The 1,153,433-nt window shown below is 40.1% G+C and overlaps 17 protein-coding genes and 5 long non-coding RNA genes across 69 annotated transcripts; 8 read left to right on the forward strand and 14 right to left on the reverse strand.

The window, feature by feature from the left end:
* Positions 1–102,666: 102,666 nt before the first annotated feature.
* Positions 102,667–210,683, forward strand: SLC39A10 (solute carrier family 39 member 10). Of its 7 annotated transcripts, XM_062619659.1 has the most exons (11): positions 173,317–173,725; positions 191,043–192,092; positions 193,157–193,358; positions 198,687–198,856; positions 199,878–200,096; positions 201,499–201,619; positions 203,392–203,760; positions 205,287–205,367; positions 206,138–206,328; positions 207,417–207,585; positions 208,507–210,683. In XM_062619659.1, the coding sequence occupies exons 1-10, from the start codon at positions 173,717–173,719 to the stop codon at positions 207,573–207,575; spliced, it is 2,571 nt and encodes an 856-aa protein (XP_062475643.1). In that variant the 5' UTR covers positions 173,317–173,716; the 3' UTR covers positions 207,576–207,585; positions 208,507–210,683. The 7 variants fall into 7 exon arrangements, with proteins under 7 accessions (XP_062475646.1, XP_062475647.1, XP_062475645.1 ...); XM_062619662.1 differs by lacking the exon at positions 173,317–173,725 and adding an exon at positions 102,667–102,718 and having other exon boundaries at positions 207,417–210,683; XM_062619663.1 differs by lacking the exon at positions 173,317–173,725 and adding an exon at positions 122,420–122,607 and having other exon boundaries at positions 207,417–210,683.
* On the reverse strand, positions 207,061–322,688 carry DNAH7 (dynein axonemal heavy chain 7). Of its 3 annotated transcripts, XM_062619643.1 has the most exons (65): positions 322,582–322,688; positions 319,197–319,265; positions 318,637–318,745; positions 318,372–318,522; positions 317,959–318,052; positions 316,608–316,788; positions 315,845–315,914; positions 313,773–313,898; positions 312,473–312,592; positions 310,528–310,711; positions 308,882–309,061; positions 307,313–307,588; positions 305,674–305,801; positions 305,416–305,494; positions 300,520–300,744; positions 299,542–299,688; positions 298,262–298,947; positions 296,178–296,364; positions 291,511–291,704; positions 288,824–289,022; positions 279,623–279,763; positions 276,542–276,754; positions 275,523–275,632; positions 274,888–275,056; positions 273,565–273,667; positions 273,343–273,470; positions 272,344–272,556; positions 271,051–271,149; positions 267,889–268,137; positions 267,567–267,716; positions 266,379–266,561; positions 263,772–263,948; positions 263,337–263,468; positions 262,456–262,677; positions 260,778–260,975; positions 257,890–258,045; positions 257,181–257,349; positions 254,612–254,738; positions 253,539–253,758; positions 251,446–252,318; positions 250,385–250,614; positions 248,964–249,294; positions 246,225–246,571; positions 244,011–244,191; positions 242,595–242,780; positions 241,367–241,530; positions 235,248–235,402; positions 234,137–234,327; positions 231,098–231,231; positions 230,058–230,393; positions 228,477–228,603; positions 227,671–227,865; positions 225,013–225,105; positions 220,844–221,020; positions 220,409–220,570; positions 219,464–219,664; positions 218,473–218,634; positions 217,203–217,388; positions 216,657–216,794; positions 215,721–215,951; positions 214,716–214,868; positions 212,928–213,105; positions 211,478–211,581; positions 210,864–211,090; positions 207,061–207,189 (listed from the first exon to the last, which is right to left on the reverse strand). In XM_062619643.1, exons 1-64 carry the CDS (start codon positions 322,594–322,596, stop codon positions 210,884–210,886), a joined length of 12,021 nt encoding a protein of 4,006 aa, XP_062475627.1. In that variant the 5' UTR covers positions 322,597–322,688; the 3' UTR covers positions 207,061–207,189; positions 210,864–210,883. The 3 variants fall into 3 exon arrangements, with proteins under 3 accessions (XP_062475627.1, XP_062475626.1, XP_062475628.1); XM_062619642.1 differs by lacking the exon at positions 207,061–207,189 and having other exon boundaries at positions 210,693–211,090; XM_062619644.1 differs by lacking the exons at positions 207,061–207,189; positions 305,674–305,801; positions 308,882–309,061; ... (8 more) ...; positions 319,197–319,265; positions 322,582–322,688 and having other exon boundaries at positions 210,693–211,090; positions 307,313–307,330.
* Positions 221,847–229,484, forward strand: LOC134164179 (baculoviral IAP repeat-containing protein 5.1-B-like). 2 transcript variants are annotated; one of them, XM_062619666.1, is made up of 4 exons: positions 221,847–222,006; positions 223,032–223,141; positions 223,448–223,562; positions 229,191–229,484. In XM_062619666.1, the coding sequence occupies exons 1-4, from the start codon at positions 221,869–221,871 to the stop codon at positions 229,245–229,247; spliced, it is 420 nt and encodes a 139-aa protein (XP_062475650.1). In that variant the 5' UTR covers positions 221,847–221,868; the 3' UTR covers positions 229,248–229,484. The 2 variants fall into 2 exon arrangements, with proteins under 2 accessions (XP_062475650.1, XP_062475649.1); XM_062619665.1 differs by lacking the exon at positions 229,191–229,484 and adding an exon at positions 224,008–224,498.
* A 5,659-nt stretch (positions 322,689–328,347) lies between the features above and the next one.
* STK17B (serine/threonine kinase 17b) lies at positions 328,348–344,535 on the reverse strand. The gene is made up of 8 exons (XM_062619641.1): positions 344,499–344,535; positions 341,971–342,126; positions 337,768–337,980; positions 334,481–334,625; positions 334,127–334,253; positions 332,967–333,015; positions 331,456–331,635; positions 328,348–329,469 (listed from the first exon to the last, which is right to left on the reverse strand). Exons 2-8 carry the CDS (start codon positions 342,090–342,092, stop codon positions 329,187–329,189), a joined length of 1,119 nt encoding a protein of 372 aa, XP_062475625.1. The 5' UTR covers positions 342,093–342,126; positions 344,499–344,535; the 3' UTR covers positions 328,348–329,186.
* A 347-nt stretch (positions 344,536–344,882) lies between these two features.
* On the forward strand, positions 344,883–346,572 carry LOC134164242 (uncharacterized). Its single transcript, XR_009965071.1, has 2 exons — positions 344,883–345,106; positions 346,215–346,572. It is a non-coding gene; the product is annotated as an uncharacterized LOC134164242 (long non-coding RNA).
* Positions 346,573–350,936: 4,364 nt separating this feature from the next.
* LOC134164182 (uncharacterized) lies at positions 350,937–354,730 on the reverse strand. Its single transcript, XR_009965037.1, has 2 exons — positions 354,513–354,730; positions 350,937–351,749 (listed from the first exon to the last, which is right to left on the reverse strand). It is a non-coding gene; the product is annotated as an uncharacterized LOC134164182 (long non-coding RNA).
* Positions 354,731–355,212: 482 nt separating this feature from the next.
* HECW2 (HECT, C2 and WW domain containing E3 ubiquitin protein ligase 2) lies at positions 355,213–531,915 on the reverse strand. Of its 3 annotated transcripts, none has more exons than XM_062619646.1 (29): positions 531,700–531,915; positions 458,466–458,806; positions 428,143–428,250; positions 416,282–416,376; positions 412,378–412,453; positions 410,372–410,541; positions 407,775–407,917; positions 404,309–404,409; positions 401,440–402,780; positions 400,170–400,265; positions 398,399–398,549; positions 397,928–398,031; positions 397,188–397,312; positions 395,527–395,712; positions 389,863–389,997; positions 387,041–387,143; positions 385,955–386,051; positions 384,203–384,286; positions 381,086–381,195; positions 377,162–377,282; positions 374,942–375,055; positions 371,170–371,322; positions 369,115–369,213; positions 367,161–367,290; positions 366,413–366,559; positions 365,644–365,758; positions 364,792–364,877; positions 363,287–363,399; positions 355,213–357,879 (listed from the first exon to the last, which is right to left on the reverse strand). In XM_062619646.1, the coding sequence occupies exons 2-29, from the start codon at positions 458,755–458,757 to the stop codon at positions 357,768–357,770; spliced, it is 4,707 nt and encodes a 1,568-aa protein (XP_062475630.1). In that variant the 5' UTR covers positions 458,758–458,806; positions 531,700–531,915; the 3' UTR covers positions 355,213–357,767. The 3 variants fall into 3 exon arrangements, with proteins under 3 accessions (XP_062475630.1, XP_062475629.1, XP_062475631.1); XM_062619645.1 differs by lacking the exon at positions 531,700–531,915 and adding an exon at positions 511,664–511,811; XM_062619647.1 differs by lacking the exons at positions 458,466–458,806; positions 531,700–531,915 and adding an exon at positions 433,666–434,065.
* Positions 457,646–618,484, reverse strand: PGAP1 (post-GPI attachment to proteins inositol deacylase 1). Of its 6 annotated transcripts, XR_009965034.1 has the most exons (28): positions 618,205–618,484; positions 614,774–614,927; positions 611,181–611,356; positions 610,388–610,559; positions 609,156–609,316; positions 607,535–607,587; positions 607,294–607,360; positions 605,509–605,614; positions 603,713–603,768; positions 603,536–603,619; positions 602,283–602,332; positions 600,793–600,844; positions 600,508–600,585; positions 598,986–599,061; positions 598,625–598,698; positions 598,482–598,533; positions 597,133–597,199; positions 596,151–596,259; positions 595,731–595,769; positions 594,510–594,603; positions 593,772–593,862; positions 593,360–593,557; positions 591,130–591,262; positions 589,919–589,969; positions 588,453–588,673; positions 587,991–588,095; positions 585,358–587,147; positions 457,646–457,656 (listed from the first exon to the last, which is right to left on the reverse strand). XR_009965034.1 is itself a non-coding variant. In XM_062619649.1 (27 exons), the coding sequence occupies exons 1-27, from the start codon at positions 618,355–618,357 to the stop codon at positions 587,009–587,011; spliced, it is 2,811 nt and encodes a 936-aa protein (XP_062475633.1). In that variant the 5' UTR covers positions 618,358–618,484; the 3' UTR covers positions 583,582–587,008. The 6 variants fall into 6 exon arrangements, 5 of the variants coding, with proteins under 5 accessions (XP_062475633.1, XP_062475637.1, XP_062475635.1 ...); XM_062619649.1 differs by lacking the exon at positions 457,646–457,656 and having other exon boundaries at positions 583,582–587,147; XM_062619653.1 differs by lacking the exons at positions 457,646–457,656; positions 618,205–618,484 and adding an exon at positions 612,100–612,252 and having other exon boundaries at positions 583,582–587,147; positions 611,181–611,283; positions 614,774–614,913.
* Positions 515,535–551,527, forward strand: CCDC150 (coiled-coil domain containing 150). Its single transcript, XM_062619795.1, is given in 23 exon segments — positions 515,535–515,785; positions 532,766–533,095; positions 533,478–533,695; positions 533,803–533,981; positions 534,556–534,624; positions 534,855–534,971; positions 536,306–536,435; positions 537,145–537,188; positions 540,178–540,270; positions 541,067–541,174; positions 541,700–541,821; positions 542,009–542,186; positions 542,497–542,565; positions 543,021–543,113; positions 544,265–544,348; positions 544,764–544,933; positions 545,314–545,407; positions 546,058–546,227; positions 546,910–547,036; positions 547,645–547,818; positions 548,430–548,516; positions 550,407–550,472; positions 550,474–551,527. Coding segments are annotated over 23 exon segments (3,090 nt in total). The 3' UTR covers positions 550,591–551,527.
* GTF3C3 (general transcription factor IIIC subunit 3) lies at positions 553,965–574,033 on the reverse strand. Of its 3 annotated transcripts, none has more exons than XM_062619655.1 (19): positions 573,898–574,033; positions 572,478–572,580; positions 569,353–569,546; positions 568,846–568,969; positions 568,109–568,300; positions 567,665–567,830; positions 566,498–566,645; positions 564,680–564,752; positions 563,615–563,701; positions 562,454–562,557; positions 561,716–561,887; positions 561,065–561,267; positions 560,360–560,461; positions 559,207–559,342; positions 558,329–558,566; positions 557,791–557,981; positions 557,013–557,137; positions 555,675–555,827; positions 553,965–554,740 (listed from the first exon to the last, which is right to left on the reverse strand). In XM_062619655.1, exons 1-19 carry the CDS (start codon positions 573,994–573,996, stop codon positions 554,618–554,620), a joined length of 2,733 nt encoding a protein of 910 aa, XP_062475639.1. In that variant the 5' UTR covers positions 573,997–574,033; the 3' UTR covers positions 553,965–554,617. The 3 variants fall into 3 exon arrangements, with proteins under 3 accessions (XP_062475639.1, XP_062475638.1, XP_062475640.1); XM_062619654.1 differs by having other exon boundaries at positions 563,615–563,704; XM_062619656.1 differs by lacking the exon at positions 572,478–572,580 and having other exon boundaries at positions 563,615–563,704; positions 573,898–574,014.
* LOC134164181 (uncharacterized) lies at positions 573,846–580,291 on the forward strand. The gene is made up of 2 exons (XR_009965036.1): positions 573,846–573,963; positions 579,995–580,291. It is a non-coding gene; the product is annotated as an uncharacterized LOC134164181 (long non-coding RNA).
* On the reverse strand, positions 574,529–577,918 carry CUNH2orf66 (chromosome unknown C2orf66 homolog). Its single transcript, XM_062619667.1, has 4 exons — positions 577,780–577,918; positions 577,032–577,176; positions 575,705–575,892; positions 574,529–574,843 (listed from the first exon to the last, which is right to left on the reverse strand). The coding sequence occupies exons 2-3, from the start codon at positions 577,152–577,154 to the stop codon at positions 575,710–575,712; spliced, it is 306 nt and encodes a 101-aa protein (XP_062475651.1). The 5' UTR covers positions 577,155–577,176; positions 577,780–577,918; the 3' UTR covers positions 574,529–574,843; positions 575,705–575,709.
* A 3,684-nt stretch (positions 618,485–622,168) lies between the features above and the next one.
* On the reverse strand, positions 622,169–762,079 carry ANKRD44 (ankyrin repeat domain 44). Of its 14 annotated transcripts, XM_062619683.1 has the most exons (30): positions 760,369–760,672; positions 698,376–698,459; positions 689,930–690,008; positions 683,940–684,010; positions 679,901–680,101; positions 678,295–678,382; positions 675,852–675,994; positions 674,283–674,495; positions 672,791–672,869; positions 664,950–665,064; positions 661,200–661,282; positions 659,794–659,911; positions 657,315–657,383; positions 656,433–656,573; positions 653,695–653,778; positions 652,609–652,720; positions 646,434–646,460; positions 640,960–641,028; positions 639,055–639,256; positions 635,453–635,531; positions 634,315–634,432; positions 633,130–633,346; positions 632,289–632,376; positions 630,999–631,082; positions 629,600–629,745; positions 628,648–628,730; positions 627,462–627,544; positions 626,258–626,349; positions 625,857–625,928; positions 623,932–624,066 (listed from the first exon to the last, which is right to left on the reverse strand). In XM_062619683.1, exons 1-29 carry the CDS (start codon positions 760,417–760,419, stop codon positions 625,891–625,893), a joined length of 3,057 nt encoding a protein of 1,018 aa, XP_062475667.1. In that variant the 5' UTR covers positions 760,420–760,672; the 3' UTR covers positions 623,932–624,066; positions 625,857–625,890. The 14 variants fall into 14 exon arrangements, with proteins under 14 accessions (XP_062475660.1, XP_062475657.1, XP_062475666.1 ...); XM_062619676.1 differs by lacking the exons at positions 625,857–625,928; positions 760,369–760,672 and adding an exon at positions 762,050–762,079 and having other exon boundaries at positions 622,169–624,066; XM_062619673.1 differs by lacking the exon at positions 625,857–625,928 and having other exon boundaries at positions 622,169–624,066; positions 653,695–653,775.
* A 19,267-nt stretch (positions 762,080–781,346) lies between these two features.
* On the reverse strand, positions 781,347–804,897 carry SF3B1 (splicing factor 3b subunit 1). Of its 4 annotated transcripts, XM_062619668.1 has the most exons (25): positions 804,762–804,897; positions 798,651–798,817; positions 797,262–797,363; positions 796,498–796,612; positions 794,583–794,662; positions 793,247–793,414; positions 792,867–793,101; positions 791,897–792,109; positions 791,391–791,512; positions 790,568–790,765; positions 790,376–790,477; positions 788,809–788,988; positions 788,289–788,375; positions 787,890–788,160; positions 787,489–787,634; positions 787,254–787,400; positions 786,993–787,118; positions 786,374–786,595; positions 785,941–786,123; positions 785,731–785,842; positions 785,495–785,615; positions 784,937–785,068; positions 783,903–784,175; positions 783,236–783,452; positions 781,347–781,985 (listed from the first exon to the last, which is right to left on the reverse strand). In XM_062619668.1, exons 1-25 carry the CDS (start codon positions 804,787–804,789, stop codon positions 781,827–781,829), a joined length of 3,906 nt encoding a protein of 1,301 aa, XP_062475652.1. In that variant the 5' UTR covers positions 804,790–804,897; the 3' UTR covers positions 781,347–781,826. The 4 variants fall into 4 exon arrangements, with proteins under 4 accessions (XP_062475652.1, XP_062475653.1, XP_062475655.1 ...); XM_062619669.1 differs by lacking the exons at positions 796,498–796,612; positions 797,262–797,363; positions 798,651–798,817; positions 804,762–804,897 and adding an exon at positions 794,980–796,475; XM_062619671.1 differs by lacking the exons at positions 781,347–781,985; positions 783,236–783,452; positions 783,903–784,175; ... (15 more) ...; positions 792,867–793,101; positions 793,247–793,414 and adding an exon at positions 794,980–795,035 and having other exon boundaries at positions 794,597–794,662.
* A 1,066-nt stretch (positions 804,898–805,963) lies between these two features.
* Positions 805,964–810,705, reverse strand: LOC134164187 (uncharacterized). Its single transcript, XR_009965041.1, has 2 exons — positions 810,448–810,705; positions 805,964–806,312 (listed from the first exon to the last, which is right to left on the reverse strand). It is a non-coding gene; the product is annotated as an uncharacterized LOC134164187 (long non-coding RNA).
* On the forward strand, positions 809,917–824,648 carry COQ10B (coenzyme Q10B). Its single transcript, XM_062619686.1, has 5 exons — positions 809,917–810,098; positions 816,119–816,259; positions 817,724–817,916; positions 820,345–820,446; positions 823,357–824,648. The coding sequence occupies exons 1-5, from the start codon at positions 810,010–810,012 to the stop codon at positions 823,522–823,524; spliced, it is 693 nt and encodes a 230-aa protein (XP_062475670.1). The 5' UTR covers positions 809,917–810,009; the 3' UTR covers positions 823,525–824,648.
* A 734-nt stretch (positions 824,649–825,382) lies between these two features.
* Positions 825,383–835,531, reverse strand: HSPD1 (heat shock protein family D (Hsp60) member 1). Its single transcript, XM_062619688.1, has 12 exons — positions 835,375–835,531; positions 834,574–834,749; positions 831,518–831,770; positions 830,877–830,959; positions 830,114–830,209; positions 829,603–829,696; positions 829,051–829,219; positions 828,601–828,700; positions 827,467–827,712; positions 826,979–827,153; positions 826,298–826,476; positions 825,383–826,207 (listed from the first exon to the last, which is right to left on the reverse strand). Exons 2-12 carry the CDS (start codon positions 834,745–834,747, stop codon positions 826,055–826,057), a joined length of 1,722 nt encoding a protein of 573 aa, XP_062475672.1. The 5' UTR covers positions 834,748–834,749; positions 835,375–835,531; the 3' UTR covers positions 825,383–826,054.
* Positions 835,532–835,647: 116 nt separating this feature from the next.
* On the forward strand, positions 835,648–853,923 carry LOC134164189 (MOB-like protein phocein). 5 transcript variants are annotated; one of them, XM_062619693.1, is made up of 9 exons: positions 835,648–835,728; positions 837,712–837,876; positions 847,369–847,431; positions 847,940–848,040; positions 849,656–849,698; positions 849,956–850,042; positions 851,614–851,693; positions 852,492–852,603; positions 853,524–853,923. In XM_062619693.1, the coding sequence occupies exons 1-9, from the start codon at positions 835,663–835,665 to the stop codon at positions 853,653–853,655; spliced, it is 849 nt and encodes a 282-aa protein (XP_062475677.1). In that variant the 5' UTR covers positions 835,648–835,662; the 3' UTR covers positions 853,656–853,923. The 5 variants fall into 5 exon arrangements, with proteins under 5 accessions (XP_062475677.1, XP_062475674.1, XP_062475676.1 ...); XM_062619689.1 differs by lacking the exons at positions 835,648–835,728; positions 837,712–837,876 and adding an exon at positions 845,184–845,353; XM_062619690.1 differs by lacking the exons at positions 847,369–847,431; positions 847,940–848,040; positions 849,656–849,698; ... (2 more) ...; positions 852,492–852,603; positions 853,524–853,923 and adding exons at positions 839,154–839,243; positions 839,813–840,169.
* A 5,822-nt stretch (positions 853,924–859,745) lies between these two features.
* Positions 859,746–889,425, reverse strand: RFTN2 (raftlin family member 2). 3 transcript variants are annotated; one of them, XM_062619695.1, is made up of 10 exons: positions 889,011–889,425; positions 888,425–888,571; positions 883,371–883,554; positions 881,297–881,408; positions 879,498–879,807; positions 876,473–876,673; positions 871,805–871,926; positions 870,532–870,635; positions 864,418–864,496; positions 859,746–860,630 (listed from the first exon to the last, which is right to left on the reverse strand). In XM_062619695.1, exons 2-10 carry the CDS (start codon positions 888,561–888,563, stop codon positions 860,361–860,363), a joined length of 1,521 nt encoding a protein of 506 aa, XP_062475679.1. In that variant the 5' UTR covers positions 888,564–888,571; positions 889,011–889,425; the 3' UTR covers positions 859,746–860,360. The 3 variants fall into 3 exon arrangements, with proteins under 3 accessions (XP_062475679.1, XP_062475678.1, XP_062475680.1); XM_062619694.1 differs by having other exon boundaries at positions 888,425–888,630; positions 889,011–889,424; XM_062619696.1 differs by lacking the exon at positions 889,011–889,425 and having other exon boundaries at positions 859,746–860,627; positions 888,425–888,923.
* Positions 889,426–891,847: 2,422 nt separating this feature from the next.
* BOLL (boule homolog, RNA binding protein) lies at positions 891,848–918,799 on the reverse strand. 5 transcript variants are annotated; one of them, XM_062619699.1, is made up of 13 exons: positions 918,654–918,799; positions 916,259–916,402; positions 912,310–912,401; positions 910,341–910,395; positions 909,554–909,629; positions 908,377–908,504; positions 907,072–907,143; positions 906,062–906,109; positions 904,935–905,060; positions 902,520–902,594; positions 901,542–901,572; positions 897,524–897,661; positions 891,848–896,108 (listed from the first exon to the last, which is right to left on the reverse strand). In XM_062619699.1, exons 1-11 carry the CDS (start codon positions 918,669–918,671, stop codon positions 901,543–901,545), a joined length of 864 nt encoding a protein of 287 aa, XP_062475683.1. In that variant the 5' UTR covers positions 918,672–918,799; the 3' UTR covers positions 891,848–896,108; positions 897,524–897,661; position 901,542. The 5 variants fall into 5 exon arrangements, with proteins under 5 accessions (XP_062475683.1, XP_062475682.1, XP_062475685.1 ...); XM_062619698.1 differs by having other exon boundaries at positions 901,530–901,572; XM_062619701.1 differs by lacking the exon at positions 918,654–918,799 and adding an exon at positions 918,404–918,436 and having other exon boundaries at positions 901,530–901,572.
* Positions 918,800–924,287: 5,488 nt separating this feature from the next.
* Positions 924,288–929,322, reverse strand: LOC134164193 (uncharacterized). The gene is made up of 3 exons (XR_009965042.1): positions 928,312–929,322; positions 926,013–926,169; positions 924,288–925,034 (listed from the first exon to the last, which is right to left on the reverse strand). It is a non-coding gene; the product is annotated as an uncharacterized LOC134164193 (long non-coding RNA).
* A 3,735-nt stretch (positions 929,323–933,057) lies between these two features.
* On the forward strand, positions 933,058–1,143,177 carry PLCL1 (phospholipase C like 1 (inactive)). Of its 4 annotated transcripts, none has more exons than XM_062619703.1 (6): positions 933,058–933,506; positions 1,101,010–1,103,481; positions 1,105,632–1,105,835; positions 1,115,788–1,115,863; positions 1,119,610–1,119,719; positions 1,141,446–1,143,177. In XM_062619703.1, exons 1-6 carry the CDS (start codon positions 933,234–933,236, stop codon positions 1,141,626–1,141,628), a joined length of 3,318 nt encoding a protein of 1,105 aa, XP_062475687.1. In that variant the 5' UTR covers positions 933,058–933,233; the 3' UTR covers positions 1,141,629–1,143,177. The 4 variants fall into 4 exon arrangements, with proteins under 4 accessions (XP_062475687.1, XP_062475689.1, XP_062475691.1 ...); XM_062619707.1 differs by lacking the exon at positions 933,058–933,506 and adding an exon at positions 1,013,237–1,013,312; XM_062619704.1 differs by lacking the exon at positions 933,058–933,506 and adding an exon at positions 1,071,232–1,071,336.
* Positions 1,143,178–1,153,433: the final 10,256 nt, after the last annotated feature.

Raw genomic sequence — 1,153,433 nt, forward strand, 5'->3', positions numbered from 1 at the left:
GAGATTAACTGTGTCCAAAATGTATGAAATCATTTGAGTACACAAAAAAGTTTTCAAACTTGGAATAATTGAACACACTTTATTAGAATGTCACCTTAAAGGGACATAGCCAAGTGAATTGGCACATTCTTAGCTTTGTAAAGTGAAATAATTCCTTGAACCACTGGAAAGAATTGATTTTTGTGTCTTTTATTGTAGCAGAGTAGTGAAAGTTAAAAGATGAAAAAGGCCCATTATTTCATCCGATGTATAGAAGCATATTCACAACGGCTTTGTCCAAGAAAATTTTAATCGGCTCATGGAATAGCATTTCAGCTGTCTCTCTGATCTACTATTTTGCAGTCAGTTAGATTTTAGCAAAAGGAATTTTTCCCAAATTTATCCTCTGCATTATCCAATAATTCTGCAATCTTTTTAAGGTGAAATCTTTGTATATTCAGGTTAATGAGAGTTTCATTACTGACTTCAAAGTATTTGTGATTTTCCCCTTAAGGTTTTTGGTGGGTTTTTTGTTTTTTGTTTTGTTTTGTTTTGTTTTTTTTTTGGCTTTGGTTTTGGTTTTGTCTGTATTTTGTTGTTGTTGTTGTTGTTGTTGTTTGTTCCTTTTAATGTATAACTATTGTGCAACCCCATTAAAAAGCATTATAAACCTTCCAGGTTTGGTACCCTTTATCCAACAAAATAACTATCATTGTCAATAGTTTCTTCCCACTCCATTGTCTGCAGGGCCATGCAGTCAGAATGTGCATATTCCTTTCCATTTTCAGCCCATTCTCCCCATCAATTACTGAAATCTGGGTCTCTCACTAACATTAGGATTTGTCCCTTCCTTGTGTTTATAAATCCCATGACATTTTTCTGACACACAGAATCACACAAAGGGAACTGGGAAGGTAAAGCAACATCCTCTACCACTGATAATTCAACATGAAGTAAAAGCAAGGTTTTCTGTACCGCAAAGTATAGGTTCCTTCCACTTGAGAAGGAAAGCAAGTCCATTTACTGGTACCAGACACACGCCCTCTAATGGTCCACATACCTATCTATGTCTATGCTCATGATTGAACTATCACGAGCATAACAAAGCCTGCTGGGGGAGCAAAGTGTCTGACAAATACTCCTGTTATCTTTTCACCATAATGAAGATAGGCACTTGTAGCAAAGGACAGGATATGTAAAATAGATATCTTGATAGCAATTTTGAATGGTGCTTTGAGGTCCTTGGCTGAAAAGTTTGACAGAAGTATGAAGTACCATTACAGTATCTATTATTTTTATATGAACACAATTCAGAGCAACAGTACAAGAACAGGCATAACAAATATCTAAAGAGAAGGCAGAGGAACATAAGCGCTTATTCTTAAAACTCTGCTATGATTTCTTGCTCACAATGCACATGCAATCAGTTCCCTCTGAACAAACACTATCCAATCTGTTGTCCCATTCCTTTATCATCAGCTTGATAAAAGAGTGAAATGTTGAATATATTTTAATGGGGTCTTTAAACCTCTGATCCACGGACAGATGTAGAATATCCTTTTTCTGATGAATTCCGTGATCATCTGCATTTCTCATCTTTCTGGCATCTTTACTCACTGCTAGCTTCCATTCTTGTACATCACTGAGGAAGCAGTTTAAAAGAAATAAACTGGGAAAGCAGAAGCAATCAATCCAAGCTGTTTGGGGCTTTATCATAGAATCATAGAATAGTTAGGGTTGGAAAGGACCTTAATATCATCTAGTTCCAGCCCCCCTGCCATGGGCAGGGACACTACAACGTAGGACCTTCCACAACGTAAAAACAAATTTTGTTTGATTTCAACTTATCATAGCAGAAAACTGAAGTATGTTTATCTAGATTCTTCCTCTGTGATGCCTTGCTGGAACGTTGCTGTAACATATTCATTATCAGGGCTGGATGATCATTTTCATTATTCACTTCAAATGTGAACTGATGAGTCATTAATTAATATTAATCACAAAATTGCTGTGTAAGTGCAAAGACTATGGGGGCCCATGTGTGCCTCATTAAGCTAATATAGCTTAAGAAATTGACTGGACTTTCAAAAGTGTTTATCTATTGAACCTGTTAAGTACTAATTAAAACTCAGGTAACTTAGTGCCAAGCATACTGTACAGATGGAGCACAATGAATTTTGCAAACTTTTACACGTTCCTAACAAAAATATGATTACTGCTATTGTTCTTACTGTCACTAGACAGTTCATGATCTTGATTCCAAGGGCACCCATGATGTGCCAGGCACTACAGAAATTAAACACGAGAAGCAGCCATTGCCACAATGGCAGACAAAGAGGACAGCACAATAGAAAGCACTGCTCATTGCTCAAGCAAATACCTTCTGCCATAAAAAAGAGAGCTAATCAAAAGATATACATCTGTCTGTGAATGCAATATCATTCTAAATGTCCTATATGTTTCCTAAATACTTGCCTAAGGAGGTATGGAACAGAAAATTAAATAGCAATAAGGAGCATAATGCAATAAAAGAGGCATTGTTCCAACACAATAAATAACAATAACAGTAAGACATTGCCAGTTATAATGTATCAGTTACTGCTGAATCTTCCTGCAATTGTTTACATTTCTAATTAAAATAGCATATATAGAGAGGGACCACAGCGATTCCTCCCAGGAATCCTCCTCAAAGGCTGCTGCAGCTCTACTGCAGAAGCACAGAAATTATATCCTAAAGTGCATAGCATTGGTATCTTTCATTTAATTGCAAGATGGTTTGGTGATATTTCTGAACAGGTTTCAAAGCTTCTGTTGGCCATTGCATGTGAGACAGAAGATTTCTGGTTCCATGAAAGCCTAGGATTAGCCTGGATTTCTGTTGCTAGAGTAGATAGTTAAATGTGAGCAGGAACATATGGCTTGCATAGGCATGGACATCTGCATATTTAAGCTTGCAAAGGAGAACAGCATGCAGTCAAAAAATTAGATTTCATATTTGATTTCCTGTATCATTTTTTGCTTGAAAATTCCATTTTTTCAAGGACCTCAGTATATAGAGATGGCAATACAGGATTCAGTTCTGGAAGGGGCCCCAAAAAATATCAAGACAATCTCAGCTATTGTAATTAACCATGATCATAAACCGATCAAGCTTAATACCTTAGGCTTATTACAGAGCTTTATTAGAAAGCTGTTTACTCATCTGATCCCTCTGAAGATTAGAAACCTTCTTTTAACGTATTTCTAAATGTATTCATGGCCATTCACTCCTGCATAGAGATGGTTGTTGGCTAAGGCAACAGTTCTGTTTCCCTGGTGCTTATAAACTGATGCAGTCAGAAACAATTCTCCACTCAGTTTTCATTTGACTATACTTTAAAATGTATTTATTTTAGTTCTCTCTACCCTGATCATATGGAAGTACAAATGAAAGAGAATAGATGGAATAAAGGAGAACTTTTAAGGTTTTGATTTTTCTTTTAATTGAAACATCTCAGATATAATCTAGTGTTAAACCTCCTATTTTGTTCAGACCAGATCACTCATTCCTGGACAACACGTTTCCCATTGCATTAAGCTTTTCAGACTAGAGGACTGCCTGAAGAGCTGATTTATGGTCTTTGAGTGTGAAGGTGAAGAGAGGGCAAAACAAAGATGGAAGAAGGAGCTGGTCATACTGATGAAGAAGTCACACTGGTGTCCTAACTGCATGTCCTATGAATCTGTGAATTTTATAACTTGAACTAGCATCTTAAATTATCACCACAGCCAACTACTTTACATAACTACACTGCTTTTTCCTTCTAACTAGCAGCACTAAAATTATAGCGTGGTGGCACTTCTGAGGGGAGTGAACGGACTAAAAAAAGGCTCCTGACAAGTGTGCTACTAATGGTCTCAGAAGAACCATAGACCAAGTGATACTATGACAGCATAATTTTTCCAAACATTGACAAGATTTGCTGGCTGGGAAAAGCAAATGATGGTCCACAATGGCAGATGGAAAGGAAATTACTCTTGCATGGGCTTGAGAAACTTTCTTTAGCCTGCTCTATCTTTTGCCAATGTCTAGCAGGTTGTAGGCTGACTGCCCAGGTCCTCTTTAGCAAGGCAACAAAGGTCTTTTTCATGATTTAATCAGCACTGAAATCTCTGTTAGTGACAACTGAGTGTCAGAATGCAGAATATTCAAAAGAACACGGTCCTGCAGCGTTAGTCAGGGACTCTCATTGCAGAATTAATATGCGTTTTCTCTGTAAATACTTTCTCCCAGTGATTTTGGATTTTCCAGGATAAATGATTTAGTAAACTGCAACAGAAGTGCTGGAGATACCTGTAAGATCATCTATGCAAGAACTATGTTATAACAAAGAAGCAATAAGCAGTCTCTACAGCCAGCCTCTCAGAGGCATGCAGCAGCACAGGTACTTTAAGAAGGAATATCAAAAGTCAGTCAGCTGAGCTGATAATGAGCTACAAGCTGATGCTGACTTCAGTATTATGGAAGCACAGTTAGCTACAGAATGATGTTTTAAAACACAGAATTATAAATACCATTGAAAGCTATGAAGTGTTCTGGTTCCTTCTGTAAGTTGAGAGGCTGATCAAATGATGGTACCTAACAAAATATCTGGAACATAAAAATCTTCTGACCTAAATAATTTGATCTCTTCAGATGTGCTGAGTTAGGGATGCACTTGGGAAACAAAGGAGTAGCCAGAATCAACAGGTATGACCTAAAAAAAACCCAACAAAACAAACCATTTTTAAAGTCACGTTGTTTCCTTTTTTTTTATTTATTTTATTCATATTTCTAGGAATGAAAACAGTTATAATCAGGACTCTTCTGGCAGATACTAACTCTCTTCATACATTCCAGGAATGGTGAACAAAGAGGGCAGTAAGTGGCATTTTAGTTTTGCTAACTTTAGCAGCTTTAACTTACAGATTTTAATTCAGATCTAATGACGTTTTGGAAGATAAGGGTTAACACTTATGGGACTTCTACCATTCTAGAGAAAACTGCTTGGTGTATGCATTAATCTACTCAAAAGGAATCTCATGGAGCTTAAATGCCAAGTGAACATGTGAAATACCAGGTTTTAAAGTGGACTTTGCACAGCTGCCACATTGGTTTAGGAGGGGGCAACTGCAGCCACAGCTCTGAATAATAGGAAAACAGAACATGGAATGGAAATTGCCTTTCTGCTTTTTGGCAAAATCCAACAGTGATGCACTTTGCCTTAGTTTTGGCTTTCCCTCCTGTTCATTCTTCTTTCTATTTCCTTTTTTGCCCTAGTCCCTCATTCTTCTTATGCACTGTATATTATCTCTAATCACACTAATTGTTTAAGTTACTTGGTAACTTTTTTTTGCAAATATTAAAGTAAGATTTAATATCCGAGTCCGTTACAACAATTAGGATTTCAACTCCAACATCAATCTGAGCTATTTATCATGTAATTCGATTTGTGATGTAGGAAGAACTGTGAAACATCTCCACCAAAATCAGGGTTTGTTTGTTTTGCTGTCACTCTTGTCTGTAGATCCAGATCAAGTAATTAAATGTTTGGAACAAATACAAAATACTGTAGATTATAGATATTAACAGCATCCAAACTATTTCCTGCTATCTTAAAAGTGAGAGTATACCTGTTGTTGGTGTCTTAAATATTGGGACTCTGAACATCATAGTTCCATTTTGTACCTTAAATAAAACAATACATTTTGTAGGTTTTATTTTCCTTCGGATGCCACTGCCTTCAGTGTTAGCATTGCTTTTGAGTAAAAATACATTTAAAAAGCTAAATGAGTCCTGCTACCATGATTAGATTCTGAGATATTTCGGTATGAGCTTCTGTATGAAAGAGAGATTTAAGGTATGGGACACCACAGAAGTGGCCATACACAAGACTTTCCCCAATAATCTATTGCACAGACATAATGGTGCCTCAGGGTAAATTTAGATGTCTCAGGTTGGGCACAAATCTTGTTACTTTCCTGGCCTGGCTAATCTATCTTACTTTGGTGAGACTCTGTGATGCTCAGAAGCTCTGAATATTAAGCCAAATAAGTGTTGTCTTCTGCTTAATGGACAGACAAAATAAATGGAAAGAAGACTTTACCCAAGATTCTCAATTACATAAACAAAATCTGCAATGCAAAACCCAAAAATATGTGAGAAGAACACAACATAAATCCATAAGCAGATGGAAATTGTGTGAAAGGCTTTTTTTACTGGTGACAAGAAAAGAAACAACACACTGGACTTGGAGGTAAGCAACAGTTTCTGTAGGGAGTCTGGTACTCACATAAGGTTTTACATACCAGGTTGATTTATTTCAATCCTACTGACTCATCAGAGACTAAATCCCTAATACTTTAGTTTGAATTCACGAATTTGTCTCATATTTACTCATTCAAAAGAGCTGATTCTAAAACAAAACCCTGGAATTATATTTCTAAGAGAAAAATAAAAACATTAGGATTTCAGAAACATTTTCATGTGTTTAGGATTTCCTTAAAGGATTATTGTCTGCTTTTTTCCTCCCCATGCCTGTTTATTTGGCAACCACAAGTAAATACATGCAGTGTGTAGTCAATGCTGCTTCTTGTACATATGCGTGTGGACACGTTCTGATAAACTGGACTGGTTGCTTTTGCAGCAAAATAAGCTATGTAAAATGGTTTCTATTTTTTTACTTCAGAGACCTAATATGTAGATAGGGTGTGAAACAAAAACTCTTTTGGATTATAAGAAATATAGTGAGTTTTGGCTTTCTTGCATATCCTTAACTGAAATGAAGCTAAGATGATCAAAGTAAGAAATTTCAGCTTCAGCAGAAAACACTGATGAGATCAGGTTTTTTAGTATCCTTGAAATGTAACTATTTAGACTAGTATAAGTGTAATCAACATCTGAATTCATTTCTTGTCATTCCTGGTGGTATCTGAATTTTTGTTTCACGTCATTGTCATCACAATTTACAGAAATGTTGAGTTTTAAGCACACAGATAATCTCATTAACTTCAAGATGGCTATTCATGTGATTGACTTATCCCACACTGAGTCCATAGGTGGAAAACAAGAAGACAACATCTTCAGGAAAGGTTAGAAAAAAAAAATCTCTCAAATCCTCAAATTAAAAAAAATAAAAGGTTCTCCCCAAGAAATAAAACTGAAAATCTACATCACTTCACTGTGTCTTGGTATAGACACTTAATCCAAAAAATTACTGATGTGATTTGGAAATATTTTCATTTACTTCAATATGATTTTGTATCAGGCCATATTGCTGAACTATGTAAACATTTTCTCCAACTAAAAACTGCTTCACCACTTAATGACACTACGTTAACTCATTTGATTTATATAATTTCTCCCACTCTACCTTCTGTAAAAGACAGACTGGTTTTGATCTCTTCCAGTGAAACTACAATTAGCACTCTTAGGTCACCTTTTCCTGCCATCATCTGTTATAGTACTGTCCTGGGTTCAGCAGTAGCAGTCATGTTTTTTCCTTTGTGGTAGCTGGTGCAGTGCTGTGTTTTGACTTCCAGCCTGAGAACAGTGCTGGTGAAGCCGATGTTTTCAGTTGTTGCTAAGTGATGTTTACCCTGACCAAGGACTCTGTGAGGCTCATGCTCTGCCAGGGAGGAGGGGAAGCTGTGAGGAAGCAGAGACGGGGTGCCTGACCCAGGCTAGCCAGGGAGGTATTCCATACCACAGCACATCATGCCCGGGGTGAGGGGTAACTGGGAGTTACCCGGAAGGACACGGGTTTCCGGGTGGAACTCGTTTTTCTTGGCCGGTGGTATTGTATTCTCTTCCCTTGTTATTTTCTCTTATCATTGTTGTCGTTGGTGGTAGCGGTGGTGATTTGCGTTGTACATTGGTTGCTGGACTGTTCTTGTCTCAACCCGTAGGAGTTGCACTCTTTCGATCCTCCTCCCCGTTCCTCTTTAGTTAATTGGGATTCAAGTTTATGCAAAATATTTTCATAGAATTTTGTTTGTGATGAAAGAAAACACCAGCACTTTTTTTCTGCCTGAAAAGATGCAGGCTGGAGCACACTAATGAGCCCCAAAAAAAGAACATTTGTACAGCAGGAGACAGAATGTTATCAAGCTGCTTGTTTTTGATTGACACTATACCAGTCATGGTAGTGGAAGGTGATCAATAAAATTCCCTTTGTGACAATATGAATTGTATCATCCAAGAGTGATTTTTGAACATAAACACTCAGAAGTTCTGCTCAATTTGGGTAAGCATCCAAGGTTTCATATCTTTCTTCTAACTGCTTAACCCATTAAGGTCTTCAAATTTCATTCAAACACAGGTTGATCAGTGGCTTTCTTAAAGTATTCAGGATTACTTTGGTACTTGGTATCAGCCCAAGGCAGGAAGAATAATGAACAAGAACAGTTTTTGAAATCAACAGCTCCTAATCTTTTAAAAGATAGATTAACTTTGGAAAAGGAGTTTAACTCCTGCTATTTACTTTAAGCTAGATCATTCTTCTCGATCAGCTTCAATTTGTTGTGTATTTAACACACAGAGCAGCTAGCGTTGTTATTCATGTTGATATGCAGCCACGTACACAACAGAAATTATTAAACCATTTTACAAGACACATCAACATGATCTTAATCCAACTCCAATGGAGACAGACTTCACTGGAAATATGTAAAATAGAGCCCCATGTGAACACAGAGGGCAATGGGTTGTGACTACAACCAAAACTGTCTCCAGTCAACACAGGCGTACACATGGAGTGAGAAGTTTCAAAAAGAAAAGAAATACAAAATATGAGCACATATGAGGCAACCTGAAGAGGCAACAGGAGCACTTCAGATGGAAACACGGAAGCATTTAACATGCAGGAGATGAGTAAGATTACAGGTATGCAGGTATGAAGGCTATAGGTAGAGACTATGAACAACTGTAAGCAAAGACTATGGAGGGCTTTAAGCAATGTTTTTGTGTATTTTTGTAAAGTAGTAGTGCTGTGCCCAGAGCTAAAGCAATAAGGCTCAATATCTTGGAGAAGTGGGGTTTTTTTTTATGTTTTATTGTGCTTTTGGAGTATTTAATGCCTCACTAGATCTAAAAAACCCTAGGGTCCCATGCTCATTTCAATTCAATTAAGATATACAGGCTGTGCAAAATATACATCAATAGGGAGCCACATTTTCAGAAATAACTGCTTATCTGTGCACTTTTTAGCTCATTATAACAGACTCATGGAATCCAACTTTAAATAAAGGCTGTTGCTGGACTAAATTACAACACAGTACCAAGAGACTTCATGAACTAGAAATATTCTATTCTATTAAGTTTTCATTATATATATAGTATGAGTCAGCAAGCATTCAGTCTCTGCTAACCAGAGTCCTGTTACTTACTCTAAATCTTAAAGGCAAATATTTTTCACCAAGGGCACAATGTAAATGAACAGTAGGTTTTGGCCCTTTCCCTGTTAAAACAGATTTGACAGAGTGTCCATCTCACAGATATTCTGGGCCTCCTTCCAAAAAGCCTACTAACTGATCGAGGAGACAGCACAATCCTCTCTTCCCTGCCCTATGGCAGCATCCCTGCATGACAGCATATTTCCATGCAAACACACCAACTCACTAAGACTTTATTCTCAAAATGATAAAGATTATTTGTTTTTTAATTCTTAATAAGTAAGTTATTTCTCATGTAAAATTGCTTACTCCAGTTTGATGCAAAGACAAGGGCTCTGTCCCTAAATCCTCCCTCAATGATGGTGCTGACACTGAATATGGACTCACTGTCCAAGGGGTTATCGCACAACATGCAATGGCTGGTTCAGGTTATAAACATATTGGTATAGGCCAAAACATAAAGAAGTGCTCCAATTTCAATGGTGCTTGCAGGAACTCAGTACTTTTTAGGTTTCTGCCTCTGTCAGATGCCTAAAATCAACCAAGATTTGCAAGGTGCAGGGAGGCCTGTCAGGGGATGACAGCATGTTTTCTTAGGCAAGCAAAAGTGGTTTCTAATGTGGTTTCTAGTCCCCTTTTCTCCAGGAATGAGAAGGTCTTAACATCTATCAACACCACAAGTAACACTCATGATGTGCAGGTCAGGGAGCCCTGTTGCCACGCTGCCAAAATGGACTTCTAATCTGCAGAAAGACTGCCAGCGCCCACACTGTAACAGGCTAGATGAAAGAATTGCAGCCTGGGGAAACGTCTTTGATCATTGCATTAATTTCCTCCTCCTGAGCCCTCATCATTTAGGTAAGGAAAGTGCCTGTTGGTGCACCTGGGATAGCAGTCCCTGAGGCTGCAAGGAGGCGGATGCTCCCTGCACTGCTGATGTCACTGAAGGGGAGAAAGTGCTAGAAGGAGGCAGAAGGAGCTGGATTGCTATTTCGGGAGGTGTCGCAGAGGCTGTTCTGCTGGAGTTTGGGACCTATAAAGATGCTCTAGGGATACTCAATTGAAGGTAAAGCAGGAGAAGTCAGGCTGGTACTAAAGATGCCTTGGTACTGCAGTGTCTGTAGAAATGCGCGGTTTGGATTTACACTGCCTCTGTATGGCAGTGTTACTGGTTCTGTTCTGTGCTCAGATTAAGCACAGTTTTAGGGGTGTAAAGCCTTTCTGCTTCACGGCAGTGGAGCAGTCAGGTCCTGCCATGGGGTGTTAGGTCTGCTTGGGGCTGGTCCATGTGCTCGGCTGTCAGCCTGACCTGGGAACGGCGGTAAAGCACCAGTGAGCAGGTGGGTGGGTAATTTCCTTGTGTGATCTAGGGGGGTCCCCAGCAGCAGCAAGGAGAAGCAGAAATCCCCCATATGCTGTGGCCAGCATAGCAGGAGCGGGGGACCGTGGCAGGGCTGGTGGGGAAAGGGGGGATGAGATTTAAAAGACCACGAAGTCTCCTTGAAGGAAAGGTGTGGAAAAGGCAGCAAGGGCGGACTGACGGGAAACTACTGTTCCAGTGTCCTCTTCACAGTTCATTTCAGTAGCTATATGTCAAATTACAGGAGCCCGGTGGCAGAGTGGCCTGGGGAGTGCCGTGCCCCTATGCTTGTTTGTCTTTCCTTGGGTATCGGATACCAAAGTGAACGCGGTATAAATGTCTCTTGAAAGCACAATAAGGTTCTTCAGACACTTGGCTTGCTTGTTGCAAATGCACCCAACATGATGATAATCACATGTAATTCCTTATAGATGGGGTAGGCAGTGTTGGTGCAGTTCTTAAAGGGCCTGAACAAGGGAATACCTTATACTTTAACTCCTTATTTTTAAAACTTTCTGTTGTAAAAATAACAATGACAGCAGAGATTTGTACTTGACTTAGGTTTATTTAACTGTAATAACTGTAAAATGTGGGTAGCTTGCTTTGTTTTCTTCTGATACTTCTGTTATAGTAACAACCTCTGTGTTTGTACGCATTACTGTTCTTGCAATGGACTTTGAGAACATCCCCATTATAAATAATGACAGGACTTGATTCATCTTTGAAGTACATAAGAAAACTGCAGTCAAATTTTTGTGGTATTTGATTATATTATAAAGTATATGTAAAACCATTTTTAAAATGGTACTTCTCTGAAAGCTGTAGTGAAAGGTAGCATGCAATCAGTCTCTTTAACTACAGGGTAGTAGAATGAAGACCCTTACCCTGTTTTTTTTGTTTTTGCTTTCTGGAGTGTTTCACACCAGTCTTGAAGCACAAGTTGGTATTAACATGTAGGCAGTTAACTCCAGCACTGAGATGGCATGTGCCAACATGTGAAAAATAGCACTAGGAGAATCGGTGGTGTAGTATGTAAAACAGGTGTAATGTGTAAAACAGGAACAAACATACATGTAATGCTAACATATCAGTCTTAATATTCAGTATATGCAAAGTACAAAGTTCTTTACTGTGGGGGTTGGAATGTATCGAAACTGTCAGAAATGATGGGAAGGAGGAACTACAGCAGGCAATTAAGAGTGACCTGTCCCTGACTGGTACTTGGAAGATGTTAGAACTGGCAAGGACCAAGGACATCAGAGCTGGAAAGAGGATGTCGATAAGAAAATCAGATAGACCTTTCACCTGATGTAACTGCACGCAAACACAGATGTGCTTGGCTAATTGCTTGGAAGCATATAAATATCATTTAATCTTCGCAATAAACGATCCAGCTTGCACTCTACCTCTGGGTTTGTGTGTCCATCCTCACACTAACCACAAAAGCTTTTGGTAGAGTGGGGTCAGAGGCAAAGTCCTGTGATCATTTTCTTCACCACTAAGGGACTAGAGAAAGAATTAAGTACCAATAGCTTATAAAGAAGAAAAAAATACATGTAGAATAGACCCTGTTCTTCTAAATTTGCTTGCCTGGTATTTTACAGGGTTATTCAGAAGTTGCTTGATGTCACAGTTCACATTCTTCTCAAGCAAATAATCAGTATCAGCTCTTTCTTGCATAATATATATATAAAAATCAATTGAATATATAAAGCAGTAATAGGTATTGTGTGGATTAGCTTATTAGTGGTTCTGAAGAGTTAAATATAATACCTGGCACAAAAGTCAAGCTGAATGTTGTGTAGATGTCTTCTGATCAAGACACCGGGTGCTGAAGAATCTAATATTTTAGCCTGTCTGTTTACAACCTTTTTTGCATGTTTCTTTCATTGAAAAATCCCAGTGTTTCCTGGTAACTGTGTAGTCAAATAGGGATGTGGTAGAATGTGGCATGTGAAGAAGCTAAGGGTCCCTTCTGTTTTGCCAAGAACCTGGGAGAGGTCATAGTACTCCATCCTCCACTGAATAATGCAGTTTTGAATTTAGGGGCCTGTCTGTGCCAGGTTTGAAGACCATGGTGCCAGTGAGTGGTAAGCCCCTCTGGACATGCAGAATGCTGTCTCCAGTGCCTTTGAGATGGTCTCTGTTCCCTCCTTTATGGGAAAGCTGTGAACAACAGTCTATGTTGGCATCTCAGCCCACTGCAGTTCAGGACCTTTATTCTCCTGTATCTAATAGGTATCAGTTCATGTGAATACAGCAAGCTCTTAATTTCAGTGACTGAGTGTCTGGCATGTGCATGATTCTGCTCTTGGACAGCGGAGTGCAATAATCTCATGTTATCCCTGTTTGAGGTGTCCATAGTCTCATCCAGAGATAGACTGAGTGAAAAAATGTAGGGGATCTTTTTCTTGGTGGTGATTGGCTGTTGTCTTAGGTCACCTTTAAAGAGCAGGTAGGGAAAAACCCCTAAATCTGTGTTTGTGTCTCTCACTTGTATCATGTTTCCCAAACTGTCCTCAGAAATTTGAGTTATTTGCTGAAGCTTGCATGCCATTTGAATGCAATTAATGTTGATGTTGAAAATTGGTTTTGAAAAACAAAGGATATTACATGGAAACATTAGGGAAGGTGAGGCTAGTGATGAACAAATTTAACAGCAGAACAAAATATCCAAATCAAAATATTTTAGGCTTTTTTTTTTTTTTCTTTGTTTCTTAATTTGTAATGAAAGGGAACAAGCCCATTCCTTTCTTTTGAAGGTTACCTTCGGAGGCTATCTGTGGTACTACAGTAATTTCTGAGGAGTTAGGGGACAAAGAAAGAGCCACTGAGACTATCAAGACCATTAAAAGTTACGATTGTGGCACCAAGTTAGAGACAAGTACCTTCTATCTCAGGCAGTCTAGGGGGAAAAGAAAGGAGTGTTGTTTATCTGAAATAGTAAAGTGTCCTAAAGAATGGTAGTAGATGGTTTATAACTTTTTCATTATCCTGTCACACTCTGAGATTCTGCTTTGCAGCACCTCAAAGTTAAGAGCAAAACAAATTTATTTTAGTGTATCTGTCTTTTCAGGTGTTTGGGTTTTTTTTTGCCACTTTTTCCATCTAGGTTTGAGGCTTGATATTAATCATCCCTCGTATCATTCTTGAGATGAGAGGAAATACCAAGGGACTGCAATGCTAAATTCAGATCAAAGGAAGCCACTGCTTTCCTCTTTTTTTTTTTTTCTTGTAAATCTAAAATGATGAGATCAAAAAAACTATTTATTCTATGGTAATTTCAGTGTCACTTTTGAGTAGAGGATATTCTCTACTCGTAAAAAAAAAAACTTGTCTGTGCATTAAATAGATTCTGTGGCATTTAAAATATGGTGAAAATCCCTCTAACTTTTGATGCTTTACTGAAAGTGGAAAAAAAACAGATGCAGTTTAGGCCAGGAAGACATTATTTCTCCTTATGTGGACACGCATATTTGTGTATGGTGTTTTAATCAGCTGCAAAAACTTCCTGACTTCTTTACATAGCCAAATCTTTGTGGTTGTGTGAAATCGGTTCGTTCTGTGTGTATAAGCCCATGCTCCATTAATTGGTTACAATGTATAAGATTATGCATGCAGAGAAAAGAAAAAATCTAACAAACTGGCAACATGGAAGGTATTATTTCTGTAGGGATTTTCTAAGTTTGAGGGGTTTTCAGTAAAACAGAAAGGGTTTTATTTATCTTTCCTGCATACCCTCATTTTTTAAAAGCTAAGATTTAAAAAGGTATCTGAATCAGATCTTCCTGCAGATTCTGCCCTGGTTTTGTAGCTGTCCACAATGGAGAATCAGGGAATCTGTCAGTGTGTACAGTGGCATGTCACACCACTCCTAAGACCATACCTTAGACCTCCAGGCAGACTTGGCTATATAGTTTATGCTTAAATACAGTCTGCAGTGTGATAAAATACTGGAACAGGTTGCCCAGACGGATGGTGGATTTGCTGTCCCTGGAGACTTTCAAGGCCAGGCTGGATGTGTTTCTGGACAATCTGGTCTAGTTAAAGATGTCCTTGCTCATTGCAGGGGGTTGGACTAGACGACCTTTGAAGATCCGTTCCAACCCAGCTATTCTATGATTCTATGTATAGTACCTCTCCAGTAACTGACATTTTTAATACATGTATTCATATGGGGTTTCTTCACGGTCTAAAGCCTAGTGTTTTTCAGTTTGTAGTGCTTTTCTGATTGTTCATAAGGTCTAAAGGAGTATAAGTAGTAGCAAAAATAAAGGCTTATGACACTTAGTATTCAGATAAAACAGACTCCTAATTTCCAAGGGAAGCTAATACCTGTCTGAGCAATAGAGTCATAAGATTTTTTGCTTAATTTATAGTTGCATTAATCAGGAAGCTACTTCTCAAGTCAAAGTTTCTGGAGTCTGAACAGTATTGAGGTTTAACTTTGTTTGCATATCAGAAGACAACTTCTTGCTGTATGACAGGAAGAGGTTAGATTTGAACATATCTGACAGAGACCAGAAATCCTGTCTATTTGTCATTGTTCTAAATCTCCTGTTGTAGGCCCACTTACTTGAATGGGGATGATTTATTGAATTACCCATTTTGCATGAGAAGCAGGATTCTGTTATTCAGGTGATCATAGCTAAAAGAATACAGCAGAGGATGAGCACTTTGAAGGTAGAATGTTTTTGTTCCTAACTAGTGGATAACTCTTTCAAACAGGGTCAGAGCTAACACAAAAGGGTTTATGTAGCTGTGTTGAGGAATACACTGTCTTCCACAACCCAGTCCTTTTAACTGTCTTTATCTATGATCAAAATAGAGACTCATTAGGGATTTGAAAGTGCATGAGTAGAAGTAGATTAGAAAATGCAAAAATACTTCTGCATTTCAGAAACATCTGATGTTGTGAATGGAAAGCTGTGTGCACAAGCTGTGACTATCAGTGCTAGTACAAACACTTTCTTCCCTTTCCACTTTTCCTCTGATAACTTACCCAGCAATTACTTGGAAACAAGACTTTTCATAGCCAGAATATCTCCTGTGAGGGTAGTTACTACCCTAATGACAAAGCTGAAACCCTGAACCCCATACCAAAGCTATAGTTTCTTTTATGGCCTTGTTGTTTGGTTTTGTGTTATCTCAATAGCTTCAGTTTACACCAGAGGCTGGAGCAGATGGGTAGTTAATAGTTTCACAACATCATGAGCTGAGGCTGTTGCCTGATAAGGGCTCATGAACCTGGTAAGTAAACTGCCTGCCACTGTGCAGCAAGCTGGGCTGTCTCACTGCTCGCCATCCTTGCAAGATTCCAGTGTGTCATGGGCACATGCAGTTGTGACCCTGCATTTTGCAGCTTAGTTTATGTTCCCACACACAAAAGATTGTGGTTATCTTTTACATGCTAACCATATCTTTTACATTTCTCAACCATAGGAAGCACTGCATACATGACTTGCTTTACAGTGTCTGTTTGGCTACTGTTAAGCAGCCAATTATGTTCACTGCTTATCTGTTTGTTTTTTCCTGATTGCACCATTTCATTAGTCACATCACTATCATTGTGACAGTCTGGTCTATTCCTTATGTGTAAATTACCGTGACTGAACGACAGGTGCTTAGCTTTGATATTTTCTCTTGTTCCAGATGAGACAGCATATATAGGCCACCTTCCACTCTATAGTCTTTAACATTACAAGACACATGCAGTCTGAAACATTAAGTAGGTAATCCACATGCTTAAGTGGTAACATCTCTTCAGTAAGAGTAGTGCCTTCTGATTTCCAGGTAAAGGGAATTCTAACAGGTGGGCAATAACAGGCAAGGTAAGTGAGGGAGGGAAGAAAATAAATAATTTAATATCACATAGTGGTTATGATGAGCCAAGGCAGAGAAGCAACTACTTCCAACAGATGCAAGATATTTGAGTTAGAATACCACGCTCTGGGGTTATTTTGTGCAGCCTAGTATTTCTTGAAAGATTATTATACTTTCTAACATGATTACCCTTTCTGTTTAAGGTTTTCCTGCCTGCAAAATGTTTGTTTCCTTAGGAAAAGGTAGGTATAACCTTCCCATAAAGAAGCAGCAAAAAGAGGCATTTCTGAGTTACTGGGGATAGAGCAGGTGAGCCATGATTATTTACAAAATATACTTGCCAAGACCTTGTAAGCCATGCTTCAACCCACGGCGGACTTGAAGAGTATTACAGAATAAACATCTAAAAATGGGTTTATAATGGAAACCTTGACAGACCTAACAGCAAAGCAGTAAGCAGGTGCCACTATAATTAAGAGCAGTGACCCTTCAAAGGAAAGGGTTGCTAGCAGGTAAACAAACTGCTGTTGTGCAGCTCACCTCATTAAACAAGAAAGTTTGGAAAATGATTGGAGAAACAGCATCAATCAGTGTTACCTTAGACATCAGTTATAAGAGACAGCTGCCTGCTGTGGGACTAATGTAGTATATTTACTATTAAAAACAAGGCCTTTGTTCTGAGAGTTGTGCTACAGGTAATCTGCACCCTTGAATTTATATCCTGTTCACAGTTGTCAGGTTCCTTAATATAACTTTTAATCTTGTCCTCTGTCCCCCCCTCAAATCTGACATACGCAATATGCTAGGTCAGGTGGATGGGAATATTCAGATGAGTTGAACTTCAGACAGTCTCTTGTGTAGTGGATGTGCCAGCATAATTCTGCATGCATGCTCTCCCCCCCTTTTTTCCTATAACTTTTACATTTCGATATGTCAGTGTAATAGTGTCTGATCTTGACATGTTTCAAGTACGTGGGTTACTGCAGCCAGTTAAAGCTGGCTTTTTGGTATGGTTTTCCAAATGTTGGGGCTTTTTGTTGCAGCATGAGTGTTGTTTCAGGCAGTTTCACAGAAGCATGGTAAAATTGCTGAATTAACATGGTGTCCTGGGTTCAGCAGTAGCAGTCATGTTTCTCCTTCGTGGTAGCTGGTGCAGTGCTGTGTTTTGACTTCCAGCCTGGGAACAGTGCTGGTGATACCGATGTTCTTGGCTGTTGCAAAGTGATGTTTACCCTGACCAAGGACTTTGTGAGGCTCATGCTCTGCCAGGGAGGAGGGGAAGCCGGGAGGAACAGAGACGGGGCGCCTGACCCGGTCTAGCCAGGGAGGTATTCCATACCACAGCACGTCATGCCCGGGGTGGGGGTAACTGGGAGTTACCTGGAAGGACACGGGCTTCTGGGTGGGACTCGTTTCTTGGCCGGTGGTATTGTATTCTCTTCCCTCGTTATTTTCCCTTATCATTGTTGTCGTTGGTGGTAGCGGTGGTGATTTGTGTTGTACATTGGTTGCTGGACTGTTCTTGTCTCAACCCATAGGAGTTGCACTCTTTCGATCCTCCTCCCCGTTCCTCTGGGAGCGGGGAAAGGGAGAGCCCCGGGGGGGGGGGGGCCTTGATTGCTCTCAGCCCGGCACCACTCACTGGGAGTGAGTGAACAAGATGTCTGGCTAGGGTTTAAACCACAACACATGGCTGCTTTGATTGGCAGAGGACACCATCACAGCTGAAGCCTTGCATCATCAGTATTGCTTGAGTAGTGAAAGAAAACCCACTATGGTGTTTGGAACAGTTTTGTTCATTATCAAGCATATATCATCCTAGATATTTACTCTGCATATTTTGCCCTGCCTATGAGCTCTTCTGTGGGGCAGTAGCATTTTGGATTTTGTTGTATGGAAGATAGCCAGGCTGTCTTAGGCTTTACCTCATGTTACCAGAGTTATGGGGGGCTTTGTGGTGGGGTTTGCTACCCCCACACATGCCCCAAACAGTCTGTGGTACCTATGTCTTGAAGTGAAGTATGCTACTTTTTTTTTAAAAAGATAATGATTTGGACTTGCCAGACAGTGGGTTTAAGGCTGATTTAAAATTGAAATAAGCTTACAAAGCACTTGCATTAAACTGGTGCAAAATCCCGCGTAATTGCTTTCAGTTAGTTTCTAACCCATCTTGTTCTGTCTTAACTTCAGATTCTAAGCCTTAACTATTTCTCTGCTGGAAAATAGAGAAGCTGAATTGTACATTTAAACTATAACATCTAGGAAAAATTATTTTTCCTCACCGATTGGATACTACTTGATTCTCTCTATCTGTTCATCTTGAACTATTATCAGAGAAATGATAATAGTTTGAACTCTGAACTAAAGACTGCAGCTTTGAAGCAGCAGGATTCTCTTTTTCTTTCCTCTGGCAGTCCTTACTCCTAGGTGTGGCAGACTGATACCGTTACTAGGCTGGTGCAGGATTTCTTTAGTGAAAACATATAGGTGCAGTCTTAATGAAAATTAATCTATGAATTGAGCTGTACTGTGTGAACTGACAGGTTAATACCTGTCGTGTGTGTTTGTAGTGATTTGAAAGGAGCTTGAAGCTATAAAGCTTACAGCAGCTGTAATTCTGACCACTGAAGAAGCAAAGCATTGCTTCTGAAGATTTCAGTTGCTTAATCTTTTTTTTTAACTCCTCACAGATTGCTTGTTTATCAAACTGGCTGCTTTGATAAAGCTGCTTATCTCGGATCAAGAGTACAGTATCTATCAACTTCAATTTAGACTCTCATTCCAGGAATTTAATATCTGTTTCATTATCTGGATCATCACAATACTTTAATTTTGGAATACTAAGTTGCATTTAGCAGCTACTTTCTTTTTAAACATCCTGGGAGCATTGGTTGACACATGGTTGAACACGAGCCAGCCTGTGCCCAGGCAGCCAAGGCCAGCAGCATCCTGGGTTGTGTCAGAAATAGTGTGGCCAGCAGAATTAGGGAAGTCCCTCTGTATTCAGAACTGGTGAGGCTGCACCTTGAATACTGTTAGAGCCTAGAATAGGCTTTTGACTGGAGATTGAGGCCTTACAGGGGGTGAGGGTGTTGGTCTATTGGTCTGCTCTGAAAACGCCTTTCCTGCAGCATCCCAGGAAAATGCTGTCCTTCAAAATAAAGGAGAAGCAGAAAGGTCCTACTAGCTCAGATTCAGACTCAATGTTGCAAGAACTCATTTAATGCAAAGAATGGATTATCTTCCAGTTTTAAAATTACAGTAGTGTGTAGCTGTTAAAGAGTAGAGGAAAAATTGGGGTATTTTTAGCTTCTGATTAGAAACCTATTGTAGACGTTAGCTGGAATAATGACAGCTTCTTAATTCATGCATGCAGGCTGCATATTATGATAGCACCATAGAAGAAACTTGCACTTACTTTGTTTTCCTGCCTTGAAAGATATATGAACCTTTAATGCTTTAACTGAAAATTTTAAGCTTCTGGAGCCATCTGGTTTAACTAGTTCTAATAAAATAAAATAAGTTTGTTAGGCTACTGGAATGAATGTATCAGCCTTTCTTCCTTTCATAAGCTTTTTCTTTTGGTAATTTAGCTTGTCTTTTTCATATGTGTCCTGGGTTCAGCAGTAGCAGTTATTTTTCTCCTTCTTAGTAGCTGGTGCAGTGCTGTGGTTTTGACTTTTGGCCTGGGAGCAGTGCTGATAACACCGATGGTTTTAGTTGTTGCTGATATTTAGTCTGACCAAGGACTTTGAGTCTCATGCTCTGCCATGGAGGAGGGGAAGCCGGGAGGAAGCAGAGACAGGACACCTGACCCAAACTAGCCAAAGAGGTATTCCATACCACAGCACGTCATGCCCAGGATGTAGAACTGAGGGCAGTTACCCAGAAGGGCTGGATCTCTGCTCGGGTCAGGCTGGGTATCGGTCGGCAGGTGGTGAGCAGTTGTATTCTCTTCCCTTGTTATTCCCCTTATCATTATTATTGGTGGTAGCAGCAGTGATTTACGTTATACCTTAGTTACTGGACTGTTCTTATCTCGACCTGTGGGAGTTACATTCTTTTCATTCTCCTTCCCACCCCTCCAGGAGCCAGGGTGGGGGGAGGAAGGGGGGGAGTGAGAGAGTGGCTGTGTGGTTCTAAGTTACTGACTGGACTTAAACCATGACAATATGAAATATTCTTAAAATAAATGATCTTAGACTAGTTATTAATCTATATTTTGGAAGTTATCCTGACCTTGCATTTATACATCGGGGTGGGCAAGGGATGAGTGTGATCATCCATTCTCATACAACATTGGACAAAATGTTAAGAGTAAAATACAGTGCTTGCAAAGAGGGTAACCCAGTGATTCATGGCATTATGTTCCAGTGCTGCTTTGCAAGCAGCAGTACACCATCAAGCAGCACACCATGAAAAGAAATGCAGATGTAAACTTTTACCTTTTCTTGACATTGAGGAGCACATTCCCCACTGAAATTCTACAGTTGTTTATTCAAACTTCGGAGCTCACTCTTTGCCTGAAGCCTGTCTGGGTATCTGTTTGTCTCCTACAAGACCTGCTCACAGGCAGGGGAATCCATAAATGTGCTCTCTTGCCTGCAGCTTGGCCTCTGAAGTATTATTCAAGGGACTTAAAATGTAGCTATTTTTGAGTCCATTGTTAATGCTTGAAATTGAACATTTTTACCCAAGTAAGCAAATAAGCTACTGGAGAAAAACACACAAGAAGGTATGCCCTCCTAGATAAGAGCAATGGTCCTTCAATCTTCAACCCTGGCAGTAGGAGATTTTAATTAGGAAGAGCACAGAAGTATCTGTTGACCATTCCCCTCACACTTGCCCAACATCCTGAATGGCTTTACTGGGGATTTGCCTGTTATACTTAGTTCTGTCTGTAGGCATGTTTTAGACATTCAAAACTAACAGTATTAATATGAATGGTGGGGGAAAAAGGTTATGTCTGTTCAGGTTTCAACATGCAACTTCTGAAGTGCTCCTAATGCCACAATGTTCCCTCTTTCTGAATCAAGTCACTAAGCATCAGTTTGTAGTTTTGGGTTTTTTCCCCTCTTAAAAATACTTTAACTCTTTAATTCAAGCAAATAACACTTGAATTATGTCCTAAAGGGTTAATCCAGTCTCCACAGTGAAGTGCAGGAATAGGTACTCTGTTCCTCTGCCATGCATACAAAATACTGTTTATGCTCCAGGCCTATTGCTTCAGGAGATTGGTGATAGGAACAGCTGCTCCTTCACAAGAGGAGTAGAAAAGTCCTTCCTCTCTGACCAGGGACACTTTTCAGCCACTTTATCACCGTGACACAGAAGCATGAAAGATTTGATTTCAGACTTTAAATAGTAGTAATAAATGCATAGGAAAGGAACTGTAAAACTTCAGTTGGGAACTTTGTGAAGTTCTGAGCCATCTCCCTGTGCTCAAAAAAGTTTGTTCAAAACAAAATGAAACTGCCAAGCCTTGTACAGCCCACTGTTATCCACTGCTGCTGTTTCACATGGGCATCAGTGATATAGCCAGGAGCAGTTGAGGAGTATTAAGGATTACAGAGCCCAGGGAGAGGCAATAAGGGACTCTGGATTGGAAGCAGTTTTCCCATCAATCCTTCTGGTCAAAGGGAAGGGGTTGGGGAGGGCCAGTCAAACCTGGCAACTTGACACATGGTTACAGGACTGGTGCCACAACTGGTGATGTGGCTATGGTAGACCATGGGTCTTGCTTTGAGAAACCTGCTCAACTGGGGGATGGTGAGGTCCATCTCTCAAAGAAGGGGAAGAGCATCTTTGTTCATATTTAGAGATGTGGACACCTGCAGGGTTATGATATTGGCATCACAGATGTGGTGGGACGGCCTCTATGACTGGAGAAGTGGAATGAAAGGACAGGTAGGGGCTATGAGGACGGACTGTTGCCATCTCTGTCAGCGACCAGCTGGAGCATGCAGACCTCTGCCTGGGGATGGATGAGGAGCTGACTGAGAGCTTACGGGACAGCAGGGACAGGTGACATTACAGGGGAGTCTGCTACAGGCCACCCAACCAGGAAGATGGAGCAGATGAGGCCATGAAGATGGTCTGAGGGCTGGAGCACCTCTTGTAGGAGGACAGGCTGAGAGAGCTGGGCTTGTTCAGCCTGGAGGAGAGAAGGCTCGAGGGAGATCCTGGAGTAGCCTTCCAGTAGTGGAAGGGGGCCTACAAGAAAGCTAGAGAGGGACTTTTTACAAGAGTGTGTATGGACAGGATAAGGGGGAATGGCTTTAAACTGACAGAGGGCAACTTTAGGTTGGGTATTAGGAAAAAGCTCTTCACTGTGAGGGTACTGAGGCACTGGCATAGGGTGCCCAGAGAAGCTGTGGCTGCCCCATCCCTGGCAGCGTTCAAGGCCAGGTTGGACAGGACTTGGAGCAACCTGCTCTAGTGGAAGGTGTCCCTGCCTGTGGCAGGAGGTTGCAGCTAGATTTTAAGGTTCCTTCCAACCCAAACCATTCTATGAAATTCAGAACATAAGTACAATCAGTAACCAACTTCAAATGCACCTCGTTGCTACTGAGTTGAACACTGTAATTACAATAACTCTTCAGTACTTTATGCATAAATTATTTAAATTAAACCACATAGATTATTCAAATTTTATCTCCAAGAAACACTTCTAAAAGCCTGCTAACACTCACATTACAACTCATTGCTGACATGCAAAGCTATTAAAGCCATTTTTTAATCTTTTTGGAACTAGACTTTGCAACGACTTGACTTATTTCAGGTTGAATGACTGTTGGGTTAAATGTATTTGGTGCTGCTGTTGTAACTTAAGATCTGCCTTCAAACACAGTTGATCAAAAGACTAAGCTGGTGCTATCTAGTCTTTCCTCTCCTGGTAAGAAAGTAGCATTCTCTGACTCTTTTTTTATGCAAAGCAAAAGCATATCCAGTATAAATAAAGAATTTGTACTTTTTGCCTTTTAAGAGCAGCCCTGGCTAGCATAGTGATTTGACATAATATCGATAATTATTCACTTGAGACAATCCTAACAAAAGATTAATGTTTGCAGGAGAAAAGAGCTTGAGACAAGGTTTAACCAGAGTGAACCTGACTTGTGGAGAACTTCCTTTTGGTTGATATTCATTTCTTTCTTGTCAGTGCTGGCAAATGAAGCAGGTTAGACCAGCCTGTGATAGGTACTCCAGCCTACTGGAGAATATCCATCACCAGGGAAGAGTAATGCATTACACCTTTGCAGCTCCTCATTAGCCTGAACTCTGAGACCTATTGAAAAATGATTTAGAGTTTCCAAGTACAATATATTTTTGTCATATTTGGGTTTTTGTTACTTTTAAGTCAGAAATTTCTTCAAAAGTTGCACTACTTACTATAAGCCACGAAGCAAATAAAAATACCTTTTGTTATTAAAATACATTGTATATATAAATGAATCACTCTTCTGCACTAGACTCGTATCTTTTTTTCTTCAGGGAAAATGAGTGGAAATAAGAGAAGTACAATTGTACTGATAATATTATTCCTTTTCCTTTATGAATTGAAACAATACAATGAAAGAGTTAATTACTGCTATGTTACAGCTAAAGTGCAAGAGAATGCTCAGCCAGATCTAGAGAGTATCTTGATATCGGATGCTTGAATTCTGATGGTTGGCTAAGTTTCTTGAGCTGTTCGAACCATCATCAGCCCAGTTTATATTCCTGCTGTGGGTGCTTATTAGCAAAGAAACTCTAAAACCCAAAATGAGGGTGCTTGTGAACTCTGTACTGGATGTCAGTACACCTTGCACTCTGGGCTGTGTTGTGTTCCAGCATGCATGTCCCTTCTGAGAGGAGGTTTCTTGTGGCCTTGCCAGGTGCTGGACAGTGGCAGTATTGCATTTAGGCACCACAGATTGAGACTTTCCTCATACTGCAATAGAAGGTAAAGCACTGGTAGGGCATGGAATTAAACACACTGAAGATGTTTCTGAAGGTCCTGGGACAGCATCCTGAGTGTTTTACAGTCATAGAACAAGTACCTGCCTCTTCCAGAAGTTTAAAAACAAAAATCACATAGGAGATAAGATGTATTCAAACTAGACAAGGGACTTGAAGAGAAGGATAAGTTATAACAGCCAGCATGTTACCTAGCTTCTTCAGAGTTGTCAAGTGTAAGTTTGCATTTGTTGGCACTAGATACAGAAGTCATGCCAGAAAGTGACAGGACTTCAGGGTTGAGTTGGTTGGTTGTTTTTTCTGTAGAGATGGGGAAGGGAGGAGAAAAAGCAAAAATGGTGTATTTTTGATGTGAGTGGTTTCAGCATATTAGAGTCCCAGACCAAAAAGGAAAATGGTGTAGAATTTCTGCTGATAGAAAGTATGATTATTTTCCCCCTCATGGTGTTTCTAAGACATATATATGCTGAATCCAGGACACTTAGACATACACTGCCTGTATCTAAATTAATGTTTCGCTAGCGAGATCAACTTCAGCCACTTGGTAACCTTTGCCACAGAAACCAGTTCTCAGTATTTTTGTGTTAGAAGTTGAGTCACAGCACCTTTCAGGACAGTCTTACTACCTCCTGAAGACAAAGAAGAGTAAATCTCACCCTTGTAATTCATCTTCATTGTATCGCTGCCTGTTACAGCATAAAAAGGTAATCAGCATCCCTTAAAATGAGAATTGAATGCTCATATTTTTTTATGCAGTTGTAAACTGTCAGGGTAGGCCAGTTGCACAGAGAGCAGTCAAATGCTTAGCAACCCAAATTCATCTGGATGGCCTGCCTTTAATACAGCCAAATAAAGGTCTTATATCTCAGTATGAAATATTTAGGTCATTGTTAGTGACAAGAGACTGTTTCAGAGTTGTAGTGACTCTGGCAAGGATCTGGAAAGCAAAGTAGGCAACCAATTGAGGGACAGTTCTTTTGGTAGGCCATGGACTGTGCGTCCTGGGTTGTGTGAGAGTAAAGAAGAGATTGATGTCTTTTAGAGTTATTTAACTCGCAGAAGTGATGACTTTCCTACAGGAATGCTGAGTGAGTTTAGTGTTTGTGCTATGCAGCAGATGGAGAATTGCACTGGCAACTTTTCCCCTTAAAACTTGAGTATTAAAAATTAAAAGCTGTAGAGTCTTGAGAACATTAACCTCAGAGCCTACTAGTATTTGAATTGGTAAATGTATCCTACTTTAAGATTGGATGCTGTATTTGACATTAGATGTTGTAGCTGTTATGTATATATTAATGTGTGTAGCAATATGTGCACTCTAGAATAAATACTGTTAAACATTACTGTAATATATGACCTGAGTTTAATTACTGAGGCAAATTGCTAGTTTAAAATTCTGGCATCGCTGCAGGAATAACTTCTGTGCAAAATACTGGTTTTTACTGAACCAGCTGTGATATAGATAGGATTAGAGCAGTGCAATCTTTATCAGTGCAGACCTTTAACTACTGTACGGGGCGGGGGGGGTATTACTCTCTGTGGCAGTCACTCTTAAATCTTTGTTTCAGGACCCCACTGGGTGTGTGTTGTGTGTTTGGGAGGGGACACTGTTATTTACCTGCCCACTTTTTGTTGTGGGGAGGCATAGGTGCATATCAAAGTGATTGAGGTATGCAAAGGGAGGTGTCCTGCATGACTGGCAGTGGAAAGGCACATGCCATGGCTTGTCAATGTGAGCTTTGAGTGATAACATATGATGGTAGTATCAGCAACCGCATGTTTGGCACCAAATGTATAATAACAAATAGGCTAGAATACCTGCAGCAAACCATAATATGGTTTTTTTCTCAGCAGAACTAAGATGAAACAATAATTTGGTTCTGGAGGCAAGTTCAGTAGAGGTTTTAGCTGTTATGCCAGCACTTTAGTTGAGTAAAATCACCTAAAAGATATTTGATATTATTAATGTTCTTAGATCTATTACTGACCATGGACTGTATTAAAATGCCTCACTGAACTGTTGTGTGCAAGAGCCTGGTTTGCGGTTTACGGAAGACTGTTTTAATCCTCTTATTCTTAGACATCTTCATTCTGAATTCCTCAATGTAATTTAAGCTTTTTACATAGTATAGATCTTGAAAAATCATTGGGAAGTGACATTAAGCCAACACAATAGGTCTGAAAAATCTCATGCCTAAAGTCTTTTTTTCATATTAGAGTAGAAAATGTAACGAAGGGTGTGCTTTTTAAAGTGTAATTATTTATGAAAAAATAACCATTTTGCAGACATGGTTATTTGGAGGAGAGATTAATATTGCTGTGATACTTAGATACCTGATGAGAAATAAAAATAGACCTGTTCAAGTTGCTGATACTGTGGAAGAAAGCAACTGGAGATCTAAAATTCCTCTTGGGCTTTGTATCTCTTAAATTATAAGTGAAAGGAAAAACTTTCAAATTTGTGTCCCTCCATCACGGAGTATTAAGTTAAATATGCATATATAGTAACTCACTAACAATGACGCATAGCTTGAGGGACTCTGTAGAGTTAAAAAGCTGCATAAGAACCATTTCTGCTTCCTTGTGTAGGCTGCTTTCATCTTTGCATGATCAAGGTAAGCAGTGCTGTATAGGGTGACTTCCCTCAAAGCAAATGGGCATGGAGTTAACAGTATCATGATACACAGCTGCTGCAGACCAACAGCAAGACCCTTTCTTCCTGCAGTGATGCAAATCATGATTCTTCTATATGTTGTTACTTGATGGTAAGGTTGTAATACCTCTTCTAGGTATAGCATTTGTAGTATCCTGTGATTCAGATCTTGACTTGCAATTTCATCTCTTCAGTTCTGTAAAGAACCACAATAGTTGCTTGGGGATTTTTGTTTAAGTTTAGAGGGTTTCAGCACCCCGCCCCAATCTGGGTGTGTTTGACACTCCTAGGACAGTTCTAACTTCAGTACGCATTTTAGATGTGTTTTGGGTGAGTCAAAAGGAGAAACAATCTGGAGTTCACTCTGAGTTTCTGAAATGCATAAGATGGCTTGTATATCAAGTCAGACCAATTCAGTGGATAAACAGGAATGTTCAGTTGTTCCTAAGTAGAAGTTCAAAGAAGAAAATAAACGTTTTATTCCTCCCTCACATTTTCTTAAATGTATGTTTAAATTTGCCTATTTCCCACTTTGACATGTTGCTTTAGAGTTTAAAATACTTCAACAAATCAGAAGTAAACTTTAATGTTGCATGCAAATTCAAAACTCATCAGCTTTGTGCTTGGACATGATTTTATTATGCAGCTAGTGTGACTTGCTAAAGCTGGTGTTACTCAAACCCCTGTGGTTTATAGCCTAGAATTCCATGATAATTTATTCAAAACTCCCTTTAAGATTCCCCATGTTATCACTGACAATATTTCCTTGTCTTTATTTACTGAGAGAACTGTGGTAGACTGTAAGTTGAATGTGTTATTAAACAAGCTACAATTAAATATATGTTTCAAAGGCACAGTTCTGTACTCTTTACACAGAATTCAAGACAAGTATTCTGTGAATTAATCCTGTTTAGTAGTGTAGCTCTCATGGTTCTACTACAGCAGGACATCAGTGTTCTGTTGTGCAGTTAAGAACAATTACTAGGCTTGGATATAAAGCTTCATTTATTTTCCTTTGCACGGTAGTACAGAGTGTTTGTATCTGATATTGTGTGTGTGTAGCTTTTAATCTTGTGGTGGCACTTGTACTTAAATAGAATCTTCTCATAGCAGGGGATGCCCACTGTCCTGTCATACAGGCAAATCTTCATGCATAACAAAAATGGGAATCACTTAATAAGAAAAGCTAGTGCTGTTTCCAAGCAATCTAAAGTTGATCAAAAGCAGATTAAATCTTCTTGATCACTCTTTCCAATAAATCTATGTTTGTCTCATTTGTAAACATGAATTGTTCATAAATACAAATGTTTATGAGCATTTTCTTGGAGAAGAGAAACCATTTACCTGAACACCAGCTTCTGTTCACCTTTATTCTTGAATACTGTTACCTGCATAATGAAGTCCCACACATACATCATGAAAGGCTTTTTGAAAGCTTTTCTATTGGCTTCTGTGCTTCTTTGCTATCTAAAAGTCAGTCAGTCAACATGTGAAATGCAAACAAGGGCTTACGTATATCCTAACAGCCTTTTCTGCACTGATAGTCATCCCAAAAGATGCTTTCCAAGGAACTTGAAACTCCTTTGTCTGAGCAAGCTGTTTTCTCTATTATGTCTTCTATTTTGCAGAAACAGACGTGCTTTTTACCATTCATTTTGAATGTGCTTTTTCACTAAAAGCATTTCCCATCTGCTGGCCTTTTACTACACGTGTACTACTTTCATAATTTAATATGATGATCTGTAATGATAATGTTGAAGGATGGAACTACTTCCTAAACCAACATTCTCCGGAAGGATTTTAGGTTTTTATATTGATAAACTAAATGCTTAAAATATGGAAAACAAAATTTTTGGGGAAAAATTATATGTACCAGTGTTCTATTATAGGAGAACAGGGAAATTAGGGGCCAACTATTATAAAGGATTTCAAAAGCTCTGTGCGAAGTAGGGTGACGCCTCCCTCCAAAGAATTGGTTGGGGTTTTGGTCAGGCCATTCTACTATATTACAGAAGATGAGAATGTAAAGATTGGAACAAGCATAGGAATTAACCAATGGCTTAAAAATTCAAACAAGTGTGTTCTGTTTATACTCATTAACTTGTCATTACAAACAAAATGATATTTCGTATAACTTTTTTGTTTGTTATGACTCATTCTGTTTATACTCTCACATCCCAGCTGGAGTATTGTGTTCAGCTCTGGGGACCCCAGGACAAAAAAGGACGTGAAGCTGTTGGAACAAGTTCAGAGAAAGGCTACAAAGATGATCATAGCCTGGAGCACCTCCCCTATGAAAACAGGCTGATAGAGTTGGGCTTCTTCAGCCTGGAGAAGACTGCCAGGAGACCTTAGAGCAGCTGGAGAGGGACTTTTCAGGGCATGTAGTGACAGGACAAGGGGGAATGGCTTTAAAATGGAAGAGGGTAGGTTTAAGTTAGATATTAGGAAAAAATTCTTTACTGTGAGGGTGGTGAGGCAATGGCACAGGGTGCCCAGAGAAGTTGTAGCTGCTCTGCTCCTGGCAGTGTTCAAGGCCAGGCTGGATGGGATTTGGAGCAACCTGGTCTAGTGGAAGACATCCCTGCCCATGGCAGGGGTTGGAACTAAATGAGCTTTGAGGTTCCTTCTAACTCAAACCATTTTGTGATTTGCTTGTGATGTATAACTAACCCAGCCTGTTCTGTGGTTATGATTAACTTAATGGTGAAAAACAGACATTTGAAACTTAGGACTCAATACTTCGAATTTTCCCACCATGCAAATTGAGCTTGGCTTAGAAACTAATGAATTGGATTAACTGTGACTGATTAAGGACATAAATATCATTTGATACTTAATTCAGAGGCTGTCATCACCTGTCACAGCTTCAGTGTTCATTAGATGGTCTCTAAAGGCTCAGTAAGTTTATCTTGTATGTAACGTACATCCTTTCAGAAATTTTCCATCTGATTTAATATTCAAATAGCACTTATTCTTCTAGTTCAGAACTGGCTGTTAAGTGTGGACAGTCACATGTTCCCATACAAAGTGTATTCAACACATTCTAATTTGTTTCTCACATTGTTTTAATTCCCTGACTGCTGTCTTCCCACTGCCCTCTCTGCAAACAAAAGGACACCAGCAACCCTCCCCACCTGCACAGGGTTCTGTTAACTGTGAACAGACTGCAGGTTAGAAGAGTTTGCCAGATCATTCCAGTCACTAAATAAACAAAAAAGCTATAGCAGTGAAAATGTGTGGAAAAGCAGGTGTGGGGTTTTTTATAATCATCCTTAACATCTTTTTTTTTTTTTATTACTACAAAATCTGAGATTTAGGGTCTGTTAATCAAGACATGTGAAGGGGGAAATGGGATGCCTTGCCCAAAGTGTTTATAACCTAAATTGTTAAAGCAGAAAGAGATGAAAGAAGGAATAGAGCACAGACAGCTGAGGTGACTTTTGCAAGATCTTGTGGCAAGGCAAGAACTTAAGTCCAGCATCCTGACTTGCAGTTCAAGAACGTGTTCTATTAGGATTAACAGACTATACAAGTGTTTGGTTTTTCTATGCAGAATTAGATTAGAAATTAGTGCCTTGGGCACAAACTAGTGAAGAATTTCATTAAAACCTTTGGTAGTCCTGTTTTTAGGTCCAGGATAGGCTGTTACATGGAAGGGTGGCAGAAGTATGGCTGCAATGCACCTGGGATTTCACTGACAAAACATCTGTTCCAAGTCTTATTGAAGTATTCAATCTGGACTTCAGAGGACTCTTTCTTATTGTATTTGCACTTCTATGAGCATCTCTGAAGTTTCCTCTTATGTTTAGTGTGCTGGAGAATACATGGTGTGTCATTTCTGTCTCCCAACATCCATTCACTTAGTTCAAGCATCATTTCTTCTTTAGGGTTCTAATATTCTGGCTAATCTACAATATTCTAGTATTTGTGGCTACATCACATGTATTACTTTTTTAATTAAAAATAATGCACTTGTTAAAGTATTAACTTTCTTATCCTCGGTGAAACATGGTAACAGTATTATGTTCAGGCAAAGTAGTGAAATTTGGAAAAAAAACCTCACTCATAAGCATTTTTCAAATTATTACAGGTAAATAATAAGCAACTTTTCCCTACTGCTGTTATATGATGATAGCTCTCTTGTCTCAATTTCCATTTTCCAGTGCTAAATTAATTCAACAGATACTTCAGACCTCAGTAATTTACTTGTGTTAAATGCACAGCTAGGATTGTTTTGGGGATCTGCAAAGAAGTTGAAAATGCTGTGTGCACTGTTAATAAGAAATTGTTTTCCTCAGCTTTTGTGTGATTATGGCTGCAAACAGATGGAAATACATAGAAGCATGGGAAAAATATAATAAATATAAAAAGAGAAGACACTTTGTTTGGGATTTTCAAAGACCTCTGGGATATAAATGCCTAATTCCTTTTTCTTTTCCATTAAGTTAGTCAGAATCCATCTCTTTTATGTAGTTTTGAAAAACAGTCCTTTTGTTAATACTCACCATGAAGTTACATAGATTTTTAGGTTTTCAGTTTGTTGGTATTTTTTCTTTGGAAAACATGCGATGCAAGGTTTACATTTTGTCGTGGTTTAAACCCTAGCCAGACATCTTGTTCACTCACTCCCAGTGAGTGGTGCCGGGCTGAGAGCAATCGAGGGCCCCCCCCCCGGGGCTCTCCCCTTCCTCGCTCCCGGAGGAACAGGGAGGAGGATCGAAAGAGTGCAACTCCTATGGGTTGAGACAAGAACAGTCCAGCAACCAATTTACAACACAAATCACCACCGCTACCACCAATGACAACAACAATAAGAGAAAATAACAAGGGAAGAGAATACAATACCACCAGCCAAGAAACGAGTCCCACCCAGAAGCCTGTGTCCTTCCGGGTAACTCCCAGTTACCACCCCCCCGGGCATGATGTGCTGTAGTATGGAATACCTCCTTGGCTAGCCTGGGTCAGGCGCCCCGTCTCTGCTTCCTCACGGCTTCCCCTCCTCCCTGGCAGAGCATGAGCCTCACAAAGTCCTTGGTCAGGGCAAACATCACTTAGCAACAACCGAAAACATCGGTATCACCAGCACTGTTCCCAAGCTGGAAGTCAAAACACAGCACTGCACCAGCTACCATGAAGGAGAAACATGACTGCTACTGCTGAACCCAGGACACATTTGTACCATAAACAGATGAAATCAGTGATTCTCCACTGGCTTTACAGGGCCTTGGAACAGACTTTTCAAAGAAGATTAGGGAGCTTTGCATGGAGGTAGAGTAGGATGCACTAGAGGAATATCAACAACATGCTGCTGATTTTTTTCTCTTGCTAAAATACAGTAACTTAAAAGACAAGGGCTGTGGCCTTCCTCACATCCAAAGCATTTGCTGCAGGTGCCTTTCCTCTTTTTTTGAGTAACAGGATTTGTAGCTCAGGTGTTTGAAGTAAATGCCTGAATTGTAATGAACCCATCCCTGAGCATGATGGTAATATGATTGAGAAGTAAATGTACCAGCGCAGCTTAAATGTTATAACCTCTCACTTTGCTTCTGGGAAAGCAAACAAGGTGTATTTCCTGGAGTGATTTCTTGTTTGCTCTTATGGCATACTTTGTTGTAGTTTTCTATGCTTCAAGAAAAAAATGTAGTTTCTAGCAGAATTCCGTTTCATATTAAGAAAGAACAACAAAGAATACCTGAAAATTCTGTTGAAGAGAGCATATTCCATTCTAAGATGCTTCTGGAAAACCTGATAGCATGTGTTTCCTCGAAGGTGAAAATGCAAATACGGCTATACACATGTTACTCTTGCTTTCTGTGTCTTCCACAACTGGTCTTCCTAGAGTCAGCACTTATTCCAGCTCCCTGTCAGTCCCGCAAGCCAGAAATAAGATCTCTGCCTTTTAGCACAGTGTTTTATTTTTCTGTTTGGTTTTTCCCAGGTTTCTGTTCTCTGACATGTCTAGTAACTAGATCAGCATGCTGAAGCTTGTCACTGTACTGAATTCATTGGAAAAACTGGAGATACCATCCTGAATTTCAGCATTTTATTTCCTAGTGACACCTCAATGGTACAATGGCTTTATGCCATCCTCACATCTTCTGTGTTTCAGGATGAAGTGCTAAAATGCCTTTGTCCATATAATTTGAGGCAGCCTTGGGCAGACTGTGCCCTACTCGGAACTCCTTGCAGAATGCAGTGTGCTTGTACTCTTAAGCCTGTGTCAGTGAAAATGAGGTGGGCTATCTAAATTATCCTTAATTTATAAGCACAAAGGACATTTCTTTGGGTTTCTACTATGTAGGTATGATTTCGGTTGCATGTAGGGTCTGGAAGGAGACAGCAGCTGAACACCTTATATGTAAAATAATAAAGTAATTGTATTGCATCCTATATAGCAAGGTGACTGTCACATGTTATCATGCTGTTTCAGTGTAGATAGACTTCTTTGTACCAGCTCTTCTCAATGTTCTTATTTTTCCAGGAAGACTTGCTTTGTCCATGTGTTTTTGCAAACTTGAGCAGGTGGAGGGATATTTAGGGAAGGGAATTTTCCAGACTATGATAGGACTGGCAGAATGATAAGCAAGTCATAACAGCTCAACAGAAACTGCTGAGCAGAAGATGGACCCGACAGGATGGCTTCGGGGTGAGGAATGAAGATGCTTGGAGACAGAGTGTTGCCGCAAGGCAGAAAGCAACTGATTGACTGAAACCAAGACTTGAAAGTAAAGGTGTACTTGAGAGAATACACTAGACAGGGAGGGCTGCTCCTCTCTTAATTTGGTTTTACCTTGTATCTAAAATTGGTTCTGTTGCTGGATTTTGTCCTGTTGGTGTTTATCATGTCTTGTTTCTCACTTTGTTGTGTTACTCCATCATGCTTTCCCACTGATCACGTGCCAGTTTGCATCTTGCCTGTATCTAACATCAGTTCCTCAAATGATAAGGAAAATAAGCCTTTTGGAAATCTCCCCCTGCAAGACAGTTAGGAATAGTTTTCCAACAGGAGAGAACTACTTCAGATGCAGCTGGTGGAGGTCAGGCTTTTAAATCTGAAAACATGGATGAAATATAAAGGGACAGTCAAATAATTCTTCTAGAGAAGGAGATTATTTCCTGTTCCCTCCAGTGGCAGACATCTTTGAAGATTCTCATGTGAACTCATAGAAGCAGCTTCTTGTTTAATTTTTTATTAATCATAATTTTACATGAATCACATGTGATTCCAGGGACTGGTTGTAAGGTGGTTACCCTTAGCAACCTGTTATTTTCCTTGGATCACCAAATAATGACCCCAGTGTTATGTAGCAGGTGTTCTCCATAATAACTGCAGGGAAGCTAAGAGAATACTGCAGTAATATTATGCATTTATCTAAATAGCAAACAGCTCTTTTTAACAAGACTACTTTTTGGCTTACAACCTTCTGTTCCTATACCCTGCAGTTCAGAAATTGTATTTCAAAGCACTGGTTATGTGAGAAAAGGTTTGTGATTCAGACAAACCTAAAAAATTAGTATTTTTTTTTTTTTCCATGAGAAACTTGCTTTGTATCAGATTGCCTAGTCAAACAAAGGAGGTGAAAGCAAACACGTTTGGATTCTGAGTATGGGATTTTGAAGTCTCTTGATTCTTGACCTCCTTCAGTGGCAGTCATACAGAGCCCTGCAAAAGAACTGTGGTAGTGGAGAGCCTTGCCTCTATCGTATTTCCTGGAAGCCTTCACAAGGCTGAAGATAATAATGGGGGAAAAGCTGGAGGACACAAATGAACTGGTTCATAGATATTCCAAGTGTGACTACTGATTCATTCCTTTCTATCTCTGACTCTTTCCTGCTTTAAAGTAAATATCTGAAAGATCCTATGAGGAACTCCTTTCAGGCATGCATGCTAGCAGGAGAGTTGTTCTTAGTATGGAGATACTCTTGTACGGAGGAAGCCTGAATGCAGGCAGACTTCTTCCTTCCTGCTTTTCCCCAGCCAAATGGCCTCTGGGACAATTCAGATGGGTTTTGGGTGTCGTGTTTCCCTTCAGTTGGAACAAGTCCTTTGCCATTGAGACAAACAGCAGGAAAACAGAGCATGGGCCCAGAGCTTTGAAGGTCTCAGATCTGTTATCTCCTAGATTTATAGCCAGGGTATTTAACTTGCCATTTCTGGTTTCAAAGCCTCTTTACATGAAAATGCTTCTGCACCAGGAATATGTTACTAGTCATAAAAGCCTAATATGGAAACAGTTTGTCCTTTAATCTAGATAAAGACAGTCATTTGGAGACAATGGTGGCCTTGAGACCCTCCCCCTTTGTTCATACATATGTCTGCCCTTCAGATTTGTCAGATTTGAGAAATGTCACTCCATAGGACAAGATGAACATCTAAATAAGACCATGGAGGAGGAGAGGAGCATAGGTCTTTTCAGCCCAACTACTGGCTAAGTTTTCTCTGAATTCAAGTATTTAATCAAGTACAGAATTAACTTTTAAGTCCAGCACTGTTAAACTTATCTTTCTGTACTTCAAGCCCACTCTTTTGTGGGCTCAAAGTCAGAATGCTTGCACTTTGCAGTGTCAACCCTTTGAAAAACATCTGCTTTGCAGTTCTCAGTAGGTACCTGCCTTTACTCAGGGAAAAAAATTTACTTCTGTGAGAACTGAGTATTTGGCATCTCTATGGAGAAGACCTGTAATCTACTTTTAGCAAATTAAAATCTAATACAGTTTGTCTATATTTCATTTATGCCTCAGGACAAATTAATGTTAAAAAAAAAATCCCTTTGAAATGAAAATGGTGAGCCCACAGATTAACCTACTTGTAGTGGTTTTATTTCAGGTTTCATTTGGGAATTGAATGCAGCTGTTAAGTTACTGGTAGGTAAAACATCAATGGCAATTTGCTTGCATTTTTCTGCCAATAGATTTTCACTCATTATAATAAGTATGTATGCTTATATAAGTATAACTGTAGCTGGTCTTAAACTTTTGGTTTTGTAGTCCAAAACTTCAAGTTCTCTTAAAGCAATTACGATCCTAGAAACTCATATTAAGAATAGTCAGTAATTACTATATTTAAAGCAGTGTAGACTGGGGACAGGTCATGTTAAGTTTCCTGTGCAGAGTTTGCCGTTCAAATATGTCAGTCTTTGCTGTGCTTGTAAGATGTCTAGAACTTAAAATGAAATTCATTTTCACTTATGAAGTGTAAGAAGCAAGGCCCAGCAGGAAGAAGGAAAGCAAGTATGTTTGTAGATTGACCAGTATCTCAGTGTGAGGAGATCCTCCCATGCACTTCTCAAAGGTTTAGTCAACCTAGAGGAATCTTAATGGAGGGCAAAAAGTTCAGCAGATTGAATGGGAGATAATTCACTTATTTCTGCAGAGCACCCTCTCGTAATAAAGTTCTGCCTCCTTCAGCATCATTACTAGACAGGCTGCTTATGACACCATAGCCCACCAGGACTGTTTCCAGTTTCTGCCTCAACCATTAGGACACTGATTTTTCAGAAACTGAGGGGAGGAAGGGGCTGCACTTCAGCATATGTGACCACATGTGTATTTCTCCCAGCAAGAAGTAGCTAGCACTAGAAAACCCTTGTTTTCCTCCTAGATTCATCATCAGATTTTCAGGGCTTAAAATGAAATGTTACTTTACATAGTAGCAAGAATTTATTCATTGGGTTAGTGTGTGTTGTGAAATAAGAGTAATTGAGGGGTGTCCCAGCTGTATTTCATTATTTTTGACCTGAGTTAATGTGTGTCTGATTCCTGTAGGCTGAGGAAGCCTTTCCTGTATGTGATGTCTGACAATAGAACTGCTGAAAGTACATGGTCTGGTGGTGTTTAATTACCTTATAATCAACTTGTGAAGTGGGTGAGCAAAACAGAATTCTAACAAGGAAAAAAAGTACTGAAAAATACTTCCTATTCTTTAGTATGTTAATAGTTTGCAGAGTTGAAAAGTGCCTTTGTCATACCCCATCCTCACCTAAAAAATAAAATATATGTGTACATTGTAGTTTATTTAAAATACACATATTATTCTGCTCTCCACACAAAGCATCCCTGCAGCTCTTGGCAGGAAGGCTAGCTTCTCCTTTTCTACCCTGACTCTTCTACAGCTTCTGAGCTCACTGTCATTTCTTTTCTCCAATTAAAACTGGCTGCTTCAGTGTGGAAGGAACAAATATGAAAAGCTGCTGACAGCCACAGTAGTGATTTCATTCATGGCACATAAACCCAGAGGGCGAGTGTCAAGAAACCAGCAATCTGTTAAATCCTTAATCCCTCTTGTGCAGAAAAATACTTCTTATTAGTTTGGGGGGGGGGGGGGGGGGTCATGTTTTGGTTTGAAAGATCCTATTTTGTGAAGCCTAATTTGACTTGCTACATAGAAATGTATTAGTTGAATAGATGCAGTCTTCTATGTTGTCTTAGATAGTTACAAGGGTTGTTAGTCCATTCACTTCTGGGCAGATGCAGATCACCTCAGAGACTGGAAAGCAATTGCCTTCCATGCTGAAGCAATACTCAATGTAATAGTTGGTGTAATAAAAGGGATTAATTTTTCAGTACTTTATATTGTGGGTAGGCATGGGGTTTCTTTTCCTTTGGCATTCTCTCTTTACTGAGTATGAGAAAGCAGTGACTTAGACATAATGACTTTCTTACAAAGCCTTAAATACTAGCCACCACAAAAATTAAGGTACCAGAACAAATGGACTGTTAATCATATTCCTGCTTCCACGACCATAGCTGCAATTAAAAAATCCTATTTTCCATGCAGCATTGCATATTACACGCTTAAACTTGATCAAGTGTTGCAAGATGCTGTCATCAGGTATCACACTGGTATAAGTAACTTTGGTAGAAGTTACTGAAAATACAAGTGTATTTTGATAAGGACTCAGGAAGCAGCCTTGCAAAATGGGAGTGTCTGTTCATATATGCTGAATGGATCACCATTTCCACCAGTGGAAAATGGGTATGAAGTACTGTAAAGTCTCCCTAAACATAAAAGGCCTCAGTCCTTTATCTGTAGCAGTGAGTGAGAAGATCATTTGTACAGAGCCAACAAAGTGTGTTTACTATTTTGTCTCTTAGCATATTACAGTTCCACTTTTTTATGATTGTATCCTTGGCAGTTTTTCATATAGACGATATTTTGCAGTTTTGTCGTATCAAACACTTTTTCTGTAATGCTTATATAAAGATTTGACTGTTTATATGTAGTATCCATTAAAGAAAGATGTACTCTAAGTTTTATACTTGTGTCTGACTCCGAGACCTTTTACTAGTTTGGTCGTGTTCAGTCCATTTCTAATACAGAGAAAGGATTTGAATTGTGAACATTGTTATCTACTTAAAGAGTTATAAAGTAATTTGATCTGATGTATTACTGGTTCATGTTACATATGCAGGGAGTGCATTCTTGTTTCACAGCTTTACCGTTAGGGGGGACATGGGGATGTTTTTTCTCTTTGTGGTAGTTAACACAGAATATTTGGATGGTTACAAAAAAGCTTTTAGAATTTCTGGATGTTATAAGTAATGATCACCTACTGGCACTTGTGAAGGCAACTCGTAAGGCAGCATGTCAAGCTCAACATGTTGTAATCACAGCCTCTGCCACATAGTCTTGCCCTGCTTCTGTTCCCATAGCTTGGAAGGTTCCTTGCATACAACCTAATCCACCCTGCCTGTAGATATAAGTTGCTGTTTAGATCTCATTAATTAGCTTGCAAGCAGAAAGTGACCTCTCTGTGTCCTAATTCTCCAGCTTCAGTTCAGCAAGAGCTGGTGAAGTGCCATGTGCCATGCAATTAATAAGAGTGCAGAAAGAAGTAAAGGTCACATTTTATGGTCGGAGAGATTAATTTCACAAAGAGGGACTCAGTGTAATTTTAGAAGCAGTTAATATGTATTCTGTAGCACAGGTACTTAATAGAGCCATTCTGTATGTTCTACCAGTACATGAAGAATATGTTTAATAACGTTTTCTTTTGCATTATGTTTCTGTGTGTTTAGTCATCAAATCTGAAATGACATCTAGGCTTAACTGGACTTTCAAAGCTTCTCAAGGCAGTCATACTTTGAATTGTCCATGTTTGGGTTTTTCTCTTGTTTAAGAATGGATGAAATTTCTTATTGGTGGTTTGGAAGTAAGGCAAGTCCAAAGGGGAAAACAGCAATAGTGTCCTTATATTTGCTACCTAACAGCATGTACAGCTGCTCTTGGTCTATAATATACAGCTATTTAATACTTTCTTGTTGTATATTATACACCTTAATGAGATTGTCTTTATTTTAGGATTATGCCTTCGTGTTAACAATCTCTGTGTTCCCATTTACAAGGAAGGGCAGTGAAAAGGACGATTAGTACTGAGTTTACAGATATACACCATTTAGCTCTGCCTCCTTTTATGAACAAGATTATGTCAAAAGAGCTAAACTTCCACACATGTTGACAGGGTTGGACCATGCAGCATCAGTCCCAAGAGGAGTGTATGTTTAATTTTATCTTCTTATTTTAATAGAATTTTAGGCAGTGGCCATGCAGGAGGAAGCCCTGAAGCCTTGGCTGCTGTCATTAATAGTTGGAGATAAAAAAGGAAGAAGTAGGAACAGCAGAGTTGCACCTGTCAGCAATGAGAGCTATTTTTTGAGATGCCCCCCTTTTACTCCAACCAGCATAACTGAAGAGCAACTCTTGTATCAGAACGTGTAGCTATTAGTGTGGGCACTTTCAATTCTAGCTATTCTGTGGTCCAGCAGGAGTAGTTGCTATGAATATGATGCATATGATTCTAAACTTCTGCCAGCAAAATTTCATTGCTCCAAATGTTCACAGAAGTAAATTCAAAAGAGGTGAAAGCGTGGTTGGAGTAAAATCACCAAAAAAGTTCAAATGCGTTTATTTGAAGCATATGTATTGGATGACTTATCTGTCTTTACTGGAAGTATCTCAGGCCCATTATATTTATGGGGACCTACAATATAACAATTCCCCCCAACACTTCCAGTTTTATACGTACTTCTGTAGTTATAAAATCTTTTCTAGCCAAGCAGAGCACATTTGTAAATGTAGTCAGCCCTAACCCAGAAAGATCTGTACGTGTGGGTCTTGCTGAACATTATATATTGTTCTAGTGCTCAACAGCCACCAGCTACAAAGATTTGAGCCTCACATCATGCAGCTTTGTAGGCCTATAAAACATGTCCAGAAACACCCTTTCACTTCAATAACCTAGTAAGTACTTTTAAGGCAGTCTTTATGTCTAGAGCTATGAATAAGATGTAATAGGAAAAAGAAAATAATACACTTCACCTTGTCTCTGCAAAATTTCAGCCAGTTCTGGTTTTGGGGTTTTTGTTTGTTCATTTATTTTTATTTTTTTTTTTTTGGGGGGGGGATTGTGTTTTGGGTTGTGTGCAGGTTTTTTGGTATTTTGGTTTTGGGTTAGTTTTTTTTTTTTTGTTTAGGTTTTTTTTTAGTTAGCTAAACTCTTCATAAACTTTGTGCTTGGTCCAGAGTTTCCCTGGAATAACTTTCAGATATAGGTTGGTCAAAGGAGGGATAAACTGGAATTAGAGATCAGCAAAATTTGTGACTGGCTTACATCAAAGAAGGGAGGGGAATGGGTGTATCTTTGTGTCTATATAGTGTGTATATATATATATATATATATATTTGCACACACTTTTGGCAAGATTTGGTCAGACTTTAATCAAGTGTGTTACTTCACTGAAACAATTTATGGGTATCTGAACACTGGCAGTTTTGGAGATCAGCTGCAGCTGTAACCAAAATGTTGGATGGCATTTGCAATTCATCCTTACTCAATACCTCATGGTATTTCTCTAAATGTGAGGCACCTGATAGGTATTCACATGCTGGGGTTATGTCATGTTGGCAGATATGGAGAAGAGAGTAAGTCTTTCTCTGAAACAGCTGAGGGAGGCATTGCGCTTTGGAAATGCTTGTTTGACAAGTTGTTATTCCCCTTCTGCTGCAGGAGCTGAAGATGTTAGGAGGGCAGTTGATGCTTCCTTTCTTTCTTTGTAGTGCATGATAGTCTTGTAGTATTTGCTTTGTGTCAAAACTTTTAGCACTACCGACTGATGGGAAGCAGCTAGTGATTTATACTGTAAGAGGTGGAGCACTTCTGAACTTTTTTTGATTCATTTACTGGTTGAAATCTGTTCTCTGAATCTGTTTAAAGTTACAGCTTCAATCAGAGGAGTAAGATGAAAAAAACTAAGAATAGTATTTTATTCCATGCTTTCCAGTTTATATACATTTCAGCAATTATCTGTCATCATTTTAAACACGCTTTCTGTGTAACCAGGCACTTTATGTCATTATGGCTTCAGTTTCAATTCTTTTCTACCTACACAGATCTACATACCTAGAACAATCAGCTGGCTGGGTAAACCTGTGACAAAATCCCTAGTATATTTTTTTCGATCCATGTACTTTGTTTTCCTTTTGCTCCCAACCATTCCATTGTTTGACTTATGTAGTCACAAATGTGATACTTTCCTATACTCATACTCATCTCATTGCACTGCAGTGCGAAAGGACAGGCTGTTATTAGCAGCTGTAATACAGCAGATGAAGTATGTAAAAGTGTTTTGAAAAAGAAAACATTTAAAATGATTTCAAAAGGCCTATGACACTGTCATCTGCGTTCATCTTTTGTAAAAAGCAATTCGGGAGTCCCCCCAAAATCATCTAAACTTGATTCATTCTGTTTTAGCAGCCATGTTACTTCTGCTAGTAATTGGAAACTTATCTGTCTGAAAAGCAAGTGTCGAGGCTTTTATTTTGAGTTGTAATATGCCATAATATTTTGAAAAATGAACAAGACATGCGTCATTGGTTAGAAAGTGTGCATTTATGTAAAAATGTTCAGCAGGCTGTGTATATTATGTGGGAAATGCCAGCATTCTAAACTTTGATGTAAAGCTAATGCCATGAGGCGTTTTAATATAGCAATGTATCATGGAATAATGTTTCATTAAAAGAGACATTTGGAAATATTAGACAAAGTACAGTTATTCAAAATGAAATATTTTACAATGTAGCTTCAACTCAAATATTAATCTCTCAGTACTTTATGGCAAAATGGTAATCACAGGTGAAGACAAAGCTGCCTGCACCACAATTCATAGCTTGTTCCTCTCATGTTTGTATATTGCACATTATAGAAAAAAAACAATGGAGAGGGATTCTTGAATGCAGTGCTGTTTAATGTGCCCCATTTTGAAGTATTTACTTGAATTCCATGAAGAGGTATGGTACTCAATTACTGAAAGACAGAGTCTTTTCTCTTTATGCTATTGAAGAATTCTTTCTTCTTTTATGTTTTCTGTGCTCTGGAAGAAAATATTGCTGTCACTTTCAGTGGCGTTTGCCTTTTGTCTCACTGCTTTTCAGTGGCTTTCAAGTCTCTAAATGGTATCCAATTTATTTCTATTCTAATGCCACTTCTGTGAAGCATACCTTTCTGCCAGCTAAGTGCAAGCTCTGGGTGTTCTGTATTTGGAAGCTGTGGTATAAGCAAATTGACAATATCAAGTGCAGCCTGTCCTCTCGCAGGTAATATCCACCTGTTTGCTGTAGACCATTATTCCTCCATTTCATTTAGCAGAGCCATTTACTTTCAAGTGAGAGTGGAGTTTACTCTCAGTCCCCAGAGCTTGACTTTAAAATCCTTTGAATTTGTGTGAAGGCCATATGCTAAACATGAAAGCAAGTCTCTTTATTCCAAAGATACACGAGACAGTTATTCCCTTCACCATGTTTCTTCATCTGTTTTCGTCCACTATTAAAGGTTTCTTCAGTGTTTAAAGTGGTGGTTCTGCTGTATCTTGCTGCTGACCTTGTATTTGCTGTACTAGGGTCTAAATTTGCCTTCAAGTGAGCTCTTAAGGATGCTACATTTGTACTAGCATGTAAGAGAAGAATTTATTTTCATTCTTTTCCTTTTTCTACTTACCTCAGCCTTCTACTGCCTTTATAATTTACTGTTTAATGAAATAACAGCAATCAGAAGTAGTCTGTCATTTTTAGCACCTTCACCATTTTTTGTAGGTGTCAACAGCATTTTATGGGCATGTTCTGGTATGTATATTACAAACAGCAATGCAGATGTTTGCAGAATCAAAATATTTGCATACATTCATCAAAAAGCTTAATTAGGGTCTTTTAAACACAGATATGGGTATAGTTTAGAGAAAACGTACGAATGACAATCAAAGATAAGGCAGATGGAAGAAGCTCATGGTCTTTTATCTTGTTTTCCTGCGAGAGGGTTTCTAATACTTGAAGCTTTAATGGCAGCCTTAATAGAGTACAAGACAACAGCCTTCCAGTATCTGAAGGGAGCCTACAAGGATGCTGTGGAGGAACTCTTCATTAGGGACTGTAGTGATAGGACAAGGGGTAATGGGTTCAAACTTAAACAGGGGAAGTTTAGATTGGATATAAGGAGGAAGTTCTTTACTGTAAGGGTGGTGAGGCACTGGAATGTGTTGCCCAGGGAGGTTGTGAATGCTCCATCCCTGGCGGTGTTCAAGGCCAGGTTGGATGCAGCCTTGGATGACATGTTTTAGTGTGAGGTGTCCCTGCCCATGGCAGTGGGGGTTGGAACTAGGTGATCCTAAGGTCCATTCCAACCTTAACTATTCTATGTTTCTATGATTTTATGAAAGCTTTATATATTTAAACATACTACTATTAAAGTTGTTATTTAAATTATTTAGATTTGCAGACATTGAAGACCTTCATGCGGTGTAAAGAAGCTTTGCCCAATATCACTTCCGAATCACAATAAAATTTTGAAGGGTTATTCTTGTTTATGTATCAATTATAATTGCCACATTTCCTTTTAAAATATCTTTTTTTTTTTACAGAAGGTGCTAGTATTAGGTATCTTCTGAAAAATAAACCAAACACATATGTTTTCTTCTCTGAAGATGTGCTTTTACTTAACTGCTTAAGCAAAGCCATTCAGGGAACCTTAGAGAAAACTGGTGAATTTTTAGTCTGGAAAACCGTAACTGAGACTTGAAGTATATAAGGGGCAGGGGAACCAACAGATAAATTCATGCAGTTGCCAGCATATCCAACATAGTCTGCCTAACTCAATAAGGGAAAAAGAAAAAAAATATATGCCAGAACACTGCAGCGTTCAGTGGTGCTGTATTTATCCTGGGAAGGTTCACCAAGACACCTGCAACTCCCCACATCTCAACCAGCTTGTACATCACTTACCCGTATGCAGTTCTGCATTCTCCAAAATACTCCAAGCCTGGGTATGTCTTACAGCATAAAGAAAAACCTATTTTTCAGAAAAACAATGTGTGCAAGTGACTGCTCTTGGGAGATAGTGCCATGTTTTGACTGGTATATCTTGGTGCCAAGTGTCTGTAGAGCTTGGGGATTGCCCAGACTTTGTTCATCACTTAGTCTTCCCCAAAACTACTGAAGGAGAGGAAGCATAATGAAATGGATCCCAGCGCTGCAGTGCAATCTCAGTCATGCCTGGAAAGCCTGAAGTTAGGAAGGCAGGCAATAGACAAAGAGTTGGCAAAGTTTACAGTGTTCTCTAAGGCATGCTGAAATAGGCTGAAGTCTTTTGGTAGACACTGAGGATCTTTGTTTTGGTACAAGTAAAAGTAAACAGAGATTCTGACTGACAGGAAGGAAAGAAGAGGGAGTGGAATAAAAAGCACCAAGGGAATAAGAATTTTACCAGTAACTTATAGGGAGCCAAACCAAGCAACATCATTTTCATTCATAATCATAAAAGACATTCCCAGGGTATTTTCCTCCCTCAGCTTTCCTGACAATACCAAGCTTCCAGTTTCCCTTGTCATCTTTTATAGATTTACATGCTGGTTTACTCAGAATGAACAATGAGCTATTTGTCAACTGGGAAAGAAAAGTTTTATGTGAAGACGGCCTCTGAGTTTTTATTAAGGTATGTGGCAAATCAGTCACTTGCATACGTGTAAAGTGAAGGGCAGACAAAGGAAGAAGCAAAGGTCAGAAAACCTGGGAAGTTTGAAGAAGTTACAAACTTGACTCACTTTGGGGAGTTGTAAATTATTGGTAAGGGATGAGATGATAGTACAACTTTGGCTTACACTACTTATGTTCATGTGAGTACAAGAATAGAAAATGCTTCTATTAAAAGTGATCAGGAATCAATTCCTATGTCAAGCTGGCATGTGGGGAAAAGCCAGCATTCCAGTCCATAGCACTGGTCTTTACATTTCTGAAAGAATAGAGCTCAAGGCTTACTGCATAGTTTTCGGTGAGCTAGAGGACTTCAGGCATGTTAAGGTGCATTTAGGGTTTGATAGCAACTTAAGATGTCTGTATAGACCCAACCACAGCAATTTAAAAATGAAGACATTCAGTAATGACAGCAGTAATCAATTCCATGAAAAAATCAGATGGCTCCTGAATTTCTCAGAAAGCTTTTGTAGAAAATGGAGTATATGTTCCAGTGCAGTTCAAAGAACCTGAAAGTCTTAATATTTCTTGATTCAGGTGCTAGATGAAATTAATGAGAAAGTTGTGGAAGATATATTAACTGAGGGGAATTTTAAAGTGAAGGGCAGGATATCTTTTAAGTGACTGAAAGAATAGGTAGGCTGATATTAATGTGCCTGGGCATTTTCATCAGCTTCATTTTAGTCCACTGCAGATGGAGTTAGAGTAGACTCAAATTCCCATGGTATTATCTATGCTTCTGTACAGCTGTACATCCTATTCCCACACTCTAGAGAGGCTTAGCTCTCCCTGAGGTGCTCTATGTATTGCGTATTAAGGATCAGAAATATATAAAATGCAGAAATTCATTCCACCTGAGTGTTGTTAGACAGTTACCCTACATGAGAAGTAGGTCCAGTATGGCCACAGATTTAATTTTGGTGGGCATCCAGACCTTGCAGGATCATGTCCGATAGTTGTACTGCTGTCAATGGCTTGGGCAAGAACTCTAGAACTCTTAAATCCAGCCATACTCTGTAGATAAGCGTCAGTCTTCCAGGATTAAAACTGTCATCTCTGGATGGGCTGCGTTTTTTTTCTTTACTCATTGCATAAATCTTACATGTTTTCAAATAAGAATTAATACATGAACAAGCAAGACCCAACTCTGCATCATTTGGCACATACTAAAATCAATAAGAAGTAGTTATTTTTTCCATGAAAGGAGATTCATTTGATGCCTTTTTGTGCATTTTTACTGTTTGCATATTATGACCAAATACTGAAGTACTTTGCCTGCTTTTTTATCCTTTTTCCTCAGCAGAGCTCTTGCTGATTTCAACAATAGTTTCTCAAAACTTGGCCTGAAGTCTAGACATATACCTATTATTAGAACAGATTGCCTATAGTCTGTCTGGCTCTGAATGTACTCCTCTCTGTCTTAGCCTCATCACAACTAAGGTCTTGTTTTATTTTGCATCCAGATCTGAACACAGTGTGTAATGGCTCTAAGCCCTCAACCTTTAGGAAAATTTTAATTGGGAGATTTTTCTTCTTACCTCTAATTTACACCCTAGAGTCCTATTAGGATGGCTTTGTTGATACTGCTGGTAAACAACATTCTTGTATCACAGCTGAACTGAGTCAGTCACATTTAACCTTCAACCCTGTAAAAGTAGCACTGGATTGCTGTTGCCATAAAGAAGGCTGCCACTGAAAAAAATGTGGGTTTGGTTGAACTTAAAAGATCATCTTGCCACATTTAATGCAAAAGCTTTTTCATTTATAAATGGGTATAATGGGAAAATATATCTTATGCCAGTCTCAAGGCTCTTACTATTTTTTCTCATAGACACATTTAGGAGCACCAGTCATTGGTGCAATCATACCATTGCAAGAAGCATCTCGCCTATTAATGGTTCATTTTTCAGATGTGAAACCAGGTTCTAAACAAAGTTTTAAACCATCAGGGCAATGCTGTCTTCTGCATTGTCCAGCATCCAGACCTTGAATCTGAAGAAGGGATTTGAAGCTAGGATAGATGACAGTCTCCACCCCACTTATCTTCTGCAAATAAGAACCCTTGAAGGGTTCCCAGTAACTTCTTTGTTCCTTTGACAGGAAGCATTTGTATTTAAATGGGAAAAAAAAAAAGGCTAGATTTGTTTTCCATTAGTGTGATGTCTGTGAAGAGATGTCCATGCTAGGCCCTATGCTGGCATGTGTAGAGGCATCCCGCAGAGCACAGAAGTGTGGGCTTTTTCTTGTGTGTCTGACTAGTTGCATTGGCTTGATGTTATTATTTCCCAACCGAGCATAATGATGGGATATCGTTATGGGACGATATCCGATAAAACCATCCCATAACATCACTGGTTTTATGGGATGTAACCTTAGGGAACTGAGCTCAGTTCTGTCCAGACAGATTAAGTTGTTCATACAGGTATCATCATGTTTGCTCTGTGCTAGTTTTTAGATCTGTCTAAAGTGAGTGGAAAGCTATGCTGTTGTACAGATGCATCATTAGGATGAGTGAACCAAAGCAGCAAGTCAGCTATTCTACTCTTGACATCACTGAACTGAGTGAAAACAAGGGTTTAGTCTTTTCTTAACCTAGTAATATTCTCCTCTATTAAAATACAACACAAGAGGGGCACATTCAGCTAAGGAGTCTGTCAGAAACAAGATGCTCTGTCCTCCATTGGGCAAGCTGCATTGACCTGTGTGTCTGCAGTCAGTGCCTGAAATAAAATTCAGATAGCATGCTGATAGCTTTGCAAAGGCTAAGTAAAAGAGCTTTGTTTTCCTTATTCATTCTTCTGAAGTTCTGTTATAGGACCCAACAACGAATGCAATAATTTGCATTGCATTTCTTGAAGAAGCCTCAGTTCTGCTGGGCAGAAGTGAGCCTGCATAAAGCATGTATGCATAAAACATGTGGCCCTTGGTATGCAGAGCATGCTGTTTTGTTGGTGTCTTATAGCATCACAGTTGCTTAAAAATGTGTGATGCTGAATAGAATTTATATGTCACTGATATTCAGCAAAAGATTTTTCCCTTGCCTTGATGACTACTTAAATAAAAACACCTACTGGGAAGGTATAACCTGTTGTAACATGTAAAGAATTCAAACTAACGACCTCACAATTAAATGCTGTCTATATCTGAGGAGATGTTGATGGGTGTACACTGTTGGCAAACCTCTGCCCCAAAGACAATGTTTGCTTGTGTTCTCTCTAATGTTGGGGTATAATACAGCCAGATTCTGCATGGACTTGCAAGCTGCCACTGATTTGCTAAAATTCATATACCACCCGAGTACCTCAGTACTGAGGCGGTATATATCTGCCTACTTTGGCAGATAAAGCATAGATAACAGAGAAAGTGCAGAGATAAAGAAGTAGCTGGAATGTGAATATTGTAGAATCTTATTTTCAAATAAGAATGTGAGTTGGTGCTGTAATACTTTTTTTCTATTACAGCTTCTTCTAAGATTTTTCAGTGAATTTTACAAATACTATTTAAGGAAGAAAGAGATCACGATCCTTTGAGAGACCATGTTAATTTTGTTACAACTTTGATTATGAGCAGAGAAATGGTCTCTTTGGTCCCTGGGGATGACCAGCAGATGCTCAGCCTCTCCTAGGATATGACGTAGTAACATTACTTTCAGTAATATTGATCATATCTCTTTCTCATCTGAACTTCTGTCAGTAGTTAACAGACTACTACTTCACGCTTTAAGACACGTCTCATTCATAAAATCATAGATCCTTATTTTTTGCCATCCCAAGCCCATCTCCATGTGCCCCCCAGTATTATATGCTATAAGCCTGCAAGAAAAAAAGATTTCTGGGAAGGGAGTCAGTAAAGCCTCTGAAAGTTTGAAATATATGATTCTCAAGCTTATGCAGAGTCTCTCATGCAGGGTTGCTTCTGGCCTCTTACAGGTTTTATGATACTGAGCTGATTTGCAGGTGGGAGTCTCTGAGTAGTGGTTATAGAAGGCGAACACTTATCCAGCTATCTAAAAGGAAGAATATTTTAGAAGCTGTGAAAAGTTGCAGTACTTTGCTAAGCAGAGGTGACATATAAAGCACCGTGCCCATACACTTAGTTGTAACAGTTCAGTAAAACTCTGATCCTGCAAATATGTCAGCTGAGAAATAAGAAAAACATAAAAGTAGCTGTATGATTTCTACCTAAAGTGATTGGTTTCATCTTTTAGTGCTAGAAGCTTTTTTTTGTAGTTCTGTATTCTTATATACACACTTACATTTTAAGCTTTCATCTCCATCTGACTTTGTACTCCTGCTGGCAATTGTTCAGTTACTTTACCAGGGCTGTACATGAAGAATAATGATAAATTCAGTAAGTATTATAGGAAAAGAAAAGCTTAATGATTTTGCATAGCCCAGAAACCTTTTTATTTAGAGTGACTTTTTCTTAATAATAATTTGGAAATAAAAGATCTTCACAAGACTGTGAAAGCATTAAGCATAAGTTAATTTCAGTAGATACATGCAATGAATGTATGTATCTTTTTTAAGATACATACATTTTTAAAAACTGGAAATCACTAGTCCTATTCAGGCCACAGATCTTGCACCAATACTAAATTAATGTAAAAAAGGGCAAATCTTTAAGAAAAGCCTTAATATTTTTCATGTGGTTAATAGGTGTTTAAGGACTTCCCATCACTGTAATGATGTTGCCCTGTACCTGTTTCCTTCATAGTGGTAAATACTAGTCCTAATAAATAAGTATGAAAAACAAGAGATGGCAGGAGTGTGAACAGCCAAAAAACCCAAGAAAAACAAATCCCATTCACAACTGGTTCAGACTTTCATTTTGAAACACTTGTGCAGTTACAGATGGCTGTTCGTATATTTCTTCTGTGCTGCAAACACTCATAGCTGCTTTGCTATCAAAAAAAATCAAATAGGACATGCATATAACAATAGAACACATGTATCATTTTGTATGGATCATAGCTGATTCTAGCTTGGTGAGAAAGGAGAAAGCAAGAAATAAACATTTGCCTCAAGAATCCAGTAGGAATTGCACTGGTTAAACTGGAGTAAGTATTGCCTACTGCATGGTGGGAATGTCGGTTCAATTCAAAATAAACAATGTACAAGTTTTGCCAGTCACCTAATCTTTCCTTTTCACCTCTGCAGCCTGGGAGCTGTTTTAGGGGAGTGTTGCCATTTCATATCCTCAGTGGGGTCCTGTTGTTTTCAATCTCAACCATTAAATGCAGTTTTTTCATTTATAGACCATGGGTGAACAAACAGCTGCTATTCAATTTGACAGCTACTAGTAACTATGCACTGATTTCCTATTTAACATCTTGGTTTATCAATTACAGAAGTGGTGGGTGGGTGATAACATGATGAAGGGATGTATCTTCTTTGTTCTAGCACTGTGGAGAGTACATTTATTTCATAGTATTTGTATTGCCTTGAATTTCTACACATCTTTAATTTAGAAGAAATCTTTTCTCTTAACTCTTTTGAGACAGAAATTTCCTTTTGCCACACTAATGAACTGATATGCCTATCAAAGTAAACAAGCCATTGAAATACTGTAAGTCACCTGCCTCTCCTCTTTTCACTAGCAGTATTCTTTTTCTAGTGTTATCATTCATTATGGTTTTGTTTTTATGTTGTATCACTGCGCTATTTCCTGCCAGTCATTTTAATCCTATAAGGAAGAATAAGTTTCTGAAGTAAACTCATGACTCCTCACACCTTCTAAAAGCAAATCTCAGAGAAGGAGAAAAAGCATGTTTGGTTTTTCAACATAAGCAGCTATTACATTTTTGACATTCAGAATTCTCTGTAATCAGGGTAGTCCTAAAAATAAAGTTCTAGCCAACCAAGAGTTTGATCTCAGGTTTCCTAAAAGTGATTGTTGCTCCGTGTGTTGCCTAACTATTCTCAAGTACTTGAATATGACAGACTTCTTTTCACATAGAGGCTTGATTCAGATCTTAGGCTTCTTGTTCTGCTAATAAATTTTACAATTGTTTCTCTCAGACTAATTCATTTTATAAGGAAAGAAGACCTGTTTATCATCTGTTCTGTTTCTGTATATTACAAATAGAACTCTAATAACTGAATTCTCTTAGTAATTACATCATGTGTTTGGAAGAAAACCTCGCATTTTTCTCTTCAGACTTCCAGTGGCAGAGATACATCACCATCTAGGGCAATTCTCCATTCTTCAAAGAGAATATTCTATCCAGTCTTATTACTTCAGAGCTGTCCTTTGCCAACCAATTTTAAATTATTTGTGGTTTGGACATTTTTTCCTTCAAATTAGAGGTTAATCTGCTGCAAAAATGACAAATTTTAGAACAATTTTAAAACATGCTCTATCACATTTACTGAATGGAAGATATTTAATTTTTTGTCCACAGATATGTAAATATCTTCATTTTTATTTCTATTATTTACTTTTAATTGTAGGTCAGTTATTGCTAGAATTGTTTTGTTCCTGATATTTGTAAAAACCATGTCTCTTATATTCACAGATTCTCCTAGCTGTAGACTTCTTTCCATGTCTTTTTGCTTTCTTTGCTGCTTTTCTAAAATTTCTAGCTGATTTATAGTGATTACCATCAGCTCTCATTCATATGTGATTTGATTCCAGTAGGAAAGCACTGATTGAAAGTAGTTTTACTCTTTTCCTTTTAAATTCTATTTTCATGTGCTTAAAGGTCAATCAATTCCCTATGTTTTTGACTACTACACTTTACTGCTTGTGTATACACTATCTTAATACTCTCATTACTTCAAGTATGTTTTTAACAGTGGATATCAACACCTGCTAGACCCCAGAGAGAATATTTATAATATTCACAATTTAACAGGCCCATTTTCTCTACAGGCTGGAGACAGCTTCTTACTGATGAACCTTTGTTATATATAGTATCTGGTATAGTGCTGGAATGAAGAATTACAATCCAGTCTATGTGATTTCTTTATTGCTGTTTTTCTGAGCTGCTGCTTCATTATAAGGAGGATGGTTACATCATTCAGAAGTTAGGGTGAACACATAATATTTAATTTTCTATTCATGTGATTTCCTAGTAATGAGAAATTATTATTCCTGAAGGAGCATATGTAGGCATCTGGATCCTGGATATTGTGATTGTTGACATCTTTCCTTCTAATGAATAGGTTGTTTACAATGTCTTACATCTACTCAAAAAGTAGATGCAATTTCTTCATCTTTTAAGTTGGATTGGTCTTTCTATTTGCTTTTTAATGTAATTCTTAAAGTAACTTATATAATAGTCCATTTTTTTCCTCTGTTCCAGAGCTGACTTTGATATTTAATTCTACAGGTCAGCAAAGCCCTTTCTGCTCATTTTATGTGATCTCTGTAGATTTTTGGATAAGTTTTTTCTGAGACAAAACTATGAAGAATCTTATTCCATATAATTTTTATAAACTGTAATAAAGACAGTGCTTTCTTAATTACAATGAGTAATGTAAAGTATATTAAGACAAGGGATTCTCTAACATTAAAACTAAAAAAATAATACTCCTGGAAATACCCTAATTAGCTTTTCCATAGTTTGAGGCAGGGCAGAGTAGAGTGGGAGGATCACCTTTGTCAATCTGCTGGCCGCACTGTTCCTCATGCAGTCCAAGATACCATTGGCCAGAAGAGCACATTGCTGGATCATGGAAAACTTCCTGTCCATCAGAACCCCAGGGTCCTTCTCTGTGCAGCTGCTTCTCAGCAGGTCAATGCCTAACCTAACTGGTGCATGGGGTTATTCTTCCCCAAGTGCAGGATGCTGTACTTGCATTTGCTGAGCTACATGGGGTTCCTCTCTGCCCCACCCTCTAGCCTGTCCAGGTTGCACTGAATGGTAGCAAAGCCTTCTGGTGTATCAGCCACTCCTTCTGGTTTTGTATCATCAGCAAACCTGGTGAGGGTACACTCTGGCCCTTCATCCAGCTCACTGATGAGGAAGTTGAACAAATCTGGACCCAGCACTGACCCCTAGGGAACACCACTATCTACAGGTCTCCAGCCAGGCTCTGCCCCACTGATCACAACACACTGAGCCCTGCCTGTCTTTTGAGGTTATTTGGAGGGTTATCATGCCTTTGATTTCAGCTGTCATAGATATATAGTTTTGTGTACCCTCTGAAATGTATCGTCTTCTGAGGATTGTTGGTACCTTTGTCTTCAAACTGGGACATCAGCAGTTGCAAGTTTTTATGGATCCTGAAGTAAAATGGAATACAGTTTCTTCAGGGACAGTGTTTAGACACAAAAGGTAATAATATGGCCCTGTGGTTCAGAACTGTGAGAACAATGTGAAGAAATTATAAAATAAGAAGCTTTAATTGAGATTTCTGTAAAGACAAAGGATTAGACTTCCCATATTTGAAACTAAAATTATATTCTGTTGTTAAATACAGGACAGAGTTAAAGTAAGAGCACACACAATAACTGTCCTAAAATATTTCTTCAGGAGTACTTTGAAATACAGTGATAATTCAGATGGTTAGCAACCCAGCTATTGTACATTTTTGCAATATCTAGGCAAGATGAATGTCCACCCGGGATTGAACATGAAGAGTTGAAACAGCCTATAGGCAAGTGTACAGTCAGTTCCCAGAAACTATAATTTATCTATATACATATACGTGTATCTATTATAAATAGTCACAGCCTGCATGAAGAATTAAAACCACATTATTGGCATGTTATTCCATTACAATAAAAACCTAGCCCTGTAAACCTTTTCTCCTAAGGAATAGTTCTTAACACAAGCACTGCCTTTTTAATTAGTAAGACCTTAAGGGTTTAATACTGGGCTCAAGTTTATTTCTCAGTTGTATTTCAGGAAGTTACAGTGCTTGTAATCACAAGACATAGATTATTTGGACAACTCAGTAAAGCACCAGGCATGCAGTAATATATGGATGGCTTTATAGTAATAATAACAGTACTGTTTCACCCCTGGACAATGAACTGCAGGATCTGTGTACTGATTAGTGATGATGCTGCCTTTTCAGAAAGGGGGAAAATTAAGTGTAGATAGGGACAGTAACTTTTCCGAGATCCAACAGCAGGCAAGTGGCAGGGATGGTAGTAAAACACCTTCAGGCATAAGCAGTGGTGCATAGCTTTCAAAAGCTAACATGCCTGCCCAATCCAGGTGACTGTCTGGAATAAAACCTTGCTGTTTTTAAGGCTCTGAGATCAGGCAGCAAATATGCAGCACAATAATGTCATTACAAATACAGCTTTTCTGTTAGCGGGTGGAAATGTAGAATCAACTTTGATTCTGTTCCTAAAGATCTTGCTTTCGCAGGCCGGTACCTACAGGATTATAACTCTTACCAACTTTAATGTTATTGTACCCTAGTAAAATGGAGTTATAGCAGCAACAATCAAAAGTGGAACTTGCAGGCTGGCACAGAGTGCAAGGCTGGCTTTGTTTGTTACATAGCTGTTCTAATAGTTTGTCATTTTATAGAGTCAAGTGAAGTAAGACATGATTAAATTTAACTTCATTGCCCTTTCAGATTAGAAAGACATATGTGCATAAAATAAAGCTATCCATTATGAGAGGTATTGTTGTAAATGACTTTAGAAAATAAAATACAATTTTAATTCTTTTTTTTTTTTTTTTGGAAACCACAGCATCTTTGGAAAGAATCTATGGACTGAATGAGCATCTAGAAGAGCATGCCTTTTCATTTCAAACAACTTACTGCTCCAGGTAGACTGGAGGCACGTTAATGATGTGATAGTTTTAGTATTTTCAATTACAGAGCAGTCTGAAAAGCAGAGGAAGTGGACCTTAAGCCTCTCTTTATCCATTTCTTCTTTTTATGCAAGTACATGACACAGAGACATCAGTGCATGTGACAAGTAGCACTGTACTCACAATGTCGAATGAATTCAGCATATTCAATAAGGGAATTGCTGTAGCTTCTTTTGTTTAGTTATACTCAATTGGACAGCCATTTGACCTCTGATCCCTGATCTGTGGTTTCTATCAGGTTCCTGATGTTTGTAGATTAGGAGAAAAATAACATTCTTTGAAATGTGTGCGTCTGATTTTAATGCTGTACTGATGAAGCAAAGGAGGAGCACTCTATATGTCTGTTGAGCATATTTAATATTCTAAGTTTTAAGTACGTTAGTGCAGAGTTGTTCGTTGTGTACCTTATGTAGCATAGCATTAATGCTAGAGTCAGCTTTTTTTTTTCCGATGGTTCATCCATGGTCCATTAAAACTGTTCTCAAAGGTAAAAATGACATCTGCTAAAAGTAACTGCACATTGCACAGCCTTGATATCAAACATGCAAGATAGAACCTGAGTCTCAAGGGGGAAAGGAATATTTGCCTGTTTTCACGGGCATATGCTTGAGTCAGCAGCTAATGAATCAAAAGATTCCCTAATGTCTAACCCAAAATGTTGCTGTTACTGATTAGGTCAGAATTTTGACCTAGTGACAAGGAAGCAAGTTTTCAATTCTCAAAAAAACTGACATTTACACTTGGGAAGGAGGAAAAATGACCCATGAAGTTTCCATCTGCTGATGGAAACATCTGTAGTACTCATGACTGGCATGAGTTCAGTAGCAGTGGAGCTTGCAGTGAGTGATCTCTGGCCTCTTAAGTTACTATCACCATTGAATAGTAATGGCTTCAAATGGAAATTACCTCAGAGACCCAAAGACTGGGTTCTGTCTGTTAGAGATATCATACATGCAGAAGACTCCAAACATGCACAAAGTTTGAAGACTTACATGAAGGATGAACATGAAAAATGAATTAGTCACAGAAATAGACACTGAATACCCACAGGTAACCAAACTATGAGGGCTTTTTCGCAGATAAATATGTTCAGTGGCTCTGTGTTTATGTGCCTCTTACTATAAATCACAGATTTCGTATGCATTCATGCTTGTGAATATATTTTTTTATATCTATTATAACAATTCTTTTCATATATTAAACAACTGTAAAAATAAGCTTCCATCTAATATCTTAGCTCTTCAATGTCTAAGGATAAGTTTTGTTATACTGTAAATAATACTCACATTGATTCACTGTCCTGAAACCAGAGATTTTTCCAGGACAGCTTGGAAGATAAACCATTTAACACTCCAAAGGAGGAGGTGCAAATTCAAACAGGAGCAAAGCTCTTGCGATTTAAAAGGAAAGCAATTTTGGTTAATAAGTTGTCTACCTCAGAAACTGCTGCAGTGTTTTGTTTTAGCAAGACTACTCTTTTGTCTTAATAAAAGAAACTACTGACCCAATTCTTGAGCCAAAGTATTTTTCCTACCTACCCACTGATACTACGTCTAGAAAAACAAAACAGGAGACTTGGACTCAACAGTGACAGTAACATTATAAAAATGTGGAATCATTTAAAAGCAAACTATTAAACTCTTTTCTGGTCTAAATGCCAAAAAGCAAAAAAGACAATGACAGATTTGGACAGCTTCAGACTATTATGTTCATTCTTTAATTTCCTCTGTCACTGCTGTATGTACAGCTTGCTGTGCTAACTGCAACATACACTTCTAGAAGTACAACCTGCTAGGAGTACCAATAAGGCAGTGTTTAAATAAATCTAGTATTCTGATTTATAAAATACTTAAATGCATAAAATAATAATTGGCATGGTGCTAGTTGTTAGTCCTAAAAATTGCAATGCTTTTATAATTATTGTAAATGGAAAAGACTGAGGTTATCATAGAATCATATGGTGGTTTGTGGTGGACGGGACCTTAAGGATATCTAGTTCTTGTCACAGGCAAGGACACCTTCCAATAGACCAGGTTGCTCAAAGCCCCCTCCAACCTGGCCTTGAACATTTCCAGGAATGGGGCAGCCACACCTCTTCTGGGCAACCTGTGCCAGTGCCTCGCCACCCTCATAGTGAAGAACTTCTTTCTCATATCTAACCTAAATCTGCCCTCTTTCAGTTTAAAACTGTTACCTGTTGTCCTGTCACTACGCTCCTTGACAAAGTCTCTCAATCTTTCCTGTAGGTCCTCTTTAGGCACTGGAAGGCTGCTCTAAGGTCACCTGGGAGCCTTCTCTTCTCCAAGCTGACTAACCCCAGCTCTCTTAGCATGTCTTAATAGGAGAGGTGCTTCAGCCCTCTGATCATATCTGTGGCCCTTCTGTGGACTCTTTGTCCCTTGCTGTGTTGGGGGCCTCAGAGCTGCAGGCAGTACTGGAGGTGGGGGTCTCATGAGAGCAGAGTGGAGGGGGAGAATCTTCTCCCTCAACCTGCTGATCATAATCCTATTTCAATATTGTTTTTCCTTCCTGCTTCAACCTTTTTAAATGAATGTTCCTGATTTCACATGTGTCGTGGTTTAAACCCAGTCAGGTAACTCGTTCACTCGCTCCCCCCCTTCTTGCCCTCCCCCTACTCCCGGAGGGACGGAGAGGAGAATTGAAAAGAATGCGACTCCCACGGGTTGAGATAAGAACACTTTAGTAACTAAGGTATAACACAAATCACTACTGCTACCACCAATGATAATAATGACAAAGGAAATAACAAGGGAAGAGAATACATCATCTCACCACCAGCCAACCGATAACTCGCCCCCCCAGCCCGACCAAGCTCTGACCGATACCTCCTCCAACCCTGCCGTCCCCCAGCCCTTCCGGCTAACTCCCAGTTACATCCTGGGCATGACGTGCTGTGGTATGGAATACCTCTTTGCCTAGCTTGGGTCAGGTGTCCTGTCTCTGCTTCCTCCCGGCTTCCCCTCCCCCCTGGCAGAGCATGAGGCTCACAAAGTCCTTGGCCAAACCAAAACATCCTTGTTATCAGCTCTGTTCCCGAGCTGAAAGTCAAAACACAGCACTGCACCAGCTACCAAGAAGGGGAAAAATGACTGCTACTGCTGAACCCACGACAACATGTTAATCTGTTTAGAATTTATTTGTTGTTATTGTAACAACTGGATTATAAACCTAGAAGTTCACAGTCCAAAGACTAATAGCTTAAAGATGTAATATCTGTGAAAAAGTTTTGTCTAGAATTCTTATATATTCATTTGGAAGTAGGTCTTGATTTTCCCCTGGTGATATCAAATTTGGAAGACTCAATTCTAGAAGACTAATAAATTAATTGTGAAATTATTTTATCGGAAAGCTGACATCTTACCAATATCTGAAATGATTCTAAAGCTTTTTTCTAGCACTTACAAGGTTGCTAAGCTCCAATTTCTAAACCCAATTTATGTCCATAAATTGCTCTTGCAATCAGTGAAGGTGCAAACCAGTTCATACCCCATCAGGATTTCATAATACATCATGACCAGTAGACACAGCAGTTTCCTATACTTTTCATGGTAGTGTAAGAAATCTATATAATGAATAATTAACTTGTACTTGAGAACCTGCAGAGTTTTATCTGTATGTTCTTTTTATGATGATACTTGATAGGCCTATAGAGATTCAATATTCGTCTTGGTCTATGTAAATTGTCTAATAGCTCATTTGGGAAACAGAGAAGACAGGCTTCCACATAGCTAATGTTTTGCCATGGGAGGCAAATGGTTGCTATTTTCCTGGTAGCAATTTTTTTGTCATCATTGCACCATACTAGAACCCAAGGGAAAAAACCTATACTCATCATCTTCCATAGAAAGCTCATTTACATAATCAACTTGATGATTTAAACAAGTCGAATGCACATTTGAATCAATTAGATAGACAGTCCCAGCTGTTTCCAGTCAAACTGTTCTACACCATTGTAAATAGAAATGGTAACATGGATTCCCTTCCATGCATCCGTCTCCTGCATTTTATTTTGCAGGCTTTATATCCCATAGTGAATACTATATGAATAGTTTGATATGTTTACCTAGTAAATGCATAGCCATTCTATATAATATTACGTATGCTGATACAAAGCCTTTGTGATAAAGCACCCTCTGTCAAAGCTTGTTAAAATTTTCGTTAAACTGAACTTTTGATTATACCTTTAGTAGTAGAACATACCATTGTTCAGGTAGCAGAATGGTTTTGATTAGTTAACTACAGAGTCCAGGCTACAAAGCACTCTTTCCATCAGTCTACAGCTATTTCTTTGTATCTTTACTGGGTAAATTGTAACATCATTATGTACAGGTGTTTCTTGTTATTGCTGTTTTGCTATTTGAGTACCAGGGATTTTGTTCCACCAAAGTAATAAAATAAGCCTTATTAATGGTAATGCCACAATTTTCAGCAAGTAGATTTTTCACAATAGCTAAAATTGATTTGATCTGCTTTTGTAAAGAAAATTGGGATTAATTTGGGGTTATTCTGCTTTTTCTTTGCGGGCAAAGGATTGTTTGAAGCTCATTTAATTTGGTACAGTTGGTTTTGGCTTTTTAAACTAGAGGAAAAGGTCTCTTCATCCATTTTAGAGTTAGAGCATTCAAATTATTAAAAAAAAAAAAAAAAAAATACATTAACCAGACCTTATTTTAGAAAAGTTCCGAGGTGTGTATGTTTTGGCAGAGAAATAACTTGGCAACTAAAAGTTGAAAAGGAAGAACATAAGGAAAGAAGCCTTTGCTATGGCTTCCATGCTTTATGAAGTGCAATGAATTGAACAAACAATAAAGTTGTGCCCATAGAATTTGCATGAAGATTGGGCTGGGGTGCACATAAGGAAGACTGACTAGGTTCAGCATTGCTTCTGTTTAGAACACAGGCAAGACACAAATGTATGTTTAGCTAGAAAGCATGATATTTGCACAAGATGTAACTTTACAGTGCACGTTGAATGTCGGTTATGATGTTGCTTCAGTTCTTCACAAGCAGATGCCAGGACTGCACTCTTGACTTGGATAGTTGTGGATAAATAATTTACAGCAAAGTATTTCCTGCAGTCCTGTGCATGGTTATCAAGTTAATAGCCAGTACATTTTAAGGCCAACCCTCCCTCAGGGAATGCTGGAACATCAGTCCATGGTTTACTTATTCCAACTTTATGAAAACAGCTCTTTGCATCCCCTGCTTTGTTCTGTGACCCAGTGGAGGCAGTGGTCATTTGGTCATTCAGTGCAGGGTTAAGGGGGATAACTAAATATTAAATTGCTTATAACTGTCACTCTCCAGTGGGCTCTGAAATACATGTATTTGGTGAAGTATGAAATACATGTTTTCCTGCAAAGTTATGGGATGATTAAATTCTACTAGTTCTGAGTTAAAACTTTGTAAAATGTGTATGTTTATTCTGTACTTAAAATATAGCACATTGTTAGACTGTAGTAACTGTTAAACCCAAGAAATTAGAAGCTGGAGGAAAGAGGAATGTAACTTTCTCATGTGGATTGTGCTTCCTTTTAAAATTGAGTTGATCCTTTTTTTTTTTCCCTTAAGAAGCCATTCCTTCTGTAAAATCTTAAATTTTGTACCATCCTTCTTACCATCTGTGTCTTGGCTCATTGAGGTATTAAACTGATAGATTAATGCATGTGACCACCTAAATATTAAGGGATTTGCCTCCTTAGCAAAAAAGAGCCAACAAAGGAAGGTTTTTCAATCTTCAACTGACTTATTAAAAGTCTTTATTACTAGAATTTGTGCAAGAAGCACTTGCTTTCGACACTTCAGGATAGATTTCCCATGCCAGTTTTTTATTTCTAAAAAGTCAATATGCTATGAATATTACTTAGAAACAAAATATGAATGGAACTCTTTAATAAGAGCACTTTAGAGAGCAAAATTTCACTTTAATTTCAGATGGTGGATTGTGTAAAGGAACCAACAGAAAAATAATTTTAACTGAGTTCTAAAGTCATTGTTCAGCTTGTAGAAAGTTGGGTGTTGCTTATACCAAAGCAAGTATACATATGATGTAATGTGCATATGTATTATAACTTTTAGTTGACTTCTAACACATCATATTTTCAGGTGTGTTTAAACATCTATATTTAGGAATTACTGAAAATATTTTTGATGCCCTAATCCCCAACCACATTAATTTCCACTTTGACTCATTTCTTTGCTGGCAGCAAAATACTGGGGTCAAAGACATAGGCCAGTTTGAGTGACACTACTAATGAGAATGAAAGTGCAGCCTACCACTGTAGAGTCACCCCCAGCTCAGGGCAGGGAAAATAGCAGAAACTATCCCTGCAGTAACCACAGTTAGTGTAGCTTTCATCCAAAGATAATATGCCGTGTCACAAGGTAGTGCAGTTGGAAGACACCTCAACAAATGATACTTCAATCCCAGCTCTTGCCTCCAAACAGAAAAGAGCTATCCTAAAAGACTATAAGCCACAGTCTCATGATGCATCTCTGGAGGACCTGCAGAGGACCCTTCTTGCTGTTAGTTATGCAGGAAACTATGGAAGTGAAAACACACTGCAGTTGCACATTTTCCTAATTCAGTACTATTCCCTGGTGTCCTGGGTTTAAACCATGACACTTGGCAAGTGTGATGTCCTCCAGCCAAGGCCCACTTTAGTAACAGTAAATACCATAGCCAATAGGGTGGTAAGTTAACGGTCAGAATTCTCTCCATGTCTTGACGGAGATGCATTCATTACTTTAACAGTACATTATGCCAGCCATATAATTGTTTATTTTGCAGAGTGAAATGGTTTAATAATTGAGATATTATTTTAGATTCTTCTTTGTGTGTACTATTAATGAAGATGAATCACCCCTGATTTAGTTTAATTTGTCACAGATCCGGGCACCTGTTTTTCTGTCTGAGTTCCTCCATATCTCAGCTGTGGATATTTTGAAGTACTTTGGCAACCAACCTACCTCTTCACTAGTTGAACAGCATACTTCAGCTGCAAAGTTATTTACAAACTTAACTGATCAAGCTGCAGATTCTTGGGCTGAATTCACTACAGACAGCACTTTGCAGATGGATTTGAATTCTTTACTAATCATGGGAGATGAATTAATTTATTTGATTACCAGTAATTTGCATTATTTGCTGATAATGTTCTTCAGTTCCCACCCGAAAAAGATATTTTGTGTTGCTAGTGCTGGTTATTCACTTACCGCGCTCTTACTTTAGAGAGGAAGGCATTCTGGTTGTAGATGAAGAGATCCTTCTGTCTGCAAATACTTCCTAAAAATCTCTCCTTCCATGATACATAGGGAAAGTACATGTGAAAGCACATTTTCCTATAGGCAGTCTTTTTTAAGTTCCTTGTGCTATCATTTGCTTTATTTTCTCACTATTTATCACGGTTATGCAGGTACTATTACTATGGCCATTACTATGGCAATGCCATTGTTTTTATAACTATGCCAAAAAAGGGTTTTATGGATGTGTGGGCACACCCACTGAGGTTAGGTTCTCAACTGGACAGGGTTGCAGTGTAAACTCATACCTAGCTGCAGTCAGATGCACATGGCAGAGACATGGGAAAGTGTGGTGGGTGGGAAATTAAGTGTAGACTGGTGGTCTATTCACCAGTGGTGAGTTAGGAGGGTACCTCAGTGTATTCTGTGCAGCTCACTGGACCAAGCTGCCTTGTTTAGCTGTCTTTGGTGTGTACGAAAGGATGTCACGGTGTAATTCCATCGTAAATAAGCAGAATTTAAGCAGGATACAGTGTACAAGGCTGTCTTCATTCTGTTCTCTGCTGCCAGTCTCTCTGCTACATAGTTTTTTACAACTGTTATTTACAGAACATTTTTAAAATGCCTGATGGTCTCTGTTTCGGGCAATTAAGTCTTCCTCTCACCTTACCCAAAGAAAGTGTTCTTTACTTATCTATATAGTGCTTAGAGTAAGAATTTTTTCTGTGTATTGAATGTTCTCACCAATTTAAGTGGTTCCCATCCATCATTCAGAGAACTTAAAACTTACCAGGAAAGTTTCCACGCAGTCCCTAGCTGACAGGGCTGATGTAAAGGCATGCTTACCATCTAGAGCTGTACCTTTTTATTTCATTACCAAAGGAAAAATTAGCTCACTGGTAAATAATCTGAAGAGTTAAATCAGTCCTGGCCCCTAAATTGCATCCAGATAGGGAAATTAATTTTGCATGTTTGGCTTGTTCAGATTACAGTATAAAGACTGAGATTAAAGACTGAAAATGAGGAAAATGGGCCTTTTACTTAATAAAGGAAATAAAACACAAGTGGATTCTGAATCACAAGGGATACAACTAAGGCAAATGCATGAAGACTCAGTGATTAATTTTTTCAGTTGACTAAAATTTATTGGAAAATTAATAAGGATAGAAATGGAAATACCCTCACTTTTCACATTTCCACCGGGGACAGCTTATCTCTCTAACTTTAGAAGTCTGAAAAGTTCACCAGAAACACAATGAAAAATGCAATGCAAATTCAAAGTCCTAACTGTATGTCTAAAGCTAGAATTGTTTCCACATGTCTATCACTTTAGATTTTTGTGCATGAAATTTTGTGTGCCCTTTTATATAGTTTTATCCTTTGGTGTCATGAGATCTTTCTGAACTTCCTTGTAGTTGACTTACCTAGCCTGTAGTTTTCCAACTCCCCTAAGAACTGTCTTGAAATCTTGGTATCACATTAGCCACCTCTTTCTGTCACCAAGGTAGTTATAAGCAAAAGGTTACATATTACGATGTTACAGTAATTTCATACCTGACTGCCTTTAAAACATCTTACTGAATATCACTTGGTCTTGGGGATTTGTTACTTATTCATTTTACCAACTTGTTTCTAATTCTATTCTACTGGCATTTAGATTTGAGATGGTCTGTCTGACATATCCATCATAAAGGAAATTTGTTGTATAACTTAGCTAAATTCATTTGCAATGAGTAGTAGAAGGAATTCATTCTATTGACTTATTTGAGGACTTCTTTCTTACTGTAAATGTGTATTGGCCATAGAGAATCTCAGGCTGCATCTCTGCTTCTGGCATATTTGAAAGAAGCTAGTTTTAGGTTTTATGCTTTTAGCAAGTTCATCAGTATTTTTAGCTGCCTTGTTGTCGGAGAGAGCGACCGGAATCAAGAGAACGACTCAATATGAGTTATGCTTCTTGTTCATTTCATACAAATCCTTAACCCCTTATATACTATTTCTTACATGCACTTACAGTGATTTGGCATATTATGATTGGATACATGTCCTGAAGACCCTTGGTGACTAACATATAATTGGTTAAACACAGGTGTGAGAACTCGACCTTGAGAGCTTGCCAACAGTCCACAGTTCTCATTAACTCAGTGAATTCCAGCCTCTTGTTTTGCTTGCTTAAGCTTCTTTGGGCCTCTCATGGCCTTGCTGTATCTTTCAGGATTATTCAGAGTTTATGTACCAGTTATGCATTCTCCCGTGAGAACACTGTCTCCACACCTTGTTATTTTCACATTTTGCCTATATTCATGTAAAAAAGGGGGGAGGGGGGAGAGAGATTTTCTTTATGGCATTCCTCCTCCGTTTGTATTTTCTTCAGTTTGTATCCTTTCGATCTGTCCTTGATTTTGTAGCTACAAGAGGCATCTAAGGCTGTCTTTGGCTTTCTTATCTTCCATACCCCTTGGCTTCCCTTCACTGTTTCTAGTTTCTGAATGACTTGCCAATACAGGTTTTACTTTCAAAAGTAGAACATGTGGATCCCAAGACACAGAAATATGGGAACAGGCTTTTTGAGTGATTTTTTTACATAAAGCTCCTGTTTTTCAGGCAGTGGGTCTCATCTCTTTAGCTCCAGTAGGGTTTGTGTAGTATTTTGGACCTTTAATATTAATTCAATTAAATTACAGTAACTAATCCTGTTATTCCCTCATTCTTGATGTTATTTTGTTAGAGAATTTTTAGTGCCTTTGAAATCTACCAAAATAGTAAACTTTAAAAGGGGAAAAATGTATCTCCTATAAAAAGATGGTATTTTCTGTGTATGGTGTCGAAACAGTGAATTCTACTTAGAAGGTGCCTCTGCAGTTTTGCATGTTAAGTAAAGCTGTTATAGATGGTTACTTAATTCTGGTAACATAATTGGTCTGCTGGCATTACACCCACATTACTTCAAGGGATGAAAATAAAATTATGAAGTGCTGCATAAAGCCTGAAATGGCTACCTTTAAGTTTAATCTTCCCTTTAATGCTGTAGAGTCTATAAAATATGCATTAATTCAAGTTTTTAATAGCTTTTATTAATCCATCTTTCCTGTGTAAAGGAGACAATATCTAATATGTATGGTCCTTCTCTTTATGCTTTCAACCTCATGATAAATCTTATAATCTTTCCTTGTTTTAAAGTTACTTAACCCAGATTGGTTGTCTGGAGCATGCAGAGCAATAACAGCTCCTGCTCTACTGGTATCTTCAGAATAAGGCAGTTACACACAAGGTATATAGCGCAGGTGTACCCTGGTTCAACTGATTGAATATTAATGCCTTTCCACATAAGCAAATGGAAAATGGTTCATAAAACTTTAACATATTGGTAAAAGAATCGTTGTGTGATGTACACCAGTTAATATGTTTCTGTTGACTATGTACTTTTCCTTTGAATTCATACTTTCAGTAACATCCCTCAGCTTGCTGCTTTTTTAATGAACCTTCTATATTATATGGGAAAACAATTTAATAATGAAATTACATGAGTAGAACAAAACTATCAGTGATTTCAAGTATTCTCTCACAAAATAATACTAAAAAAGTAATAATGGGATGTTGCTTGAACACTTAAAAGTGTCATAATTGTGGTCATGCTTCATAATTGACCTAAAATACATAAAAAACAGGGTATGAATGGCACCAGAGAGAGGAAGTATAAGTTTCTCCTCTTTGAACTACATGGATCTTTGTAGAGATAATAGCTAATATCTACCATCTTCCTGAAGGGAAAAAAAAGAAGCAGGGAAGGTTCATATTAGTTTCTGTGGGTCTCATGGATTTTTATCTGGAGCGACACAGTTTCAGTCATTCCCTCTGTCCTGGGCTTTCATGACAACATCTAGACAGAAGAGTTGCAAGATTTTGCTTTCCCTAACATCTCTGAATTTGTATTAAATACTTTCATTCTTGCTATAGTTTCATCATTAAAAATTATTTTAAAATATCTGTGTCTTGAGAATAACTGGTTAATATTTTTAACTGAACACATAATGTCATAACGAAGCTTACTGCCACCTGCCAGATACTTGTTTAGTATCTGGCATAAAAAGCAGACTATTTAGGCTTTTTTAAAATAACCAAGGTTATATGAATGAGTAAGTATCCAAAAATACTATAAAAGAAAATCTTCCTGCTTCAAGATTTAAGCCATTACTATTAAAGGCTTAGTTCTTTTGCAGTACTAAAAACTGGATGCATGTTTCTCTTCCCTCTCCACCCTCCCTTTGAAATCTTTGAAAATCCCCTTGAAAGCTTAAGGTTACTTCTGTAGGTGAGATAACAAAACAGGTAGCACTTATTCTGCATCTTGTTAGATTGACTTAGATCATCATCTTTCACTTCATACTGAAGAAATGTACTGTGAGTAGAGCAGCTGAAAAGCTTCAGCTTAGAAGATGGTGAGAAGCAGCAATGGATCCCAGTATGCTAGCCAGTATGCATGTTAGAGCTCCCCTTGATGGTTGTAATATATCATACGTGGGTTTTGATGGGATCTTGTATCTTTTAATCTTGATGCACTAAAATCCTAACATTGATTAACACTAAAACCAACGTTTACCAAAGTGACAGAAAACTGGGAATGAGTGGTTACAGGCATATGTAGATGAAAGCAGGCTCTGTGGCAATGATCAAGAGATTAAAAACTGAAGAGATCTAGATAAAGGAAATGGAGAAGAACAGAACAGATATCCCATTTGTCCACTTCTATGCATGTGGCCAACTATTCCCACAACCTGGATGCCAGCGAAAACTGCCCACTGCTGGCTGTTGACAGTGTATTGGATGAAAGGCAGTCCCTGGATAGCCATCTGGAGCTAGACTGGGATGAACCAGCATTGATATTTATTTCCCAGTACCTGTGCTTCATTAGCTGAGTTATTTTTGCAGTGAGGGCTAAGTAACAGGAAGCACTGCAGGGTTTTCTGAGGGAAGACAGCCTTAAGAATTCAAGTCCTAAACTGGAAGACTCTTCAGCTGTGTTGAGCTGATGATGGGCTGAAAGCCTTCACAATGGGAAGACCAAGATCTGGATAGTAATATTTATCAGTCTCAGCTGATGGGTTTTAGGCTGTATCACAAGACTTGGGAATAAAAGGGAATTGGCTTGATGCATCAATATGATGACTGACATGTTAATGAGCTGAAAAGACTACTGTTTTGTGTTAGGCTGTTCATGTGTTAGCAAGTTTGGTTAGGTGATGTCCTTGCTGTGAAACACCATTTCTGATCTGTTGTGGTTTAAACCCAGTCAGGCAACTCGTTCACTCACTCCCCCCCTTCTTTCCCTCCCCCTACTCCCAGAGGGACGGAGAGGAGAATCGAAAAGAATGCGACTCCCACGGGTTGAGATAAGAACAGTTTAGTAACTGAGGTATAACACAGACCACTGCTGCTAACACCAGTAACAATGATAAAGGAAATAACAAGGGAAGAGAATACATCACCTCACCACCAGCCAACCGATAACTCACCCCCCCCAGCCCGACCAAGCACCGACCCGTACCTCCTCCAACCCCGCAGTCTCCCAGCCCTTCCGGCTAACTCCCAGTTACATCCTGGGCATGACGTGCTGTGGTATGGAATACCTCTTTGGTCAGTTTGGGTCAGGTGTCCTGTCTCTGCTTCCTCCCGGCTTCCCCTCCTCCCTGGCAGAGCATGAGGCTCACAAAGTCCTTGGCCAAACCAAAACATCATTGTTATCAGCTCTGTTCCCGAGCTGAAAGTCAAAACACAGCACTGCACCAGCTACCAAGAAGGAGAAAAATGACTGCTACTGCTGAACCAAGGACATGATAATATAACTTCTCTGGTAGATCCCCGAGTCACTTGTCCATAACTGCTCAGCACAGCTATGGATAATGGTGCTATTGTCAGAGCCCTTCCCTTTTTTCAAGGGTGCTCTGCGTTATGGAGCTAATGTCATGCTGCAGACCAACTTTCTGTACATTGCAGTTGTCGTGGTTTAAACCCAGTCAGGTAATTCGTTCGCTCACTTCCCCCCCTTTTCTTGCCCTCCCCCTGCTCTCGGAGGGATGGAGAGGGGAATCGAAAAGAATACAACTCCCACGGGTTGAGATAAGAACAGTTTAGTAACTAAGGTATAACACAAATCACTACTGCTACCACCAATGATAATAATGATAAAGGAAATAACAAGGGAAGAGAATACATCATCTCACCACCAGCCGACCGATAACTCGCCCCCCCAGCCCAACCAAGCTCTGACCGATACCTCCTCCAACCCTGCAGTCTCCCAGCCCTTCCGGCTAACTCCCAGTTACATCCTGGGCATGACGTGCTGTGGTATGGAATACCTCTTTGGTCAGTTTGGGTCAGGTGTCCTGTCTCTGCTTCCTCCCGGCTTCCCTTCCTCCCTGGCAGAGCATGAGGCTCACAAAGTCCTTGGCCAAACCAAAACATCGCTTGTTATCAGCTCTGTTCCCGAGCTGAAAGTCACAACACTGCACTGCACCAGCTACCAAGAAGGGGAAAAATGACTGCTACTGCTGAACCCAGGACATTATCCACCCCTTATTCCATACCATTCACGTCTTGCTCAGATCCCACATTTTCAATATACCATCACTCTTATCTTAGTGCATGGACCAGTCCCTATGAAGCTGCTGAGTCCATCTGGTCCATGATGTCAGGCTCCATCTCTTGTAACAGTCTTCCAGAGCAGGAGAGACTGTGTGCAGTGTTCACACTTGTGAATAACCTGGGCAATACTGTCCATTGCTAAGTCCACCCCTCGATCATGAGTCCATCTCTGTGTTGCATCTCTGCTCTGATGGCCTGAAGTGCCATGGGCCCACCAGGCTTAAAATAATTCACTGTCCCCTTAAGCAGTTTCTGCAGCTTGTTGCTGGGAACTCCATACAGCTGCCTTCCATCTCCGATGCTTCCAAAGCACTGGAGGGGCCCAGTGGACTAGATACTTGCCCATGCTGTCCCACACACCCTGCCACTCATGACTGTCCAGCTTTGGGGAAAATCTCTTGGTCCCCCCATATCGTCGTCTAACCCCAGACAAGACCCAGACCTGACTCTGCTTAACTTTTGAGATCAGACAAAATGGTTGTGGGTAGCACACAGTCTGTGTGTGTGCCAACATGCTGATCCCCATCACAATCAGCAGGCAGGTCCCAAGGATACCCAAAGGCCATTCAAAACCTTCAGAACTCTCACACGATGCTGCTGTACTTGTCACTGGGGCTGGTGCAGCTGCTGTGCTTGCCGGCTCTCCCACCGTCAGCTTCTCTTTTCCTGAGTCCAGCTCTTCCTCCTCTGCCTTGCTGGGAAATGCTGCGTGGTCTCCTGCATCCTCCTGGGGCTCGGCGGGCGGCTTCCGGGAAACGCTCTCGGCCGTCGCGGGGCTGGGCTCCTCCGCGGGGCTCGGCTCCTCCGCCGCCTTCTCCCGCTGCTCGGCAGCCGCCTCCTTCCGCTCCTCGACCGCCCCGACCTCCTCCACCGGCAGCCGTCCCCTCGCGGCCTCCGGCCCCGCTCTCGCCGCCGCTTTGTCCCCGGGGCCGCTCTCCCGGGCCGGTTCGGCTGCCGCCGGCTCCCGGGGCCGCTCCCCCTCGGCTCCCCGCAGCCTCACGAAGATGGAGAGTAGGGTGAGGGCCAGGACGGTGAAGAGCAGCCGGACGGCCAGGTACAAGTCCACGGCCACGTCCGTCCCGCCCTGCTGCTGGAGCCCGCCCGTATTACAAGCCATTGCCATAAAGCACAGTGAGACAAGAACCTTAGCCCAGGCCCCACACTTGATAAACACTAACACAGCAAATACCGGCTCTACGTAAGTTACAACATTCTGAAGCTGTGAGATCAAGAGAAACAACTCTGAGAGCCAATAAATCGTCATTGCAATGAGTGACTATTAATCCGGTCAGATCTGTCGTTATCTCAACCCTTCGTGCCCCACGTTGGGCGCCAAAAGGAACTGTCGTGGTTTAAACCCAGTCAGGTAATTCGTTCGCTCACTTCCCCCCCTTTTCTTGCCCTCCCCCTGCTCTCGGAGGGATGGAGAGGAGAATCGAAAAGAATACAACTCCCACGGGTTGAGATAAGAACAGTTTAGTAACTAAGGTATAACACAGATCACTACTGCTACCACCAATGATAATAATGATAAAGGAAATAACAAGGGAAGAGAATACATCATCTCACCACCAGCCGACCGATAACTCGCCCCCCCAGCCCAACCAAGCTCTGACCGATACCTCCTCCAACCCTGCCGTCTCCCAGCCCTTCCGGCTAACTCCCAGTTACATCCTGGGCATGACGTGCTGTGGTATGGAATACCTCTTTGGTCAGTTTGGGTCAGGTGTCCTGTCTCTGCTTCCTCCCGGCTTCCCTTCCTCCCTGGCAGAGCATGAGGCTCACAAAGTCCTTGGCCAAACCAAAACATCATTGTTATCAGCTCTGTTCCCGAGCTGAAAGTCACAACACTGCACTGCACCAGCTACCAAGAAGGGGAAAAATGACTGCTACTGCTGAACCCAGGACAGCAGTACAACCAGATGCAAAGTGTGAACATGGAACTCAGTACCATTTCCGTCTTAAGCTTAGTACAGTCTAGCAACTGTATGCTTTGCAGATGCCAGGGAGCTGTTCATCTGAACAGCTTAGCTGGAAGAACTAAGGAGTTGACTTGATAGGAGCGTATTTTTTAGTGAGGGAGTGCAAAACTAGTGTAGTGGAAATAAATTTCACAAAACAGAATGAGAAAACAAAAGCAATGCTAAACCCTGGTCACTGCAGCTTTCATCCTTGCTGGCTCCAGAAATGAGAGTTGTTGACTGCAGCTCTCAACTGGATCTATTCCAGATTAAAAGTCAGTATCAGAACTGAACCTGAAACATGAAAATCGATACAGGAGTCTAAGTTATCCAGTCAACAGAGCATGGTTATGGTAGTGTGGCTTGTCATTCAGTAGGCTTCAATTAATTTCTTTGCTAACACACAGAATTCTTGTATAACATTAAGCAAATCAATCTATTTTGTCTGCAAATCCCCCTTTGCTAAAAAAGAATGAAACTTTAAGCTCACAGGAGAAAATCTGAAGACAAAGCAGGTTAACTTGGGCATTATTGAGAAAGACTGACAGCAAAAGAGGAGAGTTTGCAAACTATTGCAGAGAACTGAGAGTAGAGATACTATTGAGGGAGAAGGTTTCTGCTGGAGCAGGGGGTGGCCAGTTCTTTGCTGCTCTGCGTCACCTTCAGTGAGTTACTAGTAATGCTATTCTGACTCACTGGGATCATATTTTCCTTTCTGATCTTAGGGAAAATTACTACGTATAGTGCCCAGGATCACACTGTGGAAGAAAGATGGAATTGAGCACTAAAAAAAGCTGGTGGGATGGGGAAAAAGGAGAGAGGTTAGATGCTTTTTTCCTAATACCTTTTGCAGTAGAAGATGCAGAATGAGTAGAAAGACCATCAATTTAAAAAAAAAAAGGGGGGGGGGGAGGGAGAAACCCTGCGGATTGAGAGAGATGATGAGATTAAAAGGAAGGATTCAAGTAAAGTAAGGTCCAGATTCAACCCTGCTGCCTTTCAGACAGCAAAACCTCTCTTCTGGTCATGGAATTTTTCTGTGCCATGAAGTTACAAAAACATTAATATCCTCTCCAGAGACTAATACGAGGAATTGTGGATTGATACTTTTTGAAAACAGGGTTGTATTAGTAAGCTTCTGATGAAAAACAGACAGAAGTGTTCTGCAGTTCCTGCAGGTCTCTGGGGTTTCTTCTTCATCCACCTTGGGATATTCTGATATGCTTTTCAAATATCCAACAACAGGAGCAATGCCAGTAAACAGGAAGCCAGCAGAGGACACCTGTAGTGCTTTTTCATTACATTCTTTTTTGTTTTCTTGTTAGCACTCACATAGTGGAAGTTTCGGAGCATGTTGTTTCTGAAATTCTCATTAATAAACTACACTATAAATATGAGTGTGCTGTTTTATAAATCCTGCTTTTCTAAATTCTCTGTGGGCAATAAATATGAAAGTTAATTTCCTGGAAACTAGCAGAATTAAGAAGCTGTAATGTAATAACACTGTCTGTCTCCTTAGCTACCTTTTTTCAAGCAGTTTGTGATTAGGTCAGTGTTGCTTCTTCCTTGCCACCCATTATTCTCTCTTCATCCCATTGGCAAAGCCAACAGAAGGGTGCATTATCAGTTATATTTCTGCTGAGAAATAGTTACCTTGCTCCCAGTAACATTTCCAGTGATACTAGTAAAAGCCAAATGATATTGCTAACGTAAAGCTACAGGGAAAGCATTCATGGTGGGAATCATTGATCTCTCTTCTGCATTACAAGCTCAGGAGCATTGCATCCCAACTAGAAGGAAGTGCAGCAGGAGGGCCAGGAGACCTCCTTGGATGGATACAGAACTGCTGAGGAAAATTCAAAGGAAAAAAGAGGCTTATAAAAAGTGGAAGCAAGGACAGGCGGCCTGGGAAGAATACAGAGATGTTGTCTGGGAAGCTAGGGACCAGGTTAGGAAAGCCAAGGCCCAGTTGGAATTAAACTTGGCTAGGGATATTAAAGATAACAGGAAGGGATTCTACAAGTACATAGCAAATAAAAGACAGACTAGGGAGAATGTAGGCCCCCTCTGGAAGCTATCAGGAGAACTGGCTACACAGGATTTGGAGAAGGCTGAAGCTCTTAATGACTTCTTTCCTCAGTCTTCACTGGCAAAGGCTCTGACCGCACCACCCAAGTCTTGGAAGGCAGATGCAGGGATTGTGAGAATGAAGACCTTGCGCCCACTGTAGGAGAGGAACTGGCTCGAGACCATCTTAAAAATCTGAATGTGCACAAGTCCATGGGTCCTGATGAGATCCATCCGTGGGTCCTGAAGGAGCTGGCAAATGAAGTTGCTAAGCCGCTGGCCATCATATTTGAGAAATCATGGCAGTCAGGTGAAGTTCCCAACGACTGGAAAAAGGGAAATATAACCCCCATTTTCAAGAAGGGGAAAATGGATGACCTGGGGAATTACCCTGGGGAATTACAGACCAGTCAGTCTCACCTCTGTGCCTGGCAAAATCTTGGAGCAGATTCTCCTGGAAGGCATGCTAAGGCACATGAAAATCAACAAGGTGCTTGGTGACAGCCAGCATGGCTTCACTAAGGGGAAATCCTGCCTGCCCAATTTGGCCTTCTATATTGGGGCTACGAAACTGATGGACAGGGGTAGAGCAGTTGATGTCATCTACCTGGACTTGTGTAAAGCGTTCAACACTGTCCCACATGACATCCTTGTCTCTAAATTGGAGAGACATCAATTTGATGGATGGACCACTCGGTGGATAAAGAACTGGCTGGATGGCCGCACACAAAGAGTTGTAGTCAATGACTCAATGTCCAGCTGGAGACCAGTAACGAGTGGTGTCCCTCAGGGGTTGGTATTGGGACCGGTCTTCTTCAACATCTTTGTCAGTGACATGGGCAGTGAGATTGAGTGTGCCCTCAGCAAGTTTGCTAATGACACCAAGCTGTGTGGTTCGGTTGATACGCTGGAGGGAAGCAATGCCATCCAGAGGGACCTTGACATGCTAGTGAGGTGGGCTGATGCCAACCTCATGAAGTTTAACCATGACAAGAGCAAGGTCCTACACCTGTGTCAGTGCAATCTCAGGCACAGCTACAGGTTGGGCAAAGAGATTCAGAGCAGCCCTGTTCAGCCTGGAGAAGAGAAGGCTGCATGGAGACCTCATAGCAGCCTTCCAGTATCTGAAGGGGGACTATAGGGATGCTGGGGAGGGACTCTTCATTAGGGACTGTAGTGACAGGACAAGGGGTAACGGGTTAAAACTTAAACAGGGAGGTTTAGATTGAATATAAGAAAGTAGTTTTTTACTGTGAGGGTGGTGAGGTACTGGAATGGGTTGCCCAGGGAAGTTGTGAATGCTCCATCCCTGGGGGTTTAGTGTGAGGTGTCCCTGCGCATGGCAGAGTGTTTGGAACTAGATGATCTTAAGGTCCTTTCCAACCCTAACTATTCTATGATTCTATGATTGTAAATAATAACCCATGCAAAGGCTTTACAAAATGACTGGGGCAGCTGTGATTGTTTTGCCTGATGCATGTTGGCATGGATGAGAGTGCTGTTTGCACTTGTCAGCATTAGGATGATTTATCCAGTTTATTTTAGCTATGTGGCCCACAAGAATGTAAAAGTCAACTGCCAGTTTAGCTTTTAAGTCTACTGTTTTGAAAACTTTTCAATTGTTAGTTTGCAGATTGCTCATGTAAGTCCAGTCCTGCAACTAAGGCACAGTTATTCACTAACCAGAGAGACTAAGTCAATTTCTATTGAAAATAATACACAAAGATAGCTACTATAGGGTTCTTCTATTTGCAATATGTGTTAAGGACAAGGGTGGAGATGGTAACAGATCAAACAGTCGGGTTTAATATATCAAGTTTTGCAGATGAAAGGGAGTATTAATGGTCATTGTCTATCTCAGAGGAAGCAAGTCCTGGCAGAACGTGTCTCCACCATGCAACCTCTAGAGAATAGTTAGGTCAGCCTGGTGGAATATCTGAACCTCTGAATTTTGTTTCTAAAATACAGCTCGTGAAATCCTCCCCGGTCTGTCAGTTTTCTTTTTCTTACAGCTACGATTCCTGCTGACATATAAAGCTCTGAGCTGACTCAAGCGCGAGTTAAGAGTGACACCAAGTGGTGAAGCAGTTTATTCCGATGTTACTTTTTTCGGAATCTTTTTTCCTGCTTTATATTGGATTTTGAAACATCTCTCCCGTGGTTTTCCCTTTGAAACAGTTCTGATTATGTCACTGAATATGTTGCCATTTAAATACACGCACACAAGCTCTCACTTGTAAACATCACTCAGATTTATGTTTTGATTCTTTCTGTCCGCATAATATTTGCGTAAAATCTCTCTTCTCCAGAATAAGGCAATTTCCGTGTTTTAATGAGGTATGTGTTGAGAAAGATGTGGCACTGTTCTCAAAGAGGAATAAGAAAGCAGCAGCTGCACTGCAGTTTTTGTAGAACAGTGAAAAGAATCAGCTGCAAAATGTGCTTTTGGGTAAGGAATCTTCAGGGCAGAGAAAGTGTAGTTATATGAACCCTTCTTTCTCCCTCACTTCTTTTTCAGTGGTAGATCTCTAGTGGGAAGCTGTTCCCCTGTGTTCTTCATCTGAGCTCTGTGCAGAACAGGTATAAAGTAGCTCACTTATAGCCCTGCTGGACAAAAAAACAACCCAAAATTGATAGAACTCTTGAATTAGAGCCTACTGCCAGAAAGCTCTTTGAATGGTGGTTTCATTCATATAATCAGGAAAATAAAAGCTCTAATTATCATTGTTGTTCGCTCCTTTATCAATCAGTAAATGATTCTTGGTAGCTTTATAAACAGCCAGTTTTCTCAGATTAGGTAACCTTTGTTCTTCCAGAAAGAAAAGACCTATTGGCCTGAGGTGTTGCTTTCTGTGGGAAATAGCAGGACTGAGTCAAAGCAGACTTTCTTACCAAGCATCCTGATAATCCTAGCAAAAACATATAGTTTATAGAAGTCCAGTACTTTCATTTTTTGGGGTCAAAAACACAAAGGAAAGGGAATCAGTGTTGAAGGACATTCAGATGAATGACAGAAAAAACATGTGCCTATCTAGAAGACAAGCCTAACAAAGGGAGTACTGGAGAGAATAACAGTAGGGATTGCAGAATGAGCATTAGTTTGAATAGGAGTTATTGGAAAGTCTCTGAGTTAATGGCCAGTCCTGCTACCCCCAGGGAAAATAGTAATTGTGTAATTGCTTGCATTAAAAATGATGCCAATGACAAATGAGTTAAAGAACTGCAAATAATGAAATAATTACTTAGGTCAATCTGTCATGCTTTCTAAAAATATCATACTTAAATAACTAGTATTTGCAAAAAATGGCAACTATTTTAACTGCCCACATGAAATTGTTTCCATAAGCAAAATTTGTCATAGATAGTAAGCTCTCTGCTGTTCATGTAGGACAAGTGTATTTGTGCACTGAATTGGAAGGTGACAATGTTTTTAAATGGTGCCCTTGTGATCTCAGTAATTATCACTTCCCCTGACAGTAAAAAACTATTAGAGCAAAATACACTTTGCAGGTATAGTTGTGAGAATTCAAGTAACTTTACTGCTACTGCAGAAGCAACTGATGTGTCAGGATGGAGTGAGAAAAAACTGCAAAGGATCACACTGTGTTTTGTGGGGAAAGTAAGAGCAGGATCTTCATAAAGGGATTATAGCCATTTTATATGGATGTCTCCAGTTGATGCTGTAGTTGATTTCAAAATCTTAACATGCAGACTTTTTTTTGAGTTTCAGTAAATACTGTGTTTGGGCATTGCTGTTACACTTTTGTTTCTTGCAAATCAGAAGCTGCTAATGATTTCTTCAGTTTTGCAGATAAAACATTAGTATGTCCTCAGTCCATGTATGTGTTTTATACATGAAGTGTGAAGCTCTTCATTAATGTTCCTTGCATGCCTATTAACTGGTGTTGCTTTGACAACCTCTTCTTCATGCATTCCATTTATCTGCCGAATGGCTCAGCAACCATTGTCTTTGTTTAATATTGGTATCAGTCCAGTTTTGTAAGACACAAAATCAGATTTGTTGGTAAGTAATTTTCATGATCCTTTTTCCCTTTTTTTAGTTATAAATAGAATTGAGATTTTTTTAAAATGTGTGTTTTCCATGCACTTTTTGGTTTCAGATGAAAAGTAAAATTCTGGTCATAAGGCATTGGTTGCCATCTCAACTACCACCCCACCTGCAATAGATCACTGCATAAATCAGCTGTGGCTTTGCATAGTTTACCATAGTGTAACCTTACATTTTGGAGCATTGGATGACTGTTTTAAGTATCAAGTGCTGGTAATGGCAAATACACAGCCCTTTCTGGCCATGCTTCTCAGTGCTCACCTTATAGAGAAACAGAGGCTGTTTTAGTGCCAGAGTTGCCTGATTTCCATAGAGATTTGATGTTCTCTCATTGTGAATATTGAAAATTACTTAATAAGAAATCTTCAAAGAAAAACTGCAAAAAGAGCTGCTTATGCTATAAAAGGAATTCCATATGGCTTCACATTTCCTACATTAAAAATAATTTTGCTATTCCTCATTCATGCTTTAGCAAGTTGAGAGCTATGTTACCATCTTCCTTTGCAAAAGGCCATCATAGATAGCACAGAATATAAGCTACTGCCAGAAAAAAAATAAGATTGTTGCCAATCACTGGCAAACTAGAACTGTCCCAAACCTTTAATTTGAAATCTGTATCTCATAGACCTGAGGCCATGGGAGATTGTATCAGGAATTGTTTAGAGATGATGCTGTTTATCTCCATTTGCAATAGGAAGTAGATTTTTATGTATTTGATTATTCCCAAGCCAAGTTCTTCAGTGGTTCATACCTGCAAATACCAAGACAGTTCCAAGACCCCAAGCATTAGCCACTGAAAGATCATAGAATCATAGAATAGTTAGGGTTGGAAAGGAACTTAAGATCATCTAGTTCCAACCACCCTGCCATGGGAAGGGACACCTCACACTAAACCATGTCACCCAAGGCTCTCTCCAGCCTGGCCTTGAACACTGCCAGGGGTGGAGCATTCACAACTTCCCTGGGCAACCCATTCCAGTGCCTCACCACCCTCACAGTAAAGAACTTTTTCCTTATATCTAATCGAAACTTAAGTACTACATTTATTTCATGGTGTTGTAGGCAGAGAACAAAGTAAAAATAGTTGGGTATTCTCCAAGATGGAAATCCAGGAAAGAGAGCATGCTTCTGTTTGGTTTGTTGGAATGTACATTAAAAGTCCTACAGAGGAAAAAAATCACCTTCACTTTCAAGATCCAGGCAGGTTTTGTGACATATGAGGAACCATATGGGATGTTGCTGAATCGTGGGACTTAATTTAGCTCTCGCTAAAGCTGTTTTATCTAAGAGATATTTTGATTTGTTTTCATACACTTTGAAGAAGTTAATAAAATATCATATGAAACAGTCTCAGAATCCATCGCAAGCATTTTGAATCTCTCCTCTACTGACAGAAAAAAGCCTTGAGAGCTATTTAATATTGACTGGCCTCCCTTGAGGTGCCAGTCAAATCAGCTGTAACAAAGTGACCATGAAATTTCACAGTATTATCAAGAACACTTCCAAACTCACTTTTTGTAATGTTTTATGTGTCAAAACAAAAAAGACCAGTCAAATGTGTATTTTCTGGTAAGCTTTCTATTGACCTCAGCAAATGGATATGATGCATGACAATTCTAGTAATCTTTGTGCCTCATAGAGAGTAGTGGAGCACCAGACTTTCAAGGAAATCTCATATTTTATGCCGTTTGTGCTTTCAAAAGACATGGGCAGGACCAATTTTTCCAGTAAGAATTAGAAGTCAATGTGATCAATATTAGCTGAAGGTACTTATGTGAATTCTTGGCTCTTATATTTTCAATGAGTCTCTGTAGATCCAACTTGCATAGTATTGGTACAGCTGGGGTTTGAGATTTGAGTGTGTCCTTTGGTATGCTCTTACTAAACTAAGAAAAAAGTCATCATTAAACCCTAATGTAGGCAAGTGACAACAAGAAGTGGTTTCTCATTCTGTAACTAAGAGTTATAAGCTGGTCTTTGGGTTAAGTAGCTGGATCAAGCTAAGTTACCATTTGTTGGTTTAGATTTTGCAAAATAGTTGTCCTCATTTTGCTTAGTGAAGACAATCTCATATTTTCTGTACCTGCATACTCTGTCTTCAGGCAGACATCATCAGAGATGAAAGGAAAAAGGCAAAACAGGAAGCCCCCATTTTGCCTTTTTTCTTATTATTCTTTATTTTAAACTACTTCTTGAGGTTTTCAACAGTTTTAATAGACTTACCTGTTAAAGACTAATTTACGTAAACTTAACAGAGAATGATACTATGCAAATTAAAACCAGCGTACCCTTTCTGTACCAATAAAATGCTATCACCTCTCTCCCAGGATAAGTAAACTTTTATAGGTTTCCACAGAAATTCTGTATCCACCAATTTAGAAGACCTTTAAGGGAAATGTCTTAAAGAACCTAAAGCAGCCGAGCAGATAGAAGTCCTCTGGCAACTGTGTATCGTAAATAAATAAAACTGAATTTTGTATCTCTTAATGTTATTCAGTTGATATATGACACGAGAGTAAATTCACAATTAGGCATCCTAATCTAGTTAATGTGCAACAGCCAAAGTGCCTTGTCTAAGTATGCCATTTGTAGTCTAGCTGTTTTTAATAACTCTCACCAAGTTGCATTCACCACCTCAGGTGTGGTGTAAGGGTTAAACCAGTATCAGCCCTTATTATTGCACATTACTAATTGACAAGACATAAATGACTATTCATTATTTTTCAATGAGGTGATTATGCATGAGGTCTTAGCAAATCATTTAATGAAATCATCATGCTGCACATGTTAATATTAGAGCAGTACCCTGCTCACAAGGGGAAGAAAGGAAAAGAAAATCATTAATGAAGGACTGAAAACTAAAAATATTACATTATTTTTCTAACGGAATTATACTACCTTGTATAAGAACACAGGAGAATCTAAGCTTTTTTTTTCTAGGTTTTCTACTTCTTCACCATGCTAAAGAGTACAAAAATCAACGGTCTTGCCACCTATACAGGTGGAAGCTGCATGTGTTCTCATGCTTCTTAGATTCTTACACATTTCAAGGCTTGAAATTCAGTGGTATCTCTGTGTATGGGCCATTTTTATTTGATTTTCTTAGGGAAAAAGATAATTTGTTTCTGCAGATTGTAACTTCTAAAGAGAAGGAGTTTACCAAATTTTATTTCACCTTTTTTCACATATGCCAAGTAAACTATTTTACCGCTGTTTACTTCTGCTTTTATTTACCAGGACACCAAACAAAAGTGTCCTTTGCAATTTTCATAAAGAGAGACCAGTTTGATGACTAGCATTGAAAGAACAGGCATTTGAATAAATTCCTGCATGACAGAATAGAAGAACCAGTCTTAATGTGCTTTCAACAACCTGAACATTTTTCATGGTTATGCTACATCAAGGGAAATCATTGTTCAGTGTACTCAGAGCTCTTCTGTTTAATGGAAATGGGAGTGGAAATACTTGAAAACTCTTGAACTAGTAAGTAGTATTTTCCTTAGTTTTGAAACAGTCCTATTCTTAAAAGAATTAAATGTAATTATATAGAAATTGTTCAAATGTGGGTCATCATTCTCTCTCTTTGATTTTTCTGTATTTTAGAAAATAAGTTTCTTACACTTCTTTTAAATGCTGTAGATTGGACCAAAATACCATTTGAAGGTTTATCACTTTATATTAAATTACCTATTACTATCTCCACTGAAAATTGTCAGTGAAATTCACAGTAGCAGAGTTGGTTTTGTGGCTGAAAAGTATTCTGCATTCTGAGATGTTTTAATGAATACTTCAAAAACCTCAGAGATTAATTTAGATTTTCTGTGACATTCTGTAAGTGCTTCATTAAGGTTATGTTTCCTTTTCAGTATTGGCAGTCATTCTTAAAACTGACTGAATGCATAAACATTGCAACACTGTCATCTAAAATTGCTTGCATCCTGTCCCCTAAATATCCTACATGTTCAGTTAAAGACCAGAAGACCTGGCCAATTTAGGAAAGCTGCTTTGGAGGGAGATGAAGGGCAAACAGTGCTGGTTTCAGATACCAAAATTAAGAAAAAAAGCATTAATTAGTCTCATTTCCCGTAACTGAGAAATACTTGTTTGCCTGTGTAGCCCAGGAGGTTCTTCCATCCTGCATCGTTTACGGTCATCAGGCATATGAAGAACTGTTCACAGGGCTCAGTCACTCAGCCATGATGGCCACAGGGCAAATTAAATAGCTGCATGATATGCCACAACAGCCTGTTCAGAACTCTGGAACAGAAGTCTAATCTCAAAGATCTTTGAGAGTTTAAGAACAAGGACGAAGAGGAAAAAATGTTTTCACAGCATAATATTGATTATGGTTGTATTATTTTTTTCTCAGTAACTCAGAATCTTTAGTCACCACCAACTAAGCAGTAGAAATATTTCCATGTATGGAAAGCATGAATGTCCACTGTAGGACAACAAAAAGGTCTGCAGGACTCTCTTAGCAAATAGGAGTGACAAAAGTGCACCAAACTTTGGGACTTTTAAGGCATGCTATACAAGACAATTTCAACCCTTCTTTTCTTTTTGTACATGGCCTAAATTATTAGACTAAAGCAGTGGTGAGATCTGAACAATCAAATTACTATTGCCTGCAGACTCACTGCTACAGCCTCCCTTTGGAATAACAGGCACAGACCATGTCCCAAGGCAGCTGTAACTTAAAAGTTTCCTCAGCAGCTGCAGGGATCGCTAGATCTGCTAACATCGTGACTTTGCAAGGACTTATAAAGGGGGTGCATGTGTGCACAGATGTATTGGAAGATCACAGACTTTCAGGCACTGAAGACTGGATAGAGTCAGACAGTAAGCCACTCCAGCAGTAGGAAACCAAATCAAAGACATGATGCAATAAGAAAAATACTAATATGAATTGCAGATAAATAATTTCTGGAGGCATGAACAGAAACAGAGTGAAGAAGAGGGATGGCTTCTAAGCAACATACTTGAAGTCTTTAAAAAGAGCTGTGCTTTTCTTCTTCAAAATACTAGTGTTTCCATCTCTGGTTTTTGCAACCTCTTCTGTTTTGCTGGGTTTATAAAAAACAAACCTTAAAAATTCAGAGATGGCTTTGTTTGTTGAGAGTGTATGTATTATTGCAGTCACACTTAAGTAAATAATACTTCTATTTCTTTATTTCTATTTACACAGTAGTTTTATTAAGTGATGTAAAGCATTTTCAGGATCTTCACAGTAATGCCTTGGATTTAATTGTAGGAAGTTAGTTTAATGGCATAAAGGCTTTCAGGATTAAGATAGTAGCCTTGCACTTCTGTTTTCCCCAATTTCACTTTAGGTTATTAAATGTTTCTTGAGATCTATACCAAATAACATGTTGGTTTATTAAATTCTTCTTGAGGTCTGCACACTTTTGTGTTTTGTTGCAACTTCTCATGCAAGAGAAGCATGAAGTCTGTATAGTGAACATTCTCTAGGCATTGTCCTACCTAGTTACTAGCACAGCCTCACTAAGTCAGGACATAGGGTCTTGGTACAAAGGCTGAACTGCTTTTTCTCAGTTTCCAATGGTGGTAGATGACCCCCTGTCATCTTGTAACTCAAGTTGATAGGAAGAGCTCAGGCATAAGACTGTTGAGTTAGAATTTTTATAGACCGTCATTAATTTGTGTAGAAACAGCTTTTAAATTTATGGTGGAATTGCTATTTCAAATTATTTTGTTTTGCTGATTCTTACAGTAGATTAATAGCGCTTTTCAATCCAGTTCAGAGTCTCAGAGTTCAGAATAACACATTTTAAACTCTAGAATAAGAGTTAACAAGGGTTATCTCCTCCAAACTTAGCTCCTCAGATTTCTTGCCTGATTAGCTCTCCAGTGCCAGTGTACAACTACAATTTTTCAGTTTCAAATTGCTTCCAATCAAACCAAAACTAAACCCAACATTGTCATTGCAGGTAGCATGCCAACATTTATTGACATTTTTTCCCATACAGGTTTTATGTTTAAAATAAACCTTTTCCCTTTCTAAAATCTTGGGCCCAAATGACTAATCATGGATTTGTTTGGGTTTTTTACCTCATTCATTATTTTCTGTGATGGCTGCTGTATTACAATCATTCCTTCCAAAGAAAACCCATTTCTATATACTGAAGCTGTTTTCAGCAACTCATTTGTTGCTTTTCTGATTGATGTTAGCACTGTCTCGGAGTGGTTTGACACCTAGGAAGCAGCAAACTGATCCCTTAAAGCCTCTACCCTAAGCAGCGGGGCTATGTATGACTGCTGTAGTGTGACCAGGAGCCTCCTAGTAAAGGAAACATTCCTCTGAAGGGACCCAATTCCTCTGCCAACTACTGCAGCATCCTAGCTCAAAACATATTTAAACATATTTAAAACCATAAGGGTTTACTAGTTTAAAAAATCTTTATTTGGAAATTGAAGAATACTTGTCATGGAAGGTGTTCTGAACAAGATTGTATTTAAACATCTTTGAATTTTGGGACTGTCCACATTAGATTTTGCATTTTGACATACAAGTGGCTGTTGTGTCAGGACTGAGGCACACTGGATGTGAGAGCACTGGCAGGGTATGAGTTCTGTGGCCTAGGTGAAAAGCGTTGATGGAGAAAATTATTTATGGTTGCAATATAGATATATAGTATTTCAGGATCTTTTGGGAGAATGCAATACATGATATTGCAGACCAGTGACGTTTTGGATGGAGCTCTGAACATGCCAATCCAGTTGATGTCCCAGGTCATTGCAGGTGTTTGGACCAGATGACTTTTAAAGGTCCCTTCCAACTCAAACTATTCTGTGATTTTATAGCTGAAAACTTTTGTTCTAAATCTTTTGAACTTTTTTAAAAAGTCTACTTTAAAACGGAAAGTGCTGTTTTGAACAAAGCTATATTCAAATTTGAAACATTTCTTGTAAAACCCTCTACTTTTTTTGACTGAAATTATTTGCCAAATTTGCAAATACTTATAGCTTCCTAAAATGATAATGAGTGACAAATTTCCTGCTCAGCAAATACAAAATTTTGCCTATCTCTTTGCCAAATACCTTGAAACTCAGCAGAAAAGACAGATAATTACGCTTCCTGGAAGCTCATCTTTGCAATTAATTAGGTAGTAAAGATGGGCATGACTCCAGGGCCTGAATTAAGGCAGCCTGGGGTTTTTAGCAAATTTTAGTAACATGACAGAGATGCCTTCTGGCTTTCCGGCTTTTGTTCTCTTTTTTAAATTAAAGGCTAGAAATACTGTCTTGTTTTCCTGTTTCCAAACCTGAGATTCTCATGTAATCATGTTACTAGCTGTAGGTACTCATTTGAAGGCTTCAGTATGTTCTGCTTATCTGGTTCTAACAGTAGCCAAGATAAGTTATCCAGTTGAATATTTTGTGCAACTGTCTGGTAAGGTTACTTCTATTCTACAAATGAGCAGGCACATGGAATTTACGTTCCACCGGATCAGCTCCTCCCCGCTGACCAACCTGACAACATACAGAAGCAGGGGGGTTGGAACTTCATGATCTTAAGGTCCTTTCCAACCCTAACTATTCTGTGATTCTAACTGGTGGTTTGGAGCTATGTAGCAAAGCTGATATTCATATCTGAATACATTAATGCAGAGAGACTGGGAGTGGAAATCAAGCTGAAAGGATGGGCCCTGACAGGAGGAAGGTTTGCAAAAGTACAGCTCAGAACTGATAGTTTTGTACTCTCTTGGCTTGGCAGGTGACAGAAGGAGAGCATAGGGAATTATTCCTCTCCCTGGGCTTTACCGCTTAGTTAACCGCCTGCAACAGCACTGTTGTGTTTTCCATAACAAAGGGAAACCGCGTATTTTTGATCTGGCTTTTATTAACACTGTGAAAGAAACAGGAGTTGAGGTTCCCATGAGGAAGCGTTGCATGCGCAAATGCTGTGAACCGCAGTCAGTACAAAACTGTTCTCAGTGGAAGAACAGCTGCTCATAGAAACTTCAGATTCAAGTTCATGGAATAGAAAGAAATCCCAGTTCATATTTACTGAATGCCACAGTAGCTGTATTTAAACAAAAGCTTGTTCAACCCATATATCCCATAAGCTTCTATGTTCAATAAGGGGGGAAGGACTGACATATGATAAGGAAGACATTCCTTTATTAGAGGAACACTTAAAAATGTGAACTAATTACTACTAGGCTGAAACTTCCGAAGGCACGGGCTGAAAACACATGGGCATATAATATGTACTGTAACTGGATACACCCATCCAGCCATGTTGCTGTGCACATCAGTCTTTCTTCTTCATTTGCCTGCATGTATGGGAGAGACCAACTCCAGCCTGTGTTTCGGTAGCAGTTCTCCAGGTGAGGGGGAAATGCTGTGGGAAGTGCTCTGAGTTTGTGGATAATACTCCTGTAAGGTGGCAAATTGTGGTTTCCAAAATCAAAGAATAGTTTTGAAAGTTTGGTGCTACAAACTTTAATGAGGTCCTGACTGAAGCCAGAACCACCGGCACTTTTGGATGCACTCATTCTTTGGGCTGAGCATACATGCTGTCACACTGGAAATCTCCGCCTTCCCTTCTCTGTGTGCTCTTGGGGTGAAGGGAGAGTGGGGGCCCAAAGTCACATATTGCTGCCTTCCAAAAATAACAGAGTGACCTGTTTAGAAAAATGTCATCACAGGGGGTCAGTGGGGGACGACTGTTTTTAGTTTAAAAATGAGGTGTTGGTCAAATCTCAAATTCTAAAGCACAGTCCTGAGCCACTGTGCTAAATGGGAGATAAATGGGAAAATGGGATAAGTATATGCTCTGTAAAAGACTGCCATTTTGATGATGCAACTAATTGCTTTTAACCCTCTGGCAAACTGAAGAAAATAGCTGCCTCCAAAATTTATGACATTTCTTCCTTTTCCATGAAGGTATCCAACAGAATTGTAACCTGCAGGCAGTGTTAACATGCAAGCTGTGCTATCTGCACAGCAGGATGCAGTGTTGCTGATAAAGTGAAACTTTCCTAACACTAATCTGATTTGTAAAGAGATAAAAAAGGGGGTCAAGACATGAGCAAATACTTGGGTGTATCAGAGGTGGAGTAATGGAAAAGGGAGTTTGGATTGAGTGTTCTCGCTGTACAAACAGCATTTCTTTTTCTTGTTTATGAAGGAAAAGTATAGAAATGAGTAATAACACTAATGTGCTTGGTATTGTTCGTAAAAGGTCCCACAAAATTAAACATCTCTGAAGAGTTAAGCATTCTTCCATTAAACAAATTTAACAGCAGAGTAGTGGAAGCCTCCATGTATTAAAACACATCTGTGTGAAAGGCCATGCCTGCTTTAAGCATTTCAGGTGTGTTTTAGTAATGGACTTGCTTTTCCACAAACCATTTCAGGACTTAAGTCCCTTTTCCTCAGGAAAATATATTACTGTTTATAAAATCTGCAGAAATTCTGCTGTCACTACAAAAACCATGTGGTCTGTACAAGCTTGGATACATGTAATGTGAGGCTCCACAAAGCCTCTCCTGTCTTTGCACAGTTAATCACCAGGCAGAGTTTGTTAGAAAGCCCTTGGGCTTCTCTGGATGCTGTCTTTAATACCCAACTAAAAGGGATCAGAACAGTATCAAAAAAAAAAGACCAAATAAAATCCAAATCATTACCAGTATATTTAGCTGTGTTACATGCATACTTGCTCCATGAATACACTGTTACCTGACATCACCAGTGTTATTTTATCCCCAGAGCTGTGCTGTTTTGAGATGGCTACTCTGAAATGCTACTTGGAATATATCAGATTTATTGGTGTCTGGCTGATGCTTTCCCATGCAAAGAAATGCACCTTGAATGAGATTTGGTCTGCTCTAGTGTTAAGAAAAGCAGACAGCTTACGTGATTCACGATGCATTCTCTTTCTGCATTTGACTGTACTAGTAAACCAGCCTGTCAATAAGGAACAAAACAACTATCCCAAATTTCAGGGCTGAGTTTGATATATTAGATACAAGTTCGCAATTGGAGGATTTACAAAAAGTCAGTGAGAAATGAAGGTAACTATTTCACTGAGAAAGGTTACAAGATGGACAGAAACCACAGGGAAACTTTGGTTCAGCAATTTGTCTCAGGTGAGAGGCAACAGGTAACTAATGATTTTGTGGAGTGCTCACAGCCAAAGTACTAACTGAGGGGAACCTTCCTTTATTTCTGAATTTACCCTCCCACAAGAGGCTGGGTATTTAAAGAAAGACACATTTACCAGTTGTCTCTATATGAAAAACATAACAGTGCAAAAAAGAGTGGAATACTAAAAGCCAGACAAAACCTGCAATGATTTTATAGCAAAGGATTCCAGTGTAGCCTCCAAAATGTCAAAGTTGCAAAAGAATCATAAAAAGAAATTTAGGAGCTGTTCAGTGTAAATGCTTCTGATAGCATTCTTACTCACACAGCTGCACTATTTAAAAACAATTCTGTGAGAAACTAGGGTGTTTTTCACACGATTGGAATATTCATAAATCAGTGACTAGTACAACTAAATCTCTTCTAAATGAGATCCTTATAGATTTACAATGGGTGTCTCTCTGAATGGAAGTTGCCATAGTTACAGCACAATTCTGCATGGAGCACACTTTTATCACAAATTGTTACACATTTATATACAAATAGTTGGAACACATTTTTCCAGCTTACTTTGAAGTGAGAGCTACAGTGATAGTCATCAGGGAAAGTTCCATGTTTGAGCATGGGCACAGTGACAGTCCGAATGTGCTCAGAGTCATTGGACAGCTCAAGTTGGGGTGGAACCCAGGAGGTTTCTATTGGACCTCCTCCTCAGTGGCTATCACAGGTTACTTTGGGCTTTACCCAATTGGATTTTTAAAGCTTTCAAGGTTGGAGACAGCACAACTTCCCTGAGCAACAGCCTTGTGTGCTGCTTTGAGAACATACTCTTTCCTTCCTGTGGGTAGGGTAAAAAGCACTTTTGTACAATCTGTCTTAGAAGAAAGATATTACTGACTTACAGTCAGTCAGCTTTGCTCTCCAAGCCTGCAGTAAGACTCTCCCTTCCCAATTTCTGCTGTCTTGCTCGCAGTATGGAGTACAAACAGCAGAACCCTTGCTCCTGTCTCCTTTCCTGTAGTTGTGCTCAAAGGTAATTTCAGAAGCCTCCTTGTGTGAAGAAAAACGTTCTCTGGGCAACCAGTTGTCCTGCTGAGGAGGTGTTATTAAAACTTTTTTTTTATTTATTATTCTGCTGCATTTTATTGCTCTGGCTGCATCAGAGCGTGCCGCGCTTACTGAACAGAATAGTAACTGCTGTATAATCTTGACACAAAATGCCCAGCATTCTTCATCCACCCTTTCATGATATCCTTAACTCCTGTAAGGGATTTCTCCATTTGCATAGGCTCAGACATAGTTGTTTAGAATGTCATGTTTGACACAGCTCTGAAAATGAGGGAGGACTCTTTCTTTTCACCACTTTGAAAAACTGAGAAATAAACCAGCCTTTTGAATGACTTTGCCAGCAATTCTCATGTAACTAATTTGACTCAAGGCTTCTTGGCATGGTTTAGGAAGTAGGGTACAATCTTTTTTCTTCTTTCCTCTCCCTTACGAGTCCCTGATAAGTAGCATAAATTAGAAAAACCTGCAGGAGGCCTAAACTCTTCTTTGAATCTGAAATAATTTTTTGAATATATGATTCTTAGTGTTTTAACACAAATACAGATTCAGAGGCAAGAAGGAAAACTAAGTTTCTAAACATACTGACTTGTAATGGAAATGAGGCCCCAAGTGCTGTCTGTGCCTATTCTTCCTGTTGAAATCTTTGTCTATTTACAAATATGTCTATATACTTGGATATTTAATGCAAGGTTATCTCACAGTAGTGCTGTGAGGAACCCTGATCATAGTAATATGCTTGGAACCTGATATATCTCTGTTGAAAACTTAAGTTTGCCTTTTGTTCCTCTTTGGGGCTTGGGAGTTTGAAACAATTCTACAAGCAAAAGCTGCTTATCACTTACTGTGTCTGGCAAAAGCCATAGCTGTAAAACATGTTTTATATGTGTGTGTCTACACAGCACACACAGATCTTTTCTCATATTCATCAACAAAGAAACATTGCCTTTGTTGTTTGATATGCAGGGTTTTCAAAATACTCTCTGGTCAGTAAATGACCATTTCAAAATAAATCTCTAAGCTTATTTAATGATCTGACTGTTGAATCTCTCATTCGTTGGCACCGTTTCTGCCAATAGTCTTTCAGAATCTTCCAGTAGGGAAGAGAGGATTTTAATAGGGTTATTTTCTTTATCTTTCAGCAATTCAAAATTCTAATCAGTACTAAAAATCTTCTGGGCTTTTATTAAGTTAGCTCTGATTTATGTAATTTGCCATAAAGTTCATTAAAGACTTCATTAATTTTTCACCAATCTGTAAGAGTTTTATCACTGCTGTTTTTATTAGCTCAGATATAATTAACTAGGTTTGACTTTTTAAATTTGGGGGCAAGTCATTTACCTGCCCTATCACTACTTTTATAATAATTACATTTTGCTTTGTCAGATGTGAAATGGCTCTCTTCTTATCCATCAGTTCCAATGATTAGGACACCCTATTTCAGACTAAGTGCTTGCACTGACATTTTGATCTCAGCAGTTTATGATCTCATTAGCTGACTGAATCTTTGGTCTTTCCCTTTCCGGAAGAACCATGGAGTTTGATACTTCCAACACTAAAAAAGACAAAGAAAATTCCCATTGACCTGTACCTCAGCCATGAACCCTGAATGGGTTGATGTCAACCTGGAATTTACCTGGTGTTTTTCCACTGCCTTCCCCAGCGCTTAGTGGTCCTTCCTTGGAGCAAAGAAATATAATAACTCTGCAGAGGTATGCTGTATGCCAGACCTCAAGTCAGGGCACAGATTGGAAGTGTCTTGTAGAATATTATTCTTTAACAATTTTCTGTCCTCTGGTAAGACTTTCACACTCCCTAATGCACCATCATCTGTACTATACCATCACCTATTTGTCTTTTAATCTCTACCAGTGATTTCCTAAGAGACTGTCATTGCAGTAGTGTTGGGTGTACATACCCACTCATGCACTGGCAGATCAGCTGGACCATTCTGTTATGGACAAATATCTACCAACTCTAGTAGGCCATGTCTCAATGTGTGATAAACCATATACTCTTTTATAAATTTGTAGGAGGTAAATAATAAGGATGAGTAAATATTAAAGGTAGTGTTGAGAGGTGAAGCAGGAGTGAAAAGGCAACAGTTCTGTGGTTTACTTCAAAGGTTATTGACTTTTTTCATCCAATAATATAAAACCAGCTACAAGAAAAGAATAGTAAGTATATTATCAAAGGAAAATTGAAACCAGTACCCATCCTCTTTTTCTTTCAGAACTGGCACTTCATAGTAATTTCCTCTAATACTGATTAGTAGTCATTAGAGAAGAAACATGATCTTACAAGAAAAATTCTGTTTTATTGAGAATTATTGTTATAGTTTCAGATTTTCTTCCTTTGCCCAGTTCCATTTGTATTCATCCTTGATAAAGTAAAATAACTGTGTAAAAGGTATCAGTGTGATTTGTATGATAACTCTGAGCCTTCTGCCACTGCAGTATTAGGAGCCTTTTGTAACAAAGGAATGTTTCAATACAGAAAGCAGAGCAGTGCACTTGGTAAGCACAGAGGTTGTTTGACACATTGAAGGGAACTCCATTACAGACACAGCGACCTGACAAATACGTATATTGTCTCCAGTAGCTTAAATTCAGTGGGTTTAATCCCTACCTTTGAAAGGATTTTGACAAGCCATTCATCTGAAGGACTTCTGGGATGCACAGGTGATGCTAGTTCACATAATGATATTAAAGCTATGTTGCTTGTGTTTACTTTTTAATACAAAAGAGAATGCATACAGAGAGGCTAAGAAGGACCCTTTGCACACATTTGATACTCTACTTTTAAGCAGGAGTATGTTCTGATATTTCACTGAGAGTTTATTCAGAGATATGTCCTTTAAAGGTAAACGTCATTTAGTAGCAAAAGAGCGAAAGCATCTCAGTTAACCATGCTCCTGACTTCTCCTTCTTGACAGATGGGAAAATATTAATATAGCTTATTTCCAATTCTCATGATTGTTAAAACTAGTGCTTTCCTCCCATGCATTTTTCATCTGAAGAGCTAGAACAACCTGTGTCAGCATGGGAAACAGAATCACCATCCTGCCTTTAGATCTACTGATCAGAGCCTCTGGAGATTATGTGATCTAAAAGGCAAAAGCTTGAGTAGCTATTTATAATTTCCAGCACATGAAAATGAAATTAGACTTGATTGAACGTCTAAATTAAAATACCTTGTTCTCTTTATGGTTCTTGATTAATCTTTTTAAAACTATTGTACCGGTCTTAAGGTTTTCTCTAACTTAGCAGTATTTCCTCTTTAAATTGCTTCTAAGAGGCAAGTCCTCTATCTGCACCAAGCAATATCAGCTCCAGTGGGACCAGGAGCTTGCTCACACAGAATTCACAGCTTTGATGACAAAGATTTAACCTTCTGATAGTGTACATGTCAGATAAATTAACTTGCCTGCAAGGAAACTGCAGCACTAGGATTTCTTATGGTATACTTGAAACTTGAAATTCACAAAGATGAAAAGACAATAAACAGAAAGCAAAGCTAAACAAAGGACTTCCAAGAAACACAGAAGAGGAGAGAAGGAAGTGGGTATTTTGTCTGTTATTTCATGACTTTTTTTTCTAATTTGAAGGTAAAACAATAACATTGTTATAAATTCTTAATAAAAAAAAGAAAATCTGTCAGTTTGCGATGAGAAAGAAGCAATCTCAGACTTGAAGTTGAAAGATAATGGAGTTCTTTTTACATAAATACAATTTTAGGGAGATTTATTTGCAGTTCCCTTTGAGACTGATTGGAGTTTCAAGGGCTGAGCACCTCTGAAATCAGAATTTAAAAGCTTTTTAATAGCCAGCTTCTTTCAGGATCGGGAATGCTGAGAGCCTGAAAAGCTGGAGAGAGCTGCCTGTGCTGTGTGTCAGTTTTTGCAAAGACATTCTCCAAAGCTCAGAACAGACATGGAAGCCACGGGGGAGGAAACATCCCTACTAATTCAGCAGCACTGTTCTTTGTTCTCTTTCTGATTTATCTGCGCAGCTCTGCATTGTTCTAGCCACTGAGCAGCTGTGGTTTATCTTTTTTGATGGCCGTAACAGAGCTTATCTTTGTAGCAACCGACCAGAGGTGGATGAAGTTCTTTAACAGCAGCTAGTCCTTTCTGATGCACTTGGCTGTGTGCCTGGGACTCCTGATGCTTCTTTTTAACAAATACTTCTCAAGCTCCAACGCAGTTGCTGCCCACTGTTCTCCTCCCAGCTGCTGCTGTCCCTGGGCTTACCCTGCCTCATGCTACCCACAACTACCCCAACACTGCTATCTTAACCTGCTTCTTCCATCTGCTACTTCTGCACTTCAAATGCCCGCTTCCCACTCTACACCTTCAGAAACATTAATCCTTACTGCCACTGTTGTTGAAAATAGAGGCATGCACACAACAAATCTGCACTCGTCAGCAAACAGTAGCTTGGTTGTTATTCTTTTTATTTTCCTTTTCCTTAGTGGGTATTGTGCAGGTGGAGATTTGAGAGTGACCTGAGCAAGTTTGCGTTGGAGACTTTTTGCATGTCCTGCATTAATCTGTTATTGCAGCCTCACACTTGTTTTTCACACGGACAGGCCACCAAACTGCTTGCTGATTTCACTCAGGCACACCCACATACAGGCAAAATCCTTTAGGGAATATAAACAACTTACATTCTTTTGAAACAAGATATATAAAGTGTGGTCTTTAATGGGAGCAGCTGTGATGTTACTCGCTCTAGCTGTTGACTTAAGAGTAACAGGCTCTTTCTCCAATGAACACTTCTCTTCATCCTCATGAAATTTTTGCTTAGCCTTCTTTGATAGCCTTATGAATATTTTAAACTGTCTTCTACCAGCAGTACTCCTCTTATATATTATTTCCCCTAAGATCAGTTCTCAATTTATGTGCTACTCATTCGGCAAATGCTTGCTTGGAACAGCCATGCGCTCTATAATTCAAATAAGAGGTGTAAGTTTTGAATATGTGAACAAGTATCTCGTGAATCAAGATGTAGTAAAGTAAGTGACCAAAGTCTGTCCTGTGCACATGTGTAGGTTTTTTCTCAGTATCTTCTGTATCACCTGTGTTTTAAATGTGTTTTGTGTTGGGACTTCAGAGCAGAATAGCATGGGGCAAACTGCAGGGTGAATTTGTAACAGTTAGCTACTCCCTGATAAATATCAAAGCATGATCAATGCACAGTGTATTATAATTTAGACATTTATCATGTGCCACTGCCTATACATATATTCCATTGTAGCAGAGAGGTATGCTATTTTTTCTCTTCTAATAGAATTCTGTCTCACTCAGCTTTACTGTCAATTCTCATTGTCTAAACAGTAGCAGTCTGTAATACGGCTTATTAGACCATCTTTCATTGGAGGACCTTAGAAGTTAGTTATGCTATATAGCACCCAAGAGAGTCAGTTAAGAAATCTGTTCTCACAGGAATCTCTTCAACCACCACAGAACTGCATCTTCTCAAAGAGAGAGTTGCAAAATATACAAAACAAGTCACAGCAGTATGCATAAAGGTTTCCAACAATATCAAAAGGAAAAATTGCATGGAATTGAAGCTGGCACTATCAATCTCTTTTTTTGTTTTCCAAATGACTCCCTGAGAATTTTTATGCCTTCCTTCAAAAGCAATAAATCACCTCATGTTGTCTTCAGAAATTTCCTTGGAAATTAAAAGCAATGAAAAAATGGTGAAGCCACCACACAGTGCATTATACATTTGTTGACTGACCTACAAAAGCAGTAGGTTTATTACTGTTAGTCTCATAAGCACTTCTGTTATTGTGTGCACTTTTTGTATATTTAAATCTGTTGTTAGATGTGAAAGCATTCATTTCACTTAATTTATAGGGAGAAAAGAAACTTACATGTTTTTGACAGATCTACCTACCAATGTATTTTTTAAATAGGGTGGAAGATAGAGGGGGCCTTTGGACCAATAGTAAAGGCATTTTTGAATTCAGTGTAATTTAATGAAAATGCATGTCTTAACTTGTCACTAATTCTGGACTTGTCATTAATTCTCTAGGGGTTTTGATTAATCTGCTCCCTATTGGTTTGCATAATGCATATTCATTGCTTAGAATTCAGAAATAACTACTTAGCTCACAATTTTCCATTATTAAAATTAACATTTTGCTAATGTTTTCCCATTCCTTTCTCAGTCCATAATACAGAGCTATAGTTAAAGCATTAGAACTAGCTTTTTGAAACAGCTGTATGTTGTGAATTTTTTTTTTCAAGGTGACTTTTAATCTTTATGTAAGGTGTTAAGTCTAAGAGACAGGCAGAAGAAGGCTTTGTTGCTCTGGTTCAGTGTCTAGAGAAACACTACCAGCTCAATGCATTTCTTTCCACTGTGAGTGGCAGAGAGACATAATGCTTCAATTTATGTGCTGTGTTTAGACAGCAGTCAGATGAGTCTGATATAGAGAGTATATTCTCCAACACTTGATCAGTCAGTAAAACCCTCAGGCTTTGGTGATTTCAAGTTACTAATTTATGACAGAGACACTGAGGGAAAGCAGCTTGGTGAGATTAAAAGAAGAAAAGACATCCCTGCCATGTTTTGGAGGACAAAAAGGATATGGAGCCCTGATCTTAGTAAATTGTTTGGAAGGAACAAGAAACTTATTTATATAGACATAATAGCAGATGAGTCGCCAACTGGCCTTATGGAATTCTGATGAAAAGCTGGCAAAGCGCTTGGACTACAAGTGGGAAGTAAGTGACAGTACAGCATAAATGAGAACAAGTCTTTTTGTCTGTACATTCTATCATCATTCAGGATCTGGATTGTGTTTCTTCTCCCGTCCTTATGCTGTCTTCTGCGTATCAGGTTGAAAGGATTACATGGATTTCCTGTAAGAATTCCAGATTCAATCTTCCTTCTGCAGAGTGCTTTCCACAGGGCATTTTTTACATTAGAGATAATGAACTGAGTCTGGGGCTTTGTCTTTTTTAATTCTAATTGAGGAGAAAGAGAATATCAATATTTTTTAGATTATAACATCTGCAAAATGCTGAGGTGGCTTTTTTCAAGTACTGTATATTTTAGCAAGACTATCTTTCATTTCAATTCAGGGTAAAAATAAGATACAGTCATTTAAATGCATGGTGTGACAGACATTTTAACATCTAGTGCTTTATTTTTTGAAAAGCATGTAAAAAAGTAACTGAGTTTTCTGGAGGTATTAAGGAAGTAAAAAATATTAAGAACATATATAAAAAAAAAGCTATGTTTTCTCCTTCTGATTCATTAATATTTTGATATTTGGCACTGTGCTCCCAGTTAAGTGGATCCTTAACTTCTGAGTAAAGCAGTGATGAAATTCTGTGGATGGAACTCAGGATTACAAGATTCTTTTTAAGCTAATGAACTGATGCAACTTCCAAATATTTTGGGGAGTATTTTGCATGTTGCATATAGACATGCGTCTGAGTTTATTCAGGTCCTGTAGTCCTGAAATATTCATGTCATGCAGAAACTTGTCTGAATATAAATGACATCAAAATCTGGTGCATTCAAATCACAGCTTCTCAACTGACTGTTATTTCTGTAAAGAATATAAAAACTCAGATCTAAACATATTTAATCTTAGTTTAGATCCAGACCTAAATTTCACAGTGGAACCTGATTTGTCCTATTCTTAGTGTATCCTGCCCTTATAGTGGATCAGTCCCAAATCTGAAAGAAAAAGGATTAATTTTAAGTAATCACATCTGTAACAGTTCCCAGTGCTGCTGATTTTGAGAGCTTTTCTTTAAATTTCAATTCCAAAAATCCAATTTTAAAATTTTGTGTTGTGATTAAATTGCTTCTCTGACTGAGCTGTGTTTGAATAATCAATCTGTTGTATTCAGTTCGCGGAGTTATAATTCATAGCTTTCAAAAGTAATTTTTCCTCAAAAAACTATGTAAATCCCAGTGCAGGCATGACGTAAATCCAAATCAACTGGGATCCTGTCAGATTTATTTTTTAAATGTCTTCTGTTTGTTCTTCATAGCTGAAATGAGAAATATTTCTCTTTTCTGGTGTGTCAGAATAAGCTGGCTTTTGAGTCCTCTAAGAGGGAACCTACTTCCAACACGTGAACCTCGCTGTGATCTTTTAAACAGGAAGAGGTGCAATGCTCAGTTCAAGTTACCAAAAGGTGAATGAAAAGACAATTTTAGAATTGTTTTTACTGTAACATATAGTCATTATAGCAGCTACATGCACACATATGTGTGATAATAGCCAGTAAAACAGAGGAGAGATGTTGGTGCATTTGCATGTAGCAGATCTTTATTGTTCTCTCCCCACAGCTAGATTTCTTTGGGCTCTAATCTAGTCTCTTAAGCCCCTAAGCAATCTCAAGCAGCCAACAATTAAAGCTTTGTAAAAACATTTCCATTTCCTGTAAGTATGGAATTTCCCCTGATCTTGCATATGTTAGCATAGCGGGTGGCTTTCTCTTGGTGTGTCTTTAGAGCTAACACCTCAAAAGAATGGTGATCAGTTTGTAAGTAATGAAGCAACTTTGGAAAAAAGTGGCAGCAGAAATCTTCTGTTTCCCCATAACTGAAATCTAGAGCCCAGTTTCAGTTCAAGCCAATGGGAACTGAAATGTTGTAGCTGTAACTGCATCTGCTCCATCCCCATTTCAAGCCTGCCTTCCCTGCCAGTCTGGCTTCCCTTCTCCATTCCTGGTCCTTGTTCAAGTCGTGTTTAATGCTTCACCCAAGTTCTTCATGAGCTCCCATGTGCTCCCGCAGGACCTTGAGATCTGATTGCTTCTGCTCCCCTCCAAATATTTCTCTGTTCCTTGTCTCTTGCCTTCTCATATGCCTGGACATTGCACATTAACACCAAAGTAACTAACTTAGAGAATACATGGCAGTGCACCTTACTGCTCATCAGCACCAGGGCACCCATACTGTGGGACTCAATCACAGAAGATAGAGGTAAGTTGCCAGCTTTTCTTTGATAAAGGTTAAATGAGCAGCTATCCTCGATAAATATTGGTCCATTTCTGAATTTCAGCATGACACAAAAGACTTGGCCATATAGGAAATGCAGCTCAAGGTAGGAAATACAGCTTCTGTTGATTTAATGAACTGCAGAATTCTGGCAGAAAGCTATGAAAAGGAATAGGAGGTTTCTCTTATAAAGCAGGCTATGAAAAGAAGATACAGATTATTCCAGCTATACAGCAGATCCTGGATTTGAATTAAGCAGTGACAAAGGTCATATATTTCTTAAACTCATGACAGTTATTTAACAATATTTGCACTCTGGTTGGATAAATCATGGAAAGCAATGCTCTGTCACAAAGGTAGTCCATGATTTACATTGAATAACTGCTTTACAAAGCACCTCTTGCTACTCCTAAAATAACAGAAGTAGCTGCTTACTCTCCATTATACAATTACCAGGTTCTAATCCCTTTATAGACCATAATCTAGGTTTAGGCCTTTTCCCATCCATAGCTATGCCTCTAATTGAGTTTACTTAGGAAGTGAATATGCAGTTGTCAGTAACATAACTGGCAGACTCATTTTTCTATTTTTCAAACAGCTAGCCTTGCAAACAGCCATAGTATCTGGCAAAGCCTTGCTCTTTGTGAGCTAAATATTTCTTCCTCATTGTCTGTCTAAAATACCTTCTATCTCAAAAATGATTTGCATGTTTCTATGGCTTCCTGAAAGGTAGGAGAGTCTGTAAAGATGCTGTCATTGTGGTGTTCAACAACACAAACTGATCTAGTTAAGATATTATTTTGTGGGGGTTTCTTAAAGGAAACTTATTTACCTAAAGCAGTCTACCCAGAATCTAACAGGACTTGGAGCTGTTATTCTGTCTCAGTTGAATTCAGAGAAATGGTGTAAGCAAATCAGAGGAAGACTACTCCTGCCTCTGAAGCCAATGTTGAACCTGGAAATGGAGATAGAAAACACAATTTTTTCATTGATTCAAGTTGAAGTATTGCAGATCAAAAAGGCAGCTCCTGGTCTCAAGAAGCTTTCAAATGAAATAGCAAGAGGGAGTAGTTACATACAATGGCAAGATTATATCTTAGAGGAACAATATAGAGAGAACTAGCATGGTTTAGACATGGCTCTGAATCAGAAGTGCTTGGTTAATTATGCGATTGATACAAAGGATGTTCACAGCACTGCTAATGGGTACACAGTCTTGCCATGCCCTCTTCTTACTTTGCAAAGAGGAGAATTGAGGTAATTCAGCCGACAGTTCAACAGAGGCTAGCAGCGATTGCCATCTTTAGTTTGCCTCTGGATGGACAGGGAGTTGCAGCCCGCTGGGAGGGTGCCCAAAAAGTGGTCATCAAAAGAAATCAGGGTGGGATATTAAAATATAAAAGGTGAAAGTCAGACATGATACATGTCATCTTTCCTACCCACGTATCCCAATGCATCATCAATGGCACAGCCCAGAAGTGATGAAGATCCCACAGTGAAGAAAAGTAATGATTCAGAAGCTCACAGACTCAGAGTGAGGCATGATGTGATACACAGAAAGAAAAGAAGAGATAATCCTTTTGATTTCTCTGAACAAGGCTGCACTCCTACAGATGTATTGAACTGCTACTTTGAAAGGCATTGTTCTTCTTTCAGGGTGGAAAGATCTTTTAATTTACCAGTATTATCATTTCAGATTGGTACTGCCAGGATTAAATTCATTATGTGCCTCAGATGGAAGTTTACAAATAAAGTCCAATGGATGTAGGCATACATTTCCTAGAAAATACAGGTGTAATAAAAAACAAGCCTCTCTCTGGTGTTTTCAATCCCAAGTGCTTGCTGTTGATGCCTCATACTCCAGTAAAGCTGAGGGAGGATGAGAAGAGCTGTAAGTGGCTGTATATCACAGAATCATAGAAACACAGAATAGTTAGGGTTGGAAAGGACCTTAAGATCATCTAGTTCCAAGTGATAACATCGTATCTGAATGGGGGAGCAGCTCAGATATTAGTACCAGCACATTTGATACACAACATTTTGTCCATTGAGATTAAACAAAGTGTTTGACACTCACGAAAAAAAGGAAGTCTTCCTCTGGGTGAAAGCTTGTTTATTGCAGTATGGGCCCAAGTTCTTCTCTGTTCAGCAAAAATCATGTTTCAGACTGCATTAACTTCCAGCAAGTGTTATTTTTGCGTGTATTGCAAAAGTGTAAAAACAATTTGAATTTTGATACTTACTTCATTGCTTTCCTGAATGGTGCTACAATGCCATTAAATAAAGCTGTTTTCACTGGGGTTTTAGCTTCTCTGAGATTAGTTTCACTGTATTTCATAACTGAGTTAAGAAACATTTCCACAGAGTTATGATATAACACAAAATCTCCTGTTCATCTAATCTAATAATTTCAAGTACGAGTGGCACTCCTAACACTTGCCAGAATAATAATAACCTTTGTTTCCTGGGACACTGTTAGTGTCTAAAATGAGAAATCTCAGCTCCTGAAGAGTTTTCAAAACCTTTTTTTTACTTACAAACTTTGAGAAACAACACAGCAAAAAAGGGCTATACTATACTGTGTGTGTCTTTCTGAGTGGCAGTTTGTCTGACTAGCCATGAATGGTAATTAAGCACACTAATATTTTCCTCGTGATATCACCTCTATTCCATTTTTAATTTCAAGTGGCTTTCCTGTGCAAGATAAATTTGCAAATACAAAAATCCCAGAAATTTCAAAGCATAATTGCTACAGACACTGAACTTTTCCACATCTGTTTATTCTTATTACTGTAATCAACAATAATAGCAATAGATATGGTGTCCTTGTCATTGAAGTGCATAATTTCTTAAATAAAGCTCAGTGTATGTAAAATATCCCTTCATAGTCAGTACACGAAAGTATTCCTAATGAGTCGGAGAATAACCATTGCAGTTCATTTTACTTAATGATGCCTCCACTCAGAATTAGCATACATTTATTTTAGACAGCTAAATGAGATTACCTCAATATAACTAAAATCAGAATTTAGTCTCACCCAAAACATGCAAAAGTAAAAGTCTTTTACCTAGGGTACTACTTGTGTTTAGTACACGCCATTGAACTATTGCAGGCATCCAGGAGCACCCACTGAGCGCGTAAGTACTTCTGAATATCGGTGGCTTGGGAGTATCATAGAAATAGGACCTTCAGAGATATGGAAAATTTACAGAAACCAATACTTTGTACAAGATTTTTTTATGTTACAGAACCCCAGCAAACTGCAAATCTAGATACGAGTTTTATGTGATGATCAACATTAAAAATTCCATTATTGGAGCTAATAGTTAGTGGTGGATAAGGCATGATGAGAATATGCTGTCTTTATTGTCTGCATTAATGTCATCATTCCATTTTCTGATCATACTAAAACCTCTTTTTATTAGGAGATTAGGCAGAAGTGACTTGGAAGATATTACATACATTCTGATACATATGACATTGTTGAAGGTGCTTTTTCCTCCTTAAGTTTAAAATGTGGTTTTCCCCAGTAAATTCCCTATGGTATATGTATTTTTGTTTGAAACATGTAGCTCCTTTTCTCCTCTGAGGCAATATTGCTAGGATTTTTATTTTAATTTCCTTTTGGATAAAACTTCAGTCTACATCTGCTGGAGGCACAAGAAGCTCTAAAGTGGGATTGCCGGAGAAAAATTCTTTTGGAATGATTTTGTTCCAGAATAAAGTTAAAGTTTGGGGATCTTATGTAAGAGAAGAGGCACCCTACTACAGCAGATCTTCTTCCTGTTGCTTTATATAATCATATCAAAGTATGTTTTTTGTGTATATAAATGTTTGAGACACACCAAAAGTCAATATAATTTTTAACTCAGTTTTCCAGGGATAACAAGGACTGCATTATTCTTATTTTGATGAGTCTAGGATCTAATGCTGTTCGCCTGATGAACCTCAAGCTTTGTCAGAGAAAAATACAGACTACAGATAGCTCAAATCTTTCATCTTTGAGCAGAATCTAGGAAAGCCAGCTGTTCCTCTCAGCCCTTCACAAAAGAAGCCCAGAGAGGTTCAGTTCTTTCTCTAATTCACCTGTATGAAGCTATTGCTGGAAATGACTCTCTGTAAAGAGCAGTAATGCAGGGACACAAGGAAAGAGAATCACTTTAAAATACCAATGGCAAACTGAAATTTATTAGAATCCCATTGAAGAATGTGACTGAATTTGAACAGAAAAAGAGAGCTGGTGGTAGAAAATTAACATAAGCACAGCTAAGTCACTATACCAGAGGTATGCTTCCTCTGTTCACATAAGAAATGTTCTGCATGAGATCTTTTCTGCTGCATCTGAACATACACAGTAGTGGCTCCTAAAATGTCACCTTCTCTCTACAGAGCAGCAGAAGATTGCCCTTTCTTATCAGATCCTAATTTGGCAACAATGCACACACATAACTTCTAGGCCTGATTACTGCATTATAGCTAGGAATGAAGTCATTTGCCTTGAGACAGCTCCAGTTATATCAACCCACTCCTTCAGCAGCCAGAGCTGCCAGCTCCCTTCCACTCTATTCTCTGTCCCAGCTCCCTGTAGAACACACAATCCAATTCCAGGGTCTGATCTTTCCTGGTGGGTGTGGGATAGCTAATCAGAAACCATCACTGAAGCTGGCACTGACTGGTGCCTTTGTTGGCACCAGCTGCTGAGCACTGGACACACCTGGAAATAGAGCTGACCTCTCCCTTACAGATGGGTTCTCTCCACCTATTTTCTAAGCCAGCTCCTGCGTTCTTTGCCTACTCAAACCACCCACTGAAATAAGGATGTTTTGCATGCACTCAAAGTGAGCAGGATCCCAATCTCTTTCTTCTTCTGAAGAATATTTAGTTAATTAAGGTGCTGAAATAGAACTGAGGCATTTACAGTTATTATCTAAATTATTGTTATATATCTGAAAATAGTATGTTATGTTATTTGAGTTCATAAAAGACTGTGCAAGTGCTGCTTGCCACTGTTATTATACAAATACAGATTCTGTAATCAGAGACTGAGCTCTCACAGGATGGACCAAAAGTCTCTGACAACAGTTAGTGGGAGGTAGTTAGTGGGAGATGTCTAAACAAAGAGCACTGAAACTGGGTAAGCACATGGGGACAATTCCCTTGACATTCCCTTCCAATTTCTTACAGTCTTTCTTTCGGAAATTCCTGAAGGGATTGTCTATGTTTTTTGTGTTTAATGTATTTTTTGCATGTTACATATAAATTATATATATTATGTAGAAAATGGTTACGAGCTAATAGTCATTTTCCTTGTCAAAGACGTGACAAGAGTAGACATAAGCATGAGACTAAATTAGTATTGTAAAAACAAATCTTAAAGGGTCATCTGGTCCACAGCAAGCCAAACAGAGATCAAAACTTCAATTTGTTTTCTTCATTCTGCAGTCTATATATGTAAGCTATCTTAAGGAATGGAAGCTCTCTGACAATGTCCAAATTCTCTCCTAGGAAGGAACAGCAGCAAGTATATTGATCCTGGTTAGACACGCAGTTCAATCATGCTGAAGCCGAAGCGAGACCAAGGTAACCATTGCTTATAGATACAGCAAACCCAATTGTGTTAGTAATTAGAATTTCAGTCATAGTTCTGTCACTGTTCTTTATGTGCCCCACATACAAATATCCTGTCTCTACATATTGATGAAAAGAGGAATGTAGCATGGCTGTACTAGGTCACACCAAAGGTGATTTCGCTTCTGTCTGTGATGCCAAGGGGAGAATGCAGGAATAAGTAGAGTGTATGCATATATACAACTGGTATTTCCAGTCATTTGCAGTCCTGGGACGTTTTGAGGTTATCATAGTTCTGTCGTTTTCCACTTCTAGAGTTCTCTTGTTTGGATATGAAGGCACTAGACGAGTGCCTTCATTCAGTTTGCCTTTCTGACTGCCACTGAGCACTGTTGTCTTTTTCACGCAGCTGTCATTAACACCAAGATTTCTGAGTCAATGTTCAGCTGGGAGCTCATCGTTTCATGCATGATTATTGTGCATCATTTATTTATATTCAATTTCACCTGCCATTTTATTTGTCTACTCAATCTTGCAAGGATCTTTTGCAATTCTGGCTGTGTTTTTGCCAACTGTGAATCTCAGAACAGATAGGAAGTATTGTATGGACACTGAAAATGGCAAAAAAAAAAGCCACAGTAGAAATGTCCTGCAATAAAAAAAAAAAAAAAGGTGTCTTTGCATTTTGGGAAATAAATGGAGATCATTAAACAGCACAAAAAAAAAATCAATAGATTTTGCCTGATTAAATCAGAGATCATAGAATCATAGAATAGTTATGGTTGGAAAGGACCTTAAGATCATCGAGTTGCAACCCCCCTGCCATGGGCAGAGACACCTCACACTAAACCATGCCACCCAAGGCCATGTCCAACCTGGTCTTGAACACCGCCAGGGATGGAGCATTCACAACCTCCCTGGGCAACCCCTTCCAGTGCCTCACCACCCTAACAGGAAAGAACTTCCTCCTTACATCCAATCTAAACTTCCCCTGTTTAAGTTTGAATCCATTACCCCTTGTCCTGTCACTACAGTCCCTAATGAAGTGTCCCTCCAAAGCATCCTTATAGGCCCCCTTCAGATACTGGAAGGCTGCTATGAGGTCTCCATGTAGCCTTCTCTTCTCCAGGCTGAACAGCATCAACTTTCTCAGCCTATCTTCATACGGGAGGTGCTCCAGTCCCCTGATCATACTCGTGGCCTCCTCTGGACTTGTTCCAACAGTTCCATGTCCTCCTTATGTTGAGGACACCAGAACTGCACAAAATACTCCAGGTGAGGTCTCACGAGAGCAAAGTAGAGGGGCAAGATCACCTCCTTTGACCCGCTGGTCACGCTGCTTTTGATGCAGCCCGGGATACGGTTGGCTTTCTGGGCTGCGAGCGCACACTGAAGCTGGCTCATGTTCATTTTCTCATCTACCAGCACCCCAAAGTCCTTCTCTGCAGGACTGCTCTGAATCTCTTCTCCGCCCAACCTATAGCTGTGCCTGGGATTGCTCCGACTCAGGTGTAGGACCTTGCACTTGGCATGGTTAAACTTCATATGGTTAGCAAGATGGTTTACTCTGCAGCATTGCAGGAAGAGTAAACGTGATCCATTGTGTTTGGATCAACTTTTTGAAGGGTAGTATAAGCAGTTAAGTAATAATCTGGTAAGTCTGTATTCTTATCACATTATAGGAAGGACTGGAAATCTGATGAATGACCTGTCCCATTTTACCCACTCCATGGCCATTTAGCTTTAGATAGTTTACCTCCAAACCATTGGAGATTCTTCTGTTACTCATTTTCATACTAGTTATAGAAGAAATAAGCTTTCATATTTTAAACCCAACCCTTTAATATCCTAAAGGACAAAGGATTTTTTTTAAAGCAGTTAGTACCCTGTAAATAACTCCTTGGAAATGTGGCCATTGAAGGCCACTCCCTGTCACAAAGCTTGGACAAAACACAGTTCTAGGAATATTGCTTGTTTTTTCACTGCATAATTGGCATTTCTCAGAGCAAGGATTTTGAATTAGTGACTAAGTGGCACCAACCTCCTCAGGTACCTAAATATAACCACAGATGCTCAAGTGAGTTATATTTCTCCTTTGATTGCCCAGGTGTTATAGCAAACAAGCACGTTAAAGGTCTCTTCTGCTGTTTGGCCCAATTTCAGCAATTGCTGAGCCTTCTCTAGTGCAGCCTCCTGGCAAAATCCTGTGCATCTTTCTCCCAGAGTTCTGCACTGAGGCTATAATAACCAAAAGCTAGGCTAGGCTTGAGCTCAAATGATAAGACTGCAGCTATGGAAAAGCAGCTGTTTCATCATTACCTTCCTCAGTGGCTGACATGGAAAGGAAAAGAGTGCGAGATGTTGACTGCAGTAACAATGGTCACTTTAAAGGAAAGCTGAAAAATATGAAGTGTGACTGTAAAGTAGCTAGAGATAATCAAAGTGCATTTTGAAATGTTAAATCATAGAATCATAGAATAGTTATGGTTGGAAAGGACCTTAAGATCATCGAGTTCCAACCCCCCTGCCATGGGCAGGGACACCTCACACTAAACCATGCCACTCAAGGCTCTGTCCAACCTGGCCTTGAACACCGCCAGGGATTTTACAGCTTCCCTGGGCAACCCATTTCAGTGCCTCACCACCCTAACAGTAAAGAACTTCTTCCTTATAGCCAATCATGCGTACTTGCATATTGAGCTGGATTTCCTGCTGAATGCTTTGTAGAGATACTGGACCACAAGATTTCTTGGTTCATCATAATTTCTGGTGTAATTTATTAGGTTCCCATGTGTGTTGCTAGTGCTAGAGGCAGGATTGAATCTGGAAGCAATTTTCCTTTAAATCCCTATTAGAAACCAATATCCAGAAGACTTTTCAAGACTAGAATATGATGTGATTGTAAAGCAAACAAAGGAGCAACATTATGAATGACAGCTTTACTAAAACATTAGGCTTCACCTAAGGCCAAAATCATGCATAAGTGGAATAAAATTGCCACTAACGATCCTAGTCATTAATGTTTAATAATGCATCTCATTATGTAAAGTTCTTATTGTAAAGGAGTTCATTGTAACAATTAGAGTGCTTCTCTTCTAATTTATGGGCACCTTTTCTTTATTACCATGGTATTGAAATCAATACTGAAAAATGCTTAGGTACTTAGCATGCTACATAATGTGCTGTATACAACTAGGATCACACCACCTTCACTGAGCTCTGCTGTCACTGAATATACCTTCTGCTGTTCAACACCATACAGTTATTAGCTGCAGATCAAGTTGACATCTACTAAAATATATTCTTCTGTTCTAAACTGAGGTCAAATCGTTCTCCCTGTAAATCTAAGTTTCATAGTGAAGGCAGAAGTTATCTGAATGAGTATGGAATAGATCTTTGTAAGCCATTTTAAAATGATATTTTCTGGTTTCTATATTTTTAATTTCTCCATTCCAAAGTCTCTGTCACTGTTATATACCACTGCTATATATAGTATACATAACATAACTGTTAAGTCAACTTTCATGGCATTCATTACCATAAGATGTCCTGACAGAAATAGTTGCTAGGGATAGTAACTGTGTAGCCTCAGACATTTCATGTGAGATGACAGACTAAAAGCCCATTATCAATTCACAGCTCACACATGCCAGTTTGACTCTAAAAATAATCTTATTCTTTGTACTTTTTCATACATAGCCATATAATTTGTATAGAAAGTCCAGTTTATGTAATATTTAACTTCAAATGAGCCATGGTGTTTTCTTGTGTAATTACTGAAATTTTTTTCTTGATATGTATCTGTGATTATGTTTAACAAGCAACCCTTCAACAAGTATTCAATGCTTAAAATAGTAACCCTTTTAACTTCAGCAAAGCATCAGTGAGGTTAGAGAGCTGTGCCCTACAATTGCTCAGACCCAGCAACAAACACAGGAGTAGAATGAGAACCCTCCCAGGTTCTCTTAATCTTCTAGCACCTTGGTTTTAAAACCATCCAGCCCACTGAGATTTCAAACATGTTGCTACTTACAGCTATTAAATCTAAGAAATGGTTTGCGGTAAATTGAACTTCAAGCGTACTGGGCACCTGTAGGAAGCCAGGCGTGGCTTTCTAGATTCTATCTGATTCCTCAGCTGTCAGGCAGATACTAGGCATGCCTCAGGCATTATGTGGCTTAAGGTGTCCTTCCAGGCACTAAGCCTGTTCTGGTTTAGTCTTAGAAGTACATGAGTCAGACCAGACACACTGCCTTTCTCTCTTTCTAGGCCATCCTCCCATTTATTCAACCTACAGCTGCATTAGAGCAATGGCTCTATGCAATAAATGGACTTTAAACCACTTAAATCTCTGATCTGACCCTTGTGGTCACTCATGTTCTAAGCAAAAGGATTTAACATATGCTGTCTCACACCCATCCCAGAATTCACAGTATTCTCTTCCTGTGTAAAAGCAAAACCAAGAAAAGTGGGGAAATATCATAGCACCAGTATGGTAACAGGAAATATTGGCAACAGTCCATGCAGACTTTTTAGCACAATAAAGAAAACTGGTCCGCGATACATGAATACACAGAAATAGCAGAATCATCCTACTTGTCATGGGAACCCAAATGAAAGTTCATTCCCAGTTATGACTTAAAGGTATGATATGCCCATAAACTATAGCATCTTTTTTACATGAGAATGGATTTCTTAGACACTTTGTTATGCAAATTAATGTTTTTCAGTGCATCCTGTACTAGATGTACTAAATATTTGCTGGTATCTCAAAACAATGCCACAAATATTGCCCCTGAGATTCAGAAGGTGAAAGAGGGTGAAACTGTCATCATAAAATGAGTCTAACAGGAGGAACCTTTAGAGAAAATCTGACTGATGTCGCAAATACATTAAAAGCATAAGAACAAAGAAATACTCTGCACTGTGGAGAAGTTAGAATTTGGATTTGAGCATTTCAGACTCAAGAAAACACTAACAACAGCTAGGACTTGCTTCTAGTGCAAATTAAAGGCTATTCTTTAGGGTTTTTTTTCTGAATATGATTTACAGCTGCTACATCTGCAAGCCATATCTTAATTACATTGCTCTGATGGTCTGGCTTTAATGTAGTTTTTTAAACATGAAGTTTGACAACCCAATAGCATTCATTGAAAATGTTTATTTAAATTATTATTTTGCATCCATTTATTTATTTATTTAACTTAAAATAGCCATTCAAATGAACAGTCCTGAAAGATTGCTTTGTTCAGAAGGATAATACCAACAGTGCAGAAATGTCTGCAAAATTACATTGTCAATCTATTTTAAATTATGCAGATAATTACAGTTTATCTTCACAGAAAAATACTCTGGACTAAAATAATTGTCAGATGTAATCACAGAATCTCCTTAATTCACTTGCTCAAATGTGGCAAATGTTTTAGGTCTTGGTTTAGGCTAGGGAAGAGAAGCGAGTAACGTCTTTGCTTTGGGCAAGCATTGCTGCTTTATTCTCTAGTTCAGTAGAGACTGGTTGTTTCTATTTCTGTGCCTTTCCTGTGTAAAGTGCTAGTTATATCGACCTGTGTAGCAATTTTGTGACATGCACAAATTATGTATCAGTCTCTCTTTGTACAGAATCCCAGCTTTGTGATGCAGTACAAGGCTTTTGTCTGGTTTGGTATCAATCACTGAGATTCTGCTGCTGTAAAGCAACTGGAATTGTTCATCAATCTTCCAGTCCAATAGCTTTGAGGTAAAATTGATTTCTTATGTAAGCTTGTGAAGAACTGGAATGTGCACCTCTCTTATTCATAGCTCAGGATCGGCAGTAACGGAGAAGGTATGAAAGCAGCAGCTTTTAGGACATCAGAAATGGGAGTTTTAATTGCAAATGTCTGACATTTACTCATGGGTGGACTGCATACTGCACAGTAACTAGATAGCACTTTGAAAATAGAATATTTAGATTCTGAGAGATGAGATCCTTGAGGAGCATTAGCTGTTTTGCAGGTTTGGTGTGTTTATTCTGTGCTGGAGAGCTTCACGACAGTTTATATACTTCAGTTCCAAGAGGGATAAATTTATTCCACTCTGTTTGAATCAGCTACAAAAATTAGAAGAAGCTTTGAGTTGAACTACTGATTAATTTACAGCATCTTTTCCAAGGACCACAAAGGACTCCAAAACCAAAACTCCAAAACTCTTGACTCTCGTCTTTGAGAGAAGACTTCTTTATCTGAAGTTCTGTGACAGTCTCCTACCTAGCAACTAACATTTGAGGAGCTGTATTGTTTCCCATTTCTTTTCAATTTAGTCTGGGGGTGGTTGTACAATCCTTGCATAGCCACCAACACAAATTCTTGAATCAAAGCCTGAAAATGAGGTTTTGTATTACTGTGAATTTAGTCTACACTGAGTCCACCATCCTCACTTACTTTGCTATAAAAATGAAGAGAAGAGAAACAGGGATAAATCAGCCAACTATATCACAATTATTCCCCTGTCTGCAAAATAATTACCTTGATAGCCATTTTTCTTACTGTTTGCTCTGACTTTCAGAACTCTTTGCATTAATAATGAGGCTATGCATCTAGATACTAACTATAGTAGGGCATAAGCTCTGCTAAAAGTCACTGCTTGTGCAAAGATCATCTTATCTATGGGTGCTACCCACATCGTTAGTTAGAAGTGCAGAAATGAGCATACTTGCATCTGTATTGCATCAATAAACAGGGCAGGGAATTTGTACCACTAATGACAAAATATCACACCCACAAAAGGGGAAAATGTAACACAGACCTTTGATGGTTCTAGTTTCTACTCCTTACTCATGTTATTTACTTTATCCCATATAAATACTTATGATTATGAAAGATAAACATTTTACAGAGGTGTTACCCACCAGATGGTGGTGTCACTGTTTATGATTGTTTCCAGCAGCTGGAATCAATATCTGAAATGTAAGTCAGACACCGGAAAACTTTGAAAGTGTTTTTTACTGCGACTTGGAATTGCAACACTGGGATCTCTGACCCTTGGACGCTTGCAATTTAGGCTCTCCCAATGTCTTGGTGCTTCTGTAATTTCATATAGCATCAGCAGAACTTAGCTCAGCATGCAAGGAAAGAGCTTGAAATAAATAGCCTTCATGTTCAACACAGGCAGAGTATCAAGGTCACCTTAGGAAAATCAATACATGCCGAGAACAAAGGGCCAACACAAAATAGAACATACTGTTATTGCAATGCACAGTGCTGTACACCGCTTACTGTCAACAAATGCTCAGAAATAACAAGAGACAGAGTGAAACCCCTCTTATCATAGTTGTTCGGAAAGCAAAGCAACTGGAAACGAACCCATTCCACAGGCATGAGTCTTGATCTCCTCCTATGAAATGGCTGGCAACTGAGTTGTCTTAGACCAGGGCACAGGAGGGGAACCATAGACAAGGTCTGCTGGTTTTTACATTGCATAGTTATTTCTTTGAAATAAATGTTTTGCATTAGCTCTCTCAAGCTTCTTATTACCATGGGATCTAATACATGCATATGGTTTATGTTATAAGCTAGTGGTGTGCTAGATGTAGTTTGAAGGATCTGTTAAAATGCCACTACGTGTAGAAGACCCAAACTAGAGGAGGTTATATATATATATATATATATATATATATATATATATAGTGTGTATATATATATATATATATATATATACATATAGTGTATTTTTCTAAATCACCTTCATTTCCCACATTCTTAACTGACTTTCAGATTGTGGTAGAACTGATTGCAGGCTAAGGTCCCTGCAGGGCAGGTAGGGTAAACAGTTCATTCAACTCTGAGATATTGAAAGGATTAAGCAACTGTGCCATTCAGAAGGCATTACCCAAATTCCTCTCTGAGGAGAACTGCATGGCTAACGAACTACACAAAATCTGCACAAGATTTCAGAGGGCTAACTTGCTTAAATTCAAAAAATCATGTTTTGGCCATCACTTCTGCAGGGATTAGTGAGAATGGGTGCTTTTGGAAGTACTTTTGAACAAAAGAACAGATCAGTTGAGAAAATATAACTTTGGTACTTCCCATTTGCTTTGTTATCTTAATGGAATCGAGCTAGAATGAGGTACTAAGTATCATTACTTTGAGGCTGAAGTGGAAGGCCTTTATTCTACAAATGCCTGCATTATAAGTGAAGGGAAATCCAACTAGCAGTGTGAGGTAAATTCATGCATAAGAAAATCAATGAGCTATGGCAGTTGTCTGAAAACCTTATTAGTTCAATGAATCACATTTATATAGGCACTAATAATTAGAATATAAATAAGGCAGTCAGAATAATGTAAAATAGCCCATCATATAATACTCTATATGTCAATGTTATTACCGTAGTGTTACAATTACTGAAGTTTAATAGAGAAATGTAAGACACACACAGAAAGTAATTGAGATAAAAGAGCACAGTAAATTGGTGGAGTACTGAGAGAGTGATGAGCCACAGTTATTAATTTCAACAATTACAGACTTACAGAGCAAGTTCTGCTTCTCTTATCCCAATGAATGATTGTATTAAAGCATAGTCCACACTCCTAATATAATTCCCCTACCTCATAAATCTGTAAGGTTTGTTAAACATCCCACCTGGATTTTCTGCAGTGCTGTACTGCTTGCTCTGTAGAATGTCCCTGCTCTTTGAGGTACCTTTTCTGAATGTAGCAGGCATGCCATCAGCCTGCCTCAAAGCCAAGGACATTCATGGATCTCAAATGAAATAAACTAATTCTTTCTTGTGTCTCCCCCTATGCTACAAAAGGAGAAAATAATCCAGGAAGATACAGTAGTGGTTGTTTCTACATTTCAGTGAGAAAAGCAAGATAGATGTTTTGCTTAGCCAAAGTAATTGCCATTTTAAGAAAAAAAAAGTCAAATCCAGAGAAATACTAAAAGTTTAGGAAGCAAGTCAACCTGGCAGTGCCTTGGCATGATTTACATCAGACATTTCCTGGAGAAGAATTTCCATTGGAGAGGAGCAGGGAGAGGCTCTGCTTGTGGTTTAAGGAGTAAAGGATACTGTCTGACTCAGCTGGCTTTGGAAATCATCTGTATGAGATTTCATGATCAATCAGAATACGCACATAGTGAAGTGCTTATAGGGTAGGATATCCAGCAAAAACCTTGCTGAGCTTCTCCTAGTTGAGCTCACACATCCCGTGAGCAGTCTGGTCTTAAAATAGCCTGAAAAATTAGGGTGACCTAATTTTCCACACACCCACAACATCCAACAATTAATTCTTTCATCCCCAAAACAGTCTTCTCTCCTCCTAGTTGCACATGTGTTCCTTCTGCAGCTTCTTCCTCATGCCACCTTCTAATCCCAGAGGGCTGCAGAGAATCCTCACCTTGATTGCCTTGCAGATTAGGAAAAAGAAGAGAACATAAGATTTACTGTGTCAGTGGCGGGGAGGGAATGCAAGTATCCTGAGACACTTCAATGCTTTTAATGAGTGAAATTGCACTGTGAATAAAATGCTTTCAAAGAGAGAAGGAAACCATTTTCTGAATGTTTGCAAGTTCAATTTAGTAATTAATGTTTTGCATATCTGTTAATAGGGGAACAACTAAGGCTGGATGAGACTGAAAATACCTGTTCTAAATTTGAATTTTTTGCAGGCAATCAGAAGGACAATTAAAAAGGATAATGTGCAAATAAGAAGGGAAGATAACAGCTTGAAAATTCATTAAAGGAGAGGTTCAAGATTTTTTGATTTGCAGAACCCATTCAGTGTAAATTCTGCATCTTTCCAAGGATTTATACTTGGAAATATCTAGACTCCGGGAAAGATCAGAGGTTTGTGCCTGTTTAACAGTATCACCTATGAGTCTGAATCGAAGGGAAAAACATGTAAAGCTGTGAATGGGAATTACTGCTGGGACACAGGTGTTTTCATGCCACCGTAGGAACACAGAGATTATAAATCTGGGTCACTTTGTCTCTGGAAGAAACTCAAGAATTCATCCATAGACCTAGTTTTTTCCAGCTGCTTTTCTCCAAAGGTATCTAAGTGAGCTCTGTCAGCATAAATCCTTCCATGAAAGAGCAGCTTCTACATCCTTCCCCACACTATGCACACCCTTTTCAGTCTGCTTCATGGGAAGTGTCATGTCTGATGAGGGGAAGGAGCAGTGTCAATTTTAGGGCTCCTGTGCATATTTCACAAACACCAAAATAACTCCTTCCTGTTGCGTAGATGTCTGTTTCTCTGAGTCAGCTTAACTACAATATGACAGCACTAGTTGCTATTCATATGAAAAACTATTAAGGGCTATTCCAAGTGTATACTTCCATCTCTTTTGATACAGACCAGTTAATAGGATTTAGTAGAGTAAAATGAAAAGTTTAAATATACTTTCTATTAAAACAGACTCAAAGTCAAGAAAAAGCATTACAGTTTCTCAAATGAGCTATTTCAAGTTTGAGGGCATTTTCAGAATTGCATTTCATACACAGAATGTCCAAATCTTAACTTTTTACACTGGTTTATATTCAAAGGGATGTAGAAACTTTGAAATGTTTCCTATGATGGAAATCCTTTTCCTCCACTAGTTATACTTTAATCTGTTACTTCTTCTTCTGCTGCCCTCCCCCATTTCCCTCCCCCTAAAAAGAGGAATTAATAATGTTGTTCTTTGAGGTACTTGTATAAAAATTAAAGGAACCTCAAGCTTTTATAATATAATGTGTATGTGTTCACTTTAAAGTCTGACCAAGTATCCATTGACATCAATGACTAGACCTCTTTTGGATAAGACTAGTCACTGATGAGATTGGATTATATTAGTCACTGAAATGAAGATGCTGTGTTGCCAAACTCTCTGCCCATATTATGAATCTTAGGTAAAGACCCCATTATTAGTTTGTGCTTGTACCAAGCTTTACAAATCACCACAGTATTATTCATTTTCAGTGGTATATTTTGCCTTTAATGTTCAGATCTCTTCACATTTCTCTCTTTTGTTATTAAGAGCTATGTGTAAAAATACTGTTAGTTCATAATCAGGCTGAAAAATTTATATATAGAAAAAATGAGTTGAAAAAAACAACCAAAATCTGTTTACCCATAAAATTAACACATGAAACTTTATGATTCAAAAGAAAATGTCGTAAATATAGAAACTTAATTTGCATAACTCAGACAAGAAATTTCTGTAACCTACTGCTTTTATTAGTATTATCAGTATTATGTTAAATGATCTTTTCCTACGTTTGCTTCAATGAGCCCTGATAACATTTGTCTGTCTTTCTGAATTGAAATCATGTTAGCATGACAAACACTAGAAGAGGAATCTGCTGGGAATGATTTCTAAGGAGCTTGGTAGAGCAGCTTATAACGATACCTAATCCTAGAACTTTAGCTATGGCCTTTATTAACCAGAGAAATATTTCCAGTTATTAAAAAGATGAACTTCAAGCACCAAATTTTACTTAAAAGCACTAAAAATAAAACCAAAGCCAAAGAAAAGCAGGTTTGGGAAAAGGAAACAGGAAATCTGCTTATGGGGGAGAAAAAAGAAGCAAGTTTCCAAACCAGAGCTGAGTAATTATCTAAGGCCAAACTCTGGATGCCAAAACCAAGACAAAAACTCCCAATGTGACATGACAGGCTGTTCCCCAGAGGTCACATCACCAACAGTGCCACTGTGCCTTGTCAGTCATATAGCCTTCCTCACGGAGCACTGAAGTCAGGAGACATTAAGTGGATCAGAAACATTCTGTCCTGCATTCGCTGGCTGAGACAAATTTGTACACTATCATATATTTGCTGTGTTTGGTTGTTTGCCTTCTATCAAAAGAAAGATGTTCCAAAACTCTTTAGGGTACAGTACAAATGAATCCATACCCCATATGTTGCTATTTATATACACTTAGGGCACCCAGTGGACCTGGTTATGGAGCAGGTCCTTGTGTTCAGTTACTATTCTGCTCATAAACATTTAAGTGGAAACAACTAGATATTGCCATGTCTGCACTTAAATTGCTCGTTGTAATTTCACATCAGCTTCTATTCCAGTTCAGTTTTCTGTGCAAAATATCAGTATCTGCTCATGTATTTTGTGCAGACTGTGTAGCAAGAAGTTTAATGTAAAACATCTGCAGCAAGACAAGATGATCTCATAAACATTATTTCTTGCAGAGGTTCTGACTATAAACTACACTGAAGTATGTTTCCACTGCATCAGCACAATCCTACCTTTGCATTTACCTTTTATCATCCAAACGGAGAACAGAGGAAAATAATACACACAGGGAAAAGTCAAATTTCCAGGCACATAATCAGTGTGCTCAGACAGAACCTGACAAAGCTCTGAAAATTATGTCCCTAATCTGTAAACCTATTCAGTAAACTGCATTAAATATCACTGCTGAGTATCTGTTTATGTGCCTAAATTCCCAGTAAGCCATATTGAAAATTGCTTTCTAATGTGGAATCACTAGAGCTTTTTGATAGTGAAAACTCTACACACATGCTAAACTGTTCCAGAGTAATTCATGTAGTCAGCGATTTGCAATTTTCAGAGCCTAATGGATACAGTAGACAGTTAATGGATGTCTCCACTTCAGCAGCAGCATTGTGCTCCATCACATTACCCTGCAATAAAAGCAACAGGACACAACATGGTCTCTTAAAAAACAGTATAAATTACCCTTGGAGTTGAGATTTAACCTTGAAGGTTGGTATCCATACCCAAGTAATTTCTCTTCAATCATGCCTGCTAGGCATTTTCCAACGGATAGGGAAGTTGCTCAGTATCAGACATGTTTCAGCTCCAAAGGTACTTGCATACAGTCTCATCTGTGTATAAAATATAATAATGATGCAGCTTGCCATCAACACACAAATAGCTTTTGTCAGCAAACATGCTAATTACAAAAATTCGTGTTCCAAGACTTTCCGTGTTAGTTCTTTAATGGACTGAGCACATTAGCTGTATTCTCATTACCTCATTTTGGATATGAGGATGAATGCAAGTCCCAGCACAGATTTCAGGCACTAAAGAGTGCAGATTATAAAGATTCACCTAATAGATGATAAATTTCACAAACAAAAGAGCCATTTTTATACAGGAAAATGCTCTGAATGGAGTATCTATTAAACACTTAATACATGCCATTTGGAATTCAGTGGAGCACGTGGATCCCCTCTTACCTTGTGAGATTTTATTAATAAAATCTGGGCAGTTTGCATGATTTGTACCCTCCTATTTGATCTTTCTAGTTCAGAATGTTCAGCATCCTCAGTGGAATATAAGCAGGTGAGTTATATATTTGTTCTTCTTAGATGCCTATAAGAATTTTTCCCTTTTATTATGATCAACTAAACTGGAGTAGGATTCAATTGATAAAACATACTCTTAACTCCAACTAACCTGTAATATGACAAATCAGAATACCAGAGCCACTGCTGTATATGCAAACATGACAAAACCTGAATGTCTAGTGACATTGTTCATTGGCTTGTGTGACTTTAACCAAAGTAAATTAATTTTGGGGGGACAATTTAATAAGATTTTCCAAGCAAACTATAAGAAAAAAGCTACCCTGGCGTCTGCTGCTGAAGTAGCAAAAGGAATAAAAGCACTGTTTACCAAACAGGAAGTAAAATCGTGGGAAGAAGGCTCATTTTCAAACCTCGAAACTTGGCTTTATGTACATAAGTAAATTGAGGAACGCAGTACTGTTAGGTGCTGGTGAGTTCTCTTCTTTGGACTTTAGTAAATCCAGGGATTAAATAACAATAAAAGTCCATGGATGGTGGGACAGCCTCTGTTTCAGATGGTTATGCAGGAGAAGAAACACAGCCCTGTGGTACTGAGTTCAATCCCAACTCACACTGTAATCAACACTCCTGTACTTAGTGCCCAGGCAGAGCCTCACTTGACAAGGAGAGGTTCCTACATGCACAGGCATGGACACGTCAGTAGATCACAGGTATAATCACTGTCTTCAGTGGGGGGAGGAAAGAACTGTGAGAAAAAAAACTTGAGTCCAAAAACTGCCTAGAGCCTAAACACTGGCAATGACTTCTCTATTTAGGACTGAAAGGAAGGTAGGAAGTCCTATTATGTGCAGGGAAGGAAAAAGATGTTGAGGATCACTGGTAAAGTGTACGAATTGAAAAGTACTAATTTAACGCATGAGTAGTAAATGGAATGATGGCATCTCTTCAAATGAATTCATAAATTAAGAGGTATTTCACATTAAGGGAATGTTTTTGTTGGTCATAAAGAAATTAAGAAAACTGAAAACCTCTGAGCAATACATTGTAATTGGATCCACGGGTTATTGCTGAACACTTGTGTTAAATGAGGAAAATAACATCTACAAAGGTTTTGAGCTTAAAATGAAAACTGTAGCAAGTCATTCTCAAAGACAGTTTAGTTCTTGGCAGCTCTTCTAAGAACACATTGACTAATCTCTGCCCACATAAAAAAGGAGCCTATACTTAGTGCATTCAATAAATTGAAGGTTTGGATATTCTGAAAGGGTGCAGAGAACATGGGGAAAACGTAGACTTTCAAAATAGATTTTTAAAAGATCACAGGTATTTCCTTCTGTGCAGTTACTGTGCTCAATACAGTGAAACCTGGTTGAAATGCACTGCATATGGAAGTCAGATTAGGTGAGTCCTTCTGACCTCAAAATGGAGACGTAACAGAATTTTACGGGACTCAGTAACATAGGCATCTGGCCAAAACAAGTTTTGTGAGAGTATTCCTTTGCATTATAGTTGTGTATTTAATGAGACTTCATACTTTTACTGTAAATTAGTATCTGAATCAAATGGCTTTATTTACCTGGCTGTTTCCCCATCTGCTTCTTGCTCTTTTTTTGCTTCACATTTCTCTTCCTTCATATCCTTTTTGCCAATTGTTTGTCCTTTTCCACTTTACTGTCCCCTACTACATACTTTTTTGAGTTTTTACTTGCATATCACAATTCCTGCTACTTTCTCTTCCTGCTTCTTTCCGTCATCATCATCATCATCAAAAAATAGATAATGTGGCACTTTGCTGCTTTGACTGCACCACTAAACACATTTTACAGCTGGAAGATTGACACAGGTAGTAAATAATTTACTAGTTTACTGCCTTTAAATTATGTGTTAGTGCCAAAAAGAGAACAGAGATTTTCTGCATTACTAGACAAAGCCCTAACTTAACATTTTTATTCTCTTATACAAAACTGAAAGCACCTTAATTACAATTATAAATACAGCATCCTCTTTCAGAGATATACATACCATTTCATCTGTGAGAAATCTGATAGAACAGTTTTCAAAGGGCCGTTCTCTCATTCCCCATCTCTCTAAAATATTTATAACACCATGATTAACTAGTTAAGCAAACAATAATTAATTTGCTTCTTTTGTAACATTTATTGCTAAGAATTAAAATTGCATGGATATTAAGCAGGGTCTTGGTTTATGGCAGTCACAGATTTTATAGTGCAGGAGAAACTGCCTTGTCTTTAATTTAAACTTTCATGGCATCCAACTTTTCACTTCAGCCTGCACAGGATCAGCATTTCCTTTTTTTGTATGCCTCTATGATTACAAAAAGAAAGCCGTTTTATCTCATAAATGAGCATTAATTCATCTGAAAGCAATGGTTGAGGGTACACCTTGCTCACTAGCACAATTACTGACCTAGCCAGAATTAAATGAACTCTGCATTTAAACTAATATGATCTCAACAGCAATGAATAAGAGTACCTAAACAGCAATTTAAATGCATCCATTTCAGTGGAATGAATACTATAAAAAAGCGACTTAGTTGGTATTAGAAATAATTTCCTGCCCAACTCAGCATCTTTATATTATCTCCTGTGCTTATTTACTTTTCATATCATTACCACTTTTGCTTTGCCAGATATGTTTTTTTAATTATAACATCAGTTTCTCTCAACCAAGAATTTTATTTTCCATATTTGCTTCTCATCTTAGAACTTTCAGAAATTAATGGGAATTTGGCATCAGTTGTTGAGGTGATGCTGAGGACTTTCTAGACATTCAGAACTAAAAACACACTTCCAGAAGAGGTAGTGGGAAGTAGTCCCACTGCCAAATATAGGTTCCTAATTCAGCTGGTGACACTGACCTACACTAAGCCAGTAAGTCCATTCAAGGCACCTCTGAATTCAGTGGGCTTAGAAAGGTTTGGTTCACTATTGTCCTCTGTGCGTAATTTAGGCATTCTTTTTCTCTGGTGAAACACTTGTGTGCTGCTCATTAGGATTCTCTCTCTTTGATTTCAATGTGCATATAATGACTCCTAAAAAAATTAGGTATCTTGTAAAACCTAAACGACAGTATCGTTAGAATTACATAATGCAGAGCGTAAATAAGTATTTCCCAGAATGGCATTCATAACACTTCTGCACTAAGAACTGACTTTTCAGAGAAGAGATCAGTTTAAGGCCAGATGAGGTAAGAAACATTTTACTCTTTTATAACCATTGTAGTCAATTCTGCCTTTTTTATACTCTGAGCAGTCAGAATTCGGTGATAAATGCAATCACTTTTTTTAGATGTTTAGCTTAACCTGTCATTTACTTTGTGTAAGATAGATTTCTTCATAGTTAGGATGGTACAGATGAGAACTGCCACAAGAGTAATTGCAGATTCAGAAAGCTGATGATGAAAAGACATTGTAGATGTGGTAAGTAATCCTACCATCTTCTCGGACCTGTGGAAGCCTCAGAGTAGCCCTGAAGGTGGACTGGAACACTATATTCATTGTACCTATTTAGCCATCTCCTCTCCTGACCCTCCCCAGATCTCTTCCACCTATAAATATCCATAAAGACTGTAGTAGGTATTTGTGCTGCTTTTGGCTGGGATAGAGTTAACTTTCTTCACAGTAACTAGTATGGGGCTGTGGTTTGGATTTGTATTGAAAACAGAGTTGATAACACAGGGATATTTTCATTACCGCTAAGCAATGATTACACAGAGTCAAGACCTTTTCTGCTCCTCACTCTACCCCACCAGCAAGCAAGCTGTTAGGAGAGGATACAGCCGGGACAGCTGACCCCCACTGACCAAAGGGATATCTCATACTGTATGGTGTCATGCTCAGCACATAGAGCTGGGGAAGAACAAGGAATGGGGGGATGTTCGGAGTGATGGCGTTTGCCTTCCCAAGTAACTATTAACATGTGCTGGAGCCCTGCTTGCCTGGAGATGGCTGAACACCTGCCTGCTGATGGGAAGTGGTGAATGAATTCACCTATTAATCTGTCTTTATCTCAACCCACGAGTTTTATCCTTCTGATTCTCTTCTTCATCCCACGGGGTGGGGGGGGGGGGAAGTGAGCAAATGTCTCTGTGGTACTCAGCTGCCCCCCGGAGTTAAGCTACGATGGTATCTTATCTGTTCTCCTCTGAATGAGGTGCCAATGGGCAAGTTGAAGCAGTGCCTTGAACCCAGTTCTGTACGCGGTTATACCTGTATAAAGCCAGAAAAATTCTGCTTACAAGAATCTGACAGAATGCAGAACTTGATTAATTATTTTTCAATTCAAGTTAGGAGGATGTGGCACAAATGTGACTTTCTAGGTTTCTGGAATAAAAGATGGTGAAGAAAGTTCAGCAACTATTTAGAAGCCCTCAGAAACAACAAATACTGAAGGAAAATATTACTATAATAGTGAAATGTATGGGGGACAAACTGGTCATCCTCAGACCTATTGCAGTACAGTTTGATGAGTATGCTGCTTATCATACAGTGCATATGTTCTCTCTTACAACATCCACTGGCCAGTGTCAGGATGAGAAAATACCCCTTCCTGGAGAAGAACTTGGCATCATGTGCTACAGGGCAGATGAGAGTTTTGTGCAGCTTCAGTTCAGGCTGCTGCTAGAGCAATGTGGAAATGAGGTCCTGAAAAATGCTGCTGTACATCCAGTATCAATGATATGCAAACTCGTGTTTGGTTTCTGTCATCAATCAGAGTGTAGCCTAAGCAGTTTTGAGAATAGCCAAATATGCGTGGGACTACTGAGACATTAAAATCACCCTTCTTAAAATAATTTTTATTAAAGAAATTAATTTTTTAATATAAATTAATGAAAATTAATTTAGATTAGCATAAGATCAATCAGATCAAAGTCTAACCCAGAGATTCTCTCTGGAAAGGCTTCCCCTGTGATTTCACTTCATGTTTAGGTCTGTTGAGCTATGCTAGAGAAATTGCATAACTGTATTTTGGACTTTACCAAGTGAACCACATTTCCTCTGTGGATGTGGATTTTATAAAGTTATTCACATACTTTAGACATCTTGATGAGAAGCCCAGATGCAGGGGCTAGTGTTCTTAGGCTATCTATAAATGTTGGCAGAGGGTGAGGGCTATTACAGGACGTGTTTCAGAATAACACCTAAATTAGCATTCATATTCCCTCTTCCTTTGTGCCTAACAAATTGCAATTTAGATGTCACAGTCCAATACTTAGGGAGAACAAAGTCAGCCTAATATTAACTTTCAGGGATGATCTAGGGACTAAAATCACAGAATCATAGAATAGTTGGTTTGGAAGGGGTCTTCAAAGGTCATCTAGTCCAACACCCCTGCATTGAGCAGGGACATCTCTAACTAGACCAGGTTGCTCAGAATCACATCCAACCTGGCCTCGAATGTTTCCGGGGATGATGCATCCACCACTTCTCTGGTCAACCTGTGCCAGTATTTTACCACTCTGATCCTCACATCCAGCCTGAATTTCCCCTCTTTTAGCTTATAACCAGTATACCTTGTCCCATCACAACAGGCCCTGCTAAAAAGTCTCTCCATTTTTCTTACAGGCACCTTTTAAGAACTGAAAGGCTGCAATAAGATCTCCCCAGAGACTTCTCCAGGATGAACAACCCCAACTCTCTCAGCCTTTCTTCGTAGGAGAGGTGCTCCAGCCCTCAGAGTGTGTTAATGGCAATACTTGTGTAAGCCTGTCTCATTTTATCCAGTATTGGGAAAGAGCCTACTATATTTCCTGGCACTGTGTGGTTTAATTGTATGTGTCTTTTTTTCCTCTGATGCTTTCAAAATGAAGAATGTTATTTCCATACATCCTTACAGGCTGTATGCCATTAATGAGTATCTAGGCTGTATATTTATTTCTGTGCATGATTTCACACTGGTTCTCTGAAGTCTTTACTTTTCAAGTCATTCCGTCTTCTCTTGCAAATGTGAATAAGAGCTTATTTGTTCCCAAAGATAAACAAACTCTGCAAGAAGTGCCTGTGCTAGTTTTTATACACTACTCTTGCTCTTCTAAGCACAGAAGTACTTCTTAAATAGAAGCGTTAAAGCAAGTCAAAGTCAGGAAGGTGAATCAACTAGACAGATTTAGGATGAGATAAGTCAATGCTATTTCATGATCTTTTGCTTGCAAAGGGGAACAGCAGTTGTGCTTAAACACTGCTTTATCTGTGCTTTTGTAAGCATCACACGGCGCAGATGCCGGTGCGATATGGCTAGGTTTAGAATGCTTGTGCTTAAAAGACTTGTATCTTTAAGGCCAGTTCCTTATGTGGATTCTCTCCTAATTAAGAGCACCTGCAGAGGCCTGACCAGAACCTGTGGTTCAGCAGCAAACTGCCGAAGGGCTCCAAAAAAGGCAGAAACTTTGTGTTGTCTTTTAGGCCTAAATTATAGCAGGGTTCAAGCCTGTGCCAAGCAGAGTAAAGCTGTATAATTTATGAGCTATGAGGGCAGCTCCGGGGCCCTCTGAGGTGATTTTTATCAGTGTAGTTGCATAAACAGTTCTACTTGACTTGAACGTTGCGAACGGGGAGCACTGGAAGGCCTGCTGTATAAAGGGGATCCAGCCTGTGCAAGTATCTGTGTAGCCCACGGATATTCAGGTAAGTGTGTTTGAATTCCTGTTCTTTGGTGAGCAATGGCTGAGGAAAACGTTAAGCTGAGCTCTCCTGCAGTGTGCTGGAGACGAAGCAAGGGCTGTATGTTGTACGTAAGGTGCAGTTTGAGGACAACAGTTTGGTTTTTGCTTTTAAAGTTTTAAGCCTGTTAGAGAGGATCTCTTCTACTTTGTTTGATTCATTGTCTGCCTTTTCTTTTGGAAGGTCAGTTGTGCCAAACCTCACTACTGGTGTAATGGGACTCCCCACAGTCATTCAAACTGTGCTCGACTGTAATGATGGGTTTGGGCCCTTGCTCTGTCTTGTGTTTTAAAGTAGTCTTATTCCTATGCACAAACAGGTGTAATTTAATTTAAGGACTGGTCCTTGAGTTCAGTGGATAACTATTAGCTGTAGGCAGAACTTGTAAAGAATTACTTTATTTGCTTGCTATATATTACAATGTAATTAGAGATAAAGCATGAAAGATGGTTTGTAATAAACTGAGAATGATTGTATAGGACAGAACTCAACCTCTTACATTTTTTCTGTCAGGGTTTGAGGGGCTTTGGGAGACTTAAATAATAAGCTGTTACTGCAGCTGCATGTTCTTCTCAGCAAACACTAGGCAGGAGGTGAGGATACCCTAAAAATATTAGCTAACTAGAAACAGAACTAATGCAACGTCCAGTTGACCCACCTCCAGAAACAACAGATAGGCTCCAGAAGCATCTGGCTTCTGTTTGTGTCTCAGAAGATTGTGTTTTTGTGGTGCAGAGGTTTTAAACCCCTCCTTGGGTTTAAACTGTTGGGTTTAAACTGTTATTTTGGGAAGGGTTTAAACTGTTATTTTGACTCTAATCATTACAGGAAAAGGGATGCCTTGAAAATCTGAGTGCTATGCTTCCCTATTGCATATCTCCAGCAAAAAAATGAAATGTAAAATGACCTTAAAAGCCTTTGTTGGGATTGGCTCCTGATGGTTACTCTTAAAATGGCTGCAACAGTTGATGTCTTAATTTAAATATATATGTGTATAAAAAAAAGGAAAGACAGAAACCACTTTGAAGTTGCTCTATTTTTTATTTTCCTTGTAATTTTATGTGCTGACTGCTGCAGAGGGAGGGGTGGGGAGATAAAATTTCAGGCTCAGCTCACAGCAGAGGGGGACGTTATTTAAAAGCTTTTCCTTGATGAAAAGCTACAGCCCTGCCCTCATTAAGCACCCTCAGCTAACATGACTCTCTTGTGCTGCCCAGTTGTGCCCCGTAAGTCTGGGATAAGAAACACTTTTTGCTAAATGATTAAGAGGGAGACTTTCAGAACTGTTTTACAACATTATGTAAGAACTGAGTCAAGCTGTAGGTTGTCCTTGGACTTGAAACAACCAGGGCCACGGTTCCAGCCCAAACATGAGCTTGGTGCTCTCATCTTGGAGTTCTTCAAAATTTTAAGCCATTAGGGTCTATGACTAAGCCTGCCGCTTAGATTGGCATAGTCTCAAAGGGAAGGTATTTCCCTGTATCTGAAAAAAAAAGTGGATGCAGTCAATGGTCTTTTAGAGCAGACTGCAAGAGAACTATACAACAGCTAGAGGCGTCATGTGTAGTTCCTTTAATTTCTTCAGCATCATTATCCTTTTAATAGGTGTGTGTGTGCAAGTACCATAATTCTCCTTTCAGAAATCCAGTACAAGACTAAATGCTTGACTAGTTCAGGTCAATGCCTGTTATGGGATCTGCACTGTTCTTTTTGTATATTTAATGCAATGGGTTTGTTCTGTAATCAATATCAAAGTCATCTCTTGTAGAATCTGAGCATCAAGAAAAGTTAAAGTATCATTTGATTAAAAACTTTTAATATGTGAAGGATCCTATCTAATGTTGATATGGTTGTTCTTAGTGATTAAATAACAGCACAACTTCATACGAACAACACCCTCAAAATATACATTACAAGTGTATAAAACACGCATGGGTTTAGTTTCACTGGGTGATTATGCAGGTTGTAACATCCACTGTAGCTCATACTTCATTTTTGTACCTTTCTGCTCATTGTGAGTCTGTTTAGCTTTGGAAAAAATATTATCAAAGTCATTTTGAAAGCTTCCCTTTCTCCTGGTCCCCGAGACTAAATCTGAGATTGATATTCTCCTTTGGTTGAAAGGAGAAACAGAAAGCTGTGCTTTTGAGCAATTTAATGCTCTATCAAACATGATTTGTCCCTAAAATAAGGTGTGCAAGTTATAATAGTTGAGGTGGTCACCCTGATTCTCACTGTGAACAATTACAGGATACTGGTCAGATGAACCAGGCAGCATTCTCCTTAGATATTTGAAGGTATGTTGCTACCTGTAGTGGATTTTTTTTTTGTAATACCTCATGGGATGTCTCCCAGAAATAAAAGAATGTGCAATCTGATTCTTCTAATCTTTTTTTCCTACGTTGTCCATGTTTAGCAATCTGACAGGTAACGACAGATTGTGTATAGGCTTTGTTGCTCTGTGTAGGTCTTCATGAACTATTTGTTCTTAATCAGATTACTGAGTGAAATGGTTCTTGTCATCGGTCTGAACAGTGGAAGTCTGCCAAAATCCCTCACTTCCTTCAAAAGCTTTTGTTGGAGATCCTTTGTTTTGTCTTAATGCTGGGGGCACTGTGTGCATCTTGTTGGTCCTTGTATTGCTCTGAATCCTCCAGATCAGACAGAAGAAATAGCTCACCAAACTGAATAAACAAGCTCAGAAACACTAAGCAGATCTCACACTGGGATATGTACTATAGAGAATATGCATTCTGCAATGTGAATGATGGATAGCACTTACATGAGAAGGTAATACCCAAGTGCAGTGTGTTGGTGAATAGAGAGGTACGCCCACCCTGGAACAAAGCAGTGCATGGTGGGGCAGCTGCTGAAAGAATGCTGATGGCAGACATCAGGAATGTATCTTCACACCAACAAAATCCCTGCAAGTGAAAGTAATACCGTGACCTAAGAGGCCAAGAAGTCATGCTGAAAAGATATAAATCTGGAAATCAACCTAAATCAGCCTGCACTTTGAGTGAGGAAGGGCAGCAGGCTTGGGAAGTGTGAGCATAGTGCACTTTGTGCTCCTTGTGCTGTAAGGCCTTCAGGGAAGGGAATCACTTTTAGTGATGGTGGAAGATTACTCAATAATAATCATGTGAAGCTTTAGCAGTCAGTGTGCAACACCTTGCAAATTGTCCAGCTGTGCTCCAGTCAGTGCTAATGCCATCACAGATGGGAACAGCACGCAGGGAGTGCCTGCTGCTGACTGGGCAGCTGCCTCTGCAAGCAAAAGGGAAATCTTAATCGGTGGATGAATGGGATTATACATGTTCCCATCATCAAAACCTGGCCAAAAAAAAAGGGGCAGGAAGTATCTGAGGATATGGAGGGAGGCAAATTTTTCCAACCCAAACCATTCTATGATGTTGCACTGAAACAGCATGTTTAAAGAGCAAGGGTAAAATGGGTGTTGTCAGGCAGGGACATACCTGCGTAAGGTATGGACTGTGCAGCGTGAGGAGGCACAGTTTCATACAGCACTGTGTAGTTTGGGGGTTTCTTCAAAAGAAAACATTAGACAGCTCCCTCCTGGGTAACTTGAGTTAAAGAGGAAAATGGTGCCACCAGGACTAAAATGAAACAAATCCAAAGTGTGGGTTCTGGCTGTGCACACTGAACTCCCAGTAAGCCAGAAAGAAAATATGGTTCAGGTTGGCAAAATATTTTAGAGGACAGGGATTACTGTGCTGTTATAATTGACTTCAAATGGAGTTTGGTTGATTGTAATGAAAAAACTAGGAAAACTGTGAAAAACTAACTATATCCTCTGTAAGACTTCTGTCATACTCAAGACAAATATTTCAATTTTGATTAAAATCTATAGATTCCTTCCCTCCTTTACTTAGGCACCTATTTTATAAAGCTGCTACAACCCTTTTTCTTAATCTGTGTAGAAGTCTAACCCTGCAAACTTGCTAGAGAATTGCTTTACCCGCTTTCCCTTTCAGCTAAATCCTAGAATTACATGTGCATGAAGCAGCTTGTGTGTTTTACAGCAGAGCCATACCATGCTGAACTTTAATCTCACAGACTCTTTGGTACTGCCAGTCTTGTCTTCCTTGGATGTTTCCATTGACGAGCATTGCTTATTCACAGTAAGATTCAGCACAGTTCAGCCAGAGCTGCTCTAGTTTTGATCCATTATGCAACAAGAAATGTCAGTGCACTTCCCTAAATGTTAGCTTTGATTTATGATTTCTTTTAATATGTGCTAATTTTGGGGCTACTTGGCAGTAATGCATGGCTTGAAAAAGAGCATTAGTGACTCAAATGTTGTTGCCAGGTTTCTGTGGCTTACATTCGCCCATACCCGGCATTAAGCAATTAATCTCAAGGTCTTAAGCACGGCAAAACAAGGCAAGCTCTCAGATGTGGCTTACTGTCAGTTTCAGAACGCTTTCATTGGCAAGGAGGAATCTGAAAGAAAGAAAAACAATATTTATAAACAATAACTCTATGACAAAATGCTTCTGTAAGCAGAAACTAAACTTAGCAAGAGTTTTACCTGTTTGCTGGGTATTTTGAAGCACAGGTAAACTGTTTGGCAGATCAAACGATAGATGTTGTATAAGTTGTCTACAGTGCTATACATACATTTTTATAACATCCTCCTGAAAACTATGTTTATTTTTTTCTTTTAAATCTTTTTCTTCATTTGAGGTTGTTAGACACAGCTCAGGTGAAAAGTTGTCTTTGAAATGGGTGACAGGTGTTGTACAGATGAATTAAATTGCTTGGACCAAATGTTGAGTCAACAGCGGCTATACAGCTTATGGCTATCCACACTTAAAGTCGATTCTCCTTTAGTGGGTACAGATAGCCACACACCACCTCCAACACTGGGAACATCTAATGAGCCGTATCATGCTGCATAGCTAAAGCACTTTATTGACTAGGGTTTTTCATGCTACAAAATGGGACAAATTCACTGGAAAACAATAAAGACCACAGGATTTTATTTCTTTCTTTCCCTTGCTCTTCACCATCTTAATATGTTGCACGTTTTCTAGTTATGTTAAGCCAGAATAAACCAACTACAGACCCATGTTCAAAGTGCTGGGTGACACAGGACAGTAACTACTTGCATATCTGGGGCAGGCATGAGCTTTCCACCACTGCTGCATGACTTGCCTAGCTTGTTTAAAGCCAGGCTAAACTGTGGGTCTCCGTAGTTCCTGGGTCCATTGACTAACTGTGCACTGTGCTGAGCTCTGGCACTGAGGACACAAGTGTGTGCGCATGCTGAGGAATGAGTGAAGAGCTGCTTAATCCTGACAAGCCTTTGAACTGCTTATTGCTGGTTGGAGTTGGCCTGGAGCCTGATTTCACATGGGTGACTGGCACTTGGGACACAGCACCTCTCACCTGGGACACATAAACCACATAAAGGGTTAAGGATGGCTCATGTAGTCAGGTTCCAGCCCCAGCTACAAATCACTGCCCTTTGGCTGCAGTGTGTGCCAGCTGTCTGTGCTCTGGCCTCAAATCAGTCAAACAGCTCAGCTGTGACCATGGGTGGACTGGGTTGGAGCACACCAGGCTGCCTCCATGAGGAGCAGCGGATGCTGCAGCCTCTGCCTTTTAGCTGAAAGTTGCACTTCTTCAGCAATGGTTAAAGGCAATGGCAGCCACTCAGGAAACAACCTCATCTCTTCCGTGTTTGCTGCTGAAATAAGTCTTTTCAGCCTTCATTTTGAGTGCTTTTAGGCTTCCTCCCCTTCTTTAGTGAAATCCCAGAATTCTTCCTCAGGCCATGATAGGCATGAAGTGTGAATGCTGCAAATCTTCATGAGCCAAACTGCATCAATGTCAAGTGAGTTCTTCTAATGGGTCAAGATGATAAAGAGCATGTAGAAGCTTACAGATAGACAGGTCAATAACCAGCGCAAAATTGCAAGGCTGGGTAGCCAGACAACTGCTCTGGAAAAGCAACTCTCTCTGCTTGATGTCATATCCTGAGACCCAGGATAAACTGTGTTTGGGTTGATGACAACATATAAAACAGAGGGTATTTAAACCACCAAATTACTTGAACAAAGATTTTGATGATGCTGGTTGCTTTAAAAGTATAGCTGTATCTTCAGCGTAAGTATAAACCAGCTCTAATATTTCTTGTTCCCATCTGCCTAGGTACATATTCTGACTTCATGGGGGATCCGGAGGGTTTTTCTTCTGGGACATGGGTGGGAGTTAAGGAAAAATGTTTGAACTATATACTGTTGTTACTGAAAGTGTCTTAATAATGATAGTTCAGAGAAAGCTTAGCAGAGCGTTAGCAAAAGCATAAAACAGGTAAAAATGGCTTTTGCAGAGAATGTGGGTTTCTTGTCATGAGGTCTTGCATGGGGAAATCAAGCAGACTGAGAGGAAACAAACATTTGCCAAATACTTTTAGTATTTCTGACAAGTGTGCAGGAGGAACATAATCTCTACTACAGCTTTTGAAAGCTTTATCAGAATACAAAGCTAAGGACCTAAAATAAGCAAGCTTTCTAGGGTTGTTGTCTCATTTTCCCCTGACAGCTTTGGACATGTCTGCTTTCAGCCAAATTTGACAGGCAGGTTTTTAAGGATAGTGAAGTTCACCAAAGCTTCATGACAGCTGTTATATGAGCAGCGAAGAGAGTTCCTATAGCAAGTGCTAGAGGAGTTGCCCATGCTGGTCCTGCTAAGATTGGAGACTTGCAGCAGCATCCTTCCCCAATAACGATGCTGTGGCTCAAGAAGCATGGGGAAGTAGAATAGGACAAGTAAGAGTGTGGGTCTGAGGGTAAGAGTATGGCTTCTGTTTCTCCAACAGAATTGTTCTGTGCTGCTAATGAAGTAATTTTATACCAGCTTTTCATAACAGCTCACTAATGTACCCTGTAAATGCCCCAATTAACATGTTGGAAGCTGTGAGGATCTGGGGCTGTTACTAAGGGGAATTCCTAGCTGGAGGCAAGTCTTCTCTCCAAAAAGCAAGCAATATACTTGTTCTGCTGGGAAAAGAGCTGTTCTCCTAACTCAGCTGCTACTATTTACAAAGCAGAAACACCGCTTTACTCCTCCTGTATGAAGCAGTGAACCCTGCTTTCTTACACGCTGCCTGCAGCACCACCTTCCTACTTACTAGATGTAACCCAAACAAAGGTCAGCTATGTTGTTCCCCAGAAGCCCTTCACTTATCTTCATGTTACCTATTGTCATCATCCCATTCATTTTAAACAGTTGCTCTCTGTAGTTAGCTATTTTTATCCCCTTTAGGGATTCTATCTGTCCTACACTTGTAGGGCCATTTCCTATTCTCATGAGCCCTGGGAGTCCTTTATTGCTTTCCATGTAACTGTTTACAAGCTACTTTTGAGGGTCCAGCTAAAAGGGCTCAAGGCCGAATTCAAAATTAACTAAATATATCTGTTCCACAGGGAAGCATATTTACTGATAAGGCCATCAAATTACAGGAAAAAATAAAGATGTAGAACATGAGTCCTGTACAGCCAAGAGCAATTAATAATATTCAAGCAATGGCTAAACCAGATGGGTAACAAAACAAGGTTGAATATAGCCAGGAAAAAAAAAACAACAATACAGCAAACTACTTTATGTAGTGCTGTTCAGGCAGCCTTGTCATGCCTCTTACATAGGGAACTGAAATGTAGCCTGTGTTTTTGCCTGCTGCCCAAAAGGCATTATTATTGTGGGGGGTCCTTCAAGGCAGAAAGCCAGCACTGTTGATGATGTTCTAGCAAACCTACAGTGATGGTGGGTACCTTCTACAGTCAAGGAAGGACAGGATAGCTGGTTCAGGAGTCCTTAAAACCTCCCCAAGCATGGAGATCCTGCAGTCCCTTTGGATAACTTGTTCTAGTTCTGTACAGCTACTCTCCTTGTGAAGCTTTTGTTAATAGCTTGCAGGGTCTTGCAGACCTTTCCTTGGCTGTTTCATCTGATCCCTCTTCAAAATACTTTCTGGCCTCCTACCTTAAAACTGAAAGTCTTTTTCCTCCTCTTCCTGAATGTCCATAGAAAGACAATCTTTTGAAAGTTTAGGAAAAACTGAGAGGTTGCTCCTGCTTTCAGTGGCTGCCCTGGTCCAATGTTAGCATCACTAGGAAAGTCTAGCTTTGCCTCTTGAATTAGGGATACACTTTCTAGGCTGAAGAAGTATGTGCTAGGATTTACAAGGAACCTGGACATAATCATCAAGTGTAAACCTACACCACTCTCAGACACTAAAATGCTGGAGAGGGGTCTCCGTGTGGCACTTGTATATAAATCGAAAGCTTATAATTTGGCTGAACTCTGAGGGATTTCATCCCCACTGTCCTTGGAACAACACAGGATCCCTCCCTGACATGTGTTCCTCTCATTCTGTTTTCATAGTCTGCTGCTTGAGGCATAGGAAAAAATGTTACCATGATTCTTGCTGAATTGATAGAGCTTTCCACACACATACGTTTTAAAAAAGGGGTGCAAAAAAGAAACCCCACCAAACTCATCCATGCACTGGGCATGAAATATTTAAGCCCAAATGATATGTAATTGGTATATCTTACATGAAAGAAGTGATGAGCAAGTATATTAATATGTATTAATGTTACAAGCTTGGCCATTAACCCATTCAGGTTATACTTTATCTGTTATGTTCTCTTACCTGTTATGAGACTGGTTAAGTTAGAAAGACAAATGAGATTTGATTCTTCGAGGGTTTAAATCTTAACATCTGAGCTGCAGGATGCTTTTAGTACATGTTGGAAAATATTATAAACCACTATCTGCTTCTCTGTAATTTCACGTCACATGTGATTAATCTCATAAAATAGTAATAATAAGATTTTCTTTTAAGTGTTAAGCTTGAACTCAGTCTCAATGTTGGAAGCCAAGATATTTCTCCATTCTGGTTCATTGTCAATAATAAAATGTATGTAGGCCAAACTGTATTTTCATTGACAACTGCATAATCTTATGGAGTTGCTGCTGGCTGAAAATAAGTAATTATCCCCCCAGCCTTCATTTTTCTTTTGGTGTTTGTTTTTGTTTGTTTGTTCTAATGAACAACAAGGAAAAAGCAACTCTTCAGCATATACTTGGCTGGACCTGAAAAACTAACAATAAAACCAGCAAAACTCCTGTGTTAGTAAAGGAAACTATTTATCTACCAGGATATAGAATTCATCAAACACATGAGCTGAAGATAACAGTGGAAGAAAGTAAGATGGAATACCAGACACTCTGAAATGTGATATTGCTATTGATTGGTGTTGTTGGAAATGCCTACACCAAATGGTGTAAAGGTAGTGGAGATGGTCAGCAACTAGGCATTAGTAAGGTCTAATCTCTTCATGTTTCAGAACTGATAGCATAAAGGCCAGGAACTCCACTGGAAGTAATGTACTAGCTATATTTTAATTTGTAGGTAAATCAATAAACAACTGGATTTTTCCTAATAAACTCTCCAAAGGTAATCCTACTGGTCTGCGTACTTACACTGTGCACAGTAACAGCAAGACTCAAGAAGGTCAATGTGCCTCGTGTAGATTTCAAACCAGTTATGATTTGTGTTGCTCAAAGAACACAACTTCTTATACAGCCTGTCAAATCAAGAGATTACAAAATCTCTAACCATCGTTTAGGAGGTAAACTTTCATCTGTAGGAATGAAAACAGGACATAAACTAGCACACATTCTGCAGCACAAAATGTGCTTACAGTAAAGACCCCTGTGGAAAAGTACACAGCTTTGGGCTAGAGGAAGTTTGATAGATGGAGCAATTAGTTTCCCTTTCTCTTGCCAGTTTCTCTGTAGGGGGGCAAAGCTTTGAGTGGTTATATCAGAGGTATGCACTGGGGAGGAGAGGAGATGTGACAGAGACGTTTATTGTAAGAACTGAGTGTAGTTATGTTTGTTAATCTCTAGCAGTACACTATCTCTATGTGCTGTATTCAAATATTTATTAATATTTTACAACTGATCCACAGATGTTTGGTTTAAAATTGGCTTAAGGAAATTAGGGGCTGGAGTCAAAAAGCTTCCAATTCACAAGTTTTAAGAAAATAATGGATATTGGAGAATGAAGACAAAATTAGGCCAGTACAATAGGGAGTACAGAAATCTCAGCACACAAACAACACTCTAGGAATTTCATGCAGAGCATGAAATTACCTTAAGCTGTTAGGGCTCTCTGCTGGAGTGAAGTAATGGAAATGGACGTGAGAGATGTAGTTGACCTCCTTGACCTGCAGGTGGTTTAGCCTTGCTACTACTTCAGCTAGTTGTGATCTGGTGACATGAAACTTGCAGGAGATGTAGTAATATAATTGTGGTTCAGAAAGAAAACAGGCTTCTGTGACAGAAATATAATTAAGTTCTTAAGGGGTGGCAGCTGATGGTCAAGTAAAGGACAGGCAGCAAAAAACAAGACAGGTTAAGAAGACAGCATACTTATAAAGCATCCTGATGAAGGGAAAGGCAGTGCTCTAAATTGTCATTAAAGAATCTAAATAAGTAAATACACCAGTGAAAGAAATCTTATCAGTGCCCCAATGAAGAAGCAAAAGCTTTAATCAGAGGCTGAAAAAACTTCAAGAAATGAAGCAGTCAGAAGGGAAAGGTTGAAATATTGAAATATTTAATTGTTCCTTCATTTTCTACCCTCTCAGTCAGATTGTTTTTCTTCTGGTTTTGCTTACCCTCTCTCCCTTTCCCAGTGAAATTCCAGTGTGGGCACAAATGGTTAGTCAGGTTTCCTTAGTATCAGTTCTCTCATCATCCGATCTTCTTTTAATCTCGTTACTGAGAAATATTAACACAATAGGTTCTCAAACATGTTTAAAAATAAAACAAAACCCACCAACAATGTACCCGCAGGCTATCCTATCTCACATTAGTTCGGCTTGGTCCAAACCAAAACATTCATCACTATATAGCAGTGTGATCTAAACACTGTTGTATTCAATTTGCTTTTGATTGTCTCACTGTACTGACAGTAGAACCAGCTCTTCTCTGTTGATGCATTTTTTTGTATCATTAGTATCTAGACAAACTAGCTGAGATCAGAACCCTGTTTTTCTAAACACTCTGCCCTACACAAAGCAAGGCTGTAAAACCTTTGTAATACTAAGGTTAATCAATCCTTAAATAACAGTCTGCTGGGGAGGAGGCTGCTAGTTCAGAATGTGAAATAAGTGAAAGCAAGTCTTTGTTCACAGACTGAACTGTGGTTTCAGCACACAGTAAAATTACAGTATTTTACAAATAGCTGCGTGCCAAATGAATCACAGTAACAGTCTACGTGGACACCCTTTATCTGGCCCCTTTGTGAGGTAATGCAGCTTAGACAGAGTTTGCATGGAAAAAAAATATGCTGTGTCTTTGGAAGCAATCAGTACAAACACTGACAGTATCAAGGAACCTGAACAGACAACAAGTTATGTTATTGCCTCTTCAATATAAAACTCAAAATAGAGCAGAGAGTCTTAGTGCATCAGAGAAATAAATTCTGGTGGTCTTTGGACTAAAACATAAGATAAATATTGTGGCAGCCACCCCCAAGAGTGAGTTCTGAAGCTTCCAGAGATACGGTATGAATTTTAGGATCAGAAGATGTGTACAATGAAAACTGAAAGTCATCTTTTAAGCTGAAAATTCCAAACTAAGTGAAGTTAATTTCTCTACTTCTCTCCCTAGTGAACAAAAATACATACTATTTGACATTTTGTGTGATGAATTTGGGGTCTTCAAAGGACTGAAGTGTGCAGGGGACTGAGTAGTGAAAACCTTGCTTGAGGAACAGATGGGTAAAAACTTGGGTCTATAACCTTTCAAGACTTCCATATATTCTTATCTTATGCAGATAAATCATCTTTTTTTTTATTTTACTTTACATACCACATATGCAAAGCTAAGTAAGCCTGTGTGTGCAAGTAAAATGCCTTCTGATGATCCTGCAAGGACAGACTGACTGTGGTAGTGCAGAACTTCTTGTAAGCATGTATTACTGTGTTTAATGCTGTGTGTGCATGTGCACAGTTATGTGACAGTGTTGCATCCCTGTAAGCATTCCAAAGCATTAATCCATTTCTGAGGACACTTTATTACTGACTTAATGGCAAGCATGCAGAAATGTGAAGAAACGAAATGTGGAGAAACGGGCTGCTGATTTGCGGGTTAAAAGATTCATTAAACAGGAATTTTCACAGTCAAGCTGCAATACATATTGTGGGACTTTAGTAACAGCAGATTCATCTTATGCTGGTGTGAAGCCCAACCATGGAGTATTTTATCAGTATCATGAGCTATTATCAGCAACCATTTTTGTTAGAGTTGCACTGAAAAAGGTGAATAAACTTCAGTAATTGGGCTTTTACTTGAAACATAAACTACGATTTAACAGATTGCTGGAACAGATTATATGTTAAAATGAAACTGAATTGGGTTACTTCTTTAGAATATTAGCTGAGGTTAACAAATGGTGTATAAGAAAAAGAAATTTCCCAGAATTCCACTGTCAGCAGTTTAAAATGCATTCAGCACTAATCATATGTGGCAAGAACAGAAACAAGTAACCCCACTTGGAAAACATCTAGAAGATGAGTTCTTGATTCTGTTGGCATTGTAATTGTTTTAAACTGAATTCTGAGCCCATCTCTCTGGTGTTGCCATGCTATTATAAAAGTAAGGGCAATTATATCAAACTCCTAGAGCATTTGTGGATGCCCCATCCCTGAAAGTGTTCAAGGCCAGGCTGAAAAGGACTTTGGGCAACCTGCTCTAGTGGAAGGTGCCCCTGCCCCTGGCAGGGGTTGGAACTGGATGATCTTCAAGGTCCCTTCCACCCCAAACCATTCTATGATTTGTCATTCCCAAAACATTAAAGAATTTTAGCAAGTGATGTGACTTATAGCTTATGAGTTCAGGATGAACAAGGTATGAACTTGGGAAGAAATAAATTTAGAAGTACCTTCTAGCCCTTTGATGCCAAAGGATTTTAAGCAACGCCAGCAGCAGATGTAACAACCTATTTTGTTTAGTGCCAATAGCCATTACCATTCCTTCAGCTTTTCTGTCCGTGTTCCCAGCTGTGCTAATCATTAAGTAACCCAAAGATGACGGCAGTATTTAGAATCTCTGTGGTTCAGCCCTTAATACAGATGCTTAATCATAAGTTTGTTCTGCACACTGGTTTGTCTGCTGGAAGCAGCATTGATAACCAGATCTTGCTTTTCAGTTTTGCCCTTTTGTCTTTCTTTATTTTATATATATATAAGTAGTTTTGGTTTTCTTTTTGAGTAGTGATACTTTACGGGTATGGGTTTTAAAGTAGAAGAAATTTTAAATGTGAGGCAGAAACATTTAATTCAAGTAACCAAATTTGCAAACTTAAATAGTGGTAGAGGTTTTGTTTATGCTTGATGTGGTTTCTTATTGTTGTTGTAAGTATTAAAATGCTCAGTAATGTTCAGTTTGTTTTTCTATTTCACAGGTAATATTTTACCAAGAAAACTTTTATAGAAATCCAGTAGCTTACAAAACTATAATGCCCAACTGCATTTAGAATTGCTTGTATCTGTACAACAAAGTGGGAAACTCAGAGGGGCTACGTTTTAAATTAACTACCTGAGCCATGTGATCTAGCAAAGCTTCTGAAGAATGAAAAGCATGTTTAATCTGGTAATGACTCATTTGAGTTCTTCCTAACAAAGCAATGTAACCGGTGTTGATTTCTCAAGAGTTTCTCTCTCAAATCTACTTAACTTTATTCTTAATAACTTGGAAATAATCTCCCTTACACAAAATTACAAAAATTTAAGGCTGAGATTTTCAGGAGTCCAGTGAAGTCCAGGGGTGCAATGCCTATTGAACTTTAGTGGAAACAAAACAGACTTTCACAAGTGGCTCAGCCCATCATGTTGCTTTGCAGTGGTTTCATTTGAAAACACATTTGACTTTACTGTGGCTGTAACTGCCATGACAGAAAGCTTTGACGATCTCAACAATCTTAGTTATTCTTAATGTTGCATCTTTCTGCCTCCTTGATGCTCCTCTTCTTCCCCACACCCTCATCTGCTGCAGCATCTGGAAGAAGAGCCGGGAGGATATATGCAATGGACTGGCACCTCCAGCCTATGCCCCATCTCCCTGCAAGCGAGCATAATTCAGCTCTTCTCAAGCTGTAGGGAGCTTTGCAGGGAGCAATCTTACAGCCACACACTTCTTCTCATGCTGTACCATATTTCTATCTGAGGTTTGAGGCTTTTTTGGTTTGCAGTGGGTTTTTTTTTACTATATAACAAACTTGCAGCCAGTTCTCAGATTGGCAGTCAGAGTGAGTTATCATTGGTAGTGCAGCGTGTCCTGCAGAGAATGGATAACCATGGTTAATCAGTGTTTGAACACACCACTCATGTCAGTAATTCACTGAAGAAGTGGAGAAGGAGAGGTAGTTTTCTTTGTAACCCTTATACAGCCTCGGTTTTGGAAGTTACTGTGTATTGTAACTGCTAGTGGTTGTGGTGTCGATGCCTTCTGCATCATAACTTGTTCTGCCAGTGAAGGGATCTCATTTTTAGTTATTCTGTGGTGGGTGCTGCTGGCTTGCTTTGTGTTATTTGTGGCCTGTAATTCACTCTATATTTTCAGTAGCTTTATATGGACCTAGCCTGGGCTCTTTTAGCACCATAATTCAAAGTGTTCCATCCTTTGCTCTCCTACTAGTTTCTCCAAAATGAGTTTTTATATATATATATAGACGTTATTTGATAATTATATATAATATATATTCTGTAAAGCCTACCATATAGCCACTCACTCTTCTAGATTCTTCATTGAAAATATATCTATTCTTTGTAGTTTAGGGGTTGTGGTTTGGAGGTTTTGGATTGTTTTGGGTTTTCTTTCCCTCCCCCCCCTTATGATCAAAAGAATGTAAAAACTTCTAAACTCTCTCCTGCTATTGGTCCTGCTCAGGTTTGAAATATGATATGCTGCCATCATCATAGTAGGGGGCTTTTTTATGTAAGGAAATGAAAGGGTGGTATTCCACACCCACTTCAACACTCCCACACACGCACTTTCAGTTGCCATTTCATATGCCAGTAAAGGCCAACATGAATCACAAACATGATTTGTTGTCAAATACTGGTAAAAAAGCCTCAGAGATCCTATTCTTTCCAATCTACACTACATACAGCCTCATTTTAGTTCCCTCTACACCATCCTTACATGGAGCTGTTAAAACATTTGCCACGAGGATTTTGCTGTCTTCTGTTCTGGAGAAATCAGCTCAGATAGCCTTTTTGTCAATTCTCCAGGATACAGGGGAGGACCTAAAAAAAGCTAGGAGGATTAACCAAGTTAATAAATGGTTAAAAGGGTGGTGTCATAGTCAGGGGTTTGGGCGTCTTGAACACAGGACCCAGGTTTGTAGGCCAGGTCTAGTGGGGGCTGGTGGAGCTGGTCTGATGATAAAGAAGGGAAAGAGCAGTTTTGGTAGGAGGTTTGCCAGACTTGTCAAGGAGGCTTTAAAGTAGATGTGTTGGGGGAGGGGAGCATCATTCCATCCCAACACACCCAGTCAGTTGCCAAAACCTATAATAAATGCTTGGAGCAATGTAGAGATATCCCAGCTGCTCCAGCCAATGAGCCGGCTTCAGCTGGAGCTCGGCTCAGATGCCTCTATACAAATGCCCGTAGCATGGGGAACAAACAAGAGGAATTAGAGATGTGTGCATGTCTACGGGGGTATGATATAATAGGCATAGCAGAAACATGGTGGGATGGCTCCTATGACTGGAGTGTTGGAATGGAAGGTTACAGGCTCTTTAGAAAAGACAGGCCCGGCTGGCAGGGAGGGGGAGTTGCTATTTATGTTATTAGGGATAGGCTGGAGAGTATGGAACTCTGGGGACAGGTGAGCAGTCCAATGAGAGTTTGTGGGTCAGGGTTAAAGGGAATATAGCTATGGGAGACATTAATGTGGGGATCTGTTACAGACCGCCTGATCAAGGAGAACCTGCGAATGAAGCACTCCATAGACAGATAGGAAAAGCCTCATGCTCACAGGCCCTTGTTCTCATGGGTGACTTCAACCACCCTGACATCTGTTGGAAGGACGGTACGGCCCGGCACAAGCAATCCAGGAGGTTCCTCGATTGTGTAGGACAACTTCCTTCTGCAAGTAATAGAGGAGCCGACAGGGAGAGGTGCCGTGCTTGACCTCGTGCTCACCAACAGGGAAGGGCTTGTTGGAAATGTGACTCTCCAGGGCAGCCTTGGATGCAGCGATCACGAGATGCTCGAATTTGAGATCCTCAGGACAGTGAGAAGAGTGTGCAGCAAGCTCACTGCCCTGGACTTCAAAAGAGCAGACTTTGGCCTCTTCAGGAACCTGCTTAGTAAGGTTCCATGGGATAGAGCCCCAGAGGGCGGGGTGGGGGGCGAATACTGTTGGTTGATATTCAAGGATCACCTGCTGCAAGCTCAGGAGTGTTGCATCCCAACCAGAAGGAAGTGCAGCAGGAGGGCCAGGAGACCTCCTTGGATGGATAAGGAGCTCCTGAGGAAAATTCAAATGAAAAAAGAGGCTTATAATAAGTGGAAGCAAGGACAGGTGGCCTGGGAAGAGTACAGGGATGTTGTCCGGGAAGCTAGGGACCAGGTTAGGAAAGCAAAGGCCCAGTTAAAATTAAACTTAGCTAGAGGTATTAAAGATAACAGGAAGGGATTCTACAGGTATGTATCAAATAAAAGACAGGCTAGGGACAACGTAGGCCCCCTCCAGAAGCTCTCAGGAGAACTGGCTACACAGGATTTGGAGAAGGCTGAGGTTCTGAATGACTTTTTTGCCTCGGTCTTCACTGGCAAAGGCTCTGACTGCACCACCCAAGTCTTGGAAGGCAGATGCAGGGACTGTGAGAATGAAGACCTTAGGCCCTCTGTAGGAGAGGATCTGGTTCGAGACCCTCTTAAGAACCTGAACGTACACAAGTCCATGGGAGCTGATGAAACCCATCCGCAGGTCCTGAAGGAGCTGGCAAATGAAGCTGCTAAGACACTGGCCATCATATTTGAAAAATCATGGCAGTCAGGTGAAGTTCCCGATGACTGGAAAAAGGGAAATATAACCCCCATTTTCAAGAAGGGGAAAATGGATGACCCGGGAATTACAGACCAGTCAGTCTCACCTCTGTGCCTGGCAAAATCTTGGAGCAGATTCTCCTGGAAGGCATGCTAAGGCACATGAAAATCAACAAGGTGCTTGGTGACAGCCAGCATGGCTTCACTAAGGGGAAATCCTGCCTGACCAATTTGGTGGCCTTCTATGTTGGGGCTACAGAACTGATGGACAGGGGTAGAGCAGTTGATGTCATCTACCGGGACTTGTGTAAAGCATTCGATACTGTCCCACATGGCATCCTTCACAGAATCACAGAATCACAGAGTCCTAAAAGTTGGAAGGGACCTCAAAAGATCATCTAGTCCAACCCTCCTGCAAGAGCAGGGTAACCTACAGTACATCACACAGGAACTTATCCAGGCAGGCCTTGAATATCTCCAACATAGGAGACTCCACAACCCCCCTGGGCAAGCTGTTGCAGTGCTCAGTCACTCTCACAGTAAAGAAATTTTTCCTGATGTTCACATGGAACCTCCTATGCTCCAGTTTACACCCATTGCCCCTTGTCCTGTCACTGGACATCACTGAAAAAACCTAGCTGCATCATCCTGACACTCACCCTTTACATATTTGTAAACATTGATGAGGTCACCCCTCAGTGTCCTCCAAGCTAAAGAGTCCCAGCTCCCTCAGCCTCTCCTCATACGGGAGATGTTCCACTCCCTTAATCATCTTTGTGGCTCTGTGCTGGACTCTTTCAAGCAATTCCCTGTCCTTCTTGAACTGAGGGGCCCAGAACTGGACACAATATTCCAGATGCGGCCTCACCAAAGCAGAGTAGAGGGGGAGGAGAACCTCTCTTGACCTACTAACCACACCCTTTCTAATGCACCCTAGGATGCCATTGGCCTTCTTGGCCACAAGGGCACAGTGTTGGCTCATGGTCATCCTTCTATCCACCAGGACCCCCAGGTCCCTTTCCCCTTCACTACTGTCCAGCAGGTCAGCCCCCAACCTGTACTGGTACATGGGGTTGTTCTTCCCCAGATACAGGACTCTACACTTGCCCTTGTTGAATTCCATCAAGTTCCTCTCTGCCCAACTCTCCAGCCTGTCCAGGTCTCGCTGAATGGCAACACAGCCCTCTGGTGTGTCAGCCACTCCTCCCAGCTTAGTGTCATCAGCAAACTTGCTGAGGGTACATTCAGTTCCCTCATCCAGGTCGTTGATGAAAATATTAAACAGCACTGGTCCCAGCACCGACCCCTGAGGGACATCCTTGTCTCTAAATTGGAGAGACATCAATTTGATGGATGGACCACTCGGTGGATAAAGAACTGGCTGGATGGCCGCACACAAAGAGTTGTGGTCAATGGCTCAATGTCCAGCTGGAGACCAGTAACGAGTGGTGTCCCTCAGGGATTGGTGTTGGGACTGGTCTTTGTTTAACATCTTCATTGCTGACATGGACAGTGGGATTGAGTGTGCCCTCAGCAAGTTTGCCCATGACACCAAGCTTTGTGGTTCGGTTGATACACTGGAGGGAAGGAATGCCATCCACAGGGACCTCAACACGCTTGTGAGGTGGGCTGATGCCAACCTCATGAAGTTTAACCATGTCAAATGCAAGGTCCTACATCTGGGTCGGAGCAATCCCAGGCACAGCTACAGGTTGGGCAAAGAAGAGATTCAGAGCAGTCCTGAGGAGAAGGACTTCGGGGTGTTGGTAGATGAGAAAATGAACATGAGCCAGCTTCAGTGTGCACTCACAGCCCAGCAAGCAAACCGTATCCTGGGCTGCACCAAAAGGAGCGTGACCAGCAGGTTGAAGGAGGTGATCCTGCCCCTCTACTCTGCTCTCCTGAGACCTCACTTGGAGTATTGTGTGCAGTTCTGGTGTCCTCAGCATATATAGCACATGGAACTGTTGGAACAAGTCCACAGAAGGGCCATGAGGATGATCAGGGGACTGGAGCACCTCCCATATGAAGATAGGCTGAGAAAGTTGGGGCTGTTCAGCCTGGAGAAGAGAAGGCTGCGTGGAGACCTCATAGCAGCCTTCCAGTATTTGAAGGGGGCCTATAGGGATGCTGGGGAGGGACTCTTCATTAGGGACTGTAGTGACAGGACAAGGGGTAATGGGTTAAAACTTAAACAGGGGAAGTTTAGATTGGATATAAGGAGGAAATTCTTTCCTGTTCGGGTGGTGAGGCACTGGAATGGATTGCCTGGGGAGGTTGTGAATGCTCCATCCCTGGCAGTGTTCAAGACCAGGTTGGACATGGCCTTGGGTGAGATGGTTTAGTGTGAGGTGTCCCTGCCCATGGCAGGGGGGTTGGAACTAGATGATCTTAAGGTCCTTTACAACCCTAACCATTCTATGTTTCTATGATTCTATGAACTGCTTGAACTCCAGCTCTCTGCAGAAATACTGGTAATGCCACGGGTTCTTCTTCATAAAATTAATACAGCAAGAGGTCCCTCAGAATAGGACATTCCTGGATAAAATAAGGTGATAGAGCAATCTTTTTTTCCTTTATTCCCCCCCCCCATAGCTCTCTGAGAATAGTAATAACAACTACAGCTAGGCAGCAGCAACCAACATTAGGATGTAGCTCAAGGCAGAGTTGGCTTCTCTTCTACAGTAGATGAAAAAATGTTGCAGAGTGATGGGAGTAATCATTTTCCTACCTTTTGACTGCATGAGATAAACCTGCATTTCACTCATTTCTTGCACACGGTGGCCTCATCTGCAAAATGAGGAAAAGGGAGAGAAAGAGATTTGTGTTCATTATCCACGTCCTTTATCAGCAGTCCTTACTATACTGTAACCTCTGTACTCCCTTGCATCTGTTCTCAATTGATAGGTTCATTAGCATTGTAATAAAGTTCAGTAGTCATTGATGTAAACAATTAACATAATGACTCTGATATTTTCAAATATGTAGCTTGATCCACATCACGGGTGACCTCCCACATAAGTAATATGGTAAATGGTGCCCAGCTCTGTGTAGAGCACTTGTCTTCAACCCACGTTTGGGGCAATTGCCCTCTTTCAGTAGAGGAAGCTTTACCATTCAAATCAAGTGAATGTGTGTGCTTGTTTGCTGTCTTGGCAACACATGCCTATGCTACATTACATCTTTTTTTTCCTGTTTGTTTAAACATAGTACATGAATTTCGTAGTTGACAATGGTCATGAGCTGCAGAGCTCCGATCCATAGCGAAGATTAACACACCCTGTAGCTGAAGCGTTGCTTAGATTTTGTTTGGGCCCATCTCAAGTCCAAACTAATAGCAATTTTCTATTTTTTTCTGCTGCCACTCCCCCAAATCATTTACAATACTTGCTTACCTTGGGGCTTGGGAGGGAAGCAGTCTTTCCAGCCAAACTTGCTATGTTGGCTTTTAATCAGCTGGCAGGAGGAGCCAAAGTTAAAACTTTTTTTTCCTAGATTGATGACTTCCTGGCTTTCCTTCATTCTTTGGTTCTTGCTTATAATCCCAAACCAGCACTTTTAGATCCACTAAGCACAGTTGGGCTTTGGAGGCTCATGCAGCAAAGACTTGGTTCATCTTAGGAGGTAGAGCAAACAGCAAAGGCTAATCAGGAGCCCTGCTGTGGGACTAGACTGCTTTCAGCAAAATGTTTCTAGTCTAATTGTAGTGGAGAAAGTCTAAAACGTATAAATCAATCAACAGATTTAACAGCTTGATGGACTCTCTTTCTTTTAAACTTAAGAAGGAAAACAAGGTAACTTTGAAAGTGGCAGACATGCTCCCTTCAGGCTTGCTAGAGTTCCATGAAGTCTGCAGCAGAGCTAGGACTTGTGTTGTTTCTAACTTCTATTTTGGACATGCTAGGAAGGAGAGTGAGAGCGTAAAGAAGTGGCATCTCAGTAGAACTATCAGCAAAAATTCCTGTCCTCTGATAGGGCTCTTTCACTACCTCTGAAACTGCCTCCCCGTGAGCATGACTCTTTTAGCTCCAGCTTTCTCTTAGTAGCATGATAGGTGTGACCTTCCTATTGACAGGCTTAACACAAGAAATTATACATTCCATAAAACAAAGGTGATAGTTATAAACTTGTGGAAGCATCTCGGGGAAGGGGAGCATTCTAAATTTTCAATTTTCAAATTTTCAAGGTCATTTTCAGTTTTGCCAGGAACCACCTCTCTCTTCTTAATCATTAACCAGAGTATCTACAACTAAAATCCATTCCCTGCACCATCCTCTCTATGTCAGACATCCAGTCACAACTAAAAGCAACTACTAATTCCAGTCCTGTTGAGCCATGCTTCCCAGCTATACTGTTTTCAGTTCTGGTACTGGCCTCAGGATCTTTGCACTGTTACAGTATGTGATGGCAGTATGATAATAACATCATCATACTGCCTCATCTTAAACAGGAGGATTTTCCTGTTTCAGGACCTTTGACTTCTTTGTCCTGAATCTCTCATTCATAGACTGTTCCCTTGTTTCCTAACTCAGAAGTTGGAAATGTTGCAAGTATATTACTGCAGAGAAGGACAGAGTAAGGTAACATATAATGCCAGTAAATCTAGTAACCTCTGTGAACTTCTTATATGCAGTTTGCAGTGACTGCTTTTCAATTCAGCTGATTAAAGAGTATGCAAACGTGTAACACTTTATATGTATATGTATATATATATATATATATATATACACACACATACACATGGGTGTCAATTTTAAGGATGGAAAAGAGCCTAGAAAATTCTTAAACTATACAAGGTTTTACTAGGCTTCACAAAACTACTTTCCCTTTGGCCTTGGGCCCAGCATATCCATATTATAATCTCTTGGCATGAAGCTGTGACTTTGATGGTTTAATTCTTCTGAGAATAACTAATACTTCACCAGAAACTTTATTTAGGCACAGAAGAATGGGTGACCTTCAAACAAATCCTTTTTCTCTTACCCGAGAACCTGGCTGGAAACTGGCTGGGAAGCATGTGAAGCTGGGCACTGTACCACAAGCACTGCTGCTTCCTTTTACCTTGCACTTCACATCCCTAGGCCTTCTTTGATTGGTGTCACTGCAGTGAAGTATCTCTGGCTTATTCTTTGTGAGAACAAAGGGCTTCACAAGCTGGTTGCAAACCAGCTTACTTCTTGCAGAAGTGGTTCCCCAGATGGTAGTTTTCTTGCCAAAAGGGAGGCTGAGCGCAGCTCTTGGGTTCCTGTTGACTTCCATTCTCACCACAAACTGGGTGATGCTGGACGCCTTCCGAGTTCTGAGTAAAGCAGGAAGATGCAACCTTGGTTGCCAAACAGTTATTACCTACCATTACCCTTTAGTTGCTCATTGGTATAATAGGTAAATGGCTGTAATACGGGGAATGCTGACCAGGAAGACAAACATTTCCATGTTCACGTGAGCTGTTTCCTTGCTCACAAAAGCCTAATTCCAAGTGATATGCTGCTTACTGCATAGAAGTGACCTAGGTTTTGCATTACTGTGGGAAAATCCGTCTGGTTTGGAAAGGGAGGCAAAAGAGATCAGCAGTAACACCTACACAGTTCAGAAACCCCATTTCCTCCAAACCATCAATAACCTTGCATGCTTGCAGTTTGTCAACAATATGAACTTTCACAGGGACAGCTACTGCCTGTCAGTCAGCTTAAACCAGAGAGCTGCTGGGTGAGAGGGAGTGGATATGGCATCCTGCTCTCCTAAAGATTACTTTGTCCCCAGAAAACAGTCCAGATTTCAGTCACACTGTGTAGGTGAGATGAGGCCATGGTGTCCTAGTGCAAGTGATTATTATGGGACACTGCAGTCACCTTGGTGGGAGATGGTTCTCAGATCCCAGCCTAAGCTTGGAATCTTACTGAACCTCAGTACTTCTGCTGCTGGGTGGTGCCATGAAAAAACAGGGAACACTTACAATTTTGGGATCCTTCAACACTGGGCTTCCTGGGTTGTGAATGCAGATGTATTGCAAAAGGCACTTTTGATAATAAGTATATTAACTACCAAATGCGTACCCTGTAGCATGATATTCTCTCCAAGAAAACAGGCAGTAATGAAACCAGATTGTGCTGGATAAGGAGTGCTCAACAGCCCAAACTGGATTTTGGCAGGAAGAGCATCACAAACAGTAAGACTCCCCAGCTTTAAAAAAAAAAAATAAATAAAAAAATTAAAAGGTCAGAAAAATACATAAAATTGTTAATAACCAAATATAATCAGCACCTTGATCTTGATTCCAAGGAAAGGCACCTCAAGCCATTAGCTAGTACCTCAAAAGCAGGCACAGGCATTGGTTTAAAAATGGTACAGACTAAACTTAATGATGCTGTCTGCTGCTGCTTCTCCCATTTGGTTTAGCCTATGCTGACCTACTTAAGATACAAAATCTAAGAGGCTGTTTGGTTTTTGTTGATAACCAGAGGCCCTTATGGTTTTTAAATGAATTATACAAAACAGATTATAACCCTCTGTTCTTCAAGAAAGGATGTTCCATGGTAGTAGTAAGAGGCAGTATGGTTAAATCAAGAGTGAATACTTGTTCTCAGCCCAATTTGATCTTGTCTATATTAAATAATGCCTGTCAAATTTGAGACACATAATTCCTATTGTGAGTATAAAATCCAGACGTGATAAACAGGAGGCCATTGTTTCTAGTGAGTATTTAGCTTCTATAAATAAACTGAGACCATATGTAAGAAGCTGCAGAATACGAAACCAAAGAAATCTAAACACTTACTGGTATATACATAAAACTAATATTTCACTGAGGAGAACAATCCTGGTGAAGAACACAGAATGGCAGAGCAGTGGGATGGAGGGAAGGGGCAAAGAGGTGTGCGGCCTTCTGAGCAACAGAGATCATGACGTAGAAGGGACCATGGGCAGACAACCCCTCCCATATGAGCTACAAACACTACAAGACCTGATGGGTTGGTTTTGCGTGTGTGTATAGCATTTGTAATACTCCAGTCCTTTTAACTGTACTACCTTTGAGCAGTGACCTATTGGATGCTCAGCAGTGTAGACCACTGGATCACCACATATCCAGAGGATGACAAGCTTGGTACTATAGTAACTTTATACTGACCAGCATAGTAAGACAGATCAAATGTACAGCAATGTGTTATTAGTGATGTGTAGTAAATCCAGTACATGGTCTAACAGATTTCCAGCAGGCTGATGACTTGCATTCACACAGAACACCCATCAGGTTTCCTGCAACCTGTACCTGAGCCTCTCGGTTATGGAGGAGGCGCACTTCAGCCAGACTGAATTGAGTACGCAACCTAAATCAAGCACTCTAGCCAGAATTGTTGGTGAGGGCTGAAAAGGGAATGAATGTAAAGTGGCACAGACTTCTTTCCAAAGAAAGCTCAGAAAGAAAGAGGGAAGAGAAGTGGAAGTAGAAGGAACACTTTGGTCTTATGAATAGCTGTCACCAGCTAAGCCATCCCTGGAGCAGCACACAGCTCATGGGAATGTGTGGGGGAAAAAAAGGCAGGTATTACCATATGCAAAAATCATGATCCTATTCAAGTTAATGAAAGCTGAATGGCTCATACTGCATCTGAAGAGTGAAAGCTTAAATGCCATCATAGCTATGTGTAAGATCTTGTCCCAGATCATCTAATCACATGATTAACCAATTGCTTCTGGCAATCCAAGACAGTAACTTGTATAGGAAAGCCATTTAACATTTTTATTCCATGCACACCAAACATATTCCATTTCCTACAGTCAAATATGCTGTATTTAGGGCTTGGGGTGGGTGTTTTTCTATGTGTATTTTGGTGTTTATTTCCTAATAAAATGATCAAGCTCTAGGCACTACAATCTCCTGTAGTTTTCACCACTCTAAAACTAAGGCAAATTGCTAGTGCTTTTATGAGTTAATTTTCTTCATTCTTTGTTTTGATCACAGGACCTGTCCTACTGATTTTTACAGGACACATGCTGTCTTCCTGCTGATTCATTCCCTCTGGGGAAAAAATGTAGCGCTGTCCTCCTGCATCTTACCTATGGGAGGTATCTTTCAGGCATGACTCCCCATGCTTCCTAAATATGATTATGTTAAAATCTGCTTTCAAATGAAGAAGTTAATGGTTAGCTCAGTTTTGGGGTGTGAGGGTTTTATTCTTTTGGTGACTTGTAACATGTCAAATTCTGAATGTTCTAAGTCTGACCTTCATGAAAACAAATTCTCTGGTATTTCATAGCGGGGGAGAGGTGTGGTGGGTGTGAAACTGGAGATTCTCTAACCATCCTTCAGACAGCTAAACAATAGTTCCCAGGGCTGTGCTTTTAGGGTTTGTGGCTTTTTTGTTAAACAGCTTCTCCAGAACTCCTGTCAGCTGGCAAATGCAAGGTGAATTATCAGAGTGACTAAATGACAAGGAAGGGAAAGATTCAACAGAAACAAACTGAGGCATTGAAATGAATGGGATTGCAGCAAAAGTTAAGTACTATGTGTCTTCAGAATTCAAGCCCTAAGTAACAGTTTTGGTTTTACTGTGAGGAATTTCTTGTACAGCTACTGTTTTTCTTCCAAAGCATTTTGAAATATATTTACATCTAAGGGCTGGTTTGTGTTGTATTTCAGACAAAGGGTTGTATTCAAGGGAGATCCAAGAGAGTATAAAATCAGACCAATGCTGCTCATTATTTAAGAGGCAACTTGTGCTTTTCTTTGCTATAATCCAACCTCATTACATACATTACATAGTGATGTTCTCCCTAATCACTTTGGCCATTTTAGGTGTTTTGTGAACAGAAGATGTGTCTCTCTTTATCTCCCCTGAATTCACATCTATTTGTTTCTTTCTTATCAGCAAATACCTATTCATTGGTCCTACCTTTTTTTGCATTTATCTGCATTAAAATGTGTGTCACTCATTACCTCAGGGTTTGTACATAAAGTCTCCTGCATCTAGCAGTCCTATTCTTCCTAGCTATTGCATCACCTAGAAACAAAACTACTTTTTATAGCAGAGAGTTGCATTTCTCTGCCTTATCTGTTTCTTAGTTCAGTCAGTCAATTTTTGCAATTAGACTGTGCTGAAGTCCCGTGAGTTTGACAGAATTGTAATCATCCTTAGAAAAACAAGTATTTTTTTGTGCAAGAAAGAAAAAGTTTCTGACCCTTTTCAGAAAAGAGCTTTGAGAGTTATTTAGACAGAAAATTTACAGGTCTGCAAGCTTCAGCTATATTAGCTTTACCCTGAAATAAAATTCCAGCACCTAGGAGGCAGTTCATATTTAAATGTAGATTTCTAGTGAGCTACTTATTATTTTCTGTCTTACGAGAGTACTTAGGAGGACTACTCAAAGATTTTTCTCTCAACTGCTCTGTAGTCATAATGATATTTTTTACTCCTCAGAGTACTAAACTGTAGGTACATATGTAGATATGTTCACACTGATTTTTCACATAATTTAAAAAATCCTATCCTATAGATAATATAATTTCTTGTAATGATGTTAAAATGTTCATGGCAAAATGTTAAAATATACAGAGAATGCAGCAGAGCAATAATGAAAGGTAAATTTGATTATCTAAATGAGGTCTTGGTAATTAATGCTGATTTGTAATCTTTGCCTTGTAGATATGTAATAAGCCTTTCCAAAACAGTTGCATCAGATTTCTAGTATTTTATCCAGCTAGGGGAACCAAACGTTACTATTATTTAACTCTATAATTATATGATAGGACAAGCGGTGATGGGTTCAAACTTAAACAGGGGAAGTTCAGGTTAGGTATAAGGAAGAAGTTCTTTACTGTGAGGGTGGCGAGACACTGGAACAAGCTGCCCAAGGAAGTTGTGAATGCTCCATCCCTGGCAGTGCCCAAGGCCAGGCTGGACAGAGCCTTGGGTGACATGGTTTAGTGTGAGGTGTTCCATGGCAGGGGTGTTGGAACTTAATGATCTTAAGGTCCCTTCCAACCCTAACTATTCTACAATCATAAAACTCTAAAGCACTAGAAGGGCTTGGATAGGCAAGGCTCTCACATGTAGTACTGAGACCCTCCTGGGTGGAGGACAATTCTTTCCTAACTGCCTCTCTTCTGACTAGCAGAACATGATCCCTTTTGCCAACTGCAGCTACTGTTCCTCCAAGCTGATCTTCTGCTCAGTGGCAACACTGCTTTCCACTGGATGCAGGTAACCTGGCAGGTATAGAGGCCAAGGGGGTTTATTGCTGGTGTGAAGAAAGTGCTGCTTCATGCTTGGCTGGTAACAGCTTCTGGGGATAATGCAAATGTAATGGTGAAAATTTAAAACTAGATTAGGAACATCTGAAAACAGACACATGGCACAGAATAGACTGGCTTTAGTTTCCAACCATGTCACTTTTCAACTGTGTAACTCTATCCCAGTTGAATGATCACATAGTATTCAAGTAAGGCTTTGTAATGAGGAGAGTTTAATTTGTTACCTGTACAAATAATTCTAATCTACAGATCAGTTGCCCTCATTTGAATGCTGCTGTGTTAAACTGCAAACACACGTGTCTAAACTTCACTTGCAATGTTGAAACAACTTATTAAGAAAAATATTTGACAAGTTTGGTCTCTCAGATATGTACAGCTGATAACTAAAGTTTATCATAATAATTCCATTTAGTTAAATGTGCAGTTTTTCCAGCAGAAACACAGGTAATATTAGTATCATGTCCAAACAAACTACCTGTAATTGCTTCCTGTCAGAACTGATGTTAAAAGCCCTGGGAAACAAGTCAACTCTTGATTATTTGATACTGGATGTTCTATTGTCTGATGCAAGAAAAAAAAAGGGGGGGAAGCCATTTATTACTATTATAATCTTATTTCTGTAGCGCAGAAGTTACTTCACAATTACACAACCCATAACCATGTCCTTTGCAGCTTTGGTGTCTTTTGTTTGTTAAGTATTCCAAGGAAATCCACAAAGCTGCTACCAACAGTCAGAGAGGCAGGAATTTTACGCAGTTTTTCGGGACAAGCTTTTTCCCAAATACGGCATGTTTCATGGCCAGTTCCTGGTAGCAATCTCATTTAATAAGCATTCTCCATGTGGTTTGGACCTCCTTGTCCTTTAGATGCTACCCCAGTAGTCTTCAGTGGCAGTGCTGTGGATATGAGGCTTAGGGTATCCTTTGCATATAATTAGAGTAAAATCTCTAGTCCCTTTTCTCCCCCTGTGAAGACAGAGTCCAGCCATCTCCGGGACAGCCAGTAAGTATAACAGGATGTTTCATTTATTTCTGTTTATCCTAGCCAAGCAGACAGAATGCTATCAGACAACGACACGGTGAAACAGAACAGACTTCTACAGAACTCTTAGGAAAATTGCAGATGCAGAGCAAGAATCTGAGTCTGTTCCAAACTCCCTAACTTTAAGCCTGTAGGTGTAAACCTGAGAGCAGAATTTGGTTACTATGTTGAAACAGGAGTTACAGGAAGTCAGCCTTTCCTATCCCACAGACTGTTTATGAAGCATGAGGGGGAGCAAAGAGAAGTATTCCTACAGCTTGTGAGCAGAGGCGATAAACCTGGAAATTTAGCTTTGTATTTTCAGATTAAAATGTGGGCATAAAATATTCTCGCAGGAAGTTGGTTGGTTCATAAGTGGGAACCATGATACCAGTTGTAATAAACACGTTGGACCATTGCCTGTATTAAATCAGAAGTGTTGCAAGTTTTGCAACTTTTTCATACAGGAGGGTTGGGTGTTAGCTCTAAACGTAGTGGAGGTGGTATGAAAGCCTGTTGCACACTGAATGCACTCAGCAGCATGTATTGTCTACTTTGTAAAATACACAGTTTGGTAAGTAAAGACCTGCTGGATGATCAGGAAAAAGAGAAGACACATACAAAATAAGTGAAGAATATACCTGAATCAGGTGTGTTAATCAGTAACAAATGAGAAACTTGCTGTTAGTGTGTTCATCACCAGCCTTTAATGATACATCCTAACTATTTTCCCACTATTCATGTACAGAGTATTAATGGCATAGGCTCAGAAGCTCAAACAATTGCATTACATCATTTCCTCTAGAATTGTTCTTGTTTTAGATGTTAAACAAACAGATAGTGATGTGAATGTAGTAGAGCAGAAGATAACTTAGCTTGGATGGATTCACCAAACACCTGCATCTAAAAAGGGTTATGGTAAATTCGTTGCACTCTTATCAAGCAATAAATGTTACATAGTGTGCTTAAAAGTGTGTGTCTGTGTTTAAGAAATGTGTTAGACAATTGAAAATTAAATTTGCCAGTGATGGATCATCAATAGCTAAAGCCATGCAAGGTTGAGTGGTACCACCTCTAAGTTAGATATCAAATCTAGGGGTTGCAAGATCATACTGTCCCCATAAAACAATTTCTGGAGGGAAAGGGTTCGGGGGCAGAAGGGGTAGTCTTCCCAAACCCACTTTGACAAAATACTGCAGTGTCTGATTTCAGATAAGGTCTTGGATAAACTGCAAGTAAACTGGATTATGCAATTACATCAAATCAGACTGGCAGGTTGCATATGCACATAAAATATCAGGTTGTATGTTAAGCTCTGTGGAAAAGAAACATCAGCCTGGGTCTTGAATTGCTTGAAAAGAAAGGGTGTTTTACATTACACCACGTTAAAACTCTTCTGGAGTATCATTAGCATAACCTGTTTACTGTCTAGGCAGGTGATGATTGCTCCTAGATAGGCCTAAAGGAAATGAACACTTTGAAAGCATAAAGGGGTGCTCAGTGACAAAGAGGGAGGAATTCTGAAATTACCTGGGACTGAATGAATACTAAAAAATCCTTCTCATCAGGGTGGAGTGAGGAAGAAGCCTTGATTCTTAACTCCCCAAGCAGTGTGTTGGTAGTACAAAAAAGGGATTCACAATACTAGGCTCCTTGACTCCCTCAGGACAGAAGTTATGCAAATGGATCAGACCTCTGCATATCTGTGTTAAGAATCTAACAGAACATTGGCTGTTAGTTAATTGCAGCTGGATAGAAGGGAAGCAGAAGGAACTTCTGGTCTTGCAATAAGATTTTGTACGGTCCCTCTTATTTCTATCCTCTGTCTGTAAGTGCTTTGTGTGTAATTCAGTTATCTATTTTGGATTTTGTATGAACAACCTTGCTACTTGTTCTTAACCTGACTTTAATAACCTCGATTTTAATGACTTGAAGATACCTAACTAGTATCAAGGTATTCACCCCCTACAGGCATGGTAAACTTTAAACTGGGATGCTGGACTATTTTCATAATGTGCCCTCCCAGTATCACTCTCGGGTGTCCAAAGGATAGCCAAGTGTACCACTGCACTCAAGTGGACTACTGTAGAGATGACAATTCAGAGATGTGGGTCAAAGATATATCTCTGGATTGGCAGTATTAGCCAAGAAGCATCTTCATATACATTAAGATACTGGGGCCTGTGCATCTAATAATGTTTCCTGTCACTGAATTTTGGCAGCTTCTTGTTCAATATGTCAGCTGCTATGCATGGTATTCCAGAAGATATAAGAACATGGATTCTATTTCAAGGAGATAATCCATTGACTTAAGTTACTGAAGCATTCACCATGTGTACTTTGAGAGCCTAGTGCTGGGCAATACAGAAGCTTTCAGAAGTGTCATTACCTTGCTTAGACTGGGCCTGCATGAATGTTTTTTACACATTTACTTCTAACTGATGGAACACAAAGGCTCCTAACCAAAACTGATAACTAATACTGTAAAAATTCTACAATACCAAAGGTATTGGTACCAAAGGTACCAATTATCAGCAATACATTTTAGGGGATTCAGGATTAAAGTCGTAATTACACAAGAGTTCAGAGTTTATTTTTCCTGAGCTGCAACAGTACAAAATGAAATCCTCATCAAAATTGATCTTGATAAATTTAAAGGAGTGTCTTCCCTGTTAAAATATCTCCTAAGGTTTCAAGTACTACTTAGTTTTTCACTCTGTCAAACTTGTTCTTTTAAGGTCACTGCATTTGTTCAGTCAACAAAACTTCCCCATGACTTTTTCACTAACCACTTTTGCCTTGTCCTTTTCAGTTCTCTTTTTCTTTTTACCTCATATTTGCATTTTAAAAATCTATTTTTCATCCAATTTACTCCCTCATCTGTATTCCAGAATATCCATTGCTTTTATGATTTCTTACTTGGCCCAATAGACAACTCTGTCCCCTCCATCTGATTATCATCCCCTTCTTTCCCCATCATTTGGTCTATTCTCATTATTATTCTCCTTAACTCATATTAAGCTCCCATTTAAACACTCATATCATTCCAGGCGCGGCTACATTAAAGTAGTACTGGCCATTAAATTATTTTAAATTAATAGGCATGAGTTGTACTCCTTTTCTACTAAAGAAAATTAGGCTTTATTGGCAAGGAGACAGCATGAAACTGACTGTCAGAAATTTATATTGCTTTTCCAGTTGCTCATCTGACCTGGTATGTAACTTACTGGGATTTTCTTGTGCTTCTAATTTCAACCTCTAAGCCTAGGTATTACAATGCTCATCTTAATACTTGCTAGCATACTTTAATTATTTGCATTCTTCTACAAGTCTTGTTCCCTCAGACCAGTTGAAACTATAATGCTAATTCAGTATGTCTAACTTTGAAGCACACAGTGCACATTTTGGTCCAGGAAAACTACTAAAAATCAAGAGCAGTAAATCTTTTTATAATAGCAGATATATTAAATGGCTTCTAGGTTTTGTCTCTCCTTCCTCATCAGTACTTTTAAGTCACTTTTGCTGCCTTTTCATAGAGCTGCAGTAGTGTCAGAAATGATGATGTGCTAGTTGTTTTTTTCATGCCATCATTTATCATGGAGTTAATATTAAATTGAAATGTCAAGTTAATGTTCACTGTCCAGAACAAGGTCATCTAGATACCACTGGAAGGGATCTCAAGAAAATATTTTTCCTTTATGCTCCTGTTAGTTACGACTTATTTTTCCATTCCAATTAAGCTGAAAAGACATAATCGCTAAGGTTTTATGTAGGATGAAGGGCCTGTGTGTCCAAAGCTGACTCTAAGAGGAAGACTTGGAATCACTTCCTCTTGTCTTGGGAGAAGTGGCCTATATGGAAACTCTGTCATAGTTCAGGGTTACTGTCTGCCAACATAGGATGTCTGTAAGGACAGTATTGCAAGGGCACCCTTTGCTATGTCACACAATAAATGTGATGTGTAAGGAACATCAGACTTCATATTGTATCACAGAATGGTTTGGGTTGGAAAGGACTTTTAAAGATCATGCAGTTCCAACACCCCTGCCATAGATAGGAACACCTTCCACTAGACCAGGTTGCTTAAAGCCCCATCCTACCTGGCCTCGAACACTGTCAGGGATGGGGAAGCCACAGCTTCTCTAGGAAACCTGTGCCAGAGTCTCAGCACCCTCACAGTAAATAATTTCTTAATATCTAATCTAAATCTGCCCTCTTTGGGTTTAAAGCCATTCCCCCCCTTCCTATCACTACATGTCCTTGTAAAAAGTTCCTCTCCAGATTTCTTGTATGTCCCCTTCAAGTATTAGAAGACTGTTATAAAGTCTCCACAGAGCCTTCTTATCTCCAGGCTGAACATGCCCAACTCTCTCAGCCTGTCTTCATAGCAGGGGTGCTCCAGCCCTTGGACCATCTTTGTGGCCCTCCTGTGCACTTGCTTCAACAGGTCCATGTCCTCCTTATGTTGGGAGGCCCTGCACTTAAACTGTAATAAGGATGCCTGCCCAGTGAATGCCACATATTTCCAGGTAAAATCCAATCATGGTTTAAATAGGATCATGCACTTGCATCTATCCGCAGTAATTGCACATGAGAAGAGCTCTGAAGTCTTTCACTGAGAATGGGACCCATATACCAAAGCTGTTTGTTAACTCAAACAAGATTCTATCTAGGAGCTGAAAACTGGAAAGCATAGAAGTATCACTGGGCTGATCACCTTGCACCAGTAGATTTTCCAGGGGATTTCCATATATGTAATGCTTGAATATTAGGAGTGTTCAAGAGTAAGGTAATTCTCTATTGCTATAGCCATTTCTCTTTTTCCCAGGCATACAACAGCGAAGGAAATCTAGGAGCAGGACTATTAATCTAGTCAGAGTCTGAATACTGGGAAGAGGGATGTATGAATGACAAATAGCTAGAGCTTTTTTCCAAGACTTTTCAGGGACATTAATGTACAGTATGAAAATTGCCACAGCTGAAGATAAAAAGAATCTCTTATAACCTATCTCACTATGAAAATTGGTTAAATGTGTCAAATGAGCTACTTTAATGTTCTCAGACACTTCCTTTCAGGCATTCTCCTAGCTCATAATACCTTCTGAATTTTCCCTAAAACACTGCTTCAACATATCTGCCATCCACTTTTTCAAAAGAGGAGGTAGGAGCAGAAAGATTTTGACACTGCCAATTCCTTCAGGCACCTGACTCAGGTGACACTTGTCTGTTCCAGATGAGTTTCCATTTTGCTTCTCTTAGGGTCAAACCCTTTATTTTCTTCTATTAAAGCAGTGAACATATAATCATGTACATTTTCCACCTCTTTAATTTTGTCTGAAAATGATTCTGATCCTTTGGTCTTAATTACCCTGAAAAAATCTTGAACTACATTTTAAACCACTCTGTGATGCAAGCCCATGCTCTACATCTTAATTGTATTTTTCAAATTGAGGATTCCTGCCATCCTGTCTTCAGATATATTTGAACTGCACCCTGAAATAGAAGTTTGTAGCTAAAACTCTTTCTGTAGAGCAGTATCTCCAGTTAATAAGAGCCCAGTTCCAGTCCAGATGTACCTAGCAGACTGTTAACCCTTCAACTGTCTCAAGAAAGAAGTGAGGGCAAGACACTGCAAAGTTGAAAACATCAGTTGTTCACTTTGTGCCTTTCTTCTATTATGATTTTCAAATATATACACATCAGTATAACGAAATTGGGCTCACAAGAGCAATTAGATTAGCAGAATTTCAAAAGTTGTGGCTTTTTATGACTGTATCTGTCTTGTCCAAGAAGAATCATTATTACAATTCCATCTGGATAAAGGATGCTCACCACCTCAAGAATTGATTCACTGTTGTCTCTATTGGTATGCACTCTAGTACCCTTCTCCAATGTCTTGTTACTTGTTGCTAGCTCTGGAGGAAAACAGCAAGAGACAGGATTAATTAAAGAGTTAAATTAGCCCACTTCCACATACCACCTTCAGTAAATCTCCACCTGAATAAAGGGCTTCAGTAGCCAGAAGAAAGAATAGAAGGTAAAAACTGTAGCACAAGAGAAGCAAATCTGTGACTGACTGCTCAGAGCATCACTGCAGGGAATACCTGCAATGTCCTTCAGGTCCATTTCTTCTCTTACTGTAGCACTGTCAGACCTAATGCTACTTGATCCATACCTTGTTGGCTTAACTTTAGACCATCCTCTCTCATATGGAGAAGAAAGCACTTTGGGTTTGCATAGATAGGGTATCTATCCTCTACAGTGTGCTTGTGTGTTTCTTAAAGTAATTCTAAATACTTAAAGGGTATTTTGGAGGAAGTTTAACACTGCAATTTGAAATTTGCAGTCTCTTTGGTGTGTAGTTTAGACTTGAATGTACAAATCAATGTTCTAAGTAAGGAACTAGAAGAAAATACCATTACTTAATGTGCGACCATTGAGAGGAATCCTAAAACAAAGCAGTCCCACAACAGATATCCCATTCTGGAAAGAGCATGGTAATTTATGCTTGACAATACAAACTGAAATGCCTGTATTTTTCAGATTTATACCAGGTAAACTGGGAGGTTATAATTTATTTTCAGGTTATTGATCATTAATCTATCTGGTAAAACCCCTAACATTGTGATAAAACAACTTGATCATATGAAGAGTGTCAATCAATAGAGACAGAGTCTATTAACAAACTGAATGCTGTGTACCCAATAGGCTTGTCTGAGCTAACTGCTCCATGAACATGTCTTCCTATGCTTCAACTAGAAGACCATCCTCAGGGCACAGCTTGTTTTCTATTCCTGTTCTGCAGCCTTAATCTAGTAAACTTCCACCTCTGAACTCATTAGAAGATTTTATTTCCTTAATTAAAAGACGCTTGCTCCTTTCTTCTGCAAGACGATCTATCCTGATTCCATCTCTGCCTGAAATGTTTTTAGACATATCTAAATGTTTTGGCATACCTAAGCATTAGAGAAACAGGATGTGAATCCATTTTGACTGCGGTTGGAGAGATCTGATCCCTGGAAAAGGAGCTGTACTAGTCTGAGTAAAGGTAGTAAGACTTGCTGTAAGTCTTAAGACATTGCTGGAGTAGTGATGACTTAGATATGGAAAACGTATTGGACCAGATTAATAGTTTTTCCTGAAAGGATTACTGTCAACTGTCTTGAAGACATCAAGCACTGAATCACAACAGTGAGACCCAGTTGTTTTTTTATCCAAAATCAAAGCAGCATCAGGTTTTGGGTTTAGCTAACACTGTAGCTACAGAGAGCGGCACTGGGCTTTGGTGTCAGCATTCTTTAGGTATCATAATCTTGGTGGTTTTGTGTTCTGTAAATGGTTATGACTTAGCTTTCTGTGCTGCATAACTGGATTTAAAATACATTTTAAAGATTCACAGAAAAACTGGCAAAGGTCAGCCTATACTGGCAGAGTCAGTCAAATGTGAGGTAGCTTCAAATATTCTGCAGTCCACCTTTAAGACTACTGTCATGGCTCAAGAACCATGGTCATGTTTTTGTATGAAACCAGTGTCAATGGTTTGTGTTTAGTGTGCTGCACTACTAGTTCAAGCAAGAAAACCTAGTAGCTGAAAACTAAACAGTTATCTAATACTTTTAATATTAAAAATTAGGAGGGGAAAATGACGAGAAGAACTGGCTAAACAATGTTGTATTTAGTCTTGCAAAGATCAATTAAGAGAGTGCTGCTACTCCTTTTGGCACATTGTCATGAGATCTCAGATTTGACTCATTGCTGGATCAGGCTTCCTGTGTCTTGGGGAAACCAAAGAAGGAAAAGAAAGTTGAGTTTTTAAGTAGTGTTTTGTTTGTAAAACAAAGTGCCTTTTCTGGTAATAGGCATTAGTCCAATTCCAGGACTACAACACTGGAGCTGAAATGACGTGGGTTACAAATACAGCTTGTCATAAACTTATAGTGCTAGTCAGCAGCTTTAAATGTAGGCTTGCTTCCTATAAATCTAGAATGAAGATATTTTGGTGGATTTGAAATTTAGACTATTGTTAACAGTAACACAGAGTAACTGTAAGAAAATTATCTAAACTTCTGCAAAAATACAAGCACCCATGCTTTTGAACATCTTATGGACATCACAGTCTCCCTCTGTATTTAGTTTGCATTATTTATTCTCTTTTATGTATCCTTATAATTAATTTATTTGTAGAGACTAGTATGTGTGGCTCAGTGTGTTCAGAGGCTCAACCCCTGCTGTCTTGACAAATACATGTGGTAGAAGCTTCATTCACATGCTACCCTTGCTGATTCCAGTTAGACTTTTCCTACAGCTGATCTACAGGAGTGGGCCTCAAAGCAGCAAAGGAAATATTTCTGTGAAGTGGCAAAACAAGAATAACTTACTCCTCAATTTAATATTTTAATAGATTCCCTCAGCACAGACAGAGAAAGGTTGTTCTTAATGCAGAACTGTCATTATGAGTAAACTGGACTTAGTAATTATAGGCTAATAATATGAACATGAGCAAATGAAGGCAAGTGGAGATGCAGATTATTAAGGCAGACAGTACATAGTTTCTGGAATATGGTTACTGTTGTATTCTCTTCTGCATCTACTTCTGGCAGTTGAAAGCAGTAAAACACTTTGCTGTTTACAATGAAATATACTCATTTTTCACAATGGCTCAAAGAAACTAAAAGCTAAAACAATTTTCTTGAAGGGGTGAGAGGGAAGGTGCCTTTCTTCATATATAAAGATCTCTATGGGAAGGAAAACAAGCCGTGTCATTTAATGATAGCTGTGCATTGCTACTTAATTGTAGATGTGGTTTTATCCTTTATATTTTTCTCTTCCACTGTCATTACAGAAATCTCTATTGAAATTAAAACTTCAGAAACAAAACTGACTTTGAAGTTTAATCCACAGCTTACTGAAATGAGCGTATTAATTTTAGTAGATTTTGCATCAACCATTTGGTACACTGCATTTCTCAGAGCCACGCATACTAGAGGCCTAAATATTACTATCAAATGGGGAAAGACATTATGTTATCTTGGTTCATACTGAATTCAGTATGTACGAAGCATTCCATTAAAAAGCAGATTTGTTATGCTGCTGTGGTGGTGATGTGGTTATGCCATCATGTACCTGCAGAAATCAAGATTTTGTGTGTATGCAAGCAGTGCACCTGAAGAAATAACACTGCTTTCAAAATAAATGGCTTCTAGCATCTAGGACTCCTCAAGAAATGGCAGAATCTGGAAGAGGTCTAAATGGTTGGCAGTCCTTCCCCACCCTGCCATTCACATGCACAGCAGCTTCATGGACTGCCATACTCTACCTTCCATAACAAATGCTCTTGTCCTAACTTGGTGTATGGTCACAACCACATTTTTCAGTAATGATTGTGACATGCAAAGGACATGACTCAGCAGGACCCTAAAGCATGCACCTCACTCGGAGCACATTTACATTCCCGTTGATATGAAAGGAGCTATTAAGCAACGGAGTCCAGGTGTCAAGGAATACTTGCCTGTGTGAAGTCAACAATATGTTTTAAACTCCTGAATTTGAACCTCATGAAGGGTAAGTACCATGTTCCTTTATTAACTTGTTTTATCATCATTTTCAGGGAAAAAATTAAAGCAAGCAGACTTCCTTTAAGCTCACTAGGTGGCTACTGGAAATGCTTGCTTCAGGGCCATAGAAACCAAATAATCTTTTTTCCACATTCTCTTGGAACTCCACCAGCAACAAGCACAATGGGAGGTGGAGGGAGGAAAGTCTTACGTCCCATTGTCTCCACAGGACTCGGTGTTCCCTACTGAACATCAGTGTCAATTTTTCCAGCAGCTCACAGATTTGTCACAGGGAAAGCATCTTTCTGCCAAAGATAATGTCTGTGTTTTAAAAGGACTGGTAAAGAAGACAATTGTGTCATCACTTACATATGGCTTGCTTGTTTAAGCACTTCAGTAATCATTCCTGCCTTGTAGTTTGCGGGTGCTTTGCAGTACTTAAAACTAAATTGTATTAAATCCTAGCTTCAAACATCTCACCAAATTTCTATTGTTATAGGAATCCCCAAATTATTATTACACTTTTTATACTTATATTTTTAAAGATTAGTGTTGAAATAAGTTCTCTAAAACAGCTCTAGTGGCCAGCTGTTGTTTTTTTTTTTTGGGGGGGGGAAGGTTTCTGCTGTTCAATTCTGTTCCTCCTGGAACGTGACAAAATGAAACTAAAGGAAAACACCTTTTGACTCCTCTCTGAACTTAACAACGTGCTTTTTTTCCGAAAACAAGAGAGTTCAAGACCATACAAATATTATTGCTAAATTTTCAATCCCGAGGATAAAGTCAGGGTAAAGCAAACAAAGTCCATTGAAGAGAAGCTGTTTTTATTAGGGCATTAACTTCAGCAATGCTGTGAAAGGCCATTCCAGTGTATGTTCACTATGCAAGTGTCAAATACGAAAGCATTCTCAAGCTGCCTCTTCCTGAATGATATTGAAGGAAAACTGGTTTAAAACTTAATCCTGGGAAGACTATTCCTCATCAGTATCTCGGGAACAGAGTACCTATATATTCCATGTCCTCTACATCACCAGGGCATGGCTGTGTGACAGGGATGATATATAATTAACAGTCAGCGATTAGAGACTTCAAAGGTCTGCAGTGAGGAGAACGACTGGGTGGTGAAGAGATGGCTTATGTTTTACGTAAGCCCATATCAGCAGCAGATTTGTTTTTCTTATTGATTCCTCTGTACTTGTCACTATTCTGTTACCATTCCAATGTGGCAAGTGCTGCCACTAAGGAACCACCAGCACTAGTTTAAGTATTATGTTTCCTGACCTTCAAATTAATACTTCACATGCCAATTTGGTAGTGTCCTAATACAGACACGACTTTTCTAGAGCCGCATTGGTAATAGCAGTAGGAGGAACTTGAGGAGAGAACAAAGTCAGGCGGAAGACCGCTTCAGAGGAGGAAATCTATTTTAGAGCACATCCTAGTTTGAGTATCTTTGGATTTGTAGCATTTCAAGGCAGTGGCCTGTTGTGAACATGACCGCCCCTACAGCTGGAAATTCATCAGATGAGGCTGTTTAAGTATATGCTGAGAAAAAGACATGGCAGTGCTCTCCCCAGAAGAAACAGAATTGCTGGTCCAGTTTCCTACAACTGGAAACCACAATATCTGTCTCTCCAGGGCTTTTATATAGATGAGACCGTAAATTTATGTCATGTTGGGAAAAAGAAGGTGGGCTTCTTTTGCTGAGATTCTTGAAAAGACAAACTACTGCTTTATGAAGACTGAATCATCTCTGAAAAGGTTTCTATGGCCAAGATATTTTCTCTGTATCAGTCAGAGTTTACGAAAGCCAATTTTATGAGGACAAGAGAGCAGAGCTGAGTGTTGTCTTTATTTAGATAGCATTATATAAGCTAAAATTGACGGGAGACCTCACTGGTGTCTCCAGCCAAAGGGCTGAACATGAGCCATAGCAAGACAGAAAGCTGTGGAATACGTGTAGAAGACAGAACTGGGTGCAATGCACAGACAGGTGTTTCGGGGCAATTCTATCTGCCTCTGCCAGGTTCTTGAAGTCTAGTTATTTCCTTTTCACTCAGCTTTCTGAACACCTGCTGATCAGGTCATATTAGCATTAAGACTGCTGTCTCTTGCTCTCAGGAGATCATTAACTTCTGAAATGAACGCTGTTTCTGTGATGGTTTGCCCTGCAATACAAGTTGGAGTAATTTTGATCCACCCTGCCCTCTCCTTCAAAAATCACTGTTCTAACTGTAACCCAAAACCTAATGATCAGCAATAACCTCTGAAAAATAGCCTACTGCTGCTTTGCTGCTCAGAGTAACTGGGGCTTTGTGCTCTGCACACATCTCAGCGCTCAACAGTTAGAAGTTTTGTGCAGCAATTTGAAGTGTCCTGTGAAAACAGCAGCTCTGGTTTTAGAACTAGAGCACTACCATAATATTGTTCTTACTAGCTCAAGGTTTGGTTTCAATATAACAATAAATAAAAGCCCCCTGTTCAAATAGTTCCTTAAAAATACAGTAGTTTAAAAAGGAAACTGCAAAGATAGCAACTATTGCAGTTGAGGGAAACAACTATAGGTCATGCAGGGTTTCCCTCCTGTAAATGAGGAAGAGGAGAATTACAAGAATCAAACACTGCTGTCGTGAATGATGAAGGTGGCACTTAACATCATGTAAGTGGACTGATCTGTTCTGTAATGTGTGCGTGCTGCTCTCAGGAAGGGGGTACATGAAGTAGTTTCTGGTGCATCATGGCTGGTAGTTAATTTTCTGACTCACTGCTGCTTAGAAGCTGTGTAACCAAGTCTATTGTTGTCTGATTAGTCATAGTTTTCATATTGTTAATATCTTCTGAGATAGGGCCAAAATTTGTATACTTCTCTTGGGGTAAGAAGTGTAGATGAAGTGAAAACTGAAGCCCCCTTGGGAAAAACAGCAATGAATGCATGTCATTCTTATGCTATGAATTTGAAACACCTTGAAACATAAATAGTGTTATCACAGGATCACACTGTCCAAATGAAGTACTTTTCAGTTATTTTAGATAAACTTAAATAAAACCCCATGAGCTGTTTTGGGGATGAGAATTTCCCAGAATCTCTGCTTCCCTCTGCTTCACATGGGAATTTGGCAATGAGTCAGCTCAGCCCAGCTCCAGGTACCTGTGAGCCGGAGAGCCACAAGCAGTCTCTTTTCATATAACTGGCTTGCCTAAAGTATTCTTATTCCAAACATCCTTGCAAATTATTAATAAGTATTGACTTTAGCTTTAGCTTCTGTTTAGGTTTAAGAAACAGTGCCTTGAAGCTCCTGTGTACAGTTTCCTTCTTTTCATTATGTATATTGATTTGCCAAAGGATATTATGTTGTGCTTCAGAAACTTATTCTCAGAATTTTAGTGAGCTAAAAATGGGATAGATTACAGCTTTCAAACTTCAGATTTGCAATTAATCCTGTGGATTTGTCTTATTTTAACTTCTAATTAATGGAAAAGTAATTCTGAAAATGTGAATGAAATTAGTGTTTACCCAGCTACAAAGACTTAAACTACCTGCAAAAAAATACAGAGAGATATGATTATCTTAAGTAATTACTTTTCAAAGGCTATGATTCAAACTACTGTGTTAAGGTACTAGGTTTAGTAACTACATAAGTGGTCTGATAACCAAAAGCTACTGTGAGACTGCTTTTGGTGAGAAACACCAGCCACCCACTTTAATATATGCACAGGGTGAAGCACCATGATTTCTTCTAAGAAACAGCTAAGAAACCTAAGCAGTAATTTATACTGAAAACCTGTTCAGTAGCTATACAGATACTCTTCATATGTTTAAAGAAAGTCACCTATAGGAAGCAGTTCCACAAGCAGACAGATTTATTGAGAGATGGCACCAAGATGAAGTGAAAAACTAATGGTTCACCTTAAAGAGCTCAAATTCTGCCCCTACCTGTCCAGAAGGCAGTAATATTTGTTTGCTTTTTAGATTAATTTTCAGCTTTGAATTACATCACTGTGAACTTGTGGAGCATTTTGGTATACATTCACTAATGTAAACATGTTATAAAGAACAGCTTTCGCTGTTCAGTCTTTCTCAGAATGTTTTGATTTATCAATTAAAGGTGCGAACCCAAATTTGTATGTTTTTGTTGGAGAAGACTATACAGTAACTTCATTACAGCTACCGTTAGAGGTTCATCTGAGTTTGCCCTTTGTGTATATAGGACTGCATTAAGTTTGTCTCAAGACTGGTTTGCTTCCCCATTAGTTCTCTAGTCCATTAGTTATCTCAGCAATGTTAGTCATCCAACACAACCATTGCAGAAATGGCTTTATCTTTTTTTCTCTGCTTGTTTCTCTCTCAGAGGTCTCTCAATGCTCTAATACATGCCAAATACATAGTCAGAAAAACACATGACAGCATCCGTTCTTTCACAAGCATTGCTCCTAGTCCCATGCTTGCTTGAGGAAATGCTTCAAAAATTCTTTCCCTTTTCTTCCTTTCCTTTGATAATGGGCTTTATTCATCACTGTATTACTCCATTCTGCTGCTCAGTGGAATTACTACTGGTTTACAGCAACAGGCATCAAGCGAGTTTGCCAAATCATGCAGCTGAAAAACCAATGAAATGGGCCTCCCCAACGCTCTTTCCAGTTTCTAGCCCTGCAACATTCCCGTGGCCTGTCTCTCCATGTAATTTCATGGGTGTTCATCTCTGATTTTTCACATTTCTTGTCAGTTAGACCATATTCTGTGTCCTTTCCTCATGCTTCATCTCTTTGTGTATCTGCTAAAGTTAACTCTCTCCTTTGTAGCTGTTTATGCTTAAGTTCACACTCCTACTTGTATCATTAAAACTGTAATTAACATCCAACTGTGCAAAGCATTCTGGGGCAGCAACACAGAAAATAAAGCTGTAGCACCCAGCAGTACTGCCAAATGAAATCACAGCGTTTCCTAATGTCATTTATACACTTTCTGGTGCCCCCTTATTTGTTTTCTGTAGAAATGGGGGATTTTACCATGCTTTTACATCATGGAATACAGGCGGAACAAATACAAAAATATAAATTATGGGGGGGGAAACCAACTACTTCAGTGCATGCCAGCATTTCAAAGCCACGGTCATGCATTTCAGTACTGATGTCACCCTAAAGGCCAGCATTCTACTGCTCCCTCCAATTCCCATTTACGTCATTATCAGGCATGGAAGTAAGTTTTATCCAACTATTTCCCTACACTGTGGACCAGTCATCAATAACTCGATGAGCCTCTCTGTTGATTTTAGATTTTGCTACTGGTATACAGATTTAAAAGCAAACAAAACACCCATTTCATAATTTGCTTTATTTCTGGAGCAGCATCTTTGTTTGTTTTCCCTGCCATTGCATGCTCTTGTCTCCTGTCATCTCTGTAGGTGTCCATTTGAGGCTTTGGATCTTTGGTAAAGAAGGGATGAGGCTGTGTGACACCCCTGCCCATTCATTCAAGCTTAGATTACTGAAGCATATCCACAGTAGCTCATATTGGTTCCTCTTTCCACTGTTGAAATTCCAGAAACAATTAATTCCTTCTGAGATATTCAAAACAGGTAGCCAGTAACTTAAGGATGTCCCAGCTTCCTGGTTCTGACTTCTGATAGTGGAGGAATTGCAGCCCAGCTTTAGAAGAGATATACTTGTATTACTCAGTTAAGTCTAGGTCACACACAAAGACTCCCCTTCACCAACCTAGTAGTTAAAAATTGGCAGGTACTGACATAAAAGCTACTGACTTTCATTTTCTTCTTTTAATCTGCTCACTGATTCTTTCCAATGTTAGGGACAGTATCATTAAATTTTTACACTCTGTTTGAGAAAAGGGCGTAAAACAAATTCCTCAGCATGTAACGAAAGTACATTAAAGTCAATATTTTCCTCTTTGATCAGGTGGGCCAGTTTTGGAATTGATCCAGCTTGATTTCCTAAGTGTAAGCCTTCAGAGGAATTTTCAGTTTACTCCACCCAGCCAGCAAGAACAGCTTTGTTTAATGTTTTGAACCCTGCCTAGCTCCAGCAGAGAATATCCCGTATTTATTGATACAGAGCTCTCTTATGGATATGATCGTAAGTTCTCTGTGCTCAGAACTCTCCACCCTGCTCATGTGCTAAAGGAAGCAGCTGACTGGCCATTCCCTCCCTTCATATCCTTTGGCATGAAGATGGTATCTTTCTGCAACCAGTGTGTACAGAAAAGATGCCACAAGCAAGCAGGTGTTCTCAACAGACAGGAAGGAAAGGAGAAAAATAAATAAACCCAAGTCTGCAAATAAACTCAAGTCTGCAAGAGAGCAACAAAGCTGTGACACACTGTCCTCACTTTCTAGTATCTTACATTTTGAATCTTATCCTGACCCTGCTACCAGTAAAATATGTGTCTTGAATACCATTAAGGGGTTTTGGGATGCTTTAAAGAGTAGGGCTGGCAAGTTATGTTCCAAACAAATAATAAAACAAAGGGAGAGTCATTTAATAAAGTAAAGTTTGCCCAGCAGGAGTTTTCCTGTGGATAAGCTACACTGGTGTTTGCCAGCTTTGCAAACTTAACCAATGGTCTGCGTGTCATACTGGCTTTTTTCCATATTGCAGAAAAAAGGCTTTGTGCGGAACAAACACTTGGGTTGTTGCTGCAGCATCACAACCTTTGACATATATCCTTTGATGTTTATGTAGCCTTAAATAATAATATTTTTCATTGGTTCTAAACTTATTTTTCACCAAAAATGTGAGATTATGTTTAAAAACAAAAAACCAGAAAGCCTAGCCCTTTCCCGGTGGCTGCATGGTACTCAGTTGCCAGCTGCGGTTAAACTGCAACACCCACAAAGAGACAAACTAAAATACTTCTAAAAGAGAGGTCTATAAAATATGGATCTTGATTTAACATGTTAAAAGAATAAAAAACATGCGCTTCTGTTTAAACGAATTTCCTGCCAGTATTTACAATAGTACCATATTTAAAATTGCACAGACTCTGTCATTGACATTAATATATTTGCTTAAAAACCTACATATAAGCCCATACATGTTTATATATGGTCTGAATAGGAGAGTATGTACATGTTGTTGTAGGACAATGCTGTTGTAAGAGAAGGGTAAGAATTTAAAAAAAAAAAAAAAAAAAAAAGAGATGGATTTCCCTTTCTGTCCCCTCTCAGGAGTAAAGAAACTTTCAAATTATACTTTCCAGATACTGCAGTGCTAGCCAGATCTACTTTGAATTATCATTGGAATTTATAGAGTTGAAACCAATTAAAACTAACTAAACAAATCTGCCAAGCAAATGCTTAAACAAGATCACCCAGTTTAGCAGGAATGTGGAAAAAAGCATATACAGCCTCTACAAAAAGTATCATTTTTATATACAGCCTTGGAGTTAAACAAACTTGGGCTTTAAATTCATTGCAATTAAACCAAGTAGTCCTGAGGCAGTGAAATCCCCCAGGGGACATCACTGCCTACTTCTGAGCATGACTTTAATCACCAAATCACTACTTGCTTGTAGGGATACTTAAGCTCACCCTGATGCTTAAATGTCTTCACTTATGTCCTTGCCATAAGCAAAGTTTTTGCTGCTTCAGTACCCAATCTCAGCACCCTCTCATACAGCCTGGGAATAAATACATATCAAACTACTGATTCGTTAAAGTACATGTAAGTCTGCACAATATGACTGACCACATACAGTAAGTACATCAGTAAATTCAAAGCAGAATAGATGACTGTCAACAAGTCATATTTTCAGATCCAGCTTAGCAAATTCTGTAATTGAGGAAAGAAAATGTCTTCTGTGTGATGCCCTGATATTTCACTTCAGCAGATCTTATCAGTGCACTTCTGAGCAAAGCCTCCTGTAGTAAAGCTCTTTCACTTCTAAGGAATTTGGTAAAATCTCTTTGGTAGGCAAGTCAGCATTGACAATAGCTCTGCCCTGTGAACCGTTCTCTAACTCCTCATGGTTAACTCTCTGCTGCTAGCTAACTCTGAATCTCTTCAGCAAGCTCAATAATACTTGTTGGCCATTGTCAAATAAGAAATGGCACTTGTGACTTTAACTCAGGCTCTCAGAATGAATGAAGGGCAAGGACAGAAGCTAGAAAAGAACAGGAAAAAACCCACACATGTAATACATACCACAAACCCAGCTGTGTTGGCATTCAAACTGCCCTAAATTCTGATTAAATCTTTGAATGATTCCAAATAAAGGAGGAAATTGACATTTCAGGCTGTTATCTTGGCTTTTTCTTGAGACATCAATATTTCAAAAGTAAGAAAATTAAGTTGGGTTCTTCAGCCAAAGAAGTTAAACTTGCCAGAGGGGTACAAAATTTCATCTTGGCAAGAAATAGTAACATTTTTTTCCCCACTTAACTAGCAGAAGAAACGTACACCTTCAACTACTAGTTTTCTAAATTAATTTCTCCCAGTCAAAATCTTTTTCAACATATTGTTTCCAGTCTCCAAAGAAAGTTCACAAGACTCTTTCTTCTGCTTACAGTCAGATGCAGTATGAGGATTTAAGAATTAAACCTGCGCGCAGATTTACTAACTGGTGTCATGAAGCTCTCCTGTATGGCAGCAGGCTGCAAAGTGGTGATCTCCCCTTGTGCAGGGTGCCTCTCAAGGTTACTCCCTCAGGCTGAAAGTCCCTTTTCCTGCCATCATATGGTACTGAATATCCTTTTAGGTGGTTTGGGTCAGGTGTACTGTCTCTGCTCCCTCCCAGCTGGGCTCTTCCATGCTGGCAGAGGATGAGAGACTGAAAAGTCCTTGATCAGGGTAAGTGCTACTGAGCAACAACTAAAACATCCATGTGTTATCAGCACTGTTATCAGACGGAAGCCAAAACACAGCACTGCACCAGCTACTAGGAAGAAAATTAACTCTATTCCAGCCAAAACCTGGACACTGGGTATAAGAATACAAGTGGAAGCAAAATCTAAATTATTTCTATTACTATTTATTAGTACTGAGAAAAAAAAGTTGCTTCTAAACTAGCTACTACTTCCATGTATACGTGTATATATGTCAGCATTTTATCCCTCACATGCAAAACTGGGCTGTTACAAGGAAGAGAAATCAGCATATGAGATCTGTCAGACTGTCTAATTTCACAGATCTTCTGTTTAGGCCTGCATCTCACAACTGAAGCATGACACTATGTCCTGTCACTTCCTTTACAATCTTCTATGGCAACACAACTGGCTGACCCAAAACTGGGGTCTGCTGACCAGATGCATCAGGTCCACAACGTACTGGAAAGGTCATAGCACTCTACTGAAGCTGGAGATGTGTCTCTAGAGAGGACCCCATCTTGAGGCGAGCCCAGCTAGAAGCCACAATCTGCTTTCACAGCATTATACACCAAGCCCTTCTATATTACTTGACAGGATACATTACTTTCCTGCAGACCAATGTACGAGCATGTACCGTGCAGTGTTACTCAGCAAGTACACACCCTGTGAGAGGATGAAAAAATAAAAGACAGTTCTGTTCTAAAAGTATAGTAAGGTATTGTTCTGTTTGAAGCTTAAAAAGTCAATCTGGATTTGTTGCATGGATTTGTGTTACCTTGAGCTACCAGCGATGCTGGCTACCCTGCTCTGTTGTACCAGCTCCTTGCAGCATAGAATGTTGTTCCACATGCTGTACAGGGAAGCATATTCTCTGCTTTTCATAGTAATGCCTGATTTAATAGCTTTTGTTCTGCGTTTCTGAAGCTGAGGTACAGAAACTCATACTTGATTTTACTCAGGTGTAGGCAGTTCTTGTATTACAATGTACAGTTAAAACTAGGGAGAAATAACCCAGTTGCAAGATACAATGTACAACTATAGGGAAAATATTCTAAATACAAACAAGCTTTTCAATGTATCAGATGAAAGCCCAGAGCAGACTAACCAGGATGATTACAGCCTAAGTCAAAATACAAATGAGACTCACATTTCTTAACAGGAAACGATATTCTCATCTCATAGTGCTGGCAGGCCTACTAATGGTCCCTTCTGGCTTTAAAATACACAGCTGCATGTCGGAACGTGTAACAGCTGGAGAGGAGGAAGGCTTCTGAAGAGACAAACCACTAACATAAATTTTTTTATTGGTATACCCTGTTTGGGTGAATCTCTGGGAAGTAACTACATAGCAACAGTATCTCCACAATAAGGTAAAGCTGCCTTCAGAAAAGCTTCTTTACCCCCCTATATATGTAACTTTTCTAAATACAGTAAAACTAGTGAAAATCAACCAAGCCTGAAATTTTGAAGGACATTTCTGTAGTAAACACCTTAATTTCAATTGATTCTATGATTGTAGTGTTCTTCCTGGAGTTCTGGATTTTGGGGTTTTATGGTATTATTTGCATTTTATTTGGAAAAGCTAATAAACCCCGTATGCTCTCTTTTATTACTGTGTACAGTTCACTCAGTTTGAACTCTGAAGGAAGAAGATGGAAAACTTTACATTTTTTTATATTCTTTGCACTCAGTGTATTTTTACTCTAGACCAAAGAGCAAGCAGAATTCAGTCACACCTAGTGATCAGCAGTGGGTATTGTGGTAGGTGTCTAATGACCAGTGTCAGAAGCAGCTCTGTATTTTATTTGCTGTGTGAAAATTCTGAGAGATAAAAGACCTGCTCTGAAATCAGGAACCATTCAAATCCACGTGCAAATGATCTGATGTAACAGTTTGGTTTAGAACCTCATAATCGGTTTCACATTCCCTGAAACGTGACCTGGGCATAGGTTGTCAAATGCTTGACTAGGATGGTTTGTATTCTTGTGATTGATTCCATAAGGCATTGGGGAAGAAAGGAGGGAGGGAATGCAGGTGTTATTTTTTTCCCCTCCAAATAAATACTAAAGAGAGGAAAAGGTGCTGGAGGAGATCTGAATTTAGAAAGTCTATCCCTTGGATATGAAATTTATGGAGAGAAAAAACCAACAAAGGAGTAATTGGAGAAGTTCAGTAAAGATTCAGGATCACATGATTGAAAGATTGGTGTAGCATTAACATAGAACTGATGTGGTCTTAGGTCCTGTTTGATAGGTTACATGTCTTTCAGTCAGTTTATTACATTATCTGCGTTTTAATGATTATTCAATTTATTAAGGAAGGTTTACTCTGGGTTTCCTTTGCACTGTGACTTCAGTGTTATGTGGGTTTTTTTGAGTCTTACAGGTATCAAACTTTGGTTTCTAAGCAAGTACTATCAATCCTTTACATTTTTGGTATTCTGTACTTGTTTTGTATTCTAGGGACGTATCACCAAGCAAAACTTCACATAATGACTTTGGAAGGATATTAGGGTGGCTGAGATTGGCTATCTCAAGCCAAGGCTTGGATTGAGACAGGACTATGGAAAGGACAGGATTCTGGATCTGAAAGGCCAGATTTAGGCTGTGCTGGTGTGAATCATCCGGTTTAACAAAGGGTTAAGTTTAGAAAGGTGAATTAGTTCAATCTGGTAACATTAAGAGTCAAAAAGAGAAATACACGTGTCCTTAACAAAGGGAGAGGTGGTGGTGGTTTGCTTGCAGATTTAAGCCTGCTATGGAAACATCAAGTTATTTTTGAAGTAAACTATGCTGAAAATTGTGTGCAAACTACTCAAAAAAAAAAAAAATGGAACGGTCTAAAACTTATCTGAGGTGTCCCTACAACTGCACTTCAGCCTCTGAACATACTTTCTATAAATAACCATTACAGAGTAAGCTGGTCTATTTCGAAACAGTATTTGATGTGAAGGACTCCTATATTCTGTAGATGTTCTGTTGTAAACCAAGACGTTTTCGGTGTTGTTCTGGAAAGGGTTTTAATTTACATACGGTATTACTTTTAGTTCTGTAGCTGTTGCCTAGGAATCTAATGCATCGTGATGAGGGGCTCCTCCTCCAACAGGGGGAATGTTTATCATCTAAACAGCGGTTTCCAGAGTTAAATAAATGGCGGGTAATACGTATCCCGTTCTCGGAGAGGTATCTCTAAAAGAACGTCAAGCTCCAGCCATGAAATACCCCTTCGTCCCTGAAAGACCCCTTCCTCCCCTGCCACCGAAAGCACAGACAGCTCCGCGGCTGCAGACGAAGGCCCTACCCCGACCCCAGCGGCAGGCCCGGCTCTCTCCAAGCTGCCGGCTCTTCGCCGCCGGGGTAGCGGCCAACGGCGCCTCATAGTACGGCCGGCGGCTCCGCTCCCCGCTCCGCCACCCGCCAGGAGCGGGCCGCAAGGCTCTGGGCCGGAGGCTCTCCCGGGCCCCGCGGCCGTTGTGCGGCCAGACGAGGTGGAGCAGGCGGCGCAGCTACGGCCGGCGGTACCCGGGGTTCGCGGCCTTCTGCCCCGGGGCTGCGTCCCGCCCCGGCCGCCTCCCCGCTCGGATCGCTTGAGTGATGAGCGCAAGCCGCCGCAAGGCAGGGGGGGAGCGCACAGACCGCGCTACGCCATTTTCGTAGTCGGCAGCGGAGCAGAGGAGGGGGGAGCGGAATGAAGCTGCGGGGGGGAGGGGAGGAAATGGCTCCGTATTGGGTGAAGCGGGCTGCGGGCACGCGTGTGTAGAACGGGCCGCATGGTGCGTAGTGGCGAGTGTGGGGCCTGGCGTAGCCGCGGTTAGTGAATAGCGTGGCCGCAGCAAGAGCTGCAGGAGGAGGAGGAGGAGGCGCCGCGGCGGTTTGGTACCGAGCGGAGAGGGAGATGCACACGGCACTCGAGTGAGGTAGCTATAAAACCCCATTTGTTTACATTCCCTCCCCCACAACCGGCCGGCGCTGCGGTGAGGGTGGCGGCTGCCCCCGCGCTGGCGGCGGGGTGGGGGGCTGAGGGGCGCGCAGGGCTTGCGGACGAGGAGAAGGAGCTGGTGACGGTCGGCGGTAACGGACACCAGCTTCCCCGGGATGTGGAGCGGGGGACACGGCGGCGCGGCCGCCTCATCACGTGTCGGCGGCGAGACCCGCCGGGGAGCTGCGCGGGTGGGCGAGGGAGGCCGGCGAGGAGCCGGGGGGCGGTGGTTGGAATGGGTAGGGGGAGCCGTGCCCGGTCTCCCCCGTGAGGCGGCGGAACACGAGTCGCCGCCGTAGTCCTGGCGCATCTCCCCCCACCCCTTTCTTCCCCCGGCTCTCGAGTCGACCATGCGGCAGGTAAATCCCCCCCGCCCCCCCTTTGCCTCATGAGGGGACTGGGACGTGGCGGCGGCTACGGGGCTGTAACTGCCCTCGCCGTTTTGGGCGGAGAGAGAAAAGGGGTGGGGTGCGGCAGGATGCGGCGGTTGGTTGGGGGCGGGCGGCGGCGCGGGCTCCCGGTGAATCCCGCCGCAGGCTGAGCCGTGTCCCGGGCCGGCGGGTGTCGCCGGGCGGCGCGTAGAGCTCTTTTCGCCTTGGCTCTTGTTATTTCCTTATTCTCCCGTGCCCGTCCCGAGTGCGATTTGTGGAGTGGCCGACCCTGCGGGGCCACGTGGAGTTCCCGGGTGCAGACACACGGTGCTGGTGCTGTCTTTTACGGTTCCGCACAGGGTGCTGCTGCAAGGAGAGGGTCGCTGTCAGCGGGTGTGCGGGAGGGGGGGTCTCGGTGCTGTGTGTGTGGCTCTCTCGTATGTTGGCGTATCTGTTGAGGGACAACATAGTGATGATGGATGATGAGGGAGCCACAAGATTGAATTCTGCTTGGCCTGACGTTTCTAGTTAGCGTTAAAACTGCAGAAATAACGCTTGGGCTGTAACCTGCATGTAACCTTAAAGTTACGAGCGGGTCTAGAGGTTTTGTCGCTGGGTGTAGTATGCCGTACACAGAAATGTGTGAAAGGGATTGATTGCTGATCTCAACTGTTTCTACTGCTTATGCTGAATCCATTGGAAACATACGTAACGTCGAAACTTTGGAATAAAATCACTCTTCAAAACGTTTAGTTATCTTTGTCTTTTGTGGGGGCTTCTGTAGAAGTGTTGGTACCTGCTAGCTGTTCAGCTCTTGCCTCTGAGCAAGACCTGCCTGACTTTAGAAACAATTCTGGTTTCTAGTACTCTAAAAACGGTATCATCAGGCAGCAATCATCATTTGTTTTTCTAAGTGAAGATGTCATACCATGCCTCAGTATGATAGTACTGAGGGAAACTGATACGTGGAGCCTGATGCACTGTTGAGAAATGTACACTGGAAGGCCCGGTTAAATTTTCAGAAACATGGAAGCAATTGCCATCTAGTTACAAGATGTTCCTGGAGAGTTCCAGCTGGTATCTTCTAGTGTCACAATGTAGTAACTGATATGGTGACAATGAAAGAGTACTTCTGTGCAAAACAGGTATCCTATTACGTTTTAAAAAATATTTTAACAGAACAAACTCAAGAGTTTCTGTCACTGATGAATGTGTTTTCCATTAGATGCATAGGGGAATGGGCGTTCTGTGTGGACTGGTGGAGCGTATGACTCAACTTCAAAGCAAGAGTCAGACTTATTAATAGTAACTTCTTAGGCTAATGCTCAGTATAATATAAGAAAATAATGTGGAAAAAATTCTGTGGTTCCCAAGAACTCTTGAGACTGACTATAGACTTTACATTTTTGCTGTAAACTTGGAACTGTGGGCACTGTCCTGCAGTGCTTCTTTCTGAACTGCTTTCAACACTTACGTACTTGTGACGAAGAAAGTACATGGCAGTGCCATCCACTTATAAAAGAGAATGTGGCCTTATATAGTCTCTGAATTAATTGTGTATGCTTTATGAGATTACTGTGGCAGTTCCGTATGGGTATGTGTCCTAGTGTCCACAGGCAGATGTGGAAGGATCGTATGCAGTTGCATATCTGGAATAGGCAACATGAAAAGTGATTCTGCCTAGGTAAAAACTCCAAAACAATAAGGTTTATTTTAATTAAGGTTCTTTGCTTTCATGTAGGTCTTCGTGCCTTTTCCAGGTTGGCTAGTTTGGAGTGTGTATCCAGTCAGTCATAAAATGTGCAATTACAGAAAAGTCATTTACAGTGACACAAATGTGTTCATAGGCTTGGTTGCCTTAACATTAGTTTCTCCCATTACAAAAAAAAATCAAGTGAAATTGGATCATCAGGTAATTCAAGTATATTGCAGAAAGTTCATGTGAAAAAGCGCAGATCCTGGTGCTGACCTCTGTCTACTGCGGTGCCTGGAAATACTCCTTTTTTAATTAGTGATCTCAGGCTAAGATCTATGTGGCATTGTAACAGTATCCATCTTCCAGAGTTAGATGTGAAAAGTCAGGAGGAGAGTATTGAGTGCATTTGGTACTTAGGCCTCACATGTTAATAAGCCATTCATTTTGAGTGTTCAGTAGGAAGCCTTCGTAAGATACGTACTTTTTGTGTAGTTTGACTTGCAAAAATAAGGTATATAGAAAACTTACTGTATCCAACTGGCATAAATTTCCTTGGTGCTCTTCACTAAGTCAAGCAACTGTAATTTAGATACTTATATCCATAAAACTTTTTCAGCAAAACAGTGGTTGATTTAGCTAGGAAGAAGCTTTTAGGTAGTGCCCAGATCACATGGACATCAGACTTGGGTCTGTATAGTCCCAAAGGAAGTATATTTAGACTTGTTTGCTTTGCCTGTTTTTCATGTTGTTTGATCATGATTGTACCTATTGTAATGACTGTTATTCCTGTCTCTTGTCACAGTTTTTACAGAAGTGGAAGTTTATTTTGAGTTTACAATGGGCACTTGGTAAATCAGTCTGGATTTGAAACAACTAAGTGTTTCCAGCAGATGGAATTACTGAATTAAAGTTGCAGAAGCTATTTAAAAGCTGAGCTCCATGAAAGTTTTCCTCCAAGTCAAGATTTGTTCCTAAACTCTGATGGAAAGATCGTGGCACCTTTACAAATCGGGGATGGACAGGCATATAACTGTGTGTGTCAATGAAAATTATATCAGAACAAGAAAACCTCATTCCATTTTCTTAACAGTTTGGCTGTCAACTGTCAGAGCATTTGCTATTTTATCGCGTGTTGTAACATGTTTTCAGAATTGTCAAATGAGTGTATCCTGGCTCTTCTCAACACAATGGAAAATACTAGTAGACGTTTCAAAGAAGGAAAGCCTAATCGGAATTCCTCTGTTCCTGGTGTAGGTATACTTTTCACAGAATTAGCTTTAGGTGCTGGGAGAGTTCTCTGAATACTAAGAATTGCCTTTAGGGAAGCAATTTCTGTCCTAATATGAAGAAAATCAGCATCACTTCCTGTTTTCCTGTGGGAGTCCAACTTAGCAGTTATCTAAAACAATTTTATCATATGACAAGATCTCATCTTTGGGGATGGGCCGCTGAAGTTACCTTAAATGAGAACTAGTAATTTTAGTTTGATAAAGGCCTGAAGTAATGCTTGATGCAGAAAGAATTTAGATTGGTTTTAGGTCATTCTTAAATTACAACTGGGATATTACTTGAAATGCACCCAATAAAGTCTGAAAAGGAAATGTGTACCCATTAGGCAAAGCTATATCAAAACTTTTTTTTTAAGCTTCAGAAACTGATTAAAATGCTGGAAACTGTGTCTTGCCTACATTGTAATCTAAAGGCAAGGTATGCACTGTATCAGTCCACCTATTCATAATACTTCATGTGCTATTGCATCAGTGCCATTACTCGTTTTCTTTCTCCCTTTTTTATGTAATAGAAATCTGACGGGTAAAGAAGTTAAAAAATAGTTGTTTGAAGTCACTTGTGTTTTGTTACCTGTTGTGATAATCAAAATCCTGTACAGGTTTTAATGCCCAAAAAGCTGGAAGCCAGCATGAAAGACAGGGAAGATAAGATGATGGTTTCCTGGTGTTCAACTCAAAAGCTTATGAGAAGAAGGGATGCTGAAATTATATGTCGGGTGTTGTACTCATGCTGAGGGACACAGTTCATTGTACTGGAAACATCCTCATCTTCTGGGTATCACATTGTGCTGCCTCATCTTCTTTCAGTTTTCTGACTTTGTTGCTGCAGAGGAGGAATGACTCAGCTGTTGTCTGTTCTTTCTCAGCTTTTGACAACCTATGAGCTTCATTCTCATCTGGCTATCACCTTTTCTATAGCTTGATGCTTTCCAAAGCAGAAGCACCAGTGAAGAAAACCTTGCTGGTTGTTCTACTGCAAAATTAGATTGCTACTAAAAATGTATGGACCTGTTACAAAAGTTAATACTGCACTGTTTGTTGGAGAGTCTGAAGTTGGGTGTATTTGTCTGTTACTATGGCTCTGTGAACAACATGAACAGAATAGGAAATATTCTTAAATGGATCTTGAACATGAGCAAAATTAACCTAGATCAGTTAGGTTGTGTTTATTAGAGATTTTGGGCAGTGCAAATTAATAAAACTGGTCTCCAGGTTTGTTTTTTCTTGGGGGGGGTATTTTGTTTTGATTAAGGTTTTTTCTGAAGAGCAGTTCTAAAATCTCACTTTCACTTACGAGGAACATATCTGTCTGTAGCTAAACCAATCTAGAACTGAGATAAAGTCTGCATAGTGCTGAAAATCAGTGAATAACTATGATCACATCTGAAACTTACTAATCAAATCAAGTCCTGTAAAAATATTCCTGTGGTTAGTCTTTTTGTAAATGCATACATGAGATGAAAAACTCTTCAGATTAAGAATGTATGAAGGATGTTTTATGCAAGACTGCAGGATTTCCATAGAATCATGATCAGCAGAGACTTTGTGCAGTATTTCTGCATGTAGGTCATAAACACTTTCAAAATAGTTTCCAGTCACGGCTTGTAGTGATGAAAAGTGAATTCCAGATAGGTGCTGTCATAAACTTTCTATATAAAGATAGATGTCTCAAGATCACCTGATTTGTAACACATTAATAAACTGATCTTCGTATGTTTTTATTGCAGCAGCATTTTTATCACTGCAGTGTGATGATTATTAATGGATAAAAATAATATCTTGAATTCTGAAAGATAACTAAATTGTAATAGATTTACAGCTGGTGATTGGCACCTATAAATAGTTCCTCTTTTAATCAAGCTTATTGCTGATGATAGCTTGCAGCCATACTTAGGTTTGAGTATCAAAGCCAAGCAAAGAAAAACATACAGCAAATACCCAAGGTACTCTCCTCAAATAGGTGTTTTGAGTATTTTATTAATATTCAGAGCCTCGGGCGACATCGTCTAGTTGAGGCGTCCCTGCCGATGGCCCAGGGTCCTTTCCAACCCTAACCATTCCATGAGCCTATGACTTGCTTTGCAATGTTTTGCCAATATTGATTTGCATTTTAAGTAGGACTGAGTAGCACTGTATACCTGGATGACTGGTTCTGAAATTGTTCATGATAGTAACCATATGTCATTTCTACAGCTGTAAGTTGAGTTTAACTCACCTTTCACCATTACTAATAATACTACAACTGAGTGTTTCCTGCAAGGGCAGTAGTGTGCAGGTACTCATCTGGGTTGAAGTCTTATTTTGCCACTTATTTTGCAGTAGGCATTACTACGTATCATATACAGAGCAGTACTGAAGAGCTTCTTTACTGTCAAGTGGAATATTGTAGTCTATGTTATAACTGATTACATTACTTCTCAAGGCTCTATGCAATTTCTGTGGTCCATTCCTGTAAAGAAAGAACTCTTAAATCAGGGCTCTGCTACCTTGGTAAGTATTCTCACTCCATGAAATGCAAACCATCTGATTTAGGCTATATTTATCTGCTAGTTCTGTTTGCAGAGCAAAGAAGCATTTTATTTTGCTGACCTGAATATATCTGTCTATAAAAGACAGTATCTCAGCTGAAAAGTACAATTCTAACTTGTGCTAGCTTACATTAAAACTTTAGAGATACGCTACTTGACTGCAGTCTAAATAATGTGGTAGCCTTGCATTGCTCCATATTTGGTGTTTGTGGGGTTTTTGTTTGTTTGGGTTTTTTTAAATAAAAATAAAATATTCTTGTTTATTTGGTGTCTGATATAATACATAAACAGGGTAGACTTGCAATCATTCCCATTCTGAACTGCATATCGAGGGAAGTGTCTAGAAGAGGCATTGTATTAGGTGATGGTGCTTGAATTGTCCAGCTGCTCTCAAGACTTGCACCATACATTCAGTTGACTATACAGTAGTTGCAGCAGGATGTATAACAAAATTTAGCTTTTTATTATAATATGCCCATAGATAATTTCTTGATGTTTGTAATATATTCTAGACTTTTATTTGCTTGTTCTCAAGCAGCCAAAATTTCCTTCCATGCAAAACTTACTTTTTGACACAGTTACTGTTTTTATACTACAGGGAAGTGATTGAGTTGTGTAAGGTGCGTAGTCCAAATTTATGCATCTTCATCTTGCAGGGTAAGGTACAGAGAATCCCAGAATTTCAGTTTTAGTGGCTCTGGGCAAAAATTCCCATGGTGGCTTTTACTGACTGTGTATATTTAATAGTAGGGAGAGGAATACAAGGGGCTTATGCTGACTCCTGAAAGAATGGATTGAGATGGTTTAATGATGCTGCAACTGTAACAAATTATTATGACTCACTTCTGTTTCTTTGTATCAAACTTTGTGGCTCAAATTAATTGCAGTAAGCAGTCATGCTAGGCAATCTAAAAAACACTTTCACTGCCTTTGAAGACCTACCTGGTCTTGTATTCCCCACAGAAACTGGTGTTTCGTCAGTGCTAAGTGGCTGCATTTGTTTAATGAAAGAGTGCATTATTTTTTGTGCTTTTCAGCCTTTAATGCATAGGAACACCTCTCATAGTTTAATTGTGGTGTAGTTTAAGCCAAAACCCCTTAAAATGTATGGTTTTAATATTTTAATGGGTTTTTATTGATTGGACTGTGGACAAATCAAAATAGTGTTTTAGAATAAGACAACATAATTCTTGTTGAGTTCTTAGTAAAAAAAAAAATAAGAAAAAGGCAAATTTTCACTTCAGGGAAAATTCCAAGTGCTTCTACAAATAAATTAATGTACTGGAATTTTCTGTCTTACCACAGCTTAATTGTTAACAAAAAATTCAGAATGTGGACATGAAAAGCAAAGGATTAATTACATTTTCATAAACAAAATATTCTCAAAGCAAAACATTGAGAGAAGTGCATTCTTCTTCAAATAAAAAGAATGTGGTTTAACTATGAAAAAAATATATTTTTCCTGACTTTTTGCCCTTATCTTATCAAAAACATAGCACAGCAGTTCCAGGAAGTGTTTGAATAATAATCCGAAGTAATGTGTGCTCTGCTGTTTTCTGTTCTGTACATGCAGTTATGGTTTGCTTTGGTTTTGCTTGACAACAAACAAAGGAAGATCCTTAACTTTACCTTATAGCCCTCTTATCAGTAATAGACTTATTAACCATTACATTTACATTAAAGTTAAAGCTAAAAACTTGAAAGTAGATGTAGTTTAATCAGAAATGTGTAAACAGTGAGCTTAGCTTACCCGACAAGAAAATACTTTTTAGTATTTCTGTTTATTTGTTGTGCTTTGCTTTGAGGATACAATTATGCTGGCCAAAGATAAGATCCATTGTTAGCTTTGCTATATTTCTAAAATGGTATTTCAACAATTATTATTCAGGCATCAGGTTATAAGATTTCCCCCTATGTTGAAACCTTCTCTGCTCAGGGACTGTGGTAGAGTACTAGCTAGATATGGATGCCAAACATGCGTTTGGGTGCCAAATACTGAACCTATTTATTGAAGTATTTAGACTTCTTAACCTGGCCCTGAGGTGGCCTGCTATGTTGCGCTAGTGACGAGATATCATAAGAACTTAAATGACTGCGAAGAGCATCAGAGGATTCACAAGCAACTGTTGTGCATCTAGGAAAAAGTAAAACTTCAGACTCTTCTAACAGCACCCGAGGGCTTAGGTGTCTTCAGGTGTTGATGGCTGGAATGAAAAGCTTCTTCTCAGGATTAAATTCTCATGCTGTTTATGTTTAATGATATTTTAAACTGAGCTATTTTAGGTATTAAAATAAGTTTAGAAGTGTGGATGGACTGTAACTGTCTTGATTCGTAACTGGTTCTTCCAGTAGATTTTAATTTTGCTGATGCCTATCAGTTTGATAGATTTCTGTCAGTTTAGCCTGGTGGTTTAAGCTGCTTTCTACCACAAGTGTGTTTTGTAGTCTCTTAATTAGTGTAATGTAATTTGAAATAGCATAGTTCTAATTGGCTAGATTTTGTAGAAAAGATGGGGAGCCCTGATCACATAATGCATTTACTTTCAATAGCTTTAATATGATCACAGTCAGGTGTTTTGTAATACAGCCTTGATGCACTCAGCAGACTTGGGAAGGGGGTGATGTACTGGCAATTACAATAGCAAAAGGAGAGGGAGGGAGGATCATTTAACAGAAAATGCTATCCATGTGGAATAATAAAGCATTTGTTACAGAAACTCATGTTTACATTCTATGAATCTCTAAATATTTTTGACGTTGAACCTGTGAAGTAACGGTATTGACCCTTTGATTGTGGAGCTAGAGTCCAGTTTTCATATGGATTCAGCTATTAGTGCCAAAGAGCATAAACATCTTTCTCTAAGACATTCAGTAACCCATAATTTCAGTGGTAGGCTTTCAAGCCATTTCTGTTTGTCAGAAGAGAAAAACTGCAAGTATTTTACATCACCCTTTGTGGAATGTGCCTCTTGATTAGTCAGGATTTGTTTTGAGATACACTTGCTGATCACATGTGTTAAAGGTAGAGACAGCAAGTAGCTTTTCAAGTAACTTTTAACTGGTTTTTGTACCACAGTTTGACAGTAGAAAGTTTTAATGATAGAAAAAATAATAGTAAGTTTTTTCACTTGCTTATTAACTGAAATTGCCAGATTTTGTGTAATTAGAGGGATGTATCAAAGTAGTAAGTTCCTGATGAAAAGTGTTCTTTTTTTACTGAAATGTGTTACAGAAATTACACAGAGGCTTAAGAAGTAATTAGAATCATGTACAATGAAGACAGCCCAATAGCAAGGGAAAACAGTAATAAAGATGGAAGGTATCAGTGATCCAGGAGTGGCATAGAAAACAATGTCCTAGTAATCCCACTGGGGAAGATGGTGACTTGCAATAGTTATTGAACCAAATCAGCAGTTAGTTCAAAAAATCCTTAAAGTAATAGTAAAAAGAAGACATGATGACACTCAAGGAAAACAACAGGGGAACATCTGCGTTTCAGAACAGGTATAGAAGAAGAATGTACCAAATTGTAGTTACCTTAAAAGCCAGGAACTGATACTAGATCAAATTACAGCATAGCCTAGGTTAGATATATCTAATTGTAATATAGTTTTAGAAAAACTGGTAATGCAGTCTCACTTTCCTGTCCTTGCTTGTCTGTGTTGCTACTAGAACGTACCTGTACTTGCATGGTGATTGGCACAGAGAAGTACATATACATAATGTTATTTTTAAGGTTTAGCCCATCAGTGTTTTTAGTTGGATTAGTTTAGAAGATATCTCTGTTTGCATTTTAGATTAAGGTTCTTAAGGGCTATGCTTCCTTTCCCTTTTTCTGCCTCTAATCCTGCAGTAAGAGTAATGCTGCAAGTACATTTTCAGTCATTTGCCTCAAAGTTGTGTCCCTTCAAAGTTGCTTTAATACCTTGTTAAGAAAGGCTAGCAGTTCAAAGTAGGTGATTTTTGAAGCCAGTCAGTATTAGAGTCATTTTGAATGGTTGCCTCGATCATCATGCCAGCCCTGTAACTGGTAGCCATGTAGATCTTTAACAATAAGCTTGGCTAAAATAAATGAGAGCTGGGCAGTGAATTCTGTTGATGTCTTACTTGCAATGTGATGGAAATTACACATTTTTGTTCAGCATTTTCTTGGTGGATCTACCAGTTGACATGCATATGGATATTTTAGGTCACATGTCAGACTGGTCAGTGTTACTTCTCAGTCAGCCAAGATGTCCTTACAAACACGTTTGTCTCCCACATTTATTGAACAAAGACATCTTTGGAAGCCCTCTAACTCAAGGTATGAGGGGTTCCAGCAGCTGCCTGTGTCTCCCAGATTGCCTGTACATCCATATGAAAAGAAGGCTCTGTCTTTCTTAAGAAGAGTAGTATTTCTCTTGATTTGTACTCTTGACAGAACGAATTTGCTAAGAAGAATTTGAATGGCACATTGACAGAGGGCCTTATAAAAGTCTGTGACAGTGCTTTGTTAATCTATTAAAAAAAAAGACATCTTTCAGTCAGTGGGATATGTTGTCAAGTAAAAAAATTTGTAACCCCTGAATTCTAGACATAGACTTTAATAATTATAATCCTCCAGGCATTAATTTGGCATAGCACTTGTAACAGAAACATGCCTTAGTCCTGGTTTTTAATGGACTTTTGTACTTGATAGCTTTAATAAAGTCATCAGCTTTGTAGCAGACATGCATCATCCCTTTTGGACTGTAGCTGTGATAGGAGGTTTTTTAATTTGTAATAGTAGGAATTAAACCCATACCAAAGCCATGCCTTTAATGCCTTTAAACATAATTCAAGTATTTTAATATAGCACAAGGATGAAATAGGTATAGTGAAATTGTGGTTTAACTTACTGGAAGAAGAAAAATACTGCAACTGGTTTTAACACTTTCTTGCAAACATTATTCTGTATTGAAGAGAAAATTGGATAAATTATTCTCAAGTAGCTTTCAATAGGAAATTTGTCTGCTGCTGTTTTTTCAGTGTTATTTAAATACATTTTGAGGTGGCCAGTTGTTTCATTTGTGCTAAGGCCAAAATACTGTAAGGCTGCAGATCAACCAAATCTGTAAGCTGGTGCTGCCACCAAAAGCAAGACTAATCTTTTTTTTTTGTGTGGACTGTGGTGTTTGTGCAGCTGCACAGTGAACCAGATAGGAAAAATAATCTGTCTTGAAAATAATCTTTTTATTATTATTCTAGGCTTTTTTCAGCAGAATCTACTTGTACAGCTGCACAGTGAACAGATCAGCAAACAAATGTGATGCTATACAAAAATGTTTGTGGGAATGAGTGAATGAAGCAGTGGAGGAGGGCAGGACTGCTGCTTTAAGTACACCACCATCTTAAAATGTTTGTTGAACTTCAGCCTTAGTTCTAACAAAAAACATTTGCTTACTCTCCATAGAAAAATAAGATATTAAAATACAGGTGTAACTGGTTCATCTTTTTAAGTTTTTAATTCTTCCCAGCACTGGTATCTTGAAAGAACCTCATTAAGCAGTAGAATGCTGGCACAAAATCAAACCAGCTCAGTTATAAATTTTGTGCATTAATAGATGTTTTACGGACTATGTACGGTTTATATATGAAAGACTGAAAGCTAATTCTTGGTAAGCAAAACTAATACTTACACAATTTCCAGCTGTTTTGATGGGTTTATTTTCTTTTGAGCTTTGAGAAGGATCCCGTACTCAGCAATTTATTACAGATAACTGGCTTTTTGAAGAAGGCTGTCCGTTTTTCTTCTGTTCAAAATAAATGCCTCTTTCTGGATAACTGAGCTAGTAGATTGCTACTGTATTAGTTTAGGATCATTTTCTAGCAAGCTTAGGATTTAGCATTTCAAATACTTAACATTTCACATTTTTAAAGGTTTCCTGGGGTGTTCAGTTATGCATAAATGCTGTCTGTGCTACTTAAGTCTTATCTGGTATTAAGCAAATATGGCTTGGATCAATTAGTTAAAGGTCTCTTCTTACAAAGTGCCCCTCCTACCACACTGTAGATTTTCAAATGAATGACTTCTACTTAAATCCACAAACCTGTTTCACTGAAATGAAGAGGAAAGAAAATACAGGAGATGGGTGAGAAATAAAGTTAGAAGTGGTTAATTGTAGCTTTTTAGCTCTGTAGCATATTTTCCTATTTGCATATCAAGAAACTAACATCAGCTTAAAACTGATAAAACAAAAAGTGATTATTATTTAAATGCTTTTATGGCTTTCTTAAGGTATCATTCAGTAACGGCAATATATTAAATTCACGTTAATATTTTAAAACATTATTTACCTTTAAAATGTGTGCTGGATTAATAGGATTTTATATTCCTGCATTTGTTAAAAACTAGGAATTTGGAAAATAAACTGTGGGTTCATTGGATTTTCAGATTCCAGTCTTTTTCTGAACTGAGTATTAGTACAAAATACTCCACAGTTGCTGGAGTGGAAGTGGCTGGGGGCTGCAGGCATCTCTCCTGTGTGTACATTGGTGTAAATACCTGCGGTATAGGAAATAATCTAAATTTTCTGGAATTGTAAGAAAAGCGGTCATCATGTGGTTGCTGGCTTTATTGCAAGACTTATTTCTCTTTAAGAAGAAAAGAAAGCCATTTCTCACAGAGCTGTTGTTCTGAGCAGTTCTTAATAGAAATTCATGACATAAACACTTTGCAGTCCTGAACAAGGGAAGTAGTTTGGTAAGGATTTTGCTTTGTCTTTATTTTTAACACCTTTTGTGTTTCTCAGTTCTCTGAAACTTCTGGTTGCCTGTGAGGTGTTACTAAGGCACTTTACTCATTGTGGTGTTCAAGCTGAGTAACTACTTAGAGGAGTCAGAGATACTATTCAAAGATCTCTTTGCCATATAGGAAAAAAAAAGAGGGCAAAACATTCTTCAGGAAAAAAAAAAAAAAAGAGTTAAAAAGGGAGAGAAATTAAAACAGCCTGGAATGGCACATGGGAAAGGGAGAACCCATTTATGTTACAAATATTTCAGGTTATTAAAATTGTTGAGAGCAAACGGCAAGAGGGGGAGAAAATTGGGCACTTCAGAATATTCTGGTTGGTGTTGTACGCTAACAAAAAACAATAGATGTGACTTTCAGTTGAGTGTGAATTTTGTTTGACTACATTACTTGTAAAGCCTAACTATCAAACTAGTTTGTGATAAACAAAATATCTCCCAAAATCATTTTTATATTCCAGGCTTTAAAGAAGTCTTCTGAAAAATAAAGTGCTATAAAAGAAGAACAGTTGAAATAGAAGGCATTGTGGAGAAGTTTTAGGTATCAAGGGAAACTGAATGAAAAAGGCTGTAAAAAAGAGTACCAACTTTCATTAGAGGTGATTCCGTTTAATAGATGAAACACCAAAGGCAGACAGTGGTTTAGCACAGAAATACTGTGAGTTTTTACAGAAAAGAGAAGAACTCTGCTGATGTGTTGCTCAGGGACTTTGACCTCAAACCTTTTGATTTAAAACCTTGTATATGTATATGCAGTCAGTACTGCATTTAGTATGAATGATTTGCTTGCATTGATGAATGAGGATGTGAGGGGGTGCATTTGGCAGCACTGTATGTGGTTTGTGCTGTGTCAGCTGGTGTGGCCGAACTAGTTATCTACTGTAAATTTACACATCTGTTCTAACTTTGGAGCTTGACTTAGGGTGGAGGTGTCCCACTGCCTGTGTGAATCCTGCAATACCTGTTCTTGTTTGCAGTTCAGCAGATCGGAGTAGGTGCTGCTGTTTCCAGCTCTGGCCTACGGGTGCTGTAGTTTCTTACCTGACAGCTAGCTAGGAGAGGTTTCCCCCATGTCTCCCAGGTTGGGTGCCTAACCATTACTGAGCTGGGGAGGCAGAAGGGAGTCAAATGAGTGAATAAAATAAGGCAAAGGCTGACAGCAATAGGCAGATTTTTCAACTTTGTGGTACCCTTGGCCTCAGGCTGCCCTTCCATATTCTTTTGGAGGGAATTCAAGAATCTTAATGTTCCTATATTGAGATCAGCTATGTACAGTTTTGTGCCACCGAAATGTATAGGATTTAAACTTCAGGTTTCTGGTATTCTACACATATGAATACTGCCTGACAGGTTGAAGATGACAGCTATTTATAATTGCCTAGAGAATAGTGGAGCTTGTTTAAAAAGAAATAAATAATCAACTCTTAATAGTTCTTCTGTTTGAGATTTTTTTATGATGGGTATGTTTGTTTTGTAAGCATCTCTGTTCTGTAACAAGAATGACAATAGAAGATACAGAAGATTGTATAATAGAAGATTAAAAATATTGTGCTAGGGTTATTACTATTTAAACTGAAAATAGTGAGACATCTAATTGATCTTGAAATTGGTCTGATAATGCTCAGCTCTTGTATTCCAGCAGTGAATTGTGGTCATCGGTTGCAAATGATTTTAACCAATAGGGCATGGAGAAAAGGTAACATTCAAAGCTAAACACTAGAATTAGGGATGCATGACTAAATTTTCAAAGTAATGTATTCCTAGTATTGTATGGGACAGTCACATGAAAAAGATCATGAGGTTGTGAAAAGGATTATGATCATGCCTAAGTCATGAATTTCCTGGTAGAGATATTTTCGTCTGAATCCATGCTTGTTTAAATAAGAATAATTTGACTTGTTCTGGTTATATTACCATTGTGTGGCAGAGTGAGAAAAGGTGTTTTACCTACAGAAGTAGTATCCTTTGAGTAACTGAAATTCACTTAAACTTGAGAAGCTGTTTTCACTAGTGAGAAAGTGAAGTTAAAAAGGTACTGAACGATTTGCTAGAGCGTTACAGTACATTCCGTGTACTTACCTGCTGCTGCTGTCTTCTGTGCAAGCATATTTAAGTTCACATTTCTCCCTGGGCTTTCATTTGTCTTGCGTGTATCTTAACTGCTTACTCCAGATCCTGAACCTGTTCTTCGCATTCAGTAACATTCAAGATTGTAAATCCCATTGATGGAAGTTGCACAGAAATATGGAGCTGTGTTGGATCTGTCACCAGCCATACTCCTGACCCAGTACCTTTACTTACTGCCAGAATGTTTCTGCTTCCTGGGATGATGTAAGTCACAGAGCCCAGGTTCTCAGCCCATGTGAGAAAGAGCATATGTTCTTTATTTAAAGGTTATGGAGTGAGTTTCCAGGCAGTCGTACAATCTGAGAGTTGACTTAGTCCAGTGACTTCTGGATGAAGATTTGCAACCAGTTTCATTGTACTCCACCAGTAACAACTCTGTACTTACCTGTTTCCTCAAAGGAGAATTCAGAGAGCTTCTGGAAGGTGCTTCGAGATGCTTTCGGTGTTTCTATTTGAATGCCAGTGATGTATTTATACAAACATTAAGGCTGCCTTACATGGAATCCATGCGTGAAAATGACTATATGAAAATAATATCTCAGTAAATTTGGGGGATGAACTAATTTACTTGAAAAGATGGTCACAGCCATTAAAATAATAACTGCAATGTAGGTGATTGGAAACAAACTGGGGTCATTCCAGACTGATGGTTGAGCTGGTGTTCATAAAAATAAAACAGTAGTATACAGTGATTACCCATTAAGCTCTCTGATGTCCCTAGAATCAGTTTTGTTGCAGGTGCCTCCGTTTGACAGTTACTCTTCTGATCTTACAACTGCAGAGGGTCAGTATTGCAAAAGAGGGTTCTGTTGTGGTAATCTTGCAAGCAGTTAAAGCTTCAGTGAAAACTCAGTTTTCATCTTCTGTGAAGGTTAACAGGAAAATTTTTTTCTTCATTCTTCTTTGTTAACACATTTATTTTCTATATAAAATCATTAAAAGGTATCCCTTCTTTACCTTTGATTCCTTTCCTCTGTCAACCTGTTGCACGTATAGGAGCTTCCAGGAGAATTTATTTGTGGGATTTTTTTGTGCATTAGTTTTGGAAGTTCTTAAGCACAAAACCCACACTGATACTTTAGGAAATTCAAATGGATCTTAAATGTTTGTGGTTTGCTGCAAAGCATTTTCATGACCAATTTCACGAAGCATGTTTTAGTTCACAGCTAGGGTGGGCTTGAGACAGGCAACTAAATTTATCATTTCTTGTCTGAAAGACAGTATCAAGTTAGGATGCATGGAGGGGTCATTTGCATCTTTGTGAATGTAGGATCAGTCACAGCTCTACTCAAGGTGCACATGAGGAACTAGAACTGCTTTCAGTGTAAAAAGAGTTATAAACTTCACCTGTTCTCCTGTTATTTTACATCCTTTCATTTGCTGTAATGTTGTGGTAGCATTCAGATATGCAGAAACCAGGGTGAATGGAACTTCTGTCCTTACCCTTTCTCTCAGCTCTCATTTGTCAGTCATGTTTTAAATCTAACTAGTTACATGTAGAAAGCCCTACTGTACTTGTTTTGTCTGTTTTAGTTAACCTTGTTAAACTGTTCAAACTAGACATTCAACTGTTCAGATTGATTGGGAAGCTCCATGCTGCTTTTTGTTGTTTGCTCCTTTGCTGATAGGAGGGCTTGACTATCTACTATGTGTATGTAGCAGAACTGTTGCAAATGTTCCACATTTATTTGGCTTGGTAACCAGCAGAACAAATTAAGTCTTGCTAGAAAACCCTGGCAGTCTTCACATGATTTATTTTTTCTTTAAAAACTCCATGTATTTTAGTGGTTGTTCTCTTCCCAAAATTAAGTCTCTAGAAAATAGAATTCATAAAATACAGTTCTTGGCTTATCTTTACCTTTCTAATTCATTGACATTTTTACATAAGCTTGGATTATTTTTTTCTTTAAAGTTTTTCTTGGAATAATTATTCTGGCTTTACATGTATTTTACTAGCAGATGTAGACAAAAGAACGCTGTCATACTTTGTAACATAGTGAATTGTTTCCAGCTCTGAACACGAGATCGACTTCTGCAGTGCCCTCTTGTTATCTGATGTTGAATAGTAAGTTTCTTGCATTTAATACTAAGTTGAAAACCACATGTGTCGATGATAGAATCTCTACAAACTAGTACTACTTATTTGAGCTTGATTGTATCAGCATTAACAGCACTTTGAGTAGCATAAACATGTTTTCCATATAACCTGATTTTTAAATGAACATCCACTTAGATCTTTGAAATCAGTAAACTCATGTAAGTAAAAAGTACTAAAAATACAAACATTTCAGCAATATATTGAAGTTCATTAATGACAATTTATTTTTAAATCACTAATTACCAATCGAAATCGACCTTAACTATTCTGTGATTCTGTGAAATAGGGAATTGTGCAGTGTGTGTCTTTAGTGGGGGTACTTTAGCAGTACATAAGAGAACAAGTGATCTGTGGGTTTTCAACTGTATTGTCTGCCTGTCATCCTCATAAATAAGAAAATACTGTATGGTTGGTTTAAAATAACGTTTATTCTTTTGTACTTTAACAAGATTTTCATTATTATACGGTATTGTAAGCACAGGTGCCTCTGAAAATATACATAAAAATGTTCTGATATGACTGACTGTCAATGCTGATCTTTTTATTGTAACTGCCTCCTGTTAGTATGGTATGTAAGACTGCATCTGTAAAATACACAGAGCCTATCTTACTGTTGGATAAGTATATTAATACAATTTCTGCAGTAAAAATACTGTGGCTGTTATTCTGTGAATGGTGGTATCTAAAAGGATTTGTGAGTCATTCAGTTGGTACAAAGAAGCACCAAACTGATAACCATGTAGTACAAACATTGAGATTGCTCTTAACACCTAAGTGCTTCCCCTTGTGTTTCTTGTAGGAAACAGAGATGAAGGTACACATGCACACAAAATTTTGCATCATTTGTTTGCTGACATTTACCTTTCATCAGTGCAATCATTGCCATAAAGATGGACATCACCGTGGTCCCAAAGGGAAATGTGGACACTACCATAATGACTGTCAGATCTCAAATGATTCCTACTTCCAGAATGGAGGAACAGAATCTATGCCGAGTAAATTTTCAACGTTGGAAGCTGAAAATGAACAAAAATACTACATTGAAAAGATTTTTGATCGTTACGGTGAAAATGGAAGATTATCCTTTTTTGGCCTGGAAAAGCTGTTAATAAGCCTTGGTTTAGGAGAGGTAAAAGTAGTGATGATAAATCATGATGATATTGGCCATGATCATGTTTCTCACTTATATGCTTTAGAAGTCCAGGAAGGAAAGCATTCTCATTCTCATAACCATCCTCATGGCCACTCAGATTCAGAAAACCAAACCATGGCTGTAAAGAGAAATCATAAATGTGACCCTGAGAGAGAGACAGTAGCACTATCAGTAAAAGATGATGGCAAACACAGTCATGACCAGAGTCGTCATCATCGTCATCACCACCCTCGTGTACATCATCATGACCATAATGGTACACATCATTCTCGTAATGATTCAGTTAGTCATAGTGAACATGGAGAACAGAACCATGAACCTTCAACAGAGACAAACACAACTCAAGATCAGCCAGAAAGAAAACAGCGCAAACAGAAGAAGAAGCAAAAGAAGATCAGTGAGACTTCAGGAGATTATGCCCCAGATCATGATTCGGGTGATCAGCATGAGCACAATCGTGTTCATAAACTTGATCATGCACATGATGCATCTCACTTGCATGTACGCCGTCATGACCACAGTAGCGATCGTTCTACTAGTCGTGGGCATCAAGATTCCAGTTTAGGTAATGAGGATGGGCACCACCATACCAGCAAACGAGAGGCACCTCGTAAACAGAGTAGTGTAAGAAAACGTGCTCTTTTTCCATCACATAGTCATAAGGATCATAATGAAGATGAACGTGGTCGTGAAGAGGTGAGTATTAAATGAAGAACCGGTAAGTTGACTTTCACTGTTATTACATAACAATTGAAGGTGCATACATACCCACAAATCAGTGCAGAAGCACTGAGACCGTTGCATAACACAGGTTGCAGAGTCAAAAGGTGAGAGGTTACTGCTACAGTTTTGAGTTTACTGTCGGGGTGTTCATTTCTGTCTGCCTGTCTTTTCCTCAGAGATCTATCTTCATGCGTATTTACCTGTATAAAAGAGCTCATTAAAGCTTTCTGAGGTATCCTGCTTACAGGTGGGGTTGTTTCTCTTCCCAATATTCATTAATACTTCGCTCACAACCCTCTCCCCTTTGTTTTGCACTTCTTTCTGAATCTAACATGATTAACATATTTGGAAACTGCATGGAGACTCTTTCGAAAAGAAACTACTGCATCTTTTTGTTTTTTTCAACATGCTTCTAATCTCTTTGTGCTAAGAGATTGCAAAACAATGTAAACGAAGCTTCAGTAGCACTGTGGTCAGTGTAAGCTCTTTCATTTCTCCCTTCAGCATCCATTATTTCTGCCTGCACCGTAAATATACTTTCGCTTCCCCCTTGCAGCTAACTGCTGAAGCAGGACATTTTGCTGTCATGGTTTTAAGCAAGAAGTCAGGATAGGAAAGGGTGGAGTGAGTGCTCAGGCCGAAGTTTTAATCTGAACTAAAAAGTGAAACTCCTAACAGAGAAGGTCCATAAAGAGAAGTGTTAGAAAATGTGGTTTGGATTTATGTTCTTGCAGTCCGTTCCTGTTGCTCTTTCTTCATTGCTTATACTTTGTAATGGTAAGACTATGGAAACTCATTTCCACTGACATCTATCAAAAATTTTATTGGTGTCTGAAGTTACAGTGCAGATATTTTTACTGTTTCTTCATAAACCACTTAGATCAGCTAAGACATGTTTTAGCACTGGTGAAATGTTGTGGGCCGGAGTTTCCACTTTCTGTTTGTGTTCTCAAGTTATATGCGAAATATTCCATAACTGTAGTTTTTAATTAAATAGTCGCTTTCATACTTACTTTGTTTGTACAATTTGCTTGCAGTGCTTAAATGTTACCCAGCTGCTACGGTACTATGGTCTGGAAACCAGCTCTCCGATATCTCCTGAATTGTTTGTATACATGTGTCCTGCTTTGCTATACCAGATTGAGAGGAGGCTTTGTATTGTACATTATGATGAGCTTGAAGATGTTATGAAAAGTAAAAACGCATCAATTGAGAATAAAGATAAAACAGGTGCATCAGGTAGGTATTTAACATCTAAAGTCTTCAAAATCATTTTGCATTGTAAATATTAACTTGAAAGCTTAAAACGTCATACAACTTAGTATTGACTGTAAAGGAATTGTTACAGTTTAACATACTTGAAGAAATTTGTGACAGCATGCTGCTTTGAGTCAGGAAACAGCATCCTGTTTGGCAGTATAATGGCTTCTAAATGACAGTGGCTCAGGGAGGCATACCTTTCTTTCTTATAACTTTTTATCCTTTTTCATTATTTTCACTTCTTATGTTTGCTTATTTTTACTTCCTTTTATTGGTCTTCTGTCATTGAGGGCTAATATCCTAACTTTGGGCCTGTGGCCCAGGAATTTTGGCCCGGATTTGTCCCACGTATCTTTGGACGTTGAACTTTTATAGGAGCATAGGCAAGGTACAGAATCTTTGGGAATGAAATGACCCATAAATGTGACCAAATCTACCCACAGTTTCGATTATTTTCTTAAACTCTGTTACATACTTTGTCTCTTAATATGATTGAGGTGGTCTGTGTCACTATCTCCAAGTCGGAAAGTTGCAGCATTAGTTTGGCGTAAATTTTCTTAATGGATTTGATCTGGATCTATGAATTCAGGAATAGAGAACAGCACTTCCATCACAGCTCATTCACTGCAAAATATAGTTTAGTTGTTGCTGGTTTTATGTTCTAGCAGTAATGCAAATTTGTAGAATTGCCATCCAGAGTTTTTTGTGAACTGAAGAAATACAAAGACTTAGGCAAGACACAAGAACATTCAAATTGCCATTTCTGACAAGACTTCCCTTTTCTGACTTCCAGTATCAATTCTTCTATACTGCTGCTCTCTTAAGCATATGAGAAGTATTCAATCAAAATCCTCTGTTGACAGTTTTAAGGCAGTTTGCCTTGAGTTAAAATCAGGCTTTTGTTTCTTCTTACCATAGTTTTAAGCTAAAAATATTTTTTACTCCTGTTAAAGCAGTTAATGTAAGGGTGGCATCCATTGTGATTTCATCAACTGAGTGTGCTTTTACAATACATGCTTTCTCCTGCTGTCTTTCTGAAGTTATAATGGAACTGTTGACATGTTTAGCTGTGGTATAGTATTAAAAATTTAAAAAGTCTTGGGCACAATGTCCATGTTTTGAGAATAACGATACTGGTAATTATGAGTATTTATTAAGACATAGGTGCTTATTAGTACCATTCAAAATAAAGCATGAAGTACACTCTCATAGATGATAACTGTTGGAAAGAATGCATTGCTGCTAATTTTTCTTAACATTGCTGCTTAACATTAAAATGATTGACTTTCTACACATAAATCTCCTACAGTGACACAGCTACTATCTTGTTAACTGTTCAAAGGTGGTAAGCCAAATACAGCGTGTGTTTTGTATGGCAGCAGATTGTTTTGTGGGGTAGTTTCACTGTAGTAAGGGTTGACCCCTGCCTTATTACCAAGAGGATTTCTAGAGTAGCTCTAAGCATTTTCTGCCAATTAAAAGGTGGAAACCATGTACAAAACCGCCATGTTGCAGATGCTTTGAGCCAGTTTAATTAGGAAGTTTCTACAGATGAGTGCTTCTATTTAAAAGAATGCATTTTCTCTCTCTGTAATGAGGAAGGCAGTGGATGAATAAATTGGCTTGATGACCTTCAACATTTTAAGGTACTTAATTTGCAAAATCAGTGAAGCTGACTGTGAACATTTAACATGCTTTCTGACAACTGGGATCTTAAGTGTAAATAGCAATAGCAATAATAGTTTGCCAGTTAATTGAAAAAAATTGGGGTTTAAGTTATGGGTTGTGAAAACACGATAACCTCTAAACCAGGTCAGCTTGGCTAGATAATGATAAATCATTCTTCATAACAATTTTCTGTATACCCTTGTGCTAACTACAGTGAGATTTCAGTTTTTGTAATAATCATCTTCCTTTCTTAAGGAAGTGAATCACAAAATAACAAATCTAAACTGCTATATGGGGATTGTAGGAGGTGTAGGACGAATGTCAGTCATAGAGTAACTTAACCTGCAGGTTGTAGGGTGCTACGAAAATTAAAATGTGTGCTTACCTGAGCTAAGGTAAACCTTTTTAGATAGGAGTATTTGCCAAAGTTATGAGGATGCAGACATTTTTAAACACTCATTTTCTCTGATTTTCTTTACTTCTAATTAAAGCTTTCAAAAAACCTAGAGCAGTGCTGCTCCTATTCATTGGTACTATCCTGTAAGATTTCCATTAGTTCTGATAGTGCATTTTCTAAAGCAAGCTAATTTAGTTAACTGATGACCAAAAACTGAGGAAGCCATGCTGGGTTTTCTTCCTGTAATTTACAGACAGTTCAGCAATTAGTTCTACTAATAGAGGATTTTAAAGGGCCTAAAGCTGAGCTTTCACAGTGTACCTTGCTGGGAGAGGAGGCTTTGAAATCATCAAGGGCATCTAAATAATTTGACTTAAAAGGAAAAGTACACCCTACTATGAATCAAGCTAATAGAAGTGATACAAGTAAACAGTAACAGGTTTTTTTACGGTGGAGATCATTTAGAGCTATCGATTAAAAGTGTTTCCGATAACTTGTACGTCTGCCTGTGCAGATACCAGTGTTCCTGAACCCAGGAAGGCTGGAGTTTCAGTGGAGCCTTTCTGTTACCTGCAAGCTTTAACAAGAAAGCAAGCTACCTAACCATTGTTGGCCTTCCAAGGAGTCTGCCTTACTATGGAATTAGTCTAATTTACAGGTAGCTGTCCAAATCCAGTTTGAGAAGCCGTCTGTTGTTTGTTACCCACTGTTGGAACAGAGGGCCATTGCTGAAGAAATTGTTCAGTCACAAACCTCTTCTTTTTTTCCACAGGGGTATTTTACAAGCACCTGCACAATAACTTCACCTACATTGCCAAAGCTTTATATAGTATTCCTAGGAGTGTTATAAATCAAGCTTTTGTAACTTAGGTGCTCTTGCAGGGTTCATAATATCGCACATTAGTTCCATTTCTATAATATTTAGTGTTTTGAACACTACAGATCAATGAAATCTTTCCATAAATTTCTTTTATTGGAATTTTGTTACAAGTCTTCCTTAGTAGTCCTTTTTATATGAGGAGTGTTGGTACATAGATGTAACTGTGGGGCCATGTACAGCTTCTGTATATAATATATTTTTTTAATCATTGATTTGAGAGCAACCTTTCAACCTTTTGCTGATCATTTTGGCTTAAACAGAGACAGAAGCTGATGACCAACATCTGAGAGATGCACAGATGCCATATTCTAATTCTCATGTGCCTTATCTTAATCATGGTGCCATGTTTAGATACTGTATAATTCATCAGAGTATGTAAGACTTTCCAAGATGCATTTGCCAGATCTGTGCTATGATACATGAAACTGAAGACATAATCTCTTCCCGTTTTTCTCCATGTAAGGCTCTTGGTCATCTAACCTGGCACTTGATGTCATTAATGTCTGTGTCCATTTTGGCAATCCAAAGTCCTGCCAAATGACTGTGTAATATTTATTTGGGCTACTTGTGTATGGTTGCATAATTCAGCATTGAATTACACGACCATATATGCTGTTTGTTTCAGCAGAGCCTTTTAATCCAGACTACATAACTGAAGTGCTCTGGGGATGAATCAAGGCTTGTGTAGTGGCAGCATTTTGGTTAGCAGGGACCTGCTTCTACTCTAGACATACTTTTGTATTCTCGTTTTCCAGCCTTGGTTTCTTAGTTCCTCATCTGCTGGCAGTCTTTGCCTTTTCATCAGCTCTCATGTTTTCCACTTGGTATCAGTATGCATTTCAATGTACACTGTATACAGATTTTCCCAATCAGTTTCTCCTGGTGAATGTGCTCTTGTACCCTTTTCTTTGAATTGGATTGTTTCCTTTTCTGCACTGTTGTGGAATGACAGCTACAGATTTCATAAGAACTGATATCCCAAAATAAGATGGAAACCAGCAGATGTTGTAAGTCTTGCTGTTGAACAGACCAGGCCTGCAGCAGCCACAGTTTGAGTGGCAAAGTCTTGTCAGATCTGATCTGTAGCATTTTTGGTACAGACAGAACTCTTGGAACATTTGGCTGCTAAATCACAGAATTCACTGAGCAGCTACAACATGTTCATTCCTCTTTTCTTCTCCTCTTCCCTCCATCCCCCCCATTTCCAAGGGTGTTTTTATCCCACTTGATCAAAAATGAGTGGACCTGTAAGGAAAATTCATGCACCAAAGTATGGAAATGCTGATAATTTCAAATGAGTTGTTAACTTCCATGGAAGTTGGCAAACTATGTCAACATTATTGATTAAGAACGAAGCTAGCAAAAAACTTGGAAAAAGCCGAAGCATTTAGGCTAAATAAAAGAATAGTTCAGATTGAGGAAGTCATGTTCATGAAAAATCTCAGCCCAAACAGTTAATGTTTGTAAAATAGGAGCACCAACTGTTGCTGTCTTTGGGTCTGTGAACCTTTTGAATTGTATTGTTATAATTGAACAGTTTTTACTTACTGTTCTTTGAAGTTTCTGTGATGGAAAGAAATGAGAGATGATAGGCAAAGAGAGAAGAGGAAAAACCTATCCGTTCTAATTCGTAGCCTTAGTGACGGCTTGAAGGTAGAAGAGAAAATATTTTATTAGGGTGAGATGCTGGCTGCAAGAGCCATATTTCTTTGCTGATAGGATTACGTTGGGTGACCATATTCCTATTATCACATAATGCCTTATGTTGGTAGTGAGTTAATTTCAGCTCTTCAAGCTCCTTAGCATTTTATTTTAAAGTTCCTCTGTCAAAGGTTGAGTCTTCTCCCAAATAAAAACTTGTGTTTCAAAGCACCAGGTGAAATGAATGGTGCCTAACTGAACATGCACCTCATAACAAAAGAGAAGAAATACTGATTACAGTTAAGTTTGGCAGCGGAATCATTTTAAAAACAAGTGTTAAATATGAGTTAGTCCTCGTAGATACCTGTTAAGTTAAGTAGCAGAGACTGATTTGTTCGAACACAAAATCTTTTGCTTTTTGTGTTTCATGAAGGGCTACAGAGGGAAGCCTGGTACAGCCAGGAAGAATTGCTCGGCTCCTTTTAGGGGATTGTCCTCTGGTGTCTTTCCCTGTATTGCACTGTACTGCAAATAAGCCTGTGTGTGTTTTGCTGTGGACTTCAGTATTGCCTTCATATTTTTCAGCATTTTATGAATGAACAGTCACAATTAGGTTAAAGGAAGGTGACATTCTTAGGAGAGAGTTGAAATTCATTAACCAGCCTTAAAAGTCTTACAAGTATTGTTCTGATAATCTTTCTGTATTCATTTCTTCCCACAGCCTGGTTTTGTGGTATCATCTCTATCACCGTCATTAGCCTGCTTTCCTTACTAGGTGTGATCTTGGTTCCCATCATTAACCAATGGTGCTTCAAATTTCTTCTAACTTTCTTGGTAGCTCTGGCTGTTGGAACAATGAGTGGAGATGCACTACTCCATCTCTTGCCACACGTAAGTATGGTTTCCTTACCTTCTTTTCCCCCCTCCTTGCTCTTAATTGTAACTAGATAATAGCATTTTCAAAGAATTGTTTGACAAGTATCAACACATAAATGTTCACTGTTGCAGATGCAGATTGACTTAACTGTGAGGGACAGGCTGATAATGTGTGAGACTTTCTGTTAACAAAAAGAAAATGTGGATTAAAGTAGTTGCGTATTCATAGTTTTAACTTCTGTCACACTACTTTAAAACATCCAATGAGACCAACAATAGTATTTAAAGTTTTACTATCTCTTGTCTACTGAAATTGGTGTATCAGTAGCAATTAAAAGTATTTAGGGGGGTTAAACTTCCTCATTAATTACTAGTCTTTGGGGAGAAAGTAACTTCTAACTTACTGAACCAAGAATTTGTCCCAGTTCCTGGGAAGATAAACAGGTTTTAGTTTGTGGTGGGGTATTGTAAATGTTGTTATCTTAATTCTTTCAGCATAAAGTCTAATGTTTGAATGTTTCCTTTGTGTAAATTTTAATACAAATTTCTGGGCATTTCAGACATTTTCCAAGTTTGGATTTCATATCAGAAGTAAGGCTGTAACTGGCTGTAACTGTTAAATCATCTTTGGTTGCTAATGGGAGTGTGGGAATGGTAGTTCCTTGTGACAGTATGAGTGTTAGTCTCGTTAGCTGTAGCATTGTGACAACCTCATTATGTTCAGCATTGTGACAGGAAAAAAGCTGAAACTAAATTATCTCCCGTTCACCGCTAAAAAATTTCCCGGAGGAATATTCTTTTATTCATTAGGGTAATGAATGGTGTAGTGAGAAGTTTCCATAGTAAAATGCATTTGTGTTTTAAAAACAAACGAAACCCAGCAAACAACCAAAACCACACAAACACACAGCCCAACTCGTAAAGTCTTTTTCTGCTACTTTTCTGGCAATGTTACATGTTTTGTCATCTGAGCGTGGATCCATTTCAGTCTCCTGATTGCACCAGGTCATGCTGTTTCATTGTTTTCTCTCCTAAGTCACATGGAGGCCACAACCACAGTCACCACCATGGCCAAGGTCATGTACATGAACACAAGCGTTCTCATCGACATGCCCACGGACATGGAGTGCAGACAGAAGGCTTTCTGGAAGAAAATGATCCAGTGCTGAAAGGTCTTGTGGCACTTGGAGGCATTTATGTTTTGTTCATTATTGAACATTGTTTAAGAATGTACAAGCATTACAATAAACAGAAGGTATGCGCTAAAATTGCATGCTGTGATAAAATATATTACCTGAAGTTCTCTTCTGCCTTTTGAGGAATTGCCTTTGTGATGATTCATTATATTGTGAAGATGAACGAGTGCTGCTTATCTGCATTCTGTTTGATTTTATGGGAGGAAACCCTTTTGTAAAAGAGGTAATTTGGGAAGGTGGAGTAGAAATCTGATGGGGGAGATTGCAGCTTTTTGGCCAGATATATTTGGAGGTAGGCGTGAGTAAAAGAGATGACAGCTCTTTCTCCGAAGCACCATGACTTTTGTTTTGCAAAATAGGAAAGGCAGTGTGTAGGAAAGAACTGGGAATAGAGAAGGACAGTTGTCAGACAATTTAACTGTATGTTGCTAGTTAATGAGGCCAGCGTAAAGAGCTGTTCAGTTTTTCTACATGAGAAAATGCTAAAATTTGCAGACCTCCTGCTTCCTATAAATTGCCAGTCAAATTTTAACTTGATTCCCTGAAAATGATTGGATTTTTAGGGCTGGGAGCATGAGGTCTAAAAGGAGAGGAAGAACCTCAGGGTACTTGAATGACAGGAGGCTGAGATTCAAGCAACCAAAGAGCCATAGTCTTCCAACAGTCAGTAGAGGATCATAGAATGGTTTGGCTTGGAAAGGACCTTAAGATCATCTAGTTCCAACACCCTGCCATAAATACGCTTTCATCTTTTGCCTCCATCATTCAGCTTTGAGGAATAAATTATTTTGGTGAAGCTGTAACTGCTTCACCCAAATGAGCATGGAAACTTTTGAAGTTCTCTGTTTTCACGTCAGACCTGCTGCCTCAGCTGGACAGGCAGCAAGAGGAGGTATTTCCTAGATCTTCTGATAAAGAGATAAAAGCTGTCACATTGGGCATATCTTCTTTGAGGCTAATTAAGTAATTTAATCCCCGCGCTGCTTTGCCGAAACTGTGATCTCTGTTTTATGGGCCTCAGGTAGGAAAGTAGCAAGCTTTTCTCTAAAGGGGAATACAAGGAAGTTATGGGAGTATAAAAAAACCAGAAGTTGAACAAAACGGAGGAGCTGTTCTTGCTGTATGTTTGCTTTGTTGAGCAAAACAAGCAAATACAATAACTGCCTCCGTGTGTTTCTGGGCTGTTAGTGCAATCCTTGCCATTATGTACTCTGTTATTGAAATGAAGTACAGTCTGTGTGTGAGTGAGATTCTGTGGTGCAGCTAAGAATTTTCACTGGTATAGATATTGTTGCTGAGCCTTAAAAAGATTAATACTCTGGAAGTCCCATACTTCTGTTGGATGTATCAAGAGAGAGTAACTTAAGTCTGTTTTGAAGAGATTTTTGGACAACCTTTCAGTTTCTTTTATTTCCACTGATGTGCTTTTACAAAGCAGATGTTATTTGTTTCCTGTTGCAGAGTAAGCAGAAATGGTGCAAAAAACCCCAGACTGAAGAATCACCAATTGGAAGGAAACTTTCTGATCACAAGTTAAATAATAGACCAGATGCTGACTGGCTTCAGCTCAAACCCCTTGCAGGTAGGCATTCATTTTCAGCATTTTCTCTGACTGTGAGATTCAAAGTAATGGCATGTAACCTATGGCATGTAGCATGTAACCTCTTGTACAGTTTTGCTGCTGTTATGCAAATCATCGTTAATAAGACTTAATAGGCTTTCCCTATTAAATCTTTCTTTATTTTGTTTCCCTTAGATCTGAGAGCACTCTGAATGCTTCCTAATATACTATACAAATGGTTCTCAGACTTCTGAAGCAGCGAGATTTTGGGTGGCTGTGGTTTTTTGGAGGGGGGGATTCTTTGTTTGGCTTGGGGGTGTTTTCTGGTAAAGCTGTTCCTGACTAGCTCAGCCCTGGCAAAAATGAGATCAAAACCAAACACACAATCTGAAAGGGGTTGCCTGTTTCACTTTGAAGGTTCCAGCCTCTGACCAATTATAGTTTGGCTAAGAGAGCTAAACAAAATTAATGTATTTTCATAAATACAACTGAGTACTCTGGATATTACTCAAACATCTGAAACAACTTTCAGATGCTGTTCCTTCATGGGAGTTTGGATGCTCATGTGGTGTGTACCCAGAAGGAATGGCCCTTCTAAAAAGGATGACAGAAGGGCTTTGCTTTATAACCTTCCCTTCCTGTTGCCTGTGTGGCTGTTGAATGAATTTGTGATGAAGAATCCATAGGCTATATTTATACCAATGCAATTTTGTTAATTTGAATGATCTGTGAAAGGGGGAGCTAGGACTGTAGTCTTCTCAAACAACTTAAAATGAGATTTGGGACATTGACGTAGAACATAGGCTTTCAGCTTTCAGATGGTGGTATGTGTCTTCATGTCTTCATTTCTTTCAATGTCTTCATTTTCTTTCAATGGGCAATCAGCAGAATTTTGCTTATAATAACATGGAGGACGTACTGGTTTCATTACACTGCCTCTAAAACCCTGCACTCTTCTGCGGACGAGTAAATCATTCATGCTGCCAGCACTGTAAGCCCATGCTGAATTTGAATGTTTAATTGCAGTGCCACTACCAGTGACCTGAATGGCCATGCCATTTCTTTTCAGACAGGTTCCAAATGATGGTTAAAAACCTGTTTATCTGGAGCTCCTTGAACTCCTTGCTGCTTAGGCACTCTGTGCTTATTTTTGACTCTGAATATTTCTGTTGAATTATTGTGAGCTACTAACTTCATTGTCCAGAACTGCCTTTTTTTCCCCACAACCGGTTTTGTTTCCCTCAGCACAGATTGCCAGTTTCATTTATTTATTAATACCTTAGAAATATTAGTAGACTTAATGCACATTTGCCTTGTGCATAGTTTTCACTTTGCATTTCTTTGTAAAAGGAGCTTTGATTGCTAGCAGGGGTAATAAGCAACATTGAAGGAGCTCACCATATGACACAAGTGTCTGACACAAAGATGCATGCAGTACAGAAACTATTTGAAGACCTATTTTATCAGTGGCAGATGCTGGAATGCATCAGTGAAGGCTAAGTTGTGACCCATATGGGTGGGCCAGTTAAGGTTTCCTGAGCCATTCAGGTTCCATCTACAATGTATAAGACATTATCATTTTGTCAGCTGTCCTTTTCTAATGTTGAACCATAACCTTGTCACTAGCAAAACTGTAGGCTAAACTGAATGTTGACAGCAGAGTTGCTGGATTGGGATGTGTTCAAACACTTCTTTTGCTTTCGCAAAGCAGTTAAATTCTTAACTCAGTGATACTCAGTAGTTATTTTAAATAAGAATTAATGCCATGTCTCTCCCAACTGGCTTCAATGTAGGAGCAGATGACTCAGTTTTGTCTGAAGATCGACTCAATGAAACTGAACTAACTGATTTAGATGGCCAGCTGGAATCCCCTCCCAAAAACTTCTTGTCTGTGGAAGAGGACAACAATATGCACCATTCTCACAATGATATCTCGCACGCTGCTCAAGAGCATGATCTTCATGATTCAGAGTATGACAGCCATGGCGAAGATAAAATGATAGCTAGAAAGCACAGTCACCACTGGCATCACAAACATTCCCATCATTCCCATGGCCACTGTCATTCTGGAAAAGACCTGAAAGATACTGGGATAGCTAATATTGCATGGATGGTAATTATGGGAGATGGCATTCACAACTTTAGTGATGGCTTAGCAATCGGTAAGCAAAAAGCACCAAGTATTTCTCAAGTTTCTTATCTTTAGTAACTTTGGTAATATTTTAATTATCAGTGATCACAGGTAAGGTTTCCACTTAGCTCCTGTGATTGCTGGCATTGTTTAATCTCCTTCAGAGCAGAAATTAAAAGGCCATCAATTGCAGTAGTCTTCCCTTTGTTAATATTCTGTGACCAGCTTCTATCATGGCAGTAGTCTTGATGTAGTGACAGTTGCAATCTCTGCCAAATAAAGATAGATGCAGACAAACGTCCTTATGAATTATGGAGCACATGTAATGCACATTTGGTTTTTGGGTCTTAATATGTCCTTTTGAATAATAAAACGGGCCTTTCAGTCTTATTTATAATGATACTTGTTAGTAATATTAATACTATTTCTATTATTATTAATACATAGAATTATACAGTAATAAGAAATGTACTATGGTTAGGTGGCTGAAATAGTTCTTTTTAAAGTACTACTTAGGCTAATTTAGTTTTTGTTTGAGCGAAGTATTTTGTTGGCATATGGTCAGTTTAGATTTATTTCTTAACTAAACACAGAAGAGATTGAAGTACCAAGCAGATCTTACTAGATTTTTTTAAATCAGCTTTGATTCACATAGACTTCTAAATGTGATTTGAACTGTAAAATACACATTAATTTGAATATATGTTTGTCATACAAACCAAAATGATGGTGAGAGTACTGAACTGCATATTTTTTACTAAGGTAGCAACTAAGAGCGCACAGGGTTCCAAACTACTAGCAGAAGGAACTTACTCACCTTGAAGGATGGGGGATAAGCTGTGTATGAGGGTCCTCAGTTAACAATGGAATCTACTACAATTTCTCCACTTTCTCCAGGCAATTTCTAAAGAAACTAAACTCTGTAAAAATAAACTTTTTTCTTCATTGTCACATTAAATAGGCTAAGACATTTAGGCAGTGGCTTCTAAGGCCAAAAAGGGTTTGTACACTAAAATTGAATGAATTAAATTAGCTTACACAAAAGTTACTGAAAGAGTTTTATGCCAGTGTTTTTTGTCTTTTTATTTTCCACATCTGCCTTATTAATATTGCTGATACGTGCTCTACAAATACGCATAAAGGATATAGGGAGGTTGTGGGTTAAATATTGGTTTGGATTTCCAACCTGGAAAGGAGAGAGCCAGGCTGTTGCTCATGTTGACTGTCCTAATGTACTTGAGAGTTCCTAAAACGGTAAAAGTGGTGCTGTTTATTAGCTTGTTGCATTTATGTCTCCGTTTTGCTCAGTGTGTTCTCTCAGGATTTGCCTTTCAGATAAAGTGATTAATAAAGCCTGCAGTGGCAATGCACATAATTCAGTTTATATACAGACAGGGCACAGACATAATGATAAACCACGTGTTCATGAGAGCATGCACTCTTAAGAGGAGAGCATCACTTCTGGAAAGGCTGTTGATTAAATTTTCTGACTTGAAAATAGTAAAATATAATTTGAATCTTTCCTTTTTTCATCTTTTTTTCCTTCTCCTCCCCCAGGAGCAGCTTTTAGCGCTGGACTTACAGGAGGAATTAGTACCTCTATAGCAGTGTTCTGTCACGAGCTTCCCCATGAATTAGGTAACTAATTTAATATACTCAATGTGTTCATGCTTTTCATCTCTACAAAACAGTTACCTAAAAGCTGTTGTGATACTCATCCTAATAAGCGTAATGCAATACAGATGCTGCAGGGGTGACCAGAACTTCAAAGAGTAGTGGAGCCATATTACTTCAAATTAAGTACATAATGAGAATGTTAAGCAGGCTTACACTGCAGGTTAGCTAGCTACAGCAGTTCTGTGAGGCTTTTTGAACACGTTTCTGAAATGTTCTTAGGAGCAAACAGCTTAGTTTTGGTGTTACACCTCTGCATTTTATAGAGAGTATTTTACACTACTCTGTGGCATTGTCTTACAAAGTTAAGTAAAATCACATGAGTAAACACAAGTTTACAAAAGTAGAATTCTGCGTAGAAGTCTTCAGAAGATGCTTTGTTACCAGTTGTTGCTGAGTCCAGTAGGTGTGGGTGACTCTTTCGGGTGAAACCTGTAGATATAGTTGCCAGTGCCATGGATGCACTGGTTCTTCCCCTGTAATTGAAGCATTTCTTCTTGGGGTTAGCTAACCAAGATGAAAGCTGTTGCTTTACTGTGCATGCTTTTACATTGCATGCACCCTCAGACTTAAGAGCCACTAGAGAGAGGAGTCATCATTATTGCCAGCAGCATGAAACTTGTACTAGATTAAACTGTGTGCAATTTATGTACTCAAATACAGACTAATTTATCTACTACCTACTCTCCTGAGAAGTGCTGAAACTAAACCCCTGTGTTCTGTCTCCATTTTAGGTGACTTTGCTGTGCTTCTTAAAGCAGGTATGACAGTAAAGCAGGCTATTGTGTACAACCTCCTGTCTGCCATGATGGCTTACATAGGGATGCTGATAGGCACAGCGGTGGGACAGTATGCTAATAACATCACCTTGTGGATCTTTGCAATCACTGCAGGCATGTTCCTCTACGTGGCATTGGTTGACATGGTAAGATTGTTGTTTTATGTCATTTTTGCATGCTGTGCATAAAACCTAGGATGTGAAGTGGCACCTGCAACAGAACTTTTTTTGTTACAAGAAAATCTGTTTGTTACAGCAAAATCTGTCAGCTTTATGTATCGTTTTGAAATACAGTAATACAAGAATAGATGGGTATTATACATTTGATTGTCTGATAATTTGTCATTGTTGCACAGTATTCAGGTACTCAGAATAACAAACTATTGTAGCCTATCCAGCGAAGAACAATACATAGACTTCTGCTGTGTACTACCTGAAGTTTCCATTTTCGACTGTATTACATTTTTCTGAACTCAGTGTTTCTTGAAGGAATTCCTTCATTTACCTCATGCTTTCTTGAGTTAACTTCTTTGTAAAACTCTGTATGTCTCTTCTCTATGGGTTGTTTTGTAAGACATTTCATCAGATTTATTTTTACATATTCCAACTCCACTATTATTTATGTGTTGTCTTTGTCAGTACCGTTGGACTTTTTTTCATAGGTGAGGAATATAAGGAATATCCAGAGTTGTCAGAATTTTTTATAGTGTCACATAGAATTTCTCTTGAATTACTTGTAGCTATTATTCGTGTATTTAAAAGAGACATGTATGTGAACACGTGTAAGCATGTAACATGACAAATGAATGGTTAAGTTAATCAGCAAAGACATTATAAAGGGTATATTTATAGCAGCGTAATTACTGTAGAAATAGTCAAAGCTTTTTATTATGCTTATTTGAACATGACAACTTTAAATAAGTAAAAAGTCGGAAGAGCAGAGCTGGAAGAATGCTGGGCTTGTCCTTGTCTTGAGGAACTTTGAGTAGATGTTTGATCCAGTAGAAGCTAAAGAAGAAAAAGTGGAAAGGCATTTTTAGTTTGTTTTTAAATATATGATGTGATCATGTTTTTATCAGATGTGGTGGTTAGGTAGAGTTTAATCTGTGTCTTAGTGTATTGTTTTTGTAATGGAATCCTGGTGTATTTATTCTCTACAGTATCATCTTGTAAACTTGTCTGTGTATACATGGAATAGAGGGTGAAATAACTTCCTAAATTGCTGTTTGTTTTAGCTTCCAGAAATGCTTCATGGAGATGGAGATAATGAAGAGCATGGTTATTGTCCTGTGGGGCAGTTCATTCTTCAGAATCTAGGCCTGCTGCTTGGATTTGCTATCATGCTGGTGATTGCCCTCTATGAAGATAAAATTGTACTTGACATCCAGTTTTGACCTAATTCTGGTAATCACTGTGGTTACAATAATGTTACTGTATGGCTTTGAGTCTGCACTGTTTCACTGTATGCACATTGCTCAGAGGAAAAGCAGTGGCTTGCACTACTTACACAAGTACAGTATATTCATTTCTGTGTAGATTAACTTCTGCTTTTTTTCTGATTGAAATCAGACAAGATTACCCAATGTAAACTCAAGTGAGTGACAATTAGGAAATACTAAATGTGAGAAATAAATGCCAAGTTCATGTACTAGATAGGAAGCACTGATTGTTTAAGAAAGAAAAAGTGCAGTGAATGATCTACACGTGTGGGAAAATGCCATTTCATTAGTACATTTGAACAGAACCCAGAAAATGTTATAGCTGAAGTTCATACCTCTGCAAGGAACCCGAGTAAGCTTTTAGTGCCACGTAAGTCTTAAGTAGCTCATATATATATATATATATATATCTGTATGTATATATAGATATATATAGAGATGGATATATAGATATATACAGATGTGCATGCCATGTAAATGTGCGTGCGTGTGTGTGTATATATTCATTCTGTGCTGATTCTTCTGCATAGTGGTGACTTGAAGTATTAAATCTCACAACAGCACATGACTGGAAACCACTGTGCTGGTTTAAATTCTAAAAAAGAAACCAAAACCCTCTAAACACTGTTTAAATTCTTAGAATATGTGTTAAGCTGCACTCCATCATTATAAACTTCATGTGTAAGAAGGCAGGCTGTTGCAATATATTCTGCAAAGTGCTATGTTCTGTCGAGGATCAGTTTGACGATGTTTTTCCTGACTAAGATTTATTTGATGTTTGTTCCTTGATATTAGTAGGAAAATGCAAAATGCAGTAGAATTAGTGTTAGCTTGGGGAAATCCCTGATGTTGGAGTTATTGAGCTATTTCTGGTTCTTTTTTACAGATGCTAAACATGTATTGTGTGCCACTTGCAGCATAAACTACTGAAGATTTGTGGCTGTGAATTTGTGCAAACTCTTTTTAACAGAGAATCCATATGGGAATTTTCTCCATTTTTAGTTAACAGTTGTTTTGGTCTGTTTTCTCCTCCTCATGTTAAAACAATCCAAAGTGTAAGAAAGATACTAGGTTACTGAACCTGGACACAAAGGATAAATTATGGTCTGTGTATGTAGTACTGGTAGGTTATTTACAATACTGTAATATCAGATCAAAATCTGTTTCTACAATGCCTTTGATATCAGACACTGTAGCACCAGCCATTTCTGGCAGTAGGGAGTATGTAAGAGGATTTCTACTTCCAGCATAAACGAGTTAGTTAATTTCTAAGATATTTCTTACACTTTTGGTATTAATTAGATCATGAAAAAGCAGATATGATAGACCAGTGGTATGTGTAATTTGGAAAGACAGACTGAAAATTTGGGCCTTAACTTCTCAGATCAGCTATCCTAGATTGGATTGTGCTGATATTCTTACATTGCCAGACATGAGTTGAGTTTGTTCTTGTACCCATCTCCTTAAAAACATTATGAGTTTGTGAGGAGTGCAAGTTGATTCTGTAGTACCAGTCCTTCTAAGCATGGTAGTAGCCTTTTTTAAAACATACAGTTCATCTTCTTTTATGCGTATGCCAGGTAAAAGCTGTATTTTGACTATGTGCCGTAAGTTTTGTTTAGGTCTGCTTGGTGCCAGTGTAACTGCTAAGAACACTGATTCTAATGCCTTTAATGAGAGCCAGTTGGTATCTTCATTCCATTTCAAGTTAATGTGTTTCCTGTGGCCCTTTACTTTTTCAAGCTTCATTGGTCAATTTAATTTTTACTGAGAGCAGCTCACGTATGTTAAAGATAGCAGTTGGTTCTTGCCAGTATTTCTTCTAATGCAGTATCAAGAAACAGTATTAAGGGTCCATTTCAAAGGCGGGCATGGTTTCTTCAGTGAAGAAGCCAAAAGCCCAGAGTTCAGGCATGCAGCCGTTTGATGGTCTGAATTCAAGTTTCTTTTTTTCTTCTTTAAACACGTTTACTGTTGGACCCTAATTAGCAAACACACTGTTGTTAGCTTCAGATGACTGAATTTCTGCAGTGTAAAGATCCTGGGTGACATTTTTCATAGTGCCCATGTCAGGTCACTGAGTACCATTTTCAGAGAGACTTAACTCACTGCATACCTTCTGAGGATCTAATTTTAAACAGCCTGTTTCTTAGGTATTAAACTGACCCTTTTCTGTTAATTCTGTTGAGTATAAGGGGGTTATTATGTGGTTGAACTGATATTTTGTCAAATAATTTTTCAAAGGTTATTCCTTTTAAATCTGTTCAAATGAAGATTTCTGTATTTCAGGTAGTATATTTACTTGTGTATTAGTTGGAGTATGGTTATAGCTTAATACACTGCCTCTATAGAAAAAATAATTAACTTCCTTCCAAGACCATCTTCAGACAAGAGAAAAACATGGTCCTTGAAGGTAGGTACTGTATTTTTCATGAAATATGGGTTATTTCCTTTTATTTTCCAGTATTTATTGCAAGTTATGAAGAGCAGTGTAACTAACAGCTGTGACTTCTGTATGTTTCCACCAGTATTGAGTTCCAGGTGATTCCAGTGTATGCTTTTGAGTCATGTTACAGACAATCTGAATTCCACTACATTTCTACTTGGCTTCAACATTCCATTCTGCTTGAATCCAGAGTCTCATTTAACTTGTATTTGTTGGAGGGCATAAATGTTACTTGTATATTACAATGCTGTCACTGTGTGACATCCCATATGAATTTTGATGTAGATCACATTGCACTCAATCCGCTGTGATTATGCTTCGAAAATACTGTAGTTCCTAGATGCAGTGTGATTTCTTTTAATTTTTTTTAACTCTTGTTTTTCTTTCCCTTCCCCATTAACAATTAAGTCTATGGTTTAAAATGTGATTCTGGTCCTATAAGATATAACTTGCTGAGCTGTCAGTCTTTTTGTTAAAACTAAATAGGTTTTTTAAATTTTATAAAGCTGGAAATGATCAAATGCTGTTTTGTTCATTGTCAACAGTGTTGTGCTCATTTTATGTATGTTCCTTATAAATAAGGAGCTTCCAGAAAATAAAATTATTCAAGGAGCAGAGATTTTCCGTTGGCTTTTATACAGTTTTATTGTGCATCTTTGTATTTTAGTATCTGTATTTCAGATCTCATGAAAGGCACGAATGCAACATTGTAAACAAATTCATTGTGATTTCTCTTTTAACGTGGCCTTTCAGGAGCAACATGCATCCTTCATAAGTGATCTGGAAAAGGCACCTACCTCCCAAAATGGGGACAGGTTTATGAGTTAAGCTGACATAGTAACGCCACACCCCTTCTGATCCAGTGCTCTTCGGGTTTGTCTGAAGCGAGAGTCACTGCGATGACGAAGTTGGTGGAATGGCCTGTTGTTGACAGAGTCCCTCTTCTCTCGCTGGTCTTGTACAATGGGGCCAGGTAACTCGGTCGCTTTGGAACCTCTGACCTCTTACACGGCTTTAGCCATATCTGCAGTGAAGAATAAAGTAATCTTCCTCATCTCAGTTAAAAAAAAAAGAATCAGGGAACAGTCTCAGCTTTGCCAAAGTACTGGGACATTGTTTGTTAGGTTTTTGGTTTGTTTGCTTTATAAAAGATAGCGCTGACGCCCTGTTTCTTGTTACGAGATTGCTTCCTCTCCCAAAATACGCAACACGAAACTTCCTGTTGCTGTCATTAATAGCAGATAATCTTAGCTCCTCTCATACAATTTATTTCTATTTCAACACAAAACATCAGTTGTTTTATAAGAATCACCCTGTTGATTCCTTGAAGACTAGAAATTCAAGAGTACTAATTCTACACCATCTGTTAGTATATAATACTATAAAATGTCACCGAACAAGAAATACTGACCACAGGCACTATATCATAGAGGACTTTTGGATGAGATTCTCCAAGCATCTTAGTTTGCCTGTTCCAGCGTGCTCCATCCAAGAACAACCCCCGAACGTAGACACCTGAATCAGTTGGAAAGGAGAGCACGTTACCCAAAACCTGCAAATGTCTGCTAGCTGAGAGCAGCAGCTAGTGCAGTGCACTTTGCTAACTGTCAGTTAACTGTGTGGGACTTCTGTGTGTTCTAAGTGATGATCAAATAACTTTGAGCGTAACAAACACAATCGTATACTTTATAGCTACAACTCTGTAAGGTTTTATAAATTTACAATGTTTAGGGATATCGCAGTGTATCCAGCCTCTTCTGAATGGTCGGTGACAGCTGAAGAATGATTCTGCAGTACAGGACACTCTTTTTAAACTTGTCATTATTATAAAGTTTTCTGTACATACTACATATTGTCCGCCTTACTGTTTCCAAACTTGGAGATTTTATCATATAAACAGTCTTTCACTATTTAGTCTTCACATTGTTTCATTGCTTATGCTTAAAGTTGCTATTTGCTTATACCTTTCTAAGGCTGTTCATTAAAGAAGTAAATGTTTAAAAAACATAAATATCTTTATTTGACATGTCACAATGACATGATATGATATTCCCTCAGAATTCCAGAAGAAAAAAGGATAACAGCATCTGGTTTTCATCAGGTTTGCACCCTCTTGCTCTGTAGACTGAAAACTGTGACTTCCAAAACACAAAATAAACGTGCCCCAATAGAAAATGACTTGAACTGTCTGGATGTGGCTCTCCCAGGCAACATGCTAAGCCCTTCTCTTTTATACAACTTCGAGTCAAACTGATCCTCATAAAGGTATTAAAAAGAGTACTAAGAACAGTTCTGTTTAATCTGTCCTTTTTTCTGAGGAAGGGTAAGCTAACAAACATACCTGCAACCGAAACCTAAGGTAAGTAGTATATAATAAAGCAGTGTCATAAAAATAGAGCTTTTTCCTTCTTACAGTGGTCCCCTATTGCCCATTGTGATCATGTCTGTAAGATATTTGTCATGGGATAGTTAAGGTAGCATACGTAACTTCTCTACTGAATGCTTGGTTTTCCTTGGCTTAGAAAAATAAGCATTTTCAGAGATATATACTAGTAGAGTGAAAAAAAAAAAAGGTGGGGATAAAAAAAAGTTTGATATTTTGTGGGAAGTTTGGGTCAAGGAGTGTCCTCTGTTGGTGTTATTTTGTATCTACATGCTAATCCAGGATGTGAATTAATCTCAGCTGTTCCTAGGGATTTAAAATTGCCTCTTTGCTTCTTGTGCATCTCATGGGGAGCAGTGCAGATGTGCATGTTTGCCTGCTGAATTCATTAACTTAATTGCATAACTGAGCCTGCACATTAACGTTACCTTCTAAACACATCAGCAAAGGCAGATAATTCTCTAATGCATTTGCTTACCATCTTCAGGAGCAGTGTTGTATTCCTTATCTTCCAGCACTTCATAATCGAATTCTAGTTGGTCTATTGGAATGGTGTATTTTCTGGCATAGTTCTGCTGGGCACCTGTTAAGAATGCTTGAGTGAAGAAGAATCCTGAAATCCAGAAGACTGGTGGAGCTCCATTTTCATACCACAACTGCAGCAGCAAAAGAGAGAGGAGGGAAAATAACCAAACAAATCTGCCTTTGATTTTATTAGTACTTAGGAAAGCACATATCTTCTAGAATAACAGCAGAAGTAATTTCTTGCTTTGTGAATCCAGGGCTGTCCTTGGGGCTTTTGGTTCTTGTCTGAAAGCAGTGGAACTTTGGATGGCTGAGCACAACCAAACAAAAAAATCACATAAGATTAGTTTCAATAAGTCTATTAAACATGCATCATCCCTCTAAGTTCATCAAATCCTCCTCCTCTCCCTTCTTACGTATCTTTGTTTCTCTGTGCAAATGACAGATCTCTTTTACAGGCTGCTTTCTCTTTGAAAGGATCATTATTTCCCTTCCAGGGTCAAAGTCACGTGTTTAAGTGTGTACGCCAAGCTGAAGATGAGGAGAGACAGTATGTTTTATAATTAAAGTAATCTGGTCGTAGCGGGATGTGTTTGTGGCTTTGTGCTTGGTTAATATCTTACTCTGTTTTTAATAACTTACACTGTGGAGACATCTATAGAAAAATGATTTTTAAAAAATGACAACATTTGTTGGATTGGGTTATAATACTTGTGAGGTCTGTTGCAATGGTGAATAATTACTGGGTGCAAGAAGACCTTTTTCTGATTGCTGCAAACACCAGTTTTGAATAACGTCTGAAAAAATTTCCTACATTGCAGAGAATTACAATGCAGAAACTACACCTTTTGTCTCTGCTAGTAAGTTTTCTTCCCAAGAAATAAAAAATCATCATTGTAGCTACTGTCAGGCTTCCTACAGATAAAAGTGGGAGTTACCGAGGCATGGGGACTGCGTGACGTGTCCCCAACACATAAAATGGAGGTTCTCTGGAAATGCAGAATTTGTGAATATCCTGCTAGACCCAAAACTGGGTGCTGCTTTTGCTATTATATTTTAATTTCATTTTAATTTACTTTTGATTTTAGTTCTATCTTGGGACCTGTTTTTACAACAGGTATGGAGTAGGGTGACCTGCTTTAAGTTTGGTTTTCTTAAGTTGATAGTGATTACTAAGCCATAGAATGGTGCTGAAACTCTAGCTGTTACTCATTTAAAGTCAAGTTTTGGGAATGCACTCTTATAGGTGAAAGAGCCCCACTGATTGATTAACTCATCCAGCTTGCTTTCAGCATTTTACTGAAAGCTTGGTATTTGACTTTGAACATAAAGATTTTGTGTTCAGATGTTTGTAAGGTCGCACACTGGAAAAGAAACTCAGCAGTATTTTACTAAGTTCTCTTTGAATTAAATTCATTACCATCACCAGATCTGTATGAAGAGGCCCTTAGTAAATTTACATCAGGCGGCCAGTTCTGTTGTACAGTATTACTGACACACAGGAGCTCGCTGTTTGTGAGGTGGAGGGTATGTGGCAAAATGTAGTGCTTCATTAGATGCTGTGATGGGTAGAGGGCTGTACAAAATGGATGTGCGGATGAACTGACCCTGTCAGTTATTCCCAGTCAGTGGAAGTAAATGGCATGTATATGTTCACTGGTGGAGATGTCACCTGCCATCAACAGGCAAAAATAATAAACAGCATTGAACAAATGTGTGTAAATACACGGAGTGTGCTCACCTGCAAAAACTTCAGTCTTTGAAGGAAGTCAGTCACATAGCTGCCCAAAGGCTTGAGGCTTGGGTAAGACTTACTCATCCATAGTTCTGGAATTTTGCCTTTCAGAATGCTATCCACCACTTTTTCCAGTTCAGCAGACATCACTACTAGCCCCTAAAGTAAATTTTGGAAAGGAAGATATCAAAATACGTTGCCTAGGCAGATTGTTTTAATGCTAATCACCGTAGTGCTCTGTCCAACAGATGTATGAACCGAACCACATAACAGTGTGGTTGGGAAACTTGCTGAGGGTGCACTCAATCCCACTGGTCTTCTCTGGGTTTACTAACTGTAAATGCTCTTATTTATCATTATTTAAAGTTTCCTGAAAACTCTGTGACATTGCTGCAAGTGCCTTATTCGGAAGCGGCAGACTTCTTAGCTTGTAGTTTGGGTTTAATGGGGAGAGGAGTAGTGGTTTTGTGGATGTGTAAAAATTCCTTGAACTTTTTTTTCCCTGTGTTTTTTCTGTGGAGTTTTGGGGTTTTTTTTTATCCCCTTATATTTTGCACAGCTGTAGCTTCTTATTCCTTTTGATCCTGAGAACAAACACTGACTTTAGACTGTGATATTTTAACTGGAATCCTCACTGGCAGTAAGTTGCTATTTGAGGTGTTGAGAACATCTGCTTTCATCTGTAAGAAATTGTGTGAGGTGCTTCAAGTCTTTCATACCAGCGAGGCAGAAAAACAGATTTGCACTTAAGTACTGCTTGTCTTGCTGGAAAAGCTGTAGTTGAAAACCTCCTGATTTGGTTTCTGTAAGTAGGCACTGTAGTCCTGTTACAGTCCATTGTACTCCTACCAGATTTTAAGATACAGATCAATAAATGTTTCAAATTTGGATTCTTTAAAGTATTTGACTGACCGGAATCCAACTTCTGGGTCAGTTTTGCTGGGCACTTGCATTGACAGAGATCAAGTCTAGGTTCAAGGTAAATGCCTTTAAAGGTTGTGTTCAGCTCACCTTTATCGCTTTCTGGATGTTAATACAGGAGTCTCTTATCGTCTGCAGTAACTTGTTAAAGCGTCCCATCTCTTGTACAAGCACAGTATTCATGCTTTGGGTATAAATAGTTGGATATCGTCTCATTGCTGCTTCAGTGTCAAAATTTGGAGGAAGTTTGCTCAGGATGTCATTTGTGACTTCATGGACAACTTCGTCGGTGGATTTTGCACCACCAGCAGATGCCTGGGACTATCAGAGAGCCAAAAATTCACATTTATTTTGAGAAAGAGGACTTAGGAGAGTAATTAAAATGCAGGAAAATTTAGGTCTTACAAAGGCATTGTTTAAAAGACCATTACAGTTCCAACCCTCTTTCCCTGTGATGGATTGAAATTAATTTGTTTTCAGAATTGCCTATATTATTGCAATAAGTAATTAGTTAGAGCTAACAAAATTTGGTTTCCTACATCTTTGTACCCTCCTCATTTTTTTGTGGAAATCCTGCTTCCATTGTAAACCAATCTTTCTACCCCCATCTCCAGTGTACCCATCATCACAGTGGCTGGCCAGGTACTGTGAAATGGCACAGAACAAGTTCTGTCTCGCTGTCCCCCTTGTTCTCCATAGTCTCTGTTCTTCATTTTCCTCATGAAGCTTACAGGAATTATAATATTCCTTGATTGTACCTGGCTTTCAAACTGAACTGAAAATGGCCAAGAAATTGTAAATTATTAAAAGCTGGGAAGTGTAGAAGGTACATTTCCTTGGGAAGACAGGAAAAAAATACACAGCCAAAAAAGCCTTAAGAGATTCTTAAGTAGAACAGTAATTTCACCATAATTAAGACACAACACAATAACATACAGTAAAAACTGGAGAAAAGTGTACATACTAATGTAGAGATAGAGTAGAATATTACGGCAAGATGGTTTGTGATTTCTACACTTTACATACCAGTGTAAGAAGAATGCTGTCAAATAACAATTGTGTTTCTGACTGATCCTTGGCAATATCTGCATTTGCATTCATTCCAAATATCTCTGGGGAAGGATTCAGTGGAAGTGTCTTTGTATAGTCAATATAGCTTTGGTACTGAAAAATGGAAAAAAAACCACAAACCCTATAGACCCACACTCTCCTGTGCAATACATTAAGCTGATTACTATGTCTTTTTTAGCTACAGCAGGTATGATAAACTAATTCTCTTATGCCTATTCTGTAGTGCTTTTAACTTCAGCAGGCTCTTTCTCTTACCATCCCCTAAGGATGCTGGCTCACACACAACAAAGGCAATGTAGTGGGTAGTAGTTGGGGTGGGTTTTTGACATCATTTCCATTTCTTAGAAGTCAATGAAACAAATTCTAATAAAACATGAGATTAAGCCACAAAAGCAGGCAGTGACAGCAGTAAGCTCTGAGGCTCATAGCAACGTCACTAAAGAGAGATCTATTTTTGCAAAAGATAAGCAGTTGATAATCCTGTTGTTCTGGGATACTTACATCTCCTTCAGGAGGAGCAAAATAAAGGCCACTTGAATCAAATTTATAATCTACATTTGTAACGATTTCTGAGGAAAAGAATATTTTTAGAACACTACGGAGCGTACGCCGATCCCAATCATCGGTGACTCTGCCACCATAATTACATTCTCCAGTCATATAGCGAAGAGCATCATATGGCACCTCCTGAAAAAAAAGCAAGACAATGATCTGAACTGCAGTCTATAGCACTTCTCTGGGCAGCCTTACTGGTGTGACTGTAGTTTGAAAGTCATCCAGAATTCTCACTGGGAAGTTTAAAAAGTGTTAGTTACTTTTGCTAGTTCATGCTTGTAGCATTGATCTGATCTTCAACTACTTTAATAATCATCCATTAAGTCACCCAGCATTGCATCTTTTGAAGAACAGTAGCCTCAAAAGTTTCTGTAGTAGTCCAGCTACAACTTCATGAGCACATGTTTTTGGAAAACTTTACCAAAATCTCTTGTTTCTCTATACATACTTCTCTCTCCATCACCAACACCTCCCCATAACTCTTCTGCAGGGAAAGAAACACTTTCTTGAAGTTACTTTCTCATGCTGAACCACAATCTACCTATTAACCACACTGATAACCAAAACCACTCCAGCCTGACACTGGTGTAAAACTAATGCCCCTTTCCTGCCCTCAGCCACAACTTTTAACAGACTCTGGCTATAGTGGGTTGCCTAGAAATCTGGAACATAAGGAAGTGTCATGTATTGCTAGCAAATTCCACAGCAGCTTTGAAACACTGGCTAGCTCTGCAAACAGGGAAGGAAATGTCACCTGCCAAGTTTACACAAATAGATTATGGTTATTAATCTACAACAGGCCAGGGTCTAATATTATCCCTATCATTGAGTAAATCATAGTCAGCAGTAAGTATTTTAGTACACTATTTTAGTTTGCAGTAACATCACCATCAGCTGAATCCACAGCTCCTGTCTAAAGACAGGATAAGATTCCAACGAATAAGGCAACTGTATGGAACAAACAAATGCTGCTCTATTTTGCATGGCAGAACTTCTAAATTGTAATTTGAAAGTAAGTTTCCCACATTAGTTATATACTGATCATGGTGCACTAACCACTTACAATGCTTGTGGTTAGTACCTTGCAAGTAGACCTTGCTTTCTAATTCAGTGCTCCCTGTTTGCTATGGCAGCATCCAGCCTGCCTTGGTACGTGCACTAACAGCCCAAGAAAGTGCAGGCAAGGACTGGTGACCACAGTGAGAGGTTGCTGTACCTCGTACTGGTTGAGGAAGGTGTGAAGCTGCTGCACGCTGATGCGCAAGTCAGTCTCATTGAAACTGTATGGAATATTCCAACCCAATGGTCCAAAATTCCGCCTTTCTTGCACGAGAGCATGGAAGAAGCAAAGGCCGTACAGCAATGTCTTGAACTCAGCCTTAAAGCCAAATGCAACAACATTAATTAATCATGGCTAGTCTAAACCATTTAATTTTTAATCACATCCTGTATAAGGGTGCTTTGAGTCACACAAATGCCAGCCTCTCCTGCTCTGCTAACATACTGTTTGTAAGTCAGAGGTAGCTCATTCTTGACATACAAAGGCATAAACAACAGTTTTCATAAACATCAGTTCCAGATACTCACTTAAAACTCTGGGAACCCTCAAAGCAATTTCATTTTAAAGGTATATATGCACGTATACCTAATATACATGTCACATACAACTATGTGTATGAGACCACAGATCTCTGAAGTTTTTTTCACACCACCGTATTATAAAACACTGTTCATTCATATAATATCTCTGTTGAGATTTTGGGGTTGGTTTTCTCTTTATCAAGAAGGAGGTCTGTAAAGAAAAACTTCACTAAGAACTTTTGTTTTTCAATTGAGACTATTCAGCAAAGCGAATTACCTCATTTAGAACTATATTAATTATAGAAAAATAATGTAAAATAATATGCTTCCAAACAGACATCTAATTATGAAAAGACTTTTTTTCACCAGTCTTACTGTGTTGGGGACTTTTTTAACTCAAGAGCTGTTGAGTTAAACAAAATTTCACTTGAAGAAGTAGGAGAAAAGCAATAAAATTAAAAAAAAAAACCAAACAAATAACTTCACTATTGCCAGTAACCAAAAGTGTTTCATTGCAGTGAAGACAACTATTTAATCTGGGAGGTTCTTTTCCCCCAGAGCACACATACAGAGTCATCAGGGTCTGCTTTAACTGACTTGCAAAGTTACAGGATGACATTACTAACTGGTTTGCTGCAGCTGTTGAAAAATTCAGGATCAGATACTGGATCCATCATGTACGAGCTAATTATATTGGCCCGTAAACCTCTGGGTGCTTCATTAGTCATCTTCACTCCATTCTGAAGTACAGACACCGGGAACGTGGCAGATGGGTAACTGGTGAGCCAAAGTCGGAAATCTGGATGTGTTGTATCAGGGTTTAGCTCCTATAATACACACATATAAATATGGGCAATTGGAAGACACACTAAATTAATACACACCACAAGTTTTATTATTAAAGCCATTTATACTTTTAATTTCTTAGATACTTATATGAGATTATAGTGAAAGTCATGGTTATAAATGACAACTTCCCTTCCAAAGCTGGTGTATTTTTATTGAAGCCTTTCGGTATTCTGAACTAAAATTTGTCCTCTCTGTGCATGTTTGTGGAATATGTGACCAAAATGCACTTAATGTCATACAGGTGTTCTGGGAAGGGCTATAGTAATAGTATCACATCAGAAATGTGTTAAGTTTATTAAGGGGGAAAGACAAGAAAGAAATATACACTAGTACTTCTTTGGAAACCTATAGCTGTTCAAGAGTAAAATTCCTTAGCATACTGCATTTCTACAGTGATAGACATTTGACATATGTCTATTGCTATATATGATATGTCATATCTATATATGACATATGATGCCCTGAAGAGACTGTTGTAGCAGCTGGGATTTACCATCCAGGGAATGGGCCAGACCCATCATGCTTGTGAGCGCTTTCTATTCCAGCAGGCAGAAGGAAAAAGTCAGAATCAGTCTGTGACGATTACCTTTACATGATAGAAATTATCACTAAATATTGCTAAGATGGAAATCATGATGAAATATTGCTAAGCTGGCTTTTCAATCACCTGAATGGATCAGACATGCCTTCAAAAGTACTTATAAGGAAATACTTATTTTTACCTCACAGACTTTTTCCAGTGTTGGCATCCATGAACTTGCGAGATGGCAGTTTTGCAGAACTACCCATGTTCCTTCCTTTACTGCATTCTGTATCATTTTCATGGCTACTGGGCCTTGGCCTTGACCAAGTGACAGAGAACTAAGCTTTGCATCACCATATCTCTGCATATAGAAAGCATGTTATAAGAAAGAATACTACTGCATAAATAAAATAAACCTTCTGGTGTGAGAGTTCACATCTGTATGTATTCCTTAAATGTTTAATGTACAGCATATATTAAAATACAGTTTAAATCTTATTTTTCATGTCATTCCAGTTGACTAAAAACCTCTAATCTATCTAAAGTTCCTTGCTTCATGCAAACATACACAGACACACACACACACACACACACATATCAACTACATTAAAAAAGCCTGGAGATATTAAAATACCTGATCATCAGCAAACCTGACAAGGGCTGCCATGGGGTCTGCACCAGGGGAAAGTACAAAGATCAGCGGTGCACAAGCATGACTGTCAGAAAATGCTTTTGACAAATCAAATGGAGGTGGCTCAATAAATGGACGGCCCAGGTTGTGAGTGATAAATTCTTGCACCATTGGTATTATCTAAAAGAAAAGGAAAAATAGAATTAAATGTCCCATTTTTGTGTAAGCATTAGCACACATTAAATATTTTCATATAAATTTCAAGGACAGCTCTTAGATGCTCTAAGACAGTTGAAATTGGAAGTCCTATGCAAATAATCTTTAATCTCATTTCTGTCACCACATCAGAACAGACTAATGGGCTGGTACAGGAAAAAAGATCTTTTTCCTGCACTTACTTGATCTGTATTATGGAGAGGATTTCAATTTTCAAATCTCATAATGCAACACCTTTCAAAGGTGTTAAAATCTTGGCTTAGAAAACTGCTGTGTACAGCCCTGTTGTACACACTAGTGTTTAAACTTCCTACTGAAGTCAGCTGGGCTCTGTGCCAAAATGAGAGAGAATTGATAAAATGTCAGCTTAATGCTTTCATCCTGTAAACTCTTATATATAGTTCTTCTAACTATCACCATTCATTCTACCTGTGGACACACTCTGGAGCGCTGTACCATAACCACCTCCCCTTTAAAGGAATGCAATAGTGTTCACAAATGTGATACTGAGTTTTAATATCTGAACACTAAATTCAAGAAATGATAAAGGTTTCAAACAGCAATGTTAATTCAACAACTTCGGTAATTTTCATACTACATTAGCATAGGTGTTTTTGGTTAATAAATATATGACAGAATGTGACATAAGGGAAAAAGCTCCAATAGCATTATTTCTCAACAGTCCTGCTCACAAACTCACCTGTGTTTTTATTTACTTTAAAACTTACCCTGCTTTACAGGTGCATTGTGTCACCAATTAGTATAATGCCTTAAATTTGGGAGCAGGAGGGAGGCTGTAGGCTACACTAAAGATGGAGATGCTCTTGAAAGAATGTGGTTCGGCTTCCAAGCTTTTGACTGATTTTAAGGATATGTATGAATATGAGAACCGTTTAAAAACCTTCACAAACTGGCCTTTTAGGGAGAATTGCAAGTGCACTCCGGAGAATGTAAGTCTGAAATTGGTTATTTTGGCTATGCCTTATTTTTTGTATACTGTGCATGAATGTGAAGCTTTGTTAAGTATATTCATATTCAAGAAGAGTTGTGAGCTTCCGCTAAGCCTGTTCCCTGCTCAGAAGTACTGTAGTAATATGACTTGCTTCTGCATATCTAGCTACAGAACTGAATATAGTTACTTCTCTTGTTTTTACTCATTTTATGTTCTTGTTGCTTAAAAGCTAATTCTTATATTATGTAGTCTTTCTGATTGCAAGTTTTCATTCACAAAAAAGAACCCTACATTAGAAGAAACAAACAGACATCCAGCAGTAAGGATGAAGTAGCAGAATGATCACTACTTCAAATTCAGAAATTGAAATTACTTAAATTGTAGAGAACTTGATGTTTATGTCCCTGCAGCCTTTGGCTTGAGCATTAAAAATAAATAAATAAATGGAAATCCAGTTGACTTGTACTTTGGCTCATACATAAAACTTCCAGGCTGGATCTCAGATGAGTCGCACTGCAAGAGTCCTCTGAGTATATGTGAAGTTTGATAACTGAAACAAATGTACTTTTAGTTTTCTGACCAGCTGTGCTCCCTCTGTGGCCAGTTAAAGATGTAGCATTCTACTTGCATAACTTATTGATTCTGTATGTCCATGGTCTTGTGCTAATTTTTCTCTAAAAATATTCTCTATAGTCCTGGCTATGGCAGATCCCATGCACTGCTACTGAAATGCATGTGTAGCATGACAACATCTACTAGATGTTTTCTGGTAGAGCAAAACTACTCTGGCAGCCCACACATGCCACAATTGTGCAGAAATCTGTTTGCTACTTGCAGCCTGTTCATTTACTAGTTGCTTATCTGCCTGCTTGCAGCCCTTGCACTTAAAATGTACTTTTCACTCTGATCTGTGCTGATAGACATTGTGGGGAGAGGCATTATTTGTGAGCTTTCAGAGTTTACTGATGTGAACGTGAGCCGTGTGTTGGATGAGGCTCTAAACTTCCAAATTGTCACCTACAGATGGCAAAGGCGGGCTTTATCCACTGTCCAGATGAAAAAGAACCAGATGTAGTAAAATGTTTCTTTTGCTTGATAGAACTGGAAGGCTGGGAACCAGATGATGATCCATGGTAAGCACAGATGTGACAATGTTCTTGAAGAATTCCTCCAAACTTCTTTGACAACATCCCCTTACTCATTATAAAGTTACCAGTTTCCTCTGTAGCAGTTCATGGAACTGAAGCCTATTGAAAGGTTATCTTATCCAGTAACTGAAATAGTTTGGCTTTATCTGAGATAAAGTAAGATCTACTTCTGTATGTTTTCTATATGGTAGATGGCAGAAGTACTGAAGAGAATTGTCCAGGTATCTTTATTGCTTGAAATGGAACTTGCATGGGTTTAATATCTGTTCTTATTCTCTGTTTTCATTGCAGGAATGAACACATGAAACATTACAACTGTGGCTTTTTATCCCTCACTAAGCCCTTTGATGACCTGACCATGGAGGAGTACTACATGCTGGAGATGACACGGCTGAGAACCTTCCTTGTAAGTGTTAACCAAATAATTTTAATATAAACTAGAATGAAAAGAACTTTAATCTCTAGTATTTCCAACCGTTAGCAAGGAGTGATTGTGTAAGGCTAGAACACAACTTACTCTGAAGTAAAGATTTAGGTGCATTATTGGCTAAAATCTGCACCTGAACACTTCTAGTATACTTTAAAAATATAGTGGACATACCCAAAAGTGATCACTGAACCCTACTGGCAAGAGGAGTTGAGAAGTTTCTGAATCAAATGGGACTATGCATATGAAATAGCTGGCAAACTGCATCATTCAGGTAGCAGTATTAACCATAGGCTAAAAGTAGACTTCTGAGCTAGAATTAGTGGGAGATTAGTAGGTTTCTGAGGATCTAATTTTTTAAGGTAGTTGAACTACACAGTTAAATTGCTCAACTGAAAGTCCCAATCTTTTGCTTTGTTTTAAGTGCAAAACTGGCAAAAGCATAATAAATGCTTTTGAAGAAGAAGTCACTGCAACTAGGCAGCGTCTTCTGGATAACTTTGTCTCCAAGCATCAGTATACACCACTTCCACCAGTGTCTCTCCATGCTGAGCCATCTGCCTGACATTCTAAAAGCTCATACCGCCAGTCAAAAAAAACCAACAGTGAAGTGTGAAGTCTGAAGGTTTCTCTTCTTCATATGGTACAAACATTTATATTTTTATCTGAATACTACTGTAAAGCTAAACAGTTGTGTGAGGAAGTATAGTGAATTCCTTTCACAGGCTTTCTGGAATAAAAGCCCTAATTGTTTATGTTACCTCTTACCTTTCACAGTATGCTTTGTCATTATGGCTAGGTGTAGACTAATAATAGTACCTTCAACCTGTGTATATATGTCAAGTGTCCAAGCAAATATTTGTATTCCAGCTTTTAGGGGGTTGACTTTTTCGGAATAAAGATTTGTAACTCTGAGCACCTTTTGTGACCTGTGCCATGTTCAAGCCTTACAGCTAGACAGACTAAATCAGACCAGTTCTGCTTCAAAACACCTTCCAATAGAACAAAATTGATCACTGTGTCTGCAGTAATTGCCACCTTTAAAGCACCTATGTTATCTTCTTAGATCAGGCAAAATTCACCATAATGACATCCATCAAAACAGATGTGTAAGCAAATACAGTAAATGTACTGAGAAAGGAAAGTCACAAGGTTTGTAAGACAGCCTAAAGGAAGAAGAACTCTGGGGATTTTGGTTATTCACATGAAGCTTAACAAAACCTAAAGGCCTACCTTCTGTTTTAAGTATCTTTTTTAATTACAATTTTAAACTTGCCGATTTTTATTTTTTAAATCTCATTAATTCCTGTTTTCCTTTATGACAGACTTTTGTAGAATGGTTGTAGACAACACAATTACAATGCATGGTTATAAATACATTTAGCTTCCAAGATGGACAGACCTTTTTGAATGAAAGTTTCATACATACTTTATCAGGCCTCAGGCAGCGAATGACAAGCATCCTTTGGAACTCCCCCAATTTATCTTGCCACTGTGCAGGAAAATCTTCATTCTGAGGATTCTAAAAACACGCATTTCAACATTATTTAAAACATTTGTGAATTACCTGTAGTGAGAGCAAATTATCTTTTAATATGCCACATTAATACATGGTGTATTTCTTAATCTACAGAAACGAATGGGGTTGACATGCTTTAAAACAAAACTACAAAAAAAAAAAACAAAACCAAAAAGCAAAAGACACAAACAACCTTTAAATATATGTGTATAGCTAAGAAGCATCTCTTATAGCAGGCAAGTTACAGTAATCTCTAAGTGTTTAGAAGATAATAAACCAATTTTTTTTCTCTAGGAAGCAGAGAAGGAATGAGGTGGAAGAAACCTGAAAATGCACTTTACCTCCCTCTTTCTGTTAGAACTGAATTATGGTGTCAGTCTTCAGTATTACAATGATAGCCATATAATCAATGACAATCATTACAGCATTATATGACAACTGTGAGTTAGGTTACATCTGAATCCAGAAAATGAGTGCAGGAAAACAAGAATTGGGAACTTAAGTCAAACAGTGCACCAGGGAACTTAGTTTGTAAATGGCCTATGAATAATCCAACTGTTGTTACTGCGGTTATCAGATTGGGAACAGCAGTCATTGTGTGCCATGTTAACTTCTTATTAGAAAGAAGGACATTATGCCTTTCTGGAAACATTTTCTGTGCTCATGACCTTCTTGCACTTGCAAGAACCTGAGTGAATTGAGAAACACTGAGGACTCCACTGAGTATTGCCACTGTGCTGAAAACTCTTAATTTCCCCATGAGAAGGGACGCATCAGTAGCTTTGAGATCAAGTCAGCCAGCTAGCAGAGAAGTGAGTTTCAGTCCCTGCTCCAAGATGATACAGAATATAACTTTAGATAAAATACATGGAATCCTTGAACTGGGGAGCTGAAGTCAGGAATTCCCTACTTTTGGAAGCGAGCTGATCTATAATAGTAGGAGAAAAGTGCATGTCAAACTCCTTTGAAAAAGTCCTATTCTGCATATGGTTGCTGATGACAAAGTGGCTGAAGCCACACTGATTTGTGTGTTCTCTCTCTAAAGCAAATGGATACATGCATGAAACTGCCATTTTAAAAAGATTTGTGTATCACTAACAATACAGGAAAGAGTGGGTTGCACATTACTGGGGATACTGGCAATTAAAAGGAAATAAATGCAGCTATCAAAAAGGAATTTTCCCCAAGACCATTAACTGGCATTTTTTAAAATTATAGTGCATTCACATGGAAGCAGTAGTATTAAAGCTAGATAGGTAAGGAAAATGTTTTTACATAACAGGTAAAAGGCATAGTGACTCTGCTATATTAGAACAGTGATAGGTAATACCTTTCCTAGCACTGGAGGTTCAATAACTGAATGTTCTTTACTTCAGTATTACTATTTATCAGATTGTTTATCAGTTAACTAACTGATGACCTGATTCCATAGGTCTCATTTTATTCAACACCACTTAAATGAAGAAACTTCTATTTATTTCCGTTTGGCTATGTGAATGCCCACATAGCCATTACACACTTCTAAATTTTTACTTCTGAAAGTCAGCACCTTTCATTTATATTGGGCATTGCTTTAAAAAGCTAGAATTCCAAAGGGGACATAGTCTTCCTCTCCCTCAGTCTCTTTTACAAATGCCATAATTTTTTTTTTTTTCATTTTCCAAGCAACTATTTCCCAAAGAACAGAAGTCCTCAAGTTACTGTATCTTTAAGCCCACATTTAAATAGGCAGGATTTCAAAATCCTTGACATTTACAATGAATAAAACACATGGTGTGTTAAATGGGTGTAGGAAGTCCTGGGACATTTGACTGAATATTGCTGATAAATTTTCATCGTTTAAGTTAACAGTAAGAAAAGTGGTTCAATGGACTAGCAGAAATGGACAGCATTATCTGAAAATGGAAGTGATTATGGTCAGATATAGTGCAAGTAGGAAAGAAGGATAACTTTTAGTCATTTGTCCAGGAAGTATGTGTACAATGAGCACTTTGTCTTTGACTTCACCACTGATTCCTTAGAATCTAAATATGGGCACTTTAATCTTAGTATTAAGTCTTTTTTTAAATTTTATTATATTCCTCCCATCTGCTTCTTGATAGGCAAAGTCATTAATGCATACATCAGGTCACTGTGAGAATAAGGAATCATGGGTCTCCTAAACTCCATTCTAGTTTCTCTACATGATGGTAATTGGTTTCTTTACACTCATTCAGGAAAGCAGCATACTATGTAAAAGCAGGAAAAGGCATCTTCAAAGCTTGGTAAACAAATGTATAAACTGACAAGGGAAAACGGTTGCCTTAATTTTGCAAATTTAAGTTTCACCTTCCCACTCCACACTCCAGGTTTTGTTGCCTTTTTTCCATCCAAGTTCAAATCTGACTTGCTATTCAGAAGCCACCTGACAAATTGGCAATGATCTACTACACACTATTTGCTTAAATATTTGCATTAATATATGTAAGAACATACCGTGTAAAATGACAGCACTTTCTTTTCCCTGTATAAATATTTTCAGTATGTTAATTGGCTTATGAATGCAAGCAATCAGGAATGTTAACATACCAAACTGTCGTATACTGATTTCCATCCATCCTTCAGTTGTGCAAAATCCTTACTAATATTTGTGAAGCATGGCAAATTTTCAAGTCGACAAATTTCATCCCATGATTTTTGAGGAAGCCAGGAACATGGATTAGAAAAGGGATTCTCCAAACCTATGCCTCCAGTCAACAGGAAGTGCCATTCATTCTCATTAATCTGCAATGAAAAACATTATTCTCAGGACTAAATAAATAAAATCTAATGGTTTTAGTATATTATGTAAGAAATAAATACATTTATCTGAATTACTGCATTAGTTGAAAAAGCTTCTATTCAACCACGAAAAGCTTATATATGGTTAAAATTCATGTGCTTCATTATGAATTTTAAAGTCCAGGTAAGAAACATTTTGTAAATAATTCCTAGAAATTAATAGAATTTAGTTGACAGAATGCGTGATTTTGAGAAATTCTACACAAAAAATAAACACATTTAGCACCTTAAGTGAGAAAAAGTAGTTTCTCAAATCAATGGTTACAGTTCATTTTGATATTCCCTTAGAACTCAGAATTACATTACAGTAAAATTTCATAAAACATTCTCTGTAAGAACAACACGGGCTAGGCTTTGGTTTAAATAATGGTTAGAAAAAGCTTTTATCATCTAGCTCAGTTTTGCCATACCTTTTTGCTATGTATTTATTTTAGAGAATATTTTTCAGTGCTCCTAAATTGCTTATTGAAATGAAAATTTCACACAAAATCGAGGCTTAAGTGATCTAGTTATTTCTAAACTTTTCTATTCTTTTACTACAAATTATTAATTACCAATTTTTCATATTTCATGAGATTCACAGTTAGACAAAAAGAGAAGAGCAGCTTGTCCTTTTCAAAGATGGAACGACAGATATTGACATAGAGTGAGTAAGTAAAATGATCCTTGAGAGTCTTCAACCTGTAGGTGTCAGAAAAAGAACCTTCCATTAATACCACTCTAAATACTGTGCAGCTCTGGAAACCTATTACAAATCATTGCATCTTCTTTGTTCTAATATACTCTCTGGTCAGTTACCCCCAAGCAATCACTAAATGCATGTACTATTTTGTGAGTAAATAACATAAAAAAAATGAAGTGCAATTATATCTTAGTAACACGTGATTTTCAGAGGAAGTGAGAGGTCCCTTTTGGGACAGGCAGAAAAGAGCAGCAATTTAAAAACTCATTATGAATATGAATACCAAGGGCAAAACCAAAACAGTCCATCTTTAAAGGTTATCTGAAATAGGTACTATATTACAAATATATTTACACTTCTGTGATTTATTATAAATATTTTTCTTTAAATACAAAACAAGGAGGCCATCTATTGTTTTATAAAGGTTTAAGTTTGAATTCCTAGTCATAAAAGGGAAAGCCCATTTAGTTGGTTAGAAATGCAATATCTGAATTTTCACAAGGATTTCAAATGCTTCTCTCAAGGTTGTAACAAAGATGTGAAACTTGGCTTTTTGTGTACTATGGCTTTTTTTTCAACTACATAGGTCACAAATCCCTTGATAGGGAGGAACCAAGGGGGTATTCCTGCAGTTCAAAGATAGCGATCATTCAGAAACCTAAGTGTGAACAATCATAATTGAAAAGAGGAAAACTTTTGATAGAAGATCAAGACTGATGAAGAGGCAAATAGCTAAGTAACACAAGCAATGCTCTGTGATTTGAAGATCAAATAAAGCCACTAGTTTAGTAACTGATGTGACAGAACACTGAAAAACTTTCTTTAAACAATCTCTGTGTAGACAATTCACTTCAAGGATATATTTTGAACATTCCTAATGTAATTATAATAGCAAGGTTCACCACATGTAAAATAAATTCAGATCATTAAAAAGTGCAATTTCTCCTGTTCTCATACACAATCTGGAAGACTAGAGGGATACCTTCTTATAAAAAGAAAATAAATAATGAAACTGAACTAAATAAAAATGGTTGTGTTGATAATTAGTGCCTTGCACACTCTACAGCCAAAACCCAAACCACAAGACTTCATTCTCTCTCACCAGTGGTGTGAAAAAGTTTCTTATCTGTTTCTTGAAGACGTACAAAGTCACTAGATGAAATATAAAATCAAAGCAAGTGGGCCATTTTAATCTGATACTTTGTAATTTCACACACGACTTGAGGTAGCAATTACTAAATAGAAGTAGTGGAATACATTACACTTGTAATATATTTTACCATTTTGTTCCTATGAATAAATCATTTTCCCTGAAAATATCTGACATAGGAATGTACAAAATATATTTCAAAATGCAGTGCTTGAGACAATACACTTTGGAGAAATGACAGTAACATTTCTGGAGTAACTAGAGATACATCACTAACTACAAATGGTGAATTATCACTCTTACCTTGTTGGTAAATCTTCTGATTGCTCTGAATTATCTATAGACATGACAAAAAGATTAATAAACCACACGAGTGAATACTGATACACTGGCTCAATGTTGGCTAGATCAGCAATAGAAAAAAACAAGACTGTCGAATGGACAGCAATAGGAAAATAGCCCATACGGGCAGCATCAATCTTCTTTTCTGTCTCTTCAGCTACAGCTTGCTTTTCAGAAATCTCATTAGCCAGAACTTTCGAAGAAGATAATATCTGGATAGCAGTTTCATCCTCCAAAATATTTCCTTCTGAGGCTGAAAGAACTTCTAAAATCTTGTCTTCTATTTCTTTCAGCTGCCTAAAATAATATACGATTTTTTTTACATACCAAACTTACAGCTCTTTTCTGTTAGTTTTTATAAAATAAAACAATGTGTACATTCTATTCTTGGTATGCAACTTACATTAGAAACATTTTTTTCTTATTAAACATTCCCTTAAATATGTTAAAAATATATCCACTTAGGCTAAAAACGTATGGCGAAGGGAGAAAATGACAAACCACTTTGAATACTGCACATTTCATGCTTTGACCTATGGGGAAAGATGCCCTTTGCCATGTAAAATCAGTGCAAATCTAGCACACAGTGAAAACATTTTTAAAAGGCAACCTTTAATGAAAATTTGTGAGGACAGCAAATCATGTGCCAACATCATTGAAGGGATGCATAAAACCAGAGGACAGGATCAAGAGTTACATTTTTCAATGACACAACCTGCAATTAAGTTCTTTAATGTTTTTCAATAATCCCACAAATAGGAAACCGTATCAGAAGAAAGAAGGCACAGCCCGTAAGAAGATAAATAAGAGTATGCATCCAAATACACCTAAAAAACCCAAACAGAAGCCTAACTTTCGGCTCTCAAAAACAGCAGTCTTGAATTTCCTGTTAAATCAAACAGTAACAAGAAACAAAGGGTCTCTCAAATACATTTCCCATGACTGTAGTTCCTTAAACAGAAATCTGCTTCTGTCTCTAACAAGGGAAGTTATCTTGATACCTTTTATTCTCAGCCCCTTGAACAATGAGGGCTTGTTTTTCTTCTTCAAGGTCTGGCCTTTCTTTTGCAACTACAATTCCAAGAAGCTGATCTTGCATCCCTTCTGAAGTTATCATGAAGTTCAATAATGTTACCTGTTAGAAGAAATATTTTTGAGAGATAGAACAGTTAGGGCCAGATGCAATTTAGAATGCTTGTTTACAAGATGAGTTTTATATAATGTCATGTATTATGCTCAAACAAACTTTGAGAGTAAATGAATTGCAGCTGAGGGCTTCGATTATGTGTTAGAAAGCTAACTTCAGGACTAACCCAGAAAGTTAACTACAAAAGCGATGTGACAAGAATTTACAGAATTTCATTCTGTTCCTCAAAATTACACTGAATATTTGAATATCAGTTCAAGAAGGATCTGCCCATTTCATGCCTGTCTATATCAAACAACCTTCACAGGGAAAGAAGCAAAACATTTCTATGAATGGAAGATTCAATTTAATGTACAGATTTTGTAAGTAAATGTGATCATCATTTGTTTTCCAAAATTGTTCCATCTGAACATCCCAGTGCAAATGGGATGCTGGCACAGTATATTGCAAAAATATAAAGACCAGATAGATCACATTTTCTGGTGTTTAGAAACGTTTCCCCCATGAAATTTTTGCTGTTTTCATAAAGTAAGTGGTAACATACATGCTGGGGTTGTACTTCAAACTATTACTGTCTCTGCCACATGTTTTCTCTCTATTGGCCTTGTTCACATACAATTTGTGGTGGTGTTATTACAGGGATATTTGTACCCTAGAATTAGGATAGCAACATGTTTTCTTTTTTTCATGAGAAAATAAGTGACTGGGAAAAATAGTTATTGTTAAAAGAATTCCCATGCTATGACATATTTATAATGGATCCAGAAAAACCCACATAATCTTGCTGAAGAAGTGGCAAAAACAGACAGCATTTTACATGAGAAAGGGATGGAATACATTGCCAGCAGAAGGGTAGAAAACAGTTTGATGCATGTAGTCCAAAACCAAGAAAATCATCAAGATTGATGACAGTATTGGTTTTAATTCATTGACTAGGCAATAGTAACTACAGATTCTCTAGGCTTTTTTTGGGGGGTACAGATACCACTGACTTATATTTACAAAAAACATTCATCTTCAACATTATGATCAGTTACAATATGGGATACCTGTGAAGTTAACTTGTCTTGATCTGCTTCTGCCACTAATACCTGAAAGTTGTCCAAATATTGAGTCTTGTTTCATGAGTTTTGTTTGTAAAGTTAGGAAGGTACTATTTCTTAAATGTGATGTATTTCTTAAAATACATCACTAATAGTTTTTTGTTACAGCCTCAACTGAAAAAAAAAACAATTTAGGAGCACATCACACTGTTCTTACACAGGAATTTTGCGAGGAGGTTCAGGTCTATATGACATTAAGAATCAGTAAGATCTTCACAAACAGCATGGCCTATTTCTTCCACACCTAATTTAACAATTTTAGTAATGGGAAGTACAAGAGGGACCTGTTTCAAAACTTCCAAGAGTCTTCTGTAAGCTCAATTTCTCTTTTTCAAATTAAAAGGCTAGCTACAATGTTATGAGCTATCTTTTAATCAGAGCTGCCACGCTCTAAAAGGTTGGCTGGCTCAGCCATCAGAACCTCTGAGGTCTAAGCACAAACTGCTGTATACATTCCACGTTTCTCCTTGGTCCCTGAGGGACAGGCTGCTATTTCATATGGGTGTGAATAAGTCACCTTTCCCTCAGCAGTCCTGAATATTATCTGACTTTTTTTAGTGGTTTTTACTGCATTTAATTAATAGTTCTAGAAGCAGGAAAAAGCTACTCCAAATGGCTAATAACTACAAATACATATATGTGCAGGTACTTGTAAATCCATGAGCTATGTCTCTTTGCAGGCTTCACTATGTAAGTCACATTAGAATTCAGTAGTCTTTTTCTGTGAGATATGAAAGCCGTATCAATAACCTTTTCCATGGACTCATTTCATTAGCTAGCTCCTGAATAAACCTCATGGCAAATTCACCAGTGGATGCTGAAATTGGTTTCAGACCAAGATATTGAGATACTACTTTTCTGCCTTCTGATCCCTGTATGTCAGCCACCTTAAGTCAGATAGCTCAGCAGTGTGTGGTGTAGCTGAGAGTGTACTGAACCATGGCATGAAGGAACTGCTCCTTATTAGAGCAATTAACAGCTGATGTCTGACTGCATGCTGCATGGAACTCAACTAGAGAAGATTCATATAGCTTTAAAACACATATGTACATTTTTTTTCTGCATCAGTACTTCTTCATTGTCAAAACAGCTTACTGAATGTCATAATAGTTTAAAAAGTTTGATTTCAAGGATTTGGGTTTCAGTATAGTCTATGTTTAACCAAACTGTAAATTTGCAATACTTTTCTATAAACAGTTCTTCAAAAATAATAATAAAGGGGGAATACATCTCCCAAGCAACTTCAAAAAGACTAAAACACCAATTTTTCAAAGCAGGAAACCACCTTTTTTTTGTCCTAAGATAGAAAAATAAGAGTACCTGGAGTTATATAAATCTGTAAATACATTTTCTATCTGATAAAAGCAAGGCACAATGCCAGGAATTCCTCAGATTCCTGTCCCTAACCATACTACAGATAAAAACCACAAATATGCAGGCCTAATGCTGAGTTTGAATGCAAGCCGACTATTCTATTAAACCCTTGAAAATATATTTATAATAAAGGATGACTAAATAGCATCAGGAGATACAGACTGGGAACAGTGATAAAATTACTCAATTAAAGAACTGACAGTATGAAAGAATGACAGCATTGCAAGGTGAAGTATTAGATATGAGAAATGTCAACACTTCTAAGGTGACACTAGTCTTCAAGCAGTGTAAAAAAAAAAAGGCAACGTTGGCAGGGAAGAGGGGAAAAAAAATTGCCAAAAAGCCTTCCCTGGCTTTAGCCAAGGAATCATTTTAAAATTAAAACAGAGTAGCACATTCATTTACAAAATTCTCACCTTAACAGATGTTTCAGGAAGATAATGTGGATTTCTCAGCTTAGTTGTAATATAAAAGCGGAATTCAGGAGCATACTCGATAATGGCATCTCCAAGGCACATGCATATACTCCCAGACTGCTTAAATGTCTGTTTGAGCAAAAGCGGCTCTAGGATAGGATCAAGTTCTTCCCCAACATTCTCCAGTAGCACTTCAGAATAACACAAGAATTAGTAGAACATTCTTGGCATTTATATTATCAATTGACTGTTCTTTACAATACGAATGTATAATGTGTATTTATAGTGTGCAAACAATAAAAATATCAATCGATATCTAGAGATAAGGTTAAGTTTCTTGCAATATTCAGGTGACTGAAAAATGAATTACAGAAATGTAATTTAATTTCTTTTTCTAATATCAACTTGCAAAAAAAAAAAAAAAAGGAACTAAAATGCTATCACTATTACTGCTGCCAATGGCTTAGAACAGCATTTTAGGTCTGTCGTTCTTAAAAAAGGAAATAACAACAGACTAAATGCCACATGCCACAGAAATATTTTGGGGTTACTACTTATGCTTCGATTTTCACTGTAAAAATATGAGGCTGTCAAAATCAAGAAAGAAGGAATAGAGAATAAACAATTTCTTCACTTGTATTCTAGTCAGCCACTGAAAAATTGCTGGAGTTGTAACTATGTGTTTCTTTCATTAATTTATTTCTATTTGAGGGTAATAAGACAAATTGCAACAAAGGTACTACAGAGAATACAAGAATCATTAATGATCACAGCTTAGCAATCCAGTATTTATAGTCTTGAAGAGCCAAATAAAATTAATGTTACTCTTTAGAAATAAAATTACTGTAACATGAAAACAAAGAAATTACAAATCTCATAAGGCAATTAAAAGATACAAATTAAACTGAGTATTATATTGTGCTAAGAAGTATCTTATAACCTGAGGTGAGGACTGCAATTACTTTAGTACTAATTTGACTCAAAATGAGAAAAAAAATATTCTCCTTTCCTTAATTATGAGAATATTCGATACTCATTGGAGTTTCATTTCTTAGCTAATTGTGCCCCCTCCAGGTTCTTCTGGAATTTACACTTCCATTAATCAACTTACCAGGACTGCCAAACTGAATGCAGTTTTCCAGGGTTGTAACAAATTCAGAGTCGCTGAGTTTGATTATATGCAAATTATTGGTTTTTTCCATGTTCTTTATCCATTTATTTGCTTGACCCTGAGGATCTATCATCAGAGGCCATCTTCTTGCATTACTGAAGGGAAAAATAAAAACGTTCAAAATTGAAATATAAGTTTTTCAGTACCTTAAAGTACTTCATAAGGTATTTATTCCTTTTTGTCATTAAAACAAAAGTATGTCACTATGAAATCATAGTAGGCACATACCCAGTTATAATCCTTAAGAAATTTAAGGGGAGACAGATTAAAGTTCTTTGTTCAAAAAAACCCACAATTTTACTCTTTCAAAAAAAGTACTTAGAATAAGACTTCTTGCTTCCTAGAAAGTTTAATCACATTTAAATTTATAACATTTTCAAAATAAAAATAGCACACTTAGTTTTGAAATTCTGAACAGTTTTAATACAGTCATATACATAAGTGAGCATTTTTCCAGTGAAAATGAATGGAAATTTCCACTAAAGAACCATTTTAGAGGTAGTGTAAAGGAAAATGTGTAAGCAGATTCAAAGACCTTTTAATCCCTAATTTTTAAACAGATATGGACACAAAGGACTTCTATGTTTTGTTCTTGTCAGACTTTTAGTAACTACTTCACAGATATTTTTATGGCTCTCTACCACATGTAGTTACATTACCAAGATATCTAAAACTAGTGAAACATTTTAATGGCCAATTACAACAATAACCACCTAAATTAGAAACCATCTAAGCAGGCAGAATACAATATAGTATACTACTGGAAGGTAAAAAATGGTAATAGCTTTTTTTTCCAAATTTAGCTTAAAAAGAAATCTTTCAGACTTCTACAGCTTCTACCATTATTACAAGTTACCTTACACAAAGTGAAAATGGCAAATTATTTAATATATTTTTAAAAAATTAACTTCTCTCTCTTGAAAAATTTTGATTCACAAATAAAACTTGTCATGTAAACATGTCTGCTCCATATTCTTAGTTTCCTTAAAAATTCTAAGATGAAATGTATGCAGTTAAGTAAAACACAATCTCGGGTTTTGTCTGATCTTTATTTATACCTTTTTCTTCGAAAGAGTGATGTTTCATGGAAGGTTTCCATAAATTGTCAAAAGAAAGTGATAAGTCTTGAATTAGAAAAAGGTACAGAGGAAGTAGTTGTAGATACAGTGAAACTTCTAAAAGACAATGCTCAGACAAGTTTAGTTCAATGCAATCTAAGTTCTTGCAGGCTTATTGTAAGTTTCAAAGTTGCTGGCAGGCAAAACTGTGTAACACATTATACACCTTGATCCTTTTTAAGAGAGCAATTTTAAAAAAGGTAAAGCACAGTTTAAGAAAAATCCTTGATGTTCTCTATTACAATCTCTATTTCATAAACTTATTAAGGACCAAGCATAGTTGTAAGGCCTATTTATACATGTGTAAATACTACAGTACACAATAACATGCATGTAACCCTTTTTCTGAGGGTTCAGCTGTAACTCAGGCACAGTTCTGTGGGGCACAGCTGTGTTGACTAGATTATCATTACTGAATTTTTCATTTTAAGCTGTGAGAGACCAGATAAACAAAACTATGCAAGATAGAAAAGGTGAAAACAAAGCTGAAAGGGAAGTTGGTTGCTTAGCAACTCACAAGAAGGTTTGGAACTTTGCAAAGAAGAAGAAAGCAGAAACTGGTTTTTATTTTTTTGGCAACTGATGTCAGATTTGGCAGCTCAGCAAGACCAACAACCAATCCTTTGCCAAGAGCAACAGAGGCAAACATTTCCTCACCTTGATATCAACCTTCTGGCTAACATAGAAAGTGTTCTTGATGTAGTTGTGAGCAAATGGATGTTTAGCTTAGTTGTGTTAGTCCTAATTATCATGCATGCGTATTAGTGAAAAAGTACTACTCAGAAATTGTGACTGATGCTGCTTGCAGAATCCCTGCACAGTAAAATGTGCACAAATGAATGTGACTGTGCATATGTATGTGTATATATACATATATGGAGCTAGAGAGCAGAAGCAGCTTGAGGTTCTTTGGATTGAAAATGGACATTGTGGAAGCAAGATAGGTTAGCAGAAGTTTAGGAGCAAAAGTTTTGGCAGAGAAATCTACCATGTGTGGCACTAGCCCGAGATTATACATGGTATGCTATACAGAGGTTCCTTCTGTGATATGGATCACAAACTGGACTTGGCAGTGACCCTTCACCAGCTGAAGGGGGATGGCTTTCTTCCCCCTTACAGAATGATTTAGCAAAATGGGTCATCTAAAAGGAACCATGCCCAGCCTACCTATAAGGGAAGAAGTTTTCACAAGTAAAACGCATTGAGAGATTCAGGAAATGCATTAGTAATCCACCAGGACAGCGTGGTATCTAAGCAGACATTAAGAAAGTTAAAATGTGGGCTTTGTAAAGTTACAAGTATTTTGAATAATTTGGTAAACACAGATAAGGGAAAATTTGGTACCACAGTAGGTCTAGAGAAGTAAACAGAGAATTTGAAATCTGAACATCTGTCAGATGAGGAAGTAGCATCAGCAGTATTAGAAGACAAACTCACAGCAGGTAAGTGTTCACCAATGGATCCCAAGTGTATTGCTGAGCTCCCAAACTGCTAGGTAGTTCAGTTGCTTATGAAAACCTGAAGGGAGACCCAAGGGATATATGGCCAGGTGATTTTAAGAATAAGATGATACAAGGTGATATAGCAATTGCAAACTGTAAACTGAACATAGTGAACTTACATGTTAGGCATATTCTAAACCAGGCACAATTTATGTCATTTGCTTGTAATGATTTTGCTTGCTTTTATTTTAAATTTGAGAAAACCTCAGCCAAAACCTACAGAATGTGCCTCTTTCCCTAACTACTTCACATATTGTTTTCAGCATATCCCAGTTCAGACTTATTGTGTAATAGACATAAAATACTTAAGACTGAATAACTAAAGAGTAATTCTCTAATAACAGCCGAACACATAATGATAAAATTAATGATAAAATCCTCTTCATTGATGGGAATGCATAAGAAGTCACTCTGTGTGTTTGTAAATTATCCCTGAATAGCTCTCCCATTCTGTCTTTTGACAAATCTGTTATAAAAAGCTTCACTTGCATTTTATATGGTTCCTGGGGTCTTTATATAAAATTAATCTAGCCATAAACTCATAACTACAGGCATAATGTGTATCATCAATTTGAAGTAGAATCTATCTCAGATTTCAAAATTAAAGGCTATCATTATTTATTTTTAAAATGCTAACCATCTCTCCATTAGTTTGAAGAGAATTTTGATCAAAGCTTTATAAAAAGTGAAGTGTTAGGATGTACTGTAGAAGTGTTGAATCCATTAACATTTGTCAACTGTTTAGCCTGAGTGATCGCATTATTAAAAGAGTAATTGCCTAAAAAAGTAACATATACAGTCATAATCCCAGTGTATATCCTCTAACTTCAATGAGTAGTTTTGCTTCCAGAAGTACAATCAATGCCAATTTTGAAGTCAAATGAAAATACATTGATTCTTTAGATAGTGCATTATTTTGTCCTGTTTCATTTTGCCCTTTGCCACATATCCCGTTGCCAAAGCGGAAATATTATCCATGCATCTATGCTTCCACAGGTTAACTCTATAATATTCAATTTCAGTTATGTGTGAAAACCTAATATTCACTCTACAGTAAAAGAAATATTCATTCACCAGTACTGTACATTAGACTCCTCAATCTGTAGAGCTTTCAGTCTAAGAATTTTCATATAAACCATAGTAAAAATAAAAGATATTAGTTAGTTTCTGCAGTAGCACACTGTATAAAAGATGCATAAATATTAGCTACCTGTTACCATAGGCGTGACAACAATTAACCTGGCTATGGAAAAGAATTGTAAGAATTACTTATTCATCATCCAAAAAAGAGAACCAACAGACATGACATAAATGGGTAGCAATCATAAACAGAAAAGCAGTTAAAACAGTGTTGTTTCACAGTCAGTTCAGCTTCAGCTGTACTAAGAACAAAACCTGAAAACTCAAAGTCAGTACCAAGGCCTTAGCAAGCAGACCGGGCAGGACTGAGAGGTTTTTTTGTTTCACAAACACAAAGTCCAAATGAAAATCATAACTGCTTATGCAAGGTCACAAAGCTTAGTCTATTGCAAGCACCTGCTCTGTATTTAACAAAAGTGTCAGTGCCATATATACTTCAGTTATCAGTAGACTCATTAATCTAAAGCTAATCACTAGTGAGCTATACATTTTCAAAGAAATCACTGATGTTTGCACTGATTGTGATGTTGATATATACCAGATGAACTCTGCCCAGACAAACATATTTCTAGTGACTAACGTGAGACAGATGTGCATGTATTGGAACACCAAGTAAGAATGTAGAATCATCTTAAAAGTGAAAGGCAATAATATTAAGATTTAGAGTTCTTGGGATCTGTATTTTCTTTCCATCAGTATTATTGCAATTTCAGAATTTGTTCCACCTTACAAAGAAGAATGAGAATATCTTTAAAGATGCAGAATTTTAAAAATGCTTTAGATCAAACAGTGTATTGTTACATAAATTTGAAGGATTTTATTTGGATGCAGCTGAAGATAAATTCAAAAGGGAAAATTCAGAAACAAATAGGGGATTTCAAAATGAAAAATAAATCCTTGTTTCCTTATCAGAACTTTCTTCAACTTTTGATAAGCCTATTGTAATTCTAACTACATTACAATAGGAAGCTGCAATTGCAACTGCCATGCAGTTGCAACCATAAATAGTATTTAGCAAATTGCAGTGCTCCAAAGATGTAATCAAGTTTCTGAGTTTACTTATTTTTTAAAGTTCTTTGAGGACTGGAATGGGTGCAAAGAAGACTTTGTGGTGCCCCATTCATAATTCCTGCTAAAGAGGTCCCTACACTAACCCAAAACCCAAAGCTCTCTTAGCTGTTGTCTAGGAATATGCTGTGTTGTTCTGCTCCAGAAGGGATCCTAGGAATTACTAGTCTGTATGAAGTACTGGTAGGGAAATGAGGCCCTAAAGAAAACAGATGCCAAATTCTCAGTGCAGATACATCTCTTCACCTTTTGTCAAATATCTAAAACTATGACATGGATGAGGAAGAACAGTATCTAACCCTCAGCTTCCCAACAGGATGTGAAAGCCCACATTTGTGAAATCAGAAGTTACTGCAGGAAAGATCAATCTCACACCTTTTCTTTCTGAGGCAGCTTAGGAGTACACAGAATAAAAGGCAAGAGACAGAGGAAGAAACTGGCCAGACCACATGGTTAGGATTATCATCTGTAAGAAAGACTAGAAAGTCTCTCCATTCTAGCTTTCTGCACCTCCTTTACTGCCTTCAGTAAAAGATACACATGGGCCTTTTTTCACTGTTTTGTTACTGTGCCCTAGCAAAATAAAGTTCCCAGTGTACAAACCAACACTTCCAAAATGTCAGGGCTTTATGTACTAAATATGTGACAAGCCTGGATGTTAATCTCCTACCAGTTGGCAACATAAACTGGAAAACTGTTCATACAGAGTTAATCAAGACATTGTCTATACTTCCAGTGCCATCTTAGGGGAAAAGTGTGTGACTCTTATAGAAAGATGAGCAGAATAATCTTCAGTACCTCTGCAGAGACGCCTCTTGGCAGCAACTGGTGGTAGCACATTTCTTTAAAAATAAAGTGCTTTTTTAAGGAGAATTACTTCTGTATCTACTGATTACACTACAAGAATAGTAGTCAAAATTTTCCTCCTGGAGCACTTTAGGATGTCTTAAACTGAATCCAATGTGCAGCATGTTTGTAATAAAAAGGGGGGGGGGGTATCATTATATCAATCCATAGGGGTTAAAAAGGAGGGGAGTGAATTCAGATTTAAAAAAAATACCTTATAATGTTAAAAAGTATTATTAGTATTTTTTATAAATTTGAGCATTACAGTAGTTTTATAACTCTGTTAAACTGGATATACAGTAGAAAACTGTCTATAAAAGCAGAAAAGCATGTTGCGAGACGGTACTTAATGAATATTTTTCCTTTTTTTAATGTGTTTACTTACGAGATAATGATGCCATTATCAATAGAAAACGTGTCATAAGGTAGTCCAGCAATATTCCAAGCTCTGATCTTTACTGGTTCTCCCAGGGTATTTGTTAGGGAAAAATCATCAGAACAAGGAATGTTTCTTGTTTTACATAGCAATACCCACTCTTTAGTTTGCATCTAGATAAAAACAAAACAAATAATAACTGAAGTTCTGCCTATTTCCAGATTTTTCAAACCATTAGAAAAATGTAGTTTTCAACCCTTTTCCCATAACATATGCTACATGCAAGATCATTACATCTTCAGATGGAAAGAAACTCATCTTTTTGCATAAAATGTCTAAAAATGTCTTTTAAAAATGCCTTTGTATGTGACTTTTATGTATGAAATACAAGTTTATTTGATCAAAGCCTTGGTATGATTTCACTTACCATTTCAGTATAAGTAATAATATACTTTATTCATATTTGTTTGAAAGAACAGTACAAAATTTTCTAAGAAAAAATGAACGAAGGAAATACATTGAAGGAAAATTTCAAATAAGGATTACATCCAAATTCTATGTTAAAATGAGGCACATTGATTTCTTTTCTCTCTTCATTTTTAGCAATTTTTTATATCCTGGACTATCCTGATTTTCAAAAGAAATGGAGATTAATTTATATGGCTGAATTCAGTGGCAGGTTTTGGTGTTCAGGTTTGGAGTTCAAAAACTTTCAAAGTCAGGGTAATCTCGACATCCAACATTTGTTACAGCTAAAATCAGCTTCCATGTCAAAATTTTGTATTCAGAATTCACTAAGAGTTACAGGCACAAGTCTGCTACATTACTGAGCTATTTTATCTTTTGTCTGGTTTTGCACAGAATTAGACCACTTTCAGAACTTGCTTAATTTTGATGCTGTTGAAATAGAACCTAATTCTGTTTTCTTTCAAGTTGAAGAGAATTTAGCCATTGAATGAGAGTAACCAGAGCTATCATCGGGTATAAAGTTACCAGCAATTGCTTCAGAGAAGAAAAAGCAACCAAAGAACTCCATGCCTCACACCGGAATAAGGAGAACAAAGGAAGAATTTCCCCTGAGAATCTTAAAAACAAAGCTCAAAATCCTACAATAATTTTGGTTCCACTTATGAATTCTATTAAAACATAAATAAAAAATATAAACTTTGTAATAGAAGAAAAATTAATTAAATTTAATTATTACAAAACACAGGGACAAAATCCCTGTACGTATTACTTTTCTGTAGCTGGATGTAAAGGCTCCTAGGTAAGCTACAATTCCTGATGAAATAAGTATATCTCCAGTCAAATTGGTGTACTTCTGTCCCAGGTCCAAAGCAGTGTCATGCCAACGAACGGTCTCGCCCCCAAGGCCACTAATCAATTGTTCTGCTCGCTGTAGTTTTTTGCTGCATAAGTCAACCTCAGAATGAAAAAAATGGCTGATTACATGATGACTTTAAAGACATTTTACAAATATTAGAAGCATTCAAGGATTATTTTCCTGTACAATGTTTTCTTAAGTAATTTCATCAAATAGAAAGCACTTTCGTATTATAATAAAAATTTTAAAGAACAAAAACAATCTCAGTACCAGTACAATAAAATCTATTCAGTTACATTTTCATCCAAATAAAGGAGGAAGACCAGTATAAATCATACAATTCAAAATAGCTCTGTATGCAATATGGAAGATATTCATAGTCAAGGAAATTATCTGTACGTATGTCATAAAAGAAACAAAAACACCTCCAAAGACATCACTGTCTCATGAAAGTAGGTATGTTTCTGCAAAAGAACCAACCAATCAAAAACCCCTAAACATACCCCATCCTTATGAATATATATTCTGCATTTCTGTTGTTGGTTTTTAATTAAGCCATCTTTCCAGGCATGTTTATAACCTAACAGGAATTTAATTCAGCTGTGTTAGAATTCTTTATGATTAAGTAAAGACACATTTCAGCCACAGGATAGGAGGAAAATTGTCAACTCTCCCTGCTGTTACAATCCTGTCTTTCTTTTGGTAACCATAGCAGGCAATTTACACCACAGTAACAAAATGCTTGTGTAGTTTATCCCTCCCTTCTACTTCCAAACCATATCAGCATGCAGGAGAAACACAAAAAGAACTGACTTTAACTACAGACAAGAATTAAGATTCCACTTCAAATTCCAAAACTATTTTTGTAAAATAGCTCAAGATGATGCACAGCAATCTTTAAAATCTCTTCTAAATATTGCCTATTTCTGCACATGTGACAGCTCTTACCAGTCAGGAGCAGAGTTTACCAAAAACATTCTCAAAATTGCATTAGTAGAAAAGGCATTAATAAACTTTCAAAACTTTAAATGTACTCACTTGCAAGTTAATAGATGAATCAAATTCTTAGTGCAATCATCAAAAAATTATCAAAAGCAGATATAAGTGAGAGTGTAGGAGAGGGGTATCAGTTGGTAAATTCATAGCATCTATATTTCCTATTACTTTAAAGCATTTATTCCCAATGCTTTGCCCATTTATAAGTTCAGGACCATTACACCAAAATAAAAAGATAGTTATCTGAAATTATGACATATTGGCAGTTGAAAGGAAGAATCATTTGACAAAGAAGCAAATTTTAAAGAATTTTACTGTATATCCATCATATACCTGATTTTCCAAGTCCGCCTTCTCCTGTTTCTTGGATTCCAACGTATCCTGGAGTACAGCCAATTTATCTTGAACCTCCTTCAGGTCTGCTTGTTTCTGCCTTAGACTATCCATAGCAATCTTCAGTTCTCCTTCAGCTTGATTCAACTTCAGCTTTTTGGGTGCAACATTTTTTGCCACTCTAAAAAAGTCAAAGAATAAATTAAACAACCAAAAGCTACACTCTCACTCCAGGGTTGCTATTTTAAAATTAACATAGTGCAAGGTCCTGCACCTGGGTTGGAGCAATCCCAGGCACAGCTACAGGTTGGACAGAGAAGAGATTCAGAGCAGCCCTGCAGAGAAGGACTTGGGGGTGTTGACTGATGAGCAAATGAACATGAGCCAGCTTCAGTGTGCACTTGAGCCCAGAAATCCAACCGTGCCCTGGGCTGCACCAAAAGGAACGTGACCAGCCGGTCAAAGGAGGTGATCCTGCCCCTCTACTCTGCTCGTGTGAGACCTCACCTGGAGTATTGTGTGCAGTTCTGGTGTCCTCAACATAAAAAGGACATGGAACTGTTGGAACAAGTCCAGAGGAGGGCCATGAGGATGATCAGGGGACTGGAGCACCTCCCATATGAAGACAGGCTGAGAAAGTTGGAGCTGTTCAGCCTGGAGAAGAGAAGGCTGCGTGGAGACCTCATAGCAGCCTTCCAGTATCTGAAGGGGGCCTATAGGGATGCTGGGGAGGGACTCTTCATTAGGGACTGTAGTGATAGGACAAGGGTAATGGGTTAAAATTTAAACAGGGGAAGTTTAGATTGGATATAAGGAAGAAATTCTTTGCTGTGAGGGTGGTGAGGCACTGGAATGGGTTGTCCAAGGAAGCTGTGAAGGCTCCTTCCCTGGCAGTGTTCAAGGCCAGGTTGGACAGAATCTTGGGTGACATGGTTTAGCAGGAGGTGCCCCTGCCCATGGCAGGGCGGTTGGAACTCGATGATCTTAAGGTCCTTTCCAACCCAAACCATTCTATGATTCTGAAAAATGATGTAAAACTTTTGCAACACAGTAGCTCATGCAGTATTCCATTTCATATCAATCTGATGATATCTAAAGATAATCGGGTTTTGCTTAATCTTAGAATCATAGAATACTTAGGGTTGGAAAGGACATTAAGATCATCTAGTTCAAAATCCCTGCCATGGCTAGGGACACCTCACACTAGACTATGTCACCCAAAACTCCATCCAACCTGGCCTTGAACTCCTCCAGGGATGGGGCATTCACCACTTAAGCAGTTTCTGCAATTTTTTCTTTAATAACAGGTAACAGTTAAAAGCAAAAAGGATTATGCTTCCAAACTGTCATATTTGAACACAATTTAGAATCCATTATTTGTGCCATTAGAAATACATAATCATATATATTAATATTCACAAACACTGTACACACATATACGGCCAACTCTGTGCAAAAATAAAATAAAATAGAAAACACAGGAAAAAAGCCAGCTTTTCACTTCCAAGAATCTATTTTCCATTTTTCAGGATTTCAGTCTTTTACACAGATACTTTTGTGAGGAGAGTATTGGAAGTAACATATTATTTATCTATCCAAAACCAACAAGTAACAAAATGTGTTAGAATGTCCCTATGCTCAACTGAAATAGCATTTCACAAGTATTAACCTCATAATTAATTAATCCACTCTCATACTCAAGTTGTAGATCTGCTTTAAAGTCAACCTTTTTAGTCAATTTTCTCTCTGTCGGTACTTGTACTGTTAACAGTTGCTCTCAATTTGAGAAGTCTCTCAAGCATGCATTTACTAATATTTTGGTAAAGTAACACAATATCCTCTCAAATGAAGGCATGCATTACCTACCATCACTTAACATTCAAACTACAGGTTGACTTTAGTCACCCAGTGCTGATTTACTGTTAAATGTGAGTTACAGATGTTTCAAATTAGGAAGCATCACAAAAAATAAGCACACTTTTTCAGTGCATTGAAAGTGTAACAAAAAATATCCTTTTGTCTTGATATGATTACCAGAAACTTCCAAAGGCATTTCAATAATTCCTTTAACTATTTCCTGAGCACATTGTTGCTCCCATGTCTTAGAAAAATTCAGAACTGAAAATCAGGCTCTATACCTTAACATCAAAATAACCTGATCTCTTTAATCAAATTTATTTTAACCTTTCAAAAATTATCTTTATACATACTTACGTATCATATAACTCCATGGCTATGACCCATTTGCACAGACCCTCTGCTGCTGTGGAAGCATTTCGAACCTTCTCTGGTACAAATTCAGGATTTGTAAGATACTGTTTTCTTATGATAGCCATGTAAGCTGCAGGAATGTTATCCTTGTCATATTCATGGAGAGACTGTAGAAATCTTATGTCACCCAGAAGTCTCTTAGCAGGACCCCAGAAATCCTCAATTTTTTTCCCAGAACCTGATGGATCTGGAATCCTATCTGCTTTGACACCTTTAAGGATGCATATAGCTTCCATTACAAGCTTGACACCAGAAGGAGGACTCTTCATGGACTTAACCACTGTAATATCCTTAAAATTATAGTAAAAAAACACCTTTAGAGCTCTGAACACAGGTGTATTGATTCTTCTATTACAACAGAAATAATAATAACCTTTTTTTATGTCAAGATAATATTTTTCCATAAACATTTGCTGTTCTCATACTTGATAATTTTAAACACCATCTATAATATCAACCTCATAGCACAAGCCTGCATTGTCCATGCATATTTATCATTTTTGTTTGCTTGGGGGGGATGTCCAAACTTTTTATTTCATTTTTTTTTCCATTCTTTCTGGTCTTTTCTCTAAGGTACTATGCAAGTTAAACTAACACTGACTTATAGACAAAAATCTCTGAAATCTAATCAACAATCAGTTCAGACAAAGCAACAAACTCTTATGTGTAATTCATTTTTAGTTGCACTTTGTTCTGCTTCTAATTCAGTACTGGGCATGGCAGCTCAGTTATAGAGTACAGATGTTCCAGTGTTATGCTCTACCCTTCACTTCAGGCTGTAACACAATACTTCCAAGCTTACCGGATCACAGCATCAGCGGATTAGTAGATTTAAGATAACAAGGTAAAAGCTGCCTTCAACCAAGAACTAATGATCTATGCTCTTCAAGTGCAGCAAATAAATCAATTAGTATTCTGGTCAGTTACTGAACTCCCAGAGTGAGCCGAAGGAGAAAAGAGATAGCTAAAAGGAAGACAATTACTGGGTAAAAAGTACTGACATTACAAAAAATAGCAGGAAATTAATAAGCAAAGTTTTAACTGCAAATATAGAATAATAAAAGAATGAAATACTACTACACGTATGTGTACAATTAATTAAGCAAGGGGTTTTTAATCTAAGGATTTATGGAAAATAATCTCTTTTATTCTTCCCAAAGAATAACTCTGCATGGAAATACAAATATTCTTTCTAAGAGCTTTTCTCAGAGAACACATACTTCAGCGAATTAAAGGATTTTTAGATTCTCATGTTTATTTTGCCAACTAGTTTTAGACTTTGAGACCTTGCATATATATGCATATAGGATTCATATAGGATTGCATATATATGCAGTTCGGATAGAAAAAGCACCTGGAGCGAGTATGGAAAAGTCCAGAAAAAATAACCAGGAAAGCAAATTTGATTTATGAGAAAAGACTAAAAGCATAGTGATTACTTAGTTTATAGAAAAGAAAACTGGATGTGCTGAGATAAATGAGTACAGTCTTTAACTGCATAAAAGATAAAGAACCATGTTCACAGGGGGCAGGACAGAAACAAGGTTAAGTTGTAATGAGTAAAATTAAAAGTAAACACCAGGAAAATCTTCTTAATGATAAATGTGTAAAGTGAAACAGATTACCAAGATTACAGTCTGAAGAAGACAACTTCCAAAGGTCCCTTCCTAGTTCTAAATTTGTGTCTTTGTATATGCATTGCTAGAAACTTAGATGGTCAACAATAAATAACATTTAAGACTGTTATACTTTCTCTAATCTTTGCTGAACAAAGAACCATATGAGGTACACAGATCCTTTTGACTTCAGATACTCATGTCAGCAGTACTGAATTACATGTGAAGGGTGAAATCAAAAATGAGAGTCCTGTACAGATACTCAAAGCTCTCCCTGCACACAGAGCTTTTGGAGTTCATCATGCTATTTAAACAGATTTTGAGGAAAAAACTGGGTTTGTTTTCCCTTGAAAGTTCCTACTACCTTTTTTTTTTTCCTCTTGTATTACAATACTCCCTTCTTGGAGACACTGAGCACTGACAGCAGCTGAAGTTATTACTTCATTAGCCTTCAAAGCCTCGTTCTTACCTTGTTATGCCAAGTATAATGCAATTGCCTTGAAGGGACTAAGTAGCTATTTTAGCAAAGGAATTCAATGATTTGACAATGCCAGAATCTAAAACTTTTGATACCAAGCAATAGTTGTAAGTAATAAAAAAATCAATTTTTCTGTTTCCTTGAAAGTTTTCAAAATCTTGTTTTCAGCAACTATAGCTGGAGTATATAGTCCATCCGTTATCCAGGCAAAGGAAACCTGAATATCCACAAAACCAGAAGCGGCTGACTCCACTGTCATACGCTTACAGGGAAGCACAGAATTTCAACATCAGTTTCTAGACTCTGAAGAACTGGATATGAAAATATTAGTCGAAAAGCTGGCAGGTTCTGAGTAAGGAAGTTAAAAGCGTACATTTTCTAACTTCTCCATTGTTGAGTCAAAATATTTTTGTAACTATGAATTTTGAAGTGTCCAGAATATTTGGTCTTGTAATCCATAAAAATTTTGTTACAGCTTTTACACTAGAAAACAGACACAGTAACATGTAAAATCTGAAAAGGCAGATATTCCATACTTTTGAAATCTGCATACCTCTCCAGTGTGTAAATACGTATTGTTAGCCATACCTGTGAAGTGAGAGTGTCCAGGGCAGCCAGAGCATTTTCTAAAAAAGGCATGGCTTGTGCTAAGTCAGCATCACATTCATCTTTGATGGCTTTTGCAGCCATAGCCTGCTCATTTGCCACTTCTTCATCAGCTTTCACGACTTTTTCAGTTTTGGCTACTTCCAAAGATTCTTTTTCAATAACAGCCATCATCTCATCAACCTGCTTGCTAGCTACCTGTAGCTGAGGTTGCAGAGCCTCCAGCTCAGACTGCATGGAGGCTACTTGAGACACAGCAGAGTTCAGTTTCTCCAAGCCAACTTCATATCTTCTTTTCAATTTCATCACCCTACTGAAAACAAATAGTACTTTATTATAAAGGTATTTTATCAGTATTTGACCACTTAATTCATTGGGAGCCATTCCCCAAATTTTGTGCTACTCTGAATAATCAAATGCTCTGTCAATCTTGTTTGATTTGCTCAACAAGCAGTAAACATAGCAGGGATTACTTGAGCCAGTCTTGAACTATTCTATCATGTATACTCAAAGATTGGGATATAGACAAATAAGTGATCACTTATAGGTGAATAAATGATTGTTAAGCTTCTGCCCCTTTGTTGGCAGGAGCTACAAAGTCAAGATGGCATGGTAGTAACAGACCAGAAAAGAAGAGGGAAGAGATGGGGATATGCCTGTTATATTAGTTACCTGTTGGATTATTAGTTGAGGTGAGGTTGAAACAGAATTACTATCACTTGGAAAATCATTTTAGCATAAGTGAATGGCTCTGGGGACAACCAGTAGTGTCAGAATCAAGAAATTCCAAAGGCACTGGATCACTACATTCAAAACAGTGCTCCTTTTTTCCTGGAATTTCTTGCTATATGCAGTGTTTCATACAGTGTGTTGATCAGATTAAGCACTTGTCTTAATTGTTATGGTAGTGTCTTACCAATGAGTAGGAAAAGAAATAAAAAGGAACTTTCCCTCACCAGCCATGAGAATAGAACAGATGTGCACATGCATACACAGGTCCTTTCTACACAGGCACAGCACAGCTGAACCCTGCTAGCAAGCCACTGACACCTATCAAATTGAAAGTCATTTTCCCACATAATATCTTCCCCACATCCCCCAGAGAAGCATGGAGTAAGCAGACTGCATTAATTACTCTGGTAGCATAATATACATAATCAACATATAGCAATGTCACTGGGGATGTCAGAAGTGGTCTAATGCAGGTATGTTTCGAGAGCATCAAGTCAAGACCTTTCATCCAGTGAGAAAGCATGCGTCCTATGAGTCCATTTTATGCCATTCTGTCAATTTAAATTAACTGAAAACAATTCACTTGTTTTGTTCCAATTAGCTATAAGAGATAGAAAATATTTTTAGTGAACTTGAGCTCCTTTAAAAAAGGTCACATTATAAATCCTTACGTGCGTTTCTTTTCAAGTAGACTTTTAAAAGTGTAGATTAATTCCAAGTATGAAGTAGGTGTAACATAGTTGTGTCTTTGAAGCTCTGCACAGTATAAGTCCGATAAATCAATGGTAGATGTATGAAAGCTTTTACACATATCAATACATCCACTTCGAGTTCCTTCTGACATTTCAACATCTTCCAAGAAGCGAGAGGCAACAGCTTCTAATGCATCTTCAGGCCATGACTACAACAAATTAATAAATGCCTTTCTCTTATTCAATATTTCACACTCATAAATCTTAACACATTTTTTAAAAAAAGCATTTTTACCTCATTTCATAGGTAAAGTTACCAAGGCACAGAGAAATGACTTCCTAATGAAAAGATCAGCAAATAGGACAATAAAAGAACTGGAAAGAACCAAACTACTTAGGGATTCCGTTCAAGCCCACTTTTCATTTCATCCAGTAGAAACACTGTTACTAAAAGGAATATTTTGCATTTTCATTCCGTCCATATGTGTGTGTGACTGTCTCCACTCTTCCTCTTCCAAATAACCTTTAAAGATACAGCACTACATTTTAAGACTTGATGAAACTTAAGTTCCTCAGATTCTCTATATGATTAAATTCTACATCTTATATATTCTAAGTTCTTTTGCACAGTCAGAATATAGTTTTATGACAAAGTAGTGGGGAAAAAACCTGTATCAAAAGTTCTGTCTTTGACAGGCATATCAGTTTCAAACATTTTTGGCACCCTAGATTCTGCCAGTCATAGTAATATAAGAAAACACTACATATCTAAGTCTGTAATGTCTACAGTTCTATGTTCATTCAGGTATATGGTCTTATACCACAGGTATTTCCTTGATGATTTTGCATTCAGCCTATACTGGCCTTTATTACAGTCAGAATGGTTCTAATGGTGTAAATAATTTAAAACATGACACTAAGAATATTCAAGATATTTTCCACCGCTAACTTGACCAAAGAGAATTACTCGTTATAAAAAGGCTTGAAATCAAGTTTCTATGGCATTTCCAGTGGAATACCAACAAAAGCTTTGTATTTACCTGAAACCAGTCCAGTGTGCAGCAGTTAACAAGGGCCGGAAATTTACGAAGGCGATTACGAAAAGCATCTCCAATGGGACTCATTGCCAGTACTATATGTAGCTGATCTCGACAGCGAGCAACAAACATGTTAAAAAGAGCTATAGGACTGCCATCTGTCTGTTTTGACCTGTCCTGCTGACGATCTATTTGACGCATTTGATCACAAATTTCTTGTTTCTCATCTACTGCAAAGAGGTTTGGCACTTCACCTGCATTTAGTAAATTATTAATGTCTTCTAAGAATGATTCCTTTTTAATCTGTGTATCTGTGAACAAGAAAACTCCCTGTGTTTCTCCTTCAGCAGATTTTCTTAATATGACTTTTAAGTCTTTATGCCACTCGTTGTTACCATAACTTTTAGTTATTTCAACTTGAAAAAGGTTGTATTCAGCCATATGGGCTGCTAATCGAGTAAGAGACTGCCGGCCACTACCTCCAACACCAACAAGGAGGGCATGGCTGCGAGGCTGTTTCAAAATGCGGGAAATTCTACAAATATGTTCGATAGCAAATCGGAACAGGACAAGCTGCATTGGCTTTTTGCTCATGTTATTAAACTCTTCAAGGTGACTCTCTACAACTAATCTCAATTGATCCACATTATTAATCTCTCTGTATGTAGTGTCCTCTCTCTTAGGGTCATGAAAATCACAAAACATTAGGCTACGCAAGTCATCTTCTTCAACTCGGCCATCACTGTTGAAGTCCAGATTTTGGAAAAGTTCATTAAAGTCTTCATTTAAGTCATTTTTCACTACTTCTTGGATAAATCCAACAAACCAAGCCCGGTCAGGATTATCCACCAAGCGATCATAATATACTCTAAGAACCTGTATAATAAAGAAATAACTCTTTGAACAGCTGCTTCTGCTCTTGTACCTGTACTTCTTTTAAACAAGTTAAAACAAATACAATTCTGCAAAAGACTTCAAAATATAAACTTAAACTTCGCTATGTAGAAAACACTACACAGATATTTAGAATTCATTTGAACAGTTAAGCCCAGTAATAATGCTTCTGAAATGGAAATCCAGATGGAAAATACATACACACACACATATACATATATTTATAAATGTTATTACATAAATGCATAAAAGGCTGCTGCAAAGAGGGTGGGAACATGTTGATCTTTCCACTACAGAAGGATAGGACAAGTTATAGTGTTGTATTTCAAGAAAGAAGACTGCAACTGGATATTAGAGTAAAAGATAGTGAAGAACTTGAACAGATTGCCTGGAAGTCTGAACATCTTTCATCTTTACTTAGAGAACTGTAAGAAATTTTTAGGAGGGAAAAAAAAGTAATCCAAAAGTTACTGCTGTTCCTCTCTTTAGGTGATCCTGCTTTGGGGAAGGATGATGGATCATCACTTCCATAGTTCATCACTTTCATGCATTCTAATGATCACTTACATAGTCACTTTATGCTGATTCGATTCTATGAACTATAGCTAAATACTTAAAGGCAACATTTTTCAATAACTTTGCTTTCTTTTAACCTAGAAAAAGAAAAACCACACAACAAAAAAAAAAAACACAGAAACCCCAGAGCAGATATCGCTTACATGAGGCCTTTCCCTTCTGTTTTTAAAGATCACTTCAGATCTTTCAGTGTGTCTATCCTATTATGACTGAAAGACAAGAAGCATTTGCTGAAGACAGTAAGCTCAAGAATTTCTTCCAAAGGCAGCCCAGAATTAAGAAAAAGAAAAATAATAAAACAAAAAAAAAATTAATAATCTCACTGTTGATTTGGCCTTTTTTGGAGGAAAGAGAGAAGAAAGAGAAAACACTGTGCAGGTATTAAAAGCAGCAAACAGAGTCTACATAATCACATGAAAGTGAAGGTTTAACAATCAACTTTACTACTGAGATACGATTCATATTTCTTAAAATGTCTGATTTCCTCTGCTTATAAATAAATCCCTTCTCATGAGTGTGATATCAATTCACAGCTATTAGCCAACAGGAGATGGAATTATAAAATACACAAATTCACATTTTTCTTACTTGAAACAAACGTAATTCCTTATTATTGAGTGATTTACCTCATGAACCCAGAGACGTTTTATCATGCTGTCAGATTCTGTTGTTTCAGGCCTTGACAGGCAAACACCTTGAATAACACGTGAAAAGTCACGGAGATTGAACAAATAATGAGATTTGGCTGGAGTAGGCAGTAGAGTCTTCATAGCTTCCTTATGTATATTCATGGTTCCATTAATAATTTGTGGAGTCAGTTCTACGTATTCTGATGGAAAGCTATAACTAACAAGTTATAAAAGGTGGTAAGCATCGAATGATTTTCACAATCACATCATATTTAATAAATAAAATTTTACATGTACACAGATTTACTTATAAGTTCATGCCAATTTTTAATTTCTATGATTATACTTCCTCACATATAGCTTTAAAAAAAATCTTAGCTCTGTCACTAGATAAACAGATTAACTCTGCAAATCCAACCTATTAACTATGGAACACGCTGACAAACTTTGCTGTGTTATATAGCTAATTATACCCTTCTCATTTTTATGACTAACAATGGAGAAGTCAGGTCAAATAGCTCTTGCTGTCTCCTGGGACTTCTTTCCCTCAAAGGATCAGAAACTGTCACAAACTTAGTCTAGAAACAGGACATGATCACCTTTTGAGGCTTAGCTGTCAGAATGGACAGATAATGAAAGCCGAAGTCCATTCCTAATAATGCAATTAAAAATTACGTAGTGGTGAAAGGCCAAAGAAAGAGTAAGACTTTTTGAAACACAGGAAATTTAAGAGCAGCTTCCAGTTCTGTTCTTTGAACAATGACTAACCAAATTCTATTCTTAGTTACTATACATGAAAGAATTCTGTATTACAGAAATACATCAACTAACTGAATTAGCCCTAGCTAATATAAACCTCTGTTAGAGACATCAGAACAAGAACTTTACTATTTGAGTATTTTAAGATGAGCCCTGTTTCTGTGGAGTAATGAATAACTCAAAAGACACAGGATATAAAAGATCAGAATTTCTTTTTACGAGCAGTGTCCCACAGACATATCTTGGAGACTTCCTAGTACAATAATTTAAACACTGAGTTTGATTTTTCCCAGTACATAGAGATTACTTACCATATTGTTAAGTGCCAGTCTAAGATTCTAGAAAAAATTGTGTACATGGATTCATCATCAAAGTCATTAATAGTAACTGTATTAAAGTGTCGCAAGAATCGTGGGGTTACTGGGTTTCGACCTCCACCTAAATATTAGAAAGCATTAATGGTATAACTAACAGAAAAAAAGACTAAAATAAAGCAGTAAAAGCTTAACATTTTTTGCCTGATCTTTGATTCAGCTAGCAGGCCCACATTAAAAAGCACCATACTCTGTCATAAGTCTAATAAAAACAACATGTGACAATCAGTTCTGCCATAACCAATAGTCTGCAAAATACAGATTGGAATCTCAAGTTATAGATAGATAGATTTGACACGATTTTAACTATGCTTCTGTTATATAAGAAAACTTTTATGATAAAACTCCAAAACTATGTGCTTGATTTTCAAAGCATCCTAATGAAAGACAACTCTGCAAGTAATGTTGCATACTTTATTCATTTAAAATTTTATCCCAGTTCTAGAGTTAGGATTTTTTATGACTAAATTGTGATTTGAACAATGAAGCTATTTATGGAAATAAGGGGGTATAAACCAGAAAGGTATTGGAAACTTGCCCCTTTTGTTTAGAATTCAGGGTTAAGTTGCTGCACAGTGTGTTCAACCTTCTTACAGCAGCCAATCAGAAAAAAACCTAGCTGAAAAGTGGGCAATCTGCTGTCTCTAACACTGGGAGCATAGATAAGGGCAACCAAATTAGCATGGTAAGTTCTTTTAAAACAGAGGTTGGAACTAGATGATCTTAAGGTCCTTTCCAACCCTAACGATTCTATGATTCTATGATTCTATGTGACTTTGGACCTAAGGCATGACCCTGCGCTAATAAAACTAGTACAACTGGCCTGGAACTGTCTCCCATTCGGCCACCTGAGTCTGCAAGCAGAATTAGTGATTGTCTATATTTAACTGTGCATGCGTTACTAGTATCTGCTGAGGATTCCCATTTTATGCGAAATAGGCCAGTTATTTATCCTGCTTCCTTCCACCCTAACTAAAGTCATCTCTCAGCCACAGCAGATTACAATACTTCTCAAAGTTTACATGTGCACTGATGGCAAAATTACGCAAGCTGTTTAGATATAAATAAGACTTTCACATAAAAGATAATCCTTTCCCAATATAAATTTTAAATCTATTTAACCAAGTAGCTTTAAATGTTCTTTAAATAGCTTTGTATTTGTTTCAATAGCAATACATGCACAGATTTCCAATTTTCAGTTCCTAGTAGAAGAAAAAAAAACAACACAGGTTAGAAAGAAGAATATAACTTTGCAAGTTCTGGAAGTAGCTCCCTGTACAAAGCTACTGAAATAAAATATTCAGCCTTGAAGTCAGCTGATTTGTAATATTTGACACAAATAGTTAAGACCGTAACTTGTACATTTGTTCAGTCCATTTTTTTCACCATTTGACTGGAAGAGTACTGGAACAAAATTAGCTACAAGCTTTCCTGGGAAAGGAAAATTAGAGCCAATTTCAGAGCAGTTGAAAATCACACCACCATGCTGGAACAGGAACATAATATGAAAGGATAACTTACAGAAAAAGCTTTACAAAAAATTAACATGTAAAATTTCAAAATTCTTTCACAGTTTCCTTCTGCTCAGTTATTCCACACATTGATAGTTTCAACTGTGTGGATGACACTGCCTCTAATTTAAAATGATTGTAAGAGCAGTTTTGCTTCTTTAGGAAACCAGACAGGTGAAACAGCAGTGGACCCCTATTACATTGGGCATGCATCACCAAACACAAAAGCAGTCTCAGCAAAGAACTGGCATGTTCTTTTGTGTGCTTGTGTGTGTAAATAACTCTATAAAATGAAGGAGGAAGGTCTAAGGAGGCTGAAGCAGACAACAGAAGGAAAGCACCAATCATAGCCTGACTTAATACTGTAAATGTGCTCAGCTATGGTCTGTTAGAGGCACGGCTGTGAACTATTCTGTAAAAAAGAAATTGTTATACGATTCCTGCAGTAGTGAAGGAAATAGATTGTATAGTTTCTATAAAACCGAACACAACAGAATCAAGTAGACATTAATTCCTCATTTTAACTGACAAAATATGCCAGATTTTTTAATTTTAACTAAATAGGTCATATAGTAAATGTGCATGCAGGCTATCAGAAAAGTAATGACCTCTTTACATCATATGCTTTATTTCTTTTTGGACAAATAAAGTAAGGTTCATGTGCTTAAGGATATCACATAGTCCTATTTAGACAAGTTTTGAATAAAAATTACTGAAGGTCAATGGAGGGTCCCATTAGACTACAGGGATTTCATAAATACTTTGTAGATACATTCTTGTTTTCCTGAGAAGAAATATTTCTTTCTCTCAAGAGACCAATACGAGTCTCTGCTGCTCCTCAACCACTCTACTATGACTTCTGCTCACGCTTCCTGCAAGGGAAGGGTTCCTTGAGTCCTATCATAAAGACCCAAGTTGTAAAACTATTCATCAATAAGCATTCAGTCTTCGGAAACCAAAGAATCATGAAAAAGCATATAGGACACATCTCTTACCTGGTGGTCCCATTGCACACACAATTTGAAGATCTGTAAGTTTAATCTTTGAGCAGTCTTTAAGGTCATACCAATTCCAGTGATCTAACCACTGCCGCAGTAATTCAACAGGTGGCTGAGCACCATAGACCTCTCGTGCTGGCATATTAACATCATCTACAAATACAACCTGAAAAGAAAAGCAGAAAGGATTTTGCATTTATTCATTTTACTGAATATATGCCACTATTCTGCTTGATTCTGGAAACACTGCACATCAATTCACTCTCATTAAAATTAATGGTAATAATAAATATAAATACATGGTTTTGAAAAGTGGCCCTAAGCTCATATTGGAGTTTCTGCTGAGATAAATAAAAATCAAACTTAAGAAGTAACTATGCCATTCTAAAGCCATTACAAAACATACCTACCAAGGAGAGAAAAACTGTGCTTCTGAGTGTATTTAATGAAAGATAGTAAACTAATACGTGCTATTTAAACCTTACTCTGCTACATACATGGCTTTTCTTGGGAAAAAAGATGGAGTGAAGACAACCCAACAAAAATCTCAAAAGGTTGTGATAGATGTGTATGATTAAATACTGGTACTTTCAGGATGCCTGTAGACTACTTGTATATGCAGCTCTGTTTTTTATTTCTTTTCAGTATTTCCTAGCAATTTTGTTTGTATTTAAAGATTATTTACATACAAAAATGTATCAGTTACCAATTTTTTCCCAAAAGGTGGTCCAAAAATTCCTTTTCTCCTCTTGTCCAGCTTGGACATTATAATATCCTGAGTCTGAGCTGCTGTAGTTTGTGCTGAAAAGTTAACGAGCAGTGGTGTGTAGACATCTTTATTCAAATTATTTAAAAGAAAATTCTGGAAGGATTGTGAAAAGCAGAAAGTTAAATATCTATATCCACACATCAGCAAATCTTATAGCACTTTAGCAAATAGTAATCAGACATTTTTGTACCATTTTTATATCATTTAATATTATTCATTAATTTATTTATCTCTAAGAGAACTCTAATAAGTATTTCATCAGATAAACCGATATTCTTGAATAATTGAAAACATAATAAACTGAATTTGTCAGGGAAAAATTTCTACTTCCAATATAGACATTTTCACATTTTCTCAAGAAAAAATAAATATATATACCTAGTGTATTATATAAATCCAGTATGTTAATATTTTGCACTTCATACTACCACATAGTACAATTAAAATTGATAAATATTGCCTGTACTAATCCACACCCAAATCTGCAGAAGTATCCACAGGTCCTAATATTCATGCCTAGTTTTGAAGATTTTCCAGGAGTATTTAATTTGAAGGGCATAGCAAAAATATCTAATCATAAGCTTTAAAATACTACTGTCAAGACTGGCAGCATTTTATAATGCTAACTGCCTTCCGAAGACCCTTACATTGGCTGCAATTAACCTCTGTGAGAAACCTGGATCAAAGTCAGCATTTCGTGTAAGACTGAATGGGACTAATTTCTTACCCACATGTGAGTAAAAAATACAGGGGGAAGAAATCCTCCCATCTCTCCCAGCAGTTGTCAAACAGCATTATTGCAGATAAAGTAATGTCTCTAATGACTAGTCTAATCTCTGTCAACAGCTGTTGAGACCTTCCAGAGTATATAGGGATTTTTTTCAGCAGAAAAAAATGTTTAATCTCTATCCTTGAAAGAAAAAATCTGAGCTACTCCACAAGAATATAATAATGCCAAGGAAACCATAGAGCGATGGAACTTAATGACCATATTTACTTTATTTCTTTGATCAGTTCTGAACTCCCAAGAAATATCACATTCTTAACAACCCTCCCAGGAATTAACTGGGCAGTAGAAACTAGTTAAGTTCTTCATTAAACAAAATGTTTTATTTTTATTATATTTCTGACATCAATATTCTAGCAACAGTCCTTTATGAACAGATCTCCTCCTAGTCTTAATATTTATTTTGTTCAAAATTATTTCATAAAATTAACTTAAAACCAAAAATAAGTTAAAATAATTCTTAGTAACTTCACAGTTAATTTTTATCACAGAAAAGGAATGAAAGATACTAGGTTCAAGACCATGAAGCCAAATGTATTTTATCTGTTTACATAAATCTTAAGTTTTGTTCCCTCTGAAAAACAACTGGGTGTACACAGGCTTCATGCTGATTGCATTGGAGCAGTCAACGGTAGCAAAATCCTCTACATAGGGACATACTCTTACATTAAGTACAAATAATATAAAATTTGTGCCACTCGGCTTCTACCTCCTCTCTTAAGATTTTCTTGGAGAACAGCAGTAGCTAAAAATGTAATAATGGCTTTGCCTTATCTCCACTTACATATACCCTTTTTGCTTCAAAAGTGTACTTTCCCATGGATATAGATGGAACCCTGTGAAAAATGCTGAATTTGGAAATTTTCTGTAAGTGAACCTCAACACCATGAACATTCTACTGGCACAGTTCCATTGCCTGTCAGGCTTTAATAGTCTCCCAGAAAGAGATGCCATCAGAATTTAAGCCATGGCATCTGGCAGATCTGCCTGAAGAATTAAAACTCACATTTTTAATCTCGACTACTAAAATGATTTTCTATATTACTCGTATTGTTATTTTAGTAGCCACATGACAAAATTAAAGTTAACAAAGCATCACTTGGTGACTTAAGGTGAAAAAAAAAAAAAAAGGAAACACGATCCCAAAATAACTATGACTCAATTATGTCAAAAAGATAATAAAATCTGCTTTCAATCATACAGTCTGACTTACTCCTCTAGACAGAAAAAGTGTATTTGTAGACATGGGAAAAGAACCCAAAACCTTTATCTTGAATTCTTATTCTAATACCTGAAGTTAAAAGACTTTTTACAAGACTGTAATTCCCTTTGACTAGAATTTCACAAGCTCTGAGAAATATGTTGCATTTGGCTGTATTAAGTCATTACTTACATTAAATGCTTTCATTACTCACTGTCATGTGTTTTGATTATCATTAGGCCCAATCAGAACTAGGTATATCTTGACACTTTCAATATAAAACTTAAAAACCAGCTGTCAATAATTTTTCTCTTCAGCGCTCATCTTATTTATTAAACAGAATTCAAATCATATTCAAAGACAAAACTATTAAGCTTCTCTATGGTATGGATCAGTACAAAGATATGGGAAGGTAATGGGTAAAATATTATCCAGCTAGATATAACTTAGATAACAACCACTTGATTTTTTAAGAACAGCACTTCTGCAAATCAGAATACATGGATTCAAATCAGCCCTCCAGAAAATGAGGAACATAGTGTGAAAATGGGTCTGGTCTGTGAAATTTTCACTTAGGTGATTTGTCTACTGTTACACAATCCTATGGGGGATGAGGGCATGGAAGTGTGTCACCATGCAATTCAAGAGTTTATCATAATGAATGTACAAGGAATGTCAAATTATTGTATAATATTATATAATATCTTTTGACTTACACATATTTCATTTCACAATATACCAAAATTAATTTCTCATTTTCCTGTTTTTCTAAAAAAAGTCGTATTCTCATCTTACCCCTTTCATAGCTATTTCTAGCATCAGAATTGAAGTACTTACAGTAATATAGGTACTCTTCCCAGTTCCTGTGGGCCCCACAAATATAGAAGGTTTTTGATGTAATGTCAGCAATTCCATCAATGCCATGTATCGAATAGTATCCAGAGTTGGTACAATTATTTCATTAAACATCATACCATTACGTATAGGAGGAGCTGATTTGAGTGCTTCCACCCAGGGTTCCCAAATTCCTGGTCCCTATTTTAATTTATTTAAAAGTCATATATTAATAATAAACAGGAAAAAAGAGCATAGAACCAATAGAAATAGAAAAATCTAAGTTCTATGACTTAACAGATGAGGTTATGAACCAATTTTTAAAAGGATTAAAAAATAATTTCATAGGTTGCTCCGTTTGTTTCAAAATTCAGTGTTTTCAATACAAGAGTACTCAAAAAAACATAACACCTCTGCCTAAAGCATACAAGTACTGAAAAACAAAGAATGTACCTTACTTTTTACATCTGTACACATATTTTTTATATATATACACAAAATGAGATAATACATACACTTATTTACGCATTATATACAGTACACATATAAATACATTATATACCTATATAGATATATACATTATATACATATACATATATAAATATATTAAATACAGTACATATATAAACATGTACCAAATTAGGAAATTACTGTATAAAAATTTAACCACTAAAACTAAAAGAGCATAGTCAGCCTTTTCACAGACTCCAGTACCTTCAAACTATCTGCCAATTTGAGGGAAGATAAATTTTAACACTGAATCTCCATAGCACAGATTTCTCTTTTAGATCAGGCTAGTAGAGGAGTCAATAAAAGATGTCAAAACTCTCCAGCAGTAAATGAACATAAGGAGATCTTTAAAAATTGTAAATAGCTCTGAAACAACTGCATATTCTATCATATTCCCCAAAAAAATTCTATCTTGAGGTAAAATATGAAACTCTACAGATCATTCTCTCTTTCTGTCTTTCTTAGAGGGGCCATATTCTCACCTCTGTACACAAAAATCCCTTTACTGTAAGTACATGCTTTTATGGATTATGATCAGAAGAAATAAAGCCTTTACTGATGATTGAAACCTCAGCCACTTGGCAAGATGCAAGAATCATCCATGAGCTGAAATCTAGACAAAAGTAATTCTTATACTTCTACAGGACTTCACAGGGATCACAAACTCAAAAAAAAAAAAAAAAAAGGTACATTGATTTTATCTTGGAGTCTCTGGAGTATACTAGATGCAGAGTGAATTTTGCCTCTCTACTGGGAGAGTGGAGGATCAAGGATTCACATCTTAATCTCAGGAAAAAAAAGGCAGAGAAGAGGCAGAGAAGAAGCCTACCACAGCAATGAAACCTAAGAAAAAGGCTGAATTCCAAAATAAAATTATTTTGCAAGAAATCAAGAATGAAAAAATGACAGAAACAAAGTAACTAGTCAAGTTTTGCTGCAAACTTGTTCTGCCACAACAGACAAACATTCTGGTAGCCAAGAAGACAGACTGTGGTGCTACATATCCCAACCAGAACATTAGACCATCACTAGCTTGCAAGGATGGATATCTGTCCTATTCAGTGATAAAAGAAGTAAGTAGCAGAAACAAATCTGCAGTAGTAACACACACCTTGTAGGATTCATTGACTACTACAAACTGGAAGCCCACATTATATTTTGCAATCCTCACCTCTTTGACAAACCGATAATCATAAATTGTTGCCCCTTTTGGAAATGGAACTGTGAAAGCTTTTGAAGACTGTTCAAACTTGGTCAACAATTTGTATTGTTTGTTTGTTTCCTCACTAAGTGATCCGTTAAGCATTTCTCGCAGGATTATGTCAAATTTCAGTCGACCATCGTCCCTACAGCTGGCTCCTACAGACCATATCAGTGAAAACAGAAAAATACCCTGGAGATGGAAAAAAACAAAATGTAACTGCAATACCTGCATATTACAAAGTTATTATTCATTGACGTCAAAGAAACCTTTGACACAAATCACAGCAAAATTACACTAGACCAACCTGATTTTATGTATATAGTATGGAACCATACTGCTAGTAAAATAGAACACCATTACATTAACTATCAGTATCTGATCACTTCTGTTGTACAGCAAAATGCTTGACGTGCTCAGCGCAGAGCTGTTATTTTGAGAAAGTTCAAGAATAAGCTGCTTTTTATTCCAGACCAATTTAGATTATCTTTCTGTTATTCAAAGGCCAATCTCATACAGTGATAGCTATGTCTTTTTCACAGGGCTTTCCTTGAACTGCAATCCTTACATAGCATTGTTCTAACTAGCAATAAACTGAGATACCATAAACTGGAGAATCATTTACAATTTTGGCTGGTTTGTACAAAATGCATTAAATTTTTATCAAGATATCAAAGACATCAGACTCAACTATGTACCAATTATGAAAAAAATACAATAATATTCTCCTCAAGGGACAGTACAAAATATGTAACTCTAATTACAAAATACAGGTTTTATTGCTTGCGAATTCCATTTCACTAAAGCCTGGTTTAAAATTACCTATTCTTTATGTTTAACAAACTGACTACCTCAAGCCAAGAGAAAATGTCTTGGTCATTCATTTCTTTAACTTTGTCTTCATCAGCAAATTCATCCATCATGCAGTCCATCAGATTCATTAGTGATTGAATTAAGTTTGTATCTGAAGTAGGAGACAGTTCCTGAAAAGAAAGAAGTCACCTCAGTTACATGTGTGTTTTACTCACTGGAAAGAGACTGCTAAATAGTAGGGATTTTTTTCCTCACTCTGAAGATAAAAAACTCAGTAGCATAAATATGTCTAAAATACATTCAGAATTAAGTTAAACAAGACACAGAAACCTTGCTCAGAGCCTTCATCTTAACAGCTGTTCTTAAAAATCAATAAATTAATAGGGTCCAAATAAAACAATTTATTCCTTTGGCACTTGGAAGTGAAAACAATTCATACAGTCTTAATTTGTCACAGAAGTTCTTCATCCTACCTTTGTATACTTCCTAATAAACTCAAGGCAGAGTGGAGCCATTCTGTCAAAAAGGCTTCTTATAAATTCTTTATGCACAGAGCTGATTCCTGAATGCAATGTATTTAGCCAAGACATCATTAATGGTCTCCATCCTAACAACTGGGGTTCCATATAGATCATACCACACCTTGAAACCTAAAAACAAAAGAACAAACAGGTGCATAATGGGGCTACAGAATGGATGGATGGGGCAAAGCAGTTGACATCATCCACCTGGACTTGTGCAAAGCGTTCTACACTGTCCCACACAATATCCTTGTCTCTAAATTGGAGAGACATCAATTTGATAGGTGGACCACTCGGTGAATAAAGAACTAGCTGGATGGCCGCACACAAAGAGTTGTGGTCAACAACTCAATGTCCCGTTGGAGACAAGTGTCCCTCAGGGATCGGTGTTGGGACCGGTCTTGTTAAACATCTTTGTGACATGGACAGTAGGATTGAGTGCACCCTCAGCAAGTCTGCTCATGACACCAAGCTGTGTGGTTCGGTTGATACACTGCAGGGAAGGGATACCATCCAGAGGGACCTTGACTCACTTGAGAGGTGGCGAATGCCAACCTCATGACGTTCAACCAAGCCAAGTACCTACACCCGGGTCGGGGCAATTCCAGGCACAGCTACAGGCTGGACAGGGAAGAGATTCAGAGCAGCCCTGTGGAGAAGGACCTGGGGGTGTTGGTTGATGAGAAAATGAACGTGAGACAGCAGTGTGCGCTTGCAGCCCAGAAATCCAACTGTGCCCTGGGCTGCATCAAAAGCAGCGTGACCAGCAGGTCGAAGGAGGTGACCCTGCCCCTCTACTCTGCTCTTATGAGACCTCACTTGTACTCACTGTGTACAGTTCTGGTGTCCTCAACATAAGAAGGACATGGAACTGTTGGAACAAGTCCAGAGGAGGGCTACAAGGATGATCAGGGGACTGGAGCACCTCACTTACGAAGACAGGCTGAGAAAGTTGGGGTTGTTCATCCTGGAGAAGAGAAGGCTGCGTGGAGACCTCATAGCAGCCTTCCAGTACCTGAAGGGCTCCAAGGATGCTGGAGAGGGACTCTCCATATGGGGTTGTAGTGATAGGACAAAGGGAATGGATTTAAATTTCAACGGGTGAAGTTCAGGTTAGACACAAGGAAGAAGTTCTTTACTGTGAGGGTGATGAGGCACCGGAATAGGTTGCCCAAAGAAGTGGTAAATGCTCTATCCCTGGCATTGTTCAATGCCAGATAAAGCAAAGCCTTGGGTGACATGGTTTAGAGTGAGGTGTCCCTGCCCATGGCAGGAGGGTTGTAACCGGATGATGTTAAGTTTCTTTCCAACTCCAACTATTCTATGATTCTACAATTCTGTGTCATTTTAAGCTATTTTCAAATGTTTTTTTTCTATCTACAAGAACATAACATAACATTCAGTGTAACAACACAGCTTCTGGGAGTATTAGAGGCTGGTATAAAGTGTACAGTGGGACTCTGTGAACTCTGAGACAGACAAGGTTCAAACATTATTATTTCAGCCATCAGAAGACCTAATGTCAAAGACAGATTTTCCTCTTAAATAGAATTAGTCTCCAACATTAAAATCACAAAAGATAATAAGCTAACTACGAGTGTGCCTAAAAATTGGTTTTTAATTGTTTTGATGCAACTATGAAGTAAAAAGTGCTTCCCAGGATGACTATGCAGTGTCCTGGGTTCAGCAGTAGCAGCATTTTTCTCCTTCTTAGTAGCTGGTGCAGTGCTACATTTTTGACTTCCAGACTGGGAACAACGCTGATAACACTGACAGTTTTAGTTGTTGCTCAGTAATGTTTACTCTGACCAAGGACTTTCTGAGCCTCATGCTCTGCCAGGAAGGAGGGGAAGCCAGAAGGAAGCAGAAACAGGACACCCGACCCAAACTAGCCGAAGAGGTATTGCTTACCACAGCACGTCATGCCCAGTATATAAACCAGGGGCAGTTACCCGGAAGGGTGAGATCACTGTTCAGGTCAGGCTGGGTATCGGTGGGCAGGTGGTGAGCCATTGTATTCTCTTCCCTTGTTATTTCCCTTATCATTATTATTATTGGTGGTAGCAGCAGTGGTTTGTGTTATACCTTAGTTACTGGACTGTTCTTATCTTTACCTGTGGGAGTTACATTCTTTCAGTTCTCCTCCCCATCCGTCTGGGAATGGAGGGAGGAAGAAGGCGGAGGATGTGAGTGAGCAAGCAGCTGTGTGGTTCTGAGCTGCCGGCTGGGCTTAAACCACAACATGCAGATATTTGTTCTGTTTATATTATTATGAACCTTTTTTCATATTCAAGGTGTTTGTTGTTTTTTTTTTATTTTTTGCAGCAATTGTTGGTTTTACCAGAATTTTTCTGGGATGTAAATGATTTTATTTTTCTCGTCAGGCACTTGCCAGACTGAACAGTTACAGGGTCTTCTGTATATGTAATTTACATTACACATGTAAATATGTAATTTGTCACATTGTATTGTAAGATTATTAAAAACTTAAAAAAGTAAATCATGTTACAATGGGCAAGAATGCCTCACACTAGACCATTATCAAAGACAAATACTTACGGTAGCAGGAGAAGCAACTTCTAAATCCATTGGTTCAAAAATAAGACTCATCTGATCTGACATTTTGATGATCTCTCCACTCATAAGGCACAACTTTTTGTTATCATCAAGCACGGTATTCATATTCTCAATCCATACTGCATCCACTGGCCCATCAAAAATCAGCCATTTTCTATCTGGAGTCTGGTTAGCAGAAAATAGTTTGAATCAAATACCTGCAATTTATTTGATTGAGCTTACTTTAAAATAAATAGATCTAAAGTTATCTTCTACCAAAAATAATTCAAAATTTCAGTTTCTGAAATCACAATCTATATTCACAATTTAGTTCTATAATGTTAAAGCATATACTGTATTTAACCATAGAAAGTTAATATCTTTGGTTTCTTCCCGTTATACTTGCAATACAGTACATTGCTTCTGTCAAAGTGCAACACAAATACTTTGACTTACAACACAGTGAGAATGTTAATACAAGTTACTACTACTTAGTAGTAATACCTATTACACACTTACCATAGAAGTCAATAGGACTAATTCAAGGAATATGGCAATATCTAAACGTAATATATAGGATTTGTTTCAAAATAAGCAAATAGTCATAGGTGTTTATTATACTTCTTACAGAAAAATACAAGGAAATTACGCAGTTCTGCAAATGTTATTAGAGATGGCAAACTCCGCACGGATCAACTTCAATATACTATTTAGATTTATAGTCAAAGAGTTTGATAATACAATCACCAACAAAGAGCAAAGTATCAGTCAGAAAGATATGTCTTGTATTATACTCCCTAAAAATATTTCAATGGACTTTAATGGAAGGTCAGCCAAAGGCACACACAGACAGCAGTTTCTTCCAAAATAAACATCAAAATGCCAATATACATTAATAGCACAAATCTGAGCCAAATCAGAAAAAATATGGGATGAAAATTTAAATATTTATTTATAACATGCAAAAAAACAACCCCTGACCCTTTATCTTCAAATAAGGATTTCTGAAACACAAATCTTAATTCACCAGCACTCAGAAACCACTTTGCATGGCAGTTGCTGCAATTCAGTCAAGCCAAACTGCAGTCTCTGCATTCAAATGATTATGCATATGAAACCTACGATTAAAATCTAAAAAGTATAAATCGAAAAGTAATTTCCCAAAATGCTCTAAGCCCGATAAGCTCTTACTTGAGAAGCAGCAAATGCTCTGAAGTTCACTGCTAGGACACCATCTGACCATTCATGTGACACTGGATCAAATTGTCCATACAGCTGACCCATAGTTATGGATTTGGGATTTAAAACAGCAATTTGAACTTTGTTTTCTTCCATCAGCCCCTGCAGACACAAAAGAAATAAAATCTTTTAACCCCAAACATGTGATTTATTATGCCATTTGTTTTGGGTTTATTTTTACAGTTATATATTATTAAATATTCATAAAAATAAAAATAAAATTTGTTTGAAAATAGTTTTCACCAAAAAAATATTTATAAAAATGTTTAGGTACCTTCTTACATAAGTCTCCCAATGCTCCTGCCAGAACTTTATATGCACATGTTTTTCCTCCAAAAGGCTCGCCAACTATCATAAAGCCATGACGCACAATCATCATCTCATATATCTGCAGGATCTTCATAGCAAATACATCAGTCATTTGCAAATTCATAGCTTCACAGTTTGTTTTGATGGCTTCCAACAGGTGATTGTAGTCTGGTTTTGGTAGCTTCACACCAGGAAACAAATCAGAAGTAATACCCTATCCAAACAATTAATTAAAAATATACTTAATTTCACAGTAATTTGGTTTGAAACTCATGCAATCAAACCTTTGTTGACACTAAGCAAACTAATGCCTATTTTGATTAAAATTAAATAGTTATTAATTTCATGTCACCCTTGCATCAGCCAAAATTCTGACTTTTTAATTTATTATTGATATTTATTTCATGCATCTTTTTCATGTTTACCTGGGCACATAGAGAAGCAATTAACTGCCTAAGCATATTCTTTCCTGATAAACATTAGCTTTTATTAAAATAGTTTATAAAACTTGCAGTTAGAAATTGGAGAAAATGTTACCTTTTTTCCCTCAATAACTGAATGCGTTAAAAATCTAGAATAATAAAAAAAAACAACAAACTGGACAGATCATAAATAATTTAAAACAAAGTGAAGGAGAGTTTTGAGCAAAACAAGGCTTGGAAAGTATGTTATCATTTGCATGCTCCTACATAAACACAGAAGAGTTATATGTATCTCAAGCCAGATTCACCTGACTACACTGGACACCTGAACAACAAAGCCAAAACCAGTGTCCTGGGTTCAGCAGCAGCAGGCATTTTTCTCCTTCTTAGTAGCTAGTGCAGTGCTACGTTTTTGACTTCCAGACTGGGAACAACGCTGATAACACCAATGGTTTCAGTTGTTGCTCAGTAATGTTTACTCTGACCAAGGACTTTGTGAGTCTCATGCTCTGCCAGGGAGGAAGCAGAGACAAGACACCTGACCCAAACTAGCCGAAGAGGTATTGCTTACCACACCACGTCATGCTCAGTATATAAACCAGGGGCAGTTACCTGGAAGGGTGAGATTGCTGCTCAGTCAGGCTGGGTATCAGTCAGCGGGTGGTGAGCGGTTGTATTCTCTCCCCTTGTTATTTCCCTTATCATTATTATTATTGGTAGCAGCAGTAGTGGTTTCTGTTATACCTTAGTTACTGGACTGTTCTTATCTCAACCCGTGGGAGTTGCATTCTTTCAATTCTCCTCCCCATCCCTCCGGGAGTGGGGGCGGGGGGAAGAAGGGGGGAAGGAGTGAGCAAGCAGCTGTGTGGTTCTGGGTCGCTGGCTGGGCTTAAACCATGACAACCAGCAAAATTAAAATGAATTACAGAGGATATGGGGATTTCCCATTTCTTTCAAGCAAGATATATAAATTGAGGGAAGAAATAATTATTTTTTTATATTAAAAATATAAATAATTCTTAAAACTGAATTCACTATTTTAAATTTTATTACTATTGCTGAACTCTTTTTATAATTCTTTCTGTATCTGATAAGAATTCCAAACAGAGCTACTGCATTCTAGAACTAACAGAATTAAGTTATTACAATAGCCATATAGTGTAGGCCTAATTTACTGTTGACTCTTAAATCTGTCCCCAACTGGATAACTAATTACAGTGTGTCATGCTCATTCATCGGTGTTTTTCCTTGTAACATGCATCTGTTCTGTACTGCCACAATCATCTACTTTAATTCTATTAGCTTCACATTCCTTAGCCTTCTTTTGCTGTTCACAAGTCAATAATGCGACACTTCCTAGTTTCAACTTAGAAAATTTTGCCTATTTTTGGGGTATGCCAACAAGTAAAATATTAGTATGTGCAAGGCTGTTTTATCTCTAAACCATTTCTTAATCTATGACAGTGGAAAACATACATCTGAAATATTACTTCTTAAATATACTTAATTTCAGTACACTAAATTGTTAACATTGCTATTCTTATTTTTAAAGACTAAAATTTAGAGAAACAATTAGTGAAGATGCTTCAGCTTTCCCAGACCTCTCCTAAGTTTATCTCCACTGTTTCCAAACTTACAAAAATATGAATTCTCCCTTCATCTCATACCTTGTTTTCAGGAACAAGTGTCTAATTTAGGCAAACTCTTCTTTAGATTAGAGTAACAATGTCCAGAGACATACGTTCAGTTTCTAATTCTTAACATTTTCATATAACTTTGGACAAGGCTATTATCTTTTACAGATTTCTAAGATTTTCCTCAGATTTCTAAGACTTTTCCTTAAAATTCCTAAAGGAAAAAGCTTCCACACTACTTTTATGCACCCATGTATTTTTTCTTATGGAAATTGCCTCATTTTATTCCATAATAAAATTACACAAAAAAAAGTATTACACACTGTACCCACAAAGGATAAGGCTTTCACACTTTCCAAACATTTATATATACCAACATAGAACCTTTCTTCTTTTTCTAACAGAGCACAGAAATCTCACAGCTACTGAGGAAGATTTCAGACTTTTCCTAATGAAGTTCACAACCCACATCTGTGTTGGGAATGTCTGGATAGATCAGAGGTATATTAAACATGCCTATCCTGTGGTAACAGATTAGAAATCCAATCTAAATAGAACATATTAGGACACAGGCTGTTAGTGCATTCTGTAAATCAGGTGAGTGAATTACAGATCATCTTCTTTAGCTCAGTTCTACATTGAGATCAACTCATGACAAGAATGAATGTAGGCCACTTATTCTATTTATTATTTGAATTATTTGAGTCTATTTACTATTTAGATTTTTCTCTTATAAAGAGAAATTATAAAGAGAAAATAGGAGACTATTAGTACCCACCTATTTCATAAGAACACTTATAAGGCATTCTGAAATCTTGACTATATGACATATAAAAATAGTAAGTTAGCATTTCAAGTGGTAGGCATAGCAGAAACTTTCAATGGTCTAACCCCTCAAAATCCAAATGCTTGCTATATTTGCTAGAAAGGAACAGTTAAGGCTAAGTTTTAAACTAATTACAAGCTACATTAAAAACGTCTTTGGACCATCTCTCTAACAAACCTTGTACTTTTATCAACTAGTATTTTTAGCAAGGACTTTGCATTATTGAAAATCTGTATGTTTTCTACCTCAAAAAGTGGTATATCATGAGACAAGAATTTTGGCAGGTTGACATCTGTAATGGATCTAAGGAGCAAAATTTCTTCATCTTCCAATGGATATTTCAGCTAAAAGATGCAAAATATAGTGTTAGTTGATTTTTATATTTTCAAAACCCAGATGTTACACTTATTTGTTTTAAAGAACACTTCCTGATTTGCAATTATTTTGGCAGATTCAGGTCTACTTGACAACCTCTTTTGCCCTTGTAGACAGAATCATAGAATCATAGAATAGTTAGGTTGGAAAGGACCTTAAGATCATTGAGTTCCAACCCCCCTGCCATGGGCAGGGACACCTCACACTAAACCATGTCACCCAAGGCCTTGTCCAACCTGGACTTGAACACTGCCAGGGATGGAGCATTCACAACCTCCCTGGGCAACCCATTCCAGTGCCTCACCACCCTAACAGGAAAGAATTTCTTCCTTATATCCAATCTAAACTTCCCCTGTTTAAATTTTAATCCATTACCCCTTGTCCTATCACTACAGTCCCTAATTAAGAGTCCCTTCCCAGCATCCCTATAGGCCCCCTTCAGACACTGGAAGGCTGCTATGAGGTCTCCACACAGCCTTCTCTTCTCCAGGCTGAACAGCCCCAACTTTCTCAGCCTCTCTTCATACGGGAGGTGCTCCAGTCCCCTGATCATACTCGTGGCCCTTCTCTAATTCTGAATTCTGTAGAGGGGTTTGTAATATTAGGATTGTAGGTTGCAAAAAAATTAGAAGAGAATTATAAATTATACCTGTCTGTCTAAATAAAAGGTACTGAATTAATAAAACAACAGCTTAGGTTTTTGTAAAATGTATGCATTCATCTACAATGTAAGCCAAACCAAAACACTACATCCTACACCATAGGAGTGTTGAAAGTCACATAGCAGATACTAGCCAGCGTGTTACTGCAAAGTGTTCACATACTATGGCAAAGGAACCTGGTAAGAAAGGCAGCACAAAGCAATAGCCAACATGCCAAACAACTCAGTATATCTGCGTTTAACACAAATTCTTGAAAGATAATCAGCACACTTAATAGGCACATCATTCAGTTACAAGTGGTGTGGTGAATGACCACAGAGGTGTGGTAAATGGCCCAGTAGCTTTACCTCTTCTTGACTTGCTACAGCTTATACCCTAAGACATACCCTTTTCATTTCCATAGGTACCACAGGATGAAATTTTAAACAAGTACTTGCCATTATGTAGACTGTAACCATATATTCTGTTACAAAAGAGACAGGTTACTAAAAAACCATTTACCTTCAGGTTGCCAGCAGCAGTAAGTACTGATTTCACAGCTCTCATTCCATAATCATAATGGTGCTGAGAAGACAGCTGCTCTGAACACAGACGATACGTAGCTACAATTTTTACAGATAAAGGTCGAGCAGTAACAAACCCACAAGAATAAAGAACAATCTCTGCAATCATGGCGTAATCAGGAACCATCATAGCTACCGTTCTAAAGAGAGCCTATTGAACATACGTACAAAAAAATCACATCAGAAAAAAACCACATACCACATTATTATGTATGACCTTTTTATACAGCTAAAACTTTTCCTATTTTTCATATTCAAACAGAAAGTTTTTTGAATTATCCTCTTTCACCTAAGCACTATTTCTGAATCTTCTCTTCATACTGCGTTAGTGAGCAAACGTCCCATACAGTTCTGAGAAATATTTATAAAGACTGCATTTTTCTATGGTTTTATTGATTTATCAAGGTATTTGCTCAGGTTTCCTTTTCTTTCCATGGAGACAGAACAGATTTATTTAAAAGGGTAAGAAGGATGTAGCACTCTCACTTAAACAGAATAGAAATCTCTGACATTTAAAAAAACATAAGTCCCATCAGATCAAACCAAAATATCAGAAAAACCAGAAACTAATACCCCCCTTCCCCCATTTTTATTCAATATTAAGATATTATTCACTGCTTGCACACTACAAAACACTGGTGCTTAGCTAAGAAACACATTCGAGTAGGGTTTTTTTTAACTTACTTAATTTTGTCCTGACAGTCAGACCTTGAATCAAGCAACCTGACATTCTAAAATTCACTTTATTCCTATTTTCAGGCTAGCTATTCTTTTAAATTTATTTTTCTTCTAAGTTTTTTTTTGCTAGTATAATCAAAAAATGAAGGTAACTAATGTTAAACACTCTTAATAATTTCTATATGAGACAAAAGTTTATTTCTTGTTTTAATTTCTGCATTAGCTATTAAAAGAAATAAAATTACAAGTGTTATAATACCTTAAGATTATCAGGAAGCTCTGAACGCCCAGCATAACCAGGATTCATCGTAATGAAGACTGCACATGTAGGGTTCAGCTTCAGTTTAGTTCCTTCAAATACTATTATCTCAGCTCCTGAATTAATGCCTATGGAGAAATAAAAACTATTGTCATTGCTGGGCAGGTTTGTTGCATCTTTATTCTTTGTCATATATAAGTGAAAATTAAAATAACAGGTTACCTCTTTGGATAGTAAAAATCTGCTGAGCAACCACAGAGAGTACTTCCAAATCAATCCTGTTGAATTCATCAAAGCAAGCCCATGCCCCACAAGTCAATAAACCCTAGAAAAAACAGACGTATGACTAATTAATAGGTAACTACTTATTTTGGACATACTGATCAAAACAATTCTGCAACAAGAAAAAGCTTTAACGTGAAAAGAAAGGACTTATATCCATGATCCAGAGCACTAACTTCTAAGCAAAATCACCCCAGAATGTTTCAAGAAGAATTACAAAAATTTAGAAACAAAGTTTGCTTGTAAAAAAGCCCAAAATAATTAAGACAAAAAACCTGTACAAATTAATATAAAATCCTTATTCTTCTATCATATGCAAAGTGCCTATCAAACACATGCATTTTGTGTGTTTTACCTTTACAGTTAGTATTATGCAACACTAAACAAGCCTCCAAACAACCCTCTCTTATTTTGTCAATGTAAGGACTTCTGCAGAGCTCAAATTCACTGTTTGGTTATAGAATCTCGTGGCATATCATGTTATCTAAAGTGCAATTAAAGAATAATTCTCTTTTCCTACAGTTCTGGTTAATTTATAGGGTTTTTTTTTCTCAGATACACTCCCCAAATACTACTGTACTGTCTCAGCAGCACTGGTAGGTAGCCCTTAATAGTATCGCATGCTTTGCTACAAGTAATTCTAAAATTCCCATTTAGGATACAGAATTTTGCTTTCATAATTCTAAACAAAAACTCTTCATTTAGCTTATTTTGGTGAACTTAAATCATGCTGAATTTTTAAATCACAGCATACCAATGCTACCTCTGACTCAGAAGGTAAGAATAATGCCAGGGAGGAAAGCATGCTTGCTCTATTTTTGTAACATTCTGTTCCAAAGCGGGACACTGTGCTATAAGACACACATCTCCATTCAGGATAGTCTTTCATAATACAGAGGTATTTACTAAGGCTAATATTGAAATGAATATATGCTTGATTTGTATAATATAATGACTCTTTAAAGTCCCCTAAAATTTGCAATCAGGTATGAAAAATGCACCTATTGAAATAGCATCTATGTTGCCTATTTAAAGAAAATAAAATCTCTATGGTATATTTCACTTTCAAAGCACATAAAAACATTCTGGTGTCTCGGTTGGATTCTTACTTCCAATAAGATCGATATGCACAATACTAGCACTATATAGTAGCCTGGAAATGACTAAAGATACATTTAAAATACCTTAAGACAACTACAAATGCTAGAATAATAAAATGGCTTCTATATAATTGAGAATACAACCATCACGATTTATCCAAACCTTAAAAAATTTTCCTAGCTCAAGGTAATCCAATCCATCAGAACAATTGAAAACCACACACTGTTTAGCTACAGCCTTTGCTAAATCTTTTGTAGTTTCTGTTTTCCCAGTTCCAGCAGGACCTTCAGGGGCACCTCCAAGATGCAGGTGTAGTGCACCAAACAGGGTTCTGAAAACAAAACAATACAACAATAGGGAGGGTGAGGGGAGAGAAGTATAAATTTTTATGCCATTTTTCCAGCTGCTCTAACTTTTATAGAAACTTTACAAACTTTGTTTCATGTCTGCATTTTTCTGTGATGGTACAGGTTACTTGCTTCTGGCCAGCTACAGTTTACAAATGTGTAGCAAAGTACGAAGTTCACAACAGAGAACAGCTTTCCACTATCTATATTGTCTTGTAATTTATCACTAATTATAGTTTCACAAAAGATTTAATTTTATCACAAATTTAAATTAAAATGTTCATACAGGACCAAATTTATTCCATCAGAAGAAATGCAGCCTAATCTAACTATGCCTATTAGAACATAAAAAAAAATACAATCCTGCAGTCATCTGTTCTCTGAACTAAGTAAAATACCTCAATTAAATAAATTCTTGCATTCAGTACATTCACTAATTTGCAGGTTTACCTGTAGCATCTGTCTGTAAGTGGAGTAATAACCAGCCTAGGGGTATTGCCAAGATATTCATATCCATACCTCAGTCCAGCATTAATCATCTTTGTTTCTAGATGCCCTTCCTAAGAAACAAGGCATTCATTTTATAGAATAAAAGAATTAAAAACCCACACACATAAAACAACAAAACAAAATAAGAAGCCCCCACATACCCACAATTCAATAGGATTTCTCAAGTTCCTTATCAGGCCTGATGCTCTTGAAACATCTGATTGCTCTAGGACAGTAGTTTCAGTGTGACTTTTATAATAAACCCCCCACAACAATTAATAGATACTAAAGTATCAAAACATAAGACCATTTTTTACATTAACCATTATCCATGAGAAAGTCCTACTAACCATATAGCAGAGTAGAACTGTCTTATTAGCTACTTAAAAGGTTAACGACTTTCTAAACAGGTAAACAGAAATAATCATCACCAGCAGCTATAGTTATGGTCAATCTGATGACTGATACGGCAACATACAATCTCTACATACAAATTTTTTAATGTCACATGCAATTTCCTCTGTAGCATGGGAAATCTTATCCTGATGCTTGTAAAAATACCATATTCTACCACTATCCAGTATAAATATTTTTTTCAATAAATGTAATGCTCAAAATAATATTGACAATGTCAGATGAAAAACTCCAAATGAAAATTGTCATCTCTATAGCATTCTCTATCCTGCAGAATCAGACAACCAAAATAGTCTTTGACTGAACAAATTCTGCCTGTAACCCCCCTGCAAATTCAGCAAGTGTACTAAGACTCAGCAGTGATGAAAAAAGTAATTTTAATTAAAAACTGTGTCTGGCTACTGGCCATTCTACTTAGCAATCCATAATATGATTGGTTACAGGCATTATCTTATCAGCAGAAATTCCAGCAGTAGGTTAACCACTCTCAGTGTAAGCAAGCAAGCAGAAATTGAAAAGCTGTGAATAGAAATTACCTTCTAATAGGATTGAGAGTTATCACTTACCTCCCAGTAGTACCTAAGCTGGCTTAACCATTCAAAGTCATCCTCATCTTTGACTTTCTTGCTTACTAGAGATGCAATAATATCCCTAGCATGAATATCAAGCACAACAAGTGCTCCTAAAGTCACTCGATTCTGCTGAGACAGCTCTCCTCGCACCAAGGTGACAATGTCCTCAATTTGTTTATTACTCTGTTTCAGATAACCCTCTAGTGCCTGCAAAAATGTTTACAAGTTACAAAGTTGCATGGCTAGTCATAAGGCATGACTATTTTTTCTTAGCATTACTTCTATCTCTCTGTATTAAAAAGTTCTTTCTCACTATAGTTCAAAAACCTTTATTCACTGGCAGTTCAATAGGGTTTTGGATTTGGGTTTTGGGGGGGGTTATTTCCTACTTTTAAAGAGCCATATGTAAAGCATCAATGATATGTACCTGGAAACAAAACAGCATACACTGTTTTCTTCCCAGAACACAGGAAATAGTCCTTAACATTTTATACATTTCACATTAACATAAACAAAATGCCATGTATGTTTTAAATATCTATATATACAATATACTTCCTATGATTAAGGGACACTGTCACCTCAGAAACACCTTTATGTCCCACAACAGTCAGAAAGAAACCCCAGTTCTAGAATTCAAAGAAGTTAACAAGAAAATGCATTTTCTTGTTAGTTTTTTAGTTTATTTTCTTCTGGTTATAGTCTGGGTTCCGTTAGTTTAATCATTTCTTTTACACGGTAATTGATAGTTTCTTTCATGCTAATAAGTTTCTGGTAAAAGAAAGGGCTTGTATTGTGACAGTACTTAGATGTGATTTAAGTGCTTTACTGAACTGAGATTAAAAAGTGAGAATAACCTTAGCAATACATTCACACCAAAGCATGTTTCTATAGAGGCACAGCTTCTATTTGTCTGGAGAAAAACTCACCTAGGCCTGTTTTAGATTTTTCTCCCTATTAGCCTGCTGTTCCTCTCCAAACACTGACACTGGTAGCCCCCAACAGACTATGAGGTTTTGAGATCTCTCAGCTAGTTTTTTTTCAAAAAATTAAGTATCAGAAATCCTTTGCTTAATATGACTTCTTTCTATACATGAGAATGAAGAGCACAGAGCTCAAAGGGAGATCAATTTCTAGGGTTGCATTACAAGTCCTGACCAGCACAAAATCTGAACTCTCTCTCTCAAGTCAGGGATAATAACCCACCTGCTTACCACCAAGCTTTCCCCAGCAAACATGAGATATTACTTGGAGCACAGATTATGTCCTCAGCTCCCGTATCAGTAACATTCCTCAGGGCTATCCTTCTGACCATAAGATTGTGTATCACTGAGAATGCACATGGCTAGCAAGACAATAATTTCAAAATTTATGAAACCCCTCTGGTTTTATACAGCATCTTAGTTCATTATTTGGTGTTAATGAGAAATTTGCACCTTTGATTTATGTACAAAAGTTACTTGTTGGAAACAACTCAAAACCAATCAAAAGCAAGCATGTGTGTTTGCATGTGCATGTATGCATGAACACACAGAATCATAGAATGGTTTGGGTGGGAAGGGACCTAAAATTAATCAAACAGCTAGAGATTGGGTGGAAAAGTGATCCAGAGCAGTCATGCAGAGAAGGACTTGGGGGTGTTGATCAATAAGAAACTTAACATGAGCTGGCTTCAGTGTGCGCTCATAGCCCAGAAACCAACCATGTGTTGGGCTACGTCAAAAGGAGCATGACCAGCAGGTCGAAGGAGGTGATCCTGCCCCTCTACTCTGCTCGTGTGAGACCTCACCTGGAGTATTGTGTGCAGTTCTGGTGTCCTCAACATAAAAAGGACATGGAACTGTTGGAACAAGTCCAGAGGAGGGCCACGAGGACAATAAGGGGGCTAGAGCATGATTGCATATGAAGCCTGGCTGAGAAAGCTGGGGCTGTTCAGCCTGGAGAAGACTGCATGAGGACCTCATAGCAGCCTTCCAGTGTCTGAAGAGGGCCTTCAAGGATGCCGGAGAGGGACTCTTCATAAGGGATTGTAGTGATAGGACAAGGGGTAATGGATTTAAAGGGTGAAGTTCAGGTCAGATACAAGGAAGAAGTTCTTTACAGTGAGGGTGGTGAGGCCCTGGAACAGGCTGCCCAAAGAAGTGGTAAATGCTCCATCCCTGACAGATTTGGAACAGATTGTCAGGAGATGCAAATGGCTCTCCACCACTTCACTAACTACAAGTCCCTTTTCACAGCAGAACAAAGATTCTTGGCTGAAGCCAGACAAGCAGAATTCCCACTACAACAGAAATTGATTGAAAGCTACAGGAAGGACAGGTTTCCTTACTGCCCATGTACAGAGAAGATCTGATACAGACCAGCACAAGAACTTTTGTCTAGGCTAAGAATTCTGTAACAAACATTCCCAAAATCAAATTAATTAATTTAACCTTTGCTTAACTTCCTCTAAAAATCTCTAAGATTAGCTGCCTCATCTGATGGTGGCAATTCTGGAACACTTCCAAATACAACACAGGAGAAGATTAAGCCTTAGTGATAAACAGTAGAAAGGTTCCACAAAACACATATCCTGAATCTTAATTCAGTGCCTTAAGTACCTTTATTCTCAGTAGCATTACTAATAGATTATAAATTTTGTACCATTCAGACTTATATATTCATTATTTGACAAGGGTGAGGATGGTATATATCTTCTAATGCTAGTCCTAGTCCATCTTCATAAAAAGCTCTTAATATTAATGAAGGTAAGTTAGACTTCTGAACCAGAGATGAATAGACAAGCTATGCTAGTCCATACCACCTGAATACCCCACTGGGCTGCTTTCACAGGAACACATCATCTACATGTTGTCAGAATACACTCTGACATAGTGTAGAAGCATCAGTGCCTATATCCAAAAGCAAACACTAACATGAAAATCTTCAAGGATCACATGTCAGGCAGATCTTTAAAGAAATTACTCAAAAGATTAACCATTACATTGTACAACTATTCATCCAAAAAGGTTATTACCAAAGGTCTGATTTACTACTCCATTATACCAATTTGACATTAATTTTAATGATTCTTACCCCTTGGCCATTTCTAATAGACATCTGTACTTCCAATGTCCAGAAAGTCTGGGATACACAAAGAACTGTTTGTCCAGGCCATTCTCTTACCCAATTAATACGTGCAGTTTTTGGATAAGCTTCAAGTGCCTCCCCAATGACCTAGACAGCAAAAAAGCACACTATAACTACATGTGAAAGCAGGTAATATTCAGATTTAGAATTTAGGTTAGATTGTGTTGAATAATCTGGATTCAGCCTCAAAAATTCAACTCCATAATAGTGATAATTTTGCAAGCAAATCTGTCAATAAAGCTCAAAAGCCCAAAATGTCATAATACGAACAAGTGATCACACAAAATTTCTGAGAATTTCTCTACATACTCTAAAATGATTCTTGCCTTCAGATACATAAATTTTATACATCCAACCACAATGAAACTAGAAAGCAAGCACAAACACAATTTAGTTAGAAGTAGCATCCCACACGGAAAGTATTCTCATCTATTAATACTAATAAAACCCCAGAGCTTTTAATTTTGCAGATGATATTATTTAAACTTGCATCTAACTTCAAGTGTGTTTTCTAATAACAGAATGATTAACCTGGTTCTAGTGCCGCTCAAAGATAATCACAATGAAATCAAAACTTGCACTGGAAAAAAACTTCCAGTCTATACTACCAGATCATTTTCCTCTCATTAACAAAACCCAAGAAAGAACAGTCTTATTATCAACAAACCCCTCAACAAATTTAGATGGCTCCTCAAACAGTGAAAACAACCTGAGTGACTATCTACCACTTGTTTTGCAGCTCCAAGCCTTTTTGCTTTTAGCAATCGCTATACACAATAACTTAAAACTAAAAAATATATATCTATGAGGGAAAAATGTGTCTGTATTGACATTAAAACTATGTAAATGTTATCCATTGTAGATCATTATGAAAGTTCTGCAGTCAAGGGTAACTGCATGCAGATGGTGCTTAAACATTTCTTAGTCATGCACCTCAGTTTGCCCATGTATGCATCAGATAGATCAGGTTATTCACTTTATTCTGTACTGCTATGCCACTACAAAAATTAAACTCTTGTAAGAAAGCGTGTGCACATTCAATTACATCCCTTGACATTGAAAAGGACCACAAAAAAGACGACAATAGAGATGGTTAAACATACAATGCAGCAATGAGACACTGTAAACACTAGCACAATAAAATCTGAAGAGTTAATGGTCTTGATTAGCCATAATTAAGAGAAACAGTAAAACAATGCCCTGGGTTTAACAGTAGCAGTCATTTTTTCTCCTTAGTAGCTGGTGACGCGCTGTGTTTTTGACTTTCGGCCTGGGAACAGCTCTGATAACACTGATGTTTAGACTGGCCATAGGACTTTGTGAGTCTCATGCTCTGCCAGGGAGGAGGGGAAGCCAGGAGGAAGCAGAGACAGGACACCTGACCCAGGCTAGCCAAAGAGGTATTCCATACCACAGCATGTCATGCCCGGGGAGGTTACTGGGAGTTACCCGGAAGGGACTGACTGCTCAGTCGGGCTTGTTCAGAGGGTGGTATCGTATTCTCTTCCCTTGTTATTTCCCTTATCATTATCATTGGTGGTAGCAGTAGTGGTTTGGGTTATACCTTAGTTACTGGACTGTTCTTATCTCAACCCATAGGAGTTACATTCTTTCGATTCTCCTCCCCATCCCTCTGGGAGCCGGAGGGGGTGGGTGGGAAAGGGAAGAAAGGGGGGGAGTAGACTGCGTGGCTGACTTGCCGGCAGGGTTTAAACCACGACAGTTCTTTTTGGCACCCAATGTGGGGCAATACAGCAGGAGAAGTCTTTGAGAAAGGGAGGAAAATAATCCAAATCCTGCTGAAAGCCAGTTTTGCCATAAAACGGAGTAAGGTCAAGGGACCTGCACAGGAGATTCGATTTTGGGGAATAAAATGGCAAGATGGACATAGACAGATCCCCACAGATGTGATCAACAAGACAACAGCAATGTCTCCACCAACTAATAAGAAAGAAACGCAAGCTTTCTTGGGGGCAGTGGGGTTCTGGAGAATGCACATCCCAAATTACAGCTTGATTGTAAGCCCTCCCTATCATGTGACCCGGAAGAATGATTTTAAATGGGGCCCTGAGCAACAAGAAGCCTTTGAGCAAATTAAACGCGAGATAGTTCACGCAGTAGCCCTTGGACCAGTCCGGACCAGGCCAGATGTAAAAAATGTACTGCACACTGCAGCTGGGGAGAACAGTCCTACCTGGAGCCTCTGGCAGAAAGCTCCAGGGGAGACTCGAGGTCGACCCCTTGGCTTTTGGAGTCGGGGATACAAAGGATCTGAGGCCAGCTATACCCCAACTGAGGAAGAGATACTGGCAGCCTATGAAGGGGTTCGAGCTGCTTTGGAAGTGATTGGCACTGAAGCACAGCTCCTCCTGGCACCCCGGTTGCCTGTGCTGGGCTGGATGTTCAAAGGCAGGGTCTCCTCTACACATCATGCAACTGATGCTACATGGAGTAAATGGGCTGCACTAATTACACAGCAAACTCAAATAGGAAATCTCAGTCATCCAGGCATTCTAGAAGTCATCATGGACTGGCCAGAGGGCAAAGATTTCGGAATGTCACCAGAGGAGGAGGTGGTGCGTGCTGAAGAGGCCCCACCATATAATAAACTGTCAGAAAGTGAAAAGCAGTACGCCTTGTTTACTGATGGGTCTTGCCGTATTGTGGGAAAGCATCGGAGATGTTTTGGAGTCCTAGACGACAAGCTGCAGAAACTGCTGAAGGAGAGGGTAAATCGAGTCAGTTTACTGAGGTGAAAGCCATCCAGCTGGCCCTGGACATTGCTGAACGAGAAAAGTGGCCAGTACTTTACCTCTATACTGACTCATGGATGGTGGCAAATGCCCTGTGGCGGTGGTTGCAGCAATGGAAGCAGAGCAACTGGCAATGCAGAAGCAAACCCATCTGGGCTGCTGCACTGTGGAAAGATATTGCTGCCAGGGTGCAGAACCTGGTGGTGAAGGTACGTCATGTAGATGCCCATGTACCCAAGAGTCGGGCCACTGAGGAACACCAGAACAACCAGCAAGTGGATAAAACGGCTAAGATTGAAGTGGCTCAGATGGACTTAGATTGGCAACAAAAAGGTGAATTATTTTTGGCCCGATGGGCCCATGACACTTCAGGCCATCAGGGCAGAGATGCAACATATAGATGGGCCCGTGATCGAGGGGTGGACTTAACAATGGACACTATTGCCCAGGTTATTCATGAGGGTGAAACATGTGCTGCAATTAAACAAGCCAAGCGGTTAAAGCCTCTTTGGTATGGAGGACGATGGTTGAAGTATAAATATGGGGAGGCCTGGCAGATTGACTATATCACACTGCCGACAACCCGCCAAGGCAAGCGCCATGTGCTTACCATGGTGGAAGCAACCACTGGATGGCTGGAAACATACGCTGTGCCCCATGCCACTGCCTGGAACACTATCCTGGGCCTTGAGAAACAGATTTTGTGGCCACACGGCACCCCAGAGAGAACTGAGTCAGACAATGGGACTCATTTCCGGAATAAGCTTATAGACACTTGGGCCAAAGAGCACGGCATTGAGTGGGTATATCACATCCCCTACCACGCATCAGCCTCTGGGAAAATCAAACGGTACAATGGGCTGTTAAAAACTACACTGAGAGCAATGGGTGGGGGAACTTTCAAGCATTGGGATACACACTTACCAAAGGCCACCTGGTTGGTCAACACCAGAGGATCTGCCAACAGGGCTGGCCCAGCCCAGTCAGAACTTTTACATATTGTAGAGGGGGACAAAGTTCCCGTGGTGCATATGAAGAATTTGCTGGGGAAGACAGTCTGGGTTACTCCTGCTTCAGGTAAAGGCAAACCCACTCGTGGGATTGCTTTTCCTCAGGGACCTGGATATACATGGCGGGTAATGCGGGAAGATGGGGAAGTCCAGTGTATACCTCAAGGGGATTTGATTTTAGGGGAAAACAGCCAATGAACTTGATTGTATGCTCTTGCCTGCTATGTAATACTTTTATAGCCCATCAACTAGATGTCTTCAGGTGACCAGTGACTGGCTCTGACTTCCCTCAGACCATCATCCCAACAGAGAATGAACTTTGATAGAACCAGATGAGTTCTGCGGTAAAGGAATGATCAGAATCAGCAGGCAACAATCCAACACTGCACACAGCCTCTTCTGCCCCGAAAGACTGTTACAAGAGATGGAACCTGACATCATGGACCGAATGGACTCGGCAGCATTATAGGGATTGGTCCATGCACTAAGAAATGATCTCTTTCTCTCTGTCTGTGGATGTGGATGTATATATGCAAGAGCAATGGTATATTGAAAATGTGGGATCTGAGCATGACATGAATGGTATGGAATAAGAGGCTGATACTGTCCTGGGTTTAGCAGTAGCAGTCAGTTTTTCTCCTTCTTAGTAGCTGGTGCAGTACTGTGTTTTTGACTTTTGGCCTGGGAACAGCTCTGATAACACTGATGTTTAGACTGGCCATAGGACTTTGTGAGTTTCATGCTCTGCCAGGGAGGAGGGGAAGCCAGGAGGAAGCAGAGACAGGATATGTGGAGACAGTGTTCTCACGGGAGAATGCATAATTGGTACATAAACTCTGAATAATCCTGAAAGATACAGCAAGGCCATGAGAAGCCCAAAGAAGCTTAAGCAAGCAAGATAAGAAGAAGCTGGAATTCACTGAGTTAATGAGAACTGTGGACTGTTGGCAAGCCTTCAAGGTCAAGTTCTCACACCTGTGCTTAACCAAGTCACTTAACCAAGACCCATGTTAGTCACTAAGGGTCTTCAGGACATGTATCCAATCATAATATGCCAAATCACTGTAAGTGCATGTAAGAAATAGCATATAAGGAGTTAAGGCTTTGTCATAAATTTGGCAATCGCTTGATCACATTGATCGTCTCTGCGTTGTCCATGACTCCCATGTCAACAAGTGGCGCCCGAACAGGAACCCTCCGATCGGTAACTCGACGAACACGAGTTTGAAGGTCTGACAAAAAGGAGGGGGCGGAGAGCCAGCCGAAAGTCAGAGCTGCCCCGGCGCTGAGAAGTCAGACGTCTGCAAAGCTTCGGGAATCTCGCCCTGATCAGGTGAGCGGCCAGGGAGGAGATGGGGCACTTGCTATCCAAAGAGGAACAGGCGGTGGTGAAGCTCCTCCAGCACATTCTCTCTAAGTGAGGACTGCAATACGATAGTGCCGCCTTACAGAGGCTGTTAAAGTGGTCCCGTGATCGCGAGGTTAGTAAAGGGACCAAAGATGCACAGAAACACTCTACACTTTGGAGACTGGTGTTTGAGACTTTGAAAGAGATGAAATTGGAAAGGGCGGCGGTAGCTTCTGTATTTGCCGCCACAGCTCCAGAAGGGGCTGTCTCCCCTCACCCCCATCACAGTGCTGCAGCTCTGACTTTTGCTCTTCCTGCGGTACCTGGAACGGCGCCGAAAAAATCAACGCCCCGAGCCGATGAAAGCAAGAGCCAGGTCTGCAGAGGGCCACATACCGAACGAGAGACACCTGACAAGAAAGGCATAGCTGTGAAAGACGGAGACCCTGAGTTCAACCCAGGATCAGACTCCGAGTCCCCTGAATCCCAGCCAGATTTATATCCTCTGCTTCCAGACTCTGCCTCTTCGTCTCCCGGGTCAGTCTGCTCAGCTCATCAGCAACTACTCACTGGCCTTGGAGACGCTCAGCTGCAACAATTGATGAAAAAGCTTGAAGCCCTCGAGACTCAGATTGAGACATCTCCATCGGCGCCTCCACCTTATCCTCCGCAAAACCCCTTCCTTAAAGAAGGCAAACAGGGGGTTTGCAAAACCCCTTCCTTAAAGAAGGCAAACAGGTGGGAGAGGTATCGGGGGGCACAAATCCTGCGCACCGTTGCCACGGGTTAATCAAAGATGCAATTATTACAGGTGAATTTTCTGCAGTGGGCCTCTCTGCATATCCTGTGTTTACTACACAGCAGGGGGTTAAAGAGTGGGAAGCTTTTGATCTCAAAATAGTTAAGGAGGCTTGACAAGCAGTGACCACATATGGGTTAAAATCCTCTTATACTCAAGCTGTATATGTTATGATTTTTTCTGCGATTGACAGGAGACTTTAATGACTCCCCTGCTATAATACATGGTCAGGCATCAGGTTCAGGTTATATGACTAAAACTCCGGGTATTCTGGTCCAGTGCAAGGATTTGGAAAGGTCCTGTGGAAGTAAAACTAACAGGTTGAGGTTATATGTGTGTAAATGACAAATTCCGGTTTGCGGTGGGTGCCAGCTCGATGGGTGAAACCCTGGAAAGAGTCAGCACCGCTCCAGGACACCCCCCTTGTCAGTGATTGAATGAATTGAAATTTGAGCTCAGGACATCCGTTTTATGGATGTTTTCAGTCCTTCTTAAAGTGAAGGGAGCAACCTTTTTTTATGTTAAAGTAAACAAACAAACAAAACAAAACAAAACAAAAACAAAAAAAAACAAAACAAAACCCCACCCACCACCCCCAAAACCCCCCCCGAACCTCCAGAGAAGCGAGACCAGCGTGGGATACAGACGTATTGTGTGATTTTCTGGTGGTGGGAAGGTCTCTTTTATGCTCTTATCAAGGGTATTGGGCATATCGGACCGTGGACTTGGGAGCCCATATACAACTCATTTAAGACAGTTTCTCTGTGATACTCATGTACTAGAAGTTGGTAAATATAAGTACGTCCAGGTTTCTATAGATCTTTGGAGACCTTTATAGATATTGCTGGCCACTTCTTCCAACATAGGCTGGCCACCTGTGTCGGAATGAGTGTGCATTTTGGTCAGTATAAAAGCCCAAGCCTCATGCGATGTGGGGGAGGCAGAGCCTCTGCGGGAGCACCCACTAAGGATGAGCCTGCCACCTCGCACTGCAATGATGCTTCTCGGAGCTGGTTTCCTGTTAGTCTCTACAGGGTCCTTGTGCCACGTTCTGTACGTGGGACTGTAGTGGGAGTAATGATTGTTTGGATTTTGTGCTTCAAATACTGTAGTTGTGTGGAGGGTGCTTGTGGGATCCCATAAGTGTGTGTGTGTGTGTGTGTGTGTGTGTGTGTGCTGGGGGCAGATGGTGTTCTGTGTATTTTTTGTTGTTGGGTTCATGTAAAAGTTTTTAACCGGTAGCAGTTTAACATTTTGGGCAAGAAAGGGTTAATGCAAAAGTGCAGTTGCCGGCAGGTATTTATGGTTGCTGCTGAAGCAGGCAGGCAGCTGTAGCTGCTGCTGAGCAGGCGGGCATTTGTAGCTGTGCAAAGCAGGGTGAGCGACTTTTTGACAAAAAGCAAACAAACAAACAACAAAAAAAAACCACAAAAAAAACCTGACCTCCGATTCAGCTCCCAGGGCTCCACCAGCGGAACGGCCAGGATGGACACCAGAGCCGAGGAGTGAAGAAAAAAAACAAAAACCAAACCCCCAAAAACCCAACAAAACAAACAAACCAACAAAAACCAAAACAAAACAAAACCCAACCTCTCAATCTATTGAGGTATTGAGGCAGTTTGTAGAGACACCACAGACAAAGCCTAAAGAGCACCTGCAACACAGTGGGTGCGTGGTAGGAGCCTTGCTTATTATGCTTAAAGTAACCTGGGGGTGAATCCAAGACTTGGAGGAATAGATAGATCAGTTGAAATAAGAACCGCTAACTGAAAAAGCGAGAGGGGTAGTGCAACCACACAAGCTTTATGGGCCGTCACCTAAGCAGCATCAGGGTGGCAGAAAAAAAAAAAAAAAAGAGAAAGAGGCAATGATGCAGGAAACTCCGTGACTGTTAACAACGTGCAGTTTAACCTCTCTGCTGCTCAGGAACTGATAACCTGCAACACAGGGCTATATTTGTGTCCTCCTGCCTACAGGTCCATGGCGAGCCTGCAAAGTTTGTCAAGCCTTGCCATGAGCTATGGAGGAACCTGATGCCTCAAGGTAAGCAGAATGAGATAGAGGAAGAGAAAAGCTAATAATTGCAGAACATCACTTGGGGGCAACTGAAAAGTAACATCCTGAATATGTGTGCTTGTATTATTAGAGGCTGTGATTTTGTGTATAAAACCACCTGTATTTACTAGCCAGTTCCTAATGAGGAACTACACCTTGTATTGTATAGATTTGTCACTTGTAAAAGAGAGAAATTTGCAGCAGCTGCTAGAAAATGCCAACGCAAAAGCTGGAAAGATTCTAATACAATCGTAGTGTTATAAAGCAGGTGATGGAACAAATTAAGAGGGTGGGAGAATTCCCCTGGTAAGAAATTTCTTTGGCTAGTCCCTCGCTGCCATCAGCATCTTCAACATGCTGCTGCACCCTGTAATAGTTACTCTGCTAATGTAAATTTGTGTGTGCTTTGCTGTAGTAGCAACTTGTTACTGGATGAAGCAGGTGAAACTCTGCATTGACAACAATTCTGCATTGACAAACTCAACATTGACAAAAATCTGCATTGACTCCCATGTCAACAAGGACACCTGACCCAAGCTAGCCAAAGAGGTATTCCATACCACAGCATGTCATGCCCAGGATGTAACTGGGAGTTACCCGGAAGGGACTCACTGCTCAGTTGGGCTTGTTCAGAGGGTGGTATCGTATTCTCTTCCCTTGTTATTTCCCTTATCATTATCATTGGTGGTACCAGTAGTGGTTTGTGTTATACCTTAATTACTGGACTGTTCTTATCTCAACCCATAGGAGTTACATTCTTTTGATTCTCCTCCCCATCCCTCTGGGTGGGTGGGGAGTAGACTGCATGGCTGACTTGCCAACAGGGTTTAAATCACGACAAACGAGAAAAAAACCCAAACCTGGGCAAACTTTCAGTTTAATCTTGCCCCTTCATGCAACACCAAGTGGCATCAACCATCTCTGGCTAAGTGACATCAACTGACATCAGCAATCTCTGGCAAAAAGATCCTCAGCGCAAGTATTTTGTACTATTTAAAGAATTTTAGGTAAGTTTATGACCAGTAATTGACACCAGAACTAAAAAACTATGTAACCTTTAAAGACTGAATTCATTGGTTTAATTTTGAGGCTAGGTGCAAAGAATAAAAAGTGATTCCAGTATATGTTAATGTTAACTGAAGAAATCATTAGCCTAGAAAAGAAGAGGTTGGGACTTGTTACCTTGTGGACAGACTTCAGCATAGCTTTCTCCAGTTCAACCAGCCATCTTTCAACCTGACCTTTAGCTGCTGATGTCGAGATTGTCTCTATGAGTTCCACAGTCTCTCCTTCATGACTTTTAATGTGTGTAATATCTAATGCATCAGTAAATTGCACTTTTGCAATTCCTTCATAACACTTTTTCAAATGAGGTTGTACTCTAGAAAACAAAAACAGTATTAAACAGCTACTGACAATTTTTTTCTTGCCAATACTACCAAAGAAGAGCTAACTAAACAACCAAAAAAATCCTGAACCATTTTCTTAAATGATTATTCCAACTTTGTTAAAAAGTTTATTCTCACCAATAATTCTTGTGTACAACCCCTGCAAGATGCTTACCACAATTTTGGAAGATGATTTTAAATATGTAAAATATTACTTTTAATCCCTGTAACATATAAACTGGTAAAGATAAACAAATATCCTTTAACTGCTAACCCACGTAGAGTACACAAAATGCCATTATTTACACCTTCCCAGCAAACTAGAGTAATTATCAAGGAATGCAAGTAAAGCGACAGGTATGACCTTAACACAATACCTTTTCCCCACAAGATCTCTTGCCCTGTTCATTGCACTGTATGAGTATTTCTCTGTGAATGAGTCGGCATTTTGTTTTCATTTTCCTCCTTATTTTTGCATAACCTTGCACCAAAATCACTAAACACTATCAATTCTCTGTTTCCTTGTGCTCTTTATTTTTTTTTTTTTTTTTACAGACCAGTCAGTCTCACCTCTGTGCCTGGCAAAATCTTGGAGCAGATTCTCCTGGAAGGCATGCTAAGGCACATGAAAATCAACAAGGTGCTTGGTGACAGCCAGCATGGCTTCACTAAGGGGAAATCCTGCCTGACCAATTTGGTGGCCTTCTATGATGCGGCTACGAAACTGATGGACGGGGTAGAGCAGTTGATGTCATCTACTTGGACTTGTGCAAAGCGTTCAACACTGTCCCACATGACATCCTTGTGTCTAAATTGGAGAGACATCAATTTGATGGATGGAGCACTCCGTGGATAAAGAACTGGCTGGATGGCTGCACACAAAGAGTTGTGGTCAATGGCTCAATGTCCAGCTGAAGACAAGTAACGAGAGGTGTCCCTCAGGGATCGGTGTCGGGAACAGTCTTGTTCAACATCTTTGTTGCTGACATGGACAGTGGGATTGAGTGTGCCCTCAGCAAGCCTGCAGATGACACCAAGCTGTGTGGTTCGGTTGATACACTGGAGGGAAGGAATGCCATCCAGAGGGACCTTGACACATTTGTGAGGTGGGCTGATGCCAACCTTCTGAAGTTTAACCATGCCAAGTGCAAGGTCCTACACCTGGGTTGGAGCAATCCCAGACACAGCTACAGGTTGGGCAGAGAAGAGATTCAGAGCAGCCCTCCAGGAAGGACTTGGGGGTGCTGGTTGATGAGAAAATAAACACAAGCAGGCAGCTCAGAAAGCCAACCGTATCCTGGGCTGCATCAAAAGAAGCATGACCAGCAGGTCGAAGGAGGTGATCCTGCCCCTCTACTCTGCTCGTGTGAGACCTCACCTGGAGTATTGTGTGCAGTTCTGGTGTCCTCAACATAAAAAGGACATGGAACTGTTGGAAAAAGTCCAGAGAAGGGCCACGAGGATGATCAGCGGACTGGAGCACCTCCTGTATGAAGACATGCTGAGAAAGTTGGAGCTGTTCAGCCTGGAGAAGAGAAGGCTGCGTGGAGACCTCATAGCAGCCTTCCTGTATCTGTATTCCCTATAGGGGGCCTATAGGGATGCTGGGAAGGGACTCTTCATTAGGGACTGTAGTGATAGGACAAGGGGTAAGGGGTTAAATCTTAGGGGAAGTTTAGATTGGATATAAGGAAGAAATTCTTTCCTGTTAGGGTGGTGAGGCACTGAAATAGGTTGCCCAAGGAAGTTGTGAATGCTCCATCCCTGGCAGTGTTCAAGACCAGGCTGGATGAGGCCTTGGGTGACATGGTTTAGTGTGAGGTGTCCCTGCCCACGGCAGGGTGGTTGGAACTTGATGATCTTAAGGTCCTTTCCAACCCTAACTCTTCTATGATTCTATGATTCTAAGTCTGCATACTGGGAATCAAACCCGAGTTTCTCCACATACAGCAAAGCCTCTAAGTGTAAGATCACTTCTGCAGGAATCATCACAGAGTTAATTCAGTAAAAGAAAGGCTTACACTGAGTTACGCTTTTTTTTTAATACACTCATTCAGTATAATCCTGACTGTGGCTGGGGAGTAGAAATCTCAGCAAGAGTTAAAACTTGGCAAAAAACTTCTGAAATACTTTAATTAGGACTCCTCCTAAAAAGATAAAGCTCAGGTCAGCAGTTCCATGTGATATTCAGTTTTCTAGTGGGAAAAATCAGGCATGTTCATTTTACCATGAATTATTATATAGATTTCTGATTCTGAAAACCAGTGTATGGAAGGGTTACTAGTTTAGAAAACAGAACTGAATTTAATTACCCATATTAAAAATTACTCTGCGTTCACCTATCATAAAATCTAACAAGCAGATACTTAATGCCACAACCCTCAGTGAGAAAAAAGTCAGTTCTGGGCTCAGAAAAACAATATGACAAGACTACCTGCATGCACCATGAGTCGCAAATATAACTATTAAAAATTACTATACCGAGTAGGGTCTTTGGTCTCTGAAAGGATCTCAAGGAGTTCATCATTAGATAAGAAAAAGAATCTTGGGAAAAACAGACGCTTCTTCTCCAGGTATTCATTAAGTCCTCTGAGAATTAGCTCCATAAATTCATTGCACTTTCTCAGTTTTTCCAACATACTGTCTATTTCTGCTACTGCCAGAACGTGCTTGTCCTGGAAAAGAAATTATTCCAGATAAAAATGTTAATGCCTTCTTAAGTAAGTCAAAAAGCACTGCAGCAATTCTTAAGCAAAAAGAACCTTTATTTCAAATTCTGTTTTACTCAAACCACTGCCAGGTTTACAATTTACTAGCCACCTTCATTGCAAGGTTCACTGGAAAACTAGTTTGGCAGTTGGTATTACAATAATTTTTTGTAAAATGTAAACTGTTATTGTTGAAAATGATTTTCAAAACAGAATCAATTCAAACAACAGATTTCCCATCATTCTGTTGGAGCAACATCAATTTACACTGATTGGATTACAACTGGATTATGTAACTAAGTAGCATGAACAATTAAAAGATTTTGAAAGATGTTTCAAAGTCTACTTTCATGAGAACAATGCAGCCCCATCTTTCAAGTGGTAATCATCTCTCAGAGTTCAATGCAAAAAAAAAAGAAAAAAGAGCTTTCCTTCCATATAAAGTATATAAATATATATTTGAAATTATAAGTATTGAAATGACAAAGTTGTACACAGGCAACACTGACACTTTAGTACTAACAACTAGCAATCCAGTCTGCAAAAAGCTATTTTCTGATCGTAATTAATTTACTTGCTTGCATACGTTTTCACTAGCAAAATGAGGAAAGATATACTTGCTTTAAGAACATCAATTATATTTTTATTTCTTTTTACAGTAATTTAAAAAAAAATTACAGTATTTCTTTTTTACACCTGGCAATATACACTATTGGATAAGCACTGGGTTTCTTTTCTTTATACACTGTGCCGACAAAATGTATATTGACATATTGTGCATTCCAAATGCTTTCTACTGCTTTCCATATTAGCCTCTCAAATTAAACGAAAGCTACTGCATAAGATGAAAGTTTTCTGTTAATACAAATAAAAAAATGATTTTGCAAAAGACCTAAAGGTTTCCAAGCTAAGAGGCTTTAAAGCAATACAGCTGTCTGAACACCAGGTACTAGCATTTAATAGACCTTATGACCAATTTATAGCATAATCATCATTGCATTTTTTAATCTTGCTCACCAAGTATGGGGTTTGGGAAGCAAAACGCTACACACACTGAAAAGGAGGAAATTATACAGATTTATGATGGTGGAAGCCAAACCAAGCAAATGCTTCTACTCAGTTCCAGTAGGCTTGGATTCACCTGTGACTGAATTTATTCAGTTCTGGTTTAGTTCTGGTTCAGGCCTGTGCCAACACATTAACTGACTTGTTAACTGTGAACTGATTCAAACCCATTCATGTTGCAGTATGTAATGTTTTATAATAGTTCTGGCAAAAAAAGAGGGAGTGATTAACCCCAATCCCCTGTTCAACTTCTGAAATTCTGGGAGTACACCTTCTGCCATATCAGCACCTAAATCACACTGCATTTCCCCATATGGGGCCGGAATGACCATAGGTGAGATGGAAACATAGCTAACTAGAACTCCTAGATCCTCTCTGTTTTGCCCAGTGAGTCTGCACCTGTAAGTACACACCATAGAAGATGGTATCCAGGATTAAAAAAGACACAGGTATATTCAATAGGAAACACCAAAGAGATTGGTAGGGAGAATTGCAGACTAGTCAGTCTACTGAAGGCTTGTAAGAACTGCTGACAAAGACTACTCCAAACAATGGACTGCAGAAATCAAAGATGTATCCAGACTATTTCCATTTTGAACAGTTTTGTCAGAGACCATTACAAATATAGAATGCCCCACTCAGAAAAGTCTCTGATGGGGTTTGCAGAACAAGAGTCTCACAGAACAGAAGTATGGGTGACTCAGGCTGCAAAGGATGAGAGGTGAGAGACAGGCTAGACAGTTGTGCAAAGCCCAGAAGGAGCAAAAGGTATCTATCCGTAAGAAATAAACTCTTCAGAGGGTGACAATGCAGATCTGACCCAAGAACCTGACTACTGTTCAGCTTCAGTTTGGAGAATTTAATAATAAATTCCAAGTTCAGCTTCAGTTCAAAAACTCACAAGATTTTGAATTATTCACAATGTGCTTTCAGCATTGGTTCAATTCTCTGCTCATGTTACACATATACTTCTAACCTACTGAATTGTATGTTTATCTAACTGATCATCATGAGGGTGCACCACCCTAATACAATAATCGCAGTGTTCCTTTGTACTACATTACCTTCTGTCACTTGCCTCTTGCATCACACCAAACCCAAACTCAATAACTACATATGCTTTTCATCTATACATAGACAATTAAGCTGTCAGTATACAAATATAGTTCATAATTGGTTTTCTAAAACAGTTTTTTATGCACAAGCAACTGTGTAACTACATGTTGTCAGCAGAAAGAGGTTTTGTTCCCTTTCTTAGTGTTATTTATCATCAACAAATAGAATTAAGTGCAACTGGCAAAGCACATCAAAGCTGTGTTGCCAGTTTTATAAATGGGAGCCTTCCTGCTTGTTTTCTCTTTCATATGAGAAAAAGTCAGGCAAAAAAATACTTTATGTCTCAACACAGATTTCCTATTACAGTTCTGCTAAGGCATGAAGAAAAAAAAAGGTAATGCCATCATTCTCAGTCTTATGAAATATCAGTGTTACTTACTTCATCTGTGATACTGTGAGTGACAATTAAGGAAAAAACTATCAGGAAAACAGTATAAATCAAATGTATAAAATAATTTGAGTACCCTCTTAAGAGACCATCACAAACTCTAGTTTCCAAATGTGATTTTTAACATATCATAGGCTCATATGCAGGCTCTATTTTTTTCTTTCTTTCTTCCCAACAAAGACAGTAAAGCTTCAGTATCCTAGATTTTTTTAAATATATGCAAATCACTAAGTAACTTAACCCTCATTAATATGCATTGCTTAAACTAGGTATTTAAAATTAAGGAATAACGTGTGATTGTTCAAATTTGTGATGAAAAGCTAAGCAAATAGAGGATTTTTATAATACACAGCAATTTTATAGTACAATGCAAAAAAGCACAGACAGACTCAAGTTAGCTGTATGATGTAAGAAAGGCCATTCATATAGATTGGGGAAGAGCATTCTTTTAAGCCATGAAATTAAGCACTATATTTGTGGAAACAGACTGCCATCTTCTGGAAAACAATGCCTGCTTGTTTAGCCAAAATCAGCTTGAGATTGTTAAGCTTCTAGTCTGGCATTTACATTCTCCTGTACAAAAAAGAGATTCATCTTTTTTTCTGCAGTGATAACACATATCACATTTAAAAAATACTTTGTATTCAATTAGCACTGAATATTTGAAGATTTTCTCAAAAGAGATCATTCAGCACACAGTATCCAGAAATATAAATCTAACTACTGAAACAAAAATACATTCTTACGAATTGATTCTAATAACTATGCTAACTTCTGGAAAGCGTCAAAGCAGACTGACAAGACAGTAACATTTGAACTGCCAAGCATGTGCAGTAATAGCATCTGAAAATTGCCTTATGCATGGATTTACAGTAGATGAGAATAGTACTTTTGAAGCAAGTTAAATATCTAAACAGTTTAAAGTTACAGAGGCATCTCTACCATTCAATATGCAAACAGCATTTTTCAAATGGAACAATCAGTACTGGACACAGTGCTCTAGACGTGGCCTCACCAGGGCAGGGTAGAGGGAGGACCACCTCTCTCAACCTGCTGGCAATGCTCTTCCTAATGCAGCCCAGGATATCACTGGCCTTAGCCACAAGGGCAGACAGCTGCCTCATGGACAACTTGTGGTCCACCAACACCCTCTCCACAGAGCTACTTCCCAGAAGGTCAGCCCTTATCTGTACTGATGTATGGGGTTATGCCTTCCCAGGTACAGGGCCATGCACCCTATGAGAAGACATTGGGAGAGCTGGATTTGTTCAACTTGGTGAACAGGTTGCCCACAGAAGTGGTAAAAACTCCATCCCTGGCAGCATTCAAGACCAGGCTGGACAGACCCTTGCGCAACATCATCTAGGGGGAGGTGTCCCAGCCCATGACAGAGCGGTTGGAACTAGATATCTTAAGGTCCTTTCCAACCCAAACTGTTCTATGATTCCAAGTGGAAAGTGAAGAGCCAACTTCTCAGCAGTGCAACAAGGGGCAATAGATAGAAATCTTTGCCTGGGAGGTCCAGCGTGGACATTAGGAAAAAAAGTATTCACTAGGAAGGCACTGCAGCACTGAATTCTCTGGAGGTAATTCCAAGAAATGTCTGTCCTTGGAGATTTTTGAAATTTGGCTACACAATGCTGTGGCTGACCTCATGTAGTGCTGGCAAAAGTTCTGCTTTCAGAAACAAGTCAGGCTAACAGTGGTGGCCCCTCCCAATCAGTATTTCTATGGTCCTATGTGAAACAGTTCTGCAAAATTATTTTTTAAAGAACCTAAGAAAGGAGGCTAAGATGAAATAGAAAGCAGATTACTCTGTTATCAGAACACACTACAAATTCACTCTATATTCTTAGGACAGCAGTACTTACCTCTAAAACTGATTTCATTACTTCTTTCCATGTCCTAACCACAGTAGTGAATCGTCTACTTTCTTCAGGCATCTGAGCCATGATGTCGGGAGAACTGAAAATTGGCTCCAAATAAAGCCAAGTAGCCTGTACCTTCAGCCATTCATCCAGGATATCCTGTACCAACAACAGCTTTCCTTCCCATTCCCTATAAAACAGTATTAGTTTAAATGCATGAATTGATACTTCCTGTAAAACATTTTCAGTTGTCCTGGTTTCATCCAGGACAGTTAATTTTCTTTCTAGTAGCTGATGCAGTGCTATGCTTTTGTCTTCACTCTGAGAACAATGCTGATAACACCCCAATGTTTTACTTGTTGCTCAGTAGCACTTACCTGATCAAGGTCTTTTCAGTCTCATGCTCTGCCAGTGAGGAGGGGCACTGGAAGCGGGAGGAAGCAGAGACAGAACACCTGATCCGAACTAGCCAAAGGGGGATTCTGTACCAGAGCATGCCCAGTATATGAACTGGGGGGAGTTACCAGGAAACCCGAATTGCTGCTCAGGGTGGGCTGGGTATCCGTCAGCACCTGGTGAGCAACTGTATTATGCATCAGAGTTGTTTGTTGTTGTTTGGGTTTTGGTTTATTTTATCTCTCTTTTTGTTATTTCCCTTTTCATTATTATTATTGGTGGTAGCAGTATATTATACCTTATTTTAATTATTAAACTGCTCTTATCTCAACTCATGGGTTTTATCTTTTTTCTGATTCTCCTCCCCGTTCCATTGAGGAGCAGGGGGAAGTGAGCAAGCGGTTGCATGGTAATTGTCAGCTAGTATTAAGCCACACCAGCAGACTGCTATAGTCTTTTTGGAAATTTGCATATTCAGCAAGTGCAACAGGTATGTTTTAAGATACCAACAGAAATTATATTCACCTAGCCTGATTTCCTGCACAAGAAGTCTACAGTAATCACCTCTGTTGATTTTGCTTTTACCAAGAGCTAGAGAAAAATGCAGCTTTCCAAGAGGTAAGTTAGGCAGCTCAGTTAATTTGCTTCCACCAAAAATACACCATAATGAAGATGAGGAATTTGGAATAATCTCTGGCAGCAATCCAGAATTCTACCTGCTTTGTTGGGTTATTGAGAAAAGCAACCATTCTGTTACTGCCTAGATCTCAAAGTCCGAATTAACAGTAATAGCTTACATTATTAAAAATGCTGTCACCAAACAACTCTTGATGATATTACCGAGGTGTGCTTCCTCTTTTTCATAGGGAAAACCTACCATTTAACAATAATAAGGAAGGAAGTCTTACACTATAGTAGAGTAGTAATTAGAGAATTAATGCTTTGCATTCACTTAATAATGCTATTGGAAAGTACATGTCTGCATATGTACATATATATTCATATTTATTAACACGTGCTAAAATCTGAAATAGCATTTCTGCAGGTTAATAGGAGTTTGGAGGTACCTATATAACTAAATAACTATAGCCCAACTTCAGGTGAAAGAGATAAAACCAGATTAAAATCTATCCTCAAAGATGGAAGTATGGAAATTTTAACATGCAGTGCTAAGTTTTAGAATTTAATTTTCTGCATTAAAAAAATTAAAATATAACCTTTCATCACTCTGACGATATTTGTCTTCATTTTCTTTATCTCCTTACATAAGACCTAATATTTTTAATGAAGAGCTAAAAGATTCAGCAGTTTTATAATTTAGGTAGGAAGCTTAGACTATATTCTCTTAGTCTAGAACCTTTCCCTTTACACCTCAGTTATCTTTCACCTGGCAAAACAAATATAATGGTATGATGCATGTAGTACCTCAAGTACCAGAGCATGTTAAAAATGTTTAGTAACCTCTCCAATGCATTAGCACTTCCCATATTAATTAAAAGACTTTTTTTCCAAAATCATCTCTATGGGATTAAACAGCATGTAGCTGACTAAAGCTTTACCCTTTCAAAACGAGATTAATTCACTGCTTGAGGGGATAAATAAAAGCAACTGAAGCCCCTCCAGATGAAGCAGAAAGGATTTCTTATTTGGTAACACTACTTGGTGACTATTAGAAAAACAAAAAGAAATACCTTATTCTCGTTTCATAAGGCTTAACAAATGGAGAGCCTCTCATAGTCTGAGTTTTGACAATGTGATCATCCAGTAACAGCTGAATATCATCCACAGATGACAAAATATAGCTTCCCGTGTCTCGATAGATATGGAGACTGAACTCCATTTCACCCCATTCAGAAATCATTTTCACTAAAGCCATCTCAAGTGAATGCTCTTTGCTGGCTGTTTCACTGATGGTCTCAAACTTTTCCAGGTATGGTTCAAGATTCATGTTAATATATGACAAGAGATTTGAGTCTTCAGAAGGAGACAGTGGTAAACCAACAATTTTTGACATCTCTTTCCAGTGCCTTTCTTGCAAACCAGGATTACAAATCACCTGGATTAGAGGAATATTGTGTTTGAATTCCTCTACTTTTGATCTAACCTGTCTTGTTATTGCTAATGCATTTGGAGAATTTTGGAAGGATTTTTCTAGTTTATACAGTCCCTGCCAGTAGCTTCCTACATCTGCTTCTACTTTGTCTGCATCCACTTCTGCAAATGATCCCTCTGTCCAGCCTTCATGTTTTCTGTTGAATTCAACAGCCATATCATAGAGACAAAGATATGGAGCAAGAGTATTCCGGATGCTTCTATGCTGAGGGAACTGAGATACTGGCCATCCAAAGGACTCTTCTTCTGAATTAAACTGATCCATCTGTTGAAATATAAATGAGGGGTGAAATACAAAGCTGTCTGTGATACCAGGTTGTTACAACAGGGATTAGGGAGGTTTTCTGGTGTCTTCAACAAGCTTCAAATTAAGTTTTGAGTTACTAAACCAGCAACTATAATTGCTGCCACTGACTGCAGTCAAAGCAAACTAACAGTAACAGCTCAGCATTCATGCTAGTCAATAGAGGAATATGCTTACAGATTAAAAATGGTACCTGGCTATTCCACTAGAATTTGCATTACCATGAAGGCTTTAACAGATGGGAGGTAATACTGAGCATCAGGAATTGCACTTCCAAGTACATAAAATTATAATTTCTACGCAAACCCATGTAAACTTAATTCACTCTTTCATTATGCAAAGTGCTGCCATATTAACGCAAGACCACATAGTAACAAATCACTGTGCTCAGTAAATTTGCAGTTTAAATCATAAAGCATGTATTTTATAACTGAATTAAGAATTATTTTGCCACATCTCAGTAACAGCAGTAATAAGCAAACTGATGATTCTGATAACACAAATATTAAAATTTATAATTTAGACTATTGGACTATATTCAACTATAACATGTACCTTTTCACCAGCAACATCCAATTTTGCATTTAATGCTTGAGCTTTCTTCAAATACTTGTCGAGTTCCTGAACATCTCCAAATGTGCTAAATTCTTCAACCTGCTTAGCGTAGCTTTCTAGTTCCTCAGCAAACTGCTGACAGTGCATCTAATTAAACATCAAGCAAACACAGACCCATTTTAAAAAAATCACAATAAATTCTGTAAAAAAAGGAATAACTATTCTGATTTGCTACAGTAGGACACTTTATACTTAAAGAATATCCAAGATATCCAACATATTTGCATGAGTATCTATTCCACTCAAATAACAGAATTTGCCCCGTCTCCTGCCGTTACCTATAGTTATTTATTGGGCTGACAGAGGGTTCTGTGTCATAGGATATAGTCGGCCATAAAAATTTCTACTTTCTGGGATCAGAAATGCAGGTAAAGTGTAACAGTTTAAAAAATAAAAACACATAAACCAGATCCAGATCAAGATGCACTTACGTTACAAAACTACCTTATTTGACATTATCCTAACAGCAAAATCACACTTACAAATAAATGCAAGATTTGTTCGGCAGTTTTCTGAGCTATCACAAAAATTTCATATCCTGCCACTGACTTTAAAGGGACTGCTTATACATGGCTTGATTTAAGCCATATGCCTTTAAAGGATGTATCTGAATTTTACTATGTCATATACAGACAACTTTCATCAACATTGCTGGGAGTTCTGTCACCAAATAGCTTCCAGAGTACAAAATGTAAGAAGATGTGGCTTCTCTTGCAGTACTCATGGATATGTGAAAAAGAAACGAGTGGCAAGCTGGAAAAATTAGTTAGTACCAAGAATAATACAAAACTATCTACTTCAAACTTCTTTTAAAAATATACGGGAAAACAAAAGTGGTTATTCAATCCATTACGCCATGTCCTATACACCATCCAAAATTAGGAGCTCAAGGACTTTTAAAATATTGTCATCACAAACCTTAAGCTCTCCTTGAAACTGCACAGTTTTTTCTTCAACTATCTTCCTGTGGTCTTCAAAGATAGCTGGCATTCGATCATGCCACTGAAAAACACTACTGTTCAGTCGAATGTCTGCTGGTGAAAAGCTGATGCAATCTACCAGGAAAACAATGTATTTTACAGCATCCGCTAATTTCTGCTCCAATTCAATTAAGTCACACGTTTGTATGTTCTTTACAGCGTCCTGGGGAATATAAATTAAAAATCAAGACTTTTTTATATCATTTAATGCCAAAATAATGCATGAAATAGTTAATAACTAAACTTTAAAAGCCAATTTTTTACAAGGAAAATTAAATAAATTTGAAAACACATGACCTGAAAAGGTGTTTATTCAGAACAGCATGGTATTAGCCATTTTAAAAGCATACAGATTTTTAATACAACTGCCCTACTAGCTATTTTATTGAATAAAACTCCAAAGAATGGGTGAAGCTGCATGCACAAAGGTTTGGAGTAATGGAAGCCAATCCAGACAGCCTGTTGTAAGTGCTGCAGGTTTGGGAAAGAAAACATTTTGCTACTGGCAAAAAATCAGTATAATAACCACAAGAGAAAAGAACGACACACTTCAGAAAGGGAAGTACCGCATGGCCCAATGTAAAATTAGGTCTTCCCTACCAGTAAGAATGTAAGGAATATAAGCATCCACTGTACTGCTCAGTATAATTAAAATAAAAATTACACTGTTCTTTCAGATCTCAAGAGATGGTAGTAAACGGCACTGACACACATAGTGTTCTGTATGGCACTCTTAGAACGACAACACAGACCAGTTTAAACTATAATCCTTTATGAAGCATCCTGAAACATTCTTAACAAGAGCTGTATTAGTAAAAATGTTGGCCAATTGGACAGATCAATAGTATACCAGTATATGTAAATATTACTTGATATTCATCAATTGAACATATAGAAAATTTTTAAATGATGACGACGTGACATCACTGGAAAGACTTTTTAGGTAGGGATAAATTGTCCAGCAAATCTACACTTTCGCTCTTGTAACAGCAGTTTCCATGCTTCAGAATATACTCATTGCTATAGATCAAGAGAATATTTGGCTAGTAAAAGAATCCCCAAAGACTATTAAAACTTTTCAGCAATCAGACGGAAAAACTATTAGAAGGGGTTTCACGCTGGTACAATTATTATATACTACCCATGATTACATGCAATTTGTTTATTCTCCAACACAAAATTATAGCATAGTGCCATACTCTCAGCACACAGTTCAACATCTAAAGATTTTACTTTTTACTTGAAAAAGTTACTTCAGTATATTCCATGATAAACTTTAAGCAAAAGTTCAAATCACTCGGACACAAATTTATCCAACCACTCAGAAACTCGATTTATTTTCAGCACATTTCTACATTCCACACATTTAATAGTGGGCACATACATCAGAACATTGCTGAACAGCAAGAGACTAAGTCACACTACCTTTCAAGTGCAAATATAAGTGCTTTGCTGATCTGAAGTTAGAATACATCAAAGAAACAGCAGGGTTTTGATTACAAAAGTAGTATTTGTAAGTGCGATGGGATTTTACAGTTATCAAACTGCAAACCCTACACCTGCTAAATTTTAAATCATCATTTAACAAAGGATGTAAAGGTAAAATTACTTAGTACAACTTGCCAATGAGTGTTTTTTAAAGTTTTCTCATGAAGAAATTAATTATTAAATACATACTAAAGTTCCATGCACCTCAGGTTTCAACTCTTTAATTAGTTTAGAATATTAGGAATGAATATTCGGAGTGTTCCACATGTAATTTAATTACTTGAATTTAATTTAGGAGAACTAAGGGGTATTCGCTGTTTGACTACGCTATCTGTTCAGAAGCCTGAAAAACACACAGTCTTAATTTAATTCTATTGGCATGTTGCCCGCACTACAGAAATAACTTGCTAGCCGGTTGCAATAGGCAGATGGGGATAGAAATACAACCATGCACTTATTTCGAGCTACCATTTACAAACACATTGCTTCCTGAAAATGAGTGAAAAAACTTCTAGGTAATATCTATATTACTAACTAAATATGTATATTGCTAACAGGCTCAATCACTGTTCCAGCCAGCCACACTGCTTGCTAGCATGCTCCCCCACAGGAATGGTCTCCAGTGCTCTTGATCACACATTCTTGCCAGCAAGGACTCTTTCAGCATGGACCCCCAACATATCTGTATTTATTTACAGGTATACACTCACACACTATAGTGAAAAGCTCACTTGTTCTACCAAGAAAGCAATGCATATATCATATATGATACATATATATATATATTATAAACACGTTTTAGCAAACATCACTTGAGAAACACCACTGAAAAACTGTAGTGGTTTCTCTTCATGAGCCAGATGCTTAGTTTTTACTGTACTAACATATTGTGTACACAAAAAAGCCTGCACAATAGAAATTAAATAAGGATTACATGAAGATTAAAGGAATACATTGAATATTAATTTTACAGAAATCTTTCTGCTTTCACTATTATTAATAATATATCTAATGAAAGCAATATGATCAAATGTGCTTTATCTAATACTTTGAGATTCAGAGATTCAAAGGTCTTGTTCTAAGTTCAGTTTATTTCAATATGTTTTAGTGGCTGTCATAATAAAAAAAAAAAACAAAAAAAAAACAAAAAAACCCTCAAAGATACACAGATCCAAATGGAAGAATTGCGTCATTGGCTGTGCTTAATAAATTGTGATCCCATCCACCAATTATGCAAACGCTTAATCTAGCAAATTTCTATCTTCCCTGCCGCCACTCAGTTGTTCTTGCAAACTAACTGGGAAGTGTTGCATTTTTAACAAATGCACTCAAACCCCACTAAAACAGCTCAGAAAATTGTGTTACCAAGCTTTTAAAGTGTACAGATATGGGGGGTGGAGGAGCGGCACAGTTTTCAGCAACAAAATCACATAACAATGGAAGCATTTTCAAACATCTATTTTCAAAATTCTCTCTCCAAAGCAGGATTTTCTTTTGAAAAGCAGTTCATTTCTCACTCATTCTGAAAGATGTCACCTGCACCCCGAATGACAGATTGTCATTATTTTACCAAAATATCTGCAAGGTAACATGTTACTGACAGCCACTTGCCAGTAGGTCAGCAAAATCAGGAACACTTGTATTCCGTTAAAGAAAAATACATAACTCATCTTTAAGTGGCTCAGAAAAAGGTAGTTCTTCATGTATGTCATTACTGAAACAGAATCTAGCAAATACCATAAACTGACACATAATAAACCCCTGTACTTTCACCCAGCTGTACAGCAGATCTCCACACTGCATAACTTGTTCAAATACTTGTTTCTACAAATCTTCATCAATGTTTTCTATGTGCCTTCCAACAGAAATGCACTTGAGTTTGTCACCATACTGTTTTTCATGTATTATTTCAGCTATTCAGATAGCAAGAAGAACAAATGCTTCCCCAGTGGTATGTACTTTTTTCTCTCACCATAGAGTAAAAAGAGGCTTCTGAGTCTTCTAGCACGGATGGTTACATTTTCTAGAGTACTGAATTAAGTATAGCACGACTTGAAACATCACTGAAAAACTGTAGAGGTTTCTTTTCATGAGCCAGATGCTTAGTTTTTACATGTTTTGCTAAGTGTGATGATTTCATGCTATCATTAACCAATATCTCAAGGCACAAGAGACATTTTAGGCAAAGTTCATCATTAACAATAGTAAATGTGAACTCATACTTCAAATACTCTTGCTGATAATTCCAATTTGGTTTGGGGTTTTTTTTTGCCAACCAGTCAAATCTGATTAGAACCATCATTTTTACTTTGTAATGTGGACAATGCAGGGCTCGTATTAGGGATAGAAGCATCAGCTCTGACACTTTCTCGATCACTTGTGCTCACATTATCAGTATTATCTTCAACCTACAGTTTCTTTGAGGGCATTTTACTGTGAGGGTGATGAGGCACAGGAACAGGTTGCCTGGAGAAGCTGTGGCTGCCCCATCCCTAGAAGTTCAAGGCCAGGCTGGATGGGGCTTTGAACAACCTGATCTAGCAGGAGGCGTCCCTGCCCTTGGCAGGAGGGTTGGAACTAGATGACCTCTGAGGTCCCTTCCAACCCAAACCATTCTATGATTCTATAATGATCTTTTTAAGCCAGTTGCCCATTTTGTGAGAGTTAGGTTAATTAAAACTAGGTAACATAACCCACAAATCTATTTAACTGGGCAGGCAAACTGCAATATATGGTAATACATTGACAGCAAGTGAAGAACTGAGGGTGCCACTGTGAATCCCCTTTCGCTGTGGAACACCCACTCTTTCTTCAGGAAATCTCACATATGTACGTGACACAGGACCCCCTGACACATAGATGAGATCAAATATTGGTAAAGCTCAATTTCTTTCTCACTTTTTTTTTAGATAAGAAGTAAATACTATTAGGTCATATACTTCAATGGATCACCTTGTGCACCCTCTGGGCTGCACACCCCCTACTTTGAAGACAGCCACCCTACAGGGCTTTGGTCCATGCTAAATGGCACTCTTGCCAATAATGCAAGAGTGACAGCACAGACAGTGAACTACTCCAAATTGGCAGTCTGATCACAGCCATGGTGTTTTGGTGGGGAAAAACTAGTTTAACTGTTATGTATAAGGGCCAGGATATGACATTCAGCCTCATGGCCAAAGACCTGTCCTTTTTTATTTTGCAATAAAACACACAGTGACACCAATGACTTTAACAAGGCCAGAATCATACCTGTAAAGGGGGTAACCTGCGTATCTTAACTGCTTAAGGCCAGAGCAAAAGTATTAGTAGCTACTTGTACCTTGGACTCATGAAAAAAGAAGAGTACCTTAAGCTCCATTAGTTCCTGCGTGTTAGCCGGAAGAGAAAGGGCTTTTTCTGATATTCTCTCATACTCATCACACAGTCTGAAAAATACATCAAAAAACAGTTTGGCACTTGTGTTTTGTTTTAATCATCCTTGGACCAATCACATACATTTATAACAGCAGAAACAAGATCAACACATCCTTTGAAAATTAAAAAGATTCAACAGTGTAAACAAAATTAAATGCATTTCAATAGACATTTTCCGTTTGGGAGTTACCTCATATTTATGTCTTGAAGATCATCAAGCATTTTGGAAATCACTTTTTCACGAATATTTTCTGCTCGCCTTCCCAAAGTATTTATTAAATCATCACAATGCAATTCAAACAATCCTAGACGGAGGCGCTGCAATACAAATACAACAGGTGTCAGAACACTGAAGAGCTTTTACCTATTTTCTCTCACTGTCATAAGCAGAATGCCAGGGATCTCATCTAGTAATTTAGTTAAACCATAAAATACTTTTCAAACTTTCAAGTGAAGAAGGGAAAGAAAAAGCCACAGTTGCAAGTAACTGTTCTGTATTTGTACATCAAACTTCACCTAAATCTTACCTCTATTGCTTTTGACATTAACAAGAAAAATCTAATTCCTCAAAAATGAAGGGCATCTACATAAATGAAGGGCAGGGAATGTTGTCTGGTGAAATTACAGTTTGAGATACATCTAAAATATGGTAATCTTGTGTTACTGTTAGAGGCACATGACATTCCTTAGGATTAAAAAGGGACTCTACCTCCCAGTGGGTCCCTGCATCCAATGGTTTCTTTGACTAGTGGGCAAGTAACCTTTACTTCAACACACAGACGCCCTCATGACAGGCCTGTAAGTACTAGTTTCTCCAGAAGTGAGGTTTGCACTTGTCCTGGGTTCAGCAGTAGCAGGCATTTTTCTCCTTCTTAGTAGCTGGTGCAGCACTGTGTTTTTGACTTTGGGCCTGGGAACAACACTGATAACACCGATGTTTTTAGTTGTCGCTCAGTGATGTTTACTCTGACCAAGGACTTTGTGAGTCTCATGCTCTGCCAGGGAGGAGGGGAAGCTGGGAGGAAGCAGACAGGTCACCTGACCCAAACTAGCCAAATGGGTATTCCATACCACAGCACATCATGCCCAGGATGTAAACTGGGCGTCACCTGGAAGGGCTAGTTCACTGCCGGGTTGGGCTAATTATCGGTCAGCAGGTGGTGAGCAGTGGTATTCTCTTCCCTTGTTATTTCCTTTATCATTATTATTATTGGTGGTAGCAGTAGTGATTTATGTTATACCTTAGTTACTAAACTGTTCTTATCTCAACCCATGGGAGTTACATTCTTTCGATTCTCCTCCCTATCCCTCCAGGAGCTGGGCGGGGAGGAAGGGGGGAGAGTGAGCGAGCGAAACTGCACGGCTGACTGAGTTTAAACCACGACAGCACTGAGTGTTACAAGAGAAACAATGTAAGGAAAACGACTTTAGCCTTTCGAGTTCTTTTTCAGAATGGATGCACAAAGAATTCTTACCACAGAATATCCTTACAGGGACAAAAAAAAATGTGTGGTTCATCTTAAAGATCCTCTCTCTGCCTTAGACGCTTGGAAGGAATTTGTAGGTGGCTGGACCCACACTTTATCTTACTCCTTAGCATCTAAGAGGAACATACTCTGAATGCCTTCAGAAGCCCCAAAACAATTTCTAGCAAAAATAACTCTTGTTTAATATGACAAATACGCCCCAGAAATGCTAAAAAAAAAATATTCTATTTCACTTTAATTATCTCACAGACAATTATCAGCACCTTTGATGACATTCATAAGCACAAAATCAACATTCAAATTATATGCATTTTTCTCTTTTTGAACATTTTTATCATTTACCTTCCCAGAAGTACATTTTATTTCCTCTGCAAGTTTCTGGTACTTTATAATTTCCGTTTTCATTTCTTCAAAGGTATATTCCCCCGACAGGAATTGATCAATATCTCGTTCAGCTTGTTTGTTTATTAGGAAGCTGTACTTATCATATAGCTTGAGATGTTCCACAGGTGCAGCACTCTCTTTGATAATTTCTTCTCTGATCCTTTTCTTATACTCATCCAAGATCTCATCCAGGATAATGGGCTTCAAGACAGTTGATGAAAACTCACCTTTTGGCTTTGAAAAAAAAAACACAAAAGCATTTTCAAATTACAGTTATGTCTGTAGCTCACTTATGTCATGGAAGTTAAACATAGACAGAAAAAAATCAACTGTTACTTAAAATCTTTCTAATTAGAGTCCAACTATAAGCCTAATTTTGTAGATACAGCTATTTACAGTCTACTGCCATACTTTTTCTTTAAGTCTTAACTTACAGATGTTTGCCTCCAAAAAATAAGAAATCAAAGCTGCTACTTGCAGAAATTCATTCTTATTTATTTACCCAAAATAATTCCATCGACAATTTTAAATTTAATCTACATGGACTTTATTCTTCCTGAATCACAAGCACAGCTTCAATTTCGCTATCAACTGATAAATCTACAACATTACTAATTCTGAAAACACTTTCCTGCAGACCTCCAGAAGATCTAGAGCCTTGCTCTCGTACATTTAGACATGCTTGGGATGTTCCATTTGTCTTTTCACAGGTTACTGGTTAGTGCTTTTATAAAGCATAGGATACTACTCAGGTTTTTGCCTGGTCATGTGTTCAAGCATATTAACAAAAATGGTGAGAGTTAGTTATTTAAAAATCAAGTTGGTGCTAAACAGAAAGGACAACAGAATGTCCAAATTATGTTCCTTCAGGAAAAAGAAACATTCACCTCCCACAGCTCTCTGGGAAATGATTAAGATCCAGCATAGGGCATTACTTTCACTCTCCACCACGAAAACTAAGACTGCTATACTGAAAATAACACACAATCCTAAAAGAAGTAGATACATTATCATCACTATTATTTCACAATATGTTTTTACTTAACTTGGATTGTTTCCTGTTTGAATTATCATTTTAACCTGGCTGAATGCATAAACCAACTAAAATATCAACAGCTTAAAAATTATAGTTTATTATCTGTAAGGATAATCTGCTCAAAAGTTCCCATATTTAAAAGACATCATCCTTTCCAGTACCAAAATAGAAGGCATTTTCGAGAATACTGCAGAAATATGTTTAAAATTTAAATACATCCATTTTGTTTGTAGTACGTTTGTAGCAGCTGCTGCAGACAATAGCTCATAGGGGAAAATAGCATTCATGGCTTTTTATTTGTTAGAGAACACTTATTAGGCTTTTTATTAATAAAATTAAGATTATTTCAGATTGTTCCAAATATCCTGAAAGAGTATTGTAATATCACTATGCAAGTTCTGACAGTAGGGCTATTCAATAAAATACCTAGGAACTAAATGCACCAACAATATAATGATAAAACAAAACTCATGAGTATTGTAACTTCTTACCCACTTAGAAAATAACTTGGTCTCAATTCTTGGTATATCACTGACAGCTTGAATCATAATAGTGTAAATATTAAGTAATGTATCCTCATAGTCACAAAAGTCAGGTTCAAATTTTATATTGTCATTCTGAAGGACTGGCTTCAGGATTAAACCTGGCTGTTTGTAGGCTTGGAATGATTTCTAAAACACACACACACACACGCACACACACACACACACACACAAAACAACAAGAAAGAAAGAAAATTATTAGTTAACCTAACTCATGCAGGAAAACTCAAAGGATCATTAAGAATTACTCCAGCATATGCATTTCAAATTGCCAGGCTTTTAACTGCAAATGACATTCTGTAATTGTAAGAAAAATACCCATGCAAGTAAGAAATATGTCTCTGATGCAATTCACATAATCTTATGTTCACATTATTTTTAGTAGGCACTAGAGGCATCCCCTATATGCTAGCCAACAACTGTTATAAACTGGTTTGCGTAGACTGAGACACAGTAGCTTGACAGCAGTAGCCCTCACAAAGGTAGCAATATATAAAATTATTACATGTACAGCAGTACATGTATTCATCATTTGGTGCAGTCACTATGAAACTACTAATAAGAACGTGTTATATCCAATCATACTTGTTTATCAAGAATCTGATCCACAAAACTGAGTATTATGAGGTTTATATTTGTAGTATGGATTCCCATGTATTCCAGTATGAAAATTTGCATAGGCTTTTGTCCTTGGTGGTATGTTTTGATTTTCTATCGTATCTTTAATCTGATTCAGGCATCTCTTAACTTTCCTGTACCTGCTAATATATTCTAACTACATAAAAAATTAGCAAACATGAGGAAACATTTTATCACTACTAGGTAGCATAGGATCATCATTGGGAAGGATAACAAAATATGTACTGAGAAATAATAATAGCAGAAAATAGTACTGTATACAGCAAAGTTCACTTATCTCAGAAGTATTAAAAACAACTACAAGGGAGTAGGAATAAAAAAGTAAATACCCTGCCTCCACAATGTGAGTCCTTACTTATATTCTCTGCATATTGTTTCATCAGTATTATTTGGAGCCAGAGTTCTGTGGATATTTGATGGCAAGTCTGTATTAACAAAAAGCTGAACAAAGACCCAGTTGCACTCCGAGACATCAAATATCAACAAAAAATATTTACCCCTACAACAGAAGTTACGTGACTGCAAAAGAGAAACTTCTTTTGCTTGCCTTTCCCCAAGAACTAGATTGCCAATGCACGCAGCAGACACCTACTAGTAGAAGAGAGGATAAGACTTCTCTGCAGATGGGTTATTACAGAGAGACCACTTACACAAGATGCAAACAGCCTTCATATTAATGGATTTCTACTGTATGTCTGACTGCAATATATTCTTGAGGATATCAGATTTAAAATATGCTGATATTTCCCTTCTTATATGAGGAAAAAAAAAGTTATTTTAACTCTACTTACTAAAAATGCATTCCTAAAATATTACTTTTTTTCCAGAAAGCACATGCCACTAAAGTTTATACTTACTTTTCTATTGTTTTTCCAAGAGAAGCAAAATAAAGAGGAAACAAACTGTATGTATATGGATAAACAATGCTGCTAGTATTCATACGAAAGACTACTTACTGCAGGTTGAGCAATTAAATCTGTAAAGTCTTGAATTGAATGTAAAAGTAAATGTTGTAGTTGACGAGTCATTAATGTGGCAGCAGAACCGAAGAAAGACTCTAATTTCCTGGTGCTGGCATCGCTGGGTACTTGTTTGCGTTTATTTCCCTGGTAAAAGATTTTCTGCACTTCTGGAAGCCAACTTAAAAAAATACAATATCTTTAAGTTTTTCAAGTGATGAGCATTAATTAATCTTTTAAGTTAATTGCTTATATTACATGCAGTCAAAAGGGAAAACTTATATGGGAAACCATATAACGCAAGTATGTCATATGGTAGTATCTTTGAAATCTACAGAATCATGTGTCTGAAAATGTTATCTATTATTATGGAACCATATTTAAAATAAAAGGTAGTATGATAGTCAAGTTTGCTATCTTGCTTTGGTCTCTTATTTATCAGGCAAGAAAGGCTTTGCAGGCAGCACGCTTAAGTGCCAGGGTTACACAGTTCATTACGCAGCCTTGCAACCTCAGTAGCTGTTAAGATACGAACGCAATCCAAAGGGAATTCTGCCCACTTGCCCTTAACAAAAATGAAATTGGCTCTGGTATTGCTGGGAAATAGGAAGAAAGCACAGAAGTGCACAGCTTTCAGTTATTAGCAGAAAGCTAATCTTTAGAGCCAGGAAGAAATACACCTGAAAACAGTAAAAGCAATACGTAACAAAATCATGGGCAAGCATGGAAATAAAAACCTTCAAGGCTAATAGCATGAAAAACAGCTTATTTGAGACTATAGTGGTCTCAACTTTTATTTAATTAAAACCTGAGTAAAAATGCAATAACATATAACTGCAGGAATCAAGCATTATTGATTAAAGATCAGAGGCATACAAGCAATGCCTGGTCTGGTAGAGGGTGTCCCCACCTGTGGCAGGGGGGAGTTGGGGCTAGATAAGCTTTAAGGTCCCTTCCAACCCAAACCACTCATTGATTCTAAGAAAAGGGTATGAAATTCCAGCAGTCTGTGCTTGCAGAGCCTGGGGTGAGCTCAGCACTGCTGGATGTGTGGCTGGGAGCCCAAGGCAATTGCCTGACTTCAGCATCTGGGAAGGTTTTAAGAAGTGACCATGGAACTTGGTAAACGTGCTGTGGGTTTCTGGGGTTCCTCCCAGCCCATCATTACTTGAAACATAAAATTTGTACTCTGGTTGGACCTGATGATCTTAAAGGTCTTTGCCAACCTAGTTGATCTGTATTTCTGTGAATGCAGTCTGGCCACAAACATCAAAAAAAGACCTAGCAATTTTGATACTTTATTTGAAAACTTAACTGCAGCATACTGAGCGCACTACCAAGAAAACTGCCTTTTGTCTTTTAAAACATCTTGGACTGAACAAACAAAAGTTATGGGTGAGGCACTAGAATGGGGTGCCCAGGGAAGTTGTGAATGTTCATTCCCTGGCAGAGTCCAAGGCCAGGTTGGGTAGAATCCTGGGTGGCATGGTTTAGTGTGAGGTGTCCCTGCCAATGGCAGGGGGTTTGGAACTAGATGATCTTACGGTCCTTTCCAACCCTAACTATTCTGTGAAATCATTAGTAGTAGCAACATTTTATTTTCTCACTTATCGAGCACAAATCGGTCCAAAAAACAAAAGCTTTTGTCATAACAGGCTGAAATACGTTGTGTCGCTGATCTCTAAGAAGTGAGCAAAATACATGCCACCAAAAGTTAGAATAAGGAAAGTGCACAAATTGTGATACCATGTTCAACATTCACACAACAGCTTTTGTTCGAAGGCCTCAAAGAATTTCACAACACTACAACTCATTTTTCAATATGTATGACTAAAATGGGACATTTCTTCTCCCTCCAGAAAATTCAGAGTTTCAGAAACAGCTGAAGGAAAAGGTAAATCTTTAATTCTAACTTAAAAAATACGGATACACCGGATCATACTTCTTAGACAGAATCGCTCTGGCTTTTCCAATTTCCTTCACGATTTTATTCTGGAATCCTGAGAGGTCCTCAGCTTCTGGTTGATTGTGAAATATTTGTGTATCAAGAAGGCGGAAATTTCTGAAACAATGTAACGTGAATACTTCAGGAGCATATTCACTCTAACTTGGTTTTTAATCTTTTCTTTTCTTCCATAAAACCCTCTTCATATTTCACAAAGCTTAAAGGATTTTTAAACATAAACACTTAAAAATAATGTTCACTTCGGAAATTAGCATTTATTGCTTCAGACCAACCACACAAAAGCACTGCAGTACTGCCTGTATGTATGGTCTTAAATTGAAGTCGTAATTATTACATTTGAGCATATTAATAACTATTTTCAGAGTCAGAATTTGCGTATATATTATATAGCATTCCTTTCTGGGACTGGATGGCTTCTTACAAATACTGCAAAACAACACAAATAAATGACCACCTAAACCTAGCTTAAAAATCATTTTCAGGTTTTAGATTTTTTTAAAGACATTGGCTAAATTTTGTCTCCTACTCAGCAGATACAACAAAAATAGAACAAAACCCCCAAGACAAACAAAGAAAAAAAAACCAAACCAACCAACAAACCCAACCCAACCCAACCCAAAACCCCTCTCCCTGCAACCTGTTCTGGCTCCTGGCCTGGACAGGTCAGTTCATTCTCTTTTGTTTCATCAGTCAAGAAAGAAGCAAGCAGTTTGGTCTACTCTGGAAGCAGAAAACAATAGCCCATCTAATGCCTTTTGCCCTTGCTAACCAGATAAGAGAGGGGAAAAAAAAAACAAACAACAAATGTATGTGCCCCCCTAGGCAAGATAGCAACCCTTCTCTTGCGAGAGAGACTGTTTTGAATGTTCCTGACCTGAGAAAGACCAAGTTCTAAAGAAAATTAAATATGAAATGGCTAAACTATTCAACTTTCACGTGTAGCTTCTTGCTTAAAACTGCCTAGATACCAAAGGAAATGAAGATAATAAAGCCTTCCATGTGGTTTCTGGGGAAGTACAGATAGGAAACTTGATCACTACTGAGGAACAGTTCACAGAAATTATTCACAGAATAAAGTTAGAGAGACCACAGAACACATTTGGGATAATGGCTTTTGAACAAAGCCATCAGAACTATGATCAGATGCATATATTGTAGCAGTGCAAAATTCAATAGGGCAAACTGGAAATCTTAAGATACCACCATCCTTTATTTCCCTGTACAGATTCTGAAATCACTGAGCAGCTGAAACCTAAGAGATGTAGTTAACACTTACTTAAATGACGTCTCCCATAAGTTCAGAACAGCAAGCATTGTAGGATTTATTGCATGCAAATTTGCCTTCATGTAACTGCATGCTGACAAGAAAGACTTGTTCCAAGGCTTTGGCACTACTGCTATTCTAAAAAAAAGAAATAGAAAATCAACCACAAAGTCATCAAGATACAGTAAGATGAATGTAGATGTGCAAAGAACCAAAATATATATACATTTGTTTTAAGATAATTGTTCTGCATCCCAGAAAGAACAAAATTCAGGAAATAAATCTAGCTTTCTCCTCATTATCCAGACACCAAAAAAAAGTCTTCAAAAATTGACCAGTGTATGATAAAGAATAATATGAGAGAAATATTGGCCAGATCCTAACAAATCTGCAGCCTATTCATGGTGCCTTATATTTAGGATGTAAGAAAATCGTTATACATACATAATGTGTATAGTCAATAAATTTTTCTACAATAAGTTGTATCTGCTTATGCTTATCACATCAAATCTACAAAAGCTCATAAACTCAGTCTGCTCTCAAATTTTTTAAAACATCAAGCTATTTGGTGGAGGTCTTTTATATACTCATAGCCTTTATTTGCTTTAAAAACAAGCGTCAACTTCTACAGGCAGTCTGATTTTACTACTAAAATACTAAGGATTCCAACTTAAGTAGTATACATTGCAATCTTTAGGTTGCAAGGGAAAAGCAAAAACACTCCCGACAACTTCGTCATATATTTATAACACTGTTGTTCTCATTTCCTTAATGAACTCCTATTAAAGAAAATGGTAATTCCAATATCAAACTTTCATCCATTTCTCAGTGAATCTGCATTGTATAATAAACAGAATTAGCAGTCACAGGAAGTTAAAAAGTTTTTCCACATGTATCCTATGTATTTCTTTAGAAGAAAATTTCATATTTCAAATACAGTTAATGGAATTAAACTGTTACCAATTATTATCCTACTAGAGGAATTTTGTAGGTTTGGATTTGCATCTAAACGCAAGACATAAGCCCATATACCAACTATTGTGATGTCCTACACAGTTCCTAGAGGATACAGAAGATCTACAAAGAATCCGATGTTCAAGGTGTATCTTTTACTCAGGGGATACAATAACAAAAATAAGTTCCTACTTTTCTCTTTAAGATGTAAATTGCTTAAGTAACAACTGTCACAGCCATCCCTTTTACTGTAATCTAACCTAATTTACCATTTGATATCTAAAAGCATCTACCTCAAACCACAGGGCAGAAATTGTTTACAATAAAACTACTCAATACAAAGCCTGATTAATATTGGTGGAAATGTTTTGTTTCTGCATGATTTGTAAGATTTGATTCCTCTACAACGCAAACATATTGCACCATTTTTGGCTACACTTATGAATGAGGTACCTCTTCACCTTCACATCTCAGGAAGAATTAAAGTATGCTCTAGGAAAGTTAATTCTTGGTAGGCTGATTCACACTGGACAGATGTATGATCCTGGGAGTAGCACTACACTTGCTTTCAGTAGACTGCTGACTTTTTAAGACAAGCATAAATGGGACTGAAATACTCCACTACTCCAAACTGGAAGTTGCTACACACTGGAAAACCCAACGTCTATCACTGTTTACACTTCATATTGCTGAATTGTTCTGAGGAACAAGTCAGTCTATATTTATTACATTCTTAAATCTCTGTATATACTGAGCCAAGCCATCACAATCTGTAAACAAGATAGAGCTTCAGTGAAATCTGTGTAAACATGACATTCTTCCATAGATTACAACAGCTGAGACATAAGCATTTGGCCACGTAGACCAATGCTGCGGAGTTAATTGTTAGACTTTTTACCAGTTAAGTACTGCTAAACAAAACTAACTCCAAAGACCTTTCAAGATAAACACGTATTTTACAGGGATTTTCCAAAGACGCTGTATAATGATATTATCTGAATTTACACAATGAATAACTAAGCCTTATTTACAGCTGACACTGACTACTGAGTATGAAGACTGTTCATTATACATGCTATTCTACCCCACTCTTCTGCAGTTAGTGTTTTCCAATAAATGTATTTTCTTACTGTGCACAATGAGGGAGATCATCTTTCTTGTCTTCATCTTTTTCCCTGGTGTCTCTTAAAACAAAATCAACTGAAAAAAAGTATTAAAAAAAAAGGGGGGTGAGGGTGGAGGAGGAAAAAAAAGAAAAGTCAAAATAAGCTCAGCAAATAGAATCATAGAATCATTTAGGCTGGAAAAGACCCTTAAGATCATAGGGTCCAACCATTAACCTAGCACTGCCAAGTCCTTTTTGGTGAAGAGAATGATAGCAACCTCGCTACAGCCTCCTTTCAGGTAGTTGCAGAGAGCAGTAAGGATTCCCCTGAGCCTCCTTTTCTCCAGGCTAAACAACCCCAACCCGAGTTCCCTCAGCTGCTCCTCACAGGACTTGTTCTCTAGACCCTTCACCAGCTTGATTGTTCCTCTTTGGACATGCTCCAGCACCTTAATGTCCCAACCAAAGCACTCAAACACATAACTCATTGAAATGAATGGTTTTACCTAAATATACATGAAAAGGGATTTAGGAGAAAGCATTATTAATAACATAATGCTTTTAAAAACTATTGACAGATCAATAATAACGAATATTATTATCTTTTGTTATAACAAACATAAGAAAACATGAGTATTCTTTTTATTAAAATGTGCCTCTAACATCCAGGAGAACACTTAGATGTAACAATTCCACAATGGCAGCTCTCAGCAGCAAACACCACTCTATGAACACACTTTAATACTAGCAACTTAGGAGAAAATGCAAGTAAACTTCTGGAAATCTACCTATAGCCTTTTTTACACTCAGAAGATAATCTTCTTTTATTTCATCAGTCAGTGAACATATACTTTCACTGTGTACTTTCAGGTGTTGCGGAATTAAAGCTAAGATATGGTCTATCCATGACTGATCTACTGGGGACACATTTGCTGTATCAATTCCATGGCGAATGTAGTAGTAGTATTTCTGCAGGATAGAAGAGTAAGATGTATCAGTTAAGTCAAGTATTAGACAGTCATTGCTACTACGGGCTTAACTAGAGATACGGGCTTATTTAGTAAAAAAAAAAAAAAAAAAAGTAATTATGTTTAAAATTACATCATTAAATCTGATCTCAATACCTTCATCAGCCTGTCAAACACTAGTGGGTAGAATAATGATAAAAAGCCCCAAGATAGAAAAACAGGGTATAGTGGCATAAGCCCCATTTCATTTCTCTGATAAGAGCAAAATAACAAAAATTTTATTGAAGAATGGACATAACTCATAGAAATCTGGCTTCTGTTTGGGTTTTCCTTTTACAATTCTATAACTCTGATGAGATGCCTCTCCTTTGCACTGCCCGAGTACCAACCTTTTCTTTAAATAGATTTCCAATATGTATTCATCTACCTCATAATTCCAGTGCTGCCATTATTATTCATTAGCTCTGGGGCTGGTCCATATATTCAAAATGCAAGCCATACATTCTGGTGAGTTTTGTTTGGATATGCAACATACAGCTCAGAATATGAATGTATAATACAAATAAGTACATTTGCTTGTATGCCAGCATTTAAAGGCATGCGAAATGTGATGAACAAAAAACCTCAGAGCACTAAAGGAAACCCAGATGAAAAAATGAAGAATGGACTACCAACTGGAAGCTTACCAACATTAATCTATTTCAATCCATTTATCCCAAAACGGACTTGGTCTATCTTAAAGATACATAAACTACAAAATTGTGTATACAATCATGTCACAGAAGGTATTTTAAACCAGAATGAGAATGAAGAACATCCCAGCCTTTAGATAAGGGTAACCCAAAGAGAATTGCTCAATTGCTCAAAGCAGTGCACCCTCCCTTGCAAGTTATTCTCGCCTTCAGCAAGGGTAGAAAAGATTCATTTAATACTTCCTGACATCAGTTATCCTCCAGTTGTTATTCCATTCTGAAATTCTTTGATTCATCCATACATTCCTAATGCTCCATTCTCAGCAATAACACTATAAATGGTACATGGTGTGAAACTAATAGTACAAGAATATATCACTGTCAGTCATCTCTCATTGTATCAACCATCTTGTCAAAATTTACAATAAGTGACTGGCACTGCATTTCATTTAATACTCTAGAAAAATGTCTTTAGCTACCAAAATGTCCTTCTCTATTGGTGTAGAAGAATCTGCTTCTGAAGGCTGGGTTCCATCAGGGGACAGAAGCTGTTCTTCAGGAAGGTCTTGGTGCCTGAGACAAAAAAAAAACCCAAACAATAAAATAAAGAATATGCATCACATTCTTCAGACATGTTTTACTGATGTAAGTAACATATAGTCATTCTACATGTCAGTTGTGAACAAACTGAACAAAAAAGGGAACTGGCAAAACTTGACAATGAGCATATGACATTCTGATTCAAAAAGAACACTGATGCATGTGACCAAGTTTGTATTTTCCCTGCTAAGGTAGCTTTTAAAATTGGTGATATAGTTCATGCTCATATACATACTTCTTGGTTCATCTATCAAAAGGGAAAAACACATTATTCAAAGATAAGGGAACTCACAATATAAAGTCAACAAGTGCACTTCTGAATCGTTCTTGTTGTTTTTTCAGACGGCTGGTGCTCTGCAGTGTAGAAGCTGATGTTCCAGCACCTCCTTTATTACCTGTAGAATCCTGTATCTTCTGTCTCTTGGGTCTCACACCCAAATATTCTTGCAGAAAACAAGTTTTGAAATTAAATTTTAAAAAAAAGGTTCAAATGCACCACACGTATGTTTATGTTTCCAAGAGGTTTTGTTTATTAGTACTAAAAATATTAAGCTTACCAGATGAACACTGATTTTTTACAGTAAACTCATCTGACTCATCATCTTTCTGCTCTCTGCTCAGACAGAATGAAGGACAAGTCTGCTGCCACAGTGTTTTACACCTTATCTGGAATGAGTATTTTATATTTTAGTTTTTTGTAAGTGCTACTTATATACACTTCAAGACTTCTTCAATACAGCAAATCAATGATACTGTAGCCTAATACATAGCAGGAATAAGCCAGCATAAAAACTGTCCAATAAACTAATAATAAGTTGCTCTCCAATTCAAAATATTCAGACTATGGATAAAAGCATATTAAACTTATATATGATATTTGTAAACCTTCTAGTTATATGCCTTAAGTATTTTCAAACTGGGTCAAATACTGCACTTTCAGTGTTTTCCAAGTACTGAAATACCAACAATGATCCATATACAGATATAACAAAAATACATAGTGCAGAGCCAGAATATACACCTCAGCATATATCTGAATGACAACTATGGTCTTCATAAAATCATGCTGTGAAGTATACTTGACATGAAAGCTTACAAAAAAAGCCAACAAAACTACCTGAGGCAACTGTGGTAGTACTAAGTTCTCTGTTTTCTTTGTCGACTTCTTTCTGACACTTGGACCAGGCTTGGAAGGGAAAACAAAAGAAGGAAAATCACAACTAGAAATTTAAAATTACCACTAATATCACCTTTGTGACCAGTCAAAATTATAAACTAGCTCTAATTCAATTTTTATCTCTTCAACAGTAACTTTTACACCTACAGTTTTATATCATTTCCCCAATTCTTGCTAGAATGTTTCCACACAGAATACAACCTTCTCAAATGACTTTGAAAAATCAGAGCTCTGACAAATTAATTTTAGGCTGGGAAGCATGTATGTTACCTTTCTGCCAAGCTATACACTTAAACATTACAAGATACTATTAAATAATACAAATAAACAATTTTCTTATTCCCATTCTTCAGTCACCATTTTAAAAATATAAAATGGTCTTCTTCTAATCCATAAACTTTCATTCAAAAGGGTCCAGTATTTTCTGCTTTTTGACACATCTGATCCTTCAGCATCAGACATCAAAGCTGGCTATCCAAAAGCACTCCCTGACCATGCCCAGGACTCTGGCTAGCACAAAGTACAGCACCTCCTTATAAACAAATGAGACAATCTAGTTGTAAAAACATTTGAAGTTGGCTCTAATACAACTGCCTTTGGCTATTCTATTTCTCCTCTGTTTTACACTAACACACCCATCCCCACCACTTTCCATGCAGCTGCATTTGCAGTAATATTGCATGTCTATGCTACAGTCATTCTCTTTCTGCTTTGTGTCCTATGTAAAGGCTGTAATGGAGGAAAGTCACAAAGCGCAGAAAGTTTGTCCTGGGTTCAGCAGCAGCAGTCATGTTTCTCCTTCTTGGTAGCTGGTGCAGTGCAGTGTTTTGACTTTCGGCCTGGGAACAGAGCTGATAGCGATGTTTTGGTTTGGCCAAGGACTTTGTGAGCCTCATGCTCTGCCAGGGAGGAGGGGAAGCCAGGAGGAAGCAGAGACAGGACACCTGACCCAAACTGACCAAAGAGGTATTCCATACCACAGCACGTCATGCCCAGGATGTAACTGAGAGTTCGTGGGAAGGGCTGGGGGACTGCAGGGTTGGAGGAGGTATGGGTCGATGCTTGGTCAGGCCTGGGGGGCAAGTTATCAGTCAGCTGGTCCTGAGGTGTTGTATTCTCTTCCCTTGTTATTTCCTTTATCATTATTATCATTGGTGGTAGCAGTAGTGATTTGTGTTATACCTTAGTTACTAAAGTGTTCTTATCTCAGCCTGTGGGAGTTGCATTCTTTTTGACTCTCCGTCCCTCTGGGAGCAGGGGGAGGGCAAGAACAGGGGGTCCTCGATTGTTGTCAGCCCGGCACCACTCACTGGGAGTGAGTGAACAAGCTGCCTGACTGGGTTTAAACCACGACAGTTCTTTTGGCACCCAACGTGGGGCACAAGGGGTTGAGATAACAACAGATCTGACAGGATTAATAGTCACTCGTCACAATGCTGATTTATTGGCTCTCACAGTTGTTCCTCTTGATCTCACAGTTTCAGAATGTAGTACATTACTTAGCACCGGTATTTGCTGTGTTAGTGTTTATCAAGTGTGGGGCTTGGGCTAAGGTTCTTGTCTCACTGTGCTTTATGGCAATGACTTGTAACACGGGCGGGCTCCAGCAGCAGGGCGGGACGGACGTGGCCGTGGACTTGTACCTGGCCGTCCGGCTGCTCTTCACCGTCCTGGCCCTCGCCCTCTCTCCATCTTCGTGAGGCTGCGGGGAGCCGAGGGGGAGCGGCCCCGGGGGCCGGCGGCTGCTGAAGCGGCCCGGGAGAGCGGCCCCGGGGACCAAGCGGCGGCGGGAGCGGGGCCGGAGGCCGCGAGGGGACGGCTGCCGGTGGAGGAGGTCGGGGCGGCCGAGGAGCGGAAGGAAGCGGCTGCAGGGCGGCGGAGGAGCCGAGCCCAGCCCCGCGACGGCCGAGAGCGTTTCCCGGAAGCCGCCCGCCGAGCCCCAGGAGGATGCAGGAGACCACGCAGCATTTTCCGGCAAGGCAGAGGAGGAAGAGCTGGACTCAGGAAAAGAGAAGCTGGCGGTGGGGAGAGCAGCAGCTGCAAGCACAGCACAGCGGCTACACCAGCCCCAGTGACAAGTACAGCAGCATCGTTTGAGAGTTCTGGAGGTTTTGAATGGCCTTTGGGTATCCTTGGGACCTGCCTGCTGATTGTGATGGGGATCAGCATGTTGGCACACAGAGTGTGTTTTACCCACAAGCATTTTGTCTGATCTCAAAAGTTAAGCAGAGTCAGGTTTGGGTCTTGTCTGGGGTTAGACGACAATATAGGGGGACCAAGAGATTTTCTCCAAGGCTGGAGAGTCATGAGTGGCAGGGTGTGTGGGACAGTATGGGCAAGTATCTAGTCCACTGGGCCCCTCCAGTGCTTTGGAAGCATCGGAGATGGAAGGCAGCTGTATGGAGTCCCCAGCAACAAGCTGCAGAAACTGCTGAAGGGGACAGTGAATTATTTTGAGCCTGGTGGGCCCATGGCACTTCAGGCCATCAGAGCAGAGATGCAACATAGGGATGGACTCATGATCGAGGGGTGGACTTAGCAATGGATACTATTGCCCAGGTTATTCACAAGTGTGAACACAGTCTCTCCTGCTCTGAAAGACTGTTACAAGAGATGGAGCCTGGCATCATGGACCAGATGGACGCAGCAGCTTTTTTTAATTACATTAACCAAATACAACCCAAGCTGGCCACCAGAATAATAATACAAATTAGTGTCTGTTAATGCCCAGAGATCTAAAACAACATTCATGGCTAAAAAGCTTCTACTGGCTTTTGGCTTCAGCATTCAAGCTTCCTGCAATTCTGGAAACAAACTGAATTAAAATCTCATCACGGTTCACGTTTAAAAACATCCCCCCTACCCTCCATTTAACGGGAATCTGGGCAGCTGCAAGAAGGACCATGTTGTTTCCAGAGACCTCCTTTAAGGAGCTCATAGCACGGACACCACAGCCGAGTTTTTCTGGAAAGTACCAGGCACAACCAGCCTACAACTCATGGAGGAGCCTACAAGTAAAGCTCGGCTGCCCTCCGGGAGGTCTCAATTTACACAGGGCAAGCATTCAGTTAAACGCCAGGGATTAAACCCGTGATTTCAGAAGCTTAATTCACGCGAGTTATTTAAGGTTTAAAGGCAACCCCCCACTTTTCAGATGAGAACCAGCCCTGCCGGTACCAAGTGCACCCGAACGTTCTGCCCTGTGTCCCGCAGACAGCGAGCGTGCCCAGGCCCTTTACCTCAGCCAGCCCGGCCCCGCAGGCCCCCCAGCCCTCTCCCGCCGCTGCCTGCGGGCTAGGTTGCCCCCTGTTCCCTCACGCCGTACCTGCTCGGTGCCCATGTCTGCGCGGCCGAGGCAGCGCTGCCCGGACGCCGTCACCTAGCAGCGCTGGGGCCTCCGCTGGCCAACGGCCCGGGGCGAGGAGAGGAGAGGAGAGGAGAGGCACTGCGCGGGCGTCAACCGTCGCTCCGGGCAACCCGCAGCGGGACACAGCGCGGAAGTTGGCGGCTGCTTCGCGGTGCCCGCGGCCCGCACGGCGTTACCGCACAGCGGAAAACGCGCGGAGCTGTGGCAGGGAAGAACGTCCCGCGCCTAAAGCCAAGGTACGGCTTGTTCCCTGCCGCCACGTGTGCGCGCCCAGCCCCGGCTGCGTGTGGTGGAGTAGCCCGAGGCTGCCGGCTCAGGTGGGGCTGATGGAGACTGGTTTGCTGCGTACAAGCTCGTAAGCAATAGAGAATAACGGGTTGCACTTGGGATGTTTGTTTTTAAGCTATGACAGTGTATTTAACAGTTATGTCAAGCTGAATTTCAGCTTTGCTGCACTTTCATCTGAGAGCATCTTCCAGTAGAAAATGCTTATAGAATCACAGAATCATAGAGTCAGCTAGGTTGGAAAAGACCTTTAAGATCATCAAGTTCAAGCATTGCCCCAGGACTGCCAAGACCACCACTAAAGCACATAACTGAGGGCCTCATGTACGTGGTTTGTGAACACTACCAGAGACAGTGATTCCACCACTTCCCTGGGCAGCCTGTTCCAATGCCTCATCATCCTTTCCATGAAGAAATATCTCCTAATATCCAATCTACACCTCACCTTGACGCAGCTTGAGGCTGTTGTTGTTGTACCACGTTACTTGGGAGACCAGCCACCTCCTCTCTTCCTCCTCATTTCAAGTAGTTGCAAAGAGCAGTAAGGTCTCCCCTGAGCCTTCTCTTCTCCATGCTAAACAGCAGCAGTTCCCTCAGCCATTCCTCATCACGCTTGTTCTCCAGACCCTTCACTAGCTTCAGTGCCCTTCTCTGGACCAGCTCCACCACCTCAGTGTCCCTCTTGTAATAAAGGCTCTTCTAAGGCCTGCCAAGTTCAGGAAAATAAAGATAGTTAAAGTTGGATAGAGTAGGAGGTGCCATGCACTGCTCTTCAGGCAGGTGTTCCTTCTTACCTTTTAAATTTAGAGATGTGTATCAGTAAGTGAACACAGGTGCTTGTTTTTAGGCAAGACACTGAGACGTGCTCCAACTGAACATGGAAAAGAACTCAGCTGTGCTTGCAAACTCTTCATCAGCTCTAATGGCTGGACTGGGGTGTCAAAACCACAACAGTAAACAAATACTTCTTCAAGTGTTGCACCATGGATCAGGCCATCATGTGCAAAATCAATTTAGGATTTAAAGAGCCTGTTCCCCTCCTCCCCATCCCCCAATCAGTAAATTAAAGAGTACAAGAAAATAAACTCTTCTTCAGTTTCCTTGGTAGTTAATGGGTGTTCCTCACATTATGAACTTGATGGTTTGACCTATCTAAATAAATTGGTATGGTCTGTATGACTTCTGACACTTCACTGTGCCCAGGTCTGGATTTCAATAGGATCTGAAAGAGCTGTTGCTATGTTATGTACCTTGTGTATTTCAAATGAGAGGTTTTGTTACATTTTTCACAGCAATACAAAAAAGGTAGCATTACAGTTTACAGTGGAGTTAGCTTACTGGAAAATCCCTATAAATTATTGAGGCCTGTAACCAACCTCGTGAACTGTACATAGAGGTTTATAAGAGTCCATGTATCAAGTTTTAATCATAAAAGTCCCTTTGTTAAAATACCACAGGCAAAGAACAGTAGGGTATTTCTGCTGTGTCCAGCTGTAGAAAATCCAACATCACTTGGAATTCCCAGTCATTCTCTAAAACAGTACCAAAGCCTGGTTTCGATTTTGAAATGAGAAATGTCCTCATATTCAACATATCTTAGGGAGATTCAAACAAGCTGTATACTGTACTGGCTATAATACGTAACAGTCTAGCTGGAAAACATGCAAAGGCAAATCTTTGTTATTTTTATTTAATACTGAATCATTCAACTACTGTCTACTGTATCTACAGAAGGCAGTAGCATGTTTAGAGCACATCACCACACACTGCTGGATGTTGTGACTCCTTTTCCTAGAAAGTGACATTTTGGTTTTTTATCATTTGATTAGGAAACTGGAAATAGCTCACATGCTTATACACTTTAGAAGAAGAAAGGTACAGTTAGGTTGCTAACAGTAGGAATGTTACAGAGAAAATCATATTTGTATATACAGTGTTTTTCATTATCAGAACAATGTTCTTACAGAGACCTAAAAACATCTGTGTTGCTGTTCATTCTTCCCCCTCCCCCCATTTCATTCTTTTCCTGCAGTGACCAGTTAAACCCATTTGACTAACACAAATGCAATACCAGCTGATTTTAATCAGCATTTCCAAGGCCACAGGAGGACACAGCAGAAAATGGTTTAAAGCTAATTTTTTTGACTTCCTGTGGTTAACGTGACTTTCATCTGAACTCCCAGTCATACCTAACAAAACAATCTAAATCTAACTTCAGCAATAAAAATATGAGCACAAGAATAAAATGGTGAAAGGATGAAGAATAAAAGGATCAGTAACAGTAAAATTAACCCCAGGAAGGAGAAGAAGCCATAGGTGATATTTTTATCGCTAAGTTTTCATTTTCTGAAACATTCAGTGATGTCGGGTTTTTATTCCACCTTGATGCCTCAGTTAAATTCTGGTGTACTCAAGAATACATTTCTTTTTCTCTTCAAGCAAAGGCAAAAGTATTCAAAAAAGTATTTAAAACATAAGCCAAAATACTACATACAGTGAAGTGTTTTCCTGACCAGATGTTTTCTTTTTAAAGTGAAAAAAGTGATCGTTTAATTTTGAACCAAAGTACTGGCATGCTTTGTATGTTATGATTGGAGCAAATAAATAATGTCTGAAAGTACAACAAATGTAATAACTCCTGTGTGCACAAAAATTAAAGTTCTCAGATTTGGGTATTTCCTTAAAAATAGTTTCAGGAAGGGCTTTTTTCTTCCCCAGAGGTTTCACATGGCAGACTGCAAAACATTAACTAGCATGAAAATGGAACAAGATGTTTGAATGCAATGGAATCTCATTTCTGAGATGCCTTCAACTTGTGTCTCAAAGTTGTATTCCTCAGTCACTACATGGGCTAACCACATAGGAATTATGTGCCTGCTTTTAGTTAAGAAATTTCCTTATACTCTCACACAGTACTAGGTGACTCAGCAGTTCAGCTTTATGATGCTACCATTCATTTAGCAGACTTCCTACACACTGACTCATTCTGTATCTCACTTCTCCAGTGCTCAGTGGTCCAAACAGTATTTTCAAGTCTGTCAGCTGCCAGGTTCTTAAGGCACAGGATAATTGCTTTCTGAAACAAATATGTAATTGCACACTTCTGCTTTGCACCAATTTTACAATATTTTTTCCAGCAATAATTTACCTTACTTGGCAAGAGTACAAGCACAACTGTGCTGGTAAGACGGTCAGCTATTACCTAGATGATGCATTTTTTTCTAACATGTCTCCTTCCTTCAAAGATTTGAGATTCTGAGAAGGCAGAAATATCAAGCTGTCTCAAATCACTACTAAACAGAGAAGTTTCATAGATGCCTTAGAACAAAAGAGAAAAAGCAGGTGGTATGCTGGTAAGAACCTGCAATACAGGGAATATAAATATTCAGACAACTTTTGAACTTAATGCAGCAAACCAAGCAACCTCAAACCAAGCACATGAATACACTATTGCTTTTATTAAAAATAAAGCCCATTTCTGCATTTCTAACCATGAGAAAGCTTTCATTTCAATGAAACATGCCTTTGTAGGAAACACATTATCCAGGCCACAAAAGGTTACCACCTCTTTTGAGTGTAATTCCTTTTCTGAGTCTGTGAAGAAACGAAAACACAGAAGTTTTGAAAAACAAAGTTTATTTTTTTTATTATATAAAAAGGTCATGAACTGCACAGAGATGACTTCAGTCATCTTAAAAATATTATTCATCACTCATTTACGCTTGGTAACTCCCAGTAATAGGGAAGGAAGCAAGATGGGGTAACAATTGTCTACAATGTATGTATTTACATGCAATTGAAGTTTGCATGAACCATAATACTTTTAAATAAATGCACTGATCCAAAGAAAATCTGATTCAAGGTATATTTTAAGTACAAATAAAGTCTTCAAAACTTCAGTTCCTTGGATAAGACAAATTTTCATTTATTTTAATTTACAGATAAGTTAGCTCCAAAAGTCGTAAGAAATGTAAACATCAGATACCATGATAAAAATCTTAAGAACAACAACTTTGTCATAAAGTGCTGGCATGTATTTTCAGCTTTATTTTCCAGATGTTAAAAACAGAATGTATGAAGACTTTCACAAGCTTCCCAGTTGCAATTCCAGATCAGTAATGTCTTTTAAAATGTAACAATTTTATAAACACTTTTCTACCTTTACCTGCCACAGCTTTTGATATTTTCTTCCTTAAATGAAATTTAACTTCTCGGTATGTATAAAAGTTTGTATTTTTAATTTGCCCAGTTCAAACTGGACTCCATGCTGGTGGAAAAAACAAAAGGTTAGACTCCACTAGGAAAAGCCAAGGCCTTCGAAAAGTAAGGGTATAAGGTACCTGAATGCAATTCAGCAACTGCCTCCGGCAAAGTCACTTTATATGTATTATCAGTATTACTGATAAAAAGTTACATGAAAAGTAATACAGAGGAGACTCAGTGTGGTTCATTTATACCTAGGCACCTGAGCTTCGTATGTGCTGAATATATTCTTTACTTCCTTTCACATGAGATTAAGTCTTGGAAAACTTTTACTTCTTCTGACAAAGTAAGCTGAAATAGTCTTACATGCCTTACACCTCAGTGAACTTTTCATTTGTCAACATGAGTGTCACCCAAAATAAAGACAACAGTCCTGAATTCGCCCATGCTTTATGGTGATACTTTACATTGAAATCTCTTTGTAAAAAAAACCCTGTTCCTTCCTTGTGTGAAGAAAGGTAAAATACAACCTTTTACCATTCGTTATGTTCACCTCACTCCTATGTTGTTCCAGAACCTCAACCTGCCTATTGACAAGCCCACAGGCACACTTCAGATTGTGATACTTTATTATTCAAAACAACTCAAATCCAAATCAAAGACAATTAAGTCTAAGCTCTGAGGAGTGGAAAATCCCGTAAGTATTTTAAAGTGCTGCTTACTTTTAAACTATTTACAAGAGTTTTAATACATTCCCTACACAAAAAGACTTCCAGCCTCAGTGTTACGATTAAGATTTTATCTTGTCAGTATTAGTTTCAGGCTGTTAAGGCATGATTGGTATTTGCTTAAAATTGACATAGCCATTATTTCCTCAGAGCCTAGAAACAGGAAGTGAAAAGGATACAATTAAAAACAAAAAAAAAAACCTCACAAAACACAATAAAACCAATAAACAAACCAAATTTAAAGGCTTAAAACAATTATTAAGTAGTTTGTCTTTAAACACTAACACACTGCAGTCCATTTCTTAGAGCAGGCATGAAGCTAAATTATTATGGATAACAATATGTGACTGAAAGATGCACTGCACTTCTACATTACAGGGGCATAATGAAAAGCTTTTAATTGCAGCTTCACTGGCAAAACCAGTTATTTTCAGTTTATTCAGTTGATACTTTTAAGTCTTCATGGCATGTTTGGTTGTGGGTTTTGTTTGTTTGTTTTTTTTTCCAGTTTGTTTGTTTGCTTGGCTGGGGGTTTTGCTTAAGATTAGGTAGGAATAGGTCAGTATAGGTAGATGATGCTATTTCAGAGGTTTTATGAAAGCACACTAGTTTATCAAATATTCAGATCAGCATGGGACCCTCATCCTCTCCAAATATAATTTACTGATAAGCAATGGACCACTAGCTCAAGGACTGACAATCTACCCATTTTCTGTTCATCACTGCAGAAATACAACTCATTTTCCTGTTGGGAAACACACAGAGTATGCATTATAATTCCTAAGTGGACCAGATCAGTAAGGCAGAAACATTTCCTTAACTACTAATGATCCTAGAGAGAAAGTGGTTTTGCAAATGGCCCCAACAGATGTACCGTATTCCTAAAACATGCCTACTTCAGCTCCCATTTAAAGTGACGAGAATGGTCACAAGTAAGCCCAGTAGGACAGCTAGATTCAATTCCCCAGCTTACACCAATTTCTTAAGGCTAGTCATGAAAGCATGTATGTATTCAACCACTGTTTGGCAAAGCTCAAGCTGAAACAAACTCATCTTCAGGTTTCAGTTTGTTCACTTTGGCATGATTTTTGGACTAAAACTTGAAAAGTGCAAAAATATTTAATTAAATCTTCTTAAAAAAAAAATTCATTTTACTGGCGCAACCAACCCCAGTTTTTCAGGGGTTAAATCCATTGCCAGCAACGGACAGAAAAGGAAGCACCAGCATAAAAGAATCAAAGTGCATTTCTAGTATGCCAATGCTGCACAAATTGGCAAGCTATAATCTTATATTCACCACTGGAACAGATTATGCTAAATCCATTTTATAAAAGTCTGTATTACACATTAACATATGAAGTCTGTCATGAAGTCTTGGGGATACTGCAATGAATCATCAAAACGGAAACGTTTGGAGACCATACTGCTGTCCTCTGGAATGTTCTCTTTGTCTTCCTTGTTGCTGCAGGTACCATTACTACTAGATTTTACATTCCGCTCTTCTGACCATTTTGTGGTGTGTCCTGGCATTAGAGAAGAGCAGCAAGTTTCTTCAGGGCTACACAAGAGTATGAACTCCCCTTGCTGCAACCACAGATGAGAAAGACAGGCCTCTGCTGTGGGTCTTTGCCTTTGAAAGAGAAAAGGGTGAAGTTCCTTAAGTTCATTTCAGAAATACTGAAAACATATTTAAATAGCCCTGTCATGTTAAGAAATCTTATGCAGAATTGGCAGTAAGGAGTTAATACACCTGGTTTTCCACCAGTACCACAGCTACTGCAAAACACATTAGACCCCACCATAGTTAAGTCTTGGCAACATGCATCTAAATTTTAGTTGACAGCCTTCCCTACTGCTGAATGTCAGAACTGGTAACTTTTCATCAGAACAAGGAACAGGTGTTTCTCAGCTGGTATTCATAGTCCCTTGGAATGTTTTCAACACTGTCTATATAAATGTGCCTGAGCTTATGCTTTTGAAGTCCTATGTTTTATACAGACCATTGTAAATAGGTTAATGAATATTCAGTCATTAAGTCTTCAAGGAGGGCCAAATAACATGGTGTCATCAACACTATCCAACTTCAGCAGTGTTTTACTCTTGCTGTTTATGGGGCGTAAGCCCTTCCACAGTGTAGTGACTACCAAACAAAACACAAACTTTTTCCTTTTGATGACCTAGTATAGCGCTACTACAGTTTTCATTGTGTTCTGCACTGTTAAATTCCACAGAACCTGCTAGAAATGCAGCAGAGTCCGCTACTTGTCCTTAACTTTACCAGAACATGTGAATATTTTTTTGTCAGAGACCTGTAACTTTACAGAGCTGACTATCTCAGGACACATTTTTCCTCTTAAGATTCAAGAGGGTATAGTCATCAAGAATCAGAAAGGGGAGGAAGGTTATTGAGGATATAATGAAGACATCAAGATGCCCAGAAGCAAGAAAGCAAGTAGAGTAGTGACTGTGACAATGTCAAACATCCTGCAGGTCCACATTAACATTTATCAAATCAAGTTCTTCATAATTGCTTCCCCCATGATACTATGGTTCTCAAGAATTATTCTAGATGTTGACAAACCCTCTATATGAGATGCCCAAACAGAAAGGACTCTTCAGATAATGAGTTTATATAGTCTTTATTTCATCAAAGTAGGCACTTCATAGATAATACTGTCCCCTCCCACCAAAGAACCTCTTTCTCAACTAAATAACAGGAACACTCCTGCTTGCCCCAGGCTCTCTGAAGCAGAGGGACTACTGTCTCACCACAAGTGACAATAATTAGCACTATAATTGGTAGTGCCTGACCATGCCTAGTAAAACATGACTAACTGACTCCACTAAATACTATTCCCCCATATACATCTTTTAGGGTGGTGGTTTTTGGTGGTTTGATTTTGGGGGTTCAGGCTGGGTTTTTTTTTGGCATGTGGCAGTGGGTTTTTTTTGGTTGGCTGCTTTTTACTATATTTGCTGCTGCAACAGCTAAAAAAAAATCCAAATTTAACACAATGCAGCAAGTGCAGACATGGTTAATGTCTATAAAGTTACATAAGCATGCCTTACAAACAGAACCTTTGTACTTTTTATCAAGAACATTTTTTAAGAGACTGAACATGGCAGAACTATGTATTCTTGAAGACTGTTTGCTCAGTCAGAAGACTGCCAAGTTTGTTTTTTTTTTTATATAAAATGTATTAAAATAGAAAGATGCATTAAAGATAAGTCAGGAAACAAGAAAGCACAGCATCAAAGGGATTGCATTTTGTATCTCCAAATTGCACAATAAAAGGTTAAATTATAGCCAAGAATGTGACCTTTCTAGAATATATTTCAGATTTGTTAGTAAGCTGTCCTTTGAATGAAAATATAAAGAAACTCAAATTATGAAGCTCAAAGCACAAGCCTGACTATAAGAAAAGCCAGACAGTGAACCAGAGATCATTTCCATACATTATGGAAAGGCATAAGCCTACAGATAATCACCAGTGCATTGTGAAATGCTTGCCTGATCCCATCAGTGGTATTAAGCTCCCAAATTAACATTCATTTTTTCTAGGTGCTCCACGAACATAAAAGGTAAGATTCTTGCCCAGGGGGGTTTGTTACTTACTCTGGATTTTTTATGAGGAGTTTTTGAATGAAGTCTTTGGCAGGCTGTGAAACTGATGAAAATGTTTCTTCTGAATAATCCACATTAACTTGAGATATATTAAGGTAAGTTTCTTGATTATCAGCTCCAACAAATGGAGATTCTTGTGTCAGCAGCATGTATGAAATTACACCTATGTTCCTGAGACAAAGAAAAACCACATGAATAATCCTACTAGGATACCTAAACAATATACCCTATATATTTATTGTCCTGCAGATCTGACTTCCTGATGTATGCCACACTCAGGGAATTAGAAACATCATGCGACACCTCGGTTTTCTGTGTTTGAAGGACACACACACACAAGGAAAGCTATGTATCTCAGTAAAAGGATTTCTGAAAATTGCTTGCTTTCAATACAACTTTTTCCTCCCACTGAGATTGCTAGGAAAAGGAAATATACTGCTTTTACACAGCCCACTCTTATGGGCAATTCTGGATGTTAGAATTGCAACAAGATAGATTTTCTAATTCACATGTAAATAAAACCTATCTTGCACTACAATTCTGGATGAAGTAACAATGACTGAGACTTAGTCAATCTTTCTGTATAAGTGACATCCCAGTTGTGTAACAATATCCTCGGGCTGAAATCTTTTTCCCCAAGAACATGAGCATGAGTACAACATCATCAAGTGATTTATTATAAATCTTAGTTTCTTGATGAGTAATAAAAATGGGTTTGTGATCTGACAGATCAAACCTTAGCCCTCATTAGTGGGGAAACATGCATCCTGAGTTTGTCATTCTGAGTACAGCACCAATAGCTTGGTTGTGCATTTTTCCAAAAAGCAAGCAAATAAATAAAAAAAAACATTCACAAACAGATACAATTGCTGTTACGAACCGTGAACTTCAAGGAGTTGATTTTAGATCACAGCAACTTTTAAAACTTCATTATTTAGATGCTCAAAAATGTTTTAAGGAAAGATCTCAAAGGTAGCTTTACACTAACATAGCTCACAAAATTAATAGGCTACAAAAGTATACTTAATAAAGTTGTGGATTTGTCTCATTTTTTTATGACACATTCTGCAGATACTGCTCTAAAGGTAAGAGGTAGAAAGTTAAAACAGTTATCATTTGTGTAGTAAAATTATTTAATGATACAAAAATGGGGAGGGAGGAGTGTCCAAGAGCAGTTGCTACCTGAAACAAGTCATCCAAGAGTAGCTAATGCCCAAAGTATACTATCCAATCAGTTATTTTTCCCTTGGAACAAATACCTAGACTCTGCATGCTTAGACACCACCTATATTCCCTACTAGGTGTGCAACAGACCCATATACAGTAATTCCTGTAAACCCGAAGTTACATCCTGAGGGCTCCTTCCCCTCCCAACTCGACCTCTTCTGGTCAACCCAACAGAAGCAACCCAGATAGAACTGCAGAGTTTGGATCTGGCTCCAGTCTGGATTGTTAAATGGTCACGACTACCTCAATAAAATGAATTATCATATACAACCTACCACATATCTGTAGCTGTGGTAATGGGATCGTAGTTTAAGATTTCTGGAGCTAGATAAAGAGATGGAGAGAATAAAAACACTTTAATGAATTTATTCAAGTGGCCTTGAATATTCAGACACTACATTTCTGGCAGGTATTCTGCCAACCATTATGAATCTAACCATGCAGTTTCCATAATCAAGTTTACTATTTTCAAGCCACAAGATGGAAAAATGTTATTTCCATTTGATTAGAAACACTGATGCTTAATTGGTTCACACTAATAGGCACACTATTCTGTACATATTCCAAATCCCAAGATATTTTGTAATCAGATGCATGCACATAATATAGTCTTCTAACTGGTTTTCAAGTGTATAGCTTTTCAAGGGGAATGCATAGACTTCAGCATGCTAACGCTGCAAAGCCAGATGACTAGGCCAATTTTAGGCTCAGTGGCTGTTAGCATATAGAATCATAGAATAGTTAGGGTTGGAAAGGACCTTAAAATAATCTAGTTCCAACCCCTTGCCACGGGCAGGGACACCTCACACTAAACCATGTCACCCAAGGCTCTGTCCAACCTGGCCTTGAACACCATCAGGGTTGGAGTATTCACAACTTCCCTGGGCAACCCATTCCAGTGCCTCACCACCCTTACAGTAAAGAACTTCTTCTTTATATGCTAGGTAACAACTTACTGACTACAGATTTAAGTGGTCTTGAAATTGAGCATAGGCAAATCATTAAGAAAATTGCGCCTTGGAGAGGGCCAAGTGCTACTGGCAATCTGTCCCTTTCCAAGGATTATTTTTATCTCATTAAATCATCATACTGAACAGCATTCCTCATTCAAAGAACATTTCTTTGTGCATGCTAATGTTAAATTCTTTTGATTAATGTTGAAATACAACAGCCAAAATTTCCTGTTGATTTAAGAGTCTGCATCACAGCAGCAGTAAATACTTTAGCATGAAATTAGAGGTGCACTTGTTGATATAATTTGGTGGTTTTTCAAGTGGAAATATTTGTAGACTACTCTAAGAACAGCTCAGAACATGTTGCCTTGTCCTGTTGTTCTTTCTCCAGTAATGACTGATAAGTAGATAAGCACATTATACGAAGTATTTCTGCTTTCTCAAAACCACACATCAGAGATTGTGAAGCAACTCTTCCATACCTAGATACTCTGTTGTTCCCATGATCTGCCGCAGTTCACCAGAATTCTCAAGCTTCCGAGACATACCAAAATCTACTATTTTGACATCACCAAGAGGATTGACACTGCTCAGCAAAATATTTTGAGGCTAGAACAGGAAAGATTTGATTCTCAATTAATTAAAACACAAGCTGCAAAAGTCACCAATGTACTAAATGACTTATCAATTTCTATTATGCAATACTTATTACTAAGTTTTAAAGAATTAATCACTAGTATATTTTTTCTCATCATTTTCTGTTACGTATTTAACAAGTTATCACAATACTAAATCAAATATAAAGTACTAAAATAAAACCTCTGCTGCAGCCTCACCTTTAAATCCAGATGAACAATGTTGTTTTCATGCAAGCAGCGAAGTCCTTCAAGTATCTGTCTTATAAGTCTTACAATATCCCTTTCCCCAATTCTGTCATCCAGATCTGGGACACACAAGTCAAATATTTCTCCTCCAGCAGCACTGAAACACATTCAAGAACAGTTACATATTAAGTCTGAATTTTCAAACTTAAGTGAGGAAAAATTTTATGCATAGTACAAATGTATATAATATATATTCATTTTCTCAGAAAGGCTAAATACACACTTATGCCAAGACACACAATATAAGCACTTAGGAGGAAAAAAAAATATCAAAAATTTTTTCCATTTGATCAGTTCCGTTAATAATTCAAAGCAAGAAAGCCCAGCAGTAGTCTGAATTTGCAAGTAAAAACCATTATTTTTCATTATGTGGCTGTGGTGTAAATGCATGAACTACAATACAGTGAACAGTCAGAGTTGTTGAAGGTTATTTCTGGAGTAGAAGGGAACTGTATCCTTGCCACCCTAGGTCCTGCCATTCTGATGGAAGACTAAAAATCAGAGAGGTACCAGGAAGCACATCTAGCATGCTGCTGATGATTAAATGTGCAGTTGCCTAGTCAGTTAGCTCTTCCAGAACTCTGGCAGATACAGAATATTCAGAAATACAAGGACTCATCTCCATCACATTGAAATCTACCATTGCCACACTAACAACAAAGATGAGATTGACAAGCTCCATGTTTTTACACAGGATCTCAAGTATGTCTTCCTCAGAAAAAGGCTGTTGTTTGCTTATAAAACCCCCTACTATTACAGCATAAAGGAAGCGTGGAAATAACCATGTTGCATGTGGTTAGTTAGTTCTATACTCTGCCACAGAGTCAGCTGTTTCCTTTCGTGCTTGGTTTGACATAATTACTCAGCCTGCTCTAACTACCTGGAGATACTCTCTTTCAAAGATAAAGAGCCGCCTCAAAACTACCAACCAGTAAGCCTCAATTTTATTGTTCACAAAATGGTAAGTGTATAAAAAAGTTAGATAATGGACAACATGGATAAACACAGTCACTAATCTGCTGGAGCTATGCAAGGTATCAGTAATGCCTCTCCTTTTGCCTTTATGACAAAACATAGATGAGCAGTGGACGTCATTTACTTCAACTTTAGCACTGTTTTCAACACTGTTTCCCACAGTATTCTTGTATCCAAGTTACTATGTTACAGACTGGATGGGTGGACATACAGATGACTAAAGAGCAAGAACAGCTCGGCTGCATAGGATTTGGGAGTCCTTACAGCCAGAAAGCTGAATGCAGCAAGGGTCAGCAGCACCTTGGGCTGTAGTAACTGCAGCAGAGCCGGCAGGCTGAGGCAAGTGACTCTCACTAGACCACAGCTAGAATGCAATACCCTGGTTTTGGCTCCCCAGTTCAGGGAAGATCTTAACAAGCAAATTCAGCATCAACTGAGAAAGCGAATAGAAAGATCACCAGATGACTTGTAGCACACATAATTACATAGCTTCAGAAAAATAACCTAATAGAATCCTACACAATGCAAAACTTTGAACCTGCAGGTACAGCTCAGGAACAACCCAACACCACCAGGGACCATATGTAAGAGGAGAAACAGAGCTAGAAGGGATATACTTATTAACTATTTTATGAGCAAGAGACTCATTTCTTGCAATTCTTTTAAAGGACTGATTCAGAGTTCTGATAATGAGAAAACAAACAAACAAAAATATGTACTCTGCTACAGATGACAATCTAAAAGCATAATCAACCCTTTGCTTATTCCAATAGAACTAGGAACACTTACTGCAAGACCGAACGCTACTATAAGACAGACTATTAACATCACCGCAGCATAAGGAAGTTGCTTTACTACAGACCTTTAACAAGCAAGACAGCTGAGCTGAAACAGAAGCACGAAAACATTGTGGCTTCTATGTGAATTTGTAGTTGTTCTCAGTAAGAAGTTCAAAACTTGTCAGCTGGATTTTACATCTACATTATTTTACCCTTCTTGGAACAATAAACAGTATGTTAGGGATCACCTAGTTCCAGCAAAAAAGCAAGCTAGATTCTGTGGCAGATTTGAAGGAATTTATTATGGTGCATGCAGACCACCATTAACAGTTCTTCAAATACTTTGTATGAGAAACTTAAATCCTAGAGAGAGACTTCCTAAATAGTTTCACAAACTGCATTTTTCTTCCTTACATTACACACAAAGATTTACACATACAGGAAATATGATAGATAACTCTAATTCAAATTCAATCCCCCAATTAAACCTGTTTTCAGAGCTAATGACAAGTGACAGGGACATCTAAACAGATACAGAATTTTGGAAGAAACAGCTCCAAAAGCCAAACACTTCTAAAACAACAAAACCACTACATTTAGAAGGTCAGAACCCACAAAAGAATTGTAATTTTTCAGACACCAGACAACCTCAAGTGGTGACTTGAGGTAAATTTCACAGAACATGGACATGCTCAGCTCTTAGCTTCTCTGAAATCTGTGTATTTAGTATCAATGGCTGCTTTTGAGGGGGGGGGGAGAGTGGGGCGATATGATTTAAGATCAAAGCATCTGTGCACTTCCTAAATTCAAGAACACCCTCTCTGGCCAGCTTGCATAAAAATCTTTAGGACTAAAAACACGATTCCACCCTAGAGTTTGTATTCAGGTTTTCTATCAGGTCAGCCTGACCTGAATATTTATCACAGCTTTTTACAAAAATTCAGCTAACAGAAGAAAAAGTCTGCTCAAATTAAACAGGCAAGTTTTAATTAAAATTACCCACCTGAAGTATTTAAAGGCACAAAAACTATTCCAATTTGAAACAGAATGGAATAGTCTATGAAGGCTGTGCAGGAGGAAAATTACTCTTTTCATTTTTAAAAAGCTTTTTGTAAAAAAGCCTGAAAATCTTTCAGTCCATTTTTTAAATGTTTTGAGTGCAGAACTACTAGACGTTTTGGTCTATTTTTTTTTTAATGCCTTATTCCATATTGTTTGACATAACTCATTAGCTGTGGATGTAACAAAACACATATACACAACCAGATTCCAATTAACGCCAACTGATTCAACTCTTGCATTTACATGAAAATAAGTTATACCAAAAAAGTCCCTAAGAGTTTATAAAGCATAACATAATGAAATATTAACACAATACTGTGCTGTTGTAATTCTCTAGGTGTTCAGGCAACTCATGCAAAAACTAAAGAGTATATTGCCAGATTTGTAACTACAAATATGCAACATGGATGAAGGCATACTTACTATTCCAACACTAAGATGATTTCATTTGCTGTTTCATAGACTTCATGGAGATTAACTATGCGAGGATTAGATTTCATTAATTCAAGCACAGCAATTTCATGAAGAATCTCTGCTTTGCAATCTTGACCTCTTCTTCTTTTCTTTAAAAACTTAGCTGCATACTCTTGGCCTGTGGATTTAGCGATACATTTTCTAACCACAGCACATCTTCCTCTACAAAATAAAAGGGAAAACGTTAAGAGATATAAAAAGTATGTAAATTGCCATCAGGAACAAAAAGCATGACAAATAACTGGAAACCAAGAAAAAATTTAACAGGGGAATGCCATGATTGGCCTGTTCTTACACGATTCCCTGAACATTCACATTCAGCCACTGTAGGAAAAAGCATACTAAGCTAGATGAAGCTTTAACAAGACCCAGTACAATTCCCTTTATATAGACTAGCTAAGATTAAATCAGAGTATGAGGTTACATGGTTATTCTCAATGTAGGATCACCGAATCCTAGAACAACCCAGGTTAGAAGGGACTTTTTGAGATCTCTAGCAAAATCTCCTGCTTAAAGCATGGCTATATACGAGATTCTGCCAGGCTGCTCAGGACTTGCTTCAGACTGGAAATACTATGTAAAAAACCATCTTCATCCACATTATCATACCTACAGGATACAGTAACAAACTAAGCAACACCTTGTGAAATATAGAGGATGAACACAGAAAATAAAGCGTATTTGTATGCTGCGGACAGGGGGAAGGTCTTTAGTGCAAGAACTTTTAAAGAAAGTGGATCATGCAATACTACTAAAAAAAACCCTAGGCATCTACAAAATGCTCAGAAACATCTTAACAGAAAGACACCAGTACTTGGCATTCTCTTCCTCAATTACAGTTAGTCTAAGTGCGCTGCTTTCTTTCCTAGCCAACTGTTTCGGTATGGAAACAAAAATGTATTTTGGCAAGGAAGGGTTTATAAGAGAAAACCACACTCTGTAGTTAAAACACCAAGCTGACCTTTAAAGAAAAAAAATAGGGGAAAAAATGCAGTTTTTTAAGCCAAGTTATAAATTGAAAAAACAATGTTTTATAATCACAAGTTTTGCATTCCCAGAAATGTCTAGTTGCATACTTGCAAAGTGCTTTCAAATGATAAAACATGATTAAAAAAAAAAAACAACCCAAAACAAACAGAGCTTGAAGAGCTAAAATAAATTGCATAAAGTTCTAAAAACAGTTCTAAAACTGTGTACAAAGAACAAGATCTACACTTCTGGACTGTTTTTTTTAAAGGCTTTTCCATGCATATTTTTTGTTACCACAGCATAAAAACAAACTTTATGAAGAAGCTCAGTATGAGCTATCTGAGCTGAGCTAATTTCAACTAAATTAGCTCCTTTAGTAGAAAGGACTATGTTGCCCTGCAGGGCTTTGCCCTTCTGGTGCAAAAACGCCCCAAACCCTAAAAGGAACATACTACAGAATCATGGAATGGTTGGGGTTGGAAAGAACCTTAAGATCATCCAGTTCAAACCCCCTGCCATAGGCAGAGATGCCTCACTCTAGACCATGTCACCCAAGGCTCTGTCAAACTCAGCCTTGAACACTGCCAGGGATGGCACATTCACAACTTCCTTGGGCAACCCATTCCAGTGCCTTACCACCCTCATAGTAAAGAACTTCTTTGCATGTAACCTAAATTTCCCCTGTTTTAGCTTAAACCCATTGCCCCTTGTCCTACTGCTATAGTCTCTGATGAAAAAAAAAAAAGTCATGTCTGGCTTTTTTAGAGAAAAATCTGTAGACTTCAGTATTTAATGAAAAAAGGTAGGAGCATTTAATGAAAAAAGAGATTTCCATTTGCAAAAAAACATGTTAAATACCGTTTGTGCAAACTGACACAATCTAGAAATATATTCAACGAAACAACTTCTTGCTATCATTTATTTCAGTCTCAGTTATAGGATTTGTCCTTTTTTAAAGCACTGAATTTATAAAGTTAACTTCTGAAGTCAGAAGCAAAATTAATTTAAGAGGTGAAAGCTATTTACAGCTTGGTACATTCACATTCTTGATTTTAGCAACTATCTGTAAGGCTGGAAAGGCCAAGTTATTTCTCAAGTGTGAAAAATTGTTAAACCAGCTTATTATTGCAGACCATTTTAAGTTATTGAGCCGAATTTCGCAATATAGCCAAGTATAGGATACTCCCCCACAGCTTACATTCTTGTTTTAACATCACCCTATCAACCACAAAAGTGCCTCTAAAATTATAAAAGTTCATGAGAACAGTGAGATAAGTTTCTGCATATCTTCCTTCTAGCTGCTCTGAGTGTAACAGCTTTAAAGGGTCAGCAGTATCTTCAGATCAATCATGTAAGAATTTCCACTTCTTTGTACTGCATTTGTAGTGTGCCAATTACCAAGATAAAATTATTAGACAAAAAATATTGCTTTAGAGTAGTGGAATTTCCCCAGAAATGCAAAATGTCGTATCTGAGGTGCTGCACTGAAGCATGCAAAGAAGGCCTCACTCCTCCTTGCCTGCAAAGTAACTCCTTAACCATCACACACTTTATAGCCCAATTTTATGAGATAAAAAACAATTTCAAGTTGTTTTGATATCCCAAGTTAGAAACCACAGAAATTCAACTACTTCAAAAGAAGCCAAGCCATCCACATACTGGGGATAAAAAATACTTAACCCACTAAACAGAACCTGCCTGCTTTATGAGTCAGTCTTAAATACCAAAGGACCTAAAAGATAAGGGTGTGGGAGGAAGAAATGGGACTTGGGAGGCTTAAGTAGAGAAGAACAAAAGAATCATTTACTAAGTAATACGAAGAGGAAAAAGAAAATTGCAAGTGAAAAGAAAAAGCATGTTAAATCTTTTGGGGAAGCTACAAAGGTGGATTTTACATCACTTAAACAGTTGTAAATACTTGCAAAATTAAAAAAAAAACCACAAAAAACCACAGACATTGTTAGGCCAGGAAAAGTCAAACGTATGCTTGGAAAACATACTGCTCTGCTTGTGTTTCTTTAGATTTCAGCACTTATTTTCTTATGCCTGATTTTGCATGTAAAGAAACTTTTAAAGACTCCATTTTGGAATCCACACAAAATCAATACTTTTATTTGCTTTAGACATCATCTCACAGGTTGCATAATCTGAAAATCCAGCTGCTTGAGAATACTGGAGCACAGAGGATGGTGCATATAAACTGCTTCTGCAGAGCCCACAACTTAAAACTAGAGCTGACAGAGGGGTAAGAAAATAGAAAAGTTAAGGGCTGCAAGGTGCATTTTTATAGAAGTGCATCAGATAAAGCACATGCTACGAGAAGACAAACAAGCAAAACCCCAAGAGAGCAATGAAGGCTGAAGATCTTAAAAATCACATGCAGAGGAGCATCTCTACTGACAAAATGAGTTGCAGGTACCAAAGACTGCTATGTAGCACAGCGAGGCACAAGAACTGTGAGACTGAGCCATGCCACTTCTGTTCAAGGAGCTTGAAAACACAACCATGGTATTACGTTTGCATGGCTTTGCACCCAATTCAGTGAGTATTTTCAAGGTATGAATTATCCCAGTGACCTCAAAAACACATTGACTCAGATGTCTGAAACTGTACCATAAATACCAACAGGTCTTTTTTTTTCCTTTGGCTTTATTTCCTGTTTTGCTATTGCAAACATGAGGAAGGGAAATAGGCTGCAAAACCACTCTGAAGCAGCAGGTTGTTAGAAACTTAGACTAACTGCTGGAGGGTGAAAGGGGGAGAGAAGAGGTCTTTGCTGGACTTCAAAAAAAAATAAAAATAAAAAAATCAACCTACAACCAACTCAAAATCCCCATTCTTTTCTTACAGTATTACCCTATGTTATCTCTTCTTTAGTTTATGTACCTGGAATACAGTTTGTGACTAGACAGGGAAGCAAAGGAACATAATCCCAGATCTGCATTCCTATGAGAACAGGCTAAATCTAACATGGAAAAGGCTGGCAATTTACATCTCAGAGTATCTTTTCCTGGTCCCCAGAGAACCTGTTGAATATTGCAAAGAAGGGAATGAGGAAGAAGAGAGACATACTTCATTCCCCATCTACTACCATAAAAGCTTGGCAGAAAAGGTCTCTCATTGGACAAATAATTCTCTTGCAACAGAAACTCCTCTTACTAAAATAAACAGAATTAACCTCACCTTCCCAGCTCTTTTGATTCAAGCATATAAAAATTGTGGAAATTGTCTGTCTTGATCTGTGTGTTCAGAGACGTGGCTAACAAGCCAGGAAGGCTTTTATTCTCCAACTTCCTCCTTGACATGGTCAGGAACAGGTCTCCCGCTTCAACCAGTCACCTGTTAAAGCAAAACAATTCAGTTTGGGGTGTTCCATAATTTCAGCACAGGAAAGTATGCAGATATTAGAGTTTAGGTCTGTCAGACTAGAAAAGCTTTGTTTAGTAGTGACCTGAAAACACCATATTTAACCTCTGTAAAAATAAAATCTGAAAGGAACAGTAATCAAGACATGCTAAGAAAATGAACTGATTTGTATTTAATTATTTTAACTTTTCAGATGAGTCAGTTTCCCCCCCTCCCTGGACCATATCCGTAATATATTAGGCACAAGCTTCAGTTCTAGTGAAAATGCTAATAACTATTTAGCTGTTAATGATATGCACTTTTTTTTAAGCTTCCTGAAAATAAGTTTTAGATCTCCCTTGGATTCTTGGTAACTTCCAGCAATTCCTTTAAGTTCACACTTTTCACTGGTATTGCTAGGGGACTTAACCAAAACTCCTTCCCTTTTGTTCTTTGTAACACAGCAGGAACAGCTAACCAAAGAGGGGAAAAAAAGGAGGGTTGTTTTTTTTTTTTCCGTTGAGAAGACTCACATTCTTATTAAACTCACTCAGAGCTCATCTAAACTTCAGTTTAACGCTAGATTATTTGCCAGAAAGCAGCATGAATGGACAACATCCTCTTTGCAAATTCAGATCATTTAGAACCAAATGATGTAGTAATCTTGATTAAATTACCTTAATAAACCAGTAGAACAGCACATTATGGAGATATACCCACCCACACTATTTCTACTACTGTTAAAAAAAGTAAGAATACTGGGTTTTGGCATTCACATTCATAGGCCTAAAGCACTGCTTCAGGCAAAATGCAAAAGCAAGACAAAGAAGGGTTACTGAAGGATAACCAAAGTCTTAATTAATGGCTTATTTTAAGTTACTATGTAAGTTTACCTTTATTAGTGATGGAAAAGAAATCACACGCAAGTTACAGTTCAGATACAGTTAACAAGCTTACAGAAATACACTTTCAGTCTTCACATGACAGAAGTGCAGCATCAGAAACTTCTGGGGGAGCACTCAAACTAGTTATGATTCAAATATAATCCAGCATCCATCAAGCACTGTTCAAATTACCACTTCTTGGAACATGGACATTCATATTCAAACTATTTGGGATTTAAATCATGATTCATGCGTTAGCAGGAGACCAAAGAGAAGCCAACACACAAAACCCCCACGGAGTTCAAGAATATCTTCAAAGTAGCACATGAGATGCATGAAACAGTTTCTTATAAACAAATATGCATTCCATTTTCCCCAGTTATATGGCAGCTTATCATGTAAGAGACCGATTCAGGTGCCTGAAATTTTACATGACTCTCCTCAGAGCTGTACTCACTAAGCAGTTTATCAGTTAAAGTTATCTTGTTACTGCAGTACTTTAGCATAAAGTGATTTATATATATTAGACATTGACCTAATCGATTAAGAGCTTGCTATTATCAAATGTACTATGTAAGATAACACTTTCAACCATTCTCCTTGAAGAGTGACTATTAAGGAGAGCTACTGTCTTATGTTGAATTGAGTTTGTTTCTCTGGTAAGGCACGCTATCTCCTCTTTATAGCTTGGTATCATTAATAATAGAGGAAAAACATATAGCAGGCAGAAAACCACAGTCAGACACATAATCTATTCAAGAGAACTAGATCCAACTTCAAATCCGGTTAGCTATGAAAAATGGCACAAGCTCTAATACATAGACCATTTCCGAAATTGAAAGGGACACCTGCGCTGTTGCACACTGCACCATGTACTTCAGTAACAAACATCAGAAACACGGATCTCACCGAAACTTGCAAGCTTCCCATTGAAGAGGAAACCTCCCCCTGAGCTACCTTTAACTGGGCAGAAAGTCACTTCATTTAACTATTTCAGAGGTCAAGCCCTTGCTCCGGACTAGGAACACGTTCAGCAAAGAAGGACGTCGGAAGGAGCAGCACCAGGGCACGACGCGCCGCTGCAGGGCCCGCACCTCCCCGGGTGTAACGGGTGGCAGGCACCCAGCACCAGGCAACCCGCCGGGGCCGCTGAGCCCTGTGGCAACCTGCGCGGCCGCCCACCGGAGCGGGTCTGAAGGATACGCAGCGCTCCCTCGCCTCCGCCTTGCCCTACTCTGCCACCGCACAGAGAGCCCTGCGCGGACTGGCCGCGGCCGAGTGCGGGACATCAGGCGGGACGCGGCCTGGGGTACCCCAACCCTACCCACAGGCACCCCCGCTACCGCTGTCCGGGGAGAGAGCGAGCGGCCGGGAGAGGCAGCACGAAGCTCCCACTGCCCACTGAAGGCACCACCGGACCCGCCCGCCCTCCCCCGCGGCAGCCGAGGCCGGGAACCGCAGCGCCGTCTCGGGCACACTCACCTCCCGCCACAGGGCTCACAGAAGCCCCTCACGGAGCGGGAACTGCAGCCGCCGCCAGGGCCCCCGCCGCGCCGCAGCCCAGCCCGGCCCGGCCCGGCCCCCTCCCTACCAACCGCCGCACCCGCACAGCCGGCGTTTGAAAAGCGCAGCCCGGGAGATGTGGCTGCCCCGGCAGCGCCCGCCCACTCAGCCGTAGAGAGCCAATCCGCGCCCACCGGGGCCAGCCTTCTGCACGGCGATTGGTGGATCCACCCCCCCCCGCCCGGCTGCCCTCGCCCCTCGAAGGCAGCCGGGGCGGGGCGGGGCGGGCGCGGACAAGGGGTGAGGGAGGTGCAGGTGTGCCCGCTGCCTCCCCCGAGTGCCTTCGTGCGAGCTGAGGGGGCAGCGCCGGCGCGGTTCCTCCGCCACCTCCCGCGGTGCTGGGAGCCGCGGCCTTGCGTGACCCCGCTGGGGCAGGCCGGCTCCCTCCCGCCTCGCTCCCCAGGGTGCAGGGCCCCGCCGGCCGGTTGCCTGGTGGGGACCGTGGGCTGACGGCGCCTCCGGGGCAGCTGTGGCAGAGCCATTTTGTTTCGCCACCTCAGAGAGCGCGGGGTGCAGAGAGCCGCCGGGTTGGGCGAGGTGCAGCGATAGTATCTGCTAGTCCCAGCACCGCAGCGAGGGCTACCGGCGTGCGCTGCACAGGAGGAAGCGCAAGGTGCGCGGGGTGCGCTGGTGCTGAGGGCAGCTGCACCGCGCCAGCCCCGCGAAGTCTGCAGCGCTTCCTTTCGCTTCTGGTCTGGCGCAGCTGAGGATGTGACAAAGAGCCCACAACCGCAATGACAAACCGTGTGTGCGCTTACCAGCACTGACTGATGCGGATGGGCTTTCTATGTAATGTTCATGGCGCAGCCTGCAAGGTCCCGAACGACCGTATTGCTGACTGGGACCAGTGAACACAGATATACCAGCACGCACATCTGCACATGCATGTTCAAACGGGAACAAACCTACTTTTTGGTGCTTTTATTACAAGTACAGAGCCTGGTTTTGACAATTTTCCATGCACGTAAGTGGCAAGTGGGTGTTCAGAGCCTCTAGCTTTAGGGAGCTGAAGGAAAAATAAGAAAGTTAAAAGACTTTAACTTGTGGTTGCAAAGACCCTTTTTGAGGATATAAAATAGCCTCAAGCATGATTTAGAAATAAGAAAATTAGAAAGAGTTCTAAAATAGCTGCAATTTGTTTGTCAAATTGCTTTCCTTCATGAAGCAATCCAACCAGCTGCCCTAGAAATTTGCAAACATCCGTTTTATTTGCCATAAAGGCAGTAATAGTCATGTAGAGTAAGAGTTCAAGAGCAACAGATTTAATTTCAGCAGCGCATCATTAGAGTTACTGGGTTAGTTTTGTTTATGCCCCGGCACTGCCAGTGAAATGGGTAATTGCAGTGTGCATGGCAAGTATGGTACCCAAGTCGTGCTGTCACAGCAATGCTTACATTCAGATTAGTTAAAGTAGTATAAATGAAGGTGAGACAGCTTGAGAAAACTGCAAGAAGTCTTTGGAAGACTTTGGAATGGTTACACCATGCTCCTGGCACAATAAGATTCCCTGCTAATAACCAGAGGTGATTTTCAAGTGTAACTCCTGCTGGCTTTCCCTTACACCTAGGGTTTTAGCATTCTGAGCTGTGGATATTTTTGACAAAACATGCCCAAAATCTCTACTCTCTCCCACAGAGTTCCACCATCTCTGCAGAGTTCCAGCCTGTGCCCTTCTTCATTATAACAGGATTTCAAACACAAATACGTATAGAAAAGACTGGTTTTGTTTTAAGGTGTTCTTTGAGCAGTATGAAAAGCAAGCAGCATTCCAAACATACCGAATGATCCTCAGGAGTGAAATTAAACGATGACTACAATTAAGATGTTCTAGGTTATTATAACACATGGTGCCAAGAAGTAAATGACAGTGCTTATGTTTGCCTCCTTAGCTGCTTGTGTGTCTTCACCAATCCTTTTCAAGGCCAGGATTTGCTCTACTTTCCCTTTAAGTTCTGAAAGCCAAATAAATAGCAAAACTGCTCCGTGACATGGATGTCATTGTAGTCATGGTTATCTGTTTATGTAATGCCATAGAAACATGTATGGCACCTACAGAAGGGTATAATTGACAGGACTCCACCCGGAGGACTTTGGAATTTTACTTAGATACACCACCACAGAGAATGACAAACAAAGGGTGGAGAAGGGGGAATGGTAGGCTGAAGGTCACCACAGTAAAGGATCATGACCTACACTTATTACTAATGCGTACATCTGGTGATTAATTGCTATGTTTTTAATTATCTCACAGGTGTTAGCATCATAATTCCCATTATTAGTAACTTCTTCTCTTGCTTTCCTCAATTACAAAGTTGTTTTTTAACAGTCTTTAGAGCTTTTCATGAACAGAACTATTTCTTCTCGATCATTATCCATTTGCAAGGCAGGCTCTGCTGTAGAGCTTACGTTGATTAGAGCCATAGGTGTTCTAGGAAGCTAACATTCAAGAAGCTCAGTTCCCTCCAGACGTGCTGATTTCACTCCAACCTGTCACAGGGCTGATGAAGTGTGGACTGAATAGACAGCAACCTACCCTTCTAAGCAGGTAACTATGGCACTCGAGTGGGGGACAAGTGCGTGACATTAAGAGCCTTATAGATGGAAGCTGAGAATGTTTGAACTGCCCACTCCAACTCACTTGTGTTAACTTCTTTGGCAAGACATTGGCTAGCCAAGACCCTGATACATAGGACAAAAAAAAAGCCTCAAAAAACACAAGGCAAAAGAGTAACTCTACCAGTATTTTAAGCCTCTTTGTGACATAGCCATTCCCCAGGGCTGTACATGCTTAAGTAATGCAACAACACATTCAAAACAAGGCCTTACCTGAGCATTTTCAGAGTCCTGCAGTTCAAAAGCCATGGGCAAAGATCCATGTCTTCTAAATGTTGCCTCTGCTACTGCAGCCTTCAGGGAGCAAGAGCAAATCTGCCTGCAAAGTGGATGACCGTTGTTGTGCAAAGTACCCACAGCTATTTGCTTGGTGGAAGAGCATGGGGTTGGCACGCCAGAACACCACACAGAGTAGTAGGCTGGCTGAAAAATGTGCTGATTTAGTGCATCTCAGATCATAGCATAAAGCTGTCTATCTTAGGGGGGATACTCCAGTACTCCCTGAGTGTTGTTTCTCTCACTCTGTGGGAATAAAATAAGCAACACCCCTGCCCCCCCCCCCCCCCCCAATCTCTACCCTATAGAGATTGCCCATACCCCAGACATCTATAAAAGCACTGTTAGCTGAAGCAACCTCCCTGATACCACATGCCACCCTAAACCATGACATATTCAAAGCACACAATGACATTTTGCCACAAACCCCTCAAAATCAGCATACTGCCTCTTGCCATATCTGCAGTAATCCATTCTGGCCATGACCAAGTCATTGAATACAGATAACCCCCTCATCCAAAAAGAATTATCACGTTTTATTTAATACAAGTTGCTTAAAAAAAGAAATCTTTGTGCCAGAATCTCTGCAGAAATCCCACCACCTTTGTACAGGGAAATAAGAGCAAAAAGCAATCATCAATTCAATGGGCAAAGTCTCTGTATTTCACCCAGTCACTGCTTACCGCAACTGCCTCAGTGTCACCCAGCACGAGATGGATACAGACTCGGAAGAACTGAGTAATTGCTCAATACATGGCATCAGTTATCAGTGATCTGGATAAACTCTTAGGAGTCTAACATCAAGAATGATGGCAGAGAGCAGAATCTGAAAGGGCTCAAGTCTCAAAGCCTCTTCCCACAGCATTTCCCCTTCAATGATTTTGATGAGCTGGCATCACTTTGCTAGCAGCAAGGTAACACAAAATTACTTTAAAACTTTTTGTAGAAAGCAATAGATACACCACTTCAATATTAGATTTCACAAAGAGTTCATATAACACATAGGAGAAGTGACAATTTGCCATTTAACCATTCTAGAGCAAGGGTCTCTTTGGACTGTGTCTCGGTGGGGAGAACCCGTGCCTAAGTGCTGAATGAAGACCAGTATCTCTTCATGGAACTAGCAATCTGTTACAAAAGATGAAGGAAATCTTTGGTGTGGGCCACTGACTTGTATTAAAGACGGAAAAATGTATTCTTCCCTGAAGATGTTTCTTTGCAGAAATACAGTGCTTCTCTGTGTTACTTGCCAAAGTATGTCCTTGCCAGTTCTGATGCTTCATTCAAAAGCCAGACTCCCATGTGAAGCCTGGGCCTCTACAACATGGTGACTGCCATATCTGCTGCTTTAATTCATTTAGTTTTACATAGTTTTTGTTCATATGCAGTTTTCATTCAAATTATGTTGTACATAGCCACAGAATCCTTACTTTCTCTGCTTCCAAAATTAGGGTTTGTAACATATGGAGCCAGACTCCATAGGCCACCAGAAGTCACTTAGAAAAGATGATGTAAGCAAAGAGTACCTTGTTGTTTCTCTAAAGGCTTTAAAATACTGCAAAGGACATAGAATGATCTAGAGGTACGAGCTACTCATTTAAAGAACAATGTTACGATATATTCAGAGGCTTAATAAAAGAGTTGATTTCCAAAGTGGATTTTGTAAGAAGATTTATTTTAATTAAGTGATTTCAAGATGAAACATGGTCTTAAACAAAATAGAGGTCAGTATGAAAATAAAATTATACACAGAAAAATCTTTTCCCCAAATTTTCTGAGTAACAGGAAATACAACACAACAGCCCTGTATTCAACTGAGGAGATAATTATGTAAATCTGTGAGCAGTCCAACGTTACAGTACATTCCTTGAAGCCAGGCACAACGAAACACATTGTGTGCCCCTGAAACACACTCACCACATTTTGTATCTGCTCTCTCTGCCTCAAAGGAAAAAAGAAGTGAAATGTAATGCAGTGTAAATGGAGAAAAGGACATACACCACCTTAATGCTTGAAGCACGTATTCCCCATTTAGTGTTCTGTGAAAGACATATATATATATACCAAATTCAGATGAAACTTAAACTGGCTTGTAGAAAGATAAAAAACTTGGTATTGTATTTGATATACAGTCTTGTGAACACTTAACTGAAACATATGGAAAAGATTAAAAAATACACCACGTGTCCTACTTAAAGCTTAGAAATAAATACGTACTCTGTATCCTCAGTGCTTGAAATTCTTTAAAAACAAAGAACTTGTTACAAAATCATATCAAGTAATTGTCAAAAATGAGGGAGATGCACTTACATACTTGTTAGATTCTGGATGCCTGCATCCCCACTACAAAAACTTGTAAAACTTTATGAGCTTTCAAACATGCTGAATAACCCAAACTATATCCTAGCAAGGGCAAGAATATCGACTGACGTGGGGGCAACAGTGTTCCACACCACATCCCTCTTTAAAGTTTTCTCTTTCTGTACTGTATCAGCCCTTACACGCATTCAGTCACTTAGACAAAAAGCAGCCTTGCTGATCAGGATTCATAGATGCCTCCAAGGCTATGTCATTCCAAGGAAAAACAGTACAAAGAATAAGCATCCTCCTAAGATGATTTATGTACTTGTTATTATCTAATTCTTCTTCCTCCCTGCAATGCTGATAAGTAACAGCAGTCTCCTGAGTGTTGCAGACTCATTGCAGAAAAATGTCCTGCTGTATGAATCTATTGAACCATTATGGTCCAACGTACCAGTTGTCTTCTCCTTCAGGACAAAGTTTATCTAAAGCTCTTAACTGCCTAGTTACCATGTTGAGGAAGAATACTTGCAAGGAATTCTTTAGGCTTTTATACTGACTTATCCAGTAGTCTTGACTTTCAGGTAAAGAACCAGGTCAGCTTTTAGGAAAAGAAACGTATTTTGGAATCTTCCAACCCTCTTACATAGTATTTATTCTGGTAATCCTATCAGAGTGTGGAGTCAAAACATCAGTTTGGCCAAAGCCGACTAGCTCATCAAGAATACTTAAATTACCTTAAATAAGCTTTAGAAATGTCATTTCAATCCCTCTCTTGGTGGAAATTCATGGTTCTTCCACAACCATAATGCAGACCTCAACCAGAAAAATCCCAAACAAAAACACCCCCTACTCCTCCCTCCCCTTACATTTTTACATATCTAAATGTTAGGAACTTGGCCCATCACATTTAAAATGCAAGTTACCCTTGGTAGCGATGATTTAACTTCTTATCATATGCTATATCTCTTGCCAAATGCAGCTAGTAATAAACACAATTATTTGTACAAACAGTAAGAGTAAAGAGGACTTCCAGACACCACCCTTATTTTATTTATAAGCCTTCATTTCCTAACAGTTGTCAAAATAAAATAAATAAAAAACTGAACAAATGAACAAAAACCCCCCACAAACACACCCAAACCCAACAGAACAAGAAAAAACAACAAGTTTTCTGATTGTGTACTTTGGATTGTCAAAACCTAATAATTAGGGAAAATGTCTTGCAGTTGCAGTAACACTAATGTATTTCAGGATGCATAGTCATTTTTCCTGGGTACATTATCATAGCCCAGTTTTCAAGCAGAAAGTATTGCCTTCTGTATACGCAGTGGTCAGCACAGCTCACTGTCCTGCTCCCTGTTTGCAAAGTGCAGTCCTTTTTCTGTCCCTACTTTTAGCCTTGTCTTCACTCCAGCACTATTCCATGGTTGCATTTTGAATGCTTTTATCTGCTGTGTGGAACTGTCGTATCTTATCATTACGGCACCTACAATTACATTCCTTCCTTAGCATAATTTACGAGGCTTTAGAGAGTTATTTGCATACAGTAATCTATTATAAAATTACTCAGGTGCAATGTCCGACTAAAGTCAACATGGCAATCAAATACGATGTCTCAGCAGAATCTTCTTCTATTGACCCAATTTATACTTACAGATGAGTATTTCTAAGTGTAAAAATTGTAATTCTCATTTTAAACGAGAGATGCCAAATAGCCAATGGAGTATGTCATGACATGCTTGTGTTGCAATTAGCAGGCAATGCAGATATGAATGAGCTTTTGGAAGTAACCAGCGCAGGGTCTGTATTGACAAAGCCTCCATCTGTGGCAGGCACAGTCCTCTCTAAGGTAATAAATCATGTGTTGACATGATTTCTGGATCAGCACTCACCTGCTTCACTGCAAGAGCTTCTCACCCTCTCAGCCAACAGCCTGAAGTAGCCGATGGGGGCTCACAAATTCTGGTACAGAAATCACTGCAAGAAAAATCCCCTGCCTCACTGTGAATTGTGCAAAACCAAACTCAAAGGACATTTTACCCTTGGATACCTGATCAACTGGTTTCCAAAAACTTGTGACTATTTTTCTTAAACTACTCACAATCTAAATGTAACAGTGATCCTACAGACTTTCTGGACAGAAGGGAGTTGCTTTTGTTGCAAAGGAGATCAGTTTAATTCTTGATGAAAAAAATAAGCAAACCCACAAGCTTACTCGGCTACTACAGCTGCAATCAGGACAGGTGGTCAGCAATTGTCTCTGGGTGATTTTAGGATTATGTGCAGTTAAACAGGAGAGGACAGGCAGCCTTTGAAAGGTAGCCCACAATAAGGGAGACCAGAGTCTTGTGGAGTTCTGTAGGTCTGTGCACTGAAAAGCTGAATACATTGATGTCAGCACAAAACTATGTTAAATTAGTGGAACAATGTACCTCCTGAGTGCTCAGCAAAAGCCCTCTAAGTAGACAAGGCTTTTTCTAGTAAAGGCCTGACTGAAAAGTCTCCAAAAGCTCTGAAAAAGAAACAACTGAAAACCAAAATACAAGTTTCATTAATCAGAAGTTTAAGGTAGGGAGGATTGAAAGAAGCATCGCTCGGCTCCCTTTCAGAGTCACCATAACTAAGAGACCTGTCAGAATACATCTGTAGTTAAATTTTTCTTATTACCATTCTGGCATGTAATCTGACTGCACTTGGGACATAAAAAAAAACAAAGTCAAAATTCCAGTTATTAAAGATTTTGAAGGGGGTAAATCAATTATTAGCAATTATTTCACATAGTCCGCAGGAGGTATTTTAGCTGCAGTCTGAATACATACAGACACTACAATGGATTGTAACCATTCCAGAGAAGTCCTTGTCTGTCATCCTTTTACCTACAGTCAGGAGAAGCCTTTCTAAGCAGTTTACAGGTGGTCATTATAATGTTGCTGATATTCAGTGGAACAAATTAATCACGAGTTTACCTTAAAACAGCTACGGCATAACACGACTGAGTAAAGCCTATGCTGCAGAGCCCTAAATGAAGTTTCAACCTGAAAAATACCTTTCTTAACAGTAAATTATTTTAGAAAATACTAGAAATATTTGAATAAAAACCTCTTAGCAATAAGAGTCTGAAACTGAACAGAACTCTGAAGCTTGTGGTCTGTTTTAAAGAGATGCAAGACATAACCCAATACACACTGTGAAAACTGTGATCTTATGGTCAGCTTTGTAGTTTTGCATACTGCTAAAAATGCATTGTAAAAAGGCTTTTAGCCTCACTGGCTTTACAATAAAGTTCTTTTCCCTTACTACTTACCCAATGTATGATTATTTTTCCAGCAAACAAGCAATTTCAAACTCAACTTCCTAAACTCTTTTTTTATTGTAAAATACTTAGGCCAAAGGTCAGCCTAGTCCAACAGCAGCCATTGTGGTTGTGCTAATAAAACAATACAGGATTTTTTTTACTTGCAATTGGTAAGCCAGTCAACCCAGGTCATTTCTGCTGTTCTGTTTCGGATGGCACAACTGAGCTGAAACGCAAACTATTTAAGAAGCCAGGTTTGAGTGATTATGGAGAAATTTTATTGGGAGTTCAATTTGTTTGCCCAGGGAGGAAAGAATGAGAAGGGGAAACAGCCGTGCTGCTTTAGTATTAATACTGTAAGGTTATCATTAAAGCTAACTCTGTAATCTTATGACTGGAGACCAAACTACTCAATTCCCATTAATGCTAACAGGAATAAAGTACCCTTCCACATAAAAACAATGGCAAGAAAAACACAACTACTAGTATAATTTAAATCAGTTTCATTCTCTGAAAAAGAATTAACTTGCTTTATGCTATGGGAAATGAATTTATGCTGGCTGCCACAGATTACTCTTTTGAGAATAGAATTCCCTCAGTCCAGAGACTGTGTGCTTACAAGTATCTCCATAAACCTCTGCAGCTACCACTGCAGAAACTCAGCAAACATCTGCAATGAATACTGCTGAGATTACATTTAGCAATCAGATGATACCATATGAACGCTTCAGAGGGAAGCTTTTTTTTCCTCTAACTACTTTTAAAGGGATTAAAAATACATCAGAAACCACAAAACTCTTTTCTTTCCTATAATTTTAAACTGAGCGAACTACCAGTCCAGTGCTCTGCCAGTTTACCTCATGCCAGAAACTTTGTCTGATGTCCGGCCAACACACTGCTGCCTAGATTTTCAGTTTCCCTGAAGATTACATATATTCACCATACCCTGCATGACCTGAGGTTAACTGCTTCGATGTGGAGTTTATGTGGTGCCCAGCAGGCCTGTGTACACAGACAGCTTTCACCCAAGATGCTCTCTAAGCCATAGCAACACCTTTTTATGGTAGGTTCACTACAAGGGTAATGAAAACTGTGTTTAAAAGCAAAAAAGACAACTGCTTGATGAATACTAAGGAAGAAAGCAGGCGGGGGCGGGGGGAAGTTTTGCTTTGCTTCTGGTGAGCAGGATTGTATGTTACATGGGAGTTTAGTTTGAATCAAAAGAAGCCTTTCCTGCGTTACCCTGCAAGGTGCTGCTCATGTAGTGACAGGAAGCAGGTGGCCATCTCTTGCCTGCTGTGGGCAAAAGCACTGGTACCCTAACTGCTGCTGGCTTGCAGATTCGGAATGGATAACTGCCAGCTACAGTGAGCCCCGCACTGCATAATTTCATTGATGACAAGCTTTTCCAGTGTATTTAGGAGTTAAATTGACTGCTAGCATACCTTTGCTTGGCTGGGATGCTGGAACCTGGGAAAGGTGGGCCTGGCCCTGAAGTGTCAGGGACAGAGGCCCCTTGAAGTTGCCATAGGCTGCAGGGACCTGCCAGCTGCTTTTTGGCTAGCAGTGCATGGCTCCACTCCCCAGCAGAGCAGGAAAAATGGGTACCACATGGGGATACCCCCGGCCAGACTCTCTCTGATGGAGATGCTGCAGGTTAAGTTGGGACACATTTAATGGGAATGGCTTCCCACACTGAAAGAATATTCTAAGCAGTAGCCAGGAGACATGGGTGTTTGAGTAGGATCAGGCTTCCTTTCCTATACTCCCTTTCTGCTAATCTCTTCAGAGCAGCAGCATGGCTTGTATCATCACAAAGAGCTAACCAAGTGCTTGAGGCACCCCAGGCAGCCATATCTGGGCAGCTAACTCAACACTTCCGAATTGCCTTTTGCTGGAGTCCCCCAGGTGATGTTGGCAGCAAAGGAGGAAGCAGCAGTTTCTACCCAGTCTCTCTTGGTCTTAATGCTACAAGGGCTCTGGATCTTATTTCTCTTTATAGATATATATATTTTTTTTCTTTTTTAACTGACACCTGCCCCACTGGTGACCCTGTCACATTTTTACAGAAATCCAAATCATCATGGGTGATTTCCATTATTGTTACATGCATAAATACAGAAACAAATGTGTGCAGTAGATATATTTAAATAAAAATTGTCAAGATGCATTTATTGTTTTAGTTTTGTACAAAAGCATAACTTAAAAGGCAGACTAGTATAAACTTACTTTGTGCCAAATATTTAAACTTTTCATTCCAAAGAGTTTCTGATTCAAAACTTGTAGATACAGTTTCCACCTGGGAAATCTCCTTTTTAGACCACAGATAACACAGTATTGTAAAATCAGAATTCTGCAGTCTTTCAACCAATCCAAAGCTGCATTCTGCTTCGAGTGCCCGAGTTTTAGTTACTCAGTGAATGGATCATATGAAACATGAGCCATGCTGGAGTGACCTGATGAAAAGTCAGTTTGCCTACTGCTCATTGGTGTTCTGAAAAAAGATGTGCATTAGGATCTATGACATGCAATCTTAGCAAAGACTGATAAATACATGTGTAAAAATAAGGTGACATGTCTGGATTTTGCTTTGACACTTCAATACAAGCCGAAAGTAGCATAAGAAAACCTGTTACTGAAGCGAGTTCCAGATGTCATGCAGAAGCTCAGTTATTCCCAAAGAAAAGAGAATGCTTCCACTCTGATTTTGCAAATGGGTTTTCCTTCTCACAGGTAACATCTTCACAGTAAGCCTGAAGGGTTTTCTCAGTCACCACCACAGCTGCACTTGCCTTCTGACTTGGAGCATGCAGCGGCAGTCTTTGCTGACGACATCTCCATAGACACTCGCCTCCACTGGAAAACAACTCCCGCAAGAACAAGCAGGATACCTCCCTGAGATGCCCTTTCAAGAGTCTCCAAAGTGAGAACATTACTTCAAACGCTACTTTCCCCACAGAACAAGGCTTGCTGTGCTTCAGTGCTATCAAAAGAGGGCTAGCGCAAAGCTAGATGCATGTTCTTGTCGTCCAGTATCCAAGTGGAGCTTCCTGGGATTTTAAATGGTGGTGGATGCACTGCATGACAGCAGCTGTACAAGAAACAGCGTGCAGCTGCACAAGTGTTCCACAAGACCATCTGGAGGAAAGTACCAAAAACAGATGCAAGCAAGCTCATGTATTTCAGCAAAATTAAGAATAAAGAAACTGGTGTCCATGCAGTGTTTGATATGCCATAAAAACTCTTTCAAATAACGTCTGATAAGAAAACTATTTACCAGTGAAAATGCAAGCTTAGACACTATGAACAGTTTACATCTTGTAGGTGTTCACTAATATGGGACAGTGGCATTATGACCAGCGGCTCACCTTAAAGTAGGTTACTCATGGGTTTCCAAATGAGCTCGTGTTTTATGGTGCTGTACAAATAAAAAGTGGGGAGCATATGAAAGATCTGTATTAAACTCCACTGCATTAAGTTATCCAATGCATGAAAAATGACCCAGATGCATTTAAAATAAATGCATATTACAATATCAATATAGTATTATAAAATTATTACTTATGTGCACAGTCCTGATATCTATAGACATGGCACCGTGAAGAAAGCCTGGTTCCTAAGTGGTTTTACAGATACTTGGTAGTGATGCAGTTTGCTATCAGTCAGATCATAATGTCCCTTCGACTTTGGTTCATTCAGTGCAAAATATTTTTGGGAGTTTTTTAAGTCTTATAAAAATAAAAGGCATTTTTTCCCCTTGAGAGTGCTTAAAGAATAAACACTAGCGGAATGCCTGTTCAAGCATGGAAAGTGACCAAAACAGAAACTGTGTTTTAGTTTGCTTGTTTCCTGTTTACACTCTAAGAAACATAATATAAGGAACCTATAAAAATAAACAGAAGTCACTGTGTTAGGATTTTGTTTTCCTGATATGCTGTGATAAATTGCTAGTTTCTTCTTAAAATAGTTTCCATGCAGTATAAAGCATAAAATCAGTCTTATGGTTATTAAGTTCATTGTAACAGCTCAGCTTTTGTCATAGACACCACTGGCAAACGCATTTCCACAAACCTCCTTAATGCAAGCCATTATTGTTACATCCTTTGTTGCTGACTTTCCTTCCAATTCACTTCTGCCCCAAGTAGGTGAGCTCTATGGTGCACACCGTGCAGACACTCATAGTCTTCGGTAAAACAAGAACTGGATATGCTACTATAACATATGGCATAAAGTAATGTACCTTCAGGGATTAAAAAGGAAGAAAATAAAAAGGATTTTTTTGATAATTTACTGTGTAGGTAAGGGGCTGAATGATTTCACATTTTGACTTGAATTTTATATTCAACAACTTTGATGAAATCCAGTTTTTGGGTACATGTCAGTTTTGCAGTAGCCAGGTTGATCGCAACATGGGATTATGTTTCTCGTTTGCTCAGAACATAAACTTAAGAAGCTTGGCTATCCTGAAAAACCATGGATTGCAAGACTTGGTCTTCCCTGCACATCAGTCACACTTTAATTTCACTGTAGAGAATTCTGCCACTACCACAATGCTTTTTAATTGCTCTTTCATGGAACCTCATTATTTGAATTGCACTGTGAAACAATTTTCTTCTAGGAAATCCAAGACAAACGTTCATTCATTCATTGAGAAGACAGATCCACAAAAGTCCAATGAGCTGGGCACTGTGGTTTGTGTGTCACTCAAGTCCGAAAGTACTTGTCTCTTCAACTGCTGTCAACAGTTTTTCATATAACATAGAGAATGATGGATAAGGGGGAAGGTCCAGACGATTAAAACAAGTGTGAGCCCTGAGGGGAGGAAAAAAAGAGAAGGTGAAGAAGTACATTATTAAGAAGTTCAAAAGAGAACACACAGACTGGTATGTGCTTGCATAGAGATGGGTAGATAGTAGTCTTTCAGAATACTTTGTTCTGTCAAATGATGTTTTCCAATTGAGCACATAGCAAGGTTTAATCTACTTGCTTCTAATTAAAATAAACCAGTAAGAAGGATTTATGAAGGTCTTTAGAAGCACACTGACAGCCCAAAAGGCATGGGATAAATTTTATCCATTAAATGTGCATGAGGAAAGAATGACAGAGCATGGTACAATTCAAATTGTCTGTTCTGAAATCTTGGCTTTAAATGTATCTTCTGAGAAGAAGGTGTTTTTTTTTGGTACTGATGATACCTGAAGACTGTATTTGTAACCATAAGCAAGATATTCCAGTACACTGAATATGCATAAGATACTAGATTTGGTGAAAATCCTCCAGATACACAGGAAACAATCTCACAGCAGTAAGGGACAGACAAATGAGATGCTCCTCCTTCTACGTTTCCTTGGCGTAGAAATCCTGTTCTGCTTGTGCTGATTTACACAATGTACATACATGGCCCTGCAAGCCAATGACCTTTAGAATAATACTTTTTGTAATTACATGAAACTATGCATGTACCTCTAGCATACCACCCTGCTTTCTCAAGAGGACAACCACATGGTTTCAATCTGTTTCCAAAGTCCATGTACCTCAGTTTTTTGACACACTTTGAACTGACTCTCAAAACCTCTTCCAGGGAATGAAAAGGGAGATAATAAAGGTTTCTCTTTATAGCAGAATAATGGATATCACTGCCTCAGGGCAGGCTAAGGATAATACTTTCTAAAACACTATAGTGGAGGATTATTCTCTAGTGGAATAGATAACTATTAATGTGATGGGCTCTTGAGAAAGAAATGATGCAAAGAGAAGCTGAACAAAAGCCCCACTTTAGACTGATTTTAGAGGATGAAAACCTTTCTTTGTATTTTGGCAGGTCTCGGTTTATTCTTCTGCAATGTAACACATCACAGAGTTATTTGAATACAATTCAGGTGAAAAATTTTCCCTGCAGTGCCCTGCCCTTCATCAGTATGAGCCATCTTAAATGTAAATGTGTAACATAATGTCAATGGAAGGATGAACAAGCTCTCTCCTTGCAGCAAATTAACTCCTCATTTAATCTAACCACTCCCAGAAATCTGAGTGTCTACAACAGACCTGTCCTGAGCTTTCTCTGAGTCAGAAAGTGCTGTTTTCCATAGGAATACATTCACTAATTGCTGTTTTAGTGGTTTTCAACTCCCAACTACACGGATGGAACATGAATTGGGTTAATCTCATTTGTTACAAACCTAAGAGTCTATTACAAACCCTCATCGAAGCTGAAACACTCACTTAGTCACAGCCTTAGTGTCAGGCTGAGAAAATGCATGCACAGTAGAGAAGGCCACACTATTACTATAAACATAGTTCAAACATCGCTTAAATCACTTAAACATCACTCCAATCACTTAAAAAAGGCACTGAATTTCACACCCTCCCCATAAGTCTTAGAAGTATACTGCTAGTACATGCTGTATAGCAGAGGGGACATTTCCCCACCCTGTATTCCAGATGCCATCCCTTGAAGGCTCCTGGAAGAAAGCTTCCTTCATACTCCTGGTTTGCCTTTCCAAAAACCTTATAAAGTAGTATCTGTGAATTTTTGAAGTAAAAGACTGATTTAGACCCAGCAGCAAATGGAACTCAGTGATCCCTTGAGCTCAGTGGAGAATGTGGGAGAGTCTTAGGCAATTAACAGTCTAACCACATGCTTCTGCTGCATGGAGCTGACAGCCATTCATTAGAACTATGGATCATGCTGTGTGGGCTGCAAAACCACAAATTAGAAAAGACATAGTATATAATTAGCAAGGGATTAATTAGAAACTGGTTTAATATTAAGCTGGCAAGTTGTTTACATTTATGAAGAGAACTTTTATCTTAATTCTGAGGGCAAGTTTGAAAATGTAATCACCTCTTCCGGAAAACCAAGTCATTAAAAAAGACAAAAACTTAAGATCTTTGTCTTCTGAGGCAATGCATGCTTTCCTCACCCTAGCAAGCAACTTCATACGTCTTTGAACCAAAAGTTTTTTGGCTTTGGACTGTATTTTCCCTTTCCAACATTTCAATCCATATGGGCACTAATTGTTCATCCTCCTGGACTCACATTGTATGATAACAGGAAAAACCATCTTGGTTCCTGAAGTCTAGATTCCCAGTTAATCTCCCCTTCATTCTGATTTGAGTAGTAAATTGAGTGACTTAGGGTTAAAATTCAGCAGACAGAAATACTACTTGAATGTGAATCATCACATGCATGTATATGTAATGTACAGCTATGAGCCTGGAACCAAATTTCTCAGCATGTAAGTGAATTGAATTGAAAGAGTAACAGTCCCCGTGCTGATTTAGTGTAATCTACAACACAGCATGAGATAAGGAAGGAGAACTGGCATCAGGGATAGCAATAGTTAAGCTAAACCTGTAATCATCAATCTTTTCAGGGCCCTTTACATGACTTATTAGTGTAGAAGGCAATGATACTAGCCAGGCAACCTGACATGAGCCTCACAGAAATGTCACTATTTTGATTCAGCAGAACTGATTACAAAGCAGTCAGAACAGTGGGAACTAGGTAAACATCTAGTGAATACTTCTGTGTTTCTATTCACAGCTGCTTAGACCATAAGCACATACCTAAGTAACTATATTAGTTGCCTTTTATGTCTAAGTATCAGCACGAAGAGATGGGGATGGGTATTTATACATGTTTTCAGCAGTGCAGTAGTTCTTTTAGAAACGGAGGAAGAAACAAAGGCCACTGCCTTGTCCTAACTTGAGTTCTAACTTTGGCCACCCTCACACTAAGCAATATCAAATTTCACAAGCACTCCCACTTAAAGGGCAATTTGCAAAGTAAAGCACGGCTGTGAGCAAGTGACAGTGCCTTAACACAAATACTTTGGTTATCTGACAATCAGTAAGAGTCACAGAGTCCTAGGGCAGCATTCTCAGCACATCCAGCAATGTGTTTACACACGCAGGGCTTGTGCAGAAACCTCTTCAAAGTTTGCTACTGGGGGTCGTTGTTAACGATGTCTTCTTACCTTCAAGCCAGCACTACTCATTGTTTGCACAGTAAGTCTTTGAAGCTGGTGAGAAGCAGGCTGAAGCTACACTGCAAAATGCAAATGCTACTTTCTGCTGAGGGCTTAGCCCATTTAAGCATGAACACGGAAGATCATTTATGTTTTATGAGATCAAAGTTCCCCCATGTATGAATGCCAGGAATTCTCAGTTCATGACGACTGTAGATGTTTGTTATAGAGTTGTTGGTTTGTTTGGTTTCTTTAAACAAAACAATTGTGTTGTTGGTTTAATTCTCACATTTTTATGTTAAAAACTATCCACAGAAACAAAAATCAAATATTTCCTAACCAAGGGAATCATAAATGAAACTTCAAGGGCACGATACATTCTCCTGTATTTGAAGAGTTGGCTTTTCCTCTCTATTTGCTGAACACCTTATGGTAGCAGAGTTTCTCTGTTTCTCACAACAGGAAGCAGTTTTACTCTGCAGTTTGTTACAGCCAGGGCTCTGCTAGCTCTTTCAGGGGAAATTCTGAACATCCTATTCTGGCATGTCCTGACCTTTTCCATGCTACAACCTGTGCTTGTTAGCACCAGGAATTCCAATGTTAGAGACTATATAGAAAACACTCCCACAATCTTTTTTCTTATTTAAACTCACAAGAAAATCTTGTATTTAGAAGTTAGAAATAATAATTTTAAAAAGTCAAAACTTTTTCTTTTTAAACAAAATCAAAGCTATTTCATAGCTAAATGATAAAGTAGACTTACCAGGCTACAACGGATTACTAGGCCCCCAAAATATATTGAGCATTTTATTTGAAACAGCAATTTCCAGAATTTGCTTATCTTTAATCCTCAGTTGCCTGGCTCTCACTTGTACTGTAAACTGGGAAGACGGCTTTGTTTAAAGGTCACCTGCTGTGCCTGTGGATATCACAGTGCCACTTCTGAGTCTTTGACTTTCTCAGTGTGGTTCAAATGGCAGTCTGCAGGCAGGAGCCTACCCCAGTCACGCCTCTGCCTCTGACTTTACGCTGGAGGAACAAGCTAAGTGATGCTGGTCAGAGAAGCTCAGTGTGTCTGACAGATGCTTTGTGTCTAAAAAGAGACGCTGAATGCAAGTTATTCCTGAGGAATCTTGCTTACTAGGAATGGGCTAGGATTAGGGTTGAGTTTCCTTCATGGATCAGCCCAGCAGAAAGCTACCATCGCAAGCTATAGAAGCAGCATTCTAAAGCTGAATCTGATTATGCAGAGTTAGTTTACCCACACACTCTTTATACTAATCTGTGTCTAATCACCATTAAAACACATTCTAAAGGCTACAGATTTACGGAACTGGATTAAAGGAAATCTTCCAGAAACACACTAGTCTAATCACAATATAGAAAAGACTAGAACATGTCATTTTTTGTTAATGAAGCGCCCATGCTAGAAGATGTTTCTTGCATCACTTACATGTTAATCTAGTCCTGGTATTGCTACCATGGACCTCTGAAAACAACTCTTTTTCCTGGTCTTTATAAAATGATACCTGCCATTACCCAGTTTAAATGCTGCCTCCTGTCTGTAAGGGCTCTTACACCTCAATTCCTGCTTTCATATATTGGACTCTCACATTATACCTTCTTCACGTACTTTAATTGACCTTACTTATTCTCACTGAAATCTTCACCTTCTCTTGTCCCTGTGCTGCCTCTTAAGCCAAATGACTCCCCTCCTCAAAATACAACCCTTCTTCAGTTCATAACTTGCCTCTTCCGTATTTGTTAACATCAGACAGAGCAAAAAACTCACATCACTGAACTATACTGTAGAGACTGTGTCTAATGCAAGAAGTCTGATACTAGCTTTTGCTATTTAACTTTATTAAATATTTTATTTAATTTTAATTCATATGAATGTTTGCTCCTAAGGGATGATCTGCATGTTCAATAAGTAAATACTTGTAATCAATATAGCAAAATCCAATTCAAAAGTAGTTAACATTCTAATACAATTTTCCATGACAAAAGCATTACAGTATGGATATCAGCCACAGCTGCACTGCCTTGTCCATCCTATGGCAACAGAATGAAGTTCCAAGAAAAATGGATGCATCAAGACACTGGAACAATGGGGAAGGAAACTGGCATGTAAGGCATAGTATATTTGCATATTCAGTTAAAACTTGTTTATGTTTCTCAAACATCTGTTATCCTGGTAACTGATACTCTGAAGTATCTCTAGCATTAAATACACACAACAGTTGTACCTTGGAAGAGCAGTGATCTTCCCCCACTTCTCTACACAGAACCTTCTTGGACCATTGCTCCCCCGCAGAGAGGCAAATCCTTCATAAGGTATGCTGGACGTGCCTGTAACAAACTGCCAGCACAAACAAAACATCATGGATATTGAGTACACAGATGGTGTGCATTAGAAATGTATTTATATCAACAAACCCACTAAAGTCCAAATGCTTATGTAAAAGCATCTGTAAAATAAGCAAGTTTGTAAGGCACAAGTAATGAATGCCACTTTAAATAGAGGGTAAGGGAAAACAGACCATTTCATGACAGGACTCTAGAAGCGACAATTTACCAGATTAATTTCCTTCAAAGGTTTCTCTTTGAAAGAGAATATGTAAATAATGTAGAGTAAAATACTATTAATATCAAGTTACCTAAACTTAGGCCTAAGTGAGTTTTTCCCTACTGTCTTTATTCTGTATTAAGAGGAACTACAAAAAAAAAGTAAGAATGGCTTTGTGTTGTGCCTTTTTGGCTATGTGGATTTTAATGCCTTTGTAAACCATTATTAAATGCTAAAGAAAAGGACTAAATTTGGAAGGTTAGGTAGAATGTCTAGTGACATTTGCTGTTTGTTGAGCAAATTTAGTTATAGCCTGTCATGAACTGATCAAATGTAGGTTTTGACAGATCAGAGGCTACCTAATTTTTATAGCTCTAGATTTTTACTAACTGATGTTACAGGAACATATAAACGACATTTCTGGCTCTCTATCAAATGAGATGTCCCACACTGCTTTTTACAAACCTTTTTTATGTACTTAAACAGGGTAAAAAAAAAAAATCCTTCATCATACTCATATAGGTACCTCAGCAATCAGATGCACATTCTGGACTGTTAAAACCAGTGGATTTCACAATAGATGAAGAACATGGTATGGTTTGGGGCGTGGGTTTGTCTGTTTCTTTACAGATATGATGGATGTAACCCAAATTGCAAAAATTTAACTTAGCAGTAAATCCACATACATAAATACTTGTTGAGAGGTTTTTGTACTGCATCAAAAGGATGTCTGGATTCTGCAGGCTGTCTTAGTGAAAACGGAATTGGACTGATTTTCAGGCTTTCACCATTCTTTTCTACTTTGAGGCACTGAAACTTCCATCTAAGCTTTCTCCTTCCTAAGCTGTACAAATATTATTCAGATTTCTACCTAATGATATAACAAATTAACAGTTTTCCTTTTCAGTCTTTACTAGTCTTAATGTACTTATAATCAAAAAAAAGCAAGAGATTATTGACATTGGATACTTTATCTTAAATGCATTTTTAAACTTAGAAGTCTATGAAAACATCTATGAGCTTCAGTTGCTTAAAATTATTACAGTAAGACTTTGAGGACTGTCAGGTTCTTTCCACTGGCCAGCATCACCATCAATTTTGGATGTCATATACCTGAATGGGACTAGTTTAGAACCTAATTTTAATGATGTGCACTACTTTTACACAGATCAGCTGATTTCTCACCTGTAGAAGTCTTAATCGTTGTTCATTGTTGAACCTCTCCACAGCAGCCCAGAACCACCGAATTACAATGTGATTGTCATGATAACCTGTTAAAACAAGAAGAGCCTTGATACCTCTAGGTGCTACAGAAGTGGTTGAAAGTATATTTAATAAGCTTCTCCTAGTTTGGCCCTAGTCACAATAATGCCGTATTTCTTATCTGACAGCAGGAAAAGACAGGAGGTGAGAGAATAGTCTTTAAATGTTTAAAAATCTTAAAGGCAGAGAATTAATTTACTATGACAAAAAGGAGTGAAATCTCTTTGGGAAGCATTTCTTCCATTAATTAATCACAAACAGGAATGCCAAATCTTGAAATATCACAATGCTGTGCTTTTTATATATCTAAATCTACAAATGATTCTACAACCATCTCTGTCAAAGTAGTTCCCAAATCTTCTACTGTTCTCACATTATCTCAACTGCCAGCCTGCAGTCACAGGGATTAATTCTAACTTCCTGTCTTCTTTGAGAGTGGAAAAGAGGTAATTCCTACTAATAATGGTTACCATTCCATTTGTCTCCAGTGTAGGGGTGGTAATCTACTAGTGTGCAGGTGAGCACAGTGATTTCTGTGGAGAAGACTGCTCTGTTATGCTGTCCAGACGAGAACAGTAAGGGAAGAGCAGCATGGGGAAGCAATGAAGCAAACTACAATGGACAAATGACCTTCTGATCCTCAACATAAGCTTAACCACAGAAGTTCAGAAGATATTACAGGTGTATTTCATAGCATGGTCCTTTAATGTCTTAGAAATTGGGAAATTCCAGGCCCCCCAACGCTGTCAGTAATCAACTCAAAATTAAGGCTACCTCCTCTGTACTCTGTATTATTTCTCCAATCACTCAAGTCAATTTCTGCTGTTCCAGCTATAACCAGTTCCAGTTCTCTTGCATCAAATACAGACACGAGCCTTGCATCAACCACCTGTGAAAGGAAATAAAATGTATAGCACATTTCTTCATTTACCAATTTTTGCTTCCCCATCAAAGGCTTGTCTGCTACTAAAACATTTGTCAGGTCACATTACTCTCACAAATGGAAAGAATACCAGTTTTCTTTCTTTTTAAAGGCAAATAAATTGACGCCTTTTTCTTACATTGCAGTTCCACTTAGTTTCATTAGAGGATCACGGTAAGTGGGAGAGAATTTTATTGGCGAGTAATACAGAATTCTTTCAGGGCAAATTAAGTTCAATACATTCAATTTAATTGTCTATGTTAAAACAGGAGAGAGAAAAATACCTTGAAATACACTCGGTCTACTGTGTTACATGGTACAGCATGTACACAAAACGCTCAAAGGCCCAGTGAGGAAACAGATGGGTCACTTTAGCAAGTATTCACTGTTAATCATACAGGTAGTGATCAATGGTACTTTCCAGTTTAAAGTAGGTTCAAGTCAATGACTAACTTTTCTTTCTTTATTCCCCCAACCCACCTCCCATGATAGCTGTGAGGAGACTTCTGATTACAGATGTATCTGGTTTTTGGAACTCTCTATTTGGGAAATGTATATGAGGAGAAAAATATTTTTGGGGGGTAAAGGAAGAAAACAGATTTAATTTTGGAGTTTTTTTACCTCATAGAAACCACGAACCAGACTTTCTGTTTGTTGTACAACACCTCTCTCAATTCTCCATTTCACCATTCTTTCTATATATTCTTTCTTGTTCTTTTCAGTGACTGGGATGTTGGCACCTCCTGGCTTTAGTTCCCGTTCTGTGATCTTAGGGGAAAAAATGACCAAGTGACAACACAGTATTATACAGACAAAAGAAAGAATTATAATAATGTATATTTTTAAGCTTAAGTAATTCCTCAAGAGCATTAGCCGGGAATGACTTTAGTAAACTGGAATATGTGACATAAGGGAACATCGACCAAATCTTTTTTTTTTGGATAAAATAATATTTGAAACCCCATTTAGACTAAGAATCTTCGTATTTAGTGTAAAGAACAAACTGAGAACAAGAAACAATCTTTATATCAACTAAACTACTGAAGTCTTCTAAATAATATTGTAACAAAGGTGTTGTAATACCTCTGAATGGTAACTCTGCCGCAGTCAAATTCAGGTAAACTACCTCCAGCAGAGCAATCCAAGACTCTGGTATTTCAGATACACTCCAGAAAATCTCCTTCCCCAGAAAGACATGGTTGACTGGTTACAAATACTAATTTGTCCTTACATTGTAACACTGTTTTCATCAAACAGAATTTTATAAAAACAAGTTTAAATCTGCATGGATGCATCATTCTTGTGTCCAAATAAATGTTTCCCTAGCAATAGAATACGCAAAGGAAATTGAATTGAGAATCTTGCACACCTGCCCAAAAACTTCTTCATTTACAGTAAATGTGAGATCTAGGATATCATGTATATCATTGTCTTTCATCCACTGCAAACTCTGGTGAAACTCCTCATCGAGATATTCCAGGTCACTCAGGTCACAGAGTCTAACATAAAGAAGAAGAAAACACACAAATACAGATGACAGCAGCAGTGTGTGATCAGTAACTAAACTCAGGACAGTCCTGAAAATTAGACTGAGAATGGGAGCCAAGAGAAAAATCAAAAGAATAAAGAAGACTCTACTTCAAAACTCTGTTTATTTGCCAAGTGATAGCAGTTACTGTATAACAAAATTATTCTGTTAATGTACACAATTCCAGAGTTTGTTAATTTGAAGACACACTGATTTTAAGCTTATGCTGAATCTGTCCCATGTGTCCTGTGAAGAATATTTTGGAATTTTGAAAATGCACAAAGTGTATTTTCACTTTGTACAGAGAGACAAAAAATGCAAATCACAAACAAAATGGAAAGTTTTGTAACAAGCAATTATTATCTTTTTCCCTTATGTGACTACGCTGCCACCTCTCTCATTAGCGCATTGTATGGAGAAGTCTGTTCAGAGACCCTGCCTATGCAGAAATATCTTTTTACCTTTTGCCATATTTCCCCTTACTTTTACAAATCCAGCCTCTAAAGCCAACTGTCCCTTGCCGTCGTTAACAGTTACTACTCCATGCTTTGAACGTGCCATCTGTTAATAATATTTAATAACGGGGCAATATCTGCCATTTCTAACGCCTTAAATCCTGTTCTGTCAAATAGGACACTGGGGCTATTTGTTAAGTAAAGGGCTTTTTAGCTGCAGGGTTCCTTGCCTGCTTATATTCTTGGGTCCATAATAAGTCAGAAGAAAGCCCTGTACTTTTAGTTGGATGCTCAAAAGAGTAGCTTAAGTGACATCCTGCAGTAACAGCCCCTACATAAAAGCTGATGGACTGGGCACAAAGTCCCATCTGCAGAGGTAGTCTGGATGGCTCATCAGTTCCGAGGAAAGTGAAGGTCCAGGAAAAGTTGGAACTTAGATGGGAAAGTTGCATGAATTAAGCTGTGTACAAAGCTGACCACCCTTCATTTTTAATTTTACTGTTTAGAGAACCACCGATTTAAATTATTAATTTAATTTGGCAGTCATAAGATATTAGTATTAAAGCCCATCCGGGCCAAGTCCTCATTCTTATTAAAATGATGCTGTTAGCATTTAGGTGTTTTTAAAATATACATACAATAGGCATGGATGCATTACTCCACACTACCAGAATGTATGATGCTTTATACAAAAAATATCCTTCCAGACTTCTCAAAACAGCTTTCAAATGGAAGACAAAAAGTGAAGCACCTTAAGTTCATTAGGTCTTAAATTCCAGCCATGCTGAACAAGTGCAGCTCTGATTGTTTGCAGTCTCCATTTTATGGAGCTTTATTCTGATATACTTTAGACTTTGCTTTCAGAACTACTACTCCTGCTCTGTCTGAAACAATCTACCTCTGAAAATGGGTCTTGCAGTGTAAGTTATGAAGTGATTCATATCCTATCCTGTGAGTCACTACAAGACAAATGAATAAGAATTCTATTCATATCGGGAATAAACCCACAGCATTTCATCGTAAAACTTCAAATGTAAATTTTGTGGAAGTTAGTAACATGGTGAAAACAAAATAAGAGGTTTTCATATTGATCAGAAAGAACATTCTGGATAACCATCATCGAACACTGAAAGAACACTGGGTAACCATCAGCTAATAATTGTAAGTAGAAACAAGTAAACTTTTCTATTTTAAAGAAGTCCTGGATTGAAATGAAATGATTACATTATAAATAAAGGCCTGTCTTGTTCGATGATAAATCATAATTTATCCATACATAAAACAGCATCGTCCATGGGGAAGGAACCAAAAAGAAAAGGAAACAGAACAATTCTACTCACATTCGGAGGAGGGCTTTATAAAAGGGTCGTGTAAAAAAGGCATCTAGCAAATACTGATGTATCAGAGCAAGACCAAGAATTCGACCACTAAACCTGAACCTGGAAGAAAAAGAGTTACAATCATCATACTGAAGCTTTGTGGTTTGTAGACTGCTCTGTCATCAAAACTTACATATCTTTCCAAACAGCATTTTTTTAAATCAGAAAGCTGTGTATAAATGGTGGTAATTTCTTTGTGTTTGGTTTTTATTTTCTTGCATTTCTTTTACATGCTCAGTAAGGCACAGAAAAAAAAAAAAACCACAAGTCTGCAGGGTGTAGAGAATCCCTCAGATACCTAAAGTTGCAACGTCTCCATAAAGTCAAATCTGTATTAACCCAATCAACCCTAGCCTCTTCATAGAAGTATATCTACCACACATCCCATATAGGATTAAATTGTTTTCATGTTACTGGGAGGCCCAAGGTTTTTCATCTGACTGATGATTAGGGAGTTCTATATACATTTTCATGAAAGATGGCTGGAAGCTTTTTGGTGTATCACAGTGCCCTCCAGCCCTATGTCAACATGATCTAAACAATCTTCTCCTCTCCCCTCTCTTCCCCAGTTATCTTCATTTTGTTGGGTATATAAGGAGTGTTGGGTGGGAGGGAGTTGAAGAGATTGCAGATCAGATGGCAGCTAACTTTGAAATAGTAGGGTCTTCATAAATATTCCCAAGAGAATAAAGATCCATTGTGAAAAATCCCCCACATCTTTGGAATTAGATTTAAGTGTAGTGTTATTTTTCAAAGTAATGTTTCTTACACTGATTATGCATCCTCAGCAACAGTTCTCTTGGAATGATTAGGGCTTTACTGCAGCTGCCTGTACACAGGGTTTGCACCAAGGTAAGGATGTGACATGCAGAGCCTTCCCCCTTCCATGTACAACAGCTTGTCACAGCTGCATTTCCTGAATTCCCCAAGGCTGTACAAGACCAGTGGTGTCACTGGCACCAGCCTCCCAGAAAGAGAGGGGTCATCCCTCCCGTACCCCCTAAGGTCTCTGGTCCAGCACTACAGAAACCAGAGATTAATACAAAATGTTGGTGGAAGTTGTGTAGCATGTAGGGATTTTTCTCCCCTTTTTGCCAGACTTCTGCTTTTCCAATATAGCATAGATCATTTATTGTTGCAATACTGGAGTTCAACAGGTAGGTTAGTTCAACTTGATGCAGCCAACCATGGTTGGTAATGGTTGGTAATGAGATTCCTTTCTGATATTCATTCTTCATAAGTGGCTTCCAATAAGTAAAGGTTTAGTACATAACCTGTTGTATACAGATGATCAGCCATTCTACTGTTACCATATTCTAACTACCCACACAGCAGAATTGTCTCTTAAAATTCACAGTACAGCTTTACAGACTTATGGTGATGCCAGGGCTTATATCAACTGAGGGTGATTCAAACTGGTTTATAGTAGTGAAAATGAAATTATGTAAAAATCCTTGATAACTATTTTAGAAGTATGTGTGTATGTTCAGACTTTGCTTAAGAGCTATGTAAGCAGCAGTCCTTCCCCTCCCCCCTTTGTTAAGATACCTTCATAGATTTCCATCCAACAGGTAAGTTGGGTTTTTTACACTGAGGAGACCTCTGTACTCTTCAGGAAGACTCAAACAAACAACATACAGTAACACCTGTTTGAAATCTCCCTTAGTCTCCTCAGCTGACAAAAAGCCAATGTTTCTTTCATTATTTTTTAATGCACAAGAGACTAATACTGCTTTCATGAAATGACTGCTGATGAACAAGGAACGCAGAGAGTTGTGTTGTGAGAAAATCACATGGTACACGTTTTAAATCATAAGTTTTGCTGACCTTGTGAGAAATAAGAGAATTTAAACCACAAGAGAAAACAGAATTAGGGAAGTCAGAAGAAATGCAGTTATTTTGTTGCTGGTTAAAAAGATGGGATTCTGGTTTCTATGTTTGAGCAGATATGAGCAGATGACTACAAGTGGGAACAACAGAAAACATAGCTGAAAAACAAAGAAAAATCATTCTTACCACTCATGATGATTGTCTACAAAAGCAGACATGGGACTTATTTGTACTGTATAGGTATCATTGGCTGAGTATTCAAATAAACCATAATATGGATTGAAGAGCTCTCTAGACACCAGGAAAAAAAACTCTCTCGAAGGTCCACTGTAGTCCAACCTTTAAAGAGAAACTTGACATTACTATAAAGTGTTCATGTGTGCAAAGAAATGCTTTATGAATCTACATTCTTTATGCTCTATTTTAATTAAAATTTCATAAGATTTTAACCAGAACCCTTATCCTGCAGATTGCTTAATGCCAAGGTATGTGAAGTCCTCATGGGGCTATTCTGAAATGGAATAGCTTGGAGGGCTGGAATGAAATGCTCTATGCGGGCTGCTCTCATAAAAAAAAAAATTGGCTCTAACTGTAGTGGCCTCTTTGCCACAGGAATACAACCAAATAATTGAGGGTAAGGGGGAGGAGGAGACATAAAAAGAGCCAACATGAGACCTATCTGCATCTGACAAATTAAGGAAGAAAATGAACACTGCTCATATTTTGTCTTTGCAGACCTGCAACAATAGGACAATTTGAAAGATAATATTTCAGTTTTCCTGAGCAATATAATCTGAGATTACTTCAGTGATTTATCTTTCTTTGTCTTAAGTTTTCTTGTCCCTCTTCCAAACATGAGTGCACTTAAATGTCTTCTGGAGAGTGCATTTCCTTTGGAGGTGGTTGGGTTTTTTTTTTGTTATTTCAAAATTCCAATACTAATGGAATCTAAATAACCCCTTCTTCCTGAAACATAAACAAACTCATTGCTGAGAAAGTACTGAAACTGAATTTTGACACTGTGCTTCAGGTCATCACTGAAATGAGTTAAGTATGAAGTTAGTGCTCTGGTAGAGCTGGAAAACAGAAAATTAGGGATTTTCCTGTGGGGAACAGAGATGATTATAATCCTGACAAACAGATATAAAGATATATCTTCTGGAGGCTGAGACTTTTAAGAAGGTCTTGGTTTAGCTAGAAAAATACTCAGACGTATCACAGAGAAGGTCAGCTTTCACATAGGACTTTTGTCACTCATGTTTTGGCTCATGAACTTTTACAGAAGGGAAACATGGATGAGAGTTGTTTTCAAGGATGAAGTTTTCAGGAAAGTAAAAGCTAGGTACCATTATCAAGGTGAGGACAACACCTCTTTCCTCTATTGAATGAAAAACATTTTTCGTTCAGTCATTTGGAAGCACTCCGCTTCTGTTAAGCTTCAGACGTGAAGTACTGAAACAGATTCTTACCCTGGCAAAAAGGGCAGATTCCACATTCAAATTGCATAAAAAAAAACAAAAACAAACCCAACCAAAACCTCAGAATGGTTTGATATTATGGACAACTGTTGGATCTTAATCTTGGCACAAACACCAAGATGAAGTAAAAGCTCATCTGGAAGGCTCCTGCAAACTTTTGGGATAATCAGACTCACTATGAAATCTTAAAATAGGTTAGAATCTGTGCGCTTCACTACCCACCATTTCATACAGCTCCTTTTGTTCGCAGAGTTATTATGAGTCACGTTAAATAAATCAATCATGAGAGTCCTGCACTGCCAGTCAGATTTATCCCACAATTAAAGGCTTGGCACAAGGGTGAGAAAACTTCATACAAAAGGCATGCAACCACACAACAGCTGCAACTGTGGGGCATTTGGGTATTCAGGAACAGAGTAATATGTTGTTGGCAACATGACTCATGTCTCCTAGGAAGCACCATTAGTACTTCAGATACACCACTCTCCAATGCAAAGCTGCTTTTGCTAATAGTTAATAAAACTTAGGGAAAATAACTTTGAGAAACCATACTCTTAGTATCAAAATTTTCTTCATGTATCATGTAATGAATGTAAAAACATTAGCATCACAATTGCATGACTGTAGAAATCGAAGGTTCAAGGAAGATACCAAACGTTATGAGACTTAAGATACAAATCATAGGAACAGCAATAACTATATCTGAGTTGCCCCACTTACTAATGTATAAACTAATACATCAGTAGTTACTAAAATGCTTTAATTTTTGAGGATTTCATTACCCATTGCTAGGTAATGGGTAATGCATTTCTTTTACCATGAGGAAAAGAAATGCTAGAGCAAACTCCCACTTAAAAAACTTAAAAAAGGAGGAGCAAATAGGAAACAACTTTCAGTATTCCTCCTCCTCTCCTCCACCCTGACCTGTCTTTCTACACCTAGCCAAATGAAGTTTGATACATATCCTTGCACCATCTGTGATGAAACAATAGTTTGCACACATCCTTTCCTCATTCAAAACACATTTCTACATACAGACTTGACGTCATTTTACTTTGCTCCTAATTAATTCACTCTTTTCCATTACAAAGAGAGTCTTGTGTAAAGTTGGCTAGAACAAGAAGAGGATGTGTCACCTCCATTTCCAGGTCACTCATCTTGCTGTACCAAGTGATGAAATGCAAAAGCCTGACATCTGATGAAGGAAGACAGTCCATCTGGATCAATGTCTATCTCACATATGATTTTAAAGTTTTTTCTTTTATTTTTAAACCTGAGTTGAGGTTGTAGCTGTGAAAGTAAAGGTTGGTAGGGCCGTATAAAACAGGCCTCATACCTGTATCCCCACCCTGCTCTGTCAATACAGTGTAATGCCATCCTGCACCAGCCTTGTCATTCCAGTTCTGAGTTTTTCCTCAGACAGCACGATGATATTATTTATATGAACAAGTCCACACTTGGCTTTCAGTTGTCAACATCATTCTAAGACTTCTGTGAGTCCTTATTAACACTGAGTACTTCATGGTGAACTTTACACAAACAACAGGATTTAGGGGTTTTCAAAGACAGATTAATTTTATCTAATCTTGTATGAGCTGTTTCTATTACAACTTAGCTACTTCCAAGACTCACACACTGCATGGCAATAATGCACATATAGCATCCCAAGAGCTGTGTGCTGCAGTTTCCTAAATATAGAGGAATAAAATGTACAAATACATTCATTAAACATATCAATATCAAGGCTTTAAGATCTGACAACAGGGTCACAAATCAAGAAATGAAAGAGGCAAACAGCACATTGTTCCAGTTTCGCTTGCAAGGAAAACCTAACCACATCTTGCTTTGCAACGCACATCTCACAACCTGTAACATGTTAGACAGTCACCAGACACAGACTGAGCATGCTCTTAAGGGACTTTGAAACACCAGGAATATTTGTATTTATTTGACAAGTAGCAACAGCCTAGCTGCTTTTATTGGTGACTCAGGCCCTGCCCTGGAGAGACAGTGAGCACCTCCTGTACACTGCAGGCCTTCAGCTCCCTTTACCTCAGACAGGAGCTGAATTAAGGATTGAGCCTCCAGCCTACTCCTGAAGCACTCTCACTCCAACAAATGGCAGCTGTCTTTTAACAAGCACTGGAAATATAATGTCAGCACTGACAGAAAGGAAATATTAATAACATGAGAAAGTTGTTTATTTTTAATTTGCTTTCCCAGCAACATTCTAAAACACACACCAACTATTGTGAAAATTCACATAAACACTTGCATTACTTCTGCAAAGGCAGGATACATTACATTTCACAATGCCTAAAAAGTCATCTTGAACAGCTGTATGTTCTAGGCTTATGTATGTGGCATTTCCTGAATGTAATCCTTCCTCTTTTCTCTTTAGACCACAAGATGTTTGGTGAAACAGCAGCTGCAAGACACACAGAGTTTTCAGATCACATTTACTTCCCTGTTCTACTCACCCTTCTTCCCCAACAAACGTGACATAGAGTTTATTTCTCTGCAGGTCTTTTCTTGAGTAGCCCATGATCTGGTTAAAGGCATCTTCTAGCAAGTGATCTCTCCTAATGATTAATCTGAGGAGCAAAATAATTTCGAAATAGCAATTCATGAAAATGAACCACAGTTGGAAACATCTATTTACACTGCAAGGTAACAGGGTGACTTCAGAGAGATACAAGTTTCTGCTGGATAGTTCAATACCAATCAGGCAGCTTCTGACTGTTAGTCTATGTCCTTCAAGGATCTACTTCAGATTTCAGTAAAATGTCTCTCCTACAAAGAAGTGTTGTTCTATTTTTTTATACCCTGGTTCTGCCTTAAATCAAAGGTTTCAGTGGGAAAGGTCCTGAAGTGGGCATTTTCATCAAGTTAAAATCCTTTCTGTAAGGCTGGGTCTCTAAATCAGTCTTTCTGTAAGCAAGAATCTAACCTTTTATGTAAAAAGCAATCTTTTAACAAGGAAAAAGATAGAACTGTGGGAAAGTCACTGAATGATAACTCCAGAATCACACATCCCTACATTATCCCCAGTGTGTGATGGGACAAAAAGTCTAGGAGGAATGGCAACTGTTTGTCCAAAACCAGACTGAAGGTTCACATGTGAAAACATAATGTACCTTTTGAAAGAAAAATTGTGAAAGTGAGGGAGTGTCATCAAGATCTAAAATAAGAGGTGAAAGAAACCTCCTTACTTAAACATTTTATCTTCTGCCAAAAAAACTGTTTAATTAGTTTTGTGAAGTGCAGCTTGCTTTACATTCAAATACTGCCATACGTGTGCACTTTATCAGTCAGTCAGACTGAAGCTGGGAGCTGCTGCTGCCTGCAGAGAGACAGCTTACCTCTCCGCACAGCCTCTTGCAAAGCCCTTGTAGGCCTTACTGCTTGTGCAGAGATCAGTCAGTGACTGCACTGTGCTACCCTGCACAGGACATGGATTTGGAGAGGCCAAGCACTGGCAAGGTACGTGGGCAACACGTAGGACCCAGGCACTGTCTAAGTTGTGCTGGGGTCCTGGTTTGAAAAAAAGGAGCAGATCAGTGTATGCCTGGGAAAGGAACAGAGAACACTTCTGTTCAAAAATCAAGCTGTTCTTCTTAAAAATCCACAGTGTGATGGCAAATAGGTTAGGACAAAAAGGTGCAAGAAATGTAATGGATCTTAAAGCTAGCAAATGCCATCTTCTTCTACCAGCTAACTGCCCAAGTATTCGTGGCAAAACTTCATAGATTAACCTCTAAGTGTCTGTGATTTCATTACATTACAGGCAGAAGATGTTCAAGCCCTGCCTCTTAAGTCTGTCTAAACATACCATTTTAAACCCACTTCCGTTGTGGAAGACTTTTAACAAGCCCACAGAAATGAAGTCTGAGCTCTGCACCAATTCTTGCAAAAAGTGACTGGCTGGGTGAAATAAAACAAAACCAAACCAAATCCAACCACCCAAAATACCTACCCCCTATTCTAACAGAAGAAAGGGTTAAAAAAGTTCTAATGCTTCACGGCTACTGTGAGAGCATCAAACTATGAGAGTTTGAGAGCTGGCACAAGACTTGGTAATTTACACAACTATGAAAGTATCTTTTGCTGATGATCCTTAACATGTATGAAATCACTCGATTACCAAATAAATGAAGGAGGGAAGACCTTGCTCCAAGCATTCTAGCATTCAGAGTGCTGAAATAAAAATACTAGCAGTTTTTTAAGGTAAACCTTAGAATTTAATAACATTTGATTTTATGAGTCCTCTTTACTAAAGAGGACTGTGATATCAAGACAGGCAATTATGTACAAAAGATAAGCCTATCTAGTTTTATCACTGGAAAAAGACATGAGAAAATACAACTGTTTGTATCATAGCACATGCTGTAATGGAAGAATTCAGGTGCCTCTTGTTCTGCATGCCTCTTCCCAAAGTGCTTTTTGGCACTGTACCGGTAAGGTTGTTTGTATGAAAATATAGTTAGAGGAAAGATAGAAGAAGTGCTCAGAACTTGCTGTATCCTCTGCTATGAATCACATGCTGGCACTAAGTCTTTTATGACAGGCTTTGTATTTCCAGAAGTGCAAGGGTAACCACAACATCTGCATTCCTTCTACTGGGAAGAAGCTTGTAGATGGGCAAGGCAAGGCAAGCTGCCTGAGAAACAAATCCAGTTTCATGAGATTCTTCAACATACTTCAATTTTCCTGGGCCTTGTCCATATCCTTTAGTCTCCAACTTCCTGTAAAAGTTCCTCAGCTTGGCTTCAAAATCTCTTTTGTAAGGAGCTGGAGCTCGGGCATTGGCACGCTGAGTACCTGCAGGAAACAATAAGCAAAGAATGAGCTGTAGTGACATGAACTGATTGATGTCCCATCCTCTTCTAAAAAGACTCAACAGCAAAGGGCAGGGCATGTGTTTGGTTTGGTCACCTTTATAAAGAGTAAAAGGCCGTGTATCTTCAAATCTGCTTTGCATCCAAGACTTTTTAGTTGCTCACTTTCAACAGTATCACCTTTCTAAAGTAAGTATCAAAAGAACAAATCCAAGTCAATGCAAAAGATGGTTTAAAAACCCAGCATGATTGGAAAGATTTAACTTTTGTTTGTCAAATACACTTTATTTCTAACCTTTAAAACAGCTCATGAAATAAATGTTCTGCTCTGTTCTGGTTTTAATATTATCAGGAAAAACAGGAACTCAGAAGTGAAGCATAAACAGACTGCACTCTGCTGTGCTCTGTTGAATACATCAAGCTGAAGAAGGAAGACTATTGGAAATTCCCTAGTAGAAGTTTTTCCCTGGGGAATTAAAGTGAAAAAAATATTGGAAGAATGGGAAGATTGCCATTTAAGTTTGTGGAACTTTTCACATGTGCCTCCAGGCACATACATGATGTTCATCGATAAGTGAATTTGTTTTAAAAAGAACTGGTTTTTAAGAGTTAATGTCTTAAAAGCAGGGAGACATGAGATCTGTATGCCAAAGAACTGGCATACCCCCACATGTGCATGTACAAGTCTAGTATATACAAATAAGGTGTTTAGTCAGATTTGTTCGAAATATTACAACCATTAGAACTTCCACTGCCTCCCTGGATAAATTACATCAATTGACATGACTGCAAGACTATGTGCCAAAGAGGCAGCTAATCCTAGTTCTTTTACATTCATCTTCTCACCCCAAGTTCTTATAACATTAAATTCTTCCCCTGCAAGGCTGTGTAGACACAAAAAAAAAATCAGAGGTTGTTTAAAATTTCTCATGCCCTACACTATACATAGGTTGCCAACGACTTATGTGCAACTGGTGGTCATCTAACAGGCCCATAATGCACTGGAAATACAAATGAGCAGTTTAGAAACACTTATATGTAGACTTCTGTCTTTCCTTATGTGAGCTTTCTTTTGGCTCCCTGTATGAAGCTAAGCCAACAGAGAAGCATTTATTGCTATATGGGTGAAGGCACGAGAACGTAACGTTTCAGATCATGAAAGAGAGAGAATATGTATTTGTTCAGCCTGCGGGCAGAGAGGAGGGGAAAAGAGAGGAGCTTGCTTAGCCACAAAGCATATGGGGCTGACGGAAAAGGCAATGAGCACATCCTGCGGAAGTGGCTGCTTAGTTGATCTCTCTGCAGAGATCAGTAAGAGAACAAGTGAGATCAGTATTAACAGTGAATGCCATTTACCGGTCTGTAAAAGACCTGTCTGACCAGAAAGACACTTGCCACTTCTTCTAGGCTTAGCATGACATGAAGGAATAGAAAATGTCAGGGAATTCTTACAGCTCCAATGGGAACATGCAGGAACCCTTCAGAAAATAAATCACGATCATTAATCTATACTGGTTATCCTCTTTTACTGAGAGCACCAAGGGCTTCTAACATTCAGCTGAATTCTCTAGAAAACCCACAGAAACTTGAAACTGTAAACAGCCTTTCAATTACTGGCCTTTTCCCACTACTTTGTTTATTTTGCTTTGGGTCAAAGTAGGTACAAAAATGCAGTCATCAAATAAATGCAAAAAAAAAAAAGCATACTTTAATCTTAACCCCTGAAGGAAGTTTTTGCTGAGAGAGAATCTGGTAACACATTACTTCACGGTTCAGAAATCAGCAGTATATTATCCTATCAGCACATGACAAGTCCTCATTGCAAATCAGAGGCATATGCCAAGAAATTCCTGGGCAATTATAATGATTATTTCCGCCTTGGGAACAAAAGATGTTAATGGAAGAGCTAAAAAACACCAGTGATGTGATCATATTTGATTGTCAAGAAGGTTATATACTAAAGCAGATATAAAGAGCAGCTTCACGACTATTTATCTTTCCCAAAAGAGAAAGTACAACCGACTGTGACTGATGTGAACAATGGATCCTTAACAAGCAACCTCGCGCAGTGCAGCACGGCCAGTTTAGCTGACAAAAGGGACACAGAGCCCTCACAGAAACGATGGGGTATTTACAGCTTCTCATCAAAAAAGTCGTTTGTACACCAACGCAAACATGCATGCTTGCAGAATGACAGGGAGATTCAACGGTCTCTATATTTTTCTATGAAATAAAGATTACAATTTTTAGGAGAAAGGGACTAAACCAATCACTGCTTATCATTTACTGTGTGCTGTGGATGTACTAGTAAAGAAGAAATTTTAACTCTGAAAGCCAAATCTATCAGGTTTGCAGTTGCAAATAAGATGCACATATGCAGATTTCATTCTTCTTTTCAACAAAAGAAAACAGTTTTATCTAAACCATGTATGTATCAAAAATATCAATACATGTGAATATTATATTTTGTGGCTTTGCAGAATGTCATAAGATCATTAAGGTCTTTGCACAGTTTCTCTGAATAGGTTCTACACAGGTCCTACGTCCAGCAGCAGGAAAAGCTGCCACTCAGGATATGTTTATGAATGATTTTGGTCAGGTTTCTTGCAAAGGTTTTTATGATTGTGGACTGGGAAATGCCCACAAAAATCACAGTACTTTTTCTGGTAAAATTTTCTTACTGTCTGGAACTACCTCGAGTTGCTCACATCCCAAATGTTCTCTATTTATCTATACTTTTGTTCTCAAATTTGTAGAAATCCCCTTAAGCCACTTCTGATTTACTGCAATGATTTTTACTTATGTATTATCTTCTTGATAAAACTGAGAGTAAGGCATCCATAAACTTCTAATTGCTCTTCAGAGGTCAAATGGAAGTTATTAGTTACTATTAGTTCAACTATTAGTTCAACTACTATTTCACATATTAGTTAATATGTGAAATATCAATTTAATTCCATTATGACACGTGTATTTCCAGAGAGCTGCAATTTGCTATCTGTTGAACTCATGTTAAGGGATAGCAATCTGGTGTTACATAAAATTGTTACTGTCCCAAAGCTCCATTAACACTTTCATTTTAATGTACAGTTATTAGATCCATACGTCTAAGTCTCTAGGCATCAGGATCCTGGCACAAGCAGTCACTTAAGTTGTTTCACATCATTGAAAAGCAAGTTTGCAAGTTTTACAAGTCAGAACAAAATCACAGTCTCTGAAGTTGTAATACACCAAATCTTTTCTATTAGCAAAACATCTTCTGAGCCCAAGGCAAAGATTCAACTTTGACAGTCAAATGCAATCACACTTGTTCACTTTGCTCAAACATAGGACTAAATAAATGTTTGTTTTTGCTGGAACAACAGAACTTAGATCTTAAGAAATTTGGAAAGTCATTACATGCAGCATAATATAAACTGCATTATAGATGCATTATCTCTACTGCACTATCTTACAGATACCATCGTAATGAAAGTACTGCCATGACAAGCTCACTGATCACACAGAAGGTACTTTAGCTTATGTAACTTTACTCATCTAAAAGTCAGGAACCACAAAGGGGAATAGGTTATAGCTTCCCAAGAGCAGGTTCTTGGCTTTAAACTGCCGTGAATTTCAATTTGGAAAGCAAACAAAATATTATAGTTAAACAATTACTCCATTGGCTTCTGTTCTCTGACTTCTGGGAAGGCAGCTGGAGTGTGCTCCTGACTTTACTGACTTGGAACAGATCCTTAGCAAGTACAAGAAATGGTTTTGCACAGAAACAGTGCTTGAACAACTCACCTGGAGAGTTCTGAGGCGAAGACACCGGCGAGCCTCTTGGAGACTGGCAATAACTAGGATGAAGTAAGGCATGTGGCGGCACATATGACATTATCTCCTCCTCAAACAAGCTGGTAAAAAGGAGCAAAAGAGAAATAAAGAGTTTACTTCTTGAATAGCATTTTGCACTTTCTAGGAATAAATCTCTACTTACTAACTTGCTTTCTTTGGTGGTCACTTGACTATTTCCACTATATAAACTTACAGTGCTACAAAATATTCCCATTCCATCAATCAGATCTCGAAAGTACTGGAAAACAGTGATTACTACTTTTGGGATACACTGCTAAACATAATTTGGTATTTGTTTTCAAGGTTAAAATATAGTTAATCAGCCTGTAAAATTTGTGTTTTGTCCCCCCCCCTTTTTTTTTAACTTGTGTTCTCATTACAAAGGAGTCAATAGCCCTAAGTCACACTTTCATAGAAAACAGATCTGCAGTACTGCACAAAGACCAAGACAGAGATAAAGATTCTAAACCTCAGGGATTAAGAATCACATCTGAACATGTTAAGCATATTGAACAGTAGGCTTGTCGGCATAAGTTATTTCATTTTACTTTTAATGCTAATATTGTTGCAGAAACAGGTATAACATCTAGCATGTTCAGGTTGAGTTATTTCGTGCTTCATGTATTACTGACACACGGCTTTTAAGAGAAGAACAATAACCTTTTGCAGTGCAATCACTGCATCTTTGTACAGAGTTTGCACATACATTAAAATTTCAATCTTTTTTCCAAAATTGACACAAGAAAATCCAAAAAGAGAGTATCTAATATCAGAATGAACCTGATATCAAAGCCTACGTTATATGTTAAACACAATACAGATAAGAACAAACTGTTAAGATACATAAAAATTATTTTCAAACGTTGAGCTGCAGAAAGTATCACAAGCCAATCTATTGCTAGAGAGCTAAACCAATGAAATCAATGTTCAAATAAAGGCTGTTTCTTACTAAGTTTGTTCAGTGAAAAAATGCCTCAAAAAATTTTTGCATTAGATTTTTTTGTTTTAAATTGATATTTTTCTGGCAGTCCTTTTTATATTCATGACCATGCAGGCTTTCCTCCAAGTTACACTTTGATGCTGAAAATGTGATAAAATATAAACCGCTATTTCAATCTGGGATGAAATTAAGAGGTAAAATGATGATTTGTGTTGTATGCCAAATAACATGTTTAGAAGAAACTCAAAATAAAACATATGAACATTAACATTTGAAATAAAATATAATGCCATTCTTAGAGCATTTTTAAAAATGCGATGCTTGTACCTTCTTCAATCCCTAAACAAAAAGGGGTTTGTTTGGTTTTAGTTAGCTAAAATTTAATAACATGCAAAAATATATATGGCTTTCCCAAGCAATAAAAATATCAGAATTATTGATTCTACCCAGTTATTTACTACATCTCAGAGTGCTTTACAGGACATTTATATCATTCCCCCTCCACCAACTGAGGAAACAGAGGCACGGAAACAGGTCTTTCCTAAGGCCATCCAACCAGCCAAGCCAGACACAGAAGCCAGGGGTCCTGAGCCCCAGGAAGATCAAGTCATCATAATTTGAATGCAGGAGCTTATAGGGTTTCATAGAGAAGGGTCATGATGACACCTACTAGAAGATACCACTAAAAGTAAAAAGCTACCAAGACTAAATAATGGTAAGAGAAGAAATTCCATCATCTCAGTACACCACGTAGGCCCACCTTTGATTTTAAACTGGTATCTACTCACAATAAGCTCACAATAACTCAGTCCAGTTTTGAGGTTTAACATTCAACATTTTAAGAAACTAATGGAGACATAGATAACATTTTCTCAACAGTACATCATTGGAGCAACGATACTGTTAGGTTATTAATAAAATGGGAAGGAAATCCTCACGCAACTCTTTTCAGTTATGTTTTTTTGGGGAGAAAAAAAGTAGATGAAGAGAAAAAAATCTGAAGAATATGATACAGTTATTCTAGGGACACTCTGGCTAATACTTTAATCTTAAAAATTACTTACACTGATTACTGCTTTTCTACAAAAGAAAGATTGCAATAAAAATTTTGAATTTGCTTTATTTCCACTATAAAAATGATCTTCAGTGTTTGCTGTTAACAGAACACTAGAGGGAACAAAACCCAGTCAAAGAGCAGTGAGAAAATCATTCATGCAATCTTTATTCAAAAACAAAGAGCCAAAGCCAGATTTTAATGTGTAAAACCTGTGTTATCTCCAAATATCAAAACAAAACTCTTACTAAGGTTTTTAAGACACAATATTTGCATTTTAAAATAAGTTTCAGCATGGCTTTAGAATGAGATTTATTTTTTCTGAAAGCTGTAATTAACTCAGAGATTTAGGGACCAGAAAGGATTATGATTATGCAACCTGACCTCAAAATACTACTCTTAATGCCAATCCTATTTCACTAGATTCAATTTCACGAATTTCTCGATGCACTTTATGCAAGGGCTTAATTCTAGCAAAAAATCTGCCTGATTTTTTGAGTTAATTGTTAAAAAAAAATATTAGAGAAGCAATTCTGCACTTCTTGAAAGCTGTAACAGTATTTCCTTTATTAAAGAGAAAAACGCTTGACAACACAGTGAAGTGGCAGCAAAACACGAAGTAGCAAAAATACACCTCAAGTATAAACATTCACAGACTTCCCAAACCATGGAACTAAACAGACACATTCTTAAAGCAACAGAAGACACATTCTTCCGAAGAGGTCTAAACTGTACCACCTAAACATCAGAGCTGAGTGCAACAGGACAATAAAAGGTGATCAGGGCAAACCCACATAAATCACAAGCACAACACTCTTGCACTCGCCTTTCCTCAGACAGAATGCCACGCTCCATCACCCCTATGAAAAATCATGACCTCCAGTTCCCATCTAGAAACTGAACGTGATGAAAATAAGACATCTGACCCTTGAGTTCTAGCTCTCCCAGCTGCAAGTCCAAGTACTGAAGGGGAAATCATTGGATCACAAAATCAGCCACACTACTCACTGAAAGGCTCCTCAGCAGCTGCCACAGCATATTCCATATGTGCATCGAAAGAAGCAGTGCCTACCTGAGTAACATGACAAGGTCTGCATCACTGGATAAACGCACCAACCCAGGTGTACCCTCTGTCCGGATGAACTGGATCTTCTCCCTGTGTAAGCCAAAAAAGATTTCCAAAATATCTTTTGCAAATAAGGCACCAGTGTACACCACAGCAACGAGAAAAAGTACCGGGTATATCATAAGAAGCTCAGAGTTATGATTCTGTTTTTCAGAAACCATTTTTCACCCATGCCACACCATGTCCATATGTGTAGCAAAACATTACAACTAAAAAGCTGATTTGTTGCCCTCATCTCCTCATTGCCCAGGCTGTTTCAGGTAGTACAGACAGCTGACCAGTAAAAAAAACCCCAAGATTCAAAATCAATCCTTCCAGGTTCACACTTGCTGTGTCCCTGAATTCAAAGGAGGCTGAGCTCTGCAGGAGGACATTACTATTCTGAAAGTGAACTGATTAAAAAGGGACTGTCTGTTTTGAACCTTTGTACAAATGCAACCCATACATTACAGTGCATTTTTGCGATTTTAAAAGCCAAGGGTTTATACCACACTGCATTTAAGATCTCTTCCAGGAAAACCCTTGTAGTATTTCTCCCACTCTGTCTCACCCAAGCACACACCCTTCCTATGCCTGATCTGACAGGCTGAGAACTCTAGAACTTTATTTTCCTCCTTTTCTCTGTATTTTGCAGTGAGCATGCATTCTGCTAATATGTAATTTCAGGTCTGTCAGCCAGGATTTACTTAGAGGCTTTAAAAACAAATCTTTAACATAGAAGCCTCAACATAAAACTTGTTAGAATGGGAAACTGAAAAACAGGGCAACTTGTTGAATTTTGTGAACTTTAGCAGGATGGCAAGAAAAGGAATCAATAAGTAACACTATGAGAATGGAAAAAAATGAAAAGCAATGCCGACTGCTATGCCAGCCAGTGTGGACAGGCCTCTGGAACACAGAATGCTGTGCTGGCAGCTCTCTGCACATGACAGACCACAACCATCAACCCAGTATTTTTCACATTTAGTGTCCAAGGAAGAGCAGATATGGTTATTTGAGTCATAGTCACTAATATCCAAGTTGTTATTTTACACCTAAATATACAAACCACAGTGGTTTGGGGGGGATACATTTTGAGAGAGTTCTTGCCGCTTTCGGAATTTCACTTTTTGTCATTCCTAGTCTCAGCATACAAGGGAGTTTTAACAACCTCATCACCTCAGTTTTAACAACATCAAAGATCATCCTTCATCAAATCTCACTGGACTAATCAAAACCCTGCAGATACCATTTTGAAGAAACACTCAAAATTCTTATTGCTGCAGTACTACCTCCAAGGTCATTAGGTCAGGACAGCCTTTCTGTAAATGTGCATTGAGAAGACAAGGACAAAACTAAATGCCATTCTGCCTCCTGCTCCCAGCTGCTCACATAATTAAATGACTGGGCACATTTGCCATGCCATCCAGCTGTCTTGGCACATTTTGAAGACATGAGCAAACCTCTTATGCCAGTTGTTCCAAATGTTTTCTTGTAGGTACCTTTATTTGGTAATATAATGGCACATTACCTCTGTTCCCCTCAACCTTATTTTAGGGAGTTACAGCGAAATACAATAAAGAACTACTTTCACAGCTTTATGAATAGGCCAGACATCTACAACCAGTCATGTTCCACTGCCGATTTTGAAGGAAGAAACTAATTCTAATTAACATTTAGTCCTGGAGTGGGAATAGCAAGCTTTAGTAACTTCATTACCTGAGTGAATGATTCCTGGTAAGATCTGGTTGACGCTCTTGCAGAATTTCAAAAATATTGGGCTGACGCAAAAATGCAACAATCTTGTCATTGTAAGCTGAAAACACCAACAAAAACACCATGCTGAAACAAGGAGGTACCAACAGACAGGACCACAATCCTTCTGAGATCAGTAATGACAGCAGACTTCATCTTTCCAGTTCTAAGTTTAGCAGCATTGTGCTAATATCTTTTCATGTAAGGCTATCAGTTGTACTATCATTTAGGGAACATGCCTCCCGACTATGAACCAAATCTCATTGTGACACACCTTGACACTGTAACAGGTCTAATTCTGCTAGCAATTTCTGTAATATTTTATCAGTCATGCTCTAAACTAAACTAGAATATTCATTGTTAGAATAAAATTTCAGGGACCTTGGTTTTCACTGCACTGAAATCCATTCTCAAACATTAAAGAGTCATCGGAAAAACCCGGATCAAATCCTCATACTTATTGCTGAGCCTGCAGTGCATGTATACTATGTTCATGGCAAGGGGAAGGATTTAAATTAGCATGCCACAGTACAAAGAGCCAGTTATAGTCAATCAGATTAATTTATCTTGGTTTAGCACAATGTAACAGCTGTTTGATTCAATAAGCTAAATTCTGTTCTTGGTGGCACAGAAGTCAGTAACTTTGTGTGTATGTAACTGAGAACAGAAGTTAAGCTAATGACTAATTCCAAGCTGATTAACGCTTTCTGGAATCCTGCCAAAACAGATGCTTAGAAGTTGTAAAAAATCACTGGGAATACATGGAATCCAATTAGGACACAACCTGGCTCACTGTCTTCAACTGTCACCGCATTAAGAAAGTGAACTATGAAGGTGGAAGTTTTACATCGGTTATTTGGTTCTGCACACTTTCAGTGTTATTCCTGCAGGCTGCAACTGAACAATTGGGAAATGCTGAGGGACAGAAGTAATCATAACAAATAACAACTTCCACCCACCCCAACCAATTGCAAAACCCAGCAGTGCATGCTGACATGACACACTCAGTCATGGAGAACTTCTCTGAAAAGAGGTCGGATGCTGACATACCCACTGGAACCATGTCCTGGTACTGAGCTCTGCTGACTGTATTAAATGTGCTAGAAGGTCTTGGCAAAACTGGTGGTCCTGAATGACGGGAGTCCTCTCCGACCTGAAAATGCACAAGTAACCACAATGACTGTCTCTATGCCAGTGTACATACTCAGATACATAAAAGTGAGAAATCACATGGCTTAAAACTAAGCATGTATGTAAATGTTTTGCTGGATCACTATTCTCAGTAACCACTGTGGCAGTAATCAGCTAGGTTGTATGATACTCATTAGTAAAACATTATTTAGTATATCGTGCCTATTAATATCAAGAATCAAAACTAATTGAAAGTTTATTGCTATTTTTAAATAATAGTCCCATTCTGAAAAGCAACTAAAAAATTCAATCTAGGATTCCTTCAGAGGGACTTCTGTACTTCAAAGACATCTTTATCAAAGGTTCTGAAAATCAAATTCTGCCCCTTCATTATCACTTCTATTACCTCTGTGCATTAATTGAGTTTCCCTAAATCTGAACTGGAAACAAGCTTGTGGCTGAAGCAGGAAGATAAGCAAGTGAGTTCACATTCAGGCAAGGCAAACAGGTCCAAAACTGGTAAAAATATGTTTCCTACAATCATTTTGTAAAACTGTTCTGAGTTTTTTGTGTTCACCTTCTGGGATTACAAATGTTGTACATGAACATTTTTTACAGTAAAACCACAATGTAAAATTGTTCCTGGTTGCATTCGTGATGTCTGGGCCACTTCTGCATTCTTCTGGTTTTTGAAGCTTCAGTCACTTCTACAGTGTCAGTATTTTATGTTTAGGTTATATAAAACATTTTGTTCAACCTCTTTTTCATCCTGCTGGACCTTTGTTTATTTCTCAGTTCCTTGGCCTACGTGTAATGGTTAGTATTTGAACTACACTTCCAAGTTTCAGAGATCTCTAAAACATCTAACTGCAAGATATCCAATAATTATAAATGTTGTTTTTAAATCTAGTCTCTGAAATCATGAAGAAGCAAAAGTCCTGAGATATCGCCCAAGGCTTTTGTGCTCTCTGATAATGCCCTCTCAGAAAAATGAAGAATTATTTCCTGTAGGCATTGTGCTTGAAAAGGAATGCCATTATTATTAGCTCCAGCTTCATGCTGCAGTTCAGCTTTAGCTAAAAAGACATTCCTTACACTGGTTAACATTTGCTTTAGAGCATCTCCCTGTAAAAAAATGTGTCAGTAGCTTCAAAACATCAAATTTTGTGGCAAGGCCAATCCAAATAAAGTATTTTGAGAGTGTTATTTTTTCCATTAAGTATTCATCTTCTGCAATAACATATAGTTTCCTGTAGCAATGGTTTAAAAATAGGAAGAGCAGCTGCAACTATGTAATACTTAAGTCATAAGCACATAAGAAAAAGTGGTGTTCAGATTCATACATATGCATATAAATAAACATTACATCATTAATCCTAGAATGGGAAAACTTTATTGAATTGTTATGTTTGAGATTCCTACCTGGAATTATATTTCCATTTAATTCAAGTTACAATTACATATGATGATATAGGATATGGTATATGATATAGGATAATTACACTTTTTTTGCAGCATTGACACTTCAGCAGACCTAAATCTCCCTATTTTAAGTGCAGGACTTCTGAACACTGCTTAAAGAAATGTAATTTCAGTGTGCATTTACTAAAGTTAAGAAAACAAATATTAACATATATAAATCAGTCACAACCAAAATACTTGCTTTACCTTACTGAAGGTCTATTCAGCTATATGAAGACACTTCTAGCTTCTTTGCCTGCTGCAAGACATCACTGACTACATCACATTGCCAAATTGATGGAAAAGGCTATCAAAACCATTTGTAAAATACACCATACACTGGCGTGTGTCTGAAGTATTGTGGGTGACTAAACCATGTTCACACAGGATGTAACAAGATAAGCAGCCAGTGGTATAGCACTTGCTGCAGCTCAGCAGAAGCCCTGTTAGAAAAGTTGCAGAGAAGATTCATGCCTGCTCTGAAACAGTCCTCTGGCAGAACTTCACCTGCCACAATGAGCTATAAGTAGCATAAAACAGAGCATTTCTCTCACCACTCTAAATTGCATTATCTTTAATTCCTGGCATGCAATATCCCTCCCCTGAAAAGATAACTTACAGCCAACTGTACAGGAGTTAAATAAAGTACAACTAAAGTCTAAGTCATTGTACATAAACTTGCTCAGAAGTAAAAAGAAGTTACGACAACATACAGAAACTGCCAGTGGAAGTGGTTCACTGTGAAAAATCAACAAAACCATTTTTTCCAGGTATTTCTATTTCCAAAGCAGAGATTAAATACATATGCAAAATGCATTTAATAGTCGGATAAGTCTATATGTGTTAAGATATATTTATACTTATTTGGAAAGCTGCATATAGAGTTACGTCTGTAAATACACACATGCCCTTTTTATGCCCCCCCTTATTTGCAAAGTTATATCAACATAGTTAGCAGACATCATGCTAGACAACAATACATATTTTGACAGTGAAAGACAGCATCTGGTAATCTGCAACCAGATGCTCTCCTGTGGTTAAATGGGGTTACTGCAAATTAAAAGTAAGAGAAACGCTCATGTCTGATTTTTTTCCTCTGAAATCATACCTTTCAAAGCAACAACAGCTAGCAAATAAAATAATAAATCTTTGCAGATGAGTACCATATGCTTACAGAAGAATCATGTTCCTCAAACACAGACTTGTGAGGAGAATGATATGAAAGAGGATGATCCTAAGAACCCAGTGGTTCCCGAAGAGAAGGGGCAGATCCAACTTACCTCACCAGCACTGTGGCTGCGTTGCCTCGTTAAGTGCTGCCGATGGACTAATGCACTAGTGGGCCTGCTGCTCTGTAAGGGAAGCCGGGGGTCGATGAACGTGGTAGTACGGGAATTGTGGTCAACAAAGAAAGCCTAGAGAAGAAGAAAGAAGAGAGAATTTATAGCAAATTATAGCAAATACTTTGGGTTTTTTTAGGATGTCCAAGATTAATGTCTCTTCAGGATCAAGGTTTCATTTGCTGACGTGAGGCTTTGGAAGAATCTTCCTCACATTACTTAAGCTTGCATTTCCTTTCAGAAGAAGAGGGATAACAGTTTTCCATCTCACTGAAGGGATGAATTCTTTAATGTCTTACTTAATTCATGCCTCTAAAGCCCTTTGAAATTCTCATCTGACAAGCATCAGAAGTAGGAAACTATTATGATTGTCAAGAAAAGACAACTTAAATGTTTCATAAAAGTAATCCCAGTGTATTCTCCCTTTCATTTCCTTATAAGCATCTAAAAAGATGTCATTAAGTGGCAAAACTATTCCCTTTTGTGAACTATTTACCATATAATTATGAACACAATTGGGTGTATACATGTCAACTGTATGATTGCATCCTGTGGTGAACTATGATTAAAGGCCAAGAGGCATTCCTGCCATGCTCCTGATACAACTATTATAGCTTCAATAACCTTTAAAAGAAAAAGAAGGAAACAAAAAAGGTCAGCCTGGGACACAAAGATGATGGCAACAAAGCCATTTAAATCAGGCAACCAGTGAGAACTACCACTTACTGGCTGGTCAGACATTTGCTGAAAGCAAGCTTACAAGGAGCATGTATCCTGGAAAATGAACATAATTCTATCCAATCTGAACCAAAAATGCTTCTAAGCCCTGAAATTTAAGCTTTTTCCAAGCCCTGAAATTTAACTTTTCCCCAGTGTAAGTGCTGCAGCTGGAAAGCAGCACTGTTCTATTTCAACACACTTCGCTTTTGTCAGCCACAATGCTGGAAATGTGTGGAAGTAGCTAAAAAAAGACCCTAGACGTGAGCAGCAGAGTTACAGGAAAGTGACATCTGGTTTGAAGAATCAAAGAATCTCAACCAGCAGAGAGGTGCTCGGGGACTGCAGAGGCCACTTCTGTGCTTTGTTACCGGTAAGGTACTTTGACCACAGGTTCATAAGCAATTCAGTCCTGTGGTGTCAGCACGTGAAACATTCTCATCTTCCCCCAACCCAACCACTTGTTTCATCCCTAGCATGCCCTTCCTGCCTTGTGCGGGCACAAGTGTTTGTGTAGCCACATACTGAACCCAGCTGGTGAGCTGGCCCTGGCTAAAATTACTCTCTTCTTGTCCCTCTCTCTGACGGTTTCTCTAACCTCAGAGAGCCCTCCAGGGATGAGAGGAAAGCAGAACTGGTTCTTTTGGCAGCGACATCAGGTTATAGTATTCATGCAATCACTGTTTCAGACTGCTTGGTACAGGCAGACCAGAGAAAATGCAACTCTTCTGACTGCCATGAAGGTAGGTAGACAAACCAGTGTGCTACGCTATTCAGCAACTAAATGCCATTGTGGATTGTGGTGGGAGAAAATGTTTGTACTTCCATTCCCCAAGGAAGGAGAAGCATATGGAGAGACACCAAAGTTGCAAAACTTTAGAAATGCTCCTAAAGAGGGCAGCAAGCCTCCTACAGCCCTAAACAGTGACTGCCTGTACCTGTAACCTGAGCCTATAAGCAAGGAACCACATTACCTGAACAGTAAGGAAGAACTTGGTTTGGCTCACCTGACATAGTTATGAACACGCAAGTGAAACTGACTGTTCCACAGTTCAAAAACTATAAACTGTATTCAATAAATGCAGTTTTAATTGCAATGTTTGAGCCTGATCCAGGACTTGTTGACCTTGACAAATAAGGATGTTGCCCGCAGTGCAAATACACAGATTAGAGGGCATGAAAAACCAGTGGGAAAGTAGAATGAAAACCATTCTGAAATTCAGTTTGGGACCTGGAAAATGACTGTAAGAGGCTGCTGGAACATACCTAGGCTTTCTGAAGATTTTGCTCCTGATGGATAGGTTTCTTTCACTTACTAGCAAGTGGTTGGTATAGTCTTTTTTTTTTCCATGTCCCTGTACCTAGCATTCTAACAGTCTGGTCTATGTGTATTTATAAGACATGAAGCACTTTTATGAAAACAAAGGTTTATTTCATTAAGTCAACATTATACTGTAAAATCACTTAGAAAAAAAAAAAAAGGATTCTAATTTAATATAGGAGAAAGTAGTACCTACAGTTGTGCTACACAGTTCTTTGAGTTAATGCAGCAATTTTGAGTTAATGCACGCAGTGTTCTTTAGCATTACATTTAAGTAAACAGCTTGGCTTAAACACAAAGTTAAAGACAATCATGTCTTACTAAATACGAATGCTTACAGGCCAGCTAATAATAACTACTTTAAAATAGAGCATAAGTTACTACTCTGAAGCTTCAGTGAAGATAATCATCGGACCTTCAAGGCTTTAGGCTGGACATTGGCACACAGCTCAAAACACAGTGTGGCTCACAGACTCCTTTCAAAAAAATTCCTCTCATAACTGCTGTCTAGCTATAATCCATAAATCTATGATGCTTGAAGAGACTGACATAAGATGGGTAGTGCCAAAACTACAGTAGTCCATTAAACATGGATTGTTGCCCAAGTTATCTTTCCAATTCAAGTCTATGAAGCTTGCTAAAGTACTTTTTCTTCCTATTGAAAATATTTGTAATCAATTACAATGGATTCTTTCATTGTAGAAAGAAAAAACAAAAAAATCCTACAATAACTTACTATGAATTTGCACATCCTGCAGAGATCTAATTAAAAAGTATGTATGTTTGTATCTGGCTTTAAAATATGAATGTGTTTACACATATTACACAAATGCACTAGGATGCACAACTGTATAATACATGTGTGTATGCATATGTATGCAGCAGTGCAGAATTTCAAATTTATGGGACTGAGTTCAGCTCAGGAACCTATCCAGCCTATGTGATGCTTCCTGATACCACTTTTTCCAGTTGTCTTCTGCCTTCCTGTGGCCAGTGACTGATGATGGTTCAGCCATAATGCCAACCTGAAGTTACATCCTAGTTACACCAGACCTTTAAGGGAGAACTGCATGCCAAATGGGTTTTATCGTCTGTAGTGGATGCATGGAGGAGTCAAAGATGACTGGGCAACTGGGTTTTGCTGTGCAGCTTTGCAGGGAGTTAAGAGGTAGGCAGTCCCTAACTGACCTTGGCAGACAGCCTGCAAAGAGGACAAGCAAACATGACCCTATTGACACTGGGAAGTAAAAACTCTACTACTCAGCACTGAATAAGGGTCAGAAAGATCAATGTGCCTTATGGGCAAGAGCACCAAGCCTCTTACTATGATATACTTGAAAAATAAAGGAAAACCTCATCTCAGCAGGAAGAGCAGCCAGGGAAAGAAAATACAATTATATATTGTGGCATGGCTAATTTCTATGTTTTTCCCTTTAGCTTTATGCTTTAATAAAGGCAGGTCCAGTTTCAGTTTGGTCTCATTAAGCACTGGTCTGACCATGTACTGGCCATCATCTCTCTCAAGTGCTGAATAGGCTTTTCTACATGCCGCAAGTGCTAGTTGTAACAAAGGCAAGTCAACATAATGAAAATCAACAATACTGGGCCTAAATCAAAGTGAAGAAATCCCAGTGGAGATTTAGTCAGTGCTTCCTCTTGTTGATTAATGTTGTGGTAGCATCACTGTTACCAAATACCACACCAAAATCCAGAGGTCTGATTGTCTCTGTGGAGTGCCTATTAAAGTCAATTGAAAATTGCTGTATTCTTCAGGAGAAAACTGGCCCCTGAAGAGTGGAATAGGAAAAAGAATGACTTAAAACAGAAAAGAGGAAGGGAGACAAGGAACAGCATAACTGTGCATTCCTAATTATGTTTCTAATGAAAAAACACCGTCCTTTCCAGAGTTTTTAATCCTAAGAAGAAAACAACTCTCAAACACTTTTTCTACCCTTCAGTTTAGAATCTGCCTGCAGTCTTTGCAGGCATCAAGATCATTATTTATATGGACACTCACAGCTAACAATACCAAGACTGATAAATGTGAGAACTGAGAAGCTTGATATGCTTATAGTGATAGTAAGGACTACTCATATGAACTAATAGCCTTATCACTTCCTCACATGCTAATCACAGTCTATTTTTAACCCTATCTTCCACAAAGAAAATCAAATTTTAGATAGTGAGGATACACTAGTTTAAAGATCCATTACTACTATAAAAATGTCTGTTCTTTGCTTCTAAAGTTGCGACTATTCAAGGTCCCTGTTGATGAAACTTACTATATACAATTTCTTTCCTGTTAACCAATAAATAACCAATAGAAAGATCATGCCCACAGCTATCCCAGTCTTAAGTGCAGCCATTTTATCTCAGAAACTGATGAACGCTGGACTAACTTAGAATTTGGGTAGAGGGCTGTCCTAGGTTCAGCAGTAGCAGTCATTTTTTCCCCTTAGTAGCTGGTGCAGTACTGTGGTTTTGACTTTCAGCCTGGGAACAACGCTGATAACACCAATGCTTTCAGTTGTTGCTCAGTGATGTTTATGCTGACCAAGGACTTTCCGAGTCTCATGCTCTGCCAGGGAGGAGGGGAAGCCGGGAGGAAGCAGAGACAGGACACCTGACCCAAGCTAGCCAAAGAGGTATTCCATACCACAGCATGTCATGCCCAGTATATAAACTGGGGGCAGTTACACAGAAGGGTGAGATCACTGCTCGGGGCGGGCTGGGTATCGGTCAGCGGGTGGTGAGTGGCTGTATTCTCTCCCCTTATCATTATTATTATTGGTGGCAGCAGCAGTGGTTTGTGTTATACCTTAGTTACCGGACTGTTCTTACCTGAACCCGTGGGAGTTACGTGCTTTTGATTCTCCTCCCCATCACTCCGGGGGTGGAGGGGAGGAAGAGGGGGGGAGTGAGCAAGTGGTTACGTGGTTCTGAGTTACTGGCTGGGCTTAAACCACAACAAAGACTCATCTAGGAAAAAGGTTAACTTTTAAAGAAGAAAAGTGCAAATAATGCACGCTAATGAATCCCACTCAAGACTTTGAGGTTGAAGAAAAAAAAAAAGTCCTAAGGAAAAGCTTGACAGTTAAACAAGAAAAAACATACTAAAAATGGTTCAACAATAGCTAAATAAAATTTAGTAGATAATAATAAAGTAACTTTACATCTAAGCTATCTATTTTATGAGTACACAAGGAAAACTCTAAAGAACTTTACTGAACCACCTGCACTTACAGAGTAGATAATTCTTTTCAAAAGAAGCTTTAAACATCCAAGGGAATCTAAGAAACTTACTTAATTGTAAAAAGGCTACAGATTTTCTAGCAATTTTCCTTATAATGATTAATACCCACTTCTCAGTCTCCCTCTCTTTTCATATAATGCTTTGTCAACACAGACAAGAAATTCCAATCTTCTTTTGGCAAAAGCAGGAGTAAAGGATGCACACCTTTTACATCTGGAAAACTACGTGCACTTATGCTCGTCTCGAGCACCCGAGTCTTGAGATCACAACATCTAAGATAAAGCACTCAGAGCTGCACAAACACTACAGTTACCTTGCCCTGATGGTCATGTTTCATTTCCCAACCTCTCGGCAGCTCCAGCTGTTTGTTGGCAAACATGTTGAGGAAGCCCACCAAGTCACGGTTATGCTGGTAGCGCTCAAAGTGGTGGGTGTCCCGCCGGACTTTGGTGATCATGTGCTTCAAACACGTGTTATTTGTAAACATGCGGTAGGCACTCTGAAATGTAAGTAACAAAAGGAAATGCTTTTAAAAGATACAATTTCTTCTTACTACAAAATACATAAATAAATCATCCATTAAACCTTAAAAATTATCTCCAACTAAGCCACAAGGGTATGAAAAAAATGGTCCTTTTTCTGAGGTTTTGGGATAAGTGTTTGATGTTTCTTATTTTGCTTGAGATATACAAGTTTCATACTTGACTCACTTCAACAAAGTGTAAAACATTACAGATTCCATTCACTACACTTGTCCGTGGCACTGTGAAAAATTCTATAACATTAAAATGGCTTTAAAAGTAGAGATTTCATAGGTCTATTCTAATGTCTGGAATAATGAGTGAAATGCAGCCACAGACTACAGCAATAAAGCTGGTAAGATTTTGTGCAGGACAGAGATACAGAAGCCTGAGGAACTTACCACACATCTAAGGTCCTTTCCAAACCTAACTATTCTATGATTCTATGATTCTACATAAGTATTGTTTCCACATTTTGACTTTTCAAAAATAACTTATCATTGCATATCCATGTACAGTTCCTCAGAGCACTGAGGAATAGGGAAAAGTTGAAATAAAAGGGGTAAAATAAACAGTTAACAAACTTCCCTCAAAAAATAAACCCCAGCCAACCAGAAACCAGGTCTTTCTCCAGGATTAGCAATAGATAGAAGCCAAAACATAGGCCCTCCTACCGCACTGTGCTACTATCTAAATAACTCTGTACCTCTACACCCCTACTCCCTGGCCAGAGGTCTTATCTACCCATGTCCTGTTTCAAAGACAGAGGTAGATAATCCTAATTCAAGAAAAAGCTATGTAAACTAAGCAGAATTATTCAGATACAGAGAAGCATACACATATATCAAAACCAGACTAACACGGATCACTAATTTAAAAAACAGTCAATTGTTAACAAGTGCAGGCAATAAATTTTTCATTCCATTACTTCTCTTCACACTACACATCCTGTTACACAAAGGAAAAGACACATTGGAAGCAAAACCCCAAATACAGCTATGTAAAAAGAAGCACTGAAGAACAGACAAAAGATGAAGGAAAATGCATAGTAAGATGCATTTTTTTTTCAGTGTGACCTCTAATATATTTTTGTATAAACCAGGCAATCATTCCATAAACACCACTGTGATCTTAAAAAATAAGCAGCATTTTCATTCTCAGAATTGTCTCTCACCCTCTGCTAAGCACAGTAAGAAAGCTGCTGCTTTGATAAACAAATGAGTTTTGTATCATAATAAAGATGAAGAACTATGGGAAAAATAAAAATTGTAAAAGCTATATGTCAACTAGTATGACTCTTACAGCCCACCAGTTGTAAGGAGTGATGATGAGTGTTTGCGTTTATCCAGCCTTCTTATTTACTACCATTATCTTGGCATCAAACACAAGACAGACAACTATATTTATCAGCACACATTTATGCAAGTATTTCAGCTGTAGATGCTGTACTCACAGGGTTAGAATGCAGCACTGTAAAGAATTCTGGGCTGATAAGGAATTTCACAGGGGGAGATTGGAGCAATAAAGTAAGTCTGGATCTGGAGGTAGAGTGAGGCAGCACATTCTCTCTTCGAAAATCTAACAGCAAAGGGAATGACAAAGACTTCCAATAACAATCATTACCAAAGCATCACTGCAAACAGCTTTATCAATCTGAATCACAAAGGAAAAAATTTAAGAAAATGTTGTAAGAGAAACAACATGAGTAGACTGTCTAAAGAAGTTACAGAATGTCCATCAACTGAAGAACATGTTATAAGAATATATGAGATGGCATTTGCCAAGAATGGTTTAAATATAGCTCATCCTATGTATCTTCAGTATGCGGATGAAGCCAATGACTGCCCAAAGTCTCTTCTAGTCTGTATTTTACCATTTCAAAATACAGTTGCAGATTCAAAATTATTTGTAACCTAGACCACACAATTTTTGATTTTTTCACTTCAAATGTCCTGCCTATATTTTACCTAGTCAGGTACCAACAGAAAAATGTTGTGAATATCACATTCTTTTTCAACAGGATGAGCCACAATCTTCAAAAACTAAACAGCAACGAAAACAAATGGTTTCCTTTTCACCCAGACCCAGGGGAAGAAGTCAGGTTTTGCCCTATGCCACTCTCATTAAATCATCTATGAGATAAGTGCTCCCTTTAGGGGGAGAAAGAGGGGAGAAATCTGTTTTTTTTTTAACCTGCATTAGAATGGTGAAAGTCAGTTTCCTCTCCAGCTCCATCCACGGCATTTGTATGCTCTTCAGGCCTCTCATTAGTCATTGTTCGTCTGATGCTCTGGTACCTAGGGTTAGAAAGCTGGACTTTATATATAGTACATGGTACCTATGATCCAATTCTGCTTCCAAGGGAGGTTGCCCATCTTTTCTGCCATGTCGATTAACATACAGTGAGCTCTAATTTGTGCATTAACAGCCTTTTGAACTTCTGACACCATTACCAGACTTTTTTTTAGCCACAAAGCTTATGAACTCAGGTGGAACAGAAAAGCCCTAGAAGCCCACACTCAAATTAAAAGGGACAGCAACTTAAGAATAAACATCTATAGGCAGCTATGGTAGTGACTGTGACCCTGCCCTCACACTCAGCGTTACAGTGGTGAGTGCAGTTTTGCAAGCAAAAAGTTCACAAACAACAAGGGTAGTTCTTACCGGCGATTCAGCTGTTCCATTTGCTGTATGGAATTTGACCTCTGGAGAATCTGTGGGGCTGGGGGGGCTGTAGGTCGCTGCCATGTTGTTGTCCTGTTCACATGGTCCACATAAAATATCCGTCCATGGCTGTCAATTCGAGCCTCCCAGTCTAAGTAGCAATAAAATACTGTGAACTATGGAGGGCTTGGGGTTTATTTATTTATTTTTAGCTCTGTCACTTCTGTAACTGAATCTATTGTTTCAATTTTCTATTTCTCTTTTACATGATGACTCTAGGACAGAACTTTCTTGCTAAGAGGTTAAGAGATGTGCCTTTTCCCTATTATTAAAACTGAACCTAGGCAACAGTTAGAATTTAATATTTTATTCACATTAGCAAATGAATGATCTACATGAAGATTGCATTGGGCTTTGATTGTAACAGGGTGATGTGTATGTGCATGCCCATGCATGACTGTAAAATCCCAGTAAATGTCAGAAATGTTAGAATACCACACAGCCAAACCTTTTCCATTAAGACTGCAATAGTTTTTCCTAGTTATTGTATAGTTTGCTTCTGAAACACAAAGAAACCCACATGCATAAGCCATAGTACTATAAAAGCGATCTCTACATATTTCTCATTTATTACACTATCTCTGAGTACTCCCTGTAATATTCTCTTTTTCTGTATGAAAAGAGATAAAAATGCAACTGAAATACAGGTCTCTCAGGCACAATTTTGTAAAAAAATAATCTGGGTTTTATTGAGGTGGCAGTTAATTGACTTTAGGATCCGCATGGGGGACTCATTTGTCATAGGCACAGATTGTAACAGAAGCAGCAGCATGCAAAATCTTCTCATCATCCTGGCTTTCCAATACACAGTTATATCTGGGTTGTGCAATCAGGCTCTTTCCAGTAATCTAACACTCTCCAATTACAGAGCAAACAGTTCCATTCCATGCTGTGACATAAGGATCTATTCATTTTACACTAAATAGATGAATTCCTGACTCCTTTAAAGTAATAGAGCTTTGCCACAGATTTAAGTGGGTCTGAATATAACTTTTTCTTTTGTTTTGTTTTGAAGTAATGCTTGCTTATTAGCTGTTTAGCTTTTTTTTGTTGTTGTTGTTTTGGTCCTTTCTTCTTTCTTTAAATATGTAATACTGAATAGATTTTCACTGCCCCAAGTTTAAGAAAATACATCAGTCCAGCAACTGGCAGCAATGCATTTTTCATATGCATTAGAGAAATTACAATTTATCTGCCAATTTAGACTCAACTAGCTGTTGCTTAATAGCCAGATTTATTTTAATTCAAGAAGTCTTTACATTGCCTCAAAAAAATGAACAGAAACCACAGGCACCTTTCACATAATCTGCAGTGATTGAAGACGTTATATATTTCTCTGTAAATCATCATCATACAAAAAGTATTCAGAGATCTCAGAGTGCTTGACATCTTTCAAGTGTCTCACATAGCATATCACCTCACTTCCCTACCTATGTATACTGCATACTGAAAAGGCAGCACCATGCCTTACTTCTTCTCCACAAATGTCACTTAGCAAGTCTGTGTACACCAGATATAATTATGAAAACACATCCTGATAGTTTGCAGACTAAGCACAATGCCTTTTACAGTAACAACACCAGACTTAATCATCACCTAGGACTTCTCAGTTGATCATTCTCAGTTCTCACATTTAAAAAAGAAAGGTAATTAGACCTCAGTATTGAGATTCAGGCAGCTTATCCCCCAATTAAACTATGAAGAACCTCACTTGGTGGTAGAGCCTCATCCACTCTCTGGTACCGGCTAACATCCTGACGTACTGAAGGCAGCGACCTCAAGGGCTGATGGCCATTGGCTTGAGCACCTGGAATCAAAATGCCCCCAGTTATTTCCCCAGTCAATGTAGGGAAGCCCTACAGTTGCCTCTAAGGTGAACAAGGCAAGCTAAAGCTTTTTCAGGACTATTGTATTTAGGATATATCTAACATATAATATATGTTATATATATATAATCATATATTTTGGGAGGCAAGTAAGTTATGTCTATAGTTCTAGGAAGTGATTTCTCTCGGATGTAGTGCAGTCTTCACCTCTTGTGATGTGCCACGTCCACCCGTGACCAGCAGAAGCCAGGGCACTGAAGCAACAGTGTGTTCCCTAGCCATATTCCAGCAGTATACAAGGACAAAGCCTGACCTGGCCCTTGCTGTAACAGTGGCAGGTGAAATTGTCCATTGACCTTCCCTGCTGCAGCCACACTGATCTGCAAAAACATGGTGCAGCCTGACCCCTAATTGAGTCCCAAATGTCTAGAAAATGCTGTAAAAAAAAGAAGAATTTTTGACAGTATTTGAAATAAATACCAAAAATATTCTTTCCAAATCAAAGAGCTGCTTATGAAGAGAACAAATTAATAGAGCCCCAAGCTTTTGAAATATTATGGAAAAGATGCATTCAGAAACACAATTGATTTGACCCATTATAACCCCTGAAGAAATTTAACAGATAACCCATTGTGAAAGATGCTTGAAAGAAATCTGTTAGGGTCATATACCCACTTTCAATGATTTTCAGTGAGACATAAACCCCTCTAGCTTTCTTTTGATTACCCTTATATTTTAACACTAATATATAAACATGTGAAAGAAAAGGCCTGGTTTGCATAGTTTCTGGGATTTTGTCCCCTCTCATTACCATTTTGATTTGCAATCAGGGTAATACTGTGGAGTTCTTTCCTCCTCTTCATCCTCCTTCTCACTACTTTCTCAGGAATTACAATATATCCAATTTCAAAATAAACATTCCTTGGATATTTCAGGTTTGATTTTTTGTTAAAGCAAAACCTCCAAGAGTCTCTTGAAGAGAAGAATGAATCTCAAAGGAAAATACAAAAACCAAACGAAATCAAACCAAAAAAAAACCAAAGCTTGAAAGATAATTAGAGAAATAAAGATGTTTATTTTTCAGATGTTAATTTTTTAATCATATTTACTGGCTGCAGAAAGACCACTTCAGAAAGTGCCTCCTGCAGTAGTTACCTCCAGTAGCTCCTTCAACCTGTGCTGTGGCACCCTCACAAGCTGCTTGTGCTCCTTCAACTTCTTCATCCTGAGACTGGCTGTTGGCAGGTGCTGCCTGCAGGCTTCTTCTTCTTTGCCAGATTTCTTCTGCTTCCTCTTGGTCTTGTAATTCACCTGCCTCAGCTGCCTGTCCTTCTTCCTGAGGTAACTCTACTACAGTCAGAGAACCAGAAGTACTTGCAGAGTCCTGTGTTTCAGCACCTGGCTCAGTTCTAGCTGCATCGGTGGCACAAGCTCCCTCTTCCTCTTCCTGAGAAGAAAAGGCTGGAGTCTCAGGAAACCTGGCATTTTCAAATGAAGAACACCGCATTTCCACTGAAGAACGTCGCACAGTCGCGCTTTCGTTGCAAGAGCTGTCTGCCCCTTCCAAGTCACTCTCCCCTTCTGGCCGGGTGCTGGCCTCACTGACACTTTCCGTGCGAGCAGGGTCACTCTGCTCAGTTTCTGATGATATCTGGGAAGGTTCAGACCCTTGATCAGTGGATTCTGTTTCACTAATGCCCCTTCTGCTCCCAGCAGTGGCATCAGCAGCTCCTGCGTCTACACTGCTAGGAGGCTGCTCTGCCTCCTGAGTGGTACACGACTCGCTGCCAGCCTGGTCTGCTGGTGCTTCACTTTGAGAACCTTGCAGGCTTTCACCTCCTGCTAACTCTGACAGTGGAAGCTCTGGGAGAGCCTCACATTGGTCATCAGTTGATGGCAAAGGAGCTTCAGAGGTTGAAACGTTTTCATTCTCTGCAGACCCTTGCATTACCTGATCTGATGAGTAACTTAAACCATTTCTTTCAACATTTCTTGTAGCACCATTAAGCATTACTAAACCACCATCATCTTCCAAGGAAGATGGGAAACCCAGGTCTTGATGTAACTCATGCTCCTCTTCATCTGAGTCAATGTGAAGCATAGCATTAAGTCTTGTGTCAGTAGGGAAGCTACTCCTCAGTTTTGGGGATGCTCCACGTGGACGCTCGCCACAGGCGGATGTCCCAGGTCTGGGATGATTATTGTGTTCTATTGCATCCAGATAATCATTTAGTGAGTCCTGGCGACCTCTGGTAGGTGACGATCTTGAAGCACTGGAGGTCAACTCATCTTGGTCTGTTTCCAAAGTTCTACTAGTCCTTAAAGGGTGTCTCAGGATTGCTTCTCCAGAAGAATCCTCAAGGACTGGACCATTGGAACACACTGTAGATGTATCATGATGTCCTGGTGGCATGTCCTCATCGTCAGAGGGGCTCCCCAAGTCTCCATTTAGAGAGTTCACTCCCAGCAAAGTGCCAACTGTTTCTGGTGAAGCATCTGCAGAGACACAAAGGCCAAATGTGAAGCACAATCCAGCAACAGACAGCTCATTCTACTTTGTCTGTATCACAGAAGTGATATAAAGATACACATCTTTCCAGATGCTTGCTTATTTCAATCAGAAAACTAAGGGAAGAAAATACAATTAAAACAACAGAAGCATCTACAGCATTATAACAGCAGGTACAGAATTTTGACTGTGTAAGTCTTTATTATTTTGTAGAACATGGAAAATTTAAGGGATATGAAACATGAATTTAAATTGCTCCCATTTTGCTTTCAAAAGACAGAGCACTACCAAACATCTTGCCAAAGTATCAGTAAAACCAGCCTCACCACCAAGGAACCAGTTTTCTACAGCATACCTCTCATATCCAAAAGCAGGATTTACACTAAGCCAGTCACTAACATCAGCTGTCATTACACCCTTAGCAGCATGCAAAACAGCATCTGAGATCACATGAGGAATCACAAATTGTATTCAAGTACCAGATTCTTAACACAACATTTATTTTGAGTTAATCTATATGAACAGCAAAGAATGGGAATCTACTTAAGTAAAGTTCATGAGATATTAGCTATGCTATGGGAATATATATAAAAGAGAAACAAAAATAAGCCATCTCATTTGAGACAAGACGGTATCTCCCAGCATGGAAATTAAACAGGCACAGAGTTGAAAAATGAAACTGTAAATGTCTGAACACACCTGCAAGAAACCTAACATGAAGCTGGTGAACTGGAGTGCCTGGCAACAAACAGGACTGAAGACAGAAGCATTTTTTTAATGGTGACAAAGCAAAAAACATTCATGAGATACAAGACTACATGGCTACAAAAAAGACAAGGTTCTATCAAGTTAAAAGAGCAGCATCTTGCTACCAAAGAGATTATACCAAGCCTAATGAAGGAGAATCTAAGAACACAAACATGTAAATAGACACATACGATGTTATAAACATGTAACTGTACCAGTCGTGTTCTGATAGTTGCTTTCAGAACAGGAAAAAAGGGAAATAAAAGAACTGCCTAACTGAAGCATGTATTTTTAGAACTGTAACAGATATTCTTGGTTCTAAGCAGGACAGAGTCCTGTAAAAGTGGGACAGGACATGCTGATCTGCATGTAGAGTAGCAGAGGAGGAGAGCTCAGGTGGAATCTTACTTGCAACTGCTTATCTCATCCAAAGGTGTTACAGAACAAGGATGTTGCAGAGTGAAGAGAAGCAATGAACTAGATTACCCAATCTGTCCAAATGAATGAGAATCATAAGCAGATTCATTTAAAATCTATCTAACAAAATAGGAAAACAGTATGATACGTGTACTTTTGGAACTACCATCTCCAAAACAGAAGATGTGATTTCCACATCTTAGTGATATCTAAACTTTGAATCCCAATAGAAAAATCTATAATAGAGAACTATACACAAATGAGAAAGTATATTATCATGGAAAATCCTATAAGCAGAAACACACAGAAATTGTCCCCATCTGGAGATCCAGATCACTGACAAATTCTCACCTTCATGAACAGAAGATGTGATTTCCACCTTGAATTGGAGATACCCACTTACATGATCAGCTGGGAGCCTTCTGCCAAGGTTATAGCTGACAACTTGGTCTCTGCAAAAATCAAGATATTGGGTTGTTGGATTTTTTTTAAACTAGTTGTCTTTTTCCAGTATTTTGTGTCACAGGCTTTTATCAGCTAAGGGTGGGCATGATAGCAGGTAATTTCTATTACAGTGTTAAAATCAGCCATACACTTTTGCTTGTATACAAGAACTTGTATAGAGAAGAAAATATCTTCCTAAAGCCCTAAAGAAATCAAAGTGCAAAGGATCCCTTTCCCCTAACCTCTTCTTTCCCCCAACCCAAAATGTTCTATAACTAACTTTACTTATTAAAACCTCCTGCCCCCTTGTGGTATTTTACTGTATACAAAATTCCCAGACAGTTTTTTCACATTTTAATTTTCATTCAATAAAGCACTTCTGCATTCCTATTTAGAAACGCTTTTACTGCTTGAATTTAACTTCAAATAGGTTCTTAAGAGTTACTCAATTCTGTGGGATTCAGACTTCACTAAGCACTTGTATCAGCTTGAGACTTAGGATTAGATCCTAGGCTACACATTCCTATTAGGCATAGCCAGAATTCACAGCCCCAGTCCCCCTCAGCACAGCTGGGACAGCTGAAGGGAGAGGAGGAAGTTCCTGAAGACCCCCATAGGAAATTACTGTTTATTATCCAGATAAATCTATACTGGTATAAGCACCTCTCCTTCACTGGGAGCACACTTACTGCAGTATGAGTGACAGACTCAAACAAATGCAAAGTCATTACTGAAATGAGCTGCAGCAGTTTGCATTAGCTTTAGCAAAAAGAGTCCTGAGTGGACAACGTATGGCAAAGTAGCCTCCCCACGTTGCTCTAAAGGCTGAAGTACGTGAAATGACTGTAGTAGTGTCTCCAGGATCTGTCACAGCTTCATTGCTGTTTAGTCCAAGTACAGTTCTTCAGCTAGACTCAAAGGTATCCTCAGATTACCATTTGAGGTTTCTAAGTTTTACATAAGGTTTATATTACTCTAAGCCATTCAAGATTAGAGAAAGCCACAACATGAATGTCTGCTCTGTATTCAGTTGAATCAGTACTAGATGATTCTCATGCTCATTTCTTGTATTTTCTATGAAATTTAAAGCCACTTGCCATTTCATTACATAAACTTGTGAGCTATGACAACAGCTGAAAATGGGGCAGAATTTTAGTTCAGTCTGTCTAAAAGTGGCAGGTTCTGGACTTCCCCATTTCATTCATTAATACTGATCACTAACAGAGAGAGAGACAAGTTACATATACAGAGTATATGACTTTGCTCATGCAGTATTTCAAGTTCACATGTTAACCAGTTGAGGATTTCATTTGTCCCTGACATCACCAAAATGAAGAAGAAACTGAAGATTACTCGCTTGACCAAAACCAGACTACGAGACAATTAGCAGCTGATTGTACACTTGGTATACATTTTTACTTCACATCTATATAAAGCACTCCTTTACTTTTCAAAACTTCTGGTGGAATGTTGTCTGTCTACAATGCCTAAAAAAAGGAGCCCTGAGAAATGACTGGCATGCAAGAACTGAAAATGGACAAATAAATTACAAATGAACAGGCAAAACTGATTTAATAGCAGTTTTAAGAGCAGAATGGCAAACCCAAACTGAACACTTACTTATATTCTCGCTACATAATTGTTACATAGCCCTTCCTTTCCTAATAATATTTGACATATCAAATATACAGAACTGAAGTATGGAGAAGAAAATAGGGAATGTCTTACAGAGTACTGGTTTGAAAAAAATATAGATAAGAACTGATGAATACAGCAAATGGGCAATTTCCAGACCTCACAGCACTGGGAATCCCAGAAGAGAAAAAGCATTTTGGGGTTTAGCACAGAAACCCTGAACTAGGTTTGAAACCAGTCTGTATCATGGTGCATGTATTTGAGTGTATAGCAGTGTGCAAATTTAATAGAAAAAAGCTGCTTGCTCAGCTCATCACAATTTGTTGAAACTCAAAGATGAAGCATTTCTTAGAAAGGCTGGAATGTACATACACCTGAACTCCTCTTGGATACCACTACAAATCAAATGGGTAGGCTATTTTTTTGTTTAATAATTTCTGTATCAGGAGACATCATCAAACTTTTAAGCTACTCATAATTTTGTTCTTACTTTACTTACCAGTGTAACCACCACTTTGGAAACTTAAAGCTGAAAAATGTTTTCAAATTGAATTTGATTTTCTCCATTTACACAACTTGTTACTTTGATGGGAATATCTGTGAAAAAGGAGGCCAGTCATTTATATCCTGCGTTTTGTCCAAAAACTTGATGATACTGCGATGCCCTTAAACTTTCAGGGAAGAATATACGCATTTTATTTCAATATCATTCCTCATGGGCCTCATCCAGTGGCCTTTTTAAAGTTAATGGAGACGTTAACTTTAGCACTCTTTGAGTTAGATCCTATACAAAACACACTCGAATAATTCAATTCCCCCCATTGACTTTCAAGGAATAATTTTTTTTCCTAATTTATCAAATAAGGCATATAAACATAAAAAGATGACAGCAAAATAATATACTCTACAATTACTGCTCTGTCTTAAATGTAAAATTACATTTCTGCACACACCACTGTGTCACTTGCAGACCTTCAGCCATTTGCTTCACACCTGCAACGTATCACAGTGCCAAGTCTTAGGCTCCTCTGAGTACATATGGTTGCATGAAAGCTTTGCTGGATCATCCACTTGACTACACTATGTCCCCTCCAGTAACTATCATAAAGTATAAAACATCTTAGAAGTTTCTGAGCTGCATCTTTATACCAGAACAGTCAGCTATCAAATAATGAATGGATTTTCCTTTAATAGCTCAACAGGTGAATTTTGAGTCCCATCAGTGCATTATTCATAGCAAAAGGCAATTTTAATCACGTAGTTCGACCACATTATGAAAAATAAGGGGTCAGAGCCTTACAGTTCTAGCCAATTAGCTGAACAGACATTAAATCTCTGATTATGAAACTGACAATTAAAAATACCTGAACTGTAGAAGAAGTGAGACAAGGAAATCCGCTTCTTCTAAAAAATTTGCACACTATCATGTAGTATTGTGATAATGCCTTGCTTCTTGGCTAGCTAGCCAGAAGGTAATATTTTTTGTGAGGTTAACATTTTTTGTGCAAAGAAATTAAGCTGAAATTATAGACACGCATATACACAAACATGGGTACATACATTCAGAACACGGTGACAAACACCTACATTCTCCAGTCAGACAATGAGGCTATTAAAATTCCTACTAAATTTCATATGACAGACATGGTAGAAATTTGCTGGTCTGTGCCAGTAAGCCAAAAGGGATTATGAGTCTCCCTTACCAATGGCAGATAGCATTAAGAATGTATTCATTTACCCAATTGCATGCCTCTCCAATAGTCTCTGAACTGGTATGGTTAATTTCCCAAGAAAGCGCTTGATGATTGGACGACTCTTGGCAAATTTGTCTTTAACCTCAATTTCCAGGACATCTGTTAGAAGTGCAACAAAAGAATATTTCTGGAAGGAAAGAACATATTTGACACCATATCAATACACCTCTATTCATAAAGTATGTACATCATTAGTACTAGCGTGCAGTGAATTCCAAAAGCAATGACTGATGACAGCAGTTTCCATAGTCCAAAAAAATGTCAGCATCATTTACTAAGCACTGGATTTTTTTTGCATATGCAACCAGCCACCCATGAAACCCAGATCCTTTCACCATTCCTTGAAAATAATCGCTCAGTAAGAAACTGCACTGGACAAAGTGCTTTCCTGGTCTACAAAAGAAAGGAGAAAGCAATGCATCCTAGTGCTTCAGATGGAATCCTTTCTGTACTCTCTCAGGTGTAGGAGAGTAGCCAGGTCAAAGCTGGAGGAAAGTATCTCAGTCTAGGCTGTGCTTAGTGAACTTCCCATCCAGCAGCACACTCTACATTAAGTACATTAAGTTTTTTGTATGCATGATAGGAAGTCAAACGGAAAATGTGTATACATTATTTTCAGGAGCACTGTAATTAAAGGAGGATAATTTTCTATAGACTTTTGCCTCAAAGTTCACACATCATCTCAGTAAACTCCAACAGAAACTTTTTCTGCACTTGTGGCCTTTAAACAACATGATGCTGATTGAGAAAAGATTTCCTGGTATCTGGTTAAGATAACTCTTCTACTTTTCCCTACAAAGGAACACTATCACTTTTCAGCCTAGATCAATTTTCAGGGCAGTTAATGAATACTTCACCTTTGAGATCTCTGCTGCTCTGTCAAGGCTGCCTGAAGACAGCCAAAAAATTCAAAAGTGGTACAGGGCAAATATCTGAGCAGGCAGACACACACAAATACACACAATGTGCCAACAAATTCCCTTAAGAAAGCAAGCTTAGAAACAAAAGATCTTTATTTTTCCTCTAGACTTTAAGATATAATATAACATAACCTACTTAGAAAAGGCAAGGTCATCTGGTTATCCTTTTACTATCTGCCACCTATAAGACTTCTGAGCAAATGCCAACCTGAGTACAATGCCTAATAAACAGATGGCTAGATAGCAGAAGATGGATTGAACAGGGAACAAAAGGAGGATTAACTCTTCAGATCAGCTGTTGCCACCAGCTAAATATATTCAAACCAGCAATTAAATTGGGTCAGGAATAAAAACACTTCCTCATGCTGGGCTACTGTTGGAACTGGGTTTCTGTGATAGACAGAACTCAAAAACTTGTCACTCTCAGTTTGCTATAAAACTGGAAATTATTTTGCAGAAAGGAACAGATGTAAAAGATCAATTCTGCACCACTAGGGCAGCGTATGTAATGGGATCATAAGCTGCTGTTGACAGAGCATTGCTACAGGGAAGACACAGCAGCTAAGGCAAACTGATACAATGCGTGCACCAGTGAGCATTATCACTTTTCTTACAAGCTCCGAAACCAAGGAGAACTGGAGGAGAAAAATGGGGAAGAACAAGAGTAGGTTTTCTTCCCATCTACTGGATAGATGGATGGACAGAGAGAAAGATGAAGAATCAATTTAGAGATGAGAACTCTGCTTTTCCAAAGATTTTAAGAATTCTCTACATGTACAGTCTTTTGCACAACCCAACACCTTGGAGCAGTGCTAATGACAGCCCACTCAGTTTTCCAGTCTTTCTAAACAACACATTAACATTCATCAAACATGGTTACAGGCATCTGCTCATTGGAAAACAGACTCAGATCAAGAACGCTGCTCGGCTGTTCTGAAAGGGTTAGGGACTTGTGTAAGTTCTTGCACCTTGTTCGCCACGTAAACATTTATCTCCAAAGGCACAGCCTGGTTCTTCTGTGCTCAAAGACAGTTGTGGGACTGAATTCCTTCTCTGAGACCTGCAAATCGTACCCATCTGGAAAAACGGCTTCTGCTAACCTGCCCTCCTTTTTCTCCCTTGAGCGGTGCTGTAACGCCTCCTTGGGCTTTCCTTCCTACAGCATTGGAAATAGAGACTACAACAAAGAGCATCCCCTCTGCCTGGCGAAACTGAAAGCTTGCCACCTGCTACGCACAATGAGAATATCATTTCCAAATGAATAATTGGTTGCAATCACTGGGCATAAATGCTCACTTATTGTGCCTTTTCTGAAATAGTCTTCTAGCAACATATAATCCATTTTAATTAATTTATTTTTGCAATTGCAAGAAATGTACTGGGCTGTTGAGTGAGTTCAACTCGTGTTAGCAGAGAAGGGAATGAAAACCTCACAGCAGTACAGCTTCAATACACAGCTTAAATATGCAGATGATAGCTGTTTCTATCCAACAACGGGGTTCCTAAAATGACTACAATTTCTGTGTCATTTTAAATAACTAGCTTCAAAATAAGCTCACAGCCTTCAGAGAGTAACCACTAATGCATAGAGGAAAATACAAGCCATACAAGCCTGGTACATTGCATCAGCAGGCAGACAGCTCTCAAATGGGATATATTACCTCTCTGTGCCAAATAGGATTAGTTGTGTTACTGATGATAGTCGACCTTCGCTCCTGGCCATGATGAGCAAATGTAGGAAATGTACTTTTCTTGCCTGGCTGAATGGACATCTTAAGATAGGGATCAGGGTTGAAGAACATGCCTTTTTTAAGTCCAGCTGCTCTAATATCTGTAAAGCAAAACAAGAAGGAAGGAAAAAGGAACTGAGCAAATTAAAGCTAGTTCACAAAGTAGTGCTGTCCTAAAAATATTACCCAGGAAATCAACTCATCATAAACTACTAGAAAGACGTAAAACTCTACTCCATATGTTAATTGGATCCACTGTACAGAAGGCAATTAAAGCAGGAAGTCACATGTTTTCCCAAGAGAGTATAGGGAAGAAAGGTATCAACATCCTCATTTATATTTTAGCCTCCAGTTAGTAATTTGTAAAACAAAAAGCATGAACTTGTAGCTCACCTACAAATGTTTTTCTTAGCATTTAAAGTATTTCCACTCTTCAAACCCAAACAACACAAAAACCCATCACACAGTACTTGCTCTCTTTCTGGCTAAGGGTAAGGGGCTAAGAAAAAAACTGTATGGAAATAATGTAGTGAAGTCATACCTTCCCAAAATCAAAACTTCAATAAATAGAACTTCAAATACTTATTATGAAGGTTGCTTTGGTTCTTTAGAAGAAGATAATTTATATCACATAAAAGGAGGCAAAGTTTCCGAAAATGCTTCTTTCTTCCTAGGGAAACCTTAGTACTGGAGCCCTTAAAACTTACAACAATAAATAAGAACTTCCTCAGGTGCATATTCTCATGACTATGGACTTTAATGATAGTGCAAGTTTCAACAAAAACAAAGCGGTATTTTTATTTAATGTTAGACTTTAAACTCAAGTGTAAAATATTTCTCTGTTTAGGTGTGTTGAAGTACAAGGGGTTTGTGTCTTTTTCCATTAGGTACTCCAATATGTTGCATGCAGTCTTCATGACTTTAACGCAACTGGAACATACATATTTAGATGAGCAGTTTCTACATGCAGGCAAAATTCACTGCTCTAAAATGAAATGCCACACCTGTGGCTTCAGTAAGTAAAACAAAATCCCCAAATCCTACCATATGTTCAAGACAATAAAAGGACAATTGCCTTTAAAGGCAACAATTTTGCACGTGCAAATGAGAAACCAAAAAATGTCCTGAGAAATAAGTTCCAGACCTACCACTCAATACACCTTTCAAACTTAGGGGACTCCTGGGGGTGAGTCAAACCTTTCTGTCAAACATAACTGGTGTTTCAGAATGCACAAACTCATTATTTTTATGGTACTCTATATGAGTCTATACAACCTATCAGCTTTATCCTAGTTTATTGCTGGAAGACCATTTCAAGAAGCAGGATTTTGTTCTGCTCTACCCCTACAATCTCTAAACGTTTTCACTGTCAGCTTTTCAAGATTCACAAGCAATTTCTTTTAGTGACTATGCTCAAGCTGAATCTGCCTTAGTCTCACACAAGACTTCCCGTGGAATAAAGTGCTAATTGAAACAAGTGAAGCTGGTAGACTGTACCCATACAGCTACTTTGCCGTAGTGACAGTTTAGCTGTTACAAGCAAAGATCTTTTTCTTTTCCAAACCACCATTTGCAGCCATTGCTTTTTTTACTCCTTCAACAGGATGGAACCAGCTTGCACTTTATTTGGAAGCTACGTTTTCCCTTCTTCAATCTGAGAGAACTGTCCCTTGTGCAAATGGGAAATTTCTCCCAATTTTTTATGCTGGGATCCATCGAATCCATTTCTTTCACTCTTGAAGATACACGATTCTGGCTTGTTTCCAACAAACATAAGTTCTAAGGAAATGACACATTTTAAGCCACTAGAGTGTGCTCCTACAGAGGCTAATGAAGGAAAGGGTTCCACCTTTGATGTTTTTTAAAACAGCAATAGTTTTATTATTTATTTTTTTCTAACAATAATTTGTAAACCACAGAGTAGCGTTGGCTTTTACCTGATAGGGTAAAGCTGACTAACTTCCTAGAGTGCTGGGCTCCAGAAGCACCTTCATCCGTGCCTTCTACTCCCATCTAAAGAGGGGAAAAAAGAATTAAATGTACCACAGAAGTTTTCATCCACTTGTATTTGCTTGAGGATGATAATGCAATGGTAAAGCAGAATGCAGGGGAAGAATCTGACCACCTATTGCCTATTACCACAGACAGGAAGAGCTAAAGCATTTGTTTCTAGGAAAATACCTACTATTTAATGCCACACATTGCTAAAACACCACTACTTGTAGTATTCCAAACTGAGCATGTATAGGCTAGTATATGTGCATGTTTCTCTATTAATCAGAGAAAAGAAGACTGTATTTTCTCATGGGTTTCCCTTTCATAAAGTAAGATCAACGCTGTGGATGGGTAAGATGTACCAAAGCACTGAGCTGGCTAGTGACAACATGTGTTAACCTTTGTCACTTTCCACAAATAGATAATTTACTGGGCAACAAAAAAACCAAAGAGATCAAAAAGAGACTAACAAAACCCAGAAATGTGCATCGGATATCTGAATGTGAATGTGGTCTAAAAGACAATGCTTCATGGATTTTTAGGTTTTGTTTCTGCCGAAATCTCTTGTTAGGTAAAGCACTACTTCAAAATGAAAAGTTTCTCATGTGCTAATGTCTTAGGAATGTCTATCTCTTTCAACTAGCAGAAGAATTTATCTTTCAAGACGGAGATGTCCTCATGATATATTATTCAGCTGGATGCACATCGATGGAGCTGCCCTGAAAGTCAAACTGTTCTCCAGGTAGGCACTGCACATCCAGGCAGAAGAGCTGATACAGCCTGATGAAAAAGCTCCCTTCAAACACAGGACTGGGCATTAATGTTAGTGATAAAACAGGAAGTTGTCTGATCCATTGATCCATAAACAAAAATGAATAAAACTCATACACCTATGTGTAGGTGAAGTATGTAAAGCAGTGTTGAGCTGCTGAAGAGATGTTTGAACTTACCAGATTGACAAATGATTCTGGAGCTGTGGTAGCCGTGAGGAACCCACTTTGCATTAACCAAAAATGTACCCATTCCTATTTATATTGCTTTAAGCTATTAAATATTACTAGCTTTCAAATACTGCCCACGATGATCACAAGCTCATTGGAATTTCATCAGAATTAGCAAACACATGGAAATTCTCCCATTGCAAAGCTCAAACAATTCATATGTTAACAGTCAAACAAAACAATGAAGAACCAGCAACGGCATTAATGTCTGATGTCCCCATGGGCCTCAACAGACTTGTGAGGGAACATATCATGCCAGCAAGCACCACTGCTCTTCAACCAGCCCATTTAATTCCCTCACTGCTGGCTTCATGACGCATTCCTGTTCTCAGGGCAGGACATTTATCACCAGAGTGCTGAAAACTATCCCTTTCCCATCCAGCATGATACCATTACATTATGACTTTATATGAATGCATAAGCAGCGACAGCTGGTAGTAAAATCATGAGGGCATCAAAAGCAACAGGTTCATTCCAGCTGGATCAGTGTGCCCTCATCTACAGACAGATTCCCTGGAAGCAGCAAGGAGCACATCACCCTGGATGGTGACACTGCCTAGGCAAGGGCAGAGGAACACTCTGTATCCCAGTTTACTCTGTTGGGTTCATTTTAACATGCATTGTTTTCTTCTTAAAAACATTTTTCATCAACAAAAAGGACTTCCTCATTCTATACCTATTTTTCTGCTACACCAGTGACTCTGAACAATATTGTTTATGTTGCTAATCATTACTTCAATTTTACAAAAAATAGGATTTGCCCACAATTCAGCTATAACAAAATGAACTGTAACATTATTCCCTGGCATATCCCTGTTTCGCTTCATAACCTTTTCCTGTTCCATTACGGTCTGAATAGCAATTTCAGCTTTTCTGTGCCAAGCACAAAATGCCACCCCAGCATTCCTGCTCCTATTTTTGCACTACAAAAGCTATCTCATCTGGTGTAACACAGAGCTTCTGAATGCTACATCAGGCCTTGTATTTTCACTGGTTCAAATGAGCACAACAGCACACTAGTTAGCTGCTTATTCCAAAATAAGATGGACTGAAATGCCTGGTGCAATATTCCATCAGTATGAGGAAAACCCAAAACATGTCTCCCAGCAAACCATGTAAAGTGAAAATGTAGAGTGATCCAGGGAAGCAGGTAATTTACTGCAGCTTAAAGAAAAGGGAGTGGGCATGCCATGACTCTCTTACCACTTTCACAAACAGCATTCCCATAACAACACACACAACGTGTGCCAAGAGAACAAAGTATTCGCTACTGCACACTGCTCAAGCTCACCATCAAAACCATGAAAATGGTGTGAGGTATTAACATTTAAGTTATGTATAACTAACCCATCATGATATTTTGAGGAAGTCTCATCTAAGCTGTTTTATGACAATCTAACCAGGAAAACTAACACTATTACTGGAAGCCTACACTGCTAGTGCAAATAAAACATTTATATCAAATTGCACCTTCTAGCAGGTGTATAAATTCTGTACAATACCCAGGATCCTCTGTTACCTTTCAAAGGAAAGAAATCTAAATACCTGCCAAGATTGGCCAATGACTCTGAAAGACAGGTCTTCAGGTAGCTACCACGTAAATAAATGGCTATTTAAAGACAGTTCAGATGTCCTTTTGTGCAATGAATCTCACAAACATGGGTGGCTAGTATGACAAGGTCAAGAAAACACTCAAGTTCAAATGTTCTCTCCATCCAGTATCACCATTCTGCTTCCCAGTAATAATATAGTGCAGCATGTAGCCCATTTTAAGAGTTATTTTGAGATGGGTTTTTTTCCCCCTCTTTTCAAAATCAGGCTACCATTTTGTCTTTATAAATTGATGTTAAAGACAGTGGCTGTCAAGCTCATTAACTGCTACATATTTTCTTCTGTAAAATATCAAAAGTTCATGCTGCTGCAAAATGCTACTATTGATAGTTACAGGTGTTAATTAAATGACTCTATCACTAGGTCTCTCGTTCTAAGATAAAAAAAAAAAAAATTTGGTATAATGAGATATAAAACCTAGTATAGCACATATAGTATCATAGAGCTACAGGATACACTTGTATATAATACACAATGCTGAAAAAGCGCAGGACCAGAATAAAAGCTCTATAGTCTTCATAACTTGCGCTATACAGTATCTTCAGTCATCAGGACAGCATCCTGACAGATGTGATTTAAGATTTGGCAGCTATATCACTGAATCGAATGCACAGTGAAACTTCACGTCAACTGAAGAGCTAGCCTGTTAGACAGATTACTGCCATCAAAAGCACCTGGACAGGAGTCTGGAAGGGTCTTCTTTCACTATTTATTTAAAGGCCTAAAGAAAAAAACCTCCTCTAAAACTTCTGGTGTTTCAAAAGAACAAGTCTTACAATAAAACCATAGTAAGACAACTATTCTCAAAGTCAGAGAATTGTTACACCTCAATGGTATATGAACACTGAAATAAATTAATAATTTTTGCAAGAGCAGAGTTTTGTCTAGTCTCATTTTTATACTAACAATTGCTATCTCAGCAACTCAGTTTGTGAAAAACATCTCTATTACAGTGTTGAATTCTAGCAAACTAAAAAAACTGAAACCAAGCAAAATCAAGCTCTTAGCATAAAACACATCAGTTAAGCTCAGTGACTTTTTACTATTATTTTATCACAAACAACATAAAACCATGAAAACAATTTCCCAAATTTGGTGATTTTTATCCAGCAATATAATTTTTTGCAAAAACTTGCAGCCACTGGTAGAACTACAAGACTTACATTGATTGGTTTGTCTGACAGTTAGTATTATCATTTTATACAAATACAGTGAACTAATAGGCTAACCTTACCATCACAGCAGGGTTTTTCACAGTGATACATGGAGTAGTAGCTCGGAGGGCTCCACTAACACCATGGTAGTATTTAAAGCAGATCTTTATTTCAGCTGAAAACAAACAAAAAAAAATCACATTAAAACCTTCATGACTGATCCCAGGCAAAAGAGAGACAATGAAAGGAATATGGGCACACAGGGAGTCACAATTCACTTCTGTTCACACAGTCTGAGTTTGGGAAGTTGATTTGATAGGGCTTCACTTTAAAAGCATATAGTAACTGTAACTGAAATTGATTTTCTCTCGACCTGTAGAAAATTGGAAACCTGTCTCAAAGGGAACCTTAAACAGGTTTTCAGCTACAGAGCTGGTAAATCCTGCTTTTAATTCTTAACTTTACCTAGATTTCTACTCAGTAAGTAAAAAACACCACCAGCTCATTTTTTCCCAGTTCTTGCAGTGAGATGTCCATGGTCACTATTGCGTAAGAAAGGTATTCACAAGCCGCTGCTGACACAAAGCCACTTTTGTATGTTTTATATGGATCCAGAGAGAAGGAAATGAGAACAGTATTAATCACTGAAGACAAGTCCATTTCAATGCAATAGAGTAAATGTGATTAATAAAAGAAGAAAATAATTACACATATGTTTTATTCTTAAATTAATTAATCAAATGAAAATGGAAGCCTTATACACAGAAGTGGATTTCAAAACACTGGTGAAAATTTTTAAAAGTTCTGCAGGTTGTATTAAGTCCTGCAGATCCTAACCGTTACTATTCCCCTTTTTGTGGGACCTTACAAGCCTTTATATTTTCAGTATGCCAAACCAAAAATAGCCTGATCCTGGTAAAATAAGAGAATAAACATACACAATTTGAGGATGAGATAAAGTACTATAAAACTCAAACTCTTTGAAGTGTGGACATGCAGGTATGGTTGACTGTGGTGGAAAGCTATTAATATGCTGATTGATGTACTCCTGAAAGCTCATTCTATGCAACCAGAATCCATCATTTGGTGCTCCATCTTCAGAAATACTTCAAGAGGAAATTAAGATTAGAGCAGCTACTTATGTCCTCTTTGTGTTGGGTCCTTCTGTTATTTAACAGACCAAAAAGTAACTACCTAATTCTGCAGCTTGTATTTCTGCTACTATTTCAATATAACCAGCTAATGAAAAGGCTTAACAAGACATTTTTATACTAGGATGATTCTTGTCAGACTTTGGAAGAAGTTGCATAACATATATCTGAAGGAAGCTTGAAGCACTTTATATTGGAACACAGGAAAGGCAAACACACAATGTTTCTCGTCCCACTGAATAAAGTTTTGCTTGCTAAACTGCATTTAACCGAAGCCTGACCTCGACTGTTGTTCCTCTGCATTCTTCCAACCAGCAGAACAGCTATAATTATGGCTGCCCTCAATCCTGTGGGATTTTCCCCTATCTGGAACAATGTCTCTGTTTTCCTTCTCCATTGGGATAACTCTTCCGTGTAAGTTTGATGAGGGTTTACCTCTGGGTACAGATATGGCCACAGGCAGACAAAAATGGCCAGAGGGGGGAAGAAATTGCAGCAGCCAGTTCCGAGAGACCACAGGATGTGCATGGAAGTCTTGGCAGCTCAATTCCTCTTAGTTTAACAATATGTTGGTAGTCCTGAAGTATGAAAGTGCAATGTTTTGTATATGGTTTTGAAACACATAGCATGGCTCCTTGAGGGTTGAGGTATTTCATCACCGCAAGATAAAATACCTACTTATTCCTACTCAGAAGGATCAGAAAACCATCCTGCAAGCCTGCTCAGCCAAAAAGAATTACTTACTTATTTTTTTTTAATTTTTCTGAAGTTATAGAACAACATTTACTTACTATCTTCCTCCCAGAACAAAGAAGAGGCACCTCAGAACTACTCTTCAAAGGAAAGTGTCTGGCTGACAGTGCCTCCAGGGATTTATGAGGTGGAGGAGCTGCTGATCCCACTTCCTCCTCCTCACATCTGAGTTTACACACAGAGCCAAAATATGCTTCATTTACCACAAGCTTTAGAGCAAAATTCAAAATCCAGACAGGTTTTCTAATCACCTACAAAGGTTTACCAGACCTAAAAATTACGTGTCAGGACCAGCAGTTTCTTCCTAAACCAAGCAATTTCTTCTGACCTACCAACAATGCTTATATCCAAACGAACACAAAACCAATTTCAAGCTCAGGTAAAATTGGAGTTTCAGCACTTGTGGAAGCTGGCAAGACTTATACCAAGTCGTGGATTATCCACATTGCAAAATGCACATATTAAGTAAGCAGGACTCAAGTCTTGAACACCTCTTAATCACACTGGGAACATACTGTGACTACATGAGACCATGGGAAGTCAATGAACTACTCCACCAAGACTACTACTTTCCACCTACACTGTTCAGCTTTATTGTGACCTAAATTTTATTTTCCAGAGAGTTTCTGGAGCTCTTACTTATTCAGTCTGTTGTCATTGACTGCCTTCTCTCAGTTCGTCCATTCTGAAAGGAATTCAGCAACGGAAAGGTTATCAGCTGCTTCTATGCACAGACAGTCCATAACATGATGGTGGACAGAAGTTCGGTATATATTCTCACTGCACTGACATATACATTCCCCTAATAGCTGAAATTCAATGCTATGAGCTTTGCATCCTCAGATTTCTTTCTCTCAATGACTTCCAAGAGCATACAGTATTTTTCAATACCTGTATGTGGCTGGCAATAGAAAAAAAAACAATGTTTGATTCAAGAAATAGATCTGATGATCCCTTTCTTATAAACTAAACAAACCACATAATTTAAAAAAGAGCCTTCAGGACTAATTGCTAGAAATAATTAGAAAAAGCAGAGCACTTATAAATTGGAGACTTTTTCTCCCCTTCCCAAAAGAAGCATCACTGATTGAGTTTGGGCTTTATACAGCACTACACAAAGGAATGGCAGAACTGCAGTTACCATATTTTTCCCTTAGAAAAATCTTGCACTTCTCTTTTTTCTTTCCTACTTTTCCCCTCAAGTTAATTAGATTTGTATGTGATCTGTGATGAAAAAGTTAATAGCAGTAAAACCACCAAGCGAAAGACATCTATACCTGACCACAAGACTATCTCCTGTCTTATTCAAATACGACATTTCAGAACAAAAAGTATTTTCATTCATGGGGCAAAAAGAATGACTGCACCTAGCTCTGTGTTCCTGATAACCCACATGTCCCATTGTCATTGACGTTCTGCCAGACATCATACAGACCACAGGAAACTCCTTCTTCATTTAAAAATAAGACAAAAATTAGACTGGAGTATCCATGATTTTTTATCACACAGCGCTACAAAAAGTAATATATATGTTAATTCATCTGAACACTCTGTAAAACCATAATACCCTTCTTTAAAAGCCTATAGCTGTTATCATTTTATAACCATAGTTTTATAGCTCATGTCCATTACATAAAAATGCTGGAATTAACAAAGGTTTCTGGGACTCAAACACTGACATTTGAATTTCAAAAGAACTCCTGCATGAAATTATAGCATTGTACTTCCCTCTGTGGACCATACGCTCTTGCCTCTTCCATAATAAAGAGATCAGCTTACACCAAATAATAGCTTCCTTTTAAAACATCACAAATTCCCTGAACTCTCCTGCTTTAACTACCTTTTTACTATCTTTAATACTTTAGCTTTACCCACAAAAAAAACGCTTTAGGATAAAAAGATACTCAGAATACATAAACTTGGAACACAGAAACACATGAACATAATTCTATCATCAGATTGTGTTGTCTCCAGGAGACTGATAATTCAGGAAAACAAACTGTTTGCTGTAAGAACAATTGCTTCACATATATCCCAGCCTCTATTAGAGGTGGAACCACCCCACACTCCATTGAGAAGGGATGGGCAGACACCTCCAAAACACAAGTCATATCCCAGCTGGGTTATGACAGTCTGTGGAGATAACCAGCACACCCAGGTAACTGCATGGAAACCTCACAGCAGCTAACACTTCCTGGACAGTGCAGCTAGACACCAGAAGTTACTCAGGCTGAATCCATGGCACCCTGCAGACATAACCATATGCCCTCCAACATTCAATGAGGAAAATCCTGACATCACAAACTCATCTGAAAAAGTTCGAGAGCTTGTTCTGTAAACGTATTTAAGAAAACTCTGTCTCTAGAACAAACTAATTTACTCACATTCAGGCTTTACAAAGCTACAAAAGGAGATGCAATCCAGAGAAAAGGCAGTGGGCTAAACCCTAATTTTGCCCAGCTCAACCCGAACACCTCATAAACAACTTCAGGAATTTAGAACTGCTCTGCATGTCCTGCCAGCTGAATTTCTTCCCCTTAGCATGGCAGTTTGATGAACCCTTTTTGTTCAGGCATTTAGCATTCTCTTCTCTGCATCACTTTAACCACGTACCTTTCTGATTACTTCCTACTGGGAAGTAGCAATCACAGCAGCAGAACACAAGTGCAAAAGCTGGCTGCCTCCAGGTACTTGCCATCTCTCACAGCAGGTATATCATAGAGTTTATTTTACAGAAGTAATGATAAAAAATTCCAACCAACAAGCACTTACAAAGGGACTTAAGCAGACTTACAGAAAGCTTTTTAGGTAAACCAGAATCAGTAAGAGAAAATGTTTATGTCCCAGGGGTCTCTTTTCATCTAACCTGCTTCAAAGGAAACTACTAGGACAAATGGTTGTTCAGATAACGAAGCCTACCTATCCATGCCAGCCTCACTCACTTTGCTGTCGCTCTGAGACATTCCTACTTACAATCACGAGCATTGCCTACTATATTCCAGTTTGGCAAAGTGCTTAATTATAATCTAACCTTTAAAACAAAACACCAGGAGTATTATATGGTTAAGGAAGTCAACGAGGCTTGTCACAAATGTAAAAAATACAAACCTGGTCCTGTTTCAGTTATCTGTGATACTCAAAACCAGCTGTTATGAGACAACAGATATAAATAGCAGAAGAATAATAAGAAATATTTCTAACTCAGTGAATGTGTTTATAAATAGGGTAGAAACAATAACCATGGGTCCCCAGACAGACCACTGAAAAGGCACTGGTTGCAGGGTACTACACAGGCAAGTGTTCCAGGCTCAGAACAATCTCATACAAGAAAACCATGACCTTTATAAAGTTTAATTTAAGTGGTCAAAATATATAAAGACTGAATACAAGTAATGAATTATGTTGACAGAACATCCATTAACATTGTCCATTTTGGTAAAAACCACTAAAAATACCAAACTGTGCTCATATCTCTAGTAACAAAACCTCCGTGCTAGGGCCACCCTTAAAAGCTAAAGGCACCATTAATTTCAATCATTAAACTCGTAACTTTTTTCTTCAATATCTATTACCTTCTTTAACAAAAAAGGGAGCTGAAAGTGCACTGTGCTAGCTACAAAGTCTTTTTCAGTCTCAATACACTATTTTTGCAAAGTTATGATTTCCTGGAAATAGAGACTGAATATGGAGAACTCCACACAAAACCTCGCTTGTCACATAATTCCAGTGTAATCAACTTTGTATCTTACCACATTTTCTGAATACCCCTCATAGTCTACTTATGCTACTAGCCCAAGAGTTTAAGTACAAAACTGACAGCATCTACACAGTCACTGCACCCAAGCATCACGGTGTGGCACCAGAGGTAATTTAGCCACAGTGATTGATGCGACAAGACTGGCAGTCTCTGGATGAATCCCAACAGCTGCCACTATGGATTACTGCTCAAGACATAAAACCATGGCACTGGTAAAGAAAATACATGCAAATCAATATATTTTTCTTCTACTCACAATAATGACTATTATATCAACTATCATAAATAACAACAAAGACATTGCACTATATGTAGAGTAGATTAAGGTGTTTCTTGCTGATAGGATAATTAATACTCACGGGACCAAGGCTATAACTTACAAATACAAGTCCCATACATTCAGGAGGATCTTGGCCTGTGCCTGTACCAATAAACCAGGCAGGACCATGGTAGGAACTCAAGAGCACACGACCATCCAACATGCTGAACACTGACCATGTATTCCTGATAGAGGGGAAGGGTCCTGATACAGGGGAAGGGTTGGCTGCACAGGTGCAAGCCACACTCTGTAACTTGCTCCCAGCAGCAGAAAACAGCCCCTGGCCCATTTTAACTACTGGAACACATACAGCTTTTACCTTCTGGGGACTCTGCATATGAAGTGCATAAGCACCAATTACCTGTTGTGTGACAATGACTATACTGTACTGAATCTCCCTCCCAGTACACCCCCAACATGATCTGTCCTTCCCCATATTGCAGAAAACTGACTTGGAAGCTGCGGTTTATAAACGAGCAGCAGCTTTTATCAGCTAGTCTTCATAAAATTCAAGTTTCCTTTCACATGCTTTTTCTATCACCAGCCTTTCCATGGATTATTTCAATCTATCTTTCTGCTAGCTCTGTTTTCCATAAGGAGTACCACCATCTCTGTTCCACCACGATGCCCCAAAGGGAAACCCTGCCGTATCAAGCTCAGACTGCTACAGCCAGAGAAACACTCTGCTATCTAAAAATCACTCCTGAGTCAGTTGCAGCCTCTGCTGCATCAGAGACTAAAGGCCCTGGTGTACTTAAGGACCTGAACAGTCTTATGCCATGGTATATACCAGATGACCATACAAAATGCGAAAGCATGAAGCAGTGTTGCAACTTCACATTGCTGCAGCCTGTTCAGAATAATACCCCCTGAACAACCTGTTCTTTCCTTTTACCAAAGCAGGATGAAAACTGTACTGCTACGGCCACATTTAGCAATCCTTCTGCAGTTTACACAGCAAACAACTTGAGGGAGCCGTCTAATGAGTCATTGTTTTCCTTCCTCCACGTTTTATCAAGCCTCAGAACAGGATGTTTTAAAGCCACCTCTACTATGTGAGTAAGGAAACAACATCTTGGGCATAGTGATGCTCAAATTCACCTTCTTGAATCTCTACAATGACTGTGTTCTCTTTCATGCTTACATGGCACTTTTGCTCCTTCTGTAGGGAAACATACATTCTGTAGGTATGCCTCCATACTGGTTGGCTCTGCATTTCAGAGCCACTCACTTTGTCTTGAGGTGACAGCTTAAGGACAGCAGCCATTCCTGATGGTGAGCTGGACTTTGTATTTTGGAAGCATTTTCCTTCTCCTTTGCATATGCTTCGCCCCCCCTTCCCTTTCCTCAGTCACTCAGATCCTTCTTGTACTTCTGGAATACATTAAATTCATTTTGATTCCTTTGATTCTCCTTTCCCAGGGCAGAGTTCATAGATCTGGTGTTGATTTTTGGCTAAAGCAAGTAAGAGTTTTCTTTGATCATCCTTGTTTTGCTAATTTTGGGTGCTTTGTGGGGAATTACTGTCTGGTTTTAGTAGGAAGGTGATGAGACTCTCCCTGCCCTTTTTTCTGCAGGTTGCTTGATCTGAATAGAACAGATGGCAAACTGTGCCTTTACATGTTAGTTGGGAAATAGGAGATGCTGAATCCATAGGGAGGGATTTTAAGAATAAATGGAATGATGGGAAAATTGAGTTTCAAAACTAAGGATATACAGTAATGTAAAAATCAGAAAAACATTAATCCAAGGCCTGCCTTAAAACATAAGCATAAATTCCACAATCCTCAGTGAAGCTCAGTAAGTTTACAATTATGCTCATGGAAATACACTTCCCCAAATTAAGGCATAAGATGCTTTTCTTAAAAAATACAAATCTGAGGATTGCAGAAGGAATCTGAGGCCAAATCCAGCTGACTCCCACTGATTAACATTAATGCAATTAAATTGGAAATACTCCTTCTGCATGAGATTCACTTGCGTATGGCTTGGTAGCGAGCTTATGAGCCTCTGCACTTCGCCCTACGGAGATGTTACATTACTGGCAAAAAGACATGTAACGTCCCTAAGCTTTGAGACTGCTAGAGAAAAACCACAACCATAGTCTTTGGGGTAGTATGCACGCTGCCTGATCTCATCATTCAACATTAGTAACGTCTGTTCCTTTCCTTGCCAAAAAAGTAGGCAACTTCAGGCCAGTTCTGACTATAAAAAGGACTAAAGGATTAATGTAGTTACACCGTAAGTGTTAAGAAGCATCTTCAGTTCTCATTGTCAGAGCTGGTTCAAGGCTTCCCAGGTTTGCAGCAAACATCCCCCTCCTCTCCTTGTGTATAGGTAGAGCAGGGAGCCTACCAGTCATGTAGGTATAGCAGTATAGAGGCAGTGGCAACTAAGCACTGTCTGCGCTCCAACCATGAAACAACTCCAAGCCTGAAAATCCTGCAGTGACATAAGCCCAGCTCTAACTCAGTTATATACCTAGCTTACCATTACCTGCTGGAGCTTCTCTACACATCACAGCACAAGCGACAGAAGACTGGGTCAAAAGTAATGTCATCAAGTTCAAGTAGAAGACTTGCAAGTCTCTGCACCAGGGGTGGAAGGACCCCGTGCATCACTATGGCCTCTGGACAGGCTGCAAGATGAAAAGGAAATGGCCTCAGGATGGACACCAAGCTGAATGCGTGTTCTCATCGCTAATACAACAAACCACCTCACAGGCTACATTACAAGAAGTGTGACCAGCAGAGAGATGGAAGTTACTGTCCCCCTCTACTTGGTACTGGTGAGGAATACTGTGCCTAGTTTTGGGTCCCTAGCTTCAAGAGCATGGAGAGAATGAAGAGGTGACAGCAGAGGGCTAGAAAGATGGAATGGAGAAAATGTGACCTATGAGAAGAGGCTGAAGGAGCTGGTCTTGCTTAGTCTGCTGAAGAAGAGGTTAAGGCAAGACAAATATTAGAAACTCAGTTCTTTCCAGTTCTATCAGAAGATTTTAAAAGGGGCAATGGCAATGGCTCCAGATTTAATCATTGCCATTCAGACGGTGTGCCAGAAAAGCCTTTTCAGCTGGAACAATACTGCAGCACTGGAAAAGGTTACCTACAGCATCTGTGAAATCTCTGTCCTTGAAGGTTTTCAATACTGTGCTTTACAAACCACAGCTGACCAGGTCAAGTGCCAGATAGAGCAGGAGGCTGGATGCAACCAGCATTCCTACGCTGTGCTTAGTCTCCAAATGAATTTAGATTGATCCATTTTGTACACACAAGTCCCCCAGACATTGTTCTCTCTTACTGGAGATGCTACTTCAAAAATTCAGGGACATTGCTGCTGAATCTGGGATTGCTCTCCACTGTCTTCTTTCATTCACAGAGGAGCATAGTCACATTGCTACTGGTCTGCTGCATGTCATTACTGAGGAGTGAATATGACAAACCTCTATGACCTGCATCTGATAAATTCTGCCTCTTATCAAAGGTATTTCTAAGCACAAGAAATCTACAACTGTAGAGTTCTTTCCAAAGTTGGAAAATAATGGCAGATTAAAGCATAAGAGATATCTTAAGTTCAACAATCAGGTATATATGTGCTCCAACCCTGGCAGTGTTCAAGGCCAGGTTGGATGAAGCCTTCAGTATCCTGGTCTTGTGGGAGGTGCCCCAGTCCATAGCAGGGAGGCAGAGGCAGTAACACTGTGGTTGCACCTGAACTGCACAGCCACCTGCTGCCTGTGCCTGGGCTGTGATTTAGTGATCTGAGGGATAAAAAAGAAAGAAAAAGAGCAGCTGCCTCTATCAGAGGCACTTCAACACCTATAAGCTACAAGAAAAAACATTGCTGAGCAAACAAGGTCGTGTTATCTGTAGAGCTTCTAGTTTAAAAAGTGGAACCAGAAATTCAGTCAAGTATTTCAGTGTAATTTTTGATGTCTCACTAGAAATACAGGTGTCACTGGTGACATATTTATCTGCCATACTATGTGCTATAGCAACAGATGCTCATAAACATTCCTTTTTACAGTTCTCAGCTGCTGCTAATTGCTTGTCTCTAGTTCATTGTATGGCAGCAGAGCTGTTCATCAGTAAAGCTAACCACAACCAAAGAACATATTTCCTGCATTCTATCAGCTGGCTGCAAAATCCAAAGTCAGTTGCAACCGATTTTAAGTCAAAACTACAGGTTCTTAAAGCATTAGCCTAGGCTACCACATGAACTCAAGAGCTTCATCTCCATACATCATGGCATCATGGAGCAACACGTAACTGGCTAAAAGACCTAAACATCCTTGAAGTCAAACTGCTCATATTGGTAACAATACTAACAGAGTATATGTAGAAGAAAGACGAGGCAATGAACTCTCCTAACATTATTTTAATCTGCTTTAATATACAACTGTCTTTGGCTCCAGGAAAGTTAATTATCTTGATGTTTATTATTCTTCTTGATCTTTATCGTCAGTTCAATCATTTTTCCTATAATGAACTCCTGAAATTGGATTTAATTTTATCCTATTAAAAACTTGGCAGGATTCAATGATGAGTTCTAGAAATAAGAAGTTTTCATAAGTATTTATAGTACAGGGTACACAACACCTCTTGAAATACATGTACTGCTGTCATTTAATTAGAATAAAAATTCCTGCCAAGACCTACAGTTAGCAGCCCTGCAGTGTACAGTGAAGTAACAGAGTGGGAGTATTTCTACTTATTTATTTGTGAGGGAGGATTCACTGCTGTGAGGCTAAACAGGTGGTAGAGCAGCTCACAGCTCTTTTGGGACTGATTGCCACTTTGATGCTTGGTATATCAGAGTTTCCAGCAAGCTCAGACATAACATCTTGGGATTAAAAAAGTCAATTTCTTTAGGGAGTCATACACTTTAGATGGTAAGATAGCTCCTTTTCATCAAAGAGCAAAAAACCAAACCAAACCAAGCAAACAAAAGGCACACAGCAGAGTGGCTTAGCTTCCTATAAATCCTGGTAACTAAGGAAGTGGCGGAGCACCTGGTTTAAAGCTTGGCTACCAATACTCCTTATGGAGTTCAGCTGAAGCCTTTTTCTTCCAGTCACATAAAGGTCTGGTATTTCCAAACTGCCTAGTGGATTTCCCAGCACAACAAAACTTTAGCTGAGAAATCCTGGTGCAACTGGACAAGAGACTGGCATTTCCTAGAGACAAATCTAACCTTCATACTAACAAGCAAGCACTACTATCTTATTACAATTTCCTTCAAGTGCATTTACTATCAATGTTTGTCCAGCTGAAATGTTAACCTTCTTGGGAAGGGACTTCATCTTTCAATGTGTATATACTGTATGGCATTGAAAAAGGCAATTTCTTCCTCCCTTAAACTGAAGAACACTAAGAATATCCCTATGTTCTAGTTTCACCTGGTATACAGTTAATACTATAGCACATCATGCTCAGTATATAAACTGCGAGGAGTGGGTTGGGAACCACCAGTTGCTTCTTGGCTCAGGCTCGGTATGGGTCAGTGGGTGGTGAGCAATTATATTGTACATCACTTGTCTTTCTGGGGCTTCTCTCTCCCTGTTATCTCTCTTTTCATTACTACTGTTGTTTTTATTATATTTTACTCTATTTCAGTTATTAAACTGTTCTCATCTCAACCCACAGGTTTTACCTTTTTCTAATTCTCCTGCCTATCCTATCAGGAGGGCAGAGAAGAAGTGAGCAAGCAGTTATGTGGTACTTAGTTAAAAGCTGGGGTTAAACCATGACACCCTAGAATACAAATGTACATCTAAGCTCAACTCCATTTTTGTAACAACCAGCAAATGCACTGGAAAATGCTGCCCTTAGAGCAATATGACCAAACCCTTTTGTTTATCAGAGGGATTGAAGAAATGGGTATCAAATGCCATCCTGTTGACTTGGCTTGACACAAAAGCATGCTTGCCTTTTGATATGCATTGGAAAAATAGGTACTCACATTCCATAAAATAGGGGCCAGGTTCAATTCGCCATACAATTTGTCCTTTTTGTGTGCCGGTCACTCCCCGATTCTTGGAATCCCAGAAATTGGCTGGAGAGTTCTCATCTGAAAGAGGAAATGGAAGTATCTGTAGTATCAATAGTATTTATGAGAGCAGTTTTCTCAGTTTTCTGTTGCAAGAGACTCAGATACAAAAAATTACTTGCATTAAAAAGAAATTAAATTTAAAAAGAATCAGAGTAACTGGCAAAAGATAAATGGACTTTCTTTCATGGTTTTTAGTTGGATCAATTTATGCAGAGTGAGCAGGCATACATACAGCCAAAGTAAACATATGGTTTCCTGTAAGAGATGACCTGCCAAGGTAAGGTATTAAATTCCAAAACTTCCCTTACTCAACAGAGAGGCTGTTGGGAGCAGAGAGCTCACTGAAACTTCATCACAGAGTTTACCTACTGTTTTCTACAGTGGTGCTGCTCTGCAATGTGAAAATCTAACATTCATTCCCTAGCTAGGAGTACAGAATTGCAACTAGAGGTATCAAGACTTGCTTCAGTTTTTAATATCCTATGCTTCAGAAACTAGTAAGAATATTCTTATACATACACCAAAATACCTGACATTTTCAGGCTTCTGACAGGTACAGTATTATTCCTTATCAGTGAAGTTGAGTTACAGGATCAAAGTGCAGACCAGTCACTTACTAAGCAGGCATACAAAAGAGATTCACCAGAATACATTCAAAAGAGACTGGAGAAACAAACAGTAAGTATCTGCAGATCAGCTTCGCAGTATCAGTATTTTCCTCTCTTGAACTAAACTTTTGGTCCTAACGGTAACAAACACAGGTCTCGGGTTTATTTTTCATTCACCAGCTTGTATTCAGGCACCCAGAACACTGTAGGAATGACAGAAAATCAGAGTGAACAGCTGTCTGAAAGGGCACAAAGGCTAGTTACGATCTCACAGAGGAAGCCAACATAAATCCAACTTAACTCGTTTACACAGAGAAGTCCTTTATGCTAAATCAAGCCTAAATGTTTTACAAGTGCATTTAGGCAGCTGTTTCTTAACTAGACAATTATACCTGCGGCCTCAAATACAGCATTCAAATTCTTTCCAGTGGTACCTGATATCCCTTAAAGTTAAAAGTACCCCAACTCTATGTGGTTTACAATGGCGCTCTAACCGAAACAATACACTGCTGACTTATTTATTTACTTCTTTATTCTCCTAACCCAAAGCCCCACTATTGTCTTCCATAGACAGAACTCTGGGAAGCCATGAGATATAGCTTAACTTGCAGCAAATCTACATTAGTGCCTATTTTGGTCCACCATAAAAATGTGGTTATCCAAACCCCAAAGCACTGCTACCGAAAGCAAGCAGATTTAAGAGTTCCACAGTTACCTGAAACAGATAGTTTTAAATTATTCAGTGTTCTCATTACATCTAGGTAAATAAAGGTGTACTGTATGACAAAAAAGCCCCACCTCCCCTAACATGTTATTCCCAATTTCTGAATTTCTGTATTTAATCAATTGGAGAAGAGTCTGTTCATAATTCTAAGCAGGACAGATACTTGGTGTGTTGTAACTATAAACATTACCTTTTTTATTCTTAGCTTATTAAACAAATGAAGGAATCTGAAGCAATGAAATATGCCTTTAACAGTGAGATGTCCAACATTAAAGCACAATAAATTGTTCTTTGTGTTTTTAAAAGCCAGGAACTACATAAAGTCAATGGCAGTTTTCACAGGGCTATCAGAAAAAGTCCTACATGAACAGAGTCTTGAATTCTGAGCTGACAATTACAAGAAAGGAGAACATTTTCTTACACCTTATCTAATAAAATCCAACACTTAAGGAAGTGCCTTGATTTTAAGCCCTTTCATGAAGGAACAGTCTCCTTTGCAGCAATGAAGCCTAAATCATTGATACTCTGTCCACAGGCACGCTGCCATTGCAACAGAAGGTGGGGCAGACAGAGGCATGAGAAATGCTGACAGACCACTGCCTGTCAGCAATGGACTCAAATTACAGAATTTATTCTGGATGGCTTTGGTTTTCTTCTGAAACAGATTTGGTTATCCATTCACAGAGGGGGGGAAAATAACATTACTAATGCATATGGAAAAATAACTTTGAACCACAGTACATGGACTTTAAAAAGAGAAACTGAACAGAAAAGAAACCAAAAAACCATGAAAACATTGAAGTACACCATGTTGCTGGAATTTACTTATCAACACAGCAATAAAAAGTTAACAGTGATAGTCTCAGTAAGGCTAAGCTGTGCAAAATCAAAACCAAAAACCAAATCAAAACAAAAATGTGTTTGATAGCACAAAAAGCAGTGTCACCACAACCTCATCCCTCCTCTCCCCCAAAACATATACATGTATGCACATGTGTATATACACACACATGCTATACATATATATATATATATATTCCATAGGGAACTTCAATTCTGAGAAGTTCAGCTCCCCTTTTAGCACATAATTGTTACTGTTTGTGAAACTGGCAGCTATTCCAGAATCTGGGCCAAAGAGTAGATATAAATATCTCTTCCCAGAACATAAAATATGCAACAAAATACTGTCTTACTGCATTGGTATCTTGTCCACTGAGTCTACACTTCTGAAATAAAACCATGCAAGTTGCACAGTATCTTTCTGTCCTCAATAATTCTTAGGCACAAAATAATACATACATTTCTCAGAGCTGCAACCCTGCACAAATGAATGTATGTGAGACACGTTCTACAATGAAAAGTGGCTAGTAATAAAAATATCACTGCATGGAACTTCACACTGACCAGTTTTGAAATCGCTGTGAAGCAAATGCTTTCTGAGTAATGATGTTTTCTTTATTAAACTGCTGTGCAATCAGTTAAACCTGAAGTCAGGAACCGAACTAATTTTTCTCCACTTTCAGACTTCACCATCATTACCAATGGCATCTGTAATACCAACAGCCTGTGCCCTCCATGTCAGCACTGTAGTTCCCCCCCCCCCCCCCCCCCCCCGTTCACAGCTCTACCTTGACATGAGAGCAAATGGGCTGCAGTTTCCTCTGGCATATGTCAATTCAGTATGGCTATCTTACATGAAAAGCAATAAAGAAGTACTGGATAAAGGGATGAATAGTGCCATGAAAGAAGGTATCATTCTTACATAACAGGTTTTCACAATAAAATTATGCCCATGAAAGAGTAAGAGCCATAAGAAGCTCCAGTACGCCCATGCTTTTTCTGTACTGGAGGCCCAGAGCTGGATGCAGCACTCAAATGTTTCACCAGTACTGAACAGAGAGAAACAACCACCTCCCTTAACCCGCTGGCTAAGGCTCTTCCTGAGAGTGACCTGGGCACACTGTTTGCTCTTGTTCAACTACTTGGCCCCCAGGACTTCCAAGTCTTTTGCTGCAAAGCTGATTTCCAAAGCTCCTTATTTCTCCAGCCTGTCTGAATGGCAGCAGAATCATCTGGTTTATAAACTGCTACTCCCAATTTTGCATGAGGATATTACAGGAGTTTGAAAGCCCTGCTAAATCAGTGTCTGACATCAGGGGTCAGGAGGCTTCTGTGGAGTTCACATTTTGTTCTTCGTGTCTGACTGCCTTCTGTATTTCTGTGTTAGGAAAAAAGATGAACTACTGAAATCCACCACCTTAGGAGTCATCTTGCATAGCTGAAATCAACAAGTAAATAAACAAGTCAGATAGACACAGTCTTTTATAAGACACTTAAAAAAGCTAGAACTGGTAACAATTAATATCTGAAGCAAGCCTTGTAGTCCCAGAGCAAAGACTAATCATATGCAAACCAATGCTTATCTTCTCGTCCCCATTTCTGAGGTCAGTAGTGTTAAGTTACGCGAAAAAAGGCTTGTCTCCATGAATACAAAGGACTTTTACTCTTCAAACACCAAAAAATTACAGAAGTCACAAACTTCTAGCGTGGAAACATCACGGCTTGCTTAGTGCATAGGGAAAAATTTAACAGTTCCCTACAGCAATCCAAGACCTTCAAACTTTTACATGCTGAACTCTTTTCTGTAACACATTTATAAAGATGCTTGTATACAGAGCTCAGGGAGAAGGAGAAGGTGATGCTTAACAGATTCTGAATGTCACTGAACAGTTTTAATCATACACAGTTTTAGTATTTTCATCTTTCACTACCATATATGGCCATTCTAATTCACAGCTCTTGAAAAATCCTTGCAGTTTGGCTCAGAAGAGATCAATCATATTTGTAACACCACATCACTGCATAATTCTGGGATTTACATCCCAATCTCAGGGGTTTTTTTATCCCTTTCTGGAAGATGTTTTATTCAAGATCTTTTGAAGTGCTTTTATTGTTTATTCTTAATTTGAAAATACAGACCTCCTTAACATTTTAGGTTAATTTTAATGAATTCTTGGGCACTGAAGAAGATGCATGTGATGCATGCAATTATCAAGAGGGGTGTTTGTACTCAGCCTGGGGAAGCTTATAAAGCATCAGTCTAAATGTCAGGTGTTCTCTTACAGTATGTATTTGAGGAGCTGGAAGGCTGGTAGATAGCAAGGCTCTGAATAGCTTTGTCTCAAGCTGAGATTCATGGATCTGCCTCCAGTTTCTCTCGTAAGCATACTACTGAGAATAGTCATCTTTTGCCTATTTTACTCTGTCACTTCACTCAGCCTTTAAAAGTAACAGGTTTGTAGTTAATCGGCATCAGAGGATATTTTGTAACTGAATTTTGAGCCAACCATCATGAGATCTCTAGGATGCAAAACAGAAATCTGATGAATCTGATGCACATACATTTTACTGCATGACTTCCAAAACTTCAGTCCTGGTGCCAGTAAGTGCACTCTGCTTTTTGGTGTGAGCACAGATATTCAAGCAGTAAAACAGACTTCCACCAAGATGTGACTAATAAAGAGTACTTACTGTGGATTCTGAGCCACTGACTGGTGAAGTTTGTAACACTAACTTTTGTGCAGTATTTTCACTTTGGTAACCTCTAAAAGTTTTAATTCTATAAATACTAAAAGAATCCAAACCCAACCATGGGTAATCATTAAAACAGCAGAACAAAGTTTGCTGAACTAATGAACTAGATCAATTTCACTCAAATACACTTAGAAGCAATTGAAAACTGCATCAGGACACGTTTAAATGAGAAGATAAATTTTGTCACCTGAGGCCTCACTCTTTTTGTGGAAAGCCAGTAAGTAAATTAACAATTTCAAGGCAGAGCTTCCATTGCAAAGAATTATTATAATAAATCACATTATGTGAACCTATATAAAATACAAGATATTTCAGTGACTACTGTACAAACAAATATTTACCCACCACTACATACAACTGAGGTTCCGTGAACTCCCCATCTCTGCCTGTGAACAGTTCACAGGCTTTCTGGTGGAACCAAAATATATCTCAGGGAAGACAGCACTAGTGTATGCAGTACATTGCTTAAGTTAAAGATCAACACTTAGTTGCACCTTCTAGCCTTACCTGTCCATTCCAAAGGATGCCTGTGGATCCTAAACTGCATTCCTCCATCTGAGACAGATTAACAAACTGAAGAATAAAATAAAATTAATGTTTTATAGGCTGGATCCTGGAAACAGCATCCCTGTTCCAAATCACAAGCAGTATTTTCCACAAAAGTTGCCTTCTGGACCCTGCATCTCAAGTTTGGAGCTCTGCATTAGCACTGTTGTATAATCTCCATTCCACAAGGCGCGTCTGTCCTCTCGCTTCCTCTTGTCATTTGAAGGAAGGGGTTTTAGAAGGATGTTCTCAAACTCCCTGGCAGTTTCTAACAGTAACACACAAAGGTCTGCCTCCTCTCCTTTAAGGAAGGGTTTATCTAGGTTCAAGCAGCCAGTGTTAAAACACATGAAGTATTACGTCCTTCAAGCCCAGCTATTTGCAGCCACTCCCCTCTGAAGGGTACAGGATGCTGAAGCCCCATCCTCCCTCCACTTCCTTCCTCGCCTTTTCCATGGGAGAATTCCTAAGCACAGCCACGGCCCTCAGCATGGGGCGGGCTGATGTAAACAGGAGGATGGTTAAATCCTAGAAATGATGGCAAGGCAGCTACACCAGCGAGCACAGCGGGAGCTCACTGGGAGTGCTGGCTTTTGTTTACTCAGTGTTTCGCTCTCCCACATGACTTCCCCACAAACGCAGTTATTTCAGAGAAGACCAGACTGCTCTGTGACAGCTGGAAGGGATGAAGCTGCCTTTAAACCAAGATAACTCTGCACTGGGTACTCCTGGGTGGGGGCATAAGCAGGTGGCAGAGAGCTGCTTTTGGTGCCTCTACCTCTTTCAGGTTGGTGAATACCACCTTAGTGCAGGAGCTGTGCCAAGGCTCCCGATGCCAGATCCTCTGACTGCTCACAAGCCTCCTGATGGATGCTGACCACTGACTTACAACTCCCTCAACTTACAGCAAGGACCCAAACCATGCCAAAGCTGCCCCAGTACTGCAAGAACAAAAAGGGTACTAAAAAGGGTGCTTAAAAGGTATCTCTGCAAATTGATCCATGGGCTGCAGATTGAGTCCTTCACAGCACACACTTCATGAAACTGCACACTTGTGGAGCACTAGGTGCAAGCTCTCAAGGCAAATCCTGGTTTCTCTAATAATAATCAGATAACAAAAGAGGGGGGATGACACCTCCACCACTTTGAGTATGAATGTTTATTCATATTCATGTGTTGTATGCTTATTCATACTCAGCTTAAAGACTCAAACAAATGCTCCCAGTTGAAACCAAGACAGACTCTTTGCTAACAAAGAGCTTAAAGATACAGTATTACTTTATGTTTGCATGAGCACCTCTAGGAACTGTATTTACAAGGGACAGGAGGGGAAAGAACACCAGAACTGGACTACTTTAAGAGAAATTTAAACATCATTGTGTGCTAAATGTTTGGAAATATTCTCACTTGCATGGCAACAAAGCAAAAAGTTGAAAACATCAAAATTCTTGGATAGTTTCAAAAGCTGCCTAAGCAGCTGCTAGATCCTACTACATGATATCATAGATCTCTTTGCTCTTCATAACACTTTGGAAAACTTGGATGGTAATGAAAATATAAGACACAAACCGCCAGCTGAGAAAAGCAAGGGCAGAAAAGAAAAGAGGTTGTGGAACGTACAACAGATGCTCCTCCAGCCTCACATAGGAGAGTATTGGTTGTTGGGGCTGTAGAAGGTGATGGTGCACTGGTAGAGGCTCCTGGGAGTTCAGGGTGACACCCTGAACTCCAACCTGGACAGAAGTATCTGCATTCAGATGACACATTCCTGCTACATTAGCAGTGAAGGATCATCATCATCTAAAATCAAATATCTAACATCACAACCCAGGGTCAAAAGAGCAGGGAGGTGTTTGTTCCTCAGTGCACAGGAGCAGTTTGTTCCCTTGCTCAACCAAAATTAAGGTTCACATGCCTCCAACTTGCTGCATCTGCGTTGTGGGCAAAAGGAGGAAAAGACTCCAATTACACTCCCTCAGATGCCCTCTGTGACACCTACATACCACATATATTATGTTGCTGATGTTTATTGCGTTCTGTTACTTTATACGGCAAGAGCAGTTATTCATTTTTACACCTGTGACTGAGAGGATGGTCAGGAATAAGCTGTATTTCTCTAACACTTCACTCCTACTTCAGCCACAGAAGCAAAGGCAGAAGCCAAACCATACACCCCATCCAAACACTAAATAATGAAACCTTTTTGCGACTGAAGCTTAAATTAACAGAGTGCAAGATCCTTGCTCTCATTTTCATACACAGCCTTTATCCTGACACTGCCCATTAGATGGACTACTTCCTCCTTTTTCAAGAATTATGTCACTGCATTTTGTTTCCTTCTGTATGTAGCAATTCAGCGTGGGGATCAGAGCATCTCCATGTGCCCTCACATAATGAGATACTTCAAGGCACAGCAGCAGCTCAAAGGATTAGTTAACTAGAATGCAGGACAAAGATATTGCAAAAAAAAAGAAATACCATTTTTGTCAGACATATGTCACAGTACAATGGCAGGAATAAAGCGGAATTCCACTTCTCTATATTCAAAGAAAAGACATCATTGAAATTCAAAGCATTCAAAGACAAAAATAAATCCTTTCACCCATCTCACTGGCAAAAATTCAAAAGTGTAACAATAGGAAGGAAATGACCTCAAGCTTAACCTCTTTCCTGAAAATCTTACTAATCCTCCTCCATAAAATTATGTACGTTTCATTTCCATCTACACTTCAGGTTTCACAGATGTGCCAGCCTCATGGCACAAGTGCTTTGTGCAGCATGGATCACCGGCCAGATGATAAAGCTCAAGTGGAAGGCAGATGCTACCCAACAAGCATACACAGCTTGGGTGTTTCTGCAGCACACCACAGAAGACTGGATACTAGGAGAAACAGATAATGTTAGACAAAAAATTAAGCTAGAGAGCAACACTGAATAAACTCTGACAGATGGTGCAGAACGCCCTAAGACATAAAGACCATTAGATAACTGATTGTATTGCAGAAAAGTCCTTACATCTTTGCAAAATGTTATTAAATCACCTACCATTTAGTTCACTGAGGTCCAGCTGGCTGTTTGTGGGGGTAAATACAGCATGGGGGATGCTGTATTTACCCCCACATACATGTACATGACAAACCCCCTCCTGAAGGAAGGAGCTGAGGCAAGAGCTGCACCACCTCTCATGTCAACTCACAACTGTCTCAGCTGATGATGATTTGGGGAAAGTGACATCTGCAGAAGATAGAGACAGCCTGTTCCTCAGGGGGAAAGCAAAAAGCAGTGGCCACCACCCAGGGAACAGTTTGCAAATCCAGATTTAGGCCACCAATGGCTACTGAAGTTGGTCTGCACTTAAAATCAAACAGACTAGACCAACTCAGCGGGCCACTGTACTATAAAGATTAGAGAATGAGAGGATAGGAAAGATGAAAGCGATATACTGAGGAAAACAAGAGCCTGTCTCTCTCCTGCAGCATTATCCTTGACACTTGCACAAATCTTTTGGTTTTCCTTTTTTCAGCACTTCCTTGTGACTCACACCTTGATAAAAACATGACACAAACCCACCTTCACAACCATAATTCCTTTCAATACATTCTCTCTGACATATCCACTTCTTCACCATATTCCCAAACACATCCCAACACTCCCACAACCTTGTAGCCTAGAGGCGATCATCTCCTGCTTTTAATGGTATCAAACCCAAGGAAACCAAAAAACCCCTCTGTGTGTACAACTATCCTAAAGGCCAGTTATTCTGGAGGAGGACAAATGTAGAAACATAAGCCATTTTTCCTAATAAACTGTAAAAGGTCATTTTACAGTGTAAATACTGTCAGAGCTAAAATTACAAAAAAAGGCTTTTCTGTGCCATATTTAATGTGCCAGTCTAAGTTTATTGTGGAAAGTTTTCATCATTTTCCTTCTCAACCACAATTTTATATGGTGTCAGATAAGCACTTGTTTGCTGGCGGCGCATGAGCTGCTGAGCTTGCTTGACCCTCACACAAAAGAAGACTGCAGCTTCCCAAGAATCAAGGGCATGCCCTTTTACCTGGGACTACATTCCCATTGCAAGTCTTTGACACAAATACCAGCAAATATAACAAAGTATTCCTGCTGTGGAAGACATGATATCAGCAAAGCTGTGATTTTGTCAACACAGCCTATCCTGCCCCCGGATAGATTCTGTTGGTAAATAAACATTACCAACAAAAGCACAATTTTGCTAGTGCAGCTGCACTTACAGAGAAGGCTTTCTCTGGTGTGACTGTCTTGGTACAGATCATATGTAATCTCATAGCCAGGGGAAAAAGCGAAGGATCATTTATTTCATGGCCTTTCGTCTGGTTTTAACAGACTAGCAGTACCTGGTCATGCATGCAGATACCCAGTGCAGAAAGGTACCAGAGAAACTGGGGGGCTTGTTTCATGTTTATTGTTTGGGGTTTTTTCTGGTCAAACATTTATGATGTGGAAACAGTAGAAATCACTTCAGGAAGAGCCAGATGGTTATAGCAGCCCTGCCAAGTCTACCACTGGGGTGGTAAACCCCCTCTTCCCTCCTTCATAGCCTCAAAAAGTACGTAGAACAATTCCTCCTCTGCAATAGCATCACTATTATACTTCAGCCTGCTGCTACTGTATGACAACAGTATGTAGGTTAACTTTCTAAGAATAGGAATATTCAGGCTAGTTGAAAGTTTAGACACCAGTGAGTGGCCTGTAATATGCACGAAATCAGATGTAATGATCTCTTCTGGGCTTAATTTTGGTAAAATTTAGGCTCATTTGAGAACCATTACTAGCTCATAAACTAACCTCAGGTACACTTTATTCCACATGTAACTGACTCTCCAAAAAGAGGTTTTTCTTGTGGAACAGTCAGTGAACATAACTGCCATAACTAAGAGACCTTAAAATAGAGTCAAAAAGACTGTGTGCTATTTTTAGTGCTTTCTTGGTTTGCAAATCTAAAAATAAAACACCATTTTGAATCACTCTGAAATGTACATCTGCCCTTTAAACATCTTACGCATCACCGAAATGCACATGTATAAAAAGCACACCAGGCTAGAAGAGATTTTTGAAACATACACGTTATTTTAAGTCTGTATTTTGAACCTGTTGCAAGAGTGTTTTGTTCTATTGATATTTATGAAATTTTAAAATCATCTACTAAACAAGTACTTGGCAACTGCCCACCAAAACTTACTGAAACATTAGGCTCGAGTACACACCTTTTTCTCCAGATTACATTTTGCAATATACCTCATGTTGGCTCCCCATGAAGCAGAGTAAGATTTATTGCCAGCACGTTTGCTATTACTGATCTGCAGGTTTGCAAAGAACATTTTCTAGTTTCCCTCTTTCCCTTTTGTCCACCCTTCTGCTCCCTTTTTATTTTTCCTTCTGCCACACACACAGTAGAAGAAACTATCTCAATTTACACAGGATTTATAGTAGTTCTGGTATATTATTATCAGAAACCCTACCAGTGGTGAGATGGGTACCCTAAGAAGCACCTAAGGCAAGTATCAAGCCTGTTACTACCTGTATAATAAGCTATAAAACTTCCTGTCCTAATTATCAGGAGCCATCCCATCCCTAATTATCAGCAGCCACCCTATTTCCTATGCCCTACAAATTAACGATATGAGAGTACTATAAAAAGACACATAAACTTTGCAAATGCTTTTTTACAAGTATTGTCCTTATTTCCTTTTTCATCCCCTGGTTCTGAAACTAAAATGATGATATAGTGTAAGAAACTATAATTTCTTAACAAAGCTTTCACGTTAATAAATTTATCAGGTCAAAAGTATTTATCAAGACAGATGATCCTTAAAACTGCTGGAAAGCCAGCACTAGTTATTGATCACAGTAACCAGCAATCATATTAAAAGATCTATTCTAACTTATTCAAGTGACACAAATTCCTCAATTACTGCAATTATCTTCTACAAAAGCCGACCTGAATTCACTGTTGCATTACCCACTTGATGTGCCTTTTTCCCACTCATATTCTAACAGACATATTACTGCAGAAATATTTACATTTTAGCAAGTGCTAGAAAACATCACACAACACAAAGGATGAGCTCAGTCACTTCAAATCAGTCACCTACTGGATGTGCAACGTCTTGACAGACAAGACTTCCCATGCACTGCGGAGAAACAGACAAAAGACCAACCAACCACAAGCAGCTACACCTGAAAAGTAACTTCACAGTCTTCACTCACCAAAATAAAGAAACCCATCAGGACACAGCGGTGTCATTCAGCAAGAGCTTTCACTTCTAATCCTCTCACCTTTCAATGAAAGAGCCACAGGCCCAAACAGGTTCATTACATACGTGTAATAACTCTGTATAAGTTCTGCAAAAGTCTTTAACTGAATATTTACAAATTGCAAGTAAACAAAAAGGCAAAGTCCACTAAATGTACTTCCTTTCTAGAACTGAACAAATAATACGCAATTCAGAAGAAAGCACAAGACATAAGAGATATGTATTTCTTCTTAAATCCCGGTAAGGGCATAAAGCATCTTAATGAGCTGAAATCTCATTTGTGGGGAACTCTCAGGCATATAATAGGAAGGAGGTGCTCCCTTGCCAGATGTCATGTTCTGCTTATGGCCATGGAGAAGAATGAGTGCAACCATGAAAACGATTTCAGTGTTTTAACTGCCCAGGGCTTGCATACCCTCCTCCAGTTATGACAATTAATCATTATGATGATTAACTCATCATTAGCAAGGGTGTAAAACTCAGCATGAAACATTCTGAGGCACAAGAGCCAGCATGGTCCAAAGAGCTGACCCAGCCTATACACGCGATGATTCATCAGCTGATTTTACGGCCAACTAGTTGGGTAGTTTTAGTTGGCTTTTGATAGTAGTCCCACCTTTGGTTTTCCCAAAGCAATATTACGTTTCCTAGATGAACCAGCAACGAGCAAAGTCAGTGCCAGGTGCACTCCCCAGTGGTCCTATGGAATTTCATTTAATCACTCAATCACTCTTGCATTTTCAGCCCTTGTTTTACTTGGTGTTTATTTAGCTTTTGTTTGGTTGGGTTTTTTGGTGTCTGAAAGTGTTACTTATCACTACGGACAAAGGGCTAAACCAAAAAGCTCTAGATGCAGTATACCCACAGAACAGATAAAATACCCAGAAAAAGGAGTTTTCCTGTATAGAGCAGCAGGAGGTTGGCTTGGGGTTTGCTTTCTCAAATGGTTAATGGTTTGAACCCTGGAACTATTACAATGGCACAAACATCTCTGAATTTCCAGCATTGTGGCATCCCTCAGCATTGGTTGGAGACAACTGATTCATCACTGAAAGGAGAGGAAAGACTGCCTCTGGATTCTTCAGCTTCAGTTTTGACTGCAGTTGATTATCGCTTGCAGCTTGTGACATTGTCGATCAATATTCTTCTAAATCTATTCCAGCCTTTTGACAGTCACACTATCAGCTAGCATCTCATTCTCAGTGCTTAAAGTCCATTCCCATGTCTAATTCAGACACGTTTCTAAAAATGGTATTCTTATTTGCCAGTTCCAAGTGACTGCTCACTGCCTTTCAGAAATCCTGCTACTTTCTAGAGGTTGTCAGTAAAACATGTTTCTGCAGCACACATCTCTTAAGGATCTTGTGGGATTTAATATTCCCATAGCAGCTGTTGTTTTTTAAGTTTATCTCCAATATTATGAGCTGCTTAAGCAGGAATGCAAACTAGGCTATTGTTGTCATCTGACAGTAATAGGTTTCTTAGGGAATTTATTAGAAAGTCAGAGAGCTTGCTGGTTTGGAATATAGAAAAATATTTCTATTTAAACAACACACAATTCTCATACTTCAACTTTTCAGTAATCTACACCGAATGTAAAACCCACTAACAAAAAGAAGATACAGCCCAAAAATACAGGTTCTAACCCAAGGTAGAAACAGGCATCAATGCTTTCCTCTTGTGCCTTCTGTTAAAGAGTGAACCCATTAACTATGACATTGTGGGTACCCTCTGCATAAGTAATTTTTCCTTTCTACAAACCACATAACCTCTAGCTTAAGCAAACAGTAACATCCTAATTTATTTATATACGTATATTTGTTAAGGCATTCAAACAGCTGATAAGTAATGTTGTGGAAAACCTACAGATAGAGGGGAATAATAGGGTATAAAGAGAGTACATCCATGGCAAGCAGTGTGCTAAAGAAGGCTTTTTAAAGGAATATGCTGAATCACTATCCTACACTACCTTTGTTACCATTACTACTTATTTCCCTGGCTAGCTATGCTAACGGCATATTTCTCATCTTGTAGATTTTCCATTCCTGAAAAGCTCTTCCAGGCTCTTTACAGTCTCTTCATTTGAAATGAGTCTATTCCAAAAACTTTGTCCTGAACAGGCAGAAAAGTAGGCCTAAACATTATAGTATTTTAAAATATATTAATGAATCCATTGCTACTATTTGACTTCAAATGTGATGAAATGCTTTAGACTTGTGAGAAATATTTCATACTCCTAGATTCTTCCTCTTACTTACCTCCTGCTTTTGATGTAAGGATTCAGGATTCATTCTAGATTTAATATGGATATTAATAATTAACAGAATGAACACATTATATAGGATAATCTGAGTTCATTATGAAGCCCAGCGAAGCTACATGAAGTAAAACATCATCTGTGAGCCCTTACTACTAATGTTGCAACTGAAATTAAATATTTTAAATGTTCCCAAAGACGTGTTTTATTCCCTTACTGGTAGATTACAGTAGCCAGCACTACTCAATATGGTGGGGCATATCCAAGAAGTATTTTGTAGATAACCAATATAAAAAAAAAAACAACAAAAAAGAAACCTGTGGCTTTGAAAGTATATAAAAATGTTTTTTTTAAGCAACAAAAAATCCTGTTCAGATTGGTTATATTACACCTAACTGCACAATTTCATACAGCGAGCTCTGATCCCAAAAGCTTTGTTAGTACAATTTGTGAACTGAGTCCCTGGGGCATAACTGTCAGTCAAGATGTGGTTTCTGCATTTTTCTGTAAGTGTATATTGTGTGTCATTGCAAACACAGACTATCCCATTTTGGGATCTGGCACTAGCACACTGACATAGCAGAATTTAACAGCACAATTAAGGAAACACTGTAGAACTAGGAGAAGTGCTTTTTGGGTAAGCCTGTGACTGAAGTCTGACCCAGTTCACTTTTCAGAAACACATAACATTTTTTCAGTCCTTTCCACCAAACAATATAGTGTGGTTATACATTGTAATAATATTCAAGCAGACACAGGATAACCCAGGAATAATTCAGGAGCACGGCACATTCTAAATTTGCACATGCACTTTCAAAGATGCTATTTATGCTAGGTATACAGCCACAGGAAATCTGATTTGTTCACTTCTGTCTCAGTGCCTGCATTCTTGTACTGTCCCTGACCTGGTTCAGGCTCCCTCAGACTGCAGCCTGGGGCTTGTTTACTTGACAGAAATTCCCAAGTTTCTGTCAATTCTTTGATGATGACAGTGTGTCCTCTATTTTCTAATTTTTCCTACCATGCTCCGGATACCATCACCCTATGCCTTATCCTGGAGCTGCAAGCAGGTATGTATGCTGACCTGCCAGTCCATCTTGTGTCAAGCACTAGTTTTCTTTCCCACATTCCTGCCAAATTATGTAAATCAACAATTTCTTCAGATTCTTCAACAAGGATAACTTGCAGCTGCAATTCTTAATATATACGGCTCCTTCACTCCTACCGGTCATATTAAAAAGCTTGTAAGTCAAAGCATCAAACTACTGTGGCTCCATAAGAGAAATGTAGCAAGTTCATGACTGCAAGTCACAGACAAACACTGACAACAACTACAAAACCAAAGGCAGAGAGCTGGACCATCTTCCAACTCCCTTCCTTTGCAGTGTGGTGAAACATTTAGATGGAGCATCACAGTTCAGTTTTTATTTCATACCTGCATCTAGCCAACTCTCATTGTTTTGAGACACTTCACATGCCAACAAGATCAACTCTGTGCTTTCTTCTCTATTTTGATATCCATGTATTTTTCTGGAGTGCCTAAAAAGCTGTCAGCGTATGTCATCTGTTTGGAGATGCAGTATTTGTGTCTTGCATCAGGGACGCCTGTGTAATACACTTAACACAGGGCAAGCTGGCTAATACTGCTGCATCCAAGTTCAAAGTTCAGATCCAGATGTTGAACCTGTTAAAAATTCAGGACCATCTGGTTTTACTTTTAGTTTGGCTTATCAGAGAGAAAATCCAAAATCATGATTTTTGATGCTGGCTTCCTCATCTCTGTCCTGAGTTGCTACGTAATTCATGGGAAGCAAAGAAACTCCCGAAACCTTGCCTACCTACTGTATAATATATGTATGTTACTAAAATGGTGTCTTCTTACTTATTTTTAGACTAACTATGTGGGATTCCAGCCAGTTGCCAGTGCAGTGACTCAGCAAAGCCCCATGCAGAGAAACCCTGTGTTGGGACTCTTGTGGCACCAAAAGGAGGGAAGTTAGGTCACGGGCCCTTCTTCACCTATATGCACCTGCTTTAGGTTGACAGCAGGACACCATCAGAAAGGGCTCCTGAAATCAGAATGCTGATTGTTTGTGAGTGATGAAATAAGGAGTGAAGCACATTGCCTGTGCAGCCTTTGCATGCACAATGCTATTTTAAGAAAGCTTGGTAGTCCTCTACTCAGTGTCTTTACTCCTTCTAATTTACACTCAAGTCCAGGGACATCCTTCATTTTGCATTAGAGATTCTGCCTGTCACCTCCCAATCCACATGTGTCTCGTATTCATACCTGGAAGTCTGAAAACATGCCCTACATTTCTAACAGCAAAGCTCAAGTGCTTTTTTTATATACATATGTGTGTGTGTATATATATATATATATATATATATATATATATGTATGTATTTTTGTCCCAAATCCTGTTAGAGCATGGAGTATATGTAATAGATTTTCAGGGGGTATCTGTAAATTACTATCTACAGAACTATCAAGGGTGTCTGTGATTTCAAACACAGTATCCTCTATTCAGTAAGCAATTTATTTCAGGAGGTTGACTCATTTCCTTAAAGCTTTTTCAGCTATCTGTTGTGACTGAAAAAAAATCCAGAAAATTTAGAAGTACTCAAGGAAATGAGCCAACACATCCTGGAAGAAATTCATCCAATGCATACACAATAAGAGAAGTCAGTCTTGAATTTCTAAAGAAATGAGCAGGAGGAAGTTCTAAAAGAACCTGAAATATTTTCTGTGAAACACAATGTTTGTTTCCCATCATCGTGACTCTCTTTACGCCCACTTTAAAAGCAACATATTATGGCTAATCAGGAAAGTAAAGTGTTTTTTGTTGTTTTTTTTTTCTCCCTGTAAAGATGAAAAAGCTCTTCCTGAAATAGTTTAGTGAATCTCCCCAGTTTTAAAATTAAAAATATTGCTGCCGTTATGCCTCAACAGAACTTTATTTCAGATCCCTGGTGCTTACCCCCCAGGGACATACGGTCTATGGTCAAACTATGAAGCTTTTTCAGTGAGATGCACAATGCACAATAGAACCACCTCATCACAGGCCTCTGGGGATGCTGGCAACCTGGAGGTTATCACCCAGGGACAAGGAGACAAGAAGTCCCTACCTTCAAGGCTAATGTAATCAAGTGCACAGTCTTGGAAAAGCTCAACTCTTTGAAAACAAAAGCAAAGAGCAAGAAACATTTTTACAGCCTTTCCAAGAACCACTCGTTCCCAGGGTTAGTATCCGAACTCATGACAGGAACAAATGAAAAATCCATCAAACAACACAGGTTTCATTAAATAGTAGTTACTACAAATTCCTTTTGCCCTTCTCTGGATGCTCACATTCTAATGAAGCACGAGTGTGACTCAACTAGTTAGAATGTTCTCAGTCATTTAGTAAAAAAAACAATTTTTCATTAAAACTTTTCCATGCCATTGTCTATTCGACATGAATTTAGCAGCATGGCGATGCTGAACAGATTCCTTTGGCTGGAAGATACATTACCATGTGCTGGGCTGGCACACGTGTTAAGCCTATTCTTTCACTTGGGAGGTTCACGCCACATGCACATACAGCTTTTGGAAACGTACTATCATCCAGACATGATACTGAATCTCCCAGAACGTGTTAGCATCACCAGCCAGTACTGAGAGGCAACCTCATCAATGCCACCCCACTCTCAGAGAAATGATCAACTGGGGCACTCACAGTGGAAGGAAACTGCTCTCTGATTTTGCAGCACAAAGTCATTCTTCAGACAGATTCAATCAAGATGATAAAAGGTGCCTCCTTCTTATTTTAACCATACTCTTGACAGTCTTTACAGTTTGGATTGGTGTCTGTTCAGTCTTTCCAGCTGATTGCCTTGGACACTATTTTTCTATTTGATGACTTCTCTGTTAGAAATATCCCTTGATTCCTGTACATCATTTTTCATCTTTGCTTGGTCTGCAAAGAAATGGGATTCTAAACCTTAGCATGCCCCGTTGCAATCTACTAGCTCCATCATACACAAGTTTTTAACATGCAAATTCCAACATCCAATAATATTTCATACTGTAGAGCTTTTATCTCATATAGGAAAGCCAGCATCCAACCGCTCTTTTATTGACGCAGTTTCACATCGCCGCTAACAGAACCACAGGATTAGCAGGCAGCCCATGAAGGAGCAGCCTCGCATAGCCTCCTGCCATGCTCCACTACACAAAGCAGTTGGTTAACTGCATAGTAAATCAAATCAGCAAGTATCCAGGGGAAAACTATAACCAAATTAGATCACACTCAATGCAAGCCAATGTATCAGGTTAAAAAAAACAAAAACAAAAACAAACACTCCTTTTTTCAGGTTACATAGCTTATTTCCAGAAAGCTAATTTTCAGATGGAAATTGATAAGCCCTTGTCTGAGCAAAAAGAGAACTGGAGTAATGCTAAGTGGTAATTCAGATTCTTGAATAGCAAGCAAATGGGATCTCTAAAAGAACAAGTTCATCCTACTCCAGAACTTTGAAATGAAATGCTTTTAACAGGCTCTTCTCATCTGTAAAGAATCACAACACTCTAGTTTTAGACAAATACATTTTTAAGATGAACATACTTCATACCCAACAACCCACACATAGCTTCAATTTGTTCACAATAACTAGAGTTTCTGGTGTGTAGATATCTACAATATCACCAAGACGTCAATAAATATTTTTGAGTACCAAATAACCTATCTCAAAGTAAATGGTAGTTCATGCCCTAGTGAAACAGAAGACTGTTTTCCACTGGCAATTAAAATGGTATTCTATTTCAAAGACTTGATTAACTACATGTAACTGCACAGCAGTCCTAAGTGAAAAGGCATTATCCAAGCAATAGCATCTTATTAACCTATTCTTCATTACCTCTCATGCAGTAGATGCAGAAGAGTGAAAAAGGAGGTTGGAAGATTGCCCAGGATCTACTTCAGCAGAAGAGAATTTAGAATTTCCAGGATCAGTTTACTCCAAATTAACGCACTGACAATACAAACAGACTTTTCCTGTAATAACCAAAGAACTGCTAACTTGTCTTCAGCACCACTGTATCATATTCAGAGTAACTGGAATGACCTCCCCCCCCCCCCCCCCCCCCCCCCATTGCCTAGATCTTTTTTCTCACACACACACTTTATTAGTTTTGTAATGAGATGGATTATCTCTTCAGGGTTAAGATTCACCTCTTAAACAAAAAGGATACTGACGTATTTGCTTCTAGTGTACTACATGGCTCTGCAGATTAAACTAGACGTGACCAAAGCTAAAAGAAACACAAAGGGCAGGTTCAGTTCTTTAGAGGCAGAATCGTTTTACCAGTGCCAAAAATCCAAGCCAATTATATTAAAATCATCACTAGAAGTCAAAAAAAGGAGATAAACATCTTGCTTATTTACATTTTCAGCACGAAATTTCAGAAGTAAAAAGCTTTCTCTCTTGAAGTGTTAACATGCAACACCAAAAAAGGATCACAAAGCTGTACAGACTAATGAAGGCAAAGAAGCTTTATTAATTTGTGTAAATATCTTGAAAGCACCTACAGATAACATTTCCATAGGGTTTTTTTTTTATTCCTAGCAGAATATTTATTAAGAGCAGTAATTCCCTGGGACTCTGCAGGCAAAAAACAAACCTAGAATTGAATGCAACTAGGGACAAAGGCTTGCCAACTCAGCTACTCCCAGCAACACAAGTAAACCCAGAGCATAAATAAGTAATTACAAAAAGCACAATCAGACCTGCACTCCTGTTACAGCAGCCTACAAATCACATCCCATCACACCTTGTCTGCTGGGGTCACTGCTGCATATTGCAGCTGAGCAGGTCGAGTGGCAAATTACTGCTGAAGAGACAGTTCCTCTTGTTCCTGGTTACACACTCCGCAGGTTCCCAGCAGCCACCCCTGCTGCTCTCTTGCATCGCATTCGAGATACTAAATGGGCAATAGAGCTTTCTGTAGTCTTGGAAGAACAAATGCTCTGCCAGTTTAGGGCTGCTCACCCAATGGGCAGCACACAGTAGCACCCAAGATAGTAATGTACACTAATTTGAAACGTGGTGATTTTTATTCAATTGTTTGCGCAGGAGAGGAGTGTACTCAATTAAATGTGCTGTAGTTAGGACTGCTCTTCAAAAATCAAAATCTTATGTGCTAATGACTAACAGCATCTAGCTGAATGGACAATGAAAGTCATAAAGCTGTTTGCATCATTTGGTGAAATGCCACTCAAGTCAGGTGGGTTGTCTTTGATTTTACCTGCCAAAAACATATCACAGGTGTGGGGTTTTTCAAAGGAAACTGGTGTCGTGGTTTAAACCCAGTCAGGCAACTCGTTCACTCACTCCCCCCCTTTCTTGCCCTCCCCCTGCTCCCGGAGGGATGGAGAGGAGAATCGAAAAGAATGCAACTCCCACGGGTTGAGATAAGAACAGTTTAGTAACTAAGGTATAACACAGATCACTACTGCTACCACCAATGATAATAATGATAAAGGAAATAACAAGGGAAGAGAATACATCATCTCACCACCAGCCAACCGATAACTCGCCCCCCCCCAGCCCGACCAAGCTCCGACCGATACCTCCTCCAACCCCGCAGTCTCCCAGCCCTTCCGGCTAACTCCAGTTACATCCTGGGCATGACGTGCTGTGGTATGGAATACCTCTTTGGTCAGTTTGGGTCAGGTGTCCTGTCTCTGCTTCCTCCTGGCTCCCCTCCTCCCTGGCAGAGCATGAGGCTCACAAAGTCCTTGGCCAAACCAAAACATCATTGTTATCAGCTCCGTTCCCGAGCTGAAAGTCAAAACATTGCACTGCACCAGCTACCAAGAAGGGGAAAAATGACTGCTACTGCTGAACCCAGGACAACTGGACATTGCACTTTTCACCTTATAGCTCAAATAATTTACAGGAGTACACCAAAGAAAGTGTTGTTGTCCGTACACTGAGTACTACCCCATCAATAACTCCTAAAAATCTTACCCATAGTTGACTTTCATATATGAAAGTCAACAATGGTTGTCACTTCCTTATTCAGCATCTTGAAAGCAACTGCCTGTCTGTATATCTACTAAAAATTCAGAGATGCATCTATGTTGAAAACTTGAACTGAATTTTCTTGAACTGAATTTTCCCTCTCTCTGCAGGCTACCATCTGTTGAATCATGCCATGCATGAAACTCTATACACAGATTAAGCCAGAGTGAATACAGAAAGATGTTTTTTTCTGTTTTGTAAGGTCATTAGTAGATATTCATCTCAGTGACAACAGTATGTGCCTGATACTGCACTATAAATATTTTTTCTATGCATATTTCAGTTTATAAAGCCAAACCCATTTAGGCTTAACTGGCTTCATATGCAAGAAATCACATTTGCTGGCAAAGATAAAACACTGATTAAGGTCCTGATCTTGCAAAGCACCAAAAGCCTTCAATTCTTAGTCCTTTTCACAGATGACAAGGTCCAAGCTTTCAGGTTTAATCTGTCAAAAACTATCCTCAAGTGCAACTCCACTCATGTGAATCACATTTATGACCATCAGACAAAGCTTAAATTCTCAAGGAAGGAATTATATAATGGAGCATGAGAGTTCATACTAAATCTGACAATGAAAACCTCTAATGGCAACTGAACAGCAGCAATCAGAGAATTATTATCAGGGAAAGCCAGAAACTACATCTTTAATCACACTTTCTGTAAGAAAACTAGAAACCAGTCACCTCCATCCATAAAACCTTCTTCTATGTACAGTTAAAAGAGTGCCTGAAGTTAACAGCGACATGCAACAAAAGATCAAGCTGAAACTGGATTCTTAAATATGCCCTTTAAGAATAAATAGGCTTTGTCCACTTCCCTTAACATCAGATTATATATATTATATACAGATTATATGTAAGTTAGTTTTAATATAGTCTATATATTTTCAAAATAAGCTCCTTTACATTTACTTAACACTTTACAGTACTCACCTTGCTTCTTCCAGGCAAAGTATAAATCCTTACCTTTTTCTCTTCTCCTTACTACAGCACATGGGAAATGAGTGGTTTTTAACTGAAACTGTAGGTTCATTTTTTGCATTACCACACATTGGGATATACAGGATTAATTTATTCCCAAAGTCAGGGCAGGAATAACAAGGGCAACGAATCAACTAATTTTTATAACCTTTCAAGGACTACTGACACATTAGTGATGGAGTAAGTGATGAGTGACTTGAAATACAACTGAAGACTAAACAGTTTGACATTAACTCTGAATGACTGCTAGACAAAGGTGGCAGATCTCTCAAAGAGAGTTTGACCAGACCTTGAAACAAAGCTCTGAAGCATGGGATTTGCTTGCCTGGAAATTGGATACCTACCAGAGGGAGAGCAATGGAGTCCTGGATGCTGCTGGGCAGAGAGACAGGAAACACTGCCAATGCAGGCATTTGTAAAAGCTTTGTTCTTCCCAAGGGGTAACCGCCAGCTAAGCATAGTCAGTTTAACTGCTCTCCTGTAGCATCTTCACCCCACAGCAGTACCTCTCTTACACTAAAGTGGCAAAATATGCAAGAAGTGGGTAACACTCAGGCCTAGCTGAAAATTCTTCTGTACAAAAGGAGCTCCAAGATGGTCAGATCTGGCCATTCTCTGGAACTGTTTGTCCCTCAAACAGCGTAAGATGCAACATACATCTTGATGAGCTTTCCTAGGAAAGAAGGCCTACCAGGATCAATTGGCACTTTCAGTAACCCCCTCCAGTTATAATTTATGAACCTGTGTATCCAATATCAGCATATATTAAAAGGTTATATTAAACATATCCACCAATAAAGTGTAGTTTCAGAGTCCTAGTATGTGTGTTTCTCGTGTTTTTAAGTGGCACTGGTTTTATCTACACCAGTCACATCCTTAACATACGGTATTTAAAACTAAGCTTATAACACTCCTCCATTAATTCAGATTCCTATAGTCACTGATAAATGACATAGCTGAAGGAGCCAAGAACTTTATAAAAAATTTACAGAAGGAATTCTAACACTGTGCTTAATGCAAAACTAATTCATAATCTATTACTTACATGAAATAAATCAATAGATGAATTAATGCGAGTACTTTTCAATCCAGTTGTCAGGAATCTGGAGTAACTGGTTTTTCCCAAATTATTTTGAAAATAACTACAAGGCACATTGGTTTGACCATAGAAACCAGCTAAGCAAATGTCTTCAATAAAGAAAGTCAAAATGAAAGCCAACCTCCTTCAAACAAATGTAAAACCAAGCTAACACAAGGCAATTTTATGGCAAATTGAAATATTACAAACTCAGAAGTGTACATTGTCTTCCATTATCCAGTGTTTGTATTTGTTATCTTCCCATCTGCTGGAACAGCCACTTGCATCAATAAGGCAGGATAGCGAAAACACTGCTTTCTATCCTAAGGATTATAAATGTTCTCTTGCCAAAACCACTTGCAGTGGAAAACTACTGACACCACAGATGAAGGTGTCCTCCCTGCAGCTATGTTTGTCTCATTTTCAGGCCAGGCAGGGGGATCTCAAAAACTTAACAACACACAATTAACTGAAAAGTTTGGCTGTTCTGGCAACACTTTGTCACAGCTTGAACTTCTTTCAGACACAAATGTCATGCTACAAGATTCTAGGTTTTGGTTTATTTTTTTAGCAGGGAAGTAATTCTTCTTAAAACAAATACCACCAGTGTATTTTCATGTAGTGAGTGTATCTTTTAAGGTACCTGTTGCATTCAATGAAAATGCATAGAGAAAGCACCTTCTAGTCATGCCTTCTAACTTTTGCAGTAAAGAGAAGGTATTGTATTGTCCACACACTGATTTTTAAGCAAAATTTACTAGTTCACAACTGAGGAAGGGAAAGTACCAAATCCTGTGTTGGGGAAAAAGTATCTTTGCATGTGGGTCTGGATCCAGAAAGAAAAGAAAGATTAAGACTGAAATGAAGTACCTGGAAGGAAAGCTTCTGAAGCCCCTTGCTTTGTTATAATTATGTTTTAAATGACTGTAAGCCTCACCCCATATTTTAAGATACAATTCCTGCATTAGACTGCCTTCACTTTTCATTATCCCACTCAAGAGATGACTTTTCCCTAAATATAAAGCAAATGAAATATTTCAGGGCAGCTTTTTCCCCACGTTTTTGCTTACCGCAACTACCAACATCAGACATTCACAAACTAGTGCCAATCCCAGATGCAGGCCAAGAGGAATTCAAGTTCTCTTCTATAATCCTACTTATTGTTGACCATGAATTTTGCTTTGTTATACATATTATTTAAGCCTATATCTCCAATTGGAATTTCACTGACATTTCAACATGTACAGGTATGGCTCTTCCAGAGCTTCATAGCCATAGCTGGCCCTTTTGTTTATTTCTGAAGAGAACAGAAATCACCACACCACTAAGATATTTAGGTGATATCATAAAAATCACCAAAATCCCCACTGGTTGATGACAAATAGCACAATGCCAGCCTCCTGGAAGCCTAAGCCAAAGAGCCTAAGCCATGGAGCCAGCTGGGTAAAGACCAACTCTTCTACACAAAAAGTCAAGCCTACAGTTTCCAGACAAAATAAGAAGTAACCACAACTTAGACTGTAATGCCTAGTAACTAGTCAGTAGATGTGAACAGCACTGTTCATATATGAAAGTATAGAGAGGAACTTACATTGCTGGAACAGGAAGGGGAAAAAAACGGTGAGTGATTAATCAGGCTTTTCTGGAATATAATGAAGTTATTACTTTGCATGTGTTCTATAACGGAAACCAGAGAAATCTTCTCAGAATAAAGTATCTTAACATTTTATAATCTCTCTATCTAATGTTAGTCACTATTTTGAGTGTATTTAAAGCAGCTTCTGTGAAACCTTTTTTTCTTTGTAATCTTGTCTGACCTGAAATGGAGAGCCTCTGAACTCCGTTACCCTAGAAACCTTAGCATAAACCTAGATCCTATCTAAATTGCCCTATATAACTTTGCATCAGGGGCTTTTGCTTTGTTTTTGTAATGCTGTTGTGGATGCATGCTGTAGGTCTAACAAAAAGCCAAGCAGCCTGTGAAAAGCAGCCAACAGAAATAAATACAGTGACCTTTGATAGCCAGCATTTTAAATATGCTAAGTACCTCTAGAATAAGGTCATTCATCTCATAACTAGGACTCTGTAAATTAGAACAAAACTAGGCCAACATGGGGAATTCAGCCAGGGGAGTTAATCTTTTTGAACCAAAAGTAGGGTTTTCTTCTTTCTCCTGACTTTTTATTCTTTATTTTGTGCTTTCTGAGTTCTTTAAATATGAGACTTTATGGCAACCCATAAAACTCATCAAGATTCAACTTCCCTCACCATCCCACAAGCAGTGGAGAGTCAACCTGCTCATCTTCCTGAACAGTTCTCACTTCCCAAGGAGGTCGTGGTACCCTGTTGCTATGCAGAAAGAAAACTGGTGTGTCTCACAGTCCCTTCAGACTGGGTCCAATACTTTGCTCAGCCTTACCACAGGACTCCAGAGCCTGACCATTCTTCCCATAGCAAGATGCTGATTCCTCTTAATTAGAGGATAAAATGTCTGAAAAACTCCAATAACATCAATATTACTTGGAACGACCATTTTTAAAACACTCATGTACAGAGCAAAAGCTGGGTCAGTATTGAACAAGATAACTTCATGGGTCTAACAGGATGCTACAAGTGTTTGTTAAATTCTACAGTCTTCTATCACTTCAAAAGAAGAAGAAGGTTTTTAATCTAAATCCCAGTGAAGGTTTGGGTTGTTGTGTTGTTTTTTTTTTTTTTGTTTGGAGTAGGATTTTTTCATTGTTTTGTTTTGGTTTTTAAGTTAAAAAGAATAATGGAGAGAATGGACCTCTTCCTTCCTTCTCACTGGGACAAAAAGCTTAAAACTCTACGTGTACGCCTCAGGGTAAGCACAGGTATGGCACCTCTACTAGAAAGCCCCCTCTCCAAATTTCATCATGCCTTGCCACTTTCAAGTGACAAGAATTGGTCCTAAAAGAGGAAATGAGAAGCCCATTCTAGGCAGATTTAAGCTGAAATCAAAATAAACCTGTATTTCAGACTTGACAATTTCACATTTCATGCAACACTGCCTGATGAGCAGAGCAAAAACTCAGAAATAACATTTCTCCCTTCCATGCAGTCTCAGTGGCACATCTTTCTGTGTTTTTATAGATGTGTTATCTGCATTCTCCACACATTTTGCTCTGGAGCTAAAAAGATGCTTCAACAAAACTTGATGGACAACACTGTTCAACAAGTGGTACCAACACTAGAAAATTCAGACAGTACAAAACCAGAAATAGTTAGGAAAAAGCATGTTTGCTTTCACATAGTATGCTGTGTCTCTCACATACATTTTCCTTCTCATAATCCTTAGGAATACACTGGAAAAGAATACATCCCTCTGTACAAAGCAGTCTCTCAACAAGAAAATAGATCACATTTTAGCTCCACAAAGCAATGAACAGAGGAAGACATGAGTATGGTACTAAAATTATCAAACCTACACATATAACTAAAACATTCTTTAAAATACAAAATCTGTGAAAAACTGAGGATGAATTTAGCTATGTAGAGCATTTTTCACAGTTAGGTTTCACTTCTTGCATTTAAAAATGAAAAACCAAAAGTTACTGCAGATGATTATCCTGATGACATTATAGTGAGTTAATGTCTAATAAAATATGCAGTCTTTTCTACAAAGTATTTGTTCATTTATCACTTCCCTCCCTTTTTAAATAATAAAAAACACAATTCTGGGGGAAAAAAGAAATCACATGCACTTGAAATACAACCAAAAAAAAAAAATAAAATAAAATCAGTTCTTCTGAATAAGATGATTCTGTCTTTCTCCCCTATGGCTTTCCACTTTTGAAAATGTAACAACTATTTTCATAACCATTTAGTAGGCCAACCTCTCCACTGAAGTTGAAGTGCACTAGAAGAAGCTCCATCTACTACTCCCTAGCGTAAGCCAATCATCTGCTAACCACGCAGCAATAAAGGCAGTGACTCTGATTACTGTCAGTCTTGTGACCAACTGCACTACCCCATGTCTGGGTGAATGTGTACAGTGGTGTGTCAGGCTTTTAACAAGAACAGGATCTAGTAAGTTTGGTGGGATTCCTGGGGAACCACTGCAGATCTAGCCATGCAGGAAAACCACACTCAAAAGCACAGAACTGCTTTCTAACAATACAAGCTAATAAGAGCACATTAATTAAACAAATTAATGAATGGAGAAGCAAAACAGCTTCCAGTGTGTCATCTTCAATTCCTTTTATATTGGATTTATTCTACAAAATTAATTTGAAGTGAAAATGCACCTGGATCACTTCTGTCTTTTGCCAGATCTCTCTGTACTAATACCTGAGCTCAGAATGATGCTCATTTCTAGAATTTCACCTTCTCTCCATTTACAAAATTAACCACCATTTTTCTCCCCCTCAAAACACTGATCCAATTGGTGACAGTTAATTGTACACCCAACATTAACAAAAAAAGCCACATTACTGTATTTTTAGTTATGCTATGGGGTTTTATTAAATAAGTGCAAAATATTTGCCTTTTTCTGTTCCTAGCTCCTTGAAAACTGATGCTTTACTAGAAGACATGGAGGGACGCTGAAGGTCCAGCAGTAGGCTGGCACAGCCCTAGTGCTGTCTTACATTATTGAGTACAATTGACGCTGCCTTCAGGAGGCAGTGCCAAAGCAAATTTGTAAGTGAAATGATTTCCATTCTAAAAGCTGAACAGAAAGGATAACCTCAAGCAACTACGTTGAATATTAATAATGTGTTTGAGAATGGTGCTTTTGTTTTTAAATATATTCACCCACAAACATCCCTCTCCTGAGAAAACAAGAAGTGAGTGTCCTCAGCTTCCAAAGGAGTAAGTGGAAACTGGGCATACTTCATGGCAATTATTACAAAGAACTTAAAATCCTGCAATCCTGTAAGGTTTAACTTAACTATGTCTATAAAATTTAGGAAAATTAGAAGTTTTCAGGTTGTACTCATATGACTTTTTTAAATTTTTTTTTTTATTTTTAAAAGATGCTGAGTACTAGAAAGAGTTTCTCAATAAACCTAAATCAAAGATAGACAAGCAGGCCTACCAGGCTGAGTATATCCTTACCTCTCCGCTGTATAAAATCATGCAACTCCATCATTCAGAATGATGAAAACACAAATCTGTAGGGAAAGACTCTGCTCAAATCTGTTTTAAATCAGTAACAAAATTCTCACCAGTACTCATGGATTTCAAGTGGCAGTGGAGACAAAAGCTAACGTGGATGAGCTCCTTCCATCATTTAACACGAAAATAGGAAACTCAACACACTCAAACACTCTGGTATTACACAGTAGCATGATGGGGGCTTTAAGCCCCAAAAGGCATAAATTTGGCTGTTTCTTATTTGGCCAATTCTTATCCTGTGGTAACTTAACATTATTTTGTACTTCAGTGGCTCAACACACTGAAAGTAGGAATATTATTAATCATGAAAGTAGGATAAAAATCACTTATAGCCTACAATAAGAATCAATGAGAATTTTACAGAGAGATGCTGTATTTGAGCATCTTGAATACCAAGCATGAAGTGCTGTGAACCACGAAAAAAAGAAACAATGGGAAGGGGTGTCAAAACTTTATTCAGATGAAGCTCTCAGTGTATTTAAAATGAGTGTTTAAGCTCAATTTAGCAGTCTGTGTATTTTACAGCACAGATCACACTTCAGTTGCTAATGCTGTTGGGAGGATTAATTTCTGTTTATTATGGAGACACTCCATTTAGGCAGCTTAAATGTTAGCACATACCCACAGTTCACTCCAGGAGAGACTGCCGCTCATGCAGCAGCTCTAATATATATAACCATGTAAGCACTGGAACAGCACAAGACAACACTGTCCAGTTTGTGGAGCTACAGGAACACTGGAAAAAAATATCAGACAAAAAAAGAATGAGAATTGGAAACTGCATCTACACAGCATGTAACATTAAGTGATGCAGAGATGGAACATCTTGGAAAAAGCTGGCACAGCAAATATCTCTCCAAAATTCTACTGAGACCAGATTTCATTGCACCAAGTTTAGACCCAGCAGGGACAAAATTCCAGCAGTCAGACCTGTCTCCACCAGTTTCTGCTATACCTGCTTTTGACAGGTTGAGTTGACAGTTCCTTTCTTCATGAGTAATTAGGTTCAGAGAAGCAGTGCAATTTTGAAACAAATAAACCTATCAGTCCCACTTAGTGAGCACCAGTTAAATTCAGAGAGTAATTTAGTGCACATGAACTGGATTCCTTGAGAAGGCAACTAACCCCCATGTATCACTAAAGCTACCCTCTAGCTGCACTTCAGTTCCTAGTGTGGACACATAAAGACTGTCCTTTGGACAGCTCCAAACAACACACACAGTAGGAACATTTGGATCTAAGGACGTGATTAAATATAACAGAATGGAAAATCCCAACTCAAAGATGCTGCTGATGGTCCAGCCATTTTGTCCTACTGATCCACTTCTGAGCCACATTATTTGCTAATGCACACACTGCCCACAGGCCCTTCCACACCAGGCTAAAAGCTCTTTCCAGCTCTGTCCTATGAAATATCCCAGACAGCACAAAAAAGCACACAAAAGAGTCTCTTCAGAGGATTTCCTTCTACAAGAATTCTTCATAAACAGAAACTCTCACTTATTCAGAATTTATACCATTTTAGTTCTACAAAATCAAAGACACATAAAACTTTTCACAACTGTTAAGAAACTACTTGTCAGAAAACCTGCACGAACATTGGACAATAAGCATGTCAGGTCATATGAAGCACACAGTATTGCAAACTTTCCAGTATGTGAGCCAGCCACCAGCAGAGGCACACTCTGTATGCACACATATTCCAGCAGGTCACTGTAGAAACGGATCTACATTGATTAGAATCATGTTTTTACATAGTTCACTGCACTAAGAAAAACAAAGAGAAATTTCAAATAATTCTCAGTGGTCTTACCTCAACTTTGTCTTCAGACTAATCATGCAGTGTGCCAGAACATGAATCAGAAAAGGAAATACGAAGTGGCAAAACATCAAGAAACACAGAGAAATGTTACAATATTACAACTACAGAAATATTTCTGACTTACCTATGTGATAAAGTCCTATCCAGTCAGTCGGGTCTACTTCTTCCTTAATATCCCAGAAAATGATGAGGTTCTGAGATTGCCCCAAGGTGTATTCGTACATACTGGCTGTCAAACTAGACCTGCTATCTGAGGTCACTAAGTCTGTGTCACTGTTGGCACGCTGCAAGTTCATGTTTTCAGCCATGGGGCCCTGAGATGCCAAACTCTGCAGGTTCTCTGGGCTCAGAGTATACCGTAGCTGCGGGTTGCGGCGGCGCACAAAAAGCAGATGTTCTCGGGCTGAACTGGCCATCTCTTCTCTACTTCTGTCAGTTTACGTGAAAAAGTTGTTGTTCAGAGATCTATAGTGAAGAAGAAAAATAAGGAAGTATTAAAGTCAGACAAGTTACTCAGTCAAATATTAAACGGAGATGTGCTAGTGCAAAAATGTTCCTAAATGTTCCTAAAATGGACTGAGTATAATCTTTTAATTCATTACTGTATCACTTCAGTTAACTACACACCATGAAATAACATTTATAAGCCAAAAAGCAACAGAAAGGAAAACATCCAAGACCATCTATCAAGCAAGAAGAGCCACAGTAATAACACTAATTTAAGTCTCATAGTAGCTTGAGGACTGAAGAGATAATGAATTCAGCATCCACCAAAGATATCACAGCAGTATATAATGTAATTTCACCTAGATATGTTAGTTTCCAACAAAATGCTCTATGCACTGTATGTTTAGAATCAGTGTTGATACTAACAAGGCTGGACATATATCAGTAGAAATATGGTATCACTGCTATAAAATCACCTTGTAAGGATTTTATTTTTTAAGATACAAAACATAGCTTCTGAAATCCTCTATACCATACAAAACCACATGAGACCACTGACTGGGGTACTTTAGACTATGGATATATATCAGCTTCTCTATGCCATCAGATGTTGTTCTTTTCCATAAATCATAAAACAAAGGCCTCATAAATTCAACAGCTTTTCTCTAGCCCTGCAGACTAGTAGGTGGTCTTCACCAAACGGCCATGATAATAACATCACACCATACCTTCAGAAGCAGAACTCGCATCTCTTTATCCATAGCTAAAAGTATTGCCATTTGAAAATAAGCCCTCACATTACAACTTGAGATAAACCATCAGAAATGAAATACAAAAACAGTGAAACATTAAAAGAGGAACAGCTCCTAGGAGCACAGAATGGTGAGAGGGAACCTCTTGCAACAAAAGGAGCATAAAAATTTCCTTCTCTAAACTACGTGACCTTGACCAAAACAGTTTGCCTTTTTCAAAAGCTACAGTTTATATTAACTGTTTCTTTATTTTACAGAAGAAATAAAATGGTCCTCATCAAGCAAAACCATTTGTCTTCAGGAGAAAATGAATCTTCTGGTAATGTGTTTTTCAGTCAAAACTGTGAAAATGAGATTCTGTACTTTATTTCCCTGGAATAGGAATCATGTATTTCCTCCAAATCCAAATCAAACCAAAGCAGTCCTCCTGTCCAGAAACAACTTCAGAGTTCACCATGAAGAAATTGTGTCCTGAGCTCTTTACACTCCTCACACAATTTGAAAGTAGTACTTCAATGTTTCTGCCTAGATCCCAACTTAAGCAGCAACAACATTATTCCATTATCGTATCTTCTCTGAAGTATATATACTACAGGAAAGATTTCCTTATTTTTATACATACTAATAACCACATATAAGAAAAATGTGTGTACTAAAAAAAGCAAAGAGATACCTGTGTATTATTCTTGAGCTTTCTCCTTGGTCTCATAGCCTTCAGCTATCATATGCAAATCTATCTGTCCTCTTAAAATAACCTCAGCACTGTCAGACAGTGCTGAGTGCCACCTGCTATTATGTTCCTTGTTTCAAGCAAGGAAGCCTATAATGCAGAATTAGGTAGAGCCTGTGAGAAGAGAATGGATTGGTTGGCCACTTCCATAGTATTATAATTGTAATTAGATCTACAGAACACTACCACCATCAATCAAATGACAACTGGTTTATTAAACAGAAACCTCTGCCTCTAGAGGTCAAAAACCATTTAATTATTGAGAATAAAAAACAAGTAGAGCACTTGGAGATCCCAACGACTGTGGATCAGAAGTCATGGGATTTTAACAAGAAAAAGAAAAGGGGGGTGTGAAATTCTCCTATTTTGAGGGCTTTTTTTTCCTATTCATTCCTCTTTCCCCACATCATGAACCTTCAAAACCTGCCTCTTTCCTTGACTTCTATTTCCTATTACTCATCTTTCTTTAGTTTTTAATAACAGTATATGTATTCTCCCAGTGCATCACAAATTCTTCTGCCATTTTTCAGCTTTTAAAATAGGATGTGTTTTGAGGTATTAAAAACTAACACAGGGGAAAAATACAAGTTCAACTCATCCAGTTGTATGCAACCCCTCACACACTGTACATGGCTCAGAATCAAATATTGCCGAAAAAGAAAGAAAAATTCAGTTCAGTAATTCTACATATGCAGAAGTGACACGGAGATTACCATATTTACCTCACAAAGTACATGACACAGTCTTTCCTGACATGAGCAATGTTTTGGCTGCATACACAAAACATGTTATTTTTGGTGCTGGACGTCAGCGGGGTTCACTATCTCCTTTCTCTGTCATGTTCCCGTGCACTCTGCCTCTGACACCAGTGCCAGTAACTAAAACAAAACTTTGGTATAACGGGCCTTAAATGAGAGTCAGAGAATTTAGTACCTTGTTTCTCTATGCAGTGTATTATTTACTAGATCTGAAAATCCTGGATGACTTTGAGAACAGAAGTCTCAAAGGGCAATGGACTGGGTACCACTGCCCTCTGCACAAGGAGATCTGGTGAGATTAATCCACAGACTGACATCTTGCCATTAAGTTGATTTTCTTCTATCCCACAACTAGAGGTCTATGTCATTTGGAACTACTATATCCAGTGGTTTTATGGCAGTAAAATCACTGCAAAATAAGTATCATGCAGCAGGGTTACTAGTTAAAGACAAAGTTTTAATAGGTGGGATAAAAAGCTTCCTTCAGCTGCAGAGCAGTACACTGTACCCAGGGCAGCACTGACATTTGTTGGAACATACTGAAAGTATATATGTGGCAAATGGACAAACTTATCCATGTTTAAGGACACATGAGAACTAACTTGTACTAGCTCAGACCACCTGACAGTTTGGGAGATGAGAACAGACTGAGAAAAAAGTTACAAATCACAAATCCAAGTGTTTTAAAGTCATTACTTAAACAATGATCCCAATAAATCACATAACTTAAAGCAATTGAAACTATTTGCAATGAACAAGCCAAACTAGCATGTAAATGAGCTCCTATCATAGAAAAAATGCCTCCAAAAATCCAGGACTTGTAAGCTTTTAGAATGTTTTCTAAATTCAGTGTAAAAGGTTATAAAGGGGCCCTAGTGTCAGACAGTACTCTGCTACATAGCATCCCACAGTAAGCTGGGAGTTTAATTAAGAAGATTTGTAAAGAGAGAAATATGAGATTCAAATTGTAGAAAGGGAAAACACGATTACCATAAACCCCAAACCATAAGGAGTGATGGAAGGGAAAAAAGAGCCTCTGCCTTCATTATAGGCAAGGGATGAAAACTTTGCACAGTGCCTTCTTGCCTACAAAAGGAACTGTTTTATCTGACATTTGGTTAACAATTCCTCATGTCCAGCATTAATCACATAACTAACAATACACTAATGCATACATCCTACCAGACCTGAAAATCAGAATTATCCTCCCACCTTCAATTCCTGCTAAGCACCACTGAGGCAGCATTTGGATCCAGACTATACTGTAAAGACAATACCCACGATTAGCTGTGTGCACCTGCCCTGCCATGAAGGCTTGGCTAATCAGGCTGAATGTGATGAGAGCTGCGACTTCACTGTGTATCAGACCAAGCTGGCAAGGCGTCTTATTTTGTGAAGGCAAGCTGAAACATGGAAACTGAATCAATAGCATAGGGAAAATACAGGCATTTGAGAAACCAGCAGATACTAATTTTAGCAAAGTATTTAGTTGAAAAGTGAAACCTGTACAAAAGCTGCTTATCTGTATCACAGGGTTTCCTTCAATACCTGACAAGAAGCTTAGAGAGAAATAGGACTGATTTCCTCTTAATCCCTAAATGGCTCAGGTTCAGGATTATTTCTGTCTAACTATACTCCTCAACAACTAATCATAGAGTGACCACAGCTCAGAAGAAGTTCCATTTAATATACAAAACACAGATAAGAAAAGTCTCCTTGCCCAGTCTTCTTCACTGAATGAGACTGAAAAGGAACATTAAACCATTTCTGATGTGCAGTCAAACATGCAGTAGTTTAAGAAAAGAATACATGAATGAATGTCCAGGAGTTTCAGCACAGGAATAACCAAAAAAAATCCCACCCTACCATGGCAAAACAAACCAGAGTTCACACACTGCCATGTTTATCTTGCTCATAACAGTGATTCATTTCTTGTTTATGTTAGTGATCTTTTATGTGGCTTACAGGTCTTGCTGACAACCTCTTCCCACAGGACTTACTTTAAACCAACAGTACAGGTCTGGCCCCGAGAGCATGAGTAGTCACCTACTGGACCAGACCTGCACCCTGAGAGGTGCAGGGAAGCAACAATTAACACGTATCACTGGGTGGCTGGATTCATGACACTGCAGTGCAACATCAAGTCACCACAAGAGGAGCAAGGTGAGGTGGGCAGTGCAGCACCCGCCAGCCATGGCTGGGCAGGGAGAGCGCTCTGCACCTCAGCATCTCTGTCACTGTACATCAGATGGGCAGATGGTCCAGACCAGCTGGTCCCCATGTTTTCTCTGCACTCGCAGAACCATTTAAGTTGGAAAAGACCTTTAAGATCCAGTCCAACCATAAACCTAAGACTGCCCAGTCTACCACTAAACCATGTCTCTAAGCACATGCCTTTTAAATACCTCCAGGAGTGGTGAGTCCACCACTTCCCTGGTCAGCCTGTTGATGTGCCTGACAACCCTTCTACTGAAGAAATTTTTCCTATTAGGCAAACTGAACCTGGTCCCCTGGGGTAACTTGAGGCCATTTTCTCTTGTTCCATTGCTTCTTGTTTGGGAGAATAGAACATCACCCACCTCGACCCATCCTCCTTTCAGGTAGTTGCAGGGAGCAATAAGGTCTCCCCTGAGCCTCCTTTTCTTCAAGCTAAGCAGCCCCAGTTCCCTCAGCCACTCCTCATAGGATCTGTTCTCCAGACTGTTCACAACCTTTGCTGCTCTCCTTTAGACACATTCAGATGATGCTTGGTATCTCCCTCAAATGCTATTCCTATGCAGATATAAGCAATCCATATAATTATACAGGCAGAATTAAGAATAAGAAGAACAGAAAACATTCTGGTTTCCCAACTATACAAATTGCTTTGTTCAGTACAAAGATCTATAAATGCTACAATAAAGGGCTCAAACTGATCAGCTCTGAGCTGTACATGGCTGAGAAAACAAAATGCTTCTTTAATAAATTTGGAATATGAGCATTTTTCTCCCTGAAGAACCGAAACCTAGCCTATTTTCTAGGATAAGGTATGACTACAATCCATTTGCAGCTATCTATTTGCTGTCTTCAAACCTGTAAGAAACTCTGACAAAAGCAGATCAATCAGAACTCACTGTCAGCTGCCAGACCTGGCTAAGAAGCTGGGTGATGGTTAACCATATGGTGAACTCATAAGCTTAACCAGCCTGTATTTATCCTCCTTTCAGCACTAAAGGGCTGCCAAGCTCCTTTTAGAGCTGCTGTGTATTTACCTCTCCCAGCAGGACAGAGGGGCACCTCAACTGCTACTTACTCAGCAAGTTCATCAGTAACTGATTTTGCCCGAGACAAAGAGATGAGCTCCACAGCTCTTTAAAGTTCCTTCCAGGCCTATATTCTAGTAATTCTATGACTATTTGGAGACACAGATTTGGTCTGTTTAAAAGCAAAACAAATAAAGCTGACATGAAGCATCCTTTTCTACACAGACAGAAATAAGAGAAAAGCTTCTCCTTTCTGCCCAGATGCCCTTTTCTTGTTATTCCTCCTGGGAAATTTCCAAGAATTTCTACTCATCAGGTTTTCTGTGACACACAATATGGAATTTCTCTCAAAAAGTACTTTAATGTATGATTATTAAGATTCTTCTCTGTTAACTAACATTTTATCAGATTCCAGTTAAGCTAGAATGTTTGGAGGCTTCCTATTCAGCCATTCAGGTAAAAACGAATGTAAAAGCTGTCACAGTATTCAAGAGCCAAGAAAAATCACCTATTTGGGTTCTCTATTTTTCTCCACTGTTTACCAAGTGGAGGGTGATAAGGCCTCTCTACTTACATGACCACGGCTGTATCGTACATCTTTAGGATGATTCAGTATCACCTTGTATCATGTAGTGGAAATTAAGTATTTTTCCACTAGACCATAAAGTTCAGTACTTCAAAATTATAACCACCATTATACTACTTAGCTGCACAGTTCAGAGCATCAACATCAGGCAAGAACTGATGAGATCCTTCATCCAAAATATAGCCATAACTGTTCAATATTGCTACATAAACTGCCTGAGTGCTCACAAGGTCTGCATGTTTTAAGTAACAGATTCTGCAAGTATATCACACAAACAAGCCCAGTGATGGATATGCTGGAGGAAAAAAGTGATCATTCTAAACCTAGAGAATTTGCGATTGAATTAAAAGCACAAGAGAGAAATTTCATAAAATTGAAAAATTACATCATTACACCTCTGACACCATTTTCTTTTTAATTACAAGGATACTAAAGATAGAGAGATTAAAAGGGAAACATGTCTCTGTTTTATGCCCAGTTCCTCCAATCTGCACATTTGACAGTAAATTTGTATTCACTGCTTTTCCTTGAATAACCAGGTTTGGGTATTTCTTTCACTTGGGGTGCTCTTGAAAAGATACTAAAAATGATAGGAAACTACCATCATAACTGACACAGGACTTAGATACAGTTTAAGTACTTAAATGTTCTTTAATTTATTTTTTCCAAAATGAAGTAAAATTCATCTTTACTTTAATTCAGCTTTAAGCTAATTGGATGTAACTGTCTTGAAATATAAGTTTTTCTATCCAGAAGTGCAAAGAGACAAGTTAAATTCAGGAACACTTTCATTTTTCTGCTGATTTTCTTACTTTCTCCTCAAAGCCCCCTAGACTTTCATTATAGGACAATTTCTGGACACTCTTAGAAGCAGCTTAGCCCAAAGCAATGATGATGAAAGAATTTAATAAACTTGCTAGTTTTCAAAAAGTAATCTATATGTGCAGGATAGTTTAATCAGGTTTCCTTTATAATCAAGGAAATTGCCACAGAAGTCGATGAAAGCATCTTGAAAAATGCAGCATTTTGTAAATCTTCTAAGAGAAGTGTTTTGACTTCTCCATTCAACCCATCTCCATGTGAATGCCAGATTACATTACATGCCCTACGCCAGGCAGGCACTGTGCTAGGCAGTTGGCCTCCCCAGGGAAGAGTCAGAGGCTCCTCCAGAAAGCAATTCAGAGAACCAAAATCACTCCCTCTCTTGACCTGTGGAGGAAGATGAAGCAACCTGAGACTAAGCAAAAGAGGTCAGAATTTTGTCTAGATGCCCTTTTCCTTTCCTGTCCTTCTGAGTCATACCTAAACCACTGGCAAAACAACAAAAAAGTAAGCTGTGCTGAGAATACCCTGCCTTTGATCTGCTAACTCATCCTCTGAACTCACTGCCAGGAAAACACAACTAGCACCAGAATTTACTTCTGGAAACTGTATTCAGATGGTTTAAGGTGAAGCTAAAAATCACTGTGGTGGAATTTCACAGAGATGCTGCCATGGGGGGGGAAGGAATGAGAGAGAACGTGCACACGCATATTCTAGTCTCCTTTGGATTCAAATATGGTGACACAGCTCAGATGTTAAACATCAGCTCAGATTACAAAACCACCATATACCAGCTGAAAATCTTCCCTAAGGGAGAAAACGTATCATTCAGCATAAATATGTATTTTTAAAAATCAGTCTATGCAACACATTATTTGGTCAGAGAATAGCTCAGTTAATTCAGAATGTGAATATTTTAGACCCTTTCAATGCAGTTTTGTGCAGTTCCATTGTAAAGCCAGCCCTGCACACTTTTGTAGCTGAAACACTCATTACCTTAGCTGCTTGTGCAAGGCCTACATCCTTCCATCAGGCAAAAGTTACTGCTCAAGCCTGTTATGAAGACCAACAGTCTGAAGGGGTCTTGGATAACCTGTCTGAATGTGCACTGAAGAGATTATGGAGGATTCACACAATCCTTTCTGCCGCAGCTGCCAGGCTATGGGATCCAGCTGCCCTGCAGATGTACCTTAGTATTGCCCTGCAGATATGCAAGCTGTCAATGGCTTAAAACTCATCCCTGTCTTTCACCAGAAGCAGCAATGTAAGATCTGCACAGAAATTTACAAGTTAAACATACCAGATAGCTCCTATCCCTAGACTGCTCACATGAAGAAACAAGCTTGACTGGAAATTCTAGTGCAATTTCATAGCCAAGAGGCTATTATATGCTCCATATGTGTTACACGGCCATGGCCTGTGTATGTATTATATGGCCCCTTAACCTCTTCCTGGAGTGGCTTTAACCAAGATTTCAGTAACCTTACCTGTAGCACCACTCTCAAAGAATTGAGTTCACAAATGAGGCACAGACTGAAGGTACAGACATGTAGCCATTAAACCCAGCATATCATGAAACTATGGCCTTGAATAATTCATGATACCATATTATTATTTATAAACTCTAACATGAGAATCCCCACTGCCAGAGGACTGGTTTTCAGTGTTCATGACACTGATGTAGCTGCTGCTAGTTGTTGTCAACTGGTTGATCTGAAGAATTTCCCTCAAAATACTTATGCAGTTGGTCTCAGTTTAGCCTTTTGCTATCAGGTCACATCTGATAGCCTTTTGCTATCAGGTCATCATCTAAGATATAGCCCCCTTCAAATGGCTATACCAGAAAAACAGAATGTAATCTCTGTGAGAAACGATTTTGTTACAGGATGGAAAAATGTGTATTTAATTATTGTGTGAATAAGCTGCAATATATGCGTATGTGAAAGCCTGCAAGAACATACTAACGACAAGAATGGGTACTCCATCTAACTCTCCTTAAAGTCCCTCCTGTCTTTAGGACTTCCAGAGTTCCCCCATTAAATGTCTTCTCCAAAGACTGTTTCACAACAGGGGGCAATAAAGATCAAAATATAGAACTTCTGCATAAAAGAACAATTTAGCACTTGTCTGTCCAGGAAAGTAAATAAACACATAACCAGAAGAAAGAGTTCAATGCCAAAAAGCCTGCCAAACAGAAAAGAAAATATGCATTTCTTTCAAAACAAAAAATTGCCAGGCCAAAGAAGCCGTAATTCAAAAAGCCATTTATAAAATGATACACTTGACAGAAAAAGTAATACAATTATTTACTGCTTACTATCACTTTAGTTCTGCAGTTTCATTCCAAGTCTCTGCAATCCATACCAATGCAGATAGTATTCAATGAGTGTCACATCCAGAAATGACAGCTGTACTTCAGCTATACTCAACAGAGCTGGATTTAAGTATTTATTTGGCAGTTATTAAAAGCTACTATATATACCACACAATAAGCAACTATATAAATCTATTTTTATTCAGTTTTAAACTGGAAATCCATTCTGTACTGATGGAAATCCCTGGAATATACCATGAATATGAATGAACCCTCATTGTTCTACTCATCCAAGTCCAAATCCAATACAATCATTCCCATTATCAAGCTCTGTTTTCTACGATGTAAATTTGATTTCACTCACTGAAATGGTATCAAACTACCACAGAACAGATACATCTCTCACACTGAGAGATTCCTGTGTTACCAGGAAACACAGGAGTGCTCTGCTCCTCTCAAAGCAGCACAGCTTTCAATTCACCATGATATTTATTCATTTGTTACAAAAGGGATATTATCAACTTGAAAAGTGGCATTTCTTTGTGTAAAACATACATTCATTGAATTCAAATTCAAGAATTCCATAGCCGAAATACATAAGCAGACTAAAAGTAGATTCCCCATTTTTACAAGTTCTAGCCTGGCTAAACTGACCGAGAACTGGGGGAGGAAGATGCCTAAAAAAGGCTCAGTTGGTCTCCTCAAAGAACAAAGTAAAATCAAAACCAACTCAAAATCTTGTGCACCTAAGTCTTATAAATAAACTATAGATACAATCAGTAGCTCAGGAAAACAGGAAACAATTGTTTTTAAAAACAATTTTGCTGGAGTGAACTTAACTGTCTGTCAGTACACACTCAAATTTCCATCCTCCTGCCCATTTTACCCTTCTGGTATTTCAATTAGGAACATTTTACCAGTTATAATGTCCCCAAAGAAAGTGCATTTCCATAAAGTTTTGAGAAGACTCTCTGGCTGAAGTGAAAAATCAGAACATTTTGGCTTGCCTACAGTTTAATAGAGCTGTTTTGCCTGAGAATATACTAAGCAATCCATTATAAAAGACATCCCTGAAAGAAGCAGAAGCAGTAGGAGACTTGTTAGTTGGGCCAGCTCAAAGGTAATGCTATTTGCTTGCTGACTGTGCAAGGTATGTCCTTAAGGAAGAGGTACCATTAGCAAAAATATTTCAATGCTATTATATTCTGCATAACAATATTCCTAGATTCTATAGGAATTATTCAGCTTTTCTTCAATTCCCTGTCTTCATAACACTTCAAACCACACAAGAACTCGGACCTAAATGGTAAAAATTAAGCCCCATACCTATACACACTTTTTTGGGCAAAACTTACAGCATTGCTCTACTACCACACTGTTAAAATGCAGCGCTGATTATGTCCACTATAGGAATTTACAAAAATTGCAGATAACCAAATAGCTATTAATGTAATCTTTACAGAAGTTACAGAGATAGAAAGCCCTGAAGACTTCTTTCTATACTAAACTTACTCTTTTAAGCTGCTTTCTTATAACTTGCACAAAAGAGCCCAGAATAAGGAAAAAAAAGAGCAGCTATTTGTCTGAATTCTGTTTGCACTGTTTGTCAGTATTATACATAGATGCTGATCTTCACCTTCAATAAATCTGCGCAGAATGTATATCAAGGTGTTGATGATACTGCCCTTCACACTTACAGTATGTATCACTTGTCATACTCAACACATTCTGGCTCTAAAACAAACCAGCTCTGTTGGTTGTCTTGCACAAATCAGAAAATAACAACAAGCAGTCATTTCCCAATTTAGCTAGTTGCTTTAAAGAAATGCAAACTCCAATTTTATATTCCACTTCAGATTGTCCCCAGAAATGTATTTTAGCTCAGAATTTCATGCTTGAACATTACAACAGAATTCCTACGTGACAACTGCTTTACTAGTTTTTTCAAAACATTTTAGCCTGATAACTCAATAAACAGAGTACTTCTTCATAAGAAATCAGATTAGTATCTAGTTACTCTCTTCTGGACAAATGCTCTTCCACAGCTGAGTGAATCAGATGAATTCATTTATATCAAAAGGTTATTAACAGATGATGCCTGCATTTACTATGATGTTGCAAAAACACTGGCAGGGCACAGACATACTCTATGCCATACAAAGTCCCTGTCTGCTTAATGTTAAACAGCTGCAGAGCAATTGTTGAAGCTGTCAGAGGTGAGAAGAACAACTCTAGGATGACAGTCTACTGCAGGGAGCAGCCTCAAAGCACTGAGACACACACTAAATTTCAAAGAGAAAACTAGAAGGGAAAAGGGAAACGTAGTAAAAGGTTTCTCTATTTAACAGTTCTCTGATTTACAGTTTACGATCTGTAATCACACTCAAGTGAACAGAAAAATAGTTAAGAGCCCTAAGGAACTCCACTATGACAGAAATGATATTCCCATGGTCACCCACATCACCTGCAAGCATATCCCAATACACGTTTGTCTGTGTCTGGTCCAAATTCTCTGTATGAGAAACTTGTCTGAGCTAGAACACAGACCACTCGGGAGCAAGAGGTACAAAAGCTATCACCACTCATGCTTCCTTGCCTTGTGAGTACACATTACAATTAATTATTTAGTTCAGTGATCACATGCTGCTTTTTTTTTTACTTGTGAGATTGTTACTGCAATTGCTGATTTCCTTGGCTTCTGCAGTAAATGAAGCAGAAATCCTTCAGCAGCTAAATGAACAATTAATGAAAAGACCACAATACTAACTAGGCTATATAAAGATGAGACCCATTGCGAATTAATTCTTTTACTATTAAATATACATGAGTCTTTAATAAGTAGAGCCAAAAATAGAGATGTATTACTGGATTTCTCCAGGCTGTACAATTTTCATTCATCTTCATCCTGCAGAGAAATGGGCCATTGCTAAATGGACTCTCACTGTGCATTTTCACATTGTCGTCATTGCCCCTAATTAATCATTGCACCCACAAAATAAAAGCCTCTGGGATTCAAGCATAAAGGATTCTGAAGGCCTCCACCCTCTGCCATAAGGTTTGAAGGAACCTGCAGCAGACTGTGTGGGTTTTCATAATCCTCTCACCCATCTACCAACACGCACTTGTCCTCAGCAGCGCAGTCCCCATCCCCAGTTTGCATGTTGAGAAAAAAGCCATCTGAAGTAAGACTCCTGCATCAGATAAAAACAGCAGCAGATGCAATCACTAGACTTAAATAAACTTGAAGTAACTATTTAAATCTTTACTTTCTGAGTATTTCATTTTTAAGAATACACATATTCTCCTCATTCCTTCCTCACACTACTCAGGAAAGAAGTCTAACATTAAGCCAAATGCAACAAATTCATATTTTCTCTTTCAACATTGATTTCCAACATCAAGTCACGTTATAGACTTAAATGAACAAAAGGTTTTAATAAAGACTGGGCTAATTCTGGCTGAGGGTGAGCACATTCAGGAGCGTCGCACGATTCTATATAAATCCATCCCAGGGCGTAGGTGCTGCAGCACCAGGAAACGGAAGAAGATTGAAATCAGTGTTTATAAATACAGCCAAGAAATCCTAGCACACATACCACCAAATATATAAACAGAAGCTAAGACAATCTCATCTGGAGGCCTAAAATTTCCTACACTTATTTACGTAAGGGAATTCTTTTCTTAAGACATTTTGTGTACCCATGTTTTTTAATACGACCTTGGTGCACTGAAATCCAAGCACATGTATTGAGGAAGGACTTGCTAATGCCATGTGACAAAAAGAAACAAGAACAAAGACATCATAGCATACTGCATCCTAGTATCACCTTGAATTGCTCCGAAATCTGACATTACTTTGGTTTGATTTGGAATTTTCTCTATTTCTCAATGCATAACAACAAAAAGTAATTTAATCCACACCAGAGATATTCCTTATTAAAAGCAATGACAAAATCAAAACACCTTAGAGCAGAGGTAACTTCCAACTTTTTATGGCTAAATATGCAGTTTTAAATCACAGTTATCAAAACAAAAATATAGATACAGTACAGTAAAAAAAAGGTGCAATAACATGACAGTGATTTTCATCGGAATGTTTTTGGCTTACTCTTTGGAAAATAATTTGGAATTTCAGCTTTTCATAGACATACGGCTACCTACAACTACTAATCCGGATTAAAATTCAGATTGGAATTTTACTTACTGGAAGTTTAGAATATTATGGACAAAGAAGCTCAGAGCATTATGGACAAAGCACACTTTCCCTCTTCCCCACTGCCCCCCAGATTCATCCTAGTAAACACTCAAGATTCATCTTTGGTTTTCCTATGACATTATAGGGATGGTGAGAGAGGCAGATTTTTTCTGATGTTTCAGAAACAATCAATCTTTTCCCACAGCTGCAGAAATATACAGAATCACTTAAAGAAAACACAAAAAACTTTGACATCTATGGTTATTTCGGTGCCCTCACTATTCACAGGTGCATTTTGGGCTTCAAACAAATATCCCTGCCTGACCATCCACGATCCAGGACTGGGGGAAAGGGGATTTATGGGACTTTTGTTGCGGTTTGGCTCAGGGTTTTGAGGAGTGTTCACTGTTCCTTGTTTTAACTGTGAGGCTTAGGGGTTTTAATCTAGCATACCATTAGGCCCATCTGTTGGTCCTTTTTTTCTGTCATTATCCAGAATGTTGTCTCTCAGTATCTGCTTTCCCTACAACGGCAGAACTACGTTCTTCTGTAACATTCCCACCACCTCCCTAAGCCCTTCCAAATGCCTCAAAGGGAGCTTATTGCAGCGTGATCCCCACCACCAGTTCAGACTTAAAAATCCAGCTTTTCCCAGAGCAGCCATCTGCCTGTCTCTGCACACTCCAAATACCAAGTTTTAATAATTAATGTTGCACCAAGCACAAGAATTCCTCCTGTTTCTACCCTCTAGAAACGGGCTTGCAGGGATGGCCACAATAGTAGGAAAGGTAATCAGCCACACATTCAAGGCAAACTTCATAGTCTGGCATCTATTTCCAAAAGGTGAAAGATATCAGAAACTACCTAGACATACTTCATAAGACAGAAGCATTCTCTACTTTGTAATTTATGGGCAAAGTCCTCTTAATGCTCAATCTGGCATTCCTCTCCCAATTTCCCTGTCACCCACCAATAACTGAGAAAAGCATAACAAAATAATAGTTGCATTGCTCTACTTCTATGAAGAGTATTCCAGTATTTCATAGCTTCTCACATCACAAAAATGAAGGGGAAAAGATAAAGCTAGACATACTTGTGAAAATCAGGGACTTTAACAAGGGCATCAATTTTGACGTTAGGTGGTACCTTGGGTAGCGATGATAACAGTTACAGCACGGTGACAACTGAGGAAGAGGGAACTTCCTTGCTGAGTACCGTGTTGCAGATCTCAGGCAGAACCTGGCCACAGAGAACAGCAAAGTCAGATTCATCCAAGAAAAACCTGACTGAAAACAGCAATACACAACTTGATCAAAACCCAATGGCGTGTAAGAAAAAAAGGAAGTAGAGAAGAAAAAAACATTTTAAACCCCTATACTGACTGTTTGGGTTTTTTTCCTGTTAATGGAAATTACCCTGCATTGTCCTGTATTTGGAACTTAACTTCACAGGGTGACCTTCCTAAAAAGTAAGATGCAATGCAGCTTTCTGGTTAGATAATGCCACTGCCTCTGTGTCAGGCCTCTACTCGTGCCAAATTATCCCAGCAAATCTCTGCTGTAGGTTATTACTAAGCAGAATTAGAGAGAAATCACTAGAAACAAAACCCTGCTTACTGACTGGACTTCATAGTCTGCCCAAACTACAATGTCATTGTTTTAAAACATATGAATGAAGTCTGTGAACACTGCCAGTTAGCTGGCACTTTTCTATGCTTTGATTTTTATTTTTCGTTATTTGTTTAATAAATTGTATGACCATATCGTTAGACATATTACTCATTATTACCACTAAATTGTTTTCTCCCTATGGCGGAATTACAGTAGCTCAATAATAAGAAATGGCAGGTTTAGGCAACCACCCTTCCATCAGGTTCTAGGGGAGCATATTTCATCTGTGTTTCCTAAACAGCAGCAGCAGCCCAGTCAAAGGGAGGATGTTGACCTCCTTTGCTAACAATCCCACCCCATGCTGTAATGTATACACAGACCTCAGAATAAAGTACAAACAAATCTTACAGCTGCCAACATCAGAAGCTTGGGCAGGATGCTGGAACTGCAGAAGAATACCAGTTACTGGACAAAGCAGTGGTACAATAGCAAAATGCTTTAAAATAATGCTGCTAGAACCCAGAAACTGAACACTGGAAAATCAGAAACACCAGAAGCAGCAATTAGCTACTCCTGCCATCACAACCGTGCCCAGTGACAGCACAGGTCTGCTGCTGCAGTGCCACAGCTTTATAGACACTGAGGAATCAGATCACTCATTCATTCAAAAAGCTCCACTGGAAGCCTTTTGTAACACCCTGCAAGAGTCCAACATGCATCAGCGATGCCAACTGCAGTTGGGAAAGCAGACACTGCTGAGCTTGGCTCAGCAAGCCTCCAGTACTAACTCAACATAGACTGTATTAGTTACCTTCAAAAAATATTCCTCCTGGACACAGCAGAAGTTTTGAATCCAAGTGTTGTAACACTCAGTCACTGGTTTGTGATCAGAAGAAAATCACTGAAAATTCAAAGGTTGCCACTAGTTGCTCTAGGAAAGGTTGCTCTAGGAAAGCAGACTACTTTTAAAGTCACCAACACAAATATGATTACTTTAAATCCGTTTCTCCTTGGCCACAGAGGAACATCCCACTGATGCTATATCTTGTTTAAAACAAAAACCAGAGCTTCAATTATTAAAAAAAAAAAAAAAATCTTGCTCTCAGACTTCTTTTCTAATATTTCTTGTCAGTAAAGAAAAAATTGCTTTATACTTGCATCCAACCTAACAGAAAAGTTAAAGTAGTTCCCGCTGCAGCTGGCCAGAAGTCAGGATCAACTCTGAACAGATACACACCACAGACACTCCGCTTTCCATGAAAATAACTTTCTGAAACCTATTACTTTGCTTCCTGGCATTTTCTAGAAAATTTAGCACCAAAAGTGCTGCATTAGCAAAACCAATCTGTACTGCGGTGGATCAGCAGAGTAAATTTGGACCATCACTGTAACTGTGCACCTTCCTTAATACCTTACCTAAAGAGCTCCAGGTCCTGAAGCAAACAGTAAAAAAAGTAATAAAAAAGACCTAGCAGAGGTACACTCAGAGTGCCAGAGAACACTTGTGGCATGTAAGTGTTATGCAAACCTATCCTTCTGATGCAAGGGAAAACCCTCGGATAATATGTCAACCTGACAAATATGCAAGTATGAATAATATGCAAACTGACAAATACTTATTTTATAATAAATAAAGACAAAGGTTTGGCACAAGTAACAATGTGCAGTTCCAAAACTCAAGTACTGCAGGACTGCAAAAGATTAAATGTTAAAATCTGCTTCCTTCACTATGAATATCAGTGATACAGCTAACATCTCAGGTCCTAAACTAGATACAGCAGCAGGCAGAGGCTGCCTCTCTGTATGTCAAGATGGGATGTACTCAGTGTGGAACTGTCCTCAACACTCACAGGGCGCTGGACCAACGCAAGGTGAAGCTGCTGCTGACCTGCTGGAGTTCAGCTCCAACCAGCAGATGTACACAGAGCATAGGTTAAACAAAAGCAAATCAACAGGCTGTTAAAAAGTGTTAACAGCACACTTAGTGGTTGGACAGACCACTTTGCAGAGAGAGAGGTATGATAATTAAAAGATCAGAAAATACTGCCACAGATCCATAAGGGAACTTTCCAGTGGATAAAAAAATTTAATTGTTCCCATTATAGTCATGCTGCTGGCCTTTCAGAGGTAACCAGAATCTGTAATTCTCTCACTCTCCAAATAGTCTCACTTCTCTCTTGCGTGCACAGAGAATGCAGGGGGTCTCCTGGCTGCAGCACCTGGGTTTTATGCTCTAACAACACGCTCAGAAAAGCTTACTAACACTCACAAAACATGCTATGTGCACCACAGATTAATCAGTACTCAGCTATGAACACACTATTAAGCATACAGTGGGGTTTTTGTTGGTTGGTGGTTTTCTTTGTCTGTTTGTTGGGGGGGGGGGGGGTGATGTTAAATCAGGCAGGACCAGTGGAAATTCTTTTAAGCCACCAGGACAGTATCTTCTGCTACCTACACGCTACTGGCATGATTCAATTGAGAAGGCATGATAAAACACACACTGCCACAGAGGGTGTCAAAAGGTGTTATAAGGCCAAGCAACAGCACAAGTGATGTAAACATATGACACCAGAAAAACAATTCCTGAAAACTACATGACTCCTTAATGCTAAAAGGTACAATGTTGGCTACTGTTTCCATTTAATGAGCAATAATCAAAGAGATCCAAATATAACTTGGGCTTTTACAACTGTCCTACAGCCTACAGACTGAGGAACCTTTTCTGTGTTAAGGCACACAGTTGTAATTGGTGGGGCACACAGTAAAATGCCATTTAACGTTATCCAACAGCAATGTGGCCAGTGAAACATCAACACTGCAGTTCCAGCTGTGGCCAGAGGATATTTAGTGGATGAATTCAAGCATGCATGCAGATATATGCTGACCAGGTAAAGGCTAGCTCAATTCCTGCTGAAATTAATGGGAGCCTCTCTGACATGTCAGGATCAGAACCAGATTGAAAGGCTGATTGAGCGCTAGGTTAAAGCTTAAAATGCAATGTGCCTTAGGTCTTTCAAATAAAATAACATTCTCATGACAAGAAGCTCCAACAAAATTGAGATCTCATTTTTCTTAATTACAGAACAAAAACAAGCTCAGATACACATTTAATATAGCAAGTATTAGTTTACTCACTTCAAATTTCCAATCTGAAAATATCATTTCCTATTAAGCACCACTAAGCCTAACCTAACAGGCATAAAAGCCACAGCTAAGGTGGCCATTTCTCCTTACCTAGAACTCATGATGTTCCCATTATTAATCCACAGCGATGGTTCAGATATGACTAAATTCTTCTATTATTAATAGATCAACAGTGGAATATTCAGCTTCCCACAGTCAGCTATCTCATGGGCATTAAACACTTGCTCTGTGGGGGGGTTTTGTGGTTTGCTTTTTGGTTTTGATTGTTCGGGGTTTTTAAAGCCAAATTCGTCAACACAATGGTGTAGAGCCCCTGCATTTTGCAACATGCCATTACTTTTGCTAAAGATAAAAACAGAAGTAGGGAGATACTGGAAATACAAAATCCATTCTACATCTAACATCAACTCTACGTAAGAACAGACATATTTTCCTAAGGGAATTTAAATTCTTACAAGGCAGGTTTTAAGATCTATACCAGGGAGCAGGAAGGGGAGCAAAGCAACCTGAACAAGCATAATTAAATTTCTTAAGTAATGAGAGTCCCAGGAGTATATTTCTGGACTTAATGTTAGTCTTTTAAATACATATGAAACCCACAGAAACTACCTACTTATAAAGCAGATTTTTTCATTTCTTTCTGGATTTGAGTTTCTTCTTCCTCCATTTGCTTCAACACTCCTTATCAGAATGTGTAAAGATCATCTTAACCGTCCCTGAAACACCTTTCAAAGTATGATATGCTAAGAAAAGGAATTAAACCGTTCCAACATGTTCAACTGAGAATTGCTATATAAAGCTCTCCTCATTTCTTCCTCACAGCATCCCTGACAGCTTTTCTAGTTGGTACCTGGTAGATGTTAGTACTGTATTGCCATTAACTATGTGAATATTTAAAATCACTTGCAAAATGTTGATGAAAAAAGACTCAATATTGTCAGAGTTCATACTATTGATGCTGTTACCAATTACTTATTTTTAATACACACCACTAGGATCTAAGGTTTGAAAACTGAATGATAAAACACTATGCAGAAGCCACTTTGCCAGGAACAGTTATTCAGAGCCATGTTTTATTTAAGTGATAAACTGTCACCCTCCAATAAACAGTGGATTTCATTAGCAAGCTGACTGTTAATCCATACTATTTGTATGTAGTCAATGAATTGAACTGCTATAACTATCCTGAAATGCATGATCACTTAGAGAAGAGTACCCCAATGATTTACTAAATACAGTACATTTACAAAAGTAGATTTGAAATTAAAAATTAATAAGGTATTAATAGGATGAGACAGCTTGTGACTCACTCTCTAACAAAGGAAACTTGTCAGGGAACAAAGAAAAAACTCAGTAGACTCCAAGATGACATTTTAAAGCTATATGCACAAGCTATTTATTTTAGTTATTAAACACAACATGGTGATGTGTTTTCCAAGGGGACAAAATCAACGAAGAGAAGTGAATATGCCAACCAGGAAAATATGGCCAACATTCACTAAAATGAAACCAAAGCAGAAGATAAGTCATGCCCTAAAAAAAGAAAGGGAAGAGGGAGAAACTTCCTTGCACATCACAGAGATCTCTTTGTTAAAACTTTTTCATTAAGCTCTTTGCTACCACATTTTGTGTTTTCCCAGCATTTTTTATCCTCAGAAATCTTTGTGGGTTTCAGCCGATCCAGCCCCACACCTGCAAACCAGAAACTGTAACAGAAGAAAAAGTGCATACTTCGATTGTCAAGAGGTACTTAGAAAAAAAAACACAAATCTTGCTGTCTGCCCTTACTTTTACTATGCCACTCTGCCTCATGGAAAACTTTATTCTGTGCTTTGCAGGATGTAGAAGCACAGTAGTTTGAAACAAAGCATTTGAATAAAGAGACTGGAAATTATTTCAGCAATGAACCTCTAAGATTAACACAATGCCAAATTCTCTTTAAATTAAATACTGAAACTGCACTGCTCTCAAGTATTGTGGCACTTTTGATGAATTGCAATTTATTTACTGGGAGAAACCCACTCTTTTTAGAACACTTTCTTACCAACCAGTAACTTCTCCAACCCTTCTTGTGAGAAAAGCCTAAACTAAAGTACGTGCTGATGTTCCAGCCTCCACTGGACAAGGACGTGATTCTAGCCTGACTGCATCAGTATTTGCCCAAACTCCTATTCTCACACTGGATTTTGGAGTTTAGATTATATAACTATAGTCACTACACACATAAATTGATATTCTATTGGCATTCCCTTTTGTTATCTTTGGGAAAAGAATGGCATGTCTCAACTCTTTTTATACACTTTTTAGGAGCAGTATTTTTCCATGACTCTAATTACCAAAAGTCATTGCAGTGATCAAGTGCATACTCCTGATGTTCCTGAAGTCCTTTGATGCCCTTTAAACAGGTAAGTTTGAGGCTAATCACAAAACCCTTCCAGCACTCAAAGGCATCATATCTCACTGTAGTGAAGAAAAAGGAAGCTCTATCATAGATCAGTCTTCTCCCATACAAACTGTATCATCTTATTTCTCCCAAAGAATTCACTTTGACAAAATTACTTGTGATGCTTCTGATAGACCAGGTCAGTGCCAGCAAAGCTGGCCAAAAATAATGGAAAACTAATCCAAATTGCCTCATTTGGAAGGACTGCAAAACTCTGCACAGTAAGTGGCTGACAATCTCTACTTTCACAACAAAATATTTATTGGGTTTTCCCCAATGATAACTACACTGATTTGTATAAAGCTGTAGTGAACATTTATAAAGCACTGTATTGATCCATATGCAATGCATCTTTCATTCTGTAAGACCCTTATTTTTCAAAGAACAGAAATGAGAAAGGTCAGTAAAGCAGATGTAAAAAAACAGCCTATGTGGAGTATTGGCACTCTCTGCCTTTCACTCAGACTGTCTCTGATTTCTTCCTTCTGCTCCACCTTATGGCATATTGTTTTCTCTCAACATGGACATCAGATGGAGAACCCTTCTCAGCACTGCTTTCTTGGGGTAGCGGCACCAGCTTTCAGCCAGCTCCCCAGAGGAGCACTAGAGCATCCTGCTGTTGTTCTGATCCCTCCATCAAACCCAACCAGATGCACTGCCACTTGTCTGCCACCTTTCTAATAAAGGGACCCAAAGTCCCACAAGAGACGTCAGTTCTGTTGCCTTACAACTGATCACTGCTTTCAGAGAACTCTTCCGTTCCACACCTAAACTATAACAGAGGCTTAGAGTCAAACCAGCGGGCTGCAACTAGACGTGCCAAATGGCACATTAAAGTAACATTTTGTTGGCAAGGAGAAAGTTTTAAACAGCAGAGCTGTTCTTAATGGAGCTTCAATATCCCTATGCTGTATTTTTTTATCTTTCTAACTCTTCTTATTACAGCCTGTCCCTGCCACCTTTGCCTACTCCTGTCACTCTGAGTTACTTAAGCATATTTCTGTAGTTCTCCCATGCAGGAAAGCAAAACTGGCACCTCTAAATGCAATTGTTAAAAAACCCTGTCCACTACAAGCCAAGGCTTAATATAAATACAATACCTTGAAGTATTACTACAGCATAGAGCTCTGAATTCCTGAGATTTTATAATAAATCTTTACAAAGCCAATTTATATTCTTTCAACATAGTTTTGGAGTAAGATAAATAAACAGAATCTACTGTATGAATTTTAACTATACATAATACGCCTTTTACCACATCTCATCATCATCACTAGGAAAATAAAAGCTTTGCTGCTTTCTTACATGCTGACTCTGCAACTGCAAAGATAGATTGTGGTTAAATGTATACAGTCAGCATCACTGACTTTTACTGCTGTTTTTTATTAGAGGAAAAACAGTTTCCCAGCAATCTTCTTCCCTTCAGAATTAAAACCACAACACTTAGATGTGAGGTTTTTCTCTTCCCAGTGATAAACCCTCAGTGATAATTCATATTTAATGTTCTCCCAGTGACACGCAAAAATGGTAAGAGAAGCATCCACAGAGAGAGCAAGAGCTTCCAGTCTAAAAGAACATAAGTATATTTTCTCATTTTAAAAGCATTTCTCAAACTAGCATTTCTAAGGCTGCAATCCTGAGTGAAGCTGAATGTGGCAGGTGGATTGGAACTAGATGATCTTCAAGGTCTCTTCCAACTCAAACCATTCTAGTTTTCCACAATATATCACTTTTTTTTCATCTGAAAGACTGTGACACCAGTTCCTTCCACTTATCTCTTTTCTCACTTGAGAATAACTATTCTGGTCTGGCTTTCTGAGAATAAGGAAAACAAACTTTCACACAGATTCCAAGCCATAGGTACCAAACCTATGGAAAAAAAATCTTAGGAAATCTGCTTTCCAATTAATACCAGAAAAAAAGCTTGGACTGTAATGTTGGTCTCCAAGTTTCTCAGAAGGACTTGTGTAAGGCCATTACATCAGGCTACCTGCTCCAGGGAGAAGGACAACGTGAAGTTGCCCTCACAAAGACTGCCTTACTCCAGCTCTGTTAGAAGCTCTTCTGCTATCCAGGACCCAATCCTTCTACAGCACAGAGCTAGGAGTCTGCAATTAGATTTAATTTACAAGACTTCTGAGCCTAACTCTACCACTAACTCATCACCAAGGGAAAGAACCCTTGCATTGTTTCTCTCAGCAGAAACACAAACCACTGCAAGCAGAAGCTGCAGAATGAACTCCATCTTCTGACCCACTATTTGCAAACTGAGCTCACTTTTGAATTTGGTAGTAGTAAATAGAAGGAAAGAAATGGGAAAAAATAGGATTAGTCAGGAATTTAAAAGAAAGTAGAACTAAGAGAAGTCCACTTGGGGGCTGGGGCAGCTTTTTCACCTTTTTTTAAGCCAAAAGATTTCAGAACACAGGAGAGTTACCTTTAAGTATTCTTTAGAGGAAATTATGTTTTGGAATCTTTACTTTGGCATCTTACTAAAAGTTAGCCACATACCACCCTGTAATTTAATTGAAATTGACCAAGTAAAGCACAGAACTGACAGGTAGTACAACAGACCGAAGTACCACTTCTATTTGTTAGCAGAAGCCTACAGAATATAGTCTCATGCCTGATAAAAATACTGCTTTAAACCAAAGGAAAATAAAACAGAGAAAAAAAAACCAAACCACCAAACACCCACACAAACCTTTACTACTTTTACTACACAACTCACTGTACATTTTTGATTACCCTTCAGAAACACTCTTAAATAATTTTTAGTAGTGAAATTACTGTAACACTTTTTTTCTGCCCTTTTTAAAAACTTGAAAATCTTAGAATCACAGACTGGTCTGGGTTGGAAGGATCTTGAAGATCATTTAGTTACAACTCCCCTGCCATAACCAGGGACACTTTCCACTAGAGCAGGTTGCTCCACGCCCCATCCAACCTGGCCTTGAACACTGACAGGGATGGGGCACCCGCAGCTTCTCTGAGTAACCTATTCCAGTGTCTTACCTTACGAGTAAATGATGCAGACACAGAATTTTCAAGGAGCAAATGAACTGGTTTTATTTCAGATAAAATACTGCTCAGAAAGAAGTAATTTTTCATAACCTCAAAATATCTCCTGTGAATTCCAGCAGATGTTTCCAATGTTGTAAGAAACCTGCCATAGTATAGTTGGGATTTAAGAGGACACCCTTCTACTTTTAGTAAACACATAATCTAATTAATTCGACCTCTCTAATCTAAGAGAAGAACTGAACCTAATCAGGAAGAAGAAATTAACCATAATTTAATCTTGCATCAAGTCATCAATGGGCGGTAGGAGAAAGAAGCATTAGCATAGCAGTCATTTGCCTCTTATCTCAAGTGTCTTTTTATGTCTTAGTCCTTTCTCAGTAATGAATCTGACTTTATAGAAACATCAGTTTCCTAAAGATATTTAAGGAGGGCAGGAGAAAGAGGAAGGCATTAAAACACTTATCAACTCATTAATTCATCACTGATTGGAACTGGAAATCAGGAGTTCCATCAAGTGTATCAACAGGGTTGATTTTTTCCTTCAGGTCACTTACAGCATCATCCATTACTGGGTTAGAAAGTACATCTACTGGTTTCAAACAGAACACAAACATAGGTATATCACGTAAATGGTAATAAGATTACATAAATGCTAGAATGAAAGCAGTTTTGCTACTGCCTATGCTGTCCCTCTGGACATTCAAGCACAGTGTGTATCATATGCTTTCCAAAAATCAAATACAATCAGAGCACTTGTTCATAAAGATGTTTACTCTGAAGGGACTATGAGCCACCGGTGGAATGTAAAAAAAAACACATGGGAGTTTCTGGCAGCTACAGATACTTTACAGAGCTTCCTGACAGCAGCAAAACTCACCAGAATGCTGGTGCTACTGGAGGAAAATACCAGGAGATTAAGACCTTAGACCACAAAAATGGTATCAAAAAGCATTATCAAAACCCTCCTACTCTTCAGCAGCACTGAAAACTGCAAGTTAGTGATACCTGGGCATCGAGCATGGGGTACAGATCATAAGACCACATCAATGTTGTCTTATGATCTATGTGGTCACAGATCACATTGTAATACAAGTGATGGAGACCACAAGCTAGGCTTTTCACAGGACATTGGTTAGAATCCCATCAGGCATCTCTTTTCCAGCACTTGTGCTAACAACTCTTAGTCGCTTTATTTAGGGAAACTATTGTGATACTAGAGTGACACTGAGGACTTACACAAGAAATAAAAAGCTTCAGGTTTCCACTGCTGTTCCAAGATACCTCCAACACTGGGAAGTGGTGGACTCTGCAATGTCGGACACTCCAAAGATCTGACTGCACAGGATGCTGGACATCTAAATCTAGGTCATGCTTTGCCTAGAAAGGTTGGACCAGGTGAACCTTGAGGCCCCTTTTAACCTGGTAGTCTATGATTCTATGATACTGCAGTAATGAACCTCTGTTTCTCCATTTCATATTGGGGCTAACTAGTAAGCCTAAGTAATGGTAACACCTTCATTACTTATTTTCTGATAAGCATTTTAGAATGAGGATTACAGTACCTTATTTACTGCATACCATACTGTTTGCATCTATATGTGCTACCAGAAAGGCAAGTTGCCCAAAAAACTACCTTCAAATAGCTACTCATACTATCTTTCTTTACATCATTGTACAGTTAAGACCAAAATGTTGAATAGGCTAAGATACTAAAAGACTAAAATAAGAGACTGAAATATTATTTCTACAGTTCAATAAATGGTGTTTATGCTCACACAAGCCAGATAAATCTTGCTAGATTGTGAAGAATAGATGCTCTCTGTAATCAGAAGGAATTTCACACAGGAATGTATCTCAGGTCATACACTAAGATACCAAGATAGCAACAAGTTTATGTTGAAATTTGTTTTCACAACATGTTAGTAGAATAAATGATGAACTACTGTTACACAATGCATTTTTGAAAAAGTAGTACAACCTTCCAGCACAAGGCTATCATTAAGTCACAAATACAGTAGCAAACCAACCAAACAATGAAAGATTGAAGCTGCTTTCACAATGCTGCAGATTTCAGGACATTCCAGATAGGATGTGGCATCAGTAGCAAAACTCAATAAAAATGACATATTCCAATTTCCTTCCAGGAAGATGTTTTGCTAATTCACTTTAGGGCCCACTACTTCACTGTACTAGCCCTCCTCTCTCACCCTTCTCTCTCCTGCAGTACTCTGTGCCTTGGGGCTACCAGAGGCCTTCCCTTCCCCTAACCTTGGCTGCTGAACTACGCAGCATCAGGCGCATTCAGGAGGGAATGCTTGACCCCCGCATCCTTTACTCCCTCGTTTTTGTATTCACACTTCTAAAAGGTATTTCCTGAGCACAGAAAAAGAATCAGCATGACCTTAAAGTTGTTTTATGCATCAGTATCTACTGCAATGAGCAGGAAGCCATCCTTACTTAACACTGGTTTTAAATTATGCAGCTTTTGCTGCTGCAGATAGTAAATCATTCATCAGCTTAGCATTATGGAATTAGAAATGAATTATTAGCTACAGTGTGCTCTAATGCACCGTAGCAATGTGTGAGCAAAACTGTTAGGAAAATATTCTCACTTTTTTTTTATTTAAGTACTGTACACTGAGTGAATAGTTCAGAATAGACTTAGCCCCCCTGTAACTAAGGCAACAGGAGCTGCCATGCAATTCTACTATATCTCAGCTCTGGATTATCAGGTTTTCTATTGTAAAATGGAAAGGATGCTTATGTTGTGTAGATACACACACACACACACATATATACACCATTAGAAGAAATGTGTGTGTATACACATACATATATTTATACACACACATCTAACCATATGAATAAAAAAAACAGGGTTGAAGCTATATTTTTTTTAAAATCTCAAACTCAAAAACTTTACTAAATAAAAAATTAGGATGTTTTCTATTTGCAAGTAGAGCCCTTGCTCCAGTAAAGCTCATCTACCAAAAGGACATGGATCATGTTTACTAATGTATTTATGATGTTAAATTATACAATCTTTATGCAGCACTTAGACAAAATTCATGCCAAGTGTTCAAATTCAATGGGACACGGATACAGACTCCTAGATATTTTATACAGATAAAACTCACTAATGCATGCATGAAGGATCAAGCTCATAACAACAGCATTTGTTAGACTTGAGCCTCCAAAAATATTTAATGGCATTTAGGTGAATCTTTCCTATAACTTTATGTCATCTCTCCCACACAAAGATTATTTTTTAGGTTCATAAATACATTTGTGAAGAACAAAGTGTTTGCTCTTTTTGAAGACGGATATGCCTTCACCCTGAATTATCCATACATTTATCAGTTTGATATACCAGATCTAATTTTTTCCAGAATTAAATGGAAAACCATTTTCAGTGAGTCACTAACACAGAAATACTTTTGATAGCTGCTTCTAATGTTATTTTTTAGGAAGTTTAAGTGGCATAGTGAAAATTACATTAAAACACTCCTTATCATTCTCCATTTCTGCATTTACCACATATGAATAACTATCTTGCAGAAGACCTCCACAAGGAGATGTTACAACATCTATCTGATCTATTTATTTATGAAGCCTGCAATACCATAATATTCCAGAGACACTTCTAGATTAGACACTTATCACCAGTGAGTCATCGCAGTATCTACATTCATTGGTATTTATAACAAACAATGGCAATGCACAAAAACCCCTTACGAAAATGGACAGGTATCATGGGTTGATCAACATTATGCAAGAAAAAGATGATCCTCAAAATTACAGACATCCCTTGAACATGTAGTCCTGGAGCAAAATACAATAAAATACAAAACTAATCTGTTTCTATGGAAGTCATAAAACTATGCTGGAATGAGAGATGTCTGAATAAAAAGAATTTCTTTCAAAATGTTCAAAATCAAAAGGTGAAACTGAGGAACTCTGCTGACAAGCAAGAGAATCTGCTAAGAATAGTTATAGGGTGATACCACTGCAAAATAGTAACAGTCCTTTACCTTGCATAGTATTATTTTATTTAATGTATTATATTCCATAGTATCTCCCCATTCATTTCCTGTAGGTTTTTCTTCTTGTTCTTCTTTTGTTGGTACTTTTCTAAGTCCTCTAACAACATGAAACACTCCAGAATTATGAAATATTCCTATTATTCTATGATTGGCAGGTTTTTGTTTGCCTTTATATATTAAAAATCCAAATCTATAAAGACAAAATATTACACTCACAATGCTGTGTATATCAACCCAATTTAGAATTTAGAATTAGATTTATAATATTTTAAAGTGTGGATTTAGAGGAGTCCTCTATATCCTGAATCATGGCATACAACAGCATCATACCCCGAAAGCAAATTAAAAGGTGCTACTCGAGTGACATTCTCAATTACTTATAAACTTTCAAAGGAGAAAACTAGAATCTTTAAGGACTGATCTAAGTAGATTAAGTGCATAATATACAGTAACTTCCCCACTCACCTTGAAAATCACTTTTATATGTAATGTCTAAGAACACTTCTTAGCCATAACCTAAGAATACATAGGCTGGCATAAAGCAAGGCTAGCTTAACTTATTTTCCAAGGAGCCCTGCCAGTTTATACATGATAACAACCTGGTACTTCATCTTTTACCTCCATGAGAATGATCTGTTTTCTAGTGCTTGCATATAGAATAGTTTACTGCAGGTCAGAATACATAACTAGAGCTGCTCAGCCTGAAGTCCACAGAATGGGAGTCACAAAGAAGCTGTCAGGTTTTGTTTGAGAAAATGACTCCTGCTGTCCACTGATGTTCTTTCCACAGTGTACCTGCATTCTCAAACCACTGACGTGGAAACCTCACTTGTGAAAGCCTAACTTCTTTAGACTTAAAAAAAAAAAATAGCAAATATACTACATAAGTGGATTAAACTTCTTCAGCACTGGTTAAATTCATCAATCTTTCAGAAGTGCATTTTTTATAACATAATATTTTCATTTTTCCATGTTTGAAAAGATAAACTTACCTGTTCATGCAGAACTGTCATGACAGACTTTGCTCTTTGTGTGTCTCAAGCTTCATTTGCTGTCACCATGGTAAAAAAATGTAGGAAAGAATCCAACCCTCAAGTTTTCATTTCTATCCCAAAATTTGCTAATGCACAGACATTCTGAAATCACAGCACTGTGGGATTGTAACACAACTCTTCACTTAATCTGGAGCCAGAAAAAGCAGGAAAAACATCCCATATGGTGACAGAAGCATGATGGCAGCAGTCTGGGCAGCAAGAGCAAACTTTAAAACAAACAAACATATAAACCCATTCGTATTCTCTAACAGGTAGAAGTCAAAACCTGGATGCCTAGGATGCTTTGGACGTTTGGGAAGAGAGTCTGCGCTACAAAAAAATTCTCTATCCAACAAAATCGTTATTGACTAAAAATATCCACAATTATCAGCTTTGAGAAGCTTCCTATTTGGATTTCCTCGTGCAAGGCTACACTCAATTTAGATTGGTCTATCTAATGGGCTTCGAAGCAAAACATAAATCATTCTGACGTTTCAGGAATAAAGACTGAAGCTCCAGGTACCCTTCATGCCACTGCAGAGGGTGTATTCATGTGTTAAGATACTGAGCAAGGTCCCCAAGTACAGATCAAGCAAGGAGCTCTGCTGCCTAGACAGAGTAAGAAACAATTCCTGTCCTGATGAATGTAAATGAAAGAGAATTAAAGAGAGAAAATAAGTATCAAAATGAGAAGCAGCTGCCAGGTCAACAGACCTCAAAACAACGTCGTTCCTCAAGCCTGACTGGGGTCTCAAGAAGTCAGTGGGAACTTACATACATTGATCCAAGGTAGGACTTGATATCTTTCCTCTATAGGTCTGCCAGACTAGAGCACTATGTATGCCTGAAGAATGGTTCTAACTATTCTGCTCTCAGCTGACAGTGTTCAGTTAAATCTGCAGATGAAAGGCCAACCTTGCCAGTATCACTGTGGAAACTTTACCACCGTATGAGCACTTTTTTTGTCCTGAATTGCCCATTAGCTCCCTAGTGTTCAGTAAACTTACAAAAGGCCAACAGTATCTTAGAATCTGAGAAAATATGTTTATTTTTCTAAAAACCTTAAAAGTTACAACTTGTAGAATACACTCATACACTCTTAGAATCACAGAATCAACTAGGTTCAAAAAGGCCTTTAAGATCATGAAGTTCAACCATTACCCCAGGACTGCCAAGACCACCACTAAACCGCAGCACTGAGGGCCTCATCTACAGTTTGTGAACACTTCCTCCCCTTGCCTTCTACCCTTCCATTTCTCTAGATTGAGGCCCTGTCCCCTTATTTTCTTGTATCTTCGTTCTACAATGAAAACTATTACACATGATATCCTGAAGTACTCTCTCCTTATTTAATTCATCAGCCATGCAATACTGAATGCCAGTTGTGCAGCCTGTTTACATGAAAGAGGATGTGTGAAGATTCACAAATAAGGCCACCCTGGAGACAGAAGTGCTAGGCTAATCATACATATTGCATAAACCACTCTCTGTTGCCTTTTCTGAATTTATTTGTGGAAGGCTTATTTTTCTGCATCCTTAATAGAATCACAGCACAATCGAGGTTGGGAGGGACTTGAGGCAGCAATTCCTGCATAGTTAGGGAGGATGAAACTTGCTCCCATGAAGGAGAAAGGCATGTATTTTCAAAAACATTAATCCTGTAGCTTCCTCTTTGATTGAGAATTACTAATAACTCTTAAAATCTTAGCCAGTATTGCAGAGGAGTACACTTCTTCATCAAGAAGCACCCATGCTACTATAACCATTATACAACCAGTGCTACACAAAAGAAATACCTCCTATCCTAGCAAACAATGAAACTGGGATTATTAGGCTGATGGCAAGAAATGTCTCAAAAATTGCAGTGGTGTAAGATCTGTGATGAACAGTGAAGGGTTTATGGCAGCAGTGAGAGAACGCACAGACTTCCAGACAGAATGTTTGGACTTAGAATTTCACTGCTTTGAACAGGAAACAAAACTTTGATGAGAAACGATCCAGGAAGCTCCATGTAGGGAAAGAAAAAGAGGTTGGTCAGTGAGGAGCAGGCACCCGAATTAGGATGCATATTGTTAAAGCTGAAATTTGGATTGGCAGAAAAGGAGAAAATGGTAGACAACAGCCCCAGCAAATGTAGATTCAGAATACAGTATTCTCAGCTCTGCAAACCAGCATTTAAGTCCTCTCCTTGGGATGAAGGGTACTATGCTAGGTCAACCTCTACTTCACTATATACTGTATAGACCCTGAAGCTGTACTTGCAAGGATACCGTTATCCATTAGCCTCGACAAATGCTGAAGTAGAAAGCTGAGAAATCAAAGCAATGCCACAGAACTGCAAACATCCACAAAAAAAAAAAAAAAAAAAAAAAACAACACCGAACAGAAATTAACACCAAACAGAAATTAACAGAATATACAGCAAGGGTTAATATAGATTCTGTTCAGTGAAAGGAAGCAGATAAAAAGAAAGATCTTGACAGAAACAATTATCTGATATCTCAGTGAGGAAAAAAGCAGAACCCATCTTTTCTGAAGGATTAGAAGCCACAATGCTGGCAGCAGCACAAGCCAAACCCAACACAAGAATGTCTTTGATTGATTCACTGTCTGGTCTTGTTATGCTGAAACTCTCATGGATTTACTATGGACTACAATTAGGAGCATATAGTTAAATGTGACTATCACCTAGACAAATAGACCAAAAAAACCCCACACCACCAAAACCCCATACGACCAAAACCACAAAAGTCTCTTCTGCAGTTTTCAGGCGTAGTTGTAAATTTCTCCACACAAGAAAGTAAACGTGACAAACCAGAGGAGTGATGCCAGAAGAAAGGAAACTGTTACATTGATTGTATAGCTCATCAGTCTGAAGAGGTGCCCTTTTCACTTTGCTTTTAAAAATCACTGAATTTTTAAGCCTAGTTAAATGTTTCTAAAGCTTAACCATGACTTACATCTCACATTCATCTGAATTTCACTGTAATACTTACACACAGTTTCATCCAAAATTCCTCCTAGACAAAAGCTCTAAATTTATGTAAGAATGCACATTCATCTGTCACTGCCTATGGGGCGGGGGGGGGATTAGACAATCTGTGAAGGTCTCTTCCAATCCAAACCATTCTGTGATTCTGTGATACTATGTATTACATATAGCCTGTTTGCAATATACCCATGTTATTATCTTCAACCTGAAAGCCAATTTCAGTTTCACTGAAAACAAAGCAGTAAGGGAAAATGCTAACTTTCTATGCACTGCATTAACTGGTGCAGTACTCTGAAGGACATCCATGTTCCCTATTGATGTGCAGTTAGTAAAAAATAGGAAAATTCACAGGACTTAAACACTGAGGACTCCTCCAATTCAACAAAAAACAACTGATCTCATCCAACAGAGCTTCCTTGAGCTACATGTGCTTCAAGCTCCCCGATACCTTTGAGGTTTCCTAAAAACATGGAGTTTCCTATTTTGCACAGTATACACAAATACAATACCAGTATAAAATGCAAAGTTAATAGTATTAACAGTGTTTCCTTCTAGAGCTCCATTACCATCTCTGAGGCAAATATATCAAACAGACAGCCTGCCTTCAACCTGTGATGCAGCATGGAACTGTTGGAACAAGTCCAGAGAAGGGCCACGAGGATGATCAGGGGACTGGAGCACCTCCTGTATGAAGATACGCTGAGAAAGTTGGGGCTGTTCAGCCTGGAGAAGAGAAGGCTGTGTGGAGACCTCATAGCAGCCTTCCAGTATCTGAAGGGGGCCTATAGGGATGCTGGGGAGGGACTCTTCATTAGGGACTGTAGTGATAGGACAAGGGGTAACGGGTTAAAACTTAAACAGGGGAAGTTTAGATTGGATATAAGAAGGAAATTCTTTCCTGTTAGGGTGGTGAGGCACTGGAATAGGTTGCCCAGGGAGGTTGTGAATGCTCCATCCCTGGCAGTGCTCAAGACCAGGTTGGACAAGGCCTTGGGTGATATGGTTTAGTCTGAGGTGTCCCTGCCCATGGCAGGGGAGTTGGAACTAGATGATCTTAAGGTCCTTTCCAACCCTAACTATTCTATGATTCTATGTGTCTTGGAGCAAGGGAGAAGCTTGACAGTTTCATGGCCTCGATTCCCAATACTCTCACAATTTGCTCATTAACCAGCTCTACACCAAACATATGCATACTTGTTGAACTAAAATGAGATTAGGGTATATTTAACTAATCAGCCAAGAACTCTTAATTTCAGCAGCGCTGCATTATTTGCTGTATTATTTGCACAACAAAACCACTTCTGTTCAGTGTTGTGTAATTTGTGTTTGCTTAGGGTAATGCAGCATGAACACAAGTCGCCTAACACGAGTTAAAACAGTACGCAGCACTGGTGAGGCTGCACCCCAAATTCTGTGTTCAGTTTTGGGCCCCTCACTACAAGGAAGACATTAAGTTACTGGAATGGGTCCAGAGAAGGGACTTGAAGCTGGTGAAGGGTCTGGAGCACTGGTCTTATGAGGAACAGCTGAGGGAACTGGGGCTGTTTAGTCTGGAAAAAAGGAGGCTCAGGGGAGACCTTATCGCTCTCTTCAACTACCTGAAAGGAGGCTGTAGTGAGGTGGGGGTCAGCGGCTTTTCCCAGATAACAAGTGATAGGACAAGAAGAAATGGCCTCAAGTTGCCCCAGGGGAGGTTTAGATTGGATATTAGGAAAAATTTCTTCACCAAAAGGTTGTCAGGCATTGGAACAGGCTGCCAGTGCTGACTCACCATCCCTAGAGGTATCTTAAATTAAGACGTGTAGATGGTGATGTTTAGGGACACGGTTTAGTGGTGGACTTGGCAGCGCTGGGTTAACAGACTTGAGGATCTTAAAGGTCTTCTCCAACCTAAATGACTCTATGATTCTACAGGGTAACAGCGTCAGGTACCTGTGAGGTTTGTCAACATCATCACCAATATGACCTTACAGTCAAAATCCAGCTTCCATTCAAAGAAAAAAAAAGAAACATTCAAACTGATCAGATCCAAGTCAAACAGTTTCATCTAAAATGCGGAAATTTTGGCAGACTTTGTTTCCACTCATTCTTTAGCTGTTACTGGCTTGCTTCCAGTATCAGCAGCTGAGTTACTTTTCTTTCAACTGAAACAAAAGTTACACCAATGGGATCAAACCTAATGAAAACTGGCTAAAACAACAGAACACAAAAGGAAAGCCAGTAGAAGAAATTAAAAGGAAAATGGAGGAACACAGTAAATAAATCTTAAAAAATGGGGAAAAAAAAATGATCCCAGAAGATGTAGCAACTGCCACAGAATTAGCTTCTGAGGACAGAAGTCAGTCAAACTAACCTGCCTCCCTGCATGGCACAGGCTGGAGATTTCCCCCATCAAATCCTGCATCTCACCTCCCCAGAAGCTGCATATTAACTCATCTAACAAGACTAGAAACAGTTTTGATCTGTACTGAGCAGGAGAATACTTCCTGACCAGGCAAGACACCTGAGATTCTTCCAGTGTCTATGAAGACCAAATCCTGCATCTCTTCTCTGTCCCTTGAACTTGTATGCGAGCTTGAAAGTCTATACACACACATTACTAGGTTACATGCCCTTCTCCAGCACTTCTGAAAACGGTATTTTGCCAGAGAGTATGTGCACATGCACACCTCCGATTCGTTCTGAAGCTAAGCCAAGAAACAGGGAACAGGCCTCAACTGTACAGATCCTTCATGCAGTGTATCTTCTGGCACAGCTGCAGAGCGCACAGTGGGCTGCACGATGGATGAGTGGGCCCGGTTATAGTAACCTTCCACCATCATTTTCCCAGAACTATTCTTAGCTCTTCTTCTGTTACCTTACAAGTCTTTAAATTTAGAGGATTACATTACAGCTCTTTTTGCACAAGCAGACTCAGCACTAATTAATGTAATGTAAACTTGCACAAAAGGAAGAGGTCCTAAAATCAGAGCTTAAATAAACACTGGCTACAGATGGAAATGAGAAGTCAATAATGCTGGAGGCTGAAAAGTGCTTAAACAGTTTTATACACTGGATAAGATATTTCTTCTGCTTTTCTTAATGAAATATGTGGATTAGTATCCTAAATACTAATTCCAAGACGCATCATTCCCAGTGTCTCACCCCAAGCTGTAAACTTGTGTTAACACCTTCCTGTTTTATGGTAAGTGGCATAAAGGCAGTCACTGAAAACTGCAATGCAGTGCTTGGCCAAGATCCACGCTGGAACCACCAGCCATGCCAGGCACTGTTTCACGTATTGTGAAGGGCCTCAAGGATCTGCAAAAGGACTTAAAGGCCTACTCAGATTTTCTCAGACAACTCTTATGGCTCTGAAATGGGAGATGTTTCAGAAATATCATCTTACTTGCTTTACCTCCTACACTGTTGTCATCATTTGCCATTTATATATTCCTTTGCCATCTACTTTTTCGACTTTTGAAGTCTTCAGGAGCCCTGCCTATGTCAGCTAAATGAAGAGAAGACTGAGAGGTCATTTCATTACCAGACATAAGCACTTACTCACTGAGAAGGCGATCTGGTAGCAAAACCTTGCAACGTTGCTGATAATAATGTAATAGGATCTAGCAGCTAACAACTAAAGCTAGATCAATTCAACCTTGAAAGAGTCTGCATTTCCTAGCAGTGACTGCAACTGAACCTTGGAACAGTTTACTGGAAAAGATGAAGGGCAAAAACACATCCCTTGCCATCAGGCAGAATCTTTGTCACATGGTATGTTTGTAAAGCAAAGGCTTTAATTTATCTCTGAAAGAATGTATATAAAGGTTGTAGAAATGAACAGCATTTCTTGCTGGGGTTTGCATCTCTTCATCTACAAATATTTTTCTTCACTCATTCTTTGTGAGCCATAGGGAGGAGAAGGTAACACCCAAACCATGCTCCTTAGACAAATACTCCCAGATACAAAACATAAACAAGGATCACTTGACTGAAATAAAGCAGATTGCCAGATCTGGTTTAGGAACAGATTATTTGATCCAGTTAAGACTTACATCTTTGGTTTGTGTTTTCGTGTGTGTTTTGTCTAGGGAGCATGGAATCGAGTAACAGATTATTTTGCTTGTCTCTGTTACACGGATAGTCTGAGGATATCACACTTTAACAGGCCCCAAGCATTACTGACCACCCCATTTCTTCTGGTTTCTAACCACACAACCATTAAGTTTAATGCCGCTATGGTCAGTATAGCACCTCCCTGAACACAAACTGACACTGATTTAGTGATTTGCAGGAGATCAGGGTAAAGCCCCTGTAATTCCACTACACCCTGAATACTACAAAATCATCAAAAACAACATTCACCTGCATTTCACTTATCTTCAGAGAGTTACACATAAAACATGAGTCAATCCAAAACTGCACATTAATATGAATAAAACTTAACCTAGGCAAAATATTAGCATTTAATACTCAGTAACATACAGCAAACAACAAGAAAATAACGTGTAAAAGAATATTCTGCATAATAACACACTCAACTTATCTGTGTTTGTCTTCAAAAGCAATTTCAAAGATGGGAAGCTCTAATATTCATCTCATCCATAAACTTGAATTTCTCTATTCCAACAGGAAATTATCCATGGTTTGGGTTTTTTTGCTCTAAAACTTTTTCTCTAGGGGATAAAAAAGAAAAGAACCTGCTTCTAAAAGATAATCTGAGGATTCTGTTTCATAAAAATAGAGCTGATTTTCAAAAGAGAAAGGAGTCTGACTTAAAGTTCTCCACATCTGCAACCACAGCTCTCCCTCAGGCATCTGATTAAGCATCTATGGAAATTAAGTAGGCACTTCAGCATTCTGCCAAACTGTATGAAAAACATGCTTCAATACTTGGGATGATTCAAGATTTCATCTGCAAAACAGTCCAGGACTTAAATACACTCCACTATAAAATACAGATTTTTTTTGCTTAGTGTTCAAATTTGACCCACAGTTCTTCAGCAACTTTTTGCAGGGCAAGGACAATTATCTTCTTTCCTTCTAGTCAGTTTGCCGTAATGCCACCAATCCTCAGTCCCACATTTCTACCACAGAAGTAACTACCTTTTGAAGGCTGACAAAGTACATGATATGTTTTGGGTTTTTTTAAATGTACTATGCAGAACGCCAGTCCTGCACTAAGCCTCGGCTGCAAGGTGCATAAGAAAATGAGGGGAAAAAGTCAAGAGACAGGGTTCACAATTAAGAGTGCAATACCCTGTCAGTGTCTAAATACCTTTCTATCAGAATCATGCATGAAATTTAACTTTTGCTTTACAGTTCCTCTCTTGTGCCTGAAGATCAGTTATATCAGAAATGTATTTAAATGCTGTTTAAGACTGCTTTCATTTGATGAAACAAAGTTCAATTACATAGCCCTACAAATCTGGTTGCTAGAATTAAAACCAATTTTTTCCTGAAAAAAGCCAGAGTCTGAATGGCCATGCTGTTTATGGAACCGTTTTCTGTCTATTTTCTAAAAGAAACATTATTTTATATAAATACCCCCTTACAATTTCTTGTTCTGAAAACTATTATTAACATAAATGCCTTATAAAGACATTAAATACAAACATGCCTCTGATAGTGAACTACCTACAGACTTAATTTCACATCCACATTTTCCTGAATAGCTATGCACATGTGAAAATTTAACAAGTTGAGTACAGCCACCATGTCACCACAAGTTCTTATCGTTACAATGTGTTCCTACATACTTAATGTGTTCCCTGAAAGAAAAAGAAGGCCACAGTCATGTCTTTGAGCCAGCAACGTTATGTCAGCTTAGGCTCTGGTGCAGATGATATAAGAAGTTAAAACAAGGCATTAACTTCTCAAATATGATCATGGTTTATACTGTGCACATTATGCAAGCAAAACCAAACCATGCCTGTTGCAGTCACATTCTAGATGAACTCCAGCATCTATTTTCCATACCTCTATTAAGACTAAATGCCTTGGAGGCCAACAAAGTATTTAAGGCCCAAATTTGCCTCTCGATCATAGCCAGTGATGTGAACCTTGCTACATACTGAATATTTATAGATTATACAGTCAAGGGAGGGTGACCATGTACTTACAGAACCAGAAAGAAACAAAAATACAGTAGACCTTTTTCTCAAGGGACCCACCAAAGCTGGAAAATATGGTTTTAAATATTGTGTACTGGACTCAACGTAGAGAAAAGCTAAGTGTATATATCAGGTTATTTAAAACAGTTAAACAGTTTTAAATACATTATTCTCCAGTAAATACTGAAGAATATTGTCAGGGTAACAGAAATGGAACTCAATCGCAGAAAGGCGTAAGAAATCAAGCGGCACACAATGTCTTTGACAGAACTGATTCTTGACAATACTATATTCTCCAACAGTGACAGGCTGAGAAATACAGTATGGAAAAATCAGTCTCTTCTACTCAGTCTGCTTTTACATTAACATTCAAACACGCTACCTTGTACCACCAATATGTTGCGTCTACTTAATGGGACCCGTTTTCTTTGGTTTTGAAAGAGAAAACACTTACGCAGTGCTGCGCCTCCTAAAAGTCATGAGTTGAAATGAAGAAATATAGGAACTAGAACAAAGAAGAGTAATAATTGCCTTGTTTAATTATTTCAGCCTGTTAAATAAAGGTAACATGCCAGTAACAGATGACAAACATGGGAACCCTTCATCAAACTAAATGGTGATTGACATGGCTATTAAATTTGAATTTAATTTAAAAAAGCCATTTAACTCAATGTCTCTTTCCCACTTCCTCACAATCTCAGCCGTCAAGACCCGCTTTCCCACTGTTCCTGCACTTGTAAGGGTGCTGGTCCATACTGACTTACCTGTATATATCACATCTCCACAACTGTATATGGGTTAAGCTTCAAGGTGTGCACTACTAGTATATGCACAGACATAAAAATCCATTTATCCCTTCAAATCACTAGAAACATCCCATGACTGCTTTGTTTGCCAGTAAGAAAAAACAGAGCAAGATTTTTGTTGTGATGACAATTTGCAATATCACAAAAACTCTCACCCACTTCAACAGCAAATTTTTGCATACACCATAAACATATTGTAAGTGAACAGTCTTCCTGAATTCAAGTGCAAAACTGCTACATTATTCCAACTTACTTTTCTTTCCAAACATAGTAGCTACTTATTTTTTGTTCTCAGCCAGTTAACCCCACACAGGTTTTCTCACACCTATTTTCCTTACCCCGAAACACCTCATAAAACAATCCTAGTAAGTTATATAAAGCATTTTATGAGACTTCTCTTAAAGAATCCAGAGCACTTTAACAAGTTTGGAACTTCTATCAGAACAGAACATTTACTGAATCACAACTGAGTGTATTTAACTGTCTAGAAAACATTGTGGATAAACCCCAAATGTATCCTTGGTTCAAGTAAAGCTCAGCAGAGTGTGGGTTACCCATGTCTTAACCCTGCTGCAGGTCGCGATGAGTCACTTTTCTGGAAGAGCAGCAGAGCACCACCTGCAACTTGTCAAGTGGGCTGAAACGTGATGATGTTATATCCCAAATTTTTCTCTAGCAGCAAAGTCTGCCTTTACACAGAATTACTGCATGAATGCATTGAAATAAAACAGTATTTCCAAAGCAAGTCTCATTTAGCCTCCACACTGAAAGGAAAGCATAAAATGGATAAAAGGTTCTCACTGCAACAGCAGTCAATTTGTTTACCTGTTTTTAAGGGTACCTTTGCGAAACCAATAGTTACACTGATTTCCAGCCAAATTCTGCCTCTTCCTTTCCCCCAGTCCTTTCCCTCACTTTTCCCAACTGTCCTTGAGCACAGCCATACGTCCCCAAAGCCATAATTACATGGGACACTGCATGCTATCTCATGGCAGAAACCATGGGTTTCAAGTATGTGTGAAGTACTACTCATCTTCCTTGATATTTTTCAAAACATCAGGCTATTGAACCATCTGCTTTGCAATTGCACAGAGGACCACACAGTAAGAATCATGCTACTGGAGATACAATCATTATAAAATATTACATATATTTCCTGTACCCTTTAATGCTTTCACATTGACAATAGAACTGTACAGCTACCCATATATTCTATAATCAGCAAAAAACAAGAGTTGTCTGTCCTGTTATCTGCCCTGTGAAGAACCAACAGCTAAAAGAAACCCCGCGTGCTAAATTATCTAACATCAGTCTTATGAAATATTAACAAGCACAAAGCAACCAGCAAAAGAAAAGCAGGGAACTAAAATATGCTACCAGCAGGATTATGTAAATCCTTCTCCCTTTAACAACAAATAAAGCGGTAAGCTCAGCCTGCAAGCAAGGGAAGGAAACTGCAGGCATCTTCCAGATCTTATTGTCTCTCTCATGTACCCAATCAACTCACTAGTAATAAGAAGTTTGTCTTACTAGCTAAACTCAGCTTTTATTTTCAATGTGCATTTAGTTTCAAGGATTGGTGCTGCTATCTGAAGACCGAAAAAGGACTTGTGTGTTCAAAAGCCTGTTTATTTCCACACACACACATGCCCACTCTTACCAGTTCACTCAGTATTAGCTGTACCTTTCACCTGCGACTCCCCCCAAATCTTGCCCCATTTGTGCACTACCCTCAGCCATTTCCAAATACTACAGTCATGGAATGTATCTGGGTTTGGCTCCCATGATATTTTATGACAAGCACGACTTAGTTATGCTTTCTTAGAACTTGTTCCGTAACGGTTTTGCTAGACACCTCTCTCATTCTACGTTATCTGAAACAATGAGGGGGGTGGGAGAGAATCATCTATTCAGTTTCTCTGTATTTTCGATGATTTTTTATGTATTTGTCATCTTCTCACTGACCTTTTCTAACAAGATAAAAAAAGATCTACTCAGCTTAGTTTCATTAAAGCTATTCCATACTTTTTAACATCTTCTGTCTAGGTCTACTTTAGTCATTCTGAAATAGCTACAGATTTAGACAGTACATTTAAAAATACTTTTGTGATTTTAACCTTCCATATAAAGTATAAAATCTCCTGGATCCTGTACTAAAAGAAAAAGCTCCTTGAGTCTCTATTTTTCTGATGCTGATATTCTTCAGCTGCTAAAGAATAAAACTTGCTACCCCTCCTGTTTAATGAATATAGGAAGAACTGAGTAAGACACTGTAACTAGGGGGCTGGTACTGTTAAGAGTTTCAAGACAATGGTATCTCAGAGGCCCTTTCTGAACCACAAACCTGACAACTTTCCATTCACTTGTCAGAATGATGGCAGCTTCCACTTCCTAAACAATAAAACATACAGTATTTGTTTCTCTAACACTAGCTTGCACTCCAGGATTTTCATGAAAACAAAACAAAACATACAGATTTGTTAAGGCTTGCAACAAACTCCATTTGCTTAAATTGCTACCCTTTCAATAAGCCTGATGCTCTTATGTGCTATTCTTTAATCTTCATGATACAATCCATTTTGTTGAACTATGTTTTCAAAATTATCTTCCTCCCATTCATTTTATTTATTTTTATATTTCCCAGATCCCAAATATATTGAGAAACACTCCCCACCCATCAGCCAGCTCTTTCACCATCAGCAAAAGAAGCAAATTGGAGTTACACAGCAGGTTCCCTATACTCCACAAGTTTCATGTCAAGGCCCTGGTCCTGTTCCTCATGACCCCTAATGTGCTAGGAGAAAGCTACTTTAGAGATCTAAAGCACAAATAAATCACATTTACTTATAACTCATACACCTGGCTTCTCATTAAATCACCAATAATCCTAATAAAGCATCATGTATCACTTCTAGACTGATGCTTGTAGATGTTACAAATCTGTTCTCAGCTCAGAAATGGCTCTAACAATTTCATGACTTGGCTAAAAAAACCTTAACCTAAAATTAGTGCTCTGTGTGTGGGCATGCCAATGTATTTTTAACTTTTTTAAGAGACTAAAAAAATTCTGTGTACTAACCTTAATCATTTATGGCTAAGTTCTATAAAAAACACAATAAAACTCACTCTAACTGATAAAAACCCATACGCATGCCTGCAGCAAATGAGTTTGCAGACTGATCACGATCGCTCTTTGCTCCATTTGCCTCATTGCACCTTTTGGATGATAGCATCCTCCTCTTCCATGAAGGAAAGCTAGTATGTGCCACCCTTTCTTTGCACACGGGACAAAATTTGACATCAAGGACTTTCAGTCTCTGAGGTGCAGTTATCTTTCAGAAAAATTAGAGCAGTGGCACAGTTCAGCAACTGATAAAAAATGTGACCCAAGGCACCTGCAGCAGCCCAGGCAGAGGGGAGAGGGAGCTAAATCTAATCACATCCCCTGTTCTCTGGGCACAACCCTCTTTCAATTTCCATTTTGCCAGTCCCATGGTTAGCCAGTATGGCTATCTCCAGAGCCATCCCCAACACCTAAAATATGCCCTTTTAAAAAACCTTTTTTTCCTGTTACCCTACACAAGGGTAATCAAACTTCAGGCTCCCATCCTTACTAAACCAGAGAGGACAAGAAAGAAAAAGATGACCAAGAGACCATAAGAATGAATGCATATGCAGAAAACTACAGAGATCCAAAACTATCAGCTGTCTGGGGAGCTATGAGAATGACACGAGAACTGCAGAGGTGCCTGAAGACAGAACTAAGAGAGAGAGAGACTGAAATTAGTGACGGAAGGAAATCAGAAGAGAAATTGCTTTGGGACACAGAGGATGATAAGATAGGAAAACTTCTAAGAAAGGAATCAAAAGAATAATTTAAAGATAATGGATATGAGACATTTCAGAATATATATTCCTAAAACTCAAATTGCTTCTGTTCTATGGTTAAACTGATTAAAGTTCTGTGGTTTTATATTAAAAAGCCACATTAAATACACACTAATGATAACAGTGGGGAAAGAATCTTATCATCTGATATAACATAGAATCACTTGGACTTTTACATTATGCAAGTTGAATTTAAAATAATCAATTCCATAATGGTTGAACTATCACTCAAGAACTGGAGGGTAAGTCAGGCATAACTCTTTATCGAACATTATTTCTATGAAGGTATGATGCTTATGAAGCTTGACAGTGGTTTGGGGATGCATTACTTTTCTGTCCTAAGTTTCAAATGCAAACAGGAGGATGTATTCTCTATTCTTGGGTTTTATACCACCACCAAGACCAGTATTACAGTGTCTGTAAATCAGAAGCAATAGAGAAGTCCTTAACAGATTGAATGGATTTAATCTTTAACAGACTTGTCACATTTAAGACACAAAAGCACTGCTTAGGGTAGCATTTATTATTAAATGCTTTTTGAAAACAAGGTAAGGGTGGAAAGAGGAAACTTTTCACATTGGAGTATCACTTGTCATGAAAGGGCTCTCTCAAAACCAGAAGTCTGGAAGCACTTGCAGGAGTTCAGATTTCACTGATCTGGGAGATTGTTCCATAGCTTAATCCTTACAACCAGAAGCATTTTATCCCCAATTATTTCAGCATTACTCCTGGGTTTTGCTAACTGCATTGTGCCAGAACAGCACACCTATGGAACAATTTGCATTCCAACTCATTATTCAAATGCCTATAGAATTTTTTTTTCCTGCATGGTCTGACTGAAGCAGTGCTACAAATACTCGTAACTTAATTCCTTGGGTCCTTTCAATGTATAGATAATGGCTAAATACTTAAATATACTCTGTATTTCTTTACAAAAAAAAAAAAAAAGAGCAGACAGTTTGCACTCTTACACATTCAGTTCCTGTTAACTGTAAAATAGGTGATACTCTGTTCACCTTGGTAAGATTTCTAACCACGCTATTTAATCCAAACTACAGATAAGTAAAATATTACCTGCAGATGAAAATGTGACTATAGCACCTAACTACAGCTTCAAACATTCATGCGCTGGAGATCACATATGGAATATTTTTAATTTAACTTTCAATTTAACAACAAGAAGAACTGAACTTTCAAGTGAAGAGCTACAAAAACGCAAAGTATGATGACATTTATATTTTAATGAGATAAAGGATATTGAATGAAGTTTACTTACACTATCTACCTAAGGTTTTATAAAGATGAGAGAGTATGTGCAGTAACAGTGAGTATATGGAAAGTAGAATATTCATACAAGAAAACTTTTTCCCCACATATGGGAAATGTGACTGTATCGTGAGGTACTATGCTATTTTCCTGTAGTAAACTACATTTCACTGGATTTTTAAACTAGTTTCTTAGCACATGGCACAGATTGAAGGAAAAACTGAGCAGATACACCAATCAAAGCAGATAACACTCTGTTAATCCACTTAAAAATTTAAGCTGTACTTGGCCTGCTAGAAGAAGTGTAAATCACAGTAGCCAATTAAGTGTTATGCCCATTTTATCTCCTGGAATCAGGCCTGCAAGTGTCTCCTTTTTCAGTAAATCTCAGTAAGTTTGAAAACATTCAAAAGATAACAGTAGTGTTACACATAAGACCAGCTTTCCATATGCAAATCATTAAGTATAGAACTCAGTTGAGAATACCCAATTGTTCTCCATAGGATGCAAAACTGCCCTTAACTTTTCAATCCTTGGATAAGACAATTTCTAGGCTTCAACAATCTGCACTGGACTTAGGTTGTCAATCTGAAAGTAAAAGATTTAATTACCCATTTCCCAAGAGGTAAAGAAAGAGATTTAAATTTTAAATGTATTTTGTATAGAAGAAGAACAGGATAAGCCACACAATGAGAATCTGCCATGATACTGTATGGATCCTAATCATCCTGCCCCTGCTGCTGTCACGACTGCAGGTGCAGGGACTTCACAACTGTTTCTGTACTAACAAGGGCCATCCCTGGCAGTGTTCAAGACCAGGCTGGATGAGGCCTTGGGTGATATGATTTAGCATGAGGTGTCCCTGCCCACGGCAGGGGGGTTGGAACTAGATGATCTTAAGGTCCTTTCCAACCCTAACTATTCTATGATTGTATGATTATATGATATTGATTTTTCATGGGGGTACTTACAGGAGTAAATATTATTCAACCTATGTCAGAGCTGCAAACTAAGATCAAAATACTGATTTGACAAATAAAGCCTGCTTGCAGCTGACTTGCAGCCTACCCCACAAGTCATGAAGCATACTCACGAGAAAGCTAAACCCTTTACTCTTTCAATCCTGCTTTTTGTTTTCCAAATGATACATAATCAGCTAAAACACTACGTCAATATGCTTTTCCTTTGGAAATGAAGTTTGGATAGATGACTTGTTCCAGGTTTCTCTTAATCCTAAAGCATTTGAAACTCCTCATCATCTATAATTTATAAAGAATGTTTCTGTTCTGTTTAAAAATGTTTCACATGTGGTTAACCAATGCATATTTTAGTTGAAGTCTTTGTTTAATATACAGATAGCCCACACTGTCTTATGCCTTAATAAAGTGATGTCACTGATTTAAAAATCGCATTAAGCTGCCAGAAAACCTTCCATGTATTAGAACCTCACCAAAGAAAAGAAAAGAAGAAATTACATAGAAGAAATATTTGAGGAAAAGTATTTCTGTTTTTCCTGACTGAGTACTTGAGAGTTTATCAATGCTTGTGTTTTGTTCCCCCACGGCAGTCTCCCCTTTGTTTGGATGGATTTTTATCAAAGCATTGGAAAGAAAATCATTCACATGGTGACAACACCACCACAAACCTTGAAAAGGAGACACAGGAACATGCACAAGACCCGAGATTTACATTTTCTTCTATGAACAGATTCAAAATAGACCGTGTCACTTGAAAAATCAGCAGCGTAAATTTACATTTTAAAACAAAAAAAAAAAGCCATAAGATTAAAACAAAGGGGTTTTTTTTTGTGCCAACACATGGTAGTTCTCCCATTAAAATAAAAAGACAAATTAAATACATGCACTAGTCCTCCTTATATTGACTTTATTTACCCCACCCACTTACAATCAAGAAATGTAATGGAAATAAATTTATCTACAGAAGAAAGAACCAAAATTTGGTAGCTGTTTTTTAACTCTTAATAAAGGGCTGTCTCCACACAGCTGACAATTGATGAAGCTTATGCCAAGAGGTGTTGAACATGCTACTCGCATCTGTAATACCTCAGACTCCTTACAAACTGAGATAAGCATAAGCAAGCTTTAGAAGAGGCTTGCATAAGCAAAAAAGAGGCTTGCATAAGCAAACTTTAAAACCCTCCTGACTTCATGTCCTTAGAGCCTGGGCAGTTAATTGTTTTAGTTAGTGATTTATCTTCTCATAATGAGAAAATGTGAGTCAAAACCAGACTTCTCTGTAGTATATCTAAGCCAAGGCCTTTTACCTATTAACTTACTTCAGCTAGAAACTCAGTACTTAAGTCTATGCCTTTGCACACAGTCATTATCAGTATTGAGGAAATTGAACAACATAAAAGCAAAGATTTCTTCCAAAACAGTGAGTCAGTTTTAAAAACCCAGGATCTCACTGGAAATTAGTATTTTTAAGACTACAAGGCAAAACTAACACACACCCACAGTAAACAAACAAGAACTACCTACCAAATGCAATTAAAGAAAATAAGGGTAAAAATCAGCGATCAGTCCACCTCTTAGAACATCAGGTCTGAGAACTTGGCTTTATTTACCTATTTATTAGAAAGTATGCATAAAGCAACTCAAACTGTTCAGTGTAACTAAACGTGTGACACTGAACTAAGGCAGGAAGTGGTAACTGTCAGATCTCTGTGGAACATTAAGGAGGAGAACAACTTACAACTGTTGAGCAGCAGCACCACATTGTTTACAGTGGCTCTCTACATTAACCAATAGCTTCATTATGAAAATTACCAACCTGTCACACTTAACAGTCCAATGTAACACATACTTATCCAAGTTCGGAACAACTTCATAGCACACGCTTAACAGAATATAATATAAACACTGAGGTAAGCCTAAATTGTATTCTGCTGGAAGTTATTTTATTCTAAGTCAGAACACTTTTTAGGAAATGAAACAGAGAAGCGGTGTCATATCTACACACTGGGAAATTATCAGGTGAACATTTGAGACAAAAACACCGTGTAAGACAACCAAGAACTCTGACACTTATTCTAGCTCTGATACTTTGCTACACATGCTTACAAGACCCTAACAGCATTTGGGGAAGATATCGACATCACCCAACATGGCATTATTCAAAGAATAAGAAGCTAGCTGGAGATGAAATAACGTGTGTTATGTGTATGTATTTTTTTAATGCAGACACACAAATATGAAACAACAACATAAAATAAGCTTTCTTAAGTGTTCTTTTCTCATAAATGATTGGCTTCTTGTTTTTCTCTAGGAAAACTGCACGCAACTGGAGCTTTTTCTTATCTAAAAACATGCAGCAGCAGCATCTTAAAGACTACATCTGCACTCATATGCAGAACAGGCCAGGAAACAGATGCTGAAGCATACAGTGCAACACACTTGCTAAATGCTCTTCTCTCACAAAATGGAGCTGTCTTTTCCAGTCCATTTTGGGATAGTCTCTGGTCCATCGCTTTCCCTGAGCTGTGCCTCATTTGGACACTGCTGACGCTGGCCAAAAGCATGCCAAGGAGCCCACCAACAATTCCTCAGTGCCACAAACCTGGGACAGCACTCAAGTTCAGGCTCTAAGCCGGCTCACACAGTGGGCACAGCCACAGCCTTACTTACCTCAATGAAGGTTTTGCAAGTCTCAGAGAGCCCACCACATTTGTAATTTTCCCGTTTTCCCATGCCATGCAAGTATTTGGGAAATTATTTCCTTGACAACAATATTTATGTTCATGAAGACAATGTAGACATTTTTATTAGAGCAATGACTCAAGAAGCATAAATTATACTTTTTATGTAGCTATGGCTACGTTTTGAAGAGATGATAAGTTTACAGTCTTTACTTTTTGTTATTTCTAGTGGGAGAAATAATTCTTTCATCAAAGTACCAGCTCAAAACAAACTCAAATTAGTAACGTACCAGAAGAATAACAAGATCAATCAAGCAGATGAGCTGTTTTTAAAGTGCTCCTTAAATAAAGAAACACACAGTTTAAAAAGCACACCCTTTGAAGCTGAAACATTGTAACCTAGCACAATGAAGTTCACATGCTCTTGAAAGAGCAAAGTGAAGGAATCACAAAGTGAAGGAATCATACCTGCCCATGCCATGGGGAATGGAACTAGATGATCTTAATGTTCTTTACAACCCTAACTATCCTATGATTCTATATGCCTTTTTGTGACAATCAGGATCCAAATGAAGTTGCTGGTTTTGTAAAGTTTTATTGCTATTTTGCCACTACTCAGCATGTGTAGTATCCAATACAGTGAAGCTCTTGATGCGGGGCACCAAACAGATGACCACTTTTGAGTGTTCCTTCAGCAGGATCCTCGCAGACCTCACTGCTTCCCACCAGAATGCAGCTGACCCACACCACTCACCATAAGGTGCTGTGGCTTGAGCCGTCACAGTCATTCCTGGCAAACTCTTCCTTCTTGCTGTGGTTACTCTATCCAACAAGAAACAGTCAATGTTTTCTCTTTTAAAAGACGCTGCTGGTCATTCCTGGAAGAAAATTAATTTTGCTACTGCATGCTTTGGGCTCATCTAATTACAGTCCCAGCCTTTAGGGAATTTTTAAGCTAATGACATTGTATTTGTCAAGCACAGAAACTTTTAATCTGACTTTCCAAGTGGATCCTAGCCAATGGATCCTGGCCACCATAGCACTTAACAAAACACATCTGACTGTCCTCCATGCAATATTTAGGTGGGCTTATTATTGAAATGTAAATTTTTGTTACCTAATATCTTTCCCTGGTGGTCAATAAGAGGGATATTGACAGTGATTTACAGTTTTTATGACTAAAAGCCCACAAGTCTAATTATACGTGTGTATATACAGCTTCTCAAATGAGTAGAGGCATTCTGAAATAAGAAATCTGAACCAGAACACTATCTGAACAACCCCCCTGTCCTCTCATCTCATGGCTTGCTGTATGCCAGCATCAAGGAACACAAGCTTGACAGTTCAAGTTTTTTTTTGTTTTAGGGTTTTTTTAAGATCACGTTATTTATTTCCAATATTTTTTTCATTTCCAGTGCTAATACAAAGAACAAACCCCCAAGCTATGAATTATGTCACAATGACTCCCTAATCCCAAAAAAAAACAAACAGCTCAGATGAGCTCAACCATCCACTTTCGGATACTTCCTTAATTCTACAGGACAAACAGGGTACTATTTCAACCATTAAGTTTGGTTTAACTGTACTAATTGGGTTTTTTGGACAAATAATGCTGGGTTCACATTTCTATTTCAAATTCATTTAATGACACACACAAGCTGCAATTGTGTCATGTACAAAGGTTGATGACTACACTTCAAAGAAGAGATCCTCTTTCAAAATTTTCATCTTTCAAAGCTGTATTTCAAATGTAGTTATTATCATTACTTTTTTTTTTTCAAAACTGCATTCTTCAGGGCAAATTTACAACGCAAATTACAAAATACAAGTATTATTGTCCATTAAGCAACTGGTATCAGCAGATCAGTTGTCCTCAATCATAAAAAAAAAACATGGTTGTGACACAAAACTGTGTAAATGTAACACAAAATACTGGCACAATCAATATAGGAGTCGTAAGTGTGTGCATTCAAACTAGATTTAGCCTCAGACACTTCCAGTTTTCTCCCCAGTACTAGAGGGAATCATGAGGAGGAACAACTCTCCACAAATAAGACAAAGTTATGAAGGCACTGACTAGCTATTTGCCTGGAAATCTAAATTCATATACATCCTGTCAGCAGAACTTGGAAACCTAATGCCAACATTATCAAAGCAAGTAATGGAATTGTTCAGTGTTGGAAGACTGGAACATGCACAGTTGTAATGTGACTGACCAGACCTCGAACTAACAGTCCAGGGCTTGCACAATTCACAATCTGCCTGTAGTCTCTTACAAAACTGTTCCGAAGTTTTATCAAGATGCTCATAAGACAGCATGCAACTCCTGTCCTACTTTCACCCAGTATATAATCAGTTTTAAGAAAAGATAAAGGTTTGAAGCACTGATGTTCACATTTCTGTAATCAAAAAAAAAGTAAAATAAAATTAGAAAGTGTTACTTGAACTCTTCTAAAAGTACTACAATATTCTAGGATCACATCCTCCATCTCATCCCATGAAGAGGTAACCTTGCAACACAGATCCATGCTGCATAAAACTTTATCACCCCTGCCAATGTTACTGCCAGAGAAACGGGCATTTTCAACCTTCAGTATCACTGACATTCCAGGCTGTGCAGAGGAACACCACAGAGGCCCTGCACCACTATCTGTAGAAACTGTGCACAGTTTACTTCCATTTCAAATGGAAATTACATGGAACTTTTCTTAGATACTAAACTCATATCAAAATAATTTGTAACAATAATAGTCAATCCCACTCTCACCTTGCAAAAGGCCCAGGTACAATTAGATAAACACCTCATATACTGCCATTAGCTTCAAAGTGCCAAAACACAGGCTCACAAGTGTAAGAGTGCATGTCCTTTCCTTTTAGGTTGGAGGGCTTCTATATGAAACATTCAATTTGGTTCCACCTGTTGGGCAATTAGATTAATATTCTTCTTACTGGTGAGCGAGCAACTTCACTCAGCCTCTGCCTCATTGTAATAGAACCAAAATATCAGCAAGGGAAAATGTGAAGACAAAGGCTATGACTGTGCCATGCATGATGAGAGCAGGATCAATCAAAATTAGACTCAACTACTCAGAGCATCCCATACTATGAAAGGCAGCGTTGTTGAATACAGTCTCAAACAAGGGGTTTTGGACACGCTATTTAATTTCAAGCACATATTTACATCTCATTTTCAATGATTAAGTAACATGACCCCAAATAGGTGTTTTGTCACCATTTCTCTTGTATCAGTATATGTCAGCCGATGAAGTAAATGCAATTCCCTGAGCACCCTGTCTAAGGAGTGTTTTTTAAAAAACAAAATGCCAAGCTGGATTAAAAGAAAAAAATGGAAGAGGAGTTAGACTTAATCAGCAGATTGCATTCTGGAATAATTAAGTCCCATATGCAGAAAGCCCCCTTATTTTGCAACATACCGGTGCTTTAGCTGCAGTTTAAAGCATACTGGCAAATTGGAGGGGTGGGGGGAGGGAGAGAAAGGAGTTAAATTTTTACATTACTAGTTAATCTTATACAGACGGCAACACAAAATTCATTCAATTTCTTCTCGGGAGATCTGACAAAACAGCATGGTATTTCTAGCCGCCAGCCACTGTACTATCATAGGACTTCTTAAAGGTGTAACACTGTAAATTCTACCAGGTTTGAAAAAGTGCTGAAAGTGTAACACAAATAAAAGGCCCATTAGCTAAACTGACTTTAAAAATAAGTAGCAAGAGAGTAAACAGGTCGTTAAAGAAGGCAGGAGGTCCTCAAGGAGACTGGCAAATGCTCCAAACCAGACCAATTCCATAGTGCCAACAAGACTGAAAGACATACTGTGAGCTTGCAGTGGCATCACCAGAAGGCTGTTTATGAAGACAGATGAACGGAAGGAAGGCTTTGCAACTAGTTCTGTGAAGTAAAACTGCTACCAAGCATAACTTTAAAAATGGTCTCCAGTCAACCATATGAGTTCTTTGTAATCTCAGAGCCCTTTTTAAGGCGGTATGTTTAAATTCCAGCATAAGATCCAAATAAGAATAGGAAGATAGGTACACATGGACTAGTGTCTAACATCCGCTCTCCTACCTCCAGCTGACATGGAAGCATCCACATTTTGGGAAATGTAGAGCCTGAACAGCAGGTCATTGAAAGGCAGCATTAGGTTTGTTCCTTTCATATGCTAATAATGACATCATGCCTTATGGCCTAAAGCTGCAACCAACGATCATCTCGGACAGAAAATTCTTACAAAGGAGTCTAAGAACTGGGCAAACTGCTCACCTGCATTCATGATATAGATTTCTTTCCATTCCTCAGTACTGGGAGTAATCACTACTGAAATATTTGTACTGAAATAATTGTTGCAGGAAGAAGAAAATAAATGTACACAAGAAGTTTTTGAGAGTACAAGAAGCAGCAGTGGACATTCATGGTGTAAAGCAAGGTAAGGCCCCTGCTGGGATTTTGGATACAGGAGGGATTCAGGGCTGAATTCCTGACAAACATTCCAGTGCAATGTAGTGTAGTGCGAAGTCTCCCTCACACAGCATCCCAGAAAGGAAAAAAAGAAGATGTTATTAATACTCTCCCCATGCTCTTGACATATATCCAGCAACAAAATAAGAGATAATAAATTATGTAACTATTACCATCCACATACACCACGCTCCCTTTATTTTGACATCACACAGCCCCAGAAAAAGAATGATGTGTTTGAATACCCTTATGGTTTGTAGTGACAGAAAAGATTAAGAGAAAAATAAAACAAGTATACTAAGGAAAAGAAAATATCTCCGCATCAACAAACAATGCAGAGAATGGTTAGAATATGAACCTATGCCGACTTTTCCCCCCGCTGTCATCGTGCTGTATTTCGTGCACACAAGAACAGAAACACACATTAAACCCCACTGTTTTGAAAACAACACGCTTGAAATCTGCAGCGATCTTTCCTGCCCACCACGGACACTGCTATATGAAATCTGGAGAACAGCCCTATGTATAAATAAATAAATACACTAAATGGCGAGAGAACAGAGCGGAGGAAAGAAACGCGGCGCACCAAGTGCCGAACGCATTCCCCGGGCAGGAAACGAGTTATAATTAAATCGCCCAAAAGCGATTAAAATAAAGCCAAGTGGCGTCCTGTGGGCTCCGCGTCAGCCCGCTGCCCGAAGTCGCCCGAGCCTCCCGCACTGACGGGGCAGGCGACGCGGGCGCCGGAACGGGGGCAGCGGGGGCCCGGCCCGCACAGCGCGGAGCCCGATCCGAGCTCCGGGGATACCGCGGGCGGGGGCCGGGGGAACCGCACCTGCCACGGCACCGCCGCCGCACGCAGGAAGCCCCGTGCTGGCCCCGCCGCGGCCCGGTGCCTCCCGTGTACTGCCGCCTGCCCCCGACCGCCCCTCCAGCTCGACCACGTCCCTCGCCCCCGCGGGCGGTCCCCCCGGCACGGGCGCCCACTCACCTCGCAGAGGCGCGCACTGCGGCTCCGCGCCCCACGGCGGGGCTCCGGAGAGGGCGGCTCCGCCCGCTGTGCCGTGCCGTGCCGTGCCGCTGCGGAGCCGGGCGGCGGCCGGAGTCACCCCGTCCTTGCGGCAGGCGGCTCCCGCCGGTGGCGGCGGCAGCCCCTCCGCGCCCACGGCGGGGAGAGCGCCTCTCCGCGCAAGGGCGCCCGCACCGCCCCCCGCCCTCGCGCCGCCTCAGCGCCGGGGCTGGGCCCGCAACCCCTGCGCCAGCCTCCGCCTCGCCGCCGGCATCTTCCCCTCAGTCACCGGCAGAGCGGCGGGACACAGGCAGCTGGGGGAGCCGGGGCCGAGGCCGCAGCCCCGCGGGCCTGGGCGGCGCCGGGGGCGGGCAGCTCCCCCCGGGCAGCCGGTAACAAAGCCGCTCCCCCACGCACACCCGCGGGGGACGCGGCCGACCCGCTGACAGGGGGAGGGGGCTGCGGGATGTCGCCCGCCCCGCGACAGGCCGCTGCTCGGGCCCCGCCTCCAGAGCGGGCTGCGGGGGACCAAGGACCTGCCCGGCGAGCCCCGGCCCGAGCACCCGAAGTGGGTAAATCCGGTCAGGCTGGTGAAAAGCCTTCGCTGTGCGGATCGGGGGGCAGACGGTCCTGCAGCCGCTGCACGTTAATCGCTGTCGATGAGAAAGCACCGCTGAAATGTGCTTTGAAATGCCAGTTTCTTTGTTTAATTCACATGCAGTTATTCGCTCTGACAGTTATCAGTGTCATCAACGTGAATATGAGCCAGCCTCTATCATTGTCTGTGTCAGTTACCGTGTCCGTTAGAAAACAGTTAGGTGAAATCGGCTCCACGTTTGCTACTTTTCCTGCAATTTTACTTGCGCTTTGTCTATCATAATGGACGCAGGAATGTTTTCGTAGGAAAACGTGGTTGCAAAAAAAAAAAAATTAAATTAATTGAAAATTTAAAATACACGCAGTAATTATCAGAGGACCAGTGATGCAAAACACTGCAGAATCCCAGACCAACAAACAAAAACACAGTAATGCCAATGGCCTTAAAAATGTGCACATTGTACTTACTCTTATATAATCCAGGTCCTGGTTATTACTATGAGGCAATACCTCATGCTTTGTTTTCTTTTCTGAGTCACATGAAGGCAAAATCTTCCCACAAGCAAGGAGCACATCCATCCTAACTATTTGGTATCCTACGTCTGGTTTCTAAATTATATGTAGCTACCAATATATGGGCAACAAAATAGGTTTCTGTAGACACCATTTCTACTGAACAAACAGTTGACAACTATATTAAATTAATGTGTATCAAAATACAAAGTAAATTTTGTATAGCTTACAGCATATGCTCAAAGCCCCGGGATTGAAATCCTTTCTGTATTGAAGCCTACAGCACTTTTGTCCAGCTTCAGCAGGAGGGAATTTGCCATTCAGCCCTACTGTATGATACCAGACAAACTGCTCCAGATACAAGTGTATGTGGCTGTATTCCAAAGTAGGGCAAGCTATGAAATCAACGCTTTCATCTATCCGAAGCTTTAAACCCTTTTTTCAGTTCTTTTCTGTGACTTGCACAGGTTGGCACACACAATATAGTTTAAACACACCTAGTGTGTAACTGATCAGTCATCTATGTATTTTCCCTGACTCTTTACACCTAGAAGAGTGCTACTCTGACACAGGACTGCAATAAATCTGTTTGGACTTCATTAAAGGCTCAGATTTGGATGATCATATAGAGGTTAGTGGTGACTTGGGCATTGTTAGATACATACATCTCTCTCTTCAGCACTACCTTGCTTTGGCATTGACAATATAATGCCTCTTTTACTTTCTGAAACAAGATGAAAAGAGAAAGAAGGATGTGTAATGCCAAGACTTTCATAACATTTATAATTATTTGTGCTTTGGTTTTGGTTATCCTGACATTTTTATGATGAGAAGATGAGAAACTGAGAAGATGAAAACCACTAGCTAATGAATTATTCTCAGTGGATCTGGAAGCTGCAAAAGCCCTTTGGCGGTGTGACACAAGTGCAGACTAAATTAAGATTTCTCATCTGTCAATTTAAAAAACTATGTAAATGATACACTGGATTTTCATGTTTCCCTCAAAATGTGTTTTGAGAATGTTCTTGCACCCATGCTAGAAGAATCCTATTTCCACTGAGCAAAAATGTTACTTCATATGAAGCTTTAAATCCTCTCAACTTTCTCCAAGACATAAGTGGAAGCGATCACAACAACAGTATAATCGGAAGTATTTGTAGGAAATCAGCACTACTGCTTTAGAGTAATTACAAAACTGTTCATTTCTGTGCTTTTATTTCTGATATATTCACATCACATGTGAGGTTACATCCACAGTTCCTTATTAACAGCTGCGCTGTCTTTGGTATGATTTAGGATTCTGTTCTATGTTCCCCAGACGTGGCTGTGGCTGTAACTGCATAGAGTTGTGTACACACTCGAAAACAAAGACATTTCACAGAGGAATTGCTATGTCTGTTTTCATGGGTGCTTCCACACCTACAGACACTAAGCTAATAAGGAACAGGCTAACTTTTCAGAGCCATGTCCTGAGGCAATGTGTATTTAACCTTCAACAGACTCCAAAATAGAGAAAACCAGACTGTTTTCCTGAAGCAAACAACTGTCTTTTCTCCTCTTTCCAATTCTGTTACTTACACACACACACCTGGTCCACCTCATCTCTCCTTTGACAAAAAGTTAATACAAGAGAAACCAGAATAACAGAGACTCATACAAAGTCAGCTTTCCCAAGTGAGTATTCCTGCTGCCTTCAGGTTCTGTAAGAGAGGTGCAGTGCACAACACACCATAGCACCTTTCCAGACTGAGAAATATTTTAAATTTAAAATAAATTTAAAATGTATCTGGGGCAAAGGTATTATTGGGTAAAAATTGGAAAACTTATACAAATCTCACGTGGAGATTAGGACCTAAAAATAGCTGGAGTAGTACTAGAATACTGAAACTTCCAAAGAATGTGTTATGTTCTTGGAAAAGGTTTCACTGGAGGAAAATCAATTTTCAGTCATCCTCATCAATTATTTAGTAAAAATCCCTGCAGAATACTACAAACTAAAAATCTTTACCATAAAAATAAATTGGACATCCAAAATTTCTGATTAATGCCCTTAAAATTCTGTATATGATGAGAACCTGTAACACACTGACACACAGATGCACCCTCTTTAAAAAGGGATTTTCAGCTGCTTTAACTTTGGACATTGGAAACTTAACAGAAGATGTATCTGAAGGGGGGTATAGGGATGCTGGGGATGGACTATTCATTAGGGACTGTAGTGATAGGACAAGGGGTAAAGGGTTAAAACTTAAACAGGGGAAGTTTAGATTGGATATAAGGAAGAAATTCTTTACTGTTAGGGTGGTGAGGCACTGGAATGGGTTGCCCAGGGAAGCTGCAAATGCTCCATCCCTGGTGGGGGTTTCAAGGCCAGGTTGGACAGAGCCTTGGTGGCATGGTTTTGTGGGAGGTGTCCCTGCCCATGGCAGGGAGGTTGGAACTAGATGATCTTAAGGTCCTTTCCAACCCTAACTATTCTATGATTCTATGCATAATTTTAATACAAGTCATTAGACATGAGTATGAAAAAGCAATATATATTTTGCCTGGAAGCATTACTTAATTCCCACACAGTGTGGAAGAGTGGGCTAACAAGAATGTTATGAAGCTTAGCAAGGACAAGTGTAAGGTCTTGCACTGGGGTAAACACAATCCAGGAGTGCAGCACAGGCTGGGATCTGCAGGGCTGGAGAGCAGCTCTGTGGAAAAGGGCCTGGGGGTCCTGGTGGACAGCAAGCTCAGTATGAGTGAGCAGTGTGCTGCTGTGGCAAAGAAAGCCATCAAGAAGCCGGGTTACAACAACAAGGGTATCAGCAGCAGAGATAACAAAGTCATTATCCCACTCTACATGGTTTTTGTCAGGCCACACCTGGAATGTTCAGTTTTGGTTCTCACTATACAGAAAAGATGTGGAGAGTTTGGAGACGGTCCAGAGAAGGGTCACAAAGATGATCCAAAGACCAGCAAGCTATATGAGGAACAGCTGAGAGAATTGTGTTTGTTCAGCCTAAAGAGAAGGCTCAGGGGAGACCTTATAATCATGCTCCAGTATTTAAACAGTGGCTAAAAAAGGTGGAGACTCCCTTTTTACAAGGAGTCACATGGAAAAGATGAAGGGTAACAGGCATAAGTTACTCCTGGGGGGATTCCAAGTGGACACGAGAAAATTTTTCACAATGAGAAGAATGAGCCATTGGAATCTCCCCAGGGAAGTGGTGGACTCCCCAACATTGGACACTTTTAAGATTCAGCTGGACAGGGTGCTGGGACATCTAGTCTAGGTCATGATTTGCCTAGAAAGGTTGGACTAGATGATCTTTGAGGTCCCTTCCAACCTGGTAGTCTATGAGTCTATGAAATACTTAAGAGACAAGTACAGAAAAAGGAAAATATTACTTTTCAGTAAATAGTAACTAAAGAAAATAAAGCAATATTCCAGAACTTCCCATCTCCTTTCTCTTCCTTTTGGTTATCATTTACAGCAAACGAGAACCTGATGAATAATTACTGAAGGTCTAACATTGTGTGATCAACAGTAGAGTGTGTGAAGAAAAATGCCCTTTGAGAAGGAAACTTTGCTATGTAACAGCTAGAAGCGTTAAAAGGCAAGAAATGCTGTCCTATATTGTATGAAGATTTTGTATTTTCCCAGCAAATCAATTCTCTGTAAGACAGTGGGCCAAGCTGAATACCCGAAATAAGAGTTTCTTTGCCATGACCATTAAAAAGCCCAGCATAAAAAGGATCAACTGGAAGAGCATTCACATGGGATGGAACTGTAATGTTTCACAAGACTTCTGAAGAGTTTACTGTGCAGCAGGTGAAAGTATTAACTGAAAGAATCAACCTAGGTGCCAAAATCAGCAGGACATTCTCTGGCCTGTCTTGGTGCTTTTGTGCTGCACAAAAGACTTAATGAGAGTGAAAACCATCTGCAGTTCCCCAGCCGGGGATTTTTGTGATATAAAAGAGTCTGTGAGTGTCTGTGGAGTTGCCCACCCCATGGGAGGCCACATACCCCTGCAATCTGAGCAGAGAGAGGGGAGGGCACAGGGAGGGAGGGAAAGCATGCCTGGAGTTTGCTGCTCCAGCCTCCTGCAGATGGTCCATAGGCCCTCAGGAGCTGTAACCATCTGGTACTACCTGGTGCCAGGGCAGGCATTTATCCAGTTGGAGAGGCCACGGGCTTCACAGCAGCTCTCCACTCTTCTGGTGTACAGAGAAGAGACCCCTAATCTGGCAAAATCCTATGGATATCTCCAGGCGCTTACCTGAATTGGCCTTCTGGTCTTGGACCTAGAGGAACATTCATACATAAAGCAAATAAACACATGACCAAGTTTTGATTTAGAAAATATTAAACCATTAATAAGAAGTATATTCATTACAAATATTAAAGCCATCTCCTACCAATACCATTGTATGAAATTATGGAAATAGTTCTTGCCTACAGAAATGAAATCTGCTGCAGTTCCTAATGCTTCCAAATAGTTACCGAAATGTATATGAAGATTACTGAACTGGGGTTAAAGTCATGGTGATAAAAGCAGTTGTCAGTTTCTGTTGGTACTTGAAAAGATTTAATTTTAGAACTGTATCCTTAGGCAAGTAATATAGGGTTAGATCCATACACATTGCATCCGAAGTCATACTGAAATGTCACTTGTAAAACACACTTTCACAATCTTGTTATTTGACTTGTAAACATGTCAGTCAAATCTGCAAAGAAAGCCTGCAGTATATGTAGGAATGTGTACTGAGGTAGTATGTTACAGTACTAATGGATCATACTTTTGTAAAATCAGGAAGCTTCCATAATTGAGGAAAATATACACATTGATCTTTTGGAATACTCTTGCTGAAGCAAGTAAAAGGAGTCTGTGAGGAAACAGTCCGATACCATGCTGAGAAGACAACTGATACAAAGATTATGAAGGTATCAAGACATTAATGAGGCTGAAAAGAGGATGACGAACCTGTATCAGAATTTGAAGATCTGTACTGACAGTAGGGGAACAATTCCTGTTTTTTCCCAGTGAAGAGAGAGCAGAAAAGGCTCAAGCAGGTGGCACAGAACTGCCACACCACTAATATCACTACGATTCGAATCCCAGAGTATTTATCTGGTGCCCCACTTCATGTTAGTTTACACCTTTCTAGGCAACAACAATGGTCATTTGAATTACACATTTGTCAATAATTTGACTAAAATCCTCAAATGAGCTCTTTAGGAGCCTTACCACTTCCCACCACAGCAACAATTACCACATAGATGCATTTAGTAAACAAAATATACAGAAGATATTAAGTGAGTGAGCTGTACTACCAATGAATTTCCTTTAAGAAATTTGAAGAAAGCAGTAATTTCTTTGGCAACCAGGCAGCAGGTTACCCTAGTGACATTAATTCCTTCTGCATCCTACATGGGACTGAATCTGGAATTAGCAGAGGTGGAAAATGCCCCTTGCAGCTCAGGCAGAAATAATATACTTCTCACTGCAAGTGGAAGGTTCTCTTCAGGAGACGTTTGTGCTTCACTGCTCTTCATCAAACAGGGTAACATGAATATACATTTCACTAACAGGCATGAGCAGCAATGGAAACTTAACTGATCATGAACTGAGAGAGAGCTGTCAAACACCTGAGCCGCATTTATCCTGCACAGAATGAATAAACATTAATGCCAGAAAATAAAACCACCCTGAAAGCCTGAAGAATGAACAAAGAGGCTTTTTGCCTGTGCCTAATCCAGCTAAACCTTCTTAAAATCCCAGTTGAAATAAATACTTGACATGATTTTCATCCACAATAGCTTTCTTGCCCACTATATCCTCCTCCATTTATGAAAGGACTGTAAGTTTATATGTAAGAATCCACAGAGCCTAAAGTACATATACTGAGACTGTTATTTTGGCAAAAAATCAATTCAGAATGGTGGAATTACTAGGGCTTTACCTTCCCAAGCTCTTTTGCCAAATTTATATAGAGAAGACATTCTTTCAGTGACAGCATAATATCCATCAATGGTAACCTTAAAGCCAGTGTTCAGTTAGTTTTCTGCGTACAAGTGTCACCATAACCACATGCATCACCATTACAAAGACAACCACAAAATCCTAACAGCCATCAATATAAACTCATATAATGTTAATCTCATATAATGTTAATTTTCATCTGGCATTTTTTCCTTGTCATCACATGGAAAGACAGCAGTTGCAAACCATTAGTTCATATCAATGACAACATACATTCCACAAAAATATAAATCTAACTTACTCTAATTTTTTAATGTAGTGTAAGCTATGTGGCCACCTTGAAATGTTGCAGTCTGCCTGCTCCTAATGTATATTTATTTAACAGTAGTTCACTGGGCAGCTCTGCTGTGTGAGCCAATACTTTTGTTCATAAAACAGACATTCAAAGAACAACCACAGGAGTAGAAGGAGACCTGTAGGTGCATTTTTCTCTTAAAAATAATGTTCCTCTGCCTTATAATAGAAAAGTCTTACAAAATTCAAAATTCTTGCTCAGATTTCCAACAACTGCTGTATGTATTACAAAAAAGTTAAACAAAAAACTAGAATTGTGAGTCTTACAGATTCTGCCTGTAACACCCAGAATACCCAGACCTGGTGGTGTGGTGGTGTAGCAACCAGTAGGACTGAGAATGGGGACCTCAGCTGAACAACATATAAAAATAAGGGCTCCAAACTAAAGACACAATGAGGTGTATTAACATGCCTCAAAGTGCTTGTGCACTCAGCATGCACTTAAATTCAAACACAAACTTAACTGGTTAACTGAAGAGGGACAAATTTAAACATGCACTACAAGTTAAACCAAACATCAGAAGGCAAAACCATCACATGTATCTGTGAAAAACAATCACATTCCAAATTTAGAAATGGCTCAGGAGATGAGTGTGATGACACATACAGAAGAAATGATAGTAACAAAGAACATCAGAAGACGCAACAATATTAAAAATCTTCACCCTGGCAAAGAACAACAAACAAATATTTGGGTTTACAGAGTAACAAAAATACAGTGCAGAGTGTATGAAATAAGGCACAGTAAGAACTCCAGAGTGATCAAGAGTACAGCTAACTGCTGTTACCTTGTAACTGTTTGCCTGTTACCTGTAGAGGAGTGGTGGTGTATACTGCTGAATCTGAAGTAATTCTTGTTTATGTAATCTGTGTACCAGAGACTAAACCTGAATCCCTGCAGGTGGTCTGAAAGCCCAGAGCCAAGAAAAACAGGAGTTCCTGAGATAAGCATTCAAAACTTGAGGATAATGGCTAGAATAAGAGCAGTCCTGAGTACAGCTGCACAAACTCCCTAAAAAACTGAAGCACAGAGAAATCTCTGCAACTATTTATGGTTTTAAATATTCTGATACGCAGATGACACACTGCAAGGCCACCTGCAGTGCAGTTTGAATAGATTAAACTCTTATCCTGGCATATTTGGATCAGGAATATCTGTCAGGTTTCAGCTAAGCTCACATCACTGTATTAGGCAATCATTTAATTCCTGTGCAAGACTGGGCTGGTGTGTAATTTCAGAGCAGAAATCCAAACTACTACATGGCAATTATTCCAGGAGTACCAAAACCACATACAAGTGTCTCTCTCACTGACAAATGTGGGTTTGTTTTTATAGCAGCATTACTAAGTTGAGATAAGCAGCACACTGTTCTACATCTATGGCCTTGCCTACTTTGATTTATACAACACCTAAAATGTCATCTCTCTTTATTCTACAGTAGAATTCACAGGTTATATCATTCTCGACACATCAACAGCCCTCTGTTGCTTTTGGTTGATAGGTGCAAGCCTTTGTTTTGTGTTTTACAAGGTAATTTTATACTTCACTTACAGTCCATTTGTCCAAACTTTGGTACTTTGCTTCAGGGATTAGAAAGTGGGTCTTTATTACAAACAAACTGTGTATTATGAAACTTGGATTTACACATCAACATGCTGCACATGAAAAAGTTTATCTCACCCTAAGGACTCTTGTTGAGGGGACAAAGATGCCAGATATATACTTGATAAAAGACACTGGAGACTTTTGATCATGTCAGTTAGGCTATGTAAGTGATCTGGTGAGTATTTGACCACATTACTGCAAGGTGAGTATTCTGCAAGGTGAATATTTGTACGTGGATTTTACCAGTGAATAGAAAAAGGACTCCAAGTTCTTATAAGTCTGTTCTAATCAGATTTGAATAGCCCATTTAATTCAAAGCTAATGCATCTTATTAAGCATGAGTGGAATTTATTTCCGAGAGAAAACCTGAATGCAGCAGGAAAAATCGAGAATAAATGTTACTTAGTTTGTCCCTGATGGCTAATTCATGGTACTTTAGTATACTATAATCAAAGGTGTCTGAATAACTTCAGTAAAATGCTATAATACATTACTGCAGAAAACATCATCTCCACATAATATTCCTTTTAATAATGAATGCTATTTACGCATGAAGATACCACTTTTACATGAAGTTATAACATTAGTTCTACAAGGCCAGCTATGACATTCAGAGAAAACAAATATTCCAGATAATGTAACTATTTAAAAATCATCATTACAACTTGTTATATTTTGGAAAATATTATTAATGTATTATTTATGAAACCTCTTAATTTGCCTCAAATTACACATCATTTGGAGCAGCTTTCTGAAACTTGTATTTATTGAAGGTATAAGGTCTATTTTTTGTCTGAGAAGCACTAGATTGACACATGAACAGAAAGTGGCAGGGAAAGAAACATGGGTTCTCCCACAGCAAGCACACTAATGCAGGGCTTAAAAATGAAGAAGCAGCAGCACATTTTTGCTTAGACCTTTGAACTGTACCATATGGTTGATGGTCAATTAGGCAAAGATTTATCAGTCCCTGACTGGAATGTGTCCAGGACTTGCTATTTCCTCAGATCTTTGAACCAAAGGATTAGAACTGAACATTTTCTAACCCATTTTTCTAACCCCCATTCACTAACCCACTAAAAGCATGGGATTTATTGCTGAGTTAGCAAATTGAATGGGTTCACCATGCAATCCAAGTGGCACAAAATCTGGTATGAGAGGCAGGTGATCCCGTGACTGGGAAGAGACAGCACGGAAGAAAGGAAGGAGACAACTTCTGTTTAGAAGCACAACACTGTTGTTTCTAATCTAAACATCAACTATTTTCTACTCCCTGGACACCTTGCTTCTGCTTTTAGCTGTATGCTTTGTAAATTCATTTATATCACACTGAAGTGCAACATTAAGTTCACGAACAAGTCCATGACTTTAAGTCTGAAAGTGCTAAGAATGGAATAAAAAATAAGAACTTCAGAATAAATCCAGTAGGAATTTCATCCAAGAGAGTACTGGAGAGGATATCAAGATCTGTAACATAAAATGTTGCAACTGCATGGGAAAAGATGTAACTTTTTCATTCGAGATTGCATATTTCATTTACTTGATAATGGACCAAGCCACAGATACAATATTAGATTGAAGTAGGACATGATTTTTTTCCCCATCAAATTATTTAAGGCAATAGAAATTTAACAAAAAAGTTGTTTATAGTGAAAATCCTAAACCAAAATTTGGCAATAATGAAGTGAGTCAAACATAAAGTTTTTATGTTACATTGTAAAAGCTTAACTTCAAATTCCATGGAAGACTATGGTTATAGACAGATGGCAGGGGGTTTCTTTGCTTGTTTATTAGAAGCATACTTGAGTGCATCTATTCAGTTCGCTGAAAAAAAATGAAAACATAATTTGCAGTATTGTAATCCACGAGGCTTAATTCCTTTGCAGTCACCATTGCAATGTAGCAACAGATTCCACTATAACTATTGCTACAAAGAGATTAAACTTCCCCTGATGATTTCATATACTGAGGGGAAGAAATGTAATTGAAGGGTTAAATTGGTTTCATTTGAAGATTTTTGTTTATTTGTTTTTCCTTTTCATAAGTGTCACCTCATCATTGCAATTCATATTTTCATAAATGTTGAAATATTCTTCTACTATAATAAAACTATAAAACTTTTATATAGTCCCATTTTTCCATGTCACGCATTTGTTGAAACCCCATGGAACAGTAGATAACTTCTAACATAGCAAGTGTAATGTGGGAATAAGAATGCTACTTAAAACCAACTTCAACTGTAAATTTACTACCAGCACTATATAAAAAAGTATATTTACAGCATTTAGGGTTTTACATAGTCTACTGAATAATACTGGTGCACTGCAAATCATGGCTATTCTATTTCTATGACATTTCCAAATGTGCTCCATTAAACCCTGATGAGGGAAAATGCTCTTTCTTGATTTGACAGATTAATGCAAACTTTATTACCCTAACAGACTTGTTGGCTTGGCAAAAACTTGACTGCTGCTCTGGCATTAAGTGGTTTTATCATTACTATTTTACACATATAGTTCAATAAAGAAGCTTCAGTCACTTTGGCAAAACATAGTCTTTCTACACTGATAAGACACTGCAGGAGTTGGCTAGGATTCTTAGCTAGGTGTATAGCAAAGGACAAATGAAAATATTAAATGGTTTAGCTGGAGTCATTCACAAAACAGCACCTAAGCTGGATCCCAAAAATTCTGGTATCAGATTCTCAACTAGCAAACATTGGTATAAAATATCTGGTATTATATAAGCACCTGACCACCAAGATCTGGTTTTCTGTTCTACAGCACAAAGGTACATCCTTTCTACAGTCTGTTTGCACTGTGTATGTTCAGAGCTTTCCTATTTTTTTTCCCCGATATATTGGAAAGGATGGGAAGGAATAGAGAGAGGTCATTTAGTACACTGCTTCCAAACCTTTTTTAAAATCCAAGGACCAGATAGTACTTGGGGAAAAAAAGTCTATGGAAAATGTTGCATTCTTTTATTTGGTGGAAAGGCATGTGATAAATATTTAGCATTTAGGCAAAAGAAGTTGTACTAAATTAAAATGTTACCATATGTATCATTTTCATCTAAAATATTAATTAGAAAAATTATAATAATATGGCCTAATTCCTGCCTTTACCTGTCGAAAGTCAACGACACATAGCTGCTAACACACAAAAATGTATTTGTATGAAGCTGTAGTTTACTTTTTGTAAATGCAATTCTTTACACAAGAAGGCCATCATCTCTTGTTTAGGATACAGCCAGGGTCTGTTGACCATGGCTTTACTTATATAGGTGTAGTCCATCCTTCTGCCCTAAGGAAAAATTAATTATGACTGAACCATTTCTGAGATACTTTTTGCAGGACACCTGAGCAAATGATCAGAACACTGTCTTCGACCACAAATTCTATAAAGAATAGTGATTACCTTGAAAATGCACAGTGAGATTATGACTTATTTTACCCTTCATGTACATAGTAATGGATTCTGGTTACAAAATATAATGGACAAAAACTCTGTCTTTGTAAATTCAGCTATTAAGTGCTACAGACTTCAGTAAAAGCCACCATTTCAGCCCTATTTTGCACAATTCAGTAAATTTGAGCATACAGGTAAGAAACTGTGCTCATTGCATTCTGCAGCCTATCAGTTACTGAAAAATATTCCTACTCTGTAATATTTTTCAAATTGTCTGACTCTGCTCTGTTGGATACAATTGTGCATTCTTTCCACAATCACATGAACCTCTGTAAGTGGCAGAAAAGTCACTTACAAAGTCTCCTAAGTACTCTAGAGCTAGAGTACTTGTCTGTGGCTTTTAAAAAATTCAGGAGCAAAACATCAAACCCTGTGGTGTGAGCAGCTGCCAAAGGTCAGTGTTAGCAGAAGAATTTTATTCATTCATCAGTATTCTTGTGGAACAGTATGACATCTGCAGTTTGACGTAGAGAGTTAAGAACATAAAATCCGCCAGCACTTAAGGAAACAAGGTCTAAAGGGAGAAATAGTATTTTATAAAGCAGTATCTAGGGCAATTGCATTTTAACATAATTAAATACTGCATTTTTGGAAGTACAGAATACCCTGCATTGTTTGTAAATGCAGTTAAGCCTTTTAATCAGACTATTACCTTTTCATAAGTACATCAACAAAAATGACAGCCAGTAGAGAAAAATAAAACAATTAAGTACTGCTTAGATAAACTTCAGGATGTTCAAAATAGTAAGCAGGGTGATACATTTTGCTGAATGTATTAAAGTCTGGAATATAAATTAAACTCTGCTACTCAAGATAACTAAACATGTTGGCTGTGTTAATATCTGCTAATGATGCAAGTTGCTTTAAGAGATAAGAGACCCCAGATTCTCTGGTGTGGAACTGGTACTGTGCACTGCACTCCAGTATACCCTATTAGACCCTCAAGGATCCCAGCATAAAATGGATGCTAATGGTGTGGGTTATGCTCCTCTCCTTTTTCCCTGCTGCTGGCATAAATCCAGGCTCAAATCCCTCATTCGTGTATTACAGTCCCCAAAGGACCATATAAATGATATTTTCACCCCAGCTGATGAATGAATTCTGTACAAAGTGGACACAAGAATTTGAAGGGAAAAAAGGCCATATTTCTCCTTTTGTGCATGCATTTGGTTTACAGCATTTGTAAGTCTGCAACTCCCAGGATTTGGGCCACGCTCACCAAAGCTATGCAGCAGTCTCTGGTTATTCACATAAAAATAGCACAGCACTTCAAAGAATGTACAGTGTAGGTTTAGTAAATAATAAGTCAAAATCCCTCCCAAAAATATATGCTGTCTTTTGATTGTATTGAAAAGAAAATTTTCCTCTTAGGGACTTCATAAACAACTCCTGAATCCAAATATAAAATTTAAATTAAAAATTAACGTATCCTGTGTGAAGCCTTTGTTTTCTGTGCATCTCTGGTTTAAATCTGAGGCTACTTAATATCTGATGGGGTTCCCCTGCTTTCTTGTTTACTTGTTCTGAAGAAGTCATTTTTCCAGTAATAAATTGAAAAGACAACAGTCATTTACCTCTTCTATCTATCACGTCACTGTCTTAACCCTTAGAGACTCTTGCACTTCAAAAATAGGCCAGCAGAAACATTAAGCTTATGTGTCACAGGAATTAAGGCAAGACCTTAATTCCCTTACTTGGAATTTATCTCTATTTTACAAAAAGCACTTAAGAGGCAAATCCTTACTTGGAATTTAATTCTATTTTACAAAAAGCACTTAAATAGGATTTGCAGCTTTCAGGTTTTGAATTTAAAAATAGGAAAAAAATATTACTAAGAGCATTCGTATTGATTTAACAACTGAAACGTGTGATATTGCTTACAGCGACTGGAGGTTTTAAGCCAGGTAGCCAGGACATATAGAAAGTCATAATATGGGAAACAATAAAAGCTATTATAAATCTTTTTGCATTTTTACAATGTTTTTCTTGGATTAGAAATCAACATTTCCATTGCCAGATCCTAAAGGATGAGACAGAACTTGACAAAGAACAGAATTTTTCTTTCATTTTTACAAAATTGATGCAATTGTTTCACACTTTGTTGAATTACACAGTTGCAAGTAAGGAATGGTACTGTTCGTAGGAGTACTACTGACAATCTGTTCAAAATGGATTCAAACACCTAACAGAATTCACTGTACTCTGCTTACATGAAATACTGCTTCTCAGCAGGAGTGAAGGTCACTGTTCTATAATCTAAATGTACTAAATGTTCTGGTAAGATTTCATTTGATTTCAGGGAAAGAGGTGCTAGGAATGACAGCTGAAATAATTACAAACATTTCTGTCTTTGCAGGATTATCATCTTTGCCTGTTTTAGATGTCATTTAGACTTGTCATAGAACTTAAAATCTGTGGAAATCTATGCATTAACTTGTCATGTACAATGACACTTTGATTACACTTTAATTCTGTATTCTTTTAGTTCAGTGCCTGAAAACAGGGTATTTGTCTCTGAAAGGTAAAAGAGAAAGAATGTCGAGTGCCACATTAAGTTTTTAATGCTAAATCCCTGGAGATGTGGAGCTGGTCTGTTTAAGCTGATAGGAACTAATTAAGACAGAACCTGATTCTACTGCCTGTCTCAGAACAAAACAGGAATGATATCAAAGTGTTACTATTTCTTCTAATTTCTTAGTGCTGTACACAGAAGTTGAAAATGATAAGTCATGCCACTTAGGCTTATAACCACTTGCTGAAGTAAACCTGGGTGCCTGAGTGCTATTCTTTATTTGCAGCAATAGGACTTTTATATACTCCTAAAGGAGTAGATAGATGCCTTCTCATATTTCACAGACTTCCCAGAGAGGAGCTGGACAGCAAACTGGCACATTTTCCAGATATTGATTGTCCCTTGGTCTAGTGCTCTATAGCCTGTTTCCTGATTTCCCAAAGTGAGAGTTTTGTATCCTCTCTGTTTTAGAGAATATGAACCTTCACAACCAGAACATTGAACATGATGTATACAGCATGCTCATTTTTTAATTACTGAAATTGTAGTACATTGAAAGGAAAATCAAAGTAGGAGAAACATCAGTCTTATTTTATTTTAGCATCATTTTAACTAGACATTTCTTAGTTGTCTACAAAGTAAACACAATACAGCTGCAGAACTTGTATTTATATTTCAAATGTTTGACAGTGTTCTGAACTGCAGATACTAGGGTCTACTGTAAAGATCAACTACATGTGAGAATCAATCAGATCTGCATTTATACACATATAAAGTTTGAGACTTTAACGCTTGCAGTCTGGGCTCAACAGCATACAAAAAAAACCCCCAGTATTCTAGGAGAAAGCAATAGGATGGAAAAGTACCTAGTAACTCAGTGTGTCCTATCAAAATGTAGGAAGGCTTAGTTAGTTAAATCATAGAATCATAGAATGGTTTGGGTTGGAAAGGACCTTAAGATCATCTAGTTCTAACGCCCCTGCTATGGGCAGGGGCACCTTCCACTAGACCATGTTGCCCACAGCCCTGTCCAACCTGAACGCTGCCAGAGATGGAACATTTACCACTTCTTTGGGCAACCTGTTCCAGTGCCTCACCGCCCTCACAGCAACTTAGATACAAATTTATTACTATATTTTCTGCATGCATGTACATACACACACATATACAGACAGAATCTTCTCCTTGCATGTTTCTTATTAAAGATAGGTCTTCATACAAGATCTGATGGGTTTAGTTTATTGCTCCTAGTGTCTATGTCCTTGAACTCATAATTCTCAGTGTGACATCATCATCAGTCATTCTAAAGATGCTAATGGTATTACAGATTACCTCAGACAGGAAAACAAACAGAAAAAGTAATCATACCAATCTGAATTATGCTTTCATAAAACTCAATAACAAGAAAATGCTTGAAGGAAGATGAATGAAACACTGGTAATCATCTATCATGTTTATTTTCCTTGTGATACATGCAAAGTATTACTTGGACAGCCCAAATAGTATTTGGCTGTGTACAGAGAGGTGTCTACTGCCATTTTAGACAAATGGTATTTGGTTGCTTACAGAGAGGTGTCTAGTGCCATTTTAGACAACCTCAAGAATTCCAGCTGGCTTCCCTTTGCTTGGAACCCCCTTACATTTTGTGTATCATCTGCTAGCCCTGTGAGAGTATCTTCAGTGGCCTGCAATACCTAAACCAGCACTAGACTTCTACGTTTAGGCACCTAAAAGCCTAATCCATACTCCCTTTTTTTCTCTGATCTACACTGTGTGAAATGGATCAGAGTATTAGCATGGTATATTAAGTTTACACCGACAAGATAAGTAGAAAACTGAAAAACAAAAGTGGTCTTCTGATGATTATCATTTTAATACAACAGCATCTTCAGTGAAACATTAACTTCACGTTCACTGGTTTGCACAAATATTCTTATGCCATTCTTTTAAAAAAAAAAAAAGATTAATTCTGTCAGCAGTGCTGATTTAACACTCAAGTTGGGTATCTCAGGATCCTGCTGTTGTCTGCTGTTGACTATTATCCCTTCTTGTCTGAGACAAAGCTGTCAAACTGAATTAATATTGTATTAGCTCACCATAAAAAAGGGGAGGAGGGGAAAAGACGGCAGATCAGAGGCAGGTAAACATAGAGAGATAAAAACCAGAACGTTGTTCTTTATCTGGTATGCAAAATTAGGATTATCAATAGTGGCAGCATAAGGAGGAAAAAAATACATTACATAGAATACTTATGCTGCATTATTATGCAATATATCTAATAATGTATTTACTGTAAGACTCTATAGCAGCTAATAACACTAAGCCAGGGATGATCTTTTCATGACACTCTACACAAAAGCTGGTCTCCAGCCTTCTTAAAAATCTCACAGGTTTCTACAAAGAACAGATGGATGCAAACAGACTGGGCAGCACAAAGTACAGAATTATTGCCAGTAAACCACCACAGTGGCAGAAATACACTGATAACCTGAATTCTCACAAAGTTTTGCAGACATAACAGTGTAGGAGTTTTAAGGATGGATCAAAGAACAGTGCTTTCAGCATATTTATATTAATATCCTTCAAAGTGTGCAAGTGATGAGAATTAAAAAAAAAACACGTATCTACTTGTATATGAATTAAATTAAAACACATTGGAGCTCAGCAGAATGGGCCAAGTGAACTCAGGAGGTAGTATCTCATTGATGATAAAACATATCAGCCAGGGTGAAGAAAAGTCATGCAGGGTTCTGAAGTGGAAACTTTCAGCTAACAATTTCTACAGCTTGTATTTGATGCAATAAAAAAGGGCAATTTAGAAGGGGAGAAACTAATTGAAGCAACACTCGAGCAAAGCAGATTTACAGCAGTGATAGAACAGAATGGAGGCTCTTACTCCTACAAAGGACACTCCTTTGCAGAATGCTAACCTGGATTTAGCAAATTTGATTTATCCTACCTCTCAATTCAAACTTAAAGTTCTACCTACTGTTACAGCTTTCTCTCATACCATCCAAGGAATCAAAAATAGAGATCTTTGCATTAGTGTTTGCTCTCTGATTTACCTTCATACCAAAGCGTTCTGCATAAGCAAGCAATTGAGCGAGATGAAAAGAATTCCAAAGATAGTGCTGGCAGCTCAGGCTCCACCTTGAACAAAGACTTCAGTTCTATTCTACTACACTAGAAGGAATTCAAGAAAGATCAACGAAACTATTAAAAAGGAAAGTATTTTACATGTGCTGGAATAAAACTCTGTTAACTAATGACACATTAGTTATAGCACATAATTATCTACATATAGCACATCATTATCTACAAATACATGGTAAATCTAAGTAGAAATTGAAGGAAGATATCAGCATAGTAAAAAGGGTATAACTAAAAAACTGTCATTATGAGAAAGGAAAATGTAATGTCACCTTTAAGAAGTGACTCTACTGGAATATGGAATAACTTCCCAGAGAAAGCTCCATTTCCCCAAAAAATTGCAATCAGCAATAATAAAAACATGATGTGAATTATCCTATTTTTTTAATATATCTAATTTACATCAAAGTTTTACTAAGATATGTGAGCTGCTGTACACATCACAGAAGGCATAGGTGTTTTAATAGTACACGTATACTCTTAACCACAAACCAAAACATTCTTCTATTCCATTTTAGCTTGGAACTTCATGCAGCAATGATGATTCCACCAGGCATATATGTAGGAAAACACCAGGCCACAGTCTGCCACCAGGCAAACTAGAGGAAATTATTCTGATATGAAGAAAACAGTAGGTGGCCCATCATCATAATGCACTTGCCTGCCCCATCTTCTACTGCCATATAAACGACATCAAAAATAAAAGAAAATGCCAGTTTTAGGTTATTTTGAAGACTCCAGTGAAACTGTGGACAGAATAGCTAGAGCAGAAAAGGACATCAAATTGTTTCACTTCAGCTTTCAACACTCCATTCTTTGATCACAGTCATCTTAAAAGTTTCTTGTGGAAAAGATGCTACAGTTTGATGTGTACGTTCTACATTTTTATACGAAGTTAGTCTTACTGAACTACACACCAATGTCTAAAAGTAAAGAACATGACTAAAAAGCTCAGACCAATCATGTCTTATTAAGCATAGAGCTTGATCTGTTTGTTTCAAAATTTATACAACACCTTCAGAATTAACTATCTTTCTGTCAAACTTTGTTACCTTACCTTAGTTCATGAAAGGATCTCTGAAATAGTTTCCATTTGACCTACATACCAGTTTTTCTTTTCTCACTTCCAACACATATTATTCTACTGTATAAACTAGGCATCCCTACATTGCTATTGTATCAATAGCCTTTGATTAAAGAACAGCTGAAGTACAACACCAGTAGTTATTGAGAAACCATACAATAAAAAAAAGTTACTTTTAATATTCAGTGATATTTATGCAACTCTTCCTTAGGTGAGAAGCTTAAGAGTTACTTAATTTATCATTTTTAATCTCTTTTTTCTTTATATTCCCTCACATCCCACGTTTCTTCACAAGCCTCCTGGCAACATCCCCCAGGCAAAGGCTTCCTGGAGCAAATTCTCAAGTGGAGCAATGACATCTGTGCATCAGCTGAGGATCATTTTATTACACATACATTACTGATCAAATGCAGCATTGGCCTGTCTGCAGAGTCACTCTTTTTGCTCAGAAAAGCTGCAACCTTTCCTCCAAACTAAAGCAGTCATGCCAGAAGATCCTCAAATCAAAACAATTATATTCATCAACAGAATGCAAAATTTGCAGCATTAATGAATAGGCACCAGCTGCAGTTGCACAGATTATAAAACGCGGAGTCACCGTGTTTAGATACTCCAATAAAAATAGTTCCTCTCTGCTGCCATCTACAGATAGATTTGAAATTGTTGTAAAATCTACTTTTCACTTCCAGATACGTCTTTAAGAATAGGATCTTGACACGCCCTACAAACCAGTTCACCTCAAATATCTCAACAGTGTTACCGCAACATATTAGAAGTGTCAGGCGAAGCTGAGCCCAAGCGACAGGTCGTCGAAAGGTCTTTAGGTATTGCCACGGTGATTTAGGTGTTGCCAAGTGATGCTTTACCCTGTGCAAAATCCTCATCTGGGAATTAGGTGCTCATGTTCTCTGTCTAATGCATGGGAAGAGTTAAGTCTCACACAGATGCCCCTCAGAAGCCAGATGAGCTGCCAAAAGTGAAAGGGAGATTCTCAGGTATAAATATAAAAATCTCAGGTATATATTTAATGCTTTTGCTTGAGTCCTCAGAATATCTAAGGCTTACTGGTTGTGGCATTGCTATTAGATGCCTGCTTCAGACACCATACTGCCAGTTTCACAGCTGTACGTTCTAACCAAGAGGTTGCAAAGTCAGTTTCCCTCTCTGCATGAAAATGAACCTCAGTAGGCAGAAGTGGTACGTTTGTAAAAGACTGACACCTCCAATACACAGTGGAGACAGTGTAACTCAGGCTGCTCATCTGTATTAAATGACTGTATGCCTGTTAAGTATAAAATACTATTCTTGCTTAGGGCCCAAACTGAGCGTTAGTTGATATGAAGTAAATCGATCATGCACGGAACAACTATTATTATGTTCCTGCAGGGCATCTTCCCTCAGAGGTCTGACCCTACACACCCTGCAAGCTGACTTTAAACCTCTTCAAACGCTACCATAATTCAGCGGTTTGTTGTAAAACATGCTTCTAAGAGCTACCTAAGCATGAGGAGACAAAACGCGCAATCCACGGAGCGCTCCTGAAGACCTCCACGGGCTCTCGCAACAGTCGCCGCACATCTCAGCCCCCGCCTGTGCGCGATAGGGCCGGGCCCGGCTGCGCGCTGCCGCCTGAGACCGGGCCCAGGGGGACTCCGCGCTCCGCCCCGACCTTACCCCCCAGGGCCCGGCCAGGGGGACCGGGAAGCCGGGTGTGAAGGACGCGCGGCGCGGCGCGGCGGGACAGATGAGAGCCGAAGCAGAACGTCCTGTGAGCACCTCAGGACCCCGCTCGCCAGCAGCACCTCAGGCGCACCCTGACTGCGGAGGAACCCCCGCCGGCGGCTCAAACCACCCTCCGCCCTGACGGGGGACTATCGCTGCCCGGCGCGCTGCTGCGCATGCGCCGCCGGGGGCCTTGTCCCAGGTTCTGGACGCAGGGATCGGCCGCGGTGGGGGTGCCGTGCGGGCGGTACCGCAGCCGTGGCTGGGGCGGGTCCCCGCAGGGCGGCGATGGCCAGGCCAACCATCGTGCCCATGAGAGTCAGGGTGACCGTCCCAGAGGCCTTCATGGTGCTCCACCTGAGGATGAAGATGGTGGAGGAGCAAACCAGTGCCCTGGTGCGAGACCTGGAGGAGCTTGGCATCAATGGGCAGAGGTAAGGAGAAAGCAGGGTAAGTTTTTCCCCTTCAGCAGCCTGGTCTAGTGGAAGGTGTCGCTGCCCATTGCCGGGGACTTGGAACTAGTTGAGCTTTAAGGTCCCTTCCAACCCAAACCAGTCTGTGAGTTGCAGTTTCGGATATTACTTCATTTTCCTCTTCTCAATCCTCTTTTCACCCCTTTGCCGTGCTTTGCTCTTCTTTCCATGAAGGAGCTGGTGCTGGCAGCATCAGCAAGAACAGGCTACAGCAACCTGGGGTCACTGGAAACCTTCCAGCTCTGTGAAACGTGGTTTCTAATCTAATCACACCTGTAACGCATACATGCAATGTCAGGTGGGTTTACATACACAGAGTAGGTCAGTCTTTTCTCCTTTTCAGCCGTGAGCATTTCCACTCAGAGACCTCAGAAACACCCGCTCGTCCCCCAGCCATTAGCCCTGTGCAGGCCAGGGTAGCATTTGTGGGAGAAAATACACTGTGGAAGAACTGTGAGATGCTGGTGAATCGAATGTGTCAGTTAGAGAGTGTTGTACAGACACTGAAATCAAACATCTTCCGGCTGCAGGCAGAAAAGAAGCTGAACTCCAAGCACACAGGTAGTAAAAAAAAAGGGGGGGGGGGGAAGGGTGTTACTACTTCATTCTTTATTATCCCTACTAATGCTTTTTCTGTCAGTGAAAGCTTTTTGCCTTTTCCTGTGCAGCCCAATTGGAGCAATGCTTGAGTACACTCCATGAGGCTCATTTGCGAGAAATGGAGACAGTACAGCAAGAAGCAATGAAGTTGCATCAGCAACTGAGTGATGTGAAAGAGGCTGAAGAAAAGGCAAAAGAAGAAGTTCAGAGACTGAGTACTGCTCTGGAGATTACAACTTCATCCAAGGTACAAGATTATGATCTTCCAGTAGTTTCAAGTATGAACAGACTTGTTTTTAAGTACAGTCATCTCTGATATAGTTAAACAGAATGTATATTCAGCTGGAAAAGGGAGTTTATGATATATTGTTGGCAGTAAGAGCAAAACCATTTGATAATGAGATTCTGTGCTTCCAAAAAAAATCACATAGGAAATAAAGAATAAAAATATTTGGGATATGTAATTCTGTCATCTTTGTGATTTCAGTTCATCCCAGCTTTTCTCAATAGCTTTTCTGTTTTTCCAGGAATTTCTCTGGTGTTTCAGTCTTACACTTCTGTTACTATCTCCCCTGAAGAGAACTTCAATGGAGTATGTCACTCAATCACATTAACTGTACTAAAGAATGTGTTGCTTCTTAGCGCTTGCACTCTTATATTCAGTGCTTCAGAACAGAGAACATGAGGCTGGAGATAGAAATGAAGTTCTAAGTGTTAGTACAGCAGTTGTATTCTATAATAAATAGGTAATAAATAAATTGCTTTTGCAATAGTTATGAACACGACAGGATAAAAATATCTGTTCCTTTCATCTTCTTTAGATGGATGTAGTAACTGCAGCTGAGGAACTGCGGAACACAAACCAGAAGATTAACTGTAGACTTCAGGAAGTAAGTACAGGAGCAAAGAGCTCAGTAGGAGGATAAATTTGCCTAGTGTTTAAAGATTTGAAGATTCTTAAATAATATTCTGGGTGCAATTTGGGAATATGCAGAACCCAAAGGAACTTGCCAGCCATGCTCATAACTAAATACAGACAGAACATCTTTCATATATACTCTTGAAGTATTTGTTCAATCTGTCTAATTAGATCTGGGTCAGAAAGTGTTTATTTTTCTAGCTCACAGAACAGCTCTCCCAGGAGATCAGCCTGCGGCAATCTCTGGAGGAATCCCATGCAACTGTGTTGTGTTATGTACAGGACATGGAAGCAATAGTAGAAGTGGAACAAAAGCAGGTTTGAGAAACTTTCAGTCTTCTTTTGTGTCTGTTTTCGTTTTCTCATCTGGGAGGAAGAGCAAGAACTTGGATGTCGTTCCTAGAAACCAGTTAAAACACTTTACAACATTTTGTACAAGTGTTGATCAGAAGACATCATGTAGTCAAATTTCCTGCTCAAAGTCGGAGTATCACAAACACTGGACTGGAGCAGTAGTGGATTTGTTCAGCAGCACTGTTCGAAGACACTAATTCCATGGCAGCTGTAGGCATTTTTGATAGTACTACCATAATGTTCCAGTTAAGATTTTTTTCTACCATCCAATCTGAATGTTCCAAGCTTAAATCTGGGACCACTGCCCCTTCCTTTAATCATTCAGTGCAACTGAAAAGAATTTGACTTTATAATCTTTGTAACTGCCACTTACATTTGTGGGACACAGATGGATCCTGCCTTAACCTGTCTTCCCCAGGCTGTACAAACGTCTTTATAATTGGGGTACCAATAAACAGAAAAATATTTTGTTGAGATCATAAACTTTCTGGGAGTAAGAATGCTTTCTCCATTAACTGCCATAATGACAAAGCAAGATCTTTGTTCGCAGCTGTATTTGTATTATCTAGCTATTTTGGAGTGTGGGGAGAGGCCATAGTTCATAGTAGAAATGAACTGGTTTACGCATAATTCACTTAACAACTCTGCATGTATACGCACATGCCAGCCTAACACTTCTGAATTCATAGCAACAGTTTAGTAAGGATGAAAGAAAGCAAATAGCAAAGTATCAAAACTTGAATAACTGAGGTTTGTTTGTTTTTTTATTTTTTGCTCATGATCAAGATCTGTGTCCCTGAAACATACAAAGTTCTGTTAGAAATTACCGGTTGGTTTTGTTTTTTTTTCCCCCCTACATGCCTTTTATCATTGTGTTCTTCTACAGCAGAAGTGGAAAAATGATGGAGACCTTATTGAACTGTATGAATTACATACATCATGTGAGAAACAAAGGCTTAGTTTCATTAATCTGTCAGTTGTTGATGGGTATAGTTGACCATGTTGCATTCATCTTCATCTTCTATAGCTTGATCTTTTCTGTAATCTTAATTGTACAAACGGTTAGATTCTGCCTGTCATGTAAAGATGATTATAAGCACACATACACTGTGTTACATATAGAAATATATAGAATTGCTTGCCATAAAAGTCTTCTGCATAAAGCTGGGATGAGCAGAGAGGAGAAGCTGACCAGGCTTTATCTTTTCCACTTAGATTAACTTTTTAGGCTCTGAAATCTGGTAGGTTTGCCTGACTGAATTCTGCATCTTAAAGAATAACATGTAATATCATTGCAGGTACAGATACTACACCAGGACTGCCAAGACTTGTGTAAAAATTTCCAGCTAGCCCGAGTGAGGCTGCAAGAGGAAGAGGAAAGAACTGCACAGCTGGAGCAACAGTGCACAAAACTGAAAGCTGAGCTGGGTATGACAGTGGATTCTTGTCACATCCTTTTAGCCCTTCTCTGTCTTCTGCTTCCACAGTGAGAGGAAACAAGCACCAGACCTGTTAATTGAAGGAACTTCTGAGTGAGTCTTTGATGATACCTTGGATGTCACAACATTTTGGCTAGATTTCCCTCCCTACCCTACTCATGCTGAATTGTCTTTTGTTGTCTTTGTATTTTCCCAGTATGTTATAAAGCACAGAATATTATAGGCAGGTTGATTCAAATTCCAACAAAAATGCTTCTGTTTTTAGATCTGTGTGGTTTTAGCAGGGATCTGATCTAACTACTGTTTTCTTTATCAGTGCACAAAAATTTTGTATATGGGCTGCAGGTTACAGTCGGCACAAGTCAGTTGCTTACACACCTGGCAACTGAATAAGAGTCATAGTGTTACTTGATTTGCTGAAGCAATCACAGAAGTGGTACATGTAGGAGACGGGCATGATGGCATGCTTCATTTAAAAATTAAATACATTACAATTACTCTATGGAATCAATTTTTCAAAGTAATTTTGCTGAAATACTGAAGTTATCATGGAAATTATTAATGAACAGCATATTTGTAGCAGTCTTACTGCTTTGTGGCATATTCAGTAACTCAGATAAACTTTAAATCAAAATGTCACCTTTTAAAGTTACCAAACAGATAATAAAGTCTGTCCTGACATTCTTTCCTATTTTTAGACTCCAGGAACTGTATCATTTCCCAGCTTGGTGAAGAAACAAAAGTAAGTTGTAAACAAGTATTGGTGAGGAAAACAGCTAAATAAAGATCAGAACAGCCTATGTGAGACCTTTCAAATGTACAACATTCAGAGGCAGATTTTTTATGTAGACAAATGCCAAGTGCAACCAAGGCTACTAACCACTGAATGTCTTATTTTATCATTTTACCAGTTTGGGGTTGACCTACTTATTTTTGAAAGATTTAACTTTCGTATTCTACTGAAATATCAAAACACTGATATGAATGCCTGCCTTGGAAAGCTAGAACTGGCCACAAAACACTGTTGTGGTAGCACAAGTATTGCATATAAAGGAGACAAATGGGTTGGTGATTAATACTACAGAAAAAAATCAGAAGCTTGGTTAACTGGGTACTGAATTTTCAAGCAATTGCTAGGGGAAATCCCATGGGCAGGGCTGTTTGAAGGTAAAGGGGCCCAAGATAGTTGGTTGGCATTCAAGGATTGCTTTTTCCGAGCTCAAGATCGGAGCATCCCGACACGTAGGAAGCCAAGGAAGAGGGCCAGGAGACCTGCGTGGCTAAATAGGGAATTGCTGGGCATGCTCAAGTAAGTGGAAGAGGAGAGTTTACAGGTCATGGAAGGAGGGGCTGGCCACTTGGGAGGAATATAAGGCTGCTGCTAGAGGATGTAGGAAGACAGCTAGGATGACTAAGGCATCCTTAGAATTAAACCTGGCAAGAAGGGTCAAGGACAGCAAAAAGAGCTTTTTCAAATACATGGCAGACAAAACTAACACCAGAGGCAATGTAGGCCCACTGATGAACGGGATGGGTGCCCTGGTGACAGAAGATACAGAGATGGCAGAGTTACTGAATGCCTTCTTTGTCTCTGTCTACTCTGCTGCAGGCAGTCCTGAAGAGCTCTGTACCCCTGAGACCTTAGATGAAGTCAGGTCGACGGAGTGGTTTGCCTTAGTCGATGAGGAATGGGTTAGAGATCAGTTGAGCAATCTGGACATCCATAAATCCATTGGTCCAGATGGGATGCACCCAAGGGTGCTGAGGGAACTGGCGGAAGTCATTGCTAGACCGCTTTCCATCATCTTTACCAAGTCATGGGAAACGGGAGAGGTGCCTGAGGACTGGAGGAAGGCGAATGTCACTCCAGTCTTCAAAAAGGGCAAGAAGGAGGACCCGGGTAACTATAGACCGGTCAGCCTCACCTCCATCCCTGGGAAAGTGATGGAACACCTTGTCCTTGGTGCCATCTTAAGGCATATCAAGGATAAGAGGGTTATGAGGGGCAGTCAACATGGCTTCACCAGGGGGAAATCATGTTTGACCAATCTCTTAGCCTTTTATGAGGAAATAACACGGTGGATGGATGATGGCAGAGCGGTGGATGTGGTCTACCTTGACTTCAGCAAAGCATTTGACACAGTCTCCCACAGCATCCTCACAGCTAAATTGAGGAAGTGTGGACTGGATGATCAGGTAGTGAGGTGGACTGCGAACTGGCTGAAGGAGAGAAGCCAGAGAGTTGTAGTCTATGGGGCTGAGTCTAGTTGGAGGCCTGTAACTAGTGGAGTGCCTCAGGGGTCAGTACTGGGACCAGTATTATTTAATATATTCATCAATGATTTAGATGAGGGAATTGAGTGTACTATCAGCAAGTTTGCTGATGACACTAAGCTGGGAGGAGTGGCTGACACGCCAGAAGGCTGTGCTGCCATCCAGCGAGACCTGGACAGGCTGGAGAGTTGGGCAGGGAGTAACTTGATGAAATATAACAAGGGAAAGTGTAGAGTCCTGCATGTGGGCAGGAACAACCCCAGGTTCCAGTATAGGTTGGGAAATGACCTGTTAGAGAGCAGTGTAGGGGAGAGGGACCTGGGGGTCCTAGTGGACGACAGGATGACCATGAGCCAACACTGTGCCCTTGTGGCTAAGAAGGCCAATGGCATCCTGGGGTGTATTAGAAGGGGGGTGGTTAGTAGGTCGAGAGAGGTCCTCCTTCCCCTCTACTCTGCCCTGGTGAGACCCCATCTGGAATATTGTGTCCAGTTCTTGGCCCCTCAGTTCAAGAAGGACAGGGAGCTGCTGGAGAGAGTCCAGCGAAGGGCAACAAAGATGATTAGGGGAGTGGAGCATCTCCCTTATGAGGAAAGACTGAGGGAGCTGGGTCTCTATAGTTTGGAGAAGAGGAGACTGAGGGGTGACCTTATAAGTGTCTATAAATATATAAAGGGGGAGTGTCACGAGGATGGAGCCAGGCTCTACTCAGTGGCAAACAATGATAGGACAAGGGGTAATGGGTACAAACTGGAACACAAGAGGTTCCACTTAAACTTGAGAAGAAACTTCTTCTCAGTGAGGGTGACGGAACACTGGAACAGGCTGCCCAGGGAGGTTGTGGAGTCTCCTTCCCTGGAGACATTCAAAACCCGCCTGGACACATTCCTGTGTAACATTATCTAGGTGTTCCTGCTCCGGCAGGGGGATTGGACTAGATGATCTTTCGAGGTCCCTTCCAATCTCTAGCATACTGTGATACTGTGATACTGTGAATGGGCAAGGAGGTATGTTTACTGCCTATTTAGGGAGTGTGGCTGCTGTCTGAAGTCTCTGAAAGTTTCAGTAAGATGAGGTAAAAATTCAGCTGAGCCATGGAGTATCACAATGCGGGCAAAGGATTCCTTAATTCATTAATTGTACCACTTCTGTCCTTTAAGCTCAGAAGCGTTGAGACTAATTATACTGGAAACTAATAAGTTTGAGCTCAGAAGGATATAAAGGCACCCTCAACTTTCAAAGCTAAGTTAGAGCATGTAGCACTTTGGTTGTTGTTTCATATTTTGGAAAGAGGCTTGTCTTAGATGAGCCATGTGCGGTGCTTGCAAGAACATAGCGATGTGACAATAGCTTAAGGAAACAGGCAAGTACAAAACAAAGATTTCATATTTGTGAAGTGTCTGGCTAAATGACATCTAATTTTTTTTTTCTTAGTGTTTTGTTTTATTGCCCCTTAGAATGCACAGCTGTCTTTAAGCAAAGAACACAAGGAGAACCTGCAACTTCAGTCTAAAATGACCACCTTACGAGAGACAGTAGAGAAAGTACAGGTAATGAGAATAGCTACTCTTGTTTTTAAGATGGAAATAAAGTAGAACAAGCGATTATAGTGAGAAATGATTATATATTAATGGGAAGCCTCAAATGCAGGTGAGGAGACAAAATTTAATGCCCTCAGGTAATGCGGGCTAATTCAATCACTACAGTAGGTAACTGTTCCAGATTTCCTATCCTTAAGGCAGGAAAGTTTTCTTCACAATACTTATTTTGAATCAGGGTTTTTGAACATGTCTGCTTCAGGGGCCAGGACATGTAGGACTACCGCTGCTGCCTCTTCTATCTACCCTCAAAGTAGTACATTTATATTCCTTTGCACCTTTATATTCTTAAGGAGTATGTTTCTATTAATGAATCAAATATGCAGTACCTGTTTGACTAAACTTTCCTCTGCCTGTTGGGCCAAAAGGTTCCATTTTATCTGTACCTGTAGAAAACCAACTGTGAAACTAGTAGGGGTCTGTTTTCAATTTTTGTCTTTTTTGCCTTAGAAACATTACTTTTTGTCTGGACTTCAAAACTCAGAAGTGATTATGCTTGATAGGTAGTTTAAACTATGTTCTCTTTCTTCCATATTACTCTAAAGTTTTGACACCTTGGAATAAATAAGTCTCCCATAAATAGGGACCACCTGAACAAATTTTTTGGAGACTTTCTACCTAAAATAGCTTTTTCCACATCTGCAAGAGATTTTTTAAAAGTTTCTGACAGGCTACTATGCAGAAAAAAAAGACCTAATCCCCTGAAAACATGTCTCTCATCCTCCTCCTCCTCCTTCTATCTAACCAGATCCTTAATGACCACTTAAGCCAGCAACGCTCAGAGCTCAGCACCACACTCCAAAGTGTTGCCATGGAGAATGCTAAACTCATTTCAGACCATCAGACTGTGCTTAAGGTACAAGCCTACTATTAAAGTCCAAGAAAGTTTGTAGCTCAGACGTTAGACAACAGACTAATTCCTAATACTGATAATCTGTGGGAATAGAGTAAAATATTTCACATACAGTAATGGAGGTTCTGTAAAGTGTTAGTATCCTTCTTTGCAAAGATTTACTTTCAGTACAGAAAAAAGAGGACATATGTTTTGGGGAGAGAAAGTAAATGTGGTAATCCTAAATACAGAATTATCCTGTAACAACCACTAAGAAAGAGGAACATACAAATTAATGGGTATTTTAAGTACTGTAAAAGCAGAAGATAAGTGGAAGTAATATGGATCTGAGATTAAATATATATAGATAAAAGCTAGGTAAGGTGAACTCAGATTTGACACCGTATTCAAGAGACAGCACACCACAATATGCAGAACTACAGGGACATTGCAAGAGCTCAATGACAAAGGAACAGCTTTGTAAATTAGTTACTCGTCCTTCATCATTCTGATGTTAGTGTTATTGCCTGGGTCATTTTTCCCCTTTAGGCAGAACAAGACAAGACCCATAAGCTGCAAGAGCAAGACTCACTTCTGAATGCTGCCCATGCCAACGTTCTTGGAGAGCTGCAGAGTGTGCAGCATGAGAGGTCTCAGCTTCAAAGAGAGCTGTGAGTTTTCTTGTCTGCAGCCTCTTTCCCCCCTTCCTCCATTGTATTCTCATCACCTTGATTTCTGCTTCTCTAGCACTCATTACTTAGTAACACAGAAAGGCCAGTTTGGTATTTAATATGGAGGCCATCCTCTGTCCTTCTGTTGTGCTAGAACTCCAGCTTGGCTTTTTTTTTCTTTCTTCAGGGAGGCCTTGCGTACAGAACATGGCAAACACAGGCTGAAGGCAAGCCTTGCTGAGAAGGCAGCAGCCACACAGAGACAGCTTCTGGAACGTACTGTTGCTAGACTGCAAGATGAACTTGAGTCAGCTTTGCAAGAGAAAAGATCTCTGCTGGCAGAAAAGGCAGATCTTCAACAGGAGGTACAGAAAACTTACTGTTTTAAAACCGTATTGTTGAAGGCTGCTTTCAGACCCACACCATTAGGGTTCTTACTGATGCACCAGTTTTGCTTTCAAGATTACTATTTTTGGCTGTTGCAGTTACAAATGTGACACACTCTCCCCTTTCCAGCTGTGCTTATATTTTGACTTGTAATGTCTCCTCTCAGAAGCATGCAAAGGGAGAGAAGATACGGCAGCTCAGAACTTCAGATCAACTGTTCTGAATGTGTAATACTTCTATGAATCTGGATGTTTTCAGGTGACAATAATGTCACATTCTTTTTAACAGATAAGGACAAGAGCAAATGAAACACTACAGGAAAGGAATAAATTAGAAGTACTAAAAACAGAGAATGAGGTATCTTGCAATATAGATGGCTGGTCTTTAAATTTAGTGTTTTCTCTTAAGTTTTGCTTTCATTTTGCCTACTCTCTCAACTCAATTATTTCTAAATACTGTGATATTTACCATAGCCATATTGTTCATTTTTCTGTTTGATATTTTGCTTGCCTATGTGGTTGTGTCCTTTGGAGCAGCAACCCTACTGCTACCTGCATAAGGCCCTATTTGTAGTAGTAAGCTTGTTATGCTATATACGCATAGCCTGGAAAAGGAAAGGCAGAGTTTGTGGTATGAATGAGATATTCCTTAGTGCTGTGACTGAAGTTAGTATGATTCTTTCACTGTTGTAGAATTGCTTTCTAAAATGGGAGAGACTATATCTAATCCATGTGTAGTGCTAAGGTTTTGTGATATTGTGACTGTGGAAATCTTGAACAGGTACGATTAGTGGTGGGTTTTCTTGTTTGTAGCTGGAAATTATTTCAATGAAATTCACTTCGCAAACACTACAGCAAGAGAACAAGAGGCTATTGAACCGCTTGGATGCGCTGGTACGTGAGCAGGTAAGCCACTAATGAAGTGCGTAACTGATGACCTGACTGAGAAGTAACTGTAGAAGGAATCAAGGTGCTCTTTGAAGTATCTGTATTTTTTGGAGAGTGGCTGATGAAATTAAGGAATCAAAAAGGGGAAAAAGTGAAAAGGATATCTCAAATATTACTCCATCTTTGTAGATGTCTGTGTGGGATGAGCTCAGAGGACTCTATAGTGTTTCTGGTGTTGGTATGTCATTAAAATTCTATGTCTCCATTCCATTTTCTAGTACAGGCATATAACTTGTGTATCTGTACATATATATTCAACTTACATTGGGAAGTTATTAACAAAAATTTTATGCCCTTTATGGACAAATTTGCACTTCGAATATCATTCCTGGTTTTAACTTGTTCCCATTCCATTATTTCTAACTAATCTCAGTCACCAAGATCAGGATACTTTACTGGTTCCAGAAAGGTTGAGTAAAAGCTTAGTGATACTGTGCTACCAGTGCTTTTACAGTGTTAGATGTAATGAGCAGATTGTGTTTGTTGGAGAGCCTAAGAAACACTTAGCTACTGATAAGGTCCTTACATCACAATGCTAAAGAAAAAATAACTCAGACAGCTTTCGAATGTTATTTGATAAAGTCACATTTCTGCAGTAGTTAGTGGATAACATATGTATATCTTCTGTTTAACACAGAATTCCTTTGGCAGTCAGCAGTTACAGAATATGAATCAATAGAGCATTCAGAACCTTTAAAAGTAGCCTGATTATTATTTTATTCTTTACTAAGTTATTTTAATTCTGTTCATGCCTACTCATTCTTCTAGTTATTATTGCTTTTCTGTTTCCTATTGTCAAAGGCTTCTTTCATCTCTTAATTTTTTTCTCCTCTGTCCCAGGACAGTGGCCTTCTTGGGGCCATCTGAAAGGTTGTATCAGTTTGAGCAGCTCTTCCTAAAGATTAAGCTGTCTTGCAGGAATTTGTGCCATTTGTATTTCTTATTTTTTTAATATCTGTTTTAGTGTTTCACCTAATGGAATATTTATACCTGAAGCAATAGAGGAAAGTTAAAATACTTAGAGAGAAACAAGATACTGAGTACATTTTTTGTTGCTTTTTGTCTTGTTTTTTGTATGGAATGGTGATGTCTGCTTGTTTTTTCCTCAGTGTGCCCAGCAGCAGGTGCAACAAGTGCTGGCAGAGCTGACTGACAGCAAGAATAAACTGACCTGCGACAAAGGAAAACTTCAGGTACCTCTCAGCATCGTATTTGTCAGTTCAAAAGGGAAACAACCTAAGGTTGTTTAATCTTCTCTCTTTGGTACTTAATTTGCAGGGAAGTGCTTATTGATCTTCTCTACTTAATTTGTGTACTGTCAAGCACATATTGAGAGTTCTGTATCAAAGTCATCTTCGATCCTGCTCACATTGCCTTATAGGGTGACAAAATGCTGTTAATGTAGCATCTCTAGGATTTGTGATTATTAACTTGCTTAATGTGTGAAAAAAGTAGAAGGACTAAGAATTGTTTCTTATTTCCATGTTCAGAAGCATTCCATACTCTTGGCACTGCTGCAAGCATGCAGGTTACTCAGAATACTGTCACAAAACTCTAATAGACGACTGATTTTCCTGCTCCTTTTCCTAATGATTTATTGTACTGCAGGTGGCAAGCCTGCAGCACCAGCTGGACGCAGCAAAGGATGATAGTAATAAGGCAACAGCCATGCTGGAGCGTGTGTTAGCATCTCGTAACAAGATGAAAGCAACACTGGATGTGATACAAACTGAGCTGGTGCATAAGGACACTGAAATCAGCCACCTCAGAAGAGACAAGTAAGTGAAACTGATACTGTTTCTGTGGTCTATCAGCAGTGTGGAGAAGACTTAAGAGTTGAAGTGTGGCATCTTCCCCATGGCTCTGGCTAATAAGCTATACAGCAAATTCGCTTGAGAAGTTTCCTACATGCTTTCCTGCAACACTGAAACATACTTGGTACCAGTGAACCAAGTACACCAAGTGCTTGTAGCCAACTTCACAAGCTTGGCAGGCCTTGTGCATCATGTGTAAAGTAAGTAAAAACCTATGTAACTTCAGTGACAGGCAGAACTTAATATGGTTAAGGTAGAGAACCAAACTGTGAGATGGTCACTTCTTCAGAGATGTGCAAAAATTGACTTAATGCATGATTTTACAATCCAATTTCCATTTTCAGGAGCCAGACTCAACCAAAAATACAGATGTTGGAAAGAGAACTGAAACACTGCCAAGCCAAACTGGTTGCCATGGGAAAGCAGCACCGTAGCCAGGTAGAGACCACATCTTTCCGTAGTAACAGCCACTGCTGCATTTTTCATGTTGAGCCAAGTACCTTTTTCTGAATACAGTGTGGTGTAACACAATCATGTGAACCAAGGTTAAAATACTGTGTCCACCTTGGGCTGTTGAAGAGGCAAATCATTATCTCAGTGTTGAAGGAGGCAAGCATCTCCTTTAAAGAGATTCCTTGGCACAGGTGTAGGTTTTACAGTCTACAGGTGGATACATAATATGAACAGATATTTTGGAAGTTTATATAGCACTTATTTTATATTCTTTTTCTTATTAGAATGGAGGGGGAAAGAGTCCAAGGAATTGCTTTCATCTTTCCTCATAATACTTGGTGTCACAAAGATTACCTCTCAACCCAAACACAGTCAGTATTGGCAAAGAACACTTTTTTCCAAGAAAGTCACGCCTATATGACAAGTTGTTCTGATCCTTCTGACTAAGTCAGTCAGTGGATTGGCATTGTAAGGATTCCCATGTAGATGCCTGTCCTTAGGATGTGTGTAATCAGACAGTTGGTGAATATGCTGTTACTTCCTCTAAGTTGATACTGACTGGGAAAGGGAAAAAATAGTCCTTCCTAAGCTTTTCATTTGGGTAGGTATAAATCTGATTTGTTGTTACTGCACAGGTGGAACCACTCTGTAAGGCACTAGAAAAAGCTAGAACAGACAAGAAGAAACTTGTTCTTTGTTTGGAAGAATTTTTGCAGGTCAGTAACACCCTGCAGAGCAAGCTGATCCAAACTCAATGTGAACTGAAAAGTAAAGAAACTGAGAATCAGCAGCTGATGCTCTACAGGTAAGAGCAAATCCATAATAAACACTTGAGGAGAAACAATACACTAACATCAGATCTTTACGGCTTTACTCATCCATCAATATCAGCACTGACTGTATGCTGAGCCAGCAAGATGATAAAGATAGGTTCATGCAGAACTAAAGAAATGGGCTCTTTCATTCATTCCCATAATGACTCTTTGACCTACTCTGCTATACTGAGGAACTGCTTACCAGGGTCATTATGGCACTTTTACACACAGCTTTTCCCTGAGGATAGCAGATACCACTTCCACTTTTGAAGTGGCCTGCAGTAGCTTTAGCAAAGACAGCAGAGAATAGCTGTTTAAATTCCCCACCCAAAATTGAATGTCTGTAAGTAAAACCTCAAACCTAAGTGTAGGTGCAGTCAGAGTTTCCTCATTATCCTTTGTCTAAACAGGCTTAGCAATCTTCTGAAGGAAAGTAAGTTGTCCTAAAGTGTTTCTTTCCAAAAAGTCTGTTTACCTTGCATAGGTATTATGAACTTCCTTTTAAATAAATGGAATGTGAAAGACTAGAAAACACATTCCAATGTTTAAAAGAGCAGTAATGCAGAGAGTATATCCAAAAGTATTTACAAACTAATTGTCTTCCTATTCTTGTATTTAAAAACTAAAACAAATACAAATGTGATTAACTGAATTTGTTTCTGCTCTTTAAAGGGAACAGTTAATGGAAAAAGACAAGACTGAGGGAAAGATGTGTGCTGCACACTTAGAGTTTTTGAAGAAGCAGTTTCAAATTGAACAAGAAGCTTCCAGGAGAGCCACATGTCACGAATCTGCTGAGGTGAGAAGGCATAGAGATTAAAAGATTTCACTGACAATTTTACAGCAGAACAAGAGGAGCTCATTACAAGTATCTGTCTCCTTTTCCATCCATCATGAAGTTGTCCATCACTTTTATACAAAACCCAGGATTTTATCATGTGGTAGACAGGCATTTCGGCAGCCATCCATAGTGTTATCTGTGCTTTCTTCACTGTCTGAAGTACCACCCTATGTCCCCCAGAACTATGTACTTCACTGTACATAAGATCTAAACACTGGTTTTCAGTCATGCCAGTAACTTCAGGAGGATAATCTGGGGTTGTATAGCAATCTCCAGGGATAAAATACTGGTTTGGAAGTCTGCTTTGTTTCTTGGGGGGCTGGATCACAAGCATAACCTTCACCTGTGCCAAGGCGGGATCAAAGCTCAGCATAACCTTAATATTACTCAAATCCCAGCGTACACTTTTCCCTTTGTTAGAAGGGTATTAAAGAAAAGTCAAAACACCAGGTGCTGTAACATGCTTCAGATAGAGCAAATCAATTGGGTGTGCTGCTTATTAATTGTTATACAGAACAAACTAATTCTTCTGTTAATGTGAACTCACTTTTTCCTCTTTCCCCTAGATAAAGAAATCCCATGAAGAAGAATGCTCCAAAGTTTCCTGTGCCAACAGAGAGCTACAGCTAAAGGTAATAGAGCTGGAAAAGTCTTTTTCCAGTTATAGGAAAAAGCTAAGAAGTCAAAGAGCTCAAGTCAGACAATGCCTGGCCTGTAAAGCTAATGCAGAAAGGATAAAGGTATGCACACATTTTTCAATAAAGGCAGATGTCCTAGTTGAGAACTTGTTTCTCTTACTGAGTAGGACTGCTGCTAATCCTTTGCAGTGGAGCTAGACTTGAAAATAAAACTAACTTTGGACTCAAATTCTGAACAGAAGATGATAGATCAATAGCACAGTAATTGTGTGGCTTCTCCTGTCATCCCTCCAGACCTGTATCAAATATGATTTCATAGAGTCCCATCTCCCACTAGATTTTTATAGTAGCGTTTGTCCTCTTTATTATATTGTCAGGTAACGTGATAACGGCATGAAAAAGTGGTGAGACACCCATGGAAGCATTTTTGTGCAAAATCCATAGGCTTGTAAAAAAGGTGGTAGAAAGAGTTTATGAACTCGGTTAAAAAATATTCTTACAAGTCTTACTGCGCCTGCTCCAGAAAGCCCAAATTACAATTTAACATACATTCACTGTATATCTGACTTAAGAGGGAGACAGTTTTAGGGTTTTTTTATATGATAGAACTCCAAGATATTTACACTGGGACAGTCCTTCCCTTACATTGCCATTTTTTATTTGTGCCATGAAAAAACTGCATATAAATTAATGTTACTTCTTTTTCTACTCAGGAACTGGAAAAAACAGTCAAACATCTGAAGGAACATAAAGAGGAGGCAGAAAAGAAACTGAAGGAAGCTAGCATAGACTCAGAACAGGTGAGAGTAGTTAGCATTAGAATAATAATTCATAGAATCATAGAATAGTTAGGGTTGGAAAGGACCTTAAGATCATCTAGTTCCAATCCCCCTGCCATGAGCAGGGACACCTCACACTAAACCATGTCACCCAAGGCCTCATCCAACCTGGTCTTGAACACTGCCAGGGATGGAGCATTCACAACCTCCCTGGGCAACCCATTCCAGTGCCTCACCACCCTAACAGGAAAGAATTTCTTCCTTATATCCAATCTAAACTTCCCCTAAGTTTTAACCCATTACCCCTTGTCCTATCACTACAGTCCCTAATGAAGAGTCCCTCCCCAGCATCCCTATAGGCCCCCTTCAGATACTGGAAGGCTGCTATGAGGTCTCCACGCAGCCTTCTCTTCTCCAGGCTGAACAGCCCCAACTTTCTCAGCCTATCTTCATACGGGAGGTGCTCCAGTCCCCTGATCATCCTCATGGCCCTTCTCTGGACTTGTTCCAACAGTTCCATGTCCTTTTTATATTGAGAACACCAGAACTGCACACAATACTCCAGGTGAGCTCTCACACGAGCAGAGTAGAGGGGCAGGATCACCTCCTTCGACCTGCTGGTCACGCTTCTTTTGATGCAGCCCAGGATACGGTTGCCTTTCTGGGCTGCAAGCGCACACTGCTGGCCCATGTTCATTTTCTCATCAACCAACACCCCCAAGTCCTTCTCTGCAGGGCTGCTCTGAATCTCTTCTCTGCCCAACCTGTAGCTGTGCCTGGGATTGCTCCGACCCAGGTGTAGGACCTTGCACTTGGCATGGTTAAACTTCATGAGGTTGGCATCAGCCCACCTCACAAGCATGTCAAGGTCCCTCTGGATGGCATTCCTTCCCTCCAGGGTATCAACCGAACCACACACCTTGGTGTCGTCAGCAAACTTGCTGAGGGCGCGCTCAATCCCACTTTAACAAGATGTTACTTCAGCATATGCACCAAGTGACCCTTTCGATCTCAGATACAGGTCTCTGGTGAAGTGCATCCTTGGCCTTTCCAAGTCACATTTATCATACTTTTAAAAAATCAACTAACTAAAAAAAAACCCCAAACTAACCAAAAAAAAACCTTTAGTATTGTTTTGATCTTTTCTGTGCATCACTTTGATTTCACGGGGCTTACAAGAAGAGCTTTTATCCCATGCAGACTATTGTTTTTATCAAGCTTAGGAAATCTGTATTAACCAACCAAACAGAAGTGTTTGGGCCATGTAAATTGCCCCACTCAGCTGCCCTTGTGTCACTCTACATGTGACATCATGCAAAACCACATTTCACACACCCACCCACCCCAAGAAGTCATTTGTCCTTGCATCACCTTATCCCTGCACTACTGTACATAATATCCAAATTATTATAATTTGCATAGGTTACTATAGTAGCCTGGGGTGAAAATCTAGTGGGTTAGATATTTTACAGGGTATTAACCAGCATAAAGTAAAATAAAAGGAATAAGGGTGATGTCTTACATGCTGTTTATCAACACAAGTACTATTCTGTGATAGAAAGAGACCTTAATAGCAAGAGAATATTTCTACACCACTCTTCAGGCAAAATCAGTCTTCCCTTGCCTTTCTCAGGAGTTTGTGGTACTTAATACCCATTTTTCCCCCCATTCTTCCAAAAGCCTTTCTGGTTTATACTATTTTGGAGACCACAGTTGACATCATTGCCCCCCCCCCAACGAAGAGGGTATCATGGAGCGCTCCTATCCCTATGAACAGGAGAAAGAATGGATAAGAAAAATTGTGAAAGAAGGTGTATGCTGATCTGCGTGTTCTTGCACAGAGCTCAAGAAGTGGAGCACAGCATGCACTGACTGTTCTCTCTGCAGTTCTAATTACACTGTCTTGCCTAGATCGCAATGAGGCTAAAAGCAGCTCACCGTTGGTTCAAATCCCACTACCAGCAGCTAGAAGCTGTGAAAAAAACACCAGCCAAAGACCTGTGAAGACAGCAGCCCCAGAAAAGAGGTAAAGGAAGCAAGCACATTTGGTTCAAAGGGGGAAGCAAAGAAAATAGGCAGCGGAAATATTTGGTAGCTCCTTATCAGTCAGTAATATTTTCCTAAATTTCCTTTTGTAGTTCCCTACACAGGGGTAGAAAACAGACCCCTCTTCTAGTTTAGTTTGCTTCCTCCTCTTTTCCCAAATGACATACTGAAGCAGCAAAGAATATTACAGGAAAAAGATTGCTTCAAGGGACTGTTTCTGTACTTAGAAAAGGTTGTATTGCACATTTTGTTGGTGCACATTAACCAAATACTTGTCTGAAAGCTAACAGCTAGTAGATTTCTTTCTCTACATTCACCTGTTTCAGTGGTTCTCCTTCCCCAGATCCATGCCTTTTACAGATACCTTTTCAAAAGCTACGCTTACCTTGTTTGTGTAGATTCCTCAGCCTTCTCCATAATTGATAGTTCTTATAGAGGCATGTAATTAGCCTTTTAGAGATGTATGTATGAAACTGCTGAAACTTTAGCCTCTTCTTCAGTAAGGACAGAGATTCCCTGAACAGTCACCAGCTTCATAAAACACAGCATCTTTTTCCAGGAGAAAAAGCAAGAAGAATATCCCACTTACACCTCCCTGGACACAGCAAGACCCAGCACTTCCAGCTCACCACCAGGAAGGCCACGTGAGTTGGGCAGGAAATGAGCAAACTTGTCTGGATGATTCCCAGTCCAGGGAGAGCATCACCTGCCAGGAGGAGACTCCCAGCTAGCATGCAGGTGCTGGAGAAATTGGGGACTTCAGCTGATCTCACATAATTAGATAGGTCTGTAGCACTGAGAAGGTATTGCAGATAGAAGGTGCACACAGCACACCACATATAGGGGACTTAGGGTTGCTTGTTTAAGTCATAAACTGATTTGAAGTAAGTCATACCTCTCACCTGGTCTTTCTGACTCAGATTCTTTGCGATGTGAGACTGATATAACTACCATTTGTAGCAAAACAATTACTCTTTGAATGTTGATATGCTGCATCTTTCTTTTCATCGCTTTTCTTTTACCAGCTGTAGACTGGCAGGTGCTATCAAAACAAATCTCTGACTGGTTTGCAGAGGGTTCACATGAATGCCCAAAGGCTGAGTCGTGTGTGTGGCTGGATGCTGACGTGACTGGAACAGGGTGGAACTGGCAGGACTGGCTGCTTCTAATGGCAGATGATATCTGGGTCATGAGAGAACACAAGCCTTGGGCTTTAGGGAACGCATTAGGTGTGTGATGTTACACCACACATCACCTTACCTTCATAAGAATTAGTGGAATTTGTTCAACCTATCCTACTGTGGAACAACACACTGGGGAAGGAGTAGTTGAAGCAGCTGACTAACATCATAATATGTTGAAGATGATTATAACATAGACAGCTTTCATATTTGTTCAACGAAGGATCAGCTCACCTTCCTCAGAGCTTACTCTTCCACATGGTTCAGTACAACCCAGCTTCAGTGCAAGTGTTCTTGTATGCTGATTTGCTTCAACAGAGCTGCTCACAGGCTCCTCTGTGATCAGTGGTACTATGTATTTCTGTGAAGTCTATACACGTTATTTGCAATACTTTAGTGGGGTGGGAAGTCTTGCATACCTGTGGAGCCTGGGGGACACACTCATTCTACTCCTCCAGAAATTTGGTCCTAAACTGTAACATATGTGATAGGACTCTAATTCACCATGATGTGAAGCTCTTCCTGAAGCAAATGGCTGTTCTAAGGAACGAGGGGCGGCTGAGCACACTATTGAAGCTAATGCACACCTGAGCTTCATTAAATTGTGGTGCTTACAAACAGGCCTGTGCATGTTTACACACAGGCCTATTCATGTTTACACACAGGCCTATTCATGTTTACACTGAATGATTAAGTAGGTTGCCTAACAAGGGACAAATGAGTGTGCCCTTAGCCTTCCAGAAAGGACAAAGCACATGGCAGCTGTGTTTGTATGAACTGTATGCTGGCAGGGCAACAGCACCAACCACCTCTGTTTTCCTTCTGTGGGAGTTTTTACCAATATAAGGAGTAGCTAAAGGGATGTTTTTTCACCCCTTCCTTGTTCCAGAATCCTCTGCTCTCTCTAGGGCCATGAATTTGTAGTTACTTTGATTACTGACGGGCTATGGCCATTAAACTTGGGACTTACATTTGCATAGTGACAGTCTATTCCAGGTTCAACACCTCCTGTTGCTTCTTTTAGGCCTGTTTGGGATTTAGGGTGGAAAGCAGTAAGATAGGGTGTAGTTGTGAAGGATTACTGTATCCCAGTACCTTTAAATTTTAGCATGACCTTAAGTTTTGACTATGTCTGCTTTAGCAAGCAATGCTGTTCTGTGGATCACATGCAGAATGAAAGAGCTGGTCCAGATGTCCAGGATGTGTCCTGGACTAGGTTTTTCTTTGGATTTGCTCTGGTGTAATCCTGCTGACTGAATGGTCACTAGCAACTGGAGCACTTCTGGAAGCCATCCTCTAAATTGCTTTCACTTGAAAGAAATCTAGTTTGCTCAGAGCCTGCTCTGTACTGTGAAGCATACCATGATGAGTGGCAGCTCACCCGCTGGAAACATCAGAAGTACACAATTGACAAGAACTTGTTATTTTCTTTAAACACAGTAATTTCAACAAAGCTGTAGTATAATCTAACACTTCTGCCACCTGCAGGATAAATAACTGAGTTCTACATTGCTAGCCTTTCCCCAGGCTTGGTAGCTGCTCAGCCTCTCTTAGGTACAGCAATATTTGTGCTTTCTAAGGAGCAAGAAGGTCGCTTGTTCTTTATCTTCCTGTCAGGCTGTGGCCTTCAGCAAATGTGGATGGCAAACAGCTTTCTACACTTGGCAGTGCTGGTATCAGCAGTGAAATCTAAGTCAAAGATTGTTCATCTCACAGCCATAAATGCAAGTTGGATATAAAATCTAAGTTCTATCTTCATATATAGATGTGGGGGTTTTTTTTGCACAAGCATTTGAGGAAGATTTAGATAACTGGCACTGAGACAAGTAGTATCTCTCTTCCTTCTGCATGCTCAAAATTGTTTAGCACATCCTTTCAGAACACTGTTTGCTTGCAATATGAATTTTCCAGTCCGTATTGACTGGGTTTCATTAAAAGTTGGCTGACAGCAACCAGCAGTTAGCTGTGCTCCCATAAGTAACCAGCTACTTGTTGCCTTGGGAGGCAACATCACAGCTTGTTTTCTGTTCAGCAAACTACTCAGCCATATTTTGCTGTAGCACATAACATATAGCCATACATATAACTATATATGTAACTACGTACTCTTTATTTATGGTAAAGCATAATTTGCTGTATTGGAAGCAGTATGCTTCCACCATCATATTTTCTTGAACTGTCAGAACTAATTAAAACCCCAGACCATTTGCAGTGTATGTGAAGTAAGAAGCTGTATGATATTATTAATTTTTGCTCTATTCAGTAGGATCTGTCTTTGCTGAGAATGAGTAAACATTATCATTATCCTCAGAATTTTTATTAACAAGTTCAGAACAACAACACAAGTCACACTGATTTTAGTAAATAGAAATCAAACTCCTTCAAATAGGAGAGCTGCTGGGAATACGAACTCCTAGAATACTTGAAATAGCGAGCTCTCCAACCTCTGGGGATTATTATGAGCCCACTGCTTCTGTATTACAGTACTTTTAATACTGCACATTAAAAAAGCAAACCTAACCACCAGCAAACAGGACTTCTTGAACCACCTCACTGGTAAGTAGTTGTAATATTGCACATCATAAATCTTCCCTTAAAAAAAAAACAAAACAACAAGCTGCCCTGGACTTCAGTTTGATTCTGTATACAAGACTGGGATTACAAAGCAGTGCATCAAAGGAGAACAGCTAATAACAGCCAGACCTGAGCATGTCAGTTTCCACCCATTTGTGATACAGTTCAAATATTGGAAGTAGAAGTAGTCCATTAAGCCATGTACAGCACAAGCCCTGTCTGACCACCTACAGAAAAAGCTGTACACAAATCCATTTCCCCAGCACTGCATAATGCAAAAGTTGATACAGAGGGTATCAATTCCACCTGCCACAAACCTCATCATACAACTGCGTAGGTATACATCAGCTTCCGAGCCATTCTGATGTTTCCACTGCTCTGATAAATAAGTGACAAGTTAAAGGCAGCATCTCTTCTCAAGTCTGTCTGGTCAGTCTCTATTCCCTGTAAAAATAACGATGGAAAAAAGTTACTATATGCAAAAATAGTATAAAATTTGAAACATGAGTAGCAATGACAGTGGAATCAAATCACGTATTCATGGTTTATATAGGCTTTCAGCTGCACAGAAACTAAAGTAGTAGTATTACTTGTGCCCTCCCTCTTTAGGGAGTTGCCACATGTTGCTAATCACAGAGTTACACAATTACATACTCAGATCAACTGTAAATTAGAAAGCCAGCTCACAAACCAGGAAAGTACTGTCTTAATTTGTCTTAGCATGCAAAGTAGTTGTTTCTTCAATCAGAATGTGAATACTGCCTGTATCTTTCACACCGTCACAGGATGCTGCTTTGAACTCAATCACTAACACCCACATTCCTCACTTTACCAACCCTTCCTGTCTTCTAAAGACACTTGCAATTTTACTACCTTCCCAAGCCAAAGCAAAACTTCCTCTCAGACCAGACTTGTAAACGTGCGACACATCAATTAGGGTGTTGTAATACAAATCAGAGTAAAACCATGGCTCACAGGCATTCAGGCAATCTTAATAATGGGTCATACTGCTCCAGCATGCTCTTTTATAGCATGAGTGACTAGATACAACTTCCAGATATAATTCATTACATGTAATATATATATATATAAAGTTTAGCTACTTATTCAGGTGAAGTTGTGTAGTGACCCTTTCTGCTGCTACTTCACTCAGCCTATGAGTAAATCCTTCAAAATTCATAAACCTGTGAAATTAACACATGCTTAAATATACTACCAGGTGACAATAAGGTTTGGGCTTCCAATGACAAGGAATAACACCACAAATTAAAGGAAACTCAATGACATTGATCTTATGTACCTATTTTAACTATGGCTGATATATTACTAACATTGACCTGACTTTATTTTCTGTACCTAACTCGCAAAGAAACGGTACCTCTAAGGTGAGCGGAGGAAGTTCAAGTACTTTCTGGTAATAGTGGATTGCCAGGTGCAGCAATCCCAGCTGGTGAAGGCCACGGCCAAGGTTGTAGAATGACTCTTGACATGGTCCACGCAGGTCCAAGTACCGGTGAAGGAAGGAAAATCCCTGTACACGTATTATGCACATTAGAGAATGTTCCCTTTAACAAGATGGCAGCAAGGTGGGGAAGAGGAGTTTAAGTGTATCGACTTAAACTATGCTCCCCCACAAAACCACAGGCAAGTTAATGGTAATAAGTAAATCGCATTGAATTGTTGAGACTATAAACCCTGTGCTCTGTCAGTCTCACTGCCTTTGGCAACAATGGGGAGATCTCTTTAAGAAACTGAGCACACAGTTAACGAGTAAAGTGACTTATGGCACTAGTTCACTAAATGTAAGTGCATATGTACGTGTTTATGCAGTGTACACGCTGGTAAGATTGGTTCATGTTCAGAGAAGCCAACCACCTTGAAAACATAATGGGTTTTGGTTTAGAGGAGCTGAGGACCTGCAGCTTTTGTCAAAATCAGTGTAAGCTACAGTTTTTCAGCAGTTTCAGAAGTAATGAGAGCTCAGAATCCTCACTCTATTCAGCTGACTCCCAGCTCAGTGGCCACAGGAATTAAAAAGCATTTCAAGTTAATGAAAATACTTGGTGGAGAGTAGAGGGAATTACTTTTAAAGTCTGGGAATAATCAGCCAGTGATTTGTAACTGGATCTGCCAGATTAAAGGAAAACGTGAAGAAGGGAGCTGAAAAACTGGAGGGCAGCCTAAACTGGAGTTCACAGCATCTTTACAAAGAGAGCCGTGAGAGGCACCTAAAAAGGGGAAGAGAAAAGAAAGATGGGGGGGGGGGGGGCCCACTTTATAAGTCTCTAAAGTATTCTCCAACAATGCAGTTTATGAGACATGTCTATGAAGGGCACATGGCATGGGTTCTCTTCTACAGCACTTCTTCAGAGCAAGGCAGGGGAAGAATAATTTGGAAGAAAATCCAGACTACATCCATCAATGCTGAAATCAGTAATATTTTCACAAACAGCTGGCAGCTGCTAACATCTATGTGGGTAATCACTGTATATGCACAGCACAAGCAGCTACATTTGGCTAAAAGGAGAGGAGACTCAGATGGGTATAATTACAGTTCAAAAGCATGTTCATATCTGTGTTCATGTTTTGCCACTTCCCTCTTTTGATGACATTTTAATTAGGAAAAGTTATTTAAACAGAGCATGTTGTAGCCATAACTGCCTGCAAGATACAAGGACAGGAAACACTGTAGGTAAAAACCATCACAGTAACTCACCTGTACCAGAAGAGCATGCCTTTTCAACACATACTTCTGAGAAGCCATGTGGATGAAAGTCAACCCAATACAAAGACTGTACAGAGGTTCATCTGGGTTTGTACGAAAGGCTTGCACATACTGTCCTAAAAGCACAGAACTGAATCAAGATGTTTGTTGTGAAAATTATTCCTGAGGAATTTAAAAGCAGGAAAGAAAATCTTCACATGAGAAGTGTGAACTAAGAGGAGAGATAGTTTAATATACCTACAGCAAAGTACACAGGAAAAAACATGAAAGAAAATTCTGTATTTTCAGTACTCCTTCAATTCTGAAGGAAGAATGCTGACTGTGATGTAAAAGTAAGCACAAGACAGGCAAACACAGAAAGCAAACATAGTCCTTGCTAGGATTTATATCCTGGAGGCCACACATCTTAAGTGTGTGAAGGGCTTGATTGCAAGCAGTAGGTTTAGTTCAAAGACCTGCTTAAATGTCTAACCAACTTTATTTGCTCTTTAAATTGGTCTGTTTCTGCCCTTCATCATTATCATTAGACTTCAGTTATCTTTGCAAGTTAGTTACATTCACAATGTGTGCTGAAACTGAAACATGCCATTTTTATTATCAAAACTCTTAGTGATGCTTTATGTACAACATATTAAAGCACCAGACTAACACTGTGAAGACACCTGTAATTTTCTGGCATATGAAAAAAAAGGGCTTTAATAAATCTTTCTCAGAAAAAAAGCACATTTACTTGCTATATTTGTTAATATTAGAACACAAATGCTATTACCAAGAGCATGCTTGAAACTGCCAGACACAAACGCATTATGCCCATTCAGGACACACAATGCATGGTTATCAGGGTTTTTCAGCATCAGGCGGAGACAAAAGCGATGGTGCCGGACATCCTGAGACTGCATAGTAACCTGATTGAAGATGTTCCACAGCTGAGGTTTATTGACATTTTCCATCACCATGATTCTAGAGAATGAAAAGTATACAATAAATTTGTAGATGCTACATAGTAAATGCTGTATCTGCAATAAAAACTTCAACAATTCAGGGAAGATAACAGAGACACTCAAAGAGCAAGTCACTGAGTGAGGCAAAGTTGACAGAGACAGAAGCAATGGTTCTGTCTAAATCAACCGCCCTGCTGCACGATGCATGTTTTGGAATCAGAAGTTATCAGAAAGCTCCTTTAGTTTCAATAACCTTATCTGTTTTAGCACAAGCTGAAAAGCATCAGCCAGCTTCCTTTAGCAGTATGACTACAGCCTCAGTGGAAGCAATTCCAGAAGAGTTTGATCTACCTTCTCAGTACCCACCTGATATAGTTGTATGCTTTTCTGAAATTCTTGTCCAGTATTGCAGCAGAGAGCCCAAAGTATTCCAGCTCCTTGCGCTTTTGTCTATCATCATAAAATGAATAATATTCCAGGGAGGAATCCACTAGAAGCTCTGCCTCCTTGTACCGGGAGAGGTCACACAAGGCATATATAGCCTTCAGGAGGAGGTTCCACCAGTCATCTTTTGTCAGAACACTCGTGAGAACAGCTAAGATTGCTAAAAATATCAAAGTCAGGAACTTAGGAAAATTAAACCAGGAGTGCTAAACTCTTAAAAAAAGGAAAGGTGAATGTGTCAAACTGATCTTTTCAAAACCATTTCAGCATTAACAGGTAAAATAAAGATAAAATATTTACTTTCCTCAGTTTAAATGCAGTCTGTAAAGTGCCAGCAAAAAAGCACTCAAAACTTGGGAACAAATAACAAGAAGCACACAGTTCAAGCTGCAAACATACTACATGACTGCATTGGAGTTACTCTTCTAATCTACCAAACAGTGCTTAAGAATATGTAGTCTGGCTCAACTGAGCCTGGGACAGCTAAAAACCCCACACCACACTGAAAACCTGTACTTCTGTTGTGTTCTAGATTTGTGTGTGTGCTTGCACTGAGGAAAATACTGGACCATAAAACCTCTAGAGGTCCTTCTCAAACTGAGTCTGAAATCTCACTATTCTTCTCTGAATAGAGACTGTTCCCTTAAATTGTATTATCTTCATTTTTGATACCCTCTTTGCCCTAGAAATAAAGCAACATTAACATGAACTGTGTGGATTTAGCACCCAAAACAGCAATGTCTGTTTCAGTTTTCAGGACTAAAGGGTTCACCTTTTTGTTTTTAATAAACATTTATTACCTTTTGCATCGCAATTTGCTGTCTCTTGGTCATCATTGTCAGAAATTTTATCTCTTGGCACCTTAATAAGATAGAGGTGTCTCTCTCCAGACTTGGAACTAGATATCAAACACACCTGAGCTCTGCTCATTGCTACCTAGAAACAAATTTAAGGGCAGCATTTCAGATTACAGTAATACATGCTATGACAAAGGCAGCTTTATGGCCAATCTATCCTGCTCATGTTGCAGGCCAAAACAGCCTGCAACTTAGAAATCCCACAACAGAGCAATATCATGAGAGAGAACATTCCCAAGAGGAGTATTCTCTCTGCATTGTCTCATGCTCCAGTGCAAACTGGGCTACGCAAAAGAAAGACACTAACTCTTTAAATGACTTAAAAGACTTCTCCTGGGACTGGAACATCCCTGTATAGATTCAAATCAAACTATCTGCATAGAAACATAACAAGAACAATGCCTTTCTGTATCACTGTCAGCAACATGTGACGTGCATAGTCAGCTACTCAACCAGTGTAATACAACAGTAATGGCTCTGCCCAAACAGGTAAAACTGAGGGCTAAATATTCCCTTCCCTACCTGTTGATAAACAAACCCCAATAAACACAAAACTGCCACCACTTTATTTAATGGCTAAAATGACCACAGACAAATTTATCACAAGAAAATATATATTAAATAATTAAGAAATTCAAAAGAAAATTGTAGAAATAAAAGCCAGTATCAACACTTCAGGGAAGTACTGCATAGATTGCTAAAAAGGTAAGAAGCAGCTTTAGTATTCACTGTGTTCTACGTCCACTGAGGAACGGGGAGTTGAAGTCACTGTATTAAGAATTACACACACGAGTGGTCCTCTCTTCTGACCACTACAGGCAGGAACACCAGTATTATGCACTCCCTGCAAGATAAGTTGTGGCTGCCCCATCCTTGGCAGTGTTCAAGGCCAGTTTGAACAACCTAATCTAGTGGAAGGTGTCCCTGCCCAGGGCTGGAACTAGAGCTTTAATGTCCCTTCCAACCCAAACCGGTCTGTTTTATTATCTAACAAAATTATGAAACCATTTGTGTATAAAACCCACTAGCTTTCCTTCTGAGTTTGGTTGTTGCTTGTCAACTCACAGCAGTTCTTAACATGCAAACATGGGCTTACCTTCAGCAGCATTGCCAGCATTGTAAGTAAAGTGTCTACATAACCATAAATTTTGCCTTGGGAATACAACAGCGTAGAACGATGGAGAAGTAGCTTTAATTCCTAGATAATATGAACATTATTCATTAATACAGCATGGAAAGTGAGTTTATAAAACAGGTTTTACTCAATATAGTATTAATAGGATTGTAAAAAGCTTATGGAAGGCTGTAAGAATCTTTGCAGCAGCAACAAGTAAGATCCCTAAACTACCCTGCAGTAGTTACTGTTTCAAAGTCTCAGATTTCAGAGGAATTTGCCATTAACTCTTACTTATAGTGAAGGTGCTGCTAGAGAGGGGATATAGAATCTTTGCTGCACCATCAGTTACAGTCAACAGAGACCAATGCATGTAGCTCATATGTACCAGCTGCTGATGACCTCAGTACAAAGTGATTGGTATCGAGACTGGTTCTCAGTGCCCAAGAGCTTGTACATCACACAGAAGTAATCAGGTAGGACAGGGAAATACCAATGAAATGGTCAGAGAAAAAGAGCCATGAGGACTCATCCTGATACTCTGTAGTGAATCATTTGGTGTGCTCTGAAGGCTCACCATGCTATAGATAGCAATTCTCAATCCCTGGCCCTATATAGCTGACATCTTGCACCCTGCCATAGTTTAACAGGGTAATATATTCTAAACTGGAAGAACACTTCGCCTACCTGCTGGGCAGCATTAGCATCCTGAGCCAATGTATCTGGATCATACATTGGTTCCAGAGCCTCCAGAGCTTTTTCGGGTCGGCCCAGCTGCTGCTGAAGTGTTGAAAGTGAGATTCTTGCATCCAGATGCAGTGGAGCAAGGTCAACAACTTTGGCATAGCTCTCTGCAGCACGCTCCATGTGTCCCAAAGCCTTCAAGCACTCTAGAAATATCACAAACAACACAACAGATTTAAATGGCAGAAAAGAACTTGCAAAATAGTTGATACAATTTTCAGTTAAAACCACCCAAAACATGTATTACTGAAGTGACAATATTCAGAAATATGTACTGATGCATCCACAGTTTCACTTAAGACCTTGTATCCAAGACCTTAAGACCATCAGTTGACACAGGATGGAATGCAGAATAAATGCTGTTTACAGCATATTCTTACTTACATGAGAATGAAGTACTTTTAGCTGAAGTAAGTGTCAATCTATATAAAGAACAAGAAAACACTCCATGACAGGACTGTCATAATGAACTCCAAATACAGTATTCAACATGTGAATCTAGAACTCCTGTGACCTTAAATAAAGGACCCCAGAAATGTTCAACATTGTATGATCTCTCCATACCACGTGTTCAGTGGTCCTGCTTCTTCTCACCTGCATGCCGAAGCCACACAACAGCCAAGTTATATCGTTCTGAACAGACAAGGGAACTCAGGAGAGGCAGTGCTGAGTTGTATTCTCCAACATCCAGAAATGCCTCTGCGACATCCAAATACAAGTCACCCATTTCCTCTGGATTTTGTTCCACCAGAGTGGTCAAAAGAGGCTTAAAAACACAAAACCACAGAAAACACTAAGCACAAATATCCAACAAGAACATTTCTTTAAGGTATGGTTAGTGGAAGCTTATGGGTTTATGCTATGATTTTTATTGTATTTGCATTCTGAACTACACTTCCTCTATTCAAATGTGAGTTTGAAAGTGAAAAATAAAGATCTGAATTTCAGAGTTCCTATCCTAGATATTTCAGATCCAGTTGGTGAAAGCGCCCATGCTTTCATGCTCTTCATGACAGAACAGTCTTCAGATGTAGTACCGTTTTAAAGCAAAGCTGTGCTCCTTAGTGTTCAAGAAGCAATGTGATCCCGGGCCTGTAACAGCACACCGGCTGTGATTTACTGTACTTTATGCCACTGGAGGCATAATTTATAGGGACAAAAATAGTATTCCTGCTGTTACAGGCTTGTTAGGTCTCCTTCTTGGAGTGAGAGGCAAGCAAGAAGAATCGCCACAGCCCTCTCAGGAACCTCAGACATACAAAGACAAGAAAAATTACTTGTTTTAGTAATTTATTAGAACACCCTCCAACTTCTGCGTTAGTTTCTACTTACACTGAGTGGCTCTAGTATGTTCAAGTGAACTAAGCACACCATCAGCTTGACCGTGATGTCTATGGGTACGCCCTCAGGAATGCAGCAGCTGACCTTCTCCACACCTGTGAGGAGATAAGAGAATTTCTTTCTGAAGTCACGGGCTTTAACTAGCACTTCACCAGCTCCACATCCCCTCCAAGCTATGTTCAGCTCCTCTAAAGAAAATGCATTCTCATTGACTCTAGCAAATGTTGGCATAGGCCTGGCCTCTCCCTTTTCTAATTTTCCTGATGGATGGAGCAAGTTCTTCCTGCTGTCTCTGATCCTAATAATTTTATATTAAGTATCAAGTGCTGTCTGCATTGATCCTGACAGCAAGATCCTGTAAGGCGTGTCTAGGGCCTTTGCCCTCTTAAGATGTGCTTGCTTCATAAAGCTTTCCTTTAGTAATTTCCTTTAGCAATTCCTTATACCCTCTTCTTGCTTTTAGAAGGACATTACCTGTGTTAAGGTTCTTATTAAGCCAAAATCCCATGTAGCAGGGATCTGGCTATATGCATTGCTGAACAGAGTTAACTACAGAACTTTACACCACACATAGACAGAATGCAAACATGAGACAAAGTAACTACGCATGACAATGCTAACAAACTACTGGTCATGCAGTGAAACTCCATTATCACATTTCCTTTACTTGCAGCCATGCTCCCTCCTTAACTACTCAGTTTAAATTCTCTTTCACCTTAATTCTTACACCAGACATTCAAAGGGTGATTGCTATAACGTCAGAAAACTGGGGTTTCCAACATACGGCTTCCGTATTACCTCCTACATCCACATCCTATTACTGAAAGTCACAACCTGCAGATTAATTCATCCGTCTCTGAACATCTTAATATCCAGCATGAGCATAGCTATCTACCTACTGATAAACTCTTACAAATGAAGAGTCTGCTTTTGGAAGTGGGTAAGCCTGGGAGAATACTTCTGGCTTTGGTGGATGCCTGGGTTAGAAGTAAGTTCTGAGTAAGGAAGACAGTACACAAGAAACCTTTCTGGATTAAGCCCTATTTCTCTGCTGCTGGAAAACTCTGCCAATTTTTATATGGTTGCAGACTGGGTCCTGAGCACAGGATTAGCGCATGGACTTGCACAAAATCAGAAACTTCAATTACTTACCTGCAGCAGTGGGTTTAGCAACTGGATTGCTTTGCTCTTCAGGTGCTGCCTCCTGGCTTTCCTCAGTTTCTACCACTGGCCCTGGATCTTCTGAGAAAGAGCAGCAGATTACCCCAGAAGCACCAGCTAAGCCAAAAGTTATTTGCTTTTGAATCCATAATTGATTGGTAGCTTACTGTGACAAGTGGACTTTGTTGGTTTTTGGTTGTTGGGAGTGGTTTTTTGGCCAGCACAGCAGGAAGCAGTCAAAAAAGTTACAAAGCAACAAAGTGGGAAGCCAAGTTCTTGCTTTAAATTGTGCACCCCAGGTAATTTGGCAACATTGTGTTGTAATTCCTAGACTCACAGATTTGCTTCTTCTAAATTATCCGTAAAAAGTCCCTATCAGAGCAGTTGTTCATTGATGAGCTGTGTTTTTACTTGGTCCATTTAAGGAGAAAGCCAACAGAAGTTGGCTTTGTTACGGATTGCTGAAACAAGCAACCTGTTTAATCATAGAACACGTTGTCTGCTTATGGAGTTAGGATGCTGTGATCATTCTACATTTTCAGTCTTGAGCAATGACTTTCCTAAAGCAGGTTTCTCAAAGACAACCTACTCCATTCAAGTACAAGCTAATAACCCTATATTTGTATATACCAAAACATTGAGATGTTTAATAACAGAAGTAGGCTTTATGAAGAATGTTAGTCTCAGGTCAAAGGTTGATACTCTTAATTATAGATGCCACTTAAGAGTATCTATTTGTTTTTTCAGAAGCTATTTAGCTGGCAGAAATAACTGGTCTAATGTGAACACTCAGAGGAATGCTTAGAACTTTAAAAGCCTCCAGTTGCCTAGAGAGCAGTCCTTGTCCTTAATGATTCAGTAGGGCTAACTGGACATCAAAATAACTCCTTACAGAAAGCAGAGGTCATGCCATATAACTCATTAAAAGCACTGAACCTGGACCATCTAAGTAGCCTGTCAACATGCATCAAAATATACCCAGGAGGTGAAAAGGTAATGGAAAGAGAGATATCAAATGAGCAGCAGGATCACGCTAACTGCTTGTTAGCTACTTACCTTTTTTCTCCACAGTTGGACTTTCTTCTGCTACTTTTTTTTCAAGCGCAATTCCTGAAAAATCTGTAATAACCTAAAACAGACAAATAACGCAGATCATTTTAAAGATTTAAAGGATATAAGAAGTAACCAGCCTGCATGGCTGCTGTTTTAGACATCACAATGATTACCAGCAGAAAAGCTGCATTCCTTTCACGTGGGGTTAGTTGACTTGTACTGCATTTGATCACCTTACATCTTTGTCCACTATTATTGGACTACTTAGATGATCCAACCAGCACCTCTTTAGCAAACACAACAGTTACTTTCATCATGACTAGAAAAGTTTTTAACCTTTATAGCTCCTTTCAATGCCTTTTGGAAGATGGAAAAGAAAGTAAAGCACCAGCTAAACAGCTAAGCTTTGCACACATCTTTCCAAAGTGCTCCAAGGATTCCTCAGTCTAATACATTGCCCAGAAACCATGTGGTTTATATCAGTTAAAAGCAAAAACTAAATAGAATTCACAGCTACCTACAGGCATTTTACAAGAGCCTCGATCATACACATCATGACCTCAACAAAACCAGTGGAATTCAACAGAACTACTTTACAAAATAGAAACCAAAGACAATTCAAGACATTCACTTGCCAGTGTGGATCTGCAAGGAGGGAAATGCACACGCGTTAAGAACTGCTGGTCTAAGACCCAATGCAGCTTGGTATTTTGTTCATGAATTGAAAAGCAAGTACTTAAATCATTACCACTGCCAGAACATCAGCGACAAACACAGAGTACGTGACCCTTAGAGGAACATACCAGATGATTGCATTGAGATGGTTATTTTTTAAGGGCTCAGTTTACCAGTTCAAATGCACTTTCAGCTATCCGGAAAAAGAAGCACCATCACAGGAATGGACCCAAGGAGAACCATCAAGAAGAAACAGTTCTATGACTGAGTACTGCATTAATAAATGTGGCAGCTAAATACTGTGTACGTAGAATTGACTGATTTTTATAATGGGATGAGGAGGAGGGTCAGAGGAGGGTCAGAGGAATTGTTTGCAGGCTTATGATGCTTTGCACTGACAGAGAGTGAGCTAAATAAAATCTTAAGGAGGAAAAAGAAAATAAGAGGTAATTTAGTGTCAGCAAACAGGAATGTTCACCAGGAGAAAGTCCCAACTAGTAGTGTCTCTTCAATCTATCCTGAAAAGCAGAACAATGGCCAGATCCTAAAGTCTTTCGTCTCAAAGCCAGACCCAATCAACTCTGAAACATGCCTCAAAAGTGAGGCCTATTCACTAGAACAAACTGGGAAGAGATAAGGACCTTCTCCAATTCCTGATGCCTTAGAGTCAAGATGTATTACCTTTCTGGAATGTATGATTCATGCTTAATGCAGAAATTATTACGTGTAAACACAAGTATGCCAAATAAAGCACGATGGTCTGTACTTGAACCATTAGCCCATTCAGTATCACCCTTTTAACTTTCAACCTAGAGAATGCCCTTTGCTTGTAGCACTCACAAAGACCTAGTACTAAGTCTTCTCTGGCTACTACAACTATGGCAACTGTAGAGAAGTAGAGGAAAGGATCCCAAAACTTTAAACCTGGAACAGCACTGCAAGTCTATCAGCCCCCAAGCTTACTAAATCAAGCTGTTAAGGTCAATGCTAATTACTACAGAACTAATAGGAAGCAATCTGTATCTGATCAGCTCTATCACTATACAAACATGACCATATGTAAGCACTACAGGAATATAAACTGTCCTTCCGGACTGGCAAACAAATGCTGAACACGATACAAAAATGCATTTTAACTCTCCATACCGCCAGTGCTTTGTCGTACTGTTTGGAAGAAATATACAGTTCAGCTGCAATGTTAACATCTTCCATGGAGACAAGGCGCTGGTGTTTACTAAAGGCTTCTTCTATTATGTCAATAGCAGAAGTCACATCATTGGCTTCATAATAGCTCCTATAAAAGAGATATGAGATACTTAGTATTTGAGCTAACTGACAATATATACTTTGAACACCAGCAAAAGGTTTTTTGTATGTCATTTATTTTTGCCTATTAGCAAACATTTTTATTAGCAAGGTTAAGTTAAAAAAGAAAGTGAGAAAGGGTGTGTTCTTCCCTTACAACTGTTTACATCTTTTATATATTCCAAATAATCACCATTTTGACCTCCCCTATATGTTAGGACATTTTGATCACAACAGCCCCCACCTCGATCCAGGTATCAGTAATGTATCATGTTAACATGGTTTCAGAAAAAACTTCAATAATAATATTGGTACAATACTCATTCTTGCATTGTTGTGGTGCATTTCGCAACCACAAAGATCAAAAGATTTAAACTGTTTTGAAATAGGCTAGTAAGAGCTTTCTGCAAGTTATGCATAGGAAAGCCGAGATATTAAGTAGTTAACTTACTAAAAACTATGGTAAGAGAGCTGCACACTTTAACCACAAGCCCTCTCTGTCTCAGACAAGCTTCTGTGACTTGATCTGCTCTCATCTGCAGAAAATGGGATGAGGCAGATTTCTCTTTGCTGCAGAAACAAACCACAAATGACACATATTCTGTTGCAGGTAGCTTTTATTTCAGATTGAATACCTTGTTTCATTCTATGATTCTATGATTCAGATCTGCTGGCATTAAATTTCCAGGGCTCTAGTGATATTATATAGATTTAAGATGTACTGCATTTGTATACAATTGCATACTATTGGCATTTTTTTAGTAATCAGTATTTGCATTTTATTCTCTTACTGTAAGAGAATGCAACACTTCTAAGATAATGCATTGATCCTGCACATGTCAGGCTTTAGAAACACCATCACAGTTGGGGGTGCATGCTTGTGGATTGATTGCTTGCATTCCTTTATTTCAGCCACGTACCCAGCTTGAATCAGGTGCAGAACTTATTAATACCAGCTTTTGAGAAACTCTGGAAAATCAAATCACAGTAATTTTGAATCCAACTTACTTTGCCATGTCTCTAGCCAACTGCATAAAGCGCTCTCCATCAGTGGGAGACAGGAGATTCAGAATCCGTCTGTAGCCATCCATAGCCATTTTATGTTCTCCCAACTGTTCATACAGGCTTGATCTCTCCCACAGGTAACGCACGTTGGTTGGGTCGTATTTCAGAGCTACAAGAAAAAGCATATAAGTAGCCTGGTTTAGGAAAAGGCAACAATAGATTTCACCTTCATTTCCGTGAACAGATGAATGTTAACAGACACACACGATTTTTGTAAGAAAGGACATTCTATATTAAGCATTCATTAGTCTTGTACCAAAGTCCAGACAGAGGTACCAGAATCTTAAGCAAACTGTAGCAAACTAAATTAGAAAGCAGAAGAAAACTAGACTATTTCCATTATCACCTGACACTTATTTTAAGCTATTAAAATGGTTGCGACACTACCTTTTGTGTAGCAAAAAATAGCCTGTTTGATATTATCCTGTTCCAGTGACATTTCTGCTAGTCTGACCCATTCCTCAGTATCACTCGGATTTAAGTGAGCTGCAATCAGTTCAAACTGTAACGACTTCTCCATATCACCCTGGTCTTCATAGATCATGGCAAGAGTGGAAAACGGCTCATGAGCAAGAGGAGCTGTGAAGAGACAAAAGGAATGATTAAGAGCTATCGGTTTAAAACTACCTTGAAAACAAATAACTTGCCTTTCTGCAAACAGACATCATATTTAAATGAAACATCAACATTTTTCTGTCTAAATTCATAAAAAAAACTGTGGACAAGCCTTCCAATTCCTTTTTAATAATTATTAATGCTTGACTGATAATAATTGTTTTATTGATTATTAAACAGCCTGAATCTAACAACAACCACTTACAGCATTATTCTACATTGTAGAAATCATGCTGATGGTTATACCTCAGTTCTACAAAGACAATAAAAGCAAACTGTGTAAAGCTAAGCAAAGGCCCAGGTCTCTGCAGAACTATGGTGCTAGTTTCTTTTCATAAGCAAAACAATAAAGGAAATGCACTGTGTATTCTTAATTCAATACTACTTATACAGTGACTTTCCTTGTACTGAGTATTTTCATGACCAGTGAAGCCACGCTGAATTGTCCTAATGCATAAGGCAACTTCACCCCATCCTTAAGGACAAAGAGTTTCAGCATTCTAACGCACCTTGTCGAATGATTTCCATGCACATTAGAATAGCCTCCTCACGCTCTCCTCGAGCAAACCTGATATTGGCCTCTCCCATCAGACCCCTCAAGGCACGAGGAAGTTTGCTGCGAGGTCTTTTCTCCTAAATGGAAAAGAGATATTATTTCTACCAAGGATTCAGTTGTACCCACATTCAGGAGCCACTAGTCACACTTGTGCCTAACACAAGCTAATAACAAGTTATGTATCAGCAATATTCAAATGATTGACCAAAATATTTGCTAATTTTCATGCTTGACAGACACTGGAAACACTTCGTTATGTTAGAAAGTTTTCAAACAGTAATCTAGATTAATGATTTAAAAAACAAATACAGGTGACACCAACATAAGCAGAAGTATCCCACATGGAATTATGTTCAGTCAAGTTTCACAGCAAGTAGCTGTAATGACATGAATTGGCATTTATGCACGATGCTTCAAGTCAGGAGATACAGGGAAGTTACATGAAAGTTTAAATACTTGCTTTCATAATTTTCTTGGTCTCTCGATTAAGTACCATCTCCAACACAAAAACATCTCCAGCTGTGGGTTGCTCGGTAGTTTCTTCTTCCTCTTCTTCTTCATCTTCCTCTTCCTCCTCCTCCTCCTCTTCATTTTCCCCAATCATGGATGCAAAGACCCGATGAACAGACTTACTGACGCCATCTGAAGTTTCACCTGGTAGAGAAAGGAGAAAAAAAGGTTTATGATATAAACAAGAGTATGCACTGCTTATCACAACAAGTGCACAGAAAACAGAATTCTTCGTAATTACTAGCCCACTTGAAACAGCAATTCTAGAAGAAAAAGACCTGCAGAAATGCAGAAAAACTATTAACAACCTCTATGGTTTTAAAACTCTGACTCATTCATCACCAGCGCTCAGTATACCCCAGCCTCTAACATTTCTTGGATATCTGAAATGAAAGCATGGAAGAACACATATTAAAAATCAACAGTTTATACAACATTTTTCTCAAGCCACATAAGAGAAGCAAATTAAGCAAGTTCCAAGCACTGAACTGCACAAATGGAATAAAGCTTTTCAGCTGAAGAGGCTAAGCGAGCAGACAATTATACTAAACAATAATGCAGCAACCCATTTTTAGAAGCAAGATCCATCAAGAAGGATCTTGTAACCATTCTATCCATGACAGTAAGTACCTTTTAATGTGTGTAAATGCACAATGCAGATTATTCATTTCTCCAGGAAAAGAAATAACAAAATTCTTTAAACCAAACAAGAATATGATGCTATTTTCACATTTCTAAATTTCAACTTTTCATTACCAAATTAACCCAATGTTATAACCGCCCACAAGTCTGCATATATGCAAAACATCAAAACATGTAGTGTTCAAAGGTTTCAGCTCCGGGATTTGGCATCAAAATATCTAATTAAAGAGTAACCACGGTATCAAGTTGGGAATGTCAAAATAAAGCTATCATGTATTGTCTAGATGCAAGAGGGAACTGGGCATTATACATGAGTTTATGGCGGTTTTGGGGTTGGTTTTTTTCTGACCTGGATATATTTGGTTATTTTTATTCTAACTCTGATATTAAGCATCTAAAAATCAAAAGTCTTCTTTCCCCCTTCTGAAAAAAATCTAATTATTAATTTAATTTCCCTTTTATTTCGGTCTCCTTTGCTGCAAGGGTCATTTGAAGATTATAGCAGATTGCCTCTAAAGATTCATGTATCACAAGCAATCTGAACAATGACCTTTTCTGACAGTTTTATTCTGAATATCATACATCTGATTCTAATAGCAACTCTTTAAATAGTGATAAACAATATCAATGCTTCCTTCATTCTAACTGCTCTTGAGATTTCCGTGTTCTCTGTCTGTATTCTGTATTCTGTGTAAGAGCAGAAGTACGACTGTGACACAAATCTACCGGGATATATTTCTTTTTAGGTAAAGATAACATGCATGAAACAAGTAACAGGAAAAGGCACCTTGGAAGTACTACAGAGACATCAGCAAAAAGAAAGGGTCAGTAAGGAACCACAGATATATGGCTCCACCCACACTTCAGTGTTTGTTTTCTGTCCTTCTAGGATGAGATCTGGCCATACTTTCAAAATCAAGGCAACACTGATGTACATTTTAGGTGACACAATTTAAGGCCTATTTTTGAAATTTAAGAAAATGGAAACAAACAAACACAGTGAAATCTCTGAAACAGAGAATTCCCAGTGAAAGTAGCAGGGGAGGGCCACGAGGATGATCAGGGGACTGGAGCACCTCCCATATGAAGATAGGCTGAGAAAGTTGGGGCTGTTCAGCCTGGAGAAGAGAAGGCTGCGTGGAGACCTCATAGCAGCCTTCCAGTATCTGAAGGGGGCCTATAGGGATGCTGGAGAGGGACTCTTCATCAAGGACTGTAGTGATAGGACAAGGGGTAACGGGTTAAATCTTAAACAGTGGAGGTTCAGGTTGGATATAAGGAGGAAATTCTTTCCTGTTAGGGTGGTGAGGCACTGGAATGGGTTGCCCAGGGAGGCTGTGAATGCTCCACCCCTGGCAGTGTTCAAGACCAGGTTGGACAAGGCCTTGGGTGATATGGTTTAGTGTGAGATGTCCCTGCCCATGGCAGGGGGGTTGGAACTAGATAATCTTAAGGCCCTTTCCAATCCTAACTATTCTATGATTCTATGATTTTAAGAGGAGTCTAAGAACCAACACAAAGAGATCAAAAACTGTACTTTTGTATGTCATAGCCTTACCAGTCCCACAAAAATATGCCCTGACAGGTGTATGGAGTACAATTTCTGAAGAGAAGGTGTCTAAAATAGGCTGTAGCACTCTAAATCCCAAGCTCAAATCCAGAACCTGAGGCATGGGATCAACAATACCAATACAAACTAAAGAGAGAAGTGCTGCTGTCATCACTTCCCGCAAGTCCTTTCACTATGCAGGAGCCCCAAGGAAGTTAAGCATATTTTGCGGGAGCACCTAAGGAGATACTACCATCCCAGTAACTGCACAAAGAAAGCCAGACAAGAAATCTGTAGCTAGAAATATCCAGCAGAAACTAAGGAGAGAAATAAATGTTGGAATTCTAAACAGGCCAAAGGATAACTAAGCAGGAGAAAAAAGAAAAAAAAACCAACAACATAGAGAAAAACTAAAACTCCTCTTTTTAACCATTTTATTTCACCTTGGGTCACAACGGGAGAAGGCAACGCTCACTCAGTAGAATCAAATACTCTGAAACATTCAAGTGTCAGCAAATGACTAGCAAAGAGAAACAACAAAACAACAAAAAAAAGCGGCAAAACAAAAGTGAAAGAAGACTTCTTGAGAAAAGCTACAAACTTCAGAGAAAACGAGTAATTGAGGGCATGTGGTTAAGAAGCCAGGAGGGGAAAAATTGAGGGTTTTCAGAAAAACGTGGTGAATTGGCCAGATCCAGCCCTCAAAACACTGAACAAAGCTAAAACCCTGGCTATGACCCAGAACACAAAGGTATATGTTCTAACAACATGCTTCAATTCCCACAGGTTCAAAAGAAGCAGCCAGGTGTTTATAATAAGTAAGCTATCAAAGAGCAAATGCTTTCAATGACCTTTCAAACACAAGTTATTATGTTAACATTTACCATCAGTTTCATCCTGACTTTGGGATTTCCCAGATGCTTTTCTGGATGATGATGGAGCCTCTGTATCTTCCGTGTTTTCCTCACCAGATGCATTTTCACCATCCTACACATACCAATAAATTAGTCATCAGCTTTTAATGTTATAATGACTCATTACTTTTCCCCCCTTATACTTACAGTTAGCATTTAGACAAGTTTTCAGCTTTTGCACTGCTAGTGAAACAGGTGGAATAGTGCAGTATTTTGAAATGACTCAACCCTAGCATTACTCGATTTCAAGGCATTTATATTCTTATTAATACGAGGTGACTCAGATTGTGACTGCTCACATTACTTTTAACCGAAGAGACAAGTCCACTATTTATCTGTCATTACAGTGAGGTAAGACACCTGCTTGACTATAAAAAAAAAAAAGAAAAAAAGAAAAAAAATCCTTTTAGAAGCCTGCCTTTTTAAATACAAAATGAAATATCAAAATAGCATTTGTTAACCCAGTAAGAAGGATTAGGGAGGTGAGGCACGGGAACATGTTGCCCAAAGAAGTAAATGCTCCATTCCTGGTGGTGTTCAAGGCCAAGCTGGACAGAGCCTTGGGTGACATGGTTTAGTGTGAGGAGTCCTTGCCCATGGCAGGGGGGTTGGAACTAGATGATCTTAAGGTCCTTTCCACCCCTAACTATTCTATGATTCTACCTAGGATATCAGTTGTCTTTCTATGACAGCTGAGTTCTGAATTTTCTCTCTGAAGACCAGGAGATACCAAAATTCAGTTACATTTTGACATAAAGATAGCAAAGTTAAAGTTAACTACAACACTCCAAGCATACAGAATTGCTCTTAACACCTCTATTTGCTTACTTTTAGCCACAAAGCTGCGTCTCCCTCTACTTACTGCTGTCAACAAGCCACAACAAAATGAGTCAAACTGGATCTCTTCCTTAGGTCTCACACAGAAGACGGTGTGGAAGCAGCAGCAATGTATGCTGAATGATTAAATCAAACCCTGCTTCTGCTCACTGCTCTGCCCTAAAGACGAAATTGATCATGGTGCCTGAAGGTAACAGCCACTAGCTTTTGCCACATCCAAGGACACAAACTGCACTGGCATGAACCAAAGCGCTGCATATAGCACTTCAAAAGGTGTATGCTCCCCTGAGCAACTTGCTGTACTAGAACCTAACGACCCTTATAAATTTCAGTTATTTTCTTACAATTTTGCATGGAAATCAGCAATTATGTAGCCGCAATCAGTAGCTGAGCACCACAGCCATCACCGGAAGCCCCTCACACACACACACACACACACACACACACACACACACAGAGGAGAGCGGTGCTGAGGCGGTACAGGGGCTGCCACGGAGGCAGGGAGCGGCCCGGCCCGGCCGGGCCGTGGTGCTGCCAGGCGGTGCAAACTCACCTTCTCGCGGCTCTTGCGCTCCTCCCGCCGCCGCTCGAACTCCTCAAAGGAGATCTTCCCCTCCAGGTAATCGATCAGCTCCGGGCTGAAGCCCGACATCGCGCCGGCACGGCCCGCGCAGGGAGAACCTCGTTCAGGGCTGGACGCGGGTCCGTCCCGTTACGGCGCCCGCCGCGCCCCGCGCCCTCGCGCAGGAGTTCCGCCCCGCCACCGCCTCGGGGGAAACATCGTCCCGTGTGAGCGGGCACCGGCGGGGTTGGGCCTCCCGGGCTCGGGGGGTGCGGGTAGCAGTGGCGGTGGGCGCTGCGGCTCTGCTCGCTGCCTCCCAGCACCCACGGGGGTGGGGTAAGAGGCGTGAGGGGAGCACGTCCGCTTCCGACACCGTGTTTTGTGTCACCCCACGTTACTTTCACGTGAGAGGCGTTTCTTAACTTCATGCACGCACACAGTTGTCGTGCAAGCGGCTTAGTGCCAGGGGCACGGGCCGAAACGGGTGCGAAGGGGGTGGGTGTGAGGTACAAGTAGCCATCGCGCTCTGGGGGCTGTGCCAGGGCCCGTATTTCCCCGCTCCCTTCAGTCTCCCAAGGAAGCAGGAGACTTGTGGTAAGAGTATCTGAAAAACCCGAGGATGTCTAGTTCCAATAACGTGAAAGGTAACATTTATTTACCACTTTTGAACAAAGGCGCTTAGCAAGAGTTAACATACGCTGTTGCACTCCTCATTTATTCACATCTAAACACACGTGGTTCTTCTAGGCACATTGTAATAGGCAAACATCACACATTTGTCAATGGAAGGCAAATGTGCTACTTGCAACAAGACAGCAGATTCCATAGGTAAAAACTGTCAAAGCAATTGTCAAAGCAATCAATGAAGTTAAAAAGTCAAAGCAGTGATATTGTGCTGGGAAGGGGATCACTTCGAGTGAAGTTCAACACTTAATGCCTGGAAAAGAGAGGAGGAAAAACAAAACAAACAAAGGATGTGAGACAAATACAGAAGTATTTATATACACTGGCTGCAATACCCCAGCTGAATGCAGCGGACCTCTACCTCCAAAACCAGTTCTGAACACTGAAAAGAATGACTGAATTATGCAGTACAAACTACTTCCACCAGCGAGTCGCTTTCTCACTGCTGCTGTAACTTACAGGAGAGCTACAGCATCCCTTTTAAAGTCCGTTTTCATTTATTTATCATGCACAATACTCATTGTGCAGAGCAGGTTTTTTTTCCTGACAAAAAATCTCGGTTGAATGAGAGCTTCGTACTGAAATCTGAGTGCAGTCTTCATTGCGATTCAGGATAATATCAACCTTCAATTTTAGTCATAGAAATAAGGAAAACAGCATGAGTGGGCAAAGTTATAAAAGATAATGTATGATTTGTTAGTGCAGCATCTTATGTCTAGATTAATTTTCTTAATAATATCATGGGAAACCATTAGTCTCAAGTTATAATTTATTTCTCAATTAATAATTTTTATCAGTTACCAAACTGCTGCATTCTATTACCTGTACATTTTCAGAATTCTTCTCCACATGAAAAGGAGGAGGAACAGAAAACAAGGAAGGAGTGGTCTATATAGGTCTGCACAAGAGCCATGTGTTATTCTGCCAAAGTAGTACATACCTCATAAATCTCTTAACTATTTTAAACCCAATTCAGGCAAGAGTTACTACACATTTAATTTCTTCTGAAAATTAAGTTGTTTTTATACTTCAGAAGGAAACGAGAATCACTTGAATCCAAATCTTTTGCTTGGTTACATGTAACAACATTAGAGGAAAAAGCAGCATTGTTTACCTTGGTCAGCCTTTGAAATAATTCGGGAAAGAATTTTTCCTTTCTTCATAATCTGCAAATGCAGAAGCAACAGGGTCCGAGTAGAGCATGACAGGCCTTGGTCCTTCATTGTTCATGGTGAAAGTGGCTGGGAGCTTCCTGACATCAAGACCCCTGCTTGAAAAATAAGCCTGGAGTGTTCTGAAAAACTGAACATATTGCATATATGAAAATAAAGTGTGCCCAGCAGAGATTAATTATTTCCACTGACAAAGTACATCTATGTGTTCCTGTGTGGGATGAAATCCTCTATCTTGGCCATAAACTAGTACAATATAGACAATATAATTCAGACATGTCCACTCTGTTCATGGCTTGTACACCCGACATGGCATCAAAAGTTCACCAACTGCTTACTGACCATCTCTACTCCCCACTGAACCACAGAGGATTCAAACTGTCTAGTAAACCAGGCACAGCAAAACCCTTGCTCAGAGCAAACACTGCAGTTCTGTTAGACATTTCTCTAAGAGTTAGCAATAGTGGGTAATTGATTTGAATTGGTCCCTTAGATCACTTAAAAGCAGAAATTAATGCTTCTTAAAACGGCAAGGAAAAATTGTGGGCAACTGATATTTTTTCTTCACAAATTGCTCATAACATCTTGCAAGTGTTCTCTTAATTCTCAGATGTAATTAACTTTCAGTTCTTCAGCCACTACTCATAACCATGTATCAGGTGCAAGCTTATCTTCTTGAAGTACAAATGTGCAGTCAATCAACAGAATACACATTTGACAGGAACATAATCACAGACTGGTTTGGTTGGGAAGGGACCTAGAAGATCATCTAGTTCCAATCCCCGTGCCAATAGACCAGGTTGCTTAAAGCCCCATCCTACCTGGCCTCGAACACTTCCAGCAATGGGCAGCCACTCTCGGGGTAACCTGTGCCAGTGCCTCACCACCCTCACAATAAAAAACTTCTTCCTAATATCTAATCTAAATGCACCCTTGTTATTATGACAATAATCATTCCTCTTCTGTTTCATAAACCAGGTGCTTGTATAAACATAATACATCTTTAAAAACTAAAGCCGCTGGATGGAAATATAAGGCAGATTTATGCCCTACTGAACACTGAGAATGTCTCTTCAGTTAAGGGGTACATCTTGACTGAAGAATGCTCATCCAGTTGGTTGTTATTGACTACACAAAGTGCACAGTTACATTACACAGCATTTAATGGGCCCCTCTTAGCTTTAAATTTAGAAGGTAAAAAAATTCTCATGATGGAAAGTAAAAAACCCCCACAAAACTTGGGCTACCTGTCTTGCAACATTTCCTTACCAGGTCTCTGTTTCTAGGGTTATCTAGAGGTTTCCATTTTTCTTCTGGTTGGAAAGGAGCACCCTTTACCAGTCCTCTCACAGCCACTACTGTATATAGACCCAGCAGCACCACTTTCCACATGCTGAAGAGATGAACAGACTATCTGTAAGAAGGACAATGAACCAGACTTCTTAAGTCATAGAGAGCTGTCACTGGTAAAAAAGAAAGCAAGCACAACAGTCCAGTGGAATGCTGACAATAATTTAGTCACGGCAAGGAAAATCTGCCTCCTGCAGATTACGTCCATGTGCTATCAAAGCTTCTTTGGTTTCCTAGTACTAATGTACTAATACATTTCCTAGTACTAATGTATTAAGAAGAACAAATTATCCTAAGGAAGTGCTTCCCATACCAAAGCTATTTTTCTAGACACTGGATTCTCTTTTGAGAGGGACTAGAATGACATTTAACAAAAATTATTTACATTTGTAGATTTACGTTGGTTATTACCTACAGTCATTTACATTGGCTCATCAGTTACAGCATCAGATCTTTGTGTGCACCAAGAAATACGGCTTGAGATCCAGATAACTCACTTTTAAAAATGGCATTAAATGAAAGCGTACTACATACATTAATAAATGCAATAACAACATAGCCTGGTGTAACCCACTAAAGACCCATTTTACAACTTGATTCAAGGACGGGGGGGTGGAGGGAAGGAAGAAATCATTCTCCCTTTCACATTCTTTAAAATAAAGCTTACCAGTGAATTTGGCTCTGGCTTGCCCCTTCTTGGTTAGTCTCCTTGTAATCTGTGAACAAACTGATCTCTGCACTTATATTTCTAGTGGACTGTAGGTGGGTGTCAATGACGTTAGCAGGAGTTCAAAAATACAGTAATGATTCCATTTCCATCCATGACATAAAGACCCTTGAGAATTTCATCCTTAATACTCTGAAGACCTGTTGCTATCGAACAGTGCAGTTAAAATTCCTCTTCCCTAAGCCATATTGCAGAAAATTGGTGGTAAGCATATAAGAACTTTAAAACAATTCCCAGGAGAGATAGCAGAGATTTAATTAATTAGCCACATCTCTAGAATGGTAACTAACAGGTAATTACAGCTGGTTGAATGGTTTTCAAGCAAGACGAGATATGGATCATTTTCTTGATGCTGGACAGACATAGAGAGTAAGGTCTGTTTCAAGATCCAAAATCATAACATTTTAATGGAAGTGTTGCTTTCCTACCTTGGTTTTATCAGCAGTTAATATCCTCTTGTCAGACTAGAAACTAAGACAAAGACTGCAATGAGGACTATGTTAATTTACCTTTGCCTTATTTCATAGCTTTCTTCAGCTCCAAGTTTTTGCTTACAATTTCATTATGCTCTTGTCTCTGCTACTTAGAGTATACTTTACTTAGTATCACATAAAACATCTCTAAATAAACACGTTAAAACTAAAGATATTTCACCGTTATCTCACTCCAAATTATAGATATTTATTTCTGACTAGATGCTTTACATCTTTGTTTGGTTTAAGTTTTGAAAGCAAAACAAACCCCTAACACCAGCCTTCCAGGCAGGCAAAGTTGTGGACATCTAAACCTCATTAGCGACACAGTAAACAAAATCCTAGCAGGGTTGTTGTCATGACTGCAATAACATATAAAAATACAAGTCAATTTATCCAGCTTGTATATTATTCTACAGACTTGGAATAGAAAAAAGATTTACACCCCCATCTATTACTTTTCATAATAGACAAGTTCCAGATACTAGACTTATTGAGAACCAGAACAACAGCAGAAACAGAACTTGTAAAAAGGCAGGGCCCAATGTAAGGAAACTCTCTGGTGATTTTCTAGGTAAATACTTTGTTCTAGTTTAATTTTTTGCATAAACATAATGAAGTCATCTGTAAATGTGAAATAAGTTTTATTACCTTTGTAACTTAGGCAGTTTGGTTGACTGATGAAGTATGCAGCTATGCAAGAGATCAGTTAGCATATGGGGGTTGGACTAAGATGATCTCCAGAGGTCCCTTCCAACCCTAATGATCCTGTGATTTTGTGAGCTGTCTTTAAAAAAAGAAGAACCTACAAACTTGCATTGTTGCTTTCTGAGCTATGTGTGTTTGAGTAACTGAGCTAAAAGTCTGTTTAGACTTAGTGCTCATTTTAATGCATGGTTCTTTCATGGTGTTTCGGTTTGTTTTTTTTTCCGTTTGCGGTTATTTTTTTGTGGTTTGGGGTTTTTGTTGTTGTTGCTGTTAGTTGGTTTGTTTGCTTGTTTGGGTTTTTTGTTGGTTTTGTTTTTTAAGATGATTACATTATAGCTCTTTCCTTCAGTGAACTACAAGCAGAACACGTATTACAATACTATTAGTACAGTTACACTGATTGAACAAAATTGCATCCTCCTTTGAGAACAGTAGCTACTTTAACAAACACTTTCCAAGCTAGATGTCAGTATGATGCCTTTTTAATGCAGCCAAATATAAGCATTAGGTCTTCTTGACAAATTAAGTATATAGACACACATAGTCAGTAAATGGAACCTTTTGCAAGTGGCTACACTAATTATCTAGCCCTTATGGCATGGTAATGTTCATGTGTGTTTGAATGAAACTGCACTGAAGCTGAAGATGCATGTAGCACTGTTTGTTCAGTTTCATGCAAGTTAATTCAAGAAGGTAAAAAATCTAAAACCAATTAGTTTAGCTGAGAACAAGTTTTATACACATTGCTCTATATAAACTATATTATTCACCAAACATTTTCCATCTTATTGCATTACTGATTCATGATAGCAAGGCACGTATAATATGCATGAAGTAAGACATTAAGACAGGCTTCTCATCAGGGATGACCTTTATTGTACTCTATTTGAGATGGGGGAAAAAAGTGTCTGTGACTTAAAAGTACTGCTCTAATCACCATGCTCTTTTATTCACTGTTTTTATTTTCTGCTTAGAATCCCAAGGGAAGGAAAAGCACCAAACTGCTCCACATGAGTACCTGAGCAAAGACTAAAGGCAAACAAACATTCATCACAACACTCATTAGTGTTTGTACAACAGAAGTACAAGTAACATCCACAACACTCCACAGAGTATGAGAGGTAAGTGGCATTTTTTGTGAATTACAACCATTTGTATTAATGCAATCATGTCAGAACACCACACAAAAATATACAGAAGTGTTTGTTTAGCAGAGCATATGCTATACAGTGCTCTTTTTAGTCATGCATACTTAGGTAAAAAAAAGACAAGTAAAAAAATGTGAAGTATACACTGTAGACAGGGAAACCACCAAACAAAACACAAACATACCAGAGTAGCTCCCACTCAAGTTGCCCTCAGCTTCAGCAAAAAGTACCAGCATCTAAAAGCACAGTTTTTAAAGATGCTGAGATTTCCACTTTCTGCAGTTTCAACATTAGCTGAAGGCAGCTATTCTCCAAGGTTGTCAGCTTCACACAGACAAGGACTTTGCCAAAGCTCATCACACATTGTATGATCTGTATTTAAGAATTCAGTTACAAACATTTTAATAAGCACAATCATTTATTATAGCATTATTCAAACATTTACAGCGAAGACGCTGTCAGCATCTCTAGAAACATGTAACTGTTAAGAGTTCGTTCCACCTACAACATCAGATTTACGCTTGCTGAAAGCAGGGGAAGAGTTAAAAATATGTAAGACAGGTTGCTTGTGAACTGATTTTCAACTCATGTAATTTAATAATAATAAACACAATTTATGAAATCTGCGTTCTTTGAAGTTTTAAGTCCTCACAAAACCAACCAAACAACAGCACCCTCCCTCCCATCAAACTACCCAAACCAGGTATTTTGGCCAGCATTATTCTGACTTGGTGCTTGGAAAAACAACTAAAAGCTAAGTAGGGAATCATGTTGCTAGGCCTAGGTTACACAGCTTTTCTAGACTAATCACCATATACGATTAAATTATATATTTAATCGCCTTAAAGGTAGCTCTGCCCTCTCAGTGATTTTAATACTAGACTGTTCCTCTATTCCTGTAGCTAAAAACTCACCAGTGGTTAGGATTACTGAAACATCATCACAAAAGAAAGAAGAGAAAGTTAGGTGACCAGGACAAGAGTTTTTAAGAGTGTTAAACTAACATACAGAAAGAAGTAGCAGAGAAGACAAAAACTGCATGTTATCTGCTGTGCCACAGCAACAGCAGCATCATGGCAGCCAGGGTCAAGTTAGTTCTCAGTGAAAGAAGGTTAATAACTTGGATTTGTACTGCTTCAACCAATTACTGTGATCAGCTGACATGCAAGCAGTCTCCGTGCATATCTAAATATGCCACAGTTCAATAAGCTTTGAGATGGCATCTTTATTCAAGACTCGGTATTATATAGTACCAATATGGGGTGGGGTCAAAATCAAAACTGAAGAACAAATGTGTGAAAAATAATTTGACACACAGACTTTGAAGTCGAGACAGATATCTGAGATATTTTAGTTCCTTTTTGTCTCTTTTTGACTTGAGAAACTAAGGTTAGCTAAAGCTTTATAATTTGGGTTGGTGTGATTCCAAACCACAAATATACTGGACTTGTCATAAATCTTCATTTCTGTAAGTGTAAAAGGGGATTAAGATAATTTTTTAAGAGTATTTTCCCCAAATCAAGTTTCAGTATGATCCACACAAATATTTTTGGTCAATTTCAAAAATTGAATATAAGGCTACAGAAGCCCACAGGCTACAGTTAGTGTATTCATTTACTGGTTTAAGGCACAGTACTTTTGTTTGCTCTAGAAAGCTACCAGTTTCAAGTCACAGTGAGGAATTTCACATTTCAGTTTTGGTCTGGCACTGTAATTATATGTGTCGTGTCTACTATGTGTAAAATATTTCAGTTGTCAGGTGCTGCAGTCTCGAATACTGTTTTCACACTCAAAGTGACGTAAGTGGAAAATACTGAAGCCTGGATTCTGAATAGAGCCCAAAGTAGGGCACTTAAAGTTTAATAAAACCAAACATCAACACACTTGCATGTTTAACACTTTATGTATACCCTGAAATGATTGAAGTTGGAGGGAAAAAAGAGTCTTTGCTGGCATTTCAACAAACATGCAAACTTCAACAGCCTACAGCAGAACAACAGTCTACAGAACAGCTGCTGTGTATCTTCACTAAGGCAGTCATGGTCGCTACTATTACTGTGACATTATAGTTTACCACAGCAGAATGATACTGCAGACCAAGGACAGCTGCATACAGAAGGAGGAACTGGAATGATATGCCACCAAATAAAAAGTTTGTGTGTGCCATTCCTGACTTTCATAGGCACAAAATTAGCTCCAATACCACACAGATTCCTGCAGGATCCAGACCACAACCTGCCAATAACTGCAGAGAGGCTTACCGGATTTGTTTAGGACAGCATGTGTAGCAAAATCTGTCTGCATTTAAGAATGCAGAGGGAGACCTAGTGAAATTGAAGTCAAAACATCACAACTTTGAATCAGGTTTTCATGCTACAAGGTAATAAGCATGTAATTTAAGGCAGTTACATGCTTAGATACCTAAAAAATTGAGGTGCTCAGGTCTACTTAAGTAAAAGCTATAGAACATTCTCCTTAAATGCTTAAACTTTATTTGTTAAAGCAGTAATGTTTATTAACAAGATGAAACATACAGATTTTGTTTGAGCTTTAAGATAAGTGAGCTGATTAAAAGCTTTAAATACATTCTTCCATAAGTAAGAATATACATCAGAAAACATAGTATTTGTAAAAGGTTTTCAAATAAACTTTCAGAGATTTTAAGGATTCTGTTACGAATACTAGTTTAAGGATCTGGCTTTAAAAAAAAAGGTAGAAAAACTATTTGACTTTAACATAAAACTGAATCTGCTTTCAATTGTCATCCGCACACATTTCCAGAGGTATGCAAGAGCAACATCTAGCTTTGGTGACAAAAGTATGTCTCTCCTAAAGGAATGGTGATGAAAGTTTAAAAACCTTTTACAGTACAGTGCCAAGTGCTTATACAAGCTAGCCTGATTATCTCTCAGAGTAAAAAAAAAAAATTTAAAGAGTCAAAGCTGTAAATTAAGTGACTAACATTCATTATGAAGTAGAAAATTAGCATTAGAATTTAGTCTGGTTTACAGCCATCAGTCTTCTAGTAGTTTAGTGACTTAAAACAGCAGTACAATTATCGTACAGACACTATAAGCACTTACAAAAACATTTTCAGTAACTCAGAGCATTGATGGTCTGTAAATATCCGTGTCTTCTTCCTTGGCATAAATAAGACAAAAGTCTAAATACACCCATTAGTGTATTGAAATAAGCTTAATCTAATGAAAGCTTCTCACATGTCTACATTTATTCACAGGCACATAATTGACTTCATTCTGTCCTGTCAAAAGTTAAGTAACAAGTCCTTAACCTTGTTACTAGCAAACACACGGAAAATTAGACTGTGAATTAAACACTGATATATGCAACAATGCTTTTTGGTGTGTTTAAGTATCAATATATTTTATTATTTTTAAATGCTGACCTTAGGTACAGTTGAAAAGCTCACTTAGACACACAAGCTGTCTCTGTCTTCTGTGATATATTACTATTGCCTTGTTTAGGGTTTTGTTATTTGTTTTAAAACTTTGCAAATTAATGTTTTGGAATTAATTGCTACATGCATCAGCTCACTCAAAACCACAATGAGAGCATAACTCTGAGGAATATTATTAACTTATATTTCAGTTACTGCAATTTTTTTGGAAACAAAACAAAACAAAGCCCCCAAAAACAATCCCCTTTTAACACAATGCTGAAACATGACATACTGCAACCAACTTTTAAATCAAAACTGAAAATATCACTTTTGGGCAACATTCATTCACTCAGTTTCAAGGTACATTTGGTAATTCAGTTAAGAGGTAATGGTTTTTCCTCACCAGAAAAATACAGACCTTTTATAAACTGTTAGCTATAGATGTAGCTACAATGATTGCAGTGTGATAACACTATGATGAACACGTTTGATCATATCAGCCAGAAAATATTACAGACTTCAAGAGCAATTCAGCGTATGGAGATGTCACTAAAGCTTCTTATTGAATCTCCCTCTGCCCCTGCCAAAGAAAGATGCTGCTGTACATATATGCTGTACCTAAAATCAGTGACATTTGGTACTTTAAGTTCTTACCTGTTTCTTTTTTTTTAAATTCTGTTTCTGATAGCTTATAAAAAATTAGAAAGAGGTACAAGAGAAGAAAATAGTGGCTTAATCTCAACCTAAATGTTTACGTGGCATAATTTCCATCTAAATGTGATGAACATCCACATGGATAAAGAACAATGGGTCTGCCAAATCAATACTGTAACTTCTGAAGGAGAACGACAGAATTTGGGTTTGCATGATAATAGAAATCTCCCCTTCCAGGGCAGAGGTCTAATCCATTACAAGTTAATTTGGGTCTCAATCTTCTCCCACACAGTCTAGATAATCTAAAATTTAAAGGAGAAACTGGAATATTAAAGGTACTAAGACACATTACAATATATTTGCCAAAGCTGTTTTATAGATGCAGCCCACTCATAATAAGGGATACTTACACTTCCTCATATACACAATTAGAAGTATTTATACTGGTTTAGCCTATGTTTCTGCAGCGATTATAATTACAAACAGTGGCAGAACCAGACATTCACATAACAGAAGTCTCTTCTCCAAAAGTAATAACAATCAATCAGTATATTTTACCTGAAAAACAATTTCAGACTGTTGCAAAATCTTGCATTTTCAGAATGGCAACTAGGCATCCTCTCTCAGAAGGGGATTAATTGTTCTCTGGGGTTGCTCTAAGCCTATCCCCCTCCTCTGATTATACAGAAAATCTAGTTGGGATCAGACACCTAAGCTCTCAGAGAGAACCGTCTGCTCTCTTTATTCTGATTATTATTTTGTTCTACAAACAACAACAAATGCATTTGTGCATAAAGAGCCCATTAAAATGACAAAACAAAATCAGTGGTATACCAAAACTATCGTGAAGGCCAAGGAAAATTATCATTCACAAAAATCAGATCCTTTCACAGACAGCCTTTTACCAGCCCCGATGCAGTGCTGCCACCATCTTTCATTCACAGCTATTTGAAAGTAGAATAGCTACTCTATTCTTGTATGTCTGAACAGCAATTATTAAGTTAACCCAACTGGTGGATTTTGCTACAAGTATATTTAGACACAGAAATTATCTTACATACATATACTGTAGCATACATTTGACTACAAAGTATCAAGATATAATCTATTGAAATAACTTTTCCCATTTATAGACACTATGTATAATCTAACCTTTTCTAAAACAGGTTAAGACCAGAATACCAGCACACAGATTACTGATAGCAGTGACAGTGGTCTGGTTAACTACAGAAGTTCTACACAGTTAAAGCAGTTTGAATGACTTAGCGATAATCTGAACTGCTGACTTGCATATAAGCACACGAAACACATGCTTACTTCACATTTGTCCTTCATTTCAGAAAGTTACTGTTCGAATTCTTTCCAGCCATCTCAAATTCATTGACCCTAACAACACACTAGAACTAACTGAGGCACTTCAGGCAAGATTAATGAGATACCATAAAATTAATGGGTCAGGCTGGCTGTACTACTGTATCAAGAACATACTTGATTGACTGCAGGTAGCAGATTTCCTCTTATTATTCATGTAATCTGATATTTCCATATGAAGATAGCAGCTATCTTGGACAGAGCGGAGACAGCTAATGCAGAAGCAAATAGTAGGCTCATCTCTATGCAAAATCAATGCATCATTATCACCTAATGGCTACTGAGATTTCTTCTGTTGGCAAAACACAAACCCAGGGGACAGAATTCCTTACACAAAGGTATTTTAGGATTTGTTATAAATGGCAGTCACTGTAGCATCTAGGCACTAATACTTTATACAGAGCTAAAAATTATGGTCAGTTTTTCCCACTATTAATTGTTTGTTCACATGAGGAAGTTAGCACTGTATGGCAGGGCATGAGTTGTTGTTAACTATTTCATATTAATTTCATGTATGGATATTTGTTATGAGACAGCTGATTGAGAAGAGGAAAAAAGCCCTGCCTTGTCTATTTGGAAACAGTGTGTTTACAGCAACTGCACCATAAAAACACACCATACCTCAGTGTTTGCTAGCTTCTACATATGGACAAGGTCCAAGGAGTGATTTCAGAATTGACAAAATTCCAGAGAAAACTGACAATGTTTTAAAACAACATTACAGCAAATTATTTATGAATCTGCTGGTATCCTTCCTGAATAGAAAGCTACACAGAATATTGTTGTTCTCTCACAAAAAGTAAAATGTGTAAGACTTCCAATAATCTCACAAATGTTCAATTCATACTGATTGAACAAATGATCTGATAGAAATAACAGTTTTAAATAAGCAGTACATTCTAGTCTGTCTAGTCACAACTGTGGCAGCTTTTAAATGTAACATAAAATGATTGAAAGTATACTTGGTTGTGTAGTTTTTGTGATAGTCACAGTGTGCTTGAAATGTGTTGAGTTTTAACCAGCATAATTTAGACCTGCAAGAGATGCAAGTTCAGAACAGATGCACTGTATGGCATAGTGAGTAAAAAAAAGTCCATTTCAGCAAAGAAGTGTAGTTAAATACCAGAGTGTCTACAAGGCTAACAGTACCAAGATGTTACACTGATACGATTTATGTGCTTAGACACAATAGTTAATTAACTTACTTTTCACAGTCAGGAAATAAACACCATGAAAAAACTTCTAAGCAACATGAACAGAACCACAAACTTCCCATAAAGATTCACAGTTCTGTCCCCTTTCCCATAGAATGTAAACTAAGGATGGTATTGACCTAGGCATTCCTTTGTTGAAATTTGCCTCATCTCCAATGTTCAGTTTCTGGGCTGCGCTGTTCTTTCTATGCATAACAAATGTTACACAACACAACACAGCACGTGTAGAAGAAGAAAAAAAGTCACGAAGTCTGGTACTTTGTATAAATGCATTCGTCCAAAGGCCAGCATCGCAACAGACAAGGGAAGTGGAACTTTAGCTGTGATCTTCAAGAGTTTACTGTAAGAATATAAAGAAAAATTGCCAGTTTTGTAGCCGCATATGCAGAAGGTACGCAAATACCATGTTTCACTTTCTTTTGAAAAGTAATTTCTAGATTTCAAGACTTTGTTAATTTTTAATAAGGGAACAAATAGGTCTAACTGGCAATAACAACATGCCTAAGAAAGAAAAATTATTCCAAAAGACTGATAAAATGTAATTAAAAAATATATTCATTTAGAAAGAAGACAAAGATTTAATGCTTTACATCATTTGAATTAACAGGTACTGGTCAAGAGGATAAACTATATTGGTTATTATTCATTGTCTTTCATGAGGCACTGACTAATTGTATATCTGAACAAGAAACACTATTACTGTCAACAAAAACAAGAGCTCAAAACTTATTAATCCAGTAGAAAGCACATTTCCTTCCACAAGTGTGTCCATACAGAGGAGTCACAGAACTTAAGTATACTGGTTTAGAATCCACTTTTCCTTGTAACATTTTGACAACCACTGCTAAATGCATTAGGATTCTGTATCCTTTGGAAGGATTCAATGAATTATGAATGAAAAAGTCACAGTTAAAGAAGACTATATGTGATCGATGGTTTAGATAGCAAATACTTCATTTAAGTCCATGTGGTAAACAGAGGTGATTTTCTCAGGTTGGGTAAACTACAGGTAATTTGCATGCATTTTATTTAGTCTTTAAGATTTAACCCTACAAGTTGATGAATCTCTGTGTAGGCTGAACAGTTATATGTCTGTGCAGCATAAATTAACTTTTATCACACAAATGAAGTAGTAAGAACAAAGCAGGGAAACAAAAACTGGAGATTAGGCTACATACAATACCTTGATTTCACTTCAGAGGAACTTGAATTCATGAGAATTTCTAAAATGCATGTGATGATAATAGCTGTAGATCTACATGGATCAGGATCAAGTTTAACATTGTACCTGCAAAGAAACAGTTTAAAAAGCATGTTATTTCTAAGCTAGGCTTCCAAATAAAAAACAACTTGAGAACAAGCATGTGCTGATAACAACACACACACATGAAATACATATGGAATTGCAGCCAGATTTTAAATCCTTTCTGAAGCATTACTTTCTTCAATGGATCATTGATTCACTTAACACCTACTTATACCATAACATAAATCAGATTGTGTAGAAAAAATCCAATTACAATATCAAAGAGTTCTGTTAATTATAAGGTAGCTGATCATGTTAAGAGTCAAATGTTAGCATTTTTTATTATCTTCCAAGTTTCATATTCTTTTCTTCAACCTTACTGGCAATTTAAGAAGTTACCTGAGATTTTTTAACCAATAAATTAAGGATGGCAAGTTGAGCAGCACGATCCATGTGAATAAATTAAGAATTGTAACATGCATCTTAAGACTGTTAACAGCTTCAGCAATGGTACTGCTGGAAAGAGACTGTGTTGCTTCTGGAATACTGTCCACTGAACTCTGGTTTTTGACTGTGTGTATCCTGGAGTTCTGTGAAGTTTCTTTTGAGCAGCCTGAATCCTGAAAATAAAAGACAGAAGTCAAAATCATGACTTGTAAGAACAGGGAGAGGGAAAAGCTATCAAAACAGTATCATACCACCTCCATTTTAAGAAGAAAATTTGCAGTTTATGCCTCAAAAAACAAAGTTCAATAGTTTAGATTTAAAGCATCTAGATTTATACAGAAATTTCTCATGCACTTATAGCTTATATGTCTTTGGAAGAAAATAATAGAAAGTGGAGATGCCCTGACAATGCAGTGATAAGAAATGGAGTTTCTGGATGGAGGAAGAACAGAATAAAAGGAGTAATAAAGCATGCCGGGGAAAAATCACAGATGATCATTCATGGGAAAAGATACAGGAGGTAATGCAACTGCAACAAGAAGTAAAATATCAGCTGTAGGAATAAATAAAATAGATAAACTAATGAGTTGGCACATGCTGTATTCCAACAGAAAAAAAAACAACACAAAACCCAAAACAACCCAAACCACACAAATGAAACAAAATAAAACTATATGGACAGGGAAGAAGGGAAAGAGAGGATTTAAAATTAAACACACAAAAACCACTCAAAGAAAACCATAGAAAACTATCAACAACTTTTTCTGGCAGACTGTTTTTTTAAACTATGTTCTATGTTTGCAAAAAATAACAGGTAGGTATTAAATGCTTATATCCACACCTGCTTACATCTTAGATCTTACACCTTAAAGTAACTGGAAAAAAGAAACTAAGTTCACAATGCATGAAATCTCAATGCTTCTTCACTCCTTTTTAAACAGCTTCAAAATATATTGCAGCCCATAGCCATCTAATAAGTCGTATTTGTCATCCCCCGATTAAAAAAATCCCCCTAAACTCCACAAACTACCTATCTGAAAAAAAAAAAGTATGTACCTTTAGTATAGACGTTACCTAGAAATTCTTCTTTTAGGTAAGACATGCATAATCAAAACCCAACATTTAGACAAAAACCATTGTTGCTCTGTATGTATTCATAGATTAAATTTTCTTAAAGATACTTCAGACAAGTTTGCACTGCAGTGATCTTGAACAGGGAATGCCATGGTCACATGCAATGGAACAGGCTACTCATGCCCTGGCTTTTCTTTCACATTATGCACACAGTAAGTAAACTACAGCCATCCAGTCATCACAGCACAAGTTAATACTGCACCAAGGCAAGATGATAACAAGTCATAATTCATAGGTTTGCCAGGCAATTTTTGGTCACAGTTCTGACGAGGAAACAGACCTACCCCATTGAGCGTGTTTTGTTCTGATTTTACATTCATGTGCAGTTTTATAACCTGCAAAACAAACAGTTCAGCTTTCTTAATAATGCTTCTTCACACAAAAGCCATAGTTAGAAGAAAAAAAGAAAAATGGGGTTAGTTTTTGTCTCTTTTTATAGTTAGATGATTCCAGGGTCCCAGTGGAGCTGCAAAACAAGAATTCTCTCTGCCTTTTTTATCAGCAGTACCCAAAGTGCTCTATTAAAGAAGGATTTCCAAGCACAGAGAGAAAACTTACGCTGCTCTGCTTTCTCCCCTTTCACTGTGCTCAACAGAGAATACAGAGTAGAAAAACTGGCATACTCATCACCTCCTCCTGCTAATTCAGTTCTACTTCACTTTCTGTAGAAACCCATAAATGGGCCATACAGGAACCATATCAGATTTACTGCAGAAGGGCAAGTATTGTCAGCATGGGGACATCCTTCACAGGGTAACCTTATGTCACAGAGAGCTCAATTAGAGATAGCACTGTTCCTCAGGCTCTGCTTTCAGCTGCCACCTATCTGCTTCAGATCACCTGTAAGTTGCTCTGCTTTGTGCCCCTACTTCCAGACACATGCTCCAATGCTTCCCTAGTAGCTAAGTATAGTAGCTGATTTAACAGCTATATAACCGTAGGGTGAATCAGGTAAGTTAGAAGCTCTGATGCAAGGAAGACCATGGAAACTGAATGGCAGGGACTAAATATGGATCTTCGTGGCACTACACAAACGATTATATTAGACATAAAATAAGACTATCCTAGTTCTACAATATATAGACCCTCCTTCCTTTTACTCCATGAAGATTTGGGGGAAGTCTTTACAGACAGAAAAAGTATTCTACAGAACATATCAAGTCAAACCTTTGCTAAAGTTTCTCTTCAAGGGAGTTAACTAGTCTTTGATTTTAGAACATTACCTACCCATAAGTTAAAAACTGCAATGATATGTGGGCATACAGGACTGTGCATTTCTTTAGAAGTGTTATCAAAAGAAGAAAAATAATTCTAAAAATTACAAGATTAAAAAAGTCTAATAAGTTCAAAGCCGACCTATTTCAAGTATGCAAATAACATTTCTTTTAAGCACAAACCATGGTAATCTGTAGTTTTGCTTTTAACATGGGGTTAATTCAAAGCATACTAAATTTTTAATTCAGTTTTCAATTCAAAATGTTTAGCCTTTCAGTACCTTAAACAAGTATTGAAGATAAACAATGACTACAGCAAGTGCACCACAAGTGATCCAGCTAACTAGAGCAAGGGATAACGCCCCACAGAGTCTTCTGGGTGTAATCAACTTATCTTTTTGAAGCACAGGAGGTCTATGAAAAGAAACAAAAACTGCTGTTACACTTTTGCAACAACACCAGACCTACAAAGATAAAACATAATTCTGTTTCATGAATGACTGGAAAGAATCAATTTTTCCTGAATATTGATTAAACACAGGAAAAATAAAGTTAAGACAAATTTTAACACATATACCAACATCTACATAAAGTAATTGCAAGAAAAACTTTCATATTAAATGAACAAAACTATCTTGAAAAAAGCATTCTAGAATGCATGTCTGCAATGTATTATTTTTACTTCATTTGGGCAACATAGAGGAATTATCACTGAATATAAAACATTAGGTAATGCTAACTACAGATCTGCAGTTAGCAGATCTGACAGCAGTTAGATCAGTCACCAAATTCTTCTGTTCAGCCCAAGAGAAAAGTATCTAATTGCTTCACAGATGCATCACAAAAGTGACTCCTATAGACACATTACCACACTGCAGCATTCAGTTATCATACAAAAAACAGTATATAACAGAAAATCTCCAAGAGATTAATTCTGTGACAAACATTCTTCCCAGACAGGAATTTCTGCTTACTCATAGTCTGAGGCACAGAAAAGCTTATTTGAAGTTTGTGGGGTCCAGCTGATATGACTAACAGGCAGATATGAATCTGAAATGACCAAAATGAACTGAGAAGGTGTGACCATGAGGGGAATGCAGTGGGGAGGAAGTGCAATAGAACTATGAAAAAGTTTGTACTTCTTGGACATTCATGGGATATCCAGTATTAAAATAGGCATTGAGAACAGAAAAAGCATTGGAAAATACAATTTTAAAAGCCTTTACAATAAATATTAAAAACCCAAACCAAATAAATAACCCACCCACATAGAAACAAACCCCCTCCACAAAAAAAGGCTCTCTGAAAAGGACAAAAAAATTCTTTGCTGCTGGCCCATCAGGTCATTTCAGAACACAGCACAAAAGTCAAGAGAATACTCTCTACTTTGGAGAGATTTGTAGAAAAATAAATGTTTATTTTTTTTTCCCCAAAAAAAAATTCAGGAGAGGATGAAAAAACTGTGTAAGGCATTAGAACTGTGTAAGGCACTAGAACTTCAAAATGAACCAGCTGACTTACTGTGAGCACAAAAAATCCTACTTTCCTGCCTCTGCCTAAGGCATTCTTGGGGTTTGCCGGAAATCAAAAACTTACATGAAGAAAGTATGAATTGAGCCAAACCCCTTAAAAATTAAGAGGCAGCTGTTTCAAAATTTAGAAGTTCATCCTTTTGTCACTTAAAGCTAATAGTGAAGCATCCACTAATTTAAAAACAAGGTGGCTGAGAAGAAACAGCTGACACCACATCTATTATTTGGTAGAATAAGACCAGAAATGCTAGCAATGAAAAAAGAAAGAGTTCATTTAGTGGATATTTTCTGAGTAAAGTCCATCCCAACCAACTTTCTGGAGGTACAGAGTTGACTCAAATGTAGCTGAAGACTCTCACTAGTGTCAGAACAGTCAAACATGCATGTTATCCAATTTACTAATTTACTCCTTCAAAATTTTTTTATCTTTTCTTGTTTTTTTAAAGTCACTTTCATATTTGAGTACTCATCGATACAAAAACATTCCAGTGTTCTTGATTAAACATGATTAATGTCTTGTGGAGTGAAATGAAGATCCAAGAAGTTTTTGTTTTACAAGCCTCTTTGTGTTCTTTAATGCAGTTTACCCAATTATAAATAATGAGGAGTGGATTGCAGTGTTTACAGTCCCTTTTCTAACTATATACATTTATTTTTTGAGCTGCTGAAAAGAACAGGTCAGTTGCTTCTTCTGCAACAATCCTTCCTCAAAACCAAACTGAACACTTTTATAACAGCTGGTGAAAGAAATGAGAAAGCCATTTGTATTCCTTTTTGGAAACATGGAATAAGGAATATGGGGCAATATTCATGCTTCATTAGTACTTATCAATGACAAACCCACATGTCTAAAATCAGGTATGAACTATATATTGCAGGATTCAGTATGCCCAAGTATTCACACTGATGCAAACAGAAAAAATTGACAGGGTCACAACCAGCTAAAAGAGCATAATTGTACAGTACAATAATGTTTTACCTCATCATAGTTAACCATAGTGAAGAGAAGAGTCTCAGAGATGTAGAGAAAAATACTCCACTCCAGTAGGCAATGCCTGTCCCAAAAAGAAATAGAATCAGGGACACAAGGGGGAACCATGCATCCCGACTGCTCAGTACAGCAGCATCCATCTCTGGTAGTGACAGTGATTCCCATCTCTCTCTAAACCAGTTAAACCTGCCAAAAACATGAAAGCAGTATTACTTTTCATTTCCAATTGCTGTTACAGTAAGATATCTGTCAACAATTCCTCCTCCAACAGTGTTTCAAACAAAATCACAGCAAGGTGATCACAATGACTACAGATAAAATATTGTTCCTCCCCACCAATATTCTTACTGAAATTTCTGGTTTGGAAACTGCTTTAAATAAATAAGTTATGCAAACTCACCCCTGCAGAAACACAACAATGCTTATAAGAGGTTCTACTTTGTAGGGTTTAGCTGTCCTAACTAGTTCAAGGGAAAAGTCTGAACACTGGCCTAGAATCAAGAACAGAAAGCATCTATAGTTATTATTTTGCCATGAATTTTAACAAAGAAGGCACATAACAAAAAGTACATTCAGACAAAGGTTTGAAAGTTTACTTTAAAACAAAATAACTTTCTAACAGCAGTATTGCAAGTCAGCATACTCCATCATCAAGGCCTGTATTCACTAGATTGCCCATTTTAGGTAATATGTCACCAGAGCTTCTAGAGAGATTACAGTGTTGGTTATGAACACCACCGGAATTTAAACAAAAATGTATTTTGCCTGATGTCTAAAAGTTAGTCTGCAACTCTCATCTTCATGCATGAAATAAAGTGTTTTGTGCATATTAACAATATGTTTTAAAATTTTACATGTATTATTTAAGTAGATCTCCATTAATTCTAACATACTGTGCAACAGTAATCATTCACAAAGAAGGGGCAGCAGAGTAAAACAGTAAGGAGACATTCTGCTACACCACAACCTAGAAGGACTATCAACAAAACCTGGAACTGAAGAACATAGATCTAAGTACATGCACAAGTTCAATGATACTTAGATTAAAAAATGCACAACAGTCAGCTAGTTTTTCAACAATAAATTGGCTAACTTCTCTAAAAAGACTTGATAAAAGAAAAAGATTCTACAAAGCTACCTGTTGATACCAATGTGCTCAATTGTCCTCCATAAGTAAGAAGAATATTAGAAACAATATAGGCCGGAAGAGCACCAGCATGGAACCTTATAAGCTGAAAGGCAAGGATATAATGATAATTTTTATATATAGAAAAATATAGGAAAACCACACATAAAAATACTATCTTGAAGCCAGCATGATAATACGATTAGAAATACTTTCTTAAAAGATTCAAATAGCTTCTTATTTAGACACATAAGTATCTGATCACCACAATTGGCAATTACCCTTATCTACAGAAAATACTCAGATCTCTCATAAATGTATTTTAATTAATGAACAAATTATAAATGAATGCTATTTTTCTAGTCAAAATAAATATTAAAATAATAATTCCAGGAACAGTACCATGTTAATGGTGTTTCAGTAAGATAAATCAAAAATATTAAAAGGTCACTTTCCAAGCAAAACCTGCATATATATATATATATATATATATATGCTCTTCAGTAAAGAATGTTTGGAAGCAATTTCATGTATGTTTTGACTGGCTTTCACTGTCCCTAGTCATAATTAATGTACAAATAACACAGATTTTTCTAAAATAGCAACCAAATGAAAAGCCCTTCATATAAATGCATACATTCAAACAGAGGAATTTGTCAGTAATATTCCTAGCACTACACTTAGGTGCTTGCAAATTAATTGCATTTCACAATTCAAATGTAATGTAAATACATTACAATTTCAGGAAACTGCAGGCGGCTGGTCTATTTTTACCGATATCAATGTTGCAATCTATTCTTCATTGATAACCAAAGAAAATTTGTTGAGAAGGAGCATATGGATTTACTTAAGACTCTTCCTCCCCATCCCCAATACTTAGTGGATGCCAAATACATTTTAAAGTTTTAACACTACTGACCCATCAGGCAACAAAGTGAAAGTGACCTACAGCGTCATCCCTTTGCAGGTATTCTGCTAACCACAAAGTCAAGTGCTCAACATTTCCATTAGCTCTTTAGAGCTTGAGTGCTTTTCTGCTCCTCTGAAAACTGAGCCCTGACATTTATCCGGATGGGATGCCTTGACAAGTGAGAAGGTTTGAAACGATCGTTGAATAACGATCCTCTTGGCATCAGGAAGGAATCTGAAGTGCCATAGGAGGGAAGGGAGGAAAGGAAAATTTCTATAGATGCTACTGACAAAAACCAGTCTAGTAGTAGAAGGTTTTCTTACTTGCCCAAGAACCTGTAAAAGTGAGGTCTTCAGAATTACCTTAATAAATGACAAAAAAGAGAAATATTTTATTAATTTACATAATGGTATGCATAATTAAAAATATTTTTATTTTTGAGAAGCCAATTTCAGTATTAGAATACAGCAATCCCATAACTAAAATGTACAACAACTTACTACTTATTATTAAAACCCAAATGTTTCAGTTTTCTCATAGAAAATGAGTCTAACTTTCAATACTGCTCCAGCTGTTGCACAATACTTGGAACATGCACTCCATTTCCAAAAAGGCCAAACAACCAATCTTTAGATTTGTTTTAGTATTTATTTTGATTAATTAGCTACACATTTTAAAGACTGAATTATGCAAAAATTATACAGCAATTCGAACTAGCTATAAAGTAAATGGGTATTACTCACTTCGTACTGACAGTCTGAGGAAGAGTAAATATTTAACTCTGGAACCCTGCTCTCATTCTGAGGCTGAGCACTATGCAGCTTTGCAGAAATCTCAGTTGAAGATGGAATTCTGAAACAACAACTCAATTTGTAACTGTTGTCCTTACAATCAAAAAAACCCAAACACGCCTTAGTCTTCAAAAAGTGCACATAAAGCAGACTCACTACACAAGCGTTACCACAAGCTATGAGGAAAATGGTACAATGAACTTGTTTATCCTATCACAAAGAACTACATAATATCCTCAGTCCACAGCTCCCTGAACTATGAAGGTATAATGAACATGGTACTAATGACAATAGACAAGTTTAGCATTGCTGTACACACTGCCTCACAGAACATGTAAATATGCTGAGTAACAAGAACAGGAAGGCCAATTCTCAAGAATACAATTCAGTTTCTTGCAAGTATTATGCTGTTAGAAAAGACCCGGGGGAGGGGGGGGGGGGAATAGGGAGGTATCCTGAAGGTAGGCAGTTTTCCAGCTATCTAAAATAAAGTCAGGTTGTTTAACTGCGATTCACGAGTGACTCATGTTTCAAGCCATATCATTTGATTTTGTCAGGACTATGCTGCTGAAGCAATTTAGGGCTGCTGTGTAATCCAAACCCTGGTTTACAGGGAGAAGACAGCATCCATAGCAGCCTCTAATCCCCACTCATGAAGGGTCGAAGACTATGCAGAGAATTTCAGACGAGCAAATCTGACTTCCTTTTTGAGCAAATCAGTGGGAACTATTAAACAAAGAATTAGTATATATTCTTATTCTGGGGAAAATTCAAAATGACCTTGTCAACAATGGCAGAAAAGTAAATGAGGAAAAGATGCAGAAGCCAAACTCATAACTGAAGAAGTTACCTCATCAGAAATATGAACACAGTGGCATGCAATCTGTCTTCAAAAATCTATCAAGAAATAAGTTACAATTGTTGAAGCCCTTACTTTGCTACAATTATGGAGTCTTCATGTGACCAGGGTATATGAAGTCTGTAAACACTAGGTGTTCTTTCTGAAATGGAAAAGAGTTAAAAAAACACAAAGAAGAACAAGATGTGGCAACTATCTCCAACACCTAAATGCAATTAAAACGGAGGTGGCACGTAGATTGCTACACAGAATCACTGGGCTTACAGTAACATTGCAACTGACATTGAAATGCAAATCAGTGCAGTTAGCACTGAACAAAAATGACTTTTTTTTTAACTCATATTGTTACAGAACAAGACAGACACACATCAGTGTTTAAAGGCAGGACAGTTATGAGAAAACTTCTAGTTTTCAACACAAAGCTGTAGATTCAAGCTAATAAATCAATCACTTTTTTTTTTTAAACAAACTCCTTTAGCATCCCATTTTGTTTCAGTTTCTGTAGCTCAACATTCAAATTTGAGCCACATAATTAGCAAATAAAAATCCCAGCCAGATGTTGTATTCTTAAGAAACACTTTCAACATAACGTGGAATCCTACTGAAAGTTCAACTTCCCTTTGCTGAGATGTAAGAAAACCAAACAAATGAGGACTAATTCCAGATTTTCTTTGAGCTATTCTTCTTAACAAAAAGTGGAAAGTTGAGAGATATTAGCAGAAGCATTTGAAGAGATAACAGTATTTCCTAAACCCCACTACATGGGGGGACTTTTGCTTCCATCAGCTTTTGTCTTGAGAATTTTCCTGGTTTCCTCTGGGATAGATTTGATTTTCTTCCTAGTAGCTGGTGCAGTGCTGTGTTTTGGCTTTAGTCTGAGAACAATGCTGATAATACACTGATGGTTGAGTTGTTGCTCAGCAGCATTTACCCTGATCAAGGACTGTTCAGTCTCTCATGCTCTGCCAGTGAGGAGGGACACAAGGAGCTGGGAAGAAGCAGAGACAGGACACCTGATCCAAACTATCTAAAGGGGTATTCCATACCACAGCACATCATTCCCAGTATAAAATACGGGGGAGTTACCCAGAAGGGACCAGTCACTGCTTGGGTCAGGGTGGGTATCTGTCAGCAGGTGGTGAGCAATTGTATTGTGCATCACTTGTCTTTCTTGGGGTTTACTTCTCTCCCTCTTTTTGTTGTCCCCCTTTTCATTACTACTACTACTACTATTTAACTTTATTTCAATTATTAAACTGTTCTTACCTAAGCCCACAGGTTTTACCTTTCTTTTCCTCACAATTCTCTTCCCCAACCCACAAGGGGGGAGGGGTGAGTGAGTGGCTGCTTGGTACTTAGTTATGGCTGGGTTAAACCACGACACTTTGTTTTATAAATATGTACTTTAGAAGACTTCCATTTACCTTTGAGTGACTGGCAGTGGCTCTCTATATAAATTTTGAAAGCTTGATATATCTAGAGCATTAAGAAAAAAGGGAAAAAAAAAATCATTTACATTCTCCAAACAGTGGTTACATTACCCAAAAAAATGAAGTAGTGTTCTTACTCGGTTGAAGTGCTGGAGCTGTACATTGTAAAGTAAGCCAGTTGAATTTAATAGAATTTTGCTTGAAGAAAGCCCTATAAAGGATGTATTATTTTCACATATTAGATAAAATTATTTGAGAACTCACTGCATCTTCTGATATTTTTTTCCAGGAGACTCATGTGCTTCTATATATATAAATATATTAGTCAAAATCCCCACATTTCTTATTTGTCTGTTACTAACAAAAGTAGTATTAACTTCAGTAAAAACAAACCACAAAAAAACCTCCTGATCATGGGAATTTTTAGGCACATTTATGATCCAAATATTAGTAATATTAGTTTTCCATTTTTTCCCAAAAGTAATGAGCTATACTTACCAAATGAAAACAGATGCGTTACAGGAAGCTGTACTGTTCTGGAATCCTCTTTGAAGAATTCACACTTCAAAGTATACTGCAATTCAGGATATCAAATAGAGATCTAAACCAAGCACAGGACTATAAAGCCTTTGCATTTGCCAGATTCTATTCACAGGCTCAAGCAGAGTCCAAGACACAAACACTGAAAAGCCACCTCTCTGCACTGCACTGATAGTGTGAACAAACAACTGGCAGGTAGTTTGTTTCTGCACACAGCCATACAAGCTTGGGTAGCTTAAGCATAACTTCCAGGTTACTTTAGCTCTCACCCATTTGCAACAGCCTTCAAAAGGCTATTCAAACAGCTGAGAATTACTAAAATCCAGTTCACATCCCGGCTTCTTGGGTACATCTTTCCTTTTATTTGGGGGCAGGGAGGAGGTTTGAAAATGACAGCAGTTTCTCCAAACCCTGAATACAATTTCCTAAGCAAAAAGAAACTTTAGTTTGTCTCCTGAAGTTTAATCACGCAAAAGCAAACCAAAGTATCCAGCAGGTATGATTTGTACCATCTCTAATAAGCATTTAGTTCACTTGAAAAATATTTTCCACCCCATTGTAAATCCAGCATTTATTTACTTTTTAAAAGCAGTTTCCAAGCTTTAACACTGGACTGCAACTTAGCATTTCACAAATGAGCTCTCATCTATCTTTGCTAATCCAGAATGTTGCGTATTACTAATTTAACTGCAAGACGTCTCTGTCACAAGTATCTGGAGATACACTTAGAGTTGAGAATTGTAATCACTTCAGCTGTGAATAATTTCTTGTTTCATGGATTATTATACCAAAGCGGCAGAGCCTGCATTTGTGTTGCAGAAAGGAATGTCATATCTACTTAGATTTTATATCCCAGTTCAGAGTTCTGCCATTTTCAAGACTCACTAGAAAGGCCTGCCAGACCTAGCTGGGCAATATGCAGTGTCTGCTTAGGTTCATTGCAAGTGTTTCTCTTCCTGGTATCCTGAGAGACCTTGATGCAAGTATATCCAACTCATCTGTGAGATTCAGAACTATTAAACTTTGCACAGTTCAGTCTACCACATTATTTGTGGTGTCAGAGCTTGTAAAGTTATCTGCGCCATGCTTCTCCCCTCAATCCATATGTGGTGCCTTTATCTATGGCATTTTCTGCTAGCCCGGATAACAGAACTGACTGCTCAAAAAGATAAATATTCAGTAACTCAGTCAGAATATCAAGAAAAACAAGTAAGAATATTAGAACTTCCAATAAGAAGTGTTTTGAGAACTGTTGCTTTGTATGTTTCAGTATTAGCCATGTCTCGCATTTGGCATTTTATCAAGTGAAAATATTTCTGTGCTTATAGAAAATAAAGTTACATTCAAACCACACTGGAGCATAGGTCTATGGTTTCTAACTTGGCACACATTTAATATACTTCCTTTTCCTTCCATCATGGCATCTGAAAGCTATGAACACACTAGGCAAGCAATTCCTGCATTTAATGTTTTTGTTTACCTTATTGCCAACTGTGGGTGGTACCTGAATGACAATGTGGGACAAAGAAGGATGGTCCTGAAGTTTTAGCATGACAACCTTAAAAGGAAAAGAAAAACTAAAAGCCATTACCAAGCATACCCCTTAGCTTGCCCCTCTCCAGTTCCCAGATGTCCACCTCTTGGACCCCTTCCTTTAGAGTAAAACTGCATATTCCAATGCTGTAAACAGAACAGATCCTTCTCCCATACATGCTGCTACCCCAGAAAGCACCTCTCCCTCCTACAAGTTATGTTCTATACTTACCTTGGTGGTTGGAAGTAACTCAGCTTTCCAGGATAAGTCAGTAGCTTCCAGGCTGTAAAAATTCATTCACATTAAAGGATGAGCATATTCATTATGCAGGTATTACAGTACAACAGTAGACTAACATACCAGCTTTCTTCTATCTCGGTATGGATTCATGAGATTTTAAAATAAGAACAAGTTTGGGCCTACTGCACTTAGTTCCATAGTAACTTATCAAACTGTGATCATTGCAAATACTGCAAATCTTGGTTTTGCAAAAACAAGTTAAGTAAAGTTCTAACTTTGTCATACATAAAACATTCAGCAGTTATTAGCCATGTAACTGTAGACACATAATGAAAATTCATAATAAGCTAAACCAGCACTGGCATTGAATGAACAGTTTTATTAGCATCTTTTGAACATCAAAAGTACCAATTTTTCCTATGGGAACATCTAAAACATACCATATAAATCAAAAATTGTTAGCTGCTACAGAGCTAACAATGCTAAAATGATATATAAACTAAAACTAGAACTAAAGCAATTCTAAAATGATATATATTTTATTCAGTTAATACATTGAACTGCAGTTGTTATAAGTTATGATTTTTTAGAATACCGGGATATTTCTCTCTCCCTAAATAAATTGTGTTACATGATCTCAGGATACAGTCCACAGCATAACCACTATTATTAGATGAGATTTTAAGGTAGCAGTCCTGAACTAAGCTAACCTGCAACTGATGCTGATCAAAGGTTATACAAAGGAGTAACAGCCAATTTTTCCATGGATCAGGAAAAAGTAATTATGACTTCTGGCTGTCTGCTGAAGGCAAGACCCAGTGGCTATATACCTCAGCACAGACCCCAGAACAGATAAAACACTATAGCGCAATTCCACCTGGAAGCTTTCCCTAATCTGAAGGGTCAATTGAATTTACTTTGAGCTTCTTTTACAAATGTAAGCTAAGCCAGTGTTTTAGATTAATTTTGTAAGGATTGTAACAACCTGATTCAAATAATCACTAAATCCACCCACATTTCTACATATTTTTCATATGACAACAGGAATTTTGAAATTATTAAAAAATAAAGCAATGCTTCAATCTACTCTGTTAAAAGCTTGGAGTGACATTTGATGTATTCTGTCATAGGATTTCAAAGAGACGCTTTAGAAGATGTAAAGATGTAGAGAGAACATGCAATTTAGGGAATCCAGCTCAGCACACAGCACCCACAAGAGAGCAAGAGCAAGTTCTCACCCCTATGAAGGTCAGAAATATAGCTTAAGAAAAAGTTTGACTATTCTGCATTCATGCAGTAATTTTAAGAAAACCTATCCTTCCCTGGATTTTTGGTGATACAGAAAGTATGAATTATTCACAGTAAGAAATTTACTTCCCAATAGCTTTCTCCCTAAGGAGGAAGATATCTTACATGATTTAAATTCAAATGTAGTCCCACAAGATCCATTTGAATATAGCACAGGAACTGTTTATACTCACCACATTGGTGAATTACTGTTCATACAGCCAAAAATCCAGCTACTTGTGTCCTGTAAAGTCAATACCATAAACCAGTACATTACATATGTAAGTACCCATATTTATAGATAAATACATTAAAAATAGCAATTCTTTACTCCAAACAATGCAGGAGTTAATACTGATAATCTTCTCCAGTTTCTACACGCTAGCTGTTTCAGTGCATCATATGTCAGCAACTGTCCTAAAAATCCTCACATGGCTGAATCTTGGTGCAATTAACTTAGGGAAAAGAGGAACAAACTTCCATACTCATCTCACTCCTTTTCTATTAAGTGTGCCAGCAGCAGCTAACACTATAGTGACCAAACCCTAATAAGGATATCAAATGCTAAAGTGTAAAAGCAAGAGACAAACACAGTCTCTCAGATTTCTGAGATACTGAAGGTGCCACTGGGAAGAACAACTAGAAAAGCACAAAGAAAATACTATCTTTTTTTTTTTCCCACAGTGGTGATGTGACCCTCTTTGGTAAGGGAAGGAGTGGCAACCAGGACAGGCAGGATGGAATAGGAAAGCATCTCAATTTTTGTTGCCACTCATCTAAAATACATTATTCTGAAAAGCATATTTACCCATCTCCAGTTTGCCAAGATATTATATTCATTCCTTTCAAAAAAATATTAAAAACAAAACCATTTTGGTTGAACCTATGTGTCTTAAGCTAAAAATCTAAGAAATGCACGTTATGACCTCTCCTCTCAACACGGGAGACAACTCAGAAGTTGCTGGCTTTTCCTCTGGCTTCCACTTTGTTCCACTGCTTAGTGGAAGACCTCTGTAGCCTTTCAGGCCCACTTAAATTTTATTCTGGGAAAGCAAACTTATAAACATCTTTGTGAAATTAGAAGTATGGCTGAATCTTGGCAGCACTAAAAATAACTTCTTCATTCAAAACCATCAGTACAGAACTGCACTAAATTAAAGGAGAAAGTCATCTGGGGGTAGCCATAAGAGAGGCAAAAATAAAACATCTAAGGTTTTATTCAATGCCTTCAATGCCATCAGGTGGCATTGAAGGTTTCAGATCTTGAACACTAAGTGTGATGTGATAAAACAGGAAGTACATCTAACACAATGAAGCTGTGAACGTAAATGGATGGCAGCAATTTCAACAACTGTTCATTAAACTGTCTTAAAACTGCAATAGAACTGAATACAAAAAAAAGCAGCTTTATAAACAAACTCAAGACATTAAAGAAGTATTTTCTCACCAACAGAGTGCTTTCACAGTAAACATGACTGTAGGATTTTCTGTGACTTGCAAGAGGAAATGTGAAATATTTTCCATCAGAATCCTTAAAAGAAAAAAAAAAAACACAAAAACTGCTCATCAGTAAAAAAAAAAAAAAATAAATGTAATACACAAGGAGGGAAAAAAAGTTACTTACATTGTAAACTGAGTAAGTCCATTTTGAGGCTTTGACTGTAATCCACGTGAAAGTTCCTAAAAATAAATGGTTTTATATGCCACACTGCAGGAACTATTCTCCTTATTTCCAAAATCTTGTCTTTTACTTATCACCAAGATCTTTTCTCTTACCTGTAAATGGCCATAAAATTTATAAGCTTTAATCATCACTCAGGATTGTTTCTGTTTAGAATTACATGCAACAGCTATCACCGGTTACCTAAGAAACAGCAAAACCCTGGGATCCATTATAACTACTATATATTCACTGTGAAATAAAAGCTTTATGGATCTTGAAATAAAGCTCTCAAGGCAACAAAATGAATTAATATCTGTATGGTATTAATGTTATTACAGGGTGACTGATTAAAGCTGAAGAAACATTAGGAACAGAACATTAGAATCTCTGTTCCTGACTTTTAAGAAAACTAATATAGAAACTTGTGTAGAATCAAGTCCACGACGAAGTGAATACCATGTACAAGAAAAGAGTAGCAGTTTAAAGGTATGTCTGGAGAAAAAAAAGAGTAAGAGAAAAAATGAAGATATCAGAGATATCAACAATGCAAGTTATCATGCAAGAAGGTTTGAATCTTTCTTCTATATAACTAGAGTAACAAGTTCATCATAGAAATTTAGCTGTGTCAGGAAGTCACCACAAATAGGAAGATGCAAACATGAAATCTAATTTAAATCTTTTCCTCTTTATTGCTAAAACCTGACCAAATAAAAAGACAAACAAACAAGAAAATCAGTTCCACAGCTTCTTTGGGCACCTGTTCCAGTGTATACCCCCCCCTCCTGGTGGTCAAACCAGCCAGGAAACTGGCTGGGGTTTCTAAGGAAAAATATGTAATTGGAATTTCTTTTGTTGTAACTGGACTCTACTGCTTGTGTGTTATCACTGTGCACCTATGAGAAAAGTCTAGCCTCACCTCTGCAATCCTTCATTCGGTTTATAAACAAACAGCAACAGGATCCCCCTTAGCATTCTCCTTAGCATGAAAAACCCAGTTCACTCAGCCTCTCTCCCTCATGTCCTATGCGCAGGAGCTAACCATTTTTGTGGGAATGTGCTCCATACTCACTTCAATGCCTAAATGCCTTCTCATATGAGGACAGCCAAAACAGGGCATTGAAGTTCAAACTACCTTAGTAGCTCTGCAAAAGCTTACAGTAAGAAAATTCCTGAAATAAAATGGCTTTCATAAAATGGTTCAGCCCACTTCAGCAAAACTGAGAACACAGCCATGCTCCACAAGAGTTCTGGTTTCTTCCTAAGACTTCATGCAGTCAAATTTCACACCTTTAACTATGCATTCTTAGCACAAGGAAACCATTTGTGTGCAGTCCATTTTACGCTGCCATGTCATGAAAAAAAAAGGAAGATTAAGCAGATCTGAATATTCAGGATTTCCATGAGTAGCACAGAACTAACACAATGGCTCTACACCCATATTATCCCTCTCACAGTCATGGGAAGTAAGCATGTATTAGACTGTACTTTTGACATCCAGCTATTCCCATATTCTGAGATTCTCTACTGAACACCTTGATGTAAATATGACTCCAGCTTGTCTCCCATCATATAAAAATGACAGATTTTCATGTGAAGAAACCACACAAAAGCTCACAGTTTGGGTCTATAACCCATATATCATTTTAGCAATGTCTGAAGAAAGACAAAATGTATTCCAGAAGTTTGTCAGTAAGAAGATGTAACTATTAACAAATGAGTGTCACTGAATCCTGTTCAAAAGAAAAACTGATGCTCACCTGTGAGTTCTGTAAAAGCTTCAGGATTTTCCTCAAATATCTTGGCAGGATGTCTCACAAAGTGGTGATTCAGTACAGACATCCTCTTCTTGGGATCCTCAGTTATCTAAAAAATAGTAAAATAAAATTTGAGAACATGCTTATTTGTAAGTATTGTTATATGACATGATCATAGCTAACAATACAGTTTTGGGGATGAAAGGCAGGAACAATTGCTACAAGACATGGTATATTTACTATTCCAAATTCAACAATCAAAATCATGAAGCGCCATCAGTAGTCAATCACTGCAATACAGAAAGTCTAAACATGTTATGTGAAATATTATGTTATATAATATATAGATTATTTATTATATATTGTATGTAATTAACATATTCTATAACATGTTATAAAGCATAGCTGAAACTTTTAGGAGTTTTATATGCTTGCCTACTCTTAACACAAGGAAACCATTCTACCATACTTTTCTTATAGATGCACATGCATTCTTCCTGAAATAACACATTTATACCAGAGTTTAGGGAAAATCCTCAGTTATATTTACTGGACTGAATTCACAAATCCAGCTTATAACATCACACCTTAACATTTCAAGCATCCAAACAGCTGCAGCGCTACAGTGGGATCTGCTTTTGTTTGGGGTTGTTTTATTTGTTTGGTTGGTTTTTTTTTGGGGGGGGGTGGTATTCAAAATATAATTTCCAGGACTGATTTTTGCCTATTCACCTTTTCAGAATTGTGACATTACAACTGATTTCTGAAAAGTTTTACCTTCCAGGGCTCTGTCAGTCAACTCCAGAACAACTGTACCCCCTTTCTATCTCTTTAAATCACATGTTAGAGCGGATACACCTAGTAAAATAGAGAAGTCAGCCTCAAATTGCCTCAAAAAGAACACCTGGAAGCCTTTCTCTTCTATGTCTGGGGCTCTGCTGTTACATATTTTCAACTTCTTGGACCTTAATTCCAATTTATGTTTAGTGCTTCATAACATCTCAGAAAGAACAGAGTATAATGGCAGATCTCTCCAACAGTTTTCAAAAGGTAAGATGCAGGGTATTTATTTAGAAAAGCAGTAAATAATGGTACCTGAAGGTAAACAGATATGCTAGTATTTTACTTGCATTCTATGCTCCATCCCTGGCAGTGTTCAAGGCCAGGTTGGACGAGGCCTTGGGTGATATGATTTAGCGCAAGGTGTCCCTGCCCATGGCAGGGGGTTTGGAACTAGATGATCTTAAGGTCCCTTCCAACCCTAATGTTTCTATGATTCTATGATTCTATTTTTGGAAATGCTATTTGCAGAAGAACACCACAAATGCATGCAGGCCAATATGACAACACCACATGGCGAGAATTATTATGTCCCAGTTAAACTATCACAGTTTTGCACCCTTTATAGTCAGAGAAGGTAACTTGAACACCCATTGAGAGGTCATTCAAAGCTACACAATAGCAAAATCTGTTTATCATGGTGCAAGGTCAACTAAACCTGCTGCATTATGGAAGAAAAGTGTAACCTATGCCCCAGCTATAAAGCATCAAACAGTCAACAATAAAAACTGAGTTAAACCTAGTTATTTCTGACACATTGGTGAAACAATGCAAAGCCACAGGATTTGTCAGTGACTGGTATAAAACAGCAATAATTTTCTCAGCATGACTCAAAATAATCAAAAAGGAGTTTTCTGTACAATAGGGTAATATTTGTCCTGATTAAGCATTCAGGAATGGAAGTAGAAAGTGTGATGGGGGAATACACAAGAGATCACGTGTACAAACCTGCCTTGTATTTTCATCTATGAGATCAAAAAAAGCTCTAATGGTAGCCAGGATCAATTCTTTGCACCTACAAGACAGAATAAGTAAGGTTAAATCCAGAAAGGAAATATCCAGGGGAATGAAAGTGGTCAGAAGAGATGTTGCAGTAATATTATGCTGAAGTTAAATTATTGTATAATGTGATAACAGTAGAGAACAGAGGGATGGACAGACAGGTGATTAACCTTTGTCATTAGCTTACCACACTATGGAGAGATGGTCTGTTGAGGCCCAAGCTCTAGGCACAGCTGAGCTCTGTTTGGGGAAGGAAAGAAGTGCAGATTTTGTTAGTATTCAACATTTTAAAATTCTAAGCAAGCCTTTCCCCTCCCTATTTAAACATATTTGCATAATTACTAAAAAGAATAATGTTTATCTGAAGCATTTCAGGGACTTCAGTATAATACAATGACTTCTTCAGTCAAAAATCTTACGAGTGCTAAAGCAGTTGAAAACAGAACTTGTAATACAAAATAGCCAAGTTATCTATGTTACATAGCAGACACTACGGTGAAAGAGCAAATAATGGTGTGAAGGAAACTTACCAAAAAATTTCTTTAAAGACAGTTTCTATGACTAATCTTACTATTTTAGTAAGTGATCCTGGCACACAAGATAGAAAGCTGCTGCTGAAAAATCAAGGGCATTCTCAACAGAAAGCAGCATCAGAACATCATGCAGAAAGAACTGGGCAGTTGGAAGCTATTCCTTTGTATAAGTGTATTGCATGTATTGCGTTTTAGGGACTAATAATATCAAAAATGCCTCCCATAAATGGAGCTCATCACCTAGTTGTACAACTTGATTCAAGTAAGCTATGAACTATTAACGCATTACATTTGGGAAGAAAAAAGGCAAACCAAAGCAACACCCAAACCAAACGAAAAATCACCAAAAAATCCCCAAGACAAAAAAAAACCCAAACCAAACTCACACAAGAAAAAACTGGTACCACAACATGAGCAAGATCTCATGCAAAATTCTGGCACCAATACTCAATGGAAATGAAAGTAAAGCAGATGTAGGGAATGGATACTAGGACAAAGGGAATGCAGAGTTAATCTTAGTGTAGCAGGATCAGAGCTGAGGCTATTTATAGACAGCTTTCTGTACAACAGACAGGGAGGTAAACACCAAGGGAATGCAACTATTTTAGACAACATTTCAAGCTGATGTCAGAGCAAATGCAATTAAAAACTGCCTTTTGTGCAGTAAATGGAAGTTGGAAATTAAACATTTTCTCCCTGCTGGGGAGTGTTTTCCAGCTTCACCCATGTAAGGAACAGGTTGATGGCAGGGGGGTGGAATGACAAACCTAACTGCTTTAATTTTGGAAGGAGACAGATGCCTGCAAAAGCAGAAGACTGGACTTGATGATCCAGTACATCCTTTCTATTCCTCAGTACTTTGAAAAGCAATAAATACAAAAAGAAGGCCCCAAACCAAAGCTCTCTTTTATAGCCAAACAGTTTACTTCTATACTGCACATCTGTTAGTCTCCATATACACATCTCTTGCAAAAATGCTGGAAAATGAAACCTGAGTTCTGGATCTGGACAGGTGCAAGAAGGTGGTGAGAAGAAACAGTACCAAGTGGTAGATAATTCAAATCAACCCCAGTACATACTCTTATTAGTGGACACTCATTTATGCTGCATCAACTAGTTCTGATTTTATAACCAACCATATACTACCTACTTTGGGGCTTTATATTTATCATATCCTGCACATATAGACTATAATTAGACACCAATACATGCATTACATAAATAACTATTTAACACAGCTCCATGAAAACCCCAAAAAGTAGTCTGCTTTTTTACCACAACAGATAAGGCACTGTCATGTTGACTTGATCTTGGTAGAAAAGCCAGTCCTGAACGAACTTGGTAATCTCTGAATCCTCCCGCCACAGAAAGGGTAGTTAAATTTCTTAACTCTTGGGCCTTTAGAATCCAATGATTGTTTACAGATGTATAAAAATCTATAAAATATATTAAAATAAATCACAATTTCCCCATAAGTCTATTTGATACACAAAAAAGCTACATAAATGTTTAACTAACAGTTTCTGTAAGTCCCCCCTAGAGGCATTCAAGCTCTGATTATCACTTTTGAGTCACATAAGGAAGGAAAATTATTATTTTAACCCCAAGGAGGTAGCAGTTATGAAAGGCAGATATGCTTACACTTTCTATGTCAGCTGAGCACATATATTGTTACAGTAGCAAGCCATAGATAAATTTGAAGGACAGCCACAGTCCAGAAAGAGTCAGCAAGGAAGAAGCACTGCATTGCAATCAATTGGAGGAGAATTAACATAAGCACAATAAATCAAATTCAGCAGCTGAAGATAATCCATTCCTCTCAGGTGCCACAGAGAATAATGAAAATAAATGTTTATTCCCTTTCCTTCACAAATTACCTAAACATCTACATGCAGCAGCACAATTATCACTGAGCACATTACATCAGCATAGTTTAGACAAATTTAGCTTTTCAAGAACTGTATAGTACCTGCATAATGACAATACTGTGGCACTTTTTTTATGCCACAGCTATTTAGGTGAGCAGAAAATACAATCCATCTTTTGTGTAAATATACTACATAAAATATATAGATAGATCTATATTTAATATTCTCACCCCCCAGACTTTGGGCATGACAAACATTAAATTCAGCAACTTCTACTGAAATCATGCTATTGAGGCAACTCAGTTGATAAAGAATGCCACTGGAGTCACGGTTTACAAAACAGAAAGAAAAAACATCACTCACTGGAGAGCTTAGAAACTTAGTTACACACTCTGCAACTCAGCATAATTACAAATTATTGAGAGTTCCAGAAGCTCAAGTCCCCATAATCCATTTTGTATCACTTTACTTTCTCCCAGCATCCCAGCGCTCTCAACCAACCAGCTGAGTAACAAAGGAATAGATTAGAAAGTAAACTAAAGAGCACCTTTTGCTGTTGATCTGCAAGAATCCCATCTATTAATGCTTGAGATGTTCAACAAAGAAATACAATGTAATTAAATAACCTGCAATACTTACCAGTAAGATATCTGTCCAAAGGCATTACAGGTGCAACATGAGGTGTGGCTTGTGTAATAAGGAGGTTTATAAGTTCAGGCTTAAAATTCTTCAGAGTAAGCAATGCCCTTGCAACAAGACCACCCATGGAATGACCTACTATTACAACACTGCTCGGCGCAAATTCTCGATCCTTAAGCAAAGAGTAACACATCACAAACAGATTTGACACTGAACTATGGTGATACATTTTTTTGCAGCAATTCACTCATTATCTCAAGGATAATATCAACTAGTATCAAACTGACGAGTTTACAAACTGAATACAAATTTATTTGCTGTCTCAAAAAAGCACACTTAACACACTTAACATGAAGTTTCCATCTCAAAAGGAAATATTATATAGCCTGTGCACACATAAGCAATTTAGGCTTATTTTAATTTCTGAGAGTCTTGGGAACATAGAATACCAAAGAACTTTCCTACAGAAAACTGCAAGGATCGTGATGCTGTATTAGTATTTTAATAAGCAAGGGAAAGATAACATCTCTGCTACAAAAAAAGCATACACTGCGCATAGAAGTATTTCTTTAGAAACACAATACAGACCCTAACCAAAGTTCTGGGGTTGTCACGTGTATTAAAAATCTACTAAAGAACAGCAATTTTCTGTTGCATTATTATCACATTCAATTATCTATGCACATTGTAAAGTCTCCTTCCTTTATTCATCATTCAGTTTTCCGGCAGAAAAGGCAGCCAGAATTCCATTCCCAGATGCAAGTACATCATTCAGCATACATCACATACTTACCTTGTACAACTTAAGAATTACTTTTATGCATTCATGCACAAACTTGGTCTGTCGTTGCAGACTACCACCATACAATGCAACCAACTCCTCATTAAAGTTGACACTGAAGAAATTAAAATGATACTTGAACTCAACATCTTCTGCTTTTCTAAGTGCAATGGAGCCAAGAGAACGTACTAGGAAAAGAAATCATATCAATCAGAATAGTCCAATACTCGCTGCTTAACACCATCATAGACAAACACACAAATATATCATCTATTAAGAGACAAATGTTATCTTAAAACACATTATTTATAAATAACTTGAGATGAAAGAGACATCTAAAAGCAAATAAACTCTTTTCCCATGTGCAGCCACACTTGTTTTACAAAAGCAGATTTGAAAATACAAATAATTAGATAAAAAGTATCAGCCAGTCACTGTCAGAACTGAACTGTAAAATGAGAAAAGATATAATTATTTCCTATTCTTATAGGAATCCCTCTGATTTAAAAAAAAAAAAAAGTAAACATATCTTAACAAGAGCTTACAGAAGAATGTGGAAAAGCAAAAACTTATCAGATGAAAAGAAAGTTTAAAATGAGTTACCAAGAGCTGCATGCTATGCTTATGGCAGTTAACCACTGACTACAGAGATATTTTAGATCAAAACAAAATTTATACAAGATCAAGGATTATGTTCTTCCACCTGAGCACTGCTTTTGTCATCTCATTTACACCTTTCTTAGCATCGGTAGGACAAGAAGGTGAAATGAGCATTCTTGACTTCAACTCCAGAGGCACTGCTACTGCTAAACTTTTTTCAAATTCCCTTGAAGACTAAGACAATATTCCTGGATACCACTGAGATGTATAGATGATTGGAAAACCAAACCCTGCTTGATGTATAGAGGACTGGAAAACTAAACTTTCCCACCTGAAACCTTGAGGGAGAAAATATTAGGTTTACAAGTTCTTGCTTCTGACCCGTCTTCTCCATCTAACCCTGCCTGCTATTTAATACCGCCTTCTGAGTGCAGAATTGTCCCTGAGTTTCCATGGAGACATGGCAGGATGGGAACAGTAACAGCTGCAAATAAAAAACCATGATAGGGAAATAAGAAAATAAAAGAAAGTCCCAAAAAGCAAGTATATAAAATAACCAATAATGGCCAGAAAGGTCTGCCCAAATCTGGCACACAGAAGCAAGGTTATTCTAGAGTCCAATTGTTTCAGAGATCTGCAGGCTGCAGAATCCTCCTTCTTCAAAAAGTTTGCTGTAGAAAGCAATGTATCAAACAAATATCAGTGAATCTCAGGAAATGGGAAAATAATATTTTTGAAATATTTTGTATGTTCAATAACCCAAACAGATTTCATGATATTATACATCTGATTCATGATCAATCACTTCACCAATTCTAACTATGGCTAATAAGAAATAAAATCACTTTCAAAATGGTTTGAAAAAGACAAAAAGCGTTTAAAAGATTAAATATCTTATCACGTATTTATACCTTGGAGATCATGGTAAAATGAACAAGAATATTGCCAAAGACCACAAGGCAAGTGTGTGACAGATTCCTAAATAGAACTGGGATCTTGGTTCTCCCAACCTCAGGCTCATTCCCAACAATTAAAACAGACAACCACCTTCTACTCCAAGTCTGAATTTTGTACATTTTAAAAGGTTCATTTTAAAGATGATGAATTAATATGTTTCAAAAGTGACTGTAACATATCAAAACCTCCTGAAAGAAGGTTGTAGCAAGGTGGGTGTTGGTCTCTTCTCCCAGGTAACAAGCAATAGGACAAGAGAAAATGGCCTCGAATCATGCCAGGGGAGGTTTAGACTGGATATTAGGAAAAAACTTCTTCACAGAAAGAGTTGTTAGCCACTGGAACAAGCTGTCCAGAGACTGACTACTCCTGGAGGTATTTCAGTGACTTATAGATGTGGTGCCTGGGGACATGGTGGATTGGCAGCATTAGGTTTATGTTTGGACTCAAGACTCTCAAAAGGTCATTTCCAACCTAAATGAGTCCATGATTCTGTGACAATAATGATCCCAGCAAAGGTGGCAGCAGCAGCACTTCTCTCTTCAGTGCTCAGCAAATATTCACAGCTTTTAAGAAACTATGAAAAGAACAGCAGCAACACTTTCTTTGTTCATCCAGGTATCAGAATGAGAGCGTTATCCCACATTAAATTCTGAACAAAATATAAATTTTCATTAAATTCCATAATAAAACAGAAACTATTCTGAGCCACTGATTAAGGCAGAAAAATTTATTTTAACAAAGATTTTGAAAAATACACATATGACTTACTGCCAGTCTCCCCAAAGCAATTTCTCAAAGTATTTAAATATTTGCCAATTCTATCCACACATTATATTCATAGCATGTAGTACTTCTACTCACCCAGTTTAGGTTTTTATTCAGATAGTTCCTTTTGATTCCTAACATGCCCTGAAAGTACGATTCTATTTCCTGCATAGTGATGTGCTGCCATGTTTACAGAGACAGCATTAATTCACAGATCTGCAATATTTTACGCACAACTACAAAAGTCCATATGGCATCCTTCATAATCGTTATGTTTGCAGTCTTCTTTGGATGCTGTTGTGCCTGCATGAGTTTCCTGAAAGTCTGAGTTGGTAAAATATTTTACTTTGTCATAAGCTAAGTGAGTGTGTTCCTAAAGAAAATAATTTTGCAAAGTTTCCCTGAAATCAGCTAATTTAATCATCAAGCTTAGTGCAAATATGAGGAAGAATCATCACAGTAAGAATCAGGGTTTAGACTGTGGTGGTTTTCCCCATTCATACACATCAACTTTGCTAGGAGTGTCACTAAGAGTGTTACTGTTTCAGAGGCCATTTTAGAAAACAAAAATAACAGTCTGACAAAGCCAGTCTGGAAGGAATACTGTATACCTAAATAAACACTTAAACACAATACTTCTTGTTCTCAAACTACTAATTTCTGTATTTACAATGAAAAATTAAAATGCTTTAAAACAATTACTTCTTTTCGTTTGGAGCACTGAAGTGTAATAGGGTATAACCTGAAAAACAACAGCAGGCTGTGTGTAAAGTAGGAAGGTGATGCTAAGGAAAAAACACCACTACATAAAGAAGCAGGAAATAATGAAGCTACAGGGCAAGCCACAAGATAATGCCTATTTCAACAGCATGCAGTTACTCAACATCACAGATGGTACCTTGTTCAGTTTCTTCTAATCAAATTCAGGTCTTGTTTTATTTAGCATAACTGCTCTAAGCATGTTCAAATCAAAACCAACTAGATGTTTGTAAGCAAAATTATAGCAGGGGTGCCATAGTACAGCACAAACTCTACTGCTTCTGGCTTGCCAAAGTTAAAGTCTCACTCCAGAAAAATATTACAGCTCAAGTGTTTAACTGATTTCAAACCAAAAATAACCTATTTTGACTGCTTGAAATTAACCATCAACTAACTAGGATATCTACATCTTAACAGGACTGATCATCCTGACTTGGTATTATTTCAAATAGAAAACTTCTTGCCACTAATGCATCAATATGAGACCTCTTCATAAAATACCTGTAACTCAGCTAAACACTTACCTTGTTTGTAACTGCCAGCATTCCCAGGAAGAAAAAGAACTGGAATTCCTGTCAGTAGGAGATTTTTGTTTTCTTTGGCGTAGTTCCCTTCCCCATAGAGATACAGCTCATATGCTGGGTATCGTCTGGCTGTTTTCTTGGGTAGTTTTATTTTCTGTTGCAAAAGTTAAAAAGAAAACAAATACCTCTTATTTTGTTGCCAACAAGAAAACAGTGTCTATTCAGTCATTTAAGTGAGTTGGCTTATGTTTCATATATTGTTTTAAATTACAGTCTAAAGAATACAGACTGAAAACTGGGGTTTGCTTTAAAAAAAAAAAAAAAGTATTTTAAGTAGGTATTACTGTGCATAATGACTTGCTGCAGTTATTTATTTTAAACAGCTATTGACTTTGCCTGGCTTTGAAACAAACTACAAATAATGTGTTTCTGTATCTTTTAAAGATGCACATTCACAAAGTAAATCCAGGGGGAATTCCAGGTGGAAAGCATGTCCAAACCTAATTACTTCTCCCAGGACATTAGAATTTGGGACCAGAAACTGGGGCATGTGAGCTAACCTAATGCACGTGAACAGGTCTGGAATCATTTCCAATACCATGTAACTCCAAACAAGGATGTGCCACTGTGCCTGCTACCAAAGATAAATCTTGAGAATAGGGGTGCGTAGGCGACTGTCAGATGACAACTCTTATGTCAGGGTAAATTACAGATGTGGTACGAGCTCCCTTAGATGATTTGAGTCAGTTTTGTGGCCTAGTGACAACCACCTGATTTTGTAACAACTCAATTGGTTATTTGGAACCTCTTCTTATGATGTTTGATATATATATTTAAAATGCATACTTTACAATATATATGAAAATATTTTTATAATATTATGTAACATAACAAAATACTCAGACAGCATGTTTAATTCCTTCATTGCGAACAAAAAATGCTAAGCTTTTCTCAGAGCTTATGTCTTCAGATCATCCTTTCAACATTCTTTCCCTTTTCTCCATCATCTTGCCTTTGCAACTTCACTGACCTCACTGTCCCTTTCTCATTCCTTTCTACTGTTCCTTTTTCAACAGCTTTCAAAATTATGTGAAGAAAAAAATCCACAAAACCGATTTTAAATTAATCAGTTTCCATCACTAAACTAAATGCTATCAAGATACATTTATATGACTTCCTGGCAGATAAAATCAACTGCTCTTCCACAGTATCTTCCTGGTTCATTCTCTTCTAAAAAACTTTTACAGAACATACAATTAATGAGCTCCACTTCTTCAGGTCAGTGCTGAAAGCTAAAATCTACACAACCCATGAGAATTGTATCACCAAAATACTGGGGAGGGGAGGTGAGGTGTCAGTAAACTGAAGGAAACTGCATAACTCTGAAGGAAAAGAGAAGTTCATGTTCCATAACAGTGGTTTTAAATTCCAAATTCCCACATCATTCCTTATATAATTGGTTTTAATGAGCTACAGTAACTTTTTACAATGTCAATGTAGGCTTCATTTTTCATCCTGGTTCCTAGAGAAATTAGGCTTAGATGAAAAAGTCCTCATTACTAACTTCCAAATCTCTTACCGAACATAGCTGAAAAGGACAAGGGTAGCCTAAACTCAAACTCTGCAATTCAACCACTCACACAATAAAAGATGGTTAAACTTATTTCATTACTTAGTATTAGCTTGACTGCGAGCCAAGCCACACTGTTAGACACAAAAGAATTGAAACTTTCAATGTTTAATTGCTCAAATAGCTGTTTTGCAATGTGATACCCAATCTGGAAGGGAAAACAGGTACTTTCCACCTTAAATTCCTACTATTGAGATACAATACAGCCAGCTGGGACTTATATTTCCTGCACGGAATTACCGCTTGCCCTTGCATCTCCTACCAGCACAGTGCTTTACCTAAAGATGCTTAGAATTTATGCCCCAATATAAGGAGTATACACAAAAGAAGTGTGGCAGCAGATAAGAATTTCAGGCAACCACCAATAACATAACACAGATTTTGCTAGTAACTTTCTGCTGGTTGGCTTCAGACTGAAACTGAAACAGGTTTTGGCTGCAAGATCTGAGAACTTACCACACAGTATTTAAGTATTTACAGCCGCTTAACCAATTCTGCCCTACAGCACTGACAAAACCCTTGTAGCTATTCCAAGGGTCTCTTTTGTAGGCTAACATGACTGTGTCAAGGTTAACAAATAAAGGTTAATAGACCCAAAAATTAACTGTCTGTTTCATGACAAATTTAGGTAGTAAGGCTTTGCTTTAAGATCTTCTTTACTGTTCAAGCCAGCTTGCAGCCTATTTCAGAACAGAATCTTATTTAGAATAATTAGATTATGTCCTAGATAATTCTAAATGAATGTCTGACAGCCACAAAATTATGCTTTGGGATGCTTCTCATAGGGCAGAAAATCCTGTACTAAGAACTACTGTTAAAAAAGATTAATTGCTTTTCGACAACTACATGCAGTATTATCAGTGAGCCTACACACACTCACACACATCCTCCCCCTCTTAAACCCTAACACTGTGTCTGCAAAACAAGAGTTCCACCAGCAGTCTTCTCTCTCAGGCTGATCCGACGTTTTCAGAGGTTTTTAAAAGGCTTCAGTAGCGAAGTGAGAGGAACTTCAGAGAGATTTACACGTTCTCCCATACATCATAGGGTGTGCCATCTACAAAGTGCTCACTGAGAAAACTTTGTGCTGCTGTTCACTAGCTTGAGAAATACCCTCATATTTGCATCTCAGTGATTCACCAGTGGTTGCTTCACTGTTCCAAAGTCACAAAAAGGACCAGGAAGTACAAGACTGCCTCCCGGTCAGCGACAGCTCCGTGAGTGCTGTCAGGGACCTGGCCCTGCCTCTCCCCCTTTGCCAAAGCTTGTATGAGCTTTTGACTGCTTTTACCAGGACTACAGGTAGCTGCGGGCATTTACAGGCTAGAAAAGCGGAGCTTTTCTATTCGTTTTCTGTTATACAGGTGGCGGTACGAAACACGTCGGTTACTTCACAGGCATACCACCGCTTCTCCCTGCTGTACCTATCCAAGGTGCACCCGTACTGCAGGCAGCCAAGACAGCGCTTTCTGCCAAACACACCGACCCCTCAAACGAGCCACTGCTATTTGTGCCCCATTTACAGATCTGCAGAGGCCGCCTCAGCAACTTGGTAGCCCCCCGAGTTCGGGGAGCACCCGCGGCCGGGCGCGTTCAGGGCTGTTCCTCGCCCTGAGCTGCAGCAGGGCAGCGGAAGCCAGCCTCGGGAGGGCTGCGCCTCACACACGCGGCTCCCGGCCGCAGCGAGGCGGGAGGCGACGCCCCAGCGTTCGCGGGGCCGCCCAGCGGCAGGACCCCGGCAGCGGCAGGAGCTCCCACCTGTTATAGCGCCGCCCGCTCCCTCAGCGCCGCCCTCACTCACCAGGTACTCGGGGTACTCGTACATGTAGGTCATGCTGCACCGGTTCTCCTCGTAGACCAACAGCACGTCCCGCACCCCCAGCAGCACCAGCGCTGCCAGTGCCCCGTAGAAGAGCGCTGCCAACGCTGGCAGTCGGCGCCCCACCCGCCCCATGGCGCCCCGCCGCGCTGAGGTGAGGAGCGGAGCGGAGAGGAGAGGAGCCCTCCTCCCCACGCGGGCTGTCCGCGCACACAGGCACGGCAGAGAGGGGCGGGAGCGCCACCGCCCGGGAGGCGGGGCGGGGCGGGGCGGGCCGGCCGGCGCCTCAACCTGGCCGCCGGCGGGAGCGGGAGGCCGCCATATTGAGGAGGTCCGGTGATTGTCCAGCCGCTGCTCCGCCACGCTGAGGGGGAACGTCCGCCATGTCATGGCAGCCATCACGGGGAGGTCAGGAGCCTACAGGCTTCCCCCATCCAGTAGTTTGCGGGGGGACGGCGTGTCCGCCATGATAGGGAGGTCAAGTGATCGTACTGCTGCTGTCCTGCGCCTGCTTAGTCCGGCTGCTGCTGCAAGGGTACCCCCACGGCCTGAGGGCGTGAGGAGACTCCTTCCCCTCGGCCCCCTCCGCAGCCGGCCGCTGCTTGTAGGCATTTGCAGCCTCCAAAATGCCCCCCCCCCTCCCCAGGTGTCTGCGGGGTCGCGGTGCTGACAGGAGCGAGGGTGGGGACCTCGCTGCGGTTCGCGCCCCCTGCTCAGGTCTCAGGTGCTTTTACGGCTCCTGGCCTGTTCGCAGTTTAAACATCCGTAAATCTTCAACATACAAAAGACGTTACTGAGGTGGTTGGTGGTTTGTTTGCTTGCTTTAAACAACTTAGATACCTTTACTAGCTTTAGAAATTCTTCGCTGGATTTTAGTCTGTGTGGGACTACTACCACGATGCACCCACGACTGCTAGCGTTGCTCACCCATGGAAGCTGCCAGTAAAAGTAACTGACCAAAAAACGTTACTGATTCTGGGGGTTCTTTTGGATTTGGGTTGTGGGGTTTTTTTTTCAGTTACAGAGGAAGTGATACTAACGGGCTTAGTAAGACAAAGGGTTGTTACATATGAGGGAAGTACACAGCAGAAAGACATACAGTTGCGTTTTCAGCTTCTTCAATTCTTAAGCCTTTCCCCATCCTTTAAAAGAAACAAAGTCTACTCAGTTTTCCAACAGTATTTGTACCATTTTTATTTGTAAAAATAACCATCTGAATGCATTGCAATAATAGTTTACAGTTAGGGTTCTTCATTACATTAACAGAGCATTCAGTAGTTGAAAAAGTTACTTAAATGTGCTTGAGAAGATTCAGGTTGAATTCCAAGTCATTCAGTGAATTGAGTCTTCTTCCTCATTTCAAATGTGACATTTACCCAAGTCCTTACACTTCAATTTACAAAAGCAAACAATAGCAACAAAATCCCACTGAAACCATCAAACAATATTTTATATTGTTTATTACAAATGTTATGCAAAATATAACACTGGCACCAGATCGTTTCACCATGGTTTGTAAAGATATATTGCACATGCTAAAGCATAAAATATAAGACAAAACCTACAAAACATAAGATATTGGCTTTAATATGTAGATCACTGCATAAGAAACGCATAAAATTACATTTTGTACAAACACTCAGATTGTCACTAGTTTAAAACGCCCTTTCCTATAACACTGACCTAAGGTTTACTTTTTGTGTAATAAGAAAGCATTTTCAGCACTGCAAAAATTATACATTATTCCTATAGAAATTTAGCATATTAATTTTCATTTCAATGCAGGTAGAACATATTAAAAGAAACACTTTATACATTCAAAGAAGGTCTGAAATGAAAATTTACTGGTAATATATTGCTTTTATAACACTCAAGTGGAAAAAAAAAAAAGACAAGTTTCACAAAACATTTCCATATTACACAAATATAAAAAGGCACTCTAATATTCCTTACATGACTAAGAATAAAAATCACAATTTTTTTCTTTTAAAATCATCCTCAAGATACATAACCAAGTTTCTCAACAGTACAATGGATAAACAATTCATTTCATGTGTTTGTTCTAACTCAATAATCTGGCAGTTATTTACTGCATAAAAGTACCAAACACATTATGGTGCCCTTTTAATAGCAATGAACAGAAATCCCCTGAGCTATTTCACAGCAATTTCAGGCAGTCCAGAGGTTGTAACTCAGTATTTATGAGAGACTTGGGACCCCATCCTGCTATGGATTCCACCTGCAGCTGTGGTTAAAACACAGGATGAAACGATCCTGCTAATACACCTGGGCAGATGGCTGGGCCTCCCCAAATAACCTTTGCTTGGTGCAGACACGTAAGTTGTCCACATACTGTAAATTGCAGGATCCAGGGTTAAGTGCAACAATTACGTATGATTACTCTCGTAAAAAGTCCACAGAAAGGCAGGGTGATTATTTACAAGAGCAGAATGACACCCATGCTTAAATACCTGCCATAAATTACAAATGTATTTCTACATGTGATAAATTATATTACAGATTAATGTACCAGCATACCAAAAAAGGGATTCTGGTAACTCACATGAGATGTGGGAGAGGCCAATACTGAGTACTTCCAAATGTCTTGCTCATGACAGTTTTCCTCCTAAATACAGCATACTCAAAACATGACTTTCACAATGCCTTAAAGATGCTAACAAATTACCTATTTCTATGATTTTGGGAATATTGCATACTTTGATCACTGTTTGTTTCAGAAAAGTTTTATCAGTTTAGATTTGATTCCTAGAAGGATCAAAGTAATTCAGTAAGCACCTATGCTTTTATAATGTTGAATACATCATTAAGAGGCAGCACTTGTTGCACTATGCAACTACCAGGTATTGCAAATATACAGAAATATTTTCAGTAACTCTGTATAATAGCAAGTAAAAATACTGATTTATTTTTGTTTTTCAAATGGCTGCTTAAAATAATACATCATCCTGTTTCTAAAGAGGACTGGTTTTCTCCTAATGAAGCAACTTCATGTAGGAGAGTGTAACTTGTGTGAGACCACTAATCCTGCCAAGGAGCCTACCTACATCTCTGGTTACAATAAGTCTAAAAGGCTGATCCTGCTATTAGATGGGTGGCAGCCATTTCCCATTTGTTTATTTGTTTTCAGTGACATCATTCCACATTAAAAAAGCAAAATTTAGGATGAAGACACCACTGAAAACTTTAAACAACTGATCTCTTATTTTCAGTGCTTAGAGTAAGGTGGTTATTGCTATTTTGCAACTTCTAAAAGGGAAAATGTTGACAAAAATCAATCAGAAGAATGCTATTCTGTGCTATCTCTGAGGAGAAAACAGGGGTTTCAGATGCTCCATCATTGTGCTGCAGAAAATAGAGAGTTGAGGGAAAAGAAATGTTCACCTTTAGAGACACTATCCCTTGTGATTTTTTGTTGTAAACTTTGGAAATCTGTTAACGTTCAAGGAAACTATTCATTTTAGGAAGGCAAAATTAATCTCTTTCCTAATTAAAGAACTGGAATCTGCCAATAGATTTTTAACAATTCAATGGAACACGGCTAAAAACAGCAATTAAAATAAAAATCCCTTACTTTTAATTTACCCTGCCAAAAGCATGTACTGAGAACGCTTGTCTCATTCTCCCAGCACATACATAGTTCTGCAGAAAGCCTGGGTGTAACACCTTGACTCCATGCTACACTACCCTTGCCTTCTCCTGTCACTGTACAGTGCTCTTTCAGTTGCCTTGCTTTTAAATGAGGGAACGTATTTTGCTTTCTGCTTTATACCAGTATAGCCTGTGGACTTAATCTTTGCATTCCATACAAGAAGACGGGCACTCTCCCAAAGTGCATCAGCCCTTCCTTTTTCTACTCAGGGTATGAGTCTTGCCTAGATTCACATTTCATTTCGCATCATGCCAAATAATATGCACAAATGCTAACTAGGAGAACAAGCCATAGGTATTTTTTCCTGGGCATTTGTTTCACTTCAAATAAATATAAACACATTTACATTAAAAGTATATGAACATATTATTTAGTCTGGAAAGAAAACCAACCCGAACTGTGGTCAACACATCAACAGTTACAAATGTCAACTTGAAACCTGCGTCATAAAATGTAAAATTCAGTCAAGACTACTCATTACCTCAAAAGTTTCTATTTTTATGGTTTAGAAAAAACTGGTTCATTATGTCACTCACATTTGAAGAAAAAAATAAAAGTAGCAAAGTCTTCCATGTAATTACTGAAGCATTTTGGTCCTCTTGGTACAGCTGATTAGTTCATGATAGCTTTTTGTTTAGTTTGGTTTTGTTTACAAAGTCTCATTCTTCCTTTTGTACATCTGTTGCAGGTGAGGGTCGTGGTCCATTTGACCTAGAAACTTTGGCAGAAGGAGTAAACATATTCACAAAGTTGACATTGCTTTAAAAGCTGGTGACAATAGGCTTTTTTAGCATGTATCTCCAATCCCTGCGCGGTACACTGCCATGTTTTCTGGTGTTTGGTAGTTCAGCTTTTGGTGTTATGCTTTCATTGCTTTACCTTTGCTCTGTTAATCCAAACACTGTTAAAAGTATTTTAAAATTTGATACTGTTTACAGTAAAAATAAGTTATTTAAGTATAGAAGAGGAAAAAAAATCCATTTAAGTTGGCAAGTCATTATCAACTTTTACAAACACCTTTACCTACACCTAATTCCTCACATCCTCAACCCCCCTTATTTTTTCTGATATGAGATTCATGGTTAATGGCTCAGGTGACAGAAACATCTAATGACCCTAATTCTGTAGTGCAAATAAACTGTATATGTTTGTGCTGAATTGAAAAAATATAAGGGCCAAGTGATTTTCATTTTATACCAGTGGTTCCACTAATATCTGTGGGGAAATAGGGTCAGACAAGTAGAATTTGGCCTTAAGAGTTAATAACTATATTTTTCTCATTGTGTGCTGCAACTAAGAACTGTGAAAAGTGCCTCTGTACGTTTAAGTGCTTAATACATGCAGAATGCAAAAGGTTTCATTTCCTGTAGAAAAGTAATACAGGTGGTTTTAAGATTTACAACTTTACCTTTGGTTTGTGTAAAACAAAAATTAATAAATCTAATTAACAGAGCCCCTGGAAGCAGGAAACAGACACACATAGGAAAGGGGTGATGCTAAAACCTATGAAAGCTATGCTGGAAATATGTCTGTGTACTAAACGTACAGCTAAAACATGTAAGAACTTACAAACAGTTCCCTGTTTATTTGTGCTGTCAAAAAGAAAAAAGGCATTTTCTCTTTTTCTACTTAAAATAAGAGGTAGAGGTTTTCCACAGGGGCACTTAGGGCCTAAAGAAAACACCAGGAATCTGAAAAGCTGCAGAACATCAATGGGAATATGTTCCAGTAAACCCCTCTAACTTAGTTATTTAAAGGCTTGATTCTTATAACACTACAAATCTTTCGATACCTACTTGTCAAGAGTAATAGCTGAGAATATGGCCTTGGGATTTAAGCTGTTTAAAAAGACAGAAATAAAGCTGAAATGAAACAATAATGAAAAAGAAGTTTCTGAATACCAAAAAGTCAAAATGTTTCAGAATCTGAATCATTTTCATTGTACCCATCCTCTGTTCCTATGTTGTTACTTAAGGGCTTATTGTAAGAGTTAATGCTACCCATGCTGGAGCCATCGCAGAGGTGTGTCCTGCCCAAATTGTCTTTTTTAAAACAAACGAAGTTGAAAGCCGTCATTGAACTGGAAGGAGAAAAAGGCATCATGGTTGCCAAAATGAGTGCCAGGCAGTCAGCCACGTCTTTGTTAGGAGCGCAAGCCAGGGCTGGCGTATGACCTGGGCACAAATGCAGACAAGGCAATGGTTAGTACGAAGGGTACTGAGAATGGCACTGAGCATTCCTCATATACATCTCTAGGTGACGTTGTAAGCGGGAGATGTATGTTCAGTTACAATCATGCCAGGCAATAGGGGTATGTTACTTACTTTAAATTAGACATGCTGGGAAAATACACACTTCATGGAGCATTCAAATCATTGTGACCACAACAAGCACTGTATTTTGAAAATCAGGCAGCAAACAGACTTCACAATATGAATAAAAGCACTTGCTAAACACAGTTCTACAGCACAGACAGTATGATGAATACAGAACACGGGGAATACAGCAAAAGGGACAGAAACTGGCTTCAGTTTCTGTGCGTATGAACAAGTCCCATTCTGAGAACAACGACTTTCATCAGAGCATGAAAGATATTAGCTTAAAAATATTTTGAAGTAAAAGCAAAGTATTTTAAAGACTGATCAGTCTTTAAAAGTTGAGTATCAGTTGAGTACTCAGAAAGCAGTTTATTTAGGAATTAGAAAAGAATTAGACTAGTACACGTGGTACTTGTTTAGCAGGTATGGCTACATGGATGTTACCCAAATTTACATTACATTGGAAGAACAACTGTATTCAGAAAGCACAGCACATGATTTAAATACAAATTAACAGTATAGAGATGTCAGTAAAACAAAGAACTGGGGAGCCAGTGAAGTTTGTCTTCACTACTATAACTTGGCTCCTGCCCTAGCGCTGCCCCTCAAGCAGCTCTTCATATATATATAAACCTTGGAAACCAGTATGCTGATTACACTTGCTGTCTATACATTTCACAGGCTGCTGTGTAGTACTCCAGCACTTTCCAACAAAGCCTGCTTTATGCTAACAGCAAACAAATTCTTTTCCAGATGGCTAAATCTTAGGTGCAGCAGCAACAGTAATTTGAGGCAGTGACCACTACTGATATCCTACTGCTTCCAGTAAGCCAAGAACACCTGCAATGTAGGTGAGTTTGGTGGACAAACCTACCCAAACTCACCTACATTGTGTAGTTTCATAGCAAACTACCTGTATTTAAGCACTGACTACAGGGTATGCATATCCTAAGTGAAGTTTCCTCTTCCACTGAGGTCCAAGCTTTACAGTTGTACTTACGCTAAGACTGTACTTAAATTTCTGTCTTTTAAACTGCATATGCAGTTGTCCCTACAAAAACTAAATATGTATAAAATTTAAACTCAATTTCTATTCATTACATATGTGCAAATTAGCTGGATCTGTATGCACAGTTTTAATGATAAAAGCTGTGGTTAGAAGCTGGTCTGGTTAATTTTTCTGTCCCCTGTCTCTAAAATGAGGTTATGGTCAGATGACTTTGGTGGATCTCATTCATGCAAGTATATCTAGGTAGCATACTCACCACTCAGTTCTTTTCATCCATTGATCTCAAATTTCTTGCAGTGATGGGTATTATTATTGTTATTTTATAGATATGGGAGATGGAGGTACTGAATTGTTACATTAATGTCAAGTATTGTAAGAAAGACTAGCTTATTTCAGGAAGACATTTTTGAAAACATTAATTTAGAAGCACAGCCCCCTAAGGGCTTTATAATGTTTGGGGAAGGACTTCATTGAGATCTGAAACAAAATTATTGGCTTTATTAACTAAGCATGTATTTTTTGAAGCCACAGTAATTTACTTGCATCTTGGATTAGGTCACACAATTGGTAAGCACAAGCTTTGATCTCAGAATGAACTAGGACACAATCAAACATATGGTGATGGTTTTCTTCCTACCCATTTAAACATGCGCTGATTGAATGCATAATCCTTAATTCTTCTGCAAGGCGTCAGAATTATCCGGTGCCACTTGCATGTTTAGGAAATTCAAGTTACCACTGCACTCAAGCATTAAAAAAGACTAGCTGTTGGCAGTACATGCAAAATGAACAGTAAAAGGGACCACTGTGATGTTTAGAATACATTTTCATATTAAAGAAAAAGTATCTTTTATTTTATTTTTTTTTAATAGGTACTCACACAGTTTTTAATAGGTACTCACACAACTCATTGTCTGTTCTTGGAGGGATAAAAGCATCAATGATGTCTATCATCAGCTTTTAAGTCTATTGCTTCTGTCTGTTGTAAAGCTACCTGCTAGGTCTACTGAAAATTGTTGAAGTATATTATTTACTTACCATTTTCATCTACTGCTAGAACACATGCCCCTTTGGCTAGCAATTTTTCCACCACCATCTTTAAGCCGTTTCGTGCAGCAATATGGAGAGGTCTACAAAAAACATAACAACTAAATTCACCTTCAATTTAAAATACTTTCTAAAAATAGTTGGGTAATACTTAAAGACAATGTTTTCCTTCTTTGGAACATTAGTCATTTGTAGACATTAAATTATATTGCAGCCTTTAAAATAATCATAATGTGTCACATCTATAAAATATATGTGCAAGACAAATATTACTTTTACATACATAAAGATTGCTTAATACCTTTCCAGTCTAAAGGCTTTCTTTAAAAATAACTCTAATTTTTTCCACTGTTTGCAGAACACAATTGAAATTTTATAGGAAAATTAATCTGACACTGAAGAAATGCCTTTGCTCCATCTTTAATTCTGGCTACTACAGACTGCTCAGAGTCATTATATTGCCTTTATATCCTTGTATTATGAATCTCTTGTTAACACAGAGCCACTGGAAATTAAAAATAACCATCGGTTTGCTTCTTTCCTGGGTGGACACCCAGTGCTCCTTTCTGGAGGCAGCTAATAGGAGAGGAAAACGAATTTCATATTGGAAGGGGGAAAAAAGAGCTGAGATGGAATGAATTCTTCTGCAAGCAGTAGATGATCTGCCACCTAAACTTGTGTTGAACCTTCTACAATGGAATTCCCCCATACTAGTCAAATAGTTGCAGCTGGAGTAAGGATATTGTTGGTTTTAACTCTCCTGATAATAGATGGCATGGATGGCAGTTGTACATAAATATCACCTAAAAAAAACTCTGAAAATTAAATGTACCACCTTAAATCTAAATAATTCATAACCCCCAAAAAAATCTAAATAATTCATAACTCAAAAAGTTAGGAAATGCCAGATGTCTACTTGCACAGTCACATGATTAACAGACATTTCGATACAGTCTTCAAATAAATGACCCCATATAATTTTTCCACCAGACCATGTATAGAAATGGCATCAAAGGAATCAAAAGTGAAAATGCAGTATGAATCTTGTCTTGTCAAGGGCAAACACTAAAAAAAAAAAAATAAATCAGAAATTGACTTTTTTGTTCAGTGAAAAAATCTGAGACATGAATTTGAAATGTGAAATTGGAATCTTGTTGTAAGTCAAGTGAACTTGAGAGGATCAGGCTATACTTACGTCTGCAATGCATTATTTTTTGCATTAATAAGGCTCTGTTCTTGTATCTTGTCAAGTATTAACAAGGCACATTTTTCATGACCCTGTAGTTGGGGGAGGGAAAAATAGTGTTAATTTGCTGAAGAATGTGAAACTGCGACAAACAAAATTCTACATATAAAAGTGAAATTTAACTCAATTTGAAATACAAAACACAGTACACAGTTTATATGGATATGTAGTAGGTGAACTGGAGGAGCTGTAAAATACCGTTTATGAAGTGCCACTGCAAGGATGCTTTAGCACATTTAGAAATTTACACATTCAATCCTTCATTCCTTATAGATGAATTCACTTCTTCAGAAGATTACTATTTCTCTTGAGAGCCATTCAATGGATTATTTATTATAACTACATTAGAACTATAGTAACATAGAGATGGTTTAATCTCAGAAATGAATACTGTACTTTCTGGGTCTTTAAAAGCCTTTGTGTTATTGATAAGCTACTGCAAAATCCCTTCAGTGTGAGAGCTCTGACAACACAACTGTGGAAATAATACAGGCCTTCTTTCTGATACTGTTTCAGCACAGCAGGTCACAGATGCTGAGCCTGCAGCCCTGGCACGTGAATAGCTGTCTGACAGACCTTGAGAATTCAGTGAGGCAGTATCCAGATTCAGTATCTGCAGAAACTGGAGTAACACTATTGCACTGGAGTTGAATCTGTAGCTCGGAGCAAACGAAAAGGCTCAGAAGAGGGAATTCATTGGGCACTTTTCTTGCAAAAACAGCAATAGGAATCAGAAGTAAGAGGAAGAAAGGGTGGGAGGAGACACCACCACCAATCTTATCAGTGCCTCTAGTTTTACTGCTACTCCATTAAGAGAAGATTTTGGGTTTCTTCCACAGAAATTGGAGAGTAACAGAAGCTATGCTGTTTACAGTGAGATCATTTGGTAAAATCTGAGAGAGTTTTCCATTACTTCTTTTAGTGTTATGTCCTTATGTTTCAGCTGTCATAAGAGGCACCCATGTCTCTCAATTTACAAAACTTTAATGCAGACTTGAGAAAAAGCTGGGAACAATGTTCTCTTCCTCGCCACAAGTTTAATCACCACATTTCCATTGCAGGAGAAAATCTTAGAAGCATAAACACACACACAGACAGTGACAAGAATAGAAGCATACAGAGATCTTCAACTTACTTTACTGCTAGCCAAGTGCAAAGGCGTATTCGACTCCTTATCTTTTAATGTCAAGTCAGCCTTGGCAATGTTCACCAAAAAGTCTGAAGTGTAGAACAGAAATCAATGGACAAACCCGACGGACAGACAAACATGTAGAAATACAGGGGAAAAAATTACTATTTCAGTATATGTGTGCATGAACGCTAATCAGTTAAGCCTTTATGTGATGTAAGCTTTATGAACATGAAATGGAAATAATGAATGAGAACAGACTAATCTTGTGCAGTTAATCAGCAAGCAAGGGCAGAGCTAATAGTTCATTCACTGTGCCCCAAACCATCAAACATGTACAAAAACATGTACATTTTGAAGTTTATTTATGAACCTCCCCATTTGCAGATCAGCAAGTTCTGCCTGAATCACCTTCTCCTGAGAACAGCTGTGGCTCCTGCTTTGAGAGGACTAAGCGGATATAAAGAATTCAGCAGCCTGTGCTGTCGAAGCTAGAGAAAAGGGAATTCTGTTAAACCAGTATGATCCTAATCTGTACACCTGTAGTATATAGTCTAGCCTGGGAAAAGCAGCTGCTGATAGCTGCCGTTTGAAGCATAGGACTTCCCATAACGGAGCAGAGGAAAAGGTTACATAATGTTTTTCACACATGCAGGTTTACTGCTCCATAAAATCAAGGGAGTAAACAAGGGAATAGAATTACTGCTCCCCTCATGCTCCTTCCAGTGTGCTCTTAGGAGGAAGTAAGACACAAATCTGTTCCTGTAAATGTTCACCAAGTCTGTGAGAAACAATGGCTGAGGAGGAAAAGAAATATATTTACGGATGTAAAAGTAGCTTCTCAGAGACAGCCACATAATTTATTTTCCTTTGTTTTCATGGGAAAAAAATGATTACTTATTTGGGATAGTCACTGCAGTAGCATTCACCCTTTGAGACAAACAGAGGATGTACTCACCTACAGCACCTATGTGACCGTTCTGAGCTGCCATCATGAGTGGTGTTTTCCCTGCGTGATCTGCAGCATTCACTTGTGCGCTGTGACTCAGGAGGAGCTGGAGGCACTCCACGTGATTTGCGAAGGCTGCTGCGTGAAGGGGTGTTCTGTGGGGAAAGTAACACGACCACAGCTGTTGCTAAGGAATGGCAATATTCCTGTTTGATTACCTGCCCATGAACCTGGAAGTGCAAGCCATTTTTAACTTATTTTCCTACAAAACTTGAAGTTATCACCATGGGAAAGCTATAGAGTAGCAGCAGCTGAAATAAGTTAAATAATAGTTACAGTCTCTGTCCTGGTGCAGTACCAATTTTAAAAACAGGGAAGCAGGAGATGGATATGATAGTGTGGAAAATCTCAGAACCTCGTATTAGCAGCATATTTATTTAACAGAGCATACTGTGTAACATGAAAAGCAGTGTAATCCTGCAGTCTTATCCATCTGATTTTACTTTTTTAACAAGCCTAAGATGGGAAGAACTATTAGAAAAGAACAGATCCATTGCTAAAAAAACCTAAAGTATTTTAAGTTATAGTCAAAGATGCTGCACAACAACAGCATTAATATAAAGGCAGAAAGAATTCGATCCATTTTGAAGGTTATCAGTTTTCACAAGGCTGAGACACTGTCTCCCTGTGGCATTTTGAGCCTGAAGCATGACTAATACAGATTAAAGTTGGTACAGAGCCCAGCTCATAGTGATACATCAGGTTTTGCTTATCAGAAAAGGTGAGATGGTCTTAGCCTCACAAGAGTTAGTAATCATCATTACTGAAGGTCTTGAATTTGTTTTAATTAAAAAATGAGTATTCCATTTTTAGAATTTCAGCAATTTTCATTAAAGATATATATATATACATACACACACACAGAGTGAGGACATTATTAATGTGACAAATTAAGGGTTTGGCTGAATGTGTATGTGTTGCTTTATCTGTACTGTTTTGCTGCACAGATGTTTTCAGTTGTGCACTCAGCGAATGCCAACATAACATTAAAGCTTTTCATGAAACACTTTCCCATGTGTACACAGTATCACTCCATTTAGCAAAGATAAACGTTTGAACATTTAACAAAGTAAACAGGTTCAGGGAAACAGCCTGCAGTCATGGATGTTCTGCACAAGGAAAATACTGTTTCTTCTGTATTCTTTTCATATGTACTATGAAACTGAGTACTTTTGTAGTATTCCTGCTTCAAGTGAGCCACCATTTAACTTTGTTGCAGTGTAAACTGCTCTCTGAAAGAGTCAGCATGGCAAGTCTTAGCTCAACCAAGATAGTTCAAAGGTTCAGAAAGAATTATGAAAAATACTAGCTGGATTTATGAAATGCATTTTGTTTAAGAAACTATTACCTTCCTTTGTCATCTTCACAATTGACAATGCTGGCATCGATGGCTCCAATGAGCAGTGATGCACAGTTCTCATGATCATTGATTCTGCCAAAGAAGAAGTATTTTCAGAAAGGTAAAACATCTTCATCTTTACCCATTTTACAATATTAATTCCCTTCACTTCCCATTAATATTTTTTACTGGTTATCCTAACATACCTTTGCCTTAATGCTTTCAGTCACATTTCTGAATATTCATCATCTCTCCACTTAACCAAACTACACCTGCTACTATGGATTTCAATCTCTAAAGCAAAGTTGATCCTGCAGTTCACTATGGTAACTCAAAAAGGTAACTGAAAGTGCTGCACAAACCTAGCATTAAAACCTTAGTATCTTAAAATCTTTTAGTTTACATGTCAAATACACATGGATCTGGAAAGCACTCGGTCAAGGCGCTTTTTTCAAAGCCATCATTTGAAATTCAGATTTCAAATACTATCTTTCAGCCACAAAGAACTTTGTTTTAAGCAGAATAAAAGCAGTGCTTTCTATATGCTTTCATGTTTTAATAAGCATAGGCATAACTCATGATAGCCACCACCTTTTTGTTGTTCATAAGTAATATAAGAACTTTGGATATAGAATTCGCCTCTAAATCTGATTGGTCCCTTTGGCTAGGATCTGAGTAAAAAGTACCAAACCTTTAAGACATGAGATTATCTCAGAAGGGAAAAAGACCATGAGGAAAATCAGACTGGAAAACACTCAGTTTAGGATGTCTTGGCAAAAGTATGGCCTGCACAAAACACAATTCTAGTGTGACAGATGCTTGTTTCGAAGTCCTTCATTAAGGCTTTGTTTCTATTGCTAAAAAAGAATCGCCTTGATTCTGACCAATATATTAACTTTCAGCTGCTGGCTTTCAAAGGAACCTCAAAAGCTCAATACATACACAGACTAAGGCACTATAGCCCAAGTCATGGTCTAAGAAAGGAAGAGCTATAAAGCTCCACCCTGTGTGAAAAAAAGGCATAGGTGTGTAATTGTCAGCAAGGGAAAAGAAACTAGAAAGGGAGCAGAAATGCAGCTATTTAATTGTAAGTTGATATTTTATCAAAAAGCTTAAATAAATGACATTTATGCCAAAATACTCTTTATTTGCCACTTTCTCAGCAGAAGCATCAGGACAATTTAATGATCAGCCTTAAAATAACCTCAAAAAAGCATGACTTTCTTCTCATACTGCTACTTCTTCCAGACATATCCTAAACCAACAGATCTGCGTTAGGTAGTGGACGTTTCTACTTACACAGCACAGTGCAATGGGGAGAAGCTATTACCATAAAATGTGCGGAAAAATTTTTGTTCCAATAGTACCTCTATGCAGTTTTCATGACCTGTAAGAGATCAGACACAGGTAATTCACTTCATTCATATTAGGTTTATACAGATTAGAATTTAATATTTGAAGTTCCAAGTTGAACACAATGTGTATATAAGTTCTTATATGATAAAATAATAAACAGATCCAAGCTAATATTAGCACTTATTGAGAAAAAAGGGAAAAACAGTCTCTCTTTTAAGGGATGTTCTGTAAGTTGCTTTATGCATCTCCAAAGATGATCTTCGTTGATGACATGGTTCAACATTGTTTAGTGGGAGGTGTCCCTGCCCATGGCAGCGGGGTTGGAACTAGATGATCTTAAGGTCCTTCCCAACCCTAACTATTTTATGATTCTATGATACTGAGAAGCTTTGTCCTCATATTTAGCAACAAGATCAGATGATCCAGTTTAGAATAATCAGTTCAGAATAGCCATCTATTCATGTGGTGTCTCACATCAATAAATAAGAAGGTGACTCCTTAAAGGAGCATTCCTGGCCCCACAGAAATCAATTTCATCATTGACATCAGTAAAACCAGAACTTCACCCTGGCCTCCTGTGACAGGGATTAGATAAACTGCAAAGCCCCTGGGAGGTAATGCTGTAATTTCCCTGGCTTCTGATCTGAAGGGCAAACAAATGCTACCTATGGAGAGCAGGTAGAGGAGAGATAATTTGCTTCTTCATTTCAAGCTTCTCAAAGTGTCCGGTTGCTTCCCTAAAACTCAGGCCACATTTGAACTAAGCCCACAGGGAGAACCTTACCATTGTAACAAGCCCAGTGCAGCGGTGTATAACCTTGATTATCTTTCAAACTGCAGTTTTCCTCTGAAAGTGCTATCTGCAGTAATTCACTCAGCCAAGTGGCGTGACCCAGAGCTGCAGCAAAGTGCAGAGGTGTTCTACCTCTGGCATCTTTACATAAAATAGATACTTCTTTCTCTAACAGCATCTGAACACACTCTTCATGCCCGGTCATAATCTGGTAACAGAAAAATGAGTAAGAAGTTGACATAATACAGATTCTTGCAGGAAATATGGAATAGGATTGATGCCTGTGAACATGAGACGGCCTGGATGGGATTCAGAAGGCAGAAATGAAAGCTCCTTTTCTCCCATGAGTACCTATAACTGATACATTGAAATACACTTGGCACTGTCTTTCAAAGGCTGGCTGTGGAAGTGACTCCACTAAGTGAGGTACAAAAATAAAGAGGAGTTTAAGACTAAGGAAACAGATGAAATAGGGGTGAAGTTCAGAAAACCTGAGTCTGACTTCTCAAAACCATGTATGAATGTGAGAGAAGAATTGCAGAAAAGCTGTTTTTACAGCTGTCCAGCTACTGTATCAGTGACCTCTTTATCATATATAAGTTAACTTTGGTGTCCTGAGTATGTTAACACACTGCTATCAATACAGAGCATTTGCCATAGCTTTTATTATGTGCTCGTAAGCTGAACTGCTCACTGCAGTTGCCAGGGAGTTCTGTGTAAGTATCACCTCTTGCATTCAACTTTACATTGGCTAAGAAGGTGACTCCCAGCAAAGATGTGCCTCAAGTTTCACTGCCTCTATTAAAAACTTGTGCTTTAGGTTATTTACACCATCTACCCAAGAAAAAGGGAGTAACTACTGGGCAGTTCTTTTAAAGAGATTATTTTCAGAATTCATAGGTGCTTGGTTCTAAGAATAACAATTGCTATTGTAAAGTGTCTAGAGCCAAGAAAAAATGGTCTAATCAGTATTTCAGCTAATCACTTGAAGCAAACATGAAAGAAAGTCAAAAGCAGAGCATTACTGAGAGTGGATCTGTCCTGCTTTTCACCGCATTGACCGTGCATGGTTATGTTTCCAATCATTTACAGTATTTCCTACGTACATTTATCTCTCTCTTTATGAGTGAGTTGTAGTCACAGTAAAACAAGTAAGAATCATAAAAATTAAGTCACCCCTCGATGTAAAGCTGTGCATCCCAGGAGATCAGCTGCATCTACAGATGCTTCTTTTTCAAGTAATAAAGAAACAGCATCAATGTGCCCATATGCCACTGCAAGCATCAGTGGGGTTCTAGAAAAACACAAAACCAAACCACTCACAGTTATAAAATTACATGCTACTTCCTAATGCTAACTTACAGGAATAGAGGGATCAGGAAGCCCTGCATTTCTCTCCATTCCTAAGCACAATCCTATTTCTTTCTCTACACTTGTCTATGTAACACCCAAGTGAAGACCTTTTGTATGAAGTTATTAAGATGTTTAACAACCAACTACCATGACTGAAATACAAACTCATTTGTAAGCCATTTACAGAGCAACATTATTCAAAACAAAATCTTTTGTCTTAATAACTGTCTTAATAACTGTCACCTCCATTAGCTTTACAATATCCAAGCATTGTGAATGAATGTTCCTGCTAGCCACCAAGATAAGAACCACCCAAAGCGTTTCTTGTGCAAGTGCTGCATGATTGCTTAAAAGGGACATGAGGAAACAGAATTTGGACTAACGTATCTTCCATTTGTTTCTGAAAGAGATCTATTCTCCTTCTATATTTAGATAGACTAATACCATTTAAAACCATATGTACAGTCAGATATGTTCCAGGCACCCCACATGAGTTTTTTAAGCTATTTAAGCCATATTTTCACTTCAGAAATATAAGTTATTGTCCCTTTACAGCTGGCATTTAATGAGAAATAGAATTTTTGTAGCAACATCTCAGATGCACGTTGTCACCTCAAATAAACATTCTGTCCCAATGCGCCAGCCTGATATACCAAGTAAACCCTGGAATGGCGATGTTTGAGAAAGAGCAAGACTCTATAGAAACATCTCATGAGCTTGTTAGTTTCTATTGAATCTGTTCCCCAGCATCTACGAACAATTGTTTAATGTATGATGCAGAGCCTAAGATTTATGTATAATCCTTTCCAAATGGCTTAGGTCAGCTGAATGTGTACTTTATAATCTCTGCCAGAATCTATAAGGGTAAGTGCAGGAATGAGTATTTCAATTTTTGGTGAGAAATCCGAGATGCTGTTTGAATCATAGAGCTGAAAAAAAACCCATCACAAATAAAACTTACTGTCCTTTGGCATCTGTCACGTCAGGGTTGTCTGCAACTTCCAACAACAACCGTAAACAAGGTGTATGGCCGTTAATGACTATAAAGGAAGAAAAAAAGGCATATTCAATTAAAATGTGTTTAATTTCAGATTTTTTTCTATTGGAATGTTTATGGATAAGAAATTTTCTTATAAACAAAATATTCCACAGTGTAAGAAACTAATATTCACACAATTGTCGTGTAACTTGTGCATGTGAAATGGTGAGCTGTTATTTCCCTGACCTCAGTAAGATAAGGATTAATTCCCTTACATACAAAAATTCCACATGAGTAAAGCAGAGACTGTGATTTTCAGTACCGAGAAGATTCTACTAAACCAGACAGCATTTCAGAATCCCACAGACTGAGCAGGCAGACAAGGCTTTTTGTGACAAGGTTTGGGACCACAGCAGGAAGTACATGGTCAAAGCTCTTGCTTCTTGTGTGCACTGTACAAGCAAGTTCTTCAGCGCTGCTAGGAAAACCGAAGCATCCGCACAGAATGACCAACCATACACGTCATATTTGTAACAGCACATCACACAGCACACTCTTTGTGTTTTTCCATCTCATTTAATGCCATTGGAAGCCACAGCTATCTCAAAAATAGAATTTTCATTTTAAAATGTAACCCACAGCTCTGAGTTACTACGTTCTGCAGGGCTTGACACAGGAAGCCCATCTGTGTGTCAGCTGGCTTAAAGGCTTCAGCCTTTTATGGGCGGAAGAAATCGGTATTTTCTTCTTTGAAAACCAGTAATTCCTGTACTCAGTAGCTATAGATTGTGTTCTTATTACAGCAAGTCATGCATTCACACTGCCTACACCCCGTGGGCTGAGGCAGAACCCTTGGACACCACCTCTGTCACATCACATTTAAATAACTCATCCAAAAACAATCTTAGTTGCTCTCACCAGACAAATAAAGGACATTTTTAGCTATTTACCACTAAGTGATGCCATATACATAACATGTAAACAGTTCTGCAGGGCTGATGAGTCACTGGCTTAGGGGATAAAAGAGATCTGTTCTTTCTCCTAGTGGGAGGAAGAGAAATCATAACTTGTTCACACCAATGTCTGACAAGGGGTTTGATAAATTAACTTTAGAACAGACTCTCTCAGAAACTCTCAGGAGCTGACCCAGTGACTGCAAAGCATTACAGACCCTGCAGGGAATATTAAGTTTGACCAACAGAGCTACAACACTAACCCTAGGGGAACATTTGCAATGGATTCCCCAAGCTAGCCAGAGGAAAGACTGGTGGTAATAAAATTACACAGGGAACATATAATTTAGGCTAAGGAAATTCTCCGTATGATGAGGTCAGAGGCAGTCTGTGTCCTCAGGGGGCTAGGCAGAAAAAAGAACTACTTCATTAGGTGATTTCTCTACTGAGGTTACAAATCCCCTCACTGAATGGAGCTCTGCAGAATCCTGTAATCCAATCCACCACCTCAGGCTGCCATAACTGCCATTGCGTTGTTTAATTAGAAGGAATGCAGGGGACAGGCACGCTTGCCACCTTGGCTCTTCCCAGTGCACTGCATTGCACTGATACTCATTTTTGTGTGTGCAAATATGCAAGGTATTTATTGCACAGGAACGCCCTTTGAGGTCTCAAAACATCCCAATTTACCTCTTGCACTGCAAATTAAAGCCACTGAAAGCTGTAGTGGCAGCATGCAGGGTCCAGCTGGTGGTATCACTCTTTGTTCCTAAACAGAGTAGTGCTGTGAAACGGCCTAATAAAACCCATCAGCTGCAAGTGGCTTATGGAGTAGCTGGTGATAGGAGCTTTACTTCAGAGTTAATTTCCACAGAACTCTGCATAGCTCTTGAATGGAAGCTTCTAAAATTACATCTTAATGGATATTAACCCAAAGTGCACTTATCTCACATTTGAAGACCTCCAAATTAATGACAAATTTCCTTTGCTAAGAGTTCATTCAACTTGCCTGTGCAGTGTTTTTCCTTCTGCTTAAGGCACATGGTCCCTTATCCGTCTATCATTCCCATGAGCAGAATTTCCTTGCCTTTTGTTTTGTTACCCACCTAACTTAATTTGCTTCACTGCACATTTCAAGAACATTTTCCTTCTGGCCCTGGGTTGTTTTTAATCCGAGAAGAAAAATTATCACAGACCAGAAAAGTCTATGGTGCATCTTCCTACTGCTTATACATGGAAGGCGCTCATAGGACAGTGATGCAGGCAATTAAAAAATAAAGATAGGAAAAAAACAACCCGCAATCGGAATTTGCATGAAGGTAAGAAATGTGCGTATTAAAATAACACCTTCTGTTGAACAAATCTGCTGAATCTTATTCAAAAGATTTTTTCAACAAAGTTATATTTTAAGTCAGAGCTGCTAAAAAACCTAGCGGCAACAAGTAACTTTGGTACCATTTACTTTTCTCAGTATTACAGAACCCTCACAACTCAGCTGTGACAAGAAACCTATGTCACTGTAACCAGATGTCTAAACAATTCAGAACCACTGCTATACAGATAATGTACCAGACAAAGCCACACTGTTCATCATCATGACCCATCCCTGGTAGTGTTCAAGGCCAGGCTGGACGGGGCTTGGAGCAACCTGGTCTAGTGGAAGGTGGCCCTGCCTGTGGCAGGAGGTTGGGACTGGATGAGCTTTAAGGTCCCTTCCAACCCAAACCCTTCTGTGATTCTATGATTCTGTGTATATGTATTTTAATACAAACAAGACTAAAAGATAAACAGAAAGACAAGCCTGTCTTAACTGGCAAATTAATTTGCCCTGAAAATGTGGTCCAATGAAGTATTAATGTTACTTCCCACTAGAGGTCACTGCTATGCTGCACTGAGCCCCTCGATGAACAGCCAGAGGAGCAAGGTTCCCTTTGGCACCCCTGCGTATTTACCTGTCAGGTACCTATAAATAATAACCTTTAAATAAATGGCAAATTCCACATTCTGCAGTTAATCAGGCATGTTGCATTATTAACACTCAACACACAAGGAGTGGAGCAGACTCCCAGCAAGAGCAAGTTCACAAGCTAGCTCAGGAGGAGGATAATGCCTGAAAGGGAGCTTATTTCTGTTATGTTGCCTCTGCAAAAGGATGAAAGCTTTGGACACCAGAATAATTTTATCACCAGTCAGAGCCTACCTGTACTTTCAACCTTTCTTCCCCAGGAGAAGCAGTGAGGCAAGTGTTCTCTCTTCCCCTGATTTTGTGGCCAAGGAACCATTAAAAGAAGGTGTCACAGGAGAAACATCACACATCTTAAAGGTAATAGAGGGGTGAAGTAAAGCAGATGCAAGCATGTAAGGGCAGAGCAGTAGTGGTGTGGAAAAATACAGGATGCTGTGTGAGCGGGGACTGAAACTCAGCGACAGAGGGAAGAAGAAAACAAGGAAATGAAAGATACAAGGTTAAATGTAGGATCCCCTCCAGCAAACAAGCAGCAGTCCTCAGTACATGTCAAAATCTCCTTCTTGTGTTTAGAAGAAATGTGCGTAGGAATAGTAGGTAGGTAAAGGTAACTGCTTCTGGGTTGTAGGGTTTATACCACAAGTGTAACATAAGATCATACTCACCTGAGGCGTGGAGAGGGGTCCTTTTGGTGACATTGTCTTTTACAATGACAGAAGCACCCTGGCTGATGAGAGCTTCCACACACTCTGCATGTCCCCTAAATGCAGCCAGGTCCAAAGCGGTGCGTCCCTTCTCATCCTTAATATCCAGATCTACTAGAGATTGGAGAAGTACCTCCAAGGCTTGATGATGACCATTATAGGCCTAGAAATATGAAATGTGTCACGTAAAGAACACAACTCTTGTCTTTGAAGAACTTTCATGTAAAATGAGAATAAAATCCATCATTGTCACAGCCTCCTGAACACAGCAGAAATTACAGTTTTCTCAATTCCTTATGACTCTCTCTTTGACTTGAAAGGATTACAGCCAAGAAACTTAAGTAATTCCTCGTGTTTAGGGAAGGAAAAGTGCTCTAACCTTCTAATACAACCCAACGTGAGGAACTTCAGGCAACAATTTGCCAACTGGGCACTGGTGAACCAACAGTTCATTTTCCACATTCTACAGTATCTGTCAGGCAAATGTTTGCTTTGAAAGTCACATTCACTAGAGTGATGCTGGGCAGAGGTCGCATGGATCATCACCTAACTGTGTGCTAACTTCAACATAGCTGCTGGTCTCCAACTGGACAAAAGCAATTCTCAATCCAGATTTTTGTGCAAATACAAACACAAACTTGACCTGCTGTTTATAGCTGATGCTTCATGGATTACTTCTGCCGGTAGGATCATTTGCTAGAACAGCTACAGTGGACAAGTAGATGCACTTCCAGACCTACAGCCTTATTTGGGCCAACAGCATGAACACAGGTGACATTGTAGAAACCCAGTGGATAGCCCCAGAAACTGGAAATGCTTCATTCAGCTTTGCAGGGACTGCCCTGCTTTCATTACTGACAGACTCACAGAGAACATCCTCTTTCATTTATACATGAATACATAATTAGTATTACCAGAGTTATATAAAGAAATAATTATATAAATAAGTATTATATAAAATTATATAAAGAAATTAATGAAACAGAAGAGAAATGCAAACATGGAGAAACACAGAGACACTGAATTTCAAGGGTAAGTAGTGGTGGCAGCAGCTTGCTGCTACTGACCATTGCCAAAAGTTCAAAAGAACAGCACAGTGCAGGGAGCAAAAAGTCATTTCACTGTCAGACCAAGACAGCTACTTAAGGAAAGCAAAGGCGAAAGTAGAAGAAAAGCAAAAGGAGATCAGGGCACAGGAAACCCATATCTCAGTAAATACTCTGACACAGTTGTCAGCTTTTCTTCTTCAGTACAATTGTCCTCAGTAAACAACTTGCAATGACCTGGTCTTTGACACAATGTGAGGTATCTATCTTGAAGGTGCCATGCAGACTGTACAGCCCTTCCTCTCCTTGCAAGGACAATAAAACTGGCTTTTTCTTCCTGTTTGTCTTGTGCAGCCATTCACTCAGCCATCACCACTATCACGCACCGTTGCCTGTGGCACACTCCCAGGGCACTGCTGGGGTTTAAGCATGCTTCCCCCTGCACCTGGGTGTGTACCAGACAGCGTTTTGTACTCATCTCCAGAACATCAGATCCATGATCAGAACCACAGGCTCAACCTCTGGCCCCAACTTTATAAACTACTTATAAATAAAAGTTGCAATCTTCCATTCAGTTTCACTTCAGTGTCTGTGTCTTCTTCTTACCCGGGTATCACAATCAGTAAGAACCAAACCAAGAGCTTCAACTGCCAAAAACATAATTAACGATTCCAGTCCACAACCTGTGTTTGTTACGTCTAAACGTACATCCTTTCCCAGCTTCAAAACAAGTCTATGATTAAACTTGCTTCAAAGACAGAGATTAAGGAATTATTCTAGCAGATGCTGATCAAACACTTTACCCAAGTCCCATACTTACAGCTAAATGCAAAGGGCTTTTTGTAGCTGCAGAATCGGATTCCTCAAACAAGTTGGTTTTTTCCAGAAGCTGGGGGAAAAAGAAGAATGACAGTCTCAAAACATCTTCACACAAGGCAGGATGAGTTCTTTTGGCTATACACCAGCAGACAAAGGTACATTTTTGTCCCCAGATGTCTGCAGTGAGTATTGAAGGACTGTGAGGAATAAATACTTCACTACCTTTGCTGTGAGGTGTTTTTCAAGTTGTTCCCCACAGAGTAAAGTATAAAACTGGTCATGAACATTCTTACACATATTCATTAGTCTTCCTGAAATCACTGAGCCTGCTGAGGTGAGAAAGGAACCCTCAAAAGGCCTGATGAGTGGAGTAGGGCCCTCAGCAAGCTTATATTGGGGAACATGCAGTTTCATGGTTATGCAGGTAGTGCAGATGCAAGCCATGTTTGATACAGTGTTTAAGATAATTCTGATGCATAATTAGCATTAGGGAATAATTATAACTGTGCTGTGAGTCATTCAGTCATTTTTATAACTTATCAAAGTAGAACCTGCCTTACAAAACACAACACATCCCTGAACTCTTACAATCATCTATAACATGCATCGCACTTTCATATGTTCCTCTTAATTTCAGGGGTCCCAAAGTACTGAATTTCTATCCATCTAGAAGGAGGAACTATGGATCAGTACCACTTCACAACAGCACGTGAACCCTGACAACTTACCCAATTGAGGCTGCAAAGAAAATCACACACAGTATTGACAATTCAACATTTGCAGAGCAGCACTGCTCAGGTGCGTGGCCTTTTAGTTAATAACTACTCAAAGAGTTAGTCTTCAAATACCTTTGTGACTGGAAATGAGCATTTCACAGTAAAATAGTAATGGGAGACTGTAAAAAAGGAAAGCAAATCTTGTCAGGCAACTAGAACTGCATTGTCGTGTTTAGAAGGTTACAAGTCAATTTTTCCCACAAGCTTTGATTTTTTGTTTTGGACTTGTTTGACAGAGCAAGGAATTCATGGAAAGACTGAAGCAGAGGAAGGGAAGTTTTTGTGACAATCTGGTCAATTCGAGGGTATGACAACATGGAAGACTCTCCAAAGAGACCAGTGAAAGCCTATGGTAGGTTTGCCTATGCTGCAAGATGATGGCGTATCCTAATCTCTGATGTATACCTGAACTATCGGTATAACAAATTAAGTCTTTAATAGACCTATATCAAGGATTAATTTATCCAAAAATCAAACTGGAATACAAGCTAGCATTAATAATGCATAAAGTGTCAGAAATAAGGACTAGTTCAAATCCTATGGAAAAACCAGAAAATTAAGCAGTAATTTCACTTCTTTATGTATTTTGTGCCTTGTAAAATGTCAGGACTGGGAAAGAAATGCGTGCTGATGCAAATAGCACTCATAAGCAAGTGGGTGTGTGTATTAAGAGGTAATATGAATTTTAACACTCCCTGCAGCTAAAGGGAAAAAAAGGCAAAACAAAACCAAGAAACCAAGACCCACACTCTTTTTTCCAGTAGGTTTGGGGCAGAGTTAGGAAACACATTTGGTCTTACCATGTGGAGCCACCTCCAGTTTAAAATGTTGTTCTTCTCTTATATAAGATAGCTATAAACAGGATGGAGCAGTGGCCAGCTCTGATTTTCTCTAGTGAGTAAACAAACTAGAACAAAATCCCACCGAACAAACCCAAGCACTGAGCCTGTTCCTTTGCCTGCCTAATCCTGGCCTTTCCTCCAAGTCCATAAGGCCAGCACAGCAATCTAATTTAATCACTGTTAATTGCATTTATCATCATCTGCTGAAATTCCAGGATCAAAATCTTACCAAAGGAATACTTCCCTAAACCTGTCAGAAGGCTCCAAAAGTCTCCTGGAACAAGGCACGTAATTGCCTTTTGAACAGATGAAAAAAACCACACACAAAATTGACAAAATTAAGGCTCTAAAAGAACAAATTGTGGGATTAGAGAGTCCCTCACAAAAGGCATCTCCATGGCTTAGAGTTAAAGCAGTTTAGGCTGATGCAGACGAGGCTTAATGAGCTTATTACTCATAAGGCTGAATGTCTCCATCAGAAAGTCAAGCGTAAACAAGAATTTCATGGTAAAGCCAGTAGCTCTCAGATATACAGCCGTGCAGCACAGGAAGGGAAATTATAAAGGAGAGTAAGAGAAGGAAGATTAAAGACACAGCACTCATAATTTTTCATTATGCCTTATCAAGCACTGCTTCATAATGATCAGAACTAAGACATCTGAAGCATAAACATCATGCGCAAAGAGACAAAATGTACCAGGTCCAAGTTACCAAGCAGTTCTCCAGTTTCATAAGTGTTTCTATGATTTTAAGAATGTGTTTACAGCTCATTAAATATACTTGTTATAAGAACACATAGAACAGTGTATCCTTGGGGGGGGCTCTAGCTCCATAGTGCTTCCATCTTAAAGTAAGAAGCTATCCACAGTTGCATCTGTTTTTACAAAGGTGCTCAAAACCATTTGCCCTGACAGCCCATGGAAGCTTAAATCCACAGACCCTGCAGAGCAAACCAAGCGTGTCTGCTACGCTGCAATACGCACCTGCTGGCTAGAAGCTGGCCAATGCATCTCAGTGAAGACAAGCAAATAAGCATGAATTCCTAACAGTTTATGGTTACTGGTGGCTGACTGAAGAATGTCCCAGCATCTCTCACTGGTAAGCTCTGGTGCCACACATTGTGTCTTTTACGTGATTACATTTCTACATATTGGTTGCCCGCAGATTTTAAGCAGATGTTAGAATTGTGCAGAGGCACTGCAAGTGAAATTGGTGGGCACTCCTCCTTCTCACTAGGTTATAACCTTTTAAAGGGTAAGGATGCTCTTCCTCTCTGCTTCTGGGAAATTCCCAGCATGCCTCCTTCACTTCCCATAACAGTGTTATTTAATGCTGTATGTAATTATTCTGTAAAATCTTCCTCACGCTCAGAAACAGGAGCTTGAATGCTTTGGGAGTGAGATGCAGACAAAGTTAAGATAAAACACATCAATTACTCACTGCTATTGTTACAAACTAATAGCACTACAAGGCTGCTATTATGATCTGTCTTCTCTCCCCCAGCTCTCCATGAAGATCAATAACTTTTACAGCTCTCACAACTGTATTTGTACAGTAAGGGTATTTACAGGCATAAGAGGATTTATTGCTTGCTTTTATTCTACATTTACAATAAAGGGTCATATAACAGGATATGGTGTGTGCTTCCTCACCACCTCCCACCATTTTTTTGACTCATATGACAGTTAATGAGTCAGGATACTTCAAACCACAGACACCAACACTGGGTGCTATCTGAAATCCTCAGAGAGAACACAACATGTGATTCTGTACAAGCCATCATGCAGCCACATTCTAAGGCACAGCCATTTAAGTGCACTGCTGGTAGTCATGTCAAAGGTTTCATCTAACTACCACTGAAACAAAAATAAGTGTTTTACCATGTTAGTAAGGCAATAATTTCTACATTCCATACTTCTGAACTGTTAATGAAATTCTCTGGTGCTATTAATACTCATCGTAAAATGGCAAAACATTAGATTACATGTGCTTAACCTATAAGTGGCCTTTACTCTGAAAGGTCATTAAGCAAACAGCATTCAGAGATTTTCACACATGCAAAGAGCTGATCAAAAGGCAATTAAGAAAAAAGAAGTAGTTGGGCATTGCTCATCTGCAATAATTGCATAGCAATGTAGCTTATCACAAGGTCATGCAGAAGTGGGGATTTGTAACAATTTTTAATGTCCTTTTCAGAACTGAACACAAATACATCAGGCAGGGTGTCACTTTAAGTCTCATCTTCCTTAACAAATTGCCACAAATCATTGTCTCTACTGGGGAAAAACATACCAGCAGCAGCTTCTTTTAAATAAAGGCTTTTCCAGCATGTAGCAAGCACAAGACTGAAGATTGTTGTTTCAAAGATCAGTTGTTTCAAATGAGACAGAAAACAGTAATAGAATTAACCTCTATAGTACTTTATACCAGGGAAGCACAGTTTTAAATCTCAGAATTAGTCTTGACTGAATAATTCAAAGGTGAGTGGTACAAACATATCATCGTGGGGACAAGCAATCCTATAAGCTCTCTCCCGTACTTGTAAACACCAATGATCACACTACTTTAATTTGATGAGGTTAACACCAGTTCACATCCTTCACCCAGTGTCTGATATGTTTTCCTAAAATCAGGCTTTAAAAATCAGATTAATCAGTGTTTACATCAATTTCACTCATGTGTGTAGATTATGGGTGAAGTTAACATAAGCAACAGAAGTTTCACTGTGTCTGAAGAAATCTGTTAGTTGCTCCATGCAACTCTTCCAGTACAAAGTATAAATACCCAATGCAAACAGGACACTTACCTGCCATGTAATAGAACACTGTTTGAGTCTTTAAACATATCTAAACCCCAAAATTCCAGCAGACCTCCAGGCCACTGGCTGTTCTCTCGCAGGACACTAATCTTCTGTTGGAGCTCTTTCAATTCATACAAAATCATTTCATATAAAGCCATATGAATGCCATACTCAGTGGGTTATACAGGAGATTCTCACCCAATGAGTATTTACAAAAAGCACGACAGCTTCAAATGAGAGCAAGAGATCCTACCCAGTACCAGCCAGCATAATGTGATGGTCACTTCCTGGGATGTACAAGTCCAATTTCTTTGTCAGTCAGAGCAGAGATTTGAACCTGGAACTTTTACACTCAAATCATGTGTGTTTCTGGCCAGAAAGTCTACCTCTGAGGTTCTGCAAAGCCTCATATGTTGGTTTAAGGACCCTCCATTGGAGCTTTTGTAACTTCTCATACACTTGTGTAAAAGATAAAGGAAGGCTTTTGAGAAATTATTACCCTTTAGAAATTTCCTCTTCAGGTAGAAAATTTGGGCACTGGTGAAATACAGTGACAGCCAATTCTTAAAATGTGCCTGTAAATGGTATTTCTGCTACTCTCCTCTGTGCCCCTACATACAAGTGCTTTTTAAATTTAGACTCACTTGAAGATGTGTAATTTACATCTCTTCTCTGAGCCACTTTGAAACTGGCCACAGACTTCCAGAAAACACACAAGTGTTGGTTCCATTTCACATCGCCAAATGCAGTTTACTTTAACATCCAGACAAGTGTCATGCCACTCAGGTACGTGCACTTGACTCACACTCCTAAGACTGACTGAGGAAAAGCAACAGACTTTCTAGCAAAGCTTAAGCCTGTAAGCAACAGCAAGAAGGAATTCCAACAGAAGTAGGAGCAGCACACATGCAGTTGCTTGAAGTACACGGCATGCTAGTTAAGAGTTGTGATTCTTCTTCCTCAGGCTTTATCAGAGTGAATGCAAGGATTGTGAAATACTAAGAAGTTCAAAGAAAAATGAAAACACACAACATGCAATCATTTTTCATTTACTCACTATATCCAATGGAGTTTTGCTTCCAATCTAATTAAAAATGTCAATTAAAACAATTAAAGACAGAAGTATTTAAGAATAATGGTAAACTGCAAGTGTTTCTAGGGTTTGGTTTTTTTTTTGCATTGATTTGTTTTTCCTGTACAATAAACTGCATTACAAGCACTGCACGAACAGACCCCTAAACCAAGACTTGATCCTGTGTGCACCCATCTCTACCTATCTATAGAATACTCCTGAAGCAATGAGACTGCTGCCTACTGCAGACAGCCACTGTGAATAGATACCAGTTGTGTTACTTCTTAAGGGAGGAGGGCAAAGAGGAAACCAGTAAGAATGCTTAAGATCAATCTACTCAATTGACGAAATACAGACACAAAATACACACACTGTGGGAGACCTTGCCTGATGAAGTTAGGTTGCTTTGTAACCCTCAAATACCAACAAACCAGTGACAGTTTCTTTTTGAAAGTCTGCTCATGCAAGCAAACATCTTGCCTTGTATAAATATGCCTGATTACACCTCTAAAATCCCAGTGCCCACAGCTCTTTCTGAGCTACACAGTCTAATGCAATGCCATATGCCATCATCAAATGCCCTTTTCATTTGATTCAGTAGATTTGAGAGTCAGATAATCTTCACACATTTACATTTAAACGCCACACACACAGATACACAGACAAGTATTTAAGGCAACAGCAGAAGTCCATGACTTCTTCCAAACTGAAGGAAAAATGTCTCCTGCAGTTCTGCAATGGCCTTGTTATTCTCTGTCAGAACACAGCAGATAGAAGTGCTTTGCTTTTCCACCCCAGGAAAATAAATACATAAACTAAAAAATAAAGACCAAATCTGTCAGGGAGACGAAATAAACCTCCGAGATGCCAGGCAATACTCCTACCCTACAAGCCAAAGGGCCAACAGGGTGCCAGAGCAAATGGTAAATTCCTGCACTCATTCACTTCACAAAGCAGCATTAGATGTCTAGAAAACGTTCTTAGGTTCAATATTATCTAGTTTCCAAAACATAAACTCTAAGCCAAAATACACTGCTATAAGCTAACATATATCACCATACCCAGCATATATAGACTCCTACTGATTGTTTAACTAGTGGGTATATGTGGCACTAATACTGACACTGAAACTCAAGTAATTAAATCAGTCTATCATGATTCGGGGGGTTCTAGGACTAAAAGAAAAATTAGGTTTATTAAAATTAGTTTCAAGCATTAAGTTCCTAAGTTCTTTTCCTTTTTAGAACCACTCGAGTTAATGACTTTGCACTTCTCCACTAACAAAGGAGATTCCATGCGGGAAAAGCTCTTATAGGTACAAAGTCATTCACTGCATGAAACACTATCACCACTGGTTTCAGACAAAACACTCCCTTTTGAGATAGAGGATGTTGGTCATGGGGGTGGACAGGTATTTATGAAGGAGAAAACCCAGAATGTATCCCCAGAACAAAAGAGATCTGCATCAGAAGGAGGTTTAGGGACTGCCACTTGGACAAGCATCTGAGCCAGATCCCTACGTGGCTAAAGGCTTTTTAACACCTATCCCAACCACACTTGTGATCCACTCATCACTAGTTAGCACTGTCCTGCTCACAGATGGATGAATGAACAAGTTCTTGCTGGTAAGAGACATATATAATTAGTAGCAGCCACATCAGATTTATGGGGTCTGTGATTTCAATTCCTCCCCAGGCTAAGGAACCAAGTGCTTTGAAGACACAGTTTAACTATTTTCCCGTGGTAGCAGCTAGTCTCATGAAAGGTGTTTTCCTTCTCTTCAAACCCAGCCTCTACCTCCATGGCACAGACAAGGCAGCCATCTGCTAGCAAGAAGTCTCCCTCTGCCCCTTCCCCCTGTCACACACAGATGTGCAAATCACTGTGCTTCAGGCAAGCAGACTGAAAACTGCCTTTCCTTTTGAACGTGGTTGTCAGTGAAACCATGCTCTCCTCACAGCTTCTAATGAATTAGCCCCTGTACTGATTTGATTTCTATTAGCCAAAAAGTGAATTTTATTTGCTGTTTGAATAAAGAGCAAAGTAAAAGAAAAGAATAACCACTGATTCTTACAGTCAGAGAAGAGGTTTCATTCCAGGAGACAGGCATTTCATTCTGTTTGCCCTAACACTGCACAGAAACCACTTTTTGCCAGCACAAAGTGCTTGACTGGCTCTCCAGACAGAACTTTAGTGTGAAATTACAATTTCAGTTTCACTCTGTTTGCACCAGTAAGAATTTTGTGATAAGAGATCACTTCAATGAAAAAACCCACCATAATTTTATTGCTTTCAAAGTAGCTTGGTGATGTGATCAGCTCTAAAGCACCAGCTAGCGATCATGACCAATATCCCTGACTACCCAACAATGAAGAAGTCAGTGCTATGCTAACCAAACATGAGGTTATTTTTAGAGGCAGGGAAGCAGATGGGAGTTTCGGTTGCTTGTGAGCACACATGCCCACCATTGAGCCTTCATGAATGGCTCCTTACAGATGGAGAAAGAATTCCAGGATCTGCTTCCACTCTTCTATTTTTAGCAACATCACGTCATTCACTGCAGTGCAAGAACCCCACTAATACCCCAGGCAACCTAAAGGTCCTCCAGGAAAAAGGAGTCTGTCATCGAGCTCTGTGGTTGAACACACAAACACAGATTTTATTTGTTTGGGTCAAAGGATGTGACCTTTTCACTCTTCATGCTTATTTCTCCTAATACCTCTCCTCTTCCCAAGAAGAGTTATAGCTAAATTCCAGCCAAGGTATTGGGCTCACAGTAAACACTTTAGTCAAAAAATGAAAATATATATTACATGGTAGATAAACCAGCCTTTCCTAAACTATCCTCAAACACGTAGATATTTCATCACGCTGAGAAGCTGTGGTGCTTAAAACACAGATCAAACCCCTCAGCAAAGGAAACTCCACTGGATCCTGCATCCTCTTCTGCAGACTTTCTTAAGTGAGCATTTATTTAGAAGTAAGCTATTTTAAATACCTCTTCTAAAAAAGCAGGGAAAAGAGGGGAAGCAAAATTAATGTCTTTGATAAACTTGACATATTCTGGAACACTGAAATAATTCCCTGACATTTTGCTTAAGTACAGTGTTGTGCCTGTAGAGAAATACTAGTAACCACTATTCATAAAATCAAACTTATTGTTTCACCCACTTTGCCTTAGCTTTGATCAGAATTAAAACTTCGTATTTTATGTGACCTCTTTCCTCTAACAGCTTTATGCCCATAAAGAACTGTCTTATTCTAGGGAGGATAATTCCTAGATATTTTCATCTATGAGCTATCAATAATATTTATCCAAGCGATAAATCAGGAAAATAACAGTGAATTTGGCACAGAAAAATAATGCTTTTATTTCAGTAATCCTGCCTGAAAATCCTCTTCAGGATGGAAGGGATTGGAAATATTTTAGGAGCATTCTGCATGTCAGAATTCCTGTGATGCAGATTCGTGTTTCAAAGTCAGCACTTTTATGACAGATATCAATTTAAAAGTCATGCCTAGAAGCAATTAAGCCTTACTGGATTCTTCACTCAAATATGAATAACTAGAGCAGTTAAAGTACTGCGGTTAATAGCTACCAGAAATACAGATCACGGTTCATGATCTTGTCACAGGTCCACTACAGAGAACATAACAAACTGTGATCAAGCCACCAGTCAGCCTCACAAGTCAGCGAGGCTCCTTTCCATCTGCACCAGGTGAATACTTACTGCAGCTTTTAGACAGAGCCTTCAAAGAGCCATGAATAACCACAACTCTGTCAAAACCAATCTGATTGCATTACAGGATTGTGATGTCTATCAATGACACTGTTTTATCAGATGAGGGCAGAATCAACAATTAGCTTAACACCTGGGAGTCTCATGTTGGAATAGGTGATAAACTTAGGTATGAGGATTATTTCCATTTCATACCGAAAGCACAGTTACCTTTCAGCTACTGAAGACTTTAGTCTTGACCCTTTTGCCATCCTGAATCCAAGCAATGCAAAGATCAGTGTAAAGGTGGTGTCTATATCAATTAGTCACTATTAACAGACAGAAATTTATAAAACTCAGGACTTGGTAGCTCACTAGAGCTAGGGAACAACTGCTCACACAAACAAAACAGTATCACGTTCTTCCGACAGTGGGTGCAAAGATGGTGGGTCCTTGTCCTACTGTTGACAGAGCACAAATGCTTTCTGGTACATTTAGCTTTTGTATTCCAGAGATAAAATGAGATGTCTGTCAGCCTCTAAACACCAATGGCAAAATCCCAGTTGCCACAAACCTTTCAGGCAGACACCCTAGTCTGCAACAGTGTTCCTTTGCATGCAAAAGGCTAAAATTCATAGCACTTTTCTTTCACCGGTGTACACAGAAGAGCTGTATGACTCTGGAAATTATGCTTGACCTTGGGTTTCTATACTGCGGCTGTAGTCACAAAGACAGGAGGCTGACATAGAAAAACACTGGATTTCTCTGTCCAAATATAGAACACTTGCTGCACAGCTGTCTCTAGCCCACAGTTTGCATTTCATCCTCCAGAATTAAAACCCAACACCTCTGATAGGCACTGCATTCCCAGCTCTTCCTTTTGTCTGGCAAGCCTAAGCAACAGTGGGACTTGATAGCAGGTCATTGTCTGCAACTGATCTGTTGCCAGACAATGTGCACAGCAACAAGTGAAAGAAAAGAGGTGACCTTGCTCTGTGCCTGCTCCATGCCTCACAGCACACGGGGACCATGATACGAAGGCTGAAAGAGAATTCCCTACTGAAGATGCTTTTACGGAGGTCCCTGCTCATGCAAGTCATGCAAGAATCTGGTGGTAAGACATTGGTAAGGTTTCAATACAGACTGCTGTAGCTATACAAGTGTAGACTTGTACACAGCAGAAAGCAGGCTACTCAATATATATATGTACCCTTCAAATACCAAGAACCTTTCCTTTTGTTCCAAATGGGCAGCAGGTTTAGCAGAGGACTCTTCCATCCCCCGGGGCACAACCACAAGAGATCAGCTCATGTAGAAGGCTCTGAGCAAGGAAAGGCCAAATTTGCTGCCACAAGCAACAAAGGAGCAGTGATATTTTAAGTGTCCTAAATATACATGCTTGCAGGTGGGAGCTAAAAAGGTTTAACATCCCACCTGACATTCTGACCAAGGGTATAATTACAGGTCAAGGTTTCCAAGCTGCTGTAACCCTGATGTAGGCCAACTGCAGTATTTCTCCTGCAATGGCAGGAACTGACAGCGCTGGTATATGTGGTGTGAAAGCAGCTCCTTTTCAATAATTAAGAACTTTGACTCTTCAACAAAGAACGAACGAATCAAAGAACATAGAACAGTAACCAGCACACAGTGTTCTTACTAAAGCAGATCTATACAATACTCTAATTAGAGCTCTTAATTTTTTAAGCAATTAAAGCCTATTTATATGTGACACAATAATTTTGTGTCACCCTGTATACCAAGCAGATCAGTTAACACCTATCTTCATGACACTTCTTTTTATAAGTGACAAACTTCTGTAATTCCATACTGTACCTCTCCCAAATCCAATTTTTGGCTAAAAATATTTGGCTTCTTATGACATGCAGTTTCTAATCATTCAGGTCCAGGATATTAAAAAACAACAACCATGCCCAGTTACATTACGTACAAGGTTAATCTTGATTATGGTAACTCTTATCAATGCTGCTATTGCTTCACCAGGGGCAAAAAGGCATTGCAGGTACACAGCTGACAAAAGCTATTTACTCTCAATTTGCAAGTCGGATAATGTGCCAGGTAAATAAGGCACATACGCTGCCATGCACTGGAAACTATCCCTTAATCCCTTACTGCTAGCACATACACATATACTGGGAATATGCTGATGACAGTTGAAAGTAATTTGAGCACACATAAACTCCACTCAAAGACAACATTTAAACACCATCTTGTTAAACAAGGACTGGATTATCAAGATGAACACATTTCTAAGATCCATCTGGCTGCATATATTTGAGTTTGCTGTACTATATTACATAGTTTTTACAGATTTCTGAATATCCAAAGAACTCAAATAGTAGCCATCAGGGAAGTTCATAATACTGGCATAGGCACATGTATATCAGCAGGTAAGAGACTTCTGAAACTGCCTGAGCACTCACCAGTTCCAAACACTGCCGGTGCCCATATGCAGCAGCATAATGCACAGTGTTGTACCCCTCTTTGTCTTGGATGGATGGATTGGCATCATTCTGTAGGAGGAACTCCAGACACCTGTGGACAATTCACTAGTGTAAATGTGAGCTCACAATATTTAAGAGACTCATCCCTCACTGCAGCTAGGAGTGACCCTGGAAACTGGCAGTTAATTCTAGCAGTACTTCAGATTGCGTTTCACCAACAGCTCCTCACATTCACCATTATTTTAGACAGAAAAACCCCACTCATCTTTGAGGATCAGCTTCATAAAAACAATTTCAACCTAAGTTTTGCAGGTACTCTAGATTACAAAAAGTATTGTCTATGACAAAGGCCAAAAGAAAACTACACAACTCTGTACCATCATGGGCACAGCCTAGAACTGCTACAACTCATGTAAGAACTTACATCAAACCACTGGCCTCCAAACATGCACTATGGCCAGCTGAAAAACAGACTCAACTGAGTTAATTTCCTGGCATATATGCACATAAACACATTTTCTTCTCTTGTTTGGTTTTGTATTTTGCTCTAAATCATGTGCTTTTCAAAGGATCCCTTATGTTCCTGCCACTTTTTCTTATAATCATCATGAAACCACTTTGTTATTAGTTCTGTCTTCTGTAGCTTGTAATTTGTGGTGAATGTAAGGCTGTCATATGAAAAAAGGGATTTTTAAAATAAAAACTAGATGAAAACATCAATCTGAGTAAATACATCGAGGAAGCCATTGGCTCCTTCATTTTGCAACATACATACTCAGCACGAAAGCATTAAAATAAGGCAGCGCATGATACTAAAGAATTATGAAATTACTGAGGCAGTGCATTTGCGGCAACATTTCAGCAACAAGCACAGAAACAGAAATGTTAGGTATTATGTGCACAGAGAAGAGTGTAGAGCTTTTTCCTTCAGGTTAGCCTTCACTAAAGCCAAGCATTGTGTTTAGCAGAGCAATGAATGAGCAAAAGCAGAGTGTAAAACTGCAGCCCAAAGCAGTGGCATTCTCCAGAAATGAGGTCTAACTGCTTTACTGACACCAAACTTACAATGCAGCTTCTTTTTCCTTCATCTCAGTGGCTCTTTCAAGTTCTTCAGCATTTTCATGGGAGTTACCTAAAATATTCTTTCTTCTTAGCATAGAGGACAGAAAAACAACTTATTTCATAAGTATCATACCAGTGATTCTGATGCAGTCTGCCACCCATCCCCAACCTCCTCTGCAAGGAGCTCACCTCCTCCAGCCAACAGCAAGAATTACATAAAGTAAATGAGTGCACTGCATGGGTCTGCAGCTGATGAGTTTTGCAAGCTATGGAGACAACTACAATGTGCTAGTTTATTGACCTGTAAACCAGTGCCAGGAATGAAAAAAGAAATCTGGTCTCTATCAGAAACAGTCTGATCATCACTTTCTAGAGTCCTTCCGTTTCTCCCACAGCAATGTTGTGCATTTTGTTTCCTTTGCAGAGAGGAACTCAAGACTACCTTGAGCAAACTCAAGTTTGCTTCTTCCTACAGTAAGCTTCTAGTTCTCTAACATTTAGGATTTAGAGAAACTTTAACAACTGATACTGAATCGGCTTATTTGATTCTGCATTAGCTGGGTTGCTGGCTCTTCTTCACTTTCTGTGAATCATCTTGGAAACAATGTGTGCATCTTCTGGTGAGGTTCTTCAGTTTTCAAAGAATGTGTTCTCAGCATGTCTTCATATTCCTGCACCCTCCTGGATTACTTTTGGCACCTCTGCTTCCCAGCTGGATGGACGGCACACAGAACACTATAATTTGTGATCTTACAGCCGTAAGCTTTCTTGGCCACTAAAGCTAATAGAGAATATGTTTACAAACTGCTGTCATCACAGATTGGTAGCTTGAAGGGCTTGTAGAAGGACAGTTTGCTAATTTCAATTCATATAACATGCAAATTCCAGACTGGCTTTTGCACAATGTAGAACCGTGCATTCCTTCTTTACTATGCATTTTCCCATTTGTAATATCAAGATCCAACATTCTTCCTGTGGGTGCTAGCAGTAATGGGTTGTTCTGCAAACGCAGCGTCTGTCTGATGTCCACTGACTCCTAGAAAACTTAATTATTAATAAAATAACTCCCCTGAACATTAACATTGTAAATTCATAAACAGCACTCATGTGCTATGCTGAAGTCCTACCTGCAGTTGTTTCCAGTTAACTACAGATATGTGACATCCCAGAAGAAGATTCCCTGCACCAAGACCTCTTGCTCATACCTGCCCACATCCAAAGTTAAATAATTATGAATATTCTTTGAGCTGAGACTGCCTGACCTTGGGAGTTTTTTGCCATTCAGCAGGAAAAAAAGATATGCTGACCTATAAAATCACGGGCTGCAAATGGCATTTCATCTGTGTAACAAGACTTCTTCCAAAGCATCTCAAACTGGAAAATTTAATGAGAAGACAGCATCACAACATCAGATTCAATTTAGGTTTGGACTATGAGGGCAAATAAAGGACACATAGTCCTGACAATGTTCAGGATGTGACTAAAGCAAACTTTTGTTTTTAATTAGTTATGGAAGTAGATATATCCTGAAGTTAACCAAGAGCTTGTTTAAATGCAGGAACTTCATCTACAAAGAGCCAAAAGCTGAAAACCACACACCAAATCACCACTGTCAACATCCCAAGTAACACCTCTCCTGAGCAAGACAGAATTAGAAACAGCCAGTGCTGAAAGCCTTCCTACAAGCCTACTCTGATTGCAATGACAAGCACAGACTTTTGAAGATCCTGCTGCCTTCTTTCCAGCACTGTTCAGGTTTGAGGGTGATAAGGAAGACATTCTTTATATCACAGCAAATGATGAAGAAGCTACCAAGGCTCTGGTATGGCATCCAAACCTCTACTGTAAAGTTAAAGAGTTTTCCTGTGAAGCCTCAGTGGCTTTGAGATGGCATTCTACTGGGAATGAGCCAGATGTATTTTTACCAGACCTCACTACACAAGAAACCTTAAAGTCTAGACAAATGAGAGAGAAACATGGGATAACCTGCAATAAACATAGACCACTAACAGTTTTAAGAGAGAACTAACAGGATAACTGAACTTGTTTTATAGAGTATGTTATAAGGATGAGATTGCCAAAACATGCAGCTATCTGGAAATTAGGAACTGCAGTCACAAACCACAGGATTTCTAACCGTTGCAGCTGTTTTCCCCCCTTCTCACAAGAAGAGCACTGCATTCTGCCAAAGGATATTCCCCAGTCCTCTCTCTTTTTAAAGTCTCTGAAAGCAACCTGTTTGGTGAGGGGGAGGATTTTTATCAGCTCTGAGAGTGGAAACAAACTGATGGATAGTTCTACCCCATCCCTTCAAGAAAGTCTGTCAGAATGGCTAAATGTCTTTCTGTCACTGCAGCCCACCTAGGAAAACCTCTTCTGCTGTCTCTTGCTCCATCCCTTCTGAGGGACTTGAGAAGCAGATGTAGAAAATTCTTGAGCTCACTCGTATGAGGAAATCAGACAGAGGAAAACAGAAAATGTGGTGCGAAATAGTTCAGTAGGACACTGTGGCTGCAAAACTGTGGGTTACATCAAAAGTAACTGAGCTGAAATGCCACATCATCTGGGGATTTGGCATATAGTCAGAGCAACTCATTGTGGAGCTATGCATACATCTGAGGGAAATTCCTTTGCCAGAAGGATCATTTTTTTGGCTCAAGTGAAATAGCATCATGAAGAGAACAGAATGACTCTAATTTAGCAGAACACTTTAAACAAGGGATACAAAGAGGCTTCCTTACTTTCGGTCTATGTCAGAAGCAGCAGCATAGTGCAAAGGGGTGCGTCCCCAGTCATCTGTTTCATTAATATTGGCTCCTGTTGTCACCAGTGTCTCAATACAGTGGAAATGACAATTTGCAGCTGCATAGTGCAAAGGCGTCCTGCAACATAAGTGGCAATTTGTTACCTCATATTCCAATATGCACCACCAAGGGTAATAAGAAATCTTAACTGCTGCATTGCTACAGATTTCCAGCAGTCAGTATCAGTGCCTTGTGCTCCTGTGATGAAATGAAAAGTTATGGAAATTTAACAAAACACTGTGTTAATAGGAAGTTTTGATGCTCCTACAAACCCTAATAGGATACACATCATCAACCTGTGCTTTGCAAACAGCCTATTTCCAGTGACAGCCTCTGCTGTTGCTCTGCATACATGCTACTTTCTTCCAGTTGGGAGGCAGAGCAAAGCATGGTGTCCCTCACAGCATCTTATTTAGGTGGCATAGCAACACTCATAACAACACTTCATTGGAGGAAAAAAGCCCTCAGAGAGGCATGTCAAATCACAGCAATCCTCCCATTGTAACCCAGGTGTTGTCTTGGGCACACAAGCACATGAATTTAGGCAATGAGAGAAGCAATAAGGAAAAAAAATGAACCCGTGATATTTTTAAACCAGAAAACTGAAGAGGGTGGGATGGCTTTTATGTATTTAATGAAGTCTGCACCTGTCTGTCTGGCATATAACTGTGGCAGCAAGAGTTCTGCAGGGAAGGCCAAACTCCTACTTTATTTTATCGTCATTTTTCACTGAAGATATGATTTCCAGACTGAGGCAAGTCTTTCTTCCCTGCCTCCTAGATTCTTTTCTTTTTAAAATAAGCTTCATCATTTACTTACCTCCCACATTTGTCCTTCTTATTAAAATCTGCTCCACTGCTTTGCAAGAGTTTTATACATTCAACATTACTGGAAAGAGAAGAAAAGAAAACAAAACATGAACAAACCAGAAGTTTACAGATGTGTTGCCCCCTGCCTTCAAAATGAGAAAGTTCTTCTATTTTGTATTATCTGCCATGCAAAACCGAAGTAGAACCAAATGCAATGTGAAATACAATCCAATAGAACATGAAGCTTTGAAAAGCTAATTATTTTTTTTTTCTAGAAAACCTTTAATTTTCCTTTTGCAGAAGAAAACCAATTCGTTTTCCAAATACAGCACAGTAAATGTGATGTGAGTTTGGTGTGGAGGTTTGCAATGGGAGCTGTACTCTAATGCTTCCCACACTGAACTGGCATTTCATAAGAGAATTTTAGGAGAAAGTTGTTGCTAGCTCATAAAATGCCAGTCCAATAATGAAGAGGTGACATTTAACGAATTCCACCCCCATTCAGCCAAGTAGTCAGCAGGAATCACTTTGCTCAAATCCTGTTTACTTAGTGAGATTTAATCACAAGAGCTCCTGATTGGGTAATTCTTTTACATGATTCGTTGACTATTGACAGATCTAAGCACATCTCTAAGCGCTTGGCTGAATAAGGGGCATAGCTATTTGAAGTGATTGTCATATCAATATTGCGTTTATGTAAGTGGATGACTTGGACTCCCTTGTATCTGCTAAAGGAATTCACCGCATCATAGCTGCTTCTTCACCTTTAAAGTGAGGTGATTTTTAATAGGAAACAAAACAGCTCAACTCTCACATCTTTTGTAATGCAAGCAAATATATATGACTCCAAGCCAGAAAATGACATAAAGAAGTGCAGCACTTTCCAAGACTCCCTGTCATTCACAGGGACAATAAATCATTGGTGTTCACAATCAGATGAGCAGGCCTTTGAAGCATGTTCTTTTCCTAGTACTCATGCAACTCCCATTAATATAATCGGAGTAACAGCCATGTGTCAGGAAAAAAATGAATGCCTTTTCTATAGCTCCAGCTCCAGGAGAAAAAGAAGACTGGATGCAATATGTTGGCATACGTTCATCCCTACTCTAATTTGCTATTGCATAAAATAGCTACAGAACACTCACCACAATGTACTAAAAATAAAAACACTTGTCAGTGATGACAATTGCAGTAAACCACTGGAAAAATATGGTTTATTTTCATGAGCCACTTTTGCCTCTTACAAAGCCTCTCCTTTTCTTTCAGGTTGTTTTTCTTATTCTTTTGGGGTGCAGCCTTATTGAACTATACCATAATCATCTCCATTCGAGCAACGGTCATATCCCCGCTATTAATGTCAGAGAGGTTTCAAGAAGGGTAATACCATGAGGATGCTAGAAACATTTTATTTTCTTTTCTTTTGTAATAATAAAAACTTTGTGATATTCGTTTTGGTTCACTGAGAAGAAAAACCAACTTCCAGAAAGACCGCCAAGTGCTTGCTATGGATGACCATTTCTGCTTGCTACAACCACAGAGAATCCAAGCTGGGTTCTAGCCAAGGCTCCATTTCAGCTGTTTACTGAGCCATAAAGTACTCAACAGAAGAGTCAAAACTCAATGCTTGCCAAATGCTCTGTCCTTTTGCTGGGTTAACTTCACAGCTCTCCACTGACAATTAGTTGGAAATATTTAAACTAACTGGATGCTACATTTACAACTTAAATTGATGCATTTCATTTTTCATTTGTTGCCACTTCTGGCCTCCCAGCACTTATCAGGAATGCATCACTCTGAGAGAACAACAGTCTTTTGCCTTTTCAATGTGGAGCTTGAGGGTTATTTGTTTGTTCTGGGGTTGGTTTTGTTGTTGTTTTGGTTTGTTGTATTTTCTTTTAGCATCTTTTCAATTTGCACCTGAAAAATGGGAAAGAGGGAGATGAGCTGCATTTGGACTCCGGGGTTTCAATATGATGATGGGCACTGTTGCATTTTCAGACAAAGACACAATCCAAAGGTGGATGCCAGGAATAACTCCCCTACCAGCAGCATCCCAGGAGCTACAGCTCCTCTTCCTTACTCACTTTGTCCCAGGTGCGGGTGACTTCCTGCTGACTGCTGGCCCTCAGCAAGGGTAGTGGTCAAAAGACAGACTCGGATGATTATGCAATACCGCCATCTAAAGCTGAGGCAGTCTTCCCAAGGCCATGAAAAGAAAGAGTTTTATCCTGTGCCTGAAAGCCATGCTTCAAATTGCCCAGCTGTCTGCAGCAGACAGAGTCAGACCATCTCCTTTACTTTGCAAGCAAGCCCTACATGAGGGCAGTGGCAAAAGACAGCCTCAAGTGACCCAAATTTGACATCAGACTGCTTTGCTTCCCTCGCACCATAATAAATTCCTCTGTGGATGGCACAGTCAAGTTGGCTGGCACCAAACCTGCAACAAAGCCACAAAATAACTTACAACAGCTACAGTGGCAGCTACTCACCCTCCTGCAGCGGCAGCGTGGAGGCACGTTCTTCCAAAACTATCAGGGGTGTCTATTTCAAAGCCTGCAGACAGCACGTGCTCATTACTAAACAAGGACACTATGCTATACTTTTGTCCTAGTTAAACCACAAGAAACATTGCAGAGACAGAAAAATCAGTTAGTTGGGAAAGAAACAGAACACAAGCAACTACAGTCAGAAAGAGGTTGTCAGGGGAACGGCGAGCAGCTGCTCCATCCAGTTTGGCAGCTCTATAAAAAGAGCTGCAAAGTTGACGAGCATCTATTTCCACATCCAGCTCTCCTCGCCACATCCCTATTTAAAACAGTGTGAAACGCATTTATGAGGCAGATACTTATCAGAGGACTGCAACAGCAGGACATGAAGACAGAAAACATGGAGAAATGAGGAAAACCCACAAAGTCAGATTTTGAAATGGGGCCATTTTTATTGCATTTGGTTTCCAGGTTGAAAACAGGCTTCCAGGAGCACTTGTTGATATTCAAAGGTGCACAAGGCCAAAGGATATAAACCTGGCAGTATTAAATCTGGTCACCCAGAGCTGCTTCTCCTCCTTTCAGATCTAGTGGTCAAGGCCAAAACACACGAAGGTTTAATGGAATGGGTATGCAATTACTATTTTCCATGCTTTATCCTACAGGACTCAAGTTCAGAGGAAAAAGTCATTGTAGGAGATTTTAGGTGTATAGTAACACCTATAGTTTTTCCTAGGAAAAGCATATGATCTGCCTTGTGATTTTTTAATTCATGGGAGCTTTTGCCTGGAAAGAAAGAATTTGGGATTTGGCACCTGATGATGCCTCTTTTGTAACACTTCCGTCAGCAAGCTCCTTCTGCTTTGGGCTCTGGTTTCCTGAGAACTGCTCTCTCAACACTACACTTTTCATTCATTTCCCATCTCATGCTCACAGAGCTTTGGCCAGCCTAACTCCTTTACTCTGTCTAAATACAGAGACACGCTTTAGCTGTATCTAGAATACATCCTTATCAGTGAGATGCAAATACCCACAACAGTGCAGAACCAAGGAGATAACTTCCTGAATTATTCCTCAGGGGAAAAGAACCCAAACCAAGACAGTATCTCATACTCCTACAGTTTGGAAAAAGGGTCCTCAATTTCCTCCCTCCTCCTAGTGAATTAATATAAACTCTCTAAACCTGCCAGGAGAAAAGAATTTTGGGCATGAGCAATACAGGATAGGAGGAAGTACCAGCATGCCATTAGGAAAGCCCCGCGTGCTCCCGTACATTACACCACACAGGCGAACACAGCAGCACAGGAAGTCTTTCATTTGAACAATCCACAACAATGAGTACAAAAGGGGCCACAAGGAGCAGAGACACACATTACTGGAGCTCCACAGACACTGTGGGATTTACTTACCCGATGACAACAACTTCCTGCAGCAGTCTGAGTGAGCATTCAGCGCTGCTAAGTGTAAAGGGAACATGTTGTGGATCCCACACCTGAAAGGCACAACAGCCTCATTACACAGTAGTGTGGAAATGCAGGTTACACATAGACATGACACATGAAAAGCTCCTTCCTCAAAAGCAACGTTTTTTATCCTTTCAAGGAAGATTCTTCCTCGGTTCCTGCCATTTATTTTTATCTGTATTTCTTCAGCAGCCTTCTTGGGAGTTAAAAATATTCTGATACAGCAATATCTTGGCTTTAGGCTTTGAACAGAATGTGGCAGGAAGGCTTCTAAAAATTCAAGGTGAAAGCCAAGGTAAAGGAGGAAGTGAGAAAGCAGATATTGCTTGGAGTCAATTTCCTGGAGCATAAATTTCTGTATCAGCCATGGATACTGCAACTGCCATTCTGAGGTATAAGTAAATGCCTAAATCTTCTTAGTATTTTTCTGAAAAAAAAATGAAACCCATTTTTCCTGCAGTTAACATCCTTCAAATAACTCTTATGTGGGTTTTCAAAGCCTCCACTTCCCTCCCTCTCCCCTGGGGTTAGGGTAGCTGAAGGCTCTTCACACTTTCCTTTAGGCTGCCATGACACACACAGTTTTCTTCCCACATCCTAAGAACCAAACATCAGATTTTCCTATCTGCTCCAGCTACTCTCCTCACACTCCTTTTCACTTTTTCCCCTTGTTCAACACATGACTCTTTTCAATTATAATATGAATTTCTCAGAGCAGACATGCTCAGTAAAAAAAAAGGTAGGCACCTATCATTAGGCTAACACACAGTTTTTAAACAAGCTGAGCACTCAGCAGCCTTTATTAATATCAACAAATGATCCCAGTTCAGTCCCTAAGCATGCCACTGCTTACAGTCTCAGAAGACTTTTGGGTTTGGACATCTTGGCTACTGTCATTTAGCATTGTTTTGTGAGAAGCATCTTGTTAGTCTAGAGATACTATCCTACCGGCAGCCCTCCAAGTGCACATAAACACAGAACCTCTGAAACCAACTATCTCAACAAGATTAGCATCTCCTGCCTGCTTCAGCAGATATATTTTTGACAAATGACAAGCTCTTGAACAATAGCAGATGGATTCATATCTGCCCTTCATTTCTGGAAGATGGTGGATGGGTGAGTATGATCACCTCATGGAAGAGGATGTCAGAGAGGGATCCAGAGATGAAGGAACTTGTTTTTCTGCAAGACTCACAGTAAATCATAATAGTTTACAAAGCTTTAGACAACAGTGAAGGTGGGTGTTTATAAAGATACTTTCTCCAACACTTTATACATAAATGTGTTTGACTAAGTTTGGCTTGTCTTTAAAAAGCTTACGGTTTCCAGAACCCACAGGTTCATCTTTCCTCTGTCTTCACACCAAATGTGTCCTCCTCACTGCTGCACTACACTACAGAGTGACTTGTGGTGCTGTACAGATTCTAATTTTGCTAGTGTCAGCAATCTACGTCTAAGAGTAAATATATTAAAAGATGACCTGACAGCCTATTCTTTGAAAGGAACAGCACAAGCTCCACCAAACTGCTGTATCTGTATAAACAGATTGCATTTTTCTGCTGTGGGTTCATTTATTTAAGCTAACATTGGACATTCTGTATTGCTGCTCTTCTTCCTACACCTATTTCTCTCTATCTTCTCCTCCACCTAGTTACCTGAAGCAGTATTTTTCTTCTTTTAGGTCAAGATTTCCACTCAGCACATGACTTGGCCAGTTTCCATCAAAAATCACTATCTGCACATCTGCTAACCAGTGTCACACTTCCGTACTGCTGTTCACACTGGTTCCTCCCATCACTTACGCACTTTCCCCTTTAAATGCAGTTGCCTCAGAGGCTGACTGATCTGTCTGCAGTTGTTGCTAACAACACTGCAGAACTGTCACAGCCAGTTCAGGGAGCTCAGCCAGTTATTTACATGCAGCACATACGAAAGCCCATTCCCGGAGTTTCAATGCTCCTTGTTCAGCACAGACAGTAGCATCACTCAGATCTGCCTGGTATCTTAGAGACAACTTCTTATATCACTTATTTCTGCTGCTGGAAAAAGTATTTGATTTGATCAATGCTCCAGTCACCCAAGTGTGAAATAGAAATTTCTAACTGGATAACCCTGATTCCAAGAGTGGACTACCCCACTGCATCTCATTTTACCTTTAAACCTCAAGATAAGAGTATTACTGTACTGGAGAAAGAGCTAGGAAAAATACACATCTATTTAGACACCAAGATCTTCATTCTGGCCATGTTAATAAACCCCAGTGATGTTAGCTGAAGCCTGTGGAATTTCATTATCCAGGCCATTTGAAGAGCTGTTCCACACCAGTCTGCATGGTGGCAGTTGTACTTGATAAAGGAATATGAGCAAATGTGCCACAAACACCACCAAGTAAACAAGTAAGTACGAAAAGCTGCATGTATCTTCAAAATCAAAACCAGCTCATTTGCATCTGCAAGCAGGTTTTCCTAACTAGGCAAGTCAAGAAACATCACCAGTTCCTATGGTAGGTTCTGGGTAGAGAACTCCTAAATTATATTTCAGAGACATGTGGAGGTAGCCGCCAAAACCTGACATTCATTAAATCAGATGCTGCAATTAAACACCTGGTACAAATATTCCTCATGAAATTGCATTACTTTTGTCTTATACCCCTTTCTTTACCTTCAGGTTTGCTATTTTCCTTTGACAGATCATAAGAACATGAAGATAACTAACCAATACTCAAGTACTCTTAAAAATCAAGCACTTGTCATGTCTGAGTTGACAATGGTTATCATACTGTGGGTAAAGTCTTGATACATGTGCAAGACAAAAGAATTGAACCGAAGCAGAAAGCACTAACTGCATTTAGAAATGTGTGTAATTTCAATTCCTTGTCCTTCTAGTGAAAAAAAGACTCCCAAACTCACAAATCAGATAAAAGCAGTCCTATTATTTCAGCCACCTGAATATCAGAAACCATGCAACATCAAGACAGGCTCTACTTCTATTGAGATTAGAAATACTTAGTAACACCTGCTTTGCAATACTGCATTTATATTGATTATCCTATGTCATACCAAAAGATACAAAACAAAAGACACAAAACAAAAGACTAATCCATCCCTGACAGTGTTCAAGGCCAGGTTGGACAGAGCCTTGGGTGACTTGGTTTAGTGTGAGGTGTCCCTCCCCATGGCAGGGAGGTTGGAACTAGATGATCTTAAGGTCCTTTCCAACCCAAACTATTCTATGATTCTATGAATCACCATGTATGAGAGGCCATTAAGCTAGTTTAGATACTAAGGAATATGCTCACAATACCCTTGGCAAGCATCTGATTTTTTTTCAGTTATGTTTCCTGTACAAATTCATTGCTATGGTCTTCTTATATCTTTATGCAGTCAAGATGCACTTTACATACATACGTCTTTCATGTATGTTATATACCACTGTGCCACATCAATGCTGCAGGAAAAAGAAGCAGCACTTGTAACCATGTAAATAGGTACAATAGGAACTTAGCAGGGTTTCCTTCCTCTCCACACTTCCAAAGTGTTCATCCATTAGCCTCATGTCTCCCACAGAAGTACAGCACACTTATGCTTATACTCATCCCTTTTAACCTTCACACTTCAGAACCTGAGAAGTAACTCTGTTTCCAGGCACTGGACATAACACTTGATCGTCAGAAACAGCTCTGCTTCAGCCGCTTACTTGGCAGTATCAGCTCCGCTGGTTATGAGGGTGTTAATCAAAAGCTCATGTCCGTATCTTGCAGCCACGTGTAGAGGGGTATTACCATCCTTATCAACACAGTCGATTTCCCCTCCTGCAAAAAACGTTTTCATACCATTTAACACTGAAAGATTAAGCATGAACCAGTGACCACAAATGCTATTTCTCTCTAGCGAGTGCAGCATCACCAATCCAGCCACAGAGACACCAAATTTCAGAGACCAAGAAACAGCACACAGCAAGCTGCCAGCTGTCAGCCACCGGTACTGAATGTGATGTGGTAGCATCACCTTCACCTCTTTCTCCAGCTACAGTGATGAAGAAAAGTGGTGGGAAATAGGCGAGCAGGATGAAATACCACGGTCAAGTACATGATTCACACTTGCTGCTCATCTAAAGGCACAAATGGATGCTTTGAATTAAACTAGCAAAATAAACTGCTGAAACTCACCCTCATTCATAAAAGCACTGCCACTCAACCTTACCTGTAAGACAGCAATGTTAAATAGAGTTCGCTCCAGAGGCCAGCAGGAGCACACTACAAACAACAAGCAGGTTGTATGCCTTTTCTGTGCCTTACAAAAGAACAACCAAACAGTGCTTAAGTAGAACTGTTGCAATTTAAACCTGTCATCTTGTGGTTTATGCTCACATATTATTTCTTTCTTCTCTGCCACAGCTTTTGACCCACACAAGATTGCTATCAGGCCCTTGTTTTCTTTTTGGACCAAGGAACTGTAACTTTTTCAGTCTTTCCTTGTAAGTCAGGTTTGCTGCACTCCAGCTGGCCCACATCCTTCTGGAAGTGAAATGTCAAAAGCCAGAAACAGTACTAGAGCCGACGTCTCCTAATGCTGAACTGAGCAAAGTGATTACTTCATGCCCGCTGGCTACGCTCCTGTACATTGCACAGCAACATGTACACTGTTGATCATTTTTCTAAGCACCATGGCACTGTTGACTTGTGGTCACACGCTTCTGACCTTCTGCAAGCCCCAGATCCTTTCCTGATGAGCTGCCACCCACCCAGCTGTTGTCATTCTGACCTTGTCTAATGGCTACTCCTGCTTGTGCGGGATCTTTGCTTTGCTTTACTTGCATTATAACTTCTGTCTCCAATTTTACAGGATCGTTTTCCATTCTGAATCCACCTTCTGCAAACTAACAGTCGCTTCCAACTTTGTGTTTTCTCCAAATGTTAAAAGCACATTTTTCTATTCCTCTGTCCAAGTTGTTAATGAAAATACTGGACAGTTCCAGGTCCAGGAGGGAAACTGAACACTGCCTCACTACACCTTCCATTTCAACAACAATCCATTTATTACTAATTTCGGAGTGTAGTTTTTCAACAAGTTATGCACCAGCACAGTGACATTTTAATGCTCCACTGGTTTTCTGTAAGAATACTTTATGAAAGCATATAAAAAAATCTTGCTAACATCAGGATATAATATTTACTGCATGTCGACTCCATACATAGGAGATAACATGTGGAGACAGTGTTCTCATGGGAGAATGGATAATTGGTACATAAACTCTGAATAATCGTGAAAGATACAGCAAGGCCATGAGAGGCCCAAAGAAGCTTAAGCAAGCAAGATAAGAAGAAGCTGGAATTCACTGAGTTAATGAGAACTGTGGACTGTTGGCAAGCTTTCGACATCAAGTTCTCACACCTGTGCTTAACCAATTATATGTTAGTCACTAAGGGTCTTCAGGACATGTATCCAATCATAATATGCCAAATCACTGTAAGTGCATGTAAGAAATAGCATATAAGGAGTTAAGGCTTTGTCATAAATTTGGCAATCGCTTGATCACATTGATCGTCTCTGCGTTGTCCATGACTCCCATGTCAATAAGTGGTGCCCGAACAGGAACCCTCCGATCGGTAACTCGACGAACACGAGTTTGAAGGTCTGACAAAAAGGAGGGGGCGGAGAGCCAGCCGAAAGTCAGAGCTGCCCCGGCGCTGAGAAGTCAGACATCTGCAAAGCTTCGGGAATCTCGCCCTGATCAGGTGAGCGGCCGGGGAGGAGATGGGGCACTTGCTATCCAAAGAGGAACAGGCGGTGGTGAAGCTCCTCCAGCACATTCTCTCTAAGTGAGGACTGCAATACGATAGTGCCGCCTTACAGAGGCTGTTAAAGTGGTCCCGTGATCGTGAGGTTAGTAAAGGGACCAAAGATGCACAGAAACACTCTACACTTTGGAGATTGGTGTTTGAGACTTTGAAAGAGATGAAATTGGAAAGGGCGGCGGTAGCTTCTGTATTTGCCGCCACAGCTCCAGAAGGGGCTGTCTCCCCTCACCCCCATCACAGTGCTGCGGCTCTGACTTTTGCTCTTCCTGCGGTACCTGGAACGGCGCCGAAAAAATCAACGCCCCGAGCCGATGAAAGCAAGAGCCAGGTCTGCAGGTGGGCACACACCGAACGAGAGACACCTGACAAGAAAGGCATAGCTGTGAAAGACGGAGACCCTGAGTTCAACCCAGGATCAGACTCCGAGTCCCCTGAATCCCAGCCAGATTTATATCCTCTGCTTCCAGACTCTGACTCTTCATCTCCCGGGTCAGTCTGCTCAGCTCATCAGCAACTACTCACTGGCCTTGGAGACGCTCAGCTGCAACAATTGATGAAAAAGCTTGAAGCCCTCGAGACTCAGATTGAGACATCTCCATCGGCGCCTCCACCTTATCCTCCGCAAAACCCCTTCCTTAAAGAAGGCAAACAGGGGGAGGGGGTGGGAGAGGTATCGGGGGGCACAAATCCTGTGCACCGTTGGCACGGGTTAATCAAAGATGCAATTATTACAGGTGAATTTTCTGCAGTGGGCCTCTCTGCATATCCTGTGTTTACTACACAGCAGGGGGTTAAAGAGTGGGAAGCTTTTGATCTCAAAATAGTTAAGGAGGCTTGACAAGCAGTGACCACATATGGGTTAAAATCCTCTTATACTCAAGCTGTATATGTTATGATTTTTTCTGCGATTGACAGGAGACTTTAATGACTCCCCTGCTATAATACATGGTCAGGCATCAGGTTCAGGTTATATGACTAAAACTCCGGGTATTCTGGTCCAGTGCAAGGATTTGGAAACTGGCATTTGGAAAGGTCCTGTGGAAGTAAAACTAACAGGTTGAGGTTATATGTGTGTAAATGACAAATTCCGGTTTGCAGTGGGTGCCAGCTCGATGGGTGAAACCCTGGAAAGAGTCAGCACCGCTCCAGGACACCCCCCTTGTCAGTGATTGAATGAATTGAAATTTGAGCTCAGGACATCCGTTTTATGGATGTTTTCAGTCCTTCTTAAAGTGAAGGGAGCAACCTTTTTTATGTTAAAGTAAACAAACAAACAAAACAAAACAAAACAAAAACAAAAAAAAAACAAAACAAAACCCCACCCACCACCCCCACGCCCCCCTCCCCCAAAACTCCAGGGAAGCGAGATCAGCGCGGGATACAGACATATTGTGTGATTTTCTGGTGGTGGGAAGGTCACTCATATGCTCTTATCAGGGGTATTGGGCATACTGTGACGGACCGTGGACTTGGGAGCCCATATACAACTCATTTAAGACAGTTTCTCTGCGATACTCATGTACTAGAAGTTGGTAAATATAAGTACGTCCAGGTTTCTATAGATCTTTGGAGACCTTTATAGATATTGCTGGCCACTTCTTCCAGCACAGGCTGGCCACCTGTGTCGGAATGAGTGTGCATTTTGGTCAGTATAAAAGCCCAAGCCTCATCCGATGTGGGGGAGGCAGAGCCTCTGTGGGAACACCTGCTAAGGATGAGCCTGCCACCTCGCACTGCAATGATGCTTCTCGGAGCTGGTTTCCTGTTAGTCTCTACAGGGTCCTTGTGCCACGTTCTGTACGTGGGACTGTAGTGGGAGTAATGATTGTCTGGATTTTGTGCTTCAAATATTGTAGTTGTGTGGAGCGTGCTTGTGGGATCCCATAAGTGTGTGTGTGTGTGTGTGTGTGTGTGTGTGTGTGTGTGTGTGTGTTGAGGGCAGATGGTGTTCTGTGTGTTTTTTTTGGTGTTGGGTTCATGTAAAAGTTTTTAACGAGGGGCAGTTTAACATTTCGGGCAAGAAAGGGTTAATGCAAAAGTGCAGTTGCCAGCAGGTATTTATGGTTGCTGCTGAAGCAGGCAGACAGCTGTAGCTGCTGCTGAGCAGGCTGGCATTTGTAGCTGTGCAAAGCAGGGTGAGTGACTTTGGGGAAAAAAAAAAAAAAAATTCTTAAATTCTTTGATAAGAGTTTGGTACCCATGTTCAGAAAAAAAGAAAAAAAAAAGCTGCCCTCTGATTCAGCTCTCGGTGCTCCACTGGTGGAACAGCCAGGATGGAAGCCAGAGCCGAGGAGTGAAAAAAAAGCAAAAACAAAACAAAAAAAAAAAAACACCCACCCCCCCCCCAAAAAAAAATAAAAAAAGCCCCAACCTCTCAGTCTATTGAGGCAGTTCGTAGAGACACCACAGACAAAGCCTAAAGAGCACCTGCAACACAGTGGGTGCGTGGTAGGAGCCTTGCTTAGTATGGTTAAGGTAACCTGGGGGTGAATCCAAGACTTGGAGGAATAGATAGATCAGTTGAAATAAGAACCGCTAACTAAAAAAGCGAGAGGGGTAGTGCAACCACACAAGCTTTATGGGCCGTCACCTAAGCAGCATCAGGGTGGCAGAAAAAAAAAAAAAAAAAAAAAGAAAGAGGCAATGATGCAGGAAACTCCGTGACTGTTAACAACGCGCAGTTTAACCTCTCTGCTGCTCAGGAACTGATAACCTGGAGGAGGGGCTATATTTGCGTCCTCCTGCCTACAGGTCCATGGCGACTGCCTGCAAAGTTTGTCAAGCCTTGCCATGAGCTGGACAGACGAATGGAGGAACCTGATGCCTCAGCTACAGGAGCTGACCGTGAATACCCCAAGCAGAATGAGATAGAGGAAGAGAAAAGCTAATAATTGCAGAACATCACTTGGGGGCAACTGAAAAGTAACATCCTGAATATGTGTGCTTGTAAAGTAGCTATTATTAGAGGCTGTGATTTTGTGTATAAAACCACCTGTATTTACTAGCCAGTTCCTAATGAGGAACTACACCTTGTATTGTACAGATTTGTCACTTGTAAAAGAGATGTTAGAGTATGGAAATTTGCAGTAGCTGCTAGAAAATGCCAAGGCAAAAGCTGGAAAGATTCTAATACAATCGTAGTGTTATAAAGCAGGTGATGGAACAAATTAAGAGGGTGGGAGAATTCCACTGGTAAGAAATTTCTTTGGCTAGTCCCTCGCTGCCATCAGCATCTTCAACATGCTGCTGCACCCTGTAATAGTTACTCTGCTGATGTAAATTTGTGTGTGCCTTGCTGTAGTAGCGACTTGTTACTGGATGAAGCAGGTGAAACTCTGCATCGACAACAAGGTGCAAGGACTGAGGTTGACAAAATGCCTGCTACCACAATCAAGGGCAAGACTGGGTTGGCCTCTGTGTTTGCCACCAAGAAGAACCTTTAGCTCCGCTGTTGGCTGCAACCCAGCAGGCATGGATCGGTGGGGACGCATGCCATGCCAGACCTTGATGTGAAGGATCAGAGAGCTATACAGCCTGTTATCAGAGAGCCATACAGGAGAAAAAAGGGGCAGGCCCAGCAGCCTGTAGTTGGCATATGTTGGAGATACGATCTAGCCCAAATCCCCTGCCCAAGTAGAGACACCCAAAACATATATAAAACAAAAAGGGGAAGATGTGGAGACAGTGTTCTCACGGGAGAATGGATAATTGGTACATAAACTCTGAATAATCCCGAAAGATACAGCAAGGCCATGAGAGGCCCAAAGAAGCTTAAGCAAGCAAGATAAGAAGAAGCTGGAATTCACTGAGTTAATGAGAACTGTGGACTGTTGGCAAGCTTTCGACATCAAGTTCTCACACCTGTGCTTAACCAATTATATGTTAGTCACTAAGGGTCTTCAAGACATGTATCCAATCATAATATGCCAAATCACTGTAAGTGCATGTAAGAAATAGCATATAAGGAGTTAAGGCTTTGTCATAAATTTGGCAATCGTTTGATCACATTGATCGTCTCTGCGTTGTCTGTGACTCCTGCGCCAACAATAACAGGTCATAACTGCAACAAGAAGAGTTCCACTAAAGCATTATACGGCATTTTCTAACTGTAGATAAAGGTCAGTGAAATGCTGGGACAGTTTCCCTGGGGTGACAAACATTACTTTCCCACAGAAAAGTCAGAGGACTGTGCTGTGATCACGAAGCCTACTACCCTGCAGCAGACGAGAATTAGGATGTTTTGGCATCTTCTGCTCTTGAGCAATATATGCCAGATATTGCCCACTCCTCCCCAAGTGTTTACAAACAGTTTGTGCATTTGCTGATGTCGGAAATTTTGGCTGACCTATGAAATTCTCCAGCTTTGCTTTCTCACCATTTTTAAAGATAGGTGTTACATTTGCAACCTTCCAATTTAAAGGTAATCAGTTTTTCCTCTACAAGTCACGAGAGACAGCAGCCAGGAATCGAGATCCTTAGCCAGCCCATTAAGTACTGCAGAACGAAACTCCATTTCTTAAAGTCATTGACATTTCTCTCTTCCACGATATCCCATGGCAATGAGGCATAAAGTCACTTGCAATCAGATCTGTGCACAACACTAAAATTAGAGGGCTAGCAAACGAAGAAAGAAGCGAAACCCAAGTAACTTGAAGAAGAGTAGAGAGGCATGAATGACAGATGAAGAACTTCCAGTCCTTTCACACACAAATCCAACACAGAGCAAACAACAGCTCTTAAGTCAGAGACCGTATTTGACTAAACAGCTAAAAAATTGCACTAAAGCACAGTTTCTTCAGTTTGCCCAAACTCCTTTTATTATGACTATTTTACTTATGCAAGAAGAGATATGACAACAGTTTCCATGATGATGTGAAAGAAGCATGATGCACTGAAGACCTCCATTTTAACATACAATTGTGTGTAAATATAGGTGTCACTACCTTTACAGTGTAACTGTTCAGCCATCTTCAATATCTCACACTTAGTTTTCAAGTTAAGGATTTCGGAAAACAACAGAACCAAACCACGAACCACAGACCATCCTGTCTGGTATAGTGGCCAAAGCTGAGAAGCATAAGTAAACAAGCAGTAACAGCAGCCTGTGTCAATCAGAAACAGGCCTCTGCCAGATCTCCAACAACAATATTTGTTATACTTTGTAGATTTCTTGGACAAAGGAGATACCTGATAAATGACTGATAATCAGGAATCATGGCTATGCCAGAACAAACAGGTTGGCACTGGTCCACCCTCCTGAGTATTTATTCAACACTTAATGAAGACAGTGGCAAGGCGTAGAGCTAAGGGAGCTGAGAGAAATACAGCTACTGAGTGGAGGGTAGAGGAAATGGCCCAAATTCTAAGAACATGGGGGCTCCCAAGGGAGAGCAACCATTTATTTTCCAGTTTTTAAGTCATTTGAGAAAGAAAGTTGTGCCTGCTTCTCAGCAGAAGACCTAAGTACAGCATTGAACTCTTGTTTTCAGGTTAAGAATCACAACAGATCAGCTGGACCACTGTCAGCTGGACGAAAAAGGGATTCTGTTAACAACCAAAATCTCAGCTTGTAATGACATGCTGGAGTGAGAGCTGTCAGTGCAGCTCAAAGCCAGAAGCCAATGGAGAGCTAAGCAGCTCTCAGAGCAGACCTTTGGCACCCTGGGTGAGAACAACTAAACACTGCAACCTTGGAAATGCCTGATTTTTTGGAGAGTTGTTAAGCACAGAAACTCACCGTTCTGAATGAGGGTCTGTGACCGTGTGAACCTCCCATGGACGGCTGTCATGTGCAATGGGCTCTTCCCATCCTTACTCTAACAGAAACAACACAGAAACCCAATCATTTAGCATGTAAAGTGGTGGTAACAATTTGAAGTCTCTCAGCTCAACATCCTAAGACAAAACCTCCACTGTCTTCAAAAGTCTGTAGGACTGAAGCTATACATGATGATAAATGCTGAAAGTATAAGCATACAGGTAAAATAGTTCCTCAGTAATGAGTAGCAAAGGGGCTGGAGTAGAGCATGACCTTACAGCCTGGCTGTACACAATACATGCTAGAAACTATAGATTTATAACATATTATCCTTTAGTATTATTTTTAAGTAACATTTCCAATTCGGTCAATATTTTCCCTAACAGAGGAAGCATAAAATTAAGTATGACATTCTCTGAGGGATTCAAGAACTATATCCTGTTTATCAATCTGCATTTTATAGATACATCCCAGAATAAACCCCATTATATTAAAAAGTTCTGGTTAATAAATTTCCATGCAATCAAAAATAGAATGTCTACAAAATACCATTAGAAAACAGGGAAGGCATGTGAAAGGAAAGGTACAATGAGTAAAGATTAATGGTTTTTGTTCTAGAGAAAGAAACTGAGATAGGGGAGCAGAGGAGCTGACAAAACAGCAAGGAAAAGGGTAGCAGTCTCACTAATCACATCACTTTGTGTTTATTGGCATGGGGATTTTGCATTCCTTGGCTAGCACAATCCCTAAGTTCATTTTAATAATTCCGAGTTTAAGTAATGCACTGCTACTGATCTAAAGGGACTTGCCAAAGGCGTTAAATGCTAAGAGACCCCTTTTACAGATGCAAAACTGAAACACACAATTTAAAGTACAGCAGTGAAAATCTTATATGAACTCAGAGATGTCAAGTCTTCTGTTATGTATACCAGTACCCTCTGTGGGTTAACAGCAAGGCCCTTTCAGATTCATCAAGATGCATCAATTATATCTCAATAACGTTCAGATACCCTAAAAGAATCAGACGTCATAAACTCAGGCTCTAAAACAGGTAAATAAACTTTAGATTTTACTTGCCCAGGAAAATCAAAAGGAACTCTTTAGAACCAGGTTTAATTAAATGCATACCATAGGGGAAGGAAAACACCAGCAAATAAGTTCCTTCACTTACCACCACTACCCAAGATAACATTTTGATAGAGCTCCTGGAACTATATTTTAGTAGTAATTCATGCCTTCAGGTGAGTGGCTGGCCTAGAGTTTAAAGCTGTCATTATATTTATCAAGGTACTGAGAGCTCCTCTGCTGGGAAGCAATCTCATCCAAACAATTTAATGATTAATTTCCTCAACATCACTCTACTTCCATCAAGGATTTAAAGCCATGCTGTCCTTGTTACTAGAGTTTCCAGTCTCCTGAGATATGCAAAACAGCATAAAGCAAAACTAAAGGGCTGCAATGCAAGTTTTACCTGAATGTTAACATCTGCCCCATTATTCACTAGTAGTTCAAGACACAGTGCTCCGTGAGTAGAGGCAGCAGCGAAATGCAAGGGAGTGAATCCATTATTATTAGGCTGATTTACGTTAGCACCGTAGTCAATCAGCTCATTAACAACAGAATCCTGACCATTGTAACAGGCAATGTGAAGTGCAGTATTTCCATAGACGTTCATTTCATCAATCTAAAATGAGACAAGGAGACGTAGTTAAAATTACAGACATAGCTAATCATTTTACATAACACATCACATACTGCAAATGGAAATAGCTGGAGGCTTGACCTGTCACAGGGCATATTTCTCACCAGAGAATTTCATTGACAAAAATATACTCCCAGAGAGATTAATTTGGAATGCTTCACCTTTGCTATTATTAGCTTTTTACCTTACTGGCCATTTCTAAAAGCCAGTATGAAGCTTACACTGATAGCAGGGCTATGTAATGATAGTGATGATGACAAAAGCTGGAAAGCCTTCACATGTAAGTAGGATAAATAAAAAGCTCACAATCTTTATTAAAAAGGAATTAAAACACTGACTACAGAATTTCTGTGAACAGAATGAGGCTTAAGAACTCTTTTTACAGATTTCTTTTGGGAAGGGAATGAAGGTGTTTGAGTTAAGGGAAGGTGAAACTGCACAGACATTTACACTTCAATAAGAAACCACTTTCGGTAGCTCAGCATTATAAAGATGTAATTCAGATTATGTTACTTCTTGATGACTGGCTTTGTATTCAACTGCTGTTCTGTAAAACAGGACAAGACAGATTGTACAAAAGGTTCAGCAGTGATGTGAATACCCTTCCACAAAATAAGACTTCTCAAAGATCACACCCCCAGTGGTGCAGAATGTGGAAGTTAAAGGTAGCTATGAGCATAATACTGGTAATATCAGGAAACACCTATTCCCTTCAACTGCACAGTTTGGAGCCTGTGAAGATGGACTTCTGACATTTTTTTGGCAGTTGAAAATGCCATGGCAAATGTGATAGCTTTATCTGAAATCTCTGATTAACCAGTGCAGGCTCTTTTGGTCATCTCACTGCTGCTTTGAACCACTGACTTGACAATATTACGCTAAGAGAAGTCTGTGCCCTGAATAAAAGTTCTTTTCCAGAATTAAAGCAAACTTTTCCTTCCCTCTGTCAGCTGCAGAGGAAATACAGGTCCTAAACTTAAACAGCCTGAACTGCTGTTTAGTGAAGTTTGCAGCGTATATGTTGAGAACAACCATTCATCATATCAAGGGGAACACTGAGCCAAGGGAAATTTCATTATTCCGTCTTCCTCTGCAGGAACAGCATGTATTTCCTGGTTTCTTCAGCAAGGTGGCCTGAAACTTACTGTCCATATCAGACACTTTTATTCCAGAATGTTTCCTGGCTCTTGCAGTAATAAACCACATGAAGCACAAGGTGGTACAGAAAATGGGACCAATTTTCTTTAGAAGATCTGCCAATAACTGCAGCAGCATCCACAATAAAGAAGAAAATAATATCTCAAATATGGAGCAACATGGAAGCACATGACCACATACCTCTACCCCCAGGTTAAGGAGGTGTTTCACAATGTTAATCTGCCCATTGGATGCAGCTGCGTGAAGTGGGGTGTAACCCTTCTTGTCTTTACAAGTCACTTCTGCACCATGATTTATCAGTAAGGCAACAACTTCCAGGTGACCTTCAAAAGATGAAAGATAGTAATCAATGAATATACCATCCCACAGCATCACTTCTCCCAAATTACTTCTTTCTAGTTAATGCATTGCCCCTTTTGCTGTTTCACAATGCTGTAAGTTTTATGAGGGGAAAAAAAAAGCATTTTTATAAGGCGAAAAAGCCAGTTTTATAACAGGAAGAAAAGCATTTTCATAGATGTTCCTAATCCTTGTCAAGAAATCCATGCATTCACCATCACCAGATGTGTCAAACTTCTCCTTCCTGTATTAGTTTTCCAGTCATTAAAAGAACAAAACCACACCTCTTTCCTATTTATTTCTCTAAAAATAACAGTTTGAAGTTTATTCTCCCTGTTACAGAAAAAACAGTGAGCACAGAAGCATGACAATACAAACCAGCATCCTGTTGATGTAATTTGCAAACATAACTTCTAACACTTCTCATTTTTCGTTAGCAATACAAAATAACTTTAATAAATGATCAAAATGAAGGTATCTCCTCTTTTCTAGCACAACTGAGGAGATAAAAAGCTAAATTTCAAGGGAGTGCAGCATTTAATCCAAAGCCTCCCAATACAAACACAAGATTTTCTACTGAATCCACTGATCTTTGGATCAGGTTGTTGACTTTTCAAAACTGTATCATTAACACAAAACTGTGCAAAAAATCCTGAATATAGGTCTAAAAATGTTTGAATCTAAATTCATACATATACTCAGTTTGCAAGCTAAAATAACTGCAATAGCCTCAACATCACAGAGATTGAGAGCTGACTGCCAGATCAATGTGACATCTGTCTTCTGGAGTGAAATGCCTAGCGCTGACTTAGGATCTCCCTACAGAATGTAAGGGAAGACCTAAGCATCTCAAAATGCAACTTATAACCCACCAGTATCTCCAGCTTCCTCCTCTTCCTGTAGGTCTCAAACCAACTGGGCTGCTTTCCATGATAGTGCCCTAACCACCAATATTAAATCAAGGCTAACTGAGGAACAGTCCTTATTGCAGCACGTTGAAGCAAAGCTGTCTTAGAATTAAAAATCTATTATATCAAACAGCACATAAAGTTGTGCACCATCTGAGTTGTACAACGCTTTCCTGACAGGCAGTTCTGCTCATGTGCAGGACCTAGGAAACCTTGCGGACAAAGTCTGAAGTGCCCAAAGATATTTAAGCATTCAAGAAAATACACGAAGATAAGACGCTTGGGTCTCATTATCTAAATTCTGTCCAAATTACACCACAGACTCCTAAACAACATTGCTAATTTAGGCCTTAAATGTTATCTAAATATTTTGAAAGGTACATTATGCATTAGTGAAAATAATTAGGAGCAAAAAATATGTGGAATTGCACAGCACAATGTAAGTCCTTTCGCCTCTACAGAGTGAAGTTCAAAGCTCGCTAGCTCAAAAGCCGTATCACATTCATTGGCAAGAGTCCCTCCATCTGTCTGTGTACATCAAAAAAAAAGCATAATATGCTTTTCCCACAGTTTGAAATCTCCTATTTTCTCATTTCCAAAAGCGCCAAGATTAACATCAAGATTTGACAGGTCAGATGAAAGAGTTGCTGGTTGAGGGCACACAGCACCTCACCGATTATTATCTGGAATATACTGCCTGGCCAACAAAAGCTCCTGGACAAGTGTGACCGATATCACAGGCAATCTTGTTCTGGTATTTTTAAATTATAAAGCCCCATTGTAATAAAATCTCCTTTAACTTGAAAGAAATAATAAGGTCAATTGATTTAATTAAGGAATATATGGTAACATCACTGATGTTTTGAATAGATGGATCAGTTGTTCTTGTCCCTTCTGGAATAAAAGACAACAATTTGTTCCTAACAGGAAGAAAGCCTATGAAGCATTTCCTAACAATATCATAACTTAGCTACTTATAAACATGATGAACAGCAAAATTTATGATCGCATTTATCTGCATTTTCTATGAAGTAATTTTTATCAAAAACTGAAACAAATACAACAAATATAATATATTTTTTCAAGCCCAAACTTGTCTCAGGCTGGAATTAGAGTCAGGATAAAAAGCCCAAAATGAAAAAAGCAACACAAAAAGACCATAATTAACCATGTTAGAAAGGAAATCACAGCCAAGTCCTCACCAGCTGTAAAACCATAAATGGAGAGTGTGTTATTTAGACCGACTGAACTCTTCCCTCTTCAGGGTAAATATAACACTCACTTTACATGGCCAGGTCTGCTCTTGTCCATTTTAAAACATGTTGTTGATTTGTGAACAGGAAATTAAAAAGAAGGAGCAACAATGCAAGCCTTACCCATGTACGCTGCCCAGTGAAGAGCTCTTCTGTCCTTTTTGTCAAAAGCATTGATGTTTGCTCCCTTGGCTAACAGCAAATTCACCATCTAGAAGTAACAAGTAAACCAACTCTGTAGGTTAACCAGTTTATAACAAATAATTCTAGCAATAGAGTTGGGATCACAAAATCCTGCTTTTCAGTGATTAATCTGTGAATTACACAAATACTTTCAAAGCTGAGTACATTCATGAGAGGGACTGGTGATGGTCACAAGTAACCCAGACAAGTTCTGTGTGCAGAGAGGGGGCTGAGAGCATGCAGGGTGCTACTACATTCAGCTTGGCAGACAACCTGTAAGTAAAGCAGGCCTGGAAGAGAAACACTGCTCCTAAAACCAATTTAAGTGATTATCTTGTGGATTAGGACAAGATTCATCCAGACCATGAGGTGACAAACCCTAAAATCCGCATGATCTTTCAACAAGGAATTCCTATTTCTTGCCATGCCATGGTGATTTTTATTAAATTCCCATGTGCCGTGGTGGTGTGGATAGGCACCAGGCTGCTTCATATGACACCGGCCTTTAAGACAGCATTGATAGTAGGTGAAATGCTGCTTTCCCCATTGCCAATCATCCAACATTAAAGATAAGAAAAAGGGGGGGGGGGGGGGGGGGGGGGGGGGCAAGGGAATTGAACAGAAAAAAAGTTCAACAACTGTCTTTTTCAGTAAAACATTCTAAAATAATGAATTACAGAGCTAGGCGATCATATTCCTCTTGTGCACTGCTCTGCCACAGAGATAGGCTAATAACAGCATACATTCAGTTAACATTTCTGATATACTCTATCCAAAAGCTCAGGAGCTCTAGATTATGATGGTTAGACTGAAGCTTTACTATCTCTTTCCTACAGTGCAGTATTTTAAAGGCCAAACACCATCATAATTTTACAGGAACTACCATTCCTCTTCCTCTTTTTTAGTTACAGTACAACTGATCAACTTTCGTTGACAGAAGCCTACTGGTCAAGTCTAAGAGTTTTTATTCCATATGTAGATCTTCAGGTGTGGAACTGACATATAGGATCCTTGCACCTGTACCTAAAGACATTAGCAAAACCCTTTACACAGAGGTTTTATTTACAAAAATTTGGGGGGTTTTCATGTAGAAACAGTAATTAGGCTGGAAGGCTTTACCTGTATAAGATAAGTATCAAAAACAGAAGCACATTTTTTAGAAGACTAATTAGAAAAGCAGACTGACTGGAGCTCATGTAGCTGAACACTTCTTCAGTATGAAATGAATCCACTGGCTTTCCCTTGTTATTCTGCCACTCATGTTCATAGGCAGTCAAGCTCAGAAAAGCCAAGGACACACTTGAGTTGTGAGCCTGTAGCACAGCCAGCTCTCCATGTCTGCATGCACACCTCACTTGTGTGCTGGCTCTGCACAGGTACTTTCCAGTCACTCACTCATTTTGGCAGGTAGGAAACCTGTCGTACAGTTTGGAGAGCAGTTGAATGACAGGATCAGGGATATGGGGCTCAGTCTAGACCCAGCCACAGCAGGCCAACTGTTTGAACTTGGAAATCAACTGATCAATTATGCTCTCAAACAACGCACCTCAATGTGGCCATTCAGTGCCGCATGGTGCAGTGCTGTCCGGCCGCCTCGGTCAGAGACGTTGACGCTGCTCAGCATGGGGATGATGACCTCCGCACACTTCACTGCCTTGTTTGCAGCTGCCACGTGCAATGGTGTCTGCCAGTTCTTGTCCCGAGCATTGACATCAGCTGAGTGCTTAATCAATACTTGCACTGCTTCCTGCAATGGCAACACAGTTATATCCGTGCTTTTTACAAGGGCATGTAGTGACAGGGCAAGGAGCAGTGGTTTAAAATTGAAAGAGTGGAGATTTAGATCAGACATTAGGAAGAAATACTTTACTATGAGGGTGGTGACACAATGGAACAGGCTACCCAGAGAAGCTGTAGATGCTCCATCCCTGGAAATATATAAGGCCAGGTTAGAAGGGGCTTGGAGCAACCTGGTCTAGTGGGAGGTGTCCCTGCCCATGGCAGAGGGTTGGAACTGGATGATCTTTAAGGTCCCTTCCAGCCCAAATCATTCTACAAGTCTATTGCAAAGCAGTTTGAATAAATGAACAGAACACCTTCTCGACAGCTCGATCATATTACCTACACATATTATTTATGCATATCAGACATGGCCAGGAGGAGGGAAAAAGAACATTTACCAAAACAACCTTCCAGGCTAGTGAAACGGTATTGTTGATTCAAAAGGCAGAGTGCACATCACCTCTGCTCTCATTTAAAGCAGTGTCCTCATAATCAAACTTTCCCAACTTGGTTTTCAGATGTACAAAGCTGCCTATGCAGAGAGCCCAGACTGTTCAGTTGGTTAACCTTCAGTACCTCCACCGTCATAATCATGCTCTCACTGAAGAAATACATGTACTTATTTGAACTCACTGTTACAGAGATTGTTTACAAAACAAAAAGCACATGATTTTGGACAGTAAAATCACAGCAAATTGCTGTAAGTTTTATTTATAAACAGGAAAAAGGAGAAAATAAAACAGAATATGTGAAAATAAGATTTTAGCTCTGCAAAAACATGAGAATTACAGGCAAGGGTAGATACTGGTGTCCCCAAGTTAGCATTAGCATTCCTTCCCTCCCTGAGGGCTATACAAAGGCCAAGGGCCTTCACTGCAACATCCATTCTGTCAGCCTGAGACCAAAAAACATCTTTTAAAGTTAATTTTTGGTTTAAAAGTGAGTATTTCCCAGTGAGAAAATGTCCTGTTTTCTCTTGAGAGGCTGTCTCACTGGAGAACTCACAATTAGTTCTTTTCTGCTTCTATTAATGCATCTGCCATTGAGCAAGTCAGATGGAAAAACAAGGCTCTCTCAAAACTACATTTGTTTCTTCCTTTTTCCCCCACAAACAGAATACAAAAGAACCACTGGGACACGGTAGCATTCAAGTAGCCTTGTCTTCTAATTACTACTCACAGCTGGTAAGTTGTGATTGAGCAGGGGAGAGCCCTAGTCCTACATAGTACCTTACTCTTTTGCCATAAATTGAAAAGTTTTCTGGAAAGCCCAGCCAAAATCTTAATTAATGACAAACACATACAGTGTGTTTATATAGCACTTTAGTATCCTGAATGGCCCAGGAGAGTGCCTGCAGTCTGTTACAACAGTACATCCATTACTAGGTTTAGTCCTTTACCCTCAACTGATCTCAGCAATTTCATTTTCTACAGCCATCTCTCAAACTGTCCTCTAACAGATTTGTTCAGTTAGCAACACTGCATCTCTTACACCACCAATAATGATTTATCACTGTTGATGTCTCAACAGGATTTTGATTTTTAATTACAGATCTACTGTTTTAGAAGTCATGTAATCTACTGGAGACTGCCCAGCTGGGACATGAAGTCAGCAGGAAAGTTCATGCACTTTGGCTCTTAATGCAGGAAATCTTAAAAGTTAAAGCAGAATTTTTAGAAGAAAATAGTGAGGAGTAGAAAGTATAAGCTAAAAATATTTAGGCTTAAAAAAAACAGCAACCATTTACACATTTTTGTTTACTTCTACATATCCGCTGCTCCATCAGATTTGGGATCAGAATGTTAAAGTCCTGATGGAGAAGTTTTAAATTTATTGCTTGTGAGAGCATGAGCTATCCCTGTTTATTAACATATCTAAAAGTGCATGAAGTCCACAGCTATGGTGTAAGTCTCTAACAGCTATCCCGACTTATCAGAGTGAAATCTCTTCAAAGCACATACAGCTGAAAGCTGCTACATCCATTAACAATCCTACACAGACACACCTGAGGGTTGTTGATTTGTAAATAAACATTTGAAATACTTAAAGCCCACCTGAAAACTCATTAAGTCTTAAGTAAAAATGGGCTCATGCTTTTAATAAACCTATAAAAAAGTGCAAGGAGACAGCTTCTGAATCCTTTATAGTAAGAAAGCTTTGTAGTAAGAGATTGATAATAAAACTTAAAGCTTGTAGGTAACCATTCTAAAAGCAACTGTGCTCACAGGCACTTCAAAAACTACACTGAGCACTACTAGTCAACTTCTGGATCATGAATTCCTCTTCTACTATCAATGTGAACTATGAATTCACCTACTGCTATTGACTACTATCACTATCAATTTCACCCTATTATACTGAAGCTGCACATTTGTTAGTTTGTGCAGTAAAGTAAAAGCAGCACTGAAAGCCCCTGCAATGCTGAGTCTTGTTTCAAAGTTATTACCAAAAGTAGCAATCATCATACAAATAACAAGGAAAAAAGACTGGGGAAGAAAGCTACATGTGTTTATAAAATACATAGCAGACCATGAAAAGGCATCAAAGGCTGGTGCCTTCCCCTGCTGCTTCTCTGTTGTACCTGGGTACTCACTTCGAGGTACAGAACTGCTGGCACAATGAAAGGCAGTTTCTCATTGTTCAATTGGCCTTCAGCTGACAAAGAGTTAAAGATGAGAACAAACCCACAGAAAGACATACATTTCTGTTACAACTGTCACTGACAATGAAAATCATGTACTCTGATACATCCAAAAAAAGAAACCAAGCACAGTGCAATTCCCGCATCAGGAAGATTGTGGCTGTGTTTTAAGGTTTGAGTCTGACCTTTGTCTTCCAACATGGCTTTTTGTATTTTGCCTCATTACAGCATTCATACTCTATCAGATATTCCTTTCAGAGGGTTTCAGTGGATGCCAGCAGCTGGGAAGCTCAGCCAGCAGCCAAACAATGCCCGAGTTCAGAAGCAAGCCCAGGATTCCTGCCTCCAGGCTTGGCAAGCGCTGGGACTGTTACAGAGGTGATTCAAGTCCATCAATCTCTGGAAGACAGCCATCCTCTGTCTCTTTTACAACTCCTCCTCTCGTCCCCAGCAGCCAATTTGGTCTGCAGTTGGGCTCACTGCTAACTAAGTATTAGGAGGATAAAGTATATAGGGAGGTCCAAAATGGAAAGCCAAGCATAATGGTGCAGTTGAGAACAGTCATGCCTGAACTGCATTCCTGACACTGTTGCTCCTTTTTGAGATAGCAATGGAAGAAGTACAACATGATGCCAGAAGACTTCTAGTTGTCAAGTAGAAGAAATATGGGCTAACCCTTCTTTATGCATGAATCAAATGCATTAACAGAAAACCTAATGGATGCCTGGAAATGCAATTAACCAAAACAAACTATGTGGTAATATGTGTTGGATCACATACATATCCACTCCCTCCTGGCACATGCATAGCATGCACACATCCATATGGATTTATTCCTCTATTTCACCACTTAAAGATGATGTAGTCCCTGCAGACTCTATCCCATTTCTGTCCTGGTCACCCACTCCAGCTGATGGTTGCTCAGTATGACTTGCTATGGTAATGTAAAGCATTCCACAAGGTGAAAATCAACCACATTAGGCTTAAAAGCAGCTATAACTAAATGTAAAAGCTGGCCTCCAGCTGCAATGCTAAAGGCCATGCACACTGCAGATGCTTCCCTGAGTGTGTCACCGTGCTACTTACTACAGCTCTCAATGGTTTGCTTTTTCCCCCAGTACAGAGTTTATGTGCAAAAGCAGTGTAACCAAATCTTACTCACTTCACTTCTTGAAGCAACTGCCCGATGGAGAGGAGTCAGCCACATATTGTCCTTGGCATTAACACGAGCGCCTGCAAGTAAACAGCAGAGGTTACATCCATGCCTTGGGTGAGACACTGAAAGCCTTGCCCAGCTGTTTCCTAGTAACAAGAGCTGAGCTGTTTGTGGTACTCTCAGCACTCCCCGTGACTCTCCTGGCACCCTCTTCCCTTTGGAAATGCGTTTCCAGATCCTGCATAGATAGGAGCTGAAGTGTGATTCAGAAAGAAAGGAACTGGAGAGGTCAGACTATTATCAGGAACAGCTTTGTTTACAGGACACAAAAGAAGTAAGATTAGTTGTATGTATATACATGTATCTCTATGTATATGCACTTTTTACATCAACTGATACAGTTGGGGAGGAAAAAAAAGCAATCCTTTGCTCAGAGCACTGCTGCTGTCTGCAGACAGAACGAAGGGAAAAAGAGTCTCTTGTTTCCAGATCAACAAGGCAGACCACTGATAGATATAACTGCTTCCCTGCTTCACAAATCTTGCTGAGGTTGAGAAAACAGGACCAGGAAATGCTCAGGTTGAGGAGGAAACTGGGCACTTACTCCCTCAGCTTCTGACTGTGTTATTCAGCAAACATCAGAAGAAGATGGATGAAGGATGCTACCCATTTGCCTTCTGTGTAGTTCAGTGCTAATGTGCACACTGCCAAAGACAGGATGGGGGTGGCTTGCCAGGAAAAAGGATAAAGGAAGAATATTTAACAACTACAGTAATTCTGGCTGACTGCAGACAAAAACAAAAAGATGCTGCACATTTGTGTGATAAAGCAGATTTCTGTAAAAGAAATATTAAAGCTGTTCACTGATGTGATACCCCAGGAAGGAAATCTAGTAAACAGGACTAGAGAAACTGATTTCAGAAAGGGCTCAACCTGCAAACGCTGCACCTCTCTGGTCTGCAGGTAGCAGTACTAGTCTGAGAAGACTAGCACATGCAGAAAACATTTAGAAAAGCACCAGCATCATGTACATAGCCTGGATGAGCATCTGAAACTTATGAACAAAGGGATTCTTAAGCTTCATTTTGCACCATAACTTAAGTGCATACAAAAGCCTGTAGTTAATAAATCGCACTCTCTGAATCAGAAATACTTTCAAGAGCTGTTTCTCAGGAATATTAAGGGGCTTGCCTGTGAATCACGGTGGTTACTGGGAATTGTGCTAGACATCCAGAGAAGAAACAAGTTCTTTCGTATTTCCACAAGTTGGGATATAATTTTTTGGCTGCAAGGAAAAGAAAGTCACTTTCCTAATTACTGCAACAATTAGAGGCAATCCTCTGAACTCACCCCACAACCTGGTACCTGGGGTATAACCTGCCCTCTGGAAAAACACCCTTTAGAAAAGACAAGTTTCAAAGAGTTTTCTAATGACTGCCTAAGCAAGGAAGCTGTTAGCTTATTTTGCCTTCATGAGAAGGATATTATGGTCAATGCACATTAGTATCCTGCCCCTTGCCTACACTGTCCGAGGCTCTAGAGGCACTGGAAGGCAATAACCTTCACCATCAGGAAGCTGACAGGACACCAAAGCTGATTTGGCCTGGTAGAGGTCTTAGGGATGCAAATTGTATGGATTAATTCCTAATGATTGCCACCAAATACCTCTTTTCAGGTTTAGAAATTTACTTTGTATTTGCCTTGGGGTTTTGCCTTATGTTCTTAACTAAGGTTTCTTTTGGTTTATTTCTACCCATTCACCAACTCCTACAAGCAGATGGTTGCAAATCAGAAAGGCTTTTGTGTGGAGTAGCAAAGTGTGACAAACATCATTCTTCAGTATTCCACATCTCCAATGGCACTGGTGAGCATGAAGATGATTAGAAACCCCAGGGAAGTGTCCCCATCAGCATCTATTCATGCTTTTCACTGATCCACTTGCCCTTTGAGGAAGTGAAATATTTGCCAAGAGAACAGCTAAAAAAATACTAAAAGCAAAACAATACCAGTGTAAATAAAATAATATACAGCATGCTGTCAGCCTGTTCTTCCTCACCTGTTTTCCGCATCCCTTTACCTCTCTGTGCTTTGGGGCTCTTCACGTGACAAAGTGAAATTGCTCCCACATCTCTGATTCAATGCATTGGTTGAATATATTTGTGATTTCTGTTTTTAACGAGCTGCACAACCCAGCTGTCACCTAATATAGGAGCTGCTGTTGTCCATTTACTGAGGTGCCCATCTGCTGAAGAGACATTGTAAAATGCCGAAATGCAGCTTTTCGGTTTCCAGCAGTTCCTTGCAGACAACAGTTACTGACAGTGAAAAACCCTTCACCAGCACTGATGCAGTCCTTCGGGGACAGAAAATATCTGCCATGTTAAAGAAGGCACCTGGGGAGCAATGCTCATGTGTTCAAAGGTGTTCTCTACACTTCACAAACTTGAGCACCCTTCCTATGACAGCCCAGGGGACAGCTCTTTGAAAGCACTTGAATAACAACAGAAATCCAACTCTAAGTCCTCAAACATGCTAAAACACCTAAAATGAGCTGTGTCCAAAAATCAGAAGCTTCAATCTTCAAATCGATCCCACAACACTTCCCCAAAGTCACCCAGCAATTCAGTGTCCCCATCTTCACCCTAGACCAAGTACTTTAAGCATGTTTCAATGCACTTCCTACAATATTCCATGAATTAATCTGTGTATTTATAAGGACAAAGAGGGCCGATAACACACTCAAATTGGTGTATATGTTGTCCTTCATAGCACACTCTTCCTTGGAAAGATAAGCTGCTTTAACGATTTCCTTTAACATCCTTTCAGGTGGCACAGCACCCACCCACCCCATAAAATATCCAGTTAGGAAGAACTCAATCCAGAGTAAAGCCTTTTCTCAGCCCCATTTTCTACACTCTGCCCTTGGGAGAGCTCGTAGTCTTGGGACTGAAGAAAAGGCTTAGGTGTCGGATTTGCTCTGTGAGGCTGAACTAGACAACATGACATATAATGTTACAGATAAGATCAACAGAGCGGAAACTTTCTGTAATCCACTTTTCTTTAATATGGCTGTTTTGCAATCTTTGCCATCCTTCACTCTCGAATTTTTCTGCCAAAAGAGGAAATAAATCTGAAATTGCCTCTGTTCTTCTGAGATCCAAAATAAACAACCTGATGTTGGCTTTCAGGAATAAAGTTAACATCTCTGTATCCCAATCAAAGTACAATTTTCCATCCAGGACATCTGCCAAAGCCACAGGTCTCTAATAAATCTAGATTCTACAGTCTAAATCTCCTTGGTGAGGAACAAGGGGTAAGGAATTGAGCTCAAACATTATGTATGCCCTTGGGCACCAGCTGAAAGCCCAGGAGGGGTAAAGGCACCAACACAAATGAGAATGAAACTTGCATTTGCCCTGACAGTCTTGCACATCCATGACTGTGTCATCATACAGAGCTTCATTTATGTGAGATGGTTGCCCTCGCCTTTCTCCTTCTTGACAAAAAAGGAGGTGAAGGAATAGTACTCAAAGCTTCCTCCTTTCATGCAGCCTGGAAAAACAAACCACACAGCACAATTGCCCAGTTTGAACCATATGATTATGGATCAGACCTTTGAGGTGGTGTAAATCTACCTAGCTCTGATGTTTAATGGACTGGGGTGATTCATACCAGTGATCTGACACTCTCTTCTATCAATCCCAAACAGAATCGATTTCACTGATTACCTAGAAACCATTTCTGGTTTGTCTTCAATCACCGGGGAAGAAGTTTTACTCATTAGACACTACATTTATTTGTGCTGCCACCAGTTCATGGGCCACATATCTCAGAATGTGCATATTTCATTTAATTTCTCTCCTGAGCCCTCTACAGAATGCAATGGATTGCTACTCCTCCTAACTTCTCATGCTGAGAATATTATTGACTCCAACAGCAAGCATTTATGTGTTTTCTCTCTGTGAAAACAAAGTTTTCTAATTATGTAACTAGATTTTATGATCAGGTTAATCCCGTTTGATACCCTTTTACTAATACAGCATACTGAATGAAGAGGTGAAGCAAACGGAAGATGCTTCAGTTGTCTTTGGAGCCTCATGAAGAGATCACAATAACAAAGAGGTGTTTATAATACCTCATAAATCTGCTCCTCCCAACCTCAGAAACCTCCAAACCTGCTCTTGGGTACAAGTACTCATGCTCATCATGAGTAATGATACTTCAGAGATTAAAGGACAATGAATAGGTAGAATATGCAACACAAGATTGATTTTGACTCAAACTGAGCTAGTTGTTGAAGATCCAGACAGCTCCTGCAGACTGAACCCCAGCACAGTTCCACTGACAAAGTCCAATTTTTAAAAGCCCACATTGTAAGTTTTTCACACTCACTTTGACACATAAAATACCCCCGAGATACATCCTCTGCATTTTAACCATTGTTAACCAGACAAACTGTATAGTCTGTGGATGACACTTCGTCAGTGAGATGCTGGAGCTAAGTGTCCCAGAAGAACACTCACTCCCTCATTAGGAATGTGAAAAAAACAAGAATGTTCACCATTACACGTTCTATGCTACTGGGATTTGACGAAGAAGTGGGCAGAATGGCTTCACCTTTTTCTTTATGTGGATATTGTCTGTGCTGTAACTTGCAACACCTGAAAAAAGACATTGCTCCTTCAATCTTCTCACACCACAGTGGAACAACAGTGTATAATAAACATCACACACACTGCAAGAACACATGCCTAGATTAAGTTTATTAACTCTTACCTACCAGTGAAGAACATCATGTTTGCATTTAGCATACGGAAAACCCACTCAAGCATAACCTGCTCATTTAAATAAATCTGCTGGCATCAGAGTCAGAGCAGAAAGATCCGATATGTGATGTCTGTCCAACTAGTTAAGCACTCAGACAACTCAAAATGGCCCCAAAAATGTACAGGGAAACTGCATAGCTATAGCAAACTGAATTCTTATTTTCTACCTTCTCCAGGTGTGCATAGGCTGGTAACCCAAAAAAATACCCTTGTGTGGTTTGCATGGGCCCATTAGCAGCTGCTCGACCTTGGAAATTGGCTGGTGGTCCAAGCAGGGGGCTGGATCAGGTAACCTCCAAAAATCCCTTACAGCCTGAATTATTCTAGGATTGGAGGTTGAAATGAGAAGGTGCCTCAATCACCAGACTGACAGTTCTGAAATAACTTTCTAAATAAAAAAGGAAAAAGAAAAGCAATATTTGAAGAAGCAGTCTGATAATTTGTGAAACCAATCACATAGTGAGGCTGCTGTCAAGGGGTTAGATATTGGTACCATCAGGTTCTTTTCAATCCCACATTCTAAAACCCCCATAACTTTACCCTTACAGTTTTCCAGTGTAGAAAAAAACTGCAAGCATATCCAGGACTTTGCTGTGACCTGTGTGTACTTCTTGAGAGGCGTCTGCTTTATGCTTTGTTCTGACATATTTTGATCATGTTTCTTGTCACTACAACACTCTGGAAACATTGAGTTTTTTGTTTAGATACCTCCTACTGCACAGTTTCTATTCTCCAAATCAGCTTCCCATCTCTTAGACCCGCATGTCTAATGTAAATACCACTTACAATTCATTCAAACTCATTCATAACTTTTTTGCTATTATTTCATTACAATTTTTGCTTAAGAGGAATTCTTGGCATGTACTCCAGGACATGAGCCTGCATTTCAAATGCGTACTTCAGCAAGCCACAAATACTGTCAGTTTGAATGTTCAGAAGTTTTAAAAACCTAATTGCTTCGTTTATGAATTCCCCTCAGTCACAGTGCATGTTTTATAACTGTATCACCACATTTAAAGATATTTTCTAAGTCTGCAACAACTGCGACCAGTTCTATGAAACTCAGAAGCAGACACTGGCCAAAGCTCACTCATATGCCTTGCTTGGTCTTCCTTGCAGCTTTGTGATTAGCTACTTTACCAGTTAGAACAGTGAGGGGTACTACCTTACCTGACAAAATGAGAAGCTCGATGATGTCTGCATCTCCCAGGAATGATGCAACGTGAAGAGGAGTTCGTTTCTCGGCATCCTACAAAATCATAGATTGTACAGTTATAAAACATGATCAATAACTGCAAGTGTTAGTGCTAAAGAGCAATGGATGTATAGATTGTGTTTATTTTTCTATGTGTATGTGTTTATAATTAGAAATACAACATCAACTACTGCAAGAACAAAGTTCATGGTCTGAACAACACATTTCCTCCCAATAAACCTCGACTTTTTTATCACTTGGTTCCACCAGACCTTTCAGAGATGTTGTCTTTACTCTGATATATCAATAAGAGGTAGATAAAATCAAATCTAAAATGAGGAAAAAAGTCATTCTTAGGTCTCTTTTGGAAACATTTCCCACTGTAAGTATTGCAGTGACATAATTCAGATGCTTTCGGACATCAGACTTTGCAATGCAGTTTGTGCTAGCAATATAACACCAGACTCATCAGAAGGGTATCTCGGGAGAATGGCTTGAACCATACATAAGGATAAGATGCAGTCCCCTTAAGCCTACAAAGGTTCTTGTACCTAGCTGTCTACAGCAGCCCAAAATGGAACACAAATAAAGAAAATATTACCAGTCAGATCTCTGTTTTTAAACTTAAAATTGTTAATAATCATATATACACCTTCTGAAATACACCTACTTTTATTCTGTAATTTTCAGCCTTGGAGAGTCACATGTTCACAATTTTCCACCTTCAAGAGGTGTAAATGCAGTGTTTACAAACCCAGAAAAAAAACACCTTTCTTTTACTGCTTTAGTCAGATGATTCCAGAACACAGGCCTTTAAAAAAACTGCTAAACATTGTAATATGGGCAACAATACCACTAATCATGTTACTTGACCCATGTTTTCTACTGCTAAATGTATTTCTTTTCAGTTTCTCATTAATATAAAGTAAGTTCTAGGAGACTTATCAATCAAACTTACCAAATCACAACCTACCAGCATTACATACTGTAAACTGGTAACAGATTCACCACTTCCTGAAAATGATACTAGCACAGAAACCCTGCTGGTATTTTCACTCTCTCACTGAAACATAACTCTGAGACTGTAAAATAAAATATCACTTTTAACATGCCCAGGAGGTCATCAACCACAAGCTCTTTTGGAACGCCTTCAAAGTGTGCTATAAATGTGGACAAATCAGTGCAGCAGAGCCAGTTGTTATGTGAATGCTGAAAACTGTTTTCCAGCACTGTGAGGCACAGAGCCACTGGTCACCAGAATAAGTTATGTTTAAATGCTGTATTTGTATGTTTTTTTCAACCATACACAATGTATATAGCCCTCAAATTCTGCTGCAGTGTTTTTTTTCAGATTGGGCATAGACATAAAACACTTGAAAGGCAGATTACATGACACCCTGGTTGTTACAGGTCAGAGGGAAAGATGCCTTACTTCCCCTCCTCACATGGTAGGCACATTAGAACAACATTAAGCAGCATCCATCCAGCAGTGTCCACTCAGGAACCAAAATCACAAGCTGGATTCTCTCATCTGCTCAGCTCCTAAAACATAATCCACCATGCACTAGCTTTTATGGACTACATAAATGCACACGAGACCTTTCAGAAGTATTGCTTCATATTACATATCCTAATGCTATCCATAGCAAAAAGTATTTAAAGACTGATCAAACATTCATACACAAATAGAATCAGTTTTATTTCATTTTCTTAGCTTGTTCATTTGAGTGCATGAATCTGTCTTTAGCACAATGTAGTATTTGTAATAGCTATTGTATCTGTCACTGATAAATTTTGTAGCAGCTTCTTGCTACACAGCCAAGTTCGGCACCAGAACAGAGTAGTCTGAAGCTGAACGCTAATGATACAAGACCAAGCAATTTTCTATATCAAGGACCCAAAGGTGTTCAGTGTTTTATTGATTTTAAGCAATGTTGTATACTAAACTGTAAATCTGATGGACATTTGATATCCGAGGAAGGATAGGACATAAACAGAAAAGTTGAATTTTTCTCTTCCTGCAGCAGGAACAACGCTCTGAAAAGTATAGTCTGCTTTCACTTCTTAAAATTGATGCAAAATCCTACCAAATTAAGTGAGAATTCAGTCTTCAGAAAAAGTTAGGCTTAGTCACACAACTGAATTTAAGTTTCATTTTTGCAAGAGAGAAAAAAAAACCCTGAAGTTCCTCCATTTATCACAATGAGACACAAATAATAATTCACCCTCACATGAACTAGCCAGTGACAAAACCCAGAGTGTGGTATAGAAAACTAAAAACACATGAAAGATCCCTGCAGGCAATGTTTTCAGTTTGGCAGGGAGAAGTCCACACACAGTGCCTGCAGCTGAGCATGCAGTTGAGCAACTCAGTGGAGGAACATCCTCAAGTTCCTCTTTACTCTCTGCACAGGGCTGACACAGAAACAGAGGAACTGGAGCCTATATGCCCAACCACACTCCTTAAGTTCTCCTCAAAGCTATGTACCACTTCAGTCAGGTTTAAATAACTTGCTGGTTTTGCGCCTGGCCCATGCACTTGCATCTACCCATCTACAGGCGTCCTTATGGCATGGTGGTAGTAAAAGGAGCACAAGTAGCTCAATAACGATCTAAAGACTGAAGGCTACAAACAAAAACAGAGGAATAAAAAGAAAACTTGTCATTTCTGGGAAAGGTCTGGAAGTACCCCAAACCTGACCATACATTATCAAGGTAAGGAAAGGAGGTGGAGGGGAAGAAATGATGATAGTGTGACAAATAATCAGACCTGCTTCAAGCGCAGTTCTCAGAGGAACCAAAGCTCAGTAAGAGACTGTAGATAAGCTAAACAAGGGCTATAAAAAACATGCTGAGATGAGATAAACACCCTCTCCCCAAAACTGTGTCAAGTGACTTCTGTTAGTTCACAGGAAAGATGCTGCTGCATTATCTGTACTCATTTGTTTTTAGAAAGCACACAGATAAAGGAAATGAAGCATTTAACAAACAGGCAATTGCAGACAGAAGGCCTCAGCAAGAAAAACACTCAACACATGCTTAAAGCACTCAAGTGATCACAGGGACACTGATAAGGCCCTTCAGAGGCTTGAAGTTAGGCTAGTCCATAAGTGCTTTATTGGCGCAGAGCCTTAGAGTACATGAAGAGTAGCAGAACAGGGGCTAAGATCAGTCATATCGGCATACGTAAAATAATGTCGTGTTCGGAAAATGGCCAACAGTTTCTCCTCAGCACAGCCTGTATCTCAAAGGAGATTATGGATTTGAACTTTTACATCAACTGCAGATGTTCAGATCAGAAGATGTTTACTACTTGTTATTTACTATTAAAATGTAAGCGCAACTGCTACAGCAAATAAATGTCTATATTCTGGTTTTGTCACCTGTCTGAGCAGCTAGCAGGAATCGTTCAGCAAAGAAGCAGTTAATGCACCAACAAAACCAGGTTTCATTGGTGTAAGTGGATTTCACCTTCAAGCTGCCAGCATCTGCCTGGGTGGCAGAATAAACTCAACTGTATTAGAGAGAAACAAATGGCTACAACTTCCATTGATACAAGTCTAATCAAAACATTCACAGAAACAAGCCTCCTGCTCAGCTGTCCCATTTACTGTTGTTACACCTGAGTACACCTGATGTAAAAACACAAAAGGTACCATTCAAACAAACATTCAGATACAACTTGACTTCGGGAAAACTGAATATTGGGAACTGGTTAGGAACTACTGTTAAAAGCAAAGAAGCAGCTACTTCTAGGGCTATTTACAACCCTTGAGAGCCAAAAGCTGATACTGTACAAGGAGAGTCTCTGTGACTTCAGGATTTCCTCCCTCTCAGATTCTTTTATTAAAGCCTGTAATTCACAAAGCAAATCAAATGCTTAAGTATGAGCACCAGCTGGGAGGTGAAAGTCAAGCTGTGTAACTTATGCCTGGTGCTCTTTCTTCTGCTATTACCAAGCACAGAAAGTCCGGCCTGAAAACACAGATCTCTGTTTCAGCACCTCTCATCCCCACAGTCTTCAGTTTAACCCTAGAAACAAAGATTTTTCTGGACTAAGTCTTTAATTACCAAGGGGCCATGAGGTGGAAGAGGCAAATACTTTGAGATACTTATAGAGACAAGAAAAATCATCTTCCTCTCCCCCTCCATCCAAGACTTTCTTTCCTCATGTCAGCCTCCTCATTTCCTTCCTACTGCCAGCCGCATGCTAACAGTAGTCATCATGACAGAAAAAGATAACTTTTAAAATCAATTACTCATCCTAGATTGAGACCATAGAAACTGTTATCCTAATTAATGGAAATGTTTTAATGTTTGTAGGAGAGAGTTTCCAACGTAAGGCTCAAAAGACAGACTTAAATAGCCTCTCCATTTTATAAACACAATATTGACTTAGGGAGGTGATGATGTGGGAGCATATATCACTTGAGCTGATGGGAAAAGCAGATTCAGAGTGTCCAGCTATTTCAGGTTGACGTTGCTGCCTTTAAAGAAAAGAACACTCCAACAACCAACTCTGCCATGAGCTTTTAATGGAGACATCCTTGACTGTCCCCAGTGTTTTTAAGGACACTGATAAACATGAGTCACCAGCAAGATATATATGACTTAGCACCCAGTAATATACTAGCATGCTGTACAGAGTAACTCATATTTCAGACTCCTACTAAACTCCAGCAGAATCTTCTTCACAGTTCAAACATCTTCTTTATAAAATATATAAACCCTATATTTTCTAAGAGAAAAAAATACTCTAAATAGAAGTCATGCTGGCTACCTTACATTGCAAACATGGATGCAATTTCATATTCAATTTCCTTGCATAACTGAGAAAAACTGTTCACAATTTCCTTCTGTACAAGGAAATTTTTCTGTTACTTCCCTCTCAAATTAACAGCACACCAAACAGTGAGCTAAATGCCCACTGGAAACACAGATATCACTGAGCACCACACTGTCAAACTGTCAAAGCAGAAGCCTTTCAAAGTTCTTGACTAAATCCTCCAGAAGACTTTCCAGCACAGCAAAACTACATCTAGAAGAGGAATGTCTATTTCCAGGATAATTTTATTCTCCTGCAAGACTCCCCAGTGTCAGAAAGAAAACTGTCATTCCCTGGATGAGAGCAGAGACAGGGCTCTGGTTCCCAAGACAACTGAAATACCATATCAAGGTCCCTCATGTCAAGCATGTCACTCCAAAGTGAACAAGCTGATTTTCACATTAGCTATCCCAAGCATGCAAAGCCTTTCAGACTCACAATCCTACATGTGTGCACACTTGTACCCTCAAGCACTCAGACCACAACAAACAGCATGCTTAGCAGTATTACAGAAATACATGGAACTTGTGTGTGTGAAGACCTGGATAAACACCTGGTTTTGCAGCTCCACATGAATGGAAACAGGCCAAATTTAGCTAAACCGTCACCTTCTCCTAACCTATCTCACTCTGGTGGAAGTGGGTGGGGAACAATGTGCACAAGCAGCTCTTGGCACCAACAAGCAGTGAGAAGAAGCTGCAGCTGGCAGAGCATCGAGCAAAGCAGCTATGAGGATCAAGCCCAGAAGGCCGTATCAGCAACCATGCCCCAACCGTAGAAACAGAAGCAACTAAGTTTTGGGAAAGTAGATGTTGCTTCAACAGTCTCACTGTGGAGTGAGTGGGTATACTTTTTACTTACCAAAAAACCATGAATGCATGGAAGATATTCTGGGGACATCAAAGTTTTGCATATATTTTGTTTCTTAGGGTTCTATCCAAGAGCAGATGCAGGATTAGGGGATAAAAAGTAAAAAGAGAGAGAAACAAATGTCTGGTTTGGCTTGCAAATACCACATTTGTTATGGGGAAGAATGCTGGAAGGGGGTTTTGCCTTTTTTTTGTTTGACTTTGAATATTTTGAAAAGTAACTAAACCAGAAGACCGAGATGAAAATGTAAATTTTACAGGAAGGATTTTGGTTTAGTAGAAAATCGTGACATGGTCTGGATTGTCCAATCCAATATCCCAACTGCCCCGGGAACACAGGCTGCTGAACACTGGCCACAGGCAGACCACATTTCCCATGGAAACAGAGTATATGCAGTACTCAGTGGCAGGGAATCACTCATCGCCAGCCAAGTATAATGCTGTCCATGCCCCTATGGTGCAAAAGTAGCATCATGTTCCCCCAAAGCATAACTAGGGATTAGGGAGGCAGAGTGAACTAAACCCACACTTCTAAGCCAAACAGCTACAGCTTTCACTTGGTTGCCAAAGAGAAGCTACAATTATAGCAGCATTCAGAATGTAGCCATTTCATTCAACATACACTTCCTGGCTAGGAAAGATGCTAATTACTTTACCAGATCACAAAAAAAAGCCCCAAACCAAGTAACCTTCTACACTTCTGATTTGCTCCAAACTCTTTCCTCTGAGACTGATTCTCCCTTAGGAAGTATGCATATACATCCCTAATTTTGCATAGTTTCTCCATGTGCTTTTTAATTCTGCCTTCCAAATAAACTCCCTCTGCAGATTCCAAAACCCCATTTTTAAAACTTCGGAAATCTGGGAAGCTTGCTGCAGAAATGGAGTTTTATTTCATTTCCCCATCCTACCTCTATGTGAACTATTCCAGTATTAATGCAGCTAACCAAAACGACCAACAAAGGACAAATCGCTGCCAAACAGTGTCAGAGTTTCCTCCCACGTGAGAACCAAGCACTGAAGAAATACTAACATGGAAGCAATTAAAAACACCCTTAAAATAGTAATAGAAGCACACGGTGCAAATTGCCAGTTCACAGCATGGGGGGGTGGGGTGGGGAATGCTGTCTTTTGATCTGTCTTCAGTGACATTTTAAGCATGTGACACTTGTCTGCAATCACTGTCCAGACACACACAAAACCTTCAGGATTTGTGTTGACTGGTATTTTTCTAATTACTCCAAAAAACAGCTTTGTTTGTTGCTCCTGACAAAGCAGCTGTTGAGGAAAAGCCTTCTTGGATGGACTTTTAGCATCTCAAACAGCATTCTGAGCAAGACCATTCAAGTTCAATGACTATTTCTATTAAGTACTCATCTGCAAAACACATATTCTTCATTCAGTATCGCACCTGACAGTTCAGAGCATCTCCCTAGCAACCGTTACTACCACACTTGCAGCCAAAGGATATAAAAACATTTGAGAAGCTGCAATAACCTTCTACAGGAAATGCTATTTTGAAAAAATAAAGTGAAATACAGAGGAAATTTTAGGACTGTCATGTTCATCTAGGTTAGGGGATTTTTTTTATTGCTTGGATGGCTTTGGTTTTTTCCTTTGGCTTTTTGTGACCATTGTTGAAAACAAATAAGGAAGAAACTCAAGGGAGATGATGCTTTAAAAAAGCACTTTTAGGAACTTCTTTGAAGAAAGCAACCAGGTACTGATAATCAAAGGGAAAGCTTAACATCAAGGTCATGTTTGATCAGATTCTCCATTTAAAACAGCAACTCTTTCCCTCCACTCGATAGCAAATGGAGTGAAGCTCCAGCTAACCAGATCTTCTCCAGTTCCTTTCTGCAGCTTTGAACCAGATGGCTGGACCCCACTGCCTGCAAAAGCTGCAGCACCAAGACTACACCAGACAAACTGCTGGGGTTAACTATGAATAAACTGATGGCTTTATGTCAGAAAAAGAAGTGAAGAAAAGGAAGGTTGATTCAAAAGTCCAGGAAACACCTGGAAATCATCGTTCTGCTTCTGCTTTATATTCTTACCACTTTCAGAGGCCACAGATGGTAGTCAGGACTGGCAGAGTTCATTTCTAACAGTAAGGATTTAAGTTAAGATCAAAGGTGGGGGGCAGGGGAGAGCCCAACCTTATGCAAAAAGCCCAAATGAAGATTTTTTTTTTCCACTGCCAGACACTTAACCACTACTTGTTTACAGCTGCTTACCATTGTTCTGGCTAGAATAAGCCAATCTGCAGAACAGTAATTCCTTTGTGGGCAAATCGTGGCCAAGATACTGCTTCCTTACTCTCACTGCTGAGACTTATAGTGAAGCTTTCAACTATAGTCAAACACTGAATAGCAGCTCCTGATCTACAAAGACTCTTGCTAAAAGGAAACTCTACAGAGAGTAAAAACATGCAGCTTTCAGCTGTTTTCATTCATTTTCTCAGTAAGAGAGAAAACAATGTCCCTGCCTGACCTGCAGATTTGGAATAATTACCATACACTGAGAAAATTTAAAGTCACCTGCTGGAGATAATTACATTTCAAGAGAACTAATTAGGATTCCACTGAATCCCCACATCTCTAACTTCCAAAGCATTCCCGTTCTGTTACATGTTAATTACTGAGAACATGATTAATACTGTCATTCCAACAGTTCATAAGCATGGTGATCACGTATCACAAGCATGTAACAAGCCAAGTCACATACCAAGGCGTTGACATCCTCGGTTTTGTAGATCAACATCCGTATCTCTTCTGAATCACCACTGAAAATCGCTTGGACCAGTGGCGGCTGGGAAAACAAAACAGAAGAAGCAGCGTTATGTTACAGGTTTGTTTGTTTTCTGTTTAAAAAGAGAGCATATTATCCCTGCTAACATTTACTAATGCTATTCACAAACACTGTACGACCCCAGTAACACATCACCAAGAGTATCTCACCAGCAAGAACTATCAGTTTGCTTGAGGATAAACTGAAATCATGAGTATGTTTGTACATATAATGAATGTGTATGTGCAGAAAGAGGGACCCCCATTAGAATGGCAACTTTTGTCAACAACATGCAATTAGCCCAGATGTTCTCCTTGGCATGTAAGGGGGAAACTAATTACATCAGATGTTGCTGCATGCTTGCTGTTGGCACAGATTAATGATCATGCAATACACATTTAGAAACAGAACATTATGCAGATAATGAATTTCTGGGCAATTACTAAACATCTTGTATCTTTTTACTGAATAAATATGCAAAGAGCACAGTTAATTTTAACCACCCAAGAAGCGAAATAATTATATTATTGTTTCAAGTCTGTTATTATGCTATTATGAATCGGAATGCACAAATAAATAATCAGGCATACGGGAGAAACAATATGCCATGCTCATTCCTCTGGCAATGCTGGCATCACTGCCCATCAGTGGGAGGGAGCACTGCATATGCTCAGCTGCTGTTACATGACCAGAGCTGGCAATTTCACGTCCTTGTACCTAGGTTTGCTCTGGACAAATATCTGAGTTATTAACTGAGCTGGCAGAACCTAACCCAGTGAATTACAAGAACTTGCTGCTGGAGACTTGGAAAGGAAGGGGACAAATTAAAAAGATCCCTATCCCCTGAAGCACATAGTTGAAACAGGTGGTGGCCCCCTTCCACTGTCACCTGTCCTAAAAGCAGCGTGTGCCACTCTGAGCTTGCTACCCACGTCCAGGTTGCCTTGTGGTTCTACCAGCAGCAAAGAGTTTGTGGTGCCATGTAATCACCAGAGTCTAAAATAACTCTGCAAAATGGAAGCATGCAGGACTACTTCAGCACATAAACCCACAACAGCTCCTAAGACTGCAGAATTTAACTAACTTGTAAAAAGGTTATCTCAAAATTCATGAACAAGCTGGAAGAACAGAGAAAATACAATTTTCACCCAATCTTTTCACTGCAAAATTCATCATATTCAAGTGTGGAAAATACATTTCTAAGTTGATGGTGTCTATTTTAAGATGTATTAATCCCTTATGCCCTTGAGAAAGATTCACACTGGAATTTCATTCTCGCCACTCCTCTGCAGGAAAAAGGACTAAGGCAGCATCTTTTATCACAACTGTCTGCAGTCTTTTGTATTCTAGCGGATGTTTGGAAAAGAAAGAAAACAAATTGCATTTCACTTGAACCATTTAGCATGCTTCCTTCCCAGCCAATGTCAGAACAGCCACAGGCTATTCCCCACCAGAGAAAGCAAACACCAGTACTCAAAGTCTGGTCCCTTCTTCCTCATCTGTCAAGCTCAAATCAGAATACAGCTAACAGTGAGATGGATTCATTTCTGCATTTTTTCTCTACCAAAAGTAGTGGTTTGAAGTGACTCTTGAATCTTCTGCCCACTACTGAAAATGTCCTATACTTAGTGCAAAGCTAACACTATGAAGAACCAGTGAATGTTTATGAAATCAGAATGCTCACACAGAAATATTTCCATTTCATGTACATGTATCACAATATTTAAAGAACAAAGTAAACAGGAAAGCAGTGAACTCGATTTCAAGCTAAAGGGCAACGCAACCCAGTGGCCAAGCAACAGATACCCCCAGCAGCTCAGATTAGTCTCTGAACCCACTTGCAGGTACACCCAGCACTCAACAAAAGGTATCAGCCAGGCTCTGATGACACATAAGCTGAGGTTTCAAACAGAGTATCAGAACCAAGACAAACACTTAACAAACACCAAATCTGTTGGGTTTTGGTTGGTTGGTTGGGTTTTTTTAAGTTAAAATACTGTTGGAGGTGATGCTTTTCTTTTAATAGGGAAAGAATAAAGTACCGCACATTGTTACATTAATACAAGAGGAAAGGCTACAATAAGAGAGTTTGACCCTTCTTCCCTCTGCCAGAAATCTGGATCAGACACCTGGGTTTACAGAAAATGCTTGAGCTTTTTAATTGGCATCAGCTACTTAACACAGAAAGTAGACTGAGAATAAAACTGTTCCTTTAAACCTGGAATGTATGTGAGATCCCCATCTCAATTTTTGTCCACCACCACATATCTACATGCAGTTCCTTATATCAGAACCCAGTATTTAACTGAAACAGTTTATAAGCCTCAGACTGCTGATACACATAACATTTGCTGACAGGAGAGAGCTGCCACGTACCCATTTACAAAGACCTCAGTCCTTCAGCCCTTATTCCCATGAGATTTACCTTTTATAAATTAATTACAATAGAATCTACCACTCCTAATTGTAACAGCAAGAGACAGAAATAACGGAAAAAGATCAGAGCCTGTGAATTGGAAAGAAGAGCTAACACCGGTACAGTTCAATAACCATCCTGAGTCACTGCTATGCAGCCTTCTCCAGTTAGGCATTTTACTCATTTACTATTTCATGATTTTACTTCATTTTCAAAGGTATTAGCTTTGAAGTGAGCAACACATTAAAGAATCTTTATTACATACTAAGACATGTTCCCATGTAAGACTCACAGTCATCTATAATGACCTGTTCAGGAAAAACATGCCAGAAGTATGTTGCAGCACTCTTGCTGCAACTGAGAATGTGCATCCGCATCCATCAGTACAATGGAAAAAGTGTTGCTCCATTCAATAGCTGACAGTGATGAAATGGAACTTGTGCAGTTATGTACGTGGTGATGATGCATGTCCAATGACCTGAACAGATTATTTTCTTCATCTTCAGGGATAACCACATTCATGCATGAGCTTTTCATAACTGCATTTTCCCCCCCCTAAATTCCTGAAGGGCAGATAATGACACTTCCTAATTACCAAAGAAGGATGCAGAATATTTGGGGAAATAATTTCTAAAGCCCATGACAACATCATCAATGGGTTATTTCATTATCAGAAATACTTTGCTTTAAAATTCTTCACATTCAGAAGTTGCTAAACACTCCGAATAAAATAAGAACAAACAGAAAGCAAGCACAGAGCAGGTTATGTATAACTATTATTAGAATGAAGCAAGGTGCAGGTTTTGGAATGATGAACACCCGTTTCATCAGCCCAGCTCTCCAGAGCTCCTAAATTCTTACAGAGTTTCAGCTGGGATTGTTCACATTTTTTTCCTGAAAATATACACCAGCAGCTAACAAAAAACTTTCCATGTCACTTTTACTACAGAGTTATTATTACAAGTATGAAACTCGTCAGCAAGTTTTGTTAGTGTTCTTTACTTTGTGCTGTAACTAGCCTGATTGTAAAAATAAGTATCTGCAGACATGTAGGCACCTATCCCTACCTCCCTATCTTTACTGCATATGTACAATCACAAGCTGGACTTCAGCCCACCAGGTAAAATTAAGGTAAAATTAGCTTATTGACCTGAAAGCACAACAGTTTTTTTTTAGCAATAGAGAGCTTAAACCCCCATGGAAGAACGTCTTGTGGAGCCGACAACCCACACTGGCAGAAAACAATCTGGCCTTGTGACGTTCTCCTCCATGGATCTGACAGCAAAGAGGAAAGCCGGGTCTATTATCCAGCAGCACTGGCAGGTCTCTGAATCCCAGAAGAGATGCAGTATCTAAGTGGACTGTCTCAAGTATCATTTTAATTACTATGTCTGAAGCGGATGCTGAAGCTCATTGCTAATCAGTTAGAATTTTTGTCGAGTAACTGTGACATACATGAAATATTTTGTCTTGATTTAGGTGTTCTGACACACTAACAAGGACTTAATTAAGTCAGATTTTCATTTGACAGGAGCTGGAGTCAGATAGTGAAAGGATGACCAATTCCTATGCTGATTTGATATAATATACCATCATTCGGTCTTGCGAGTGAAAAGAAGTTATGTATTGATCTTTTACTTGTTTTAATTGCACTACATCAAGTTGCTGGACTCAACACTTGCATATGTCCATGTACTCATTTCTCTTTAACTAGCAAGACAATGTAGCAAGACACAAAATCATTTCAAAGTGGTATTGATTGTGTCAGTGTTTTGCCAAACACCTCTATCTTTTTCTGCAAGTACTTCCATTAATCAAGATTACAAGGCTGTTTGCAATGTCACAGCACATACACCTATTTCGTTCCACTGGTCACAGCAAAAAGACTACTCCTCTTCCTAGTTTTAATTTAGGACTTTCTCCCCCTGAGCATACAACACATGCATGTCTCAAATGGTGTTTTAACTTAAAAGTCTGTATGAGTGAAGAGTCATTAACAGGATTTCTCTTAATTCTTAAGAGCACATTTCCCTGGTGCTTAGTATTTATACAGCTCCATGCACAGAAATTACTCAACACTAGCCACTTTTTAACAAGCTTTGCAGTCTACTTCACTTGCATCAGGGGTTAGCCTTTTACTACGTTTTAAGAGCTGACTGCTGAGTAAGCACAGAGAATTTTGCTCTCAATTTATCATCATTTCAAAGATTGCACTTCTTACTGCAATTTCTATATAGCGGGTTTTGACTGCAAAGTAGATTCACAGAGCTGGTATTTGGAGAAGAACATCCTTGGACAGTTGCTAAGGGATGTTTCACAGCAATTAGGTTTTTACTGAGAAAATCCTAAGGAATACTTGTTCAAGCTGCTGAAAGGCCAGTGGAGAGAATCAAATCCATAAAGAGAGTGATCCTCTGGAAGCATTATGGCAAACTGACAGCACAGTTCAGTGAGTTAATATTCTTACCTAAATAACCTGGACACTTCAGCATTTCAAATACTGCAGGAGAAAAGTTTTTAAATTGATTTAATTTTCATGTCCTTCCATTTTTTTCACAGACTATCCCAATTATTTGTAAGGACTGCACATGAAGCAATGCAGAAGGGACATGTATGCCCAAATACTGCTATTTATTTCAATTTGTTCCACTGCATTTCCATGCCCAAGGACTTACATGACACACAGAAGTATTCAACAAACCACCAATCAACACTTCTGAAAGCAAGAAAAACTTTGGGTAAATGTCCCTTTCAAACTTTGAGAGATCTTTGTGCTGTTTTTAAGCTACCATTTAAAGGACACTAAAGAACTATGTTCTGACACTTCCCCCATACAAATGACTTTATAACTGCCACCACACTGTGCTCTAAGTTGCTTAGAGGGGTGTGCTGGGCATTTAAGTTTCACTGCAAGACATGTTCATTTTTCCTGTAACAGCTCCTCATTTCCCTCCATGTCATTTATAACAACCTCTTTCTGCTCAGCTTCTGCAAAACCTCAGGCTGTGTTCATCCTTCAGACCATAAAAAGGACTTTAGCACTGATGGCGCATGGCACACAGGGAACATACTGCAGGAGCATTGGGGAATCAATCACTGCTTCATTTGCTGTTATGCTCTGCTGAGATTAGGAAAAGATGTATCTATAAACTGTAACTAGAGCATATGTTTAGCTCCAGTAGTAACTTTTAACCTAGATTTTTAAAGAAAGAGGAGCTGGAGAAGGGGGTCTGCATTTGCCAGGACAACCCAGTACCTCCTGAACCTGCCCACAGCCTCCGTGCCTAAGAGCCTGTCCCTCCAATCTGCTGATTCTAATGGTGAATGGCAACTGCATCAAAACACAAAGAAATGCTCAGTGACCAAATGTGAAAATACCCCAGTGCACGCCTATGGCTACCAGTCTGGTCTAACCCTAAGGCACAGGTACTAAACAGCACCAACAGCATCAAGCAAGGATGCTGTTGGTGCTGTTCAACTGATGTCTGCAATGTTCAGTGTGTTATAAACAATGCTGGGTTTGTATTCAGCGCTTCCTCCCCTCTACCCAAGATCAGTTAAATGCTCAGTAATGCATAAGTGGTTCTGGATTTTAAGTAATTGTTCACAAATGTCTAAATAATTCATGTTATGCTAATGTGTTCTGTAGGTAGTTCCCACTTAAGCATGCACCCAAGCCTTCACAAATGAAGACTTGAATATTTCCAGAAATCCTTGGTGCAGAAACAGTTGGCAATTCTAACATGATCATCAGATATTGCCATTGCCAATGGCATTAATAAAACCTGTGTTTAACCACTGGTATACATTGCTAGCTGGACAACAATTAATCAGAAGCTACCCAACAGCTACAGAAATACAGCAGCTCCAACCTGATTCTGTTGGGCAGCTTGGGCAGACTGTGAAGCTGCCTGCAGTCTGGGAGGATGCCCACCCCTCTGGCTGAATTCTGGTATTCGGTACTGATCAGGGTGAGAGGCTGGAAATTCAGGCCTAACAAAACACCCTTCTGCATCTTGAGGATGGAAAAATCCAATCATCAGCTTTAGGCGATTTTCCAAAACTCCAAGCTCTCCTTCATTACAGCTATTGTACATCATTAACAGAAGGGAAAAAAATAGCACCATCACTGGCAAAGGGTTGAAGTAGTAGCAGTAAAGATGTCTGAAACAAGATTGTCCCATGACAAGCTGAAAAACACCTTCCAGCAAGGCTGGAACAAGGCTTTGAACATTGCTTATGCTATGTTTGGAATAGGACAACCTGAACTGCTTAGAGAATGGCTCAATCGTGAAAACGGAGCAGGGCCATCACAGCACATTCTGCATTACCTGCTTTTAATTATTTCCCCTCCACACCAGTTAGGCCTTTGCCATAGCAAACTGGATTTAGAACTCGAAACCCAGGCTGAGCTCCCATGGGCTTCCAGCTCTCCACTCCCAGTCAGATGGACCTGGCTTTCACTTACACCCCACCCACAAACTCCATGTGTCTCCAGCCAGACAGAGAAGACAATAGAGCTGATTCTATAATTAAACATAATCATAATTAATTATTTAGTAAGCGATGTGCAAACCAGAACATACCTCAGTTCACTTTCCCAAAAGTACACTGCTTGTGAAGCAATGAGAACAAACCTTCTTCACACCCCTGCTTCCTTGCCACCCCCTGCAACCTCCCGTTCTGGTCCTCCCTGTGCCCAGCTCTTCCCCTTTCTCTACTTGCCTTCTCCAAGAGATTTAAACCTTTGCTTCTTTCTTGGCTGCCCCTATGCTGCTGCAGCAGGGGAGCTGGAGTTCTTAGGCGATGCACTCCTCAACACCTTCAATGGCAAACACACACTATCAAACACACACTTGCATTTACTTCAAGCAAGTGACAAAGAAAACCTAAAGCAAAGTGAAAACTATCTGGGGAAAAGTATTGCAACATATTGAGACAGCTGAAACTTGAAGACAACATTCATTTAGTCAAGCTTTCACGATACTTAAAAAGGAAAATAGTCAAGATTGAGTCTCCTTGTGCAATGCTGGACCAAGCCTGGTATTTCTGTTCACACAATTTCTGATATGCCATTCTGGACGGTGCAAAACAAGCCTCTCAGCAGATCTATTTCTGGCTGTCAGCTTGGCTCCAGATTTTGGCTCTCTCCCATTTTTCATTATGAAGCCTATCAACTGCCCCAAGAATTGCTTATGTTTCCAGGTGAAGTGAAGGTTACATCCTGCCATTCCTGGAATCCTGACATACCTCTACACACCAAATGCGCTGTGAGCGGCCTATGTTTTGTTAAACTTATCAGTTAAAGGCACTGAAATATCTCATGGGATGTTAAATTTAGATCACTTCTAAAAAGGAAAAGAGCTAAGCATGTTTAATTCAGCTTGTCCAGTGTCCTTTCCTTCATTCTCATTACTGGAGGCTGTCCACTGGTCTTGATTTAAGTGGTGGGGTTCTTGATTTTGGCATTTGGGGATGGGGGGGATGTTTTTTTAAGTGCCTGCAGATCATATCAGAAAATTGGTTAATAAATCCTGTCTTGAAGTTACATTAATCACGTGGAAACAAAGACTCGGCATGCTGCAGGCTAGTTAAAATAAGAAAGCATTTTCTAAAGGAGACAAAAATAAACATAGTAGCATAACATTTGTTATATTCACCAGCATTTGTTACCCATTTTAGCGTCTGTCACAGACAGCACAATAAGATCTGTTGAAATATTTGCAGAGATTGAGGATAATCAGTCTAATGGTATGCTGATTTTTTCCTGTCCTCTTTAATTTGTTTGTTCAAAGTTTCTTGGGGTTTTGTCTTGATACAAAGTGTGTGTTGTATGATATCTCACAACAAAGATATCAACAACACCATTAAATACAGCGATGGGGTTGTAATGGCACTACCAAAGAAAGGATCCAATTCTTTTTATACATTCCCAGCAGTGAGTGCTGCACTACTAATCCATATGAATACTTCTTGTCACATCCATATTTTGACTTCCAGAGCTTTTGCCTTCCCCTTCCCACCTCCCCCATAATCCATCTATCATCTAGTCAGAAGCAGGAAAGCAGGCCTGGCACCAAGGCAGTGTTTCTGAACAAGAGTACAGCAGTGAGTAAGATCTCTAGGGGCATAAATTCCAGCTGTGTAAATCAGTTTAAGTGAAGTCCCAAGTGAGAGGCACTGTGCCATATTACACCACCTGCTTTCAGAAGAGCCCTGTGCTTTCTCCCCACCAGAAGCACATCTGAGAGGTGGCCAGGCAACATGAGGTTATGAACCTCCAGAGAAATAAAACAGCTGGCAGCAGAGCAGCAGCAAAACTAGTGACTGGTCTGCTCCTTGCTAGAGTTTTAATAACGACACAGTTAGGGGAGAAGCTCACTTGAAAAACATCAACCCTACCGAAAGCTTCATTTCCTGCTTGCTTGTCTTCAAGCACACGAGCAATTCCTTTTTCAATCAACTGCATAGGTGTTGAATTCCACAACAAGAAGAACAAAGATTATTAAAGCCAGTCCTGTGCACTGGGAAGATGCTCTGGGGAACAAACAGGTTCATGCTGGCTGCAGCTGCACACCTAAACTGACCCGGCTCCTCTGTTCAGTGGCCCCACAGCCCCACATCCTCTGGAGACTGCTGACATCCTGCCTTCACCCACTCTACCAGCAGCAATGGCAGCCAAGAAGAAGAATAAAAGAGAAAACAGGAGAGGAGCGGAAATGCTGCAAGTTTATCTTCCTTCGGTTTATCGCTTACGAAACCATGACTTACCCCTCTCTTCCTTGCCAAGGTAAGCACGAGCAAGGACCTCTACACACACTACCGCTGGTTTAAGCAACCTTATCACATTGCTGCTTCAATACAGCAGCACAGTGAGACCTGCCTTTCTTCTGGCATCCTGGGCACTCAGTAGTACAGAATAATAGTCCATTGAATCTCTTTCTGCACTGTAATTAAGTGCTATATCTGATATAGACAGCATGCACTGATACTCATCATACACAGATTGGGACTTCTGCTGGTTAACAGGGCCTGGTTTATATGAATGTACACACAAAGAAGGCAGCTATGAAACAGACAGTGCCCTGATAAATTTGCAAATACTTCTGAACTACAAGAGACTACAATGACATTGGAGGGCAGGTTCTAGTGCTCCAGTGCAGGTTACAACCACCTCAACACCTTACACAAACAACTGGACTGGAGGAAGATGAGGAGTATGGACGAGAACACAGCATGTCTGTTAGAGAGAAATCCAGAGCTGTTACACGGCAGTTTCATATAAGGAAGAATTTGGGACTGCAGTTACTAACTGAATGTAACTGAACAATGTTATGAAAGAGGAAGAGACCTTAAAATAGCAATGAGGCTTGCAAAACACACAGTAGTCTTTCCACACTGCTCAGAACTGCTTAGGCTGTGACTGGATTGAGGCATTTAGGGCATCACTTGACTCGGACACCAAACAGAGCTCTGAAACATGATTTACAGGGAAGATCCAAACAGATCAGAGCTTTGCAGCCTACACAGAAGAAAATTTAAAGGGAGCATGAGAACAATTTGCAATAAAGGCTTGTTACTAAAAGAAATCATTCACTTTCCACAGATACACAAGACATACAGAGCTCGAACAGCAGCATGCAAGGAGGATGCATCTCTGCTCCATTAAAGGCAACATAAACCGGGACACTGGTTACCAATTCAGCTGAGTTACAAACAGTGAACTGCAGAAGACGATAATTTCAAGAACAGAACTAGTCTAAAGATCACTGAGAGTCAAAGAGATTCTTTTCTGGCTTTTCAGGCTTTCATAGGCAAGAGATTGAACATACAAAAGCAAAAGAGCCCAAACAAAATTCACATCACACTTACATAGACACAAGGCTTAATACAAATAAGCTACAGCAGACTGCACTTCCACCCCCAAAAAATCCAGAGAAAGTGCATTTTCTAGCATTTCAGGTGGATATTACAGCATAAAAGGGGCAATTACTTAAACAGTGCAGCACAATTCTATTTCTATAGAAATCAATACATATATATATACACACACATATATATACACATTTCCAAAAGCTCCAGGGGAGTCTAGTGCCTTTGGGTAGAAACACTGTAACGTGTGGCATGACCCCAGCAGAACTTCCAAGACCCTGTTGCATTCACTCGTCAGAGGTTAATTACAGCTGTGGCTTTCTTCACTTGAGTTCACACACACTGGGTGTCTGTTAAGGACAGATACATATTGCAGTCACAGTCTCACATGTTCTTGAATCTCATCTTCTTCTTAGCAGTTACCTGAAACACTTCCAAGGTCCTGCTGTCACGGGTGTGTAAACCAAGCCCCAGACAACAGCAAGCCTCTGGGGTCCTGAAAGCGACATAAGGGAGGTAAAAGACATTTTGGGGACTTGAGCAAAATCAGAAACATCTGACTTGCTTGGTCTTACCATTATATTACAGGTGGATCTTGCTCAGGTTCACGTAACTTCCCCTTGCACTGCACTTCACACACAGCACCTCACCACCGCCTGTCCCCTAAGTACTGCAGTGAAGCTCATTCCTCTGATGAACAAGTGCCACCCCAACAGACTTCCTCCTGCCAGCTCTAGAATAACCCAGAGAATCTTCCAACTTCCTTTCTCATACATTGCCAGTGCCAAATACACCTTAAAAGACATTAACCACTAACGTTTATGTTTCCTGATTTAAAGGGTCATGGAGCTCACAGTGCACCTGAAGAACACCATGGTTGGTTATTACTGTTTTCATAAAAGAGTAAATCCTTTGCAGATTTTAGTCACTGGCATTCACCTTATGCAGAGCCAGTATAAAATTCAGATTAAAAACATTTAACTACTGAGGCTGATGACAGTGTTATTACTAGCAGAGTAACTACGTGCAAACATGCAGATCAGTCCATAACAGCATTTCATCTCTTTCTTTACATTAGGCATGCTGCAGTTGGCATGGAGCTCAGCTCAACAAGTAAAGCAGATGTTTTACCTCTATTTTGAATCTGGAACAGATTAGCAAAGTTAGCTTGATTCAACATATCCTGATAATAGCCTTGTACTCATCATCAACCAAGCCACTGAAGCTGATGGGGAGGGGACAGAGGAGGGGAAATGTCAAGCTTTGCTGGTGAATGTAATGTCAGGTAGCCAGGCCAAAGGAATTAAATGGAAATTTTAAAAGGTTTCAAATTTGGCTTCACTTCAGAAACCAGTTCAGCATCTTCCAAACACGATGCATCTGACTGTGAGAAATCCAGCAGTTTCAAATGACTTTGTATAGAGCCAAATTAACCCAAAAAATCAGCTATTACACTTGTTTTTCCAACAAGTCACCATCACAAGTTATGAACACCTTGGTCTGGATACCCTCTGGAAAGGCTGCGAGATGTCTCCAAGACTACTGTCACAATTTAGAGCCTCAGTGTGAGCCTTGCTTTCTCACACAGAATCCCATGCATTAAATACGTCTCCGTATCTGAGTAAAATTCACCTTGAATGAGAAGAATCAAACAGAACTGTGAGCATATGCATTCACATCAGCTGAAAAAGCAGGATACAAATCTTCCTTCTTCTCAAGGAGCTTCCAGCCACAATCTCTTGCTGAAACTCCTCAGCACTGAGAAGGGAAGCTAGAAAGGGCCTCAGCGCCCCAGACCGCAACACAGCTAACTCATTATGTACACACAGTTATCTTCCCTACCGCTTCCAGTTCCTACCATACAAGAGGTAAGGTTTGCAGTCAGACACAGCCCAGCTATGTTAGAGACCCTCCCTATACCCATATCACATCTACACACATTAATCCCCTCTGGCCTGGGATAATCGTTGTCCAAATGGAGCCTTCTTTTCTGGAGACGAAGGCTTGGTGTGGCGGTGCTCAATCACATGGTCAAGACAAGCTCCACTCTTCCAAACATCAGGGGAAGGCAAAGAATAATCCAGCAAAGAAAAGGGAACACAGGAGAGGGAAAGACTGCAGTCCACTTCAGATGCCTTTCTGCAACACAAGGTGCTCAGAGAAGCCAGAAGGAAAGAAAAAGGTCACTTTTTTACAAAATCCTTTTTAAACCCAAACTGCAGGTACCATTTATAATCCCATTTGTTATTTTGCTAGAGAAACAGTAGCTCATTAAAGCTGCAAGTTAATTAGACTTGCATAGCTTAACACTTCAGCCTCTCCTTGATTTTTCGTAAACCATTCCAATTCAAAAGTGATTAACTTAATACTTGGTGCTGTGTGATATGCACCACGAGTCTGATGCCAAAAGGCACGCTTGCAGAAAGGAATAGTTTGACGCTTGATGAAAAAAAAAAAAAACCCATAAGATAGTTTTTTGGGTTTTTTTAACAGAAGGTTTATATGAACAAAAACAACAAATCTGTATTTTCAGTCACTACAGACTGCAGATCCTGATCTCCTTTCCAGTTCTTTGGTTAATATTCCTACATTAGTCTGGTTGAATTTAGCATATTAGCAAATATAGGACCTCACCACCAAACAAAAAGCAACCCACCACCACTTAATCCTCTAAGCATGGAACTGCCTGTTGTCAAAGCAGTGGCAAGTGCTTTACATTCATTTTTGCCTGTGCTGTTAAGCGGGGCATTATCCTCAGCCTCTCACTAATGACAACAGCAGAAAGAGCTGGTGACAGCTTGATCAACTGCCTAATAAGATCAGGAAAGCTGAATTACAGTAACCTAGCTAAGTGATAAAACCAAACCAAAACAAAGGATTTCCCAATCCGGTCTGACTTTACTGCTCTTTTATGATTCCTTGGCCACCCACTCTGGCCATACCACTGCAGATGCCTGTTATTGGAACATTTCCTTTTAAGTGGAAGCTCTTCAAGTCATGCCCATCAGAGAAGATGATGTTTGAGGACAAGCACAGGGAACACATCTGATCTGCCACTAGTTACCCCAGATGCCTTCTTTGTTAAGGGATCATCCTATTTGAGATGAACCACCTATGTGAACTGAAGAAGCAGGTGTTAACATTCCAAAAGGTTTTCCTTCTAAAAGTTCCTTCTTTCTAGAAGTTTTCCTTCTAAATGCCACATAAAAGCCACACCAGCATCTGTGTAACTAAATTAGTAATCATCTCCTTTTGTTTTCATAGTTCTTTACAAGTGACTCAAGTAAAGCATCAGAAACTAGTGAGATCTGACAGCATCTACACTAGGCCCAGACGTAGTTCTTCACTTGCTCAACTCTTTTTCAAGGAACTGGTTTGGTAAACCACTGTCCTGTTTTGCTGTCTGTTTGTCCATTCTCAGACCACCCTGCCTCACTGATCTGCAAAACAAAGCAAATCTCTAAGCACCTCATAGCCTTCTCTTAGCCCCTGTTAAACTCTCACCTGCTTTTTGTGGTGATGACTGTAATTGAACACCTGTATTTCTCCTTCTCTGATGTCTTGTTTACACTGGTATATGTAGCTTACCATTCACTGGCTGCACAATACTTCAGAAGGGTATGTAAGAAAGCACAGCCTTGCTGCGTCACAGACCTTAGATCTTCAGGATAGGACTATCAAAATGCATTGAAGGCCCACCTAACACTGCTTGCATTTAAGTCGATGGCAAAAATGTTCAAAATACTCCAAGAGACTGAAAGCAATGCTTGGTGCTCTTAAAAACCCCACCTTCGACATATGAAGCTGCATGACCTTTTGGAGGGGCGGCAAAGGTTTCAGAGGGGTGGGAAAGGTTGTGCCATCTCACCACCTTAATTCACCATGATTGCAAGGAGCTTAAAAAAAGGAAAGAAAGGGAAGAAAAGAAGAAAAGGAAGCAGCCTCTTCCCAAAAGTCTGATGAACTGTTTTCACTAAGGGTTTTGTTCAGGGAAGTACAGGATTTTTCTTCTTGCAGACACTTCATGTAGGGGCCAGATTCCCTTCTCCTCTGGGGAAAGATGAGTAGGACAACAGTTTCTCTACACTATCTAAAAAATCTCATTGACTAACTGAAACTACAGTGTAAATGGGACTTGCCCAAAGGGGAATTCAGTCCCAAAGCACTGAGCTAAAACAATGCTTGGCAGCGAGTTTAAAGCCATGTGAATATGGCAGTGCTAGCAAAAAAGGTGGATGTACCCTTCTCCACCCCCATGAGATGCCTGTAGAGATGACTCAGGCTGTTTAAACACAGGCAGAATCTTGAGGCAGTAACTAGAGAGAAAAGAGGGAAAACCAAATCTTCCTGGTGAGCACAAGCCACCCACAGCACCCTGCCCTCCTGCTTTGGACTGGCCAGCTCTGTGGGCTAGACATTAGATCTGACTGGACCAAAACTGGGACTGCACTGGTCCTGCTCCTCCAAGCCTCAGCAGGAAGGAGCTACCCTGCTACATGCTTTGAGTAAGGCAGTCTGGCTTTTCAGTGGTCTTATTTATAACCAGTTCAGACTTCCACCTTGTAAACTGGGCATCTTGTAAAACTTAGAAGGTGAAAGCAGCTGAGTGAAACAGGAAATCTCTCATCCTTTTCCATGCCATAGCAGTATACAGACCACGGGGGCAGACGGCATGTTTCTGATGTATTCTAACTCCAGTTTACCTGCTCCCTGAAACCGTTTGGCTCCCAGAAGCATTTAATTATTTTTCACTTGATTTTTATTGAATTTTATTTCTGTCTCTACAAGAGGAAAAAAGAAAAAACCCAGCTTTGAGTCACATTAAATATTTGAGCAGATTTCTGCAAACTGAGAACAAGACATTTCTAATCTAGGTCATCTTATAAAGATATTGGTGTCACTGTGCTAAATGTCTGCTGCCTAAGAGAGAGCTGCCTCTAGCTGACTTGGTGCTCTGACACAGATTCTGAGAAAAGCCTCAGGAAATACTTTAAGGAGGTTTCTCTGAAGACAGAAAAAGACAAATCACATTTCTAAATGGCTGCACCCAACCCCAGCAGCCGGCTCTTGTTTCAGATAATGGAAGTACCACAGAACACAGCTTGCTCTTGTAGGAAGTAAGGACTGATAAATGCCAGTCTTTTTGCAGTTTTTCACTGGAGGGTTATCTGACTCCAGCTTTCATTCAGTTTGCTGTATTAAGAGAGCAGAAGTTGGCCACAATGCACTCCAAGCTTGCTAAGCACTGTTTAACAGAGATAAGGGGGGAAGTAAACCACAGTTGGACGCCATTCATCAGCCTCGAGCCACACACAGGCTGGATATGTGCAGTTATGTTCAATCCCAAGCCAACACACCCTTCTCTGTGTAAATCCTACATCTTCTCAACCAATTATGTCTTCCTTATTGACCAAGTTCAGCAACTTTCTTTTTACCTCCTGACAATTAACATCAAACTGATCTTTCCTGCTAAAATTCCTGGAGGCTAGGATATCACAGGAGAGGAAGAAGCCCAGGAAGCTACAGTTTTGCAGGGAAGAATCATGACTGCCAAAGACAAATTAGCAACAAATACTGGAAAGCAAAGAGGAGGAAATACTCCCCCATTTACTACAAGCATGACAGCTTGTAGATATTCAAACATACAGGCTCTCTGACGATGACCATCCATGTCCTCCACAGCTTCCCTCCTGGCTACAGTCTCAGAGATACAGACTCCACCTTTTCAAAACAAGGTCACTTGGAAAAGATTCATCTTTCATGTGTGATACAGCAGAGGTGACTGGATAGATAAAAGCCTGCAACAAGTCAGCTTTTTTTTTAATTGCATATGGAGAATTAGATGTGTTTTTAATCAGGACAAAAGCAGAATACCCAGATTGAGGGCTACATCTGAAAGCCAAGTCCTGAAATGCAGAGTGTAAGGAAAGCTCACCATGTGCACAGGCTGTACTCCAACCTCTCTTATTTACTGAATGCAGGCCCATTCATTATCAGAGTTACGTGTGCCAGCACCACCAGTGCACTCTGGCTCAGGGCAGACAGCAAGATGCTCTCCTGCTGTTACCATCAAACACGACTCAGTTTTCATGCCTTCATGAAGAACTCATGCCTGTCATGAAGGTGAAGCAGTTTTCCTAGCATGAGTACAATGCACAGTGCTGTCCCCACAAGCCTTGACTGGAAATTCAGAAACAGCATAATGAAAAGGAGATTAAGAAATGTAAGTACTAAAGTTTACATGGCTTTACAGCAAGAGCAGCCCTTTAGAGTTATCCAGGATGGATTTAGGAAAGCTACAATGTTAGCCAGCACCCCAAATGGTCACTTCAATTCAAACCACCACATAATACACTACTTAAAAAGTCAGTGCTTCTGAAAAGTCAAGAATTATACCCTGAATTAGAGTTTTCAGGTAATGCCTGAAGCTTGCCCAATGACAGTGATGTCTTTGCACTCCTCTGCCTGGAGTTTAAATTTTAGAGTCTCTAATTTATTTTTTTTTAAAGAAAGTGGTAAGAAATTTCATTCTCACAGTCAGAAACCACTTCCCACATTCATTTCTCCTAATTATTTCTCATGAATATTGCTGCTCAAACAACATCATATGTGCAAAGTGTAATTAAGATGTTCTATATAAATGAACAAATGACAAGTCTGTTTGCATGACGGGAGGTGAAAAAAGCCCACACCAAACAAGCTGGAGGTTCCTGAAGCCTACAGGGGGATAACAGCTGGTTTATAGCAAATCAGAATTGTGCTATCTAAACTTGATTAAAATGGACAGGTAAATGAAATGCATTTACAAACCTCCACTGACAACTACAATGAAATCTAAAAATCAGAAGAAATGGACAGATTAATGCCTCTGCCACGCTGCTCTGCCAAAGCCATTGCAGGTGTCTCATGCAGACCATGTTTTATACACAGAGGTGCTGAAGTACTTCCCCCTGAGCTGTCCATCCCCAAGGCTTGGCTCACTGAGGTACAACAAATATTGCTCTTACTCATTTCCACTGCTCATTCTGGAAAGTGCCGGAAGTCATACTGAAGCTGGTAAAGATATGTGCTATTGCTTCCAACCTAAACAAAGCACTCATTGCACATTGTGTGCAAGCTAGACAGCTACGGTCAGAACTGCACATGGCCAAAAAATACATATACTGGGCATGCCAAATTCACAGGTTCTCTAAACACATCTCCTAGCATCAAAAATGACCCATGTCTGGTTTGTCCCTGGGCCTTCCCGTCACAGACCTAGTGGCCAGAATGAATGAGTGGGTTTGAATACCTCCTAGATACCGAAGGAGGTCTCCCTTTTACTAGTTCAGCATCTCAGCAGAAGCCACCTGAACGGCCACATTTCCCTTTTCCAAACTGGGGCCTAGAGCCACCACACTTTGCAGTTGGAGACAGGGATACGTTTTCATCCTGCAATCTCAAAGCACTTCATAAGGGTGGACCACTGCTTCATAGACTAAGAAACAAGCACAGAGAAGCACGTGTAAAATTGTTATAGGGCTGATCCTCCTTTCAGGTATTTTCAGGTTTTATGCTTTCAACATTTGCAAAGCACTTAAAATATTTCTCCAGTAGCTTTTGCTGAGAGACAGCATTATTAAATTCCATAAGTAAATTAGCATTTATAGAATTGGTGATAAGTTCTGCAAATGAACTCCCAGGCACCAGAACAAATGGAATTACAAGAAGCAAGGAAAAGTTCTGTGCTCTCCTTTTCTTCCTGTTCCACGCGAAAAAGGCATTTATGTGAACAGAGAACCAGGCATTTATACGTCTGTATTGGCATCACAGCACTGGGGTCACCTCTGCACACCATTCATTCAAAGAGCCAAATTTCAACAACCTTTAGGATTGCTTTCTGCCATGACTGTTCATTCTCACTCCCAGCCATCCACTTTTTCCTATGGAAGAAAGGGGTCAGGCTGTGAACATCAGCCCTAGCCCCTTTCCAAGGGAGGTGACATAAAATCAAGTCAGGGCTTGAGTTTGTCAAATGCCACCTAGCTCTGAATCTGGTTGCAAAGCCAAACATACTTACAACATTTAAAGGCCATCCATCAGCCTATCAACTAGGGACAAAGATTTCCAGAGGGAAACTGTATGCAGTGACTGAAAACCACGTTCACATCAATGAGGCAGAACCCAATACAGGGAGTTTCACAGCTTGGGCACTGTACACACGGTGGAGCAAACAGATGAGGGACACTGAGAGCACCAAGCTACTCAGGCCTCTCATCGTCTACAGGTGCAGAGTATCCTGGTTACATCAGAGGAACTTATGCGAGTCGAGTGCGTAGCTGTGTTAATGACAGCTAACCAAAAGCCAGGAGAGAAGACCTGGGTCCTGAGGAAACGTAAAGATGAATCACTTTAGGGAGTCTTTTTGCATATGTGGTTTCCCCTGCCAAGATAACATTTTATTTCCATTACCCTCAGCTAGACTCCTTAGACCTGTGGAACTGTTTGTTCCCACACTGGCCCAGAGGGACTGCTGAGCAGCCCAGGGACTTGTCTTCCCTCCTTTCCTAAGCAGCCAGCCATTACTTGTGAATTAGTCCCAGGGAACAGAACTGGATTAGCGATTGTTCACTTTCTAGCACAGCACTGTCTTGTATCACACCAAAAATCCACCAGTGCCCCCAGTCACACAGATGGCACAATAATTAATGTACTGCTAGGGGTGAAACCATCCTCCCCACCCCTTCTCCCCATGGGACTGGTTCAGAAATCAAAGCAGAGCACCACAAAGGTCTGCATCCCCAAGACCCACACTTCACAGGATGTCTCACTTAGGTACCAATTAAGACGTTGTCAGCTGCCCTCAGAGGACAAAACACATCCCATTTCTAACCAGGTAGCATCACATCAGAGAAATAACCAACCCCTTCGCTTGCCCACAGTATACATAAGGAAGGAAGGAAGGAAGGAAGGAAAGGAGTAGGTAATTATACTGCGCTATAGATACAAAAGATGAAAAGCACTTCATGGAAAGTATAAAACAAGAAGTATATGTTGATTTTACTTGCCAAAATGTTTAACTATAGTCTGGTTTTTGCAACTGTGTCTCACAGAGCTATCTAAATCCACTGCCAGCCATGGATTGAGCAGTTATTTACAGGCTCATATGGTAATTCTAGAAGCAATACATTGTACACCCAGTTTGGTCACCAAGACATCTGTCCAAAACGAGACTCTGCCTGCAAGCATCATCGCACTGATGATGATGATCCCTGAAAGAGATCCTAAGCAGCAGGTAACTGACATGGGATTCACCGATAAAGTCCCTTTAAAGGAAAAGAACAGTTAATCTCTTTAAAGAATTATAATTAGCTGGACAGGAAAGTCAATTCTGTCTTCCTGATTCAGCGACAGTGAGTGCCAAGTGTCTGAACACACACACAGGGAGAGCAGACACACACAGCCTTCAAGAGCAAGCCCTGGTCCAGCCCCATTCCTTCAATGCAACCAAGCACCATGTTTGCCTCCTTGCTCTGACACCTGGATTTACATGAGGGATACGGGCCGATTTCTCTTTAGCAATCTTCAATAGAGTATAATGCTTTGCTGCTTTGCTTTTTAAACCTGAGTAGGAAACCCAAACTGTGCCATACCCCTCTCCTGCAGCAGTGCTGCTTGAATTTCAAATATAGATGATTCTCTTTGCTTCTTTTTTTTCAAAGACCAAGCACCTTTAGTATAACACAATTAGAATAAGTGGATTCTAAGTAAGACCTTCAGAAATAATTAGTTCCTGTAGCCGACACAAGCAGCTTGCTTTGTAGGTCTAGTTCAATAAAACATTAAAATGCAGTACTGGGTGAGTTTTGCAGTACTTTATTTTCCCCTGTGTACGTTTGATTTCATTTATCATTTCAGCCTCAAGTCAGGAGTTCAGTATTTAGTTCCTATATTTAATTATGTTTTATTTTCATCATGGCCTTTTCCAGATAAATGTTTAATCAGGGTGTTCACTGTAATATAAAAATTACTAGAGTGAAAAGAATGAAGTAATAATGTTCTCATCCTTACATGTAATGGCCTATGTAAAATTCTAGAAGGTTGATTAAAAAAAGGGCAACGATGTCACTGAATGAAAAACCCGTTAATAAGCCCTCGAGGAAAAAACAAGCTAAGTAATGGTAAAAATTAACAACTGGAATATGAAGCCATCACACCTTTTAGACAGTACCAGGGCCCATTCATGCTTCAATAAGATGCAATAAAAGCAAAATATAAATTGAAGTTCAATGCATCTATCACTTGCACACTGAGTCAGAGACCAGACTTGTTATTCCAGTAAAAAAAAAAAACTGTGTCCCGATACAAATTCCTCATAACCCCAAATCCTCCTGTTTCACAACAGCACAAGGAATGCTTATTTTTGACCATGTCTATGTGGAGTATGAGCACTAAGCGTTCATACTGCCATCACCAATGTTACCCAACTTTCACTTTGTCTTTGCCCACAATTAATAGCTTTGTTTTCTGTGATTATCCGAAATAAAAGTTGCTATGGACCAAACATTTCAGTTAGTGGAAAACAGGGAAATCTGCTGTAAAACCTGCTGCATAAAAAATTACATTTCCTCCATATTTCCAGGTAGTTCTTCCTGGTTATGACTGCGGGTTTTATATATATATATATGTATGTATGTATATTCTCTCTCCTAGTTTTGTCTGGTTTGCAGTCCTGTTCTCTGCACCTTTTTTTTTGTTGCAGTCACTGATGAGACCATTTCTTCCTGCAGAAATTACTCATTTTTAATGGGCACCACCAGTCTTCTGTTCCTGTCTTTGCTTACTGCATGTAAACCAAACTTCTAACTCTTCTTTTTTCTAAATCATGTAAAAACATGTTGTTCATCAAAACCTATCTACAGATGAAGTTTCTTTCTAAACTAGGCAGGAGGTAGCTGTTTTGCTTCATAGAGTGAGAAGTATCGCTTGGATTTTTCAGCTTTTTTGGCTTTTTTCATTTACTGTCAAATAGGTTTTTGACATTAAAATTTGATGCAGCCACATAAACCTTTGAAAATATGTAACAGTAACTGAAATTTTAGACAATCCTTCTTTAGGAAACTCTGCAAGGTTTTTCTTATCCATCAACATCCTCTATTTAGGAGCCCAAAGAGTGCATGGCTTCAATTCCTTCTGCTTGTCTCCTGTGCCTCCCAGAAGTTAAAGCAGGGAGGCTACCAGCCATCAACCTAAATTGGGAGATGTCAGGTGACAGTGACACGCACTATTCTGAAAGTCAGTCACCTTAACTACCATGGACTTGAAAAGATAAAGACTGAAACCTCCAATTCAGGTACTGCTTCTGTTCTGGACATCTGAACTGCCGGAGTGTTTTGGCATTTTGCTTTCCCATTCAAAAAGCTCGCTCTGTCTCCGGGCTCTGGCAAGCCAGAGGCAGAGGTGAGCTGTGACAGCCTAAGGTGCTAATGTCCCCAGGCACCTACTCTGCACCTCTCCAGTAGCACAGACACCAGAACATGGCATGTGCCACATCTGCAGTCTCTCAGCCACTGGCAGCACAGCACAGCTGGGACAGTCCTGCTCCCCCTCAACCCTGTCCTAGCCACCAGCTCACCTACAGACCTCTGGCACTCATGCAGCCTGCAGCGAACAGTTCTAGGGAGCTGAATCCTACTCTCCAACAGTGAGTATTTTCCTGCTGGTTTGAGAGTCTCAGATGCTCAATGAGCAGCCCAGCAAACACTGGTGCACAGGATGCGATAGGAGTGAGCAGCAAGGAGCAAACAAGGGTCTAAGACCATCGCTTCCAGCCAGCCAGCACACTGCTTCACTGCTAACTTGAAATCTTGCTGGCATTTCAGTCAGGCTGTGCCAGCAGGGATAAACAGGTGTGACAACAGCACTGGCAAACCATCCATTCTGTTCTCACTGATTTGGGGATAAAACAGCCCAAAAATGTTTAAGATGAGTCTAACAGCCATGAACCTGTAGCAGAGAGGGAGGAACTCCTTACACTGCAACCAACTCTGTCAGAACTTGTCCATCAGAGCCCTTATACGAGGCAAAAAATTTCTCTCTTGAAAGGGTTCAACCCAGTTAAAAGTAGTGTTGAGAAAAAGTGAAGAATGGAGAGTGCTTCAAATGCCTCATGCTGGATTGCTGTTAGTGTTTGAAAATCATCACAAGGGTAAAGTGACTTTTGCATTCAGAGCTTAGCTTTGCAAAAAGGGAAACACACTTTGGCCAGGAAACTAAAACAGTTTCAAGGACTGATGACTAACAGAAAACAGTTTTAAGAGCTCTTCTTTCATAACAAACGCTTTAAGCAACAACGTTTTGTTCAAGTGCTTAAAAAACAAAAAACAACTGCCATATATGGATGCAAGTGATATATGGATTCCTTGTGAAGATTTCCTCAAGTACCCAGAGGAGTAAAGGCCCTAGGGATGACTGCTAACCTAGCTCAGGGCTAGGTTATATGGCACAACCAGTAAGACTTTGTCTATACTGTGAGGCCGAAAAAAAACCAGCTAAAAAATCAGATGCCTAGGGTTGGCACAGAGATGTTAACATAAAGTTCTCGTGTAAGCAAGATACTACATACATATTGTAATCCAGATGTGGATATAGGCGTATGTGGGTATATGCACTGTTCAGCCCATTCCATAGAAGTAGTGCTCGCCCAGACAGTTGACCTAATGACACTGACAGAGTAGGACTAACCTGCTAGAAAAATCTTCACTTTTACTGATCCGGAAACATGGCATTCCTCCTCAAAAACTTAAAGCGTCAGAGCCCAGATCTGTGATTTACTGTCCCAGACCCATGATTTACTGTTAGGCCAAGAATAATTCTCATATTCGCCAGATCCTCCAGTCTTCAGTGTTTTATTTGCGTGCTTTCCAGAGCTGGAAGAGAATTTCTGGGATAACTGACAGAAAAACCAACCGAGACAAAGGGGCTGTGCCCAGTAATGCTAACAAAATGCAAGGGTACCAGAAAGATGTGCAATAGACAAACTACGTCACTACAGGTACCTCCGTGCTGTTCAGAATGTTGTACACACTTACAAGCACATTTCTACTATTTGCATATGCTGGGTATGCCAGGCATCCTTCCCCTTGAGTCTCCCTTAGGTCATCCATCCCTGTGGACAGCTCAGACCGCTACAACTTTTTCCAAACTTGCCAAAGACACATATGTCAGATACAGAACTTTCCCTGAAAGCTACATTTGCAAATACCCACACCAGGCAAGATGTCAAACCTGAACCAACAGCAAATTCTGCCTCTGAAAGCATCGTGACAATAAGCCCATCAGCTCCCTGGGAGTTTTTGTTACTGAGGAAGACCAGACGAAAAGCCAGTGTCGATAGAGCTGTGTGACTCCTGGCACTCACCTCAGCCAAGACGGTCCTGACAAAAATATCATGAGACTACAAAGAACGAGCCAGTCATCATGCAAATAAAAGGTATCAGACACAGTGACCTTATTTTGTTAAACAGCGCAAGACTGCCGTGTGACAGAGTGATGCTAATGACTCTATTTTGAGAGCCCTTCAGAGTAATGGACAGGAGGGAGAGGGGAGAGAGACAGGGAGTAATTAAGGCTTTACAATTATTACTTTTAAACAGAAGAGCCCTCAGTTCCAAGCTGAGCCTCTCCAGAGCAGCTCGGGCTCCTGCAGCAGCAGGGATGCTGGGGCACAGCATGGACCAGAGCAGCATGGCACTGCCAGGCAGCAAGTCCCCAGTCCAGCCTTTGTAGTGGGAATGGGAAGCTGGCACATGGCCCACGCCGCCTTGGACTACCAGCTATTATAATGCATTGCTGGCAAAGCTCCTGCAGCCACAGAAAGAGAGGAGGAAAATTAACTCAGGTTTAATAAACACTGTAGGGTAAACATGATTTCAGATAGACACCAGATATAAATACTTGGCTCTTTCTTAAAGACACAGCCAACTTCCAGGCAACAGCATCCAGATGTTAAAACAATGAGGTCTCCCATAGCTTTTCCTTATGTCTATCTAAAAGAAAGGTCCCCAAGAAGCTGGGGTTTTTTCACTCCCCATTTCAAACACAACATCTCAGATGACATTAGAACAAACTGTGACTAGGGGATGGGGTATTACTGAAGGCAGGTGTCTGTTACAGCCCTGTCAGCTAGAGTATCCTTTGCACCAGATAACCTTTCAGTCAAGACAAACAGTAAAACTAGGGCAAGCATCTTTGTAGGGTCAGGACACAAACAGAAACCCACAGAGAGAGCCTGGAAAACTTCATCCCTAAGTAAAGGCTGCCAAGAGCACCCAGCGATATGATGGGCCTCAACTCTACAGATCAGAAGGATAAACACATCTCCAAGTTGCAAGAATGACAAACAGTCCTTTATCAAGGGTCAGAGCCTGGATATTTTGGTGTTGTGAAATACCTGCAAAGACACTCATACAGCAAAACAATTACTAAATGTAACCAGAAGAGAGACACATATGGTCACACAAGTCACTTGTCACACAGTCTTTGGAGAATAAGAGAAAATTTCTTCCAAATAGATAGCTAAAAATTAGGAAAATGCAGCTTCTGAAGCAACAGCAAGGTAAACCTCAGCCTGCAAGTTCAGCACACATCCTATGTTTCAATAATCTGCTATAAGAAAAGATATCTTGAGTCTTAAGCTACTCCTCAAAATTGTCAGCAACTTCGATTTTTTAGTGCAACACCATCAGGATTCTTCCACTCATGCAGGTGCCCCCCTCAGCAGACAGCGACATCAATGCATTGATTTTGACACTTCATCAGTATAAAAGCTCTGATTTAAATTACACTTGCTGTCACAAACAATTTCTGCTGTGTTACACTATGCCCACTCAAAGTTTCTCCCTAGCATGTTGTTGGCAAGTTAATGAGAACATATTCGCTAGCTCCGATCAGCGCATCCTCTAGAGCGGCACGATGAGCTGCAGAAGATGACATCTCAGAAGGTTTTGGTACAGCAAGTATCATAGAAAGCAGCTGAAAAGACAAGATAAATGAACATAACCATAACAAAAGACAGAAAGTAGTACTAAGAGACAGCCCATCCACTTTGCTCTAAAGTCCTGTTTTGACAGGGCAGTATAAGATCTAGCAATCTGTCTTCTGGAGGGGAGTTGCAGTGCAAAAGGCTGCCATCCAAATAAGTCCCAGTTAAAGCAAGACTAAACTCTGAAGGCAAGGAGGGAATAAATCATATGAGTATCTGTGGGTTACAGCTAAATGCCAGCACATTTCATGGGACAAGACAGCCAAAATATATACAAATATAAAAAAAGAAGGATGAATTTTCCATTAGATGGAACAACAAGAGATAAAAGAGGCCCCAGGAAATGTTGATCTTGCTTCCAAACATCATGGACACAGTTAGGCTGGGGCAGAATGGAACCAATATGTCCTCACCCCCTCAGAAGTCTGCATTACAGCAAAGCCATATGATCATGAAGAAACACTGCAGACAGGAATCATGTAAAGAGCAGAATCCAATTATATAGTCTCTGCTACGAAAATCAGACCTACAAGACTGAGTTACCTAAAGCTAGTGAATGAATTAGCAAGAGGGGGAAAAAGGGGGGAGGCGGGGGTAGAACAAACCACGGGTTCCCCTGCAACAGCAGAATTAACACTAAAAATATGAATACCCTCCAGGGAATTTCCACTCTGTACATGCTTCCAAATTACTTCAGAACACTCATGTTTCAGTATAGAGCGGGAAAAAGGCAAGATTGCTCTGCTCCTGTGACAGGAGGCTAAAGACTGATCACATCAGTGATGGAAACCCACCAACCCATACAGCAACCTCTGTATTTCTGTTACTCATCACAGTTACCAGCAAAGCGACAACCGCTTTTTGTCATCAAGAAGCAAGATAGCATATTCATGAAGGGAAAATGCTGACATTGAGGGAGATCTTGCAGGGTGACCAGCAGCAAGCCACAGCTGAAGTGGTTGGGGCAAAGAGGTTCTCCAAGGGCACCAACGCTCAGCAAAGCCATTGTGCATTCCCATAGAGAGCACAGCCTGCTCTTTCCCCACCCTCAAACCTTTTCTGTCGCACATACTTCACAAAACCCACATTCATTTTTGTCTTCCCACGTCTTCCTGAAAGAAGAACCTAATCCTGTATTGGTAGAGACAGGCGGTTGTTATTATTATCTACAGGAAAAACAAAAGATACTCATCTTATCTAAGGCTCAGCGTAAACAATGGATGGGGAGAAGGGAAGTGGAGACCTCACCACAGCACCGCCATTCAGTATGGCCCTTCTGAGCACCAAAGGTCTAGGTGTCTTGCCCCCTTTCTGCAGGCAGGGAAATGGAGAGGTGAGGACGGCGCACTGTCCCAGGAGGTGCAAAGGCAGAACCCACCATTAGCAGTGGCACCCACAGGCAGCACTGCCTGTGCAACTCAGGGTTATTTCAAGCAGTGCTTCCAAGATGTGGAGCTCAGCACGAGTGAATCATGGTTTTCCTCGCATAAAAAGGCAAAAAAGAGAAATGTTTCCCATTGCACAGGCAAGCAATTTCAGCCATACCACACTCATGTGACTGCAGCTACAGGGGATAAAAAGAAGCACTGTGCAGTCGGATACAGCCCAGCCCAGATCCAAGTTAATCACTTCCTCAGATCAGGTCATGGAGAAGCAGTGCTGTCACAGATGTTTACACCAGCCTCCCCTGAGACAACCAAAGAGAACTTCATGAGGACAGACAGGCACTTATAACGGCAGACAACAGACTGAGAACCAGTACCACTGCACCTACCCTGCTTGCCTCACAACAGCACTCACTCTCCTCTCTGGGGAATGAGTATGTCCTGCTGGGAGAAGCTCTGGTGCTGGTCTGTATTAGAACTTCAGCTGGCACAGTAACAGTCTAATTCATGGTAAGGGCTCCCTGGGTGACATAACTGGTTTTGGGGTGGTTTTTTTGCTGGTTTTCATTAAAAAAGAAAGAAAAATTTATTGCTTTCTCTACAAAATAACATAAAAAAGTCAGCAATAACTCTATGTTTATGCAGACTTCTGTGCAGGAACAACTAGCTAGGACATTATTCCAAAAGAAAGACAAAATCATTGATACAGACCCTTGTCAGACAGCTGTTTCACTTCCTTTTGAATAAACGAAAAATACAACAGAAGTTCTTGCTGAAATACAAGATAACTTCTTTTTAATTCTGAGGCAATAAGAGAGAGGACAGCAGAAATCTGTTATGAAAGAAGGGAAGAGCAATATGTTAGTGCCAGGTAAGAATTCAAGGAACAAGTCCCATGGGGAGTATGGATCTCCAGAAGTTCAGTTGCTCAGAAGCTTCAGCTGCATAAAGACAACATTCAGCATAAACAAAGCATGCCAATGTTCAAAGTCAGGTTCACAAGCAGCTCCATCACTTCATTATGCTGGAAAACAGCTATAGGAAAGACAGAGTCATTTCTAAATGTTTTGCCACCACTTATTGCTTGACAGCACAGAATCACTCTTCACAGGCAGCCATTTCAGACCTGAAACAGAATTAGATGTGCTACAGCAAGCGTTTATAGTTTCTTCTGAAGGCCTTGATGTTACTTCCTGCCAGAGCAGCTTGGCTGGCATAAAAGGAAGGATATGCTGCAACAGAGTGGCATTTACTTGCAATTATTTGTTTGCCTCAAAACATCAGCATCTCCCAGACATCATGGATGGAGGAAGGAGGTGACAAATCATCTAAGGGGTGGCAAGAGGAAGATGAGAATTTCCATTGCAAACTATGTGTTAGGTGGTCCCACCCCAAAAAAGTTATGATGCTATCCTAGGATGTGAAAAGAGAAAGATTATGGTTTCTATGTGTCAGATTACAGGAGTCACATTCACGTTATTTCAGGGCAGCTCACATCCAGAACCTGCATGAACACTATCAACTTTGAAGGTCAGCTCCTAAAATCCTTACAAGTGATTCTTGTATTTCAAGCCCAGCTTGAAGAGAAGTTTGGATCAGAGCTTTCTTCAGATATCACAGATGTTTTCACACATCATAAGCACTTACTTTCAGTCCCAGAAATGGACCAGGGAAAGGTACAAAGTAGTTTTCCAAATAAATTTTACACTGGAAGATACCCTATGATAAATATTCACCGCTCTAAGGAGACCTAGAGTAAATAGATGACTTGACTCAAGGCTTAGCTCATCACAAAATACTTAAGGATGAGACTGACATTGATCAAGAGACTAAAAAGAAAATCAGGCAATTTGCTTCATAGAGGCTACAACCTGCTGTCTGAATCTCTAACCCACTTCAGACCGGTGAAAATCTGCATTTTGCCAGATGAAGTAGGTTTTAAAAGAAGTTAACAGTCTCTGTTGTGAAACCACTTCTGAGGATATAGATTGCGTTACAAAGTCACCTATTCCTGAAAGCTTGCTAAACCAAATCTTTAACAACACCCTACCACTACATCACTTTCTCACATATCTTTGCTCCTTCCTTCCAGCTCAGTAGATGGTACCCAGGGAATACAAAAGACATGTTCACAAATACCCTCAGCAGAGCTGGCATACCAAACAAACGTCTACAAGCCTCCAACAACAACAAAACAAAGCAAGAAAGTAGTAAATGAAGCTATGCTTAACTTCATTATATGAGAAAAAAAAACACGGGTATTTCCTCCACCAAAAACATCAGGCATGCTGATAAACAGCAAGCAATGGCAACTAGCCAAGTAACGCATCATAAATAGCAGGAGTGCTTTTCGCTACCAAAAGACAACAGTGAAATGAGTTGGACTGTAGGAGGCCAGCTAGGAAGAGATTTTTACAGAAGCATATTCATGGATTTTTAAGTTTACCACTTTAAACATGTACATATGAAAAGGTTAATGTTCTTCTGTTTTGTCCCTTTGAAGGTCATGAAGGAAGCAAAAATAAAGCGCTCTTTGATACTATCACAGCCTACATGGAGATGCTATTTAACAGTAAGAAGCTGTCTGGAGAAAGACCAATTAATTTTCTTTAAAGCAAATCCCAAAGTCTTCTATGAGCTCTTCACATAAATCTATAAACTTCACACAAATAAATGTGAACAGTTTCACATTTTCCAAGATAAAATCTGGGGGGAAAACCTCTAAAGTTTGAAAACCCTTGAATTCCTGTGCTAAACAATAAGCATTAGCCACTGGTTTCAGTTAAACCTAGCAAAACATATTTTAAGCAAATGCATCTTTGTAGCCTTTGCAGATCAATATACTTGGGTTTGCATTTTGGTCTTTCCCTTCTCCCAACCCACTTATGAGCTTTATATCCCAGGAGCCATTTCAAGACTGTAAAAAGGTCTTTTGTTGCTTTGCAATGTGTTCTAACACAAACGGAAACATTTCAATCTAATAACAAATAATGTGTTAAGATATAACTATGTTCATTAAAAATCTCCGTAAAGCTTGAGCTTTCCCATAGCAGAACCTCATGCTATGGAAAGTTTCCATCAGTTCCTGTTCTGAACACCGTCCACAGACTGTCTTGATGACATCTAAAACACTCCTATCCCTACGGAGGACCTGACAGACAACTGCATGTCACCAACAGGATTGGCACCACGAGCTGAACTGTGAGATTGTTATTCATTATATGGCAGGGCCAAAAATCTTTCTGCATTTCACCAAGATGTTGCCACAAGAAGAGACAGCACCCAATTCCCCTGCAATAATGGAGTGTTACCTAATGGGATAAATATTTGAACTGGGGATTGCAAACACACTGCTAGGTTCGTTTTTTCCTCCTGCTTTCACTATAGCTGACACTGGCTGAGCAGAACACATGCACATTTATGCTCAGCATTGCCTCCATCCCTGAACAGCTTCAGCATGAGAAGCAATGCCAACCAGTACATGCGTGGTGACAAGCTGGCAGGCCTGCTCATGTCCGACCATATTACAATTGAATGGCCCAGAGAACACCAAAGGTGGTGGTCTGGGTTTCAGCTCTCACAAATGATGCCAATAAATACAGGAATACAAAACAAAGGCCAGAAGACATTCCCTTCCAGGAGGCAGAGGGAAAACAAACAATGGCACAAGTTTTTGGGGGGTTGGTTTTATCCCTTGCTTTCTGAAACAAACACCTCCCCATAGCTTTCTTTCTTCATCTCTACTGCTTAGGCAGCTTCATTTAGTTGATCACTGGGAACTAGGCTTCATTCAGCACCTTAAAATCTGCTCACTCAGATTGCTCCTTCAGGCATTGGCAAAGTTTTTACCTAATAAGCACTTGCCTGTTAAGCTGAAGATAGAATTACGAATCTAACGCCTTGCTGGTTGAACAGGTTTTCATTAATATCTGGAAGAAAGGCTTAGCATTTTTGTCTGTGTCCATGCAGCCTATGGCCAGCTCCGCCCAGAGGGCAGGAGAGGGATGCCCACAGCCCTGGCATCCGCAGAGACCAGGTCCAGCCATGAGTGACCTCCACACCACAGAAAGAGAGAATCAATACCACAGCCTGGGGAGAACTGGTGGCACATTTACCAGGGCAGCAAGGTGAGGAGGTTTTACCTGATGAAAGGATAACACCATTGCAACTTTAACAGCCGTTTACTTACCCCTGAGTTTTTACTTGTTAGCAATTTAAAGACAAATGAGAATCAAGCCTGACACAAAAGGGAGAAGAGAGCGAAGAAAGGGACATTCACCATCCTGGAGATGCTCAGGTTCTGTTTGCAGCAAAAAAAAAAGCTTAGTTCTGGTGAAAGAAAACACTAGAGGAGTTACCTGAACTTCTGTGTGCATCCATCCCAACACAGCAGAGGACTCTCAAAAATTCAGTAGGCAATGCAAGTCTACAAATTGCACATGCACTTTGAAGCAAGCACCAAGTTTACAATGCAGACAGAAAACATCCTCAAAGCCTCAAATGAAAGGCCTGAGTTTTTCAGAGTTAAAGGAAAGTATACATGCATAAAGAAGTCAATTTTCATTCTGGAAGACATGCCTTTTCCTTTTTGTAACTAAAAAAGGAGCAATATTTCTTCAAATATTACAAATGCTCACATAAGCCCTGTAAAACCAGGCTCACAACAACAACATTAATGGAGCTGGCTGGCATTTTTACAAGAATGGGCAGAACTTGTTTGTCATTTTCTTGTATTTAAGCCAAATAGCTGTAAGGCTGGCACAGGAGGCAGCATCTAAGTTTAAGATATAAGTAAAACTGTATCAAAGTAGTAACAACAAAGTAGCCTCAAGAATTATAATATCAGGTAATCATCACTAAGAAGATTAAATGTAAAATTTGGAGTTTGATTATTTATTATGTTGGGGTTTTTTTAATTATTATTATTATTTATTTCAACTTTGGCCAACTATTTTTAAGGCATCTGAAACTAACCGAGGCTACTGAATGTTGCTTAGGCTTCACTGTCAGCTGAATTCACACAGGAAAGAAACAATGAGGTACCTGTCTCTTAGCAAGTATGTTAACCTTTAACACCCACAGTATGACCCTCCTCCTCGTAAGAGGGGGTACGGAGGAAGAAAGCCTTTCCAAACTGGACCAGGCTTCTGAAGAGAAACAACACGCCAAAGCATGAAGGAACCACACAAATCCATACGCTACCTAGTCCCTCTGACATGCTTTCCATGTCTGCTGTGCGGCTCTTGGCTCACCAGACGGATCCTCTGCCCACATGGAGCCAATTAGAGTTTCTTAGTCACAAAGAAATTATGCCAAGCAGAGTTTACCCTGTAACTTTCTGCTGGGATGGGCCATTCATCTCCTCTTTCAACATGGACAGGGGCAGACAGCTCTGAAAATTGCCAGCAATTACTGGGAGCCTTTCACGGTGCTTCTTCAGGTCAAGAAATCTGTTGTGTCTAGAAGTCAAAACTCTGTAAGTAACACATGCAGTACTTTAGACACACACATGTGTATTCTATATACACACATATGTACTATATATACCACAAACGTATTTTGAAAAAGATCCACAAAGCTGGATTTCAGGTCTTAATCCAACTCAAACAATTGGGGCACATGAGAAAACCCTTCTGGATGGGGAGATCATCCTCTATCTGTGTTCTTTCAGCATCCTTGCAATTTCCTCACAGTTTCAGAAGCTGACCACAACTAGGAGTGGGACAACACATCAGAAGTGGATCCAAGTCCATCAGATGCTTCTTACGCTCTTTCACCCATGAGGGTTTTGCAGGGAGGAGCAGGGGCAGTTTGCTAGGAGCAGGCTGTTTGGGGTATCTTCTGCCAAGTCTCTTCTGGGACTTCATGTTACACAAAAGGGGTAAGGATGACTGAAGAGAGAGTGAGCTATAACACAAAGTATAAGCATTCTAATGTCCCAAGTGATAGACAAAGGCAACTGAACCAGAAATCAAGCAAACTGCTATGTTTATCATATATATGCCACTGTTATATGGCTCTATTAAAACAAGAGCTCCCCAGTATCCAAATTTGATCAGTTAACAGGTGATATACATTTCAGCTGCATATCATATACTTCTGATCTTTAAACTGCATTAGAAAGACAGCTGCAGTCAACTACTCCTAATAAATACATTACTGCAAAATAAATATACCCTTTTTGTGTGTAAATATATTACTGTTTTACAACAAGTACCTAAAATAACAGTTAGATTTTGCTCTACCATAACATCTTGTAGTGGATTTAGGGATACCATCATTCTGTATGGCTATTGAATCACAACAGAGCAAGGATAGTATAGTACAGTACAGTATAGAGTATTCAAAGGGAAATGATATATGAGTTTCACTACATCACTGGCACAACATACCATGACCATGCCAGAAAAACTGGCTCTGGCTGATTCAGAGTGCAGCAGCACTGTTGTTAACCAGCAGGAAGGAGCAGCTCTGCAGGTCCTTTAGGCACTTGGGCTCTTTTCTTGCTCACAAGCAGCCAGTTTTGTACCAGACACACTGTGCCCTCGCTGGCGACAGGGCAAGAGCCAGACTGCTCCTTAGGGCTGCATTCCCCTGAAAGCAGGCTCAGGTTTTATATGCCTTTTTAAAAATGTGAAAGCTCCGTGCCCTCCATTCCTTCTGCAGACACCCAGGGCCAGACTCTCCTGAGGCTGATGCAGGGAAGTCCAAACACTACCAAAATCCATTGCATTTCCATAAATCTCCCACAAAGGGTTTATTTCTGAGAACAGTAGCTAAGCCATGGCAGAAGCCAGGCACCATGCGAGGTCACTGAAACACAACTTCTGCTAGTGTATGACCCCAGAAACCCAAAAGCACTTCATAGAATCACAGACTGGTTTGGGTTGGAAGGGACCTTAAAGATCATCCTGTTCCAACCCCCTGCCACAGGCAGGGACACCTTCCACTAGGATCAGGTTGCTCCAAGCCCCATCCAACCTGGCCTTGAGCACTGCCAGGGATGGGGCAGCCACAGCTCCTTTGGGTAACTTGTGCCAGCACCTCACCAGCCTCACAGGGAAGAATACCAAATATTATTAAAACAAGCATAGCAGAGTAGCTAACTCATTTTTATATCCTGTGCCATTTAAACCTAAGGCTATTGGCAAAGTCCAAATCACCAGATCAGAAAAATTACAGAGGATACAGTGCTTTTAACATCTATGCACCTGCTGAACTTCAATGACAAGTCAAGTCTTGTTTATGTATAAAGATTTAGCAGCCTGGGATGACTAACATGAATGAATACATTCACTGGGAAGTACACAGGAGAGAAAGGGGAACAGTGCTATTTTGTCTGTGACAGCTTTAATAACCACCTTGGCACAGTGCACTCGGAAAAGCAGCAACAGAAATGTAAACCACCTGGTTTGGCTGGATGCCTGCATTGCAGGGCACTTGACCCCAGGACTTCCTGAGCTCCCTGCTACACTGGATCTCCAGCAACAGCCCAGATGAGTAAGGACCAAAGAGCACTGACATCCAGCAGCAGGGTTACAAACGACTTCCTCCACTGAGACATCTCCTGCTGTAATTAGAGGGAAGCGAGCAGCATGGGCAGGGAGAGCTGCTGGTGCTATAGGACAGGGTACCAGCATTGTGTTCAGCACCAGCTACACCAGATCCATCCCACTCCTCTGCCTTCCCCCTCAAGTAAGCCAAGAAGTCTCTTTAGCACCAGGTCAGGCAAAGGAAAAACCTTTATGAAGAAGTGGAGCAAAACAAGATCATCTCTTTGAGCCTTCTGGTTTATCGACAGGCTTCTTGCTCATCCTTCGAAACAGAAACTAGTCGGGCTTCCAGTCACAAGGGCCAGGCAGCTTAACAACAGCAAACAAGCAATGTAAAACCAAACAAACAGCTCTGATGGCTGCAGCAGACGCTGGTCAGCAGCCACCACCTCTCCCTGTCATGACTCAATACATCCTTTCTGCGCCATCACATCTGGCTGCTCATGCTGGACTCTTCTCAGGGCAGCAGCCAGCTCCCAAACTGAAAATCACCTGCTTGTACTAACTGTGCTTTTGTTGGGCCCAAAAAGGACCAGAGAGAGAGGTTTGCATAGGAGTGCATAGGGGAAGTACCATATAAAGGAGGTGGCGAGAACAACACATGGTTTTCCTCATGACTTAACTGCCCAGGCCCAAAATAAAAGAGAAACAGTGAGGTACAAGGACTGGAACCACTAGTGCCGCGGCCCAGGGAAACCAGGGGCCATGCAGGCATGCACACCAGACCCAAGCCAGGCATAGAAGGGCCAGTCTCTCAAGAAGCAACTGTCCCCAGGTAAGAGTGAGCTGTAAACATGCAAACTGATGTAGAAAACTAAACTAAGTTTGTAGCTACAACTCAGCCTAAATTTCTCTCTAAAAAGCTACTGGAAGTTGGCTGGGGATTGGTTTGTTGTTGTCATTGTTGGGTTTTGTATTGTTTTTTTCACTCTGTTCTCTCTGGAAATGAACCTACAAGCACTCTTCAGTATAAACAACCACTGGGCAGTATCACTGTTACTTAATGAGACTTAATATATCTGGATAAGAGACTTAGAAAGATGGTATCTCCCTTACTTCTGTAGAGCTCACCAGGTAATTCAGAGTCACAGTCAGTAACTTGCATCATTTCCCATACTAAAGAGAGAACAGCATTTTGCCAAATTTATTTGGGGAAAAAGAGGCGGAAGCAGCTTTAAGTGTATAAACTCTTAGGCCGTAGCATGGAACAGATTGACCTCCCAGACCTTCAACTATGTGACTAACCCTGACGAGTTCAGAACTGGATTTCTTCCAGTTTTTCTTGTGAAACCTGTGATTCATCTCCCAGGTTGTTAAAATCCTTTTTTTCTGTACAGTGACCTAACCAGAGCTCTGCATTTCTCTACAAATCTAGCCTGTTTTGTTCAAACAAGATCTTGACATATAATTGAAGCTCTAAGGGTGGGTGCAGCCAATTTGTTTTGATAATGTTTCCTGTTTATAACAATCCTAAATTTCATTGCATAGGGGAATGAGATCATCAGTAAGGCATGGAAGGAGGGAAGTAGGATGTTTACAGCACCCAATTCATTTTACCTGAGCTTACAGACTTCATCACTTTGCAAACTACAGGTTGGGCAGAGAAGAGATTCAGAGCAGCCCTGCGGAGAAGGACTTGGGGGTGTTGGTTGATGAGAAAATGAACATGGGCTGGCAGTGTGCGCTTGCAGCCCAGAAAACCAACCGTATCCTGGGCTGCATCAAAAGGAGCGTGACCAGCAGGTCGAAGGAGGTGATCCTGCCCCTCTACTCTGCTCTTGTGAGACCTCACCTGGAGTATTGTGTGCAGTTCTGGTGTCCTCAACATAAAAAGGACATGGAACTGTTGGAACAAGTCCAGAGAAGGGCCACAAGGATGATCAGGGGACTGGAGCACCTCCCGTATGAAGATAGGCTGAGGAAGTTGGGGCTGTTCATCCTGGAGAAGAGAAGGCTTCGTGGAGACCTCATAGCAGCCTTCCAGTATCTGAAGGGGGCCTATAGGGATGCTGGGGAGGGACTCTTCATTAGAGACTGTAGTGATAGGACAAGGGGTAACTGGTTAAAACTTAAACAGGGGAAGTTTAGATTGGATATAAGAAGGAAATTCTTTCCTGTTAGGGTGGTGAGGCACTGGAATGGGTTGCCCAGGGAGGTTGTGAATGCTCCATCCCTGGCAGTGTTCAAGACCGGGTTGGACGAGGCCTTGGGTGATATGATTTAGCGTAAGGTGTCCCAGCCCACGGCAGGGGGGTTGGAACTAGATGATCTTAAGGTCCTTTCCAACCCTAACTATTCTATGATTCTATGAAACCTTGAATAATTCAATCCACTGGTGCATACAGAAAATATACAAGGTGCAATGATCAGGAGACCTACGAGCTGTCTCCACCAAAGAAGTCATCACCGTTGGAACCAGATGATGTTAAGGTCCTTTCCAACCCTACCCATTCTATGATTCAGTGATTTTCCAAACCCCCTATCATAAGCATCCTCTTACAATGCTACAGAACATGCTATGGAACAAGGGGAAAAGAAAAAGCTCACAGGTTTCAGGTGATAAAATGCACAATCTGAACACATCTGAAATTTGTTATGAACTAAAGAAGTAGTTTCCAGCATTTATCTCAGCAGAAAACAATTAGACTATTTGAAAGCTATGCTACATCATCGCAATTCTTGAACATTGTCTGAAACCTAGACTGACTTCCAGCCTCCATACAGATGACAGAGATCAGCTCCTACATGGCAAGATCAACCACAGGTCAAAAGCAGGATCTCACAACACTTAAGAACAGGGAAGAGAGAAGGATACAACAAAAAAGCTCAACACTTGAACCTGGAGCATTCATGAATTTCTCTGAATCAGTATTTTCCACATAAAAAGTCTCGATTCATGCAGCTTAGTTTGAGACTCCCATCTAACCGACAGAAGAGGAGACAGCAGGAGACAGTAAAAGTGGTTTTCAATTCAACTGGAATAACAAGGCAGGGGAGAAGCAGTGTGTCTTGCCCCCTTTTACCAACTACATGTTAAATCCAGGCCACTGCTTCTACTGCCAGACATTAGCCCACAGTATATTATTCAGTTCTTTCATTATTAATGAGACACAGCAAATTAAATCACTGTCTACCTCTGACTAATATGGATTTTAAATTACCAGACACAGAAAGTGCCCCTCAGTGTGATCTTGCTGGAGCAGTGACCAGCATTTTAACACAAACACTGCTCCACTGCCTTATCTTTGGGCCCTGACTGCTGCCCACGTGGTTTGTTTGCCTTTGTATGGAAAATTTCCAAAACCTACCCACATAAGCTCTCTTGTGAGAAAGCACAGAAGTCAGCCCCGTGCCATGAACACAGCCCCTCTCTGCCCTCTCAGAACTGGGAGTTTACTTTGAGCTAATGGCATCTTTGAGAATAAGCTTTTGTAGCTCTTTTCATGAATAATTATGTCAGTGAACAGACCAGTGTGTTCCAGTCCATGAGCTTCTTGGACGGCAGGCAGGAACATCCCACTGACTAGGAATAATGTGATGCTTCTTCAGAAAAGAGGGAAGGGAGAACTGGTGGCAGTGGGTAGGGAAGCAGGGCCCCAGCCCACTCCTCAGCAGCAGTTTAGTGATGAACACGTTCCACCAAGTCAGTGTAAGACTTCCCACTGAGTTTCTGCTGGGATGTAAAGAAAGCAGCAAAACCTTTCCATTGCAATGGGCTGGGGAAGAAACAGAGGTTACACCAACAGGCACAGAAACAAGAACCAGTGAGACAGGCCAGATAAGAGCTGATTTAAGACACAGTAATATTGTCTTCCAACTCAGAAATACAATGCAACCTTCGAAAGAAGGCAAGCTTAAACTTCTGTACATACTTTGATAAGTGACAACTTGCTCACACTATTGTTCTCTGTAGAAAAATTCCAGCCTCTTTTTCTGTTGTCTTTTGTTGTACTAGTCCTGGCATTACTCCAGCTGTATTTTGACACAGTTTAGTGTCATATTAAAAGCTGCACTTTGAAAACAGCTTTCAAAAGCTTTCCATTCCCAGCAGAAGCACAACACATTACACTTCTGTATGTCACACACTGGACCTGTTTGGAGAAAGTTTACTCCCAGCTTAATAATATATTTCATGGAGGTGCATGTGCTGCTTGTAATACACCTCATTCTTAAAGATAACATTAGTCATTACAGCAAGTACTCATGTTTATGTGCTTTATCTTCATTTTAAACAGAGTGCTATTAAAAGTAAAGTTGTTATTATTGGTCAGTATATACACAAACTGGAGGGAGAAAGCCTCCAGTTCTTTTAAAACTACCTTGCTGATACATCTAAGTGCATACCTACATGAATTTTCACTGTCTCTGCTAAACCCTGGGCTTCTCTTTCTTCAGTACAGGGTATCAGCATCACACAGCACACAGATATTTGTATCTCCTGAATATCATGACAGATAAACATGCAATTAACTGTATTTAAAAACATATAATTATTGGTTTTCTTTTACAAAGCAACCTGCTTTTATTTTTAAAGGCAATTATGTATTTATTAAGCACACAAAAGAGCTGGGTCCTCCAGCTTAAAGAAGCAGGACAAAACAGCTGCATTTTTCCAAAGCCTTCAAGAGGTTTCAATAGAATTGCAGCTCTAGGCAAGCAATGAGCTGTAGAGGACGGGCCTAAACCACCACTGATCCAAACACCAAAAGCTTTGGGATGTTCCAGAATCTCCCTTAATCCCATCTCTGCCATGTCAGGCTGTGAAGGTTCATCCACCGAGTCTTCCCTTGTGTCTAATGACTCCAGGACTCCTTTTCATTTCCCAATGCACAGTAATTTCCAAGCTGAGCCTCAGTTCTCAGCCATACCCCCATACAGTAGCTTTGTCTGCTGCCATCACAAAAAGTGAAGCTGTGACTTGCAAAGCAGGATGACATCAGAGAAGGGTTCAAGAATTAGACCCTTCTTTTCTTGCACCTCCTCTCCCCTATCTTCATCTGGCATTGCCTTCACTGCAGTTTGTGTATACAAGAATCTAGGAGCCCTAGGTCAGCTGCCCAAACTACAAATACACCATCACAAACACATACACCCATATTATAATGCTGTAAAGCCTACACAAAAATCAGTTCTCAGGCCCAAAGACAGATTTTGTGATTCAGTCTCCTTCCTCACAGTGTAATCTTATCCCCTCTTCTCTTGATCTACCCAGACTGAATTAGTCAGTACCTGTCCATCTAGAAAAACAGGCAGTTGTCACACTTCATCAAGGGAGGTTATTTGTATATCTAGGCAACTAGGCCAGAATGCCATGCAGCATGTCAAGTTAACACATAACTAAGGTCATTTCCAGCTGAACAAATGCAACCTAAATCCTCCAGCATATTGCATTACCAAAGTCTGTCACAGAAAATCAGATAATGCAAATACATTAGGAATAGTCACGTAGATCTGATTTCATGGACCACTGATCCTTGGACACTAGAAATGATGGTGGATAAAACTATGCATATGAAATTGTCTGTCACAATGCAGACTAGTGCCATGACAGAACGTTGTTACCATTAACTGCAGCAAATGGATGTATAGTTTACATGTAATTGAAGACAGCAGATATCCATTTAAACTTACAGTTAATATGATGAACAAAGGACACGCAGAAATTGTATTTTTACTAATTAAAAATCCAGTAAAACACTTTTTAGTGTCTAAAATAATACGGTTAACAAATGACTCCTTGACAGCTACATCATGTTCTCCCCTTTCTCATAATGTTAAGACATCAATAACTTCAGCTTCACATAACTGGAGCTGAATCTTGAAGGTACAAGTTTTGTTGGTGGGAAAAGAAATCCCTCAACTTAGTCATTAATAACAAAGTAACTAAAGCTTATTATCATATACAAAAACCAACATTTCCTAGCTTTTAACCAGGTGCCCAGAAGGGAAAGGACAGTGTGTATCAGTTCCAGTCCTGTCTTCTTTAACCTCAGGAACGACTGGAATTTGTTTGTGACAACTGTCAATATACCAGTACCAGAACAAAGTTATTCACAGGAATCTAAAGGGATATAAATTATTATATACATGGTCAGCTGCAAAAAGACAACTGTGCAACAGCTGAAAACACCACTGAAGAGATTCGGGGAGAAAGTCAGGAATGGTGTATAAAGAAAATCCGAAGCAACTATTCCGAAACTATCAGCATCACCATCCCTACAAAAGATTAGACCAAAAAGTAGACTTGACACACACAACATTTACTGAATTAACACCCTTTTCTCATGTCCTCCCAAGTGCCATCACCCAATGCATCTGACACCTTAGGAACACAATAAATACAGCAAAGCTCAATTTTAAAGCAAGACATGTCAAACAGAATTTCTGAGCCCAAGCCATCCAATACACCTCCGTGATTTTCCTTTCTATTCCATTCCTTCCAGCAACATCCCCAAAACCACTCCGGTTGCAGACTGTTCCAGCAGCCGCAAGAAAGACAAACTCAGCCGCAAGTGAAAGATCATGTTCAGACTGTATTTTCTCCTTCTGGCAAGAGAAAAAGCTGGTGTAATGGCCCAGCAGGAGACATCTGGCACAGAGATGAGGACATCTTGATTACAGCCATGGCAGCACGCTGGAAATACCTGGCGCACAGGCAGCAAAATGCCTGTGGCTTGGGAAGAAGAGATACCTCATCAGTACATGAGCATGGGGTATCTCTGCCTCTGGCCGAGAGCCACACAGCAGGTGCCAGGCACTTCTGAGAGGAAAGGGATCTCCAAAGGGTCCCACAACACAGGGTGCACCACAGTGGGGCTGCAGGTGAGGCTGGTGGCCAGTGTCACAACCAGGACATGGGCTCACAGTACTTGGCCATCCCACATCCAGCACCACTTACAGGTGGAGGCCAAGCACAACCACCATGACCAAAGCACTTGACAAACACACAAGAAGAGCCAGCTGAAAAGCAGACCAACACCTTATGTGCCACTACAGTACTGTTCTCTACCCAACTCGTTTCTCTGTCTTCTCAGCATTATCCACTAAGCAAAAGTCTTACTGATGCCTATCCCAAAAGGCACCCTGGTGTTTTCAGGCGGTGAAGTCTGAAAGCCCACCCTCTGTCAAACCTTCACTGACCTCTCACATGGCCAGCTAACAGCATCAGGCTGCTTCCTCCAGCACACACTGTTAACATAGGCAAATTATGAAGGTTAAGTTAAAAGCAAGATTAAGATTTGTCTGTGCTGTCACCATGCAGGCTCAAGGGCTGAACAGTCAGTTTCAGTAATTCCAATATTAACACCTAAATTAAGGACAAAAGCTAGAAATTAGGGATGATCTTCCAAAATTCTAAATACAATCTGGGAATTCCTATTCCCTTAGTCTCAATTACACCTCTGGATTAATAGTTTAGTCCAAAAGCTGTGGCAGGTGCTTCACAAGCACTGCAACTCCTGCCTGAGGAGCTCATGCCAACAGACATGGAAGAAGCACATAGAAGACTGCCTCTTGAGCATTCACAGTGCCAGGAGGCAATATCCAGGGGGAAAACACTAGTGACAAGACATCCATAAATTTTAGTGGAACCAAGCTTTTATGTCTGCACATCTAAAAGGTAGTTTCTGAATGGTAATAATATTTACCAGTATTGCTGTGGACCACTAATGTAAATCAGAAAGCTGTGCTGAGGGAGGGGGGTGTGTTCATTAGGGTATCTGTTAAGAAGTTAACTGTAAAAAGTGATAATCAAAGAAATAGTTTGACAGAGAAGGCAGATTTCTATTTATCCCAAAGGCGAACAACTGTACTTTACGACAGGACTAAGGAGCTGCTGTCTCTACTAGCAGAAGACAAACACATTTCTTCTGCTAGCCTGAACCTGCACACACCATATAAACATATTGTAGTTACAAAGCATATGCAGGGAATTTATACCAGACCTGCAAAACAGATGTTCCCACAAGCTACAGCCAACCCTCCCAATGGCTCCTTTGTCCTGTTGTACCATCTTCACCTTGAAAGGTGAAGTGGGAATGAAAGTCAAGCAGGAATGAATGCCTGAAGATGAATATTCCCCCAAATTTGTTAGGGCCTGTGCATCCTCTCATAGTGTGCCAGGCTGGCTGGTCTCAGAAATCCCAGGCCAGTGCCAGAACAGTACATGTTAAGGCACAAATTATTCAGTAGAGTGATTTAGGTGCTCATGAACAGTACAGGACGCAGCACTGCTGCTTAGGTGGACAGAGCCTGGGGACAGGGGCTGGCAGGAAGGGACTCGTGCTGCTCTGCGAGTTGCAGCTTGGCATATATTCTTTGCTGGCTGATAAACTCACAATCAAGCTTGTATTTCACATACAAGCACTCAAATGCTGCAAGAGATACTGTGTAAACCAAAACCCTGTCACCCTTTTCACACCATCTTCAGGGAGAAAATGATTGTGGTTTAAAGGGAGAGTGAAGACATGCATGACAAACAAATCAGACAGGACCGATAAAGGTGACATTACAAGGCTGTCAGGCATCTTGCTAAAGCAGCCCAAGTACTGAGGAGAGCAATCAGTGGGTTATTGGGTGTAACACGATGATGTGCTGCCACATCCTTGCTCTATGGAGCCTCAAAAAGAAGAGGCTAGAGACTGGGGGTTGGGGTGAGAAGGGTTTTTGGTGTTTTTTTCCTTAAAGGAAGACTTTGTAAGGCTAGGCTACAGGACACTTATTTTGGTGTCATGAACTTCACTTCTTTGGCTATGCTGAAGCATCACTCAGTTTTGGGACCTCCTTGGGCAGCCAGTGCTTGGGCCAGCAGAAGGAACTGATGGTCACTGCCCCAGTTCCTTGTAATCAGGGAGCAGTGGCCCTGGCTGGCTTCGGGCAGCCAGTTTGACATCCTTACTGCACTGTTCACATAAAACCCTGCCATGCCATAACAAACCCCACAGACCTACTGCTATTTTAGTCCTAATTTTTTAATTACAGTATTCAGGGATTTCATTTTTAATTTGTATCTGTCTACTGAACACATTCCTGGACATTCAATAACACTTCTTACCTTTTAAGAGATAGGATACGATTTTATTGCTGCTTTAAGCATGAAGCTACATGGAGCTGCTCACCAGAAAAAAATATTTTTAATACAAAAGTCAGTGTTTTAGAAGCCCAACTGCAGCTACAAAAGTAGGTGCTTGCTAATACCATGACAGATTGTTTCAAACACATATTTTAGCAGCAGAAAGTTTGAAACCAGACAGAATCCAAAATATAAGGCACAGTATTTTATGGCACTATCACAGAGAATCACCTTCGAAGAAGAATTTTTCACTCAAATGGTTTCAGCTAGGAAACAGGGAAAGCTATCTGGAAGGGTCAATGTTCATAAGGTACTCTGGTGTAAAAATCATTACTGGCACATGCATGTGCAGTCACGCAAAGCATTCTTAGTAAGAAATACCTGGGTTTGCCTTACCAGGCCTCCCAGCTGGGTGTTAGTTTTAAGGACACATGTTGAGCTGATCCCTGTGGTCGCAGCAGCTTACTCACAGGCTATCTGCAGAGGCCTTCTCTCCCCACAGAAACCCTGCAAGGCTGAGAGCTCAAAATCACAGCTGGCAGAACACATTGCATACAATTATTTCAGAAGGCAAGAATAAAGCAGGAGAAAGATTCAGAGAGTGAACAGATGAAAATAATTATAAGACAATTTCAGAGACAGGCTTTGGGTGGCTTAAAAGGAAGCAAGACAAAGTTCAGGAAGGGAAAAGCAGAGACAGATGAAGGGTCTGGGCTATTCTGATAACAAGGAGGAAAATGTCACAGGGGATCAACACGCTGAATTTAATAACTGCGTGGAGCCAGGATGAGGTGGGAAAGTAGGCGTTAAATTTTTGTGAAAGATGCAAGCTTTGGCAACAGAGAGACAATAGCTCCAAGTGGTGTACGCTGACTTTCACAAGCTCTGGAGGAGTACAGTGAAAAAGAGAAACCAGCATCATTCTTTTTTGAACACCGGGTTCCCGTAAGCTACCCCGGTACCATCAGCTGTAACATAAGCTTGCCCTGGGGCCAGCCCCTCTCTGAACACTAGGGAAGTGTGGCTGGTTATGTGCAGACCTACTATAGCTTTACAAAACCAGATGGGCCAATTCCTTCTGCATTCATGGGGAAGAGAAAGAGGAATGCTGAAGCCTTCATGCTGGGACAGCACAGTCACTGAAAAGACAATTCTTAACATTTGCAAAAGGAGATGCTACAAGCATGATGCTGTTTTGCTCCTTCCCAGTGGAAACACAGCAGTGCATCACTCCTGTACTTCACTCCAGTCCCCCCAAGGGCTCCCTCTGTTTGGAACAAACACCTGTAGTGGTTTCATTGGGAACTGACTGGAATGGGAAAGAGATCAACAAACTCGAATACTCTCAAGAATGCATTCAATATAGCTGTGAGACCCAGCCAACCTGCTGTGGTAAAAGTAATGTTTACAATGTGGTTTGAGAGCATGGACTTGAAAGAAAGAACTGGCATAAGCCACAGAGCGCTCCTGTCTTATCATAAAGGCTTTGCAAATCACAAAACAACCTGTCCCAGGTATTTCAGGCATGCGGAAATCAAGTTCCCTACTGTTACTCTCCTCCCTTAACTTGTCCCTTTGTTTTCCAGATTTGATTTTATCTGTTCCACCTTGAAGGCCTCTCTAGCAATTACAGTGTATGTTCTGCAATAGTGAGGAACAGTTAAGTGTACTTTCAGATCTGCTGTGTATAGGTATCTGCCCTTAACTTTCTTAAATCACTATTCCTTTCAGCTGAAATTTATTATAAAGGTAAAAAAGAAGCCAAAAACAGCAGACCTTTAAAATCCACACAAGCAGCAGAAATTCTGGTTTGTCCAGTTGCAGCCGGAAGAACGAAGTATTCCAAATTCTAAATATTCAACAACTATTGCAAGATGTTAACTTAGGTATCTGGCAAGCCAGGAAGCAAAAAAGCCTTTTTCAAGCAAAAGTTCTGATACCAACAGGCCCATGTCACTCTCCTCACATTCAAATTTCTGTTCAGTCATCCTTAAGCTGTACCAATGCAGCCAAAACGCCCTGAACAGACAGTTCTTCTGGGCCTAATAAAAAGGAAGTTTCTGAAGAGAAAACATCACTTTATCTCTCTTCCCTTCCATTCATTCATCTGTCTTGTAACATGTAGGAAATATTTGTACTGGCATGCAAGCAAGCAACCATAGTGCACCATTTAAGGATTAAAAATGCTTCTGAATAGAAGAGTAAGAATCTACAAGCCATTGCTACCTTATAATGCTGGGTAGATTCAGACACGGTTAAATTCCTTACATATTTAAAAGGTTATTTTAGAGTATATTTATTTTCCCTCAGTTTCACAGCTTTCATTAAACTAGACAATGCCATGGTATTTTCCCTCTTCACATGCTGAAACTGGAATTGCTTGCCTTGGCAGCAAAGTCCTGTAATTTCTAGTCGGTGCCTTTCTTTCTGTATCACTGACCAAGTTTGCTGCAGCTATGGCAAAAACTCCATCAGAAAGCTGCATCACCAGCAGAGAGTGAAGAGCACCCTTCTGAGAGTCTGCAAAGAAAACAGCCACAGAAAGCAAATGGTGGGCTCTTTTATCAGCTTCCTGACTCAGAAACAACTGAAAATTGCCTAGGTGCCAGTCCATCTCACCACATTTGTATGAGGAACAAGGGCAGCACTTACTGTTCCTTATTATCCCCGTTGTGGCTAGAGCGATTAGCAAAAGCCCAGGGTCTTTACAGGGCTGTTTCTGCTGGCATTGTGAATCCGAGTATCAAAAAGTGTGTACAAAGTCACATTTCCCTGACACAGAGTAGAAACATCAACAGCAGAGACTTCACTTCTCAGAAACCCTGATCTCTGTCATCCCAGAGACTTCAGAGGCATTTTATGACTTCTCAACATCACAATCCTCCTTCTCTTACACTGTTAAAAAGGCTGGATGGCACTAAATGCAAAGAGGCTCAAATGCTGCTGAAATTTGGATGACCAGGATGCAGCCCACCACGGTTAGAGCTTTTAGGAAGTGAACCAACTATACCAAGTGGTATTGTATTTTCGAAGTCTGAAATCATACCAACCTTCCCATTTCCCTGAATCTTTGCAAGGAAAAAGAAAGATATGAGCCTTTCATTAGGATGAACATTTGCTTCCATGCTTTTATTGAGGTTTCCTTTTTTAAATTGCCTTAGCATCTTCTGATGCCTATAAATCTGCTGTCCAACAATTTGCTTTGTATACTGCATGATGTTGGCATTACATTAACTAATTCCCTGGGTTCTCACTTCCCCCCTTTTAAAAAAGGCATCACATTTGCCTGTCTCCAGACTCGCATTTTCCCATCCTCCACATACTCAAAAATAATCTGTATAAGATTTCACATTGCTATGGCTATTGTACATTTTAATTTTTCAGTCTCTTCTGATTTCATCCATTATTTGCATACCTTCCACATCATATAACTGATCTTCAATATCATTTGTCACTGTCTTCAACTTATATCTAGCATATTTACAAAACAATTTCCATTTTATCTAAAGAGGAAAAATACAGGCTGTTTATAAAGGCCAGAACAAATGAAGGAAAGTCTCTTCAGAAGTGTATGAAGTGATGAGCCACAAACGACATATGATACCTAAAACTATGTGACAACTAATGACTCTTGCCTGTGCTGCCACCAGCTCCAGTCTTTTTGTGGTGTTAGAAGAAAATGATCCAAGGTCTTCTGAAGCTAAGAATGAAGGGGATGGAGAAACTTCAGCCGAGATGCAAGGGACAGCACACCCAAGGGAAGGACTGTTGCAAAGGGAGCTTTAATCACTGCCTTTCATCGACTCCACAGCACTGCAGATTCCCTGGCAGTGTCAGAAAGAGAAAAGAGAGACTGCTGAAAACGTGAAAAGGTGGGGGGAAATGGAGAAGTCCAAATTTAAAAGCCCTCTGTGACACAAGCTGGGGACCAAGGAAAGCGAAGACCATCAGGCTCTGAAAACATAAGAAGTGTGAGGAAGGACAATTTGTTCTGGCACATGGGCAAGAGAGAAAGGGCTCCTCAAAACAAGGAATAATAAACATGGGTCTAAAGAAAACAATGGTTGAGGTGATTCAGAAATCCAAAAAACATATGTTAAGGTTTTACACATGCACTGTGTAGTGCATATGTTTAAACATATGTATGTGGGACCATCGGCCATAGTACTAAAATGCATTAGCTGTCATTAATACATTCAGTGCTGCTCATTCATTGGATTTAGTCCCCTAGGGCTCGTGAAAAACTAGACACAAGTCTGAATTTGAGAAAGTGTTATGTACCTGACTGAAGGAGCATTTCTGAATGGGCTGTCTGGATGGCAGCTGGAGCACAGCATTAGCCACCGGAGCCGGTAAGAGTCATGCCAGCCGGCTAAAGAGGTAGCTGGATGGGAAAGCAGGAAAGTAGAAATGCTGGGCCGCAACCACTAGGTACACTTTGGGATTAATAAGAAGAGGTGTCTGCTGACTTCTGATTCCCAGACTGGGGAGAAAATAAAATAAACATTGTTTTTCCAACATTCCTGCCTCCCTTTGTATCAAATACAGAAGCTGTGGGGCTGCAGCAGAAAAAAACACATTTGCAGAAGAGAGATCTGCTGAATCATCACTTTGCTCTGCCTTGACATCTATAGTGAAAACCTCTTCCTCTACCCCTCTTTCCCACTCCCAGGCCCCTATAATTAGTTCATTGTTATAAACTGTTAAAAGCATTCCATTCCACTTTATAAATGAAGGTGAATACAGGAAAAGCATTTGTCTTGGTAGATAGGAGGTAAGTAATATACCTCCTTGATACTCACAGGAAGAGACCACTATATAAAAACGTAAAGAGTAGTTAAAATCTTTGAAGTGCCCTAGTTCTAAAAATGTTATACAAATGAAAGGAGGCATTAATAGGCAGTACATTTTCAGCCACAGCGAGGCAGAAGGAAAAGTAAGATTCAGACTATACTTTTTTTGCTCACTCATTTCTGGCCCTATTTGATCACCATATCTTGTGGCAGTGTACAAAGCTACTCCTGTATTAGTGATTTACTCACTGGGACTCTGTAATGAAGACTAATAGCCCAGGTAACAGAGAGAGGGAAGAAGAGGAAGGATTATACTTAACTGCACTTATTTAAAGAAAATAAATAAAAAGTAACCTCAAGACTAAAACCAGGGTACATGAAGTGTTCTAACTCAGGAAAACTAAGAAAACACGACCAGTTGCATTCTCTCATTTCAGTCACACTGGAGCCACTCAAATTCTCCAGGCTGGCTGTTATGAGGCATTGCTGTTACAAAGCTAAAAGCACTCCCATGGCTCAGACCTTTGAAATCTTCCATGACACAGTCTACAGTCACTGCAGATGTAACAGTGGTTCAAATGACATCAAAAAGCCAGTAAACTAGATGATTAAAAACAAACAACGCCAGGTCAGAAATCTGTCCTTCACATTAATATACACAGAGTCAACAGCAAAACAAACCAGCAAAATGATGGTCAGTGTCACTCCAAAAGGCTGAGCCAGTTTCATGATTCTAAGCATTACATACTCAGGAAAATAAGACAAGATCTATTTGAAGAATGGATGAGTAAGTTGCACAGAGATGGAATGCTTTTCTCTCTGAAAGTGTGCTGAATCTTATCCATTCTCTCCAGTTCAGGGTACCTTTCAAACCATTAAAAACAAAACAAAAAAAACAAAATCCTATATGAAGTCTAAACGAGAGCTGATGAGTATAACTCTGAACTACCACACTGATTCCTATTTTCCTGAGCAGTACTATAGGATTAACCTGACAAAAATCACTGCTGCAAGAGCCCTTTATATTTCAGTGCTTCAGCACTCCTCGAAGGGCTTGCTTCCACCTTCTCCATGAAGGTGACAGGAAGCCCAAGTGACACAGCTCAGTCTGCCTAAACATCAGGGCCACAGAAGGCAATGGACTATAGGACCTGTGTTCAGAGCCCACTCACCTGGGCACTCATGTTGCTCCCTCTTCAGCATCAGATCTGAGGGAAAATTCTGTGGGAACAAGCCAGGTATCAGAGGAATCAAGCATTTCCAGCCTGCAGCACTACAGAGCTCCAGACAGTTCTGTGCCACGCTTCCTGTGTAAGCAGCACAGTTAATTAACTCTGTGTTGATTAATGGTGCTCTATATTGAGTCTGTTATTATATACAAGGTCATAATTGCCAAACAGCCACAGCTAAATACCATCCCTTGCAGTCTGCTCCTTAAGCATCATAATGTAAAATTAATTGGTACTTGTTTGCTAATTAATATGAACTATTTTAAGTCATGCACCATAAAACTTACCACTGGTATGCTCTTTTCTAAACAGCCATGAATGAACACAACTATTCTAATACCTTGGGAAGAGCCTCCTCTTTTGAATCAGGGTGGGATGGGGGGAGTCTTTGTAGTGGGACTTTTCTGTGCTCAGGCATTTACCAAAAGAGCGGTTCTCAAACAATTAGTCAGCAGTTATTCTACTTCCATGGCACATAAAGACAGACCAGCAAGAGACGTTCTTTGTGCGAGGAGCGCCCACACCAAAATGTCTACTCAGAATAATTATTTTGGAGTAGCTGCCTCAGTAAATTTCCAAGCACCACTGAGATCAGCTCCCAGTGAGTGATCTAACTTCGCCTCAGGGTAGCAACAAAGATCAAAAAGACATTTGAACTCCTTTGTCCCTTCCGGGATCTTTAAATCCAGGGTTAGCCTCTGTTTAGGGAAAGGGCTGGCAGCATAACAAAGCAGATCCCCACTGTGAAAGAAAGAAGCCCACATGTTGGATCCCTAATCCTAAGGACAGGGAAGGAAATGGTTTGCACAAACATGGCCCCCTCCCAGAAGCAAGGACCTGGGCAGTCACTGCCAATAAAGCTACACCAGCTTTAACCAACCAGTGATGGTACCCCCATCTCAAGGCAAGTCAGCACACAGCAGTAGAGCCAGAAAGCAGACAGCATCCCAAGGTTAGACCTGCCATGAGGGTAGGGAGAGCACTGAGTACCAGGAGTCCACAAGGGAGCAGACCATTGCTTCTACAGCCTCCCTTGCACCCCCAGCCAAGCAAAACCCCTTCTATTTCTATTTCTGCAGGCACTTTTAACTACCCTCTAAGAGCTTGTCAGTAATGCAAACCTCTTCTTCAACCACAATGGTTTCCAAAATACAGGGCACAGGCAGCATAAACTAGGTCTGACTCCTTTTTAAACTCATTTAAGGCAGACCTGGGCAGAGAGATGGCTTTCACGCTGATTCCACTTACCATTCTACAAGCACCAGGGATCAGCACACTACAGGTAGTACAATGCACATGAACATGTGTGGTAAGGCACAAGTAACCAAGCTCTCTGCTGGTTTACCCCTCTGTAAAGAGAATTACCTTACGGGTGAAACACCTACCATGACTTAAAATCATTACTGCATCTGTTCAAGGTTCAATTAACAGATTAGCTGAACACTTAGTTAAAAATAGGCAAAAATCTGGACTGCTTCTCTCTGAGCCTACTGCTTGAAAGCAAACAAAACACACCAACAGAACCAGTGTCAGGAATGAAACACTTTCTCAAATGCAACGTTATTCCTGGGATTGTACCCACATAGCTGAAGCACAGCTATTTATTCTGCACTCATTTTTGATGCTCCAGTATCTCAGCAATCAGCACTGCAACTCAATCTAGCAGACTCTGAACAATTCAATGATCTCACAGGGCCAGATTATACACAGAGATTTTGCTACTTCTGTGGGTCAGAGCCTTCCCGTTTTGCTGGGCACTTCACAGGCAGCTGTAAACAGGCACTACAGGTAAAAGCTTGCTCCATGCTGGAGCTTTTTGGAGGCAGAATATAAAGGAGAAAAGCTTAAGGCATGAATTACACCTGCCTGTCCACCTCCTTTTAATTTTTGTCTCTACAACAGAGTCAACCAAAGAATTCTCCAGACAACTGTCTGAAAGTGTTCACATCTTTAGAGACCTCTTTTAAAGGGCTGGAGACCATGTGTCTGCAGAGAGCCATCCCTAAGGAATCACACAAGGGCTTTCAGACAGTTGTCTCGAGTTGTCTTCAGCCAGCCCTGCGGGAACAAGAAGTGCTGAAGATCACACGCCTGCTCTGTGGTTTGCCATCATTTGCGTCTCCTTTTCCAGGCAGCTCTCTGGTAAGGCACATATCTGCCTCGGAGGACACGAAGCAGTCATAAAACCCCATTAAAGATATGCAAACTCTACCCAGGCACAGGAAATGGGAGATCCTAAATGTAATCCTTGATTAACATGAAAGCTGTGCCTACACTTGCAGGAAGAGGCTAACAGCAAAGCTTTCTATAACCAGCTACCCCAGGTAACAGCCAGGTCATGTGGGTGCTCCTGAGGTACACAATCTCCCCACCAACAGTGGGCACATTCTCAGACTCATGTCTAGATAGTTTATCCTCTGAGCCACACGGCTGCGTGAGCTACTCTTACCCTTCTCTGTGGAGGAGGACAAATCTGTTCAGCTCCATTTGCTCCTGTTTGCAGAGAAGAAATAATACTCCTCTGGGTAGCAGGGGTGATGCACAAATTCACCAGTCCTCATGAAAATGCTTCTAAAAGCAGTACCCTCTTCCAATTAGAAACTAAACTGTATGTCTATAAATATCTACTTGAAATAAACAAAACTTTGGAGAAGACTGCTCAGTTCCAGCCTGACATGAAATGGACTTTGTGTGAACATACCCAAAGGGCACCATCTGATCCACTGACAGTTAAGTTCTCATATTTGAGAGGCTATCTCTGTTTGTCTGAAGGACTCAGCTTAGTGCGTGTGCTCTATGGCCAACAGTCACAGATTACTGCCTTAACAAGCAGCACTGACACACAAGAGGCTGATCTCACTACTACTGTTTGCACTGCACAATACAGCACTAAGCCTATGACACAGGATTAGTGACCAAAGACAGTCACCCACTGCAACCAGACAGCATAAAGCTTTACCTAGCAGGTGACCCAGAAAGCTTTTCCTAAGAGAGCACTTTCTCTTAAGAGAACCAGTGCTGATTTTTACACTTCAGAACAAATATCTAAAGAAATTATATGTTCCCTGAATTTAACACAGCACTGTGAAACCACATGCCACCATTCATTTCTCATCTTGTGACATCCTAAGATTGGCATCAGCCCACACAGTAAACAGTGTTAAAACAACCTGCAGGAAGGAAGCGCACCAGTGTGAATCAGGCCCTGAAAGAGGTAAATCAGGATACAGGTCTTGCTCTCTCACCCTCTCCCTTCTCAGTCTGACCTTGGTCACAGAGTTTCGCTGCATGCCAGTTCTGCTGCTGCAACCAGTGCCATGAGGCAGCAGCACTGCACCTCCAGCTACACATATCCTACACGCTCCATCTGCAAAAAACAGCCCTAGAATCAGGGCCACATCTAACAGAGGAGCATGGTTAGATGCTTACATTAAAATCAGGGCTTGCTTACATTAAAAGAAAGAGACTTCCTCCTACTAGACTTGATTCACACTGAGCGGGATGCAGCAGGATCACTCACCTAAGCATGCCCCTTTCAAACAGAAGCAATGGTTGCAGGATCTAGCACACCGTGTTTACTTGACTGATAGAGCACTTTGGAAATGTTCCTGGAGTCAATGACTAAATAAGTCCCTCTCTTGATTTTAAATTGGAGATAAATGCTGCATGTCATATTGGCAAGCACATTAGAGCAGCTGGAAGCACAAAGACAATATCTGCTATTTCAGGCCTTTGTTCTCTCATTTTTTACCCTTGGCATGTTAAACAACTAAAGACCACACTGAGCAAATCACTGTTTTACCAGATAATGCTGCAGGCTTAGAGCTTCGAAATCCCAGGCCCATGCAGAAACACCAGCCCAACTTGGTGGCCTGCGTACCCAGCCTCCTACTGCCTCCAAGGCTCAACAGCACAGGCATGTGCACATTAGCTGTGCTGCACTTATTACACAGAAGACACAAGTAATAACCTTGATAAAAACAAACACACACACACCCAGGACAGCAAGAATGAAAAGAGGATGTGTTGCTCACCTTTGTCTATTATAAGTATGGGAAAAATGAATTTTATACATAGAAACACAGAGAGGCAGGTGCTGCTACCAGCATGTTACTATAAATACAAAGCAGCTTCCCCATATTCCTGCAAAGCTGGTCTAGATTCAATGCAGGCAAAAGCAAAACTTCATCCAAGGATGAGATTTCAGAAGGCAATCTGCAGCCCTTTCACCTTGGAAAGGCAAGGAGCCTATCATGTTAAAATGGTGCTATGATAAAATGCATTATGTTCTCCATCTGAACAGTACTGCCTACATTATTAATGATGCAATGCATACAAAAGCTTTTTAATGCTCACACTAGTTCCCTTTCCCAGAAATTATTTGATCATATTTAGAATGTGAAAGCTTGTGCCACTAAAAGTGCAGCTGACTGCTGTCTTCAGTTTCTATATGGCAGAGAGCAATAGAGTCACAGAATGGTTTGGGTTGGAAGGGACCCTAAAAATCATTCAGTTCCAACCCCCTGCGCCACAGGCAGCGACACCTTCCACTAGACCAGGTTACTCCAAGTCCCATCCAACCTGGCCTTGCCACAGATGGGGCAGTCACAGCTTCTCTGGGCAACCAGTGCCAGTGCTTGTGTCACAACCCTCATAGTAGAGAATTTCTTCCTGAAATCTAATCTAAGTCTACCCTTTTTCAGTTTAAGCCATTCCCCCTTGTCCCACACCTTTGTCAAAAGTCCCTCTCCAGATTTCTTGCAGGCTTCCTACAGGTACTGGAAGGCTGCTGTACAGTCTCCCTTGAGCCTTCTCTTCTCCAGGCTGAAAGTATCAACAGATGGCTTGGAGGAATCCATATCTATATATATACTATATATACATATTTGAATAGTACAAGGAGTTTTCATTGAAACCCAGCTCCTTTACACAAAAACCCTAAAGCCTTAGCTCAGTAAAGACACCATCAGGTATATCTGTTAGGGCTGTCTGCAGAAGTCAACCATTATGGTTTTGCTTACTTCCTCATAAAGATGCAGCAACATGCAGCTGCAAGAGGAAGCAGAGGCTTTGCGAGGGCATTCTCCCCAAGTACTCTTTTTAAAGTAAGGAAAAAAGACATTACAAGTAATTCCAGCACAAAAATGCACGCCCCTGCATAAAACCAGCTCGTAACACAGAGCACAAACACCAAGCAGACAAGCCTACGTCAGGCTAGGAGGTTCAGCCCTGCGTGGCAGAAACAGCCATGTATTAAACAGCCTCCATTTTTGGTTGTACATCTACAGCCAGGCAACTTTTTCTTCCCCTAAAAGCAAAACACATGAAAACGCCTGTCATCAAAAGGCAAGTCGTTTTTCAGAATGTCACAATTACCTCGCCACAACTAAATGCTGTAATTTGTCATCCAGCTCCTCACAAACTTCAATAATGACCTCAAACCCTTGGATAAAACTGCAGAATAATTTCCCCCCTTTAAATGTAATTTTGTAATGCTTTGATTCCCACCCATCACCAGGCTGAAGGGCTCCAGCAGCATGCTGCTACTTGTTTCTCGTGCAGCAACTAAAACAAAGCTGCAGCCACACACAGCAGCTGTGGGAACTTTCCAGCAAACAAAAACAGTGCCAATTGTCAGAGGTGTATTTCTAGAAAAGAAACTTTCAATTTGAAAAGGGAAACAGCAAAAAATGCACGTTTTCAGCTAATAAACATTCCAACTAAATGGTTAAACTACAGAGGTTTTCTGCCAGCAAGTTTAGCTCACCTGCATGTTCTGCAACACACACAGGCTGCAATGTGTGAAAGCAGGGCATTTGAGAAGAAAAGCAGGAATGAAAACCAAGAAACGGTCAATGTTAGGAGAATATACTGAAAACATTTGCCTAATAGGCTTGTACCTACAATTTCTGGCTCCTGGAGGCATCTGATGACACTAGAACCTGTATTGGTACTACAGAGAGAAAAAACTTCTAGAGAACAGAGATTAAAAAGAAGCCTAAAAACATAATATGCTAAAGAATTAATTATTTTCTACAAATCATAGAAGGGTTTAGGTTGGAAGGCACATTAAAGATCATCTCATTTCAACGCCCCTGCCCTCGTTCCAACGCCCCTGACATGGGCAAGGACACCTTCCACTAGACCAGGATGCTCAGAGCCCCATCCTTAAAAGCTCCCAAAGAGTAAGCTGCTCATTTCTCAAGCAGTCAGAGACCCGCCAACGGGGGAACAGCTTTAGGAAGAGGAGGAAGTGCTTGGCCCAGCTCCTCTGGGTGAGCACTCCACCCCACGATGGGCCAGCGCAGGGAAACCCTTCCCGTCGTACCACATCCAGAGCCTGCCTCTCTGGTAATGAGCAAGCAGGATCAGCTACACCCAGACTTCTAGAAACAATCTGCAGGAGTCTTCTTTGCTGGCTTTCAGGGATTTGCCCCTGAGACCAACAGCACTGCCACAACGGAGCAGCACCAGCTCAAAACCTTGCCCTGGGGAGCCGCAGCACAAGCAGCTGCTGTGTTCAGCAGCCAGCTAGCTCCAATTTGGCCACTTGTATTCCCAGGTCACAGAAATCATCTGTCCCCCCTCGAGCAAGGATCCAGATGAAAACACTACCTTGCCCGAAACAAGCCATTACACAAGCACCCAAGCTGGGAGGAACATTTATTTCTCTGCTAAATGTAGTCATGACAACCACATCTTCAGTTAAGAAACTAGCAGGAAGAGGTCATGAGGCACTTGTCATGCAGGGATAAAATACCACACCTCAAGTGCATGCAGGAGGGTGAGTTTTGATGGACGTCATCTGCAAATGAAGGAAACTAACACCCTAACATGACAGGCACACACCCTATCAAATCAGCCCAGGCATTTAGGCACAACCACTACAAAACCTTTACAGTAATACCAAATTGCAAACTGCTGGAGGATTTCTCTGCTAAAGAAATATCTATGATAGACTTGAGGACACTAAACCACTCCAGAAATCCTCCTAATTCCAGTGCCTCTTATTTACCTTGAAACAAGCTACAGAGCTATCAGGAAGTGATGCTTATTGCAGAAGCCATGATTAAAAAGAGCGAGCAGCTTCTTTTTCAAGCCTGCATCTTGTTCTCATTGGCAAATCAAAGCTTCCCTCCGCTACCTCCTCTAACCAGGACCATCCCTGGAGGCATTTAAAAGATGTGTAGGGACATGGATTAGTGTGTACTTAGCAGTGTTAGATTTGCAGTTGGACTCAATGGTCTTAAAGGTCTTTTCCAGTTTAAATGATTCTATGTGTCAGAACTCTGGTGCCATCGATGCCGGCTGGCAGCAATCATCAGTCCTAAAGTCTGGACAAGGGCAGGAATGCTGATACATCCCATTTTCCCCAAAACTTCTATACTAAAAAGCAGAGCCATGTCTCACAGTATATAGGGAATGCCCAGAACAGCACAGCTTTAGAAAGCCAATGGCTGCAGCAATGGAGTTATTTTTGTCCAACCGCATTTTCATTTCACAAGAAGTAAAGACAGAACCACTCCTGCAGGTAAATTCCTCCCTCCTCCTTCCTTCCCCACAGTTACCTTTGTTTTGTGGCTACCTGAGTATTCTGTACTAAATCGGATTATCTCTTCCTTGCTGTGAGCCCTTTCAAAAGCACCTGGCAGCCTGCAAATTAACACACACCTTACTATTATCTAGTAATAACATGAGGTAAGGGAGGAATCATGGGACCTCATACCACGCAAAATTAACCTGTGGCCATACAGCTCAGGTTCACAACCCCTATTTTACACAGCAGATTTAGGAGCATCTCTCACATGCTTCTACTTGTCAGAGAGAAAGGATACACAGAAAGACAGTCTTGTCAATTGAATGATTCTGAATTAAGTTAAAGACACACCATCATTTGGAAATGTGATTGGTTTTGTTAGGAGATATTGTTTGGTACTGTTGTACTCATTTCGGTTCTAAGTGTCTTCAGATGCAAGTCCAGCCTTTGCCTAGTTGATTTTTATGATCTTTGACACCTGTTTAAAATCATTTAAACATCTGTTTAATGCTGCTTCTCTGTGATCATAATATAAAGGATCCTGATGGTCAGCACAGGACTGTCAAACACAGGAAAACATTTGGGAAAGGGAGGGAGGGAGGGAAATGTTCCTTCCAGTTCTAGTCACACTGCATTACTTTCAGCAATCAAGGACAACAGGCAAAATACCAGGAGACAGGATGAGGTTTTGCAGTTAATAGCAGCCTAAGTGCACACACTAACCATTTATCTGGGCTTCATTATCCGTAATACATGTATATACATGCTTGTAGGGGTAGCCTAAAAATAATTCTCTTGTTTTGTACATACAGGGCCTGAGCTGGTGACACTGAAGTCACAGCACATTTGACCTTCCAGGTGCACTGGCTCATGGCTGGACAGAGCCTGTGTTTGTCTCAGTTCTATAGAAAGCTTCACACCAAATCTGGCAGTCCAGGCATAAACCCACTAAGCAGTGCATCTCAAAAGTATCTACGCAGGCTTCACCTCTATGTGACTTCCCATTTTATTTTTGTTCATAGAAAATATTCTCAGTGTCTTTCAAAGACAAAATGATGCATTTCCCCTGTAAACATGAATAACTATAATCAACAGCTAGGCACGGGAGAGCTTGCTTCAGCCTCTGACAAACACACACCAAGAAGCAGGGTATCCCCACACACAAGCAACTCCAACCCTCGCTGCCCTCAACACAGCACGAAGGGCACATTTGTGCTGAGGCATGTGAAGGCGAAGTCATCTGCAGAGGGAGAGAGCTGGCATCCCAAATCAGACACAGCCACACACAGCACAACTTCATTGGCCTTAAATGGGGAGAAGAAGATGGAGTTAGCTACAGAGACAACCTGCAGGCCTGTGGGCACTACTGGCAGTCCTGCATGGAGAACTTCAGGTGGCAAGGCAAGCCTGGAAATGAGATGGAGACACTACAGAAACTTCCACAGTAATTTTCCAAAAGGTAACTCACAGAAGTTTACATAGAGCAGTATTTTAAGCTATTTTACGCTCTGAACAGAGTGCTGACAGGAGCAATTGTCTGTGTCTGCTGCCTAGAACCATCAATGGAAACCCTGAAGATTAAAAGCACACTCAGCAGGACTATGACTAACAGGCTTTCTCCTGAGAAGTTTGCAAGTGGCAAACAAACAGTTCTCAGGAAACCAAGTTACTCCGTGCAAGCATGAAGAATAAGCCACGCAAAGAACCGCAGGCAGAGTGCAAGGAGAGCAGTGGCAGGAAGCACCCTGAATCTCATGGCTTCTCAGAGGACAGGAGAAAGGTGGGTCCAGGCAATGACTACTGCTCAAAAAGCAGCTGCAAAAGTCAAAAAACAACCGATACTTTCACACTTACGGAGCTTTAGGTGAAGGAGAAAGCTCATGAGGAGGAGAGAATGGCAACTCAAAATACAGGAAGGAATAAAGAGTTGCAGTGAGCAGGATCCCCCAGAACAGCACCTGAGGGGCACAGCAGGGGTTTTCATGCCCTGTCATATGTCCAGAGCCAGGCTCAAGCCATGTCAGTGCAAGTCTGGAGACACATAACCTGCAAACCTCTGGCCACCTGCTTGTTGAAGTGCTCGTCTTCTGTTCCTTCTGCACTCTAGCTTGAAAGCAAAGGCCTTTATCACATGCAGCTGCACCCTCACATAATATAAAATACTAGCACTTATCAAAATGGAACAGGTAGAACCAATAAACTGAATGGGGAACAACAAAGAATTGAAAACAACCTTTTCTTTTTCAGTTCTTAAAGCAATTTGCATGCTTGCTGTGATCAGCATCCACTGCAGAGATGGCAAGAAAAAGGAACGGCTAAAAGTTTTAAGATGTAGAGTAAGTTTTGCAGTATTTGTATAAGACAACTGAAATAGTAAGTATATCTGAATGTTTACAACTGCATAGACATGCCACTACAGACAAAGGTTACGATTCTAGGCATTTAATTTAAGTTTTATGAACTAACTCAGACTGTTTTCAGCTTAGCATTTACCCATTCAAACATGGCTAGCGGGGGGTTACTGGAAAAAAGAAGGCCTAAAAGAAACTCATGCAGCAACAAACAATGGTAAAATACACTTACTGCGGTTACATGATTTAAGGATTTCTTGTGGCCCGACTGATGAGCTAGCAATTACCATTACTGGAAGCAAATTTAAGAAATCTGCACTAATGCTAAACCCTTAAACTAAGCTCTCCTGTCTAAGGAGTGAATGCAGCCAAAAGTACCGATAGGATCTTTGAAGGATTAAGCATACCAATTCCTTAACACCTTTCAGCTATATCAAAAAAGATGTAATAATGAAAGTCTGTCTTCAGAGCCTGTATAATAAACTGCGTAATTAATTCCTCATCTGTCTGAATGCTCCACGTACTGTCAGATGCAGTAGGTAAGAGAAGCCAAAAATGGAGGTAAGGAGGAAAGAGGTTACTTAGAGAAACGTGTTTGAACTCTCATCATGGAGGTTCTCATGTCTTCTACATGAAGCTCTCCCCACTGGTCAAGAAAGTCATGGATCCGGAGAAAAGCATGTGCTACAGAAATCACAATGACAGGCAGAGCTCTTAGTTTTGGAGTCAACCTCCCCTTGAGCATCACAACTAAGACCTGAACCAGACTATACAGTGCATAAAAAGCAGCCCATACTCATAGAAGCCCAGGTCCCAACCGCTATGGTTCGCAGTGTCCTACGTACTGTAATTCCCATTGCAAGAGACTGCAAGCACACAGGCTGCTGTGGCCTCTGGTGTTTAAGCAACAGGAAACAATTTCCTGAATCACTGCAAGTTATCACTGCCACAATTGCCTCGAACCTCAAGAGCTGGAAGAAATGCAGAAGGCTGCTCCCACAGCCTCAGCGAAGCTGAGATGTTACAGGAATGCAAATCTTCCCAGTCACATCATTCTTCATCTCAGCTTCACCTCTGTTTTGCCTCGGTCTGCCTATAAACACATGGGGCTGCTGTTACTGTGTCACTTTTAGTCAAGAGGTGGGCCAGCCTGGGTATAGTGCTCTTGGATCTGAAGTAGATTTGTCCACCAATATTCTGAGCATCCCCAAAGCAGGCACGCTACAGGGATACAGTGGCAGCCTGAAGGAGCCTCATCCCTCAGCCTTTCTCAGAAGAGAAAGGAGAACACGAGAACAACAGCCTGTCATTTTTTATAGCACTACAGACTTCATAAAGATGTGGTCCACCTGACTTAAATCTGTTTTGACTTCTGCTGCTAAAGCAAAATCCTTGCTACAAGATGCCAGCAAAGGTTTAATAACTCTAAAGGCAGCAAATTCAAGGGATTCATTAAAACACATGAAAAGCACTGAAACGGTACAATTTTGGTGCTTTGTAACTTATGTATTTTTAATAATAATGCTTGCTGCTTAGATTTTTTTAATATGCAGATTCTACCTGAATCTCCCTATTTGAGACTCAGTCTGGGCACCACAGGGTAGTGAAGACTTGTGGTGTGAAACACTTTATTTGCCAGTTCTAAGCACCACATCTAAAGATGAGGATGTTCAAGAGATATGTCAGGAGGCAGGCCATAAACACTGCCGTCTGTTACACACAAAAACGCATTATTGACTGTGCTCGGTCAAACAGTGATGCTTTTACTTTAGAAGTGGCTTTATCCTTTTCTCCTTTCAAAACTCTTCTAAACGTTCTATGTCTTTGGCAGGTTTCCACAGAAAAGCATGCACAGGCTGTGAGGGAGGTTTGTGACCTCTAAGGTAAGGGGTATTTGGAGAGGGTCTTCTGAACCCAGCAGGAAGGTCTGGGGCTCGCAGGACACCCACGCTGCCTATCACAGGCAGACCTCCTCAGATTAAAAATAGCAGATTAAGGCACGCAAAGTGTGTAACAGTTGGTAAGGTATGTGGATAAATCAGGATGAAGGATCCATAATATCAATTTACTAAATATTTCTAAATGCTTTTAACTACCGGCAATGCGAATACTGATTACAGCTGTCTGCCCACTGCTAAATTTAACACGATCGAAGGGTTTAATACTATGGGTTTTCCTAGTAGCCTGTGAACATCGGCTATAGCTAAACAGAAATAGGCACTTCCTAAGTAAAAAGGGGACAGGAAAAATAATGTATACGTATGGCACAGCAACAGAACGAGGGAGAAACCCCAAGGAAGGACAAACAGAGCCGAGAGGCCTTTCGAAACGCACCAACGTCCACTCCAATTGACCCCGACGACGGGAGATGTCAGGATTTCACCAAAGACCGCGGGCCGACGGCGGCACCCGGCTGCGCGCCGGGGCACAGGCGAGCGGGTACCCGGCTGCCGCGACGCCCGGCGGGCTGCGACCGCCCCGGGCCCACGGCCTCGGGGGAACAGACCATGTCCGCCGGGAGGAGACGAGAAGCGCGTCTGCAGCGGGCAGCGAGGAGCCGGCACCACACGGCCACGGCAGCTGCGGGCCCTGCCGAGACCCCGCTGAGAGGAAGGGCCTCCCCTGGCGGCTCGGCCGCCCCGCACAGCTCTGAGGCAGAGCCCGCCGCCCCGTTCCCGCCCGCCCCGCGGCGCGGCGCCCACCTGGTCGGCGAGCTTGAGCACTGCCATCCTAACCGCTCCTCCCGCGCACATGCAGCTCCTCCGGAGAGCGCGCCCCGCGACCGCCGCCGCTGCTGCTACTACTGCTGTGGCGGCGGCAGCGGCTCTGCTCCGCGCCGGCGGGGTGGAGGCCGCCTCGCCTCGCCTCGCCCAGCCCAGCCCGGCCCAGGAAGCAGGGGCGGGCGGGCTGCCTCGCACGGGCAGCGCCGCCACCGCCGCCTGCCGCTGCCTTTGTTCGCGCCGGCGGCCGCTGCCTGCGCGCAGCGCAGCGCGGGGCCACCCCGGGGGCTCTCCGCGCCCCCGCCCCGCCGGGCAGCGCGAGGGGCGGTGCCGCCGGACCGGGCCTGCCCCGGCGCACGGAGGCTGAGGGGTTGATCCCGGACCGGCGGCCTGGCCGCGGGGGTAGCCGGGGGTCCCCGGGGGCACCTGCCACACGGCGCGGGCAGGACGCGGGGGGAAGCCGAAACGCGAGCGCCCGCAGCCCCCTCAGGGGACAGGCGGCGATGGCCCTCTCAGAGCGGCGGTGGAGGCCGTGCTACCCCCGGCCCGCTGCAAGGGGGTCCAGGCTTGGGGCATAGTACACTTGGCTACGAGCCCACGCGCACCGAAGTCTTCAGGCCTGCTGTGGCTCCCACCGGGCTGAGGGAATGCAGGGAACGTGCTACCCCAAGCCTGCATAAAAGGGGAAATTGATGCCTTTTCCTTTCTTTCCCTTTTCCCCCATCAGTGTTTGTCAAATCACATCCACCAGGCAAAACTGTCAAGAGTCGTTTTGGTTTTGTTTTGGGGTTTTTTTAATCTCTTTTGGGATTACAGTGTTAACAGCTGCCTTGCGCTAATCTGGTCCAAGTGTTTTCATACTCAATGTATTATTTTACTTCTCAAGGACCAGCACATCAGATAAACTGCACTTCTTTTTAAACAAGCAAGCAAACAAGCAGTACTGTCCCTGCCCCGTGCTGCAGAGGAAAATAAGCATCACCCCGTGTTGCTGTTGAGCTGACCTAGGACAAATTGGAGTTTCACCCTCAGATCCGGCTGTCAGTGTGACCTGAACACCAGGGCAAGACTGCACAGCCAGGCACATAAGGGAGGGGGGGAAGCACAAAGGCGTAAATTCTTTTGTACCCTTCAGTACTGACGAGCTGAATCCCTGAAGGACGCTATTTGATTCAAATAATTGGCACAATGCACAGCAACAGGAGTTAGAAACATGCTGAAGGTAATGAGGGCAATTACATTTTTCCAAGGACATGTAACCAGAGAGCAAAGAAGTGAAGATTCCCTCTTTCCCTCCTCTGTGTTGCACTAAGAGGCCACGTATCTCCCTACGAGTTAAATTCTGTGCCCAATACATCAGATAAGACTGATGTGATGTAAGTGATTTAAGACTTTTCAACCCTTGATTACAGAATGGGGTGACTTTAAGTAGTTAAAAAAGAAAAGGGTGAAGTGCCCTCTATGGAAGAAAACTAATCCAAGAGGGAAACAGATGTTGGTTTCAGGCTTTTAAGGCATCACTGTAAATAGGGATTAAAAATAACAGTCAAGTCACAACACATTTTGACTCCACCTATCGTAAAGGGGTCTTAATGGAAAAAACAGTGTTAATACAAATCAGTCTTTTAAAGTAAACAAAAAGCAGCAAGAGAGAACAGAGTACCTGTTCAGAATGCATCAATTCCACCAGGTCTTCCTCATGCCAAAACACCTAGCAGCATTGCGCTGGCATCAGCAGGTTTGCTCTGTGTGTGGAACCGTGCACTGCTGCCGTACGCTGTGGACAGGAGCCTTTCTGTGTCCCACTGGTTCAGTCCAAAAATTCTGCTTTGACAGCAGGCTTCCAGGCTCTGTTGAAACACAGGCTCAGCACACAGAGCTCAGCAGTAAGCAGAAGTCAGCTTCCAGCTGAGAGCAAGAGGAAAAAAGGGAAGAAAATGCAGGCAAATTTCAGCATTGTAAGGAAAGGTCCGGTTTGTGATTTTTCCTTGTAAATACTTATTTCTGAGGACTTAGCATGTGCCGTAGCATTTCACATACAGTTAAACTTGGTGGATACATCAGGAAAATGTTTTTGGTTTTGTTTTTTAGATTTGCTCTGTGCTCCAATCTGAGAATCTGGTAAAAATCTTGTACCTTCTTTGGGACCCCCAGCAACCTCCTGTTGGGAAGCTAAGCTGGTGGTATGCCATCTGCATAGAAATCTGCTGGTGCAGTAGGAGCCCAGTTCCTTGGGAGTAAAACACTGGGCTAGATGGGAGCTAGTACTGAAATACCTTTCTGAAGTTTCTGTTCCCCACAAGCAGTCTTGTGCACAGAACAGTGCCTAGGAGGACCAACACCCTACGATGCTGCTGCTTGGGAAGGTCCCCCCGGGGCACGCAGGACAATAGAAAGTGTTCACATCCCATATTAACAAGGCAGCACTCGGTTTAGAGAGGTCTTTACAACTGTATTTACACTATTCATTAAAGTGCCCTTTGCATGAACTGCCAAGATTAGTCACACTGCTGCAGTCATTACCACCACGGTAAAGGAGTCCACCAGTTCTCTCAAAGTACAACGTCCTTCTCTCCTGTTCACAAAACAGCACAAAAAACACCGTTACAGGCTTCTGACATACCATGCAGAATTAACTCTCTCTTCTGAGCTGTTTTACTCCACAGCCCCTTAGCCCTGGCTGGTACATTGACAGTAATTTCATAGCACATTTTCATGTGAAATGATGCGGTATGCTTAACTGGCTTTCCAGGGAAGAAGAGGCACAAAGACAGGATCCAGAGCTAGTATTTCAAGTAATGGTCACACCTGCAACTCAGAACTGCAGCATTATGTTGACTTCCCCAACTGAGACAATAACAAATACCTTCAAAACAGGTGTGCAAGAGCTTTAAAGAAAATACACTTGAGCTTGCCAGATATCATCATCTTGAATTAAAGCTGGTTTTGGAAAGGAAAAACCCCCAGCACTACACTGGGCCTCTGACAGGGAAGTGGAAAGAAACTCTCTTAACGATGGCCGGTGCATTTGTTCCTTACTGACCCATGCCTGATCCTAAGAGGATTCTGTGTATCCAGGTGGAACTCTTCTATGAAACACAAACACCACTCCCCCTTTACATAGTTTTAAAAGAAAACTGGAAATATGAAGCCTTGAACTTTAGCACTTAAGCAATTTCTGACGAACAGCAAGGAGGACCAGAACTGCCCCAAATAATTTGCAGTTGCCCATGCTGAGATTTCATGATCTTCTGGCCACAACACAATGGGGCTCTGTAGGACACGAGCCCACTGTAACAGGCCTCTGCCAAAACCAAGGTTCCTCCACTTCCATCTGAAACTGGATGAACGCCATTTACTATTAGCAGTTTTAGGTGCATGAGCCACTTCCCCATCCAGACTTTGTGTCAGCATTTAGCATTCTCATACCCACTTGGGCTAAGCAAAACTCCCAGGCACACTTAGATTTAAGCACATGATTTCAACAGAACTTAGGCATCATCATAAGCGATCTGCCCTTTGTTAAGCTCTCACATGCCATTTTCACGTGGTGTAATATTGCAAGTCCAGGTTTGGGCCCTGACTTAGGGCTTGAGAAACTCACTATCAATTCTCTCTTGTGCCAGTGTTCCTGGTCTCACAGTGCCTGGTTTCCTGCTTGTACAAGGAAAATCTCCTGCCCTGCGAGGTGCAGCACCCTGACACGGCTGGGGAAAGATCTCAGGTAAAGGCTGCTGCTCTGGGCATTACTCAGCCAACGCAGATTCAGTCTTCCCATGCAGTATCAGGAAAACAACATCTGGGAGCTGCAGCAGAGGGAAAGAAAGAAACCTCACTGAAATAAATCCATTTGCACTGTAGTTAAATGCTACAGAGAACCAGGATGGGGGGGAAGTGGGTGAACAGACCAAGGGCAGGAGCAGGGTCAGGAGTTCTCCCTGCACCACTACAAACATGTCTGCAAATTATCTGCTGGATCCCCACAAGCACTCCTACATCTCAGACAGATCTCAGCATCAGCTTGATGTTTCCGCAGCCTAACAGGATGTGGTCACTAGAAGGCAGCCAAACGTCTGCACCACCTCCCTGCTCCTGCTCTGCCTGCACAGCTGAGCAGCAGAGGCAGGGGGAAAGGCTCTGTTTTGCTATCCAAAGTCAGGTCTGCTGCTGTATTTAAGCAGGATGATCACTCACAGATGGAGGGTGCAATTGTTCCTAGACATGCGTTTGGCTCCTGCCTCGTGAAGAAAGCTAAAGTAAATACAGTCAGCGTACTCCTGAATAGTGTTTATTTGCCACTGTTGAGCATGGGTGGAAGACAGGGCTGACAGCAGAAGTTACATTTATCATCTCTACCCATATCTGATGACTTCAGATGTCCAGCATGCCACTGGTATCTACCTGTTGCCTACCCTCTAACAGCAACACAAAACCACCCTGCTGTGCTTTCTTTCCCCCTTACAGACTCAGTGGGAGCCAGATTAGAGTGATGTATAAGCATCATTTTGAGACGGCAGTGGTGGAAACAAGCAAAACCATACAGAGCTGTGTGAATTTGAAATAGAAGGGCAAACACAAGCCACAGCAGGAGACTGGGCAAGCAAAACACCAGAGATAGTAACTAATTATTGCTGTCACCATCTTTTCCCTCCTGCACTGCTACAGCACACAGGGTGGTTAGGAGGTGAAATGCAGGTGGTCACCTCAGAAAGCGCTTCAAGCTGCCTGTCATTGCCCTGTCCAAGTCCTCCCTTCTGTTTTAGAATGATTTACTTTCAGAAGGAGGAATTTATTGTATTATTTTTTTCCCCAAGGGAGATTCTTTTTATTTATTTTTCCTCCTAGATCTACTTGTTTAAGAGTTGGGAGGTAAGGGAGGAATCAAACAACATGAATCCATCCACCAATAAGGACAAAGAGGGGAGGAGACCTTAACAGCACTTCCTCTTATCCAGACACAGGCCACCTCTCCATTCAAATACTTTTTGATTATACATCTGCAGCCCTGCAGTTAATGCACAGAGGCTCAGGCATACGATACCATTGGAAACTGAAGCTGAAATCATAACTACTGCAGCCTTCTGCTGTGCTAACAGAAAAGGAATAAACACCCCCCCATATGTTAAGGTGTTCTTACAGGTGGTATTAGCTAGCACCTCTCTTGCAGATGTCCATGTAATTAATACCAGGTTTTGAAGAAAAGGGAGGCATTAAGGCAAATGACAACTGGGCAGGCTAAGCCGAGTTAATTCCTTTCTGGTTACAACAGCCTAGAAATGCGTCTCTGCAAAAGAGGAAGATTTCGTTGGCAGTGGTAAGAATCAGGCTCCCTTCAGCTCTGTAAGCAGTGTGTCAGTGGCCTGTGCAAACACCTATCTTTGCCATCCCTGACAAGAGACTGCAACAAAATCTTCAGCAATTTGTCACGTAGTCCAGTGCTCAGTCTAGAAACCAGGTAAGTCAGTAGAAAGACATGGCGATTTTCATGGGCTTTGGACAAGGTTTCACATGATGCAGTGAGGACAGGATGAAGGGGAAGAAGAAGCCTATGCTTTTTTTCTGCCTTGTATCACATAAAGAGGGCCAGAGAGATCTGGGTCATTTTGCTGCTTGTTTGGTGTTTTTACTTTTATCTGCTATGCTTCTTTCCTGGAAAATACCAAGCTATTCGAGTCTGCTTTAAGTTTTCCAACAGATAAAAAAAACCCACAACCTAAAAAAAAACCAACATACAACAACCCCACCACTCCACTGAACACTTCACCCCATTACAGAACTGCTGGCTGTAGAGTCTGGACTCCATTCCAAAACCAGACACTCTATACCAACTGGTGCTAAGGTACTGCAAAAACAAGAAAAAGAAATGAAGGGGAAGAAAAACTAAGTCAGCAAGAGGGAAGTTCAGTATTTAAATTTTCTGTTCTCAGCCCTATTCCATTTATGGGTATATAAAATACCTTAAGTCTCCTGTATCATTAATCTTAAATCTCCTGTCATTAATCTTCTAGGGGAAACATTGAAAGAAAATAGGAGCCATAAGAAAAGTATGATTAGGGCTTCCTTGTGCATTGTATAAGTATATATGAGTTTGAAGTATTTCAGTTCTACCCCCTCACCCTCCCAACTCACGACAACAGTGATTTCGGACTTTAAAAGCAGTATCTTCAAGTACATGTGGTCTGAAGTGATTCACCAGCTTTGAGGTATTCTTTTTTAATCTAAATCCTCATTTTTCCACTGACTTGCAAGTATGCCTGACCTTTAAAGAATTCAGCAAACGGTCTCCAGGGGGTAGGATTCCTGTTACATTGAAACATCCTGTGTACCCCTCTGAGGGCAACATCAGGTAATTGTCCAAGTTGTATTTATCTAGTAAGTCCTACTCATTAGAAAGATATCATTGATAGTTTGAATGGACACTACATTAACCCCTCTTATACATTCATTTCACCTAAATAACCTATTAGCAATTAGTTATTTGTAATCCCTAGCTTTGAAGTCTCTTTTTTACTTTCATGCTCAAGATAATATTCATTGAACTGTCCCACTAATATAAAATACCAAAGTTTAATCTCAGTTGCATTACAGCATCATCACTGCTTTAATACAAGAAGATTTCATGTCCTTGGTCTTTTCACTTCTCACTACCTGCACAGTCTTCACTTCTGCCTGGTACTAGGTACAGCTGATGGGACCCCAATAGATGCATGCCAGCAATGTTGAAATCTATCTGGCAAAATAAAATAAGTTTGGAAAGAAAAGACCAGGTCAATTACCCAGGGTTGCTGTCTTGGAACTGAGGAGCATTGCATGGGATAAATTAGGCAGGAATCCTTATCAATCCATTCTCAGCATGCAGAGAGGAAAAAAGGGCCTGTGCCTGAATCTCTGCCAGGACCTAATGAGTCCAATGCCAACTGTAAGACCCAAGTAAGATTTGGGACTGTTCTGCTAGCAAACTCCTTCTCCAGATTCAACTATATTTTCCCCAATGCCCAAAATCCAGCAAGACATTTCACTTTTCAAGTCACATGAAGAACGAAATCCCATCCCTGAAGTTATATTTAATTAGAAGGGCTGTGGAAGCACACAGTGGCTAACATGCAGTTGCCACCAAGGAGGGAGCAGCACCGTGGTAGCTTTCTCACTGATGTTAGGGTTTAGCTCATAATCCAAAGGCAGGTTTTTCTCTTCCATTACAAAAGTTACGTGGCAAAGAGCTCTGAGGGGGAAGCATGTGACAGAGGGTGTCAGTAACATTATTTCTGGAGAAATGCTCCAAGTCTGCATTAAGTTCAGATCTGCTGGATGAAAGCTAATGGAAACAAATCAGCCTAAATAGCCTGTGGTTCATGGTGCCTTATGGGTAAATCTAAAACCCGCTATGCAATACTGTATGTTCCCTTACAAAAGGGGAGCACTAGACTAGAACTTTGCAGAACGAAGGTGTGTGAAGTAAACCAATTAAAATATAGGAATACACTAAAGCAGACGAAAATTTACAATTTGTTTTCAGGAGAACAAAGCTACAGGAACAAAGATGTATATATTACCGTACCAGCTTACCTCAAACTAGTTGGATCATTAGAAGCCATGCTAAAAACTAATAGATGTCCAAATTCTTCCTAGAAGACAAATCAGAAAGAGCCATTATATACTCTTTTGCTGTAGCAATACTGAGAAACATCAGAGTGCCAACACTCATGATTACAGGCCACAGCCTAAAAGCTTGTCTGCAAACTGAAGGGCGTGCTGGGGCCCACCTTCATGTGTCTACAAAAGGCAGAAAGCCAGAGGAATAGGCCAGCAGAGCTCTGAAAATAAGCAGAAACACAGAGCTCTTTGGGGCACAGAATCAGTGGGAGTGGCAGACTTGAAAAGAGCTTGTTCTGCATTCAGAAACAAAACTATACAAACTCATGCAAATTTAAAACAAGATCAGATGTCATGGCTGATTCACGGGAGTCCTTTTCTTCTATCAGAAAAGAATTCTGCCAAACCCAGATTTCATCCTGCCACTTGTGCAATACAAGTGTTTTGTTATGTTTCTGGTACCTGATCCAACTGCATTTTGTATCCCAGTACTTGGCCAACTGCACTAGCCACTACACAGGCTGAAGAGGACAAAGTTCCTCCCGTGAGTAGCAACAAACCTTTGGCTTATAAGGAACGAAGGAAATCCAGCAGCACAGTTATCTTAGTTTGGTTTTACTAAACACTTCGTAACTGCTACACAAACTTGCCTTTACTGACAGCATTCACTCTGAAGTGGGTGGTGGTGGTGTTTCTTCAGATTACACATTTTGAGATGTTTTATTCTTCATTCTTGCTACTTCCTTGCTAAAAAGCGGGATTTGACTTTTCACAATGGTTTATACTGTAAGCCTCAGGAGGAAAAATCCATTTTTCTTTCTGTGCTTCAGTTAAAGAAGGAAATAAGTAACATGAGCCATGAAAGGACTTTGATCCAGAACTAGGGAATGTAAATGCTTTACAGATGCCAAATAAGGATATTTCTAAAGAAAAAGAAAACAAAGCATTCCCTACTTCAACCCCTTTTCATTTCCAAACAAGGTAATGGAAGGAGAATTTTGTGAGATTTTGATGGAAGTTCCATTTCTCTAGGAGGTTAATTTGTTTTAACAAGTACACACATTCTTCAGAATGAACAACTGATTGTTTTGACGTGGGCTCATTGTGTTCCTGGGAGGGAAACAAGAAACTTCTTTAGATCAGGAGTGTCTCTTATAGCCCTATAGTGACTGAAGTTATAGCGACCTGCTGATGGCCACACTGCCTGCACAATGCGTCCTGGGAAAGTCCACAGCACGTACTGACACCGGTGAAGGCCATGCAGAAAGTGTCACGAACAGAAAGATCCTGTGGTTGGCTGGTTTTATTTGTACTGGATTTTTGGAGAGCAGACAACCTTGCTCTGACTTAAACATCAACATCAGTTCATCTTCCATGTTCTTTACCAAAACCTCTGGGGCTAAGAACTGCTGAGAGTCTTCAATAAACAAACAAAAAATGATCCAACTGACTAAAATATGAAGCATTTCCAACTCGACCCTTCTTTCCCTCAAAGAAATGAGGAGCCTGCCCTCTATTTATGTGAGTTGGAACAAGGTATCTGAGAGGAAAATCATGACTTCAAGATTGAGTAACTCTTGCAGACTGTCCAAATCCCTTTTAAACGGATTTGTCTTTCACTGTAGAAGCCTTTTAAAGCTTATACAATGTGAATATCTGCTGTATGTTTTCATAATGAAGTATCCTATATGTATGCAGAATACGATAGTTAAGAATATACAATGCCAAAACCACATGCGTTCTGCACAATATTTTGACTTGGCAATGGATGGAATAAATAATGCTCAGCACATGTGCCTGGTGGCAAGAGGAAAATCTATGGATTCAGCCCATACAGATGGACCCTGCATTTGCATGATGCCTCAAGGACATTTGTGAGCTTCGGCATGAGTGCAGATGTCTTCCCCAATTCTCTTGCAAGATCAGATTAGGTCAATGGCTGTGCTCCAAATAATGTCACTATTAACATCTCCAGACATAATCACAGACACAGCTACAAGAAAAAAGTGGGTCAAAAATGAGCTTCTAAGCTCATTTGGCACATTATGGCACAGATGCCTTACTCCCCTCTAATTTCCTAAACCCCAGAGCACAGTGAGAACACAAAAACACCTTGCTGGTAGAAAAACAGTGCCATAAGCAGGCATTATTTGGGTGCAGGAGATGAATGCTGGAGTTCAGAAATGTTAAGCCTACACCTTCATTGAATGGCAACATGAGAGCTCATTCCACTATCTCTCAAAACAAAAGTGTGTGAATGTATCAGGATGACTTCTTTGACTGCTTACTTTGCATTAAAAACATTTATTCTTGTATACCAGTACTAATGATTTAATAATGCATTAACATCATAACTCCGCTGACCAGCCACATCATTAGTAACTCATACTTACAATAAATAACATTGCAAATCACACCCCTATCATGCAGTGCTTCCTGGTGGGTTTTGCAGTTCCTTTAGCGCAGGAAACAACACATTTCGGTACAGTATTTAAATGATTCCATGACTTTGTGTTGTCTGTGCAGGAAACCAGTTTTCTAAACAGTACGTTATGGATTCAAACCCACTTAGGTGGAAGTGGGGAGGAGGATGCAGTCAGAGAGGCAGGAAAAGCTATGCCTGTATTACTAGAGTGCTCCCACTAAACAGCAACATCTTGAACCAGTATGCCAAGTAGGGCAGATCAGTTTTAATCACGACAGTCTGCAATTCAGCGTGAGACTGCTTACTAAGTCCTTCATGTCACACTGCTGATTTGCTAGCGGCTTAAGATAGCTGACAGCAGGCTGTACTCTTCCTTTCCAGCATCAGGACAGATGGCCCGAGTTCACTCCAGCAACCAAGTTTAGCTGATACGAGAAAAGAAACACCAAGAAGCATTCTTACCGCAGTGATGAGACACAGTCAAGCCCTGGAAAGGAAAGGGAACCTACCTCCTGAAGGATGGAAAGCATTGTTCTGCCACAGTAAATAGCAGCAGCTGGGCTCTCGGATGTCTTCCTGTAGATAGACTGCTGGAGACAATCCGCACTCTAAACATGCTTTGCAATAATTTATCCCAGCTGCAAGTAAATGTTTAAATTTTCAACAGCTACTAAATTGCAATATTCTTACACTCGAATATGAGGAGGAATAAAACAGATCAATCCACTTCATCTTTGGGAGAAGCAAGAGGAGGGGATTGCGAGCATCGCTGGCACAGCGCACAGCCCAGGAGCTCAAGCCCAGGCTGCTGGGTGGCCTCAAGTGACTCTCACAGGATTTAGAGTGAATTTACCGGCTCAGCTGTGACTTGCAGACCTACATCTCCTGGTTTCCTCAGAGGCCAGACCCTGGCACTCCTTCCTGCAGGCCCTAAAAGTAGCACTAAAAGCCCATTGTTTCCCCAGTATATATGCCTTCTTCCCACAGACACATCCTTGCAGAAACTGGGGTTAAGTGTCAACTTTCAGGGATACATGGCAGTTAAAATGAAACAGAGAACTTCACATAATAACTACATACAAGATTTACACAGATAAAGTGCAAGAGAACAGCGGATAAAATTAATTATTTGCTTGCCAAATACTTTTTCCTCCTCTTTCTGGGACCAATGCTTTAGCTATTGCCTCTTCTATTCTGACAGCACTTCTTGGAAGAAGCTAACAACTGTCCTCTAATTTATTGTAAGATCCCTTTGAGTACCCTCCTCCTGGTTTCCAAGAGTTGATCCTAGGTGTCACAATTCCCGTTTTCCAGAAAAGTTTAGCCACGGAGTCATGGAGCAAATCTTTTGCCAGAGAAGGAAGTCTCAATACCCTGCTTTAATCATTACACACTTGATCTATCTTCACACCCATGTTTGCCTGATTTCAAGCACATAAATCAAACTTTTGACAAGGCAATTCCACATTTTAACCCTAAATCAAAACAGCAAAGCAAAGCTGTGCTTGTTAAGACCCTTATTCTACCTAACACTGGACCAAGGACCCAGACCTTAACTCTCCATTCTCAGGAAATATATTTGGGGTTAAACAAGAAAACACTTGAGCTAAACATAGTAGTAGTGGGTACTTAAAGCAAAGTCCAGGACTACTGCCTTGATTAGGATACTTGAAGTTTTGGGCTGGCTTTAAATATGGATGCGGTATAACAAGAAAATGATCCAGTTAAAGAGGATAACAATATGAGTAGAACAATACAGACAATAAACACATTAAACATAGTTGAAATAAAAAGTTAAAAATAAAAGCAATGGTAACAGAAGTATTGCAATCAATACGTATTAATTCCTTTGGGGAAAAGGAAAATATCACTATCCATAGCAGCAGAACTCCAGAGGCAGGTAACAAGCAGGCCCTGAGAAATCCAAAGGAAGCAAGAACAGAGGTAAAACCTTTAACAGACGTGTCAGGAAGTTCTTTGATAGCTGAACTGCACAGGAAGCCTCAAAACATCTCCCAGATGGCAGTATCTGTATCACATAGACATCCCTCAGAGCAGTGCTAGCAAAGACTCTTACCCGAGGCCTCTTCTCTAACATTAGAGAAAGCTTTTTCAGCCTTGCGTAGAAAGTGATTAAAAATAGCCCAGTTGAAATGGATGCAACCCAACCACAAGTCAAACAAGCAAATGTGGTGGTGGCTGGATTGTGTGTTTTGTTTTGGTGGGGGGACTTTTTGGGTGTTTTTTGTTTGGTTTTAAATCACTGCATATCCCACACTGCCTGAAAAATAAAGACTTTTGAAGGGTGTATGACTGTGGTACACAGCATTACATCAGCATGGAGGATGTAGAGCTGGCAGCTGACAAGCTGTCATGAACAGCAGACTTGCATTTCTAACACCAAGCGAATAGCCAACACAGGAAAATGTAATAACTTTGTACTGCAGGCCCATCTCCAATGACTGAAACACCAAGAATTACCTCCGTACAAAGTAGTATAGAAAGAAACTATAACTGGCCATAAGAGAAACCCAAGCTGCACCCAGGAGCAGATATGCATTTTCACTTGCACATGGGCAACTAAATAAACGTTAATACTAGAAAGGATGCATATTAATACTGGTAAGTTTTTCTCCCATCTTCAGGCAGTAATTCAGAGAAAGATCTTAATATATAAGCCATGCAAAGGCTTATGCAATTCCTAATTGTAACTTCCTAAAAATAGTGAGCAAATGATATGCCAGCATTTGGTAATTAAACATCTTTGTTCCTGTAAACTCTGCAGGAACATTCAACTACAATGTTACACCAAAACAACAAAATCAAAGGGCGGTGATGATTAGCAGGGAAGCATTTTGAACAAAGATGGACGTGTTCGTTAAACTTAGAAAGTCGAGAAGCTCATTCAAATCTACTGTACAATACCAGATTAGAATCAGCAAAAAGCTTAGGGGAAGTTGAGTTTCTTGCATGAACCTTAGTCACCTTCTGTACTAAGGCCTGTCGTACTCTGTGTGCAGATGTCAGAAAGGTCCAGACAACATCCTGAAGCACAGTGTAAGGACAGACAAGAAAAACTGTTGGTGGAAACATGCTACCACATTAGGATAAACCAGGCTTTGAATCAACTACTTGAAAAAGTTACACTTTGCCTTAACACCAACAAGCTGCCGAACATGTTTGACAATGTGCTAGATCACACAGGCAAACACACCCATATCAACAAGGACCTCTAGTCATAATTTAGCTGCTAAGCAGGAAGCTCAGTTTCTAAGAGGATGCTGCAAGAGAGGCTTCTCTCTTACCACCTGAGAATGCTTCTTGAGTCACAACATGCAAATGAATCGCTTGCCACAGAAAAGCATATGGCAGTGGGGCCTGTGCCGCAGACCCCAGTCAGCTGGAGAAGTAGTTTCACACTTGTGGTCCAATATGATTCTCCAGCATCATCTGGGCAAACAACACAGCCTATGATATACAGGCTGCTGCCGCAGGAGGCAACAGTTGTGTGGAGCTCTAATAGCAGGTACAGTTGTACTGCTGTGTGGGTAACAAAATGACCCTACAGCTTGTCACTACAAAGTCACGTTCACCCTTTTCAAGAGAACAAAACCAGGCTGATGTGCAAGGCGTGCTGTCTCTAGTTTTCTAAGCTTTAAATGAAAGCTGTACCTGAAACAAAATGGTAGTCGTGTTAAATGGCAACTTACAATTTTATTTTAGAGATGTCTTACATGTTACCATGGTTACATCTTTTACAATAAATATCATCATGAACAGGGAAGGAAAAGAAACAATTATGCCCTTGATTTTACTTCTTTTTTAGATGTCAGGGTGAAGTTGTGGGTTTTTTTTTAGGTGCTGACACAAGAGTGGTAGCATCATGTAACTGGTAGCATGATTACTGCAGTATTAACAGTAATGTTTGCGTGCAGCTGAATGTCTAATATACATGTCAGTGAGACAACTTCTGCCTGCTCTCACTGAATATGATGTACCTTCCAATCTTGTCACAATTAGATTCGAACCCAGTGTTACAGAAACCTCTACCTGTACCCCAGCAGGGGGTTTAAGACAAATCGATTCATCATCATGTTTTTTCTGTGAAAATATAAAATACATGTAGAGAGATATCTGCAAAGTCATGTAGAGAAGAATTAAATATTTTTGTATACATTTAACTTATTTTTATTAAATGAGGAAATAGTCTTGGTTTGAAGGTCATTTCTTTGGTCTTAAAATTCAAACCCAAGCCACCTGGTTTTCATTTCCTGGCATATTCCTTCTGTCTCAGCTGCATACTGTGCGAAAAACAAAGGCTCCATTCTTTAATTGTGAATATCAGATGCCTTTAACCTTCATTCTGCTGCTTGTGCCTCAGAATGTGAAAAAGCTAATATACAATATCCTCTTTTATTAGCTAAAATAATAAATGGCCAGTTCCATTCCTTTTATCAGCTGGGCTTAAGATCTGCAGATCCTTGGAGACTTAGACTTCAGAGACAAAAACATACGGCTTTCAAAGCAAAATCACTGTATCTGAACACAGTTCTGTTCTACTGTTCAGGGCGACAGGCAGGGATTGAAGGTCACTATTTCCAGTGTTACCCAGGAAAAGGCTGGAAATAAGTCACCTCAGACCCTTGTCACCCTACTGTGGCTCAGCCCAGCCCACTCCAGTTAGCCTATTCAAAGGCTTGTGTCATGTATGGTTTTAACATTAAAAACTGGTACATTAGGACCGGTCAAAGCTGGCATTCTTCAGTCAGAAACACAAGCCAACAGAGGAAACAGGGCAGGAGGGGCAACTTACACAGCTCATTGAATCAGTTTATTAGCTCAGTGAAGATGATTGCTAATAAAGCAAAGAAAAATTCATCTATCAGTGCAAAGGAACACTTAGATATTATGGTGGCCAAACTGTCTCCTCTAATAACGATCGCTATCAAGAGGGGACACGGTAATTGACTCAAGACTCATCAGACACAGTCTTGGGATAAACAGATCAAGTCCATTCATTCACTCCCCCACTTACTCACAATTCATCAAATATTTGTTGCCTGAACATAAAGCAACTTATAACTTCCAGAGCATTTGGTCTGGGGCTTGCATTAGGAGTGCACATAACTGGATAAAGAAGAGGCGCTCCTCACCCAGTGGTGTGCTGGATGTCTTAACCAGGCTTCTGGGAGGCTTTGGAAAGCCTCACCAGTTTCAAGGGGAACACCTGGGAGGGGAGCACAGGGAAGGCTGCAGTTTAAAGTGCAGAGGCCAGAGGGAAAGACAACACCGCAGGCCAGGGCCAGCAGAAGTCTACTCCAGCTACTACTGGTGAGACTCGAGTCCCTCCAGCATGCAGCATCACACTGATTTATACTCTGGATCAGAGAGTCACATTTACCTCTCCCTTTTTAATCAACTGGCAAAAAGCAAGATTCTGCAGTTGGTTCACATATGTACATTAAGTACAGGCAATCACTTCATTCATACATCAACACTTCCCACATCTAGTGAAGAACCACATATTTGAAAGCTGTTTCCCATCCCACCCCAGTCTATTAGTAACGAGGGTATTATCCTTGGTGCCATCTTAAGGCATATCAAGGATAAGAGGGTTATGAGGGGCAGTCAACATGGCTTCACCAGGGGGAAATCATGTTTGACCAATCTCTTAGCCTTTTATGAGGAAATAACACGGTGGATGGATGATGGCAGAGCGGTGGATGTGGTCTACCTTGACTTCAGCAAAGCATTTGACACAGTCTCCCACAGCATCCTCACAGCTAAATTGAGGAAGTGTGGACTGGATGATCAGGTAGTGAGGTGGACTGCGAACTGGCTGAAGGAGAGAAGCCAGAGAGTTGTACTCTATGGGGCGGAGTCTAGTTGGAGGCCTGTAACTAGTGGAGTGCCTCAAGGGTCAGTACTGGGACCAGTATTATTTAATATATTCATCAATGATTTAGATGAGGGAATTGAGTGTACTATCAGCAAGTTTGCTGATGACACTAAGCTGGGAGGAGTGGCTGACACGCCAGAAGGCTGTGCTGCCATCCAGCGAGACCTGGACAGGCTGGAGAGTTGGGCAGGGAGTAACCTGATGAAATATAACAAGGGAAAGTGTAGAGTCCTGCATGTGGGCAGGAACAACCCCGGGTTCCAGTATAGGTTGGGAAATGACCTGTTAGAGAGCAGTGTAGGGGAGAGGGACCTGGGGGTCCTAGTGGACGACAGGATGACCATGAGCCAACACTTTGCCCTTGTGGCCAAGAAGGCCAATGGCATCCTGGGGTGTATTAGAAGGGGGGTGGTTAGTAGGTCGAGAGAGGTCCTCCTTCCCCTCTACTCTGCCCTGGTGAGACCCCATCTGGAATACTGTGTCCAGTTCTGGGCCCCTCAGTTCAAGAAGGACAGGGACCTGCTGGAGAGAGTCCAGCGCAGGACAACGAAGATGATTCAGGGAGTGGAGCATCTCCCTTACGAGGAAAGACTGAGGGAGCTGGGTCTCTATAGTTTGGAGAAGAGGAGACTGAGGGGTGACCTTATAAGTGTCTATAAATATATAAAGGGGGAGTGTCACGAGGATGGAGCCAGGCTCTACTCAGTGGCAAACAATGATAGGACAAGGGGCAATGGGTACAAACTGGAACACAAGAGGTTCCACTTAAACTTGAGAAGAAACTTCTTCTCAGTGAGGGTGACGGAACACTGGAACAGGCTGCCCAGGGAGGTTGTGGAGTCTCCTTCCCTGGAGACATTCAAAACCCTCCTGGACACATTCCTGTGTAACATTATCTAGGTGTTCCTGCTCCGGCAGGGGGATTGGACTAGATGATCTTTTGAGGTCCCTTCCAATCTCTAGCATACTGTGATACTGTGAAAATGTTGCTTAGACTGGAGAAAAACATATAGGAGAATAGCCAGTGTGATGCGATGCAATGCAATGCTGTCTGAAACTTGATTTCACAACAGTCATTGCACCAAACAGTTTATGAAAGCGGCCTTAAAAGTCAAATTTGTGGAAAGTAACTGAAAAAAACACCTGTATCATGTAATCTCTGGGAGTCATATGGATGCAAAATTGGCAACGAAAACACTTTGGTTTGTCTGTCAAGCAAGCCAGTACGCCACAGCTATAGCAAATATTCTGAATGTTTCCTAGCCCTAGACCATTTTGTTTATGACAATCATACCAAGCTCCAACCTTTCTTAACATGTTAGAAGTTACTTCATAATGAACGCTTTTTCAGAGAGCAGAATTCCTTCAGCGAACAGAATAAAATGCTGGAAGTTTGTCTTGCTAGTTTTTAGGGACTCTTTCATGCAATCTTACTTCAAAATCATCACATCCATACTTTACTGCGTAATTCTTCAAGATTCTGTTGAAGACCTTATGCTGGGCATCAAACTTCTTGGGAAAAAAATACCACTCATTAAGTAATCTCAGGGTTTTATGTCTGTAATGACAATTGTCAATGCACGTCAGCATTATTTGCAAGCTTACTTACTAACTTGAATTCCTCAACTCACACAGGAGCTCAGGCTTGAGGTTCTGCTGTGCTTTGTAGTTAAGTTTTCCAGTGTTCCCTCTGGAGGTTCACACAAAACAGCATCACAGAAAATCCAGCATTTCAGTAACCTTCTGACATCCCATTTCCTTGTCTTGACAGGAACACCTAGACAAGCTCCATCTGACTCCTACAATGACTCTACCGTAGGATCAAGAAATCGAATGTAAAAAGGCACTGAACAGGCTCCATCTCTACTTTACGTGGTAGAGGAACAGCCAGTGTAGTTCAGGGTGGGCAAGGAAGACCGGTATCAGCTTTGACAGCATAGATACACATGTACGCTGCACTCCCTAATATATTCCAAAACAACTAATTAGTATGAGTTGGGCAGATGTATTCTTCAAGACCCCCTGTACCTGGCATGCTCCAGCCTGAGCAGCAGAAGCAGAGCGAGAATTTTCCAGCAGTGACTGATGGTCATGCATCCAGGAACAGATGCAAGTTGCAAGTGCAATACTGCCGCCACAGTTGCTATGCCAAGACATGCAGGGGTGAAGTCTGATACAGAGAGAGACGTGTACAGGTTTCAATGCAGGGAATGAGGGGGAAGATTAAATTAGATAGATTCCATGGAAAAGTAAGGTTAGCAAAGTGGGTACAACTTAATCAGAAGAGTAGGCGTGAAGGAGGTGTATGTCTGTGAAATTGTATCAGAAGAGACAGAGGTACAGAAGCAAATGAATCCAACTATGAGTGAACATAAAATTGAGGAAACACTAGATCATATTTTGCTGCTCTCAAAGCAGCTCAGACAAAACACACAAAAAAATTCTCCCAAACTTTTAAGAGCAGCATACCTCAGGGGTAACTGCTAGCCTTGGCTAATTTGAGCTCCATCGGCTCAAGCTGGCGTACTTTGATGGAGAAGTCCAGACTGTAACAATATGTAAGTATATACAACTGTTGTGTTGTATGTACATTGTCTTTCCATTAAAAAGGACAAACCAAAAATATCAGTTACAATCAAGAACCACATGAAGTTGGAAAATGAAATATTCTAAACCATGAAAAGCCAAGACAGTATTGCTTACTGCAGTATGGCTTAACACACTCTTAAAATTCATGTTTTTTCCAAATGCATCATTATAATAGATTTAAAATACAGATACAAAAACCACATACCTTTTTCCCTGTAGATCCCTCCACCTCGTTCTGCATACTGGATGAGCCTGTTCAGAAGAATTGTGTGGTCAGTGATGGTTTTGTCCATAGTTTCTTTTGCAATTCACTGAAAGGTAGGAGCTGTATGCAAATCCAGGAGGGTGCGTGTGTGTGAAGATGGGAAGGAACACCTTCCCTTTACAAAGAAACCTAAATAAGTTGAAAGACTCTGAACACTCAGATTTTATGCTTGTACCTGTATTTACTAAACAACACACAGTAATTCTGTTGCAAGGTGAAGATCTCAATTGCATGTCACCCATTTTTTAAACAAGCACCAAAATAGTAAATCTTTTGTTCACTTAGCCTAGTCTCTTTTTTTTATATTAATGACACAATTAATTACTCATTAATGGAACTTAAATAGCAGCAACCCAATCTTTCCATTCATTTACACACTTAAAACTTTTGTTGTCCAGAATCAGAAAACTGCAAGTGAGCATCAGCCATAACCTCAGTGTAAAACTTCCCTGTTCATTAATGATTTTATAATGCACTGGAAAAGATACGTTGTCTACAGATGGAAGGATGTCACACTAGTCTATCTAGAATTACTTCACTTCCTTGCCCAGAACTTTTTGCCCCTGGGCAGAACAAAACCAGAAGTCAGTATTCTTAAACACTGTCCCCTTAATCTGCCCATGCCAAATAAAACTTGGTATGGTTAACATAGGTAAATTCTTCAAGAGCTGCTGTAGGCTCCTAGAAAGTCACATCAGTCAATGACCCAGACACAGCCTTTTTAGGCAAGAATTCTGCAAATCCATAGAAGTCTTGGGAAAAGAAGGCCTGCTGATGAGACTGCATGAGGAATTGTGCTTCAGGACTATTTCAAACCTGATTGCATACCAGATACTTGGGATAGCAAAAGAAAACCCAAAGATTAACAAGACAGTTTTATGTACAACTCCATTTCAAACTTGCCTCCTTCCTTTTCCCTTTCTCATGAAAGAAAAAAATGCTATCTTCCTCAAAAGGACTTTTGAAAACACTTTTGAGAATTAAAGTGATGAGCTTGAAAGATACAAAACTGAGCACAAGCTGAAACTGCTCTCCTCTACCTTACTAGAAAATTTGTGCACTCTGACTTCCTTATGATTTTGCTAAAGTGCAACTCGAGTTCATGAGCCATCATCTATTTCTACCTGTTTCAGAGCCCTCTTTTGGCTAGTCTTTCAAAACTGGATTTTTCTCAGCCCTCTGCCCTCTCTACCAGCACTTGCTTGCTCCTATCTTGCAGGACTACTGGAGAAATGAAGATGGTAGGCTATCTGCAATACAAACAGTATTATCAAATGAGTAAGCACTAGAAATAGATCAGAATGTGTACGTTACTCTCCAAGGGAACAGCTCAGCAATAAAGACTTCCAAGAAGTTCCAGATGTCTTCACCTAACAAATTTTAGAATGAAGCACACTCCTGGAAAAAGTCACTTTTTATATTTCCCTACAAATTAGCACCTTCATAAACAAAAGGGTCCCAAGTTGTTGTGCCACCCCAAATCCCTAACAAAAACTAAGGCCTTGAAAGTTAGGGTGGAATTTTCTTACACACTGAACAGCTAAAGAATCTCACGTTCATGTAAAACAGCAGAGAAGTCTGCTAACAACACTGCGCTGAACTTGACAAAATGCAACTTAATTGTTCAACTTGAATCAAGGACTCTCAGAACAGCCAACTACTACCTGTTGTTATCTTACGATAATGTACAGTACTACCAAATTATTTAACCTGGTGTTTCATGCGCTTTAGTCAGGTAGCAAGACCTTTTCAAGCACTTGCACAGAAGATAAAAAGTAAATAAGAAAAGTGTTTAATTTTGTCATCTCAAGCTGAAGCATTTCCTATGTCAAGCACATACTTAGAAATGGCTTCATCTCAGGTGCTGGAGACATTGATTTCCTAGCTTTTCATAGGAATTATAGCACAGCCTATAAATATTACTCTGCTTTTTATACAGCCACACATGCTAAAAGACATGCTAAATATATCAATATGCAACTGATTTTACACATGTGGTTTACAATAAGCTGCTTAACTCCTGAAAACTTAACAAGCTGTTCCAGCCTCACAACCAGCGTACTGCAGATAAAGCAGTGCCAACAAGAAGCAATTAAACATTACTTTTTCCATGGCACCAAAATGCCACTACTACAGTCATCAGCCAGACTACAGCTACATTATTGCATGACAAAGATACACACATAAACTACAGTTTGTACGTTTTTCTTATTTATTCAAAAGCTAGAGGATGACAAAAAGGGTTAAAATATTTGATGCCACCTATTTATTACATAAACAAATACTTAATTCTAAAGGGACTCTGTTTACAAGCCCCTCTGTTCAAAAACCACACACAAATTATTTTTTTTATACACAAATGTTTATTTCTCAAATAAACTTCCCCTTTAAACACAAGGAATGAAATCTAAATCTTCATAAAGATGAATCCAAAATGAAATCCCTCCAGTACATTGTAATCACTTGGTTTTTTCTTGGTCACTACTGGCTTTAACTGTTTAACATCAAAAAACAAGGACATATTTAAAAAATCATGCTACTGGAACCCTAGCTCTGCCTCTGACCAGCTCTAGACTGATCTCCAATACTTTAAAATATTACATCATCAAATCCGAAGCATTTAATTGAAGAACAGCTGTGCATTAAACACAAACAACTGAACAAGAAGATTATAAGATGTAATCAAGTTCATAACGAATATAGGTGTTCTTTTCATCATTATAGATTCGTGGATAATGTGCTATCAGAGCATCCTGTGATCCTATGTAGATTGAATTATAGATCTTCCAATAAACGTCTCTGACTTTCCTGGCAGGGTGAAACAAACCCTAGAAAACAGAACACAGCAAAATTCACTGAAATCTTAAGGTCTAAATTCTGCTATTGAGTTTTATCACGTTTTATACAACAAGCATTTTAAAAAGCCATTACAGTAACTAGCACCAGTTATAACAAAGAAGGTACCCTAAATGTATCATTCACAATTTCTGTGCCTACCTAAACTAGCAAGTAGTAACAAAGAATTACTTGGAGACAGATTTTCTTCTCTTTTTCTGCAGGGAGAAATTCCACTGAATGCAGGTCTAGTTTTGCATTCTTTTAAAATTAAAACCTACTGCAGTATATTTGGTTCTAACTGCATCTTATCTCTGGCTTTACTAATTGTGTTTTGTGTAGACAGCTACAGAGGAATACATGAAACAAACATTATTAAACCTAAAAAAACAAACCTGAGCAGAATGTGAAAATTCTAGAAAACACAGTTCTGTGTAGTAAGAATATACAAGTAGTACTTGCAAAAAACAGTACACTACGCAAGAGACTTCTTTCACCTTCCTAATGATGTATCTTTATGCTGAGGCCTCCCCCCAGACACAGTGAAATTCCTTATCTGCAACTAATCAGTAAAATGCTGTCACACGTTCTCTATGCTGACGCGCATGACACTAACCCTTGCTTCCCAACTGTTATGCAAGTTCAGCTTCAGCCAATGCAGCGAGAACTGTTATGTACAGTAACACAGAAAAGGAGCCTTCAGATTTTACTGCCACATACGCGTTTACACAAGCTGACTAGTGTTGATGTAAAGTTATAAATTCTGACCAATGCACTGTTCTCTTGTGCTTCACTCTCACACAGTTTTAGATGCCTTGCTGTTTTTCTTGGCTAATAACAAATAAAGTTGATTTAATATTAAGCCTATCCTCTCATTCATTTACCTTACTTGTTCTCAGAACCCCTTGCACTATTTATTTATTCCCCAGTCCTCAAAAATTAGTGAGACATTTCCACCTTACGAGTCAGACAGAGGCTATTTTAGCCAATTTCTATTATAAGCTACTTCTCTGCAAGTTCCTCAATGTAACTGGCTATCTTGCTATACCAAAACCTCTGTGCATTGCCTATTTAAATTACTGAAGTCTTTGGTACAGAACACCATGTTTAACCAATACTTTCAAAAGATGAAAAGCCACACTGTCATCCCTTGCTGGAAATCACCTTGACTTTTTTGTCTCCTGAAAAGAAGTCCTGCCTGGTAACTGCTGTATCTACTATCCCAGCATACGTAAGGACGTACCTGTAAACAATACTGCAACATTCTGCAGGGACCAATAGCAACTCTGAGGCCCTCCAGAGCCCCCATAACTGCCTGAATGACATGAGGAGAGGTTTCAAACACATTTGGCCATACATAGTTTAACAAATGATTAAGAGAATCTTCACAGCCGAACCCATAAACACCAAGAGACATATGCTGCACCACGGCACTGGCAGTCTGTCTGTGTACAAGATCCCTGCAAAGAGAACAGTGGTCTGTTAAGCAACATGACTGGACAAGCATAGGATTTCTTTTCAATAACACTGTTCTTGAAAGCACTAATACATGTTTTTAACCCATATTTACTGACAGCAAGAACCAGAGTAATAAAAATCAGTAAAATAAAAAAGATGGAGTTTCCTGATAAAGTACTGTGCTCTAATTACACAGCAGAAGCACTAACAACAGCAATAATCAAAACCAGTTTGAATGTAAGAAGCCTTGACTCACTTACGATGCTTGTATCATTTTAATCTTCATAAGTATTACAAAAAAAGGAGTATATACAAATTCTGCCGGTCAAAGATCTTTAAGATCTTTAGCAAACAAAGGCAATGTGACTATTTGCCATCATTAAGACACAGCTATACAGTTAAAACACATGACTACAGCTAACTGTACCATAGATAAAAATAAGTGCACTCACCTGTCCATTAAAGCATCTTCAAGCAATGGTGTAACAGCATAAATGTAATCTTTTCCCATCTCTCCAATGTATTCAAACAGGAAGGAAAGAGATTTTAATACACCATTCTGGACATTCAGTTCCGGAACTCTGTACTCATTCATGAGCGCAGGCAGCACTGTGAATGGTGAGCATGTTTCAGCTACAATAGCAATTGCTACTGTAGTACATACTCTGTTCTGCCTTTCCTGTACTTTCAAGTTATTTAGCAGTGTAGCCAATACATCATGAGGTCTGGAAGAGATAATACACACATTCAGTGAAGATTTGGACAAAATTAGTTGAGCTTCAAATATCAAGTTGCAGAAAAGCATGGCTTAGCCCTTAAAAACACTAAGATAACTGATAAACAACATAAACCATGAAACTAAAACAGCTTTTGCTACTGCATGATGTTATTTTCATAATCAATATTTTTTACTTTCTCTATACTTAGCTTTTTTTCCTGCTTTCTGTTCTGCCTTTTTTAAACTCTGGAGGATAGCAGTAGCCTCCCCTCTACTACGCTAATCTCAGAGGTAATTACACACTTCTGTAAGACCATACACACAGAGAAAGGCATGTCCTGTATAGATAAATGAAGTGATAGCATTCCTTGGTTGCTTGCTGCATCTACATTAAGTCAGTAATTGGTCACTTAATTAAGAATAATAAAAGTGTTGATTTGGGGGAAAATAAGAAAAGAGATTGAGTATTTAAAGCAGAGGGGGTCTGAATGCATTTCACAGTATCAGAAACTCATAAGACAAACAGCTCTTCCTACCAAATTAGTCTCTAGCCCTGCTAGCCCACAAATTAAGGTCAAAAGTGCAGCACCCTATGTTAACAAAGGATAGGTGACTGTATTCCTCCTTCTACAAAACAAGTAAAATAAAGTCTACACATTTGACACACTAAATATAGAGAAGTTCAAATAGTCTCTCACCAGAAAATTCACAATGAGCAATATGTTAGGTAACTGTGTGTACAAGTGGATGAGCATTAAATCAACTTACCCAATGGCTTTTGCAATATAACCAAAAGTGTTCACTGTGGCTCTTCGGATAGCTTTCTTGTGAGCTTTTAATAACTCAAGCAGTTCAAAGCAGATCCTCATCCATTCTCTTGCAGAAACATACTCTGCACCCCTGAAAGAGAATAAAGTGAATTATCTTTTTAGTGATGTCAGAGGATTTTAAATAAAGCCACATAAGCTGCAGCTCCTATTTATTTGCTATCAACAGAGGGACACTGCATAAACAATTTCCATATTTTGGTATCTGTTAACATTAGACCTCCACTGGTTGATGGTGTACTCAAGATTTATTGCATTGCATGCATTCTAAGTTTGCATAAAGGGATAACATACTTCTTATAAAGTGCTTGCAAAATAATATAATTACAGTATGTTCTACAGACTGTCTGCTAAGTATTTCATCTTAAGTTTTATGCTTAAGAAATATCAAGAGATATGACAATAAATACACAAATACCAAACCTGATGCTCAACTTCAGCTTTTGCTACAATAACTGCCCACACAGAGGGTCAAATATTTTATCATCAGGCAGCTTACCTGTCTGCAATACGCCCAACAAGATCAATACAATTTTCCTGTACTTTCTCATGTCTGTTCTTCAAAATAGGTGTAAGCCGTGGCAACAGATCTTTGATTGGTGGTGTCATCTTGTGCATACCTATTGAATTTGAAGAGGCATATTTAGTTTTATAATGCCTTTTGATTTTGCTCTTGAAAGCATTATCATTACTTTTTGTAGTGTTAACAGGCATGTTATCACTACACAAACCCACCTATAACATTCACAATAGCTTTAAGTGCTCCGAGTATGCTGCCCAGTACTTCAGGATATTCCTCACCCAGGTACTCATACAACACAACACCCAAGTGTCCCATCAGTTTTTCCTACAACCAATCAAAAAGATTTGGAAGTTAGATTTTTTTTTCCTTCTCATTACTATGACACATTACAGCAAATTTGGTAGGAGAAGTCAATACAATACCTCCTGACAAGTCTTCATAACAACTGCAGTACGAGAGATGAGGTCAGCAGCCTGCTGCCGAACTTTAGCCGATTTGTTGTTCAAACGCCACAAAACTGTACCACAGATTTGTGGCAAATAGGGTTTAACTCTTTTCCCTAGAGCATTAACCACTGTGCCAAAGCCATTCAGCATCACAGAATCCTACGTATAAAAACAGCAAAGGAAAAATCAGACTAACAGCAACACTACATTTTAATTAAAAAATATAATCTAAAATTGCTATTAAAATTATAACATTCCAGAGCTTGTTTTTGGATTTCATTGATTAGAGTACTGACATCTGAAAAAGGAGTCTAAAAGTCTAATTTAGAAGCACAAATTCACATATAACTAACAGTGAGCTAGCTTACAATTAAAGTGAACCAAAAATACTAAATATCCTTGGTCATACCTCTGTGGTCTGTTCCTGGAAGGCGTACAAGATACCATCAATAAGCTGTTCTTCCAGCTTATGATCAATGTCTGCTGCCCCCAGATTTCCCATGATCTTCTCAATTGTTTCCATGACCATTTTTCTGTACTGCTCAGCCTCATCTTTCAGATCATCCACAATTCTGGAGATAATTTCTGCTGCTCCAACTTTATTGGCAAGCTCCACAGTTGTATCAACCAACTGAAACACACAGATGTTAATTAAGTGAGCAAACATTGTTAAAAACCTACTTTTTATACCTTGAAAATAAATTTCCTTAATCTGAAGAGGAGAAACAGCATCATGCACATTAAACCCACTAGAAACAACTGTTTTTAAATCAACCAGTGTCTTAAACACAAATGGGGTGAACTACCCCACCTTACAACTGATGTCAACTCATTCACAGATGTAAAATCTCTCGATAGCTTCCTAAGAACCTGTGAATCTTCTCGTTATGCAATTTCTAAATCACTAGTCAAAGAAATTCAGTTTCAGGACACTCAGACTAAATTAAGCATCTAGACTGCATGAACATTCTAGGGTGAACGTTGCTTCTGTTAGAAAATCATTTCCCAACTAAAGAAGAACAACATACCTGTCTGTAATTTCTTCTGTCCAATGCCATTCTGTGCTGCCAGAAGTGCTTGAAAAAAGGTGGCAAGATTTCTGTTTTAATGTAGTTTGCTTCAACACCATCCGTACCACAACATTGCTTTACCACCTGCCAGGAAATAAAAATGCAACCATTTTAGTTCTGTGTAGGTTTTGGGATGGGGTGATTTTTTTGTCTTGGTTTGGATTTTGCCAGTTAAGAAAACATACATATCTAATAATTATGCTACTCATTTGCACATACCTTTAGCACAATTTTTTTCATCTCTTCATCAGGAGACTGGAACTCTCTGATAAGGATTAGCATGACTTCTCTGGTATAATAGTTTGCATACTCAGCATCCATGAGCGGAATCAGGTAACCAATAGCCTTCAGAAAGGCAGCCAAACCCTATTTAGATGCAGAAATATGTCTCTAATGAATTAGAGAAGATATACATCCATTTCAGTTCAAACTAAAGAAAGTACCTTAGACATACCTTTCCTCTGTGTTGACGTATACCCTTCCATAAAGGCTTCAGAACAGAATCAAATGACTCGATACCATAGGGAGTAGCTGCCTCAGCCAAAGCAGCGATAGCCAGAGCACTAATGGTGCGGACTTTCTGCTGCTCATCCACCAAACCTGCAAAAGAACAGTGTTTAGTACCACTTCTTGTGACATAAGTTCAAAACAGCAAAAACAGAGGAAGTATAAAAGGGACTAACTTATTTTAAGGAAAACCAAACCTCTATTCCTCTTTCCGAGTCAGACCAACTGTTTTTCAGTGTCAAAAGAACACATAAGAAAGGACCTTATTATCACACTGCCCACTGGGGTATGAAAAATTTTCCAAATACAAAGCGAATGACAAATTCTGCCTGGGACAGCAGAACTTACCATGTTCAATAATTTCAACCAAGCTCCTCAGATGAGGCAAGATAGCACAACCCATAAGAATAGCAATCTGCTGTACAATCTTGATACCGGTATGCCTAGCCTGCCAGGATTTCTTGCTTTTACAGACAGCTTTCAAGAATGGTAACAGCGAAGGAATGCCCAAAGCAGAGGCAACAACAGCAAAGGCTCGGGCTGTTGTATTTCTGACATATTCATCCATATTATCAATATCAGGTCGCATTGTGGAGATCATTGTTGCCAAACCAGCAGCCTGAAGGAAAAACAAACACAACATACTAATTGGATTTATGAACAACATAGTTGATTCTTCTGCCATACCTATAAATATGCAGCTATATGTAAGCTAACTTGGTGCCTTAATGAAGGACGGAACTATACCTTAGCCAAGTTTGAAATGATTTCTCTGCCTTCCACTCTAGCATAGTAGTCTTCATCAATCAGCAGTGGTTCAATGACAACAAGGATCTGAAAAAGATGAACAAATTATATTTTCTATTGTTAATGCTTTCAGTAGTATTTCTAGTCCTACTAGATTCAATGAAACAGGATCCAAGCTTAAAGCTTTAGGATGACCCCAAAAAATTTAAATCTACTATGGTTTTTTTAGAGCTCTTTGTCTGTAAAGGACCTGGCCTGGAGATTATACCCAGATCAGGTAAGAGCCCCTTTCCACCCCAAGTATGCAACTATCATTTTTACATCATGTCTTAATACTATTAAGCCCACATTTTGATCACACTACAAGAACTTAAATTTGTCTTAAAAAGAAACAGGAAATTATGTTAAAAAAAAACAAACATGCTATCATCCTCTTCTGATATGCAAATAAAATACATGCTTCTCCCAGCTGTGGTCAGAAAAAAGCAAATCAAAGTTGAAACAGTAACCTGCAAAATACCTTATGTACATATGGTCGGACCAAATCATCCAGTTTGTAAAGAATTCTGTCGATTACTTTGACAAGCAAGTGACGCTCTTGATCTTCAAGTGTTGGGGACATCAGCAGAGGCAGAATCTGATTAAACAGTGGCCCTGCTCCAAACTCCCGAGCTTTATCTGTAATTTGTCGCAACGCAGCCTAAACAAAACCAAACAGCCCATCAGTTAAACTAAGGAAACAACACTGAACAATTACAAAACAGCTAGATATCAATCAAGTTAAACTGTAACCAAAGGCTTCAATGTATTTGCTCCTACCACCACAAAACTCTGCTTCAAACAAGTTCATGCTCATCTATTAAAAAAGTAATATGTGGAGAGATCCACCCTGATGTTAGCTCCCAGATGTTCAATTCTCAGGAAAAACATGGTACTGGCCTAATATTTAAGAATGGCTCCATCTGAAAAGCAGCTTACACAGCACTGGCATCTAGACAGCTTGCTGTAAAGAGAACTGTGCAAAACAGACTGCTAACATATTGCATGATGTGTAGGACTGAAATTTAATTAAAAGCTACATTGCTAATTTAAGCATAAGAAACAAAATGTAGAAAGTTACAAAGCCCTGTTAAGCATGAGCATTATAAATCTAGTTTCTCGTAGTTGTAAAAAAAAAAAAGAAAAATAATTACATAAGCCACATACTATTTAGTGACTGACATTACTGTACAAAGAGCAGCCATACTAAGTTACATTGAATGACAAACAAAAAGCCACACAGACATAGAAGAGGAAGAAAGCACTGAACAGGTATGCTGGTTTTGGCTAGGATACAGTTAATTTTCTTCACAGTAGCTGATATGGGGCTGTATCTGGATTTGTGCTGAAAACAGAGTTGATAACACAGGCATGTTTAGTTACTAATAAGGAGTACTCACACAGACCCAAGGCCTTTTCTGCTTCTCACCCCACCCCCACCAGTGAATAGGCTGGGGGTGCGTGAGGAGTTGGGAAGGGACACAGCCAGGACAGCTGACCCTCACTGACCAAAGGGATGTTCCATACTTTATAGCACCATGCTCAGCATATAAACTAGGGGAAAGTTGGCTAGAGGCCACTGCTAGGGAACTGACTGGGCATCAGTGAATTGGTGGTGAGCAATTGTTTTTCAATTGCATCACTTGTCTTTCTTGGTTTTTATTTATGTCGGCTGTTTGTCATTTAGGTTTCATTTACGGTGACGGGGTTGGCTTTGTGTTTGTCTTTTTTTCGGGGGGGGGTGTGGTGTCTTTTCATTACAGTTTTTCTCATTATATGCTTTTATTTCCATTATTAAACTGTTTCTATCTCAACCTGTGAGTTTTCTCACTTCTGGGTCTCTTCCACCTCACATCGTGGGGGAGTGAGTGAGTGAGCAGCTGCGTAGTGCTTAGCTGCCATCTGGGGTTAGCCATATCAGTTGCCACAACAACAAATACCGCTGTTTAGGAGGTTTTACAGAGAATCCCATGGACAACTAAATCTGAAAACAAATGCAAATCTTGGGAAAATGAAGTTACATAAATGCATCTGACAACAAATCTTACCTTTCTCATGGGAGGTGTGCCATTCTTTATCTTCAGAAGCAATTTCATTATTTTTCTCTCCTTCTGTTCTTCAGGACTCAGAGTTGATTCATCAACATCAACCTGCAAGTAATTCCAGACAAATATGAAGATTTGCTACATATTCAAAAGAAAGTAGGAAACTTGAATCAGCATAAGCGAAATCTCATTTACCAGCAGTTTATCAAAGTATTGGATATCATCTGGTTTCAGGAATGGAAGGTTGCCAGATGGCTGGTCATTAACACTCTTCATAGTCCGGTCTTCTGTCTGCATGTGGAATCCAGTCATACCACCCAAAGGTGTTGGAGTTGCTGTAAGCTTCCGAGCTGGGGTGCGAATAGGTACATAACCAGCTGGTGGGGGAAGAACCTACAGAAGAATGGACAGATTTATCTTATCACAACAGATACCAAAGAGGAAGGCTGCAAATACAAAAAAAATTACTTAACTTCTATCTTCCACTTTATTTGTTTGGGAATTTGTGTGAGTGCATACACTAGATCCCATGTTCACAGCAATGCAAACAAATTCACTGTTTATATGGAACTAACGCTATTTCAGAAGAAAGCGCACTCCACTTCTGAAAGCTTGGACAATAAACTTTGAAGGCGCTTCACAAAGTATTACAGAAGCACTTCAATATCTGTATCAACACAGTGTACTTGCTGGTTCAGAATCTGTAACCCCCTTCTATGTTTTTCTGCATCTGGACTTCATATTTCTGTCTGTTCAGAGCTCTGTTCTGGCCTTCACAAGGCATTCCCAACACTGAAAAGCAGAATAATGACTGGCTTTTGAGATCACCTTTAGTTCTTCCTAATAGATTTACAATAAGTCAGTAATCAAATTCAATAAATGTCTACAATCAATCATAAATACTTCATGTGAAACATTTTATTTCTGGGACAACTTGTGTTAAATAAAAATACATCAATATCCGTCAGCAGAAAAAAATCCCATCACATTCAGCTATATTTTAATTCAGATTAATTACCTTATATCCTTCTGGAAACATTGCATCCAATTCTTCATCAGAAAGTGGTCTGTTTCTCTCATCAATTTCCCTTTCCCAACGCCAAGCCTGCAGCTGTTCAGGAGTCATGCTCATGATATGACCTATACTCAAACAGAAGAAAAAATACTTTAAAATATTTAAAAAAACCCACTCTTTCGTATGCAGAAGGAGACTGTTTACTTAACTTTTCAGTGCTCTCTTGAGCCAAAATTTCCAAAGCACTTGAAATTTGTAGCCAGTAAGATATCAAACTTTTAGAGCCTTTTATCAATCTTTTAAGAACTAACCTGAACAGACATACAACATTAGTCCTAATTCCCCTCCAGTTGCTGTGAGTATTAAAATGGTCAACTGGGCATATAATGACTGCTTTCATACAGGTAGGTGAACATGCGAGGCAGAAATCTATTTCAAAATACAATTTAAAGGTAAAGATTTCATTTCCACAAAAGAAAGTGAAGCCTTAAGGAATGGACCAGACTTACCTGGTGTAGGGGTTGCCATGTTCATAGCTGGGGTACCAATGGGTGTTTTGCCAGGTGTCAGAACAGGAGTGCTGCCACCCATCTGGCTAGCGGGTGTTTCATCCCATCGTGACTTCCTTTTACTTGCTCCTGGGGTTGGTGTCTCACCAATGGAATCACCACCTCTATCTGTACGAGGCGTCTCAGCCCATCCACTGCCATGTCCCGGAGTATCTAAGGAAAAACAAAGCAATTTTAGCAGAAAGCTTAACAACATATGGTATAGTGTCAGTATCCAAATCCATTTACAGTATCTTGCCGACACAAATCAACAAGAACCAAGTAAACCAATACACTAGACAAAAAGTAAAGCCTGCCTTGGTGAACATGGAAAAGTCAAAGGCATTACACTAAAAATATCCAATAGAGAACTCAATTTTATGAAAAGAGCATATAATCTTCTTACTAAATCTTAGGATAAACAGATAAAATTCTAAAACATACAAAAGAACTCACATTCTAGAAATTACACAAAATACTCCACGTACTCCCTTTTTAAAAGTAAAAGGGGACAATGGTGTTTCAATGTTCTCTAACACATGAGCCTAATTCAAATTAGGCAGATGAGAAAATGCTTCTAAACTTGTTTTAATGCTAACCTCTTCAAAAAAACCACTAAACAGTTCAGAAACTCCCAAAAGCCTACTCAATGTGAGCTCCTTCACACATTAAAACCCCAACCTGCAACATGCATTAGGTATACCACAAAACTTTGATTCCATTTTGGAACTGAGGTCCTTTCACAGATGTGAATTAAGCTAACGGGCACAATTCAATGCTGCAAACTCAGACAAAAACATCATTTCACATCAACCACTAGATGTCAGAATGCTATTACACTTCTTGCCCCAGTTCTGAACCTAGGAAAAACAAATCCTATTCAGTTAACCATTCAAATTTTATTATGTGCTTTCCAGTTTGCCACAGATACCTCTTTCTGTTTTAGGTGTTTCATCCCATCGATTTTTACGTGCACTGGAAGTGGCCCCTCCATGGCCTGGTGTCGCATGACCAGGTGTGTCCCGACCAGGTGTTGCGGCTCCTGCTGGTGTATGACTTGGAGTCGGATCCCATATTTTTGAGCCTGGGGTGGCACCAGGAGTTTCACTACCCTTTGCACGGCCTGGAGTTTCATCCCATCGCAGAGATGGTGTATGTCCAGGAGTCTACACGGGACAAACCCAGAAGTATTAATATCTCTCATAGTATACAGTAAAAGATTGCAAGTTACTCTTTTTCAGTAGAGTAACAAACTTCTGAAACTCAAGAGGCATTAATGTCTTCCATAGATAAGAACACTAGGATTATTACCTCTGCTTGATCCCAACTGGATAACTTTTTGGGTGTAGCACCAGGAGTCTGATCAGCTGTCTGATCCCAACGCCGTTTGCGTTTTGAAGGTGGCTGAGATGCAGCTCCATTGACGACTTTAAGCTCTCCAGCTTTAGCTTTTTCAGCTAGTTGTTGCCTAATTTCCCTCTATTCAAGGGCACAAAAAGACAAACATAAGAAACAGACTTCTCGAGAATTACATCTTTAAAAGAGATTTTTCAGCTTATCATATATCTTATGCTACTTTCGAGGTTTTGCTCAACTAACATGCAATTACCTGCTGTTTTAATTTCAAGGTCACTCCTGTTTCAAATTCCTCTACACTGACAGAGCAGCTACGTGTTGGGAAGGGCTGTTTTAAAATTGATTTCTTATAAAAGCCACTATTACAGCAAATGCAACTGCATGGAAAATTCTGAGTGCTATCAGTTTCTGTCACCTACATGTATGCCTTAAAATCATTACACATCTGTTTCCAGCAAGTTCCGCTTCAGTCAATTAAAGGTGGATGAGTTGGAAATTGTGTTCATGTGACTTATATCCTACAACATTAAGAAGTCCTAAATTTCTTATTTAAAATTCTAAGATGATAGCATTAAAACAGCACTAGCCCAGACTGGTCTTTACTCATCAGTGGATCCATAAGCAGTTAGGACTGTCAGAATTATAAACTAATTCCTCCATTAAGGCAAGTCAAGATAAATCAATGTAATTCTACAGAGGTCACTGAACTACAAGATCTTGATCCAATTAATAATATGGCACTGTAGGTATTACACAAGAAATTTGATTATATTACCAATACCTTCTTACATGTTAATTTTAATTGCCACAAATAAAGCAGGTACTTTTACTACCACTTTTTTAGTATTTAAAGCCAAATGTCAACCTTACTCCAGTTCTTAGTAAAGCAACATCTGTTTTAAGTGCTTCAACAAAAGCCTTTCAAGACCTTCTTGGTTTCCCTTTACAAAAGCCTCAAAACCCCAAACATATCTGCCACAGAATACCCCACAATCACTGTTTTTTCGTAGAAAAGAAAAAAGCAACAAAAAGTCCAAGTGCTATAAAAAAATCCAAATTAAAATATATTGAGACAATTTCTCCCCCTGTTGCTTAAGTATTATATAGAACAGATGTTCACTGTCAAATTCTACTGACTTCCAACATGTGAAGAACAAGATTTTACAAAGAAAAGGACTTTTGTGTCAAGACAAAAAGTCAACAGAATTTCTGGTCCCACTTTCTTAACACACTTTCAAAGGCTGTAAAATGAAACAAAGTTCAAGTGGAAAACGCTCCCCTCTCCACACACCTCTTCTTTTGTTAAATGCTGTTCACGCATAACATCCATGTACGTTCTGGCATTCATTTTAGGATCTGGTGTCTTCCCTCCTGTGGAAGAGAACAGCAACAGGAATGGAGAACAATGAGTAAAGGATAAGCAGAAACTGTTGGCTTTTTCTATTGTCCTGCTCTAGTATTATATTATTCCATGATCATTTAATTTTACTTTTTGATTGAAAATTTTTTAAATTACATGTATCATACGTTTATTCAGTTTGCTGATCAATTTAACCTGTTTGAACACAAACATAACTACTGCAGTTTCAAACAAATATTTTAAAGCCGATATAAATGGTAAAATGACAACACAGTTAAAGAGTCTTCAGAAGTGATGGGTTCCTGGGTTGCTAATCCAGAATACGTACACTTTCGTGCCTTTGTCTCCATCAGCAGTTCTGACTTCAAGCAGCAGAATAGAAGCCTAGAAAATTATCTCTTTACCATTAGTAACACTTTGGAAAGATATTTATATTCAAAACATTACCTTGTGTAAGCTGTTAAATCCTAGTTGTTATCTGACTACAAATAACTATCGCATACCTAAGTAACATTTAAAATGTTTTAGCATAAAGACCCTTTTCTAAGTTTGACAAATCTGGACACATCTCCCAGATCTTTTAGTGTCATACGGTAAAAGGGCTTCATTGAAAAAAAAACAAACACCCAAACAAAACCCAAAACAAAAAACCCATAAAAAATACTTGATGACACTTTCCCCTTCTTCTCTTCTCAAAGGACAACTGTGACTGGGAGCTGACTGCAATACAGTACACATACCACCACAATGATACTCACAGGTAATGGGTTTTGTACACCATATGTTGTTTTATGCTGTGTATCTTGCGTTAAGTAAACTTTTAAATACTTTACAAGAAGCCCAACTTTACAAAAATTAAGACTTGTCAAGAAAAACACTTTTCTTTAAGAAAAATGTGCAAATTTGCTATACAAGTGGTATAGCATTATAATTTAGGGAGAATAATACACTCTTAAACATTTCTATGCTGAAGATCATTGCCCAATTGGCTGTGTCACTCTGACACTAGCTTTGATAGGACTTTCCTTTGGAATACTTTTTCACCATAATCTACACAGGATGTGTTGAACTGCACCCTTAAGAATGCAGACAGGACTGGCATATAGCAGTACTGCTGTAGGAAAGAAATTAAGGACAGTTAGTATGGGCCTGTGAATTCTGACAACACATGTTTATATCAATTACAATTAAGCAAGTAAAATAATTAATATCCCTATTAATTCATGCAGGCTGAAATTCTCATTTGTAAAACCTGCAAAATAGCTACTGATTTTAAGCCAACAGGCACCTCATTGCCACACGTGAAACTCAATCACCTGAAGACCCACGAATACCCCTTTTCCTGACTTCCATTCTAAAATTATCAGAATAGACTTGAACTATTAATAGTATCAAAGTCTTATATATGCTTTTGTTTCTTTTAGTTATACCACCTAAGATTACATAGGATGGTAAGAATTAGGTGCTCTATTTTGAGAACTAGCATTTCAAAAGCAGTAACCCTGTAAATCTCTGACTTGGAATGAAAACTTTCAAGGTACTGAAAGAATCTGAGCACTCAATACACAAGTTGTTCAAAGTATAATGCACAACCCAAAACAAAATGAAAAGAGAAACCTTTAACCCTTTGTGTTTCTATGGCAATGGCTCATTATTTTCTTGTCCTTCTACCTGGAAAGAAAACTCGTATTATAAAGATGAAGAATATGGCATCTAGGTTTTCAACCAAATCTCTATGAAAAGGGGATGTTTAAAACATAACTAAGTTTACAGGCATGCCAACAGAAATCAAAGGGCTAAAGACAACAAATTCCATAAAGGGTATAGAAAAGTTAAAATAAATTACCATCTGCAAAAGGATCAAGACGCTCAGGAGAAATTATCATCATCCGCCTGTGCTTTTTGTACTCATCTTCCCGATCTGCAATCTTTTGAGGACGGTGCTCTGCAAAAGGATCATACTGAAAACCAAACAAAGCTTGTTAGTCACATACTTAGAAAGAATATGACCACAACCCTGTATTCATGTTCAGTATTACTAAACAGGCCAACTTTATTTTTAATCTCAACTATGCAGGAAGGGCGTGCTAATAAAAATGTTAACTTCTGTACCTGGAACTTTTCCAACACAGAATATCTTATGAAGTAATTTCTGTTTGCTATTTTAACACGTTTATTCACCTGTTACAAAAGCACTGCATATTGTCAACCTTCCTCCCGCTTTTTGCAGGGGAACTTAATGCTACTTCATATGCTTTTAAATTTCTCAGAAAAATACTCCAGGAATAGAAAACCTAAGTGACTACATTTTCTTTACAAAAATAGAAGTATATAGGACATTAAGTTGTTTTCATTTTTTAAATATCTGACATATTAAAAATAGTTCAGTGTAAGTGCCCACACTGCCTTTCCACGTAGAAGTGCTAACTTTTATCACCCTGTGGAATTCTCAACTAAAGTAGTGACAAGCTTAGAGCAAAATTAAAATACCAAAGCCCTTTACACACATCTTGTTTTTCCAGAAGACAAGCCCTGGTCTCAAAAAACTTTAACACTTCTTTCCCCTAATACCTACAACAGTATTTTATTTTGCCTTCAATCAAGATGTACCTGTTCGGTAGACTGTGGTATGTCATTAAGCAATGCCACTGGAGCATGGTACCCTGGCTTCTTCTGGCCAAGCAAACTTGTAGAAGGGTAGTCATCATCATCCTGTCAGTACAAAGACATGGCAAATTGGTCATGTTGATATAATATTTAGATAAAATAACAAATTAACATCCTATGGTCAAAGAAAACACAAAAATGGACAACCAGAATAGTTAATTACAAAGCTTTTTCATACAGCTTGTTTTATTAATCCCAAACTGCTGAATCAGATAAACCTACTCACATCACTAAAAAGAGAACTTTTTCTCTGCAAAGCTCAAATATTCTTCAATATGCTACATTTAATCAAGTCTGCATTTCATATTCAAACTTTTTATATACTTCCCTAGTTTGCATGCAAAAACTGGTGCAGAGAAATTCAAATCCATTTTTCTTGAAACCCAGCTAGATATAAACCTTGAGTGAGTAACCCCATTAAAAATATTCAGAAACACTGAAAAATTCACAATTGCATTCATGTTAGTTTAGCTGTACCTTCTCAATCACAATGGCAATAACAAGAATTCAGTACGTGCAAGATGCTTTTGCTATTTTCTCTTTTTAGTAGCCAGCTTCTGTGCAATAATTTACAGCAAGAAAAACTGCTCTTTAACCCATTAAATTATTTCAGTGAGAGCCTGAAATTGAAATTTTAAATTAACAAATCCTTTAGATGCCTGCAGATGACCATCTTGGTTTCAGCTGGGATAGTTATTTTACTGACACACAGCAAGAAACTAAATAAGTACATCACCACATAAATGTATCAGCTAGTACTAAACTGGACATAACAACCTTCCTTTGAAAAAGGTAATTCACTCAGTGAAATACACAGTTGTTTATGTATTTACGGTTACAACTGTAGTATCTGCTCCTGCAACTGAAAATGTTGCCAAACATTTAACATCAGAAATTAACATAAAGTAATCTTACAAGCAGGATACACACAGAGAACATAATCCAGTGAAAAAGCCAATTCTAAAAAACTGCTCCGAAATTTGAAATGAAGTAGAAATACAAACCGTAACACAGTCACTTAAGCCTGCTGGCCCAAGGAGTATTAGGTATTCCCCCCCCCCCCATAATTTTTCATCTTGCCGGCAACAACAGAACAAAGTTAATTATTCCAGCCAAGGCTAACTCTGATTAAGCACCAGGCCACTACTTCTCCTTGGGCCTACATGACTTTCGAAGCATGATTCATGAAGTACAAGCTGTACTTGACTTGCAAGAAATATCTGGTGCAGTATGACTTTTGACTTCAGCAACTGCCATTAAAAAATATTCAGAATTAACTCCAAAATACTTACAAAAAATGTCCTAACCAAAATAATACATAAGATCACTTACATCTTCCAATTCAGTTGCTGCAATAGAAGTGACATATCCAGCAAACCTGCTGTCACTGCCACCATAAATTTCTTGATCGTAATATCCTGTGGAATCAAGGCCTACTCCTTGTGCTTCATCAAGAGCAGGCTTTTTTCCTTGAATCTCTCGAATTTGTGCTTCAATATCTAGCATAAAAGCATAAATAAAAATTAAGAGGTCTTTTCATACTTACATATATACAAAATTCAATACTTATGTTACTACGCACAACAGAGTTTTTGTCCAATCTTAAATATTATCTCTAATAAACAAGTTTGACATATAAAACTATTAAATCATTATGTTTATAAACAGCTTTTCCTTAAGTTGTAGTATTATCTAGCACAGACTACCTCAATTGTATGGCCTAAGGCAAACAATTCAAACCCACTGTTAATGTATCTCATCTTTCAACAGAGATAGCAGAGAAGGTAATTTACACCATAGTAATCACAGGATCATAGAACAGTTAGGACTGGAAAGGCCCTTAAGATCTTCTAGTTCCAAACCCTCTGAGGGACCCCTCACACTAGACCATGTTGCCCAAGTCTCTGTCCAACCTGGCCTTGAACACTGACAGGAATTGGGCATTTAATATTTCTCAACACTAAATTAACACTTCCTCAACTAATGCAATTCTGCCCTTATAAAAGCCTTTCAAAATGTTATCACCAATTCACAAACCTATTTTGCTGATTTAAACAAAGCTGTTCAAAAGACCTATTAAATGAGTTGTCAATCTAAGAACATTTGAACATAAATCAACACTGTATTACATTATCTAACATTTTTCAAACCCCAACAGGACAAATGGGAGATGTGACATCTTTTTAACATGTCAGGATGTGACTCTAATCAACTCTGGTGGCCATCTTTGACCTTAGCAATTTGGTACTTTGAGAATTAATATTAACCTGTTAACCCAGAAAACAAGGAACCACGCTTTAAACCATTCTTTCCTTCCCTGCTGCACTGCAACACAAAAATCAACTGCAGTAATCCAACTGTCTTCAACAAATGTAATTGTCATGTAGGTATATTAAGGCACAGCTAACTTTATAAATTATTACTATTTCCATCTGATTTCTATTTGATTCAATAGGCATGTAAAGACAATCACCCACGTAATATGAATTTCTGGAGATCAAACAATTATTCATGGGAAAACAAAATACCCAAGAATTGGATTTCATGGCTGAAGGAGTACCAAGGGTCATGCGTGAGGAAGGTGGGATTATATGTAAACTCAAAATTCCCTTCCAACCTCACTGATTCTGTAATTCACTCTTCCTATCTGAAGGGGTATTGCTGCTACATTAACCTGAGAGATATTTGCCAATATACAAAAGCTTCAGGAAACTCTAGTTACAAATAATCTTAACTCTTGATTATTCACTGTATTTTTACTACTGCTGCTCATTTCTCATTTTGTAAAATAAATAAATTTCACACTGTTTTCCCAGTGAGGTATCTTGCAAAACACACTGTACCACAACATCCGCTAACAAATGTCAGAAAGACCAGGATACTTAAAAAAGACATTGGGGGGGGGGGGGGTGTGTGTGGTGTGTGTGTGTCTGGGGGAAAGAAAGGCATTTTTTCTATTAAGGTAACTGAGCATGTAGTTTTGCCTGACAAATCTTTGCTATATAGCTATGAGTAAGAATAACAGATTAAGTGTTTGTGTCCAGCCTGCAGGACTGCAGGCAATTAGAAACACCAACTCCACTCTACGTACAGAAAACCTGACAGCAAACCTGCAATTCCTGCAGCTGTCTAGTAGGGAAGGAAAGAAACGGCAAAGGAACCTTTTACAAGGGCATGTGTGACAGGCGAGGGGGAATGGCTTTAAACTGGAAAAAGGCAGATTTAGTTAGATTAAACACGAGAAAGAAAGTCTTCCTTGTGAGGGTGGTGAGACACTGGCACAGGCTGCCCATAGAATTTGTGGCCGCCCCATCCCTGGCAGCCTTCAAGGCCAGGCTGGATGGGGCTTTGAGCAACGTGGTCTACTGGGAGGTGTCCCTGCCCGTGGCAGGGGGGGTGGAAGTGGATAATCTTCAAGGTCCCTTCCAACCCAAACCATTCTATGACTCTGTGTTTCTAAACTTGGCAACAGTCCCATTCACAGAAGATACACCATACTAGAAGATAAAGCCTCCAGACAGTAAATGGCTCCCATCAAGGTTTTGCAAGTATCTACAACAGGGTAATTCGGACAGTCACCTCCGCATTACAGAAACTCATGGTATCTGCCCCTGAACTTATAAGAAGCTGAAACCTAATAAAAGCCTTATATGGCTGGCCATTATCACATGCTAAATCCTGCCCCCAGGGACATTCAGCTTCCCTTAAAATCCTGTATAACCCATGAGATTCCAGCGAGTCCAGAACTTGAGACACACTCCATCCCAATATGTTAGTTACTTTCTGGAGAAGCAGCAGAATTAGGGATCCCTGTCCTACCCACATGAGTCTCTTATGATCTTCAGAGGCATACTAGTTTGTATCTTGTTTACTAGTTCTCACAAAAAAGATCTGAGAAAAGTATTTGAGTTGTATCAGTTCCAAAAGCACACCACAGGATGACTTCATAAAAATTAAACACCTTAAGATATTTCAGTTATTTCTGTTTCTTCCAAAGAGCAGATCAAGTTCCTGATTCCTTCTGCAGCCTGGTGCAATGCAGCACTGGGGTGAAAGGGAATACCCGAAGCTTCAATTGCTACCAAGGACAATACTACTATCACAGTAGTGATTTTAGAGAACAATGACATTGTTTCTTTCTGAAAAGCAGCTACCAGAACAACACACTGCCTCTTTAGTGGCATATTACGTCCTGATTGCACATCCACAGCTGTCACCAACTTCAACCCCCAAAAAGACTACAGATCTTGCCTACAATGCAAGATCATCCATCATCTGTCTGTTGAACAAATCTAATCATGTAGCTCTGCTAAATCAAGCACCATGAAGCACCCTGCCATGCAAGATGGGCCATGGAAATTGCTTGTGCATGGGCTCCCACCACTACCACCATCAACAGTCTACCAAAACAACCGGAATTTCTGTAGCAAGTGTTAATACAAAAATCTTTTCCTATTAACAGTTCTTATCAACACTTTACATACTAAGGCCTTATTATTTTATTTTTAAGATAGCTATATTTACTGTAGAGGGTACAGATATCATTTATTATTGGTCTTCTCCTTTAAATTTCAATGACTACATAGCTGTTTGCAGACTAAGGAGCGTTCTCATTTTCTGACACCAAGACCTGCTACGTTATCTACACCATAAAAGAAAGTCTGCACAGGGTCTATAGGGTTAATAACCCCCCCCACTTACAGCCACCAAAATTTTCAATTAAGGCCACACAGTCACTAGGTGATAGTTTAAATGAGGCACTCTGAAGAGAACACCCATCTGGTGTACCACAAAGCCCTTTAAACAGAAAGTTAACTGACCAGCAGTTTAGAACACAACAGATATATAGCTGTAAAAGACCATAAGGGCATTAAAGATGTGTTTACCTTCCTTGATATAGCTGGCACTTTCTTGAAAAAGTTCACACCCTATTTAACAAAGCACTTAAATACAAACCAAACTAAGAATGAGTAATCACAGAGCTTAAAAATACACCGTGTAAAGCAAAGTACTCCTTCGACTTACTTTGATTTTTTAAGACAAGGGGGGGATAATATCCTTCTGCTCATTCCCTTTTCTGCGTTTTAATGCAATACATTTTGGTATTTTAATAAAAGAAACTTTTAACATGCACAGATGATTTGAAATATACCATAAATGTTGAACCTTATTACAGTTAACATATTTGAATTTGAAGTAACTGAAAATCTAGGTCACAGCCAGATTACGACAGGCTTTCAAAATATATACTCCATTACCATACATGTAGCTTTACTTGCAGAATCTGGAGTGTTAAGACATTATTCAGCAGACCCTATACTGCAGCAGTATTTTACATTGTAAATAGTTCTGTTTTCATGCCTTATACTTTTGTATGAAGCTTGCCCTGTGCAGCTTCATTTCTAGCTACTTTAACACTCTCATAAACGTTAGATCTCCCTCACAAATGGAGATTTCTTCGGTCATTTCTAAGCAAGAAAAAAAAAAAAGGATGCAATTAAAACCTACCTTCGATAGCATTCAAAACTCAAGCATTTATTGAGGCCTTATAAGCTGCCATTCTAAACTTTACTTGCAGCTTAAAACAAAGACTTCTCCCTTAAACTAGGTAACTGAACACTATTTTGAGACCTCTTTCAAGCTGTGTCTATGACACATCAATAGATATTTAGCAAACAGTGCAAAGATGTGGAAAATCTAAGACAATTTAGTAACAACTCATTTTGCAGAACCAGCCAGACACTAAAAATAAAGAGAACTCAGAAGAAAAATAATCAGGCTGTCCAGATAATACCTCCATGTTGGGAGAAACAAGAGCATTACATGATCATACCCAGTTAAACAAAATTATTTATTCAACTACCTACACACCCCCTTAAATCCTTCTCTGATACAACATTGATAAAAACATATGCAACTGGAAGTGTGCCAATGTTTTCATTAAAGTTAGTGCACCACCACTTGCTTCAATAAACAGCGAATTTCAGTTAAAACAACAATAAACTCCCAACAATTCTCTACTGTTATTAAATGCTCTTTAGGTAATGAGAGGCACTGTGATGGGTAGTACTAGCTCACACAAGCCTCAAGTCAGAGCATATAAACAAAAGACAATTTCTGTAATTCTAAAAAAAGTTCTAGAATGCTAAAACTAGAATTAAATTTAAATTAAAAAAGTGAGGACAACCGTTTAAGCCTTTCCTCATCCATAAACCCAGATTATGTCTGCAGTGCTGAAGACTACATTAACCCCACGTCAATGGGAGATGATACTGCTCCGTTTGAGAAGTTTTTGCATTGCAAAACTTTCCACCCTCCCCCAAAAGCACCCGGGTGCTCTGCCTACCTCACAGCATACAACCACAGTCCAGGGTAGGTTTTGATTAGTGAATTATGGATGCAAATTAACAAAAAGTACAGTGGATCACCTATTATACACAGAAACACGACCAAAAACCCAAAAGCAAAAACACAGAAGCAGCAGGATTCTGAAAATCATATCCCCTTGCCTGAAGATATTTAAGAGCAGAGCAAAGCAAAGACAGTGCCCAAGAAGAAAGCTTTGATGCACCAGCATGAGGAGCTGGAAGCAATAGCGAACGTAGCTACATAGCACCTCCGAGAATAACACACTGCCTATGAAAGCCCTCACTCACTAAACTGCTCAGACACAGTTCTCGTATGTAAATACCCAGCCGGCAGAAGTCTGAGTGCTAAACTGGCAGATGAAGTGCTTGAGACATCACGCTGTTTTTTCCCTCCTTCGGGCCATTTTCTCAAGCATCCCGTAATAGACCAGGTCATGCCGGCGCTCAGCGGCTCACCCTCCCCTCTCCGCCTCCTGTTTACTGCAGAGGCAGGCCAAAGGGCTCGGCCGAGAGAACAACCGTGTGTTATTGACATTTACGATGCGAGATTTTTCCGCGCGCCTGCCGAAGGCTCGACGCGAGCGCCTAGAACGGGCCGGGGCCGGGGCCGCGCGAAAGCGAGCAGCGACAGGAGCGGAGGCGAGGAGCGTCCCGCGGGCGGCCTCGAGTGGAAGCGCTGCTCTGGCTCGCCCTGTGCCGGTAGGACCCGTCCGTCCCGCGGAGCCAGCCGACACCATCGCGCTCACAGCTCTCCCCTGGGAGCCTGGCAGCACCGTCACGGGCCACCCCCCCAACGCATGCACAGCGAAAGCCCCTCTTCAGTCAGGCTCCCCCCGCCGGGCCCCGCAGCCCCACCCCCTCAGCCCCGAGCGCCAAGCAGCAGCTTGGCCATGGCGCTGACACAGGCGCAGACGCCATTACAAACAGGCCCTGCCCGACCGCCGCTGGGAGAGCACAGCCGGTCCTGCTCGAGAAGCCGAGCTTGGCGGGGCACAGAATCGAAGAGAAACACAATCAAAAAGCCAGAGGCACAACCGCGCGCCGCGCCGCCGCGGGTGATTTTCAGGCTCCTTACCTTCGTGAGTCTTGGCGATCTTCGCCATTTTGTCCACAGCGAACAACGCCGAGGCGGAACTGGCGCGGCCCCGCCACTTCCGCTACGAGGAGGAAGGCCGGGCGCCTAGTGCGCAAACGCAGATCAAAGCTGAGCCGCGTGCAGCTGGGAACAACCACCATGCGCAAGCGCAATGGCGCGGCGAGCCGACGCCACTGTTAACAGGGCGGCCGCTCGGGCCGGGCTCCAAGCTCCGCCCGCCGCGTGATGGACGGCGCGGGCAGCGAGTGACAGCACGGCTGAGCGGAGCTGAGGCGGGCGCTGGGACGGCCGGTACCGGGTTGTCACGGGCAGGGTGTTGAGGCAGTGGGTACGGTATGCTGAGAGCCGTCCTGACAGCCCGGTGCACGGCTGACAGCGGGGAGGGTGATGGCGCATCCCCGGCTGGCGGCGGGAAAGGGGCGGCTGGCGCTGGCCTCAGGAAGATCGGCCGCCGGATGTCACAGAGAGGGACAGGACTCGGAATGGAGCTGAGCCGTTTCCGGTGCCGGCGAGGCGATCTGGGTGGGATGCAGGCAGCATTGTGCCTGTTCAGATGCGCATCTTTCCACACTACCAGGGTTTATCTGCATAACTGTCCAGGTTCCCTCCCTCCGTGCTTTTCAGGCCGTTTGATGAGGGACAATGTTTTCTAGTGGCCTTCAGGCAAGAACCTATTGTGTGTATGAAGGTATGAAGCACTTCAGTGCTCCCTTGTTATCTTCAGCCTAGAGAAGACAATCAGTAGTATTCTTCCACTATGTGGCTACAAACAGTCTTCTTCACACTTGAGACACCAAACATGTTAACTGTTTCCTGGAAACTTGTTTCTCCAGATACCAGTCTCTTTCCAATACTCAGTCCCACTGGAATTTGGATGCTTTGCTATGTTTGCCAAATTGCTTGCCCTTTGTTTCGTTTTACCAGGCTAACTGGCCCGCACCAACAGATGAATTGCTAGATACAAGAATAAAGCATATATATATGTATACTTGCCACAAGATGCGGGCAGATATAGACAACACTTCAGGCAATCAAGTCTATTCAGTATTTTAGTAAAGGCTTGAAAGAGAATGGAAGCTAGGTTTCTAAAATTGGTAGATGACACCAAACTGGCTAAAACCACTGGCAGATAGAAGAAGGAATTCAGAATAATCTTATATTGATCCATATAAAAAACAATCTAAGATCAAGGTGCACTTTAATGACAGACAAACACAAAGTACTATGTATTGGAATTTGAAATCAATTATTAGTTGAAAGTAGCCAAAAAAAAATAATCAGAAAGTGATCACATGTGGACAGCAAATCAAAGTTAAATATCTGTTAGTAGCAACATGCTGCCACAGAGTAAGTAAATCTAATTCTAGGCCATTGAAAGTGGCATTGCCTATAAAACCTGGAAAGCAATCATTTCACTTTACTTGGCACAGTCAGAAGCACTGATGGAGTACAGGATGATGGAGTACAGGATGATGGAGTTCATTTTGGGACTCTGCAGTTCAACAAAGACACACACAAACTTGGTGTAGCCTAGAAGAGAGTAGGAGGAATGATGAGAGGTTTATGGAATATGAGCTAGGTGAGAATGTAAACAGAAATCGTTTAGCTGTTCTACAGTAACTGTCCTTATGCAGCTTCTGCATTCACCTGGAAATTACGAACTTTTTTTCCCACTTCTGTTGATGGAATATATACATATTTCAACATCACTGACTACAGTACACCTCATAACTAAATGGGATTGATTTTGTCCACTTGCAAAACCCTGGAAAAGATCCAGGTGAAAAGTCAAGTGTTGTGAATAAGGTGATTTTGTTACTTCCTCAACCTTTAGTAGTAGTAAGCACATACCTAAGTAAAACACCAAGGCTGGAGACACAACTTAAGTTCAAAGTCCATGACTGCTCGATCATACAGCACATTAATGATATTTTATAACACAGCGTAACATGTAATCTTATATAATTTATTTACTATTATGCAGTTTTATTGTTTTATTCATCATCAGAAACTGTTAAGTCTCTGATCTCCTCAGAAGCCTTTGCAACAAGCTAAGCTGAGCCAACTTCAGAACTTCTGATAAGGTAAAATGTGTAAATTATTTGCAAAAAGGGTGATAAATGCGTGATGGCAAAACACATATTCACTACTCATCATTCCCTTTATAGAAGTTGGTAGTTCACATTATGGCTTTTTGAGGATTGTCTTAAAAGAAAATAAAGCCAAGGTTGTGCATTTGTGTGAATATGTATGTTTGATCGCTCAACTGATCTAGCCATCTGCCTGTCCATCTGACATGTGAGGGTTAGATTGAGGCACACAGTAATTCCCTACCACAAGAATTTAATGCATGTAACTATTTTAAGTAAATGTCACATGCTCGGGTTCATGATGAAGATCAATTTGCAGTAACTTTCTCTTGTTTCTTCAGCCTGACTTCTAACTTATGGGAGGCAGAATATTAGTTGCAATATTACAGTTCCTCAGTTATTAAACTGAACTGAGCTCAGGGGTTGCGGCCCCAGGGAACACTTCAAAATAGCAGTTTTAGAATATTCCATTTCCGACATAAAAGTGAGTTCTGTGCTATGAGAGCAAACAGGAATTGCACTGTGATGAGCAATGAGAAAACTGCTTTCTGCTTGTGTCTCTCCCACTGTCCCCCACCCCCCACTGCCAAATTCTGTATGCTGCCCTAGTTTCTTTGTGTCTGCCTGTCAAAGCCCTGAATATGTACTTTTGCTTCCTGCACAATCCTTCTGTCACAGAATACTGACAGGGTAGTAATGTACCAGTCCTATTTTGCCTGCCCGAGTTCCCATCCCTTTCCTCCTCATAGGCATGTACGTACACTTCACAGACATTCCTGTATGGGTTGGAAACAACTTGGATTTAAGAGACCATAAGCTTTGTAGATCTGGAAGCATACCCAAGTTAGACTTGTGAGGTCCTGCTTTACGTAACAGTTTCAGGTCCAATTTCATGACAGATTAAGCTATCGCTATCTGGCACTGCTGCAGCAAGAAGTATCCAACTACTCTGCCTGTCCTTGATTCACCTAGAAGTTTCTGGCACTGGTTCACTCAAAGAAGCCATGCTTATGACTACACCCTCCTGCTGATTCTTCCCAGAAGAACTTCTTATTGGTATTCATTTTTTCCCCACACCCAGCACGAGCTAACATTAAGCAAAAAGCCACAAACCTGGTCTAAAGTTCCAATCCTTTGATTTACCCCAGGTCTGTGCTTGGCTTCATGTGCTGGGGTCAGTTTATTGATATTTATGTGTTTATTAAAGGGAACAAAAAGAGAGGAAATATTTCACAGCAGCATCTACGTTTCAGCTCCATAAAGCTTCTCACACAATTTGAGCAAGAAAAAAATAGCACAAAATAAAATCTCTTCCAGTCCCTTGTTTCTGATGTCAACAAATAGTAAGGTAGAAAGGATCCTCCTCCTCACAGAAAAGCCAAAATGAGTTAAAAAACCACACTTCTGATTATGAACTTTTTGAAGGTGTTTGAATGAGAGCTGCTTTGTGGTTTGTAGTCTATGACCTGAGCACAAACCATCCCCACTTTGCCTGTCACTGCTGGTAAGGGCAGCCTGACAAACATAAATGCAAGATGGAGTGCAGCAGTCATCCGTGCTCCTAAGGTAATGTGTTCCCTGGGGGTGCCTGAGGATCCTTTCCTAGACTTTATCTAAAGAGGAGCCGGGCTCCAGGCCTGCAGGAGGCCTATGTCACAACTGGCACAGCACCCCAGAGCTGGCAGCAGGAGGGCGATGGGTAAGGACTGTACCAGCCCCTTGGAGAAGCAGAAAACACCACAGCTTTCCTCCAGCAGAGAGAACCTGAGGCCGGTGTCTGGAGCTGATCGCTTTCTCCCTGAGTAGTTAAAATAAATGCAGCCTGTACTGCACTGCGAGTGGGACAGGGTGCGAATAGAGCAGCTGGATTTCAAAACTGGCAGTGAGTACACACTGAAGTTTCAATGTTTTTTTGATTTTCAGGCCCACCAAAATCTTATGAAAGTGTAACAAGTGTAATCCTTTTCACAACAGGCTTACAGACAAATATTTTCATTATTGCTATGCCAGAAACAGTGCAGTGGTGCTATGCAAAATACATGAAAATCCTCTAGATTTTACATTGTAGCTCCTGATGAATTCAGTTAAATGCAAAATAGTTCATCTGCCCTTAATTCCTAGCTGTGTAATTTGCAGACCTTGTGACTAGCAACCTTATCATCATCTATGTGCAAATCAAGGATGGGTAAACACTGTGAAGTGCAAGTATAAGGCCTCCGTTCAAGGTTGAGTTCAAGTATTACGCGGCAGTTCAAGGTCCCCAGTCAAGAGCTGAATAGTCCACCAACTGTTGAATTAAAAAAAAAATAAATACTGTTTTATAGAAATAGGTTTTGTAGACTCGCTTTTAAACAACTTATGTGTAACGCATGATTGCATATAATACAAAATGTGTGACTGGACAGTATCTTAATAGTGGCTCTTCAATTGCAGGGCAGTTGTAAAACATACTTTTGTTAAGGGAGCCTGTATTTGAAAACCAAATTATGAGAAAGCGTAAGTAACAACACGACTTTTTCATGTCTATTTGTAGTTAAACGATGCTCTGCGACTGTAACCGGGTCTGCGGAGGCAGCGGTATGTTTTAATGACGTTGGTAATCCCACACGCATCGAGCGGGAGCAGGCTCATCACCACAGCGCTGCACACCCGCGGGCGCAGACCTCTGCTGAGGGAAGTCGATGTGACCCTCGCAAGGGCCCCGCCACCCGCCCGGCTGGGTGCCAAGGGGCCTTTCTAAGCCACTTGGACCGCCGAGGGCCCTTACCGGCCGCTCCGCTACCTGTTCCCGCAGTCCTTCCTGCGGACGGGGGGGTGGTCCAACCCTCAGCCAGCGCTGCGCTGCCCCGCCCCTCCCCAGTCACGCGCACTGCGGGGCCACGCGGGGAGGGCGGGAGCTCGCTCGCACAAGCCCTATTATAGCCGCGCGCGGGGCTCGCGCGCCGCCGGGCCAATCAGGAGCAGGGCCTGGGGGAGCAGTCTCGTGACGGAGCGCGCGCCGCTCCCGCCATGTCGGGCCGGCCCCTCAGCGGCGATAGGCGGTTGGGCGCGCGCGGCGGGGGCGCGGCTCCGCGCTGGCAGCCGTTAGGCAGCGCGCGGCCGGTGGGCGGGGCAGCCGCTGAGGAGCGGGGCCCGAGATGGCGCGGAACGGCCGGTCGCTCGGCAGGGTGCTGGTAGGAGGGCTTGCTGCCGCCCCGCCGCCGCCACCGCGCCCGGCCGCTGTCAGGTACGCGGGGCGAGGCGGAGTGGCCGCGGGGGTGACAGATAGGGTCCCGCCGCGGCTCCTCTCACCGCCGTGCCGCGGAACCGCCGCCGCGTCGGTCCCCTCCGCCAGCCGGGTGGCACCGCGGTAGCCCCGGGGAGCCACGAGCAGGGCCGAGGCCGGGGTGGGGCCGCCTGAGGCGCCCACTCCCTCAGCCCGCTCCACAGCGGCAGCTCTCGGGCGAGCCCCTGCCCGGCTCGTCCCGCCCGAGGAGCGGGGCGGGAGGGACGCTGGTGGCTTTGGGAAAAGAAAAAGTAGCCCCGGGTCCGCGTTCCGCGGGGGGAGGCTGAGGCGCTGCCCTCAGCTGCGGTACCTGTTGGCTCCTTTCAGCGCGGCCAGCGCCGTTGGAAGAATAGGCGATTACCAGATTCTGAAGTTGCCTCTTTGCTCGAGGCGGTTGCATAACTTTGAGCAATCTGTAACAGAGATGAAAAACTGAGTAAAGCGCCCGGGTGTTTTCCACTTCAGATAACGCAACAAGTTCCTTATCCCCTGATCACATGTAAGGCTGGCTGGAACTACCTGAGAAACAAATATGCTTTGGGGGAAGGGTTGATCTTGTCACTGAAAGAACAAGCAGAGGGTGCTATTTTAAAACCTTAGGAGAAAAAAGGGTTCTAATGTTGTGGCAGTGTGTTTGTTAAATTCGAAGTCCTACTGTCATCCTCATAAACCAGTGAAAAAGTGGAATAGAGATTGCTTCATGATGTCAAATTTCAAGCATTTGGCATAATTATTACTCTGCAGCGGTATAATGCCAACTTGGACCACCATTTCTCACCTATTATCCTGGGTGTTTTCATCCTTTAGGTTGTGTTTGCAGTATTAAAATGGTTCTATCCTGGTAAACGTACTTGCTGTTTTTAAAAGTAATTTATTAGAGTCTTGAGGGCAAAATCAATGACTGAGAAGATATTCAGTACAGGGAAGCTCATTAAGTAACTGTTTGCAAACTGGGTTTGAAAATGTTTCTCTTGTAAGGCAGAACCATCTTGCAGCTGGTTTTAAGCAAGTACAAGCTGAATCCAAAACAGCACTATATTACTTGTAGCTTTGAAGCTGGGGATGCTTTCACATGCTGTTGTCAACTCAGTAGACCCCTTGAAGTCCTGAGTAGGGTCAGTGTGTGGATGATAACTTCCTCCTGCAAATGGTGGATGAGCCGACCAGGAGAGGAGCGCTGCTGGATCTCATCCTCACTAACAAGGAGGGTCTGGTTGAAGCAGTAAGGGTAGAGGGCTGCCTTGGTTGCAGCGACCACGAGATGGTGAAGTTCAGGATCTTGTGTGGTAGGACTAGTAGAATACCAAGTAGAATTGCAACCCTGGACTTTAGCAGGGCAAACTTTGGCCTTTTCAAGCAATTGCTAGGGGAAATCCCATGGGCAAGGCTGCTTGAAGGAAAAGGGGCCCAAAATAGTTGGTTGACATTCAAGGACTGCTTTTTCCGTGCTCAAGATCGGAGCATCCCGACACGTAGGAAGTCAAGGAAGAGGGCCAAGAGACCTGTGTGGCTAAATAGGGAATTGCTGGGTATGCTCAAGTGGAAGAGGAGAGTTTACAGGTCATGGAAGGAGGGGCTGGCCACTTGGGAGGAATATAAGGCTGCTGCTAGGGGATGTAGGAAGGCAGCTAGGAGGACTAAGGCTTCCTTAGAATTAAACCTGGCAAGAAGGGTCAAGGACAGCAAAAAGAGCTTTTTCAAGTACATGGCAGACAAAACTAACACCAGAGGCAATGTAGGCCCACTGATGAACGGGATGGGTGCCCTGGTGACAGAAGATGCAGAGATGGCAGAGTTACTGAATGCCTTCTTTGTCTCTGTCTACTCTGCTGCAGGCAGTCCTGAAGAGCCCTATACCCCTGAGACCTTAGATGAAGTCAGGTCGACGGAGCGACTTGCCTTAGTCGATGAGGAATGGGTTAGAGATCAGTTGAGCAATCTGGACGTCCATAAATCCATGGGTCCAGATGGGATGCACCCGCGGGTGCTGAGGGAACTGGCGGAAGTCATTGCTAGACCACTCGCCATCATCTTTACCAAGTCCTGGGAAACGGGAGAGGTGCCTGAGGACTGGAGGAAGGCAAATGTCACTCCGGTCTTCAAAAAGGGCAAGAAGGAGGACCCGGGTAACTATTCAGCCTCACCTCCATCCCTGGGAAAGTGATGGAACACCTTATCCTTGGTGCCATCTTAAAGCATATCAAGGATAAGAGGGTTATGAGGGGCAGTCAACATGGCTTCACCAGGGGGAAATCATGTTTGACCAATCTCTTAGCCTTTTATGAGGAAATAACACGGTGGATGGATGATGGCAGAGCGGTGGATGTGGTCTACCTTGACTTCAGCAAAGCCTTTGACACAGTCTCCCACAGCATCCTCACGGCACTGGATGACCAGGTAGTGAGGTGGACTGCGAACTGGCTGAAGGAGAGAAGCCAGAGAGTTTTCTATGGGGCTCTAGTTGGAGGCCTGTAACTAGTGGAGTGCCTCAAGGGTCAGTACTGGGACCGGTATTATTTAATATATTCATCAATGATTTAGATGAGGGAATTGAGTGTACTATCAGCAAGTTTGCTGATGACACTAAGCTGGGAGGAGTGGCTGACACGCCAGAAGGCTGTGCTGCCATCCAGCGAGACCTGGACAGGCTGGAGAGTTGGGCAGGGAATAACGGGATGAAATATAACAAGGGAAAGTGTAGAGTCCTGCATCTGGGCAGGAACAACCCCAGGTTCCAGTATAGGTTGGGGAACGACCTGCTAGAGAGCAGTGTAGGGGAGAGGGACCTGGGGGTCCTAGTGGACGACAGGATGACAATGAGCCAACACTGTGCCCTTGTGGCTAAGAAGGCCAATGGCATCCTGGGATGTATTAGAAGGGCGGTGGTTAGTAGGTCGAGAGAGGTCCTCCTTCCCCTCTACTCTGCCCTGGTGAGACCCCATCTGGAATATTGTGTCCAGTTCTGGGCCCCTCAGTTCAAGAAGGACAGGGAGCTGCTGGAGAGAGTCCAGTGCAGGGCAACCAAGATGATTAAGGGAGTGGAGCATCTCCCTTATGAGGAAAGACTGAGGGAGCTGGGTCTTTATAGTTTAGAGAAGAGGAGACTGAGGGGTGACCTTATAAGTGTCTATAAATATATAAAGGGGGAGTGTCACGAGGATGGAGCCAGGCTCTACTCAGTGGCAAACAATGATAGGACAAGGGGTAATGGGTGCAAACTGGAACACAAGAGGTTCCACTTAAACTTGAGAAGGAACTTCTTCTCAGTGAGGGTGACGGAACACTGGAACAGGCTGCCCAGGGAGGTTGTGGAGTCTCCTTCCCTGGAGACATTCAAAGCCCGCCTGGACACATTCCTGTGTAACGTTATCTAGGTGTTCCTGCTCCGGCAGGGGGATTGGACTAGATGATCTTTTGAGGTCCCTTCCAATCTCCAGCATACTGTGATACTGTGATACTGTGATGGGGTCCTGAGACTTCAAGAACTCAGGTGGTAAGTTAGGCTCATTCAGACTGAGATGACACTTGTTGGCAACACTCATTTTTGGGGGATGGGAACAGCTGTTGACAGAGAATTTGAATCAACTCGTCTCACAGACCATAAAATGGCCATCAGGGACCACTAACCGGATGGAACTAACGGTTATGATAACAATTTGCTCTTACAGCTAATTTCAGTTTTTATAGTCAGGAGTTCAAGATCCCTTTTTACAAAAATAAGTTAATCTTCAGGCTTAGAAATTTTTGTAGCTATTAAAAATGATCACTGAATACAGATCACTTACATACATATACCATAGACCAGTAAATGTTTTCTCTCAGGCCATGGAATTCAGGTGAGACAGTGGTCAGTGCCCAAATGTTTACAGAGAAAGCAGTGAGTGGCAGGAATTGAGCCATGCCAGCCAGAGCAGTGTGAGCAGATATGGTTGTGTCACTGCTGGAGGATAATATGGAGGTGGTCCTTGTGTCTGAATGCTGCTAAGGGCTTGGCTTTTCTTCTGTAGCCTTGATCAGGTTCACAAAACCATGTGTGAGAGTCCATTGGAATCCATGCTTTTGTGATTTCTTGAAAAGAGGTGTGCTTTCCTGAACTGGAACCAAGCCTAGCACACTGTCACAGCATCTGTTTTTCTTCAGATAAAATCGTGGGAGAGATGAAGCCTCCCCATGTTTGTTAGCATTATAGCCTCTCTTAACCTTGCCTTCCTTGAACGACAATGTCATTGTGAAAGGGACGTTGTCTTACGGCTGCTAAAAGATTATGTGTAGATATTGTTTTTCAGCCTTGTAACTGAAATGGCTCTAGATAAAACTGCATTAAAAAATATACTGGCATAGCATTACAGTAAAAATAAAAACAAGAATAGAAACCCGGCAGCTAATTTGTACTGTGTACTGTATGTAGTCCTGCATGGAGAAAATAATTTAAATTAGCTCTCCAGAATGAAGTCCGGTCCAAGCATTTGAACGCTTTCTATAAACCTGGTTGGGGCAGCTACAATGTTACCGGCACCCTCCAGCATTTCTATGAAAGCAATGCTCTTCCTTAACAGTCTTGTCCAGTCTGTGTGGAAAAAAAATCCAAACTATGTTCTCTACATCCCTTGGGATACAGCTGCAAACATTTGCAGAGTTTGTTGTCTGGACTTTTAAAGTCAACCTATTATTTAACCTTTTTGATACCATACTGGTCACATTTTAAGTAACTCCTTTTCAACTGCACAGATTACAGTCTCTGTTGTCAAACCTCTCCCTGTATCACAGCTGCGTATTTATTTGTAAAAGGTCTGCACAGATTGTTTCTAATCTGCTGATGATTATTTTCCTCTGAACTCAATACCAATCTATTATTTGCCTGTCTCCTAATACAGTGGCCATATAAACCAATGGGGTCAGGCCCAGATTATTACTGTGTTTCTTTAGAATTCATAGTTACATTGATTTTTAATGAACAGAATAATAATTTAAATTGTTTACAATTGGCAACTCTAACTCACTAGACTACTTTGCTGGTTAGTAAAAAATACTATCTATCTGTTCACTGAGTTTAAAAAATACCCCCAAACAAGTGTAATGTTAAGTGGGGAAGGTTGGTTCCATTTTTGACTATGTGAATCTAGAAGTATGGTCCTGATTGTTTAATTAGAGAAAGAACAGAGAAAGACCTAGGTTGCTCTTTAGCTTATGTTTGTGGAATCACTGACAACAAATAGTGGCATATTTAGCTTCCTTGTGCCAAAAATCAGAGCCTTTGAGGTAGCATTTTGTGTCTTAACTGACTTGACCTAGGCAAAATCAGTTATTTAGCAAAATAGACCTATTAATCACAGTGGGTATTTGTTCGATTTTAGTGTAGATGTTCACAAAGAACACAGAGGTACAATCTCAGAATTACTAGCATTTTTAAAGGTAATTTGTTACATTTTACTTACAAATACACTGTGTCTGAGGTTTTGCATGATATATTCTGAAGGAAATGTAGAAAGCTGGGTAAATGATGTACTTTCTGACAGGTCTTTCAGAATGAGATTGTCCTTCTAAGAGAAGGATGGCAGCAGAGGGATTGTAGCAGAGTTCAGCTTCATATCTCCAGGTGTAACCTTCTCTTTGCATATTCCAGAAGGGTAAAGTATTGCAGACTGTGTGTTGCTTTTGCTATTAAGGAAGCCTGTTCTGCAAGCTAAGTGCTTGTGAGGTTTGTACGTGAACTCAGGCTGGCAGTGTTTAATGAGGGCCTTTGTATTTTACTCTGCCACTTACTTTCCTCGTGACTGGGGGCTATTTTTAGTTTCTCCTAAGGAAAAAAAAGTCCCCCTTGTGTTTTTAATGATCCGTGTTCTCTTACAAGCATTTGTTTTTGCTTTTCCATCTGAATCTGACGTTTTCTGGAACGTTAAGCAACAGATTTTCTCACCTGAATATATTGTTATTTATTTTGCTGACATTAAATGCATCTAAGAACATTTCTACTGTTTCAGACACTTGGCTTCTTGTGGTATTCTGATGACCAGAATTTCTCCTTCGCCTGTAAGGAGCCATGCCTTTTCAAGAACCTTCTTCAACATTGCTGCACCGCTAGTAAACAAAAGAAAAGAATATTCTGAAAGAAGAATTATCGGGTTTGTATAGAAGTGTGGAAAGAGAATTTATGTGCTTCTTGATTTTGTGTTTGCTGTGGTTAATCCAAAATGCTAGAAGTTAAAGACTGAGCATCCCTGAACACACAGGCCCCAGTGACTCTGCCCAACTGGAGACTAGAAAGGAGTTTTGACTTTTGGAATTTACAGAAATCGGGCTTTTCCAGTCTGAAACTGGAACTCAAAGCCTTGCCTCACAGAAAGAAACTGCAGAAATAAACCTTCTATTCCAGGAAAAAATGAAAATAACCTTGAAAGGGAAGAATACACTAGTGATTTAATCTGGTGAAATGGGAACAAATCAGCAAGTGTGAAAACTCTGTTCCCTTCTGTCCCAAATCCATGCCAGTGTTTGCACTTACATTATGTTGTACTTCTCACTCCTCAAAATTTTCTTCTCTTTGAAAGCAGGAAATTAGTTAGTTGTGTGATGAAGAAACTTAGGCATATAGAAAAAGACTTTGAAATCCTGTTTACCTTAAAGGTAGCGGGAAAATTCCAGCTCATTTAATGAGACTGGGATCTGCCCCCAGTCTTTGATCCACAATAGTATGAACTGCTTGTTTAAAGGCATAATGTTTTTACTATGCTTAACATTCATTTATGTGACAGTTGTTGAACTGCAACAGATTTCCCATATTCATTTAAAAAGAGCCTTTGTCCAGTACTTACTGTTGAGTACTGTTGAACATACGCTTCATTTTAAACGCAGGTGGAGTTAAGCATGTGCTTCGATTCTTTTCTGAGTCAGAACTAAAAACTAAAAACCATAGCTATGTAATACTTTGCCACATTACAGTAGAATCAACTAAAATATTGCCACCATATTCTTTCATGTGATTTCAATATCCTACTTGAGCCAGGGGAGTTGGACAAGATGATATCCAGAGCTTCCTTCCAACCTCAGCTATTCTGTGAAGTTTTTCCATTGCATGTATTTTTAATTAAGCTTTTTTATTTGGGCTAAAATAAGGGAAGTAGTGTTCCTCTATTTAAACCTTATGAAATATAGTACTTCAGTTCTGATACACCTTTTCTTTGTAGCCATGAAGCGTGGGTTCTTTATGTGGAATGTCTAAGATTGACCTAAATGAAGACCAGCTGTGCTGGGAAAAATATTTTTCCCATTTGAAACATATGCATATTTACCTGATAATACAGAAAGTAGCAGACACCAGGTTCACTGTTCACTAACTTTACTGCTGGATGTTGTGTGGTGTTTTGCTTCTTAAAGCAAAGACTTGTACAGTTTATTACTTTTTTTTTTTTTCCCTCTTAGTTAGCAAAGGTGCATTTTTAATTTCCAGAAACAGGTGTAGTGTTTGCAGGTGACTTGTATGTTCACTTTTCAAACTGCCTATGCCATTTATACCATCTTTGAAACTTTTAAATACTGAATTTGAGGTTAATATACCTTGTAGCAAATGTTAATGTTTCTGTTTCCAGGTACTCTATGCAGGAAATGTATGAAGTTGTGGCTGTTGTGGAGAATTACAAACTATTTGTTCCTTGGTGTAAAAGATCAGATGTATTAACAAAGCGCTCTGGATACTGCAAAGCACAGTTAGAAATCGGATTCCCTCCTGTCGTAGAGACGTATACGTCGATTGTTACCCTAGTGAGACCTCATTTAGTTAAGGTAACTGTTTTGCTGTGGGTTTTTTCTTAGCTGCGACTTTCTGTAACCTTTGAAAAGCAAATATTCCAGAAATGTCTTGCTTCAAAACAAAATTTGTAAGGGGAGTGCTTTATGTGGCTCAAAATCTGTGTTGCTTTTAAGAGTTTAGATTAACTGGGGAGAATTTTAATGTGCTTTTATAATATAACCGGGCAAATGGTGGTGGTGAGTTCCATTTTAATTTGCCTTTGCTGGAGAAACTGCAACCATTAATAAGAGATACCATTTTTGTTTGGTTTTGTTATAATTTTCCTCTCTAAATGCAAAATTAATACTGACTTAAAAGTTATCTTTGACTGTAGCTTCTGATGCCTTAGCAAAATTGGTATCTGTCATTACTTCTGACAATTTTAACTAGTTAATATGTGAAGTCTAAAACCGAGCTGAAGACCTTGTTATTCAGTGTATTGAAGAGAAGACAGAGTAGATTTAAACACCATGTTTTAGAATTACTCTGTTCAGAAGAGAAGCAGTTGTATTTCTCCTCCTTTCAGCTTTTCAAGGCAATAATTAAAACAAAAATATAAAGGGAGAAATTTTAAATGGTGCCTGGATCTTCTAACTACTTGTTTGCCTTACGTGTTCAAATCTGTTTCGGCAAGGAACAGCTCAGAACAGATTCCTTACAGCAAAACTGCTTCTCCCTTCATTTGGCAGATCTTGATTATTTCTTGGATTAACTAGTGAAAATACTACGGTTAATTGCTGCTCAAGATAATTGTTTAGATATCCTAGTTCACTTTTCTTTTTTAGGCTTCCTGTTAAAAGACATTGCTTACAACAGAAAATAGGTATAGGTTTAAGTACAGGAGAGACATAAGTTTAGACAGGAATATGCTAAGTGCCTTTACTCAAGGTACTTACTGATTCTGGAAAGAAAAAAGTCTCACTTTACTAAGTTGAGCAGCTACAATGGAAAAATTTGCATTTTACATGATGACTGCTCTCCCTTTCTACTCTTTCCTGACAAGACTGGACTCTCTTCCCCTCTAATTCACTCAAACAGGGAATTATTGTTTCAGAAAAGACCACAGAAGCGGTGAGGAAAGCCGTTTCTTTAGAATTCTTCCTCCTTGACTTATTAGCCTTTTCTCTGCTGGGATTGTTTTTCTCAGAAGTTTTCATTATATTCATGTAACTATAGGAACGTTTCTAGAGAAACAACTACTTTGTTGCTTGGACAGTGAAGTTTGGACTGCTTCACTGGCCTCAGAAATAACTTTGGGCAAAGGCATCTTGCAGGCTGGTCTAGCATAGCAGGCTACGGATGACAACAAAATGAGCAGTGGAAAAATCACACTGGTAGCAGCAGCTACCAGGGAAGCATGGAATGCGTTTGCTGCTTACAAGGCTGGGAGGAAGGGGGACACAGTGGCGGTTTTCCTGTTCTTTCTGCCCTTCTGGCAGCTGCATGAAAAGCAAACCCAGCTCTTTGTGGCCAATCTTCCCTCCACTCCTGCCCTTTCTGCTGAAGAAGTAGCAAGGTACTGCATCTCATTCCTGGGCAGAAAAATGTAGGCATTTTTGTGCTGCTGATTGATCTTGGAGATGGCTTACCTTACTATGGCTTTCAAAGCATGAGCAATACCTATTCATTATGTGTAGTCTTGTTGGAGCAGAGCTGCTTGTGGTAGCAGGAAGAACTTGTAAAAACAAGTTAAAAAAGTAAAGTTAGAGAAATTCTCTCTAGAAATTCAGAGCCAATTGAGATTACAGCTTCACAAAATCATCTGTATGTGCCAAAAGAAAAATCAGTGACAGTAAGGATCCTATTGTCACAAAAACTATGAAGTTGACTACAGCGAATACTTTGTTGTTTTGAAGGAGGATTGTATGCAAGCACTCCTGAAATGTTAGGTATGGCTTCCTGGTAACTAAAAGTCAACATATAAGCTGATTATGAACTTGAGTGTAAAGTCTTACTGCCTTCATGGTAGCTCTTGATCACAATAGTATCTTGTGACAGGTGATGCTTGGAGTTTGTCTTCAGTGAGGTTTATTTTGATGCTAAGTATTCCTGCATCCTGAGACTACCAGTCCATATATCAGTATATAAAGAAAAAAAGTACAAACCCAGTTAATATCCGTATCCTTTGCTTAAAGCAGTGTTGTTCAAAATTCTGGTATACAGCATTATTCTGATGTTCCGTGCATCATGCTAGAGATCTGTTTTATGACTCTCAACAAGAGTTTTTCCTCTCCCTTAAAAGGAATTTAGTTATTTTGCCATAAATGACATTGGGCAAATGGGATCTCATGCTGGCTGCACTATGAGAATAATTTTAACTATCTCGTGACCTTCACTCTCTAACAAAATGCAAACTACAGTAATAGCAATTTGTCACATCTGTACAAGCCTAATTGTAGCTTCACTTTTTCACTATTTTAGGCATCCTGCACTGATGGGAAACTATTTAATCACTTGGAAACAGTGTGGCGTTTCAGCCCAGGTATCCCTGGTTATCCAAGGACATGTACATTGGATTTTTCAGTAAGTAGTGGCATTCAGACTATGACGTGCTTAGAACAGGGCATAGAAACAGTATCTTCAGCTGTGCTTTTTTTTATTAAATGTGTGGTACTCATTCATTTTTGTTTTTATTTTTTTAACAGAAACCCTGAAAGCAAGTTAGTTGTAGTTACTACTAGCCAAAAACTTTTGGAAAGTTTACCATATGGAAACCACTACAATGTCCTGTAGAGATAGCAGTCTTCTGTGAGGAATCCACATATCATGAAACAGTCTAAGGACTGGCATCTCTTACCCTACAATTCTAAACATGCTGAAGTTTTTAGTCAAATACAAAGGGAGAAATACTAAACATACTTTGCTATTTCCCCTTTAATTGCTCTATAACCTAAGTGTTCTTGGTACTAGAAAGCAGGTATTCTGTTTGGCCTTCAGTTTGATCAATTTCATTTTCTAGCTTCTAGTTTTACTTTTTGATGTATTTTTACTCTTACACCTTCCTTTTATAATGAAGGTATAACAGATTTTTGCTTGCACCTCTATGAAGGGATATCACTGCAGCTCAAAACTATCCTTCTTTAAATCTGTACATGATTTAGCCTGTTACTCCTAGACAAATTGTCTTTCACTCAAGTTACTGCTTTTCCATTTTGTCTGTGTAGTCTGTCATCACATTGTTTTCTCACATTTTATAGTGTTAAGGGTAGGTGTTGCATCGAGCATGTAACTAAACTGGAGTTCAGAACGGGATGCAAAATTGCACAGAAATGGGTTGATCCTGCTGCCCTCTACTGGGATTCTCTGCTTTAAAAATTGTCTTCTGTGAATAAAAAAAGCCAGCTTTTGGAGTATTTGTAAACTAGCACATTAATTTCCTCAGGTTAGCAACTTTCAGCTTATTGAATTCATACAGTTCAACTGTAAAAATTAATCTATAGGCACTCCAACAAATACATTTCTCATGGGATTTGCCAATGACATTTGCATGTTACTTGCTTGTGGTATTTTCATTTCTCCAGGCAAATAAGTGTCAAATCCTGCTACTAACCAGTACATGTAAATGTTTAAACACTGTCATCTAAATATTGAGTCTGTGAGGAGAACTCCCCACACCACCTTTTGACATTTCAGATCAAGAATTCCAGCTAAAGGGAGCCAAAACTGGGCTTAAAGTGGACATTTTCACTTTCTTGGGGAAAAACTACCTCTACTTCTTACTGCTTACCCCATTTTGAGGTGGCAGAAGCAAATGTAGCCATCTGAGAAGCAGACTGAGAAGCAGACTGCTTCAACAAAGCCTAGTCCTGACGGACTCCAACCCTTGCTGGTTACTGACCTGCTGTGTTACTTGCCTCTGAGCCTGTGCAGTTAGGGATGATAAGCATTTCACAACAACCTTCTCAAAACATACTGTGCTATTACAGATACTGGAGAGAAAACTTTGATTTCAAGAATGCTCATTTGCTTTACAAAATATAATTTGAGTTTTGGGTTATGCTGGTTCCCACAAGCTACTGTATCCTGTTTTGCTAGCTTGATGGCAGAAGACATATATAAGCAGCAGAGAACTAGTTTGGTTTCAGCTCCTAAATGACTTGGTATATAGATTGAAGTCCACCACCATTTTTACCATGTGCAAACTTTGTGTGTACTGTACCTGAAGTTTTTACATAGTAACTGAACATGATGCCAAACTCCTTATCCCTGGCCTGCACAACTCTACATGCTCTGAACTACAGCGTTCATACTTTCAAAAGGCACGTTAATTTTACTCATGCTTGAGGTTAGGCAAATTGTAAGTGAAGCTACACTTGGCTTACAAGCCAAGTGGTTTAATTGTGTGCTCCTGTGTTGCAGTTAATGTGCATTACTCATAAGCTATTTGAGAGCAGCTGCATTTGCTCAATATAGCATTTAATCTGCTGATTTTTCAGGAGTGACAAAAATACTTCAATCTCAATCCAAAAGACATGCTATAGCAGGACTGATGAAATTGCAGAAGAGCAACCTGCTTTTCCTGAAAAGTCTGTAATCATTTTGGGAAGCTTTGTGTTCCTAAACAATACCATTCCATGGCCTTAGGGGAATAGTATTTAGCTAGGCTGAAGGCCAGCACAGCACAAAAATGTAATTGAAGACTATTAGACATAAAAATGACCTTTTCTTCTGAGGGTGGAGAGAAAAGGCAGTTCCCTGCATGCCTGCCTTAACAGTTAACTGCTGCATTAGCTTCAGTTAAAATGCAAGATTCAGTAGCTAGAAGAAAATGCAGAAGCTCTAGTGCTGTGGTAAGAGGCCCAAGGGTGCAGAACAGAGCTTAACCTTTATGGCTATAGGCTGACATTGCCTGCCTGTGTCAGGACAGCGTGTTTTGGCACACACAGTCAAATTTGTATCTCGTTTGAACATACCGTAACTACAGCTACCAAGATGGAAAGACTGATTTAAAATGCTGGTAGTTCACAAGTACCTATTTCGAGCTAGGTTTAAATGGCTCTTAGGTTTGCACCAGCTTACCTGTAAGGCTGTTGCCATGCCATGCCATGCAGGACTTTCTTCAGAGAACTTACGGCCCCCGGGTGAATCCTGTGTGCAAAGTAACTGATTTATTTGTTGTCAATAAGTTTTCATTATCCTGACTGTGATGCATCATTTATTAAGTAAAATAGAGTTTAGATAAATGGAAATGATTACCTCAAAAAACTGAAAGAAGGGATTCTAACTGAAGAGCTTGGGGAGATACTGTCCTCTGACAAAGGAATAAGGCTTTTCTTCTCAGACACACTCACATATAGCTCTGTTTTAACTGTTCTTTCTCCTGCAGCTTGCAGACTAACTGGAGATGCTTTAATGAAGTTGTCTTCTTCTAACAGCATTTTTTACCACAATGGTAGACATAGAAAAACAATTATTCTCTATTTTCTTAAACAGGTTTCTTTTGAATTTCGTTCACTTCTACACTCAAAACTTGCTACGCTATTTTTTGATGAAGTGATAAAGCAGATGGTAGCTGCTTTTGAAAGAAGAGCATCCAAGCTCCACGGTCCAGAAACAAGCATACCTCGGGAGCTAATGCTCCATGAAGTTCATCAGACGTAAAGGGAACCGCAAGAACCTCCATTACAAACTTGTCTGTACACTTCATTTGTTCAAGAGGTGCTGCGCTCCTCCTTCGGGGCATCTATTTCATACCTGAGCTTTGTGTGGGATTTTATACTGTACAAACCACACTGGTTCAGCCAGATGTATATAGAATGTTCAAGCCACGATCAGGACAAACTTAAGGCCTTATCAACAACAGACACTTGGCAGTTTCTATAACACAAGGTGTCACAGGCTGCCATTTATTAACTTGTCAAACAGTTTGTGTAATCACAGCCTAAGTTCTGCCTTACCTAAAGTTATGGGAGGATTTTTTTTCAGCTTTGTAACATACTTGTTTGGGGATTTATTTTTTTTTCAGCTTTGTAATATATGACCTCAAATTTAAGTTATTGTTAGCATACGTGTAACTTAACAGCATCAACTCAGCCACCTCTGCCCCAGTGAAGGGAAGTGCGCATTCTGGGTCTGCAGATCATTAAACAGTCTGTCAACCATGGAGTAGCAGGTGCTTGTCAGCCAAGGGAGAGACAAGGGTTAAGTCAGGAGTCTCCAGCTGCTGCTTAACTCTGAACAATAACTGCTATAGAAAGAACACCACAATCTGAACACTCTTGATTTTTCCAGTAATTAAACATTAAGGAGTACATGTAATGTGAGGGGTGCCATAACTCAAGTGCAATGATTCCAGCGGTAGCCAGTGGGTTGTAGCTGTCTAGGCTTCAGCCACCACTGAACACAGTACATTTGGCAGGTGGAACTTGCTGAACTGCAACTTTCACTGTCACACACTGCACTGGGGTTGGGATAGATACATCTCATATAATGTAATCACTTCCCTGTTCCAACCCAACTTTAACCCAACTAGATGAGCACTGCAGCTGTGAGAACTAGAGCAGATACACAGTAGTCTGTACCACAGAGCTATCCTCCCTGCACGGAAGGAACAAGATGTCTTCCACTTACTGCAGATAAGCATGCCCAAGGCCAGTTGTCACTATAAACCATACAACAGGCCTAAATCTTAGTTCTGTTTTTTTTCAGTACCATACTATTTAATTATCAGTCCATTACAACAGTAAAAGCTGTCTTGATTAAAAAAGATGTATCTTTAGCAGGTCCATTCCTGATGATGTTCTTTTTAATCCCTGAAGAAACGTAAGTGAATAAGGTCTGAACAGGTTTTAAAAGCTAGCTGCTGCTTTGCATTACCCAGTTTCTTTACGAAGATTAGGTGATGCTTCTGGTCCTTTCTCCAGTGTCTGGAATCCATGTGGCTACTAGAGACTGGTGTATTAAATGACATGGAAGGTATCTTTCAGGACAGCCAGCCCCAGAGCAGTTTCAGACCACTTTTCCAGAAAGAGCAATTGACATTTCACACATCCTATCTGTGAAGGATAGCTCTTACTGAAGGTAGGAAGCTGGACTGAGAGGTCAGTTTTATAGCACTGAGAAGTGATGGTGGTTGCCGAGACAATGAGAGACGAACAAGTTTGGAAAGCAGAAATGACTTTACACATCCATGTTAAAAGCTGTGGCAGGTCGGCATGTGGCAAACAAAGCCATGACATAAGGGAAAGCAGCATCTAGTGCAAAGTCATTCAAACTAAATCCTTGAGCCAATTACCAGGAAGCTGAAAGACGACACTGAAGGGCTCAAGGCAGGAGATAACCACGTATTACACTTCAGCAAGAGAAGTATTTAAAAACCCACAGCGCTTTCTTAGCAAAGAGGACTTACCTGTTTCATATCCTCAGGGCACTTTTCCTCCCCAGCTATGCAGTGGACCGCCCATTCCAGCACCCCAAACAAGCAGTACAGACAGGGCAAAATAAAGTCAGTGCACGGGCCTGATTTTCAGAGCGTAGTTTAATATTTCAAAGAACTGCAGTAAGATATTTCTTACCAAAAGTAAAGTCGCTTGTAGTTCTGAGAAACATTCTGGACAAAGGAATGTTTCCTGGAGGGAAAGGCCCTGTCAGCTTTCTAGTAAAATCTGAGAAGCAGCAGCAAGGGTTTACGGTTCTCCTGTGACTATGGCTTTGGGTGCAGATGAATAAGGTGATACAGTTTGTAACTTTTGAGCAGCTTGTTTTATTACAGAAAGGTCACATAACTGTGTATTTGCCTACTTCGTACACAATTCTCTAGTCTCACGCACAGTGGCTTCCAAGTTCTTCCTAGTACTGGCAAGCACCAATAAATTCCAAAACAGGATATCAAGTGCCTTAATTAAGTTTCAATCAGGACCATGGCAGATGGATCTTGCACCCAGTTATCAGGAATGTACAAATGTCTTTATTCAAAAAATACAAAATAAATTATCTGTAGGCATGGACAATGACTGTAAACAATTACATGTGTGTTAAATGAAATCCAGTAACTGATGGTTACAGTGATTCTTTTCAACACCAGCCTCACTGCAGTCACTATCCACCCTCCCGCCCTGACAGCTCAAGTTCTTGAAATCAGAACTGTCAAGTCTTTGACAGCCCAGCTCATGATGCATCCCCATCCCAGGAATTAGAACATGCCCCCTCCCATTCCTCCACCCATCCCACCCATTCCTCCCATCGCCGGCTCCTTTTCTTCTTTCGGCATCTCAGTGACCACTGCTTCTGCCGTCGATAAGAGAGACGCAACACCTGCAGCGTCCATCAGAGCAGTTCTCACGACCTGAAAATAGGAAAGAAATAACTTCATCCCTGCTGCCAGCACATGAGGTGGGAGGAAGGAAAGCTGAGAATCAAGACTGGTTTAGGTTACCTTTGTGGGGTCTATGATTCCTTTTTCTACCATATTTACAAAGTCCCCGAGCATTGCATCGTATCCAACTTCTGAGGGACTCTGCAGGATTTTTTCAACTATTAGCGAGCCTTCAACACCCGCATTCTTTGCAATTGTCATTGCTGGGATTCTCAGTGTTCTCTTTATGATTTCAATGCCTGTAAGAAAAAGGATGTTTACAATTACGTGCTACGTATGCTGCTCCTACTGCCAAGGCGTGCCCTCGTGTGCTGGAAAATCAATACATGCAGAACCCTCTGAGCAAGAACATGAGCCGTTTATTATCTGCTACTTGACACTTATCAATACATGGCATCTTTGCAGGATATTCACACGTATTTTTGGTCCTGGAACACGGCATAGAGCCCTTTCCCATCTGCTTTGCCACGCAATCTCTTAAGTGTTCTTAGATTTTATATCCACTTGCAGTGGTGCCAGTCAAATCAATTCTTCCATTAATGGTTTGCAGTTCTCTGCAGGGACTACTGCTGCTTTGTTTTTACTGGTTCCTCCACACCCAAAGCAAGGATGCAGCAAAGCTCCTTCCTACTTCCTATCTGCTTCTAAAGATATAAATTCAATGAAAGCAACCCATCCTTAAGTCTTGCAATGCCTCAGGACAGGAGAATGTCTGTTCTTAACACCTCCAACCACACTTACCAATTTTCTGATCTTCATTAGCTGGAGCTAAAGCATCTAATGCTGGAATGCAGCGAAGCAACGCACAGCCACCGCCCGGAACAATGCCTTCCTCCACAGCTGCACGGGTCGCATTCAGGGCATCAGTAACTCTGTCCTTCTTCTCATTCACTTCAACATCACTGGTGCCACCAACCTGCATGCAGCAAACCACACATCAATGTCCACACTCTTGGCCTGGCTGGGGGAGTACCGCTGCACAGAACTAAGTGGCACTGGAAAGGACCAGACAGCAAACCCCTGCTCTCCCCTGTACCTCAGCACCCTAAAAGCCAAAGTAATCAACTGCAGCTGTGTGTCTCAAGTTCTTAATACAGAATCATAGCACTGTAAATGTAGTCAAAGTGCTTATCCCAACCAGCTGCCAAGATTGCACGACCCCCACAGAGTTGTAACTTGCACTGGCAATGGAGGACTGATGCCCTTTCCCAGTGAGTTTAACTTCTCACCTTCAATACTGCTACTCCATCAGAGAGTTTGGCCAACCGCTCGTTCAGTTTCTCTTTTTCGTATTCGCTTGTGGTAACTTCCAGCTGTTCAATGATTTCCTGAATGCGTTTTTCAATTTGAGCCTTTTCGCCCTTCCCCTTTAGGAGCATGGTATCATCCTTTGTCACAATGACCTCTCCAACTTTACCAAAGTCATGAGGCTGAATATCTTCCACATTTAGGGTCAAACCCTCTTCTCCAAATACCTGAAACAAATTATGTGAAAGGTTGGAATTCCCAGCTCCTCCATACATGCATTTTTCACTCAGAAACACATACAGCAGGCTAACAATGCAAAACAATCACACCACTGCAACAAAACTCTTCCCTTCTGCTAACAGAGTTCAAGCATGTGGGTACCTCACAAACTGGCCCTCAGAACAGGGAGCTGCCCCCATCCTATTCATGACTGACTCATGTAACACACCAATTCCAAGTGCTTGGAGAGTGGAGCCGTGTTAGAGTCCTGCCTTTCAGAAGTTACGGATATTGGCACTAAACCGACTCTCGACTACAACTTGTTGGCTTGTTACTTTGTGCCCCTCTTCCTGACATTAACAATTAAGCTTAAACATTAAGTTTTAATTCAGCAACTACCTTTGGATCCCAGTATCATGCTATGAAGTGTATATAAGGAAAATACAGTGTAAAGGGACATTAATCAGCCCATCAACTATTTGCAAAGTTAGACAGATATCCCACACATGTGAAAGAACTGTATTTGCCATACTTGAGTCTGGGCAATTGTGAGACCATCAGTTTTATATCAAGAAAGTTTTGCTATTTCTAGGCAATTTCCATGAAGTTCCTCCACCCCCTTAACAACGTAAACATTGCAAGTAAGTTGTGTGTAACTTCAGCCAGTTAAAAACACCTATTGGTCATGGCTGGCCAGGGCTGTACTGCACAGCAGTTACCAGTAACTGCATTAAAAAAAAAAGATTGAAACATTAGAGCTACTGCTACATTCCTGAAAGAAGAGGACACTGTGTCCTCTAAGACAAGCCATGGACCTAAAAATAGACATTCCTTTCCTCCTTAAATACCATTAGCATTTCTTTGAGCACAAAGCCAGTTAAAACATCATTACTTACAGCACCACCAGTAGCAATTGCCATATCCTTAAGCTGGTTTTTCCTGTTGTCTCCAAAACCCGGTGCCTTTACAGCAACAACCTGAAGACCAACCTTCAGTCTGAAGAGAAGAATTCCGAGAGCAACACTTCACATGTGTTCAGAACAAGTCTAATTACTAAACCAAACGATTTCAGCACAGCTCTAGCAAGCAAACAGAGGCCTTCATGAACTCAGCTGGTTTTGCTCAAAAAGGTGGTCTGGAAACAAGCAAAGCTGTGTCCGGACTGATGCAAAGTATGGCTGTGGGCAAAAGCTGCTGCTCCTTTGGTACTGGTAAGAGACCAGACCACAGCACTGCACCACAGCAAATTCAAACGACATGCTTTTGTACATGTTCCCTTAGAAGGATGGATATGCAAAAAAACAAAACACCCTTATTTGTCCCAAAGAATGGATTTTAAGCCTTACCTGTTTAACACTAGAGTGCTGAGGGCTTCTCCATCAACATCTTCAGCAATGATGACCAAAGGTTTGCGGTTAGCATTGGCAATTTCAAGAGCAGGGACTATGGACTGTACACTGGAGATTTTCTTTTCACTGATTAAAACATAAGCATCCTGGAATTCACATTTCTGGCCTGCAGAAACAACATGCAGTAACTGAAAAATCCCATTGTAAAAATGTATCAAGCATTCTCTTAGGCTGAAAGAGTTACTTTGGAGCAACTGTTGCACTTCACAAGAGCACTGATTCATCCAGGAGTCCAGTTTCAATTGTGCATTGCTCTGGGATGTCGCAGAGCCAGCTCAATGTCAGCACCAGCACTGTCCACACTCAGCAGAGAAAAAAAAACACCTCAAGAGTCCAACCTCTTACCAAGAGTTAAGAGTTTCTGATGAGGAAGGACCCCTGTTCCATTTGCTGTTATACACAGTGTAACAGACTACAGAGCCTTTGCAACAGTTACTCTTGCAAGTTCCAAATAAAGATAAGGTACCTGACACCTTAATATTAACTTACCTTTGGTTGTATTAATAAAATATGGCGAGATGTAGCCTCTGTCAAATTTCATACCCTCAATGATTTCCAATTCATCATTTAGAGTTTTTCCATCCTGTTTAGATGCAAGAAAGTCTATGTTAAAGATCCTTTATTTACAACACAGGCACAAGCATAGTTTTAGGATACTATGCACCACAGAATGAAAGGCTCTGCACATCAGTTTTAGGATCATAAAATGGTTTGTGTTGGATAGGACCTTACAATCATCTAGTTCCAAACCCCCTGCCATGGGGCAGGGACACCTCACGCTAAACCACGTCACCAAAGGCTCTGTCCAACTCGGCCTTGAACACTGCCCGGAATGGTAAGAATGAACAGTGATCAAATCCTGATCTAAATGATCTGGAGAGGAAGGAACTACAGCAGGATACTATCTGAGCAGCAGCAACTATATCACATGGCACAATGTCTCCTAAGTGGAAAGGAGACAGTTGCTTTGCACTTGGTCCATATGTTGGCTGGTTCTTACCTTGACAGTGATCACACCCTTTCGACCAACTTTTTTCATTGCATCGGAGATTATATTCCCAACTTCCTGATCTCCATTTGCTGATATTGTGGCAACCTGAAACAGAAAGCCATTTCATCTCATTTCCCAAAGCAAGTGGTTTGTTTCCCTACTACAAAGAAAATCAGAACAACCTGTTTCAATTTTCCCATTTCCTGACAGCATGGGACAGGCTGCTGCTGCAGGACACCCCCACAGGACACAACACCACTTGTATGAGAACTTGTGGCTTTTGACCCTGCACTGGGCTCACACAGGCTATCCCAATCCACAGCCATGGGGAGAAGAAATAAGCCACAAGGGCCAACACATCTAGTGCCTGAGACCCAGCTGGGCACCGGGCACCCACCTCAACCTGAGCCTCTCCAGCAGATCTGCCACCCCCTGTAAGTCTACATCCATCTCCCATCCATAACCATATCTGTGGTCTCATCACTTCTTCCCAAGTAAGACAATTAAAGACATTCTGGAATGAAACTTGAAGAAAGCTATCCAACTTCTAGCAATGTAAGTGAAGGCAGAACACTGGGAATTTTAAGTAACTCAAGAAAATAAACCCATTACCATGAAGACCATTCAATCAAATGTACTCTGAACCTTGCTATATGAAGAAAAATACCATCAGATCTGCACACCCTAACTCCATTAAACCTGAACTCACAAAACATGTTTTGGAGAACAGCTATATAAACTTGGTTTAAGTATTTTATTGATTGACTTTAACCTGTGCAATTTCTTCTGGAGTTGTAACAGGTTTGGACAGCTTCTTCAGTTCAGCTATGACAGCATCAACTGCAAGCATCACCCCTAAAGATGAACAGAACATTTGTGAGTGAATAAACCAGGGTACACAGCACAGAAACAAGCCAACATAACCTACCCCCTAGCAGTTTAACTTTTAAGCCAAAGTCCACATTGCAAAACAGATCAAGTCTGCACATTCAAAAGCAAGTGGCTGGCAGTTCTAGTTCTGTATATATTGTCATTTGTACACATAATGATGATGTTTTGGAATTAGTGGGACATACTTTCCATTATGACTGAAATTCATGATGACTTTATTTACACAGCACCAGTAAATTTATATATTTCTCAAATTAATTAAATGCAGAAATGGCTTCACCTGGAGTTTACCTGTAACAAGTTAAACAACTGCATATAAAATGGTAAAGAGATTAGGAAAATAAAGAACAGTTCAGAGTAAGTTAACAGAAACAAGGGGCTTCTCTACACGTTGTTCTTCATATAAAGCTTCATGTGGGTCACCAAAAACAACATGACTTATTCAGGAGGCCAGTCAAATGTAGGATATGAAAAGCCAACAAAACAGGGCTTAAACACTAAAAAGAAGGGAAAGAAACTCACCCCTCCTGATTTCTACTGGATTAGCACCTTTGCTGATCTTCTCAAAGCCTTCCTTGGCAATGGCACGTGCAAGTACCGTTGCAGTAGTGGTACCATCTCCCGCTTCTTCATTTGTGTTGTTGGCAACATCTTGAACTAACTTGGCTCCAATATTTTTGTACTTGTCTTTTAAGTCAATTGCTTTTGCTACTGTCACACCGTCTTTTGTCACTTTGGGACTTCCCCAGCTCTGTTCAATAATAACTGTTCTTCCCTGGGGGCACAAAGAACAAGTATTAAATTAAAGGCACATGATCCACAGCATACGACTAAGAGTTCAGCTCAAGATCCTTCTGAACAGCCACAGCAGAACAGAATCACCCTAAAGCACAAAGCTTTCAGCTGCAGCTTTTTTTCCAAGCAGACACTAACAAGGTGCTGCAGAACTGGAAAACAGCTCCAAGGTTTTATACTCCATTCCCCAGCCATAATGCCCACAGGCCTGGAAGTCTGCAGTTAAACTAAGCCTGGCCTTACAGAAAAAAAAATAATTGGAGACATTCCCTTTAACAATGATATTTTCACCTAAAATCAAAATATATCAACATAATTAACTGAATTTGCAGAATTTCCATTGCATCACAATAAAAAGTCTACGTGATTGAGAAACACTAATAGAAAGCTCAATTCATTGCACATTCACAGGGTTGGGGGAGAAGCAGGCACTTACAAACCTCATTAGCGATTAGCAAAGGGAACTGAGAACACTTAACAAATCTGTTAGTGTGTTGCAATAACTTCTCAAGCACTGCAAGCTAACAAGCCTTTCTTCTCCCAGCCCACACTTGCACTCAGCTGAAAGGCTGGACTATCTTATGCAGCACCTACAGGCACAGTTAATACAGGAAACTATGGACCATTCAGTGAACACAGGACAGTGGCAGATGCATCTGCACAAGAGGACTGCTTGTTCCCAGATGAATTCAATAGCTTCAACAGCTGCCCCGATCAACCGCATTCCACTCTGAGCTGGAGGGGCAGCAATGGAGGAGCCACCCCTTTATCCAGCACTGCCCTGAGACTATCCAGCAACCCTGACACCCGGAGCTGTCAGCAGAGGGGAAGAGCAACTGCCCTCGCTCAGCACCACGGCTCCCCGATGATCCTGCAGCACAAGTTCCCTCTCACAGCCCTGCCTCGGAGCTGACTGTGCTGGCTCGTGCCCAGGAACTGCCACAGCCCATCACACACCAGCGCGCCTCGGGCCCCAAGCACAGCGCGCGTCACGTGCTGAGCCAGCCAGCTAAAGCCTCCGCGCAGTGCCGCTGCCGCTGTGTGTGTGCCCTCGGCTCCTCCCTAGCACAGAGCCCACCCACAGCTGCCTCACGGACTGAACCAGCTCTGGACTCCTGCCATGCACGAGGCCGCGCTGCTTCTGAGGTACAGCTAGCCCCAGAAGCGGCTGAAGAAATGATAAGCTTCAGGCCTTGAACCTGTGAAAGCTTTACCTAATTCTAACTGTTACAACACTTACGCCAAAGTAATGCACCACCTGACTCCTTGCGGTCGTTTTATCTGAGATTCAGGAGGTGCAGGTCAGAGCGGTTCGAGAGGAAGAAAACTCTCTCCAGAGGATCCTGCTGTGGGTAAGCTCTGAATTTATTTTGCTTAATTTTATTCTGTATTTTGACACGGTCTCATTCCACATGTTTGCTTGATGTGGAGAACAGTACAACAAATCTTCTCGTATCCTATCGTATTAAGTGACTTACACTCAACAGACACCTTTTATCTGTGCTTCTGAAGCAAGAAGCCCCACCAGTAAACACACGTCCTGCATGGTCTTGCAGCTCATGAATCCAAGCATTTACATAAACTAGTCCTGATAAGGAACTCCGTATCAGCTGCAATACCAAAGGCTGTGTGAGACTGCAAACCACATTTGTTTCACTACAGAACAGTGCCAGAGGGAATTTTCCTCACCACAGTGATATTTCCTAAAAACGCTGGAAGCAGAATCAGCCACCTCAGCGCAATCCCTACATCTCACACATGCATGAGAACAGCCAAGTGAGAACACAGGAACAAAACCCCCACAAGGTTGCAGTAAGTTGCATCAGGAACTGCCCTGTAACCACTGGAGTGATGCTGAGGCATTCCAAGCCATCTGATCCACAAAAAAAAAGAGTTAAATTAGCCCACTGTGGCTAAACTTTGGTCCTTTATGGAAATCAGTCACAGCCTGCTGACATCACAGTCCCTTAACCTTCATCTGCTCAGCTTCTGGCATCTTTGCTTTGAATAAAGATAACAGAGCACCAAAAAAGTGCAACAAATACATGAATGAGTTTTATAGATGCCAAGCAGCCCTACAAAGAGCTAACATACATACACTGTTACGTGTACAGAGATCCCTGTGAGCCCAAAGAAAACTGGTGTCTTTCCCTTCTAAAGGGATTTCATTTCAAGCCTTACTGCACATTGCATGACGGTGCAGAATACAGCAGCCAGGCTTCCAAAGACCTAGATCTTACAGGGATCAGACACCGTGTCCTCTCCTGGAAGGCACAGGAACTAATGCCACTGCCATGGAACTTCACTTAAGCTGGTAACATTTACCAGCCAACTGAGAACTCAGCATTACCTTTCACCTAACAAGGTGAAAGTACTATTGAAAGTGATATAAACCCATAATGGATATTTATAAAATCACATGCTATTTCACCCATGTCAAGACACAGTTACCCACTGCCTTGCCACATGCTATCAGCTGAGCCAGGGCAACCTACAGTGCACATCCTCATAACCTTCACACTGCTTTAACAAATAAGCTGCCTCTCTCTCAGTGATCCAGTTAATTTTACTTGGTAGCCTTGAAAAGCACAGGCGCCACTGTCATTGCTCAGGTGACAAAAAGGAGAACATGGCTGCTTGCAGCAGTGTGCCCATACCCCACACCTCGTGGTACGCACCTGCGGGTGGTAATAATGCGGCTCTATCAAGCTAAAACAACTGCTTTCTACTGTGGTGCCTTCAACCAAGTCACAGCGTTAACATACAGTAAATTCTTCCCTTACCTTTGGCCCCATGGTGACTGCTACAGCATCCGCTAGAAGATCTACACCCTGAAGCATAAGAGCTCTAGCATCTGCTCCAAACTTAACATCTTTCGCATATGCTCGTGTTAGATGGGGGGCGAGTGCTCTGGACACTGGTCTTATCTGACGGAGGACTGTCGGTAAACGGAGCATGTCTAGAAGATTAAAACAAATACAGAACAAAATGTGCCCGTTATATTTCTGCACATCTACTTCTGGCATAAAAACGAGGAAAAAGCATTCACGAGGTAAAACAAGTGACCACGCGCTTTTAGCGCTCCTGCTGGTTCAAGTGGAGCCATGTATAAGTAACTAAGTTAACAGGGCTGGGGAGCCCCGATGCACCCACCGAGCAGCTTGCAGCAGCCCCAGCTGCCCCCCCCAGGCCTTGCCCACCGGCAGCACAAAACAGCAGGAGGGCCCCGCGGCGAGGCCTACGTCCCGCGCGGGCTCCCGAGTAAATGTAAAGGGCGGCGGGAGCGGGACCGGGCCCCGCGGGCCCCCGACCACATGGTCTGCTCCGTCAGGACACGAGCAGCAAGGTCAAGAGCCGCCCGCCCCCTGCCGCCAGCGCGGCCGCGCTGCAGCGCTAGGCCCCGCCGCACCGCCCCACACCAGCGCCTCGGCCCGCAGCCACGCCGCCGCGCACCCGGAGCAGGCCCAGCCACTCACCACGCGGGCAGCCCGTCCCCGAACGCTAACCCGTACCGCAAGGGGAACGGGCCGGGGGCAGCTCCCCCTCTCCGGGCAGGGCCGGACCGCGCCAGCCACCGCACTCACCTGGGGGCAGCGCGGGGAGAAGCAGCGGGCACCTCCACCGACCGGACCGGGAGCCGAGCGAGCGGATCTACGCGCAGGAACGGGAACGCGCCAAGCACTCACTACCTCTGCTCTGCCCCGCCCCGCGCCAGCCGCCGGCCCATGTGGGGCTCCGCACCGCCCGGCCCGGGAACCAGCATAGCCGTGCAAGCCCCGCCCCGCCGGGAGGAGCGCGGCCGCCACCGCGCCAAGGACCCCTGCAGAGCCGCAGCGCCAGCGCCGCTAGGCGCATGCGCGGAGAGCTCACGCATGAACTACCCATGTTCTGGGGCCCACCACTTCCAGAACCTTCTGGAACGGTCATGCTCGCTGAAGGTCAAAGTTGAACCGCGCTCACTTCCGGGCTACCGCCCGGCCCCTGACCCCGGCGGGCGCTGCACTGCGCCCGTCACGGCACCACCGCGGTACCGGCTGCCTGCGGGAGCAGGGCGCGGCCCCGGCGGCCCAAAGTTAACGGCGGAACCAGAGCAGGCCGCAGCCGGGCCGTGGGGGGGGGGCTCCGCCCTGGGGCGGGGCACCGGACGCGCATGCGCAGGCCGTGACCTTCCTCACGTGTGCCTGCGGCGGTGCGGTCACTTAGCGTGGACTGTGGAGGAGCTGCCATGGTAAGTGCTCACTACTGTCCCTAGGCCCGCTCCCTGGCTCGGTTCCGCTATAAGGGGTGGCGGGACCCGCCGGCAGCACCGCTTTGTGGCTGTGGGCAAGTCGCTGCCCGGGGTCCTTGAGTGGGCCGCGGCCCCGCCGCCAGGCCCGGGAGTTTCTTCAGGCTGACGGGGGTCGGTGGCGGCCTAGTCGCGCCGAGCTGAGCCGCGGGAGTGAGGGAGGGAGGGAGGGAAGGAGACGGCGGCTCGGCGGCCGTGCGTTAGCAGGGGCTGCGCCCCGCGGGGTCTGAGGCGCCGCAAGGTCGTGCAGCCCGCGGGGGGTGAGCGGTTACTCCGCAAGCGCGAGGCTGCGGGCGGGGGCCGCATCTGGCGGGAAGGGAGCGGGGCGCAGAGCCTGGGGACAGAAAGGAACCCGTCAGTGCTGCGGGCTTGGGCGCTCAATGTGGTTTTCGTAATCTTTTATAGAGACCTTGCAGGGGAATGGGGTGAGGGCAGAGTTGCGGTCGCTATTGCAGTAATACTTAATTCTGTAGTCTTGCTAGCGTGAGAAAATAGCATTTCTTAGTGTAGAATGCTTACGGTCATGAGCCTGGCTGCTCGTTTCTGTTAAATACAAAACACCTAAAAAGAACACCCAGAATCAGAGATGCCATTGGCACAGGATGAAAGCAGTCATTCTGTGTAATGTTATTGCTGTGGTATAACCTTATTTGGCAGAACACTCCTCTCTCATGTAGCATCTTCATGCTCTGCCTGTCAGTTTGTCTTGTCCCAATTTTAAAGCATGTCTGTGTGCGCTGATGAGCCATCAGTAAAGGGCACGTGGATGCCATGCCCTTGTTTCTGTGCGTGTTCGCTCTGGGTACCTGTCCAATGGAGCCCTGTCTCCGTGTGACTTGGCAACCTGCCTAAATCAAAGCAGGTTCCTTCTTCCTAACCCCTGCTTGTTGGGATTCAGTGCTTGCATTTAGCTGGTGCATGGGAGTTAGGCTGTTCTTCCTGAAATACAGACAAGTGGCAGTAAGTAGTTACAAAAAAAACCTCAAAATCAACCCAAAAACCTCAAACACCAAAACCAGCAACTCAACAAGCACCACCAACCCCCCCCCCCATCTCTGCTTCAGCGGAGGCAGACACTGAAGCAATGAAGACAGAAATATGCCTACATTCCTCTTTTTAGGGGCCAAAGCTAAAGGTCCTTGTAAAACTGCAGTCTGTTTGTAGCAGTCAGTACAAGTGACGCCACTCTCACTGCAAACTTGGGGCTGTGTGAAATGCTGAGGCTTGAAAGTACCCAGAGAAGACTGACATGAGGTACCTGGCTAGACTTTAAAAACACAACTGTCCCAAAGGGTCCTAAATCTGGTTGTCAATTGAGTAAATACAGCTTGTATAATTGATAATTATGTTCACCAACCTGTAGTGACTGAGGTCTTGGGATTAAAACCCATGGAGCTTTTCAGGCAGAGGAGGAGGCAGCTGCTCCATGTGGTGCTGGTTCATTTCCCAGCTGCAGTACATCTTCCTGGGAACTGTCAGGATTGCCCAGCATCTGCTTGTGTCTGCAGCAATTTCTGATGCAATCAAAGGTGGCCTTTGCATGCTACTATTAATAAAGTTTTCTTAAACTGAAAAAGAGACATCAGTTTGTTCTGTTGTAATGTTCCTCTTGTTTCACTGTAAATTACTCCCACAGGCAGGAAAAGCCTTTAGGAAATTCCTTCCCCTCTTTGATCGTGTTCTGGTTGAACGATGTGCGGCTGAGACAGTAACCAAAGGAGGCATCATGATTCCAGAAAAAGCTCAAGGGAAGGTGCTACAAGCAACAGTAGTAGCAGTTGGATCGGGAGCCAGAGGAAAGGTAAATATCCTGAGGCATTACATTTGGGTTGGAGTAGTAATGGTGTGGTGGTAGCTGGAATATCATCATAAGGAAGGAATGGCTGCAGTGTAAGTGTAGCGATGGCTCACTGAAATGGATGACTGATGACTGAAGTTGGAAGTACAGATTCAGGGAGGAGGTAGAAACCTCAAATTCTCCTGACTGGCTCTGGCCTTGAATTTCAGCATTCCTTTGATTGTTTGTAAAATGGAAAATACCTGCTTTTTAAACTGCACCACTTCTCAGCCAAAACCTTGAAGCACCAGCAGCCTTCTGTGTTAAAACAATTACATGCCTGAATTCCTGTGAGTTGCGAGCAGGGTGGAATTCCACAGTGCAGCATTCACTGTCTGGTGCTGTGTCTGTAAGGATCAGGTTTACTGGACAAAATAAAATCAGAAATCAAAATAAATGTGTCAGATACTATTTTTTGCTAATTTTGCATGTTGAATATGCATCTGTGATCATAAAAAGACACTGTTTTCACTTCACAAAGCCACCAGTGGCTGTGGGCCTCAGCATCAGAAGGTGTTTCCCCAGCAAAGCAGTGTTCAGTTAGAAGTGATAGTGTAAAACAGGTTAAATTTCAACTTGGCTATGTTGACTCAGCCTTTGTCTTTACTCTGGGTTCTTCCATACATGTCATGCTGGTTTGTGTCATATCTGATTCTAAACCTTTGTATTATGAAATAGTGCTAATATTTAACTAATATGCTAATGATTCCTTTATACTGCACAAATACAGTTAGATTTAATCAGGTGTTTCTAAACGATTCATTAGCAACAGTGACAAGTTGATCGCGGTAAGAGATGGGAAGGTTTGTCTGACTGGCATTTGGGAAAAATTAGCCTTGGCTACAGAGTATGGACATGGACTCTCCGTTTATTTGAGAAGTGGGTTTCTTGGTCTGTCACTTAATTTCTGAGGTTTCTTGGGTGGTTTTCTTTAAGTGAAATCCTACTTTGTTTGTCAAGGAAAGACCTCACAGTTGTATTTGTACTCAAAAATAAATGAAAACCAGTTATATACCCAAAATCACTGTGGTTCTGCTGCCTAAATATTGCAGGACTCCCATGCTTGATAACTGACTGGTGGCTTGGTTTCCTAGTACACCTGGGTATGCTAGTTTCATTGCACAATGAAAATAGAGTTGTGATCTCCTGAGTGCTTTATATGTGGATGGTTCGCTGTTTGGAGGAATTCTGTTACATCTGTCTGTATAGCGTAAAACTAAGGCTTTCTTTTTTTCTTTCAGAATGGTGAGATTCAGCCAGTGAGTGTAAAAGTTGGTGAAAAGGTTTTGCTACCGGAATATGGTGGTACTAAGATTGTACTAGAAGATAAGGTGAGTATCCCAGCTTCGTGAATGCAGTGTAAGCTGGTTTCCAAAATGTCGCACTGCTGGTGATAAATCCTGTAGTTACTTCATAGTGTCAGCAGCATCCAAGAAATGCAGTGGTTGGTATTTGAATGGGAGCAGCTTGATTCAGCCAGCCTCTGGTACTTGTAGTACTGACTATTTCCACCCTAGCTTAAAAGGAAGTAACCAAGGAAACTTCTGGCCTGACCTTTGCTGAGTAGATGAAGTGGCTCCTCATGCCAAGCATGTATTAGAAGGAGCCCAGAAAGGCTTTGAAATTGCTGAGGGTATCCTAGCTTTTGCCAGAGAAAGTTTATGTAACTGTCTTCTAACAGTTCTTGTACTTCCTACTACTAAAACCAGTAACATGGTAGCTTTCCCAAAGGAGAAGAGACAGAAGGAGCAGAAACACCTGTTCAAGAAGTCAATGTGTGGAGCTAATCTTGGTTAGCTCACTTTTGATTTTGCACTTCATGACTGTGGTAGCCCTGACTTCAGAACAAGACAAGCAAACCAATCCATACAACAGGCACTAATGTTCCTTTTCCTTGCAGGACTACTACCTGTTCAGAGATGGTGATATTCTTGGGAAATACGTGGACTAAACCTGCTGCAGCATCAGTCATCCATTCCACTAAAATGCTGAAATTTTTCTTTCATCATGTAAATAATGTCCTTTATTTTATAGTAAACAGGCATTGAGTCTCTGAAATAGCTTGTGATCTCACTGTAATGATGGAACGCAAATAAAAACGTGTACAGTCAGAAATCAGTTGCTCTTGCTTGAGTTCCACTGGACAGTGAAGGTCAGATGACCACCAACCAGCCTTAATTATTCCAAACAACATCATTTTATATCCTTATCTCTGTACTGAGAGTGTAAAGGTCTTTACAATAAACTTCTAAAACTATTCTGCTTCTGTCTCAGTTTCTGCTGTTGCTCAGTGAAACTGAGTCTCAGTTGTTCAATGCACTCATCTCTCTGAAACACTTCAATTGGAGTGATGCATTGTTTTCCCTAAACTTGCATGGAATTGGGAGATGAGTTTAAAATGGTTAACATACAGATGCAGTGGTGAAGGGACCTCCAGCTGCCCTCCCTTGTACATTGAGCTTTAGCTTAAGATAACATGTTTAACTCCTGTTTCAGATACAGCTGAGAGGCTGTATACCCACAAAGAGCCCTGCCATGAACAGGTTGTCTCACAGCCATCTGAAAGCAGCTTGGTACTATTCATACCCATGGGTTTTTTTACATCGTTCTCACTGAATTTTGCCACTAGAAAGCCAGTAACTTCTGTCAAGCACTGGGCTGCTGATGCTGGTTTTTCAAAGCGTGCTTCTTCACTAATTGCTATCTCAGGCCAGGTCTCCAACTTTCCCAAAACTTCAGCTGACAAACTGATTTCCTTTATCCTTAATGCAACAACATTTCTAAATATCAAGACATTTATTTAAGTAATGTTGAAGCAATCACATTTGCTTACTTGCAACCCCCTTATCTTGCCTTGGAAAAGGATTCAAGGTTGCTTGTGTAGGAATACACAAATCTAGACTTTATACCCTGTGTTCCTAGTGATGCTTTCAGAGTTGGTATGTATACATTGATCTAGTGCATTCTAAGAATGTACTCTGCATTGAGATCTTGATCCCATCTTAGGTGAAATAAATGAGCATATGACTTACTGCTCCTGAAACTTCAATAGCAGGAGTTAAGTGGTAATTCTTTCTCCTTTCCATTGAAGGTGCTACAAAATTAACATTGCTAGATACAGTAAAAGCCCTACTTGGGAGGTAGCCGGAAAGGACTGTAATGAAATACATTTTTCAGAGCTTGAGTAGCTGCAGTGGGGGGCTGCAGCTTTGACATTCTGAAACAAGGTATTTTCTGCCAGGGCAGTTTTGGGCTCTTCCCCACAGCAGTAATAAACAGCACGGAGGTGAGCTAGAGCCACTTTTGTACTTAGATAATCCAGTTAATCACCCACCCACTCCCTTAGGAGCTACTGTGTTTGACAGTCTTGGCTATCATGTCTTTTGCTTCCCAAAACTGGGGTGTGCTGCTGGTTACCACCTACCTACTGCAGAGCTGTAGGCAAAGGTCACACAGTTCAGGTTGTTAAAAACCACTGAACGATCACAGGTTGGACAGAGCCTTGGGTGACATGGTCTAGTGTGAGGTGTCCCTGCCAATGGCAGGGGGGTTGGAACTGGATGAACTTAAGGTCCTTTCCAAATCAAATAATTTGATGTAACTACCAGGGAAGTTGTTATATTAAAATACATGTTTTAGCATAAAAGGCCTACCTCTTCAAACCTGCCCTGCTGCACCTTTACTTTAGCTGCAGCAATGCACAGCTGAACCTTACCACACTACCAGCATCCTGAAAGACAATTGATTGTGTAATGAAATGCAAACTGATTGGGAAGCATTATCTTGCATGATAAGGGAGGTATGCGGCTGTAGTCACATACCAAAGAGGGGGAAGATGTTTAACATACTTACAAATGGAAACTAGACCCCATCCCAATGAGAATCAACTCCCAACAGAGAAACATTTAGTCCTTTCAGCATTTCTTTCAATGGTGTCTTCCAGAAATACGAATTACATGGGATCCCCACTCAGCAAATGGTCTCATGACATTTGCAGTTCTTGAAGAGGAGGCACTACAAGCTGTCAGGGTGCCACCTGAGGCAGCACTTCCTCCCTTACCTCCACTTGCTGTTCCTCAGCCGAGGTAGCACCCCCCTGTACCAGCCCTCTCCCCAGCAGGATCACAGCAAACTCCAAATCCATGCAGCAGGGCTGCCAAGTGCCCACCACACAAGCTTGTCTCCCCCCAGGTCTACCCTAGCCATGCTTGCAGCAGCTTGGTATGTTTATTCAATAAACTGTTTTGTGTGGCTATATCCACTACTGTTCACATAATTGATTAAGCACAAAAGTCACATTTTCCTGAAAGCTTTCATGGGAATAAGTAATTTATGGATGTAGATAAAAAGCAAACCCAGAGTATTCCTCGGCCTAACCCAATGAAGGACATACATGAACATTTGCTGGAATGGTAAACAGAACATTTCATTCTTGCACCACAAGGCTATCACTGCAAGGACAAGGTAACTGTTACACAGCCAAGGTGGTCCATCTGCTTCTACTGTGCCCTAGTCCATGAGGGAATGCCAAACTCTAGACCCCTCTGGTTCTGTATATCAATCATAAATGCTCTTTGCTGTGTCATTCCTGGAGGAATTTAGACTTCTTTATTCCCTGTTTTCTACTCCAAAGCTTCAATTTTGGTTAAAATGTTACATATTGCCCTACCTCCTTCTCGGGGTGGATACAGCCCTTCCCAGCCTCTCCTCAGGCTGTCTGAATCACAAGGAAACAAGATGAACTCCATCTACCTCCATTCATTTTCTTTCTTAACATTTCAGAACCACCATTAGCAGCAGCTATACTGTTTCCATAAAACCTTTATCATCCTCATTGTTATCTTGCTATACTAAGAAAAGGTTGAAACCTTTACACACCAGTAGAGGAGAAGGGAAGGTCAGATCCCTAACAGCACAGGAATAGGCAGTAAGATTTTGGCTAAATATTCCATTTTTCACCCTCAAAGGTCTTGAGGCAATGAGGACCAGGTGAAAACCAAACAAAGTTGATCACGTTTTGTTTAAAGCCAACTTGACATCCAATAAAACAGAAACAATGAGAAGCTTCCAGAAATACCGGGTTAAATATCAAGGGACAACTCAACAGATCAACAGACTTTAACATCTTCATTAACAAGCACTGCACATTTCTTTCCCTTTTCTGCAAAGCAGCTGCAGATTGAGCTAACAGATATTTATCTCTGGGGGGTATTTCTTCACAGCCAGATTTATTTCTATTTTAGAAGCAAGATGTCCATGAAATTAAAGTCAGGGACAAATGGAAATGTCAAATTCTCAACTCCTCTGTTGTTTAGATTACAGTTAAACCTTGAGTTTGGTGACAGAAAAAGTAAAGCCAAAACAACAAAAAAGCAAATCCAAACAAGCTGCTGAATTTTAAAGGACTTAAATCTTAAAGACTGCTGGAATTGCTTTTATTTTAGAGCTGGCTAATAGCAATCTCATAAATTCTCATGAATCATAGAATGGTTTTGGTTGGAAAAGGGCCTTCAGATCCTCTAGTGCCAACCCCCTGCCATGGGCAGAGAAGTAATAGGCCATTTGTACCCTCTGTTTTCTTTGCCCCAATTTCTCCCGAGGTTATTCACCTTTCCATGGTTTCTTACACAAACTGCTGAGTAGAGTTTCACCACAGGTCAAACAGCTAACATCCTGGGGCAGGAATGCTGACCAGCAGTAAAAATGTAACTAGTGCAAACCCAACTGGGTGCCTGCAGCTGAACTGCCCCCTTTGTGTTACAGTATAACGTGAATGGAGCCCCTTAGCTGGGTGCAGGCACCCATGCAGGAAGTGACCCCGTTACCTATTTCTGGTCTCTCGCACATTGCCCAGCTTTCAGCTCTAACCTGACCTCCTGAATAAGGAGACATCCTGCTCACGGCACTGCCTCAGTGAAATACATATTCAAGATGCACTTTCTTTCTGATGAGAAAACCTAATTAGGGATTTTCCAATGTTTCCAATACAGATACGTTGTGCACACTCTAGCTCTCATTGGGTAGAAGGGAGAGGTTTTAATGTGGGCAAGCAAATGGACCCAGTGGGGGGAAACACCCAGAGTGCATCCTGTAATGCAGTGGAAGTAGGATCAGCATCAGGTACCAGCACTCTCCACTGCTCAGGAATCAACATTGAACTGCAGCTATTTACTTGCTGATTGTATCTCACATCTCTACCTTGGTGCTGCATCATTCTTGCTCATAGAATTAGTTCACCCTTCCTTACTTATTCTGTACTCCTACATTGTATTACATTTGTCCTTATTCCTACTGCTTATCCCTTGGGAACAGAACAGCTTCCAAAACATTTTCTTCTCACTTATCCTACAGAACTAACAAGTGACTCGAGCCTTCCAAAGTCTCTGCTTGCTTCTAACAGTGCCCAATTTATCAGACATCTCTCAGCTAACAGTGCCTTTTTATGTTTTCTTCCCAAATACAGTCAACACCTGACATAGGAAACCTTGAAACTTAAGCTGTTTTCCATTACCACAGCAGCCTGTGACCTCTGCACACCAGTCACAAGGCTGTCAATCCCGCCTTTGAAGACCTTGGAAGATTTCAGGCCTGCTTTGTTTGAAGTATTTTGTCCCAAATCACTGTTGTTGGGCGAGTTTTTCAAATTCGTTATTCTTAGCATTAGCAAATACGTATCTTTAATCTAGGGCTTAAGATATTTTGTAAAAATCCCAGCCTTATGGTTTACACTGTACGAAATGCCACAGCCTCAGTTGCGTCGTGCAGATGGAGGACTGACCTTGTGGGAGCGCACAGAGTCAGATGCCGACAGTGCGGTACTGATGAAACGGGCTGAAACCTGAAGAACGCATTTCCTCACCAACCACTCAGCTCGTTCACCTCAGGGACTTCATCTCACCAACCCAACAGCTCCGCTCGCTGCCCTGCAGCCCAGCGTGGAGCCGGCCTCACGCTCACCCGGGCGAGGCACCGCAGGACACAAAGCGACAGGAACCACCGTTAAAGCTGTCCCCATCTCCCGGGGCAGGGGAAAGGGGGAAAAGGAGGGGAGGTTGTTCCTCACCAGTACAGCGCTCACAGATCTGCTTTCCAAGGAGCCGTCCCGGGCAACCGGCGAGCTTCCCGCACGGCTGTCCGGCGCCGCCCCGCGGCAGGAGCGGGAACAACACCCGAACGGACCGCTCCGAAGGCCGAGGGAGGGAAGTGCCCGGGTCCCGCTCGCCCGCCCGCCCCTGCCCAGGGCCGGCTCCTCTCGCGAGAGGCCCCGCCCCGCGGCAGTTCCCGCTCCCCGCGTTGCCCGCCTGTGGCTGTTCCGCTTCCTCCCCCTGTTCCGCCGCCCCGCCCGGCGCTGCCGCATCCGGGTCCTGGCGCCGCTGTCACTATGGTCATGGCGGAGGGGACGGCAGTGCTGAGGAGGAACAGGCCGGGCACCAAGGCCCAGGTGAGATGTTGCCGCCGCCGCCAGGCCGGTGCGCGGGGACGGGCAGCTCCGCCGCAGAGGCGCCGGGCCCGGCTGGCGGTCGGGGTGTCGCCGCGGGTCTCGCCGGGCCTACCGCGGCCCAGCGCTGGCCGGTGGGGCGGGCTGGGGCGGCGGGCGCCGCTCCGCGGGATCGCTTTGTTCCGCGCAGCCGGGCCGCGGCCTGGGCGAGCTCCGGCGGCAGGGGAGCGGGCCGGGGGTCGTGGCGCTGCTTTCTCTGCCGGGCGCGGGGGGAGCGGTCGCTGCGGCACCACCGCCTCCCCTGCCCCCAGCCCGCAGGTTTCGGTCGCCGTGCTTCCCTCGGGTTTCCAGGCTCCGGCTCGGCAGGCAGAGCCGTGCGGCGTTCCGGAGCGCGGTGGCTGGCGTTGGGCGCGGGACGCCGGTAGCCGCGGTAGCGTGAGAGCTCTTGTGGAATGACCGGGTGTTGGCTGAGGCGAAGCGCTGCTCCTGGGGCCCGGGGCTTCCTGCAGGCAGGGTGTTGTTCTGACAGCCACCGTGTGTGACTGCTGTTGCTGTTCAAATGCTGGGTCCGGATCGAGCTGAGCGAGGCCCCTGTGTGATCTGGGAGTGTGGGCTGGGAGTTCTGCACCGTCACACAGGCGATAGATACCTGGCCTGCGCATCAGGAGAGACAAGTCATCCTTCCCTTGCGTAACCTGCGCTCCCGGCCGGCGAGAGAGCGCTTCTGTTCGTAGAAATTAAGGTATTTCTGTGCTTTCAAGGCCGTCGTGAAAAGGTGCATCTCAAACACATCATAACCTGCGGGTTTTAGATAGTGTCAGAGGTGTAATCCTCTGTGAGGCCTTTATGCTCACACTCTGGTGAGGAGAGCTCATGGTCAGAAACAGCAGCGTATGACACAATGCTTTTGAAAAAATGCATCTCTTCTATGCTTTGTCGTATGGTACGGAGGTAAAATAAATACACAGCCTTGTACATGGGTTCACTCTGTACATGTTTAATCTGTGAAGGAAACAGAACATTGTGTGCCTTTGATAAATCTGGGGTATTCTGAAAAATAAGCTGGTAAACTGGACATAGACCTAGGTCTGGTCTGTATTCTGTTAAGAGTTCATGTAGGTTGAAGAATTTTGTGTATAGTGATGCAATCATATAGGTAAAAAAGCTATATGGCTGTATTTAAATTGTTAATTTTGGATGGCACTGTGGTATGGCTATTCTGTATGCAAATACAGTTAGTGGTATTTCAGCAGAATGTGTTCACTCTAGATATGTTCTCTGGACATGAGACTATTGTCTCAAGAACAGATTGCTAAGCTTCACAGCTCGAGCATTTCCATCCAGTCACTGTGGCTGCTAGGATGGCTGTGGCCGAGTAACAAATACACCATCTGGGATGATGGTAGCTGCAGGTAGATGTGAATTGCTGCAGAACACTGATGGATCTGAGGTGAAACTTCAGGAGGGTTTTATAATTAACAGTATTAAACACTGTGGGTTAGCACAGCTGATAGCCATCCAGTTATGCAGCTACTGACTGTAGCAAGAGGGGTAGTACCAAGTTAGACCAATGCTGCGTTACATTACCTGAGTTCAGAGGTGTTTTTAGTGGTGTGTTACTACTAGAACATACTGGGATTTTTAGTTTCATAACCATTGTACAATGCTGCTCTCTGCAGACCTCTTTTCTTCCCCAGTCTTACATGGTCTAACATGTGAAACGGGCACTGCATGCATTAAAGAATACAGGCCATAAAGGTGCTACAGGAAGATGCAGGGGACAGATGATGAAGACAATATGCCAAGACTTTAACTTCAAGATGTTCCAGTATTGTAACATTAGGAACATAAGTCCCTGTTCTCGCCAAGACTCTGTGCTGCTTCTGTTCAGATGTAGCTTCCTGGAATTGTATGAACTACATCTATTTTCCTGCATGTCCAAGCTTACTGTAGGCTGTGTGCTTTCCTTCTTCTGCCTCCATGTTTGTTAAATTAGGTTAAACTTTTCCTTTTAACAGGATTTCTACAATTGGCCTGATGAATCCTTTGAAGAAATGGATAGCACATTAGCTGTTCAGCAGGTATTCTTCCTTTTGTGGAATGTTGTTATTAAGTTCAGTTTCCCAAGTTTCGTATCTTGGTGAAAACCCATAGAACAGGGTATGCGCTGTGTCTGCTCAGAATTGTGTTGAACGGAAGTGAATTTCATAAGCACCCTACATAGATTTTAAAAGAAGTAGTTATCAATTGTGTATGCATAAATAACTCTTAATTCCCATGTCTGGTTTAAACAAAGCAGGTTAAAGAAAATAGTGGGGGTTCCTTTGTTTTGGGATGGATGTCGCAAAAAGCTGTATAATTCACCCATTCTTTTACCTTTTCTAATTGAGCAAAGGCATTTTGCAGATCTGGCTTTTTTTTTTTTTATACCAGTTTTTTTACCCTGCCTGTCTACTCCTTAATTTTTAACCTGTCAGTCACTCCTTAAGTAAAGAGAAAAAGTAAGACCCTGAAAGATGTAATGCCCTAAATATACTGTATTACTATAATTACCACAAGATCGCCACTTTTTCTCCTCCCCTTTCCTAGTATATTCAGCAAAACATAAGGGCAGACTGCTCCAACATTGATAAGATCCTTGAACCTCCTGAAGGCCAGGATGAAGGTGTATGGAAGTATGAACATTTAAGGTGAGAATCTATCTTTTGTCAACATAAGTGTCCTGATTCTAAGTTTTGTTCATAGATACTGAGTCTTTTTGAATATGACAAATCAAAAGAAACTTAAATGAACCTTGATATTCCTACTATTAAACATTATTATACTTTGGTATTGATTATTTTCTGAATTCCTTGTTATTAAGGTTTATGATGTGCTGTGATCTAGTTTTTTTTTTTAAGGTTTTGAAGAAAATGTTTGTACCTCACTTCAGAAGTTGTATTAGCGTGTTTTGAATGTGAAAATACAGTCATGAATTTCCATGGCACTTTCTCATAGTATCATCAGTTTTTCATCTTCAGTAACTGGGAATGTGATTTCCAGATGCTCCCAGTGCTTCTGAAACTTGCGTTAGGTGGGAAAGCGGGAGTACCTGTGTCTCACGGTTCTTTACCTAGTTGTAAGGAAACCCAAAACTTTTTGTCTTTCTTCAGTTTGTTTTATGCAGTGTAACAAAGACGTTCAGCCTTGATAGTTTGTGCCTGAAAGTCTTTTTCAGTTGTAGTGTAGGTTTACACCTTATTAGTACGTGTGTAGTAATCCTTTTTTCCTGGCATTACTTTAGTATCCTTGTGTCCTGATTCTTTTTTGATAAATACAAATTGCCAAATACACTTTCAGGAATAGGAATAGTTCTAAGCTACCCCTATATTTAAATATCTTGTCTTTTTGCCTCCTGTTTTGTTTTTCTCTCCTCTGCTCTGGAATAGTTGCAGTAGATGCAGAGAATCCTCAAAAGTGTAAAAGGTGTATATGTATGATTTCCTCCGTCCTTCACATACACCACTTAAAATCACTGTAGATTCACAGGAGTGACTGGTCCCTAAATATTTGTTGCTTTTGGAAAATTCATGCAGATTTTCCTGCAGGATGGAGGGGTGGATTCTCTAAAGTTGAAGAATGCACTTTCAGGTACATTCTAGTGAAGGCAGGGTTTCTCAAAGCCCACTCTATTAATGACCTGTGGTGGGGCTTTAGCCACTTGATTGACCTGGAGGAAGAATATCCTACAAAGATGAAATGCTCCAGCTGTCTGAATTTAAAACATTCTTAAGAAACTGATTTTAGAATCATAGAATAATTAGGGTTGGAAAGGACCTTAAGATCATCTAGTTCCAACCCCCTTGCCGTGGGCAGGGACACCTTACGCTAAAAATTACGCTAACATTTTCTTGAAGTGTTCCTCATTTTAGCCTGAGGTAGTGCTTTCTTCCCTAACAAAGTTGGGATCTGAAACACTTCCACTAAATTATTTGTTAAGCTCAGCCTCTACTCTCAGGTAAGAATTAAACTGTAATAGTTTTGCTGAGTACAAATTGCTGGCATGAATTCTGTTTCTCTCAACCTCTAGTCCTTTTATAGCGTGTCAATTCCTAGCCTATTGCCTGGTCAGGTGTGACAGCTGATATTATTTGATAGTATCCATTAAGTATATTTTTCATGTGCTGTTGTATTTCTTCCACTTCACAAGAATCCCAAACTGTTAAGGTATCTGTGACAATCAGAATGTATCACCTTGGTTTTTATTAGATGTTTCAAGTAGAAAACCAAATTGATTTTGATGCTGCTACGTTCATTATTTTTTAGGCAATTCTGCCTTGAGCTCAATGGACTAGCTGTCAAGCTGCAGGTAATTCTTTTCTTGATGTTTCTATGTTGTATGAGGGAGGAGACTGTGTTTTTGTATTGTAAGATGTGGAGTTTGCAGAGCTTTCATCTAAATTTATACACACTGACTTAAGCAGTGGTTTGAGGTAAGAGTCTTTTAGGGCTTTAAAGGGGCAAAACTCCCTTTTTGGTGGGGGACAGGACAAGAAAGTGATTTGAAAAGATCAGCCCGTTTTTTGCTGTTGGGTGGTTTTCATGACTGAAAAATTGTTTTAACAGAGTGAATGTCACCCAGACACATGTACTCAGATGACAGCAACTGAACAATGGATTTTTCTTTGTGCAGCTCATAAAACTCCCAAAGAGGTATGGATGTATTCTGGAAAACTGACCCTATTGATGTAGGATTGTCTGTTACAGTTCTTTTGTTCATGTGGAGACAATTATAGTAGCTCCTTAGTCAAACTGACAGTTTATGTGGGCTAAGAATATCACTTAAGGTTTTCTTCTTTCCCATTCTGTAGTGGTTATGAAAGAACGGGATGAGGTAGGAAAAAACTGTTTTTAACACAGTATTAGAGACTTTGCATATTCCCCTCTTTTGTCCTTTAACTGGTGTTGAGATAGCCTGGAACTGAGTGGGAAAAGGTCTTTGTTCAACAGAAAGAAGAGTACATGCTGAGAATAGGGTGTCCTCTTCAGACTTTGGCCTCAATCCATAGCACTAGGCACGTGAGCCTGACACTCTGAGAGTGGCTGCATGTGCACATTGTTGGGGGAGTTACTCCTAGAAGGTAGTGGAGTCGTAAAAATCGTGTATGTCAGTTGGGGTATCAGCGTGGCAGTAGCTTGTCCAGTTACTTTAATTTTGTTCTGATCTCCTGTTGAAGCACTTGATACAGCTTTATTTTTCCTTGTCCTTCAGAAGGTCTGTCTCTGTCGCTGTTGGTTATGGTGGCAGGGCAGTCTGACATATTTATCTTTGTATTTCCCCTTCCAGAATAAGGTATTGGTTTTTTTTAACCTTAGCCTTTTGCTTTGTTTTTGTTTTGTAGTTTCCTGAGATGACTTATTTAGCTCTGAAGGCCAACTTCTTTTCCACTCCTTCCTCTAACGCTCTTTGCTACCGAGTGTATTGGCATGCACTCAGTCTGTTTTATTCAGCTAGACTGGAGAATTTCAGGCAGCTTTTTCTCTCTCAACATGCACCAGTCACCTGCTGTTTTCCATATCAATAATAGCTATCAACTAATGGTCAGATAGTGGGTGATGCAACCTGCTGACAAAAATCTGCAACTGAGAAGTCCTTCCTGAAACTGGGGAATGGCAAAATGTACAGACATTCATTCCTGTGCTCTCAGCCTGGCTCAGATTGTTACTTTCTTCCTTCTCTACATGTACTTTATTGCAGAGCCAGGACTTGAACTCTTGCTATGCTTTTTGGTTATCTGTTAATTTTGGTTTTCTTTGCCGAGGCAAAAAGCATTGATATACTTAGGTTCAGGTTTGGTTGGTTGGTTGGCTTTGTTTTGGGTGGTTTTGGTTAAGTTTTTTTTATAAGGTGTTAATATAGCCTGTAAAAGACTGACTCTGTGTGGGAAACAAATGGACTGGCGAGGTAATGATCATCTTTCCTTTCAGGGGGTGTATGTATTATTATACAGCTTTACTTCATGAGATGCATGAAATTCACTGCTCATGCACAGTCACATTTCCATAGTAACTTTTTTCTTGATTGATTCACACGGGTTGTGAAAGAGAGAAAAGAAATGGCTCGCCTAAGGAAGAAGTGGAGTTAGACCTTCAGAGAAGCTATGTGAAACTTCTGGGAATAAAAGCATCAGGAAACATAATTAAAATGCTTCTCTTTCAACAAGCTATATTACAGCATCATGCACACACTCATACATGTGTTCACTTACTGTCTCTTTTTGTAGTGTCCTGCTATAGACTACACCAGACACACACTTGATGGAGCTGCATGTCTCCTGAATAGCAATAAATATTTCCCCAGCAGGTAAAAATGCTTTCTCTTGGGAGGAGGGAGAGAGGGAGGGAATAGGTGGTACCTAGCCACTTAGGAAGTATATTGAAAGGCATTTTTCATGGACTGCTACTGAAAGCATGTCAGGTCCTGCATGTGTCACTTGGTGGTAGGCCTGTTGTCACATTTAAGCCAAGGAGGAATTCCTTGCCGTTTACTGGAGCTGATGGGTCCTTCTTAGGTGGGAACTGCTTCACTAATACCAGTGTTAGGGGGCTTCCAGTGGTGTAGTGCCAACCTAAAGAACAGGATGGCTTTTAGAGACACAATGACTCAGAGGATGCTACGGCACCGAAAGCCTCCAGAAGCCAACACCAATCCACTGTGGGACATCAGTGACCACAGAATACAGAGATGGAGTGTACTTGATGGGCAGCCCACATGTTGTCTCATAGAAACCTAACTGGAGAAGTCAAAATTGTGCTTATCTAGGAATCCAGTATTGCAAAGGAGATACAATAGGAAGTCTTCTTCCCTTTGCCCATCAGTGCTAGAAACCAGTAGTACAGCCTTTAGCAGAATAACGAGTGGTGTTTAACTAGAGGCAAAACCTTGCAGAGTATGACTTTTAAATATGCAGTACATACTGACATTTCTATTTTCCTTCCAAAAAGAAGCAACTGCAGACACAGGTATCTGTAACACTTAAGTCTAAATTACAAATGAAATTTTCTAGTATAGTTTAACAATCAGAATTCGTGTCGACATGTATCTTATCTCAGTCGTCTTTTTGGTAGAGCTGTTTTGTAACCTCTGTCCTGGTGCTTACAGGGTTAGCATAAAGGAATCCTCTGTAGCCAAATTAGGATCGGTGTGCCGAAGGATTTACAGAATATTTTCACATGCTTATTTTCATCACCGGCAGATATTTGATGAATATGAAGTAAGTAGTTTTAAATTACATCCCGGAGGAAGGGCATTTACTGAAGTAATAACTGTGATGTAACTGTATTACATGCTTTCTGATAGTCCTAGCAGAAGATCTGCGTTCAAGTGAAGCATTGATTATAGTAGATGACAGTTTTACAAGAACTGAATTGCTATGTTATACCTATATATAACAATGAAAATTAATTTGTAGAATTAGTTACCCAGTTATGGTTTCATTTGGATGAAAGGTCAGAATTTGAGAGTTTTTCTAGAAACAACTCGAATTCACCTTGGTTTGAAGATTCCTGAATGTATGCCAGCGCTTGGTGTAGTTAGTACTGCTTATAGGTGTATGGTTCCTGTTTGTGTATGTATGTCACACAACAGTTAAGGAACTGTAAAACTCCAAAGAAACAGAGTAACTGGTGTCAGCTTGTGCACCTCCAGGAACTGCCAACTTGTTTTTTTATGGAAAAGTAGAAACTTCCAGATAGAAAGGATGTATTGAGTATAGCTGGAGGAAGAAGAAACCTTTGCCAATCTCACTTAAGGCTGCTGGAATAGCTATGGGAGGGCTGTGCCCTGGTCTGTTGGGGATAGCATATGTAAGAGGGGTTCCACAATACCTTAACATTCTCTTTTGGAGAGTGATCAGGACTACACTGAAATTTGAATATATTCTTGTCCAAGTGCTGCGGAATGGAGCTGTGACTTCAGCCTGAACTTCAGCAGGGTTTTTTGTTAATTGCAGTAACTATAAGCAAAGCAGTAAAGGAAAGACTTAAAAGAAGTAATATAAATCTACCATTTCAGCATTACTAAGACTTGTAAATCTAATACTCACATATAAGCAGATTTCTTTTAGTATGTTCTGCTCAATTGTTTAAAATATTCCTTCTGTATATATTGTTTTTCCCCTTTTTTCACCTCCAGAATGAAACGTTCTTGTGTCACCGGTTCACTAAGTTTGTGATGAAGTACAACCTGATGTCCAAGGATAACCTGATTGTACCCATTTTGGAAGAAGAAGTGCAAAACTCAGTGTCAGGGGAAAGTGAGGCATGATGGGAATGGCAGTACAGAGCCTGTACTGAATATAAAGCAAACATTAATTATGTACTGTATATATCATTTTAGACACTTCAATCACGTATCCTCATAGCTTTGTTTAGTATACTTTTTGTATGCTGTGTGCATTGCCTTTTAATATGGGAAATACTTTAAGTTATTCATGAGCTGTATATTCATCAATGTGGCACTCATGGTTTTTAAATAAAAGTAGTAGTATCTGTTTATAATGCCTGTTAATAAAAGAATTTACAGTTCTCTAAAACTGCTGCTAAACAATCATTGAATCACAATCCTGAAGATGTGTCTGATTGGGTGGGAATAAAGTGAGATTAAGATTTCACAGCAAGCCATTTTTAATGCAGTAGCTATATTAAGTCTTAGTTCAAAGATTATTACCTTAAATATATAATTCTGCAGGAAGCTTCTTGCAATGTAGCTTATTCCTAATTTAGCTTCTATTTTTTTAAAATGGCTTTGAAGATTTACTTTTTGGATGTGCATATTCCTGTATGTGTATATCCAAATACTAATAGGATCTATAGTACTAGTAATACCAAAAGGACAATTTCACTATGCTATTGAACATATATATTCTTGCTATACGTCTAACATACTCTGTGGACTTTTGTAAGCAGAAGAGGTTTGTGTACAGCAGGGGACAGGTTCCGTCCTGCTAAGGCAGACTTCTGCTGATCTCCAGTCCACAACTTCTCTACAGAGTAACTGTGGCAGAGAAGTCAATGGCTCATGCCTGAGTGTATTTATGGGAACTGCTTACAGATTATACCTCATCAATACTTGTGTTACACTACATAACACACTAGATCAGTCTTTGCTTGTATTCCTAGTATAAACCTTCTAAGTATCTGAAATACTGACCCTGATTCTTTGCAAGAATTTTTGTTTTTCTTCATTCACCACAATTATATTCTTTGACAGAAAGATTTGGATTCATGCTTCTGTTCCCTATCTGGTGTTTATTTCAAGTTGTGTTTGCAGATTTGCAATAACTGACAATTTCCATGAGTGCTGCTTAATTGTGTTTTGTCTAGAATGATAGAATTAAATGTTTGAGATGCATACAGCAGACATACTGCTAAGCCTACATGAATGCAGGGTCTAAAAGCACTAGCAGTGTTCTTATATGAATTTTACTTAGCTGTTTAAGAAGTTAGCTGGTTGTTTCTCTCTGAGGTTGCCAAGGGCCCTTGTTTTATTTCTATAAGCAGGTCAGAATGGGTGAACACTGCTGGTTTTGGTAATCTACACTTTGTTTTCTACATTATACTTACTTGGAAAGAAGGGAATCCACCTATTTTTAATAAGTCATTTTTCATTAATACTACTAAACATGCCTTAAATTCTGTTTTTCTTTCTATGAATCAAGCACACCTCAAGCAACTGTACCACCTGGATGTAAAGGGAATTTAAACGATGAGAAAATGGAGAGACTAAACTTAAGTACTTCAACAGCTCTTTTTGTCTCATGATTATCACTGTATTTAATTGTCAGCAGGGTAATCGCATGAGATGTTGTCTGAGTGAAAGTAGCTTTAGTTACTGTCTGTACACGTAGCTGTAACTTGCCGTGTATGGACCAGGTTACTCGATTGTGATAGCTATGGTGAAGTTGGTGCTGCAGGTAGGAGAACTGTGTTCTAGACGGAGTACGATGTATTTAGCTTGGTTAACAGTCCGCTGCAGGACCATCCAGGGTGGTTCTGCAGTGCAGACACTGCATGCTGCTGTTGGCCATGGTGACTGTGGTGGGTAAGCCCATGTCACTGGTGTTGCTAATGACATTTCCTCTACAAAATTGAAGAGAACGATGTGGTGCTCAGGACTGCATTAAAAGTTTAAAACCTCTTTTTGTCCTCTTATGCTTTAAAGAGTTTCACTTCAAAACAAAACTTGGGAAGTTTTGGTCCTGTTTATTCTCATTGGGATTTGCACTGTAAAGTTAACTTGCTCTACTAATCTGATTTTATAGAAGGCCTAAGTGAAACACTGCTTGTATTTTCCCTTGCTGTTGTTTACATGAGTACTGTGTACACACATGTGCCTGACGGTACCATAGAACTTCAGTTAGCCTAAGCAAACCATTGATTTGTCTAATAAATATTAACAGACTTAATTTAGACTCTACATAATAGGGGAACTGAGACTGTCTTTGAATTATATTGTAAAAAAAAAAAAGGATAAAATTAAACTGTTTCTTTATCCATACTGCTATATTTTGGCAAGTTATTCTCGTTCTTCATGTCGTCCAAGAACACAAGCAGCAGAGTGCTTCCAGGAGAAAGGCTGGTGCTTTCCCATCTCTGCTACAGGATAAGCTGGAGTGAAGTCTTATTTCTTCTTTCGAAAGTAGAGATATGTAATACTCATCGGCATCCTGAAGTCAGATCTCAAATTTATACCTCTCAAATCACAAAATGATGGTTCTATAATTAACAGGGAAGATCTCAAAGAGGACCTTCTGGATGCCCCAATAAGCACAGTATGACGGCATGTCACAGATGCAAGGGAGCATTGCAAGCAAAGCATAACTTGCAACAAGCTTTCTCCTTAATCACTGAGGTTTTTCCTGATGTTTGGTTTAACACAGCTTGCAAGAAGGCAGTTACAGTGATTTTGCTACTTTCCTTATTTCAGTTATATTGGAGGTTGTTAAAGTTTAGCAGCTTAAACACATCAGAACATGTCACCAGACCAGTTCCTCTAAATCACTTTGTCTCTTCCAAATCACACTAACCTGAAGTCCAGAACGTTCACTTATATTCATTCCAGTTGTCTAAATTCTGATGCAGGAATTTGGCTTCAGAAAGTAAATCTTAGCTAATGCTGTTCTCAGAATCAAGCCATAGGGAATTGTCAAGACAGCAACCTGGCCATTCTACCTTCAGAAGATTAACATATTAAGAACAAGGCAGATCAGCTTTCAATAGATGGCTGTGCTTTGGGAGCTGCATGGAGCTATAGTTGAAACTGCAAAAAAGGAGCTTTAGCTTGAGGAAAGGCATACATCGATCTAACACATTTAGGGTCTTGTCAGCACGAGGCAAACGTAATGAAGAAACTGGCAGCTGATTTAGTAAGTGCTTTTAATGGCGAGAAGCTTCCTATCAGAACTATAGACCAGATCTTCGCATTACAAGCAAAAACCAGTATTCTACAGACCAGAAACACTGAGGTTAAGCAGCAGTTTATTGCAGCTGACCAGGAACATAAACTGTTCTGACAATCAGGAGCAGGGCACAGTATCAGTGGACAGTTTCTTCCTGCTTGTAAACACTAGGAAAGTATTTCCTCTCCAAACAATTTAAAGTATAAACAGACTTTTGCAGGGGTTCATGAACAGTTGCCTGTATCTCTGTTCTTCTAATAGCTGTTGTCACATAACAGGTAAGGGACTTCTCCATTACATTTCAGGCACACAGGCTCCTAACTGAAGCCCTGTTACTGAATAAGTAAGCGTACTTTGTTTTTTGTGGCTGTGCTTTAAGTTTGATTTGCAGTTCTTTCAGTAAAAAGATGAGCATGTAAAATACATTCTGGTAAAATGAAAACTGAACAGCGTGTGTGCATACATATATCTCTCTATAAATAGGAACATACAAAAACTCCATTTGCCAGACTTATAGTGACAGCTCTTCTGATTGACAAGCTGTGTTTAATTAATGGCTGGTGCTGGTCACAACACTAACAAAGGCACACCTTAATGCCCTAGTTGCTGTAAGACCAGGTGACCAAACAAGCAGCTTTAGTTGTAACACCATACACCCAAAATGTACCCTGCCCTCTTCACCCTTCAGGCTAAGACACAGTTGGCCTTCAGAATCTTAACTATAAAGTACTAAATCGAAAATTTTCAAGCATTTTCAATGATTTCTGTTTCAGCATCCATGCTGAAGGAACACGGGTGGTTTGTTCTGTGCTCTTCAACTGGTGCATAAAGTCAGCTAATCCTTGCATACCCTTCATACAGGCTGAGCACACCCAGCACAAGCTCCCTGATTCTGAAAGCAAGCCTTGCCAGCAGGACCCTGCTTTCAGCTACATGCCCACCAGGGATGAAGCACTGGTGCTTACAGTAATCTGGAGGACAGGATGAACATGCACTCAGCTAGAGCAGCTTTCACAGTGTCCCAAGAGTTCCTGGCTCAGTGGCTCAGAGAGAACAGGGGGATGTTTTCCCTTTTAGGGATTTTTCAGTCCCCTTTTAAATCCATGCAGTTTCATACACAGTGTGCTGCAGCCAGGAGTTCTACAGTCAGCTGAAGAGATACCATGATTTGTTTCAAACCTGCTACTTACCGTTCCCATGATTCCCTTGAGTTCTTGTTGCAAAAAAAGACTGCTGAGGAATTTATTCCTGTGCTACCCTCTCCATGCCACTCACTCCACAGTTACCTACCTTGGCTCTTGTCAGGTTGAGGTTTTTTCTAGAGGAAGAACTGTCCTTTATTTTTTTCTAAAACAGAGCCTAAATGTAGTCCTGTGAGGTGAAAGACAACAGAGCTAGGAAAACAATCCAGATTCGTGTTTCTACAGCAGCGGCAACTTTAGATACTGAGAGACAAATGGCACTAAAAAACCCCAGCTGTCCTTGACTACAGGAATTGATGAGTGGGTTCAGAGAAGAGAATTCAATGCATTTGCATGGAATTAAAAATACTATAAAGAAATTCAGAGGTTTGCAGCACTGTCAACACCTGTGAGACTCAAGAGTGAGGACTAAAGCGCAGTTAAAACTGTTGGCTACTGAAAAGGAACGTGGCTTTATGTCATTTCAAGAACAAAAACCTTCTTGGCTAAATTTAAGTGGGGATATTCTAGAGTGTACCTGTGGACATCCAGCGCATGCTCAATTTCTACCCTTGTTCCAAACCAGAATCTCCCTTGTGGGCATCCCATTAATTAAAAGATACTAATTTATCTGATTTTTTTTGCATTCTCAACAGCTGATGTGAAAAGATCTCAGTTAAAGATTCAATTAATCTTTTTATCCAATGAATATATTGTAGGAAGATTAACTGCACTCAGTTTATTACTTTATACATTGTATCATTTAAATAGTTGCAGTTCAGTTTTAGGATTCACTACCCAGCCACCCTGAGCAGGGATACTGCTTTATAAAAGGTAATTTCTTTGATATACTATCAAAGCTTTAACTTGGACTATTCCAATCTGACTTCCCCCATCCCGGCCATCTCCTGGGGTGCTTGTAGTGACAGGAGCACTGCTGACTCCAGACATCTATTTGCCCACTGTGTTTAGTGCCACCATCTACCCCGGGAAAGGGAGATTCCCAGAGCAGGTGGTGGATGTCACCCCATTGGAGCAGGGTGCTGCAGTTAATGCATCCACAACACTCCTCTCAGTGATCACAGCATGGCACACATGGACAGGTATCAGAATCCCTGAGTAATGCAAGAGCTGTACTGCCCACAGAGAGGAGTGTTGTGAATACATCTGCTCAGTCTTGTTCCAGTTCTCATTTTCACCACATTATTTTGCATTGGCTTCACTGTGATAAGCATTGATAGTTTTTGCTTCTAAAACTGCCTGAAAAAAAGCACAGTTTTTAGTTACAGTCACATTTACCACCTGGAGATGCATTTTATTCATCTTCTCCACTGTAAGACGTACTTTCAAGACAGCAGCATTAAAATACTTCCTGTTCATGTCTCCCTACAAAGCCCTGCCAGTGTTAACCTCCCTTCATGCATGCAGCTCCTCCCCATGGTGAGGATGGAAGCACAGCGACTTCATCCTTTGAACATTCTTTCTGCTATTTGATGCAGTTGAATACACTTTACCCAGTGTGAGATACACTTAGCTGAGAAACTTTATATATATATACAGCAGCATTTTTGTGTAGTCTGTTATCTAACATGGCCTGTTAAGTTTAGCCTACTTCTTCCTCCTATGTATTATCAGCAGCATCATGCACCTTGGTGTCAGTGCTTCTTAGTGAGTTTCTCAAACTGCTTTTTCGTAGACTGCAAGTTATCTTTCAGGGGGTGAGTGGTTCTAAATTTCCACTGAGTAGATTACTGACACATCATTATACAAGCTACATGCTCAGATAGCTTTTGGCTTAGATGTATTAAAATCCTGCATAGGTGAAATTATACTACAGGAGCAAGTGTTTGCCTACAGTCTCCAGATGTTTTCTGTACAAATATAGCTTAAACTGTTAAAACTCTAGTGTGAGACAACATTTCTCTAGGCTTTTGCATTAATGCAAGGCAAGTCAAGTGAAAATTACATTAAAATGTAACAACAGTCAGTTCGTTTTCCCTACCAATATTTACAACACCCTTTAAAAACATAACATTCTTCCAGCTTGTGGAAAACACTAAACATCCTCATTCCTTTCTCACTCACACAGTTCAAACTGTCACTGTTTTGCAGCATTTGCTTCCTTGCTTGTCAAAAGCATTAACAAGTTAGCAGAGCACCCAGTCATGTAATTCTTCTATTAAAGAGAGACAGAAAACCAAATTATTTTGCAGTAGAAGTAATTCTACAGTAGGATTAACACAGTGAAGAAACAGACAAAATACAAAATGAATCTGGGAAAAGGTTATACCAATGCATTTAAAGTAGTATGACTTAAAAAAAAACCAACCAAAGAAAACATCAGACACATTTGTGTGAATTATGTACATGTCCATCTGATGCAGTTACTTATCACATGCATGTGACCTGAGTGACTCCATCTTCCTGGTCAAATTGTCCATCATCCAGTTCCCTCAATACTCCATCACTGCTACTGAACCCTGGAAAGCCTCCATACTGGGAGGATCCCTCCTTGATCCAACACTGCTTAGAAGGAGATAAGTGAAACTCATCGGGTGCTTGTCCAGTTTCTACAGGGCGAGAAGTAGCTGTATCTAATCCAACACTTCTGCTAGAGACTTTGCCTCTTTCCTCCCCAATAACTTGTCTTAAGGATTTCTTCTGAAATACAAGAAGATGTTTAATGTTAGCTCACTTGGAGGTATTTTAACATAAGGCAGCATTTAACACTGTTTCCAACTATGAACTCAGGAGAAAAAAAATCTTTATGGTCCCTTCCAACCCAAACCATGATATGATTCTGTGAAGAACTTGGTGTAAATACAGCTTGACATTAGTACAGGGATCTCCTGACATGCTTCTTGGAAGTGATGGCTGCCAAAGTCAAAGAAAGCAGGTTGTGAATTACGCAAACAGACCTATCAGACTGTGCTAAGGGTCCTCTGAGGCATCACATAAATAAAAGCTTTATTTCATTTTAGCACCAGGAGCTACCCATGGCACTCAGATCAGTGATGATGCAGCATCTCCAGAGGCAATGTCAGTGCCTTGAGTCACAGCAGAAGAGCATGGTCAGCAAGGCAGAAGTGCCCTGGCCATTTGCCTGGAGCCTTGCTGTCAGCACAAGCACTACTAAACGAGGAGGCGCTTCGCCAGGGCACACAGCCCTGTCCAGAGGAGGAGGACATCTAAGTGAGAAGGAATCCAGCCTCAGCACGCAGGACACAAGCACTCTCATAGGGGAATATGCACAAATACAAAGCCTTTAAAAAGAAAACCAGCCCACAAATGTTTTTGCCATGCTCTGGCAATTTCTGTGCCTCCCTTCTATACATTGCTATTTTTTTTTTCCGAAACCCTTTTGAAACAGTAAAAACAATGGTCCTTGTGGCTAACGGAAATGTATTTAGGGAAGCTGTTACAGGAGACATTGGGAAATTACACTAAGGGGAAATAACGTTGCCTCAGGAGAAACAGAAGGAAATAAGCTTTGCCTGGATGCCACAGTAAGAGGATGGAGAATTCTGCTGAAGGGAAATAAAGGAAAAAAAAGAGAAAAGAAAAAAAAAATAACCTCAAGCACTGTATGTTTCTATCTTGGACCTCCTTCTCTGAACTATTCTTGTAGAAAAGCAAATGGTCTGTGATAAACAAAGAGCCCACTGAGGCAGTACAGCTCCTAATCCAAGAAGCCTTTAAACCATTACATAAATCAGAAGCCAGGTCATAATGCACTATCCCATCAATATACAGCATAGAGCGATGAGCTGTGAGGACATAAAACATACCCTCCTCAGAAAAGAGACCCTGTGGGAATAAGAGCCCAAGTAATAGGGTTTTTCTCCCCAATTCTTACTGAAGCAGAATTTCCTTTTGAAATGGAAATGATAACTTCGATCCAATGATTAAAAAACCAACAATGCCCAGCAATACAGACTCACAATAATTAAATGTTTTTTACTAAAACGTTTGCAAGGGTTTGATAAAGTCATATAGCTGTGTCTATCCATGTCCAGAGACATCTGCAATAAGTATATTAAAGTTTTCAGAGCGAAAGTTAATGCTTTCAGATTTCAGTAGCTGTTCTGCACCTGAAATCTATTTATTCACTGGAGAGCTAGCACAACATCCTGTACTAGTTAGGTATTAATAACAAATCTATGAATTTAAATTGTTTGCCAATTCAGACATTTTGGTAAAAAAGCAATGAAGTAAAAAGACGAAAATTGTGGGGAAAACCAATGTAACAGGAAAAACAGAAGGAAAATGTTACTCTGCTGAACGTTTCAGCTTCAGCATGCACCACCTATTTATCCCATGTTAAAATAACCTCGGCGCACTGAAATTTCCTGGTGGAAAAGTAAAATAATCACTGGTACTGGTACATTTAGATACTAAGTTTTTTCAGTCTTTAAACACAGTAATCTTGATGTAAACGGCTACAGATCAGCTATTTCTTGTTTATTTTCAGTATGCTAATGCTTAAGTCAAAGGCTTCTCATTACAACAAAGTAAAACAGTAACTACAAACCACACCATTTTATTTGTATAAACTGAAGCTGCTGATCAACGCACAACTGGGTGATAGAATTTAAACTGTGAGCATAATGCTTCCTATTTTTAATTTAAACCACATCTCAAAGATTCATCAGTTGCTCAGACTGAATGCTTTCACAGAGCTGGCTTGTATTGCATCTCTGGGCAGAATCCAGTCAATCATTCTAACTCGTGGCATGCAGCTATGCTGCCTTTTAAGAAATGCTTATAGGTAGAAATAATATGCCTTACCAAGGAAAGAGTATATGTATCAAGAGTCCATGCCCTTATTATACAGTGTATTAAAAAAAGTAGGGAAGTATCAGGAAAAGGATGATTATTTCATAATGACTGACACAATTAGATTTTTATATAGTTACAATACTGATATGAAAATTATACTCAAAAAAATACTTTCAGGAATGTATTAGGAAAGCATGTAAAGACAACTAAGTCAAGCATGAGAGCAGGCATCAGAAGCTTTGAAAGCTGAAGATACTTGGACATAGGGGGAAATTGAAGGAAAGAACAAATATATGAGGAACTGGGAGAAAAGGTGGTATGAATGAAAGAGATTAAGACATTGGCAAGGGAGACTACACAGAACACTGAAGTGGAAAACACCCAGAAGCTCAAGGTTTTTGAATTAAGAAATACATTATAGATAGTGTCCAAGAACTAGCTGGGAATTGAGATGGCAGTGGAGAGAAAAACAGGACTTTAATTGTGCATGCTGAATGCAGTTCTTCCAGGCATGGAAGTTAACAATTATCAGGGGACACCGTGAGAAGGAAGTTAGGCTGGAGAAAAGCAAAAGCCTGGAGAAGAACAAGAGAAGTTAAGAGTGTACTTTAGAAACACTAAGCAGAGGGAAATAAAAGTTACGGTAACAGACTGGATAGAAGGTAGAAAGCACAGAGAAAGATCAAATATGGATGCAAGAAATTTAGAGACCCGTGAAACTATTGATACAGATGGAGGAAAAAGAGACTGGGTAACACTGCCTTATAATAATGTACAATACTGTGAATGACAGTTTGTAAAGTTTTACTGTGGTGCTTGACATGAGTGAGAACATACTTAATTTTCACAGCTGCTTAAGGCGCGCTGATTAGAGAAGGGTTGAATGGCCATTGAAAAACAGAAATAACAAGAATTAAAATCCATCACAGGATGTTGGAAGACTTGACAAAGAGCAGCCCACCAGTAGCTCATCCTTCTGTGGCCACAGTAGGATCTACTACAGCACTATATAGGTGCAACAACTGTTGTGACCTTGACTCTGAGTAGAACACAGTTAAGTGTCAATTACTTAATCCCCAAAGCACTTTTATAAACCACTGTAACAGGAGCCTCACTCAAAAGAGGCAAGGAGTTGTTGAGGTCCAGCTGCAGGAATCTTAAATCCTCTACTTCTGTCACACATTTTCATGCAACAGCAGCTAACATCCCTTTATCCTGTTACCCTCCAGATTATAGTATCCTTTGCACAGCTTGACACTTGTTTTCTTCTACAAGTGTGAAAAGTAGAGGTTTTGGAAGTCAAAAGAAAATGTTTTCTTTTCATGTAAAACAGATTTCAATCAGAACATTTAAGAGTTCCTGAAGACTTCTAAAGAAATAGTTACGCATAGCCAACCTTATCCACCTGAGACACAGCAGTTTCTTTGCACAAAACAGGTTTTTAGCATGCTCATACTTTTCTCTGTGGGTTAATTTAAGAGCTATATGGCTAAGGAAAAAATAATATACAAGTTAAGATGCAAAGGCCTCTGCAATTTTGACCTTGTTTCAAGGGAAACCCTCTTCTGCCACCTTTTCCCCTTAATTTTGAAGCCTAGCTTGTTTCTGCATCTAACCATTAAGTGAATTACTCATTTTTTTACATTAATACCATAAAGATGTTACTCACCTCTGGTGTCTGGACAGCAGAATTCCACATAACAGGTCTCTGAAGAAAAATGACTTGCTTTGTGGCCAGATTTCCTTCACTAAAATTTAAAGAAAATAATTTCAGTATTGTAAAGGCAGTAATAGTCACTGTAACAAGTTCATATGTTTCAGAGTCAGCTATTAAGTTGGACTTAAGTCCATGGTGAGAAAGAGACAGACTACCCAGCATTAGCTGCTTTATTAATTCCTGAACACTTCAGTAATCACTTAAAAAAAATAAAGCGTAAGAAGTACAGAGCTGGGTTAAGGTGTTAAACATGGAAACAGATACAGAAGAAAAAAATCTGTATTGCTATGATTAGTCATTGAACACGTTTGATCTGGAAAGTTTAAGTACCAGAGCTCCTACTTTAAATCAAAGCCTGCACCTTTACGTCTGCAGTAAACCTAATCTTCACTTTCACAAATACAGCAACATATTGCTACCTATTGACACCACAACAAACAGGCCCCACCTCAATAGATCCACAGCTTCAATAAACCTCTCAATACTTTCTGGTACAAAACTTGGAAGTAACATTCTTTACTGCTAAGTAGGTGTCTTCCAGTTGTAATATGACATCTTACTGATGCAGCTGGAATAAGCTTGCTGTTTCACCACCTACGGTCTCAGCTCCACATGCATGAGATAAATGACACTGGTGGTTTTGTATATGGGAAATACATGCACAGGAAAGACAAGATAACATAGTAGGAAGACAAATAAAGGGGGGAAAGAAAAAAAAGAAAGAGGAACTTCAGTTTTCAGTGCTGGAACTTTCAGAAATGTTGATACTGTTGTGGTAAATATAATTTAAAGAAACATGTTTTTTATTTTCTGCCCGCAAAGAAATGCTTTTAGATAAAATAAACATAAAAGGACAAATTTGTTCCTCAAACCAAATAGATGTTACTGACAGGATGTTTCACTACTGTTGCACTCTTTTCGTACTCACGATAGATTCCTTTCAAGTTTTAATGTATTCATTTTCATCATCTTTCCATCAGAAATTTGGGTCGGCACACTGATTGCTTATGTGCTACAAAGCCTGAGTCTGTGGCACTGCAAGAGTGCAATAATTTCAAGACCAGAGGTCTAGGATGGAAGGGTTTAAAGAATTCCTCTGCTTCTCTAAATACAAGATACTACATTTTGACAGACTCTTCTCCCCTCAACTTCTGCAGTATTCAATGAGATCTTCAGGCATATGAAGGAAAGTCACTGAAATACTTCAGCAGAAGAGTGACTACAGATTTAACAGCATGATAAAGAAAATTAGCAAAAAAAAAACAACGTAAAAGAGACATGTAGTGAGGTCATTTGAAGGATTTTGATTCTATCTAGTCTATCAATCCTAAAACAGTATTATTATTATGCATAACCTGATGGAAATAACTACTAAAATAACGTAAGCTTGTACTTTAGTACGGGTATGTCACAATCTTAAGTACCACACACAAAGTTGAGATAACTGGTTCAGGTTTCATGCCATGGCTAGGACTGATAGAATTCATTTATAATACAATTAGGGACTTACTCCAAGAAAAATCAGGGATTAAAACTGCTCCTATGACATCAGGAAGAGCTTGTTAACAGCCTGCCCCAGCAGAGCTTCTGGAAGTAAACTCTGAAAGTACACAATCCAGCACTATTCCCAGCACACTCAGCTGCATCTAATCAATACTTCAGTGGTGATGGTTTTGTGACTGTGTTTAGTCTTTCAGCTGGACTGAAAGGAAGATTGTGAAATCAGGTCATGGCGTATGTTTGCACATCTTCCTTGGATAAGAATAGAGAACTATCTTAAACTCCAGCTTGTGGGGAAAACAAGGAGGCAAAAGAATGAACTCATCAGTTTCCTGCTCTGAGAGCTCCTACCCTGCCATTTGCATTCATTAAGAGGAAATGTGTTACAATTTTATGTCATGATAAGGAGACCAGCAATCCTGCAATCTCATTCCAGTTGGCTAGGCATCTCTCCCTTCCCAGTTATGTCTGTTTTGATAACATCAATTGGGAAACCTCTCTTCTAAATGAGAAGGCTGAATGCAGTCCCTGGCATGGGGAAGAGCCTACAGCTTATTCTGTAACAGTGTCTGCATTCCTTCAGAGAAAAGAAAAAATCCCCAAACTTTAAGCTACAGCTTGTACAAATTCTACTAGAACAGAGAAAAGACACGATGGTGAGTAGACAATAAGTAAATTAACAATTTTCTAAGTCTGACCTTATTAAAATGCCACACACGACAAAGCAGCTATGAGCTTAATTCACAAAGAACTCAATGACAGTGGGATTTCCACTGAATTTAAATGAGAAAAAGACCTTAGAGCAAGCCACTCCATAGCTTCCCTTGCATTTCCACATTCACTCTTTGCCTCATCAGTCAGCGCATTTTGAGAACTTGCATTCAATAGTTTGTCATAATAAATTAATAACCAGAGTCAGTGTTTTGCACTGTGTTTGCTTGCCTGCTTTCCAGCACTCAAGGACAGTCTCACTGCCCCTTTTCAGGGACTGCAGTAACCGGTGAAGGGAAATAAAGGTCACTGCAGAGTAAGGCTGCTGAAGCCTTTTCCTGTCTCTTCTTCTAAGAGGGATGAAGAGCAACAGAAACTCCTTTGTTAAAACATCAGCAATTTGCTTGTCTGCTTATGCTGCACTGGCAATATATTTGTCTTTTTACACGTATTTATTAAATAAGTACTCCAAAACAATCATCAAGCTGGAAGCCAAGTAGTCCTGCCAATGGCTGTGATTTTTTTAGCTATTTTTATAATGCACAAACATTTCACATACACTTCACTCTAAGGTTAAGCACTTCATTCTGAGGTTAAACAATGTTTTCTGAAAAATGAGCAAAAGGACCAAGATGATGAATTCTTTTAACCCATTCAGGTGTTTTGAATTTCCCAAAATAATACCCTTTGGAACTGCACAGAATCTAGACTTTCAGTTACAAGAGAGACACCAGCTTGGGACAGACTCCTGTCTTAAGGGATCCATTCAATGAAAAAAATTAAAACACCTTAGAAATAACTCTAATTTTAGATCAGAAACATGCATGAAATTCTATAAACTCGTGATAATATCATATTAGTAACTGCAGCAGTACTAAGTTATCAGAGAAGTATCTTCTAACATATTTTTCCCCACTCACCAGATTTAACTCCTAAGAGGACTATTAATTTTATGCTTGATATACAACTTCTGAACCTGGCATAATTACTGTCAATCTATTGACTGAAGACACTTAACTAGTAAGAGCTGTATATAATGCAGGGAGCTCTTCAGGTCACCAATATTATTGTGGATCCGTCTTGGATTCTTTTCCACTCTTTTAGGTCAAAAATCCTTTATTGACTGCTGACACAATATAATTCCCAATATATGGATGGACACAACAAATATTCCATCATATGTACTTTTCTGTTTAATCATGCTCTATTTTCTCATATTCCTGCAAAAAGAGAAACACTGACAGAAGATGGGAACGTCTGTGGGTTTTAGAGCATGCTGACCAAAATAAAAAAAAACCAAAGCCCCACGGTGCTTATTTTAAACAGCATTGCACAAAACAGCAACTCAGCAGGTTTCTCAATATATGACATTTACCATTGCTCTGTTTGTAACAGCAAAGATTACATTTCTCAAGAATAAGTTTCCTGCATCCAGCATGCCTTAGCCACTGAGGTAGGAGTTAAAGGACTAAGTAGGCCTACAGACTGCTGCCCCTGCCTGAAACAGGCCAGTGATCCATGACACTCAGCTGTCACATGCATGACACTTCACACAACGGGACATTTTATTTTATGGAGAGGAACATCTGTAAAAGAGAAAAACTTCAAACAACAAAACCACACAGGAACAGACGTGACAGCTGGTGGTTTCCAAACTGCTTCACATCCTAACCATGTGAAAACCAAAGAAGCAGCACCACAGTGCATGACAACACTGTCACACCCCAGAACTTGTGTTAGCCTGATGGTCACACTCTTCATTTTCAGACAGTGGGCATAATGGCTAGGAACAGATCGCAGACGTGGGATAGTTTTGCAATGAATTAGAGGAAGACAGACAATAGAGCAAAACAATATGGTGACTAGAAATGGGGAGCAGGCTGCCCTCCTAACATTTTATTCTTGGATAAGAATTTATGTACTTCGTACAATTATATTTTTAAATAAATATGAAAATATGAATTTGCCAGATCGTCCCAAAACGATGCTCATTTTGTTTTTTTCCAGTGTTTCTGAAGCCCACTAGTATTCAAGATGGGTTTTGAGGTCAGAGCTCCAAGTCTGGGAACAGACCAGCTGTTCGGCAGCATAAAGTGTCCTTCTTTATCAAGACATTTAACTTGCATTCCTAGGATAATCCACCACCACAGTAATGGCATCTTTCATATCAGACACATAGTAACCATGCAGGAATTTCTTCTCTACAAATAACCAACATCAATGCCTCAAAATAGTATTTATCAATCATTACTTAGCCTATCAGGATGGATACATTCTTTTTTGGACTCCAAAGAATTATTAATACCTAATTAGGAGTTCCTATTCATGGGCTTTTTAACTCTTTCTCAAGAAAACTTAATAGCACTGCTCTGTACAGGCATATAATCCCAGATTGCTTTGGATTGGAAGGGACTTTAAAGATCATCTACAATTTTGCCTGTTGCAAGCACTGACTGATACTCACAGAGTGACTGACCAGCAGCTGCCCAGGACAATCTTGACCCTGCTGTCCAAACCCATGTTCAAAGCTGAAACATTTAGGCTATGAAGTTTTGTTTGAAGAACTGAATGGATAACCATTTTTTTTTATATTCTGGAAACAGCTTCTTTTTGGAGCAGAAGCTTTAAAAGTTCAGAATTTTAATACATTACAGAGAAAAACAGAACAAAGACCCTTAAAAACATACTAGCAGAACACGCCATACTGTTTTACCACAATTTCTTCTGTCTTTGCATTTAATCAGTTGGTTAAACTATGAAAAACACAGCCCCCAAGAAACCCCAGCACCTTCTGCCTGACCAGAAAAACCTCCTTCTCACATGGGTGAGTTGATTTAATTATGCCAAATCACTTGAACAAAACTCCACTTTCTTGGAGCAGCTCTCTTAGAACCTTTCATTCACATCCTTTTTCATGCTGTCTTGATTTAATACAGTGAGGTCTGGATCCAAAGATTACTCAAGTCACCCACTCTTTTCCATTGTCCTTAATGAGCCTTAAACCATGCTTCAGTACATTTGTTTGTTTTCAAACCTTGGCAATCCTAATCTAATGGGAGGGGAATTAAAAACAAGGAAAAAAAGAAAGCAAAAAGGAGAGAAAATGAAGAGGTGTATGCTTAATCCAGCATTTCATTTGACAGTTTTTAGCTTGATGCCATAAAGAAAAGCACAGGAATTTTTTTGTTGCTGCTGTTAAAAAAAACAAAAAACAACAAAAAACAAACACCCCCCCCCCGGAACCTTATAAGGAATCCAGGTCTTCTATTGAGCTCTTCTTATGTTTATAAAGCTCCTCATTCATCTAAATAAATATTACAGTAAAAGAACTGAAAGCCAATAGTTTGGTACTGTATTTGAATCAAAACATATTGTCTACATCAAAGACGAGTAACAGCCCAGTAACTTGCTGGATTAGCACATTCTCCTCCCTAATTTGCAATAAGCACAACATGACTGTCCTGTGACAACATGACTTTTAACAGTTTAAACCAGTCATTCACCAAGGTCCTAAATTAGTGAAACATTTCAACACTTGTTTAAACTTGAAGCATACGAGTAATCCCATTGCTGGGGACTGGCTATGTGCTGAAAAGTTTCCTAAATAAAATCTTTCAGGTTAGATATAAACAATGTATTTAAATTCAGGACTATCAGTTTCATTTGAAACTCACTGAAGCCAGCAGTGCTAAAACAGTATCATAAAAAGAATTCCACTGTAATGCTCCCTACATCTCAAGTTTTATATGCGGTTAGCATTATTAGCATTTTTAATTCCTTTTACATTTAAATACCCAAGTAATCATTTGATAATTCTGGGATGTAAACATCAAAATGCTGTAATAGATTGGGTACCTGTCATGTCGTACGATAGGTGTAGGCAGCACACAGGTCAGAAGCCATCCAAATTCAGCCAGCGTGTGCAATAAGGGTCCATAATCTGTTTTAATTTCACACCCCTACATTAATAATCATAAAAAGTAGTAAAGTGACTCTGTACAGGTTTTAGTTGCATTTCTACACAAGTTACAATGACTCTCCTAATTTATCATGCCATAACCCTTTGAGAGGACACTAAACTGTGCTGTTTGCTGTAGATTCACTATTTCAAACAGAAAACTAGGAAATCAGACAAAACACACTAACTTTAGGGTATGAACCCTGATTCAGGATGACATTCAAACCACATCCCACTTGTTAAAGTTTGTCACGTTGCTAAATTAACACCTAAAGCTTTCTCAACACTATAAAAGACGTCTCCATGTATTCAGGTTTTTACTTCATATATGAATAATAAGCATCTCATATAGCTAGATATTTCATACATATGAAGTATATACTAGATATGTAAGTTTTGGTGGTTAGTGGTTTGTATGGGAGGTCTTTTGGCTATTTTTTTCCATATTTTCCTTTTTTAATTTGAAAAGTCTTAGTTTTATTTTATTTGTTGTCACATTGGTAAGTGTATTTACCATTGAATATTTGAAAAGTAAGCCCTTTGTATCCTTCAACAATGATTACTTTCAGATCTCATTAATGCCAAAAAAATCTTATAATGTTAGAGTATTAAAAAAGATTAGATAATTTTATTGCTGTAGCATACTACAGTAGTACATGTAAATTTATTAGGAAACATGAAATCTTTCATACTTAGCAGTAACATTTTACTAAGAATTTACATGTGAAAAGCATGCTCTAGTAATTTGCAATCAATTTTTTCTTGTGCTGTTTCTAGTTTTGGCTACTTTCTTCCCCTTTTTATTGAAGATTACTTCAGCAAATTGTCAGTGGGACTGCATTTGCTGAAATTATGTCTGAATTGGTCTGAAACAAATATATAAAAAAATCCAACAAAACCAAACATTTTCTTTGGTGACTGAATTTGCTGGTATGAATGCTTGCAAGTATCAGGCCACAATCCCTGCAGCATATTTTTTAGGCACACTGATCAATGGCCACAGGTCTGACTTCATTTGGATGATTCAACACTTCGGCTTATGCACGTGGCTTCAAGAAACCACTGTGAATGTTCATCTATCACTAGTACAAACATTCTAAGGAAAAAAAAAAAAACAAAAAAACAAAAGAAAAAGTGGGAAATAGCATTGCTAAATAATCACCAGCTTACCTCAATGACTGTCCATTGTTCAACAACTATAGCATCATTTCCTTTCCTGTTAGAACCTGGAACCCCAGCACCTTCTTCTTCATAGATAAATAATCCTTCTACAGATTTAGGCAAATAGTCCCCTGTGAACATAAAGGCAAATATAAACTGAAATGTAAAGTTTTAGGTTGGTATCTTGCTGAGATACATACATGGACTTGTTTTTTCTCATTGAACAGTCCTTTAAAATAAAATAAACCAAGACAGTGAACAAATTTCTTGTTATTTCTGTGTCTGGTTACAACCTGATGAAATATGTGAGTCCAATTACTATTCAAACCCGTTTTTACTATACAAATTGAACTATGGACCATTTTATTTTCTCAAAAGCATTAGCCACTTCCATGCTTGGATATGAATTCCAGTTTCCTGTATTCAACATACCCCTGCACCAGATGGGCATAAACCTTCTTTACTCAACTTCGACATTGTACGCTGACAGTAAGTGTGGCATTTAGTGTGGTGGGAGAGATGATAAATATAAGTGAAGCATGAAGTGCCTAGCTACTGTTACTTAAATAAAAACATAAATGGCCACAGGAAGAGCCTCAAACAGAAGTAATTCCTGCTGGGAAGGAATTTTCAGAGCACAAATCCCTGACTCACTTGTTGAAGCCTCACAGTATCCGGTTAGCCCAAACTGAAGCTGAGCATCAGATACTGGTTCATTTTATGGTTTTGCTTCTCCTAAGAGCCACTGGAAGCCTTTTGTACCTTGACTGCTGACTATCTTGAACTAAATTTGAACAGTAAAATTATCTGATTGCTTTTGCCACAGACTCAAGGAAGGCAGACAGATTTAAAGAAAAAAAACCCCAAACACCTAGCAAACAAAGAAAACTTCTATAACACAGCTGGTCTGGTTTTAAAAACTGATAAGATTGGCACAGAAGTTGTGCTATGTAAACCAGGAATTCCCATTTTTTTGAGCGCACATGTTAATGTACCATAAAATGCCAACTATTTCTTCATACCATTTTTTACTATATTGCATGTAGCAGATTTATGTAGTTTAAGTTATGATTAGATACTTGCATATATAAATATCTCTTCAATGTATTTGTAGATATATTGGACATGTTATTTTTAGAATGCACAACTATAATGTGACTGTACATGGAACCAAATATACAGCTGCAGGCACAAACATATGAATATCTGCACAACTCCTAGCAATTCATAGAAACTCATGGACTTTTACCTTTCTTTGGCTTCAGGCACATACTTAAAATCAGCAGCCCACCTACAACATGGTTGAATATTCCCATTTTTTTCAAATATGGTAGAATAACTACATTTTAAACAGTATTGACACAAGGTAACTCCACTCAGTGATATTTTGACACAAAGTGATAATTCATAAAGTGTAGAATATCAAATTCACCACTACTGAAGAAGCTATATGTGGCTAACGGGTTCACCTGCCCATTCTGTCAATTACAATAGTTTATCTTTGTTAATATCAGTACTTAAACATTAATAAAAATAAAAAAATGCTGCATGATAAATAACAAAGCAGAAAAAGCAAAAATATTGCCATTGCCATGGCACTTTGACTAATCTTAGGTACTTCTATGATAATGAGAGCCTCCAAGGCAGTTACAAACGGCAGAAACACTACAGTGATCCAAATGCCTGCTAAAACGACTTACCTGGATTGCTTTTATGACTGCATCCTCTTTTGGCAGCAGAACACAGAAATTAGTGATTATTAGGATTTGACAATGATTTTTTAATTATTTTAATGTTAAAACTTCCTCCTACCTTAAATTGGGTATTGCACTTTGATCCTGGTAACAACAGAATTCTGCTGACCCTACAGAACATCTGTAGAGTCCAAACCAAAGGAGGATTTCTGCAGCTGCTTGACTTGGATTGGTGTTTTTGTTTTTATTTAAATGATAGATAAAATTTGCTCATTTCATTAAAGCTATATAAAAGAACAACTACTGCTACATATATCTCACCGTTTAAAAGCAATCAAACAGAAGTGAGGTGAAGCTGACAATTAGATGTATATGCAGACATACAAGAAGTAATTCTAGTAATGAGTCCAAGTGCTTAAATGCTTTTCCTTTCCAAAAAAGCATTCTAGGTTTCCCTTAGTTGCATTCCAAAATCTGGTTATAAAGCTCTTCAATATTCACCTCAAGAACAAATGTTTTAACTTAAGAACTCAGTAGCTAAATTAATTTCTTACTGTGGTTACAGAAACTTACCAGCTGCAGAATTCCATTTACATAGTGACCTGTGCAACTGAATAAAGCCAGTTTAATTCAGCAGCATCCCACCCATGAGTCTAACTGAAATACATACCAGTCAAGTGGGGCTGAAGCAGAAGCACCAACTGCTGCAAAGAGGCAGCATGAAATCCCTAAATAAGTCATAACCTGGGTATTAAAGTTATTCACATAGAGAAAGGCAGACAGCTACAGGGGAATGAGAAGACTGTAAAACTGTTGTTGGACAACAGCTGCAAAGATTAGTATCAACAGCTGCCAAAACCAGCCCTCAGTGAATTATACCACACCTCCAGAGAGTGTTTTTCCAGCTCTAAAATATCTGCATTGAAAACTAGGAGTTTGATTTCTCACCTCTCCTCCCCCAAAGGAAACTTTGTTCTTCCACTGACTTCAATAGATAGGAATTATAATTTAAGAGCAAAAAAAGATGACTAATACAGACTGCATGATTAGACAGTTTAAGTGCACAGAATAGTCAGTTTGAGAGAGACAAGCTGCCAAATTCAATCTGTGGTACATATTGTGATGTTGATTTGTTCCTCTGACAATCACTAAATGTACTGTATTGCAGAGCTCCAGAAATGCTGTGATTCATACCGAAAACTGACTACTGAGAACAATGAAAACTGAGTAGTTCTCATTATTTGTTTGAATTTTGAAGAATCTACATCATCTAACTTCCAGAGATTTTCCATTTCCTTTCTTTTTTTAAAGCCCTTTGCTAACTCAAAGCTTGCAAAGGGGATGCTGAATGCATTTTATTTTAAATCAGAATATCAGAAAAAAAGCATTAGACACACAGTATTACAATTATTCAAAACCCCAGTGATTCTATCCTCCTTGTGTATTTCCTGCAAGAAGCAGATGAGTAAAAGGAGTTATGAAAGCCACTTTAATACATTAAATAAAGTACTACACTTGATTATCAGCGTGCGTACTGCAAAAACTGTTTAAGGCCCCTGACACCTTTTTGCAAGACTCTTCTCCACTGCAGCCCTGTGTTTTGCTTGCCTACAGCGAACTGCCGTAAGTGATTCTAAAGGGGCACCAACAGCTTAGAACTTAATACAAGACACTAACAAATCCAATCAAAGTATCACATAACTGAAGTACAAATTCCAAGTTTGCTATCAAACAACATTTATTACAATAATTAATAAATTCTGAAACAATTAACTACGTCAGACTCTCTTGGTCTATTCCCCTAACACTTCGGTACTATTCTTTTCAAGTAATTGCACAACAGTAGCTTCATCCTATTTTTTTTTTCAGCACTTCTAATTTCTGGCTCTCAGACAAATTGTTCAAATGGAAATTAATCTTTTAATTACATATTTTACCAACAACAGAGTTTTAGAGTTCAAAATACTTCAGTCAATGAAGAGCTGCTCCTGTTAGCAGCAGTGACACAGCACCATCTCACAGCTCTGCCAAAGCGCGGGATTTTGGGTGTGTAGCAATGGGCACTCCTGACATCAGGCCTGTGTTTGTTCACTGGGAGGATGAAGGCTAGGAACCCTGAAGGAGCTAGTATGATCTGCCAGAATAAAAACTGAGATAGAACTCAAACTGGCAGAATAAAGATGAAAATGTGAAAATCCTGTGGCCTGAAGCTCTACCATTGTAACAATTTGAGTGTTAACTGAGCTGGTACATTCTTGCAGGAGAGTAAAGGAGGGACCAGGGAAGACCTCTCCCCCAGCTGTCTAAAATGGTCTTGGAGGATCTTGCCTACAGTTGAGGGCAAGGAGAAACCCAGATTTCTCTATTCTGTGTATGTCTACATCTGACTAGAACGACCTGCAGAAACATCCTGAATCTTCAGGTTCAACAGCTGAATTTTAATGCAACTTGGTGTTTTGGAAAGAATTTTTAAGCCCAGCAAATAGCTGGAGAGAGCAGGAAGTACAGAAGTCTGACTTAGGTAACAGTACAACAAGCACAATGAGAACTCAAAGTGCTCTTTTGTCTCTATAGAAGTATTCAACAGAGCCCAGCACAGTATCTACAGTGACCAGCAGAATATGAGCATGAGGGAAACATCTATCTAATTGTTTTTCTTCCCCCCATTATCCTTTTCTTAAAAAACAACAAAAAAACCCACTAGCATAAAAGATTAACTTCATTATATCACTACACTACTTTACTGCTTTGGAAATCCTCAGTTTGATAAAATGAAGCAGGAATTTCAGTTATTCAGAGCTACAACTGCCCAAAATCCCAAATTATTCTTCAGGTATCAGATTCTATAAATTTACAATGATTATTGGACCATGGTTACATACTGCCCTTCACACCAAGCAGCAAATCATGAATTACTTTTTACAAATGATGTATTTCTACATAAACAGACAAAAGCTCCATGCTATTCGGGGACACTACTCACCTTTAGAAGTTTCCCAGTGTACAAATGAATCAATTAATGACAATCCTTGTTTATAATAAAATGTGGTTAATTCTAGCCAGTCTGCTTCCAGTGTACTAATAACTGGCCCCTTTCTTGTTACTTTCATAGACAAGATGCTCTCGTGGTAGGTCCAGCAGGTAGAATCATCATCAAAAACATTGAAGACTGTATACAGCTTGTCTAAGAAAAAAGGAAAAGAGAATAAACCTCTGGAATACAGTGCTCCAAAATAAAACCACCATTAATCTCTTATTTCAACACGGGTTTCTAATTCTAAGCAACACTTTCAAGAATTGTTTCCTGATGTGACTGTACTCAGCTTGAGCCCTAAACACACTGAGGATGAAGTGTGAGGGGGGCACACTCTGGGGTACAAGAAAAATTTGAACATATTTCACTTGGGTTGTCACTGGACCTTTTAGGTGGGTGGGTTTTGCATGGAGAAAACATACTGAAGCTAAGAAAACTCCAGCGGAAACAGGGTCCATTTCTGCTACTCATGGAACTTCTGACTACAAATATTTGAAATTACTTTAATAGAAGACTGAAGACAATTTTCTGTTTGTTTTTTTTTTTTTTGTAAGTACTAGGAATGCTTTGTACAGTACTGATTTTGATCCATTGCTTTCTGAAGATTACTTAAGTACCCATATAATTAGTTGCCTACTGGGGTTTCCCACACAGTAAATGATGAGTTAAGCACACAAAACCTGCATATCCTCAAATGCTTTTTATATATAGGCATTAATACAGAGCTGTTACAGAGTCAAACAAGCACTCATCAAAAATTAAAATTCACAGCATTTTAGGAAATCACCAGCGATAAGTTAAGTCCTAGCTATACAAATACATGCTACAAATACACTCACATGTATGCCACTGCTGTGGAGAAACAACACACAACATTTTTGGCACCTGCTCTCAGACTGTCTTAACAATTCAGTACCTGAGCAGCTTAAATCAACACAAACCAATCTCTAGAAAGCAGTAGTATTCAGACTGCCAAAACAAAGGAATTTGGTTTAGCTGACACCAGTTAAGATGCTAGTCTCTCTAGGCTCTAGAAATACAGGGAGATTTCCAAAGTTGGATTTGGTCTGTAAGTAGTCCGATTCAAACTCCAGGAGAACCTCTGTTTTGAGATGCGTTATCACACACTGCAGGTGACATCAGGTGCCTGGAATAAGGTGCGCTAAGGACAAAACTTGGAACTCTTATCAGTAAGAGATGACTCTCCTTTTTATACAGTTTTATTTTACTTCCTCCACATGTGGATGCACTAGCACAAAATGTGTTAATCCTGACAAGCCTTAATTTCCTTTCCCATATACTAAAGTGAGATCACTGCCATTTTTATTCAGAAAAAAATACTACCAAGTCTCCTAATACAACTATTCAATTGCTCATGAATATCAGAAATTGGCCATTTGCAAGTGGTCAAGATTCTTATGTTATGACCTCAAAATCTAGAACTCTAGAAATTGGCCATTTGCAAGTGGTCAAGATTCTTATGTTATGACCTCAAAATCTAGAACTCTAGAAATGAGTTTTGCATCTTTTGAGCAGACCTAAATAGAAATGGCTAACTGAAGTGGCAGTACATACCTACGTGCACGTAAGACTGCCTTTGAGAGTTCACATCAGTGCACTGCTTGGTAATCTACCTGACCACACCAGAATACACTAACAAAGCTCCTTAACAGAAGAAAGAGTTCCTGCTTTTTACTTAAGAGGTTTTTTATTCTGCTACATATAACAAACATAGTATTTCAAATTGCAAGGAAAAGAGTTAAGCTTTAACAGATTGTGCTATAAAGGCTGAGCTGTACACCAAACCTCCTTTAATAAAATTGTTAAGGAATAAGAACATTGATTTTCTCACTGCTTGGAGTCATCATCATCCTGACAGTCTACAGACTGGAGAAGGGCCTTAGCTCTTAACAGGAAAGTGAAAAGGTTGCTCTTGAGAGCAATTACAACATGTCTCGCCCATCAGGGAAGAACCTATTATATCAAAATGCAATCTGACATGAAAGTTTCATGCTGCCCACTTTCTACGCAATACTATCTTGCATTAGTTCTCACGCTTTACTTCTTCCTTTTTACCTTTCCTTCCTAGAAAGTCAAGAGGCCTTACAGTGCTTCAGTATCAGAAGTCACTGTTTCAGGCACTCTCTCACACAGACATAGGCAAAGTGTCTTCTACAACTAAGTTTTTACACCACAGCACCAATATTTTCCAATGACACTTTTCCTTCCTATACTATTTCCTTTTCAATGCTTACTTTTCTCTGGTGCAAATTCATTTTGTAACAATTATTCTCTCTGATTTCATAGTCAATACATTATTTTAAGTGATCTCTTTCAGGATGCTTCTTGAAGGCATGTTAACCAGAAAGAATCCATTATGAACAGATCTGTTTATGTACATTATGCAAGGTGGCTAGAAGCACATAAAGTTACAGCTCTAGCTGGAAGGGGCTCTCTTTGTTGTCAGTTTCAAACATGCAGAACTGGAATAATCATAACACATTCTTGGCAATCTACACTTATTACTTAAGTGAAAACTGTAAGCTTTAGGAAAAGGATTTAAAACTTCATCCTAAAAGTTTTTTACTGCCACATATTAGTTATATACATATGAAGCAAAAAAAGCTATGCTTGCATCACTTTTAAAATCAGAATTACACTGCGGGCAACTTTTATTGGTTTGTGTTTTTACTTTTTCTTTAAACTACAAACCAGAATTTCCAATATTCTATATGAAAAGTGAAATATTTTAATATATTACCACAGTCCACACACACATAGAGAAGGTAAATTCTACTTCTGTTTCTTCAGCTGGCAGCTTATTTAGAAATACATATGGATTTAACAAGATGCATCTTTGAAAATAAGTACTTGATACAGTAGACCATGCTGTTGTTTTTTCCCCCAACGCCTTTTTAAAACAGCAGCTCAATAAACCACCTTATTTCTGCAGTAAACAAGCAGCATTTATTACCGTCTCCTTTCCGTGGTTTAACAGGGCTGACTTCTCTTCCAAACTGGAAATCTGCATCCTGTAACAGACTGCTATCTCCTTGCATTTCCTCCTCTATTCCGCTCTCAGATGAGTGACCACTCAATGTCCCTTCATTCCAGTTTTTATAGTTTTCATCAGAATTTTTTCTTCTGTGTTCCCTATTTCTTCTACCTAGTGTTGATTCCAGTTCTGCACTTCCATCTGTGCTTGTTCCATTACAGGCTTTAGGTTGAGGAAAATGCGTTACAAATCCCACAAACTTCTTTCCTCTTTTAGCAGCTTCGTTAACCTGCATTTACAACAGTGATTTCAGAATTGCATGTAGCTCAAAAAAAAAACAAACAAACAAGCCAACAAACCTAATCACCACCAAACTTCTATATATGTGCTGTGTTTAACTACTGCTGATTTTCAGGGACATAAAGACATTACACTATACTATAGTAGGGTGGTTTGTCTTTGCACACTGCCTATGTTTCAAAGTAAATGGAAGTCTTCCAGCATGTCTTTGGACTCAGGCCAAGAGAGGTGGCCAAAGCTAGTACTGACTTCAGTGTACTAAGTACTTCGTTTTAAACAAATCCAAAGTATTTTACTTGCTGTGTCACAGTGACAAGCAGTACAATGGTGTGATAGAATAGTAGTGTTTCTCTAAACATGTGATAGAAGTCATTCTAAAATTACTGACCACTAATACTATAGAAATATGTTAGTCATGTGTCATGATTCATTATCCTCAGGTTTCCTCAGAGGCTACTCAGCTTCACTATTACTGAGAACAGTGAAGAAACAGAGCAAGGAGGGAGCTAGAAGCAAAACAAAACCCACTTTACTCTGCTTTCAGCCAGTGGTGGGTCTTTTTCTCTGCACTAAAGTCTCAAAATATAACTGTAGAATATACACCACCTATGAGATGTGTCTGTTCCTGGTGGTAGAGTTTTGGTTTGTTTTTTTACCCTGGGATAAGGAGTGCTGCCATTTAAGAAGCTGATCCCACTGCTAACTTGTGCCACAAACTCCCCTGTGCAATAAAGCCCTTCCAGGAAAACACAGAAACCCCAGCCCAGAAAGAAGAAATCACTTGGGAAATACTGGATTTAGAAATTTTAAACAACTCTGTGGTAATTTCAAAGGTCATTAAAGATCCCCAGTACGCTTTCTCCTCTACTGCTTTCCTGGGTAACTAATGTAAAAGATATCACTGCAGCTCCTGTAATAACAACAGTTTCCCGTTTCGGCAAGTCTTCGGTTCTGCAGAGGAAGTTAAACACAAAAAGAACTAGCCACTGGAAGTTCATTTTTTTTTTAACTACACAGTATTTTTAAAAGCTATGCCAAGTAAATATTAATATAGTTGCTGGATATTTTATATTTGTTATAGAATCTTGCTTAAAAATTGAATATATTCACGTTCATTAGGAATACCCAACTTAACCCAGAGCAACATAAAACTTCAGAACTTTTTCCTTAATTCCAGAAAAAGCTATCATACAAGCATTTTGTAAAGACTGACTGAGTCTGGGCCTCATTCTACTTTCAGTGGTGTAAGCTGCCAGTTTCCCAAAGCTTTACAGGGCTTAGTACCAAGTCCTAAATTAGAAAAAACAACTAGTGAAGAAAAAGTAACTCCATGAACTTCAAAAAAAGACTTTTTAGCTTTTATGAAATAACCCAAGTTTAAAACTCAAAACTAAAACCCCATCAACCACTCAACAGAATGTACATATATGGTAGAAATAAAAAATCAGAAGATAAGTTTGAAGAAAACCCTCCATTACCTTTTCTAACAGTTCTTTCACTACCTCATTTGTCAGTGTTTCATACATTACAGGACATTCCTCAATCACCAGCCTGGGGTGCCTTTGTCCTCTGGGTGCTGCATGCTTCTGGCTAGGACACAGAAAGAAAGCAGTCTTTGTCAGTAGTTTGCTGCTAACTTTGGCAAATGCTTGCATACAGAATTCTTTTCTTTTGGAATAGTTATGAATGAAACCCTGGCAATGCTTCTTCGTACTTTTATGTAGAGCTCAGTGGGGTTTGGTGTTTTGTTCTGTTTCTTACACAAAGTGGCAGGTATTATCTATTATAATGTCAGGGTAAGAATAGTAATATTTAACAAGAACTTCAGCTGAAGGCTGTTAATAGACATCTTCTGGAAACTGAGCCTTACTGACAAACAGCCCTGCTTTTGTAATAAATAAACCACAAAATCTCTGACAATGCAAAAAATACAAATTTAAGCTATAAATGTAGCAAGCACAAAACAGGTTCAGTTTTGTAGAAAACACAGTATGAATAGAAATGGATCTTTTACATTGTTAACATGCTACTCTATTTTTTGTAAGTAAAGCAGAGTTGCAGCTACTGTATGAAAGACAGTGTAGGCAAACACTAGAAATACAATGCAGTAACATTACTTTGGGTTAGGTAACGCTTAAATCACTCAGACATGAGAATCTGACAAGCTTTAACTTTCGTTTAAATAACAGTATTCATCATGCTGTATCTAAAGCCAGTTAGGTTACTACTCAACAGTATTTGGTGTATATCAATAATATAATGGGATTTTATTTGATGCTTCCTTCACAGAGTTTTTTGCTTTGGAATGAAACATCAATGAGAGACCCTCAACTGTACATATGGCATACCTGCATAGGAAATTGGGAAACTACACCCAGCAGTTTCACATGTAGGCGGCAGGGTCTTGTCTGCCACCTATTCAAGGGCCTAATGGTTCAAACCATAAATTTATAAGGATGCCACATCCATAGGGACAGGGCAAGTTGTGGGGGTTGTTCACTGTCAGTGTTGCCTCTTGGAAGCCTCAGCTCCAGACAGTAAATATTCTGCTTTTCTTACTCAAGCATTTGCCCACATGGACAACCTTCACCTCGTTTGCAGATGGATTTATAAAGGAGAGCTGTATGAGCAGCAAATGCCACAAACTATGCTTGTTTAAGCAAGGTGTTTGAGAAGTGCCCTCAAACGAACCATGTTTTACAAAATTACTGGATTGGCAAGGGGCACCTTCCAACTCACACCCTTACAGTCTTCCAAGAAAAAGTGAAAGAACCTTTGTGCCTTGCACTACGACTCAGGATCAAAGGGGGAAACATGACAGCTCTTCAACAAAGTAACACTTTTCTAGTTATTCAAAATAAGATAAAAAGGTTATCTTCTTTGCATTCAAAGAAACTAATGGCAAAGTTTCTTTGTACATTTTCTCTATGATCACATGGTGACTGCAATGCAGTGAACACAGGTATAATAAACAAGACTATGGAGCTTAAACACAAAAACTGTTGACTCTCCCTCAGTATCAAAACCAAGCTTTTCTATGAGCTTCAATCACAGAATGATTATTTCCTTCTTATTAAGATGGAAAAAAATAAACTCTGACAAACTAATTCACACTTTATAGGTCATTTTCCCTAAATAATGCTCTTATGGGAAGAGTGAAAACATGAAAGTTTTGAAATTTAAGAACAAAAAATAGACATGAGAGAATTTAAAGCAGCTTATTACTCCCTCAGTGTTTTGTGTAATCTTGCATTTGTGGCAGGTTTTAAGACAGACCATACTTTACTACAAAGATGTATTAAAAGTAAAAGAGTAAACTAACAATTTATCTTCCCACAAGTGATGATATGCAACTTTGGATTTTGCTTGGACATATTCAGAGGCAAAGTAAACATTAGCCTACTGTGTGCTTCATGTTAATTAATAAACATTACTAATTTAATTCTCTGAGGTTCTCATTTCAAGTTGATAATAAACTATGCATATGTTGAGCAATCCAGTTATAGGCAACATCATTAATGGATCAAAGTATTCAACTTATTTCACTGTTACCTTAATTTTAATCGTGAAAGTACCACTCGATACATGTGACTTGCAGGGAAACTCCTTCTACGTCCAATTGGCAGCATAATAGGATGAACAGCTCCTACAACATATCCTTTGCTGTAATATTCTTCCACCTTAGGTGCTATATCCAACACAGAACTGATCTTGATGACGTCTGGATTTGAGGAACCTAAAAGCATTGAAAGCAGAAGAGAAGCATGTGATTCTGTGTACGCCCATACACTTTTGGGGTGAGCTCCTTTTATATAAACCACACAAAATCTATCCCAAGGCTTTACTAAGAAGCTACACACCTATTTATACATGGAAAAGCAGGCTCATAACTGATGCAACAGTATTCACCTAGTTGAAGTACATATTTTTTACTAGTTACTCTGATCTATTTTTAATCTATTTGGCAATGCTTTCTGTTGGATCTAGCTTTGCCAAGCTAATTCAAGAGCTACATCACCATCTAAACACGCAATAGGTCTGAACTTAAAGCAACTATTCTGCCTAGCTAAAGCCTCAAACATTCTGAAGCAATAACCTTCAACCCTAGTTGTGAGCCAAATTCATGTACACTGTCCCAACTCCCTTTTCCAGCAGACCTAAGTGCATGTCACTTAAGTAAGCTATGCAGTGTCAATAATTTCTAAGAGGGTCTCTTGGAGTGTGTGAAAGCATTTCCAATCAACAGGTAAGAGCTAGGCACTACATGGCTACTGAGGGAGACTACATAAATAAAGGGAAAACTTTTTGGAGAATGGTCTGATCCACAGCTTTCACACAGAGAAAAGAAAGATTCCACACTGGTAATAGATGATATATTCTGCCACAGTCAGTCTGTGGCAGGTCAGTATTTCCTGTTCCCCTCAACTCCAACTGGAATTGCAGATGCTCCCAGAAAACAGGAAATCAATACTTATGCACAGACTGTAACTAAAGAGTACTTATGCCAGCATATTTGTCATCATCAAAATCTTCATCGTTTGCAGATACAAACTCTTATGACAGCTTGGGTTGGAATTTGATGGTCTTTATCAGTGACCACTGCAGCAAGCGGTGTACTTTTTTGTGTTCTAATGGGTCCCTCCCTTTCTTTGCAATACTTTCAGTTCATTAAGACCAGTGTCCAACTGTATTAATGGATGCCCTAACTGGAATTAAGTGACCTCACAACACTTGTTCTAAGATACAAACATTTGAACATGCTGCTCTAAACATCCCCTTTCAAACTAGACAATAAACTGAAAACAATTATATACACCAATTCACCTTTGATTCTGTAATTTTTATATAAAAGAGATAAATGCAATGACGTAAATCTCATTCACCAATATGTAAATGTATTTGTCAAGAGTTAATTTCATGTTCTTACATTCTCTTATCTACCTGCCCTACACTGTAGGTGGGCAACAGCAAGGAACTGAAGGACTTTATCAAAGTCACAAAGTCTGCCTATCCTACTGGTTTAAAGTATCACAAACCAGATGTATGAACATTTAGTCTGCTTAAATCTTTAATTCTAATAAAGTGAACAAGAATTCTGTTGGCTCATGAGTAATGTGTTCTGTAAAACATCAATCTCTACGCTGCTTTCCCACTATAAAATGGGGATAATACTGGTATAGATACATTACGGAGGGCTTTAAAAATCAGAAACACAAACCAGCAACAACAAAAAAAAAAACAAAACATCAGAAACTAATGTTTTACAACACTCAAGTGGTTTTAAATACCAACTTTTACTAAAGGGAAAAAGGAAGGGAAGCCTACTTTGCCTGTCACCATAAAAGCCTTAACAGCTTAGAAAAACTATCAAGAGAAACCATAATCATGTATACCACAAGAAATGCACTACCAAAGAGTATCACTAGTATATATATATCAATGATTTATTGCTGATAACTAGCAAAGTCAACCTCTTAATGTAAACTCTGACATTTTCAGTCATAAGGAATGGGCTGTTCCACCTTTTTGTGCTACCTTGCCTTTCATTTTTTTAAGCAGACAGTATATCACAGCTTGCCTTTCATAGATGGATGATATTTTGCCCTTTGGAATGCCTCCATCCCATGATTCTACTCACAGAAAGTCTAGAAGACATTAAGTATGTAATGTAGAAATAATTGCTTTACAGCCCATAAGCCAGAAAAGCAGGAATGTATGATCATCACTCATTTTGTGAATGTCTTAACCATTTTTCATTAAGAAAATTTCCTTCCTAATGTGCTATCAACAGGTAGCCAAGATACTTTCACTAATAACAGAACTGCAGCTAAATCACTAGCTGTAGACTTCAGATGCATGACACTGAAGATGATGACAAAATAGCTACTTCATACATATTCAAAATGCTATTCAGAGTGACAAGAACTTCACAGCATGTCATCTTAGTGGGCTTCATCAATATTCCCTCTTTTCCCTAAGAGGAGGGCTGTGAATAAAGCATAAACATCTGCTTGAGTAGATACACTGGAACTATCTCTACATTATGGCTAAACTGACCTCAAAAACAACAGCTGTTTTCATAACCAAGATATGCCTCATGATTGAGACTGCAGAATTTACAGTCCTTGACAGGCATTTAAAATTACACTTCAGAGTCCACTGCTCCTTTGCCTTTGTACTATTAAATCCCACCAAAATAAAAGACTGTCTGTAATTTTCTTGTTAGGGATTCTCCTAATGCAGAACAACCTCCACAGAACTCAAAGCTGATTTTTACAGTAGGAATGGGAGTATTCTGGGGACCAGGAAAAAAGAAGCCAAGGTACAATACACTGCTGGCAACCAGTTTAGATGCACAAGGACTCCAACCAGTGGATTTAGACTATAGCATAGTTGACCTAGTCTGCGTCATGGCCTGGGACAAGACGAGGCACTCATGAAAGTCTCCCCAGCAGGCTCACTTCAACTTCAGATGATGAAGCAGGGAATAAGGAATATTAAATTGAAGTAATACATTTATGCTTGCTATACTTTTATCTTAATGCAGGACATATCCTTTGTAAGATACTACAGTAAGCTACTTATCACAGATTTTCAGTTTTACTTGGTGCAAGATACAGTGGTGGTAACAAGTCATGGCAATATCAGATGTTGGGGAAGGTATTGCTCTGGACCTCAGCAGAGAGCCATGAAGACAATACACATCATACACATCTTGACAGTGGAGTGAAAACTTTGGGCTAAAGTGCTAAAAGGCTCTCACTTAGGTTTCATTTAGCTAAAGGATATTCAAGTAGCAGCAAGTATGTGAGTGAATTGAAGGGGAATGGGGGCGGGGAGGAAGCTCAACATATTCCCCATAGTACTTTAGCCAATCCCTGTATTTCATAAGCAAACAAAACTCAGAAATGTCTTCAAGACAGTAAACACTGTTTTCTTCTGTATTCGTTATCCTGGCTCTAAAAAGTAAAGACCCCAAACAAAAATATTATAAGGCCAAATAGACCCACAGTTAGAACCATTCAACAGAACAGTTAAAACCAACTTGCTTACAGTTAGAAGTCTAAAAAGTTAGGCAACGATCTGAAATGGATCTCATTTACTTAGCATTTAAAACTCCACAGTAAGTCAATGAAGCTAAGCACTTTTGAATATCAGACTGTACAGGAGAAGCCAAACTTTTACTGCTGTACTGAGAGGTTATTAAAATAGATGCACCTTTATTTGCAATTGTTTGATGTACTTTAAAGTCACAACCACCTTTACAACAAGGCTTTACAGAACACTTTCAGAAACTTGCTACTTTAAAGCACAGGAAAACTATCCAGAACAGTGAATGATCTTCAGTATCAAAAAAACTTGTTTTGCTATCTCTTCTGTTATCAGTAGGTAAACTATGTATGCACTTGGCAGCCGAGCTTTACTTCCAGTACCTTACCACTACTACAGTCAACATAACATTTCGATTCTTCAAAAAGAAGAAGCCAATGAGAAACTGTTGGTGGAGAAGAATAGAAAAACAAATACAGTTGGATGTCAAGTAATGTAACTTCGTAATAGAATGTGGCTTCTATAAGTATCTTGCAGGTTTTTGATACAGATTGATACATGAATAGACTGATATAAATAAACCTGTTACTACGGACCTTTAGTTAAAACTAAACAGAGGCTAAGTTTTGTTCACAAACAAGTTCCTAAAACGTAACACAACATGCACTTACACTTTTCTCCCTTTATTCAACCTTTTTAGCAACTGCATTTGCTTCAAACCCTTATTAAGCATTTCCAATAGACCCAGTCGTTACAAAAGACAAGTTACTACAAAGTAACCACAAAACTGAGCTGTCTGTTCTCAGAGGACAGCCATCTGGGCTTGTTTATATTTTCAAGTTGGTGGAACAGGGAGTTGCCCTGTTAGACAGGACACCCTCGGGAAGGAAGTATCCCACAGAGCACTGTCTGCCTCTAGCTACGCATACAAATTTTGGTTTATTTCGGTCACAATCTCAAAAGACTATTCACCAGCTACAAATAAAGCAGAAAAAACCAGTAAGATGAAACTGTAAGGCTCTTACTAAAATACATGCTGAGATGCTGGGGTGGGCATAAGAGGGGAAGCTACTCCTGATACACACGTAAGAAACAGGCTTACTTCTGCATAAAGTAGCAAAGACAATGACAGCCTGTTTTTGGAAGTTGAGTCCATTTTTACAAACTGTTACTCACTTAAGGCTCAGCACAGTGTGTTTTCTGAACCATCACACCGAATTCAACACAACCATTATTCAAAGTGAGTAAGGATGGCAGCATCTGACTCACAGGAAACTACAAAAAATCTCTAACAGTTTTTTAGCCAGCTTCCTTGAGACAAGGACAGCTGTGTAATTTGGGGGGTCTGCTTGTTAAAAATATTTCAGCAGTTTCCATTGTAATTTTATATAAGTGAGGACCTTCATCATGATTTGTGTTTCAAAATAAAAGTCTTACTTTTATCAAAGCTAGCCAAAATGTATCTAAGTTTTACTGTAAATTAAACAAGACAGAACAGAGTTAAAATCTTATTCCTTGCTTTCTCTGAATAGTAAATATATAACATAAAAAGATACCTTCTAAAGTAAAATCCAGCAATACATATTCATAAGCAGAATCCGTCTTTGTTTCAACTTGTGGTCTCTTCAATGTAGAAAAGATTTTTCCAGGGCTGCTATCATCTGGGTCTTCCAGCTTTCTCAGTCCGCACCCCATGGCAAGATCTGCAAGTGATTAAATTGCAGGAAAAGGCTGGGGGGAGCAGCAAGATCTGTCGCTCTCACTACAGGGGAAAAGAAAAAGTATCCAAGTAATTCCCTTTGATTTTGTTTTCTATTAGCTGTAAATCCAGACAAAGTCCAGTTCCCAAATCAAAAAGCGAAGGTACTTTCCATTCATTTTTTTATACAGAAACAGCAAACCCGTGATGATTTCAAGCTACAAACTTGGCAAGAGTAGGCTTGATTTCGCGGCAGTGTTAGAGCTGCTACAAACTAGCAGAGATTTTCCATGCCACGTCAATTTACAGCCAGCCCCCTATCAGGGCTCTCTTGCAGAGGACACCAATAGTGCTTTGTTTGTCCTTCTAGACTGGCTGAGGGGGGGCAGAAGGGGGCAGAAGAACTGAAAAAGAAAGTTAGAAGCTTGTCTGTAACTACTTACCTCCAGAAGTTCTCAACTGCAGCGAGAGGGAAATAAAGCAAGTTAGTCAGAATGAAAGAATGAGAAAAGAGCCTCAACATGGTTGGAGACGAAAATCATTTCCAGAAAGGAAGTCAGCTTCAAGAGGAAATTGCTTCTGGCATCTCAAAGGGCAGAAAAGTAAATGAAAAGCAGTTTAGTCCTTATTTTAGATTTCAAAGTTTGGTTCCTATTTCCTTTCCACAGGAACTTTCCTCTAGAGTGAAAAAGAAAAAAAAACAACCAAAAACATGAGCAGAGTGTAATATATTGCAATAATATAAAAATAAAAAAGTAGTACTTTCTTGTCAAGAAAAAACAATCAGAACCTACATTGCTAAAATCAACTTAAGTGATTGGTTTTGATAAACCCTGAAAAATGACAGTGCAATATTCCTTATTTAAAATCAGAACTTCTTCAAAGTTATATATGACTATAGTTACAAAATTTTGTTCCCCTTTTTCAATGGTATTGAACAACCAAAATCCTCTTCTCTTCTGTCAGGCTGACCTCAGCTGGTACAGCCAGGGACTTCCAACACTGTTTCTTAAGTGTTTTGCTTTAAGTCCTTAAAACTTAGTATGATTTTAAGAGCTTTCATACTGCAAGTCACTTGTAACTGCATTATACCTGATGCAGACCATGATAATACATGGGGAAAGAAGCAACAGTGACTGATTTTCTAAGGCCTTCTACTGCTGGAACAGGCAGTTAGAAAATGTACCTTTGTATTTTTAGACTAGATCTACAGAAACTAAAAATCATCCACATAAAACCAGGGATTCAGAACACCATTTTGAATGAAAAGAACTGCACATTTGAATTTTACAAGCTTTTTACTTTTTTTTCCCCACTGAAAAACACTGATCTAAGTCATTCACTGCAAGTGAAGCATTAACCATTTGTGGTTTGCTTCCTGTTATACTGCAAGCAAAGTGATCTTTTACTTAAGTAGCTTACCAATAAGGTTAAGTCCACAGGCTATACCCCCTTTGAAATCCATGTTATAAAGTTACTTGTGTTTGGAAGAATTTTAAGATCACTTAGTGCAGAGTCCAGGACTGAAGCCATAATTACTTCTTTCAGTCCTTGAAAGAAGCTCCCAAGCGCTGAAACCCAAGAGGAAATCCCTCAGTGTTGTCTTCTTGATTAAAACCTAGGAAAACATCACAAATAAGCAAAATTCTTCAGCTTCCTGCATGCCTGCTTGCATAGAAATTGCTCCCAAACACTTTTTTTAGTAAAGGTCATCCCTGAATTGTTGCAGTAGCACACATACATGTAAATTGTCCGCTCAACCTTGAGAATCCTACTGCTCCATTCCATACAGTCTGTAAGATCCACTGTAATCACTTGTATAAAGCCATGGCACGACTGAGATAGCTGTAAGTAAAAACTTTTTGCAGCACTAGTCCAATTGCCAGCTGGTTTTCCTTTTGTTGTTTTTTTTTTTTTTTTTAATTTAACTAAAGATAGCTACATTTATAATGAGGCCAGAATATTGTGTTTTGAACTCTTTGTGATAAGGTTTAAACCACATTTCAACCCTCTCACCAAGATAGGATTTTTCATAGTATAAAATGAGCTCTTCAGACACCTACACAGAAACACTATTACAAATAAAAACAATGGTCCTTCATTTGGGTAACCCTACATTAGTTAAGTAGATACAAACTTCCAAGTGGAAGTCAGTCAACAGCTACCATTGCAGATGTGACTCAAAAGCCATTAGACTGAACCAATTAAATCAAAAATCGAATGTGTCAGAATTAAGAAAACCAAACCCAAGCCAACACCAACCAAGAACTAGCAACATCCCTCACAGGAGGTCAAACTGCATTAAAGCACTCAAATGATTCCAGAGAAGAACAGGATCCTACAGTTTCTGGATTCAAGAGCTGATTAAGTGACCCAAAATGTAAAGGCTCTGAGAACTGGTATCAGAGAAAAACAAATCTCTAAAACTACCTTGTGATTCACCAAAGTGTGGTAATCACAGCAACCCCCACCGAAAGAGCATGTGACTCAATCAATAGTCAAAATGTAAAACAGTATTTGGACCAAACATGTTTCTCACTTGGGGTGATAACCTACCATGTCTGCAGCTTAGAAAAAGCACATCTGAGCACCTCTTAAAAAGGAAATTCAAAAAGTCACCATTATCACTGGTTGTAGACCAGTTACCACTGACAGAATATTTTTAAACAGAACATAGACACAGTAAGACACAAGGGGACAAATCACAAACCCAAGTTAAATTACTCAGATTTCTTCAGAAACTGTGGCTATGTGAACAGCTACAGGACTCAAAACCAATGCATTACCCCCCTCCCCCCAAATATTAATCATCTCAAATTACAACACTTTTGACCTTCACAGTTCCTTTCAGGCTTACTTCCTTTACTTTATGACTCAAGGCAAATGTAAAGTTTTTGCTTGGGACAGGATAATAACATAAAAAAATTCCATAAAAAAAATTCTGCAATTCAATTGTCAAATATTTTTCATATCCCCATCCTCAAGAACTATTGCTTCAACATAACACTGGTATTTAGTTCTTCTTCGTGTAGAATGATCTGATTAAAGCTGTTTCATCCATAGTTTAAATATATTAAGAAAGCAGTGGTGTTTCATTCTGAATGCTACTTGGTAGCCTTTAAAGGTTTTTTTTTTTCCTTTAAAGGAATAATTTTGTGAATGTACCAGGACCAGTCTTGTTAAACACGCTGACTTGAGCCGAAAAAGCTGACTTTTCTGCAATAGCATTTAACTTAATGTTCTAAAAATAATTAAGAGAGATGACAACAGTTTGTTTCAATGACTGCATAAGCACAGTTTAATGATAAAAGTTCAATGTCATTTTTCCATATTTTTCTAAACCCATACTCATCAATACTACCATTAAGCAAAAGTTACAATCCAAACGGTAAACACTGACCAATGTGAATTAAAACTTTTAGTTACCAACCCACAACTTTACTAGAAGTTAAACTTCAAAAACTTGTTTATTATTGCTATATTACAAGTATCATCAACATAAAGAGCTTTAGATTTAAGATTACTAACAGTTCTCTTAAATTTATTATTTTACATATCAACAGTATCTCGCTTACCAAAGCTGCAGTAGCTAGATCATCTGCATCTGCCACATAGTTTCAAATAACCCAGGCATATGATCAACTAAAAGTCACACATTTGAGAATGAAATTGGATGTTCTGGTTTATCCAATTAAAAACAACTGGAAGTATTATGGACAGCATTCAGTTTGCCTTTAATATACACACTTTATGTAGACTACAGCACCACTGACAGAGGTACAATATGATCGTATCGGGCCCTTAAAATTAGTTTCAATACTTCTTTAAATTGTTTGTGACCCAAAAGTCAAAGAAGGCCTTATAAGACCTACAGTTTCCCATTACATCTTGGCTACATTATTAAATATTGTTAAAAGCATTACTGTTCTGCTTTCTATATAGCTATTTGGATTTTCTGCATAACAGTGTACAAGGATTACATATAGGATCACACACATGTATCAACACACTAGCATTGTATTTTTGATTCTTAAAATATTGATTTAGAATGTGTATGTTTTTTACTTAAATAGGAAACAGAAGAAACTTTTATACAGGTGAATCAAAACTACTGTAGTACTTCCAACATTACAAACCTATTTTACAGTGACTTTTGCTATAAAAAACTATTTACAAGCCTACACTTCAGAACTATGTTAAACAGAGAAAAACGATTCAAGGGAGCCATGTGTTCTACTACTTTCTGCTCAGTTACTGCTAGAATGCAGTTTAGCCATTTACTTAGTATCAGCTATTTTTAAAATTAATTTCACAATACAAAGAATTCCCAATTAAAAAAGTAAATAGATTTTCAAGGACGATGAATGCACTTCTGATGCTTACACTAGAAGCAGCAGGAACCAAAGATATTAGTGAACTAGAGAATTCTACTTAATGCATGAAAAATAGTCCTCGATCAAACAAAATAGAGGAGAGAGGTAACTTCAGGAACTTTTCTGCCTACAGGTTTTTATTCAGAATTATCTTATAGACAATGTTAGCATTAGCATTTTGCCATATAAACATAACATGAAATAGACAACGGTTGGTAGAAATACTGTAACAACTAGTTCTGTAGATAACAATACTAGCCAGGTCTCTAAATTCTAAGGGGTGAAAGCCAGAAAACTGATCTAGTTTGCTAACGCATGAATGTAACAAGTAGTGCACAAAGACAGTTATTTGCTGTTAGTTACTGAATGCCCATAGGGCACAGTTCTAATCTGATGTGCAAGTGTAAAGCCTTGTAACTATCAACAGGAAAATGCAGAAGACCCAAGAGAATGTTACCCTTCGCCAGCCCCCAAAAAAATGGCGAGGGACCGGGCACTTAGCAGCTGCAGTTAACTAAATGACTTGCATATAAGACGAGAATCTCCCACATTACGGAAATTTTCAGTGTCAGTAGAATAAAACTGTGTAGTTGAAGAGAATTAAAAAAGCCATGAATGCTAGAACATCAAGATAATGCAACTGTAGGCTCTACCTGAGGAAACAATGTAGTTCTCTCACACCATATACCATTTGTGTGTCCCTATAATGGAATTCCAGAAGTCAGTTATTGTGCCTCAATTTCGTCGGCAGAAAAACGCAACCACTGGAAACGTAAAGGTTCAGTTATGACTGGTTTGATGTTATGCCATCATTCTTGGCGAGCATTCTGAAGAAAAATAAGCTACAATATCAACAGAGAGCTCTCAGTATTTCTACAGTGACCTATGGCTCCTGGAGGAAAGCCACCATGAAGAGCATCATCTTGGTGTCTTATAGGTTTCTCAAGTCAACATGAAGCATTGTTAAGACCTGGTGATACAAATCCAACAGTACCTCCACAGCGATGTTACAGGACCCACAGCAGAATGCTGCAGGTACAGTTATGTGCCTAACACTGAGTATCCTTCCCAAATGATCAAGTGCATATGCAAGTAAAACCAAAGTAAATGTTCTCTGAAACAAGGGCCATGGGATCAACTCATTATCAACAATTTAACATCTGCAGCAATTAATGGAAATAAACTACATTCTGTGAGTATCTGGACTAGAGCCACAATCTGATAGCATGTGACTGCACAATATTTGTAAACTTGCAAGCTAGTTCCTCAGCTGAAAGGAGTTTCCTGCAAGGACCTGGGATTAAGTATTATGAACTCTGGGTCAATGCGCATTTGTTTCATGATACAATAAATAAGGCTCTAAGAACCATTCTTTTGCACCTTCAGAGACATCACCTCGTTAAAAAAATATAATAATTGACTATATAAAAATTTCTCCATGGAAATCTATTACTGTCATAATGTGCCAAGATGCCTGTAATATATTTATGTTGATGAATTCTAAAATCTGCGTATCGAATGGAAGAACAACTGGACAGGTGTTTTTAGTTGTACAGAATGGCTCAGAAACACAACAATCTACAGCAGATGATTATTTCCCCCCTCAAGAATGGGCTGAAATCCCCATGTATCCAATAAACTGTGTATCTTTTTTTTATATGAATTGGTAAAACAACCCCCCACAGCTGCTATAGTAACAAGTATTTTAAAATAGAAGCTATTAAGTTATATTTGTGCAGATTTTTCTACCTAACAAAAGGCAGAAAGTCACTTGAAGAAACTTGCAACCAAGTCATGGTACATGGCATCTCCTTTCACAACAATTTGCAAACAGCATAAGAACAGAACTGGAGTCCACCTCTCTTCCTGCACAATATGAAAAAATGCTAGTAACTGCTATAAATCTTTAAATATATTTACATATTATACACAGATATTTACTGACTGCAGTGCCCACTCTATAAGATGCCTAAATAATTAAAAAAGCTCAAGCAAAAAAAAGCCCCACAAAAAGATAACTCCCATATTACTATAGAGTAGATAAAATTGAAAAGCTGAAGGATATTTACATAAAGACCTCAGTGTTACAGAAGTGATAAGCTATAGCCTGCACTCCTATTAAATAGAGGCTGTATTTTAATCTTTGAGGAATCAGCCTTTTATAAAACAGATGCAATTCTAGTGGGTGAGAGGAGAAGCAAGTCAAAAAAGAGAAAGCTATCTCCCTGCAGCTGAAGAGGAAGCAGTATTTAATCTCAACTTGTGATACTGCCAGGGAGTACCTAAGTTGGGCACAGACAACAGAAAAAAGTAAAAGAAGCAAGGAGAAGTTTTCAACGGTGTTGTAATAGCAATAAGTTAAATCTTGCCTTTTTCTACATCTAAAAACATACCATAAATCCAAATTTATTGCTTATCATACACAAGAAACATGTCAGCTTCATATGAGAATAAACTAGACATCCAAATTTATCATAAAAAGTTATTATTCTCAAGTACTAAAATGATACATAAGTTATACACCTTAAAAAAGTGAAGAATACCAATTGTTAAAAAAAAAAAAAAGTAGGCAAACTCTTTTGGAATTAAAATGCACAGATTTAAATAACCAGACTTCAATCAGCAGCACATAAATGCTGTCAGTATGTGGGAAAATGGCATTTACTATGTAACTAACGTATCTTTAAAGTTCATGTAATCCAGAAATTAAATGTTAACTTTCCCTTTTAATAAAAAATATGCTGATTTTCAATCTATGTTAGTAAACAAAGTTTATACAGTAGGCTGTGTATCAGAAATCCCCATTTTGTCCTGTAACAGTATTTTTACTAAGAAAGGAAATGCAGGATAAAAATTATGGTTTCACATGTTTTTACCTGTCCAAACTACAATATTTCATTTGATTACTTTACAAAAAGGAGTACTATTTAACTTTGGCACTTTCAGGCAAACGTTAGGAGTTAGGAAGAATATCTGCTCCGTGTGATAGGTAGTAGATAGCTAAAAGAAAATAAAATTTGGTTTACAGTCTGTAGAAGGTGGTATGAGAATTTTATCTTCCATTCTGTAATCGTGTCTAGGATGAAATGGGGACTTCATGTGCATTGAGGTTTCAGACTCAGAGGAATGATGTGAAAAATTTCTTCTCACAGAATGCAGCTTCAGTTCCTAAAGAGAAATAGAAATACTGTGTTGCTTCTTCTGTTTCAAAGGGTGTCCTATTTACTTCATTAATAATGCTTCAATAAAAACTTACAGTCCAGTTTGATACTGCGTCAGCTAGACAGACTTAGCTCAAAAAGGAAAAGCGGATTTCCATTCACATAGGTGAAGTCAACAGTGGTAAGAAATATCTTCCTTTATTTACAAGTATGGAATCTTAGAATGAGTTAAGAATTAATTTACTTACAAAAATAATCAAGTTCTGTTCATTGATCATATAGCCTCAGTAAAAGTACCAAGTTATTAAAGCAACTGTACTCTCTTTATAATTGAACAGGGAAAATGTACTTTTATAATATGCTACAGTGCAAAACTATTATAATGAATTGTATGTTTGTTTTGTTTTTTTTACTTTTGCATTCTCTGTAATGTTACTATGGGAATATAATAATGCTAACATATTTTCTTTTAGTAGCTAAAACTCAAGACTTGTAAGACTTGAGCTGAATAACTGATAGCTGTCCTATTTGTAAACCAACAGAAAGGCAACTGGCTGTGATTAAGTAATATGTCAGTGGACGCCACTAGTTGCTGATAAAGACATGGCAAGATTCAGGAAACAGGGTTACCATTTTAGGTGCTGACAAGAACAGCTTCTAGAATGGTATTCTGTTTTTATTTCTTATGATCAAATTCTCTTACAGTCTCCCTTTCTATCTCAGCTGCTCTGTATCCCACTTGTGGAACTCCCATCTGTTCTATTCCCTTCTTAACCAATCTGAGTCCTTTCTTCTCAGTCCTATTATGCCATATGACAGACTAACTAGCCCTGTTTTCTAACCTCATTCTCCAAGCTCAAGCCTTTTCAGTATTAACTTTTTTGTTTTGCTAACCTTACCCACCTTTTTAACCTCCTTTCTGGCTCTGACAGTTTCCTAATGCAACCAGCTGTAACTCCTATGTTGCTATCAGGATATTCAAGCCACTTGAATCTCAGGATTTCAGTTTCTTTCCACCATCTACTAGCTCTGCATCATGCTGTGTGCTGCTTTCTTAAGTATCTAGCTTCCAGGACCATCTAGTGCCAGTCTCCCTGCTCACTTTAGCTTTCATTACATCAACCTTACAGTCCCAATCTATTTCTCTTACTCTTCTTTCAGCTGACTCCTATGAGAATATTGAGGAAACAAATACATTTTCTCCTCTCTATTGCCTGGTCCCAGAAGAAAAGAACTATGCTCAATTTCACCTCAGCAAGCTTCTAATATTTTTTCAAAGCTACATCTAGAGATAAATCACACAGACACATAGACAGACAGTGAATCACACCTTAACCAATAGCAAGCCCCTGTTACAAACCACTGAGCTGTTCAAAGCCTATCAGATACGAAATGGACACAAATTGTAATGAAACAACTGACCGCAAGTTCCACAGCAGGCAGCTGCGAGCTGCTATGGTGATGATGGATCTCAGCCACATAGGAAGGACAGGACAAGAAAAATCAGTGCAGGCAGACGAGAGCTGCCCAAATGGCTTAATACTGAATGCTCCATAGTGTCTGTCAAGTAAAGAGAGAAAGAACATACAGATCAAAGAAAGCAAAAGAAGACACCCCACTAAACAGGAATGAGAACAAACTATTAGAACTAAAAAAAAAGGAAAAAGAAAAGATTGTAAAGAGAGCACAGAATGGAACAATGCAAGAAAAAGCATGCCATCTACAGTTTTCAATGTTAATGTTAAATTAACAGATTTGGTTTTGGTGGTGTTTAAAATACCTGCTTTACAGGCAATGGACTTTACTGCAGCTGGTGACAAATGTCTTGTTAAAATATGTCATAGAATCATAGAATGGTTAGTGTTGGAAAGGACCTTACGATCATCTAGTTCCAACCTTAAAGTTTGGATTCATGTGTCTGAGACTAAGGTAACTTTGAACAAAGGTTTTATTCTCTCTCTTCGTTTCACTGCAAGTGGAAAAAAAATCCAAAACAACTTACCTATACAGAAAATATTTTGTAAGATTTTATTTTTTTGCTCCAGATGGAGTATCATACAATAACACACTACTTATTGTACAAGTACTAGCATAAAATTACTATGCTCTTCCCAAAATGATTACACCAAGACTTCCTCTTACAAAAAAAAGACAATTTATGTATATACAGATGCATGTGTATATATACGAACACATATAAACACATGTATATTTAAGTGTATTATACACACAGAGAACCTAAATTTTACCTTATTACTCTCATTATAGAGAAAAAAGGAGTGCTCCAAGTTCAGCTAAATTCACAGGACATTCACTATCAAAAGGCCAAAGTTTTAGCATCATGCACCATTAAGATCTGAATGCACATATACATGAACTATACTACCAATACCCTTAATTCTGACATAGGAAGATTCCCCTCTGCCTTTTCAGTTAGAAGCAATGTAATTATGGACAATATACTGTAGACTGGAATTGCTCATCAAACAACAACAAAAAAATATGTCAGACTTTTCAAAAAAAAAAAAAAAGAACAAAAAAAAAAGAACAGCCAAAAAAACCCCAACACCCCCCTCCTCCCTCCAAAAAATCCCAAAACCCAAACCACACAAAAAAAAAACAACAAAAACCCCCAACTTTAATGCTATCAAAAAAAAAAAAAAATTGCGGGGAATAGAGAACAAAGTAGTGAAATGAACCAAACATGCAAACAAATCGGAAAACCAGGGTATGTTTCTGTCACTGATAGGTTCTTATTGTTAGAGGACTCAATCAGGTTTTCAGGAAAACACATGAAAATACTTATTACATTTAAAGAGTAAGCTTTAAAGAAATACTATAGCTGTGCACTCCAATTTAGTGTACAGTACTTTTAGATTTGCAATAAGGAAGATCGTCAGACTTTGTCAACTAAAACTGGTCTATTGTGGTGACAGGAGTGAAGAGTTTAGAAATTCTGATTCTCCCCAACAAAGCTAAATGTCCAAGCTCAAATAAAGAGAACACCTCCTCCAGGGACCTAAAAAGTCTCCTATAGGAAAAGACACTGTATAATCCTGTATGTCAGCCAAAACATTCTGTTGGACACAGACCATATAAACAGCAAAAAACTCAGACAGCCTGGAACCATGCCTACCTCTGACACATATACTGTACCTGGAAACGATGACTGAGAATAGAAAGACACAAAAAGTATGAGACAACAGAACAAACCCTCCCCACCTCCATGTCCACCTTTTATACCTTTGCTCAGTTTATGCAGACTGCAGTTATGTTGCTCAGCTCCCCCAGGCCTGTGTTGCTCATGGATCTCCCTCATACACACACACTATCCAGTAGGTATTTACCAGGCCAGTGCCTCAGAACTCAACCACCAAAACAAAAATTTAACTCACAGGTATTTCTCCCAGACCTGAAACCAAAGCATGTGAATTTCAATCTTCCCTCAAGTTTCTGCTGTTACTGTAGACCACACAGACCTTGCTACTGAACAGAATCTCATAGATGACCTCTAGGAGCATCCAAACATTAATCTCCAAGATTCTGAAACACTGCACAAGATCCAGCAGAGATGAACCCCACATCCCGGCTTCCTAAAAAAAGAAGTGTTACCTGGCAGCCTTTAAAAACAAATGTCAACCCTAGCCATTTGTACAGATGTTAAAATGAAATTACTTCCACAAACTCATGAACAAAACACACAATAATCACCAAAAGAAGGCATCTTCAAGTAAATACACAGGATCATTAGCAAACACGTGAGCAAGGGGAGGGGATTACTATTTTTGACTCAAGCCTGATCTGAAATATCAAAATTTGGATCTAAAAAATAAACTATAGCTGGAAGTTGGTGAATGTGTTTTTCTACTTTTCATTTAAGGCTATTACAGATTTTGTACTAAAAGTCACATCACCAAAAAGCTATATAAGTGGTAGAATAGAGAATGAAATATAAGTTAGGGAATTGCCAGAACTGAAGCCTCCTTTGTTAGCTGCTATACCATTAGTGAACCAACTTCTCTTTTTATACATCCACAACAGCAATGGAACAAACTTAGAATTATTTTCTTCCTCAGCAAAGATTTCATCCATTTTGTTCACTTAACCTTGTGACGTCATTAAAATAAAACTGTAATGCACACTCTGTTTTAAGTTGCATTTGAAACCTCAAAGAAGTCTACAACTGCCAACAGTATCTGGCTACTAGCTGTACCCATCCTGCTCTCATGACTTAGAGCTCCTAGAACAAAGTGTATGTTTATTCCTAACACAATTCCTAATGTACTGGAGGCAATTCGCACATATAAGGTTGTTACTTTAGGCATCTGCTCTCTCTCACATGGCCACTATTTGGCAATTTTGAAGCAGCAGACACATCTGTTCGGGTATTTTTAACAAGACCAGCATTTTTGTGAAGCTGGGGAGCAGGTGGTAATGACACAACCAGTTGTTAATACATGGCAGGCTGCTGTCAACATTTGCTCCTTGTTTTTTAACCCAACCATTGTTGAGTGCTCAGCTACAGTAACAGACACAATGCAAGCTGATCCTGCTTGTTATATGTAGGATATATTCAAAGCTTTGAGCGGGTATGTGAAAAGGTAAGGTGAAATTTGAAAAGGAAGAATTATATTCCAGAACTACTAGTTACTACTAAATGAAGCTAAATAACTAATTAAAAACTAAAACCTGTAAAAACCAACTTGGCATCATCCTGTAATTAATGAAAGACTTGCTGAATTCTGACAATTTTAAGGGTTTAACTGTATCTGTCAATCTACTCGAGACGTGAGCAGACCAGAGTTTCAATTACAGGTAACAAACTTTAAGAGAATGGGTAAGAATGAGCAAGAAATACAGTGAAGGAATAGACAGGATCAGCAATTTCATACTCACTTTCCTCAAGTTTAAATCTGCACTGCTAATACAAATCTTACTTCCTCTACCCTATCCCAAATGTCTTGTATACATACAAGAGCTCATGTAGTTGCTTGATAAACCCGTCTCAGGAACCAAGTGTAAGTTAACCCTTTTTGGTTGGAGGGAGTAGAGCTTCATCTTCAACTACATCAGTTCCCTGACCTGGTATACCACAGCGGCTAACAAAAACCTCTACCAGCACAAGGAAATGGGTGGTGTGGAAAATTGAATGAATTCCTGGGTTATGCCAGCTTTGGCTGTTAAGTGAAATCACTTCTAAAGCTATGAATAAACATAGAAAATACTGTATCAGGAGATAAGTAAGAATATGAATTTGCAGCTCATTTCCTATACCACAGTAACCAAACATGCTTTGACTATGCATGCATATATACATGTAACTTATCACATTATCACAAGGTAAACTTCTTTGCCTTTGCTATAAGGCAAAGCATGGTACTATGGCAATTACTGTAGAAGAGGAAGAGCTGCTGTGCTCTAGATCTACCTTGTAACTTACTTCATGCTATCTTGCTCGTATAGCCCTGGCCCTAGGAAAGATAATAAAAGTCAAGTTTCAAGGTGAAAAAGCTTCTTTATGATACAGTAAGTATTCACTCATTTTTCATTCTGAAATTACTATTGCTTTTTAAAGTGTTTTCATACACTGTTAGAATATAAACTGGATATTATGATCACTGTGTTACACCAACTCCCTTTTAAGTATTCCTTAAAAATATGAATCACTCAGATATTCATGTCTCAAATTCATATTCAGCTTTTTTTTTTTTTATTAGAGTACTTGCATTTTATTCCAAGACACCACTTAATGTTACAGCCCCCTCTACTGGAAGTATTTAGTAGCTATTGTTACACAACAATCTGGAAAAAAAAGATTTTTCTCAAAAGAAAATGTAAAAATATTTAAAAACAAACTAAAATGCCTATAACATGGTTTTGATTCATTCATATCCAGTCTGCCATTTGTAGTTGAATAAGCATCTTTCACAGACGACTAAGTGCTGTAATATCAAGTAAAACTACAGACACCTTTCTTGTCAAGCAAATCTAGGCTAAATGTAGTTTAGACATTATTTCATGTTGTGTCAACAACCTTACTGATTAACGCAAAAGGATCTTAAACTGGAACCCCAAAACCCCCAGCAACTTGTATTAAGTGACATGGAAGAATCACATTTTAGAATGGCCATTCAAGAATCAGAATTACACAAAAAAATACCCATGGGTGACCAACCGGCATTGTTTTTCATGCTCCATGATCCAAAAACCTACCTCTCCACAATATGAGGTGCTTATGTAAGGCTGCAAGTAATGAATTCAACTTCCCAAGACCCAGAGACAAGGATTTGTAACTATCACTTCAAAGAACTTAATGAGGTTCACTGTTTTGTCACCTTCCCCTCTTCTTTTACTGCTCCCCTTCAAGAATGGGGACAGTGGTAGTAAAATGTCCGCTTTAACTAGCTTTGATACTCACAGGCGCAGGCATGGCTATAGCATTCTGAACAATAGGCTGGTGATGTGACGCTTGAACTCCGTGATCAGAATACACCTGGTATTACAGAAAAATAAAAAAAAAGCAGAAAAACTTGTTTCACAATTGTATGTTTTTACAAACTTTTCACATGAATTTAGATTCCTTAGAACTTCAAACAACATTTAAAATACTGACTTCATAAAAAACAAAGTTTCAGTATTTAAAAAAAACTACTTTCCCCACTGTACTAAAGTTTGGTAAAATCAGTTTATCTAGAGCAGTGTCAAAAATCACTGTCTTTGACAGATGTATCACACTACCATAAATCCATTTCACTCACCTCTGATTGGAGCAGTGTTTAAATGTGTAGATTAGCACACTGAAATACAGTTCCTAGCATTATCACATTTACATACAAATAAGACACAGGCTTTTCTTTGAATTTTATACCAGCTTCTTAATTTCCATACTGCTTCCTTTAACATCAACAAAATGTGTACCTGTGAACTGAGAGCATGTTACATCCAAATATTCCTTAACCTATTTGATTATTTTCTTAAGTGCTCACAGGCTGCAAAATTTCTCTGATATCCAATTTATGAAATACAAAAAGTAAAATAATAGCACTGGTAATATTTATGATTTTATAAACACTGAGTTACATGCATTTAAACAAAAAATAAGAAAAACTCCAACAACCAAAGTCTTGTATTATTCAATACCTTTATAGGGAAATTAAATTAAAATATGTCAGGATTTGCCACTTAAGATGTTTGAAATACCAGTTTTGGAACTTCTCTTGTAGCAATAAAAATACTCTTCAACTTTTGTAAAAATACTCGATTACTGTCCTAATTTATCATTTATTTTGACATCCCTGTTAATGAGAAATGAATTATCAAAGAGGAAAAGTACCAATCATAATACACTTAAAATTTTATATTGAGTTTTTCTGTAGCAAATTATTTACTTTCATTTTTAATACCTAATTATAAAGAAATGGCTTTATTGTATATTAAATATCTCTTAAGAAACATTAGAAATGCTACTGATATAAAAGCAAAAAAAAAAAAAAGGAAAAGAAAAATATTTAACCATTCAACTACTTCATTTATTCTGATCAGCAAGTTTGCTGATGACACTAAGCTGGGAGGAGTGGCTGACACGCCAGAAGGCTGTGCTGCCATCCAGCAAGACCTGGACAGGCTGGAGAGTTGGGCAGGGAGGAACTTGATGAAATATAACAAGGGAAAGTGTAGAGTCCTGCATGTGGGCAGGAACAACCCCAGGTTCCAGTATAGGTTGGGGAACGACCTGTTAGAGAGCAGTGTAGGGGAGAGGGACCTGGGGGTCCTAGTGGACGACAGGATGACCATGAGCCAACACTGTGCCCTTGTGGCCAAGAAGGCCAATGGCATCCTGGGGTGTATTAGAAGGGGGGTGGTTAGTAGGTCGAGAGAGGTCCTCCTTCCCCTCTACTCTGCCCTGGTGAGACCCCATCTGGAATATTGTGTCCAGTTCTGGGCCCCTCAGTTCAAGAAGGACAGGGAGCTGCTGGAGAGAGTCCAGCGAAGGGCAACAAAGATGATTAAGGGAGTGGAGCATCTCCCTTATGAGGAAAGACTGAGGGAGCTGGGTCTCTATAGTTTGGAGGAGACTGAGGGGTGACCTTATAAGTGTCTATAAATATATAAAGGGGGAGTGTCACGAGGATGGAGCCAGGCTCTACTCAGTGGCAAACAATGATAGGACAAGGGGTAATGGGTACAAACTGGAACACAAGAGGTTCCACTTAAACTTGAGAAGAAACTTCTTCTCAGGGTGACGGAACACTGGAACAGGCTGCCCAGGGAGGTTGTGGAGTCTCCTTCCCTGGAGACATTCAAAACCCGCCTGGACACATTCCTGTGTAACATTATCTAGGTGTTCCTGCTCCGGCAGGGGGATTGGACTAGATGATCTTTCGAGGTCCCTTCCAATCTCTAGCATACTGTGATACTGCGATACTGTGATCTTCAGAGTATTTAAAACTGAGCTTCTGCTCACAGAGAAAAAGAGTAACTTCAGGAAACTGTTACGGCTTGGATATACTAATCCAGCATTCTGAAGAGTCTGACTCCCATTTTACTTGTTATTTTCAAACAGAACAAAACAACCCAACTAGTTTTTATACTGCTATCTATCATACACTTGTGACCCCTCTGTAATATTTCAAATTAAAGCATCCTCCTAGAAAATTGAAGAGATATTCTTGAGGACAACTGAAATGATTTAACAGCAGGAGCATTAACTGTGGGGGTAAGTACAGGGAATAGTTGATGTTAAGTGCTCTGAACTACCTGTGCTTCAACCAAAAGAATGTTTTTCAATTGCACATAAAAGCTTGAACTGTAAGTAAAGTTTTTATAAAAATACCTCTGGAGCTGCAGCTTCTACAAGGAGAGGTGGAGGTACACATCCACTTTCCTGGGTAATCCCTATCGGCTGATAAATGACTTCAGATGGTTGCACATACAAGAATGAAGGTGAAGAGACAGCAGACTGAAATAAACCACATTACTTTCATAAATAATATGATTTATGCACTATGAACACCAAAGATTCTTTTAAAGTTTTATCTTCATGAATATTTAGCAAAGAGAACAGTCAAATAAAGTGTCAAATCAACCTTTGATAACCTAAAGAGACCAAATGAAGGGGAAGTTGGTAGGATAAAACAAAAATGTCCTGTAGCTTTTACACATTTTTCAGATTTTGGAGAGTATTGTTAGATAAATCCTAAAATACATAGAACTGACACTCTCAAGATCACAGAAACATAACAAGTATAACCTTGTAAAAATGTTACATTGAAATAATAAGCATTCTGTTTTAAAATAAACCCCGCAGTATTTCTGTAATTCAGCGCCCAGATTTCAAAGCAGCAGATGACATCTATTAATAGAGATGACATGGCCATAACTGGACAAGGCTGCTTGCTACTGAAGTAATGAGGATGCTTTGTAACAGTTCAATCTTCAGCGACTTAGTCCTTTCAGCTTCAAACTCTTCAAGTTCCTTGAGTGTCAAGATTTCCATATTAAGCTCCTCTGCTACAGAGATCACAAAACCAACAGTCTCCCCCCCCAGAATTACCAGGCTAGCAATTTCAAGTTCTTCCTCATATTTCAAGGGTCTGGGTCTAGTTTCACCCTACTTGTATGTCTACATGCTTCTACTAGTAATACTCCAATCAAACATCACAGTTAGTTATTAAGCTAGCTGATACTCATTTCTCCTATCAGGCAAAATATGGCAGTTTTTACCTGCTTCTGAGAACTTACTAGATAATTTCATACAGACTTTTTGCCAGAGGGAGAAAGGAGGGGAAGATGCTTCCTTTATGTCAGATTTGTATCTGATGTTTCAATAAATGCTATAATAATGTTATTTCAGGTTTTGGTAACATTTAAGTGTTGTGAATACTGGTAAAGTTCACTGTAAGTGCACCAGACTTTTAAACTGGATGCAAACTAATGTTAAAATACTGAAACTGTATTTACCTGTGGAACAGGCCACTGCCACTGACTTGGAACACAGGTGGCTGGTGCCTAAACTCAAAAAAAAAACCAGTATTACTTACGTGATTAAGAACATATGCATACACCTATTGTAATTCCCAACATGCTAGAGTCAAAACCATCTTTAATCTATAATCAATACTTAAACAAAATATGATTTTCATTAAGCCCCCAAGTAATTCAGGAACTTGGTTTCACCTACATCCACTCAGCTTCTGACTCTAGCATTTCATTAACTTCTAAAATACTGAAGCATCTTAAGAAGCATGGCTAATTAAAAAAAAACAGAAGATACAGAAAGCACTTAACTTGCCAATACACATTAAAAATACAGACATACTGCATAAATCCAGTAGTGGGCCACCAAGATGATGGAGGGACTAGAGAACAGATGTATCTGGATGCTGAGAGGATTGGGTTTGTTCAGCCTTGAGAAGGATAAGGGCAGGAGGGGTGCTGCTAAGGGATGACAGCATAAATATGACTAAGCCAGATTCTGGCCTGTGGTGTTCAGAGCACGAGTCAACAGACACAGGTTGGAACACTGAATATTTTAACTAGTTGAAAAGAAAATACTTCTCACAGTAAAAGTATCAAGTATCAGAAAACGCTGTCCAGAAAGTTGTGCAAACTCCATCCCTGCAAATATTTAAAATTCAATTGGACAAGTTCCCAAGAAACTTGATCTACCAAGCCCTGCTTTGAGCAGGAGTTTGGCTTAGATTATAAAAATTAAGGATGATACTATACTAACCCAGTTGTCTAGCAACACCAAACAAAATTTTAATTATTACATTTCCTCACAGTTACATAGGCAGAATAAATTATATTATAGTTAAAAGATCTTAAGTGAAATTAAAATCTCTTTTATATGACTATTTTGAACAATCTTTTTATTTCCTAAGAATAAACAGAGCCAAGACAGTGCTGCAAATAAAACTCCATGACTGGAAGGAATACTGATGGTTAGAAGACAACTTTCATATAGGTACCTGATACTGGTATGTAGGAGACTGATAAACGGGTTGAGCCACCATCACAGGTGAACTGGAAACAGAGCGCGACTTGAAAAGAAAGACGTTAAAGTCTTAATGAAGCAATTTAATGAATTACCACTTCTACTAAGAACAGTTCCAGAGTACTGTAATGCTGAGCCATCTCCCCTTTCTTTTGAAAATGGATTTAACTTACACTTAGATTCTTCAAAGCCACTGTTTCTAAGGGACTACATTAGAGATGAAACAACCATCTTTGGTGTATTTACTTAGTTCTTTCCAGAAAGCATTAGGCTATCACCATCTAGAAATGCTAAGGCCATCCACTACCCTGACTATAGATACATTTTTTTGTAAATACTTAAAGCATTCTAAGCTGTCACTGATGTTTTCCTACCCTCTCCACAGCCCCAACACAAGCTTCCCTTTCCCATTCTCTACCTCACACCAGACTCAGCATTCATCTGATTTGACAGTCAGCCAGTTTAAGGAGCTTGAAACCTGCCTGGGTTTTGTGTGGGCCCAGTTTAGGTTCAAAAAGAAATCAGTGAAAGAAAGGGGGGCAAAAAATGTATGGCCATGATAGAGGACAACACAGCCCTCCGAACCTGTAGTTCTGACTAGTAAAGCCTACTGTGCGCAATTTGTAATTGAAAAGATTCAGTGCTATTTGTTTGAAACAGTGGATATGAGCCAGAAATTTGGGAAATTTGTTTTTATTCATTACTAATTTTTCCACTGAGTTTTTCCCCAACATGAAGGGATTTTCCACTCATATATGTCTGTGAATGGTGTCTAAGGTCCCCAAGGCTACTAAAGGCAAATAATCTATCAAATTATCTTCCTTCTAAACAAATTATTATTCTTGAAAAAGAGTATGAATGACTGTAAAATAACCCAATTTCAGGTTTGCTTTCTTGATCTAGTACTACATTCTCTTTTCATCCTCAGTGTAAGAATTTACACCCAAGAACACCTCATTCATAGAGGAATAATAAATGGAGCCAATCAGCAGTCAAAAGCACCAGAAACTCCTTAGAAAAAACAAAACTTCTCCTGCAGCAGGGCCCACACTGATTCTGAACTACCCTGTCCTATGGGTCATATCAAAGCAAAAGTCCCCTGCAGAAGACCAATAAAATTAGTAATACTTAAAAACATGAAATAAACAGGCTAATACAAGGAAGCCATTTAAACATCAAACATGAGCACATCCTAAGAAACTGGAAGCAGCATGGACTTCAAAACACTGCATTCATCCTGGTCCACAGAAAAGCACATATGCAAAAATAATTGACTTACTGGCCATGGCTGCTGAACAGAAGCAACTTCAGATGTATGAAAATAAGCCACTCCATTATGGTATATGTAGGGATATCCACTTGATGTAGTTAAGTACATTGTAGCAGCTTCTGGTATTACAGTAGAACCTGAAATTAGTATTTTAAAGTTTACTTACCGGAAAATTTTATTTTTTTTTACATTTGTAGGCCATAAAAAAGAAGAAAAGGTCACTTTTTATCTGTAGAGGAGCAAAGCACTCAAAGGAAAGAACATGGAGCAGCGTGCTTAGTGCCATCTCAATTCCCTCTCAAACACAAAATCATCAAAGCAGATGGTCACAGGACATCTCCAGAGGTAGATGGGAAAGGGGTACAAAAGATAACATGCATATAAATTACTCACCAAAGATACATGTATTTTTTTGACATTCAAATGTTCAAAGATAACTTCACATTGTAGGAGATTTTAACTGGTAACCTCCACAAACTCATATTTAGCTGATACAGGACCCAAGCACTAAAAATAACCAAATTGTTTCACTACAAGGTACTGCCTCCTCTCTCAGCACACACACCATGTGGCTGTGTCTGTTTCTGTGATGGTACATGGCCTGGCAAAAGTAAATACTGGTAACTAGATGTCAGCAACAGGGATACTTCTCAGCAATGCTGCCATTATGGTGGTGCTGTAAGCCAGCATGGGTTGATCCCAAAGCAGAGTTTCACCTGCACAGTCAGTACTCTAATAGGTACTGACAGCCATCATTATTCAAATAAAGGGAGAGATCCCCATGCAGATGAGCAGAAGTGTGGGGTGAGGTTTTTTTTTTACTACAGCAAAGTTACAAAAGTACACCTCATTCCCTGCTGCACTTACAAAAGGAATGTATTTTACAGCTCTGACACACAGCCTTTAGTGTGGAGTAACAGAACAACATGCCCTGGTATGCCAAAACCTGATGGAGCTTCCCTTAAAGGTTGGTGATTCATATCCTACTTTTTCAGTTGTTTATTACAGAAATAAAACTGCTTCTGGCAGGAGATGTCATCTTCTCTGGAATAAAACCTCGTTCTGTCTCCCCCCAAAAAAATCTTAACAGCTTACTTGATCAAGATAAAGAAGTAATCTGACAAAAAACTTATCAGTACCCCTCTTACATAAGTGTTCAGTCTGAAATGCAAGTAAAAATACATACGAGGATTCCGTATTTGTTGTTTTCTGATTGCTGGACCAATATTCAATTTCTTATCCCTATAATTAAGTTTTTTAGCCTAGAATTAAAGAAAGAAGACGTTTTCTACACAGACATGAAAGAAACAAAATCAGACATACACAAGTCACTCATTAGGTTTCACCCTCCCCTGCTTTTTATTTAGAGTGCATCTCAAAAACCCCCAAAGCTATACTAATTACTTTTCTATCCTAACTTAAAGGGTTTACATACACAAACTTAATTCTTAGTAATTTCAAGTACTACTTACTCCTCATGGGGCCTCCTGACTAACAACTGGTACCTATGATTCTCAGCAGCATCTTTTCATTTTACCACTAGAGAGTTACATCAGCTCTGGCAATCAAACATGTCTGCACGAAAGACAGCAGTTATCTTCCCAACGCCCAACAAAGCTTTGACAGCAATTTATTTTCTAGTAGAGCAAATGAAAGCAATTGTGAAGGATGGAGTCTTTATGGCTCTATATGCACAACGGACCACATACAGAGTAGGGAAGTAAAGACTGTATGTCAAAGTCAAGAGCTGTACTACAAACTGGCAACTCTTTCCCCTAGTTCCAGAAGACCTCAGCCTAAATCTTGTATTAGGTCTCTCTAAGCCATTTTCTCAACTACACAGACCAGACTGAAGAGACCTTCAAATGCAAGCTGACAAACAAAATACGGCCAGCCAGTAAGAGCTAGTTAGTGTCCAATATTAAATTAAGTATTTAATTTAAGAGATAAACATAATGGGGACTATCACTTACCTCTTGTAAAATCTTCTGTGCATCTTCTTGAGTTTCAAAAGTAATGAAGCCATACCTAAATAAGAATTATAAAAGCTAACCCTCTGAATTTTTTATTTATTTTTTTTTTTTTTACATACACTGCACATCATTTCTTGACATATAGTGCAAGTGAATGAGCAGCCCCTGTGGAAAGCTACACATACCTCTCTCCGCATTGCTCTTGTTACTCAGTGTGTATCTTTAGTTCCTTCATTTCTACTAAACAAAGACTTTGATGAAACACTTGAGATGTTATTTTTTTCTATACTGTACTTCACAGCAAAGCTCCCACCTGCTTCAATGATTGCTTTGCATTCAGTGAATGCTTTATACTTGCACAAGCACTACCCACTATACTGAGTTCTCAGATCAAGCAGCAATGCAGAGAGTGTTTATCTATGATTTATTCTTGTCATTCTTCACATGACTAGCATTAAGCAAGAGTTCTGTGTGTTCTCATACTTTGTAACTACTGCAACAAATCAAAAAGACTTTCTGCACAAACTGCTGCTGTATCAAACCCCCTCAATTCATTCCCACAAACCTATGCCATCGAACATGCTTTGTGCAAAGTATCTCATCTTATAATTCAGGTCTGTACCACAACACATGTACTTTCAAAAATGCTTATTTGAGTAGAGAGCCCAATAAGACTTCGACCAGCTTGACTTTTAAATCTGCGAGCTTTTCCTCCATTGCCTTCTCTAAACAGATTTGTAAACATTTCCAAGTTCAAAGAACACAGAGACGATTTACCTAGCTTGGGACCTTATCTACACAGACTTTTCATTCTATGTGCTGTCTGGACAATAAACTAATAGACACAATCAGTCACAAAACCCTTGAAGTTTCTTAAATCACTTGTCAATGAGATGCAATGGATTGCTTGGATTTCAACAGAAATACCAACACTGTTGAAACCAATTATTTTCCAACATTTTTCTGTGAGACATATATTGGCAATCACAACTGCATAATAATTGGATATTCTTGGTTATTGTATTATATGGACACATGTACTGCAAGTCTCAGGTATCTCTTGGAATTTAGTAAAAGGGTAAGAGGCTTGGTAATAGATCTGACAGCAGAACCAAGTCCAACGTGCCATGTAGGTATAGCACGCTATGCTAAGACCTGCAGCTCAGCATGTAATTTGCCGATATATATTATGGCAGTATAAAATGATGAGATTCAGACACCAAAGACTTACTGCTCAGAAGAGAGCTTCTGACCAAAGTGAACTGTTACAGGTACAAATTCTCATGAACATTCTTTTCTGCTTCAGCCCTCTTTCCACCGTTCTGTGGCAGTACAGTTACTCATCTTACTTCCTTGACCACTGCATTAGTTGGGTTCTAGCAATAACCTTACTACCCAATCTTAATCTTTCTTCAGATCTGCTCTTTGGCATTTCTTTTATTGTTGACTTCTAGTCTTAATTCCCTTTTCTGCAGTCACAATTCGTTATCAAATTTCTCTCCTATGTTCTTGTTCCATAAATCTTCACACAAAAGTCTCACATTATTGCCATGCACTCCAGCATAATCAGATGTACCTCGCCTCTTCCTCCATTCTTCGGCTCCTTTCCGCACTGGCTTTCAGTAGTAGAAATACGCATGTTTAATAACTAAACTACTATTTTAGGGTTATCTATTTAAAATACTGTCATAAGAAAACCCTGAAAGGATTACCGATTTTGTCCTAGCTGCACACACCTTCATCTTATAATAATGTAAGTATAGAGTTTTACAGTTATGAACTACAAAGACATTTACATGTAGATGTTAAAGGGCAAGAACACATTTTTGCATACATGGATTAATGGGGAACATCAATGACAAAACAAATAATATTCTGAGCAATGGAATTCATAATCAAATCTACTATAGTCAGTCAGCTTTCTGTTATATTTTCAATTCCCACAACATACTTATCCTACAATACCAACCCCTTTGATACTCCAGCTCTGTCATTTACTATCTTCACTTCTTTCACACTGCCATACTGAGCAAAAAACTTCTTCAGATCGTTTTCATTAGTCTAGTACAGTAAATCAAGAAGGGGAAAAAAAAAAAAAAAGAAGTTGGTTTGCATATTGTTTTATTCAATGAATACTTACTGTAAGATTTTTAATGGATATACTTTGGATAAAGTTTTCTACAAACTACTGATAACTCTGGATAGAAAAAAAAAAAATTACCATGTATGAGCCTTCACAGCTCCTATTTAATTTCTGCGTTTTTACATACACCACGAATGCTAGAAAGCCACTAAAATATTATAACTTACCTTTTAGTGGACTTACATAACAACTTTTACAGGCAAGACCATTGAAGCATGTTTACTAGATGTGAATTTTAGTTTCCATAAATTACATACTAGAGTGCTATTTACAATATGAAACATTACTGTGATGCTTTCAAACTTCAGAGAAGCAGAGTATGCAGGCTTCCAGAAAGGATATGCATAGGTCATATATGAAAAAGATCCCTGCTAAACAACAGCAACTTAATGGTCAAATTCATCTAATCTATAATCCCTCTTTCAAAAGTACATTTAATATAAGACTCTGCAGATATGTATACACACACCACAGAAACTTGCCATTATAAATTAAGAAAACAAAGGTCCTTTTAATGGAGAATGTTCTAAATCCCCATGGAGGAAACAGTTCGCTTCTGAGTATGCATGAAGTAAGACAAGTTCCTAATGTAACAGCTATGTGAACACTTACCTACCTTCTATGAATCAGTTTTCTTCTACTGTGTAAGCATATATCAAATAGAGTGCCCTAAACATCATATTTCAGATGTTAAAGTTCTGTTCTACGTGGTCCTTAGTTAATACTGTACCTAATGCTGGAAGAAGTACACTTACATACATAGATGCCTATATGCCTCAACCAATTTCCATATTCAGCTATATTTTTCGCTGAAGAATTATATGAGAAGTACTACTCTACCTTTAAGTGAACGACTTTTATTAACTGTGTGTATACAATTTTATATATCCCCTCCTGCACATCAAAGGCTTAGCTGCTTCATCCAAGTTTAAGAAACAAGAACAACTTAGTAGAAACAAAACCTAATTTGAACAACTTTCATAACTGGAAAGAATATGAAATTAATGCTCTTTTTGAAGAATTCGACCCTCCAGACACATTTTACAAAAACAAATAATGCAGCTTGCTCGCTGTAACACCCAAGTCCAGCAGAGAGCAATGATGGTAGAACATTATCTCCCCAGTTAATCCGAGTGTTCAGGCACTGAAACACTAGAAAATACCCAGTCGCTCTGAAAGCGTGAGGAGAAACATCAGATAGGAGGAGAAACATCAGATAGAAGTGCACTGAGTAGGTGTGAAACGCATCAAGATTTTATTATGGCTCAGTAACTGTGTCTTCTCCTTGCAAGCTGTTGTTTGAGAAACTATCCATCATGAACAGGTCAAAAGAATTCTGGAGTCCAGAACCATTCTCTTGAATAGATGATCACACTTTGCACCTAAAGGGAAGTGTGAAAGCTTGTGCACACAGGAAAACAGGTTCAGGCAAACAACTGATTGTTTCTATAGACCAGTTGTGCAGCATATGCTGTAGTGTTTGCACATAAAAACGTACAAAGCACATTGCAAAGCATGTACAATGTTCGAAAGACTCACAGTGAAGATTTTCCTTTCCTTAAAATTTTCTCCTGTCCGGGATTCAGCAGTAGCAGTCATTTTTCTCAATAGCTGGTGCAGTAGCTGGTGTAGCACTGCTACTGCTGACCCCAGGACATCTGCAATGAACACCAAAACTATCTGCTTAGAAACAAAAGGCCTGTAGATTAAATTTCTCATTTCTGGGAGATTGTTTTTTTTAAGCTCCAGGTTACATGTAGCACAGCTGCTTCACAAGCTGAGCAAAAAAGCCTATGACAAAAGAGTTGAAGGCTAAAATAGGCCAAGAAACAACCAAAGAGCCTTTAAGACTGATCAGTGGTGAAAGTGTCGTTCAACACCTCAAGGACATCAGGGATGGTTACACATGACTGTAAACTTGGAAAGCCAAAGGTTTATCTGCAGAGCAGTGTATTAAAGGGGAATAAGAAGGAAACACTGTTCTAAGATTCACAGTGAAAATCTGCAAGTATCTGGACAAACACGGTATCCAAAAGCTTGACAGAAACATATTCAGGACTTTTCCTGCTCACGACAGGACAAAGGTACTTGTCAAATTCTTATGAAAGGCAGGGTGTACACCACTGAAGAAAGAGTTCTTCAGGCCAAGATGAAAAAGTACCCAACTGTGACCTGTCTTACTTATATCTCTAAATTTAAAAAGGCGAGATGCTTCCTCTTGTAAAAAGCAATCATTGCTAAAGTGACAGACCAACTGGTAAAACAATAAAAGAGCTTGTTGGAAAACAAATAATCTTCTATTAAGTGCCTCCTTTTTTCACAAAAATAAATAAATAGATTTTTACCACCCCTCCCCCCCAGCTAACTTAAGACCTTTGGGGTAAAAATACCCCAAACCCCAATGCTTTTTGCCATAAGAAGCCCATCAGAAAACAATCCAAGAATGACATATATATCCTACAATTTGAACAGAAATTTAAAACTGTACTTGATATTAAGTCATAGAAATTGGAAGAGTTGCTAAAATGTCAGTAAGTGGTTTCACACCTTCTGTTTCTTCTCCCAATGAAATCCCTTTATGTTCACAGATACAAACACACTTAATTCCTGTTGTTGCAATTAAGATTCATAATAAATTTTGATGTATAGCAAGTGAACCATGAAGTCAAGAGACGCTTCAAAATGAACAATATGCCAATTAACAAAAATACTGATATATTATGCAGAATAAGTGTTTTAAGCTGCCATCAAGAAAGTGAGACAAATCTTTTTACAGCTCTAGTAATTTGCTTACTATTAATGCAAGAAGCTACTGTGCCTCTTTGCCAAAGCCCAAATATACTGAAGACCCTGTACAACATCGCCTTAATTATGAACGCCTGTATATAAATTATCCAAGTGAGCCAGAAGAACCTTGAATTTCTTGTGTTTATTATGCAAAATTGTCATTCTTCCTCCTCTTCATCTGAGTCACCACTCAGAAGGTCCTCAGCCTAGAAGGATTAAGACAAAGAATATACTCTTGGTGGGAACAAAGAAACAGCTAAGCAGATCAAGGATGTTTTGCAAAAGTCAATGACAACTCCTAATCTGAAGTGGTAAGAAAGAAAAAAAAAAAGAGTAGCTGATCTGAAGATCTGGTACGTATCTTGTCACAACCATTGAAAGCAACTGAACATCAAAATGGTTCAATATTCACTGCTCTTTGAGGTTTTTAGGGCATATGTGAAGGCACGAGCATTCTAAGAATCCAGATCACTACTGTAAATTGCCCAGAGAAGATTTAATATTTGTTTTAAAACAAACACTTGCTCTGAAGAAAATTACTATGGTAACTGAGGAATACATGCACTGTAGCTCCTTCTTTGTATGAACTGGAAGAAAAGTGCTAGAGGAACAGAAGCTACTGACATTTGTTCTGTTCAATCTTTAACACTGTGGTCACAGTTTATTAAATTACATCAAGTGTTACACAATAAAAACGCTTCTACATATTTTTCTACCATAAACTCTGCTGATGACAAAAGCCATCTTCTTTGAAAAAGAGAAAATTCTGAAGAACCAGTAATATCAAAAGCATTTAGGTGTACAAATGGACAACTGTGTAGTACAGTTACATGAATCAAGGCTTAATGTTTTATTCTCTACTGCTCATTTGAACATTGCAGTGAAGGGCACTTTACCACCTGAACAAACACACATGACTGTATCCCACATTTTTTTCCTGTTGATTTTTATACAAATTATCATTTAGTAGAAAAATAGGAAGAAATACCTTAAAATCAATTCCTCCTACAAAGACGCGATTTGGAGTAACTGTTCCAAACCTTGGAGTACTGGTCAGACTATTTAATGGCACTGGAGACGCAGTGTTGGGACATGAATATAAAGATTCTGTTTGCATCTGATTTGGTGTCTGCTGATGGAAGGAAAATATTTTCAAATATTTTCAGTTATCTTACACATAGATTTCTCAACAGAAAAAAAAAATCTTTTTTTTGGGAGGCACAGCAAATGCTGAATAACTGAACACGAACCATGTATTTTTTATTCAGAATGCAAATCAGCAAGCATTTAAACATAAGCTTAGTTTTAAGCAATTCAATAACTTAGTGATACACTATTGTCTTCAGTTTAACTTTCATTTTAACACTTTTCTGAATGAGACTTTTAGGGCCTATTCTTAGTTTTTCTGCTTGCACAGCATCCTGCTGTATGAATCCCAAGTTATGAAATCTATTTCAGAGATTAATTTATGTCTACTAGAAACCCCTTAGCTTAAACCCATACAGAAAAGGCCTTTTCAACTCAACTTACACTCTCTCACACACACACAATCTACAAAACTCTGATCCTCTGCAACTGCTTCTACTTGATTTTCCAAGTGCCAAGCACACAAAATTCCACCATATAAAATCAACAAGCTCATTACACCTGATAACAGTTCTTGAAGACTAGTCTTTTAATTCAACACCCTTCTGGCCTACAAACACAGTACACAGTGATTCAAACAGAAATTCTCTCTGTGGAAGAACTACCAGGTTGCCCTTGCCCTGGTAAAGGAAAGGGACACAGTACAGTGGGAACTTCATGGAAACCATTATTCAGTGAAGCCTGACTGATGTTTTAACTTCCACATATGAACTGGGAAAAAATACAGACTCCCATTCCACTGGAAACTGCATAGTCAATCCTAACCATAACTGTAAAGCAGCCATATAGTGCCATCACCATACTTCTCCAGTAAGAATTGCAAGAGACTTCAAGAACATTTTTGCCATGGTGGTTTTTCTTGGTCTGTCCCCAACTAAACTAAACTAAATCAAAGTTTACTAAAACAAATTGTAGGCTATAGTGTCCTGACAGTACCACTAAGGAAAGAGCCCAGAGTAAAAGGCAAGCAGCTACTGCATTGCTCCTACTGGGAACACTACCATAACAGTAGTGCCTAACCTGAAAACACAAAACCAAACCAACCAAACCCATCACTTGCAAGCAAGGAACAATCATAATCACTACAGTCCCAAAGGCTTTAGAAGGAGGAACATCTGTAAAGAACAACTTTTGAAGGGTGATAAATCAAGTTACTTTCTTCATCTCTCACACCGAATACAGTGTTCTACTTGTATATTCATCTGGCAATTGTGTACAGCACTAAAATTTAACTATAAAGTTACAATTAACAGTTGATACCACAGCCAAAGGACATTCTTTACCTCAAGGATCTCAAATTTAATTTTCTCTATACAAGCCAAGAGTTTTAAGTCTCATTAAAAAAAGTCAAACAAACCCAAATCCCAAATGGAAGAAATGAGGAATTGAACACGTCACTTGTGAACTCCCAATACAGTAAACCCCAATTTAAAATGTTAAAATCTGTATTCTGATAACTGTCTCAAAAATAATTTCCTCTTTAATGCCAATGTAGAAGTAAAAAAAACCCAATATTAAAAGATCTGCGTGCACATCACCAAATAATTTGAGTTTCTACAGGTCTTTAAACACAGTTTTTAGATTTTTTTTTCCCCTTAAACAGTATGGATACGTATATACATCTATGTTTTTTCATAGAGTTACAGAATGGCTTGGGTTGGAAGGACTTTAAAGCTCATCCAATTCCATGTCCCCCATGGGCAGGGACATCTTCCACTAGACCAGGTTGCTCCAAGCCCTGTCCAGCCTGGCCTTGAGCGTTGCCAGGGATGGGGTAGCCACTTTTCTCGGTTATTTCTTGCGTTTAGCAACTGCTCTTTAACCGAATTGATAAAATTTTCATTTTCATGTTGAACACATCCACAATCAGGCAATCAAGCACCACAAATACCTAAATATCAATCCCACCTTACTCCCTGAACAGCCCGTTTTTTCACAGTTCATATCCCGCAACGTCATGAACCAGACACCCATCATTCCTAAGTACCAGGTACCGCTGCGCACTCGAGGCGAGCGGTTTAGCCCAACTGAGGCTGCCCCCAGCCCGCCACACCACACCACAAAGCAAATGGCGGACTCGCGCGGCGCTGGGGCCGAGCCCGCAACGGCCGCCGCCTTCAGCGAGGGGCGCATTAGCGGGACAGCTGCACTCCCACCCGCCGCCCCCCTCTGCCTTCTCCCCGGAGAACGCCCCAGCCCCCCGGGAACCGGCCTTGCCACCGCTCCCGGCTCCTCACCGCGCTGTCGGGCTCCATCTCCCCGTCGCCGCCTCAAGCCCCGGCACGTTGCCGGCACGCGCCAACTCTCCTCAGCTCCGCCTCGCGCCCAGCCGACGAGCACCGGCAGAGGGGCCTTGCAACGGACGCAGGAACACACAGCGGGTGGGGGGGAAGCGGGCTGGAGCAGAGGCCGGTGACGGGAAGGAGGCCGAGGGGGAACAGAGCAACCCTGCCTCGCCCCAGCGGCCCTGCCGGGTCCCGCTCTCTCAGCTGGCCCCCTCTCCCCAGCCCCCCTGCCGACGGAGAACTCGCTTCCTTTCCTCGTTCGCGCTACTCTCCTCAGCACGGGGGCGACCCCTGCGGCTCCTCACCACACGTTCACCCGCCCCGCCTCACGGCGCTGGGGTGGGCCGGGAGAGGGGAGCTACTCTCCGTCGCTGGCCTCAGAGTCGGTACAGCGTTCCCCAGCCGCCTCCCGACGGCCTACCGAGCTGCTTGTGCCCGTGTGCCAGGGGGTCACAAGCGGCCAGTGTCCTCTTCCCTCCCCTTCCTGTGGGTATCGTGTCACCGGCGAGCACCCGGAATGGACGCCCTGACAAGATTGCCAAGACTACTGCCCGGACCTGCGCTGTGTAGCCTTGAGGCAGCACGGGAACCTCCCTCCAGGTCTGTCCCCACCCACTGGGGAGGCAGGTAGCAAACCCCTCCACCGGCGAAGGGGGTAAATGAGGCCATGCGATTTACCTGGCCTCTGGTCTCAACCAGTGAGGCACTTCCTGGGTCTGGCTCACCAGGCCCGTACATGATGGAGGCAAAACCATAGTCTAGACTGTACAACTGTCAACATAAAGAAGTAATAGTCGTTTCTGCAACTCAAGAAGGCTTCCTAAGGTTCACAGAGGCTCTCAAGTAGGCTGGCTGCCCTGAAAATGGCTGTGCAACAGCAGGCCTGGGATGGCCTTAGGGGTGTAATTTGGGGTCAGCCAGCAGAGAAGCTAGAAAACACCTTCGTGACCACTCAGAATTATTTCGACTCTTTTTTTTCAGCCCTTACCAAACTGGAGGAGAAGCACCAATAGTAACACCCGTGTCAGCTGTACTTCTGTGGTCACTTAACAGCATGACAACCTGTTCCCATTCCTTACTTCCATCCTGTTTGCAAATGCAGATTGCCCTGAAAATAGCTCTGCTGATAAACAGGTCTGGCAAAAAAAGAGGGATTCAAATGTCAAGCTCATAATCAATGTAGTTATAAGGTACAGGCTGAAAAAACACCTTGATTTGACAAAAGCAAGAGCTGGAATGCAGACAGATGTGTGCCGGGAGAACCACCCAGTGGGAAAGCTGTTTTCAAAGTAATCAAACATTCACAGGTTTAGTAACAGCAGCTCAATGCTGAGATGCAATGTTAGGTTCACTGTAGGGTCAATTTATCACTGGCTACTCTTCTGGTTTACTTTTTGGGGTATTTTAAATACTTCAAAGAAGATTATCTTGATGATGTCTACAGTAAAATATGTTTAGTTGAACTGAAATCTTTGTGTCTTGCTTAAGTTTGCTCTGTGCAAGTTACACTGACCCAGCCTAAACCCCACAGCACTTCCAAAATTACATCATTTAAGCCTCAGTGAGCACAGGCAAGGGCACAGACCTGCAGTACTTGCAGGACCCTACACTTCTCTGGTGTTGTTTCAACATCTACCAGCTTCTGCAACATTACTGTGACCACAGGAATAAGATCACCTCCAAAAAACTAAGAGTTTCTAATAATTCTGTGCTGGTAATATACAGCAATATAATGCTTAAATCTTAGGAGTGATTTTTATAGCTGGCTGCGAAAACTGTATAAAAGGAAGGGCAATTTTAGCAGAGCTGATGATATTTTTTAGAAACAGTTATTTTGCAAGATTAAGGAACCTTGCTGAATTGCATTCATTGACTTTTATGAATATAGTTTACCCTAAGAACAGCACTACGTTTTAATAATGTGAAAGGCAGAGTAGGCCAAGCCTTTCACATGCTTTATAGCTTGATTTGGGGAATTCTAAGTCAGAACAGCTGAAAGAAGATAGAAACATTCAGAAACATGAAAGTGTATTTTACATAGCTTTAATCGCTAGATCCTCTACATTACACCTCCTCCTCAAGACAAAAAAAAAAAAACCAAATCTAAATCTGGGAGATTTACATTTAAAATAAGGCAATAGTGACAAAAATAGGACTTTTGCAAAGAAATGAGAAAGATTGAGCTATTTTTGATTCTTTGATTTAAAACCTGAAAACCTTAAAATCCAACACGTCTATAAATTTAAGGTAATTGGCAGAGCTGGCAAAAATATGTTGCCATGCATACAGGATTTAAATATTACAGCAAGAGTTGCTGGGCAGCCCTAGCAGTTTGTGGCGTCTCATTAAGGGAATAGTATCCTGGCTGAGGGAGCCACTCTCAAAGGAAGTCAGGAGTGTGCCTGTTTTTCCTGACTTTGCATGTCAGCAATATACACAGCATGCAATGATCTCTCCTACTGTTCTCTCCCACAAATTAAAAGGCAGTGCTGGACAAAGACAAGAGTCTGACTGTGCTGGTTCCTGTAGGCTCTTGCCTTTTGTCCTTTTTTATAGGATCAGAAGAAGTCTGAAGGTTAAGTGAGGAAAGATAAACTGGAAAAAGCAAAAGAGAAAAACAGAGAGAAAAAAATTACTTGGGAGGAAAAAACAGGAAAGGAATTCTCTAGGCAGAAAAAGACAAGGATGATTTTAAGAGTAATACATGGGCCAGGCAACAGAGTGCTGTTTCACTGATTGATTCCCTGACCTTGAAAAAGACATGCTACCTGTTTTTGCGTCTATGACTTATCTGTAGATAATAATGCTAGCTTTCCTACCAGCATCTTCAGATCCTTTCATGGAAATGTGAGCATTTGTAGATCTTTGCCAGTTGTCAGACAGGGAGAGCCAGACTGTACTTGATGACAGATTACTTACTTCCTGCTCTCAATTTTATAAAAATGTCTCTCAGGATGTTACTAAAAGATTGACTTCTGCCTCTGTTGTACAGACTACAACTGTATTTAAAATAATATCTATAATTTATGAAGGTGTACACAGTGATTTCTCTTGTGAATGGATTCTCTACACCTTGAGCCTTAACCAGAACAAATCAGAAAGCCAAGAGCTCTTATGTATTCAAGGACTTTGAAGAGACCTTCGGAGAGTTAGCAGTGCTTAGAGTCATATGATGCTGGTGACCTAAGGAGCAAAAAAATTATGGTCAGTGCCATGTGAAAAATGCAGGAAATTACTTGTTTCTGAGAGGTTTTCCATTTATTCAAATGGGTGTGCATATTTCTCCAGTATGTTTCCATCTTACAGGCCTTTTTCCACATTATTCCTCTTCTTTGGTTAGGTGGGCAAATCTCCTTTCTAGATGAGCTATGACTCCTCAGCCCATCCCAGTTTCCACCATTCTCTCTGTTCTTTGTGTCTACCTGCTGAGAATACTCTTGCTCACTTCCTCTTGTCTCTGTCACCCTTTTCTCATAATGGCTGTACTGGTATCCACTACCCCATTAACCCTTACAGTTAACTTACAGGCAAGGTACTGGGTACTGAGGGTACTGCAGGACTCTAGAATACTCTTGGGAGGGCTCTCACAGGTATATGAGTGTATGGGTGCTTCAGGGGATGCTATGTTCATTGGGGAGGTACCGGGTAGCACAGGTCTGTTTGGAGCACTGGAAGGAACTTGGGGGCTCTAGTGGAGTCTGGGGGGTTCTTAGGGCTGAGTACTGGGGTGGGTGAATGGGGTGCACACAGCTTCCCATGGCTCCATCAAGCTGAGCTGTTCTACTCCTATCCAAGTTCCGCATTTTCCCCACCCTCGGCAATGGATAATCCAGAGGAGAAAAAGACTTGAATGGCAGTACACTGCACTACTCTCCCAATGCTGTTTTCAGAGGGTTTTGTTACTACATAATGAAAGCATCCTCATTCAGTCCATCCTTGCAAATCATTAACATTATTAGGGATGATTTCTAGTCAAAATGTGTCAGGGCAATGAGTGATTTCTTTCAGATTTGAAGACATAATTAGATTTTATAGCTTAGTTTAAAAAACCTTATTTTCCAAAAGTAACGGATGGCATGACATAGGTTATTGGAACTAAATCGCTACGTAAGACTGACTTGTTTTGTGTCTCACTTTACAGTTCAGAGTATATATGCTTTATTTATAAAGGCATCTGTGTGCATTTTGTTTTACATGTGCTTAAGCAGGAAAAAACTGTGGAAACTGCTTCATGAAAGTTCCATTGCTGATGGAACTTGTCACAAGTAAAACATGAAAGATACTATTCAAAGTAACAGATCTGGAAAAGTACTTAGAAATGTAGTAGCATCTGAGTGAAACTGTAAAGCTTATCAATACTTAATAGGTGTCCCTAGCAAATAGAAGAATTGTATTACAATCCCTTGTAAATCTGGTAATGTGGTTATTGATAGGAAATACTAAATAGGTCTACTGAGAAATCTCATTCGTTTATGTATTATAAAAATATAGTCCTCTGCAAAACACTACAGATAAGTGTTACATGGAAATATTAATAGACCTCCATTTTGGTGAGTGAAGAGAAAATTATTAGACTCCTCATTCACTTAGTGTGACAGCCTTTACTGGCTTTGCCTCTCATTTTTTCCCCTACTATGTCTTCTTTAGTCAAACAAAAATTTAATGATTATGCTGAGTTTGATAAAATTTAGGGTTTTGATATTCTTTTGCAGCTGTCATAATACTATATTTTACATGTTTCACTGAACTGAATATAAAAGCCTGCAGACAGAAATAAATGAGTAGAAAAGACTATAAGCAATGAAACACAGGTGGGAAAAAATAAAGTAATAGGCTTTGCTTGCTCTGAAAGTGTAGCATTACATGGATATAAGTGCAATTTAATAACACCTATATGCTGCCATGATGTTAAAGGCTCTGTGTAAGGTAAACAGGCTCTTTCTTTCCCAATTAATTTGACTGTCATCTAAGAAAATGGCTCTGGGTTCTAATCTGTCGTGGTTTAAACCCAATCAGCCATAAATCAGCCACGCAGTCTCTCACTCCCCCCCCCTTTTCTTCCCCCTGCTCTCAGAGGGATGGGAAGGAGAATCGAAAGAATGTAACTCCCACAGGTTGAGATAAGAACAGTTTAGTAACTAAGGTATAACATAAATCACTACTGCTACCACCAATAATAATAATGATAAAGGAAATAACAAGGGAAAAGAATACAGTACCACCCACTGACTGATAATACCCAACCTGACCGAGCACCGACCAATACTTAGTCCAACCCCGCAGTGAACTAGCCCTTTCAGGTAACTGCCCCTGGTTCTACATCCTGGGCATGACGTGCTGTGGTATGGAATACCTCTTTGGCTAGCTTGGGTCAGGTGTCCTGTCTCTGCTTCCTCCTGGTTTCCCCTCCTCCCTGGCAGAGCATGAGGCTCAGAAAGTCCTTGGTCAGACTAAACATTTGAGCAGTAACTAAAAACATTGGTGTTATCAGCACTGTTCCCAGGCTGAAAGTCAAAAACACAGTGCTGCACCAGCTACTAAGAAGGAGAAAAAATGACTGCTACTGCTGAACCCAGGACATAATACTACCTTCGACAACTTAATTCTTCAAATGTCATTATATGTATAGCTATTGATTCCAAATTAAAAAATAAAGAAGGAAGTTAAGAAGAATCTTGCTGAAGATAGGATGTTGCTTATCTATTCCACATACTTGGGTAAATTTTAGAGTCATGTTGTATTTTTATTTATTGTATTATAGATCCAGTAGTCCCAAAAGCTTTTCTCTCTATTGACTTAAGTGATTTGAAGTAGAACAGCATGCAAACACAGTAAAAGAACTAAGCCATTCTAATGTTGCCCATTGCAATGTTTTTGTTTCTTTTTTTCATGCTCATGGTAATTTACTCCATACACGCAGTTTTTCAGATTCACACAAGACAGCTATTTATGTTTTAACAGTTGCCTCATTTATGGGGGAATACTTGTGTATATCCCTGCATATTTCTGTTGCTTCTCTAGCTAGTATCTGCTACTCAAAACTTGTACATGTAAAGTGAAAAAGAAGTATAACACAATTGCTATTGCTTAGAAACACTATTCTGAGTGGTTGAACATAGCAGTAAAATCACTTGGTCTTGTTCTCTCTCACAATATACTGTATAGAACTGCGTGGAACAGTATACCAACCTACCATCTACCTTTCTCCTGCAAGTGAAGAGCCTCTATAGCTGCAGCCCCAACTGGCATCACTTTAGAATGGTTATGAAGATACCAAACATATTGAGAAGTGTTGTCTTCTCCAGTGTTTTCCTTCCACCTTCACATGAGTACCTAATAGGAGTCAAAAGAGAACTGAGGTAGGATGAAGGCAGCCAAGTACAGGAAGAAAAGTTTATGCTTGGTCTCATATGCATTATGGTTTGATTTACTTTCCATGTCAGTTGATTGAAATAAATATGGAATTTAATGGTAAAAAGGAAAATTGTAACTGTAAAATACCAGTTGCAGAGATGAAAGCACTGCATTTCACAGCCTCAGACTTTAGTATCCTTTTTAGGCACTGATACTGGTTTCTGATACTTATTAATTTTAGAGAAATACGCCTTGCAAACTTCAATGGGCAACACTTCATAATAATCTACTTGTATAATGAAATAGTGTATTTCATCTGGAGGTTTGAAATAGCTATACAATGAAGGCCCCTTCCTCTGAAAATTTCTATTATTATTCTATTCTAGTATTATTGAATATGTAGGAAGAACAAGAACTCAACGGTGTGATTTTTAAAAAGATTTGTGAATCTTTGCCTTCTTAGCACTAAATTTATTTTTATGTAACATCAAGAGATTTTTCCGTATTAATGTTTCCATATGTTAGAATCTAGCTTTATAAGGTCACTTATATTGCCTGTGTGAATGATTAGAGGATATTTTCTCCTTTATTTTATAATTGTTATTACTTTTTTTGCTAAATTTGCAATTCACTTTTTTCCTGCATATTATAGAATACAATCCCAGAGCATTTGTGAGCTCCGAGATATTTTTTACCTTTTGCCTTCCATTCAAATCAAAGGTTTCTATGTATTTGGACCAATAGGTAATTTAATTTTTTTATTATTATTATTTGTAGTGTCTTATAGGAAGAAATTAAACTATTCTATGATTCTATGATTTTGGCCACTATAGACCTATGGATTTACAAAACAAGAGACATCATTCTTCCTTTCATTTTCCCTGTCATCCCCAAAATCACAAACCTTTGAGAAGTGCTGCTCAAGTGCGGTTCACTGAGCCTCATTATGTTTAATACCTGCTCATAAAAACACTTCTTGGCATCTTTGGACATCACACTTGAAGAGCACATATGGGAAAAATCCTGCTTAATTTTAACAGCAGCATAGCCTGGAGTGTTAATGCACTTCAGTTTTTCACCTTCCCAAATCTTGCCACTGAATCTGACACTACATCTGTGATGAGATGAAGAGAGGGTAACTGGTTAGAATTAGAGGATTCTTCCAAACCATAATGTAAATATCTGTCTTTCTAACTTTGTTCAACACAGGTAGAATTTTTCACTTTTATTGTGGATTTCTTTGTAAATCTCTGCATTTGGGCATAAAACTCTCCTGGCCTTTTATTTGCAGAATGCTTCACTTTCGCTAATCCTGTCGATACAGTGGGAGTTAGTATAGGCTACGAATTTTAACTACCAGCTTATTTAACCCCACTCAGAAAAGATACAAACAGTGCTTAACAATGCTTTCAATTTATGCACATTAGTACTCCCACAGTGGCAAATTTCAGGAAAATAAGCTTACATAGATTAGTCATTAGCCTTTCTTTTCCACGACCTCAGAATATCTTCTAACCTGACATTAAGGAATAAGAGATTTTGCAATAAAAGATTAAATATCCTCCATCCCTGATGGAAAGTATTTTGAATCTTCTTAAATTCTGTTCAATTAATGCCAGAGAGATCCAAGTAATTTTGAGGATTACATTTTAATCATAATTAGAGATATTTTAATTTTTTTTTTTATTTGAGATGACTTTTGCTAATGAATTCAGAGATACGGGCTAAATTTGCATGCATGAGAAACAAGAAGACATAAATGTTTGTAGCAGGTTTTCAAACCTATCTACTTAACTGCGTATAAGCTTCTATTTAGAAGTGGTATCGGGACTAGGACAAAGTCTGCCTATAACTTTAGTTCCCATATAAAAAGGGTAGATTTTACATGGCACCTGTTCTCTGCTCGCCTCTATTACCTCTTTAAGCTGGTTGTAGAAGCTGTCAAAAACATTGCTGGGAAACACTGCTCTGACTTTTTTTCATAAGAAACCAGCTTTCTTTAAAATGAGTCAGGTATGGGTATAGCTCTTCACACTCTTTCTTTGGGTAGCCAGTCAGGCACAGATAGGAATGTACTGCTAACACTGACATACTTCGGGTGTACCTTGTGGGGGTTACTTGGACTGAACTAAGGCTTTTCTCAAGTAACCCCCACACAAAATGCCTATGGTATGGACATCATGCTCTCAGCACCAATGCTCTCCCTGTAGAGATCTACTCCTATTAGATTATTTGATGCTTTTTCCATTGTCAGGAGCCCCCAGATATAATTCATGAATAGTCTTTTCTCCTGATGGAGGGAGCTAGTGCATATAGCCTCAGTGGTCCAGGCTGCAGCTGATTAATTTGTTTATAATCCAACCTAGTTAAGCAATGAAAAATCTTTCAGAGAGAACACATTAAGAAGGAGGTTGTGTGTCTGATTATCAGGCAGAATAGCCTACATTCCATGCTTTGTATATGACGAATTTTCCTCCAAAGCTTTTAACTGCCTGAAAGGTAGCAACAACTACAATTAGATTTCATTGCATGTGTCATAGCCAAAGAAATACTAAGAGGAACAATCAGAGGAGTTAAGAAAAGCTATGTGAAAATAATGGTCATTGGTAAATGTTCTCATTAAGCAGAATTACCACCTACCTTAAACAAGAGCCATTAAGTAAAATTAGACTTGAATAAGAACTCATATGTAAGACTCCCCCAAATCCTCACAATAATTTGTTATAATGTACAAAATATGCCTTCTCTTCCCTCCCCCAAACTTGAGCAAGTAGCAACTAAGCATGGGAACTTGAGATAGCTTCACTAGTTGCACAAATTCTATCTATATTTCAGCTAGGTTGTAGCACTACTGCTGAGATTATCTGATGCTGTCTATTAAAAACCTTATTTTCAATTATTTAACTTCCCGAACTTTGATCACTTTGGCCAAAAACTTGAAGAAGGATGTACAACTCATTTTGTGACTCTTCACATAGGGGAAATGAATTGTCAAACATCTACCCTTGAAAATCAGAATAGGAAAAAAAGCATGCTTTGATTATTTACAAATCCAAACCAACATGTAACATTTTACCATCCTTCCCTAGAAAAAAATGATGCTGAATTTGGTATAAGAATCACTTCCTTATCAGGGTGTGTTCTTTCCTGCCTTCAAAATTTGTTTCAAATACTGTTACTTGCTATGCCTCTGAAAAATTTGTTCACAGAATCTCTGTATCTCAGATTTTACTCCTCTGTTCATGCCAAGCATTACCTAGCCCAAGCTCCGTTCAGTCTTCTCTGCAGCTGTGGAGCAGTTTTGCTGTATCATGGTCAAAGTCAACTAGCAGAGCCATGAGCAATGATGTTCTCTTTCCTCCTTGCAGTAACCCATCACTATGCCCAGGTTGGGTTGAAGGAAACTCAATTGAACGCACAGTGCCAAGAGTTGAGCCTGCTGGAGAGGGAGCAAATGGGTAAAGCAAGTCCATAGCAGGAGCAATGAAAGAAGTACTGTGATTGGTGGCAAAAAATGCCACAGCCATGCTGGCAAGGGTGTCCAGTAGTGCTCTGAGATCTCCTGTGCTGAGGGGTCCATGGCAGCTGGTGAGCAACAGATAGAAGCAGTAACTGGGAGGATCCAGTTAGGGGAAGGAGGGAGAAGAGAATTAAGTGCCAGAACACCTTGCTACAGCTTGGAGGATGAGGAGGTGGGAGGCAGTAAAATGCCTGGAGGAAGGTGAGAAGAACTGGGATAGGACTCAAGGTGAGGAAAGTGGTCTCATTCACAGGTCTCACACAGTGAGAGAAGCCCTAGTCCTATGGCATTTTACATGACTGCAATGTTTGCACCAAAGGATGTTAAACTGCATTGAGACCATGAACCTTCACTCTGGTGTTGGCTAGTTTTTTGGGTGGCTCTTTGCAGTGTTAATATTTTTTTTTCATGCACTGACCTCCATATAGAGATCAATACATTCCACTCCAAGGCCTGTGTCTTTATAGCAAAAAGTGGCTGTAAAATAGGATTAAACATGACCTAACTGAGGTGCTGGTTTTACCCTTTCTCATACTTAATTGGTGTATCTGTTACAGCAAACAGCACTGCTAAAATAAAGGATTGTTCCTTGGAGCTAAGAACTGGCAGGAATCTTCCATAACCAGAGTGTTCTAATTATTAAAAACACTGAAATAGCCTGGAAGTACTATCAGACAGTGAAAAGAATTCATCAGTGACTTCAGCTGGAACAAGAACATCATTAAGATAGAGGCATATCACAAAAGTACTTCTTGCTAAGTTAAAGAAGACATAACATTTATACTATCTAAAAAAACCATAAGATGTCTAAGTTCAGTTAGGCATTTTCCACAAAGGAGGAAAGAAAGAATTAGCAAAAAATTAGGAGGCATTGACTCAAGCAGTGTAAACATTTTTTTTTAACTCTAACAAAAATTGAAAACACACTATATGTTTTAAATGAAAAATTATGACCTTTTGACTATATTTGCTTTATGCTGACTTGAATTTGCTGGGGTTCTTTCCAGTCTAAAAACTTTGTAATAGTTTTGTAGGCAAAATATGATTTGTGGTTGTCTTGCCAAAACCCGAGTGAAGTTTAGCAATGAGTGTATCCTTTTATGAATAAATTATATCATTACTATGTGGGCTTTTTTTTTTTTGTTTGTTTTATAATATCATACTGAGGATATAATAGCACAAACAGACACAATAACCACCGAGACTTAAAAAATCACTACTTTTAAAATTACCTCATTTAATTTAAAGAATTTTCTCATCATAGCTTTGCAAGTTTCATTAATTTGAAAATGAATTATGATTTGCTATCATTGTGAATGCATACTTGAAAAATTGCAACTTCTTCCCTATTGTTCTTTCCCAGTCTTGCATATTAGATGTTCTTGATACAGGAAAAGATGTCAGTTTTCACTTCATTGACCATGGTCAATTGGTATAGGAGCACCACTTTCAGCTCCCAGTAGAAAATTTAATTCTAAAAGCTTCCCAAAATGCACTGTCTAGGTGGAAACTACTGGCTTATGTAAGCTATACTGCAGCACAGCTCCAAGACTACAGTATTTTAATCTGTTTTATGACACAAAATACGCCCACCAAGGAACAGTTGGGTGCCTCGAGGATGGAGTAAGTTGAGCGTACAAAAAAGCACATTAGACAGTGCAGGCATTTGCTGACTCATATGTTAAGGCAAACACAAATAGATGTGTTTTTTTAATCTATCATCTTGCCTTTCTTAGCTTGAGTGAATTCCTTGACTGTTTTGGAAAATCTGTCCCTGTCATTAAATACATTTATCACCAAGCAACCTTAATTCTTTTTAACTTTCTATGCAAACCTGTTAGTGTAAATCTTCCTCTTGTTAACTTTATTTTTTTTTTTAAATTAGGTATCAAGTAGTATCAAACCCAATTGCTCTTTTCCTTCATAATTCGTGGTTCTCCACATTTACAAACAGAAGCATCCATACATGTGTAGTCAGAAATATAGCACTAAAAATGAGTCAACCTTTTATTCTCTTCTGGAGAGAAGTTTAACTAAACTCTCTCTTAGCTGTACCATGCATAATTATAAAACCTGTGCATTTTGTGAACAAAACAAATACGATTCATGTTTCCTGGAGGCTTGATGTTTATGAAACTTAAAATCTGTAGCTTCCTTATAGACCCTTTTCAGATAAGGGCTTCACATGTCAAGGTTGTAATTTAAGGTGAGAATTAAATGATCTTAATTTTTTTTATTTCAGCAGACAAATGCATTTAACAACAAATACCTAATTTGAAATGTTTAAGACATTTAATCTTTAACATCTTTAGTATGTTATATGCATCTGCCAGTGCAACATGCTACAAATAGTTTCTAGTGGATGCAGCAGATTCCAGCTATGAGGGTACTTTGCTGTTCCCAAATAATTAAACTGGCGATTAAACTTCATGCGGTTTCACAAAATATATTAAAAAGCTGCGACATATTTCTACATGATATATACTCTCTAATAATATACTGCATGGTAATTACCTTTTCCGTTGCCTTTAAATTAGCCTTCTTAGGTCAGGCTGTGTGACAGTAAGTCGAGATGTAGCTAAAAGCTTTTATTAGTTCTTCCTCCCCTCCTTTTGTTGCAACAACTTAATATCATGTTCTCTCTCTTGTACAATGCAGGCTGGGGTTGAGCCCTCTCTTCTCTTACCAGCCTTTTTTTTCCAGTTTTTTTTTTTTTTTTTTTTTTTTAAGGTAAATGTTTCTTCAATGTGAATATTTTGTATCTTTTTTTCTGGGTTAGGTATTTTCTGGCCTTTTCACTGAAAAAACCCTCCCAACAAGACAACTGTTTTATACATGTATCATGACATTTCTTACATCAAATTTTGATGGAAGCTCATGGGAAAAAGAAAGTTCAGTGGTATTTAGTTGAATATGATAAATGCCTCTGTAACCTTGAAAGAAGTTCTGGGATTTTATATGGAATTGTATATTATACATTGTGTATATATATAAAAATTCACATCCTTTAAGTGGCAATTATGTGCTGAAGCTAGGCATTTGTTAGTTGCTAATGACTGGCTGGGGTAAGGAGGTTCTTACTCTTTCCTGTTTAATCACTGACTGCCAACAGGTGCCCAACACCTTCATTAGGAAATTACTTTAGAAACCAAAGAGAAAGTAAATTTTCCACTGAGTCTTACTGCTTTAAAGCCGATAGCTAATTTTGAGTAGTCTTATGCCTCCAGTGACTGTCAGCACGCCCAGCCCTATGCCTCCTATTTTCCATCCTTCAATATAATAATCCCTGTTTCTCGACTGCCTTTCCTGCTTTCCCTTCCCCACACTTTTACCCTCGCTGCAGTCCCCTCTACCCCATCTTTCCCGAGATGCTCACGTAGATAACCTCATTATAACGAAACCCCACCTGGAGAACTGTGAAGGGCAGCACCACGCTCGTGCTCGTACTCACTCTTCACGGCTCACCACAGCTCATGGCCTGGCTGCCAGGAGAGAGATAACCCTTACCGGAGGGCTCCTCCTCGCCTCCCGTCCGGGACCGGCTATTCCGGCTCGGCCGCTTCGTGCCGCCAGGGGGCGGTGTTGGCTCTGTAACGGCGGGCTCACCGCACCGGCCACCCTGAGGGGCTCGAAGCTGAGGGGCGCGGCGGTGCAAGCGCTGCCCCGGGCCGGCGGCCGTGAGGGTGGCGCCCTGAGAGGAGCAGGCGGCCAAGCCGCAGCCCGCCTTGTTTTGGGCTCATTTTCAAGCGCCGGAGGGTGCCAACGTGAGTCCTCGCTGCCTTTTGTGAGGCGCCCCTCACGCCTCACCCCGCTCTGCTGACCCACCCGCAGCAACCGGGGCCTGGGCGCGTCTCCTCCCACCGCCACCATCAGCGCAGGGGCGGCAGCGCTCCCTCGTAACAACGCGCCGGCAGCCCGGCACCGTCCCTTCGTCTCCTCGGCTGAGCTCGGCTGCGCTCCCAGTGCGAGTACGTCCAGGGGAACTCCGCGGTTGCGCGGGGTTAACATAAGCCTCTTTTCCTCACAGGCTGCTTCAGCCCTGACACGGGTGCTGCCCCAAAATGCACGGGGAAGCATTGACTCGGCTGTCCTGGCACGCACACGCGCTCCCCACAGACGGTGGGGGGAGAGGAAGAACAAAACGGTCCCTCCTGCGCCCTCTCTCTCGGCGCCGCGGTGGACGCCATCAAGTCCCACAGCTCGCCCCGCTCGCTCACCCCCAGCCCTACCTGCCCCTCAGCAGCTCGCCGCCGCGCACCGCCCAGAACGCCCATCCAGGCGTCCCGCGGGCACGCCCCTCACGAAACCCATTGGCTAGCACGGCGCCCCTCGGGGGGCCGTGGCAGCGCTGAGTGGCTCAGCGCCCCGTCTGTCACCGCCGCCTGTCAAAACACGCCCGGCCGCTGTCACAACAGAGCGGTGCCGCCGCCGCGGCGGCACTTCCTGCGCTCGCCGATCGCGCGGCGCTTACCCGCGCCCGCGGTCCCCGCACTGGGGGTGCTGCGGAGTCTGTGGGGGACGGGCATGGCTCCACCGGAGAAAGTTGCCGCCGTCGCCGTTGTGTCGTGAGGGGAGCGCCGCGGGACGCCCTCCGTGTGCGTGTCCTCCCACCCTGCCCTCACAGCGCACCGGAGAAGTTGACATCGCTCGGCGGGGCGATGGCAGAAGCTGCTGGCAGCAGAGAGCAACCGGCGGCCGGCCGGGCTCCCCCCGACGCCGCTCATCGTGCCGAGGAGGAGTCCGAGTCGACTTCGCTGGACGCCCCAGCGGCAGCCGCAGGCAGGAGGCGGGAGCGCCGCAGCGGTGTCTCGGCCGTCGGTACCGCTGAGCGCTTCCCCGGCGGCAGCCTGGGGCCGCCGGCGGCATCCGACCCTGATACTTCCTTGCTGGAAGCGGCCAAGGCCACCCCACGGAGGAGCAGCATCATCAAGGTGAGGGGCGCCCCGGCCGCGAAGTTTCCGCTGGTCCCGTCGCCGGGTTGCCCCGGCTGAAGTCGCTCTCTGGGATCCGCGGTGCGGCTGTGGCCGGCAGGGCGGTGGCCGGCAGGGCGGGAGCCGGGCTGGGCGGAGGTGTGGAGGGAGCGCGCCGGGGCGGGGCGGCGCGCAGCTGCCCTGCCGGCACAGAACAGGGGCGACGGGGTTGCGGCGTTGCCTTCCCGGAGCCCTTCGGGAGAAAGGGGCGTCTCCTGATCGAGTGGTTGCTAGAGGGGGTCGGGGAGCGGGTCCTGGAGGTGGTGTGCGGCGGGGAGCTGCGCCTGCCACCGCTGAGGGGTGCCGAGGTCCCTTCCCGCATCCGTGACTGCCCCGTGAATTTCGCAGAGGGGCAGTTCCCCGCAGAGTTGTGAAGTTTTTGTGTAGCAGGTCGTAGCTGCTCCTACTTAATATTCATGAGGCACCTGGAGACGGAATGAACTGCTTCTACTGTGATGGTTTTCTTTGCTCTTGAGTTGCAAAATATGCAGTGTCACAAATTAACAGAAGGCGTGTTTGGAGGCTGACTGTAGTACAGATTGCTGTGGAGCAGCGCCGTGTGCTTAACACCCTTTATGTGAAATTAACAGGTCGGGCGTGATCTTAAAAACCTGTGCCTTTGTTATAAGCTGATGAAGAAAATGGCCTTATGATTATATTTATCTGTGGGCTTTTTGTTTGTTTGCTTGTTTGTTGTTTGCTTGGTTCTTCCTCCAGTTTAATTTTTAAGAATAAACTACGTGGTTTCCAATTAAATAGCATCTCCTTGCAAGTACCGTAGGCTAATTACTAGTTTCTGAGGAGATGATGAATGAAGTCTCCTGGGCATACTTAATTTAGCATATGGTCACACGTGATCCTCGTGTAGTGATTTGCACTTGGAAGGCATCGGGAGAGCTGTGGAAAAGAAGCCTTCACTTCTGCAAATGTGTGAAGGTACTGGGTTCTAGCTCAAGGCAAGAAGCAAAGAACACATGCTTAGCTCTCAGAGCTTAGTATCTCCATTCAAAGGAGGAACAGATAAACAAAATATTTGCGTTTTGCATTTTAAAGCTTTAACATTCAGAGGAGACAGAGGTAGTTAAGTGCAAAAGACCCTTCAGGATCCTTCTTAAGTTTCACCTTGAGATATTAACCCAGTAAGCCCAACAAAGCATTGAAGTGTGGTTTTAGTCTCCTAAAGGCATCAATTGGGTGTGATGGGAGTAACTTCCAATATGAAGTTACCTAAATGCATAAATGCTTTACTGAATCAGGACCAAAGTTCTGTAAGTGTCCTGGTACAGAATGGTATTTTTCTCTTGGAATTGTGTGAAGGTTTCAAAAATTGAAAATACACTATCTTGGATTTAAATTAAGGAACATTGTTTTTACAGATTATGCCAGTTTTAAGTTGTAATGACTGGGTAGCATTTTTACTACAGGTTGATGATTTAGCAGTACTGCTGAGAGTGATAATGATCTGTCTTACAAGTGGAGGAAATTTCTTGAAATACATTCTGAGATGATGTTTCTCAGCAGAGAGGTTTCTGATAGAGATAAGAAAGTATTAATGTGATATAAGGAACTGGCCTAATCTGAAATACTGGATAAACTCAGTTTCCTGTGCTTAGGAATGGTGTATTCAAACTGGAGCACATTCGAAGAAGGGTAAGTAGGATGGGCTTATAAGGTCAATGAATTAAATACTGTATGAGGGAAAATTTGATTTCTAGGACAGCATTGCCTTTAGAAGTAAGGATGCCTATGAAGACATCCTGTCTGAAAACTAGAACATTATTCTGATCACTGTAAGGGTCTGGAATGGTTTTATGATAGAAATGGAATGAAAAATACTATAATTCATCTAAAATTTAGTTGCTAAACTGATGAATTAGATTCGATAACATGGTTGTGCCTGATATCAGGTATCCAAACTTGAGGATTTGCAGGCTACACATCTCTAAGACATGCTGTTGGGTCCCCATGCAGAGCATGTTTATTTTCCCACAAGGTTGTCTTGGTGGCGTATAAAAGTCTTCCGAATCGCAGTTCTCCTCTGGCATTATTCCAATGGAATGGAAATACTTTTAACTTGGAATAGGAATTAAATAATTTGTCTGCATGTTTCAGGAACTTCTGATGTCCTGGGAAATGTTCATCAGGTGTTGAATGCAAATTTCAGATGGAATTAAGGTTAAAAAAAAAAAACCAACAAAAAAAACACCAACTTATTTTACCTTCTTTTTTCCAGGACTTTTATGTTACAGGAGTTCTGTTTAAGCATTATATGCTTTTCAGGGGAATGAATTTTACAGTGTTTATTTTACTCTAAAAGGTCTATGTGGTCATATAAATCTATAGTCGGAATAGTATTTCATTGCTTTCTTTAAACTGATATAGCAGCTGAAACAGGGGGTTTAGAAAAGCACACTAAGTTGTTCAGTGAAGGCAGGCTCTTACTCTGCAGGAATTGAGTGCTTTTGCCCTATTTTCCCATTTCCCTACCAATTATTTAAAGGTGTCCTTTAAGCATGAGTGGTCTCACGGAATTAGCAAAAATTTAAAACTCTGTAGATTTAGATGATCAAAGGAAACTTCTAACAGCATTTTTTCCTAGCTGTCTTCTAGAACTCTGCAAGTTTCAAGGTTAGCATCTAAGAAGGCAATTCCAGTGGAAGCCAGACTTGCTTACATTGGAGTGTTTTGGCATCCACAGTGGAACTGTGAAGTATAAAGGACTGAACAGGGACTTGCTTTAAAAACCTTTCCTGCAGCAAATTACATTTGGTATACACAGCAAGTAAAATATGAACCCTTCTAGATAATCTTCAGTTCATTCATGTGCTCTATATTTGTCTTTAGAGACAAGACAACTCATTTATGTAAAAAGAACAAAATGTAGCTGGAATATTTTTATTCCCCTTTTGCTTTGCTAATGTTCCCAGCTTTGTAGATTGAGGTAAATTTGAAATAACATTAATGAGAAACAGTTGTAGCTGCCTTTGTGCTTTACAAAATTCCCCTAATACATGTGCATTAATTTTTAGGGGATGTTTTGGTTTTGTTTTATTTCTCTTTTTTTTTTTTTTAATGCAAGGGAAGAGGTAAGTTGTTTTACTAGAGAACTGGAGCAAGAAAGGAGTTTTGCTGTGAGAAGCTTGAAGTCAGTGAAGTACAATGGCTGGGAGACAAAGTTAAAGGTCAAGAGAGTATAGAACCTGATCCATTTTTGAAGAAGCCTAAAGATAGACCATGCATTGGGTAAATTATTTGCCAAGTGTTTTCATTTTCTCTTCTTGTGAGCAATCCAGGGCCAGTTGTTTGCAAATAGTGTTAATTCCAACCACTTCTAGGTCAGGAGAACTGAAGACAGTACTCAGAGAACTGGTTTTCTTTTTTTTACATGTAGTGCATTTCAAGCCTTCCTGTGTGGGGTTCTAAACAGAGTTGACTGATGCCGTTTTCCTTCTGGCATGTTCCTTTTGACATTGCTGTGTAGAAGCATTTTAATGAAGGGGTAGGAAGGCTGTGTAATTTGTTATGTAATGCCTACTGAAATATTTTGTAACTTTTAACCAAAATATTTCCCGGTCAGTTGTTCCCAGGCTCCTCTCTCTGCTTTGGTTGCATGTAATGAAAACTTTTGGGACCATGTGGGTTTTTCCTTCCTGGATCTTTGTGTCAAGATACTGTAACAGATAACACAGTTCTGCATTATGTTGGTAGCAGCAGATCATCCCCGTGAAGTGACTTGAACTGCAGAGTCAGGCTTTAACTTCAGTCACTGTAGAGCTGTGAGACCATTCACTGAAGCTCTTCCAAAGACTATTTGCTTCTGTTTCAGGCACAATTTTTTTTCTTTCAAAGCCAGCTGAGTTGTCCTTGCTTGTCATATACTATTAGTCTAAGAACTTCAAGAATAAGGGTTTTACAGTTGAATTCATCAGTGTAAGCATATCAAGAGATCCTGCTGTCTTGTTTCAAGAATTTGTATTTATCCTACTGACATTTTTAGCTTTAAAAACCCCAAACCTACCACAAAAAAGAATGAGACTTATTTTCTTTCAGCTTGTGCTCTGCAGTGTAGTGACAGAATTTAAGTATTTTTAATAGATGATACATCTTTCTATGTGACATGACTATTTAAGCCTTTTTTTTTTTCAGAAGACAATAGAGTTCTTCATGACTGTAATGATGCTTCAGTAACTCTTACTTAGCTTTTTGCTATGAAAGCTTACATTTAGATACTTGCTGCTTAATAATCTAAACCTGTGACTATCTAAGTTTCATTAAAGCTGACTAATTGTTAGCCTAATGGTGATTTTACCACAACTGCTTTCTTTGGCATATTCATAAGTACCCTAGGAAAATGAAAATATTTAGGTAGAGAAGGCATGAAAGAACACAATAGAGCCTAAAAAGTTAGAGAAAGGCAAGAATTACATGCTTAGCTATGGAAAGACTGCTACAAATGAGGTATCATCAGATTGGTCTGGAAAAAGGGATCTAGCAGGTGATATTTTAATGTATGTAAATTCCAAACATTGTGGAGAAACAGGGAACTGATACTCTGTTTCACAGAATGTGAAGTGGGAAAACCCAGGGATAGTTATATAGCAGCAGGTTTAAAATAAATGAAAGCATCTTCTGAGGCAGCATGTGATTGAATCATGCACTTAACAGCTACAGAAAGCTATGGCGGTCAGAAATGCAAATGGGATCAAGCAGGTTCAAAATGACAGATTGATGGAGAAGAGTTTCACAATGCACCGAAAGCATCTGGCTTAGGAAGCCCCTGACCTACAAGTGGTTGAACACTGGGAAACTACAGCGGAGGATTGATCACTTTTTATTTTACTGCTTATGTGCTCCCTGTGCATATACTCCTGTAGCTGGGATACCAGTGTAGATTGACCTTTATTTAACCTGGTATCTATTTGTTATGAAAAACTTAATATACTGTTAAGAGACAGAGAAGACTGTTTTCCATTATTGCTAGTGTAAAAATTTCTCAGATGTGAGAACAACCTTCTGTGTTAATTAGTTACCTAGATTATTTTTTTTTGCCAACTTTACCTAAGAGAAGCATTTTAGAGCTATTTTAGATTGCTGTGGCATAGCTGTTTGTAGTCTTTATAATATTTTTTGTTGCACTGCAGGATATTCCATACACTGCTTTTGCAAATGAATTCTATCCAGTAGTTAGTATCGCTGAAGATGGACAGTTTTTCTATGGAACTGTTGGGTTTAGCACTAAGATACTTTTTTTGGAGAGCAGTAAGCATTTTGGACTGGGGTTTCACCCCCATCTCTTCACTGAAAACAACTCTAACATTGGAAGGTCCAGTGTGGCTGTGTCTAAGATGATAACATTGTAGTGGGGAGGATTTAGGTCTTGTGGAATTTTTTTTGTGTCAAGCTATCAGTAATAATAGTCCGTAGTAGCGCAGACCACAATCCACTGAAGAATTTCACATATAAAATGGGAGTCAGGTGCAATATTTAGGCATATGGGTGCTATGAAGTTGTCCTGAAGGCTCGCCTAGCTTCTTATGCCTTTTAAAGATGTAAGTTTTGCTGGAAAAGCTTCTTACAGAGATTTTTCTCTTGTGCAGGTCCAGAGTCACTTACACTTGCTGCTGAACATTCTAATATGCACCTCACACACAAGTCAATCTATAAAGAATAGGTGAAGGTTTCTTTCCATTCATTTTCTTGGTATTTTTCATGTTTAATTTGGACTTTTTGTTTTTGATGGTTGGATTTGCCACAGATACAATAATTCTGATTTCTAGCCATTGCTGCACTCAAGTAGAAGGTTTATTTAAGTTAATTTCTGCTCAAGGAGAACTTGGGGCCTGGCTGAAAGTCTCTTAAAAATCAGTGGGAGCCTTTACACTGACTTCTGTAAACTTTAATTACTACTTCCAAGAAACACCCCACCCCAAAGCAACAAACCCCAACAACCTATTTCCAGGACAAACTGCTTCTGTTAAAGTTTATAGCAAATTTGTTTGTTATTCTGACTGCTAACTCTGGAGTAATTTTCATGTCGATTGGTTCCGTAGAGCATATAATGTAACACATGAATACTGGTTTCATTATCTATCTCTACCCACAGGCTTAATAGCATAGTGTTTTGGTATCTTTCCCTGCAGGACCATAATAGTAAAGATTATTTGAATATATTCCACTGACATTACCTAAACGTGACCTCTTTCAAACTGGTGAGGCAATAACCTCTCTGTAGGTTACCAGCAAGCCCTGTCATCTGCAAACAAGTTCTGGCAGGTCTTTTCAGGAAGTTATTTGATGTTTTTTTAAGTAAGAAGTAGGTGCTGTTATGGTCAGTAATAGGAGATGAAGTTGGTGATACAGGTTGGTTGGTTCTTCAATTTGTTATGTGTACAAAGACTACTGTACAGAAGTACAAAACAATTAGAAATAATGTTCTTTTGGAGTGGTGGTGCTGTGGGGTGGAGCAGTGGTGAAGGAATGCTTTCTACTGTTTTCCACATATGTTAAGCAGCTGTTAATAAAACTTAAGTTTTCATATCTGTACAAAGCTGCAAATCTTGTTTCTTATGCTACTATTTTATTAATATCATAGTTCCACTGATATCAACGCCATCTGTACAAAAATGTTTTATTTGAGTTACTACTATGGGCTGTTTTTTTTTTTTTCTGACCTTCCCCACAATAGATGTGAAAATGCAGCAGTTACTGTAGAACCAACAATGCATCCTCTGTGGTGAAACATTTAGTGATCATGCTTGTAAACCTTATCAGCATAGTCTTTTTTTCTTTCCAGGATGCATCTGGTAGGTGTACCTTTTAGTTATACCTTGGTGATTTCTCTAAGAAATTGGGAATGATGATTAATGTAACTTTTCATTACCATGTATTCTAGCCTGTTGGTGTTTTTTTTCCCTTAGCCAATGTAACTTGGAGGCTTTGACATATAGGACAGTTTAGGAACTACTCAGAGTTGATTAAAAAGTTCAGTTCTGCAAAAGACGAAATGCCTTTGCCAAATATTACCAAAATTGATATCTTTGTATGTACTAGTGTAGAAGTGTATTTACAATCAAGGCTTCGTTCTTAAATCTTTGCGTTGTAAACATTTTTGGTTTTGAAGGCTATTGATGTAGAATACTGTCTACTAGGAGAATCTTTTTATGTCAAATTTGCAGGTTTAGTGATTATTGAGCCCCTTCATGAAGCATGTTTAAATTACTGAGATTATCTGGGTTGGAACTAGATGATCTTGAGGTCCTTTCCAGCCCCAACTATTCTATGATTATTGTAATGACTTCATTTGGTCATGGTTCAGTGTTAACGTGAGTATTTATCAAGTTGGAAGTGTCTGACCATTAAGATTATGTGCAAGCCCTAATTTAAAGAAAAAAACCCAAACAACAAAACAAAACTGGGATCAAACTGAGATAAAATATTGCTGTTCCAGAGCCAGCGATCTCAACAAAATTAATTTGGCGATTATTTTGGGCAGTATGTGTCAAGTAATGTTATTGTGACACGCCTATTTAAAGGTACATCAAAGTCTAAAAGGTAGCCGACACCAAAGTATTACTACTTTGCTACTGTACTGGGAGGATTTTGAAAAGTATCCCAGCTTGGAATGTATACTGTGAAGGCTTGATTCTCCTCCTGAGTTGCAATGCTCAGGGGGGTGTCGTGGATTATACCCTAGCCAGACAGCTTGTTCACTCACTCCCAGTGAGTGGTGGCAGGCTGAGAGCAGTCGAGGGCCCTCCCCCCCGGGACTCTCCCCTTCCCTGCTCCCAGAGGAATGGGGAGGAGGATCGAAAGAGTGCAACTCCTATGGGTTGAGACAAGAACAGTCCAGCAACCAATGTACAACACAAATCACCACCGCTGCTACCAATGACAACAATGATAAGAGAAAATAACAAGGGAAGAGAATACAATACCACTGGCCAAGAAACGAGTCCGACCCAGAAGCCCGTGTGCTTCCAGGTAACTCCCAGTTACCCCCCACCCCGGGCATGATGTGCTGTGGTATGGAATACCTCTTTGGCTAGCCTGGGTCAGGCACCCCATCTCTGCTTCCTCACAGCTTCCCCTCCTCCCTGGCAGAGCATGAGCCTCACAAAGTCCTTGGTCAGGGTAAACATCACTTAGCAACAACCAAAAACATCGGTATCACCAGCACTGTTTCCAGGCTGGAAGTCAAAACACAGCACTGCACCAGCTACCATGAAGGAGAAACATGACTGCTACTGCTGAACCCAGGACATTATCCACCCCTTATTCCATACCATTCACGTCATGCTCAGATCCCACATTTTCAATACACCATCATTCTCCCACATATATACATCCATATTCACACAGACCAAGAGAAAGGGATCATTTCTTAGTGCATGGACCAATCCCTATAATGCTGCCGAGTCCATTCGGTCCATGATGTCAGGTTCCATCTCTTGTAACAATCTTTCAGGGCAGGAAAGGCTGTGTGCAGTATTGGATCATTGCCTGCTGATGCTGGTCGTGCCTTTACTGCAGAACTCATCTGGTTCTATCAAAGTTCATTCTCTCTTGGGATGACAGTTGGAGGGAAGTCAGAGCCAGTCACTGGTGACGTGAAGACATCTAGTTGATGGGCTATAAAAGTATTACATAGCAGGCAAGAGCATACAATCAAGTTCATCGGCTGTTTTCCCCTAAAATCAAATCCCCTTGAGATATACACCGGACTTCCCCATCTTCCTGCATTACCCACCAAGTCTATCCAGGTCCCTGAGCAAAAGCAATCCCACGAGTGGGTTTGCCTTTACCTGAAGCGGGAGTAACCCAGACTGTCTTCCCCAGCAAATTCTTCATATGCACCACGGGAACTTTGTCCCCTTCTACAGTATGTAGAAGTTCTGACTGGGCTGGGCCGGCCCTGTTGGCAGATCCTCTGGTGTTGACCATCCAGGTGGCCTTTGGTAAGTGTGTATCCCAATGCTTGAAAGTTCCCCCACCCATTGCTCTCTGTAGTTTTTAACAGCCCATTGTACCGTTTGATTTTCCCAGAGGCTGGTGCGTGGTAGGGGATGTGATATACCCACTCAATGCCGTGCTCTTTGGCCCAAGTGTCTATAAGCTTATTCTGGAAATGAGTCCCATTGTCTGACTCAGTTCTCTCTGGGGTGCCATGTGGCCACAAAATCTGTTTCTCAAGGCCCAGGATAGTGTTTCGGGCAGTGGCATGGGGCACAGCGTATGTTTCCAGCCACCCGGTGGTTGCTTCCACCATGGTAAGCACATGGTGCTTGCCTTGGCAGGTTGTTGGCAGTGTGATATAGTCAATCTGCCAGGCCTCCCCATATTTATACTTCAACCATGGTCCTCCATACCAAAGAGGCTTTAACCGCTTGGCTTGTTTAATTGCAGCACATGTTTCACACTCATGAATAACCTGGGCAATAGTGTCCATTGTTAAGTCCACCCCTCGATCACGGGCCCATCTGTATGTTGCATCTCTGCCCTGATGGCCTGAAGTGTCATGGGCCCACCGGGCCAAAAATAATTTACCTTTATGTTGCCAATCTAAGTCCATCTGAGTCGCTTCAATCTTAGCCGCTTTATCCACTTGCTGGTTGTTCTGGTGTTCCTCAGTGGCCCGACTCTTGGGTACATGGGCATCTACATGACGTACCTTCACCACCAGGTTCTGCACCCTGGCAGCAATATCTTTCCACAGTGCAGCAGCCCAGATGGGTTTACCTCTGCATTGCCAGTTGCTCTGCTTCCATTGCTGCAACCAGCCCCCACAGGGCATTTGCCACCATCCATGAGTCAGTATAGAGGTAAAGTACTGGCCACTTTTCTCGTTCAGTAATGTTCAGGGCCAGCTGGAGGGCTTTCACCTCGGCAAACTGACTCGATTTACCCTCTCCTTCAGCAGTTTCTGCAGCTTGTCATCCAGGACTCCATACAGCTGCCTTCCATCTCCAATGCTTTCCCACAATACGGCAAGAGCCATCAGTAAACAAGGCATACTGCTTTTCACTTTCTGACAGTTTATTATATGGTGGGGCCTCTTCAGCGCGCACCACCTTCTCCTTTGGTGAAATTCCAAAATCTTTGCCCTCTGGCCAGTCCATGATGACTTCTAGAATGCCTGGATGACTGAGATTTCCTATTCGAGTTCGTTGTGTAATTAGTGCAGCCCATTTACTCCATGTAGCATCAGTTGCATGATGTGTAGAGGAGACCCTGCCTTTGAACATCCAGCCCAGCACGGGCAGCCGGGGTGCCAGGAGGAGCTTTGCTTCAGTGCCAATCACTTCTGAAGCAGCTCGAACCCCTTCATAGGCTGCCAGTATCTCTTTCTCAGTTGGGGTATAGCTGGCCTCAGATCCTTTGTATCCCCGACTCCAAAAGCCAAGGTGTCGACCTCGAGTCTCCCCTGGAGCTTTCTGCCAGAGGCTCCAGGTAGGGCCGTTCTCCCCAGCTGCAGTGTACAGTACATTTTTTACATCTGGCCCGGTCCGGACTGGTCCAAGGGCTACTGCGTGAACTATCTCGTGTTTAATTTGCTCAAAGGCTTGTTGTTGCTCAGGGCCCCATTTAAAATCATTCTTCTTCCGGGTCACATGATAGAGAGGGCTTACAATCGAACTGTAATTTGGGATGTGCATTCTCCAGAACCCCACAGCACCCAAGAAAGCTTGCATTTCTTTCTTATTAGTTGGTGGAGACATTGCTATTATCGTGTTGATCACATCTGTGGGGATCTGTCTATGTCCATCTTGCCATTTTATTCCCAAGAATTGAATCTCCTGTGCAGGTCCCTTGACCTTACTCCGTTTTACGGCAAAACTGGCTTTCAGCAGGATTTGGATTATTTTCCTCCCTTTCTCAAAGACTTCTTCCGCTGTATCGCCCCACACAATAATGTCATCAATGTATTGCAGGTGTTCTGGAGCTTGCCCCTGTTCCAGTGCAGTCTGGATCAGTCCATGGCAAATGGTAGGGCTGTGTTTCCACCCCTGGGGCAGTCGGTTCCAAGTGAACTGGGCACCCCTCCAAGTAAAAGCAAACTGTGGCCTGCACTCTGCTGCCAAAGGAATTGAGAAAAATGCATTGGCAATATCAGTCGTGGCATACCACTTGGCTGCCTTTGACTCTAGTTCATACTGAAGTTCTAGCATGCCTGGTACGGCAGCACTCAATGGTGGTGTGACTTCATTCAGGCCGCGATAGTCTACTGTTAGTCTCCATTCTCCATTAGACTTTCGCACTGGCCATATGGGGCTATTAAAGGGCGAGTGGGTCCTGCTGATCACTCCCTGACTCTCCGGTCTACGGATCAGCTGATGGATGGGAATCAGGGAGTCTCGGTTGGTGCGATATTGCCGCCGGTGCACTGTTGTGGTCACAATTGGCACTTGTTGTTCTTCGACTCTCAGCAACCCCACAACAGAAGGATCCTCTGAGAGACCAGGCAAGGTGGACAGCTGCTCAATTTCCTCAGTCTCCAAAGCAGCAATACCAAAAGCCCACCGGTACCCTTTTGGGTCTTTGAAGTACCCTCTCTTGAGGTAGTCTATGCCGAGAATGCATGGAGCCTCTGGACCAGTCACAATAGGGTGCTTTTGCCATTCCCTCCCAGTCAGGCTGATTTCGGCCTCCAGCACAGTCAACTCTTGGGATCCTCCTGTCACTCCAGAAATATAGATGAGTTCCACCCCTTGACACCTTGATGGCATCAGGGTACACTGTGCACCGGTATCTACTCGAGCCTTATACTTCTGTGGGACTGATGTGCCAGGCCATCTGATCCACACAGTCCAGTAAATCCGATTGTCCCCTACCTGCACCTGGCTGGACGCAGGGCCCCTCTAATGGTCGTCACAGCGTTGGACACTTAAGTCGTGGTAAAAGGGGTTATTCTTCGTTATCGCAGGAGCTGGAGTAAAATCAGCTCTTCCACTCCATCTGGGAAACTGCTCACCAGAGACTGAAGCTGTAGCTCTCATGGGACGATCAGTCTTGGCCCTTGCTCCCCACTTCAGTTCACTCACCCATTCCTCCAAAGCTGAAGTAGGTTTTCCATCCCACTTTGTCATGTCTTCTCTGTGATCCCACAGGTAAAACCATAGGGTAGCCCGTGGCATATACCTCCTGTATCTCCTCTCTTGAACAATAGGACGCCTTTTGTTAATAGCTGAGACGTGTGTTGGTACACGTGAGGAGCTGGATAAATCAGATCGATCGTCCCTCAATTGTTTGAGGCCCTGGGACAGTTTTTCCACAGCTGAGATGATGGAAGGGGTGAGATTGTCTTTGAACTCTCGGAGTTTATGAACCATTTCATCCGCTGTTAGTGGTACTATGTCATTCCAGGTTGCTGTTGCCAATGAATGGGCATATGATGACGGTGCATTCTCTGTAAGTTTTCGCCACATGGGTCGTGTCCATTCAACTTCATCTGGATCTGTGGGTGTATCCCCATTATTCAGCTTGATGTGATAGATCATCTCTACGATGGCTGATTCCCTCAGAGACTGGATGCCTTTGTCTATAGTAGTCCACTTGGTGGAACGACTCATAACATCGTCCTTGTATGGAAACCTTTCTTTCACAGCTGCCAAGAGCCATCTCCAAAGACTGAGGGACTTTTTCTCTCTTGCAATTGCTTTGTCAATTCCCCCTTCTCTAGCAAGTGATCCCAGCAGCTTGGCTTCTGTACCTTCTAGTTCGTGACCATCAGCCCCATTGTCCCAGCATCAGAGTAACCAGGTGATGATGTGCTCCCCTGGTTGACGGGTAAAACCTTTTCGCATATTCTGTAGCTCGGTTGAAGTCCGAGGTCGAGAAGTTACCTCTTCTTCTTCTTCGTCATGTGATGATGACTCCTGATCAGATGCTAGACTGGGTGGTGAATTCATTGTTTCTTCATCTCGCTTCACCCTTCTTGCCTCTTTTTTGCTTTTTCTCTTGCGTACAGGGGCAACTGATATTGGTACAAATTGGTCCTCTGGTTTGGCTGCAGTGATTATCACTGTGGTTTGAGTAGCAACTGTACTTGTTGCTGGGGGTGGTGCAGCTGCTGTGCTTGGAGCTGGGGTAACTGCGCTGTCTGTTGCAGTCGAAGTTTGAGCAGCTGCTGTACTTGCCACTGGGGTAGCTGCGCTGTTCGTTGCAGCCAAAGTTTGAGTAGCGACTGTACTTGTCGCTGGGGATGGTGAAGCTGCTGTGCTTGGAGCTGGAGTAGCTGCGCTGACTGTTGCTTTGCCCTCAGATCCACTGACATTCTTTTCCGTTTGAAGGTGCTGGATAGTGTCGAACAAGGCCCTGTAAGCATAGGCCAAGCCCCAGCACGTTGCCATGATTTGTCCATCTCTGGTATGGCCAGAATGACCACACACCTCATTTAAGTGTTTTACTAATTCTTCTGGATTTTGTAGTTGTCCGGTAGTGAAATTCCGAAGTACTGGAGGGGCCCACTGACCTAGATACTTGCCCATACTATCCCACACATTCTGCCACTCGTGACTGTCCAGCCTCAGGGAAAATCTCTTGGTCCTCCTACATCGTTGTTTGACCCCAGACAAGACCCAAACCTGACTCTGCTTAAAACTCTTGAAATCAGTCGTGGGCAAAACACACTCTGTATGCCATGCTAGCATGGTGATTCCCATCACCATCAGCAAACAAGTCTCAACAGCATTAAAAGGCCATTCAAAAACTTCAAAACTCTCAAATGTAAATGGTCTGGGGGGAGGACCGGGAGGGTAAAAGGATGTCTCCTTCACAGGTTGAGCACCTGAGAAGGAGAAAAAAGATGTGTAATTGCTAAGCACTTCTATTATATACCTCCCAAAGTATAAAGGTGGTGACCACACAGGGAACATAAGTCAGATCAGTTTCATGATCAATGATTCTATTGTATTACAAGTCATTATCATAAAGTACAATGAGACAAAAACCTTAGCCCAAGCCCCACACTTGAAAAACACTAATACAGCAAATACCGGATGGAAGTAAGATACAATATACTGAAACTGTGAGATCAAGAGGAACAAACTTGAGAGCCAATAAATCAGCATGGTGACGAGTGACTATTAATCCAGACAGATCTGTCATTATCTCAACCCCTCGGGCCCCACATTGAGCACCAAAAAGAACTGTCGTGGTTTAAACCCTAGCCAGACAGCTTGTTCACTCACTCCCAGTGAGTGGTGCCAGGCTGAGAGCAATCACCCCGGGGCTCTCCCCTTCCCTGCTCCCAGAGGAATGGGGAGGAGGATCGAAAGAGTGCAACTCCTATGGGTTGAGACAAGAACAGTCCAGCAACCAATGTACAACGCAAATCACCACCGCTGCTACCAACGACAACAATGATAAGAGAAAATAACAAGGGAAGAGAATACAATACCACTGGCCAAGAAACGAGTCCGACCCAGAAGCCCGTGTCCTTCCAGGTAACTCCCAGATACCCCCCACCCCGGGCATGATGTGCTGTGGTATGGAATACCTCTTTGGCTAGCCTGGGTGAGATGTCCTGTCTCTGCTTCCTCCCGGCTTCCCCTCCTCCCTGGCAGAGCATGAGCCTCACAAAGTCCTTGGTCAGGGTAAACATCACTTAGCAACAACCGAAAACATCGGTATCACCAGCACTGTTCCCAGGCTGGAAGTCAAAACACAGCACTGCACCAGCTACCACGAAGGAGAAACATGACTGCTACTGCTGAACCCAGGACAGGGGGTACTAATGCTCACACCATGTCTTGGATAATCCTAGCAAAACCAGCTACAGAAAATGTTATGTATATTAATACTTTATTACCCCCAGAGGTTCTCCATCCTGCTGGACCTCATCCCTCCTGGTTGACCTATGTCATGCTGCTCTGATACTTTTTCAAGTAGCAAAAGGAGTGTGTCTTTGCTGCCCCGTACTTCGTTCAGAGGTTCATACAAAGTGAAAATGAGTTTGACTACTGCAAAGTTGTTATGTATTGATTTGCACAGGTGTAAATGACTACGGAAGCAGCAGGGTGGTGGATCATTAGGACTCCAAAATTGTCATTCTTTACTGGAAGTTTGTTTTGGTAACTTAGATACAGCTCGTGAATGGACAATAAGAACCTCTGATGTCTCTTCAGTATGAAGCAGGCTAATTAATTACATATGTTTCAAATAAGTCTAGAACTGGACGAACGGTAATGCTTATGATTTATTTTATGGACCCAAGGTCTTTTGGGTTGTGTTGAGCAGTGATCTTGCAGCACAACTTGGATCAAATTTCCTGTATTGTAGTACTGGTAAGCTTAGTATGTTTTTAATGCATTAAACAGTTTTGATGGATTGCTGATCTGTTTTGGTTGTAAGCTACAAAAAGCTTTTATCTTACTTAGCTTTTCAGATAGTTTGGTGGGTAAACAGCAAAAAAAAAAAAAAGGAGTTGCTTAAATAAAATGCAGGGTGCATTTGTGGTTTAAGAGAAGCCTCCTGCTTATGCAAACATGGCCATATCCATCTTGTTTCTGTGCACACTGCTGCACAAAACACTCTGTGTTTTGTGGTGTTGTCCTAGAAAGCATATCTGCTTAAAAAAACCCAAACCAGCCAAAACCAAAAGAGAAACCAACAAAAGAAAAACTTCTGCCAGAAGTATTGATGAGAGAGACCCCATGAATTTAAGAAATGCTTTAACAGTGGATACTACTGCAGTCATTACATTTGAAGGAGTTTTTGTGCTGTAGTGACTCCACAAGAATGTTAGGTACACTGTACTTGTGAGAAAAAGATAGGAAATAAATAGCAGTGAGAAGTAAAACTCCTTGATTAGGAATCAGATGCTGCAGCTCAAGTAATTGGGAAAGCCACGGGGTAGAGCAGAGTGAGAGCATGTCTAGAAACCCAAGTGAAATTCAGAAAATTGGATTATCCATAACCCAAACACTGCTGTGAGGAGAGGCTGTCATGGGGAGAAGGTGAAGCTGAATAAAACTGGGGAGCCTGGCTGGGAGCAGCGGAATCAGGAGTCAGCTGAGAGTGCACAAGCAGGGTGGGAACATGGCGAAGGGCAGTGACCAGGGCTCATTAAGAGCATGGAACACAGCCATGGGGGTCTATTTGCAGACCCAGCACTGAGCTCCCTGGTGGGGAAAGTCATTCAAGGCAGAAAAACAACAGTTTGTTGTGGGAGCTGAACTGCTGTGGTAAAGTAGCCTTTTGGCCATGTACAGACATAGAGGTGGTTGGGCTTTTAAGGGGTGAGGAGGCTGAATGATAAAACATTTTGGGGAGAGGGAAGGTGCCTGCAGGAGGGTGCAGGGTAGCTGCTAGGAGACCAAAGGGTTGTTTTTTTTTGCCACAAGCGCTTATGGCAGCTCTGATGGAAGGATCAAGAGGAAGATGAATGAGGGATGCCTTGGTCCTGCTCTTGCCAGCTTGGTGATTGAGTCTTATTCCTTGCATCCCTCTCTTCCTGAGTGAAGCCTGCCACCTGTTCTGGGGCAACTCCAAAGCCATTTGTGCATCTCCTACTAAGCTTTCCCCATCCCCATAGTGTTTAGACAAATTTTACCATTGTAAGTTAATGTCAAACTGTTCTAATTGCATTTTTGTTGTGAGGACAGTTTTTTGAGAGAATAGGTATTTGTGGTGTATTCTGTCAGTTTTAGCCTGCTATTGCTATTTGCATAACAGAATAAAAAGCATTCCATTTTACTTAACGTGAGATTTTCTCTCAAGACATTTTCAAAATACGGTATAGGCAACTCACTGTAAATGTAGATGAGTTCTGGTTTCTTGCATTAAATTGCTTTATGAGCTGTACTTTGTTTTGGAAAAGCCATGTGATTTCATTTTTCTGTTCTTTTAATTTTATAACAGTTTTCATAAGTACCTGGTTAGAAGTTGCCTTTTGCTCAGCTCAAGTGACTGCTGATCTCTTCAAGGCCAGGGCTATCAGAAGAGAGCACTATCAATGATTTACTGTAAGATCCATTTTTCCAAATGAGATTATGTAGGAGCTTATTAAATTAACAAATGTAATAGTTTACTAAAAGAATGATATTCCATTGGAATATGACACATCTCCAGTCTGCTTCATATAAATACTGTAATAAAAAATTCCATGAGCACTGGCTAAAAAATAGGCAGTGGAATTCATCCAAGATATGGAAAAAAGACTTTGTGGAAATGCTTTGTGTTCTGCAGTAGATGGAGCCCAGTCAGGAGACTGCCTTCAGCGGGAATGCTGTGCGTGAGATCTGAGGTCTGTCCTCACACCCAAGCCTTGACACTGGGCTAAAGACAGATTTGTTTTAGGAAATAATGTATGGATATATCCTGAAGGAAGTCTTGTCTTCCAGTGTTATGTAAAATTCGTTGTACTTGCCTATGATTTGGAAATGCAAGTCATAGTATTCCCATAGCTTGTGAATTTCCTTCTCAGAGTGTTATAATTCACAGTGGCAGTTGCTCCCTAAAGCTATGCAGATTTTGAGTGTAAACATAGTATCTGCAGCCTCTGAAATCAGTGGCATTTCTCCCATTGCCATCAGTGGAGGAAAGGTTGGGTGGAACACAAATAGCCAGTCATTGAACCCTGTTATTTTCCTTCAAGATTTTCTTTTCCAGGCTGCTGAAGACTTAAAATGTTGTTAATTCTGTTACGCTGATCCTACTTTGAGCTAGGTGAGGTTTGTTTGGCAAAAATGTATTGCTTTAAACCTGAACAGTAGTGATGAAGAATGAATTTTAGAGGATTGTTTTCAGATAACAGTTGCTTTCATTAAAAACACAAAAAGAGTAAGTTGCTATCAGACCTGAGGGGGAAAGTAAAAGATAGAGACAACTTAATAAACGAATGCACTTTCTGTGCGTTATTTGCTTGGCAGTGCTGCCGTAGGGTCTGTGTGCTGAATATCTATTAACTATTCTGTTCAGATTCAACAGGTTTTATTTTTTGCTACATCTTTACAGATGAGAGGGAAGCACCTTGATGCACAGTGGCAAGATAAATCTGATGGACAGGAATAGTGCTTTGAAGTAGTTCATTTCAATGGAGTGATCCAAATCTTATTGAGATCAGAGCCTGTTCATAGACTTGAGAACATTTTCCCAGTATCCTTGGTCACCATGGAGGGGTGTTCCCTGCAGCAGCACCTCCTGACTTTGAAGTCTTGCCTTTTTTTTTTTTAACCATTATAATTGCTTACTTTATGTTATATTCTTGTCCTGAGCATAATTACACAGAGCAGCCCAAGGACTGAGGAGTCTTTCTGAAGAGCAGCTAGGCTGCAGTAGTACAGGGGAGGGCAAGTAAGTTTTTTTGCCTGAGAGACTGAAATGTGACTGTGCTTTGCCTAGGCTCAGTAGCTGTGCTGGGAGGGCATGGGGAGCAGGTAAAGTTTTAAGTGACAGGGGAAAAACCCCCACTTAATTTAATGAAAATTATTCAAGGCCAGGTTAGACAGAGCCTTAGGTGACATGGTTTAGTGCGAGGTGTCCCTGCCCATGGCAAGGGGTTGGAACTAGGTGATCTTAAGGTCCTTTCCAATCTAAACCATTCTATGATCCTATGAAAGCTGGGGCTTTTCAGCTTGGAGAAGGGAAGGCTGCTTGGAGAGCTCAGAGCAGCCTTCCAGTATCTGAAGGGGTCTACAAGGATACCAGAGAGGGGCTCTTCATCAGGGACTGTAGCAACAGGACAAGGGGTAATGGGTTAAAACTTAAACAGGGGAAGCTCAGGTTAGATATAAGGAAAAAGTTCTTTACTGTGAAAATGGTGAGGCACTGGAACAGGTTGCCCAAAGAAGTGGTAAATGCTCCATCCCTGGCTGTGTTCAAGGCCAGGGTGGACAGAGCCTTGGGAGACATGGTCTAGTGTGAGACGTTCCTGCCCATGGCAGGGAGATTAGAACTAGGTTATCTTAAGGTCCTTTCCAACCCAAGCCATTCTGTGATTCTATAAAATGGGGTTAATACCCTCATCTGGTCAATGTAAGGTTTGTAAGTATCTTTCACTGTAACAATGTCCCATGTGCTGTGAGATGCTGACATACAAGCATTAGTGATGAAATCCTGTGGCTGTTGGAGAGTCATCAGGGGGATTTCCGCTTTGCCTGAAGAACTCGCCTTCTTGAGGGCTAATGCCCAGGCTCATGTTTGGGTATGTCCTGATGCTGGATGGATGATCCCATTTAGCAAGAAGAGGTGGGACTGAAAGTGTGTTAAGCGGAGCAGCAGTGTTAAAACAGGTGCTGGGAAGCTACACCATTTTGGTGCATACTTGTGGCAATGCCTATGATGTCTTGAGAAGAGGGCAATTTTGTTGCTTTTCAAAGAATCAGGACTTATTTTGTATAAAGTAAAAACCCTGCAGCTTAAAAGTACACTCATATCCTATAGCAGTGCCTTGCCTTCCAAATAGGAGAGGATCACATGTTTTTCTTCACTTTCTTAAGAAAATTGGCATATAGTTGGTGCCTGGCTTCCATATATCACTTCTCTGCAAAGAAGGAATTGCTTATTTCCTTCAAACCTTCAAACTTCTCCAAAGATACCCAGCTCCCAGCTTGAATAAGCTGTGCTGTATCCTCCTGCAAGTGCATTTGGCATCGTTTTTAGAAATTTGAGGGCTTGAAAGGAACAGTGTGGGCAAAGTGTTCCATTCACTATGTGAGGAAAGATCCACTTTCTAACATCAAAAGGTTGCAGCATTTTCTGTCTTATTTGAAGAGTCATGAGGCAAAAGACATGACCCTGCTGAAATGTACCATTTAAGTGGTGTAGATGTGGTATGATCCAGAACTTCCTTTGAAATGCCATTTACTTTGTTTACCTATCTGTACACCTACTCCGGGACTGCAGAATGTCTCTGACTTGTGTTGTGGCATATTGGAGCCAGGAACCCATATTGCACAGTCCTCCAAATACCACTCAAGGAAAACACCAAAGTGTTTGCATGTCTGGATATCTGTATGTTCTAAAGAACATAGTGCTGCTTGCTCAGTTTATTATCCTCCTATCCATATACTCATGTATGTATCACATATACTTTGCATGCCAATAGAAATTTAAAGAACATGTTAAATTAACTTTTTAGACTAAATCTTGTATTATTACACAATTTTAGCAGTGGCAAATGGTAATGTTGTTTTCTTTAGTAAACCTGAGAGCTAAACTTGTAATTATTGCAAAATACAAATTCTTTGCAAAAGGAAAAAAATACTATTTTAATTCAGCATTACAGCAGAGATATATGTATTAGAAGGGAAAGTGCGCTTTATACTGCCATATAACTTGCCTATATTGCAAGTACTTTTTGTTATCTCCTACTGTTTTTGGCCTTTTGTAAATACAAGTTGCAATGGTTTATCCAGAAGGGTTTTTAAAATAAATTGTGTTTAGACAAGTCTTGATCTTTTTAAACTGACAGTCATGAGGAGTTAAATGAAATTCAAGCTGGGACTGGGTTGTCTGTAGCAATTTGCATTAGTTCTTAAAATAAGTTTCTGTGTGAACAAAGACCATCAAGATGGATGAAAACAAGTGTCAGAATGATCAGAGAATGCAAAAGAGCCAACACTGCATCCAGGGGGTAGTGGGTTTGTTGGAAAACTGGTTTGCTTACCCTAGGCCTGAGCTGAGGGTGTCAGCAAAAATCTGCTGTTTGCGTTTCTAAGGAGAGAGATGCGGATGGTCTTGTGCTGCTGTGGCAAACTGCATTACAGAGCACTGCCTTGGGCCAACAGAATTGCTTGCACAGAGGTGTTGTAGGCTGGAGTTTTCGTTTGTTCTTATTTAGGCCTGTTGCATCAAAGTAGGATTTGATTCATACTGTAGTTAGGTAGAGAAGAATATTCATGAGCCTTTGGCAAAACTCTTGGTATCAGAAGTGAATGTTATCTTCATGAATGCTGAATGTTGGCAGTTGTAGATGAATGGCATGTGTCAGGATAGGACCAGTGAATGGCCCTGTGGAAAAATGCCTGTTCCTTGCAGTTTGGACCGTGGAAATTGTTCTTTAATCTTCTTGGCTGTGCATATACAATGTCAACTATACTGCTGAATTAGTAAAACAGTGCATGACTCTTGGGGGGCGTGTGTGTGAGTTTTTGGTTTTAGTGGTTGCTTGTCATGCCTGTCTGAATTTTAATGGCTGTTCAAAGTGCCTTTTCTCTTCAAGAACTTTATACCTTTCTAGTTACGAGTTGATACCTGAATCCATGGGCCGTGTTTGGGTATAACATTGCTTTACCTCTTTGGGTTTACTCCAATAAAGTAATTAATGGATGAATGCAAATATGGAGGTAAGTGGTGCCTAAGAATAATATTGTAGAAAAGATGTAAACATGCTGTGTGTTTGTATAACTTTGTATCACCAGTTACATCTCAGTTAGGGGTCTTGGCTACTCACTTATCTGTACACCAGATTTAGCTCTGTTATAAAACTTGAAAGTTTTCTCCCTCTTCCATGTTCTTGAAAATACTGTGGGCTTTGTTTTGTGTGGTTGGTTTTGTTGGTTGGCTGTTTTTTGTTAGTGTTTTGCCATTGAATATATAATGTGTGTTTTTGTTGCTGTATGAAAAGTTTTACTACATCAGGAAAGTATTTGGGGCACTCAGCAGTATTGGTACTGGCAGTTCAACTGCAATTATGATTTTTAAACCCCTTCTAGAAAAGCTAGCTTTATGAGCATTTAAGACTCCAGACATCAGGGAAGGGATTAAGCATCCTTCTGGAAGGACATGAGATGGCTGGACATATTATAGAGCTCTTAAGTGAGCTTCTAATGATGTTATATGAGCCACTAACAACCAAAGAATGACAAGCTTTTCTCTTTTTCTGTGATGATTTAATGATCAATAGCAGTAAAATAATCCAGGCAATGCACTAGGGAGAATTGTTCTTCTCAAGTGGTTGTTTAACTTTTAAGATAAGCTTAGTGGTGTTTCTACTGATAGTCATGATTAATGATTCCTTTGCTGTTGACTGCACTAGGGTTTTTTTCTTCCTAGTTCCTATACTACATCAGAAGTTTGCCACTGCCTTTTCCAGCCATGCTCAGCTGCTTAATTAAGTGACTCATTATGATGGTGGATTTGTATTTGGTTTTACAAATGTGAGTGCTTTCTTCCCTGAGGACTCTACTGTGTTTTGTTCTGAGAGGTGTGAAAAGCAAGAAGAAAAGTTGAACTGACTAATAACTGCGCCTAGAAGCAAAGTGTTGGAGGAGAACAGCGTAGAAAATAACTCCCTTCTCCTGCACGTTGTGCCATAGTGTGCTTTCTGTGGAAGGGCTGTTTGAACAGGGAAGAAAGCAGGGCTTGCTGAGAGTTAACTGCAGGGACCTTTCCCTTGTAATCCTATATAAACATTCTGCTGGAAAAGATGCTGCCTGTATAATTACTGTAGTGTGTGCTTGGAGCCAAAACACAGGGAGATACAGGATGCTATTAGAGTGTCTATTAATATAGACTACAGAGGTTGTGATGGACATGCAAAGTCTTTCTGTTGGACTGGAGCACAGGAAGGGGGGAAACATGTCATGGATCCAGTTCAAATTTTTGAGTAACATTTCTTCTGTATTTTGTTTTTTATTGTGAGGAACGATAATCTGTGTGTGAAAGCTTCAGCCTGTTTAGCCATACTTTGTCCATTGTGTGAAGCCAGTGTCTGGCGTTCAAAGTCAGGAATAGGTCATTGAATGTGTCTGCCAGCCCAGGGGAACAGGATGGATGCGTAGAGCAGAGAAGCGGTGGAGAAACTTGCAGTGTGACTTAGTGGGGCCTTGACACTAAGTATTTCTAACCTTTGCCAGCCATTTAAAAATATGTGCTTCACCTCATTTTGTGGCCAGATACTTCTGCTCTTTCCTATTTTTTCAATCTTATCTTACCACTTAAAAATAGAACATTTTACTTTATTGCAAAACAAATAGTCATCAGTTAATGGTGAAGATCATTAATTGCATTGTCAAGTTAAAAAACAGACATCTGCAACTTTTTGCCAACAGTTTTGTTTTTTTTTTTGTTTTTTGTTTTTTTTTCCCTACATGTTGGAATTAAATCAGTGCCACTTTGAAACTATTGGGAATGTGCTGGCTGTCTTCCAAATAGCTGATGAAGCCACAGCAGCGCTGATCAACCTGTGAATTTTGACTCGGATTCTTGATTTTATTTCTTTTTTCATTCACTATCCACTATAATCTAGTTACTGCGAGCTCTGCACCTTAATTTTGATCCACAGCCTAACCTACACTGGGAAATACTTGGGAAATGGAACACGAATTGGCTAAAGGTGTAAAAACAACACATAAAAGTCCAGATTAAATTCCGTTTGATGACTCAGAAAAAACAGTGCTTTTAGTTTACCGCTATTGCAATTCTCTGCTAGTGCAGGTTCAATTCTCAGTAATGTATGTTTTGACTTCATGCATTCAGTTGGTAGGTCTTATTTCTGTGGTGTGCCTGAGTAGTTCAACGCTAAGTATTATTCTTCTGAAGTATTGAACTTCTAAGTTCTTCCAGTGCTTTTGGGGTTCTGCCTGAGACCACCTTGCCCCACAGTTACAATATCAGGGTTTGACAAAACTCATGGGAGTGATTCACTGTGGTGCTAGTGAGAGCAGCAATATTAGGTTGTCAACAGACTTGTTGCAGTATTGGTCTGGTTTGGTTTGGTTTTCTTTTTAATCATGCTTTTTAAAATTTGTGTTTTATTTGACAGAAGTAGGGAACTGTTATTACTCTTTCTGTAGTGGGCTTGCCCAGACCAGTGTTCCCAAGATTTCAGAATATGGAATGATAGTTTCTGCATGGAAACTAACACTGGGTTATATAGGAATTACTCTGTCAATTCCTTTTACCCCCAGAGTACTGTTTAAACCTATATTATTTTTCTTGCCATGATAATGTAGCGTTGAGTCTTTAGTTCAAGTGTGTAACAATAATTTGAGAGATGTAAACCCCTTGCCTTGCCTTTTTGGGAAGGAATACCAGGTGTTGGACAAAGAAAATAAGATGCTTTGTGTGCATTTAAGATTGATGGTAAAAAAATTACAGGCAGACACTCTAATTTTAACATTTACAAGGACAAGAAGCAGCACAAAGAAAGTGTTTTGTTTTGGGTCTTTTTAATAAGCTTCTTCCCAAAAGGCAGCATGATTACAACACTGAAGAAGGTTGGAGAAAGAAATAAGGCACAGAAAAGACAGCGAAGAGATTCTTTTATTGGATGAGAAAGGAGTGTCTGCGATGAAGGGGCATCACTCTCCAGAAGGATGAGACTTTTAAACACCTGTATTAGAAGATAAATTGAATTCTTGTTTTCTTCTCCATCCAGCATCACATTTTTCTCTCTTATATTTGCCAACGGTGAGGTTAAAGAGGATGCAGTGTCTCTTGTGCTGTCCTGCTTGGCTGCAGCCCCAGCCTGTAATGGCCAATCTCCCTGCTGGCCATGGCTGTCCAATCCATGTGATCCATGTGACTGGAGGGGGAAGAGCATTGCTCCCTTCAGAGCTGGTTTTACTGAAACTGATGTTAACACCTTTGTCATAAATATGACAAATATTGCTTGTGTGATAAATTGTTAGTTACTTTTGCAGCAAGAGTTGGTTTTAAATCTTAGTGTATTTAATGTCTTGTATCTTTCTGTAAGCGATTCTTCCTTTCTGAATATAAGGATGGAGGTTATATATATATATATATACACACACACCTCTCTCTCTGAACTAACATGAAAAGCTGAGGAGTCTTGGATACTGATCCTAGTTAGTATTCAATATTCATGTTTTTCTGATCTGTGTCCTGAAGCTATTTTGGTTTCTTACTTTTCCAGACTGAATCCCTTTAGCCCCAGAAGTTTCCTTTTTCAGTGAAATAATGACATTTTCTCAGCTTCTTTGTTCTCCACTGTTTCTGTGATGTCAGTTACTGGAAATACCTTTGGCAAGGTTGAAGCAAATTTCACCCTGGGGTTTGGTCAGCTCTGCTGGAATCTGTATGTTCTTGCCAGGTTGGATACCTTCCCTTTGGACTTCCTTCCCTCCTTCTGGAGTTGCTGGATACAGTGTGGCAGGGTGACAATCCAGGCAGGTCATAAGTAACTCTTGACAGAGGCCTTGCTATAAATTTAATTTCTTGGCATTTTGGGACTCCTTTACATGGAGAACCAGTCCTCTTCCTGTCCTATGGTTTTAATTCTATTTCTCCAGTCTCAGCTGCTCAGTTTGTTGCTTTTAAAGGAAGCCTCTCCCTTGCCTTTACTTTTTTAGTTATTATAATGCCAGTGTAAAATCCCCCTTTCTGTGATGGAAGAAGGCTTCTGTGGATGTGCTTTAAACCACCCAAGGAAAGGATGGAACTGAGGGGAAAAAGACATTTCACACAGGCAGTCTTAACTGGCAGTTTCTTAAATGAAGACCTCCAGCTGCAGTGTAGGGGATCAGAAATGCAGCAGTTTCATTCTTTTCTGCTCTGCCCTGTGGAGTAGTATCAAAGATGCATTTATCTTCCTCCATTCCCTTTGGAATTTGCCAGCACTGTTAATCCTCCATTATTTTGGAAAGAAGCCTCCAAATTGTATTGTATTTTATGGGTCCCGTAAATTGTAATTTCTGACTGTTAAGTAAAATACTGTGTTGAAAATATTTTCAGATTTAAATTACCCATACTTAAATGGATGAGAAGAACAAGTGAAGGATACAGGTAGTGTGATGCTAATGAGTTTTGTAGGAAAAACAATGGCAAGAGCTACAATGATTTGAACAATGTAATGGGTTATTTGAATAATGTGTTTGACAAGTAATAAAAAAATCTCAACCTGCAGTTTTTAGGAGGGGAAGTAAACTTTCCTAAGAGGTTTACATTGGATACAGATTGAAAGGGATTTCAGAATGATCTCTCCTGCAGCCAAGCAAAAATAGTGTTCCTTAGGCGCTCCTGTTACCAAAAGTCAGCAAGTTATTACTCAAAGTTTGTGTAGTTCTATTTTCCATATATATCTTGTTTTATAAACTTACAACCATCTGCTGTCTGTGAAATAGCTATTCCTGATGCTTTTGCAAAATACTTCGAGGTACGTGTTTCTATAGAAAAGGTGGATTGCTTTCTCAAAACTCTTGAGACTTGCAGGATGCTGAAACCTCCTTCTCCCATAAGAGAGAGAGACCACCAAGAGAAATATGCCTGGTGTAGGGCAACAGTCAACTGTTATTGTGGATGCTGCGTATTATGTATTGGGTATAATTTATATATTGCCAGAATATACAGATTATGAATTGGTAACCTGTATGAGAGGGTCTGATCAACTGAAAAACATTTATTTTACAGGGTTGTCGCATCTAAATAAGATCTCATTGAAAAATCATCTCATTAAAAGGTGTAATTACCAGGTGTATGAAAAGCACTGAGAGGACTCTGGGTTAGTGTAGTCTAGTTTTCAGTGGGGTTTGAGTGCTGAAGTGACACTTCCATTGCGTGAACTGCTTGATGAAATAGCTATAGAAAGAACTATGAATTGTATTATTTCATGGATGCAAGTTTACTTCAGACCCATTACTGCTGTGATCCTGTCAACCCACCATTTTCCTGCCATGTTACCAGCAAGACCCTTAATAATGGCAAGTGAAGCATACATGTAATTAATTACAGGACAGTGGTTGAACGTTGCTGTGAGCCAGATTGTGCATGGGCCTCCTGGAGAGAGGAAGGATTCAGTACAGTGTTTTCCCTTGTATTGCTTCTTCCCACAGCATATATGGGAGAAATACACAGTCTGGCTGCTCTGCCTGAAGCCTCTAGAACATAAAAAAGGGGGAATGAAGTGCCACACAATGCACTGTGCTTACCTTATCTTCTCATCTCTGGACTTGTTTGAAGCAGAAGTGTTGACAGGGCCCCTAGAACCAAGCACTGAAACATTTTTACTTAACAACCTAATTATCTGTATTTATCACCTTGCTTTGCAGGTTTATTTCAGTTACAGATGGCCTTCAGTAGCAAGTCATCCTTTGTACGGAGGCAGTAAACCAGCATGCAGAGATGTTTAAGCCTACATGCATTTGCAACACATGTTCTGTTTTCCTAAATAAATCAAACCCCAGGTCTGGAGGCTATAGTTTGGTGTGAGTAGTAGTGAGAATTGAAAATTCTGCAGTTGAGCCTGGTTTAATTTCTTCCTCACACTCATTCTCCTGAATGTTTCTGGATGTAAAAGCTCTGATTTTTTTTTAAAAGGTGAAGAAATACAGCAAAAATAGCTGCCTCCCCAAAACACTCCCCCAAGTCTATTCCAGTAGTGACATGTAACTGGTAAAAATACAAGTAGATCTCCCAGTTCCTTTTTCCTTTGAAGATGCAAATGGTGTAGGTTTGAGTTTAGAGCATATAAAAAAGTTTTAGCTGCTAGTTTAATTTGACAGAGCCATAACTGTCACTTCTTATGAAGATGAGTTATTCATAACTAACTTCCTATTACTATTTTTTGCCATCAGTGCATTCTTTAAGACCAAGAAATGTTCGAGTCCTACCTGTAATTTCTGATTAACAATTGATTATTATTTTTTTTTTTTAGGTGGCCATTAGACCAATTCAGGTAATTTTTCTGGAGGCTTTCAATTTGGGAACTGTGTTTTCTCATTTCTAATTACTGTACTTGGACCATGTAAGGAAAAAGCTGTGCAGGATGTGTATTGCTAACATTATAAGCATGACTTGCTTGCCAAAGTCCAGTTGCTAACAGTATGACCGTCTTTGTGAACTCGCTGCTGATGCACAGAGGCAGATGCTGTGGAGCTTGTAACTTCCGGCAGAGGCCCTGTGGTTCCCCACTTGGGTGGGGATGCTCTCTAGGGAGCTGTGCTCTCCCTCCTGCAGCGGGATAGTCAGCCCTGCTGGGTGGGAGGGGATGTGGCAGGGAGTTGAGGGTAACTGAGGAGCAAGTTGAACGTCAACATGACTCATGAACATGAGCTGTCAGTGTGCGCTTGCAGCCCAGAAAGCCAACTGTATCCTGTGCTGAATCAAAAGGAGCGTGACCAGCAGGTCGAAGGAGGTGATCCTGCCCCTCTACTCTGCTCTTGTGAGACCTCACCTGGAGTATTGTGTGCAACTCTGGTGTCCTCAACATAAAAAGGACTTGGAACTGTTGGAACAAGTCCAGAGAAGGGCCACAAGGATGATCAGGAGACTGGAGCACCTCCCATACGAAGACAGGCTGAGGAAGTTGGGGCTGTTCAGCCTGGAGAAGAGAAGGCTGCGTGGAGACCTCACAGCAGCTTTCCAGTATCTGAAGGGGGCCTATAGGGATGCTGGGGAGGGACTCTTCATTACAGATTGTAGTGACAGGACAAAGGGTAACGGGTTAAAACTTAAACAGGGGAAGTTTAGGTTGGATATAAGGAAATTCTTTCCTGTTAGGGTGGTGAGGCACTGGAATGGGTTGCCCAGGGAGGTTGTGAATGCTCCATCCCTGGCAGTGTTCAAGACCAGGTTGGACGAGGCCTTGGGTGATATGGTTTAGTGTGAGGTGTCCCTGCCCACGGCAGGGGGGTTGGAACTAAATGATCTTAAGGTCCTTTCCAACCCTAACGATTCTATGATTCTACGATTCTAAGTTGGGGCTCTCAGGCAAAGGTAGTTGCAGCTGTAAGCAAAGAAGGATGCGGAGGCTGAGGATGTTGATGTGGGGTATGAGGCAAGGCATACAGGACACTCGGTTGTGTGCATTCCTCAAAGTTTTTTGTTCTGCACAATGACTTAAGTGACTTCCACCTCTAATTTTTGGAGGATGTTTATTCAAAAGTGTCACTTCTTATCTTTCTCACACTAATTTATTTTGCAGTGCCTTATAATGACCATCCCAACTGCCTTCATTTTCTTCTTGCTATGGAGTTGCTACGTTTGGTCTCATCACAGTTTATGTACTGAAGAGGCCTTTTACTCACTGTCCCTCCAGATGCTCTGTTTTATGATAGCTATTTTCTGATGATCCAAGCCTTGTAATAGTTGAATCTGTAAATATTTTTATTGCATCTTTGTTAAGCAATATATTACTGCAGAACATTTTATGACAGTCTTTGAATTGTAACTAAAGGAAGCTAACATGCTTTCCCTTTTACCCTAGGAGCTGCAAAATTTTGGATGTCAAATGTACTTCCTACTGTAAAGCAGTATCAGAAAGCAATGCACTGCTTCCCTGACTAGTGTGACCATTAATTTAACCAAGGGGGATGGTTCAGAACAAACATTGTCCCTTGGGTTAGTTTATTGGTAATTCCTTTCCTGTCCTATAGAAACCATTGGGTCATATTAAGTTTAGATGCAACTAATAGTTGCCCTATACAGATACAATTTGGGTAAAATGTATTTTAGCTTATTATTTCAGAATAAGATGTTTTAAAAATCTGAGTAACTGAAAACACAAAATGTTTTATTTCTCTGTCTACCTTGTAAAAAACAGTGGAAACTAAGGGCTTCGTTTTATTCAGCTCTGCTTTTAGAGGGATTGAAGAGGCCAGCTTTATTTGTGCTGGATGGGACCTTCCTCTAAATACTGTCTCAGTGATTCTTCCAAGGTCTAGAGAAGTCTTAAAGCTGATGGATGAATTATTATTTCCTTTTCCTGTCTTAGTTTTGGCAATTTTGTTCTGGAAGTAGGAAGTAGAAATAACAGCAGGCTTGGTCACAAATGAAATCCTTCAGGCTTTTCATGGGTAGCGTTTGTATTAAAATACTCATATTTAGCAAAACCTTGGTTTTGGACTCTTAATCCGAGAAAGATGTTTAAATAATTAGTTGGACCTTATGCGAGTGCTTTAACAAAATGTTTGTGTGCTTTGATCAAGATAAATTAGAGTTCGGGTTTAAAGGATTAATTTCTCTGGCATAGGTGAAGGGTAACTTCTAACTATATCTACCTATAGCAGATGTATAGGTAACTAGCTGTGGATGAAACTGCTGGAACCTCTCATTGTAATATACTTCTGATGGGCTTTTAGTCTCCTTCTCACTCTCTCAATAATGATAAAGCTAACAGCTTAAAGGTGTGAAACAATGTAAGGTTGCAAAGACCTCACTGCATTGCAGATAACTGTAGGCCCTTCTGTAGTAGCAATGTCTAGCCTTGGAAAGAAAGCTAAGCCTGGGCTACTAAATTGTGTTATTATTACATAAGTTTCTATAAAAGTCAATCTGAAGGATGAATTTGGACCAGATAAACCTTTTTGGGGAGGCAACTGTGTTATAAAAAGAAGGTGATACATTCTCCCAAATGGTGCTTCTCTGCTGAAAAATGTTGGTCCCACATAGATGTAGAATTTGTCACAGCTGTGCATGTGAAGAAGAAAACACTGTCATTGAGACACAGAGGTGTTTGTAAATACAAAAAAAGCTCATAAATACTTTTATTACTACCTAAGCAATTCATGTAAACAGAAGCTTAGTGTGTTCTGATACGGAGTGATACAGTAAGGACTAGAGCACTTTGAGAAATGAGAGGCTTATCTCTTGGATTATTCATTCTAATCGTGGCAGTGGACGTTTAAAGCACCACTTTTGTATATGTGGGTCTGTTCTTTGCTCTCAGTGCCAACCAGACAACCTCTGACTGAATCTGTGATTTAAATTGCTATGGAAGAGGACTGAGCCAGATAGTGCCTTCCTTTATCCACTGCAAACTTGTGCATGGGGCTTCACAGATATTAACAGAGGCAGCTTTTAAGGTAACAGTGAGACAGGGCATTGGAACATGCCCACATGGACACTTAATGTCATCTTTAGGTTGCTTACATCTCAAGTGTCTTTGGGCAGTTTGACTGATTGATTCTAATGTTGGATTAGAAATAGTTGGTAAGCCTGTGTGTCATGATGGCTCATGTTGAAAGGAGAGTCCTCTCTGTCAGTGTTGGAAAAAAAAGGTCTTTGATGCAGAGACTGCATAGTCGGTGGTGTTTGAATATAGATCTTATCCTTGTGTGCTGCATCCTCTGTTAACGTTTGCAAAGATCGTGTTTACATATGTCACCTCTGAAAATCATATGTCACTATTGCTAGAGGCTAATGAAGTCAACTTCGATGTATGCAGTCAGTAGCAAACACTATGGATTCAGTAAAGCTGTTTTTTGCTGGCCTGTTACAGTGTTCCCTGTGACCTAAAGCTTTTATATCTATAAAAAAGAAGTGAAAGGACTGCCCCTGTTGTGTGCAGTTCCTTTCAGAAAGGGGAAATAGCAGAGATGGGACCAGCTTCTTTTCTATTTGTCATAGTGGGAACGAAAAATCTTTGCACTTGTTTTATAAAACTATATTGCAATTCCAATGTATTATTACAGTATTATTACAGTTGGACTCAATGATCTTAAAGGTTTTTTCCAACCCAAATGATTCTATGGTTCTATTTAGACCTATCTTTGTGAAACTAACTTTTTGAGTTGGCAATTTTCTTGATTGGTCAAAAAAGTCACTGTATGTGGACAAATATGTACAGAAAATGCCATGGAAAGGATAAAGCTATAGATGCTTTCATGCAGACTTACAGACTTGATCTTGCATGTATTTGGCAAGAAGCCTGTTTTTCTTGAGGTTAAAAGTACATTATATGCTCCATCAGATTATGAGTTATTCTCAGAATAAAAACCACAACACTTTGTGTGAATTTAGCTACATACAGCAGACATTCAGCAGTGAAGCTGTTCTGTATGTGTGGCAATTATTTGAGATGTGCAATAAATAAAGAAAGGGTGTGAGATTGATCTGCTCTACACAAACATTCATTTAAAGCCCAGTGTATTTAGATGTAAACCCGAGCAGCTGCATTTGTTTAGCCCTTTCCTGATATTGACACAAACAAGTGATATAACAGAAAACAGAAATGTGAAATGTTGTATGATCTAAAATTGTCTTTGACATCACTTGGGTCAGGACTTTGCTTGGAGCCTCTGTGTTGTGAGCCCATGTGTAGCAGATCATCTGTTTGTGATTCTTCACACATCTGAAGTCAAATGGCTCCTCAGTATGAGACTAAATGAATGAATGTGAAGAGAAGAGACTTGATCAGCACTGCAGAAATTATTGGTGCTCTGGATACACAGACTGCATAGGTACCTTGGGCCCAGCTTTCGGGTTGTACTTGGGCCTCTTGCTCTTTCACTGAATGAAAAGACAAGCAGAAGACATTCATTGTAATTTTGGGTGGCAGTGGAAGGCTGTGTTATCTTTAGCCTTTTAATGAGGCTTTGCAACAGGCAAGAGATGTAAGAGAAGTAACTTTTTCTTTACAAATAAATGGAATTATTGCTTCAGTCTTAGCTGTTTTCCACTGAGTGTTAGTGGTCTGAAGTGTGGAATAGGCTTGGTAAGGATACTTAGGCTTATGAAAAGTTACTTTGCTCGTTGAAAAGAAAAAGTTTCTAAATCTGTTTCACTGCACACTCTGTAGCCTGCAGACAGCTTTTAAGCTCACGATTTAGTATTGCATTTGAAAAATTCAGTCATTCATGGTAAAGGAGTGTAATTTTGTGGGCAATAACTGGATTTTGTGAAGAAGTGGCATAGCTTTTAACAATAAGCAGCAGGTTGGAATTTGAGTTAAAGCAAAATCTATTTGAGGACTGAACTATTTTGCTCATCTCCATATCAATTGCCATTGCATGTCTTTGTTCAATTTTCATACACATAGGATAAAAAGGGTGAAGTACTGCAAGAGCAGCAGTTCTGTAGCTCATCAGAAAATGGGAGTACTAGGCAGATGTCAGTGGTTTCACAAAGTAGACTTTTTCTTTAGTCTCAAATCAGGGGGTTCAGCACAATACAGAAGCTGTACCTGGGTGCATGCTTCAGCACCTGACCTTCAACATTGCTGAGGTCACTGACTAGCACAGATGTCAAAACCTGAATGGTAACCCACCACAGCAGATGCACTGCTGATAAGGCTATTGCAAAATACTTGGAGAAAACGATTTTCATCAATGTTAATAATTATGGTAATAAATTGTTGACTAGAGTTTAGCAGTAGCTTCCAGAAAGCTGGTAGCTTTCTCTCCATTTGTGGGCACTGTAAAATAAACTGGCTTGTGTGCAAGGCTTGTGGTTCAGCAGCTAAGTTACTGTAGTGCTAGCAGGGAAGACCTGCTAGAAACTGCCAGTAGCTCTTGGGAAAGCTCAAGGTTTCACATATGTTGCAAAGCTAAGGAGAGATGCCCATAAAACTCTTATTTACGGAACACCCAGTTAATTCTAATGCTTCTGTTCCTCAGGCTCTCCTCTAAATGTACCAGTGGGGGAGCAAATCATCCTTATCTCTTACAGGGCAAGGAGAACTTGCTGGGCTATATCCTGGTGAGAAGAATGGTGGCTTGACTTTCTGTTACCCTCCAGCTCAGTCTGTAAGGCTCCAAGAGAGAAGTCAGTGGAGCTTAAGACTGCTCAGAAAGAGCCATGTCTGAAATTGAGAAGACTCTCTGGCTTTGCTCACGTAGTTTCTGTGTTACCCTCCTTCTCTTTTTGCTGGACCTCCCAGCTCAGGAGGTGACCTGTGGCTGTCCTAATGCAGAGGAGTGTTCTACATGAACAGTTTCTGCCACAGTGCAAACCTGATCATGGAGTGGCCACAGTATTGATAATAAGTAATAATTCCAGGCTTTGCCTGCCTGCTCCATGCACATTTGCAAATAATTCACTTCTGCAGCAGGATTTGGATGCGTGCAGAGACAGACTATTTGTTTTTAACAACATAAATACAAAGCATTGAACACCTTTTGCAATTATAACAGCTTTAAGTCTACAATCCATTATGGAAAGTTTATTTGCTACTTTTATCACATTTCCAGAGCAAATTGACAAAATTAAAGCTGACACAGTAAATCCTGCTCTGTGACAAGCTTGCAAAATTCCACTCTCCCACTCAGCAGCAGTGAGTAATGGGTTTTGGTAGGTGTGTGATACATCGTTAGGGATTTTTTTTTCCCCTTTACTATCACTGTAGGGGTGTGCTCTGAGCTTTGATCAGTAAGTTTTTCTACCTTTCAGTAGATGTTGCTTTACTGTTAGTTATAATTCTTACTTAAGAGAACCTGCTTTTTTATGGCATTAATTACAGGAGTCAGGGCCCCTTTGTTTAGTGTTATTAATTTCCACTGGGAAAGGCTTTATTTCCCTTGTCTGATTTTAGAGATGCTTTTTGCTATCACAGGTATATGAAAAGTTACAGCCTCTGAAGAGGGTTTTGCTTTGCCTCTGGGTAAGTCAGTACAGGTGGTGCACAGCCACAGACAACCTGTTCAGTGCTTCATCCTCAAGTATTAGGAAACCCTATCTTTATCTTCTCTTGGATGAAAGGAAAAGTTCGTTGACTGCCATGCCAGCCTGAACCTCTTGAAGCTTTGGTTGAAGAAAATGCCTAATGTATTGGACTTCTGCAGAGATCCTACTGCAGTGGGTGTGCAACTGTTCCTGTAGGCAGATATTTATGGTCTGCTGCTGTAGGACCAGATTGCAGTAGGCACCCTTGTTTGCAGAGCTACCTCTTCATGTGGGAAATGTGCTGAGGTAGGCACTGTGTATGCTGGGCACTATTTGGCAAAGTCGTGTGCTGTGTTCTTTCACTGGGTATGGTATGCCATGTTCTGCCCTACTCTTTTTCTTCTGCTCACCCAGGTGCAGATGCTTTCCCACACTTGACCCTGTTTTCTTTGGTTAACCTAGTTGCTGTATATTGCTAATGTAGCCAGCAGTAGAGCTGGTGAGATGCTGCCATGGCAGGGGACAGAGGGAAGAGAGCTTTTATAGATGCTCTCAGTCCTTTTGGGGCTATGGGAGGTGATATATATAAAAGCCAATGGGGCTTTTATAACAAGGAGCCCTTCTTGCAGTACTGTATGTTACAATGAAGGCTATCTCCAGAAAAGCATTTTCATGAATTCTAGTGTGTTTACAGGACATACCAAAGATTAAGTAACAGGAGTAGTGGAATGTGGTTATTCCAACATAATACTAGCCTTTAATGATAAGTCAGAAGGATATTATTATGATAGAAGCTACAGCTGTGATTAAGAGTCCACGGAAACCACTTTGATAACACTGTCAGCAGTTGCTGGTGCTGCTGGATGAGAGCTTGGTGCAGACTGCATAGTGAAGGAAAAATGGTAGGGGAGTTGCTTTTCATTTGCCATTAGATTCATTCAGCCAAAAACCTCTTATCATTTTATTTCAGATCTGGAAGCAGATGTATCTGCAACAGATTTCATACAAGGGCCCTTGCTGTCATTAGGCTTTTGTGCAATGTTTCCTTTAACATGTGTATGTGGAGACTGTTTCGTTGAACATCATGGCAAGAGTTTAGGAATCAAAATTTATAGTACAAATTCAATACATTTTGGGAAGCTGACACTTGAAATGGAAATAGTGGAGGAAAATGAACATATTGAACCACCCACTTACTGCTTACTCACTCTGTTTCTTGACACACTCAGCTTCTGCTGGGTTTGCTACAGCACAAGGATTAAGAGGGCTGTTCTTCCCTTCCTTGTCCCTTACATTGCTGTTCATGCTTGGGGAGAATATTGCTGATGATCTTGCAAGACTGCAGGGAAGGGTGATTGTTGGAGGTGGACTCCTCTGCGTTTTTTGGCTGTGGGTAGGTATCAGTTGTGTAACATGAATAGCCAGGGAGTTCTTTAGCTCTTGTCTATATGCCTAATAAACTTTTTTGCCAAAAGAAACAAATTCCAGAAAGAGAAAAAAGCTCCAGGGCCTGATTCTTACAAAGTTTCTATAAGTGACTGCCCCCATGTCCACTAATATGGGAAAAGACAACTTTCAAGAGCAGCCACATACACTTTTTACATTGAAACTACAAGTTGAGGTGAGCTAAACTGGTACATCACTCTTCATCTAATAGTACATTACATGAAAGAAACTTTGAAATGTACTTTGGGTAAGGTTGCAAAGTCAGGCACTCGAAGTGTAGATCCTTGGGTGCAATTAGGTCTTTCAAAGATTCTCCTGGCCTCTCCTCAAATACTGACAAGGCAACATTTTTTTTTTTCCTAGCTTTGATCTTGGAACTGCTTTATTATTTTGATACTTTCAAATTTTTCTCTTCTTTAAAGGCAGGCACCTGATACGGAAAACTTGAGCTCAGAGAGCTGAGAGCTGGCAAGCAACTGAGAAAAGTCAGGCTCTTGTTGATGAGTAAAATTAGCAATAGATGGTTTCATCAGTTTGGCCTTCAATGTGCATGACTTCTGAACATACAGCTCAAAGAGAGCTAAAAACATTTCCTTGCCACTGTATATTTAGGCAGCATTTACCTAACAGCATTCTAATCTGCTAAAAAAATCTATATGACAGTTTCAAGAAAGTCAGCATCCATTTGTTTTCTCTTTCATTTTGCTCACAGCATGTGTAGGTCAGGCTGATACCCTTCGATTCTCACTTTCATGAGTAATGTAATTGCATTAATATCATAAAGCTCTTACATAATGAAAAGAGTAGGAAATAAAAGGCATCTAAATCCCACTGTGAAAAGCCCCTCCATCATCTCAGCATTAGGAAAGTAACTGTGGCTCCATTCAGTCCTGTTGTCTCTGAAAAACTCTGTTTTCTACTGAAGTTATAGGGGTGAGCAGTGTAGCAATTTGGCTCGCATGCATACGTGATTTTGCTGTTCCTACACAGATTCCTATTCTGTCAGCAGCCAATTGGAGAAAACTTCTCCGTGTGAAAGAAAACATGCTATCATGGCTGTAAAGTCATCTTGGTCTTCTAACCCTTTTCTGGGAGCCATGGCTCTGCCACCAACAGTCTCTGGTTTACTGGGTCAAATGAATGTAGGGCCGCAAACGTAGCATCACTGAGAAGCTGAGTGGCTCTGGTGGCAGTGAGAATCAGAATGATACGTAGGCACAGTTCAGTTCTCTGTTCACAGCAGAGATTGTCACTCTGTAAATGGAGTGGTCTTCCCCTTAAAGACAGAGTTGTTTCTTTTGTTTGGTAGCAAAAATAAGACACTTACACAGTTCCTCATCCCTACCCACTCAGCGTACCCCAAGGGTAATGTATTTTCACAGGTACATATTGTTCAGGTGAAACAGAGGTAAAGTTCTTAGAGAATTTTCAGAACCTGTAGCAGAGATAACTAACATGGAGACAATGCATCTTCTTAGCATTAACACCTTTCCACAAATTTGAGCATCTTGGAATAAAAAATAAGGGAGATGGCATTAACTTTTTCCCCCTTCTCAAAGCCCAAATGGTTTGGTTAAAAACCCTGACAACTTTGGCCAAATATTTCTTCACCTAGATAAATGTTGTGCTTTGTTGTACTTGCATGAAACAATTAACAGCTTCCTGTGGGTGCATCAATGTTAGTATTTCAGCTCAAGGCAGGAGTGAGTGAGTTCTTGAATATAGCCCTCTGATTGGTTGTGCCCTGTTACTGAGCCTTGGATTTCACTGCAGAGTGGTTTGAGGGAGTGCCTCTTTATCTGGAGAGGCTGGGGGTGCCACAGGATGTTGTGCTCCCAGTTGAGTGTCCAGCCTGGGGCCAGGTTAGAGCTAGTCCCAGCAAAGAACTTGCTGTGTGTATGTGGGGTGGGAGGTCAAGTCCTCAACACCAGCTGTTTTACTCTTCAAACCCATTCCAGTTGGGCCATGCTGCTTTGCTGGTGTACAGACAGCTTATGTTTGCATGTCTAAAGGGTTTTAAAGATTGACAGAACTAAGAGAGTCTAGTGTGTATAATACATAAAGGAAAGCCTTCAAATGATGCTTGTGGTAGTGTTTTGGTCTTGTGTGTATAATTATTTGCAAGAAGCTATTTTTGCTTCTCAGCATAGATGCTTTGTAATAATCACTGGTATTTTAAAGAATTAAATTGCACTTTTCACTAGTAATAAAAATCTAAGTAATTTGCCATAGTGCTGCTGAACAGCTCATTTTTCAAACTTAGTCATTTAAGGGTACTATAGCTATTGCTTTTTCAGTTATGTAGAGGTTTTCTTAAGAAGCCGAAGTTATGCGAAGTTTTGTTTTAAAATTGTGTTTATTAATAGATTGGCTTGCTCTCTTTGGCTTAATGCAATCAATTAGACTGGTTTTAGGCTGCTAACATAGACAAAACTGTCTTGGATTGCAGTACTGCTTGAGGCTGAGACAAGTCATGCATACAAAGTTAAGGATACCTCGGGGACTTCAGTGCTTTTCAGGATATGGCTGTTGTGTAGTAGTGTCTTGAAAAGAAACACCACCAGGAAACCCAAAATACTGGGAGCTTTACTCTATGCTGAAGTTTAGTAGGGAAAGGATAATCAGGTGTTGAACTTTCCTGGCTTGGAAATTGGTCCCTGGGTCCTGGGCAGTCACCAAGGTCTGAACTGGAGCAACTGTGTGAGCTTAGTTTGACTACGAAGACTTCCACATAGAAGTGTTTTGTTTGCTGTCTTCACTGCAGGAGCTCTGGGGAAATACATGCCACCCTCTCCGCTGCCAAGACATCAGTAGGATTTTGCAAGGTCAGTTGTGTCAGTGTCAGACTCTTGCTGTAACTGAGGCTGGGCAGCTGGGTATGTCAAAGCAGTGCTTCAGCATAAACCCTGTCCCTGTGCTGCACCTTGCAATGCATCTGGAAGCACAGAGAGCCTCCCTTTTACAGGCTATAATTCTGCCCAACCCAACAAGCCTTGAAGACAGAGTAGTAGGGTGTTGCCTTGTCTGGATATGTGCTTTCTCCATTGGCCTTTTCTTTCCTGATGAGAGGGAAAAAAAAAAACAATAATTCCACTCTTCTGCTGCTCTTCCTTTTAAAACCTAGTTGTACTCCTACCTCCATGCCCTATGTCTTCAGACTGTTTCTTAGGTAGTGACTAGCTAACGATTAAGAGATTCATGTGGTGGCAGAAATAGTCTGTTTTGTGACATACAAGAAATATATTTTCAGTGTCAGGGGACTCCTGCATGTACCTGAGTCCACCTGCCAAAGGAGGAGAAAGAGGTGGATGGTGAAATGAGGAAAAACTATCCCAAAAATCTAAATGAAGAGAGCTTGATTTTTCTTGTGTGTAAGGGGGGAGGTAACTAACTGCTTTGTGCAGATAGCAGATAGTCTGTTAGATACTTTTGTTCATTCTGCAATGCTTCATGATCACAGTAGATTTTAAACAAGAATTTGTTATAGTGGCTTAAGTGCTAACATGGCATAAACCTGTCTTTTGGTAATATTCATTCTGCTGAGTTACTCGTGCAGGCTGGCAAGAAAGCTTTTTAGTCAAGTCCTTTCTGAGTGACCTTGATGGAGGGGAAAAGGAGCCTTTGAGAGACCTATTTACTTTTACTATTCTTGGCCTGTCTTACTACTTTCTTACCCTTTAAAAGTGCTGGGATAGAAACAAATCGGCATATTGCAGTGTATTGTCAGGGGACACACATAACCAAAAAGAAATAAAAAGGTAAAACATCTAAGTTATTCCCTCTGATTTTTGTGGCTTTTCTTGCAATCACTTTGTCTCATTTGAAAATATTTTTACTGCTTGCAAGCTGTGTGAAAAATCCATACTGAGCAATGGAAATTGATTAATGCTCCTCAGGGGAACAGTTCTGGCTATGAACTAACTATTGTCAAATGTAGAATGTAAACAAACTGCAAATTTAAGCTTTCCAACTGCCTAATTGTTCTTTGATGGTAGTATTGGAAGAAAATGTGATAATCACTGAGAGAGCATTCCCAAAAGAGGTAGGAGTTTAAAGTTGGTACAGCACTATCTCCTGTCAGTGCTGCGCTAGAATCCTGTTTTCTTACTCCGCCAGGTTATATATTACACCTTGGTTATTATAAAGTTGGTAGGATGCTGCATGGCCTGGAAGAATTTACTGGGGTAGTGCTGCTGCTTTCTCCTGAGAACAGCGGAGATCAGGTCTTCCTACATCTCCATAAGGACTTGGTAGTGGTTAGTAGGCTGGGTGTACTCTAGGGATCTAAAATGTAATGTAGTTATACTTCAGTGGTGTTTGGAAGGAGGGAGTGATCTTTGCTCCATCCTTACAGCAATGTGGAGTTGTGGACAGGTCACCAGAGCTCTGTGCAAATGTGTGTCTGGCACCAGCTCTGCCAACTTTTGGACCTGGTGAGGGCTTCCTAACACAGCAACATACCTGCTCTGGTTTGATTTTTGGATTCTTCTCAGCTGTGGAGGCTGAAGTATTAGTATTTTGTTTGTTTGCAGCCTGGCAGAGGGAGCATGGATATTGAAGCGTGGTGGTTTAGGACTGGCTCCAAACCTGAGTGCAATAACTGTCTTTAATAGTTTCTTGTGGTTTTGTTCAGGATGTCTGTGGTAAGACCATGGTTAAACCCCAGTCAAAGATCCATAGAAAGCATTTCCAGCTCTGTTTGTCAGATCAGTTCTGTTCCCTTTCAGTTCTAGTTTTGCTTCCTGTCTTGAGGGCAGCAAACACAACAAAGGAGAATGATGAGCAGTCCTTCCCTGGAGCTGCTATTTTCTTCTTTCGGTCATTTGGCAGAGAAGATATATTGACCAAATGGTGGATGCTTGCAGAAGTACCTTGAAGCCATTGGGGCTCAGGAAGCAGAGCAGCTGTGAGATGGTGTGGCTTCTGAGCTTCTGCCTACCTGACTGTGTACCCCAGGCACCGTACTGGCTCTAGCACAAGGATTAACCTTAGAGCGGAGACTGTTGGGCTGATGGTGGAAGCAGCATGGCATTTGGATGTGCAGAAGCACTGCCACATGAAGATCCACAGCATGGTACTGATGTACCCACTGGGTGAACCTGTATTGTCAGTTAAGTTGTTTACTGAAAATATTTCTTAAAGCAGCTCTTAGGATAAAATGCTGCTGTCATGTGTGTATTCCTAAGGAGCAAAGTAATCACTGTATGCTTATGAGGTGCTGTTTCTCTCTTCAATTTAACTTGAACTGTGAAGGACAAAGAAAGCTTTTGCTTGGGGTGTGATTGTTTTCTTTGGTGCTTTTTTTCATTTTGGGTAAAGGAAATACCATTTGTAAACATTTCTTTTTTGTTCCATTAAAAACTACAAAGACAAAAGAAACAGCATGGCACTGTCGCCTCTGCACTCATTGTGACTTTATCCCATATGTGCAAAGGACAGGATTCAAACCTGTGTTGCTTTATTAATTATGGTGGAGGCAGTCAGCAGGAGCTGATCTGGACCGCTCTTGGTGGTGAGGAAGATGAATGGAAACTGAGAATCCTTTTGTGGTTTCTTTGCTCCTCAGAATTGTAGAGGCTGTTTGAATACTGAGTGCTTCCTAATGACTTCTGCCTTTCCCATTCCTCCTCCCCACCCCCTAGGATTTAAAATATTTAACTTGCTGAAAGACTTTGGTTTGAAATCCTCTAAATGGGAAAGCACTGATTGTTGAGTGAGTTCAAGTGTAAAATTGGTTGTAAGTACTCGTGGGGGACCAGTGCAATGGAGCTGAACATTCACTGAAAATGAGAGTATTCAGAATACATTTGGTGTTTGATATCCACTGCTGGTTTCTAAGAGCACAGCCAGTAAATATTGAATCCAAAGGCCATTTAAGTCAATCAACATGATCTCCTTGTGATTAATTTGGGCTGGATTTTGAATGAATTCCTTCTTCCAAGGTACTTTACCTGAAATTCCTATTGTAAGATGCAGATCACTTTTGCTTGGCTGTTTTATGAACATGATTGGTATAGTGGTTTTACATGGCTGAGGTGAATCAGACTCAGATATGTATCTTAACCACTAATTAATATAAGCTATGGGAATCTGTAATTAAGTAATTTTGATTCTCATGAAAGACCAGGTAAAAGTGCGTTCTTTTTTCTTCTTTTTTTTCTTTTTTCTTCATTTACACATATTTAAAATAACTTTCTAAGACGCTTAAAAAGAGGGATTAAAACCAATGTTTTGGGAAAGCTAAAAGTAAAGTTAATATTGCTGCTTAGGGCTTGCTTTTGCCTGCTGAGGATTACCAGATGCTCAAAGTAATTTCATTTATTGCCTAAGCTTTGTCTGACCCCTCTTTAGAGGTGAGGGTTAATCCCCTGAAAAAATGACTCTGTTCTGTATTGTGTGCCATTAAAACTTGCAGAACTCGTTTGGGTCATTGGTTATTTTCTGTCATTCCTGTTACATTAATTAAAGAAAAGCAGTATTTGAGGTATGTAGTGGAGCTGCCTGATGCTCTGCCCCATGGACATCATACTGTATAGCATCAAGGCATTTTGCTATTAGAGCTGTGCTGGGAGCTCTGTCTTGCAATGCTGGAAGCTTGTGCAAGTGCTGCTGCTTCTTCCACCCCATGAGCAGGTCCACTGCTTGGCCTGGCTTGGGGGGAAGCTGTGCTGGGCAGGGTCCTCCCGGGCTGGTCTATGGCTGCAGAGCAAGCATGATCATTGTTGCTGTTTGCTCAGGGAGGCAGTTAGCCTCAGGGAGGCTTGGACGTGGCGAATTTTGCCATGTGTGGTTATTTTCTTTAAAACTCTCCTAAAGAAAGGAGGACTGATGTGTTTTTCTTGGTGTCATAAACATGCAGCCTTCCCTATTTTAAAAGAGAATCAGTAGGGTGATAAAGTCAGCTTTCAAAAGAGAGAAAATAGTAGATTTAAGGTTGCCCAGGTAGTCACACTGTGGCTTACCATGTGTGTACATTTTAATGCTCTCCTTTATAGTCACGTTGCCCACATGCAGTGTTTTCCCTGAGACTCTTACTTCTTCAGCATTCAGGAGGGACTCTTTGCCTAATGATCAGCTCATCGCTGTGCTGTAGTTGTGCGTGTACCCCGGGCTATATTTACTACATGCTGTTGAAGTGATGCTTTCAGGAGAGGATTATTAACTAACTCATGAGCTTTTTTTCCTTGGTTCTCATTAGTATAATAGCTTAGCATTGCTCAGGCAATAATTACCTTACTTTCCTCACCTGCAAACTGAGGGCATATCTTTAATTTTATAGACAGACTGAGACATGGAGAAAAAAGTGTTAGAATAGAATAGAATAGTTACTAGGAATGTTACTAGGAGTGTTACTAGGAATGCCTAATTTAAGAGGCTTTTATTTTGCAGAGTCCTTAGAGTTACTTATCTTCAGGAATGGATCAGAGTCATCACATTTTTCTGTCACATGATGACAAGGACAGGGTTTTTTTTTCCTTCTAAAGTCATTCTTGTAAGTTGCAGACCTGTCTGTTTTGAAATTCAGCTGGTGAAAGATGGTATTTAATTTAAAAAAGGTCAGTGTGGAGAGTGTTAAGTAACCTGAAAAGTAATCCGTCTCATCAGCGATTAAGTCTTTGTTTTATCAGCAAGATGTCTGCCCTTTCTCTGCTGTTTGTCTGCTCTGAGCCAGTCATGTTCTGCGTGCTCACTTGAGGCTGTGGAAGGAGATGGTTGCTACCTCCTCCATGCCAACTCAGGCCAGTATTCCAGTCACTGCAGCAATGAAGTCCAAGTGTCACCCCACCGTTCCCTCCTCCGAACTTTGTGGGAGCTCCTGGGGCTTTTTGGATGCATGGCACCAAGCAAGGCTGGCTCAGCCTGTGGTGTGGGAGTGGATGCCCAGGACACATCTTGGGCAGCCTGGGGGTCCCAGAGTGTGATGCAGGATGGCCCCAAGAGCTGGTGTTCCTCTGAGCCACACTGCAGGAGGAATTACATTACTGTCTTGTTCCACGAGATCTCATACTGATTTTTCAGCTCAGTCAATCAATATTAGCAGTTTTGCATTGTTTTTGTGGGACCTAAAGTAAAATGGTAATAGCTACATTTGACTCTGTTTTTTTTTCCTTATTTTATTTTATTTTAAAGGGCGTAAGGACTCAGTGGTGTATGGCTGTCTCAGTCCAGCCTGGTGACTGTGATGCTGTCAAAATGGATGTTTACATATGGATATAATGCAGTTAGTTGGGGACCAGTGAGATTTACAGTTGCTTTAATTTTTCTCTTTGGTGCCAGAAGAATGTAAAAGGCTTTAGTCTAAGGAGAGCCAGGGCCAAAGTAATCTCTCTCGCCTGGTTGTGAATGCTTTCTGACTACAGTACAATACCCATCCAATGCAGAAACATAAATCATAGTCCTCCTCGGTGAGCCATGTTGTGAAGGCCAGTGGATATATGACTGTATTAGCATATGTCCTTGTGAGTAAATTGAGAGATGTGCATTGCCGCGATGTAAGGAATGATTTTTTGGTGTGTTTTAATGTATTCATCTTTCATATTAATTGGGCAGGTAAGGAAGGCTGCTTGCAGGGCAAAACAAATAATGTATATTTGTTTTGTTCATCAATTTTCCTTGCTTATATTCTTGGTATTTGTGTCTTGTCAAGATTTCACAGCACCTGTATCTGTGCAACTGTGTTGGATGCGTACTTAGCATCTGTTTATTCAGAGCCAGTTTTTGTAACTCTGACATTTGCTCTTTCTATTCCTTTTTAAGTGATGAATACTTAAGAAATAAATTGAAAAGACCACAAATGTCAAGAAAAAGTACAAAACTCAAAGGAAAGAGGCTCTAAAGTAAAAATGGAAGCAAAAAAGAGGAAGCAATGAGGAAAGGGCGTGATGAGTGATGTTTTTTTCAGTATACTATTCTCTGTTATGGTCCATCCACTGTTTGAGAAGAAATAGATTAAACCAAGTGTGAACTCAATGTATCTTGTTTTGTTGTCAGTAGCAAGGCTGGCCCTGATGGATATCTGAAGAAGTGTCCTGTTTTGGACTCCAAAGCTATTTCACGATGGATCCCAGAACAAAAAAGCAGCAGATGTGCGGAGTGGCAGAGATGCAGTTCCTGGTGGAGGGTGTCTTTCTGTAGTGCTTAGTTCTGTCTAGGACAGCAGCATAGAAAGCATGTACAGTGGTGGGCACTGGTGAGCACTGGTATTTGGTTAAACTGATGGCTCTGTCTGCAGTCACTATTGTTAAGGTTGGAAGATGTGTCTCCTGTTGGGAGCTTTCTTCCAAAACTGATTTAAGCAGTTGTCCAGCTGGTGATGCAGATTAGGTTTTATGACAGAAGAAATAGTAAATTAAGCATTATATTTATTAGGTAGTCTTTTAACGCCGTAGATTTGGACTTGTTGCTCTGTTATTCTGCTCCTGTCTGCATGCGTATCTCAGTGTCAGCTTCTAGTACAGGGTACTGAAATTGGTGTATAGAGGAAAACTGTTACTGGAAGACAGTCGCACGGTAACTATTTCACATGGCAGAAAGTGGGAAAGACATAAGCTACCTACCTACAGATTTCTGTGTCAGCAAAACATGGTATTTCCTGTAATTGCATGATTTTTTGGCACAAAAAAATTACTTCTCAAGTGCTGTGGAGGGTGAGATATGGGTGTATTAAAGTATGACCTTGTCTGGTGTTTCCTCAAAGCTTTTTGTGCACTGTAAGTGGTATTTCTATTCAGTGTTGCAAAAGCTTTGCTGACCTTGACAAGGAAACCCAAGGAAAGAAAACCAAAATGTGTTAATGCAAAATGTAGGCTCTCTGGCCTGAGAGGTAGAGTGAATAACAGAATCCAGGGAATTTAAAAGATCATGAACGAGTCAGCTGTGCAGTGTTAGTGGGGCTTAAAGGAAGGGGAATTTTCTTCTGGGTATTAGTAGGAGTTGTGTATGTAGAATTCAGGTGTAGCTCTGTGTGTAGCACTGATAAAACCTCACCAGAGAGCCATATTCAAGTTTTGCATAGGATGGATGAGTTAAGAAAGAAGATGATTGATTGAAAGTGGTTGAAAAACGGATGCTTGAGAGGACTGGAAGACTGGATTGTGAGGAAAATCGCTGGGTTTGAGGTGTCTTTGTTGAGCCTGTTTGCTTTTGGCATCCAGTGACCTGGGAGCTTGAAGGCTGCTGCTTTGTCGCCAAGGGTTACATTTCCCTGGCCTTTGTAAAGATGCCTGTGGGAGGTCAAACCACCTTTTCTGCCTGAGGAGCTGTCTGGAGAGCTGAGGCACTCCTCTACCTTTACACCTGGGAGGCCTCTCTGTGAATCACTGAATTTTTAAGGTATTGAACCTTTGGTAAGAGCAGTGTTTTTGCAGCCACAGGCGCCTTGCTGTGAAGCATTTGGGAGGCTCAGTTTGGTGTCTTTCTTCATGGCGCTGCTCACTGTCACTCACTGCAGTGTATCTTCTTTTAGCAGGCAGGATTAAAGCTCTTCACTGAATCACATCACTCATCTGCATAAATGCATTTCCTCTTGGTGATCACAAAAGACAAATAAATTGCAAATCTAAGTACCAAAATGAAACAAAATTCATGAATACTCTCCTGTGGCTGCTGATCTCAATTGTAATTTACAATTGTTTTTTTAAGTTCCCACTCCACCTGCCCAGTCCTCAGGGTTAAAGTTCCCTCATGGCCCCAGCTCAAGAAAGCAGTTAAATATTGGTCTTAAGGATATTGTTATTCAGGACAAGCCTTTTAATATTTTCCTAATGTTAAACCCTATGAGAACTGGACTTAATCCTCTGTTTGAACTTTAGCATGTCCTTTTCTAGTCTGAATATGGATGAGTTTTAAATTGAAGCCTGACTGGGTAACTGTCTGGGGCAAAAATACTTCTTTAGACCTCATCTGACATTTTCTTGTATAAAGAGGGGAAAAAGTAACCTTTAACAATGTCGTGGTTTAAACCCAGTCAGGTAATTCGTTCGCTCACTTCCCCCCCTTTCTTGCCCTCCCCCTGCTCTAACGGAGAGGAGAATCGAAAAAAATGCAACTCCCACAGGCTGAGATAAGAACAGTTTAGTAACTAAGGTATAACACAAATCACTACTGCTACCACCAATGATAATAATGATAAAGGAAATAACAAGGGAAGAGAATACATCATCTTTCGCCCCCCAGGCCCAACCAAGCTTACCTCCTCCAACCCTGCAGACCCCCAGCCCTTCCGGCTAACTCCCAGTTACATCCTGGGCATGACGTGCTGTGGTATGGAATACCTCTTTGGTCAGTTTGGGTCAGGTGTCCTGTCTCTGCTTCCTCCTGGCTTCCCCTCTTCCCTGGCAGAGCATGAGGCTCACAAAGTCCTTGGCCAAACCAAAACATCCTTGTTATCAGCTCTGTTCCTGAGCTGAAAGTCAAAACACTGCACTGCACCAGCTACCAAGAAGGAGAAAAATGACTGCTACTGCTGAACCCAGGACAAACAAGAAGGCTATTTCCCCCATTTCTGGATTTTACTACTTTATTACTCACGATGTTGATCTCTTGAGTACCAGAGATCTTTGCAGTACAGGCGGAAGTTACAACACTAAAGCACAACTCACACAGATGACTATGCTTTATTCTTCTCCCAGGGAATCCCTTCTGATCCTCAGGTCTGGGCACAGGTTGGAGTCAGCAGGGCTGGCTGGGTGGGTGCACAGGGGAGGCAGGTGGCAGGAGCTGCTGCCCCACTCCAGCCATGCACCCCCAGCCAGTCTGTGCTCCCCCCTTGCTCCCCAGGGCTGCCTTCCCCTTGGGACAGGGGGCTGCTGTAGGCCAAGATCATCACCTCATTTCCCACCTCCTTTACATCTGCTCTGCCCTGTTAGTATTCAAGTCACTAGCTGCTCTGACAGGTTTTCAGATTTAAATAGGAGCCCTCTGTGAATTAAGTGGAGACCCTTGCTTTCCAGTGCAGCTTAAGCTAGGTCCGCTGTTGGTAACTGGGAAGGATGCTCTGTTGTACCAACTGGCTCCCAAATAACCGTCTGTTAATTAGGTGGGTTAACAGTTGATCCTGTTGCAAATGCTCTCTGGTCCTTCTGCCTGCTCTGTTTTTTTGCAATTAAGATAGAAGTATTTGCAATACTTTTTCTTTTCTGAAGTTACTGATCATACAGTAGGGCTGCAGACAGTTCTGTTAGTTTGTGCACCCAATCAAGTGAACCAAAAGCATGTAGTCTGTTAGTTTGTGCACCCAATCAAGTGAACCAAAAGCATGTAGCTACACTATTCATTGCCATTAGGGTTTGAAGATGTTGCATACAGGTAAGCGATTGCTGTGCAGTTGCGGATGTTTTGATTAATGTAGATATCTGGCTGGAAAGATTTTGCTGCCTTGTTTTTGCGCTGCTTCCCTTTTATGTTAGACTCAAATACCCAAATCACAAAAGATGCACTGGAGTTCCTGTGACTCCTGTGCCATGTGTTGTGTGTTTCAAGTGTGGAAGAGCAATGAGGATAGACTGTGTTTTACTCTGCTGCTGTCACCTGCTCAGGCATGCTGTGTGGGCAGAAGAAAACTGTCCCCGCAGATTTTAAGCACCCTTATGTTTCATTTGTAATTCTCATTGATTCTGTTTCTCGGAAGAAGGGGCAAGAAAAATCAAGGAAGAGGTGAGAGGGTGTTGGAAAAGCAGGGGAAGGGGGGCAAACCGATGAAGCATTTGTTCTGTTAACATACCAAGAAGGCCTGTCAGAATGGCACATAGAGGTTTTGGTGAGGGTGGAGAGCTCAATGTCTTACTGTAGGCGTCCTGTCATCTGAAATAAGGAGGTGCTCAGCTGGGTGCTGATAGCGTAAAACTGCTTGCAATATGGAGTCAGTGTGAGAGAGAAGCTTTGGAGAGAGATCTGAGTACAAAGGTAAAATAAGGCCAATATCCTGAAACCTAATTTGAGCTGCTGCAGTCCAAAGAAAAGAGGAGACTGTAGCAAGGAAAGGGTATGCAGAAAGATATATGACAAGGATAGTTGGGAGAAATGAAAATAACATGGGAAATACAGCTATGGGAATTAACTTTTGGAGATTTGGTATGTAGGGATGAAGGAAAGCATTACAAAACAAGTAAGTTGGATTTACTGATTGACAGATTTTTACTTCATGTCCCTTTAAGTTCTACAAGTCTTGGAAGAAGGAAATACAGAGGAAAATTGGCTTGTTGTAAGGAAGAGCATGAATAAAAATGCACATCACCCTCTCTAAACAGTTTGCTTTTCAGAAGGAAAAATTCAAGATGCATTTGGTTTGTAATCTTCAGAGAAGGCGGTTGTCAGTGAAGACCTTGATAATGCTCTCACTAGTGTAATAGGCAAACTATGTATTCATCATCCAGGGAATCAATGACTAGAATCTACACTAAATGAGGCTTTTGCTCACTTTAGAGACTACTAAGGATGTGACAAACTGGCAATTAATGTCATTAATGATTAATGTTTGATTGTGTTAGAAGCTGTATTTAATGATTAATAGCAACATCAGTGTCTATTTATAAAAGAAGTTAATGGCTGTAGAACAGTTTACTGGCTGAGGAGAAAATTGGTTGCTTCCTGTTAAATACCAAGTTAATGCTCCTTTAGTCAGAGATGCATTTATAAGTAGGCAGCATTGTTTACTTGTAAGATCAACATAACTTTGAGAAATTGCCATAAACACATTTCACAAAGTTGAAGCCGGATAAATGGAGCTGAAAGAGAACCTGAAATTTTTGTATTGTTTCTCGGTATCTGTAAGTGAACTTCGTTTTGTACTGATGTTTTTCTCATCCTTATCATGGCTCAATAAAAATAAGCATTAAAGAGTTCAGTAAGAGGGGAAAACTGCCTTTAAGTCAAACACTCCCAAGTGTTTTGCTGATCTGTAGTGAAGAAAGACACTCTGATCTGTGCTTTCTCAGCCCATGCAATTGCACGCTAGTTTCTTTCACATAACTTAAACGATAGATATACAACCCAGATTCTTTTTTATTCAGATAAAGTTTATTCACCTGAGTATTATTCTTTGATTGTGCAACACAAAATGAATGAAATCATCCATGTTTTGAGCTGATTTCCCAAAGCTGTCATTCCAATAATCAGAATAGGACTGCTGCTCAAGAGACCCTGAGTTTTGTTTAAATGAAAATACCTAAGAAGCACAACTCTGTGCAAGAGCAGAAGGTCCCATGGTGAAGACAATATTCTGTTTGCATACTTGTTTAGCTTTTCAATACACACTCTTATCCCAGACAAAAGTAGTGTCTCCAGACACATCTGCCTTGTTTAGTTTGGAAGGACAGGGCTTGTATTACAGACACTCTAAAAACTAGATGGAGAGATCACCTTTTTGTTATTTAGCTTTAAGCAAGATGCAACAGTCTGTAAGACTTGACTGTTATGATGGGTTTGAGCCTGTATAGGAAGCTGCTGTAGGTACAGTGACTGCCCTTGGTTGTAATTATTCTGAGCTGCGTAAGAGCAGCTCTTCTCTACATCACTCCCCCTTGTTGACAACTGGATATTGCATTTCAGCAGTGCCGGTGGAAGGGGCCAGCTGATTTTTCTCTAAATTTATTGGATATAGCTTTAGCATCTGGCATATTTCTTCAGGAACAGCTTCCCAGGGAAGGCTTTTAGGCTCAGCACGGGCTAGTGCATGGGAAGCACAATGCGTAGTCTTTGTCTTGGGCTCTTTCAGTAAGTTCAGGTAACCTTGGATAAGTCGTTTAGTATCTTCATGCTTTTGTTTCTTCTGCTCTTTGCTCTTGTTTGTTTAGTTGGGATGATACCTTTTACTGAGCACAATGGAAAGCTCATGTTAGATTGGTCATCAAAGTATTATCTTTATGCAAATGAAAAAGAGCAATTTTTTCCTCTTTAATTGTAGAATATTGACCATGAAAGGCACTTGCATTTTTTTGTTTTCCTTGTTAGTTTTTTAACCTACTAATCTCTCTTTTGTTGGGGTTTTGTCTTTACTTTGGATCAGAAAGCATCTACTTTATGCAAATGCCTGATTATTTCCAGTCATCGATCAAACTGGGAGAAGGAAAAAGTGAGGTTGGGTTTCTCTGATTCATGTTCAAAGATAGTCTTTTACTGAAATGAAGGGAAACAAAATTTTTCATTTTAGGTCAAATGCAGTGTTTGTGATGTGTCAAAACAGTTTATTCTGATGTATCTGAAGCTAATTGTGTTAATGTGCAAAAATGTGTTGGTTTCCCTTTCCAAGGGAAAGTGAAGGTCTTGGAACAGGGCCAGGAGCTACGTTCTGCTTTGCAAGAGGGCTGAGTTAGCTTCAATTGAGGGCACTGTTTGGCGTTATCATTCCTGTTGCAGGGGCTGTAAAGCCAGCTCCCAGTGCTGAGATGCAGCCCACTGAGCAGCCACCATCCTTATCTGTCTCAGAGCAGGATTTCAAAGATTCCTCATGTGGGAGGTGAGAACATTGTGAGCTGGACAGAGTGGATCCTCCACAGCTGGTGAGGAGCCATGGTCACTGTGTAAAAGGGAACAGTGGTTTGCACATCTAACATGAATTTGGGGGTGGGCAGATGTTTACTACAAGAGCTTGAAACATTTATGTTGTGGAAATGTCAGTATAGTTTATTCTGGAACTGCTGGAATAAACTGTTTTGGTTTTTCTTTTGTAATGTTTGCTGATCCTGAACTAAATAAGCCCAACATTTTGAACGCATTATTTCTTATGTTGCAGGCAAAGATTGGGCAGAATTCACTGGAATATACCTGTTGCTTCAGTTACCCAGTCAGTTAAAGTACCAGCCCTGACAAAATGAATTGTCTAAAAAGAAAGCTAAAAAGTGTTGTCTGGTCTCATAGGCAAATGTGTTTTCTACGGGCTATGCATTTTATAAATTAATTCAGTGGTTACAGGAATTAAAAATAAGACTGTTAGCATAAAGTTTGGTGATAATATAAAAAACACCTTTTCATCCTCATTGCATTTCCTTGGTTGTAGTGCACACAGCACAGTAGTCATTGAGCAGTAACAGTAGTGAACTGGTTATCGTTCACAAAGTAGTTGAAACTGGAAAGTTAGAAATATGGAGTGGGAATGACATTTATAGTGTTGGCTGTGAAATACATGGAAATCCAATTCTTTCATAAATATTAATTTGACATTGGTTTAGCATTTAGTAAGAGGAATTGCTGAAGATGATAAAGATGCTTTGTTACATCTGGATAGCCTTAGGAAACACTTCTGTCTGCCATTTAAAAAAAGGTATGAAAAAGATATGAAAAGGTTTTAAGTTATGAAAAGCAAAAGAGGGTTGAATGTCAAGTTAATTGGGGTTAGAGTATAGAGAGTAGGGCCAAATTCTTCTCTCCATTTACATAAATGGAGTCAAACCCTACTCTGAATGGAAAGGGAATGCAGCTTGATTACTTTCTAAGTTTGTCAAATGTCTTCAAGGCATCATTGCCCCGAGTTTGAAAATGCCCATGTGGAAGTACAGGCTTTATTTTATTGTAGCACACATAAAAGTATCTTAATTGAGAGACCAAAATGATTTGGGGGTAACCTTTTCATTCCTTGACTGCTTTAAAGGCCAGTTACAGAATCACACAATTGTCTAGGTTGGACAAGACCTTTAAGGTTATTGAGTCTCACTCTTAACCTAGCACTGCCAAGTCCACTGCTAAACCATGTCTCTTAATTGCTGCATCTGCACATCTTTTAAACACCTCCAGGGATGGTGACTCCACCACTTCCCTGTGCATCCTGTTCCAATGCCTTATCACCCTTTTGGTGAAGACTCTTTCCTAATATATAATCTAAACCTCCACTGGTACAGCTTGAGGCTATTTTTTCTTGTCTTATAGCTTGTTATCTGGGAGAAAAGACTGCCTGCCACCTCACTACAGCCTCCTTTCAGGTAGTTGTAGAGAGTGATAAGGTCCCCCCTGAGCCTTCTCCAGACTAAACAGCCCCAGTTTCCTCAGCTGCTCCTCACAAGACTTGTGCTTCAGACCCCTCACCAGCTTCCTGTCCCTTCTCTGGACACAGTCTGTCACCTCAGTGTCTCTCTTGTAGTGAGGGACCCAAAACAACACAGGATTCCAGTTGTGGCCTCACTAGTGCTGAGTAGAGGGGGATGATGGCTTCCCATGTCCTGCTGCATTATATGCAAGCCAGGATGCCATTGGCCTTCTTGGCTGCCTGGGCACAAGCTGGCTCACGTTCAGTGGCTGTCAACCAACACCTTCAGGTCTTTTTCTGCCAGGCAGCTTTCCAGCCACTCTTCCCGAAGCCTGGAACATTGCATGGGGTTATTGTGACCCAGGTGCAAGACCTGGCACTGAGCCTTGTGAACCTTATACAACTCTCCTCAGCCCAACAATCCAGCACATCCAGATCCCTCTGCGGAGCCTTCCTACCCTCAAGCAGTATCAACACTCTTGCTCATCCCCATATTGGATGCTGCAGTAAGCAGTCGAAACTGTTGGTTATTTGTGTTGCTGTTAACAGTTCTCATTATAAGGTAGACTACAACGGTAAGTCTATTTTGCTTTATGCTTAAGAGTGAAACAGACAGTTACCACCGCTAATGGGCTGCTGAGAGAGGACCTAAGAGCATTGAAGAAATGTTAAACTGAGTTATGTGTGTCTTTAATCATTCTTGTGTGCAGAATAATCACAGTACATGAGTGGTGTAAGCATAAGGGTCTTAGGCCATGAAAAAAGATAAAACCAAGAAAGAACATTAAGGGCAGAGTAATAGTATAGAACCTTATTACTGTAGTTTCAATACTCACAGCATTCCAGAAATGTTGATCTTTGTAAGCTCCAGGGATACAGCTTGAAGTAATGCTTTCCCCATTTTCAAAGGAAGGGGACATTTTGACTTCTGTCCTACCTGATGGGTCCCTTGTTCTGAGCAGCAACACAAAGTAGTGTGAGCTTCCTTTGGTGACTTATCTGTGTACGTGGCTTCTCTCCCTGTTCCAGGAGAATCAGAAGTGCTCTTTCAGAGGTTTTGCTTGCACTGTTGGGAAGTGCAAGCCTGGTCTGGGGTGAAATCTTGATCTGTACTTGGAGTCTCTCTGTGAACTTTAATGAAGTCTCTTCTTTTTTGTTTCCTTGTTAAGTGAATCTACAGATTTCCTGAAGAAGGAATATTTCCAGAGAGAGGAATGCTTCCAGAGTAGTTCTTCATTGTTCCCTTTTGTTGCTCTTTCTTGCCACATTACTTTATGGTATTCTCCAGGTCATGGGTTTGTTGTTATAGTGATGGTACTAATCTTTGTAAAATAATAAAATGATTTAATTTTTTGACAGCAGGAAGAGAAAATAGATCAAGTTGCTGATATGCAGTATCATGAACATTCTTGGCAGGAAATTTGTGCAGATAAGAGGTCTAACAAAAAACAGACTTTTATCTTCATGGGGAGATTTTAATCAAGTTTTTGACTAATAGAGGTTAAGGCTGTTTAAAGCTATTGTTTACTTGTCTGTTCTAAAGCCATGCCTCCTTTTTTAAGGCACATGGTACTAGATTTCCTTCAAAGTATAAAAGCCCAACAAATAAAACCAAACCACAGCAAACCAAACAAACAATCCCTAAAAATCAGAAGTTAAAAAATGTTCCTGCAGTGTTCCTTGGTTGCTATTTTGGTTTGATGTTTTAATGATAGCCCAGAGGCCTCAAGGTCACTTTAAACCTGGTACCTCTATATAGTGGAGAATTGTCTTTACTTCCAAAAGCTTGTGGTTAAAGAAAACAGACAAAATGTTTAAAGCAAAGGCTGGGGTCCCTTCAGCTGAACCTGCACACTTAAAGCTCCAGTAATGGCTTGTTTCACAACTTCCTACTAGTGCAGAGTGCAGCTGGTCCTGTTACAGATACTGTGGTTTCATATGAGTAGTCTGTTCACTGTACAAGGCAGACAAAGCTGGCTCCACCAGGAGATAAATTTGTCTCAAAATTCATTACTGTCTTCTTGTCTTTTAGTTGTATAGATTTGCTTTTGTCTAAACTGCAACCTCTTGTGTTCAGTTTCTTCTTGCTGGGATCATATTGAAGGCCAAAGACATTCAAGAAAAGAATTTACCAAAAGTCTCAAGTAAAATAGCTCAGTCTTGTGAGAATGCACAGGAAAGGTAACAGCTGCAGATTGCTCCATGAGAAAGATCCTTCCAGCTATCCCAGGACACTTCTAGTAGGATGGGAATGCCTAGAGAGGCATTCTACAAAGAGAGTCCTTTTTGGCTTGTGAATTTATAACCCCCTTTCGCTTCTGATGTGTAACAGCTGGGAAAGGTTGATTTTCTGTAAAACCCTGGGGAGATTCCTCTAACAAGGTAAGAAATGTAATGATGGGAGCCTCACTGGGAAATTGCAATTAAAGGCAGCCCATTTACATCACCATGGGAGGCAGCTACTAAGTTAGTCCTGAGCACTCTCTTTAATCTACCTTGAAATAAAACTAGAGTGATTTGTCTCCACAAACATCACCTTACAGGATAACATACATTTGTGGTCAGTGAGTAACAGTGGTCATTTCCTCTTCCACTGCAGACCCCAGGGTGTGCTGTACTGCAACACCCAGGTCATTGCACTTCTCCCTGAAAGCATTTAAGTGAGTTCCAGTTGCTGTGCTGCCTCTTCACCCTTGAGGATAGTATTTATTGTTACTATAACAGTAATTCTAGTTATAGGACAGGGGATTAGATGGTTTCTATTTTATTCTGAAGTTTAATAATCTTCTTCTACTTAAGGAAAAAAAAAGAGGTTTTAGAATTAACTGAGTATACTCTTTGGTTGGTTGGTTTTTTTTTATCCCTGGTTTTCCTACCCCTTCTACCTCCACTGAAATATGGATTTAGATACATTTGAATTTAGCTATTTAGGTAACTTAATTCTCTCAGAACATCATCTTGGCATGGAAATGAAAGTAGAAGCTGTTTAGAGGTAAATGTGACCAAATTATAGTTTAACTAAGCTTGATTATATGCCCTTGAAAATATAAGTATTGTCAACTACACATTCTTTTCATACCACTGCTATTCAAATGTTAATATGGTACCATGATCTTGAATGGGAGAGAAAATATTCATATCCCCCTCAGATTGTCCAAGACTGCTATATATAATTAATGGTTTTCTTTTGATGGGCTGTGGACAGGAGGTGGCAACAGGTGGGTAATTCCTTGCTTGAGCAAGGTATAAAAATAACCACAACTGCATGTTTTCCTGGTTTAAATACATTGTTAAATGATGTATTTATTGTCCTTTTCATGAGCTACTTAAGGTACGCATGGCTGAATTATTTACAAGAAGAAGACCCCAGGGACAGTGTGGCTCGGAAGTAGGCCTTTTATCTCTAGGTTGAAAGTTCAAATTCAAACCAGTTTGCAAGGCTGTTTTAGCATATGGTAAACTGGATAGTTAATGCTCTTATACAGCTAAAGGGTTCCCAGGCATCCAAGAGAGAGCTACAGGTGGTTGGGGCACTGAATGCTTTGCTTCTCTTTTTACTTCGGGTATATTGCCCTGGAAATGAGACTGGGACAGTATTTTGGACAATTCCATCTGCTGTAACAGTGTGTCTTGATTATCAGTCCAGTCAGAGCCCAGCAGCTGGAGGAGAAAAAGAGGCTCTAGCTGTGATCACATTCACCGAATCCTTGTTTTCATAAAGTAGCAAAAGGGTGCTTTAACCACAACTGAAGGTAGGTTTTGCCTTCCCAGTTGTGCTGCTCTACTTTCCAGTCTGCAGGTTAGTCTTAAAAGTGAAGTCTGAACATGAAACTACCTTTCAAGGGCCTCCCTCTTCAGGTAACTTGGTTGAGTTCTATGTTCATGCAGGATGCTTTTAGTTTTGTTCCAGGTAAGGCTGTTTTGTTTGGTTGGGTTTTTTTGTGTGTAGTTGTCTTTGTGGAGGCAAAGTATATTGAGAGGTGGCAGAAAGTGACTGTTTAGTATTAGTCTTCTGGTTAATAGTTAAAATAATAGGGAGAACCAATTGAAATAAAAATTTACTTTTTTTCCAGTTATGACTAGATAAAACTTGCAGCAGTATCAAGCAGTAAACTACCACATTCAGATCTTAACCACTCATCAAGATAAAGCTTTATTATAACTCATACTGATTTGCCATCTTCTAGATTTTAATCTCTAGGTGTTCACAAGCCATCAAAAATTTGGCAGTACACTTGTGATTACCGGGTTAGGTCTCTGTTTTCCCCTTTTTGTTGCAAATTTAGTTCCTTCAAAATAAAATCTAATTAAAGTAATGCTGGGGTGCTAATCCAGTAATATCTTCTGACACTTCACTGTCAGATTAAAATATAGTAATGGATTAATTATTTGGATTTTATAGTCAATACAACACATACTGGTTTCCATTCATGCATGCTTTATGAATTTGATGCTGTGCATGTTAATGGGTTCACATCATTGTCCCTCTTGTTCAAATCAGGAATGCTAGGATTTGCTACTTTGGAAGGACAACTGCCATAAAATTAAGACTCAATAAATCAACAATTTAATTAAAAAAAAGACAAATGCATTATAATTGCTTTCAAACTTTAAAAAATGTGAAGTTCCAGATTATGATAAAAAGTGTTTTCTTCATTTTTCTTGTTCTGCTTTTAAAGGAAGTAGGCAAGAAAGTGGACTAAAACATTCGCTCAGCTCTTAAAACAAACAAACTCAACCAAACACATGCCCTTTGCCCCCTTTTCTCCTCCAAACAAAGACCTCAAATCTTTTGCAGGCTTTCTGGAGACTGCTGCTGTTTGTGGTTGGAGACCAGAGAAGAGCGAAGTACCTGGTAATACATCTCAGACGACCCATATCTTGAACTTGAATTAAAATGTTAGTCTTGAGATCTTGTGCATTTTGAAAATCACATTAGTAGAAAAAAGAAGTGGCTTGAGTCATGCACACAGCTTGTGTGATTTCAAATTCCATGTGCCTGTTAAAATAACTGGGAATGAAGAGGCAGGGATTTACACAGGCCAAAAGGGCCACTAAGTAGAAAAGCTCTGTCTTTCCTTACTGCAGAGCTGGAAAATGCTAGTGTTGAGGTAAAAGGAGTTTACCTACTGCTGGTTTTGCAGTGGAAGGTTTATTGACTTTTCACAGACATCAAATAAGCATTCATTTGCCTTTTAATTTATTGTCCCACTGATGAGCTGAAGGGGCCTTTATGTCTCAGTGTGGAGCTCAGGCAGCTGAGTGCCCAGCAGTGCTAGGCTGGGCTGATTCAAAGCCCAGTTATTCAAAATACAGCAATGGGCCTGGGCTCCAGGAAGGGCAGTTAAGGGGGGACAGGGCTTAGGTGGTCAGTGGAACTCTGGACTTGGTAAAGGGATTGGTGTTTGTCCTCACCATGTGTATGGGCTTTGAGATCAGTAAGCACTTGGATGCTTTTGCTATTGAAATATTTTTGCATTTCTCAGTACCAGTAGATTACTAATGCTCTTAATCATAGAATCAACTAGGTTGTAAAAGACCTTTAAGATCAAGTCCAACTGTTACACCAGGACTGCCAAGTCCACCACTAAACTGAGTCACTGAGGACATCTACATGGTTTTTGAACGCTTCCAGTGATGGTGATTTCATCACTGTCCTGGGCAGCCTGTTCCAATGCCTGAGCACCCTCTCTGTGAAGAAAGTTTTCCTAATATTCAATCTAAACCTCATCTGATGCAGCTTGAGGCCGTTACCTCTTGTCCTGTCACTTGTTACTTGGTAGAAGAGACCCGCCACCTCCTCGTTTTGCTTAGGAAGGTAATTCATCAACATCCGTTAGGCAAGTCTGTCTTAGCAAAACCTGATATTAGGAAGGTATTGTTTCTAAGAGTTCTTTTACCCATTTGAAAGGAAGGAAATGGAGACCAAGGCAGTCTCCTTGGCACAATGATGGCCTTACTTTTGCACCTACAGCGATCTGGTCCCATGAGCTACCTCTTTTGGTGAAGCCACACACTATGCTGGCACTTGCCCAGCTCTTTGCAACTAGTATAAACCATGTATAGAGGAGGGCTTTAGACAGAAACGTTGCAAGTAATCTTACTGCTGCACTTTATCTGCAAACTTACCTTATGTGACTGACGCTGATGGTTTTGGGAGAACATAAAGCTGAGACATTTCTCAGAAATGTGTGTGCATTCACTTGTGTATATGGAGGCCTCTATCAAATGGGTTTTCAATGTCTGGTGATGGAGGTTCTGCCAGACCATTTGGCACACGTTTAATCAGGGATCTGAACAGAAAGTAACTGTCCTTGAAAAAACTTAAGCAGTTAGAAAAGACTTTGAAGTTACATTGCTGTTGCTCTCTTCTTTGATCTCCAGATGTGCCAGTCATTTTTATTCCCGTGCATGCAATTATTAATTGGTTTAATATTTAATGTTTTAAGGGGGAACACTGTTTTACCTGTAATCAGCAATAAAAGTGCTGTGATCCCAGCAGTTCGCTCTGGAGCAATAGAACTTACTCTGGTAATAAGATAATGAGCTTTAGGTTTTTCCTAGAGGATTGTGGCCCTTTAGCTGTCACTTGTAATAGTGAATCCTCAGCTTACGTCCTGTTCCTTTTCCAAGGTTTTAACCTTAAGATTGTACATTACACTACCTCACTGTAAAATATTACATTTGTATTTCTTTTATCTATGGTAGGGGCTTTCCCACAGCAAAAGAAAACTATGGAAATAGCCAGATTCTCCATGTACAGTTAAAAAGAGGTATGTGTGTGCAAGTTGTTATTCATGCCCTCTGCTACAGTGATTTGTTTCCTGGATCCATACGTGCAGCATAATTCTGAATTATTTGCCATGTAAAAGGATTTACACGAAGAGTTTATCACAAAGGCCCAATTTTAGAACCGGTTCTAGAAACCAGACCACCAAAGTGAAATCTAATTATTGTTTCAGTCTGAGCACTGTGTTCTGTAGAAATCAGCCCATCTGGAGAAGAAAATGGAGCTGCTGTCCAGCCCCGTAAAATCATTGAGAGGCTCGTGTTTTCAAGACTCTGCACTGTCATGCGGAATACTGAGTCAAAGAGATACTGACAGATACAAATACACAGTTCCCTTAGCTCTACCTGGAACCACTTTGGAGTGTCTGTGGACCCAGGCACATGTTGTTATAGGGGTTACACATGGGTCACACCTGCAAATTTGCTTGTTTGGGGGCTACAGCATCATTTCTATAACTAAACACAAAGATCTTTTATTGTCTTTCAAGTCATCGCATCACTTAATGAGCTGTGTTTAGATTTGGGCCTCTTCCTCTCAATTTATGGCTCTTTGAACTAATTCCTCTCCAATGTGGAATAAAAGTGAAGTGGTCTAAGAATATTTTTGGTAACATTTTTTATGCAAGCAATACAATTCACTTTGGATGTGGTGCTTTAAAGCCAGTGGCTTTTCTTCATGACTGCAGAATGCAGCAGTCGGGGCTGTTTGCCCTGAATTATAACACAGACTGCATGACTCGATAAGAAGGCACCGTGTGGGAGTAAGATAGAATTATATCCTTGGGATAATGCTAAAAATACATTTGTGAAAACAAGTGTTTTTGTGGCACGGTTTGATTTAACCTGTCTGTGAAGGCAACATACCTCTTGTTGCCTGGTACTGGTTTATCTTTCTTCACAGACAGCATATGGGGAAAATAAAGCACAGTAATAATGGTCAGTGTCCTGTGTATCTGAAGCTTTGCAAGCAGCAGTTGCACACTGTGTTTATAACCTCAGGCACTGCATGATTTTTACACTTATCCCTGCTTGTCAGACCAGCATTCCCACTGGTACAAGAGCTTGTTTGGGCTTCTCTCATTGGAGCAATAGAGGAAATGATGCCTGTTTTTTGGAGTGCCTTGCTGGAGCAGTGCCTCTATATCTGCAGTCTAGAAATACTCAAAATTAAGATGTTATGAAAGCAAACAGGTACAGGAGCAGTCCAAAATAAACATGGCTTTTGTTTTGCCTTAAAAAAGTTTATGAGAATATCTGCTGCTTGGAACTGCATGTAAAAATGTTAGTATGAAAGATTTGACTTCGTCATAAATCAAGGTGCAAAGACTGTTTACTCTCTTGTATTCACCATTATGCTCAGGCTGTTGAGTCCTGTGTATCTTAAGTCTTTCCCTGGGTCTCTGGGCTTGTGTGAATTTGCTTATGAACATTGAGCCATAAGATCCAGCTAGTCTGGGAGGGGGAGGAGAAGTCAACACATGTTGCTCTGGTTTTATCTCTCTGGAACATCTTGTATATCCAGATTAAATTGTTTTCCTTTGTTAGAAAGGAATTATATTGGTGTTTTAAAAGTATCCAAATTCAGCTCAGTGCCTGGAACTGAATTACTCTCAGTCGAGCAAAGGGCTTAGTCCCCTAAATGTGGTTTGTCATCGCAGTCACCACCTGGGCTACCTGAAAGCAGGAAAAAAGCACCAGAAGTGTTTATGTTTCCAAGGGTGTGCTGGAGTGAGTTTGTGGTAAAGATGCTGCTGCTTCTGGTTATGCTGTTGCATCTTTGTCTCTTCAAAGCATCGTGTAACCCACTCTGTGAGCTGACAAACTGGGGACACTTCATGTTTTACTGCAAAGCTCTCTTTTTGTAGGATGGTATTTGACTTTATTTTCTTGTCAGCTAATAACATTGTTTGCATTTTTTGTGAGTGAAGCTCTGTTGCTGTTTAAATACTTCTGCAATGCGAATAGGAAAGAGTAGGATTTGGTGGTGAATCCCTTTTCCAGTTTGATTTTGAGTTATTCCCTGTTTGTATTCATCATCCTTTCACTTCTGCCAGTAACCATGTAACAGTCTTCTATGAAATGAAAATTAAGGATTAGAGAGATCAGTAGGCAACAATTATCCAAAGCCTTTCTATGAGAGCTGTAATAAAACTGAAAGTCTTTTATGTAATGCTGTGCATCCACTGAAGTTATTCTTTTAAATAAGGAAGTGTGGTATTACTGTCAGCATTTGTTGTGCATGGCGAGATGCTGTGAATTTGGATGATTCCAATGGGCAAGTCTGTGATGCACTGCTACTCTCAGGGCTATAAAACTCATGAGAACTATATAGAACAGATCTCTAAATGTTATCCCAGAGTAAGCAGAGCGCATATTCATTAGGTGGAGATGGAAACAGACCTTTCAAACGTTTAGGATAAACTATTTAAGAAGCAAATATTCCTGACTTTGCCACCTCCAGAGTACCCTGGGTTGCAAGTTGTGGTCGCAGTAGCCACGTGGAATGAAGGGGCTGAGGGGCTGCAGTGATCAGGTGTGAGCATGGCAGGGTGTTGGAGAGATAGTGGCAGGCTGGGAGCTACCTTTCCAAAAGGACAGAACAAATTTGGGGTAAGGGACAGTCCATCTTTTTGTTGCCTCCTTCCAGCTTTTTCTCTCTGCTGCTGCAGGTGAATGAGTTGCTTAGAGTTAAGACCTGATTTCAACCAGGACAGCTTATGGTTCATGGACTACTTCTAAGGGACCTGTTGAAAGGAAAAGAAAGTTTCCTACTTGGATATAAATCCACTTCAGAGCGCTTCACACTGCCACTAGAAAAAGTATAGGAGTCTAGACATTAAACGAAAGTTTGAAACCCACTGTTTATACACAGCTGTTTCACCTGGTGCTTTCCTATCAGCATCCTACAAGTTCCCTTTTCTGCTTCAATGAGACACGTGTCTGTGGGACAGGAGTGCCTGTGACATTTCTGCATGTTCCCTGCTACTTGTCATCTGAATAAATCTGTTCCTCTTGCTGACGGACTGAGTGAGGCAGATGACAAGCTGCAGTCTGATTTTGCTGCTTGTGAATAAAAGATCAATCTGACTCAACTTTTTTGTTTCTACTGATGTGCTGGCTCTCTTCATTCCCCCCAGGCATCTGGTTTATGCTCTAAGGAATATGATAGCTCATATTTAGGTTTAATTTTTGTGCTACTTAATACAGCATTTAAGATGTTTTTGAGCACCTATGCCAAACTTGAACTTGTTCCACAGGCTAAGATTGACTGGATTGTGGATGTGATTGTAGCTGCTGGCACTGCCTTTGCTTCCCTGCAGAGAGATCATTCAAATGCTACAGTAAATGTTGACAAGAGGCCTGAACTTTAATTCCTGATAGATTTGTTCCTCCTACATTCCATACCTTTTGAGATTCCGGTTTTGCTAGAAGGTATGGTTATTTAAAAGCTACTTGTATTCACACTAGGAAGCAGCAGGTGAACTGAAGTCAGAATGTGGCTGCATTCAGAGCTCTGCCCTGATCCTCCAGAGTCAGATCCTAGCACAGGTTGTCATGTTGTAGGCAGTGCCTGACTCCTCACTCTGCCAGATGGGAATCACTCAGGAGCTCTGAAGTGTGCAGTGTTCCTGAGAAACAGGTTGCTTGTCCAGGATCCTATTTTAAGTTTTTAAAACATCCTCTCCTTATCCTAAATGATGTTACTGAATCCTGGGATGAAGGTGAATTTCCCTCAGTATCTTCTCTGCACTGTAACAGAAGAGCCAAAGGCATCTGTAAGTGACCAGCAGTTTTTTGTCTTTTGTTGGTATTGTTGGTTATCTTCAAGCAAGCAGAGCCTTTTCAGAGAAGATTCAAAATTAATGTAGGTGGTTAGTTTATACTGTGTGTATATATACACATATATATGTGTGTGTGTATATATCCACTAGTTTATAGTGGTGCAACTTTTACTTTCTGCTTGTCTGACTTCCTCATTGTCTTGCTGGGTTGGTTGTCTTGTTTTTGCAGTTTCACAATACATTAACCTAGAATGATGCCATTCAATGTTTACTTGGTTATAACAACAGTTTGTCTTTCATTCCAAAATCCCCATTGTACCATAATATGTAACAGAGTGTCTGCAGAAGAATTAATCATGACAAGAGGGAGGCAAAACCAAAAGCCCGGGAGTATGCAACAGGCCTAATCAATCCATGGTGTGGTTTTTCTTTGCTATTTTTTTTTTTTTCTGCATTTATTTCCTCTTTGCTTTCATTATTTTCTCCTTGTGGTTTGTCAGAAGATGCTAGGATGGGAAGGATCCAATTTTGACAGAGGTCTATTTAATAGCCTCCTCTGAATTGTTGCCAAGGCAGTTTTAAGTATAGCGTGGCCAGCACTTGTGGTATACTTTACACAAACGCAGTACCAACTGTGTCATTGTTAGTGTACTAGCTCTTGGTTTTTGGTCTGCCTCCTTTCCTGGCACTGCTGGTTTCATTTCACAGGCTTTAGTAAAACCCTTTTTTGTTTAGAGATATCTTAAGGGCTTAAAATATTTCTGTGTTATAATTCTACTATACATCTTCTGAATAATGCATCTCTGACACAGGATTGTCCAGATTTGTCTTTGGAAGCAATCAAAAAGCCACATTTCTTTTTTAAGAGCTCTTCTAGTCTAGTTTAAACAGTGTACATAGCAATTTAGCATCTCACAGAATTATGTGCAATCATGTAGGTGAAGCTGTTTCTCTTGTGTGTATTTTCCACAGCCTTCTGGATTTTTTTTTCCCCTTAGAAAATCTGCCTCATTGTTATTTGCAATTGCAAATAGCTCCACTGCAATAGCACCCAGGGGTGCTTTAATAAAACCAATAGCAGCTTATTAAAAGATGACCATAAATCAGTAGGTCTCCAGAGTAGATGTAGTGGTCTGGATATATTCCAACTGAAATTAAAATCACAGTATTGCCATTAAGTTTATTAAGAAAGTATGTTGTGGAGATGAGAAGGAAAAAAAAAAAAAAGAGGAATACATAAAATGTAGCCAATATATGAGAAACTGCTATTATTAAAACATAAATACGTCCTACATTGGTAAGTAGTTATTCCCCAAAAATGAAGTGCCAGAGGCTTCTACTAAATGCACCTACTAAATGCACATAGGGACTTTCCTACAATTGATTTTTTTTTGCATGATACTCAGCTACTGCAGTAAGGAGTGACTGTAGGACAGAGGGAGGAAAGGTAATGCAGGTATTGAGTGACACATGGATTGCTGAGCATTTAGGAGTATAATACAAGAGGCACTGCTGCTGGCAGCACTCTGCTTCAGCCCAAGCCTTGGGTGCACATGCTGCTGGGCTGGACTAATAAATTTCCTTACCAAACTATTATCATTCTGAGGAGCAGATCCTCAGCTGCTTGGTCTACTGGAGTCTAGATGCGATTCTGTCCATGCTGAAAGAAGTGAGGAGTAGTGGTGGTGGCAGACACAAGGTATTGTTCAGCACAGGCAGTGGAGACCTCTGTGTCCTGTGCCTTTGCAGTGAGTAAATAAATGTGGGCACTCTCCTCAACAGTCTGAGAGAACACAGCTGTGTGCTGAGAAGCAGTGAAACCCAGGCATCATATGTTCCTCAGTGCTAGCTTGCACTGGCGGAGCTATGCAGAGTGATGGATGCTGCTGATGTGGGCTGAGATTCACAGCACTGGTAAATGAGTAAGTCTGGAAAAGCACAGCAAAATCATTGTGGAGGATTTAATGTTTTAGTGTTGTAAAGAATTCATCTACATGCACTTGGGCAGCTCACTGTAGTAATACAAGTGCCTCAGGAGGAGGGCAGGAGAATCCAAATTGTTGGAACTGTCGTCTTTGGGATATATCATACAGACACCACTGAGGAGGTGTTACTGCAGTACAGGACTTCTGCAGAAGTCAGTCAGGTTGGAGAAGAGGTGACCTACTGGTGGTGACACCAAGAGAAATGTTCTAAGTTGAGAATGACTGCCAGCCTCCATGTGTGATATTTGATCTGTGCTGGAAGGAAATTAAGATATCTAGAGTGGGAAGAAGCTGTTGTGTACCTTCTCCAGGCCTTCAGTCTGGCCGAGGTTTCCCACAGTCTCAAGCATGGAGACTTGTCTTCCAGGCTGGTGCATGAGAAACAAGAGGGCTTGCAGACTGTAGCATATGGAATTGCCAATGTGTTTAAAGACGGATAAAACGGCAAAATAGAGCAGCTTGCGATATGAGAAACATGACTAAGAAACAATGAAATTCAGCCTCATATGTAAGCAAGCATATTGGGTGGAAATAAACCAAAGCAGACATTTAACTGGGGCAGGACACCTGGCAAGCAACATGCATGAAGGAGACTTAGGTGGCAGTTAAATGAATCTGCCTGTAGGGTACAGACTGCTTTATAAAGCTGTGGTACTTGCATTTAAAATGCTGTTTTACTTCTGTGCTTTTTCAGTGTCAGAATGACACAGACTAACTGGAAGGACTTTAGATAAGAGAGCAATAAATAGTTAAAACACTGGAGGGGAGCCTGAAGAAAGAAGCAAGTAGAGATTAAGTTTGGCAAAGTGTAGACTATAGAAAGCTATAAATCTACACTCCTCTGAGAGTAATAGCAAGGAAGAGAGTACATTGCTGTTGGGTGTGTGTGAGTGGATTCTTCTGGCCGTTGGGTATGGTGAAGCTCTCTAGGCCTGGGTCTGCAGGGCTCTGCCTAAACAGGGGCAAAGCTCAGGGAATACCAGCTGCTAGAGAGTAAAATGATTCCACTGGTTTAGCTTAGAATTAGGCTAGTTTGGAGCAAACTATGAACATTCAATCTTGAGAAGAATCATGTGCAGGGGATGAAGATGAAATAGAAAAAACTCCTAGAAACTGGGAAATCCAGGAGGTGGACTGTATAGCCTTTTTTACTCTTCTGCATGGAGACATGGCAGATATAGCCCCTGGTAATATAGGAAATGTTTTGGGGTATAAGGGATGTTTTGGGTTGTTTTTGATTTTGGGGGGGGGGGGTGGGGGGGTGGGGTTGTTTTTTTTTTTTTACAAGCTGGAAAATAGACAGAGCTAGATTGAATATACAGAGCTGCAGTTTCATTACCGAAATGCGCTGTGCTCCTGCAGATTGAATGGGCTTTTCCTTAGGAAAGTAATTAAGCAAAGAAACAGACTCGATAAAATGGCACTGATTTAAGTCTGCTTTTTAAAACTATTATGTTGCAGTAAATCTTGATTGAAATTAGCAATGTAAGTAATTCTGATGTTAAAACTCATTCTGCTGTGGAGGTTCTGCGTTTCGAGGCAGTCTGAGAGGTTTCCTCTGTTTTGTATGAAGTTTGCCACTAGTAATGTTTTTACTTGTTTCCTGACAAAACAAAGAAATTAGAAATCCAGATCCAGAGCAAACAAGCTTCCCTGCCAGCTCCAAAGACGTGTGTTGGCTACACTGATGCCTGCCTAGGGTAGAGCCAAAGGCTGCCTGTGCCTTGCCTGGAGAATCCCGCAGGGCTCTGCCTGCACCCACTCGGCTGGCAGCCGGATGCCTGCAGTCCCTGCCTTTAATGGAGCTGGGCGACAGCCACATCATGCCTCCTTCCTGCAAGGCATGGGGCTGGCAAGGTCCTGAACATGGTACCCACATGGCAAAGGCACCCATGGCTTCAGCAGGAGAGAAAGCACGATCTCCTCCATGATCTTCATTATAACCTGTGGTGTTTTATTGTGTGCATGGATGGTGCTACCCTGCTCTTATTTATTATCTGATTGTAAAGAGAAACAAAACCAGTGCAATAATCTTTGGTGTGGTAGTACTGAACAGGGCTTGAGTAATGCTGCCTCCCTGTAGACTCGTGCACAGCTCTTCAGAAGGATATGCTAAACTCAGAGAACTCCCTTCTCTCCTGCAGTCAGGGCTGTCCTAGGCTGGGATGCAGCTGGTGAAAGCAGGGCTTGAAGTGTGTTTTCTTACCAAAGGCACTGATCCTGGGCTGAGCTACCACACAAGATAAGGTTGAGTCAAAGCCTGTCCATTTTTTGAGCAACTGCAACACTGGTCAGTCAGTCTGTCTGCCACAACGCCTGTACTGTTGGCATCAGTAAACAATAAAAGGAAACAAGAAAAAAGCATCATTTTGGTAAAACTGAGAGAAGCTGTGTGAATCTGAACACCCACACTGAGTGCTGCGTAGCCTGAGATTCTGTACCTACCTTCTGTCAGCTGTATGTAGAAATGAGAGTTAATATTGTGTATTTACCACTTCAACTAAAAAGCATGCAGTCACTGCTACTTGGGTACTTGGCTGGGTGAAGAAGGAGCAAAATTACTGACTTTGGTCAATGTCCCTTTGCTGAGACTGTGAAGGAGATGCTGGTTATTCTAGTCTTGACCTATATAAACTGAAGTAGTATTACCACTGCCCTAGGGTAGCAGCGCTTTTGGGATTAATCTGGTGGCAGTGTGCATGGGATGTTTAAAACTGATGGTACCTCAACACCCACCCTTCTGGAAGGGCTTCCCAGGGAGTGTCACGAACTAAAATGCCCCCTCTTCAGACCATAAAATGGGGCTGCCCTGAGAATGCTGCATTGTTTTAATGCTATTAGCCACTGGGGACTAATGTTCTGTGTGTTTTGGGTCTGGAGGGAGCTTGGTGGGAAACCACCTCTAGGTGACTCATGGATGTCTTCTGTGTCCGTAATGAGTACAGGGTAAGAGTGAAGGGAAGGGCACCTTGAGCACACTGGGACACAGCTGCTGTAAATCTCAAGCACCTCAGCATATTTGTGGAAAGATTGGCAAAACCTGAAGAACATTACTTGCTGCTAGTGATTCACAAGAGAGTCATCGCTTCTGAGTTAGGTTGAATCAGATCCTCATGACTTATAAACCAACACAACTCTTGGCTATAGCGCAACATGCGGATCCAGCAGTCCACGAAGTTCACTTGTCTTTTATGCACAGAGAACTCCATTGTCCTTTTCTGAAAGTTGCTTGTTTTTCTGACCTCCAGATCTAACAGTTTTCCACTTTTCTTTGCTTATTTTGAAATACCAGTAGCAGTAATGATTATGCACGTAGAGATTCAACAGTGGCGGTCTTGCAGAACTGTGTATCATTTATGCTGATAAATGCTGCCTCATCAATGTCTTGGGTTAGAAAATTTTATGTTGCTGGGTTTTCCCTCTTTTTAAGACAAGTAGCATATGTGTGGTATACTGGAGGTACTCCTGCTGTTTGTTAATACATTTTCTTCACATTCCTCAAAAATGGAGCAGTTACCTGACCTCAGGATGTTATTTCACCCAGAAAGACTCAGCTGAGACTTGCAAATGTGTATTGCTGTTTGGCAAGCTCTGACTTGTTTAGTGGGTGTAAAAAGTTCAAACTGATGAAACTGCCAAGAATAAACTCAAGATCCTGAACGTTTTTGTTTACTGTAACTTCCCATGTTGGGATCAGCTTTGTTCAATTTGGTTTGCTGCAAATTGCCAAGGAGAAATCTAGGGATGCTGGAGTGTGTGTGCAATGTGTATTTGGAGGAGTTGTGTTCCAGAAAGGTTAGGTATTTATAACAGATGTTTGCGTTTCAGAGCATAAAAAGATTAGCATGCTTTTCATTTAAATACTTTCTTCAGTGGAAGCAAAATAACAAAGGAAGATAATGTTGGCATAGACCAGAAATGGACAGGGTTGTGTCACACCGGCTGGATTTGCTGCCTAAACAAATACTTGGAATGAAAAAAACCTTGTGCCTTTTGGAACAGTGTCTGTTCGGGCCAATTTTGGATTTGCAAGGTGATTGAAGGGAAGCAGGAAGAAATGGTTGTGTACTCAATTTTACGGTTGCTTCTACAGTTATTGGAGAGCACAGGAAAAAACTTCAATCAAAAACTTAGGAATTTTGCCCAAAGCAAGTCCCACAGGAAATACTCCATGTGTGCAGAGGCATAGGCATAGATATTCATGCCTTGATCCAATAAACTAAGCATGTGCAGAGTTTCAAAACTGTTGTAGAGTGTTTTAAAATCATGTGTATGCTGAAGGAATCTGCTGGACTGGGGATTTCTGCAAACGCAGAGTATTGACGGAGGCCGCATGGAGTGCAGCCCACCCACTGCTCTGCATTTGTATAAGGGGAGCAACAACCCAAATCCTTGAATGTGTGGCTGCAGACCCCCCAAAAGTCTGAAGAAAAGGCTGTCTAATGAGAACAAGTTATGAGAACAAGCTTGCCATGACATTTGCAGGATCCCAGTATATTGCACACAGCCAAGGCTGTTCACCATGGCTGAACGCTCTGGAGCTGTTGGAGGCCGTCTCCTTGGAGAACAGCTCCAAGGCTCACTCAAGGATTAGCCCTTTCCGTCCTTCAGCTAGGGCTGTTAGCATTAAAAATCACAGCAAATCTCTTGCTCATAGTGCCAGGTTGGAAAGGATAATTTATTAGCACTCATTATTCTTTAATAAAGGGAATGTATTAGTTCACACTCTGAATAATTCAAATTCTGCTTGTTGCTGAGATATTTCTTATGATGTAGGTTTGTTTTAATTAGCAGTATTAAGTCAGAGCTCAATGGCCTGAAGGCAGGAGCAGTTGCCACATTTATTTGTCGCTTTGGAAATGTCAAGCAGAAATGATGGCTGTTTAACTTCATGAGTGTGGTTTGGGTTTTTTTTTCTCTTCCTGAAGCAGTAAGATTTTGTAGTTGTAGGAATTCATAGGGATGCATATGATTTCCTGAGTCTCTTAAAATAGTGTAGTCACCAGAATTTTTTATATAGGCACTTCTTCCCTTACAGTGGCTGTAACTTTTAAGTGTAATATTCAAGTTATCATTAACAGGCTACAGGGAAATGAGTAGTGATGCATTATTAAAAGAAACACAAGTGTTTCTTTGTAGGTGAACATATAATTAGTTAACTGCAAGGTAATAAAGATGCTCGTTAGTATTGAACCTTTATAAAGATTCAAGTGGCTGAAATTTATGTCTCTGGGATGGTTTACAGAGATGCTCTTTCTTGTTTGAGCCTAGAGAAAAGCTATGCCTGGGGGTAGTAAAGCTGTTCCAAACACCACAGCTTAGGGGTCAGGATAACTCCTTCCACAAGACAGCTATGAAATGTAAAATATTGTTTCAAAAGGAGATGTGAGTGATTTTCCATCACATAAAGGATTGGTGCTAAGTAAAATCACACAGGAGCCTTTACTCACTCAGCTAACTATAACTTGGCAAACAAAAGTCCCTTTTCATCCGAGACAATGCTATGGGTAGATGTTACTTTGTTATTATTATGTTTAAAATTAAATCCTCTGTCTTGGAGACATCTCAGTTTTGTAGAATAAGGCTTAATTTTTCTAGCCTAGCTTGCAGCTCCAAGCCTGACTACTGAACAGTGACAGAGTAGATGCTTCAAGGTGGAATAAGGTGCTGCTGAACCCATGCGAGAGCTGTGTTTGTGTTGCTGAAGCTGTGCAGGGAGCTGCAGTGCTGCACTGCAGGAGTGCTGGTGGCTCACGCCTGCTTGGCCTCTGGGTGCTCCCTGCTTTGTTAGGCAGCAGAAATCCAGGTGAAGCAAAGCTGACAGAGGGTCCGAATGGGTTTCAGCTCAGAGGGTGATGTGTTAGCTGGGTTTTCAGTCCCAAAATTAGCCTGAAAGAGAGTAATGCATGGCAATGAAATAATTTTTTTCCCTAACTGCATAGGTTTGAGAAGGCATTTGACAGTTTCTATTGCAATTTGCTCTGGCACATTTCAATGTGTTAGGGTATGCCAAGAAAAAATAATTAACAACACTGAGGCTTTAAATCAGGTTGTAACTTCCCCATTTAAATAAGTCACTCAAATCTGTGTTTACTTTAACATAAACACTGGTGTCAAAAAATAAAAGAAGCAGCTTCCTTTCACCCTCCTGTTTAATACTGCTGTTGACTCTATTGTTGAAAATCCTAGACAGACACAGCACATCTGTCACGTAGCTTAAAAATGGTGCTAGAAGATACCTGTTTCGCTGATGGCACAGTCCTCTTATGGGGCAACTCAACCAGTGTGAAAACAAAGACACACACTTCCCAGTGGGAATGGGGAAGAGCAACAACTCCTAGAGGTTAAAAGAAGTATAAGGTAGGACATGTTTCTGTCTTCCTGCAGCACTGGGATTCTCTAAGCTAAACATTATGTCTTCCCCGTTGTGTTTGATATCTTCTGTGAACATGTCTGATCACTTTTGAATCCTTTTATGCTTGCTGATCTAAAAGCACCCAGGCAGGGTTACTGAAAAGCAGGGAGAGAGGAGCTGACTCGCACACTTTCCAAGTGACTTTTCAACAACAGGAGGTAGTTATAAGAAATAATACCACTGACTGGCACTTACTGATTGGGCAGCAATCCATCTGTGATGCTGTTTTTATTCTAAGATATGAATGAGTGAAAAATGAAAGTCTCCCAAAAGGAGGAGGTAATGCTTAGATCTGTCAGAGCTGAGACCTCAGATACACAAGGTAAAAGGTGAATTGGCTTATGTTTTTGTAAAGAAGAACATTTCTAGGATGCTTGGGTAAAATGTAGAATGTTATCTATCTTAATAATTCTTCACATTTCCAAGGGTAAGTCTACTCTTAAAAACAGAGGGCACTGGATGAGATTTTAGGAAAATGCTTCTTTCCACCCATACCCTCCTGCAACAGAACAGCTCAGCAGTGGTGAGGTATAGTAGGTACAGAAAGGTTTCTTCTAGAAGCTGATGCTGCTTACTTTTAGCTTTCTTGAACTTTGAAAAAGACATAAGTTACAAATGTCTTCAGGAAGTTAAAGAATCTTTAAAACCAGTGTATGCTGAATGAATTCCATACTGAAGCACAGAGCCACTGTGATGCTGCCTGTAGTGCAAACAGCTCATGCAATTTTAGAAGCTTTAGGTATGTATACAACTGCCTTGTTCATAGGATTTTCCCCATAACCTCTTGGCTGTGGAAATCTGATTATTCAAAAGTCTTTTTCTGCATGTTTTCAGCTATTTTTAAACAGCTGAGCAACTGCATCCAAGTAGTTCTGTTTGTGGAAAAGTTTATACAAGGGAAGCTGTTGCTATTGTTATATGGTAAATCCAGTACAGGGCTTAACTTAAAAATGGGTTCTCTGTCCCTGAAGCCCCCAACATTGCCTTATGGTGGCTGCAGAGGAGTTGCAGAGTGTGGAGTAGAGGTGCCTTCTCCTCACTGTACCAGACCTGAGGTGTACTCATGCACTGAAAACCAAAGTGCACTGCTACCCCCTGGCCCAGGCATCAAGCCTGGGTCTCCTGGAGCACCCTATGTCCTGCTGGCTGGGCTGCATTCCCTGGATTTGGTGGGGTTAGCAAGACTTCTTCTCTCTAATTCCCCATGCTGTTCAGTGGGCCCTCTGGGAGATGAGTAAAAAAACCAATTAGGCTTCAATAATGACTAAGAGACCTGCTGTCAATGCTATTGCTTGCTGGATTAAAAAGCAAATTAATAAATACAATAACAAGGCTGATGTGATCACCAAATTTATTCTGCCCAGTTTATCTGATGAAGTATTTGAAGTATTTGTTTAGTTATTCTTCCCTAGCAGTTATTTATGGCATACCGCATACTGCCATAATAAAGGCAAGCTCATTCTTTACTTTATTGAAGCTATCAGACTGAGAGCTTATCAAAGCTGTGAATGCAGCAAAGTGTCTGCTAGCTCCATTTAGATGAATCCCAGAACAGAAAACCCTGCAGAACAAGGTTTCTGAGAGGTATTTTGGGGTCTTCTCCTTCCCCTAGTTCAGCCTTGCCTTGTATCATTCCCGTGCTCCCATTGCTGAGAGTTGCCTCTCCTTCCTGCCAGCGGAGGGCTGTGCCAGCAACCCAGCTCTCTGTGGCCTGACTGGGAGGCCCATCACAGAGAGCTGGACACCATGATAACCAGCTCAAAGTGGTAGCATGAGTTTAGCACTGTGCCATGTGGACTGGCTTGAGACTCTCTTAGTTTCAGCATGCCCTGTAGACTTCATCTGTGAGTGCCTCTTAACTAACAAAGCATGGGTTAATGCAATAGCTATTACTGAAATTCATGTCGTGATCTTGCTGAGGTTCTCCAAGCATATACAGGTATTTGGCTATTCCTACTCAAGAGCATACTACTTTGTTCTCCTTTAAGCATTTATTATATAAAACACAGAGAAAGATGCTTACCTGAGTTTTCTGAACAGCGTTTGAATTGAAATGCCCTGAAGGCAAAACGATAACGTTTGAAGAAGAAAATCCAGGTCAGCATACGTGTGCTGAATGCATTGCTAGAGCAGATTGGGCTCTTGTATGGTACACTTGACACTGTAAGCATAGACTATTCATGCAGTGCTGTTTCTGTATTTTAAAAAAGGGAAAAACGGGAAAAGAATGCTGTTGTAGTGGCATAAATAACTTTGTATTTTGTATTTGTATTGACAGTATTTAAAAGTGCATTTGGAACTGAGCCGAAGTGTCCACATTTTTGTTATTTTCCGATTTGTGGTCCTTGCAGGTACTTGTTGATTTCTTCTCTCTGATCCCAGTGATTTTGATTTATGCATGAAACTGCAATTAAATACTTATGCTAGTGCTCACAGGGCAGAGCTTGGTGTACAGGAGAAGTGCAAAAATTAGCTCCATTTTATTTTTAAAGGCTTTCAGTTTCATTTCTTCTTCAAATCTCAAGTGTTAAATATGGAATGCAGCCACTGAAATAAAGAAAACCAGTTACTTCTAGCTTTGCACATTTTACTTGTAGACTCCCTGAATAATTACTTATCCACTTGATGTGTGGTATCTCGTTCCAGTGACACTGTTTAAAGATGTGAATTCTTGTTTATGGCATATTTCATTCTGACAGGAGTTTACAGAGACTTCTTAGAGATATTTATCAGGAAATATTGACATATAGAGGTGAAACAGCTTCTGTCAGCAATTCTTTGCCCCACTGAGTATTATGCATTGTTCTAGTTGTTCCTTGCTTATAAAATTGCATGCTCTACTGTATCAAGAAGCATGATGCATTTCTGTGGTCTGTGGTTTGTGGCTGTTCCCCTGACAACAGGGTTTTTTGTCATACTCTTTTTGCCCCATTCCAGCAGGCTGTGTTGTAAAGGATGAGCTGGGGAGGAGAGGCTCTCCCCACCCATGTGGCCCTTCCTTTTTTCCTTACCTCCTGGGAAGATGACCTTATGCCTCTGGTGCACTAACAACTAATGACAGGCCCTGATGCTGACAGAAGCAGCATGATTCCCAGACTGCAGTGCCAGCTGCTTTAGAGTTGGAAAAAAATCCAGTTGATCAGAGCAGCCTGTTTTGCAACAGCAGCAGTAGTATTGGATTGTTTTGGGGTCTGTGTGCAATAGAGGCTCAACTATGTTGTTGGGTTAATCTTAAATGTCTAGAGATAAGAGGGCCAACATGTCCATTCCCATCTCTCTGGCTTGTCAGCAGTTGTTTGAATGTGGCAGGTGGTCTTAAGATAACTGGACGTAGATAAAATTCAGTTTTCACATTTCAGTTTCTAATTCGGAGCACCCCAGAGCTGCAGGTTGCTTATTCAACATGCAGCCTTCTGCAGAGGCAAACTGGATCTACAGTTCCTCCCAGATGCACATGGAACCAACACTGGAAACCAACATCCAAAGTAAGAAGGTATCAGGCTGGCATGCTGACATCCTGTGTTGATGATGACTGTGGCTGAGAGGTTACTAAATTAATGAAAAGTTACCCAAGAATTAGCTGAGAATCAGGGGACCATGTTCATTGAGATTATTTGTGTGATCAGAAGTTTCCTGGCACACAGGTTGGATTCCTGGATTGTGTAGTGTCTATCACAGGGTAGTAGGCAAAAGACTCTCTTCACAGAGAAGCAGGGAAAGGGAAGGTTGCACGCAGCCACCTCAGTAGGGTTGCCAGGTGGCAAGGTGATGACAAATTATGTTTTGTTACCTTGTGGTGACTCATGTCACGCATATCACATCATACTCCAACAGTGAAGGGCACAGAGGGGCATGCTGTACATCATTGCTTTGCCTTCTGTACTGAACTGGATGTGAGTTCACCTTTGGTAGTCCAAAAGGTTCTCTAAAAAGGGGTCAAAAATGTTCCCTTTATTTGAGGGTGGTGGGAGCAGCTCTGTAGCTTGGTACATGTTTGGTAGCTGTGAGATGGTGATGTAGCTTATGGGTGAGAAACAGAGGTAATAGGCTGTGCATGGGGATGTCTGAATTCCATGTGGCTGTGATTGTAGGTTTTGTGTACACCTCAACTGTCACCTCCACTGACTTTCATATTTTGCCAAGAGATGACATCATTTTATAAAGCATCTTACTGCCAAGTGAAACAGTTGAGGCTAATGAAATGATTGCATAATGCCATTGAGAATGCGCTGCACATACTTGGAAGACATGCCAAAAAATGAGCAGCCCATTGTGACTAACTCGTGGAGCAAAAGCGCTGGTTATTTAAAACAAAACAACAAACCCACAAAACAAAAAGAAGGCAACCCCACAGAACTTCCTTTGAGTTAATAAAAAATACACACAAAAGAATAGGGAATCTAAACAACTGAAAGGTTAAGGGGGCTTTTGATAGCTGTAAAACTCCAGCAGCCTGCAGGAGGATAGAATAATTGGAAAAGTGATGGTTGTAGCTCTGCCGAGAAGGGTATATACAAGTTTAGGCTTAAATCTGTTTGAAAACATACATGATTGCCATGGTATTGGTTTTGAGGTGGAGAAGAGATTGTATCTTCCTCATCTTCAACTATCTTTAACCGCAAACAACACACTTGAACAAGAGCTTCTGTTTCCTACCAGAACCCAGGTGCTTCTATGAAGATGAGTATGTCAGCTTGTGTTTGGAAGAGCAGCAGTGCTGAGTGCTTCTGGAGCAAGACAGAAGGGCAGAACCTGCAAGCAAATGAACGCTGAAGAAGAGTGGGTTTTGCTTTGCCACATTGCAGTGCTGTGTGTTTCAGCTTGCTTTGTGAACAGACAGAAGCACTGCCTCAGGCTTGCATTTGTCAAAGTGGGGTTTATCCTCTAGCACAGCTATGGGAAAGTTTAAGGGAGTTCACAAAGTGTTTAAATGGATGAGGACAGAGCAGATTGTTGTTAATTGGCTTCATCTGCTCCTTCTGGTCGGAGCTGGGGAGAACCTGCACTTGCAGCTCATAATTACAGGTGGCTTTGAGTTCCCTGCTCTGTAGGAACTGGGCTGCTGCCAGCTCTTCTGAGCCAATGGAAAGGAAAAAGCAGTTGCACAGGGCAAGGAGCGGCTCAGGGGCAGAAGAGCATGTGATCACACAGTTATGTGGAGTGGTGTTTGCTGTTGGGACAGACATTTACAACAAGCATTGGATTGTAAGCTCTTTTTGGGCTTGCCTCGGTAGTTGCATTTATCCCTTGGGGCAAAGCTGTATGTGCTTGGTTTGGTTCCTTCCTTTTAAAAGCTGTTCTTACTCCCTGTCAGTAAGCTTGTCTGACAAGATAAACAGATAGTAGGTGGAATGAATTTATGGATGGTTTACTGAGCATCTGAAGAGAGTAACTAGTCATGAGATCATTAGTAATTATACTGGCTTTGCTGAAATAATTCCTTTCCAAGTTAGCTACTATCAGCAGCCATAAATTGTTAGATTGAATCTTGTGATTCAGATAAGTGTGGATTAGAAAAAGTTAATATTCCAGGGAAAATATGGAACAACGGTATTTATATGGAAATGGCAAAATTTCATTTGATCCACTTCACTGTACAGCATAAGCCGACAAATGTAGTTTTCATATGTTTGTAGAAGAAAATGACCGTAACAGATGCTGTGAGTTAACTCTGAGAAAGCTATATGATCAATAGAACTATGTGAGAGGATTGAGATGATTAGGACATGTGATTCATTTCAACAGTGATAATGCATTTCTCCATGCTGTTTTGGTGTGATTTATCCAAAGCAATATCCAGTAACAGCCAAAATATATAGCATAGCTAATGTGGGAATTCTAGGTGGAGTTAAGCCGTATAGCTCCACTGGGGATATGCCAGCTTTCTGCACTCGAGTATGTGGCCAGCGATTTTCTCAGGAACAAAATAGAGCTCCCTAAAGACGACTTTTGTGAAGAAAATTCCTATTCTGTACTAATTTTGGTCTCGAAAGGTTCTACAAGGTAACGGTGGAAAATAGCCCAGCTATTTGTTGAAACAGTCCAGCTACTAGTTCAAAAAACTTTTGTTTGAAATTACATTATCGTTTACTTAAACTGATAAATGAGTCTTGGCAAGAGGAGATGTTGAGGGCTGATCTTAGAGACATGCAAATGGTTTGTGTTTTCAGCAGAGCCGCAACCGGCAAGGCAAGAATGGCGTGGTGCTCCCTGTGGTTAACACAAAGTGTTACTGGCATTGGGCAGTCTTTCATGACCTTGTTAATCAGGGAAAATGAAAATATGACAGAGATCATACTAGCCTCATATTGACTTGACAGAATGCGACACGTTGAATTAGTACTGAAGTTTGGGGAGTATTTTGTGACATTACTGCTGGAATTGTCCTTTGCAGGGTTTGTAATTTCTCTTATTGGTTTACTGTCTTTTTTGGCTTAGAGAGCCCTATTAACCCTCTAAACAAGGTCACTTTTCCTTTAACTACATGAACAATAGCACTCGTTGTCATTGGGAGGATTTATGTGCACAGTGAGTCTAAAAGTTTACATTTTAGAGTCTTTCCCACGCACAAAAGTTTTAACTAACCTAAAAAAATAAAGAAAGAATCCCCAGCGCAGTGGAAAGTAGTAAAAGTTATCACTGTCTCCCGATGCAGTCACACTGTGAACTGAGCTCAGAAAAATTCTGTACCAGCAGTATGAGGCAGGTTTTAAGCAATATGCACTATTTGGGAAGAAGGCTCTGGGCTATTTCACCATCAACACAAAGGAAATTTGGCCTACCTATGGAAAATTACCTATAAAAAATCATTAGCTCCCAGTGGTGCGCTGCCTGGAGGGACAGGGATGTGGTGTGGGAGGCAGATCCAGAGGCATCGTGTCCTCCCGGGCGGCCTGGGTAGGGAATGGGGGAGTGCAGGCACCTTTCATGAGCCCCAGTTTCCTACTGCTGGGCTGGGGTTGAAGAGCAGTCTTGAGGGAGAGCATAGCCTGGCAAAGGCTCAAAGGAGCTGTTAACAGGCCCTTGAATGATCTATAACCTAATAACATTAACAGACTGGAGAACCCCTCCTTTCAAAAACATGGAAAAAATTACATTAAGGAGCTATGTCTCAGAAATGAGTGTTAAATGACACTTAATACATAAAGCCAGATGAGAGCTGGGTGAGAAGAAGGAAGAGATGCTCAGAAAGGAGGATCTCGGCAGGGGGAAATAAAATCAACAGGCCTCAGAGTCATGGAATAACGTATGGCTGTGTAGCAGTGAGACAGTTTCTTGGCTCTGAGCTTGGAGGGGAAGTCTGGAGAAGATCAGGGAGCAATAAACAGGAACAGTTTATAAAGGACATATTCTGCCGGGCAGATTTGATCAAAACTTTAGATCAAATTACACAAGTAGGCGATGAAGTACTTGCTCTGTCTTAGGAAAGGATGCAAGTGCATTGTAATGAAGGGATAGCCTTGCAGAAGCTTCTTGCCATAGCCTTCAGGTTGAGTTGTATGTGGGTGTATGTATTACCCCGATCTGTGAGGTGAATGGGGCCAAGGGGCAGCTCAAGGGAAGGAGTGGGGAAGAGCAATAAGCAGGACTGGGAGGAGTATTCCAGGAATCAGGTTTTGCATAAGGGCTCAGCTGGGGAAAATAAAAGTTGATTCTGCACTGAGGCTGTCAGACATGTAGACTGAGGATCCTCCTTCCCAGAGTGACCAGCCTGTGTTGTGTGCCAAGTCCTGACCTGCACTAACGGTGGTTTCATAAAATGCCATGTGCTGTTTAACACTGTCACCCTGTGAAGGCAGAGGTGAGCTGCAGAGGTGCTTAAACTCAGCCGTGGAATTAATATGCTCACGCTGCTTGGCAAGTCAGAGGAATAATGTAAATGGGAGAAAGTTTCTGGAGGACTTAAAAATACACTCAGGAAATAAAATGAGATTCAAAGTGGAAAAATAGAAGCTGGCACATTTTGGGGGGAAATAATCCAAAATGCAGATATTCCATGAAGGCAAAAGAGCCTTGGAAAGCAGCAGTGCTGAAAAGGCCCTCGAGTTGATCATGGAGATTAATAGGAGTCTGTTGTGTGACAGGAAAGACAAGCCAGCATTGCTGTCACATTGCCTGCAGGACTCTGGATGACTCTGCTGTAAGCTGGACACCTTGCCCAAGGTTAGCAAAGAAGTATGATTTTTAAAATTAGGATTTTGCATATTTGGAACTGCTTTTTAATGAGTGGGCTGTTGGTAGAAAAGTTATATTGGCTCAGTTGAAAACATGTTTTATTAACAAGTTGGATTATTTTGTGGCTTTTTTTATTTTTGTCTTTTAGTGACAGCTTCTAGGGTGTAGAATCAGAATGTCAGAAGTGGAAGAGTAAGCTTTTGCCTTAAAACTAGCCTAATTGAGGCAACTGAAATATAGAGGTCTTAAGGCGACTCTTTTGGTACTGTGTTTGGCGCATGGCAGTCCAACCTCAGCATTCCTAAGTAGGCTGGTATGTGTGAGGAGCTGTGTGGGTAAGGGTCTCTAAAGTTCAGCTACTGATCCATTTGCAGACTAAGTAAAGAAAGCTTTCTAAGTTCTTATTTTTATAATAGATCTTATTTCTTTTGGAGGCGTGTCTGGTGTACAGTGTGTGCTGCCTTTGAGGAAAGGGCCTCAGCTATGTTAAGCATAGCAAAAAATAGTGGGTACTTGGTGTTTTTGCATCCAAATTGCATATTATGTGGTTAGTGTGAAACAGGCATTAAACTAAAAGCATCAAGTAGTTAAAAAGTTCAGAAGCTTCCGCTTGAAAGACTCATGTTATTTTTAAAGCTGTAGCAATTCTAATTAGCAGACTTGTCCTTCACAGAGAAGAATATATCCAAAGGGCATGGCTGCAATCCAGCTGTAATTGCAAATGTTTCTTATATTCAGCAATCACAACTGTTGCCATTGGGAAGCAGAGAATGCTTTCACCGTTCAGGGAAGGGTAATTTCAGTGTACCTAATGAACACCTCTCCAAGTAAGTAATTTTACTACCCAGTGTTAAGCAACCTGTGCACATGCATTTCCAAGGATCGGGCACTTAGCAGCAGGAGGCAGGGGTGGTGCTGACCTTCCCCCAGCATCTCTGTGCAGAAAACAGTGCTCTACCTCAGTGGTCCCCCAAATTCTAGTGAAGTTTACGAAGAAAGATACATCATCAAACAAAAAATATTGTACTTTATTTTTATATTCTTTGGGGGTATTCCCAGTGTAGTGGATTTCCTTCTCAACATACTGGTATAATTGTTTCAGCTGTGCAGTTGATAGTGATGGGGGCTTCTGTTCAGCAGCCCAAAGCCAAATATTTGCACTGATAACTGTCTGCTGTTCTTTCTGCTGAGAGAGTAGAGGATCTTCCACATGCAAATTGGGGAATGCCACTGCTGGGTGCAACAACCTCACAGAGACTGCTCTTGCTGAGCACAATCATTTGGGAATAGAGAGGGAAAGATAATCTGCATTTTTTTTCCATCGCTGTTGCTTTCTCACCGGAAAGAATCTGTCTGCTGCCCATGATCTGCTTTTGGAAATGAAGTGGTTCAGCCCAAGCAGGATAATCTCTCCATTTTTTCAGATTGTCACTTAGAACAGTTTCATCATGTTCCAGCAGCTTTTATGAGTGTGCGTACAGTTGGAGAGCGTTTTCAGAGGAGCATGATGCAACTCAAGGTGTAAAATATCTTCAAGCCAAATTTTTAGACATGGCAATAAAAGAATGTAGTTTTTCTTTTTGAGGGACTAAACGTGACTTGAGGACACAGGACAGGGAAGTCCATTATCAGTATGAACAGGCATCTAAGTTTAGAAACCCAAACTGATGATCTGCAATATAGCAGGATGGGAGTTGCTGTATACTGAGGCAGGTGTTTCAACTGCTTTCACTTTGTACTTGGTGCTGAGAAGAAGGAAATTGCCTTGAACTATTGATGAAGGATGCTCTTGCCAGCCAGTGTGCTGATGCTGGAAATCTGTTGCAACTTTACTCCTAGTAGTGAAGTTGCAGACATACACAACCATGGAACTGAACCATACCCACAGTGCAGGTACTGCTGCAGTGTGTTTGCTGACTATCTTGAGCTTTATTAGAGAAAAGAGTTTATGGAAATCACAGTATTAGGTCATCCAGAGCTCTCCTTTGGTATCTGTGTGTTTGGCACACATATGTTTTGTAGTGACGCTTCTGTTCCTAGAGGCCTGTAGCTCCTCTTGTTTTATACCCACAGATTTTAGATCCTCGTGTCAGCCTATGCCTAGAAAGGCTTCACCTTGGCATAGTTGGTGTACCCCAGTGTGATTAGAAGAGGATAAATACAGGCAAAATATTTCAGGTTGGTCCTTGTGATCAAGCTTAGTTCTGCAAGGCTTTTGAGCAAAGAAATCAATGATGATGGACTTGGTAGGTACTACATGGAAAATGTTTATAATATTGAGATGGAGAATGACAATTCCCATAAGTATGGGAATAGTCCTACCCAAGGTAACTGAACAACTCGAACGCCTGATAAGGAGCCTCTCAAAATATGGAGGGAATATCTCAGGTTTTTCAGTTTTATACTTCTAATAAAATCAAAGAGAACATCCCATATTTCTGTTTAATCCTCAAACCTCAGTCTGTATTTTCCTCCTCACATGTATTACAAGTGATTGTCTTTTCAGGCAAGTGTTTTACATGTGTCATTTAGGGTTGATGGTTTAAATGACATGAAATGGAAAAAGTAATTCCATCTATTGACTGTGTAGCATTTTATCACACTCATTGGAACTGAATTCACCATCTGTGCCTTTTTGTCAGGGTCATTAACAGTGTTTCCTAAGCATTTATTTGTTAGAGGGCTCTATTTTCTCGGCAAGGTAAGTAACTTTAATGCATGTGCCAATGTTCAATTTGAGCAAAATTATGGGGTAGTTGCTGCATTTTTTTAAAAGGCAGGTTTACTTTTTGTTTCTAGTTCTTTCTTTGTGAAGAAAAACTGATTTTGTGAATGAGTGACTCTCATCTCATCTAACCATCTTTTCTTTGCTTCTGTGCTGTCTGAGAGAGATTATTCCCTTGTGCATTGTGAGGCTTTCTTTAATAGACTTTGTTAAAACTGGTAAACCAGATATGTCACTTAGAAGTTATATTGTGGGCTAGAGACACCTTTAATTGGAGCACCATGTCTCATGTTTACATCAGAAACAGGGCACAGCTCTCTTGTGGAGTACTAAAAAAGACAGCTTCAGATTGTGTTGTGCATTAATTTACCCCTGCTTGAATTTGGCAGTCTTAAAAAAGGCATCAGTTACTTTTGGGCCCTGCCAAAATAGCTCCCTCTGGCTTTGCAGGTAGCATTTAGCCTAGCTATACCTGTCAATGTTACACTTTCTCCTTCACTGCCTCCTTTAGAACTCTTCTTACTGTAATCTCTTTGGTGGACTTCCTGCCACCCCTTTCCTGCTCCTTCTCCCAGTTTTGAGACAGATCTGGATCTCCTTGAGGAGCAGATGCTTCTGATGAACTTCAGGAAAAAGAATTTCTCCAGTCAGGCTCCTCCTTCCCAGCTCCCCCCAGATCTGGCTGCTGCACTTGCTCATTAGAGCAAAAATGCAAACAGCAGCAGATGCCTGTTGGTGGTAATTAGATAAAAGAAATGAGTACTGTGAATGCTGCAGTGAGAGGGGAGGTGCTTCCCAGACAGGTTGAAGAGGGATCATTCTGACTTTGAAGGGCTGTTGCTAGACTTCCCATAGCCCTGCTTTCCTAACTGCTTGGCTAATTAAGCAAACGCACCTCCTATGTTCTGTCCTTCTAGTTTCTTTCTGTCTCTTTCTGACTTACATGTCCTTCATTCTGCTTTCATTTCACATGGCTCTACTAGTTGTTAGTTTTGGTTATTGGTAATCTGCACTCCTGTGCAGTGGCAGTCACTTGGAAACACTGATTTCTGCCTGGCTTTTATTTCCCAGAGCGTGGCCTCAGCTGCCTGGGGACACAGAGGACTAAGTGACCTTTACTGCAGCTTCAGCTGCAATAGCTGTGTATCAGAGTGGTTCAGCTGCAAGCTTGTGGGCTGGCCTTGGCTTTAGAGACAGGTTGTCTCCTCCTGTGACTGGAGGAGAGGTGGGAGATCACTGCACAGAGCAGTGTGGGGTTGAGAGCTAGAATGGGGAAGTTGCTGGTTAAGAAGCAGCAAAGGATGAGCTGCTTTACAGTAGTTGCTGTGCTTGGCTCAGGGAAGGCAATGGGCCTGGGTATTCTCCTCTTTACATCCTCACCCACAGAAAAGGCATCCTTAGATGTGGAGAGGCAGTGGACAAGTGAACCTGAGAAGGGGATGGTCATGATGACTTCTTGTTTTCTAGGCCAGCGCTTTGAGTGACTTGGTAGGCTGAAAATAGGCAGAGGTGGTTCTAAATGGCAGGAAGACTGTTCTGGTAGGGCCCCAGGAAGAGATGCCACAAACACTGGGGAGCCTCAAAAGCATCCTCTTGTGCTTTATCCAAACTGACACTTAAGGTGCTGTCAGGCTTCAACCCTACTGTATTCCTATCTCAGGATGAGATGTGAATAGCTTGCAGTTAAGATGCTTTATGTCTTGGGTTTTTTTTTTTTTAACAATAAGCTGCAAGTAAGTGCTCCATTGTGTATTAAGACCCACAGTTCTTTGAAAACTGTGAATATGGTGCAGACTCCTTTGATGTTTAGTGGAGTGTGTGAAGCTTCTAGCCAGCTGGCTTTGTGTTTCGCTATTACTTTGTGAGGTTCTTGGTTGTCAAGTGGACATTATCAGCAGCTATGTGTGATTGCAGTGTCATTCCAGGTGTGGCAAGCTCTCCTAATAAGCATTTTTGCATAGTGTTCAATCTAGGGTTTTCCTCTTGTGCTCTCTTGCTGTACAGGTTGGACATCTACACAATCAGTTTACTATTCCAGTAGCCAGAAGGAAATAGAGATACTTATTTATGAAGTTTCTGGGGGACAACACTTTTAAAGGGAGGGGTAAATAGGAATCAGAAAGTCTGCACAGCAATCTTGTTACCTACTTTTCTATTTGGGTTAGCTCTCTGGGCTCCTCCTTGCAGCATGTTTGAGGCTTCCTGGTGGAGGCTTTTATGTTTTTTATTTTCATCCAGGCGTTGTGCCTGCAGAAGATGATCTGAATCAGGGGAGCCTTGGCTCCTTTCTAGGCTTCCAACCCAGCTGTGGGGTTTTCTTCAGATGCAAAACCTTCCCTCAGGAATGTCTTAATCCTTACTTTGATTGGGAAGATATTTTGGTGTACCTCACATAGTCAATTGGTTGTCCTTCTTTCTTTTGGAAATTATGAAGTCCCTCGGACATGGCTGGATGAGATAAGAGACTGCCTAGACAGTTGAATTGAGTCCGTTCGGTGTTCAGCCAAGCAGAAGAGCCCTTCTTAGCATATGAAGCAGAATGACAATAACTCTTTCTTTCCAGGCTGTATGGTGACCAACTTTCAGAGTATATTGGGTTTGTGTTATGAATCCTTTGGCCCCTGTAAACACTTCACCTGCTAATGACATTTTAGGCAGTTCTGTAACTGAGCTGAACACGGGCAGCTTGCTCTTATCTGGGGAAAACACAGTAGAAATCAGTATGTTGTGAGCTCTAAGAAAATCAGTTACATCTTTCAAGGAGACTAATTTAGAAACACTCTTCAGTGATTGATTGGTCTGATGTATTTGATGTACAGTTCAGTAAAGAAAGATGCTAAGTAGGATGGCATATCATTTACAGTGATAATAATAAACCAGTCCAGTGAATTCTTTCTGTGCTCTAATGATGTACTTGGTTTGCGATACCCTCCCCTCATGTTATTTCCTTACTTTCCACAATAAAGCACAAAGTGCTGGTTATCACGGAGGAGTTAGATCTTTCCACAAACTGGCTTAGGGAAATGTTTTAATACATCTGTGGCTGTATCCGTGACTGGCTCTCCTGATGCTATCATTTGAAAGCAGATGACAGCTGCAGATAAAACGTATGACATAGCATATGATTCGCGTGGGAATGGAAGCAGAACCTCTGGGAAATATACTCCCTCTTCAAGAAGAAACATCAACATGTACAGTTGAGTATGTCACTTAATGAGCTTCCTTGGTCTGCAGGTCAGACCTGACATTAACCAAAGTGACTTGGAATGATTTTGCTCGGGTGGCTTAAAAGGTCACATGTAAATTGAGTTTTGTGGCCGCAGATGACTTTCTAATGGATTACAAGCTTTATCATGAAAGCATCGGATACAATCAGTTTATACTTAGAGGGGGCTCTGACTAAGACTGATTAGGTGAAATTAAAAAGAGCAGAAAGCCAGGCTGAATTTCTCTTAGGGTTCACGGGGCTTGTTTCTTCTTAGACACTGAGACCCCGTCAGTTTGGGGATTATCTCCCAAGCAAAATAATCACATTCCATCTAGGGGCATCTGAAACTAAACTGGATGAAGTACTGGGAAAAAAACCTGTCAAGAGCAATCCAGCACTAGTAGTAAAATGGGCTGAATAACCTCAGACTGTTTGAAAAGGCCATGTTTACCATGTCAGCAGAGAGTACACTGCAAAGTCTGGCATATCATTCTTTTTTTGCTCCTAGTGTACAAAAATACTGCAATGCCTCAGATAGCTCCTGAGAAAAACTGATAATGGCAGTCTACATTTCTGTCCCTTGGACTTCATATTAATGTAGAGGGAGACCATGCTCACCCTGTATTTTTACCTTCCAGCTACTTCAGCGCTGAGATACTCTAGCCAGTTGTACAGCTGAGGAGGACACGGGGACTTGTTTTCTTTGAGCAGAAAACAACATTCTTTTTCATGTTTGAAACCCATTTTACTAGGATATGCACAAATCTCTTCCTTCTCACCACTAGCACAATTAAGGGAAAAGAAGTGTTTAGACAGACAAGTGCAGTATTGAAAGTGTAAAAAAGGACATGCAATAAAATTCTGTGGAAGGGCTGCAGAACTTGATGGATGATCATAAACGTTTTACATGCATGTTAATCCCACAGATGCTGCTGGCTGGTTAGCTGCTCACATCTTTGAAACTGGATGCTTGTGGAGGGAGTGACTGTGGTGCTGTGGTGGATTTGCGGGCAGTTGTTTTATGAAGGTTCATAGGTGGGAATGTAGCTGCTCTTGAGGATCCAGTTGATGTGTTCTTATAGACCAGGGAATGGAGGTAGCACCAACTTGAGTGGAAAACTGTGTTCTTGAAAGTCAAATCTGAGTCTGGTTCCCTTTGAAGCTGTTTTAAATTCGTATTTTCAGATTCCAATGTTGACAGTCCTTGTTCAGTTGCCTTATTTGAGCCTGTAGATCCTTCTGGGTTGGCAGGCTATATAAAAGCACAGATGTTCACTCAGAGTTTAGTCTGCAACTGCTGAAATAATTGCTCAATGTATGTATTTCATGTATTTATTCAGATATATTTTTATTTACTCTTCCTGCAGCATATAGATGTGAATTAAAATGACTTCATAATTGGCTTACATTACTAGACAGTGATGAGATGTAGGAACAGCTATATTTCAATCTAGAGAATATTTGGGTAATGTCATTTTAAGAACAAAAATTTCTTATCTCTGACTTTTGGAACAAAAGAGCTAACTCACGTTCATTTGAAAGTGATTTTCATTTGTAATGGTAGGTCATGTTGAGTAGTGTGACAGTATGACTCAAGGTTTTATAAATGACATCTCTATGGCTGACTTGTTTTGAGAAACTGTTTGAAAATTACTATGGGCCAAAGCGTAAGTCTGTATTGCTCCTTTTTCCATTTTATGCAGAGGAGAGAGCTTGTTTCTGGAATGCCTTTAATTGTAACTTAGAATCAAATGTGCAAAAGGCTGCGTGTTGGTTATGCATTGTAATGGGGGTCAGTATTGAGAAGCGTGAACCAGACACTGAAAGCAAGCTGTTTATGTAGAGGCTGATCATGGATGGTGAGCCTGCATTAGGAAACCCATTTGACCTTAGAGAATAATTGCAGGATAGTCAGTTAATGTTCCAGTCTTCTCACATGGAGTACTCATAGGTCTGGCTGCTGGATATTTGCTGACAATGTTGGGATAATAGAGCATAGCAAATGGGGAGATTAATTAGGGAGATGATCCAATGAAACTGTAAAAAAATTATGATGAGAAAAGCAAACATCTTTCTAATACACTTTTCACACTCAATAGACGTCTGCTTTTGACTCCTTGAACCGCTGTTATAATAAAGCTGAGGAGCTGCAAAGTGCTGCCTGGGGCATGGGGTGGGGAAGATGGTTGGCAGTCTTTGGGTGAGTATCTTTAGAAGTAAAATAACTTTTTTCTTGAGTGTATGTTCTTGGGTGAAAGAGCCCATCTGTAACAAAACACAGGGGATGTTCTTTGTTTGTTTTTATCCCCACCAAGTTTATTTAAGAGCTGAATTCTCTGTAGCCCAAGAACCAGACTGTTAAGCATTTGGTCATCAAGGACTGAAAAACTTTATCCATGAAAGTCTGTGTGATTCTGCCAAGCAAGCATTCAGCATAAAAAGCTCATTTCTAGTTTCTTTGAAATTCACTGCTCAGTAGTGAATGTGTAGTGGATATAGTAGATGTCCAGCCATACCTAGGCATGAGCATGGAACAACATGTATGAACCTGGGGGGTGCTTTAACCACTGGAGAGACATGCTGAGGGAGGACCCATCAATGGCAGCTATAAGCAGGAGACTGGGAATGAAGTGCCAGCCTCTGGGGCCTGGAGAGCAGCACCCTTGCCATCCCAGGGCAGAGCAGAGGTCTGGACACTTGGCATGCTGCTACATAGAGTAAGGGTCTTAAACTAACTGCTTTGCTTTGGGCTTTGCGTTAGAGTTGAAATGCAGAACAGTTTGGCACTTTCCTGTTGCATGTAACTCTTAAAAGCAGGCTCTAAAATCTTTTTACTGTTCTCTTTTAAAAATAAAGGCGACTGCAGGAGATAGAATACAGCAGTACCAGAGCTTCCTATAGGCAAATATGTTTGCCAGTCTGACCTTCAGTCACAGGATTCATTTATCACATTAGTGGGAGGGCTGGTTTCACATCACCTTGTGGGATCCTTCAGATATTCATCTTACTGCAGGTAGTGCAAGCCATAATAAATGCTTCTGGATTACAGCTCCCATAGTAATTGCTCATAATCTGCATATGGTGTGAAAGTCAAGATGCCTTCCTGAGCTGTCAAGCAGTGAGAGAGAAAACAAAGCACAGTAGCGAACAAAGGTTGAAGAGAGTCAGCAAGCACAGCCTGCAGATGGATCTGTGCGGGTGACTCCCCTGTTGGGCTGCATGTCAGTTTGACCTGGTTTAGGGCTGGATCACAGCAGACCATGTGGAGAATTTACAGCCGTTTTCAGGTTGTGGTGCTGCCCATCTCTTGCTGTAGAAATCTCCTGTCTTAAAAAAGAGACAACATGGAAATAGCAGGGACATTGTAATGAAATCATTATAAAGATTGACAAGCAGACTTTCCATCAATTAGGTGCCCTCTCTTACACGCTTTAGCTTTTCTGTCCATTACCTTGCATTAGTTGGCCCATGGTCTGTTAGATTGGGCTGCGGGGAAATTGAAATCTATGTTTATTACACTGAAAACAGCTAAACTAGGCCAATAAGGCAGAGGCTGACTCTAATAAAACCTGCAATTTTATATGATGTCAGCAGTGGAAAACAATTCCCCTTTAATTGCAGACTAAAGAAACGTTCTTATTTCTGTCTTTTCAATTATGTAAAATAATGTCCCAATTTTCCATGTCACGAATGTGACAAAGTGTGGGAACTTGGTATATTTTATGCATGTAGCAAGGTTGGTTTGTTTTACATGGAAAAAATATTCACCGTTTCTGCAGTGGCAGTTTATATTCCTGGAAGACTGCTGTTTAGATGAGGAGTCACAGCTTTGCTTGGAAGTGGAAGCAGGGTCTTCAACTGCTGGAACGTATCCTTTGTATTACTCTTATGTTTGATTTATCTGTAATACCACAAGACCAGGTTGGACAAGGCCTTGGGTGACATGGTTTAGTGTGAGGTGTCCCTGCCCATGGCAGGGGGGTTGGAACTTGATGATCTTAAGGTCCTTTCCAACCCTAACTCTTCTATGATTCTATGATTTAGGGATTTAGGCTCAATGTAGATCTAACAAGGGCTTCAGTAAGGATGTGGAGTCTAATCCATTAAGAGTTTCATATAAGGCTTCCATTATGTTTATGGTGTTTCCATATATAACAAGCAGAGAGGAATGAGGAAGTAGGGATCTGGTCATTTGGCAGTTCACCTGTATCCCCCCCAGGATGAGGCATTGAATCTTTGGGGGGCACTTTTGTTAGCCGAGGCTGGAGGCAGCATGGGGAATGGGTCTTGGTCTTTTTCTGCCCCATTCCTTCCTGGAAAACAGGCAGGACTTGGGAGTTTGGGTTTCTTGTGTGCCTCTTTACCACAGCTGGGCTGGGGGACTAAAGGGAAAAGATGCTGAACAGATGGCTAATTTTACTACTAGTGAGGGTGAGGGAGACATTAATCCCAGTTTTAATTCTTGAAAGGAAAGGTGTGCATCCAGGAACAAAAGCCTGCCTTGTGCTGTTCTGAGGTGGTACAACCAGGCTGTCTCCTGTAGTGCCTTTGCTAAGATTTTAAAGGATGTTATTTTCTTCCTAAAATGAAATTGTCCAGAAAAGCTTGCGTGAGGAAGAGAGACTCAAATTGCCTTTGCAGAAATGACTCACTGACCAATTTAAAGCTTAGTGCTGTCTCTCAACAACTGGATTTAGTCTTAACAGAGCGAGAAAATATGGTTTCTGATTTACTGTGTTTTCAGCTGAGACTGAGCAGTAATGGGGAGCTGATTTACAGCGGTGAGGTTTGAGGAGAACTCTTACGCTCTGTAGAAGACAACCCCCTGTGTGCAGAGAAGGTGCTGTGTGACTTGTGCTCATTTGAGGGAGCAGCGGTAGATGGGGATGGCATTTATAAAGATATATGAAAAGTGAACTGTTGTTTCAAATTAAACTGGGGGGAAGGGAGTGAATGGCTGATTAAAATGATGGCTTAAAAAAGCTGGTTTTGGTGAAACCAAATGCCCTTGAACTGGAATAAACACTGTTTTAGTAAAGAATCATATCATAGTGGCGGAAAAAAAGACTTAGCATATGTAATTGTTCGATTAAGTTTCCTCACTTCATAATTCTCTAAGATTGGGTGGCCCACTAGGAAAACTCTTCATCAGTATTCTGTTTTTTGGATAGGCTGTTACATCTTTCAAATAAGAGAAATGGGCAATTTAAGGTAGAAGGAATAGAAATAAATTAGTGGTGTGGATTTATTAATCAGTCTCAGTACAGATGGCACAAAAAGGTATCAAATATCCCGGTGAGTAAAACACTTCTGTTTTAGTGCATCTTTCAATATCGGGCAATGTTGTGAGCACTGAGGCTGTATTGCTCTTTAGTTGCTGGTGTTTATTCATCCATGTTGCTGCTGTTGGGTACATGAGGACTGTTGGGATACCTGCTGTTGCTGGAGGGCCTGGCTGTTGCTCAAGAGGGCGCTCGGTATGTGGCTAAATTTCAGATGCCAAATTGGAATTTGGCACCTTGAATTTGGAATAAGCTTCTAAATTCCCCACCATCCCCAACCCCAGTGTTTTAAGGTAAGCAGCAAGTGCTCAGGTTTTGCTATTAAGACCGTGGAACAAAGTTAAAGGGCTTAAAACCAGCCTCTTTTTCCCCGGATAATATGGTCATGAGCAGGAAAAACAAAGATGAGACTGGTTCAAAGAATTTCCTGACCTCTGCCCTTAGGAGCATGCAAGGCCATGGTGTAACCTCTCTAAACAAGGTAACAGTCTAAACATCTGTTAATGTGGTTAAGAGGCGAATGTGATGGAAACATTTTGGAGCTGCAGTTGTGTGCTGGAGGTTTCCATCAGGATGCATATAAAGGCAAACCTCATTTGAAATAAGTGTTACTTCCTCCTTCAATTCAAAAGTGCTGTCTGGTGCAAAAATGCTCTTTTCTCAAAAAAAAATCTTTTCCTTTAATGTTAGAACATCTCCTTTCTGTTCTTTCTCCTTCCCCTCTCTCCCCCCCTTTAGCTGTGCAGTGGGTTGCACAGCTGGCCAAGCGTAAGGAAGAGGGAAAATAAGGACGATGCTTTCTGGTGGATTTATTTGTATACAAGTCCCAGTGGACCTAAGTATTAAATTGCTTCCATGTTTTTTAAGTTGTTGTGAGTATCCAGAAGACTGAGCACACATCACAAAAGCTGGATTTAGGGTTTTTTAGTAGATAAAGTGGATTTTGGTCTTAAAGTGGATTTTAGTAGATGCTTATAAATGACTGAACTTGAGATTCTGAAAAGCATAACATATTGAGGGGAAAATAGCAAATGTTGGTCAAGTAAGAAATAACGTTTAGAAAGAAATCTTGGAGCTGCCATTGAGACTAGCAGATACAAATTGCCTCTACAGATTAGTTTTTAGACAAAGAAGTGTTTGAACAGATGATACAAATTACTGTTGGCTATAAAACCTGCCTGTCTTGTGAACAAGTGAATGTCAACGTACCAGAACCCTGATAGTTAATACCCCTCTGAAAAACATTGCTAACCCTCCATTATAAGCTTTGGCTGTCTGCTAAATGTCAGGAGGAACAGACTGGTCAGAAAGAGGTCAAAGAGCTCACCTCACACCAGCGTGTAGGTTATTACACTTTGATTTTTTACTTCTTGTTTTGTTTCCATTGGTGGCAACTGCCCAGCTATTGTAGGGAGAGAGGGAGGTGTCTTCATCTCCAGTTGCTTACAGCTCCATTTAAAATGCAGTCACTGTTTATATGCATTCTAATACAAAGATGTCCCGGCTGAAAACTTGGCTGAAAGCAGTATGTTTGCATGCAGAACAGTGGAGATGGGCCCTGAACCTTTAAGTGTAAAGAGCTGCTCAGTATTTCTGGCATTTTTACAGTTAATGAATTACCTTTGTCAGTGAGTAGCTGTTTAGGATGCTGTGGAATTGCAGCTACATGGGAGGAATGGCATGTGTTAGGCAAGCGTGGGTGCCCTGGGGTTGCAATTTAGGTGTTTTAACTTCCTCCTTCAGCTATTGGAGAGGAGGAGGAGATGATCCCTCTTTTCTCTGCTTTTACTCGTTGACCTTGTAGCCTCCATCCATAGTAATTTATTGTGTGTTTGGGTTATTTCTAGCTCATTGTGCAGTTACATAAATGCTTGTGCAGGAAGAGTGCAGGGGGTGGGAATAGGTTGCTAGAGGGCTGGGGGCAAAGCAGAGGTCCTTTACTTCTCCCCCTCCTGACAGCAGTGCCAACTTCAGTCAGAGTTGGTTTGAGCCCTAGAGTTTGGGAAAAGGTGCTACTCTTCCTGCTCTTCCTACCTTTTCCTTTTGCAGTGCTTCATCTGCCCTCATCTACTGCATGGTGTTCTTGCAAGCAATGGGTTAAATTTGATGTGTTCTCTGTTTATTTCTGTCTTGTCTTCCCTCCCCCCCCCTCCCCAAGTATTGCTGGAACCTGACAGATCTGAATTGTAACCATCCCAATTTTAGTCTGTTGACAAGGTGACAGGCAGCACTGGAGGTACCAGACATACCAACCATCTCTGGAAGGATCCCAGTATTCGTTAACATTTGGAAATTGCCTACTTTTTGCCCATCAAAATTATTAACTCATGTTTTGCAGAGAGAGTTTAGATTCTGCAGAAATGAACAAAGAGGTTGGCTTGCTAAAGGAAGCTTCCCAGGCATAGGTAATTGAGAAAGTGGGTTTTTTCCATGCTTAAGGAATGCTTCTATTCAAAGGGAACTCCTTGAACACATGGCCTTTCTTTATAGTCCACTCTGTGTATTTTTCTGTGTGAGATACGTTTACAGTTTAATCTCAAACTGATGCTTGACAGAGTAATTGAAATCACCTGTCAGTAACTTAAAGAAGACACTGCAGTCTTGTCTTTCTGGGCATCTTCATGAACTGAGGCATGAAAGCATCATCTAGTGGTGTCTAAATATAGAAAATAACTTCTTTAGAACTGCAGATGCTGATATCCTCTGGAGATGTGCTTGGTTATTGTCAAGTTGTTGTACGCATGTACGAGCATATAGGCAACTTGGTTTCTGTATTGCATCTACAGTGTTCTCCCTTATTCTTCTAGTTCAAGGCAGAGGTATACACAGAGGAAACTGGAAACAACGGTATATAGATTTTTGCCTTCTTGTTGCAGAAAAGGTTGGACGGATCTGGAGCAGGAAGAATGAAAAGACTTCCTGAAAAATCAACAGAGCAGGTAGCATAGTATGCTGTATGTGGGAAGTTAAAGTGCTTTGGACACAGAAGGGGAAGTTTTAAATGCCTGGTGGTGCCTAGATGGAAAGAAATTGTTCCTGCAGGTTTGCAAGTGAGTTAATGTCTTTGGGTATTAATTCAAAGAAATTGGTCAGCCCTTTTAAGAAATGGGGAATGAGCAGTGTGTTTGGTGGGACTGAAGGAGGAGTATGTGAGAGGCAAGTGACCAGCCCCAGCTCCAGAAAAGCATTGTGTGGATTCAGTGCCTGTGAGAATGAAGGTGGATTTTGTGGTCACCTTAATAACAAACTATAAAATAAACCCTGCAGGCCACTGAAGGATGGAAAACAGTTGTAAAGGATGTGCTAATATTTATTTACAAATATATGCAAGAAGGTACATTCTATTCAAGCTTTAATTTTAAGACATGCTGATAAAAATGAAATAATTCATGAAATAATGTGGAAAATATTTCTGTCTGTAACTGAATCTTCTTTTTATTATGTGTATGTTTCCATATGTGTGCATGACACATACTGGTAAGTATGATCTGTTTGCATGTATGCCTTATGCTGTTAAAAATCACAGCAACTTCCGACTTAAAGCAATTCACTACATAAACAAGCCTTTTGTCCCAGTAACTACTTTTTTGAAGTTTAAAAAGGTTGTTTGTTTTAACAGAGCGTCTTGATTCAGAATGATCATTTTGCACAGCTAAAGTGTAAGTATGCTCAGACCTTGGCTACTAATTAGCTCATCTTATTATCGGGTAGGATACTTGCCTGGGGACCCGGGGCACTAAATTGACATAATTGCCCTGTGGTATGGTAATAGATATGTATTTGTTTTTCCACAGACTTACCTTTCATGTTGTTTAAAATTATCGACCTATTTCCAGAGAAAGAACAGGAGAAAGAGCGGAGAAATCAGACGGCATGGGGCTCTACAACCAGATAATAAAAGGTCAGGTCAAGGAGTCTGAACTCTCAATACTGTTCGTTTTCACTGAGTGACTCCCAGGGTTATGATGCAGGATAGTGGCAGGGCAAGAGGAAGAAAGAATAAGACGCTATGTAGAATTTGCAGTGATGTATGTTTGTATTTAGTGGAAGCAATTGAAGCCAACAGGGCTGTAAAGCTACAGTGTATGCGGTCTTTACGTTTTACTGAGAGACAGCAAGCAGAGCTCCAGTACAGAAGACTGTGAAATGATTAAAATTCTCACATGGTGGTTAATATGCTTATCATTGGCGTCCTTATTTGAGCTTCATGACTGTTAATCACCAGAGGCTGCATCATGATTAAGCCTACTGCATTGGTCATGAATAGCTCTCCTGCTTGAAATGGGAGGAGACAAAAAGGCATGACAGGATAGCTGGCTGGAAAATGTAGCTGGCTGAGTGATGAGGTGACAATTGAAGAGTCAAACTCTTGGTTAATCCAGGCAGGCACAGAATTAGATTGTAGTCCTGGGGAAAGTCAAGTGAATTGTTAGCATGGCTGAGTGCCAGGCTGCTTCTTTTCTTCTTGCTTCTAAAACCACGGTGAACTTGGAAACATGAGAGAAATGTTAAGACCCTTGAATAAAATCTCATTATTTCAGCCCCTATGTAGCTGGAATTTCTCATCTGGAATCAGAATGAATGGGTGAATGGTTATTAATATGTAATGAGATCTTATGGAAACAATAGCAATGCAAACTAAGGAAAAGAGGGATTTAGAGAAGGGAACCATTCATGCGAAAGTTAGGCTTGGCAGGCTGGCATGTTAGTGATAGTAGGGCAGGCATGGTCCTGAAGGCTTGTGCCAGTGTTTTGAAAGATGGAAATAGTAGGATTCTTGGACCATGAAGGCAGCCACCCTCCTGACATTATGCTGTATCAATTCTCTTGTTCCACTTCCCTGACTTTACCATGTTTTCTCATCCCACTATAAACTGCTTGGGGCAGGGTCATGTCTTTTATTTGTCTATAAAGTGCTGCTACTTGTGAGGAGCATGTTTAGTTGATTGCTGGAGGAACAAGAGTACCAACAGCGGGTCCCTGCATGCAAGATGCTTTTAAGCCTCTGCAAAGATGCCTTTTTCCCAGTCTGTGTGGAAGCCTGTAACCCCTCCATTTCTGAGAGCTGAGTACACTAGAGAAGGATTTAGTCTGTGTTCAGAGCTGTGTCAAGGCTGGATGGGTGTTGCGTTTGACCCATTCACTGTCTTTGTGCTTTGTCACATTGTCAGAGCAACCCAGTTAGAGCTCGAGTTCCACCTGAGTGAGAGAAATGCTTCTCACTCCATGGGACAGCACTTTTTGGTGATTACAGAGTGTTCTACTCCTTACTGCATTAGCTCCACAGCTTTGGCTTGGTCACCAAAGAATTTAGAGGCTGACCTTTTCTGATGGAGCTCACGCTGTAGCAACATGCACCTTGCACTTCAGTGGGCAAATAACAATACATTGTGGCTTTGCTTATTGGAAGATGGAGAATGAATATTTTCTAGTTTAACACCGTTTTTCCCAAGCTTTTATCAGAGGGACTGTACTGTGACGGAACCTGAACATGCTGTGCCCAGTCTTAAAAGGTTACTGTTTCCTAATAGTGGATGAACAAAATCAAAACAGCCATCAAAAGAAATAGTAAATCAAGTAAGAAAATCTAAAAAGTGCATCATGTAAAAACAGATATTAGGCTATCAGTGCATGTAGTTCCAGGTCAGTATTTATAGAGAGCAGCAAAAAATGCATCTGGTCACACTGGGTTTTCAAGTCAGGGTGGAAACAGTAGAGATGCCACAGCAAGACATGAAGTCATATTCTGGGCCTGCCCTTACTGGGGTGTGAAGAGGTCCAGAGATGATGTTTTGTCACAAAACTGAGAAGTTTGAGGCCCTCTCACCCCTGCGTTGTGCAGGCATCCATAACAAGTCACGAGTAATGCTTTGAGGAAAACACCCAAGAGTTTTTGCGACCTCTTTGCATGTGTGTTTCTCAGTGGCTTTTATTGGTGTGCCACATCACTGCCTTGACTTACAGATTGTCCCAGTGAAAATCTTGTGTGAGGAAGATGCAAAGGGTAAGCAAATGAAGACAGGCAGTTTAAGTTGTTAGGCATTAAGCTTAGGATATATAAAATGGTTAGGGTCACTTCTTAATTTGCTAGGCTTGCTTAGATGATTTTGCCATTCAAGCTTTTCCTTTGCTTTTTCATCAGCAGCATCAGGCAGCATCTGGGCTATTTGCAGACTGCGTTATATTTGGTTTCTAAACACCATTTGCTGGTCCAGTATGGACAGAAATAGCTAACTAATATATACCTGGGAGAATATGTTGATGGTATTCTTAATTGCCTCTTACAATATGTTGCTGCTTTACTTGCAGGACACCTTAATTCTTCCAACACCTTCATGGTGTCTGCCTTGTTTCCAGTTTACAGGGTGGCACTTGCCTTGCACAGCTGAACTATGTGTGTGAGGGGGGTACTGGAGGCTGAGCAGAGCAGCAGGTAGCCAGGAGCTCTAAATCCATGTCCAAATAGAAAGGATAGAAAAAGGGCACACGTATGCACAAAACCAAGCATTCCTTTGAAACAGCTCTTAGATTTCAGCTTCTCTGCCCTCCTCCTATCAAACCTTTCAAGTTTGCATGAGCTTCCAGGGTCATTTCTACTTCTAAGATCAAAAGACTTTTCATGGTTGCTGAGGTGAAGCTGTGGTGGATTTCAGGTATTTCAGAAAAGCTTTATGAAAGGAATTTCAAGAGCTGTTCATAAATATAACTGAACAGAACACATATGAAGGTTGTAGGCTGGCTCTTCAAAGTGTTGATATGTGTGTCTCGCACCCAAAATGGCATGTGAAACAGATTCACGAATTAAAATGCACAATGTATGCTCAGAAGTGGAGGAAATATAGCTGTATAACTGTGTAATGAGAACTGCTTTGTGGAAACAGTGCAGCATGAGGGCAGAACTGCTAATTCAGCATGCAAATTGAATTTGCAAGGATTTCAGGGCAGGGAAGACACCTGAAAGCATGATTTTTCAAGAAGGTAACATGAATGATTTGCCTTTATTAGTTATCAGGATGCCTTTAGGAATTTAGATTTAGGAGAGTTCAGAGTGTTTTAGGATCAGAAAGGGATGTGGAAGAGGCAAAGTGACAGGCTGAGCCCAGGACACAGGCTCTTAGTCCTTTCTAAGGGCAGATCTGTCCTACACACTCTTGAGTTTAAAAAAAGCAAAAGCATTTAAAAAACTCTGATTTTCGAATTTATTTTTTAATTCAAATGAAACATTTATGACTTAGTTGGTGATTGACCTTTTAGTTCTCATTCTGATCTGTGCTTTGCCAGACTGTTAACGGATCTTTGCTCATCTGATAGTTACTTGCTGTAATTGTGAGCTCTAGCTAAAGCCAGGGATGCTGACACACCCCGCCTGCGTATTAAAGAAATCACAGCACTTACAACTTTCTGAAGGCTGTCGGCAAGTAAGAGAGTCTCAGCCACAGTGATCTGTCACTGCTGTTATCTTCCCATTGGTACAGAGCTGTGAGAGAGGGCTATTAATCATCCTGCCAAAGGCCTGGGAGCATGTGGAAATGCACAGAGAATTTCCATAGCTTCTAAACACTGTCAGGCTCTGACAGTTGCTCCCTGCTTTAGGTCTAAAGTAATGATGAATTCATCAAAGTCTCTGTGTTTTCTTTCTCTGCCCCCCTTTTTTCCTTCTAGACTGGTGTCAGAGCTGCCACATTTTCTCCCCTTGAGAAGATGACAATCAATTTCTTGCTTAACTCCCTCCAGGAGCACTTAGTGTGGCACCAGAGCTAGTTCTGGCAGGAGGGACTTCAGGGTGTTAGGTTTGTTGTAGATGTGGGCTTTGAGGCAGTGGTGGTGAGGAAGGAACAGAAGGTGAGATGAGAGCTGTTGCTGGAGATGGATGTGCCAGTTTACCTTCAGCATAGCTGTTGGTGATCTGAGTACCTTAAGTCTGGAGTTAAGAGTTTGTTAAGGTTGAGTTTGGGAAAACAGAAGAGTGAGATTCTGTGTTTCTTGCTAAATTTTCTGTGGTTCTCAGCTTTAGGTTACAGGTTGAATTGGGAAGAAGAAATGTGTTAAATTTTCTTAGTGAAGTAAGCAACCATTGGTGTTTTGGGCATTTACTACATTTGGCATTATTGTTAGTGCTAGGGCTTGTTAAAAGAGGATGAGCAAGCGTAAAAGTAGCAGATCCCAGAGCTGTGGTGGCAGATCCCAGGGCTGGCTTTGGCATGTTCAAATAAGCTTTATTTCAGGGTGTTGTTTTTTTTTTTTCAGGTAATAATCACTTGATTGTGTTTAATGTCAGAAAACTTTTTTGTACCACTTTGGGTGAGAGAATTGTTCGGTTTCTGTTCAAGTCTTACATTGTATGCCAGGGTGGGTGAGGCAGCCATCAATATCACCTGATGGTGAATGGCATTTGTTTTCTTATTCCAGGCAAGATTTGGAGTTGTAGTTGAGAAGATGAGGGTTTGTGGGATATAAAAGGATAAGCAGTTCAATGTAATTTTGAATCCTGTATGTATCACATTGGTAATATGAATGCTGATGGCATCAAACAGAAATGCCTTGAGTATCATTTTGCAGAGGTACTGGTGATTTAAGTATAGTTAGGAGTAAGATTCACAATCAAGAAAAAGTTGTGATGAAAGAAGCAAGGTGAAGTTTATGTTTTTGGATAAACTTACGATTTGCAGGGCCAGGTTTGGGGGTGCTGTTGGCAGTGTTGAATTTGCTTGTGCACAGGCCTGATATTGGATGTGACCTGCACGGAGACAGCTGGGGTCAGGGTTAGGGTCAGGATTAGGATTGTGTGAAAAGACAGGTTATCACAAGGTGCTGAGGGGTTGGTGGATGTGGAATGATTAAATCTGGTGCAGGTCTCACTGCAATCATAGAATCATAGAATAGTTAGGGTTGGAAAGGACCTTAAGATCGTCTAGTTCCAACCCCCCTGCCATGGGCAGGGACACCTCACACTAGACCATAACACCCAAATCTCTGTCCAACCTGGCCTTGAACACTGCCAGGGATGGAGCATTCACAACTTCTTTGGGCAACCCATTCCAGTGCCTCACCACCCTCACAGTAAAGAACTTTTCCTGATATCTAACCTGAACTTCCCCTGTTTAGGAAATGAGAGATATACGAGCCCATGTTCTTGTTAAACCCTGAATTAAGAAAACTGCTTTTTGTTGTCAAAGACATGTAGATTATGATTAATTTTGTTGCAGGTTTTGTATCACCTATTTGATGGAAAGGCAACAGAGTCCATAGCGAAGTCCCAGTTTTTAAAACATAGACCTGCATACTGTCAGTTGTGCATTATGAACAGGATTTCACCTGTCTTGGAAGAAATGAAAAGGTATAAACTACTATAAAACAGCAGAAACTGTAATACAAATATAAGTATTACAAGCTGTAATTAAAGGTCCCAGGAATATGAGGAATTATTATTAAACTTCAGCATATTTATGTTTCTGTCTGTTCTGAATTGTTCATATGGTTGATATCCATGAAGATCTATACTTCATATAAACTTTTGCTGTAAATTGCTTTTTCATAAACAGTTTTCATTCCTGGCAACCAAGGATACATCAGAAGCTTTCTCATAAAAGCAGATTTATTACTTTTCATACTGCAGTATTGGCTCAAAGAGATTAAAAGTGACTACATGACATGATTAACAATTTAATTGTGTGTAATAGGAAGCCTGATGCTTTCTAGATTCCGGCCTCTTTGCTGCTTGCTCATGTGGTTTACAGGCTTTTTAGTTAGTATTGTAAAGATCAAATCATACTATTGTTTCAGCAATATCCATTAATTTTGCTTGTATGAAAGCTTAAAAAAAATGAAGTCTTAATGAATGCGTTGAAGTGAAACTGTGGACTGCTTTTAGGTCAGTACTCAAAGAATTACTCATGCTGTTTTTTTAATATAGCAAATTTTTGCAGCATTAGTGCACAATTATTTGTGCTTTGTTTATGTAGATATGATATTTGTCTGTATGTGGTGTCTTACTTCCATCAGGCAGCATAGACAAATGTCTGCTTTGAAGCCCATGACTTTAATATGTACAAATCAGAGGACAATATCCCTCTTGTGGTGCAGGGTTTCAGAAAAGGACTAAGCAGACTTCTCCCTATCCTTTTATGTCCTTCAGAAAGTCTCCTTCAGTGCCAACGAGGCTCCTTCTCCAGTTTGTCTGAAAAATTCATGTTGATTTACTGTTAATGAAATGAACTTTAAGTCCTAGGAATGTTTGAAACACTTGCCAAAAACTTTTCCATGCCAACCTGATGAGCTGGGAGCTCCAGTCTTCTTCCCTCATTTGGGGGAAGTCTGCTCCAGCACTAAACTGGGCTGCAATACCCACACTTCCTCAGGGTGTTCAGTAAGCTGTTCTTAAACCCACAAATGATGAGAAACTATATTTGAGCTAGGCTGTAGTGAAAGCTGCCCGTGCACATGCCTGGGCATTCTCATGTCTTTTTCTGCAGGGAGAGACAGCATCTCACCTTGAGGTTGCTAGAACTACGGTTTTCTCTCTCACACACAACATAATTTGGTGAGATTCAAGACCTTGGTCTGCTCTGTAATGTAAACATGTAAAATGACCTTTCTGGCATTTCTGTCTTACAGCATGATATACAGCACAGCACAGAATAAGAGAAGCTTTGTCTCTATAGAGCCTTTGGCCCTTTTCTGTAAGGTAACAGAATCTATGTGCTGAATATGAAAACTGCTAAGAATTATGGCAGTTCTTCCTCTGGCTCTGAGCCATGCCTTTTGGCACCTTCATTGTTAAGGGATATGCAGAAAAATCATCACAACTTATCATCCTCACAGAATGTGTGAAGCCTTACACTTGGCTGGTTGATTCCAGCTGCAGAGTTGAAAGTTCACATGTCCATGCAGAGTGCACAGGTAGTGCTGAAGGTTTAAGTTCAGGGGTATGGGTTCAAGGTTTAAGGGGTATGGGCCATACAGCAACAGCACAGGAGGGGAGGTGGGTGTGTTGTACATGCGTTAATACAGCACACTGGATCATGACTGCAGAGAGGTAAGTTGGATTACTTTGCGTCTTCCATTGAAGAAGCAGTTGATTTTATTCTCTTGAATGCAATTAGTTCATGGTGTTTCTGGTTGATATATCTCAATTTTTGTGTTATGGGAGATGAAGGAACCAAAAAGGTGTCTGCTTTGGTTACAGGCAAGGCAGAAAAGCTTTATTCTAACAAGACACTGGTTTTCACCGTTGGAGATTTCTGGGCAGAGTGAGCAGGACCCTTCACACTCATGCTACCTACTAAAGCTCTGATGGCAGATGAACATCTGCTGTTTGTTCAGCAGCTCTTGCAGGTTAGTGTGAGGCAGCGGGGGAAAGATAGTTATGGGTAAGTGCTTTCTTGAAGAGGCTTCAGCTTTCTCTAGTAGAAGATGTTAGGTATTCAGCTCTGTGCATGCAGTACCCAGGGCTTCTGCAACACCTGCTGCAAAGCCTACCCATTACTTCCAGACAAGTGCTGATTTTTGGTCAATCCTGGTCTTCAAAACAGTAGTTGGCAGACAGAGCTTTTGAAAAGGAGGCTTTGGAAGGTCCTTGTCCTGTTAAATCAGCCTAGGTTCCAACGTGGGATCATGTTGAAATGCAGCGTGGGGTGAGTTGACACTTCTTTCTATGCTGTAGCTCTCTATTGCAAATCCTCCTCTGCGGAGTGGCTTAAATGTTATGTTTGTGAATCTGGTAAAGTATGGTATCTTCCTGGAGCTATTCTGCTCTGCTACTGTATGTATATTTTGGTCTTGTTTTTAGTGAGGGTTGTGGATTTGGAAATCTATGGTGCCAGAGTAATTTCTACTTAACCAACATTAAGGCAGGGTATTGGTATATCTGACGATTTCCTTATAGCATTGCAAATACTAGGCTGCGATTGCTTTGTAAGATTTCTGCAGCTGGAGTCAGTCCTAATGGAAATGGTTATTGTAGGTGTTCCTGACTTTTGTGTTGTAGCTAAATTAAGGGGTAATGGGTTCAAACTTTAACAGGGGAAGTTTAGATTAGATATAAGGAAGTTCTTTACTGTGAGGGTCAGGCAAAGCACTGGAACAGATTGCCCAAGGAAGTGGCAGATGCTTCATCCCTGGTAGTGTTCAAGGCCAGGTTGGACGGGGTCCTGGGTGACATGGGTTAGTGTGAGGTGTCCCTGCCCATGGCAGGGGGGTTGGAACTTAATGATCTTAAGGTCCTTTCCAACCCTAACTATTCTATGATTCTATGGCTTACTCGAGGAAAACAGCTGTGTAAGTGTCCTGGGTTCAGTAAGCAACTGGAAATTGGAAGGGGTCTGAGCAATTTGGAAAGTGAAAATATTTGAGTACTGGATTCTACTTTGTTGCAGGCAAATAATGCGATTTCACTGGTATTTCCTAGCTTACAAAGACAAAATGCAGTGGAGGAGCTAATCAATATTTGCTGACTACCCACATATAAAAATGTTTATTTGAGTGAATGTGAGTGAAAGTACTGAGATGGAAACTGTATGGAAGCGACTGTGTTATTAGGGTTGTCATTATTAATAAGACTGCTGACTAGAACTGCCCTTTCTGATGATCTGCTCCTTATCCAAAGAGAAGGTTTTAACTGGGAAGCATGAAAAAAATTGACATTTATATCCACAGAAGTGTAATACCAGCAACTTTAAAGAAATATTGTCGAATTCTGGGCAGGCAGCATTGCCTGTATACACAGGTTGTTTGGGGAACATAAGGCCATTAAATTCTGCAATTACTCCAGAGATCGTGTTGCAGAGGCAATGTTCAGCCTCCACAAGGCATCTATCATGGTTACAATTGGAAAAAAGCAAAAGAAGTCTTGCTGTCTCTGAGTTATTATGGAAATTAGGGAAGGGGAGGCACTGTTCTGCTGACAAGAAAGTACTAGCTCTTCCTAGACCAAATCCTGCAGTACTCAGACAAAGATCCCTCCTAAAAAAGGATGAAATAATGATCCCATTGGAGTCAAGGGCAGTTTTCCCACCAACATTGGGGGAGGCAAGATTTCACTTTGTGGCTCTAGAAATACTTGGAAATGTCCATATGGAAATGTAGGAAGGAAGAAGGGAAGAAGCAGTGCTTGTAATTAGGAAGTTGTACTGCATGGAAGATAGTAATACCTACCTTTTCTCTGTGCAGAAAGTCTGTATTACCAATAGATGTGACTGTAATGGAGGGCTTTTTCTTGCTGTTTCCTCTTCTATGCTGTAGGACCTACCTTTTCCCAGGTAATGCGAGCAACAGTGTACTGAGCAGTATTATGCTGCTTCAACTCTGGGTGACTTCATGCAGACACCCTAATACATGAGACAGGTTCTCGATCCCTTTCAGTTTGCAGGTATACAACACCTCTCCAGTGGAGAGGCAGATGTGGCTAGTGCTGGTGAGCTGCCTGCAACAGGTTTACTTGTCCTGTAACCTCTAGTGGACTCACGAGAAGTAGCCCGTGAGGTCTGTGGAGGATGCAGGGAGAGGCACACTGAACTTCCATAGCTAGTCCCTCATGTGCCAAGCATGCCCCTGAAATGGATTGTCAGATGTGTTATGGCCCAAAGCTGTAACACCAAATCTAAATAAAGGAGTGTTAAATTATGTTAGCATTGCTGCTTTTAAGACAGAATTATCAATTACTTCTATGCAGTTCCTCAGTTCAGGTTTTCCTTCATTTGTGCAAGCAGGAAACTTCAAATAAACTGCTAAATTGGATACGTATGCTATTCCGTATGTACATGATTTAGCCATGTTAGCATGCCATCAAGTAACTGAAGTGTAAAAGAATGATTTTTATGCCACTCTGAATATTTGCAATTTGAACAGGAATATATTATTTTGAAAGAGAGAACCTTGTATCTTCCAAAAGGTAATAGCCTTTTGTAATAGCCTTATGTAACTTGGTTATAAAAGAGGAAATAGGCTGGTGACAAAGTTACGTTCACAGTGCATGAACATACTAAGCAGTTGCCTGTCTTCCTAGTGTGTCTTTTCATTTACAAGTAATAACGCAAAAACGCCAGAGAAATTTTCATTTTAAGTGGTTCATCTCTGCTATGGAGGGCATGACTTAATTTTGGTTCTTAAATGGCAGGTTTTGTCAGTGTCAGTACCTGGTGGAAGGTGACTAGACCGAGATTTTGATTGTGGATGCTGTCACAGAAGTACTGGTGGTATCCACAGATCTTGCACATCACCATGCGAATGTTGTCTGCAGGGATAAGCAGGAATAATGCAAATGTAGCTCAGATGGATTGGTGGAATCAAAGGTCCTTATTCAAGGACCTCGGTGTTTCATGCTTGAAGGTGCAACTTCTTTTTCTGAACACAGTCACCATCCACAGGTCCTGCCAAGGAGAATTGCACACTTGAGCAGTGTTTTCCTTGGCCAGTTTTTCCAGCATGACACCTCATCACAGCATTGAATTTACCACATTATAATGGTTAGATCTGTTTTATCCAGTGGAAATTCCAAGGGAAAGCTAAGAACTGCAGTTGTTCCACCCCACAAACATCTGTTGTGAAGTCCGAAATCATGGATTTGGCTGAGTTTTCTTTATGCTTGCTGGGTCAAATCCTCAGCTGTTGTTTAAATTTTAAACATGGTTGTCTAAAACCACAACTGTGCCTTCTGCGTAGGTGCCACCAGCTTTAATTCACTCCTAATGTGCTTTAATGTGCTCCAAGGTTCACTGGTATTAATTGCAGAACATTTACTACCCTGCAAGAGCTATTATAAAGCTCTTTATTATTTACTATTACAAATCTCTTGTTGATTTTCATGGGAATATCACTAGGCCCAGATGATTGAAGTCCTCATTCAAGATTCATACAGCAGAACTTCGTGTACCTGGACCACTCTCCTCATCCTGAATATATCTGAAATGAGGAAGGCTATTGTCACGCATAAATTTTTGTATACTGGTGCCTCAGTATTTTTTTGTTTTGTTTTAAATCCAGCAAAAATTCCCAGTGGATTGAAGTGAATGAGAATTAGTGAGTGGTGCTCAAGAACTCCGGGGCACCACCCTGAGGAGGTGGTAGGGATGCAGGTGGTTGGCTCCACAGGGTCAGGCTGCAGCAGAACCCGTTGCGTGTGTTGACAGGAGTTTCTGTTTTAAATCTGGTGGAAGGGTTTCACTTGTGGGAATTAAATAGTGTTCTAAAAAGCTGCTTTAAAGCCTTCCAGTGTTTGATGGAGAGTGTTGCTCTGTCAGCCGTCGAAGGCAGTGTTGTAGAGCTCTGCTGGCTGGCTTAGGCTTTCTTTAAGCCTTTTTTAGAAGGTTATCATGCACTTTTAAATTCTGTGGGGTTTTTCAGTTCTGGGAGGACTGCAGATTCTGATCCAGTCTTCATTAAAAGGAAGCGTGTTAGTTCATGACTTGGAACTGGTCTTGCATTTTCACAGAAGTAATTTCAGTTGCGCGTTATTTGGGTCCTTTTAAAAGCCATGGAAGGACAAATTAAACAAACTTGTTTTCCTGAACATATTTGGAAAACAGACAGAAGTGGTATATGAATTTTTAAATTTGAAGCAATATGAAAAGAATCTTGAACTTCCAGTAAATCAGGCATGTAATTAAGTTTCTCCCTGCTCCATAATTTTCTATTGTACACTTGTTACCTTTTTTGTCATATCTATTTGCATCTTCACAAATCCAAACTACCACCATTTGAATAAAACAGAAGGCTATTCATGCTTGTACTATTCATGCAGTTTAATTGGTTTACAAAATACAAATGTTCTTTGAAAGAAACTGATTTGATTTTGAGGGGTTGGTAGCTGTCCATAATATGTGGTCCTTCTGCTCACAAAAACAAAGGAACAGAACTAGACATAAATGGGCTTGCTTGAACTCACTTTGGTTTTACTCCTGTTTTGGTTGGGCTCTCACTGTTGCTCGGTGAATGCAGTAGGAAAATATTCTTAGGGTTGTAGCTAATTGCACAAATAGTTTTCCACATGTGGAGTTTTAAATGGAGAACTGAAAATACTTTTGAAATGCTCCACTTTCCCATTCTAGGTAACATCAGAATGACCTGAAGGACTGAAAAATTCATTATGCTCGTGGAACATCTGAGTGGACTGTATTACAGTGGTAGAGGTAACAGTGACGTATACCGATGTCAGTCAGGGTTAGAATGAGGTTTCAGATTAGTTTGATGTTTATGTGATATGTAAGACAGAACGAGTAGCTGGGAAAAAGGTAGTATGTTCTTGCATTCCAAATTAATTACATTAGTTAAATTTGATTTTAATTAGAAGTAAGAATTAGTTGAAATTAATTTCCTGTATGTTGTAAAGAATTATCTGTTAAGTAATGATTTGTAAATGTGAACCAAGATTTTTCACCCCACAGGTCTTAGTAAAGGCCATACGGAGCGGTTGATACAGGTGAGTAGTAGGAGGCACTCCTGTCTTGCTGATGTCGTCTGGGGGTACTGCAGTGCCTGAGCACAAAGGTAGGAGCTGTGCTGGGTGACTGCCGGAGTAGCAAAGACTTAGCAGGAATAAACTTCAATAGGGCTAATGGAAACTGAGTTTGAAAATCTGCCCAGATGATAACTCCTTGTCTAGGTGTAGGTTTCTGGTTTGGAAAAATCAGTGTCTTGGTGTGTCTGAATATCGTCATTGTGATCATAATTTAGTGATGCCATTGCGGATGTGTTTCTGGGTGAGGGTAACACTTAGCCCTCAGAATATGCTCCTTGGCTAGCCCCAGGGCATTCTATCATGTGGTGGGACCTGTAAGCAGGACCTGAGCCTCTGCATCAGTTCCCAGGCATTGTGTCTGGGCACCCAGCCTCCTCTGGAACCTGGGAAGATATTCCTCTTACTGTGTCTGCCCTGGTTATTATCTGGCACAGATCTCTGCGGTATCATTTCTGCACGTGCAGGAGGAGCAGCCCTCACTGTCTTTCTGTAACACCTCTTCCTCAGCCAGAAGAGCAAAATGTTCTTTATCTTGATTTCCACTCCTAGCTGAACAGTCAGTCCTTGGGCCCCTGGGAAAAGGAGGAAAGGGAGGCAGCCCAGCAGGCTTTTCCCTCAAGGGTAGCACCTTCTAGCAGTAGCTATATAACAACAACAAGCTGAGCACCTCAGAGTGCAGGACGTCTGGTATGATTTGCATATGATTCTTCTGCAGGAACAGCATTTTATGGTATGACTAGTTACTAGTCCTTTATACATCTGTTCTGTGTTCTCCAATGCAACCATGCAGGGACCATCGGCTGAATAATCTTCGTATTGTATCTAGGGCTCATCTGAGAGTGCAGGAATATGCACGGAGTATTTCAGGAGGCTGCCTGCCACTGTAGCATCTTTAGTGGTGTCAGCTCCTCATCTGTGTGCCTTCCTGAGACTATACCCAACATTCACAGGCTAAACTCAGGAAGGGAAACATGGGGAGCTGTCAGTCAAGTCTCTCTAGCTGTCAGTATAGTTTATGTTTAAGCACAGACTGAAAGGCACAGAAGGGGCATTACTAGCAAAATAAATCAAATCACGGTTGGCAACAGGTTGAAGTGCAGGAGAGAACCGAGAATGGATGGGCAAGGGAATTATAAAGCAGAGGGAAGCCTCTGAAGGATACAGAGATCATAAAAATGGAAAACACTGGTTACTGGCAGCAATAATCTGAACCCATACTGTGTTACCTCAATGGGAAAGTATTTACATGTCAAAAGGAAGTTTTATGCACAGCCTTATGTGGTGGTAACAGGGGAAAAAAAAAGAAAAATACAGTTGCACTGTCAGTTGTTGCTCTGTATCTGCATGAGTTCTGAGGCTGCTTTAAAGAAAATACTGCCTCTCCTGAACTACAGATTAATTAGTCAAGCTAATAAATAATCAAAGTCTTGAATTTACCCAAAACATTCCTTCTCGGTTTAGATACTTTGCTAATAGGAAAAGTGAAGACCAGCTTCTTGTTGCAATTTGAAGTTTTTCAAAGCAACAGCCTCACTTTAGGCTTTGCTAAGATGAACTAGACCAGGAATTCATGGTAATGAATTTAGCAACCTGCTGAATAGGCAGCCATTTACCATGTAGTGCTTTTGTTGCACGAGAGATTCATTAGCTGAACCTCGTTTTAGTTGTTTATCTCTTGATTTTCACAGAAGAAAAAAGATGTAACAACAGTTATTTTTTACTTTTTCTTTCAGTTCTATTTGTCTTGTAAAGCAGCTTACTTTATCTTTTCTCTTATACAAAGCAGAAATCAGCCTGGAATACTTGATCAATATAGGTTTTACAGTGATGGAAGTAGAGTCACTTACTTGATATTTACTGATGGTAGGAAGAGCTGGTCAGCTGCCTCGGTGCAATAAATACTGTGCATGCTGATGGAAGAAGTGGAAGGGAAGCAGGTTTGTGCCCAACCCAGGGATGCTGAGAAGCCTCTGCATTACTCAGCTGCTGTCAGCTGCTGATAATCTCTGAGCACCTTTGTGTCTTTTTTCCCTTCACATGCTGCTAATTCACATGAGCATAAGAGACAGTGAGTCAGGAGGCCAGTGTTTTTGGGGTGAGTCAGTGGCCTGTCTACCCTTGAGGGCTGACCTTGGGACATGTCCCTGTCCTTGATATATCTCCCTGTCAGCACACTTCAGTAGGTGGTGAAGAAGGGGCTCTAGGTCCTTTTCTTGTGGTTGTGAGTAAGGCTGCTATGCCTTTTGAGGGGAAAAAGAAATGGGAAGGTGGGAAAAAAAGATCAGAATCAGCTCAAATACCCTAGCTGCTGAATAGCACATCTAGGACTTTGTTGATCCATGGAGGCTTTGATGACTTGAACCTCTGGTTATCTTCTGAGAGAGGTAATGAGTGTAATCAGTAATTTATGTGATCAAATAATTCTGTCCCTGGACCACTTCTGTGCCATCTCTTCTGCAGAACGAGAAACCTCAGAGCCCAATGTGTGGCTGGACCCAGCTACTGCCCGAGTTTATCCTACAATAGATAGAGATGGCTCGCACTAATGGGATGACTTTGGTTTAAAGTATTGATTTGGAGGGTAAATCTTGCATCTCAAAAGCTGGTAACCACCCTGGCTTCAATGGTAACTTGGTGAGCACTGCTTTTTGGGGGGTGAGGAGAGGACTTTGGTGGTTGGAGTGGGCTGATGAAAAACTCTCTGCCACTTCTCTGAATGCAGCTTGTACAGAGTAGTGCCCTGCAGAGCAGAAAGGAGTTGGCTTTATACATCTGAATTGGGTTTGACCAGTGGAAAAATGGTTAATAATAGTGTCACTGCTCAGTCTTCTGTAAGACCATTTGGAGCCATCTTTCAGACATCTTCCAAAAGCCTTTTCCTGATGCAAGCATATTTGTAGGAACATAAGATATTCTTGTTCCCTAGAGGTTTTCCTCCACCTGCTTAGGTATAGTCCTCTGATGTTATACAGTTGCTATGGAAATAAATGACATCACTGTCTGGGGAACATGGCTTCATATGAGAAATCAATAAACTAGGGCAAATGAATTGTCAGACAGCTGTGTTTCCTCCCTGTCATATTAACATGGAAAAAGGGAGGTGGATGGATAATGAGAAAGTGATAAGCTTTTTTTCCTGAGGAAGTATGTGTTTTCTAAGCCAAATTTGTGTCAGTTCTTTCAGGCTTCAGAAGAGCTATCAGTAATCCCCTGAAAGACATACAGGGATTTCAAGTCAGGGTGTTGGTAATTTCCCATAGTTACATCATATCTTGTGTTCCAGTTATTTCCATTTCATTTTTTGTTTTGGGTACCAGCTGAACAGTAGAATACTGTTAAAAGGAGCTGGGAGAGATGTAGACAACTGACCATGAGAGATAATCGGGACTCCTGTAAACAGACCATCACCTCCATCTTTCAGCCTGTCTCCCATTCCCTTACTTGCTGTCCTCCCCTCATTAGATGCCTTTGTCACTGCCTCTGCCATCAGGCAGCACGGGGAGGGTATGCACAGAACCTGCCTGCAGAAAGCCAGTGTACCACTGTGGCACCCCTCTTAACCAGGGAATTCAGTACAGACCTGGCTGAACCTGAGGTGTGGGAGGTATGTAACGCTTGGCAGCCCCAAGAGAGCCCAGCTCAGTTATTGTGGTTGTTTTACGCGAGGTATCTCTTCCTAGAAATGAGCAGGCCTGGCCTGTTCCAGGGGTAATTATGGGTGGACTGCTGGAAATGTATGAGAGCAGGTAGAATCTGTGCTGTGGTGTCATGTAGGTAGTGCCAGTGCAATAGTCCTCAGGAAGAGCACAACTGAGTGAAGGTCCTAACAAAAAACATGTGCCCTGAATCGCTATTTCTGACAAAGCTCATAATTTAAAGAAATTTAATTGCAAGTGCTTTAACTACCACAAAAAAAGCCTCTAGAGTAAATGTTGACTTTAGTAGTTAAAATAAAACTCCAAATTGCTTAAAATCCTAGAAAAATTCTAGTCTATGTTGTGTATCAAAACAGCAGTTATCATCAGAAGTAAAGCAACTAACATTTTACCAGTGACATTTTTCGTTGTGATGGCACTGGTCCTGACTAGCCAACATGTGGAGGAGAGTCTTAAAAGGATTAGCAGCAAATTCACTCCTTCCCAGGAAGGTTGAACAGGGCTGTTTAGTGGATTTGCTGTCACCTTCTGAGGAATTAGCCAGCTCTTCTGACTGGAGTGCATTTGAATCCTTGGATAATTTCTGAATGAATCAGCCGTGCAAGGGCAGCACTTTAAAAGGTGGGGTATCCCCATGTTGTATGCACCCATCTGTGCAGCAGTGGGCTGTTTTCCAATATTTACGTACACAAAAAAGCAGGCCTGAACTAAACGGTACATAGAAAGGGAGCCCAGCTCCAACAGGATGTGGCATGACAACTGAGTTGTCAGTGTTGTGGTTTATGGTTGAAAGGAGCTGTTCAGCACTGCCTATTCTGTGGTTAATCTCTTTGTAATCATTAGGTTTATCACTTATCACTTGTACAAATGCAAAGGAAGCAGTAAGAGTATTACCCAAGCATGTCCATTGCAGCATCCTGAGCTGGCTGTAAAAAGGAGATGTTGTGTATATGTAGTTTTGAACTAAAACATTTGAAAAACTGCCACGTGTTACTTCTTATGTATGAAGTCATGCGTGTGTGCAAGGCACAGTGGAACGCAGGGCTGGTGTAAAACCTGTTTCTTGTTTCTTTGCAGTTTCACTTTTTACATTCACTTCCCACACAGTGTCCCAGCACAGCAATGTCTGCTGTTCACTAGCCCCAAACTGGTAGCAGCAGCCCAACATGAGAAGGTTGAATTTGTAGTGTTCTCCTATTTTAAGCATTGGGAAGAAAAACAACATGGGAAGAAATTTATCTGCACAAAACAGGTGCTGAGATGTGATAGAAACATTTTGGTAGGAAAAAAGTCTTATGATTTACTCTTTGTTGTCTTCTGGCTCTCTTTTTTAGGGTTGTATAAGATAGGAGGAACTGGGGTTCCTTTACTGTCTTTCTGCTTACACTACTAGCACTTTGATGTGTGAGATCACCAAAGTATCAAAAGCAGCCTGCAGGGACATGGCATGTAGTTATTGGCAGAGGTCAAGTCCTGTCTGCTTCACACAAATAGTTCTGTTGAAGCCAATAAAACTGTTTGAGTGACCAAGGCAAGCAAGATTTGGCTCACTTGGGAGATAGCTTTTAATAGCAGATGTTCGCTTAAGAAGCAATGATCCTGTTGTCTACAGATGTCCTTAGTAATAAAGAAGAGAACAGAAGCAGAGGAAAGGTCTCGAGGCTCAGAACAGTTCCCAAAGTATATGTTTTTAATGAAACATCAATTATTTCTGAGGGTGTTTGTAGCATCCAGCTAGTCCAGATGAGGAGCACTCATGCAAATATGATCAGTGAGTTCAGAGAAACTGCCTAACTAAATAAAACAGGCACAGTTTTGCTTATTAACTACTGTCTGGTTTTCAGCTTTACTCCAGCACATCAGGGACTTACAGTGTGAGAGGAAGGAAAATAATAGATAAGGGTGGAAAGTGAGAAGTATCAGAAGCCACAGATTTAGGTAATGATAGCAGTAGGTGCAGGCTGCTTGCCATCTTGGAAATAACACATACAAATATCCTTATGTTTGCAGGCTAGTGCAATGATTTAGAGAGCTTATGCTGCCACTCTTGAAATTTAATTGTATACTCCTGGCTATTTTGGAGCATGGAAGAAAGACTGGAAGTTCTCTGGAACAAGAAGGGAGTCTTGTTACTTACATAATGCAGAAGATGGCTCTGAAATACAATACATTATTTACCGTGTTTATTCCTGTGCCTCTGTAAAACTAACAGGAAGTCATCTGTCGCCCCTTCTAGATGCCTTTTAAACAATTTTTTAGATCACAGATGACCATTAAAGACATCAGGCAACAACATCTGTGAGCATATATAGTAGTAGCTAGTGCAGCTGTACCTAGGGGAGGAGGCAGAAGCAGCTCCAAATAGTTGGGCAGTTATCTCCCACTTAGCTGGGCAAGGTCCCCCATCACCCAGGGCAGATCAGTCCTCAGTCTTGTGCGGGATCAGCTTTGCTGTGATACCCCAGCCAAGGTAAACCAGCACAAATAGACCTGGCAAAGGTGCAGTGATTGCAGTGCAGTGATTTAGTGTCCTTTATTGAGTTACCTGATAATGCATGCAAATTCTTCTGTAGGGTACGTGTGTGTATACACACACACACAGAGATTCAAGCTATCTTGTGCAGAGAGCAGCTTTTGGATGTGATGGCAAGAGGAAGTGATGTGTGGAAAGGATGTTAATTAAATGTCACATTTTGGAAAATTTAGATGTCAGGTCATGGAGTTAAAATACTGGTGCTGTGCAAAACAGAAAACAGGAGTCTCAGTTATTTCTAGAAACATTATCTTTATAATTTGTTTATATTCTGGTGGTTTCTGGAAGCCCCAGTCAGGATGCAAACTGCATTATGCTAAGTACGTTTGTAAGTACTTCAAAGCAGTCCCTTATTTAATGAGTGTTGAGTTAATCTCTCTTCCATATCCGTGTGTGAGAAGCCACAATTATGTGTTCATGTATGCATAGAACTATATATGCACTCGCATATTTATGTGTCTACACAAGAAGATAATGTACCAGTACACAAGTAGCTGTTTCTGTGAGGTAGTATTTATAAAAGTTACGTATTGAAAACTATTTTGCCTGCTGCATATTTAAGTGAATACAAGATGGAGATGAGGATTTGTTACAGGCCTCTCAATATCAGGAGAGAACAGGCTAAATGGTAATTTCCAGAAAGCTGATCAACATGTAGAGGGAGATGCTTGGTATAATTATACAATAATAATAATGGTACAGAAGCAGCAGTGATGTTCTGGGGTTGGGCACACATGCTGAAGAGAGGGATGTTTCCCCTTGTGCGGTGGGGTGTGTGGAAGGGAAGGTGGTTCTGTGTGGGAGCAAAGGTGGCGAGGCAGTATCTGCTCAGGTGTTTTGACAGTCTCCACTGCTGAGCAGTAACTCCCAGGAGAGCTCAGGAAGCCGGCTGCAGCAGTCTCTGAAACAGTAATGTCGTTTTTTAACAAAACTTGGAAAATGGGCTTGATACTGTAAGGCTTATTGGACATTCATTCCCTTCCAGTGTTTAAAAAGGGCCCAAAAAGCATAGCCCTAGTTAGTTGACCTGATGACTTAGGTCAGGTTGTTTTGATGTTAGCTATAGGCTGACAGGGGACAATTTGTTTGGGGGCTTTGTATTAAGTTAATACTTGAAAGTATTAAAAATATAATTCCTACTTAGTATGGTTTAACCACTGGTAAATTTGTCAGCTTGGGCTTTTTGTTTTGATAGGGTTATATGCTTTCATGATAAAAAAAAACCCAAACAATTATTATATAATATGCTTGGATTTCTCTAAGTCATTTGAACTAGTAATTTGTTTCTATTTGATTAAAAGCAAAACCCAGAAAACTCGCATTGTAGTGAATTAACCCTCTAAGTGGATTTAAAATCTGACATTTTGAAATGAATTGGTTAACATGTACGTATGAACAATGGGACCTGTTCCTGTCTTCCCCAACCTATTGTTGATAGTGCAGGGTTTTGTTGGTAGAGTTTGCATATGGAAGTGCGGACAAGTAATGAGGATCTCAGCTTACATAATGATGTAAATCACTTTTGTTTTTATTTAGCCAAAAGTAAGGTAATATTATAAGGAAGTAAAATCCCCACTTACGTAAATAAGTCAAGAAATCCTGTAATTGTTCTGTAGTGATATTCACCAAGCAGGTTTTAGGTCTAGCTTGAGCTATTGTAGAAAATCTGCTCCAACCAATCCAGCAAGTGAAGCCAGAAGTGCAAACCTAAATGGAGGGGGAGAGGTACTGAGGTACCATATGGAAATGCAACAGTATGGAGAACTGTGCAAGCCAATCCTAATGTGTAAGGGGTTCAACTTTTATCCCCTCCTTAGAGCAGCAACTGAATTGTGAAGACCACAGCAGCACAACAGCATGGGCTCATACTGTGTAGAAGATAGCAGTTGGCAGTGCAGTAGTGGTTGATGAGTTAAGGATTGCTTCACCTCCCCACCATGGCTCCAAAGGGATGCTGACCATCAGGCTGTTTTGTGAATAAAATAGCTGTGAGAAAGCGCAAAACACATTGTCCTTTAGGTCAACAGACTCAGCTTCCATGGGTTGAAGCACTTCACTTTGTGCACAAACTCTGGGGAAAGTGTTTTGGGGTGTTTTTTGTAAATCTGCTGGCTGGGGACACGTGTGAAGAGTGTATGTCAGTGCCTGCTCCAGAACAACTATGTGTGCTAGTCAGCAGTGCAGCGAGGAGATGTTTGGGAGGCTCTTCCCATCCCGTCCACCTGGTTTGGCAGCCGTATGACACCATGGACAGCAATGGGGTTTCAGTCTTGGAAAGCCAGTTGAAGAGAATGCAGGGCACAGCATGCTGGTAGGCTGTTTCGTATGTAGTTGCAGCTCAGTGGGTGCCTTGCTGTCAAATCAAACCTGCAATTCCTGGACTCAGTGATATCAAAACTAAAAATTGAGAAAGAGTGAAGAAAAGAGTGATCATTTCACGCTGTCATTACAACTGCATTGGGCACTGAAGTAATAAGATGTGCAAGCACTCTTTCCAGGAATGAAACTGTAGTCAGTAGCCCTTTAAGAAATCCTTAAACAGATTTCAAAGGGTGGGTTATTGTGGGTATCATTAATTGAGGGGAAACTTTAGATTGGAAGGGGAATGTGGCCCTCAGGTGCTGGTGGATGCTGATGACTTCCAGCTATTAGTAATGGCCGTAAGGCATTTGCTAAATGTTGCTTTGAGGAATGTGAAGTGAGTTTTCAACCCTCATTGTGCTTTAAAGTCTTCCTAAGCAGTGGCTCAGTCTGTGCCCATAGCTGGCCACCTCGTCTTAGCCAGGTTGGTCTTGTCTTAGTGGTACTGGAAGGGCACAGTGTGGGGTGACAGAAACAGCCCCAGGTATGGGGTGACTTCTAAACAACTACACACATACAAGGGGAAGGTTCTTCATCCTGGAAAAGAGACTACAGATGCAGAGCTCTACATACTGTGAGCATCATGAACGAAGTACATTGGAAACAACCACTTACTTTTGCTCATAATAAAGCTAAGGTACCTCAGGTGGCAGTTTCAGGACCAAGGAGCATACATTTTTTCATACAAGAAGTATTTAAGCAGCAATACATTGCCAAATATATTTTGGTAGGAGTTTCACAAGCGAAGCTGGTTCCAAAACAGCAAAATCATATGAAAACTGATTTGGAGCTATTAAAAACAAAAATGCTGCCGCTGGCCCAGCAGCAGAGTCTCTGTCATATATATCTGTAAGTTGTCTAGAGAGCCTGTAGCAGAATGACAGTGGCCACTGCCTAATGCTCTCCTGTAAGTCTCCTGTGTTAGTTAGCAGCTATCAAAGAAAGCACAGCAGGTACATGGACCTCTTGTTTAACCTGCTTCGACCATTGTGTTGTGGTCATGCAGAGGTTTATGAGTACTTGAAAAGCTGAGGTAGGACTTCTTTTTCTTTGCTATTGACTTTTACCTCCTGGATGTGCAGTGTTACTAGAGAAGGATGCACTCTGTTTGCTTGTGTGGGCCTACACAGACATGAAAAATGAAATTCATCCTGAGGTGTAAGCATCCTGCCCTCTGGAGAAATCCTTCTCTCTTGTGAGGCCTCCCACTGACTTCAGTGTGATGATTGTCATGACTAATGACTTAAAAGCAAACTGAGCAATGCACAGATACTGGAGGTTGAAGAGGATGCATCTGAACAAAGCACATTATGTTTTTTGCCTTACCATTACAAATGTTTTGATCACTACAAGTGGCCTGAAAAAAAAGACTCAATCCTGGGAGGGGAGCATTTAGTTCATTGAAGGGAGAAAACAGCATGACACCAGAGAAGTTTGGTATGGTGGTTCTTCTTTTAACACTGGCTCAGTTTTGTTGTGTTTTTTCCTGGCTGCATGCTTTTAGAGAGGAATATTTCCTCCCCTGTTGTGGAGCTGTATTAGTTTCTCAACAAAAGACATAAGGGGTCTGACATCGTGCAGATAAAATCATACTGAGCTGTGCTTCCTGGAATGTGGCTCATCAAACAGGGCTTTGTGGGGTGGTTGAAGAGCCTGTTTGGTTCGGATGCTATTTTAACAGAATGCATTGTTTTCAAAGACCCTGGGAATTATGCCCATAAAATGCATTCAGCAGTTACATTTATGAGGCTTCGTTCAGCACTGGTAGGGATTTTGTCTGGGGACCTTTAAAGGCCAGACATGAAAGCAGCACCGTAATCCTGACATCGAATCTCATCTGTTGTACTGGGCTGTCTCTTTTGGTGCAGCACGTCCACTGCTGTGCGTAGAGGCCTGGGGGTGGGCAGGGGTGCAGGAAGCCCCCATCACCTGCGTCTTGGTGCTGAAGGGAGGGAGCCTGTGCTCTGTTTGGCAGGTTGGCTGGGAGCTGAGGGGTGATGGGTTGTGCTGGACCCAGCCAGAGGAGAGGCTGCAGTGGTGGGGAGGGATAGAGGCTGTCCCCCCTGAGCAGGGTAAGCTGACATGTAAGGCATCATCCAGCACTGCAGTCCCCTATTTTGGCTGGTGCTCCAGGCACAGTGCCTGGAACCTGCGGCTAAAGGCAGTAGGTCTTTCTAAAGCTGTCACCCAGTTAAAGACAGCTGGCAGCGTGTAGTGTTGGGTGGATGGTGGTAGACCTGACCGGCAGGGCCAGTGCCTGGGCAGAGAAGAGGAAGAAAGATACTAGTCTTATACTTGATTCAGAGTAGGTTCTGCCTTTATGGATGGTATTTTCCATAGAAATCCTCTCTGCTGTCCTCATTGCCTTCTTCCCTAGCCTGTGATCGGGTTTGGTTGAGGGTACCAATTTAATGTTTCTATAGAGCACTTTATAACAATATTTATAATTAAGCCAGATACACTTGTGCAGCATGACACAAATATTATATAGTGTTACACATGTTCTGTGTTGTAGCACTGCAGATCCTTCTTCCTTTACTTTGCCTACAGGCTCTGGTGAAATGAGAAACGCAGCTCCAAGTGCTATGCAGAATTACTTTTATATTCCTTAGCACCATTCCTGAAAGATGACAGTAGCAATATTTGACTGCTTTAGGGATGGAGTGTATTGATAAATACTGGCAATGTGTTTCGTGAGTCTGCGTAAGCAGGAATCACAGAATCACAGAATCCCAAGGGTTGGAAGGGACCTCAAAAGATCATCTAGTCCAACCCTCCTGCAAGAGCAGGGTAACCTAGAGTACATCACACAGGAACTTGTCCAGGTGGACCTTGAATATCTCCAACGTAGGAGACTCCACAACCCCCCTGGGCAACCTGTTCCAGTGATCTGTCACTCTCACAGTAAAGAAATTTTTCCTGATGTTCACATGGAACCTCCTATGCTCCAGTTTACACCCATTGCCCCTTGTCCTGTCACTGGACATCACTGAAAAAACCTAGCTGCATCATCCTGACACTCACCCTTTACATATTTGTAAACATTGATGAGGTCACCCCTCAGTCTCCTCTTCTCCAAGCTAAAGAGTCCCAGCTCCTTCAGCCTCTCCTCATATGGGAGATGTTCCACTCCCTTAATCATCTTTGTGGCTCTGTGCTGGACTCTCTCCAGCAGGTCCCTGTCCTTCTTGAACTGAGGGGCCCAGAACTGGACACAGTATTCCAGATGTGGCCTCACCAAGGCAGAGTAGAGGGGGAGGAGAACCTCTCTTGACCTACTAACCACACCCTTTCTAATGCACCCCAGGATGCCATTGGCCTTCTTGGCCACAAGGGCACATTGCTGGCTCATGGTCATCCTCCTATCCACCAGGACCCCCAGGTCCCTTTCCCCTTCACTACTGTCCAGCAGGTCAGCCCCCAACCTGTACTGGTACATGGGGTTGTTCTTCCCCAGATGCAAGACTCTACACTTGCCCTTGTTGAATTTCATCAAGTTCCTCTCTGCTCAACTCTCCAGCCTGTCCAGGTCTCGCTGAATGGCAACACAGCCCTCTGGTGTGTCAGCCACTCCTCCCAGCTTAGTGTCATCAGCAAACTTGCTGAGGGTACATTCAGTTCCCTCATCCAGGTTGTTGATGAAAATATTAAACAGCACTGGTCCCAGCACCAGCACCTGAGGGACTCCACTGGTCACAGACCTCCCGCTAGATTCTGCCCCATTGACCACAACTCTCTGCCTTCTTCCTTCCAACCAGTTCTTGATCCACCTCACTACCTGATCATCAAGCCCCCACTTCCTTCGCTTATCTATGAGGATGCTGTGGGAGACAGTATCAAATGCCTTACTGAAGATAATTCAAATAGAGATGAACAATTCCTGTAACTCCTAAAGCAGTTTTGTTGGTCTTTGGGGTAAAGTGCCCCCTGATACTTCTTCAGGGATGTTGCTGACTCTTATGTACAAGTTTGCACCATCAATAATTACATATGTTTTAGCACACACTAAACTGCCAAAGATGATCTTTCAGCTGGATTGGTTCCCTGCTTCACTGTATTGCTGTAGGATTGCACTGGTGACACAAGAGTGGGGCTGGGGAGATACAAGCATGAGAACACCCTATGCGGGAGGAGTTTGGGCTCAGTTCCAGTTTAAGTTAGCCCTGGAATTGCACCCTCTGCCTCTACACTGTGACCTCTCCTGTCAGGCATCACCATCTGTTCGGAGCTTGAGGAGAATAAAGCCTTTCCTTCTTCTCTCTCAACATTTCAGAGTCTCCAAAGTCTGGGGAAGCTCAGAACTGAAGAGCATTGCAGGCCTCTGAAATTAGTTTCCTGGGTTATGAGTGAAATAGAAAACTAGCAGTATGTGCTAATGTATTTCTTACAACAGTTTGAGTATATAGGTCTGGTTGTGTAGTAAATGTACAAACCCTTGATGTATTGAATTTGCTGTATTGCAGCTGTTGGTTACATATGTAGTCATTTTCTTTTTTATGTATTTTGACTGGTAAAACTAACAAATAAAAAATTTAGCTAGAGTGGAGCTACACTTTCATGTTAAAAACAAAGTTATCTTGGTCCTGGCGTGGATTTCTTCATTACCTGAACTGATAGAAGCCACACTAGCTTGCAGCTGAATGCTTCAGCCAGAAGTGCTTTAATGGTGCCCCTGCCCAGAGGTGTTTTCCTGGTGTACACAGCATATAAATTCTCCTTAGCTCTCTGTGTGTGTGCAGTCTGCCCACGTGATTTGACTAAAGTACGTGTCTTCCTCCTTACGTTTCTTAGGACTGGATTTGGGGGTGCTTATTGTAGGCAGGTGATGTAGTATAAAACCTTAGGGTTTCAAATCTACACAGCCAATTCCTTTAGCAGTGGTGAGAAGCATATTTTTGGCAGGGTGAGTGCTCTTTGAGCTCTGATACCTGGAGCTGCTCTGTGTCAGGGCATAGTTTTCCTATGAGGTGTATGCTGTGAAAGGCTGCGGCCTTTGGTGGACACTAAGAATTTAGTATCCGTGCTCAGCAAAAAGAGGAGGATAGCTCTCTGGATGCCACACTCTGGAGCACAAGATAGGCTTGTCGTATGGTGCCTCGAGCTAGCTTCCGTGTTCAAAACTGCACAGTTGAGAAGGAAACAAGTTGCCTGGGACCTGAAGATGAGCACATGGTGCTTGGCATAGTGCATCCCATGCTCTCCAGCGTGACCCGCAGCTCTGGCTGGCTGTTTTGAGTCATGGCAGGAAGGCATCTCCTGGAGAGATGGAATGTCATGAAAATCAGGCCCACTCAGGGTGTGGCAGGGAGGGTATCTTAAGATGAACTCCAACTTGCCTGTCACTTTTGAAGTTAAGGAACTTTAATCAGTTTATGTTAATTTGACCCACTTCTTTAAATGTGTAAGGATGTGCATAAACACATTGTTATGAGAAGCCTTAAAGCTAAAACTGGGCACAGTGTCTTGTAGTGCTAATTGGTGAATGGTAGCATGGAAGAGCTGTGTCTTGTCGCATCTTAATTCTGGTTTTACAGTAGAGTCTCCTGCCTTTTCTGCTGGTTGCCTTCAGATGGTGGGGGGGAAATACTTCCTTCTCCCATCTGACTCTGTGGTCTGATGGATTTGAGATCAAGCTTGAGATTAGGCCAATTTTGTGTGTGAATCATATCTGGGAGCTGCCTGGAGGTGCTAAGCACTGTTATAACTCTTGGCCTATCGTGACATGAACACAGGCTGAAATACCAAAGTCCTTCTAAGTGGTTCCTCATGGCACTGTTGTTAGTACTACCACACTAAATAACATCTCTTACATAGAAATCTCGTAAAATAACTAGCTCCAAAATACTTGGAAACTTTGCAGTCTCTTCACTGCCAGTGGCCCGACGCAGTGCTTCTGTCTGTCAGTTTTGAGCTGGGAAGTAAAAAGCTATATAGGAAGATGGAATCCTGTAAACTACAGCAAGTAGGTGTTAGGAAAAATGAGTAAAGTCTATAGAAATCCTGAATGAAAGCAGTGGAAGAGTGTATTTACCACTGAAACTGTACTGGGCCAAATGGATTAAACGTCAGGTTAATAGCTTGCTTTCCAGAGGACCTTAGTCTCAGGGTTGTTTGTTCAGGGGTTTTGTTTCAGTGCTGTACTCGGGTTCAGCGTTGCTTCATGTTAAAGTGTGTAATTTTAGACCTTCTCAGCAGTTTGTTCTGTCCTTTTGGCTAATAGAAACAAAATGATTCATCTTTATCTATTTTAGCAATGCTTTCTCTATCTCAGCTAATGAGATTTCTGGGTAGCTAATTCTTTAATTAGTTAGCAGTGTTTACAAACCACAGACCTGGGTTGGACACCTGAGAAGATAATGAGAGGAAAAGGAGAAGACCAATGTACTGAAAGGGAGATTAAACAGCTCAGTATGTTTTGCAACACATGCATAAAATGGTCTTTACAGCAAAGCATCTTATGGGCGTCAGGAGGGCCTGTCACACAGGCCCTCTGCAGTTATACGTCATGGTACTCTCATTTTTTTTCAGTTGAAATCTCACTTTTTCTTTTCTCTATCTTGTAGTTTTATGCTGATTCTTGTTGTTTTAATACTTTACTGTCTGCTGTGGTGGTAATGGTGGTACAAGCAGTGATTGTGTGACTTTGGATAAAGAAATTAATTTCTCTCTGGCTCAGAGAAGTTAATCATGTTTCTCAGCAGTGTGATGGAGTTTACTTGAAAGAGTGCTCTCGGAGGGATTGCCACAAGCTTACTGTCACCTGTGAGTGGAATGTGGACATCTGGAGCAGCATGAGGCACCAGTCTGTGCACAAAACCTCCCAGGTTTGCTGTGGAGAAGTGAGAGGTGGACCCTGGTCTGATTTGCTTTGCTGGAGTAACTTAAATTGCGTAAGAAGATGGTGACGCCTTGTGCCTTGCATGCAACAGACTTTCTTAATTAGAAGTAGAATCTATTAGCATAGGGATGCCAGGAGAAAACAAAGTTATTTTCAAAGCTTCCTTCCATTCAGAAACTATTTTTGAAATGCTAATGGTGGTGTATTTGCCTTGTGCTGCTGTATCATAAGCAACATTTGCAAATGCTTAAATGCTATCCCTATTTTGACACTTGGCAACTTCAGCTGAAATTCTGCTGACATGTTTTTACAGCTTGTTACTACACGCATTGAAGCTCCAGCCTGGTTAAATACTTAGCATCATGAATGCATAGGCATTCAGTATATGAAGTGTCTCTTTAGAGCCCAACAGAATGGTTCAGTTGTCACTGATGCAAGATGCCTGTGGAGCATCTGCAGTTGGACTTTTAGCAGAGGACCACTGGGCTGTGCCCTGCAGTGTTTGTTCTGAGAGCAATTAAAAGGCCTTATGTTGAATTTTAGCCTGGAAGAAGGTTTATAAAGATGCAGTGATTATTTTAAGAGGTTTTTGTGCACTACTGAATTTGGGCTGAGTACAGAAGTCACCGTGAACTAGAACAACCTAAGTCCCTCTGGACTTATGCCTGCTTTGAAGTGAGCTGTTTTACCAAGGTGGTGACTTCTGCACCAGGGAATGTGAAGAAGTCCTCAAAAGGGAAGTTCTGCTGGCTCTTTTAGTGTCTTTATTGGAGAATCTTTCGCTGATAAAACCAGGAAGTTTTTGGTCTCTGTGGAGCTGGGTGGACAGGAGATTTACTCCCCCTTTGCTCTGGAAGTTAGAGGCTGTTTCTGGGGAAGCACTAACTTTCAGGAGAGCAAGCAGCCTACTGAATTGCAAGAGGCTGAGTGCACAAGTACTTTACTGAATTTGGGCTTACAGAGCCCCGAGATGGAAACCAAGGTACATTGACTCTCTTACCTGCAGTTGCTACAGTCTGCTGATTTTGAATTTGCACAGTTGAGGCTTCCATTTAAATGGCAAGAAAATGATGAGCTTTTAGCATCCTATTAACCTCTGAACACTGGCACATAAATATGTCTTTTGTTTTGAACTGTCCTGTGCTCAGTCCCTGGTAATGTTTATGACATTACTGCCAGCATTTAAGCCTTTTTCACCAGGAAAATGTACAGACAGATGTGTTGTTCTTCCATCTCTCACAGCCTTCTCTACCACAGAGCTGAAGTCTTTGGAAGAGGATAAGCAGAAGAATAGCTGAAAATGATGGTAATTTGATGTCAGTCTGTAGTTCAATTTGTTTGTGCAGATCGGAGTTACCCCAAGGATGTATCTAGTCTAATCTACCTAATGTCAACAGGAAGCTTTAGCAGAGGAAAAAAATAGCGTTTTTGCCATGCCTATCTGTTGTAAATGGTGCAGACACTTCCAGTGAACAGATACACATCTGGCCTGCAGTCTTACCTTTACCTGGCAACTCAGATACCTACCATCTTTGGCTATAGTTGCCAGTTAATTCAATAACAGTAATACAGTAAAAATTGCATGTGGAGTTGAGGGATGACATGGTGATGGGGAGCCCAAGCATGGCTTAGCTGATAGGGCAGTGCTATAGTTACAGGGACTTTTATTGTATAAATCCGTTGGGTTGTCTTCATATTCTCTAAGGAGCAGCTGCTGAACGCCTTCTGTATCTGTCCCAGGGATCTGGGTTGTGAGGTGTTTGTATCCCATCCCTGGGTCTTTCCAGCTCCCCTCTCACTGTAGTGACATCTTAAAACTCTGTGAAATTATAGACTCACAGAACGGTTTTGGTTGAAAGAGACCTTAAAGCTCATCCAGTTCCAACCCACGGCCATGGGCAGGGACACCTTCCACTAGAGCAGGTTGCTCCAAGCCCCATCCAACCTGGCCTTGAACACTGTCAGGAATGGGGCAGCCACAGCTTCTCTGGGCAGCCTGTGCCAGAGTCTCACCACCCTTATAATAAGGGATTTCTTCCTAATGTCTAATCTAATCCTAATGTCTAATCTGTAAATGTTTAACTGTGCAATGCTTATGCACATAAGCAATTGTTGAGCATTTTGCAGAAATAAAAAACTCAAGTAGGTGGGGGAATGGTCTGAGCATTCCTGAGCTGACGTTGAAAAGGGCCCACAGAAGATTTTGTATGTTAAACTTCAGTTACTTTTGTGGAAACCTGGGAGAGCCAGGCTGTGTTGCTGTGTGCCAATGGATGTGGGAAAGGCAGAGGAGTATCAAGTGGGCTGGGTAGAGGAACAAAGAGAATTAAGTGCTTGCTGAATTTCCTAATGTGTGTAAGATCTAAGGAAAAGCGTGGTACAAATGAAGTGATGGGGAGGCAAAGGAAGATACAAAAGCTCTCAAGCCTTTGTTGAGATGATAGTCCTCTGTGGAAAACCAAAGGTTTCTTATCTTCTTAGTTAAAATATGTAATTGTTCAAAATTCAGACTGCCACTAGAAGGTGAGTCATAAGATAATTGCAGTTGATCCACAGGGTAGCTAACATATTAATATAAGCAAAGGATGCTGCCACCCTTCACTGCTTTCCAGTGCAGTGAAATGTACAACCTGTGCAGTCTGACCAGCCTTTCCAGCTGCAATAAGGAATACGTACTTCTCATATGAGCACCATTGAAAGGCAGGGGTCCTTTGGCATTGCATCTCCCCAGGTACGCTCCCTGTACTGTTTCCCCAAAGAGTGAGGGGCTCCTTCTGTCTGAGCAGCAGAGAGGAGCAAAATACCCTATAGTGCTTACTTGCTCTGAAGGCCTTTGCCTGCTTGCATGCTGAAATAAAAATAGCTCTCACTTGTATGAGCCCAGCAGCATCTGCCTGCCACAGATACAGAGCCAGCATCTGAATTGCTGTGAGCGCTCATTTGTTGGGCTGGAAGAATAACTTCAAATGCTCATAACGTGCGTAATGTAAATACAGAGGAAGGTTTGTGGATGGTCAGGAGAGCAGCACAGGGCTGCTAGGGATGACAGTTTGAAAAATGGGGTTTTTGGGGGGTGAGGGTGTGAGTTTCTGGATCCAAGTTCTGTTTGTAATAAACTGCAAAGTGAAAAGCTCAGGAAAAGATGAATGAGAAGGATTTAGCATCAGGATGCTTTGTCAGTGATTAATGGAACTTGGCTACTTTTGCTACTTGGCAGTTTTACCTCTGTTCTGTGCCTGTTTCCCTGTGGACCATCTATAATTGCATTGTCTCTAGCTGTTTGGACTCACAGCACAAACCAAGACAGAGCAAACAATTCTGGTGTCCCACTGGTTGATCAACTTTTTAATCAAGTACATACTTGCTATAACGGAGAATCAGACATTTTTCAAGGTTTTTTTTTTGACTTAAAAAGGCATCCTTTGGGAGGTACAGCATCCTTTTGGGCTGTTATTAATCACTCGTCATAATGTCATTATCTTGGATGAAATGAGTTTTGGAGTTCATCTTCATCTCCCTGAAGGACACTGTTATTGTTTCCCTGAAGCTTACCTCCAGTTTTAGCCTGGTGTCAGTCCCCTGGTTAAAGAGTGGGAACTGCAGTGGCTTCACTCAAGTTGGGCAAACTTCCAGGGAAGCATTTTGAAGAAGCCTGCAGCATGATGTGTGAGCCACTGGGGTCATGGGCTCCAGTGTGCTGGAGAGGCACGCTGGCTGGTGCCTGGGTGCAGGCTTAAAGTGCCAAGAAAACTTGAGGTGCCTGAAAGCTTGGTTGTAGTTTTCCCACAGCTTCCTTGTGGGAAGGGCGCAGACTGCCCATGCTGCTGGAGCTGCCTGCTCTCACTTCTGCCAGGGGAGGAGCGGTGCTGGCTACCAGCTGGCTGGGGAAGCTTGGGGGGTAACAGCAGAGAACCTAACAACATCAGCTATCAGAAGGAGCCACAGCAACATCATCTGCCAGAAATAATGTTCCTGGGAAATAGGGATTCCCCAGTAATGGTGATGGGGTAAACCCATGCTTCTGCATCCCCACCTGGTTGTGGGGCTTTCCCGAGTTCTGTTGTTGACTGACAAGTGTACAGAGGAAGCCTGGTGTTGGCATCATTTCTTGACAAACTTTTCCAGGTCATAAAAGAATCACTCCTTTCTCAAGATTTCTGGCCTAAGTTACCAAAAGCAGTGGCAGCGTGTGAAGGAACAGTTGGATTTCGCCTGGTCTGAAACAAAAGCAGCATTTTTGCAGGCATGCATCTGTGGAACCAGCTGTATTTGTGCTAGGAGAGAGCATTTTTCCTCCTTGTCTGCTGCCCCCAGCAAAGCTCTCTGTAGCTCTGCCAGCCCTTGCAGCAGAGGAGAGGCAGCCACTGGCAGGCTGCTTCCAGAGGTTGCAGGGATGCTCCTGATACCTTGGTAGGGTGGCTGGGAACCAGACTGGGCACTGCTGGTTGTTCCTGGTATGTGCCAGAGTAAGTCTCTCTGCAAGTTTGGGGTTGCATGATCTCCGTGGCTTTAAAAATGTTACGGTTCCTGTGGACTGACAAAAAAATGTGTATAATGAGGAAAACCAGAGGAGAAAAATGTAACTGCCTGCCGTAGTGCCTTGCAGGATGCTTCGCAAGTTATGCTTATGTTAAGAGAGCACCTGGAATTGGAGGGGACAAGCACCCACACCTGCCAGCACACCTCAGCACCAGCCAGGAAACCAAAATGGGTCAGCATTGCGTTGTCCTTTGCATACACCAGTGTTTTGTCCAGGCACTGGAGCTGGTGTCTTAGGCATTGCAGTGCTTTAGGGGAAGTTTGTGTCTTTCATGCTCCCTGTGTCTTATATGCCTGGGAGCTACATTTTGCATTCTCCTTATTCAACATGTATAATGATAGGGTTTAAACAGCATATCAGATAATTAGCTCCGAATGCATAATTTAGCTCCACCACTCTGAGTATGGGAAAGTGCCTTGCCCTTGCTTAATTTCATAGGTGAAACACAATGTGTTAAACTCAGCATGGTGAAATAGATGTCTTAGTTCAGGATCCTTGGGGCTTGCTCTGCTGTTACTGCCAGTGTGTACCATACTGGTTAGAATAGATTTTGCTGCAAAAGGTCCTATACAAAAGGAATAGCAGATCAAAGTCCTGTAGAAGGCTCAGTGGTTCCAGTTGCTGCCTGTAGTAGTCTGAATGGCAGTAATGGCAGTAGATCTATCAGCGTGAAAAAATTACAAAGAGCCATCATGCAATATTGAATGGTTTGTCTAGGAGTGGGTGCTGGCATAGGGTCACATGTATGAGGTGTGTCTGTGCCTGAGGCACTGGTGTGGTGGAACCCAAATGTGATGCTATCAGCTCTGCTGACAGGCTAAGGAGCAGCTTGGTGATAATTTCCTGCCATTGCCCTGGTGACTGAGTAGTTTCCTGTAACATCATTTGTTTCGGGTTGAAAGTGCTGCTGTTTATTTAGTGATGCAGGACAGTGAGAAAATACTCCTCTGCTTTGTTTCTAAGCTGATTAAAGACATAGGGGAGAGGCTATTCCCTTCTGGTTTTGGCAGTTCCAGAAGTAACCCTGGTTGAAATCTGCATGACTTTCATGTTAACTCTTTGAGGTTGAGAGAAATAAAAATGATGCCAGGGAGTAAGCCTGGCTGAATATGAATAGCTGTTCTTCCTAGCCATGGTGGCACACGTCTCCTTTCTGATGAGACATGCAGCTATTGTACAACGTGAAGCTTCGCTCATGTGTTTTTCAAGCCAGGTTGATGGTTTCTTTGGGTTTCTTTTTACTCCTAAAGCTCTGGACACAATAGGTCCTCTTGCCTGGTTTACCAGCTTAGAGGTGGCAGAGTTTAATTTGCTGCCATTTGAGTCAAAAGCTGTTCTGACCTCGGTGAGAAGAGGATCCTGTTCTGTACAGCTTTGCACTTCAGTGGGATAAATACATCATTCAGGCACTTGCAGAACTTACAAATCCTATCACTTTTCTTTGCGAATGAACAACATGCTGGTTCTTTGTTTCAGGGCCAGAGTAGCTAAAATAGCATTTATTGTATTTACAAAGGGGCTCTGCTGTCTTCATCGACAATAATAAGTTACCCTTTACTGCTCTAGGCAATTTTCTCATTAGGTGTTTTAATGAACACAGAGAGGTTTAAATTTATTCTTACTTCTAGGATTCTTGTATTAAATGCCGCTCCTAGATATAGAGGAACCATAGCTTCTAGAGCAGGTTTTGTTTTTGAATGTAGGCTGCATTAATGAATATAGGGATTACAATACCAGATGCATCAGTTAAGCTAAAATACCATGTACTAAATGGAAAAGGTCTTTATTTCTAAAGCTTCTTAAAACAAAACCAAATAAAAGAGTTGTGTAGCTAAGGGATGTCATAGGGATTTGTGGTTAACAGGGTGATTACATTATCAGAACAGGCTTGGCATCTGCTCTGCTGCTATGCTGAAAAAAGGCTGTTGCTTCACCGTGCCTGGGGGACAGATCTTTAGGGGATGTGCTTTGGGTTACAGTGAAGATCCCCTCCTGCTGTTTTCACAAATTAAGTTCCTTTCCATTAAAAGAAGGTTTTCGCTGTCTTCCATGTTTCTTTTTAAAACATCTTTCTTCCTTTCCATATTCAGTTATTCCCCATCTTCCATATTGGAATTGGAACCAAAGTTTTCTGGGGGGAATTAATGGAGATCCCATAAATTCTGAGATTTTTCTGAGGAATAAATTGCTGTCTTCCAACCCCTTGGTGGTTTCCATGCCTCTGAGCCAAAGGGAAGTATTGAGATTCTCCAGACGACAGCCTCAGAAGGAGCTAATGGAAGGGACCTCCACAGCATTATCTCTTCACCTGTGGTTTATTTTTTGTTTACAGGGAGATTATTGTGTCTTTTAATGCAATTAGTGGTTGGTTGTCCTTTCTCCATGCTCGCTCTCTTCCATACACTTCTTTTGGTGTCCTCTGATGTCATTGTGATTCTTCTTCCACTCTTCCAGTTCTGCCTTCTTTTCTCTCACTGCTGCTCTTTCGCTTCCCTCCCACTACTCTAGGACTTGCATGTTGCTGGGGTGGATGTGGGAAGGTGGAGGTGTTAGGGTTAAATACCTGATGTGCTGATGTGTTGTAGCAGGGAATGGGGTTTTGTGACCCGAAGGAACCTGTCGAACCCTGTGTTCTTAGCTGCACCCAACATATGGGGAGAAACGCTCAGGAAAGTGCCCTAAAGATTAATTTCTTAGACCATGTTAATGTGGGTTTTTTTCAGGGAAAAACTAAGCTACATTGTGTTGGCTGGAATGTAACTCTGATGTTTGGTACACGTTAGTCCTAGCACAGTCTCCCTTTGTGGTCTGCTGTTCCAGTACTGTTGGCTGTGCTGCACTACACAATGGGACTATTGGTGTTTAATCATTTTGGTTCTCCCAATTGAAACGCAAGTGCTCTTTCTTAGTGTTCATTTAAACACCTTAGTGCCTAATGCAACTTAATCAGCTGGCTTCATTCATTTACTCTTATTTCAACTGAAGTGCTTTTGAACACTGCAATTTCACTTAATTTCTGCAGAAGATGATCAGCTTGCTCTTATTTCTTGTCAGCTGGGTAAGCTGAAAACATAGATCATGTCAACCCTCTGCACTTCACTGAGAGTTTCCTTGCCTTTCAGTACAGCATCAAACTCGGTCTGGTTTGCAAAGGTATGCGTGAGTTCATTTCTGTCCTACCTCTGCACTCCCTTTTCTGCTCACTTACCTCCTTGGTGCTGCTGTCATCATCCACCAGAGCAAGAGCCATCCCTGTGCTACTACTGCCAGCAGGAGATGGGATTTCTGTGTCACAGACAACTTGATTGCAAACTGCGTTGTCCAAACAGCAGTGCTATACCATAATGTGCTGACTTTGCTGCTGCACTAGGAACTGTCTAGTCTGTCTCTGGGTGATGCCTGCTTGGCTGCATGGGCTGTGAGCAGCCTTTGTCTTTGTGTGATCTTCACTGCTGAGACTAAAGTCAGCAGCAGTTTGGCCAAAATTAGGTTTGGAACTTGATTGCTGAACCTCGTGCCTGGGCAAGGCTTTCTTTCAGTGCAGAACATCAGGGCATTGCAGGTTGACTGGGGAAGGGAACTGGTCCTTCCTGTGTTTAGTGTCTTCAGTTTTTCATGTGTATCAGATGAAAGTTAAAGTTGCTGACAGTGAAGGGAGGTGGACCAGTAAGGAGGAGAACAGTGTCTTTATTCCCGTTTTGCATCCTTTCTTTTGCTGCATTCGCGATGGTGGGGAGAAGGGGAAGTCGCATGGCTTTATTTCTGCCGAAGAGTGATAACGGCGTTGCAGGTGATGGCTGCTAAACACAGAAGTTACATCTCAGAGATAAACTTGGTACTTTAGTATCATTAAGGATTTTCCTGTAGCAATTTCAACATACAATATATGCAGAATTAGTAATGTATATGCATTTCATCTTCATTTTAACAGAATATATTTCTGCTACTGTACTTCCAAAGTGATAGAACAAGAGGAAATGGCCTCAAGCTGTACCAGGGAAGATTTAGATTTGATATTAGGAAAAATTTATGCCCCAAAAGGGTGGTCAGGCATTGGAACAGGCTGCCCAGGGCAGTGGTGGAATCACCGTCCCTGGGAGTGTTCACGAACTGTGTAGACAAGGCCCTCAGTGACATGGTTTAGTGGTGGACTTGGTAGCCCTAGGGTAAGGTTGAACTTGATCTTAAAGGTTGTTTCCAGCCTACTTAATTTCGTGATGATTTGAATACAGCACCATGAGAAGGTGTGGCTGTCCCTTCTGTTGTCGCTTACAGTGTCTGGGGGATCACTTAATCAGCATTGCTTGGGCACCTCATAGTGTAATGGACCTTCAAGGCTCATATTATCATTATTTATCCTACCTTTTTGCGCTGTTTTTAGCAGGGGAGTTGATGATCAGTGAACAGGACCCTCATTATGCCCCTGGTAATAAAGGCACAGAGGTCTTCAGAAGAGATGCAGACAATGAAAGTTCACTTTTTCAAGAGACAACATCAGAAATAAAGTCAGTGTCCCCACTGTTGCCTCACAGGTCCTGTTGAAGAGTTAACCTCCTGGACGTCCTGAAATCCACTGTGAATCTTCCCCTGGTTTTAGTGAGGTCAGAGCTGCACCTCAAGTACTAATGGGAATTTCTGCCATAATCAGGCATGTGATTTGTGAGTCATCTGAAGGTCCAGTCTTAGCTTTTTGTCACACTTTCTGCCTTGGCTGTGATTGTAGAGGGTGGCTGGAGCAGAACTGAGCTCTACAGATTGAGGTAGTTTCTTTTTCCAGCTAATTTGTCTTGTTAATGTAGTAAAACAGTCTTTTCTTTAGGCCAGAAGAAACCATCAGGTACCTGTCAACTGCTGAATTACTAGTAGCTCTTTAATGGCACACTTTTGTTTACCAAGTGGTGCTAAGAGTATATTGCTATAAAAAGTGAGTACATTTTAAATCATGGATCTCTATTGACAGGGGCTTTTGTTTCCTTCCACCACCAGAGGCTGGATGCCCAGCCTTGGTGGCTGGTTAGACTGCAAATTTCAATTGTCTTCATGCCATCCCTGTAAGAACTGTCTTTGCACGCTGCTGTTGGGAGATACCTAAAAAGTCTCCTTACCATGAATAGGTGAGGTGCTACGCTGGTTTGTAGGCAGATGTGTGGCATTAATGGGTTATTAGAAGTCGTTTAAAAAGGTTCCACTGAGGGAAGGAAAGGTAAAACATGAGAGCAACACCCTGAAGATGGAGAGGTTGCTGGAGCATGATATCTTCTTGGTGGTATGCAGACAGCAAAGGAAATTGGCAACATTAACCCTTCCTTCTTTTCCTTATGTAGTACTCCTTTAGCTGAATGTATTAACTGACGCTCCTATAGATAAAGCCTCTGTGAGGCTCTAATAAGTGAGGGTTTGTGTAGGTAGCTGAAGGGGGGAGCAAAGATGTTTGTTATATGGTGAGCTTAAACTATGCAGTAAACTGGGGTAACAGTGAATACAGAACAAGAGGTACGAGCCTGGTGTGTCCTTGTGCACCAAACTGTGTCTGTCTCTTCAGCCAGGTTTATTTTAGGAGGGTCTTGCTGCTTCTGACAGTGAATACATAACATAGTAGCCATTCATTTTCAGAAGATTTCTATGTTAAGTTCAGTTTTCACTATGAACTTATATACTCAGTGTACCTGAATTATGGTGTTTCTTGGCTGTTCTCAAAGGTTTTGTTCGGGTGTTTTTCTAGAACCTAAGCCCACTTTTAAATACCTATATGTTTTTGTCCTATTTTAGGATACCTATGCGCTGCTTTCAACCTGTTCTTATGAACAGAACTTAAGAAAACAGTTCTTACGGCGTCTCTGTAGCAATCAGTTTAGGTATCAGAGAGACTTGAGGATTGCCGTGCTGTGGGGGATGACTCTTACTATTTCAACACAATGACATGAAAATTTAGGAATGCTGAAAGAAGCGATGAAATATTGTCAGTCTTTTCCCTGGCAAAATTAGAAATCAGTCAGCTGGCATTTTGGAAATGTCAGCTTCATGTTACAACTAGATTATTTCCTTTTGTTTATGTTGAAAATCAGGTATTTAACCTCAAATGAAACTTGGAAGAAATCCTTCACTAGAGCATCGATCACCATGCTACCTCAGATGAGGCTTATAAATTAGCCTTATGGTTTATGCCAGAGTGTAATCAGTTCATGCTCCTGGATGGATTTGCCATGGAATGGACAGATTTTGAATTGTCCTCTATTAGGTTTGTGGACAGAGACTGAAGTAAAGTCTGATCTTATCTAAAACAGTATTTTAAACACTCCGAAGTGCTGTGCAGCTTTGGTAAGCCACTTTAAAAGGGGGTTTATAACATGAAAATGTGAAAATTTGTGACCAAGTGACCTGATTTCTTAATGCTCTTTACTGTTTGCAGCTCCAGTTGTAGACTGTGGTTTTAATATGGGCATATAATGTGGACTGGAATGCATGGGTTTGGCTTTCAAATGTGAGAATGTCCATCTTAACTCTTTCTGCATTTGTGTAAAGGTCACATGAATGAGCATGGGAGAACAGGCATTTTCTAGTCTTCCTTTTATCTCTGTGTGTGTGTTAATCTGTTCTAGAAGCAGCCCAGTAACAGCCCATTTTAATTCTCATCTGCTCGGTAGAAGCTGCAGATGTCCAGGAGGTCGCATCCACCCCAGTCAGGGTGGGGAGCCTGGTGCTGCCAGCAGCCTCTCTGCGAGTGTGGCTGGTTGGATACTGGTGACCCTGAAGACACCCGTTTTACGTACAAGAGCTGCATGTACTTTGTGTTTAGTCTGTGTGCTGCCACATCTCATTCGCCTGCGTCTGAGCCCTCCATGGTGGCTGGTGCTTATGACCGTTTGTCTATATTTTGTAGCAAATGCTTGGCTTATTTTATACAAATGTTTATTATGCATCCATTAACCTATAGGAAGTTCCTACAGATCCAAACTAGGAAAAAAAAGATCGTGCAGAATGAGCAGCATTTATCTAATCAAGGATTCCGTGCAAGGTTTTACAGCAAGCACATTTTTTCCAAAATAATCTATTTGCAAGTAATGAAATTCTTGGCAAGATATATTAATAATGTACTGCCCAGGGAAGCTCTGTGTGTGTGTGCTTTGTAGAAGTGAGAACAGTCTTTCTAAATCTTCCTTTCCTTGGAAATCAAAACCATTTCAATGCCTCACAACTTGAGCTCAAGCAGAATTGAAGTAGGTGAATGTGTGTCAGAGTCAGCAGTTGTGAGAAGGAATAAAAGAACTAGAGAGATGAATCTGTGAAGTATAGTTCTGAGCTAGTGCTGACGTGAGGAATGGTTGCCAAACCCCCTGTTCACATGAAGGAAACTTTTCTTTCTCTCTCCTACAGATGCATCATGGAGGGTGCTTGCAGTGAGCAAGGGGAACCTGCAGCATTAATAGCACACAGGGAGACAGTTCTGGCACACAGAAAACACTAGGTGGTTGTTGTTTCCTGTAAAGATAAAAATGGAGGGATAATGTGCAGTAAGAGTAGGGAGGAAAACACCCAAACCACATTTTGTGTGTGTTCACACACACACACACGCACAGGAAAACTAGTTTTCATGGTTTGGGTTCAGGAGTATTTTAATACTTCATAGTCTCCTGTCTTTGAGAAGTAGGCTAGTGGAGCAAGTTCATTCTAATCAGCGAACATCTGGAAAATGATCCTATGAATATATAGCTTAAGGGTAGTATGATGGCATCTTGCAGTGTAGGTACTGGCAAGAATTAGATAAAATAATTCTAAAAGCTTACACTACTTGGTGTCTTTGTTGTCTGCCGTATGGGTGTGCAGTAACAGGGCACAAATGTGGTACAAGATTCATACATCTGAGTGATCTTTGCCTTCATCCTACCATGGCAGCATCACGAGAGGAAGGGGAGCAGCAGCAGCCCCTGAGGCCAGGATGCAGCACTTCTGAGGTGAGAGGGTGGGAGAAGGGGCCTCCTTCCAGGGAGCTGGAGCAGCAACATGAGCGAGCTGAGCTCTGGAGGGAGCCACAGCTTCTTCTCTTTCTGGCTCTGAAGAAGGTTTCTTAGAGATGAGGGCTGAAGATAGGCATAGGAAAGGAAAACGTGATCCTAAGCAGAGATCCCTCAAATCTTGATTTTCTGTGAGATATGGAGTACAGGTCAGAGGTTCTGGGAAGAAATGTCCAGTGCTTGACCAGGAACTGAAATACAGTTTGTTTATGGCTGTTGCTTCATTTCCTGTTTTTGAGATTATGAAGGGATTTGCAGTTAGGAGGTGCATATTCCAGCTGACTGCGTGACTTTAGGCCCGTGGTGCTTGAGGTAGGCTGTTTACACAACTGCAGTTGACCTCTTTTGAATAACTAAGAGGACTGGAAATATATTTCTGGCTTGCAGAGTTTGGGATGAACCCATCTATAACATGCAGTCACTTGAGCAGCCTAACAGTTGTAGCAATAGCTGTTGTTTTCCAGCTTGCAGTAGGCATGTTCTTTTGAAAAGGGTTTTTTAGGGAAGCTGGATCTGCAGAACCTGCTCTTGCAACAAAAACCCAATGAAAACAGCAGCAAACCATTACTTGCAAAGTTTATGCCTCAAACCCAAGTGTCCCAAGTTTCAAGTGGTTGGGGACAGATGTCAGTTTTGTGTTCTCTTGTCAGCCTGTGTGCACGTGTCGAGGACCTACAGGTCTCAGCTGTGGGCTGAGACCATCCTTCTTCTCACAAGGCTATAGAAGTGGGGTGGATGTAGCCAGCCTGCGTGTTTCATGTCTTACCCCTTTGCAAAATGAGGACCTAGAGTAAGGCCCTTGACAGCATGTGCTGCCTCTGCCTTGTGTGTTAAAAACTGCATCTGGAGACAGAGGCAGCTGTGTCTCAGCAGAGTTTGCATGTGTGCGCTGTGAGTGCTGAAGGTGCCTGCTGTGTTTTGAGCTAAAGGGGACACGGCAGAGAGGGAGACGTGTCCTAGAGCATCTCTGTGTGGTGGAAGCTTATGGTCGTGGTAACCAAAGTAGACCCTTTGGCAGGGAGGGGAATGGTCCCTGGGAAGCTGCAGGGTCACTGATGGCATTTCAGTGGCTCCCATCCACCTGCAAGTGCTGCACAGGCTGTAGGAAGAATGCACTGAGCAGTGCTGAGGTGTGAGCCCTGTTTCACAGAGTGCCCTTAAGGCCTCCCTTCCCCGGCCCAGGTGGAGCTTGAGGTAGCAGGATCTTGTTTGATGTTGGCTCCTTGGTTTTCATTCTCTTTCAGTGCAATTCTTCTAATGAAGTTTCAGTGAGGTCCTCCTTACTCTGTAGCTTTTGCTTTGTGAATTGCCTGTGTCAGAAAGTAGCTTGTGGTTAAGAAAGTTTCCTGTTTTGCTTGATGTTGGCTTCCCAGGTCTCCTGTTCCCTCTGTGCTGGTCAGAGGTGCAGAAAACATCTGATTTAAAGAGCTTTCAGAGAATGGACTTAAGTTTTCCATAACTGGTAGGAATTAACTCTTTAGCAGACTATTAAGTGGATGTGTAGTTCATTGAGGTAATTGTTGAGTGCCCCCTCCATTGTTTCCAGATGGAAAATGAATTTGTATAAAGTTGTAAAAATATTAGTATGTCATTAGTAATAGGAATTACTTGGTAGGAAAATGTAAGTGGTGGGTTTTATTTTGCTAGAAGCAAGACAAATAACTCTGAATTTTGACTGCCATTGGCTTTCTGAGGCTGCTGCCACCCTCACATCTTGGGGTTTGGGGTTATTTTTAGCAAAACCCCTGAGAGTTTGGTGCAAGAAGATTAAATCTTCCCCAAATCTTGAAACAAGGGACTTGAAGATGTATTTTTACCTGACTCTTTCCCACTGACAAGTGAAACATGAAACTTTTGCTGTATGTTGGTCTGTTAAAAGCAGCAGACCTATGAAGATTTGCACCAGCTTAGAAATGGAGCATTTTCTCAGTGCCTTTTTAATTGCCAACTCTTATAATTGTATATACTTTTTTATTGGAAGGGAACCTTTCATTTCAAGGTGTATGCAAAGACTGTGTGGACAGATAAATAATCTAAAGTCACCTGGTATTTCTCCTAGTGACATTTTACTTAACAGCTTCCCACATTAGAGAGAAAAATGGTGTGTTGCCTGCAGATGAACAATTTCTTTCCACTCCCATTAAATTCTGTGCGGAGGTGTGAATATATATAATTAGATACTTGGGACAGGCTGTGAAATAGAAAATGAGAGAGGAAAACGTCTTCATTTCCGAAACCATTTCAATGTTATCCACTAATTAAAGCGACCTCCTTGTACACGGGATGCTTTGCAGCTGTGAAAGCATGGCAGCAGCTCCACATAACCATGGAACAGTTTCTGCTTTTAGCTGTCACAGGAATGGAGTGCCGGAGGATGCACGATTCAGGAATTGCTATGGCTGGTTTCATATATTTAGTAAGTATATTAATAACATTATAGCTCTTCCCAGAGGGTGCAGCTGAGGTGAAGTGCATGCCAGAAGATGATGGTGTTAAGCTGCCCGTTACTGTTGTGGGGTGAGGCTGAATCTGTTGTGTCACACCTGTGCAGTTCAACAAATCCTAACTGATTGCTTTTTATGAAAGTATATTTGTCTGCAAACTGTGTTGAGATCTTCATTTCAAACCAGCAGAAATACACTTAATAAACTAAATAAAGCATGAATGGCCACCTGACAGCTGAGAAAGGCTCCTCTGCTCTGTGTTTAATTGTTATATAGGCTCCTGGTGGACGCTGATGCTTTCTGTTGTGCATGATCTCGAAGTAAATTTAATAACCTGACTTTAGGGCTCAGATGTTGTACTTAACTGTCACATGGCAGAAGTTTGAACCAGATTGAGAGATTATAGTTTCTATACAGGGAACAAAGTTGAGAATTACCATCTGCAAAGAACTTGCAGTAAATGCAACCCCAGGTGTAAACATGTTGAGGCACCACGCAGGGGTATAGTAAGCAGCAGTTACAGTACAGATGCTGTAGATAGGAGAACGTAGATTATCTTGCTGTTCTCTTGAGACTCTTGGTGCAGTAACAGAAACCTCAGACTGTGCTAAAGGAAGTAGGGATTCTTGGCGACTATACAGCAGATATTTTCAATGCATTGGAGATAGCAACCTGTCAGTTACTCAGCTTGGAAAAGCAAACAGAATGCTTTGGAAGAGAATCTTGTTTTTCATGATTACACTGCATATCCCTAGAAATGTCAACTAACACCCACAAAATCTTGACTCATTAAGAAGCTGGTTAACTGGAGTGATAGTGTTTCTGTCGTGCTGTGGTTACTGGTATGAAGCACAACATGGATGTTAGGCACATGGATGTGAGAGCATGTGTGTATGCTATTGCAGACTTCTATCCTCAAAAAATTCTTGTGCAGTTCCATACCTGAGGCTTAGTCAGTGGATTCCTTTTGCCAGGCAGCCAAGTGCTTGTTGTTGATGTAGACATCAGTTGAGTGGTGCTCTGCAAATCTTAGGGAAAAGCACAGCCAAAATGGTCTTCATGTACGGTAAGTAATTGGATAGCTACTATACGATGTTGCTCTATCACTTCTTTGTTCTCTTTTGTCTCTGAGGGAGAGGTTTAAGAGATATTGAGCCCTGGGGAGCTAGCTTTGCCCTTCTTGGAGAAGATGGGGATGCTGACATGATAGCTGACCATGCCTGGAGCTTTCGTGTGTTGTGGCTGTCCTTGGAGGAAAGGAGCATTATCTTGCAGAATCTCCATCTATTGTTCTCACATCTCAGCTGCATCTTCTGGCTTCCATGTTGCATTATTGACAAAGTTTAAGGCACATTGCTAATACTTGTCTCATGCTCCCTCATCAAAGCCACTTTTGCAAGGAACAAAGAGTATCTCCCATTCTTATGGACCTCCACAATCAGCCTGGATAGATTCTCTAAATGCCACGGGAATGATTGTTTAGTTGTGTGACAACTAGATGCTTTTTTTATTATCTTCGTAATCACTCATTTACATTTGCATTGCAGCCTATGCGTCTGTGTCTGCCACAGCAGGAAGCATGCTCATCCAGTAGGAATGGTCCAGTGCCAGGAGGGTGAGCACAGAGGAGGGATGCGTGGCCTTCCTGGCTGTGTCCCTCTCCTTTCTAGCTGTGGCTTTCCCATGCCTCCCAATAAGGCCAATTTACAGCCTCCTCCGCTGAGTGGAGGAAGGCAGAAATTAATCTGGAGGGGAAATTGTTCTGCCTGAGCGGGCAAATAGAAGGAAACTGTCTCATTGACTGTGTTGCTTTAATCTCTTTTTATGAGCTACCTGAAGCGCAGAGCTCTTTATCTGACCCACCATCAGAGCTGGCAGGGGCTCAGCAGGATCTCAGCTAGCTCAAGCTGAAGGATTTACTAGCTCTTGCCAGCTGCCTTCCCCTTGGCAAATCTCCCCGTGAGCAGAACCAGGAGCAGGGTGTCTTGGTGCGTGCAGCAGCTGTGACCAGTGTGCTGCACAGAGGCAGGATCCTGCTTTTCCTTTTGGTCTTGAAGACCCTGTGTGCTCCATGGCAGATGGGTGGGAGTGATGCCCACCTTTCCCGAAGGTGCAATCCTGCAGACCTTTCTGTGGGCCAGGTGCTGCCTTCCCCTTAACTGCACACTGGCAATATGCCTGGTGGAACTGCTTTGCATGTGGGCTGTGTTTAATCCCGTATGACAGGAAATGATGCATCCTTGTCTACATTTCACCTCCTTCTGGCCTCCTGCAGTTGCTGCCTCATCGCTGTTGACCTGCACAGCCCTTTGGCTGGGACTTGCCATCGGTCTAGCAGGGGCATTCCTGCTGCAGCACAAGCTAGCAAGGTCCTGCCCTTTCTTAGCCTCACTGGATTTGTAGGTTTCCTACTCCTTCCCTTGTCTTTTCAAGGCATAGGAAAGAGGCTTGGGTGTCTTTTCTTATAATAGCCACCTTATCATCCTTGACTATAACCACTGATTTCTAGTGTGTGCCTAAGCTGTGCCGTTTAACACACCTCCGTGTATGCCTGGGTGAAGACTTTCTGACCACCTGAGAGACTGACTGTGGGCCACGCTTGACTTGCTGAAGAGACTGAGTTTTAGTCTATAATGTCTTCTCCTATGAAGATAGACCAAGAGAGCTGGGCTTGTTCAGCCTGGAGAAGGCTCAGGGGAGACCTAGTAACAGTCTTCCAGTTCATAAAGGAGGCCTACAATAAATCTGGAGAGGGAAGGGTTTGTAGTGGTAGGAGGAGGGAGAATGGTTTTAAACTGAAAGATGGGAAATTTAGATTAGATTTGAGGAAGAAGTTCTTCCCTGTGAGGGTGGTGAGGCTAGCACAGGTTTCCCAGAGAAGCTGGGACACGCACCCTTCATGAAGTCCTGGTGGGTTTGTTACTCTTCCCGCAGAAACCTTGAACCTTTTGTTCACAGTACATCAGTGGGAAGCTTGGAGGCACTTGAAACAGCTTCTCACCCACTTTCCATTTTTGTTGCTTGATGAGAATGACAGATGAAGGGAGCCTGATAAGACTAGCTGACTCGATGCGTGTCTTGAGTCCATTTTGCAATTAAATGTACTTTCATTTTTCACAGACTCTTCTCCAGTTCAGTTTAAAAATTACTCTTGGATAACGTAGGAAATGTCTTAAACATTTCACCCCATCCAACAAGCAGTGCATGTAATAATATGGACAAGAAAACCACTGCAATTATTAGGCTTTTTTTCATGCAGTGTAATTTACTATTATTACTGTAATTTTTATTAATAAGATAGCATTTATTTTTAATTGTTATTAACACAGTTATTCTGTGTTAATAGCCTAACTGATGAGACAATGTGTTCTGAGTGCCCTTTGAAATCTGCTTATGAGTAAAAAGTGGGAATAATACAAACAATATTAAAAGTCAACCCTTTAGGCCGGCTGTTGTCATTCATTACATACCCAGTGCTGTCCAACATCCTGTTATGACATCTAGTTGCTGCTATCACACACGTATTTACCAATCACTAATTGTAACAGTAAGCAACAGGAAAAGAAAGTGTTGAGAGTGCTGTGTTGGTATTTTGAAGGATAACTAGCTGTTTTTGTTTCCTTCTGCTCCTGTAGTTTCATCTCTGCTAACTTGCACCCCAGTGTGTTCTGCCCAAGGTTGTTTATTTCTCCCATGCTAGTGTCTTGTCACTCTGTGGTTAATGTTATTTGTCTGAAGACAGGGCTGTAAATTCATTTTGAATTGGACAGCTCTAGGAGACAAAACTCCCACATGTAAATAGTGGTCCATAAATAGATGAAGATTTGGGTTTGAACACCAACCGTTACTGGATTGTGGTTTCGTTTTTAAACATGGAAATCAATGAAACTGTGGCAGTAAATTTTGTTACTGCCAGTTTTTGCAACAGCCAAGAGCTCCTTAACAACAGAATACTCCCTCCCCACACACCATCCCCCCCCAGATCCCTTGGGGGCTCAGTAACACAATGGTGGGATTTGCACTTGACTTGTTAAACATCAGCTTGACTTACATAGTACAAAGAGACGTTCATGTGCTGGCACAGCTGATATGGGAGTTGCATGATAGGTGAGTTTTCCTTTCTACCATAAGTAAACAGCCAAGATAATGTTATGTCATGGAAGTTGCAGAGTTCTGCAAGTGCCTATACAAGCTCAGGTGTTGAGTGCAGGCCTTTCTGGTAGTGATCTGTTGATTGCTATCACACTGTTTACTGCCTAAGCACATGCTGTGGTTAAAACATGCCTGTGAGACAACAGCAACCCAGCTGTGATCCCCAGAGGGATAACAGATCAACCATGGTTTCTAGCAGTGGCAGCTTCAATGATGTTATGTTACACTGGTGCATCCAACCCTGTAGCTGGAGACCTGCAGGGAATCTTCCTGTGGAAGTTGAAGGGCACAGGTCTGTGCTCAAGTCCTGGGCTGCCATGCATCTCTCTTCCATCTTTCTTCTTAGTATTTTTAGAGGAGAGAAGGACTTGCCAGAAACATTTTCCTTACAAAGAGGACTGATGAGAAACATCATGTGCTTTCAAATGGGGCATAAAATGTACTCACTGATCAATTTTCTAGCCATATCAAGTCTTTCAGAGGTGAGTTCAAGGAAAAAAAGATGGAAAGAGCTTGGAAACAAATTCTCTTTATTTACAACAACAAAAAACATAAGAATACTGAGAAAGGCTGAAACTCAGTGGCTTGAGAGGTGGAGGAAAGACTCATTTACCATAATGTTGTGCAGCTGCACTCCACATGTATTATTTTCACTTTACTGTCAGATATTTAATGTCTGTGGGTAGCCAGTGTTCTCTTTTCGCTTGTTCTAAATATTTCATGTGTGTAATTGCAGTATAAGATGTCGCTCCTAGTTATTACAACAGAGCAGAGATTGATAGATCTTAAAAACCACCCATCAGTGTTTGCACACACTACAAATTTAATGACAGATGCAGACTAATGCTAGAAAATGTATTCCTGTAATAAAGAAAAGCAACCAAACTCGTACCTTGAAGCTGGAATTACAGTTTAAGAAAAAAAATAACCTGATAATGGCAATCCACTTGAATTAATTAGTTGTCTGGACTTTTAGACCGAATTTGCATGAAATGCACAATGTGAATCATTTTCTCTTGTTCCTGGATACACACATGAGATTATTTCTGTGTTGTGTTTCTGGAGATTACAGGGGTGCACAAAAAAGCATCTTTCTAGCTTGCAGCCAACAAGCTCCTGGCTTTTCTTGTCTCCCAGAGGTTCAGAGATGAAGCTCTGAAACTCACTTTTTCACCATACAGGGTACTCTGGGGGCCCAGGGTACTGCATGAGTTTAGGAGCTTGAAGGGAGGTTAGTCTACATTGCTCCCTGTTTGAGGTGAGGCTCGGTTTTCGGATTTGAGCTCATGGTGAGACAAGCAGAAAGAACGTTAATGCACAGCTGTATATTATCAGTATGTTTCCCATTTACCTGACATATGAAGCTATGCTGGTGAGGTTGAATGGATGAATGAATTAATCATGCATTATCTGTGATGTGGTCCTAGTGAGAGAGAGAGAACGTAAATCTACAAACTGCATCAAAGAGGGCAGGTGAAGGAAAGCACTCAGATACTTCTGCTGGTTTTCCACAGTGCTGTACTATTTGCTGTTTTAGTCTTCTGTAGTGTTAAAGGTGCAACCTTTGTTAAAACATTTCTTTGTCCATCAGCAGTTTCTTATGTTTGCTGGTATCTCAGAAGGCACATAAGATAATGATAAATGTTGAGTTTAGGGAAGAGCAGTTCACTTTCCTGCAATCTGTTACCTGTATTTTGACACACATCGCAGACATTCATTTCACTCTTCCTTCCTGTTTAGGATTTTCACAGAGCAAGAGGGGAAGGGCTAAACAGTGGAGGGGAAAAACAGACAATGGGATAAAGCATCCTTTATAATGTTTGCTGTTGGGGAAGGATAAAAGGGGTCAGTATGAAAAGTCCCGATTAGATGCGCACTATTTCACGCGCTATTTAGTTTTAGTTGATTGTTTTCATCAGGAAGTACTTTCACTATTCTTAATTTTCAGTGTGAAGAGGCTTCTTGGGTTCTGCTGAAAGAAGGCAGCAGCCACACACCAGTCCTCAGGGCCTGGGAAGCAGGACAGGAGGACCATACTCTGCTTTCCACCCAGTCTGCTGACTGCACAGGCATTTGGAGATGAGTTATGGTTGCCTGAGACTGTCTCAATCATGGCAGGGATGAGAACAAGCCCTGTCCATCTCCAGCACCCGGGAAGATGCATTTAAGACCCATTTAGGAAGAAGCACAGTCATCTTTGCCCATTTCTTTGCTCTTTATCAAGTTCAGGTCTCCCTAATCTTGAAATGGCACCTCAAAATACAGGTTACAGGTTAGGCCCACTCAATGATCATGTTTTTAGTTTGTCAGTCGACAAAGTAAGGGGCAACTGAATTGATCCTTAGGCTTTACGTGCAGTGAAAGGTCTACACCTTCCCTTGTCTTCTTCCTCTCAGTAGGCCTGTGGAGGGAGATCAGTGGCTATATCAGGGAGGAGTAGGACTTTCTGTGTCAGAAGAATTGGTGGTGTTACAGCACAGTGGGAAGGTGAATGCCATCTTACAGCTAGCTCCTTACTGCATATTCTTTGTTAGGAGCTAGCAGTTTGATCTGTGGGTTGTTTACATGCAACTTACACGTCTGAAGGTGCACACAGGAAGCCATTTGCATTGGGAAGACAAATACAGGTTGAACACATTCATTTCTCCGTATGCTTCGTTGTGAATATGCACAGAATAACACTGCTTTTAGATATGCTGCTTTTTGATTACAATATCTCCATGTTTGTTGGAGCTCAGAAACTAAGTAATTCTAAACACTGATTAAAATCAGAGGTACCTGAAGCAGTTTAATGTGTAGATTGTGATTTGGCTCACTAGTCTTTGTCTTCTCACACAGTTCTATCCATTGCAGCTGATAAGGGCTGGTGTGGTGCACTGTGCACTCTTTGTCTAGGCCCTGAAGATGCTGACTTCCTCCCTTGGTCATTAGTGCTGATGAAATCAGAGGTTTATAACTTTAGGTCCAAGTCATTATTCCTAATTTAATCAATGCATTTGAAAATGTTTCCTCTAATAAAATTGTAACAACTTTACGTGATTTGTCATGCTTATCAAAAACATGGTTTTAACATTTTCATATTTAAAGGCACTGAGCTTCTGGAGAGGAGTATACATTAATACATCATTGCTGGGCTTATTTCCTGCCTCTCCATCTCTCTAGTCAGTAAATCAGAATAACCCAGTCAGTGTAATCACAGTGATGTACAGCCAGCGTGGCACTGGAGTCACTCTTTGCAAACATCTTACAGTCCTGGGAGAGGTCCCTTGTGCCAGCAGGATTACTTCTCTGCTGCCACCTTCATCATTCAGCTGTGTGCTTTGCCTCTGTATGAAATAGACTATTAGCAGGCTTATGATAAAGGAGAAAATAACGCTGTATAATGTAGAGGTTTGACTGGAGAAATGGCTTTTATGTTGTAAAGGGAATAAGATAAATAGCCCCCCACAGTGGGACCTGATTTATTAAGGCGAGGCAAATGCAGCAGTGTAACAGCAGAGCTGGGTGTTTGTTCAGAGGCTTTTGAATCAAATTAATCCAAATGTTTGGTTTTTAGGAATGTTCCTGGAATGTGTTAAGGCTACTATTTAATTCAAATTAGCTCTGTTTTTAAACAGTCTGCCGTATGCATTTGGGTTCAGGCAGGTGAGAAGGACCAGGGGACATGAATTTACTAGTGCCAGGTGTATTTAGCCCCCCATTTGAACACAGAGCCCCTGTCTGAACACAGAGCTGATGCTGTTTCATGCACTGCTCCCCCTGCTTGGCTTCTGCAGGGCTATGCAGGGGTGGAAATCATGGGTGTGATTTTGATCTTGCAGGTGACAAACTGATGCAAGGAGGGAGAATTTGGCTGTGCCTAAGGTCAGATGGGTGGTCTGCAGGAGGACTGACATTTTTATTAGCTCACAGGGGCCTTGCTTAGTGTCCATAAAGCTGGGCGGAGGAGATACAGGGGTGGACGCAGTGATGATGGAGGGGCTGGTGCCAGGCAGAGGGGTATCAGCTCACTGGGATTCCCCACTTGGACTTTGTGGGGGGAGGGTATGGTGCTTCTCATTGCTCCAAAAGGGAAGAACCTAACTGTATGGCAGTGCCTGTGATATAAATGACTGAGTCCTCCTGCCCTCTGCCTCTAACCCTAAGCCACTTGTTCCTTCTCAAGCAACAGCCCAAAAAACTGTGTGGGTGAATAAACCAAGAGGTTTTTGTCTGCACTATAGTAGCACAGCGGCAGCACCATGGTGGCTAGTGATACAGCAGCGTAACTGGCAAACTGCAGGAGGCAGATGGCAGGTCTCGCACTAAAAGAGGATGTGTAAACGACCAAAGATAGGTTTTTGCAGTCTTTCTCAAAGCCAGAAGTTTGTCACTGTGTGAGCTCTCAGTCTAAACATCCCTGTGAAATTTCAAGCCTGAAGTCTACTACTGGTTTATTAAATAATTCTGGCATCTGAAATAGATGCTGTGAATCACTGTGTGTGCCTGAGTGCGGGGTATCTTGGATGTGTCACACATTCGCTGTGCAGCACAGGCCAGCCGGGCTCTGCTAGCCTCTGCACTGGCTGCTGGGCTCCCCTCAGCTGGCCAACCCACGTTGCGTCTGCAGAGGACGAGTGGTAGGAGAACCAAGCTGGGAAACAGTCATGCACAGCATGCTTGGATTTGTTGTCGGGTTAAGGCAGAGCCATTGCTTGTGAAGTGGTGGCATGTAGGGTGTCGTGCTGCCTGGCTGCGTTGTCAGGTCTCTGCCTTTGGGGGTCTGCCGGGACCACATACCTCTGCCACTGCTGGAGGTGTTGGTTCAGTTTGGCCTTTAGTCTCACGGGTGAGAACTGCTGGTGGCCTTCTGCATCCCCTATGTTAGATCTCCCATGTTAAATCCCCCATGTTAGATCCCCTCAGGTTACATATAAGGAAGAAGTTCTTTACTATGAGGGTGGTGAGGCACTGGCACAGGTTGCCCAGAGAAGCTGTGGCTGCCCCATCCCTGGCAGTGTTCAAGGCCAGGCTGGATGGAGCTTGGAGCAACCTGCTCTAATGGAAGGTGTCCCTGCCCATGGCAGGGGGGTTGGAACTGGATGAGCTTTAAGGTCCCTTCCAACCCAAACCATTCTGTGATTCTATGTTTGCTGAGCACAGCTGCATGGTGCATACCACAGCACACAAACTGGAGGGGTCAGTGGGGATGTGCCTGAGCTCTGCAGACAGCTGAGAAGATCAGGCGGGCTTTCCCTGCATTCCAACTTTTCTTTTTGCTTGCTGGTCTGTTTTAGCAGGGAAAGTCAGTTAAGGAGAACAGTATCACCTGTGCAGCGCAAACTGTGTGCTGATATGTAATGTAATTCAGCTCTGTGGAGCTGCCATATCCTGTGTGAACAGCAGTGCTGGAGTTGCCCATTAGTAATATCCATTTTCTTTTCTTGGCTTTTTTAATACTGAAGAGAGATAATTTTCAGTTCCCAGCACCTGACAGATCCAGTAATGTCAGATACCTCAGCAGCGAGGAAAGGGAGATAAATGCAGTCACAGAGAACACAGAGACAATTTATCAGAAAATGAGGCTCCAGCCGTTAGCAGCTTGAGCAGCAGATCCTCATCAAATCAGCAGCAGCCCAAAACTAGCTGTAAGTGATTAAACTACGCTCCTTTGTGGGCATCAGTAGTGCAACTCTCAGCAACATTTGTTGAGAAGTAAATGTGCTCCTTAGAGGATGAAGGTTTCCTTTTTCAGGTGCTCTTATAATGAGAATGAAAAGTTGAACTGAGCAAGGTCTCATAGAATCATAGGATAGTTAGATTTGGAAAGGACCTTAAGATCATCTCGTTCCAACCCCCCTGGGCAGGGACACCTCCCATAAAAAGCTCTATAGCTTGGTTCCTTCTGAAGTGCGCTGCCCATGCCTGAGAGCCACTTCTACATGGACCTCTGTTTATGACTTTTCCCTCTGTCTATAATTTCTTCACCCCCTCCATGTATCAGTATCCTTTTTCCTTTTTCTTAATTTGACTTGCTCTCTGTGACTCATGCTTTAATTTTTGTTTATGTTCCCACTCTGCCTAAGGGCTCCCCATTCACTGTAAGAGTACATTGCAGTATGCAACGTTTTATTGACTCGCTTATTTAATTTGTAGCCAGAAAATGAAGTTAAATCATGGAATGGGCTTTATTTGTGGAACTGGAGAAAGTGTTTCTGTAAATGGCCAGGAGCATCAGCAGGTCAGATTGCATATGATGCTGGGCCCAGCCAAACCGCGTGTGATCTATGAATTTCAGGAAGAACCTAGTTGGAGTCGGAAGAACAAAGTTTGTATCTATCTCTGCACTGTGTGGCTCTTCCATTATCACCTTGCCCAATGAAACTCACTGGCGAATGTTTTTGGAGAGGTGGAAGGCGGTGTTCATTGCATTTGTGTTTCACGCGAATGTGGGTCTGCAGTGCCTCGGCTGGGGGGAAGCAGAGGCACAGCAGTGTGTGTCTGCTGGGGTGGTATACCAGTGGTGGAGTGCAAGGATTTGGTTTTGCTAAAGGGCCTTCTTTTGTTTTATGAGTGAAGAAGTTTGGCATTTCCTAAGTCATGCATCAGACACATCCCATGCTGATACACTGCATTTAGGAGCTATTTGCTTTTGTATCCCCCTGCTATTTAAATAATAGAGGTTAGCTGAGTAGTCCCTGATTCTGCAAGCATGTAACTGGGAACAAGAGGTATGTTTAGAAAAAAGATACAACCACCCTGGGACTTAATTTAATGGTGCTCAGTCCCTGGTGCTGGCTGAGCAGAGTATCACTTGAAACTCTCGCTCTCAGGTATTTCCTCATTTTTTAGTTTGCGTTAGGGAGAAGATAAATCTCTTCAGCAGCATCTGTGCATCACCGCTGACATTTTAATTTTTGGATCAAAGATTTTAATTAAAATCTGACATAATTTGTGGTAAAAAATGAGAATGAATTGGAATTATATATGCAGACTGAACTAATGTCAATTTATGTATCAGTTTCAAGAATGACTGTATCTGATTAATCCAAGCAGTAGCAATGTATGCTTGATGAGGCTTTTGTTGCTCCTTTTGTATAATACAGCCATTATTCTTCCAAGATAATGACAAGAAGAGTTTTGCGCTGGTTTTCCCAGCTTCTCTCTGCTGGAGTTCTTCTCTCATTCTGCCTCTCTTCTCCCTTCTGGATGCTGTGTAATCATCCTGGCAAGACATGATTGCTCTCTGCACTTCATCTAGATATTTGTGAAGGAGAAAATGTTTGTTCTCATAATGGCTCAGAGTTTTACAGCTTGCAATTGGAAAGGGGGTGGTGAAATCCCTTCACAGCTCCGTCTCAGGTGCGTGTCAGCGCTTCACGACTGTTCTCATGCCTGTCTGTGTGCTCATACCTGTGTGTCCTGTCTCAATCAATAGCATTAATGCAGCTTTATTCTCGATTCCCTCTGTTATTCACAAATGGAGTATAAACGTGTCCAAGATGTGTGTTTAAAATGCAGTTATTTGGCTGACATTGTCTGTCCCTCTGCACAGGCTTCAATGGGAAAACAAGGGAAGATTTTCCAGGCCTTCTAGTCCCGTTCTTCCCTGTAGCATAAACACCTGCATATCATAGACATAAGAGACATTTTCTGTCTCTGAGAATTCTAGTTAAACTGTAGGCAGAGTGTCATTTTCTTAGTGAGACTGTGCATATGGACTGCTCATGACCCTGGTTTTGCTTTTGCATTGGACCGTCTCTGCACAAAACTCTGCTGAGGTAAAAGTTTTTCATGTCATCACTGCTTAAGTGTATAGAAAGGAAATGGCAGAGGTAGTGGGGCACTTCTGTGTATTTTCTCTGCTATTGCATGAACAAGAATGCTCAAATACAAAAGAAGAAAAACAATTATGCTATAATTTGTAAGACACCAACATTTGGTGTTACCCAAACTGAGCCATTTATTACATCTTGCTTAATTACTGGGGAACTCGTGGTTAAGGGGATATGGTTTACATTAAGAGATTTCAAGTTCATTTCTCCTGCCTGCCCTCTGATGATGTTTATGGTCATAAATGAAAAGGATTATCTTTCAGATTTTTAGTCTGTGTTTTCTGAAGATATCCCAAGCAGTCTAGTTGAAAAAACATTCAGGGATGGTGTACAGTGTCTTTTCTGCACTTACAAAGAAATGCCTTAGTTAACTAAGACAACTCTTTAACTTATTTTTACTGCATGCTGATATATTCCTACCAGATGTGATTCATCAAACATGTAGGTTTAACACAGAGCAATGTCTGAAAGCAGAGGGGTAGTTTTGTGGCTCACTATAACAGCATGTCAGCAGTATTCACAGCTCCTCTGTCCTCTCTTGCATGACTATGGGTGAGTCTGAGATCAGCCAAGCGCTAAAATGTCTTTTAAGTTTCACTGAATACAGTAGATCTGTGTTTAAACATTTCACTGACTCAGCAAAAGCTGGGGATGTATCATCAGCTCTATGCTTCATGCAAAGCGAAGTAATGAACTTCTGCTTAAGTAAATGTTGCCCTGGAGCCAGATCTGTTGCTTCAGTGGTTGATATATAAGCACCTCTAGCCATACATAGCAATGATATGCGATAGCTGTACTTGAGCTTTTCATAAATGTGAGGAAAACCGGCTTTATACCCAGTCTTGCATGTTCTTCTACTTGGATTTCAGAATTCAGTTTCAAGCCCTGTGTTTTCAGGCAGCAGAGAAAGGAAAAACTCTCCAAGTTTAGCATTAAGGTACCCAGACTGAGTATGCCACCAAAAGTAAGCTATAAACCCTGGAAGGTAACAGCTCAGCTCAGTTAATATTCTATAAATGTTCTACCCTTCAGTTCTTCGCAGGGTTAGTTACTTCCCTTCTAATGCTTCCAATAGCCATGTTGACCCTGAAACCTAAGGATTTATTTAGACCCCTCCCAAATGCATCCTTTGTAATTTAGTATTTTGTCTGATTTCTGGATGGTGTGGTTTTCATAGTTTCATATCCTTTCTGCTGTTGCATGTGGGTTTATTCTCGGGCATGCTGTTATTGACAGGAGAAAACTATGCTTTCTGTCAGGGTTTAGGAAGGAACTGATGCCTGAGGTTGGGTTGTGCCAGCCTTTTAACACAGAAGAAGCACAACCAAATTCTCTCCATGTCAGTGTGGTAGTGCACAGCGCTTGCCAAATAACTGCACTTCACTTGGAGCGCTTAGGCTAGTGTTTGCATTTTCAGATCCCAGCAAATGGTTGCAGGATGAAGCATTCATTTTTCATGACAGCAATAATGCCTTTGCAGTTTGCTGAGCTACAACAGTGTGCTTTGATCAATAGAGAACATTTAGCCATTAGAGTCTCTGACATGCCTCAATTTACCTAGGCGCTGAAGAACTCATTGACAGATAATTTAATTGGCTTTGGAAAATGACTTAGAAATGTATTATTTTCCAGAGTACATAGTTAAAGTATGTTTGCCACTTTACTGCATACGGAGAGTTGATTATTTTTTCTTCTCTCAGTTAATAATGACCCCAGGTGAAAACACTGCCTGAAAAAATAACTTTAATTCATTGTGTTCATATATAGGCAGAAAGAGGAAAATACAAGCTTCAATATGGGTTGAAGAATCAGAAAACAGCAGAGGCAATGAAATTAATGAGCTGTGGAGTTTGCTGTCTGTGGTAATTTGAATAGATTTCATCTGTTTTTAATTTTCCTGTAAATTATCTAGTGCTATTTACAGTGTTTTGTAGTGTTCTCCTGACTCCAAATATTACCTTTAAAGAATGTAGCCAGAAAATATGGTACAATTAAGAATGGGATTTCCATGAACCTCATACATTGCTCCTGTTGGCTAGATTCTGCTTTCATTACATCCAGGTAAGTGAAGAACAGTTGTGCTGTGTGAACTAAGAGAATCTAATCTGATTCAGATCAGTAATAGCATTAGGGCATTTGTATTTTAATGCTGTCCTCCTTGCTGAGCTACAAGATTGAAGCATGTGCATACAATTCAGTCTATACAATGACATTGTCCAGACTGTTTTCTATGTTTTCTATATTTTTGCTTTAAGAAGCATCATGACGATGTTAGAAACTGCACTGAAAAGCAGTGTATGCCATATGCAATAAGTAGAGCTGTTATGCAATTACATAAGGTAGTTCAGATGAAAGAGTCACTATGTTCAGCATCTGAGAGAGGAGACTTAATTAAGACAGACAAATTCTCTTGGGTAAAACAAAGCAGTTCTCTGAATACAGCCCTGATTATACTGTAGTTCTTTTAAATGCATTACCAAAGTCTTAATTATTATAATTAAACAGATAGAAAATGTCTGCCCTTCATTGCATAAAGCTTTGCTTTAGGGTTAAAACTGAAAATTTCCTGAAGAGCTTTAAAATTGAAAGTTAACAGGCAAAGCAAATGAACTCTACAGTTTTCTGGAAACTAGCATTTTTAATTTTCGTTCTTTTTAGTCTTCCATTAAAAGACAGACACATTGCGAAAACAGCTAAATGGCATATTTACAGCAATGTGATTTCCCTGCAGCCACCAGCTAGAAAAAGAATAGCATTAGGTAAAAAACAGAGCGCAAAAGTTGGCTTGTGCGAGATCTGCTGGATTTGGAGCAGTCCAGCCTGAGAATGACTGTGTCCCCTGTTCCCCGGGCTGTGGGGCACTCACTGCTGACAGCTCCTTGCCAGGGCACTTTCTTTCCCATTGCTGGTCTCTGCAGCTAAATGGGGGTATATTCTCTTACCTTGGAGCAACATGCTGGGGAGTGTTCATTGCTCATATGCCCACCTAAAGGAACTGATGAAAAACAGCAAGAAAGAAGAAAAGAGGGAGCTAATTCCTTTAGAGCAAGAAAAAGGCTTTTCCTTAACAATTATCTTTTCACTATATCTGCTTATGTAAAAAACACACTGATAAAAGTAGAATCTGTGTTCCCTTGGTGGGAGGGAATAGCTCTACAAGTCTTAGAATCATAGAATGGTTAAGGTTGGAAAGCCAAAAAGGACTTGAGGAGATGTGGGATGAACAAATGCATGGGCACACCTGTTTTATGCTGAGTAGGACAAATGGTGTGATCGTGGGCACTGAATGTGTGTGTAAGTGTTCATAAGATTAAATCTTAAAATGAGCACCTGCTAAATCACACAGTTGTTGCAAATCATAATCTATTTTAAAGGGCCCATTGAATGGGCTGTGAGTTCTGAACTGATTTTTGTCTGTAGAAAAGTGGTTCCTAGTGGTTAGCAGCATTTTCCCATGAATACCTTTCCTTCAGGGTTTTTATTCTTCTTGTAAACAGCTTCCATCCTTGTTGTGACTATGAAGTAATGTACAAGGCATCATGTTTGCTTGGCAGGCATGGCTTCTGCTTAATTGTCTGCAGTATAATTATAAGTCACACATTTTTGTCCGGGCTTTTGAGCCACGGCTCACTTATGCCATGCTCCTGCCACCATTTGTTTGTGCACACTTGTGAAATTAAACATTGCCAGTATTTAACAGATGTTATTTAGGTCCTTCTTGACTTCCTTTGGGGAACATGCCTGCTGCTGTTAATGATAACTGTGCAAGATGATACAGGGAGCTTGTAGTTTAGCAATGGGGCCCGTTGCTTTTCATCCTCAAGAGGGTAGATGCGAAACTTTGACTTCCCAAAACAAAAAGCTGCCCAAAGCCAATGGCCCGTCTGATGCCATCCCTGCTACTAGATTCCCCCTTTTTTGTCATGCATATGACCCCCAGGCAAGAGAAAAGATGGAGACCCTGACAGAGGCTGTGTTGCATTTGAACGTACTGAGATTTGTTCTCCGGAAACACATTTGAGTCTTATGGAAATCATGAGTCCAAATCCAGAGCAGACCGGGTTTCCTAAGGGGCTTTCTCAGGGTCATGAGCAGAACTAGAATCCAGGGGGGGTCCCACTTTTCTGGTTGCAAACCCAATGTTTTTCTACTTGCTCAGTGTTTTCTAAACATTGAAGTGTACAAATCTATTGGAGATTTGAGGTGTGATTTTCTTCTCATAAAATACCAAGTTATATTGCAGTCACAGCATAATAGTACTGTGGTTAGATTATTTATTTTTCTTTAATACCTCTATTGCCACTAATTCATAATGTTTAAACATTACCTGGATGGAAGCAATTATACCAGGTTGGTGATATACTTAAGCTGTAAAAATGCATGTGCCATGTGAAACTCAGGAGACTCTAATATTCAGACATGCAGCTGATTTAATTGTGAGAAAAAGGAATTATAATTATTTAGCAAAATATATGACCAGAATAAAATTGCATTGCAATTGAAGCCATGCATTTATTAACAAATCACTGCTTTTTCTCTCCCCAAAACTTGAGCTCTAGGATGTAGGGGAGCTCTGCCCTTGAAGGTGGATAGTTTTGAAGAAATGTGGTAAAAATTATCATCGCCATAGCAAGTCAGTTATTCCTTAAATAGGATGTTTATGATGCTGCAGTTTGTGACCTGCATCATTTACTCCTGATTTTGATGAGTAATGCAAATACTCAAGTGTCTGCATTGGTAAAAATTTGGCATATGCCTACTTATTAGATTCACATAATATGATTTAATGAGGGTACTGCAGCTGTCTCTTGAGTACATACTTCCTTTGTATTAATGGGGGAATCTGTGTTTTACTTTTAAAGGAGGCATTGAGACATCTAATTTGTTATACTGTTGCTAAGTAGACCATTGAAACCAATGTTTCACTTGGTTTCACTTGTTTGTTTTAGCCTTGTCAACCCCTTTATCAGAGCAGCAGCATGTTTCATGGCTTGACGCAGTCTGTTCTTATATCAGCATCATAATTTATAGCTACAACCTAGTTTTTCAGCCTAAGGATGTTGAAGGTGAATACACTGTATGCGCTGTGTGCATAGTTGCAAAGCTAAAAAGCTGTCGATGGGAGTAAAATGCATCAGAAATTTGGGGGTATGTGTACACATACAGACATGCCCTGATACCCGTTCGTACACTTTGTAGAGGAGCAGTTGGAAAGCTTTCCCTGATCCTATTTTTGTGATGAAGCTTGTTGGCAAGGGACAGTAAAGCACGAATAGGACAACCCAAGTCCATGGGCATGCCACATGTGTAGGGAGATGGACCACACACTCACTGTGCCTGGGGAGTGCTGGGGCTGCTTCATGGATGGCTTGTGGGTTCCCATGGAGGTGGTGCCTGTACCACTGCAGAGAGACTGCATACCAGCTGTACAAACTCCTACTCCTCAAGGATGCTTTCCTAAACTGATAAACAACTTCCATGGAGGAGTGAATGCATTTGTTGGGTATGCTGAAAGCTGCTTTTCTATCTCACAAAAAGCTGGGGCCTTCAGACAGCACGCTTGAGGCAAATTTTCACCCTAAAGAGCTAAAACAATTCTGCTGTCTTGCCCACATTGTTCATATTTGGCTTTATGTATTCTATCTCAACCTATTTAATGATTCAATTATGAGTGAAAATCAGAATTCAAACATTTCCCATTAAACTAGTTTCACTACTTTAATAATTTTCATCACTTCTCCCTAAATTTAAGGATTGGGGTTGATCTGAATCAGCATAAATGTGATTAATGAAGAAATAATTGAAGTTGATTAAAAAGGGCTTAAAATAATGTGATTAGACTATGGAGATTTGGGTGGTTTATTGGATTACACATTTTATTCCTGGAGGATTGTTGAAAGATTCAGAGTGAAATTAAATTGGTCATCCTATTTGGGGCCCCAGTGCTGGTAATCTCCAGTGCCATGATACCAGGCCAAGGGCACAGTCATGTTCACCGGTTTTCTCTGGCAAAATATGGGATAGAATTTTTGAGCTAATACCTAAATAATCTGTCCAGAAAATATCTCTGGAATCTGGTCCACCCTCCATTATATAAGGCTTGAATGAAATGGCATTTGATCTCGTAGGGCATCCTTTTGGAAGGAATGAGATGCTGCTTGAATGCCTTTTGTGATGGAGATCTGCCATTCTTGGGAGACTGTGACCATTGTCATCTGAGTTGGTTTTGGTTTTGTTTTGGGGATTTTTTGGTGGATTTTTATGTTTTGCCTTTTTTTGTTTTCTTAAAGCCTTAGCTTTATTTTGACTTGCAGGTATTGTAAGTATCCAGCAGCTCTGATCTTTATATAATAATCTGTAATCTGTGACAGCATCAGTCTGCATCTTGAGCTTCTGTGGGGTCCACAAGGAAACTTAATTTGAAGGACTTCTTAAAATACATTGATTCATTACTTAATTAAACTACTCAATTGAAACCGTTACATTCTGAATAAAAGTGCAGAGATATGCCTTTATTAGGACATAAAAAGTCTCCTATAAAGATATTCCTTATTTTAATTTGGGCTTCTGCAATTGTTCATGGCCAGACATCATCTTCTAAAACAATCTGGAAACTATGAAATGTGTTTTCCAAAATCTTCCAGATTCTTGTGACTCTTGTGAACTCTCTCCAGTTTTCAAGGTAATTTCTAAACTGAAGGTGTCACATGATGAGTAAATATAAAGAGATTTGAGCTTTTCTGTCCTGGCTAGGTGCTATGTTTATACAACCAAGAATACCACAGTAATCTTTTTGTTATACCCTGTGCTGATCATCTGCGATGACAAAACTGGATTTTTTTCCAAGATGATTGTTTCCTGGATGAGAGTCCTGTAAATAAGGCCTCCCCTTTGTGTTTCTAGATTTATGACCTCATATTTTGGTCCTCATTGGAATATGTTTGGGGTTTTTTGAATGCATTGCTTGTCAGTCTTCGACTTTTGGTCATTGACCCCTATTCTTTGTTATTCATTGCTATTCATATCTTGGCTTTGTATCATCTCCAGACTCCATGTATATTGATTTTATGCTTTCTTCCAGGTCACTCTAAAAATGCTAAATAGCACTGGACTATGAATGGGTCCCTGCAGGATCCAATTTGAAGCACATCTACGTTATGAGCGTTTCATATTCACTGTTGCATTTGAAACATATCATTTATCTTATATTTGATCCATTTAATGTCTTCTGAGTTTATTTTTATTGCTATATCTTCTTAATCAAAATCTCATTCAGTACCAAGTGAAATGCATTGCAGAAATCATAATATATTACAGCATCTTAAGTATATTACATTGACTTTATTATGTGTTTCAACTAAACTTTTATTCTGTGAAAGAAGAGATACCAGGTTAGTCTGACAAGCTCTGTTTTCCACAAAGTTGGAAATAGTTAATGCTAGTCATCTTTTTATCCCTTCTTAATCAAACATCTTTTCAGCTTTTCCCTTATTTTGACAATGAAAAGTACCCACTCATGGGTATAATGCAAATCCAGCATTTAGAGATGTAATGAAGGGGAGTACCAGTGGGGCAAGCTCTTTCCTTAGCCTTGTCTTTCTAAACATAGTTTTTCCTCCTGGGTTACTGCTGGAATTCTCTTACTATCATTTAGTCAATAAATGCTCTTTTGTACATTAACACCACCAGTTCTCCTGCTGGTGGGATTCAGCCTCTGCCTTATATTTTCAGATAAACTGTCTGAACTTTCTCTGCTGAGACTGAAACCTGTGACCAAACCCTTCTCCTGCTTGTATGAACTCTCTGCTTGCTGTTTCCTCCTCTGGATATTTTCTTCTTTTACTAGTTTTCTAATTTTATTTATAACATACACCAACAACTTACTTTTTGGTTTGTAACGTATTGCTTTCTTGTGGCTGATTTTCTTTCCCATTTGAGAGGCAATTTTTTAACCAGCATAACCTTCTTTCTGGCTTGCCTGGCTCAGGTAGTGTATTACAGTCACTGACGAAAGTTTAGATTGTTTAACTACAGGTCATCCTCTGCTGTCAGGTTTTAAGGAGGACTTCCCACAGACGAAATGGAGGTCTCTTTAAAAAGACACCAAACAGCAAAACAACCAAAAACCATCTGACCTTTCAAGTTCAGATAAGTCAGATTCCTTGGAATTCTCTCTCAGTGAAATTCCTCAGCCTTAATTGTGGTTTTAATTGTTTTGTTGTGGGTTTCTTTTTTCTCTAAACAAGGAATGCAGAGAATGTCTTACTCTGATTTCATGTCTGTGTCTGAATAGCGAATTTCTTCAGAATACTTAAAGTGTATGGTGTTTTGAAGACATGCAGAAGAAAACAAAATCATTGCTGCTGAAAGCCCCCAGGAAGGTGTGTGTTGAATTCTTCTGTCATTGGATGTGGTGCATGATGCTGTTTACCTAGCAAATTTGAAATAGAAAGTCCATCTTCTATAGTTTCAAAGGCTTCAAGCCCAGTAGGTTATTTCTGTTTTGAATGCTAGCATCACTGGGGTTACTGCTATGGTTTATTCTGCAGAGAGAGTACAGCCTGTGCTATCACACTGGCACTTGGGTATCATGAGGAGTGTGGCCATGGCAGCATGCACGGCAAGCTATGGTTTTCCTACTAGCAGGACCATGGGTGAGGACCCTGAAGCTGGGTCAGGTATCTCTGCACCAGCTCTCAGGCATAGGTGTGACTGCATCTACCCCTGTGCTGATGTATGGAGCAGCTTCTAAATCTTGTTAAACTGGGGACAGTGGGAAGCTGCTCCAGTCTCTGTGTTTTGGAAGGATGTTGTAGCAGTGTCCTCTGCACTCGCTGCAGAGCTGTCATATCTCTAACCAGCAGAAGAGATGAACGTTATGCTGAGATGTGCAGATATTGCGCTGCTCATTTTCCCATTCCCTGGGGCCATGATAGCCCTTATGTCAGGGTAATGCTGTAACTCTCAGTGAGCCTGCACAGTGTTTGATAGCAGTATTTTAGAGTCCTCCAGGTCATGGTGTTCAGAGCTGTCAGGAATATGCTGAGACACCAGGTCTTTGGTTTTGCCAACTCTTGGTCTTGCATTTTCTTCATTTTTCTTCTGCTGCAGGTTCAGGCTGGTTACATAACTTGTGCATGTGTAATGGCTTTGCTGCATGTCTGTATACAGAGTTGGTGGAGCATGGCTTCCCATCTATCCTTCTGTGTGGTATCTGGCTTTTTTCTCCAGATGTAGCTCTCTACCATGATACATTCCTTGGTCAGTACAAGGCCCAGTCGTTGGAGTCACCTTTGTAACCCTGAAATCAATGCAGAAGTTTTAAGTTTTAATAAATGAGGGAAATTCATGTTGCCTGAACTTCAATTGCTCTTAGTGCTGGCTTGTTTTGAAGGTTGGATTTAAGGCACACATTTCATTTATTATATCTAAGTAACTCAGGACTTTCCAACCTGAGAGGCTCTTCTGCTGTGCCACATAGTAGGAGTGCTGATCAGCTCAAATACTCAAAATGGGTACATAGTAAAGACCCCTGGTTTGGTTACTTGCCTTTCCCCCTGGGCTGAAACAGCACTGTCTGCTGGACCCTGGTACAGGCTCCTCAGTACAGCTTCCTTATCTGCAGATGAGGGCTGACAGGAGCAGTGGTTGCTTTGCGTTGAGAGAAAGGCTGTGTAAGGCAGGTCTGTGATTGCTGTAGGATTAGTTGCTTTAAGTACACACCTCTCTTGAGTGCTGCAGCCAAGATCTCATTTCCCCATGGCTTGCTGCTGCTTCTGCTTGAAGACACAAAGTGTCTTTCTCAGGTTTATATTCCCTAGAGTACAGGGATAAATTCAATCCATGTCCAAGGTACCTTGGGAGACTCATAAGCATTACAGCCTGCAGGCAACCAAGTACTTGGAAATAACAGAGCATTTGGGAGTAGCAGTGTTTGGAAACATTGGTGGGCTGTGAGTCCCTTCCAAACTAAAAGCCTTCTCCCAGCTGGAAGTAGATCTGGCACTTTGAGTGTCATAAGTAAAGGTTTTGTTCCACAAGAAGAATTAAGAGGATCCATGAAAAATCTTATGCATTGGTGGGGTCTTCCATAGGGTTATGTTGAGGTGCTGCGGGTATGTGTTGAAATGTCAAACAGGAATTTTTCACTGTAGATGGTGCTTAATAATAACAAGAGTGCTTAATAATAAAATAATAATAGGTTGCTTAACAATAAAGGGATAGGTACTTGCACCTTTATTTAAGGACTGTTCTTGTGGAAACCAGTTGGATGTTGAAGTGTAAAGAGAAATGGAACAATGATGGCAGAAGGAGCTGTGAAGTGGTAGCCTCATTACAGGCTTTCATGTTCTCGTGCTCCTGGAAGCTACTTGAATTTGGCTTCATAGCCCAAATTATAAAACACAGGAGAAGCAGTGACTTCAGTTCTGTACCATGCCAGAAAATAAACCCTTATTGCACTGCGTGGTTTCCATTTCCAAAGTGTTTTCAGATGGAGTCTTTATGTGCTGCCACTTTTTTTTTTTTTTTGCTCTTATTTGTCATTTGAACAGCAAAGGTAAATTTTCTTCAAGGTATAATTGAATAAATTTGGCAATCCTAGTATTAAAAAAAGAAAAGAAAAAAGCAAACACACAACAAAGCATTCCTTGAGCAGCAAATCATTTTGGGTCAGATGTTTCTCTCAAAGATCTCCTCCAGACATTCTTATCTACCTCTCTCCAGCCTTACACTAGTATTTGAAAGGGATTTTTACTACTGAAAGGAAAGAGGAAAGCAGACAAACCATTGTAATCTTGCCTCCTCCTGAACTTCTCTAGTGGAGACTAGCAGTATCCTAGCATAGTTAAGCTATTGTCTTCACTCTGTTTTCCTGCTCTTGGGGTGTCTATTTTGTGGGGTGACATTTTGATGAGAAGCTGTCAAGTCATTATTGTAGGTCTTGGTGGCAGTCCCCTGCCCATACCTGTTGTCTGGGAAATCCCATGGAGTTGATAAAAGCCCGCTATAAATGCTGATGTTACTGTTCCCCATGGCACTTTTCTTCCCCATGTCTGAGATCCCTTAGTCACTGCCTTCTCGTGAATGGCAATAGTGCTTTAGGCTTCTGCGTGAAGCATGAGCCTGACTTAATCTGCTAGTTAGTGTTAACTAACTGGGTGTGCAGACATGCCGGCGTGACTATTTTGGTATTTGGAAAATCGCTGGACACTGAGTTCTGAGGCTATTTCTCGTGTATCATATCTGTCCATGTTGTATTTTTGGTCTGCCTTAATTTTTCCATTTATTCCATTACGTGTGTATCCCAGGTTCTTAAGAGCACATGTGTTAAACTTTGGATCCAGTCCTTATTCCACATGTGCTCAAATCCCTGAATTAGCAGGAGTTTTGCCTTGAAGAAGATACTGAGGTTGATTATATGCCATTAACATCTGCTCTCACAATCTGTTAGTTGTGTGGTTAGCCCAAGCGTGACGGGCAGCATCCCAGTGGCTGCATGCACCAGCGATGAGGTTCAACCCCTGTGCAAAGGTAGCTGCTTTGTGCCATGGGTTGTCAGCCTGGGTGAATTTTGAGTAGGTAACCTTTCCCTTGTTGTTCTGTGAGTTGTCACAGTGGATATCTGATACTTATACCCTGCAGGCCTTGCCAAGACATGTTAGAGGGAGTTCAGCTGATTAATTTGTTGTGATAGCACAGGCTATGAGAACCAATAAAATCTGCAAAATAGGCAGTCCTGGGATGCTCTCTGAGGATGGCCAAGAACATGGCTGAGAGTCACAGAAGAAAGTTGTGTGCTAATAATGAAAACCAGTTTCCAATGATTGTTGCTGCCTGTAGTAATCATATACTGTCACTGTGGGTTCAAGCTTTGAGCCACATCTCTGATCAGACGGACTAAGTGCATGACGTCTGGTTGCAGCCCTGGCCCCAGCATTGGCTTTCTGTATTCTCTTGGTTAGTTTACATAAACCTTCCCTGCTCTGACTTAATTTGTTAAAGAAAGATTACACCATCGTTTGTCAACCTGCTACCTGGTGCTTTGAGTGCCACTAGTGACTCACTGACTTGTCTATTTAACATTCAAAGGGACATCGTCCCACCACAAGTTCTGTAAAGCTCAAAGATTTTCAAGGATTGGGATTCTGTCTGTGTATAACTGAAATATTTAGAAGCATCCCAGAAAACCTCACCCACTAGAGCTAATTACTTTCTCTTGGAAAAAAATCTCAAGGTAATTGTTGGCCAATTAAGTGGATCACCTGGAGTTTCCAGAGCAGATAGCTTTTAGGATGTACCGTTTATCACAATCTATTTGTGAGGACAGACTAAGCTGCCTGTTATTGATTTCTTAGTGCTAGGTTCATGGAAATGGCAAAGATCAGAATAAAGCTTCTCTTTTAGCAGCGGTGATGCTCACTGTTGAAAATGTGAATTGGTTTTGAGGAAATGGCTCTTAGCTGCACTTAACAAGTTTAGCTCTCAGCATTGTTACTGAATATGACATCCTTTCACAGAAGCCCAGCAGCTCTTTAAGGGCTTTTGGTGTCTTGGCGTAGGTGATGCCTTTTGCCCTTCTTATCCTCCTTAGCAGAATCTAGAAGGTTGTCAATGCTTTAGAAGCCCGTCAGATAACTGTTTCAGACAAGTAACTCCTGATCTTGGCCTCTGTGTGCAGGGTTGCTATACAGTTCTTATTACTGCCCTGTTTCTTAACTTCAGATCAACAGTTTATGTCCTATAGTTTTGACAAAGGGGGTGGGTTGAGGTGGAGAACATGTTTATTCATACTCTTTTAATCCCATGTATTTATTTCTGTTAGCTCTTTGATTTAAACAGCAGAAGATGGAGTGGTCAAAGGTCAGGATGGATGGGGTGGAGTTTTCCCACAACTGCTGATGGTTTACTGATCCCACTGTTTACACATCCAGTCCCTCTGACAAGGATGATGTGTTCAACAGGGGAGCTTCTCCTATTTTGGGATCGTGCTTAGGCTGGGGTTCTGAATCCCTCCTTTAGAAACGTTTAGAAAATGTTAGGATGCAGTCAGACCAGCACTTTGTCTCCTTGGTGTTAACTGATTTCAAAGCAGCTCTGTGTACACTGAAAGCTAAGCACTGAAAGCTAAGCACGTGTCAGAGTGGTCTTGTGGTTAAGGTCTCGAGGTATTTTTGCATAATGGATATTATTCAGACTCAGGAGCAGGAGATGGAGTCAGCCAAGTTAGTTGCTTGTTTTCACACTGTTATAGGGTTTTTTTTGGCAAAAATCATCCTTCTTTCATTGCCACAATAAATTCAGTGTCATCAGCACAAGTGACTGAGGACAAAGGGCAGTCCTGGGCCAGTTACTGTGTGGTAAGACCAATTTTGATGGACCTAGCATCCTGGAGAAAGGTAGACTTTTTACCTCCAAGACTCACAGAAACATCTCATTGTGCTTTGTGATTGCTTTGGCTAATGAAAGGGGGAACAAGTGCTGTTGTGTGGTTGAATACTATAGAGAGGGTTTTTAATTTGTGTGCATGTTTTTGGCAGGCAGCACAAGAGAGAAAGTTTGCTATTTATTCACATAAGATGTTGGCAGCTTTTAGTTTGCTAGGTGACTGTACTTTTTCCTGTTCTTGGTATCCATGTAAAGATAAAAGGGAGCAGGAATTTAGCCACTGGAGACACTGCAGCACAGAAGTATTTTTAGCTGGATGTCTTTTCTTTGGAGAACAATGTGTCACAATTGGATTAAGGTAGAGACTTAAAGAAAGACAATAGCTAAACTAAAATTAGCAACCTAAGTCTGTAGGCTCAGTTGAACTAAGCTCAGCATACGATCAGTGAGGAGGCAAAGTGTATTTAAATCGTCTTATTGAGGCTCTGATGTGAGTGGACTCCAGTGGAGTGAGGATACTTCTTCAGGAAGACACTCCTCTGCTCCCACGGTGATAGCTTGGGCCTGGAGGTGTGTGGCATGGCTAAACCATGGTGTCAGGATCTAGAGATGCTTGTTCAAGCAAGGTAGAACATGGTAGAACAAAGACGGGTGCCTGGCTTGTCAGGCTGGTAAGACAGCATTTGAGCTTACAGAAACACATTTGAGTTTTTTGCAACCCTGGAATAAACAACTTCATGATACTTATGAATCAAAACTGTCATGTTAAATCTAAATTAGAAGCTCTCACTTTGAGAGACTGAGATGTTTCTATTACATAGAGACCAAGAGGGGAATAACTGATGCAGTTATAAGCTCAGTTAGCAATTGCAGTTTTGCAGGGTTTGTGTGTATTATACAGTAGATTGGGGAGATTGTTAGTTAACTAATCCTATTAATGTCAGTAATACTCAAATCTTGTTAGTTTTAGATATTTAGTCCACGGATTAGGCTTCCATTAAATTGATTAAAAGATGTGGAGAAGTCCTATTCAGAGATGAAAAACTGCTGTTGTACAATTCCAATGTTCCTTACATACCACTAAGTATGAAACCAGAAGTATCCATCAAAAATAAAAGCATGGAACTGTTGGAACAAGTCCAGAGAAGGGCCACGAGGATGATCAGGGCACAGGAGCACCTCCCGTATGAAGACAGGCTGAGGAAGTTGGGGCTGTTCAGCCTGGAGAAGAGAAGGCTGCGTGGAGACCTCATAGCAGCTTTCCAGTATCTGAAGGGGGCCTATAAGGATGCTAGAGAGGGACTCTTCATTAGGGACTGCAACAACAGGACAAGGGGTAACGGGTTAAAACTTAAACAGGGGAAGTTTAGATTGGATATAAGGAAGAAATTCTTTACTGTAAGGGTGATGAGGCACTGGAATGGGTTGCCCAGGGAGGTTGTGCATGCTCCATCCCTGGCAGTGTTCAAGGCCAGGTTGGACAGACCCTTGGGTGACATGGTTTAGTGTGAGGTGTCCCTGCCCATGGCAGGGGGGTTGGAACTAGATGATCTTAAGGTCCTTTCCAACCCTAATGATTCTATGATTCTATGAAAGAGGACACAGAGGATAACCTAATTCCCTCCAAATCCCTTAGAGGTTAAGATTGTTAAAAGACAACTTTGTTGGTTCTCCATGAGGCAAATTAGGGGTTTTCCCACCTTAATACCCCCAAAGTGACTGATTAATTCTGTGGCTTATTTTCATCAAAAAGCACTGGTGTCTTGGAACTAAAAGTAAATGGCTTTTATTTTTCTGCAGAAAAAAGTAGTTACAAACCAATTCCTACCTCTCTAGCAAAGACAAAATGGGGTAGACATGTAGCTAAATCAGTTATGCTGCTCTGATGAGCTTTCCAGGTCTGTCCCTGAGGAACCACTCACTGTGAATCAACGAATCACTGCAGATTCAAAGGCCATTAATACATCTTCCCGTATGAGAAAAATAATCTTAATAAATCATCAATCTTAAATCCAAGTATTGCTGCTATAAACCTAAAGAAATAAGATAAAGCTCTCCTAGAACCTGTAGGGTGACTGGCTGCATGTGTTTGTATTCATTAGCTTCTGTTTCTTGAAGATTTTCATGGCCATAGCTGTGTATCAAAACACAGGATCTTAATGTAGGAACAGAATATTTTAGCAGAAAATGAGTTTAAAAAGTAGCTGACCCGAGGCACTTGCTTCATTGACTTTCTTCCTGGTTTTTTAAGACCAATTCTCATGTACTTATGTATTAGAATAAATGGCTAGACTAATTATTCTTGTCAGTAGAAGTCTCTGTATCAGTTTAATGGGAAATCTTTAGCATAAGAAGCTTAGAAATTTCTTTCTTTTCCAGCAGATCCCATACCTTTAAACCCAGTTGTTGAGTAGCTGGGGTTTTGGAAGCATGTTGTATGTTATTGAATGGAGTGAATGACAATAGCAATTTTGTAGCAACATTTTATACTAATTTGGTGAAAGTATATATGCAAACATGCAAACAGTGAGGGGAGATGTTCCTACAAGCACCAAGACTCATGCTCTGTGTCTGGGACAGCGACACAGGGTCCTGCTCAAATACAGACAACACAGAGCAGGGGTTGCATTTAGGGTTTTCAGGAGAATATGACTTGAGGAAGGATGGATAACACAGCATGTAAACGAGCACTGGAGGGAATCAGCTCCTGGGGCAGTGGAGGGCAGTTGAAGCTGCAAAGGGTTTGGGAGTCAGGGGTTTTGGTGTCTCAAAAGAGGTCTCCAGGGGCTGCAGGGAAGCCGGTGCCTGGTGCACATCTCATGGCTGGGCCTGAGGGCAGCAGGGTGGGGGAATGTGTGCCTAAACCAAACATTTCTTCACCTTGGGACTCCTCTTCTACTCAAAATCCAGGCAGCCAAAGTCCCTCCAACAGCAGAAGGCAAAGACGTGGGAAAGTATTGCTGGTGGCTAGGGAAATAGGAGGGAAAGCAATTTCAACAAGTGTTCCACTATTAATTACAGCCTTGAATGATGTTTTAAAAATATTTTTGATAGCTGACGGATAATTTATATACCAAGGGAGCAGGTGAAAATCGTGCAAAAGCAAGAAGAATGACGTGCCATTTATAATTATTGTGAAATGGTTTGAGTTGATAATATGGGGGAAAAAATTTAAATTTAGTTGCTGTGCTAAAATTACAAAAAGCTTTGCAGGCAGGTGGGTTTACATCCACCGGCAAGTAGGTAATTGGTACTGAAAAGACTGAAAAGTCACACATCTAGCTAAGTATTTTCTGAAGAGAAGTTGGAATAGATGCCCTAAAGAGAAATGCTTTGGGTTTCATGGCTGGTTGTCCGTTTTCCTACCATGCTTTTTGGTTCAGGTACACAGAAATTACCAGAATAGCTGCTTTTCAAAGCAAATGGGGATGCAAGGGAGTGTAAAGTAGGTTAGGGCTGAGCAGAGGAGCCTCCCACAAGAGCAGCGATGAGATTCATGCAGTTGTACATGCAGCAGAGATGGACTTCTCAGCCTAATGTGAATGTCCTTTGCCAAAGGACACTGGAACACACAAATAAGAAAGCCCAAACTCTCCTGGGTGTGTATCTCAGAGGTCTGACTCATTACTGTTGCTTGGTTTTGTTTTAGTTTTGCTTGAGGTGTCCAAGGTTGCAAAAAGAGGCAGAATTGAGGCAGGATGCTCATCTGCTGAGCACCAAGCTGTCACGTGTGCCCCATGGGCATGCTGACCCATCCCAGGCTCTCCTCCCAACACTGCTTAGGAAACTTCTTTCCCTTCTCCTCCCACATAAGCTTACTCCTTTCTCATGCCTTTTTATCCCAAAGTTCTTCCTTTATTCTGTATCTCTTAAATCCTGGTGAGATCATCTCCACTTGTGATTTAGGCAGACCTTAACCAGGTGCTGGAGCTTCCCATGAAACCCCTCTTCCACATACATCTGCTTTGAAAATGTACATTACACAACTGGATAGCACCTCCTCACAGCTGGAGGGAGTTGCTGAAATCTGGAAGGCAGTTTAATAGCTGCAAATATCACTCATGAAAACTTGGTATCTCTAATGCTGCAATCAATCAAGTCACTGTATATCTCAGTGTATTTTATAGCTCTTTAGGGAACTGAATTGTGGGAAGGGATAATATGTTTTGTTTTGAGGTTCAGAAGAACATGGATTATCTTTACATAAACATATCTGTTCTATTATTTATGTGCTTGTGGGATGGCCAAAGAAAACTTACTCATTCTTTTTTTTTTTATGTAATTATTCCACAGGATCCTTCAAACCAAAAATGTGGAAGAAAGAAAACCGTGTCCTTCAGCAGCATGCCATCAGAGAAGAAAATAAGCAGTGCTAGCGACTGTATCAGCTTTATGCAGGCTGGGTGTGAATTGAAGAAAGTTCGTCCAAATTCCCGGATTTATAACCGTTTTTTTACTCTGGATCCTGACCTGCAGGCTCTTCGTTGGGAGCCTTCCAAGAAGGACCTTGAGAAAGCCAAGCTTGATATTTCTGCTATAAAAGAAATCAGACTAGGGAAGAACACAGAAACATTCAGAAATAATGGGCTTGCAGACCAGATTTCTGAGGACTGTGCACTGTCAATAATTCATGGTGAGAACTACGAGTCCCTTGACTTGGTTGCCAATTCAGCTGATGTGGCCAATATTTGGGTATCAGGATTAAGGTACTTGGTTTCTCGTAGCAAACAACCCCTGGATTTGATGGAAAGCAGCCATAATACCCCACGGTTTGCCTGGCTAAAAACTGTATTCGAAGCAGCAGATGTTGATGGTAATGGCATAATGTTAGAAGATACCTCTGTGGAGCTAATAAAGAAACTCAACCCCACCCTAAAGGAATCAAAGATTAGATTAAAATTTAAGGAAATCCAGAAGAGCAAAGAGAAACTTACAACACGTGTAACAAAAGAAGAATTTTGCGAAGCATTCAGTGAACTTTGCACAAGACCTGAAGTTTATTTCTTACTTGTGCAGATATCTAAAAATAAAGAGTATCTAGATGCCAATGACCTCATGCTGTTTTTAGAGGCTGAGCAAGGAGTGACCCACATAACAGAAGAAATGTGTCTGGATATCATACGCAGGTACGAGCTTTCTCAAGAAGGGCGGTTGAAAGGGTTTCTTGCAATTGATGGATTTACTCAATACTTGTTGTCCTCAGAATGTGATATTTTTGACCCAGAGCACAAAAAAATTGTCCAAGACATGACACAGCCTTTATCACATTACTACATCAATGCATCCCACAATACATATCTAATAGAAGACCAGCTGAGAGGGCCAGCTGATATCAATGGGTATGTCAGAGCTTTAAAGATGAGTTGTCGGAGTATTGAACTAGACGTCTGTGATGGCCCAGATAATGAACCCATTATTTGTAACCGTAACAACATGACATCCCCGCTTGCCTTTCGAAATGTTATTGAGGTAATAAATAAATTGGCCTTCTTTGCTTCAGAATACCCCCTTATCCTCTGCTTGGGGAACCACTGCTCAGTCCAACAGCAGAAGGTAGTGGTACAACACATGAGAAGGATCTTTGGAAACAAGCTATACACAGAGACACCCTTATCCTCAGAAGCCTACCTCCCATCACCCGAGAAACTGAAAATGAAGATCATTGTGAAGGGGAAGAAGCTGCCCTGTGACCAGGATATATTAGAAGGAGAAGTCACGGATGAAGATGAAGAGGCTGAAATATCCCGGAGACTGTCAGAGAATTTCTCAAGGGAACCAAAGCTGATCTGGCTCTGCAGGGAATTGTCTGACTTGGTGTCCCTGTGCAAATCTGTCCAGTACAAGGACTTTGAGACGTCCATGAAAGCTCAAAATTATTGGGAAATGTGCTCCTTCAGTGAGGCAGAAGCCAGTCGAATTGCAAATGAATACCCTGAAGACTTTGTCAACTACAACAAAAAGTTCCTGTCCAGGGTGTACCCAAGTGCTATGAGGATAGACTCCAGTAACTTAAATCCTCAAGATTTTTGGAATTGTGGTTGCCAGATAGTGGCCATGAACTATCAGACCCCGGGGCCCATGATGGACCTACACACTGGCTGGTTTCTACAGAACGGGGGATGTGGGTATGTTCTCAGGCCTTCAGTGATGCGCGATGAAGTGTCTTACTTCAGTGCTAATACCAAGGGCATTGTCCCGGGGGTCTCTCCCCAAGTCCTCCATGTCAAAATAATAAGTGGTCAGAACTTTCCAAAGCCCAAGGGTGCATGTGCAAAGGGGGATGTCATAGACCCCTATGTCTGCATAGAAATACATGGGATTCCTGCAGACTGCACTGAACAAAGAACTAAAACTGTGCAGCAAAACAGTGATAACCCCATTTTTGATGAAAGCTTTGAGTTCCAGATCAATCTACCGGAGCTGGCCATGATCCGTTTTGTTGTTTTGGATGATGACTACATTGGGGATGAGTTCATAGGGCAATACACCATCCCACTGGAGTGCTTACAGCCTGGATATAGGCACATACCACTGAGGTCTTTTGTTGGTGATATTATGGAGCACGTTACCCTCTTTGTTCACATTGCAATAACCAACCGAAGTGGAGGTGGGAAGGCCCAAAAGCGCAGCCTCTCGGTGAGGATAGGAAAGAAAGCAAGGGAGTACACCATGCTGAGGAACACCGGGCTCAAGACTATTGATGACATCTTTAAGCTGGCAGTGCATCCACTACGAGAAGCTACTGACATGAGAGAAAATATGCAGGTATGACACCTGTGTGTGTTGGTATGTCCTCAATGTGGAAGGGAAGGTCCTGATGTGAGCTGCCGGTAGGGCAAACATGTTGTAGCCGGTGGAAGCTGGTGAAGTTTCAGGCTGCATGGCTGTTATTAACCTTTAACTGTGTATCAGAAGGCTGATAATTACAGGTGCTAACTAGAAAGTGAATGTGGGATTAGGCAGAAATGTTCTAAATATCACTGTGCCCTCTCCAGATGCATGCTTTACTGGTTGTCTTTGAGAAGGCAGAACTGAGGGTACATGTTGTGTCCCCAGGCTCACGTCTCAAAAGCTTCATTTCCTCGCTGGTCCTGAACAAGTCAGTAAGCTTTCGTTTTGCTGAGTGAGGGTTATGCTCTTCACTTCCTTTGCTTGGGTGAGCATACCACACAGTGCATGTGTCATTGAAGGCTTGTCTACACCAGAAAAACCCACTGTGCAAAGAGCAGCGCATTTCCCTGAGCGCGTGTTGCCACCATTCGCCCAAGGGTACATTCAGTGTTGGCAGTGAATACCACTTGGATTGCAGCAGAAGCTAAAGAGCAGTGTTGTCTGTGCTGGCTGAGTGCCTTTTGGCTCAGGGGGTCTCCTGGCAGTGTGGCCTCCTGCCCATGCTGCTCTGAAAGCAGCCAAAGCCCGCTGCGGCTGACGGTGCTGGTGCCCAGGTACTCAGCACCATCACAGCTGCCAATGCTGGACCTTCCTGGTTGGGAGGAGATGAAGTGGCAGCAAGGACAAACAAGAACCAGGCCGTCTGGTGCTCTCCTCTGCCGGTTGATTAAGAGGCAGCTCAATTCAGAGGTCCAAACGCTGCCTAGAAACAAAACTGAGTAGCATTAAACAATGAGTTTTCTTTAACAGCTGAAATCAGCCGTAGCTATCTCCTTGGTAAAGAGACAGAAACAATTCATTTTTCTCTCTTGAAAACAGGAGAAAAACGCATAGCGCTTCATTGACCCCTCTCTGCTGGACAGAGTCTAAAGCAAATGAAATGTTGGCAGCTGGAAGTTTACAGAATGACATAAGTTTTAAATCACTCCCAAAGGAATAGTCTAAGCATATTTTTAAGAATGGGAAACTCTTCCCAGCCTTTCGTTTCCTGCAGGCCTTGAAAAGTAGCTAGTTTAAACTGCTGACTCCACCTTCTGTCTCGGTCAGGCACTATATGTGAACTATGTAAAAGAAAATAACTCAGAATCTGACTCAGAAACAGCATTAAGGGGCCTTCCAAGCAAAATTTCAGTACAAGATCTTGTTTTGGAGAATGCTTTGTAAACACACAGTTGTTAGTTTTAACTGCATGCTAATGTATTTGATTAATGAGAAAAAGCCTCTTTTAATTAACTGGGCATTTTCTGATGACTGTTTATTTCAGCAAGATGGACACACACACACACACACACATTCACAAGGTATGGATTGTTAAAATACTCTCTAAATTAGGTTTTGTGCATCTTGGTCATTATTGTGCAACTCAGGAAGCTAAATGACGGGGGCATGTCAGCTGTACATCCCCTGACTTGATAAATAGATAAACCCTGACATGTTAGTTTGGGTTGACCTGTATATCCAGTATTGATTTTCTTACATGTGGCCTGTGAAGGGGAAAGAGTGTTTGGTTTTTTTTTACGATGTGGTAATGCAAGGCTGAAAACAAAGTGGATTTTTCCTGCTTGCCTTTCCCATGGGAAATACCAGGTCTGTTGAACTTGTTCTTGCTGGAGGATGATAATGATGGGAGAAGAGGTGATTACAGCATCAAAAGCAATTGAGTCTGTACAGTTGGGAAGAGAAATAGCATTTTAAGATGATAGTTTAATATGCTGGGGACCAGAGCTTGTCCCTGTTGGGGCTGGATTTGCAATGCAAAGTAGCTGCAGAGCTGGCAACTAGGATACCTGGGCCTGGAGGAAAGCTGGAGCTGGCAGTAGGCTTGGGGAGTCAAGAACGGGGCGGGCTGGGAGCTCTTGTGTGTGCTGGCACCCCATGGGGTGCCCAGGGATGGCAAGCAGCAGGGTAGCACTGCCCTATATCAGCGGGGAGAAGCAGGCAGGAACTGATGAGGTGCTGGAGGGCAGGAGGGACTGAGTGGAAAGGGGCAACATCCACTCAAGTGTTTGTTTTCCTTCCTCCAGAATGCCATGGTGTCTGTCAAGGAGCTGTGCGGGCTGCCGCCCATCGCCAGCCTGAAGCAGTGCATCCTGACCCTGTCCTCACGGCTCGTGAGCAGCGACAACGCACCCTCTGTCGCCCTCTCCATGAGGGACGCGTTTCCTTACCTAGAGCCTCTGGGGACCATGCCGGACGTGCAGAAAAAGGTCCTGGCAGCGTATGACCTGGTAGGTGGTTACCACTGCTACCTCTGTCTTTTCTTGCTGTTGGGAATGCAGCAGGCAATGCTCACTATTCTTCACATGCCCAAACAATTGAGTTAATTGAACAAGGCTTTTCAAATGGTTTAGGCTTAGCAAAAGTGTCCTTTAATCACCAGAATACCACACTGGGCTTTTTGTTGTTGTTTCTTTTTAGGCACAGTTGTGACTATATCACAGGTTGGCACTTGAAGAGAGGATTTTGTTTACAAAAATAGCAGAGATTCAGCATGTATTGGGGACTGTTAGTCATTGTCCTTGGGAAGGGGCAAGATCTGTGTGCTGCGCTTTGCTTGCCTCCCCACAGCACAGGGCAAGGCCATTGAAGCTGCGGTGTGAGAATTCCTAGGCAAAGCTGAGCCATCCGCTTCCCAATGCCTTTCAGTAGCAATGTTAAATAGTGCCCATGTCCCTGCCAGGGCAAGTCAGTGCTGGCTCTTGGGGAGGGCATGTCAGAGTTGGAGGTTTAAAAGCACCCATTTTCCTCTTGCACAGGGAGAGAGGTCAGCGTGATACAGGAACGCTTATAATACTTATAAAAAGGTATAGAGACAAAGTGAAGGTGTTCCAGGTGAATGCTGCTGCTCACCCTTGTATGGCATATGTCACTGCTGTTGGTGACTTCCAGCAGCAGAAATCACACTGCATCTATGAAACTGTCCTTAGTAGATGCTCTGCAGCAACCCATAGCAAGATGCATAGTTTTGCAGACCTTGCCTTAAATATTACACTATGGCAACCTGACTAAACCACAGTGCATGTTCAGTGCACGGCAGTTATTTCTGCAGCTTATGTTCATAAGCAATGAAATGGTGAATAACTTTAGAGGTATCAAAAGGCTTCCAGAGACCTTCAAGTGTTGTAGAGAGTAATCACAGCTTTCAATGTGCCAAATGCTCTATTCTGTTCCATCTCATTTTTTGCTGTTATAACACACTTTTCAGGAGAAAATCAGCTTTGGGGGAAGAGGGAGACACTGACGCTGATTAAAAGAGAAATACTAAAAATACTCTGAAATAACCTTTGGGTTCCTTCCAAAGTAGTTTATATTACTTGGAGGTGATTAAGTTGTGGTAATAAACCACCAGCTGTAACAATACCAGAACAAGGATTTGCAAATCCAGTTGATTGATGTATTTTAGATTGGACTTTTTTTGCATAGATTTGTTGCATGGTGTGGTGTCTGACTGAAAGAGCAAATACCACATAAATAAGAGATTTTTCTGTCTTTGGAGGCCTGCCTAATGGAGTTTTACCAAAATGAATGTGTCACCTCTTATCTCTGTTATATACTGAAGAGCACACATGGGACATTTCAAGGCCTCCTTGTGCTATGGAAAGAGTTTTTCAATTTAAATAGGTGAAAGGCCTCTTTAGAAGGCAGACAAAAACACTTGTATAACTGCTTTAAATAATGTTTGTTCTCACATTCATCTCTGATGGGGAGAGATGTACCTTGAATGTCAAGAGAAAGCACAAAGGGTTTAAAATCTGAGAAAGAAGGGAATTCTTCTGTGCCTCTGTAAGGGTTGATTTGGTATGTAATTCTGGTTAATGAGAACATGACACTTTATATTATTTTTACCCATTTTGTTTGGCTGGGACTGCCCTTACTTTGCTGAAACTTGCTTCTGAAAAAGCAAAAGCTGGGTTTAATGAATGTTTTTGCTGCATTTTGGATATTTGCCATTTGAGGCAATGCCAGCTGCAGAATATTGAAATCTATTTAGCCTTTTCTTTGTTTGCAAAAAAAAAAAAAGAACTGTCTCTATCAATCTTGGTATTTGAAAATACAGTGTGGGGATGGGTTTGCAGTTTTGATGTTGAGAAAGTGCTCTTCCTTAATATGGTGTTTGTAATGCCTTGGTATAATCCAGGGTGTATTTCTTTTTAATAATACCTTTTTTGTGCAATTAAGAACATGAGGAACTGTTGGTGGAAAGCAAGATAAAATAATTTAGCTTTTTATTCATTTATTTTTATCCGAGATACACTACAGTTCAGCCTTTTAAGGTGTTGATAAATATGGCTTCAAGGAACTGGATCCACAAGTGCTTGCTCCATGTCTTTGACTCCTCAGAAATGTCTCTTCGCTTCAAAACACTTTTTGGGTGAATAGGTCTGAGAGCAATTTTAAATGCATAAAATAAAAGCTGTTGATGTTTGCCTCTATCTTGTGTGAATGGGCTGTACTTCTTAATGCCTTTCATGGTTAAACAGAAAACAGTTTGACACTAAACCTCTTGGTGTGATTGTGGGTCTGCCTCACTCACGGGCTCCACAGCACAGGTAGCATGAGTGCTGGGCAAACCCTTCCTCGCCACCTCCAAACCTGCCACATATCTCACATTCTTCTGAAAGTCTGCTTTGGGAATAACTTCTGATGAAAACAGCCCTAATGTGGTAGAATTTTTTTCCCTTACAGGAAATTGCCAACTGAACGTACCTTTTTGGGGTTTTTCCACTGAAATGATACACTCTGTGTGTTAAATGGAGCATAGACAGGGCTGCAAGTCCAGGCAAATGGAGGTGAAAATGTTTGGAGACCTGCCACAATGATCTGGAAAACAACTGACTGTCTGTTCCCTCCTGCTCAGCCTTTGTCAGTAGGCTCCATAGACAAAGACTGGTTTGTGCAGTTTGTTTGTTTTTTTCCTGGGCAATTAATTTTACCATTGTGTTTCTCATTAAATATTTTCTTTTGCGAGAGGCCTTCTTAGAATAAAATTTCATCTGCTTTGTGTAAGGAACTGGAATGAATTTCAGGATTCTATTTATATGTTTTCTTTTATGGTCACATCGCAGTGGTTTAGTGGAACTTGACTGTTGCTGTGCCTCATGCAGGCATAGGCTTCACTGTTGATTCTGAGTTGTGTGGGAGCTTCTGCAGAGGAGAGCAGGGAATGGGATTTGCCAAAACCAGGAAAATACAGTTTAGAATTGTTTATTTCAACTTACAACTTTGGTTGATACCATATATAAGGGTATGATGAATGGATTCTGGTAATGTTGTCATAGATTCCCACAGATACACCCTGTTATAGCATATCACAAAGCTGTTCTTCAGCCCTTTCCTATGAGGAAAGACTCTCCCTCTCCCCTTCTACTTGTATGCACCCCTTTGCCAGTGGCTGAGCATGGGAAGATACTCGCTCAGGTGGGCAGCACATGCAGTGTGCCCTGTAACCTGTCAAATAGATGTTGGTGTTCATTGATCACACCTAAAAAGAGGAGATATTCAATGTGCAGAGAAGGGATGGGGCCCAGCTGGACTTGACAGATGGTTGAATTATTCATTGCAAACAGTTATCCCGTGAAGTTAGGATTTTTTTTGGTTGAGAATTGTTCGGAAACAAATTGTGGTCTCTCTGTCTGCACGATATATTCATGTGCTGAAGCAAGCATGCACGAACTCAGGGACACTTGTGCACTTTGCTTTTCAGCTATTAGTTCAGCATTATTATTTTCCTCCAAGATCAAATGATAGAATACTTTTCAAATCAGAAGCAATAAACAAATGATAATAAATGTTCTTGGTTTTACCCAACTATCTTTACATGTTTTCAAATCAGAAGCAACACAAAGTGTAAAAAATGTTGAACAGAGAACCTTTTTGTAATATAAACTCATGCTGACATTAATGTTTTGTTCTGTATTCAAGCCTTTTTAGTGGAGCTCATCTTGTGATTTTGGAACAGGCAGGTAGGGAAGGACAACATGTCTTTACATACTTTTGAGAGGTGGCAAGTTAGTTAAGAATGTCTCTGCCAACACATAGTTGGATTGAATATTTATGAGAAGTAATATTTGTGATGCTGCTGGAGAATAAGTTGATGTATTTAATGGCAGTGTTTTTGTTGACACTGGTGTTGGTCCATGCACGCTAGTAGAAGTCTGCTGAGGTGTCTAGAGATGAACTGCTCTTTGTCTGCTGTTTGTTCAAATACAGTCTTTTTGGGTTTCTTTGCATTGATGCAGCTGTGACAGCTCTGTATTCCCCAGGAGAAAGTCCATTTTCTCAGTTCATGTAAATGCAAAATGACCGAATAGATTTTTGTGAGCTTTTCCAGTGAAATTCATATTTAGCTGGGACAGAGTCATCCCCAAAGGAACGTTCTTCACAATTCTCTGAGCAGATGAAGACAAGGGATATTGCAGAGCAAAGCATCCACTGCCAAGAAAGTGTCATAATGCATTGACGTCAAACACAGTCCAGCACATGGACATTGTCTTAAATTTGTATCTGTTTTAAAGAGTTTTCTGTCCAAAACTGGGCACAGACTGGGAAAGTGATTATGCAGTTTCTTTCTCCACTTCTTTCAATTCTCTCATTTACCCACCACTCACAGTTTTGCTCCCTGGTACCTCATGTCCCTTAGTCCCTCCTAAAATAGGACCTGAAAATGATCAGATCAGCACTCTTCTTGCAGAATGAAGTTCCATTTGGGTATTTTAGTTACTCTGTTTTAGATAAGCATATTGAAAAATGATGCCTCCCTCTGTTCTTCCACTGCCTCTGTTGTTTTATAGAGGAGACTGGTCTACATTCATTGGATCACATCCTGTAACTCTCTGGCACTGTATTTCCCTAGAAATATCTGTAAGCAAAAGCATGAGATCAGAATTTAAGGTGAATTTTATTCAGTTCCTTCTGCAGTTTGTGTCAGTAAGGTATTTCAGATGTTTCCAGCTGATGTAAGCATCCCTGATATCTGTTCCTCTTCCTAGGCTGTTGCAGGTAAAGCGTCAGATGCAGGAAACTGGCTTGGAGCATAATGGAACAGCACCAGGGTGGACTGATAGCCAGTGTTCCTTTCCATGCCCTGGCACCATGTGCACATCCTTCCTGGTTTGCAAGACTTGCTGGCACACAACTGATTGCTTGGCTGTTTCTTGTCCCAAATGTCTACAAGAAACACTGAGTGCTAAAGCGGGAAGCCTGTTCAAGGGGCTGCGAGTTCAATTTGTACTTCAGCTGTTTTTCCAAATCAGTTGTACTTTTGTAGCCGTTTTTGTCTGTTTGGTGGTGGGTTTGCAGGGAGGGGTTGTGTGTGTTGCTTGGAGCTCTTTTAGCCATAGAGGCACAGTACGGTACTCCTTACCCAGGGAAAACTCTTCATTGTCAAAGAAAGGCAGAGGAGATTGGAAGAATGGCCATAAGGAGACACCTTCTTTTTCATTTGATGTTCAGGCAGTTTCTGTTCTAAACTTTGGAATATTTATGAGAGGATTCTTTGAACTGTCCCTTTTGTATCATTTATCTTCCCAGCAGGAGCAGTGCTTTAATTTGCCACCAGGAGTTTTTCCTTTCTTTTTTTGTCTTGGTGAGACTGCTGTGTTAATTTCCTCTTCCCTTTTCAGTCTGTAGAATAGTTGGTAATGTGAAGAAGAAACTGGTTCCTAGCACAGGAGTTCATTAAAATAAAAAAAATGCATGATTTTTCAGTTTGTACTAATCCTCTGATTAAACTGCCTTTAGTACAGATAATAAATAAGCCTGTTAATTTCTCATGAATAGAAATATGCTGTCCTCAGTGTAAAGATATTTTAAATTTCACTTAAAATTTATTTATCTTTGTAATTGACACGTAACGTATGTGGCAAAGTAAAGTCGTTCTTTCCACGAAGCAATGGGATTTTAAATTAGATATTGCATGCTATCACTTCAGTGATGCAGGTCAGTTATGTTTTCAACACGTGGTCTGCTCCACTTGCTGGGTCTCCTATACCGGACAAGAGAGAGCGGCCAGGTTTGTGCCAGCTCTTTCTGGCATGACTGTAACAGGGTGCTTCAGGTAGGCTGAGTTGAATCAAGTTCAGGCTTCTTGCTTTAAGCATTGCATAAGAATATTTAAATTAAACGAGCTATTTTCCAGAAAACCCCCTAACCTATGCAGATGAGCCTTTATATTCCTCATTCCCATTAGTTTATTAAACGTGACATGTACTTCTGGGACTCGTGCCATATGCATCTTTTGTCAGTCTGAACCCCTCATTCACTTGTGAGAGCATTTGTGGTGCTGCAGCCTCTCCAGGAGGGTTAGCACCTCCAGGACTTGCAAAAGTCTTTGTGTCCCTGCTCCCATGGAAACGTGGCAGGGGTCCCCGAGGGGAGGAGCGGGGCCATCCTTTGTTCCTGCAGAGCTCTACACTGCTGCAGCATCTGCCATGTGAGTGCAGAAGGGACCCTGCACCCTCCCCACGGGTCTCAGCCCTCGGGACACAGGGAGCAATGCTGAAATTAGCAGCATCTCAAATGATGTCAAGGTGTGTGGTAGTTTATCCCATTCATCCTTTTCCGTTCTATTTAGTATACACTGTTGGTCAGCAAGGTAGCTTTTTTAAGTCCCTCTCTAAATCCGAATCGGCTTTTGTGTGCTTTCATTCCCATTTTTGTCCTGTTTTTTTCCCTTGTAGCTATGTTAAGCACATCAATGAATATCACTTATCACCTTTCTGACATAGGAAAATGCAAGCTGTCCTGAGCAACACTGCCAGCGTCAGCAGCTGCTAAAAATCTCCTCACTGACTCCAAGTGGACCTAGATAGCAGCATCCATCCTCCAAAAATTGCTTTTCAGTATATGTTGGTTGGAGGGTAATCTCTTGAGCTCAGTGTTCAGGAGTTAACACTGGTGGAGCGAGTTTCCTGAGGGAGTAGGACGTCTCTTGCTCTTTGAGTCACTCACCGAAGCGAGTTACCTTTGGGGAGCTGACATTAAACAGCAGCCTGATGGGCATCCTGGCAGATGGCTGGGACTTACACAACTGCCTGAGAGTGCTGCTCAGTACAGGTCTGACCAGAGTAAAGATGCATGGAAATTCACATTGTAAACAGCAGAAGCTCACTTGTAATGCTTGAGACAGGTTGGCGGATTTTGAAACATTACCGGCAAAATTGGGATTGAAAATCTCGGTCTCTCATGTGATAGCCCAAGCACAGCTATAGGCTGGTTGGATAATGGATTGAGATGAGGCCTGAGGAGAAAGACTTGGGGGTGTTAGTTGACCAGAAGCTCAACATGACCCAGCAAAATGTGCTTCCAGCCCAGGCACTAGCCGTGTTCTGGGCTGCATCAAAAGGAGTGTGGGCAGCAGGCCAAGGGAGGTGATTCTTCCCCTCTACTCTGCTCCAGTGAACCCCCACCAGTACAGTTCTGGTATCCTCAATGTAAGAAGGACATGGAGCTGTTGGAGCAAGTCAGAGGAGAGCCATGAGAATGATCAGAAGGCTGAAGGACCCCTTCCACTAGACCAGGTTTGCTCAAAGTCCTGTCCAACCTGACTGTGAGCACTTCCAGGGATGGGGCATCCACAACTTCTCTGGGCAACCTGTGCCAGTGCCTCACCACCCTCGTGGTAAAGAGCTTCTTCCTTCTATCTAATCTAGATCTACACTCTTTTCAGTTTAAAAAGGCACTTCCTAACCCTGGTCACTGAGCTGAGAAACTCTGAATCCACTCTCAGGATTTCTCATGGGACAAAAGTTACGTATTTTTGTTAAGATTACTGCTGAGCATTAAGACAGGAATAGGTTAAATTCTGCTATATAACTGTTTTTAATTGTTCTTGCTGAGTGGGGAGCAGTGAGACTTTGATGTCAGCATCAAAGGAGCGGAGGGCTGCTCTACCTTCTCTGCAGAAAGGGAAAATTGACATCCTATTGCCACTTCTCTCTTAAAAAATGAATGTAGTACCTTCATATCTGAGAACGCTAAAACAAGCATGCCAGGAACTCCTGGGAGCGGGCCCAGTAGTTGGAGGAAGATATGGTCAAATTTAGATTACCAAATTGCATCATTCTCAAGCTTGGGTTTTTTTTGTGTGTGGTAGGATGATTTCCTGTGGCCATGTATATATATGTGTGTGTGTGTGTGTGTGTGTATGTCTATAAATATATATATAAAACTCTCACAAGTTAAGTTCCATTTCAGAGATCTGAGCACAGCAGAGTCAGACACTTTGGGTATCCTGTCCCAGCTTAGCTGCATTGACCTTGCTGGGCCAAACCTTGCTGCTGGGTAGCAAGTACAGACACAGATCCAAGGAGGGGTAAGCTCAGGGTGATGGGTGCATGGGATGCATCAGCCATGGAGATGGTGGCAGCACGTGGCTGGGCTGAGCAGTGTGAGCACTGGTTCATAGGCCCTGTGTCTGCATGTGGAAGAGATGCACGTTTGTGTTCTGGCTGCCTCTGTAGTGACTTGCAGTTTTTTTCAGGACTTCTCTTTACTGCTCAGATCAACTTTAGCATTTGCAGTTGGCATCTAAACGGCTCCTTCAGCACAAAATGACTGTGTGCTGTGGTACGGAGAAGCCAGACGGTGCGTAGAGATGGTAATTTCTTTCTAGATGACAAACAAAGATATCAAAGACGAAAAAATCAACATGATGCATGAACAAGCAAGTAATAAGAATGAAAGGCAAATGATACTATTGAAAGTAATTTCAATCGCAGCCATATGCACTGGGCATGTTCTGCTAAAGGAACAATTTTACACCCTGTAGATGTATCAGGCTTTTTTCTCTCTGCCTGTGTAGCTGGTAATGGATTTTTTTTGTCTCATGTTTTTGTTCTTACCAAAGCAAAGGTGTAGGTATTCTTATTAAATGCCATCTTAACAGGTTTAGTCAGAAATGAAGATGGCACGAGGAGCAAAATTTGGATCAGAATTTGGAAGTTCGGTTGTGACAAGTGGCAGTATCTCCTCCTCCCTAGTATCTAATTAAAACAATAAGATATGCTAATTTGCAGATGTTAATTTAATGCCGTCTTCCACTAAAATCATTAAAATCTACTAGTTGTGTTTTCATATTTAGTGTGTTTGAAATAGGAAGGCTTTTAGCAGTTGTAGCATTTTGGCAGAGCTTTCAGATGGCGGCTTCTGCAGTTTCAGGATGTAACATTAGGCAGTATTCAGTTTCCTTCATTTCTAATTGGCACCGCTCTCATGCTGCTTGGATTTGATTGGGGTTTGTAGTGTGTGTCCCAGGAGAGTGAGATTATTCTCAAGCATTGTTTGTTATACAGCATGTTCTTGCCTTCTGGAATGTGCCACCTTTTGCAGTTTTGCAGAATATAGCATTGGAACAATTTGCTTGCAGGCCTGGGCTTCTGAAGGGTTTTGGAAGGCTTGTTGTCATCAAAGGAGGTATCATTTGCAAGTAGGAAGGCTCAGGAAACTTGTCATATAATGGACCCTTCATCTGTTTGCTATTAATCGTAGAATAGAATCACAGAATTGTTAGGGTTGGAAAGCACCTTAAGATCATCAGGTTTCAACCCCCTTGGCATGGGCTACTCTAGGAAGATGCATAAGTAGGGATACCTCTTGAAACTTGTGATTAGGCCTGTTTTGGTTTTAGTTTTTCTTTCTTTTAAATTTCAACAGAAATGTTGATGACAGGCTAGGATTGGATCTGAATTTCTCCAAAGGGAAACTCCTGTAGCTGACTGAGCTGCTGTAGTGCATGGAGTTCAGCACAGGCTTAAGTACCCCTTGAAATCACTGCTATTCATAACTTAGTAACATTTTTGATAACCGTTTATGTCAAGAACTATGCTTATTTCTCCTTTTGTTTCAAGAGAGGTACTAACTAGAGCTCGGTTTCACATAGAATGAGTTTTGTTTGTCTGCTAAAACTCTGCTTTCCTCTGAAATCATGTGTGTTTCCTTCGTGTTATTTGCAGTGGTGTCTCACTGATGTAAACCAGCTGTTCTTTAGCTTCTGGGGCAAAACATGAAACGTTTCCTGAGCAACTGTCACTTAGCTTGATACAGATCTGGGAGCCCTGGTATGAAGGGATGATCTGATCTTTATAGTGTTGCTTGCAGTTTGAATCTTTATACTTTTCTGTGAAGTAGATGTTGCGGAAAACCCCAGTAATGCTGCTTTTTTCCCCTTTTATTTTGTGACAGATGATTCAAGAGAGCAGGGTTCTCATTGAGACGGCAGACATCACTCACGACAAGATTGTTCAGTGCCAGAAAGCAGGTAATTCTTCTTGACCGTGCAGTTCTGGATGGGAGATGGGAAATGATGTGCCAGAATTTACTTATAGTTTGTGACTAATCTTTCACCTAGTATTTCAGAAAGCATCCCAGGCTTTCTGTGGCAGAATCCACCCTGCTTAAGGCTCACCCTCCAGTAGCAATGCAGGCATGGGATTAGGAAAGGATCCTCAGCTTTCACCTTAAAAGCTATTTGCTCCATTTGCTCTACAGCTCTGAAATGTCTGACAGCATTTAAATCAGTCCAATGAACTAAAAAGACATTCAGTTAACAAGAGGGAGTGAGAAAGCACACTGCCTTTACTGAGATACATTCTCTATCACAATCATTTTCTTAAACATGACAAGGCAACAGGTTTTGAAACCCACAAGACCAAGCTTGTTTGCCTACCTTTACGTTTGCTGTTTAGGTTTGGTTTAGGCCTTGGAAATTTATGCCAATATAATTCCATTGTATCACAGTGAATCCGTGTGGCTATACATTAATGTACATCAGGTGTATGGGCGTAAACCACTCCAAGTAGGCTCAAAGCAGATCATATGTTGCTGGTGTATTGTACTGGATGTCTTTATCAGGAGAGCAGGCTAGACTCAGATCTGGGACATGTCTTCTGTAGTTTCCACTGACACAAAAGAGTAAGCCCTGCTAGAGAGATGAGTCCACATTTGGCAGTGGAAATCCTCTACAACTGTATCCATTGGCTTTCATGTATCAGAGACCATGCTGAATCATAGAATCATAGAATAGTTAGGGTTAGGACCTTAAGATCATCAAGTTCCAACCCCCCTGCCATGGGCAGAAACACCTCACACTAAACCATGCCACCCAAGGCTCTGTTAAATAAACACAGTGTCGTTCTACTAGGGGTTTACGCTGCATAAATTAAATCTGTTTTCAGTTCATTTAGCTGTACAGCTGCACCTTTCCTATCATGCAGCAAGCCTTGAAGGTCAGTAATGCAAATGCTTGCAACTGTATTTAATTTGCATTCTTAGCCAGAGTCTTCTGGGACCACAACAATCATAAGTACTGTTGTTTCTGATGGGTGTTTTTGGATTTGGCAAGTGATGCAGGCTGCAACCATTTGCTTCTATAAATGTAAATAATGAACGAAGCTGATGTTTTGTAGTAAATCCTTTAATTCAGCTTTTTCATTAGAGGAAATTTGGAAATGGTTTAAACAACAGCATTGAACTGCTTTTTATGTGGTGTAAGAGCAGGGTGCAAGCTAGTCCTTTGAAATTCAGAGCTCTGGAGCCATGCTGGCCATGCTGGGGTAGCAAAAGGAAGAGAGGCAAGCAGTTATGTCTTGCTGGCTTTCATGGGCCTCATCTTGTGTCACGCCTTGGCTTTTGTGTATCCTCATAAGCAGCATAAATGTCCTCAGCCAAAGCCTTCATCAGGTGCAGAGGGTTTAGGAATGGGACAGTGAAGAGAAAATGAGCGCCAGGGGCTCTTTCTTGAGGGTGTAATTTAAAAGCAACACTTTGCACTAAACGATGCAGACCCTCAGCACCATTAGCCATCTTTCTGCCCACCCTGCTCTGTGCCTGCAGAGGAGAACCCATAACACTTGCCTGGCACTGATATCCTTGCAAACAGGGGGCTGGAGATGAGTGGGGAGAACATGATGCAGGACCATGCCACTGTGCTGATGTCCAGAGTTCCATGCAGTTCCCCTCCCCTTCCTTCCCTGGCAGAAAGATTAACTGCTCAAGTTTGTTCTCTTTGGTGTTGCGTCTACTTGTATTTTCATTTATTTTGCTTTGTTAGCCTTAAAATGTCATTTCTGACTGAGAAGAAGGCTGGGGAGATGTGAAGTGCTCTTCCGAAGCCTCAGGATTTAGACAGAGGAAAGGAGTAGTAGAGAGGATCCCTCACCATGCTCTATTGCCGGTTAGTTTGTTGCAGATATTACTCAGGCAAATTGTTAAATATCATTTTCAATGTGGCAAGATGAAGCACTCAAAATTAAGAGGTTTCGGAGGTGCAATTGTCTGTGGCATAGTCGTTCACCTCACCCCAGTCCTGCTCCCTTTGGACACGTGTTCCCATCAGGTCTCTGCTTCACATCACAGCCAGTTTTGATCCAGGCTCCCTGTGCCACAGGGTCCTGTCATCCCTCAGATGGCTTCTCCGATGGCTGGTTTTGCTGGGTTCTTTTCATGTGCAGTCTCAGCCCAATGCACAGTGATCAGCAGCAGCTTGGAGGATGTTTTCATTGGCGCTCCTACCTACAGACTAACAAATGTTTGTGTCTCCTCTTTTGAGGGCAGCACTGTCTCCAACTTGCAGCTCAGGTAAAGAGGTCCAGAGGGAAAGATAACTACAAGGGTGCTGCGCAAAGGCAGGGCTCACCACGTGGGGCTGAGCACCATGAGCCTTCCTATTTTTTTGCGGGACATAAATGAGTCGTTTGGAAGTTTTCTTTCACTTACTGAAGTGAAATGATTTGTAAGTCAGTTGGTGTGAGGAACACCTGCATGGGAATCTTGCTTGGTCTGCAGTTATTTAGGCTGTTTCCCAAAGGAAGTTCTGCAGGAACTCTGTTACCCTTGACAGGCAAAACCTGCAGAACAATAGAGAAATCCTGCCTTGTGTGGGATAGAACTGCCTCAGTGTTACTGAGCTCCTGGAGCTGTTGCAAAGCAAGAAGAAACCTATTGTTAATCTTCCAGGAATGCTTTGGGCAAGCTACGCTGAGTGCAAGCCTGCCTTGGGCTGTTGAAGGACTAACTCCTTCAGCGACGCACCACAGAGCCCTCTGTGTCTGCTCCGAGCAGATGTTCTCTCGATGGGTATTTCTCCAATGTCATTTCAATGAAGCTCAAATTTGCAAAGTGACATTTGCCTTAAAATGTTAGGGGAAAGCTGTGTAAGAACTGGAGATGGAGTCGGTTTGCTCAGCCAGGACAGGCTTCAGATGTTTTGGAGGGGTTTAGTGCCAATATGACTTCCATAAGGTACAAATAGAGGGACAAGAAGCCCTCTCTCTCCATTTTATCTCTTAATCCATCCCAGATTCAGAGAAATGTTTGCGTACACTGCAAATCTTGTGGAATTGGTGAGCTAATTTGGCTCATTAGGTTTTTAATCTGCTCCCAGATTTCCTGAATCCTTGTATCCAGCAATGGATTTGCAGATATTTGCCACAGAAATTAGCAATGAAATGTGACAATTCCCAGGGCTGCGGCTGGAAGTCTCAGTTCTCCAGACTGCAGGAATAGCAATCCAGTGATTAGTGGTGTGCGTTCCCGACATAATTTATCAACATGAAATACAAGAGCTTTTCTGTATGACTGTGATTAAGATTAATGAGGAGCTCTGCATTTGAGTCTGTATTTGCTTTGCTGAATAGGTACCTTCCTTGTCTGTCAAGCTACCTTCTGAGGTACAAAAATCATCTGTTCAAGGAGAGGGATGGCAGTTGCCTTTTGTCGCAGTATTGCCAGCAATGCAGACTGCAGGCAGCAGTGCTGGATTAGTGCCTGTGGGACCCCAGCAGTGGAAAGAAGACTTACTTACATACAAAGTGGAAGCACAACCACAAGACTGTATGACCTTCTTATTCTGGATTATGCTGTCCAGGATGGAGTCATAGCAGGGAATGGGTTGAAACACAGAACAAGGTTATGGGAAATACCAGCTGCAAGACTGAAATGCTCACTGAACACTATATAGGGAAAAATCAATCATGCACTGGGTGACATAAAAATCTGTGTTTTTAGGAATGGAATTCCACGAAGAGCTCCATAACCTTGGTACAAAGGAAGGTTTGAAAGGAAGAAAATTAAGCAAAGCCATTGAGAGTTTTGCATGGAATATCACAGTACTGAAGGTAAGCACAGAAAGCACCACCTTGTGTTCTGTTAACTTTATAAGCAAACCTTTGCTCTTTCAGCTCATCTATTTGTACTCTTTTACTAATACTGAAGCAACATTTTAATTTTTTTGATGGGATGTATATGCCATTACAGACATTACCTCCAATTACTGAAATTTATAAAATACAGATGTAATTAGATATACTGGTTTGGAAGCTTTTGAAGGGTATTTATCTAAGACTAATCAGAAGATGGGTTGTGGTTTCCATGCTCAGAGACATGATTTTGGTTGTCTGTTCTGCCCATTTACCCTGAACATGACCTGTCTGAAGTCATGGCGTCTCAGATACTTGTTTTGTAAAATGAGAACTAGAGCATCTCCTTGGGAAGGGAAGGGGCGTGGGGTGCTGTCATGGAAAACAATGAGGAATATTGTAGATCCTGCAGGAATGTCAGGGTTATGTTTCAAAACTGGGGCATTATCCAAACAGCTAAAAAAAGGATTTTCATCCTTCCATCCTGGCTGTGCAGTGACACACTGCACAGTGATCACATTACTCACCAGGCTTTATGTAGTGGTTCAGCACTAACCAGCCACAAATTGTCATGGGAGCTGGATAACTGAGCCTGGGTGAAGTTACGCAGGGACAGCTGAAGATGGAAAGAGGAGAAGATCTGGTGCAGCCACAGCAGGCAGCAAGTAGAGGACCTGAGCCAAGCATTCAGGTTGTTAGCATTCAGCTCACGCCTTCTTTCACAGCCTCGTTTCCCACCTTGCTTTGACAGATCACACTTTGATTTCCTCCCTTTCTCTCTCTGCTGCTCCTTCCCTTCAGCTCCCATTAAGCAGGTTTCCCTGTCTGACAGCATCTTCCTATGACCCTGCAGTGCCTTCCTTTAGCTGGCATCCCAGGACAAGCCAGCTGATGAGAAGGAATTTTTACAAAGCTCCTCATCAAGTGCACACCTAAATGTAACATGCAGCAGTGGTAGCAAGAGTCATAGGAGGTGCGTACTTCAGGGTCGTGGAGCTGGAAGCAGTACTAACAGGTCCTGTTACTGAGCAGGAGATGGGGAACAGAGAGGCTGAAGGGTAAAAATGAGTGGGAGAGCTCGTTGGTAGCAGAGAAGGTTTAGAAAAGACCTGGGGGGCATCTGTGGTTCCTTGTGTACCTTGATTCACTGTGAGAGAGGGAAAGTGAGTAATGGAGTCAATGTAGGCTCAGTTAATAGGACCTCTGATTAGAGAAAAGGCAACCAGTTCAAATGTAATGGAAGGGACTGACCTATTCCATGCAGCATAACTGAGGCAAGTAGCTAAAGAGGACCAAAAAAACCCCCAAACCCAAAGCACTAGGCAATTCTGAACATGAAACTGAACAGCTTTAGCTGTGTTAGGTAAAAGAAGTGCCTCACGCTCAGAGTTGCTCTAAAACACAGTCAGGGTTGCTCTGAACTTTTCCATTTTTACATGTTCATCAAAGGAGATGTCCACACCTCTGAGTGTGACCTATGATTAATGAAGACATAAGTAGGGTATTAGAGAAATATTTTCCTTGAGAAATAATTGCATCCTAGTGCAGATTATCAACATATTGAAGAGCTTTTTGAACATCTAGCCAAGGTCAAGGAATAACTGACATGCTTCATTTCTAAGCCACAACTTCTTTTTTACCTGTCTCACATCATAAAATATTAACAGAGTTTGCGGCAACTACCCATGGGTGTAAATGCAAATGAAACACTTTTTCATTCTGACTGAAGGCCAGCTGGATAACAGCATTAGAAAACTGGGAATCTGGTTATTCAGGTGTCTGATATGAGACCATCAGTCGTTGCTACATCTCATGTTTGGCATTGACTCTCCCCACTGTGCTGGTGAGAGCTCCCCAGAAGGATTTGGTGAGGCTAGACCAACCACCCTACCCCACTCAGGCCATTGGTGTCCTTTGCATGTCTAGTGACAGGGTGGTCACTACAAATGTATTTCACTAGATGTTGTTGTAGTGATGTAAGACAAGAAGAAAATCGCCCATAACAAATGCAAATACATCAGCTCCTTTACAGTAGATGAGGTGAATGAACGGCACAACACCAACAGAAGAAAAGCTCTTTGTGTACTCCAGGTTGTTGGAGGCAATTATATCATGCAGCAGTAGTCAGTTTGTATGAGGTGCCCATGAGCAATAGCAGGTATTATATCAATGCTTGTGCCTGTGAGATGATTAATAGTCTTTTCCTAGGCTAGTGAAGCCAAGGCATATTTAATTAATGTATTTCTTTATAAAGACTCACTGCAGTAGATAAGCTTTGAATACAAAGAGAAGATGCAATAAGAAATTGCTACTGGCAAAATCATTAATTACTTATATATCACAAGATTAATGTATATTTTATAAAAACCATAACTGTGGGCAATCTTCATGTTTAAAAATGCCCGGGGGTACTTTTAAGAGGTACTTAGTGAGAATGAATCAAAATAATAAGTCATTTTCTTCCTTGGTTTGTAGAAACTTAATTACATATTAGTAATACCCACTTTAAGGACAAACTGTTTGCCAGAACAGAAAAATGTTAGTAAGAACGCAGCCGTTCTAACTTGGGAACAGTCTAATAAGTCAACTGTGATGCTGATGCTTATTTTTACCATGTCACATCTTCCTATTTGGTCCTGTGTCACGTAAAATACTGGTCCCCTGTACAGTGATACAGTAATATTGTGGGGCACAACATAAGTACCCGGGACAGAAGAATCATGTTCTCACAGTGACATTATGGTTCTGATCCCAAATTTAGTCTCGCTTTCATTTTTATTTCCATGCAGCGCCATCTCTGTGCCTCTGTTTTCCTGTCTGTATTTAGTTAAGAGTAATTGCAAAGACAGCAAAAGAAATTCTGTGTTTACCACTTCCCAGGGACCACAGTGTTAGGAGCCATTCATTTAATTCTAACGGGCATGTGGAATTGCTCGGCTTGGCCAAGGTAGCCATTCTGGTCTGACCCTCTCTTTTGCTGCAGAAGTTCAGGATTCAATGTCATGAGATATTTCTTGTTTTGAAAATAGGTAGCTATCCATTTCCCTGAGTGAAAGGCCTCAGATGGGTGCATGGGCTGGTGCCTGTTTCTCCCCACATGCTGGTGTTCCTCCTGCCTTTCCCTGTTGAGGTCACCTCCTCTCTGGCACGAGTGGCTGCTTTTGCAGGCAGGCATGAGCTGCTCCTTCCTGTGCTTGGAGAGAGCAGGGCACCAGGATGAGTGAGGTAGAAGCTGAGAAGCCTCATTAGGACAGTTCTGGCCTTGAGCTGACAAGTTCTTCTGAGAGCTGGGACATAACCACTTGCACTCAGTGCCACTGTAGAGCACTAGATGGCTTTCCGGTCAGGTATGCTCACTTAGGTATGAGTGATGTGTAAGCAAAGCCAGCTTGGGTCTGTTCCCAGCCCTCTCGGCATGCAACAGTGCAGGCTGCTGCCTCTTCTTGGGCCCTTCTGTCTGCTCCATGTGCCTCTCCCATGGCACCTAGTACCAAGTATTTTCTAGTATCTGAGGCACTCTCAGCATTTATCATGTGCAACCACTGATTTAATGACTGCTTTATGAGGTTTTGAGAATGTTTGGGGCACAAAAAGTTGTTGCTTGCAAAACTGCTCTCCTTGCTGAGGCGAAACTGTTGGGGACTATCAGGAGGTGTTTACTCAGGCAAAGAAGCTGGGATTCGCCTGAGTCCCAAGAGCCTGGCAAGTAAGCCAAGCAAAGTTTGAGTGTGTCGTCTGTGGTTCAGACTTAACTGCTCTCCCATGGACATGCTTTGTCTGTCTGCATACATATTTTCCTGGGCTATCTGTGCTTTGATGGATCAGCCCATACAATGTCTAGGAGTAGTACCACCAGGTACTTGCCTGCATGTTGATAGTAAATACATAATTAATATACCAACATGCTGACTTATTTATAGACAAAACATGGGAAGACAAAGATAAAGCAGCATTTACTGTTTTAGTCTTCTACTGATTTCTGCTAGACTCAGACACCCAAATGCTGGAATCTAACGAAAATGTGTTCATGGCGGGGGGGCTAAATCCTTTTTTCGGTGCCCATGATAAGATTTCACATCTGCTACCATGTGTTGTGTCTTACTAGGACTCCAACTGCTAGTGCACGCTACAAGACATCAAGTAGTTAAATTTTCAGGGATCATTTCAGCACCTATCCATGAGTGTATCTGCTAATTATCCTGCATTTAAATTAATGCTGATTAGATTTAGAAAGAGAGAGGTTTTTGAATACAGAAGGCACACAATTATTAAATTGCTGATGCAGTTCACTCTTTGGGGGAGAAATCCACAATTTTATGATGTAGATGGGATCAGCGCTAGCTCTGGTATAAGTGGTTTTATGCAGCGAAACTGTGCACAGAGAGCTTTTGGAGGATGATTGCCACAGATGACCTGTTTCTTCATCGCAGTCATTTGTGACAATCGGCCTTAAGTTGCTTGGGAGACCTGCAAGATCCAGACCTCTCACCTGGGTGGCAGAGCCCCATATGCACACTTTGAGGCTATTTGGAGAGGTAAAAGCCAGTTTTCTGAAAGATGTATGTACCAACTCTCTGGCTTCACCTCAGCTGGGATGAATTTGGCATCACTACAAAGTATTTGTTTTCTCTAGGAAGGAAAGCAGTACGTTATCATGTCGGGACGCGATGCTCGTGAGCTTGGAGCAGGTGACCCTTGAACAGTGACTATTATTCTAAAGCACCTTATGTGCAGTGGTGCCACACAGACTTTCTGCTGATCTTTGGAAGAACTAGGTCCACTCACAGCCTTAAGTTAAGGATTATTATAGTGGGATTATTATATATGGGAATGACTTTAATGGATACTCTGCAATACTCTAAAACCATCCTGTAAGATTTATTCGGGTCCTTTCACATCAATCCTTTTTCCTGCAGTTAGGCAAGAACCATGGCTTTGCTCTTCTGCATGCTACATAGTGGATGACAGAGCAGCATGGCAGAATCTTACCGATGTTTCATGTAATAAAGCACAACAGTAACAACATATTCTACTGCATGGCATATAATTTCTGCCAAAGGATTTGCACCTCTAGATCTTAAGTGAGAGCATGGTGAATCCACAATCCCCTGTAAAGCTGCAGCACTCCATGTACTATTTACTTCTTTCCATGTAAGTGTTAGTTAGGCTTCCCATGCCCCCCGGAAAAATTCCTCATATATTATGTCCCTCCTTTTCCCAGCATATCTCTACTGACATATGCACATCAGTGCTCAGTTTGTGAAAATGGATGAAATATAAGCCATAGTGTCTTAGCAACAAATTCTTGTGATTTCCTGTCATCTCCTGACAGTAACAGTCCAGCAAGAGCAGTAGGTAGGAGTGGTTTATGAGGCATGGAGACTTCATGCTTGCCTTTAAATCCAGGGCTCACTGTATTATTCCATGTCTACTTGTTTCCAGGTCTCCCTAGGTAAATGTTTTGAATGTGACTACCCCGAAGGCTCTTTTTCCTGAGAGACTAAATGTCTCTCCTGGTGTCTAGTTCCCACATTGTTTGCGTTTCCTTTGTTGACGCGGTTCAGAGTGGTGTTTCTCACTTCTAAACCTTTTCAGACTGTGTTCCTTAGTGGCTTTTGAAGGCTCTGCTGCCTTGCTTCCAGACCAGCTCAGCTACAGTGAAGATTGGCTGAGCCACTCTGCAATTGAGGGGCAGGTTTTACAAGCATATGAGGAAATGCTGAGCTTCTCTAATTGCCTAGTTATTTGATCAGGTTGGTCTCATACACATGAACTGAAGGACAAAAAGCTAAAACATAACAGGAAGCTGCTGGCTTTCTGAGAGAGCGCTGAAGAGAAGGTGAAATGGTTCAGCAAGGTCACCATCCCCTTAGTCTTGTAAATACCAACCTGCTTAGCTTGAAGCAGTTTATTTAAAAGTAGAGGGAAAGGTGAGGAAGGAGATAGGTTTAGATTGTTTCTTATTGAGCATGTGAAGAGTCTGGAGGAGGTGCATGGGAGTGCAACTTGTTCCTGGGCTCTTGGCATACTCTGAATGCAGCGGTGAGTGTGGTGAAGGCTCCCAGATTCCAAACTCCTTTGGAGGGCAAAGCTGTGCTCCTGGCTTTCAGGCTGTTCCATGGAGCTGTCTGTGTCTGACATGGGCCTGCATTTCGTGATTTTTCTGAGATAGGGGGATTTAGAGTCCTTTAAATGATACTGAGTTACAAGATAAGGAGGTAAAAGCATGTGATTTACATGCAAAGCTGTTTTGATTAGTGTATTTTGTAAACCAAGGGAACAAAAACATGTATAAATATTGGGTAGGTGGATCCTTCTTGTACATGCTTATTGTAGGGGGGTTGGACTAAATGACAATGGACCAGATGACCTTTGAAAGTCTCTTCCAACCCAAACTATTCTATGATTCTATAGCAGAGCGCTGTTTTCTGCTAATTTGGTTGGCAGATGCTTCCTGGAACTCTGCCCCATACTGCTCATAGCACTGGCTTTTGCCTTTCTTGTCCAAGCCGGAAGGCAGGAATCAGAGCTCTTTAAAAGACACCTAGCCTTGGTGGATTTTGTCAGTTGTATCTGATGATGGGAACTTCTCAATTTACTTCAACAGTGTGTATCAGGGTAAAAAGAGTGTAATCCCAGTCTCTCAGCAGTACTAGTTAATCAACTGGAATATCCTGTTTTTCTTGGCTGTCAGCCATGCTGCCAGAGCATTGCTCCAGGGAGGATGTAGTGAGCAGTCTCAAACAAGTACAGCACAGCCTCAGTGGGTACCTGGCTGTTCTCTACGAGTGGTTTTGAAGCCTTAATGGTGTTCCTGACAAAGTCTCTGTTTTCTTGGCCAAGGAAAATTTCAAGACATGAATTGGATTTAGAGCAAATTAAATATTCATATGTGTTTAAAATATACATGAAGGCCACCCAGGCAATCTTAAATCTGCAAATAACGAGTGCTACAGGGGTGGCTACTGGGGGAAGGGAGAGCAGTGATTGCCAGTGTTCACAGCTCTTGCTCCTTCGTGATACTGTGAGTTTCTGAAGAGATGTGTTAAGGCATGAACTTGATGATCTTAAAGGTCTTTCCCAACCTAGCTGATTCCATGATTCTATGGGGTCCTAGGATGGCCTGACAAAGAGGAGAGGCTTTTTCCCATGGTAGTTATCCATGGGGTTTTGTCCAGTAATGTCACAGCAAGAGTGTTCCATTGACTGGCAAGAAGTGCTTCCTTCAGATCAGGCAGATCTGGTGCTTTAATCATCCAGGCACAGGGATCCACCTGCACTCACACTCGCCTGCCTGCAACTCTGGGGCTTGTGATGAGCAGCACTCACCTCCCTACCTCAAGTGGCCCATGCAGGACCAAGCCCAGTTAATAGTTTCTGTTAATTCAGGGAGCATGCACCTTTTTCTGACTTTTCTCCAGCCTTTAACAGCTATTTTGGTGTGTAGAAAACAGGACTGAAAGGGCCTGTTGAGAGGCTTCACTGGGGTTCCTCCTGCTGCCCTAATGCAGGATCCAAATAACATTTAGCTGCTGTGGATATGAGGCCTGCTGAGATATTTGGCATGAAAAGTGCTTGGTATGAGACTGCAGTGTTCTACATGCTGACACCCAGTGTCTAGGGTGACAAGTGACCCAGGGATCTGGAGTCACTTGGCACATGGGGAAAGAGCTGATAGCCAGAGTCATCTGAGCAGGAATGTGCATCTCTGCCATTTTTATCACTTCTCTCTTCCGCCTTCAATATCAGGGCTCTGCTCCCACAGGTGTTTCACAACAATGGGTTTAGGGACAAGACCCTCTTGCAGTCAGTGTGGGACCCAAGTGTAGGACAGACTGAAAAAGGAGGGTCATCAAAGTTCATCCAGAAAACAAGTGCTGTGAGCTGCCTTCTTGTGGTGTAAACCTTTTAGCGTTTTCCTGCAATCCAAAGGTCTGCATTTCAGATGTAAATATTATTTCTTCAGTTTCACTGGGATGGGTTTGTATGTCTGCACACATACTTGCATGTATATATGTGTAGGAGGACAGACAGGCTACCGACTATGCAGAAGAACAGTAACTTTGGGACAAAAAGAACAGACTAGGGAAATGAAAGATTGCATGAAAAACCTCTAGGGATATCTTGCTTATGTAATTTTCCTTGTGTTTGACTAAAATAAGCCAGAGGTAGATGGCAAGCATCTTGTGATGTGCCTTTTGAGTGACGTGACAAATTGCCAAAAGCCATGGATCCAATGCCAAGCCGACAGCGTGCATGCAGGGTGAGGTACGCTGCATTGCAGCAATGGTGGTGTGAGACAGGGCCAGGAGCATGTGGGGTCACTGTGCCTGGCACCTCTTGTGCCAAGGCCACCTTGGCAGCATGGGCTTTGAGCCCAGTAGAGGGTTGGCATGCTGAGGTGCTGTGTGTAAGAAACCGATTTTAGCGTCACTTCACAAATTGAGGCTTGTCAAGATGTTTAAATAGAGCTAGTCTGCCAAAATAGATGTCTAACTCCCTCCTTGTGCAGGCTGCCAGCTCAGTGAAGCCCCTGCTTGGTTGGCTGTTCTGCCTCAGCTACCCTTCTGTGCCTCACTGTCATCTCTTGTCCCCAGCCTCAAATCCCCCTTCCCTCTGTGTTGCCCTAGTTGTACGTATCATCTCAATCATGCTGGAGCAGTGGGAGAACCACCACACTCTTTGTCTTACATGTGTATGCAGTTCACCCCTATCCTTGATCTTGCACGTATGTGTGCCTGTGCAGAACTGAGCTGGAAGATGGGTAGTACTGTGGGGACTGTGTTGAGGAGCGGAAAGATGACTGAATGGAATAATGTTTGTAGATGGTTCCCCACTAAAGGAGGATTTCTTTGGTGTGAAAACTGGGTCAGTGTTGTCTCCCATCCCTTGAAGGAGAAGACAGTGAAGGCAGGAACTAAAAGTGGCATAGGAACTTCAGCAACTTCTGCCACCATCCCCTCTCCTGCAACGGTGACATTTTCAGCTGAGACACGGATATCAAAGACTGCCGTACCCAGCAGTGGAGTTAATTAACACAACCTGGAAGACGTGGAAGTTGGGAATCTTGTTTGTGCCAGTCTGACAACATGACCTCATTCAGAGGAACTAAAAGGGCTGTAATGAAAGTATAAGTTTCAGCAGAAATTCACGCATTTCTTGCTTTTATCTGTCAGTGGCTGTACTAACAAAGAAAGAAAATGAGCAGCTGCCTCTGTGAGGTGTTAAAGATTGCATTATAACCCAAGCCGAGCTGCCAGCCCTGCTCAAGCAGCAAGGCAGCGTGCCAGAGGGGTGGGAGCCATTCCTTTCCAAGCTTATGGGGTGGCACTGGGCTTGTGCCCCACTTTGTGCCCCAGCAGCGCTCCAGCCCCAGTGTCTGCCACTAGTGAGAGGTTGACAGCATCACATAGATCATTACACACAAGACTGGAGAGCTCATTGGTGTTTTCCTTTGCTCCCTTGTGCTCACTGTTGATGTTGTTCCAGGGTGGTCAGTAGAACAGTGTGGTATTTCTCATGTGCTGAGACACACAAAATGGATGTATTTTTTTTGGACTCGGGGACTGACTATGGTTTAGAAAACTCCAGTTATCTCTTTTTGCAGCTTGGAGGATTGTCCCTTAAATAATACGTAAGCAGAGAGATTCAGATGCATGGTTATTTATTATTGAAAAGACATTACATTTTTAAATCATTTCAGTTGCATTTTAATCTCCATTATTTAACAAATTCGCTTTACAACCTAGAATTTGCTTTCACTGTGCTCATCTCATCCTTCCCCAGCTAGCACATGCTGCTGCTTCCGGCCCATGTAGAGATGACGGTGATGGTTCCTGCCAGGGTGTTTTGTCTTCCTCCTGTTTTAAACTGTTGAATAGTGTGGTTGTGAATCAGTGTCCTGTATCCTGGTAAAGATCTAGTGGAGCTGTGATTGCTTCAGGACTAATGAAATACGGTGGAGAAAAATCCCTTTGTTTTCCTCCAAACGTGGAGCTCCATGTGTCAGCTCAGCACCCTGCCCGAGTCAGGGTAACCCACAACCTTTGGGAGGAGTTGTACCCAAAGCAGCCATGTTCCTCTGCTATTAAATTCCCCAGTTCATTCAGACACAGGGTTTTGTGCCACTGGGAGCTTCTCCTTTCCACAGCCTGCGTGTGCATTGCTGTTGTATGAGGGAACATGAGTCTGAGTGCAGGGCTCCATTTCTAGGTGATCAGTGGCAGGAGAGAGCAAGGGGAGTCTCTGCCTGAAGCCTCCCTCCACAGGCATACTTTTCTGGATTTGTGTAGAGCTGTTGAGTATCAGGAATAGACCAGGATACTGATTACTGCATGGTGGGAACATTAAAGAGAGAATTGCTTGTACGTTGTTTTTTCTCCTGTGTTTGCTTATTGTTCAGTCTGAATTGTGCCGTTCTCTGGGAGCTGTAAACTGATGCTAGTCTGAAATGGTTATGTTTGAAATGTCAGCTTTGGTGTGTGCCAAGAGGATTAGCATCTTCTGAAAATTACCTTTGTGGTATATTTTGAGCTCGTTACAGCTACTGCCAGTGGATCACATACAGTTTCCCAGTGCTTATAAATGATGGAATTTGACTGCCCCTTTTGTTCTGTGAATTATGTGCCAGCATCTGTGAAACCTCACTCCCTGTGGGGAAACGGGTGTCTAATTTAAGCTAATTCCCTGGGGGAGCTCGGGAGGTGATGAAAGCTGCCGGTTGCTCCATTGAAACTTCCTCCTCTGCTGTTGTTGAAGATGGTGTTTGGGTTTTGCCTGGCCTCAGTCAAATCTGGTAACAGACTTTACCACTGAGTTTTCTGAAGCTTAGGGGCATATCTCTTTATGAGTGCCAAGTCCTTCCCCTTTTCCTCCTGAGCATAGATAGGAATTCTCTCTCCGTGTGTCGGGATGTGCATAACACCATTGCTAGCCAGGACCTTTGATGACTTCTGCACTTGTGTGAGTACAGAAGTCAGGAGAGCTGACCTTGAATCCAGCGGGCAGCAGTTTGCTGGTGTGACCCTCCCTGTTTCATTGTGCCAGTCCAGCTTCCATTGCTGCCTTCTGACACTGAAAAGAAAGTGTTCACCCACACTGCTTACGTATTCTGAGGGCTGCGGTTAAAGTAAAACACTATTTAACTCAATGGTGGTATTGATTCATTTTCGTAGTCTCGGGCCACCAGCAGGAAAGGGCTGCGGAGTAAAGACTTCAGTGTTAATACGCATGATTATTGGCAATATGGACCTGCAGGGAGGGCTTGGACAGTTAGTCAAAAGCTACAAATGGCATTAAGCAAAAGTTGCATGTGCTCAGTGAGACCGGGCATTTCCTTTGCAGTTATTCTCTCCCAGCAACACTACTGGATCCCAGAAGCCCTAAATGTGGCAGGTGTTCCCAAAGGTTTGCACAGGAGCTAGGGAAATATGAGGCCCAAGTGCTTGTAGGTATGAACAACAGAATGGGAAACTATATTGTATCCTTGACAGCTATAGTCTTCTTTTACCTGGGTCAGTTGAAATCAAGTGCAAGGTAATGAACCCTGCAGGAGGCAAAGGACCCTTTCCTATATGTCGTTTCCCCTGGTACAGGTAGGATCCATTTGGGGAGGAATGTTGAATCAAAAGCAGCGATTCTGTTGCTTGTGGCAGCTGCTGTTTATTTTCAGATCACAAAAAGAAAAAGATGGCCTTGCTTGTGTCAGGCTGTGAACATGAGAGCAGAATAAAAAGATGCATTCATGGCTTTTCATCCTTTCCAACACTCACCAGTAACTGTGGAGGTATTACTACAGCCCTCTATCGGGCTTAAAATTTGAGTTCAGTTTTGCCTAAAGGCCTATTACTATCTGTGTCATGGCATCATAATGAGCTGGAAATTAAGCTTGTTCTGTTTCCCTCATTGACATTTTGGGGCAGTGAATGTGTAAATGAATATTACATTCAGGTTTCCATCCTGCACCACTTACTTTTGTGCTTGGCTCACTCTGTTTGCTTTGTGTCTCCATTCCCATCCTTCATGGAGAGTTCTCACATCCAGCCATGCCTGTTTCTGACCCCTCACAATTTTATTCTCTGCTCCCAGTTGCTTTGTTTTGGTAGCTCGCTGTCTGCTGGGTCAGTGTGCTGTTTACGGCAATAACCATACTGGTTCCTGGTTGTATTTGGCTTCTCATCTGCGCAGGAAAGGCAAGGGTGGGATTCTCCCAAGGGCCCTGTTAGCATGTGGGGTCTATGGCTGCTGTGCCTGCAGGACCCTCTTTGACCTCTGGCTAGGCGAGTGCAAGCAGAGAAGGTGGCTTAGCTCTGCTTTTGCTCAACTTGCTGGCCAGTCTCACTAGCAAACACACCTTTGATTGCAGGTCCCTGGACAGGGAATGTCCCAGCCAACAGGGATGAGATGGGTAAGCATTTGCTTAGGGATCTTCTAAAAGCCTGTTCCCTCCTGGCAGTTATACAGCAGTTTGTGTCATTTTGTTCTTTCTTCACTTAATCTTTCATGTGATTTGAAGTTTTTGGTCTCATCTTAAAGCTTTCTGCTTTAGCATAAAGTTCTTTCTGGTATGGGCTGCTTGTGAACAGGTTGGAAACTGACTGCCCTTAGCACTTTGCATGAGGGGAGGAGAGCAGCCAAACCAGAGGGGTGTCATGTCCCCTCTTGGTGAGTAGGCATGGGGAGCTCGGGGTTTTCTGAAGATGCCTGCCCCCCCGTCAGCTGGTGATGTTTGCCAGAGCCACTGCAGCAGGAGGATTTGCAAACCATAGAGTTCCTAAGATATATTAGTGTCTGTGCCAGGTGGCTACTCAGAGGCAAGGAGAGCGCAAGGGGCTTTAGGCAGAAACAAGCACTGCATGAGTATGCTCTGTTACCTGTCCAGAAACGCAGTGCTCTGACAGGTGTAATTTCATTTCATCCTGATTAGATTATCTCAGTTAGCATTAAGCACAGCTGCAGGTATTATTTTTAGCTGTTGTCCTAAGCAGCAGTCTGAGGAGAGCCATGAGTGTTTGTGCTGCATCAACTCTAGCACTCCCTTCCCACCAAAAGACACCAAACCAGCACAGGTGACTGTTGGCTTCAGTCAAATCAGAATCAGCTCAGGGATGGTCTATAAACCCTTCCCCATTTCTGGTGAACTTATGGGGGATTTTGCTGTCAGCACTTGTGATGAAGGACATGATTTTGATGCTAGCTGGGCAGCTGTGAGTCAGTGCAAAGGGCCCTGGGAAGAGGAGAGTTGGGGAGGTGCCAGCTATTCCCAGACAAGTGCTCAGGGCTTGCTTTGCACAGTGTTTTGTTAGCTGCAGAACATTGCTTTTCCTGCACCTGGGCCTTTCACTTGGAAAAATTAAATGCAAGAAAATTGTGTGCTTTCTGCCTCATTTTTCTTCCCTTCGTTTTGTTTTTCTGGGGCTCTCTGGACTTCATTGGACTTACCAGCTGGTGCATGTGGAGAACTGGGTTTTGTGAGCAAAGGACTAAGAAATGAATGCCTGGACATACAGCTTTGACTTCCATCTCACGGCTGTGTATCAAAACTAAATAGTGCCCCTATCTCTCCAGTGATATGGGGTTTTCTTAGTATTGATTGCGCACTCCTGGGCTCCCAGCCAACCCTTTGATTTCAAAGTTATCACCAGAAATAAAGGCTGGCTCCTAGTGTGGAGGGGTTGACAGTGAGAGTCTGTACATTTGTGGCTGTGCTTGCGAACTGCTAGGTGTAGTGCCTGAGAGACACACACAAGCAGCTGAACAGCTCAGCACATGGCTAACATCAAATTAATGCCATTATTTCTGAAAGCAAATTCCTGCTGCAACGCAGTTACAGACAATCGATGTTCACATTCATTCCTTTTGACAGCCTGATACAAGGTAATTTGATTTAAACGTCCAGATGAGAGAGAAGCAAGAGGCACTTCTTAAAAAATGAAAATAAAAGCCCACTCTCTTCATACATAAAATGCCTGCTTGAAGGAACAGATTAGCAGCCATACAGTGCAATTGATTTGCAAGAGCCCATGGATTTCAGTGGAGAGCTCTGTTTAAAGATCAGTAGGGAATGTTACAGCACGAGTGCTTTTGCCACTTAGGTATTCAAGCAAATGCTTGATGTTAATTCCTTCTCAGGCTTTGGTCTAGGGCCAGTAGGGTTAGGAAGGGCATTTGACTGGGTTTCAGAGAGCAAGCTGGCCGTGTATGACTTTGCCTTTACTTCATTAGGGGAATCCTGTAAGAGAATGGCAAATACAGACCCTCTTTCCAAAGTTGCCATGGCTGCAAAGGCAGCAATGTACACGCACTGGCAAGGCCAGCAGCCAAAATCAGAAGTTTTACTAAGTCTTCGCTTCTTTGCTAATTGCATGACCTTTTTGAGGTTCTCTTTGTATGATGGAAGTGTTTGTTCATTTCCACCTCTCAGGCTGCCCTCGAGGTCTGTGTTGCAGGATTTGGGAATGTACAAGTGGTGGACTGGCACTGGTGAGACTTCCCTGTGCAGAGTCTCTCAGTATCCAGCACTGCCATTTACATTTTAACTGCACCTTTCCAACAGCTGGAAAAGAAGGCAAAACATGCCATGGGTGTTTTTGAGTGGAGTGCCATACTGGCAGAGGGCTGGTGTTCTGTCTTCCCAACCACTTACATCACTGCTTGTGTTCTGGGATTCACTTCTTGGCTGTGCAACTGTCACTAGCCTCCTAGAAAACTAACCAGGCTAACACGGAGCACCAGTGTAGATCCCTTTTTAATCATCCTCTACAGTGCAGACTTTTGGGGTGAGACCCAAAGGGCAGATGAAATGAGTTTAAAAGCTTTGGGCTTTGTATGGGGCAATATTGTTCTTAACATACCACAGTTACAATTTTGTCATCAGGCTCCATCCTGGGTACCCGCCAGCAGTCACAAAACCATTGGGTGTGTTAAAGGAGTAGTCTAGCCCATGGCTAGAACCACCAATGAGGTTAGGATTTGATCTGTGTTACAAGTTAGAGCTTTTCTGTATCTTGCTTTGATACTTATTGGTTCTATTTCTTATAATTTATTTATTATTTTTTATTAATTTCTTCTGTGTCCCTTTACTATGGTATTTGAGCAACTCCTTTGGTTGCAGAGATCTGTGCCTCAAAGAGAACTGAACTAGTACACTGGAACCTGCTGGGTGCTCAGGGCAAGCCAGGACTGAACGGGTTCTGTGGAGTGGGTGTAATCCAGATTCCTGCCTGCTTTCCATTGAACTGCTGAGAAACCCTTCTGCTTTTGTACAAGGCTGGGTTCTTTGGAGTAGCCGTGTAAATTTTACCAACCACCTGGAGTAATGCTGGGCTTGTTCCCTTGCTCTTACAACTGACTGCAGTGGAAAAGAGACTGCACTGCAGATAGTGTTTGCAGAGGTGGTTACCCCTTAGCTCTTCACCCAGCAGTTGTCCTAAGTTAGGTGCTTGCTGGCAGGAGGCTGCTCGCTGGGACATACCACCTTAGGGCTGTCGTATCTTGGCAAGTTGGAGGGTGTCCTCGAGGCTGCCAGTGTTCCTTGAGGGTGTGGTTCCAATTCAAGACTTGTACACATATCAAGTGTAAACAGGATATTTTTCCTGCATAGGTAGTAAAGCAGCTGGGAAACAGAGCATAGCCAAGTCTTGTTCTGTGCTCCCAGTGCTTTTCCTGGTGAAATGAGCTTGAGTTCTAGTGCTGCCTGAACCCGCTCAGCCCCTTGTTTAACAGAGACAGGTGGGAAAGCCAGCATCCGTTCATGAAAGAAATGGAGAAAGAATGAAATAAAGAGTAATTTGGGTTAGTTACAGAATACTAGGAATTGCTCCTTTGAGTTTTCCTCCTCCTCTCTATCATTTTCCTCATCCTTGCTCTCTTAGGTGTCCCAGCTGCTGTCAACAATGCATTGAGCAGATCAGCCCTAGAGCTTCTGACCTTGTTGTGGCATAACCTTTGATTCACTTTTAACACACATCTAAAACCTCATGTTTATTGTGTTTTTAATCACGTAACCTTGTGTTAAAGCTGCACGCAACAATCTGTTCCACAATAGTTTCTCTTTCCTGCTCTTGCTTACAGAGATTGAATGCTTCAAATGGTGGCTGCCTTTCCCTGGGTGGGTATTTTCTTTCTCATACATCTCTATGGGATATAATTGATTCTCAGCTGTGTTTCCTTCTTTTTTGCTAGACCCCGCTTTAGGAAATGGGAGGGAAGGTCTCTGGCTGTCAGTAACACACTGATACACCAAAACGAGATGCTCAGTTTGAAGTCTGAAAATTACTAGCAACTACTGAGAAAGATGGTGACTCAGGCTCCAGTGAGGACTTGGTTGGATTGCCCAATTTACTCGGTGGCAAAGCTGTTGCTGATTTCAGCCAGGTAGAAACAAGCCTTTGCATTTGGTTCAGAATTGGGTATATGGGAAGCTATCCCAAAACCCAGGCCTTAAATGATACCCAGTAGCCCTATAAGTGCCATCTTATATATGCATGGCCTTTTTATTTTCCGGACAGGAAGTGAGTTTCTGCTATGCAAGGGTTTAAAATAAACTTGCAAGCAATGTTTGGCCCCTGCTTTTCCTCTGGGTAACTCATTTTTGCAATCCTTTATTTTGCAGTAAGAAATGATTATACGCTTTGTGTATAGTCTTTCTGTACAGTAATTTTTCATGATGACATGTGCATTATGGTCTCTATCACAGAGAATAAAGCAAAGCTCTTGACATCTGCAGTAATAATGAAAAGGGTGGGTTTTTAAAGTCTGCGTTGATACGGAAATAGTCTATATTTTTGGAGTACACAGTTCTGAAATGTGGATGTATCATAATCAAATACATATCAATTGTTCCCACATTTAGCTTTGAAGGAGGCATGGAAAAATATCTGCTTTTTGTAATAAGTTTAACATAGCAGTCTAATCATTTCATTAATGATTTCCTCCTCAGGATCACATTTTCAAAGCCATGTACAATCATTTAACTGTGTGCCTCCTTATTAATATTAAACACAATTAAAATCCCACTATGCCACTTTGAAAATGCACCCCTTGTGGTAAGTGCAGCTTCCATGTAGATTATCCCAATATCACAGCAGCTCTTCAGCATTTCTGCTTTCCAAGTCCTGGGGCATGGACTGTCAGTGCCATTACCTTACCCATGTTACCTCTGAAATGCGGAATGACACAGTACTTGTGGTTTTATTTGGCCATGTCTGGCTTTTTCAGCCAACCACTGTCAGCCACTGGAGGTTTTCCTTTGTGATTAAATAATAATCCAAGAGGTTGTTTGTTTGAGAAGAAGTTAAAAAATAACAGCAATATCATGAGCATGATGTGGTACGGGCGGTAAGACCTCTGTTATTTATCGTTTGTTTATTCATCCCTTGAGGAGCGGAGAGGAAAGCTCCCATAATGTGCTGTCAGAGAATGTGTCTGCCAGGAGATAAGCAACCGTCTGCTTTAGCAAGCAGCAGATTACAAAATGGCCTTCGCAGCCACTGTTTCAGCCTCCCTGAAAACACAGCCAGTTTTGATCGCCAGGAAAGCCCTATTGCACAACATACGGTTTTCTACTTCACAAGCAGTAAAGGAAGGTGCTTATGTGGGGCAGCCTGCCAGTGCAGTTCACTTCTGCACAGGCTGCGTGGTGGCCTTTCAGCATCCTCCTGCAGTCCCTTAATGCTGGTGTAGGCAGCTGCCAACATGGGGACTATGGGTCCTGCCTGTGCATTAGCTGGGGTCCCAGTACTGATGGGTGCCCAGAATGAGCAGTGTGCCATGACCTGCATGTCATAGGGTGTTCCCTAGAAAGCATAGGAATAGAAATAGTAATTATTAATGTACATACCTATGCCCATATATTTATATTTATGTAGAAATACACATGCAATGTATACAAAAATACCATGGAGTTGAGCACAAAATGGTGCCGCTTGCCTAACCCACCTTCTCTTCCCGTTTCCCCAGCCTCAGAGTCTGGGTTGTTGTTGGATATAATGAGCTGTCATCTCGGCTCTGTAGAAACTTCGGAGTTTGGTTTGACAAAAAAAAACCCCAAACAAATTAATAAAACAACGTACAGAATTCATCCCATCTGTGGCCTTTGCCAGTGCCTATCTAGAACTGCTTGTGCAGCTCTTCCATGGCTTGTCACTAAAATTGTGCAATATTTAAAGCCATGTCAGGTTATCCCTGTTTTCTAAGTAGTATTAACCTGTCAAGGTAAAGGCATATAATCTTACAGTTGCCTGACAAGCTGCATTATTTGTACTGTAATGTTAATTTGTGCTGAGGCTCCATGGTTAGTTGTAGCTAGGTGTATGAAACCTGACAATATGCTGTAACTCCAAATAAAAACAGGCTCCTTGATCAGTTTTTCACGTAGAACACTTGATTCATCTCTTCCGACTTAATTTAGTGACAAATGCTGAGTTTAACCTTCTCACAAGTATTTGTTCTCAGGAAGGCTGATGATATCAATAGCAGAAGGGAGATGGATGGATAGATGCTGAAGTGGACTGTCATGATTTCTCTTTGTCTGGGTGAGAGATGCTTTGTTTGTAAGGGCAAAGAGGATTGTTCTGTGGGCAGAGATGATCACAATGACTGATTTATGAAGGTTGTTTCAAGGCAATCATACTTACAGAGTCTACTCCAGCTTCGATCCAGTATTTAGTTCGTTAAGGTGTTGACACAATTTTGCTGACGCTTTTCTTAAGTGGATTCTGCTCACAGCCAGTTTTTCAAAGCAAACAGATGGCTTTTCAAACAGAGCATGCCCACAGATTGTTTTTCCTGTGGTCTCTACAAGTATGGCAGTTCTGTCAGAGGGGGCTGGTTTGTCTTTAATTTTCTTGTGACAGATGATCCAAAATAATTGTTGTTCCTTAAACCAGCTGTTTAAAAAGAAAGAATACAAGCTGTCTAAGACATAGATCAGTTGGTCTGTACATAAATGGAGCTGCACTGTTTGGATAAGTCCATTTCTGTTTTCAGATCACTGTAAAATAAGAATGTCTTCAAAATACTGGAAGTGTGCTCAGGAGGAGTGTTTTTCTTCTTGGAACCCAAAGACATGTTGTGCATTTCCGCAGCTGAAATCTGTACTCTGAATTGCCTGGTTACTTAAATGTGAAATCAGAATATGCATAAGGGAGGGCGGGTGGCTCAGCACCCTCACAGGGGGTGTGAAGTCCCTTGGCTTCTGGGGACTTCAGATACAAGTCTTGGCAGAGCAGACTCAGGCTGTTACCCTTCAAGTGAGGATGTATCAAATCCCCAGTAGCTTCCCTTAAATGAGTGTCTTGGAGAGTCCCCTAGGCAAAGGCATAGTTGATGGGCTACTCTGAGAGAAATTCCGGTGCTTTGCCCTCACCCTGAGAAGGACAAGTTGATATGAAGTCAGCGACATAGACTCAGCTGAATCTGGTTTTGTATCAGCTTATGGAGCTGTATTCATCTTGTGCAGCTGCATGGGAAATCCTCTGTCCATGGTGTGGGTGAGATAGATAATGAGTTGTGGCCATGCCAGAGCAGAAGCTTTTCCCCATACACCACAACTAAGGGGAGACCAGGTGCTTCAGGGTTCTGGGTTTTCACTGTCATCATTTTACGTCTCTGCTGCACTGGCTCTCTCAGGTTTTGGGCTTAGTTTTTCTTGGTGCTGTAGGGATGTCTGCTTTGAGTTGCTTCATGTGCCAAGGTGATTTTTCTGTCCTTCTGCATGAGTACATAGTGCCAGGGTTTGATCTGGAGAAGTTAAGGCTGTAAAGCATCGTCACATTGATTTTTGTCTGCTTGTCGGTGCAGCCTTTGCTGTCTTCAGTCCCATGTGCATGATAAGAAATAAGTAGCAGCCCATTGCAGCCAGGTCTATTTCATCCTAAAACCAAACTGAAACTTAATTTGTGTATCTCCCACCCTTTCTGATAACATTGTCACTTCATTCACGATACTCCTGTTGGGTCTCTTTGCTTATGCTGCAGTTTGTTGTCCCTGTCACTACAGCACTAATGGCACTATTCCTCTGCTATTTGCAGACAGTGAAGGAGACAGGAGCATGCCGGGTGCTTGGGACAGCTATGGGACTCATGAATTCCTGCCTTTAGTCATAAGCTCAACCACTGTCTTAAAAGCAGGATCACAGCTATGTGCAATATCTGCTGTGTAAATTATTCTTGGTTTGCTTTTTTTCAAACCGTGACTCCTTGCTGGATCCCAAGCTATTTGTCTGTGTATTCCCATGACTCTCATGCTGCCAAGATACAAATCTCTTCAAAAGAGCTTCATAACAAATAGCACTGAGACACTCATGCAGTCCCAGTGCTTTTTGTTATTTTCACATTGGGTTGGATTCGCAGCATCTGGGTAGTGATTTGCATTGTTCAGCAGGGACAGATTCATGTCACCAGGAGGTGAGGCAATCAAGCTCAGGCACGGGCTGCCGTCCCCGGGTGACGTGGTTTCCCACGTGGTGTTTACCAGTGCAGCAGGACTTGCAAGCCACCATTGTTTCTTCGTTGTGAACACTGTTTGTGGGGGCTCAGGCAGTGCGAGTCCAGTGCCAGGCACTGGTGAAGGCAGAGCTGTGCTCATCCTTCCTCCTGGCTCTGGGGAGAGGGAGAGCAGAGAGATGCCACCACTGCTGGAAGGTGTTGTGCTGTGACTCGTACAACACTTCTGGTCGGTGTCCCAGGTCCTGCTGTAGTACCTGTTGTTTCCCCTGAGACCCTGTGAAGTGTCTTTGGTTTGCAGGAGGTCAGATTAGGTTGCAGGGATGCAAATGTGACATTTTGCTCAGTGGAGGTATTCCTTCTCGATACGCATATAACCAGCTGCAGTGGGTGGTGTACTTCAAGCTGTACTTGGGGTGATATTAGAAGAAGAGCAGCTCAAGTTCTTAGTGATACTGAATTTTAATAACCAGATGCATCTCCTGGCTCTTACTTATTTGTATCTTCTAGTACCAGAATCTTGTTACTTCGTGGCACTTGAGGTATCAATATTGCATAAATATTCATTTTGGCATTTCTGAACACCAACTCCTTAATACAAATTTCATATAACATGTTTTTCCTGATAGTTACATCCTGTCAGTCACCTCACCTTTACGTGCTCTGAGAAGATACAGAAGCAGACCTCTGCTCATAAAGTCTCTCATTCCCATTTGCCTGCTCAAAGGTCCCAAACAAAACGGTTCAGTTGGCTTTAATGCTACAAGATGCTGTGTTTCATACAGGCGTGCAATGTGGCCTGCCTCTGCTAAAGGAGGGCCCAAGGCAAATTTGGGTGGAACAAGGTGTAGGTAGCAAGCTCATATGGGACCCTCGGCTTGGGACATACAGCCATTGCCATGTGGGGTCTGATGCCAGGACACAAGGATGGAGCAGGGGCTCCCATGGGCCATCACTGCCCTGTCCCTGGCAGGTCCTCACTGTTGACTGTGGAAGGGGAAATGCCTTCACCCACAGGCTCCTTGTCCTGCTCACCCTGCCCACTGTGCTGGCTGCTGCCTTACTCAGTGAGCTACATGTTGGGCTGCAGAAGGAGCTTCAGTCCTTTCCCAGGGACTGGCATCCTTGGGAAAGAGGGAATTTGAGACAGGACCTGAGACGACAGCAGGGCAAAGACAAGAGAGCGGTATTGCCGCCTTTGGTCCTGAGTGTTGCGTGTGATCCCTGACTCTCTCCTGCATGTCTGTCTGTGCATCCTTAGGGCCAAGGAGATCTCCTGAAGAACGCCAAGAACGAAGCCCTGGAGAACATGAAGCAGATCCAGCTGGCGTGCCTGTCGTGTGGACTGAGCAAAGCTGGGAGCGGGCACACGGACACCAAGTCCAAGCGGTGCCTGGAAGCAATACAGGAGAAGGATATGGGAGATGAGAACGGGAGGCTGTGAGGGGAGGCAGAGCTGTTGCATTTGTCGCAGATTTCAATAACTAAACTATTTTTTTAAAGCATTTAAAACTTCACACAGGAGTGCCCTCTACAGGGTGTCGATAGTATTAAAATCCTCACAGCGTCAGTATTTTAATGCAGTTAATTTATCTAAGTTAAACTCTGGTAGTGAGATTTCTAATGAAGCCAAGCTGTCTGTGTGCAAGTGCGCGCATGTGTGTGCACATGCAAATCCTGTAGACACCCTTTCATGCATTACATTAGCCATTTGCTAGTTTATTCCTGTGTCATCTTTGAGTAGGCTTGTTCATTCTGAAGATCAAAACAAATAGGGAGTACTTGTATCAGTTTTGTGCTTTATTTTACTCTCCAGTTTTTATCATTGAACTTATTAAAGGTTACATTACTGTTAGGCTGTTCAAACAAGCAAATGCAACCAATGTCACCGACAGCTGTTTTTGTGAGGGCAAAACCAGTGGTTCGCTGCGACCCTAAACATGATTTTTAGTGAATAGTTCAAATGAAGTAAATGAGATATTAAATGCTCAGAGTTGCTGGATATGCTATGGTTAGATTTGAGGTGTATATTTCACTGAGGTTTAGCAAGCTGCTCTGCAGGATACATCCAGATAGCACATACTAATGTAAGAACTAGCTGATTTATTTCATTCTGGTAAATCATTGCTACCTTGTAGATCTGCAAGACAGCTACAGCCTTTGCTGATAGGCATTAACTCATGCAGTAAGGAGCATAGCTAGGCAGCCCTGTAGTTACGAGGAGAGCTGTGAATGTCCTTCGGTGATCATGAACTCTGAAGGTGAGCTTCAGGCTGACCTGGAGCACCCAGTGGTGCCAGTATTGGAAAGTTTTTATAGATTTCACAAACTGTGAGCTTTTCTGACAGAGGTGCGAGAGGTCAGACCCTGCTTGCTGCCTTCTGCTGAAGATACTGAAGGCAGTTGGATGAAGCAAGTAGGATCTAGCCTTATTTTGCCCTAGAAATTTGAAGCAAGGCTGCAGGACTGCTGCAGATGTAGTGAAGAGAAATAGTTTGGGGGAAAAAACAGGGTACCAACTTTTTTGTGCAGCAGCTACAAATATCCTGACACGTCTTATGTTGAGGGTCATTCTAAGGTTGGATGCCTCTTTGTGCCGCTATAGAAAGGAGACAGAGAATGTCATGAAGCAATGCATCCTCATCCCTCCCGGTGTCTGCTCATGTATGCTCACAACATTCATTTCAATCATTTTAAGTACTGTGCCCGAGTGTTGTATTTGTGTTACCTTTAACAGGACTAAATGTTTTATGGTTATAAAAAAAGACTATATTTATTTAAAGCATTGCTTTTATTTTGAAAAGCTACTTTTTAAATTAATTTGATTAACAAATATGCTAATTTTTCTGAACTTAACAAAAAGTAATTGCTGAAAGTTTGACCGTTGGAGAATCTTATATAGCTATTGTGTTAAGTTATTTTTGACTTCTTAATAACACTATTATGTTCATGTTGCACATTACTGAGAGAGTAAAGCTATGAAACAACTTTGACCCATGTTTTTAAAGTGATTTAACACCGAAGGGAGCAAGTGAAATTTGGATAAAGGTGGGTTAGAGTGGGTAACTTGCGTAAGAGACTGTCCTCCTCTAATAGGAACTGTATTATTGCAAAGGTTAGCTCAGGTGCCATAAATACCATTTCAGTAAAACTTGCAATACTTGCTCAGATCCAGTCCTAAATCCTCTGTATATCCTGCCCTTGGATTATATGTGTGTCTTCAGCCTTCACTGAGGTCTGGAGAGGGGTGTCTCTTGTGTTTCAGGCAGGGCATGAAGCCCAGATCAATGGTCTAAATGTGCTTGTTCACGTTTTTCTCTCCTTGTTTACCTTCCTGATTTCATCATGGGCTGTGTTTATATGAAAAACAGCACATGGGCTGCAGTATTTGCAGTTACAGATGGTGGAAACTGTTAACTTTGCACCACCAAACGTGAAGGATCAGCCTTTGGAAAGCATCTCTCCTTGGAGAGGTTGCTTCAGGAAGGGTGAGTGGCTTTACCTGGTGCTTCATTTTAACCTAGAAATAGCTTGATTTTTGTCAATTTAAAAGGCTATCCTAATGCCTGAATTGCTGGCAAGATACCTTCTAGTCCCCCTTCCTTCCCTGATGTTATAAACAAATTAACGTAAAATTACACAGAGAAAGGCTTGCTTTCTTTCTGTGCTTACATGGAAAGCAGCACCACATAGTTCTCACTCTATGTATTTGCAGAACCAGAAGAAAGCAGCTGGACAGGAGCCCCACAGCATGCATGCACACAGCTTTCATGCCATGTTTAGTATTCATCTTGTATCCAGTGTCAGGGTCATGCTGCAAGGCTTTGTGTGTCAAAATACAGGGAATATAAGACCTCAGGCACTCTGGATTGCCCTAGGGAGCTGAGGTTGCTCCAGGCACTGGTGCCCATGCTTCTGCAGCTGGAGCAGCTTCACCCTCCCTCCTGCATGAAGAGAGGGCTGGCAGCAAAAGCTCATCTCGCCTTCCTCTGTGCCCCTTTGAAGTCACTGGGAGTAGAAGTGGATGATAAAGCAGCAGTCAGTGCAATAAAAATTCAGCCTTGAAGGAGAACACATGGGAAAAATCATATCCAGCATCAGCACTGAGAGCAGCCCCGCAGAGAAGGGCTGGGGGTGTTGGTTGAGGAGGAGCTTGACATAACCTGGCAGCATGCGCTCGCAGCCCAGAAACCAGTCGTGTCAAGGGCTGCATAAAAGGAGCATGGCCATCAGGTTGAAGGAGGTGATCCTGCCCCTCTGCTTGTGTGAGACCCCACCTGAAGTACTGCATTCAGCACCTGAGTCCTCAACACAAGAGTGATGTGGAGCTGCTGGAATGAGTCCAGAGGGTCACAGAAGAGGTCCAAGAGCTGGGGGCACCTCTGCTATGGAGACAGGCTGAGAGAGGTGGGCTTGTTCAGCCTGCAGAAGAGAAAGCTCTAAGGAGACCTTAGAGCAGCTTCCAGTGCCTAAAGGGGGCCTACAGAAAACCTAGAGAGGGATTTTCTACAAAGGCCTGCAGGGACAGGACAAGGGGGAATGGTTTTAAACTGACAGAGGGGAGATTTAGATTAGATATAAGGAAGAAGCTCTTCCCTGTGAGGGTGGTGAGGCACTGGCACAGGTTGCCCTGAGAAACTGTGGCTGCCCTAGCCCTGGCAGTGCTCAGGGCGAGTTTGGATGGGACTTGGAGCAACCTGGTCTAGTGGAAGCTGTTCCTGCCTGTGGCAGGGGTTTGGAACTGGATGAGCTTTAAGGTCCCTTCCAACACAAACCCTTCTGTGACTACCAGCACACGAGGGACTGATGCCTGGCCTTTCAGGAAGTGTTTTGTGACATGGCTGGCTTCTTGCAGTGTCACAACAGCCTTCTCCAGGCCCTGCGCTGGTACCATTTGCCTGATGTCCCATCTGAATGGGTGAATATTATTACACCACTTCTGGGGAAGTGATGTCAGGAAAGGGTTACAGGTATTTGCCGTTGTTTACAGTGTGCTTTAGGAACTAGAAATCAGAGAAGCTTTCTGGGATGTGGGGAAGTGTCTGCCAGAGGGAGTACAAGAGCAAATCTACCCAGGTTCTTGTTCCAGCTCTGCCACAGAGTCCTACATCTCTGCAGTGTTTGTTTTCCCTGTGTCATCCTCTCACCTGTAAGGTAAGAATGATTTCCTTCCCAAGCAGAGATTAGGTTACCCATTTCTGAAGCCCCTTTGTACTGGTGCTCTCAGAAGAACATCCAGGCACTGTGTTAGGGCTGTCCTGTAACAGCAGTGTTTGCTGGTGTGCGCAGTTAAGCCAGCATATGCAAGGAGGGCTGAGCTATCACCTGCTTCCCTATCCTGAGGGGATCACTTCCTCTAGTGCTCAGGGATACGTTGTCCATGCGCTTGTGTGCCTGAATCCTACCGAACTGCACCTTTGGTTAGGCAGGGCAGAGGTACAGCCACCTCAAAGGTGGTAAGATCCTGCAGAATTCCTAAGCAAAGACAGGGTACATGGCTCAGAGAGGTCCTGGCAGCACCTTCCCTGGGGCACAAGGCTGCAGTGTGACCTCTACCTGTGTGTTGAGGAAAGGTGGATGCAAAGGTCTCACTTGGGTTTAGTGTCCTGTGTGCATGAAGGAATGCAGCCATGCAGTACAGGAAGAGGCTGAATTAGTCCAGCTCTTCAGACCTGTTAAGACCTGATTAGTCTTAAATCAGCAGGAATAGTTCTTACCAAATTTCACATGCTGGCATGACAGCAGGACTGACTCCTTCCCCCTCCCTCTCCTGAGCTCAGCATGAGCTAAAACACCACACTGTTCTGCTGCTTTCTCTATTATTTTTCATGCATTCTATTCCCTATTTTTAAAGGCATGATGCAGCTTCCCAGTGCACACAAGGTGAGAGTTTTGCATGTTCCTCCTTCTGAGAGTCATCTCCCAGAATAGACCATTTTTTGGTAATTGCATGCACAGAGGGAGCTTTTGTGTATAATAATGCTTCTCTTCCATCTATTAGTTCAGATTAAAATATTAGGTCATAGCCTCCTTGGCCTCTGTCCCACTCCTATAGCAATAGACAGCAGCCTTGTGGAGGGCTAATTCAGGAAGCTTCAGAAAAGAAAAAGGTGAGAGGGTAGCAGGAGCAATCTCTTCCTGCCTCCACCGCTTGCTGTGGCACCAAGAGTGGTGGCCCTAGCTCATACTGCAGCAGCAGCAGGTGATGTACACGCTCAATAAACCAGGTATTTCCTTCTTGTAATGTGCAGTGCTTCGCAGGGGAAGGGTGATGATGGTGAAGGATGAAAGCATCTGAGCACAGTGAATATGCACTTGGGAATGGACATCCAGCTGTGGACATCAGGCACCCAAACACCCTCTCACCTGCCTGGGCAGGCATGAAATATCCAAAGGTTTCCATGATGTTGTACCTGTACAATTGCCTTCAAATCGCCACACCAAGCACAAGGCCACTTTTCCCCAGGCAGATGGTGAGTACTGCTGGGATGCGTTTCCCAGGTCCAGAACGTGACTGCAGTTTGAGGCTGTTGTGGCGTGTTCCAGGCTGAGCAGCCTTCCATTTGCTTTCCACAGCTGGTCCCTGGAAAAATGTTTCTTTTATAAAACAACACTGAGGAATATGTGAGTTCAGTGACTGAGGTGTGAGTGACCAGGCCAGAAATGTAATGCGAGCACTGTCCCACCAGCTGTTCCTCTGCAATGGAGAGTCCTGTGTGACCCTGCCCCAGGTCCTGTTTTTATGAGTATTTTGTACTCTCTTTGAGTGGTTGAAGCAGTTTATGAATAAATTGCTTTTTCAGAAAATATTCATGGAGTAATTTCAAGAAAATGTGCAGAAATCCAAATCTCGTCAGGCAACACGTGAGCAGGAGGCAGTGTTATGTTTGACAGCTGCTCGCTGTCCACAGTCCACACCACCCTGATCTGGAAACCGAAATAAAAAGAATGATTCCAAAGGTGGGTAAGTGAGCATGGAGAGGAGGTTGCTTGAGAGCATGTTGTGTGTGGGGAGGGATGCTGGGCTATGGGGGTCTGTGTGAATGTGCCCAGGAGAAGCCACTGCCCTCCCTGCAGTGTGAAGGGCTGTTTGGGCAGGTTGGTAACCAGTGGGGCTGGTTTCCACCAGCAGAAGTTTGCACAGCCCTCAGCGAGGGCTGAGGGCATGGTAGTCATGGTGACTGGTCCCATCTCTGCTCTGTGCATTTGTGTGGCTGCAGGGTGGCTGTGGCAGAAGCCCTCAGTGGATGGGAGAGTCTGTGGCTGTGTCCCTCGGACCAAGTGGCATTCCTGCAATGGGAGTTCTGCTGGAGCTGGGTGGGTTTGCAGCGGCTGGGGCTGCAGCACTGATGGGCTGGCTGCGAGCAGCTTGTCACTGTTGCCTGGTATATAGGAGTGATGTTCAGTGTGGTTTCTAGCTGCAGATGTCAATCAGTTTTAAGTGACATCTCATTAAATCACCTCATTTGACTCTGGCATGCAAATACAAAATTGCTGTACTTCAGTGATATGATCTGTCACCAACAGCATCGTAGATATTTCTGCTTGCTGTAATGGATCAGATGTTATTATTTTGTAAGTCAAAACTGGTCATCTTTTTTTGACCCAAAAATATTAGTCATCAAAGTTAGCCTGACTGAATACCTATAATTCATCCTCAATCTCTGAAGTGTATTTAATCGAGAGTTTAGAATATGGGAAGGGATTGAATGTGCCAGGTGAAGCATTAATTTTGAATGGCAGCTGAAAAGGCAGCTAAATCAAATACAAGGTGCAAAGGATGGAGATTAGAAGTAGACAAAGACTAGTATTAATCCAACTTGTCTGGGAGCATGTATGGGGAGAATGGAAGAATACAGATGAATTATTTGTACGCTGCTTCAGATAGGGTCTGGTGGGCCAGCTAAACAGAATACAATTAGAAATGAGACACAAATTATGATTCGGAGAGTGGGAGCCGCTAGGATTGTTTATCATGCTGAGGGATGGATAAGGGTACTGGCAGTCGCAGCATTAGCATGCTTGCACAGGGGAGAGGGTGAGGAGTGCCGCTGCTCCTTGTAAAGCAAATAGGCTGAAGTATTTGAGTGTGGCTGTGCTTTGTAGCTGGGTTCTCCCATAGTGAAAAAATGAAGAAACAGAGTGTGCTGGAGAGCCAGAAGCAAAGTATTGAAGAACACACTGATATTGGCAAGTCCACTGCTTGCTGGTGTTGATGTACTGTTATTCCCGCCTTTTCCTTTGGGATTCACAGGCCTTGACTCAGCTGTACTCTGCTAGTCCATTGATTCCTACTGAGGCTGGTCCCAGCCTCCCAGTGTTCTGCCTTGCCAAGGCAACCGGTACGTTGTCCCAGCTCCTGAGGGGAGGGTAATGCTGTTTCAGGACTGCCATTGGGCTGCGGTTTGGAAACAGAGTTAGTCTGAGGTAACTGATGCATTGGCCGAGAAAACAGTGTAGAGTAGAGGCATACAGCAACAGGCAGCTGATGACATGGCAGGGTACCCCCTTCTCAGACTAGCCAAAACATTTTGGAAGTGATTGTGGAGTTTGGAACTATCATCAGAGTAAAACCAGAACACCAACTCTGTGAAACTGTCTGAAGTGTGGATGTTCTGAGGTTGGCTGGGGCTTGCTCGAAAGCAAATGTGTTCCTTACAGCAAGCAGGAGCTGATCCTGTGTTTCTGGAAAGCCTGCTGAACTATTTAGGGTCTGAGCAGAGGCAGGATGTGTGCGAGCAATGCAGCCAGCTGGGGGGTCAGCAAACCCAGGTGTATCTGTGGGTCAGGAGCCATCCAAACTTTGAGCATTGCCACACTCTTCTCCTCTCTGGTGTTTCAGACCCATGCCTTATTGACCATCTTGCAGAGGAAAGGTTTTCCCTGGCCAATGTTGTCTGCAGAGCTCAGCCTCTTTGTGTCTTGCCAGCCAGCACACTGGGATGGAGCTGTTACCTGGAGCTGTTTGTCAGTGAGCTGGGCACCATCTGTTGCCACAGTTGACCACAGAGATATGGAAAACCACAGACTGACTTGCATCTAAATTGTTTGCTATTTGATAATTGCATTTCTCGGCATGGCCTGGTTGGCCCCTGCCACTGGGTGCTTAGAAAACATGGTGACTTTTATTTCAGCAACGTTCTCCCATCATGGGATATGTTAGAAAAGCTGCAATGAGTGCAGAGAATTAATGCCATTGAATGGTCCTACTGAGTATGATGGTTCTGCTCGTGCTGCAGTGTGTCAGTTCCATAGAAAAGATCTTTTTGTTGCTTTGGTTATTGATTCTAACTTGATATTCCCTGGCAGGGTGATTGCAATGAACCTGTTTCTGTGATTCAGCTGGGATTGTCTCTCCCGGGTCTTGAGGAGATGTGCTATGTGAAAACTGACACCGTGGTCTGTCACACTCACTTTGTGCAGAGGAGCTGTTGCCAGGGGAGTTTTTTGTTAATGCTTAAAGGTCATAATTAACATCAAATGAACACAAATGTCCTCAGGAAAAATGTTTCTACCAGGCATCAAATTAAGGACAGATGAAAGTCGCCCAAGTCAGACAATGGCATTAATGAAGACAGAATGGCACCAGTTTTGATTTCTCCCATTATTTATATGAATTGGATGTGAAAATTGACTAAATAGTATTTAATAATGATGTGGATAGGAAAGAGCCTTAGGTCTGCTGAGGATTTTTTATTGCTGTAGCCTCCCAGCTGTCCAGCAAGAAAAAACAGCTCATGTGTCCCTAAACCCTCTCCATTGTCAGTGCTGAAACTGGTATTTTTAGGCAGTGGTTTGTCCCACCTGTTTTAGCTGTGTGCTTTAGGAGAGGATTAGCTTTATGCTAACAGTGCCTTCTTTGCACCACACCTTACAAGTATTTGTGGTAGAAACCCTTGAAGACAAACCAAGCCTTTATCAGCTGGCTGTGACAGCCTATCACAAGGTGTACACTTGTACAAGGCCAAGTGATGTCTCTCTTTGGTTATTGTTGCATTCTTGAGTAATAAAATCCAAGATATCAGTGGGGTTGTGGGGATTCAGGTTATGTCTTTACTAGACAGAGGGCTGATGCTGCTGTTGTTTGCTAAGAACAGTTTTGTGATGCTAAATGGTTTGAACTCTCACATCTGCAAAAACCAAAGGATGAGGAGAACGGGTGGATTTCAGCTCCACAGACCTTGTGCTCACAGTCTGAGGCACTGGGACCTGTGGTGGACCATGGCCCTGCCACTGTGTGACTCCACCAGACACCCCTGTCCTGAACAGAGCAGCATTTCTGGCAGGGGAGCCACAGGGAGGAACCGGAGATGTGTGAGGAAGGCAAAGCACCACCGCTTGTTTCATATGGCACTAACTTTGTAACCTGATGGGAACATGAAGATGAACTTCAGGAGACTGAAGCAGACACAAGGACAGTGTCATGAAATCTGGAAGCAGCATCAGGCATCCTAGAGTGTCTCTGCTGCTCCCACATAACTGAGAGTTTCGGCCCTCTCAGTGAGGCAAATCAACCTTTTCTCTGAAACTGGTTTGCGATCACAAATCCTGTTTCCTCCTGCACTGAAAACAGTTGCCTTTCCCTTCTTTCCCTTCTCCTGGGAAAGGCAAATTGATTGTAGGGAGTTCAAAGAACGAAAGCTGAGCAGGTGGCTTTCTAGATTATACACTTTTCTTGGCAAGAGCTACTTCTCTGAGCAACGTGCCTGCCTGCAAGGGAGAAACAGAGAGCACTTTAATTCCCTGGAATGAGAGCAGCGGCGGCTGGAGAGTGAAGGCTCTGCAGAGTGAAGCTGAAAGGATGAATCTGTTTAACTGCACATGCTATTAAAACAGGCGGCTGGACAGAAAATTGCCTCTAATGGCATCCAGAACGGCTGAGATGTCAGATGGGGATTTAGTGCCATTGCCCGTGTGGTTATGTCTGCCTGAGAGATGCAGTGCAAAGCACAGCCGTGCCCCTGCCTTCTGCTGTGTTGGAGCACCAGCCCCTGGGCATGGGCAGAGCAGGGCAGAGGGGCCTGGCACATGCCCTACTCAGCACAGGCTGCGAGGACACAGGGTGATGGGGAGAAAGGTGTGAAGCCTCTGCTTTCATGATGTATTATAGGAAGTGAACATCTTCCTCTCAGAGAGGGCACCTCAGTCCTGTGAGGTCCCTGCTGAGTGGCTGATTTGTGCCAAATGGCAGGGAAATAGGCCATGAAACCATCATCATTTTTAATGCCCATTCAAGGAGTGGTGATCATCTTTTCCTGGAGGGGCTCCCATGGGATTTCTGGTCTCCTGGGGCTGTAACTGTCATTATCTTAACACTACTGCACCCTGCGATATTTCTGCTATCCATGTCCATCAGGAAAGGTGGTGTACCCTCAATGGACACACGAGGGACATGGAGACAGGAAGTGCAGGGGATCAGCTAATGGGGATCTAAGCTCCATGACGGAGCAGGGGACCAAACTTCTCCCTAGGATTGCAATGCAGCCCTCACCTTCCCCATGCAAGCTACAACTCCACAAACTCCATGTACCACTAAGTCCAAGGAAAACTTGTAACTGTGGGGGTTAAGCTTTTTTTCCAGACAGATGAGTGAGAAATGATGAAGGATAAAGGTAATTAAAGGCATCAGATGTCTTTCGAATGTAGGTTGTTTTGTAAGTGATTGAACAGAAACTTTTGAAAGCAGAGTTTAAGCAGGCATGAGATTAGCCAAGATTAGTAGGGATTTCTGCCTGGTAGGCTAACTCTAATGTCTGTCAGTCAGTAATCCTTCTTTCAGGTCAGTGAATCTTCATGTAAGAAGGAAAAAAAAATATAGGCTACGTGAGAGAGTTCAGGGGTTTTACTTATCATGTGAAAGGGATTTAGAGCTCTTTTCAGCACCTGAACTGCACCCAACATTTAAGGGTGGTTGGACTCTCAGAGGAAGGCGCAAAGACATCTCTTGTGCTATGTTGATGCTTAAATGGAGAGTTGCCTAAAATGCTTCAATCACAGAATTTTACTGGTCCCTTCATATAATGATATCTGAACCTGTCGTTTAGGGCAAGAGATATTTTTTCTTCCCCCAGAGATTGTTTTACTTGGAAACCATGGTCTGCATAGCATGAGCACAAGCTTCAATTCAGTAAAATCTGTGAGGGCCAAGCAACCCCTTTGCTTCAGTGAAACTACCTGTGTATCGCACTGATGGTGAGAGCTTTGTGCTGAAGGGGAGCATAGAAGAACCAAGGTTTACTGCAACTGAAACACTTTCCCTCTGCCACCACAGGCAGGACTTCCCTATGCGGGCTCTGCACTGGCAACAACGAGCTGTGAGCTGGGCTACACCCACTGCATTCACACCTTGGTGTGGGCTGAGAGGTCTGTGTGCTGTGCCTGGCTGCAAGATGTACAGCATGGTCCTCGCTGCCAGGCTGCATCTCACCATCCCTGCTGGTTTTGTTTAACCGCCTTCTTCCTTCTCATGGGTTGCAATGGGTTTTGAGCAATCAAACCTCTTTTGGCCATGTTGGTGCAGGCTTGTCCTCGGCTGTTTCTTTTGGCTAGGGTGACCAGAGGCCTCCCCAGGGAACCTCATGCTGCTTGTTGCTATTGTGCCATAATCTTCTACCTTGTTTCTGGTTCTTCCAGCTAACAGTGACCATTGCAAAAACCAAAGGACATCAGGAAAAGCTGAGCAAAGTGATCATGGGAAGATTCCCAATGAGCAAGTCCGATCTCTTCAGCGGGCTCAGCTATCTCTGCTTGCGCTTGGATTGGCTTGAGGAGCCAAAGGCATTTTAAGTCTCTTCTATTCTGTCATTAACTTCAGGCACTGCAGTGCACCTGGTCACTGCATTAAAAATCCTTTAAAATGCTGCATGAGGGGGAAGACAAAGCCTTTGCTGTAACAACTGCAGGTGCTGCAGCAGCAGGACAGCTAAACTGGTTAGATAAAGCAGATAGCCCCTGCTTTGCTGGTCTGTCCTTTTCAGGTGAGTTTGTGCTAAAACTGCTCCCTTTGGCTGCACAGCCTGAGCAGAGGGTGAGAGCTGTGCCCATCCTTGCAGGCAGGGCCGGTGTGTCTGAGAAAGTGATGAAGGCTTTTCCCCTAATGCCCGGGGCACCTCTGAGTGCCTGTGTGTGTGAGAGACCACTTAACAAGCTGCCACACTTGCATTTAATCATTGTCATGCTGAGGCTGAGGATGTCTCCATGTGATAGATGTGTGAGGTCCCATGTGTGCGGCTGTGGTGGTACGGCAGAG

Source organism: Pezoporus occidentalis, unplaced genomic scaffold, assembly GCF_034315485.1.
Source record: "Pezoporus occidentalis ecotype Australia unplaced genomic scaffold, CSIRO_AGI_Poc_V1 ctg213, whole genome shotgun sequence".
NCBI classification, from domain to species: Eukaryota; Metazoa; Chordata; class Aves; order Psittaciformes; family Psittacidae; genus Pezoporus; species Pezoporus occidentalis.

Bases quoted from the DNA above. Each gene is read 5' to 3' on its own strand.
- SLC39A10 (XM_062619658.1), top strand. The intron at 201,620-203,391 runs GTAGGCATTCAT...GCTTCAATGTAG, and splicing joins TCAGCTCAAACCCCTTGCAG to GAGCAGATGACTCAGTTTTG. The intron at 206,329-207,416 runs GTAAGATTGTTG...TGTTTGTTTTAG, and splicing joins ACGTGGCATTGGTTGACATG to CTTCCAGAAATGCTTCATGG.
- LOC134164179 (XM_062619665.1), top strand. From the start codon at position 221,869: ATGGAGATGCTCTTGAAAGAATGTGGTTCGGCTTCCAAGCTTTTGACT. The intron at 222,007-223,031 runs GTAAGTCTGAAA...TGTCACCTACAG, and splicing joins GCAAGTGCACTCCGGAGAAT to ATGGCAAAGGCGGGCTTTAT. The intron at 223,563-224,007 runs GTAAGTGTTAAC...CTTTGTTTTAAG, and splicing joins CACGGCTGAGAACCTTCCTT to TGCAAAACTGGCAAAAGCAT.
- DNAH7 (XM_062619643.1), bottom strand. The intron at 305,802-307,312 runs GTAAATGATAAA...TTTGTATTGCAG, and splicing joins TAAAATGTACTTCTGGGAAG to CGCCTCCGTCTAGGATTGTT. The intron at 296,365-298,261 runs GTATTTCTTTTT...ACTGTTTTATAG, and splicing joins CCTTATGAAACGAGAATAAG to GGAATGGGAAGGAAAGCTGT.
- STK17B (XM_062619641.1), bottom strand. From the start codon at position 342,092: ATGTCAAGGAGGAAGTTGGAGAATAAAAGCCTTCCTGGCTTGTTAGCC. The intron at 334,254-334,480 runs GTGAGGCTGCAG...TTCCTGTTCTAG, and splicing joins TTGTTCATCTGGATTTAAAG to CCTCAAAATATTTTGCTGAG. The intron at 331,636-332,966 runs GTAGGTTGTATA...TCTTTGTCTCAG, and splicing joins ACCACAGCTACAGATATGTG to GAACATAGGTGTAATTTCAT.
- HECW2 (XM_062619646.1), bottom strand. From the start codon at position 458,757: ATGGCCAGTTCAGCCCGAGAACATCTGCTTTTTGTGCGCCGCCGCAAC. The intron at 387,144-389,862 runs GTAAGTTGGATC...GTGCATTTTCAG, and splicing joins GCAGCCACAGTGCTGGTGAG to GTCGGAGAGGACTCCCGTCA. The intron at 364,878-365,643 runs GTAGCCTTAATT...TTGTTTTAACAG, and splicing joins TAATACAGAGTACAGAGGAG to GTTATCATGACAATCACATT.
- GTF3C3 (XM_062619654.1), bottom strand. From the start codon at position 573,996: ATGTCGGGCTTCAGCCCGGAGCTGATCGATTACCTGGAGGGGAAGATC. The intron at 566,646-567,664 runs GTAAGTTGGATT...TCTCTTTTATAG, and splicing joins TTGGCTAGAGACATGGCAAA to GAGCTATTATGAAGCCAATG. The intron at 559,343-560,359 runs GTAAGCCCATGT...ATTTGTTTCTAG, and splicing joins TGCTGGCAATGCTGCTGAAG to GTAGCAATGAGCAGAGCTCA.
- CUNH2orf66 (XM_062619667.1), bottom strand. From the start codon at position 577,154: ATGTGGAAAGTGGTGCTGCTGGGTCTATATACAGTAGTGGCTGTGAGA. The intron at 575,893-577,031 runs GTAAGGAAATGT...CAATATGTTCAG, and splicing joins ACCCTAGAAACAGAGACCTG to TTTTTCAGAACACTCCAGGC.
- PGAP1 (XM_062619649.1), bottom strand. From the start codon at position 618,357: ATGGGGCGGGTGGGGCGCCGACTGCCAGCGTTGGCAGCGCTCTTCTAC. The intron at 605,615-607,293 runs GTTTGTACACGT...ACTATTTTTTAG, and splicing joins TAGATGAAAATACAAGGCAG to ATAACTGAGGATCCCAAGAA. The intron at 594,604-595,730 runs GTAAGAAAACCT...CTTGCCTTTCAG, and splicing joins TTTTACAGGTTCTTGGGCAA to CTTATAAGGTTCCATGCTGG.
- ANKRD44 (XM_062619672.1), bottom strand. From the start codon at position 760,419: ATGTGCGCGGGAGGAGCGGTTAGGATGGCAGTGCTCAAGCTCGCCGAC. The intron at 672,870-674,282 runs GTAAAACTTGCA...TGTTTCTGTTAG, and splicing joins GGGCAGATGTTAACATTCAG to AGTAAGGATGGGAAGAGCCC. The intron at 631,083-632,288 runs GTAAGTAGAAAC...CTTCTTTGGCAG, and splicing joins TCCCCATTGCACTGTGCTGT to AATCAATGATCATGAGAACT.
- SF3B1 (XM_062619668.1), bottom strand. From the start codon at position 804,789: ATGGCGAAGATCGCCAAGACTCACGAAG. The intron at 791,513-791,896 runs GTAAGTCTGGTC...GTTTGAGTATAG, and splicing joins CATGGCAACCCCTACACCAG to GTCATATCATGAGCATGACT. The intron at 781,986-783,235 runs GTACGTCCTTAC...TCTGTTTTCTAG, and splicing joins TGTTGCAGTATTGTTTACAG to GGTTTGTTTCACCCTGCCAG.
- COQ10B (XM_062619686.1), top strand. From the start codon at position 810,010: ATGGCGCGGAACGGCCGGTCGCTCGGCAGGGTGCTGGTAGGAGGGCTT. The intron at 817,917-820,344 runs GTAACTGTTTTG...TCACTATTTTAG, and splicing joins TGAGACCTCATTTAGTTAAG to GCATCCTGCACTGATGGGAA. The intron at 820,447-823,356 runs GTAAGTAGTGGC...TTTCTTAAACAG, and splicing joins CATGTACATTGGATTTTTCA to GTTTCTTTTGAATTTCGTTC.
- HSPD1 (XM_062619688.1), bottom strand. From the start codon at position 834,747: ATGCTCCGTTTACCGACAGTCCTCCGTCAGATAAGACCAGTGTCCAGA. The intron at 830,210-830,876 runs GTTAAAGTCAAT...TTTCTGTTTCAG, and splicing joins CTCCAGAAGAAATTGCACAG to GTTGCCACAATATCAGCAAA. The intron at 827,154-827,466 runs GTGAGAAGTTAA...TGCTGCATGCAG, and splicing joins ATGGAGTAGCAGTATTGAAG to GTTGGTGGCACCAGTGATGT.
- LOC134164189 (XM_062619693.1), top strand. From the start codon at position 835,663: ATGAACTACCCATGTTCTGGGGCCCACCACTTCCAGAACCTTCTGGAA. The intron at 837,877-847,368 runs GTAAATATCCTG...TCCTTTTAACAG, and splicing joins GATCGGGAGCCAGAGGAAAG to GATTTCTACAATTGGCCTGA. The intron at 851,694-852,491 runs GTAAAAATGCTT...TGGTGCTTACAG, and splicing joins AATAAATATTTCCCCAGCAG to GGTTAGCATAAAGGAATCCT.
- RFTN2 (XM_062619695.1), bottom strand. From the start codon at position 888,563: ATGGGGTGCGGACTGAGAAAGCTGGAAGACCCAGATGATAGCAGCCCT. The intron at 883,555-888,424 runs GTATCTTTTTAT...CAATGCTTTTAG, and splicing joins GCTGGATTTTACTTTAGAAG to GTTCCTCAAATCCAGACGTC. The intron at 876,674-879,497 runs GTAATAAATGCT...CTTTTTTCTTAG, and splicing joins TAAACCACGGAAAGGAGACG to ACAAGCTGTATACAGTCTTC.
- BOLL (XM_062619699.1), bottom strand. The intron at 909,630-910,340 runs GTAAGTGATAGT...CTTTAATTCTAG, and splicing joins CACAGAAGATTTTACAAGAG to GCTAAAAAACTTAATTATAG. The intron at 908,505-909,553 runs GTATGTATTTTT...TACTAATTTCAG, and splicing joins ACAACAAATACGGAATCCTC to GTTCTACTGTAATACCAGAA.
- PLCL1 (XM_062619703.1), top strand. From the start codon at position 933,234: ATGGCAGAAGCTGCTGGCAGCAGAGAGCAACCGGCGGCCGGCCGGGCT. The intron at 1,103,482-1,105,631 runs GTATGACACCTG...TCCTTCCTCCAG, and splicing joins ACATGAGAGAAAATATGCAG to AATGCCATGGTGTCTGTCAA. The intron at 1,105,836-1,115,787 runs GTAGGTGGTTAC...ATTTTGTGACAG, and splicing joins TCCTGGCAGCGTATGACCTG to ATGATTCAAGAGAGCAGGGT.